The sequence below is a fragment of the Emys orbicularis genome, chromosome 2 (assembly GCF_028017835.1).
Source record: "Emys orbicularis isolate rEmyOrb1 chromosome 2, rEmyOrb1.hap1, whole genome shotgun sequence".
Classification (NCBI taxonomy): Eukaryota; Metazoa; Chordata; order Testudines; family Emydidae; genus Emys; species Emys orbicularis.
Window position 1 is genome coordinate 160,192,702 of NC_088684.1, and position 1,153,433 is coordinate 161,346,134.

General features: G+C 42.2%; 2 protein-coding genes across 4 annotated transcripts; both read left to right on the forward strand.

Annotated features, from left to right (window-relative positions):
- Nucleotides 1–304,811: 304,811 nt before the first annotated feature.
- CTNND2 (catenin delta 2) lies at nt 304,812–840,223 on the forward strand. 2 transcript variants are annotated; one of them, XM_065399924.1, is made up of 17 exons: nt 304,812–304,854; nt 305,624–305,740; nt 383,652–383,846; nt 404,626–404,878; nt 546,423–546,555; nt 600,655–600,868; nt 637,803–637,986; nt 682,636–682,753; nt 687,402–687,587; nt 711,254–711,456; nt 731,325–731,524; nt 786,750–786,960; nt 791,788–791,872; nt 818,625–818,751; nt 825,395–825,526; nt 833,895–833,968; nt 839,963–840,223. In XM_065399924.1, exons 3-17 carry the CDS (start codon nt 383,774–383,776, stop codon nt 840,221–840,223), a joined length of 2,454 nt encoding a protein of 817 aa, XP_065255996.1. In that variant the 5' UTR covers nt 304,812–304,854; nt 305,624–305,740; nt 383,652–383,773. The 2 variants fall into 2 exon arrangements, with proteins under 2 accessions (XP_065255996.1, XP_065255997.1); XM_065399925.1 differs by having other exon boundaries at nt 711,254–711,427; nt 731,374–731,524.
- A 182,177-nt stretch (nt 840,224–1,022,400) lies between these two features.
- Nucleotides 1,022,401–1,123,557, forward strand: DAP (death associated protein). 2 transcript variants are annotated; one of them, XM_065397720.1, is made up of 4 exons: nt 1,022,401–1,022,515; nt 1,045,605–1,045,701; nt 1,115,112–1,115,154; nt 1,121,558–1,123,557. In XM_065397720.1, the coding sequence occupies exons 1-4, from the start codon at nt 1,022,401–1,022,403 to the stop codon at nt 1,121,675–1,121,677; spliced, it is 375 nt and encodes a 124-aa protein (XP_065253792.1). In that variant the 3' UTR covers nt 1,121,678–1,123,557. The 2 variants fall into 2 exon arrangements, with proteins under 2 accessions (XP_065253792.1, XP_065253793.1); XM_065397721.1 differs by lacking the exon at nt 1,022,401–1,022,515 and adding an exon at nt 1,032,901–1,033,024.
- Nucleotides 1,123,558–1,153,433: the final 29,876 nt, after the last annotated feature.

Here is a 1,153,433-nt window from a genome sequence, read left to right on the forward strand (position 1 = left end):
CATTATAAAATAATGCAGTTATGCTTCTTAATGAGCTGGATGGACCATTCAGGAATTCTCCCTCAAAATAAATACTTAGTCTATTTTTAAAGTTTTAAAGTTTAACATATTCAGTTCTGTCTCTATTTTTATTTCTTTAATTCTCTGTATAAATGCATCAAATTCTTATTTGACAAACTTACTTGATCACTGTTATAGTACAGTGCATAAAAAGTGCACAATACTGAAGTGGGGTTTGTTATACTGTATCTTATTTTTTGACACATTAACTCTTGCTCTCTAGTGCCTTTGAAAGCCTTGTTAAATGCCTGCAGCCTCAGATAAAACAGGCCATCTAGTCACTTACATTGTAGCTTCCTCTTCTGATGAATCTGCCTGCTCCAGCCTTCTCTACTTCTCATCTCACATCAGTTGCTTGCTCCCTTACCCACTTAGAACCTACTCTCCAACTTGTCAGGGGGACTGATGATATGACCATACTGGATCATTATTGCACCAAGGGAGGAGGGTGAGATGATTTCCATGAAGACAGCTGAATTCTCAACTGGTACCCTATTTAGAATCTTAAATTGTAACATGTTTATGCATATATGTGTGGCATACATATGGGTAATTTTAATTGATAGATGCCAAGCAATTTTATTTAAAAAATTACTGAAAATATTTAGCTTCATGAAACAAGAAATAGTAGGTGAGCTCTTACTGCTTGTTTCTCTTACTGCTAACTCAGGAGTGTGGCTCGCACTGTAGTCACAGAGTTCTTTTACATGCTTTAGGGGACACCATGATTAAGACCAACCAAGATAATCACAGTTATTAACTGTGACTATTTTATTAAAGAAAGCAAAAAAGAAAAATGTTAAACAAAACAACACAACTTTTGAGTGTTCTCTGTTTTTCTTATATGTCTGTGGCAGCTTGCTTACAGAGATGGACAGGATGAGTTGTCAAGTGCTTGCTGTCTGAGCAGGGTTGTAGAGGGTGTGTATGTGTGGAAGTGCTCACTTCAGAGTTTTTGTATGCTATTTTCCTTCTTCTTTCCATGAAAGTAAGAAAACATACCTCTTTCAGGCTTGTTTAGATTCAAAGTTGATTGCTGTCAGTCTTTCACTGGCTTCAGGCCTTCAGGGTTGGCTTAGGTGACACCTTCAGCTCCTGAATATTCAGTCTGTTTAATTTCTTTAATTGCTTTTCTTCTGCCTGAAAGTGTAAGGTAACTTTTAACGTTAGTTTTAGCTTTCTTTTTATTCAGTTAATTTCTGAGGTATCTCTTTAGGTCCATCAGGGTTTAATAGGAGTTGAAATTTAGTTTCAAATGAGTCTAAACACTCATGTCATGTTCTGTTTCTAAAAGTCAGCTCTCAAAATTGTCTTTTTAAATTAAATTCTTAAAGAGCGTCGTCAAGCTTAAGTAATCATCAAAGATGATATTGTCTTTTCTTTTTACCAGTCCTTTAAGAGGTTCTTCTTGTCTTCATGAGCGTGGTGAGAGGTTGCTTAAGCATTACCAGATAACTAATTTCCTAATTAATTTAAATATTGCTATACTCAAATGGCTTCTTATATTAGTAACCAGTTATAGCATCAAATAACCAGATTCTATGTGTACATAAAGCATTTAATTATTTACATAACAATTACATTGGATACTTTGCATTTAGCTAACATGTTTGCAAGAATGCATTTCACAAAGGTGTTTCCAATTTCAACATTTAAGAAATAAACAAAAGGTTAGAAAGACTTGCAACTACACATGTTTTCTTAGAGGCTTTCTGAATGAAGTTTTTAGAGTAATGATAAAATTCATTTCAATTTGAACAATTCTAGGATTCTTTGTGTGGGTTTACTTAGCTGTATTACTCTGATAGCACACCCTACCTTCCTTTCACAATCTTCCTAAAACGTGAATGTTTTGTATGGTTTGTCTTCTTGAAATAAGGATTACCTTTGTATAAAGCTGATATCTTATACAAAGGGAGATGTGTGACACTGTGATTGGTTTGTTTGTTTCCTTGACCAGATGGTTTCTAGATTTACAATCTACCATTTGCAATATATTTAAAATTTGTAATTATGTATATAGAAGGGTGGAATGCTGTCAAGGCTGCTAAGCTGTTACAGCTGCTCAGTGCTTCTGATCTTGGAGCTCCAGTGTTATAGCACTAGCAGAGAGTGCACTAATTCAGCAGACCTCGATGTTACTCATAGAGAAAGACCACAAGTACGGTTCAGTGACAAAGGCACTCGACCAGGTATATTGCCCTCAAGGCATAGTCCTAACGACTCACACAACTTGCACAAGTACATTAACACATGAGTGCCCTGTGGCAAGGAGCAGCTCAGTCAGCAGTGGGAGTTTCTGTTGTCCCATCGGCCACACAAGGGGTTAAGGTGAGGTACCCCAACATTTATAGACAGACAAACAACTGGGATAAACAACTTACGTACTACCTTATGTGTTTTATGACATTTGTTCATTACCTCACCTTGTTCCTTATATCTCAGACAAAATATCCCTATTCATTGTTCTGTCAAACCATCTTATCTTGTTATCTTGGGATGTTTCTGTACTAGCTTTCTGGAATATATTAACATAAGTATCTAGTGCCTAGTACTTCTTAGGAACGCCTATATTTTAGCAATACTAGCAGCAACTTTACCAAGGCCATGCACCAAGCAGTGAACTTGTAAGCATCTGCTTTAATACATGGCCTGACTTTGATTCACAGCCTCTTGTTCAGGCCTCAAATCTTGCCCCAGGCCCAGTGTTCCAGGCTTTCTCTACTACATGTAGTTGAGGCCTGGCCTGACATAGATTCATAGATTTTAATGTCAGAAGGGATCATTGTGATAATCTAGTCTGACCTCCTCTCATTGCAGGACACAGAATTTCACCCACCCACTCATGTAATAGACCCCTAACCTCTGGCTGAGTTGCTGAAGTCCTCAAATCATGATTTAAAGATTTCAAGTTACAGAGAATTGAGAACTTAAGAATGGCCATACTGGATCAGACCAAATATTATTAATGCAAACATATTAATAGGAGATGAAAGTTCAGTTTATAAAATTAGACCTTTGTCATGTCTCTCCAAATGTGCTATGTATTGTCATATATTGAGGAAGGTCATCTATATTATGCATATAAAGTAGCAACAGCTTATTTTCTAAGTTATGTTAGGCAACGGTGATATTCATCACCTATGGAAATATGGGCTTGATCTTTAGGTCTACACTGTCGGAGAATAACACAGTTCTCACTCTTTGTTTCGGTACAGCAAAGTCAGATACTTTATTCTCTCTCTATCAATTGCATAGAGGGAGAGAGTGCACTAGGACACAGGGTCTCCCCCTCCTAGGCAGGTCTCTCAACAAGTAAACAATTACAGCAAGCATTTATACCTTTTGTTACAGACAATGAAAAGCAACAGCTGCATTTTGTTTACACATAGGTCATTCTGATATCTTGTTTTTCTCACTTATGTAGACTCTTAGTCTACATTCCATATTGTCTGCACATTATCTAAACAAGGTCGCAACAACTTCTCACACAGTTCTTTCCCACTCACCTCACACAACCCTCGCTTCTACAAATCTCGCGTTATTAGGGTTACAGTTAGCCTGACTCTTGCTAACAAACTGTCATGCATTGCAATCCCCTTCCTGTCAATTCTTTCTCTGCTTCCACAACACACTCAAAAACTTCTTTTAATTTTCAATACATTTCAGGGAAAATTCGTGGAATTCAGATGTTCACCTTTAAGACTTGTAAACAACATCTGTGCCCCCAAATCAAACAGTTAGATGTTTATTACATGCAAATTTAGAATCTCACTTTCAGTCCTTTGCCAATTTGACCCTTAAGATTTTTAAAGAAGTTTAGTTTTATTCTCTGAAAACTAAACAAGAGAAGTGTGTGTCTCCTCAAGCTAAGAAGATAATCCTTAAATATGGAAATTGCCTATTTCATTGTCATTTTAATTAGTCTGTAACTATCACTGGTATGGAGTACTTTCATTAATCTTAATGGGGTATTAACTTAATAAACTTTAGTTTGTGACCATTTAAATGCCAATGCTGTTAAACAACTAGCTATGCCATAAACACCCAGCTTGAGCCATTACAGTTCCATTGTAAGAATTTGCTGAGTCTAGATTTGTTTTAGACAATATGGGCTTATGGAGAAAGAAGCACAAATTGGAATAAAATATTCATGTTCCAAACACTGGACTCTAGTTACTTCTTTTAATCTTTTTTATTCAACTGATGTGCTGTTTGCTATTTCAGATCACATACAAATCACGAGACTGGTTGGTTTTTTTTGTCTTACTGCAAAAAATGGGAAAAGATCCCTCCCTCACATTTCCCCTGGTGAAAACCAAAAGATATCTCTGCAGATTCAGATTGCATATCTCTGTGCATTGACTCAAGTGACATGTGAATCTTACATCCTATATTTGTTTTGTTTTGTACTTTACAATTTATTCAGGTTGCTTAAAGTTCTGCAATTCATTGACAGTCCTTTTGGTTCCTCATATTATCACAGGACACGAGGAGTGACCTCTATGGTTGATTAGTTTTATTGTCATTTTCTACACAGGTTGGTGATTGCAGCCCCCTGGGGGCATGACACTAGTCCTTATATGGTAAAGCTTTCTTATAGTATAAATTAGTGAAAAAGTTGCAAACATTTCTCTTATAAATAAGAGAACTGGTTACAGTTGACAAGTGAAATTAGTGATTTGGAAACCTCCATTTACTGAGACGAGGCTCCTTCCTGAAACAATTTTCGGAAGCTACACTATTGGATAGTTTTAAGTTTAAATGCCAGCTGAGAAAGTAGAAGGAAGATTCTACTAAGTACATAATCCTCATGATGCATGAGTAACTCCTATTGATGCTTAGAAGAGAATTTACCCCTAGGTTAGTGGACTGTGGGGAAATAAGAGAGCGGACAGTATAAAAACATCCTTGGGAACATTGGACAGGAAACATGTCAGAAAACCTAACTTTGAGTTAGGGAACAACCAGTGTGATTACCACACAAATGCAGAAAACAAGATACTTTCTTGTTCAGTAGAGATACTTACTTGCTGAACTTATTTTTAAAATGGCAATTAAACTGTGGTGAACATTTCTCCAAAAATGTTAATCATAAAGTAAAAGTGTCAAAATCAGCCATGGTGTCAGCAGGTCCACTTTGTGCTGATCAGTGTATTAAAAAAAAAATGGATGGAGAGAACTTCATTGGCTTCAGTGAAAATGTGCCCTTCTACACTAGGATTGAAGTTGGCTCGAAGTGTCAGTCTATGGTACACATCTGTTATGATTGACTGATCAGAATCTCCAATCAGTTGGAAATGCAGTTATTTGGAAAATGATTATTCTTATTACTTGGGGTACAGAGTATTTTGGGGAGGAGCAGAACATTCTGAGGAAATCAATTGCTTATTAGTATCAGTGCTGAATGGGAACTGTATTTTCCATTTTTGCAGAAAATCAATTTCAATTTTTTCTGTTCTAAATGGAATGAAAACAAAATTTCTTGAAATTGCCTGCAAAACATTATTCTGAAAACATTTTATCTTAGATCAAGCAAAGCATTTCATTTCGATAAAAATGAAACATTTCTTTCTGGTTTTGACCACCTTAAACTTTAAAAAAATCTGTTTTACATTAAAAAAAAGAATTTGATTTCAATTTACAGTGAAAAATCAAAATATTCTATTCTATAAATGTCAGAATGAGACCTTTCAGTATTATCAAAATGCTCTGTTTTGTTCTTAATTACATTGTGTTGAAATTGACACATTTTTAAAAAATTTATATTTTCCTCACAAACTCACTTGAACATCAGAATGGCCATATTGAGTTAGACCAGGCTTTCATATCAAGTTCAGCAAGGTGATCATGAGAAAAAAATCTCTATTAGGTCTGTCTTAAAAAATTAAATTTCCCCCTTCCCTGTCACTTTTTACATTAGTTCCAAGCTTCAGAAATTACACGGGGGAAATATTAAAAAGTAGCTACCTTCTGGAACAATAACACTATATCTGCTGTTCTCCAAGTAAATGAAAACGATTGCTTTCTGCAAGATATTCTGGAAATTAAAGTTCCTAGATCCTTTGTGACCAGTAATGCCAATTGGCTGCTCCCTGTGCAGCCTCCCTAGGCTGCTTTTAACCCCTTCCTTTTCAGTGTGGGGTGAACACCCCCATGGCACTGTCTGTAAAAATAAATTAATTATATTGTTAATTTGTCTCTTACGCCGGGTGTACACTTAAAAGTAAGGTTGACATAGCTATGTTGATCAACGGTGTGAAAAATCCACTCCTGTGGACAATGTAGTTATACTGATCTATCACCAGTGTAGTTGCTTCTGTGTCGACGAACAATGATTCCATCAACATAGCTACCGTTGCTTAAGGAGATGGTGTTCCTACAGCGAAAGGAAACCCTTTCCATTGCTGTAGGCTGCATTTACACTATGGGGTTATGCTGACATAGACATGTTGACATAACTATGCTGGTATGGTCTCCATAGGTTAGACATACCCTTATTCTTTATGCTCCTTAAGAAAAAAGAGAAATGTGGCTGTATCAGAGCTCCAACCTACATTCTAGAGCAGTATCAGACTCTAAAACACTATTTTGATGTTTATCAGGACCACTGTATGAATGGCTTGTATATTTGTATAATCTGTAAATCCAAAAATCTATAATTTATATTTAATCAGTATATTCTTACTGGGTAGCGGAGGGAAAAATCAAACCATTATGTAACTGGAGTTTCCCCCCGAAATCTAATTTTGTTGAAGCACTCTAATGTATGTCATGATTTCTTTCGTTCTTTTTTTAAAAATTTTAAAGAATAAATTTTGTATGGATGTACTAGTTCTCTGTTGGTTTTTAGAGGAGTCTTTATAGCAACAAAGAAACTGACAGACTATACAAGAAAAACAATGAAATTAACTAGAGACAAATTGTTATCATATCCACAAAGTAAGCACCTTAAAAAGTAGAGTATTGTTTCACTAATTTCCTTCAATCAGAGTGGTCATAGCTGTTACCTGTAACTATTGAAAGTACACTTTTCCTCAGACAAATATGATTTTTCACATTGGCATTAAGGAGATACTGTCAAGAGCAAGGCACCATTATCTTTTTTCAATAAATAATTTAATTAGTTAAATTAATTTCTGAAGGTGATTTTTCATTATTGAAACGCATAATTTATAAACAGTACCAAAAAGGCTAGTTTCGGAGATTAGTGGAAGCTGCACCATATCACAGGCCACCAACCCATACACTAAATCCAGTAATGGAAATGAGACCCACAGGAGACAAGACTATAATGAGCCACAGGCAGAGAATAGGAGGGACCAAGGTGTGCCAGTGCTCAAGGCCCCTGCGATGTCATGGAAATGATTAAATGAGATATACCCAGTTGATCGTAATAAGTGACATGCACCCACATGCTGCAGAGGAAGGTGAACCCCCCCCAAGGTCACTGCCAGTTTGACTCCTTTCAATGCGAGCCAAAGGCTCAACCTATGAAAAGCTGCTTTGATGTCAATGTATACTGCACTAAGCAGGCAGTTTAAGTCTCAATGCCGCTCAGCCAGAAGCTGGAGGGTAAGGATAATGTTCATTGTCAACCGCCCAGCAGCAAAATCTGATTTGTGTGGACAATTATGTCTGTTAAGGAGTGGCTGCATCCTACAAAGCACATGAGCAAAGGACCAATAGCAATAAGATCAGCCTGTTGTTGCCTTTACCCTTGTACTGAAATTCTGCTGGTGTTCTACCTGATGCAGACACTTTTAAAAACAGTTGATGTAGGCCAATGCTAACAGGTTCCAGGGCACCTTTGAACAGCTTGGAATTTGGAATACCCTCCATTCCAACAACTTGTCCTTTCCATAACTTTTGTCCAACCTTGAATGACATGACAGAGGGTCAGTGTTTGTCCCTAGGTCTGCAGCCACATGGTTTGCCAGTCACATAGCCCTGGACAGCCATCAGGAGGTGTGTGGTTCTGCACACTCTCATAGTGTGTTTTCCATCTGTCCAGGACCTAGTCCATTGATGACGTCTGGTTTCATGATGGGAATGTGAGAAAGCTGTTTATGGCTGCCAACCAGGCATGCGATAGCTCTGCAGGCCATATATAGATGGTTGTACACTGGGCTGTCCTGTGCTTCATCAAAAGGGCTGGCTCATTACAGAAGCAGCTTTTCCTCTCCTGGAATTGACACCTCCTCATCTATTATTGGGAGTGGACTACATCCACCCTGATTGAATTGGCCCTGTCAACACTGGTTCTCCACTTGTGAAGTAACTCCCTTCTCTCCATGTGTCAGTATATAATGCCTGCATCTGTAACTTTCACTCTGTGCATCTGAAGAAGTGAGGTTTTTACCCACGAAAGCTTATGCACAAATAAATCTGTTAGTCTTTAAGGTGCCACCAGACTCCTTGTTGTTTTTGTAGATACAGACTAACACGGCTACCCCCTGATACTTCACACAATTCGATGTTTATTAGGGTGAACTTCCAGCAAGCTTAAATCCAAGTTCCTTTTTCCTTATTTTCAAATCCCAACTTACTTCCTGTTTGCCCCTAATTTATATAGTAATATTCTCAGCTATACCTTAACCAATCATTTTACTGAAATTTACCTAACCAATCCTAACATACTGTAACATGATTAGCTAACCAATTATATCCCTTCACCTTAATTAGTTTACACCCAGCAAAATTAATTATACAGCAGACAGAAACAATCACAGAACAGGATAGACCATGCAAATAAACAATAGCAAAGTTGGAACTATAATGACAAAATAATACAGAAGTGAGGATTTCCCAACTACATCTATAAAGACATAAGGGTTTCCTAGCTGTGTCTATTGATAAGTGAGTTCTTACCAAACAGAAAACTATCAAACTAAATTTGATATTAAGAGGTTTTTTCTCTTAATTAATTAGCTTCTTAGATTTAGTAGGGCAACTCCCACCTTTTCATGTTCTCTGTATGTGTATATATATCTCCTTACTATATGTTCCATTCTATGCATCCGATGAAGTGGGCTGTAGCCCACGAAAGCTTATGCTCAAATAAATGTGTTAGTCTCTAAGGTGCCACAAGTACTCCTGTTCTTTTCGTGGATACAGACTAACATGGCCCTGCGGCAGCCAAGCTTCCCCCCTCCCCCGCTTCTTCCCCCCAGCGTGGTGCTTTCCTGCCCCTCCTCCTCTCCTTCCCTGCGCTGATTAGCTGATGGCCCTTGTGAGGGGGAGGGGGAGAAGTGGCAGCATGATCACTGCTCCGTAGAGGAGGCAGAGAAGAGGTAGGGACGGGGCCTTGAGGAAGGGGATGGAACAGGGCATATCCCTTCCAGCCCCCTGCCGTGAGCCGCTCAGGGCAGGGGGCTGGGAGCACCCCCACGAGCCGAGCACCCCAGCCCTCTGCCCTGAACCCTGAACCCCCCACATACATCCAGCCTTCTGCCCCGCACCTCCACACCCCCCAGCCCTCTGCCCTGACCTCTTAACTCCCCCACACACACACCTAGCCTTCTCCCCTGCACCTCCACACACACCCAGCCCTCTACCCTGACCCCTGAACTCCCCCAACGCACCCAGCCTTCTGCCCTGCACCCCCACACACCCCCAGCCCTCTGCCCTGACCCCCGAACCCCTCATCACACCCAGTCTTCTGCCCTGCACCCCCCACACTCTCCAGCCATCTGCCCTGATCCCTGAACCCCCCACACACCCAGCCCTCTGCCTTGACCCCTGAACCCCCCCACACACTCACTGCCCTCTGCCCTGACCCCTGAACCCCCCCACACACAGCCTTCTGCCCTGCACCCCCCCACACACCCCCAGCCCTCTGCCCTGACCCCTGAACCCCCCCCAAGGTCTGGGTCCCGGCTGCTGGCCCCTTGCCAGCCGGCGTCCCAGCCGCAGGCCTCGTTCAGCCTGCTGCTGGCCTAGGTGAACAGAACCCCAGGCTGGCAGCAGGCTGAGCAGGCTGGCGGCGTAAGATCAGCATTTTAATTTAATTTTAAATGAAGCTTCTTAAACATTTTGAAAACCTTGTTTACTTTACATACAACAATAGCTTAGGTATATAATATAGACTTATAGAGAGAGACTTTCTAAAAAAGCGTTAAAATGTATTACTGGCACACAAAACCTTAAATAAAAGTGAATAAATGAAGACTCGGCACACCACTTCTGAAAGGTTGCCAACCCCTGGAATATAACTTTATTTTGTAAAAGGATTTATTATAAGGAATCTAACAAAGTTGTTCTTCATTGATGATAGTTCTGCTTTTTCCAATAATTAAAATAGCTTAACGATAATTGTGAATGTTTTGGCTGGAAAATTTCTGCTAAAGATTATACTGTATTATTGTTTTTATAGCACAGAAGTGTGGATGGTACTTTACAGAACAAATTAAGATATGGTTCCTGCCCAAAAGAGCATAGAATCTAAGTGCAGATCTGATGCTACAAGCAAGGGAAACATATAATAGGGAGGCAGTAAGATGAAGAAGAACAAGTTTAATAAAATATTAAATTTCCCATACACCAAACAAAAATTCCAGGAATTCTCTTTTCCTGGAAAAAAGACTAAAGCTTTTGAAAGAACAACTATTTAGTGGACCAAAAGGTAACTAAGTACAAAATATTGATTTGGATCTGTTAAGATAATGCACTTTTTATGTAATGAACCAATATATATATATATATATATATATATATATATATATAGTGAAAATAATCACACTTTTTGAAATGCATTGCTAAGGAGTAAACTTGTTAAAAGCTATATTTTGAGTGCAGCAATGTTTATATAAAGTGCCAATAGAATATTGTTGAATTAAAACAAATGCTTGCTTTAACTGCCAAAATTAATAAAAGAAAATCAAAATGCTAATTTGGAGGCCATTTCTGCCACCATTTCTGAGTAATAGTTTACCCCACAAGCAAAGCTGTGGATTTCAGTGTGAAAACTTAAGGAGGAAGGTAATGCTTATCATGAGTAAGGATGGCAAAATCTAGCCCTTGTATGAACAAACCTGCTTTCCTGCCAGTTCAGAAAACGGAATGTATAAGTGTTATACTACCCTAGCATAACAGCTTATACTAAATAATTTTTTCACAATCCTAATTGCGGAAAAGGTTCCATTAAACTATAATGATTTTCACATTCCTTATTTCTCATTCCTGGATTTAATTTACAGGTAACTAATAGGTATTACAAGAATTCAGGATTAACTTTCTAATTGTATGCATGAAAGGATCAGTACAATGGCCCCTCTAAGTTAGATGAGGACTTGCAATTACTTTTGCAATTAAACTTTCATGAAATCAGCAGGATTTTGTGGTTACTCTTCTGTATTGTTCACAGCAGTTAACCACAATGACAGAAATGTTGTTACTACAAAATACACTATGGATTTTTAAGACAATAAAAAAAGCTAAGTAAATCTGCAACAGGAGGCATTCTAGTAAAGTAGTACTTTGGTATTTGTGCCCTGTTTCTAGCTTGACATGATCCTATCAGCCTTTCAAATCCTATTAGCCAGGTTGTTTTCACTTTCTTCTATTGATCCAGCTATAGATCCAGCTATTAATGAAACTTTCCTACTGTGGAGTGGATCATCCAAAACGAAACAAAAAAGGCATTCTGTGAACTTTGTGATTTTCATTTAGTTTATCTCTTCAATTAGAGAGAAGAAAACTAACCCGGAGGATGCTTTTCCCCCTCCACTGTGTGCATTTCTGCTCTATGAAGAGAGAACTTTTGACAAAAGTCTTCCAGCACCCCATAAACAGTTTTGCCTTTTCTAAATATTGGAACATGCTTTACTTTAAGTGACAAAGTTGTGTTACCTGTGACCATATGGCCTAATTCATGCACTCGTGATTTGTAAAAGAAGCCATTTGTGGTCACCAGTTACACTGACTAAGCCATATTCTCAGTGAATAAAAAATGACTTTATCTGCATTTGCACTTTTTGCTTCCCCTTGACATTGGGAATGTTGTTCAGAGAGAAACAAAGCTAGCTGATCTACCTTGTAGACGTATGAACTGTTAAATTGCAGCAGCCAAGCTCTATCTAAATGGCATCAGAAATCCCACTTGAAATCATAAACAACATTGGGGGGAAGGTAATATCAACCTATAGGCCTGCAGCTGAGTGTGACTTTAAATGTAAGAGTGAATGTGTCCTACAATTCTTATTGTTTTTCCTTAGGTGATAGCAAAGGTGATCTAACACCCGTACTGCTTTCTTTAGTTAATTAAATAAACTTAAACTATACACTCTTTAATTTTTTCTACTCTTTAAAGTCTGCCTGACATTGAGCTTTTTTCAGAAGTAAATTGAGCTGTTGTTAATTTCAGCTGGCAACAATTTAGATGAAAATATCCATCAAAAGATAAGGAATTGTTGTATTTCTGATTTGATACAGTTGCAACAAGGGAGCCAGTTTCATGACACTTTTTCAAGGAGTCAGCCTCAAATTACTCTTATAATTTAGTTAGGATGACAAGGTTTATACCTGTGTAGAATCTGTTCAATAGGGAGCTCTGATTACTCACTCAGACATACTGATTCACTCATTCATTTACTTTTTTAGTAATTATTTCCCAAGGACTACTTCTCTGTTGTATATTTTTCTACATCAATATGCAGTTCAACAGTCTACACAGGGGCACACTTAAATAGTTCGCTCTGGTTTTAAACATATTGCCAGTTTGAGCAATATTCCCTACACTTAAAATGCAAGTACCACTGGAACTGACAATATTAACATTAACATTACTGGCACTTTTTAAGTTCATCACAGTATATCTAACAAAAATGTGATATTTAAGAGGATTTGTTAACCTACACATGCCTACTTAAACACTATATTTTTTCCTGAAACTAAACGTTCCAGATAACTGAAAATGAAAATGTCATTAAATTTGCATGCAAATTAGAAACTGCCCAAAAACTCAGTATATTTTGTCAAAAGTATTGACTTGTTTCAGCCTGTTTTTCTATATTTATATTCTAGACACTTTTAATAACTCTTGGGGCCATATCCTGATCCCACTGAAGTCAATGGCAAAACTCCCATTGACTTCAATGGGGCCAGGGTTTCATTCCTCTTGTCCCCAATAGGCCGGGATTTTGGCTCATACTATACGGTTACTCATTGGCTAATTCTAACCTCTGATAAACATGTGCAACTACTGTTCTAGCCAGTGAGAGTTCCTTCTTTGCATCTGAAGCCAAAATAACTAACTATAAAATCCTGTAAATTGGTGCCTTCTTTTCACCATTCTGTTAACTCTGGGACACATTGTGCCATCGGTTTTTAAGCAGATCTCCTTTTTCTAATCGCTTAGGACTTCTGCACAAAAGTCAAGTGCACAATATAACATTTATGACTCTATCCTGCAGTCATTAATGAGGCAAAATTCCAATTTAGTGACTTACATAGGGAATGTAGTCTGTGTAAGGACTGAAGGCCCTGAGAGGAAAATGTAGGTTTATTCAGAACTGTAATCTTCTAAAATAACTAAGATATAAACAATTTTTTAAAAAGTTTAAAATTCTGCTGTTCCCAAATTTATTTAATAGCACAATGAAACAATAATTAATAGCAGGCTTAAAATATACATTTCCTATAGAATTACATTATAGTACATCCTTGGTCAGTGTATCACACATATTAACCATAAAATAGCCACTAAGTTTTCAAACACACTCATTTGTGCCACAGACAACTGTGTCTGTAAAATGGTGAGTGCAAATTTAGGCCCACATTTTCAAAAGTAGCCACTGATTTTGAGTGCCCCAGTTCTGGAATTCCCAATTTGAGAAATCTGTGAACTATTATGAGTACCAACAACTCCAGCTGAAGCCAATCGAAGCTACAGATGTTTGAGGAAGCCAGCTCCAATGCGTCTTGAATTAGGTACCCAAAAATGAGTCACCCACAATCAATGGCCATTTTTGAAAATTTGGGCCTAATGGGCTTGAATGAGGACGGTTTTGAAATGTAATAAAATAAATAATTTAAGGGACAAACCTTTAAGGGACAAACTCTGACTTCAGATACTCTCACTGAAATCATTAAGAACAATGTGCATGCATCCAAAAACAGACTTTGGCCCTGACTGTTCAACATAAAAAGAGCTCTTGTTGAAGTCACTTGCACATTTACTTGAGACAAAACCAAAGTTTGTTTAAAGAATCTTTGTTTTAGGCAAGTTTTGATATTTTTTGACATTGGTTGAACCATTATGAGAAAGATCTAAAGCCTCTTTCTCATTGATCACTGTATATTTTTACCTTCTGTGAAGCACATATTGATGTGTTGCATTCACACATTCGAAATAAATCTTGGTGGTCCCTAAGCACATCCTTTTGCACACCATTGTGAGCAATTTCAGGTGGATGGAAAACAGAAGTATTTTCATTGGAGGATACAGAAGGCAGCACAAAGGTTTGTAGTTGAAGCACAGACTGGCATTCAGGTCCCAAACTTTATCTGCAGAGTGTAGGCTATTCACATATTACTAGCTCTCCTAGCTTCTAGCTGCTAAATTCCTAAAATAGGCTAAAATAAATAAAAACATTCCTAATAGTCTTCATGTAAATGATCATGAATGGGAGAGGAGGTGTTCCTCAAAATCATGACTGGAAGGAGAGGTGAACCACAGGATGATGTCTTTATTAATACTCAAGAAGAAGTAAAATTTGAGAATCCCTGGCATAGCTTGATTGAGTTTGTTGTTGTTTTGTTGTTGTTTTGTTTTGTTTTGTTTTAATGGCTTTGGCAATTTTGTTAGAACCAACTTTCATTGGAGAGAAGATTATATTTTGTTGTCAGAATGAGAAATACTCTTGATATTTATTATGATTGTACCAGTTAACATAATCTTCCGTTCATTTTTGCTGTCATGGCAATACTCCAGTTGACCTGAAAGGATTTAGTCCTCTCTGCACTGCAAGAATGCAAAAATAATTTGATTTCACATTTGTAGTTGGTTTCATATTTAATGCTGTTTGTTACTTTGAATTTTTTATGGTATGTGAATTGGAAGAATCTTTAACATATTGTAACATGCAACCTTCACATACGCATGTGTAACTTTTCTACATGGTTGATTCAGTGAGAGGAGAAATTTGCATATTATACCAAGATGCTTTCTTAGCTATAAAGAGATGGAAGGAAGTCACAATCTAGTACCTTTGTAATAGAGGTTTGTAGTAAGGCAGCTTTATGCTTTAGAATGAGGTAGCAAGATACAAATGAGAAACGTCTGAAAAAAAGAAAGATGGATTACTGCATTTCATTGCAACACAAGCTAGCTCCATATTGCTCAAGCTATGTATAATGCTTACATCCTCTTCACTCTTTTTCAAAGGATTTGGAAGTGAGTAGGAGAGTGCTGTACTTGGTCATTTAAAATTGTTTAACTGATGGGGAGGCAGTAATCAAAAAGAGCGTTACTATTATCTGGGTTTAGTGTTATTGTTGGGGGAGTTTTATTTAATTTTGGTAATGTTAAAAATGTATTTTTATAGTCAGTTCCAGAAAGCATATGAAATAAGCATCTATGGATTTTCATAAGCAATGGCCCTCACTCTCTTTCCTGTCTCACCCTCTCATTCAGTACTGAAGAGTTTTTTCAGAATATTCATTGTATAAGATCCCACACAGAGGTTGTCTGGTAGGTTCCTAACTGCACCATTCATGACTGACATAATTCACTGTTTGTTTGTTTTTTTCTCATGAATGAAAATGGTTCCCTCGGAAACTCAGTTATTAAATTAATACCTACCCTTGTTGTGCACTTGGCTCAAGGTTGTAGTTTTATTAAATCACATTATAACCATCAATCAACAGGCAGAATATAAAGAGATAAATACATTCCAAAACCATAAAAGTTTAGTATGAAGTGGTGACTTCAGCTTTCAGGAAGAAGGCCATTACTTGATATTTATGAATCCAGTGACCCGTCTTCATGCTCCATTCACCCTAATGTATGTCTTGAAAACCTTGGCTTCTTCCTGTTTTGATACATAGATAAACAATCACGTAATGGAAGCCTGGCCATCTAACAAAATGACACTTTGCTGTATTTCAATGTTTCATGAATATCTTCTAGCCTTGCAAGCTAGACTTTAATTTTCTCTGATTAAGAAAGTGCTGGAAATAACTACTGGTGACTAAACCCCAGTCAAGTCTCTCTCTTTTTTTCTTCAACAGTTAAACCCAGCAAATGTTATACTGTATTTCAGTGTGTCTGCTGAGAGCTTTATGCCCCCATTTCCATGGAATTCATCGTGATGACATATTGGACTGATTTATGCTTTCTTTTATCATTGTAAATCTAGAGTAATGTCTCTGAAGTCAGTGAGGTTATGCCAAATTTATATGTCAGTGTAAATGAGAACAGAATTTGTCTTGAAAAGACCACATTTGTGGTTGACACTGTGTACTTTGTACATTATTTATCAAACTGTTCTCAGGGCTGGGTCAGTTTCTCCATGTTTATTTTCAGGTACCATGTTCAAAAGAGCTGTACTGTGTTTGAATAAGATGACAGTAAAAGAATCTGCAGGTTAATCTTTAATCTTGAGACAGGCTCTGCCCTCTCTTTTGCGCATGTAAAAGGCTCTTTAACTGTGAAACAAGTGTGTTTCTACGATATGAAGAATTTCAGGAGGGTATGCAGGGTTTGCATATCACTGATCAGTGTGGAACAAAACTCTTTGTGCATCTATGTGCAGAGTGTGTTTGGTAGCAAAAGGCTGGAGGATTCATCAGCAGGTGGGCCCTTTTGTTCAACCCTTCTGCCATCTTCTCCATCCTTCCCCCCAAATTCCTCTTACTCCACTGAATGCTGGTGGAATGGCTGCAGAAACTACCCTGTCCACCAGGGTTGTCCAGATATCCTAATTACTTGAGTTGGGCAGTGGGACGAAGATTTGCCCCGTAACTTCTTTGTTATTTATGATCACCACATTTTTGGGCAGCACAGACTCTGGGCATATGAACAAAATAATAAAAAGCACATTGCGAACTAAAGTTCAAATTCTGGCATAAATTCTCTAAAGAAATGGAATACTGGCCGACAAAGTAACGGTGTCAGCCCTTTCGTGTGTCTACCTATTATGGTATTTGGGGAGGGAGGCGGGGGAACGGTATGTGGTGATTTCCTTGTGTCAAAGGAATTCCTGTGAGAATGCTAAAGATGTGCTGTGAAATAGTATGCTGTCTTGGGATAACACCATTTTGCTCAAGGGACAGAATGGTGTAATCAAAAGATTTTGTGCAGTAACAACAAAACTGCTGCTTGTATGCAGACATCTTTTATGTGAATTCTTGATAAAAGACCACACAACATTGGGTTAGGGCGAGAGTGTGCACAATGTACTGATAACTAGATCTAGAAGTGTGGTGTGAGCATAGAACTCCTTATTTCTTATGCCTGCTGTTATACAACTTCCTTTGTTAGCGTGGTTGTAGTTTCTATACTCCCAATTGTAAGAAGTTCTTAACTAGACCTTGATCCTGAGAGGTGAAGAACCCCTGCAACTCACCTTGATTTAAAATCATACTTGCCAAAATTTCCAAACATTGGGAGGCTAAAATTAGGCTCCTAAATCCATATATAGGCACCTGAGTAAGTGAACTGATTTTCAAAAGTGCTGAGCAACTCTCATTGAGGTCAGTGGAAAGCGTTGGGTATGCAACACTTTTAAAAATAAGGTGAATTATTTAGATGTTTAAATATGGAATTAGGAACATAGTTTTGGGTACCCACTGTTGAAAATGTTGGCCTTTAAGAATATTACAATTTAAGGTGAGACTTTGTTATAAAAATAAAAATTTCATAATATGCTGTCTCCCTTGCACTGGAAATAAATGTGAACTCTTATTCATATGGAATGAATACGGTCTGCAACACTTTTACTAGTGTAAACACATTTAAAAAAAAAAAACACCAAAAGGCAGCACTCCACATTAATGTAGATAATTGGCTACAGAATTATTCTTGGCATAATCCAAAGTTATGGAAAGCTAGATATATCTATATATTAAGATATATTTTAGCTGGGGCTTTGCAAATACACACACATATGTGCTCAATGACTAAGGAATAATAGTTTAGACATTTAAAACATATTTTGCAATTACAGTATTTAGCAGTTTTCATCGGATGATCACTAAGCACTTTATAAATAATTGTCACAAGACCTCTCTGAAGTAGGCAGGTATTTAAATCAAGTTCAGATAAAGAAAGTGAGGTATAGTTAGATGACTTGAACACACTGGGCTGGACTATGACATTTAGGCAGTTTTTGTGATAATTGATGGAGCTCCAAGGTAGCTATAGGCGGCATTTGGCCTCAGGAAGTTATGTGTCCCAAAGATCTCTCACACCCAGAGGCTGTCTACCCAGTGCTAGATCCTGTTTCCCTTTTCCACATAGCCAGACAGCTCAACTGGCCAGTGTGCGTGGGGGCAAGGGAGGGAAAGGAGGAAGGGTACCAAAACATGGCATGCCTCCTGCCTGTCCTTATGAGGGCTGCACAAGAAGGGAGGGAAGGAAGGAAGCTCCTTATGTGCCTTCCCACCCACCAACACCATATGAAACAAGCAAATTCCTTAGTGAGGAAAATCATAGACTAGAACCTTGGAGTCCTGACTCCCAGTCCCCTAAATTAACCTATAGTTTGTTACATTGTATCTGTGCTGAAAATGTATTCAGTACACCAACTGTCAGCCTAATGTAACTTGAAATGCGCTGCTATAATAAACAGTTATCAAAGCACTTGAGGAGAATGTGAGCCTTGACCTTATCTGGATAATTATCTAATAGTTTTCACAGACTGATCCACTTAATTGGTGCTGGCATTCTTTGCAGTCATTCTGTACAGTACTGGCTTGGCCTGTCTCCACTTTTTAGAATGTCCTTGTGTTTTTAATCTGAACTGCAGCCTTATAGTCCCATACTTTGGACCTGTATTAAACATTTTGTTTTTTGAAGGCATCTTGAGCCCAAAGTACCTGATGGTGTCTTTTAAGCACACATGGCTAATTTGTTGTCTCCAGTCTCTGAAAACATGGCCACCTAGGAAGTCTGCATCCTGTACACTTATGCCAAATTCTCACCAATATCAATCTTCCAACCATATTGTTCAAATCACAGGGAAATCCTCTTAAATATAATAAGCCTGCATGCTGGCCAGTAAGCGGAGTAAGCCTTGTAAGTGTAAATCCATTCTGGTTGGGGCAAAAAATCCACATTCTCCACCCAATCACCAGCATTAGTTGGATGTAGATGGGAGTTGTAGTTAGCTTCTGCACAGCATGAAGCTGTGTATCCCATCATTCATTAATGATCTGGAGGATGGCATGGATTGCACCCTCAGCAAGTTTGCAGATGACACTAAGCTGAGGGGATAGGTAGATATGCTGCAGGGTAGGGATAGGATACAGAGGGACCTAGACAAATTAGAGGATTGGGCCAAAATAAATCTGATGAGGTTCAACAAGGACAAGTGCAGAGTCCTGCACTTAGGACGGAAGAATCCCATGCACTGATACAGAGTAGGGACCGAGTGGCTAGGCAGCAGTTCTGCAGAAAAGGACCTAGGGGTTACAATGGACGAAAAGCTGGATATGAGTCAACAGTGTGCCCTTGTTGCCAAGAAGGCTAATGGCATTTTGGGCTGTATAAGTAGGAGCATTGCCAGCAGATCAAGGGATGTGATCATTCCCCTCTATTCGGCATTGGTGAGGCCTCATATGGAGTACTGTGTCCAGTTTTGGGCCCCACACAAGAAGGATGTGGAAAAATTGGAAAGAGTCCAGCGGAGGGCAACAAAAATGATTAGGGGGCTGGAGCACATGACTTATGAGGAGAGGCTGCGGGAACTGGGATTATTTAGTCTGCAGAAGAGGAGAATGAGGGGGGATTTGATAGCTGCTTTCAACTACCTGAAAGGGGGTTGTTCCAAAGAGGATGGACCTAGACTGTTCTCAGTGGTACCAGATGACAGAACAAGGACAAATTGTCTCAAGTTGCAGTGGGGGAGGTTTAGGTTGGATATTAGGAAAAACATTTTCACTAGGAGGGTGTTGAAGCACTGGAATGGGTTAGCTAGGAAGGTGGTGGAATCTCCTTCCTTAGAGATTTTTAAGGTCAGGCTTGACAAAGCCCTGGCTGGGATGATTTAGTTGGGATTAGGTCCTGCTTTGAGCAGGGGGTTGGACTAGATGACCTCCTGAGGTCCCTTCCAACCCTGATATTCTATGATTCTATGATTCTATGATACCCTCGAAAGGAGATATGGGTGTTTTCCTAGGCTCAGGTGGCTGTTTTCAGCAGTACACATCATTAACCTATTTCCACCAAAGGGCTGTTTGGGGGCAGATTAAAGTCTTCTGGACTGTTCCTCACTAATTTATTCCAGTTCAGAGCTTTTAACAATTTAGGTTTTTGACCTACTTGAAATGCATTTCAAGTGGATCTCTGTGTGTGGAACATGCACCCTTTCTTTTCCTGATTGTGCCTGATCCTCCCTGTTTCCTCACACTACTTTCCTTTTGCAAGTTCATCTATTGTTTAAGATGCATTTCTCTTCACACAGCAAGCCACATGACAGCTTCTGTTACAAGAAACCACATTCTGGAGAGAATCCTGCCAGTTTTCATGTTTTAGTTATGTAACCACAATTAACTTTAATTTAGATGAAATGTAACTGAAAGTGAAATTTAAACTGTGAATTAAAATAAGTTTTTTGTTTCAAAGATGTGTGCCCATGCTTTAAATCTTAAAATTATGTGATCTTTATCACTTATGTGTTTGTTGTCTGTACTGGATACTGAAAAATCAGACACTGGACAACTGACCTCCACAAGATTTTATTGACAATACTTCCCCGCTACACTTTTCATGAGAATTTTGTAATATTTCACTCCTGTGCTGTGATGAGTAGACAATTTTGCTGAGAGGATTAGTAAAAAATTATTTTGTTGAAATAGTACTTAATTTTTAACAGATCATCAGCCTTTCTAAGAAGCCCTGACCTAGCTTGCATTATTGTACCTTGTTCTTTGTATTTCTTATAGACAGACCCCCAGGAGAAAAATGGACAGGGTATTCTCATTAATAATGTTTATTAATTTTTTCATGCTCTGTTCTGAGTAGTTTTACTGTAATCAAAAGATTGTAATACTTTCATAATCTTCACTTCACCAGAGGAAATTTACCTCATTTTGTTACTCTTTACTAAGTAGCTGTAGTTCAGTACCTTTATTTATACTATTTTAGTAGTAGTAATTCTTCCCTTACAGGATACACATAGATGAATGAATTCTGAGACTTGATTTATAATCCCATAATCCAAACCTTGAGTGGAGTAGAAATTGAATGTATCCCAGATTTTAATGACTTTTGTTGGTTTATATGGTTTTTTGCTTGTTTTGGGGGTGGGGTTGTGTGTGATTGGCTATTTCATGATGTTACTAAAATACTAGTTAGTATTCTTTGTCTTTAGAAATAATAAAGAAATGTCTAGTGCCATTTTGCCACAAGCTGTAAAAAAACAAAAACAAAACCCTAATTTATGAATCAGGTCAGTTCAGCTCTTCTTCATATTCATTGTGACAAGTATGGAGGTACCTGGAGACAGGAAATGGAGTGATTAGTGATACAGTATAATGTATTCAGACGATGAGATGCTGATGTAGCAAGGAAGGGAATTAGTAGGACTTCAGTGGCACAGAGGGATGAATTTCACCTGAGGGAAAGAGAATATTCAGGAGAAGAAGCACATTTTGGAAGAACAAGATTGTCTGGCTTCAGCAAAATCTTCTACATTACATTTAAAATCTCCAAAAGCTGGTTGTGGACTTCTATTTTGGACTTCTATCTAATACAGAATGCTATGCTAATAGATGTAATTGTGCACTAGGGATAGGGTGTTAGAGAGGAAGGATACGTCAAGTCCCTGCTCTGCCACAGGCTTCTTGTGCAACCTAGGGCAAGTCATTTAAGGCCAGTTTCTAAAGGTATTTAGATACCTAAATACCTTTAAAAGTCTAATTTAATCTGTGTCTCTCAGTTCCCCAGCTGTAAAATGGGAAAAATAGTACTTTCCTACCTCACTGAGGTCTTGCGAAGATAAATACATTAAAGATTGTGAGGCACCCAGACACTATGGTAATCATGACCATATAAGTACCTAAAATGGGTAGGCATGTATGTGTTCACTTACCTATATCAGGAGTGTAAAGTTGGAGGAAAGACACTCTTAATATTAACAAACTGAGGGAGTTACAGTTCTGTCAAGTTACCATATTTGTGTAAAGATTTATTTTTATCTAATGGAAATAGCACTGTTCTTAAACACACTCTTTTAATGTGTATATAATTCAGAGCAAGTGTTTGCTTAATCATTTTCTGGCTGGTTCAAGATTTATTTCTGTAGTGTATAATTAAATTAAACATTACTTGGTACCCACCTGATGCTTATGTGTTTCAGATTCTGGAAAGTTGTGCTCTTCTGATGACATTGTGTAGGCCCCAAATGTTATTTCAGGAGACTTTTTAATACTCAGCAAATCTAACTGTCCATCTGAATTGGGATGATCCCAGAAACAAATTGAAGCCTTCTCTCTTTATCTGGCAACAGAGCAAGGTTTGTTGTAACTTAGAGCCAAATCCACATAGCATTCAAATCAGTAGGAGTCTTTTTGCTTTGAATCGGGCCCAATGTCCACAAAACAAATTCCACAATACTATAGACTGAGATCTCTCTGATAAATCACACAATATAGGTTAAAAGGATAGAATGGGAATTACAGTATATTAATAAAGGGCATTAGGCTTAAGTTATGGTAGCAAAAGGTAAAGAGCACCAATCTGTAGGTGAAGGATGGGTAGGTTTCAAGGTGCTGTGTTAAGTTTCAGGTATTGTAACCCTACCTGAAAATTCCATGACTTACTTGCACTTACAAGTAGGTTTGTTGTATTTTCTAATTATTATTTTCTTGTTAATGCTATTTTTAAAGGATGTATATTCTCAACTTTAACTCTAGATGTTTAACTTGTGATTCTTAACTTTAACTATGGATGTTTTTTCTGAGAATTGCCTTCATTTTTATTGAAGTGTGTGTATGCGGGAGTATTTTATTCATGCTGTCATGTAATTCAAACAACTGAATACATTTGGCTTGCCACTTTAGTGAGACCTGTATTTCATTGTCAGAGTTAGAGCTGTGGTGTAGACAACTGAGTTAATGGAGCTCATAACTGCTGTTAAGGCTCTGTCTGATTCTGTGGGGTGTTGAGAACTTGCACCCTGAATGTATGGAAGTATAATGAATCATCCTAGAAGTTATACGTTTTGCTAACCTAGCCTGGAAATCATGTAATTTCCATGTGCCCTATGTTTTACTAAAGTCATAGGACTTGATTTTGATCTCTCATTGTTTTTACATCCTTTTAAATCATTGACTTTAATACAGTGTCTCTTGATTTGCGGTGGTGTAAATGAGAGAAGACTCAGGACCTTTGTAACTCTACTTTAGTAAAATTAGTCCTCTGTGCACTGAGAATTAGTTTATAAAAATGATTCAGAAGTTTTTATATCAAGTCACTAATCAGTTGAGAGAAACAGATTTTCATAACAATTTTCAAAAAAATGAAAAAAACCCACCACTATTCAAAAGTTGGACAGAAAAACATTGCGTGTCTGGCTAACTTTAAAGCATCCATGGGGGAAAAAAAATCTAAGCAGGGAATACACATGAAAAACTTTATATAGAAAGGTTTTTTTCCCCCCAGAAAGTTTGAATGGGGTTATATAGAAATTATCTTGAAACATGGGTATTTTCAGCTTGTTTTGATTGCTTAGAAATGATTTTGTTTATGTATGTGTTGTGGAGAAAGAAGTCAGAAGTAGTTTTTCAGGGTATGGTGGGAGCTTGCCACACTTTCATCAGTTATTTTGCCCACCAGTTGCCACTGCTTGCAAAACACCTAATCTTAGTTAATAATCCAAATATTCCATATTACCAATGAAGTAATGATATAATTTATAAATTGATACAGCACATTAGAAGCTATTAAAGTAATCATTTTTCATTATTTACCACACTGATATTTCCCATTCTAAATATAGGGTAAAATTCTGGTATCTCAAATACCATTCTTGTGTAACTGTTTGCAAATATTGTTTAATGTCAATCACTGTATGTTTGTTGTAGTATTTTCATATAGTTTTTAAATGACTATGGAAATCTATTAAATCTAAAATATCAGGTGGACAATAATTTGTTTTAATTATTTAATGTCACATTTTATATTTGGCTCTGAGTTTGAAGAATGGCAATTTAATTAAGGGCTTTAAATCAGATAATCAGTTTGCATCACTGGGTAACAAGCAATTGCTTTAAAATATGTGCAGTTGAGCAATCAAAAGGAGCAATATGTAAACCTTTTCTTGTTTCTGTTATTGGCTAATTAGATAATCTGAATCCCCAAGTACATATAAAACAGGGACCTGGCAGAGAGTGAGTATGGAGCATGACACCTATCTGTAGTCCAGTAATAGGATATCAAAGGTATTTATAAGCAACTGTCTTATTAAAGAGTACATTAATGCAAGAATAACTTTTCTTTGATATAATATTAGAATCCTATGTATCCTGGTTTTGCTATGTCTTTCTTTATCAAATCTATATGGCTCCTGTAAGTATAACAGCTGATTATATATATATGTTCATGAGAAGTCTACTGTTTTCATTACAAATACCTAATTAGATTATCAGTGAAATTCTGATTTTTGCACAAAGCCCAAGTAAAATGACTTTGCAGTGATAACCAACATGGGGTAGGAGAGACATATCTTCACTGATTTGCCTGTGGAGGCTGAAAGTCTGGCACACAGATGATGGAAAGGTTGGAATGATTTGTGTGTCTCTGATAGACTTCATCCCTACTTGGATATTGCTAAATCGTCCCTGCTGGAGATGATTAAGAGAAATATTTACAAAGAGCATTTTTGTCTATAGAACACATAAGTATAGTGTACTCTGACTCAGCAATTCCAGTATTGCTGTAGTGAGGCTTTTAATCATCCAAGATAAAAGTCTCTATTTTGAATCCGGTAATATGTACATCAACATTTACCCTATCCTATCTCCCTCCCAGAACTCACGCACCAGGTGGGCACACGCAATCTGATCATCTTCAGGGTGAGATACAATTTGTATTTAAAGTTGGAAGGAAAAAAGTACATCTGCCCCACTTCTCCAATCCCACCTCACTAACTGCACAATTGGCTGGACATAACAATCTCAGCCACAGTCCTGCAGTGTCATCCAACCAGGTCTTGATTTTATAGATTTTAAGGCCAAAAGGGATCATTATGATTATCTAGTGTGACATCCTACATAACACAGGCTATCAAATTTCATCCAGTAATTCCTGCATCAAGCCCATGATTTCTAGCTGAGCTAGAACATACCTTTTAGAAAGACATCCAGCCTAGATTTAAAGACTTCAAGTGATGGAGAATCCACTACAACCCTTGGTAAATTGTTCTAATGGTTAATTCCCCTCACTGTTAAAACTGCACCTTATTTTGAGTTAGAATTTGTCTAGCTTCAGCTTCCAGACATTGGATCTTGTTATAGCTGTATCTGCTAGATCAGAGAGCCCTTTACTGTTACAAATCTTCTCCCCATGTCAGTGACTGAGTCCTTAAAAAACAAAACAAAACAGACAAACAAACAAAAAGCTTGAATGGCATTCTGGAGTGTTCCAGCATGACTCAAGCTCTGCCCCACGTGTATACTTATAGATGGTGCTAAGTCACGTCTTAACCTTCATTTCTGTAATCTAAATAGGTTGATCTCATCTATGTATGCAGATTTGCTTGCCTCAGTGTTATTGGCTGATTCTTGACAGCAGAAACATTGAAAAATAAACTCTGTGTAGAATGAAATGAAATAAAATAAAATGCCATATTGTTGAATCCCTATAGTTCCCTTTCAAAGCTGCCACTTAACCACGCTATCTTTTTCATAGAATCATAGAATATCAGGGTTGAAAGGGACCTCAGGAGGTCATCTAGTCCAACCCCCTGCTCAAAGCAGGACCAATTCCCAACATTATTAGTCCATAATGTTGTTCTTGATAGTTAGTACCATAAATTCATGAGAATTTCTGAGTTTGGTGGTGTATCTCTATTTTTTTATGAATGCATATTGGTGCTAAGTGTTTCACTAGCACTCATTGTGGGAAATCCTGAGATATAATGAGCACTTGCAATTCGTAGTAAAGTCAAGAGCAGCCAAAGTACTCAGCATTCCTGTAAATCCAGACCATATACTTAGGTGTCTATCTTTTAGGCACCATTTTTGTAACTTTGGTCTAGGACTTCCATTTCTTCCCCCTAGCCCCTTCCTAAATGCTAGGAGGAAAACTGTTTAAAAAAAAACCCCACTAACACCATAGGCAGTGTGCTTAAAGAGTAGATAAGTACAGAAATATTTCAGCCCACTTTATAATATGCCATCTTACATACAAAGGAATGGAGACTTCAAAAGCCATGATCAGATGGCAGATTGGAGATATCTTATGTCTACAGAAATGTATGAAATCAAGGCACATTTAACCAGGGTTATGGCTGCCTCCTGTGTAGAGAGAACTCAGGCTCCTACAGATGAGGTTGGCACAGTGGCCACCTGGTCAAGTGGATGTATAGATTTACAGGCTTCTGTAGATGTGATATGCAGCAGGAGACTGTTTCACACTCTGAAGGCAGTGTCTATTTATCTTAATATCACTTGATACTTTTCCCCCTGCGTTTTATCCCATTCTTCATCACTAGCTGTTTCCACACTGAGGATTAGTGGCTATGCAATTATGAGAGACAGAAGAAAATATTTTACCTTGATCATTTCTTAAATAGCATCTCTACCAATCCCCACATATCAGTCTTTGAAATAGATCATGAGTTATGTTGGATATATCATTTTTTAAAGAAAAGAAATATTAACATGAGTTTAACTATTACACCATTAGGCCCTGATACTGCAAACTCATTTGCACATTCTTAAATTTACTCAGGTGAATAGTCTGACTGAAGTCAAATTAAATTGTAGTCCTGTCTGAAGGACTGGGGCCTTTGTTTTGTTTCTGGAGTCTAGGGAGTGGCTTCTCTTTCTGTCAACTCACTGCTTTAGAATTAGTTCAGCCACCAAATGCAAGTTTTTTGCAGTATCTTGTCTTAGTGTCCATACATTGGTGTGTTTGTGGATTTTTGTTTGTTTGTTTGTTTGTTTGTTTTTGTGATACAGCAGGGCCAGAGGGCAGCAGGAGTGTGATCTTATTGGGTGCTGGGAAGTGGGCAGGCGTAAGCCCCAGGATGATCAGCTCCTTATTCCCTGTGGACTAAGGAGACGTTACTACAGTTTAATTAGAGCACCTGGAGCCAATTAAGGCCCATCCTGAGACCTAATAAAAAAAATCTGCTTCAGTCAGATAGGAGGAGGGAAGGAGAGCTGACTGTAATTTAGAGGTGTAGTGGTGTTGTCCAGAGAATCAGAGTACCAGGGGAAGGGAGACCCTGCCCAAGCAGGGCAGAGGGACTCCCCCAGTACCGAAGACAGAGAGAAACCCTGCCAAGGGGAAAGAGGGTAAGAAGCCTATGAAGCTGAAGGGGCTGGAACCAGAGTAAGGGGTGGACTTCAGTCCCTTCCCCACTCCCCTTCTCTCCCCCTCCAGAGCACTAGTGGAGCCCAAGAATAGGGGCAGGGGCAAGACCCTGGCCCACCACACCAAGGAAAAGTGCGGGACCCACTGCAATAGCGTTGTCCATTTGCCACATTTTGTTTTTGTGGATTCTGAATGTCAAGACCCTAAATTCAAAAAAACTGCCTAATGACACATTGTCATTGTTGAGCATTTTGAAATACAAGCATTTATTATCGCCCACTTCTTGATTTGAAGCCAGGTGACAGTGAAGCCACTTTCACTTAATTTCAATTATTTTTATTGAAAACTTGACACTAATATTTTGTGATGTTCTGGAGTGACAGATATGAGGGTAGCTGGAGACAGTAAAGTAAATGGAGTGATTAGGAGGTACAATTGACCAGGCTAAGTCTAACCTAAAGAGGAGGCTGCAGACAGAGGTGTCAATTAGATATACTTCAAAAGTAACTGGTGTCATATTAGGATACTCAACTGTAGTTTGAATGAGAGAGTGGGATGAAATATTTATGTTTCAAAATGCTCAACAGTGATAGGGCACGTCTTCACTACCCGCCGGATCGGCGGGTAGCAATCGGTCTATCGGGGATCGACTTATCACGTCTAGTGAAGACGCAATAAAATCGATCCCTGATGGCTCTGCCGTCGACTCCGGAAATCCACCGCGGCAAGAGGCGGTAGCGGAGTCGACGGAGGCGCGGCAGCGGTCGACTTGCCGCCGTCCTCACAGCCAGGTAAGTCGACCTAAAATACGCCACTTCAGCTACGCTATTCACGTAGCTGAAGTTGCGTAACTTAGGTCGACCCCCCGCTGTAGTGTAGACCTAGCCATAGAGTGTCATCAAGTAGATTCTTAAAATGTATGGGTGTGAGATACAGCTTCCACAAAAAAACCTGGTTTGGACCCTAAAGCAAGGTTGACCAGAGTGGCTGCCAGATTAAACTGCCCTCAGATTTTAGTAGATGAAGAATTACCAAGAAGTGGTGATTGGTGAATATGCTATATAAAGAAAGATGAAATTGATAGATAATGATTTTTCTTTTCCACCTAACTCTGTGATCCAGTAGATGAGAATGCTTAGAAATATGCAAACTAAATTGCTAATATACCTAAAAAGTATTTTTATCATTCATTCTTTGCCATTCATTCTTCATTCATCCAATAATATGATCATTTAAAAGTGGTTCAGATTAGTTTATCTGAAGGATACTCCTTCATCCTATATATTATGTTCATTATTTTGTCAATCCGATTAGTAAAAGCAAATGCTGTGAAGTGTTATTCTTCTAAGAAATAATCTTCCTTGTGCAGATTATATTGTTTTAGAAACTTAATTTCTTTAGATTCTAAAGCCTTCAGAGCAGGGATTGTCTCTTCTGCGTTTGTATAATGCCCAGTACAATGGGATCCCAATCCTGATCAGGGCCTTCAGGCGCTACCATAAATATTTACTCCTCCTCTTTCTCGTCCTAAATGCATAACTTCAGTGTAGAAGGATGTTTTAATTTTTAATGGGAATGTAGAAGTGTTCCAATAACTGAATGTTATGGTATATGAGCATAAATTATCATCTTTAGGCGTATGTAAAGTGACAAGAAATAGGGCTTCCCCAAAACTAAATTGTTATAATAAGGTGGTTTCTAAAGATTACAACCCAGAAGAAATGTTAATTGTTTTTCAATTCAATAGATGGTAAGGGTTTGTTATAAATCTGTGAAAGATAGTACAGGTACACTTGGGAAACCAAAACCAATTTTCTCCATAAATGAAAGTTGGAAATACCTCATGGATTTCAGGTTTTTGTGAACCTCAGACTCTTTCGTGGTTTGTAGGCATGACATAATTAATTCAAGTTCACAAATGATGTTTTATCTATTTTAAAAAAAATCTTTTTCAAAGGTGATTGCTGCCCCCATCACCTTTTTTGCTAATGGGAAATATGTGCTATGTAGTAAAGGATGAAGAAACTCTTCCATCACCTTCAGCGTTCAAAAGTTAGATGCGCACACATGTCTGGTGTATGTGCATAAACACTATATTTCATTTGAGAATTTCTCTCTCTTTTTGCTCCTTTTACTCAGCTGGTCTGCAAAATATTTGTTTTTCATTTCCCTCACCCTTTTGGTTTTCACTCTGAATATTGTCTCTCAAAAACGGATTTTAAAGCCAGTAATATTCAGTTTAGTAAAACTATTGGCCAAACAATATTTTCACCATCATATACCAGCTTGCTTCTACCACAGCCAGAAATCTCTCTTCAGTACATCAAGCAGTTTGATATCTATTTCAGACTACCTGATATCCTGACTTTCTGCTCAGATTGTTACTTTCAAACTGTATTACATTTTTGAGATTCAATGAGTATTAAGAATGGAAATAATTTAAAGAGTGTTTTAAATACAGAAAGGTATGAGAACGGTTTGAAGTCTTGAGTGAAAGTCAGGTGGGTCAGGAGATGTAGAGATTTTGCAAGTGTTAAATATATGTATTACATGTGTTATAGCTAGATATATCTTCAGAAAATATTAATATTTGGAAAAATAAAAATGTTACCAGTGATAATTACAATTATTTTTTTTAAATTACTTATTTTTTTTTTTAATTTTACTGTCCAATCACATTAGCATTTTAGCATAATCTTGGATTACCTATAGGTGGCACTAAGAGTAAATGTACAGGAGCTTCATAGGGAAAATCACAGCTGCACAGCACAGCAACTTTTAATTGCATAAAGTAAAATACTTCTTGGCTTTCCAATTTTTTTCCCCACTGCTTTATAAGGAAAATAGCCTTCTCACAGTGATATATGATACTAGAATGAAACTAAAATTAATAATGGGGAACCAAGTGCAGGTTAAATAATAACTGGCCAGTATATAGCCTTTTTTGTGGTTTGAAAGTTGTTTTTATTTTCAATTTCATTGTTGTTCATCTTCATACACCTCTGCACATCTTGTCTAGGAAGGAATTGGAAGTCAGTGCATGAAATACCACCTAGGGGATTATTCTCATGATGTCACCAGGTGTCATATGTGAGACTCAGCTATCATGATTTCTAGCCAAATATAATAGTTTCAGATACAGTTCCTATAAACGTCCCCACTTTTTGTGAAAATCCAAACTTAATATGGAATCCTTTTGATGATGGCTTACCACTAATTAAAAATGTTTAACTTCTGGAGTCACAGTAAGAGACTTAATCAGGGGAGCTTAAAAGATGCCTTGTCACTTCTTTTAACTGTAGTGAAAGAGATGAGCACTTGGATGCCAGATTCTGGCCGAAAGTTCATAAGCACTTTTGTTGAGGTGTCAAAAGAAATGTCTTAGTACCTGAGTTTTCCCACAGTAACACAGCTGCATTACGACTGAAGTGTTAACATTACCAACAATGCCATGTTATTTTTATGTTCTTTGACTATGAACATATTGTGTAACAAAATATTTAGTGAATTCTTATGTCTTACCTTAGTAGAGTTCATTTAAAAAAAACCACAAGCTGAATTAAATATTGTATTTCTCTGTCTCTCTCTCTGTCTCTCTCTCTCTCTCTGTATGTATGTATGTGAACAGTATGGCAAGCCAAAGACCTAGTTTTAACCACCATAGCTCAGAGACAGAGAGGTATACATAGTGTTCAGCATTGTGACAAACCTCCTTGCTTGATGCTGTAATGAGCATAGCTAAGTAAGAGGAAAATTTGGCATTGGGGGAGCAGAGAGAGGGCAAGGTCTTTGCACGAGTGTTTAAATAAAATTTGGTGAATTGTGAATGATGGGCTTAGCAGCTATACTTTGGATTTTCACACACTTGGGCTGATGAGAGGGGGGGAAGCCGGTACAAATTACCAGGGCCCGGTGGTCCGGAAGGGGGCCCGGGGCCTGGCTTCCCCGGCTTTCCCCCCACCCCTCGTCGTCCCTGTTTAGCCGGTCCACCCTTGTTGGGGGGCCCAAAAAATTGTTTTCACCGGGGCCCGAACCCGCTCTTGGCGGCCCTGCTTCTAACAGCACCAGGAGTAATGGCTGTCTCAAATGTGTTTCAGAGTTGCACTTTTTAAAAGGAGAATATGAGCAGTCATTTGATCTGGTCCATGGCAGAAAAAATGCTTCTGACATTTTCCAGGAAATATTACTTCTTGCCTTGTGCTGTAAGCTGGGCACAATGTTCTTTCCAGCCCACCACCCTTCTGCACCTGATTTCCTCTGCTAACTTTATTGATCATGAGTAAGAAAGCACCCTGCTAAACAGATATGTTGATAGTCCTGCTGTGTCCCTCAACCCTCATCCACATAACATCAGGATTGAACTCAAATGCCTGCTAGTGGAGATGTCAGTAGAGAAAGCACAGCATTTTCTGTGAGAAAGGGGTCTTGTTTTTTTTTATCCAGTATGTACTAGCTATTGTTTAGTTGATTTTTACATGTTGGGTTTTAGTTTTTTCCAAAATGCCCACACTTGGAGGTTAAGGTAATATCTTTTATTGGCTCAACTTCTGTTGGCGAGAGAGACAAGCTTTCAAGCTCATACAGAGCTGTTCTTTAGGTTTGGGAAACTAACTCAGCATCGCAGCTAAATACCAGGTGGAACAGATTGTTTAGCATAAATAGTTGCACAGTTTCAATTGGTCACGGACATGAACTTGAAGCATGTTGATTGTACTACAGCTACAACAATTTAACATTATTTTCAAAATTAAGTGAGTCAGACGTATTTTTTAGCATTTCACAAATAGGCAGTGTGAAAAACTGTGGCATGTGTCACAACCTCAAAATACTATTCTTTTCTCAGCCATTTTTTAAATAATAAATGTATGGCCTTATAATAATTTTATTATAATAGTGTTTAATGAAGTTGAAAACAGAGCCTGCTACTTTAATTACATACTAGTGCCTTTATTCTGGTAAGCTGACATTTTATAATTGCATTCCAATTTCCCTCTCACTGATACAATTCTAATATTAATTATTTGAATAAAACTGATTTTGGAGATGTATAACTGTTGCTAGAAAGTGGCATTTAACTATTGAACTATGCAGATACACAATGCCTGGAGCAGTAATTGCAACTAAAAACAGTAAAATGCTAAAAATGGCTAGCTAAATTCTGCTTATTTTGTTCACCTAACTATACCTGTTGTGGACAATGGGACTGTGCATGCTTGGTGTGTGTATAGGGAGCAGGATTTGGCTTTGTTACTGGGCCAAAGGAACATTCACTTTACATAAGACAGAATGCACCTGTGTTATGGAAAAAAGGATGAAAATATATGAGTATTCCATCACCATTAATACAGCAGCAGTTGACAACTGTCTGGGCCAGGAACATGGATTCCTTGAACCACACTTGCCATGGAAACTTCTCATTAATTAGGCTGTTACTCAGTGCCCAGGGCATCTTTAAAAATCTTTTGAAATCCTAAATGCAGCAATGAATGTGGAGCTCTAAAGCTCATTAGAACTCAAGTGGGTTTATGAGCGTCTTACCTTGATTAAAAATTAGAAGATTTGTATGATAACTCTAGGATTTCTAGATGTTGCTTGTGAACTAATTTAAACGTTAGGTGCAGGAGGTGGAAGAACCTCAATTGCTGTTGCATCAGGATGCAAGCAAATAATTGGAGTGAAACTGTCTGAAAGAAAATGTAAAATGTGAAAGTCATAAAAGGCAGGAGAAGAATTTGGAAATACAGAATAAAGAAAACAGCAGTGAAAGTGTAGATTATAGAAAATCTTGGGGGGGAAACTAAGCAAACAGATGTTTTCTACAAACAGCTCTATGTTCAAGTTCAAATGCTAACTCAGTCTTCTGACTAGTACAGGCTGCCACAATAGGAGAACCCAGGAGAACACCTCACCCTTTTTATACCATAGCTTCCCATTCAGCCATTCACACTGTCTTCCTCAACTGCATTCAGAATCCTTTGCACCAGTTCCCACAGGGTTTCAAAGGAGCTGATGAATCCAAAAAGGGGATTGTGAGAGAATCGTTGCAGGGGTTAATGGGATAATCCTGATATCTGAGAAAAACTGTTTGCAAGCGTCTGAACAAATCCTGTTCAGTGAAAGGCCATTGACAGGGAGTGGGAACAGGCACACCTCCTCAGGCATCTACTAGTGACCCCATGGAGTCACCCTACCATCTCATAGGTTGAGAACCAATGGGGTAGCCTGTCTAGATCCTATGCCCTTGTTATTGTCTGCTTTCCCATCACATTCTCATGGCGTGAAAAATTTGCTCCAGGCTTGTAGAGTATTGTGAATGAATTTCCACACTGGCTTTCTTCAAGCACCCCACTGCTAAACAACCAGCAGCAATGTTTTCTTGCAAGTGAGGGGTTCCTTAGGCTTGTGATGCTTTATTCTTATCAGTAACACTTTGAATTTTTAGAAGCAGAAATGTGGATGCATTCATCAATTATAATCCTCACTTTTATTTAAATCTGTTTGTTTGAAAAGTCTAGAGTCTTTTAAAAGCTGGCCTGTTTTGTTCTGCACAAACAAGTCTCTTCACAGACAGAAGGTAGCTCTTCCCCAAACCCTCCCTTCAGCCCTTATTTTAATAATGATTGTTGTAAATGTCTTTTACTGAGCTCTGTGTAGTAATAGTTCTCTCTATACATACGTTTACAGTGTTGTAGACGTATTGGTCCCAAGATATTAGAGAGACAAAGTGGAGAAAGATAGGCTTTCGAGCTACACAGAGCTCTTCTTCAGGTCCCAAAGAAGAGCTCTGTTTAGCTTGAAATTTGTCTCTTTCAGCAACGGAAGTTGGCCCAATAAAAGATGTTACCCTCACCCACCTTGCCTCTCTTTAAACATATGGTATTTTGAGGCAGATGAGACCTATCAGCTGCTTTAAAAAAAATGTACCTCATCATGTGGAAAGGCATATTGTTTACCTACATAAAGAATAAGGATTTCTTTCATTCAGAAGTTACTGATAATAAGTAATCAGCGCAATATTCACCAATGGAAGAAAAAATAGGACTGTCAAGCGATTTAAAAAATAATTGCAATTAATCACAAGATTTAAAAACAGTCACAATTATTCGCTGTTTAAATTGCACTATTAATAAAATACCATTTTAAATTTATTACAAATATTTTGGCTGTTTTTCTACATTTTCAAATATATTGATTTCAGTTACAACACAGAATACAGTGTACAGTGCTTTCTTCATATTATTTTTATTACAAATATCTGCACTGTAAAAAGATAAAAGAAATAGTATTTTTCAGTGTACCTCATACAAGTACTATAGTGCGATCTCTTTATCATGAAAGTATAACTTACAAATGTAGATGCTTTTTACATAACTGCACTCAAAAATAAAACAATGTACAACTTTAGAGCTTACAAGTCGAAGCATGAAGGGGCATACGAATGTTTAGCGCACCTGCCACGTAAATACCTTGCAATGCCGGCAACAACAGGTGACATTGTATTTATAATCAATTTAAATTGGTATTCTGTTATTGTTTAATAGTATGATTAAAATGGTAATTAATCATGGCTACTTTTGAATCTAGTTAATTTGTTTTGCATTAATCACGTGCATTAACTGCAATTAATTGACTGCCCTAAAAAAACATTTTCCTGTGTTCTTTTATGTATAAATGTGGAATGGGCATGTCCTTCCTATTCATTACGAAAAAAAGTCTTATAAAATAATGCTCAAGAAATACAAGGACACATCCCTTATGATATCTTTTATAACAGGGATCGGCAACCTTTGGCACGCGGCCCGCCAGGGTAAGCACCCTGGCGGGCCGGGCCAGTTTGTTTACCTGCCATGTCCGCAGGTTTGGCCAATCATGGCTCCCACTGGCCGTGGTTTGCCGCTCCAGGCCAATGGGGGCTGTGGGAAGCGGCGGCCAGCAAATCCCTCGGCCCACACCGCTTCCCGCAGCCCTCATTGGCCTGGAACGGCAAACTGCGGCCAGTGGAAAACACGATCAGTTGAACCTGCGGGCGCGGCAGGTAAACAAACTGACCCAGCCCGCCAGGGTGCTTACTCTGACGGGCCGCGTGCCAAAGGTTGCTGATCCCTGTTTTATAAAGTGACAGCATGATCTCTGTCATATAACTGGCAGACCCAATACTTACAACTTTTCTCATAGTTGAGAGAGAACCTATTTACCTTCTTCCTGCACTGCACAGTAACTCTGCTGGTAGTTCTCCTGATTAGGTCATTCCCCAAAACATGTAGACCATTCAGTAAACATACCTAACTGGCAGTCTCTTTTCCACAGCACAAAAGGGCACCCTGATTTATGTCTGTGCAACACTAATGATTTCAATGAGATTTCATAATGCATGAGTCAGGAAAGAATTTGGCCCCTTGTGTTTATAAAGTCATACAAACTGGGGATGTGAGGTGGGGGCGGGGACTCATTAATGGGCTTGGATTTTTTACAGAAATAGCTACAATTTAGGAAATATCTCCCCTTCCCTTTGTTCCTCTGGGGCACATTTTTAATGTAGGTTAATTCGAGGTCTTACATAGGATGATACAATGTAACTCAAAGTCTTCAGATATAGTAACAATGGTCATTATACAACGTTTTTTTGTTTTTTTTAAAAACCTCACCATCTATATATTGGTCATTACACAGTTTCCACCTATGTATTCTGTAAAGTATATATGCTCAAAATACTGTAATTGTAAGTATGTTATACAAATACTTTGTGTTCTTTCCAAGCAACCACCTGTCACATATGTGGAAAAACCTGTAGAGCAGGAATTGGACTCCTTGGCCATCTTACATCTCATCGGTGACTCCCTCCCCACCCCCTGGCAGAAATCATCCTCATATCGAGGGATAGCCAATGATAGAAATACTATTTGTTCAAAACTTTGCCCGTATATTTTGAGTTTAAAGCTCAAAACCAGATTTTAGGCTGCAAGTACTGCAGAAGCCAAATTATGAACAGAACACTCTTCCTTAGTATGTCACATAAAGCCATCATAAATATGTATTATTGCATGTGAGGATGTATATAGGGCAAAATCCTTCTCCTTCTCCTCCTGTTCCTCTTATCTGAGATATGCAAGAGGCTTGGGGGTAGGGGAAGGATAGTGGAGTAGCGCCAGCTCTAGGTACAGAACAAGAATGACTCTGTATGGCAGGATAGTTCACGGCATGCTGCCAAGCACATGTTTTTGCTGCTCTAAAAAAGAAGATTGTTCCCCTTGTCCATGGAAGGCAGTGTGTAGACTGGGGGTGTTGCAGAATGGAACTGGAAGTCAGGAGACTCTAGTTCCCACAGTGCCAGACTTGCTTTGAGATTCAGGGCAAGTCACTCTGGGCCAGATTTTCATAGGTCTTTAGGTGCCTGTAGATGCAGATTGGAAACTAGTGTGATTTTCAAAAGTGCCTAAGCAGATTAGACACCTTATCTCATCAATTGAAATAATATTTAAGAGCCCAGTTTATTTAGGCACTTAGTGGGATTTTTAAGTGCCTATCTGCATCTTTAGGGACATAAAGACCTTTGAAAATCTGTCCCTCTGCAACTTTCTGATTCTTTCCCCATCTATAGAATGAGAATAGCAGCACTTTATAAGTGTTCTGTATGGCTAGATTGTGCTGCTAGTTGCAGCATACTTGTTAGCTGGTTAGTAGCTGAACACCCACTTACCTGGCAGGCCGCAGCTCTCTGGGGTATGCTGTGCTGGCCAGCTTTGCAGGCACTGCTCCTTTTTATTGCTCTCTTGAACCTAAGGAAAGAGTCAGCTTTGTTTCTTGATGCTTCCTAACCCATTGTCCCCTCCCAGGCATTGCACAGATTTCAATTAGGCAGTCCAAGGGAAATGTATTGTTCAAACCACTCATGTCTCATCTAAAGCATATCCGGGTACCGACTGAAAAGAAACCTGTGTAACAAATCAATGAAGGCTCCAGATGATTATTTGTTGGTAACCATTTCAATGTGAGATTACATTGCATCGGTAAGTAGGCTATTAGTGTGAATGCATGTCTGACTGAAGCAATATGTTAGCAAAAGCTTTACTTTTGAAGTTACTTAATTAGTCTATTCATCATTAGTTAAAGAATAACTGCTTCTTCTTATGGTTCATGACATTTTGCCTGGTTTTTTGGCAGAATCAGTTTTTAAAAAATCACGCGTGTCACCTTTTAGACTATGTATATTAAACACTCAGTTCTGTGTGCCTACCATTTTCCTGGGTTAGGAAATGCCAGCATCCCTAACAGGAAACAGGATTTATGAGCCACATGTGTGCTATGTACTTTAAAAAAATAAAAAATCAAATCAGTGTATTCATAGTTACATTTGAAATGATGGATTTTTCAAACTCTGTAACAGTCAATCAACAGTGGTTGCACCTAAAACAGCTCTGAAATTGTTTTAGCTGCTTTAATACTTGATATCACTGCTCTCTAAATAGTAAATATTTGTATATCAGGATAGGCATAGGATCTTCATGCCACCCACAAGCATTTGAAAACACAGTCATTAATGACTGCCTCCCTCTCTTTTCTATCAGAGGCAGCAACTCTGCTGTCTTTCCTGAACTGACCTTCCTTGGTTTCAGTTTATCTTCTTGTGCTCCTGCTTTTTCTGCCCCCAAACTGATGGTGTGTGTTTATTTTGATTTGTAACACTCACCCATCAATTTCACTGGAACCTTTCACAATGATTAAAAGCCACCAATATAAAAATTATTCATCCTATATAATAGACTCACGTAACCTTAATTAATAATTACACACTAATAATGATGGCACCTCTTGTTTATGTGCTGTATCCCTCAGCCCACTACCACACTAAAAGCCCGAAGGAAAAAATGGGTATTGTAGTGTGTTTGGAAGAAGAACAATTGCAGCCCCTAGAGGACTGAGTGATGTCAGTAAGTCTTGACTGTTGTACTCAACATCATCTCCAAAATCCATCCATTTCCACCCCCAAAGAACCACATTCAGGTTCTCTCTTAGCTCAGATATTGCAGCCTTCTCTGTGACAGTCACCTCACCACATCTCCTTCAGTCTGGAGAAAATGATCATAATTGAAATTATGTTCCTTGCAGCCCCACTTCAAATATTTCACTGGCTTCCTCTCACTCTCTGCATCATACACAAGCACCATGTATTTGTCTTCAAGGCCCTGCACAATCTGGCTCCCATTTACCTTTCTGCTCTTGTCTCCTCCCCTACTTTGCCCTGAAGAATCTATTCAGCTGTCTACAACTTTGTGTCATTTTCCTATTCTTGGGTTACAGATTCTCAAACAGAAGAAGTAAAAACAAGACTGAAGAATTCAAGTTACAACATATTCAGTTTAATTTGCTTTAAAGTTTGTTAATAACTGGTTGACAGCACTGAAAATAATGTAAACTGTATGGAGGTGCATAGATTTAAACTTTTGATTAACTTACTCAACATCAAACCCTCAAAAGATATTTGTATCAAAATAAATATCAGAAATATGAAAACCATTGCATAGGTGGCCATTTCTAACATTAAAAGAAAAAAGCCATTTTCAAGAGGCACAGACCATTTAAACTGTCAAAGAGAAGTCCTAAACTATCTTGTGTTCTTAAAGAAATACTGTTGGACCTTTTTTGAAGACTTTAAGGAATTGCTTTTTGTTACAAAATTATAGAAGTCAACCAGCCCATTTTGTAGTTCAGTTTAAAATAATGTTTTGCTTTCCTACAGAGTCCTTCTCCACCCTCATCCTCTCATTAGTCTTCAGTTGCATCACGGAGGAAATATTCTCTCCACAGGAACATTGTATACTAGTATGGACAAGACATAGCTTAAGAAGGTTTGGATTCCCACACTTACTGAACAACTCAATCCATTTTATGTCTGTTTGATTAATGTCCAGTTTCAGCGGCATTGGTAAAACATCACACAACAGGCAGAATTGATTGTACAGGTCCTCCTTGTTAAGCTAAACTTTGGCTGCCTTTACTGCTACCACCAAAACTTCAAGTCTGATTGATTTTCTTAATTCAAGGACTGTGACAAGAATTTGAGTTATCAGACCTCAGATGAAGTATGTTGCCAAATATTGTTGATTCCTTTCATAGACCTCAGTTGTTTCTGACGGACTCTTTTTGGTCTAGAGCTCTTGGCGTCTTCATATTGTGATTAACTTGAAAAATAAAAACCCTATTTTCAGCTACAACTTCATACGTCTTCTCATCTTCAGTATCTCATCATATTCTTCAGTAATGTGGGTGGCTTGACTTTCAAGCACTTTGATGTGGTTACTAGGCTTACATAACTAGGCAAGCCAATCATTTTACACTCTGGAAGAAAAAAGCTGTTGTTATCAGCAAGCCCTTATTCCTGGTCTGAGATGAATCTTCACATAAAAGGGTGTTTCTTCTTTGCTTTATGACACAAAGTCAGACTCAACAGCCTTCCATTTGTTCAAAAATCAGTCTGTCTGGAAGAAGTGACAGCTTCTCAGATTGGAATATGACACAGGAAGCTACTGAATGATTATTCTGAAGAATCACAGCACTCCCTTCATTATTGAACTCTTTGCTAAGACTGAAAACCCACTGAAACATTTGACTGTTATAAACCTTCAGCACCATAGATGAGAAGTTTGCATGGATGCTTGTACGTCTTGTACAATAAATGACACCTGAAGATGGGTTACACACAGCTGGCCTGAGTAGCTTTCACAATGGTGAAGGAGGAATGATGCGTTCTGTAGTTTATCAAAGCATTGACAGCAGCATATGCAATTGTATTGTCCAGTTTCCCAGATTTCTTTTCCAATTTTGATTGAATCTTTGCAGAAATTGCATCGTCACTTGTGCCATTGCAGAAATCTATATTTTCTTCACACATGTATTTTCTTTGATGGTAAGGTACTTTCCTAAACAATTGAACATTTCCTTTATTTGAACTGCCACTTGCAGTTAAAAAGGCCATATTTTCTTTGAATGTCCTCTGCGTAGTCCTGCTCCTGGGATGCACCGACCCTGCAGCTTGGATTGTGGAACTTTAATTACCAGTGTCCATTGGAGTGCTCATTTGCCCTGCTTACCCCTCCCCTAGGTATTCTGAGGGTGAGGTTATAAAAGGGGGGGGGGGTGCTCTGGCCAATTCAATTCCTCAGGCTTTCCCTGGATCCATCTTCACTACCTAGATTAGATATTTTGTTAACATTTTTTTAGTGTATCTTAGATAGTTTTAACAACGAACCACAGACACTAACTATAAAATGTATCCTTTAGGGATAGCTTTAGTCAGGTTTTCTTTGCATCTGGGATAGTTGTATCTGAAGATCAAGAAGCTTAAGCCATTACAAAAATTGTCTACTTCAGTGCCAAATTCTAAGAGCTCTGTGACTTCAAGAAAGGATCCAAAATCTAAAAATGGAGACTCCTCATTGTTGCTGGCATCTTTGTCTAGAGCCAGTTCATGAGAGAGAGAGAGAGAGAGCTCCCAGATCCATCTAATTGAATGGCATGTAAGGAACTGGAGATCAGAAAAGATTGTGGCCAGTCCCTAGACACATCCTGTGGACCCAGGTGCTTCAAATCCTAAATTACTGGATTCTACAGTTAAGATAAAGATCTGAGTTCTAGGCTAAAAAGAAGGATCCAACTACCTCAGATCAGCCTGTCAGCACTGTGGCAATGCCTCAGCCAGTAATAGTGATGACACAGATTCACCACTTGGATCCATCTTTATCTCATAGGTTATTGGGTCTAACTACAGCCCCTACCCATACCGACAGTCCTCCCACAGACAAAAGAAGAAGGGTGGAGGAAATAAGGATATCTCCATTCCTGTCTCCACCCTGGACTCCATCACTTTTAGATCTCCTGTTCACAGGGGATGGGGTTTTTAGTTCCAAGATGGACAAGATTCTAAAAAGGATGAAGAATATTAAATCCATGGCCAGATCTTTAGGGGTGTTCCAACTTTTAAGAAGACAGTACCCTTCATCCTCATTCTCATCTTCTCTCTATCAGAGAAGAAATTATCAACACCTCCAGAGCAACAGCAGTAGCAACAGCCCATAAAGAAGCCTTTTAAGCCCCAGAGTACAGATAAATCTTCTGTCATGTCTTCCTCTGGGCCTCAATCACAGTCTCAGGTTTTACATGAGGATGGATAGATGCAACGCAGTCATAACCAGTGCCTCCCCTACAGGCTTTGGAGACCCCTTGTGTCAATTCTAACACAACTGGCAATCCATAACTTTGGACAGTTGGATTCTAGAGATTGTTATAAGTAGCTATGCCATCCCATTCAAAACCCATCTTCCTTCCAATTCCACCTATTCCTTCCCTTTTCAGGGATCCATCCCATGAGAATCAAAGGTTCTCTCCTTTCTAAGATCAGGGGCTATAGAGGGAGTTCTGCATGAATATAGGAGGAAAAGTTTTTATTCAAGATGATACTTATTCAAAAACAAACAAACAAACAAACAAAAAAAGACGGAGGGTTGTATCCCATTCTCATCCCCAGGAAACTAAACTCATTTATCAGGAATTTTCAATTTCATATGGATGCTAGAGACAACATAATCCCTTCCCTTTCTTTGGGGACTGGTTTGCAGCTTTGTTTTAAAGAGCTCCTAAAGGCCATTCCATTGAAAATACCTACATCTTATGGTGGAGAAGAATCACTATCAATACAGCATCCTTCTTTTTGTATTTTCTGCCATTCCCAGGGTCCTTACAAAGTACCTATCCATAGTTGCTGCACATGTCAGGAGACAGAAGATCTTTCTCTGCACTTATTTAGATAATTGGCTAGTCAAAACATCATCCAGAGAAGAGTCATTGACAGTCAGACACACAGATTGCTCTCTCTTTGCCAACATAGGCCTCAAAATAAACTGTGAGGAGTCACTTCTAGAGCCTATAAAGAAAAAAAACAGCTGGAGCTTTGCCCTTCTATATTTATCCCACTCAGCTAGCCGTGATTTGAACTCAGGATTCATCTCTGAATTTGCAAGTCCTTTTCATTTCCTCCTTGGGCATCATGGCCACAGTTTTATCTTTTCACTTGGGTTTCCAGCTATTTTCCAATTTTTTGTCAAAATATTAGCAGTCCAAAGAGAGTAGTTCTGAAACGGGACTGCAGGCACAAGTGGTTTGTAACATTTTGGGGTTCCACCCAGGCCAGTAAGGGGTTCTATCACTGCCTGCCCTGTAACTCTGGGTGCCTTAAATGACTCTCAGCCCACATACCAACAACCAGCATATTTTATAGGCAGCAGGTTTAAAACAAACAAAAGGAAGTATATCTTTACACAACACGCAGTCAACTGGTGGAACTCTTTGCCAGAGGATGTTGTGAAGGCCAAGACTATAACAGGGTTCAAAAATAACTAGATAAATTCAGGGAGGATAGGTCCATCAATGGCTATTAGCCAGGATGGGCAGGGATGGTGTCCCTAGTCTCTGTTTGCCAGAAGCTGGGAATGGGAATCAGGGAATGGATCAATTGATGATTTCCTGTTTGTTCGTTCCCTCTGGGGCACCTGGCATTGGCCACTGTCAGAAGACAGGATACTGGGCTAGATGGACCTTTGGTCCGACCCACTATGGCCATTCTTATGTTCTTATATAAGCATGCAGGTCACATCCTACCTTCCACCACCCATTTACTGTTTGCAGAGTGACCCCAACACCACCACCCCTCAAGTCCTGAACTTCTCCCAAACAGTCTGCCTCTGTAGTGTCCAGCCCTCTCCTGGAACACTCACAGAAGGTATTAAGTTAATACATTGCAGCTCATAAGAACGGCCATACTGGGTCAGACCAAAGGTCCATCTAGTCCAGTATCCTGTCTTCCAACAGTGGCCAGTGCCACGTGCCCCAGAGGGAATGAACAGAACAGGAAATCAAGTGATCCATCCCCTGTCACCCATTCCAGCTTCTAAAAAGAGCCCATTAATTTAAATGGTGTTTGACAAACATTCTTATTTCAGTCACAGCACTTAACTGGTTTATAGTAAAAGTAAAACAAGTTTATAAAACTTAAAGTCATAGTTTAAGTGATACAAGGTAAAAAGAGTAGTATAGAAATGGTTACAAGCAAACTAAAGTAAAAATATGCTTCTAAGAATAAAACTTCACTTCAGCAAGTTACAATCTTTGCCTAAGCAGGTTTCTCACTTATACTCAGTTCCCAGAGACTTCAGCCTCCTCAGCTGAAGGATCCAACATTTTGTGATTTTCAAGAGCTCTAGCCCCATGAATCCCACAAGGGATGGAGAACTCAAACATTTTTTTTTGCCCCCACCCTGCACTTATATCACCGCAAAGTTCATTGTCTCTGTTTCAAAAGCCAGGAAGGCTTCCTGGTGTTCTTCCCTTCCAGTGGACTTCCCATCCCCCTGCTGATTCATATGCAAATGGAGCTTCCATTGTTTTGATTCCACACTACTTAATTTGCATTAGAGACAGGTAGATAGCCTCCTTCCCTCCTGTCTGGGAGAAAACCTGTTTCTCCCTTTGGTCACAGACTTTATAGCACGATATCAGTGAGTATCCATAATTCCTCATATAGTGTTAGTGTATATAATTCACAATGGTATCAATCACCAGTGTCACAGACTTTCATAAAATACCTCATTCTATATACTCTCACAGTACATTAATATTGAATAATCAGTTGATTCAATTGTGTGTCATTTGAGGTTCAGATTCCTTGTCTTTATAGAAATGTATTCTCAGATGAAATTCCTTTTCTCCTGGAGGGATGACACACTATGTGAACATAGACTTCATGCTGGTACCTTCACCCCCTTGTTAGCTTGATGGCTTTGTTTACCTTTTACATAAATATGCTTCTCTCTGTCTTTGGTCACACCTTGCCTAATTTACATTGGAGACACATTCAAGCAGGTAAACTTACACTCCTTTGACTGGAACAGGTGTGGCTTAGACACTGCTTGCCAAATACACTTCAAGTACATAGTTCTACCATATATCTATAATCCTTTGTATCTACTCTCTCTCTCTATATATAGCATGCAACTGTTTTCAGGACCAGCATGTTACTCTTAGAGGAACACATTGTTATACAGTGGAATTCATCTTGCAGGGCAGGAAAACTCTTGCAGCAGAGGGAGATTTTTTTTAAGGCTTTAGGATTGTAGAAATGTGCTCTTAAGTATATAAAAAAAATGCTGGTTTTACTTTATGCATATAGGAATTACAAGGAACATTGACATAGAATTCTGTATCTTTGTAACACAGATTTATAATTAATCATGACGTTAATAGTGAAGTGCCTGGCAAAAAGAAGCAAATTAATTCTGAGAAAATTACTCTGTCACTTAGATCAGCAATGGATGGTCCTTGTCAGCCCTCATAGCAGCTGCAGTTATCCCTGGAAAAGTATTACATTACTCCAGTGTTCTTGTCTTTTGGAGATTAAAAAAATATCAACAAAATACTATTAGAGATGTATTGAGTAACACATTTGTTTCCTGTTTACTTCATAACCCAACTCCACTGAGGGCACTCATGGAAATGATTGCTCCTGAGACCCCTTTCCGGAGGTGATTTTCCTTGAAGCCAGAGTACAAAAGGTAATACTGCACCATCCTTTAATTACCTTTAATAATGAATCCAGCTAGCTGTCCAATCTCCACCCTTGCCCTCTGCTTAGGCCCCAGGAACAGTGCTGCAGGAGGATGAGAGGTGAGATTCACTGCTTTAGGATAGCAGTAGTTTATGTCTGTGAGAAAACAGGTGGTTATGCCTACATGTAGATCTACCTGCAGCCTCCCACCATGCTTGCTCTGAGGAGGCATGGAAGGTGCCACCATGAAGTACAGTTTGACAGAGTGCATGGTGAATAAAGACTCTGTGTGGTGATTTGAGAAATCATCCCTCCACCACCCGCACACCCACAACTCTGTATGTTTGTCAATGGGAGTTTGTCTGAGAGAGGACAGCAGGATCAGGTCCTTAGTAGCCTAGCTCATACAGATCCTGTAGAAAAATCATGGGTTACAAGACCTAAAGGACTGTCTTTCACTCCCATACTGAAAGCCTCTCAGATCCATTTAGTTACAACTTGAAAAATCCATGTTCTGTAAAATTGACTGGGATAATTGGGTTGCCTATTTTGCTCTTCCTATATTACAAAGTTTCCCAGGCTTACAGGAGATTTTCCTGCTTTAATCCCGAATAAAGGCTAGGATAGTCAAAGGGGCCTAATGGGAGTTGGATGCTCTTAAGTTCTTCTGAAAATGTCAGACACATTCTTGCCTGTCTGGTTGTTTATCAAAAAAACATTTTGTCTGCTGAACTGATTCCCACTTGATCTATGGCAATAGAAGTGTTTGTGATCTGAGTGGCTTTGTTTTTTAAAACCATGTTGAAGAGGTGAGCATCTGCCACAATCAAATGGCCCTGTGGATTTGCAACCAGGAAGATAGGTTTTTGTTTTGTCTTATTTTGCTTGGGTGTGGAAGGGTAGTTCGGGTCAGTGCAGCAACCCTCTAATGGGTCGGCCGTTGGACTGTACTACAATTACTTGATGTGAGGAATATTCACCATTGACATGAGACTGATTGGTCCAAATTCTCTCCTGCATCAAGAGCTACTCAGCACAAGAATATTCAGGGAGCCTATTATGCTTACTTTGTTCTCCAGCTGTCCTAGCCCAGGGGTCAGAGCAACCTAGGAGCAGCTTTAATTTATGCTAAATGGCTATGGTCTCCAAGGACCCATGTGCCAGTTGAGACTTGATGAAGTGCAGGAGTGCTGAGCCCAACCTTCACACATGCCTAACACCAAGGCATGGATGGCAGTTAGCACAGGAGCTTGTGTAACCCACACACATCCTAGGTGTGGTGTTCTGTCCCATCTAGTGGCACTGAGACCACTTAGAAAGAGAGAGAGAAAATGAGTCTGCTCTACAGTTTTAGCTAACAAGTAGTTGGCTTTTAGCTCATGCAGTAGAGGCTCATGCACTAAGCTCGCGAGGTCCCTGGTTCAATACTGCCTGCTGATGACTGGGTTCTGTCGGTGTTACACTTGCACTTTTACACCAGTTAAGAGTTCCTCCACACCAGGGGCATTCTCAGCTGACCAGTTAGGGCCAGATTTTACCATTTTGCACTGCCTAAGTGGTGCAAAGGGTCCAAGACAAGGAGAGAAAATCTGGCCCTGATCCCACTCCATTGAATGATGACCCTTGATCATATGTAAGGGCTCTTGAATAAGATGTTCAGAAGACCAGCCAGTATGACACTGAGTACGGAATTGAATTGGAAGTGCAAAATTTCCTGAAATTATTGTGAGTCAACATCTGAGCAAAATGCAGAAGACCCAGAAGAGATGGTATGATAACTGCGCTAAGAAATGGGATACCAGTTCAGTCAGAAAGCTCTTCTAATAAAAAATAATGCCCAAAACACTTGCAAAGCAGCAGCGGCGGCAGAGGGGAAGTAAGCAGGTTTGCAGCCCCTCCTCCACTCTGTCACATAAGGTCACTAAGGGTCAGGAAAGTGAGAGCTCAAAACTGGGAGGGAAAGTGGGTGCTGCTAAGCAAGAATTAACAAACTAGGGGTGGGCATAAACTGGCAAGGGAGCATAGAGTAAAGCAGTGAAAATATGAAAGGGATGGAACCCAAGAATCACAAGAAAGTCAAGGTCTGGGTCAAAACTGTATCCCTGTATTAACGCTTTGCAATGCAGGATAAAAATGAAAATTACTAACCTGGAAATTAGTGAACAGTTTACTTACCAAGCGAAGATTACACTGTATGTGTTATACAGAGGTTTCAGCTGCCATGCATTTAGTAGGATTGTCACACCTTGCAGACTCCTAATTCACTCATCCATAGCATGTCTTCCTGTTTCATCATGCCAACAGCTTGCCATTTTCACTGTGATATGCCCCTTCTGGTCACTTCTGTTGGTCCAACAACTGCTGTATGGTGCTCTGGAGAACTCACGTCCTGTCAATCACTGGCAAGATGTGTTGCCTCCAGAGTACCAGTTCTGAAAGTGAAGTTGGCTGGAGGCAGTAAGGGGAAAGCTAGACTGTGTTGCAAATGAACAGATTAGCATATCTATCTGTGTCTAAAGCAAAATTGTCATGATTTGTTTCATATCAAACAAATGTAAAACGATAAATGGAGGAACACAAAGCAATTAGAAGAAAGCGCTTGGCTATCATGATAAATAAAGGATAGGTATTGGAAAAAAGGATTCTGAGAGGAGCTGTGATGTATAAGAACACAGAGTGCATTTTTTTCTTCTTTAGAGCTCACATGTCCTAGCACTTTTCACCTGTTGTGAAAGGTTGTACATAGGTTAAGAGTAAGAATAAAATAAAAATCACCAAGTAATACAGCTGGCTAGAAATCTGCCAAATGATCAATAAATGTTTGAAAATTTTGTTAACATTTTCTGACCAACTCTACCAAATAGATTTCTTGGTCTGAGGACTGAGACAAAACCGTTGTTACCCTCTCTATATAATTCCCTGCAGTAGCCAGTAATCAAACTAGTTAGCATTTCTGAATGGGAATTTTAAAAGCATTCAGTCTTGGTCTCACTCTACACCCATTGAAGTGAGAGGGAGTTTTGCTATTGTCTTCAATAGCAGCAGAATGAGAGACCAGTGCTGAGCACTTTTGAAAATCTCCGCCTAATTTTTTATTAAACATGTCCACTTTTTTGCTTTATGCTCAAGAACACCAAGCCATGGTAGGCACTTCCTACCTTACAACCTGCCAAGGATGTGATTATTTTTATTTTAAAACTTTCAGATATTATTTATAAAGCTAACTAGAACTGCGGAGTGTGTGAAGAGTGTATTGACAGCCCTTTTAGCAGCCAGAAGTTGTTAGAAGATTCAGACTGCTTAATTTATACTCTTTTCCTTATTAATGTTGTTTAAGTGATTAAACCCAAAGACAGTGACATACAAAATTCATTGAAAGAAAACCCATATATGACTAGTTATTTAGACATTGAAAAACAGCTTTTTTTATTATCAGGGAATTATATTGCCTATTTATAGGATTTCAACTGAATTGAGTTTGTCCTGGGTGCGAAATTATTGAAAGATGTATATGGAGCTTATAGAATGGACTTGCACAGTGTTAAACACAAAAGTGAATTGTTTTCCAGATCATAAGATTAAAACTTGGTAAATATGAGAGAATGGGAATTGTGACAAAGGCCTGAGCTGATACAATACACCTGATTTTATATTGCAGTTGTGCTGATGGTAGGTTTATTTATGTTGCGGGGGAGGGGACATTAGGTCCAAGAAAATGGAGAGAAGTAATGGAAAAGCCGGATTATTTTGGAAACATCTTTGTGTCTGCCTCTGCACAGACTGCAGAGCAGGGGCACAGCTATAAGTGCCCAGAAAGGGGTACTGGTATTTACCAAGCTGGCTCAGTAGTTCCTTGAAGACAGTAGAGAAGCCACCATCAAAGCACTTAAGCAAGTGCTGAACTTTAAGCATGTGAGTATTCTCATCTCTGTTCACCACATCAATTCATCATGTGCCTAAGTTCCATTGACTGACCAGACAAGTTGAAGAGAACAAGTCACCCATTAGCACTGGAATCAGTGCTGCTAACTGAAAGGATTTACAGACCAGACATTTGTGTTTACTGAAAAGGCTGAAGTCATTGATCAGTACACACAAGTAAAGGAGCACAGATACAGGCATGGATTTTAAGTGACAGGCTACAGCTTATTAAAATTTAACACTGGAGAGGGGTACTATCTGCCCATCTCTCCATATCAGACATATGTGGGTCCACTGCAGGGTTTACATTGCTTCTATCATATAGTCCATAACTCAAGGTAGACTCTCCATTGCCTATTCTAGGATTCAGTTTGCTCTGCTCAATCCTCTCACCATCTCCTTCAATGGGACAGAAGGTACCAAAGAGGGATCCTGGTCTAAAAGGACTTCAGGTCTCCCTTTTTTTCCCCAATGACCTGAGCTCCACCAGCAAAATTTCATATCTCTTGTTTTCTGGTCACTGTTTCGTTGGCCTTTTATCTGCCCTGGACACTGGCTGCAAGTTGAGACAAACTAACATTCATAAATTCCTAACACTAACCCCTTAAATCTTATAACTTTTTAACTTAACTGTGCCTTCCTCACAGCACCATAAAACCCCCCCACCCCCCCCAAAAACAAACAAAAAACTAGGCCACAGACAATTTGGCCTGATGGCAAAAAATTCTTTCCTGACCCTTAAATAAGCAATCAGTCCGAGCCCAGTCATAGCAATCTAAAAACACAGTTCCTCTGCTAAACTGTAGGAAGGGAGAGTGTTCAAGTAAAAATGTGACAAGAGGCCCGAGAAACTCCACCCCAGGGTTTAAATAAATGACTGTGGGAAGCAAGAGCTAATGGGCTCACATCTGTCTGGCCAGCCAATGGGCAGCAAATGCCTGGGGCAGGATGGGCCTATCTCTATATAAACTCCCCCTTTTATCCTAAAGCTGTCTGGCACCTTGCAGATTCAGTCAAGTTTCCCATCCATTAAATTGGTGGGTGGCATTGGATATGGACTTTCACACATGACATTTTTTATTCAAATTCTGAAAAAAATAAAGTAAAACACACTGCCTGGGGAAAGTGTGTGTGTTTGTGTCACACTAAAACAAAAGACTGTGAATGTTAAACCGAAAACCCAAAATTGAGATCCAGATGTAAGGAAAAAAAGTCACTATGTGAACAGTCTGTACAGGAAGAATACACTGAAGATAATAATGCAGTGAAACCCCGCTATAACACGCCCCGTGATAACGCGAATTCGGATATAACGCGATAAGGTGGCTCCGGCCGCCCCAAGCAAAAAAAAAAAAAAAGTGTCCAGAGCGCCGCCGAAGCAGCGGTTCTGGCTCATTTAATAGGTTGATTAGCTTGTGCTGTCACTAATTATTGCTACACCCTTTCAGTTACCGTTATGGGCAGTTCGCAAACGCAAGTAGTTTTCTGCCCAAGAGAAATTGACCGGCATGAAACTGACCGGCTTGAAATGGTAAATTTTCATAACCCCGCTATAACGCGACCCCGCATTTATCGCGATCGAATTTTTTGGACCCCAATTATTGTGTTATAGCGGGGTTTCACTGTAGTTATCTAATAGCTGTTGTATGTGTGTATCATTCAGGGTTTAAAATAGCTTGACCCTGTATTTCATAGATTCCAAGGCCAGAAGGGACCATTGTGAGCATCCATTCTGACCTCCTGTATAACACAGGACATAGAACTGTGTATAATGCTTTTTGAACCTCCCTGAAAAGATGGAAATCTGGACTGTGGTTCAGTAAAGAATTAAACTGAAGTGCAGGAAGGAGAATGTAGAAGTAATTGTACATAATTAGTCCTGATATTCCTTGTTACACCTGCACTCTGCACTCCCTTCTCAACTAAAACTTGCATTTAACTGGAGTTAAACAAGAATGAGAAGTGCAGGGTAGCCAAGATCCAAAGTATGTTACAAAGCACACTCCCACCTCCTCTTGTCTATTTTCTTATAGGTTACCTTCCTCAACATGAAGCAGGTCCCAATTCAGCAAAGCACTTAAACATGAGTTCAACTTTAAGTGCTTAAGTACCTCTCTCTGTCAGAGCAACAGAACATACCTCAACCCTAAAATATTTGGGGAAAATGGAGTTTCCTTCCTTTTTTCATTTATTAACAATTTAGTTTGGAATAGTCTTGCCTAACTTCTAATAAATAGCTACAAATAGCGCTTGTTATAACTTTCAAAATATTTAACTGAAAAAGGTTCAAGATTATGTAACAATCAAAATATTTTAATTCAATCATGTGAGTCCTTATTTTATTTGATTTTGCATTTATCTCAGTGTGGCAAACCCAGGACAAACAACTGCAAAGGGAGGGGGGGTAGTAATTAGTCCCAGGGGGTTAAAAGGCCTCTCCCAATCCACTGAGGAGAGAGAACCACGGGGAAATAAGGTGCAGCTGGAAAAGGGGTTACCAGGGAACTAATTAGGTTCAGCTGGCTCCAACTGCTTGAGACCTTTTTAAACCCTCCCCAGCGTGGAAGGGGGGAAAAAAAGAGAGTGAGAGAAGCAGGGAAGCTGCCAGTAAGCTAGGTGCAGCAAGGCTCTGAACCCTTCCAGCAAGGAAGGCTGCACTCTGTCCCCAGAAGGGAAGAAAAACAAGCACAGGGAACTGACTGAGGGAAGGAATAGCCAGATCCTGTGCTACCTACGAGGGTTTGCTTTGCCCAAGCCTGAGGCTCCAAGGCTAAAAAGGACTGAGCCTGCTGAGGAGAAGAAGGTACTTTGCCAGACGTGGTGTCAGCAGTGGGATGTAAGTGAGGCTCTGTTGCAAGCCATCTCAGGGCAAGGTAAATCACACACCAAAAAAAAAAAAAAAAAAAAAATGGAGGACGTAGTGAAGGTGTTGATACAGGCCACTGTGGCCCAACAAGAGGCTACCAGATTACAGATGGCGGCCCAGCAAGAGTCAGTACGTGTCCAACAGGAGACAAACCAATTGCTGATGAACCAGGTGGCCCAAGATCGAGCCACCCTGAATGAAGTAGTGAACCAGTTGAAAGCCCTGACCACGCTGACGCACGGGCCACAGGGGACCTGGCCGCTACGGGCAAGCAACTATTTACAGAAGATGACAACGGAGGACGATATAGAGGCATATCTCCTTGCAGTCGAGAGGATGGCACTGCGGGAGGCCTGGCCCCAAGACCAGTGGGCAGGCATCCTGGCTCCATTTCTGTGTGGGGAGGCTCAGAAGGCCTATTTCGACATGACCACAGAAGCGGCTATGGATTACCCCCAGCTGAAGGCGGAAATCCTGGCGAGGTCAGGCGTGACACTGGCCATAAGGGCCCATCGCTTCCACGAGTGGAAGTACGGGGACAACAAGGCGCCGAGGACCAGGCCGGACAATGGAGGGGAGGAAGGAGGCGGAAGAGCAGCCGGTGGTCCCGGAGAGACTTGAGGACTGGGGGGAAAAGTCTCAGGAGATAAAGCCCAGCAGCCCGAAAAATAGGGGGCTGCCCCGAGCGGGGTACCAATGTTATGCCTGTGGTGAATTGGGGCATATTGCTGCCCAATGCCCGAATCTAGGAGAGCCTATGCAATGCGAATGGGGAGATATAGGGGGACCATGTGATCTAATAAGTCTAGTCGGGGTTGTGATGGTCCCTCATAGATACACTAGGCCCGTTAAGATGAATGGTATAAAGACTACAGCGTTAGTAGACTCGGGAAGTGCAATCATGTTAGTCTCGGGGAAGCTGGTCGGGCAGGACCAACTATCCCGGGCCAAACGTTCGGGAATATCCTGTGTGCATGGGGATGTCAACTATTATCCAACCATCCCCGGAAAAATAGAAGTTCTCGGAAACCCCACTAAGTTGACGGTGGGAGTAGTTCCCAAACTCCCCTACCCTGTCCTTATCGGACAAGACTTCCCGGGGTTTGATAGCCTACTCCCCAGGGAGAAGATAGAAGAAAATAATGACCCTGGGACCCAGGGTGTTGCCTAAATGGTTAACCCTCCCCCGGCCTTCCATGAATTTAGCTAGGATTTGTTCTCCCCGCTGGGGAAGTCCAGGAAGACTCGGAGGGAACAGAGGGCAGATAAAAGCAGGGGGACGAGGATCCTGACCCAGTACCAGAAGTGTACGCTTGTAGGAGAAAGAAGGGGCTCAACTGACAGCGGGACTGGGTCGGCGATCAACAACCCTATCACCGGACCTGGTTTCCCAGGGGCTTTCCCCAAGGGGGAGATGGAGGTAGACCCCCCCCCCCGAGTTTGGACAAATGGGGACAACACTCGGGAATTTTGGTCAGGATCAAGCCAATGATCCCATATACCACAATATTCGTAAAGAAGTAGACAAGGTAAATGTGGTCCCCGTGGAGGGGAGAGTTAAGGGCCCGGGGCTATATTATATGATTCAGAACGATCTTCTATACAGAGTAGTCTGGGTCCAAGAGCAAGTCATAGAACAACTCTTGGTCCCATGGAAGCATCAGAGGGCTGTAATGGATCTGGCCCACAGCCATCTATCCGGGGGCCATCTAGGGGTAGATAAGACCCTTGATCAGGTTCTACAGAGGTTTTTTTAGCCCGGCATTTATGCGGCGGTCCGGCAATATTGTACATCCTGTCCAGAATGCCAGATATATGGGCCCCGACTACACTTAAGGGCCCCTCTGGTACCTCTGCCAATTATCGAGATCCCATTTGAGCGAATAGCTATGGACATAGTAGGGCCACTGGAGAAGTCAGCCCGGAGCCATCAATACATTCTCGTAGTACTAGATTATGCCACCCGATACCCCGAGGCCGTACCCCTACGGAATACCATGTCCAAGACCATAGCCAAAGAATTAGTCCAGATTTTTTCCAGAGTAGGAATACCTAAGGAGATCCTGATGGACCAAGGGACCCCCTTTGTGTCTAAGCTGATGAAGGACCTATGTACAATGCTCCACATACGGACCCTTAGAACATCGGTCTACCATCCCCAGACCGATAGCCTTGTCGAACGCTTTAATAGGACATTGAAGAACCTGTTACAGAAAGTGATTAGTCGCGACGGGAAAGACTGGGATGCCCTGCTGCCTTACTTGCTGTTTGCCATACAGGAGGTTCCTCAGGCTTCCACTGGATTCTCCCCCTTCGAGCTGTTATATGGTCGCCACCCCAGGGGCATACTGGATCTGGCTAAAGAAGACTGGGAAGAACAGCCAAACCCTGGGGAAAATGTGGTTGAACATGTGCTGCAGATGAAAAACAGAATAGCCCAAGTCGCCCCCCTTGTGCGCGAACACAAGGAGAAGGCCCAAGGGGCACAATGGACAAACTACAATCGCCAAGCAATGACCCGGAAGTTCCAGGTGGGGGACCGGGTGATGGTGCTCATACCCACAGCCGAGAGCAAGCTCCTGGCCAGGTGGCAGGGGCTGTATGAGATAATAGAAGCTGTAGGAGAAGTCGACTATAAGGTCCGACAGCCGGGTTGCCGGACGCTGGAGCAGATTTACCATATAAATCTGCTGAAACCTTGGCAGGATAGAGAAGGTCCGGTGGTTGCACTGGGGGCACCATCCCCTAAAAGCAACCAGCCCGACCAGATGGGAATATCTCCGGAGTTGACTCCGGAACAACGATCAGAAGTGATCAGCCTGATCAAACGCAACCAGGATGTGTTCTGGGAAAAGCCAGGGAGGACTACGGAGGTTCACCATCACATCCTCACAGAGCCTGGAGTGAAGGTGAACGTCAAGCCATACCGGATCCCGAAGGCCAAGAGAGAAGAGATTAGGACAGAGGTCAGGAAATTGCTGGCCTTAGGAGTCATTGAAGAATCTCATAGCCAATGGTCCAGTCCCGTGGTTTTAGTGCCTAAGCCTGATGGCAGTATGAGGTTCTGCAATGACTTCCGCAAGCTCAATGAGGTGTCCCAATTTGATGCGTACCCTATACTCAGGATAGATGAGCTGATTGACAGATTGGGAAAGGCACGGTTTATGTCTACCCTTGACCTTACCAAGGGCTATTGGCAGATCCCCCTGGCCAAGGCCGACAAGGAGAAGACAGCCTTTGCAACTCCAGAAGGACTATATCAGTACACTGTTCTCCCCTTTGGGTTGCATGGGGCCCCTGCTACTTTCCAACGGCTAATGGACAAACTGTTGCGACCCCATGGAAAGTACGTGGCAGCCTATCTCGACGATGTCATCATATATAGCCCCGACTGGGAGATGCACCTGGAGAAGGTGGAAGCGGTCCTGGACACCCTGAGGAAGGCAGGGCTGACTGCCAATCCCTTCAAATGTTCGATCGAAATTTAATTTCTCGGTTAATATACTCTTACATGTGGGGACTATATACATCTAGTAAATTTTGGACACTGCTGTAATATACATAATAAATAGAGTTCCTGTGTTTTTATGTATTGCTGTAGAACCTTCCTGAGACAAAGATGCATATTAGTGTATTGAAATACTAACTGGAGGGTCAGTCAGAATATCTCAGTGAAATAAGATACTTTGAATAATGTGTACTTAATTACCCTTTGGAGACATTATTTCATGTGAAGTAGATTTTGCTCATTAGACTGCCATTTCATGGCCTTTTATTTATCACAAATAATAATCTTCAGTACCTCCTAAACAGGAAAGGAAAATAAAGGTAAAATCTGCTATTGTTTTCTTTGAAACAAGCCAATGGCTTGGGAAAGCTATAGGGAATCTAGTAAACATGTAACTTAATTCATAAAAGAAAAAATCTTATAAAGCACTCATCCCCTCCCCAGTGTCCTGAAACAGACACTGAAATCTTCACACTTCTATTACTAATTGTATCTTCATTGCAATAGTTTTGCTGGGATAATACGTTGATTGTGGCCTTTTTGTATCACTGGCACTGCTCATAGCAGATACACAAAAGCAGTTTTTTTTATACTAAAACCAGCTGACTTTCTAAAAGTGCTTGTGTGGGTTCTTTTTTTGCTTCCAGCTTTCTCTCTTCCCCCATTAGGTGATCATTATTACTGCACTTTACCTCTGCCATGGGGAGTATGGATGAATGAAGTCTGGTGATTAAAAGCTGAGTCAGCCCATTCTGTTCAGACACTGAAATCTCACTCCCTCCTTATGACATGCACGCAGTGTATCCTGTAAAAGCTAGCAAAACTGTCCTCTAGCTTCACTATGACATTTAGAGAGCAACCTGCTATAATTTCTGTTTAAAATGTTACAACTTCCAATCACTAATGATAAATAGAAGTATAGAATGTTAGATCTTTCGTCATTGCTCTTCAAAAAAGGGAGAACTGTACTTTGGCATGCATAATGGCTTGCTTTCTTTTTGTCCGGATTGAATATAAAAGTTTTTTTTTTAATGTACTAAAATGTAACAAAAGGTCTGTATTCTTTTCAGTATTATTTTAGTCATTTAATGTTAATATTGAGAGCCAACTATTATTAGTGCATACTAATATTAATTCCTCTCCAGTGCATAAACACATTAATTTGTGAATTAAAATGGATATAATAATTTTATTTTATTTTGGTTTATAAAGCAAATAAGAGACTGCCCATCCCTAGCTTTCATAATAATGATAAAATCATATTCTAATACATACATCTATTTGGGACAGATCCATAAAATCAATGGATCTGCACTGATTTATACAAGCTAAAGAGCTGGCCCACTTTATGGCTAAATTTACATGATGAGGTAGGGGTGTGATTCCCAGTTTGTGTAGACATACTCATGTTAGCTCTCATCTAGCTAGCATATTTAAAATAGTAGTGTAGCCACAATAGGCTCGGCAGTGGGAAGGGAGGCATGGGCTAGCCACCTGTAACCTTTTGTTAATTTTATGTTGAAATATTCCCAATTAATATTAAGTTGTTAAAGATAAAGGTGCAATAAAACCCAAATTAGTTTTCAGGTTCAAGTTTCTCGGTCAGTTACAGAAAATTTATTTACTAGAGGATCACTAGGTAACATGTTGAATGATAAAACCAAACGTTATTCAAAAGAAAAATGAGCAGTTAAGGAAACAGGCATCCAGTTACTGCTTACACAATGCAGATGCTCCCCGACATACGCAAATCCAAGTTTATGGAAAAAGATACATAAGCTAGAAATAGGAGGGTTTTTTTTTGGTTTTGTTTTGTTTTTTTGCGTAATGGTCAGAGATACGTTTCTGACTTACGCAAAATTCGAGTTACGCAAGGCGTTCCAGAACGGAATGCTTGCGTAAGTTGGAGAGCGTCTGTACTACAATTATACTTACCCTCAAAAATTAAATAGATTATCCAAGGGCAATCAGTCAATTGACAACAGAGTGAAGTGCAGCCTTATAATCTTGGAACCTAACGTATCCTTTTGATATTAATTGGAGCTCCCCCAGTTTTAACAAAACTACTCCTTTTATAATCTATTATAATACTAATTAACCTTGAACCTACCATCATCACTGATGGCCATTGGACATTATCTTTGAAAACTCATGGCGATCGGGGAAGGTCCCGGATGACTGGAAAAAGGCTAATGTAGTGCCCATCTTTAAAAGAGGGAAGGAGGAGGATCCGGGGAACTACAGGCCAGTCAGCCTCACCTCAGTCCCTGGAAAAATAATGGAGCAGGTCCTCAAGAAATCAATTCTGAAGCACTTAGAGGAGAGGAAAGTGATCAGGAACAGTCAGCATGGATTGAGCAAGTCATGCCTGACTAACCTAACTGCCTTCTATGACGAGATAACTTGGCCCTTTAAATCGCCAGCCAAGCCCCTCTGCTGCAGCCCCGGGGTAGCGGCGGCAGGGCTCCGACGGTGATTTAAAGGGCCCGGGGCTCCCCGCAGCAGCCGGAGCCCCGGGCCCTTTAACGTGCTGCCCAAGCCCCACTGCCAGAGCCCCTGGGTTACCGCGCTATATGCGAACCCGTGTTATATCGGGTCACGTTATATTGGGGTAGAGGTGTATCTCCCTCATTCTCTGGGGAGGGAAGGGTAAAGAGAGAGATTTCCAAAAAAGCATTTTGCATACATTAAAAAAGTAGCCAAAAAGTATTTTTATCTGAATATTCAGATTATATACTTGTTGAGTAATTAGGATTTGTAGAATCAATCCTTTATTTATGCAAAAAAATATTGTTTACATATTACTCTTATTGATTTTAGTGGAACTACATGTGTATCTAAAAGTTTTCAGTACAGAAAAATACAATAAGTAAACTATTTACAGGAATATCCATGGCTAGAATGATTTGATATGAAGTTATCATCCATCATTGATATATTTTTCTTATTGGGGAGCCATATAAGTAATTTCATTGAGTTAATGGATCTACTCACATGCATAAAGTTACTTGGGTACATAAACATTTGCAAAATTGAGACCCTGGAGTTTTAAATAAAGAAAGAAAGAAGGCCTTAACCCTTAATCTGCTTTTATCTCTAAGGCCTGGTCCACACTACCCCCCCACTTCGGACTAAGGTACGCAAATTCAGCTACGTTAATAACGTAGCTGAATTCAAAGTACCTTAGTCCGAACTTACCGCGGGTCCAGACGCTGCAGGCAGGCTCCCCCGTCGATGCCGCGTACTCCTCTCGCCGAGCTGGAGTACCGGCGTCGACGGCGAGCACTTCCGGGATCGATCCCAGAACATCGATTGCCTGCCGTCGGACCCGGAGGTAAGTGTAGACGTACCCTTACCCTCACTTTTTACATTTATAAGTACTTCTATCTAAGTTTGTCAGAGCAAATTATAATAATTTTTATTTTAAGCAGTCTATTAAGGTCATATAGTAAAACTATATATTAAGGTAAAAAGGGAAATGATAATAAATTCACAAAAAGACTTATTTGAGTTGTGATAGCATAGAAATGTGTTTTATTATGCATTTTCATTTTCTGGTTAACTTCCACTACAATGTGAATGTAAATCAAATATATGGCCCTTATCATGGCTGCAAAAAGCAAAATAAAAATACATAAATGTTAAATTAGATTTCTATACTGCAAACACAGATGAAAAATTATCATTGGGAAATGGGCACAGGCCAGCAGTTTAATAACGTGGCATCTGCTTTGCACTTTTGCCAATAATGCTTTTTCTAAAATGTTTTTCTGCAAGGTTTCAATTTCTAGGCACATATTTAGGAAGAATTTAATGAAATAAAAGCAGAAAACTGTATCTAAACAGAGTCAAAATTTATTTTTGTTGGCAAACTATGGATCTTTGATATCAAAGTAGAAAGGTTTTTAAATGTAAACTCTACAGGATTTAAAATGCACTTGCTGTCTCTGAAATATAGCACAACAAAGCTGAAAGACAGGTTGAATTTATTTTACGATACTGGGGGATATTTATGTTAAGATACAAATAGCTTAAGGGCCAGATATGAATTAAAGGAAAAAGGAAGGGAGATTGGAAAACTGTAGAATATGCCAGCTAGGCTAGTGGGAGGGTCCTTTTGTGATGAAATGTTGCATAAATAATGCCAATGGGGGTCTAAATTCACTGTTGCCATGGAGACCTTTGTGCCTGACTGAACTCTTTTCTTTTCTGTTTTAAGACTGCAACCACTGGGCTTGTGGTAGCTCTAATGAATATCATTTTGTGTTTTATTTTACTGTAAATGCTAGAATGCTGAAACCAAAAGAAGGCAGTGCTGTTTTTTGTTTTCTGAGTGTTCAGGATGGTCAACGGCATTCTCCATTTAAAATCTTTTAAGTTTTTTTTTTTTTTCCAAGTGATAAAGGGGGGGAAATTGACTAGATCTGCCTGAACTACTGCTTTGGAAAGGAGGGAAAACTCTTCCCCTTCAGCTTTGTTGATTAGTCTTGTTTGCCTAGACTGCTTTTTTTGGAAGTGATTAAGGAGCGTTAATTTACAAAGTGTACAACGAAGGTAAAAAGTTAAAGCTAAATAAGTTGTTTTGTAAAATTGTGGTTAAAGTTTAGAAAACTATTTTCCTGAAAGTTAGATTGCTAGAATGTGTTATGAAAAAAACTACAAGTTTTGCTAAAGGACAGTACTATATGCAGGAGAACAGACTAGATGATCATGATGGTCCCTTCTGGCCTTAAAATCTAAGAGACAGTTGTGAATAGGTTCAATCTAGTTATATACATTTTTTGTGATTCACTACAATACAATGTTTGAAAATCGTAATAATTCAAGAATGTTTGTTAAGAATGAATAACGCTTCTACCTAGCTAAGTCCATCACAGTTGGAATACTGTTTAACTAGCTGGTGATTACCTCATTGTTTTTTCAACTACTTACTGTAATTTTAGAAATAAAAATAAAAAATAGAAACCCTGAACACTTTACATTGGATAAAGACAAGTAAGTAATGTTACTTTTTAGTAACGGTGTCTTAGTTCCTAGAATATTTTCTTATCCTAACTCAAACAATAACAGTTTATTTGATGTTTGTGGTTTTGTTTGTTTCAGTCAGTCTAAAGCTAGGTCCTAAGGAAATCAATAACTCCCCAGAGAGATCAGAAAAATTAACTGAATGATCTTTCCAGTGCAAAATGTCTTTTCATAATTGGATATTTTGAGCTATGCACCTGTTGCTTTGCACTTTTACCCTGGATAACCTTAGTTCTCAGTGAATGAATGCTTTGTAGTGTACCATAGTAATTTATATGTTTCCCTGTTTCTAAATTATACAGATGAGAATGACATGTGAACTTTATATAATTAAACAAAGCCTAAAAGCTATTAGCTTTGCAGGTACATTTTTACTCAAATGATTTAACTGATTTGAAATCACTTTTAGAAGATTAGTGACAATAATGCATGATTATGACCTCATGGATTTCTCTGCTACTGGCAGAAGTCATAGGAGAATATGAGTGACTGTTCAGCAAATTAAATAAATGAATTGATCCCAGCAGCTCAGTATGTCTAAAAATCATACCAGCCTTTCAAGTTTTATTCTGAAACTGATTACTGTACTTTTTTGAAGGTAACATGTTATTTAATGGCATATCATTGATGGATGAATTAAAATGAAATTTCTAAAAAGTAATTAGAATAAATGTGATAAACTGTCTACAGTTAGGGTGATTTATGTAGCAAAAAGATAAGGTACAATTTGATGTGTCTTGCAATGAATTGCTGTCAAATTACTTCTGACTGAATACAGTGCGGGATTGAATTACCACAGAATTAATAGTATTTGCAAGTGGAATGTCTTTGTCAGATTACATTAATAAGTGTATACTCTACAACAATGTCTAAAGCAAATAAAACATATCATCTTTAAGGGCATCATCTTTTGATATAGAAATAACTATTAAATGTATGGTTATTTGTTGGCTAAACTCAAAGACAAAATATTCCCTAGATCAGTATTGTTTAGTTGCTTTAATTCTATGCTAAGTGTTTTAAAAAATGTATTCCAGAGTATGTGGTATGAAAGATATCTTAATTCAGATTTTCTAGTTCTTAAAAGTACATAAAGTTGTATTAATCGTATTATGATTGGAAAACCTTTTTATCTGAGAAGAGCTTAACTGTCATAATTAAATGCTTTATTGGGTCCTGTGTTTTAAAAAGCATTACCCCAGTCAATCCAAACCTTGCTAAAATATTCTTTTAGATCTACTAATCAGTTTTATTGTACCCACAAAGAAGACATTAGCCTAATTTTAATGAGAATAGTTAACTCCTTATATGATATACATCAGTTATCAGTCATTTGCTGAGTGTATACTTTAGATTATATGTTGTAGAATGTAAATTTGTAATATTTAAAATATGCCTGTCACGAAGGATTATTTCATTAAATTCATAAATGAAGCATAATTTATTAATGGTGGTTTCTGAAATGAAAGTCACAAATTCTAATTAAAAAAAGCATTTGTTAGTTTTCTGAAGAACAATAGGCAGTTTTTGAGAAGACTTGTGAAATATACTATGACAAAACAAAACTTGAAGTGATTTCAATAGTTAAACTTGTTTTACATTTCTGATTTTGTGACTCACGAGAGAAAAAAATTGTTCAATGAAGTAAGGTCACTCATGTGGTCCTGTGCCAGAGACTGTGTGTGCAATCCTAATGAAACTGGAAAATAAATACTTCAAGAGGCTGAAAGTTGCTGATATGTTTTAAATGCATTGATGAGTAGAGGTGCTTCATGGTTCTTGGATGCATATCTGTATTTTTTCAAACAGCTACACACAGATAATGGACCAAATTTATTCCTCGTGTTACTTCACTGATTTCCAGGGAGTTGCACCAGGTATGAATTCAGATCTGTATATGTGTACACAGGTAGTGTATTATGGGACAAATCTTGGTCCCTTTGAAGTTGATAGCAAAACTCACAGGGTATATGTCTACACTGTAATAAAAGACCTGTGGCATGGCCATGGCTGGCTTAGGTCAGCTGATTGGGGCTTACAGGACTCATTCTGCGGGGCTGTAAAATTGCAGTGTAGACATTCAAGCTTAGATTGGAGCCTGGGCTCAGAGACCCCTCAAGGGGGAAGGGTCTCAGAGCCTGGGCTCCAGTCTGAGCCTGAATATCTGCACTGCTATTTTTAGCCCCACAGCCCAAGTCAGCTGACCCAGGCTCTTAGACATGGTGCCACTGGTTTATCATCACAGTGTAGACATACACACATTGACTTCAGTGGGACTGGGAGTTTGCCCTATGTGCCTCAGTTGTTCATGTTTATGTTAATATTGCAGTAGGGATACAGTAACTTAAGCTTTCTTTCAATTAAATAATCATAAATAGAAATTACAGGATTTATTTGTATTCTGCTCTTATTTTTCTGAGAAACCCATTCCCTCTATTTGCAGACTCTTTGGGTACCTGATTGTGAGATGCAATGTGACTGAACCACATTCAAAATGGGCCCGGCTACATCTACACTTACAATGGTGTACAGAATACAAAGACTGCATGCCCACCTAGCACAGGTGTAAATAGCAATGTAGATGGCAAGACAATGCTTAGGTGACTAGAGTACAGTAGAGTGCCCTACACACTTGAACACCCAGGGTATATACCCTATGCAGCTCTCTACATGCCTGAGCAGTGCCTTCCACGTCTACACCACTATTTTTAGTAGTGTAGTGTCCTGCTGCCTTCTCTATGCCGGAGCCTTTCCCCACTGCCTTGCCCCTGCCAGAGCCTTTCTTCGCTCAGTGAAGCTGTGGCAAAGGGGAGCTGCTGTGGCCTTTCTCTGCTGCTGGACTTGCCTTTCACTGCAGCATGTAGCTACACACCACAGTGACTAGCGTGGATATTGCCTGCCTTTCACTTTCACTAGGGCAGGTAGCTACAGGTCTAGTGCCTGTACTTTGCATGCTGCCAAAAGTGTAGACCTAACCTTAGACTGTAAGATCTTCATTAGATTGTAAATTATACAGGGCAGGGAATTTGTCAAGTGTTTGTACAGCCCTCAGCACAATATATAAAGTAATTAATAATAACCCTACACATTGAAAAATATTTTGGACTTACTACTGTTCAGAACCTCTCTCAACAGTAGTAAGCCCTGACTTGCATGCTGGATTTTAAAACATCTAGATATGCATGTGTGTATCTGGATATAGGAGAGATCATGGATGACCATTCAAATATGAGGAAACTTACTCCACTCCAGTGTGTGGCACATTTTGCAGTAATTGTCATTACCAGATTTGGGGCTGGTAGGTAAAGTGCATAGTTGTTTGCTTTTGCAGAGATGGAACGCCACATGAGATGAGTGATTGAGCTTGTGCAATGTTGCATGTTAAATATTTATTTTTGAGGAGCGTGGGCATGTTGGGAAGGTTCTGTGATGTCTTATGGCCATTTCCTTCCACCCACATCTTGTGCTGGATACCTGATCATGAAGAGTCAAAGAGGAGAATCCATTGTAGACTTTATTTTGAGCCTGAAGAAGCAGGACTTTGGGAGTATAGTTAGTTCTGTGAGACTATTCTGACATGGTTCAAAATTTTGTAATGTATGTACCTCACTGTCAAGTCTTAGGGCCAGATCCTCAACTAGTGTAAATCATCATAGCCCTGTTCGAGTCACTGGAGCTATGGCAATCATGGCAGGGACAAAGGAGAGACAAGTTAAATAGATTTCTCCTCTATATTCCCATCTTAGATGTCTGTATACTAATGCAAAAAGTATGGGGAATAAACAGGAAGAACTACATATACTAATGAATAATCACAATTATGACATAACTGGCATCACAGACACTTGGTGGGATAATTCTGCAGCACATTGAAATTTTGGTGGCATAGTAAAAATTTGAAGCCTTTATTGACTCAGATAAGAAAATGAATTATGCATTAGTACATTAGCCCTGTTGTTTAATTCTATTTTCAGTGTGCCACAACATTTTGTGTTGAAAATTGTAGAATTTATTGAAGGAAGCGTGAAGATTTTGACAACTGGGGCCTTTGGCAGCTGGGAAGGTATGCAAAATCTTTTGAAATTGGGGATAAGCATATTAATTGGATGTTTCTGCTAAACTGATCAGCAGAGAAATAGATTACCATGTAATCTAATAACAATTTAAATGTTAACAGCCCTTTCAGAGGCATCAGGTAGTTTGGGCTATTGTTTCTTGTTATCTCTGACTGTGGCAGATATCACTGCATTCCTGTTCACTTGGCTTGCATTTGGAAGGTTTTCTTTGGAGTTATGAGGGCCAGAAGCATTTGTTTAAATGAAAGCTTAGATTCTGATGTACAATTCTGGAGCAAGCAGTGGGTTCTGTGGGAAATGTTGTGTTTGTGGAATCAAGAAATGCATATTGATTACAACCCTCCTTGTCAGACCACACAAGTACTGCATAAGGGCAGTTGCAATCTGGAGTTGGAGTAAATACTAGATGCGGAATTTCTGGGGTTTGCGGTTGCTGTCTAGGACATGGAATATGTCTGCTTTGGTATTTGCACACTGCTGTTTCTGTTCCAATGCACACCCATATCTTGTTCAACAGGCAGCAGCAATAGCTGAGATGAGCAAGTGGTACACAACACAGTCTAGCATGCAGAGTAGCTGTATTTTAACTGAATAGCCTGCTTGTATGGAGGGTGCAAGGAGTAGTTGTTAACAAACAATTTGAGGAATCAGGATGGGTGGATTATACCCCTTTTTCTTTATTTACTCACTTTGTGATCTAGGGTAACAACCTTTCTGTACCTCAACATCCTCATTTGCAAATGGACATAATACTACAGACCTGCTTGGTTAAAGTAGCCCTTCCTTGTCCTCACAGCTCCTGCCAGTGTCGTCTCATATTGATCTACCCCACGGACATCGTTCTTGTGAAACTTCAGGCTTCTGGTCTCCTTGTACCTCGTATAAAGTGATACTCCCCAGCTTTTGTTGTGTGCTAGAGCATATGAAAGTGCAAAGGGGTGGGGGTGGGGGGAGGGGTTGCTGGAGTTTATAACTAATTCTGCTGAGAAGAGAGAGAGGTTTTAGCCTGGGGGTTATGGGCTGCTCTTTTCTGACTATGAAGAGGCTCACATAGCCTGCTGCTACTGACAGGGAGAAAGGCCCAAAGCCTCACCCAAATAATTTTGTCTTGAGCTAGTGGCAGGAAAGGCATCCCCTGTGAGTGTTGCCACCTCTTTCATAAGGACGAATCATACCCAAAGCAAAGATGAGAGGGAAGTCACTCAGACAACTCAGTAAGTGAAGTCTGATTATGTTGAGGTTGACCCATCATTGATGACGATGATTTATTTGTATTACCATCGTGCTTAGGAGCCCTAGCCATGAACCAGGACCCCATTGTGCCAGGCTCTGTATAGAAACAGAGCAAAAAGACAGCTCCTGCCCCAAGAAGCTCACAATCTAAGTATAAAGACGAGAGGCAATGTATGGATATAGACAGATGGTGGTGTACAAAGAAACAATAAGACAGTACTGGTCAACATGATAGGGAGTATGCTCTGGACAAAAGGATACCTGTTGTCAATTTTTTTGTAGACGTCATGGCAAAATAGAGAGTTTTGAGGAAGGATTTGAAGGTGGATAATGAGGTAGCTTTGTGAATGTTTACGGGGAGTATCTCCCAAGCATGAGTGCAGCATGGAAGAAAGCACAAAGGTGCTTGTTTGAAAATTTTACACATGGGTAATGGATATCAGAACAACTCTGTTTTTTAGTAATATCTGCAAAACTGTATAACGACATAAAAATGCAGATAAACGACATAAAAATGAAGAGATTACATTACATACTGCTCTTTTTCTCATTATTTTTTAAGCATCGCCGTAGTAATAGCCTCAATCCAGCATGAACCCTCCATGACCTTCATCTTCCAGGTTATACGAGCTGCTGAAGACATCATATATTGGCCCTATGGCAAACAGATAATAGGAAAGTCTGCCCACTGTACATGATTTAAGAACAAACAAAGCCTCTAAAACTTTAGATCTACAGGAGATAGTTAAGTGCTCTTAGATGGAGAGCTCTCTCAAGATCTTTGGTGAATTATTTCCCTTCCTTCATGACTACTTTGCTAAATAACTCCTGATTCTGCAGCTAGTGAGGTGGGGGAGTTAATTTTTTTTTGCCTCCCTGCCGGTGTGCATGGACTGGCTTTGGACCTCCCTTTGAATGGGCAAGCTACAGAACTGAACAACCAAAGTTACCTGACGAAAGTGTATGTTTACATAACCTTGCTTCTTCATGATAGTCAGTGTTCCCATTGGGAGAAAATTGTCCTCTATGTGGCTTGGCTGTAGTTGTGGAGTTTCCTTTTTTCCCCAGTGAGCAAAGTCTAACCATCCAAATGTCAATCTTTCGTTGGCACTGTCTCTTTTATCTCTCTCTCTCTCTGACATTCAAAACCATCAGCTGAGGAGAGCTTAGTGACTTTGGGCCATGATCCTTTTAAAATAATTTCCCATCTGACTGACATTCAGCCCTATAGAGAAGAACTTGCCTTCCAAGTCAACCAGCATTGCTCCCATGAGCTCAGTCCCCAGGCCATCAGGTGGGGAGGGCAAGACTGATAGAACTACTATGGAATTCCATGGCCACTAGAGAGAATTTGTGGCTGCTCTGAAAAAAAAGGCTCTCTTGGGTGAGTTGGTTCTGATGTTGTTATTCTCTTTGTTTTCCAGTTCAGTGTAGGAGATGCAATAAAATCTAGGGACAGATCCTCAAATGGTGAAAATTGGTGTAGTTCTACTGAGCTCAGTGGAGCTATGCTGATTCATGCCATTTGAGAATCTGATGAATAATTTCATCTTGATTTATATTCTGGTTCATCCATACATCCACAACTGCAGAAAGAGCCTATTTGAGTTTCAAGAATTCACAGGCTTTATTAGGCATCTGCTGAAACAGGGATACTTTTTGTTGCTGCTCTGAAAGGAGACTGTTTCCATCCAAAACAAAATCATTCAACTGTTTTAAATCATTGCAAATTTTGTAAAAAGTAAACCAAGTACTGCCATGTTCTACAGAGGAAGTGAAACACTACCAGTTATAGCTACATATATTGCACTCAAAATCATTCAAGTCAGGCTGATCTGATTAAAAGAAAAAAATGTTTGTTTGTTTTTTTCAGATAAACTAGGCAAGCCCTTGGGCTTTCATAAATAAATACTAAAACATTTAACTGATTCTATAGCAACCTAGTCAAATTTGTTTCTTCTTAAACAGTCATGATATTTGACATCACATTGGAAAGACGTGCTAAAATATATTGTAGAGCATTAGATGTTGGAGTTGATAAGTTGTCCCCCGACGTTTATTTTAACACACACAGAGATGCACAAAATTAATTGTTTCTACAATGATCTGATTGTTCTAGCACTAGATGAATAGGTTGTTCTCTAAATTATTCACTGAATAAACATATGAATGCCATTTTTAAAAATATAGTGGTTTCATTTGAATATAATTGTTCATATAACGAGACTAATACCGCACATGATTATTTATTGAGTAACCTCTACATTAATCATACTTTCCTTCTTCATGAATTTCTTCTGCTTCAATTCATTTTAAGCCTTTATGCTCTGGTGCAGCAACACTGCTAATGTTAATCAGAATTAATAGAGCTACTGTGAGAGATGCTGTGTATTCACCACTGAAATAGTAAATGAAATGAAATTTTAGTTGCAGAGTTTAGGAATTATCTACACCAACAAGATAATGGAATACAGATTTCCCCTTCACTTTTCCTCATAGGAGTTTAGTGTTTGGTACTTCCTCATGTCTACTTTTAGAGGCAAATCAGAACATCTCTCCAATTTCCCATTTCCACATATATCTATATGATAGAATTCAAGATACTATGGGAAGCAGGACATGAGAACATCAAAACAAGGACACTGGACTTCATAAAATCAGATTTCAACTGATTCAGCAAAATAGTTGGCAAGTTCCCATGGAAAGACCAGTTAGTAGGGCCCTACCAAATTCACAGTTCATTTTGGTTAGTTTCACGTACATTGGATTTTAAAAATTGTAAATTTCATGATTTCAGCTATTTAAATCTGAAATTTCACAGTGTTGTAATTGTAGAGGTCCTGACCCAAAAAGGAGTTGTGGGGGCTTTTACTGTATCAATGGAATGATGTCAGTTTGGAGGGAGTCTTGAGTGGGGTTCCACAGAGTTTTGTTCTGGGTCTGGCATTGTTTAACATCATAATTAATTACCTTGATGTAGGAATAGAGCGCATACTGATCAAAAATGCAGATGACAGAAAGCTGGGGGGTTGCCAACACTTTGGAGAATAGAGCTAAAATTCAGAGGTATCTCGATAAATTGGAGAACTGGGCTATAGATAACAAAATGAAATTCAACAAAGACAAATGTAAGGTGCTACACTTAGGGAAGAAAAACCAAATGCACAAATACAGAATGTGGGGGTAACTGGCTTGGCAGCAGCACTGCTGAGAAGGATCTGGGAGTTGTGGTGGATCACAGCCTCAACATGAGACAGTAACGTGATGCTGTTGCAAAGAAAGCAAATGCAATTTTAGGTTGCATTAACAGACGCATTGCATGCAAGTCATGGGTTGTGAGTTCAATTCTTGAGGGGGCTACTTAGGGATCTAGGGCAAAATCAGTACTTGGTCCTAGTGAAGGCAAGGGGCTGGACTCAATGACCTTTCAGGGTCCCTTTCAGCTCTATGAGATAGGTATCTCTCTCTCTCTATATATATAGATAGATAGATAGATAGATAGATAACACTTGTAGTCCCTTCTAACCCTATTATTCTGTGATATATGTTTTATTGATATACTGAAAAAACATGAATTTTTCAGAAGCTATTTTAAAATTTTTGTTGCATGGTTGCAGTAATTCTTTTTATTTTTTAGCTTTGTGTCTTCAATGTTGGAACAGCTGTACATGTTCTGTGTGTTATTATTTGACAAGATATAAATATTTCACCATAAATTATTGGTGTGCTATTTTAATATAATATCTTAAATTTGGCGTGTTGTCAGATATGAATTTCCCCCTCATTTGTGTTCACGTACATGCTCACAAACATTCACGTACACATACTGGAAACAATTATGTTGAAATTAACTCTGAACTTAGATAGTAATGTTAACTTGAATGCTTATAAAAATGTTATGCTTATCTAACATTCACCTTGACCTTCATTACACAACTTGCGTGTCTTTGAAGAATGTCACTGTACAGAACAGCATTCCTAACAAGCAAGTGTTTTTTCCCCTGTATCTCTGAAATTGCTAAAAAAAAGTTACATGACAAACTATAATAAAATAATCTGTGCAGCACAACATAAATTTCTTCTGACTGGTATATATTGACAGTAAAAACTGGTAAATGTCAATCCAAGAAATTACAGTAAATTTGAGCAATATCAGTTATAGGTCTATAACATCCTTTACCCCCATGTTCATCACTTTTATATGACTATGATATATTTTGTACACAGTATGCCTCGTAAGGTATCATTTGAAAACTCATAATCTGCTGAATATCATTGTACTGTTATGATGTGTGTAACAACACTACATGTGAAACAATGAGATTTTATTGTATAATGTTACTAAAATATGTTATGGTTCTGGGGAATGCCAACACATTAGCTCCTCAAAAACAGAGAAAAGGACTGAGCACAGGTGTTGAGAAACTGTTAACTGCTAAATCAGGGATTCACCACCAGGGGAGCTGTAAATAAGAAATTTGCAATTCACCTGAAAGATGGATGGCAGCTCACGTACACCATGGAACTGCCTGACTCCCATGACCCAGCAAAGACTTTTCCAGCACAAAGAGTTAGACTATTAAAGGGGGGAGGATGCCTCAAGAAACCTTTCCTCCCCCATCTCTACTCACGGCAGCAAGATTGTTTGAAAGACAAAGAACCATAATTGAACAGGGGGGAGTGGTCCTAACTGCAAGGCTTTCCAGTTAACATGGACTGCTGAAAGTTTTGGGATGAGAGGCACTTTTTTGCTTTCAAGTCTTATTTAGCTTGGTAAAGCTTAGGAATTAGATTGCAGTTTTCATCTTGTATTTGTTTGGTAACCAATTCTGACTTTTATGCCTTTATCACTTCATAATAACTTAAAATCTATCTTTCTCTAGTTAATATACTTGTTTTATCTAAATCAATGTGTTTTGGTTGTAGTGTCTGGGGAAATCTCTACTTGGGTTAACAAGAGCTGGTGGATAATCATGCCCTTTGGTGGAATGACAGACTTCTAATGAGCTTACACTGTTTGTCCAGGTCCTCAGCAGTGTAAGACACACATTTCTGGGGTGCAAGGCTGGGACTGGGGGATTTACAGATGTTACCCTGTATGTAGTTCACAAGTGGCTGGGAGAACATTCTTGTAACTTTGCTAGGAGAGACTTTACATGCTAATGGCGGTGTGTGAGCAGATCTGGAGAGGCTGCTTGTCACTAGCAATGCAGTGTAAAAGTCACCCTGTGGTGGAGAGTTAAAGGGACACAGCAGTTCAACAGTTCAGATTGTACCTTGGGGGATGTCACAAGGATCAAATTAATCTCTGATTTAAATCCATGTAAGTCAATGGTGTATGAATTTAACCCATGGACTTCTAGCTAGAACTAAAAAAGATGACCTCACAGGTTCTCTGAGGTAAATAAGATGCAGGTTCTTGGGGAAAATGCTGTAGATCCATTTTCCAGTTAGACAACTAACTGATCAGAAGTGGGTCCTTCTAGTTCAGAAGGGGCTTTCTAATTTTACTGGGTAGCGGAAGGAAAGTGAGTTTAGGCTGAAACTGTCTGAAGAGTCTGAGACTCTGAGAGAAGAAGGATGTGAGTGCTGCAAAATCTTCACATATTTTGTATTGAAACCCAGTGGAAATCTCCAAGAGGATTTGCACATTTAACTGTGTTTAGTACATACTTTACTTGGGTTCCACAGAAGTAGAATGGGTTCTACCTTGTAGATTAGCTGAAAGATAGAATGTATCCATTTATCTGCACTGGGCTATGTTAATGCACAGCAGAAGTGTACTGTATTTAAGACTACTTTAGAATATAGCTCAGAAGCTCCAGCATCTTTTGAGAGAGAGAGACTACTTTGATATCAGTTGCGCTGAAGTTTCTGGATGCGCTTCCTGTTAACTTTTTGATGCAAATTCCAGATGTGGGCAATGATTTTTAAACCCTTGAATGGAATGCACTTAGCTGTGAGGTCACTACTCACCCTGTCAAGTCACAACAATTAAAATTGGCTGGGAGTCACTTGCTTAGTCATTTTGTTACGCCAGGCCCATTAGCAGACCTTTCTCCGGAAAGGGATTCTCTAGAAGAGGAAAGAGCTCCTCTTGGTGGTACTCCAGCATCTACTTTTCACACGTTTCAGGCATCTTGCAAACTGCGTGTGTTTGGTTTAGCTTTTGGTAGTTTCTTTTTTTTCTTTTTTTAATCCTTGACACTATGACTGCTGATATTTCTTGTGGTGGCAGGAGCAGTAATTATTTAGTGTTACCCTTGGTGAGCAGTTTTATTTATTTTTTTAAAACTTTGTAAGTGTCTAGCTGCTCTGATAACAGGCATTCTTTAGGCCAATTAAACACACAAAATAAGTTTATAGAAATAAGCAAGGGCCAGTAACTGTATTGGCTTGCTTGTACTTTTATTTTCATTGAGAGAAAAATAGAAAATTTCTGAGTTTACTAGAAATAAAAATCCGCTCTTGATTAGCTTTTGTCATCCTCTGTCAATAATAAGAATTGGATAGGGCACAAGTCAAATTTCAGAGCTATGCAAACCACAATATAGCCACTCCTGACTTGGGTGAAATTAAGTTCTGTGCTGTCTAGCTAACAGAAGGTAGGCATCTTCAAATATATGGAGATATATCTATCTCATAAAACTGGAAGGGACCCTGAAAGGTTATTGAGTCCAGCTGCCTGCTTTCACTAGCAGAACTAAGTACTGATTTTGCTTAAGATCCCTAAGTGGCCCCTTCAAGGATTGGGCTCACAACCCTGGGTTTAGCAAGCTAATACTCAACCCCTTGAGCTATCCCCAACCCCCATCCTGTCTTTTGCTCTATAGCCCTAGAGACCAGTTATTTTTCAGTGGTAAATTCCTCCCTTCATTGGTGAGAACTTGCCTTTTCAGGCATGACACTTTTTACTCCATCTCCAGGGGAAAGCCCCTGGTGATGATCATTTTAAGAAATAGGCCCAAGAGATTCAGTCTTAAGACATAGTATGTTTTTTGTTGTTGTTGTGCAATATTCTTTATCTATGAAAAATAAAAATAAATGTTAACTACTTCATTCCCACTATTGCCTATATTAGAGGTGGGCAAACTACGGCTCGCGGGCCACATCCGGCCTGTGGGACCATCCTGCCTGGCCCTTGAGCCCCTGGCCGGGGAGGCTAGCCCTTGGCTCCTCCCCTGCTGTCTCCCCTCCCCCAGAGCCATGCTGCCGCGCGGGCAGTGCGGCTGGTTCCGTCTGGGCAGCGGGGCTGCAAGCTCCTGCTGCTCTGAGCGGCATGGTAAGGTGGTGGTGGCAGGGGGGGTTGGATAAGGGGTAGGGGATCCTGGGGGGCAGTCTGGAGACAGGGGGCACTTGGATGGGGCGGAGGTTCTGGGGGGGCGGTCAGGAGATGGGGAAAGGGGGGGTTGGATAGGGCATGGGAGTCCCGGGGGGCCTGTCAGGGGGTGGGGGTGTGGATAGGGGTGGGGGGGGCAGTGCGGGGACAGGGAGCAGGGGGGATTGGATAGGGGGTGGGATCCCAGGGAGAGCAGTTGGGGGTGGGGGTCCTGGGAGGGGGCAGTCAGGGGACAAGGAGCGGGGGGGGGGTTGGATGGGTCAGGGGTTCTGAGGGGGGCAGTCGGGACGGGAAGTGGGAGGGGGAAGATGGGAGCAGGGGCCAGGCTGTTTGAGGGGGCACAACCTTCCCTACCCAGCCCTCCAAACAGTTTTGCACCCTGATGTGGCCCTCGGGCCAAAAAGTTTGCCCACCCCTGGTCTATATACATGTTGTCACATGACACATAGGGGATGACCAGTGTACACATGATAAAAATGCAACAGAGCAGCAATGGTACACATAACTTATTACATTACTGTGTCACCTGAGCTGAAATGCAAGCAAGGAGTTGGCTGGTAATGTAAATTTATGTTCTGCTCAACTGCTAGCTGAGTGTGCACTAGCAAGGCTCTGGCCTCTTGTCCTTTGATCCTTGATCATCCTTGTGATCACCCTTCCCCTGTGTGTTAATGAAGGGCAGGGCTGACCTAAGAGAGAAGGGCTTAACAGTCAGATGCTAAGTGACCAAGGGGAGTTAGGGAACAGGGGGCAGCAAACAGGGGAGTTTGTAGGAGAGAGAAATGCTGATTTTAATCTGGTTCAAAAAGGCTGCATCACCCATGCCAACACAGCTCCAGGTTCCTCCACCTGCACCTGTGTCCAGACAGAGAACCTGACCATGGATGCCTCTACCCAGGTTCTGGTGTGGATTTGGAGATACTGTGGCCTGCATTTCCCTATCATAGAAAGCTGGGATGGGGAGACCATCCAGTGTAAGAGGTAACTACTGGTCGAACATCGCAGGAAGCAGGGCGGCGAGAGCTACAGGAGGAGGTGACTAGGCAGTGGAGCATCTGTGCCCATGAGGAATTCATTGAAAATATGCATATGGAGACCACCATGGTTGAGGAGGCATTCCAGCTGGAGAGGACTGCAGTACTACCACCAGGGAAGGAGGAAATGGCTCCTTTGCAGGGAGAAAGCAGGCTGCTGGTTACTTCAGGCAGCAGGCATTGTTCCAACCCTGTTCCTAATCCACCATCCACAGAGACAAAAAAAAACCCACCACAGTGTGCTGTCCTGGCAACAAGTGATGAGGAAACTCCCCCAAAGGAGAAGGAGAAGAAGCCATGTGCCCACAAGGGTGGGAGGATCACGGCCACCACTCCGAAGAGGATATGAAGGGTGGGGTGGTCAGTGACTCCCTTCTAAGGAAGATGGAAGCATCCATTTGCCAGCCTGATATAGCATCCTGGGAGGTGTCCTTCCAAGACATTATGGAAGGATCGGCGAGGGTCATCCAGCCCTCTGACTACCACCCCATGGTGCTTATCCATGTGGGCGCTAATGATACTGCAATGTATGACCCTGAGCATATCAGAAATGACTACAGGGCTCTAGGAGTGAGAGTGAAGGAGCTGGGGGTGCAGGTGGTGTTCTCTTTGATCCTTCTGGTCAATGGTAGGGGCCCGAGAAGGCTTTGGCTTTCTAAACCATGGAATGCTGTTCTGAGAAGGATTGCTGAGAAGAGGTAGGATCCCCCTATCAAGGAAGGGGAATAGTATCTTGGATATAAACTGGTAACATAGTGAGGCGGGGTTTAAACTAGGTTCTACAGGGGGCAGGAAACAAAAGCCCACAAGTAAGTCCAAAACATGGATACTTGGGTAAAGGGTCAGAATCTGGGCAAAACATGGGCAATCATAGCAGGGAGAGAGGAGACACAAGAGAATAAAGAGGAGAAATCTCTTTAACATCTTAGATGTCTGTATATTAATGCAAGAAGTATTGGGAATAAACAGGAAGAACTAGATATGCTAATGAATAATCACAATTATGACATAACTGACATCATAGAGACTTGGGATAATTCACATATTGGAATATTGGCATAGAAGAGTATGGCTTATTCAGGAAAGACAGGCAAAGGAAAAGGGAGATGGTATATAGATCTTGTGTATCAAAGATATATGTACTTCCACTGAGGTTGAGATAGAAGTAGGAGACAGACCTGTTGAAGGTCTCTGGGTAAGGATAAAAGGGGTAAAAAACAAGGGTGATGTCATGGTAGAGGTCTAATACAGACCACCTAACCAGGAAGAATCATAGAATATCAGGGTTGGAAGGGACCTCAGGAGGTCATCTAGTCCAACCCCCTGCTCAAAGCAGGACCAATTCCCAACTAAATCATCCCAGCCAGGGCTTTGTCAAGCCTGACCTTAAAAACCTCTAAGGAAGGAGATTCCACCACCTCCCTAGGTAACCCATTCCAGTGCTTCACCATCCTCCTAGTGGAAAAGTTTTTCCTAATATCCAACCTAAACCTCCCCAACTGCAACTTGAGACCATTACTCCTTGTTCTGTCATCAGGTACCACTGAGAACAGTCTAGATACATCCTCTTTGGAACCCCCTTTCAGGTAGTTGAAAGCAGCTATCAAATCCCCCCTCATTCTTCTCTTCTGCAGACTAAACAATCCCAGTTCCCTCAGCCTCGCCTCATAAGTCATGTGCTCCAGCCCCCTAATCATTTTTGTTGCCCTCCGCTGGACTCTTTCCAATTTTTCCACATCCTTCTTGTAGAGTCGGGCCCAAAACTGGACACAGTATGCCAGATGAGGCCTCACCAATGTCGAATAGAGGGGAATGATCACGTCCCTCGATCTGCTGGCAATGCCCCTACTTATACAGCCCAAGATGCCATTAGCCTTCTTGACAACAAGGGCACACTGTTGACTCATATCCAGCTTCTCGTCCACTGTAACCCCTAGGTCCTTTTCTGCAGAACTGCTTCCTAGCCATTCGGTCCCTAGTCTGTAACAGTGCATGGGATTCTTCCGTCCTAAGTGCAGGACTCTGCACTTGTCCTTGTTGAACCTCATCAGGTTTCTTTTGGCCCAATCCTCTAATTTGTCTAGGTCCCTCTGTATCTTATCCCTACCCTCCAGTGTATCTATCACTCCTCCCAGTTTAGTGTCATCTGCAAACTTGCTGAGGGTGCAGTCCACACCATCCTCCAGATCATTAATGAAGATATTGAACAAAACCCGCCCCAGGACCGACCCCTGGGGCACTCCACTTGAAACCAGCTGCCAACTAGACATGGAGCCATTGATCACTACCCGTTGAGCCCGACGATCTAGCCAGCTTTCTATCCACCTTATAGTCCATTCATCCAGCCCATACTTCTTTAACTTGGTGGCAAGAATACTGTGGGAGACCGTATCAAAAGCTTTGCTAAAGTCAAGGAATAACACATCCACTGCTTTCCTCTCATCCACAGAGTCAGTTATCTCCTCATAGAAGGTAATTAGGTTAGTCAGGCATGACTTGCCCTTGGTGAATCCATGCTGACTGTTCCTGATCACTTTCCTCTCCTCTAAGTGCTTCAGAATTGATTCCTTGAGGACCTGCTCCATGATTTTTCCAGGGGCTGAGGTGAGGCTGACTGGCCTGTAGTTCCCCGGATCCTCCTCCTTCCCTTTTTTAAAGATAGGCACTACATTAGTCTTTTTCCAGTCATCCGGGACCTCCCCCGATCGCCATGAGTTTTCAAAGATAAACGCCAATGGCTCTGCAATCACATCCGCCAACTCCTTTAGCACCCTCGGATGCAGCGCATCCGGCCCCATGGACTTGTGCTCGTCCAGTTTTTCTAAATAGCCCCGAACCACTTCTTTCTCCAAGAGGGCTGGTCACCTTCTCCCCATACTGTGCTGCCCAGTGCAGCAGTCTGGGAGCTGACCTTGTTCGTGAAGACAGAGGCAAAAAAATCATTGAGTACATTAGCTTTTTCCACATCCTTTGTTACTAGGTTGCCTCCCTCATTCAGTAAGATTAATAGAATAGATTAATGAAGCTTTTTTTTTTTAAAAAAAAGCAACTAACAAAATCATCCAAAGCACAGAATTTGGGGGTTATGGGAGATTAGATGTCTAGTTAACCAGATATCTTTTGTGAAAATAATACAGCAAGGCACAGACTATCCAACAAGTTCTTGGAATGTATTTGAGACAACTTTTTATTTCAGAAGGTGGAGAAAGTGACTAGAGGAAAGGCTGTTCTAGACTTGGTTTTGACAAATAGGGAGGAACTGGATGGGAATTTTAAGGTAAAAGGCAGCTTGCATGAAAGTGCTTATGAAATGATGAGAGTTCATGATTGGATCGGTAGGGGGGAAAACAGAAGAATAAAGACAATGAACTTCAAGAAGGCAGCCTTTAGCACACTCAGAGAATTAGTAGGTAAGATCCTGTAGGAAACAAGTCTAAGGGAAAAGAGAGTTCAGGAGAGTTGGCCATTTTAATGAGATATTATTAAGGGCACAAGAGAAAACTATCCCAATGCATAGGAAAGATAGACAGTATGGTAAGAGACCTCTCTGGCTTAACCAGATCTTCAACAACCTGAAACTCAAAAAAGAGTCCTTCAAAAAGTGGAAACTAGGTCAAATTACAAAGGATTAATATAAAAAACACCAACACAAGCCTGGAGGGAAAAAAATAGAAATGCCATGGCACGAAACAAGATTAAACTAGGTAGACAGGGTAACAAGAAAACATTCTACAAATGTATTATAATTAAGAGGAAGACCATGGACAGGGTAGGTCCATTAGGCACTGAGGAGGGAAAGACAATAACAGAAAACTCAGCAGTGTCCACAGTGTTAAATGCCATTTTTGTTTCAGTTTTCACCAAAAAGGTTAGCAGTGATTGAACAATTAACATAGCATAGTCAGTGGAATAGGATCTGAGATTAAAATACAGAGAGAACAAGTTAAGAATTATTTAGACAAGTTAGATGTCTTCAAGTTGGCAGGGCCTGACAAAATACATCCTAAAATACTTAAGGGACTGGCTGAAGAGATCTCTGACCCATTAGCAATTATCTTTGAGAACTCATGGAGGACAGGAGAGATCCCAGACGACTGGAAAAGGGCAAATATAGTATCTATCTATAAAAAGGGGGGAAAGAACAACCCAGGGAATTAGAGACCAGTCACCTTAAGTTTGGTACCTGGAAAGATAATGGAGCAAATAATTCAACAATCAAATTGAAAGCACCTAGAAGATAATAAGGTGATAAGTAAGGCTAAGTTTTATCATGGATATTTTTAGTAAAAGTCACGGACAGGTCACAGGCAATAAACAAAAACTCACAGAAGCCCATGACCTGTCCCTGACTTTTACTAAAAATATCCCTGACAAGAGAGGTAGGCAGGTTCAGCACCACTGCTGCTTGGGCTCCCGAGTCCCCCACCGCTATGGCTTACAGGAGCTAAAGGATCACCCTGCCTGCAGGGCTGGGCTGCTGTGGGGTCCCCTCATCCCTGGGGCAGGTGGGAACTGCAGGGTGCCCTGGCTGGGCAGCTGCAGTGAGTCTGCTCGCTGTAGTTGAAGTCTCCCACCCCCTACAGCAGCTTAAGGGTCCATCAGCCCCCTGCTGCCTACTGTGGCTAGGCAACTGCAGGGACCCCCACTAGGGCAGGGGCAAGGAGCTGTGGGGGCAGGGCTGGCTGGTCTTTGGAACCCATGTCCCCTGCCTAGCGAGTGCCATTTAGTTGAGGGTGAGACCCTCAATCAGGGTATGCCAAGCACAGTCCTGCTGCCCTTGATTCACACAACAAGGATAACAACCCTTTATTACTTCTGCCCCAATAGTAAGGAGACTGGGGTCCAACACCATCCAAAAGTGATCATTTGGGCAAGCAATCACATCATGCTGAGCACCTAGGCAGTGTGGGTGTGCCCATGCAAATGAGATCAGCTCCTGAAGTCCTTGTCCACAGCTCATCACTAGATGTCAGGGGAGAGCTCATTCAGACTCTGTTTACATCTGCATAAATGATTTGGGTAATGGCATAGAGAATATACTTGCAAAGTTTGCGGATGATACCAAGCTGGGAGGGGTTGCAAGCTTTTTGGAGGACAGGATTATAATTCAAAATGATCTTGACACATCAGAGAAATGGTCTGAATTAAATAGGATGACATTTAAGAAGGACACATGCAAAATACTACATTTAGGAAGAAGTAATCAATTGACAAATACAAAATGGGAAATGACTGCCTAGGAAGCAGTACTGCAGAAAAGAATCTGGGGTTATAATGGATCACAAACTAAATATGAGTTCACAATGTAATACTGTTGCAAAATAAGTGAACATCATTCTGGGATGTATTAGCTGGAGTGTTATAAGCAAGACATGAGCAGTAATTCTTTCTCTCTACTCCATGCTGATGAGGCCTCAACTGGAGTACTGTGTCCAGTTCTGGGCACCATGCTTTGGGGAAAATGTGGACGAATTGGAGAAAGTCCAGAGAAGAGCAATGAAAATTATTAAAGATCTAGAAAGCATGATCTACAAGGAAAGATTGAAAAAACTGGGTTTTTTTTTTTAGTCTGGAGAAGAGAAGACTGAGGGGGACATGATAAAAAACTTCAAGTTTGTTAAAGGTTGTTATAAAGAAGAGGGTGATAAATTGTTCTCCTTAACCACTGAGAAGAGGACAAGAAGTAATGGGATTAAATTGCAACAAGGGAGATTTAGGTTTGACATTAGAAAAATCTTCCAAAAGGAAAGGTAGTTAAACACTGGAAGAGTTTACTTATGGAGGTTGTGAAATCTCCATCACTGGCGTTTTTTTAGAACAAGTTAGACACCTGTCAGGGATGGTCTAGATAATACTTAATCCTGCCTCCGGACAGGGACTGGACTAGATGACCTATCGAGGTCCTTTCCAGACCTACATTTCTATTTTTTCAATCCACGAAAACTTTACCCTTAGAGATATGATTGAAAGCATGAGCATGCCTGCAGATGGCTGACATGATGGGGAGGCAGATGGAGCATCTTTGGCAGGGATTCTGCCTGTATCCCATTTTCAGGCAGTAAAGTCATAGAATATGAATTAGGGTGTGTGGTACATGAGCATGAGTGGTAGTGGTCCATGGGATATAATGATAGCTGTGATCATTAGTAGAATTTTCCAAGCATGGTAGGCTCTTAATTATTGGTGTCATACAGGGAGAGTCTCAGGCACACATGCCAGACCAGCCACATATTTTCAAGTAATCATTTAACCTCCTCCTTGCCCTGGCAAACAACATGTAAGCTATTGGCCAATTTGAATACCATGTGAATACTTGTAGGCCATGCTGAGCATGGGTTTAATGTTACTGTGTTCCTGTGGCATAAGACATTTTTGGTCCATACAGCCCGCATCTTGGTTACAGAGACTGTATTGATAGGGACAGGCTGTGGCATGACCATGACCCATTACTGGCAACAACATTGTTCCCCAGGGGGAATATGTCTCCCATGTGCAATTGTACCAGCACAGACCTGCCTTTCATCAGTGCAACCATCTGAAATATACTGAGATTGTGTAGCCATTCACATATTTACATAGTCTCGGTTTATGAATGGGTATTGGAGCAAAGCTGAGGCAGCTGGAGGTGCAGTTTCTCTTTGAGGTAAATGTGGGGTGGAAATCTTAAATCAATATTGGATCTGCTTACTGATAGTGGGAGATGTGATTTGGGTGTGGGGAAAAAGTGCTGCCACTGCTTTGTCTGGAATTTGTCTTCATTGTGTTTTTAAATGTATGTCAAGGGTACTCCGTTCTGAATGGATGAAATTTGGTTTGAATCTAAATAAATAAAGCCAAGCATTAGTACAGGAGGTGGCACACTTCTACTTTTATGTGCTTGAGGGGCTGGCACTGCAGTGACCAAAGAGATGTCCCAACACATCCATGGCATTCTCCAGTCCCTACCATTCACACTGCTTTGTAAACTGCATTGAAGTACGGATGCATGACATTATATAGTCTCTCACCAGTGACTTGGATAGACTTATGAAAGAAACCCAGTTTCTTTATGACTTTGCCATTTTTATCTCACCATTTTTGTTGTATATCAATTTTGCCTCTTCTGGGGTAGCCAAATATAATGGATCAGGCAATGTCATTCCTGGTTCATTTTCTATACAGACATTTCTTTCTTGTTTTGTTCCTTGCCAAAGAGTAGAGTACACATGCCTGTCACCCTATAATTCTATTGCAGTTCTTGTAGGCTGCTGTGATTTGGGGAGGTGGTGTCATTCTCTCATCTGCTTTTGTTTGTGGAATGACATACTATGGCTCCCATAAAGAGCTGCATGAGCACATATGAGGGTAGAATTTGTTCCTTAACTAAATTTTAAATGAGTTCCTTTTTAGTTGTTGAATTGCTTATAAATTGCACATATGGGATGCCAGGCTGTTGTAAATATGCTCCTATCTCTAGTAGTTTGTTGGGTCTTCAGTTAAGTATAAAGAAATATTCATACAATTTGCATCTACTTCCACCTGAATTTAGTAGGGATCCTTTTCTTGCTTCTGAGTGCTTACAAACTGAATGTGGTTTTTTGTGTATTTTAAGGATAGAAGTATGCTTCTAACCCTGTGATGAGAGCTAGTCAACATTTTTCAAGCAGAATCAAAATCTGGCTGTTTTTGAATAACAGAATGTTACAGTCCTGGCTGAGTCCCCCTTGCGGACAGTCACCAGGCTATTTATAGCCAGACCGAACCTTCAAATCCTATGTGCTTGTAACCCTCTGGGACTGAGCAGAGTCCAGACACTGTCTCTGATTCTGTCCTCTCAGACCCTCCCAGGGTGCTGACTCCCGGGCTGGCACTCCTCCTTGGGATGTGCGACCCTGCAGTGGAACCGCTCTTGGCCCCCAAACTAGTGCTGAACTCCCCATGCTTCCCCAATAGTTTATAAAAGCTCCCCCCAGCGCTCAACCCACGTGCACACACCAATGTATACTTAAACTCTTTGGGGACCACATAACAGTTAATGAACACACAAGCTTTGCAGAGGAACTTCTTAAACATACACACACTTAAGTGTTAGCACATGAGAGTTACAGACCTATGGAAAAACAAAAAAACACCTGAATGCAATTCCCCCCTGTCTCTGAGTCCTCATCATCCCTGAGGATCTTTGGGGTATTGGTCCGTGTCTTTCAAGTAGGCTAGGACACTCCTGCCTCCACTTCTCCTTGCTGAGTTGTCTTCTTCTGGCAATGGTCTGCCCCCTTTCAGATTTGTCTGTGATACAGACTGCATCTTTTCTTGCTTCTCTTCCTATGCTGGGATTTTCCAGCCATTGAATGGGATTGCTGGCAGAAGGTCTTTAAAAGTCAATGGCTCAGCCAGCAGCCCTTATTGTCTCAACAAGATAAAGCTATTTGAAGGCTGATGGCCCTGGTGCAGTTTCTCATTCATAGTTTATTTTCAACTACAAAATAAAAGTTCTAATCTGCACTGCCTGCTACAGGTACAAATAACATTCATAAAATCAAATGGAAATCAGAACTGGACATTTCCCAAACTGTTAAACAAAATCATTTGCCAAAAATCTTTCCCCTCAAAAATGTGTTTTTTTAATTTACACTGGAAATGTAAAATATATTAAAAAAAAAACAATTTAAACAAAACAATAAAAAATTACAGAATAGCTAGTTAGTCTGTATTTTGTTTGTTTGTTTGTATTCTTGTTTCATTTCCATTGTATGATTTTGGATTGATTCAAAATCAAAATATCCAATTTTTGAAAATAATTCAGAGTGAAATTTGGAAAAATGGAAATGAAAAATGTTTGAAAATGTTTTCACATGTGCCATTTTTTTTTCATTTTTGACTAGCTCTCCTGGTGACTCAGTACACTAGTATTTCAGTCATGTGTCTCATGCAGACTCTAGTTCGTGCTTTGGGTCATTTGCCAGGTGAGCACAATATATCTAGTGCAGATGAGTTTTTCTTTTCTTTTCTTTTCTTTTCTTTTCTTTTCTTTTCTTTTCTTTTCTTTTCTTTTGCCATTTAGAAGACAAGCAAAAATGGTTTTGAAAAATCCATGTGGTCTAACATGCAAAAACATCTGCTGGATTCATGAACAGCTTGCTGGCTTTGCTCAGCAGCAGAGGCAACTGTTACTGATGAGTTGTGCTCTTTTCGGCAGGTGTAACTGCAGTTGATTGAAATTACAAGACATAGTTTCAGGGGACAAGTGGATAATGTGGCCAGACTAAAACAACATCAACAAAATATTGGAAAAACACAGGCAGATGTTAGGGTTATTCTCTGCGCATGAATTCATGTACTTAAATCCATTCTGAGTTTACCTTACTGTCACCTTGTAGCAAGCTCTGTTACAGAATGGCATTTTGCTATAGGCTGCTCTAATATTATTAGATGGTCCACCTGCTTGGGTGAGCATACTGTACCATGTCTCAGTTGTAGATTTTCTTCATCTTTTAGATTTAGGTTTAAATCTTTTAGGCTTAAATCTCCCCTCACCCCTCAATCTTATTTTATTAAGATTTGATCTTGTCTACAATGTGGTGAATTCCATTATGCTGTGTGTTGATGGCATCTGGCAGATAATTGTTGTTGCTAGGAAATGAGAGTGGCCAGTTCATGTGCACACAGCCAAAAAAGAAGAAAGCTAACAACCCACTTTCATTGGTTACCCTTAAATCTTACCAGTTGCATTAGTTAATTAAATAACTTGCCCTCAATGCCTTTAGTATCCTAGTATACCCTACAAGTATAGTGAATACTGTAAACACTGAGGAGAATTATTTAATTAAGTTTTAAGGGTGAACACTGTTGTTAGATTTCAAAGGAAAATAGTTACAGGAGTGAATGTATTGGTCACTATTCCTGAAGTCCATTTAGGCATAAAATATTTTAACTTAAATGAAACAAGTAGTGAATCCAGTTATCCTGCAATCAAAAAGCCTTGTTGTTAGTATGCAAATATGAATGGATTATTCCATGTCTTTTATCAACATTACACCATCCTCTTTTCATTCCCACCACAGGAACTTTTTAAAATTCTGAATCATCACAGCTTGCAAATTTAAATTCAGTGCTTTGTGAAGTTAATTCAAAAATGTATCAAACTGCAACTTTGAAGCTGATGCAAGCATTTAAAGAAAATATTTTTTTATCTGTTGTTTATTTAATGTGGCATGAAATTAACATCTGAATCAAACAGCAAAATTTCAGTAAATAAGATCCAATATCTATTATAAGGCCTCATTATTCTGTGAACAGAGTAATATTTTTCAAAGTGTAAATTTTGCTTCTTCCTAAGCAGTTAAAAGGTTTTTTCCCCCCATTTTTCAACAGACATATATGTGTGTGTGTGCTAGTGTTTGTTACTAACTAATTTAGAGACAGTAGTTGCTATTTAAAAAGTTAGCATTTTTCAGCTGTAACCACATAGCTCTTCCCTTGACCTAGGGGATGAGGTCAGCATAACTATGTTTCTCAGGAGTGTGGATTTTTCGCATTGCTGAGAGAGGTAGCTATGCTGATATGTTTTCAGTGTAAACCAGCTCTAAGCAATATCATCATGCTCTGCTGCAAAACTTCTCTTTCCTGAGAGAGAAAAAGAGGCTGATGATGAGCGCAGGGTTTCTTTTCTGGCCCTGATGTTACATATGGAGAGGGGTGTGGGCATTTCATGTTCCACTGTTATTGTGAAGAACACCCCAATCACCTCTGTGAAGCTTCCTTCCCAGCTTCTATGCCTCTGCATTCATGTGTGGGTGTGCAGGAGGGGAGGCTGTCTTCTCTCTCTGACTGAGCTCTAACATGGACCTGTGCCAGAGAGATGGTTTTTGGGGGGGCCACACAACCCCTTTAACAATTTCTTTGACTGACTGATTTTGTTCCTTGCCTTAGGATGTGAAGTGGATGCAGTGGGTATACTCAGTGCATCCCATGACATCATTTCTATAAGCCTGAATGCCATTGAGTCTGCCTCAGGGAATTATACAGGCTTGGTCAGCCATGTAATACTAAAATCAGCATTACACATCCACTACCTAATGGCAAGCAACCCCAAGAAATAGTTAAAAACCTCCATGGCTGCATTATCTGGGAACAGTAAAGCTGCCATAGAGGTGAATTTTGGCTGCAAATCAGAACTTTCATTTCTTGACTCTAACATATTTAAAATCTAAACCATTCTGTTTTAGGGCTTTTTGTTTTTAAATCTAATTTTGTTTCTATAATAGTAAGAGAGGTAGATTGAATCACATATTTGAATATTCAGTGTATTGATCAGATTCATTTCACATTTTGCCTGCTCTGGGGCTGGAAAATCTGAAATGTTCAGGATGCTGAGACCCAGCAAGTCTAGTGTCCTTTCTTTTGGTTTTAGGGTTTAGAATTGCCAGTGATGTAGGTTCTGTGTATTCTAAGTTGGATAGCTCCATGATTCAGGGCATTTGAAACTGAAGGGATCAGGTACCCCAGCAGAGATACTTCCTGGACCACTTCTGATGTTACTTTTTTAGGTAGATAGGACAGATTTAGAGAGTTTTGCTTGGGACAGAATATTTGCTTGGGTAGAAAGAAAATCCTGAGTAGAGATGAATAAACCCTGTACTGTACATATTTTATGGGTTACAGAAGCTGGACTCTCCATGATCCATTCCCAGGGGATCGCATAGTGCCAAGTTTCTGCAGGTCACTTGAAAGTAAAGTTTCTACAGAACCTGAAACTTCAAGAAAATCCTTTCTGTCCTCCCACAGAAGGGGGAGAGTAACCACCTGCCACTCCCCACATGCATTATGGAAACCCTGGAAGATATCTAAAATAAGATTGTCAGAGGGATCTCCTTGGGCCTTGGGGTCAAGAGCAGTTATGGGAGGGTGAGGGAACCTAGGAGCAGAGGAACAATATGAATACAAAGACAATTTCCTAGACGCAGGATGCTAGGCAAACATCTTGCACAGGACTAAGGCCTGGATGTGACAGTTGAGGTGCTGTACCACATTTGCAGACTTGTGTGTTTAGATCAGCATTGCCAAAGCAAGCTTTCCTCCTTGAGGCCTTGTACATACCTAGAATGAAATTCTAGATTCAGATCATTTTTGCGTTAGTCAAGAGCAAAAAGTTTGCTATTTTTAGAGCATGAACCTTTCTCCCCACATTTTGATAATTCAAAAATGATTGAATGGAAATGCCATGAGTATCTGCATCCACCTGAAAATAGAGGCTTTTAATTAGAGCTGTGCAAATCTTAACAATTTCACTTCAATAGAATTTGGGAGAATATTTTCTTTTTTTCTTTGCATCTTGGATTTCAAAAAAGCCTGAAAACACATTCAAAATCATCACATATTCAGCTAGTTTCAGGTCAGGCAATCCAGATCTGCAAATGTTGCATGGCTTTGATTCAAAAAACGTAAATTGGCCCAGATTTTCTTAAGAGGTCACGAATCTCAATTAAGTCTTCAATATACATGGAGCGAGTTTTTTGAGTTAGTATTGAAACACACAGCCAGGTGACTTTCACATGGTTTGGGGGTTTATTACATACCGTATATACTCGATCATAAGCCGGTTCGTTTATAAGCCAACCCTAGGGTTACCATATCTATTAAATAAAAAAAGAGGACCCTCCACGGGCCCTGGCCCCACCCATTTCCCCACCCCCAGCCCCGCCCCAACTCCGCCCCTTCCCCGCCCTAACTCCGCCCCCTCCTCCCTCCCACTCCCAGCCACGGGGAAAGGGCTGCCCGAGCGCTACCGGCTTCACGGTTTGCCGGGCAGCCCCCAGACCCTGCGCCCCCGGCCGGCGCTTGCCCAGCGCAGCTGGAGCCCGGGAGGGGAAGCGCCCAGCCGGGGGCGCAGGGTCTGGAGGCTGCCCGGCAAACCGTGAAGCCGGTAGCGCTTGGGCTTCGGGCAGCCCCCTTGCCTCCGGACCCTGCGCCCCCAGCCGGGCACTTGCCCTCCCGGGCTCCGGCGGCGCAGGGTCCGGAGGCATGGGGGCTGCCCGAAGCCGGTAGCGCTCGGGCAGCCCAGCTCTGTTTAAGAGCCGGGCTGCCCGAGCACTACCGGCTTCGGGCAGCCCCCATGCCCGGCTCTTAAACAGAGCCGAAGAGTCGGGGAGGAGCAGAGCCGCCGCGGCTGGAGGCTCTGCTCCTCCCCTGACTCTTCGGCTCTGTTTAAGAGCCGAGCTGCCCCAGCGCTACCGGCTTCGGGCAGCCCCCGTGCCTCCGGACCCTGCGCCGCCGGAGCCCGGGAGGGGAAGTGCCCGGCCGGCGGCTGGGGTCCGGAGGCAAGGGGGCTGCCTGAAGCCCATAGCGCTCGGGCAGCTCGGCTCTTAAACAGAGCCGAAGAGTCAAGGGAGGAGCAGAGCCACCATTTTCCCGGACATGTTCGGCTTTTTGCCAATTCCCCCCGGACGGGGGTTTGAGTGCCGAAAAGCCGGACATGTCCGGGAAAAAGAGGACGTATGGTAACCCTAGCCAACCCCCCCCCCAAGATGGATAAGTAAAAATGGAAAAAATTTATGACCCTATAATTCAGGGGTTGGCAAACTTTGGCTCCCAGGCCATCAGGATAAGCCGCTGGCAGGCCGAGATGGTTTGTTTACCTCGAGCGTCCGCAGGCACAGAGGTAAATGTAAGTAAACAAAATGTCCCGGCCCGCCAGCGGCTTACCCTGATGGGCCGGGACAGCAACTGGTGGGGGAATTTTTTGGGGGGGAGAAGCTGGGGGTCAGGGGAGTAACCCCTGTGACCACCCCCCACATGACCACACCCCTAGTCTGGGACCCTCTCACTCTCCCCATCCCATCCCTTCCCACCTTAGCTGGGGCGGGCCAGGGGAGGATGTCTTTGGCCTGGCTGGAGCTGCAGCGTGCTCCGGCAGGTGGCGCGGCCGCAGCCTGCCAGCCCGGGAGCTGCAGCTGCTTCGGAGGCTGGGGGAGAGCAGCGTGGCCAGAAGCGGAGAGACTCTGGCCCCACCTCTTCCCTTCTGTCTCTGCTGGCTGTGCTGCCTCTCCTTGCCCCCTCTGTCCCACCTCTCCCCCTCTCTATACACGTTCATAAGCCGACCCCTTCTCTGATGCTTCACTTTTTTACTAAAAAAAAAATCGGCTTATGAACGAGTATTTACAGTACATTTTGCACAGTTCTACTTGTCTGTAATTAGGGAGAGATCACAGAAAGCATGTATTTTACTGGCCTGGAGAATCTTGCACACTTGGAAAGCACTGAGTGGGCTAACTGAATGCTTTCTGGACAGACCAGAGGCTGGTTCCCATTAACCCTTTCATCCTCTTGGTTATCTAGAGGTCTGAAAGAAGAGTCGCTTGAAACTTTATCTCGCCTCCTTCTCCCATCTCAGCAGCAATGGCTCATGTTTGGCAAGGAGGGAGCTTGAGGTGCTGAGTGGTGGTGGCCTTGAGCCCCACTTCCCACCACCTTTTCAGGGGGCAGTCAGCTTTACTCTCAGTCCTACTCCCTTATAGATTTCCCTGTCTAGGGAGATTTTGGCTATGTTTGGTTCAGCTGTGCAGAGCATACGTTCTTTCCCCTCCCTGCTGCAAGGCTACTTGCCTGTCTTCCCCGGTTGACCAGTTGTGAGCGGTTTCCTCTAGCACTGGTTTGGTAACAGAGGCAGCAGTATTGGAGGGGGTGAGTGTATTGTGGTGAGTCACTCCTGGGCTGGGCTCCAGCCAATCCACAAGCCAGGAACTGGCCTTGCGACTCCCAGACCAGGTGTATAAGCCTCCCAGGACGAACAGAAGCTCAGTCTGCTCAATTTCACTCCAGGGCTTGCTCACTCCTGCCTGACAGTGACAACAGACTGCCAAAGTCTTAGCCTGCTCCAACCCTGCTCTTGCTCTTGCCCTGCTCCTAGTCCTGCTCCAGCCTTGCGCCAATCCCACCCTAGACTCCTGACTCCGGCTCTGACCAGTAGGCCTGGCCATCCCCATCACAGTTTCTGGCAGAGAGTATGAGCCATTCATTATCTGCCAAGTGCAGCATGCACAGAGCTTACATCTTACAAAGCCTGCACTGCGAGAGGAGGAACATCTGAAGGTGGGGAGGAGAAGAGATCTGGAGAGGAGAGAAACTAGAGAAGTGAAAGAGGGCAGTTGTGTAAGGTAGAGGGACTAATAGAGAATTCACTCTCTTACCAAAAAATGAAAGCCCCGGTTTACAAAGATAATTTTGATACATTTTGTGTGTTCAATGCAAATGCTCATCTGGCCACAAGCACTTGTTTGCTGCTGTTACAGTAACTTCATACCTGAGCCTTCCCAGCAGAAAGTTGCTTACAATTCCAAATATGTGCATGGCATATTCCGAAATGGTTTCCTCAAATATACATTTGGTAAATATTTATTCTACACTGCTACTCTTTCATGTGGATTCATTTTTCATTCTGTTCCATGTTCTAAACTCATTCCTTGTATTGTTAGGATTTTGTTTAATAGTTTATAATTTCTTGTTGTTTGTCATCTGAGTGACTTCCGTTATTTGGTCCCAGTGTATTCCTTTGAATTTGCCTCGGACTTAGTCTGTTTTTGGTTTTATATAATCATAGGGTTTCAACTGTGTGTCTTGTGAGGAGGCTGAGCTGCACTGGAGGAGACACCCCGTCTCAGCAGAGGTTGCTGCGGCATTATGCCTTTGAAAGACACTGCTTCCTGGATGCTAAGAAGAGTGGTAACTCTCGTGTAACAGTTATAGCTATTGCTTCCCCCAGCACAGCCATCCCAACACACATGGTTGGGCCAGTTGCCAACCTAAAAACACCCTGCATTGCTTCACTCAGCAGAACTGGGATCCAGATTTTGTCTACCTATGTGTAGTATTGGCAAGCACATGTGCTCAAAAATCATGACAAAGGCTAGAAAAATCATCAGTGGTTGAAAAATCATGAGAATTAAAAAAAATGCCCAATAATTATTGGGTGTAGTCTGGGTTTATTTGTTTTAACATTCTAATTTCTGAGCCTTTAGAACACACTTGGGTCATATTTTCAAGCTTTTCTTTGCAACTACGAGATTAGAAAGCATTTTTTTTAAAAAAAGCAAGGATTCTCAAGTAATCACTTGCCTCCAGGAGCTGGGGCTTTATGAAGGTATACTAAGTATTGGAAGACTTGAAATTAAATCATGAGAGTTGGCAACACAATGGGTACTCTGGGGTCGAAAAGGGTTCACTGAATCTCTGTAGTTTGCTAGTGTACTCACACTGGGGGAAGATATAATTTAGACCATATATATTTGTTTGTTTGACTTTCAGATTACATCTAATATAATCTTAGTGAAATGGCTTGATCCTAGTAGCTGATCAGATTTAATTATTTATACTATCTCTGCATATTTGTATCAAAAATAAGAAAAAAAACCATTCCCACCAGGTCTTTTATTTCCTAAATTGATTGTTCCTGAGCTGTTGTGCCATTGGTGTCGATATTTACCTATTAGTGCTTGGGGAATTGACCAGCAATCCAGACTTCTCAGACTTTTGGGGATGACATTTTAAAAGATGGATAGTCTCACGGACATCTTTCCTTCCATTTCCAATTGTGTAATAACCGTGTGGTAGCTACAGCACTTGCTTACATAGAAACGGGAGATTAGGGAAGTATTTAAAGCATTTTAGCTGCTTTTTAATGTGATTTACAAGCTGGAAATAAGGCAGAGGTCCAGCAGCATATGGCCAACCAGCTCTCTCTGGCCTGCCAGAAAGTGTCTGCAGGGGATTAGTAGTCTTTGGATACAGTCTGAGAACCTCTGCTCTATATTATATGAAGAGCAGCCTTTATTTTTGTGAGGAATGACAATTTCAGAGTAGAGCAGGTGTACAATATACCTGTGTAACCTTTTAGAGTTACAGACATAAATTTAGCCTAGTATATTTAACTGTACAGCATCCTATGATTATTTTTTTTTAGAGTAAAACCATTCCTTTTCCTTTTTTACTACTTACCAGGAACAGGAAGTTCATGTACCAATTCAATTTAATATTAATATTTTATCCTGAGAAACGAAGTCTAAATCTTCTTGAGTTGGAATCAATGGCAAAATTCTCATTGACTTCAGAGGAAGCAGGAGCTAGTCCATAAATCTGAAAATCTGTAGTAAGAAGAATCTATTAAGGTATAGGAAAATGCTGTATAATATTTCCTGGGTTCTGGCTTGTGAAAATAAATACATCTTTTCACTAATGCACATAATCATATTATAATATTACATTTTTAGTTGAAAGACTTATTTTTTTTCCTAAGAAAGGCTATCCATACTGAAATCACGAGAATAAGATCATAATGATGCTTTTGAAAACTAACTCATTTTTATTCTCCGCCCCCCCCCCTAATTGGGAATAATAGAGATCTATCGAGAATTTCCATAATCTGCAGAATTTGTGCAGGAAGGTAGAATATCTCTGATTTTAGAATTATAGAATCAGAGATTTCACTTGTCCTTACTCTCTTTATATTTTAATAACAACTATCATAAAATACAGAGAGAATAATTAAAAATAATTTATTGAGTTATTAAAGTGAACTGATACTGAACCAAACTTGATAGGAAACCTGTTGGATATTCCTATAATGTGCACTGCAGAATTGAACACATTTTACCTGATGCTGCTTGAAAACCCATTTTTGCTTTACTATTTAAGAATAGTATAAAGCATTTAAATTATTTGAATGATCAAAATAATATCTGATAGAATATCATGATATGTTCATGCTCAAACCTTCCTTCAACTACATTCATATGTAAAGTCCTTTCAAATAAATGGAATATTAGGATGAAATAAGTATGTCAAGGTGCATTTAATAAGTGTCATGCTGAATGTTGAAAATAAGTAGAAAAACAGTAAAATTTTCAGTGTTACTGGTTCAAAATTTTAAAAAAGAGAGAGGGGGGAAACAAAACAGGAAAGGTGCTAGGCTACATGCAATTGGGTGCCTTTAAAAAAAAGAAAAGAGAAAAGAAAGAAATAAACATCTACTGACATTGGTAATGAAATTTACTATTATATATGCTGTATTTCTTATTTTGCATATACAACCAGTATGGTGTATTATTTGTGAAACAAGAAATGAATTGAGCTCCCCTTCCAATAATTGTGTTGGTTCTGCAGTGCTACCACACACAAGTAGTAATAAAAAAACGTAATCACTTAAGAAAGCATTTAGGACGATTATTAAGCACTGAGAAGGGAACAGACCTATTGTATAAGGTGCCATTTGACTAACCTTAACTACATTTTAATTCTCATTTTACTAATTTTTTTGTGGTTAAGGTCTTAGAAATAATGGTTTATTAACATCTCTTTCTGGTTATGTACATCAAATTCAATCCCAAAATTGTCAACATAAATGGACTTATCTTTGCATGGGTTTTATTTTTCTTTTGCCACTTTCTTCTTTTTTTGATTCAATATTGAGCTCTTGATTCAATAAATCTTTATATGACCAGTTCAATGGAACAATAAGACGAAATTAAAAAGCTCAGGAGCACTGTAATGCTAAAGTGTCAGAGTTTGTTAATTTCACTCCACTTCTGTTATTCCCCCAATTGTTTTGAGCCACAGCTCCCCATGCTGCTTTGTTCCCACATGGAGCATGACAACAAAGTCAAAGTAACAAGCTCTGATGTATGGTCATTCTGGTGCCTTAGAAAGCTTGTTAATTTTGTGTCCTCCTTCCCCATTGCTTTTTTAAAAAGTGGTGGGAGGAAAGGTGTGAAATTAGCAAGCTCTCTGAAGTTCTAACACTATCCTGACAGAGCTTTCACTTTACTGCTCTGAGGAGCTGAGCAGTCACAGTGTAGGAATAGAAGGAGGACAGCAGCACGATGGAAGAAAAGCTGTCTGCCAAAGGAGAACGGGGAAGCAGGCAGGCAAAACAGGTAAGGAGGGGTGAGAAGAGGAAAAAGCTGAAGAATAATAGAGGCCAAAGAAAGAATAAAGAAACGATCTGAAAAAGCACAAGATTATTTTTAAAAGAGGAGAAAAAAGACAGAAGGATGAAAGACTGCAAAAATGGAGATATCAGGATAGTGAAACAGGGCAGAGAGAAAGCTTTATATGGCTCTGGTGACTGTTCTGGGGAAGCAAGAACAGATAGTTTGCATAGGAGTGGGAGTGATGGTAGACACGCAATATGGATCAGAGGAGCAGTCAGTATGTGGGAAGATGTAGCGTGTGTACCTGGAAGGTAAGAGAAGTAGGTAATGGGGCAATGTAACAGTGTGCATGAAAGGAAAGAGGCATATGATATTGAATCAGATTCTGCTCTTGGTTTTACCTGGGCCTAATGCCACTCACTGAGGACAGAATTTAACCTAAATTGTTTTTTTTTTTTTAAATAGGACAAGGATTTTTGTTTACAAATAGTCTGACACTGCGTAGAAGAAATAGCTCTTTTATCCAGTTTTAATAAATATAAATGGCATAGTGAGCCAAAATCTGCTTTTAGCTTCACTTATGTCAGTGAAGTTGCTCTGGATTTAAATCCATATCTAAGAAGGTGCAAGAAACCCCACCGCAGGAAGTTGTGGGATAATTCTCCTAATCCCTTCCAAAATTTCTGTTAGCATTTACTATTAGAACCCTGGATATTCTTGTTATCCATATAAAAGTTATTCTTTGAACCTTGTGAAAGTCTTGCCCTCCGTGACATCCTATCACAATTAATTCCAAAGTCTGATTCGCTGTGGTGTGAAAAAATATTTTACCAGTATTGAATTTTCCCTTTTCAATTTCACTGGGAAAGGCATACATAGCATGTCTACAATACATGGGAGGTACTGACAATGAAGGCAAGCTGGTGGAGGAATACTGAGGTTGTGGGCATGGCAAATGAGACTTGGGAGTGGAAAAATACAACCATTTTTGCCCCATTCTGATCACAGTATAACCCTTTGAAGGGTAAGAATGAAATGCTTGAATGAAAGAGGAGTAGAATACTATAAGGCAAGAATCAAATGATGGTGTCCCAGAATGAGGACATGGAGGGAGTAGTACGATGGAAGGAAAGGTATGTTCTGAAACCTCACTTGGAAGCTGCTGATCCACATCCCGTTTGGAATCCATATGTTGATTGGCATTGCAGGTGGTGGTTTTGGCATGTCCAGGATCTTCAAATAATTCTGCTCTGATTCTAGATGAAGACTGGACCATCATAGCTGCTTATATACAGTTCAGTTTCCTGTTTCTTGGAAAGTTAATCATTTTCAAGATTTGGTGTTTCTAGCAGAGAGGATATGCATTGTTGAGTGCTACATGCCATCTTGGCTTTCTAGGATGATAGGATAAGGAGGTTATAAGCTATAAGAAATCACCTCATTCAGAGCTTGTAGAGCTGTGACTCATAGTATTATACATGATATAATTGGATATTTATAATGATATGTCTTTATAATGTGACACTAATTAGAGCACAATTTATCCTAGTTACTAGGTTAACCCAGTACATCTGTACTAGAGTTCTGTTATCCTTGAAATATTTGAACTCGGGAGGCCTATTTTTTGTATATTATTAATCAGTCTTTCCCTATTAATCTTACCAGGGATGTCTGTACTTGTTTTAGTGGGGTTGTTTTTCTGTGTCTGCAGGATCAAGTGAATAGCAGTACTTTGAGGTACTTTGTGAATGGTATGTTTACAACCACAAGTTAAAGCTTTTTAAAATTAATAAATTGGCTCTTACATTCTGGAGAGTACAGTAAAATCCAGGAAATCTCCGCAGGGTGAACTTAATTCCTCAGATTTTTCACACCTGCTGGCTTTTATGAACTTTGCTCATAATTCACTAGGTCTTTTGCAAAACACACTAAAGCATAAACATTTCTGCCATGTAAAATAATCAGTCCTACAAGTTAAAGAAGTGTTAAGAAAATGGAGACCTGAGTAAGCAGGTGCATGTAAGCATGGGTGGGGGGAGGACTTTCAACAGTTCACTGTTCGGGTGTAGACACAATCAACATTCAATCCATGTATTGAACACACCAATACAGTCCTGCAAGCAAGTGTCATCGACTGTGGTTAAGGCTTAGTCGTTACACCAAAGAACTATGCAAATCACCAAGATAATAATATAACAATAATATTATAATAATGTAATACTTACTTATGATCATCAGGTCATTAGTATCTAACACATTTATCACTCTTCCCAGTAATTCTCCAAGGAGAAGGGATGCACTTGTCTTTACGGCACTTTTAAGAGTGTGGTCCCTGCTACTGCAAGGGATTGGTCCAAAAGGGACAAGTTTAAATTATCAAAAGCAATTGCTTAAAGTTATGATTCAAATCTCTCTTAGGCCAGTTTGCTTGAACTTATAAAGAAAGACATGCACATAGCATCAGTTAAAATGTGCTTACTGGATGTCTCACTAGAGCAGTGGTGGGCAACCTACGGCCCGCAGGCTGAATGTGGCCCATCAGGGTAATCTGATTGCAGGCCACGAGACATTTTACTGATGTTGACCATCCGCAGGCACGGCATGGTCCCCTGCAGCTCCCAGTGGCCATGGTTCGCCGTTCCCGGCCAATGGGAGCTGCGGGAAGAATCCTGGGATGGGGGAGAATCCTTTCCACAAGGCTGGGTCAGTCTTACTGGGGATTTTCAAGGTTTTTGTGGGTTCAGTCAATGTTGGGTCCCATATTGATTTCTGCTTCAAGAGGAAGCTAAGGTATAGACTATGCTTAAGGGTCATTGCCACCAGATAGTTAAAAGGGCAGAGAGAGAGAGAGAGAGAGAGAGAGAGAGAGAGGTTGTTAACAAGGTATTTTCAAGGCATATTTCAATGTCTGTACATCTTACATACAATTATCGTGACTCCAGTGAAGCCCTATTCCTTTTGACCTTGTTTTTCCCAATATTTAAATATATCAATACAGACAGTGGGCAACATGGCCCTATACCAGGAGACAGAAATAGGAAACAAACCAAACTTTATATAGCCAGATCGTGTGGTTAATAGGGAGGAAGGGGCAGGGCATGCCAGTTCATCACCTGTCTTACAGCAAGTAAAGGTTTCTGTTGATCTGAACTAGAATTTTTAGTTTGTTTTTAGCTGTTTTTTATCTTCTGTCTTTCTAACCCTTTTAATATTGGAGAGTGATACCTACCATCAGTGTAGGGTTTCCCTCATCCTTTTTCTTTTCTTTGGGTTGGTCAGTATTTCTGTTCTCTGTCTGTAAATCAAACACACATGTTTGTACCAATTTCTATAGGTGAATAAACAGACAACTGAACCAGGTGCGTAGGGGTACACAGAGGTGTGTTAGGAGAGCCTATTTTAGGGGTGAGAGGGACACTCATTTTGAGTGTCCCTCTGTTGAGATGGATGAGTGCTGCACTGCAGCATTACAGCATTCCTGCTTCTAGGAATTTTCCCAAGGCAGTGGCTGCTGAAAATGGCACTTCCATAGTTTGGATGAGGACTCAGATACATTGCACCAAATATACCCAGTCTCAGCTCACTTTTAAAAACTTTCCCTTTTGTGCATTATACACCCATAGAGAAGGGGATGTAGCTGCTGGTTTATCATGCTAAGCACAGTATTCTTTTCACTGTATAGAGGATTTATTCCGTGTACTCTAGCTGGCAGCTCACAAGTGAGTAGCTTCCCTCCGCATCATTCTGTCCTACATAAGGGTTGGATTCAAACCGTAGTCATGCTCAAGGCTTACAAAATATATACAGTTTTGCCCATCTTTGCTGCAGAATGTAGGAGAAATTGAAGTTTTATACCAAAAATGCAAATACAGGAACTTAGTTGCCATATGATAACCTGCTATAAATGGTTATCGAGAAATAGAAAGAGAGGAAGAAAATATAAAGGATAAATTCAACTCATCAACACTTCTTACCAGAGAGAGAGAGAGAGTGAGACAGGCAACATCACTTTAAAACACAAATTACTTGTCTCCAGCAGACTTGCACTTAAAGTTACAGTAAAAAGCCCCTTCCTTTCTGACATCATTGAAGTGCTGCATCACAATCTACACTTTTTTGTGTGTTGACCTCATACACTTTCTGTTGCTCAATGCTTTGGGCAGGCAGAATGGTCATTTCAGCACTGCACTGTCATCTCCCTATGCTTCCTTCGGCATCATTTTGACATTGCAATCTGGTCTACACTGATGTGCAGAGATGTCCTTCTTGTGCCGTTATCTTAACAATGGAATGTATGAACATAAACTTGCATAACCATTGTGTTTCTGTTTTTAATTCTAATGTAGCATGCCTCATTAGATTCCCATTAACATTATTGTGAGGTTGTGGTGAAGAACCAATAGGGAATGGACCAGTGAGATGAGTGATTACAGACTACATAAATATTATGACAAATGCTTGAGCCAGGTTCAGTACCTGCTTTTTATCAAATGTAAACATCAATATTATTTCTAATTTCTATAGCTCCTATCACTGTCATATATCTGAAATATAGAAAAGGGATATAAAACTATATGGATTTACTAAAATATTAGCCACTATAATTTCTTCCATAACAATACTAAAGACCTTTCAAGTCCTCCTGCATATTGTTAGTGGTACATTGAGGGATGGTGATCTCGTTCTATTCTCACATCTATTCTCACCTCACCTTTTTGTTTTGTTTCCAAAGGGACACGCAAACCCTGCATGCAGGGTCTCCTCAATCAGTCATGTATTCAATGAACTGTCAGGTCTGGTTCTGGGGAAGGGAGTGTGTGGAAAAACCTCCCCCATCTCTACTGTCTCTGAATGGCAGCTGGTGGAAGTCATCAGGGGAGATGAGAAATGGCAGCCTTAGGGCAGACTGACAGTAAAATTACTGCTACTTGCTCATCCCAGTTATTCCCTCAGCATCTCTTTCGTTATTTCTTTATTTGTCAGGGGAAGGTGTAGACTAGGAACATGGGGTACCCTGTACATTGGGTACAATCTGAAAAGCAGAATCATCAGAAGAAAATGTTCTGAAGAAAGAAGAGCTATGAAAGAATGGTGTTAGTGGGAACAGAAACCGGGAAAACCACGAAGTAGTAAACCTGCAAACATTAAACTTTACACAAAGAGCAAACCCTGAGAGAGAGAGAGAGAGAGAGAGACATAAACAGTGACAGTAGGAGAAAAGAAAAAGTGTCTGGAAGGAAAAGAAAAGGAAGATCAAATACATGGGAGTCACTTTTAGTTTATAGAAATGTGAATGCCAAAATATCACAATAAAATACATACGAGACTGATTTTTATGTTTTGGGCATGTAATTGTATGGACAGAATAGGACTTAGGAGACTATTATATTCTATCAGTTCTATTTTGTATAGATTTTTACACCAAGTTCATCAGTGTAGTATCTGAGCGCCTTCAGTAGTGCATTAAGTCACACATCTGTCACATGTTGTTTGTTCTCTTATTCTCTTCCCCAGAGAAAGAGACACATGTGCAGCAGTGTATCTTATTTTGGTAGTGTGTCTTTTATTTTATTTTTTTTGTAAATGTACATGTTGCTATGTGTTTATATTAGAAATGGGAGTTCTAAAATGGATTTTGCTCTTGGAGCAGAAAGTGGTGAGGTTTGTGATGGATCTTTGTTCCTAGGGTAGTTTATTCCACAGTCTCGGACTGCACCCGAAGAAAGTTCTGTCTCCCACACAGATCGGGAAGTTGAGAGTTATTTTTGAGAGTTCCATTGTGCAGAGGAGCAGTCGTTGATCTTCCGGTGATCTTTTAGATACCCTAGTCCCAGGCCATGGAGTGGTTTTAAGATAAAGACCGAGACCTTGAACTTGATTTGATATTTTATGGGAAGCTAGTGGAGAGAGTGGAGGACAGGTTTGATGTGCTCACAGTAGCCTGTGTTTCTGAGATGTGTTGCAGCATTCTGTACTAACTGGCATATCCTAAGTGCTGACGGCTTCATGCTCAGGTATATTACATTGCTGTAATCCAGCTGAGAGGAGAGGTGTCAAAGCCATGAAAAACTGAGGCCATGTCTTCATCCCTCAAGGTGGGGATAGAGTTTCCTAGCTAAGCAGAGATGGTAGAAAGCATTATTTGTGGATGCTGCTATGTAAGAGCTCAGCATCAGCGAGGAATTCAAGATTATTCTTAGACTACAGATTGAATTGACCAATTGTGGGTATGTATCTTCAGCCAACAGAGACTGCACCGTGGCTGCAAGGTCTTCAGAATATTTTCCTCTGCCCACCAGCATCACCTGTGTCTTGCTCGGGTTCGGGTTCAGCTTCAGTCAGCTGTTCTTCATCCATGAGCTGATTTCATCCCAGCACTGGGCCATATTGATGGTAGTTCTGTGACCGTATGTGGTGAAGGATAGGTAGAGCTCTGTATCATCTGCATATTGCTGGCACTTGAGTCCGTGTTGTCTGATCAGTTCACCTAGTGTTTGCATGTAGATGTTGAAAAGGACTGTATAGAGAATTGATCCTTTTGGAACTCCACAAGCGAGGGGTCTACTTGTTGGGTATGTCCTTCCCAGAAGGACTCAAACCATTTTAGTGCATTACCCTGAACCTGCCACCTCTTTCAGACAAAAGAGCAGAATCTCAGGGTCAACAGTGTTATTGCTGCAGAGAGGGCCAACAGTATGAGACTGGGTGTCTGTCCTCTATCAGTTGACAGGAAGAAATCATCCAGCACTGCCACTAAAATGGTTTTGGTTCCATGTCCTGGTCTGAATCCAGACTGAGCCAGGTCTACAGTGTTAGCTTCAGTTAAGTGAACTTGTAGTTGGCTTTTTGTTAGCTTCTCTATGAGTTTGCTCAGAAATGGGATGTTTGACGCGGGGTGATAGGCTAGGACTGATGTATCCAGTGTGAGTTTCTTCAGTGTTAATCAGAGTATTGCATTTTTAAAAGAAGAAGGGAAAATTCCTTCTCTGAATTAGACATTGGCAAATTCAGTAGGAGTAGCACCAGTTGTTCACGACTCTCTTTCACAAGCCAGAAAGAGTACAGATCGGATTAATAAGTCTTTGGCCAACACACCTTTAGGGTGTCTAAAACTTCATGATGAGTGAATTTACTGAACTCCAGGAATACAGATGGGCTGTTGGCTGGTTGATATAAGTGGAACAGATCCATGCTGTTTGTGAAGGCTTCCTAGATTTTTTCAGTGAAGTAGGATGATAGTTGTGCACCTAGTGTGATGAAGAACTCCGATGCAGGTTGAAGGTATTCCAGATTAATTAATCGGTTTACCAGCCTGGTTAGCTCCTTGGAGAAGGATTTGGTATCCTCAATGGAAGCTGATAGAAAGGTTCTCTTGGACTTAGTATAGCATAGGCTTTGAAGAATTCATTGTTTCATCCTGTCTCAATCAGCCTATGTTTTGCACCATTGGTGCTTGAGTTTCTGCCCTTCTCTCATCATATATCACAGTGTGTCAGAAAATCACGGACATCTGTGGGTTAATGGGGAGGAAGAGGCAGTTTGGGGGCTAGCATGTCAAAGTCTGACAGTGTAGAATGGTAATGATTCACCTAGTCCTCGACTCCTCATCCTGTGGATGAGGCGTTGTTGTCCTTTAGCGTGCCTTCGTCTCTCCTTGAGTCCATGAAACTTTATGGTCAAATCAGGGTCATTGGTCTTTCTTGTTGCCTGAGTGATGGAAGGTCTCTGACCACTGCCTTAATGATGTAATGCTCTGTCCAGCACAGTGGCTGGGTTGTGATGTCCACTATCTTAACATCTAGGCTGAAAATTAGGTCTAAGGTGTGACCAGTTGTGTGGGTTGGACCAGAATTGACCTGTGAAATTCCTAGGTAGGCAAATAAGGAGATGAGTTTTTGGCCTTTTGCATCTGCAACCCTGTCAGTATGCATGCTGAAATCTCCCCAGATGACAAGTCTGGGGCATTTCACCACCATTGCTGGCTGACAAGGTATCAGTGAGCTCCTTTTATTAATCCATTAGTCTGTGGTGGTCTGTAATGAGTATAAAGTCTGTGTTATCTTTGGTGCTGATTTCTACTGTCATAAATATGAATTCAAATGAAATTGCCTTACCTGAGGCATCTTTCTTGCATTTGATGGTTGCATAGAAGAGGAATGCAGTGCCACCTGCCTTCTAGAGCTGTGATTTTCTGAATATCGTGAGGAGATGAGATGTACCAGCACAGGGCTTGCAGTGTCATCCAGCCAGGGTGGGTCTATTGGATATATTTGGGGGCTGTAACCTGGTTGAGTTCTGAGAATGGGTGGAGCTGGAGTAGTCTTTCCCTGGAGTAATGATGGGTGTGCTCGGAGCATGGTGGGCTAACAGCAATAGAAATAGTAGTTAATGACTATAGTGTAGACAGGGCTGAGCCCAGCAAGAGGTCGTGTCAATGGCATCAGACATCCATTTCCTTGAAATAAGCAATCTCTTTTGTCATGACCCCCTTGTTGCTTTTACCTGCTTTTGCAGGGAGGTGATGAGATAGAGCACTGGTCTGAGTCAGAGCTATAAAGTGGCCTCCTGACCAGCAGGTTGTGGTGAAGGCTGGAGGAGCTATGAGATGGCAAGTGTGTAAGAGCTCCGCGTTCCAGAGTAGCAGGGAGGCATGTGTAGCAGTTATGTTTTTGAAATGGCAAATCCTGTCTTTTTAAAAACTGTTTATCAAGTTTTGCGTAAGTTTGAACATACATTTGCAGCCTTACAATTCTGATGGATTAATACCAAGTGTTCTTTTAATCCATCCTTGCTGGCAGGGCTGGGGAAAGGGAAGGAGGGGGGAGATTGTTGGCAGGCAAAATACTGGTGTTCTGAGTCTTCATTGATTCTTATACTTCCCCTGAAAAGGTATAAGACTATCTGTGCATTTCTCTCATTGGGCAGGTGAGAATGAGCTTTGTGTAATAAGCCAAACCAAATTCAATGACTGGCCAACTTCCCTCTAAGGTGTCAAGTTGCAGAACAAAGCTCCTCATCTTCAAAGGTGCATACATTTGTCTGAATACATATCCTAGTTACTACATAATAACCATTGTGTAATTTAATTTTTATTTGGAAAAAAATGAACTTCTTGCATTATATAATAGTAGTTTTTTTTTATTTTATGAATTCAAAATCTCATTATCTGAAGTGCTCTCATCCACTATGCAAGCACAGTAGCAAGTAGAAAAAGTTCTCTGTTATGTTATTGTGATTTTATTCTCCCAAACATTTAAATAAAATTTGTATTAAATCTAACTCTGCAGTAAGAATAATATATTGCTCATGTCTTGTGAGCATGCATGTAATAGTTCTTGCAAAGTTGATCAACAGTCTTTTCAGCTTCTGGGATAATTTATTCTACTAGGTAAGCAAATAAATAAATATTGTATATGAAGTAGGCAACTATAAAAAGCTGAATAAAGTCAGAGAAAAATGTAAATACACACAAACACAGTAACCCCTCCACATTTAAAATAAACAGCCCAGTAACATGGGACTAAATTCTGTCCTCAGATATGCGCATGCATATCCCATTGACTTTAGTGGGAATTCTATAAGCATGAAGTTAATTTCAATTTTTTAGACTGTCTAATAAGTATTGTAATTCACCACTAGCATAACTCCACTAAAGACCCAACATGTTTTTAAAATTGCATATACTACTCTAAAAATACTTCATCTGCCACTAAGATGCAGCAACCTCTAGTGTGAAACATGGCACCTAAGTAGTAGAACCAGAGTAACTTTTGTTGTCATTGGTCATTGTTATGGTGTTCATACATAATTACTTATGGAATTTAAACACATATTATATGGGTAGTGATGCAACAGATAATCAGTTTGGTTTCACTCCTTACACAGTCTGGCTATTTTGATGGTATTCATATTCAGGCAAATCTTAAGTGGAATAATAATTGAGTGCCAAATACTTAAAATGGCCTCCGTCAAATGTCAGTGGCTATTTTAAGTACACTTGGTCTGCATCCTGCCACTCTCACCTTGTGCTGAGATCCTGCCTCATTTTATATGCAGGGCTTACATTATTCTGTGCCAATATTACCAAGTATAAGGGGGGTGACGAGACCGAATTGGATAAAATAAGAACTAGCCTTATCATTTCATCACCTTGGAAACTGAAGTGAACTATATCTGAGATTAGAAAAATGTAATCTCACTCAGATTGCTTTTGGTTCCTGGGCCTGGGAGCTAGGCAACAGGAGGGAGGGGTAAAACTTCCTGAACCTTCTGTTACTTCCTTCTCACTTTCAAATGCTCAGTTCTGCATGTTTGTTTGTTTTTTAAATAAAGACTGGAGGAAAGTGTGTTTCTGTAGTCCATCATACACCACTCCGTTAACCAGCCAAAGGAGGCTACTGGACAGCAATGCAGGGAAGGGGATCTTTCCTCACAGGAGCTCAGTGATCTATACAGCTAGACCCTGTTGATTGGGGAAGCTCAGGATTGAATTTAGGGACTCTTATTTTCAGTGCTAGAAGTTAATATTTCCCCAGAATAGGGGTCTAGAACAATACTAGGCATTGGATTAGGGCTCTTCCATTTTAGAAATCAGTGTAACTGATTGCTATAACAGAACATGGCACTCGTCAGGGTTTGATAAAAAGTGATTCTGTTTAACCAGGCTTTTAATTAGTTCATTTATCAATTAGTTACTATTATGAAAAACAGAGAGAGGGGGAACTCTGTGTGAATAATGGTGCAGTGTTTTTACTGAGTCATCCAGAAGGGTGACTCAAACATGTTATTGTTTTGTTTTGTATATTAAGTATAATGTTGTGGGATACTATGGTGGTAAATGCAGTGCAAGCGACTGAATAGTCATCACACAGACTACTTGTTGTGTGATAGTACTGAATTTGTTTGTTTCTGCTTTTGTGTGTGTGCGTGAGAGAGAGAGACTGTGTACATGAGAACACACAGATTCAGCAGTGATGTGTTGCCAGTATTTTAACAAGGGATTCCCACAACATTTTTTACCTCAGCCTGTGTCTCTCTTCTTCCCCAACCCAGTGCTTTTCTGGCAACTCTCTACTCCGCTGAGCCACTTGCTGGCTTTTATAATTGACCTCGGATGATCAATTATAATCAGCTGGGAGGGAGTTGATCTGTCACAGGTGAGGCTGGACCTAGTTCACATTAAAGGGCCAGCCACATACACTAGCTTTCTCATAACTATAACCAAGGAGAAAAGACAGCATAACTTGACAAACTTATAATAAGTGCACTTTGCTGAAATATTCTTTGTTCTTGAAAAATATACTGAGTACTCTACATGTTCGGACAGCCCATGGAAAACTGAAGATCTTGTAGTGGGTGTTCATTTTATACTCACCTTGTAATGTGGTTGGTTTTTTGGGGGGGGGGGTGTGTGCTCTGTGGGAGTTGGATGTGTGTGTGTGTGGGGGGGTGGTAACTTACATTTGATGCAATCTGGTGCATTTTAAAAAAATTCAGAAATATTTTATGAGCTCTATGGCTATGTTGTCTCTGGCTTGGTAATATCCAGAGAACTGGGGAAATTACCCTAACCCTACCATCAGTTAGTGGCAGGATTTTAACAAGGGGCTGCTCTGAAACCACAAGAGTTTACCTCCAACACAACACCAAGATGCTGAAATTAAACAATATGTGTCCAATAAAAACATACTTACCTCTATCTTATAGTATATTTTTCCAGTCTATACTGCATTATGTTGCATGATGAATATATAGCTGAGTACAAAAGATTTTATCAACATGTATTTTTCTCTACAGATCCCTTAGCTGTCTTAATAAATGTCAAAAATTGCTCCTTTTGTTTTAGCATCCTTGTATCAGCTTAGTGAAAACCTATTACACCACCATTAATAAAAACATATGCATTAAGGATGGAATTTTGACATGAGTCTGTCACTTAAGCTCATTTGAAAATTTCACCCTAAATAAACTAACTCCATTTATAATGCACATGATCAGAATTATGAGTGAACCAGCAGGTGTTATCATATACATTTGGACTGTGAATGTGTTAAAAAGAGGGGTGGGAGAAGCTTTTCATAGAAGCTGTCATAGTAACACTTATTTCACAAGCTATAATTTGACACATGAACTGAAATTCTTTCTGATTCTTGCAAAGATCATTGAGTGAATGTTTGTGTTTGTGTTTCAGGAGCTGCAGTTTGAGAGACTCACTCGAGAACTTGAGGCTGAACGCCAGATTGTAGCCAGCCAACTGGAGAGATGTAAGCTTGGATCAGAGACTGGAAGCATGAGCAGCATTAGGTACTGTACGAATTGCTCATTTGCCTGTCATTGTAATGAATTGCCGTTGATAATAAATTGTATTGATCATCTTCTTGTGACAAATTATACACCAGGGAATGTGAGCTTTTGGTAGACTGTTGAAAATTTATATTAAGTGACCTGATTTTTTATTTTCATCTGATATGACAAGATGATGAATCTATGGCATGCTTTGGTAGCAGAATTTTCAGCACCAAAACTATAGGGCCATTGAAATGAAGTAATTGCTATAATCAATTGAAGTAATTTTATTTTTTTATTGGATTGGAAATCTGAAGAACTGGGGTGACATCTTGGCCCCACTGAAGTCAATGACTTATTTTCTTCAGTAAAGCCAAGATTTTACCTTCAGACTGTGGTGACAGTGTGGTGACTGAGATGTCTACTCCTGATGACTATGAAATCTATATGCTTCAGACAATGATCTTAAGGTTGAAAATCCAGGTCAGTTTCCAGCCAAGACACTTTACTCCACATGCACAAGCACACACATGTAATTACACAAACATACGTGTTTTCTGACCATCCACCCACCCCACATTCTCCAAGTTCAACAATCAGTTTAAGAATATTTAACATATTCTTTTAAATATATATAAAATTTCAGTGGACTTTTCAGAAGTCACTGTCCTGTAACATCAATACTTAATTATACAAATGTCAATTTCCCTTTTTAAGCCTTTGTTTGCAGGCGCTCTATTATAGCAAAATTATTAGATACATTGCATAATTTTCTTCCAGAAGTTCAGTATAAGTAATTACAAACATAAATTGGCATATTGAAATTAGGGTGTTTTGACACACATTTGATTAGGCTTGAACCTATTTTTTAAAAGAGTAATCTTAGTAGAAGAAACATGTTTTAGGTTATTGTTGTTAAATGCCTTATACTTCAAACCCCTTCTCATGTGAGTAATCCCAGTGAAATCTGTAGGATTATTTATGTTAATAAGGTTTTGCAGATTTGGGCCTCTACATGGCTCAAGGTAACAAAGGGTAGGTCATTTCAGTTTTCTCTCTTTCTCTCTCGCACACGTACGCTCACACACACACACACACACATACACACGCGCGCGCACACACCCCCCTATGATTTATTAGCTTGAATTATATTGAAGTATCAAGAAGACATCGTTTCTGATAGTCTGTGTTCACATACATTTCAACAGAAAACCAGTTCTACAAAGTGTGAAACATTAATTTTGTCAAAAATTATTCTGGATCCAGATGTGGATCTACTTCACTATCCATAAACCAAAATGATAAGACTGATATCTGTTTAATACAAAAGACCAAGCATGACACGTCATTCTGTTTTGAATTTTGTTAGACTTTACCAGAAAAGGTTCAGAAAAATCCATTACTGCATGAATAACTATTCCCCAATTCAAGTAATTCAAATTACCCCTCAATCAAGAAGATGGTTGTTTTGCAGGGAACATAGGAAGCTTCTGAAATCATTTATTAATAAAATGCCAAAAGGGCTAAAGTCTATCAATTCAGTTAAAATAATAAAAAAAAAGTCTCTCACCAATTAAGCTGAGTCAAGAAGTGAGGGTGACTTTAAACAAAGATACACCATTCCTTATCAGTAAGTATTTTGATTGTTTTTTCTAAAGGTTAAAGTGCTTTGTTTATATTCCAAAACAACTCTCCTCAAGATTAAAGCCCAATTTTAGCCCAATAATTTCAATTATAGAAAGCCACATTCATTCAAAATGAAATATCTGAAAGCATACTAAGTATGCTAGTATTTGATTTCAAGAGAACTAGCTAAACTACATTGAAAGAATTACAGTAACTCCTCACTTAACGTTGTAGTTATGTTCCTGAAAAATGCGACTTTAAGTGAAACAATGTTAAGCAAATCCAATTTCCCCATAAGAATTATGTAAATAGGGGGGATTAGGTTCCAGGGAAATTTTTTTAACCAGACAAAAAAACTATAATATATAAAATATATACACACAGTATAAGTTTTAAACAAACAATTTAATACTGTACACAGCGATGATGATTGTGAAGCTTGGTTGAGGTGGTGAAGTCAGAAGGTGGAAGAGGGTGGAATATTTCCCAGGGAATGCCTTACTGCTAAATGATGAACTAGCATTTGGCTGAGTCCTCAAGAGTTAACACATTGATGTTAATGTACCCTCACACTCTACAAAGCAGCAGGAATGGAGGAAGGGAAGACAGCATGGCAGACAGAGACACACACCCTGTGTGTGGGAGAGAGAGAGAGAGAGAGAGATGTGCATTTCCCCTTTAAGTACTCTGACCCCACTCTAAGTAAACTGCCTTTTAAAGTATATCAGCAAGTTGAGACAGCAGCTGCGCCCAGCAAGCTCCCTACGTCCTGAGCCCTGTACTGTCTCCAATCTGCTCTGTATGGAGAAGGGGTAAGCGGAGGGCAGGAGCAGAGGGGAGGGGGACACCCTGACATTAGCCCCCTCTTTCCCCCCCTCCCCCCGCACAGCAAGCAGGAGGCCCCCGGAAGCAGCTCCAAGGCAGAGGGCAGGAGCAGCACATGGCAGTGGGGGGAGGGACAGCTGAACTGTCAGTAATTGATAGCTTGCTGGGCGGCTGCCGCACAGGGAACTTAGGGGAGCGGGGAGCTGATAGGGGGGCTGCAGGTCCACCCTGGTTCCAAGCCCCCACCAGCTAGCTGCAATGGGCTGCTCTTCCTGCAAGCAGTGGACAAAGCAGGAGGCTGCCAAACAACGTTAGAAGGGAGCATTGCGCAACTTTAAATGAGCATGTTCCCTAATTGATCAGCAACATAACAACAAAACAACGTTAACCGGAACGACTTTAAGTGAGGAGTTACTGTACATTATTTTCTAAGTTTTCCAGACAATTGCCATATGAAAAAAAGAATCCTCTGGTTTCTATGATTGATAGGAGATGGGGGGTTTTAAGTCATGCTTCTTGGTTTATCAACAGCACCCAGGTCATTTAAAAATCTCTAAAACGGACTGTTCAATCTTTTAAGGAGTTTGGGAATGTGATTGTTGATTTGTTTCAGGAAAATGTTAATAGCTGCACCAACTCAAGAGATTTCATCTAAAATGTTTTCAACATTTGTCACTGGCCGCAGATACCTTTTACTTATCAAAATTTAGAGTTTCTGGGTTTTAGAGTATTTAAAAAAAATATTTGAAATTGCATGGTCCAAAGCAGGCAGTTAATAGGTTAACATCAAATAAAGCTTTTCAGAATTAGCACATTCATATGAAATTAAACAATAATCTAGACCATGGCATTATATCTGTCTTGTTTTTATTTGGAGCATTTAATAAAAGTCTTTAATTTTCTTAGTTCTAACTTAAAAAAAAATAGAATTCCTTATTTCCAAGTCAAGTCAAACATTAAATGATGTAAGTGTGGGTGAAGTTCACACTTACTGATAATTCATCCATATTTCAGTTTGTCCTTCTAGTTTCAATAGTGGTTTAAACAGAGGCATCAAAATCTGGGTAGGGAGAATTGCTACATTAAATAAAATACAGTGCAATCATACATGCCACAAAATGATAACATTGTAGTGTCTGGTCTATCAAGGGGTCATCATCTCTGGAAGGAGGCTTGCTTAAAATACTGCATTTTAATATCTACTATTCTGCAAAGAGAAATGCTTTTCACATCATAATTGCTCTTTCAGTATAATGTGATTTCAATAATTTAGTTTATATGTCACCTTCTTGTTTTGTTCATTCAAACACTAAGAGCAAATTTGTAAAGAAACAGACTGAAAGTGATTCCATTTTGTATGTAATGGTCTTCAAGACTGATGGTCGTCATTAATTCAGATGTTAATAGATTTTCCCTTGAATTAGAGGTGAAGATACTACACACTACTGAAATCCCTCAAGGGATTCTTCTCCTGTAGATTTACTGTTAATGCAATGACTTCTACAGCTATAATGATGCTCTGGGCAGTTAGCAGGTTTTCAAAACAAAGTAATGAAAATTAATTTCAAAGTGTCTCAAATTTTCAATACCCAAATCATTTGAAGTAAATTCTTGGGCGTGGTAAATAAATGATAATTTCTATAAGGAAGCTGATTGATTATAGATTTGGGTTGGGATAGGATTAATGTTTTTATAAAAGTATCTACAATTAACATTGGATAAGCTCACGTTAACATGTACTTTTTTTTGGTGATACTATTTTAAACAATATCTTTAGGGCATTCATAGTTTTGGCATTGACTGACAGGGGAAAACTAAGGTGGTAAGGACAATTTCAAGGAGCTGATTGAAGTCGTGAGCTACATGAACTGTTTCCACTGCATGAATATTTTACATGTGGAATAACAGGAGAGTTTCCTGTTTACAAATAATTTCATTTTCATTTTGTTACTATTGTGATTAGGTTATGACAAATTCTATTTTTAGCCCAGGAAAATGTAAAATATATGGACCCAGAATAATCCCCTTAGACTCATGTGCATTTTTGCCTTGCTATCACCGAGCATGAAAGGAGGGCTCAGCTGCCTCCAAGACACCAACCCTCTTTTTGAATACAGACAATGTGGCAGCTTCTTTATGGGACTGAGGTTTATGCTGAGGAAAAGGGAGGAGACTGGGTGGGACAGTGGAAGGAGCAGGCAGGTCAGCGTGGGACCCAGGGAAAGGTTTGTGATGCCAGGGCTGCCCAGAGAGGGGGGCAAGTGGGGCAATTTGCCCCAGGCCCCGGGCCCTGCAGGGGCCCCCACGAGACTATAGCATTCTATAGTATTGCAACTTTTTTTTATGGAAGGGGCCCCCGAAATTGCTTTGCCCCAGGCCCCCTGAATCCTCTGGGCGGCCCTCTGTGATGCAAGTTACCACCTCTCCAGTGCAACAAGGAATACTTGGTAAAGCTCATACAGCCCAATGTCTGTATTATATTTTCTACAGAGCCCTTTTCCGAGCGTCACATTTTTTCTATAGCCAATTGAGTTAAAGCATTCTTTTTTCATCCACTGGTAAAAGTCTATATGCACCCCACTTCCCCAGCAATAATGTTCCTCATGATCAAATATTTGTGAGATAGAAAAGCAGTAGAGAACTGCACCTATTATGGTATTGTGTGTTTAAGTAAACTCCTTGACATTTTTGCAATGGGGTACCATTTGTTCTACAGCGTTTTCAAAATGTACTTGAGGGATAAAGGTAGGATCACAGTAGAGGTGGTAATGCAGTTCCCAGGTGGATGAATTATGAGGCCTCGAATGGAGCAGAATGAAATCTTGAGAGAAAGAGTGAGTGCATTGTACGCTTCTTTTTTATAGTATTTAAGGCATTCTAAATATATGAAACAAGTCTTTTTGAAACTGTCACTTGCTTCTAAAATCATACTTAAACAAGTGTAAAAAGAGCTAAAATCCATTTTGCTGTGGATCCTTTTCTGAAAGCCAGGGTTTTGACTAAGCTGAATAACTCTTTTAAATGAAATAATTTAGTTAACATTGAATCCTTCTAGTTAAACGGTTCTTTAAAAAAATCTAATTTTAATCTCCAAAGATAAAACATTCTTTATCTTTAAAGAGTATCTGGCAGAAATGAGTCAAAATCAGAAATTACAATTTTTGCTGATGTTTATGTGCCTGCATCTTGAAACTTAAAAGACATTTTAAAAACTCACTTTTTAAAATTAGTTTTGTTTACAAAAAAAGAAGTGAGTACATACAGATTTCTGCAATGATATCACCATTTGCTGAAGTCAGTTTAGTCCATTATTCAGCAGATCTTTCTGATCATGAAGAAATAATCAAACTGGACTGATTGTAATCAGCATATTTTAATACTGTGAACATTTTCATTATTTTTTACACTTTGAAATAATTATCTCAAAAGATTTAAAGGGATTTTTGTTTTGTTTCTTTTTAATCTTGTCTGTTCCTTGGGGATTGAGCACCCAACACCAAGGCATACCAGCAGCTGAGTGTATGCCTACATTTGAATTTTTATCATGGTCTTTAAACAAGACTGGAGAAGGGCAAACTTAGTACCTTGCTTTTATGGGGGAACATGACATTCTCATCAGCAAACTAAGGAAATGTGGTCTAGGTGAAACTATGTAAGGTAGATGCAAAACTGGTGAAACCTGTATTCAGAGTAGTTATCGATAGTTCGCTGTCAAACTAGGAGGACATGTCTAGTGGAGTTCCACAGGGGTCTGTCCTGTTATTATTCAGTATTTTCATTAATTACTCGGTCATTGGAGTGTAAACTATGTTTTAAAAAATAGTGGATGACACCAAGCTGAGAGGGGTTACTAGCACTTTGGAGGACAGGATTAGAATTCAAAACAACCTTGACAAATTGGAGAATTGGTCTGAAATCAACAAGTTGAAAATCAATAAAGATAAGTGCAAAGCACGCACTTGGAAAGGAAGAAAATCAAATGCACAACTACAAAATAGGCTATAACTGGCTAAGCAGTAATTCTGCAGAAAAGGATCTGGGAGGTTATAGTAGATCACAACTTGAATGTGAGTCAATAATGTGATGCAGTTGCAAAACAAGTTTATATCGTTTTAGGGTGTGTTAAAGGGAATGTTGATGTCAGATATGAGATAATTGTCCTGCTCTACTCGGCACTGGTGAGGCCTCAGCTGGAGTACTGTGTCTGGTTTTGGGCACCATGCTTACAGATGGGGGGCAAATTGGAGAGAGTCCAGAGGACAGCAACAACAACAAAACATGGTTTAGAAAACATATATGAGGAAAGGCTTAAAAAAAAAACTAGACATAAAAAGAAAAAGACTGAGTGAGAAGAGAAGACTGAATGAGAAGAGAAGACTGAGTGGGGGGACCTGGCAACAGACTCCAAATATGTTAAGTGCTGTTACAAAGAGGATGGCGATCAATTGTTCTCCCACTCCACTGAAAGTAGAACAAGAATTAATGAGCTTAATCTGCAGCAAGGGACATTGAGGATAGATATCAGAGAGACAAAATCTAACTATAAAGATAGTTAAACACTGGAATAATTTTCCAAGGGAGGGATGATCTAGGTGTACTTGGTCTTGCCTCAGCACAGGAGACTGGGCTAGATGAGACCTCAAGGTCCCTTCTAGCCCTATATTTTATGATTCCATTATTAACACACATGAATGTACACTATTGTAAATTCGAATATAGACACTAACACAAATATTTGCTCCAGGGCATACATATTTTTGCTAATTTTATAGAACTCTGTCGCCTAGGGTTAAACACAACCAACAATGTTGTGTCCTGTACACCCTAGAATTAATAATCAAATTAGTTAACATGCTAAAATATTACTATCAGTTGAGGTGTGGACATAGCCTATCAAAGCATACTTTTTTTAGAAATAGTTGAATTATTCAATCTCTGCACAAGCTGTTGATACAGGAGTTGATATCTCCAGTGATGACCTGTTCAGTGTGTTATCAGGACTAACTCAGTCAGTACCCCGGACAGAGCATTTGTCACTTTTAGAGCCTGACTTGTCAGTGACCTTTCTGGCTACCTGCTCTGTGTCAGGGCTTTAGCAGCTGCTGTGTCTGTCAGTCATAACCTAAACAGGAAGCCTGTCACAGTGTGAGTTGTCTCAGCAAACCTATTCTTCTTACCTTACATGTACTATCTTGCCTTGATATGACATCTTAACACAACAATCTGCATCTGGGATATCTGACAAACAAGATGATAATGAACAAAAAGATTCCCCAACCCCGTGAACATAATTTCAAATTGTATTTATTGATGAGGTATGCAATTCATTTAGACCCAAATGGACATCACCTCATAGTGATTTCATTGTTTCTTCTTATAAATAATATAAGCATGTGTTCTTGAAACTGCAGATTTAGGAAACATTGTACAGGCTAAAGAAACGCCATTTCTATCCTCATTTTTGTATCTTGTTCTCATTTTGAGTGTAATTCACACATTTGTGCCTTGGCAGGTTGAAAGTTATGCCTACAGCTCAACTGTGAAGCACCATGTAGTTATGATTTGGATCAATACATGCATGCAAAAATCAATTACAGGCATGGACAAACAGCTCTTTATCTGTACAGTATTCTGATCCCGTGTTCTTTGCTGAGCTTGGTTTGTTTTCTCTAGATACAGTTTTATACCCATACTACAAGTAAGCTGTTCAACTGAAAAACTAAAATGTAAATATTAAGACAACTCTTAGGACTAAACTCTGTCCTTGGATGCATGTTTAGCTCCAGTTGCCTTAAGTGAGAGCTGCATAGCCACCTGATGATGTCATTTGAATGGAAGGGCGGATGCCTTTCTCCCTAAGCTTATTGCACAAATCTTCCTAAGCAAAAGATCTACTTATTTTTCTTTATCTTGAGTTTTCTATAGATATTTCCTGAGTATTGTAACATTATTACAAGTAATTTTTTTAAATCATTGCATAGATAAAGTAAATTTTTATTGAAAAAAAATGTATAGAAAATGAGAAATATGTTGCTGTTTGGGGCTTAAAGAAGCCAGAAGCATTTATATTTGTACATGAATCAGGGTTTCTGCATTTCACAGTAGCATATGTATCATCTGATTTTAGTGGCTCCTGTGGAAATAATTTCTGTTAAGCATATACTCTAGTGTATAGTATCCTAGCCCATGTCTACAGTGCATATCTGCCTCTTTTGGAGATGCATAGGTAGTGCAATTTGTTTACTGGGAAAAATGTTGAGATAATTGTGCAGCAAATCAAATTTTGATAGCTAAATCCTTAAGTTCCGTGATTTCTGGAAAAATAATCAAGTATAGGTGCAATACATTGTAACCTATGTAGTGAGCAGTGATTTTGTGTGTGCATTGCTTACAGTTTAAAAAAAAAAAACATAAAAATTTGCCACTTGAGAAGGAAACTTTCTGGACAACAAATGTGGATAACCAATCTAATTTATATCAGAATTGCACACGCATATGCTAAAGGCTTGCTACTGATTTTTAAACATATATTTAGGTACTAGCAATGTGCATAAATTAATTACAATATTTTAATGTTATATTTTCAACAAAAAATACAGTTTTTTTCAACCAGTATTAGATTCTGAATATGCTAAATGGCAAGATAAAATATCTTGAAAAATTCTTTAAAATTAAACCTTGATAAGAAATGTAGACAAACCTAAACTATGATATGCTGACAGCAATCTTTGAATCTAATACAAAAATATTATTAGCTTTAGATAGTGTTTTTTTTTTTTAATTTACAATAGGCATAGTATACCAAGAATATGCTCTCCATTTTTTTCTCTGGGGACTTTTAATACGAGACTGTAACAACAACAACAAAACCAAGAGAGAAGTATCATTAGGAATAATTTCAGGGAAAAAAATGATGGGCTGCATAAGGGACAATCTCTAAATGTAAATGGTGTATTGCTTTTAGATAGCATTGGGGAATAAAATCTAGAAACATCTATAATTTTTAGGACAATCCTTTTACAAACAGAGAAATAAAATACTTACTGTCACAGTAGGGTGTTCCATGTAGCTAAATAAGTTTCTATGTAAATCTATGGCTTTACTTTTGCTTTTTATCAGATGATCTGGTTATTTTTTGTTTTTGTTTTTACTCTCAGCTTCATATGAGTTTACTCTGTCCTTAAAATAAATATTTTTCCCCCTGTTTTTGGTGTCTACATTTAAGTAGTTATCCTAAAGTTCAAATAAGAAAATGTGTGCATAGGAACAAAAAAGAGTCAGTTTAGGGACCTAGGAACAGGCCTATTGGATAAGACCAGTGGTCCATCTAACCCAGTGGTTCCCAAACTTTAACAACCCGCGAACCCCTTTCACTAAATTGTGAAATCTCGTGAACCCCCTCCTAAAAATGAATATTTCCAGGGATTTAAGTTTAAATTTCCTCAGTGTGATGGATGCGCTTGCTTTGCTCTGCATAGCTCTTGGAAGTCCAGAACCACTGGAGAAAGATAAAGTCTCAGGTCTGGTTTGGCATCAAGTCTGTTTCTGTATTTGGTTTTCAGATGTGCATACGAGGAAAACGCTCTCTCGCATAAGTATGTGGTTGATAATGGTAACAAAACTGCAGCAGCTTTTTCTGTCAGAAGGGGGTACTCGTTTCTTAAACTCAGACAAAAGTTGATTGGAGCGCTGGGGTTTGGACTGCCGGCTCCCTCGCTGACGGTGGCAGGGCTCGGGCTGCCAGCCCAAACTGCCCGGCCCCGCTCTCCCTGGGGCTCGGGGTGTCTGCCCTGCAACTGGGTCCCACCTGCTGCCTCCAATGCCCGGGGTCCTCTGGCCGCCATTAGTGAAATTTTTCTGGCGAACCCCCTGTAACGTTCTGTGAACCCCCAGGGGTTCGCGAACCCCAGTTTGGGAACCACTGATCTAACCCAATATCTTGTTTCTGACAGTGATCAGTATTAGATGCTTTGGAGAAAGGTGCAAAATACACCTGCAGCTGGTACTTAGGAAGAAACTTTCCCTATAGGCAGGTTATTCTATAACTCCATTGGTTAGAAATTGGCTTATGCCCTGAAGCATAATAGTTTATACCCTTTCAAAAATCTTCTAAATGTTGATCCTAGTTATAGAAGTTCTTATTATTACAATGAATATCTAATTCTTTTTTTTTAAATCCTGTCCTGCCAAATTCTTCACCTCTGTGTTGTCTTAAGGTAGTGGGTCTCAAACTTTTTTACTGGCAACCCCTTTCACATCGCAAGCCTCTGAGTGCGACCCCCCCCCCCAATAAATTAAACACACTTTTAAATATATTTAACACCATTCTAAATGCTGGAGGCAAAGCGGGATTTGGGGTGGAGGCTTACAATCTGTGACCCCCCATGTAATGACCTTGTGACCCCCTGAGAGGTCCCGACCCCCAGTTTGAGAACCCCTGTCTTAAGGCAATATATTGACTGCCACTGAATGTCATGGAAGGAGTGCCATTTAAGTGTCCCCACTGCATTTGGATTGTGAGGGAAGGGAAAAGGGGGTCTTCAGTGAGTGGAGTCAATGAGGGAACAGGAAGTGGCTAGATGAGGTGGAGCATTGACCCACCCTGTGCATTGGGCATATAGGAGGTATTTATGCACTGCATTCCAGAAGGAACTCTCTCTCTCTCATCCATCCCGGATCAGCCGCAGGCAGTCAAGCTAGTTGCTGGTGCCTCCTTGTGGCAGGTGTGCAGGTACTTGTTACAGAAGGAATAGGGTTCTCTAATAAACACGAGTTGGAAGTGGATTTAGGGAAAGGCATCTCCTGAGAAAGCTGGGAAAAGCAGGGGTTAGGGCTCCTGAAGTCTGGTACAGAGGGGAGACAACCCCTCCGCCTCCTTTTTTGTTAAGTGAATAAAGTTGCAGCTTAATTAAACCATGCCCATTGTATCTTGTCTCTCTTCTTATGTAGCTGGAACAATACATTCCACAGGCTAAATGTGTGCTTCGTGGGGGGAAAAAAAATCCTGTTATCACTTTTAAATTTACTCCCCGTCAGTTAAACTACCTATTGAATGGTCTGTTTTTGTTAGGGTGACCAGACAGCAAGTGTGAAAAATCGGGACGGGGGATAATAGGAGCCTGTATAAGAAAAAGACCCAAACATCGGGACTGTCCCTATAAAATCAGGACATCTGGTCACTCTAGTTTTTGTGGTCAACTGTGCATGCACATGCACACAAATGTGGGAATCAATAGGAGCTGTAGATTCTAGGGCAGAATTTGACCCAAAGTGGCTAAGGCATAATTTTAGTGACATTATATTGCAAGTCATTATGATCACATGATAACATAATTTGTGTTTTAAGATTTTGATCAAGACCCTCACATTTAGAAAATAATAAAACTTTCAAGTGAAATTTTTATGCAGAGGAAGAAAAATTAGTTCTTGGATTACTCTACATTTAAATTGCATTTGACTCTTATCAAGCAGACACATTATCAATTAGACATATATGGTCCCTCACCAAAGGCTCTTAAACAAAGTAAGCTGTCATGGGATAAGAGGGAAGGTTCTCTCATGGATTGGTAACTGGTTAAAAGATAGGAAACAAAGGGTAGGAATAAATGGTCCATTTTCAGAATGGAGAGAGGTAAATAGTGGTGTCCCACAGGGATCTGTACTGGGCGCAGTCCTATTTAACATATTCATAAACAATCTGGAAAAAGGGGTAAACAGTGAGGTGGCAAAATTTGCAGATGATACAAAATTACTCAAGATAGTTAAGTCCCAGGCAGATTGCGAAGAGCTACAAAAGGATCTCACAAAACTGGGTGACTGGGCAACAAGATGGCAGATGAAATTTAATGTTGATAAATTCAAAGTAATGCACATTGGAAAACATAATCCTAACTATACATATACAATGATGTGGTCTAAATTAGCTGTTACCACTCAAGAAAGAGATCTTGGAGTCATTGTGGATAGTTCTCTGAAATCATCCACTCAATGTGCAGCAGCAGTCAAAAAAGCGAACAGAATGTTGGGAATCATCAAGAAAGGGATAGATAATAAGACAGAAAATATCATGTTGCCTCTATATAAATCCATGGTACGCCCACACCTTGAACACTGCGTGCAGATGTGGTCGCCCCATATCAAAAAAAGATATATTGGAATTGGAAAAGGTTCAGAAAAGGGCAACAAAAATGATTAGGGGTATAGAATGGCTTCCGTATGAGGAGAGATTAATAAGACTGGGACTTTTCAGCTTGGAAAAGAGGCGACTAAGGCAGGGCCGGCTCCAGCATTTCTGCCGCCCCAAGCAATAAAAAAAAAAAAAAAAAAGCCGCGATCGGCGGCGGCAGTTCAGCGGCAGGTCCTTTGCTCTTAGAGGAAGTGAGGGACCTGCCGCCCCCAAATTGCTGCAGGTGCCGCCCCTCTCCCTTGGCCGCCCCAAGCACCTGCTTGTTAAGCTGGTGCCTGGAGCCAGCCCTGGACTAAGGGGGGATATGATAGAGGTCTATAAAATCATGAGTAGTATAGAGAAAGTAAATAAGGAAATGTTACTTACTCCTTCTCATAATACAAGAGCAAGGGGCCACCAAATGAAATTAATAGGTAGCAGATTTAAAATAAACGCAAGAAAGTATTTTTTCACACAACGCACTGTCAACCTCTGGAACTCCTTGTCAGAGGGTGTTGTGAAGGCCAAGACTATAATGGGGTTCAAAAGGGAGCTAGATAGATTCATGGAAGATAGGTCCATCAATGCCTATTAGCCAGGATGGGTAGCTATGGTGTCCCTAGCCTCTGTTTGCCAGAAGCTGGGATTGGGTGACAGGGCATGAATCACTTGATGATAACCTGTCTGTTCATTCCCTTTGGGGCATCTGCCACTGGCCACTGTCAAAGGACAGGATACTGGGCAAGATGGACCTTTGGTCTGATCCAGCATGGCCATTCTTATGTTCAGACTCATTCAGCTCTGCTTATTACAGACATTGCTTTACACTGGTGACTACTTGCTATTGCTCAAGGTAGTGCAGTAGATAACTAAATTCTCTCGTACTTAAAATGTTGCTAACTTGAATGTCAATACTGCACCATTAGTTTTTATAACTAGTATAATTTCTTCACTGAACAATGGTCTCTTGCTTTTCATCTCAGCATGAACTGATAGTACAATGTTGAAACTTCTTTCATACAGGTGATGGTAGCAGTGTAGAGTTTAAAAAGCTTGTAGACTGGTGTTTCAGCAGCAGACACAGGAGGTTTGGACTAATTTGTTGACAGCAATTCTACAGTGCACAAGCCCACAGGCTAGCCCTCGCTGAAATGTCTGTTTACTCAGTAGTTCAAGAGCTGAATAAGCTAAAAATATGTCACACATTGTTGCTGAAGATTTTCTTCTTTCTTGAGTGTTTGTAGCTCAGAAAGAGATGATTGAATTCATTGACAAGTTTATTTAAAATAAAACAATTAAGGACATTTTTCCTTTTTAAAGAGACAAAAGTTATGCACCTAAGGCAGTTCTCACCTGAGATATTCCTCACCTGTGCTAAATAGTTTACTCTGTTGTGGAGAGAAGTTATTATGCACCGTATTACATAAATGCTTAACAAATGTGTGAGATAAGGTGGGTGAGTTAATATCTTTTATTGGAACAACTTCTGTTGGTGGAAGGGACAAGTTTCAAGCCACACACAGCTCTTTTGAAGCTCAAAAGTTTCTCTCTTTCATCAACAGAAATTGGTCCAGTAAAATATACTACCTCACCCCCCTTGTCTCTCTAATATCCTGGGCCCAACATGACTACAGCACAGCAAATAACAAATGTGGCACAGTTAGTAGCCTTATTTATGAGTGATTTACCCCATGAATAAGCTCATAAAATAGTAATTGACTGAAAACAGAAATATATTTCATCATCTTTTTTTAAATTTGCTGGTCCATAACTGAGAGAATCACAAGCTTATAAACCGAATTTCAAGATGAAAAAGTGTGGAGCCAGCACAAATAGTGAAATTCACAGCAATTCATGAAAAAACATAAAGGTCTTGATTCTCAGTTGCACCGAGTTTTTACCCTACAGACTGTTTTAAATTATGTACAGGTGTCCCAAGGACCTCTGTGCCAGCCAAAGATCAGGCAGGACTATATAGTCTGTCCCACCATCTCCCTGCTCCATGCCCCCTTCACAAGAAGTGGTGAGAGTTGCTGGCAAATGCAGGAATCCTTGACTTTCCCTTTCGGGGCAGCTTTCAGCCTGCTTTTTTTCTGTGCTAAGCAGGCAGAGTCAGGGCAAAGAATCTGACCAAAATATTTTCTGCCTTATACTCAAATCATACCAGCCACAGGTCTGATGAATTTTAATTCAGTGCATAACCCAACCTTCCAGCATTCTAGGGAAAGATGTTTTTGAAAACATTTTGAGTGGCCAGAAGGAAATCACATACTCTACTCCTGTTTATGTTCATCCATGTTGCTCAGTCTCTACTCTAGCTCTGAAAATGTTGTCGTTAGAACACTGTTTAAACAATTTTTCTTTCTAGCAGCATGCTAATTTAATTTTCCTGGCCAATATGTTATACTAAAAACTGAGGATGGGCCATGTAAGACATCACTTTATAAAGAAGTTCACCTCCGTAGATTAACCAGGAAAAATTTGTTATCAGTGTCTAAGGGTAGTTCTGTGTAACACAGGTCCAGCTCTTGTATAATGTCATGCATTACTTGGGTTTTGATGAAGTACAGGATCCTGTTAGAACATACTTTTGGTGCCAGGTTAAAATACAGAGCAAGTAGGATAAGCTTTGACAAAGGGCCCACTGTATTGCTGTATAACCATGCAATTTTTCAACAATTTAGAGGGCATGATCTTATCAGATTGGTGCAGGACAGCACTGGAAAGAAAGTGCGCTAGAAGAAAACATTAGAACTGGTCAAAAATGGGGAAAATATACATGAAAAAGTTGTGCTTTTTCATTGATTTTTTTAATATAACTATCACTAGAAAATATGCCACAATTAAAACATAAAGTATAGTGTTGTGATTTTTTTTTTAAAAGAAAAGACTTTAGTGGGAAGGCTTTGATGGTCCACTCTGCGAAATAGTTCACTCTGGGTAATCTTGGGGGAGAAATCAGTGGAACAGAATTTTACAGCCGCCGTGCATCAGAATATCCCTGGTTTAATTAAACAATTTATAATGAATTTGGTCAGATACAGCTACTAAGTTAGTTCTAAGTTTACAGGATCTACTTAGGAAAAAGACTTGGGATTTATTGTTTATTGGTAGAACTATATTCTACACTTGGCTTTCATTGGCATAGGTGGGTCTGTATATATATAAAAAATCACAGCCTAACTGACATAGCTATTCTGGCAGTTTTATGGGTAAATTATTGGGGGGAGGGTGTATGCATCATTATGAGATTTCACTGTATTCTCCAAAAAAGACAATTGTTTGATGTTTCTCATGAATATTTTTGGCTAAATACTTCACTTATTCCCTATGAAACTCTGTTAACTTCAGTGGTTTGGACAAAGTTTAAATCAGTTCATTTTACATACATGCTTGTATTATGAAATAGGTCAGTTTCGTTGCTTCAAACTGTGAAATGGGGAAACTGAGTCTCAGGCCATGCCCACACTGGAGATTTTGCACTGATGCAGTTGCACCAGCTCAAATCCTTAGTGTAGACATGCTACAATGCTGTAAAAATTAGCTCACCTCTGATTCCAACTGGGGTAGAATTCACTGGGAAAAGCCGTTTGTAAATTGGTGTAGCTATATTGGTGTAAAAATCCCCAATGCAGATGAGAGGTGGTGATTTAACTATGTATAAACCAAACATTATTCTCCTCTGATGCTCCCCCTCTGCTTCCCTCTTCACTCAAGAAAATGACTTAATCTTTCCAAATATGTAAACTGGAGATAATACATATTAATCAAGCTACTTCTAGATGCAGGGATCTTAAACCCTCTATTTTTAGATTATGCTTATGGTCAGTTTCATTGTCCCCATTTGACAGCTGGGATAACTCAGATAAAGAGACCAAGGGATTTGCCTGGGGGACACAAGAGTCTACTACATCAGTTCTCAGCCTTTTTTGATCTGTGACACAAAACCTGGTGCAAGAATTATCTCGCAATCAACCATGTCCCACAGCTGCATGCAGCTGAGGTGAGAAACTATTGGATGTTTTATGGGTATTGGGTTTATGGGTAATGGTGGATCCTGGGTTGTGGCGTTAATGAGGTAGCATGGCTGCTGGCTGAAGGGCTGATTTTGGAGTGTGGGGGCAGGACGTCTCCTGGTACTGAAGAAGTGTCTTCATTCTCCATTCTTCCCCACCCACTCACAAAGCATGCAGCTCTGGGGCAGTGCCACTTCAAGAGGGTATGGAGCTCTAAGTTTTGCTTCAGTGCTCAGTGCTTTTGAAAATCAGGCCTTTTATTTACATGCCCCTAACGGTGAAGGCTCTGCTCTGAACTTTAGGATAAGTTGTAGTTAACAAGAGAGCAGATGACATTCAGGTTAATACAGCCATTACTTGAGTAAACTTATTATAGAGAAGGCTGGAGAATTTAGGCTCAGGTTTAACACAAACAAGTAGAGTTAATTTCTAAAGCTATACAGTTTTAGAAAAAGATTTTTTTTTCTGCAGGTTGAAAAGATCTTTTGTATTTGTATGCTGACAAAAAAGTTTTGTCTTCAAGTGTTTGATATACTTTTAAAAGATAAAAAAGCCTCAGAAAGCTGAGTGAGCATAATAACTTGCTAAGAAAGGCACAAGAGATACATTTAGGTTGGTTTTTATATTATTGGAAAATACAAGAAAGAAAAGGTTATACCTGTGATAAAGAAAAATAACAAAGTAAATAATTCTAAGATTTATATTTTTCAGACCTAGTATATGTTTTGAAATTTTCCTTATGTACAGATTATATTGAGATGAAACAATAGTTATACTAAATACCAATGTTTTAATTGACTCCCATTTTTTTTCTAATATAATAAACTCATGGTAAAGGGAAGGGGATGGCCATGATCTTCTTAAAGGATAACAAACATGCTTTATCTTTTCTTTTTCTCCAGAGTGGATCAGGTTTTTTTGTATTTTGGCACTGCACTCGATCAGTGTATTAACCTATAAAAACTCGATTAAATGTTCTTAATGAAATAAACATACATTTTAGAATCCCTATAGAATTTATCAAGAAAGTAAAAATGAAAATCTGTGAACCCATTAATAATCCATTTTGATTAAACATTTCTTATAATACTTACTTAGGAAAATATTTTAATAAGATTAAAGATGTGTTTTTTTGAAACCCTGCTGAAAGATAATTATTACTATGTCAGGTCTACACTACTAATGTTATAATTATGGGTCTGTTTGTGCTTGTATCTTAAAGCCTTAGTACTTAAGGAATTGGCAAAAAATCACTCTGGGTTGAAACTTGGTGTGCAAACATGAAAATGAATTAATATACTTTAAATGATTATTTCATAAACTTTAAATTTACAATTTTTTTTTTTACTTTTTTCCACTCATATCACTCCGAACTATGATTACTTTTATCGTCTTTGTGTGGGCACTTTCTGACACTTCAGTGAGGAAACAAGTTACATATTGTTGCTCTTTGGCCGTGGGGTGGCCAGTTTCCACAGACTTTCAGCAGGTTGGTTTCTGTTGTTGGAGGAAAATTGATGTCACAGAATCAGGTCTGGTCTGATGTGGGTTTTTTTGCAATATGTTCAAGTTTGTATATGCATTTTGTACATAGGTCTTGTTACTCTGACACCAAGATACACTCTGTCACACACAGGCAGCTCTGGAAATCCAGTTCAGCTGCCCTAAGCAACAGTCTTCATTGCTCTCACCTCAGGTCTCAAACCCTCCCACCTCCCAAGGAGCCTTCCCCTCCAGTCAGGAGATAACAGAGCAACAACAGATTCACCCTTACTAGATTCATCACATTGGCCTGCTACTGCAATTAAGATATCAAAGATCTTTATTTTAAAATCAAATTGCTGTGTAGGAAACAACTGAGGATGAGCTGAGAAGCAGACATAGGCATATCTGTGTGTGACCAGGCGGTCCTAGTGGGGAGCCAGCTGTGGTCACTCAATTAGGGTGAACTGCAAAAATGGGGCATACAATCTCCAAAAAGCTGGTGGATATTCCAAAATTTAGATTCACCAAACCAGCACAAAACAGCTTCTTTATTAACTTACTGGTTACTCAGAAATCCAAACAATACAGTTCCCTTAAAGTGATCCCACCTCAGGCCCCCATCCAGGTACCCACATCAAATATGATGAAAATTTCTGTAAATCCCAAAGGATTGGACATATTACCTCTCCGGTTATTGAATATTCTAGATCTTACCCAAATACACGCTACAGCCAATTCTTATTAACTAAACTAAAATTTATTAAAAAACAAAAGAGAGAGAGTATGGTTAAAAGATCAATATACATACAGACATGAGTTCAATTCATTGAGGTTCAGATTCATAGCAGAGATGGTGAGCTTTGTAGTTGCAAAGAGTTCTTTCAGAAATACTTCATAGGTTATAGTTCAGTGTCCAAATCTCATATTCAGAGCATACCAGCATAACTGGGACCTCAGTCTTGCGACTCAAACTTCCCCTGATGAAGCCTCAGCAGATCTGAGATAACAGAATCAGGACCCAAGGATTTTTTATCCAATTTCATGTCCTTTTTGACAAGTTGGAGTTCAAAATGTAATTAGGATGACTTTGAAGGAGGTCCATCACCAGTACTTAGCTATAGAATTAACACAAGACAATTTGCTTGTTCCTCCACCATTCATAGATTATTTGCTATACATTTCAAAGAGAGATGAATACAGGGATATCCCGTGTTTACAAATCATTTAAATGATAGGCTGTTCTTTTGACCTCTGAATTATCAGATAGACAGGGACTGTTGATTACATTGTCGACCCTACTCATACGTATGTAAATACACAAATGTTATCCCTCCACATGTCTTTTGAGGGTTATTTATTTTGGAGGATGTTTACTCCTTTCTGGCCATGTGGCACACTCTGCAAAGCGGTTTTCATGAGGTTTGTTCTAATCTTAAAATCTTAGGATCTCACTGAGTGCTGTGATGCTCTCAGCAGTGATGCTCTTAGCAGCTGCTTAACTCTGTCAGCAGTCCTCCCATATTTCCTATGCTGAAACTCCAGAAGTTTAACAACACAGCGACACTTACTGCTACCTCACCATCTAAAATCACCAAACTGAAGTCCATGTAAAAGCTCAATTTATTCCATCAACAGTTTCTCTTTAGCCTTCTCTGACATGGTACTCCTGCAAATATAACTGGTAAAAATGTTTTTATTTGGTAATGTAAGCATCACAATGCACACCCCACGCTTGAGAATGTTATGCTGACTTGTGACAAACCCTGAAGGATTTTCTATCTATAAACCACAAATGACACTAATAAAAAGTAAAACTCATGAAATGTCCAGTGCATTCTGTGAGATTAGATGCAGTGTGACTCTATGACCTTTGAAAAGCTCTCATTTGTTGTGAAATAACAGAGCCGTGGAAGTTAAGTACACCTTACTGACCACAGCCATTAATAATTTGGCACCATTCTGTTATTTTCCTGTCCTGGTGACTCAGATATCACAACAGTTTGGCCTTGGTGTTGGAGAACTGAAGAATCAGGGTCATAGTAGAGGCTGAAGATTGACTTGTGTGGTACAAAAAAAAAGCTTGTCCTTCAGAACCATTTTCCAGGTCACTCACTTCTGCAAAATTTGTTCATTTTTGCAAGGCCAGTAATTTCCCCGATAAATAATCCAGCTGCTTTCTCAGTGTTCAGGGCAGTCTCATTCATCTGGGCAGACAGTCCTCCGCATTCTCTCTTGGTACTGTGGCAATAGCCACTGTATAAATCACTGAAATAGTCTGTTTTAAGAACAGTGAATGGGGATACATGGCAAACTAAATTCAATAGGCAGACAAAAAGGCTTTTGCCAAATCATGATGTTATGAACTGTTGGGTTTGGAGAGTATGCTGAACAATTTTGATGGAACTTGTCCAGTAAAGCTGCGGGGTTGTGCCTCACTACTTGTACTTAGGGTCCTTGACCAAAAAACCCAGATTTTTTTGACATTTTAGTATGTGATAATTCGTATACTGGGCCAATTCTGCAAGGAGGTGAAGGACTTCAACAAAATCAATAGAAATTGAGCTCTTCCAGAGGATCAGACTCATATTCAGTGTAATTGAATTGTGTCAAGAAATCCACGTGGCAGTATTTTTAAAGGAAGCAGTGGTGACATCTCTGTTAAGAGACATTTTTCAACCAAGATGTACTGGGGAAATTATAGGTCTCTAACCTGACATTGCTATTCAATGTCTTGGAAAAAGTACTAGTGACATTTCAGTAGTAGTAATTTCTAAGGTCAGATTTAGAGAACTCCAGCGCTGAGACCATCATGGTCAATCCTGAATAATGAGGTAGTCTTGTTGTTGGTTTTGTTTTTATATATTTTTATATGTGCATTGTGCAGTACAATTAATTATTGCATCCTACTGAGTCATCTTGAAAATAATATTTTTATACCAGCAGTGTATTTATACTGATTTAGATCATATTGAGTAGAATGATCTGTCATCAATATTAGATGAATTCTCATTGATCATAAGAACATAAGAACAGCCATAATGGGTCAGACCAGAGGTTCATCTAGCCCAGTATCCTGTCCTCTGACAGTGGCCAATGCCAGGTGCCCCAGAGGGAATGAACAGAACAGGTAATCATCAAGTGATCCATTGCCTGTTGCCCATTCCCAGCTTCTAGAAAACAGAGGCCAGGGACACTGTCCCTGCCCATCCTGGCTAATAGCCATTGACGGACCTATCCTCCATGAATTATCTAGTTCTTTTTTGAATCCTGTTATAGTCTTGGCCTTCACAACATGCTCTGGCAAAGAGTTCCATGGGTTGACTGTGCGTTGTATGAAGAAAATACTTCCTTTTGTTTGTTTTAAACCTGCTACCTATTAATTTCATTTGGTGACCCCTAGTTCCTGTGTTATGAGAAGGAGTAAATAACACTTCCTTCTTTACTTTCTCCACACCAGTCATGATTTTATGATTTTATATTTGATCATCAGCCACTTGTTTTGATGTGATACTTTTTATTATCCATATGTGCCTTTGGAGAATAGATACGGAGAATTTTGAGTGCTATGGCTGCAGTTATTATTGCTATTCAGAAGAAACTGAGCTATATGTTTCTCAATCCATACGGTGTACTGAAGAGCTAAAGTGTGTAATAAGAAAGTGTTGCTGAAATTCATAACTTGATGATTTCTAGCAAAACAGGTTTGTTCAGGTAGGAAGGATGGAAAGTGTGTTTCCATAGGCACCCCAGTTTGGATGGTAAGGTGCTTTGATGGACGATGTGGTATGCTGCCAAGGTATGTTGAGGTTTGGCATAGTCAAGTCAGGATTTTACCAACTTAAGAATGTTATATTTTTGAAAAGGACTTAAGAAAACCTTTGAGCCTGCAGCTCATAAGAAAGCCAATATCACAATTATTGTCAATTATGGATAAAAAGATTCTGTCTACATGTGTCTTACATTCTACCTTTTGACTTTATGTGCTGCCATTGCCAGCACAAAGATAATATACAAGAAATATGGCTTTTAAACTCCTTTATGAACTTAGCCCTTATTGCCACCATGAGCTTCTGACACTCTACAATAAAATACCTATAAATCTGGAGACATTGAGTTTAGGTCCCCAAGTGTAGAGAAACAGAAGCAGTATACCTTTTATATTTACATCTGTCACAGGCATTTCAAATTTTTTACCATTGAACCTAAGTGCCTAACCTAACCTAAGTGCCACAGATAAGATTTTCATAAGTGGTCTGATTTTGAAATCTTTTTATTTAGGATTTTATTTTGAAAATGCCCCCCTAAAATACCATTGACAGACAGGCTTTATAGAAATACAGTGGCAACAAATGTAGCATCAAATTAAGTTCAAAAGAGAGTGCTATAATCAGAATTCTGTTCACAGGTGGCTGGAGTCATGTTAGTAAAGAAAACATTTTCCCTTTTAGGCTGCTTATTTTGCTCATGGTTCTGAAAAACATTTACATGATTTAGCTTTAGAGAGATGGGTTTTCAGTAAAAAAACACAAGTGAATATTTAGACTTTGTTTGGTTGTGCTTTTAATTAGAATTATTTTTTAATAGGGACATTCAGATTTTTTTTTTAATTTTATACAACAGAGTGTGAATGCACTCTACAGGCTTTAAGTGGGTATATCAGTAGGATTAGAATAGCTTATTATATGTGGCAGGCTTTCCATAGGACTCCATGAATTTCCAGGTTGAAATCTGAGTGGGAGCAGCATCACCTCCTACTCCATGGTTTTTTTTCCTCTTAAAGGGCCTGATCCAAATCCCTTTGAAACACACAGGCTTTACACCAGGCCTGCAGTGATGGAAGCCAAAGGCAGCATGGCTTCTGAGCTAGCTATACTCCCAGAAGGAAAAGAAGCCAAGAACAACAAAAAAGATAGGCTCTCCATATGGGTATCCTGAGATCTGTGGCATTTGAGGGCTTCACACCCAGGCCCTGGCCTCTTGCCCCTTCCAGGAAAATGCAGTAAGAATGTAATGATTTAATAATAAGATGGTTTAGAGTTTTTGTTTCCCTCTTGCAAGGAGGCAGGGGTGGGATTTTTGCATTCTGACACAAAATGAATTAGACATAGCAAGGGATATAAAAGGCAATAAGAAGAAGTTCTATAAATACATTAGGAGCAAGAGAAAGACAAAGGAAAGTGTAGGTCCTCTACCTAGAAAGGGAAGAGAGCTAATAAAGGATGATACCAAAAATGCTGAAATGTTTTATGCCTATTTTGCTTCCATCTTCACTAAAAAGGTTAATTGTGACCAGATGCTCAACACAATTAATATTGACAAGGGGAAAGGAACACAAGCCAGAATGGGCGGAGGCGGGGGGACAGATTAAATAATATTTTGAAAAGTTAAATATATTCAATTTGACAAAACCAGATAAAATTCATCGTAGGCACTTAAGGAATTTAAGCAATCTTGGAACCATTAGCATAGTTTATGTTAAACTTCTGAAGAATGGGTGAAGTCCCAGAGGACTGGAGCTGCAAACATAGTACTTGTCTTTAAAAAGGGGAACAAAGAAAACCAAGGAATTATTAGTCAGGCAGCCTAACTTCGATACCTGGAAAGGTATTGGAGGAAATTATTAAGCAATCAATTTGTAAGAACCTAGAGAATAATAGAGTGATAAGTAAGAGCCAGCATGGATTTGTCAAGAACAAATCATGCCAAACCAACCTGTAATTTTCCTTTGACATCATTACTGTCCTAGTGGAGGGGGAGAAGCTGTAGACGTGGTATACCTTGATTTTAGTAAGACTTTTGACACAAGTGCACATGACATTCTCATAAGGGAAATGTGGTCTAGGTGTGATGAATACACAACTGATTGAAATACTTTACTCCAGTGGTTCCCAAACTTGTTCCGCAGCTCGTGCAGGGAAAGCCCCTGGCGGACCGGGCCGGTTTGTGTACCTGCCGCATCTGCAGGTTCGGCCAATGGGAGCTGCTGGAAGCGGCGCGGGCCGAGGGACGTACTGGCCGCCACTTCCAGCTGCTCCAATTGGCCTGGAGCAGCGAACCGTGGCCACTGGGAGCCACGATCGGCTGAACCTGCGGACGCGGCAGGTAAACAAACCGGCCCGGCCCGCCAGGGTCTTTCCCTGCACCAGCAGCGGAACAAGTTTGGGAACCACTGCCTTACTCAGAGTAGTTATCAGTGGTTTGCTGTTAAACTTGGAGGACATATCTAGTGGGGTCCCACAGAGGTCTGTCCTGGGTCAGGTACTAGTCAATATTTTCATGAATGACTTGGACAATGTGAGAGAATGTGCTTCTAAAATTAGTGGATGACACCAGCTGGGAAGGGTCACAAGCACTTCAAAGGACAGGATTAGAATTCAAAGTGACCTTGAGAAATCGGAGAATTGGTCTGAAATGAACAAAATGAAAGTCAATAAAGACAAGTGCAAATTACTATTCTGGGGGGGAGGGGGAATCAAGTACACAACTACAAAAAGTAGAATGACTGGTTTGGCAGTCATAAATTGATGAAATTGCAAAAAATGGCTAATACCCTTCTGGGTTGTATTAACAGGAGTGTTTTGTGTAAACATGGGACATAATTGTTTTGCTCTACTTGGCGCAGGTGAGGCCTCACCTGGAGTGTTGTGTGCAGGTTTAGGTGCCAATCTTCAGGAAAGATGTGGAAAATCTGGAGAGACTCTAGAGGAGAGCAACAAAACTGCTAAAAAAAGTGTAGAAAATCTGACCTATGAGGAATGATTAAAAAAAATTGGGCATGTTTAGTCTTGAGGAAAGAAGACTGAGGGGGTCCTGATAACAGTCTTCAACTATGTTAAAGCCATGGTTAGTTGTTCTCCATGTCCACTAAAGGTAAAACAAGAAGTAATGGGCTTAATCTGCAGGAAGGGAGATTTTGGTCAGATATTATGAAAAACTTTCCAACTACAGTAAAAGTTTTTTTTATCTGGCATGTTGGGGAAATGGGGGTGCCAGTTAACTAAGAGGGACGGAGTTTGGGTCCAGGAGGGGGCTCAGGGCTGGAGCGCAGTAGGGAATGCAGGGTGCGGGCTCTGAGAGGGACTTTGGGTGTGGGAGGGGGCTCGGGGCAGAGAGTTGGGGCATGGGAGGGGTTTCGGGGTGCCGGATCTGGGGGGCGCTCACCTTGGATGGCTCCCCACAAGCAGTGATCTATCTCGGCTGCTCCTAGGCAGAGGTGCGGCTAGGTGGCTCTGCACACTGCTCCTGCCCCGCAGCTCCCATTGGCCAGGAACATTTTTTCCTAAAATACTTAATTAGCTGTAGAAAAAAACAAATGAATATGCACAGATACATGTTCATATAATTGTAATTTATGTAGGATTTTTTTTTTTTGCAGACTCGATAATAAAAATAATGTACAGTTGTCTCTATTCTTTACTGGACCTAAACAGAATAGAAACACAAATAAGGTGCTTTGCATGTCCTTGTCTTTTTTTTATTGTTTCTTTTGCTTTTTTTGGTTGCTTTTTTAAGACTTGATAACTACAAAATCTACTGTGAAAAGTGATATTGACAAACACACAACTATCACTTTTCACAGCAGATTTACTCATCCCTGGCAATCCTGTCAACAAACCGAGCCCTGGATGGGGAGGTGGGTTCGGAAGCAGTGTGCCAGGGGCAATGGGGCACTAGGGAAGGCAGCAGGGGCCAGAGGGGATGGGGCGGGGAGCTCGGGGAATGGAGCCCAAAGCTCAGGGAATGGAGCCCTTGGGTAGGTGGGGAACTCACTGGCCGCCTGCTCCTCCAGCTTTTGTGTCTCCAGAGAGGAGCCACTGCTTTGTGCCCCCCGCCTCCCTCCAATAACCACCCAGGAGGATGTGGCTGCAAGCAAAACCCCTGGTGGCTGCATGCAGCCATGGTGGCTGCATTTGAGAAATGCTGCTCTTGATATACTGTGTCCTGCCTCAGCGCAGGGTGATGGACTAGATGACCTCTTAAGGTTCTTTCTAACCCTACATTTTAATATTCTGTAATTATTTTCAGTTTTACTTTTTGCATCTCTTAATGTTTATGATAAATAAGAATTACACTAATCAAAAAGAATGAAATGTGAATGCATGTTGTAAGATAAACCTTAGCTGTCAATGGGGATGTGACATAACATACAGAAGTCAGATAGCTGTAAATGTAGTCATTGAGTAATTCCTGCATATTTTTTCGTATATTAGCCAACCATATAGACCAATGTGAGTAATAATTCATTTGATCATTTTCTTACACCATTGTTATGTAATGTTGGGTACCCAGATGTTACTATCACATTAGTTTGTTGGTGTAAACATGAGAAGATATAATTTGTAAACAATATTTAACTCTTGACCCAAATGAATCATTTGTAAAAATAATTGAATATCAGCATTTAAAGAACACTCATCCGGAAGAATTGTTCTCTGATGAAATCCCTTGTAGTCAGTAGATGAGGCTACTAGGTGCCACCAACATTACAAGACTTTGCTGATCCAACTAGGATCAATGCTTTGTAGTTCAGTTATCTAATTTTCCCTTTCAATTTGATTAACATAAAAATCTGAATAACCTTTGGGAATTCATAGTGACATAAGTTGTCAATGGAATATAATGCATGTTAACTGATAAGTGCAGTTGTGAGGGGACAACGATCGTTGCAAGTTTCTGATGAGAAGAGCAGGATCTACTAGTAATCTGAACTAATCATCATATATCCACCTAGCATAGTAGTTTGTTAAATACATTATGTAGTACATTAGAATACAGCACAGCTTCCTCCTTTCTCATGGATAATTAAATGCCAGGAAACCATTTTGCCCCCTTTTTGTATTTTGAAGTGTCTTACAAAGATGGAGTAATGTTTGCCATTTTTTTCTTACTGTGTCTAATTATTGCTAATCCTAAAGCAGACACAAGCAGAAAAGGTATTTCTGGAACCTCTCAATATGTGTTCGTAATTGCATGTATAAATTTGCTCTCATGAGAAAGGAGGAATTGCTTACGCATCACTTTATATAAGTCAGTTTTAAAGAGCTTCTGCAGCAGTATTTACACTTGTCAGACTTTTATCTGTGAAAAGTACTGGAGGCAGATAGTTGAAAAGGAAGAAGCAGTAGGTGCAGCATTTTATTATTAGATATATCCCCTGCTCCTTTTCCCACCACTGTTTGAATCAGTACTGACAGTACTGCCTTAATTAAGGAACAGCTAGCATTTGTATTATCACTGAAATATTTCCAGGATGTTTAACTCAGCCTTTTTGAAATTCACTTCAAGCTCTAATCATAAGAAATTCTAGAAATAGGAAAGACCATGCTTTATCCACTTTCCATTTTAACCATATCTTATTTCACTATAAGCCCACAGTCCCATCCATCCTTAGAAATGTGTCCTCTGAATTCAAATATACTGTTTCAGACACCTTCTCTAGAAAATCTGCCATAGTTTTAGTTCCCTTTTGCTGTAAGACATGTCTGAGAGTCCTGTTTATTCCTAGTTTCTCAATTTTAGACTGACCTTTTAAAGTCCTTCATTAAATGTTTAAAAAAATCCTTATTCATATGGTGTTTTGGGGATCGCCCAGACCAATAAGGGGTTCTGTCACTGCCTGCACTGTAACTCTGGGGCCTGTATGCTCCACAGCTATGGTCTAATTCCCTGACATGAGTAGCCAGCCCATAAGCATAAGGTCTCAACCTGGCTTTCGCCAACCTAGGTACTCCTTGTAGGGCGATACCAACAGCCCTTCCAGTTTTGAATCTCCTCAGTCTGTCCTCCCTGAGTTCTTAACTACTACGCACTCGGACCATTCCCCTCTGGTGCATCACTCCTGAAGGTGTGAAACCAGTACCTCCCAGTTATTAATTCACTTTGGCACACAAACTAGTTTCCACAGTAGAGACCTGCTTGGGATAAAAATAAACAAAAAGTTTAGAAAAAACACAGATTCAAAGAATACATAGAAAAGGAAAGCAAACATATACAAATTACACAGAAAATAAACATAAACACAAGCCCCCGAAATTTACACTTGCACATTAGATAAAATCCCTTTTCTAATACAAGTTAGCTATTGCCTTTGAACAGTCTCTCAGCAGTAGCCCTATAGCTAGTGGGGGAATTCATCACTCCCAGATAGCTTCCTGCCTAGAGGCTGTCCCTCAGTTTTTGGATGAAAATCTAAATTTCAAAGCTCCTTTTTAAAAGCCTTTTTTTCTTTTCTTTTTTTTTCTTTTTCTTCTGGCATGGTGACTCATGGTTAAGGCTGCGAGTTTGTCACGGAAATCATGAATTCTGTGACTTTCTAGGACCTCCGTGATTTCTGCAGCAGCCGGTGCAGTTGGCTCAGGGGACGCCTGAGCAGCTCAGGCAGCCCCCAGGCCAGCTGCGTCAGCCGCTGCTGGGGCAGTCTCCAGCCACTGCGACCCCCACCTTCAGCAGCAGGAGTAGAATCATAGAATAGCAGGGTTGGAAGGGTCATCAGGAGGTCATCTAGTCCAACCCCCTGCTCAAAGCAGGACCAATCCCCAACTAAATCATCCCAGCCAGGGCTTTGTCAAGCCTGACCTTAAAAACCTCTAAGGAAGGAGATTCCACGACCTCCCTAGGTAACCCATTCCAGTGCTTCACCACCCTCCTAGTGAAAAAGTTTTTCCTAATATCCAACCTAAACCTCCCGCACTGCAACTTGAAACCATTACTCCTTGTTCTGTCAGTAGTTTGGGTGTGGGAGGGGGCTCAGGGCTGGGGTTTCGGGCGTGGAGGGGTGAGGGCTCTGGGCGTTGCTTACCTTGGGGGGCTCCCCGGAAGCAACAACATCCCCCTCCCTCGGCTCCTAGGCAGAGACATGGCCACGGGGCGCTTCATGCTGCCTCCGCCTGCAGGCACCGCCCACGCAGCTCCCATTGGCTGCAGTTTCCAGCCAATGGGAGTTGCAGAGCAGGCACTCGAGGCAGAGGCAGCACGCAGAGCTGCGTGGCCATGCCTCTGACTAGGAGCAGAGGGAGGCTGTTGTCATTGCTTCTGAGGAGAGACGAGGAGCTGAATAGGGAGCCTGCCAGCCCTGCCAACCTAGCCCAGCACCAACGGGAGTCTCGGGCTGCACGCCACTGCCCCCCCCCCCAGCACCCAGGCCGCCCCCGGGCCGCCCCTCCCCCCAAGATTTAGTCAGGGGTATATAGTACAAGTCATGGACAGGTCACGGGCCATGAATTTTTGTTTACTGCCCATGACCTGCCCATGACTTTTACTAAAAGAATCCATTACTAAAACTTAGCCTTACTCATGATTATTCAGAGTGGAGAAAATTTAGTCAGGATGTCTCAATGTCTTCCCATTAACTATAATGGTCCACCATGGTCTCTTTTTTGGTTTGGAAAATAGATGAGTACTTGAAGTTGGTTTCATGCAAACAACTGGCTTGTGAGGAGCCCCTCCTTGCCTTACTGTTCACCACCTTGCTGTGAAGTGGAGCTGAAGTTTATGATCACACTTTTCTATATACAGAAATACATACATTCATAACTGTGGTCTGTATACATACCTCATAATGGCCATCAAGTTCAGAACATTACAAGCTTTTATAAAAGACCTTGATGTATTTTATAGATAGTGACATAGTATGCAATCAGTTGGTTTAACTGCTTATTTGGGGGGTTTACATCTTCTGTTCTCCCCTTAGGATATCTAGAGCTGATTGTCATAATTTAATTCACTGTTTCATTTAAACCAAACAATCAAAAACACCTGATTGGTAACGGTAGCTGTCATATAAAACTTTCTTTAAAATAAATTTGATTTAATGTTCCACCCAGGCTAAATGTCACCACCACATGAAAATCCAGATTCAAGCATTGGGATTGGCCCTTTGCTAACATTCCAGGCAGTGGAACACTGGAATGACATTACCTTGCTGTCTAGTAAGCACATCCAACTCAGTTTATGTTCAGCCTTCTTTAGCCAAAAGGGACACAATATTACCAACCTCAAATGCTCAAAAATCATGAGTCAGGATCACACACAATCATGAGATTGGCTTTAAAATAATGAGATTATGTAAAAATAATAGATTTGTTCTTTTTATTTCCCTTCTGCTTTTTTGAGACTTTAGTGTGCACTGGGGTCACGTTTTGAAGCTTTTTCCCACAGCCACAAGGGCTAAAAACTTGCCTTTTCTTTAAGAATGAAGGCTGAAATCAGCACATATCCACTTGAGCTGGGGCTTTTAAGAAAACAATAATTATCCTGAGACTCGTGACAAAATCATGAGAGTTGGCAACATAGGGGACATTGATATACTTATAAGAAATAAACATCCCTGTTCACACTAGTAAGGGAATCTGTGCTAGAAACCTGCTAGCAACAATTACGTTTAAATCAGCAGAGTTCTGATCCTAATGTGGGCAGAGCCTAAAGAAAGTCCTCTAACAATATACTGTATTAATAATCAGTTCTTTGTATGGTTTTGTAAGCATTTAATTTCAGTGTAGACTCCACAGTTGACATTTTGCAAATTTAACAACATTGCAGAGCAATATTCAGTGTGAAACAGCTGTAAATGCCACCAGTTTTGAGTGCTTACAGTTATCAGTCAGAAAGATGTTATGGTTCTGTTACAGAAGCCACAGTTTTCACACTGACATTTCACGATTAATAGAAAAGTAAAGCTACCTTATTAAATGGCATTGTCTATGGCTTGTTGGTAAAATAATGTTTTCCAGCAAATCTGAGAAACTACTCTTACTTGCAGTCTGGAATTTGTGGTGATGCCAAGTGATGTTAAACAGGGATACTTGTTTGTGTCTGGTTAGATATGACCTTCCATATAAATAATATTTTACCCCAATGTGATGGATCTTGTTACTTGCAACAGATGTTTGCAGCGACTTAATTCTATATCGATAACTCAAAATGAATGCAATACTGTATTGGATATTTTACTTTTAAAGCATAATTGCCTCTTTATTGGGACAAATGCATCTTCTTACCATAGCTGGTACCATGGAATATTAACATTGAGCCTGATTTTTAGAAGAGCTGAGAACACACATTGATGAAGTCAATGGGAGCTGTAGGTGCTCAGCACCTCTGACAATCAAACCTAGTATTCCTTATTATCATTGTCATTGTGTCATGGTGTGGGAAATGAAAAATAGTGAAATGATGAAAACTCAATGAGACAAACATTTCAACTGAAAGCCTATCCATAAATTTCAAACTGTTTCTAAAACAAGGTATTAACACTCTTTTCTCCTTCATTGCTAATATAAATCTCTGATACAAATTCATTTCTGACCACTGTAATCCTAAACTATGGAAAATTAGACAAGCTTGTAGAGTTGCATTTGACAGGGAGCTGGCTAGCAACTTACTTCAGGAAGAAATAAAACAACTTTCTGTAAACATTTGATTGAAAGTTCTAGATAAAAAAAAAACAAGGGTAGAAATAAAAGGCTGTTCTGTTTTACTCAGTATTTTGTCTATAACAGCAACTTCACTAGCACATTCACAACAGCTTTAATGTTTAAGTTTCAGAAGATGGAACATACATATTTGAAAGAATCTATGTCTAAATCAAATAGCACGTCATCATTTTATTTTTTAAAAGGTCACATGTTTAACTAGGTAGCTGGTAGTTTTTTGTTTTTTTTTAAATGGAAGCATAGCAGCTTCCAGATGCTGGTGCTATAGTTTCATCTTTGCCCCCAAGGTCCAGCTTGCACAATATTAAGCTGCTTTCATAACTTCACATTGATGCCCTAAATTTCTTCCTACAGTGGTTCGACTGGTTCATAAAATACATGTATGTGTCCTTCTTTAAAGAAAATGCCAGCAACCACTTCAATGTTTATGAATTTCTAGTGCTTCAACAAGTAGAGAAATATCTTGTTTATATTGTATCACTAAATTTAAAACAAATTTAACAATTCAGATATATTACAAAAATAGTGGCATTTTAGCTGTGATTCATTATTCATGCTGACTCATGTCATTGTGAACTCATAGTATAGTATATTTTACATGTTATAAGCACACCACCTAAAATATATCGCATCATAAATTAGCAGTGCCAGGAGATATTATAAATAACCTAGCACAGCTAAAAAGCCAGTGTGTGACATATACTTTATGTGAATACGTTCAGTAGTCCCTATAGCTCACAGACCATACTGTCTTTTGTTCTCTAGCATTCTTATAAAAGGAATTACGTGATAGGTCTTGTCCTATATGCAGTATGACATATTTGAATCATGCATTTTGGCTAATCCTAATTTGAATGAATTGGGGTTTATCTGTTTAGTCAAAAACTTTTCAAATTGCATTGACAATCTTTTCAGGTTACTAATATGCATGTAACAAGCCACAAAATATTGCAAGTCCTTCTCATATATTGGATAAAGACTGTCTCTTCTGTTGGGTTCTCTCTCCCATGATGTCAAATTTATTGGTGGTATAAATGGATGCAGTGAGACCAGTGGAGTTGTGCCCACTTGAAACATCAGTAAATATGGTTCACGGTAATCAAAATATTTTTTTTTAATGAAGCAATTTTACAAATTTCCAAAATGGAAGATTTAAGACAATGTAAAACTATGTTTCATGTATATATCTGAGTTTATGCACTGAATGGTAATTCTTAGTTTGGAAATTTCAGTGAATAGATCTGATCAAGTTGGACACAATTTCTCCTTAAGTGAATAATAGATGCAAGAGCAGTTATCTGCTCCAAGTTATAAAAATAAAAATATTCTTGGAACATAAAAATTAAATGTTTTGCTTAAGAAATGCTCACACCTGATCACATTTTTACATTGGCTGAGTGGCTAGCATTCTCAAGCCCGAGTGATTAAATTAGGGCTCCTAAATCCATATGTAGGCACCTACATTTAAGTGGCCTGATTTTTGAAAAGTGCTGCATTCCAGCTATCCTTGACAACCATAATGGTCTCTGGGGAGCTATTACAAGTCAGCAGAATTAAAAGCAGCCCTAAGCCTCCTCTAAATTACATTTGGAGGCAAACCAAGCCTTAGCAACCCTGGGGGCAGGGGAATTCAAATCAGCCTTAAAGCCAACTTTCTCTCCCCTCTTTACCTGCACCGCATGGAGAACGGGCACAACAGAAAATCTGAGTTTTTTCAACTCTGAAACATTTTATATGCACCTATAAAGTAAGAGGTCTGTGTTTTCCGTCAAAGGATTATGGTAACAACATAAACCGTTCACTGTCAAAAATCCAGAAGGGATTTAGTCCCATAATTCCTGTTCAGCATAATATGTGGATGGGAGTGCTGATTTTGTGCCCTTCATGGCCTTCTTCTCCCCACCCAACAACATTTCCTGCTGCTGTCCTCTTCTCCTTCACCTTTTCTGCTGTCATCTCCCCTCCCTTGGTATCTATGATTTCTGTTTCTCTCCCTCCCCTCCACTCAATTGTATTGATACCAGACTAGCTCTTGTCTTCTGATCAGCAATAATCTGTGCACCCTGGCTGGAAGATTTTGCCACTGTAAAGACTCTGACTGGATGAATCATGTATTTCACTGCTGTGATGCCACAGCCATGAATGTCATATTTTTAAGAGCACTGAGTTATAACAACCTCCCTGGTTTACTTCCCACCTTCAAATAAACCCTAAAAAACTGTAATGTGCCTAGAGTTGAACTCTCCTTTGAATGCTGAGATACAGTCTCTCTGCCTATAGCATCTCAGGTTTCCAGCAGCCAAGCAGTAACATACTGGACCCATCTGCCTATAGTGTTCAGTTCAAGACCCAGCAACTGTTGTCTTGGCCTTCTAATGGCATTCACATCTCATTTTCCCAACACCTTCTTTATCCCGTATCTTAGAACATTTTATGGTAGCTGCAAGAAAATATTGCTGTCACCTACTGGTTCTCTCTCTAGCTCCATTTGTATTAAATACATGCATTTGCTGATAGCCTTAGACAAATTTAAGAGACATTTAGTGCAACATTCTGAATGTTTGTCTGAACTGTGAAATGCATTTGAAGTTTAAAGTTATTAATTAAAATAGACATTTCCAGTCTTCCTTCCAGCAGTAGCTGTCCTGTTGAAAAATGACACTTAGTGACAGCAGTGACATAATGTAACAGTCAAAGAGCATAATACAAGATCTCTCTTATGTAGACTGGACTGAAGTATTAATTTGTATTGGCATTATTTGTATTATTTTTACATAGCGGAAAGTCTCACAAACTGACCATTTGTTAAGGTTCATGAATTTTAGGAGAGATATACATTCTATTTTGATGTGCTTTTCCCCATTTCACTTACTTAATAAGCTCACATAGTTAATCAAAAATATTTCTATATTATCTACAATACATGGTATGAACAACATATAGCATACCCGATATAATACACAACTTTTATAGAGATTGGTGCTCTATACATTAGTAAAATAATGACAGTTTGTAGAAGCCAGACTTGGTGGGTTTCAGGCAGAAATACAAGGCATATTTTCTAGAAGGATTTCAAATGAATCCTTTGTATGGCAGAGAGACGGCTCATTGTGTGTGAGTAACTGTCAGCCCGCAGGGACAAGGATGGTCTAGCTTAGTGGTCCAGAGTGGGTGTCAGGCTTAGTGGCTACGGTCAGAGCCATAAGTCTGTTCTCAGGAGGCAGAAGGCCTCAGGAGGCAGAGGCAGAAGATCAGAAGGCAGGAACTGGATACCAGACCCCAGGGGCAAGCTGGAGGGCAGAAACTGTAGCAAGCAGAGTGTCAGGCAAGGGGAGGGGGGCATTCAGGGCAGAGGCAGAACAAAGGAAAGACTGGGTGCAAGGCAGGAGTAGCAGGAACAGGTTAGTGCAGGAGCAGGCAAAGTGGTGGGTTTGAGTGTTCAGAAGCCAGAAAGCTATTGCTGATGCTGACTTAAGAGCCAGCCTGCTGGCCTCTGCAGCCAGTCAGGTGGCATGATGAATCAGGCAGCCTGCTGCAGGACAGCTGTGTTGATGAGGCTGCCTGGAGACTAGCTCTGCTGTAGGCTCTGTTTCCTGATAGCAATCCCCCTCCCCTTTGAGGACACCATCTTAGGGACCTCAGGACTTGGCTTCTTAGGGTAAGCATGGTGGAAGGCACACAGGAGAGCCGGGGCATGGGTATGATCTGCAGGTTCCCATGAATTTTCATCTGGGCCATGCCCAATCCAGTCAGTTAGATACTGTAGTTTTCCTCAGACCAAACAAGAGTCTACAATCTGCCAAACCATATATTCTTCTTGGTCCTGAATGGTTCTAGGCAGAGAAGGGGGAGTAATATGGAGTGGGAAGAGATTCTTGACTTATGATTTTAGAAGAGAGACATAGAAGATAGGGTAAATCTTGAGGGAATCTGGAAGCTGTAACTTGAAAGTAACTGGGTTTATCTGTTTCATGATCTGCAAAGGCCTCAGGTACTTATGGTCCAGCTTCATGGAGGGGCAAGTCAATCACATATTCTGTCTGGACAACCAGACTTTTTCCCCTATCCTGAAGCCAGGTGTTGGCTGGTGGTACCGTTTGGCATACCGTTTGTAGATAGCCTTGGTGACTTCTGACTGCCTCTGGAGTTCTTGGATGTGGGTTATAAGTTTGGTATTGTACACAAACTTGGCATGAGGAATCAGAGACAGCCAATCATCTTGATGATAGCTTAGGAAGCAGCATATGTTCTGTTCAAGGATCTGACAGACCCACTTTGCCTGCCCGTTGGTGTTGGGGTGATCGCCTGTTGAGGTTAGGGTCTTGATACTGAGAAGACAGAGAAATTCTTGCCAGAAGCAGAAAATAAACTGGGATTCTCAGTCAGACACCGTGACTGTAGGCAACACGTGGGCTGTCTCCGGAGCAGAGGGAAACACTCGGCATGATACAAAAGATGCCATCTTGGTTAAGTGGTCAACCACCACTAGAATGGTAATGTGACCATGGGAAGGTAGTAAGTCCACAATAAAGTCCATGAAATGATGGCCTGAGGCCGAGGTGGAGTGCATAAGGGCTGAAGGAAACCCAGCAATCTTGAACAGGGTCTTGGTCCAGTCACAAAGGACACAGGACTCTACATAGGACACAACAGAGGTGCATAGGCAGACCACCAAAAGTTCCTGGAAACAGATCTTGGAATAGCCAAAGTGGCCAGAATTGGACGTCAGGAGCCAGAGCCCGGGGAGACTAGCTCTGCTGCAGACCCTGATTCCTGACAGTGACACGGCCTTTGCACAGCAAAGCGGTGAAGTTTTCTTACTCCATAGGGTGTTAGTGTCAATATTTAACGGTAAGGCATCTAGATGCTATTGCCATGGGGGCTCTACATACACTAGAGGGTAAATTCTGTCTCCCCTTCTTACTCCCCATTGTGGGTGGGCCCATATGCAGTAGAATCAATGTGTGGTTCTGTGGCATGGGGACAGGGGAGTACAATTTGTGAAGCTGAAACACAACATCTGTTTCCCCTCTGTGCACTGTGGCACATAGCTCTGCCTGGGCTCCCAACACACTGTTATCCTCCTGAGTTTCTAAATTAGACTATTTTAAAAAGTGAGAATCTTTTAGCTATCAGTGTACAATGTGAAAACATGAAATCTAAACTCAGAGGGACACAATCAGCTTCAAACTCACACTTCTGCTTGAAAAAAGTTTTGTCTGCTATTCTTACAAATAACACGTAATTAAAAGTAGTGAACAGGGGAAAAGGTGATGATCTACTTTTTCAGTTTCTTAATATATTTAACTGAACATTTTGTATAGTCAGTTTCACTGTTTCTTCTATAATCTGTTTTCGTTGTCATTTCATGCGGTCTTGACAGAACTACAAGGGAAGGAAAATATTTAAATTAGGAAAATGTGATTGCAAAATCCACAAAAATTTGGCAAGGAGGCTCAAAAGCAGATGTAGTATCTGAAACAATTTTCATTTCACTTTTTGAACTTGACAAGGTTTCAAGTTGTAGTGTATCTATAGTGGCATTAAATCTTTTTGAACTACTGTATTTAAAGAAAATTTTTAGTTTAAGAAAACAAACAAACAAACAACCATATTAGGAAGAGTCCGTTTCAAAGCAGAATCATTAGGTTATTAGAGGCTCAGGCAGTAGTAGCAAATTTGAGAGAGTATCAGAATCAGGTGATAAATATGACGTTATTATATTTCAACTAAGTACATTCTTTGGCTATAGACTAGATAATGAAGGAGAAGGGAAATTTTCTAAATAGCCTGCATAAAATTAGGGGTGTGTGTGTGTATGTGTGTGTAAAATTGTAAATCATACTGTATTTACTGGATTTCATCAGACATACTGAAATCTGCAGTAAAAATTTGTACCAAACTTAGATTTGTTGATGTCAGAATGTGCTCAAATAAGGTCAAAGGCTGTGATTTTATTCTTATCAAAACTGTGAGAGATGATGTAAAATACTTTTCTTTAATCCACCATTTTAGTAAAAATAATTTTACAATATAAAATTGCATCCCCCAAGTGATCAGAATAAAATTGTAATATATTGTCTACTATAGAACTCCTTAAAGTCTTGTTTACATGATTATTTTAGTTCGGGGTCCTAGACTACTGTAATTTTTTTCTTTTTCTTTTTGAATATTATTGTAACTGATGGGGTAGTTTAAAGAATACCCTAAAGATTTAGGTCTCCATCCTTCAAGGTGCTGAGCACAGTGAGAATACTCATCTGCTTAAAGTTAAATGTGGATTTAAGCGCTTTGCTGAATTAGGGCTGGAGTGCTCAGATCTGGGCCTTCAATATGTATATATTCTTGTATATAGTCACAGACATTTTTCTTCAATGATAATATTTGAATAAACTAGCATTTATTCAGAAAAGTTGTGATATTTGTATCTTTAAGATGTAAAGATTTCACCTTTCTCTTGTGTATTTAGACAAGACATATTAAGAACCTGATTTTTTTCATTTTTATTACATTTTGTATATGGAACTTTAACATTTTTATAGAAATTTTAAAAATCTGTAAATAATTTTTTGTATTAAAAAGTCCTTACATGTTAGTTACTGTCCTATGTTGAGGTACCACAGTTTCCCTCTAGACTTAGAAAAGAAAATAGCTACAGTGATGGATATGAATGTTGTAGGGAAAAGTTGACTTTTTAATGGCAACCACTCAACATAAAGTATATGGCCCTGGCAGCCATTTTTTACAGAAGATATTTACTTTAGAAGTGCCATAATAGATAAAAGAGTCATCAGCTACTTTATCAATGCTGTGGTTTAAAGGTTCTCTAAAATAATTTGACCTTGAAAGGAAGCCTGTATGAGCATAATCCTAGATATTACCTGAAGAAAACATGTATTCGCTCCTTGATCGATGTCACTGTCATTTAATACCAAGTACAGTAGCCAAACTGACAATATGTTCATTCTCAGAGAACCTTGTATAAGATGGCTGTGCTTGCAGACTGATTGTGAGCATGACAGTGATAGAGAATCTGCTTTTGAGTTTTCTTATGTTGCTCCACAAATGTGCAGCTAATGTAGGAAGGTTGTGTTTGAAACGAGTATGTTAACATTATACTGCACTATAGTGATAGCTGTAATGTCATTTCCATTTCATTACCCCATCTAAAGCAATTTAGGTTATATGTGATGGCACTCTTTTCAGCTGTCAACCTGGCACATTTATGGCACTCAGCATTTAATGGTAATCAACTAAGGTGGAACTTGTGTACCTTGTCTGCAGTATAAAATTACTGTTTAAAAATGGTGCCCTACTAATACAGCTTATGTTTCTCTTCAGCTTTTCTTCACTGTCCTGTAGATGGACAACCAGTTGTAAAATATTATTTGTAGTACATTATATACTATCAGATTTATCATTTCTATTTTACATGTTTATATCTTCCTTTAAAAGTGAATTTGGTTCTAGGGAAAGGCACTATAGCCAGTGAATTGAAAAGTTACGTTCTCTAATAAGGGAGGAATTATGTTCCTTATGTTTGGGCACAGGCCTTGTTGATGAGACCTCAGTTCTATCCTTGGTTCTGCCACATACTTCCTGGATGACCTTGGACAAGTCACTAATCAATGTTACTCAGTTTTCTCATCTGTAAATTGAGTACAATACCTTCTAGAGATCAATGATTCTCATTAATGTTAGTGAAGTGCTTTAAGAACCTCTCGTAAGTGATACTGTGAGGATTCCAAAATTTAAAAATAATGTTATTGTATGGGTGATGACTGAAAATGCAGTGCTGAGAGGCGCTATCATGTGTGGCTAGGTGACCACCTGTCCTGAATTGGGAGGGACAGCTCCGAAATATGGAGTTCAAGTCCTGGGCTGAAACACACCAGGATAGCATCTGTCCCAGATTCCCTGCAATGCCACGCCACATCTGCCCAAGTCTGAGGGGCAGCACCAGCCTTTTCCCAGGGGGTGGGGTATGGCCCTGGGGCTGCTCTTGGGCTCCCCATTCAACTGACCAGGGCAGGTGGAGCATCTGGCAATCCCCACAATGGCCCAGGCTTTCTGAGTGGCTCTTACCAGCTCCAGCTTCCGGCCTACCTAGGGATGGGGGCCTTGGAGGGCAGGGGAAAGGGGCAGAAGGTAGGGTCTTGGGGAAGAGGAAAAGCAGAGGCGTGGCCTTTGGGAAGAGGAGCAGTGGGGGTGGGGCTCCAGCATGTGTCCCGCTTTTGCCTTTTGAAAAGTGATCAACCTTTCCTGCCTATGATGGCTTCTCTTTTCCCTCTGCAAAGTGCAGCAAATTTCAGAGGCAGGATGAGAGTCCAGAGCTTTTTTTCTTGGAGATGCTCTGTAATTTTCCCTCCTCCTATGGGCAGCACTCTTCAGGGGAATGAGGCACTAAATCCCCTAAACCACTCTCTTCTTAGAGAAGGGGAACAAGTGGCATTACTATCATAAAGTGATGGTTCTAGGCTTGCTGCTGCCTCTTTATATTTTACATCTCTGGGATTTCACTGTTAGAGATTCCCCTGAAATGCCCCAAAGAATTTACATGTTTTTGGGCTTGCCAGGAAAGCTTTGTCCATTGGAGAATCACTCCAAAAAGTTATAGGCAGTAGCAGCAGGCTCAGGTCCTATGTTGCAAAAGTAAGAAGAATTAGACTTAAAGGGACAAGTCAAGTAAAAAAAATCATACTTCTGTAGGAAAATGTTTCAGCACTATATATACAAAACATGCATACAACTATTACAGCTGATACATGCCTCATCTCTATCTCTTCTCCCTTCCCCAGTTTATTTTGCTGTCAAATGCACAAAATGCTCTGTGTATAGTCCATTTCATTATTATCTATGTATGGATAGTGTGGGGGCCTTTCACAGAGGAGCAGAAAAAAATGTAATTGCAAAACTACAGATGTCATGAGACATTCAGCAGGAGATTTATGACCTGAAAGTTATTTTCTCACCCCAGTTGTTGCTGTCCCTGGAACTGACCTTTCCCAAATCTCATAAAAGATTCAGGTTTGGTTTGAGGATGAGTCATGGATTACGTTGGTTCTTTTGTTAACTGAAGTGGTTTGCCCACCCCTATTTAAAATAAAAAGCTAATACAATTCACCTTTATAGTTCTCTGATCATACCTTACAAAACTAATATTGGCATACTTCTGTTCTTCCCCATCCTTCAATCACCTTCAAAAAGAAATCTATGACACTTGAAATAACAAAATAAAATACTGTGTGTGTTCAGGAAAGAAATTAAGAGTTGATATGGAGAGAATCCTCCTTGCCTTAATGACATAATATTGCCTTTGGTGACTATCTGAGTGAAAAGGGCATGCAGTTTTGACTCCTGGTTTGAAATCTGCTTCTTTTTTTGTCCCATTTGTTTGAATTCTACTTCAGGGAACACTGACAAACAGTACAGAGGGAATATTATAGTGTGATGTTTTTATTAGCTTTTCTTATGTTTCCTTATCTTTATGAATTTATATACACAGTTTTTAAGGCTAAAGTTTTGCCCTTGGATATTTCTTATTGTTGTTCAGCTGAGTGTAACTGAAAGTTTTCACACAGAGATTGAAAACAAAACAAAAGCTCCAAAAAACGATCTTTTTAATTTTGTACCACAATGGTGTTTACCCTTGTTTCGGGCAAGTCTAAATGCTGTGATAGAAACACCACAGACTGTTGGCATCTTGTTTAAATTGGTGTTTCCATTATTGCTACCACAGATGAAGTTAAACTGATCATAGCAACAGGTATGCAGTGTTGTTGTAGCAAAAGGGAAATATGCAGTGTAGAATCCTGTTTAGATAAGGTCAGTAATGCTGGTGACAAGATAGAATGTGTACAGTAACATTGGACTATATTAGCAGAGCTGTATGAGAACTAAAAGAGAACTAGATAAATTCATGGAGGTTAAGTCCATTAATGACTATTAGCCAGGATGGGTAAGGAAGAGGGTGGAGATGGATGGCAGGAGAGAGATCACTTAACATTACCTGTTAGGTTCACTCCCTCTGGGGCACCTGGCATTGGCCACTGTCGGTAGACAGGATACTGGGTTGGATGGACCTTTGGTCTGACCCAGTATGGCCATTCTTATGTTCTTATGAGGAAACCTGATGTAGTAACATGATCATGATAGGGTTAGCTAGGTTACCCAGAGTATTATGGGATGGAGCCATATTCCACCCCTCCCTTATTGCCTGTTTAGTCAGTAGGAGCTTTAAATGGACCCACTCTTATGTGATGCAGTTAAATAAAGCAGCAAGTTCCCAGCTTGCAGTCCTGTAAGTACACTTATTTTTGTTGCACTGAGCAGTCCCTTTATATCTTACAGCGCAGTTATGTATACTTTGCTTTTGTAGAAGGCCAAAGTGTTGTCCTGGAACACACTGTGAGTCACCAGACTCATGGGTTTCAAAAACATCCCTTTCGAAGGTTGGTTATCTAAGCATTGTATAGCAACTGCAAATTTTGCAAACTTTTAAAAGAAAAAAAAAGTTGGTATGTTCTGAGAACCTTTGCCAGATGCTATTCCTGATGTTAGTCAACTGAAAACAGAGAACAAGCCTAAAAGAATTGTTCCAGGAATAAATCACCCAGCCCAGGAAGCCTTTCTCCTGTATCTCTCATGTGAGGAGAGCCCATTTTATTAGGAAAACAAAGTCAACCTACTCTCCCTGAGTGGGTGCTGGGGTGACTACAGCTGCCTTCTCTTTTCCCATAATCAAGGGAGTGGGAAGGGAGCAGCTGTTAACCCCCTGCTGCTAGTTTTCTCTTTTTCTTGCCTTCATTAATGTGTTTGTTTAAAGAGAGCCAGGAAATTTTGTCCCAAGAGGGGTTCCTTCTTTGATCCCAAAGGGTCTGTGCACCTTGTTACAGCTTGCTTCTAAGTGGCACTGAGTCAGTCATTTCCCCTCTTCTTCCCAAGACAATTGAAATGAAAAAAAGAGAGAGAAAACTGAGTATTAAAATTTAAACAAATGTGAACCAAATACCATGTTGTTGCTTTTTTATTCTATAGTCATTGTATAATTACACTTGTCCCTATAGTATAATGTAAATCATTATCACCATTATCATTAATCTTAGGTGGACAATTTGAGTGCATTAAACCTGCTTGTTTCTTAGCTCTGGCAGGCAGTTGTTAAAATAACACATCCTTGCCATGAAGCCCTAGTATGAAATCATAGGGTTGCTTTCTTATATTTTTTCTGAGAACATTCCAGCTGAATGTGTATATGCATATGTTAAATTTTTTAAATCTCAGACCTGCAGTTGTGTTTCTTGGATTACTTCCATTGGTGCAAAGCCATTTTATTTAACAGTTCTTCTGGCTTCATGTTCCAGAACAATACAATGATATAACCAGACAAAACAAGTGATTATATAATGCTAAGATTATAACCCAAACAAAGAAAAGTAAGGAGATTGGCTGACTGATACTTCATTCAATCTCATCTTGTTGCATCAAAAATTGTACAGTATGTCGTATCAGCAATACTTAGCCACCACACACCAGATGCCATATGTGTCACCACAGACAGGTATGTGCTGCGTAGTGCTTTGAGAGGGTGGGGAAGGGATAATTACATTTGCATAGAGTCTTTAACACCATTAGTATATACGCAAAATCTTTAGACAGCTGGGAGCAGGAGGCACCCCGGGGTGGAGGGGCGGGGCAAAAAATGTGTGAGGTTCACCTAGTAGAGTATGCTCTAAATCAGAGGTTCTCAAACTGTGGGTTGGGACCCCAAAGTGGGTCACGACCCTGTTCTAATGGGGTCGCTAGGGCTGGCATTAGACTTGCTAGGGCGTGGGGGTGAAGCCAATACCTGAGCCCCACAGCCTGGGACTGAAGCCAAAGCCCAAGGGCTTCAGCCCTGGGTGGCAGGGCTCAGGTTACAGGCCTCCCACCTGGAGCTGAAGCTCTTGGGCTTTGGCTTTGCCCCCCCTCCCGGGGCTGTGGGGTTTGGGTGGGCTCAGGCTTTGGTCCCCCTCCTGGGGTTGTGTAGTAATTAAGCAATTATGTTTGAGAACCCCTGCTCTAAATCCTTCCATGAAGATCTGGGAACAGGCAAGTGGTTCAGCCTCTAATCCCCATCAGTCTCATGGGATCTTCATGGTGGCCTTGTACCTCTGCACTAAATCCAGGAGTCCTGCCCCCTAGTATCATGGCTTCACTGGAATTATACTGCCAGAAATGCCCCAGCCTGTTACCACCCCTGCATCATCTCCCAAGGAGGGGTTTCAAAGTGCAGAGTGATTCTAATTAAAAGGGATTACAGTCTCAGGTTGTATTGTCTATTCAGTGAATTTCCAGCCCTTTGCCACCCTTCCCGGCTTGCCCTTCCCATTTGCAAATTCCAGACCCCTAGAAGGACCATCCATGAACAACGCAGGAGTAAGTGGCAGTGCTGCTGAAGCTATTGGCTCCTTTTTCAACAAGGCAAACCCCTGTAAATTGCAAAATGATGAAAAGTGTTGTTTGATACTTTCACTATACTTTAGATGTGCTTAAGAGAAGTCAATGGAATGTGTCATTTACCCTGTGACCAGTAGCCTCCTGCTGCTACCTAAATGTCCTTGCAAAGCTACGGCATTTATATGAGGGGGGAAAAGATCGAGGTGAAGCTGAAAAGTGTATTTTCTTAGTAGTAGACATTAATCTTGTGACAGTGATTTTATTTCCATTATATTAAATGACTGATAAAGATATAATCATTTTGTTTGATAGATATTACTACAGCAGGTTGAGTTGATGGTGGTGGTGGTTGTTGTTAGAGGCATTTTGATTTGCTCCTTTCTCTCTCTTTCCCCTCCCCCATGCATGGACTAACAGGCTTATTTGAAATGGCTGTGCATGGGAGAGAGAATTGACAGACAATGGGGAAACTCGGAGCTCCCCAAAATATAGTGCTTGATGAGGGATTGTGCTGAGCTCTCTGCCTCTAAATATTTGCAGGGTTTCTGTTTGGGAACTGATGGGCATTGGTGGACTACCACAGATCAGGTTAGAAACTGCTGCCAGAGATCCTGCACCTGTGGTTCTGATTAACCCTGTGCACTCACTTAGCCTGGCTAGACAACCCAGCTCAGGCCGGGCTTATGCTAATTGAGTGTCATAGTCAAGATTTGACTTTTCTAACTGAGTAATAATAATAAAAATGGGTTAGATCTTGCATGGTTCCAAGCATCTTCAACTCCTACCGAAGGCTGGGTTGCCTCTCTAGGTTTGATTTGCTAATTCTGCATTCCAAATCAAAATCACATTAAATATTTGGTGAGATAAATGAAACAGGAATTATTTGGAGGGTTTATTACATTTTTATGTATGTTTTCAACTATTTATCAGTTGTTTACTTGTTGAATTAATGGTGTTTTCTCATTAACATTAAATTTCCCACCAACATGACTGTGAATGAAATCTTGCACACTTTGCATGTCATGTTGTGGTGTGACTCTTTGCTTGCAAAGTGTCTTTACAATCCTGGTGCCACCCTAATTCATTGGTTTTGTTTGTAATTGCTGGTGTCCTGCCAGTGTACATCTCTGCATACTGACTTTGATATTTATAGAATGTGATATCCAAAAGCCTCTCTCTGTCATCATTGTAGTAATCAGAGCATAAACTGGAAGAGATCAGCATTGCTTTCTATTGTAGGATGTCCCAGCACAATGAAGTGTACAATTCTGCCACTGAATGAACTAAGGTATCCTTCCCTACTGTAAAGTTGGATGAGTGTAAATCCTGCTTTTGAAATATTTGTTCAAGTGCATTTACTTTGTTTCTCTGGCAGCATCCTTCACAAAAGGCTTCAAAATTGTTTTTCTTAGAATTTAACAGGATGGTTGTAGAGATCTATTTATGAAAAATTGTGATTTGAAGATGCACCCTCATAAGGAACAGTGTTGCGAGTGTGGGAATTTGGAGATGTGCCCTGGAGGCATGTGCTGGGAACACCACATGGCTGTGTGCAGCAGCTCACTACAGAAGCTCTCCAGTTTGTTTTATTAAATTTGTATTCCTTTCTCATTCACTGGTTTGTTATTTAATGAGTCCCAAGATCCTTACATGGTGTCAGAAGTGCTGAATGAGAAGGAAACTGCAGTCATTTTGAAGTTGTCATAGAAATTTCTGTCCGTTCCAGCTGAGGAATAAGGAGAGGCGGACACAGCTAGCCAAGCAAGGAGCCCCGGGAGGGGCGATCCGTTTATTTCAATTGCAATTGGGTTCGAGCTCATAAGTCAGCAAGAACAAAGAAAACACTTACACCAAAGCATTATATGCAGTTGCTTATGATAATCTATCGCTCTATGATTGGCCAAAATTTGCCATCATTACCATACATAATTAGCAAGCTACATGTATCTGCCCCTCTTGTGACCCCTTATTGTTCATCTATTTGCCCCCTCCTCCTTGCTTATTTAGCAAACTAAGTGGTTAGCTATCTACAGGACGCAGGCACAGAAAGGTCCATTGTCTCCAGGTTTGGAGTTTGGCTACATTTCCTCTTGAAGGAACTTCCTGACTACCTATAGCTGACCCTGCATTTTTCCTTCTTCTTTCTCCCATGTGTACATGACAAATTTGCCCCCTGGCAGTTAAGCAGAATAATTTTATATCAAAGTTAACGCCTGTGTTTGCAACTGAAAGCAGAGACAAAGGGAGGCACCAGAGAAGCATGTGGAGCACCAGGCACAGTGGCTTTTGCATGTATTTGGAGAGCACAATAGTAGCTTGACTAGCTCAAGAAGGGGCGGGGGGAGTAAAAAATGGATGTGTTGCAACATCCTTCCAGTGTGCAATTGTCAGGTAACTAGAACTAGAGAACTAGAAAAAAAAAAATTCAGATGGAGATTTTAATTGTATTTAGCAGCCATAGGGGCACAGGAAAAAAATTATCAAGTGAAATCATCTACTTTTTTCATGTTGTTGGGGAGGAAGCTTTGGATATTTATAACAACTTTAAGTTTGAAGAATGTGAAAGCATGAAGTTAAAAACGAAACTGACTAAATTTGAGGAAGATTGCATGCCAAAAAGGAATGAAACATTTGAGAGAGACAATTTTTTTATATGCATGCAAAAATCAGATGACACCATAGAGCAATATGTCACAGAATTAAGGAAACTCAGTAAAACTTGTGAATTGATGAGCAGACAGAGTCTCTGGTCAGAGACAGAATCATTTGTGGCAGTAAAGACTATGTGTTAAGAGAGACAGTGCTCCATGAAGGAGACTTAACTTTAGAAAAAAACTCTCCAAATATGCATGGCAGCAGAAATACTGTGAAAGCACAAGCCAAAGAGCTGAATTCACCATAAGGTGTTATCTATGTACTAAGTACGAAAGAATATAGCCAGAACAGGTCAAATGAAAGAGTGGAACCACTTGCTATGAAAACCATTGCTAGGGGGAAGACTGGGTACAGATGGTCATGTGGAAGGTGTGGATCACAGCAAACAGTGTGTTGCCTTTGGGAAACTCTGTCAGAAATGTGGGGAAAATAATCATTTTGCAAAATGCTGCAGATCCCAAATGCAGAAAAGTAAGTGTATTCATCTAAAGACAATCTGGTTGAGGAGTTTTTACTAGACGTACTGGGATCTAGCATGCCTGATGAGAGAGATTGGATATTGCCTATGAGAGTGAATGGAACAATTATGCCACTGAAACTGGACACGGGAGGTCAGGTTAATATTCTGTCTGAACAAAATCATCAGAGGCTGAAGATAAGACCAAACGTGGGACCAACAAAAATAAAAGTAATTGGTTATTCTGGAACAAATATACCAGGGAAGGGGAGGTGCATTGCTAGCATGAACCATAAAAACACCATGTACAGTTGACTGTAGTGCCAAAGAAAATGACACCAATTTTAGGCCTGGCTGCATGTGAGAAACTCAATTGAGTAAAATGTTTACTCTCAATACAAGATCATACTGAATCTGGCTATGAGGCACTCTTTTGGGAATATCATGATGTGTTCATGGGGTGGGTTGCTTGTAGAGTGAAAATACCATCTGGAGAAACAAGCAGGTCCCTCCAGTTATCTATCCACGTAGAAATTTGCCATTTGCACTCCGTGATAAACTCCAAGGATGGAAACAATGCAAGTAATAGAAAAAATTGAGGAGCCAACAGAATGGGTGAGCACCCTAGTCATCGTGGAGATAAGTAATGGCCAAGTAGGCATATGCTTAGATCCCAGAGACCTCAACAAGGCTATAAAAAGAGAACATTTCAAACTACCAACCAGAGAAGAGATTATGACTCAGTTTGCAAATGCTCAATATTTCAGTAAAATAGATGCATCCTCAGGCTTTTGGCAGCTAAAATTAACAGAAGATAGCTCAAAGTGATGCACATTTAGCACCCCATTTGGAAGATACAGTTTTTTATGCTTACACTTTGGCATAGTTTCAGCACCAGAAGTGTACCACAAAACCATACATATGATCTATGAACTTATTAATGGTGTGGACACCTAAATGGATGATATCATTATCTGGGGCTCATTGAAAGAGGAGCATGATCATAGACTTTGGGGAGTTCTGGATGCAACCACGTCTGCAAATCTCAAACTAAGTAGGGAGAAAAGTGTTTTAGAGATTATAGAACTGACTTTTGTTGGGGACATTATTTCCAATGAAGGTGTAAAACCTGATAAGAGGAAGATTTTCAGCCATTGAAATGATGCCACATCCTCAGTCAAAAAAAGATGTCCATCAGTTCCTAGGAATGGTTAAGTATCTTGGAAAATTCATATCTAATCTATCTACCAAAGCGATGGCTTTGAGAAAACTCCTAGAGAATAAAAATGAATGGTATTGGAGTGCAGAACGGGAGGAATCATGTGAAGGTTTAAAACAACGACTGATACCAGAGCCAATGTTGAAATTCTGTGCACCAGAAAGGCCTATTAAAATTTTAGCAGATGCTTCACAGTCTGGGATAGGTGCAGTGATTTTACAGAAGCATGAGGATTGTTGGCAACCAGGGCATATGCATCCAAATCACTGACTGAGGCAGAAACCAGATATGCACAGATCGAAAAGGAGTTTTTAGGAACATTGTTTGCCTGTGAAAGATTCAATCAGTATATTTATGGACAAACAGTGAAAGTTGAAATGGATCACAAGTCCCTGATAGCATTATTTAGCAAACCGCTAAATGACCATACCTTAAGGATTCAAAGAATGGTGATAAAGCTGCAAAAGTATTATTTGGTTGTGACCTACACGGCCAGTAAATTCATGTTCACTGCAGATACACTTTTCAGAGCAGTGGCTCCCAAGAAACCAGTGAACACTTTAGAGACAGCTGCAAGCCATGCCAACAGGCAGAGCCACTGAGACCTCATCCAGTTCCACAAAAGCATTGACTCATTTACCTGGCAATCAAAAGATTACTTAATAGTCACAGATTTATTCTCTGTATCCAGAAATTTGCACACTGCTCAGTACTAATAGTAAGTCAGTGATAGCCAGCATGAAAGTAATTTTCTCCAGACATGGAATTCCACATGAAGTCTTTAGTGATAATGGGCCGCAGTTTTCCAGTCCAGATTTTAGGCAATTTGCCATAGATTGGGATTTTCATGACAAAACATCAAATCCAAATTATATGCAATCAAATAGACTTGTGGAAAGGTTGATATGGACAGTAAAGAACTTTATGAAAAAGACTTTTGACAGTGGGGTATTTTGTATAAAGCTTTATAGGTTTACCGAAGTACACCTCTGGACAATGGCTTTTCTCCAGCTAAACTGTTAATGGGAAGAAGGATCAGATCTAATTTACCAATTACTGATAACCTGCTGAAATCTCATAACAATGCAACCATATGCAAGATGAAAGAAAATCAGAAATGGAAGCAGAAATATTATTTTGACAAAAGTGATCTCCCATCTCTTAACCCATGTGATAGAGTGTGTCTGAGGAATCACATCTCTAATACTTGGAGCCAAAGAGGTACCATTAAAGAATAGCTGCATCTAGGGTCTTATGTAGTCCAGAGAGTCCAGGGGGACACATTTTGACATAATCGAAGGGATCTATGAGTAATCCCAGAAAGTTCCATTGACAGCTGAGGTGGGCTCTGGCGTTTCACATCTGACTGATCCTTTATAATCAACGCACAAAGGAGAAACTGTCAAGGAACAAGAGAACAACTCAAACTCTAATGAAAGGCTGATACTGAGAAGATCAGAACAGGAGATTAAACATTCTAAAAGTCTCAGAGAGACTTGCTAACCTGTGTAGAGAAGGGGTATTTGAGGAAAGTGAGTGGTAAAGACTCACTCGAGTATGATGTGCTGGTAACCTCTCCTCTCTAGGTAGTTGACACATTGGGATTATGGAAATGTACTGGATGGGTTGAGAATTTAATGTATGTATTATTAGAGAATTGTTAATTTTTTGTGTGTGTGTATACACACACACACACACACATATACACACATACATATATATATATATATATATATATATATATATATATATATATATATATATATATATATATATATACACACACACACATGAGTTAATTGGTATTCAGTTTTTCATTAGGAGGGAAGATGTAGAGATATGTTTATGAAAGATTGTGATTTGGAGATGCCCCCTCATAAGGGACAGTGTTGTGAGTGTGGAAATTTGGAGGCAGAGGTTGGGAACACTGCATGGCTGTGTGCAGCAGCTCACTACAGAAGCTCTTCGGTTTGTTTTATTAAAATTGTATTCCTTTCTCATTCACTGGTTTGTTATTTAATGAACCCCAAGATCATTACAATAGTCTTGGGTTCTCTTTCCAACTCAGCAGGGTTCTAAGAGGATGCTGGATCTTCATTCCTTCCTTATCTGTATCTAGTCTCTGCATTACCTGTTCCATGATTACAAGAAAGTCTAATCCCTTTATTCTGCATATGAGAAGCTGAAAATAATTTCACTGTTGGCTTATCCAAGTAGTCGTGTACAACATATACACAAAAGGAAGATATGAGGGCTGAAGGAGCCATGAACTGTGTTCGTGCTAGAACAGGATTCAGGAATAAATATATTAATTTATAAGAAACGTTCTAATAGCAGGAAAATGGTGGGCTATTATTTTCATGGGTGCACCTACAACTTTTTGTGTTTACCAGTTATTAGTGCAATTTCTTCTGAGTTGTTCAAGGGGATATATGTTTACATTTCCCGTGACCAAGAGTCACCAGCTACGGTTACAGATTATCCAATTTCCTGCCTTTCTTCTCTGTCTCTTCTTTTCCTTTTCCTATCTGTCAGGAATTAATTAACTTAGAAAATAAAGATTTCCAGATATTTTGGTGATGTCTTTGGATAATGTTGGACACTAACGATCTGTGGGAACTCAGACAGACATTGCAATGATGACTACATTTATTGGAATTGTACTTGTCATAAGAATGATACTTAGGAAATAATTGTGGATATTTCAAGCATACAAAAAGATACTGAGAACAGGTAAAAAGCAGTGCAAGTTGGCAGTGGTTCAGCATAAAGCAGTCAAGAGAATACATAAAGATCCATTAAACCAGAAGGGGCTCAAGCTCAACCATGCTGAATCTCAATTAAATAGGATGCTACATTTGCTTTTGTTTTTTAAAGTGACTTTTACAGGTCTTACCAGATCAGTGAGGTGCTTGAAAAGGAAGTTTGAAATGATATTTCTGTGTCTTCTGTATAAATCCTAAATTGCACATGGGGTACAACTTATATTGGTACACAGATTAAAGGTAGATACAGTAACTCCTCACTTAACCTTGTAGTTACATTCTTGAAAAATGCAACTTTAAGTGAAACAATGTTAAGCGCATCCAATTTCCCCATAAGAATTAATGTAAATAGGGGGGGTTAGGTTCCAGGGATTTTTTTTTTTTTTTTGGCCAGACAAAAGACATTATATGCATATATAGTATAAGTTTTAAACAAGTTCTAATCAGAGGATCGTCTGGGGACCTGCTCATGTGCTCCCTGAGCTTCTCCTAAAGCAACCATGTTGATATCTGGTGGGATATTTCCCAGGGAATGCCTTGCTGATAAATGATGAACTAGCACTTGACTTTAAGACTTTAAGTGAGGAGTTACTGTATATTGATGGGAGCCCATTGTTAAAATATTGGCAGCACATCATTATCTCATATTGTGGCCCAATCAGCACACAGCTGTCTCCCATGTGACATCATAAGGGCCATTCAGGTAGTATATAGATATAGATATAGTGTGGATGCGGCCCATGTAACACATAGAGAGCTGCATATGTGGCCCACAATGGTAAATAGGTTGAGAACCACTGCTCTAGTCCATCAGATATACATCAGAATAGGATATTGATTGTATTGTGATTACCTTGTCAACAAAACGTACATATTGTAGAAGGTACATGACGGAATTACCTAACAAATAATCTATCAATGATTTAATATAATTGCTCATTTTCTTCCCAGTTAACAGCTCTGTCCTACAGACAGTTTAGTCAAAGGCCAAACAGAGCTCCCTTTGACTTCAGTGGGAGAAGGACAGAGCCCTAGTTTTTTCTTGACAATAATAATAATAAAAATTCCTACTGCGGATGATGCTGGGAAATAAAAGATTAAGAATATTTTAACACTATCCATGATTGCTCAATCTCCAATTATAAAACAGGTATGTTATTAGCTGGCACTTTATGAAACTATTATTGCTTTACTTGGTTCCTTTATAACTCACTACATGTGATCAGCTTTAACAACTTCTCTAGCAAAAGCAACATAATAATTTCAGTCACCTGTTTGGGGCATGTGGCTGAAAATTCTTGCTTCCAGTCACTGGATTAGAGAGTTTCTTTTTCTCAAAATCTTTAAAGTGTGAAATACACATTTCTTCTTTCAGAGCTTTCCATATCTGTAGCATGTTTATATTTTTGCTGTTGTTTAAGGAGTATAGAAGTATAAATAAAACCAAAAATTTAGACCATCCAGTAAAAGAGAAAAAAAGTAAGATACACTTCATGTTGATAAACTTCGTATTTACTTTAAGAACTTTTCAGGATGCATGCCTCCATGCAAAAAAATAAAAAATAAAAGTTTGAAGATATGACCTTAAGGACTGCTGAATCCTTGTTTCTTCTGTATAAACTGAATGAGACCAGTTGCTTATACCTGCTCTCTAGTAAACAATGCTATATGTGCGAAGTTGAGATTCTCCTGGTAAAAATACATCATAAACTGTATTTCCTTCTAGACTTCACTATACATTTTTCCATATCATTTTGCTGAGGGCTTGTCAGCAAAAAGATTATAATAGCTTCATTTTTTCTGCAAGGTTTCACATCATTAACCTTTCAGTGTCATTTTTATTATATGAGGGAAATGAATGTCCTAAAATTTGAAGGTGAAATCATATTGTTTCTTGTGCTTAGAAAATGCGTCACCAAAATATACTTTTATATAAAGTAATGCATCCCCTTTAATCTTAAGGGGTTTTTAGTATTTTACTTCTTGGGAAAAATGTTTTTTTTCAGTGATGTATATGTCTCAGTCATAAAGCAGAATAAAGGGACTCTCTGCTTTTATGTATCAGAATTTTGAACCTCTGACATGATTTTTTTTTTTTAAAGTCACAGCACATTAGAGGGAATGAAGTGCTGGTTATGGGCAGCAGCATAAAGAACTGCAGAGGTTTGGTGCATGAAAAAAAAAGCAGTGAATGTTTTTAATATTTCAAACACATCTGTGGTGTACTGCATGTTTTCTTAGGCCCTGTTATCACTTCTAGAAATTGGAGAGCTTTTATTTCCTAAAATATTTAAAAACACTGTCACGTCCTGGATATATAATTTGACCTGACTTTAGATATTATGGGTGAGGAATGTATTTAGAATTCTCAAAATATTAAGAGATCCAATGCTGTCTTGTGAATTGTTTTTAAAATTAAAATAATTAACTTCCCTTTTCTCTAGGTCTTACGAAAATGTTTTGGGACCTACACCAGCAGCATTTAACTAAAAACAGAATTCCCAGATCTGTGTTCATTTCTACTGTCAACCTTGATAATGATGGTGTACAGAACAGAAAACAAAAGTGAACTGTGTGGGCTTAATTTTCATTAAAAACAGAGGAAGAACAATCTGTTTGAGTGAGAGAAGGAACAAATAGGAAATGGTATTAAAACTTGTTAGAAAAAGATTATAAAAATGTAGGGTGAAATCTTGGCCTTATTGAAGTCAATATGGGTGTTGTTGCCATTGACTTCACTGGGGCCAGGATTTCACCCATATTATTAGAAAATATGGCTGTCGATTAATCGCAGCTAACTCACATGATGAACTAAAAAAAATTAATCGTGATTTAAAAGAATTTACAATACCAATTGATATTTATTAACTATTTTGGATGGTTTTCCACATTTTCAAATATATTGATTTCTATTACAACACAGAATACAAAGTGCACAGTGCTCACTTTTTATTATTATTTTTATTACAAATAATTGCACTGTAAAAATGATAAACAAAAGAAAAGGTATTTTTCAAGTCTCCTCATGCAAGTACTGTAGTGCAATCTTTTTATCGTGAAAGTGTAACTTACAAATGTAGATTTTATTTTGTTACATAACAGCACTCAAAAACAAAACAATGTAAAACTTCAGAGCCTTCAAGTCCACTCAGTCCTACTTTTTGTTCAGCCAATCGCTAACAGAAACAAGTTTGTTTACATTTACGGGAAATACTGCTGCCTGCTTCTTATTTACAATGTCACCTGAAAGTGAGAACAGGCTTCCACATGGCACTTTTGTAGTCAGCCTTGCAAGGTATTTACATGCCAGATATGCTAAATATTTGTATGGCCCTTCATGCTTCGGCCACCATTCCAAAGGACATGCTTCCATGCTGATGATGCTTGTTAAAAAAATAATGTGTTAATTAAATTTGTGACTGAACTTCCTGGGGGAGAATTATTCTGTTTTACCCGTGTTCTGCCATATATTTCATGTTATAGCAGTCTCAGATGATGACCCAGCAAATGTTCATTTTAAGAACACTTTCACTGCAGATTTGACAAAACGCAAAAAAGGTACCAATGTGAGATTTCTAAAAATAGCTACAGCACTCGACCCAAGGTCCAAAATCTGAGAAGGATGAGGTGTGGAGCATGCTTTCAGAAGTCTTAAAAGAGCAATACTCAGATGCGGAAACTACATAACCCAAACCATCAAAACAGAAAATCAGCCTTCTGCTGATGTCATCTGACTCAGATGATGAAAATGAACATGCATCAGTCTACTCTGCTTTGAATCGTTATCAAGCAGAATCTGTCATCAGGGTGGTTGAAGCATGAAGGGACATATGAATCTTTAGTGCATCTGGCACATAAATATCTTGTTACACCAGCTAAAACCGTGCCATGTGAATGCCTGTTCTCACTTTCAGGTGACATTCTAAACAAGAAGCGGGCAGCATTATCTCCTGCAAATTGCAACCAAAGTTGTTTCTTTGTGCGATTGGCTGAAGTGGGACTGAGTGGACTTGTAGGCTCTAAAGCTTTACATTGTTTTATTTTTGAATGCAGTTATTTTTTGTACATAATTCTACATATGTAAGTTCAACTTTTATGATAAAGAGGTGCACTACAGTACCTCTATTATATGAATTGAAAAATACTATTTCTTTTGTTTTTTACAGTGCAAATATTTGTAATCAAAAATAAATATAAAGTGAGCACTGTACACGTATTCTGTTTTGTAATTGAAATCAATATATTTAAAAATTTAGAAAACATCCAAAGATATTTAAATAAATGGTATTCTATTATTGTTCAACAGCACGTGATTAATTTTTTTAATTGTGTGATTAATAGCAATTATTTTTTTTAATCGCTTGACAGCCCTATAGAATACTATACAGAAAACTATACAGCATTTTTGCTGGTGTCTTGTTTAAAGGATAATTCCTCCAGAACTTCAGTTCAGACATTCTGAAGGTGCCATTGGACAATCACTGTCCATAGCCACATTATCATAAAGTTTGAATTCTTGTCTCTAATGCCACTATGTCTGGGGTTCTGCTTTGAAATTCAGAATATGTGGCAGATCTTCCCCTTTCATGATATAGAGATGAAAGCCAGAGGCAAGCCTTCCTTTGAAAAGTATTTTTTAAATGAATCATTTCTAAAATTTCCCGCTAGTATGAAATGCTTCAGGTATTTCTTTTCCCTTGAGTATCTTCATTTTACGGTCCTGAACATTAGAACGATATTGCTCACTAGCTGCACATGCTGTATATAGATGGTAAGCAATGTACCTTGACAGGAAAACGATGAGAGAAAAAAGAGGAGTCAGGACTGAACCCTATATATAGAAATATAGGGTGAAATAAATAAATATATATATATATACACACCATTTTATATATATATATATATATATATATATATACATATATACACCTCTACCTCGATATAACGCTGTCCTTGGGAGCCAACAAATCTTACCGCGTTATAGGTGAAACCGCGTTATATTGACCTTGCTTTGATCCACTGGAGTGCGCAGCCCCGCCCCCCCGGAGCACTGCTTTACCGCGTTATATCGAATTCGTGTTATATCGGGTCGTGTTATATCAGGGTAGAGGTGTATATATATACACACACACCATAATTTAAGTGTCCTGGAATAAAAAGCTTACAGAACAATACAGTAGGCTGAAACAGAAGAACAGAGAAGATTAACTGACATTTTCTACTAATGGTCTTTCATGGATGGCAGGCGATGAGGTAATGCCAGCTCATTCTAAAATAATAAGGGTATGAGAGGAAGAAGAGGTTTGTACACAGATATGGCAGAGGAAAAGAGCTGTTTAGAAAAGATCATTGAGATGATACAGGGAGCTTCGGACTAATGGGTCAGAAATAAGGAAAGTATATAACCCCCCCCTCCAAATATTTGAGGGTCAGTGTTAGTGAGTAGGGAGAGAGTGTTACAGTGCGCCATGGAAAAGGGGTCCTCCTGAAGGAAAGGAATCTCAATTAAAACCATGCAGTTTTCTGGAATGGAAAGTTACCAGTTGTTACAGAATAAAGATTGTTATTGAGGAGCACAGTTCTGCCTGAAAGCGTGTCACAGACTAGAGTTGGAAGGCCAAAGTATGAGTTCAGTTACACTGGTATGAATCCATGGTAACCTCAGGGAAGTCTATGTAGCTGGGATCAGAATCTGTCCCCACAGTTTTTGGGTTAACTAAAAAAGCCATTTGTGTGGAGTTGCATTCTGGATTTAAAAGAATTGGCTAGTTTTTCATAAGGTTACATAGTTGAAGACAGGCTAGAAGGAAAACTTGAGTGAATGGTGCAGATGTAAAATGGCACTATAGGAAGGATAAAATGACAATGTGAATTATGTGCAGAGGTTTTATTTTATTTTTGTCTGTTATTTTATGACCAATTTATATTATGTAAGTGACATTTTCCACTGTACAAATTAGTTATACATTTTATGTTGTACATAAATCTTCTGATAAGTTGGCCAAATAGAGATCAGCATGTACATGCACAGCCTCGCCCTCCTACCAGAAGCTATCAGACTTAGTTTTTTTAAAACCCTGATCTGAGATTTTCAGAGCCACCTAAAATGTGTGGCTGCCTAGCCAAATAACTCAGGTGTCTTTGAAAATCTCAGCTCTGGTTTTGAGAATCTGGAAGACTTTTTGCCCACCAGAATGTACTTTTTTTTATTATTGGTCCAGTTTTGCTCCTGAACAGCTTGATGGTGTCCAAGATTAAAGGGGGATATTTTCAGAGTCAAAAAATTATGTTTGGCACTCAACTCCCATTGACTTTCAAAGAGATAATTGATTGTAATTTTTTAAAGGACATACCATTTAAAGAGCGTGCTATGAAAATTTTTTTAATTTATTTAATCAATTTTTTTAAAGTTGACAGTTTCCCTATAATACTCTCACTCTCTGTCTGTCTGTTAGTCCCTTTTACCGGTGATGATTGTGTTACATAATTGGTTTGCCTAATTGCACAGAGTAAAAAACCCAACAACATTGTATCTGGCAGTCAGAAAGTATTAGAACTATATGTGTTAGACTATAAATAGTTGCACGACTGATTACATGGGATGAAATTTTGTAGATTATGCATATGGGCCTTGATTCTTCTCTCACTTGTGAGTGTAAATTGGGAATAACTCCACAGAAGTCATTGGAGTTATGGGTTAAAGCCACATAAGTGATCATAAAATTAGGCCCACCGAGGTCACATGAGCCCAGGAATTAGTTTCCCTAAATATGAGATTGTTTTAAAATACATGTGAATTTATCAATATAAGTACTTATACCTTAAGACCACTTATATATTTTTTGTAGTTTTCATTAGAGGAATGACAATAGCCCACCAATACTTTTAATAATTTACAAACTTTAGAGAGAAAAGTAATATATTTGAAATGTAATGCATAATACTAAAGAGGGGGAAAGATTGGGGTAGTGGTGTATTTCATTAATTAAAATGTGAGGGAATGGCTATCATATTTACTGATGACCTCCTCAGCCATGAGTTATTAATCTCTTAATTTTACAAGAATGGATACATTTATATTTTCAGTATGATAAATATATTATCCCCTACAGTTACGTCTATTCTCTTATATACTAGAAATCAGTACATCTCAAACTAATCAATTATTGTGGTTGTTTACAAAATGAAATAGCACAAAAGAAGACTTAAAAAGTGATGGCAAATTATTTTTTGTTTTATTCTTTCCCTTTCATTTTAATTTTTTCCTAAGAAAACTAAACACATTTATGTTCACTTGAATCTTGGATTTTTTCATTAACTAGAGAACAGTTGAACAAAATCCATACAACGGAAAAGATTCTAGTGATTCTTTGGTGACTCTGGGGAGAGGAGCACTAAGGCCCTGGCACCGGAAAACACTGAAGATGTTTAAAGTTAAGCATGTCTTTAATTGCTTTTCTGACTAGGGCTACTTGGCTGATTTGGGGTCCGAGTTTTTAATAATGCAGAACAAAAAGAGTTGAAAACATTTTTGAAAACTCATCACTCGTAGGGAGCTTGAGGTTGACAAAGGTCCAATGACTGTATTTAGGGTCCTCGGTTGAAAAGGGCCGGGGGGAGGGAACCATCTGTCAGCCATGTCTGACTCTCTCAGACAACTTTGGATACACTGAGAGGATGAAGGATTTTCAGTTGATTTATTAGGATAGCTGAGTGCTGGTGTGTGAGGAGCAAGGGGTTCACCCGATCTCTGCGATCATAGGGTGAGAGAATGTGGCGGAGGAGAGGGGTATGGGACCTGAGAATTTTTAAGGGAAAAAGAAAGAGGAAAGATGCTTGTTGCTGAGTCGCTGCACTCCTCCTGAGGAACATCCACTACAGTAAGATCTCTAGGCATGGCTGTTAGTTTTAAATTTATCCATCATTATTCTCTGTAACAGAGGCCTTTCAATAGCATGAACAATATTTAGTTTTAGGAATGTGTTTACTGTATAATCATATTTTCTTGCACATTATCTCTGCTGTGTGATTTCCTTGCCTTGTAAATGACAGTGACTGTTGAAACTACAATACCCTCCATCACATTTCAGCATGCATTCTGTGAGGGACAAATTTAACTGTTGGAAATTCACTGTTGGTTTTTCAGGTGAAAATCCATTGATTTCACTGGAGTTGTGCCCACGTACAACAGTGGTGGGCTTGGAGTGGAGTGTCTCTGAAACACAGCAGGTGAAATTGACATAAACCCATTGAAGGCAGTGGAGTCAGTACCCTTAAGAAAATAAATCCATTGAATAAGGGGCAGTTTTGACCTCATTGTTGGCCTGATCCTGCATCATTGTGAGATAAACCTGAAGGTTTAGGCTACGTCTTCACAGCAAAAAAGATGTGCTTTCACATCTAGATAACTATGTTGAAATAAACTGCTAGTGGAGATAAAGTACAGATAACTTTTACCTCAGTGTAGCTATTTGAGATCAACCACAGCTGAGGAGTATAGAGTTTATTTCAACTAGCTACATCAAGGTAAAAACTATAGTGCTTTGTCTCCACTAGATTTTACATTGAGAATGGTATTTCAATATAAAAACAAAAAACAAACAAAAACACTTCTCTTTTCAGTGAGGACATAGCCTTAGGTTTAAATTGTGCCCTTAATATATTTGTCATGCCAGCCAGAGTAGTGCTGGTGCATATAATTACAGTGGCCAAGGAGAGATGGCTTTTGAGCAGGAAGGTGCATGGTGTGCTCAGTCCCCTGCATGTGTGGTAAGACCAGTAGTTGTGCAGGGGAACATTGCTGGGCATGCCCTATTTGGGTAAGACTACATTTCAGTTAGACACCCATGGGTGGCCTGTGCCAGCTGACTCGGGCTCCAGGGGCTCAGGCTAAAGGGCTATTTAATTGTGGTGTGCACATTCAGGCTTGGACTGGAGCCAGAGCTCTGGGACCCTCCCACCTCACAGGTCCTAGAGCTTGGGCCCGAATGTCTACACTGGAACTAATCAGCCGCTTAGCCCGAGCCCTTTAGCCTAGTCAACTGGCATGGCCCAGCCGTGTGTGTCTAATTGCAGTGTAGACATGCCTTATGTGGTCAAGGATTAAAAACAGCAGCAGACTGCATGGGCCCTGCCTGGGTATAGTAAGAAACTCTTTGTGACCCTGTTTAGGGTTGCCAACTTTCTAATCTCACAAAACCAAACACCCCTGCCCCTTCTCCTTGGCCCCACCCCCTCTTGCTCTATCCCCCTCCCTCCATTACTTGCTCTCCCCCACCCTCACTCACTTTCAACAATCTAGGGCAAGGGTTGGGGTCTGGGAGGGGGATGAGGGCACCGGCTGGGGGTGTGGGCTCTGGAATGGGGCCAGGGATGAGGGATGTGGGGTGCAAGAGAGGGCTGGGGCAGGAGGGTGGGGTGCAGGGGGTATGGACTCTGGGCTGGGGGTGCAGGCTCTGGGGTGGGGCCAGGGATGAGGGGGTTTGGGTGCAGGAGGGAGCTCCTGACTGGGGCCGAGGAGTTTGGAGGATGGGAGGGGTTGCGCCTCCAGCTGGGGCTGTAGGCTGTGGGGTGGGGCTGTGGATGAAGTGTTTGGGGCTAGGGCAGAGGGTTGGTGTGTTGGGGGCTCCGGGCTCCGGGAGGGAGTTTGGGTGCAGGAGGGGATTCTGGGTTGGGTCAGGGGGGTGGGGTGCGGGAGAGGTTTGGGGACCCGGTTGAGCTTAACGCGGCTCCAAGGAAGCGGCCACCAGCTCCCTGCAGTCCCTAGACACATGGGCGGCCAGGGAGGTTCCTGGCCAATGGGAACTGTGGAGCCGGCACTGGGGGTGGGGGCAGCGCATGGAGCATCTCTGGCCGCCCATGCGTCTAGGCGGTGCAGTGACCTGGCAGCCGCTTCTGCGTAGAGCTAAGGCAGGCCGGGAGTCTGCCTTAGTCCCAGGCCCCCTCTGCAAAGCCAGCCGGACTTCTATCGGCCCAGCACCACCAGGGTCCCTTTTTGACCATGCGTTTCAGTCAAAAACGAGATGCCTGGCAACCCTAACCCTGTTCCCCCTTTCCCACCATGCAAGACTGCAAGAGGAACATTTTGATTTACATTCCAATTTTAGGTGCCTGATTAATGGATGTTGTAAATGTATTGCTTTTCAGCACAACATACAACTAAGCTGGAGTAAAGGATCCTACTTGTTTTTCCAGGCTGAAAGTAAAAGTGCTGTAGTCCCAGCCAGGTGAAGAAAGAAGTGTTACTTAGAAAAATGAGGGGAATATATCATGACAAGAAGAAAAAAATAATTATGTTTCCAGAAAGTTAGACTGTTTCTTTCATCTCCCTGATTTTATTCTTGAAATTGTAATTCAAAGTTTTCATACACAGAAAAGCCATTTTTTCTCTTCCACATATGTCTGTAGATGAGCAGAGCAGGAGTAAACCTAAAAGTGTTTTGAACTAGAAAAATGTTACAAAACAACTTGGGGAATGGGATTTTTAATAGCTTTTATAATGGTTCCATAATGTGAATAACTCCTAGCATATTTCCCTCCTTTTGTAAGCAGTTTTTATAATTCTAAATGCTCATATTTTACTGGAAATTGTTCCTTTTTGCTAGTAAAATTCCAGTCTGTGCACAGCTGCTGTACCTTAGGGTAAACAACTAATTGTTGGAGATTACAGTTGTTAGAGATTTATTCTTTGTATTAGAGTCAGATTTCTGTTGTTACTTTTGCCGGCCGGGCACTTCTCCTCCCCGGCTCCAGCTGCTCTGCTCCGGCAGCTGGGGTCCGGAGGCAAGGGGGGCTGCCCGAAGCCGGTAGCGCTGGCTCGGGCAGCTTGGCTCTTAAACAGAGCCGAAGTCTGAGAGGGGAGGAACAGAGGCAGCTGGAGCCGGGGAGGAGAAGTGCCTGGCCGGCGGCTGGGGTCCGGAGGCAAGGGGGGCTGCCCGAAGCCGGTAGCGCTGGCTCGGGCAGCTTGGCTCTTAAACAGAGCCGAAGTCTGAGAGGGGAGGAACAGAGGCAGCTGGAGCCGGGGAGGAGAAGTGCCTGGCCGGCGGCTGGGGTCCGGAGGCAAGGGGGGCTGCCCGAAGCCGGTAGCGCTGGCTCGGGCAGCTTGGCTCTTAAACAGAGCCAAAGTCTGAGAGGGGAGGAACAGAGGCAGCTGGAGCCGGGGAGGAGAAGTGCCCGGCTGGCGGCTGGGGTCCGGAGGCAAGGGGGGCTGCCCGAAGCCGGTAGCGCTGGCTCGGGCAGCTTGTCTCTTAAACAGAGCCGGCTGGGGTCCGGAGGCATGGGGGCTGCCCGAAGCCCGAGCGCTACCGGCTTCACAGGTTTGCCGGGCAGCCTCCAGACCCTGCACCCCCGGCTGGGCGCTTCCCCTCCCGGGCTCCAGCTGCGCTGGGGAAGCGCTGGCCGGGGGCGGAGGGTCTGGGGGCTGCCCGGCAAACCGTGAAGCCGGTAGCGCTTGGGCAGCCCTTTTCGCGTGGCTGCGAGGGAGGAGGGGGAGTTAGGGTGGGGACTTTGGGGAATGGGCGGAGTTGGGGCGGGGCCGGGGGTGGGAAAGGGGCAGGGCCAGGGCCCCGTGGAGTGTCCTCTTTTTTTATTTTTTAAATATGGTAACCCTACATAATACAAAGTGGCTCTTGGTGTTTTTTTCTGTACACCAAGACATTCTGTAGTGTATCAGTCAAAGATGTCTGCTTAATCAGTCTTTGAAAGCTGTAAAGATACAGTAGACTAATTAATAGTTTCATTTGGAATGTGGATAATTGAGATTTCAGTGAGCTAATTGTCTGTCTTGTAAAGTGCATTGCTCATTGTTACTAATATAGTGAAAGCTACACAGATATTTGTTTTACCAAACATTCTGGGGAAGAGCATCCTTATGTTACTCTAAGGCCTGGTCTACACTAGGCGTTGATGTCGAATTTAGCGCCGTTACATCGAATTAACCCTGCACCCGTCCACACCACGAGGCTATTTAGTTCGACATAGAGGTCTCTTAAATTCGACTTCTGTACTCCTCCCCAACGAGGGAAGTAGCGGTAAATTCGAAATGGCCATATCGAATTAGGCTAGGTGTGGATGGAAATCGATGCTAATAGCTCCGGGAGCTATCCCACAGTGCACCACTCTGTTGACGCTCTGGACAGCAGTCCGAGCTCGGATGCTCTGACCAGCCACACAGGAAAAGCCACGGGAAAATTTGAATTCCTTTTCCTGTCTGGGTAGTTTGAATCTCATTTCCTGTTTGGACATTGTGGCGAGCTCAGCAGCACTGGCAACGATGCAGAGCTCTCCAGCAGAGATGGCCGTGCAATCTAATAGAAAGAGGGCCCCAGCATGGACTGATCGGGAAGTCTTGGATCTGATCGCTGTGTGGGGCGATGAGTCCGTGCTTTCCGAGCTGCGCTCCAAAAGACGGAATGCAAAGATCTATGAGAAGATCTCTAAAGCCATGGCAGAGAGAGGATACAGCCGGGATGCAACGCAGTGCCGAGTGAAAATCAAGGAGCTGAGACATGGCTACCAGAAGACCAAAGAGGCAAACGGACGCTCCGGATCCCAGCCCCAGACATCCCGTTTCCACGAGGCACTGCATTCCATCCTAGGTGCGGCCGCCACCACTACCCCACCACTGACCGTGGACTCTGAGGATGGGATATTGTCCACGGCCGGTTCCTCGGACATGTTAGCGGACGGGGAAGATGAGGAAGGAGATGAGGAGGACGAGGCAGTCGACAGCGCTTACAACGCTGATTTCCCCGACAGCCAGGATCTCTTCATCACCCTTACAGAGATCCCCTACCAACCGTCCCCAGCCGTTAACCCGGACACAGAATCAGGGGAAGGATCAAGCAGTAAGTGTTTTAAACATCTAAACATTTATTTTTAACAGAACTGGAATATTAACAATAACAACAATGGGTTTTTCATGATTAGTTTGCCCTAGGCGCTTAACGTTTCAGTCCTGGGCAGTGCAACTATTGAAAAAAAATCTAACAATGTCCGGTTTTGCATGATTGTTCTGCCCAAGCCGCTCTACTGTTTAGTCCCTGCCAGTGCAGCTACAGTAAAATGCGGTCTACATGTCCGGGGATAGAGCAGTAATCCTCCAGGGACATCTCCACGAAGCTCTCCTGGAGTTAATTGGAAAGCCTTTGCATCAGGTTCCTGGGGAGAGCGGCCTTATTGGGTCCTCCGTGGTAGGAAACGTTTCCGCGCCAGGAGACAATCAAGTACTCCGGGATCATTGCCCTGCAGAGCATGGCGGCATATGGCCCTGGTCTTTGCAGGCTTTCCCGAAGCATTCTTTCTTTATCACTGTCTGAGATCCTCATCAGGGTGATGTCGCTCATGGTGACCTGCTTTGAATTAGGTAGGGGAATGTTAGTATTGGGACTGCTTGCCCGTTCCTTTACAGAACTGTAACCGCCGGTTTACAGCCACGCGGTGGAGGCGGGAGAGGGGCAGCATACAGGGATCTTTCCCTGGGACAGCCGCGAGGGGGTGGGACAGTGGCAGAGTTCATGCTTGCCGGATTGCTGGCAGCAGAGACTGGCATTGCTTTCAATGTGAAAGGAGGCCAGTGCTACTATTAAAGTTTTAAGCAGCCACAAGTCTACGGCTTACCATGTCTGCCTGCTACACAAATTCCGGTGTCCTGCCCCGCTTCTCAGATCGGCAGTGCAAGACCCCAGGCACTGAATGCGAGGGCCGAAAATTCGACCTTGTCCTGAGTGCGCATGTGATAGGTGCAGTGCATGGTCTTATTCACAGAGAAAGACTATGTTCTTTGTTCACAACTACATTTATCTTTCTGAGGAATTCACTCCCTTTTTCCCATTCCCACAGCCACATCTGCGACTGTCTCCCAACCCAACCTGGCATCACACTCCCAGAGGCTAGCGCAGATTAGGCGGAGGAAGAAGAGGACACGGGAAGACATGTTCTCGGAACTCATGGGCTGCTCCCGAGCCCAGGCAGCCCAGCAGACCCAGTGGAGGGAGAACTTGTCCCAAATGCACCGTTCACACATGGAACGGGAGGAGAGGTGGGGGCAGGAAGACCAGCAGGCGACTCAAACGCTACTTGGACTAATGAGGGAGCAAACGGACACGCTCCGGCGCCTTGTGGATGTTCTGCAGGAACGGAGGCAGGAGGACAGAGCCCCGCTGCAGTCTATCTCTAACCGCCCTCCCCCGCCACCAAGTCCCATACCCCCCTCACCCAAAGTCCAAAGAAGGAGGGGCGGCAGAGTCCGTGAAAACTGTCACTCCACCCCTGCAGACTGCTCTACTACTAGAAGGCTCTCATTCCCCAAAATTTGACAAGTCCTTTCCTTCCCGCCTCACACAAGCCCCCGTCCAAGTTTCAACCCCCCGTTTCATGTGTAGTTGCTAATAAAATATACGTTTCTGTTAATTACTGTTTCCATCATGTTCTTTTGGAGGAGAGTCTGTCTGAAGGGGGGGAAGGGGGTTGGTAATTGGACAGGACAGTCACCTTTAGCAGGGTACAGAGGCGGGGGCAGGTCCAGCAGCAGGGCACATACACAGTGCAGTGACTAGTTACCCTGGTCAGTCTGGGAGGTGGTTTTCATGTTCTGGGGGGGGGGGGGGGTTGCTCTGTGACTTTGTGGCGGGGGAGGGCATTTACAGATCTTATGCAGTGGTCCTTATCCTGGATCACAGAGCCACGCAGCAGGGGATCTGTAACCCTCCTCCCCCTGCCACAAAGTCACATAGCCCCCACATACACGCAGTCCCGATCAGGAGGGCTGGCAGGCTCCATTGAAACAACCAGTCCACCACTGCGGAGCCTGTCATTCCTGGAGTTTAGAAGCGTCATTTGCATCAGTACACTACACCCGCTCCCCACCACAGTCTGCGTCCCAGGTTTAAAACATTCCCGCGAAAACAGTAATAAAGACAACGGTGTTCATTAACAAAATAGAACTGATTTTATTTTTTTGGAAGGGGGTGAAGGGGGTATGTAACTGGAGAGGATAGTCAACATTAACTGGGTAAAGAAACGGGGGCAGGTTCAGCTTCTCTGTACAGAAACTTAAAAGTCACTGGTTACCCTGCTCACTCTGGAACCTAGCTTTCAAAGCCTCCCGGATGCACAGCGCGTCCCGCTGGGCTCTTCTAATCGCCCGGCTGTCTGGCTGGGCGTAAGCAGAAGCCAGGCTATTTGCCTCAACCTCCCACCCCGCCATAAAGGTTGTTGTGGAAAGAATCACCCACGCAGTGATTTTAGTTCAAAGACTCATGCCTGAGGCCAGTTTATTGACATACAAACCAGTGCACTGGGGTGTAGTCCGGAGACCAACACACCGAGCACCGCACGCAGGCGGACTTTTATTTCGTCAAACTGCAAGCAAAGTACAGACAATACGTCATGAGTTAAGAAACTGGGGTTGGGGCTAGACATGAGTTGGTCATGAGCTAAGAAGCTGGGGTTGGGGTCAGCCCCCCCCCCCCACCTTCCTTATTAATTTTCCGAGAAGTGGGTGTTTATTTGGGTAGAGGGGCGCTTGGTGGTTTCCGCGGGGGTGGTGCTTGGCCCTAGCTTGGGTACATTTCTTAAGACTTGTTATATGTCATTTTCCGGGGGATTTCGGCAAGGGTTTGGGGGGGGGGGGTTTCCAGGGGACGCTTAAAGGAGGGCTATTATTGGTTAATTTGCAGATAGCTGGAATTGGAAAATGTTACAAATAGGTGTAGCAGCAAGGATGATTAATTCTTTGCAAAACAATTTCTTAATGCCAAACAACTTGCGTTATATTTCTAAAGCCTTGCGGTTATTATATTTCATCAGTTATGAACATATTTCATTAGTACTGCTGCGGGGGGGGGGGTGTTATTCTTCCATTCCCTCCTCTGGACATGACCCTTGACCGAGTTTGGCAGAAAACTGTGCAGTTTAGTCTAGTTTAGGCCCTGACCTGGGCCCTGCTTTGTGTAAGGGTAGTTAGCATAACAGATCTTTGTTGGAGGGTTTATTTTGGGGCCTTTAGATTTAAAGCTCTGGCTATCAAAAAGAAGGCCCCCCCCGCTCTATTTCCCCACAAGGTCTCACCCTTGCTCTCACAGAGATTGTGGAGCACACAGCAAGCTGCTATAACAATGGGGATATTGGTTTCGCTGAGATCACAGCGAGTCAGTAAGCTTCTCCATCTCCCCTTGAGGCGGCCAAAAGCACACTCCACCACCATTCTGCACTTGCTCAGCCGGTAGTTGAACAGTTCTTTTTCAGTGTCCAGGGCGCCAGTATAGGGCTTCATGAGCCAGGGCATTAGCGGGTAGGCTGGGTCCCCGAGGATCACTGTAGGCATCTCCACATCCCCAACAGTTATTTTGTGGTCCGGGAAGTAAATACCTTCCTGCAGCTGTCTAAACAGACCAGAGTTTCTGAAAACGCGAGCGTCATGAACCTTGCCAGGCCATCCAACGTTGATATTTGTAAAACGTCCCCGATGGTCCACCAGTGCTTGCAGCACCATTGAAAAGTAGCCCTTTCTGTTAATGTACTGGCTGGCCTGGTGGTCCGGTCCCAGGATAGGGATGTGAGTTCCATCTATAGCCCTACCGCAGTTTGAGAATCCCATCGCGGCGAAGCCATCTATGATGGCCTGCGCGTTTCCCAGGGTCACTACCTTTGAGAGCAGTACCTCAACGATTGCGTTGGCTACTTGCATCACAACAACCCCCACGGTAGATTTGCCCACGCCAAAGTGGTTTGCGACTGACCGGTAGCTGTCCGGCGTTGCAAGCTTCCAGAGGGCTATGGCCACTCGCTTCTGGACAGTCAGGGCTGCTCGCATCCGGGTGTCATTGCACTTCAGGGCAGGGGACAGCAACTCACAAAGTTCCATGAAAGTCCCCTTCCGCATGCGAAAGTTTTGCAGCCACTGGGATTCATCCCAGACCTGCAGCACTATGCGGTCCCACCAGTCCATGCTTGTTTCCCGGGCCCAGAATCGCCGTTCCACAACATCCACATCGTTCGACTTTGCAATATCGATTCCACATATTCGATTTAAGTGAAATCGAACTACTCTCGTAGTGTAGACATACCCTAAAATGTTAAAAGCTTCTATTTGCCCTTCTATCTGTGTGTGCGTGTGTGTACACAATTTGCATATGCACACATACACACTGGCCATGCTGCTTTATGACAACATTTAATAGATATGTAGGGAGGTCAAAAATAACTAAATCAAATGGCATGCAACATACAAAACAGCAATAAAGAAACGCTGACTATAAAAGAGAGAGAGGAAATACCTAAATGTTTAAAAAGTAGAAACCCAGTAATGTCATTCTAATAAAGACAACATGAAAACTGAAGATATAAAATATGTAAAGTAGATATGATTGAAAATTCCAACCATGATGTTTACATTTCTTAAATAAGCCTAAATTAACTGCCCTGTCCCTATTGTCTTTCAATAAGGGTTGGGTGTCTAGTTCCTGTAGGCTCCTTTCAAAATCACAGCCTAACATATAAATAGGAATTGTTTTCCAAGAAAGGATGAAAATGGAACCTCCTGTCCAAGGGAGCACCCTTTCTAGTGAGAAATGCAATGATAAATACTAGTACAGGTATGAAATTAATTATTTATAGGATATTAAGGATCACATACAGTACATATGTTATGGCAGAGGAAGTTGAAATAAAACATACAATACAAATTTCCATTGCTAGGAAAAATATTGGACTTTATCTGATCTTGAGAGAAAAAGTCATTTGTATGCATGCACTGAATGTGGGGCTTTGTATCTTTGGACAGAGACAAATCTTATTGATAGTGATATACTGAACTGCCTGAAAACATCATAGACAAAGATGCTTTCCTGAATATTGCTAGATATTTTTTAAAGATACAAATATGTGAAGTGACAATGGCATTCATTGAAGTAAGTGTGTGTGTGTGTGTGTGTGTGTGTGTGTGTGTGTGTGTGTGTCCAGCTTCTGGTAATAATTCTCATTATGAAGAAAAATACTGTTTTATATAGTATATCCTGTCACTAGTATGGGTACATTCCCACTTACTGTAACTAAAGTTAGTACAGAAAACATCACTAAAAGTGAGAATTGTAAATGACTTCTGACATTGTATTGGAATGATACTATAATGTAGAATAGAATTATATGTTAGAGTACTCATATGGAAGAAATGCTGCACAAAGTGATTTTCCTCAGTCTTTGTAGTTGTTTTTTTTATGGAGGTTAATGTACATGGGTTTTGTCTAAAGAAAATGTTGAATTAGTTATTCTTGTTCTTTTGAAATAACTTCCCTAAAGGGCTCTTCAGTACAGTGTATGAGACAGACACACACAGGAAGAAAAAGTTTTACTGACTTATACCCATGTAAGCCTTTCTGTGGGGTTGCATATTGTGTAGATCAGCACTGTGCCCCTAAACAATCAGTCCAAAGATTTACACTGTGTTAATCAAGTTGAGACATCTGTTTTTGAAAAGGAATAGATAAAATGCACCATAGTAAGAGGATGTAAGGAATTTGCATCTAAAAAGTGCATTGTAAGTGTAGAGTTAGGAACCTGGCGACGGTGTACAGTGCAAAAACTTAGGCAAGCACAATTATATGAACTTGGTGTTTCTGTTAAATTATGGGAAATAGATCTAAGTGACTAAATGCATGCTGAACATATACATTCTTTGAAAGCCTGCCCTGTCTGTATGACCCTCATCATTTAATCTTCTTAGCACTTTTCACAAGTCTTAAACTCATAAGGTAGTGACAATTTGTACCTCGGCAAATATCTTCTTAGCACTTTTCACAAGTCTTAAATGATTTATCTTCATGATGCCCCTGTGAGGTAGGAAAGTATTATTATTATTATTATTATTATTATTATTGTCATTTGACAGACAGGGAATGAAAGCTATGAGGGATTAAACTCATAAGGTAGTGACAATTTGCACCTCGGCAAATATCCACCTTTTTGTGATATTTATCTTTCTGTAAGTTTTATATATTAACACATTTGTTTTGATTAAGAGTGTCTGTCCAAGTTCTATGCACTCATAAAAATGTTTAACAAATACAGCCAAAGTATAGATAACCGTAACCTCCGCAAACATAATCCATTACTGGCAAATTAGCCAATTTAGCATTTAGGAGCCAACCATAAACAATAATAATATTTTTAAAAAATTGGTTGAGCATCCCAAATCCTTCAACCCACTCTTCTCTCAAAATATTTACTCCTGAGGGAATTCTGCACCCAAAAAAAATTATATGCCCCAAAATTAAAAATTCTGCGCACAATATTTTAAAATTCTGCAAAATTCTGCAAATTTCATTTGACAATAAATAAATGTGGCTCCAGCATGGCAGTGGGGAGCACAGGCCACTGGCTGCATTGAGGTAGGAGATCACCCTGAAGCCCCCACCTCCCCCGGTACAGGGACTCGGCAGTGAGGCTTCACCTGACCCTGACACAGTGCAAGGGCTGGGCCTGCCTCAGAAATACCCCGGGACCCTGTCCCTCTGCACCAGGTGTGGGTGGACAGGCTCAGCCCAGCAGGATCCAAATGTGGAGGGGCTTAGTGTGCGGGAATCCAGGTGTGGGGTGAGAGGTTTCTGTGTGGGACAATCTGGGTGTGGGCGGCTCAGTGGGAGATCTGGATGCACAGGGGCTCATTAGGGGATTCAGGGTGCAGGGACCATGGGACTCTGCAGGGGATTCAGGTGAAGGTGGTTGGGGCCCGGGGGGTGGGAGTCTGGGTGTGGAGGGATAGGGCTTACCAGGGTTGGGGTTCAATGGGCCTACTTAATGGGGGAGCCCCAGCTGCTGCCGCCGAGGGGACGCTGCATGCTGGGCTCCCGCTTCCCCCCCACGATTCCCCTATCCCCTTTTGTTCTCTATCCCCCCTCTCCTCAATCCCACATTCCCCTCCCCCTGCCCTATTTCAGCCCCCTTCCTTCCCCACTCAGGGCTGGTTTCGCCCTAGGCGAAACTTCCACCTTGCGCACCCCCCCAGCCCTGTGGCAGCTCCCCACCCCCCCCCCCCGCCCTGAGGCGCTCCCCCCGTGGCAGCTCCCCACCCCAGCTCACCTCTGCTCTGCCTCCTCCCCGAGCATGCTGCCCCCGCTCTAATTCTCCTCCCAGGCTTGCGACGCCAAACAGCTGATTGGCGCTGCAAGCCTGGGAGGCGGGAGAAGTGGAGCGGCGACTGCGCGCTCGGGGAGGAACGCTGTAAAAAAAATTGGGGGCACCGCTTTTTGGCGCGCCCAAATCTTGGCGCCCTAGGCAACCGCCTAGTTTGCCTTAATGGTAGCACCGGCCCTGTCCCCACTGCATCTTTTCCCCATTCCTTCATCCCTCTTTCCTCATTTCCCCCACCCCCTTACCCAGCCCCACTGCGGGCACTCACTGTTGCACAGAATAGAAAACAGGAAGGCTCCCAGAACAGAGAAGGGGGCACGACTGGCACTAGGACCCAGGCGGCGGTGTTCAGCTGCAGAGTCAGTGGAACCCAGACACAACCTCCTTCAGCTGGGCAGTTCTGCGCTTGCAGAATGGGGGGTGGGGGGAGAGAATGACACATAACGCCATGTGCTCTCTCATGCCTCGCCTCTGTCAAATCCCCCCCCCCCACACACACAAACACTTTCTGACGTGCTATTGCAATTATTGTTCTGTGTGAGTGATGGGGACGGTAATGAATGTCCATACTAGTCACAGAACGCTTTAATTATGCTGCCATCTCTATTGCTAACAGGGATGGCAGAAGTATGCCTATAAAATGGATGGCCCTGGGGTCAAAAGAGGTCGCAGAATACGTCAAAGTACCCAAAGTCATAAACATAATGTAATTTTTAATAATATGTAATTTATAATCTATGTCAGTGAGGGTCATGTAGGTACTTGATCTTTACTCTGGGACTATTTCCCTAGGCTATCTGGAGTAAGATTTGAGGAACTGAATGTTTGTAGCTGTAATTTGTATTTGTCAGTGCAGCATCTGCAAAGAAGTCAAGGCATTGAACCCTTATTAAAAATGCAAATGCGTTCTTATCTTGTCCAAACACTTGATAGTGGATGAGCTGTGATAAGACAGGCTCTTTGGTAGACGCTGCATAAATCTGCAAGCTGTGTCAATGTGAGATTGCTGTTGTGGGATCATTTAGGCTGATGGAAGCAGTAATGTGATTCCCAAAGCCTGACCCCTATTAAGTTGTAAATGCTTTCTCCCCAGGATTGTCTAGGTTTCTTACACATTGGTAAACATAATTGCATTCACTGAAATTATTTCTGAGATGGGTGTGATTCCCATGTCAATTGAAATCTAATAGATAAACTGTTGCAATCTTGTTAGAACCTTCTCTGACAGTCCATGTTAATACTGAAGTCATGAGGAACACAACCATTTTTAATGTATTTTATATGTAAGAATTAATTAGAAGTGGAAATGGCTTTTTTTTTTACTGCTTGTCATTACATATTTTAGGTTGACTATTTATCAGTTGTGTTTCTTTAAGTAATTTAATTAATTAATTAATATGACAAATGACAATAATACCTAAATGCAAGCAGGATATATTTGTACAGTGGACTATTATGATTATTCCTGTGGGAATTCTGCAGCAAAAAATTAAAAAATCTGTGCACAGTATTTGAAAATTCTGCAAAATTCTGCATATTTTATTTGTCAAAATAATGCAATATAATCATGCTGGTTTCAATTATTTTGGGAATTTATTTCAAAATACCTGTCAGCAAGTATGTCTGTAACAATACAGACAACAAAAAAGATTCAGGAAATGATTTTTGACAAATAGATTCCTTACTAGGCATATTAATACAGAACTTAGAGCAATTATTCATTTAAACTACAATACAGAAACGTATTCCTGCATCCCTCGGAAGCAGTGCAAAGGCTTGGGGGAGTCAGAGGGAACAGAGATGCTGAGGGAGAGGGAAGTAATTGCTGGGCAGGAGTTTGTGAGTGAACCTGGAGGGTTGTTTGGTGTGGGTGGGAGAAGTATGGAACAGTTTTCTTTTTGGGGGGAGGGATTCTTAGGGAGTTGGGGAACCTCCCCCATGTTGACCCCTAGCCTCTCCCATTTAGTCAGGTACATCTTACTCTGTCCTCATTTGTCCCTGCACCCCTACTTCCATTCAGTCCCTGGCTCAATGTGTCATTCCAGTAGCTCCTGTGCCTCTCCCCCAGTCTGTCCCCCCGTTAGCCCTTCTGAACCACCAGCCCTGTGTGCCCTTCTTTGTTCATCCACCCCATGTCCCGTGCCTCCTCACCTGGCTCCATGGGCAGGGCACTGTGAAGAAGGCAGCCTCTGCCCCCTTTCTCTTCATGGCTGGCTGCTCTGGTCCCTGAACCAGCTGCCCTTTCTTCTGGTGCCATATCAGCCTCTGGTGGGCAAACCGTGTAGTTGCAGCTTCCCTTCACCTCCCCATCAGAATTAATTATTCTCTGCAGGGACATTAATTCTGTGCTTGCACAGTGGCACAGAATTCCTCCAGGAGTATATGATCTAAATTAAAGGCTAGGTATGGGATCTTTACTGTACGTATCTTGATGAACTCTAATGCTGTATCAAACACACTTTTATATTTTATGGTGGGGAAATGATGAATCGGGAGATTTTTTCCTCCTTCCCCTTCTTGTCCCTGATTATTTTTAGTTTTTTATTCAGAGTGTAATTTCTGCATTGATTATGCAGTCTGTTTGGTGTTACATATCTCACTTTTCAGCCAGCCTTAACTCAGCCACTAATTGTGGATGTAAATTATTTGTACATACAGAGGATCAGCTGCACACAAATATGTATTTGCATGCCTAATTACCACATAGGCATGTAAACAGAATGTACTATTAAGGAAGGCCTGGGTTTTAATTATATCCCTTAGTGTATATTAAATTCTTATATATTGCCTTAAAGTTTTCATCTTGTTAATCACCTTGTAGCAACTCGAGGAAACTGGGCCAAAGTATATTTCAAAAATAATTGTGTGAAATGACTGAAAAGATTTGTTCTCTGGTTCATAATCTGGTTCATAATCTGTGGATTGTTTTAGATTGTTGGCTGTTACTGATTACTCGTGGAGCAACTGTGAACAAAACTTCTTTTTTCATTTGTGCTTGCTGCAGAGGATGCAACCTTTTCTTTCAGATGCATAAAGAAAAGTATGTTTCTTCTGGGTGTGGCATTTGCTAAAATAAGCCCTAAATGGTTTCATACCTGGCTACCTGAAAGTCTGCCTCTCTTTCCTTGTGGTTGGATAGTACCACAGCTCAGAGCATATGAGGTGCTCAAATTGACAGGCCCTGGTTTAAAACTTAAGAGGCTGGTGTCAGGATGTTTTCTTTGAGGGGTCCTTGACTTTGGAATTCGCTCCCGCAGTTGATTTGGCAAGGAACAGATTTGTTGACCTTTCTGGCACATTGGAACTGTTTGAAATTTAAAACTTAACTGACCTTTAAGGTACACGAAAGAGATCAGACTACTGCAATTACAATTGGCTAGAGAATGGAAACTTGGCCATAGAATTAGAAAAGGAATCCTGGATTTCACAAAAGCATCTCTGTCAAGAACCATCCACCGTTATTGATGTCAATCACTTCTATCACCTCTCCCCATCTTTGGAGGATGTCTCTCACATTTGCCTGCAATTGGGACTCTATTATGGCAGAGAATTGGGTTCTAGAAGTCATCCACCATGATTACTCTGTTGAATTTCTCCACCTTCATGAGTTCTCTTCAGAGAATACTCTCACAAGGAGATTCTTTGCCAAGAAGTGCTTCGCCAGTAAAGGGCAAGAGAATGAGTGCCACCACAGTATCAAGGGAGAAGGTTCTATTCCCCATACTGCTTAATCCACAAAACTGACAGAGTGTGGAGACCCATTCTGGACCTTCAACAATTGAACATCTTTATTCAAAAGTCAAAATTCAGGATGGTTACACTAGCATCAATAATCCCCTCCTTCAAGACGGAATGTGGTTCAAGTCTCTCAACATGAAGGACACCTATTATGTCGATATTCATCCACCCCACAGAAAGTTTCTTTGCTTCCTGGTAGGTCAGGAACACTACCAGTCCAGAGTTCTTCCCTTTGGGATAGCAACAGCACCAAAGGTATTCACAAATGTTTTCTCTGTGGTAGCAGCCCAAATGAGGTGTTAAAGTTACACAGTTTTCCCATACTTGGATGATTGGCTCTTAGTAGGTCGTTCCAACCATGAAGTCAGGTTGGCAACTTTGTTCCTGCTCCATCTTCTAGCAACACTGGGTGTCTGCATGAACAAAGAAAAGTCCATTTTGACCCCCACAGAGATGACAAATTTTATAAGAGCAACACTGAACTCAGTTTGATCAACAGCTTTCCTCCCCACCGAAAGATTTCAGTCAATGAGCAATCTAATAACAGAGGTTACTTGCAGACCAAAGACTACGGTCAAAGTGTGCCTTTCTCTAACCAAGCCACATATATTCCATGTGTTCAGAATTCTTCAATGGACAACCGAAGCAGGCACTTCCCTGCAGACCATGAGTGGGAAATATACAGCTCTGCCCAGAGCGAGGCAGTCACTCAGTGGGGAACACCTCAGTGGGTCTCTTTGTGTCCCAGACAAACAGGAAACTTTCCCTGTACTGCTCCGGTGGAGCTATAGGCCACAACACCCAGTGCAACACTCTCATTCTGTCATGGACAGACCAACTCAGATATGCCTTTCTGCCATTTACTCCACTACCACAGGTCTTCAGAAAGATCTGTTACATCAGGGCCAGAGTCATTGTCCTAGCACCCAACTGGCTGAGACAGTTTTGGTTCCCAGAACTTCAGAGGATGTCAACCTGTCCTCCTATTAAGATCTCTCCCTTCCTGGATCTTCTAACTCAGGAAGATGGAAAAATCAAGCATCTCAATCCAGACACACTTCACATTGAGGCTTGGTCTTTGGATGGGCATCGGATCATAAAGGCTCATGTTCGGAAGGTGTCCAAGCCATTCTTACTCAAAGTAGGAAAGATTCAACTAGGAACTAGCTAAATGGAGATATTTCTGCATCTGGGGGGCACAGCACAATCAGTCTTGTTCAGACTCTGCAGAAATCCCAGTCACTTTGAATTATCTCCTGTCATTGAAGAATTTGGGTCTTTCCATTAGCTCACTGAGGATCCTTCTCACAGCAGTCAGTGCCTGCCTTCCTTCCTTCAGTAGATGGGTGTTCCACTTTTACTTGTCCAACAACAGTTAGATTTATGAAGGGTGTGATACAGGAAGGTCAGGGAGCAGTGGTCGAGAGGAGATATATAAGCTCTAGGCTAATTAAGGCATGGTTCCCTGTAGACTAGGGAGGGTTGCTACAGGTTAATTGGAGCACCTGTAGTCAATTAAGGCCCTGTCAGGAACCTAATAAAACCCCCTGCTTCGGACAGTCAGGGTGTGTGAGGAAGGAAAGAGGACGGAGTTTGGAGATTGCTGAGACTTGAAAGACCAGAAAACCGAAGGAAGGGAGACTCCTTCCCCCAGCGTCAAGGACTGAGGGTAACCCTACCTGAGGGGGAAGAGGGTAAGAAACCCACAGGGGTTGAGAGGGGCTGGGGCTCAGAGTGAGGAACAAACCCAGACCCTTCCCCCACTTTCCTCCTCTACTGCCTTCACGGGCCACTAGCGGGGCCCTCGGCACCCCAAGAGTAGGGGAAAGGGGTGGCGTCTTAGCCCCCCGCCAAGAAAAGCATGGGACCCACCATACCAACATCAGCCATTTTGTCACAAGGGCCTAGTCAGGGTCTTTCTGCCATTAGCCAAGCCTATACCTCAATGGGGCCTCAATCTCATCCTGTCAGTGCTTGCCAGACCTCCATTTGAACTTTTGACAATATGCTCTAAGTCCCACCTTTCCATGAAAGTCACATGTTGAGTTGCTTTTTCTTCAGCTAGAAGGTTGAGTGAGATGGGAGCACTCATGGCAGGCCCACCACATACCATTTTTTCACAGAAGACAGTCTCCCTTTTTGCCTTCATCCTGAATTCCTCTCTAAGGCTAGGTCTACACTACCCGCCTGAATCGGCGGGTAGAAATCGACCTCTCGGGGATCGATTTATGGGACGCGACAATCGATCCCCGAATCGACGCTCTTACTCCTCCAGCGAAGGTGGGAGTAAGCGCCGTCGACAGGAAGCCGCAGAGGTCGATTTTGCCACCGTCCATACAGCGGGGTAAGTCGGCTGCGATACGTCGAATTCAGCTACGCTATTCGCGTAGCTGAATTTGCGTATCTTAAATCGACCCCCCCCTGTAGTGAAGACGTAGCCTAAGGTAATGTCTGAATTCCATGTTAACCAACCTATCCATTTACCTGTTTTCTTCCCAAAACCACATGCTATTCTTCAAAAGAAAATACTTAATTCTCTGGATGTCAGAGGTGTCCTGGCATTGTACCTGCAAAGGACCAAACCAATCAGAAAATCACCAAGACTATTTCTCATTACAATAGAAAGATCTCTCGGACAAGCAATAGCTTCTCAGAGAATCTCTAAATGGATCTCTGGTTGCATCTTCACATCCTAACAATTAGCATATATCCCTCCACTGGATGAAGTAAGGGCACACTCCATGAGGGAGCAAACTGCTTCTACAGCATCTCTACAGGAGGTACTCGTAATGGACATGTGAATGGAACTCCAGGTAACCGCTTTACATAAGTTCACAAAACATTATGTGCTAGTTCAGTCCTTCACTGCAGATACAGCCATGTGGACTGCAGTTCTTCAAGCATCTTTATTGCCAGCATCCTCACACACCCCTCCACTCAGAATACTGCTTGTCAGTCACCCATGTGTGGAATGCACACAAGGACCAGCATGCAAAGAAAAAATGAAGGTTACTGACCTGTAACTGGAAGTCCTTTGAAATGTGTGGTCCCTATCTGTATTCCACTACCTGCCCTTGGCCCCCTCTGCTTCAGATCCTGTTGGATTTGAAATAAGAAGAGGAACTGGAGAGGTGTTGGTCTGCACTGCCTCTTATGCCTTCAGTTGGTAACACGGGGAGAGCAACTGCACATGTGCAATGGATACTGCTTGTTAGACTTTCTAGACTTAGGTATGTGGCACATATGCATACCATATGTGGAATGCAAATAGGGACCACACATCTTGAAGCACTTGCAGTTACAGGTAAATAACTTCTATTTATACAGTAAATGACAAAACATATTCCTCTTATTTTGCTGACTTTGATCATGTATCATGTGATCATGTGGCATAAGAAAATTCCCATTTAATAAACAGTCTCAAGATTTTTTCCTTATGAAAACCAATGATATATATATATATATATATATATATATATATATATATATATATATATGGCAAGGCACCTTCTCGGTCTCACCAGCCTCTGCTGCTTTTAGCCTTGGTGAGACAGGCTTGGGTAAAACAGTTCCTCTTGGTTGCACAGGGGAAGTCCATTCCCTCTCTCCACCAGTCTTTTGGGCTTGTTTTTCTCCCTTATGGGAGGGAAGGCAGCCTCCCCTCCTGGTGAGTCTCACTGCTCCTACCCCACTGGCAGCATGACACCTTCTCTCTCTCCCCCTCTTCTTCCAACAGGAGAGGGTTTAAAAAGGTCTCAGGCAGCCCTTAGTTGGAATCAGCTGATCCTAATTGACCTTAGGTAACTCCCTCTCAGCTGATCCTAATTGATTCTCTGGTAATCCCTTCTCAGCTGAACCTGATTGACCTGTAGTTACCCCTCCTCAGTTGATAGAAAGGAGGACCTTTTAACCTTCTGGGACTGTTTTCTACCCCCCTGCCCCCACTTGGAGCTGTCTGTCCTGAGTTTATCACTATATATAATGTGTGTGTCTGTGTAAAAATCTAGTTTTTATTGAAGACAAGGAAGAAATAGCCTCAGGAAAATCCATAACTATTCACAACATCAAAAAATAAATGGTTATATTATTCTTAAGGTATTAATAGTTTGATTCTACAGTGCCCTATGGCAAACTGCAATACTTCCCCTTGAGACCAAACAGATAAGCAGAACACATCATAGGAAAAGGTATTCATGGCATTATGGGATTCTCTAAAGTGTAGAGTTTCTGGAGTAGAGATGGTGGAACTAGTTGCTCAGTTGCATTCCAGGGAAATATGTCCTCATCTGATCATTATTGTTCAGTTAAGTGGGAAAGTTGCCGCATATATTACATTAGTTTACGATGCTATTCCTTTTGTCTACTAATAGGAAATCAAATAGTAGGCAGAACAGAACAAAGAGTACAGGTGTAATGTGTTGTCTCTGTGGGAGACCTAAAATGCTTTCATGTTTTGAATTAGCTTCAGTTTTCCAAGTTTTGAATTTGCACCCTGTGAAAAGAGTGCTCTTTGGTAATTCCACCTCCAGGTAGCAAAGCTGGTGGATAAACATGGTGACATCTACATTGGAAAGAAAAGGATGCAACCTTCTTGCTAAGTACAAGTGATTTTAAAAAGTGATTAAAAGTGCTCTTGGCATCCTCTGCTATCCAAGCAGCCAGAAGGAACTAAGGATCCGACATGAATCCCATTTTGTGAACTTTAACAATGAATTGTGGGCAAACCACCTCAGTCAAGATTGCTGCTTAGAAGATGTCTGCCACATTTTCCAGTGTTCCCTATCTTATTTATTTAGCGTTGTCTGGATTGACTTTTAACCAGCTATTCTTTATAAAATAGCTCTGATCTGTATCCTAATCTCTGATAGACATTGGGCATTGTGCCATCCATTGGCAGAGCTGGAAGAGACATATATACTTGTTAGTATACTCGAGAAACTATAATCCATACTTTCTTACTGCCTCTGCTAATTGCCTCATACATACGTAAAACAAGGTTTTGGGCAGGTAAGCAATCACTTAATACTACTCTCTTGCATAGAACAAAGCTACTTGAATGACACCAATAAGCCCCTGCTAGGTTCAGCAGTCACATCAGCAACACCATCTTAGTGAATGTCGCTGAAGGCAGCAAGGATACCTGTTCGGCCTGTGACACTACTTGAGAAGGTCAATGCTAGTCTATTGTGAGTTGCCATTCTTCAGATGAGTCACTAAGATTACATTTTTTTGTATCTAAAGTAATGCCACTAAAGGCTAATTGGCACTAATATAAAAGTTCACAGTTGTATAAATTAAATCTTGTGGAAAGCAGATTTTATGCAAGGCACTGGAATAATTACTGTACTCACTAATACAATATCTGCATGCAGAAAAGTATAATTAATTTCTCTCCCAAACACTATTAATCCTAATAAACATAATACAATGATTGATGTGGCAGGAAAAAGCCACAGTGGTAACTGTCATATTGAAGTTATTGTTTTATAGCCAGCAGAGTGCCTTAAAGTATAATTAAGAGCTATGTCTTGTTTTATTAGCTCTCTGCTCTTAATACAGGATATGTCTCAAAGTACAGCATTTCAGAATAATCACATTAGCACCATGTTATATACGCAAACTACCTCTTTACCCACCTTTAATCTATTGATTACTCACTCCAAGCTCATATACAACAGGAGTAATATTCAGGTAATTATTGAAGCAGTAATTTCAAGTAACAACATCCATGATGGTAACAAGGGTACAATGTTTGAGTCTGAAAGTTATTCAATTATTTTAACAGTTTTTTCATTCTCTTTTTTTTATCCACATAGCTAGGTAACCCTCAATTTTATCCTGTAGAGTTATTTACTGTGTTATAGTCATGTTGGTCCCAGGATATTAGAGAGACAAGGTGGGTGAGGTAATATATTTTATTGGGCCAATTTATGTTGGTGAAGGAGACAAGTTTTGAGATTATACATAACTAGCTCTTTGTCAGGTCTGGGAAACATACTGAGTGTCACAGCTAAATAAAAGGTGGAACAGATTTTTAGCAGAAGTAATTACCGCATATTGTAAGAGATCATTGAAGATAGAGAGGCCAGTTAACACCTCTGCAGCCATAGAACAAAAAAGGGGTGTTACTGGGTTACAGATGGTCGTAATAAGGTATAAATCTAGTTTCTTAAGTCCATGATTTTTAGTGTCTAGCAAAATTATGAATTTATGTTTCCAGGCTCATCTTTTGAAGATGTTGTGCAGATATTCTTTGAGGATGAGGACAGAGAGGTCAGCTATAGAGTGATTGCTTTGTGAAAAGTATTCACGGATGGGAGATATGGTGTTTTTGTCTATTATCACTTTTCTGTGTGAGTTCATTTGAGAGAATAGTGATTGTCTCATTTCACCCACATAGGTTTTATTGGGGCATTTAGTGCATTGAATAAGGTATGCCACATGTTGTGATAGGCATGTGCAGGACCCATAGATCTTGAAAGGTGTGTTGTGGGGATTATTGATCATCATAGCAGTGGATTGATGTCTGAAGGTTTTGGGAGAGTCTGGTGCCACTTTCAGTTGGTGTGTCCTGATCTGTGTGGGGTTGCTTGTAGAGTTATTCAGTTTATCCATGACCATAATGTGACATACCTTGAATAGCCATCCTGTTCCTTTGGTAGCTTGGGACAATTTGCAAACAATAACAATATATTGCTGGCCAATACGACAAGATCTGAATCAAATTTCATTATGGGTATTTGTGAGTATTAATCTCTAAGACAATGATAGGGTGAAATTGATAGATCCAGCTGAGTAGTTTCCAAGATGTGATATTCAATTATTTCCCAACATTTTGGATGGGTGAGCAACTGCACTTCATAAATAGATAAAATCTCCTTGCTTTGTATTCATTCCAACTCAGGGTACGTCTTCACTACCCGCCGTATTGGCGGGTAGCAATCGATTTATCCGGGATCGATATATCGCGTCTCGTTAAGACGCGATATATCGATCCCCGAACGCGCTCACCGTCGACTCTGGAACTCCACCAGAGCGAGCGGCGGTAGCGCAGTCGACGGGGGAGCCGCGGCCGTCGATCCCGCACCGTCTGGACCCCAGGTAATTCGATCCAAGATACTTCGACTTCAGCTACGCTATTCGCGTAGCTGAAGTTGCGTATCTTGGATCGATTTCCCCCCCCCCCCAGTGTAGACCAGCCCTCAGTAGCAGAACATTATCAGATAGAAGACATACTGCTTCTGGGGTGATATACATTAAAAATGACCAACTTAATTTTTATTTCTAACATAATTGAGAAAAGAAAACTGGTACATATAATTCCATATTCTGCCAGCAAGATGTGTTCCTGGTGTCTGACCAGTAAGAAGCCTCCCAGGCCCCAGGTGCTTGAATAAGAATTTGAACTTCTAAAGTGGGTTAATTCTCATTGGGAGAAGAATAAGAGGACATGGACCCACAATATTTTTTCTAGCCTATTTTGATTTTTGTTTACCTTGAGCAAAGATGGTTAAAATAGCAAAAATGGTGGAGGGGGGGGGGAGGGAGAAATCATGTACACGTAGCTACAATTTCAAAACTCCTGTTCTGCATTCCAGCTTCCAAATCAAACCTTTCACAAATCAAGTCAGTCCCTCACTGTTCTGCTTTGATTCTGTTCTCACTTTAAGGTCCACATTCTGCTGTCATTTACACTCCTGGAAATCCAGATCAGCTCTAGTGAGGTCACTTAAATTACTTTGTTTTTGCAGTGATGTAACTGAGGGTACGTCTACACTTACCGGAGGGTCCGGCGGCAGGCAATCGATGTTCTGGGATCGATTTATCGCGTCTGGTTTAGACGCGATAAATCGATCCCGGATCGATCCCGGAAGTGCTCGCCGTCGATGCCGGTACTCCAGCTCGGCGAGAGGAGTACGCGGCATCGACGGGGGAGCCTGCCTGCCGCGTCTGGACCCGCGGTAAGTTCGGACTAAGGTACTTCGAATTCAGCTACGTTATTAACGTAGCTGAATTTGCGTACCTTAGTCCGAAGTGGGGGCTTAGTGGGGACCAGGCCTGAGAGCAGACTTTGGACCTAAAAGTATCTTTTGTGTTGGCTCTGTCATTCCAAAAATACTATCTTAGTCATGTAGGTAGGTGTTTACAAAGGCTTACTTTCTTTACTACCCTTACCATAACAATAGCCTTTTATATGAACTTCAATTGTGTCCCACTGAATATATTAATACTGCGATAAACAGTTTTCATAAAACAGTGAGTGTGGGCCATATGGTCACCTTCTGGCATAGAACTGTGCAGAAATAGAGCACTTCCTTTCCACCGGTGTGTGATGCTTGAAGAACCAATTACCAGCCTGCTGCACAATCCTGCAGAACCAGCAGACCAGGAGCTTTGAGGCGTGGCCAGGATTTCTTACACAGCTTGGAGAGACAATAATCAGGGAAGACACTGCAGATCCTGTGCAGCATTTCCTGTGTTTCTGTTCTGTCCTTGATTATTCCTTCCTCCTCCCCCTACCCCCACATTAAATGCTGTGGCAGCATGACTCATAGAGCAACTCTGATGTCACAGGCAACTCCCCCACTTAGCATACATCCAAACCGTCTACCTTGCCACATATGCAGAGCACGAGTTACTGCTGCACAGAACAATAGTAACTTGCAATGGAAATTGCATTGTAAATTGTCCTTTATTTCCAGGTGATTGTGCTTTGTAAAGTAACTGATTGACAACCCAATGTCTTTGCCATCCTGTTACCAGGCCCACTGAGCTACATAAAGCTGAGCTGCCACATAGCTGCTGTAGAAAAGCTAGATATGGCTATTTGGTAGAAAAGAATATGCCTGATTCCCACCTTTCGTCCCTGTGTTCCACTCAGCCACCTGTGACTGCATCCACTACTACATGTTTAGGTTTAGGTTCCTTCTGTTTTCTACAACATTGCATAAGAGAGGTGAGCCCATGGAGGTCAACTAGGGTTACCATTCGTCCGGATTCCCCCGGACATGTCCGGCTTTTTGAGCTAAAAATAGCGTCCGGGGGGAATTTGTAAATGTCCGGACTTCCCCATGCAGAGGGCACGCGGCTAACAGGGCAGCCGGCTGGATGGTGCCACTTACATGGGGCTCCGACAGCCAGAGAGAGCCCCTCCTCCGCTTCCCCTGCAGCAGAGATCACTCCCTCCCTCCCTCCCTCCCTGCATTCGCAGATCGCCTCCGGCAGTCTGGAGCTCCTCCCCCGCTCCCCAGCGTGCCGGGACGAACGGCTCAGGCCGTTCCTGAGCAAGCTCACAGAGACATTAGGCAAAGGCCAACAACAAGGGGGCCAGGGGGTTGGAGAAGGGGCAGGGAGGTTTTGGAAGGGGCAGTCAAGAGACCAGGGAGGGAGGTCGGGGGGGGGCTTTCTGGGGGTGGGGGTGTGGATAAGGTTTTGGGCAGTCAGGGTACAGGTAGGGGTAGGGTGCTGGGGGGCATTTGGGGGGTCTTAGGAGGGGGCAGTTAGGGGACAAGGAACAGGGAGGCTTAGGTAGGGGGTGGGGTTCTGGAGGGCAGTTAGGAGCAGGGGTCCCAGGAGGGGGCAGTCAGGGGACAAGGAGCGGGGGGGGGGGTATTTGGGAGTTCTGGGGGGGGGCTGGCAGGGAGCAGAGGGGTTTAGATGGGTCGGGAGTTCTGGGGGGGGGGCTGTCAGGGGGTGGGGAGTGGTTGGATGGGGCGTGGGAGTCCCAGGGGTCTGTCTGGGGGTGGGGGTGTGGATAAAGGTTGGGGCAGTCAGGGTACAGGTAGGAGGTAGAGTCCTAGGGGGCCAGTTAGGATGGGGGGAGGGTCTCAGGAGGGGGCAGTCAGGGGACAAGAGGCAGGGAGGCTTAGGTAGGGGGTGGAGTCCTGGGAGGCAGTTAGGGGCAGGGGTCCCAGGAGGGGGCAGTCAGGGGACAAGGAGCGGGGGGAGGGTTGGGGGTTCTGAGGGGGGGGAGTGGGAGGGGCAGGGGCGGGGCTAGGGCAGGATGGGGCGGGGCTAGGGTAGGACAGGGGCGGGGCTAGGGCGCGGCTCCTCCCGTCCTCTTTTTTGCTTGCTGAAATATGGTAACCCTAGGTCAACAGAAAGCATAGCTAGAGAAGCACTTTCATTTCAGAACTGAACTCAACCAGCAAATACATACAAATTTATTTTCTTTAGATTAAAAATTAATTAAATTTTAAAAGTAAAAATTTAAGCTCTCAAGCCTAATTAAGCTAAATTTTCAGAAAATGTCTCAGTTTTGTCCTTCAAAGAGGCAATTGGACACCTAATTAGTTTGCTCATGAAAACTCTTACACTCTTAAAAGCAGGGCCGGCTCCAGGCACCAGCTGAGCAAGCTGGTGCTTGGGGCGGCAGACTGTTCGAGGTGGCATTCTGCCCAATCCTAGGGCGGCACGGACGCTTTTTTATTTTTTTTGTTCTTGTTCCGCTCCGGCCGCCCTGTAGGGGGCGGCGGCGCAGAGAACCAGAGCGCCCTGCAGTGCAGTCCTCTTCCTTCCCTCCCCGCTGACCAGAGCGGAGCCCTCGCGGCAGGCGGCAGGAGGCGGCGTAGTGGGAGGGGCCGCGCGGCAGCGCCCCTGCTGTAGCCCTGGCCGCCTCCTTCTCTCTCTGTCCCGCCCGCTCCCTTCCCCTCCCCCCCCCCAGCCGGTCCCCCTGCACTCGCGCTCCGGCCGCGCCGCAGGTTTTTTTTTTGCTTTGCCGTTCTGGCCACCCCAGGTTTTTTGGTTTTTTTTTGCTTGGGGCGGCCAAAAAGCCAGAGCCGGCCCTGTTTAAAAGTGCCCAGTGATTTTGCAGGTCTCAAGTTTTGGATATCCAACTAGATACACTTTAAAGGGGCCCAGTGTTCAGAGGGTGGAGGCTTCAGCATTTCTGAAAATCTGGCTCCTTAGGGTGTCTCAAGTAAGTCACACAAAAATTGAGGCACCTAAAATGTCCAGTTACATAAGAATCTATATTTACATTCCAAGGTTTTAACTGAACATGTGAACTTAAGCAATATATTTTCATGTGCAATTAATTATGATTTATGCAAAAACTTTGCCTATTGTTTCCCCCCTCTTGTTTCCTACAAATAAAATGACAGAAGGTTGCATTTGATTAAAAATATTTTCCTTTTAAGTTTTCTTTGTTTTACAACTTATAAAAATTGATCTCAAAAGAACCATTCAACAGCACCACGCTGCATTACCATCAGCCTGCATTCCTTACAGCAGTGCTTTGCTGGTGGATGTTGAGAATATATATTTTTCTCTCATAAGGAGAGGCTGTTGCTTCTTGTTTCTGTTGATGGGAGACCCCGATGAAAAATTTAATGAATTGAATTGGTCCATTCCCAGTGTGACTGTGGGTCCATTTCTGGTTTTCTGCTAGTGTGCATGACTTTGCTGCAGCCGTGGTCTCAGACATGGTCCCTGGTCTCTATTTAGGGATAGAGAAGGACTAAAGGTCCTGTTTTCACATCAGAAGGACTCAAACTTGGGAGAATGGAGAGGAGGAGGGACCACTAGAGGGTGCTGTGATTCTTCAGTTTGATTGGTCAGTCCTGCAATTTTTATTGCTGAGAAGATGGGTTAAAAAATAGTATCTGTGCTGCATCGACCAAATTACATGAGGGTGGGGGACGCAAGAAAAAATTAAACATTTTGTTTATACATTGTTATGTATATATACTGGTATATATAATGTTTATGCCACTCTTCTGTGCTGTCTACAGATCACTATAATACAATACATAACATAGAATGATGCATTTATTTATGTCTGATCATGTAATTTGTGTTCAGACACACAAAGCTTTATATTTAAAATCACATAATTTCATTCTGAGGCAACAAAAACCAAACAATAACAAAAACCCCTCCCCCCCATATTTTTTGGCATATAGTGAAGCAGAGGCTATAACTATATACAACTTACGGTAATTGTATTGTTCCTAGAACTGATCAATTATTATGATGTCATATGAAATTAATGTAAAGCATACTATTGGGGTTGTAAATCCAAGAGAGGACTCATATTGTGACTAACTCTTCAGGGAATAGTATCTCAAGTTCATGATAGGTTCTATGATCCTCTTTCCTGAAGTGTTTTCTATGATGTGAACTTTCTTTTCCATGCTAGGTAAAGTATGGTTCCTAAATTACATTTGGGGTGTGGCAGGGGCTCTCAGGCTAGTTAGTATGTGTGAGAGAATGTGTGACCTCTTTGAGCTTCTTAGTCAGATCCAAAATGATCTTCTTTGTACATTTTTTACACTTGTCATATTAAAAGGATGGAATTACTATTCTGCACATATGGATTAATTTGACCCCCACATGGAATCTTCTTTCTTTAAAGTGTTATAAAAACTTCAGGAGACAAGATCTCAAATGGCATCAAATTGATCAACAGGAATATTTCCCTTCTGCTGATTCTAACTCATGGAGATCTTTCTGCAGACATAAATCTGTCTTTTCAAAAGCAAGGAGCTAAGCATTCATTTTAAATCATGTGGTCTAGTGTCAATGGACACTTGCTTTGTGGCTGACCAGGAAAAGCTGGCTCCATCTTTAAAGGAGGTCATGTTCACTGAAATTTTAAGCCAAGGAGCATCTTGTTCTAATTTTAGGGCCTGGAGATCTGTCTTTGCTGCATATTTTAACATTGTGCCATAAATCTCTGTTGCTGTACCATTTCCAGTGTGCAAGCAAATACTAAGTCAGAATTGTTTATTTTGACTAAATATAACCAAAAGGTGGCAGCACTACTTTGAACATCCTATATGCTAAACTTAATAGCAATTCATCTTTCAGTAACAGTATTGAACTATTTCCTTCATATATGGAACATACTATCACTGTTAATAAAGAAGACATATTAAAATATATTATATTATCCTTGTTACTAATTAAAATTGTCTCTTACATTGTATATTTGCATAATATAATACCATCTCTGCAGCAGGAAGAATCTATTGTATATAGGGACTCTACTGAATATTTAAAAGCCCTAAGACTCTGCTTTGATCAATGTGGCTGAACAATCATTGTATTCATCAATCACTTTGCTTTCCTGAAATTATTTAGCCATAGAACAATTTCTCTTGCCCAGATAAATTCACCCTGTGTAAAAGAAATTAAGACACTTTAGCATCTGGTGTCAAATGGCTTTTTTTACCAATGTTATAAAATATCTTTTACATATCTGAAGTAAACATGTTTTTAATTGATCCCCTCAATTCAATCCCAGAAAAACCCAGGAGACCATACAGGATGCTTTCTAATGGGCTTATGAGGCTAATTTATTCTCTCTCTCTCTCTCTCTCTCTCTCTCTCTCTTGAACTGGGAAAATTTGCAGTAAACTCTTTGCTGATTTTTTTTAATTAATGCAAACATTGATAATTGATAGGAGCAAGAAAGTAGCAGTTCTCACCTGCAGAGTTTGGCTGGGAGACTGAAAATGAGTTAGCACAAATATGTATGATGCACTAACACAAACTGTTATTTATGGTCTTACAAGGGGTCATACATATGAGAATGAGTATTATGCAGTGATTTCATATTTATTGCAAAGATGCATGTGAGTGCAAACATTCTATGTATTTCATTTTTAACAAAATTGAACAAAGTATGCATATGAATCTGCAATATGAGGAAAAACTTTGATTAAAGTAGTAATTTGGTAATGTAGGAAAGAGATGAAACTTCAATTAAAACCTGTGGATAGTAGCTGTTCATATGCTACTACTAGATTGGTTTTGAAAGCATCTTAAAATATTCTCATTTTGCTGGTAAAAATTACTGAGAGACTTACATTGTGATTTCTGACATTTTTGGGGATATCATTATTTTTGACAACTGTCCTTATTCTTTTTCCAAATATTTAGCTTGGCAAGTTAGCTTACACGAAAAATCTCATTCTGAGTGATGTTCTGAGGATTTCAGCAGATACCGAGAGTTTCAGAGATAAATGAAGAAAGAGTACACAAAAGTATACTAAGCTTTTGGCTTTATTTCTGAAAATCATTCTATTTAGAACACTCAGTCTCAGCTTATCTGTTCAGGAATTGCACTTGTCACTGTAAAACATTCCCATTTCATCACCACTGCTGCCTTGAGAGGCTGATGATCTGACATTTCTGTACAGCAATATGGAAACAGCAGTGCATATACATTGACAAGTCTAATTGAGCATCCGTGTTTTAAATGAAGTCATTATTCCAGACAGTAAACCTGTTATAATACTGAGCTGTTCTTGTAATTCAATTGTCCTAGATAAGCTTCTCTAATTAAATCCTACAGATTCCTCATAACCAACTCTTAAGAGGAGTTTGAGCTTCTTTAGGTCAAGAGCCTGTGCTTGATACAGTTTATAAAAAAAAAAAGTCACTCAGTATACAGTAATATAAAGCAGTATCTGCACCAGCACGTGCATAAAGCAGCTACCTTCTGCCTGAGTGATGTGGGCAAATGTAAACACTGTGCTGAAATCTTTCCCTGCCTCCCTGATGGCTTCTGGGTACAATTTATGATGTTAGTAGTGAGCTCTGTATGGTTTGGTTCCAGTTATCTGAGATAAGATTAGATGAGAAGCTGTTGCTTTTGGATCCAAAGTTTGAAGACCCCTGTTGAGTGGCAGGCGTTTCTCTGCTGAGGGCCCCATTTGTGGAACTTGCTCTCCTTAGAACTCTGTCAGAACCTTCAGGCTACAATGCAAGACACATTTATTTTGTTCAGTTCTTGACTAGCAGTTTCTGTTTTGTTCTTGTGGTGGTTTTGTGTCTGTTTTTTGTGATTTTTTCCCCCTCCCCCCCACACTCTATACTTCAAATGCCTGCTGCCCCCATGATGGGCACTGTAAAAATTAGTAATAATACATATAACAAGGTGTAATATGCCAGGGGTATGTGTAGCCCCCTCCTAAAGCACCCTCGATCTCCAAGAGTAGTGGAATTCACTTTCTTTACCCTCCTTAGACCCACTGGGCCCGGGGTTCTTTATGCTTCTTGGGCTGATAGCAGGCATCTGCCTTTAGCTGACTAGTTGCTGGAGCTAAAATGATTCTTAAGCTAAAATGATGGTGTCTCCGCCTATTGGCCAGGTGAATAAATTTATATAGCTCCTCTGACCACTAGAACTCTAAGAATTAAAAGGAATCAGGGACCAATCAATTTTTAAAAGGAACGAACTATTTATTAGGAGAAAAGATAGGGTAAAACTAAAGAAGGGTTAAGGACAGGGGTCAAAGACAATGGCAGGAGAATCAAGGGGAACAGATAGCTGAATTAACAAGAAATAATCAGACCATTCATCACATAAAAATATCCTCTCCAATAACTTAATGTAATCAAAATCCCATGTAGAATAATTAGGCAAGTGGGTGAAATCCTGGACTTCATCTGCAGCTCTCAGATGGTCAATGTGTACTAGTGTTATTTGTATTGGAGCTCTACAGGGCTGACTGAATGAAAATAAGTTTATACAATAAAATAGTGTTGCAGATCTGACAGTCACTTGTGTGTGACATGATGCCACATACCTCTTTAACTCTGGGTGAGCTTCATTTGGCTGTGCACCCACAGAGCAGGATTATGATCACTCCAGAATCCTTTCCTAACTCTCTCAGAGAAGCAGGTGTCGGGTGGGTCAACCCTGGCCTTCCATTGTCTTCTAGAGAAAGGAAGGCTCAAGGGGAGAGACTGGCAGACAGACCTCTGCCTCTGGATATGGAGTTCAGGAGTTCCATCTCTCCCCACTGGTTTGTGACTGGTGATTGCTTGGGTGAGGGGACTGGTGTCCCTCTCCACCCAGTGTTTTCTGTACATGAGCTGTTTCAGGGACAACTAACTGAGGAGATACACCCCTTTGGCTGCTTCTGATCAGTTGGGCTGCTGTGACTGATTAGCAAAATATAGTGCAACATCTCATACTGCTGCTAACATCAAACAATCTGCAGCCATTCCTTTCCCCCAAACGCTCTGTGTCTGTCCAAGCTCAGTGTACATGTCTTGGGGTCCTGGCTATATTCTTTCTGAAGCTGTAGTCAGTCACCTGGCATGTCAATCAGGCTTCTGGCCTTGGTAACTCCACCTCTTTTTCTCTCTCCCACCCATCGCCACTAGTCTGGGTCTCAAACTTAGGGTAAGTTAGGCAGATAGTTCCTGTTTCTGCTTCTTTGCTGCTGGACTCTGCCCGTGAGAGCTGCTGCTCACTGCTTCTCTCAAACCCCCAAAATAGCAAGAAGGCCACCTACGTTTAGTGCTTAAAGAGAGGCATATACCCATCTTTTTGGGCCAGTCAACAAAAAAAACAGTATTTTCCTGAGTTAGTCTCTGGCAAAGATCTCACTGCTCTAATCATAGGCCTGTACCAAAACAGCTATGGATGTGTTGAGTACTTTCATTTAAACCGATCATTTTACAAGGCATTTTCTTGTCATTAGAAAAGATAAAAGTCATTCTAAAGAACTAGGGTAAAAAGCAATTCATAGGTGTTTTCAGACTGTCTTATCAATACAATGGGGGAGACTTTATCCAGGTGATGCCCAATATGTTAACATTAATTTGGCTACTGCTGTCAAATCCTTTCATATTGCACATACTACTGTACATCTGACATGTTTCTGGCCGTATTCTGCCATCAGTTTTGGTTCAGAATTCCCATTCACTCCACTGGAGAAGTAACATGAGCTTTCATGGTAAGATATGGCTTAGTTTCTTGCATTTTATAAGTGACAATTTGATATTAATGGCAGGATCATAGTCTTCCTACCTATGTGTAAAGTTCCTAGAACAACATTGCTGTTATATAAGTAATAGGAAATGATAAGCAAATTCATAAAAACTTGATACTTTTTCACTTTTTATATTTTAACATGAAAATAGAGAAATTGTACCCCAGTACTTGGGTATATTAACTATATTGCAGTAAAGACATCCTGGAATGCCATTAAGATGTTTGTAGTATCTATGTCAGGACACATTATTTCACTCTATGTAGAAGACAGAATACTTGCAGAACCACTTGGTAAATATTTTGATACCAACCACTGTGCAAAAAAAGGACAATTTCATCTGAGCTATCTTGTTTATTATGTGGCTTTTTTTAATGAGTCAAAATGAAATGCGAAAGTAGAAACCTACACTGGATTGCTGTTAATTCTAGTAGCAATGAAATTGAATTCAAGTTTCCATTTTAGTACAATGAGTGGTAATAATAAGTACTGATTATTTTTAGAATTGGGGGTCATACTAATGTGTACAATTTTCACTACAGCTGTCTGTGATAACTAGCTTTTAACTGGCTTCAGCGTGTGATGCTGCTACAATCTTATAGATTGATGTTTTTGAAATGCCTTAAATAAACTATAAGGAATAATGAATTGATCTGCTTTCTACTTTAAAGATATAAGAGCCTAGTAGGAAAAAAGTGAAGAAAGTAATTACTGTATAAATGCACTTTGATTGTGTTTACAGAAACAATTAACATTTTTCTTCATATCGCATTATCTTTTCACTGTCAATGATTATAGTGAATGCAACTGACATGATGGGGAACCAGTAAGAGACAGAGCCAAGAAAATAATATTAAAGAAACAACTGGCTCAGGGCTGCATTGAAAGATTTCCTTTTAAGCATGTATAAAGTTACAGTTTCTCATGTATTCAAATAGCTGGAAATATGTTCGTAAACTAGTGGCTACTATAATTAAAAACTAAAAGTATTTGCCAATGCAATAGCAGTTAGAACAAGAGATTAGATGCAATATAATTGTGTTTATGGGGCGGGGCAACTCTTAATTTGGCTTAATTAGCTTATATTCTGGGCATTGCAATTAGTAGGTCAATATAGTCTGGTCAAATAGTACATAATTTTTACAAACATATTTTCTTTAAATCTTAAAAAAAAATACTATACTTCTTTCTGGGCTGAATATACAAACAAATCAGATTTTTGTACACTGTAACAGCCCCTTTCCAAGGGATGTTTTCAATTACAGCTCTCCCCCCAAGGAAGCCGTACTGCTCTACCCCACAAGCTTCACACGTGCTGTTCTGATATTTATAACAATTCTAACTAAGCCTTTTTGAGACAAACATTGATTAACATGTTAATAGGAAAGTACTCCCCAGATGACTTCTCATTTTATACAAAAAGGGTTATTTAGATGGTTAGAAAAGATGGTTATTCAAAAGATTTCAGAGGAAAAGTGTGTGCGTGTGGGTAATTAAATCAGACAAGATGGTCCTATTTTCTGCCTGTGTTGTTATCCTAGTTTTCCAGATGGCCAAATTGAGGAGCTCAGTCAACCAGGGAGAAACCTGGTCCCCATGGTAGGCTATCACATGGCAAACTTAACCTTCTCAGTTCATTGCCCACTGAGCCTTATCTGTGCATAGTCTGTGACTCAGCCATTGGAAAAGGGGGAAGGCTTGGCTAGCTTCTGAAGGAGAAGTATCTATTTGAATTAAATAGTGATTTTTTGCAGGTGCTTAACCCCAGGAGCCCCAGGCTAACAGCTGTAGTGAATGTAAGTGACATAGATCCTTAAAACACAGGACTGTGACTTCAATGCATAAAATTATTTTTAGAATAAATATTTATTCTTTCAAATTAGATCCAATGTGACCATACCTATTCAAGGTGATAGACTTTAAATCAATAGATGATGCATGGGGAGGGAAAGAGGACTTTACTTGCCGGAGGCTTGGTGAAGAGGAAGACAGGACATTCAGAAATGAATGAGTCTATCAGTCTTGATGTCTTCCATGTTCTCTCTCTCTGTCTGTGTTTGTGTAATAAAAGATTTAGGAGGAAGCTGAGATATTCCATTCCTGATATCTACATTCACCTAATAGAGTCTCATGTTATGCTGGGAATGATACACACATTTTATCATCCAGCAAATATTTGAATCCAAACTGGAAGCTGAGATCCATGGATCTTCTCAAATTAACACTCTCTCTCTCTTTCTCTCTCCATCTATTTAAGCATTGCCATCTTTGGTGCCCTGTCAAGGTTATGTTATACCTAAAAAAATAATACAATATGAATAAAGTGTAATAAACAATTTTCTAATAGAACATTTTATTGTACAGGTGCCAGTATTGCATAGAAAAATAAAACCAAGTTAATATGAAAGTGGATTCTACCATGTAATACAAAACTCCAGTTTGCAAATGTACTTGGTTGGATTGCAGGAATAATGACTCTGGTTGAAATCTTGCCCTGTACCCAAGCTCTCCTTGTTGTAGGATGAGTGGCAGGGCATAGGAAGCTGGTTACTCTCTGCTCCCTGATGCAGCACCAAATTAGGGGGTTGCTCTAACTTAAGCCACTGGTGTAAGATCCCTATGGGACATACACTAGTGAAAATCAACCGCAGAGAGTGCCATACTCCCATATCACTGTCTGGCTCCTCCTTGTGTCTTCCTTCCCATGACACATCCCCTTCCTTGAGGCTCTGCTGCCTCTGCCAGATTGGTGGCAGCAGGTTTTTCCCCTCTGTAAGGGGAATTCCTACTGGCTGTTTCTGAGCAGAACCTGTCCACTTTGCACCAGAGCCCTATGTGGATTGAACATTTGTATCCACATCCGATCCCATGGATATCTGCAGATTTGCAGAGCTCTAGATATAAAATTTGGATCCACATCCATCCGCAAACAGGTTCCGGAGATGCAGGTATCCACAGGTATAAAGCGGATATCCACAGATTTGCAGGGCTCTACAGATGGGCCAGAGTGGACTGGAAAATGTGGCTCAGAAATCAGCAAATTTCTGTCTGTTATCTTGATGTGTTAAGAATCCCATAGTAAAGTGTTAATACTATAAAGACAAAGGATGAAATGCTGGTTTCTGGAAATTGGAAATTTTGTCATTGACTTCAATGAGGCCAAGCTTTCACCCAAAGAATCCAGTGTTACAGCTACCTGTAACAAAATGTTAACCAAACAGGTTCATTCAACTTAGTATATGAAATATATTTATACTTTAAAATACTTTTAATGTCGCTCATTCATTATGGGATGGAGATTGAATATGGTAATTATTTTTCTTCTAGTTCACAACTTAAGTGTATTTTGTCAGTCATTTGTAATTTTTTCACACAAGACGTTTGTGGTACTCTGACTCCTGGGGGAATTCTGCTCCACTGTGCAGTGCACAATTTTGCAGAAATTAATGTGCACGCAGAATTTCTCTCCCCCCCCCACCCCCCCATAAATGGGCTGTAGAGATGTTGGCTGCCACTAGGGGCCGCTGGATCTGGCAGAGGCCTGCTCACAAATAGAAGACAAGGCCGAGGCAAGGGGGAGGGAACTGGAGAGTTCCCAGCAGCTGCAGTTCCCATCACGCCCTGAAGGAAGGAGGTGGTGGCACGCAGGAAACTCTGTGCAAGCTGGGACGCAGCATCAGGCTGTTTCTCCCTCTGGATCCCTGGCCGGGGGGGAGTAGGGAGTGTGAGTGTCTGGGCCAGGAGGGGCCCCACAGCTGGCCTCTGGGGGGGTAGGGAATGTGTGTGTCTAGGCTGGGAGGCTGTGGCTGAGCTCTGGCGGGGAGGGGATGTAGTGTCTGGGCCTGGGGGGGGGGGCACAGCTGGCCTCTGGGGGTAGGTGGTGAGAGTTTCTCGGCCCCCGGCTGGGCTCTGTGGGGGAGGAGGTAGAGAAACAGGAATTGGGTTGTCTTGGGGGTTTCTTTAACTCTCTACTCCAGGGGGAATTTTAGGGTGTGTCTGTATTGTCACAGACATACTTGCTGACAGGAATTTTGAAATAAATTACCAAAATAATTGAAACTGGTGTGATTATATAGTGTTATTTTGACAAATAAAATTTGCAGAATTTTAAAATATTGTGCACAGAATTTTTTGGTGCAGAATTCCCCCAGGAGTATACTCTGCTGTACAGTGCACTCTTAGATAGTGTAGTTCAGTGATAGATACAAAAAAAGTAGCAGGATGAACAATATTAAAGTAGACATGGCATAAGAAAACAAATTCTTGGTTGAAGAGTATGTAACTTAGATTTAAATGAATGAGCATATTTGGTAGGCCTGATGTGATGTGACAAAGATGTGATGCATAAGAATTAAAAGCTACTGTTCCAGCAGTTTTCAGCCTAATATGTGAGATGTGGCTGGATTTCTCCACTTTCAAAGAATAGCTGGAGAAGGCAGCTCATGAAACTCAAAAAGACCAACATCATGTAAGATCCATATGTCTAGGGTAGACTTTTAATCCAGACAGCTCTTTTCAGTCAGTTTCACCTGACAATATATTAGGTGATTTAAATAATTATTAGTTGCTTGTTTGCTATCCAGAAGAAAAATTGCATGCAGAAATCACTTAGCCTTAGCAGAGCTGGTTGAAAAATAAAGGATTTTCAGAAGTGCTCAGTATTGGCCTGACTGCTCACATTGAGGTGAATGGGAGTTGTCAGGCCAATGCTGAATACTTTTGCAAATCCCACAGTAAAATACTGTCACTTAAGGGAGACACAAGTTATGAAGCTTTCCTGAAGAGTTCACACTACCAAATCCTGTTTCTTTTTGGTTTTGTTTGATCCTGTTTCTGGGATGTATTAACAGGACTGTTGTATGTTAGACACAGAAGGTAATTGTCCCCTTTACTAGGCACTGCTGAGGCCTCAGGTGAAGGTCTGATTCTGGACACCAGGCTTTAGGAAAAATGTAGATACATTGGAAAGAGTCCAGAGGAGAGCAACAAAAATGATAAAAGGTTTAGAAAACCTGACCTATGAGGAAAGGTTAAAAAAAACTGGGCATGTTGAGTCTTGAAAAGAGGAGACTGTGTGTGGGGGGGGGGGATACCTAATAACACTGTTCAAATATGTTAAGGGCTGTTAGAGAGAGGACTCTGATCAATTGTTCTCTATGTTCACTGAAGGTAGGATAAGAAGTAATGGGCTTAATCTGCAGCAAGGGAGATTTAGGTTAGATATTAGGAATTTTTTCCTAACTATATAGTTAAGCTCTGGAATAGGATTCCAAGGGTGGTTGTGGAGTCTACATCATTAATGTTTTTCAAGAACAGGTTAGACAAAAACCTTCCAGGGATTGTGTGACCGAATGCACCCATGTATTCACACAACTGTAGTAATATTTGTACAAAATATGCCTTGTCAGGTATCATTTGAAAACTAATAACTCGCTGGCCAGTAATATGGTGAAATATATGTAGCAACATTATATGTAAAGTTATGGTATTTAACTGTATGATGTTGGTAGCACATGTTCAAACCCACACAGTCCTGCCTAGGCAAAAGTTGTTAAACAGGTCTGTTCTAAACAAAGGGCTGTGTGTTTCCTCAATTTACATATAAGTATTAAACAGGGTCCTCCAGACAGTAGAGGGAAGAGATGGCAGGGGACAGAGCAAATTTGCATTTCAGCAAACCGGTAAGGAGAGCGCATTGAGCCTCTTTTACGATCAGACTCCATGTCACCTTCTTTACTTTAAAGGGTAACCCTCTGAAGAATCCACTTCAAAAGTTCACTGGACTGTAAAAGAGAGGGCAGAAAACCCCAAGTTCTCTCCTTTCACCTAGGAAGACAAAGGCACCGGCACCTTTGGGCCTCTGGGAGAAATCCTGACTGAGGAAAGGATCAATCACCATCTTGCTGGAAGACTGTTGGAACAGGGAGTGTGTTAGGGTCATCCTGCTAGTAGTAAGCAAGGGTGGTGTAAACTAGAATGTTACTTGTGTGTTGCTGACAGGCTGCTGCAGTCAGAGCTGCTGGACCAAGTCTGCAGCTATTCACAGACACTCAGGGTATGACCTGCATGCTGGTGGCCTGGTTGTGAGCAGCCCATGTTGGGAGCTACAACAGCAAAGTATTGTGAGGCACCCAAGGTTGCGGGGCAGGTGGTGACACAACCACTCACTGGTCTGGATTGCACCCGAGAATGTGACAGATGGTCTAGGTATACTTGGTTCTGCCTCAGCGCAGGGTGCTGGACTTGATGACCTCTTAAGGTCCTTTGCAACCATACATTTTTTGTGATTCTATTTTTTTTTTTTATTTAGATTTGAAAAACGTATACAAGCAGATGTGGACAATCATGAGAAAATGACAGGTATAGCTGGGTATCACAGGCATACCAATGAAATTTTTGTGCTTCCTAATCATAGTTTCCAGAAGAAACAGGCAGTCAGTGAATCATAAAACCTCCAGTGTAGCGTGAGAAGCAGGAACCACTAAGGAAGGGTGATCATGGCCTGTCATTTGTGTCAATGTGCTGGAGACTCCCACAGAGTAAGTTCACAGAGATGATGGCAGGAAGGTCAGCTATAATAAGTAACTCTGGTTGCCTGCTTGACTGCCACTTGAATTCTTTTGCGTTTAGCAAAAGGAAGAACTGAAATCATTTTTTTATGTATATGAGATAATGTGCTTATGAGAGGTCTCACCCTTCCTTTCTGTTCTCTTTTTCGTTTCCTGTTGCTTTCTCTCTTTCCCCCTTTCTACCTTTTTTGCTCTATCCCCTTCTAATAGTATATTATTAAAAAGAAAAACACCCTTACTTGTAATTTGCTGTCCTAACATACTTAAGGAGGTTTATAAATCAGATGCTCAGCTACATGATAAAAAGACCCTAACTGCCACCCAAATTTCCTGCCCACCCACATAATCATATTGTACTTGTCCTCATTGAAACGCTCTCTGTCCTCTCATTTATGCTGCTGTAAACTCCAGTTCTATTAACTTAGGATCAGCTTCTGACATCTTTATTAATGCTGAGTAATACCTTACTCCATAAGTTGTCCCTTTGAAATCTATGGGAAATCATAGACTCACAGACTAAAAGGTCAGAAGGCACCATAATGATCATCAAGTCCAGTGGTCCCCAAACTTTTTATGTTGCGCCCCCCCTTACCCATAAGGTAATCTGTCCATGCTCCCCTTCCTCTGAGTACCAGAAGGAGGGACGGGGGCCGACGCTTGAGCTGCGACTGGGGTCGCAGCTGGGAGCAGAGGCACACCCAAGAGCGGGGCTGGGGCCTCTGCTGGGGGCTTGGCGGGGGCCAGAGCCGTAGCAGAGCTGGGGACAGAGAGGGGCTGGGTGGTCCTCCCCCGGGTGTTCCTCCATGCCCCCTAGGGGAACACGCCCCACAGTTTGGGGGCCACTGATCTAGTCTGACCTCCTGCACATTGCAGGCCACAGAACCTCACCCACCCACTCAAAGTGTAAGAGAAGGTGATAAAATTTGACCCTTAGATTGTAAATGATCAGGAGAAAGGATTCTACCATTTTCTGTTACATAAAGTTCCATGCTCTATGGCACTGTATAAATAATGTTAAAAATAAATAAATATCCTGTCATGAATCTATCGCCTGTTCCCGGTGCGTTGATCCTTCCCTTTCAGGACACAATTTTATGTCAGTGTTAAAGAGTGTTTCTTCCCATTCAGTGCTGTGAGGAAGAGTTACAATTTCATGGAAATTAGAGATGGAAAATTTTCAGAAGCATCTCTGACACCCTGACACCCCAATTCACCACTGCCATGTAATTAGGATATGTTTTGTACAAAGTATGTCTTGTAAGGTATCATTCTAAAAGTCTTGATCTGCTAGACAGTAATAGCACATACAATCCAATGAGATATCATTGTATGTGAAGTTATGAAGTTTGGCTATGTATGTGTTACTGAAAAGGTTTTGAGGTTGAAAGCACGCACAAGCAGCCTTTCAGGTACAACAGTAAAAAGGCCAAACAATGTCAACAGCTTATTGAGGAAATGCACACAAGCACCCAGGAACAGTGTACAATAGAAAACTCTCAGAAGATAACACTACACAATTGGAACTGTTTGGCCCAGGTCACAGCAAAAGAGCTTTCCAGCAAGTGGGAAGAAAATATAAAAGGGGGACAATGACATCAGGAAAGGACCTCACTTCCCCTGCAACAACACACTAGAAACACCTGAAGGGCAAGCACTGAACTGTGGGAAGTGATGGTCCCAGACTAGAAGGATCTTTAGCGTGTGTATGAAAACCTGGGAAAGCTAAGGCAACTTGTGCCTTAAGAATCTGCCAGCCAGTTTATCACTCAGGGTGAGAATTTACTAATTTATATCCTACCTATCTAGTGTGTTAAGCTCAGTTTGTGGTTTTTGTTTATTTACTAAGGTAATCTGCCTTGATCTGTTTGCTATCACTTAGTCACTTAAAATCTATCTTTTGTAGTTAATAAACTTGTTTTTCTTTTCTGTAAAACCAGTTTGTGGAATTCATAACTGGGGGGCAAAAAGTTGTGCATATCTTCCTCCACATTGAGGGAGGGGGCAGATTTCATGAGCTTATGCTGTACAGTTCTCTGTGCAGCATAAGACAATACAATTTTGGGTTTATACACCAAAGGGGGGTGTGCACTTGAGTGCTGGGAAACTCTCAAGCTCTGAAGCCTTCCCATGCAGAGCTGATTTCAGTGTCTATGTCTTCCTGCAGCTGGGTGTGTCCCTACCTGTGTGTGTGCTGGAGGAGGCTTGAGGGCCTGGCTCAGCAAGATAGTGTAAGGGAGCCCAGGCTGGTGGAACAGGCTGGCTCAGCGGTACCCCAGTAATCAGGTGGCACCCTGGAGTGGGGGTGGGCAACACGTCACAGCATCTAAGTTCCTTTTTTCAAAAGTAACTTGGGACATGGGCTCCAACTTTCCTATCAATTTTCAGTGAGGATCTGATGTGTATAAATCACTTTTGAAAATGGGACCTAGACTCCTGAATCACTTAAGGGTTTTTGAAAATTTTACCCCTATTAACTTGACTTGTCCATCCCACTTCTCAAGTAGAATTGTTTCTCCCACTGTATATATACAATATAGTGAGGTTATGCAGCCATTAAAATGGTACACTCATTATTCTGGCATAAACATCAACAGTTTTTGTGTACCCACATAATATGGGATTGTCCTATTTAATCCACTAAAGGTGACTCTTTTATATTCTAAAAAATGAAATGCTAGAGTGAATACTTAAAAAATATACACACACAAAACACTAGACATGAGTTCAGAAAGGAAGGGGGTAAGTTAATCCTTCAATCACTGAGGCACGAACATTACATGTGACTATTACAGGTGTCACCTGAGATAAACTTTTGGGTGGGGGTGGGGAGGAAGACATGTTGGCCAAGGGAGGATTTAAACTGCAAGGAATGTAGTGAATTTATATAATTTAAATGATGTTTGACTGCAGCAAAGTCTGATAAATGAAGACAACTGGAGAACTACTCAACGTATTGAGAGAAGTTTACCTGAACGACAGATCACTGACCTATTGGCAAACCAGTCCAGAGGGGCAGAAAGGTTAATTCCATTAAGCAGTTACTTCAGATAAGTATTCAGACCTTGCAATAACAAGAGCTTTGCAACAGGGAGAAATATTGGATTTCAAACTACCATGAAGCCTAAAAGTTCTCCATAGCCTCACTAGCTTAAAGCTAACATCTCATAGCTTCTCTGCAACCTTCACATTCCAAAGAGCTCTGCAGGGAATAGTGAGGCTTAAGAATGAATTAAAGCAGGAAAATGATAGCAATAGTTAATACCTTGGTCATTATTTTAATACATTACAGATTCATCCATGCTCACTAACGAAGCAGAAAATGTAGCAACTTTTAATCAATGAGGATGTCTTTAAGTAACTTAATTAGCAAATGGCTTGAAAGAAAGAACTGAAAGCATAAAATTGACCAAGTAGTGATGACTGAATGGTACAACAGAATAGTTCATGTTCATTGGTGGAAAAATAACCAGTGAAATCAAATCCTGAGTAAACTTTAATGGGATTTGAAGTGCGTCCAGCAACCATTAAAGTCCTTTCAAGAAGGAGCTGCATTCATGCAATAAGGAAAAAGTAATCGAAGTGTAATTAAAAAAAAATCCTAACCTGGAAAGCAAGCCCAAATTTTGATAAAGTAAAACCTTTTGCTTTTTTAAACATTGCAAAAGTTAATCACAAAAGAAGAAAAAGGAAATTCCAATTAATAAATTAATATATTATGAGTACTGGACTGCTAAGCCAATCTTTTCTCAAACTGTTTTGGCACTCTCTGGCTCAATTTGTTTCGTATATCCCTTTTTATTATTATTACTTTGTTTTGGTCCAATCTCACCCCCAGTCATTCAATCCAACCTACATAGGTAGTTCCTTATGCTCATGTAAAGTCCCATTGAAGTCAGTGAAGCTCTGCATTGGCACAGGCATCTACTTACATGCCTCTGATTCTAGGATTTTCCTTCCTGAAGCATAAGGGGGCACATTCCCAGCAGCAACTGTCAATATTTGGAATGTGTCGCTCTTCATTATCTGGAAGGTGTTCATTTTGAGATGGAAGTATCTCCCAGAACACACTAGGTTTTGGGTGTGTGTATAGGTTAGGTATTGTTTAAATCAAACTGTATGCTGAAGGGTTTCTTTCTTTTTTAGGCTATTTTCTGTGTGTGATCACAATATTTGAGTCAGTGGGGAAGTCCCATTAAATGTGTCTGGTCCCTTCTGTGTTGACAAGATCTCCAGAAGAGACAGATAGTCCTTGAGTTTGTTTTTGTAGAGAGAACTCATGTAGAAGAGAAGAAAGCTGGGCAGACGTCCTCCTCATTATTTTGGAAAGCATTCCCGTTGAAAATAATTGCACATTTCTTCTAAACTGAATTAAAATAAAAAAATTGTCCTCTTTTAAAAAAAAAGTTCCCTGTATTTGTTATATTCCTGGTCCTTCTTCCTATTCTCCAACATCCCACATGCATTTCTGCCAGTCTATTGTTGCCCTACAGGCATTTTCAACCTGCTTTCTAAAACTAAATTGAGAATATTGAGAACTCCCAATCAAGGTCTAGATTTTCAAAGATGCAATTTTGTGTTCTTTGCATGCACAGCTTGTGCTGACCAAGACAAGTTGACATTTACATTCTCATGTGAGGATTGCATGCATGCAAATCAGCTTTTGGTTCTTAGCTTTTACAATGGAAAGTTTGCTGGAAGTGAAAAGAGCCACATGCTGCTGCTGAAAAGGCATGTGGGGGAAGGCAATGGGGGCATCTTAAAATTACAACATTTCTCACTTCCCAGTCCATCCTTTCTCCACCTCTCACTGCCATCCCTGTATCCCCTCTCATTTCATCTGCCAGTGTCATAAAAGCCACCCCGGCTGGGGGAATTCTGCACCAAACATTTAAAAATTGCTGCACACAATATTTTAAAATTCTGCAAAATTTTGCATATTTTATTTGTCAAAATAACATAATATAATCACACCAGTTTCTATTATGTTGGTAATTTATTTCAAAATACCTGTCAGCAAGTATGTCTATAACAATACAGACAATTAAAAAGATTCAGGAAATGTTTTTTGTCAAATAGATTCCTTACTAGGCATATTAATACAGAACTTTGAGTAATTCATTTACACTGCAATACAGAACCGTATTTCCCACCGCCCTCAGAAGCAATGCAAGGCCTGGGGGAGTCAGGGGTAATGGAGGAGCTGAGGGAGAGGGAAGGAGTCTGGGAGTGAACCTGAAGGGTTGTTGGGTGTGGGTCTGAGAAATATGGAACAGGTTTCTTTTTTGGGGGGACGGGACGGGACAGGGAGGGACTGTTAGGGAGCCTCCCCCATGCAGACCCTGGCTGAACTCTAGCCTCTCCCATTCAGTCAGGTACCCCTTTCCCTATCCCCATGTAGCCCTGCACCCCACTCAGCCACCCCGTATGTGTCCCTGCACCCCTCCCCCATCCCCATGTGTCCCTGTCCCCCTTCCCCCATCCCCATGTGTCCCTGTGCCCCCACTCAGTCACCTCTCTTCCCCCATGTGGCCCTGAACCCCATCCCCATGTGGCCCTGTGTCTCCATTCAGCCACCCCTTTCCTCCATGTGCCCCTGCACCCTCACCCCCTGTCCCCATGTGTCTCTCTGCCCCCACTTAGCCACCCCTTCCCCCCATGTGGCCCTGCACTTCCACTTCCATTCAGCCCCTGCCCCAGTTTGTCCTCTCCCATTAGCCCTTATGAAGCCCAGTCTGTGACCCCCCCCCAGCAGCCCCATGTGCCCCACACTGTCTGTCCCCCTGTATTCCCTGTCTCCTCACCTGGCCCCACCAGCAGGGTGCTGGGAGGAAGGCAACATCTTCTCTTCCTTAGCAGCAGCTGCTCTGTTTTAGTGCCACAGTGGCCCCTGATGGGCAAAAGGCAGAACTGCAACAACTTTCCGGCAGAAGTTATTTTCTACAATATTTATATATGTGTGTGTGTGTGTGTGGCACATGAATATTACGAGCACACAGCGGTGCAGAATTCCCCCAGGAGTAACTATTGCTGACATTCCTGCAGGATGCACTTTAAAAAAAATCACCTTATCCCTCAGCCTGCTTGGCAACATTCAGCAGAGCTACTTGAGCACCTGTTTGGGTTTTTGTTTGTTTTTTTAATTGTGCTGAAGGTTAAGCTGGAACTGATTTACAGCTTCCAATTCAGCCTTTTACATAAGATGACAACTTTAAAGACTCCCAGCCTAGGTCCCAGCCTAGGCCAGATTTTAGGTGCTTAAAAATGCAGATGGGCTCTGAATAAGGTTTTCCAAAGTGCTTAAGGTTAGGTGCTTTATGGTAGGCCCTGCAGTTAGGACTACAGGGGTGTAAATTATAGCATGCACTAGGGTGCTGCAGTTTAACTGCCCCACATAGACCCTACAAGTGCCAATAATAAAGTACCTAGTTCGCATTAATGTAGTCCTGTAGACAAGCCCTCAGTTCCGTTGAAATCAGTAAGCTAGGCACCAACCTACTTGGGCACTTTTGAAAAATTCCACTAGGTGTCCAGCTGCATCTTTAGGTACCTAAATACCTTTAAACGCTGGCCCTGACACTGTCAGCTACAATTTAGTTAGAAATTGAAATTCAGTTTTCATGTTCTGATATGAAATCATGAACTAATACTTTAGTTACTCAGTTATAATTGTTTATAAAGAACGGATCTTTTTTATTAACAGTTTTAAATATATTAAAACTATGTACATTTAAATATAATACATGTAATCCTCAATATGTTATATTTAGCATTTAAATATTTAATATTTGTATCAAAATTGATAGGTCCCTTGATCAATGTCAGATTCATGCAGGTTCTCTCACTTAGTTTCCTTTGACATATACACACATTCCCAAACAGAAAATAATGGTATAAAGCTTTTCCTCCTACAAGAGAGGATGGAAGAAACAGAGAGAGAGTAATTTCTATGTTTAAATACTTTAGAGAGATTCAGAAACTGTGTTGCTGGAAGTCCCTTAAGTACCTAGATAGGCAGATGGGTAGGTTGTTGGTTGCTAAATTCCTTGTTTATAACATCACACCATAACTGTTAGTGTCAAATCCTGGTATCCTTTCTCAGACAAAAGTGCCGATGAACTCCATGAGAGTTTAGCTTGAGTAAATGCAGCAGAATATAACCTATATTTTTATATCCCAAGAATGGTATTTGAAGGTTATATTCTCTAATCAATATAATAAGATTCCAGGATGGTCACTTTGTCTATGTGTTACTCTGAAGCCTAGAATCTCTGAGTTAGTGTGAAGTGATGGATACAGCTATGAGCATGGTTGATGGCTCATTTTGTTTGGAATATCGCTAGCTTGAATCATCACAGGGTGCTGTGGTCTGTTACTGTCCATTTTTAAAGTTTTCAGCCACATTGACAAATTACACCAGTGCAGTAGTGTGGGCTTTTAGCTACAGTATCACACATCTATGCCATGCCAAGAGATCTAGTGCATTGTGATATGAAAGGTAACTCAACCAATCACCATCAAGGCTCTACAGTTAAGTTACATGCAACAATTTCATTGGTTATGTGAGGGAGACTGCACACATGATTGATTACTTGGTCCAACAGCCACAGTTCTTCAAAACCACCCACACAACAACACTACCAGCACACACAATAACTCCAAATACAAATACATGTAGCCCCTCACTGTTGCACTTTACCCTCATTCAGCATCTGCAGAAAGAAAAACAAATCTGCCATCACAACACAACACAATCCACCCACAAATCAACATAACCAACCTCACAACCAGCACACCACAGGATTTCAGCTAGTAGCATAATCAAAACACATTTAAAACTGGAATGGGATAGTTCTTTCATAAAGTGATAAAATCAATGTTAACTTACATTTAATTAATGTTCAGTTCTTTTTCAAAATATTTATGAGGAAAGCAGTTGTTTCAAGCCAGATGAGCATTTTGTTTCCTAATATTTTAGTTTATTTTTATGATCATTATCTTCCACATCTGCTAACAATAAAGTGGGTTTAGAAGAAAACATTTTTAATATATTTGTTTACTGATCATCTATGCCGAATCAATTAAGAAAACAATAGAAGCACATATTGCAAATCTGTGCATGTGTGCCTGAATCAGACACACTCTACAAATAGAAGAAATTAATTTTTAAATGTACATTCAGTGGCAAAATTTCACACTAAATATAGTAGCATGTAAAAACTTTAAGAAGATCTGTTATGAGAAACTACTGTTCTTGTAACACTCTTAGCTTAGTATAACACTACTCAGTGGCACAAAGGCTGAGGTGCTGCCACTTTGGAGTGGGGGAATGAGGAGAGGTTCTTCACTAATATCAGTGGCTGGAGGAATACTGTCTGTTGGGGACAGAGGTGCATCTGTTGATGGAAAGAGATGCACTCAAAGAAGTGGCAGCTGCTGCACCCTTTGCACCGCATGCAAACTGTCATGTGGACCACTCTGTACACGTCCATGATAGTACAGAACTAAGAGTCTAAGAGGCTGAGAGCCCCATATTTCATTGTGCACAGTTAGGTTAGGTGGTGGGCTACAGGAAAGGCAGGAGAAATATTGGGGCTAAGCAGAGACAGCTGGGTTGTGATGCTCTTACAGTCTTGAAGGGAGTCAATGGGGGTATGTGAAATCAACAGGGAGGCAGTACACTGGAGAATAAGCTACCAGGGTGGGTGGTGTATCCTGATGCTGGGTACAAACAATAAACTTTGGCAATTATACAGAGAAGGCAAAGAAGACACCCCATTATCCTGCACCTAGAAAATAATCATACGGTGTGATTATATTAATGCAACAGGATCTCAACCTGCCCTGGTTGGAAAAGCTGCAAAAGGACATTTGTGTGAGACATACTTCTTTAAGCAGAAGGTTAGCCTGTTCAGTTTAGTCTCTAGAAATCATGCTATGATTTTGTTGTATGTGTCACCAGTTTGTTTCCATTATCCTTTAGAATCATAGAATTGTAGGACTGGAAGGGGCCATGAGAGGTCATCTAGTCCAGTCCCCTGCATTCATACACTCATGCACTTTTTCTCTATCTTTTGAATCTTGACCCTTTGACATGGGCGGTGTGTGAACCCCCCCTTTGAGGAGGCTAGCCCCCCAGCCCTGCCCCTTCCCCCCGCCCTGCTTACCAGAGTCCCAAGCCCCCCGCTCCCCCATGTGGCTGGAGGAGCCCCACCCCAACCGCCTGGCCCGCCAGACAGCTTGCCCCAGCCGCACTGGCCAGCCTGAGCTGCTTGCCGGTCTGACCCCCGCGTCACTGGCCAACCCGAGCACCAGCCTGACCCCTGGACCAGCCCAAGCCACTGGCTGGCCCAGGCCTCCGGGTGGCCCAAGCCCCGAACTCCAGGCCACTGGCCCAAGCTGAGCCCCTGCAGCCTTTTGGGGGAGAAGGGGAGCATGGGCAGGGCCACAGCCTGGGTTAGGGGAGGCTTAGCCTTCCCTGGCCTATGATACCCGCCACCCATGCCCTTTGATAATAAATGTATTGTTGTGTTCTCTATAAATATATCTCAGGGCTGTTGTGTTATACAAAGGGCAGATGTTGATATGAATCATTCAAACTGGTGTGTACACTGTTCCCTTGGGGACAGTAGCCCTGGTGTCATTGTGAGTGATCAGTGGATAAGGGGCTGGACACTACAGGGGAACACTTCCTAGGGGCTCGGGGAACTGTGGTGCACATATTGTTAACCTGCAAGGCGAAGTAAGGGTTGGCATAGCCCAGAGGAGATGGTTTGGGTGGCCAACGGGCTGGTGGAGTCAGGGAGTTGACACCCAGTTAAGCACAAGTAAGTCTCCCAGTCACTGGAGGCAGGGGGTAACAAGGTGATTTACACCTTGTCACCTTGGGGTTCAGGGTACCCCAATAAGTATCACAGGAACCACAAAACCATAGGAAAGTGCTGCATTCAGCTCTTTCTACATCTGCAGAGAGCTGGGGGCAGGCTCATCCCCTTCAGAATTAATGAGTGTGCATAGGTTACCTAAAAATCCTCTAGAGTAAAAAGGTAAATTAATACTACAATAAATCGAAAACTAGTATAGTCAAGATTATTTGTAATATTGTTTTAAATCATGTGAGATGAGCAGTTTCATTTCAGTTTTGTTTCTTCTGAGCAGTTGTCATCTTCACAAAAGCCCTGCAATTACAATTGGCACTCTTTTTGGTAGTTTCATTACAAGAGGCCAGGACTGAATGTGTGTGGATGCTAAATCCTTTTTCATGGCTCTATGAGACATGCCTAAGTGAAATTCAGAGAGAGAATTATTGGCTACCTCTTTTGTGTTGGACTTAAATCCCAGTTTCTTCTTTGGTTGATGTTTATATCTGTGTTAAGATTAGACCTAGTCTTCTTCTTAAATAATATAGGGCTAAATGTGATTTCCCTTAAGCAAAAGATCTAACTGGTATAAATGGGACTATTGTATGTGAGTAGGAATTGGTTCATAGTGCTTTTGCGGAAGTGCATGCAGATAAAACCTTTTTTTTTTACAGCGACAGTGCTTTAACTCTAAGATTTATATGTAAATTCTGTTTTATCCATGGTTGTCCAAACACAGCTGAATTGGTCAGGCTGAAACTTTTGAAGGTCACAACTTTACTTGGAGTTACACGCTTCTGTTCTACAGATATTACACATACACACATAATAGGTCATAAAATGTAGTATTCTTAGATATAACATTATATAAACTTGTCGGAATGAGATCAAATGCTTAGGACCTGCACCTGCAAAGAGGACTGCATGGGAAAACGCCAGCTGAAGTCACTGGGCTCTGTGGGAGTACAGGGATCTACATGGCTTTCATAGCAGGTGGCCTTAGACTTAAATTCTCTGGGGCAGGGACTATACATTTGCATGTTTATGTACAATGCCTAAAACAATGGGGACTTGATCCTGAATGGAGCCTCAGAGGATTACTGCAATGATAAATGGTAAACTGCAATAATGTGAGTTTGTCTAATCTCTTCCAGTAATAAGACTTACCTGATGTTTTCAAGTTTGACCAGGCTAAGGAAACTTTAAAATGAAGTAATACTGAAATAAGTGGAAATGTGTAAGTTTGGGGTTAACAAAATTTAAATAAGTTACATATGCATTGTTTAATTGTAAGGTTTATGTTAAAGTTTTATTGCTCCATCTGTATTGTATTTTTGCTGCTACAAAATCTTGCATATAGATTCCGATGCGGGGGAGGGAGATAGAGAAGGGAAGAGGTAAAAATGCTGTTTATTTCTTTTCTTTTCTTTTTTCTTCCTCCTCTAGTCTCTCTCACAGTCACTCTTCCAACTCTTTTACAACTGACATAGGTCTTGCTATTCCTTGCGCATTACTTCTACTTAGTTTTATGTTATGCTTGGAAGAATTCCTTTTCCCTACATATTGTAGCATTAGGGCTTGTATGTGCAACACATTTAAAAAAAAATAAGCAAGTCTAAACATGAGCAGTTTTATCTAGAACATGAGATGAAAAATGCATGTGATGTAGAGAACTAAGGTGTAAATTTCACCATTGTACATTTATTTATTATTTTGCTGAAGGGGGGGCCTATACAGCCATTGTGACACTGCGATGTCCCAAATAAAGGTTTGAGTTTAGATTCAATAGCAGTTGCTCCATAGGAATTAAATATTGTAGAATCCTCTTAATTTGGAGAGACAAATGTATGGTTTAGCATGCCAGTTAAAGGGCTACTCGGTTTAAGGAAAAAGGCTTGAAAAAGTATGAAAAGAGTTCAATAATAATAAATACTGCACAGAATAAAAATAAAATAATAAAATATTCAGAGCATGTCAACATGTTTTTATCTTTATATCTAATTATGTATTTGGCAACTTCTGTATTGAAAGTCCAGAGCCTAGAATTTCACACCTCCCTTCATATTTGATTATTGTTTCTTTAACATTTTCTGATCCATTCACTTTCGAAGGTGAGCCTGAGTATCTTTCCAGTCAGTAAATTTAGGGCCTCTCACTGAATCAATGTGAGTTTTGCCATTGACTTCAATGGAAACAGGTTCAGGGCCTTAGTACTAATCTAGTATTTGCTGTCATTTGGAGCTAATGCTGTCCTTACTTTGTGGGCTGTGATTTGGATCGTAGTGGCTATTAACAGGAGCAACGAGGTCTTCTTAATATAAGTAAATAATGAGTTAGTAAGTTGCATGCTTCTCTGACAGTATTCCAGCAGCAATTAAATGTGTTTAAAAGTCAGCCAGGGATCCAAAATACCAATTGATAAACACTCAATCACTGGGGACTGGAGTGGACAACTCAGATAAGAAGATAGGACTTTACAGGTATGACTCACTCCCTGAAATGTCTTTTTAGTGTGGGGAGAGGAGGTGGTTATTAACAGGTTGTTGCATGTCTCACCCAAATTCAGACTTTTACATACTTCTGTCTAGCTCTTTCAAGCTTAGAACTGGACATAAATGGCTGAAACACAAAGAAGGAAATGTAAGGCCTTCAGTTATAGGAGTGCTCACTTCTTTGTAAAAAAAACATAAATAAACCATCATATTATTTATTTAATTATTCATTATACTTATTTTGCATTAACCTTTAATTTTTTTAGATATGCTGATTGTTTAAAATACACTACTTTACAGATTAATGTTGATGTGACTTGGTGTGTGGTATTTGAAATCTAATTAGTCTAATTTTTAAAATCTAATAAGTGCTTTTAGCACTATATTTGCTCCATATTTTAGAAGAAAGGGAATCAGAGAAGCTCGTCAGTAAAATATTTAGAGGGGAGAACGACACCAGTTGTGGTAAAAAGATGATCTTGAGAAGATCTTCATAAAGGAACTACTAAGGATGTGAATACCATTGAAAGAGTAGTGGCAACCTAAAGCTTATTTAGGGGGTCTTCAAAGTATTTTTAATGTGCATGCACTCTGTGACACATATTAAGTCAGCGAGAAATGTGAGTACTCAGCACTAGGACTGAGTGAATAATTGATATTTTGCTTCAATGGCGGAACTGAAGAATCTGGGGGAGAAACGGCTTATTTGGAACTGAAACTAATTTTTTGGGGTGGGGGGATGGTTTTTCTTGGGTCAAATGAAATGAATCATTTTGACATTTTCAATTTTTTCCCTTTTTTTTTTTCCTTTTAGCTGAAACTATTTGTTGAATTCGACCTGGATTTGTGAATTTTTTCGGTGCCCTAAAAATTCATTGTTTGGCAAATTTACTTTTTGTCAAAAAATTTCACCCACCTCTACCCAGCTCCAGGCACTTTAGAATGGAAGGAGAAAATAAACAAATAATATTAAAACCCCAGGTGGCTTTGTTCTTCCTTCAGCAAATAACTTCAGTATACATTGCGGAAGATATTTGCTCTCTTTACAGGCCTTGATCCATTTTTTAGAGAGAGGAACAGACGATGTTCACTAACTGTCTGAGTAGCTCAGTATCTGCTGATGAAATTAGTACAATTTTAGAATCACTCAGGGTATGTCTACACTACCCGCCAGATTGTAGGGCAGCGATCGATCCAGCGGGGGTCAATTTATCGTATCTAGTCTAGATGCGATAAATCGACCCCCGAGCGCTCTCCTGTCGACTCCTGTACTCTACTGCCACGAGAGGCGCAGGTGGAGTCGACGGGGAGCGGCAGCAGTCGACTCACCATGGTGAAGACACCACGGTAAGTCGATCTAAGTATGTCGACTTCAGCTACGTTATTCACATAGCTGAAGTTGCATAACTTAGATCAATCCCCCGGCTAGAGTAGACCAGGCCTCAGTCTAATACAATCCTCATCTGACTTACTAGTACAAAAGTAAAGTTGACAGAAGTTGCCTATCAAGTTAGAACTTTGAATGTTTAATCCTATATACCACACTTTTGGGCCATGTCATGCCATCAGTTTTTAAGCAGAATGCCCCATTGAAGTCAATGTTGCAAAATTGATGGTGCAATATGGATTTCTGGGAGCTGCTCAGTGGAAAACAGAACATGTTCACTCTGTATTTTTGCCAGTTACCTTTCTGCATGTAGGGCTTGATCCAAAGCACATTGAAGTCAATGTGAAGCTTTCTTTTGACGTCAGCAAGCTTTGGATCAGAGCCAGTAATACATCTGGCTATAATTCAGTTGTAATATCTTATGAGTGACAAGAAAATCAACTGAAAGGCCCATTTTTGTTATATCTACTACTGTTTGCTTGCCACGTTTATGGTTGAATGTAACATGTAGAATCATAATAGGATTAGGAAACAGATACAGATAATAAAACTGAGATATTTGCATAGTTCAGTGTTACTTTTTGTATCTTAGTCATGCATATCAGACAGTCATATAGTTTATCAGATGTATGATACATCTCTTTACTGTAAGAAGAAAAAAATTTTAAAGAATGATGAAAGTGTTGGAGCAGCTTTTGTGTAAGGGATTCATCCAGCGACAAATAAAGTTCGTGTATTATATACTGAATCTGAAATCTAGCCCTGTCTTTTTTCCCCCCCTTGCCTGGCTTCCAGCCTGACAAAGCAGCTGCCAGGAGTCTGCTGGGTCTCCATTTATCTGCACTTCCAGTAATAGCACCGTCTGTTAATTGCTGTAGGAGATGCTGGCCTGCTCAGGATAGCGTGGGATTATTAAGCTATGCTGGTGACATGGTGTAATATGGCAGTGCTGAGGAGAAGCCCTGGAATGGAGATGAGGACAAGGGCAGAGATAAGGAGGCTAAAACAAAATAATAACATTAATCCAATTTTATATTCACTGTTGTCCTAACTTTTGTCCGTTTGTAGACTGTGAGCTCTTTGGGGCGCCGGAACAGTCTCTTCCTGAATGTCTGGAAAATTCCCAACTCATTGGGGATGCTACCAAAACAAACATATGGTCATCACCACCATCATCATCTCCAGGCTGCTAAGTAGTGAGAGAGAGGAGAAAGTAGTGTAAGGAGATCTAATTTGGTTGGATCAGAGGTCTGGTTATTGTCTGTTAGAGAATTTAGAAATTCTTTATCAATATCAGCCAAAGAGCCAGAAAGACATGGAAATCTAAACTAATAGTTTCCTTTATAGTGTCTTGTTGTAGAGAGGGATGTTTGCTCCTTCCCACAAAAACAGACACCCCAAAGTGGGCATGGGGTTAGCTCAACAAATCTGAAAATGCCCTGAAATCTGTGGAGAAATCCCTTGTATTGTTACTGTCACCTACAGATGTTAGCGTATGCTAATTTCAGGGCTAGGTAAAGGAGGCTAGTTACCAAGAGAATTGTTAAATTTGAATAATCACTAGTGACCTAATCAGGATAGATAACCCTCCCATTCCCGTCTGTCACAGACATTTCATAAGTGAGCAGCTTATCATCCTGCTTTCTAGATGTTAAAAATAACTTTTCAGAAAGAATCAAATCATACACAGTTGTGACAGTTATGAGTGACTATTTGGGTAAAATGGTGTTTTTTCCCCTTTTAGCAAAAATATCACAGTTTGCAGTAGTTGTAGTCATGAAAAGTAAACAGTCTCTCTATATTCAGTTCTCTAAAGAAAACACACAAATATTATACCAGAAAAAAGCCCACATACACATGTCCTTATTCCATTAAACAAATGGAAAATATTTACCCCCTTTCCCTGAGAGGATGAATACATTTTTTTCTCCAGAATTATTTTAAATTAGTTCTGGGACTTGAACAATTTACAGTAAATAAATTCTCTCCCTGTCACTGGATTTTATTTATCCTAGTCCAATCATTCTTTAAAAAAAAAAAACCCTGCAGTTCTTAACTATTAACATTAGTAACTCTTCCAAATTAATTTACATGAAAACTCCCTTGTTGTTCCCAAATAACAAATCCCTCAGCCAGTGTACTTCCAAGATTATCTGCATTTACTTTAACACTGATTTCAGTTAGTCTGAAAAATTGATGTGAGACCAGGCTCCTTTCCAGAAGCATTACCAATAAGAATTTACTATTATTTCACTCCCTTTTGGTACAACCTGTTGCAGAGACTGGAGGTGAAGGTAATCTGAACACAGTGGATGAGTATTGATTTACAAACAGCTGTTTTGCTTTGCAAAGCCTTCTGATGGAATTGTTTATAAAACAAATAAAGTTCAGCTGGCTATTTTTATTGTTTATTAATTTACTATGGATGTCCCCAAAAGTGTGCTAGGCATCATTCAGGCAAATTAAGAAGACACAGTCCCAGCCCTGAACAGTTTAGAGGCCGAGATTTTTGTGTTTAAATGTATAACATAAAAAATCAGAGCTATGCTGTCTCTGTTGATTCCCTGCTGGTTCACAGTTCAGACTCCTATCTCTCACCTCACTAAATAGCCACTCAGCATAATAGTAAGTCTCTCTGATAGAATCTCTGAGACGGCCTTCAGCGTTCCCATTCCCCATCAATCCGCTTTATCCCAGTTTCTTATTTCATCCACATAACTGTTGATCTTCATCCTCCCTAGAGTATGACTCCTCCACTGTATGTTAATACAGACTCTTCACCCATCACATATGCACCTTGGTCTTGTGTTGTTATTGTCCCTGGAACTCTACTTCCAAAACACATTACCCAAACCAGGCATCCCTCAGACTCTTTAATATCTGTCTCATTTGGGGCTCTTTAGACTGAAATGCATAGGTAGTGGGTCTCTTAATAATTTGTGGCAAACTGATTATCATTTGGGTTATTCTCTGGAAAACTGGTCAATTTGAGTCCTCAATTTCCCATTTACCTTTCCTCTTGATTTAAGTTTTATGGTTATTTGTTTCGTCTTAAATTTGCCTGATCTGGGACTCAAACGTACTCTAAAGCTGAATACTTACCTGCTTGCTGGCTTCCAATTTCTCTCCTCATCATTGAGCACTTCAGCACACACTTCAACTTAGCCACACCCAAGACTTTCAAATTTTTTGCATGCTCAGCCTCTATTCCTTTACTCAGCCAAGTTCTTTTGCCAGCTGCTTAGTACGTCCTCTCCAGTAGGATTTTGTCAATTTGTTTTATTTCACTAACCCAGCTATTACATTTATTTTCAGTTGGGCTGCAGCACATGCTGGAATATTGATGGCATGTTCAGATTCGTTATCTGTGAGACGGGGGATAGTTTGGAGGCTATGCCACTCCAATATGTTTATTGCTGAAGGTCATGTTAACTTCTTTTGTGTAGTTCAAGTGACTGGTAATGGGATATGGATCTTTTCACCTTTGAGACAACTGCTCAAATCTTCCTCAAGATGGTAGTGGTCTAAAAGTTATTACTGTCTGACAGTTTTTCAATAGCCTTTGTCAAGTGAGTTGGTCATTTCAGTGAAGTTCCTGATGGACAAGTTTCCACATCACAAAAAACCCACTATTACAGTGAGAACTCTTTTCGGCAATCTCAGCTGCAGAGAAGGCAAAGACTGGATAAATCAGAAGACTGAAAACCTATATGCGGCCCTCACATCAGGGTTCAGATAATGCAGGCAGTGCTGGCCTTAGTACTTGTGGATGGTCCAAAAATGTTAGCAATGTCACTTGTTCAAATTAATCTGCATTCAGTGTCACTCTTTGTGAATGAAACAAGTGGGACAACTCAAGTAATTAAACTTAAGAATGTGCTTAGGTGCTTTGCTGAATTGGGGTCATAAGTAAGGCTATGTTTTAGTCAAGGGTATTTTTAGTAAAAGTCATGAACAGTTCACAGGCAGTAAACAAAAATTCACGGCCCGTAACCTGTTCATGACTTGTACTATATACCCCTAACTAAAAGTTGGGGTGGGGAGCCAGGGGTGCACTGGGGGGGCAGTCTCGGGGTGCCACGAGTGCTGGGGGGGGTTGGCCCAAGACCTCTGCTGGTGCTATGGGGAAGGCGGGCAGTGGCCCAGGACCCCTGCTGATGCTGGAGGCAGGTGGCGACGCACGGCTCAGGACCCCCACTGGCACTGGGAGTGGGAGGGTTGGTGGGACTTGCCGGCTCCCTACCTAGCTCCGCACAGCTCCCCGAAAGTGGCCGGCATGTCCCTGCAGCTCCTAGGGTGAGAGAAGACCTGGGGGCTCCAAGCACTGCCCCTGCCACGAACTGCAGCCAATGGGAGCTGCAGGGGCGGTGCCTGCTGGCAGGGGCAGCACGCAGAACCCCCTGACCCCTCTTCCTAGGAGCTGCAGGTACAGGCCGGATGCTTCTGGGAAGCCCCCCCCCCAAGGTAAGTGCCATCCCGCACCTCAAGCCCCAGCCCTGAGCCCTCTCCCACACTCAAACTGCTGCTGCTGCTGGCCCCGGGACTGCCTGAGCTCGGGCAGTCCTGGAGCCAGCCATACCAGCTACTGCAGAAGTCACAGAGGTCACAGAATCCGTTCCTTTAGTTCCGTGACCTCCATGACAGACACGCCTCCTTAGTAATAAGCAGCATGAATTTGCTGAGTTCCAGTCATTTTCAATAATATCTTGGTCCTGGCACCCTGGATTTTCTTACAAGGCTATAGGTATTCTGAAAATAATATTTGGCTCATAGGTCTACATTACAGAATCCTGAACAAAATTTTAGTAAGAAGGTAAAAAAAAAGTTGATGTTCACAAATTTGATATATATTTAATAGAGAGAAATTACACCTGCCTGTTTATGGCGTATATTGCAAAATCCATAGATCAGTGTACAGGAGATCGTCATTTAGTGTTTTATCATCAACACTTTCTCCCCTTTTTTTAAAGAGTCATGAAGTTTTTCAAGGTCTTTTTTAAATTCTGAGAAAAACTCATTACCCCATTTACATTCTGATTTGTGGCATCAGTTTGATTTGATCATAAAATATGACATGATAAGCTATGCTAAAAAGACTGAAATGTTTGTAAAAGAAAACAATTGTTTGTCTTAAATAGAAATACAGTTTCAAAGATCAGAATAATGGTTCATTTTAATTTTAAATAATCCTCAACATCTCTAGATTTTAGTAAACCCATGTAGATATCTATAGACACTTTTTTCAAGTGTTGTAGGTAATTAAAGTGAGGGATTGTCCCAATATTGCCCTATATACAGAAGACATAAGTATTATTTGAATGCATTTTATAAATTGGCCAGAAGCAAGATAATATAATTACAGTACACTTGAAATAAAATGTTGAAATAGAAGCATTTAAATTGGCAAAACTATTATGCGGGACTGGTGTTATTAATCTTCAAGAGGTAAGGCAAAGGGATTTTTAATGAGTTTTAAATGTGAGGCTAAGATTGATGAATATTCTTATTTAGGCTCTCAAGGCAGAGAAGCATGCAAGAATGGTGAAGTGTGGAAATACCACACAAGCTTCAGCTGGAAAATAAGGACAAGCTTGCAGGTGGTTAATTTTGCTTTCCTGTTGCAGGTCTAATTATTAGTTTGTTATTCTAAAACATAAATTGAGGAATGCACAAACTGGAATCTTAGAAGTTCAATTCCTAGTTGTTGTCTGCGACTATTTAAATGGAGCACTATGATATGGAAAAGCTATTTGCCCTTTACTAAACAAAACAGAGATTGTTATTTGTTTTGTCAGCCTTTTCTAACTTATTGCCATAGGCATGTATTTTTTTTTTTTTAAAATGTTCCCTCCACCTTTTTTTTACTCCACTATTGTTTTCATAATTTTACCATAGTTCAGTCAGAGCAACAGAAGTACATTAATATCTAAGTCTTCTATGGTACAAATGCATAATAATCCACTGAAGTAATTATTAGATAGCACTGGTTTGTGGTTTAAGCCTTCCTAACTGTTCACCTGCAAGAGTGCATATGCAACTCCCTTCAGTGCCTATAACAAGTATAGAAAAGGTGACAGAAACAGAATTTATTAGTAGTCGCCTGAAGCTTACCATGGGCTATAACTGAACCAGTGAAGCAAAGAACTTTAGATTGTGATAATATTACAAAGCATTTTTGATGGAAATTGTATAATTTTATGTCATGTGAATGTGTAATATAATAAAACATTAAATAGAAATCAAATATTGATTAAATATGTTCAGCCAACAGTAACTTCAAATCCATTGAAATAGATTTGAAAGTTCAATGCTATTTTTAATCCTACACTTCAAGTGCAGGACCTTTTGGTATCTGTATAAAGAAGGCCAGAATCCTGATGTATCTCACACACACCCTTTTGAAACGCCACTGGACTAGGAGGACATGTATTTTTCTGGGTGAGCTGTAGGGGGGTTAACATAGATCCAGCATAAGGAATGTTGTTTTCCCAGCAGAAAATTAACCAATAGTGATTTGGGAACATATACAGAGGAATGTATTAAAACTTGACAACTATTTATCACACAGTTTGCGGTTCATCTCATCACAAAGGGACATGTAGCACTGCAGAACTACTGTGGCACAGCAGGTGATCTGGCCATTGTGCTTCTAGAAAGCCAGATAAGTCAAAGTTTGTTTAAATGAGTTCTGACTTGCTTTGCTAGACTTCTCATTTTCCCATTTTCCTATACTGAAAAAATCTTGGATGTGTCAGTTCCAAAATCTGTTACCCAAGGGGCAAATCCTAACATAAGAACATAAGAACATAAGAAAGGCCGTACTGGGTCAGACCAAAGGTCCATCTAGCCCAGTATCTGTCTACCGACAGTGGCCAATGCCAGGTGCCCCAGAGGGAGTGAACCTAACAGGCAATGATCAAGTGATCTCTCTCCTGCCATCCATCTCCATCCTCTGACGAACAGAGGCTAGGGACACCATTCTTACCCATCCTGGCTAATAGCCATTTATGGACTTAGCCACCATGAATTTATCCAGTCCCCTTTTAAACATTGTTATAGTCCTAGCCTTCACAACCTCCTCAGGTAAGGAGTTCCACAAGTTGACTGTGCGCTGCGTGAAGAAGAACTTCCTTTTATTTGTTTTAAACCTGCTGCCTATTAATTTCTTTTGGTGACCCCTAGTTCTTGTATTATGGGAATAAGTAAATAACTTTTCCTTATCCACTTTCTCAACATCACTCATGATTTTATATACCTCTATCATGTCCCCCCTTAGTCTTCTCTTTTCCAAACTGAAGAGTCCTAGCCTCTTTAATCTTTCCTCATATGGGACCCTCTCTAAACCCTTAATCATTTTAGTTGCTCTTTTCTGAACCTTTTCTAGTGCTAGAATATCTTTTTTGAGGTGAGGAGACCACATCTGTACACAGTATTCGAGATGTGGGCGAACCATGGATTTATATAAGGGCAATAATATATTCTCAGTCTTATTCTCTATCCCCTTTTTAATGATTCCTAACATCCTGTTTGCTTTTTTGACCGCCTCTGCACACTGCGTGGACATCTTTAGAGAACTATCCACGATGACGCCAAGATCTTTTTCCTGACTCGTTGTAGCTAAATTAGCCCCCATCATGTTGTATGTATAGTTGGGGTTATTTTTTCCAATGTGCATTACTTTACATTTATCCACATTAAATTTCATTTGCCATTTTGTTGCCCAATCACTTAGTTTTGTGAGATCTTTTTGAAGTTCTTCACAATCTGCTTTGGTCTTAACTATCTTGAGTAGTTTAGTATCATCTGCAAACTTTGCCACCTCACTGTTTACCCCTTTCTCCAGATCATTTATGAATAAATTGAATAGGATAGGTCCTAGGACTGACCCTTGGGGAACACCACTAGTTACCCCTCTCCATTCTGAGAATTTACCATTAATTCCTACCCTTTGTTCCCTGTCCTTTAACCAGTTCTCAATCCATGAAAGGACCTTCCCTTTTATCCCATGACAGCTTAATTTACGTAAGAGCCTTTGGTGAGGGACCTTGTCAAAGGCTTTCTGGAAATCTAAGTACACTATGTCCACCGGATCCCCCTTGTCCACATGTTTGTTGACCCCTTCAAAGAACTCTAATAGATTAGTAAGACACGATTTCCCTTTACAGAAACCATGTTGACTATTGCTCAAGAGTTTATGTTTTTCTATGTGTCTGACAATTTTGTTCTTTACTATTGTTTCAACTAATTTGCCCGGTACCGACGTTAGACTTACCGGTCTGTAATTGCCGGGATCACCCCTAGAGCCCTTTTTAAATATTGGCGTTACATTAGCTAACTTCCAGTCATTGGGTACCGAAGCCGATTTAAAGGACAGGTTACAAACCTTAGTTAATAGTTCCGCAACTTCACATTTGAGTTCTTTCAGAACTCTTGGGTGAATGCCATCTGGTCCCGGTGACTTGTTAATGTTGAGTTTATCAATTAATTCCAAAACCTCCTCTAGTGATACTTCAATCTGTGACAGTTCCTCAGATTTGTCACCTACAAAAGCCAGCTCAGGTTTGGGAATCTCCCTAACATCCTCAGCCGTGAAGACTGAAGCAAAGAATCCATTTAGTTTCTCCGCAATGACTTTATCATCTTTAAGCGCTCCTTTTGTATTTTCATCGTCAAGGGGCCCCACTGGTTGTTTAGCAGGCTTTCTGCTTCTGATGTACTTAAAAAACATTTTGTTATTACCTTTGGAGTTTTTGGCTAGCCGTTCTTCAAACTCCTCTTTGGCTTTTCTTATTACACTCTTGCACTTAAGTTGGCAGTGTTTGTGCTCCTTTCTATTTGCCTCACTAGGATTTGACTTCCACTTTTTAAAGGAAGTCTTTTTATCTCTCACTGCTTCTTTTACATGGTTGTTAAGCCACGGTGGCTCTTTTTTAGTTCTTTTACTGTTTTTCTTAATTTGGGGTATACATTGAAGTTGAGCCTCTATTATGGTGTCTTTAAAAAGGGCCCACGCAACTTGCAGGGATTTCACTTTAGTCACTGAACCTTTTAACTTTTGTCTAACTAACCCCCTCATTTTTGTATAGTTCCCCCTTTTGAAATTAAAGGCCACAGTGTTGGGCAGTTGAGGTGTTCTTCCCACCACAGGGATGTTGAATGCTATTGTATTATGGTCACTATTTCCAAGCGGTCCCGCTATAGTTACCTCTTGGACCAGCTCCTGCGCTCCACTCAGGATTAAATCTAGAGTCGCCTCTCCCCTTGTGGGTTCCCGTACCAGCTGCTCCATGAAGCAGTCATTTAAAGTATCGAGAAATTTTATCTCTGCATTTCGTCCTGAAGTGAAATGTTCCCAGTCAATATGGGGATAATTGAAATCCCCCACTATTATTGGGTTCTTAATTTTGATAGCCTCTCTAATTTCCCTTAGCATTTCATCATCACTATTACTGTCCTGGTCAGGTGGTCGATAATAGATCCCTAATGTTATATTTTTACTAGAGCATGAAATTTCTATCCATAGAGACTCTATGGAACCTGTGGATTCGCTTAAGATTTTTACTTCATTTGAATCTACACTTTCTTTAACATATAGTGCCACTCCTCCCCCTGCACGGCCTATTCTGTCCTTCCGATATATTTTGTACCCCGGAATGATTGTGTCCCATTGATTGCTCTCAGTCCACCAGGTTTCTGTGATGCCTATTATATCTATATCCTCCTTTATCACAAGGCACTCTAGTTCACCCATCTTATTATTTAGACTTCTGGCATTTGTGTACAAGCACTTTAAAAACTTGTCCCTGTTTATTAGCCTGCCTTTTTCTGATGTGCCAGATTCTTTTTTATGTGGCTGTTTATCATCTGATCCGGCCCTTACATTATACTTTTCAGTCCTCTGCTCCTGACTATAACCTGGAGATTCTCTAATATCAGACTCTCCCCTAAGAGAAGTCTGTGTCCGATCCTAAAGCCTTAGTCATTCCTTCTGAAGACCATGGAAATTTTGCCTGGGTGAAAACTGAGTAAGGACTTCAGGATTTAGCCATAAATATGTGACTGACATTGTAAACAGGAATAAATCACTTTTTAATATCAGAAAACATGGCTTAATTCATAATGTCAGTGACCCATCAAGTCTATTTTACACTGTCAATGAGTGCTGGAGGCAGGAAAAGTCCCAACAAAAACATGATAACCTGCCTCTAAGCCTACAATAGCTCACTTAGGGCACGTCTTCACTACCCGCCGGATCGGCGGGTAGCAATCGATCTATTGGGGATCGACACTAGACGCGTCTAGTGAAGACGCGATAAAATCGATCCCCGATGGCTCTGCCGTCAACTCCGGAAATCCACCGCAGCAAGAGGCGGAAGCGGAGTCGACGGCGGCGCGGCAGCGGTCGACTCGCCGCCGTCCTCACAGCCAGGTAAGTCGACCTAAAATACACAACTTCAGCTACGCTATTCATGTAGCTGAAGTTGCGTATCTTAGGTCGACCCCACCCCACCCCCCCGTAGTGTAGACCTAGCCTTAGAGGGCCCTTCAGCTATTCTGGCTTAACACTCCACTGATAATGCAGGAGACTATGACCAAGTAATATCCTCTATGAATGAGGAGGGTGAAGGAGAGCAGCAAGCAAGGTCTGACACACAGGTTAAGATGTGGGATAGGGGAATGAAGTGATTTAGCTTTCTGCCATACAACCCTAACCTCAGGCTTTTGGCCTGAGATTAAGGCTTATTTGTGATTTCTCAACCCTGCTTTAAAATATAAGACTTTTAGTGCTGCAGCTGTGAAGATGACACAGAATAGAGGAGACAGAGAGAAGCGGGACTTATGGCAGTGAACTGCAGAGATGACACTTCTTGAGCAGTCAAATTTCAAAAATGGTCCCTGAGTTTGGATGCCTCCGTTTTGGGGTACTCAGTTTCAGACATATTGGGCTTGATATTCAGATGTGTTAAACACCCAAAAACTGAGGCACTCAGTGTCCGTTTTTGGAAATGTTGACCTTCAGGTTAAGTTTTATTTTCCTGATTTAAAAAAATTGATATTTGTGTCCATTTGTTTTCATATGGCAAAGGGAAGCCTCAGGGACAGGAGTGTGAGGAGCAGCCAAGAGAAAGATCATTGTCTTCTGAAATTTCCCACTGTACAGATTTCCTCTCCACCCACTTAGTTATAGGGTCTGTCATTGGAGATTGATTTAAATCATGATTTAAACCACTATGTGGAAAGCCTCAATTTAAATAATCGATTTTAATCAACTTTTCCATTTGTACATCAGTTATTTTCCAAAGCAAGGTGCATTCTCATTGGTTGATCTAACCATTAAAGGATGTTGTTTTACAACTAAACAGAGCCTTTGCACTAGAGTTGGTACATTTTTTGATACCTAGAAGGGTACACTGTAACTATATACATTTATTTAAGGAATTTTAAGGCTTGATATTTACAGATACTTATTAATTGTACATGTTTAGTATGTTAGAAAATGGTGAATGATACATTGCTTATTTACTAGGTATTTAACTTTTTGATTCTGGTTTGTGTCAAGCTGCATTAGGATAGTCACTGGAATATAACTGAATACACAAAGTAGCATATAACCTTTATTTTTATTAAATAGAACAACCTTACATGTTTTTGATAAGAGAAGTTTGTGTCCACAACATGTTTCGCTTTTACAACTAAATGGTTTATTAAACAGAGGAATTAGCTGTAATTAGTGAAAACTGATTATTTCAGGTCAGCCTGACACAATTTTCAAATATGCCTAAATTAAAGTTACTGGCGTTTAAGTGCCTAGTCTTGCCTATGTCTCTGGAAAATGAGGCAGTCTCCTAAATTACTTAGGCTGGCCTATTGTGCCATATTTATAAAGCTTGACCTCAAAAGTTAGATGTTTTCCCCCTCCGTCTTTCTATATATAGAAAAGCAGCCTTTTAGTTTCTAGTTTTTATAGAGGCTCATAGATTCATCATATTTTTATTTAATTTTTTTAAGAGATTATAATAAGTTTAGACCTTAACATATTTTGTCTTAAATTCAGATCTCTTTTTAAACAGGTTTATTTTTAAAAAGATAAACATATAATTTAAATAACAAAGTTTAAAAAAACATTGATTTTTATCCACCTTAGAGCTCAAGGTGGCTTGTGGGGCAGTCACCCTCCCATCTTCACACCACAAAATGGAATCCACCAGCAGAACTATCTTTGGATTTGCTACAGTAGTTTCAAGTGAACAGTATCATGTATAGCCCCTGATATCCCTCTCCATGGTTTATGTTAGTAGGTTAGCATGGTTGTGGATCTCCTTGCCAATCCCATCTCTCTTGCAGCCTGTCCCTGTATGCTCCTTTGCAGAATATTGCTCCACAGCACGCAAGGGGTTCACTGTTCTCATGTTCAGCCTGTGTTCAGCCTCTCCCCCTCCATAGCAGAAACCTAGGGCTTCCTGAAGCCAGGAGAGTGGGAAGAACTAAGTCCACCCTTAAAATATATAGGTTTAGGGTGAGCTTTTCAAAAGCTCCTAAGTAACTTAAGAGCACAAGTCCCATTGAAACTCAGCAGGACTGGTGCTCTTAAGTCACTTAGATGCTATTGAACATCCTACCCTTAATGTTTTTTTTTCCTCCTGTGTTTCTTCAAGGCAGCATTTCATAGCACTGAAATCCTGTCTCAAGTGCTTGGGAATACAGAAGCTAGGTCTGAATTCTGCCTTCAGAAATGTACTTGCAGCTCCCAGTACAGGAAGTGCTCATGCTCATCAGAGAGCAGTATGTTGCCTATAGAATTTAAAAACATGCAGACTTCCTTAGCGATAGATCTTAATTAGAAATTTAAAGGGCTAACAGCTATTCTTACCTCTTGTTGTTAGTCTGCCAACCCAATTTTGCCAAGGAGTGGAGTCATGTTTTGATAAAAAAATACATTAATTTAAAATAGAAATAAAGAGCATCCTTTCTGATCCTCCTCTTCCTCCCAACAGTAAAATCCCACTCTTAACAAACTGGATTATGCAAAATGAAAATAGTGGTTCACTTTTCGTCTGGGAGGAAGGGAATGTTACTTGTATAATTGATGTCACAGTGTTAGAGAAAGCTTCCTGTCTGACTGTTTGAGGTTCCCGGAAAGACCACTTTATGGAGGTAACTCATCAAGAATGACAAAATGATAAAAATCTCTAACATCACTTCAGGGGACTTCCAACAGACAGGGTTTTTGTTTTTGTTTTTGTTTAAATCCAGATATAATATCGTACATTACAAAATTTAGAGTACATTTTTGTTATGAAAAATGACTAAAAAGAGCATTTTGGGACTCTGTATTTGTTCCTCAATGATTTCTCTATCGAATGTGTTGATGTTTTTTTCTAAAAGTCTTGTAATCTTAACCTGGGATCCGATGGTCAAGTCTCCTTGTTGCACATTATCACCAGTAATAAAGCTTCTGGAGGTCAAACAGGTGTAACTCTGTCTTCTAGATTATTTTCTCATGACATCTGTGGATTTTCATAAATGTAAGTGATTGGAGCTTAAACAATCAAGTTGATAATGCCAAAAGCAGTACAGAGCTCTGCTCATTCTCCCAAACCTATACTGGCACTGCAGGACTAGTAGGCATAAAAATTAGTAAACACGTATTTTAATTATTTAAGTAAGCAGATATGACTTTGAGTATAAACAGGGAGCAGGCCTCTGGAATAAGGAGGAGACATTTTTACTTTTCACTAAAGCAGAACCATGCTTTAGGTGAATAGAAACCCTGAAATTACACCACAAAGAACTGTTAGAACATTTCTCTGAGCATTGTGGGCAGGGATTCTTCTATTTGTGTTGCACCTACCCCCACTAGTGGATAGGAAAACCTGTCCTGGGACTCACCAAATCTAACAAAGAAGAATAGATATAGATATGACTTCTCCCCCACACAGGCACACACACACATACACACAAAGAAGAGGAGGAAGAGAAGCAAATGGATAACTTTTTCATAAATCAATCTCTCCTTGATGGAACAGAAATCTGGAGAGTGGCATCACTCACTTGGCGTGCTCCTCCTTCACTGTAGAGACTGAGGGTTTGTCTACACTACTGCTTAAGTCGATATAAATTAAGTGTGAAAAAGCCACCTCCCTGAGCGATGTAAGTTACATCGACTTAAAGCAGTGTCCACAGCATGCTATGTTGGCAGGAGACGCTCTTCCACTCAACAAGGTGGAGTAATTAATGCCAATGGGAGAGCACTCTTCTGTTGGCATAGCACGTCTTCACCAGATGAGCTACAGTGGCTTGCAGCTGCACCGATGTAGCACCCTTCGAGTTTAATTCACCACTGTGTAACTCCAGTTTTATGCCAGTGTAACTATCAAAAACAATGGTGTCTCCCCCCACTCCTACTCGGGGTTTTTGGCACTACTTTTCAAAAGAGCAAAGAAGAAAAAACATTTAAAATAATTCTTCTAATAAATGGAAGAACATCAATACAAGGAAAATAGCTCTAGCCTGACAAAATCTCTGGTCTTGCTCCGGCAAAGCAGAGCCAATAAAATATTAAGCATGAGGGACAGAATCAATTGGATATCATACGATTTATTCTTGTGATTCTTGGTTAAGGATTCAAAGTCTGTAGACTTAGCATGTTGTGAACAGGTAATATTTTTGGTTATAAAACATTCAATATAGTGGTCAGAAAATGTTAGCTTGACATTACAGGGGATGATCAGATATTCCAAATAAAAGGCCAAATGCCTAGAAATAGATCCTTTGCAGATAAACGGTATTAGACTGGAAAGACATCTGTCAAATGTCAGCTGCTGAAACCTTGCAGCTATCTGAAACCAATCAAATGTCAGAATAATCTATTGCAGTATACAGAGTTCATCTTTAAGCGGTTGTAATCATCAGGCCAATTCCATGAGCCACACACAGGAAAAAGGGTTTTATTTATAAGCATGATAATGCTTTAAGTGAAATTCGAAATACAGAATAAAGACATTTTGGTTTGATGAGGCTATGGATTCTAGCATGGTCATTACTGCATAGTATCTCAGGGGATCTGTAAGCATCTAGCACTTGTATTTGATAACTGCCTTTTTGTTTCTGAGTGGCAAGAAACATAATAAAAAGAAAAGAAAAGTAAATGATGGTCTAAACCACTTATGCAAAACAAAGCTTAAATTATTCAAACACATGCATTGTTATGTTAATTTTTACCCTTAAAAAATGTTGGGATAAATTGTTTTGCACACAGGTGACTGTTAGTGGAATAACCAGATTTAAAAGGTTGCCATCTCAAATATGTCCCATTTCAATACTGTGCAAAAGACATGTCAGTTGGTTGTTTACTAGTCTAAGTAAAGGTCATTCTGTATGCCACAAATATGGTCAGTGTGACTAGGTGAAAGTATGCTCTAGTAGGAGGGCTCTGACTCAGCCGTTGACCTGCAAAGTCACACACCACCCCATCCTCCTGTGCCTCTGTTTCCCATCCTACACTTTGCCTGTCATGTCTATTTTTTAAAATGATAGTTTTTCAGGACAAGGGCTGATTATCACTATGTGTTTACACACAGGGTCTAGCACCATGAGGTTCCAATATTGGTTGGAGCCTCTAAATATTACTGTGATAAACTAGAGGGTTGCACACACTGTTTCTGTAGGAAAATGCCATTGCACAGACCAGGGGCTCCTTTCAGTATTCCATGCCCCCCTCCCCAACTCCCTATGTGCCACTGTGCCATATCCCTCTATTTCACGGATTCCTTTTCACCCATACAAGGGTTCCCCGTTCTACCCTCCCCATGCCAGGAGCTCTGTGTGCCCCCCATCTCCCACTTTGTGTGCCATTTCCCTCTTTCCCCTGTGTTCACCCACCATTCCTATTTCTTTTCTTTCTGTCTGGTTGATAAGACATTCAGGGTGTCAACATTTTAAACTCTATTGGGAGGATGGGCAGAACTGGGCAGTGCCATTATGCTGGAAGATATTAATGGTGGCCATCAAACTGGTTCATTGATCTGTAGAGAATCACAGACCTGGTTGAAGTTGATAGGGGCTGCTAACCAGATGCCAAGAGCTCCATGTGTCCCCTGTTCAGAGCCGTCCCTTGGGTATGGTGAATCAGGGTGACCGCTTTGGGTCCCACACTTGTGGGGCCCCGTGGCCAGCGCAATTTGCTAGCACGGTCAGTCCCGGAAGTGATGGGTCAGGCCCGGAGGTGACGGATTCGTCACTTCCGCCCCGGGCCCCGCACCCCCCAGTGACGGCCCTGCCCCTATTTCTGCTTTCTACTTTTTTGATTTTCACCATTATCATTAGGGTTCTGTCCATTGATTTCTGGAACATTCCCTGAAAAATTGGAATTGATCTGATGCAGCGTTCAAAAGTTATTGCATTACACAGACAAACAGAAATGCTGTCAAGTTAAGTGTAGGGTCTTATCTTGCTTGGCCAGTAATGAGTGCAGGGCCTCACCTTGTTTGGCCAGTAATGACTGCCACCTCATCAGTAGTCTGAGCACATGGATCTGCCAAGATATGGATTTGGGCAGCAACTGTAGAAACCTTATTAGTAGAAACCTTTTCATCTGCAGAACTTGGTCCTTGTAGGTTAAAGGTTTAAAGCACATTATTGGACTACTGCCATCTGTGTAGGACCTAATGTGATAGAGAATTTCAGTTCTAAGTGCTGTCAGTCTGGGACACCTTTTCATGATTTCTTATTTCATAATTTACATTGAGAATTATGAATCGTTTTCCAGGATTCATTAAAGCAGTTTTCTGTTCTGATTTTTAAAAAGTTTAGCAATGCACTTAATAACTGACCTCAAAATTATTATTTTCAAAGGAAGAATATGTATAATCTTGTCAAGGTTCCTTCCCCACTCTGAACTTTAGGGTACAGATGTGGGGGACCTTCATGAGAAGCTCTAAGCTCAATTAACAGTTTAGATCTGGTCTGGCTGCCACCACCCCCAAGCACTAATTCCCTTCCCTGGGTAGCCTTGAGAGACTTCACCAATTTCCTGGTGAACACAGATCCAAACCCCTTGGATCTTAAAACAAGGAGAAATTAACCACCACCCCTCCTTTCTCCCACTAACTCCTGGTGGATCCAGATCCAACCCCTTGGATCTAAAAACAAGGAAAAATCAATCAGGTTATTAAAAAAGGCTTTTAATTAAAGAAAAGAAAGGTAAAAGAAAACCCTCTGGGAGAGATTAGCATACCAGCTACTCTCACAGACAACAGATTCCAAACACAGAGGATGTTCCCCTGGGCAAAAACTTACACAAAAATACCCAAATATCCAATTTGACTATTCCTCTAATTGCACAAGACAGGTTACAAAGAAATAAACATAAACCTATTTATTTCCTTCAAAAATACTCACTACTTGATAAGAGACTGAATTCTGGAGCTTTCCCACTCCGGTCCAAAGTGAAAACTCAACAGACAAAGGGAACTTCCCTCCTTCCCTTTGAACCATCTTGTCCTCCCATTGGTTCCTCTGGTCAGGTGTCAGCTAGGCTAGGTGAACTTCTTAACCCTTTACAGGTAAAAGAGGCATTAACCCTTAACTATCTGTTTATGACAAATCTGAAGTGATATTGTTCTGAGAAACTAACCCCTCCACACACACATGTTATGGAAGATAAAGATTTTACACTATTTAATCTTAGAATTTAAGGACATGTACGTAAAATGTAATGACCTATGAGATCATTCTTGTTGAGTATCAGGGGGTAGCCGTGTTAATCTGTATCCACAAAAACAACGAGGAGTCTGGTGGCACCTTAAAGACTAACAAATTTATTTGGGCATTTTTACCCATGAAACCTTATGCCCAAATAAATCTGTTAGTCTTTAAGGTGCCACTGGACTCCTCGTTATTCTTGTTGAGGTGTATTGTGTAGGATACAAAACTATTCAAGATATTTAACACAATGAATATGTAATCCTCAAATAAAATTGTATTAATGAGACTGCAGATGTAAATGTAAATAACTAAATGGACTGTTTTGTGTATGAGTGTTTCCAGGGTTATGCAATTATCATTTTATGAGCATAAACCATACTAGACTTTAGCCCTGAGAATTTTTTATAAATCCATTGAATTGTTATCAATTACATTTTTTGCAGTCAGAATAAGTGTTTTAGACCAAAGTTTTTTTTTTTTTTTTTTTTTAAAAGAAGCACTAGCTAGTATTAAAATTAGTTTTAGTTGCCCTTGCAAAGTCCTTTTATGTACTTCTTGGGGGGGGAGAATGTGATGGTGTTTTGTATTGTGTCTGCAGGATTATCCAATCATAACCATCACAGAGAACAGCCTTTTCTCATTTGTTTAACACTGAAGTACATTAACCTGTTACGTGTATAAAATTTTGTCTGTACAGAATTTGCACCACCAATGAGAGACAGGATCCATTAGTGAGACTATTAAATAGTTTGGATTTTTTTATATATTGTAAGACTACATCTGATGATGTCTCTTCTTCTTAGAGTACTATCACAAGAGTGCTTTGGGAGCGAGAGAAATACTTGTGTAGATACAGTCTGCCCAAAGGAAAAGTGCATGGTATTAAAATATCTTTGTGACTGATCCCAATTCTGAGGGGGAAAGGGAAAGTATCCCTACAGTTTGTAATGCTAGTTGTAGCGTTCTGCAACCATCCACAACTAACTTTCCCTATATGGGCTTGTGTAAATAAGGTAGGGGAACTTACAGAGCATGTTCAGTGACTCCTGCTATGTCCTACTGTTAAAGCATGTTATTCCCCAGCTGACTCAATTAGAGTAAACTGGGGAAGAATTTTAAAGGGGTCACAGGCCTAAGCAGGGTCTCCTTGCTCAACGACTCAGTTTAGGAGTTCAGCCAAGGAGATGAAGATAAGGGCCATATGGCTTGGAAGATTACCACATGTAAAATCAAGGGATGAGAGGGAACAGGGACTCTTTAGAAGACTATGGATTGGGCGTGTTGCCCCTAAAGTCTGCCAGTATGAAGACTTGCATGTTTTTGGCAAGACTGGATATTAAGTAATATATTATAAAGCATTGAAATAAAAAAACAAAATAAATTTATATTTTATTTTACATAATATAGCTTAGCCCCACCAACCAAGTGTCAGGGGCACGTTCCATGGTACAAAACATATGTTCTTTTCCCCCTTATCAAATAAGCAACGTCAAGGTATTCTGCCAGTTAAACAATTTGATCAGATGTTAACAGTCCATTCAGCTATATAATATTAGCTAAAATATCTAAGGGATCCAAGTCACTTAGAAGTAAATAAGCATTATCCATGCTATTGCCAGGACAATATTTAATTTTACTTATAAAATCTGAAAGAATGAATTTTATTCAGTATTTTTAAAACATCAGCAATATTTTTTTTCAGAAAATATGACTTGCCTCTTCATATTAGCAAAACAAGCTCATGTTGCTGAATAGTGTTGCTTTTACAAGTGATAAGTAAACCTGGCTTTCTTTTTATATAGTTCCTATACAATTAGGCAATGAACTTTCCTGATGCAACAGGCAGAAAAGACAATATGGTATGTTAACACACTGAAGTGTAAAGTGGTGTTTATTTTGAGTAGTTTAGGGTCATCCATGGTTAATAAATTCAAAGGTATAAATTGTTTGGGGATATGTGAAGAATAGAAGACTATCTTCATTTTTAGAGCACCACAGTTCTCTATAGCCTTGTCTCCATTGGAGGCAGCGTGTAGGATATGTGTAGCTACATGTACAGTGAAAAGCAGGCTGTGTTCACACTGTGATGGGTAACTACATGTGGCAGGGGAAGGCAGCAGGAAAAGGCTCCAGTAGGAGCTGTCAGAATCTTTCCCCCTGCTCTCCCCCCTGCCAGAGCCTTTCTATGCTGCTGAAGCCTTTCCCTAAGAAGTGGGAATGCTCCATCAGTAGGGAGATGCCAGAGCCTTTCCCTGCAGCAGGGAAAGGCTCTGGCAGTGGGGAATCAGGACACTACACTGATAAAAATAACAGTGTAGAGAGGGGAAGCACTACTTGGGCATGTAGAGAGCCATGTAGGGTACATGCCCTAAGGTTCTGGCATTTCTCTATTTGCCTCAGCAGTGTGTCACCATCTACGCTGCTATTTATACCCATGCTAGGGGTAGTGCACAGTGTCTGTACACTACTCCCTGGTGTATGTGTACAGTGTAGACATACCCTATGTCCTTTTAATGCTTATTTTCTGCATTCTTCAGCCCTCTCTTGACCTCTGAAACCAGTTCTATGATGGTGATGTCAGGAACTGTACACTATGGGCTCTATTGTTCTCTTCAAATGCCAATTGTCTCTGACCCTTGTGAGCTGAGTCCATACACAGGGCCTACCAATCAGTGTCTCTTCACAGTACCTGAATGGAATGTTGAAAGAGAATTCAGGAGTTACAATATGACTGACTCATGTAAAGGGTCTTAATTCCCACGCAATAGCAATTAAATATGCATCCTTCATTTCAAAAGTCACTTGGTAATAGTATTTGATTCACCTTATTGTAGTAATAGCAACCACAGCATACAGAATTTCCTATCGATTGATGTTCTTCAGTTGCACCTTGGTTCCTGGGAAATGCTGTGTGCCTCAATCATTTTTACCTAGAACATTAAGTCTTTAATAAACTGAAAAATAAAACAAAAACATAAATCATATAGATGCCCCTCTAATGTAGGATAGGTTTTTTAGGTTGTGAAACAGTTTATAAAAGTGACCAAAAAGAGAGATTGGAGGGGTGGGGAAATATGAAAATATTTAACTGGATTCATCTTTAGAAAAAGACCTAAAATATATATTTAAAACATCCTAATATGTATACTTTATATCAGCAAATAATAAAATATTAACTAATCAATGTTACAATATCACTTACCATCATAACAAAATCAGGCAAACTTCCTACCATCTTCAACTTTCCCCTGCCTTTAGAAATGAACTTAAAAGTCATTGTGCCACTACCCTTTCTAAAAAACAACAGAGAGTCCTGTGGCACCTGTAAGACTAACAGATGTATTGGAGCATAAGCTTTCGTGGGTGAATACCCACTTGCATGTCCAATATGCTCCAATACATCTGTTAGTCTTAAAGGTGCCACAGGACTCTCTGTTGCTTTTTACAGATCCAGACTAACACGGCTACCGCTCTGATACTTGATACCCTTTCTAAAGTCAACCAGGACTTTCAGCTGTACTGTTGTTATCTGATTATGACTTAAACTTCTTAGCATGGTTCTCTTCTCCTAAATTTCCTCAGCTTTTCTTCAAAGATAAGATTTAAGACTCAGCTGTGCATATCTTAAAAAATTACTTAAGTATCTAAATTGCCTGTTACTTTAGTACAAACTCCAGCAGGCAATGGAAGTTCTGAGCTTAGCATGAAAGGGTTTGGTCACAATACAACTTTTTAAAAAAATAGGCCTTTGGTTTACAGTTTAAACCCCAGAACCCAAATTGGGAATTAAGACAGAACACATTTTAAGTTTTCAAAATCAAATGGCACATCTTTCTCTTATGTTCAAATATTTAGAGGTTTGGGTTTTTTTTTATTTCAACTGTTACTTTTGTTTTCTCAAATTAGTGAAACATGATAACCATTCTAAGGGTACGTCTTCACTTACATCCGGGTCCGGATGTAAGCAATCGGTTTTCTGAGTTCGATTTATCGCGTCTGGTTAAGACGCGATAAATCGATCCCGGATCGATCCCGGAAGTGCCCCGGATCGATCCCGGAAGTGCTCGCCTTCGACGCTGGTACTCCAGCTCGGCGAGCGGAGTACGCAGCATCGACGGGCGAGCCTTCCTGCCGCGTCTGGACCGCGGTAACTTCGGACTAAGGTACTTCGAATTCAGCTACGTTATTAACGTAGCTGAATTTGCGTACCTTAGTCCGAAGTGGGGGGGTTAGTGTAGACCAGCCCTAAGGGTACGTCTTCACTTACATCCGGGTCCGGATGTAAGCAATCGGTTTTCTGAGTTCGATTTATCGCGTCTGGTTAAGACGCGATAAATCGATCCCAGATCGATCCCGGAAGTGCCCCGGATCGATCCCGGAAGTGCTCGCCTTCGACGCTGGTACTCCAGCTCGGCGAGCGGAGTACACAGCATCAACGGGGGAGCCTTCCTGCCGCGTCTGGACCGCGGTAACTTCGGACTAAGGTACTTCGAATTCAGCTACGTTATTAACGTAGCTGAATTTGCGTACCTTAGTCCGAAGTGGGTGGGTTAGTGTAGACCTGGCCTAATATTGATTACTTCCAAAGATTACTTAAAGTGAATAATTGTTGTCTCATACTGACTTAGAATGAAACATCAGTAGCAGCTGGTGCCTTGCCTGAGCTAGGAGCCTGTCTTATATATCTTCACTCATTTGCATTTTAGGGCGGGGTGAGAGTCTATAAATTTTAATTTTTTCTGTAGCTTGCACATAATTTTTAGATGCCATGTTACCTTCTCCATCATTTTGGAGAGCTTCAGCAGCAATCTATTCTCCTGCCATTCTTCTTTCTTCCTTGTCAGGTTCAGTAACTTTTGGATTGTTTTTCATTTTGTGTGAGGATGAGAACTGGGACTTGGAGATGACACTATGCAAAGGGGACACGAGCTGGGCCTGGGGATGGGGTAGGGGGTGAATATCTCATCCTGCACTTGTGTCTGGTTCACACAGAGAATAAAACCCTACTGATGCTATCAGTTACTCTGTTAGCTCAAGTTGCAGAGGTCTGTGCTGTGGATCTAAATGTTCCAATCCTGCTGATGACCCATGTGCATGTCAATATCATTCCACATGATAGATGTTCTGTTTTTTTAGCTTGCTTTTTAAAAAACTTAGGTAAGTGCATGATGACTAAGGCTGCGAGTTTGTCACGGAGGTCATGGAAGTCACGGATTCCATGACTTTCCATGGCCTCCGTGACTTCTGCAGCAGCCGGTGCTCCTGGCCAGGAGCGCTGCCAGCTTTTTTGCTGCCCTAGGCGGCGGAAGGTCCCGCCCCCGAAATACTGACGACGACCGGGGCGGCCAAAGATCCGGCCGCCACGGTCACCACCCCCCCGATGTTAGCGCCCTAGGTGACCGCCTAGGTCACCTAATGGGTTGCGCCGGCCCTGCTCCTGTCTCAGGGGCAGCTTAGGCAGCCCCTGCACCAGTCACACCAGCTGCTGCTGGGGCACTCTCAGGCTACCGTGCCCCCCCACCCCCCCGCCTCAGGAGCAGTAGAGTTTGAGTGTGGGAGGGGGCTGGGGGACAGGATGGGGTGAGGTGGCGCATATCCTGGGGGGAGGGCGCGGAAGTGGCAACATCCCCTTCACTCAGCTGCTAGCCGGAGGCATGGCCAGATAGCTCTGCATGCTGCCTCCGCCCAGAGTGCTGGCTTTGCAGCTCCCATTGGTCAGGATCAGTGGCCAATGGCCAAAGCGGGGGCAGTGCTCGCAGGCAGCGGCAGTGCACAGAATTGTCTGGTCATGCCTCCGCATATCAGCTGAGCGAAGGGGATGTTGCCGCTTCCGGGGTGCCCCCCAGGTAAGTGCCGCCCAGAGCCCACCTCACCCCGTCCCGTGCTCCACCCCTGTACCCCAACCCACACCCAAGCTCTGCTGCTGCTGGGGGCGGGAGAGGCGCAGAGCCAGGTAGGGAGCTTGCTGGCCCCATCAACCCCCCCACAGCAGCAGCAGGGGTCCCAGGCTGCACACTGCCAAACCTCCCCCCCCCCAGCCTCCTGGCCGCCCTTCCCTAGTCCTCCCCCCCCCCCAATTTTTAGTCAGGGGTATATAGTAAAAGTCATGGACGGGTCACGGGCCATGCATTTTTGTTTACTGCCCATGACCTGTCCGTGACTTTTACTAAAAATACCCATGACTAAAATGTAGCCTTAATGATGACATACAGTTTTTTTTTCCAGAGGACCCCTGTAGCTTTTTTGATGCAATTTAAGACAATCATAATGGATATGCCAAAGAGGACAGAATAAAGGTTGTACCGGAAACCTTAATTCTGGCATTTCCTAACTTTTAAATGCTTGACTCTGCAACCTTTTGACAGTTTTTTTTTATGTAATCTGCGTATGTAAACACAAACAAGTTGATTGTCCAAACTTCCTTGTTATCTAAAATAAGATTGTGTCCTCTATTGTATATTAAATATACTGGAAAATTCCTTCAGTTATACAGACACATTCAGTGTCACTACATTTGGATAATCAAGTCTAATGTTTTATCTTTATATTAATGTTCTCTACGTGAAGAAAACTCCCTGTATGTGTTCAGTCACTTAGAATAATTAATTAGCTCACATATGTAGATTTTCTGTGACAGCTATGGGTAAAATCCAGAACATGCCTTTGTTCAGGTTTCTAGCAGTGTCCTAGCTACAAGTGTTAAATTACTACAAGGAAGTACAAAATGTTAATCTTTTTTTTCCCCCCTGGATGTTAGAAACAACAAATGATATGGATTATACCATGCCGTTGTTCATTTATTACCCAAACCACTATCATGCAGCTCTCTGCCCAGTGTGGCATGATTTGTTTCAAGTGGTTTAACTAACAGTGTTGCTCAACCAGTAAAGTTTGCTTTGGAAGTTGTGTCTCCAGTTGCTTTTCCCTCTGCTTGATAATATACCTATTTCACCAGTAGTATGTATTCTTCTGTACTTGCTGTATTTCATTCAATCCAGCTACAAAACTGGATTTTGGGTCATATACATCATTTGCCCTTAAACCCTCTTGTTTTGCCTTAAATAACTAAATTATATTACCTTATTCTTTGCAGTATTTCCTGTACTAAGTGCAGGAAATTGTAATGAATGCTGAAAGTACTGGGTGACATTATTTGCTAGATCAGATCACTCTCAACCCTGTTCTAGAGGGCCCTCCTGATGGGATTAGAGGTTAGTTCCAGGCCCATTCAATCTTGTGCTGAGCTGCTAAGACTTCCAAGCTGTCATTTCTTGTTTAGTGTTGTGATTTTTGTCATGTGGAAACTGAACTAAGACCAACCAACTAATTTCAATAAACAGTTATGAGATAGGGACACTATCGGTCTGCACCTGTTTAAACTAGGATCCTAAACTGAGCTCCTTATCCCATTACCAACCCCTGAGCCACCTCCACAGTATACTGTGGCGTGTTTCTAAAAGGATCAAGTAGTTTTATTCATAGTAGGTGTTTCTCCTATTCTCCCATTTTAATCCCAGCAATGCTGTACTTGGGTTTAATTAAACTGTAGTAAGAGTTGCACTGCAGCACTTGCAAACTTTTGTCATCATGAATTAGCATGTGACAAGCAATTCAATATTTGATAGTAACTGATCCCTCTACAGAGAAGAGAACCAGGAAGTGCTTATAGCTCATTTATTTTTCCCCAAAGGAAACATTTGTAATGGAACAAGGGTGTCAGGTAATGGCCATTTTGGTTAAGCCTAATACCTACAGAGCATCCCTACAGCTTTTTTGCATCCACCATTCAAACTGATTTTTCAAGCATCAGGAAAATGATTAAACTTTGGATTCATGAAGCTCCTCTCCCCCTTCCAGGAATTTAGAAAAAGAGAGTGCTGCTCAGAGATTAGAATCATCACCATAATTTTTTACTTCCCATAGTAAAGAAGAATGTAGACCATCTGTTGTCTATTGATTTTTTTCCAAGTACCAAGTGTAATTATTTTGTAGTATCAACACAGCATCACTTCATAAGCCTTCCATTTGTATAAAATAAATATATATTTTACATTCATTCTCAGGTGGTAAGAAGCCCCAGCACGATATAGGTGGCCTAAATTTTCACCTATTATTAATTCATTTAAATGTTTATCATTGTAGTTGAATTGTCAAATTAAAATAAAAAAATCTTGTCTAGTATCCTGAATTCTGTACGTCATTTCTTACACAGAATGTTGTTAGGACTAGAATTGTGACATTTCTCATAAAACTTTTTTCTTGAAATGGAAGATTTGCAGAGTAGTTCAAAAGAAAATTAGGCTCCACCCACATCAGAGGCACATGATCATCTGCAAATAGAAATGTTATATCTGATGCCTTTGATTTGGCAAGTTAAGGTGTGCTTGCAAGGTGTTTGGGTAGCTGCATGTTTTCAGTTCCTCTGTTATACTACTGAGAGTCCTTTTCCCATGCTTTTTCGCCTGCTGATTATGCCATGTTATGATAGACATTCTTCTTGCTGAGAACTTCCCTTGGCTTAACCACGAGATCTTGCATGATCTAAAAAATAAAAAGGAGTCATACAAAAAATGGAAACTAGGACAGATTACAAAGGATGAATATAGGCAAACAACACAGGAATGCAGGGGCAAGATTAGAAAGGCAAAGGCACAAAATGAGCTCAAACTAGCTACGGGAATAAAGGGGAACAAGAAGACTTTTTATCAATACATTAGAAGCAAGAGGAAGACCAAAGACAGGGTAGGCCCACTGCTTAGTGAAGAGGGAGAAACAGTAACAGGAAACTTGGAAATGGCAGAGATGCTTAATGACTTCTTTGTTTCGGTCTTCACCGAGAAGTCTGAAGGAATGCCTAACATAGTGAATGCTAATGGGAAGGGGGTAGGTTTAGCAGATAAAATAAAAAAAGAACAAGTTAAAAATCACTTAGAAAAGTTAGATGCCTGCAAGTTACCAGGGCCTGATGAAATGCATCCTAGAATACTCAAGGAGCTAATAGAGGAGGTATCTGAGCCTCTAGCTATTATCTTTGGAAAATCATGGGAGACGGGAGAGATTCCAGAAGACTGGAAAAGGGCAAATATAGTGCCCATCTATAAAAAGGGAAATAAAAACAACCCAGGAAACTACAGACCAGTTAGTTTAACTTCTGTGCCAGGGAAGATAATGGAGCAAGTAATTAAGGAAATCATCTGCAAACACTTGGAAGGTGGTAAGGTGATAGGGAACAGCCAGCATGGATTTGTAAAGAACAAATCATGTCAAACCAATCTGATAGCTTTCTTTGATAGGATAACGAGTCTTGTGGATAAGGGAGAAGCTGTGGATGTGGTATACCTAGACTTTAGTAAGGCATTTGATACGGTCTCGCATGATATTCTTATCGACAAACTAGGCAAATACAATTTAGATGGGGCTACTATAAGGTGGGTGCATAACTGGCTGGATAACCGTACTCAGAGAGTTGTTATTAATGGTTCCCAATCCTGCTGGAAAGGCATAACGAGTGGGGTTCCGCAGGGGTCTGTTTTGGGACCGGCTCTGTTCAATATCTTCATTAACGACTTAGATATTGGCATAGAAAGTACGCTTATTAAGTTTGCGGATGATACCAAACTGGGAGGGATTGCAACTGCTTTGGAGGACAGGGTCATAATTCAAAATGATCTGGACAAATTGGAGAAATGGTCTGAGTTAAACAGGATGAAGTTTAACAAAGACAAATGCAAAGTGCTCCACTTAGGAAGAAAAAATCAGTTTCACACATACAGAATGGGAAGAGACTGTCTAGGAAGGAGTACGGCAGAAAGGGATCTAGGGGTTATAGTGGACCACAAGCTAAATATGAGTCAACAGTGTGATGCTGTTGCAAAAAAAGCAAACATGATTCTGGGATGTATTAACAGGTGTGTTGTGAGCAAGACACGAGAAGTCATTCTTCCGCTCTACTCTGCTCTGGTTAGGCCTCAGCTGGAGTATTGTGTCCAGTTCTGGGCACCGCATTTCAAGAAAGATGTGGAGAAATTGGAAAGGGTCCAGAGAAGAGCAACAAGAATGATTAAAGGTCTTGAGAACATGACCTATGAAGGAAGGCTGAAAGAATTGGGTTTGTTTAGTTTGGAAAAGAGAAGACTGAGAGGGGACATGATAGCAGTTTTCAGGTATCTAAAAGGGTGTCATAAGGAGGAGGGAGAAAACTTGTTCACCTTAGCCTCTGAGGATAGAACAAGAAGCAATGGGCTTAAACTGCAGCAAGGGAGGTCTAGGTTGGACATTAGGAAAAAGTTCCTAACTGTCAGGGTGGTTAAACACTGGAATAAATTGCCTAGGGAGGTTGTGGAATCTCCATCTCTGGAGATATTTAAGAGTAGGTTAGATAAATGTCTATCAGGGATGGTCTAGACAGTATTTGGTCCTGCCATGCGGGCAGGGGACTGGACTCGATGACCTCTCGAGGTCCCTTCCAGTCCTAGAATCTATGAATCTATGAATAAAACTGGAACCCTTATTGGGAGGAAGAGCTATTTTGTTGCAGTGTGAAGCTTTATCTCTATCTACAGTCTGAAATACTGTCCAACATAATGCTCCATATGTTTGTAGTTTGAAAGCACAAAGGATGCAAATCTGTGTCTCCTTAATTAGCCCTCTGATTGTGATTGCGAGCACCAAGAGGGGGAAAAAAATATCAGGAAAAATATTGTAATGAGCTGAAAAATAAGAATCATTTGGCTTTTTAAAATTTAGTTTAGTTTAGTGGAAATAAGTAACTATAAAAAATACATCTGGGAAAGAAGTAGGAATAAACCAATGGAATACATATTTACATAATGCAATATAGCCTCACTCCTGATTCTAACCATAAATTAAAAAAAAAAAAAACCTCTCTAAAAAGACTGAGAGCCTTACTTTAGAAAGAATCTGAGTGGCAATTTTTATGAAATACCTTTAATTTTGTAATATACCTTCAATAATATTGAAAAATGGAGAGGTCAGTCATATGCAATCAAAAAGTTTTGGAATGTCGATCTTTTGTGTCTGGCCATATATCACTGTACTCTCTTATAGTTTCTATTGATAACATAATTTTGTCCATTAATGTCTCTGATTCAGTGTGCAATCATACCACATGCTGATGGGGAAGGAGTTAACTCTCTCTAGTACAAACCTGATTAGGGCCTCCTATAATGCAAGTAGTAATGATAATGTGGCTAGTGTAAGTTGTGTGATGCCCTTAATTATGTGTTTCTTTGCTGTGGGGTTTTGTACATAAATACAAAATACATACAGGCGGACAGACAGACATTATTGTCACTTAGCAAAATTAACTGGTTTTATAGCTGAAATGTCTTGTATTCAGAATTTACCCTCACTCAATAGCAGTTTTAAAACCTTCATGTAAACTGGAAATTTTTAACCTTTTAACCGAACATCAGTTGTTTTCTTGTGTGCACAAGGTTGCTTGCAAAATCAATTAGAGCCCTATCTGTGCTCATTGAATCCCTGTTGAAATGAATGGATGCTTTGCCACATTATATGGCTATGCATGTTGGCTTTTCAAATATTGGGCCATATCCAGCTTTCAATGTTAACACCAAATTCAGTGGCAGTTATGGGCAAAATGTAGGAGAACAGCCCTTAGTGTTTGATGCTAGGATATATGCTCACTTTAATGAATGCATTAACCCCCATTATAATTCTTGGGATCACTGTATGAACCATAAGTGGGGAATATTCTCCATTCTATTTTAAATACTTGATTTTTACAAGCTATTATTTTAGAGAAAATCTTGGAAATATGGACACTTGAAATTATAGCTTTTACACTTAAAATGTTTCTCTAAAAATGACCCATCATATCTCACAACTGAAGAGGGCATCTTCTGTGTACAACAGAAACATGCAAAAAATTAATATGTGGGAGGTAATGTGGTTATTTGTTTAACAAATCTATTCATTTACTGGTTATTCATTTAAGTGGGCTCCACTGTACCTATGGTTTGGTTCAGTCTGCAAAGGATTTATTGCACTCACAGTTGTGGATCCAGTAATTCATTCATATAAAGATCAGAATATAATTCACAAATTTAAAGCTGGAAACTGTGAAAAAGGTAGACCAGAGCTGAAAACTGGGAGACAGAGAAAAAGAAGCAAAGATAAAATCTTACTGAGAACAATATTGCTGCCATAAAATCATTTTTGAAAATGAATCGACTCACCAGCATGTGGGTTGGGGTGGTAGTCACTGGGGGGAAATAGGACACTTGTGGAGCTCTTTAGGTCATATTCTAATCCCAGTGGAGTTACTCTGGATTTTTATTGCTGTGACTAATAGGAGAATCTGCTCCCTAGTTTTGGTCAACCTATGGGAAAACTAGATTTCTTACTCTTAATTGCAGTAGTCAATGAATTCCATAGCCAATGCATAATTACCAAATGGGTGGCTCTCAATGACTCATCTATGCTGTATAAATAGGACATCTGTGCTATATAAATGCCCTGCTGATTCTGGCTAGCCTACTTGCTTGGGAATTAGAGAGCAGTTCAGCTTGAAAGGCTGGGACAATGGCAGTCAGGGCCTTGAATGTGAATGAAAGAACTTTGAAATCAATGTTTTACTTAACCAGAAACCAGTGCAAATGCTTCAGATCAGGAGCAGTATCTTCCAACAGTGAGCGGCTGTATTTGGACGAGCTGCATCCAGCTGTAAGAATAGGTAGTCCTGCAAACAAAGAGTTGCAATAATCAAATCTTGAGAAAACAAAATAATTCCTCTGGAGTTCCAGATCTGTTTTGCAGCATACTGGCCTTAGTTTGGTGATATTTGATAGATAATAAAAAATAATGGACCTAAGATACATCTCCAGGGATACATTTGAGGATAGTATGACAACCACACTTTCTGCACACATCTTTGCTTGAAGATGATCAGTAATACAGTAGTTAATTAAATGTCATTACCAGCATAGAAGCCTCTCTCAGCTATCACTTAGTCAATATTCAGTGGTTCTGTTTGGTTCAAATTCAGCTTTATATAGTAGTTGACGTGTATAAGCATCTGTATTAATTGCATATTTCAATCTGTATCCAAATTCCAAAGTGTGATTTATGTGTTTGACTTCTCAGATTGTATAGCTGACTAACCAGGGGGTTCCATATGCCCAGACAGCTTCAGCAACCTCATCTACAGGGGATACACAGTAATCAGGCTAGTGAATACAATCCATTAAGACTGAATTGGTCTAACCATTGAAGCAATCTCAGAGGCCTTCTCTTTAAGAATGCTCAGGCTGATGGCTGACTGGGAGAAACACAGTCTGAGGCATCAAGAGACATCACACTCTGGGTGCTGAAACAAAGCAATATGGAAATGGATTCCTTTTGAAACATGAGGGTCTCTCTGCTACTTTAGACAGATTGCCATAAGCCAGGCAGGGACACAAGGGTGGCTCACAGGAGGATCTTTGCATTCTAAGGGTATGTCTACACTACGAAATTAGGTCAATTTTATAGAAGTCGATTTTTAAAAATCCATTTTATACAGTTGATTGTGTATGTCCCCACTAAGTGCATTAAGTCGGCGGAGTATTTCCTCACTACCCTGGCTAGCATCGACTCATGGAGTAGTGCAGTCTCCGCTGCCCATTGGAATTCTGAGTTAAGCTCCCAGTGCCTGATGGGCCAAAAACATTGTAGTGGGTGGTTTTGGGTACATGTCATCAGTCTCCCCTCCCTCCCTCCGTGAAAACAACTGCAGGCAATCATTTCGTGCCTTTTTTCCCGGGTTACCCTTGCAGACACCATAGCATGGCAAGCATGGAGCCCGCTCAGCTCACCGCTGCTGTTGCGAGCATTGTAAACACCTCGTACATTATACTGCAGTATGTGCAGAACCTGGCTAAGACATGGCAGCATGAGTATGATTGTGAGGAGGACATGGACACAGACATTCCTGAAAGCACGGGATGTGGCAATTGGGACATCATAGCGGCAGTGGGGCTGGTTGATACAGTGGAACGCCTATTCTGGGCCCGGCAAACAAGCACAGACAGGTGGGACCACGTAGTGTTGCAGGTATGGGATGATTCCCAGTGGCTGTGAAACTTTTGCATGCGTAAGGCCACTTTCCTGGAACTCTGAGTTGCTTTCCCCCACCATGAAGCGCAGGAATACCAAGATGAGAGCTGCTCTGACAGTTGAGAAGCGAGTGGTGATAGCCCTATGGAAGCTTGCAACGCCTGTCTGCTACCGGTCAGTCGGGAATCAATTTGGAGTGGGCAAATCTACTGTGGGGACTGCTGTGATTCAAGTAGCCAATGCAATCACTGATGTTCTGCTATCAAGGGTAGTGACTCTAGGAAATGTGCAGGTCATAGTGGATGGCTTTGCTGAAATGGGTTTCCCTAACTGTGGTGGAGCGATAGGGATATGCATTCCGTCTATCTTGGCACCGGACCACCTTGCCAATCAGTCCATAAACCGCAAGGGGTATTTCTCAATGGTGCTGCAAGCACTGGTGTATCACAAGGGACGTTTCACCGACATCAATGTGGGATGGCAGGGAAAGGTGCATGACGCTTGCATCTTTAGGAACTCTGGGCTGTTTGAACAGCTGCAAGAAGGGACTTACTTCCCAGACCAGAAAATTACTATTGGGGATGTTGAAATACCAATAGTTATCCTTGGAGACCCAGACTACCCCTTGCTCCCATGGCTCATGAAGTCATACGCCGACAGCCTGGACAGTAGTAAGAAGCAGTTCAACTATAGGCTGAGCAAGTGCAGAATGGTGGTACAATGTGCCTTTGGATGTTTAAAAGCTCGCTGGTGCTATTTGCTGACTAGGTTAGACCTCAGCGCAACCAATATTCCCATTGTTATTACTGCTTGCTGTGTGCTCCATAATATCTGTGAGAGTAAGGGGGAGACATTTATGGTGGGGTGGGAGGTTGAGGCAAATTGCATGGCTGCCAATTTTGAACAGCCAGACACCAGGGCGATTAGAAGAGCACAGCTAGGCGCGCTGCACATTAGAGAGGCTTTGAAAACCAGTTTCATGACTGGCCAGTCTACGTATGGTGTGACAGTTGCGTGTGTTTCTCCTTGATACAAACCCACCCCCTTTGTTGATTGTAATTCCCTCTAAGCCAACCACTCTCCCCCCTTCGATCACAGCTGGCAAAGGAAATAAAGTCACTATTGTTTTGAAACCATGCATTCTTTCTTTATTAATTAAAAAAAAAGGGGGGGAGATAACTGATAAGGTAGCCCGGGTGGGGTATGGTGGGGTGGGGGGAGGAGGGAAGGACAGGGCCACATTGCTTATTGTATCCACACTACAAATCAAAACTGTTTGAATGACAGCCTTCTGTTGCTTGGTCCGTCCTCTGGAGTGGAGTGGCTGGATGCCCAGAGCCTCCCCCCCCCCCACGTTCTTGGACATCTGGGTGAGGAGGATATGGAACATGGGGAGGAGGGCAGGCGGTTGTACAGTGGATGCAGCGGTGGTCTGTGCTCTTGTTGGCTTTCCTGCAGCTCCACCAGATGCCTGAGCATGTCCGTTTACTCCCCCATTAGCCTCAGCATTGCATCCTGCCTCTTCTCATCATGCTCACTTAATACTTTCCTGGACTCTGCCACTGAATGCCTCCATGCATTCAGCTGTGCCCTATCAGTATGGGAGGACTGCATGAGCTCAGAAAACATGTCATCGCGAGTGCGTTTTTTTCACCTTCTAATCTGCGATAACCTCAGGGATGGAGATGATAGGGGGAGAATAGAAACATTTGCACCTGCGGGGAGATAAAAAGGGAGAGTAAAATTTAAGATGATACATTTCTGAGACCAGTAGGGAGGACTTTTTCACAGTGAATCAAGCAATTCACAGCAGACAGCACATGTGCTTTAGGTACAAGGTCACATTTTGCCTTTTATATTGCGTGCCTGCCGGTATGGTGACACATCACACACAGCCGGGCAACAGAATTCATTTCCAGGCAGCCATGGTAAGCCAAAGGTACGCGGGTTTGGCTTCTAACGCCCTCATAACATGTGGGAATGTTTTCAAACTGCAGTGCCCCCCTTTCCCATAGCAAGCAATGCCGGTTGGGTTTGCCATTTAAAAGGAGGGGCTGTGGTTTTCGGGTGGATGTGCAGCACACACCTCCCCCCATCCCTCCGTGTGGCTATTTGGGATGATCCCTTCACCCCTCCCCCTGCCGCGTGGCTATTCTCAGGGATGATCCCTTTTAGCCAAGCGCCAACAGCCCAGCATGAACGGGGTCCTTTTACTGTTCCCTAACAAAAATTCCCCTATTTCAACCAGGTGACCATGAATGATATCACGCTCCTGAGGCTAACACAGAAAGATATAGACCAAATGTTGCTTGAATGCGACCAAAACCCAGGACCATTTGCTGCCATGCTTTGTGCTGCAATGATTCCAGACTACTTGCTACTGGCTTGGCGTGGTACAGTGTCCTACCATGGAGGAAGAAATAAGGCAGCCCTCCCCAGAAACCTTCTGCAAAGGCTTTCAGAGTACCTCCAGGAGAGCGTCATGGAGATGTCCCTGGAGGATTCCTGCTCCATCCCCAGAGATGTTAACAGACTTTTCCCGTAGCTGTACTGGCCACAAATGCGTCCCAAGTCTTCAGGGCAAATCAAACATTAAACACTATTTCTTTTAAACCCTGTACTGTAGTTACAAATGTGCACTCACCAGAGGTGCCTTCTCCGCCTTCAGGGTTGGGGATCCCACCTTGGGAGGGTATTGGCTCCAGGATGATGAAAAGATCCTGGCTGCCGGGGAGAAGGGATTCACCGCTTGCCTGCTGTGCATTCTCCTCCTCCTCCTCCTTCTCCTCCTCCTCTTCCCCATCCACAAAATCCTCCTCCGTGTTGCGTGAGACTCCCCCCTTGCAGGTGTCCACAGACAGTGGTGGGGTAGTGGTAGGATCCCCTCCTAGAATGCCATACAGCTGATCATAGAACCTGCATGTATGGGGCTCTGACCCAGAGCGACCATTTGCCTCATTTGTCTTTTGGTAGGCTTGCCTGAGCTCCTTGACTTTCACGTGGCACTGCTGTGTGTCCCTGTTGTAGCCTCTGTCCATCGTGCCCTGTGCGATTTTGGCATATATATTAGCATTTCTTCTTTTTGATTGGAGTTCTGCCTGCACAGATTCTTCTCCCCATACAGCAATCAGATCCAGTGTCTCCCGTTCGCTCCATGCTGGATCTCGTTTGCGATTCTGGGGGGACTGCATGGTCACCTGTGCTGCTTAGCTCGCCATGCTGACCAAACAGGAAATGAAATTCAAAAGTTCCCAGGGCTTTTCCTGTGTACCTGGCTAGTGCATCAGAGTTGAAAGTGCTGTCCAGAGCGGTCACATTGGAGCACTCTGGGATAGCTCCCGGAGGCCAATAACATCGATTTGTGTCTGCACTACCCCAAATTTGACCCAGCAAGGTCGATTTTAGTGCTACTCCCCTTGCTGGGGAGGAGTACAGAAATCGATTTTAAGAGCCCTTTAGGTCAACGGAATGGGGTTGGTTGTGTAGACGCATTCATTATAAAATTGACCTAACGCGGCTAAATTCGACCTAACCCTATAGTGTAGACCAGGGCTAAGAGAATATGAGTTGGTTCTGCTCTGTTCTTATGAGAGAAGCATATTTAACATAGCACGCAGTGAAGCATAGGATTAGATGAGAATATCTGTGTGCAGGCTCTTTGTTTTAAAATATTCTTTTTCCCCTCTGATGTTTTGTTGAATTTACTAAGTAAAAATACGTTAAGAAGGCTGTTGGTCAGTATCACTGGTCACAGGTTTCTGAAAAAAGGAATCGCAGGTGCCTGAAACCAGAGCTAAGAGTGAGGAATGCAAACCCAGTAAATAACATTTCTAAGAAGCACGTAAGGCCGCTAATGGGCTCACATTTTTGTACTGCCTGGGGGAAATCCCCTCTGAGTGGCTGGCTGTCCCCTTCGCCTGCTTCGTGGAGAGAAGCAGCCAATCAGGGCTGCAGCAGGAAGCAGCAGAGCTCTCTCTCCCTCCTTCCCCTCAGGAGTCAACACCATTCTCACAGGAAGGAGGAGGGATCAAGAAGAGCCCAGCAGCTTGGGGCAGCTCTGCTGCCTCCACCATTCTCCTTTCCTGTGAGCATCGGGGACAGGATTGCACATCGGCTCCCCCCTGCAGCACCCACCCTGGGAAGCGGAAGGAGAAGAGAGTTGTGAAGAGTCCCTGCAGCACTGTCCCCCCCCCAGCCTGGGAAGTGGGAGAGGGGACCCCACAGCAGCTCCTCCAGGCCTGGGAGAGCTGGGTGAAGAGCCTCAGGAGCAGAGATCAGGCTGGAGGGGGCAGAACAGATGGGAGGGACACAATGGGGGATGGGGGTAGAATTGATGGGGGCTGAGGGGGGAGAGACCATATGTGGGAACAGGATTGATTTGGGGCTTTGGAAGCAGAACCTATTGATGGGCAGATGTGGGGGGATAGACAACTTCAAGCATTGCCTGAAACCCAGTCAGACCTGCAGACAGGGCCGGCTCCAGGCACCAGCTCAGCAAGTAGGTGCTTGGGGCGGCCAAGGGGAAGGGGTGGCACGTCGGCTCTTCGGCGGCAATTCGGCGGCAAGTCCCTCGGTCCCTCTGGGAGGGAAGGACCTGCCACCGAATTGCTGCCGAAGAAGAAAGCGGTGCGGTGGAGCTGCCACCGAAGTGCCGCCGATCGCGATCGCAGCTTCTTTTTTTTTTTTTTTTTTTTTTTTTTCGCCCCTTGGGGCAGCAAAAACCCTGGAGCCAGCCCTGCCTGCAGAGAGCTAAGTACTTCCTTCTCGGTCTAAAGATGAATCTCCACTGCAATAGTAGCTCAAGCTTCAGTGGCACTCGAGATTCAACCCATCCCTTCCAGGCCAGTTAGCTTCAGCTTAAAGCCACAGGTACCTTGAGCTAGAGAATTTTGTGTATGGACAGGAGCTGGGTTAGGGTTAATATTCAAGTTATATACCTCAAGCAAACAACGCTGTGAAGACAAACCCTAAGAGTGAAAGAATTGTGGGATTCCACACACACACACACAGGTCAACTGCCTGAGGAGGGTGAACTCAAAGACAGATCAGGCAGATGACTGAGCTAGCCCCATAACCATGATAGAACATCATCTACCACAATCCCATTCTAAAACGGTCACCACCCACTATAAAAAAAATAGGGCAAGCATTGCCAATTGCCCTGTAACAAATGATCAGATTAAAAACAGTTATAAAACACTCAGGGTCAGACTATACTAGGCACTTGTGTATGTTCAGGATGGGCCAGGCACACTCAGAGACCTTGCACTTGGGTGAGCACAAGGATTGCTCCTTGTAGTGTGTTCATGATGACTTATCTCAAAGCGTGCAGGAAGGAGGCAAGGCCAGCATGAGCCAGCTGTGTCCCCTGGGGCACACCAGGACACTCAGGGAGGACCCTTCCTTTGTTTAAGTCAGAGGGAAAGAAGTGGGGAGTTACTTGGGAAATGGATGAAAGTGTAAAAGCTCATACATTTGAGTCAAAATTGACCATACATTGTGTTGCATATAATTTCTCTTGTATAACTTTTTGCTATTGAAAGTGGTTGAAGTGTGTATGTGTGTGAGAGAGAGCGACACACACACATAAAATTGCTCATCTGTAAAGGAACTGGTCAATAACCCTAACAATGGTGTTTTTGCTAAAAGTGGGATATGGAATTATTAAGATGGAGACAACAAATGAGGTATTTAAAATAGGTATTTAAAGAGAAAGAATTTTGCTTAGAGAGTGAGGAGTATAGCCAAACAGGAATCAGCTCAAGCTGGTTTTTAGACAATGTCATGTGCAGCTTGTTGCCATGTGTTTACAAGGAAAGTGACTGAAACAATCGTCTCATTTCAAATAGGTCACTGAAAGTGTAGTTCTACTCTTGAAAGTGACTTTAAAAAGATGGCATCGTGGGATTGTGTATTTCTTCTGTCTCATTGATTCCCTGCCCTCTCACCATCACAAGCAACCCCATCATACAATCTCACTCATAAGTTTGTCCAGCTCTCTTTTAAAAATAAAGAGAGTCCTTTGCCCCTATTGGAAGGCTGTTCCAGAACCTGAGCCCTCTGATGGTTAGAAACCTTCATTTAATTTCCAAAAGAATTATCTTCCTTTCCTCCCTCTCCAGAAATTACCCGCTGCGTTATGGGAAGTTTGAATTAAGAAATAATGTGACCAAAAACTCTTATTCATCTACTATTAGTGAGCAGGAGCAGCATTCATGTTTTGCTACAATTTAGCTACCAGTGTGGATTTCTTTGATAAATCATTGTACAATAGCTACAAAATATTAACATCATGGTAATTAAAAAATGCAATCCTTTAAGTAACTGTGTCAGGAAATCACTTGAGTATATTCACAAGTGCCAAGTTCTGTTTCAGTCATTTACAAAATATAGTGTAGTACTAATGCATAGACTTGAACAAAGTGAGAAGCCATCAGTATAGATTAAGAAAATATGTATCAATAGCCACATTAACTGATAATCAAGGTCTGAGTTATTTTCTTTCCTTGATGCACTGGGGTTTTACAAATAACACCAATTAGCATTTCTCACACACCAAGATGAGAATAATAGTCTGTAATGTGCAAAGTGAACATGCTGCAGATACTACTATGGCTCGAAATGTGGAAATATCCAATTTTAGTAATATTATATTTTTGTGGCTATTTTTCCTCTATATGTTTGATGTTCTGTGCCTTTAAGCTTTTCCTTCAGACAGGGACTAACTTTAACGGTGAATAAAGGAATAGTGAGCATAATGGACTCTGTGTGTGTGTTTGTGTGTTTATGTAAAATGTTGTATTAGTGATATTTGTGGTATAAATAGCAATTACAATATACCTTTGACTACCTTACCTGCTTTCTGTCTGTTAACTTGTGTTAGCCTGTGACTGTTTGTCATACTTTATATTAAGGATACCTTTTAAACTAGTTTATAAATGGTTAATTAATGACTAGTAGAAGTTATAGGTATGTTGCAGAAATTAATAGAATTTTAGAGATGGTTTTAAAGCATTTTCAGAAATCCAATGTTTCTTTATAAGCAGCTGTTACAAACATGTTTCCTCCTTTCTTCTTTCTGCATTCCCTTAAAAAAATTGCATGGGTGTGAGATGTAGGAAGGCAGTATTTAGTTCCAGACCAACGACTGGTTTAAATCCCAATAGCTCATGAGTGATCAAGCTAGAAGTGGCTGCTTTATACTACTGGAGAACTGGTAATCCCCGCTTCTCAATTGGCACCTTTAGCTATGGAGCAGTATCACAGTATCAATAGTTTTTAAAAAGCTCTGTAAAACATTTATAGTATAGTTTTTTTTTAAATGTGTTCACAGTGTATGATGGCATAGTAATGGTATATTTTATATTTTATTGACCTGTGTGATAAATGAAGGGGTGGGGGTAACTCCCTTTTATGGACACTCAGCCAGCCAGTAGCTATAAAATCCCTCTCAGTAGCTGTTCTCTACTTGCTTTACCTGTAAAGGGTTAAAAGTCTCACTGCAATGCATAGGTAAAAGGAAGTGAGTGGGCACCTGTCCAAAAGAGCCAATGGGAAGACTAGAACTTTTTAAAATTGAAACAAGACTCCCCTTTTGTCTGTCTGTGTTGTTCTCGGGGAGAGGCGGACAGGAAGCAGTTATGCTGTGAGAAGCTTGGGCCAGGTATGAAAAATTATCAGTATCATACCTAGAAACTACTCATCTAAAACTCCAGATATGTAAGTAGATCAGGAAATGTCTGGGAAGACGCGATTAGGTTTATCCCTTTTATTTCTTTATGGCTTCCTCTGTGCTAACCCTAGGTGCTTTTGTTTTGCTTGTAACCTTTAAGCTGGACCTCAAGAGAGCTATTCTGGATGCTGAATCCTTGTAATTGTTTTTTTTTTTTAAATCTAGTAAAAGCCTAAGTCCCAGATGTATTTTCTTCTTTTTTATTTATTAATAAAATTTACCCTTTTTAAGAACAGAATTGGATTTTTGTGTCCTAAGAGGTTTGTGCACATGTTGTTTAATTAGCTGGTGTCAACAGCTGATTTCCTTTGTTTTTCTTCTCAGCTGTTCCCTGGGGGGAGGGAGGGGTGAAAGAGTGAAAGGGTACCCCACAGGAAGGAATTCCCAAGTGCACCTTCCTGGGTTATCAAAGGGGTTTTGCACTTGGGTGGTGGTAGCATCTACCATTCCAAGGTCAGAGAAAAGCTGTAACCTTGGAAGTTTAATACAAGCCTGGAGTGGCCAGTGTTTATTTTTAGAGTCCTTGCGGGCCCACACCTTCTGCACTCGAAGTGCCAGAGTGGGCAATCAGCCTTGGCAAGCTGCTGTTGGAATGACCTGCATGATTCTTGGTTCTTCTTTAAGTAGATGCAGTTGTGTATTCCACTTAGGTGTGTGCGTGCCCTGTGCCTCGAAGCTAGAGAATTTTGCCCAGCAGTACTTGTAGGCTCATGCCTCATACCCATAGTCGCTCCCCAGCTATATGAGGCAGTGCCATCACAAATCCCCTAGTTCCTTCTTACTGACTGTGGCTGAAGTCGGAACTCTCTGTGTTTTTCACCTCACAATCTATCACTATCCCTTAGTGTTTTTTTCTAATTGCATATAGTTAGTTAGTGCCCTTAGTGTCAGTTAGATTTAGTTACGTTTTTACCTGGTGATGCCCTCACCAGGGTTTAAACATTGCCATTGTGTGTGTGAGCAATCCCCAACAACAATCCCCACTTACAGTGCTTGTGTGTCTAGGGGAAGCCCACATCAAGAAGCAGTGTTCAATTTTAGATCGTTCACAAAGTGGACTCACATGGCAAGGGATCTTCACCTAAAGCAATACCTGCTTGAACAGGCCATGCCATCTGCTTTGGCACTGAGGCACTCATTGAATTGGAGATCTCCCTTGGGTTCTGAGAGTGCTGCCATTTCACATTCTGGGGCCAGCGATGCTCCAAAGAGGTGGAGGAGCCATTCCCAGTCAAGTGTACCAAGGAAAAGGTTGCATCAGATCAATTGAGACCATTCCAGGTTTTGTGAGGACTCTTTTGCCTCCTCCAGAAAGAGTGTGGACCAGCACGATGTTAATGCTGGTGTGCAGGATGGCATGTGTGCCTCTAACTGCTCCCCACTACTACAAAGGGAGGTCAGAGACCCTGTACCATCGACTACTGTTCCAGCAACGAAGTGTCCATTGTGTCTGGTACCAACGAGGTTGATGCTAGTACCAGCTGTTTCCATGCCAATGGTGCACCAGGTATCAACCGACCAACCTCTGCCTTTCCCTCCTGACCTCTCCCTTAGTCCAAGACTTTGCCAAGACTATATTGTTAATAGCCTTGTTGGCTGCATGGGCTGCTGAACCTTCTGGTCTGTCAGCGCTGCATCCTGATGTTCCCCTTCCATAGTCTGTAGAAGTGGGGCCAGTGCCAGCCAGTGCCAGCCTTGGCAGAAGAGACCTCCTCCTCAGCACTGGGAAACTCCTTGTCACACTTTCATTTGGCTCCACCAATGTTACCATGGCAGCTCCCAATGCCCTCCACTTCGGCTTCATCAGCTACTTCAGTACCGCCACTGACTTTGGGATCAATGCTGCTTCCATCATCAGGAGCAAGAGAGGTGTATCTGGGGCTAGCAGTACTATTTTTACCATCGGTGATTGTCCCGCCTTTGTTTTGGGTGACAGATGAGTCAGACCAGGTACTCACCCCCTCAGGGCTGGCTCCACCTTTATCCCAAGACTCCTGAGGCTCCTTGGCATCGAGGTCAGAGTCTTCCTCCACCTTGATGTCCATCTCTTGGCCTACATCGGGGCCATTTATGGAGCACCGTGAGTACCAGAATTTGCATTTGTCTCACGCTTGGGATGGGGGCCCTGGCCTGGCGTCTACTGGCCAGCAATGCCCTATCCTTATACCCAGTGGCCTCCATGATATCTGTGGGATGCTCCTCAATCATGGAAGTCACATTCCTCACCTCATAGAATCATAGACTATCAGGATTGGAAGGGACCTCAGGAGGTCTTCTAGTCTGACCCCCTGCTCAAAGCAGGACCAATCCCCAACTACATCCCCAAATCCCTAAATGGCCCCCTCAAGGATTGAACTCACAACCCTGGGTTTAGCAGGCCAATGCTCAAACCACTGAGCTATCCCTCCCCCCTCGCCCTGAAACAGATCACTGGGCAGGTCAATGGCGGGGACCATTGATCCACCACAGGTGAGGCACCAGTGAGACTTCCCCCTGTGGGGCATACGCAGTCATCCCTTCTATTTCCACCAATCCAGGAGCAGGATCTGGCCTTGGTGCAATTAACTACCTCTTCCTCATACCCGGACAATTCGGTGGTGCCTGGTTCTTCCTCTCCTTCATTGCATTAATATTTTAAGGTCTACTAGGACCTGTTGTGGCTGGTGGCTGCTTCCTTGGGCATTCAGGTTAAATTTACGTAGGAGAATACCCATCAGTTGTTGGATAGCCTACAGCTGTCTGTTCCTGGGAGAGTGGCCCTACCTATTAACGATGCACTCCTAGAGCCTGGAAAGATTCTTTGGAGAATGCTGGCTTCTGTACCACCTACTGCAAAATGCCCAGAGAAAGGCTGCTTTGTCCTGATGCAGGGAGTTGAAGGTTTTTACTCCCATGTAGCCCCAAATTCTAAAGACACTCCTAACAACAAAGACTCTAAAAGGATGGACTTGATGAGTAGAAAGGTCTACACCGCCTGCTCCCTGCAAATGCAGATTGTGAATCAGCAATCGTTGTTCAAATATGACTTTGTAATTTGGATGGCTGTATCTATGTTTACAGACCAGCTGCCAGAAACCTGCAAAGAGGAATTTCGACATTCATCATCGAGGGTTGCTCGGTGGCCAAGATATTGTTGCAGTCCGTGCTAGTCATCGTGGACACTTTGGCCAGAGTTATGACCTTCGCAGTGCTCATGAGAAGGGCATCCTGGCTGCAGAATTTAGGCATTGCTCCCAACATGCAGCAGTCTATAGATGGTTTGCCCTTTGATGCCTGGATGCTATTTTCTGACAAGATGGACAAGACTCTGCAATCCTTCAAGGATTCTAGGGTTGCCCTATGTTCCTTGGGAGTATATACACTGACAGAGCAAAGGCACCACTACGGTGGCCAACAGCAGCAGCAGTAATACCATCTACAACACATTAGGCAGCCTTTTCCTCCCCTGAGACTGTGGGGCTACCCCAGAAAAGTCAAAGGCCCCAGAGGGGAAGGCATTCAGGTCCAGGGATTGGCCCATCAACACGCCCTCCATCATACCCCCCACCCGGCACCCATGTTGACTCTTTTGTCCAGAACAGTGGTGCAGTCATCACTTCCTTTACCCCACCTCTGTTCGGGGACAGGCTGACTCACTTTTACAGTGTTCGAGGCTCAATCACAACTGACAATGGGGTCCTAAGCACTGTCTGATAGGTCTATGCTATCCAGTTCCTCTCCACTCCTCCTCCAAACACTCCCTCCCATCACTCTTTGGGATACTGCTCCTTGAGCAGGTCTGCTTTCTACTGGGTATGGGAGCATGGAGGAAGTTCCTCTGGAACACTGGGGTCAGGGTTTCTATTCTCGGTACTTCCTTGTTCACAAATCCAAAGGAGGGGTAAGACCCATTCTTACCTCAACTACTATATCAGGTTCATGAGGTTCCAAGTGATCACCCTGTTGACTATCCTCCCCATGTTGTCTCAGAATGACTGGTTTGCTGTTCTAGACCTTCAAGATGCCTCTTTTGGTGCAGTGATTTTGTTTAGCCACAGAAAACTCCTCTGGTTCATTGTGGTGAAGCATCATTTTCAATACACAGTGCTTCATTTTGGCCTCTCTTCTCTCCCTCCCCCCCCCCAGTTTTACCAAGTGTATGGTCATGATGACAGCGTACCTCAGAAAAAAGGGAATTTGTATCTTCCCTTATCTGGATGACTGGCTGCTGAGGGGCATTCAAGTCTCTGGCCTCTTGTCCTTTTGTGTCAGAAAACTGTGTTTCTGGTGACTATAATATCCGCAAGGAGAGTCTGTGAGTTGCAGGCTCTGATGGCAGACCCTCTGTATACACAATTGTTTAAGGACAATTCTTTATGACCACACCCTAAATTTGTGTCTGAAGTGGTCTCTCAGTTTCATTTGAACCTGTATTCTTTCCTAAGCCACATTCAGCTCCGGAGGAGCAGCGTCTCCATATGTTAGATGTCAGGTGGTGTCTAGCCTTCTACCTGGACAGGACTAAACCATTTCATGATTTCTCTCATCTGTTTGTGTCATAGGCAGATCATATGAAGGAGCAAGCAGTCTCTTCACAAATGATCTGTAGGTGGATCTGTAGGCTTTGACCATGCCTCCTCAGTGGATGAGAGCTCATTCTATGAGGGCGCAAGCTACATCAATATTGACATGTGTCTGACGAAGTGGGTATTCACCCATGAAAGCTTATGCTCCAATACGTCTGTTAGTCTATACGGTGCCACAGGACTCTTTGTCACTTTTTACAGAGCCAGACTAATATGGCTACCCCTCTGATACTTGACATCAATATTTTTGTCCCTCAATGACGTCTCAATATTGGATATTTGCAGGGCTGCTATGTGATTGTCGATACATATGTTTATGAACCATTATGCCATCATCGCATCCAGGGGCAGCTCCAGGAACCAGCGCAGCAAGCGCGTGCCTGGGGTGGCACACCGCGAGGGGCGGCGTGCCGGTCGTCTTGAGGGTGGCAGTGAGGCAGCCTTCGGCGGCATGCCTGTGGGAAGTCCACCAGTCCCGCGGCTTCGGCAGCAATTCGGCAGTGGGTACGGCGAAGGCGCGGGACCGGCAGATCACCCACAGAAACGCTGCCGAATCCGCGTGAGCAGTGGACTGCCCGCAGGCATGCCGCCGAAGGCTGCCTCACTGCCGTGCTTGGGGCGGCAAAAAACATAGAGCCACCCCTGATCGCATCATCCAGAATGGATGCAAATGTTGGTAGGGTAGTCCTGCTATCTTTGTTTAGACAGACTCTGAGCCCTGCCTCTTGGGGTAAGTACTGCTTGTGAGTCACCTAAGTGGAATACATGGCTGCCTCTACTTGAAGAAGGAGAAACAGTTACTTCCTGTAACTGTGTTTCTTCAAGATATGATGCAAATGTGTATTCCATGACCCCTCAGAGTCTAGTCACTGGGCATTCAATGCGAAGGAACTAAGGGTGGGGGTCTACAACAATAAAATTAAACATCAAATCAGTTTCTGGTGTTACATTTTATTGTGAATCATACTGCTGAGGTTTTTTTTAAACATATTTGATTATTGTAAAGAGATGAAAGTTCACATTGTTTTTGTTCCTATCTTTTCCAGTATAAGAACTTGTTTCCAGTTAAGTTATATTTTAAGATTTTTCTTGTAAAATTAAACAGCAACAGAAATGATGTTGCTGAAAAAAGGTTCCTTCAAAATAATAGTGAGCGTTTATTCTTCTGGACAGCCTCATAATCTTGGCTTTGTGAATTAATGTCTCCTCTTATCATCTACACATCTGTGAAGAAAGGAAGGGGACTATGTTAATATTAGTCTTTCTGTTCTATAAACAGAGTATTTTGATAGTCATAAGCATACCAAACATAATACTACAGTAAGCTCTGAGTATATTTCTTGGATAGTAACCAATTTCTGAAGGAGTAGATCACGTATGGTGCAAAGTGTGCTTGTTTTTCTCTTCAGAATTTTATTTCAGTTGTTGATTCTAGGATGCAGTTTATCAGTTATCACATAAAATTCTAATGTATTTACTGTATTTTCGGAGAGCCTGCAAATAGAATCAGCACCAGTGTGAAAGCGTGAGGTGCTTTTAGACAGTGTTTCTCCAACCCTCTTTAGTATTAGTGGTGAGGCTAAGGGGTATGTCCCACATCAATCCCTTTATATGGAACACATTTTCTGGGCTGGCTTGTCAGGCCACTATGCCTGCTAATTTAAATCCTTGCTTAAGATCCATTTCCACCAGGATGCCTACAAGAAAGTAGTCACATTTATTTATACTGTAAATAAATAAATAAATAGATTAAATAATATGTAAACCACCATGTTGTGCACAACCTTTTGCTGAATAACAACATAAGCATGTATTTATAATAACCATATCATAATCATATTTCTGTACCATCAGTCTTTTTTCCGTACCCAAGCAGCTCTCAATGTTTGTTTTTTTACACTCTAGTTTTCCTCCCACATTTTGCTGCAACATGTCTGAATTAGATTTTAAATTCTTAAGCTAGGTCTACACTGCAAGTGAAGGAAGTAAAAATGTAATTGTAGCACAGGTAGGCACATCTGTGCTAGCTTCAAGCTAGATAACGTGGGTAACATGTGGCAGGATGAATTTCATCACTGGCTAGCAACAAGAGTACCTAGGGTCCCTGGCAGCTTGTACTTGGGCAGCTAACCTATGTTGAGGTCTGTGCCACCACCTCTACACTACTGTTACCTGTGCTTGCTAAATTAAAGCTAACACAAGTGTGCCTACTCATGCTACAATCACACCTTCACTTGAGGTGTAGAAGTACCATTTGAGGTTGGGACCCAGGGTAGATAAAAAAAAATTAATAAAAGGAAAATCAGATTTTTCTAAATTTAAATTAAATGCAGGTTTATTTTTTTAATAAATCCATTTAAAGTTAAATTTGAAATTATGACAACCCATGTTAAGGCCTAAACTTACTCTATTAAAACGAATAAAATAATATTACCCAATACACATTTGCTGCCAAGTTTTAAATAAAGTCAGCCACTGAACTGGTGGAAGTCACTGGCTAAGCACCTGGAAAGAGTTTGCTGAAGTGCTAAACCAGCTTTTGACAACAGTAGCCTTTTCTGGAGGTTCAGTAAGTACTTTTTTCATTTTAATTTATTCAGTTAGTTCAATTCAATGACTAGTTCATTCAAAAATGAGAAACTGTCACTGATTGGGAGTTGAAAAAGCAGGAAAGACATTTTCCTTTTCCAATCTATGAATAAAAAGAAGGTATGAGAGGATGAGATCTATTAGTTCTAAAATTTTGAAGGACGTGATAACCAGAAACAATTAGTTCAATTCATAGGCGCCGACTCCATGGGTGCTCACGGGCAGCCCCCCATCAGCTCCCCCCAGTGCCTCCTGCTCACTGGCGGGCCCCACGGATCAGTGCCTCCTGCTTCCCCTGCACTTCCTGTCCACCACCATCAGCTGTTTTGCAGCATGCAGGCAGGAGGCTCTGGGTGGAGGAGGGAGGAGCGAGGATGCAGCGTGCTTGGGGGAGGGGGCAGAACTGGGTGGGAAGAGGTGGGGCATGGGAGGAGCAGGGACAGGAAGAGGCAGGGTGTGGTCTTGGGGGAAGGGGTGGAGGGGGGTGGGGTCTGGGGCAGAGCCGGGGGTTGAGCACCTCCCAACATTTTTGAAAGTTGACGCCTATGGTTCAATTCACTAACTATAGATAACACCACCCTTGTGTAATAAATCAATTAGTTATAAATGCAAAAGATTTTTAATAACCTTTTTCCAATTTATTAATTACCCTCACTCTTAAAAATGTATGCCTTAGTTCCAGTTTGAATTTGTCTACCTTCAATTTTCAGCCACTAGTTCATGTTATGCCTTTCTCAGCTAGATTTAAGAGCCCATTATTAAATAATTGTTCCCCATGTAGATAGTCCCCCCCTTTACCTTCTCTTTGTTAAGCTAAATAGATTGATCTCCTTAAGTCTATCACTATAAGGTATGTTTTCTAATTCTTTAATCATTCTTGTGGCTCTCCTCTCCTATTTATCAACATCATTCTTGAATTGTGGGCCTCAAAACTGGACACAGTATTCTGGCAGTGGTCACACCAGTGCCAAATACAGAGGTAAAATAATCTCTCTAGTTCTCCTCGACATTCCCCTATTCATGTATCCAAGGATCATATTAGCTCTGTTGGCCAAAGCGTCACATTGGGAGTTCACGTTCAGCTGATATCTACCACAGCCCTCAAATCCTTTTGAGAATCACAGTTTCCCAGCATAAAGTCCCTCATCCTATAAATATGGCCTACATTCTTTGTCTCTCGGTGTATACATTTATGTTTAGCTGTATTAAAACACTGCTTGTGCCCAGTTTTACTAAGTAATCCAAATCACTCTAAATTAGTGACCTGTCCTCTTATCATTTACTGTTCCCCTAATTTTTGTGTCATATGCAAACTTCATTGATGATGGTTTTATGTTTTCTTCCAGGTCCTTGATAAAAAGGTTAAATAGTGTAGGGCCAAGAACCAACCCCTAGAGGACCCCACTGTAAACAGACCTTTTTGATGATGATTCCCCATTACATTTTGAGACCTATCACGTAGCCAGTTTTTAATCCATTTAATGTGTGCCACATTAAATTTATATTTGTGATGATGTATCCCATAAGACTTTATGGAAATATGCTTATGAATATATATGACATTACTGGAATATGTTCTGTACTACATATGCCATGTAACATATCTATGTAAAGGTTATGATCTACTGAATCTATTAATCCTATTTGTATGCATGTATCATTCTTGTACTCAAAGTTATGAATATTGGCCGTGTACTGGCTTGATTTCTAAATAACCTTAGTAGAGCATTTGGTCAGTTCCTGGAGAAAGGAATTCACAAAGTTAAGTGCCCAGTCAGGAAGCACTTAAGGAACAATGCATCTTGGAATGCTCCAATCCACAGAAGAAGTCTTCCTGGAGACATTCAAGATACTATGTGGGCAATGGCTTCTGCCTGTAAAAACTGTGAGTCATGCATGGACATGTGACTTGCCCAGGTGACTCCAGAACTCCTTTTTGTAGCTGGACTTTGCATAGGAGAGAGGAGGGGGTCTCCACCCACAAGAGAAAGTCGATTTAAGCCCATGGGAGACCCCTCCATTTTGGTCTTCAGCTGGCTAAAGAGAGAGCATTTGTAGCACAGAACATATTCCAGTTATGTCATATATATTCATAAGCATGTTTCCATAAAGCCTTATGGGATACATCGTCACAATATTGTTCTAGCTTGTTAATCAAAATGTCATGTGATACCAAGTCAAATGCCTTATAGAAGTCTAAGTATATTAAGTATATTATGTCAACACTGTTACCATTATCAATCAAACTTGTTGTCTCATCAACAGAAGATATCCAGTTAGTTTGACAGGATTTATTTTCTTTAAACTTATGTTTATTTGCATTAATTACATTACCCTTCTTTAGTTCTTTATTAACTGAGTCCTATATCAGCAGTGCCATTATAATTTAAATCAGTCCACCCTAGTGGGACCACACCTTCTTATTTGTATTATGAGAGACCTAGCACGCTTGGGGTACTGTAAATATAAAATGATGTAATTGACATTGAAATGCTTTTAAAACCTCTTTTAAAATATATTTGTATTTTGTAACAGAATATGATAAAATTACTTAAACAAAATAACTAAAGCTATAAGGCTGTTCAAAATGTGGTGGGTTTGGGGGGTTTTGTTGGGGTTTTTTTTGGTGTTTTCCACATGGGTTTAGGATTTTTCAAGCAAAAAATCTTAATGGTTTAGTGTTAAAGTTAAACTTAGTTTTAACATAATTTATATACCACACTGGTAGAATATGTATTCAGGGTTACATAAATTAAATAAATGTATATTTAAAAAACAAACAAAACCAAATCTTCCTTTAACTTTCATAATACATCCGGCTTTCAGGATTGTGATCCAGATTCGCAGCTGGAATACAGTAAGTGAACACAACACTACAGGAATGAGGTTTCACATGCTTATGCCTGTAGTGAATTTGGTCTGCTGTGTTTATTCTGACTGATTAAATGATATCACAGATACATGAAACATTGTGAAGAGTGAAAACTTAATGAGAAACTAGTATAAACTGAGTTATTTCTGAAGACGTTAATCTTCTGTTCTACCCTTATTGATCTGTTTATAACTCAACAGAGATTGGCCTTACTCTACACTGTAGTGCATTGAGAAGATGCATACTTTCCAGTTGAACAATGGAAAGATTATACTGCTTTCTTTCCAATTTGCTCCAGCTGTTCTAAACTGCCTTTAGTGTAACACATTCTCCATATCTGCAGCATGTTAAATATCATTACACTTTTTTTAATGGCTAATGCAAGATAAGCAACAGCTGTTGTGGGAGCTGACAACACTCATCCCTGCTTTGTCATCACCCAGAGATTTTCACAATATAAAAAACACAGGGAGAAGAGACAAGGAAAAGTTTAAACACCAAGCCTCCTCCCCACAGTATCATGTTCTGGGCTGGAGATAGATTTTGCAATAATAGTTTTCATTGTGTGGAGCCCAGTAAGCATATTTTCCAACCGACCTTTTACAAATACCATCATTTAGACATAACCAGGATGGAGAATCTATAATGATGTAAAAACAGTAGAAGTGAAGGATCCAGGTAGTATTTCCCCCTGAAATTTCCCTAAATTGCATGAGTGAAGAGAAGGTCAGTTAACAGAGAGATCTTGCATAAAATCTGTTTCAAGGAGACTGGGTGCTGGTGGGTGTCTCCTTCCCCACTCCTGGAGAGCAGGAGTGGGATTGGATTCCAGGATAGAAGGGGCAAATCTTCCTTTCAAGGACCAGAAATGATTAGAGGATTCCCAGGATAAACACCTTTTCTATCTGCCAGGTGTGGCTGTTGCTCCACGGTTAGGAAGCATGGGAGTCTCAGAAAATCCTCAGCCAGGCACCTGTTTCTCCTGCTGTTCCTTCTTAAGATTTGCCTGCTTGATGAGCCCTCCACACACTAGCTAGGGAGGAGCGGGAGTTTCCGCAAGCCAGGGAATGGAGGAGAAGTCTGTCTCTGCTTTGAGCATTTAATGTCCTTTCAGACACTATCAAGCAATGTTTTGTTTGTTAGTTTTTAATAGTTGTAAATGTTCTAGATACCCTCTCCCCTCCCCTGCCCTGCTTTGCTTGTTATGTTTGTTTAATAAATGGCAAAGAAAAATTCTTGTTTGTTGTACAAGAAGCTTAACCAAGCTCCCTGAATCCAAATGACTGTTAATTTTGTGTTAATAAAAGAGGGGAGAAAGAAACAGAAGGGTATGTACACATTCTTGCATCCCTGTCCAACACTCACAAAGTGTCGAAATCCTTTTGAGGAAGTGCTCTGCACCATCAGCTTGTATTGATTTCTGAGGTGCCTGGCTGGGGGTTGAGCGAGCTCCGTAATTCTCCAGAGGTGCTCTGGATTGAGCTCTTTACATGTAAGATTTATTTTGAAGTCTAGACTCCAAATTGGCTAAGAAATATATTGTATTTACTATTTTCTTAAGCTGTTTTCAGCCATTAACTCTGGTATTTATATGTTACAGTGTGGGAAGTTCATAGTGGCAAATTCAGTTCAGACCACAGGCAGTTCATGTTCAGAAAAAATAAGTTATCTCTCTTTGTTTGCCTTCCCTCTAATTAGCCTTATTTTGTCTGTGGACAAAGGCATCACTTCTGTCACACAAAGCTGTATTAACACCCACCTGGGGTTTTGACGAGGTTAATATCTAAAATCAACTGAACTGGGTAGAAAAACATAATGTGGTGAGTGTTAAAAGGAAGTTATTTGGCACAGATGGCTAAGCTATTTAAAGGACAAGAAAGTGTAGAGATGACTCAGTGCTGAGGCAGTTCAGTGAAGAAGCTCAGGAAATATGAAAGTTATCATAGCTTAGGTGTTATAGGTGCTAGAATCTTTTTTTTTAAAAAAGGAGGAAATAATTAAATGTGACTTTTGTGATTAAAGCTATCTGGACAACTGAGAACTCCGAGTTACATGTTTGGATTTATATATTTTTTCTATGTGTACATTTGTATTTATGATGGTGATCGAACACCTCACCTGGGATGAAGAAAAGGGGAGGGCTGAAGAAGGAACCCTCAACAAATAGTTAGTAGGGGAGGCATGAAGTTTCACTGAACAACCTAAAGAGATGTCCCAAACTACTTATACGACCTAAGGGGAAGGATGAATCCTGATGAGCTCATTTTGGTCAGTGGTGTCAGGCCCTCTAGAGATGGGTTTTTGTACACAGCAAAGAACTTGGTTTTCCCATGAAGCAGGGAGTCACTTGCTGGAACAAAAAAAGTGCAGCAAAGAATCTGAGCCTGATCTCCCATCTGCCAATGTAAGACAAGGCCTGAACGTGAGGTTTGTATGTTCCCTCATTTTGTTCCTCTCCCTCCTTCACCTCCCCCCCCAAAAAAAAGGAAACAAGTGGTTTAAATGACTGAATGCAGTTTTCCAATATTGACTTTCTCTACACAATTATACAGGCTTCCAAAAGGTATTCCAACTTGGCCCATTGGGCAGAAATAAGAACAATGCCCATTTTGATATCACTGTACATCATATATTCAACAATTGATACTTTTTTATTAAGAATATTTCCAAGCATATTGTGACAGACCCAGACCAGTGGGGTACAGGAGTCTGGTAGAGGGCAAATATACTGGTCACTGGATGAGTAGTTTTCTGTTCCCTGAGTGACCAGAGCAGGGGCTGCACTAGAGTAATCAGGAACCTGCTAGAACCAGTTAAGGCAGGCAGGCTAATTAGGACACCTGGAGCCAGTTAAGAAGAAGCTGCTAGAATCAATTAAGGCAGGCTAATCAGGGCACCTGGGTTTTAAAAAGGAGCTCACTTCAGTTTGTGGTGGGAGTGTGAGGAGCTGGGAGCAAGAGGCGCAAGGAGCTGAGAGGGAGAGGGTGAGGGAGAGGGTGTGGGTGTGGGTGTGCTGCTGGAGGACTGAGGAGCAAAAGCGTTATCAGACACCATGAGGAAGGTCCTGTGGTGAGAATAAGGAAGGTGTTTGGAGGAGGCCATGGGGAAGTAGCCCAGGGAGTTGTAGCTGTCATGCAGCTGTTACAGGAGGCACTATAGACAGCTGCAGTCCACAGGGCCTTGGGCTGGAACCCGGAGTAGAGGGCGGGCCCGGGTTCCCCCCAAACCTCCCAATTGACCTGGACTGTGGGTTCTTCCAGAGGGGAAGGTCTCTGGGCTGTTCTCCAACCCACATGGTGAATCTCTGAGGCAAGAAAATCCGCCAATAAGCGCAGGACCCACCAAGATAGAGGAGGAACTTTGTCACAATATAATAGATGGAATTCCATTTGTTTCAATGAGCTGTTGAAGTAGAGATTTTTATATTTAACTGGACTCGAGCAAAAGTCTCATGAGTTTTCAGAGTTATTCAAGCACTTGCCAGAAATCATCTTTGTCTGTCTGCCATGCAATCGGGAAAGGTCTGTCCAGATACGAGTGTCAAAATGAGTAGCTAATGTTTAGTCTTAGATTATTTTGTAAGATGGAAAAAACATCATATATTGAGTGCAATGGTCTGCAGCTCTGAGGAACCTTTGCGGAACCTTGATAAAGTTTCCTGGACCCTGGACCTTGGTGCAATAGTCAAAAACAGACCAGAAAAAAAAAATGTGGGAAGATTTGACAGTCTCGATTGTTTTAGAGCAATGTCCCAGCCAAGATTGTGGGTCCAAGAGAAAAGTGCAGAGTCAGTGTCTCAGCAGTTAATTCCTTTCAGAATGCAAGAGCTGAGAAACCCAATGTGCAGGGCTGCCAGATGGCATGCATCGTGTGTGACAATCACACATTTGGCAGCCTCGTCTTCATTCCCACATTACCCAGTGTGTAAGGCACCTAACTGAGCTGTGTAAAGCCTACAGTCATTTGCTTGCTGGTGTGCCTTTGGGTCTCTAGAGGCCCCTCTGCCATCTGCTGAGCAGGCAGCTCAGTGCCTTCTCTCTCTGTGGGATCAGGCCCTAGAAGAACCAGCAGCTGGGAGGTGGTGGTGGCTCATGAAAGCAGCTGGAGCAGCAGAATAAGATGGGACCTGATAATCAGTCCCAGATTCCCCTTGCTCCCATCATCCCCCACAAGGAACCTCTAGCAGACTCCGAGCTTCCAGGGGACTCCTCATCTGGGAGCCCAAGCATACTATCACCCCCCAAGACCCATTTAACCCTCACCAGCAGGAGGAGCCTCCCCAGACACCCTTGAACACCTCCCCACCTACCTGTTTGAGCCAGGTCTGACAAGTTTTGTGTAATTCCATGACCTACCCTCCCTCACCACCACTGCTCAGGGCAGGGTGAGTTGACCGTAAATTTAAATGGATATGTGGATTGTTTACATGTATGCAAATTAGCTCATTACATAATTTGCATAAGTTTCTACATACAGAGTAGAACAAAACTTGGCAGCTATGGGTGAACTGCTTCACATTTTATTCTATTATTTTTTATTTAATCATTACCTAAATAGCACAACAGGCGTTCACGACATTTTACAATCACATACAGACATGGTCTCTTCCCTGAGGAGCTCACATTCTAATTGGGACAGACACAGAAATAAATTCACAGTTAAGTACAAGAGAGGCTAGAAATCAGCAATGTGAGGCTGAGGGAAATACAGTAAAAAAAATTTAAATTGGGATTGAAAGGGGTTTGTTTGGGGAAGAATATATAAAAAGGTTTATTGTGGATGAAGTAGAGCAGTGCAGAGGGTATATCTCAGAGGTCACTGTCAAAGACTGGAGGTTTTCATGATGGAGAAAGAGGGGTGGGACAACATATGGCAGATATAGTGGATAGAAGACTTTTAAAAATATATATATTTATTGTTAGAAAGTGTCAGCTGAAATAATGTGTCTTGTCCAATTCCATAGTAAGCTGTTCTTCAATAGGATGAACAGATTGATGCAAATAGTATTGTGAGATTTGACGTCAATGCCATAGTAGATGACAGATGTTGTTGAAGTTTAATGATGCAATATAGGAGGATTTCATCCTTTGCAATCTTTTGCCCTTCTTTTTCTATATAAGACATTCTGAGCTGCCTACAGCATGGAAGGCAGCATCCAAAGAAACAGAGCCCAGGATTTGATTTGAATGATTTCTCTGAAGATGTTTCATAATATCTATGCTGCCCATATAACCAACTCTTCCCTTCCCCTGCCACCAAAGTACACACCCAATTTATCTGCATTTTGCATAGAATAGAAAACAAAACATGAAATAGATCATCAGGAATGATAAAAATTGCTCAAAACAATAGATGTTAAATGCTGTCTTTGAAAAAGGACACGGATGAGGAATACAGAAAATGCTATTATTATTTGTTTGGCTAAAAGTGTAAAATGAGTTTTTACTAATAAAGGAAGCAGAGGTAGGTATATTTGCTTCTTTTATTCTCATTTTAGATTCAGAATTTTCTCTTTGATTTTGGTCCTCAAAGTAGATGGTGATACAGGTTTATGTATTTACTCTCGTTTGGGAGGGAGGTATCATATTATCATTAGCATATGCATTCCCAACTACTCTTGCTCCTAATATGTGGCTTGTTATCCAGTGGTTTACATTTATAAGTGGATATTATAGTAACTTAAGGCTAAAATCTTTCCTGCCCTCTGGGTTCTGGTGGGGGGTTGCTTTACCAGGGGGAGGGGAATCTGAACCCCACTCCCTAGTCCCTTCATGTCATCTGGAATCTGGGACTCACTGTTCTCCTAGGAGTGTCTTAGCCCTGCTCCCTGCCCCCCTGTAAGCTGGGTAGACCTGAAGCATGGCTGGAGAAGCTTAGCTGAAACAGTGGTGGGAATCCCAGCTGGAGGTGGGTATTGAGAATGAGTGGCCCAGTTCAGTGTGCAGCTCAGCTACATAACCAAGGTAGCATGCATGTCCCTCCAGTAAGATGCTGCCTGTGATATGTGTATGCAACATCACAGGTCAGCAGACAGCAAGGAGCAACTTCTTACATGTGAATGGCTTCTACAGTGCCAACTAATAGCTGGGATGGGAGGAGGAGCTGGAAATGTTGGTTGGGGAGCTACATATTGCGGGGAATGGTGGGGCAGGAGATGGAGAAGGAAGAGAGACACATCAGTCTTCTCTCATGTGCTTTACTGTAACAACCATGTAATAAAACTGTCAAGGTTTTCGGACATAGACAATGGATGATATTCCCCTCACTGGCCCTGTTAGCAACTACACATTGCAAACATTTCAAAGGATGATCATTATCCTTATTCCACTATAACAAAATGCACAGGAGTGGGGAGGAGTACAGAGGCATCACATAGCAACGTATGGCCTAACCTCTGGCCTAGTGGAAACACCACTGGACTTGGACTATTCCTAGCTCTGCCACTGGCCTTCTGGGTGACTGTGGGCAAATCATGTCATCACTCTGTGCCTCAGTGTCCCATCTGTGAAATGGGAATAATGATGTAAAGTTCTTTGAGATCTACTGATAAAAAGCACTATATAAAAGCTAAGTATTTTGATTATTACCTAGCCATAGTTACATATCAATAGCAAACATAGGTGAGGACTATGACCATCTGAATGATCATTAATTGCTACCAACAAACATTTCTCTTTTTGTTTAAAAACTGGAAATTAAATGGCAAAACAAATTGTTAATGTAGAGTTAGGGTTGCCCAGTGATAGCTTGTGCTGTTTCAGAAAGTCAAGTTCAGCAAAACTGAAACTTCTAAAAACCAGGAAGTACAGAGTTTAGGTATATGTCCACACAACCTTAACTCTGCCTCCCTGAGTTAGCAATAGCCGCTGGGAATTATCTGCATGCTCTCCAGCTGCATTCCTTGTTAGGTGTAGCTGTATCACATGGCAGACGGATAAGTTGGAGCAACTTAGAGGAGCTGTGACTGTGATGTGAGGAGATGTGGGTCTAGTCCCCCCCATGTGTTTTCTCAGAGGAAGGAAGTGTGGTATGCACCTTGAGGTTCCTGTGTGCATCATTTCAATATAGAATTCTGTAGGTTGTGTCAATAGAAGAGCCCTGGGGACTTCTTGCCCTGGGTATTGTTAGTAGTGAGGTTGGATATAAGAGCAGTCTGTGGATTTAATGGTGAGTATGAGAAAGTGATATCCTGTGATAGATTTACGTGATATCCTAAGTGCAAGTGTGAAGGGGTTGTAAAAGGGTATGAAGTGGTTGTTAAATATTACAAATGTGGTATTCTTCTGGGGGAGGTATCCAGGGCCAATCCGGGGAGGTGGGCATTTGGCCTGGGCTTCAAGCTCAAAGGGGGCCTCAAATTTAGACACTTGTTAATTTTTTGGTATTTAAATTGGATTGCAAACCAAAGGAATTGCTTCAAGAAATAGTCGAACTTGGACTCTCTGGGGTGTTTCCTAATATCACAATTGCATTGCGTATTTTTGTCAGTTTGCCTGCATCAGTGGCTTCAGGTGAACACACCTTCAACGTGTTGAAGCAGGTAAAGAACTATCAGTGTTCAACTATGGGACAAGAGCGTTTGAATGGGCTCGCCATGCTTAATATCAACTGTGACATTACATGAAAGTGAGATTTTTCATCAATAATTAGTGCATTTCCACAGAAAAAGGCTAGAAAAGCATTTGTTAAATAAAAAATATTCAAATTATGTGTCACTCTTTTTTTTTTTTTTTTTTGGTGCCTTATTTTATTTTCACATGTCATAATTTTTTACTTTTATTATGGCTAGGGGCCTCAAAATCTGGAAGTGGCCCGAGGCCTCTCTGGATCTCTAAGAGGTAGCATCTGACCATTGCAGTAAAAGGCAGTGCTGGTGTGTTTGTGTGTTGTTATGGGCATATTGAGCATTGCTCAGAGGGCAAAGTTAAGGTAGTGTGGGTGTTTATCTTAACTCTGTATTTCCTGGTCTTAAGAAGTTTGAATTTTTCTGAACTCGATATTATGGAAGGGAACGAGTTATCACTGGGCAATCTTAAATCTGCATTAGCAACATTTTTTTACACTTAATACTTGCTGTCATCACTATCTATGAAAATACTAATTGATTAGAACTTTTTTCTAGTATTGTTACAAGATTTCTGGCAGTTTGCAAAACAGTCTACACTAACCACAAGCACTGAAAAATGAAGCACATCACTGCAGGTGGCGCCAACTAGAGCTTTCAGTTCTCTTGGTTAAGACATTCTCTTTCTCAACAGATAACACTGCTCTACAGCCAAAATGCTTCTGAAATAAATGTAGTCAAACTTTACTAATTCTGGGTCACTGAGAACGAAAATGATGCTTAAAATTGTTGATTGGCTCTAGTTTTCAAGATATGCTATTGGGTCAGTATATACGACCCTTGACTTGGGAATGGCGGAGGATAAGTGAGTTATAAAGGGAAGGGATCTCAATTTAAACCAGAAATGACTAAAATACATCTTTGACTGGATCTATGAATAAATCTATGACTGGGTTTGGACAGTACTTGCTTTTTAGGCAAAACAATGAATGATGCAATCTGAAGCTGGTATTGCGTCCTACATGATATGAATTGCATCATGTTATTCCTAGAAGTCATGGATGATGCAATCATAACGAAGCTTACATCACTCTGCTGAACAAATTGCCCTATATCAGCTCTAGAAATCATACAGTGTCGTGCTCTCTTATTTGTCACTGTTTGATTTTGCAAAGGGACACATTTCTGTTTAGCCAAAGTGAGCAGAGATGCCTCGTACTTGTGTGAACAGTGCAGATAACTTCTGCTATGTTTGTAGTGAAGTGACTTTTGCATCACAAAAGCGCAGTATAACCACTATGGTTAAGAAAGCCTATCACCTTTATTTTGGCTGCAAAATTGGAGATCAGGACAAGAGGTGGGCCCCACACATATGCTGCAACACTTGTGCAATAAATCTTCGCCAGTGGTTGAACAGGAAAAGGAAATCTATGCCTTTTGCAGTGCCAATGATTTGGAGAGAGCCAACAGATCATACCAGCAATTGTTACTTCTGCATGGTGCCTCCAGTTGGGAAAGGTGTGTCAAAGAAGAAAAAGTGGACTGTGCATTATCCAAACATTCCATCAGCTATACGTCCAGTACCCCACGGAGAAGGTCTGCCGGTTCCTGATGCACCAGAATCATTCTCACTTGAGTCAGACGAGGAAGAGGATGAAACTTCTGGTCCTGAACCATCAATGTCACAGGACCCACATTTTCTCCCATCCTCCTCCTCTGAAGCACACCTCATAACACAAGGTGAACTGAATGACCTTGTCAGGAATTTGGAACTACCCAAGAGTAAGGCAGAGCTGTTGGGCTCCAGACTACAGCAGTGGAATCTCCTGGCAGGTGATGTTAGGGTTTCCATGTTCCGTGACCGTCAAAAGGATCTTGTCCCATTCTTCTGCATGGAAGGTGATCTTGTAGCCTGCAACAACATAGATGGTGTGATGGCAGCCCTCAACATCGTTCACGATCCAGATGAGTGGAGACTGTTCATTGATTCATCGAAGACGAGTCTTAAAGCTGTTTTACTGCATAATGGCAATGTTTTGCCATCAATTCCAGTTGGTCATGCAGTCCATATGAAGGAAACCTATGACAACATGAAACAACTTTTGAGGTGCATAAATTATGACCAACATGAGTGGCAGCTTTGTGGCGATTTGAAGGTTGTTGCTCTCTTGCTTGGTCTGCAGACTGGATACACAAAGTACTGCTGTTTTCTCTGCGAATGGGATAGTCGTGCAAGAGATTCCCACTACATCAAGAAAGATTGGCCACTCCGACAGTCATTGGAGCCTGGGAGGAAAAGTGTTCAGCATCCACCACTTGTTGAATCAAGGAAGATTTTGTTACCACCCTTACACATCAAGCTGGGTCTGATGAAGAACTTGGTCAAGGCCATTGACAAAACACAAGCAGCTTTCAAGTACCTCCGTGGAAAATTTCCAAGGTTAAGTGAAGCTAAGATAAAGGAAGGTGTCTTTGTTGGTCCACAGATTCGTGAACTTCTTCGAGATGATGCATTTGACCATGCACTGCGTGGCAAGGAAAAGACGGCATGGAAAGCCTTCCACTTAGTGGCAATAAATTTTCTCGGAAACAACAAGGCAGACAACTACAGGTTGTTGGTGGAAAACCTCCTCAAGGCATACAAAAGCCTTGGTTGCAACATGTCACTAAAGATACATTTTTTGCACTCTCATCTAGATTTTTTTCCACCGAACTGCGGAGCAGTGAGCAACGAGCACGGCGAGCGATTTCACCAGGACATTGCAACAATGGAGAAACGCTATCAGGGCAAATGGAGCCCATCAATGCTTGCAGACTATTGCTGGACAGTGACAAGAGATGCTCCATTTAATGAATACAAGAGACAAGCCAAGAAGCGCCGAGTAGACACTGAATAGGACTAAACTATGTACAGAATAGTTTTTTGCCTTTTGTTTCAGAATAAATTTTATTTGTATAACCCTTTTGCTGATTTTTAAAGTGTTACATAAACAGGACAGGTGAAATATTATCATGTAAAGCAACCATAAACACATGAAAAGACCTAGGTTTACAATTTATGATTAAAACTCTACTATCTACACAATATACATAGACATAAAATGTAAAAACTTAAATATCTTAGAAACAGTAACCAATCAGTTGTTTTAATTGTCATATTTGAATTCAGCACATCAAAATACATAATAAATAGCACATTTTATCTCTGAAGCAGACGACTTCTCAAAAATTGTAGATCAGTGTAATTTTCTTCTAGTCTTTTTGTCAAGGTTTTTGCTTGGTTGGTTGGGGTTTTTTTTTGGTGGTTTAGGTCATTTAGTTCAGATTCTAAAGTAAATAAAAACATTCTTCCCGAGTTTCATGACCGCCTCAGCACACACAGTATAGGCTGACAGAGATTTCATTATTAGCCTTTTAGAGAAAGTGACATGGACTTCTTAGACTGTGAGGAATCAGACTCTGTGGATGGGGGGAATTAGAGACAGATTTACTAATAGTTTTGGTGAGCACATACTTGCAAACGATCCTTTCGCCTCATATATGTTGTTGCTGATTTCTTTTAAAAAATTTAAGAAGCTTTTTTGTTTCCTATTTATGATGTTAGATCAGGGATCGGCAACCTTTGGCACGCGGCTCACCAGGGTAAGCCCCCTGGCTGGCCGGGCCGGTTTGTTTACCTGTCGTGTCCACAAGTTCGGCCGATCGCGGCTCCCACTGGCCGCGGTTTGCCGTCCCAGGCCAATGGGGGTGGCGGGAAACTGCGAGGGCTGAGGGATGTGCTGGCCGCCGCTTCCCGCCACCTCCATTGGCTGGAGCGGCGAACTGCAGCCAGTGGGAGCCGCGATTGGCCGAACCTGCGGATGCGGCAGGTAAACAAACCGGCCTGGCCCGCCAGGGGGCTTACCCTGGTGAGCCGCGTGCCAAAGGTTGCCGATCCCTGTGTTTGATCTTTAAATGGGGTAGCAGAAGTGGGGGACGGGAACTTCCTGTAACATTTTTTTTAAAACATTTTTTCTAGATTGTAAGTTTTCCATGTAAGTTACACAATGTTCTCTGCATTCGGACTAATGTGTGTTTAAATGTCTCTTCATTAATACTATGTACATTTTCAGCTGAAATCTGTGTGTGCGCATGTGTGTTTTTGTGTCCGTATTTTACAGGCAAGAATATTGGTAGAAAAGTGGAGTGATTTGACCAAAGTCACAGTGTGTAAGCACAAAAACTGAGATTAAGGCTTGGGACTTCCCAGTGGCTAGTCCTGCTCATAAACTATTGGAATTCAAAATATGTTTAAAAAAATCCAAAATTATAGGTTAACACATTTCCCTTTTCTAATCTTCCAAAATCAGAAGGGCTTTTCCCAAATATATTACTAACTTGAACCACATTCTTACTATACTTTCCAATTTTAAAATATTTATTCAGGATTTAATTGATATAGTTTTCTCATACGTTGTGTTGGACCTGGGATAGGCTGTCTCTTAGAGTTCTCTGTTTTTTTGTTATCTTGAAGACTGACATTTTATGTATTGGTGACCTTCTCTATATCATTCCAGCTCACTAAAATATAGTGCAAGAAACACTGTAGAAGACACAGCTAGACAAAGACTTCCTTATCTTGTATAACCTCTTTTAAATTCTTTGCTTTTCAAAACTAAGGAAGGGTATAGTAAGGAACTTGAGAAGGCTCTAGAAAAACAGGAAAGTGGGCGAGAGATGCAATTCATCATAGACAAGTACAAGGAAGATTACAATTAAAGGGAAAAAATTATATTGACAGGATATGTTATGCCATTGTATAAATTCATGATACATTATCTCTAATACGTTCAGTTTAGTCATCTGCTCTGAATACACCTTCAGCAATGGTCCCAACAAAAGTCCAGAGAAGGTGACTGCGCGAGAGGCAGTAGCTATGTCAATGGGAGAGGCTCATTTTTCACACCCCTGAGCAATGTAGTTATACTGATGTCAGTTTATAGTGTAGACCTGGCCTTAGAGCTGAGCCTGATTGTACATCTGTGTCTTATTTTCTTTAAAGAGCCAAGGTGCATGAGGTAATAGCTTTTATTGGACCAACATCTTTTGGAGAAAAAGACAAGCTTTCCAGCTACACAGGTCTCAGAAAGATATTCCTTTCAGGCCTAGAAAAGGTTTCTCCAGCCTTGTGTACACTACAGGGGAAATTTGATCTAAGCTATGCAATTTGAGTTATGTGTATTGCGTAACTCAAATCGATGTAGCTTAGATCTACTTACCGCAGGGTCCACACTACGCGATGTCAATGGGAGATTGTTCAGCATAATAGTTAACACATATTTTAAGGGACCATTCAAGTGAAGTGGCCCATTAACACCGCTGCAGTCATAGGACAAAAAAGGGCTGTTTGTGGGGTTACAGATTTGTTGTATTAAGCCAGGGGGTGTCAAACTGGGGGTCGTGACCCCTCAGGGGGTCATGAGGTTATTACATGAGGTGGGATCACAAGTTGTTAGCCTGCACCCCCAAGCTCCGCTTCGCCTCCAGCATTTATAATAGTGTTAAATATTTTAAAAAGTGTTTTTAATTTATAAGGAAGGTTGCACTCAGAGGCTTGCTGTGTGAAAGGCGTCACCAGTACAAAAGTTTGAGAACCACTGTTAAGCCATAAATCCAGTGTCTTTATTAAGACCATGATTTAGTGTTTTTAACAAAGTTATGAATTAAAGTTCTCGTCTTTTGAAGGTGTTGTGCAGTTTTCCTTTCAGGACAAGAACTGAGAGGCCAGATATGGAGTGATTGTTTTGTGGAAAGTGTTTGCTCACAGGTGCTATGGTGTTTTTGTCTTTTATCATTTTTCGGTATGAGTTCATTTGAGAACATAGTGATTGTCTGGTTTCACTCACATAGTTGTTATTGGGCATTTAGTTCACTGGAGGAGGTACATAGGCATGCATCTTGAAAAGTGTGTTGTGGGAGGTATTGATCATTGTAGCAGTGGAGATAAGTCTGCAAGTTTTGCATGTGTTGTTATGGCAGGATCTGATGCTGCTTTGAGGTGGAGGTTGTCCGAAGGCCAGAAGAGAGGTATCAGGAAGGATTTCTTTCAGGATGTGGTCCCCATTGAGTATGTGTTCCAGTGTGGGGCAGTAGATGCTAACTAAGGGTGTGTGGTCAAATGTTTTACTTTTTTTTTTCTCCTGTATCGAAGCATGATCTCGTGGGGTATTTGAGTTGGCTATTCCATGATATGATCTACTTCTCTGGTGGAGTGTCCTTGTTTGTTGAAGGTGGTTTTAAGTGTGTTAATGTGCGTATCCTGGACTTTCTCCTCAAAGTATATGTTGTGGTATCTGAGGATCTGGCTGTAGATAACAGATTTCTTAGTGTGTTTGGGGTTGTTACTGGATCTGTGTATGTAAGTTTGGTGATCCGTGGGTTTCTTGTACATAGTTGTCTACACAGTTCCATTGCTGAAGCTGATTGGGGTGTCCAGGAAGCCGATGCTGATGTGGGAGGGTTCTAGAGAGAGTTGGATGGTTGTTGTTGAAGTTGTGGTGGAAATCTATGAGGGAGTTTAGGTCGTCTGTCCAGAGATTGAAAATATAATTGATGTATCTGAGGTATATCATTGGTTTTGTGGTGCATTTGTCTTGCGGTTTTGTGTTGTTGTATTTTTTTGGCTGGGGGGATGGGTCATTTTAGGTAATAATAGAACTAGAGAGTTCCATCTCAAAGAAACTCTTCTTCTCCTAACTTAAAAAAAAAGGTGGGTTGGGGAAATTGTGTTTCTAAGGCACAAATGTCTGTGTCTGTTTTAAGTGTTCATTTTTGTTAGCTTGCATAACGGAAATTTTTGTCATCTTCAATAATGAATCCGTGATTAATCTGTGTACTAGCATAGCTATTATCACTATGTGCCATTTTAGTTACTTGGGGTAATTTGTCAACTCCCTATATCAACAGAGGCAGTATACAAATATGAATAGCCATTAGCTCAATTAAATCAATCAATCAATAACAATTATTCAGGGCTGATTCAGTTGCTCCCACCCCTTTTATGATGGCAAGTGACCTTTAAGGTTTATACTGTTGCTTAAGCTGTAGCGATTCACCCTGGAAGGCAGTTTCATGCAGCAATGATTATTAAACATCAGTATTTAATAAGTTTCATTTCCAGCAAATCTGATTCTCATTTCCCCACTTGTTCTAGACAGACTGGATGTCACCATTGCTTGATCTCTGACTGCCTGTGACATATAAGAAAGCATTAACAAAATAAGTGTTGGGGAGGGTGGAGGGAAAGAAATTATCTTGCAACTAACCTATGTATTTCCACAAGTGACTTCAGATTAGGAAGCTTTTTACAGATCTAATTGTGAACGTACTTCAGTTGGAAGGCTGAGAAATAGGCCTTTTCTAAACTTTCATTTCTCTTAACATCTCCGACCAGTGGTAGCAATGGAGGTGTCCAGAAATGATTCCCATAATGTATTTAGTCTGCTGTATATTATTGTGTGACTACAGTAGCTGCCAAAAATGTGGATCTGAGAACTACCAACAGAAGCCAGGGACAGGTGTCTGATCTGCAAATTGGCGGTGCCTGAAGCCTGGTTAGCCAAGTTCCCATGTTCAGCCCACAGTGGATCTTCCTCTGTAGCTGGGGACTGAGGACAAAGCTGATCCATTGCAGCTCAGAGACCACAACAAAAGAAGCATTTTCTAATCCTCTATCAAGGAAATTACCAGTACAAATGTAATGGGTTTGATATAAATATGTATGCAAATGTAGGGTAAAATTTACCTCATTGCCAACACAAGGCACTTCATATAGGCCCCATGTTAAGGATTTGAATGGAGCTGGAAGGGTAAACCTCTCATAGACTGAACTGGAGGTTAAATTTCATTCTTAGCATGACCCTTCTAGCATGTTGCTAGTTCGTCTCTCCTTGCTCCAAAATTTGAACATCCCTGCTAGAAATATTACACCATTTGCTGGGTGGTGTAACATAAATATTGCACTGCACTACTTAAATCTGAAGTGCCCTAATATCAGACAGTGTCACTGGTGCTAAATAAATGGGGTATGCCACCAGTATCCAAAGTAGTATACTACAGAGGAAAAAAATGTAAATATGCTCCAGTTCACAGATTCTGTGACTCAGTCTGGGTTTTGAAAGCCAACTCATTTGGCACATCTTAAATCATAAGTATTGTTGTTGAAAACTGGAGAAGCTAGTGTATTAGTGGTGAATTAGCATATTAAGGAACATCTAATTTGTTATCTATACAGACATCCTGATTTTTGAGAATGTTTGTGGTTATTTATTTTTATTTTTTTATTGCATGACTGAAACAATTCAGCAAAACGGACATGAATTTGCAAAACATTTCAGTGTTGCTGATCCTGCATTTTTCGCCAAAAAAACCTTTTAACTGATAATTTTTGTTCAACTCTGATCATTATTTTCCATTTCCCTCTTCACTTACGACTGTTGGGATCCCTCAAAGTCCTGCTCTTACAAACAGGAAGTCATTCAGCTTTTACCCTGGGGAGCCAGGGTTGGTGAGGCATTTATAAAGTTATTACACTGATGTAGGGTACGGTGCGTATCTCCTGTGGCTTATCCTCCAAATTCTCCCTCTTTGCCCAGCAGAATTGCACCAATTCTACTGCCAGAGGACTCTCCATGATGATGGAGGCATAGGCTGGATTTGGCCCTCTCTGTGTGCAGCTACGGTATTTGCAAAATTAGAACAGTTGAGGGAACTAGATGGCTTTGGGGGCTAGTGATAGAATTCAGCTGTAGATGACTAGTTAGATTCTAGACCAGATCCTTAGTGATTGAAAGATAACTCCATTTGTTGATTGTTTTTTAACCTATGTGAAATGAGTTGGTAACCTCAGTTCAGTTGGTTATTAGAGACTTGTGTCACAAAATCCATCACTACAATTGGTAATCTTATTAGCACTCCCAGCAGAGGATTGAAAGGAGAGGGAGACTAAATGGTCCTTTGATTCTGGGGTTTACATAAGTGGAGCAATATGGTAAAGCTTATTCTTTGGGGCAGGGACCAGCTTTTTGTTCTATGCCTGTACAGTGTCTAGCACAATGGGGTCCTGGTCCTTGACTAGGTTCCTACAAATAAAGAAGAAGAAGAACTGCTGCTGGCTATGTGATACCTGCTCTGCGGTTAAATTAGGGATGTCATCCTCCAGTATCTTTAACAATCTGACATTTGAGCTCTAAATGACATTTAAAGAAGGGAAAATAATAGAACAATTATAGTTGAGAGTGAACTTCATTGGAAGCCTGTGTATAGACAGGACTGAACAATATATGGAGCAGTTAAAAATAGCCCTTAAATAAAGGGGTGTGTGTCTGGCACACATATGATATCTTTTCATAATAGCAGAAATGTTTCTGCATAAGTAGCTATACTTGAAAACTTGGTATTCATGCAGAGTGCTAGAGAAATTTGAAAGGTCTCTGTACAGAGGAGGACATGCACTGCTCAAAACCCTTTTGGAGGGTTTGTAATCAAAATCATTCAGCCTCATCAGTAAGGAAAATCAGAAATATTTGTAACACAGATACAAGATTCTGTCCTAGGAAATACTACGTTTGCATTGCTATTAGCTGTAGGAGACAGGGATTTTGTATTTTGCAGAAGACTTAAGGAAGAAAAAGAACTTGACTATAAAATTAGGGAAATCGCTTGCCCCCTGATATGCTAGCCTACAGTTAAAAGGAAATTTATTATTAAATCAGAAATCTCTCTCTCTCTCTCTCTCTCTCAAAAAAAAAGAAAAAACCACAAAGCCATCATTTTTTTCCCCAGCAAAAGTGGGAATTAAGAACAAGGACAAAAATTGTGTATTCCGGCATCTAAAAGACTACAGAGAAATAATTGGGAGAGATTGTGAAAAGTCAGTTGGAGATTGACGGCTGGATTCAAAAAGATACAAAATCTTATTTACTATATTGATTCAGTTTGATGTTGCTTTTTGACTTATTTTTTAGTGTTTATCCGAGATCTGATCTGGGGTTTAGGAGTTAGAATTTCAGAAATATTTCCTGCTGTTGTTTAATACCTGAGTTATTTAATACCTAATAATTTTATTAAATATTTAAAAGCAGTTGCTATACCAATCCCCAGAGAGGTGGTTATTGCAGTCAGGGGTATGACGTAGTTGTTTTTAGTTAGACATCGAATACCTCTGAAATGTAAAACAAGGCTTCAGCCTTCTTTTTGGTGACTGATGTCTTTGTGTATATGTTGTTTCACAGTCACCCCTTTTTTTCTGTTCTTACTTCCCTTCTCTTGTCAATGGGCCCCTAAAATGCTTCAATATTTTAAAAGCGTAGTAAAGCCTGGTAGTTGGAAGTTGCTTTATGCAGAAGACCCCAGAGTTTCTCTATCCACTCACTATTCCTGAATCATTCTTTGGGTCTTTTTCTTCCACATTCCATAAACTGTGGATATCCAATACAGCAGGTTAAAAAGGAGTGAGACAGTACTTGCCTGTGTAGCTATTTCCTTGTGGTTCAATTACAGAAACAATGGAGAAGATTGTGTACTGCCATGGTTCTTTGTAAAATTACATGGATAGCTGCTGTATAATAGTTTTGTATAAAACCTCACAAAATCACACTAAACTAAATAATGAAAAAGAAAATAATTTCTCCTTATTGTACAGTCTTAAGAATGTGCTATCCCTGGCTATCTACAATAGAAGTAATACAGAATAATATGGGCATATTTATTCTATATTTTACTATAACGAGTACATTGTGATACATTAAATATACAAGTATCAGAGGGGTAGCCATGTTAGTCTGGATCTGTAAAAGCAGCAAAGAGTCCTGTGGCACCTTATAGACTAACAGACGTATTGGAGCATGAGCTTTCGTGGGTGAATACCCACTTCGTTGGATGCATGCCCATGCATCCAACGAAGTGGGTATTCACCCACGAAAGCTCATGCTCCTATACGTCTGTTAGTCTATAAGGTGCCACAAGACTCTTTGCTGCATTAAATATACAGTTTTCTACAAAATAGTGGTTTATGTATTGACACCAATAGTAGATGTCACTGATAAATTTAAATCACATGTGTATTTCTTAAATGTCCCTCATAGTGATTCTGAAGTAAATGGAAAACAGTTAGAAAGAAAATGGTGGTCTAGAAAGAGGCATCACCATAACAGAGTCTTATGATATGGTATATGTTTTAGACAGTGCCATTTTTAATGCTGTTGGAAATAGCACACAGAGTAAGTGTATTATAAGTTACTCACCTGTTATCTTTTTTATGGTGTGTAGTTCAGTTCTGAAAGAAAATAATTTCTGATGGAACCTCATTGGGTATGTGTATGTAACACCGACAGACCCCAGTCGTCGGCAGGCAGGATCGAACCTGGGATCGCTGGAGCTAAATGCATGAGCCTCTATTGCATGAGCTAAAAGCCACATGGCCCTTAACTAAGGCTGGAGAGCAGACTCGTTAATCTTGAAGTGGTCTCAGTGCCACTAGAGGGGACAGGAGGTGTGTGGGTTACAAGTACACTTGGTGGTCGGGGTGTGATTCCCAGCTTGAGAAGACCTACTTGCACTAGCTGTCATCGAGCTAGCATGCCAAAAATAGCAGTGTAACTGTGGTAGCATGGGCAGGGCAAGTGGCAGGAGGGACTAGCCATCCCAAGTACAAATGTGCCCAGACCTCCTGGGTACATATTTGGGTAGCTAGCCTGAGCCTTTGCTCATGCTACTGCAGTACTCTATTGTTTTTGGCATGCTAGCTTGATGAGAGCAAGCCTGAGTATGTCTGCTTAAGTGGGGAATCCCATCCCCAGCTCCAAGTGTAGACATACCCTTTGTTGTTGAAATGAAGAAGATATTTATCAGAGCTTGTCACTGAGAAATAATAGGAACAATTTAAATTCATAACATTTCCATTTATCCATGTGTTTTTAAGTACATATACACAGCAGCCAAACTGTTCAAAAGTTTGGGCACCTAACCAGGGGATCATGAAGAAGCTGAGCACCTAAAGGTTTTTCAAAACTGGTGTTTGCGCCTATCTAATTTAGCAGAATGCTCCAAAAGGGCAGAAGTATTCAGTGTTTGGGATAAGTGCCCAAGCACTGTTTTCAGAAGGGACTGCAATGCTCAAAGGTCGCTTCAAGTACTCAGAAGTCAGTCAAGTCAGACGTATGATTAAGCCCAGAGGCACAGGTTAAGGTGCTAAAAAGGCAGCCCTGCTTTGACAGCTTTGCATTCTGTGAACCCATAAAACTGACAGCATGTGAAGTATGCCTCTTCCCCCCTTCCCACTGTATATCAGAGTGTGAGAGAAATAGACAACATTTACTGAGTGTTTCGGGTTGTTATAGGGAAGAAAGAAGAGAATCAGAATAAAGGTAAGGTCTGGGAGTGACCGGGGGAAGGTTGTTGGAAGGATTAACAGTTACACCAAGATTTAATAACTGGAGAGCTAGAGATAAAGAGGGCAATATTAGGGAAGTATAGGTATAGCACCTAACTTTGTTGGATCTATACGTCATAAGTAAGCTTGGAAGGATTCGATTTTTATTGGTAACTATCAGTAAATGTTGATTTCACACTATGTTGTATACACGCTAACTGTTGCTAATAATAAAAATTCACAAACAGGCAAAGTAGGAAAAATGCTTCTTGAGAACTTAGTACAGTTTGGTTTAAAAATACTCACTTTGAATATTTTGACATAAAATGGATGGTGTTTTAACAGGTATGAAGCTTAAACTTTCTGAATCTCAACATCTTCTGTCATTAAGTAATTATTGTCTGACCCCCCCCCCACACACACACACACACACTATCTGTCTCCTCTGTAACTTCCCACAATTGTGAAAATTTAAATAGCTAAACATCTAAAAACAATCTTAAAACATTGATGTTATCCATTGAATTTAAAAAAAAATCAAATTCTGCCTAACCAAATCATTCTCAGGGAAAGGAGAGAGCAGACAATGGGGTCCAAAGGTCAGCGAAGAACAGGTCCTTTCCCGCCTATAACAGGATCTGTAAGCCTTGATGCACAGGACATACAGAGTTACTGACTTGCCCCTGAAACCATCCAGCAACCATATGATAAACTGAAGGGAGAGCCAGAGAGGCTGAAAGAAGACATGCCTTCTCCAAATTAGTCAGGGTCCAGACTAAAGTTGGCATCTTTTCCACTGAGGTCTTTCAAAGGATCATCTCTTCAGATCTAGACAACTTTCCAAACGGATTCCAGGACAAATGATTTTCCCTATAGATAGATGAACCCAATATGGAATTCTGCAGGAACTGTATGTATGGAGAACTTCCCATTTCCACAAGGCATGGCAGATGGCAATAGACATCCCTCTGAGTGGAACAAAGGTAGAAAATGCAACCTATAAAAACAGGAAACAAAGATATTCCCCAAGTCTTGTCATTTTATCTGTGGGAAGAGGTTGTTACAGATATACATATATAGGTACATGGCACTCTTAAACTGATGCTTGATCAATGTCACATAAGAAACATGCATTTATACCAGGGGTGGGCAAACGTTTTGGCCCGAGGGTCATATCTGGGTATGGAAATTGTATGGCGGGCCATGAATGCTCACAACATTGGGGGCTGGGGTGTATGAGGGGGTGAGAGCTCCGGCTGGGGGTGCAGGCTCGGGGGTGGGGCCAGAAATGAGGAGTTCAGGGTACAGGAGGGTACTCTGGGCTGGGACCGAGGGGTTCGGAGATTGGGAGGGGGATCAGGGCTGGGGCAGGGGGTTGGGGCACAGGAGGGTGTCGGGGTGCAGGGTCCAGGCGGTGCTTACCTCAAGCAGCTCCCAGAAGCAGCGGCATGTTCCCCCCTCTGTCTCCTACACCAAGGTGCGGCCAGGCACCTCTGCATGCTGCCCTGTCCGCAGGCGCCGCCCCTGCAGCTCCCATTGGCCACGGTTCCCAGACAATGGAAGCTGTGGGGCCAGCGCTTGGTGCTGGAGCAGCATGCGGAGCCCTCTGGCTGCCCCTGCGCATAGGAGACGGATGGAGGGACATGCTGCTGCTTCCGGGAGCCGTGTGGAGTGGGGCAAGTCCTGACCCCACTCCCTGGCTGGAGCAAGTCCTGGACCCTGCTCCCTGGCAGAAGCTCGAGGGCTGGATTAAAATGTCTGGAGGGCCGGATGCGGCCCCTGGGCCATAGTTTGCCCACCCCTGATTTATACAGTATTTCAGCAGGCAGAATATCTGCAACAGCATTTCACTCATTTGACATTCATAATATTAAGGTGACTGTCTGCCTTTATGTGTTGATAAGAAACATCTTGGAGAAGAGGAGAGGAAGATACAGTTGCCCACTTAGACATTTATGTGGATAATGAGAATATTCACAATTTAGTTAGATAAGGTAAAAACTAATTACAAGTGGAGTTAACACATGCTGCAGGGCATCAACCAACTACTAATTGAGGTTAGGAAGAGGCTTTCCCCCCTATTTCCGTAGTTGACTCATATGAGGATTTTATACCTTATTTTGAAATTTTTGCTACTAGTCACTAATGGGGACAGGATAATGGTGTACATGGAACCATGGTCTGATCCAATGTGGCAGTTCCTGTGTTCCTTCTGACTCTGGGGACTCTGCTTTAAGGTCCTCTTCATTTGTATTCTTTTCTGGACTTCAAGCATACAAAGGATCCATTTTTTACTTATTTATAGTTGTGATGAAGTTCAAAATGTGATTGTGTATGCCAAGCCTGAAAAGTCATAAACTTGATTTAGATAGATTGCTAGTATTACAGACACAGGCTTTTCTGATAATGGGATCTTAGCATTTCTACAATCCTTGTTATGCATCTGAACTTTCCACACATGATAGGTACACTTTTCTGAATAGTCGGTTTATATAATTATGTTCCCCAATATAAATTTTACTTTTAGAATGCTGTATTCTTCTTTTTCCCTCATAGAATGCAAGGACAAATATAAACCCCCATGAACAGACAAAGATTTGTTACTACTTGATGCTTTCAATTTCTGCATCCATGCAATGTCCACATCACTGAGTTCAGCAAAGACCAGAGATTACATTTCCAGCAGAAATTTTACTTTACTCATTCTTGTTGGGGGAGGGGGAAGACATCTTTATTGGGGGATTTCCTAGTATATGTAGATGTTTTGTTATTTGTACCCAAAAGGGACAATATATTTAATTCACTATACTAAATTCTGTTTCTCAGAAAAGTACATGTTTTGGTACAGTATGGTACATACTTCCAGAAAGTAGGTTTCAGCAGAGATGCTGCCCGCTTGGTGCTGAACTATAATTTTTTGATGTACCGACTTCTAGAGCCTTTACTTCTAGAAATTTTGCTTTTTAGCTGAAAGCTGATGTAGAAGAGCTGCAGGCAGTTAGTACTGGTTATTTCAATAACTACAAACATATATTGTTTCTAATATTCATGTTGGATCTAACGTTAGAAGATGAATCAGGAAGCTGCAGGTATCTTTAGAATCAAAAACTATGTTCCTTCTTTGATAATGAAGCTATTCTTTTTCTGGACTTCACATTTGTATTGCTTTAATCATTGAAAAAGAAAAGGCATATAAATAAGTTGCAAGCAGTTAGAGTGAGACAGTATACACATTACAGTTCTAATCTTTGTATTGTGTAGAGCTGATCAAATAAGTGACAAATAATGTATCTAATTAAGATAGTTCTTGACCCCATTAAGGCTCCTTTATATGGAAATGAATTCACAATTCGACCAGTCCAGGGGAATCCTTGTATGCCAGCTACTATTCCACTTTCCTCCCAGAGCCTCTTCCCCTGTATAGTGGATTTTATGGAGCAAAAGGGGGTAGGGGCAGGATATCACTGCATCTGGATGGTTCCTGGCTGCTGGAATGAGCAACTTGAGATTGCTCAATTTTTCACCAGGAAGTGACGTAGTCCCCTGCCGACTTCAGAATGAGGGTATGTAAACGTGTCTGAGTCATCTTTGCCCGCACCTTCCTATCAGTGTTGGGCTTACTAGGGATTCAGCCCAGGATGTAGGTCACAAAATTTAGCAGTAGTGCTAGCTATAGGATTTCAAAGGGAGGGAGAACACCACTTTACCTCCCAGCCTAGATGCTACATTCCGTAAATACCTTGCAATGTTTCAGTTAAGTTTTACTTTAGAGACTTGAATGGGAAGAAGGCTTATGGCTCCCAATTCAGTTTCTTAAATATTGAAAGTGAGGCATGAAGAGGATTGCAGAAGTCATATAGGAGACACTATAGGTTTTGTTTCCTTTGCAGCTATGGCCCCTAACATTTTAAAAGGGGGAAAACAAAACAAAACAAAACACTTCATTAAATGTTGGTGGGGCGGGAAGGTGGAATGGGGAGGAAGAAGATAATTAAAATTATACTTAGATTGTAATCTGTGGGAGAGACCATCTTTCTATTATGCACATGACTGGGACACCTAAGTGCTACCAAACTACAAATAATAAAAAATTCTTCTGTGACTCAGGGTCCCCTTGATGCCAACTGGCAGAGAACACAGGGGGTGCATAATGTTTTACAGGGATCCCCTAGGTCAGATCAAATAAGATCTGTATAATAATTCACCAAAGGGTGACATGTGAGGTCTCTAACAAGAACCTGTAGCCCATTGGTCACAATAATCATTGTGAAATGTATGTATGCGTAGTATGTAAGGAGTCATATATCTATATCAAAAATTATGTTCTTTAGGTTTGCGTTAAGACAGGACACCAGGAGGTCATTTTGGGTGCCTTCAATTTTGAGTGTCCAACTTGAAGTATCTTAAGTTGAGCCTATTTTCAGAGGGTGGGTCCTCAGTGCTGCTTCTTTGAGTGTTTGCACATGTCCATTCTACTTCAGGTGCGTGCAAGCCCTGTGTACTAAAGTCAGATACAGGTCTGTCGCATTTTACGCTGGGGTTACCTTCCGCAGTCAGCGCGTAAAGCGAAAATCACATATAGTCAAAATTACATTGAGTGTAATGGCGGGCAGAATTGCCCGCACTACAGGTACAGTATTAAAATTGTTATTTTTCTCTTTTTTGTTTTTGTCATAAAGCTGAAATCGCGCATGTTAAATGCACGTAAGATGAGACAGACCTGTATGTTTTTCCATAGTGGTACCCATCCAGGCAGCACATGTGCTCTCCACAAACTCATTCTCCCAGCCAAAAATATAAAAGGTGGAGCCACCCCAACTCCCCTACAGTTCCTTCTCACTGCCCACGGTTGGTAGTTGGAATGGGTTTTGTGTCTTTCCACACAACTCTTCCTTTTTCTCTCAGAATTTATCTAAACTTTGTAATTAGTTGTGAGTGTCAGTTATAGTGTATAGTTGAGTAGTACTTGTGTGTAATTTTTCTATTTGTACTTTGGGGTTTTTTGGATTTTTATTTGTTCCTGGCATCCTCGATGCCTGGTACCAGGGTTTGCCCAAGCATAAATCCTTGGGATTTAAGCTCTATTCTGGCTGTAGGAAATGTCAGTTAGTGATCCTCATTCCCACTGCCTAAAGTGCCTGAGGGAGGGTCACATCAGGAATAAGTGCCATATCTGCTGTGTTTTCAAACACAGAACCCAGAAGTCCAGAGAGGTAAGGCTCCAGTGCTTCCTTATTCAGTCTGTGCTGTGTCCCTTATTTGAGCACAGCTATTCGGTTCACTGCTATGTGGACACCACTCCATCCAGGAGTGCATCTCCAGACATTGCAGAGTCCCTTCAAAAGAAGGACCCCAGGAAAAGGCATCATTCTCCCTCCCCAGTACCATTGAAAAGGCAGACGTCATCTGACATAGCACAGTCTTCAAAGCCTAGGAAGTCTTCCTCAAAGAAGGCTTGATCTCCTGCAGAATCATCCAGGAGTAAATCCAATACTGAGGTTAGGCAGTCCTTGATACCACTGTTACTACTTTGACTCTCAGTGAAGAGTCATTGACTCAGGCACCAGCTTTTTAATTTTTTTAGACCAACTCCATTGCCTGGGCCTGACAAAGCCTCAAGTTTTTCCTTGCATGCTGCTATCCATCTGACATTCTTGGTACTGATGATACAACAGGCATATGTAGAGGACAAGGAACTCTTCTGCATCTCAATGACAGCCTCACCACTACTTCAAAAGGTAGATGTTTCACCACTCCTCTGCTTCTTCAGTGCAAGGACTGGTACTCTCTACGTCTACAGCTGTGGCTCACTCAGCACCAATTTTGATGCAGCAGCCGATGGTACTGATAACTCCTAAGAAGTCTTTGATGCCTCTCCAGAGCACATGTGTGATAGTGTCAGTGGGTAAGTCCCCGATGCTTCCCCTGGTACCAGCACTGGAAACTGGTCCAAATCTCTGATCCCTTAAACCCACCCAGGATTGCACCTCTGTGGCCATCAGATTACTCCTACCCCTCTTTGGAGTTGGAGGTAAAATCTTATATGTTCAGATTTTATTATAGAAGATCATGAGGTTCACGTTCACCATCCTCATGGAGATCATGATCTTGGCACTGACAGTCTTACAGGAGTAGAACTATAGACAGAATATTATAAGGTCCTTTTTACTGGGATCTGGTGCTTTATCAATGGCTATATTGGAACCCCGAGGCATGCCTCCAGCGTCTTGAACAGCTTTTCCAGTGGCTTGTCTATTCTAGTCACTTCCAGGTGTAAACAGACCTGTCTGAGTAGGGTTATTGTGTTATAATTTGAAATACATCTGAGGGGCACCCCATTCAAAAACCACTGACCAAGATTTAGTAATGGTCTGTCACTGAGGTGGTATAATTTACCCAGCAGGTGAGAGCTGGGTGGATATTACACTGATAAAAGGTTATTTAATGCTACCAAAGATACCACTGGTTGTCAAATAAAATAACATAATGGGAATTTTATTTAAACCAGAACAAATGGAACTGGATTCCACCTACCTACAATAACATTAAATACATGAAGAAAATATACAATAAAAAGTATAATGGTTTGAAAATGTATATGTACATGCGCACACACACACACTATAACTTACTATTAAGTGTACTTAACTAAATATAACCCTCTACATAGAAATGTATATCTATATCTATCTCTGTATGCACAGCCTATTATCTTATAGATTGTTGTTTTGTAGTTCAAGGTTCCTCTTTCCCCAAATAGCTCACTGGGTACTGTGTAATGCCCAAGTCAGTCTTTGAGCCTCAAGTGCCTCTCATGACTTCCTGAAGGGATGGACTTGACTCCAGTGGTGCTTGCTTGATGGGGCCATACATTAGACCAGACCCATGGGATCTGAAGGACTTTTGGTTCCCCTGTTCCAGATCTCTGGGACCCCATGAATCAATGATAGGACATGCCCAGAGCTTACACTCAGGAATAAACAGGAACGAATGCTCAGAAACATGCCACCAAACATCGACTGAGTTGACCAGCCAGCCTTAAAGTAAAGGAGCTCTCTTCTACATGTCTGTCTGTACTGCTCAACCTCTATCTCTTCACCAACTCGCGGTCTCTCTCAGACCTAGTTTCCCTCTGGCTGCCCTCCCCCACCACTCCTCTGGCCACCCTCTCCATCTCTCCGTCCCTCTGGCTTCCCTGCCCCTCCTGTCCCTCTAGCCAACCTTTCTCCCTCCCCCTTTTTTTTTATCTCTCTCTTTCAGTCTCCTGCCCTGCATACCTCTGTCCCTCCACCGTCGCCCTCTTCCCCTCCAATTGTCATTTTCCCTCCCTCTGAGGAGAGAGGCCATCTCCTCTCACTTTCTCAGAGGGAGGGGCTACCTCCGCTCCATAGAAAAATGACAGTTCATTCACGCTCAGCACATCCTACATCATATAGGGTCCAATCTCTTTACCATATTTACATTAGGCAGCATAAGATGCCCAGTACCAATCCCTGGACTAACCTCGGTACCAATCAGGTGCTGGATGTAATACTGACTCTACAGACCCATCTGACTAGGATATAAGGCATCCACCTGTACAGGACAAACTGTACAATCACCACTCAACACATCATTGTCCTGTCCTGCTCAGGCAAATGTCAGAATCATCACGACTGGTTCCTGGTGATTGTAAGACCTACCAGGAACTGTTAAAAAGTGTGGATAATTTTCTATGTATCCAGGTGAAAACAGCGCAGGAAAATCCACATAAAGTGTGGATACCGTACACATCTCAGACCCTGGTAGAGTGGCTCTACCAATTAATGAAGCCATCAAAGAGCCCACAAAAATATTCTGGCAAACACCTTCATATATTCCACTCCTGGCTAAGAGAATGGGGAGGAGATACTACTTTTATTCACATGCCACCTCAGGATCTTTGGTGGTGGCTACAGTCAACAAAAAGTTCTAGCCAAGAGCATTCCATGTGTACCCCCAAAGATGATGATGATCATAAAAAATTGATCTATTTGGTAGAAAAGTTTGTTTGACCTTGTGGCTATAATTTAGAATTGCAAACTATGAGGATCTTGTAGCCAGATATGATTTTTCTATTTGGGACAATATGTCTAAATTCATAGACAAACTACCAAAGAAGCGTATCAAGCCAGGCTTAGTGATTGTTGTCTGGTGTCTAGACCCTTCAGATGGCTTTGGATAATGCAGACTCCAGCAATGGCAACCACAATTACAATGCATTGCTCCACTTGGCGGCAATTGTCTGGGATACCAGTGGAGGTCCAGCAGATGACTGAAGACATTCTGTTTAATGAGTTTCTTTTGTTTACTGGAAAAATGGATGAAGTGCTAAAAAAAAATAAAAAAGAAAACCACCACACACACATATTCTAGGGCAGCCCTTAAATTTCTAGGCATTTATAACCAGCTCCTAAGAAGAAGCAGTTTCATCTTCAAACTCAGAAGAGGTATCCTTTTTACTCTATAAGACAGTCTGAGCACATGAAGAAGCATCATAAATACCAGAGGAGACCACTGCTTCCTCCTCCTGCTTCAGCCGTGTTGAGACAGCCCACAGCAACTAAGCAGTCTATCTAGCACCATAGTTGAGGCCAGCGAACCACCATGTTGGTATCTATTATTACCTGTCCTTTCCTTTGGCAACAGGCTGGCCCACTTCCTAGGTGCTTGGACCCAAATGACAATTGATGATTGGATGCTAAGAACGCTGGGATTGGGTTATACCTGGCAGTTTGTTGCTATCCTCACAACCCCCTGCCCCTTTCCTGTCCCTTTTCAGGGATCAACCTCATGAAACTGTTCTCATTCAAGAAATGGCATCAGTTTTACATGCAGGGGCCATGGAAGAGATACCTCCTCAGCATCAGGGCAAGAGATTTTATTCCCAATATTTTCTCATTCCAAAAGTCCAAGGGAGGCCTCAGAGACATTCTGGATCTGCAAAATTTGAACAAATACATAAAAAGATACAGTTTTGTGTGATCACCCTCGCCTCCATTATTGGGTCCTTAGATGCCAGAGACTGATCCCTTGAGTTAAAGAACACGACTTTTATGTGGCCATCCAACCAAGCCACAGGTTGCTTTAAAAGTTTATTTTGGTGAATATGCATTATCAATTCCCAGTCCTTCCCTTTGGTCTGTCTTCACAAATTGCATGGCAGTGGTCACTGCACATCTCAGAAGGACCAGTGTCCCAACTAGTTAGTCTGAGGGTGATCTGGGCATCAAATGGAGGTCAGTGTTGAGAAGATTCAGTGCCTTTTTCATTCTCTGGGCCTATTGATCAACAAGGACAAGTAAGTGATGTTTTTGGTGCAGAGGAATTTATAGGAACAATTCTCAACTCCAGTTGTTCGAGAGCATATTTATCTGAGGCCAGATTTTAGGGAATATTGGATCTGTGCAAAGATCTCAAGGACCGTCCTTGTACAATACTAAGGAATTGCTTCAGAGTTCTAGGACACGACAGCTTGCACATACGTGACACGGCATTCCAGACTTCATGTCAGAGGCATACAAGAGTGGCTGAAGTTTATATACTGTCCTTCTCGTCATCCACTGGACTTGCTGACTCATGTACCTGCAAGTGTCTTGTCATCTCTAGATTGGTGTATGGACCCTGCCAATGTATGAGAAAGGGTCCCAATTTCTCTGACTTTGTCCTCCATGACTTTGGTCCTGGATGACTCATTTCTAGGATGGGGAGCTCACCTGGGGCCCCTCCAGAGGCAGGGACTTTGGTTGGATCAATAATTTTCTCTCCACATAAATGTTTGAGAACTTTGAATGATTCACCTGGCATGTCACCTTCACCTTCTGCAAATTAAAGGCTATATTGTGCAAGTAGTCATGGACAACATGGTTGCTATGTTCTACTTGAACAGACAGGGATGGGCCAGGTTAGATTGCCTTTGACAAGAAGCCATAGATCTCTAGAATTTTTTGCATCAAAAATGCCATGAACCTCAAAGCCTTTCCCAGGCATTCAGAACCATCTGGTGGATCATCCCAGCAGGACATTCATGTAAGGCACAAGGCATTCATGTAACTCACAGCTGGGTTGGGGTCTGCATGTCAGGGATGGTAGTCACTGAGCAGGAGTCAAAGAAATCACAAGAACCAGGTTCAGTAAGTGAGAGTGAGGGTCAGAGACCAGCCAGGGTCAGAGACCGGAGATCAGAGGTAGTACCAGGCTAGAATCAGGAGGCAAGACTAAGGGTCAGAGACAAGTTGGGATTGGAGACCGGGAGACAAGTTGAAGTCTGGAGTTGCAGCAGGCCAAAGTCTGTGTGGTTGCCCAGACAACTTCCTGGGGCAACGATGGGTTAAATAGGGTGCTTGGCCAATCAGAGGACCACAGGGTACTGTCACTCTGGCTCCCTTGGGTGGTACTTCATGCAGCACTTACTCTCCACAGTGCTCCCTGGCTGTGGCTCTTTGTGGCCTCCCAGTGGCACTGTGGGAACATAAGCTAGTCCAGGGTCTGTAAACCAGGGTTAAAATCCATGAATCCTTACAATGCAGCATGAGTCAGGAATGGTCCCTCCGGACAGAGGTGGTCAAATCCATCTTCTTCACTCGGGGAATATCAGAGATTGGTTTGCTATGTGACTGAACAGGGAAGTGTTACCTGTTCTGGGAAGGTCACAGCCCAGGATCTGTCTCAGATGCATTCCTTCTGTCATGGAAGGACAAGTTGCTGTACTCTTGATTCCAAAGATATTATGGAAGCTCAGGCAGGATCATGCCATACTAATACTGATAACATCAGCCTAGCTGAGGCTGCATTTGTTCTCAGACCTCCTGATGTCTTCATTAGTGACCCAATAACAATGTCTGAAGTCACCCATATAAGTTCACAGAACCATGATCAGATGCTACATCTCAACCTCCCATCCATCCTCTGACAGCTTGGATGCTCAGTGGTTGACACCTCAAAAGACTAAGTGTTCCATAGAGGTTCAGACATACCATTAACTAGTAGAAAACCAAAGGAGAAATGACTTCCCATAAGGCCCTTGAGAGTACGCTTGGTAATCATTTCTGCTTTCCATCCTCTTATAGAGGGAAAAACTGTATTTTCTAGCCCAATGACTGTGTAATATCTAAAGGGATTAGGCTGGCTTTCTCCATCTGTGAGAGATCCTACACTCCCTTGGGACTTAAACTTGGTCTTGCCACCATTAGTAGGTCTGCCTTTTGACTGTATCGCTACTGGTTCATTGTTGCATCTCTCCCTGATGGTAACATTCTTGGTAGCTATTATCTCAGCCAGGAAAGTAGGAGAATTTTGAGCATTGTTGCAGACCACCCCCCTCCCTTGTATACGATCTTCTTTAAGGACAAGGTTTATTTATGACTCCATTCTAAATTTCTGACTAAGGTGGTTTTGGATTTACACCTTAACTAGTCTTTCTATTTAACAACCTTTTTTCCAAAGCCTCACTTTCATAGGAATGAGGAGAGGTTCCATACTTCGGACGTTTGCAAGGGATTAGCCTTGTTCTTGGGCAAGACTAAACAGTTTAGAATGTCCCCTCAGCTATTTGTTTCCTTCTCTGGCAGGATGAAGGACAACCTGTCTCTTTGCAGAGAATATCATCCTGGATCTCATCCTGCATATCTCTGTGCTATGGCATCACTACGTTTTCTTGACCAGAGAGGGTTTCAGCACATTCTAGAAGATCACAAGCAGCATCAGCTGCATTCTTGGGTCATGTGCCCATCAATGACATTTGCAGAGCGGCAGCTTGCTCATAAGTACATATATTCATTAGTCATTATGCTATTCCTTAAGCTTTGAGAGCTGATGCCAAATTTGGGAGAGTGGTGTTGCAATCTTTGTTCAGTGGACTACGAAGCTCTCCTTTCCAAACTCCTTGTGAGTCACTTAAAGGGGACTTGACAGAAGAAAAAAGAACCATTACTTACCTGCTCTCCATCAGTTGTTCTTTGAGAAGTGTTGCACATGTCCATTCCACAACCCATCCTTCTTCCTCTCTACGTTGGAGTCTATACTTCCTGGATTCTGGTGTGAAGGAAGTGAAAGGGGACCAGGGCCTCTCTGACCTTATACCTTCAGCTGAGAGCACTAGCATCCATAGAGTGCATGCATCGCCCTAATGGGCACTGCTGTGGGGGAAAAGTCTCTGGGTTCGGTGCACTGGGTGTGCACAGGCCCAAAGTGTAATGGACATGTGCAACACACCTCGAAGAAGAGCAGTTACAGAACAGGTAAGTAACCATTCTTTTCTAAAAGTCAGGTCATTCTAAAGGTGTGTCAAGATGAGCGTTCAAAAATTGAGGCAACCCAAATCACTAGTCACTTTTGAACATTTGTGCTCCTATTCTTCAGATACTTGCCTGAAGCAATGCCACAAAGACAAGCTTCTACCAAAAAGAGAACATATAAATATGTACTAAATGCAAATTACATTCTTGTCTATTGAAATGGCAACATTTGATTTTTTGCATGTCATACTAATATAATGAAACAGACTGGCTGTCTTGTATGCAATGGAATAACTTGAAATAGAAATAATAAACGGCAGTGGCATCAGGTTATAGCAAATGAATTATAATTACAGCCCTGTGTTTTGTTTGTTTTACCTTTTTTTTATTTTTTGCAAATGTGAAATAACATGAAATAAAATGAAAACCAATGTATAAAACAAATTAAACTCAAACTGCAGCGGCACACAGGTTGCAGTGCCACTCTACGATAACGATAACTGAAAGATCTTAGCAAGAAAGAGAGAGAAAAAAGGTATGTTTACTTTTTGCAATTGACACCGTGTGTGTATAGTCACTTTCACTGGTCTGTATTCAGTCAGGCAGACCTTTTCACTTGTGGAACTCATTGGAGGGTCAGTGTCTATGTTGGTCAATTTATCCTTTGATGAAAAGATCCCTCTAAGCACAGGGTCAGGAAAGAAAAGCCAGAACATACTGTTTAAAGGATGCTTTATTTTTAATTTCTCAATTTAAAATTGCATCAGATTTTGTTTGGGTAAGCATGAATGCATCCAATTGTAGGATTGGAGTCTCGACTTGTAACTAAGAAATGGCCAGTAATGTGCAATGAAATTAGAATTTACTGTATAATAAATCTAAATAGTATATTCCTTAACTAGAAAAAAGTGGTGCTGCATGTTTTTTTTCTCCAAACTGAGAATAGATTAATATTCTTTGTAGTGGTGCATAAGCTTCTAACAAATTCATCAAATGATGTCATTATGATGAGAGACATTTGTCATTAAATCTGCTACTTAACATATGAAAGTTCCAGTGTTTATGAAGAGAAACCTGCACATAACTGGAAAATGCAACATTTTCGTAATTTCTCACAAATGTTCTACTTTTTTTGACCTCCCATTTTGGATTATTTTATGCGTGGCACAGAAAAATGGTTCTGTGTTGTACAAATCAAAGACAGGTAAATGAAATGTGTTTTTTTCCAATGTTTAATTTAAAAATATTAGGTAGACCAAGCCAATATTTTCCTTTTCTTTTCTTTTTTCCTTATACTTAATATTTGTAAAAGTTTCTTGTGAATTTAGCGCTCATGAAAGCTGCCAGATTGAAAGCCGCAGAAACCATAGTCCACTATTTATCTACATATTTCATTGTACGCATGCTTCCTCTGCCCACAATTTGGCAGAGAGGGTAATGCGAGCTTCACACCAATTCATTCCCTGACCTGAGACTGCCATCTAGCTATTTAATAACAGTTATGATGATGGTCATTATGTGAACATCTGTCCAGTGGAAAATGGACCAAGACCACTAGCTCATTTCAAATTAGACTGCAGCTGATACTAATTATTTTGGATAACTCAGGTTTGGTACATTGAAATACTTTAGGGCTAGCTTTCAGAAGTGACAAGCACTCACAGTTCCCATTGACATCACTTGGAGTTCTGGATGTTTGGCACTCCTGAAAATCAGGCCCAAGGTGTTTCAGGTTGGACTACCAAAAACCGAGTAATCCAAATTGGTGGCTATTTTTGAAAATATTAACTCTGACCATGACTAAATGGGTCAGATGACTTCTTGTGTCCTAATAATTAAAGGCATTATGGCGCCTATTCAACATGTTCCTATCCCTGGGTCTGCATTACATTGCCAATTCCTCGAGGCATGAATATCCTCTGTACTAGATTAATATTAAGGGCTTGTCTATAAACAAGTTAATTTGTTGCAGGCTGGGATGTAAATCTACAGTGCTACAGTGTGACGTGGACTAAGTGTGTGAATCCTGCTGCCATGCACTGAAAAAAATTCCATAGTGCAGAACTTTTAGTGCACTGCATCAGGGACAGTTAGTGAATGGCACATTAGAGTGCTGTAGATTTACACTCTAGCTTGCCACACACTAACTCTTCAGATAGACGTGCCCTAAGTCATAGATATTAGATGTCTATATGTGTCTGGAAATGAAAACAGAAATCTATGACTTTGAATGTATTAGTTGTAAACTTCAAACATGAGGCAGGGTTTAATAAACATATTTAAAATTATTTAAATAAATATAAGTTAGACAGTTATCAGCCTTGTGTTTTGTCACTGTGAAATAAAGCTAATACCTAACCCTAGTATTTTTCCCATAAAAAGGGTAATGCCTTCAAAAGGAAGGTCCTGAATTTAATTTCCTTATATGCTTGCTCCCTGGACATAGATATAAAGATTTGCATCCAAGGCATTCAGAAACTTACCTAGCACTTTTTTGCACAGGGAAAAAGATTCAAGATCTAAAAATCTAGGTTCTCATTAAAAAGTATATATTCATAACCTCACATGAACAAATAAATAGATCTATAATGGTAACAGCTAAAAAGGTTTTGGGCTTTTTTTATGGGCAGGTACCACTGATAATATCCTATTCCCCATTATAAGTGTAGGAAATAGACGTTCAAGCTAGTAATATCCTACCCATATGTATAAAGGTACAAGAAAACTTTTTAATTGTGACTATTGTAGTTGAATCTTTACACCTATGTAATTAGGAACAATTTATCAAGGTTTGTGGTGGATTCTCCATCACTGAACATTTTTTTTAAAATCAAGACTGGACGCTTTTCTAAAAGATATACTGACGTTCTATGTCCTGTGTTATAGAGCAGGTCAAACACTTTGATCACTATGGTCCCTTCCGGTCTTGGAATCTATGAATTACCATAACGATGCATGAGTGACTGTACCCTTTTCTGACAGTTCTTGACATGTAAAGGAGGAATAGAAAGATCATGCATAGTAGTGAAGGGTACTTACTGTACATATTACTCAATTTACCTTAAGTACCATGTTTTCTTCCACAGCAGAAAATATACCTATGATATCTACTGTATATCCTCATGAATTTCCATCATTCCTGTATAATCTAAATGATGATCTCAATTTCCAGCTTGATCGATTTTAAGCATCAACACTAAACAGAGCTAAAACCCCGCAGCTGATCAACACCAAAAACCTTCCATTGATTTCACCTGGAGTTATGCAGGCAAAAGAATGATAACTGCAGGTCCTGAAAATTCCAGCTGAATTGTACATGACCGTTCTGGTCCTGGTTCAAACTTCATGCTTCCTAAATGTTTCTTATGCTCTTAAAATTAAAAGACACTCCACTCTTAGGCTCTCATGCCACAAACACTTATCTATGTGCTTGGCTTTACTCACATACACAGTTCTATTGACAGGTTTCAGAGTAGCAGCCGTGTTAGTCTGTATCCGTAAAAAGAACAGGAGTACTTGTGGCACCTTAGAGACTAACAAATTTATTAGAGCATAAGCTTTCGTGGGCTACAACCCACTTCTTTGGATGCATATAGAGTGAAACATATATTGAGGAGATATATATACACACATACAGAGAGCATGAACAGGTGGGAGTTGTCTTACCAACTCTGAGAGGCCAATTAAGTAAGAGGGGGGGGGGGGAAACTTTTGAAGTGATAATCAAGATAGCTCAGTACAGACAGTTTGATAAGAAGTGTGAGAATACTTACAAGGAGAGATAGATTCAATGTTTGTAATGGCTCAGCCATTCCCAGTCCTTATTCAATCCTGAGTTGATTGTGTCTAGTTTGCATATCAATTCCAGCTCAGCAGTCTCTCGTTGGAGTCTGTTTTTGAAGTTTTTCTGTTGTAAGATAGCCACCTGCAGGTCTGTCATTGAATGGCCAGACAGGTTAAAGTGTTCTCCCACTGGTTTTTGAGTATTATGATTCCTGATGTCAGATTTGTGTCCATTAATTCTTTTGCGTAGAGACTGTCCGGTTTGGACAATGTACATGGCAGAGGGGCATTGCTGGCACATGATGGAATATATCACATTGGTAGATGTGCAGGTGAACGAGCCCCTGATGGTATGGCTGATGTGATTAGGCCCTATGATGATGTCACTTGAATAGATATGTGGACAGAGTTGGCATCGGGCTTTGTTACAAGGATAGGTTCCTGGGTCAGTGTTTTTGTTCAGTGATGTGTGGTTGCTGGTGAGTATTTGCTTTAGGTTGGGGGGTTGTCTGTAAGCGAGGACAGGTCTGTCTCCCAAGATCTGTGAGAGTAAAGGATCATCTTTCAGGATAGGTTGTAGATCTCTCCAGCGCATCATCAGAGATGCCAGCAATGCCCCTCTGCCATGTACATTGGCCAAACCGGACAGTCTCTACGCAAAAGAATTAATGGACACAAATCTGACATCAGGAATCATAATACTCAAAAACCAGTGGGAGAACACTTTAACCTGTCTGGCCATTCAATGACAGACCTGCGGGTGGCTATCTTACAACAGAAAAACTTCAAAAACAGACTCCAACAAGAGACTGTTGAGCTGGAATTGATATGCAAACTAGACACAATCAACTCAGGATTGAATAAGGACTGGGAATGGCTGAGCCATTACAAACATTGAATCTATCTCCCCTTGTAAGTATTCTCACACTTCTTATCAAACTGTCTGTAATGAGCTATCTTGATTATTACTTCAAAAGTTTTTTTTTTTTCCCCTCTTACTTAATTGGCCTCTCAGAGTTGGTAAGACAACTCCCACCTGTTCATGCTCTCTGTATGTGTGTATATATATCTCCTCAATATATGTTTCACTCTATATGCATCCGAAGAAGTGGGTTGTAGCCCACGAAAGCTTATGCTCTAATAAATTTGTTAGTCTCTAAGGTGCCACAAGTACTCCTGTTCTTTTTAAGTTCTATTGACGTCACTGAAATTCCACGGCTGAGTAAAGTTAAGTATGTGCATAAGTGCAGGATCAGGACCATAATCCATAAATAAAATATATCTTTTCAAAGAACGTCTTCATTTCTAAAAGCTACTTTTCCTCTTATAAAAATGAAGGGAGGGAGTGCAGGGGGAGCAGTTACAGAGGAGGTTTTTTAAATGTTACAAGGCAAAGCATTGTCTTTTGAAAGAGTTTGTTTTTGTTTTAATTCAATTATTTAAAATGATAGGACACAATTTATAATTAAATCTTATATATGTCAATAACTGATCAGAATTGGATTTTTTTAAAATTTCAATGCTGTCCAAATTATCAATATTTAAAATATTTATAGGAAATTAATACATTTTATATTTGACTTGAAAGTTATTGTTTAGCATTCGTTGATCAGCTTCATTATACAGAGTAGGTTTATATCTGAATGGTAGTGCTGTACTACTGAGTTTTTCTAAAATTTAGGGGTTTTGTATAATTTACCCAAGATTTGTTTTTTTTCTAATTTATACTTTATTTTTTTACAGTTCAACAGAAGAGCAGTTTCATTGGCAAACGCAAGGTAAAGTATATCTTGGATGGATTCTGTATCTACATATATTTCCCCAGTAATGTCTATGTTATCCAAAAGAGAACAAAGAATTAGAAAAATCATGGATTTTATGTGCTAGCCTTCATTAAAATTGTTTATTAATTATCCCCATAGAGAAGTGGCAGGGCCGCCCAGAGGATTCAGGGGGCCTGAGGCAAAGCGGGGGAGCTTGTACTCACCGGGCGGTGCTCCGAGTCTGCGGCGGCAGCATTTCGGCAGCGGGGAGCCCTTCAGTCACTCCGCATCTTTGGCAGCACTGAAGGACCCGTCGCCGAAATGCCGCCGAAGACCTGGACCGCCGCCGGGTGAGGAAAGGGATTCTCAACCAGGGCTTGCGGGGCCCCTGTGGGGCCCGGGGCAAATTGCCCCACTTGCCCCCCCTCTGGGCGGCCCTGAGAAGTGGCAGTAATTGGTGTTGACACAAATGGTTGTAGAACAGGAGAGTGTCGTGTACAAAGTTTCTGATTGTGATCAGTGTGAAAAATATCTCAGTAATTAAACCTGAATTTTTCAATATGCTTATCAATAGCAAACACCATCCTTTTAAAGGATGGTGTTTGAAAGTATGGATATAGGTGCATTTTTCTGGGCCTGCCCATTCCAGCCTCCTTTGAAAATTAGACCTTAAATGTTACCATTCCCTTGACTAGCTGTGAATTTTTAATTGGTTCTATGTCATTGTTTTTATCTTTTGTATTTTCTTTATATTCTTTAACATTTTTTATAATTTTTATTACAGACGGTCAGAAGGATATAGAGGATGAGCTCACAACTGGTCTTGAGCTGGTGGACTCCTGTATTAGATCACTGCAGGAGTCAGGAATACTTGATCCACAGGACTATTCAACTAGTGAAAGTAAGTTTCCAGGAACTTGCCTTTCTTTGTCTGGAGCCCCAAAATCCAGAACTATTATTCGGAGTACTTTATGCTTTTAAGATGAAAGTACATTGTGTCATAATGGTTTTCTCATTTCATCTGTCAACATTGGCAGCGGGCAATATAAATTGAATTATCTGTAAATATGCTTATTACCCACTTCCTTATGTGGATTACAATCTGTAAAGAGCTCCCAAGCACTTCAGAAGCTATGGACAAAAAGCAGATAGTTCGATAACTGTTAATTTAAGGAATATATCCCTTCATACTGTATAGCTGTGACATCCAAGAAGATCATATTTAAAGATTTCAGTGTCAGTACTAGAAGACTTTTAACCAATAGGATTACAGTATGCAAAGGCACCCAAATTGCATTCTGATTGGGCAAATCATCATAATGTCTGATGTCACAGTTTCACCACACAGCTATGAACTACTCAATAAGGCTAAAATTTGCAAAAGATTACATGACTCCAAGCAACCCAAGAAATGGCCCTCAATATGAGTGATGAGCAGGTAATGGGCATCCTGACAGATTTCAAAGGTGATGGCTGGACTTGTCAAAAGCGCTAGAGCACCTTGAGGCATCTATCAAAGGAGGTGGGCTGGGTGCTGAATGGTCAAACTATATTTTCAGACCTGTACAGTGGGGTAGCTGGGTCCTTTGCCATAACCAGCTGCTTGCAAATTAGTTATGGTTCAGGCCTGCCCTCAACCACTTTGGAAACATTGGGGGCAGTGTCCCCAGTTGGGGAGAGAGACAGATTGGCTGAGGAGCCAGAAGTGGGGAACAGGGACTAATTGGAGAGTGGGACTGGCAGTTTGAGGGGGAACACTGAGACTGGCACTGTGAGATTAGATCTTGCTGGGCAATGAGGCTTTGACTGGGATGAGAAGCCTGACTGGGACTGGCTAGGTTAGGAGAACTGGACTGGGATGAGGAACACAGAGGTCGGGAAGGTAGCCTTAATTTATTCCCCTTGTGCATATACATTATTATACAGTCTTTAATTACATAACATACTATTTTTCCACAGGCCCCAGTGCACAGGCTGGACTTGCTCTGGGGATGAATTAGGGTTGGGGAATGCAGGAGGGTGTGGTCAGTAGGACCCCAAGTTCAGTTACTGCAGAAGTTGGAAGGTGTGTAGTGAATGAGGCAAGGGACAGAAGGAAGAGAAATGAAGGTCTCATGTTTAAGACAAATGAATGCTGCCTGGAAAATTGGATTCTATCCCTGCCTCTGTGTCAGAGTTTCTGTGTGATGCTGAGCAAAATCACTTAAACCAGACTTTTCACATTTGGTCAGTAATTGTGTGTTCCTCATTTTCTGGATGTCTGACTTGAGAGCTTGGAGTCTGATTTGCAGGTGCTGTACACTCACAGCTGTGACTGAAGTCAATGGCAACTGTGCATATTAAGTGCTATATAATGGTAACTAATCTGAAAAATCAGATCCTAGGTGTCTCAAATTGGGCACTCAAAATTAATGGATACTTTTGACCTTAATCTCTCTATGCCTCAGTTCCCCATTTGTAAAATTAGGATAATAACACTCCTTTATCTCACAGGGCTGTTGTGAAAATAAATGAATTAATGTTTGTGTAGCACTCAGATATTGTAGTGATGAGCGCCATAGAAAAGCCCATGAAGAAATTAATAATTCTGTATTCAGAGCTGGGTTAGTGTGCAGCAAATAAGGCCTAGGTCAGTGTATTGAACAATGAAGATAAAACAAAATATTAAGTATTAAACTATCCATCCTGTGCACTGAATGAGGCAGGGGTGTTGTAGAAAAATAGTAGGTGATCATGTAATTAAAAACTGTATCATAATGCATACACACATGGAGGCCAATTAAGGTTGCACAGGCAACCTTAATTCTGGCATTTCCTAACTTTTTAGTACTTGACTTTGCAACCTTTATAATGAAAAATATGTATGTCTAGAATACACTAAAGATCCTGATTGAGGATATGTCTGAGGTGCCTTGACAGTCCCATTTTTTTTTTTTGGTCAGGCCAGATTTTTGAATTTGCTATATCAGAGGCTGCCCTGGGATGTACCTACTACTGACTTCACTATGTGCTCCTCTGACCTGAGTGTATTCAGTAGAACAATCCAGTCTATCAGTGGCTGTTCCTCGGGGAGGGAGTAGTATGTCTGTGTTTTGAACAGCCTTTATAATACAGCTTTACACATTCCCTGCTTCCCTCTGAAGCTGTTGTGAGAAGCAGCTACATAGCAGGCAGCTATTGTAATAGACTCCCTAAATCCCAAAGATCACTTCACATGTGGTACCTGTGTACTAACAAGTGTAAGCCATGGAAAAAATGGCTAAGGGGATATGGATATCACCACATGAAAAGGGAATCATGTGGGGTAGTAGCTGTATTAGTCATTGATTGTGGTGTTCTGGTATTTACCTTTTGCTGATGGTGAGTCTGGATAACTATTTGACTGAAGTGTTGGAGTGCAGTGATCATTTATTTTTTAAAAGTTCCCAGGCTGTTCTAAGGAGGGAATGCATTGGATATATGTAAGGTATAAAGACTGGCAGATTCAGAACAGTGGTGTTACTCTTGGGAGTTCCTCTGCTATGGTGTGCCTGGAACAAGAGCATGCAGATCTGAGAGCCGCTCCTGTCCCAACACCCATCCCCCCATGCCCACCCACCTCAGTAAACCAATATTTAGCTGAGTCCAGCAAAAACGTCTTCTCTGTTTCAGTGCTAGTCCTTGGATCAGTTTGTCATTATGTAGTAAAGTAGTTGTTGAAAATATAATAATTGGCTGTCATCCTGCACAGGGGCAATCACTGGTCTCTTTCACAGTCCAGCTTGACACTTTGTTGGTGGACACTGTCTCAGGCTCTCACACTCGTGTCCTGTGCATTGACTTTGTTGGCTCTATTCCACACTCCTCTAAAAGTTATGGATGTATCTTGGTATTTGTGGATTCTCTAACTGAACCGAAATCTTTCTCACACAAGTCTGCACAGTTGATGTAGCTGCTGACAGACTGGTTTGCAAATTGGTAATGCAGAATGGGGAAGGTCAGTGCCAGGTTTCTGAGTAAAGAAGCCAGTTTACCAAATTGATCTCTCTGGGTACTAAAATGACCCCCATCTCAGTAGTGTCTGAATGCCTCCCAAGTATTTATGGATTTAATTCCACAACATCCCTGTGAGGTAGGCACGTAATTATACTCTTATTTTTTACAGCTGGAGAACTCAGACACAGAGAGATTAATGGAGTTGCCTAGAGTTACTCAGAAAGGCTGTGGAGTAGCAGAGACCTGAACCCATATCTCCTGAGCTCAAGTCCAGTTCCTTAGCCACGAGATCACCCTTCCTATCTTTCACATTGCTACAAATCCATCATCACCATCTCACATCAACCCAGATCAGATATGACTTGCCAACCCTACAGAATTGATCTGTGGACTAAGGTGTATCAGATCCTCCTATGGAGCTGAGGAAGGGCATAAGAACATAAGAATTGCCATACTGAGTCAGACCAATGGTCAATCTAGCTCCATATCCTGTCTTCCAGCAGTGGTCAATCCCAGGTGCTTCAGAGGAAATGAACACAATAGGCAATCATCAAGTGATCCATCCCCTGTCATCCACTCCCAGCTTCTGATAAATAGAGGCTAGGGACATTTGGAGCATAGAGTTGCATCCCTGACCATATTGGCTAATAGTCTTTGATGGACCTATCCTCCATGAACTTATCTAATTCCTTTTTGAACCCTGTTATAGTTTTAGCCTTCACAGCATCCCCTGGCAATAAGTTCTATAGGTGGACTGTGCATTGTGTGACCCCTAGTTCTTGTGTTATGTGAAGAAGCAAATAACATTTCCATATTCACTTTCTCCTCGCCATTCAAGATTGTATAGACCTCTACCGTATCCCCTCTTAGTTGTCTCTTTTCCAAACTGTAAAGTCCCAGTTTTCTTAATGTCTCCTCATATGGAAGCTATTCCACACTCCTAATCATCTTTGTAGCCCTTCTCTTTACCTTTTACAATTATAATATATCTTTTTTTTTAGATGGGGTGACCAGATCTGCATGCAGTATTCAAGATGTGGATTTACCATGGATTTATATAGGGGCATTATGATATTTTCTGTCTTATTATCTATCCCTTTCTTAATGGTGCCTAATATTTTGTTAGCTTTTTTGACTGCTTCTACACATTGAGCAGATGTTTTCAGAGAGTTATCTGCAATGACTCCAAGATCTCTTTCTTGAGTGGTAAAAGCTAATATAGATCCCATCATTTTGTAGGTATAGTTGAGATTATGTTTCCCAATGTACATTAGTTTTCATTTATCAACATTGAATTTCAATTGCCATTTTGTTGCCCAGTCACTCACATTTGTGAGATCCCTTTGTAACTCTTTGTAATCTGCTTTGGATTAACTATCTTGAGTAGTTTTGTATCATCTGCAAATTTTGCCATGTCACTGCTTACCTCTTTTTCCAGATCATTTATGAATATGTTGAATGGCATTGGTCCCAGTACAGACCCCTGGGGGACACCACTATTTACCTCTCTCCATTCTGAAAACTGAGCATTTATTCCTACCCTTTGTTTCCTGTCTTTTAACTAGCTACTGATCTATGACATCCCTGTTATCGCATGACTGCTTACTTTGCTTAAGAGCCTTTGATGAGGGACCTTGTCAAAGGCTTTCTGAAAGTCTAAGTTCATATATCCACTGGATCACCCATCTCCACATTTGTTGACCCCCTCAGAGATTTTAATAGATTGGTGAGGTATGATTTCCCTTTACAAAAGCCATGTTGACTCTTCCTTGACAAATGGTATTCATCTATCTGTCTTGATGCTCTTGTATATCTATCTCTTCTTGACTATAGTTTCAACCACTTTGCCTGGGTACTGAAGTTAGGTTTAATGGCTTGTAATTGCCGGAATCACCTCTGGAGCCTTTTTAAAAATTGGAGTCACAGTAGCTATCCTCCAGTCATCTGGTACAGAGGCTGATTTGAACAATAGGTTACATACCACAGTAAGTAGTTAGTAGTAGTATTTCTGCAGCCAATCAGTAGATAGCCAATTAGTCTCTCAGCACATGTAAGCAGGGAAAGCTCCCTTCTGCTCGCCTTTTGAAAACACAGCATTGGTGTGCACCTGCAGCAGTCAGTCCTATGTGCTCAGAGCTAGCTAGGCAGCAGCTGCTTCCTACCAGCTCTGCAGCAGCTCCTGCCCCCTCATTAGCTCCTCCTGTTCTCCTCTCCCAAGGCTAAGGCATGAAGAATTCCAGTTGCTGCCTCTCCCCTCAACCTGGTGGGATGAAGATGTTCCTGCCCTTCCCAGTACCCGAGCAGCTGATCTTTGATTGGAATGAGAGGGGAGCAAGGAATAGGGCCCAAGAGAGCAGCAGGATGGGCCACCTGGCAAAATCACCAATGTTAACATTAACATTCCTCTTCCCCTTCTACAAGAGCTCAAGTGGCTTCAACAGCTTTCCTGGGTCAAGCTGCTGTTATAGACATCTGCAAGACTAGCTTTTAGTCCACACATTCACCACACATTATGTTGTCTCCCAAGCCTCCAGATATGAAGCTGAGTTTGGAAGAGTTGTCTTACATTAGAGTAGGTACATGCTGATACCTTCCTCCATGTGGAACTGTGTGAGAGTGATCTAAAATGGAATGGACATGTGCAAGCACTCAAAGAAGGAAAAGCAATTATGTACCTGTTCCGTAATTGTTGTTCTTCATGATGTGTTGCACATGTCCATTTCATGACCCACCTTACTTCCCCTCTACACTGGAGTCTTTACATGTATTAGCTTCTAGTGTGAGAAGGAACAGAGTGGAGCGGGGGTACTCTGCCCCTTTATGTTCTCTCCAAATGTTACAAGCGCGTGAAAGGCACAGGTGTCACCTGGATGGATATCACTGTAGGAAAAATTCTCTGACTCTGGTGCAGTGGCATGCAAGCACCTAAAGTGGAATGGACAGGTGCAACATAACTTGAAGAATGATAGTTATAGAACAGGTATGTAACTGGTTTTGTGTATTGTGACAGACCCAGACCAGTGGGGTACAGGAGTCTGGTAGAGGGCAAATATACTGGTTACTGGATGAGTAGTTTTCTGTTCCCTGAGTGACCAGAGCAGGGGCTGCACTAGAGTAATCAGGAACCTGCTAGATCCAGTTAAGGCAGACAGGCTAATTAGGACACCTGGAGCCAATTAAGAAGAAGCTGCTAGAATCAATTAAGGCAGGATAATCAGGGCACCTGGGTTTTAAATAAAGGAGCTCACTTCAGTTTGTGGTGCGAGTGTGAGGAGCTGGGAGCAAGAGGCGCAAGGAGCTGAGAGTGAGAGGGTGTGCTGCTGGAGGACTGAGGAGCACAAGCGTTATCAGACACCAGGAGGAAGGTCCTGTGGTGAGAATAAGGATGGTGTTTGGAGGAGGCCATGGGGATGTAGCCCAGGGAGTTGTAGCTGTCATGCAGCTGTTACAGGAGGCACTATAGACAGCTGCAGTCCACAGGGCCCTGGGCTGGAACCCGGAGTAGAGGGCGGGCCCGGGTTCCCCCAAACCTCCCAATTGACCTGGACTGTGGGTTCTTCCAGAGGGGAAGGTCTCTGGGCTGTTCCCCAACCCACATGGTGAATCTCTGAGGCAAGAAAATCTGCCAATAAGTGCAGGACCCACCAAGATAAAGGAGGAACTTTGTCACAGATGTCTGAAAGGCTAGATGAGATCAAATTTGGTGCCATTGGAGCCAACAGTCTATTGATTGGTTGTAATTGTTTCTGTGTAATCCCCTGCTGTGAATACCAGGATAATCCAATTGAGTCAGCCTTGGCACACACATAGGAGTTTTCCCATGGTACACACGCACCCTGCTCTAATGAAAACCAAATGCTCTTGTTTGCGTATGTGTCACTGTGGATGCCACTGTAGGTGCACATGCGCAGAAGCTCAGTCTTTTGAATAGCAGTGTCTGCTACATGGGTGTACATGCACCCATTCTCTCCTCATATTTCTGTATGAGGGTTAAAGGACAAGGAAGCCGCAACCCTCCTTCAGATCTCTCTCACCAGCCATGGCAGTGAGACTGAACCTGGAAAGTGTCCAACCCACTTTTTTGTAGCTCCAGCTAAATCTCTCAAAACTCTTCTGATCTGCTGATATTCAACAATCGTGAACATTTTGACCTATATGAACTGAATACTGACAGACCATGAACAGGGCTTTTCACCATGGTAGATTCAAAACCTGCAGGTTCCAAGCACTGCCAGTCCTGTGATGGTCTAATTTCTCTGAAAGATAGGCATAGCAGGTGCCTTCTGTCTAGGAGAGCCCGACATATCGTGTAGTGGTTTGGTGTGCCTATCTTTCTCCACAAGAACACATAATTCATTGTGCTCTGGACATGGCAGCTAGGTCTGATGTAAAATTCAGGAGACCGGTACATCTGTCTTTTTTTGACTTTCACAGCTCAGTGTCTCCTTCCCACTTACAGAGGGTACACAGCTTGCCATTCACTCACACAGGCACACAGTGGTTCTTCAAAATACTGTAGTCAGTGTGGATCCCACAACCTGCTCTCAATCCCCACTTTTGGAGTCCTCAGCTAAGGTGGTCTTTGAATTGCAAGGGAACTGAGGGAGGGTCAGGATCGCTCTGCCCTTTATGCACTTCTATGGGAGCACAAAGATGCTGCTTTGCAAAAGACTCTAATCTCATGCATGCACATGAGGCACATGTGCACCTACAGTGGGATTACAACATCTCAATAAACCAGTTGCTTTAAATAATTGTTTTTAATCATCTAGGAATATGGAGGATCAATTAGGGATGAGCAAATCAGTTCAGTTCCAGAAACAACCCAAACCTTAGTTAAAATTTGAAATACTTTGGTTAAATACTTTGGGATGATTTAGTTTGGGCTTGGTCCTGCTTTGAGCAGGGGGTTGGACTAGATGACCTCCTGAGGTCTCTTCCAACCCTAATCTTCTATGATTCTATGATCATTCCTCTCCCACCCACCCCACTTCCACATCCCCCCCCTTTCTACTGGTTAAAGAAAAACATCATGAGAGAGACTATTCTCATGGGACTCCAGGACCAGAAATTTCATGAGAGTTTTTCATTGTGAATTCTAACAGGAAGTAGTTCAGAGAAACTTGGGAATCTTATTCAAACCCAAACCTTTAGAGGCTCACCCTTCATTAATCTTAATCTATAGAATCTGACAGTCTGTAAATAAATCTGTGGATTTCATATCACCATTCTCTTTAGACACCAAAGAAAGCAAAAGTAAAAAGAGTTTGCTTTTTAATCCAAAACATAGCTGGTTAGAGAATTGTAAATTAATTTTAATTTCTCAGATATTATCTGGTACTATATATTAAATCCAGAAAAAGTGAAATAATCATTTTGAACAAATAGATACTACAACTATTTCATAATATCAGTAGTGTGACCTTCATGTATGCGTGTAACTTGTAGAAATTTTGCTTATTACTGGTACTCTACAGAAATAAAAAAAGAAAAAGAAATTGTCCCTCCCTCAGTGTTTATATTTTAAACAGAACAAATGTGAAATAATGACAGCATGTACAGTAATAAGGAAGGGGGATTAAGTCTTAGAATAAATAAAAAATAAAGAGGAGGAGGACTAGATGACAAGGGAGTGGAGTGGTAGGATGTAAGCAAGGTCAGCATTGTGTAATGTCTTGAAAGAGTGGAAGAAGAATTTAATGTCTTAATACCTGGATGGGGTGAAGGCAATTAACCGGGGATGGTTAGCCAAATAGACAAACATATATCCTGAAATTACTCATACAGGTATTTGAGAAGAGATTTGATTATGGTCACCTGGGGAGTGACTTTCAAAAGTGTGTTCCTACGTGTTAACTCAGCTGGGTTGCTGCCAGCTTTGGGAAAGCTACATGCATGTGCTTGCAGTTTCACCTTGAGGACGTTAAAGGCTGCTTCACCTCTCCTTGCAGGAAGAGGCAGCTGGGAGGTGGCAGTGGCTCATGAAAGCAGCTGTTAACCCCCACAGCACCCATCGTCTCCCCTCCAGGACCTCAGTACACTTTGTCTCCACTGCAACCCACCTACTCCAGGAATTCACTGCCCCAAGGAGCCTCTACCCCCCAACAGAGCCCCAAGAAACACTCTTCCCCCAAAACCCTAGAGCACCCACTCCTCTATCCTGTGCAGCTCTGTGACCTATCCACACTTGCTCAGGGCTGGGTGTGTTGACCTTTAAGTATATGGATATATGGAGATTATTTGCAAAGATGCAAATTGGATCATTAAATAATTTGCATAAAATATCTCACACAAAGCAGAACAAAACCTGTCAGCCATATTGTTGAGTATGAGCTCCTACATGCTAACAACAGGTCAAGGGAGATTACTTGAGCCCAGAGCAAAAGCAGGATTTCACTCTTTTGTGGTAATTCTGGCTGAACCACATCACTCATTTTTTCTTCCCCCCACATAACAATAAACCTGCACCTGCTAATTTCACTTCTCTTCTTGCACAAACACACACATCAGTTCTGTACACACTCCTTATTCTCTTCCAAGCGCCCATGTGGGACGCAGCTACCCACTGTTTGTGTGGCACAGGAGTTTCTCACAGTGAAAAGATGATATAGCAAATCTTAACACTTGTAGACATGAGCCTCAATTAGGTGACTTCACAGGAGCCTCAAGTTTGAACTGGCCCTTCTCAGAGACTAGAAAGGAGACCATTCCATTTTGGAGAAGGAAAGATGCAAGACTTGAGTCTTGTAAAGTCAGAGAGAAAGTAGATTTCTACTATTTCAAGGAAAATAAAAATACCTTGTATTATAGCTAAGTTAATGGAATAGGTTTATTAGATCTACTAAAGTTCTTTTATATGGCAGTTAATGTGTTACCATCTTTTATATTTGTGTATGTTCCCTACTTTGAACTTTAGGGTACAAATGTAGGGGCCTGCATGAAGACTTCTAAGCTTAACTACCAGCTTAGTTCTGGTCCGCTGCCACCATCCCAAAGCTAATTCCCTTTCCTGGGTAGCCTTGAGAGACCTTCACCAATTCCCTGGTGAATACAGATCCAAACTCCTTGGATCTTAAATAGGGAGAAATTGACCCTTCCCCCCTCCTTCCTTTCACCAACTCCTGGTGAATACAGATCCAAACCCCTTTTGGATCTTAAAACAAGGAGAAATTGACCCTTCCCCCCTCTTTCCTTTCACCAACTCCTGGTGAATACAGATCCAAACCCCCTTTGGATCTTAAAACAAGGAGAAATCAATCAGGTTCTTAAAAAGAAGGCTTTTAATTAAAGAAAAAGGTAAAAATCATCTCTGTAAAATCAGTATGGAAAATAACTTTACAGGGTAATCAAACTTAAAGAGCTCAGAGGACCCCCCTCTTCTGTCTTAGGTTCAAAGTACAGCAAACAAAAATAAACACTCTGGTAAAAGGTACATTTACAAGTTGAGAAAAACAAAGTAAATCTAAGACGCCTTGCCTGGCTTTTACTTACAATTTTGAAATAAGAGAGACTTGTTTAGAAAGATGGGGAGAACCTGGATTGATGTCTGGTCCCTCTCAGTCCCAAGAGCGAACAACCCCTTAAACAAAGGACACACACAAAAGCCTTCCCCCCCCCCAAGATTTGAAAGTATCTTGTCCCCTTATTGGTCCTTGGGGTCAGGTGTCAGCCAGGTTACCCGAGCTTCTTAACCCTTTACAGGTAAAAGGATTTGGAGTCTCTGGCTAGGAGGGATTCCATAGCACTGTACACAGGAGAGCTGTCACCCTTCCCTTTATAGTTATGACACGCCCCCCAAATCACAGATAGTGTTGGACGTTCGGTTCCACACTGGCTGTGATTTCTTCCTGGAGCTTTAGGAGAAAACAGAGTTAATAAAACACATGTACCTTTAGACATACTACTGATTATATAAAAACTAACAATATGTTTTATTTCAAGAACAATTGTTAACCAGTTAACTCTGGGAAACTTTCCCGGGAGAGTGCATCAGCCACTTTGTTAGAAGCTCCCGAAATGTGTTGTATTTCAAAATCAAAATCTTGGAGAGCTAAACTCCACCGAAGAAGTTTTTTGTTATTTCCCTTGGTGGTATGAAGCCACTGTAGCGCAGCATGGTCTGTTTGTAGTTGGAACCGCCGTCCCCAAACATATGGGCGTAGCTTTTCCAGCGCGTACACAATGGCGTAGCATTCCTTTTCGCTGATTGACCAGTGGCTTTCCCTCTCAGACAGTTTCTTGCTGAGAAACACGACAGGATGGAATTCTTGATCCGGTCCTTCCTGCATTAAAACTGCTCCCACGCCTCGCTCGGAAGCATCTGTGGTTACTAGGAACGGTTTGTCAAAGTCTGGGGCCCTTAGCACAGGGTCAGACATGAGTGTTGCCTTAAGCTGGTTAAAGGCCTTTTGACACTTATCAGTCCACTGAACTGCATTTGGCTGTTTCTTTCTGGTTAGGTCTGTCAGCGGGGCGGCGATTTGGCTGTAGTGTGGTACAAATCGCCTATAATATCCGGCCAAGCCTAAGAAGGATTGGACCTGTTTCTTTGACTTTGGAACCGGCCACTTTTGGATAGCATCCACTTTGGCCTGTAGGGGATTTATAGTTCCTTGACCCACCTGGTGTCCCAGGTACGCCACTCTGTTTTGGCCTATTTGACACTTTTTAGCCTTAACAGTTAGTCCTGCCTGCCGGATGCGCTCGAAGACTTTTTTCAGATGCTCCAGGTGTTCTGTCCATGAATCAGAAAAAATGGCCACATCATCGAGATAGGCAACGGCAGATTCTCCCAATCCCGCTAAGAGACCATCTACAAGTCTTTGGAAGGTGGCGGGTGCATTTCGCAACCCGAAAGGGAGTACATTGAATTCATACACCCCTGCCTGGGTGACGAAGGCGGACCTTTCCTTAGCGGGTTCATCTAGTGGTACTTGCCAGTACCCCTTGGTTAAGTCTAAAGTAGAGATGAATTGGGCATGTCCCAATTTCTCCAATAGCTCATCTTTGCGTGGCATTGGATAGTTGTCAGGACGAGTTACAGCATTTAGCTTACGGTAGTCCACGCAAAAGCGTATTTCCCCATCTGGTTTGGGAACTAGAACCACTGGAGATGCCCATGCACTGCTAGAGGGGCGGATTATACCCATCTGTAGCATGTCCTGGATCTCCCTTTGTATAGCCGCTTGGGCATGAGGTGACTCCCGGTAGGGTGGGGTTCTAATTGGGTGAGCATTACCTGTGTCAATGGAGTGGTATGCCCGTTCGGTCCGTCCTGGAGTGGCTAAGAAAATCGGTGCAAAGCTTGTGCACAGCTCCTTTATCTGCTGTCGCTGCAGACGTCCCAGGGTCGTGGAGAGGTTCACCTCTTCCACGCCACCATTCCTTTTTCCTTCATAGTAGACACCTGCAGGCCACTCCGTGTCATCAGTTTCCTGGGCTGTAAACTGGCAAACGTTTAATTCTCTAGAATAAAAGGGCTTAAGAGAATTAACATGGTATACCTTAGGCTTTATGTTGGAGGTGGGGGAGGCTATGAGATAGTTAACAGCTCCTAGGCGCTCCTGGACCGTGAATGGTCCTTCCCACGACGCTTCCATTTTATGGGCCTGGAGCGCCTTTAAGACCATGACTTGGTCTCCTACTTTGAAGGACCGTTCTCTGGAATGTTTATCATACCAGGCCTTTTGCTCTTCCTGAGCATCCTTTAGGTTTTCTTTAGCAAGGGCTAAAGAGTGTCGGAGGGTGTTTTGTAGGTTGCTTACAAAGTCTAGAATGTTAGTTCCTGGAGAAGGCGTAAACCCCTCCCATTGCTGCTTCACCAACTGTAATGGCCCCTTAACCTCGCGGCCATACACAAGTTCAAATGGTGAAAACCCTAAACTGGGATGTGGTACAGCCCTGTAGGCAAAAAGCAACTGCTGCAACACTAGGTCCCAATCATTGGAGTGTTCATTTACGAATTTACGTATCATGGCCCCCAAAGTTCCATTAAACCTCTCCACCAGACCATTAGTTTGATGGTGATGAGGGGTGGCAACCAAGTGATTCACCCCATGAGCTTCCCACAGGTTTTTCATGTTCCCTGCCAGGAAATTAGTTCCCGAATCTGTAAGGATGTCGGAGGGCCAACCTACCCTGGCAAAAATGTCTGCTAATGCCTGGCACACACTTTTAGCCTTGGTGTTGCTTAAGGGTACAGCTTCCGGCCATCGGGTAGCAAAATCCATGAAAGTCAGTACGTACTGCTTTCCTCTGGGTGTCTTCTTTGGGAAAGGACCCAGAATATCCACAGCTACTCGCTGAAATGGGACCTCAATTATGGGTAGTGGCTGGAGAGGGGCTTTAACCTGGTCTTGGGGCTTTCCCACTTGTTGGCACACCTCACAAGACCGGACATAATTAGCAATGTCCTTGCCCATTCCCTCCCAGTGGAAGGACTTCCCCAACCGGTCTTTGGTTCTGTTCACCCCAGAATGGCCACTGGGATGATCATGGGCTAAGCTCAAGAGTTTTACCCGATACTTAGTGGGAACTACCAGCTGTCTTTGAGGATGCCAGTCTTCCTGGTGCCCACCAGAAAGAGTCTCCTTGTATAAAAGTCCTTTTTCTACAACAAACCGGGATCGGTTAGAAGAGCTGAGAGGCGGTGGGGTGCTCCGTGCCACCGCCCAAGCTTTTTGAAGGCTGTCATCTGCTTCCTGCTCGGCCTGGAACTGTTCCCTTGATGCTGGAGACATCAGTTCCTCCTTGGACTGTGGACTGGGGCTTGGTCCCTCTGGAAGCGATGCAGGTGCTGGGGCTTTTTCCATTGACTGTGAACCGCTGTCCGCTGGTGCACTATGTGGTATTTCAGGCTCTGGCTGAGCCTCTTGGGTAGGGTTATCTGCTGCTTCCGCCAGTTTAGGCTCGCTGGTGCCCTCTGGCATTGGAGTTGTAGACGGGGTTGCAAGCGCTGGACTCAGTGCTGGCAATGGTTCTGGTGCCAGTTCCGGTTCTGGGACTGGCTTTGGCTGGGTCTCTGGGATTGGATCCACTACGGCTGTTGCAGTCGTTGGCAGGGGATCCGGTTCCACCACCTGTGTTTGGGTCTCCGGTAACACAGACGGGGCCCTGGTGGACGGCTCAGGAACAGGGATGGGGGTGAAAGCTTGCTTAGCCTGGCTGTGGGTGACTATTCCCACCCTCTTGGCTAGCTTCACATGGTTGGCCAAGTCTTCCCCCAGCAGCATGGGAATGGGATAATTGTCATAGACTGCAAAAGTCCACATTCCTGACCAGCCCTTGTACTGGACATGCAACTGGGCTGTAGGCAAGGTTACAGACTGTGACACGAAGGGTTGAATTGTCACTGTAGCCTCAGGGTTGATGAGTTTGGGGTCCACTAGGGATTGGTGGATAGTTGACACTTGTGCCCCAGTGTCCCTCCAAGCGATAACCTTCTTTCCGCCCACTCTCAAGGTTTCCCTTCGCTCGGAGGGTATGAGAGAGGCATCTGGGTCTGGGGTTCTTTGGTGTGATTGGGGTGTAATGAACTGTAATCGGTTGGGGTTCTTGGGGCAGTGAGCCTTTATATGCCCCAGTTCATTACATTTAAAACATCGCCCTGCTAAGGTATCACCGGGGCGATGTTGGTTGATGGAGACTGGTGTGGTGGGGTGAGAAGGCGTCTGGGGTTTCCCTTGGGATGTGGGTGGGGTCTTGGGTTGTCCCCGGTCATAAGGTTTTGTTTCGGCTTGCCCCTTCTGATATTCGCTCCAACTGCTACTAGCTTTTTTCTTTTCTGTCACCTCCACCCATTTGGCTCCAATCTCCCCCGCCTCGGTTACAGTTTTGGGCTTCCCATCTAGGATGTACCTTTCTATTTCCTCAGGAACACCCTCTAAAAACTGCTCCATTTTTACTAGGAAAAGCAGATCTTCCAGAGATTTAACATTTGCTCCTGATACCCAGGCATCACAATTTTTGTCAATGTGGTAGGCATGCTCGTAAATGACACATCTGGTTTCCACCTTAGGGCTCTGAACCGCCGATGGGCGTGCTCGGGTGTTAGCCCCATTCTGAGTCTGGCCTTGTTTTTAAAAAGTTCATAACTGTTCATGTGTTCCTTAGGCATTTCAGCCGCCACCTCTGCTAAGGGTCCACTGAGCTGCGGCCTCAGCTCTACCATGTACTGGGTTGGAGGGATGTTGTATCCAAGGCAGGCCCTTTCAAAATTTTCTAAGAAGGCCTCAGTATCATCGCCTGCCTTGTAGGTGGGGAATTTCCTGGGATGGGAAGTGGTACCTGGAGAGGAGTTGTTAGGAAGGTCTGATGCACCCTGCCTAGTCCTTGCTGCTTCCAGTTCCATCTCTTTTTCTTTCAGCTCCATTTCTCTCTTGTGGGCCTCCTCTTTGGCTTTTTCTTTGGCTTTTTCCAGCTCCATCTCTCTCTTCTGGGCCTCCTCTTTGGCTTTTTCTTTGGCTTTTTCCAGCTCCATCTCTCTCTTGTGGGCCTCCTCTTCAAGTTTTTTTATTTGAAGCAGTCTTTGATGTTTTCTTTCATTTTCTTCTGCTTCTAGTTTGGCCAGTTCTATTTTGTTAGCTGCTTCTTTGGTAGTCATTTTCCTGTTTTCTTGTGCTGGGTCACACCCCTCTGCAGTTGACTGAAACTGGGATGTACCTAGCTCTGGCTCCTGCTGAGTGCTGCTGAGTTAACAGAGACTTTCTAACTAGCTACTTCCGAGGATGTAAAAAGGAAAAAAAAACAATTCAGCTTGTAAATTACCTTTACCAGATCAAAGTTTGCTCACTTATTTGAACACTTCTCTTAACAAAGCCCCTTGTTAAAAAAACTTAACACCTCTGCCTTCAGGCAAGGAGAGATAAGATATGCATCTACCTTCAGCTCTGCTCTCCAAGCAGCTAGAAGGAAAAAAAAATCTCTTACTGGCTTTTGGGTTTAAAACGATCCCACCGCTGTGCCACCATGTCAAGGCTGTATCCCTACTTTGAACTTTAGGGTACAAATGTAGGGGCCTGCATGAAGACTTCTAAGCTTAACTACCAGCTTAGTTCTGGTCCGCTGCCACCATCCCAAAGCTAATTCCCTTTCCTGGGTAGCCTTGAGAGACCTTCACCAATTCCCTGGTGAATACAGATCCAAACTCCTTGGATCTTAAATAAGGAGAAATTGACCCTTCCCCCCTCCTTCCTTTCACCAACTCCTGGTGAATACAGATCCAAACCCCTTTTGGATCTTAAAACAAGGAGAAATTGACCCTTCCCCCCTCTTTCCTTTCACCAACTCCTGGTGAATACAGATCCAAACCCCCTTTGGATCTTAAAACAAGGAGAAATCAATCAGGTTCTTAAAAAGAAGGCTTTTAATTAAAGAAAAAGGTAAAAATCATCTCTGTAAAATCAGTATGGAAAATAACTTTACAGGGTAATCAAACTTAAAGAGCTCAGAGGACCCCCCTCTTCTGTCTTAGGTTCAAAGTACAGCAAACAAAAATAAACACTCTGGTAAAAGGTACATTTACAAGTTGAGAAAAACAAAGTAAATCTAAGACGCCTTGCCTGGCTTTTACTTACAATTTTGAAATAAGAGAGACTTGTTTAGAAAGATGGGGAGAACCTGGATTGATGTCTGGTCCCTCTCAGTCCCAAGAGCGAACAACCCCTTAAACAAAGGACACACACAAAAGCCTTTCCCCCCCCAAGATTTGAAAGTATCTTGTCCCCTTATTGGTCCTTGGGGTCAGGTGTCAGCCAGGTTACCCGAGCTTCTTAACCCTTTACAGGTAAAAGGATTTGGAGTCTCTGGCTAGGAGGGATTCCATAGCACTGTACACAGGAGAGCTGTCACCCTTCCCTTTATAGTTATGACAGGAGACCATTCCATTTTGGAGAAGGAAAGATGCAAGACTTGAGTCTTGTAAAGTCAGAGAGAAAGTAGATTTCTACTATTTCAAGGAAAATAAAAATACCTTGTATTATAGCTAAGTTAATGGAATAGGTTTATTAGATCTACTAAAGTTCTTTTATATGGCAGTTAATGTGTTACCATCTTTTATATTTGTGTATGTTTTTGCTTACAGAAATTAATTGTTACTAACAGCCTAATTTGTTTAAAAAATATCAGAAGTGACTGCTGTAATTTATTTTGAGATGAGGTGCTGCCTGATAATTTCAGATCATTTTCTCTGCCTTCCTCTAAGTCACATTAATGTGATGTGTCTGACCACCTGTTTAGTGGCTGTAGGTAAGTAATGGGAAAGAATGAAGTCTCTACCGAAGAGCTGCATTGATGAGGCTGGATTAGTCATTACAGATTTAAAGAAAAAAACCTTGCAAAGCATAAAATACTCTTGAAAAAGTGTCATTCAAACTTTGAATTGCTTTTTCACTTACTGTGAAAGTGCAGAGAAAAGACCGAGGGATGATAATGTCATAGTGTCATTGTTATGTAGAGCTCACAGCAAAAAAACTCAAGAATATAGGAAAAATTGGACCATTCTCTCTGACTCCCAAGACCCTTCGGAAAGTGCTACTCTTGTATCTTTCTCTCTGGGGGAGGGAGAAACGGGAGATCTGTTTTCTTCATAGTTTTTGAGGTTTTTTCACTTCCGCACTCTGAAAGGTTTAGCACTCTAATGGCAGGCATGGTCCGGCTACCCTGCTTGCCCTTGCCTCTGTAGACAAACTGACCTACTTTAAAGTGAGGATTATTCTTCACAGAATGTAAGATGTTGGAGCAGAAAAACGGATTCTAAGGCAGGAAATATTTCAATGTCTCAGAGTATATAAAAGGTGCTATTCTTTTTGAGACGGCAACTGTCTCTTCTTCATTGCTTGGAAAGTGCTATCACTTTTTGGTACTACTACACTATAAATACTACTTAATATGTCCATACGTGATATGTTTTGCACTTCCTGTAATATTCCAGCAGATCATAAAAGAATGTGGTTACAACCTAGAAGCCATGTCACATGGTAAGAGAGCAGTGAGCTAAATGCTGCTACAACCTATTCTGTGGGAAAACAGTGATTGTGAAAGGGTTTGGCACAAAAATATGCCACAGGAAAAGTAGCGCTTTTAAATTTTGAAGAAGTATTATTTAAATATGCTAAAATTCCAGTATTCTGTGTCACTCAACTCTGCCTATCTAAAATCTGCTTTCATACAGCAGAAGTTTTAGAGTTCCTAAGTTAATTTTATTGATGCTTTCCTTTGATTCTTAATACAAATCTTACATGCTAACAAGTAACTGAAAATTCTTTGTTTCTTTCTTTAGACATGTACTGAAACATATCCAGAACTTTTTATAAAGCTTTGTAGAGTTGATACTGCCTATTAAAATATTTGTTTATGAAGTTTAAGGTGAAATTTTCCATTATGCTTCAGTGGCCCCTTTTTCCATTAAAGAAGTAGAGCTTTAGCAACCTTCATTGCACAGAGAAATAAAAGAATGTGAAAGCAACAGGTACCATCACATAGCATCTTCATGCCTGCCTGGGTATGAACTGAAAAATCAAAATCTGAAGAAAATAATGTTTTCTAACAAAGTCTTTGTTCTATATACATCTCTCTGACATCAGCTGAGTTCCTTCAGAGAGAAATTTGGCCTGTTGTTCTTATTAGAAATCAGGCTTTTCTAAACTGTCAGGGTTTTTTTTGAAGTGCCTCCTTTCAACAATCAGGTAATTTTAAGTGAGTTTGATTAAAACATTTGGTACCCTGAAACTGCCACAGGACTTTGGATGCTACAGAATTCTAAAACCTGTGACTATCTGTTCAGCTAAAGTGAAATGGATTCCTTTGAGGAGAGGAATGAACTTCAGTAAACAATAAAATAAGTGCATTTTTTAAAAATTGTGTTATCCCCTTTTTCAGCTAATAGAAGTAGCTGAGTTTTGTATTTAAGACTCAGAGAACAGACAAGACAAACAGTCATTTGAAGAAATAATAGTCAATCCAGAGCAAGTATTATAATTGGCTTTCCATTGTAAATCAGAATTTGACCCACCCATCTTGCCAGAATGTAACCATTCCTCTGAACATTCCAGGCATCATCTTCTGCCAGAGGAGAATTTCTCTGAAAACATAGAGACAGTCAGACAACACAGTAATCGAATATGATATATGACTGCTTGAGGAATTAGAGGCTTCCACTTTTGGAAAAGTTTACTTTTAAAGTTTTGAGACTGAAAAAAATAGTGTATTAACTCCACTTTTGGTATATTGCCTTGTCCTTTTTTTAGGGTTTTGTTGTTTGTTGTTGTTGGATGGATGGTTAGTTGGTTGCCAGATCCATAGAGACTTCTGCAGAACTAAAATTATTGTAGGGAACCACACAGGGGTTATAACTACTATAGGAAGTACTACTATAGGAAGTACTGGGGGAGTACTGGGGGAGTTTATGTTGTAACTCCATTGTCTTCAGTGGAGTTACACCAGTTAAAATGTGGTGCAATAAAGTGGAAAATCAGGCCTGTTACCTTTTCAGCATCAGTACATAGTACAGTGGTCATCATTAAAAAAGTCAGCATTTATAATTCAGTTATTGCCCTCTGTGTATGCCCTTTTTCATTATCTCCTGTTTCTTTAAGTACAATATTATCATATCGGTATTAAGGCATCTCAGTGATTTCAGTAATCGTGCAAGGTGTACTATACTTTTTTTGTGAGTTTGTGCCACTATTGACAAAAAATATTGTCTTGTATTATTAGCCATTCTACTAATTGTTTCTTCCAGTGATCTCCAGTAGGAGCCATTGCATAGGTCCACAAATTTAGGATTTTTTTTCTATAAAGAGAATAAAAATAGCTTCCTGTAATCTTTTTAACAGACCAACTCCCAGTGCAGGTTTTTAGAGCTGTTTGAATTCTATCTCTAGCATTTATTTATTTATTTATTTACCTATTTCACATTTTCAAAATATTTTTATCATCCAGCATTCCCATATTGTGTATGAAAGAGGGCCTAGCTGTTTTGCATGTTATACAAATGTCTTCTTATATAGGGATGGAGAAACATACATTCCGTGAACAAAATATTACTGAACTTGCACTGGTTAGTACTGGAGCCAATATTTATCATCTGCATTATCTCATTCAATTCTTTTTATGCTATTTCATATTTATAGTCTACACTCTATGACTTAATAGCTGTATGTGGTGTGTGTTTTTTAAAAACATAGTAATGGAATTATATGTTCAATTTAGACATAATCTTGACCAGTGAAACTTCAAGTGCTTGTATGGAATTTTCTAATGTAGATAGGTTTGTTAGTTGCTTTCTTTTCTGGAAGTATTTTTTTTTAATTAAAGAAAGAAATCTGTATAAACTTATATTGTGCATATATTTCACCTATATGTACTTATTTAAGGGGTTGTTCAGCCTGGGTATGGAAGCACTATCATTTCTTATTTTTTATTTTACCAACATGTGGGTTTTTTCATTTGTTTGGTCAAATACCTCGCCTATTCCCAAATATTAAGTGCATTTTAAGTAAGAGGTGAAGTTTCATTGATGCCAAAATGTTGAATATAGATCTAGTACACAATTATGTAATGAGATCAGGTTTGCCAATTACTGTTCTGTCCGTATTAATGATGGATTTTTGCCATTAGAGATCCATTCTAGTACCAATCTAATTTGTGCCAATTTATAGTACACCTCTACCTCGATATAATGTGACCCGATATAACACGAATTCGGATATAACGCAGTAAAACAGCGCTCCAGGGGGGTGGGATTGTGCGCTCCGGCAGATCAAAGCAGGTTCAATATAACTTGGTTTCACCTATAACACGGTAAGATTTTTTGGCTCCCGAGGACACCGTTATATCGGGGTAGAGGTGTATCTTTTTAAATCAGGTAGCATCAGGTCTCCCATCTCAACATTTTAGCTATTCTGTTTTGATTCTTGATTTCTGGTTTGACCATAGGAATCTTTGAATAACTTTTAGTTAGTTAGTTAGTTAGTTAGTTAGTTAGTTAGTTAGTTAGTTAGTTAGTTAGTTAGTTAAATTGGGATAAGGGGGTGTAAAGGGAATCATGGGAAAAGGATACAGAACCTTGGTTAGGACATTCATTTAAGTACTTACTTTCTGCCTACCAGAGTCCATGGTAATAGTGTCCAGCTGTCTAGATCATTGTAGATAATTTTATTAATGGCTTAATATTTAATTCAAATGCATCCCCACTTTAGGTGATACATTAATGCCTAAATATCTAATTTTATTATTCATTACTTTCAGTGAGCATTTTCTATCCATTAAGTATCTTTGACAGTCAAGGTGTAGCATCTCTGAATTAAAGTAGTTTAGTTTGTTACCTGATACCAAAAACTTCAATTATTTCTTGTATTACTGACCAACTTTTAATTCTATCTTGCATGAAAAACATAAGGTCATCAGCTTATAATGAAACTTTGTTTTCTATTCCCAATACACTTATTCCCTGAATTTCTTCACTGTACCTGATCTTTTGTGCTAATGGTTCAATAATTAAATGAAATAACACGGTTGATAAGGGACGTCCTTGTCTTGTTCCTCTGCATAATGGCATTGGCTCAGTTTTTGCAACATTTCTGCAGATACTTGCCATAGGGTTTTATAGATTATTTGATCCACTTCTGAAAGTGTTCCCCTAAACCAAATTTCTCCAGTATTTCTGAATATAAATGTGTGGTATTCTCAGTCAAAATCCTTAACAGTAGCCATATTTCTAGTGTAGGCCTCTTTATTAGTGCACCTTGAGTGCTGTAGCACGTCAAAATTTCCTTGTATTATTTAATGTGTTTCTTTCTTTTATAAAACCAGTTTGGTTTTGGGGCATCAGTTTAGGTATTACTGTCTCTAAACTGGATACCAGTATTTTAGTCAGAATCTTACTGTCTATATTTATTAAAAAGATGGGCTTGTAAGATGCTGGATCCAATAACTCCTGCTGTGTTTTAGATATCAAAACTACATCTAAATTATAGAAGGTGCCCAGTAAGCACTCTTTGTGTGAGAAGGCTGGAGTTCACTTGCTAACAAGGGTGCTACCTGTGCTTTAAACGTTTTATAGAATTCAGAGTTGTATGAATCTAGCCCAGGACTCTTCCCCGATTTCAATGATGTAATTGCTATCTCTATTTCTTCCTGTGTTATTGAACCTTTTTTAACTTTTTTCATTTTAAAAATACCTCTGGGCATTTTAATATTCTGCAGTATATTAATTCCCAGATCTTCCTTGTTTACTTATCTGCTAGTGTATATCTCCTGGAAATATTCCTCTAATATTTTGTTAATCCCTTTATGTGTTTTTAGGAGTATCTCATTTTTGGCCTTGAGGTACGCTTTGTCTGGATTTTCTGTTAAATATCAGTGTGGCTAGTAATCTGCCTGACTATGTCCCCCATTAAGAGAAGCTTTCTTCGGCACTGTCTGGGTTTTTTCTGTTTGTGACGGGTTTGGGCCCTTTGGGAAGTCACCTGATGTGCTGGGAAGCCACTGAGTCAGCCTGTTCTGCCAGCCTGGGTCTCCTTTACCGGGCCTTGCTGGGTTAGGCTCACAAGCCTCTTCCAGCCAAGCATACAGCCAGAGCCACAGCCAGCTGCACAGAGAGACAGAGATCTGCTCTGGAAAGATTCAGCCTAAGGGGCTTGCCCCAACACTCTGGTGCCCACTCCCTTTAAGGGAACAAACCCAAAGGTTTTCTGAAATTTCCCCCCTCCCTCAATATGGAGGGAGATATGCACAACTTCTCCCCCCCCCCCAGTAAGTAATTACATAAACTGGGTTATGTTATAAACAAGAAATAAGTTTGTTAACTACAAACGGTGAATTTTAAGTGAATATAAGAGATAACAGACAGAACAAAGCAGATTACTAACCAAATAAAGCAAAATATGCAAGCTAAACTCAATATACTTAAGAAACAGGTTACAAAATGTAACTTCTCACCCTAAATGTTACTTTAGGCATGTTGCAAAGTTTCTATGGTTCAGAGTTCCAGTTATATTTCTTTTCAGACTGGACACTTGTCTCAATCTGGACTCCCCCCTGGTCTTCCCTTCAGGTGCCTTTTTCAGTCTTTCTTCTTGGGCAGACAGGCCATGGAGAGGAGGAGGCTTGTTTGCCTTCCTCCCCACCCTTAAATAGGATTTACATAAGGCGGAAATCCTTTTTTCCCAAACTTGAGCCCCCTTCCCTTCCAGGGGATAGTTACAAGAAGTCCCAGGTAATGTTTAGTATCAGGTGACAAGACCACCTGTCTGTAGTATTACAGCATCCATGAGTCAGTGTTAGTATGGAGTGTCCGCAGGAAGGCCAAGCATTTTCATAGTCCATTGTCCTCGTTGATTGGCCATTCACCCTGTCTGGCTTTTCCATTGTTGTACCTGAAGTGTTAGCAGTTGGGCGTCACCCAGAGTAGCATAGTTGAAATACAGATACATAGTCAATATTACTAACTTCAGATACAGAAATGATACAGGCATACAAATTGGATAATTGCATTCAGTAAATCATAACCTTTCCAATGATACCTTACAAGACCCATTTTGCATAAAGTATATCTCAGTTATGTCATATCCACTGTTGTCTGTGCTTCGAAAGTGTTTTTTGCATTGTCTGGCTATGCTGGAAGAAGAACTGGAGACACTGGATGTGGTTTAATTAGGCTGTCACTTTATTCTTAAATGTCTGGGAGTACCCGGTACATAAAAGTGTATAGTACAGGTAATTCTATAATCATTTCAATATATACCTGGGGGGGGGGGGCTTCCCATCCTGGTCCTTAGCCAACCTGCTGCTAGGGCCTCACCACCACTCCTTCGAAAGAGGTTTGGGGGGTGGCTTTAAGGGGTTGGCTCCCTGTTGTAGCAGACATAGGAACCCTCCTCCTCTCCTCTGCCATTTCCACTCCTTTCAAGAATACCTCTTGTAAATCCTTACCAATGCATTGTATCTGATTTCTGTATCCCCCACATTTATATAATGATTTGCAACATCATAGCCTAACTCCCACTTCATGTTTGCCCCAACTGAGCCCCCCTCTGAACCTGCTGTGGGGAAGGTGAAAAAAACACCACTTCACCTTTGCCGATCTGGCAGTGAGGGAAAAATTCCTTCCCAGCTCCCGGAGAAAAGAGCGACTAGCTCAATGCCCACAGCAGATCCTGACATGGCTGGGATTGTGGGTGCTACTGGTATAGGTAAAAGAGGGCTTTTCCTGCAGCAGCGTGGACCTATATAGTCCCCCTTCTTTTCTGGTCACTGTGGGAGAAGGGAATGGATCAGTATCCCCACACTGGCCTGGTCTGTCACTGTAGCAGAAACAACGAAGAGTCTGGTGGCACCTTAAAGATTAACAGATTTATTTGGGGATAAACTTTCGTGGGTAACAAACCCACTTCTTCAGATGCCGTTTTTTACCCATGAAAGCTTATGCCCAAATAAATCTGTTAGTTTTTAAGGTGCCACCAGACTCCTCGTTGTTTTTGTGGATACAGACTAACACGGCTACCCCTCTGATACTTGTAGCAGAAAGTCACTCCCTGGCTCTCTAACCCGTAAAGAGGCACACACGTTTTCCAAACAAATCAGACAACGACTCCCATCACTTAATGTGTGGTGAGGTCATTCTTACTCTCTTGGAGTCTGTCTGTGTTATTAGTTAAGTTATATTGCTTCTGAAAACTGTAAATTTGTCCCTTTAAATCTGCCTATTTTTGCCTACATCTCCCCCCCCCCCCATAGCTATTGTATGAGATTATATGTCTCCTTATTACCACTTTAAAGGCCTCACACCTAGTTCCTAAGGTTATATCCTGGAAGGCATCATCCATAATGTCATGAACAATATGGTTTTCTCACCCACCCCCCCCGACACAAAATCTTTTTCTTAATCCTCAATTGGACTTTATTTTCATGAAGACTGCTGCATGGTAGAAGATATATGTTATTTCCATTCTAACATTAAGGATTTCATTGATAACAAAAATAAATCTATTCTAGTATGTGTTTTGGCAATTTCAGACACAAAAGTAAAGTATCCCCACCCTTAGGATGTAGGAGCCCATCATGTCCTGGTCTTTATATTCTGATTACTGTATCTCAGCATTTTAGCTGGAGCTTCTTGCCTAGCTAGCAGTATATCCATAACCCCCTTTGTTTTCAGTTTAAACTGATTTTTACCAAAAAAAAAAAAATCCTGGGTTTTACAAAAAGTATTACTCATTTTTTCCCCCAATTTTCACCCTACTTTTGTATCATTCAAATATATAAAAAAGAACTTGCATACGATATATGTATTACGATAATACATTAGTCTGTGTGTATATGCAAAGCTGCCTGTTGAAGTAAGGCTATGTATTAGTCTAGAAGATACACAAAATAAACAAGCTCTAAAGTGCATGCGCATCTGAACTTACCGATGAATCTCACGCCCACCACCTACACATTGCAAGCTATTAGCAGATCATGGTTTAAAGATCTGACACTAAAATGGGAAGAAAACAAAAATCAATATCAGAATACATTTCAGAACATAAGGAAGTTTTCAAAAGTTAAAAAAAAAAACAGGATAAAAGGATAAAGTTGAGTGTATGCCCAATGGTGTGGCCCAAATGTTAAATGTAAATATTTATAGTCTAACAGTTTTCTCTACAAAAGTAAACTGTTTATTCAAATGAAAAGGTTTATTTGGGGATTAGAGATATAGTATTTTCTTAAACTCAGAGGTGGCATTTGGTTTTGAGTTCTGTTTTAGTTCTGCAGCAAACCACATTGAATCCATTCATCAAATACTGAATACTTTTCCCCCTGTTCTTCCATCCACAAAAATAAACCCCAATATTTACCCGGAAACATTATTAATAGTTTTGTCCACGGATTTTCACCTGTTGTTGTTGTTGTAGTAATAAATACTGATAAATTCCTGAAAAAAAACCAAAAACCTGAAAAGGAAGTGCCCTATATATCCGACATGAGGTTAAGCCAGCAGTTAAAGTTGCCTGCCTCTATTACCCATGAATCCTGGACTGTTGCAATCATTCCAAAAATATTATTGGAGGCGGTATTCTCTTCATTCAGGACATAAAATGTAATATGTTGTAATAGGTTTACCCTCTGCACACCCTGTAGCAAAACCCATTTGCCCTCTGGATCTGTTCTGATGTCTTTAGGTTCCCATCCTACTTGTTTACTTATTAGTATATGCACCTTTCTTTTACTGAGCTGAAGTATATTCCATATACACAGATACTGATTCCCTTTTAAATTTGATTCGTTCTTTTGTTTTCAGGTAAGTTTCTAGAAGCACTGCCACCGATATCTCTTTGTTTTTAAAAAGAGATAGTATGGTTTTTTTTTTTTGTTTTATTGGGTGATTTAGTTCCCTAACATTCCAGGAGCACCAGCTTGTCCTGATTCTTTTTTCTCCATTTATTGGGATATTCAGTATTGTCATTACTATGTAATGCCTTCCCCACCTTCCCCTATCCAACCCCCCACCTTGACATCAGTATCTGTATAGTACTTGTTTATCCACTTCCTTGCAATTATATTCAATATCATCCCCAATTATAATGCAAAACCATAAACTGCACATTTTAAACATTCTAACTTTCATTTTCTCCTTATGCTTTGTACTATACTTTCTGATATCCTTATTGTTAAGTACAGAGTTTCCTACATTAACTGCCTGTATCATTACTTTTTGAAAATTGTTACTTAACAACATTCCTAATAAATTTAGCATAAAATCATTATATAAATTTTTGCTACTGAGGCAGTATTTTTAGTACAACACATAACTATTGTATTTTTACATCCAAAAGTCAGTCCAATTTCCATGCCTTTGTATTTAATGAGCCCTCAACTGAGATATACTTAGTTTGAATCTGATGAGTTCATACTTGGTCTATTGCAGGAGTGGGCAAACTTTTTGGCCCGAGGGCCACATCTGGGTGGGGAAATTGTATGCAGGACCATGCATGTAGGGCTAGGGCAGGGGTTTGGGGTATGGGAGGGAGTGCGGGGTGTGGGAGGGGTCAGGGCAGGGCGTTGGGGGCTCAGGGCAGGGAGTTGGGGAGCAGGAGGGGGTGCACAGTGGGGGAGGGGGCTCAGGGCAGGGAGTTGGGATGCAGGACAGGAAGCGGAGTGCGGGGGGGCTCCGGGCAGAGGGCTGGGGTGCAGGAGGGGTGCAGGGTGCAGCAGGGGGCTCAGGGCAGGGGGTTGGGGTTCCGAAAGGGGTGTGGAGAATGGAAGGGGGCTATACTGACCTAAGCCCTGGTGTAGACACAGCTAGGTCAATGGAAGAATGCTTCTGTCACCCTAGCTGCCATCACTCAGGGAGATGGTGTTATGATACTGATGGGAAAAAAACCTTCTGTCAGTGTAGGCTGCACCTACCCTACAGGATTATGCCAGAATCGATATCGCACCCTAGCCATGCCACTATAGTCCCCATAGAGTAGACGTGGCCACAGACTACTGTATTCCTAGACTGTTACTCCCAAGAATCATCACTTCTGAACAGAGACTGAATGGCAAAAGCAACAAAGTGGAGCAGCTTAAGGCAAGAGGTTTGAAAATAACAATACTGGTAAACCAAAGTTCTATGAATTCCAATGTTAAGAATTTCTGTTTAGTCCAAAATACCTCTGGGTCCCCCCAGACTCCAAATAGGCTATTGTATTTTGACATGATATTACAAATCTCAATTTTACAAGCTTTGGGTGCAATCTAAGACCATTAAACATCAGACTTGAATAATAATAATTATTAGTTCAGTGTACTTCCATAGTATCCTCCATCCACAGATCTCAAAGTGCCACAAACTTTATTAATTAACAAGGCAATGAATGTGTAAATGCCTCCCCAAGTAACTGTTAAGCTATACTAGCTTGAGTATGATTGCAATACCTAATCCATATTTTTAGATAAGATTGTATAAACATATTGCTTAATTTCTTTATCACTTTCTAGATTCCAAAGTCCTTTGTCATTATTCCATTTTACAGATGGGAAAATGGAGGCACAGAGGATTAAAGTGACACATAGGTAACATAGTTAATGGCAGAACCAAAAAGACAACTAGTTTTCCTGAGTCTCATTCTTGTGATTATCCCCAAAATGAATTCTCACATATATTAAACACAATGGATTAACGTCATTGCTGGTTTCCCTGGAGTCACACCAAGGCTTAATTGACTCGGTGTGATCAGAATTCATAAATAAAGGTGAGGTTTCTAGTTAAAAGTATAAAACTTCACATCTCTCAAAGCTTCATCTTCAGGTTCTATGGAAATCGTTAGTTGAAATATTGAGTGTGACACAGTATAACATGAATTAACATTTTTGGCCACAACATGATACATTGAGAATTCAAATACCAGTTCTCATGCACAAATTCACGAATGCCTTGTGAATCATACTTGGAAGTGTTCACACAGCTCCACTTCAAACCTTTCCAAAAGCATCTTTTGGGGGGAAAAGATCCCATTGTTTTGAAAGCAGATTTTGATTCAGAAGAAACATTATTTTTCAAAGCAATTCCCTCAGAATTTTAGGAATACTATTCAATAAATAGTATGTTTGCCACGTTTTCACAGAGTGCTTATAAATCCTGTTGTGTTTATATGTCCTCCCTCAAACCAGACTAATACGGTCTTTACTTTTCCAAGGTTCTAGTGGAGTTCATTTTTCACCAGGTAAAATGAGTTTATGGTAGGGGTGGGCAAACTTTTTGGCCCGAGGGCCACATCTGGGTGGTGAAATTGTATGCAGGGCCATGAATGTAGGGAGTTGGGGTGCGGGAGGGAGTGTGGGGTGTGGGAGCGGGTGCAGGATGCAGGATTCAGGAGGGGGCTCAAGGCAGGGGTCTGTGCAGGATGGGGTGCGGAGTATGGCAGGGGGCTCAGGGCAGGGGGTTGGAGTGCAGGAAGGGTTCGGCAGGGGCTCAGAGGCAGAGGGTTGGGGTGTGGGGTGCAGGAGGGCTAAGGCAGGTTCCCTGCCTGCCCTGGCCTCACACTGCTCCCAGAAGTGGCCAGCATGTCCGCAGTGGCTCCTGGGAGTGGGCTAGAGCAGGTGGCTCCACCGCGCGCTGCCCTCGCCTGTGGATACCACCCCCGAAGTTCCCATTGGCCGTGATTCTCCGTTCCCGGCCAATGAGAACTGCGGGGGGTTGGTGCCTGAAGGCGAGGGCAGTGCACAGAGCCCTCTGCCCTCCCTCCCACAAGGGCTGCAGGGATGTGGTGCCATCCTCTTCTGGGAGCAGCGTGGGGCCAGGGCAGGAAGGGAGCCTGCCTTAGCCCCGCTGCACCATGGGGCTGGCAACCTCATGGGCCAGACTGAAAGCCCTGACAGGCTGGATCTGGCCTGCAAGCCATAGTTTGCCCTCCCCTGGTCTATTGTATTTGATTCTGGTACTGAGGTCAGGAACTTTGGGGTTTCTCGTAGTATGGGTTTCTGAGAATGTCTGAGGAAATCAAAGTTGCTTTCCTATGGAGTGCTTGCAGACATCTGTAAATTTAGCCCTTTTCCTCTGAGGGGAAATAAAGGGGAGGAGCAGCCCTCAGTCCAAGTACCACTGTCCCTTGCAATCGTATAGGGTATGGGGTCTAGCTGGCGCTCTGCTATCAGTGTTGCTGCTAATTAGAAAGGGGAGAGTGGGAGCTCACTGAATGCACTTCCTCACTCCACCATGACAGTCACACAGTCCCACTGTTGGGCATATGTTGGCAAATGTTGACTTTCTAGTGGTGATCACTGTACAACTGGTTTTACCTATGCTTAGAAATAAGAAAGAAGTGTGATATCTGATAGCACCTACATAGGAACTTCAATAAATGATAACTTTAAAAATGGTGTCTACTGTAACATAGTAAGCAACACCTGCAATTAATTTTCCTTTTTGGAGCCAGCTTACTGGCTTATTTTTCATATACAGTCTAAAGTCATGGATTTCCACCATCCCACTGTAGGCAAAAGATCACAGTATTTTCATGTCTCACCCTTTACATATAGACCTCAAACAACTCCCCGTTCTACTCTAAAATCACAAAATGCTGTAGAAACTCCCCTACAAAGGACAATCATGAAACATCCCCGTACTTATTAATTACCCTCCTGAATTGGGTCTGAGACCTCCTGTCCCTACTCACCCACATACACCCAAATGTCCACACTGAATTTGACCACTCTACAAACACTGGACCTGATTCTCCACAGTCTTACAGTTTGAGAAGTGATTTAGACTTGTGCAAAGTGGGAGTCAAATATGACTAGCCCGATTTATTAGTGTTTTACAGCCACTTTGCACAGATGTGACCATAAAACAAGATGCAAAGCAGTGGGGAGTCAAGCCTCATGGCCTCAGACCCCAGAGCACTTCACCCACTGAAACCAACTGGATAAACTTATGAGGGAAGAGCAGTAGTGTCTGATCAATGTATGTATTACATGTCTGCTGTTGAATATTTGAAAGACCACAAATCCATATTAACATTATGGAGCTTGTTCCTATTATGATGGGATTTGAGGCATAGTAAATGTTGTTTGGGCTACATTAATTCTGTAGGTGAAACTGTAAGGTTGTTTTATGAATTTGGATTAGAGCTGGGTGAATTTTTTTCAGATCAATAGTTTATTTACTGAAAAATGCAGTTTGGATCAACCTGAAACTATTTGTGAACTTAACATGAATTTACTGAATAGTTTAGACCAAAATAAACAAATAAATAAATTAGAGAGGGGAGGAGGAGGGGAAGGTGCCACTGCCTCTCTTATAACATCCCAATGGTTAGGTCACTCACCTGGGATGTGAGAAACCCTTGTTCATTTATTCCTTCCTTTGTTTAATCCCTCTTTCTTCTGACAAATATTAGACTGAAGGTGGGTTAAATGCTCTTTTAAAACTGGTATGTAAACTGTTAGCGATCTGTGACAAATTTTTAATGCATGTTCTGCACTTCTTTCTAGCTTTACAGCTTTTTTTCTTAAAAACATATGAATCCTGTAACATTTTGGGGTGGTCTTGCCATTTCCTTTGTCAAAATGAATCAAGACTGCAATAGATCACCTGACCAGTTTGAATTGTATAACACATTAGTGTTTTGATCTTTGCATTAGAGATAATTACAAATCTGTGGGGTAAATATAAAGTTGTAAGCAAAATGGCCCTAATAAGCTAACTGGCTTTACATTTTCAGGAGGAAGAAAAAAAACATCTTTTCATCTGAACCATACATTTCATTGAAATCTTTACATTATAAGCTATGTAACTAGCATGTATATACTTTGTAGAGATAGAATATTTACATGCTTCTGTAGACTGTTATGTAGACCATTGTGTAAGGCTTAGTAGATCCAAAAGTAATTATCCCCATAAGGTGCAGTGCAGTTTAGAAGACTGAATCACTTGTGCATTTATCCTGTAATGAGATGATACTATGTAACCTGTCATTACATGGTAATTATCTTGTCATTAAAATGACCAACAGATAGTGTATTATTGAATAGTAGTTGCAAAATGAATTCTGCTCTGAAATGTAAAGTAGTAGTCCTGGCAGATAGAGCACTAGACTGGGACTCAGAAGTCCTATATCATATTCCTATTTATGCTACCAGCCTGCTGGGTGACCATTGGCAAGTGCCTCAGTTTCCATATTTGTAAAATGGGACTGATACTACCTTGTTTGCAAAGTGCTTTGAGATCTATGGATGAAAAGAGCTATATAAGAGCTGTTTCCTGATTTTCATTTTTTATAATATGAGCATACAATTGTGTTATTGAATGAGATTTAAAAATATCCATTGGGTCTTGCTGTATTCCAAACCACATAGTTATAATCTTCTGATTACTTGACAATAGGCAGGTATTCTGTTATCAGTCAGATAATGCAGTGTACATATTGGAAAACTGAATTAACTCTTCTCACATGCTAGATTGACAGACAATATAGCCAACCTGCCTTCAGAAGCATTACAGAGAACTCATTATCCCAACTTCCTTCTCACTTTTCCAATAATCCCCCCTCTGCCCCTACCTTCATCTGCCTGTCGAGCCAAGGAAACAAGCCATCAGCAGCTTAAAGCAAGCTAGTAAATGTGTATTGTATTTGGGTTTTGGGAACTGGAATGAGAGAGAAGGATAACTTGGGGGGAGGGGAAAGAGAAAAGTGGGGAGGGAAGAAGAAAGAACTTTGCTTGAGAAAGAGGAGAAGGAGAAGATGGAGAAGAAGATAATGATTGGGAAGTCATTGTGGGGTCCAAACTTGATCTGAAGCTGGAAGAGAGAGCCTGCAAACACAACCGGCTGGGAGGGGGAGCTCTCCTCAGGTTCTGTGTGTGTGATCGAAGGAAAGGACAATGGAATAGGACAAGGAGTCAGGGGTGGGGAGGATAGATTGGAGGGAACTTTAATTCTGGCATTTCCTAACTCTTGAGTGCTTGACTTTGCAATGTCAACAATATTATTTTAATGTAGTTTTTTGTGTGTAACAGGGATAAAAAATGAAGTATTTTCTCACCCTCAAAATGAGATTGTTCCTCAAGGTCAAGGTTGACGCATATCGGCAGGGCAGTGTAGGGAAGCTCGTATTGCTGTTGCTCGTACTTTACCCAGTCATGCACCTTTCCTAAGTATTAAAATTAGGAGATTTAATTTCAAGATGCATATATATAAAAATATATTCTAAATCATTTATAAATAAATCTTATGAATTTTTAAAGTATGTTTTAGTTTCACAGAACAGCTAAATTATTAGGGAAAGTAGTACTGCTCATTTCCCCATCACTCTAAATACTTTTCACTTTGGCAGTACCAATTTAAGCACACTATCTTTACTTCCTTCTCCTACTGTGCATTACTCTGATAGAAAAGATAAGATAAGCTGGCAAACTAGTCATCGGAGATTCACTGAGAACAGGGTGAGTCCTACATGATGAGAGGTGCTATTAATATTTTAAAGTCTTTCTTCCCTACAGGCACCAAAGTATTACATCACCACATATTTACTACAAATTGTCAGTGATCAATAGATTTAATGTGCTGGGGTCCAAGAGGAGGACTTTTCAGCATTTCCTCTACTGAACAACTGGATTTAATTATGGAAACTAAATGAAGTGTTTATAAAACAAAACCTTGAAAACATATTTTAAACATAGAATACTTTATATGGAATGAGGAAAAACCGGACTCTTTTATAAAATACTGCTATCTGTTTTCCTTAGTCCTGTTACTTTGTTTAACAGAATAAGACAACTTGTTTTTTAAAACAATGTTGTTTACTTTTTGAAAATGCCAAAATAATGATGTTTAAGTGATAATGTGCCACTTTAAATTATCTGACCTGATTTTAGTTCTGAAAAGTCAAAATGTGAAAAACTGGAACCATTCATTTGATAATTCCTAGCAACTCTTGATAAATAATACACGCTCTTTCTCTTTCACTGAGACTGTCACTGACTGCTCAACATTACTTTCAACACAGGGCCCAGCCTTCTATCCCAGAGTGCACTTCAGCTCAATTCCAAACCTGAAGGGTCTTTCCAGTATTCAGCGAGCTACCATAGCAACCAGACCCTTGCCCTGGGTGAAACAGCAACATCACAGCTCCCAGCCCGCAGCAGTCAAGCCAGAGCTGCCATTCAAAGCTACAGCCAGGTATGTTTGAGGAGCAGCATAGATCTTTTACACCACACATTGTTCAAGGATGCTCTGAGAAAATAAGTTTATTCTATGCTTAGTGTCTCAACAAATCCTAATGAACCCTTTTTGTTGTTGTGTACTATTCCCATAGCAGAATGTAGTAAAGTCACATTCTTGATTTTGTAAATTTAAAGCTGCTGGACATAATGCAGTAATAAAATGATGCTGATTTAAAGAAAACATTGCAAGCCACTTTTATTTATGTACTTAAATGAGGATTTAGGCGTCTAATTTTTAGGCATTCAAGTTTGAAAATTGTGGGTGTTGTTAATGTTCAATTTTTCAAATGTGCCATTATATTATTATTTTATGTTTTTTTCCTTATTTAAATATCACTGAACTAACATATAGTTCTGGACAAATAGTCAGTAAAATTGTGTTTGTACAGTTAAATTGCTGCAGTACCATTGTTATCTGTCACTTGTGATAGCTGTTAGTGCAAAGCAATCAAAACTGAAATAGGGTGAAGTGTAAGACAAAAGTTACAAAATGATGCAGAATCTAATACAGAGCTCTAATTTATTGTGTGCTACAGTGGCTTAATTCCATATGAATGGATCCTCACAGATGTAGCTGGACCTACTCCCCCGCACACTGCCATTGTTTTATCTGTGTGAAGATACACAAATAATTTAGCAGGTAAATGATCAACCCATTTTAAAGGTTTAGAAATTCAGTTCAGGTAGGCATCCAAAAGTTCAGATACTCATCCTCACTCTTTGAAGATCCCTTCCCATGACAGCTCTCTTGTTTGAGTGATTTTCTGCCACCGGTTCTGCTCTGACACTTATACTATTCCCCCATTTTGTGATCTTCAAGGCTCCACCCCCTTCCTCTGGCAGTTTAGCTTCAGTTTACATAAAAACTTCCAAAAGCTTTGCTGCCTTATCTGAACCTCTTCCAGCCATACACTGGAGTAGAAGTTTCAGAAGAACAAGATTTCTTATGAGATTTCCAGTTTCATCTGGATCAGAAATGCCACAAGAACAGGTTTTTTTTTCTCATATGATATCCATGCTTCTGTACATCTTGATTTTCGCCAGCAGTAGGGGGCACAAAGATGGGATAAACAACATTTTAAAATTGGGTTTGGTTCAATTTTAGTTTTATTGGACGGTTTAGTTTGGTTCAATCTGCCCTACTTCACAACCACGGATATCTAGGAAGGAAACAAAAGAGAAACTCCAGGAATGGCACTGAGGCAAGTGACATGCACATATTTAATATCTACTTAAATAGCTACTACTCTAAGATAATTTGATCCATCTGGAATACTTGCAAATAGTACAGAAAAACTCTGTCATATAAAGCATCTGCATCCTACACCTTTACTCTTCATTGAGTCTCCTAGACAAGAGCTTTCCAAAGCAATTTTTTAAAGGATTAATTTCAGTTATCCATGTTAATGTGGTGATAGGATATTGTTGCATGTCATAGTTCACTTCTCCTGCAGAGTTCTATGTTGAACTTACAAAGCCTTATAAAGTCCAGAGAGAAAGCAGTAGGTGTTAGGTAGATACTGCACAGGTATGTGATATAGACAGACAGACATTATTCAGTTCTCTCAATAGTGTGAATAAAAAAGCCTCACTATTCTCAAATCTGAAAAATGAAATAAAGCATGGTCAGCTAAATATTGTTACATTTTTAGTATTCTACCCAGGGCTCAAATCGAATCAGTATAGCTTCAGGGAATTAAGGCTGACTTGACACATAACAGCTGCTCTGTAGTTCCCTAGGGGGCATCCCTGCCCTCCTGCTGCATTGGAGCCACAAAAAAGACCTGAAAGGCAATCGGACCCACATGCAGCCCAGGTGGGTACTTGCAGGAATTTAGGGGATCCCTGAAGGCCGTATCTACCACCTTTCAGGGTGAGTTGATTCCTAAAACGTGACTACAGAGGAGAAGACTGGTCCCTAGAACATGGCTTCAGCAATGAGCAAGGGAATGTAGACAGACTTGAGTTGTGAGAGGAGAAATAGGCTTGAATTGGACTGAATTCAATAGTGGGGGTAGAGATTAATGGGGGAGTCAGGCGATGAAGGTCACCTGGAAAGGGGATGGTCAGAGGAACTTGAAAGATGATAGTTGGAGCTGCAGAGAAAAAGAAATGAGGGGAGAGATTGAGAAAAATGAAAAACTGTAAAGGGAAGAAGGAAGACAAGTAGAGGCAGGAAAAAAGAATGGTAGTAAGATAAAGAAGTAATAATAATAACAACAACAACAACAACCTGATATAGTGTTTCTCCTCAGTGTATCTGAGAATGTTTTATAATCCTTATTGTATTTATCCTCATAACACCCCTGTAAAATAGTGAAGAATTATTAACTCCATTTTACAGATGGGAACTGAGACACAGAGAATCTATGGGACTTGCCCAAGATCAGATAAGAAGTCCATGGTAGAGTGGGGAGTTAAGACCTGGTCTCTCATGTCCTAAGGTAGTGTCCTAGCCACTGGACCATCTTTTCCCTCCTAGCAAGTGAGAAATGAAAGGAAAAGTTTTTAAAAAAAGAATACTAGGGTTGTTTTTTTAAAGAAGTGAATAAAAATGGAGGATGGAGAGAGAGAGAGAAATAAGGAAACATACACATCCCTTTGAGGTTAGAAAACATGGATTGTTATATTATATTTATAATGATATTATTAGGGCCCTACCAAATTCACAGTTCATTTTGGTCAATTTCACGGTCATAGGATTTTAAACGTAATAAATTTAATAATTTCAGCTATTTAAATCTGAAATTTCACAGTGTTGTAATTGTAGGGATCCTGACCCAAAAAGGAGTTGGGTGGGGGTCGCAGAGTTATTATAGGGGGGTTGCGGTACTGCTACCCTTACTTCTGCGCTGCTGCTGGTGGTGGCGCTGCCTTCGGAGCTGGGTAGCTGGAGAGCGGTGGCTACTGGCTGAGAGCCCAGCTCTAAAGGCAGAGCCGCCATCAGCAGCAGCGCAGAAGTAAGGATGGCACAGTATTGCCACCCTTACTTCTGCGCTGCTGCCTGCAGGGCTGGGCCCTCAGTAAACAGCCATCACTCTCCAGCCACCCAGCTCTGAAGGCAGCAGTTCAGAAGTAAGGGTGGCATGGTATGGTAAAGCTAACCTTCTGCGCTGCTGCTGGCAGGACGCTGCCTTCAGAGCTGGGCGCCTGGCCAACAGGTGCTGCTCTCTGGCCACCCAGCTCTAAAGGCAGTGCAGAAATAAGAGTGGCAATACCACAATCCCCCCTAAAATAACCTTGTGACCCCCTACAACTCCCTTTTGGGTCAGGACCCCCAATATGACAAACTCTGGTCTCCCCCCGTGAAATCGGTATAGGATAGGATAAAAGCACACAAAAGACCAGATTTCACAGGGGGAGACCAGATTTCATGGTCTGTGATGCGTTTTTCATGGCCGTGAATTTGGTAGGGCCCTAGATATTATATTTCCCTGATAGAGGAAAAAAAGGACCAGCTTAAACCCATAGGGCAGAGGCAAAGAAATCTAGTAATATATATTTATATATTTCTTCCCTGTGTGCCAACATTGAACAGTTTTGTTCTGAAAAATTACACATGAGTCGTTCAACATAACACAGTTATGCACATCTAGTCAGCCTGGACCAGTTAGATAGAGTAGATAGATAGGTTATACTTATTACCTATCTATTTTATTGCTGAATAAGCAAAAGAAACCTGGAAAATACAACATTTTTTCTCTCCATTCCTCCAGGTTGCATGGTGGTGTGTGTGTGAATTTATATATGTAGAAGGATATTGTATGTAATCAATACATTGAATTTTTCTGGGGAAAAACTTTTGAAAATAATTGTTTAAATATTGAAAAAGATTAGTAATAAATAAATTTACTTATACGTTGTTATCTTGCTACGGGTATCAAAAGCATACAAGTATAAGAACTGCTTATTTAGCCCAGTATCCTGTCTTCCAACAGTGGCCAGTACCAGAACTTCAGGGGGAATGTACAGAACAGAGCAATTTTTGAGAGATCCACCACTATCTTCTCCTTCCAGCTTCTGGCAGTCAGTGTTTTAGGGTCACCCTGAGGATGGGGTTACATCCCTGACTATCTTGGCTAATAACCATTGATGGACCTATCCTCCGTGAACTTATCTAGGTTTTTTTTTTAACCCATTGATACCTTTCGCCATCCCAGCATCCCATGGCAATGAGTTCCGCAGGTTAATTTTGCATTGTGTGAAAAAGTATTTTCTCTTGTTTGTGTTAAATCTGCTGCCTTATTAATTTAATTGACTCTTTTGTTTTGTTTTGTGGAAAAGGGTAAATTGTGATTGTATAGATTTCACTCATCTCCCCCCTTTAGTTGTCTCTTTTGTAAGCTGCACAGCCCTAATCTTTTTATTTTCTCTCCATATGGATTTTAAGTGAATTCAAGTATAAGAAATACAGTTAGAAATGGTTACAAGCAAATAAAAGTGAAAACACACATCTAAATGTTTGAAACTGAATCTAGCAAATTTTGTTTTGAGGCTTTGTTCAAGATGGCCTTTCCCACCCACAGTCTTCCAGCATGATGGTGACTGATCCTTTCCTCAGTCAGGATCTCACCCAGAGGCCCAAAGGTGCTGGTGCCTTTGCGTTCTTAGGTGAAAGAGAGAAGTTGGGGTTTTCTGCCCCTCTCCTTTACAGTCCAGTGAATTCTTCAAGTGGATTCTTCTGAAGATTACACCTCAAAGGAAAGTTTATTCAAACACTAAAGGAGGCAACATCGAGTCTGGTGGTAAAGGAGGCCCCATGCTCTTTCTTCCAACCTGTGTTTGTTGAAATGCAAATTTGTTCTGTCTCCTGCCATTTTCTCCCCCTGCTGTCTCAAGGACTTTGTTTTCTACTTATATGTCAATTGAGGCAAACACATATTCCTCTGTTTAAGATAGATCTGTTTAACAACTTTTACCTAGGCAGGGTTGTGTAGTTTTGAACATGTGCCAATAACATAACACAGGGGGATTACATGACTTTATATATAATGTTGCTACATACATTTCACCAGGATATTATTGACCGGCAAGTTATTAGTTTTCAAATGATACCTCAAAAGGAATATTTTGTACAAAGATCATTAAAATAGCATGTAGGGTATGAATGCTGGGGTCCTTTCGATCACAACCATATCACTGGAACACCCTTATACACATTCTGGTTAACACTCTCCAAAAATTCTAATAGATTGGTGAGGCATGACTTCCCTTTCCCTATATGTGTCTGATCATTCTGCTCTCTACTGTAGTTTAAACCAATTTGCTTGGTACTAAAATTAGGCTTACTGGCCTGTAATAGCCAGGATCCCCTCCAACGCCCTTTTTAAAAATCGGCATTATGTTAGCTACCCTCCAATCATCTGGTACTGAGGTTTGTTTCAGCAATAAGTTAGATACCACAGTTAGTAGTTCTGCAATTTCCTATTTGAATTCCTTCAGAACTCTTGGGTGAACACCATCTGGTCCTGGTGACTTATTACTGTTTAATTTATCAATTTGTTCATAAAAATCTCTTCTATTGACACATCAACGTGGGACAGTAGTTCAGATGCATCAACTAAAAAGAATAGCTCTGGAGTGGGTACCTTTCCCACATCCACTGCAATGAAAATTGATGCAAAGAATTCATTTAACTTCTCTGCAATGGGCTTATCTTCCTTGAGTGCTCCTTTAATAACTTTGTCATCTAGTTGCCCCACTGCCGGTTTGGCAGGCTTCCTGCTTCTGATTTACTTTAAAAAATTCTTACCATTAGTTTTTGTGTTTTTCACAAGTTGCTTCTCAAATTCTTTCTCAACCTTCCTTGTTATACTTTTACACTTAACCTGCCAGCATGTGTGCTCCTTCCTGTTATCCTCACTCGGTTTTGATTTCCAAATTTTAAAGGGTGCTTTTTTGCTTCTGACCGGCTCCATTACTCTGCTCTTTAGCCATTGTGACATTCTTTTAGTCCTCTTATTGTGTTTTCTGATTTGGGGTGTACATTTAGTCTGAACCTCTCTTATGGTGTTTTTAAATAGTCTCCATGCTGTTTGCAGGCATTTAACCCTTGTGACAGTTCTTTTTAATTTCCATCTAACAAGCATGCTCATTTTTGTGTAGTTCTGTAAAGTTAAATGTTACCATAGTGGATTTTTTTGGTTATTATGTATTGGAAAGTTGTAAATATGGAGCCAGCTGCAGTCATTGATTAAAGGGAGTCAGAGGAATTCCTACTTGGACCCCATTTTGCCATCACAATTGGATTGTCTAGATCATCTACAGGAGAAGGAATTGTTCATATGAATTGCTTCTGGTATCTCTGTGCAAGGAATATAACTGTCCCTAAACAAGTGTGATACCTAAGTGTGTGGGAAAGTATTTAAATAGTTCCAAAGTCAGCTATAGCAGTAGGAGTGGGGATAATTTTTGAAAATTAATTAAATAAATTAGTTTGAGATTTTTCTGTAAAAGTGTTGCAAAATGAAATCTAATTTTTTGTCAAACTGGAGTATTCAATTATAGCATTCCAATTGTTTGGGGTTATTCCAGTTTCCCTATAATTCCCCAAATTATATTGTGTTCAAATCCTACTATGCCCTATATTTTTAATTAGGGGTTCATTTTTGTCACAGAGTTCATGGTTGTCATGGCTTTTTATTACAAACAATACGAATGACTTTTGGTATGGAAACTTTTCATACAAGTAGGTAAATAGTGAATACTCAGCTTGGAAGACGGGATTGTGACCAGTTTTACTTATAACCTAGAGAGCTACCAACTTAAAACCTGAAAAGCATAGCAGATAAAGGGGAGCTGGAGTGCTCATGGTTTGGATTAGTGGTTAGTCACAGGTTCTGTGATAGTTTTGATTGTCTTAAGGAAAGACATAGCGTGTACATTGCTGGCTGAGGATGTTTCCAGCACTTATGGATGCTGCTGCCTTTGCAGAGGCTGAGGCAGCAGCAGGAGTTCTCCCTTGCACACTTTCCTGTGCTGCTAAATGCTTTGGGAGCGAACCAGCAGGCACTGGAATATACATTTTAAACCTTTAAATCAATTAGAATTACAAAATAAAGGACTTTTATTTTAAAAATTATTGTGACCCAGCAGTATTGGCATTTTACCAGGAATTTTGTGACTTTCTCCCTCTATCCTCCATGACAGAGCCTTGATTTTTTGTCATTCAGCAAAACCCGTGACATGGCACTAGTCCTGTTTATAGTGAAAGCAAACTCTAAAACCAGAATGCCTTTTGCTAGTACAGTCAAAGATCTACTCTGGCTTTTTTAACTGCCTTACGTGGATCATGTATATGGCAGGTGCTTAGGTGCATGATATTCTATCCAAACAACATACAAAATAGTGACTTCACAATGTCTCTGGCAGGCTTTAGCAGATGGTGTATTTGAAGTTGAATTTCAAATATGGGCATGAGAAGTATTGACCATGAAAGGAAATAGAGCAATTCACAAGAATAGTTTTTATTAATGGAAAATAGAAAGTAGAACTGCCTTCTGCTAGTATTTTGGATCCCCAAACCAGCTACTGCCACTGTACCTTCATTTGCTTCTCTAAAGCCTGTGCTCAGGATATGGGAGAAGGATAGACTCAGGATCTTTGCATGCCAGGATAAGAATAATTGGACAGAAATTTAACTAAAAACTAAACTACTTTGGGAAGTATAAAAATGTAGCATGAGTTGCTCTAGAAAACTGAACACATGGGACTCTCCTCTCTCTTCCCAGCCCCGAGAAAAGACAAGCATAGTACAGCCACATTTATTGCCTCACGTATACACAGAATTCTAATTCTGCAGACTCACAAAGTTCTAAAATGCTTCTAGTTAATATGAAAATGTGGCCTGGGTAGAATGTATGTCCAAGCACACAGTGCCCCATTTTGACCAAGTATCCACTCTGCAGGTCACATCTCTGTGTGGATTTTGTAGCGTTGACACAGTTTTAGTGGAAAAACAAGCAGAAGAAGATACGCATGACTCAGTTGGAACTTTAAAAAAGCTGGGGGGGATTTGTTTTGTGGAATAAATAAATGTACTGAATTATTTAAACCTGGTGTGCACTGGTTTCTTTAGTGCTACACTTAAAATAAAATTACTATTCAGTTTCAAAGGAGTACATTATGTTTTTGAATTAAAGTGATTGCAATAATGTTTGTTCTTTCTTACAAAGAGACATTTTTGGGTTTCTTCCCATGTTGAGTTTACAATTAAAACTATATTTTTAAATTAGAATTTTGAATAAATACAGCACACACTGGGTGAGATAATCAAAACATGGAAGTCAAGTCCATTTGTCAAACTAGTATGAGTTTTGGATGTGTAATTTTGTGTGACCAAATAAATTGTGGTATCTTCAAAGGCTGAACGCAGCATGAAGTAAGTGAGGAAAATGCCCACCTCTGGCCTACGCAACTTTATGCAATAAGTTCTATTGGCCTCTTCTTTGTACTTTCGTGTCTAGGGAATCCTCAAACATATGATTTCTGTTAATCAATTTTACAGCCCAATCCTGCTCTGTTAAAGTCAATGGCAGGTTTTACTGCTGACTGAAATAGGAGCTAGGTTTGCCCTTAATTTTTTGCTCCTCACATGGAACTCTGGATATCTTTGTGTTTTACAACGGCTTTCTTTGATACTCCTTACCCCAGGCACAACTGAAATATTTACTATGTTAAATAACAATATATGTAACAAGAAGCATTTATGTGTAGTACAAACCACTGGTATTTTTAAACATATACTTTTAACATATCTATCTTGACATTGCTTACAGATAGTACCCATATTAATACATTAGGCATAATATAGTTTATTGTGGATGTTTGATAACAGGAATGTTAACTGTACACCTACTATATGACATTAGAAATCACACCTTCATTTCATCCCCAAGGAGCCAAATGACCAAAAGTCATTGTGAGGCTGAACTAGTTACCTAGGATACGTCTATACTTACCTCCAGGTTCGGCGGTAAGCAATCGATCTTCTGGGATCGATTTATCGCGTCTTGTCTAGACGCGATAAATCGATCCCGGAAGTGCTCGCCGTCGACACCGGTACTCCTGCTCCGCGAGAGGAGTACGCGGAGTCGACGGGGGAGCCTGCCTGCCGCGTGTGGACCCGCGGTAAGTACCTTGTAGTTCGAACTAAGATACTTCGACTTCAGCTACGTTATTCATGTAGCTGAAGTTGCGTATCTTAGTTCGAACTGGGGGGTTAGTGTGGACCAGCCCCTAGTTACCTTCAAGGGTTTTACTTCTTAGTGCTTACACTGTGTAGATTAGAATTTTATATGAAATATATATATGCAGAGCTCACCATAGCAGCCATATATCAAAGACAAATCTGATAACTTTTTAATTTTCTTTTCTTTTTTTTTCTTTTTTTTCTTTTTTTTCTTTTTTGGTGATCAAGATGACAGTAGTTTGAAGTGGCTTTAATTTTTTTGGTGAAGTGTGGTTTCTCTGAGCTTTATTCCTCAAATCTTTTCACCGAGATCCCAAATGATCTGTTGTTTGCCTAATGAGCTAGATTTGTAACTCTGCATAGATAGATAGATAGATAGATAGATAGATAGATAGATAGATAGATAGATAGATAGATAGATAGATAGATAGATAGATAGATGTGGACAGACAAATGTATTCCTGTTGGTCAGTTTGTTCCAATACAGTTTTGTCATCCGCTATCTTTTATGTCTTCCCTTTGCTAAATTACCCACAAGTCGTTTTATTAGCAAGTAGTTTTGGGTCAACTTAATGTTTCTTTGTTGTAGTTATTATTCATCTAGAGCTGTCTGACCAGAATAAGCCTTGTGCACACAAGATTTTCAACAGCGCAGGTTTTTAGCTGTGTGACAGACACGCAACACTTAGACTATTTGAACCATTGAGTCCAAATCAATACCCAGGAATTTCAATGTGGATACAAAGCTCTGTTGGCCAATATCAACACCTACCTTTCTCTCTCACCTGTCTAAACATGGAACAGAAAGTTCTGTTTTTCACAGCTCTATTAATGTTCTCACAGAGTCTATTACTAAGAGTGAAAAATATAAAATAAGGGTAGGAAGACATCAACAATAAACTGTATACAATGAGCTACAGTTTCATGGACACACAAACAGGCATTTGTTTAGAAATCTGATTCTTGGGTATTAAGTAACCTGTTTTGTGCAAGCAGAAGGTAGGCCCTCTGAATTATTTTTTCCCACTTTGCCCATAGGCAGACAAGAGCAAGAGGATTCAACAACCTCCTAGCTTCCTATCAAATTCCAGTTTGTATTTGTCTAGTTTCAACTTACAGCCATTGGATCATGTTATCTTCTAGATTGAAAGCCTATTATTAAATATTTGTTCTCCATGTAGATACTTAACCTTCTCTTAGTTGAGCTAAATATATTGAGTGCCTTGTGTCTATCACTCTAAGGCATTATTTCTAATCCTTTAATCTTTCTCATGGCTCTTCTCTGAGCCCTCTCCAGTTTATCTACATCCTCCTTGAATTGTGGGGACCAGAACTGGACATGATATTCCAGTAGTGGTCACACCAGTGCCAAATCAGAGGTAAAATAACGTCTCTGCTCCTACTTGAGATTCCCCTGTTTATGCACCCGAGGATCGCATTAGCCCTTTTGACCACAGCATCACACTGGCTGCTCATGTTCAGCTGATTACCCACCACAACCCCCCTGTCATTTTAAAATCATAGCTTATCAGGATAGAAGTCTACCTTCCTGTACGTATGTCCCACATTCTTTGTTCCTAGACGTATACATTTGAATTTGGTTGTATTAAAACACATATTGTTTGCTTGTGCTAAGTTAACCAAGCAATCCGGATTGTTCTGTGTCAGTGACTTGTCCCTTCTCATCCTAGTAGCCCTTTTCTGCACCTATTCCAGATTGAATTCATATTTCTATAAAACGGAAAACCAGAACTGCACACAATATTCCAGCTGAGATCTCACCAGTGCCTTGTATAATGGTAATAATAATACTTCCCTGTCTCTACTGGAAATAACTCACCTAATGCATTCTAAGGTGGCATTAGCCTTTTTCACAGGTGCATCACATTGGTGGCTCATATTCTTCCTGTGATCAACCAATACACACAGGTCTTTCTCATCCTCTGTCTCTTCCAACTGATATGTCCCCAGCTTGTAATTCTTGTTGTTGGTTCCTATGTGCAAGACCTTGGACTAGTAGATTTCATCCCATTTCTATTACTCCAGTCTTTAAGATTGTCCAAATCTTGTAGGATATTCCCATCCTTCTTCATGCTGGCAATACCTCCCAACTTTGTGTCATCCACAAATTTTATTAGCACACTACCACTTTACATGCCAAGATCATTAATGAAAATGTTAAAGATTGGTCTGAAGACTGATCCTTGAGGAACTCCATCAGTAACCTCTTTCTAGTCTGACAATTCAGCATGAGCCATTATACTCTCTCCTTTAATCAGTCCCTTACCCACCTTTTGATTCTTGTATAAACCTTCCTCCTCTCCAATTTAACTATAATTTCCGATGTGGAACTGTATCAAATGTGTTACTGAAATCCAGGTAGATTAGAGGTACTGCAATGTCTTTGTCTAGAAAATCACTTATCTTCTCAAAGAAAGAGATCAGGTTGGTCTCGCACGATCTACCCTTTGTAAAACCATATGGTATTTTATGCCAATTTATCTCTGTCCTTAACTATTCTCTCTTTCAAAATTTGTTCCAAGACCTTGCATACAACTGAAGTCGAATGAATGGGCCTGTAGTTTCCCAGATCACTTTTTTGTTCCTTTCTTAAATATAGTTTCTCTCTTTCTAATTCTCCAATTATAGGGTAAAACCCCCAAATTTGTGGATTCATTAAAAATTCTTGCTATGGGGCTTGCAATTTCATGTGCCAGTTCCTTTAATATTCTTGGATGGAGATTATCCAGGCTCCCCGATTTGGTCGCATTAAACCATTTGAATTTTGTTTCCACCTTGGATGTGGTCATTTTTACTTACTTATCATCGTTTAGCCTCCATTAGCTGCCCTGCCACTGCCCCTGAGCTCCTCATTACCCTTATTAAAACCTGAGGCAAAGTATTCATTTAGGTGTTGGACTGTACCTAGATTATCTTTAATCTCCACCCCAACCTCAGTGCTTTGTGGTCCCACTTCTTTTTTCCTACTGTGCAACCTGGACTGTTGAACTGCTGAGTTCCCTAACTCTCTAGCCTGGGCTGCCTTTTACACTGCTTTCCTGTCAGAACAGCCATTGCTAGCCTGCCCATGCACAGCCACTAGCAAGTAAAAACACTCCCAGATTTTTACATGAATGGTCTCCCAGCCATCCATGAAGAGATGCAGAGTGACACCCATATATCTCCAGCCCCAGCCTTGCACCCCAGAAATGTGTGTATTGCACTGTCCAGCACACTGCTGAACAGTGCAAGCTCATAGATAGTCTGTCATTCCAACATTGGAAATCATTGTATGGACCAGCTTTGCTGTCTCAAGAGAAGTTCCCCTTGCACTTCAATCCATATACACACTGAATCCAGATAAAACAATAAAACAATTTTATTAACTAGAGAAAGATGGATTTAAAGTGATTTACAAGTGATAAGGCATAAAAGTCAGAGTTGGTTATAAAAGAAATAAACAGATAAACAGACAAGCTAATTTCTAGACTTTACCAAGGCGAATAGGTTTAAAAGCAAAAAGCTTTCTCTCACCCAAAAGCTTTCAGCAGTCTGTACTGGCTGGAAAACCTCCGGGCCAGGACCATTCCCCCCATTTCAATTATGCTTCCTTTAGTCTTTCAATCGATCTTGCTGCCATGAGTAGAGATGGGTGGAGGAGAGGTAATCCGTGTGTAGTGAGTTCTCCATTCTCATACCTTTTTACCATCTTTGAGGATTATCCCCCACTGGGGTGTAGACAAAACAGTTCTCTGTGTACATGAGATTCTAAACGTCTTTCAGGTGAACTGTAAATATCTTTGTTTACAGTCTCCCCTGCTGATGAATGTTTGCTTCAGCAGTTAATATTTTTTAACACCTGTGGTCAGTCCTTTGTTGTCCCTGAGGAGCTAGTCTATGGGCGTTCCCCAGAATTACAACATATTTCAGTAACAAACATATAGTAAACTCTCATAGCTCCACAGACAATGTTGATGCACACATTTTATCAGGACAATGATGTTCAGTAGATTATGAGTTTTCAAATGATACCTCACAAGGTATACTTTGCACAAAATATATCATAACCATATAAAGGACACTTAGGTCCACGGTGTCACATGGTATACAGGATGTCACACCTACCACTGGATCCTTGCCAGTAGACTTCAGAGACCTAACCAATCTTAGAGTAAAGTCTTGAATTTGTCTTCCTTGGACTGTTGGAGAACTCTTTGTGGGCAAGCTAAATTTTCATACAGATTGGGTCAAGCTGCCATCCACAGTTGTGTCCCATACATTTCTCGGTTCCCTTGGACCTGCTGGATTTTTAAAGGTATCTTCCACAGTTTACACATCGAGGACCTGGTATTGATTGGAAACTTCTAGTGGTGTGGAAACTGAAAACTATACTTTTGCCAAATACAACATTGCAAATTCAGCTGCAGTTTGGACTTTCTTATCTGTTTAAGCAGAGACGGAGTATAGTGTAGGATAAAACTAGCTTTTAAAAATCTTTGATATAATAAATAAGGCCATATATTTCTGATTTTTCTTAGTAGTGTTATAATGGATTGGCTGTTTAACCAGAATAATAAACATATTTGTGGATTTATGTTTAATGTTGTGGTCTTCTAACTGATGTCAGTCAGTGGGATTTTATAATTTCAAGATAATTGAAAAACAAGGGACCCGTAGTTATTATCTCTGCTGTCCATTGACTTCTTGGGCTTTGTATGGTGAATTGACTGCAGCATTTTTCCTGTGGTTTCAGTAGTTTTTACAAATCCAGATCTTGCATTTTTAGTAAGTGAAGCAATTTTCTGATAATCTGAAATCCATGAGACTTTGATATTGTCAATTCTCTTGTGAAAGGCCTCCATGTTCTGGGCTCTGGGCACCTTAGCAACTGTACTATTCACTACTATGCCTACTACCTTTCTGAAGTACAAAGCTGAAAAGTCCTTTGAAACACATGATTTGTGTGATAATATTGCTTATACCCTCTTATTACCAATACCCAGATAAAAATATATTAGAATATTCTTCCCAACACTAAATAAAGCACACATAATCAGGGGAGGAGCCCCTGCTATACAAGAGAAGTAAAAATAACTGTAAGATTTTGCTGGAGGGGAGCTCACAGACAATGCTAACTTACACCAACTTGTACTGATCATCCTTTATTTCTTTCCTCATACAATGGGCCAAATTCATCCAGGAGGTAACTCACTGAAATTAATTGAGTGAAAATAAATAGAGTTGTATACCAGGGATAAATTGGCTCCTTTTTTGTTTCACATGCTTGCATACAGGACATTATTTAAAAAAACAAACGAGCAAACAAACAACACCCCCCCCCCCAGTGTACTAATAAAAGTAATACATATACAAAGCAATACAATTTTTTGAAGTTCATTGTTAGAGAATTTAGGATTGTTTCACATATTAAAATAAAAGTATTTGCAGTATTTTTTTTAAAAAAGCTGTCTCTTTTCTAAATACATTTTTGACTGAATTGAAAAAAATCCAAAAAGCATTGATTGGAATGTTTCAAATTGCACTATCAACTTCCAGGATTTGGAGCACTGTTGAAGGTTTCAAGTAATCCTCTGCATGATGGGGGGGGGGGGGGGGGGGGGGAGGGGAGGGAAGAGACGGAGGAGAGAATGTATTTGAAACAAGAGTGTCTTGCAACAGAATGCTCAGCTATCTCTCACTCCAGGGTGCTGTTATTAGAGGATTTTAATGTTACCAGATTAACAGCCACAGATGATCTCTTGAGCCTAAGATCCCTGATAAAAATTGGAATGCTGTCTATGTATGGAGATAAGAGTATACATTCTATTCTTTGCTGTTCCAGAAGGGGCTCAGGCACATAATTGAAATTTTTAACAGGTAGCATCTGCTGAGTATTCTCTCTCTCTGTCTAAATTACAAGACTTAAGGAAAACTTTGTGCTGCACTACATGCTGCTAGGACGATCTAAGACCTCCTGTGCAGAAGTGGCTGACAATGTACTGTTTTCATTCGAATGCAAATTTCTCTCTGGATGGGATTCAGGGAAAGTACCCACCCCCTCTACAGCTCCACCCCTGCCCTCCTTTTCTTTTGTGCCTTGTAAATAAATAAGAAGCAACTGCCTTTCTCTCTGAAGACACAGCTGCAGGGGGCTCTTAAAGGGAGAGAGAGAGAAAAGACACACACACACAGAGGCACTGAGAGAGAGAAGAGAAGGAAAGAGATGTGGAGCTGGGTTTTCACACGCTAGGAAGGGTGACATTTTTGTTCTGCTTTTTTCATATCTTCGGTTTCAATTGCAGCATTTCTCTGTACTGGAAAGCATAATTCCTTTACAACTGCAAGAGTCTGATTTGAAAGTCTACATCTCTTTTTAAAATGTATTTATTTATTTCAAATGGCAGAACTCAGTCTGTGTGGTGGCAGCAGCAGCAGCAGATTCTGAGGAGTGTATTATTCTGGCTAGTCTCCTCTTATAACAAGGATGTTAATTGCTTTTCAGTGAAGAAAGTTTGTCAACTAAAATGGTTCTTGAACGCCTGTGCTTTTTTTAGTGAGCTAACATGGGGAGTATAAACAAAATAAAAGTTTGAAATGGTGCTGTTTAAAAAAAATCTCCAGACTAAATGTTTTGGTGGATGAACTGTAAATATTTCATTGTGTTTCAGGACAAGAAACTGTTTAATAACAATATCCAACAATTGTATAAAAATAAAATATGCATTAAACCAGATATCAACTTGAATGGTAAAGGGGACTTTTTACTGTTTTGGACTTGAATTGTGAAATATTTTCTCTTAAAGGACAAAAATGTTTTAGCAGATTAGTCTGTTAATCCTAAAGGCATTTGTTTCAAACCTTATTAAGGTCATAAAAGGGTTTTGGTTTGGTTTGGTTTTTTTCTGTAGCACTGGATTCTCTATAGAAGAGGGGTTAAATTTTGCAAGGCTGGTTTTAAAATGTATTGAACTCCTGTCCTGTTTTTCTTTTCTGTCTCTCTCTCTTTCTGACGGTTCTGTTTTCTTTCCTCGGTACAGGGCACAACTAGTCGAACAGCTCATTTAGCTGGATCCGAACCTTCTCAGTCAAGAGAGTCCTTTGTGCCAAGCCATGGGAGCGCGTTCCATTTGCCTGATTCCCAGCATTCTTCAACACTTTATTACTCCAGCTCCACTCTGCCAGCCCAGAGAGTGAGCTCCCCGCTGTCCATGCAGCAGGTGGGCTCTCCAACCAAGCTCCAGCGGGTGGGTTCAGCATCGGAGAGCGCTGGATACAGCACCACGCAGCGGGTCTCTTCTCCCAAGCAGTCTCCAAGCCGGCTAGCCAAGTCTTACAGCACCAGCTCACCAATCAATATTGTTGTGTCTTCAGCAGGACTTTCTCCTTCCCCAATTCGTGTGACGTCTCCACCCACCATCCAGTCTAATATTTCCTCCTCTCCTATACATCAGCTAAGCTCCACCATTGGCACTTATGCTACTCTGTCTCCTACCAAACGGCTGGTCCACACATCAGATCAGTACAGCAAGCATTCCCAGGAACTATATGCCACTGCTACCCTACAGAGACCTGGCACCCTAGCAGGTAAATGAAGCCAATCTCTCATCGTTAACTCTTTAAGTGCTTTGTTCATTGTCTGCATGGACAGTCTGGTTTAGTGTTAAAATGTTTTTATATTTGGCTTACATTTACACGAATAAGGGAGAAAAAAGATTAATTCAGGAACTCTGATCTCTAAATATATATTGTTTTAAAAATTGTGTTTTAAATGTATCTGTTACAAGCAATGTATCCATATAGCAGCAGCTGCATATAAGACAATTAAATAATAAATACAAGACATTAAGAGGTTAGGATGATTAAAGAATTTGGAGGGTCTTTTTGAAAACTACCTTATGAGTGAGAATTGTGGTTTCAGTTCAGTCACTAGTAAGCTGTAAACCTTATAAAAAAAAACACTCCTCTTTACTCATATTGATTCATCTGATCTTTTAAATATTAGCTAAATCTTTTGTTGAGAAGGTTAAGGGACTTGCAGCATTAAACACTGAAATCCTGTTTTTTAACCACAATCAAAGTATTGAACATTCCACCACAATAAGTTATTCTCTACCCCCACCCCCTCTCTTTTTTAACAAAATCCTCACAAAGGGGAATGCCCTTTCCTTGAACTGATGTGATTAGGTGTAATTGACAATTTCTGCACTACTTTTTAGCTGAAATTTCAAATATGCTAGATTATACTGAATTATATGTGATGGCTGTGTGGTATTTACTATGCATTATGGAACAAGCAGGAATCACCAGTTTCATTTCTTCAGGAAGCATAAACTTTAAGCCAGATCCTGAAATTGTGAGGCTGTTTTGTCTTCTAAATCACCTAACTAGAGATCTGAATCGCTTTCAATGGTGAATTTTTGTTCTGTCTTAAAATCATTTGAGTTTCATTGCTATAGTAACAGCCACTGTGCTCATATGTTCTCTTGTCTGACATAAATAGATAACTTTGAAGATAAACAGGATACATACAAGGATTTGCAGTATATATCAGGCAGGTTACCCAAGTGCCCTTTTGCAATTAATTCCCCTTACCCTCCTCCACCACCAAAAACTGTCAGCATCATAATATGCAACTCTAGTGTTATGCTGTCCAAAAAATTAGGTTAAATTAAGTGACAGTTAGGAGATGGTCCTAGCTTCTTGTTCTGTTTTCCTAAAAGTTATTTGGAAAATCTCCTGTAAAAGCATTGAATCAAAGGAGTCCAGCTAGCAGAAGAACCAGAGTTTATAGCATGTAATTTCTAGGTTTAGTATGCCTAAAAGTTTTCATCAGTAGGGTTAACTGAATAAGGTCCAAATAGAGAACTTTGGACAACTTGGACACTATTCCTGTCAAATACTCTTTATTCCTTTCACAGATGATGTGGTATTATGCTTAGATACAGGATGGATCAGGTAATATCTTTTATTGGACCAACTTCTGTTGGTGAGAGAGACAAGATTTTGAGTTTACATAGAGCTCTTTTTCAGGTGGTATTATGCTTAGCAGTTATAAGAATTTATACACACACACACCTCTGGAGTGGCTCCCTCTCTCCACAAATCTCAAGAAAAGACACTTCTGCCCAAGGCATACAATATCCCATTATAAAATATTGTTATAAATATGTTAAAACTTTCCAATATTTTGTATTTTAGACTGTTTCATTTTTATGGAGTAAGAAAATTGTTCTATAAAATTTAAATAAGCATGGAAGAAACTGCCAATGTCAGCAGGTCAAAGGGTAAATTTTGTTTAAAATTGTTTGTCACTTGTAAGTCTGATCATCAATATTCTTCTGGCTTTCCTATTATTTACAACCAATCTGTAAAGTGGTGCTCTTTACCCATAGGTAGGGCCCTACCAAATTCACAGTCCATTTTGGTCAATTTCATGTTCTTAGGATTTTAAAAATTGTAAATGTCATGATTTCAACTATTTAAATCTGCAATGCCAGGGTGTTGTAGTTGTAAGGGTCCTGACCCAAAAAGGAATTGTGGGGGGTCACAAGGTTATTGTAGGGGGGTTGTGATACTGCTACCCTTACTTCTGCACTGCTGCTTGCGATGGCACTGCCTTCAGAGCTGGGTAGCTAGAGAACGGCAGCTGCTGGCCAGGATCCCAGCTCTGAAGGCAGTGCCCTGCCAGCAGCAGCACAGAAGTGAGGGTGGCAATGCCATACCATGCCACCCTTACTTCTGCGCTGCTGCCTGCAGAGCTGGGGCTCAGTCAGCAGCTGCCACTCTCTGGCCACCTAGCTCTAAAGGCAGCAGCGCAGAAGTAAGGGTGGCATGGTATGGCATTGCCACCCTTACTTCTGTGCTGCTGCTGGCAGGGGGCTGCCTTCAAAGCTGGGCACCTGGCCAACAGCTGTTGCTCTCTGGCTGCCCAGCGCTGAAGGCAGCACAGAAGTAAGAGTGGCAATACCATGACCCCCCCTAAAATAACCTTGTGACCCCCCTGCAACTGCCTTTTGGATCAGGACCCCCTATTTGAGAAATGCTAGTATCACATGTAAGAGCACACAAAAGACCAGATTTCATGGTGGGAGACCAGATTTCACAGTCCGTGATGCGTTTTTGATGGCTATGAATTTGATAGGGCCCTACCCATAGACGTTCTAAGGAAGTCTCTATTATCTCCTCTTACTCACCTTAAGAGCTGGTGAGCTTTGTATCGTGCTAATCGTCCTTGAGGTATGAAGGCATCTTCTATAGCCTATCAACATTCTAGGGGGAGAGGGATAGCTCAGGGGTTTGAGCATTGGCCTGCTAAATCCAGGGTTGTGAGTTCAATCCTTGAGGGGGCCATTTAGGGATCTGGGGCAAAAATCTGTCTGGGGCTTGGTCCTGCTTTGGACAGGGAGTTGAACTAGATGACCTCCTGAGGTCCCTTCCAACCCTGATAGTCTATGATTCTATGAACACCGCTCCTTTGTTGGCCAGATGGTTTTGTGTCAAGGGGTAATAAGCAACTCCCACTCTCAGGGTCTGCACACCAGCATAGTGACCCCATCCCCCAGAACAGAGATAATTCCTATGGCCCTGACTCCCTAAGATACAGCATTACACTGCCTTCTGGATTGATAAACCAATAGTGGCTATACATATATTTTTAAGGGTTTCTTGTATACCTGACTCTCAAAAAGTTGGAACCAAAAGACACTGGTATCTATATTTGTCTTAAAATTTTTAAAAATACATTTTCATTGTGCTAGCCAGATCTAAATATAGGTATTAAAAACAAGCGAATTTTGGACCTACAATACTGCAAAGGGAAAAGGACATTTTTAAAACAAATCATTTATTAAGCCTTAAAGGTGGCCTGGAAATGAGAAAATGGGCTTGCCTCCACCCTGCCCCCCTGTTTTCTTCTTTATGATGTATAAAGAAGTCCTGAATATTTTTTGTGTGTGTGTGTGTCAAAAAAGTGTTGTGACGTTCCCCTCTGGTGTTATCTAGACCAGTGATCTGCTAGGTCATTCCAATCCTTGACTCTAGGAGCCAGTCTTACCCTGCTCTGCTGTGAGAACCCACACTCCTGGGCTGTTCACGCACAGCCTCTGGCATGTAAGCTGCTCCCAGCTACTTGCAACCGAATTATATCAGCCAATATCTCCGGTCCCAGACACAACCCCAGGAACCTCTGTATTGCAGCATCCAGTTATGCCTGCTGGACGCTGCAAGCTTATGAGTTCATCAATTTAATAAAGAAATTTATATTTACCAGGCTTATTATCCCAAGGGGAGTCTCTGACATGCTTCAAACCAAACGTACTGCTTCAGGTAGAACAAACAAATGTATTAACTATGAAAGATAGATTTTAAGTGATTATAAGTCAAAGCATAACAAGTCGGATTTGGTCAAAGGACATAAAAGCAAAACGCATTCTAAGCTGATCTTATCACTTTCAATGCCCTTACCAACTTAGATGATTCTCACCACAGGCTGTCTAGTTGCCCTTCAGCCAGGCTCTCCCCTTTGATCAGTGCTTCAGTCGCTTGGTGGTGATGTCTGTAGATGGAGGTGGAAGAAAGAGGAAGAGCATGGCAAACGTGTCTCCCTTTTATCATGTTCTTTCTTCTCTCTTGGCTTTGCCCACCCGCCCCCTGCCCTGCACTTCAGAGTCAGGTGAGCATTACCTCATTGCAGTCCCAACCTGACCAAAGGAAGGGGGGGTGATTCATTCGAGAGTCCCACAGATCCTTTGTTGTTGCTTAGGCCAGTGTCTTTTGTTCCCGTGAGGCTGGGCTGGGTTTGTCCCATACACGCCCTGATGAGGTGTGAACTGCCCCTCTGCTTCTGGAGAGTTTTTGCCTGGGCTTGCTTTAAGCCATGAGGACACATTTTCAGCCTCATAACTATATACATGAAATTACAACCTATAACATTACTATAATATTACTATAACAATGATTACTATACCATTACCATAACAACAATGCTCAGTGCATCATGAGCCTTCCGAAAACACCCGACATGACAAACTTTGCATTAGATACCACACAATTATATTATAAAGATGAACATGGGGTACTGGGTGTTCCCCTGAGGTACAGAATGTCAAAGGTGTATTTCTGGTTTGTTTTTTTACATTAGAAGTTCATGTCTTTCAGAAGTACAGGAAGACAGTATAGTGCCTTGTAAAGTAGTGAAATTATATCTCAAGAAACTGAAAACAGAACAAGGTTTTTTTTTTCTTTCTTATCTTAACACTTATTTAACTCCAATAAAATGACTAATTAACACTTTACAGAGGATATCTTTGTTCAAGTTAAAACAACACCATCTCCTCAACTAATGTCAGAGGGTTCACAATGTACATCCCTCTGATGATCCAGAAATGTCCCAGCCAAAGCAGACTTGACATTCCTGTTTTGTTGTTTGTTTTTTTATCTTATAAATAGACTTCTCTGTGGGAGGAGTAGAGGAACTGTTAGTTCTTATTTGTAAAAAGTAGCAAAACCATAAACTCATTTAAAAAAAATCATATGCAGGACACCTTTAAGAGGTTGGCAGTGCCCTTTTAGTTCTTGGAACCATGTCTCTCTTTTCTTTCCTTGTTCACTGCCACCAGTCACAAGATATGGTGTATCCACTCCTGAGGAATCCTGATGTTAGCAAACTACTTACTGATAGCTCTGGCCATGTCTCTTGGTTTGTCACATGGTTAGGCTCCCTTTGTGTAAACTATTTTTTGGCATTATGGTCTTTAGATGTACCATCTGACTGAAGGAACGTGCATGCTATTATGTGTCTGAGAATAAGGCTTTATGTCAGTTCTTCATCACAGCCCTTTTATGCTGAACAGGTACTTTGTGTTTTTGATTTAGGATTCTACCATTGAAGTGTTTGTTGTGTCAGTTCTTCTTTTAGGTTTTGCAGTGTCACATACAGTATTTGTTGAAAGGCTTTTTATATTGATGCTTCTGTGTATCTTATGGGATCTGCTTTGATGATGTGATCACATTTATTCATCAGCTTTAATTTATTTCATTTGTAGATTTAAAATGTGGGCACAGTACTTGGGGCTCACTTTGCTTAATATTAAGTTGTAATTGTAGGTATATATTATCACCTCTAAGTATACAACGCCAATAAGCTGTGACTTTGTAGAACAATATGAATCTTTTGCAGAAAAAATCCATATTCATGTAAAGAATAGTGAATACAAATATGTGTTGGTTACCAAATAACATGGTGTTTGCAATTTGCACCAGTGTTAATTGATTAACTGGTTTATTGATGAAAACAGCTGGTTATGAAAGTGAATCAAGCACAAATGATGTTAGAGAATATAATAGGTGGGAGCCCTTTACAGTTTTACATATGCATTATAATTGAATTTTTTAGGTTGGAACTAAAATATTTTTGTGCCCTTTAGAGGTACCATTAGTCAAGTCACTTCCAAGGTAGCATAGTATAAAACAAAAAAGTTACAAAGAGCATTTAGATTTCACTAAAAATGTGCAAATTTACACATTGCCCCCAAACGTGACTGAGTTAGTTTGCATGCAGCATAGTATGCTGACAAAATTACAATTCCTATTGAGTTTAATAATATTAATTTATCTCAAAGAATAGAAAGTAGCAGTTCTTAAATAGACTGTTATACCATCAATTAAAATAATAATTTAAAACAAATACATAGACACATATGTATTAGTTAATTGAGTATCCACGTACTAAGAAATGTTTTTGATTCTTTTAGGATGAACTCTTGCATCAGAGCTTTCAGGCTAAATCCTATTGTTGGGCAGATCAAATTATGGATTCTCATGGTTGTGCAGCATAGCTCTGTGAATAAGCAGAGTCCTGAAAATCTAGCTGAGTCATTCTTGACAGCAGCACAGTTCATGCTTTGGAAGAAGATTCCAGATTTGCACTGCTCCAAAACCAATAGTACTAATTGTTCAACTAGTAATAGTCATCCCTGTGTCTAGGACTAATTTCAAGATTGTGATGTTGGTGTTGGATGCCAAACACAGAACAGGAACATATTTCAGAGTAGCAGCCGTGTTAGTCTGTATCCGCAAAAAGAACAGGAGTACTTGTGGCACCTTAGAGACTAACAAATTTATTAGAGCATAAGCTTTCATGGGCTACAACCCACTTCTTCAAAATATATATTATTTATATATCACAATAAATAATAACAAATATATTGTATAATTTTAATGTATTCATATTAAGAAGTGCTTCTTATCTTTGGAAAACTTAGCAGATTGGTCTCTTACAAATGAATCTGTTTCAAGATATTAGGGCCCTATCCAGCTCCCTCCCTCACCTCTCCTCTCAATGATATCTCCCTTTGTATTCCCTCCCACACACATCTCCTTGCCATGGCATGTAGGACCCTAACCTCCCATTGAAGTCCATGGAAGAAAAGGATTCTTATTCACCAGTGAGTGTTATATCAGGCCCTTAGTCTCTACTGTTTTTGGATGAGAAATACATATTTCCCAATTACCATATTTATTAAAATGATCCAGAAATGATATCATAAATAAAATAAAATAAAAATAATCCAGAATGTGTCACAAATTCTCTGTATTTTCTTGAATGCTGTACTGTGTACTTGTGCTGAAGCTGAAACCTTTTATACTATCACACATGAAAATACATGTATCCAGCCATTTCCCTTGTAGCTCCCCATTTGAGGAATAACCTTTTCAGCTGAACTAAAGCCACTGTGAGAATCAGATTTAGTGCTGCACTGTACTAAAATCATCCTCTTTGGGGAAACTACTAATCCTAAAGAAGATCCAGCATTGAGCATAAAATACTATTTAGACTGTGATAGGCTGCAGATTCCCAGTCATTTTTTAGTCCCAAAATATTTGTTTGTTTGTTTATTTAGAGATTAAAATGCATCCCTTATACAATTTCTGAGCATAAATATAAATACTGAAAAATACATATAATGTATTAACAACTAACCTAAATAGACTCCCAACACAGAATAAATTGTTCTCTGTGCATCGAAATTGCATCCCTAGACAAAACTGAGCTAATAGATAGTCCTGTTGTGGAGAACAGCTTTGCTTTTTTGGACAAAAGAAGGAAGAGAAATTCATAGCCCAACATTTTTTTACATTTAATCAGAGGTCTCAACCATGGATATGATTGGACCATAACAAAAAGACGACAATATTTTTCAAATGTTTTCCTTAACTCCCTCTTAATTTATTTTCATAGAATTCTCTCTTTAAAAGAGAACAACATTGCTGTATTAATTTATACCAGGATGGGTTATTCTTGTTTTTATTTTTATTATTTTAATAATTTTCTTTTTCTACCTGATACAAGTTTTATACATTTGAGCATTGTGAGTATCCTTTAATTCTGGGACAGAAAGTTCATGTTCTGATTTTTTTTACCCTTACTGTTCTTTTCTGTTTTGGCACTTTCCTTTTAGCCAGCAAGGTGAAACACAAGGCTATTTTGAGGCCTCCATTAATGTGTCTTCATTAGTTTCCTGGTCAGAGAGCATTCAGAAAATTAAAATTTGGCCTCCTTTCCACACCTTGTGATGCCAAGCTGTTTCATTCAAAATACAAATGATTTTTCACATGCCTGGGGAGTAAAAATCCTGAGGCTGGTCCCAAAGTTGATGCAAGTACAAAACACCATAGTTGCACTATCTGGCTGACTTTATTTCTCTTATTTTACTGCCAATTCTCTTCATTCCTGTTCCTTCAATAATTATTATTATCATTATAGTACTGCCTTGGGACTTCAACCAAGAACAGGACCCCCCTGTATTACTCACAAACGTACTGTAAGGGTCACTATCTACCCTGAAGAGCTTACAATTTAAGTAAGCGAAAAAAAAGTTGAGGGATAAGGAATATAATGTAAAAGCAGAGTGAACAAGGTGATGGTCTGCAAATGTCATGTTACGTCAAAGCGTTTGTTTCTTTCATTCTCATATAAAAAAAGATAGGGTTTTTAGAGAAAGGATTGGCTGAATAGAGAGAAAAGGGAGGCAGAGGGGTAAACTGATCAGAAAGCATATAAGAGGAGTATGAAGAGCAATGGAGTGAAGCTGAAATGAACAGACTGTGAGGGAGGGAGTTGGAGCAAACAACCAATCAGCAGAGGGGAGAGAATGTCCAGAGTAAAAAATGTGCACAGCTGTCGGGCACTGATGACATCAACAGAGTCCAAAGCAGTCCCTGCTTGAGCTGCTATTCTCTTCTCCTGCTGGCTGGCTATCTGGCTGTCTTCTTACATCAATTTTTTTTGTCCCCAAGCTCGCATGGCTTCAGGGAGGGGTTAGGTTACATGGGCCTTGGTGTCCCCAGGGAGGTGGTGTCCCCTGCACAGTTCTGGATCTTAGGATGGTATGGAAGTGGTAACCCTGGCTGGGTCTCCGTTCCTCCATGGTACGGCTGTATCCGCTTCAGACACTTTTCTGTTGCTAAGAGAATCTTTAGTTAACTCTTCCCAGCAGTTCCTTTTGTCCTGAAGCTCACATGGGTGGAGAGAGGGGATGATGCTGCGTGGGCCATGGTGCCTAGGCATGGGGAAGACTCCCCTGTACATTTCTTGCTCCAGAGGTGCTGGGAGTGGTGATGGAGGGGTAATTAATCTCTTTTTAAACAAAAAACCCTATTGCTATATTGTCTATATCAGAATGGATGCATTCATATGTTCAGTTTGTGCCCATTCATGTATCCAGGTGCTACATAGTTTATGTGATACAAATTCTAGCTTATTTAAGATCAGAAACTCTAATGCTAACCCCTGCACAATAGAATGTATATCTCTTTGGCATGAAAGACAGGAGATTGCTAATAAGTGTGTCAAGATTCTTTGGTCTCTCACCATGTTCTTCATATCTTGGAGGGGAGTAAGGGCATGTCCTTCATTTTTATTATGGTAGACATCCTTATAGTCCTTGCTGGTCTTATGGTATACAAATTGTATGTAGTGGATGAAGTGGCTGGGGAGAAGACTGAACACTGATATTGGAGAACCTGCTAAAGGTATAATCAGTTGCATTGTGGAGAAATTTTACAGTCCTCTGTTGTGGCTCTGCTTGTGTCAAATAGAACTTCTTTCTCCTTGGTCATAGCAACTACAAACCTCAAACTGATGGAAGTATGTGTGGCAAGTGTTAGGCAACTACTTGACCTCTTCAGTGGCTCTCTTGTGGGGAGACATGTCTCTCTGAGTTCCATCATGTCCTCCTTCCTGTTCAGCATGTATGAAAAATTGCTAGGTGAGATTGTGAAGTGTTTTGGACTGCAGTGTCCTCAATATACTAATGATGCTTAGCTCTACATGTCCTTTTCACTGACTCCAGAGTTTGCAAGCTTATTACTCTTGAAGAGCAAGATAGAGATCTGTGTAAAAGTGAATAGACTGTGTCTCAACTCAGATAAATTGAAAGTTATGCTCTTTGCCAAGATAAAGCACTTGCAGAGTTGAGTGGAGGTGATATCTGCAGCAGTCAAGTTTGCAAAAATGCTTTTAAACCTTTTGGTGCTGTCTGATTCATCACAGTCCCCAGATGTTCAGGTAGTGCCTTTAGCTTGTGCTGCCTTTCATTATCTATGAATGACCAGTCTCTGACTTTTGCTTCCTAATGTGGGTCAGGCAAAAATTTTCCTTTTTTTTTTAGAGGGGACTGCAAGGGTTATGTAGCCTAACCCCCAGGATTAGCCAAGACAGATGGCTATCAAGCTTCTTTTTGAAAACCTCCAGTGAAGGAGATTCCACGACTTCCCTAGGCAATTTGTTCCAGTTACAGTAGGGAAGTTCTTACAGTTAGGAAGTTTTTCCTGAGATTTAATTTAAATCTGCTGTGCTATAGTTTTAACCTTTTGCCTCTTGTCCTGCTCTCTGTGGCAAGAGAGAACAAGTTTTCTCCATCTTCCTTATGGAGTCTTTCAAGTATTTGAAGACCACTATCATGTCCCCCCCTTTAATCTCCTCTTTTCCCAATGAAACATACCCAGTTCCTTCAGCCTTTGCTCATATGGCTTACATCCCTTTGATCATTTTTGTCTCTTGCCTGTGGATCCTTTCCAGTTTCCCTACATCCTTTTTATATATCAGTGACCAAACTTGGACACAGTACTCCATCAGAGGCCTAACCAGCGCCAAGTTGAGCAGTACTATCACCTCCCATGACTTGCATGCATTTGCATTTTTTTTTTTTTTGCAACAGCATCACATTGTTGACTCACGTTGAGGTTATGATCCACCATAACTCCCATTCTGTATTTGTTCATTTGCTTTTTCTTCCCTAAGTGTAGCAGCTTACATTTGTCTTTATTGAAGTTCATTTTTGTTGTGTATAGTCCAGTTCTCCAATTTATCAAGATCTTTCTGAATTTTAGTTGTATCCTCCAAAGAGTTTGCAACCCCCCTCCACCTTTGTGTTATCTGAAAATTTAATCAGTATGCTCTCTAGTCCTACATTCAGCTCATTAATAAAGATGTTAAATAACACTGGACCCAGAACAGATCCCTGTGGAACCCCACTTGAGACCTCCTTCCAATAGGACATGATTTCTTTGTTCGTGGTTGTTTAACCAATTATGTATCCACTTAGTGGTAGTTCTACAGAGCCTGCATTTCTCCAGCTTACTTATGAGAATGTCTTGTGAGACTGGGTCAAAAGGCTTGCTAAAGTCCAGGTATATTATGTCCTCTGCATTCTCCCTATCCACCAAACCAGTTAACTTGGCAAAGAAGGAAATCGAGCTGGTTTGGCATGATTTGTTCTTGATAAGTCCCTGCTGCTTGCTGGTGATCACCCCTTCATCCTCCAGGTATTTGCAAATGGAATGTTTTATACATTGCTCTAGTACATTTGCAGGTATTGAGGTCAGGCTGACTGGTCTTTAGTACCTCAGCTCCTCCTTTTTCCTCTTTTAAAGATTGGCACTATCACTTTTAGGCTAGGCTACTTCAATTCTCTTTATGTAGAACTGCCATTGAAATCTTCCTAGAACAGTGGTCCCCAAACTGTGGGGCACAGAGGAATGTTCAAGCGGGCACAGCAGGGCCCGGGCCAGCCCCCACAGAGGAGCGGGGAGGGAGTGCCACCCAGCCCCACTCTGCCCCCAGCTCTACTCCAGGCACAGCTCTGCTTCCGGCCCCAACCCCAATTGTAGCGCTGGCCTCAGCTCCTGGCTCCCTGCATAGCCGTAGTCCCACTCCTGGCCACGGCCCCAGCCTTGCCCCCAGCCTCAAGCCCCGACCGCGGCCCAGGTGTGGCTCTGCCCCTGACCCTGGCTGCAGTCCCAGCCCCCTCCCCCCCACGGTTCCGCTCCTGGCCACAGACCCTCCCCCAGCCCCTGGCTCCCAGCCCAGCTGCGATTCCACCCCAGCCCCGGTCCCAGCTTGTAACCAGGGCCGGCTCTAGGCACCAGCCAAACAAGCTGGTGCTTGGGGCGGCACATTTTTAGGGGCGGCATGGCCGGCGCCAGAATGCCGCCCCTAAAAATGTGCCCCGGCTGCCGCTTCTCGCCCTCCCTCCCAGGCTCTCAAGCCTGGGAGGGAGGGGGAGCAGCGGCACGCGAATCGGCTGTTTCGCGCGCCGCGGCCGCTCGGGGTCTCCCCCTCCCTCCCAGGCTCTCAAACCTGGGAGGGAGGGGGAGATCCCGAGCGGCCGTTTCGCGCGCCGCTGCTCCCCCTCCCTCCCAGGCTTGAGAGCCTGGGGGGAGGAGGCAGGGCTGGGGATTTGGGAAAGGGGGGAGTTGAGGCGGGGCCGGGGGTGGGGTAATTAAAAAACGGGCGGGGGGGGCGGCCAAAATTGTTCTTGCTTTGGGCGGCAAAAATCCTAGAGCCGGCACTGCTTGTAACCACCATTTGGGGAGGGGGAGGGCAGACAGGGGTAAGGGATGGGAGCAGTGTAAAATATTTGGGGACCTAGAAGCTGTAACTAAAGCAGAATACAGCTGTCCATATAACGAGTATGGCAAACTGCAGTGAATATACAACACATTGTCTGAGGTCTACCTTCTTGTTTGCTCTAAGTGCAATTGTAGGTGCTTGTGATAACCGCTGAAGCTCAGAAAGATTCAGGTGGGACCCAGTTCTTTGAAAGAGAGCTTTTGACCCAAAATCCCCATTGCAGCATTTACTGTGCCAGTTAAGATTAGATGGACAATTCTTGGTGTTAGTTCCTGGACTAGAACTCTTTAGAACATTAGAACTCATTCTCCGTTTAGGGTCTCGCCTCCGGAATTTCCTTCCCATACCCATCAGCTGCAACCAGAATCTAGTGAGCTTTGTGATTCAGTACAAGAAATACAAGATGTATTTATTCTGATTTTGTTTTGTTTGATTTTTGTTTTGTTTTTAGGTTTTGACTTTTTATTACTAGAAAAATGACTCAGTTGTGCTGCCATTTTTGTAGCCATCAGTTTTGTGTTCTCAATCGGACTTATTTTGGGTAGTTTTATGCAAGTGATATTTTTGTGAGGGTGTTTTTTTGTAAAATGTGTAGTAAGTTTATAGCTGCCAGGGCGATAGGTGTTGTATGAATAAATAAAATGAATTAAAAGTGAGAACCATAGTCTATTTTCTCTGTACAGTTTTTTTCTGACAATTTGCTTTAGATAAATTGGCATGACCTCAGTATTTCATTATTCTTTTTATTTGCTTATACTTGCTAAACTTCCCTTTATTTAGTAGAATACCTAGGTATTCCTCTAAATTCTATGGTGATGTTACTTACTTATATAAGGTTACTTTTAAGCCTTCGTGGAGGCTGCTATATGTATTTATAGGTAGATTATTTTGTCTGCATATTGCATTTTTACATAAATTTCAGTAATACAAAGGAGCTGTTTAACAAATACTCATAATTAATTCACCTATATTTTAACAAAGGCTAATCCATGTTCCAGTTTTCTTTCAGTGGCATAATTGCAATAATATTATATAGATAGATTATCTGGAAAAGTTTCTTTACATGTAATTGTCCTTCAAAAGTTGTGTATGTACTATGAATTCTATTTTAGATGTAATGCTAACCCAAATTATTAACCAAACCAAGATGAATGTGGAATGTGGTTCTCTAAAGAAAAATGTTATTTCATTGTGCTGAGTGGGATGATGAAAGTTAATGAAGCCTGTTTTCCCTAGAAAGTCACAAAAGAACCACACAGTGGTTCTTAGTGATATATAGAAATCAGTGGTCTCATTTGAATGTTTAGCTAGAAGCCCCTATGGAAAAAAGTTTGAAATTAACATTACATCAAAGATGACTTTTATGTAAAAGTATACATACTATCTTATGGTCCTCTGTTTATACTCTTAATAAAATATAAGTTTAAGCAATAATTTTTTAAGGCTATTGCCCACAACATTTTAATACTTCTAACGTGTCTATTAACATGCAGTTTGCATAGTAAAACCAAATTACAAAATAAAGTCGCACATATTACTTCTTTTTTCTGATAGCAACCCCCAAATGTAATATAAGGTTCTGAACTTCAACAGTGCAATTTCAGAGGCCTAGAACACATGCTTGCAAACAGAACATGTTATCATAGTCAACACAGAATAGTAGTGCTGGGTTACTGGGTAGCTTGGCTGTTTTGGAACTAGTTAGGCTTTTGTGTACATAGCCCTGGCCTCTGGAGGCTCTCTTGAGCTCTACAGGGATGTGTGAAGGTTGGATGCTTAGACCTCATTGTTTCTTGGGCAGAACAGGGTTATTGATCAGTTTCTTGTACCCTATACAGGTTTGTCCTATGGAGAGGAAGAACTGGCTATTAGATACTAAATACACACTTTTCTTCCTTTACTGAGTTGCAATTCTTGCGGAACAAGTGTTAAGTGTAGGATCTACAAGACATGCTATGGTTTTCTTCACTGTAAACCTGTTTTTGGGGGTATATTCAGCCGTATTCGCTAACATTATCTTTCTATTTCTACACCTGCTGAGCTAAATGCTTTGCAATAACATCAGTCTGTCTAAGCAAGAAAGAGCTAATGTTGCAAAACAAGCTTTTGTGCTTCAAAATTGAGTCAAATCTATTATTATTAATAATTAATTATTATTATTACTACTACTATCTTTGTGCAGATAAAAAAAACAGGCATTAAGCCAAAAAAAAAAAAAAAGTTCTGCCCTGGGATCATAACATGATTTTATTTTGAAGTCAGAAACTGTCATGGAGCAGTGGTTAACTACCCAGACAACATACGTGCTGTTGCATGGCATCATTCTCTAGTAATACCATGCTGTCTCTGGAGAACTCAACCTTGAGCTGGAGCGGCTAGTGAAAGGAAAGTTAGAAAAGTTGATTTACATTAGAAAACATTGGTGTCTGTTCCAGTTATGCACAATACTTCCTTTTAAAGTTTGTTTTTATTTAACTTAAAATTGAGGTTTGGGTTTTGGGTTTTGTTTGAAAGAATAGGGGAGAAAAATGAACTGCCAACCCAGTAAAAAGCTATATTTTATGACTTTGTCTGTTATTTTCTTTCTTAGTAAAGGCAGATTGCTGCTGTTGGGTGGTGATGGTTTTTTGGTGTTTGTTTGTTTTTTATTCCCCCCAATTCAGCTCTCTGTCTCAGAAATGAAACAGGAATTATCTCCCCAAACCTGTTTGTGATTTTTAATCTGCTGTCTGTAGCCAGCTATCTCTACCTCTTATCTCATTTTAGCTCCCAGTCACATTTCTCCTTTTCCTCTAGACATTTATTTGTGATGAAATGTTTTAAGTAGGTGAATGCTTTTGAGCAGAATGAGGACAGTACCTGGAAAAGAAAAGGCTTTCACAAAATATAAATGTACTGACTCTTTTTGTGAAAGCTTCTGCATTTGTAGCGATACAGAATTAAAAAGATGCAATAGTGGTTTGCAGTTCAAAAAAGCATTGAGGGATTGTAAAAGTAAATATAAAAAACTGACGGAAACACATGTAGGAGATTTTTCTTTGTTTTTAACACAGAATAGCAGAATTAAGGTTTTACATATGGGTGAAAACAATTTGTCCTGAAACTTCATCCAAAACAAAATGAACCATGCTAATTTCTTTCAGGTTCAAAAAGTTTAGCGTTAGAATTTTTATTAAATCCTAATACATTTTTTTTACTTTTTAGCACCTCAGGTGCAAGTATTAAAGTCTGATAAAAGAGACTGCTTTTGCAGTATCAGTAGTGCAGCTATAAAACCAAAGCGTATTGAAAATTTCACAAGAAAACCTAATCTCGTGAGATTTCCAACCTGATTTTCAGACCAAAGAAGTTCACAATGCTGTATGTTTGGAGGAGGTTCATATGATATCCCATATATAAAATCATTACCATGCTTGCTGCACAATAGATAATCTGTGCTAAATCAACTATACTGGACATTTTATGAGAATGTATTAAAATTATATGAATTTGTATCTATCATCATATCATCTTGAGACATTGCATACATATGCATTTCAACAAAAATCTACCTCTCCTTTGATCATGCTTGAGAATAAAACAAACTGAATGCATTTTTCATCTGTTCTATAGATAAGATATTTTTCCTGCCATAGAAATCATTGTCTGACTGTTTGCTTGCCAGCAAAGAGCCTATAAACACAAACAAAACAAACCACCTACACTGGGGGTCAACTGTGTGCAAACCACACACAAAGCATGAGTAAATAGGCTTTACACAGGGGATCTAACAGAAACTGGGCAGGGAGGGAGGCAAGCAGGCAGGAGTCCCTCTTCCAAACCCAAGAACCTGTATATTATAGCATGTGTTCACTTTGTTATGGTCTGATACCACAGCATGAACCAGAACTGAGCAGGGGGATGCAATATGCAAAAAACCTCCAGAAATCACATGTATCAAAAACCTAACTTGAATTTTAAAAAACACTGCATGTGATCAGGCTTTTCAGTCTGGTCAGAGTTTGTACAAGGGGTGAGAGGAGCAGTCCCCCAAAAAGGAGGGCTGAAAAAAATGCAAGGCTTCTGAAAACCTTAAAATAAATAAATAAAGTGGAAACATTAAGTATCAAATGTACCATATGTTTAAAAAATGAGAACTAATATACGTGGTGCAGAAATATTTTTTTACTTATTTAAACTGCTGAGAAATACTATTTGGGGGAAAAGATACCCACTTAAGAAGAAGGCACTACAGTCCATATTGCTTGTTCTGTTTAATACATGTCTTGGATATGCTAGAGGCATTTGGTGACACACCCAATGCATGCATTAGCTAGTTCAGCCATATGGCCTGTTGTGTTTTACTGGTTAATTTAACCATCTGTCATGTAAATAATGTTTAAAACTTGTATTCATTTTGAATGCTTGGGTTCACTATGCTTTCTTCTCTCCTTGGTCTCTTGGTCCCCAGGGTGCTGCACATTAAGAGCATTATTCTGTTCTTTGACATATCTCAAAAAATGTAGCTGTGTGCTATCTCTGTGCACTATGAATCAAAGAGTGATATCCTCATTCCGTTCTTATTTGGCCAAAATTGCTACTGAAGTCAATGGGAATTTTGTCTGAGTCAGGATTTGTCCCTGGATTATATCACCATTATGGTACATCATATACATATTTCACCCATTTCTATACTTATATATGTGCTGACATTTTTTCTTCTATGTGCTTCTCTCTGGTTCTCAACCAGTATTCATTGTCATTTCTTTACTGCATATAATGAAACCAGTTTAATAGCTGAAGTCAACAGTATGAGATAAATAAAAGATCATTTGTTAAAACTTCTAGGGTTAAAAAAGTTGAGCTGGCATAGTATATGTCTGATCGGGACTAGTGTGAAAAGTTTTTACAGAGAAATAGGTCACCTAATTTCCTTTTCCTCGCCGATTAATTTAACATTATACATTGAGATATACTATAACTGGAATTGTAGTCTCCAGAATGCAATGCATTGAAGTAGTTTGGAATTTTCTCTATACATTGAGGTTTCACTATGTCAGAATCAATGAAAGAGACTTCTGTTGTATATAGGAGTCCCCCATTTCTCACATCTTGCTCCTGAGCATTAGAAGCAAAAAGTACATATTGACCAACAATACATTTACTTAACTAGCATGTGTCAAAGTTAGATTCAGGACTCACAATTTGTTAGACCACTCTGTTTATTAGCACAGCGCTCTGCTAATACACTTAGATAATGTGAGCACCATGCAAGACCCACACTACCTTATTTTATACAGATAAAAAGGGTGCGAACTTAACAAGAGGACAAAGAAAGCAGAACTGACAAGTTTGCCTGAGGCTAGACATACATATTCAATTTCCTTACTAACTTTTACAGATCTCCGGTTAATGTTCCACCATTAGCTTAAGTGGACTCTTTGTTTATGCCTTAGTGTATCTTTTCCTGACACCTGTATTTCAACATTCCTTATTTCTGCTTAAAGGTACATACAGCATTTCTTTAATCCATTCTATTTTTACAATATAATTCATTCTACTTTCTCACATGTATTGTACACTTTTTTTGTAGGGACAGTAGCATTTCATGACATGCTTCTCAGAGAATAAATAGGCATGTCAATGAATTTTCAGCTGTGGGATGCCATTTAGGTCAAAATTCCCAGTGTGACATATTTCACTACACTGAAGAGCATACTGCATTCCAAAGCTAGAAAACACGGCAGTCCTTTTTAATTTTGTGTATGAGCCATTGTGTCACTTCACCTATGGGCATACTGTAATGGGACATCTACTGTTACAACTTATATTGAATTATCCATACACATTAAATGAATAATATTAACCATACTCTATGTCTCATGAAAACCTTACAAATTCAGATCAAAGAAGTTCCAGTCATTGCCTTATGAACCCAATTTTCCAGACTGCATTACATCACAAGGTGCTAAGTTTGGCACTTGGAACTTTGAGTCATCTGAAACATGAAAATCACATGTAGCCAGTCAGCATCTGAGTAGATCTGTGTGTGGTGTTTACCTAAGTGTTGCACTCAGTAAATGTGTTCTTGAGAAACATGTGTCAGATGGTAATATAGAGACTAGCTGGTGTGTGTGGTTAAAGCGACCAACTTTGAGCCAAATCAGATCTCATTAATGGGGTTCCCGTATTATACACCTGGTGAACCTGCCACTTTGGTGAATGGAGGTTTGTTGTTGGAGCAAGAATTTGGAATTGAGGCCTGCTGCTAACCCTTCAAATGCATAGTTTATCCTACTTTTTGGTGATGATTCATGTGTGTATCTTTCATGGGTTTCCTATGGCACAGTGTTGGTTACCTGCTGCCACCACCAAGTTTCTCACTTGGAAATTTTACCTCAGGACGCCGCTGCCTCTCCTCACTTGTTACAAGGACCCTATCCCGATGAATGGGGGTCTCAGATAGGTATGGTAGGTATTTTTCAAAGGCCACTGCAGAAATCCCCCTTCACCACAGCTGCACTCCAGACTCCAGTCAACAAACTTGTACTTTATTATTAAAACCTATGAAAAACTCAGGCATTAATAAGCTGGCAGGATCCACTGTCCTATTTAAGTCCTGGCAAGTCTCATTTCATAACCCAGTTCAGGCTTCCTTTTTATAACCCATGGAGTCCAATGTCCCAGTCTGGTCTCTCTGCCACCATCTTGGCAGCCCAGACCTCTATTCCTGATTAATCAGTCTCTGGAATCTGGAGAGATCATCTCTGGCAACTTCAGCCAGCCCGGGTCAAACCACCGCCAGCTGATGAGTCTACTCACAGTGGTCCTCCCACTGCTGAACTGTTGAATGAACATTCCAGGATGGCTCCTAGAACCAAATGAGACCTCACAGAATGCTCAGGTTTCAAACCACTGTCTCACTTCCACCCACATATTTTATCTCCCACATACCTAATACCTAAAATAGTATAGAAATAGCACAACCCCTAATGTTCTCCTCAGGAACCAGTGGCTGTATTGAGCTCTAAGACCTAGAGAGGAGGGGAGTGCATTACTTTGCTCAACTCTAGCTGTTCAGAGCATAACCTTGGATGTCTAAGAGCCCTGTCCAATGGTCCAGCAGATGATTGGTGGCTGAAACAGGAGAATTTCACAGGGGGAATAAAGAAGTAATGTGATATATAAGGTTCTATCGGTGGTCATATTCACCTGATATACTAGAGATATTAAGATCTAGCTTTAAAGTAATTTTTTTTTAAATTACAATTAGACATATGTAAGGTCTATAATGTAAAGAAGTATTTTGGCAATTTATTGAAATGTATATAATATACACAGACTGTAATTGCTCCTTTGTCTAGTAAATAGATATTTAGTCGATTTGATTTAAATTTTTCAACCAAATAATGTTCTCTGTCAAAAATGATTTTTTTTGGGGGGGGGGGGGGAAACATTCATTTCCCACTATTTTTTATAGTAACTTCTAAACATTAAAATTTCCTTTTGTTTTCAGTTTATTGAAATTTTCATTTCAATTTTCAAAACCCAATAACCTGACATTTTGGAATTTTTTCCCCATTTCCCCCCTTTTTTTCCACTGAAGAATAACAATAATAATATAATTAATGGAGATATCCCATCTCCTAGAAGGGACCTTGAAAGGTCATCAAGTCCAGCCCCCTGTCTTCATTAGCAGGACTAAGTACTGATTTTGCCCCAGATCCCCCCTCAACGATTGAACTCACAACGGTGGGGTTAGTAGGCCAATGCTCAAACCACTGAGCTATCCCTCCCCCTAATGCAATAGAATATATAGGGATTTTCTTTTGTTTTTTTCCTCACTTTTTACTTTCTCTCAGACACTTCATAAATGATCTAAAAAGGGGGTAAATAGTGAGTGGCAAAGTCTGCAGATGATATATTACTCATGATAGTTAAATACAAAGCTGACTGCGAAGAGTTACAAAGGGATCTCACAAAACTGGGTGACTGGGCTATAAAATGCCAGATGAAATTAAATGTTGATTAATGCTAAGTAATGTACACTGGAAAACATAATCCCAAATATACACACAAAATGATGGTGTCTAAATTAGCTGTCACTACTCAAGAAAGAGATCTTGGAGTCGTTGTGCATAGTTCTCTGAAAACATGTGCTCAATCTGCAGTGGCAGTAAAAAAAAGCTAACAGAATGTTTGGAATCATTAGGAAAGGGATAGATAAGACAGAAGATATCATATTGCCTCTATATAAATCCATGGTATGCCCATATCGTGAATCCTGCATGCAGATGTGGTCACTCCAGCTCCAAAAAGATACATTGGAATTGGAAAAGGAACAGAAAGGGGCAATAAAAATGATTAGGGGTAAGGAACAGCTTCCATATGAGTACAGATTAATAAGACTGGGTCTTTTCAGATGGGAAAAGAGATGACTAAGGGGGGATACAATAGAGGTCTATAAAATCATGACTGGTGTGGAGAAAGTAAATAAGGAAGGGTTATTTAATCCTTCTCATAACACAAGAACTAGGGGTCACCAAATTAAATTAATAGGCAGCAGGTTTAAAACAAACAAAAGGAAGTATTTCTTCACATCATGTATAGTCAACCCTGTGGAACTCTTCGTTAGAGGATGTTGTGAAGGCCAAGACTATAACAGGGCTCAAAAAAGATTTAGATAAGTTCATGGAGGATAGGTCTATCAATGGCTGTTAGCCAGGATGAGCAGGGATGGTGTCCCTAGCCTCTGATTGCCAGAAGCTGGGAATGGGCTACAGGGGGTGAGTCATTTGATGTTTATCTGTTCTGTTCATTCCCTCTGAAGCACCTGGCATTGGCCACTGTTGGAAGACAGGATACTGGGCTAGATGGACCTTTGATCTGACCCAGTATGGCTGTTCTTATGTTTTTATAGCAGACAACCAATCAACATGATTTCTCTGTGTGATGCTGTGGCAAAACAGACTAATTTGATGCTTATATGTTTTAGCAGGGGAGTAGGGTTTAGGAGTAGGGAGGTGATTTTTACCTCTGTATAGGACATTGGTTAGACCGTTACTCAAATACTGCATTCAGTTTTGGTGTCCACATGTTCAAAAAGCAACAGAGAGTCCTGTGGCACCTTTAAGACTAACAGAAGTATTGGAGCATAAGCTTTTGTGGGTGAATGCCCACTTTATCAGACGCAGATGCATTTTTACTTTTTCCACTCTGTAACTTGTCCTAAGATAGAGCTGTTCTGAAAAGTTACAAAGTACCCAAAGGAAAAGTGAAATGCTGTCACTGCCTCTGTAACTTTTCAAAACTTGTAGAAGTTTTGCAAAGATAGAGTGGCATTAGGAAAGCTGAAGAAAAACGGGGGAGGGAAGTGAGGGGAAAAACAAAACTAAACAACATAAAAAAATGGGGGAAAGGGATTTAGTTAAAAAAATGGGGGAAAGGGATTTTTTTTTCAAAAACTGAAACAAAAATTTAAATTAAAAATTAAGCTAAAATTGATTCAAAGCAAACATTTTGATTAATATTGAAAATTTCCTGTGAAAAATCAAAACATGTCCAAACATTTTTTATTTTTCCTTTAATGGGGGGGGGAAACTGTTTTTTCCTATCAGCTGTAGTATTTACATTTTAAAAAACCTTAAAACTAGTGGATTTTTGCTGTGATGTGACCTTTGTAGGTTGTAATATATCACATATATTGGGAGAAAGCAGATTCAGAGGTGGATAAATGAGAAGAATGGTTGGACGGTGAGGTAGATTGGTATGAAGTTATGAGGATGGGGCACTAAGGGCATTGATACAGTGGAGGAACAAGATTTGGTATCAGATGGATTACAATAGTTCAATATGGAGGAGTTTTGTGTTCAGTTTTGGTTTAACTGATTAGTCTTGTGGCAAGAAGACTATGGGGATGGTATTGGCCTAAAATAATTATTTTCATTCAGATAGAAGTGAGAGACCTACTAGCTTGAGAAGGTGGTTTTGTGGGAGGTTGTTACTCCTCGCCTTGATACTAGGGGAACTAGAGAGTATAATGACTTCCAAGCCAGGTAAGGCAGGGTGGTGTTTGGAGAGGTTGTTTATTGTTCTCTCCCTCCACATACATATCATAGTTGAGTATATCCAAGGTGGAGAAAGGGAGAGAGAGTTTGCCTTTCTTTAGAAGAAGGATCTTGCACCTTGTCTGGGACAGTCTTGCTTGGAACCTCAGCTATGGCCATTCTCATGGCTGAGAAGATTAAGCAACTGTAATATATGCAAGATATATGGATTGATGTTGGTGCCTTGGTTTATCTATGCCCCGTAGGTATGATATGTGGCTAATGAAGATTTTAGAATCTTTGATTTATAATGGATGATGCTCCAAACTTTTTCTGTATAGCATAGACATGACTGGAAATATAGCTGGTCTTTATCTTTCCTTCCTTGTCAGTATTACTAGGGTTAGGGTTCTATTCTGTCAGCTTTTCTTTCCAACATTTTGCTGCGGCAGTTGGGGCAGATAGTAAGTTGCCTTTGGCATCATAAGAATGGCTATACTGGGTCAGACCAAAGGTCCGTCTAGCCCAGTATCCTGTCTTCCAACAGTGGCCAATGCCAGGTGCTTCAGAGGGAATGAACAGAACAGGTAATCATCAACTGATCCATCCCCTGTCGCCCATTCCCAGTTTCTGGCAAACAGAGGCTAGGGACACCATCCCTGCTAATCCTGGCTAATAGCCATTGATGGACCTATCCTCCATGAACTTATCTAAATCTTTTTTGAGCCCTGTTATAGTCTTGGCCTTCACAACATCCTCTGACAAAGAATTCCACAGGTTGACTGTGCGTTGTGTGAAGAAATACTTCCTTTTGTTTGTTTTAAACCTGCTGCCTATTAATTTAATTTGGTGACCCCTAGTTCTTGTGTTATGAGAAGGATTAAATAACACTTCCTTATTTACTTTCTCCACACTAGTCATGATTTTATAGACCTCTATCATATCCCCCTTAGTCATATCTTTTCCAAGCTGAAAATTCCTAGTCTTAGTAATTTCTCCTCATATGGAAGCTGTTCATCAGTATACATATGACACATCGCTCTATGTCTTGTTTGCTGAGATTGGGATTTGGATAAATGTGAGTTACTGGAAGTTTGATTCAAACACAACAGCGATGATGTTAGATTTAGGGGAAGGATCTTTAGGGTACAATGGGGATCCCAATTGGAATTAGAGTCCAAATTGGCCTCAGTGACCAAAAGTGTTTTTTCCACCCCTCTATACCTGATAAGATATTTGTGTCTGCTTTTCTTATCTCATGACCTTGACACTTTTCCAGACATTTTGTCCTCTACACTGGATTACTGAAATATGATGTCTAGAACACTGTTTCTCAATGACCGATCTGTGGACTGGTGCCGGTCCCTGAGATTTCCCTGATGCAGTTTAGAAAAGCAACAAGCCAGTCCCTGGTATCAAAAAGGTTAAGACACACTGGTCTAGACTGACTCTTAAAGATCACCCTTGAAGCTTCAGCTGTTGCAGAATGCAGCCATCTGCCTACTTTGTCCGGTTAGCACCAGGGAGCATACTATACCTGTTCTTTGCCAATTGCACAGGTTTCCTGTATGTTTCTGTCTGTGATTGGAGGTGCTAACTCTGTTCTATTGGACAACAAATAACCTATAGCAATCCAGAAATATGTTTTAATAAATGCCACTGTCCTATGAGGATCAGGGGAGCATTATTGAGCTGGGGTCCATGGGATTTACTTCTAGATCCCTGAGCTCTGTACAATTTAGAGGCTCTGCAGAACCTGAAACCCATCCCCCTAGATTGGAACAGGCAATAGAAATTTAATGAGACTGAAATAACAGTTTTTGTGGCCTTTTTCTGAGGGGAGTGTTTTGGTCCTAAAAGTCTCCAGAAATACAATATCAAAATCTGGGAGCTGATTTTCAGAGATGTTGAGCCATCTGCGGCTCTCATTAACTCTCAGCTTCTCTGAAAATCATACATATAGACTTTTTGATGGGTGGAATACATGCTTCAGAAATCAGTGTCTGTTTTTCCCTATTCCGATAGTTTTTGGCTAGCTGATTATTTTATTATTTTTGTCAGATTTAAAGTAAAATGTGCAGTAAAATCATGTTGCTCCCACACTTAGAATTTGTTTGACGAATTAAACCTAGGTCAGAATTATAAAAAATAAAACAAAACTTGAAAATAGGAACTGGATAATGAAAATGCTAATAGGCCAACAAGTATAGAAATATTAGCAAATTTCTCTCTTTCTTTCTCTAAAACAGTCCTGTTTGCAAGGCTAAAGTGCTGAAATGAATGTTCTGCCTTTTTGTCTCACAATAAAGCTTTAGTGTTTTGGCAAAAGGCCATGAGTCAGTCAGTGCTGCTAGTTTCCATTATTTCCTGTTCAAATATTGGCACTTGATTATTTAGAGTGAAAGTGGCAAAATCACACATCATCTCATAGGAATGAATCATGTTCCATGTTGCTACTGCACATGTTAAAGGCTCATATCAGTTGAAAGTACACATTTCTTGATTTATACAAGTACACATCTTGACAAGTGCTGTGCTTGATACTCATTTATACCAACCAAATTGTGCACTGATAATTATCAAATTATGCAAAATGATGTACACTGTACATAACATTATTCTGTAGTTTCATTAAGTAGCTCATCAACAGAAAAGCTGCAAATCTGTCAGGAAGGATAATAAAATATAACTGTTTATATTTATTTGAATTCTCACCATCTATGAAGAGAAATGAAAGTAACTGATGTGAAAGTATAAATTCTAATAAAGTGATAAACCTGATCTCTAAAATATAATATCTGTTATGTTGTGTTGAGGTTTCTATTTTTCAAAATGTTTATTAGATATTTTACTGACTTTTTGTCTTATTTGAGAATCTTTAGCAGGTAACCCCAAAATTATGGGGGAAAGAATCACTATTCACTACTTAGAACCCAATCCTGAAAACACTAGCGCAGGTACTTCAAGTACATAGGTAGTCCAAGTGATTTCAGGGGCTTCCCAGCTCTGTCACTTATCTGCTGTGTGACCTAGGGTGAGTCACTTCAGCTCTCTGAGTCTGTTTCCACGCCCATCCCTTGTCTGTCTTGTTTATTTAGATTGTTATTTCTTTTGGGGCGGGGGCTGTCACTTGCTATGTGTTTGTGCTGTGCCTAGCACAAGGGAGCTCCAAACTCAGATGGCCCTCTAGGTCAGGGGTTGGCAACCTTCGGCATGTGGCCCATAAAGGTAATCTGCTGGTGGGCCGCGAGACATTTTGTTTACAATGACCATCTGCAAGCACGGCCCCCTGCAGCTCCCAGTGGCCACGGTTCACTGTTCCCGGCCAATGGGAGCTGCGGGAAGCGGCGGACAGCACGTCCCTGCGGCACGCGCCGCTTCCCGCAGCTCCAATTGACCGGGAACAGTGAACCATGGCCACTGGGAGCTACAGGGGGGCCATGCCTGCAGATGGTCAACGTAAACAAAATGTCTCGTGGCCCACCAGCAGATTACCTTGATGGGCCGCGTGGTGAAGGTTGCCAACCTCTGCTCTAGACAATACTATAATGAAAATAATAATAAAAAGGGATTATGTGGTTTTTAAAATTAAACAAATATATAAGGGATTGTAGAATCAGGACTTTAGGTCCTTAAGAGAAAATCTTTAGTGTTATATAAAAGAGGAGTTGAATTATGCCTTCTCCCACAAAATTAGTAGCATAACCATTTTAAAATGTCTTAAAAAGATTAAGAAATGCTGCCACTCAAGTTAGTGGAAAAGTTCCCAGTGATTTCAGTGGGAGCAGGAGTCATTTTTGGAATAAAGTCATCTTTGGAATTCTTGGTAAGGTATCCAGAACAGCAGAGGGTAACATGAGTTCTTGTCAATGGCTGTGGTGATGACAAATCACATACTGGATTGATTGAGAGAATATCTACTGATCAATTATTGATCTTTCTTTCTTTCTTTCTTTCTTTCTTTCTTTCTTTCTTTCTTTCTTTCTTTCTTTCCCCCCTCTAAAAAATCTGTTCTGTATTGTCTCTAAACCTTCAACAGCTTCCCAACTCTAGAGAATGTGCTTTCATCTCAGAACTGTCTGGTATTTATTTTTGTGCCTTGCATTATAATATTTAGCAAAATGAAAATACTGTTTACCTTTTGTATGTTTTACTTTTGTATGGCTTCCCCCAATTTCATTCTTGGAAATAGATCACAAAGCAGACAAACATAACCAAGATACTTATGTTAAAAAGTGAAACAAATGTTTAGGCTAATTGCCAAATCTGGAAGTTTACAAGTCTCTGTTAATAACCTGATAGTAAAATATTACTTTTTATTATTAGAATAAGAAAAATAGGGATAAACTCTTCAGTCTTGTAAAATGCAGATTCATCTTTTTTTTAAAATATTTTATTCCCTGAAGATATGTTTAATTTATTCATCCCCAGAGAATTTAGTCTGTGAAAAGCCCTAGCAGTCTGGTTTCTACACAGTCTAGGACAAAAGTGCTGATGAGGCATATCTGCTCTGTCATACTTCACGTGAAGCAGTGAGAAGGTCTGCTTTGATGATGTGAACAACACGTTTATTCATCAGCTTTAACTTACTTCATTTGTAGATTCACCATGTGGACACAGCACGTGGGGCTAGTTCTGGCTTTCCTCCTGATATTTCTAATTTGGCAGTTGAGCCCTTCAATAGGGTTCCCCTGGATAAGGCAACTTGCCATGTTTGTTAGTCCCTGTGTGAGAAAATTATTTTTATTGGCCCTGTACAGTATTTATTTATCTCTGAAATATCTTCTGCCTTTTTAGGAAATCAGGTTTTGACGCAAAAGCAGACAGTTGGGTGATGCCGATAAGATGATTAATTTGCATCACTGGTGCCATTTCATGTTATTTTTCTTTGCATTTTAAAAATTCTTTGTTTTGTTTTTGTTAAAAACAAGAGTTGTCTTCAAATATGCTTTTTGTCAATTTGGATCCTGTTTCATGGAGGATTTTCTCTCTTAAATGTCCTGTATAAATCTGTTTGCAGCTGGGTCTCGGGCATCTTACAGCAGCCAGCACAGCCACCTTGGCTCCGAATTAAGGGCGCTGCAGTCTCCAGAGCACCATATAGATCCTATTTACGAAGATAGAGTGTATCAGAAGCCCCCTATGAGGAGTCTCAGCCAGAGTCAGGGGGACCCACTGCAACCAGCACATACAGGAACTTATCGCACTAGCACGGGTAGGTGGAAATAATTTGTAAAATTGTCTTTTATGGATAAAGTGTTTTACTTCAGTACTAAATCTCTAAATTTTATTGGTAATGCTAGAAAAGTTTATACTGTATTTGTAACTTGAAAAAATGCCTGATACAAATTGCAGAAGGCATTGTTGCAGATAAAAAAGGCAATCCCCTCTACTTCCTCCCCCTCCCCGCCCCCCAAAAAATCTCAGGCAGAAAAATCTTAGCATTGGGACTATATGTTTTGTGGTTTTAGTATTTTTGTCTCTTGTGGTGGGAGGGAGAAAATGTTTTCATCAAGCTTTTAAATGCCTTATTTAAAGAAATCTGATTGTTTTCAGATAACTAATCTAATTGCTTTCTCCTGATAAAATTTTGTGTGAGTCTTAAAAAGGGCTGCAAGGCATCTTCCTCGTGAAAATAATGGGACATTTACATTTTTGGAACTGAAGCAAACCAGGACCAAATGCGTTCTCTGTCTTTCTTTCTCTCTTTCTCATATTATATATATGCAACATACTCATACACTGTAGACATACAGATATGAATCATAAAGCTTCAGCATACCAGAAAAACAAAGCTGTTGATATCACTGATTCATCTGTAATGTAATAATGAATGATCATCCATGTTACAAGTTAGTGTACAAGTCCTATTTGCAGAGTGTCCTCTCAGCTATGTAAAATAGCTCTATATTTGGGAATCCACAAATAGATATCAAATCAGTAGGGGTACTTAATGCACTAAGGAAGCAGAACGCACAAGCGTTAGAGCCAAAATAGTCTAAAACATGTAGAAATATTAATAACTTACATTAAGAATTGCAGTATTGAGCAAATTTCTGACATGTTTTTCTTTGTTGTATCAATCAGACACTGGAGATTTATGTCTCTTCCCAAATCAGAAGCTTCCATTTAGAATTGACAGAAGAAGTGAAGCAAAATTAAAAATATCTGCAAAACTGACTTTTTGCTTTACAACAAGATGTCAGGCTTTCTTTTATTATGTTAGGACCCAATCCTGCATTTCTCGCTTATCCCATTGCGTGCATGGAAGTTTGGGATACGCAATGAGTATAGGATAAAGCCCTTAGAAGGGATTCAGAGAAATGTAAAACCCTTTGTTGCTTAATTTAAATTCTTGTAGTATCTAGTTATTACTGGAGAATGCCACTTAGTTAATACTGTTAAATGCCAATGAAAGAAGCTAGCATTCATGTACAATATAACTTTTGCGTGGAATCATACTTATATCCAGACATAACAACTCTGGTATTAAAAGAATAATTGGGTTGCAAAGTGTAGCACAGGACCCCTGCCTCAGTTGCTGAGCAGGAGGGGAAATGATCAGTGAATGAGGCGGCTGTTTAATATTCATTTTTATTCTCATCATTCAGCATCTGGCCTCACACTTCATACACTGCACACTTTCCAAACCTTGCCTTAAATAATATTATTTTTTAATTATGTATTGGTTTTCCAATAGCATTCATCACAGGACTGTCTGATTGCCCCATACCCATTAATGGATTTATCTTCGCAATACCTCTGTGAATATTATCCCAATTTTACAACTGGAAAACTGAGGCCTAGAGACTGATTACTTAATTTTCAGAAGTGTTGGCTCATGGAAGTTCAATGGAGCAGTGAGTGCTCAATGCCTGTGAAAATTTGGCCATAATCTGACCCAGGTTCACACAAGTCTGTGGCAGAGGAAGAAATAGAACCCAGATCTAGGACCTGGAAACCCCTTAGGCCAGTGGTGGGCAACCTGTGGCCCGCAGACCACACGCGGCCTGTCAGGATAATCTGTTGGCAGGCCGCGAGACAGTTTGTTTACATTGACTTTCCATAGGCACGGCCTCCCGCAGCTCCCAGGGGCTGCGCTTCGCCGTTGCCAGCCAATAGGAGCCGCAGGAAGCAGCGCACGCCACAGAGACATGCTGGCCACCACTTCCCGCAGCTCCCATTGGCCAGAAACGGCGAACCGCGGCCCCTGTGAGCTGTGGGGGGCCGTGCCTGTGGACGGTCAATGTAAACAAAATGTCTCACGGTACGTCAGTGGATTACCCTGATGGTCCATGTGCCGAAGGTTGCCAACCCCTGCCCCACACTCAGACCCTCCACACTTGGATCCTGCCTTGCTGAGCCTGTCTGCCCACACCTTGTGTACCTGGCATGGAGAGGCAGGGCCCTGGGGTATTTCTAGGGCAGGTCCAGTCCTTGTGCTCTGTCAGGGTTGGGTGCAGCCTCACTGCTGAATCCATGTCCAGGGGGGAGGAGCTGCACAGAGATCTCCCACCTTTGTGCAGCCAGTGGCCTGTGCGCCTCAATGCCATGACGGAGCCTCCACATTTATTTGACAAATAACATTTGCGGAATTCTGCAGAATTTTAAAATATTGTGCACAGAATTTTAATTTTTTTGGCACAGAATACCCTCAGAAGTAACTATACAAAGAGAAAAATTACTGAGGCAGGAGATCTTGCCTTGTTTCATGCATGCATGCATGCATTTTGTGTGTTACTTCAAGGAAGACTGGAGTCTTTCACAGCCCTGCCTTCTTCCAAATATATATATATATACACACACACATACTGCACTTAGGTAACCCGTTGATTGTTAGATTATATAATGATCCAGCGTGCATGGTTAAATAACTTATTTTTGATACTTAATACATAGCAAAATTAAAACAGTCACAGTAAGGTGCATCTGCAATCTAGGGATTGTGCTGTGCCAAAGTTCAAATTTATTTAATCTACAGTTGAGGTAGTAGTACCCAAACAAACAAACAAACAAACAAACAACAATCTACAGTTCGTTTGTGGAGTGTGTTGGACTAGTATTTACAAAACGGTTAGCTTACTCAGGTTAGTTGACAGTCAAGGAACTTGAGTTAAAACAAAAGCAAAAACTCAAGTCTTGACATCCCTGTTGTCCACAGCACAGGATCTACACATTGTTGTCTTTTACAGTGGGTTGTCAAAGCCATGCCTCCTCTGGTTTGTTGCACATTAGTTTTTTTTGCAGGTCCATCAGGCTGTATGTGAGCTTGCTGACAGATATTTTTTGCTTTGCACTTCTGTCCCATTTCTTGCCTTTTTTCTACAAAAGGGAACATATGGCTCACAGTGGGTGGTATAGAGACATAATTTTGATAAAATAACTAAAAATGTTAGTCTCTATAAAAATAGAGTAAAATATTAGAATTTTTTAGAAATAATCACAATTCAAGGTTCAGTGTTTCAAGATTAGAGTCATATTTTTATTGTTTAGAAAACTACAATCTTTCCAAAGAAAATTAGACATTTTCTTTTATGCAAATACTGAGTCTGATTTTTCTCTCCCTTTCCCCTCGTTTTATACCATTGTGACTCCACTGACTTCAGAGAAATTGCTCCTGATTTACAGTGGGTGTGAGGGAAGAAATAGCCCCACTGAATAAAACACTTCATTGTAATCTCTGTGGCATCATATACAGTTAACATCTTTTTTGTTTTACTTCTCCATTTAGATATAAAATCAGTAATGAACTTGAAATAATTTTTTCTCATAGAATAGGGTAGTTTATATCAGCAATGAAATTTAATCTAAAATGACAAAACAAAAATTAAAAAGGTTATTTTAAATTTGCTTTAAAACAGTGGTTCTCAAAGCTGGTCTGCCACTTGTTCAGGGAAAGCCCCTGGCAGGCCGGGCCGGTTTGTTTGTGGCGGGAAGCGGCGCGGGCCGAGGGATGTGCTGGCCGCCGCTTCCCGCCGCCCCCATTGGCCTGGAGCGGCGAACCGTGGCCAGTGGGAGCCGCGATCGGCCGAACCTGCGGACGCGGCCGGTAAACAAACCGTCCCGGCCCGCCAGGGGCTTTCCCTGAACAAGCAGTGGACCAGCTTTGATAACCACTGCTTTAAAAGACATATTTTACATGCATTAGAATGTCTTTTTCAGCAATGTCTATGTTTTGAGTTTATCAGCACTTGATCAAACTGCTGTCTGCTGTGTCATTTTTAGTGTGAAGACTAACAGCTTCAGACCACCAGAGCTTATTCATATTTAAATTTGCTGATAAAAATGTAATGAAAGCTATGCAAAATTCTACTTCTGAAATGTGACTCTGTAAAAATGGCATTGTCGAATTCCAATTTTATTGTGTTTCAGTGGTTTCCTTATTAAATATGCTCAGTTTACAACTAAAAAGATTATTTTCTTCCAGCTCTGAGCCATGCAAACTCAGCTTGGTTTTGGGGAGTCAGGCTAAGGATTCCTTCTTTCTCATGCATCATCAGTTGTATAAAGATTCTGCAGGCCAATTTATATCCAGTGCAGAGCAATAGTGTCTTCACTGAGGTGGTATAAGTACATCTAATCAACATGCAATCGGAACTTATAAAACAATCTTATTTGTGATGTGTGAGCCAGATAAGAATACCACTCACTCATATCTGTATGGACTTTGAGGTGCTAACAAGTCAAATATTTTAAAGAGTGGGATGTGGAATAGTTTTTTTCACTTCAGCAATTGGATATGACTGTGAATTATCCACAGGGAGCACCTCCTTTGAGTAAGAAGGTGCATTTTTTACATAGTCACTCTTCAGAACAGTACTTGTACATTACTGAGAAACTCACTGTTTTATGTTATTTCCTTATAATAAACATTATCAGCTGAAAAGAGAATCTCAGCTTCCAAATATATTCTTCCAAATTTCTTTTGCTGATGTTCCAAATTATCACTTAATGCAAAACAGAAAAGAAATCATTTTTTGTTTAACTACAGTTTGGGGAAAGTTAATTTCAAAAAATCTTTGTCTGTTTTGTATGATTTCTGTGTTCTTCACTGGTCAAAGAGCAGCCATACAGTCCTAAAGTGCAATAGATATGTTCTAAATATCAAGCATTGCTTCCTGCTGTTTTGGATTGTATCATTCTGTTTTTGCTTTGGCATGAATTAATGTGTTCTGCAATGGCATACTGTGATGCAACAGCTGCAGTTTAATTGAGGACCACAGTGGTAAATCACACACCATGGAGTTATGGATATAGGACCTAACATATTCAGGGAAATAGAAAAAAGGAGGTTATCCATACCTCCACATCTCTGTTAGTCCACTAATGTTGTGATAATAGAACTGTTCTGCTGACTAAGACATCCAGGTTTATAACATTAGAAAAGGAGGGAAATTCAGAAGAAACAAGTAAGGATTTAAATATCTTTCATACTAAATAAAGTAAATATGCGATAGTATAGTGAACTGAATAGTGAATAATGAAATCACCCCAAATTGATAGGAATTCATATTCTCAGTTTAACTGGCAGCTCCTTTTTTATTTCATTAGTTTATTTAGTTTTTCTTTTTGCATAGCTTTAAGTCACTATTGCTTATTTTTACAAAATTACAAATTTATCCTGGAAATAACATTTGATTCTGATCTCACAATGGTTTTGACAAATGTAACCCCAAGTATTTGGATGGAGGAATCCTGATTAACATCTGAGTAAGTGAGCTCAGAATCAGGCCTTACGTGCCAAATTCTGCCCTTAGATACATGAGGTTAACACCTACTGATGGCAATTGAAGTGGTATATGCAGGTTAGTCTTAAAAATCATTTGTCAAAAGTAATATTAAGGTTCTTAAGAGCATCGTCTCCTCTTTCCGCTATATGGAGGGGAGAGAATGTTACTTGCACAAATCGCTGTTCAGGGGCCAATAAAGAGCAAATCCATCCTCCAGTACCAATCCTGAGTAGCCCCTCCACATGCAGATTACTTCTCATCCAATTCCACTGAAAGGGGATCTCCTCAGAGAAAGGATGTAGATTTACCCCTAAGTATATAAGGTTATGGAGGAAGGGGAAGCAGAGAGAGGCTTCATTTCCCTATTGAAAGATACCCTTTGGTGTGAGCATCGTGTGGTTGTGGCTGCAGGTATTTGGGGTTGGGGGAATGAACAAGCAGGGAACGGAGCCAAGATACAGAGACTCTACACAGAATCTTTGTAAACCCTTTGTAGCTCATTAGCAGTACCTGTTTTAGTGGGGAGGGCTTTGTGTCCTTAAACATGAAGGTGTCCTAACATCCATGGGAAAATCCCAAACACCTTAGGGCATCCCAGATTTCACAGGATAGAGTCCTATTTATATCCCCTATATATTTATATCCCCTACTTTCTTCCTCTGTCCCCCAAAAGATGAGTCTTCAGGAAGTTTATGATTTCGGTATCTCCGAAATTTCGATTTAAATTATTCCTTTGATGGTTCTTTTGTTTTGTTTGTTTTTGTTTTCTATAGGACAGCATGATGTAGGCCATACTTGAATGTATTTCAGTGTATCTTGATATTTTGTTACAAATCGAGGTGTAAGAAGTTTGATTATAAAAATCACAATAATACCCTGGAAACTCAGTGAAATTCCTTGTAAATCACAGCAGCCATAGTTTGTGGAGACAGTGCCTACATTGTGACCGAGAATGTCTGTGTATCTGTTATCTATTTACTGCATCTGGTTAGTCACAGACACTGGGTTTGATCCTGCTTCTATTAGACTTCTGTCATGCAGGACCAGGTCCACTCTCTTTTATTTACTTGAGCACTGTTCAAAACCGCAAAAATATAAAGATGTTCTTCAGGATATAAAAAGTGATTTGAATGCTAGTATATTTGTGCCTTTCATATATCTCTGTACTGTTAAAGAAAACACAATACTGTGCTCAACTAAGCTATCCAACAGTGACATTAAGAGAATTCACACTCTTGTTAAATGTTCATTATTGCAGTAATATTATTCTTAAAACAACTTCATTGAGAAATTACGAGGCCATTCCACTTTTGAACAAAGGGTCATCTTAACTATGTTAAAATTATTATTGAGAACTTCTGGAAATATCTTTTTTCTATAGGATACCATATTTCAATGATCTGCATGTAGAACTCCCATTGAGATCAGTGGGATTTTCACACACAGAATGTATATGTCATCTTCTATGAAGGGTTTGTCCGTGTTGTCCTCCCTGACATCCTTCCCAGCAGCCAGCAATCCATGTGTGCCCACAGCTCCCATTGATATATCAGTGTTGTACATACCACATGATCAAGTCCTGGAGTGCAAATATTATAATTAATTTAACTAGTACAATAGTTCTCTATTACCAAAAACCAACCAACCAACCAAACAAACAAAAAAACCCTTTAATTTATAATGATCAACTATATGCCATTAAAATATAATTCTAAAGTAATACTATCTAATAATATATGGATTGTATTGTAACAAAATTGCAATATTATTTATTTATTTATTGAGAGCATAGCGCTTGGCAGTGTACAAAGCCAATTGGGAAGAGTTCACAGTTTAAAGGAAAAGGAACAATTCCTACACATAGTGCCTTCAGTGATCAGAAGGTGGCTTTAGTACAACGCAATGCAGGATTGTTGCTGTGTTCTGTTTTCCTGGGATATTTTTGGTTAATAAATATGACAGTGGTTTTTGCTGATTAATGTTGGACAGATGGGAGGAATTGTATTTTTAATGGAGGGATTTGAAAAGAGTGAGGGTCAAGTTAGTTTGAAAGGGTTGGAAGTTTGGTTGTAATATGCATCTCTCAGTCACATTACCCCAGCAGATTTGCTTTGGTATAGGAAAGCATAACTTTTTATAATGAGTATAGTTAGTATGTTTGTGACATAGGATTTGCATGATTTTGTTAACTTAAAGGGTCACATTTAAAATGTTTCTCCTGGTCTGACAGTTTGAGGTATTTCCTATATAAGGTGAGAGTCACCCTATGCAAAGGACTAGCTCAAGGCAAATGCACCACTTAAGTCCCCTCATAAGGACTAAAGTGGTACATAGGGCTTGTGTTGCACCATTGCTCGAGGGTCAGTTTCCCCCCATAATGTGAAACTGGTTGAACTGGTTAAATCTTTCAACTTCTTTGTGTAATGAGCTTTGCATTTTATTTCTTTGTCTCTCTGTTTAAATACTTGCATAACTTAAGAATTAGTGAACTAAAGAGCATTTTCTATAACATTGGAGGATGAGAGCAGTACAGTGGGAACTGAGCAAAGGTCTTGAAAGAGGGCTTTTTACCAGCCAGTCAGAATCACCAGCTGTTTATCCCATTTGGACACAGAGAGTATAAAGCACCCAGGGTTTGGAGCTGAGAAGCACTGCTGAACCACAACATTCTGGAAACAGCTGATTCTAGGAATGCAAGATGCAGGCGTTTGAGAAGCTGAAGAACTGGAAGATTTAAGATACAGTCAGACTTTGAAGGGCAATAAGGAAACTCTTAAGTATTTACAAAATGGAAATTTACAAACTGTGTCCTGATTAGGCTTTAGATAGCAAAGAAAGTTGATCATTTCCTGAGTCTGGAATCCCATAAGTGTACTCGATAGGGGGAGTTTGATATCTGCAGCATTACCAGATGCATCCCTAGTAAAACGACCTTGATCTGAAATTCAGAATTTTTACTTACTTTTTCCTTTTATACAAATTCAACTTTAAGGTGCATCATTGCATTTGAATATTTGCTTTTATTCACAAAGTGCGTATGTGCTACCAGAATTCCTAAGCCTAATAGAAATAGGTAACAAATTAGTGTAAATTACAAGTTGACATAAGCTAGTAGCATACATGAACCCATAATAAAAACAATTACTGTTAAAGAAATGTCACTCTAAAATGGTGGCTAAGTAGGTTATTCCATTTGCTGAGGCTCAAGATATGTGGCTCCACCTCCACATTTTTCTGCTGGAATTGTTCAACTAAAGGAACATTTTTTAACCATCTTGAGCAAGGATATAACTGCTCTAAAAGGGGTGGTTGAGACACTGTATAACAATTTGACAAGTCTACAGACTAAAATGAAACAGCTTGGGCAAAAGGAGCCTTGAATAGTGACCGGATCCAGACAGCTCTGTAAACAACAGGGTGACTGAGAAACCTAAAAGACAGTATTTTTCCTGACTGAGAAGGAATATATGAAGAGCTTCAGTTTCTGAAGAAAACGTGGAGACCTGCTGGAATTGATGTCAGAAATATCTAAAAATGGAATGTCCTTTCTTCGAAAGTGGAGGTAAAAGAGCACATCACTGCAGAGAAAGCCTCAGTAGTTTAGCCTGCAAAGATTATTGCCACCTCCATTGGGAGCAGGATTTATTGGACGTAAAAAAAAAAATTCAAATTTTGCTTGTGAAATTCCTTTTGACTCTAGAAATTCGTTTTTTTCCCTTGTGTATGAAACATTGTAGAATAACACTAATGGTAAGGAAATGACTGTAAGCGCATGGGACTGCACAAGTGAGAAACAGACAGTACTTCAGTATCAGGGGATTTGAACCAATTTATGATCTTTATTTTGTCTTACATTTTGTAGCTGCCAGTGATGTAGACCAGTGATGAACTGACACTCATACCATATTCGGAGCTCTATTGAATGTGCCCAGTGGAACAACTATTGTAGTTGGAAATCAGCTACCGCTGGTCTAGGAGAGGGGATCGGAAAATTTGTAAAGCTGTGATAATCCAGGCTATATAGAACATAAACAGATGTTACTGTTCAGGGCAGAGGAACTGTCTCTAACCATATAAGAGAAGTGTCTGATAACAGAAGAGACCCCACAGTAAGAATTTTATAGCATCTTGGCCAATAATGTGCCAGACCGCTAGCAAACAAGTAGACATGGTAGCCCAGGTAGAGCTAATGCCAACTGATACATATATACATTAACCACAAAAAATTGAGGGGGGGCAGGAACCCTGTAAATTGGAAATCAGGATTAAACCAACTAATTCTGAGCTCAGCCTTGTAAAAATACTTGGGACTCACTACAAACAAGATGTAGGCTCCTTAGAAAAAAGGCTAAGCAAATTGATTAAATTGTGTGGGATCTCCTGTACCAGAGAGTAACTGAAATCCTAAGTTAACTGGTTTTCATGATGATAAACCAGTTGGTCATTTAGAGTCTGTCATACATTTTAGCTTAAATAAGATTTTGCTTTTAAAAGCTCAGTGGAAGGCATCTAGACATCTAGGATGTATTTCCCTAGTTTTTTTTTTTTTATGAGAAGATCATGCGAGACAGTATCAAAAGCCTTACTAGAGTCAAGATATACCACATCTACTGCTTTCCCTGATCCCCAAGGCTTGTTACCCTATCAAAGAAAGCTAGAAGGTTGGTCTGACATGGCTTGTTCTTGACAAATCTATGCTGACTGTTACTTATCGCCTTATTACCTTCTAGGTGTTTGCAATTGATTGCTTAATTATTTGCTCCATTATCTTTCCGGGTACTGAAGTTAAGCTGACACATCTGTAATTCCCCAAGTTATCCTTATTTCCCTTTTTATAGATTGGCACTATATTTACCCATTTCCAGTCCTCTGGAATCTCTCCCATCTTCCATAACTTTTCAAAGATAATCGCTAATGGCTCAGATATCTCCTCAGTCAGCTTCTTGACTATTCTAAGATGCATTTCATCAGGCCTTGGTGATTTGAAGACATCTAATTTGTCTAAGTAATTTCTAAGGCCAGGTCTACACTACCGTGGTAGTTCGACGGCTGGCAATCGAAGTTCCGGGTTCGATTTATCGCGTCTGGTCTGGACGCGATAAATCGATCCCGGAAGCGCTCGCCGTCGACTGCGGTACTCCAGCTCGGTGAGAGGAGTACCGCGGAGTCGACGGGGAGCCTGCCTGCCGCCTGTGGACCGTGTCTGAACCGCGGTAAGTTCGAACTAAGGTATGTCGACTTCAGCTACGTTATTCACGTAGCTGAAGTTGCGTACCTTAGTTCGAATTTGGGGGTTAGTGTAGACCAGGCCTAACTTGTTCTTTCCCTATTTTAGCCACTGATCCTACCTCATTTTCACTAGCATTCACTATGTTAGATGACCAATCACCATCAGCCTTTTTGGTGAAAAACTAAACAAAAATGTCGTTTATCACTTCTTCCATTTCCACATTTTCTGTTGGTTCCCCTCCCCCCCCCCATTGAATAATGGGCCTACCCTGTCCTTGGTCTTCCTCTTGCTTCTAATGTATTTGTAAAATGGTTTCTTGTTACCTTTTATGTCTCTAGCTAGTTTAATCTCGTTTTGTGTGTTGGCCTTTCTAATTTTGTCCCTACATACTTGTGTTATTTGTTTATATTCATCCTTTGTAATTTGACCTAGTTTCCACTTTTTGTAGGACTCTTTTTTTTTCTTCAGTTTCAGATAATTGAAGATCTCCTGGTTAAGCCAGGATGGTCTCTTGCCATTCTTCCTATCTTTCCTATGCAGTGGGATAGTTTTCTCTTGTGCCCTTAATAATGTCTCTTTGTCAAACTGCTAACTGTCTTCAGTTGGTTTTTCTCTTAGACTTGCTTCCCATGGGATCTTACCTACCAACTCCCTGAGTTTGCTAAAGTCTGCCTTCTTGAAATCAATTATCTTTATTTAGCTGTTCTCCCTCCTACCATTCTTTAGAATCATGAACTCTACCATTTCATGATAACTTTCACCCAAGCTGCCTTCCACTTTCAAATTTTCAACCAGTTCCTCCCTAATCAAATCTAGAACAGCCTCTCCCCTAATAGGTTTCTCTACCTTCTCAAATAAAAATTGTCTCCCATGTTATGCTTATAAGAAGCACACAGGATCTTTTTCAGGGAAAAAGGCAATACGCTGCATTTGTGAGAATACAGCAGTTAACATATGCTTTTCAGTTACACACACACACACACACACACACACACACACACACACACACACACACACACACACACACACACACAGCATGCACACAGTCCTGCCAGTTGATGTTTATAGTTACCAGTCCAGAGTCTGGATCAATCTAGTGGCCAGCCAGATTGGTCGCAGAGGGGAGCCGGGCTCTGTTGGTCCTGGAGTTGTGGCAAGATGAACCCAAAGTCCCATGGCCAAGCACCCTGTTCTTATAGTCTTTTTTTCTCTGTTGAAGTCTATGGATTTTGCTGTGTCAGTTTGTGACTGGTTACTCCTTAATTGGTGTTATCTTTTGATGTTAACATTCCAAAACAGCTCTGAGAGGGTCATCCTATCCTGGTTTCGATTTAATCAATTGTCTTGTCTTTAGGGGTGCCAGCCTCCACCTCAGGGTCCTCAATCTGCCCTTCCTTAATTATGGGTGCGCGTTGATGGTTCTCTGGTGTCGTTAAGTCTCTTCACTCCTTGTTTCTTGACCATCTGGCTATAACAATGGCCTTCACGCCTTATCTTTTCCTGATGCATGCATTCCTCATTCACACAAACAGTCTTTTACAGAGACCTTCAAAGGTATACAGCAGTTTTTATGTTGAGCAAGAAAGGCATTGTAAATTAAACCTTGCTAAATCTTGTAATCAAAACAGTTCACGTTGTGTCCCGGGCCTTCAACATTCCTCTAATCTCCTTAACATAGACACATTACAAGATCCTTTCTCTTACTTACTAAACCTTAAAACAAAGAAAGGTATATTTAACTAGAGTGCCTAATTTATAATACATATAGGAAACCATAGTAGACACTATAACTTATCCTAAAACAAAAGGGTGACCATAATCAGTCATAAGGTCTGTCCCTGCCTTAACTTCAGTACAGACACTGGCAGTTTGCCAGATGCGTTTCTACCAATGTCCCAGAGGGTCATTCCTTTCTGCTATTCAAAAACGGTGGCTGGCAGGATGATCAAATCATACATTAATTCTGATAGTACAAATATAAAATCCTGCTCCTACACCCATACTGTACATTCTAAGAATTTATTGGATAATCTGTGCCCTGCTGTGTTATTTTCCCAACAGATGTCTGAGTAGTTGAAGTCCCCCATCACCACCAAGTCTTGTAGTTTGGATGATTTTGTTAGTTGTTTAAAAAAAAGCCTCATCGAACTCTTCTTCCTGGTTAGGTGGTCTGTAGTAGACCCCTACCATAACATAATCCTTGTTTTCAACCCCTTTTCTCCTTACCCAGAGATTTTCAACAAGTCTGTCTCCTATTTCCATCTCAACCTCAGTCCAAGTGCATACAGTTTCTATATAAGGCAACACCTCCTCCCTTTTTTCCCTGCTGGTCCTTCCTGAGCAAGCAACCTTCTATACCAATATTCCAATCATGTGTATCATCAGTCTGTGATGCCAGCTATGTCATAGTTGTGTCAATTAACTAGCATTTCAAGTTCTTCCTGCTTCTTCCCCATATTTCTCGCATTAGTATACAAACATCTAAGATACTGATCTGATTTCCCCCATGTTCTCTCTTCCTTATCCCTACTATAACAGCCCATGCTCCCCCCAGATTCCAACCCATCTCCCAGGTCTCCATGTTTTTAAACTTACCTGCAGGCGACAAACCTAGTTTAACCTGCACGTTGAACCTAGTTTAAAGCCTTCCTCAGTAGGTTAGCCACTCTGTATCTACATATATATGGAGATATACCTATCTCATAGAGCTGGAAGGGACCCTGAAAGGTCATCGAGTCCAGCCCTCTGCCTTCACTAGCAGGACCAAGTACTGATTTTGCCCTAGATTCCTAAGTGGCCCCCTCAAGGATTGAACTCAAAACCCTGGGTTTAGCAGGCCAATGCTCAAACCACTGAGCTATCTCTCCCCCGTTCCCTGATAGGTTGACCCCGTCTCTGCTTAGTAGTCCTTCTTCCCGGAACTGCATCCCATGGTCAAGGAAGCCGAAGCCCTCCTTGCAACATCATCCTCGCAGCCAGGCATTCACCTCCAGGATGCATCTGTCTCTGCCTGGACCATGTCCTTGACCAGAAGGATTGAAGAGAACACCACCTGTGCTCCCAACATCTTCACCCTTACTCCCAGAGCCCTGTAGTCACTTCTGATCTGCTGAGGGTCATATCTCGCAGTATCATTAGTGCCCACATGGATGAGGAGAATGGGGTAGTAGTCAGAAGGCCGGATGATCCTTGACACTCTCTCTGTACCATCTCAGATATGGGCCCCTGGCATGCAGCACAGCTCCTAGGATGCCATGTCAGGCTGACATGTGGGCCCTTAGAAGAGAGTCGCCGACCACCACTACCCTAAGTTTCCTCCTGCGAGTGGTGGTTGTGATCCTCCCAGCCTTGGGGGTACTTGGCTTCTCCTCCTCCACCTTTGGGGGTGATTCCTCATTGCTTGTTGCCAGGGCAGCATAATGGTTCTTAATCACTATAGTGGGTGGGTTGGGAGTAGGGGTTGAGCATTGCCTGCTTCCAAAAGTAACCAGCAACCAGTGTCCTCCCTGTGTCAAGCAATATCCTCCTCCCCTGGTGGTGTGACTGCAGTCTTCTCTAGCTGGATAGCTTCCTAAGCCTTAGATGTCTCTATGTGAATACTCTCAATTAATTCCTCATGAGCACGGATGCTCATCAGCCCAGCCACCACCTCCTATAGTTCTCCCCCCGGCTTCCTGAAAGATTCCACCAGCAGACACCTTTCACACTGGATGGTCCCCCCAGCCTGGCTTTCTGGAGTGGGAAATGCAGGATACAGTCTGCAAATCCACACCAGAATCTGTGTAGAGCAGGGGTGGGCACATTTTTTGGACCGAGGGGAAATTGCATGCAGGGCCATGAATTTAGGGCTTCCGGGAGCGGTGCGGGCCCCATGGCGCCACGGGGGTGGCAATCCCGCGGGCCAGCTCCAAAGCCCTAACAGTGTATAGGTATCCATGGTCTCGTTGTCTGTCTGCATCCAGGTGAAGGTGGAGGAGATAGGAGCAGTGCTGGCACTGGCAATGCAGGCCTTCCTAACCATAGCAATTATATTACAACTCCCTCCTACAAACTCCCTCTCAAACGCCCCTGTTTGCTAGTGCCTCTTGGTTGCATAGCCTCTGGCAGTTAAGGCCTTCTCTCCTAGGTCAGTCCTACCCCCTCATTAATCACACAGGGGGAGGGTGATCACAAGGCTGATTGCAGCTGATTAAAGTTGATCAGGGATGATCCAGGGAACAAAGGCTCAAACAGTTCCCAAACACACAATCCCAGCTGATCCTATACATTTAAATAACTACAGTAGGTGCTACTTCAAAGCAATTACCTGTTCATTTAGAGCAGTGGTTTTCAACCTGTGGTCTGTAGACCTCTGGGGGTCCAGAGACTATGTCTAAGATTTCAGAAGGGGTCTGCACCTCCATTCAAAATTTTTTAGGGGGACACAAATGAAAAAAGTTTGAAAACCACTGGTTTAGAGAAAAAGTAACTCTTCAAATGGCATATGATGGTTATATATGTGATGTTACATTTTCATGTAGTTTTGTTAACCTAACATGATGTAGGTTTTATTTATTTATCTTCTGATGTATTTAACGGTTCAGTTCTCTTAGGCATAAGTTATACAGAGAACATTTTCTGTGCAATTTGAAGGTGAATAAAACAGCAGAAACTAAGAAGAAAAATGGAGAGAACTGTTCAGCCAAACACTCAGAATAACCAGATTAGTATCCCTTTCATTTGAATACAGAGGGTATAAAGCATCCAGTTATTGAGGCTGTGGAAGAGCTGCAGGATTCAGGAACTGGAGAAGTTTATGATTGCAAAGATCAGGAACTGGAAGATTCAAGACACAGACAAAATGGTACTATAAAGGGAACACAGAGGAGATAATTAAGAAACTGAAAATTGGAACAGCCTGGGCTATATTGTGTCCTGATTTAGCTTCAGGGAATTATGAGTTGATCCTTTTCTGAAACTCAAAGACTGGATATCTGCACAAGACATGGAGTGTACGAAGACAATCTATCTTAATCTGGAACTCGGCAATTTGAATTTGCTATTGTACTTTTTTCTCTTTTTTTAGTTAAGATTTACGTTAAATGAGAGAATTTTGGGGGGACATTTGTTTTTAATACAGAATATGTGTGTTGTACCAGAAAATCCTAAACACACCAGGGGAGAGAGCGCTTACAAATCAGCAGATTACAGCATCATTTGTTTCTTTTCTATAAATTGAATTAAAGTTGATTTTTCATTTATTCCTCTAAAATTCTTTTTTTCTATCTGGAAAAGTTCTTACTTTTTTGAGACAGCATCAATGGAATGTAGTTCACCTGTAAATAAATATATTACCACATTCATTTTGAAAGATTTGCAGGATGCTAGATTTGACTATTCATGTTTACTAGTCAAGTGTTCCTGTCAAACCCCGAGCTTCATGATAGCATTTCAAGCAATTTTTTTTTTACATTAGTACAATTGCCAAAAATCTGTTGTTTGCACTATAACTTCTAATTGGCAGTTTTGGAGGAAATTAAATACACATTCCCCAAAAGGTGATGAATGCAGTTTACTACTAAAAAGAAGCAGAGTATATAGTTTGAATATTGTGCTGAATATTATGCAGAAAAAATTCTGATTTTCTACTTGTTGTTCCTTAAATACCACCACAATGACTGTAACTGTATTGTTACAGCATCATTTTATGACATCATAAAAGCATAATGGAAATAACTTCTGTTTAAAGAATATCACATTGTAGGACATATTTTTTAAAGGGACCTCTATTTGGCACACAGAAATTTGTGTGTGTAAATTGAATTTGTACCCACACTGATCTGCATGTAGACACAGTCAAGGCTTCTTTACATATGCAAAGTGTTAAAAACAATGCATTTGGAAAAAGGAAACTGCAAAACATTACATGCAACTATACAACAGGCATTGTGAAAAGGACAAAGCAGCAAGAAAACATTTGTTCAATAAGAATATGAGATGGATTATATGATTTGTGGAGCAAAATGTTGCAAGATAATATCCCTAAATTATACAATAATATGGACCAAGTAAGTCAATGCATTCAAAAGAATGCAGCAGAGGACTCTGTATACATTTACTCTTAGCTTTGGGGGCCTGATCAGACATACCTTACTCTTTCCAAATTCTCTTTGACTTTCGTTGAATTCACAATGACTCTAGTTTCCATCTGTGGGAATTTTGACTAAACAAAATGCTCAGGTATGAGGCCTTAGGATCCTTTCATAAGATATACCTGAATTTTCATTATAATATAAGTGTCACTGCACCAGTTTGGTGTTGTGGCAAGGACAGAGGAAGAGATGTAAGGTGCTTTCCTTTTCCTGTGATCCATACACCCAGCTTCAGGAAGTGTTCCACTCCGCCTCCCCAGGCCCCCACTAGCGATGAAGACCCAAGATGAAATAATAATGAGATCTTCATTACAATTTCTTGATTGCCCTGCTTAGACACAGTTCATAGTTTGTAGGTGATGAAAATTGCACTTAGAAATTTCAGGATAAAACCACACTTCCAGCTCAAGATTGAGACTCTCACCTTTAGACATCATCTCTACATCTCAGTTAAGCAGCTCCTGTTGAAAATAACAGATAGGTATTTAGAAGATTCAGATGTGCCTTATAGGTCCAGATTATCTGTTACACTCCGTTTCTACTGAGTACAGCATAAAGCAAGTACTCTGCCCTAGCACTAGTGGCAGTTAGAGCCCCTAAGGACTGGCCACTAGCTAGGGTTATCCGGAACACCTCAGACATCAGTCACACCTCCTTTTCAAACCTGTCCCTGCACCAGAGTGTTGCAGGGAGGGAAGTGCAGGAGCTGACTACTCTGGGGGATTACATTGCACCAGAAGACTCTCTAGCTGTGGAGTTACAACCAGTCTGAATAGTGCAAATGGAGCAGAATGGGCCAGAGCATCTAACAAATAATGTTTACCTGGTGCCTTCACCCACCTAACTCCAGTGTAAGCCTTGGAAAATTTGGCCTGTACTTAAAGTGCATGAGCGTACGCGCGCTCACACACACACACACACACACACACACACACACACACACATATAAAAATATAAAGAAGCAAGATAGGCCACAAATGACAGATTTAATCTGAACTTTCTGGATCTTTATATTTCCTATTTTTTGTGACAATAGAAGACTCTTGGAAGTGACCCTGTAACTCTGTCTACACTGGAGAATGAACTATTGCTCACAAAATTACCTGGCTTTAGTTTTGAGCAGCTCTGGGACAATTTGTGGTTCCAAGCAGACCTCTTTGTTTTCAGCTGAGCTTTACGTTGTTTTGGGGGGTTCATTCATATCCAAAAGCCAAAGCAAAATTCAGGGGGTGTACGAACCCACGTGATTTAAAATCAAAGAAAAGAATTGCACAAACATTCCCAAACTGAAGCATCTGTGTTTCAAACACATCTACTTAGGCCCAGCTTGAACATGTGCCTACTATTCCTTACTGGTTCACTGGAGACCTACTATAGTTGAAAAGAAAGCAGATCTTAACAGGAATTTCTTTAAAGATATGTTTTATCTAGTCAAGTAGTGGTCTTATTATTTCATATTCTAACTACCACGAGTCTGTGTACATTATAATAAAATTCAAAAGGAAATAATAGCTTGTTAGGATGACATAATTATGAAAATGAATCAGAATGAGTCAAAAAGCATGTAGGTGTTAAAAGTGTGACAACTAGCTTCAATTCATATAGTTGCCTTATTGATAGCAACACAAAAGAGAAAATAAGATGGAAACAAAATAAGTATCAAATATTTTTTTAACATTTTATTGAACTGTGTTGCAAGAAAAAATAATGAAATACATGGGGCAGTGTGGCAATGAAGGGCAATGCAAGACTGCCTATGTGGCAATGAAAGGCCTCCTTTTTAGCAAAGTTATTACTTAGAGCTTTTTGCAACACTCCAGATTTCAATGAGAGATCAAAAGTTAACAGCATTCCCCATGTCATAATTCCAACTCCTAAATATCAAGATCTTAATGCAGTTCATCGCTCTATTTCTTTAATTTCTACTTGTTATTTTTACTACTTTTTCCTAACTTCTGCTTTTTTGAATAATTTTCTTTTTTCATGTGACACTACATTTTCTTTCTCAGTTAATTTTACTTATTGCCTGCTATTAAAACGCTGCCACCTTTTCTGTATCTTGTTAATGTAATACTGCTGAGCCCAGGAATTTTGGTTTGGTTTGTGAACAGAGTTTATCAGTATTCAGATACAGTTATTGCATTACAATTGATCTCTCTTTGAAACAGAAGTTTATTCTTTATATATATATATATATATATATATATATATGTGTGTGTGTGTGTGTTATTCATTAAGGAAATATACAACATGAGATAAAAGACAATATCAAAGCGAGATTTTTCTTTATTGTATTTTCATATAGACTTACATAACTTGATAGTATTGTATTTTTATGTCTGTTAACCACCAAATTTTCAATATTATGACATCATAACTGTTATAACATAAATTCTGTGATTCAACTCACTGTTCATATACATCAAAATGAAAAGTACAAAAAAAAAAAAAGGAAAACGAATAAAAGACAGAAAGATACTAACCAACATGCTCTGTATCTTAACCTTGGCAAGTACTAGTGTTAGATGGGCCCTATCATACAAGCACTATTAATTACTTTTTGAGTATTGCATTTTTAATTTTTACATATACTGCAATATGAAACCCTTAAAGTCGTTTCATGGAACTTAATGAAGTATACAAATTATTTGTAATTATGCATCTGAAATGTAAATATGTGTATCAAAAGAAATGACAGGGAAAATTATTATGAGATCTGGAACTTGAGGATGTATGTTCACCTATAGACCTATGATTTTGACGTAATCAAATGATCCTGAGCCTGGACCCATTGCCATTTATGGAAGAACTTCTGTTGCATTTGATAAGAGCAACATTGGGCCCATAATGAGCTCACTTACAGTGCATTTACTTTTTCTGCTGCTCAGAACTCTCTCATAAACAGGAGTAGCTTTTCATTTGTACTTGTTTCAGGGCCAGTAGGTCATATAGGAACTAATCCTACAGTCCTTACAACAAGAATCTAGTTGACATCATCAGGACTGCAGAACTTGGGTCTAAAATTGCTGCTGCTAAGAACTCAGTACTCATGGCATATTGAAGTGTGCTCTATCGTAGTGGTGTAATAAAAGCATAATGGACTATGAAGCAGACTAACAAGATTTTTAAGGTGCAAAATCATTGAGTCACTTTAAATCTATTAGTTAAAATGCTCTGAACTGTTGATACAATAATCTTGATGAGTACATTTCACTACCATTTTAGACAGGTAGAGACAAATGTGCACAGTGTAATTCTCTTTCAGGGTGAGGTAGCGGATAAGTGAGTCTTGTTTATAGTGATATCAATAAAAATTGTTAATGCAAGCAGGGCTGTGTGTTGAATATTTTACAGGAACTGGGACCCCAGAAGTGGGATGACACGTAACCTCTATATTTTTTTAATCTTTAATAGTCATTTTCAATCCAGACCTTAGAGCCTGGTTCTGCTCTCCTTTGGCGGGAGTTTTAGCTGTGTAAAGACTGCAGAATCAGACCCTTAGAGCTGTTGAAATTTAGCTCGACTACTCCCATGCTCTTCTCATGATACATACAAAACTTGCATTGAGATTTTGCTGCTTGTATATTTTTTTTAACTTCAGATTAACTCATTCTTGAATATGATGTAAGCAATTCAAAGCCCATCTCAAAGAAGCGTTTCTACCTAATCTCTGTGTAACCATTTTAAATATTATTTAGTCTATGAGTGGCATGCTATTTAGAATTTTCACTTGACAGTTATTTACCTCACTGCTTTCAACTATGACAGTGTTGTTCTTTTTTTTCTCATTCTTTTTGAACCCCTGTTTATATGTGTGTATTTTTTTCCTCTGCCTAGACCTGGTTAACCATTTCTGTGAACAGGTCCTCAATTTTTTACTTTGTCCCTACTTTCCTGTCGTAGCCCCATCTTCCCCTGGTGTCGACTCCGTACCCTTACAGCGCACAGGCAGTCAGCACGGCACACAGAACGCAACATCGACCTTCCAGAGGGCCAGCTATGCTGCAGGCCCAGCCTCCAATTACGCAGACCCCTACCGACAGCTGCAGTATTGTCCTTCTGTTGAATCACCATACAGCAAATCTGGGCCAGCCATCCCACCAGAAGGGACCTTGGCTAGGTCACCTTCCATTGATAGCATTCAGAAAGATCCCAGGTGGGTGAAACCTTATTTTGTCTACCGTTACATGTTGATAAAGAAGGGTTATAATTGCAGTCTACTTCTTGTATTTCAACTGTGGTGTATTATTGAAAAATGAAACAAAAATTGTGATTTGTCCTATAAAAGATTCTTTGTTCGAATTAGAATTATCTGTTTTAATGCTTTTTTTAGCATACTCTTGTGAGCTCTCCTTTAGAACAAGATGGCCTTCAGTACATACATTTGTCTACCCTTGCTAGGGCCACCATGTGAAATACTATGAAAAGAAATTATGCTGAGACTCTGGCGCCATGAGTCCATGAATCTTAACTGTGATGGCTCAGGTTTTCCTTTTCTATTCAAGGAGAAATTTTGTTCTTCTGTAAATGTTTAATAATGTGCAAAGTGGCACCCGAGTGCTAGGCTATGAGAATAACAGTGATTGAGAGATAGAACATGCTCAGGTCTATATTTCATCTGAAGATACTGTATCTAAGCTCTGCCAGTACATGACAGCAAAATGATTTGCAGTGTAACTTTCAGTAAATGATTATTGCTGCCTACAAATTTAAAATGTAGAGCCTCTTCTCTTCATAGAAAATATTGGCTTCTATGACACATACGCACTCTGTGGTTGTATACATATAAATATAAAATATAGTCATCATTGCATTCTCTAGGTATACTGGAAATCAAAAAGTATGTGCTTGATGGCAGCATTCTAAGGGGTGAATTGTCCTCAGTTATGACAATAACAGAGATGGAGGTATTAACAGCACCTCTTAATTGGATTGATTGTTGTTGTTTGGTTTTGTGGTGCAAAGGATCAGTAATTTTATGGGTTTTTTATGATTCTTGTAAGTTAAATAGCTTTGAAGTTGAAATCAGACTCTTGAGAAGTTACATAATTAAGCTTTTATTCACAAATATTTGACTTCTTAAAATCTGTATTCATTTGTACAGGATTTTCTGTGGTAGATATTGTGATTTTGTTGCATGGTATTTAGCAACAGGAACACCCAAAAATGTGTCCCCAACAAGGTCATTAGGGAGATGTTTGACCAACAAGATACATAAGATATAATGGCAAGATTTTCCTTCTTTCACTATAGAAATGAACGGTTCATAGCCTTGATAGCCTGCACTCTGTACATGTTAACTAACTGTATAGTAACTGCCTCACTAGTCCAAGAGGCCAACAACAGATTAATTTTGTAGCATATCAGGGACACTACTGCTTCTAGTACAGCTCATTATGCTAGTGACCCACTTCTCATGTGGGTATAGCTGCTGTCTCCTTATCCTTAACTCTTGATGCTACACCATATGTTTGAATGAGGAGGAGACAACAGGCACTGTGTATTTTAGGTTTTATATATATATATATATATATATCTTCGCACACAGATAAAATATCATCACACTAACATAATTTACCCATCTAGACGGTCACTAAATTCGGACACTTGTTCTATGGTATTGAATTCTTGATGGGGATACTATAGAAGGACTTTTGCATGCAACAAAACTTTGCCTTGTAATCATACCTTGTTAATGCCATACAAAAGATGTACAGGGACTTGAAATATAAGAGAAGAATGAGATTGATTGCAATAAATACATTTAGGAAAAATATATTGGAATTGAAGGCATTCCTCCTTGTGCTAAAGGAAAGCATATGTACTATATTATGGTGGTGTTGGACATATGGTTTAAAAAGATGTAATCTTTGTGGAAAATACACCATTATCACTGTAATGTTGGAAAGATCAGCACCTGCATAGGTTATATGCTAGCAAATGTCAAACTTGTTCCTTTTGTAAAATGATTTTGTTTACTTTTGCTTGGTGCTCTAGCCATATTTTCCAGCCCGTTTTGTTTCTCTTCTCCTTCCAATGTAATGCATGGAATTATATGAATACTAATTTCAATAAGAATATAGGAGATGGAATATTGACATCCATAGATGTAAATAGAACTTGGTAAGCTTTACACAGAAAGAAATTTGTTTATCTACAATTTTTCATTTCATGAATTAATCATAAACAGGCTGTGATTTTTACTTTTTTTTTTTTTTTTAGTAACAGGGATTTATATTGTAGCTTATGCAAATGTATTTCATGTTGTAGATTACTAGTGAGCTACTGACTGCAGCTATTGCTTCAAGTATTTGTTATCTGCATATTCACAGATTGTGTTATTTGGTTGGTTACCTGAGTCACATGGTAGTGTTCTGAAAAGCAAATTAAAGGGGGAGGAGGGAGGTACAAATACTGTCAAAGCCAGCTGTATGGATTTTACTCAAACAAATGTTTGTAAATATTTTATTGTAGTAATCGCTCAGCTCTAGACCTAAATTATTTGTAAATAGAAATGAAAGAGTGTGACATCCTTGAGTAAAAGTGTTCTGGCTTCAAATAGAAGTCAGTCTTATGAAAATTAGCTTGATACACCAAGTAAAAGATTATTACCCAATTTTTTTTTCAACTAGTCTGGCAAGAAGGAATCAAAGTGAGTTGAAGGTGGGGAAAAACTCAGTTTCTCAAGTTAAAGTGATTAGTTTAATTTGAAGGATGAAGTTCTGGCCTGTTTTACACAGGTGGTGGTAGAGACAGGGGTACAAGATGAGGAGGAATGGTGTTGGACATCTCTTCCCACGCAACAGGAACTCTCACAGGAGCAGCAGATAATACAGACCCAGCACCCCCTTGAATTCTATGCACAGCTCCTGTTTAACTTCCATGAGTAGGATTCTAGAATCTCAGGAATCATGGTTTGGGAACACTGATAGGCTCCTTGCCACTAATAGCAGCACTAGAACAGGGCATGTAATTCTCCTTTAGCAGCAATGGTAAGGAGCACTGCTGAGCATGTTGTGTCCTGATCTGTAAGAGGTATATTCCACTGCATGGGCAAAATGCCTTACTAAGCTGCCCCTATTCACCACATTACCAGAAACATATTGACAAATTGGAGGGAGTTTAGAGAAGAGCAACAAAAATACCAGGAGAGTTGGACAGATTGATTTATGAGGAAAGATTAAAAGCTTGGCTAAAAGAATAATGAGGGCAGAGAGACAAAACACCCCAAATACTTGAAGGAACACTGAGAAAAGACAGAAATCATTTAACATAGTACACAGAGGTATAATTAAGAGTAATGAATGAAATTAAAAAACAAAATTTGGGCTGAATATCAAGAAAAGCCTCCTGGTGGTGAGCTGTGTTACCCTGTGGAATCAATTCCACAGGGATATTGTTTGGATTCTTTGAAGCTAGACTGAACAAACACCAGAAAATGTATTGTAGGGAGCAATCTTCCATTGCTCAAGGGATAAACTGGATGATCTAATAGGTCTTGGACTTCCATGACACTGTGATCTAGTGCTGTGGTAAGAAAATTTGTGATCAAATGAGTTTCTGGTACTAAATCTGTATGATCTGTCAGATTTGTCAGTGGGTCACTAATGGACTAAACTAAAAAAAAAAGAAAATTGTAAAATCTGGCAGAACAATATAGTAACAGTAGCAGTCATGCTGAAAAACAGTTCAGCAATACAATCAAAACTAACTTCAAATAGAATAAAATGTAATATCCCATAGGTATAATGTACCATCGATATATTATCCATTTCCATGTCATAGTGAATGATATTGTTATGAGTTTTTACTGTTTACATTTTTATAGTATGCTGTTTTAAATAAATATGTTTCAAACAGCACCTTTAAACTATTTATACAAAATACACTGGAAAATCCAATGAACACACACACAAATGGTGCGTTTACCAAAAATACTGTACTTTCTAGAATACTCATAGAATGATAATCTGAAAGATCCCTTTTTATGACTTTTTAATTTTTTTCCCCAGCACTTTCTGGTGAAAAATGTGACAACTAAAATAGATAATTTAAAAATGTAAATAGCATTAAAAATACAAATAACTGGTAGTGGCACATTACTTTTTTGAAACTGTCCAGGTAGAAATCAGCACAGTTACTGATTGTGCCAGCTATTGCATAATTTAAATTTTATATCCTGAGGCATTCCTGCTGTGCTTTTACTTTCAAAGTCAAAGTTCTGATTGATTACCTCTGTTGGGGTTAATTTCCCACCACACAGAGAATGAAAGCACTGACTCACTACCTTCAAAGTTCTTAAATCATAAGCCTCTCATTGTACAAAGGAGAAGTAGGCTGAAGCAAAGCATCCTGTGTCCACTATGAACCATCAAAACCCATTTTGCATCACTTTCTGCAAAGAGCTGTGGTATATTTTCAAACCTGTCTTTGTAAAGCTTTCTTTTCCCTGTAGTAAAAAGAATCTCATTATGATAAGTGGCAATTAACATATATGCTTCAATAAAAGTGCAATAAAAGTATAAGACATTGGCTCTTTAAGATAAACTAAAATATTTCTGCAGGAGTCCTTACAGAATATTTATTTGATTTGTTTTAAGGATTATCATAATATTAACAGAATTGCTTTACTATAAATCTTAATAATAGTGAAAGGCGCTATTACAGTGTTATGAGAGAGGCCAGTAAGAATATAAATGTCAGTCTGTGTGTGTTTGTGCAAAAAAAATTATTCTCTGTGTGTGTGTATGTGTACATTTTTATTTTTAAAAATGTATAAGGCAGTGTGATATACTTGTGATAGACAGAAATACGAAGCAGGCAGTACCCCAGGAATAGTTATTTGGTGACTTCCTTTTCCCTATTAACACTCCCCATTGCAAGGATGTCCATTTGTAATTTTTTTTCCAGCGTTCCTTTCCCAACCCATTAAACTGGCAGAATCAACTAGCTGTAGCCCTAAGGTGATAATTTTGCAATTGACGGTGCTGGCTGTATCTTTCTCTCTTACAACAGGATATCTGTTCTGTTTTCCCTTTCTTATTGCTGAGGTGATGGCATATCCTCACAGGCATTTATCAATAGTCATCTAAGTGCAGAACAATGAACCAATATGAAATATTAAAATCAAAGGGACGATACAACCAACCCAAGCAGGCACACAATTCAAGACAAGTGATATGGGCTCAGGGCAAGCCTCATGTGCTCACCCAAACCATCCTTCCAAATGAAAGGGATGGGTTCTCATTTTGCATATAGAATAGCCATGAGAAAGGGTAACAAATATAAAACAAACAGAAAATGGGGGAAGGGGCAAACATAGCTAAAGATGAAGACTGCTGATATAAATAGGACTTATATTGTGCCCTAAAAACTGCAAACATGGGATTCCAGCAACCTGCTTGAAGAGAGTGCTCCAGAAGCAACAACTCCTGACCAAGAATGTCTAGCTTCCAGCTTGCTCAGGATTACAGGAGAGCATCCCTTCCCAGGCCTGTAACTCTTGGGCAAAGATTTAGGGAGATAAGGGGGTATTGCCCAAGTTCCTGGGATCTAGATTATGAAAACTAGCTTTATAGAATACCAAGACTATGAATTGTGCCTTTTTGTATACTGGAAACTGCTGTAGACTGAAGAGAGTGGTTGTAAGTGACCTGAAAGGGTTAGGGCCTGGGGAGGAGATGGGTGACATATGTCTGACTCAGGTCACTGTATGATAAATGTGGTTCACTGTTCAACAGACTTCTTTCTATGTTAGATCTTTATTATTCACTACATAGCCTGACACACACTGTTTATCTAATGCATTTCATTGTGTGCTACAGAAAAACCTGAAGTGCACTCTAAGAAAGAGAAAAGTTTGTTTTTCGTAGCTCATGTCATATTCTCAGTCTTTTCTCTATGACTGGATTTGTTCTACTGATGACACAGAAGTTTGTATGTGAGCCCTTTGTTAGATCCATCACTCAATTTTGTTGACATCCCACCTTTAAAAGTACTCTAAATCCCATCAGTACACCAACTCATGATATTGTAATGGTTGGACATTGTAATTTCATTATATTATAGTGGCATGGACCTTAGTGGCATATTTACTTAGTCTATAGTGTGTAATTTTTAGGTAGATGATGTCCCATCTTATTAATATCTTGCTTTTTGATGTGAATGTTTTATTTTACATCTTGTTAAAGGCATAGTGTTCTTATTTATCTCCTTTGTTCCAGAGGTGGGAGAAAGCACAAGGCTATGCATAGTCTTATTACCAGTGCAGGACAGCAGAAGGGTGATAGTGATGCAGATAGTAGTAATGAGCCCAGAGAGTATATATCTGAATACCCTGGCAGGCTGGAATGGCTGTGCTGGGAGAAGTGCTAACTTACAACCTTTGAACAGGTACAACACGGGATGTTTCCCTGCATTTCACTCAGACCTCTGAAGCTACTGTGCCTTTTATCAGCATAATGCTTCCAGGCACCTGCACTTGAATAGTGCACTTCATCCCCCTCTCTCATCTTCCTCAGCTCATCTTAGGCTTGTGTGAGCCATAATCGAGCTCCTAATAGTTAATAGGCCATAATGTGATTTTGTCTGTGTTAGCCACACATGTCCCTCAATATCCCGTGGATCACCTGCACACTTTAACAGGTGCAAACTCTGCACAATGCCTTTCTCTGATGAACAATACAATTCTAAAAATTTGCAGTTCTTGTCAAGTAAATAATATGTATTTTAAAAAATATGAGCTAATATTTAAAATATTTAAAAAATATGTACATGAGAGAACAGCTTAACTTCAAAGTGCATTTCTCTAATGTACTGGCAAAATAAACTGCCTTTAAAAAATCTCTGTATTACCTCTCTGCCTTAATTTTCTCATCTGCAAAATGGGGATAATAGTAGTTACCTTCCTCACAGAGGTGCTGTGAGAATTAGTTATTTTATAAAGTGCTCTGAAGATGCAAAGCCATGTTCTGCTCTTACTTATGCCTAGGCCACCTTCACTGACAGTATGGCAAGGGGTGGTGCTGGGTCTGAGGAGATTTCTTCAGTTAGATCTTCTGCTGAGGAAATGAAGGGGAAAGTCATGTCAGTTGCTAGTCAGTTATTTAAAATAGACAATGCACCTCCTTGTCTGACAAAGCCTCATATTGTGAAAGCAGGACGATCAGCGAGTTATCTTCAGTGCCTATACACAAATGTGAAAAGCCTGGGAAATAAGCAGGGAGAACTGGAAGTCCTGGCACAGTCAAGGAATTATGATGTGATTGGAATAACAGAGACCTGGTGGGATAAATCACATGACAGGAGTACTGCCATGGATGGATATAAACTGTTCAGGAAGGACAGGCAGGGCAGAAAAGGTGGGGGAGTTGCATTGTATGTAAGAGAGGAGTATGACTGCCCAGAGCTCCGGTATGAAACTGCAGAAAAACCTGAGAGTCTCTGGATTAAGTTTAGAAGTGTGAGCAACAAGGGTGATGTCGTGGTGGAAATCTGCTATAGACGATCAAACCAGGGGGATGAGGTGGACGAGGCTTTCTTCCGACAACTAACAGAAGTTACTAGATCACAGGCCCTGGTTCTCATGGGGGACTTCAATCACCCCAATATCTGCTGGGAGAGCAATACAGCGGTGCACAGACAATCCAGTAAGTTTTTTGAAAGTGTAGGGGACAATTTCCTGGTGCAAGTGCTGGAGGAACCAACTAGGGGCAGAGCTCTTCTTGACCTGCTGCTCACAAACCGGGAAGAATTAGTAGGGGAAGCAAAAGTGGATGGGAACCTGGGCGGCAGTGACCATGAGATGGTTAAGTTCAGGATCCTGACACAAGGAAGAAAGGAGAGCAGCAAAATATGGACCCTGGACTTCAGAAGAGCAGATTTTGACTCCCTCGGGGAACTGATGGGCAGGATCCCCTGGGAGAATAACATGAGGGGGAAAGGAGTCCAGGAGAGCTGGCTGTATTTTAAAGAATCCTTATTGAGGTTGCAGGAAAAAACCATCCCGATGTGTAGAAAGAATAGTAAATATGGCAGGCGACCAGCTTGGCGTAACAGTGAAACCCTTGTTGATCTTAAAAACTAAAAAGAAGTTTACAAGAAGTGGAAGATTGGACAAATGACCAGGGAGGAGTAGAAAAATATTGCTCAGGCATGCAGGAGTGAAATCAGGAAGGCCAAATCACACTTGGAGTTGCAACAAGCAAGAGATGTTAAGAGCAACAAGAAGGGTTTCTACAGGTATGTTAGCAACAAGAAGAAGGTCAAGGAAAGTGTGGGCCCCTTACTGAATGAGGGAGGCAACCTAGTGACAGAGGATGTGGAAAAAGCTAATATACTCAATGCTTATTTCGCCTCTGTCTTCACGAACAAGGTCAGCTCCCAGACTACTGCACTGGGCAGCACAGCATGGGGAGGAAGTGACCAGCCCTCTGTGGAGAAAGAAGTGGTTCAGGACAATTTAGAAAAACTGGACGAGCACAAGTCCATGGGGCCGGATGCGCTGCATCCGAGGGTGCTAAAGGAGTTGGCGGATGTGATTGCAGAGCCATTGGCCATTATCTTTGAAAACTCATGGTGATCGGGGGAGGTCCCAGATGACTGGAAAAAGGCTAATGTAGTGCCCATCTTTAAAAAAGCGAAGAAGGAGGATCCGGGGAACTACAGGCCAGTCAGCCTCACCTCAGTCCCTGGAAAAACCATGGAGTGGGTCCTCAAAGAATCAATTCTGATGCACTTTGAGGAGAGGAAAGTGATCAGGAACAGTCAGCATGGATTGACCAAGGGCAAGTCATGCCTGACTAACCTAATTACCTTCTATGATGAGATAACTGGCTCTGTGGATGAGGGGAAAGCAGTGGACGTGTTATTCCTTGACTTTAGCAAAGCTTTTGATATGGTCTCCCACAGTATTCTTGCTGGCAAGTTAAAGAAGTATGGGCTGGAAGAATGGACTATAAGGTGGATAGAAAGCTGGCTAGAACGTCGGGCTCAACGGGTAGTAATCAATGCCTCCATGTCTATTGGCAGCCGGTATCAAGCGGAGTGCACCAAGGGTCGGTCCTGGAGCCGGTTTTGTTCAATATCTTCATTAATGATCTGGAGGATGGCGTGGACAGCAAGTTTGCAGATGACACTAAACTGGGAGGAGTGGTAGATATGCTGGAGGGTAGGGATAGGATACAGAGGGACCTAGACAAATTAGTGGATTGGGCCAAAAAAAATCTGATAAGGTTCAACAAGGACAAGTGCATAGTCCTGCACTTAGGCAGGAAGAATCCCATGCGCTGCTCCAGACTAGGGACCGAATGGCTAGGCAGCAATTCTGCAGAAAAGGACCTAAGGGTTACAGTGGATAAGAAGCTGGATATGAGTCAACAGTGTGCCCTTGTTGCCAAGAAGGCTAACGGCATTTTGGGCTGTATAAGTAGGGGCATTGCCAGCAGATCGAGGGACGTGATCATTCCCCTCTATTCGACATTGGTGAGGCCTCATCTGGAGTACTGTGTCCAGTTTTGGGCCCCATACTACAAGAAGGATGTGGAAAAATTGGAAAGAGTCCAGCGGGGGCTGGAGCACATGAGTTATGAGGAGAGGCTGAGGGAACTGGGATTGTTTAGTCTGCAGAAAAGGAGAATGAGGGGGGATTTGATAGCTGCTTTCAACTACCTGAAAGGGAGTTCCAAAGAGGATGGATCTAGACTGTTCTCAGTGGTACCAGATGACAGAACAAGGGGTAATGGTCTCAAGTTGCAGTGGGGGAGGTTTAGGTTGGATATTAGGAAAAACTTTTTCACGAGGAAGGTGGTGAAGCACTGGAATGGGTTACCTAGGAAGGTGGTGGAATCTCCTTCCTTAGAGGTTTTTAAGGTCAGGTTTGATGAATCCTTGGTTGGGATGATTTAGTTGGGGATTGGTCCTGCTTTGAGCAGGGGGTTGGACTAGATGACCTCCTGAGGTCCCTTTCAACCCTGATATTCTATGATTCTTTGAAATGTTGGGTGCTGCTGTCAACTATTTTCTTATAAGTCTGTTTTTTGTGCTCTTAGAGGTAATCCAGGGTCCAGTCATATCCCTATCTATGCTTTTATGCAAACCAGAAGGAAAGGTGTGTAAAAAGGTTGTGTGTTCCTAAAGATGAAGATGTAAGTGGTATTTCATTGCTCTTCCATAAGTAGAGAGAGAAACAAAAGGCAGCAAGTTTTGCTGCAGTGACACAAACTCCCCATTTTCTTAGGCTAGGTCTACACTACCCGCCTGAATCGGCGGGTAGAAATTGATCTCTCGGGGATCGAATTATCGCGTCTTGTCGGGATGCGACAATCGATCCCCGAATCGACGCTCTTACTCCACCAGTGGAGGTGGGAGTAAGCGCCGTCGACTGGGAGCCGCAGAGGTCGATTTTGCCGCCGTCCTCACAGCGGGGTAAGTCGGTTCCGATACGTCGAATTCAGCTATGCTATTCGCGTAGCTGAATTTGCGTATCTTAAATCGACCCCCCCCCCGTAGTGAAGACCTGCCCTGAGTGTACAGTGTGTTTTGCAAGACTAAATGAAGTACTGCTCAAGTAACTGGGCAGAAAGACTATTTGAAGAAAGTGCTTTAATTTACAAACAGTTGAAAATGGAGAAGGGAAAATAAGAAGGGAAAAGATAGTTTGACAGTTTATTTTAATTCTTTTTAATGATTTATATCATAGCTTTACAGTTGACTGAAACTGTGACTGTGAACACAGCATGGATCACTTCATATGGCTTGCATGGGATGGGAATGGGCCAATCTCTGTAGTTTTACTTTAGAGCTTCATGTTCTACATAAATCTAAAACTGCAAGACATCCCCCCCTTTTCTAGAGCAGTGTTTTTCAAAGTTTGGGTCGTGACCCTAGCGGCTCTGGTCAGCACCGCCGACCAGGACATTGGCGGTGCTGCCCAGCTAAGGCAGGCTAGTGACTACCTGTTCCAACACCACGCTGCGCCCTGGAAGCGGCTAGCAGCAGGTCCGGCTTCTAGGCAGGGGGGCCATGGGTCTCCGCGCGCTGCCCCCGTCCCGATCACTGGCTCTGCACTCCAAGCTGTGGGGGGGCAGTGCCTGTGGGCGAGAGCTGCGTGGAGCTGTTTGCGCATCTCCGCCTAGGAGCCAGACCTGCTGCTGGCCGCTTCCGGGGTACAGCGCAGTCCGTGGTGCAGGACAGGCGGGAAGCCTGCCTCTGCACCCTGGCTGCACCACTGACTGGGAGCCGCCGGAAGTAAGTCCGTGCCCCAACCTGGCGCCCCAATCCCCTGCCCCAGCCCTGAGGCCCCCCCCCCCAACCCGGAACCTCTTCCTGCACTCCAAACCCCTCATCCCTGGCCCAACCCCAGAGCCTGCACCCCCAGCCCAGAGCCCTGACCCCCTCCCATATCCCAACCCCCTGCCCAGTCCTGAGCCCCTCCCACACCCCAAACCTCTCATTCCCAGCTCCGTTGGGTCACGGGCATCAACAATTTTCTTCAACTGGGTCCCCAGAAAAAAAGTTTGAAAATTACTGCTCTAGAGCACTACCTACCTACCCTCATAGTTCTTCATACTTCATATCCTCATACTTCTTCACCTTCCTTCAGGCCCCTCACCTCCTTAGATCTCTTTAGGGATTACGAAGAATGTTTTGTTGCATCTCCTTGGGAACCCACTGATCTTCACCTAATGTCATCAGAGCGCACCAAGCAGCCCCTCTTCCCCACAGGTTTTCAGTCTGCTGCCTGTTAATGGATGTTGCCTCTTTGATTTAATTTAAGATTCAGGATTGGGGCAAGGAGATATGAGGCCTACCCCAACTGGGTATTGGTATTCCCACTCCCAGTGCCAGCAGCTCATCCAATGAATTAGGGTAAGAGACACCTCATAATACTTAGCATTGTAGCTAGTGGTTCCTTAGCAACCAAGCACCTAGTAGCGATTGTTGCTATGGTTCCCCCAAGAGTTTCTACAATTATTATGAGATGTTTCTGTCCTTTTACTTAGTTTTAAGCCACTTCAACAAGAGTGCTTTTCCTTCTAATGGATTGGGGGCTGCAGTTGTCTTTACCAGGCACCCACTAAGATGCTCCTCAAAGGGAGTGGACTGCCAGAGATCCTGGGAAAGAATGGAAGGGGTGTCTTGGCCCAACGAAGGGAGAGGATGAGGCCATTGCCCCCCTGAAGCCATCTAAGGTAAAGATATGGAGAGATGGATCTATGCCAGGGGTCGGCAACCTTTCAGAAGTGGTGTGCCGAGTCTTCATTTATTCACTCTAAGGTTTCGTGTGCCAATAATACATTTTAACCTTTTTAGAAGGTCTCTTTTTATAAGTCTATAATATATAACTAAACTATTGTTGTATGTAAAGTAAATAAGGTTTCAAAATGTTTAAGAAGCTTCATTTAAAATTAAATTAAAATGCAGAGCCCCCCCGGACCGGTGGCCAGGACCCGGGCAGTGTGAGTGCCACTGAAAATCAGCTTGTGTGCCACCTTCGGCACGCGTGCCATAGGTTGCCTACCCCTGATCTATGCAAACAATAGCAGCTTTGTAATCACTCATGAGTAAGGCTGTGATTTAGTCACGGAGGTTATGGCAGTCACAGATTCTGTGACTTTACCGGACCTCCGTGACTTCTTCAGCTTCAGCTGTCAGCAGCTGAAGCTGTGGTTGGAGCTCTGGCTGGGGATGGAGCCGGGGCTATGCTCCCCGCATAGCCCCACGGTGGGGGCCGCAGCCGGGGCCGTCCGCCCCTGCCCCACGGTGGGAGCTGCAGCTGGGACTGTGCACCTCTGCCGTGGCTTGTACGGTTATTTTTAGTAAAAATCACAGGCTCCATGAATTTTTGTCTGTTGTCTGTGACCTGTTCGTGAGTTTTACTAAAAATAACCATGACAAAATCTTAGCCTTACTCGTGAGCCAAGGCTGAAGTCTATGGATGAAAACAATACCACTGGTTTGGGGCGGCTATTGAATTAATTTCATAACAGCTTTTAACCAAGAAAACTTTTTAAATTTTATTTGTAAGAATTTCCTTTATTTGGAAAAAAGTATGTATTGTAAACCGGAGATTGTGTGGTATGGTGTCAAAGGGTGGCTTGCCTGTGGGCTGGAGATCCTGGACCTAAGCCAGCCCTGATTACAAGATGAGCCCACTTGAGAGGAATCAGGTGATTCCAACATAAAATACAGCAGGAAGCTGCAGGGTGAGGTGTGGCAGAGAGAGGAGCACAGACTGCCTAAGGTAGGAAGCCTGGCAGTAAGCTGGCAAGGCTCAGAAACCAGGAGACTAGGTGGAGTGGGGGCTGGTGGAAGAAGTAGCTACAAGGAGCAATTTTGGTTCCTACAGAGCCCTGGCCAGGCAAAGCCTGTGAGTGGGAGTTAAAGAAGAGAAGATGAGCTTAACAGCTCTGTTTGTTTTGGACTTTGGAGTTCTGCTTTTTGTTTTTGTTTTTAACTGTTGCCAGACTGGGGAGCACTAGTAAAGAGTGAGTTAAGGGATTTGCATTTACAAGGTCACTGGAGACAGAGTGAGTTCTTAGAGGGGCCTGGATGAAGTGGAAGTAGAGGCAAGTCAGCCATGGAGAGAACCCTAGTCACAAGGGGGTGCTCAGGAGGCAGTAAATGGCCACCAACCTACGTATGGTGTAAATGTTTTTTGTTTTGTTTTGTTTCTTTTTTACTCAGTTATCCAGGTCATTTCTGGTAAAACCTTTATCTCACACTATACCATCCTATATTTTGTTCATGTGAGACATTTCAAAGAAAAGAGGCTTGAGGGGTTTATTATCATTTTCATTACTACTGTTATTTCTTTCTGTCCACCTATAAAACCTGGTTTTCTTAATTACCCTGGGTCAAAATCTCAACTTTGAATGTCTAAATTATTCAGTTCCCTAAATATGGGAACCCACATTTGAAAATGTGCCTCTGAGTCAGACTGGCAAAAGCACATCAATTGTGTACTTGAGCCACAAAGTAAGGGAAAAATGATTCTTGAAACAAATATAAAATTGATTTTCTATACATTAGAGCAGGGGTTCTCAAACTGGAGGTTGGGACCCCTCAGGGGGTCGCGAGGTTATTACATGGGGGGTCGCAAGCTGTCAACTTCCACCCCAAACCCTGCTTTGCCTCCAGAATTTATAATGGTGTTAAATATATAAAAAGTGATTTTAATTTGTAAGGGGGGTCACACTCAGAGGCTTGCTATGTGGAAGGGGTCACCAGTAAAAAAGTTTGAGAGCCACTCCATTAGAATAATGTGATTTTGAAGTTTGGCATATCGTGAGCTGCCTGGGTTGCATATGAATGTTTATCTCACAGTCAACTTGGAAGACGTTGGACCACAAAACTGCTGTTTGTCCAGAATTAGCTACTGCAAGATCTGGACCTTGGATCACTGTAATTTCTCAACTCGTGATATTACCTGATCCAAATTGCCATATGTCAAAGAAGAAAATGGTTCTGTGTGCTGCAGATTGTTTTTATTTAAAAACAACAGGTGTGATAAACCCCCCCAAACAAGATTTTAATCGTGGAAGTAATCCCATATCAGAAAAGGATTTATATTCAACCTAGACTGTGAGCTTTTATGGGGCATACCTTGCTCCTTGATTGGTACCCCTAGGTACTACTGCAGAAATAATATGATTAAATACTTTTCCAGATCCTTATCGGGTACAGCTGAAATCTCGTGAGAACATGCATTTTTATGGAATTTTGGATAGTTTTGGTAATAGTAAATAAACTAAATAAATGCAAAGCAATGAATATTACTATGTTTATCAAATTGGTTTTCTGAATATGTGCAAAAATGTAACATGTTCAGAATTACATTGTTGTGATGAACATTTGTCTCTAATAGATGAGCTGGCTTGATGATGTCATTTGGCTGAACTTTTCAATGGAAATAAAAATAAATTAGTTTTTTGTTGCCACCAAATTATTCCTATTTGAAGTGTTTAAACTTTACGAGGCTAAGAGGTTGTCTTTCTGGATTGCTCTTATAATTTTGAGTAGCTTCATAATTTGATCATCTTCAAACCCACTTTCCACCCTCTCTTTCTATATTATTTTAAATAAAGTAGTTTCCAGAGGTAGGCAAAATTAAAATTAGAGCACTGTTAAGCTTGACAGTTGCTCTCTCTCTAATTTGGGGAATTAGAAAAGTAAAGGAAGATCACCGCTTTCATTTAACAAGGTTAAAAAAAAGTTTCTATCACATTTCTTTGTGAAGAGAGCGTGGGAAATGTAAACAAGTATAAATTGATGCCAACCAACTTCCAGGCTTGAAAGCAGTTTACAGCAGAGCTTAATTTCTGCAGTGGAAAGTTGGGGAGGGGGGAAGAAATTGATTATATGGGGAGAGAGAAAGACACAATTAGCAGGCCTATCCAAAAATCTCACGGCCAGATTTTGGAGTATGAGAAAGCAGATAAAAAGATAGACTTCTTATATTCAATGTGACACTGGTCCATGGCTATAGACAAATGTAATAAATAAACATTGAATACAAACAAAAGAAATGTGCTATAAATATCATTGTATAAATATACACACGAATTAAAACAATGTTGAACTGTAACTGTAACCGCAGTCCTCCTCTCATAGTCTCTTATCTGACTTCCCTTTCCCTTCAGGAAAACATTTAGGATGGGCACCCAGGGAGCTGGCATACAACTTATGTAACATACTCTCGCAACACCCCTTTAAACTTCCCAGATACATCCGGGGTGAAAGTAACTTAATGGACTTACCGGTACGCAGGGTGGCCGGAGTCCTGGGCAAGGTGGGGGGGAGCGGAAGGGGCGGGGCCTTGGGCGGAAGGAGTGGGGCTGGGGCCAGACTGCCCCAGCCAGCCCTTCAGCGCTGCCCGGCCCGCGCCACCCGGGGCTTCGGTGGTGATTTGAAGGGCACAGGACTCCAGCCACTGGCATGGTTGCAGCAGCAGTGGCTCGGAGCCCCAGTCCCTCTAAATCGCCACTGGAGCCCTGCGGTAGCGGTGGCAGCCAGGAGCCCCAGGGCTTTGGCGGTGATTTAAAGGGCCCGGGCCTCCGGCTGCTGCTGGGAGTGCCAAGGCCTTTTTAAATCACCGGGCCTTTAGCCCTCTTCCCCCCAATTAACGGCCCTGCCAGTATGGTCGGCTGTGTACCAGCTTTCTTACTGTTACGCCATACCTGACTACCGGCTTACTTTCACCTCTGGATACCTAACTCTTTACCCATATTTTTTACTCACAGTGGCAGATCTTTTGTTACAACACTTCAGGACCATGGACAAAATTCCTCATTTATAAAAGTGCTAATTTTTAACAGGTGTATTTGTTTATAAACAGTATTACTGTTGTTACATTTTACAAGTCATGGAGTACGCTTCCTAATTTCTGTCACAGCTCTTTATACTGTACAAATTAATTCAAAGGGACAAATTCTGCTCTGTGCTACATCTGTGCAACAACACTGACTTCACTGGAGTTACACACGTTACTCCAGGGGGAATGCTGTGCCAAAAAATTAAAAATTTTGCAACAAAATATTAAACATTCTGCTCACAATATTTTAAAATTCTGCACAATTTTGCATATTTTATTTGTCAAAATAACACAATATAATCACACTAGTTTTGATTATTTTTGGTCATTTATTTCAAAATACCTGTCAGCAAGTATGTCTGTAACAATACAGACAAAAAAGTTTCAGGAAATGTTTTTTGACAAATAGATTCCTTACTGGACATATTAATACAGAACCCTGAGTAATAATTCATTTAAACTACAATACAGAACCTTATTTCTCGCACCCCTCAGAAGCAGTGCAAAGTCTTGGGGGAATCAGGGGTAACAGAGGAGCTGAGGGAGAGGGAAATAAATTGCAGGGAAGAAGCCTGGGTGTGAACTTGGACGGTTGTTGGGTATGGGTGGGAAAAGTATGGAACATTTTTGGGGGGTTGCGGGGGAGGGATTATTAGGGAGCTTCCCCCATGCAGACCCCTAGCCTCTCCCATTCAGTCAGGCACATCTGCCCCTGTCCCCATGTGTTCCTGCACCCCCATGTGTCCTTGCACCCCCTGTCCACATCTGTCCCTCCACCCCCACTCAGACACCCACTCCCCCCATTCCCATGTGGCCCTACACCCCTCCCCCTGTCCCCATGTGGCCCTGTACCCCCTCCCCATCCCCATGTGTCTCTGTGCCCCCACCCAGACACTCCCCTGTCCCTATGTAGCTCTGTACCCCCTCCCCCATCACCATGTGGCCCTGCACCTCCCTCCCCCTTGTGGCCCTGGGCCTCCACTCCCATTCAGCCCCTGCCCCAGTCTGTCCTCCCCCACTAGCCCTTATGAGCTCCTGTCTGACCCCCGCAGCAGCCCCACGCTGTCTGTCTCCCCATAACCTCTGTCTCCTGACCTGGCCTGACAGCACAAGTGACCATGGAGTCCCAGAATTGCAAAAGAGCTCCAGCATGGATCGAACGGGAGGTACTGCATCTGATCGCTGTAAGGGGAGATGAATCCGTGCTATCTGAACTCCGTTCCAAAAGACGAAATGCCGGAATATTTGAAAAAATCTCCAAGGGCATGAAGGACAGAGGTTATAACAAGGACCCGCAGCAGTGCCGCGTGAAGCCTACCAAAGAACCAGAGAGGCAAACGGCTGCTCTGGGTCAGAGCCCCAGACATGCCGCTTCTATGATGAGCTGCACGCCATTCTAGGGGGTGCCCTACAAATACCCCACCCCTGTGCTTCCCTCCTCCCCCACCCCTCCCGGGCTACCTTGGCAGTTATCCCCCCCATTTGTGTGATGAATTAATAAAGAATGCATGAATTTGAAACAACAACGACTTTATTGCCTCTGCAAGCGGAGATCAAAGGGGGAAGGGGAGGTGGTTGGCTTACGGGGAAGTACAGTGAACCAAGGGGGCGGGTTTTCATCAAGGAGAAACAAACAGAACTTTCACACCATAGCCTGGCCAGTCATGAAAGTGGCTTTCAAAGCTTCTCTGATGCACAGCATGCCCTGCTGTGCTCTTCTAACCGCCCTGGTGTCTGGCTGTGCGTAATCAGTGGCCAGGCGGTTTGCCTCAACCTCCCACCCCGCCATAAACGTCTCCCCCTTACTCTCACAGATATTGTGGAGCACGCAGCAAGTAGTAATAGCGATGGGAATATTAGTTTCGCTGAGGTCTATCCGAGTCAGTAAACTGCGCCAGCGAGCTTTTAAACGTCCAAAGGCACATTCTACCACCATTCTGCACTTGCTCAGCCTATAGTTGAACTGCTCCTTACTACTGTCCAGGCTTCATGAGCCATGGGAGCAAGGGGTAGGCTGGGGTAGGTGCGACCACGCGGTGCTGCCGACTGGGAGAGCAGCCTGAGGCAGAAGCCTCCAGCTGGCATGATATTCCAGGCAGGACTGAATCTCCATTAGACGAAACTTAAAGAAGAGAATGACCTGGAGTCATTCCCATGTCTGCCCAGGTGCCCCTGACCAAGCTAGCCGAGGATGGCCAGGAGCACCCACGGGACGACGACGATGGCTAGCAGTTGTATTGCACTGTCTGCCGTCCGCAAGGCAAGGCAAGGCAAGGCAAGGGGATGCTGCTGTGTAGCACTGCAGTACCGCGTCTGCCAGCAGCACCCAGGGGACATACGGTGACAGTGAGCTGAGCAGGCTCCATGCTTGCCGTGGTATGTCGTCTGCACGGGTAACCCAGGAAAAAAGGTGAGAAACGATTTTTTGCCGTTGCTTTCACGGAGGGACCCAGAGAGGGGGGCCTGACGACATGTACCCAGAACCACCTGCGACAATGTTTTTGCCCCATCAGGCATTGAGAGCTCAACCCAGAATTCCAATGGGTGGCGGAGACTGCGGGAACTGTGGGATAGCTACCCACAGTGCAACGCTCTGAAAGTCGACGCTAGCCTCGGTACTGCGGATGCACACCGCCGACTTAATGCGCTTAGTGGGGACACACACAATCGACTGTATCAAATCGATTTCTAAAAAATTGACTTCTATTAAATCGACCTAATTTCGTAGTGTAGACATACCCATATATTGCTATTTCACAGGGCTCGAAGGGTAGGAGTGTGGTTTCCTGTGCCTGTACTCTTTCAATCCCACTGAACATGCAGGCACAGCCAAGGTTACAATAAGTAATGTGTCCTAGGAGTGCAAAAGCTGATTTTAGTACTTCATTCTGTGACTGAAGCAACTCCTTCAATTTGCCTTTCCATTTACTTAACAGCTTGTTTATTCAGTTGGTGAGCCAGCCAGGTGGACACACTCCTGTGAAGGGGTCTATTTGCCTCCTGCTATGTGCATATACCTTCTTGTCATATCAGTTGAATACATAGCGAGTGGAGCATCAACTAAAAAGCTTCTAATCCCTGATTGGCTTGTTATTAGGCCAGGCCTGCTCCACAGGAAGAGAGGTATTGCAGGCTAACCAATTTGCAGAATAATTTGTTGGTGAGATGCAGGTGCAGAAACCAGATTCTTGTCCTCTTATGACTTCCATCGCACAAAAAGAATACTGTATTCATAAACTGATAGCTTACTTTTCTCTCCTATTCCAAAGTCAGGCTGGGCCGAGATTCTGATTTCACTTACAGTGGTTTTACATTGGTGTAATTCCATTAAATGTATTGAAGAGTCTCTTGATTTACACTGATCTAACTGCAGATTCAGGCCTATCAATATTTGAATTAGGCTTTGAGAATCCAGCAGTAAGTGGCTTTCAACATATCCCAGATGCATCACATAATGTTCACAAGGGGTAGTTTATTGCAATTGTGATATACAAGGTTATGTTAATTTTACATTGTTGATTATGATGCTTTGAAATGTAGTTGACAATTTAAATTGTATCTTACGGCTATTCTACTTTCTATACATATTGAATTAAAGGCAAAGTTGGTATTTGGGAAAATTCATCCCTAAACGGGGGAAAAGTGTGGTGTTTTTGTTGTTGTTAGATTAGGAATTTTTTTATGTAAAAAGCACCTTCAGAGCAATTATTCTTTGAGAAATATTTATATAAACTTTTTACTGTAAAATCGTTTTAAATTTAATTACTCAATACTTAGACCTCTTAAATTTCCTCTTGGAAGTCTTTATACTGTTAAAATTAAAAAGGGAGGGATGAGGGAGGAAAGATGGCTCAGAGGATTGATAATGATAATGGTAAACACAGACTTTCACCTTGGGTCATCAGTTTTAATTTAACCTAAAAGGTCTGATCCTGTGTATATTTACTACTATGCAGATGGTTTACCATTTATGCAGTCCAACTGAAATCAAAAGTAATACTCTTAGCAATAAGAACTATGCCAATAATAAGTGTTTGTAGGATTAGGTCATAAGGACCAATCCTGAAATGAGCTTTAGGCAGGCATAGCAGTGGGTCTGTGTGGAGGTCACTGGGGATGGGGTCTGTGTCCAGAGTGCACCAGTTCAATGCTATCATATGGCTAAATGATGTGAAGTTAGTTAGTGCTCTCAGTTCTTAGAGAATAGAAATCCACAAATAACATCATATCATAGGTTCCAATGCCCGAAGGGACCATTGTGATAATCTATTCTGAATTCCTGTATAACAGACCATAGAATTTCCCCAAAATAATTCCTAGAGCATATTATGAAGAATCCACCATAAATTGTTCCATTGGTTCATTACACTCTCTGTTTAAAAAATTATGCCTTATTTCCAGGCTGAACTTGCCTAGCTTCAACTTCCAGCCACTGGATTGTGTTATACCTTTCTCTGTTAGATTGAATAGCCCATTGTTAAATATTTCTTCCCCATGTAAGTACTTACAGACTGTAATCAAATCATCCCTGAATCTTCTCTTTGTTAAGCTAAATAGATTGAGCTCCTGGAGTTTGTCACTATAAGGCATGTGTTCTAAACCTTCAGTCATTCTCATTGCTCTTCCTTGAACTCTCTCCAATTTCTCAACATCCTTATTGAATTGTGGGTACCAGAATTGGACACAGGATTCCTTCAGCAATCTCACCAGTGCCAAATGCAGAAGTAAAATATCCTCCTGTCCTTACATAGGCAAAAGTCCAGTTGGCTTAAGTGGGAGGTTTGTCTGCACAAATACTATAGAATAAGGCCCCACATTTGACAAGCAATTGGCATTCTGTTTGCATGCTCAGCAGGGATGCCGAGGATTGAGTTGGTTTGGGAGACAATTTCATTCAAAATATTAAACAAAAACAATCCCAGCTATTTTTAAGTAAAAGATTGAAATTAACATTTGTTAAATACTTTTTAAAATTAAGGTTAAAAATTGTGAGTTGTGGTTTTTTTAGAGATAGGAATCTCTGTTTAACTTTCATGAAAGCAAAATTATGAAGACAAACAAAATAAATTGCATAAGAAGAGACTGTTGCATTGAGACAGGTCATCTACCTGAAATCTTGAAAGTTTCATTAAGTTAGCTGAAAATAGTTTCTGGTTCTACATCTTTCTCTAAGAACCTCAGCAAGTATTAGTGGTTTTACAGTTCTATTTTCTCTCCACTATTGCTGTGTGTAACACCTACAAGAACAATAGGGGACACTGACCATTTTACTGTATATATAAGGGAAACAGTGAAAACCCCCATCTTTTCATGTTCTCTGTATATATATATATCTTCCTACTGTATTTTCCACTCCATGCATCTGATGAAGTGGGTTTTAGCCCACAAAAGCTTATGCCGAAATAAATTTGTTAGTCTCTGAGGTGCCACAAGTACTCCTCTTTCTTTTTGCTAATACAGACTAACACGGCTACCACTCTGAAAAGTGAAACAAGACTAAATATGAAGTGCTTTCATATATGCACAAGGTAAATATACTGAAAAACATGCAGAAAAATATATTTTCCCTCTTATCTTTCAGTTATAGTAATCTTGGGAGTTGTGTGAAATAATGGTAGTTAGAAAAAATTCAGACGGGAGTGCGATTTTTAAATTGATGTTATCCCTTTAACAATACATATAAGGAGATCACTTGTTTTAGCATTTTCAGACAGACAACACTCATCTATTCAGAATGGGAGAATTATGTTTCATAGATAAGTTTTTTGGACGAGGTCTTTCAGTTAAGATGTCAGTTTTTTAAATATTTTACATGTCCTGCTGTCAGGCGGTGTTCTTTATCACTAGGATTTCTTCAGAATCTGAATTTTATGGGCTCATAGCTTGGAAACTTTCCTTAAGCCTATTGAGGAAAAACTAACTTTTGAAGATTTCTGTTAAGCCTGAACTTTGAACCCATTTCTCTGAGGTAAAAAGTGGATAGATCTGTTACTCCTTCTTAAGTACCACTATGTTGAGAAAGCATTAGTTCCCGTGCTCTAGCCTTTGATTTTGATTAGCAACTTTCTTTCTTTGGAAAAAGGGTAATGCCTTTTTGAAAAGCATGTCAGAAATCAGAGTAAAAGCTGAAAAAAAGTAAACTTGGCCTTTGAATTGTCTGGGAATTCAAAGACCCAGTTAGTCTGAAGAAAATTCGGTGGGAAAAGCAGTGGCTCCTCTCAGATAAGCAGTGTAGTATACATAGGATTCTATTAAACATTGATTCTTTTCCCTTAGGGAGGGAATACTTGAAGATTTTTTTCTCTATCCCCCAAATCCTTGCAAGTCTATGCTTTGCAGCACTGAGAACTCCCTTATTATCTCACTGAAAAAACTCAGTAAGGGTTATATATTTCTCTCAGTACATGTATGAAGTGCTCATTAAGAATAATGGAGCTCTCAGCAGTAAGAGAACATGCACTTTAGTATGGAATCCAGAGGCATCTGAAAAGTATTAGAGTCATTACTGTGCTGAATTACCCTGCCTTCTTTTTTGTATGGTAAAAATAAAGTGAACTGTTGCTACTATTATTTATTTGTATTTTGGTTGCATCCAAAGGCCCCAATCAGGATCAACAAACATCTAGGAAGACACAGTCCATGTCCCTAAATGTTTACAATTTAACAAGATGCAAAACAATGAATGTGATAAAGGGGAAAAGAAAGGTGAGGTTAATGACACTAACATGCTGCGATTGGTTTGCTATGTGCACACCTTAATGGCTCTGAATTATTTGAAATGATTTCTTCCCTTAATAAGTAAATATCAGCTATCCCCAGCAACCCTTCAACGTAGCCATAGTTAGCTGTTTTCTGGTATGCATCTCTCAGCAGAAAATGAGTCCTGAGGATGATTCAAAGAAGGAGAAGGTAGTAGCTTTATGGATTAGTTCATAAAGGGAGCTCCATATTTAAGGTGCAGCCGGTATATGCTTCACTGCCACTTGGTTCCTCTGTTCCCCAGACATATTGCCTAGCTAGCTGGTCCTTTTCTCCCTCTGAGCAGTCCTGAGACTGGCCTGAAATCTGTCATTCAAATTAAAGTGACACAGCATAATGAGCTGTGGTCACATATGCTCTAAAATACTGTATTCCAGCTTATGTTCACATGCATACCATGGGGGAAAGATTTCAAGTGGGGCAGTAGATGGCGCCAGATCCAGTAATGGGATGTGGAGCCTTTTGCCTCTTAAGTCATTCAGTGTCAGCAGGTTGGTAATGACAGTGGTTTCTTACTATCAGATGACTGTTTGTTGTCTTATGTAAAATTAATGTCATTGTTTCTGTCCACTAATTAGCATTCTTGTTGACAGTATTAGTTGAGAGGCCAAGGAGTGAATGGAAATGAACTATCTGCTTGTCCACAGAGGTGATTCCAGACCAGAGTTAAAGCGTATTCATGAGACAGTGTAGGAAATCTTGCTTCTCTTCTTCCTGTGCTGTATTGGTTTATTGTCAAATAGACTGTTAAATTCATTGTTCAGGGCTTCCAATCTGGCACCTTTCATTAGAACTAAAGAAGTACAGGAATTCTTCCGCTCCCAAATCTGTTGTTTCTACCATGTAAGCTAAAGGACTTTTATATACTTCCTGAAGGCCAGACACCAGATGGCAAGACAAACAGATGTAAAAATATAACAAAGTTCCTTATAAAAACTATTTTTCACAGATGTTCCACCCCTTTGAGGCAGATAAGATTTACTATCCCTGTTTTACAGATGTGGAAACTGAAGCATAGACAGGTTAAGTGACTTATCCTACATCACACAGCAATTCAGGGAAAAGTCAGAAGGGGAATGCAGAATACCTGAGTTCCAGTCTCATGATTTCACCACTATACCACATTTCCTTCCTTACTGAGAATTTCTAATATATTCCACATAGTAGGTACCACTTTATGTATATACCCACACATTCATATGGTAAAATAGAAAACTCTTACCAAAAGCCTTAATGACTTGATTGTTTTAAACAATGTTGGGATTTAAGCCTCTGAACAATTTTCCTAACTGAAACTTTTCTTCCTATCTCAATCTTTTAAGTTCCCAGTATTTTTATGAATTAATTCGCAATTTTCCCTAGTGTCTCTTTGGAGCAGAAAATGAATTCCTATGAATGGCCAAAAATAAAAATAGTTTTCAAATGCACAAAGCAGCAAATCTTGCTGCACAAGAATTTAGGTGGCACCATTTTGATTAGTTTTCCATTAAAAAGGCATGCTTAGATACTCACCCCTGCTACACTCAGCTTGCTATAATATAGTCTCTGGCTATGTCTGTTTTAAACCCCGTCATTCTGTTAATTGCAATTTTTCTGCATATGTTCACGAGGCTTTTGCTTGTTCTTTGTAAGTGTGTTCATGACAGATCACAGCATGACAATAGCCAGTGTTAATAAAGTTTGTCATTCATTAACAGATCTTTAAGATAAACTAGAAATTTTAATATGCCAGCGTGCTATGAATAATAGATTTATACAGGCTCCTCAGTTTTCCATGGGCTGCATGAGTAGAGACTTACTCCAAGAAAAAATAAATAGCAAATAAAGATTTTTTTCATTGAAATGTCTGATGCTTTTTACTTATTAACCAGTCTAAAATGTTTTCCTAAACTCTATTTTTAAAAGACAAACTTGAGATCCAGTTCTCCAAACTTTGCTCAGGCTAGTAGTCCTTACTCACAGTTTAGTCCCATTGGAGCCTATGGGGTTTGTTTGTGTGAGAAAGAGTTGGAGAATTGAGCCTTTTGCTTTTAGTGAGTTGGCTTTGACATGGCCCAGGGTTGCCTATTGAACCCTGATCATTTTCACTTCACAGATGATTAGAAATAGGTAGGCTCTGTTAGATATTTACTCTTTTATTCACACTTTCATATACACGCAACTGCAAACTTGATTTTTAAACTAAATAATAAAAGATCAGTCTCTCAAATACCCTGCTCCCAAGCCCTTTAGAGTAGTGGTCTCCAAAGTGGGGTGTATGCACCCCAGGGGGTGCGCAAGAGGATCCTTGGGGGCGTGCGGCAGGAGAAGCGCTTTTTTTTTTTTTTTTGCTTCGTCAGTTTGGGCGGGAGTCCGAGTGGCTTTTTTTTTTTTTTTTGCTTTGGCAAAAATGGTAGAGCCGGCGTGGTAGGGGGTGCGTGCTCAAAATTTTTTTACTGATAGGGGTGCGCGATCAAAAAAGTTTGGAGACCACTGCTTTAGAGTTTAAATGTTAAAACCAATACCTCAAACTCCACACATAAATTCACAGGAATGTGGTGCAATGATATACAGTCTGCCTGAACCCCCACTTAATAGTTGGACTGCCATATTCTGTACCACCTTCCATATCTGAGTGGTCTCACAAATCAAATCCTCTCTTATGGTTGTGTAATTTCACTGTGACAAAGGCAAAGACAACTGTAGAAAGGCTCACTTCCTAAATTAATGGTTGCACTTATCTTACCAGTGTGTTTGAGAACACCTCAAAGTGAGGTATAGACAAGCTCGGCCACGATTGAATAAGTCTAACAGACTGCACCAATAAGCAAAATATTAGCTATACTTAAAGTATTTCACCTCTACCTAATGACTAAAAGTTTTGTTCATCTGAAAAAAGTAGTAGCTTTCCTATCCAGAGGAGCCAATGGGAGTTTGTGGATGTTGCTTTACTTATCATAAAATGTGCCAGTTCTTGAAAGTCTTCTTCTCCATATGTTTGTGAGTTGAACATCTCCAAATTTTGGAGGAGAGATGTCATGTTAACTTGCAATTGACTCTTTTGAACTATGAGTAACTGAAATCATCAAGAGGAGTTAGTAAACTGTCAGAAAAGCTAATCTTTATCAAGTAAGACTTAATTGTTGTTTTTAAATTTACTTGATTTTGATTGGGCTTTTCCTTTCTGATCTGAGGATAATATGCTCCCAGACAAAGGGTATGTCCACACTACGAAATTAGCTCGAATTTATAGAAGCCGGTTTTATAGATATCGGTTGTATACAGCCGATTGTGTGTGTCCCCACATAAAATGCTCTAAGTGCATTAAGTCGGCGGACCGCGTCCATAGTACCGAGGCTAGCGTCGACTTCTGGAGTGTTGCACTGTGGGTAGCTATCCCACAGTTCCCGCAGTCTCCGCCGCCCATTGGAATTCTGGGTTGAGATCCCAATGCCTGAATGATGCAAAACAGTGTCACGGGGGGTTCTGGGTACATGTCGTCAGGCACATCTCCCTCCGTCAGAGCAACGGCAGACAATCGATTCGCGCCTTTTTACCTGGGTTACCTGTGCAGACAACATACCACGCCAAGCATGGAGCCCGCTCAGCTCAGCTCAGCTCACCGTCACCATATGTCCTCTGGGTGCCGGCAGACGTGGTACTGCATTGCTACATAGCAGCAGCTAATTGCCTTTTGGCAGTAGACGGTGCAGTATGACTGGTAGCCTTCATCGGCGATCTGGGTGCTGGCAGACGTGGGGCTGGCAGACGTGGGGCTGCATTGCACACAGCAGCAGCCCCTTGCCTTTTGGTAGAAGATGGTATATTACGACTGGTATCCATCGTCGTCGTACTGCAGTGGCTGTCAATCATGGGCACCTGGGCAGACATGCTCAGTCCTATCGAACTGTCTTGACGATGATGGCTATCAGTCATAGTATGCTATTTTCTGCTAAGCGCCCAGTATTTTCTGCCAAGCACCCAGAAGGTGCCGAGGGCTATCAGTCATGCTGCACCGTCTGCTGCCAGCTTAAGATGTAAAAAATAGATGTATTCATTTGCTTCCCCCTCTCTCCGTGAAATCAACGGCCTGCTAAACCCAGGGTTTTGTGTTCAATCTTTGGGGGGGCCATTCCGTGTGACAGTTGTTTGTGTTTCTCCCTGATGCACAGCCACCTTTGTTGATTTTAATTCCCTGTACCTGTATGCCATGTCGTCACTCGCCCCTCCCTCCCTCCCTCCGTCAGATACTAGTTTCGCGCCTTTTTTCAGACCAGACGCCATAGCACTGGGATCATGGAGCCCGCTCAGATCACCGCGGCAATTATGAGCACTATGAACACCACGCGCATTGTCCTGGAGTATATGCAGAGCCAGGACATGCCAAAGCAAAACCAGGACCAGCCGAGGAGGCGATTGCAGCGCGGCAACGAGATTGATGAGGAAATTGACATGGACATAAACCTCTCACAAAGTACAGGCCCCAGCAATGTGCAAATCATGGTGTTACTGGGGCAGGTTCATGCCGTGGAATGCCGATTCTGGGCCCGGGAAACAAGCACAGACTGGTGGGACCGCATCGTGCTGCAGCTGTGGGACGATTCGCAGTGGCTGCAAAACTTTCGTATGCGTAAGGGCACTTTCATGGAACTTTGTGACTTGCTTTCCCCTGCCCTGAAGCGCCAGAATACCAGGATGAGAGCAGCCCTCACAGTTGAGAAGCGAGTGGCGATAGCCCTGTGGAAGCTTGCAACGCCAGACAGCTACCGGTCAGTCGGGAATCAATTTGGAGTGGGCAAATCTACTGTGGGGGCTGCTGTGATCCAAGTTGCCAGGGCAATGAAAGACTTGGTGATATCAAGGGTAGTGACTCTGGGAAATGTGCAGGCCATAGTGGATAGCTTTGCTGCAATGGGATTCCCAAACTGTGGTGGGGCCATAGACGGAACCCATATCCCTATCTTGGCACTGGAGCACCAAGCCACCGAGTACATAAACCGCAAGGGGTACTTTTCAATGGTGCTGCAAGCCCTGGTGGATCACAAGGGACGTTTCACCAACATCAACGTGGGATGGCCGGGAAAGGTACATGATGCTCGCGTCTTCAGGCACTCTGGTCTGTTTCGAAAGCTGGAGGAAGGGACTTTCTTCCCGGACCAGAAAATAACCGTTGGGGATGTTGAAATGCCTATCATGATCCTTGGGGACCCAGCCTACCCCTTAATGCCATGGCTCATGAAGCCGTACACAGGCAGCCTGGACAGTAGTCAGGACCTGTTCAACTACAGGCTGAGCAAGTGCCGAATGGTGGTGGAATGTGCATTTGGACGTTTAAAAGCGCGCTGGCGCATCTTACTGACTCGCTCAGACCTTAGCGAAAAGAATATCCCCATTGTTATTGCTGCTTGCTGTGTGCTCCACAATATCTGTGAGAGTAAGGGGGAGACATTTATGGCGGGGTGGGAGGTTGAGGCAAATCGCCTGGCCGCTGATTACGCACAGCCAGACACCAGGGCGATTAGAAGAGCACAGCAGGGCGTGGTGCAAATCAGAGAAGCTTTGAAAATGAGTTTTGTGACTGGCCAGGCTACTGTGTGAAACTTCTGTTTGTTTCTCCTTGATGAACCCTCCGCCCCCCCCACCCGGTTCACTCTACTTCCCTGTAAACCAACCACCCCACCCTCCCCTCCCCCCTTCGAGCACCACTTGCAGAGGCAATAAAGTCATTGTTACTTCACATTCATGCATTCTTTATTAATTCATCACACAACTAGGGGGATAATTGCCAAGGTAGCCCGGGATGGGTGGGGGAGGAGGGAAGGAAAAGGTCACACTGCAGTTTAAAACTTTAACTCTTATTGAAGTTAAACAGCCTTCTGATGCTCGGGCAATCATCTGGGGTGGAGTGACTGGGTGGCCGGAGGCCCCCCCACCGTGTTCTTGGGTGTCTGGGTGAGGAGGCTATGGAACTTGGGGAGGAGGGCTGTTGGTTACACAGGGGCTGTAGCGGCGGTCTCTGCTCCTGCTGCCTTTCCTGCAGCTCAACCATACGCTGGAGCATATCAGTTTGATGCTCCAGCAGCCGGAGCATCGACTCTTGCCTTCTGTCTGCAAGCTGATGCCACCTATCATCTTCAGCCCGCCACTTGCTCTGTTCATCCCGCGATTCAGCCCGCCACCTCTCCTCTCGTTCATTCTGTGCTTTTCTGTAGTCTGACATTGACTGCCTCCACACATTCTGCTGTGCTCTGTCAGCATGGGAGGACATCTGGAGCTCCATGAACATATCATCCCGAGTCCGCCGTTTTCTCCTTCTAATCTTCACTAGCCTCTGTGAAGGAGAAACATTTGCAGCTGGTGGAGGAGAAGGGAGAGGTGGTTAAAAAAGACACATTTTAGAGAACAATGGGTACACTCTTTCACATTAAGTTTTGCTGTTCACATTACACAGCACATGTGCTTTCGTTACAAGGTCGCATTTTTCCTCTTATATTGAGGGCCTGCCGGTTTGGTGTGAGAGATCACTCACGCAGTGCCAGGCAACAGATTTCGGCTTGCAGGCAGCCATGGTAAGCCACAGTCTTTTGGCTTTTTTAACCTTCTTAACATGTGGGAATGGTTTCAAACAGTAGCGCCCTCATTTCCCATACCAAGCACCCGTTGGGTTGGCCATTTAAAATGGGTTTGCAATGTAAAAGGAGGGGCTGCGGTTTCCGGGTTAACATGCAGCACAAACCCAACTAACCCCCCTTCCCCCCCCCCCCAATTATTGGGGATGATCACTTCACCCCTCCCCCCCACCGCGTGGCTAACAGCGGGGAACATTTCTGTTCAGCAGAGCAGGAAGGGGCAACTCTGAATGTCCCCTTAATAAAATCGCCCCATTTCAACCAGGTGACCGTGAATGATATCACTCTCCTGAGGATAACAAAGAGCGATAAGGAATGGATGTTGTCTGCATGCCAGCAAACACCGGGACCATACGCTGCCATGCTTTGTTATGCAATGATTCCAGACTACGTGCTACTGGCCTGGCGTGGTAAAGTGTCCTACCATGGCGGACGGGATAAGGCAGCCCTCCCCAGAAACCTTTTGCAAAGGCTTTGGGAGTACATGAAGGAGAGCTTTCTGGAGATGTCCCTGGAGGATTTCCGCTCCATCCCCATACACGTTAACAGACTTTTCCAGTAGCTGTACTGGCCGCGATTGCCAGGGCAAATTAATCATTAATCATTAAACATGCTTGCTTTTAAACCATGTGTAATATTTACAAAGGTACACTCACCAGAGGTCCCCTGTGTGCCCTCAGGGTCTGGTAGCACGCCTTGGGTGAGTTCGGGGGTTACTGGTTCCAGGTCCAGGGTGATAAACATATCCTGGCTGTTGGGGAAACCGGTTTCTCCGCTTCCTTGCTGCTGTGAGCTATCTACATTATCTTCATCCTCATCTTCCTCGTACCCCGAACCCGCTTCCCTGTGTGTTTCTCCACTGAGGGAGTCATAGCACACGGTTGGGGTAGTGGTGGCTGCACCCCCTAGCATGGCATGCAGCTCCGCGTAGAAGCGGCATGTTTGCGGCTCTGCCCCGGACCTTCCATTTGCCTCTCTGGCTTTGTGGTAGGCTTGCCTTAGCTCCTTAATTTTCACGCGGCACTGCTGTGCGTCCCTGTTATGGCCTCTGTCCTTCATGGCCTTGGAGACCTTTTCTAATATTTTGCCATTTCGTTTACTGCTACGGAGTTCAGCTAGCACTGATTCATCTCCCCATATGGCGAGCAGATCCCGTACCTCCCGTTCGGTCCATGATGGAGCTCTTTTGCGATCCTGGGACTCCATCACGGTTACCTGTGCTGATGAGCTCTGCGTGGTCACCTGTGCTCTCCAAGCTGAGCAAACAGGAAATGAAATTCAAACATTCGCGGGGCTTTTCCTGTCTACCTGGTCAGTGCATCTGAGTTGAGAGTGCTGTCCAGAGCGGTCACAATGAAGCACTGTGGGATAGCTCCCGGAGGCCAATAACGTCGAATTCCATCCACACTACCCCAATTCCGACCCGCTAAGGCCGATTTTATCGCTAATCCCCTCGTCGGAGGTGGAGTAAAGAAACCGGTTTAAAGTGCCCTTTAAGTCGAAAGAAAGGGCTTCGTCGTGTGAATGTGTCCAGGCTTAATTCGATTTAACGCTGCTAAAGTCGACCTAAACTCGTAGTGTAGACCAGGGCAAAGATTTCATTTTTCAAGTCTCAGAATCGTTTTAACATAGCTGTGTGGCGACCTGATAGATAGTTTCTACCATACCACCTAAGGAAGTTTCCCTCCTTCTTTGGCCAACACATATTCAAAATAGTCTCGATGGAGTCTCCTTGACATTATACGAGAGAGAGAGAGATTTAATACGGACTATTAGATTAAAAAAGTGTTTAGGTGAAGTGGAAGGAAAGGAGATACAGGCCAAATTTCAAGTTCTACCAGGTCATTGCTGATGAACATTGAAAACCATGAATCATGATTAGGCTCCACAGTTGCCAGGCTAAGAATCCTATTTGTGTGTAGTTCACACCTACAAAGCTAAGGATTTTAGTATTGCAGAGCCCTTTAACTAGATGTTTAATCTGTCATTTTCACTTGCCTGATGTTTTAACTAGATGTAGTTGGGTGACCTTTGACTAAATAACCTAGATAGAAAGTAAAATGATATAATCTGAGTTAAAATGGTCATGAAGATTGACTGACATGAAACATTACCTTACTTTTAAATTTATTTAAAAGAATAGATGGACAACATTTAAAGTAGGTTCACCAAAATATATTTTTTTATCTTTTGGAGCAATGTTCATGATGATAAAATTGATTCCCACTTTTAATTGAGTTTTAATATTGATAGGAGTTTCTAGCTTTGGGTTTCCAAGCTATTCAACATTAAGTGGGGTATTTAAGACACTGAAGTCAGCCTCATATCTGATATATGCACACTAAAAATCACACATATGTGTGTCCCTGTCAATTTATGCTTCCTTGTAGCGGAAATTGGCTCCTTCGCAAGCTTCGCCTTTCTCAGTATTTCCAGAGACTCTAATGGTTTTGTTTAATGCCAGGGTTTATAGCTATCTCTTCAATCATGCTTTTCAGCTGTTAGGTTGACTCTGTGTTTAGTATTCTGTCCCATTACTTCTCACATGAAGCTTATTTTCAGTCGCAAGACCGGGTGCAGACTTCTTTTCCTCTGCATAACTACGAGTTTGTCTTAGAAAAGAAGAGATACTCAAAGTAGAATGTTATTATGAGTAACTAAAGCAGTGTGAGTGGCCATGAGAGTGAACTTGTACACGGTGTACTGTGGGTGTATGGGTGTGAGAGAGACCAAGTGAGTTATATCACGTGTGGACAGTGAATAGGACTTTTTATTCCACCATTAAGGAATGAATGTGCAACTCATAAGTCAAGTCACAATTGAGTTTTGATAGGGTGGAATGAAAAGGCATATTCATTTGGTGTACTGTACAGAGAGTATTCTGTTTATGCCACACCTAACTATGTTTTGTAGCTTGTTCATTATTTTAAACTTGCCTTCTACTGCAAGTCTTAGTAGCAGAGTCTGCACTTTTCAGGAGGAATTTTCTGACTGAGAATCCCACAGATGATCGGGAGGTAGAAGTATGAAATGTTGACAACAAGATGAAACTTAGCAATATATTTATTTGTAGAAGAAATAAAATTATTTACAGGATAGTTCAGCAGTGTAAGCAAATATTACATATCACAGTTTTGGAAAAACATTTAACTGTATGTGTAGATTTTATTTACCAAGATTTTGATATGTAGTACACACCATTAAAAGGTTGACATTTACCCCTCTCTGGGATCTACAGGCAGTCTATGCTAGAACTACAACTAAGTCATAGGTGTCACCTGACCTGATTACAATAAGGTTGCAATTTATAGTGTAGGTGGAATTCAACAATTTTCCCTAATTAGTACTACAGGGCTTTGAGCCAGTTAGGGAATATTCTTTGGTTATAAATGTAATAATCTATGCCAAGGGTAATTTATCTTTGTAAGCAAAAATCCACAGATACCATGTTGTACATCAGGCGCAAAATTACTCTTCTGAACAGTGTCCTAGTATAGTAGGGTAAAAAATGAGGAAGGAAATGTGTTGAGACATATGCTCACTCCTTCACACAATTTTCTGAAAGCATAAAGAAAAATAAGCAGCATACTTTTGAAGAGTTCTTGTACTTTGTGTAGAACAAATTTAATTTCAAAGAGTACAACATGGACACACATCTTCTCCTTTCAGTAATTTTCTACCTGCCTTCTATATGCCATTACTAGCATACAAGAAAACAGGTGTCGGAAATCTTCTGCTATCAAAGAAGGTTAATAGAAGTCTTTAGAATTCAGATTGCTGTAAAAACAGTGGCTTGATATTCCAAGTTGTTTGCTTCAGGTTATACGAAACCTAATGTCTCATTAACTTTGATAGTACTGCAGAAGAAGTGTGTACTTTAAAGAATAACAAGAGCCTGTCAAAAGGAAATAAAGATGCACAAGCAGTGTATTCAGTATCCTCATTGCATAGAGCAAATTGGTAAAACTGCCTATGACTACAAATATATGAATGATCTATGGAAATATTGTTATCCCTCAAGGTTTGTGGTGTCTGGGTTATTTTAAAGTATCATGAGTGAATTATTTTTGCATCTTCAATCTGATCTTAGCCAGAAATTTAAACAATATAGAGGAGTTTTATCTGTTGAACAGAAAATGTGTGAGAAATTCCAATTTTCACACTGCTTGTTTTACAACAGAAACACCTTGTCTTTTGATCTTGCTCATGCATTCTAATAAGCACATATGTGACTATACCAAGAAATGCATCTTGCTACGTCTTTCTGTGGTTTAGGAAAGTATCATACTGAATACGGTTAGTGTATTATTTTCACACCTTCACAATGTAAAACATTGGCATACTGTGTCGGAGGACAGAATTTGCACCATTGTATTTATGGTGTAGGGGGAGTCCAGTTCTGCATTGACCTATACAACTGAAAACCATGGGTATCAGAACCTGCAGCTTTTCCTCATGTGAGCAGTCCCTACTGACTTCACTGAGACTACTTATATATAGGGCCCTACCAAATTCATGGTCCATTTTGGTCAATTTCACGATCAAAGGATTTTAAAAATTATGAATTTCATGATTTCAGCCATTTAAATCTGAAATTTCACAGTATTGTAATTTTAGGGGTCCTGACCCAAAAAGGAGTTGTGGGGGGTCACAAGGTTATTGTGGGAGTGTTGCAGTACTGCTACCCTTACTCCTGCGCTGCTGCTGGTGGCGGTGCTGCCTTCAAAGCTGGACAGCTGGAGAGCGGTAGCTGCTGGCTGGGAGCCCAGCTTGGAAGGCAGAGCCACCGCCAGCAGCAGCGCAGAAGTAAGGATGGCATGGTATGGTATTGCCACCTTTACTTCTGCGCTGCTGCCTGCAGAACTGGGCCCTCAGTCAGCAGCTGCCACTCTCCGGCCGCCCAGCTCTGAAGGCAGCAGCGCAGAAGTAAGGGTGGCATGGTATGGTATTGTCACGCTTACTTCTGAGCTGCTGCTGGGTGGGCTGCACCCAGCCAACAGCCACCGCTCTCTGGCCACCCACTTCTGAAGGCAGCCCAGAAGTAAAGTTGGCAATACCGTGACCCCCCCCCCTAAAATAACCTTATCACCCCCTCCTGCAATTCTCTTTTCGGTCAGGACCCCAACATTTTAGAAACGCTGGTTTCCCCTGTGAAATCTGTATACTGTAGAGTAAAAGCACACAAATGACCAGATTACACGGGGGCAGACCAGATTTCATGATCCCTGACGTGTTTTTCATGGCTGTGAATTTAATAGGGCCCTACCTATAGGATTGGGCCTTGGGACTGCATGGGCAGGGCCAGCTCCAGGGTTTTTGCTGCCCCAAGCGGCGCAAAAAAAAAAAAAGCCACGATCGCGATCTGCGGCGGCAATTCGGCGGGAGGTCCTTTGCTCCGAGCGGGAGTGAGGGACCATCCGCTGAATTGCCGCCGAATAGCTGGACGTGCCGCCCCTCTCCGGAGTGGCCACCCCAAGCACCTGCTTGGCAAGCTGATGCCTGGAGCCGGCCCTGTGCATGGGATATAAGTCAGCAGAGAAATTAATTTCCTGATGGCTATTAGCCATGGACTAAGACAAAATAGTTCCTTTAAAAAGTATTATTTAAAAAAAAAACAGTTGGGGACTTTTTTTTCTTTCTGATTTCATGTACTGAAGGCTTCAGAAACTGTTGTGCTTGTGAAATTTGCAGGTAGTTTTGGAAAGAAGCATTTGCAATTTTCAGTAAAGCGGCAGCTACCGACTGAAATTAAGAGTTTTCATAGTCAGATGCTGGCTGTGTATTTGCTTTGGCTTTGTTTCCATTGGGGCCTAATATGCTAAAACAGAGTGGGAGGGGAGAAAAATCATTCTTTAAAACTCCTTGTCTTGTCTTTGACAATATAACATCAATTTCCATGGAAATCAGAGTGGAAAAACTCAAGCTATTCTCCTGACACATCAAAAAGACCGCATAAATCAAATGAACTCAGCTGTATTCTAATTGGTTTTGTCAGCTCAGAGGTCAGAGTCCTATGTCCAATGAGCTTGTTCTAGCTGTGCTAAAATCAGACTGTGGGCTAAATTCACACAGAGAAGTCCATCTACATTGCAAAAATATCAATGTCAGCTGAACCCAATTTTAAAAATTACCCACATACTAAGTCTCAGACGCTTTGCCTGGCCAGTCTGGACCATGCAAAAGCATGTTAGACCTATATGAGAAAATGGCCTTCTAGGTGCATACTGTTGCATGTTGCAAAATCTGAGGCTTGGTGTACACTTAAAAATTACACTGGCACAGTTTAATCAATCAGGATATGAAAAAAACCCCACACCCTTGACCGATAGAGTTATGCCAACAAAAAAGCCAGAGGAGGCACAGCTATGTTGATGGAAGAGTGCTTCTGTCAACATAGGTAATGTCATTCGGGGAGGTAGTGTTCTTACACTGACAGAAAAACTCCTGTCGATGTAGGGTGCATCTGCACTAGGCAGCTATGCTGGAATAGGTATTCAGGCATAGGTTCTGTAGTATAGACATACCCTGAGATTCTCAGGATTATGTGCAATTGCACATCTAACATACTTGAGCTATAACTATGGTTTTGTGCACTCATTTCTCACTGATTTTTTTCGCATGTGATCTGGGGCTTTTCAAATTTCTGCTCAGCAGGCCAACATAGTCTAATAATGTAGTATAAAGTACAGTCTGGAAAGTAGTTTTCTGCAAATGAGTATAAAACATCTGTTTTGGTCCACACCAAGGATCAGGAAGAGTGTGTTTAACCTGGGTTCATGTTAATTTTTTTTTTAATGAGGTCAAGTGATATGGCTATCCCTATAGTGAGGATGGTGACTTTAGGACCTATAATATCCTGCTTTTTGTTTTATTAAGGTTTCCTCCACCCCTTTCTCATAAGTATAAATGGCATTAGCATAAGTAAATGTAATCACCTCCTGTTAAAATGAAAAGACAGATTATGGAGTAAATCATTCCCATCTGGAGGTTATCATCTGATGGAAGTGTAAAAGAAGGAAATTTGACTAAAACAAATTTAGGTAAATTTGTGTAACATTTGCCAAAGCACCTAAGTCCCATGAAAAAGTTTACCCTTTGTTACTAAAAATGTCATTGTAAAACACCTGCAATAGAGTGTATAGTACACAACCCAGAATAATTACTCTACATTTAGTTGGAGATTGGTCCTGCTTTGAGCAGGGGGTTGGACTAGATGACCTTCCTTCTCACCCTGATATTCTATGATTCTATGATTAAATGTGAAAAAATGCTGTTCTTCTGACTGTTATACCCATGCAAAACAGAATGGAAATTGCTCTGCAACCCCTGGCATTAGGGCTTCTGCTTGCTGCTGTTAAACATTATGTCATTTTTCATTAAGATGGCTGAGTCCAAAATGCAATTACAACTATCTGTAGATGTCAAGAAAGTTTCCTTTCCCTGGAAACTTCCATAAGACAGCGCTAAACAAAATGGTCACTGCTGTCCTTTACATAAGTTTTTTTTTTTTTTTAAATAATGGCTGTACTGCATGGGTGCCTGGGAAAGGGAATAGAATGTGGCATTGAGAATTTCCCTTTTCACAACAACCAACCACAATCTGTCATTAACACTGGTGGCACTTCTACCCTCTCCAAAGGTGCACCGAGGGGCATGGTGAAGGAAAGGTCATGCCACACATGCCTTTTCCCCCCAATATCACATTCCTCTGCTGGCCAGGAAGAGAGAGGAATTCATGTTGCACCTCTTAAAGGAATGGCAGAGCTTCTGCTGCAGAATACAACTCCCCAGAGACAGTCAGAGTTCCTCCTGCTTCAGCTTAATGCAAGGCCTTTGAAGGCCCAATACTCCAACAATGGTCTGTTAGTAAAGGCAGAAAATAGCCCCTACTAATTTCCCTTCTGAATAATGTTTTTCTGTTTGAAAGTTACCCTTGATATGAAGTTCTGCTACTCTGGTTCCAATTGTCCCTAAAATCTATTATAGATTCCTGCACTACATCAAGCACCTTGTCATAGTATTCAAATTCATCCACATTCGACTTTCTGCATCTTCCTAGGGTGTGGGGTTTTTTTTTTTTTTTTTTTTTTAGTTTCTTTTCTCATAGCCACACTAAGTACATCCTTAAAACTCATTCATTTTTATTGTCATCAGTTCATTCCTACTCAGTGGCAGCCAGTCTGCTAGCATTTTCCTCTCACATTTCTATTAACTATTGATTAGAGAGTCCCTCTGCAATTTCTTGAGTGGTAGTAACTGAATCTTACTCAGTAATATTGCAAAGCTGGGGAGTTGTATTGGAAGTGCTGTATGATTTTTCTTTTAGATGGTTTACGGCACTTTCAGTGCATATAGTATAAGTTAGTCTTAATACAGTTTTAGTAAAGGAATGGTGCAAAATATGCTTTTCCTCATAGAAGGTGTAGAATAGTCTCATGTGTGTGAGAGAAGTATAATGATGGTTGGTTTATTGCATGAAATGCAATTTCTCAGTTATAAATGTCTGTCTCTGGAGAAGAGACCAGTGTTTTGGTTTATAGAGCTTACTTTTAAAAGCTGAACAAGTAAGGTGTATAGACAGAGTCCTTAAAAAACTGCATGCTGTATGCCTGCCTAGAAATTGACAGCAGCATTCTTCTCTGTTGTGTGGAGCCATTTGTGAATAGCCTTCTGATTTTTACGTTGCAATTTGGAGAAAGATATCATCAGGCTGAGGTGGGGAAGGAGTAATTGTGTCAAGTATAAGGGCTTCCTGTTGCCCAATATCCACAGAAGTATTGGTGCCAGTTTTTGTAGATCCTAGTTACTTGCCCTTTTGGCCAGAGACAGTGGAGACAATCTACTAGCAGGGTAAAAGTTTTAAGGCTGAAAAGGAGATATAGTTATCCCTGAATAAAAATACAGTGCAACTTTCCTTGAAATGTCCCTGTAGTCAGATATGAGGTGTGTGTAAGAGCTCTTCCACGCATTGCTTATATGAGATAGCAGGAGATAACTGCTTGGACAAAATGTAATTACCAGGATTGATGCATACGTTTTTCATTTAACACTTCGAAAATTCTCTCTGCAGATTATAGTAAGCTGTTTTTTCTGATACTAGTATTTCCAGGATACTGAAAAATGTCAAACCCCATGTTCTGGAACAGAAAAGTGGAGGGATACTTTGTCTTATGTTTATAAGAGTGTGTCACGAACAACTTTGTTTCTTGGTAGCCCTCTGGATTATTAGATATTAAAACAGCATGTTCATCATTACTAATAATACTAAGAACGTTTGGGATATAGCGCAAGTTTGGTGTTCAGTAATTTCCCTGGCAGATCCCACACACATCTCTCAATCTCACATACACTCTCTCCTGCCTAGATATTTCGATCTGCCATTGGCACTCTGATGCCATTACTCATTTTCCTTTCATAAGTGGGGACAAAGCTATTTCAATTTGTGTAAAGAAAAAAAAGAGAACAAAAAATTGAAAGGGGAATGAACAATTAAGATATACATTTTGCTCGTTGCCTGCCCAAAGCAGGGCCGGCTCCAGGGTTTTGGCTGCCCCAAGCAGCCAAAACAAACAAACAAACAAACAAACAAACAAACAAACAAAGCCGCGATCGCGATCTGCGGCGGCAATTCGGCGGGAGGTCCTTCGCTCCCAGGCGGAGTGAGGGACCGTCCGCCGAATTGCCACCGAATACCTGGACGTGCCGCCCCTCTCCGGAGCGGCCGCCCCAAGCACCTGCTTGACAAGCTGGTGCCTGGAGCCAGCCCTGGCCCAAAGGTAGCCCACATGATCAAGTAGTGCTTTGCATTGTGATAGGTTAGATTGCTGTTTTCAGTCTGTCATTCCCAGGGTTGGCAGAGTTTGACAGTGCTGCAGACACAAGCATTGCCTACACAAGGAAATAAGTGCCATTTTAGCAGTTAGTTGTCAGCAATCTATTTAATTGGACTGGTGCTGACCTCAGTTTAAGTATAAGTGTAGACATATTCACCCACTTGTGGTTAACCCCTGCTCCGCTTACAGGTTGAGCCCAGTTTGTCCTTGTGTATGCTTGCAGATAAACTGTGGTCAGCACCAGTTCAGCTAAACTGATCGTTGAACTGGAACAATTTCCTAGTTTAGACAAGGGCATAATAAATTTAGTCCGTCCAAATAAGGGTTATGCCTCACATTATGGGCTACTGGGGAATTCAGTTCAGTCTCTGAGGGTGCAGATACTCAATGGACACAATTTACCTCCTAAACAGGGGCATTGATTGGCTCTGAAAGAAATCCTGTCTTCTCTGACAGGATTGTGGCAGGGCCTCAGAAGCAGGAATGGACCAAAAGGGAGGAAATCAAATTCTCAATCACCAGTAAGGATGGGAAGGACATTCCAGAGGGCAAATGTTGCTTCTCTTTGGCTAGTACCATGCTGAGTTAATGATCCTGGACACTATTCCTGATAATATAAAAATGTTTGCTGGTGTTACTCTCAGGTTTTCTCAGTCTCCTCTGCTGCAAAAGACTCAGAAATATCCACAGGGGATAGGATTGCCAACTTTCTGATTGCAGAAAACCGAACACCCTTGCCTTGCCCCTTCTCTGAGGCCCCACCCCAGCCATGACCCTTTTCTGAGGCCCCACCCCTGCTCAGTCCATCCCTCCTCCCTCTGTCGCTCGCTCTCCCTCACCCTCGCTCACTTGCTCATTTTCACTGGGCTGGGCCGGGGGGTTAGAGTTAGGGTGCGGGAGGGCTCCGGCTGGAGATGCAGGCTCTGGGGTGGGGCTGGCTATGAGAAGTTTCGCGTGTAGGAGGGGTCTGAGGGCTGGGACAGGGAGTTGGGGTGTTCAGGGTGCGGACTCCGCGCAGCGCTTATCTTGGGCGGTGCTTTTCTCAGGCGGCTCCTGGAAGCAGCCAGCATGTCCCTCTGGCTCCAATGGGAGGTGCTAAGCTGGCGGTGCCTGTGTCGCAGGCATGGGCAGCATGCAGAGCCCCTCTGGCCGCACCTCTGCCTAGGAGCTGGAGGGACATGCCGGTCACTTCCAGGAGCCGGCTGCAGCAGCCAACCGGACTTTTAGCAGCCTGGTCAGCTGTGCTTTACGACCAGGAAACAGGACACCTGGCAACCCTAGCAGGGGAACTAAGAGACCCTTATCTGTAATTTTTTTTAAGTAGTCCAGGACGAGCTATTTATACAGTGCTCTATCAGAAACTTGATTTTTATAGAACTGTTAGTCTAATAAGAAAAGTTCAAGTTGATGCTGTCCCTTTAAATAATTCTTCTTGTTACTTTATACCTGCTCCTGTTTGAGCTACTTAGCGTCCTCTACTAGTTATCTGTCCCGTTTTCCAATATATAGAGCATGGTATTTTTTTTTAAGTGCAAAATATTACCTTTCCCCCTTCCATGTTTATTCTTCTTCCTTTTTTTCTTCTGACAGGATATTTAATGAATTTTAATGCCAGGTTCATTGGGTAAAGGATTCAGTAACATCAGTGCAGACTAATATATTTATTCATCCAAATGTTTGGTTCAATTTCTCAGCTTTAGCTACGCAATCTTCTATTCACTGTAGTGTCAGTGACACAGTATGGCAAAGTAAACTTCAGCAGAATTAATCCTTTCTGGAAAAAAGTCTCTGCTGCATTTTTCTTCAGATAAGAATGTTATAAAGTGAATATATTTTATAATGTGGAAATACATACCTTTCCCAAGAATCCCCAAGGGTTGAATAAGCACAGAGAACAAACTATTCTCTGACCTGTAGAGGCAGGCCCTTCATGTCAGGTTACGGCACTGCTGTTGCCTGTGCTGCATTTGTTTTGTGGATAGAGAAATTCAGTCTGTAGGTCTGTCAGTTCAACAGCTTTCAAGGATATTAAATTCTCACAATAAAATGTATATATACATCTGCACACATTTTAAAAAAAAGTCCTTTAAAAAGGAGATTCCCAGAAGTAGCCACTGTTAATTTTAAGCGGTTTTTGAATTTAAATAACTTTTTAACTGAAGTGAAACATGCAATAAATAGTTAAATGGACAGACTCACAGGCAGAGAGGAACTACAGTACTCATCTTGCTTTGTCTGTTCCTGTGCTATTTCAAAACTAAAATATTTTCTTCAGCTTTGTTGTTACAGGTGTCTCCTAACTAAAGTAATAGAAAATTGTAATAAACTTGGGTATATTAAGAATGTAAAATGTATGTAAAAGCCACAGCATGATGTGTTTATGCCTTATTGCACTTAAATTGCCCTTCTGGTGATTGCATTTGTGTAGGGAATTTCACAAAGCTGATATGTGACACTGTTGATAAGTCAATGCCCTGCTTATTAACTTGGTTCATCACGGAAGGCTTCATTGCTATAATGAAAATAGAAAGTAAATGCAGTGAGCACAGCTTGATGCCAGGCATAGTAAAGTTGTATTTTGCAACTGTAGTATGCCCTTTATTAAATTACAATTCTCCTCTGCCTCCCCCTACCAGCTTTTTAACTGATATCATCTCTATCTGTTGTGATTGTGCCAGGAATACTGATTCTATACTTTTATTTTAGTACAGTATTTTATATGTTCTTGATTTGACCTGGGAAAAGAAAAAGCATCTGTCTGGTGCATACATTTTCCTCTTCATTCCAAACTGTTTATAAAAAAAAATCAGGTAAACTACTACACTCAGATCCACACAATGGATCTTGCTTGCGTGTTCTCTTCCTCCTATTGCATATGTGAGAAACTCCCACTAATATTCATGGGAGATTGATGCTATCAGTTGAATCAAAGTTTGTGTCCAGTTCTCTTTCCTTTACATGTAAAGTTTAGTTAGATTTTCAAAAGACTCCTATCCTCCAAATAGTGGGGTTGACACAAAAGAAGAAATATGAGTAATCAGTCGATCTATAGCCTAAGCAGCAGGAATCAGAGCTTTTCCTAATGAAAATGTGGAAGAAAAGGCATTAGCTCCTCCCTTGAAGAATGGAAACTCTTAGCTTCAGATCCAGATTTCCCTGAGCCAGAGGTGCACGAGAGGTTCTTCCCTTAGACATCTTTGAAACCGTGGCTATGAAAGTGGTGACTAGCATTGAGATCTCACCAGAGAAAGAGAGTAGGCAAGATAATGCCAAGGGCAGATATCTCCCATCCAAAATTAAAACAGAATTTCCTTCTCTATCATTTACCTTTGAAATGGTATGCTGATTTTGTAGGGTTAGGCCTTGCACCTGTGAAAATCTGGATTGATTTATTTGAAGTCAGTAAAAGTGCTAAGGTTTTAATTTTAACTGCAACTTAACAATGAAAGATAAATGAATTTTAGTGCACCCTTTCTTAGGACAAGCAACTCTACTCTTCCAGTGATGCGTATTTGAAAGCTTACAATTTTTTCCCCTAATTTCCATAATTTTATTTGTCTCCAGATCTTTCATGAACCCTTTTCCCCCCCTGGATGAAGGGTGCTTTCAATAAGATTTCAAATACATGTTCAGATGTGTATATTCTTAGGATTCATTTTTAGAACAAAAATATTTATTTTAAAACCCCCAAACTTCGGGGTGTAACATAATCTCAACTGTATATTACAGGAAGTACAATTGCTGTGGAGTACATATGCCTGAAGTAATGGCATTAGAGTGCTCTATATATCTGTATTCACTTTATTACACAGTAACGGCCTGCCCTGTGCCATGTTGCTTACATTGTATTGTTTAAAACCATGTAAAAGGATCCTTGGTTTTCTTTGGGCTTCATTAAGGTTACTGTTTGCGTACATTTGTGGTTTTACATTATGGGTATATAAATATACCACATTTTGACAGAGAGAAGGTTTTTCTCTTTATGGACATCATCTTTGGAACTAGAAGAAGCATTGATTTCTATTTAGTTATATTTTTGTACAGTATTAAAATTGCTTTTGCTTTCTCCAGCAATGATCTGTGACATTCGTTATGTTAAATCTTATCATAACTGATAAGAAGCAAAAAATGTGATGTGTGGTGCTGAGTGCTCATATCCTCCGTGCTACATGATATTCAAATCAGATGATGTCTTTCCTTTATGTAGTTTTATTTACTTTGCTTTCTACTAGGAACTGTAAATCCTCTAGGCCTATCTGTGGCACACATTTTCATACTGCCTAGAATAATTGTTTTTGTTAAATACCCATGAGTTGATATATATGGGAATATGGATATCATTATGTATAGAATACTTTTCCTTCTGTTAAAAGGCTTCTTTCTGGGTGCTTGAGAAATAATCCCATTAGAACTGATGGTGTGATTTGCAGTGAAAACTTGCATACAGAACGTCTATTGAAGACAAAGTGTTTTTCTCATGCTGAGAGCTTGTAGAATTAGACCCTCAGTGAGGTAATGGACTTGGTTGTAAACCCCACTGTCCACAGAAGTCTGTAAATCAGTAATTAGTTAATCTTTGCGGCTGGAATTTGGTTTTAGATGTCTTAAATTGCCCATGCCAACTATTTGACTTGAGAAGTATACTTTTAAAAATATTAAAAGTGGAATGCAAATATGCTTAAGAATATTGTGCTACAAGAGTCAGACAGACATGCCATGTATTAATTAATCCCCTGAAGCATACAGTAGTAAAGTCTATCCCAAGGGCTGGATTTTACAGCCCATAAGCAGTGAAAACTCCCATTAATTCACCTCCAGATAATTTGCATGAGCTTTCTGCCTCTTCTCCCTCCTTCTGAGCAGCTCCATGGCTCCTAACTACACTGTGTGAATGGATCTTTACTTGTGCATTGGGCTATGCCATCCTCCTTAATGCTAGGCCTGATACATTGCCTGTTTGTTCAGTGGTTAGTCAAGATTTGGCTTTGAGCATTTTCCTATGGGCTTGGTTAGTTCTAGCAACATCAGGGAAGAGGCATAATTTTTATTTTCCTTTATAGGAATGTTATCTTTTATGAACATACATGTTAATACTCTAGAAGCATCCAGCTCAATCTGACACTTGAAGTGTTGCTGTAGATTTTTGTTCTGCATCAGGGTCTTTCATCCAAATTATGTATTTGTAGAGAGTAAGAATCCATTTTTACTGTGGCTGTCTAGATGGCTTGTAGAATGATATCTAGGAAAACTCCAGTGGTCCCTGGGGATCTCTAGTCTATTGTATATTATACCACACTCATCACCGTAATATCTGAGCACCTTCCAGGAGTGCATTAAGCAATGGGACTAACATCTGTCACGTCGTTTGTTCTCTCATCTTCTCCCCAAAGGGAAAAGTATGTGCAGTGGAGTGTCTTGTAGATGTGTGTGTGTGTGTGTGTGTGCCCAATTCATCATTGCCCTATGTCCACTTTGTGCTGGCTATGCTGGTGCAAAGGGACTGGAAGGCTGGCATAAAGCTCCCCTGTGAATGTCATTGGCACAGAGGACTTTACCATCAGGTGCAAAGCCAGATCTGCTACTTTTGTGCACCTCTCGTAGGGATTGCTGGTGTAGGGCTTTTTCAGGGCAGGTCAGGGCTGTGTCAGGAGTCGATAGTGGGTGGGCCTGGAGAATGAAATGGACTGCAGCTAGTAAATTTCATCAGACTCTGATAAATTCTACACTGAAATCATTTATGGCTGTGTAAAGTGGTTATGAACTGTGACCCTTTTCATTTGGCAGCATTCTGCACTCACTTTGCATAATTGTAAATGCTTACATACAAGGCAATGGAGAGTCGGACTATAACCCCTCATCATGCTCATCCTGGGCAACCAAATAAAGGAGGTACTGATTCCTTACCATATTGTACCATGGAAAGGAAATGCTTTATTAGGCATGCAAAGTCTGATAAAATATTTCATTAGAGTCTGATAGGATTTACCAGCTCTTTAATTTGGCAGTATTGGTTTCCTAATATCTGAAGAAAACATATGTAGGTAAATTGACATGTTATTCTTGTATATGCAATCCCACTGCAGTGTTAGAAAGTATAAACACAGCAAAAAAAATTTCACTTGCTTCCATCTGTAGTACATTTTTAGTACTTCATTGTCACTTAATCTGCGTTTCTGTGCTGGGTTTCTTGAGTTTCATTATTTCAGAAATTTTCAATACACATACATCTATGCCCACTCCAAATCAAATGAAAAAGAAACATCAGTATAATATTTCTCTAAAAATTAACTAAGTTGTATTCATGCTTCTGACCTGCATTGTAATACACTATCTTAGAATATACTGAATTATTTAAGTGTAATGCTAACTAATGCTAACTAATGCTAATGTTCTGGAAGACAGCATCACAATGATTTTGGCTAATACTGTACAAACAGAAAAAAATCTACGTTGTAAAACATTTCAGAGTGCAAAGTCTGATTGAAATTACATGCTATTTCAGAATGCTAGATAATAGAGAAGAAAAACTTCTACCTTAAGTTAGTGCTGATTGTGACATCTGTCTGGACTGGAGTTTTAGGGCAAAACCAGACCAGAGAAATGCACACATGACTCTGAAATCAGTAGAGCTGTCCACTCATCCCCGAAAACAGGAATTTTATGTACTCTATCATGTTTCTGGACATGTTAAGTGACACTTTGTATTGTAATTAAGCAAGAGGGGTGTTTGCTCTTGCATTTCATATTACAATTTGGATTTTGATCCACGTGTACAATAGAAATTGACATCAATAGAAAATATTTGCCTTTCGCCTTTGCTGAAAGAGGAAGGTGATGCCTGTCTGTAAGTGGATTGCAGTAGAAAAATTTATCTGTTTTGTTTGGGTTTTTTTTTATGGTAATAGTTATGTACTTGCTCTTTCTAGGGCTTTTAAAGAAGTTTGAAGCCCTGTGCATGCTTGTATTTGAAATGTTTTTTTCTGAAGCAATTTAACAATATCTAAACCAGCCTGAGGTCTAAACATTTTATATCTTGGTTTAGACAGCCAACAAGGATGTGATCAAACTATGTTTGAAAATTCTTTTTAAAAGAGTAGGGGTAAAATTTTCAGATTTCCAATTGACTGTCAATGGGATAAACACTCCTAAGTATCCAAGTCTCTTTTAAAAATGAATGTTAGGCTACTAAAAGTTGCTTAGGTGCTTTTGAAAATTTTATCCTTATCTAGGAATGAACTTTCATGATGTGAAATGTGCATCCTGCCATGTAAGATAATCACAGGTGTTAATCTTTTTGCTGGGTATCTTCATACCAGAAAAATCTAACAGCATTGGCAATTAACTTTAATGCCTGATTGTTATATTTTAAGTGGGGGGAACAATGACTTCCAGGTGTGAAGAGTGACCCAGCCACCTCCAACCCTCTGGACCTGAGCAGGGGAGAATCCTTGTCCATGGGGCATAAGGATCCATGCAACCTTTCTCCCCTGCCATACAGACTAGTGGGAGGTACTAAGAGAGATTTAAGAATTAATCATTTTTGAGCAATGAGGCCATCTCAGCTCCAGGACTCGAGAGAAGTCAGCCTCATTCCCACTATGAACTGTGGGTGGGCTGCTGTTTTGTCCTGCTGTCCCTACTCCAGGCAGCAGCCAAGGAAGATCTTCCAGCACCATGTGTTGGAAGAACAAGGGAACAAGGGCAAAGGAGACCTGGCTGGTGGAGGAAGCTGTGGTAAGAGCGGAGGCAGTAAGCCCAGCGTCCCTTTTTGCAGTGGATTTGAGTGTTAAGGGAGCATGGTGCTGTGGTATGAAAGGGAATTTTTAAAGGGTAATTGAAAAACAAAACAAGAGCCATCAAATTTTGTACATAGCTGAAGTCAATATAACCACATGAAATTATTGTCTGCATCATACTTGTCTGCTCTTCCCCTTCCCCTCCTACTGTTTGTTACACTCATTGTTGCATCTCATCCTTTATCACATTGTGCAAGCTCTTCAAGGCATGGCTTGTGTCTTTGTATATGCATTCGTACAATGCCTGCCATAATGGGGTCATAAATCTGATTGTGGCCTTTGGGCACTATTATAATTAAGTGATAAATTACATTAAAGAAATTAAAAGAACATTAAGGTTGAAAGTCAAGCACTCAAAAGTTAGGAACTGCCCAGTAAAGCTGTCTGTGCAATATTATTTCAGTCCCCTTTTCACAAGTATAATGGTAGTCTTTAATTCCATGGCTTTTTTGGATGTAATTTCCGATGTTTTTAAAATTGGAAAGAAAAAAAGAAAGAAAGAAAACTTCCATCATGTGGAACCATCTGTGCCCCCTACAGTTGTTATCAGCAGAGCTGGGATCTTTAGGGCCACAGCACAGTCCTCTACTACTTGAGCCAACACAGTAACTGGGAACAGTAAGAGGCTATTATCTTCTATGTGCTCTGCTACTGGAGTAGAATAGAGATATTCACTATGTCACTGGGTTTCACAGCTGGTTGCTAAGCAGCAAAGGAATGTTGGGACTCAGGAATAACGCATTCAGCTCCATATTCTGTAGTGGAGTGTGTTCTAGTAGGTACAGACCCTTCCGCAGAAGGCCCAGGTTTGGATGGGTCTGGAAACTGAATTAACTTCTCATCCAAAAAGTTGATCCTGCCATCAGGTGTGAGAAATGTTCCTGTGATATACTTATTCTGTGGATGAAGAGAGGGGACTTCACTATCTAGTGCAGGGGTCGGCAACCTATGGCACGCGTACCAAAGATGGCACGTGATTTTTAATGGCACGCTGCTGCCTGCCCGAGTCCTGAGGACACGCAGCCAGTGAGGGGCAGAGCCTGCGCTGCCCCAGAGAGGAGCCGCCTCAGCAGCCTGCCCGTGGGCTCCCGCGTCCCCTCATTCAGCAAGGAGCCCGCTCACCTGGGCTGCCTTGGTATAGGTGGCCATGGTGGATTGGCGGCGCGCCGGGGGAGTGGGTTCGCTGCCAGACCCGGTCCCGACTCCCGGCGGCAGTAAGCGCCGGCTGCTGAGCGTCCCTGGGAGGAGGCGCCCGGATCGGTACTTGCTGGGAGGAGTGGAGAGCCCCGCGGCCCGGCGGCGCTGAGCGCACAGCAGGTGCGGGCGAGCGGGAATTGGTGGTGGCCAGAGAGCCCTGGGATGAGGAGCTTGCATACCGTGGGGTCATGCGCCGCCCAGAGCGACTCCTCCAGACACAGCCAGAGGGGACTCTCTCGCCGGGGGGCGCTAGTTGTGCTCGTGCGGTGCGCCGCGGGGCCCCGAGTGGGTGAACCAGCTGGGGGCCGCAGGAGTGGGGGAAGCCCTCTGCCGTGACCCCCCCCCCCACGCACCCGCAGCCCTCTGCCCTGAGCCCTGACCCCCCCTCACACACACCCAGCCCTCTGCCCTGAGCCCCCCACACACACCCAGCTCCCTGCCCTGACCCCCCTCACACACCTCCAGCCCTCTGCCCTGAGCCCTGACCCCCCCACACACACACCCAGCCCTCTGCCCTGACCCCCCCCCACACACACACCCAGCCCTCTGCCCTGACCCCCCACACACACCCAACCCTCTGCCCTGAGCCCCACAGCCTCGCACGTCCCCCAGGCCCATGCCTTGAGCCCTGTGCCCCGCACACACCCCAGGCCCCTGCCCTGAGCCCTGTACCCCCCTCACACACACCCAGCCCTCTGCTTGACTCCTTCACCCCCCCACGACCCCAGCCCTGACTCTGGCACCCCCACACATACCCAGCCCCCCCCCGCCCTGACACCTGCACCCCCCTCACATGCCCCCAGCCCTCTGCCCTGACTCTTGCACCCCCCCACATACCCAGTGCCCCCACACCCCATGCACCCCCCATATCCCCATCCCCACCCTGAGCACCAAATGGGAACTCCTGCACACACACACACCCCACATTCCCACCTGCACCCCTCGCACCAAATGGGAGCTGCTCAGGTAAGTGCCCCACACCCAAATCTCCTGCCCCAACCCTGAGCCCCCTCCCTCATTCTAGCTCCTGGCCAGACCCTTCACCCCCAGCCCTGTGCTCAGTGCACTTCCACCCTCAGCTCAGTGCAGAGAGAGGAAGAGAATGGGCCAGAACCAGGGAGAAGGTAGGTACCCACTGTATGTGGGCAGGGCCAGGACCCCAGACCGGCAGTGGGCTGAGCAGGTCTGGCAGCTGGCATCCCGGCTGGCAGGAGCCGGCGGATGGAACCCCTGAGCGGCAGTGGGCTGTGGGGTCCCGGCCACCAGCCCTGCACAGCCCGCTGCCGGTCTGGGGTTCTGGCTGCCGGACCCTTGCCAGCCAGGGTCCCGGCCACAGGCCCCGCTCAGCCCACTGCCAACCTGGGGTTCTGGCTGCTGGCCCCTTGCCAGCCGGGGTTCCGGCCGCAGGCCCCGCTCAGCCCACTGCCGGCCTAGGTGAACAGAACCCCAGACCAGCAGCGGGCTGAGCAGGCCAGCAGCGTAAGATCAACATTTTATTTTAATTTTAAATGAAGCTTCTTAAACATTTTGAAAACCTTGTTTATTTTACAATACAACAATAGTTTAGTTATATAATATATAGACTTATAGAGAGAGACCTTCTAAAAAACATTAAAATGTATTACCGGCACGTGAAACCTTAAATCAGAGTGAATAAATGAAGACTCGGCACACCACTTCTGAAAGGTTGCCGACCCCTGATCTAGTGCTTTCGATCCAACATCTTTCACTGCTGCCATATATTGAAAACAACAAAACTATGAAGTGTCCTCTTTCATCTGTGAGAATGAAAGAAAAATTCCACTCCCCACATACAGCACAAACAGCTGAAAAGTGCACAACTTTATATCAGGTCCTCAAGTGAAGGACCTGGAGGAAATAATACATTGTGATGGAGATGTCCTTGCTTCCCTGCAGGATTTGGCAGATTCTGCAAATCATCCTCACTGCAAGCCCTGTTTATAACCCATTGGCAGCCTGTTGGGCATTCAGTCTGAGCGAATTCTAATAGTTTGTGACAGTCATGACTAAATAGACAACGTTTACTTAACAATAATTAAATCTACTAACTTCATTTTCACAAAAGCATTATGAGTTTAATTTAACATGACTTAAAGGGATATGTCAGTCTGGACACATTTCTCACAGCTTTCTTTTAATGGGTGGAACATGAATAGCTGAGTCTTGGATATTGCTGATTGTTATTCACTATAGAGGGGACCATGTAAAACTGTTCTGCCAGCATTAATAACCACTTGCTGTGGTGTTTAATCTCCTAGAAACTAACTCACTAGTTTGTTGTAATCCGACATAAATGACTCTTCCGTGTTATTTGGTCCAAGCTTGAAGTGCCTACAGCTGTGATCTACACTTCAAACAGAAATAAATACAATAAACCTCAACAGCAGTTTCAGACAGAGATATGTTCTCCTTCCTCTAAGATCACGGCATGTGTTTTCCATGGTAACTGATTTTGAAATTATGTTTGTAATCAGCCAAACTGACTGCAGTGGGGGTGGTCTGATAAAGGTAATTTTAAAAAAACTAAGATTTATCTTTGACTCTGATTTTCATAGAACAATTCTCCTTTTCTGGCAGCAGCTTTACTCTTTTGTCCTCATTTATTTGAGAAATATGATTTACTTCTCTAACAGCTTATACTGATGAGAGTAATTAATAGTGAATTCAGTATATCAACCTGAAGAACTATCTTTATATGAAATACTAAAGGAAAGAGGCAAAACCCAATACCTCAAATTAGATTTCAGAGCTTAACAAAAAATACACATTCAGATATCCTGCAGATCTTGATTCACCCCCACTGCTGCATGGAGTTGTAAGTTACACCTTCTGTTCCAACTGGGTTGCTGCCTCCAGGGGGATATTCACACTTGGTGGAGTGTTTGCACTGCTGTTTTCCCTCTGGGGTTTAGAATACAGTCAGGATTTCAGCAGATGCTGCCCAGCGAATATGAAGAACCGGGGCATCCACAGGCTAGTTATGTGTGCAGTACTATTCACTTTTGGGGACATGCTGTGACATCCCTTTTAGGTAGACTTTTCCTTGTCTTGTGCCGTAGATTACACTGATTTTTACTATGGGCATCCTTAAATGTGCCTAAACAGTCCCACGTAATATAAACTAGGTACCCAGGGATATTTGTATTTCTGAATCATTTTCCTGTGGTGGATCTGGCCCTAGAATAACATTCAAGAATGAAAACTACTTTTCTTTTCTCCAGTTTTTCCATCACTAATTTTGCAAAAAAGACGATATTGGTAGCCACTGATCACATGGCGTATAATAGTAATGGTGTTATTCATGAGTTTGATCGATTCAAAAGATTGATGAAATGTGGTTCAGTGCAAGCTCAAACCTTATTTTTTATGCAAAATACAGTAGTTTAGTTTAAAGCCAATTAAATATGCTTCCTTCAGAATGCAAATCACTGTCTGTATCTGCAGTATTTCTCTTAGTTTTCTGCATATTTAATATAGGGAATATATTGAATACTGCAAAGTATGAGGTAAAGTTATTTAACAATCAAAATTATTATCGTAGGTAACTGGCAATTTTTTAAGGGTAACAACTGTCACTATGCCCATGTCCTCATGGGGACGTTATACCAATATAGTTATACAGTATCCCACACCCTCCATGTGGACACTCTTATTCTGGTATAAGAGTCATCTCATTTTAGTTCAGCTTAAACCCTTTCCCAAGCAACAGAGCTAAACAAATAAACCAGGCCTGCACAACTCGTAAAGCAGCGAGGGCCATATTACTCCAAAGAAAACAGCTGAGGGCCAAAACCCCCCGGCCCCGCGGAAACACCCCCCCCCCAGCACCGCCCAGCCCCGCGGAAACAAACCCTCCTTCCCCAGCACCGCCCCGCCGAAACAGCTAAGGTTTGGGGGGGGAGGATGTGTGATACTTTATTAAGAATTTTTCAATTAAATCAAACAATTTTTTAAATTATTTTAAATTTTTTTATTAATCATGGAAAAATTAAAAACATCTGTTCCGTTGAAAGAAAACATTTGTACTTTTCATAATTACCTTGCAAATTTAATGAGAAATATTACATCTCTTTTCGGCAACAAGCTTGTTGCATTTGGGGGTCATATTTGAAGTGGATATTTTCATAATGTCTTCCAAATGGTCGTCAGTCAGAGAAGAACGTTGCTTGTTTTTATTCATGTTCATGATGGAAAATGTTTGTTCACATATGTAAGTGCGTCCAAAAATGCTGAACGTTTTCAGTGCAACTTCATTGTCCAGCCTTTTGTAGAAGTCCCGCAAGCTGCTTTCTCTGTGCTTATTTCGGTAAACTGCTGAACACTGAAGTTCAATAACCTCCAACTGCAAATCTAGTGGCACTTCCTCTGGATCCACAGAAAAGGGATCTTCAATCAGCTTCAACTGGACGTCTTCTTCTTTAGACAAAGTAAGTCTTCTGTCAAATTCTTCAATCAAAAGAATGATGTGCTTTGCGTATTTTTCTCCTAACTCGGCGTGTTTGTGCTGAGGGATACGCTGTGCACAAGTGGGAAAGTGACACATTTCACCTTTTGACAGCTGACTTCTGAAAAGTTTCAATTTCATTTTGAAAGCTTTCACTGCTGCACACATTTGAAATATAAGTTGATTTTTTCCCTGAAGTTGAATGTTGAGATCATTCAGGTGTGCTGTAATATCACAAAAGAAAAAGAGATCTTGATTCCAGGACTCATTTTCAAGCTCTGGGAATTTTATTGGCCCATTTTCTAGGAATTTTGCTACCTCCTCTTTCAAAGCAACAAAACGCTGGAGCACTCTTCCTCGACTCAACCACCTCACTTCTGTATGGTAGATGAAGTCATTGCACTCCGTGTCTACCCCTTCAAGAAAGGCTCGAAATGTCCTATGTTTTAGTCCTCTAGAACGGATGTAGTTTACAATGGAAACTACCACTGACATTACATGCTCAAATTTTAAGACTTTGCTACACAAAACCTGCTGATGCATAATGCAGTGATGTTTGGTTATTTCTCTCCCGATAAATTCTTCAAGAAGAGTAACTGCTCCAACATTTTTTTGGCACATAGCTGGAGCACCATCAGTACAAATGGCCATTAGATTTAGTTTGTGAAATCTAATCCCGACTTATCATTCGTGCACTTTATCACTTCACTGGAGATTTCTTTTCCGGTTTTGCGACCCGTCATGGAGCACATGCCAGCAAGTTCTTCAGTAATTTCAAAGTTTTTATCAATACCTCTAATAAAAATAAGAAGTTGGGCGGTGTCTTTTAAATCGGTGCTTTCATCCATAGCTAGGGAGTAAAAGCAGAATTCACTGACTCTCTGCTTTAACTGATCACTTAAATTGGTAGAAATGTCAGCTATTCTTCTCCGTACAGTCATGCGTGATAGACTGACATTCTCAAATATTCCCCTCTTTTCTGGACATAACTCAGATACAGCAATCAACATACACTTTTTTAATAACTCGCCTTCTGTCAAGCATTTCCCAGCAGCAGCAATTTCCTTAGAAATTTTAAAGCTTACTTTAGTAGCTGTATCGTTCTCAGTGCTCACTTTCTTGAAAATTTGCTGTTCTCTACTAAGGTTTTTCGCTAAACTGGCTGCTTTAATTATTTTGTCATTTGGGCTCAATGTGGCGAGATTGGGATGCTTAGTTTCAAAGTGCCACCGAAGGTTGTATTCTTTTGGAACGGCTAACGTTTCGCGACACACGAGGCACAGTATTTTGTCTTTGGAAATAGTATATAACTATTTATTCGTCCATTCAGTGTTGAAAACTCTGTGCTCTGATTCTATTTTTCTCTTTTTCTTTTCACTCATGGTATCCATTATGAAGCTCAAGATTTTGTTGAATAAATTCACACACAAGGGAAACACTCACAGTCACACACAAAGAGAAGAGATATCTCACAGCGAATGGCACACTAGCAAGGCACTGACGGTGTGTGGAAGCCTGTAGGTCCAGGGGTCACTATATTACTGCACACAGCAGTCAATCAATGCAGTTGTAGATAAATCTCTGCATTATGCATTTTTGTATAACTTTTATATGACTTTGTATTGAACCTTGGTACTATGTTATAGCGGGCTCCTAAGATAGTATAATTAAGGTAAAAGAAAAATTTCTTCTGTGCAAAGTTTTGAAGCAGAGTTCAAATTTGTGTGCCATGAGGCAAATGCGCCCAAGTGAGTAAAATGCTTATACATTTAAAAAGTTTTAATTTGCAATTTGTGTCAATTTATATGGGTTTTCAGATAGACATCATAAGTAAAAAAAGAAAAACAAAAGTTTGTGTTTTAAATTGAAAATTTTCCTAAAAAATATCAATAAATGATTATCAGCCAAGAATAAGATATGTAATTACAAATGCATTTTAATTTCCTTATTGGTCGAAATGTCAAAGACGGCTAAACTAACCTTACTGTTTTTCCCTGCGATCTTTTTCATTTGCCCATTCAATATAAACTCTGTCCAGATCTATCAGTCCTCAATCCAGCTGGTAACTCTTAATACACATCAGCACCCCACATAGAACCCCCCACTCGCTAGTTTCCCAATACACACAGATTTCTCCTCCCTCCCTCCCAGTGCCCTTCCCCACAGCCCCACCACCACAACTAAACAATGCCCCACACAGACCCCCAGTGCCCTGACACACACAGATCTCCCTCACTGCCCAGCACCCCCCAACAGGCCCCCACTGCCTAGCACCCCAAAACACACAAACCTCCCCCACTGCCCAGCGCCCTCCACACCCTCACAGCCCAGCACCCCCCGCACATCTCCCAGACACTCACTCCACCACACCCTTCCCCCTTCCCTGGCCGCACTCACCAGCCCTGCTGGGAGGTCTCTGGCTCCTAGGGTGAGAGCGGCAAGGGGAGTCTCCAGTGGTGAGCGGGAGCCGGTTCGTGGGAACCAGTTGTTAAATTTAGAAGCCCTTTTAGAACCAGTTGTCCTGCGCGGGACAACCGGTTCTAAAAGGGCTTCTAAATTTAACAACCGGTAAGTTGAAGTGACCAGGACCGTAGCTGGGGGGGAGCAGAGGGAGCGGCTGCTCCCCCTGAGCACATTATCCAAAAGTGGCGCCTTAGGATCCGCCCCCATAGGTGCTCCAGCTCTCCGCCCCGCTCCCCGGCCCCAGCTCACCTCCGCTCCGCCTCCGCCTCTGAACACTCTGCCCCGCTTCTCCCCCTCCCGCCCCCGCGAATCAGCTGTTCGCGCGGGAAGCCTGGGAGGGCAGAGAAGCAAGCGGTGGCTTCGCGCTCAAGCCCAGGGAGGCGGAGACGGAGCGGAAGTGAGCTGGGGTGGGGGGAGCCGCCCGCGCCACAGCAGGTAACCCAGGGGGAGGGGCGCGGAGGGGAACCGCTCCCCGCCCCAGCTCACCTCTGCTCCGCCTCCCTGGGCCTGAGCGCGAATCCGCCGCTTGCTTCTCAGCCCTCCCAGGCTTCCTGCGTGAACAGCTGATTCGCGGGAAGCGGGGGGACTGCAAGCTCAGCCTGACCCGGTGCTCCAGGCACTGCACGGTGGCGGCGTGGCCCGGCTCCAGCCGAGCGGCGTGGCTGTAGCGCCGCCAGCCACCTCCAGGCAGCGCGGTAAGGGAGCAGGGAGGGGGTGTTGGATAGAGGGCAGGGGAGTTCAGATGGCAGGGAACAGGGGGATTGAATGGGGGCAAGGGTCCCAGGGGGCAGTCAGGAAGGAGCAGGGGTTGGATGGGGCAGTGGGAGGCAGTCAGGGGCAGGGGTTCCAAGGGTGGTCAGGGGACAGGGAGAAGGGGTGGTTGGATAGGGAATCAGGAGAGGAGTTGGATGGGGCGGCGGAGGGCAGTCAGGGGACAGGGAAGGGGGTGGATGGGGCAGGGGTCCCGGGGGGGGGGCATCAAGGAACGCGGGGGGTTGGATGGGGCAGGAGTCCCGGGGGGGGGGGGTGGGCCAAAAAGCGCTCAGGACGGGGGCAGTGGCTGAGCCCCGTGTCCCTGCTGGGGGGGGCGGGGCGAGGGCTCCGTGCCCGTGTCCCGCTTGGGGCAGTGGGGAGGGTCAGCAGCGCGCGAGGGCTCCGTGTCCTGCTTGGGGCGGAGGGGGCCGGCAGCGCGCGAAGTCTCCCTGCCCGTGTCCCACTTGGGGCGGGGGGGGGAGGCGCGGCGGCGCGCGAGGGCTCCCTGCCCGTGTCCCGCTTGGGGCAGGGGGGCCGGTTTCGCGCGCCGTGGCCACTCGGGATCTCCGCCCCTCCCTCCCTCCCAGGTTTGAGAGCCTGGGAGGGAGGGGGAGACTCCGAGTGGCCGCGGCGCGGGCGCCGCTTCTCCCCCTCCCTCCCAGGCTCCGAGGGAGTGGGAGCAGCGGCGTGCGAAACAGCTGTTTCGCGCGCCGCGGCCGCTCGGGATCTCCCCCTCCCTCCCAGGTTTGAGAGCCTGGGAGGGAGGGGGAGACCCCGAGCAGCCGCGGCGCGCGAAACAGCTGATTCGCGCGCCGCTGCTCCCCATCCCTCCCAGGCTTGAGAGTGAGCCCCCGTGGGCCGCACAGTGAGGCCCCGCGGGCCGCATGTTGTGCAGGCCTGAAATAAACAAACAATCACTAGAGCAGGAGTGTGTACAGGGAGGTTGTTATTGGTATAACTATAGAAGTTTAAATTTACACCTAACGTTGTACTGCTATAACTTTCCCATGTAGACAAGCCCCAACCTGGTTATTTTGGATACCAAATCATTCTGGTTAGAGCTATTTAAAATGTCACGCTACACTGAAATATGAAGAACAGTTCTGTATGAGTTCGCAAGCTTGTCTCTCTCACAAACAGAAGCTGGTCCAATAAAAAAATATTACCTCACCCACCTTGTCTCTCATTCTGTAGAACTGAATTGTAGGTCTCCGTGTTTGTCAATGGCTTCAGATCAAATGTTCTCAGTTTACAAGTAAGAAGATTTTGTTTTCTTACTGGTCAGTCCTATAAACTTGATCTGGAATCTGAGAGTCAACCTGAATTATTTCCTTCTCATGCCATCACCACCAGTAATAAAAATTCTGCTGGATTTATTATGCCCTCAGTTACATCTGTGCAACTGCCCTTTGTCTTCACTAGGAAGAAAAGTGTCTTCATAACTCATGTTAGCTAACGTGATATCTCCTGTTCATTACCATGTATGACCTGACATGAATTAAGAACATACCTTTTTCCTAATGAAGACACCTGTGTTTAAATTATTTTCTGTTACATGTGTATACCTCTATAGCCAATGGGGTTGCAGAGGTGTAGCTGATCAACCCTGCAACTGGAACATAATTAATTCCTTCAGTGATATGTAAAGCAGAATAGAATGGCTGATTCTGCAGTCCTAACAAGAATGAAGCGTGGTAAAACATTATTGTCAGAAACTAAGCAGTTTGAAACTAAAAATAAACAGGATGCCAAATCTGGCCCTGACATATGCCCCATATTACCCCATTGACTGAACCAGGGAGTATATATGCTGAATAAAAACGTTGTCATTTTCCACAGTTGCTTTTCTGACTATAACCATACTTAAAATGGTTGCTGTTACTCAGGTTCTAGCAGAGTTTGGAAGACCTGTATGGACAGACATGGGCAATAAAACTGTAATATATACTATTTGTCATGTTCCTCTGTACCAGATATGGACTGGTCACAGAGCTTGCTTATATTCACCAGATGTGTTAATCATAAGATCCATTAATACACTGCCAGGTATGGCTAAGGTCGTTTAAATAACGTATTTTTACACACAGTGCCACCTAGTGGCTGAACAGTATAATATAAATTAGTATTACATTATATTTCCCCCTTTATGTTCTGCATTCCCACCATTTACAATATTTACACTAGCATGCCGTCTTTGAAGTTCAGAATGGATCAGTCTGCTAAGTGTCTCTGACTCGTGCTGGTTTTCTAATACATGATCCGAATGTGTAGCAAACTGGTCATCTGGCTGTCCACTAGTTGCAATGACTGGCTGTGGTCGTTTTGGAATCCTTGAGTCTTCTTCTTGTTCTGCATCTGCCATCTGTAGAGTTTGCTCCATTGATGGTTCTTTCTGAGGAACAAACTAAATGTTGATGATTTCTGTTGAGCTCTCCACCGTCGGTCTCAATCACATATCATCTGGGCACTGAATTCTTTTTTATCACGACAACCATCCAATTTCTCCATCCAATTTGACATGAACATGGTCACCAGATTCTAGAACCGGTGATGTCTGTTTTAAAAGTGTTCATAAACTCTTTTAGTCTTTTTATCCTATTTGTCTACTGTGTACTGTCTTCATGTCTGCCCACTTTGGAGATAGCTTATTTTCCAAAGATGGAACAGTAGTTCTGAGTTGTCTTCCCATCAAGAGTTGTGCTGGACTATATCCAGTAGCCACTATTGGTGTTTATCTATCTGTAACTCAGAACAGCAAGGAATGGATCTTCATGCTGTAGGATTTTCTTGCTTGTCTGTACAGCTTTCTCAGCTTCTCCATTTCCTTGTCAGTAATGCAAGTTGCTAATAATGTGATCAAAATCATAGTTCATTTGGAATGACTTAAATTCTGCTGCAGTGAATTGTGATCCATTGTCCATCACTAGTTGTTCTGGAATACCGAAATGGCAAAAAGTGCCAGTTTCTCGATAACACTGAGACATACATCTTTCAAGCACATTATTTCTAAATACCTGGAAAAACAGTCCACCAAGACCAGGTAATGATGCCCTCTGAATTCACATAAATCTGCTCAGGGGCGGCACTATGTATTTTGCCGCCCCAAGCATGGCAGTCAGGCGGCTTTTGGTGGCATGCCTGCGGGAGGTCCGCTGGTCCCGCGCCTTCAGCGTCCCCGCCGCTGAATTGCCTCCGAAACCACGGGACCAGCGGACCTCTCGCATGCATGCCGCCGAAGGCAGCCTGACTGCCGCCCTCATGGCGACCGGCAGGCTGCCGCCCCAGGCACGCGCTTTGTGCGCTGGTGCCTGGAGCCACCCCTGAATCTGCTGTTAGTCTTTCCCAAGATTTCTCTTGCAATGGTGGTGTTTGTACACCGTATGGTTCAGCATTGTCTCTCAAACTGATTTGTACTAGATCTCCCTTCAAAAGATCAATATTGTCAAATCCTCCACCAGGTTCTTCCACCTTCGTCCCTAGGCCCATCATGGCTGCCACACTGTGGCTGAGAAGGCTGTTGGTCTTTGATCCTTTGATCACATACACTCTAAATGCATAGCTTTTGTCTCTGTAAGTTGTTTCTGTGATGAACTTGCCCATATAGTTCAGAATACCTCCAGGGCTGGTCAAAGCTGTATCAGGTGACTTCAGCTCCGGGAGGGTTTGAACATGATTGTAAGTCCCTTATGAGATGAGGTCAGCTCCGGAGTCAGTTTCTAAAGTCAATAATCTTGCCATGAATATTCAGTTTCACTCTCCAGGCTCCTTGTCTGGGTGGATGATCTATATTTTTTCTTATAGAGAAAAACTAGTACCAGGTAATATCAATACACTGCTAATGTTGTCATAGGACAAAACCTAAAAATACCAGGAGTAGTGGAATCATGAATAAAAGAACATACTCCTTACTGAAGTTGTGGTTAATAGAATAAGATTCTTTGAAGTATGTTAATGCAAAGAAACTCAGCAGTAAAAATTACTTACAACCAGAGATGCTAATGCTGATCCTGAGTTGGAAGGACCTCCTTCCTTTAAGGTAAACATGTAACGATGATGCGTCTATGCAGCCCCTTCCAGTCGATGTGTATTTGCCCAGCTCAACTCCTATATGTATTTCAGGGAAAAATATACTAGCAAATATACATTACTAGAGAATAATTTTACATCAGCACTGAGACTGACTGGATGATATAATCGTTCTTTTCCCACCTCTAACCCATCATTATATGATCAAACTTTTATTGATGTCCATGGAAGTTTTGCTGTTGTAGTGAGCTCTAGATTGAAGGAGAATATAGATGATTGGTGGATCAGGGCTTATACGGTGTCCTGGGTTCTTGGTTTACTTATAATTTGTGCATTAAATTCTGATAACAAAGAGGGAATGTAAAGAATTACACTAATACTTCAAAAGCTAAAACATCCCTAATTACAAGAATGTTTCAGTTCCTGTGACCTGTATATCTTTCTCTCCCTCTGATGCATGATGGAGTCGAAAAAGTTAAACATGTGACAGGTTTTTCTGTAGATTAGAAAAAAGCAAGTCTTCAACAGAGAACTGGCTTTCATGGCAAATATATCTTTAAAATTTTTAATGTATTTAATATTAACCATTCTAGTTCCATGAGGCAAGCCACCTCAATATTCACGCTAAGAGTTCAAATTATATAAGGGTTCAAGTAAATCCAACATTTGTACTAGCAGTTTAGGTTATATAAGGTCACAGGGAAGTTAAAAGGCTTTTAGGAAGCAAAAGCAAAACTCACAGTTTTGTTTGTATTGCTTTGTCAGTTCTCTTAATATAAAATGAAAGTTGGCTGAAATCTTTGTTGTTTCAGACACCATCAGACTCTCTGGCAAAGAAGCTTGTGGTGGTGCTTGTACTGTTGTTGTCAGGGTGGAACAATCATAGAATCATAGAAATGCAGGGCTGGAATGGTCCTCAATTTATCTGCCCTTAAAGGATGAAGGGCTGAATCTGCCTCCAGGCCTATAATTACCGAGGTCATCCCATTTATCTTTTTTTAAATATTGGCACAAGATTACCTATTTTAAAGCTCTTATTTGCAAATGATCTGGTCCTGCTGATTTTAAAATGTCTAATTTTAGTAGCTGCTTTTAACATCTTCTTGAGATACTAGTAGAATGGACAGAGTGTCATTATCATATGATGTGACTACATCAACCATTTTTTTGCCAAATACAGAACAGAAATATTCATTGAACACTTCTGCCTTTCTGCTTTATTATTGATATTTTTGCTATTTCCATCTGGTAATGGACCAATACCATTGTTAAGATTCTTTTTGTTCCTAATGTACTTTAAAATCTCCTACTTATTGTCCTTAACACTGCTGACCATAGATTTCTCCTTGTGTCCCTTTGTTTCCCTTATCAATTGTCTACAGTTCCTAGTTTCTGATTTATTTCATTACTGTCGACTTCCCCTTTCTTTCATTTGTTATATATTACAGCTGCCTTCACTTCCCCTCTAAACCAGGTCATTTTTTTAACCAGTTCAGCATTCTTCCTCGATTATGGGATTGTGAATTTTTGGGCACCTAGGTAAGTATTCTTAAACATTTCCCAATTATCATTCACTTTTTTCCTGATAAAATTCTCCCTCCTCCCCCAGCTGATTTGGCTCATAATTATTTTCAGCATGAGACCTCCAGCATATGTCACTCAAACCTGGTATCGACTGGAAACTTCTAGCTGTGTGGAATTTCTCCTTGTTCTCCCCTCTCTCGTGACTACAGCCAGCCATCCTCATCTGTCTCCAGCCATGTAGAATGCTGCTGAGACCTCCTGCCTCTGGTAGTTGTCAACTGCTAAGCCTCCTCTCTGACTTACTCTCTCTCCAACTCCTTGGTGGTCAGCTTCTTTCTTCCTTAAACCTGGGGTATTGGTGTTTCCTGAACCTAACTGTCTAGGAACTCCTCAGCTTCTCTGGGTCTCTGCAGCGTCTCTACTTACTACTCCAATCAAAGAATCTTTTCCTCCAGCATAGTCACCATCTTTCACTTCATGCACAGGAAGACCCTTCTGGTTTCAGTCAGGAAAGAAAACATGGCACATCAATTGCAGGTCATCACCACTTTTCCATCACTGGCCATTTGGAAATTGTATGTAGAGCTGAACCTGGAAAGAAAGTTTCTCATAGTTCCTCTGTAAAAAACCTCTGAAACTCTCCAGTTAGCTGCCTCTGTTTGCGGTTCTTGAGTTCTCCTAGCAACTAACTTTTATACTAAGTTTCCCTGCATAGATCAGCTCAGCTCCACCCCTCAACCAGCAAGGGTTGACTAACCAGTAAGAGATTTCAAACAGCAGTGCTGATCAAAGCTCCCAGGGTCAGGGCCACGCAACCCTTACCAAGGCACCAACAAACAGATCTATCTCAGTTGCTTATTCAGGGGCCCACTTTGTACCATGATTTCTTAATAAATCACAGTGACCTAGATAATCTTGAGTACAGTCAACTCAGAATAAAGAGGTTTTAAAATTTTGTCTTCAGATTTTTTTCTGGGGCAGTTGGAGTGTATCAACCATCATCCCGTATCAGCAGCTAAGAAGTAAAACAGTGAAAATGAGTCTATGAGATAATTTCAACATGGAGCAGGAAACCAAGGGTCTGAAGAACTATATCTGGGGACGGGGAGAAAAGATTGCCTGGGATTTTCAAAGGAGTCTAAGGGAATTAGGCTCCTTTGAAAATCTCAGCCTATGTTTCTTTTCTATTACTGTTATCTAATGTACAGACACACTGGAGAAACAGCGGATTTTATATCATTGATACTATTCAGAATGTAAGATATTACTCACTCTGACTTAGGGAGGCAGAATTTTAGTTTTTATGAACAAAGATAAGACAGTAGATGTAATACATTTGGATTTCAGTACAGCATTTGATACTGAAATCTTAACTGAAAAATTAATTCAAACTGTGTTGGATTAAAACACAGTTGTGTGGATTAAAAACTTCCTAAATACTGTGTAAATAATAGGAAGCGATAAATGGCAATATATCAAGTAAAGAGGAATATTTATGGTGCCACAGAGATTGGTATTAAGAGTGGTGCCATTTAACATCTTCCTTAATGATCTGGAAGAGAGAGAATAAACATACACGCTAATTGAATTTGCAGATGGTCCCATTGTAAATTAGGAGGACTTGTGAACACTAGTCAGGACAGAGAACAAAGGAACCTAGAAAGATTATATAAACAAGTGCGAAAAATAACAAGATGTTATTTAATTTGGAAAGCTGCAAGCTAACAGAGATATCGAAAAATGATCCAAATAAATGTGCTCAGTGGGAAGGAGACAGCAATACTGAAAGAGACCCAAGGGGTCATGTAATGTGTCTATACAGAGAAAATGCCAATGTGGTTTTCAGCTGCACTTCAGGAGGAATCACATCACAAAGGAAGGATGTAATTGTTCCTCCCTACAAGGCTGCGTTGCTATATCACATCACAGATTGAGGTCAAATTGGATGGAAGAAGAAGAGCAAAAGAAATTATCAAGGTCTTATGGGGATTGACCCAAGAGGAAAAATTAAAAGCTAAATATGAATAGTCAGCAAAGCTAAAATTTAAAGGTGTGTGTGTTATGATAACAATCTACAATACCTGAAAGATGGGGGAGGGAGAAGGAATTATTTAGTGTGATACAGGATATATAGCATGATATAGCTAAGATTAATGAGATGAAAGTTAAAACTGAAAATTTATGGTGATATGAGAAAAAACTTTCTGATAGGTGAATTGGGCTGTGGAGTAGTCCCAGTAGTCTCCCAAAGGAAGATTATTGTAATAAAAATAATAAATAACACTTACAGGCCCAAATTAGGAGTAGGGTTCCATTATACAAGGCAAGGCAGTGGCGGCCTCCTCAGTTGGGCGTTTCAATACTAGACTGAACAAAACAAATTGTTAGAAATGGTACTCTAGGAAACAATCTTGCATTGGCTTAGGAATGGGCTGTATGGTGAGAAGGCTTTTTCCATCTTTAACGTCTATGATTCTGTCTTAATTTTTTGGTACTAGCTAAAAGAATCCCTATTTGTATATGCTAATAATGTCCCGATTAAGCAGCAGTCATTTATGATTTAGGTGACTAACTTTTCAACTGCTAAAAATCCATCCCAAGTATATGTAAAATTTTAAATTTAAAGATTCTACTCTTTGAGAGATTCTTCACTGTCATACCAAGAAATAGTGAAAGATATTTTCTTAATAACTAAAAAAAATGTCCACACACACCTAACTCAAAAACATCAAAACAGGTTTTCTCAAACTTCCTAGAAAACAAAATCAGTTTTTGGCAGAGACCATCCTGGAGAAATGAATGTTGTAAAGGTGAATGTTTTGAAACATTGTAAGGGTGTGAAACACAAACTATGCTGCAGCCTTTAACTGGAGCAGTCACTACTGGCTGTATATGAAAACACAGTGGTCATTTTAGAAATAGAGCTGAGTCTGGTTTTTTTTTTTATAAATAAATAGTTTATTCTTCAAAAAATGCAGTTTTGGTTGACTCAAAACTATTCCTGAATTTCACAGAAATGTGTCCAATAGTTTTGGCCCCCATTGTTTTTTTCATCTAGATTCATAATGAGACTTTGGTACCATTCACAAAACAGCAGAGGGGTAGGGGGATGCGAGATGGTAGTGGTGCCCCCTCCACTTGCTCATAACCTTGAGCTCAATGGCTAGTCCACTCACCCAGGATTTGGAAGACCTGACAGTTCACCATTGTGCCTGATGTGAAACAGGGATCTGAACTTGTCTTCCACCTCCTAAGAGAGTGCTCTAACCACTGGGCTATGGCTATTGTGGGGTGGGTTTCTCTTACTCTTTTTTGAAGCTGTTTCATTGTGTGTGAAATTCTTAGATAGTCATTGGGCCAGATCGACAGAGAAGGTAAAAATGACCGCATAATCCAGTGGTTAAGGCACAGTTGGGAGGTGGGAGACCTAAGTTTAAATACCTGTTTCACATCAGGCACAGTAGGGATTTGAATCTGGGTGTCCCACATCCTAATCACTGTGCTAAAACTTATGAGGGGGGAACCACCACCTCCTCCTTCTCTGGCAGCTTTACGACTTCAGACCTTTAAAAATGCCTGGAAACAAATAGTTTTGGGTTGAGTGAAATGTTTCATTCTACCCAAAAGAGACTTTGTCGATTTGCTGAAAAATTCCTAAGTTTGGCGTATTTGGTTCAACCTGAACCAGTTTTTTCCCCCAGAACTGCCAGTGAATCAAAACATTAGTTTTTTGCTCAGCTCCATTTAGAACAAGTTTCCAGATCTGAAATGAAGATAAGAGCAACAACAAAAGTAAAACAGCCTCTTCTAACAGTCCCAAAGCACTATATCTACGTACAGCCAGCTACCAACATCACTGGATTGTTTTACAGCTACCAATAATGTCCGAGGTTCTTCCTCCATTGCTATGCTCAAGAATCATATATTTGCCATAGTGTGGTGCTATAGAGATGGGGAAGGTGTGGGGGGAGGGGAGACCCAGTCTCAAGGCAGAGTAACATTACTATTTGTTGACTGGAAATTCATACATTCCAAGGCAGGAAAGGGCCACTGTGATCAGCTAGTCTGAGCTCCCACATAAAACAGGCCACAGAACTTCCCCCAAATAATTCCCTTTGAACTACAGTATATCTTTTTTTAAATCAGTCTTGATTTTAAAATTGCCAGTGATGGAGAATCCATCACAACCCTTTATAAATTGTTCCAATGGCTAATTACTTTCACTGTTTACAATGTATTCCTTATTTTCAGTCTGAATTTGTCTAGCATCAACTTAGAGCCATTGACTTCTGTTATACCTTTGTCTGCTAGATTGAAGAGCCTATTATCAAATATTTGTTCCTCATATAGTTGCCTACAGACTGTGATCAAGTCACCCCTTAACCTTTGCTTTGTTAAACTAAATAGATTGAGCTTCTTGAGTCCATAACTATAAAGCATGTTTTCTAATCCTTCAGTCATTCTCATGGCCTTCTCTGAACCCTCTCCAGTTTATCAGCATCCAGTTACCTGTATCAACCAAACTTGATATATTTTTTTATTATTGCAAATTTGGTTGACAGGATTTTTTTCATAAACTTATGTTAATTGACATTAATTATATGACCCTCCTTTAATTCATTATTAATCAAGTCTTGTATCAGCTGCTCTGGTGTTTTGCTCATGACTGATCTCAGACTGATACGCCTATAATTACCCGGGTCATCCCATTGACTCTTTTTAAATACTGGGACAATAATAGCTTTCTTATAGTCTTCTGGAACTTCCCCAATATTCCAAGACTTACTGAAACTCAACAGTAATGTACAAGTGAGCTCCTCGACCAGCTCTTTTGAAACTCTTTATTGAAATTTCTGTACATGCTGATTTTAAAATGTCTAACTTCAATAGCTTCTGTTTAACATCTGCATATGCTTTCACAGTTCATGTGTCATTAATTTTCTAATCAGTTTTCCTTCTGTTGGGTAACGCAATAAATTAATTATACAGCACATACACTCATATATCCTTCCATAGTGCTGTGCTGGTGACTGACACTTAGTTGTACCCTTGTTTAGTGTTAGATTTTAGAGTGTATGATATGAAATTAGAGGTGTGGAATCTTGATTGCAATACCTGATAACTTTTTGACTTCTACAGAGAAAACAACTAATTGAATAAAGTAGTGATCTAGTTGAATAATTCATTCCAAAGCTTAAAATATGTGAGCTGTTCATCTCACCTGTATCTGTTCAGCTGGCAGCTGTGCCTTCTTGTGTTTCTTTTATCTATTAAACTTTCAGCAGACTACTCAGCAGACATCCAGAATCAGAGATTATAATAAGATAATTATGCCTCTGGTGCATCTGAGGTTATGCCTGATGTCTACTAATGTCTAGGATATTATCTCTTGGTATAATATACTCCCTATAATGTCTCACTGCTTTGCCTATTTAGCATCTTCATCAGCCTGTCAAAAGCCTGTCCTAAAACATAGTAGCTGGTAATGCTGTTAACATGAAATTAAATAATAATAATAATAATAGTAATAATAATAATAATAAAAAATAATATTTACAGGTTACAAAGAAAATGAGTGTCAATACAGAACAACCAGACATTACTTTAATTAAATTCTAAAAGATAGAGTTAAATACACATACTACAACACTCTACATATCTTGATTTCCTGTTGTGATTCTTTCTGAAGGTAATTTTGTTAAAAGAAATTGTATTCAAAGCACCAAAACATGTGTCTGTAGTGTCCAGGCCCATTTGAATGGATTGTTTTCAGTAGAAGACTATGTCTATATTTACAATCTCATAGGTACATCATCTATTAAATTATTTTAAATTTAAAGTTATACGTATTATATAAGCATAATCAACATAGAAATATGAAAATAAAACAGGTCTAGATCTGTTTTGCAATATAGGTTAGAGTTTTCATTGTATAGTTATCTATACTTTGCTCAAGATTTTGAAGCTACTCTCTGCTAAGGAGCTGTGACCGATCCTGGGACATTTTGCTGTGATTGTGTCTAATGGACATACAATTCTAGAGAAAAAAAATTGGCACAAAGGCTGCAATTTTAAAAAACAAGTCAGGGAAATAGATCTATTAATATAACAATAAGTAAATAGTCTTTGAAGCAAAGGGAAGCTTCATTTGCTTTATCAACAAGAGCAAACCCCTTGACTCTAATTAAATTAGAAACCAGGTTAACTCAGTGGTTCCCTTCATTATCCCAAGAATGTTTGGTCACGGGGTGCTCAGACTACACTGCCTAACTCACACAAGGTGGGAGAAAACATTTCACTCTTGTAGAAAGAATGACCAAACTCTCAACCAAACTAACTCTCCAGTGTTTCTATCAGTGGATTTCATAACTTCCTAAATAATAAGTCTCCACTCTCCCAACCAGTCAGATTGGGAAACACATTCCACCTCCCTCCCAGATTTGGAGTAAACCTAGATTAATATTTTGACACACCAATAGGTGCTGCTAACATTCATTTGACTAACATCCCACCAGCTACACAGAAGCGATACTCTTCAAGTCCGGCATGGATATTTATGTACAAAATGTTGCCCTCTCTGGATTTACCCAAAATAATCATAAAAAAAAAATACTATGTTTCCATGATTCTCTCCAGCATTATTCTGGGTGAAGTTTCATATCTCTTGGCTGACATTTTTCCTGGAATGGTTAATAGTAGAGCTGGGTGGATTTTTTTTTTTTTTTTTTTGGACAAAATGTGTTTTAATTGAAAAATGCAGATTTTGTTGACCAAAAATGTTGTGAATTTGTGTTGATTTCAGTGAATAATTTTATCAAAAAATTCAAAAGAACAAAACTTTTTAACTGTCAAAATAGTTCATTTGGAAAAATTCAATGTTTTAATTTATTGAATGAGATTCCTAAGGAGGTTTAGTTACCATTTATGAAATAGAGGAAGTGATTCCCTAATCCCCTTTATCCCACAGAAAGGATTTGAACTTGGGTCCTCTGCATCTCAGCTGAGTGCCATAACCACTGACTATTGCTTTAGGGTGGTATAAGGATACCAGCATCGACTCTTCATCCTTGATTTTGTGAATGGTGTCTAAGTCCACTTTTCAATCTAGCCCTGTGTTTCCAAATTTCCTTTGCTTTTATTTTCTAAAAAAGGTTAAAATTGCCTGAAAACTAAACTTGTCATTTCAAGTCGAGCAAAGTGTTTCATTTGATGTGAAACAATTTTTATTTTGATTTTCTGATTCACAGAATATTTTTGAAGAAATTGTTGTTGGCTGACCCTAAATAAATATTTTATTTTGATTTTTCTGAACTGCCAGAGAAGTGAAAATTCAGTGATTTGCACAGCTCTAGTCAAGAAGATTGGGAGCACTCTCCACATTTGCCATAGTTACATAACAGACCATACCCGCCTGGCTCCAAAGAAAGGAAACAAGGGGAATTTCATACAGTGGTGATCAGAATGTGATTTTTCCTTTGGATTTGTGCATATTATGATTATTCAGGGTGAAATAAATCTGCAATATAACAATTCCATGTTAGGTTACTGGAGTCAGAGCTATAAATATGGGATTTTTTGACTAGCGTAGTTAAAAACAATGGAAAGGGCCAAGCATAATTCTTGTCAAAGAACAAACAGATAACAAAAGCTGCTGAAACTAGAGAGAGCCCTTGTAACCTTTGAAAAGTGGGTGCTAACTCAACATCCAGTGTTGCAGAGTGGCATGGGCTATCTGGTTCAACCACAGGGCATCAGAGATATATCATTTTGAGGGCACGGCTTAGTGATCCTAACCACCTTCCTTGAAACCTAATTTCATTGAGGCTGATGTATTTGAGAAACTTGACCAAGTTCTGTGCTAATAGCCCCTAAAAATCTATTAAATATTTGTATGGCTTTATCTCTCATATACTGATTGCTCAGTTTGTTAGCTCAAGGACTAATGGATCAATATTAGTAGCCTGTTGTTGGAGGAGGGATAGCTCAGTGGTTTGAGCACTGGCCTGCTAAACCCGGCGTTATGAGCTCAATCCTTGAGGGGGCCACTTAGGGATCTGGGGTAACAATCAGTACTTGGTCCTGCTAGTGAAGGCAGGGGTCTGGACTCAATGACCTTTCCTTCCAGTTCTACGAGATAGGATATCTCTAGTAATTAAAAAAATATATTTTTTTTAAATATACAGCAAGGGTGTTATGACAAAAGAAAAATCAGAAGTCTGAGATTAGTGTACAAGCAGAATGTATCTTGGAAATGTGTATTTGGTTTATATCAGATGTACAGATATGACTTCAATAAGAAGCAGCATTATGGAAGGGGAAAAGTAATCAAAATACTTGGCTGTAGGCAGCAATATCCACATATTCATAGATAACCAAATCAGTTCAGTCCATCTCTATTTAGGATTTACACACACACAAAAAATGAATATCAATAGTCCAACTTCATTATATGTAGAGTCACTAGTTGGAGTGAATGTCACATACGGTTTAAGAGGTCTCTCAAGCTCAGATGATTAAGTAGTCTCATATGGACTGCAATGTCATTTTTGTCCATAAAACTGCTGAGCATGAGCAAGTGACATTCTGTTGTCTGGGGATCTCACAAATCATCAAATATCCAAAGGGATAACATCACCAGATGCTAACCTCCTTGTTCATTTTATTATTTTGTGGCTGTTACACACTATTGTTTTTTTAAGGCATATTTTTGGAACATATATTTTAATCTCTGAATCTTTGGCTATTTCAGCAGATTCATTTGTAGGCATTTGACAAGTTTCAGTTTTGGTAGCAATTCAATAATCCTGATCATTAATCACAAACAATGATCAGTCTCTAATTGTGCTTCTCTCTTCTCCCTGCAAGTGTTGGTTAGAAAATGAAGGTGGATTTAAAAAGAGATACCTAATGTAACTCTCTCTTTGGATTTATAGCGTGGCTCTCTTTCCATACCACCTTGTGCTCTCATAGTGTCAGAACTTACAAGTAATTCAAGGTCATGCCAGGTGAGCACTCTAATTCAGGGTCTTCAAGGAATGGTATTGTTGATGCAATAGATAAGTGACTCTTCCTTATGAGTTAGCTACTGAACTAATGCCTAGCAAAGTGCTAGGGGACTGCTTGTCAGATGAGATAAAACCCCAGGTCCTGACTGCTCATGGTCATTAAAGGTTCCATGGCACTTTTTGTTAAGAGTAGGGGCTTTGGCCTCAGGGTTTCGGCTGGAATCCAACATAGGTTATCACACTCTGCCTACCTGAATCCCCCCTACATTTTCAATTTGATATCATGTTCTTTACTTCCTTACCTAAATTTTTATGTATTGTTTTTAGGCTCCATTAGACAATTACAAAAGTGGGTGAAATGAGATGTTACTTTTTTTATGCGTCTAATTAGCTAGTGTTTGTAAAGTGTTTTCAGATCCTTGAATAAAATATGCTATAGAAATGCACTGTATTTTTTAAAAAATAAATATTTTGCCTTTCTTGCTTGCATTGATATTCACATATGTTCCTCATCAGTCAAAATGCCTGTCCCACTGTTAAGAGGAGTCAAGGTTGCAGGGTGAGCTGCACTTTACACCTCTTTTATTCCCTCTCTAGTGCACCCCTTTGGGAACAGGTTTCACTACCTTCATCCATCTCTGGGTCAAACCATGAGGCCCTAACGCTCTTAGACAGAATCCCTAAACTGCAGCCCCCATGTTTACAAATCATCTTAACCTGACAGGCTCCGTAAGGCCTTTTCCTTTGGGAGCCTGTGATAGCGGCTCTTCAACAGCTTCTTCAAAAGAAAGTGTGATTGATTCACATGAAGGTACATAGAATGCATACAAATCAAAGGGTTAAAACAATAAAGGACTATGCATGTATTTCCCCTTACCTGAACCTTAATTTTTCCTTGAAAACTTTGGTAAGTTCCACTCAATGCTGTTACCTCCATCTCTGGGTTGAGGGCGACAGCCTGCTTTCTGCAGTTTCCTTATGTCTGTCTCTCTCTCAGATACTCATCTCCAGCCACTGCCGACAACATGTTGAAACTCCTCCCCTTTCCTTTTCTAGGTCCGGTGTCCTTTAATGGTTTAGCAGCCCCTTTGATCCTAGGCTTAGGCCAGGGAAGGGTGTAAACCTTGCTAGCCTGGTTGGAGCCAGACAGGGGCATACCCCAGTTAAGAGCTTTCCTCATTATTCCCTTAAGGCACCTTATTCTGTCATTGTTTCATTTTGTGTTTGCTTTCCCCAAACTGCCTCCCTTTATTTAACTCTTATGCAGTCAGGCATATAATATCAAACAGGTAAACAGAGATATATTTGATATTTACAAAGATTAATATGCATAACTCCCTCTCTCTCCACAAGTGGAAAGTGTTTTATATGAACCCATGTGAGAGGCTCATTATGATGCTAATAATTGAATACAGCTCTGTATGGTTAGTATTTAGACACCGATGCAGCGTGGTGCCCCGCACACAAGGCACTTTTATATTACAGTGATGAGGAACCAGATAAGCATCTCGAGAGACATGTATTTATTTTGGGGAATGAGTTTTTGAGGACAGTAGTTCTCATGTGACATGGATTGTTGTTATTAAAGCTTTTGTATCTAGCAGTTCTTGCTGGAATGTAGCCATGAAATTAACCTGATTTTGGACTCTCTTCTGTTCTTAGTCTCAAAGTTTGGAGATGAGACTACAGTCTTTTGATTCAGTGTTGTATCAGTGGAACTCCTGTCAGCACAGTTAAGAGGCTCGGCTTGCAAGGAGTCTCATTTCTTTTTGTGGTGAAGGGCATTTGTAGAGGAGCAGTTCTGTGCTATTCCTGTAAAAATAACTTGAGAGCCAGTTTGTCTGTTGGAATAATTGATGTGTATCTTTGAGGACCAGAAAAGGATCAGCAAGGACTATGTGCTTGATTAAATGTTTTCACTGCTTCATGCCTGGTCTTCTACTCTGTCTGTGAATGGCATTCTACTGATGTTCATTTCACTGAAATCCCAATGATATCATGTCTCACCTGACACCTCCAGTTATACTGACCACATATTGTGGTTTGATGTATATGGCATTGTGAAAAATGAAGGGGGGTAGCTCCCTTTTATGGACACCCAGCCAGCCAGTTATCTATAAAATCCCTGTTAGTAGCTGTTCTCTACTTGCTTTACCTGTAAAGGATTAAAAAGTCCATAAGGAAAATGAAGGGAGTGGGCACCTGACCAAAAGAACCAATGGGAAGGCTAGAATTTTTAAATTGGGAAAAAACTTTCCCTTTGTCTATCTGTGTTGTTCTCCCGGAGAGCAGGAACTGGGCTGGAACTATGCTGTAACAAGCTTTGAGCTAGGTATGAAAAATCATCACATCATACCTAGAAACTACTCATTTGAAACCCCAGATATGTAAGTAGATCAGGAAATTTCTAGGAAAATGCGATTAGGTTTATCTCTTTTATTTCTTTATGGCTTGTGGGCTCCTCTGTGCTAACCCCAGGTGCTTTTGTTTTGCTTGTAACCTTTAAGCTGGACCTCAAGAGACCTATCTTGATGCTTAATTTTTGTAATTGTTTTTTTTTTAAATCTAACAAAAAGCCTAAATTCCAAATGTATTTCCTTTCTTTTTGTTTTTAATAAAATGTACCGTTTTTAAAGAACAGGATTGGATTTTTGTGTCCTAAGAGGTTTGTGTATATGTTGTTTAATTAGCTGCTGGCAACAGTTTATTTCCTTTGTTTTCTTTCTCAGCTCTTCCCCCCGGGGGGGGGGGGGGTGAAAGGGCTTGAGGGTACCCCACAGGAAGGAATTCCCAAGTGCACCTTCCTAGGTTCTCAAAGGGGTTCTGCTCTTGGGTGGTGGCAGCATCTACCCATCCAAGGTCAGAGAAAAGCTGTAACCTTGGGAGTTTAATACACGCCTGGAGTGGTCAGTATTAATGTTTAGAATCCTTGTGGGCCCCTACCTTCTGCACTCAGAAGCTGGGTGGCTAAAGAAGACCATGTAAATGTGGCTGGTCTTACAGAATAATATATTTACATAATGTATTTAAAATCACTGCAATTTCTGGAAATAAAATTTCCCATTCGGAATTTCAAAGCCAACTAGAGAAATTAACCATATAACTCACATATCAATTAATGGTAGTTGTGGGTCTTAATCCCCTATATGGCTTTGAAAATCTCAGCGATGTGTTTGTAAAGTTAGTAATTAGTATCAAATTGAAATTCCCTGTTACTTTAAAGAAACCAAGATAGTTTTTGTCCCTTTCATCTGTCTATTTTGCAATCCATCACCAGGAAAGAAGCATTTAAATTTCTTTCTAAAATATTCCATTTTCTTGTATTCAGGATATGTGAACTACATTTTCAAAGCTGCCATGTGTCAAAATGAATTTCATGTAAAGCATATATACTTCTGAACATTTTTTGTGATGCAGCAATATTATCCAGGAGAGACTTTGACATATATGGTACGTTACAGAAAACTTTCCAGCACAGAAGACTTAAAACAGCACTTGTCACTTATTTTTCCATTCCACATTTACTTAATCTAAAAGTGTGCCTTGCTATCCATCATCTCACTCTTTGACTCTGTATTAAAGTTATAATGTGATATTCATAAAAGCATGATCTTTGCTGTGGTTACACACTATGAAGTCCCAAACACAGCATTAGGACTTCACCGTAGGATCAAGGAAAAGGGGACTCTGTTATGAGGGCTAAAACTCTTATTCATGCTCATTTGTTATTGTTTTGATTACACTATTTTCTACATTTTATGCTTATAAGCAGCTGTGAAGACTTTATAAATTAGCTAAAACTATTTTTTAAAAAGGCTAAAGCAATTAAGCATGGGGAAATGTGCAGAGGATCTTAAGAGGCAAAAGAACCCCTAGAAACTAGCAGAAGGGAAAAATGGATAAAGAGATTTTAAAAAAGCAAACCACCATGTTCTAATTAAAAAATAAACCATCCAGTTATGTACTTGCCATTTTATGTAATCGTCTCCCAGGTAACTGTAGTTTGTTAAATTCATTTGTTGCATATTATCTTAAATAAACTCTTTGGGGCAGATAAAGTATTTTAGTCTACAGTCCCAATCCTGTCTAATCTGCACAAGCTTTTTGTGTTTGATAAATATAGGCCCTGATCCTGCAAAGGAATCTGTCCATGCAGACCCTTACATCCACAGAGATTCTCATTTAAGTCACTGGGACTATATATAGTGAATGTGTCCCTGTGGCAGATTCCATTGCAGGACTGGGGCCTTTTGTATATGAAGGGAAAGCTGTATTATAGGAAGAACTGGAAATGCTGCCTCTACCTCAGTGAAAATTGGAATTCTTACCTTAAGGAAATTCCAATATTTCAACATTTGTATTCATCCCAAATCCAGACAAAGAACTGAAATATTGAATTTTTCCATGGAACAAAAAATTTCAGTTTGGAAATGTTGAAACATTTCATTTTGATCTAAAACTTTTTTTCCCCTTCAAATTAATATATTTTGGTTCAGTTTATTGAACTGTCCCAAAATTGACACTTCATTTTGAGTTATTTCAGTATTAAACTGCATTTTGCTATTGTGGCACATTGAGTCAGGTAGTAATAGTTCAGAACTCTGATTGCACCATTCTCCTTTATTGGCTATGTTCCCTGGCTGGACTTCATCTCCCATAACACACCTGTAGTCGTATGACTCCTATGATGTACCACAGAGCTTGGCTAGAGTGGAGTATGCATTGCATCATGGAAGATGTAGTACTGCAGTGAGCCCAACACTTAGGAGAAAATGGTGACTTAAACAACTCCCGCAAAGCAAAGCGCCACAATAGGGAAATGCAGTTTAATGCTAAACTGACTCATAATGAAATGTTTCCTGTGGAAAATTTCAATTTTGTGGAAACTGCATTTACCATTTAAAAAAAAAAAAGAAAATCATTCCAGCAAAAAATTCCCAATCAGCCCTCATACCATTTATATTATACATAAAGTTCCCAACACTTTCCACTATAAGACCTTATAAACTTTTCCAGACTTTAACCTTTCTATCTGAAATTTTCTATGCCAAGAGTCTACCTCAGATTGATTTATTTTAAACGATTATTGTTTTATTTTCGAAGATTTCTGCTAAAACAGGTCAGCCATTTCTAAGAATTAGATGGGGGGGGATGTATAGTTTTGTCCATGTTAAAAAAACCACAACCCTTTAGCTGAGAAACTCTAGCAGCCTTATACTTTGGATCAGGGATCTACAATGGAGGGGAGTGGTTGCCCTGATGTCAGAGATGTGCCTTTAGCCATCCCTGTGAAAATCTGCCCCAAATTGGTAAAATTATAAGCCCCTGAAAAATCTCAGCTTGCATATACGTGTTAGAATTTAGCAGCTAATTTTTCCAAAGTTTCCATCTGCATCGAGCATGCTACAACCCCGCACAGCTCTGACAGACCTACTGAACTACACATGTACCATCCACACACAATGACTGGACATACACCATCCTGGGGCTGAGCAGGACTTTACCAGGAATTGCTGCTGCCAGTTGCCAGAGGCACAGGAACTGAGAGCAGGAGTACTATCTCTTCTGTGCTTACAATGCTTCCTAGGCAGCAAGGAAGAGGAGGAAGCAACCATATTGGAATGCACAGTGGTGAGAATGGGAATATGTAGGGGAGCCCAAGCACCTAACTCAGGCTTTGTGACACAGTGATTTTCCAGGTGCCTAAAATATTGGTGAGGTAATGTTCAGTGTCACCATGCCTAAGTTTCTTCATGAATCTAACCCTTCCCTTTCCTTTGAATCCACAGCCTTTAGTTCTGGGCAGATATTCATGGGTACAAACACTCAGTATGGAAATAAATTTAGTCTTGTGCAAAGAAATAGTTAGGAATGATGGGATAAAATCATGAAGAGGAAATATTAGGCTTTCTATGACATTTGAGATCCATTAGATTTCAGGAATAGTCTCCCAGGGAAAGTGGTAGAAATCCTATTGCTTGAGAAGTTTAAAGATAAGATAACATATTAGAAAATATTCTTTCAGATTATATTGCACTAGGTTGGAGATGGACTGGGTCCTCTAATAGCATTTTCCATCTCTAACGTATATGATTCTGTGTAGATGAATACCTGATAAAATCAAAGAGCTAAAGATCTCATTAGAAATTTCTGCATGTGTTCATGTTAGCAAGAATTTTACTATTCCTTTGGGTATCCAGAACTAATAGCTGTTTTACAGTTCATCTGAGAAACATTTCATAAAAGGATGTAAACAACTGTGTTTATCTAAATCAAATTTTTACTCTTCATTGAAGAAGCAAATTGCAGAATCTGAAAATAATAGAGAAGTAGATCACATGAGCATTTGTTGTTCTTAAAAAATGAGTTTATAAAGTTTCTCATTTACTTAAGTAACAAAAATTGAGTAATAAAATGTATAATTGGAAAATAAATATTTTCCATTTTTTGAGTTCTCTCTAGATCAATGTAGTTCTCTCTCTCTCTGCCACTTTCTCTCCAGAAAACAGAAAGAGGTGAACTTATATAGTTAAATATTTTGGGCCTAAATTTCAGAGGTACTGAGCACCCAAAGCTCCTGTTGTGTTTTGAGAGTTCAGCACCCCTGAAACTCATCTTCTTTATTTTTCTTTTCACCATTTAACTCCAAAGAATAATTCAGTGGTTAGCTTTATTTGTACACTCTTGGTTGTAGTCTTCTTCTGATGTATGTACATAATGCCTGTTGTTATTAATGGGAATTTCATATACTGTTGTGAATGTGCTCCTTGTTAAGGAGGAAATGGGCTGTTAAAGTATGTACATTGGGCCTGATCTGATGCTGAGCACCCACAATTACTTTTGAAAAGAATGAACACTTGAGTGCTCAGAACTTCTCAGAATCCAACCCATCATGCCTTTAAATCCATCCTCAAAACTATTTAGTGTGTTTACACGACTAAACAACAAAAGTGGTATTAATATTTAGAGCTCTGTAGTTTTGGTTCACAGGATTCTGCATAAACACTTTCTTAACTTTCCACTCACTGGTTTCACATCCCTTGAATTCCACTTTAAGCTTTGGGTTTAAACAAATCCAGCACAATTTAGCCGAAACCAGAATCTGATTTTCATATGGCTGCATTGCCAAACCACCGATCAACCCAGGTTTGGTCAAATCTGGAACCAAATTCCCAAACCTCATCCCACTTTTAAAGGAATTTGTGATGAGTCTCAAATTTATAATGCAGCCCCAAACTAGATAGGTTTCTCTTGGTTTTGAGTTTCATTACAAGTATTTTATACAGCTCTAGTAATTAGGCAATAGATTGCAGGAAGAACGAAGAATGCACAAAATTTAAATATCATTAATCATAGATGTATCTGTCTAGTGAATTGATTTAAGTCTCAGTCCCTGACTCAGTAAATGTCAGAGTGGTGTGTCATTTGGCCTTGGTCTTCCTTGTGAGGAGAGGAAGGCTTATAGTACCAACAGTTCTCCTAAAAATAGAGATTTGAGGTTCTTTCTGTGTGACTGACAACTCTAAAAAGTGGTAGACCAAAGTAAGGTATTATGAATGCTGCATTAAGTGTGGAATAAGTTTAAATGGCTCAAATGCCTTTTGCCCTAAATTTGCATCAGTGTTATCGTGTGGAAACAATTTCTGTTTGTTGTCTGAGCCATATGAATCTGTCCCAGCCAGTAGCTGGGTGGTCAATTGTTTTAATTTCTTCCTGCAAGCTTTTTCCACTTCTCTAGTTGCCTGAGACCAGTGATGAGCAATGTAAATTACTAAGAATCTGGCTAAGGCCCAAATTCAGAAAAGAAGTCCTATTCCAAACATCAATTATGTGCCTAGGTGCTTTTCTGAATATGTATGGACTTAAGTCCTTGTTTGAGTGTTTTCCTGAATTGGGGCCTAAGAGACCTTGGATCCTGTTGCAGTAGATGCAGTTCCTCTACCCCCAGCAACGGAGCTAGCTAAATGAGAGGACTCGGTGCTACATGTGCCCATTGCTTCAAATTGTAACTTGTAACATCATTTAATCGATAAATCTGCACAATCACTGTAGCCTAGTTAAATGAAACCCAGTAATGCTTCAGCATCTAAAGGCAGGATCAGTCACTAAAGGTTTTATGAAAATAAAAATGTAAATAAGTAAATAAATACAGTTAACATTAGTACAATGAAAACACTACAAAAAACCTACTAGAAAATTTTAATATTCACTTATGCTGTGTTTGTATTAGAGATAAGTTTTAATGTCTTCACACTAAAGCAACAAAATAACCCCAAACCCATTAGCACTCAGACTCACACAGAAATCTACTATGTGGGAAGATACAGGTGAGGGTGGTTGTGGGTTTTTTGTTTTTAGTGTTTTGGTTTTTGTGGGTTAAAATCAACATCACTCACGGTAGAAGCTGAAACGTGCTATGTCATATCAACCTGAAACAATTAGGATTTAAGAATCTAATAAAGTTGAGACTGCTCAGTAGTGCAGTTTGCTAACATGATGGCAGTACACTCAAACTGCATGTGTTCAAAATTGTCTAACTCTGGCAGTTAAAATGCATGTCCTTCTTGTTTAGCTAAAAATAATCATAACTATCCCACTGGAGACTACTGTGACATACTGGTCCCAAATTTCCATGGCCCCAGCTGGAGGGGAAGCAGCATTGTATTATAAGACCAAGCAATTATACTTGAAGTTTATATTGTTCCATTAAGAAATGTGTCCAAACTGAAAACATGCCAAATAGAAATATAATATTTCATCATGTATAGGTGACTGATTATACATTAATTATAAAGATTAAACTAAAGATAAACTATAGATAAAATAGCATACATACTGAAAACATTTTATTATAAGAATTTCTAAGATATCCTGTCATGTTTTCTTTTAAGAAGTATGGTTTTCTACAATTACAGTCAATCAGATTTATTTGTACTCCTGTGAAAAGGAAATCAGTGAAACGAATTAGTTTGGATTTCATTTTAATGTCATTAACATTAGATGTGTTTGATCCTGCTTGGTTTACATATATCTGGGCACTAGAAACATTTAGGGATGTATTTCCTCCCCTTCAAGAGTTTTTAATTATCATTGACATTTGTGATTTCTACTGTGTAAGTGCATGTCGAAAGGAGAATGAGAGATCTAATCTTGCAAGGTCTCTGGGTGCTATTCTCCTGTCACACCATATCATTTCTCCATTGAAGAGAGTGGCATTAAGCCAATATAAAATGGGTGTGACAAGGAGACTCTCTTTGCTCAGAACTTCAGTCTGCAGATCACTCGCAGGATTTCAGGTTTGTACATCTCATTAGATATCTACTAGCCAAAGATTGATATGATGGATAAGACCCCCTACACACATTGGTTTCCAGGGACAACAACCTCATTGGAATCCTAGCGTGTGTCTGGGTGCACACATGCCCACACGTACACCTACCTTTCACAGCAGTTGTCAGTAAGCTGTGCTGGGTTTCTGATCAGCATGTTGCAGCAGACCTCACTGGTGCACACCACCCTCATCTTTCTTATCCTCTGATTAATAGGCGTCAGATCAATTTTTCAATCCTTGATAAACTATAGGACTTTTGTTGTAATATATAGTGTACTTATTCATAAAAAGTCATTATATATTTTGAAATGTCACTGCACATGTGCATTAGTGTATGGTTTTTATGGTCCTTGATTAATATGGATAAATAAATGGTGAGAGTATCCTTAGTGTAACTCATACTTAAGAAGAAGGTTCAGAGTGTTCATAATTAGGATCTAGGCAGAATAAGGAATGAAAGGGGCTTTGGAAAAAAAGAAACCATGCCCGTTTATATGAAATAGGCTTGGAAGGATTTGATTTTTATCAGTAAGTGTTGATAAATAAACATCGATTTCGCCATACACGCACAAAATGATGAAAAAATATATTAATTGATGATAATGGAAATGTATAGATAGGCAAAGTATGAAAGGTGCTGCTTGAGATTTAAGGATATTTTCTTTGTATATTTTGATATGTGATGTTGACAGTTTGTGTTTAAAGTTATAAAACTTTAACTTTTTGAATTTCAACCTGTGCTGTCATTAAATAATTATTGTCTGACCCCCCTCTAATTCCCCCATAATTTCCTGCAACTGTGAACATTTAAAACAATAAAAATTAAAAAATGCTTAAAAGTAAATATCTGTATTATTTGTGAAAATGATAAAAATTGGCTCTGCCATGCCTATACATAAATGAACACCTAAGAACATTATGCAGGGAAATGACTAATATTTGTAAATGGGAACCCAAGATCCCAGCCCCAAAAATCTGGTTTTCTCTTGAGTGAGAGGATGGCCTGCTATTTCCCAGATGGAGCCCTGATGTTTCTCAGTGAACTTGTTGGTTACATGCCAGGACCACCCTTTAATAGGACAGAGAGGTTAAGTGGTGTGAAGTAATTTCTCCCACTAAGCATCCATCACAGAGAACAAGAAACCAGGTCCCAATAATCAAACTGTGCCATCTGGCAATGCATATCACCGAAAGTGCAAGTTATATGCAGTAGGTAATGATTCCTATATCAGAATATTCTGATCAGAGGTAATCAACAATGCAAATTCAACATGGTGGTATCCTTCCAAAAGTACCCTGTTGGTTCAGAAGCAGTCTTCCAATCAATTAATAACTTTGTGAAAAAAGGCACGTCCCTGTTCCAGAAATCTAATCAGAACATTTTTAGAATGTGTGTGAAAGGATACAAATGCTTTGTGTAGTGATAGTATCAGTTAGTTCTGCTATTACACTGATATTTTTAATTGCAGTCAGAGTTTGAGTCTATTATTCATTTGAAAATTTAAAATATGCTGTTATTCTGTGCACTTTCTAGTTTTCACATCTAATGAAGAGGCCTTTCTCGTCCTGAACTAGCCTGTACAAACAGAATTGTCTTTAGACAACAAAGCGTCATCCCAGAAGATAGCAGCTCTTCTACCTGTAGGGTGGTTCTGACATGTCATCTAGCTTGCAAATACATTAACTAAAAATAAATAACTTCTAGGGATATTAAACTTTTTGCAGATAACTTCGAAGCATAACAGAGAGGAAGGGTTAAATATATCAGTGTCAAATCCAGAGCTGTTAGAGGCCAGTTGAAAAATAATTGCTTTTTTATGCATGTATTACAGAGTTCTTGAAATCAGATGATAGTATATTTTGATACATTATAGTTATGTTTTTCCTGCATTACATCTGCCAAGAAATTGCCCACATTTTTTTCGATATACTCCACTCACACAAAATATAGCATTGATAATTGCCAGTGTGGACAGTTAAGGCAAGTTTTTAGATGGAAAGAATATAATTGGGTGTTACTCATGTTTTTTAGATCTGTGAAAGATACACATATATTGTAAAACATTGTGATAAGAAACAGAAGAAATTACTTATAGGGATGAATATGTTGTAAATAGCTTATTATAATATAGTATTTCATGAGGGACAGCTCCTAATGATCAATTTAGGAGAATTAGCTGAATTCCTTGCATCGCAGTTACTGGACTAAAATGTACCTGTGACTCTCCTGGTCTCTTCTGATGCACCCCTCTCAGGCCTTGAGCCATCACCTCTCCCTGGGATGGAACCATGTGATTCTCCCACTTTCAGACCGGGCCTTGGGCTACAGTCCCCTGATTGCCTCAGCGGGTCTGACTAGGTTTGGTCCTGCCATGCCCTATCCTCCAGGAGCTATGACAGTGGTATCCAGGACCAGACAGCCTTCTTAACGGAAAGTATTATTTATTTAGAACCAAAGCATTTCAGAGGAAAAATTTCTTAAAATAATAAATAGACTACATAACTGTCTCATTTACCAGGTGTCTATCCATCTTCCACATGGAGACCCTGGTAGGTCTAAGCTTCCTACAGAGGCCCTAAGACCTCTGGAGTCTGGGTGGCTATCTGTTCCCTTAACTCACAAACCAGTTCACTCTCTCTGCTTCAGTGAGGTCTCTTCAAATCCTGCTCATTCTTTTCATCACCCATCCTACCCCCACTGAAACAAGTCCATTTTAACTGTTTGTAGTCCTTTGATCTGTTAGCTCAATTTCATTGGAGACAGAATGTAGGATCCTCCAAGCAAATTGTGTGCTGGGATGTTCTTACCTAGGAGTTCTTGTCTTCTTCCTAGCAAAAGCCCCCATTGAATTAATATAGGTGTATAATAAACAACCCATTAACCCAATATAATTATACATTCCATCTCAATAATGGTCACATAAAGTATTCATAAAAGGATATGATATGAGCTCCCTGTCCACTATACATTGTACTGATGCTGCTGTTGGAATCCTCATGGATTTTTCTTCTCTGGGATTTGAGTGTACAGAAGGGATTGGCAACCTTTGGCACGGAGCCTGTCAGGGAAATCCGCTGGTGGGCCAGGACAGTTTGTTTACCTGCAGCGTCCGTAGGTTCAGCCGATTGCAGCTCCCACTGGCCGCGGTTCGCCGCTCTAGGCCAATGGGGGCTGCGGGAAGTGGCGCAGGCCGAGGGATGTGCTGGCTGCCACTTCCCGCAGCCCCCATTGGCCTGGAACGGCAAACCGCAGCCAGTGGGAGCTGCAATCAGCAGAACCTGTGGACACTGCAGGTAAACAATCTGTCTCGGCCTGCCAGCGGATTTCCCTGAAGGGCTGCGTGCCAAAGGTTGCCAATCCCTGATGTACAGTCTTAAACCTACAATCACAAAGGCAAGATAGCTATTGCAAACCCAAGCAGGTTTTAAATTTTAGGGGGAAGGGGCTCATGATAGCCAATGAGCTCCTTTATCCTCACCAACACAACCAGTGAAAGCAAAGAAAATCCCCTCTTCCATGCATATTCCTTTATGCCCAGATGTAGGTAGAGGGGCCTGTTCCATCTCTCTTCCACCCCAATCCAGGAGTTTGTGCACCCTTCCTCTAAGTCTGACCAAAAATCCCATCCCCACTGTCCCCCTTCCTCCCCTAATATGAGTGGGGGCATTTCAACATACAGATTTCAGTGCCAAATGAGCTGGTATGTACCTTCCTGGAAACAGTGGAAGAGATTGCTTGTCTTTGGATGTAGTGTGTGTATTTTGGTTATCCAGGCTTGGTCTACACTTAAATTTTTTGCCAGTTCTGTTGGTTAGGAATGTGAAAAAATCATGTCCCTAACTGACATTGCTATGCCAGATATATCCCTATTGTAGATGCAGTTATTCTGGCAAAATTCCTTATTCTGTTTGGGGAACTGGTTTAAATTACACCGGCAAAATAACCCTTCCAAGTATAAACTGAAGCTGCACTACAGGGGGTTGCTGATATAGCTAAACCAGCAAACCCATTTAAGAATAGACCAGGCCTCAGGCTTCTCCTGTTGGGTGCTTCTACAATCATTGCATCTATTTCAGTGCTGGCATTATTCCACATCTGTATTAAATGTCAGACCTGGACTGTTTTGTCATGGCCTTAGCCTCATAAATCCTACAGAAATTTTTGATCTTGAGCTACCATTACAAGCATCTCGCTGACAAGTTTTATGAAATGTCAAAAGAGCAGCCTGGCTCTTGACACCTTGGCACCTCAAGTACCCGTGTTTTGTATTTCTTTGTTTTGTAGTAGAGGGATTTTACGTAGGTGTACAAAGAGCTATGACAGAGGTATGACTTACCTCAGTCATAGACACCACAAATAATTGTCTACCTGAACAATTTGGACAGTGTGCAGTTTGTTTCTTCCTTGCCCCATTAGTATTCCCATCTAGTGATTGCTGTAATGAGATGCTGACATCCTTTTAGATTAAGATAAGTTGGCTCAAGGCTGGTCTCTTGTGTGCTTTTGATTACAAAAGCTATGGACTCTGTGATGGGTTGGATCACAGAAACCCCCTGGGAGCTGCCAGCTGATGTGCCAAGACTACCCCTGTTCCTATTTCCCTTGCCAGCTCAGGACTCCAGCACCCTGTCTTGCTGAGCCAGACACTCCCGACTGCTCCAACACAGACCCAGGGTCTGAATTACCTGCCCCAAAGCTGCAGGTTTACCTGAAAACAGCTCACAGAAGTGTGCTTGTCTTTAGCACTCAGATACCCAACTCCCAATGGGGTCTAAACCCATATAAATCTGTTTTACCCTGTATAAAGCTTATGCAGGGTAAACTCATAAATTGTTCTCCCTCTATAACACTGATAGAGAGATATGCACAGTTGTTTGCTCCCCCAGGTATTAATACATACTCTGAGTTAATTAATAAGTAAAAAGTGATTTTATTACATACAGAGAGTAGGATTTAAGTGGTTCCAAGTAGTAACAGACAGAATAAAGTAAAAAGAACAGGAGTACTTGTGGCACCTTAGAGACTAACAAATTTATTTGAGCATAAGCTTTCGTGGGCTACAGCCCACTTCTTCGGATGCATCGAATGGAACATATATTGAGGAGATATATATACACATACAGAGAGCATGAAAAGGTGGGAGTTGTCTTAGATTCAGTGTTTGTAATGGCTCAGCCATTCCCAGTCTCTATTTAAGCCTAAGTTGATTGTATCTAGTTTGCATATCAATTCAAGTTCAGCAGTTTCTCGTTGCAAACTATCTCCCCATGTAAGTATTCTCACACTTTTTATCAAACTGTCTGTACTGGGCTATCTTGATTATCACTTCAAAAGTTTTTTCTCTTACTTAATTGGCCTCTCAGAGTTGGTAAGACAACTCCCACCTTTTCATGCTCTCTGAATGTGTGTATATATATCTCCTCAATATATGTTCCATTCGATGCATCTGAAGAAGTGGGCTCCAGAATGCTCCCCTTTACAGACTAATCTCCTTCTAGCCTGGGTCCAGCAATCACTCACACCCCCTGTAGTTACTGTCCTTTGTTCCAGTTTCCTTCAAGTATCCTGGGGGGGAGTGGAGAGGCTCCTTCTTTAGCCAGCTGAAGACAAAATGGAGGGGGTCTCCCAGGGGTTTAAATACACTTTCTCTTCTGGGTGGAGACCTCCTCCTCACCCTGTGTAGAATCCAGTCACAAAATGGAGATTCGGAATCACATGGGCAAGTCACATGCCCATGCATGACTCAGAAGTTGCAGGTAGCAGCCATTACCCACATGCTACCTTGAACATCCTCAGGTAGACTTCTTATGTGGATTGGAGTCTTCCAAGCTCTCTTGTCTGTTAAGTGCTTCCTGATTGAGCACTTAATTTGTACATTCCTTTCCCAAGAAGTGACCAAATGGTCTAACTAAGGCTACTTAGAAATCAAGCAATTATACAGCCAATGTTCATAACTTTGAACACACAAATGGTGCCTGCATACAGCTAGGATGAACATAACCAGTAGATCATAACCTTTACATAGATATGTTACATGGCATATGTAGCAACACCCTATTCCAGTTATACCATACATATATTTATGAGCACCCACCCCCCATAAAGCCGTATGGGGTACACTGTCACAGACTCCCAATGGATTTCTTCCTGGCTGGGTTTGACCTGGTTTCTGATTAGGATATCCATGGTTTTCTGGGTTCCTTGCAGCTTGCTATCTGTGGTTCAAACCATTGTCTGTCCTGATTGCTTAAATCAAGTGGTGTGGCTCTGAAGCCATTATTGACAAGTATTTAAGATGCTTTGCAAAAAGAGGTTACTAACCATCAGATAAGAACATAAGAACATAAGAAAGGCCCTACCGGGTCAGACCAAAGGTCCATCTAGCCCAGTATCCTGTCTACCGACAGTGGCCAATGCCAGGTGCCCCAGAGGGAGTGAACCTAACAGGCAATGATCAAGTGATCTCTCTCCTGCCATCCATCTCCATCCTCTGACAGACAGAGGCTAGGGACACCATTTCTTACCCGTCCTGGCTAATAGCCATTAATGGACTTAACCACCATGAATTTATCCAGTTCTCTTTTAAACTCTGTTATAGTCCTAGCCTTCACAACCTCCTCAGGTAAGGAGTTCCACAAGTTGACTGTGCGCTGCGTGAAGAAGAACTTCCTTTTATTTGTTTTAAACCTGCTGCCTATTAATTTCATTTGATGACCCGTAGTTCTTGTATTATGGGAATAAGTAAATAACTTTTCCTTATCCACTTTCTCCACATCACTCATGATTTTATATACCTCTATCATATCCCCCCTTAGTCTCCTCTTTTCCAAGCTGAAGAGTCCTAGCCTCTTTAATCTCTCCTCATATGGGACCCGTTCCAAACCCTTAATCATTTTAGTTGCCCTTTTCTGAACCTTTTCTAGTGCCAGTATATCTTTTTTGAGATGAGGAGACCACATCTGTACGCAGTATTCGAGATGAGGGCGTACCATCGATTTATATAAGGGCAATAATATATTCTCAGTCTTATTCTCTATCCCCTTTTTAATGATTCCTAACATTCTGTTTGCTTTTTTGACCACCTCTGCACACTGCGCGGACATTTTCAGAGAACTATCCACGATGACTCCAAGATCTTTTTCCTGACTTGTTGTAGCTAAATTAGCCCCCATCATATTGTATGTATAGTTGGGGTTATTTTTTCCAATGTGCATTACTTTACATTTATCCACATTGAATTTCATTTGCCATTTTGTTGCCCAATCACTTAGTTTTGTGAGATCTTTTTGAAGTTCTTCACAGTCTGCTTTGGACTTAACTATCTTGAGCAGTTTAGTATCATCTGCAAACTTTGCCACCTCACTGTTTACCCCTTTCTCCAGATCATTTATGAATAAGTTGAATAGGATCGGCCCGAGGACTGACCCTTGGGGAACACCACTAGTTACCCCTCTCCATTCTGAGAATTTACCATTAATTCCTACCCTTTGTTCCCTGTCTTTTAACCAGTTCTCAATCCATGAAAGGACCTTCCCTTTTATCCCATGGCAGCTTAATTTACATAAGAGCCTTTGGTGAGGGACCTTGTCAAAGGCTTTCTGGAAATCTAAGTACACTATGTCCACTGGATCCCCGTTGTCCACATGTTTGTTGACCCCTTCAAAGAATTCTAATAGATTAGTAAGACACGATTTCCCTTTACAGAAACCATGTTGGCTATTGCTCAACAGTTTATGTTTTTCTATGTGTCGGACAATTTTATTCTTAACAATTGTTTCGACTAATTTGCCCGGTACAGACGTTAGACTTACCGGTCTGTAATTGCCAGGATCACCTCTAGACCCCTTTTTAAATATTGGCGTTACATTAGCTAACTTCCAGTCATTGGGTACAGAAGCTGATTTAAAGGACAGGTTACAAACCTTAGTTAACAGTTCCGCAACTTCACATTTGAGTTCTTTCAGAACTCTTGGGTGAATGCCATCTGGTCCCGGTGACTTGTTAATGTTAAGTTTATCAATTAATTAATAAGATATACTTCTTCCTCAATAAATTATATTTTCATGTTTGAGTGCCTTCTAATTGCTGTTCAGTCTCCCCATGTGGGGGAAGACGATTTGAAAGGCAGTGGCCATTCCATTCCAGATGTGTGTCCTGGGGAGGCTCCAGTCTGGATTATGATCATCCTTTGGAGCTCGAATTGCTCTCTGTGGGGTCATGAGTGATGATCTGCTAGTGTCAGATTGGGGTCATTTGACTAATTTGGTTATACTGAACCTCTTAATAACTTTGATTATTATTGACTATGAAATATTGTTTCGATGATTAAGGGATACAGCTGATGTGTCAGGAATTGTCCTCCAGTGATTCCAGTTTCACCAGGAAGATTATAGGTAATTAGGTTTCCATCAGGGAGATGGGAGGTATTTAAAATGTGGCATTTTTAAGGATCTATGGTTTGGATGTATTTTCAGTGTATAGGGTCACTACTTAAAGTCAGCATTTTCCAACAGTAATCGTAAAGTGATGTTCGAGAGAACACAATTATTCCCATTGTAAGTATAAAAAATATTCTGTTACTGCTGTGTTGTAACTGAATTGAGTCAGAAAACATTTAATCTTTCTCCCCCCTTCTTTATCGAAATTTTGTTTTCACTAAAACTTTTGAACCAGTACTAGAGGTAATTTTGGCAAACATTTTTTAAAGGCATCGCAGCAAGATGATTTCTAAACACAGGGTAGAGTAAGAACAGTAGGCAGATGAAATGAAGCTGCATTTCTCATGCCTTGTGGAGACGGAAAGCCCAATACAGAACAGCAGAACCTTCTGGCCAGTTGAGTCAGCCATACCCTGGAAAGAGCTATAGAAGCTTCCTCCCCACAATTCAGGACAACCACAGTGCACAGGGAGGAAATGTGCCTACTTAAGAGTTGCATAAAATGCAGGTACCCTTAGATATAGAGACTTAGTGTAGTGTGCCAGTAAAATTCCTGGTGAAGTGGGGGGTGGGGAAAATGTTTCCTGTACTCATAAGAAATATATTACCTGAAGGAAATTAATAATTGCAAGCCATGATTTTTATGGCATTTTCCTGGCTCTCCACCAAAGGGAATGAGGGAATTCCTGTATACTTCTCAAATGATGCATGGTAGAAACTTCCCTTCATGTCACTGTATGCACTTTGCCAGTGTAAACCTAGCTTGGGCAACATTTGGGCCTTATTTCTTTTACTGAAAGAAAATACATGGGGAGAGAGACTATACTTGATATACAGAGAGCACAGATAATACAGGAAGATAAGAATTAGAGCTTCCATCACGCTGCTTCCCAGCAGTGTCATGAACTGATGCTGCAATTCAGCAGCTTTAAGAGTACTGACTAACCTTTTATATCTCAATTGGATGAAAACCAATCTCACTAACAGTCTAATAGCTTAGGATCACAAGGAGCCTTGTATTGCTTGTTGTTAAATTACTAGATGAAAATATGGAAACAGTAAAGTACCGGCAATGTGAAGGCAGAAGTTATGAATTTGAGTTTTAATGCTTAACCTGGTGGGATAAACATTTACACCACTGTCAAAGTGATAAAGTGGCCTCTGTGTGATATGGCTTCTAACTGCTAGTAAAATTACTTCTTTTTACTTTGTTTCTTTTCATCATCTAGGTGAATATGTGTTTGTTGGGTTTATTTGTTTGTTTTGATGTCGGGGGGTGGGGGGAGAATTTCTAGTCATTCTGCTCCATCATGTCATAGCTCTAGTTAATGGTCACTGTGTTATTTTTCCAAAGGTGATGACAGAGTGGTCTAAGCATCTGATTAGCAATACCTGAGCACCATTGAACTGGAAGCTAGAATCCTGGCAGAAAATATTGTGACACGTGCAGTTTAGTGGGGGAAAGGGAGAAGAATGTCATTCAGATGAGACCATAAAAGCCCAGGTTCTGTCGGCTTTGTCCTAGTGTCCTTGGTTACATTTCCAGGCCCCATACTATTAACTTTTAAGTGTTGACTGCAAGTAACAGGGCTGACGCTTATGCCTTCAGCACCCTCCCTCTGTTCTCCCTTTTCAGGGCCCCTCATGAGCCTCTCTTATAAGCAGAACCACCTTCCATTTGGGGCTTGTTTAATTATCACAGCTCACATAATCCTTAATGTCTCAAAAATAAAGTTCAGCACTGCAACCCAAGAGTTCACACTTACCTCTGGCTCTTCTGCCACCCTCACAGAGCTCTTCCCTTGCCAGCATCTGTTCTTCACAAGGTCACCTTTCTTAGCCATTTTTAACTGGAGCTCACCCTTCTGGCTCTAGCTTCCTTTTCCGATCAGCATCTCCCCTATTCTGAGGGAGAAGGCAGTCTATATAATTGTCTTCCTCCAGAGAGCGCCTCTCGATTGGCTAGAACTACACTACACTATAGGGCTTCTGGTCCCGGCACCTTAAAGGGACAGTGTTCTGTTTTTTCCCCCCCATCCAACTACTAGTTCCCCAGGACCTCTTCCTCCTGTCCATTTCTTAAAAGGCCATTTCTTGGGCCTGTGTTCATTCCAGCTTCCTGTAACTAACTTTGGATAGAAGGCTGGCTAGATCGTCGGGCTCAACGGGTAGTGATCAATGGCTCCATGTCTAGTTGGCAGCCGGTTTCAAGCGGAGTGCCCCAAGGGTCGGTCCTGGGGCTGGTTTTGTTTAATATCTTTATTAATGATCTGGAGGATGGTGTGGACTGCACTCTCAGCAAGTTTGCAGATGACACTAAACTGGGAGGCGTGGTAGATACGCTGGAGGGTAGGGATCAGATACAGAGGGACCTAGACAAATTGGAGGATTGGGCCAAAAGAAACCTGATGAGGTTCAACAAGGACAAGTGCAGAGTCCTGCACTTAGGACAGAAGAATCCTATGCACTGCTACAGACTAGGGACCGAATGGCTAGGTAGCAGTTCTGCAGAAAAGGACCTAGGGGTCACAGTGGACGAGAAGCTGGATATGAGTCAACAGTGTGCTCTTGTTGCCAAGAAGGCTAATGGCATTTTGGGCTGTATAAGTAGGGGTATTGCCAGCAGATCGAGGGACGTGATCGTTCCCCTTTATGCGACATTGGTGAGGCCTCATCTGGAGTACTGTGTCCAGTTTTGGGCCCCACACTACAAGAAGGATGTGGAAATATTGGAAAGAGTCCAGCAGAGGGCAACAAAAATGATTAGGGGTCTGGAGCACATGACTTATGAGGAGAGGCTGAGGGAACTGGGATTGTTTAGTCTCCAGAAGAGAAGAATGAGGGGAGATTTGATAGCTGCTTTCAACTACCTGAGGGGGGGTTCCAAAGAGGATGGCGCTCGGCTGTTCTCAGTGGTGGCAGATGACAGAACAAGGAGCAATGGTCTCAAGTTGCAGTGGGGGAGGTCTAGGTTGGATATTAGGAAACACTATTTCACTAGGAGGGTGGTGAAGCACTGGAATGCTTTACCTAGGGAGGTGGTGGAATCTCCTTCCTTGGAGGTTTTTAAGGCCCGGCTTGACAAAGCCCTGGCTGGGATGATTTAGTTGGGAATTGGTCCTGCTTTGAGCAGGGGGTTGGACTAGATGACCTCCTGAGGTCCCTTCCAACCCTGATATTCTATGATTCTATGATTCTAACTAGGGTGACCAGATGTCCTGATATTTACTTGTTTGTCCCGCGTCCCGACCGATGTTCGGTCCGGACACGAATTGTCCTGATATTTTGCCCTCCAGCGCACAGGCGGAGGGGGCTCGTGCAGAATGACCAAGGTGTGGTGGGTTTTTGACCTTCCCCACAATGGGTTAGGAGTCCAGTGGGGTAGGAAAGTGGGAGTTAAGCTATAATATTGCAACTCTATGTAGGCTCATGGTGGATGTCTAGTGCAGGTCCTCTATAGGGAATGGATATGATGATCAGATAAAATGAACTGGTGAAGGATTGAAAGGAGGCATTTTTTAAAGTAGTGGACAAAGGGAGGTTCGGGGCTACAATGATGGGTGTGGCTAGGAGTCAAGCCCCCCTCCTTTAAAGTCCCCCTTAATCCTCATATGAGGGGCAGGAGAGCCCAGCAGCGGGACGGCTGGGACCAGGATAGGAAAGGAGGATGGCGGACAGCAGCTCCCAGAGTATATGGAAATGTATACAGAATTACCTGCATTGTAGAATTTTATCTGCTGGGAAGTCCCAGATATTTAAGAATAAAGTTGTGGCCTGATTAAAATCACATCTAGTGCCTCTTCTCCTCCTTCCTGGTATTAGGAAGAGAAACCTAATTTTGTAGGAAGTTGTTATGACACTTCTTTTTGTTGCTTCAGTATCCTGCTTTTTACTATGGCGAGAAAGGTTAAAGTTGTCTGAGGAATTCTGTTTGACTTGATTTTCTGTCAAATTAGTTAGTTTTTTATTTATGATGCTTTTAAATGGCTGCACGTGCTTTTGAAAATGGGACCTTTGCTTCAAAGTCACTTAGTCGCTTTTGAAAATTTTACCCAATATCTGTCATCATCTCCTGTAATAAATAATGTTCCATCCACAGGTGAAAATGTTTGTATATTTTATTAACAATAGAATTGTGCAACTACAGTACACCAGCGGCATACACTTATTCCATATCCCTCACAAGAGTCACAAAACATTTGGTAAAAATAACAGGAGTACTTGTGGCACCTTAGAGACTAACAAATTTATTAGAGCATAAGCTTTCGTGGGCTACAACCCACTTCTTCGGATGCATATAGAGTGAACCATATATTGAGGAGATATATATACACACACATACAGAGAGCATGAACAGGTGGGAGTTGTCTTACCAACTCTGAGAGGCCAATTAAGTAAGAGAAAAAAAACTTTTGAAGTGATAATCAAGATGGTTCAGTACAGACAGTTTGATAAGAAGCAAGTGTGAAAATACTTACAAGGGGAGATAGATTCAATGTTTGTAATGGCTCAGCCATTCCCAATCCCTATTTAGCCCTGAGTTGATTGTGTCTAGTTTGCATATCAATTCCAGCTCAGCAGTCTCTCGTTGGAGTCTGTTTTTGAAGTTTTTCTGTTTTAAGATAGCCACCCGCAGGTCTGTCAAAGAATGGCCAGACAGGTTAAAGTGTTCTCCCACTGGTTTTTGAGTATTATGATTCCTGATGTCAGATTTGTGTCCATTAATTCTTTTGCGTAGAGACTGTCCGGTTTGGCCAATGTACATGGCAGAGGGGCATTGCTGGCACATGATGGCATATATCACATTGGTAGATGTGCAGGTGAACGAGCCACTGATGGTATAGCTGATGTGATTAGGCCCTATGATGGTGTCACTTGAATAGATATGTGGACAGAGTTGGCATCGGGCTTTGTTACAAGGATAGGTTCCTGGGTCAGTGTTTTTGTTCAGTGATGTGTGGTTGCTGGTGAGTATTTGCTTTAGGTTGGGGGGTTGTCTGTAAGCGAGGACAGGTCTGTCTCCCAAGATCTGTGAGAGTAAAGGATCATCTTTCAGGATAGGTTGTAGATCTCTGATGATGCGCTGGAGAGGTTTTAGTTGGGGGCTGAAGGTGACAGCTAGTGGTGTTCTGTTATTTTCTTTGTTGGGCCTGTCTTGTAGGAGTTGACTTCTGGGTACTCGTCTGGCTCTGTCAATCTGTTTTTTCACTTCAGCAGGTGGGTATTGTAGTTTTAAGAATGCTTGATAGAGATCTTGTAGGTGCTTGTCTCTATCTGAGGGATTGGAGCAAATGCGGTTATATCTTAGAGCTTGGCTGTAGACAATGGATCGTGTGGTGTGTCCTGGATGGAAGCTGGAGGCATGTAGGTACGTGTAGCGGTCAGTAGGTTTCCGGTACAGGGTGGTATTTATGTGACCATCGCTTATTAGCACAGTAGTGTCCAGGAAATGGACCGCTTGTGTGGATTGATCTAGGCTGAGGTTGATGGTGGGATGGAAATTATTGAAATCATGGTGGAATTCCTCAAGGGCTTCTTTTCCATGGGTCCAGATGATGAAGATGTCATCAATGTAGCGCAAGTAGAGTAGGGGCGTTAGGGGACGAGAGCTAAGGAAGCGTTGTTCTAAGTCAGCCATAAAAATGTTGGCATACTGCGGGGCCATGCGGGTACCCATAGCAGTGCCGCTGACTTGAAGGTATATATTGTCCCCAAATGTGAAATAGTTGTGGGTGAGGACAAAGTCACAGAGTTCAGCCACTAGGTTAGCTGTGACATTATCGGGGATACTGTTCCTGATAGCTTGTAGTCCATCTGTGTGTGGAATATTGGTGTAGAGGGCTTCTACGTCCATAGTGGCCAGGATGGTGTTTTCTGGAAGATCACCGATGGATTCTAGTTTCCTCAGGAAGTCAGTAGTATCTCGAAGATAGCTAGGAGTGCTGGTAGCGTAGGGTCTGAGGAGAGAGTCCACATAACCAGACAAGCCTGATGTTAGGGTGCCAATGCCTGAGATGATGGGGCGTCCAGGATTTCCAGGTTTATGGATCTTGGGTAGCAAATAGAATGTCCCTGGTCGGGGTTCTAGGCATGTGTCTGTACAGATTTGTTCCTGTGCTTTGTCAGGGAGTTTTTTTAGCAGATGGTGTAATTTCTTTAGGTAATCCTCAGTGGGATCAGAGGATAATGGCCTGTAGAATGTGGTGTTAGAGAGCTGTCTAGGAGCCTCTTGGTCATATTCCAATTTATTCATGATGACGACAGCACCTCCTTTGTCAGCCTTTTTGATAATGATGTCAGGGTTGTTTCTGAGGCTGTAGATGGCGTTGTGTTCAGCATGGCTGAGGTTATGGGGCAAGTGATGTTGCTTATCCACAATTTCAGCCTTTGCACGTTGACGGAAGCAATCTATGTAGAAATCCAGTCTGTTGTTTCGACCGTCCGGAGGAGTCCACGCAGAATCCTTTTGTTTGTAGTGCTGGTAGGGGGGATTCTGTGGGTTAGTATGCTGTTCAGAGGTATGTTGGAAATATTCTTTGAGTCGGAGACGTCGAAAGTAGGATTCTAGGTCACCGCAGAACTGTATCATGTTCGTGGGTCTGGAGGGACAAAAGGAGAGGCCCCGAGATAGGACAGACTCTTCTGCTGGGCTAAGAGTATAGCTGGAAAGGTTAACAATATTGCTGGGTGGGTTAAGGGAACTACTGTTGTGGCTCCTTGTGGCATGTAGCAGTTTAGATAGTTTAGTGTCCTTTTTCCTTTGTAGAGAGGCAAAGTTTGTCTTGTAAATGGCTTGTCTAGTTTTTGTAAAGTCTATCCATGAGGAAGTTTGTGTGGAAGGTTGGTTTCTTATGAGAGTATCCAGTTTTGAGAGCTCATTCTTGGTAAGACAACTCCCACCTGTTCATGCTCTCTGTATGTGTGTGTATATATATCTCCTCAATATATGGTTCACTCTATATGCATCCGAAGAAGTGGGTTGTAGCCCACGAAAGCTTATGCTCTAATAAATTTGTTAGTCTCTAAGGTGCCACAAGTACTCCTGTTATTTTTGCGGATACAGACTAACACGGCTGCTACTCTGAAAACATTTGGTAAAACAATCCATTTAAAATTATCAGGATGTAGGAACAGTTAAATGCATCAGCAAGCAAACATTTCTTCATTTTAGTTTTTTAAATGCTGAAACAGACAGGCTTGGTTTTTTGTATACTGATAGAGATTAAATTCCACAACTGAAGGACATATATTTGAAATGTACCAACACCCAGTGTGAGACAGTCAGAACTAGAAGGAGAACTGGATGATTCAGAGGATTGACAATGGGATGCAGAGACTTTGAGGTTATTGGTTCATGTCCAGTCCAGGCCAAGAGTGACTGACAATTATCATCTGACTACTGCTCCATGGATAAAAGGAGTTTGGTATTCTCAGTCCAGGTTACCATGGACAAATTGCCGACATGATCAAACCGTCCCACAGTTGCTGCTAATTGCACCCTTCTTGGAAGTCTCACCAGAGACTGAAGGCTTAAATGGGCCCAGAGACTGAATTACTTTCTTACAATGGGGCTATTGGGCCTTATTCTCCCTAGTGTAAGTCTACTGACTTCACTGGAGTTACTCCTGATTTATACTAGTGCAAGTGGGAGGAAAATTAGATCCATTCTCTCTGAGTCAACTTTGAAGCCCACTGAGAGAGAATTGTAGAGGAAGCTTGCACTGCCAATGCCCATAGGAAACTAAATAGAGGACTCTGCTCTCCAGGAGAAAGTCCATTACCAAGATAATGTAGGTAATAGCTAATCTACTAATGTCAACCTCAGTGAGTGACATGAGCCACACAATGATAAGGGAACTATGAAATGTACTGAACATGGAATCGCCTTTGCTTCCTTCAAGGTCAATAAGACAGCTGAGGGATATGCCAAGTCCTTAGCAGTTTTGTTCATCTTCTGTAAATGCATGTTCAGATACTTGTTCTAAACATTTGCTTATTATTCCCTTTTATTTATGCTTGTGAAGTAATACAAAAGGTGTGTGATACAACCATATTTGTCTCCCTTTATGCTAGAGTAGCCTTTTCCCCCCCTTAGAATATCCTTGGCATTTAAAACAAACCCTCATGTCAGCTTCTTTATTAAAGTATGTGCCGTGGAAATTATGCTAATTAAGATGGAGTGTAATTATAGACTAGAAGGATTATTTCACAGTCAGAATTGAATTGTTGTAGATAAATGTGCATTAACTTAATAGTGTGCAGCTAATTAGTTTTGCTATTTACTCATGGAAGGTAAAAAAAATAGATGTAATCAGTTATACAAAGGCTTCAGAGATGATTATATTGCACAGCCAACTGCAAGTATATTCTGAGTACCCCTATAATGAGTATTTTGCCAGCATCTGTCTCTGATTGTGTATCCTGTAATTAAAATGGCCACGAGTGGCTAATTAACTCATTTAACTTTATTTCCATTTATGACATGTGTTGTACAAGAGAGTTAAATGTACAATAGCTCACCAATTAGATACTCCCACAGAAGAACATGTTCAAAATTATATCCCCAATTTAGTACATATAAAGGTATACTTTCAAGTATATGACTGTCATATACATTTAAAATCATCAGGTACTTCATCATGTTTTTATGCTCACCACAAAACATGAAACTCATCATAAAATAAATAATAAATATAAACTATTTCAGATCTTATGTCTAGCAAACATTACCTTGCCTTCCATATCTTACTTCATTGTTTCCATTCTGCTGGAAGCTGATTTTTTGGTGTGTTTAATATATTTTCAAGGCAAGAGGAGAAGATGAACAGACAAAAATTATCTTGAGGTTGTTTCTTCATATTTTACATACACAACTGATAACATCTCCATTGCCTGATATAAATGATTATGTTGGAGGCTTGAGAAACTAATAATGCCAAATTAATTCATGTTTCCAAGTTTCTCTCTGGACTCATGTATGCTAGACTGAAAGCCTGCAGCAATTTGCTTACCAACACATTCAAAGTCATGTTGTTGTGTTTTTTTCCCCCCCAGAAAGCCTCACATTTCATTCCCATCCTTTCCAAGCATGCACTGGAATCAGAAAAGAGCCTTAGAATGCTATTTCTTTAATGTAAATTAATATTTGTTTTCTGATACAATGTAATGTAATCATTTGTGCACATAAAATCATATATAGAAATTCTTTACAAGCCAGTAAGCCATCTGTGAGCACAGCATTCTTTGAGTTTGCTATGGGTGGAAGAGACTCCATGAAGTGGTATAATAGGCTAAGGCAGAGGTCAAGAACTGGAAGTGAGCCAGAGCTAATCAAGATAGAATCCTGAGCTATAGCACAGTGTGCTGTCAGGCAACACCCATGTTCATACCCAAACGTGGAGCGCTGTGGAAGGGAGATGCAAAGTGTGCCCACCTCTTATTTGCAGACATACCAAAACTTAGACCTGATGCAGAAGGAGAAATATTTCTGATGCAGAACAAAGAACATTTAAATGGGACATGTAGGTTTTATTCAATTGCATAGTTACCTGTTATCTGGAATTCCTAATAACGTTGGAAAGTGATGCTGTGTTAATAGCAACACATGCCTCAAGCGTGCCCATATATTTCCCATCTGGTGTACATAAAAATGTATAAAAGGCCACTGACAACATTGATAAAAATCCAACCATTTCTGGTTATCCCCTTCCACATACATAGGGACACTGGGCTTCCCTGCCATAGACAACCACACCTTCTCAAGTCCCTGTTCCCTATTGTACATAGAGATGGACCTGAACCAGAACCATGGAGCTGAAGATGTCTGATCTCTGTGGTGTTAGAATTCAAATTTGAATTTTGTAGCTTGACTGTTCCCGAGGTTGTACACATTCACATGCCCTAACATAACTGAAAATATAAAATCATACATTTATGAAAAATATGCTGTAACATTTTGGCATAAAATTTCTGTGTCATGTGTTTCGTTTCTTTTTCCTACACACTTTTCTTTCCTTCTATGACTGCCTGTGTTATTTTCCCACAGTATTTTTCTGCATCTGTTTTCCTGCCAACTTTTCTTTCCCCCATTCCTCCAATAGATCCTTTCTGGCCATCCCCATCTGCCTTCCTTCTAGCCAGGCTTGTGAACAACCAAAGATGTGCTCTGCTCAGTTCCACTTCCCTTTGGGTCAGTGCCTGTATTTTATCTGTTTGCACTGATGGATGTTGAGAAGGAACCAGAGGACACTTCCACTTCTCACTTGACAGCTGATTGGTTGTCAGCAGGGGCAGAGAGGAGCTGATCTGTTGTGGGGAAGCACTACTGTGTACTTCGAAATACAGAGCTGGTCCTCAGAATTTGTATCGGGTACATCTCAAGGGAGGGGAAGAGATGACCAGTTGTCAAAAGGCATTCAGTCCCAATAAATGCTCCCCCACCCCCCAGTAGCAATGAACTGGAAACCACCTGGTAGGGAGAGCCATTTTGGCAACTGAGCTTTACTGCTATACCAAAGGCTAAGGAATCCAACTTGCAGATTAAATGTTATTTTGAGGACAATGGCGGTTTCTAAAGTGGCTATGTCAGTTGAAAGTAAATAGATTTGTGTGGACATAAATGTGCATGCTGTATGAATTGTATATGTCACAGAAAGTCTGAGAAACAAAGCTAATATCCTTTAAATACCCAAATTTACAAACCAAAACAACAAGGTTCCCATAAATTTCTAAATAGTATAAATGGCTTGTTTGTCTTTAGCATTGATTAGAATGCTGTCTTTGCAGTCTGGGCAGTCACTGGCACCTTTGTGATATATAGGTGCTATGTAAACCTAAGATTTATAGGTAGATGGAATCAGCGCAAGCAGTTGTGCATGCTGAAAGCACATTTTAGGACTGTGAGGGATTAACACTTCCTTTTAAAATATTTATTGGGGACATTGTAAAAGGAAGATAACCTGATGCCTGAGAAAAGTGGCTTTTCAAGGAAAATGAAGAATTATGATTCTAAATGTCTTTTCTTATGCAGATGATACAGTACTGTACAAAATGCCCAGTGTCGGCCTAACTCTTCTGTCATTGAAGTCAACAGGAGCATAGTTAGCCCAGTGCTGAATATTTTTGAATATCCCATATATAATGTATTACATACAGGAATTAATACCATTTTTCTTCAGTATACCACTTATATCTCCTTGTCTCCTGTTTCCAAGTAACTATATTTGCACAAACGGACAACTTTAATAGATTCAAGCATACATTCCATCCTCCCTCCCAGGTTATTCCACTACTATAGTTTCTTAAGCCTCTGGAAGTTAATTATTTTTACATGATTCTGATCTCTGGGTGTCAAAACAAAGGCAGCATGTCTCTGTTTGATTTCTAAATATAACGGTACCTACACTGAGTCCGTAACATGTTCATTTCATGCAGTGTGCTTATTAGCCCTATGAAAAACTTCAAATAGATCAGCTAGAAAATACCTCTTTAAAAGTGTCTTTCATGTTCACTTCTACGGATTATACATTTGTGCTGTTAATAAAGGTCAAAATAGCAGTGTTCTAATTGCAGCCCTACAATATGGCAGCAGAGAGGAAAAATATCTTTCCTTTTCTAATTCCCAAGAAATTTATGCATAAATATAATTTTTTATATTTCATATTAATGTAATGATACTAAATATTATAACATACATTCTGGGCCAAATTTTTAAAGGGGCCTTTAGCCAGTCTCCATAACTGGGCTGCTGCTATTTGTTGCTGAGCAACTCCTCCTGTTGAGTTTAAGCCTGTATCTAAACACTCTTAAACTTGGGGAGATTGGTGACTTTAATTTTCAACTTGGGCCTAGCTTCAGTATTTATTTTTACCTTATTTAACAAATTAAGTAGCATTTCATAAGTAAATTAATTTATTTCTAATTGTTTCCATTTTTAGAAGCCAGTTCTGAAATTCCTCCACTCTCCTTTCTTTCAGTTTTTCACAGCAAATTCTCTGCTGCTTTGATGTCCTCTAAAATATACTGCTTAGCTACTGAAGCGAACTCTGAGTTTCATCACATATAAAAGCAGTTCTTCCATGTTTGGACTGTGCATTGTATTTTCAGAGTGAGAAAGTCTCTCCAATTAGCCTGTGTTTGTTACAGATCCAAAAATACCAGATTCACACATCTCCTTGGTCAGCTGGGCCACTGTGAGTACTTTTTCTTAATCATATCAATCCATTAGATCATCATTCTCCTTCTATCTTTGGTATCAGTGTTTGAACTCCAATTTACAGCAGCAAAGTTATCCATCATGTTAAATACTCAGGATTATTAGCAGCCACTTTTTTCCCTTTTTCTTCCTCTTGCAAACCCAGGAATCTGATTTTATGTTTCCTGATTTGGTTTTCTCAAACAGGTAATTAAATTGTTTGTGTTATTGTAGAGTGCTGGCATGTGGCCCAGTTTAAACAGCTGATTGGAAACTAGACATTGATTCAAATCACCACCACTGGATGGGAGAGTACAATTTAACTTTTATTTTTACCTATAATGTTAACAGATTTTTAGGGTTAGGAAACGTAGAGAGGGTGGAAACCAATCCAAGGCACGATCACCTTTCGCTTGTGGAATTTGTGGTACAGTGTGAGGTGCAGTCCAGCTCTCTGTAGCTATGATAGCCAGGAAGACATCTGCTGTAATTAACAGGAGCAAGTGTAACTAGTGATGAGAGCAAGGGATTGGGGGCAAGGATTTATATGTTCCACTCCCAGCTACGCCACTCCTTTTCTGTGTGACCTTCTTCAAGCCACATAACCATTCTGTTTCAGCATTTACTCATCTGTAACTTAAGGAAAACTACAGTCATCCTCTGTCTGACAGGTGAGGATTAACTGGTGTGTTTAAAGCACTTGGAAATTCTTGGAAGAAGGCTGCTAGATAAGTGAAAAACAATAGTAGTACTTAAAGGTAGTGTGGGAGTGAGAAACGAAAAGAACTGTACTGACTCAGGGCTCTAAGCCAGTAGATATATATCCTGCTGTCAGCTTTCCAGGTTTAAAACCCATCAGCCTTTTGACCATATGTCTGTTGACCTTGTGGACTGTCTACTTCCCAAGTGTCAACTATATGTCCAGCCCCTAATGAGTATATTTTTGCACTACATCACTTTTCTTGTTTTCATAAGCTGTATCACATTAAATTAGCAGGCAAGAGGCCATTGTTTTCTTCTTAGTGAAAAATGAAATAAAGGTAATACTAAAAAATGCAATTTCATAGTAATATAAATTCACTTTGATGCAACAGATCAGTTGAAGAACATTATAGATTAAGCACCATTGAGCTATAATGAACAAGACTATTGCATCTGCTGTCCTAAGTGATGGGAAAGGAACGTGGCTGAGAAACAGAAAATGGGGATCATGTAAATTAAAAAATTATTCCGTATTGGGAACTTGGATGGTCTTCACACACGATCCTCCAGAGCCCATGTTTAGGTTGCTCCAGGACATATGTCAAGACCTGTTTGATTGGACAAGGTTTTGAGTGACCTTTTATTTGTTTGTTATATTTAATTTAATATTTACTTATTATTTAAACATCAAGAGAGTCTCAGCTCTGGAGAGCTTACAGTCTGTCAGCAAGCTATACAAAGACAAGAGGCACTAGAAGATCCAAAGGAAATAGTTATTTAGATAATAACAATATTCGGTCATCTGGGTGTGAAGGGCGGCAGGAGTAGCTCCCATTGAGACTCCAAGTTCTTTTATACAATTATCTATTATTCATGCACCTTTTTTCTTTTCTTTTTCCTTATACTTAGTCTTAATGATAAGAATGACTGGCATGTTAACTAACTCAGCTGATAATGCAGCTGCTGCTGTGAGCACTAAAGAAGGAGATAACATTGGGCAATTAGGACTAATCCCTTCCAATCCTTTATACAGATCCATTTTTTTTTCTTCAGGCCTTACTGTCTACAGTATTTATGCAGTTTTTTTACAGGACTGTTTGTCTCAGTACAGGTCATGGTTTGTGTAGTAGTTATATTTAGACGTTTGAAAATGCATGAGTTCCGAGTGTTGCACTCCCTTGGCTTTTTTGGACAGTAATCTGCAGGATACAAAAATGACATTCAGACCAAACTTTGTTAATATGGGTGGGGGGGAAATTGGTTTGGATTACTTCCCTGCCCTTCCCCTATACCTTATGGAATTTCCTCAAAAATTACCTTTCAGACAAAGCTTATGTAAAGATATAGGCCCAGATTATTACAGGTATTCATGCATTGCTTCTTAGGGTTGCCAGGTGTCCAGTTTTCGACCACTGACCGGGCTGTTAAAAGTCTGGTCGGCAGTGCAGTGGGGCTAAGGCAGGCTCCCTGCCTGCCATAGCTCTGCGCAGCTCCCAGAAGCAACAGCCTGTCCCCCCTCTGGCTCCTATGCGTAGGGTCAGCCAGGGGACTCAGCATGCTGCCCCACCCCAAGCGCCGGCTCTGCAACTCCCATTGGCTGGGAACCATGTCCAATGGAAGCTGGGGGGAGTGGCGTCTGTGGATAGGGCAGTGCGCAGAGCCACCTGACTGCGCCTTCACGTAGGAGCTGGAGGGAGGAAATGCTGCTGCTTCTGGGAGCTGCTTGAGGTAAGCGCCGCCTGGACCCTGCACCCCTGACTCGCCTCCCGCATCCCAACCCCCTGCCCCAGCCCTGATCCCCCTCCTGACCTCCAAACCCCTCGGTCCCAGCCCAGACCCTCCTACACCCCAAATACCTCATCCCCTGCCCCACCCCAGAGCCTGCACCACCAGCCGGAGCCCTCACTCCCCCCTGCACCCCAACCCTCTGCCCCAGCCCGGAGCCTCCTCCTGAACCCCTCAATTCTGGCGGGGGCAGGATCTCAGAGGAGAGGCAGGGCAGGGAGCGGGGCAAGGGCGTTCGGTTTTGTGTGAGTAGAAAGTTGTCAACCCTACTCAGGGTTGCAACACCTAACTTAATTAGTAGCCTAAATCTCATTGACAGTAAATGGGATTTAGCCTTGTGACTCAATCAGGTGTTGCAACACTGAGCACCACAACTCCTGTATCCTTTTAAAAATCTGGACCATAGAGCTTGGTTCTCTCACTTACACCTTTGTGAACCAGGAGTAACTCCATTAAAGCCAATGAATTTACAGAACAGTAAGGCTGGTGTTAAATGAGAAGAGAATCAAGTCCATATACTCTTCAGTCTTACTGAAACCATTTTGGTTGAGTAACACTGTGGTTTATACAAAGGCTATTTTGTTAAAGACCAAAACCTAAGAGGTGCTGAGGACCTTGAATTTCTTTTGGGAGTTGAGCTTGTTCACTATCTCTCAAAATCCGGCCCTATTTAGGGAAATGTAGATGTCCTGTTTGTTTGTTTTTCTGGCCGTGTTCTGTCTGCTCTGTCTCTTTCTCACAGATTAGTATGATTTGAATTGTTAGTATTAAGAAGGGTAGGCTAATGCTGGATTGCCTCCTCTGCCTGTACTTTGTTTTATTGTTATCGTGAACACCTGCGTCAGGATCAGACATGTATATTTGTCTCATGGAACAAGATTTATGCTTCAGCATTGGGCTACGAGGGGGCACCATCCAGCTGCGACATAAATGTCTTTTTTTCTCTCTCTAACTTTCTGACTTCTCTCCACTTAAAGTAGTGATGAAACAGAGACTTTTTTTTAAGTATTGTAAATAATTGTACTTTGGCATTTTCATACCACCTTTCATCTAAGATGCCTGATTCTGCTCTCACTTACAAGGGCATAAATCAGGGGTCACTCATTGAAGTCAGTGCAGTTACATAGGTAGAAAATGGATCCTAGGACTTCAGAGCACTTTGCAATTTTGTTTACACAAACCTATCAATTCATAGATTTTAATGCCAGAATGGACCATTGTGATCATCTGTTCTGACATCCTGCATAGCACAGGCCACAAAATATCACTAGTAATTCCTGCATTGCACCCAGATATTTGTGGTTATACCAGCTTTCAGCTTGGGGGCCATGACTCTGAGGGGAATGGCTTAGATGGCATATTATCAGAGCTGCAGTATATTGTGCTACTGTAAGACCCTATGTGGTTAGAGGGGAGGGGGTCAGAAAAACGTTACCCAGTTGGACAGGGAAGGATGATAAATTAAACAGCTTAAATACTTGTGAATAGATAGCTCACCTAACATCTCTCCTGTTCGAAAGCAACCCTGCCATTGCTCACATGCAAAGTACCCACAGAAGGAAGAGGATGGACTGGAGATAAAACAGATAAAACAACTATTTAACAAGACTATTTGAGTTTGACACAGGTCTTGTGATGAAAGAATAATATAAATCTTTCTGGGAAAATAAAACAACACACACTGGAGAAACTAAGGATGTTGTCCCACAGGATTCTGTTCCCCTCTTCCAAGTTGGTTGAAGGAACAGAAATGGATACAGTGTAGAGTCAAGCACAGGAGTTTATTACACACAGCACTGGCGGAGTGTCACTTTGCTTATTAGGCTCAGAGACACTTCAGAACAATTAATTACAATAGATTATATAGGGCGCCAGGGGTGGAGAGAACTGACAGGGAGGGAGTTCCCAAGCCCCTGGATAGGTTCTAGCAGCAAGACAAGGTAAGCACAATAGGCCAATGGTCTACAAGATTACATAATGGCTCCGCCCATGGTTCAAATTAACATATTGATAACACACAGGTAATTACCCTAAAAATTATTTCTATTAAAGTATTAAATTCTAATTTTGGGGTCCAGGGGAATGAGGTAGCAGCTCTCCCAGTTGACCAACAGGTACATTCCTGGAGCTTTACAGCAAAAAATCAGTAATTAGTATTTAACAATAACAATTGTTTATCGTTTTACTCCTGTATTGCTGTGAACTAGGATTGGCATCCATGAAGAAGGATACATCTGTGAAGCGGAAGGGCATTCACTATCTCTTTCCTGCACTGGGGAGTAGATGTTGAGGCCCTTCTCAGCGCTTCGTGTGTCTATAACTCATGATAAGGACACCCAATCACCGCGCCCCGTCCAGAGTTCTGCTAACTCTGCCTATCTAGTTGGAACAAAGCAAAGTTGTTTCTTGTTTATTCAGTTTTTCTTAGCCATACATTGTTTTTTGCTAGCTAGGCCTCAGACCAAGCTGTAGAATTCAGGCCTATGTGAAAAGTCCAAGCAGAGACTGTGGTTAGATCTTATATACATGTTAATGGATTTGGCCCTTCAATGGTGAGTACTGCTCCCAGTGGGAGATGAGAGCACTCAGCACCTTGCAGGTGTGGGTCCCAAATCAGGATTGTTTGCTGGTTAAAGTTAACTCTGAGTCATACTCCCATTAATCATTGTTTCAGAGTAGCAGCCGTGTTAGTCTGTATCCGCAAAAAGAACAGGAGTACTTGTGGCACCTTAGAGACTAACAAATTTATTAGAGCATAAGTTCTAATAAATAATCATTGTGTGATTGCTTCTGACTTCTCTATGTCAACCTCCTTTCTAACAATAAACATGTACTGACTAGGTGTAGTCTACAGAATCATTGATAATAGGATCAGAAGAGGGTAGATTGGAATCTATTTTACTGGACTCAGAATTATGCTAATATTTGATTAATTTTGTTAATCAACAGCATTTCAATTCAAATTCCCTTTCAGTGATCCAAGCATGAAATTAATGCATATGTGGTTTGTTTCATTTCCATGAAATATCCTTATTGGTGCAAGAATATAGAACTTTCTAGGCACAAAAGAAATAATAGAAGACTTTCTTTTTAATTAGGGTGCTAGGCGGTGGAGGAGAAATCCCAATAGACAAAAATCATTTAGTAGAAGCTATTGATCTTCCTAAGTTAGGGCATGCTAAGATATCCTATACATTTTTTTCAGCAGAGGAGATCAAAGTTTCTAGCTCCTTGGAATGAATGTAACTGCTCTGCCAGGAAATAATAGCATGTCACAGGCTTTGATTTGTAACTGTGAGTTATTTTTTAATAAATGTCAAGGAGCATTTTTTAACAGCCTGTGGTTACTGGACCTTCATAGATTCCAAGGCCAGAGGGGACCATTGTAATCATGTAGTCTGACCTCCTGCATAACACAGGCCCTAGAACTTCCCCAAAATAATTCCTAGAGCATGTATTTTAGAAAAAACGTCCTATCTTGATTTAAAATTACTTAACAGAGGAGAATGCTCCAGTTGGTAAATTGCTCTTAATTGGACTATGTTAAAAGTGTACACCTTAATTCAGGGTGGATTTGATTTAAATCATGATTTAAATCTCTAGTCAGGAAGACTCAATTTAATCACAGATTTCTACATAAAAGTGCATTCTTGTTGGTTGTTATAACTTTAATACATATTCTTCACTACTCAGAGATAGATGTAGGTTTCATTTTTAGAAGGTACACACTATGCATTTTAAAACAACAACAACGAGGAGTCTGGTGGCACCTTAAAGACTAACAGATTTATATGGAGGATTTTCTTGCCATGCTGTATTAGGAGGAGAACAATCACCAGACAGACATTTAAATTGTTTTATTTAACTAAAACAACAACGTTATGTATTCTAGATTTTATTCTTCAACAGCAAACATAATATTTTAACAAAACAAGCATATGAATTTTTGAATTTAGTTAAACATTCAATTTTTTAAAATTAGGTTTGTTTTGTTACAATCGTTTAACTAAAATAGTTAAATGAAATATTAAAAAAAAAATTAAATCGACGATGTCAGCCAGGTCAACATGAGAAACTTAAAATACTGGCTTCTGCAGCTAACTCAGTCATCTTCACCTTCATTTTCCTGTTCGTTCATAATCTGGAAAAGAAAAACAAGCTTTCCTGCTTTTTCAGGTCCCAAATGATTTCTCAATTTGGAATGAATTAGTCCAAAGGAAGAAAATATTCTACACCTGCTGAAGAAGCTACTGCTGTTAAAAGTGAGATTATCACTTCAACAATCTCTGAATCCAAGTGCTTAGGTGATTTCCACCAGTTCACTGGTGTGACTTTCTTTAAAACATCTTCAGCAAACATATATTTCTTGAATGGTTCACCCTTAGCTCTGAAGTTTATTATAGTTGGCATTATGGAGGGATGATTGCTGGATGTCCATGTCATAGCCAACTCCTCTTCTTCAGCAGTTAAGGTTTGACCCTGGTACCGAGTAGTGAGAATATTTGCAAGAAAATGAGCTGGAGATAGTGCTTGTCCCATTTGTTTTTTTAATACTTGTATTTTAACTTTGTCATTGCATATTTCTCTTTTAAAGATCTCACTCAGTTCCTTCCAAATTTCAATAGCATCAGCAATAAAACAGCTATTTCCTTGCATTTTGTTCACGGCTACAGAAATAGGCTTCAGGGTACTTAGCCTGTTTCAACATTTCTCTTAAGCCCAATGTTGAGAACTTTGGCTGTGACAGTGTGTAACAGTCTCGTCCGGGGTTCGGCCCTCAGCGGGGCTGTGGGGTATCCCACCGCCTCGCTACACAGAGGCTGAGGCAATGTCTATAGCAGTCCCGGCCCTAGGGCAGGGCGGGGCAGCAAGCAAATAGGCAGTCAGTAACCCAGGCCTTAAGCAGGGGCTGGGTCAGAGTTTTTAGCAGCCCAGGCCCTAGATCAGGGCGGGGCAGCAAGCAAATAGGCAGTCAGTAACCCAGGCCTTAAGCAGGGGCTGGGTCAGGGTTTGTAGCAGCCCAGGCCCTAGATCAGGGCGGGGCAGCAAGCAAATATGCAGTCAGTAACCCAGGCCTTAAGCAGGGGCTGGGTCAGAGTTTGTAGCAGCCCAGGCCCTAGGTCAGGGCGGGGCAACAAGCAAACAGGCAGTCAGTAACCCAGGCCTTAAGCAGAGGCTGGGTCAGGGTTTGTAGCAGGTCCCAGCCTCTCTGGGCCAGGGAAAAAGGGGGAGTCTGCCACCCAAGGAGTGGGTGGCAGGGGGGACGCAGGCCCTCCCACTCCACTGCGTCCCAGCCCGGGGCCCTAGCAGCGACGGATGTTCGCTGCTGTCAGTGGGGATCCTGGCCGCAACACACCGACATCGGCTCTGGCAGTACAGCAGCCAGACTGGGGTCGGCTGCCCCTGGGCTACTTCCACACTCCCCCTCGTATGGTACCTGTGCCATCCTAGGTGCTCTCCACCAGCATCGGCTCCTCTGGGTAGGTGGCGAAGGGCAGGCTCGGCTCCTCCTCGGGGTAGCTGGCATGGGGCAGGCTTGGCTCCTCCTCGGGGTAGCTGGCACGGGGCAGGCTTGGCCAGTCCTCGTTGGGGTAGCTGGCACGGGGCAGGCTTGGCCAGTCCTCCTCAGGGTACTGAGCAAGAGGTAGGCTCGGCAGGCCTGGTAAGTCGGCAGGCCGGTCGCATGTCTCCCAAGCGGGAGCTTGGCCAGAGACGTCTGCTCTCTCCGCCGGCGTGGGCTCCACTGAGCTCTGCAGGCGAGCTTTTATACTTCCGGGTCGGCACCGTGACCTCTGAGGGGCGGGCGCTGGACCCGGTGGCTCCGCCCCCAGCGGTATTAGGGGAGGTTCGGCCCTCAGCGGGGCTGAGGGGTATCCCACCGCCTCGCTACACAGTGCCATCTATTTTTTCATGATTTTGTTCACAAACTGTCATCAGATTAGGCCAGTTCTTGATATAGTGCTCAAAACAGTCCACTACTGAGTTCCATCACACGTCTTGTGGGAGAGTTAGCTTGGTTCCTCCCACTTTTTTCAGAGCAGCTGCTGCAAAGTGGTTGTTATGGAAGTATTTTGCAATTTCAACAACATTAGCCTTTATTTCTGTGGAACGCTGAAGTCTTAGGAGGTGCATCAAATAAGCACTGCGACTGTATGTTATTAGCTTGGGACTCTCTCCACTCTCTTCTAAATAATTTCTTCTCATCTTGGATACATTTGCAGCATTGTCTGTGATCAAGCTGCGTACTAGACATTTGAATTTTTTTCCCACCGTTTGTTATAGCTTTTACTGCTACTTCTTGTAAGTATTCTGCTGTGTGTGCATTTCCTGATGTATCAATTGTTTCTATAAGAAAGTCATTCCCTTCTTTTGTTGTCGCACAAGCATATACAACAGGATCATTGTGGACATTGCTCCGCCCATCAAGACTCAGGTTAACAATTTTACCCTCTAGACCTTTTGCACACTGCTCAATTTCTCTTTCATACACTTTATCCAGCAATTTGCCTGGGTGGACTGTGTCCTGGTCTTAATGACTGAACCATGTTAATGAAGTGTGGGTTCTCAATCATACGGAAATGATAGTTTGTTTCATAAACAAACCGGGCAATTTTTTCATCAATTACCTCTTTTTGTAATCTGCTGGCTCTTATCACAAACTTATCTATGGTTGTTTCTGGATGATGGAGATATTTTTTTCTTTTTGCTACAGGTGATATACTGTGGCTATGTGACATACATGATGTGACTGAAACACTGTCATTGGCAGATAACTCTGAAACTATAGAAAATGATGGTGATCTTGAAGGTGGATAGTCTTCAGAATCCTATATATTGAGGATGGATTCTCCTAAACAAAATAAGTCAATGCAGTTATTTAATTAATATTACCATACTGCTCATTTAGTATTACTTAATGCATTCACTGACACTCAATACTACTTTAAAGGTGAAATTGTAAAAAGAAGATCTGCGTATTTTAGTTATTTATTTTTTAACACAACTGCATCTAAAATGATAGTACCATAGAGTAACAACTATATTTTTTGCTCAAACATGAGAATTGAAGAATAGTCCAGAAGGAAGACAGGCAGTCCTTAAGAAAGAAGTATGAAATAAAAAAGTTTACCAGCCTGAAGATCCTGTACATTCAGACATGTTCCTTTCATCATCTTCAACGCAGCTTCCTCCTGAGGAGGAACACGTCTCATGATGTTGTTTCATTCGGGCAACCAGGCCTGGCATTTCTTTGTTGCACTGTTTGCATTTTGCACACATCCCTGTCTTACCCACAGGTAGAGGAACTTCATTAAAATATTCCCATACTGGGTCTCTTTTACAACCTGCTGCCATTATAGGTTTTCCCTTCTAGTGTGAGAATGGTATGGTAGATCACAAATCAATGAAGGCTACACTCAGAAAGACCTCAAGACTTCTGGAATATGCTGCCCAAACAGTTTCACTTTTGTTTCTACTGCCTGTCCCTCCCTTCTCACATTTATCTCCAGACTTCTCTTTGTCCAGATCTATTCCATCCCCAACAATCTTCTATTCATTGAACTTTTTGAAACATTGCACTTTTAGGCCTGGTCTACACTAGGAGTTTATGTCGAATTTAGCACCGTTACATCGGATTAACTCTGCACCCGTCCACACCACGAAGCTATTTAGTTCGACATAGAGGTCTCTTAAATTCGACTTCTGTACTCCTCCCCAACGAGGGGAGTAGCGCTAAATTCAACATGGCCATGTCGAATTAGGCTAGGTGTGGATGGAAATCGACGGTAATAGCTCCGGGAGCTATCCCACAGTGCACCACTCTGTTGACGCTCTGGACAGCAGTCCAAGCTCGGATGCTCTGACCAGCCACACAGGAAAAGCCCTGGGAAAATTTGAATTCCTTTTCCTGTCTGGGCAGTTTGAATCTCATTTCCTGTTTGGACATCGTGGCGAGCTCAGCAGCACTGGCAACGATGCAGAGCTCTCCAGCAGAGATGGCCATGCAATCTCAGAATAGAAAGAGGGCCCCAGCATGGACTGATCGGGAAGTCTTGGATCTGATCGCTGTGTGGGGCGATGAGTCCGTGCTTTCCGAGCTGCGATCGAAAAGACGGAATGCAAAGATCTACGAGAAGATCTCTAAAGCCATGGCAGAGAGAGGATACATCCGGGATGCAACGCAGTGCCGCGTGAAAATCAAGGAGCTGAGACAAGGCTACCAGAAGACCAAAGAGGCAAACGGACGCTCCGGATCCCAGGCCCAGACATCCCATTTCTACGAGGCACTGCATTCCATCCTAGGTGCGGCCGCCACCACTACCCCACCACTGACCGTGGACTCTGAGGATGGGATATTGTCGACGGCCGGTACCTCGGACATGTTAGCGGACGGGGAAGATGAGGAAGGAGATGAGGAGGACAAGGCAGTCGACAGCGCTTACAACGCTGATTTCCCCGACAGCCAGGATCTCTTCATCACCCTTACAGAGATCCCCTACCAACCATCCCCAGGCGTTAACCCGGACACAGAATCAGGGGAAGGATCAGTCGGTAAGTGTTTTAAACATGTAAACATTTATTTTTAACAGAACAGGAATATTAACAATATTAACAATGGGTTTTGCATGATTACTTTGCCCTAGGCGCTTAACGTTTCAGTCCTTGGCAGTGCAACTACTGAAAAAAAATCTAACAATGTCCGGTTTAGCATGATTTTTTTGCACTAGGCGCTCTACTGTGTAGTCCCTGCCAGTGCAGCTACAGTAAAATCCGGTCTATATGTCCGGGGATAGAGCAGAAATCCTCCTGGGACATCTCCACGAAGCTCTCCTGGAGGTAATTGGAAAGCCTTTGCATCAGGTTCCTGGGGAGAGCGGCCTTATTGGGTCCTCTGTGGTAGGAAACGTTTCCGCGCCAGGAGACAATCAAGTACTCGGGTATCATTGCCTTGCAGAGCATGGCGGCATACGGCCCTGGTCTTTGCAGGCTTTCCCGAAGCATCCGTTCTTTCTCCGTCTCTGAAATCCTCATCAGAGTGATGTCGCTCATGGTGACCTGCTTTGAATTAGGTAGGGGAATGTTAGTATTGGGACTGCTTGCCTGTTCCTTTACAGAACTGTAACCGGCGGTTTAGAGCCACGCAGTGGAGGCGGGAGAGGAGCAGCATACAGGGATCTTTCCCTGGGACAGCCGCGAGGGGGTGGGACAGTGGCAGAGTTCATGCTTGCCGGATTGCTGGCAGCAGGGACTGGCATTGCTTTGAACGTGAAAGGAGGCCAGTGCTATTATTAAAGTTTTAAGCAGCCACAAGTCTACGGCTTACCATGTCAGCCTGTTACCCAAATTCCGCTGTCCTGTCCCGCTTGTCTGATCTGCACTGCAAGACCCCAGGCACTGAATGCGAAGGCCAAAAATTCGACCTTGTCCTGAGTGCGCATGTGATAGGTGCTGTGCATGGTCTTGTTCACAGAGAAAGACTATGTTCTTTGTTCACCCAAAAATTTATCTTTCTGAGGAATTCACTCCCTTTTTCCCATCCCACAGCTGCAACTGTCTCCCGAACTACCCTACCAAATCCAAAGTTTGAGAACTGCAAAACTAACCATCTTTGATGGTAACTTCTAGAGTGATCACTGAGTCCCATTCGGTAGATAGAAAAATTAACCTAAATAATCTACACAGAAGTCCCTTGAACCCCATAAAATTGGGTCCCTAATCCATGAACAATTGGAACTCATATACAAAACTTTTCTTAAACATTACATGAATATATTGTCTCATACTATAGAATTAGAATTTATAATCCCTATTCCATGATGAGATATCTTTGGGCTATAATGTATCTTAATTAAACTATCTTTAGATAGGTTTTTTTCCTCAAAAACCATTTTATTTAAAAATCTGATTTAAATAAAAAAATCCGATTTTTTATTTTTTTTAAATCATTGATTTTTATCCACCCTGCCTTAGTTCCAGTCTGAATTTTTATAGCTTTAACTTCCAGCCATTGGATCATATTATACCCTTCTCTGCTAGATTGAACAGTCCGTTATTAAATATTTGTTCCCTATGTAGGTTCTTATGGACTGTAATCAAGTCATCACTTAACCTTCTCTTTGTTAGGAAAAATAGATTGAACTACTTGAGTCTATAACTATAAGGCATATTTTCTAGCCCTTTAATCATTCTAGCGGCTCTTCTCTGAACCCTCTACAATTTGTCAACATCCTTCTTGAATTGTGGACACCAAAACTAGACGCTATTCCAACAACAGTTTCATCAGTGCCTAATACAGAGGTAAAATAACCTCTCTACTCCTAGTCAAGATTCCTCTGTTTATTTACTCAAGAAACACTTTAGCCCTGTCATAGAATTATAGAAGATTAGGGTTGGAAGAGACCTCAGGGGGTCATCTAGTCCAGCCCCCTGCTCAAAGCAGGACCAACACCAATTAAATCATCCCAGCCAGGGCTTTGTCAAACCGGGCCTTAAAAACCTCTAAGGAAGGAGATTCCACCACCTCCCTAGGTAACCCATTCCAGTGCTTCACCACCCTCCTAGTGAAATAGCATTTCCTAATATCCAACCTAGACCTCCCCCACTGCAACTTGAGACCATTGCTCCTTGTTCTGTCATCTGCCACCACTGAGAACAGCCGAGCTCCATCCTCTTTGGAACTCCTCTTCAGGTAGCTGAAGGCTGCTATCAAATCCCCCCCATCACTTTTCTCTTCTGCAAATTAAACAAGCCCAGTTCCCTCAGCCTCTCCTCATAAGTCATGTGTCCCAGCCCTCTGATAATTTTCATTGCCCTCTGCTGGACTCTCTCCAATTTGTCCACAGGCTTTCTGTAGTGGGGGGCTCAAAACTGGACGCAATACTTCACATGTGGCCTCACCTGTGCCAAATAGAGGGAAATAATCACTTCCCTCGATCTGCTGGCAATGCTCCTACAATGCAGCCCAATATACCGTTAGCCTTTTTGGCAACAAGAGCACACTGCTGACTCATCCACTGTAATCCCCAGGTCTTTTTCTGCAGAACTGCTGCTTAGCCAGTCGGTCCCCAGCCTGTAGCGGTGCATGGGATTCTTCCGTCCTAAATGCAGGGCCACAGTATCGCACTGGGAGCTCATGTTCAGCTGATTATCCATCAGGACCCCCAAATCTTTTTCACAGTCACAGCTTCACAGGATAGAGTCCCCCATCCTGTAAGTAAGGCCTACATTCTGTCTTCATTGATGTATACATTTACATTTACACATATTTGCTTGCGCCCAGATTACCAAACAATCCAGATCACTTTGTATCAGTGACCTGTCCTCTTCATTATTTACCCCCCTCCGAATTTTTTGTCATCTCCAAATTTCATCTGTGATGATTTTATGTTTTCTTCCAGGTCATTAATAAAAATGTTAAGTAATGTAAGGCCCAGACCTGATCTTTGCGGGACCCTACTAAAAACAAACCTGTTCGATGATGATTCCCTGTTTACCATTACATTTTGAAACATATCAGTTAGCCAACTTTTAATCCATTTAAATGTGTGCCATATTAACTTTCTATCTTTTCTAGTTTTTAATCAAAATACCATGCGGTACCAAGTCAAATGCCTTTCAGAAGTCTAAGTATATTACATCAACACTGTTACATTTATCAACCAAACTTGTAATCTCATCAAAAAAGATAGTTTGACAAGATCTATTTTCCATAAGCCTGAGTTGATTGGCATTAATTATACTACCCTCCTTAAATTCTTTTTTAATCAATTCCTGTATCAGACGCTATGCCTACATAATGGTAAACTACTGTAAGTGCCTACATAATGGTGAACTTTGGGTGGGGGAGGGCGAAAGAAATGTAATGCACTTTTGAGACTAACATTTGAGCTGGTATTCCTAGATTGTTAAAAAGACACAGTTATGAGCAATGGGGGAGGTTAGTATTGGTAGTATAGAAGATGTATTTCAAATAGCTGTATAAACATATTTCAGTTAAAAATATATTCATGGAAATTTCAGTGCAACGATGAATATCTCTTCCTCTCCCCCCCCCCCCTCCCCGAAGTTAATCATGCTGTAAAGCATGTGTCGGCAACGTTCGGCACGCGGCTCGCCAGGGTAAGCACCCTAGCGGGCCGGGCCAGTTTATTTACCTGCTGACGCGGCAGGTTCGGCCGATCGCGGCCCCCACTCGCTGCGGTTCGCCATCCCGGTCCAATGGGGGCAGCGGGAAGCGGTGTGGGCTGAGGGATGTGCTGGCCATGGCTTCCCGCCTCCCCCATTGGCCCGGGACGGCAAACTGTGGCCAGTGGGGGCTGCGATCGGCCGAACCTGCCGCATCAGCAGGTAAATAAACTGGCCCGGCCTGCTAGGGTGCTTATCCTGGCAAGCCACGTGCCGAACGTTGCCGACCCCTGCTGTAAAGGAATGCAATAATCTAAAATGATAAATTGGAGTTTCTTTATTACGATTGTCTCTAGCGAACTTGCATTAAGCTGCAACAGCTTAATAAATATTTTTCCACTTAATAGAAGGATGGTTTAGGAACCCATATTAGGCTCATCTATGGGTAATTTTTCATCATGTAGAAGTGGTACCCATCTTGCTTCTCCTTCAGCCCATATCTTATGATTTCTTATGTTAGAATTTGAGTCTAAGTACTACAGTAAATGCAGACAGGAAAGAGGATCTCTAATTGGAGAACATTTGATGGATAGGAGGGCAGAACTACATTTTCTACAATGAAAGAAGGAACAGTTTGCCACTACACAAGACTGTTCTACACCAGAGATGTATAAGGTTCTACTCTGTAAGGTACTCAGCATTCAGGCATAATTCAGCAAGGTACTTAAGCATGCACTTAGATTTACACACATGAGTAGTCTCGTTAAAGTCAATAGGACTACTCATCCTTAAAGTTAAGCACATACTGTGCTTTATGAGTTTTTCAGGATTAGGAAAGTGTGCTCAGCACTGTACAAGATTGAGATTTTAAGTGCTGTGAATACTTTATAGTAAAACATGTGCAAAAGTAATAATTCATTATGAAGTCATGCAAACATAAGTGAATAGTTATAATAGCTCAAGCTATCAGAGATTGGGGATGTCCAGGCATGGAGGGGTTAAATGGGAGGATGTCAGAAATAAAGAGGAGCAACATCAAGTAAAATGTGTTCTTACTGTCTTCCTTTTTCAGATGTTCATAATATCTGGTACATGTTTGTAGATTCAGCTACATTAAATTTGAAATATCATGGAGATCAACCAAATAACAAACTACATTTTCAAATATTAAAGCATACACTGAGGTGCAGTCCGTGGGTTTTCAAAGCATGACTTTTTTTTTTTTTATCCATAATATCAAGCACAAGTTATACAAATAGACAATTTAATTATTGGTTGTGCCCACAAATCAGTATCCAGATACTTAAAATGGCCCATTGTGAGCCTACATAGAAAAACTGACCCACCATTATTTGTTTCTGTCTAATTGTTAATGCAATAAAGGGAGGCCCAATTGTGGCTGATCTGTATATCTAGCTAAGTAAAGAATTGCATATGGTAACAGGTAGCAGCATATTTTTATGTGCAATGTAAGCACCTAACTCAATTGAAAATTATTAATTGTGTTGCCAGTTCCATGTCTACCAATCTCTGCCAGATGCCCATTCATGTGCCTCACTGAGCTATATCCACACACAAAATATAATCAGATTACCATCTTGTTAGCCAATGATATAATGTTTCCTCCCACTTGTACTCCTATTTCTACTATGAATAAAATTCTTTTCCCCCAGAGATCAAACTAAAAATTGTGTCTGTACTCCAAAAGAATATCAATAACAAAGAAAAGTTTGTGATCAAAATGTTAGTTACCTTAAATATTTTTTAAAATGTTTCCAAGCTATTTGGCAAGCAAATTATTCAGAAACACCTACTTTTCTGAAAGTGTTAAGAACCTCATTGCTAGGAAAAAAACATATGGTGAAAACTTCTGAGATCATAGATTTGCAGATTTGGCATGTTTTGTGCATTTACTTTGAATGTATGGTATTATATACATTGTACATAACAGTCTCTCACACACACACTTTTCTAATCTGGTCATAGTTAACTCCATTGACTTGGTGGAGTTATTGGGCATTTACTTGGTTTAATAAAATGCAAAATGTCTCTTTTCCCTTTCTCCTTATAGTCCCCTTAGGCTCACATGTAGGCATCCAAGATTGAATTCTGAGCTTTTGGGGAACAATAAACTTGTATGTATTTCTCAGTTATACTGGAGGCATACTACCTTTCATAAAGGTTATGTTCGTAATACTTTCCATGGGTCTAACATTCTGATTTCAGCTGTTCTCAAATTTAGTCCATACTATACTGTATCAGATTTCTTTGTTCATAGCTTTTGAGTCTGAGGATATCAATACTGTCTTCTGTTAAGTCTGCCTTTCTGATAGCAGAAAACGGGAACACATGCTGCCGCCCAGAGAAATTCCTTCAAGATATTGTGACAGACCCAGACCAGTGGGGTACAGGAGTCTGGTAGAGGGCAAATATACTGGTCACTGGATGAGTATTTTTCTGTTCCCTGAGTGACCAGAGCAGGGGCTGCACTAGAGTAATCAGGAACCTGCTAGAACCAGTTAAGGCAGGCAGGCTAATTAGGACACCTGGAGCCAATTAAGAAGAAGCTGCTAGAATCAATTAAGGCAGGCTAATCAGGGCACCTGGGTTTTAAAAGGAGCTCACTTCAGTTTGTGGTGCGAGTGTGAGGAGCTGGGAGCAAGAGGCGCAAGGAGCTGAGAGTGAGAGGGTGTGCTGCTGGAGGACTGAGGAGCACAAGCGTTATCAGACACCAGGAGGAAGATCCTGTGGTGAGAATAAGGAAGGTGTTTGGAGGAGGCCATGGGGAAGTAGCCCAGGGAGTTGTAGCTGTCATGCAGCTGTTACAGGAGGCATTATAGACAGCTGCAGTCCACAGGGCCCTGGGCTGGAACCCGGAGTGGAGGGTGGGTCCGGGTTCCCCCCAAACCTCCCAATTGACCTGGACTGTGGGTTCTTCCAGAGGGGAAGGTCTCTGGGCTGTTCTCCAACCCACATGGTGAATCTCTGAGGCAAGAAAATCCACCAATAAGCGCAGGACCCACCAAGATAGAGGAGGAACTTTGTCACAATATACATCTTCCAGAGTGTAGGGAGAGGCAAGGTTTCTCTTTTTCCCTGATCAGCTGAACTGCAGTTAGCTCCTTGTCTGCTCCTTTAACCTTTGAGTGGTCTAGAGTTCACTTCATTTCCCTGTCTGTACTGCCTTTAAAAAACAAAAAAAAAAAAACAAAAAAAACCCAACTCCCATATAAAGTAGCTGGAGACCCAGAGTTCAGTCTCTAAGGATTTTCAGCAAGGATTGCACAGGGTCAACCTCCCCACAATCAAGTCCCAAAATAAACTAAAGAAATGAATTTGATGAAATAACTTTATAAAATCTTATGATAAAGAAACAAATAATCTAATTTTTACAGCATGACATGGCTATTTTATAATCCACAGACATTACCTTCACAGTTATACATAAGCACAAATAAAGAAAACAAATTAAAATCTGAGCAGTTCAGTCCTCACAGAAATAGAGTGATAAGAAACTGAAAGTCCCCAAAAGCTTAGGTTTTGTTTACCTAAGTCTCAGTTAGTCTTTGATCGCCAAATCTATACAGTCTGCTGAGTCTAAAGCAACATCTTCCCTCCACTTGCTTGTAGGTATCTTCAGTTGGAATCCATGCAGACTCTTCCTCTAGCCAGTCAGCTAACTGATCAACCAATCACTTTGTTAAGTGTATAGATTTAAAGACAACCCTGTTACAAGAAAATACAAAACTGACAATAGCAAACTAGAAATGACTCTTTCCTCATTACTACTTTTAAAGAAAAGTTGGTGAATCAGACTATTGAGACAATTTAACTAGAACAGTTTGGCTAAAATCAGAACAACATTCAAAGCATACAATTAAAATAGAAGTTATTTTTCCCTCCCAATTTCCCCTTGTTATAATCAGCATTGCCCATGCTTCCCTCATTAACCTGCTGCAAAACGCTTCAGAGTTAGGGTCAACAGCCTGCTTTCTGCTCCTGGGCTCAGCTTCTCCCAACTCACACAGGGCACCTGGCCTTCTGCAAAGCAGCTGCCCTGCCTGCTTGCCCTCATGTAATCTGACCCCAGCAACAGGGAACCTATTGGAGCATACCCAAAACTACCACACCCAATTCCAGAAGTTTTTGGATGTGGAGTACTTAATCTGCCTAGCAACAGTGACCCAGACACAGCTCACTCCTACCTCCCCCCATTGGGTCTCCTAAAGAGATATCTCCCTATTAGGCACATGGGTTACACTACCCTCTCTAAATGAGGTAGAAGTGCAGCGCATGTGTTAATCTGACGCTACCATTATTAATTCCCATTAGAGTTGCCATGAATGTAGCAGATAACGAAGTCTCCCCAACACTTTCAGAGCCTCATTTAATGTGGCATTCATATCAAAAGGGTATCCATAGGCCTTCAATGCAAGAATGATGCCCTTTCGGCTCTCTTCCTGCTTCCATTCTTAATTTGGCCAGATTTGACTAAAAGCAGGGGAAAGCTATAGCTCCCTGTTTTTTATTTTTCCATGAGAAATGAGTGGATCTTAACATACGCTGAAGGTGAAGATCAGTAGGACCCACAGTGGTTGACACCCTTTGCATTTTATTTCTTATATCGGTTTACATAATCTACCCAATCTTATTGTTTTTCCATTTTCAAAGTAGATACATTATTGCTATCTCCTCTTAATTAGTGACAACTACTTCAGAATTCATTAGCAATCTATAGTAACAAGTGTGTGTGTGTGTGTGTATTTGAAGAAGGAAATAATTTTTGTAAAGAAATATTTCAGATTCAGTTCTAATAAAATTGAATATAAAATAATGTTAAATTTGATTTGCAATGCCATAAGAGAAGTAAGGGTTGGAAAAGATCTATTAGGCTGTTTCCATCCGTATATTTTCTATTTGGTTGATTGTTTTTTTAATCTAGGCTAATTTTGCACCTTGCTGACATCCTTTTGAATTTACTGAGGTAAAGTCCTTACACAGGGATCCCATATTGCTGGTATTTTCCCCTCAAGTATTTTTAATCACAGTAAATATCTCCCTTGCATTATCTTTCATAACATTGGGGGAAATCCATTCTTTGATCTTCATTCAGCTTTGATTATTTCTTTTTGTGTGTGTGTTGTTTGATCCTGAGCTACCTGTGTTATTTCTGTTCCCAGTACACCAGAAACAAATTCCTACAACTTTCCTATCAGACATGATGCAAGAACGATGATGCAATGTAATAAATACATCTGTCAGACGTGGTGCAAGAAAGCAGCCAGCCAGCACCCCGGCGCCCACAGTGCGTAGAGTCAGGGCCTGAGCAGGCTGGTTGGCTCCCACCAGCTCCTGGCAGGAAGCGACGGTTTTCAAACTATGGGGCGCACCCCACAGCTTGAAAACCTCTATGTTAAATGGAAGGCAGAAATGGGGGGGGGGCATGTGACTGCAGGTGCTCCCCCATGCAGCCCTATTTTTTTGCCCCCACAGCTTTGTTCCCTGCGGGCTGCCCCGCTTGCCCTTCCCTGGCTATGGCCCTGATATTGATATCTAAAGATAATGAGAAGTGTTTTCTCTTCCTGTGGTATATACTTGGTGGTGTTCCACTCTTTGTTAAACATATGGTTGCCTACAGCAGGCATCTCTACAACACTGCCCGTAGGGAATGTTTCTGGGACTGGAATAACTATGTGTGTCAGTGCTTGTCTATGCCAACTGCTTGATCAGATATGAATGTTCTGCTCTAATAATGTAACTGAGAAATAGGAATTCAAACTCCCTAGAAATTTACTTTGACCAATGGATGTATAGTATATGCAGCTATCGCACCTGCTTCTCAAATTTGGTGTAAAACTGGAATTTGAGATGTGTCCATATTACACCAACTGGAGAGAGATGTTTGTTTGTTTTTTTAAATTACTATATGATCTAGCATCTTTGCAATCAGTGCTCACATATTTGTAGCAGTTGGGTGGTTGTGTTATTTTTCCCCAAATAGGTATCGCTGCATAAAACTGTGAATAATGAATAGGTAGACAGCAAAAAATACAGGTTGTCTGCTGAACTGAGCTTTTAGTCTTTTGTTAATCTTATATATATTTAAAAGATTTTACCCTCCCCTGAAAATACTGATCCATACTTAATATATCTATTTAAAATGGTGGTCACTGTGCTGCTAGGGCCAAATCAGTAGGGAACAGGGTATCCCAAAACTTGAATTCGTCTACTCACAGTAAAACCTAATTCTCACACATAATATCAACTTATATTTAAATGTGAAATGTAACTAGACAGATTTAAACTTTGTCTCAAATCTGATCAACGTATGAAGAATATCAATTCACATCTTGAGGGCGTAAAGTATCAGGGGGTAGCCGTGTTAGTCTGTATCCACAAAAACAACAAGGAGTCTGGTGGCACCTTAAAGACTAACAGATCTGTTAGTCTTTAAGGTGCCACCGGACTCCTTCTTGTTCATCTTGAGAGCCTTATTCATGCAAAACTCCCACTGTATTCAAGTTATTGCCTTTCTGAACTCATGCATTATTTTGAAACTTAGTGTAGGCCCCATCAATAATACACAACAATTCTTCCCACTGTACAAGTTGGCATGTAAATCAGTCCTTACGACCAACTGTATCAAGAATAAAAAGGCATTCTGAAAATGCAGAGTGTTGAAACTCCTGGTCTTAATATATTTGGTCATCATATCTACATCGAGAGATGTATTTTAGGGAGTGACAGTCAATCAGTTTAAGATAACGTTTAGTGAAGTAAAAGATAATCTATTGATTTCCTTTCCAAATGTTCTTATGGCTTAAATACTGAAGGTCCTTACTCTGGCATTACTTAGACAAAGTGTAAGGATTCAGGGATTAGAACCTGGCTTGCAAAGCTTGGGATGCTGATGTTTCATCGGTGCCACTACGAAGCCATGCAGCGCTGCAGCCAGGGAGAACTGTGGAGACTGGGCACCTCAGGAAGTACTGCACAAGGGAGCCAGGGTGACCTCTGATTGGGCTGCGGACCTCTGATTGGCCAACCACCCTATTTAACCATGGAGGGTTCCCCAGGAAGTTGTCTGGGTAACACCACAGACTTTGGGCCTGCTATGACTCCAGACCTTTCCTGATCTCTGGCCTCCAATCCCAGCCTGACTCTGCCTCTGATTCTTGCCTCCTGACTCAAGCTTGGTTCTATCTGTGATCTCTGGTTTCCAACCCTGGCCTGACTTTGACCATGACTCTTGCTTACTTAACCCAGATCTAGCAATTCCTCCGACCCCTGCTCACTGATTACCATCCCTGATGTGTGGACTCCAGCCCAGCTATGGCTGGTAGGCCAGACTGCCTACATCCCGGTCCCTTACATAAGAACATAAGAACGGCCATCCTGGGTCAGACCAAAGGTCCATCTACCACAGTATCTTGTCTTCCGACAGTGGCCAGTGCCAAGTGCCCCAGGGGGAATGAACAGAACAGGTTATCATCAAGTGATCCATCCCCTATCACCCATTCCCAGCTTCTGGCAAACAGAGGCTATGGACACCATCCCTGCCCATCCTGGCTAGTAGCTGTTGATGGATCTATCCTCCATGAACTTATCTAGTTCTTTTTTTAACCCTGTCATAGTCTTGGCCTTCACAACATCCTCTGGCAAGGAGTTCCACAGGTTGTTTGTGCGTTGTGTAAAAAATACTTCCTTTTGTTCGTTTTAATCCTGCTGCCTATTAATTTCATTTGGTTCTTGTGTTATGAGAGGAAGTAAATAACACTTCCTTATTTACTTTCTTCCTTATACAAAGTCCTGTAAAATAAGTAAAGTGTTCATATTGAATTGATCATTTGTCACCTTCACTGACATATTCCATAACATACATGTAATTTTAGATGATAGGATCAAATATGTTTGGATTGGAAGTCCCAACTGTCTGCATTTTCAGAATACAGTAGTTCACAATTCTTGACAAAGTGGTTTCTTAAACCTGGCTTATGTGCTAAATTGTACAGTGGATAGGATTGTTGTGTATTATTCACTGGGGCCTACAATACATTTACAATATTTTAGATCTCTTAGGTGTTGAACACCATTACATTGTGGGTATTAGTAACAGTCACTAGAATTGAAGCCATGCTACCTCATGTAATTGCAAAACAGAGCAGAGGAGACTGTAGAACCTTGTAAGTTAAAATGTAGTACGTGCCCATCTTTAATGTACTCACATGTAAAACATAGCACTGTGAATCTTACAGTATCAGTGAAAGCATTTGTTAATAATTAATAATAAGTGTTAAGTTCAGTTTTTAAACTTTCTGTCTGTCATAAACATACAGCTAAGGGTAGCATAAAATCCCTCCTTTACCTGTAAGGGATTAAGAAGCTCAAGTAACCTGGTTGGCACCTGACCAAAAGGACCAATAAAAAAAGAAGATACTTTCAAATCTGGAGGCGGAGGTTTTGTTTGTGCTCTCTTTGTTTGTTCTCTCTCTGGATGGGAGAGGGACCAGGCAGAAAAAAAATCTCCTAAAAACCTATCTGAAATGAGCATCTAAGATTATAAAAATTGTAAGTAAAGGCAAGGAAATACGTTAGATTATCTTTTGTTTTAGATTATCTTTTGAATTTTCCCTATGCTAAGAGTGAGTTTTATTCCTGTTTTATTTTAAAATAACTTTAAAGCTGATCCTAGAGGGGAATCCTCTGTGTTTTAAATCTTTTTATTACCCTGTAAAAAGTACCTTCCATCCTGATTTTTGCAGGTGTGATTCTTTTACTTTAAAAAAAAAAAAAAATTCTTCTTTTAAGAACCTGATTGATTTTCAGTGTCCAACAACCTAAGGGGTTTGGTCTGTGCTCACACTGTACCAATTGGTGAGGATATTATTCTCAAGCCTCCCCATAAAAGGGGGTGAAGGGGTTTGGGGGAATATTTTGGGGACACAGGGACTCCAAGTGGACCTTTTTCTAAATCTTTGGCTAAATCACTTGGTGATGGCAGCAATTCCTTCTATGGACTAGGAAAGGATTTGTGCCTTGGGGAAGTTTTAACCTAAGCTGGTAAAAATAAGCTTAGGGGGTCTTTTATATAGGTCCCCACATCTGTACCCCAAAGTTCAGAGTGAGGAGGGAACCCTGACACTGTCCAATGTGATTAAGGTCACACAAATGAGATTCCATTTAACAGAATTAATTAAATATTGTGGGACAGATTTTTAAAAGAGTTCAGCTCCCATTTGGGTACCTAAGTGAAATATCCTCAATGGTCACTGCTGGTGCAGAACACTTTTAAAATTCTGGTCCTTTGTATGTGAACATGGTGAAACCTATCTTAAGTGACTACTCAGGGGCTTTATAGAGGTGGAGTTATCTGCCTCCTCCCAACAACAAATTCAAGTCAATACTAAAGAACATATGTTTTGTGTTCTTGGAGGAATGATTCTGAGACTCCACATATCTGACAACAAGAACTATGCTAGCAAGTTCAGTGGCTAGGTGTGGAAAACTAGCTAAAGCCACCCTCTGTGCCTCAGAATTGTCAGGGGGTATTCTTATTCAAGGAAAAAGTTGATAAGATGATAGCTAATAAAACAGACATGTTAAAGTGTTTGCTTCCCCCCCCCAGCAAAGTCCAAGAAGGAGTACAGGACCTCATATAATGATATAATCTCCTTTTGTTTCTGTATACAGCAAAGACACCAGAGAAGGTTATCCTCTTAATTCAGGGTTAAGACTGAGTTTTGGATCACATAGGGAAGCCCTTAAATCATGGAACATGTCCAACCGCTCTTTCCTCTCAATCAGCATAACTACACTTGGGCCAGATATAGGAAAGATATCATGCTTCTCAAACTTTTGGTTCCAAACTGACTTCAGAGTAGTTGTGTTGAGGGAGAACAATGCAGCATAAATACTCTTTAGAGTGCCTTCTTCGTCCTCTTTTCAGTCCCAAGAGAGAATGAGAAACATCAAGCCATTCTGATGGAGACCGTACACCTCAAGAGCTAGGGAAAGTAGAGCCTGTCCCTCATGATGAAAGATGCTCAGAGCTCTGTTCCATGTTTTTCATAGAAAGGAACAGATCAGAACTACATCTGTGAACTTATAAAAAGCTTATCTGCATATTCCGATTAGCCCCTGTCATTGGTAGTTTCTTCAGTTGGCCTATGGAGATCATCACTGTCAATACAAAATGTCACTCTTCAGCCTATCTTCTGCCTCCAGGATATTCATGAGGTATTAATAGTGGTGATAGCCCAGATGAGGAGTCTAGGAAATCATCTATACCTGTTCTTAGGTGGAATAGTCACTAGACATTGCCCACAAGCACCTCACAGTAAGTGACACAAAAGACACTCTCACGTTTCATGTACATGGGTTTTTGATAGAAATAGATTAGAGCTTCCTGACCTCCACCACTGTTGCCCTTTCTCATAGGATCTGCTGAACTGTACCCACTATTTGCAGGAAGAGTGGGGTAGCCAAAACATCCTGGATTTGGGGAAGGGATCCAGCCCTATTTGCTTTCTTTTTTAATGACATGCAGCATGTGGCACAGAGCAGTAAAGGTTAGACTGACTTGTGCAATTCAGGAAGAAGAGTAACCATAGCTACACCTTTTACTCCTTTATATTCCTCTTTGAATGAGGACGGGGTCTTAAGTAATATGGTATCCTCATGAGGATTCGTGTTCAGTGGGCTCCTTTTGATCTTGTATTCTCTGATCTTGAATTGTCATTTCCATTTCATTCAACAATACTAGTGTCAGAAAGTATACCAGACTTTGCAGCAGCAGGAAAATATATTTGGCGAAAGTGGGCCAAAATCAAGAAACTACCAAAAATCAGAAGTGATTGCTCCACACACACCAATACAGCAATACAGAAAAATGAGCAAACACACAACCCACTGCAAAAGTTGTATTCATTTCTGCCTGTATACTGGTTGAAGCTAACCTCTAGCTCAGCACCCTCATACATTCCCTTTCTACTATGAGAAGGAATAATTTACATATGAGCTTTGTACAGAACACAGCACTGGGTCAGGGAAATAAATATGTGGACCAGCACAGAACACAGAGACCACATTCCTTAATGCCTGTTTATGGCTCCTGTCAGAAGCAAACTGCAGTGACTTCACCATAATGTTTAAGGTAGGCCAGAATAGGGGTGGTCAGCTTCTGGGCCATTTTCCCACTTGTGGTTTTATGGCGTGTCTCTGGGTGAATTTTTTTTTGCACTGAACACAAAGTTGTCTTCCTATCTTTAAAAATATCATTTTTTCTACAATATCAGTAGTCTGATTTAATTGTCAGTTAATTACAGCATTCCTATCTTTAAAGAAAGTTTGTTCTGTTAAACACAGGTCATCTTGTATATATATCGGTGCCCTTTTTATTTTATTTTCAGAAACCACAGCTCAAGTGAATCTTCCCATGCTCAGTCTGTTGCCATACCAGTGTTTGTCAGCAGAGCTGGGTACAACAATGGTAGTGATGAGCCAGTAGAAATTTTAAGTAAAATCACTTTTGCCACGCTCACTCCCCATTTGTGCTAATTTTGCAGACGTGGGTGATCACATTTTATTGGCACATGGATGATAGAACCTGAATCTTGAGTATTCACTTTGGAAGTAAATGTTCACTTGGCCAATTGGGAAACAGAAATAATGCCATGTGACTTATCAGCTGCAATTATCCAGCCCAGATGGAATAATGAATATGAAATGCACACAGGAAACTGTTAGAAATCAAACATACAGTTTAAAAAGTACAAAAAATTGTCATAATTTCAAATAGTAAATTCCACAAGATAAAAAAGAGCCTAAATGCATAAAATAATTTGTTATGAATTGTTCCATCCATTCTAGTGATAACCTGGAAGAGTTGGGCCTCTGCATTTTGGTAATAATAATACTGTAGTCCTTACCTCGGCTGGAGCTTCATATTTCAAGAAATTGTTCTTCTCCAAAATTTGTGGACTCTGAAAACTTCGTAGGTTTCTGGTATAATATAGCCTGCACTACTGCCATTCTCTATTTAAACAAGGATTCTGTACAAAAGATTACTTTATAATTCCATTTACAATATTTTGCTTGGTGTCAATATAAAGTTCTCATGCAAAATAATCACAGCCTGTTATTTTATTTTTAACTATATTTCTGAGTACTTGGAATATGACATATGCATGCACTGTGTTATTTTTCTCAAAATATTGGTGGTTTAAGTGTTAGATACATATAGTAAAGGTTAGATTTACATATTTTCCTATTCCCTTACAATTTTTCAAATGGTTCATGAGAAAACCAGGAGCTGTTGGTACTTGTCATGACTTATTCTGCAGAAAAAAATATTTTTGTCTTTTCTGTTGACTTTCCAGGATTGTCTTCAGTGGATAAATCTTAAATAGTGGGGTTATGAGATTTTGCAGAATAAAAGAATTTTAGTAAGGAGCTGAAGCATTTTTTCTTAATTTTAATAGCTTCAGCCCTCTCACTGTTGTGTGAAGACACCTCTATAACATTTTATGAAAGAAGCTTTTTACCTACGTGCAGTGTGTCCAATTCTTGCACAGAACTCAAGGGGAAAAGGCTGGATTTCTCTTGCAGAAATGGCCAGCAGCTTCTAGTTTTGTTATATATTGCTATAGCAGATCTCAAATGTATTCATCAGTATATAGTACAATATACTTTAGTCATTACTTTTGGATATTATTGAAAGAATTTTTAAGCAGTTTTTTAGGGAGGGGCAAAGGAAAGTTCCCATTAGCAACAAACTTTGAGTATCAGCTATACAAGTAGAACAACATATGGACCTAGGTCTCAGCTGCAGTCAAGGAGCACTTGGTACAAATCAAGAAAAGAAGCTGAAGGTACCATAAGCTACCCTTGCTCTCACCTGTGATCTTGGGCATCACCTGTGCTGATGTAGTCCACGTAAAAACTGTGGCTGAGAATTTTAAAGCCATTTAAGGAAGTCAAATACCAACTCAGATTGAAGTGCAATGAGAATTCACTCTAATTAGTCCTTCTCTTATCCATTCACATTCACATGACTTTAATTTGTTACAGTAGGTAGGCTTGTATCATAATGATCAAAGGTGTCACCTGGCAGTAGTTTAAAGTGCCTTTCCCAACTGATATGATTACAAAGATCAAAGTTTTCTTGAATTTTTTAATGCTTTGTGTAATGATGTGAGGGATTTGACTGTACGATGTAAGAATTCTGGTTGATATTAAAAAAAAAAAAAATCAGTGACCTTGTTAACTTCTCCAGATTGCCTCAATTTTGCACCGGGACATCAAAATATAGTAATGTTTTCCAGAGAATGACAACACTATAACAGAGAACTTTTAAAGAGCTTCACTTCCCCCTTGGTTATGGAAAGGAAGGAAAGAAAGTCTGACCTGGTTCTCAAGCCATACTGGTGTCCTGTTGTATATAATACTGTTTCTGCTTTGCTAAGCAGAAGGAGTTTAGGGAGTTTTGTAGTGGGTTAGTTTCCTGTTGGGAGAGAAATTACTGACACTGACTTGGGGCATTTTCAGGTGAAGGTTGTTTGGCTAAAGGCCATTACTTTAAATTACCACAGCCCCTTGTCTACTGTAAAAGCAATTTTCTTCCTGTCTCTTGGATCCTCTCCAATCTACCAATACCTGTGTGTGAGACCCAGTGTGGCGAACCAGAATGAACTTGCTACACCATCTTTTCATGGCAAAGTATCCTTTAAACTTTAAAGTTAATTCTTTAGTTGGCATAATTCACACCAAGTCTACTGCTGCTATCTTTTTTTTCTTAAACACAACTGTGCGTGAGTCTCAAGGACGGATTGAAAGTTCAATTCCCAGATGCATTTCATCAATAGCCTGTAAAGCCTCCTCTTGCTATGAAGTGAGGATAGCGAGGTGCCTGTTTAATAGTTTGATATCCCCCAGTGTCAGTCTTGTGCTGAACCAGGGCAGTCTAACTTATATCTTGCTTTGCTAGATCAGGAGAATAACTATTGATTCTTTACCAGAAAGATTTTCAGACATTCATGCTTATTCTTATTTAACTTACTTATTCTTTTCCCTGTCAACAAAATATTCTGGAAGGTGTATTTGGTCCACTGAGGTTAATGGAGTTACACCTGTGTAAGTGACGTCAGAATCTGTGCTTGTAGTACCTGTTAGCGTATAATGCCATCCATGTTCAGCTGTGATTTGTTCATGGATTTGTGCTACCTGCTTGCCAAATAGAAATTCAATACTTAACCAAAATTGCTTTTCATCTCCTTTTGCATACAATGCCATAGTCAGAGGCCACATACTGCATCATTCTTTGGCTGTAATATTTGCTATGGCATCCAACTCTCATTGCAGAAATGAAGCTCTTGTTTAAAAAAAAAAGGGAAGAGGGGGCAGATCTTCAGTCAGTGTAAATCGGTGTTGCTCCACCGAAACCAATGCAGACACATCAATTTACATCATGGTTGCAAAGGAAACTTTCCAAACACAAAGTGAGTTTAAATCAGTCTTCCAACATCATGAAACATGCTCTGGTGTCAACTTTGAAATATTATGTTGTACATTTGAAGGTCAACATTGTTAACTATTTCACTGCTGAGCATTTAATAGACTCATAGACTTTAAAGTCAGAAGGGACCATCACGATCATCTAGTCTGATCTCCTGCACATTGCTAACCCTATGCAGGCCACAGAACGTCACCCACCCACTCCTGAAATAGACCCCTAACCTCTGGCTGAGTTACTGAAGTCCTCAAAGCAGGGTTTAAAAACTTCAAGTTACAGAAAATCACAATTTACACTACTTTAAACCTGCAAGTGACCGGGGCCCCATGCTGCAGAGGAAGGTGAAACCTCTCCAGGGTCTCAGCCAGTCTGACATGGACAAAAATTCCTTCCCGACCCCAAATATGATGATCAGTAGACCCTGAGCATGTGGCCATCTACTGTGCTATCTCACAAAGCCAAACTGCTTCCAACAGCTTTTCAGGTGCCTGAAGTCCCAGTTGTCCCTTGAAGAACTGCCAAACATTTCAGCTTTCCCCTGATAATTCTATAATACACTTATGCATTTTCAGTACAAATACTGCAACACAGTGAACATTAAAAATTTAGAGGCAGCAAAAAATAAATTGAATTTAATAAAAAATTAAATCAGCGGGTGTATTGTAGTGATTGTGCTATTCATGTTCATATTTAATTCAATAAAAAACTTCAGTTTTGAACTCTTTCTCAAGCTGCCACAGAAACTCCACTTTGCTGCGTTGGAGAACTGCAGAATTTAAGTCAAACTTGCTATGGAGTTGTCACGCTGTCTGGAGTGGCTCAAAACTCTGAGTGCCAATCTCAGGGTAGACATCCCACACTGGTGATATATTCTATAATTAGATTTTACCAAGCTTGTGTTCTCACCCAGACAAATGGGACTTTTGTGATAAAAGGGTATATAAAACAAAAATCATACCACATCAGGTTACTCCGAATCCCAAAGGATCAGTCACTTACCTCAAATCAATTAGTACTCTGGATCTTACACCAGAAACAACACTGGTGGCCAATTCTCTAGTAAACTATCTAAAGATTTATTAGCTAAGAGAAATAAATGAGTTATTGGGAAGTGAAAGGAGTTGAAATGCATTAACAGGTGAATCAAAGTTTGTAAATCCAAATGATAGCAGAGATGTAGTAATCTGCCAGTCTACAAAAGTATTTCAGGGTTACCCAGAATAACTCTGTGGATCTCTGCTTTCTTGTTTAGTTAGTCAACCCTATTAGAATCCAAACAGTTCAGAAATGTAGTATCAATCCATGAATCCATATTTATAGCTTTTCCACACAGAAAGCAATCTGATAAGTGTCTTTACTCCTCCATGAACCCTTGCTTTGAAATTAGCATTTCCTGTTACAGCCATTAAGTCCTTCATTAGCATTTCCTAGGTTCCATCCACATTTGATGAGTTTAGTCACAGGGGTATACACAATGTAAAAGGAAAAGTAAGAGCAAACAACAATCCTTCTTTAGTTTCCATGAAGTTTTAACACCTGACTAGGATCTTACATTAACACACCTTGGATCAGGGGTTATTTAATTACAGGGTATACATAACGTAGAAGTAATGTAATAGCAGACTTCAGGAGGTAAGTATCAGGGGGTAGCCGTGTTAGTCTGTATCCACAAAAACAACAAGGAGTCTGGTGGCACCTTAAAGACTAACAGATTTATTTGGGCATAAGGATTCGTGGGTAAAAAACCCACTTCTTCAGATGCACGGAGTGAAAGTTACAGATGCAGGCATTATATAATGACACATGAAGAGAAGGGAGTTACCTCACAAGTGGAGAACCAGAGTTGACAGGTCCAATTCAATCAGGGTGGATGTTGTCCACTCCTAATAATAGATGAGGAGGTGTCAATTCCAGGAGAGGCAAAGCTGCTTTTGTAATGAGCCAACCACTCCCAGTCCCTATTCAAGTCCAAATTAATGGTGTTAAATTTGCAAATGAATTTTAGTTCTGCTGTTTCTCTTTGAAGTCTGTTTCTGAAGTTTTTTTGTTCAAGAATAGTTACTTTTAAATCTGTTATAGAATGTCCAGGGAGATTGAAATGTTCACCTACTGGCTTTTGTATGTTACCATTCCTGATGTCCGATTTATGTCCATTTATTCTTTTACGTAGGGACTGTCTGGTTTGGCCAATGTACATGGCAGAGGGGCATTGCTGGCACATAATGGCATATATAACATTAGTAGACGTGCAGGTGAATGAGCCCTTGATGGTGTGGCTGATGTGGTTGGGTCCTCTGATGGTGTTGCTAGAGTAGATATGGGAACAGAGAAGGCAACAAGGTTTGCTATAGGGATTGGTTCCTGGGTTGGTGTTTCTGTGGTGTGGTGTGTAGTTGCTGGTGAGTATTTGCTTCAGGTTGGGGGGTTGTCTGTAAGCGAGGACTGGCCTGCCTTCCAAGGTCTGTGAGAGTGAGGGATGCTTTTCCGGGATAGGTTGTAGATCATTGATAATGTGCTGGAGAGGTTTTAGCTGGGGGCTGTACGTGATGGCCAGTGGTGTTTTGTTATTTTCCTTGTTGGGCCTGTCCTGTAGTAGGTGATTTCTGGGTACCCGTCTCGCTCTGTCAATCTGTTTCCCCACTTCCCCGGGTGGGTATTGTAGTTTTAAGAATGCTTGATAAAGATTGTGTAGGTGTTTGTCTCTGTCTGAGGGATTGGAGCAAATTTGGTTGTATCTTAGGGCTTGGCTGTAGACAATGGATCATGTGATGTGTCCTGGATGGAAGCTGGAGGCATGTAGGTAAGTAAAGCAGTCAGTAGGTTTCCAATATAGGGTGGTGTTTATGTGACCATCTGTCATAACTATAAAGGGAAGGGTGACAGCTCTCCTGTGTACAGTGCTGAGATCCCTCCTGGCCAGAGACTCCAAATCCTTTTACCTGTAAAGGGTTAAGAAGCTCGGGTAACCTGGCTGACACCTGACCCCAGGGACCAATAAGGGGACAGGATACTTTCAAATCTTGGGGGGGGGAAAGGCTTTTGTGTGTGTCTTTTGTTTAAGGGGTTGTTCGCTCTTGGGACTGAGAGGGACCAGACATCAATCCAGGTTCTCCCCATCTTTCTAAACAAGTCTCTCTTATTTCAAAATTGTAAGCAAAAGCCAGGCAAGGCGTCTTAGATTTACTTTGTTTTCTCAGCTTGTAAATGTACCTTTTACTAGAGTGCTTTTCTTGTTTGCTATACTTTGAACCTAAGACAGAGGGGATTCCTCTGAGCTCTTTAAGTTTGATTACCCTGTAAAGTTATTTTCCATACTGATTTTGCAGAGATGATTTTTACCTTTTGCTTTAATTAAAAGCCTTCTTTTTAAGAACCTGATTGATTTCTCCTTGTTTTAAGATCCAAAGGGGGTTTGGATCTGTATTCACCAGGAGTTGGTGAAAGGAAGGAGGGGGGAAGGGTCAATTTCTCCTTGTTTAAAATCCAAGGAGTTTGGATCTGTATTCACCAGGGAATTGGTGAAAGGTTTCTCAAGGCTTCCCAGGGAGGGAATTCTTAAGATGGTGGCAGCGGACCAGAGCTAAGCTGGTAGATAAGCTTAGAAGTTTTCATGCAGGCCCCTACATTTGTACCCTAAAGTTCAAAGTGGGGATACAGCCTTGACATGGTGGCACAGCGGTGGGATCGTTTTAAACCCAAAAGCCAGTAAGAGATTTTTTTTTCCTTCTAGCTGCTTGGAGAGCAGAGCTGAAGGTAGATGCATATCTTATCTCTCCTTGCCTGAAGGCAGAGGTGTTAAGTTTTTTTTAACAAGGTCCTTTGTTAAGAGAACGGTTCAATCAGTGAGCAAACTTTGATCTGGTAAAGGTAATTTACAATCTGAATTGTGTTTTTTTTCTTTTTACATCCTCGGGAGTAGCTTGTTAGAAAGTCTCTGTTAACTCAGCAGCACTCAGCAGGAGCCTGAGCTAAGTACATCCCAGTTTCAGTCAACTGCAGAGGGGTGTGACCCAGCACAAGAAAACCAGGAAAATGACTACCAAAGAAGAAAAAGCTAAAGAGGAGGCCCACAAGAGAGCTATGGAGCTGAAAAAAAAGGAGATAGAGCTGAGAGACAAAGAAGAGAAAGCCAAAGAGGGGGCCCACAAGAGAGAGATGGAGCTGAGAGACAGAAAAGAGAAAGCCCAAGAGGAGGCCCATAAAGGAGAGATGGAGCTGAGAGAAAGAGAAGAAAAAGCCAAACAGGAGGCCCATAAAAGAGAGATGGAGCTGAAAAAAAAAGAGATGGAACTGGAAGCAGCAAGGACTAGGCAGGGTGCATCAGACCATCCTAACAACTCCTCTCCAGGTACCACTTCCCATCCCAGGAAATTCCCCACCTACAAGGCAGGCGATGATACTGAGGCCTTCTTAGAAAATTTTGAAAGGGCCTGCCTTGGATACGACATCCATCCAACCCAGTACATGGTAGAGCTGAGGCCGCAGCTCAGTGGACACTTAGCAGAGGTGGCGGCTGAAATGCCTAAGGAACACATGAACAGTTATGAACTTTTTAAAAACAAGGCCAGAATCAGAATGGGGCTAACACCTGAGCATGCCCGTCGGCGGTTCAGAGCCCTAAGGTGGAAACCTGATGTGTCATTTACCCGACATGCCTACCACATTGACAAAAATTGTGATGCCTGGGTATCAGGAGCAAATGTTAAATCTCTGGAAGATCTGCTTTCCCTAGTAAAAATGGAGCCGTTTTTAGAGGGTGTTCCTGAGGAAATAGAAAGGTACATCCTAGATGGGAAGCCCAAAACTGTAACCGAGGCGGGGGAGATTGGAGCCAAATGGGTGGAGGTGACAGAAAAGAAAAAAGCTAGTAGCAGTTGGAGTGAATATCAGAAGGGGCAAGCTGAAACAAAACCTTATCACCGGGGACAACCCAAGGCCCCACCCACATCCCAAGGGAAACCCCAGACGCCTTCTCACCCCACCACACCAGTCTCCATCAACCAACATCGCCCCGGTGATACCTTAGCAGGGCGATGTTTTAAATGTAATGAACTGGGGCATATAAAGGCTCACTGCCCCAAGAACCCCAACCGATTACAGTTCATTACACCCCAATCACACCAAAGAACCCCAGACCCAGATGCCTCTCTCATACCCTCGGAGCGAAGGGAAACCTTGAGAGTGGGCGGAAAGAAGGTTATCGCTTGGAGGGACACTGGGGCACAAGTATCAACTATTCACCAATCCCTAGTGGACCCCAAACTCATCAACCCGGAGGCTACAGTGACAATTCAACCCTTCGTGTCACAGTCTGTAACCTTGCCTACAGCCAAGTTGCATGTCCAGTACAAGGGCTGGTCAGGAATGTGGACTTTTGCAGTCTATGACAATTATCCCATTCCCATGCTACTGGGGGAAGACTTGGCTAACCATGTGAAGCTAGCCAAGAGGGTGGGAATAGTCACCCGCAGCCAGGCTAAGCAAGCTTTCACCCCCATCCCTGTTCCTGAGCCGTCCACCAGGACCCCGTCTGTGTTACCGGAGACCCAAACACAGGTGGTGGAACCGGATCCCCTGCCAACGACTGCAACAGCCGTAGTGGATCTAATCCCAAAGACCCAGCCAAAGCCAGTCCCAGAACCGGAACTGGCAACGCAACCAGCACCAGAACCATTGCCAGCACTGAGTCCAGCGCTTGCAACCCCGTCTACAACTCCAATGCCAGAGGGCACCAGCGAGCCTAAACTGGCGGAAGCAGCAGATAACCCTACCCAAGAGGCTCAGCCAGAGACTGAAATACCACATAGTGCACCAGCGGACAGCGGTTCACAGTCAATGAAAAAAGCCCCAGCACCTGCATTGCTTCCAGAGGGACCAAGCCCCAGTCCACAGTCCAAGGAGGAACTGATGTCTCCAGCATCAAGGGAACAGTTCCAGGCCGAGCAGGAAGCAGATGACAGCCTTCAAAAAGCTTGGGCAGCGGCACGGAGCACCCCACCGCCTCTCAGCTCTTCTAACCGATCCCGGTTTGTTGTAGAACAAGGGCTTTTATACAAGGAGACTCTTTCTGGTGGGCACCAGGAAGACTGGCATCCTCAAAGACAGTTGGTAGTTCCCACTAAGTATCGGGTAAAGCTCTTGAGCTTAGCCCATGATCATCCCAGTGGCCATTCTGGGGTGAACAGAACCAAAGACCGGTTGGGGAAGTCCTTCCACTGGGAGGGAATGGGCAAGGACGTTGCTAATTATGTCCGGTCTTGTGAGGTGTGCCAACGAGTGGGAAAGCCCCAAGACCAGGTTAAAGCCCCTCTCCAGCCACTACCCATAATTGAGGTCCCATTTCAGCGAGTAGCTGTGGATATTCTGGGTCCTTTCCCAAAGAAGACACCCAGAGGAAAGCAGTACGTACTGACTTTCATGGATTTTGCTACCCGATGGCCGGAAGCTGTACCCTTACGCAACACCAAGGCTAAAAGTGTGTGCCAGGCATTAGCAAACATTTTTGCCCGGGTAGGTTGGCCCTCCGACATCCTTACAGATTCGGGAACTAATTTCCTGGCAGGGAACATGAAAAACCTGTGGGAAGCTCATGGGGTGAATCACTTGGTTGCCACCCCTCATCACCATCAAACCAATGGTCTGGTGGAGAGGTTTAATGAAACTTTGGGGGCCATGATACGTAAATTCGTAAATGAACACTCCAATGATTGGGACCTAGTGTTGCAGCAGTTGCTTTTTGCCTACAGGGCTGTACCACATCCCAGTTTAGGGTTTTCACCATTTGAACTTGTGTATGGCCGCGAGGTTAAGGGGCCATTACAGTTGGTGAAGCAGCAATGGGAGGGGTTTACGCCTTCTCCAGGAACTAACATTCTAGACTTTGTAAGAAACCTACAAAACACCCTCCGACACTCTTTAGCCCTTGCTAAAGAAAACCTAAAGGATGCTCAGAAAGAGCAAAAGGCCTGGTATGATAAACATTCCAGAGAACGGTCCTTCAAAGTAGGAGACCAAGTCATGGTCTTAAAGGCGCTCCAGGCCCATAAAATGAAAGCGTCGTGGGAAGGACCATTCACGGTCCAGGAGCGCCTAGGAGCTGTTAACTATCTCATAGCCTCCCCCACCTCCAACATAAAGCCTAAGGTATACCATGTTAATTCTCTTAAGCCCTTTTATTCTAGAGAATTAAACGTTTGCCAGTTTACAGCCCAGGAAACTGATGACGCGGAGTGGCCTGCAGGTGTCTACTATGAAGGAAAAAGGAATGGTGGCGTGGAAGAGGTGAACCTCTCCACGACCCTGGGACGTCTGCAGCGACAGCAGATAAAGAAGCTGTGCACAAGCTTTGCACCGATTTTCTCAGCCACTCCAGGACGGACCGAACGGGCATACCACTCCATTAACACAGGTAATGCTCACCCAATTAGAACCCCACCCTACCGGGAGTCACCTCATGCCCAAGCGGCTATACAAAGGGAGATCCAGGACATGCTACAGATGGGTATAATCCGCCCCTCTACCAGTGCATGGGCAGCTCCAGTGGTTCTAGTTCCCAAACCAGATGGGAAAATACGCTTTTGCGTGAACTACCGTAAGCTAAATGCTGTAACTCGTCCTGACAACTATCCAATGCCTCGCACAGATAAGCTATTGGAAAAATTGGGACATGCCCAATTCATCTCTACTTTAGACTTAACCAAAGGGTACTGGCAAGTACCACTAGATGAACCCGCTAAGGAAAGGTCAGCCTTCGTCACCCAGGCAGGGGTGTATGAATTCAATGTACTCCCTTTCGGGTTGCGAAATGCACCCGCCACCTTCCAAAGACTTGTAGATGGTCTCCTAGCAGGATTGGGAGAATCTGCAGTTGCCTACCTCGATGATGTGGCCATTTTTTCTGATTCATGGACAGAACACCTGGAGCACCTGAAAAAAGTCTTCGAGCGCATCCGGCAGGCAGGACTAACTGTTAAGGCTAAAAAGTGTCAAATAGGCCAAAACAAAGTGACATACCTGGGGCACCAGGTGGGTCAAGGAACTATAAATCCCCTACAGGCCAAAGTGGATGCTATCCAAAAGTGGCCGGTTCCAAAGTCAAAAAAACAGGTCCAATCCTTCTTAGGCTTGGCCGGATATTATAGGCAATTTGTACCACACTACAGCCAAATCGCCGCCCCGCTAACAGACCTAACCAGAAAGAAACAGCCAAATGCAGTTCAGTGGACTGATAAGTGTCAAAAGGCCTTTAACCAGCTTAAGGCAACACTCATGTCTGACCCTGTGCTAAGGGCCCCAGACTTTGACAAACCGTTCCTAGTAACCACAGATGCTTCCGAGCGAGGCGTGGGAGCAGTTTTAATGCAGGAAGGACCAGATCAAGAATTCCATCCTGTCGTGTTTCTCAGCAAGAAACTGTCTGAGAGGGAAAGCCACTGGTCAATCAGCAAAAAGGAATGCTACGCCATTGTGTACGCGCTGGAAAAGTTACGCCCATATGTTTGGGGACGGCGTTTCCAACTACAAACAGACCATGCTGCGCTACCGTGGCTTCATACCGCCAAGGAAAATAACAAAAAACTTCTTCGGTGTAGTTTAGCTCTCCAAGATTTTGATTTTAAAATACAACACATTTCGGGAGCTTCTAACAAAGTGGCTGATGCACTCTCCCGGGAAAGTTTCCCAGAGTTAACTGGTTAACAATTGTTCTTGTACTAAAACATATTGTTAGTTTTTATATAATCAGTAGTATGTCTAAAGGTACATGTGTCTTATTAACTCTGTTTTCTCCTAGAGCTCCAGAAAAGAAATCACAGCCAGTGTGGAACCAAACGTCCAACACTATCTGTGATTTGGGGGGCGTGTCATAACTATAAAGGGAAGGGTGACAGCTCTCCTGTGTACAGTGCTGAGATCCCTCCTGGCCAGAGACTCCAAATCCTGTTACCTGTAAAGGGTTAAGAAGCTCGGGTAACCTGGCTGACACCTGACCCCAGGGACCAATAAGGGGACAGGATACTTTCAAATCTTGGGGGGGGGAAAGGCTTTTGTGTGTGTCTTTTGTTTAAGGGGTTGTTCGCTCTTGGGACTGAGAGGGACCAGACATCAATCCAGGTTCTCCCCATCTTTCTAAACAAGTCTCTCTTATTTCAAAATTGTAAGCAAAAGCCAGGCAAGGCGTCTTAGATTTACTTTGTTTTCTCAGCTTGTAAATGTACCTTTTACTAGAGTGCTTTTCTTGTTTGCTATACTTTGAACCTAAGACAGAGGGGATTCCTCTGAGCTCTTTAAGTTTGATTACCCTGTAAAGTTATTTTCCATACTGATTTTGCAGAGATGATTTTTACCTTTTGCTTTAATTAAAAGCCTTCTTTTTAAGAACCTGATTGATTTCTCCTTGTTTTAAGATCCAAAGGGGGTTTGGATCTGTATTCACCAGGAGTTGGTGAAAGGAAGGAGGGGGGAAGGGTCAATTTCTCCTTGTTTAAAATCCAAGGAGTTTGGATCTGTATTCACCAGGGAATTGGTGAAAGGTTTCTCAAGGCTTCCCAGGGAGGGAATTCTTAAGATGGTGGCAGCGGACCAGAGCTAAGCTGGTAGATAAGCTTAGAAGTTTTCATGCAGGCCCCTACATTTGTACCCTAAAGTTCAAAGTGGGGATACAGCCTTGACACCATCACTTATTTGCACTGTAGTGTCCAGGAAGTGGATCTCTTGTGAGGACTGGTCCAGGCTGAGGTTGATGGTGGGGTGGAAATTGTTGAAATCCAGGTGGAATTTTTCAAGGGCCTCCTTTCCGTGGGTCCATGTGATGAAGATGTCATCAATGTAGCGCAAGTAGAGGAGGGGCGCTAGGGGACAAGAGCTGAGGAAGCATTGTTCTAAGTCAGTCATAAAAATGTTGGCATACTGTGGGGCCATGTGGGTACCCATAGCAGGAGCTCCTTTGAGCTCTATTAGCATACAAGTGAATTAGTTTGAACCCACACTAACACTTAACACTGCTTTGATATTCACATACAAATGAATTCCTAAGACTCTGGCATTCCCTGGCACTTGGCCTGTCAGTGTCACAGGATCACACAAGGTCTTTGATAGTTCCTCACAGTCTAAATCCATGCTGGAACAGCCACCATATGATTTGTTGTTGTGTCCTTATGTTTTCTCTGTAATAAACAGTTCATGTAAAATTTATCACTTACATCAAACTCGGCTTATTTAGTCTGAACTGATAAAACACAAAATTCTGAATATGTTTATTTTGTGTCATATATTTATCATCCTGGATCTTTGTAAGGATGCGACGTAGAATGATACTTCTCAGGCTGACTGACAGAAAATGCTGTGTGAGATGGAATAGTAGGGAGATGAAAGAAAAGACAAATAGGTGATGCTAGAATTTCAACAAAGACTACTTGTTCTTGCAGGATCAATCTTGTTTTGTAGTATGCATTGTTATTGCTTCAGTTCATTTGGGGGAACTTGTACTGTACGTGTGAGCTGTCTGATTTTGCTAAAGACAGGCTGCAGGTATACTGAAAGTTTTACTCAAACTGAGTGAATTCACCCAACATTGTATGGTAGGTCTCAGTTCAGCAGAGTCACTATGATTTAGGAAGAAGGAAGTGAATGATATGGGTCTTTGAATCCTTTATACAAGGTAGAACTGGGCACTGCTCCTCGTAGGCCAGGGCAGATGGACTGTTTGGCAGCAAACCAAGTGAGGAGCAGTGGTTCCATGATAATGCATGACCTGTAATCCTAAGTCTCCGTGGCTGGAGTGGCTACAACAAAGGGCCTATGCAACTTCTCCACACCCTGTGTCCTGATCGGGGGGCAGATATGGTTCTCCTCAACCTTTCCACCATTCCCTCACACGAAGCCCATTTTACTCAGGCTCTGTGCCAATATTGTATGAATTTCAGCTTGATAGCCATGTTCTACTGTTACATTTCACATGCACAAATACCGTTGAAGTCAGAGGAAAATGTGGATGTTTATATGAGGGCAAAATTCAGCCCTAAGAATTAAAGGCATGTTAGATTTCTTCATTTCATTCAGAGATGCTGCACGTACATCTGACTCCTGAGACACAAAATCAGGGCAGCTTTCATGGGCTCTATTCCCTTGAGTGCAGAGACATAGTTGTACCTCATTTGACATATTCATTTAGAGCCCAGTCCTGCAAGATGCTGAACACGTGCTGAGATGAGCTGAAATCCTCAAATCCCATCACCATTTGACTCTAAGGATGCTCAGCGTCTTACAGGATCACGATGGTCCATTTCAGAAACATTTGCAGAGTCAGTTTCAATTAGGCATAAATTTGCAAAGATGCAAAAGATATCAGCTGTGTGGTTTTGGTGAATTAGTTTTGCTTTAGTTTACATTATACCTGGATACAGTGAACGCAAGACACAATATATGGTTGTTTTCTGTATTAGATATCAATTTTGTCACATAATGATTATAGTAATTAAATGAACCTTTCCTACAGTCAGTAACATTTAAGCCTAACATTTCCAATTTTAATTAAGTGCGTGTTTGTGCACATGTGTGTATAATTATTTTTCTTTATTTATTTCATCTTTATCAGAGTTTCCTGTAATGCATTGGATTTAGATTATGTTAAAACTTACAAGGGCCTTTGATGAGAGAATAAATAATTCAGATTAAACCTACCTTTCTATAATGTGTTAGAGTGGTAGCGGTAAAAAGGGGGGAAAGTTCTATGTTCATGTTCTTTCTGGCATTGATAATAACAAACAAAAGAACAGAGTTTTATTTATACATTTCTAATGGTATTGGTGGGTGAATCATTGCCACATTGAATATATTTATTCACTGTTTGCTGAGGATACTCGTGTTTCTTTGTTTACAGAGAGTTTGGATGGAGAGATCCAGAACTTCCTGAAGTTATACAGATGTTACAGCATCAGTTCCCTTCAGTACAGTCCAATGCTGCAGCCTACTTGCAGCATCTCTGTTTTGGAGACAATAAAATAAAAGCAGAGGTAAGACACTTTGAAATTTTCTTTTAAAATGGCTTTGTCTGCTAATTACCACCAGAAATGTTGTATAATTACACCTCTACCCCGATAGAACGCTGTCCTCGGGAGCCAAAAATCTTACCGTGTTATAGGTGAAACCGCTTTATATCGAACTTACTTGGCTCCACCGGAGTGCGCAGCCCCATCCCCCCCGGAGCGCTGCTTTACCGTGTTATATCCGAATTCGTGTTATATCAGGTCGCGTTATATCGGGGTAGAGGTGTATTTAAAAAAGAGCTTCAAGGGAAATCATGTATATATGCATATAACCTGTATATTCAAGCTTTTAAATCATCATTACCATCACAGAAGGTGAGTTGCATAAAATGTTATTGAATCAGCCCCTTGGATGACTCATTTGTTTGGATTTGATTATTTTAAATTGAATGTGAGGTATTCAAATGTTCTGGTAGCCTAGGTGTCCAATAAGCAACTAATGGCATGATCTTGCTTCCACTGAAGTCATAGGAATTTTGCTTTTGATTTAAATTGAAGCAAGATTGGGGCCTAAATAAAAGAAAAAATTGAAATACATAAATAAATGTGTAACGTGGGCTACATTCCAAATAGAAACAAGAACACAAAACATGGGGCAGTAAAAAGGGTTCTGGGCCCAAACTCTGTTTTAATTTATACTTGTACAAATCAGGAGTAATTCTATTGAGTTGAATCGGAGATTTGCCTGAACAAGAAATTCAAGATTTGGCCCAAGATTTTTAGCCTGCAAAAACCAAACGGATTATTTTATTATTTCACCCATTTTTGGGGGAAATAATTCTAACAAAAATAAAAGCTGAAAAGCAGATGGGTCAGTACAATTTCTGTCTAAAGCCTCACAAAAACCATAGGCCCAGATCCTCAGCCCTCGCTGGCCCATATTTGGCATTGGTGAGGGAGATAGACCTTTGTGCTCCCTTGATCTCTGTGGCTGCTGGTAGCCAGCTCAGCTCCTGCCACAAATTTAAAACAGCCACAGAGGTGCTCTAAAATTATCCCAGTGCAGCACTGCTCCAAACCCTCCTCCCTCCACCATCCTCACCAGAAGAGCCCCCTATACGAGCTGTACTCCACCCTGGGATTCCTCCATACATGTGGAATTCCCAGGTGGGAAAGATTTTGCTAGAGCAGCCTAAAAGGATTGTATTGGTCCAAGGAACTATCCTATGATTTTTTGAGATTCAAAAATAAATTATAGGAGAGTTAAAATAAAATATTTTTCTCTGTCTGAAAAGAGGTACATAACTGCTATAAGCCTAGATGTACTCCCCCTCCCACACCCTTCTTATCCTTTTCTCTCATTCCATCTCCGCTGCTCAGTCTTTCATTAAAAGGATTGATTCCTCTCTTAAGGTTTCCCAGAAAGACAGTTACATGATTATGGCAATTTATTCATTGTACAACCACTGCTTCCTCCTGTTAGTCATGGATGGGGAGCCCTTGGGCAGCTGCCCAACTGAAGGGAAGAAAGTTGTTTGTTTTGTTGCCAGCTGTGTATGGAAAATCCCTTAAGAGATAGGCTGTTGTAGGCCTGAGCTGTCCGATTAGGACATCAGCCTTTGACTATAATTTAAGCCTTCAGAGTAATGAGCTTGTTGTTCTTTGTATATGTGTGTGTGTACTGATATAGGCATATAAGGTACCACAGTGCTCAGCACCACTCTTATATTTTGCTGCAAAAAAGGATAACAAATAAAATAAGAGATTTTGCTGGTGATGGTGGTGTGTTTTTCCCTTTATTGGTTCTTCCCCAGGCCCTTGATAGATTTCTACCTCTGCAACAAGCAAGATGCATTTGAGGGCAAGACAAAATCATTTTTGTAAAACAGTGCTCATGAGAATATGCTTTCAGACTGCTGCTGGTGGTGCTATAGATCTTGCTAACAACCAGTGGAATCTGTCTCCTTTTCTTTAGCTTTATGAAGAGTTTTTAACCTAAAATATGCAAAGTCAGCAAACTCCTTATTAATGATAATATGTAAAAGTACCAGAAAATTCTTATTTATAGCACTCTGATTTCCTCGAATGAAAGGTGCTTTATGGGCATGTCTACAGTGCAGCTGGGAGAGAGCCTCCCAGCCAGGCTAGACAGACTCATACTAACAGGGCTCAAGCTAGCACGCTAAAAATAACAGTGTGGACTCATAGACTCACACACTTAGGCTGCAGCTCAGACTGTCAACCCTACCTAAATCCCTAGGCTTGAGAACCTGAACTCCAACCCAAGCCTCAGTGTTCACACTGCTGTTTTTAGTGCATTGGTGCCCATATTTAGTGCAAATATAGTGCCCATCTTTAAAAAAGGGAAGAAGGAGAACCCGGGGAACTACAGACCGGTCACCCTCATTTCAGTCCCTGGAAAAATCATGGAGCAGGTCCTCATGGAAACCATTTTGAAGCACTTGGAGGAAAGGGAGGTGATCAGGAACAGTCAATATGGATTCACCAAGGGCAGGTCATGCCTGACCAACCTGATTGCCTTCTATGATGAGATAACTGGCTCTGTGGATATGGGGAAAGCAGTGGGCATGATATATCTTGACTTTAGCAAAGCTTTTGATACGGTCTCCCACAGTATTCTTGCCAGCAAGTTAAAAAAGTATGGATTTGATGAATGGACTATAAGGTGGATAGAAAGCTGGCTAGATTGTCAGGCTCAACGGGTAGTGATCAACGGCTCAATGTCTAGTTGGCAGCCGGTATCAAGCGAAGTGCCCCAGGGGTCGGTCCTGGGACTGGTTTTGTTCAACATCTTTATTAATGATCTGGATGATGGGATATGCTGGAGGGTAGGGATAGGGTCCAGAGTGACCTAGACAAATTGGAGGATTGGGCGAAAAGAAATCTGATGAGGTTCAACAAGGACAAGTGCAGAATCCTGCACTTAGGACGGAAGAATCCTATGCATTACTACAGGCTGGGGACCGACTGGCTAAGCAGCAGTTCTGCAGAAAAGGACTTGGGGATCACAGTGGATGAGTCAGCAGTGTGCTCTTGTTGCCAAAAAGGCTAAAGGCATATTGGGCTGCATTGTAGGAGCATTGCCAGCAGATCGAGGGAAGTGATTATTCCCCTCTATTCGGCACTGGTGAGGCCACATGTGGAGTATTGCATCCAGCTTTGAGCCCCCCACTATAGAAAGCCTGTGGACTAATTGGAGAGAGTCCAGCGGAGGGCAATGAAAATTATCAGAGGGCTCGGGCACATGATTTACGAGGAGAGGCTGAGGGAACTGGGCTTGTTTAATCTGCAGAAGAGGAGAGTAAGGGGGATTTGATTGCAGCCTTCAACTACCTGAAGGGGGGTTCCAAAGAGGATGGAGCTTGGCTGTTCTCAGTGGTGGCAGATGACAGAACAAGAATCAATGGTCTCAAGTTGCAGTGGGGGAGGTCTAGGTTGGATATTAGGAAACACTATTTCACTAGGAGGGTGGTGAAGCACTGGAATGGGTTACCTAGGGAGGTGGTAGAATCTCCATCCTTAGAGGTTTTTAAGGCTTGGCTTGACAAAGCCCTGGCTGGGATTATTTAGTTGGGGTTGGTCCTGCTTTGAGCAGGGGGTTGGACTAGATGACCTCCTGAGCTCTCTTCCAACCCTAATCTTCTATGATTCTAAGCCTCTCTGTCTGGGTTGAGAGGCTTGTTCCCAGCTGCAGTATGGACATATCCTATAAGGTCCTGATTCAGCAAAGCACCTAAGCACAAACTATGTGTGTGTTTTAGACTCAAGACTTTACCTGAATGGGGATGGGATTATTCTGGTGCTTAGAATTAAGTATATGCTTAAGTACTTTGCTGAATCAGTGTCTTATAGATCACCTTTCCCTGGAGGAACTCAAAGTGCTATAAATAAGACTATATATTACTTCAGATCTCAGGCTCCAATTTGGCAAGTTTCCTAATTGTGCCTATCTATAAGAACATGAGTAGTCCCACTGATTTATTTGGGATTAATCATGTGCTTACAGTTAGGGTATGTCTACACTTACAACACTACAGTGGCACAGTTGCACTGTTGCAGCCATCGGCATAGATAATCCTCCTCCCCAGGAGGTGTTAGCAGGGTCAACTGAAGAATTCTTGCAACAACCTAGCACAGTCTATACAGGGATTTAGGTCTGCTTAACTTTGCCACTCTGGGGTGTGGATTTTTCACACCCCTGTGTGATGTAGTTATGCCAACCTAATTTTCTAGTGTAGACCAGGCTTTAGGTGTGCATATAAGTAGCTTGCTGAATCCAGACCTAAACAAGGGTACCTGAGAACAGAATTGGACTCTTTCATCCTCTCCAGATATAATGCATTTGTATTCTTTCAGATGATTGTAGAACTTGTTTTCCCTGTCTAAATTTCTTGCCTGTTGAATTAGCCAGGATTAGCTGCATGGTTCTGTACAGTTACAAGGAAATGGAAAGGTTTCAGTGGAGTATGCAGGAGAAAGAAGGGCACAGCCAGAAAATGATTTTCACTCTACAACTTGCAACATCTTTGGAATTAATGGTTTAAGACTTTGGATCCCCAAATGTAATGCAAGAAAACCAAATTCAACACAAATCCAAATCCATTGAAAAGTAGAAAATTACTACTCTACTTTATTAAATAAATAGGTTTAAAGAGGGGCAAACGGCTTGTGTTGCAGTAGCAAGAAGATGGCCCAGGTGGTGTTTGGGGATTTTGAGAAGGGAGTGGGTAAGGGAAAATATGAATGAAGGAGGTGATATTTATGACTACAGGTAGACTGCATGGCGAAGGTGAGTTCATAAAGGCTTACTGATTAATTTCTAAGGTTTGTTATTATTTTTAATGTGTATGTCCCCAGAGCATTGTATGGGCATATCTAAAACAAAACAAAAAATGAATCCAAAGAATGAGTGGATGTAATTCTATGGCCTGTGCTATGCAGGAGGCCAGACTTAGGTTATCATAATGGCCCCTTTGACCTTAAAATCTATCTATGAAATAATGTTTCAGCTCTTGGTGTCATCTTCAGAGCCAGAGGGAAACAAAACTGGAAAGTGCACAGAATCTCTCTTGCAGAGTTTGTTAAGCCTATGGTGCTACACAACATGCCACCACATTGCTGTTACAAGAGAGATGCTTTAGAGGTACTCATTCACACACTTGTTATGACCATTTGTATTTAGATAGCATCTGGATTGGAGTATAATTTATACCATATTTTCCATCTAAAAGAGGCAGTTTTATTAATAACACTGCTCTACAGCCAAAATGCTTCTGAAATAAATGTAGTCAAACTTTACTAATTCTGGGTCACTGAGAACGAAAATGATGCTTAAAATTGTTGATTGGCTCTAGTTTTCAAGATATGCTATTGGGTCAGTATATGCGACCCTTGACTTGGGAATGGCGGAGGATAAGTGAGTTATAAAGGGAAGGGATCTCAATTTAAACCAGAAATGACTAAAATACATCTTTGACTGGATCTATGAATAAATCTATGACTGGGTTTGGACAGTACTTGCTTTTTAGGCAAAACAATGAATGATGCAATCTGAAGCTGGTATTGCGTCATACATGATATGAATTGCATCATGTTATTCCTAGAAGTCATGAATGATGCAATCATAACGAAGCTTACATCACTCTGCTGAACAAATTGCCCTATATCAGCTCTAGAAATCATACAGTGTCGTGCTCTCTTATTTGTCACTGTTTGATTTTGCAAAGGGACACATTTCTGTTTAGCCAAAGTGAGCAGAGATGCCTCGTACTTGTGTGAACAGTGCAGATAACTTCTGCTATGTTTGTGGTGAAGTGACTTTTGCATCACAAAAGCGCAGAATAACCACTATGGTTAAGAAAGCCTATCACCTTTATTTTGGCTGCAAAATTGGAGATCAGGACAAGAGGTGGGCCCCACACATATGCTGCAACACTTGTGCAACAAATCTTCGCCAGTGGTTGAACAGGAAAAGGAAATCTATGCCTTTTGCAGTGCCAATGATTTGGAGAGAGCCAACAGATCATACCAGCAATTGTTACTTCTGCATGGTGCCTCCAGTTGGGAAAGGTGTGTCAAAGAAGAAAAAGTGGACTGTGCATTATCCAAACATTCCATCAGCTATATGCCCAGTACCCCACAGAGAAGGACTGCCGGTTCCTGATGCACCAGAATCATTCTCACTTGAGTCAGATGAGGAAGAGGATGAAACTTCTGGTCCTGAACCATCAATGTCACAGGACCCACATTTTCTCCCATCCTCCTCCTCTGAAGCACACCTCATAACACAAGGTGAACTGAATGACCTTGTCAGGGATTTGGAACTACCCAAGAGTAAGGCAGAGCTGTTGGGCTCCAGACTACAGCAGTGGAATCTCCTGGCAGGTGATGTTAGGGTTTCCATGTTCCGTGACTGTCAAAAGGATCTTGTCCCATTCTTCTTCATGGAAGGTGATCTTGTAGCCTGCAACAACATCGATGGTGTGATGGCAGCCCTCAACATCGTTCACGATTCAGATGAGTGGAGACTGTTCATTGATTCATCGAAGACGAGTCTTAAAGCTGTTTTACTGCATAATGGCAATGTTTTGCCATCAATTCCAGTTGGTCATGCAGTCCATATGAAGGAAACCTATGACAACATGAAACAACTTTTGAGGTGCATAAACTATGACCAACATCAGTGGCAGCTTTGTGGCGATTTGAAGGTTGTTGCTCTCTTGCTTGGTCTGCAGACTGGATACACAAAGTACTGCTGTTTTCTCTGCGAATGGGATAGTCGTGCAAGAGATTCCCACTACATCAAGAAAGATTGGCCACTCCGACAGTCATTGGAGCCTGGGAGGAAAAGTGTTCAGCATCCACCACTTGTTGAATCAAGGAAGATTTTGTTACCACCCTTACACATCAAGCTGGGTCTGATGAAGAACTTTGTCAAGGCCATTGACAAAACACAAGCAGCTTTCAAGTACCTCCGTGGAAAATTTCTAAGGTTAAGTGAAGCTAAGATAAAGGAAGGTGTCTTTGTTGGTCCTCAGATTCGTGAACTTCTTCGAGATGATGCATTTGACCATGCACTGCGTGGCAAGGAAAAGACAGCATGGAAAGCCTTCCAGTTAGTGGCAATAAATTTTCTCGGAAATAACAAGGCAGACAACTACAGGTTGTTGGTGGAAAACCTCCTCAAGGCATACAAAAGCCTTGGTTGCAACATGTCACTAAAGATACATTTTTTGCACTCTCATCTAGATTTTTTTCCACCGAACTGCGGAGCAGTGAGCGACGAGCACGGCGAGCGATTTCACCAGGACATTGCAACAATGGCGAAACGCTATCAGGGCAAATGGAGCCCATCAATGCTTGCAGACTATTGCTGGACAGTGACAAGAGATGCTCCATTGAATGAATACAAGAGACAAGCCAAGAAGCGCCGAGTAGACACTGAATAGGACTAAACTATGTACAGAATAGTTTTTTGCCTTTTGTTTCATAATAAATTTTATTTATATAACCCTTTTGCTGATTTTAAAGTGTTACATAAACAGGACAGGTGAAATATTATCATGTAAAACAACCATAAACACATGAAAAGACCTAGGTTTACAATTTATGATTAAAACTCTACTATCTACACAATATACATAGACATAAAATGTAAACACTTAAATATCTTAGAAACAGTAGCCAATCAGTTGTTTTAATTGTCATATTTGAATTCAGCACATCAAAATACATAATAAATAGCACATTTTATCTCTGAAGCAGACGACTTCTCAAAAATTGTAGACCAGTGTAATCATTCATCCTTGCCCAACCACCCCTTCACAATGCCTGCTTTGTTCTTTTAGATGGTTATAAGATCTTTGGTCCCCAGCCATGTGTGAGTTCAATGAGACTACCCATGTGCATCAAGTTAATCCCAGCTGCTTGGAGGATCAGGGCCCTTTATGTTTTATTCTAGAAAGACAGTGTCTACTTAAAAACTAGACAGTTAAAAATATAATTATTGCAGGTACTACACTTGTTCTTAAGACTCCTGCCAATATTTGTGGTTTTACAATTATGCTTTCCTCTTTTATACAAAGAAATTTCTCCCCCCAATCGCTGTGTGAAAGACCACAAAAAAACAGGAGAAATGTATTAACTGTGCAGAGGAAAATATTGAACCAGCCCTATTAGAAATGTCAAATGAATACAGTAAACAAAACTGGGGAAAAATAAAATATTTTTCTCTAATCTTTTTCAGTTACAGTAACCTTGGGTGTTACTTGTAACCATAGTAAATAAAAACAGCTTTCATACAGAAGTGTAATTTTAAGTTGATAGCGTCCCTTTAAATAAAACTGTATTTTTTCATAAATCCAAAGTCCTTATCATTCTTTTTGTCAAGAACAAGAAAAAGGCTTAAGCTTTGAATACCTGCCTCTCTAACTTGGTAACTATTCTCTTATCCAGAGAGATCTGCAGATGCCCTTGTCCTGTCTGCTAAAAGGACGTTCTGCAAAGAGGATTACTGTTTCATGGGAAGAAGCCTCAGGGGGTTGCATAGGTGTCAAAAGCCATTTGCGCATTCACAGAGCACTCATTGTGTCTATTGCTTTTGTATTTTTAGGGGAGGGTTTTCATTTTTTCCTTTCCAACTTTCATAATGGAATATAAATATTGGAGTGAGATAAAAAATTGTGAATTTGATATAGAAGAAAACAGTGTTACTGTTTTCATTTCTCTTCTTTGCAACATTTTAAAAAATTAAAATCAAGGCTTTTTTTTTTTTTAAAGCATGATTAGTTGAATGTTTCCATTTCTGCAGATGCAGCTTTTAAAGGTTCCCTCAAATTGCACTTTTGCATAGGTGCCTCTCTCCTCTAATAGAACAAGGAGGAGACAAACATGGCTACCCCTCTGTTACTTTTCTCCTTTAATAGCTGAGTCTCTAACTATGGCTGACAATGGGCCATATAAAGAGTTCATTAACTCTTTGGTCAGTGGTACTTCTGCTCCTGTCCTAACTCTTTAGATTATCTCAGAATCACCAGAGGAGAATTGGGGAAGCCTCGTTTATGTGACTATGACTTACAGATGGCTTTTCTCTCCTAGTGGGTGGTGATCAACCCCCAGTGCGAAGTCTCACCTGGATCGGTGAGGACAGAACATACAGAAAAAATACAACTGCATCTCTCATAGAATCTGCATCCCAGAATACTTCAGAGAGTTAAATGAGACAACTATAGATGTTCATTGTGGAGAGCACAATTAAGAGGCAAAGGCAAGGGAGAAAAGATACGTTTTCAGCTGAGATTTGAAAACGAGTGGAGAGTTGATGAGGCGGAAAGACACAGGAAGGCTCTTCCAGATGGCAGTTGTTGCTGAGGAGAAGGCTCTCACACCAACAATGGTGCGTTTGTGTGTAGAGACAGAGAGGAACCGGTCCTAGACAACCAGAGAGAAGAAGCAGGGGAGGTAGAAAGAGAGGAGCATTTTAGAGTAGTCAGGAGAGCTCTTTTTTTTAAAAGAGCACTTTCTATTAAACACAGGATTCATTCTTCTAAAGCAATTTCTCTTGCTTTAAAGACATCTAACTCCTTTGTATGAGGTCACCATATAAAGGGATTGAATTGTGCAGTTTCACACGCCAACACCATTTTGCTCTGATGGAAAATGGCAACCAGCCATCAGCTGCAAAGGTATAACAGGTCACTGAGGGTTTTGGCTCCAATGACTCCTTTCTGTAAGCTGGGAAATTAATTTCAGTTATCAAAGCCATAGCACTTAGTGCTTGAAGATTTCATACCAGCATTTGTGCAAGGATGTGAAATAAAAAGGTAGTGACTATTGAACTCGCCTTCTTATTGCCTTTCCTTCTGTCCTTCATAAACCCTGCTGGAGCTAACAACCTCCTTTTTATCTAGGAGGGCATATGTATTTGCTCTCTTACAGCACACTATCTTAGAAATAAAGCAGCAGTACTGATGTTACTTTATGACAGTGCAATACTGAATAGAGAGAGCATGAATATATGTTGGATGCATTTATTTCCCCAAATCCCATTATTCCCCAAATTCATAATTTTGCCTTAAATCTTTATTTAGAGGTTTTCCTGCAGCTTTCTTTTATCAGTCCTTTAAAATTACTTCAGAACATTGTCTATGTTTTTTTCTCTGTCATGTAGTGTGCACTATATTTCATTAACTTCTTTGTTTCTAAGGGTATATGTGCAATGCACAGCAAACCCAGGCTCTTACCCAGATTTGAGCCTTAGCCCCTCCTACCATCCTTACAGAAAAACTTCTGACCTGAGTTTGAAGCTACTTTAGGTCTGGACTAGCTTGCTCAGCTGGGAGTGTGGGTTAGAATCCAGAATCCGCTTTAACTAGGGCTGAAACCTGCCCACTTCGCAGTGTGGACACAATCTTAATCACTTGAGTGCTGACAGTCTTAGGCAGACGAGTTCTCCCACTAATTGACACAATTGACTGGGCAAGAATCCTAGGATATCTCAGCATAAAGAGCCATGGGGTGTGCCCTCAGACACACACAGCAAATGTGTGGACACAGTAACGCAGGCAGAGCTCTATAGTAGGGACATTCACAGCTAGAGCTGGGAGATATTTTTCAACAGACTTTTTTTTTTTTTTTTTTTTTTTTTAATGCAGATTTGGCAACACCAAAACATTAAGGAAATTCATGTCAATTTCACCAAATTGTTCATTTAGGAAAAATAATCTGAAAAAAAATAAAGCATTTTCATTTTTCAAACAAAACATTTCAGTTTTTCAATTAGAATCAACTTTTGTTTTGAAATGTCCTTTACTTTAATTTTAGGGCTGTTAAACAATAATAGAATACCATTTATTTAAATATTTTTGATGTTTTCTACATTTTCAAATATATTGATTTCAATTACAACACAGAATACAAAGTGTACAGTGCTCACTTTATATTTATTTTTGATTACAAATATTTGCACTGTAAAAAACAACAGAAATAGTATTTTTCAATTCACCTAATACAAATACTGTAGTGCAATCTCTTTATCATGAAAGTTGAACTTACAAATGTAGAATTATGTACAAAAAAAACTGCATTCAAAAATAAAACAATGTAAAACTTTAGAGCCTACAAGTCCATTCAGTCCTACTTCTTGTTCAGCCAATTGCTCAGACAAACAAGTTTGGTTACAATTTGCAGGAGATAATGCTACCCGCTTCCTGTTTACAATGTCAACCGAAAGTGAGAACAGGCGTTCGCATGGCACTGTTGTAGCCGGCATAGCAAGATATTTACATGCCAGATGCGCTAAAGATTCATATGTCCTTTAATGCTTCTACCACTCTTCCAGAGGACATGCGTCCATGCTGATGACAGGTTCTGCTCGAGAATGATCCAAAACAGAGAGGATTGACGCATCTTTGTTTTCATCATCTGAGTCAGATGCCACCAGCAGAATGCTGATTTTCTTTTTTGGTGGTTCAGGTTCTGTAGTTTCTGCATCGGAGTGTTGCTCTTTTAAGACATCTGAAAACATGCTCCACACCTCGTCCCTCTCAGATTTTGGAAGGCACTTCAGATTCTTAAACCTTGGGTTGAGTGCTGTAGCTATTTTTAGAAATCTCACATTGGTACCTTCTTTGGTTTTGTCAAATCTGCTGTGAAAGTGTTCTTAAAACGAACATGTGCTGGGTCATCATCCGAGACTGCTATAATATGAAATATATGGCAGAATGCAGGTAAAACAGAACAGGAGACATACAATTCTCCCCCATACAATTCTCCCCCATACAATTCACAAATTGAATTAATGCATTCTTTTTTTAACAAGCATCATCAGCATAGAAACATGTCCTCTGGAATGGTGTCCGAAGCATGAAGAGGCATACGAATATTTAGCATATCTGACACATAAATATTTTGTAACAATGGCTACAAAAGTTCCATGCGAACGCCTGTTCTCACTTTCAGGTGACATTCTAAATAAGAAGCAGGCAGCAGTATCTCCCATAAATGTAAACAAACTTGTTTGACTTAGCGACTGGCTGAACAAGAAGTAGGACTGGGTGAACTTGTTGGCTCTAAAGTTTTAGATTGTTTTGTTTTTGAGTGCAGTTATGTAACAAAAAAAATCTACATTTGTAAGTTACACTTTCACGATAAAGAGATTGCACTAAGATACTTGTGTGAGGTGAACTGAAAAATACTATTTCTTTTGTTTACCATTTTTAGAGTGCAAATATTTGTAATAAAATATAATAATATAAAGTGAGCACTGTACACTTTGTATTCTGTGAATTCTGTGTTGTAATAGAAATCAATATATTTGAAAATGTAGAAAAACATCCAAAATATTTAATAAATTTCAATTGGTGTTCTATTGATTAACAGTGTGATTAATCATGATAATTTTTTTAAATTGTGATTTTTTTTTTGAGTTAATTGCATGAGTTAACTGTGATTAATTGACAGCCCTATTTAATTTTAAAACATTAAAAAACTTTAAAACCCCACTGCAAATCAAAACAAAATGTTTTGTTTCAGGTCAAACAAAATGTTTGAATTTGACCCAAAAGATTTTTTTTACTTGTTTGTTCATCAAATATTTCACAACATTTAGTTTTCAATTCGACCCAAAACAATTTTTCTCAATTTTTTGGAATTGCCAGCAAACTGAAAAATTCATTATTTACCCAGTTCTATTCATACCCTTGCAACTCTAAGCTAGATGCTCAAACACAGATGCCAGTCAACCAGATTAACTGTGCAATGTACACATAGCTCAAGGGACAATAATGTTCCTGTTAACAATCTTTATTTATGGGATCATGTTGAGTACAAATTCTCTTTTTCTCATCCCATTTTCATTTAAATGTACAGTGCACTGTTTTTGTGCCTCTGAAATATTTAAAGCTATACAAATTTGAACAGAATAAGAAAACTTACCATGTAAATAGACAAAACAAGCAAATAGTAGGGGAAATGGACAGAACGTACAGAGTGAACTAGGTGATGGCTACAAACATCATGTTAGTTTTGTGATTTTTCTGTTTAGTTATTTAAATTATTTCAATGGGATTATGTTAGGAGGGAATTAGCTAAATGGAAAGACAAAGGAAGGGAAGGGGTCGGAGACCCTGAGGGAGTGGGAGGGTTTGGAGCAAATAGCTGATCAATACAGGGAGAGACTAGTCAGAGTGAAAACATTGTGATGGGGCAATTTAGGTGCTATCTGGAGTCCCAAAATGTCCATGATCTCTCATGTTACATCCCCCTAACTTACAAAATCTGCCCCAGTATGTGCATGCGTTTGTTTGCCTAGATTTGGATAACTGCACTCTCAGCAGTTTGGGCCTGATTTCCCACTGCTTTGCACCTTATGTAGTCATATACACCTGTGAAAAGTAGGTGTAAAACAATGCCTTTCTGACTGGATAGCTTTCTACATCCAATTTGCATTCACATTGTACTGGTATAAATGACTGAAACTTGGAAGGCAGTGGAGCGCGAGACCCTTCACTAAAGAGCTGTTTTGCAATCAGAGTGTTAAGAAATCTCATTACTGGGTTTGCAGATTTACAGAGTTTACATTTTCTAGTTCTTATTTTTCTCTAGTGAATACCCTAAGAAATCAGTGAATTGATGCTGATTTACTTTGCGGTGTAGATTTTTGATTGTTGCCCCTTAATTCATAAAATTATGAATTTTGTATCATTTACTGAGTCCCTTGAGGTTAGATTATTTCTCCTTCTTTTCCCTTACCTTTTATGTGTTTCTCTTGCAAATTGACTGAGTTCGTCATTCTGAAACTAGATTATTCAACCAAAGAGACAACGGCTAGCACCTTTTGCATTCACAGTGGTACATCTTTTACATTAAAAGAACACTAGCAATCTCCACATCTAAAATTAGCAGATGTATACACCAAACTCAAATCAGTGGTTACCCAAAGCATGCTGCAGATGTGTCAATTATACAGATTTTTCCTTGTGAAAAATATTTCCATATTTATACTGGTGAGAAAGTAGTGTAAAATTTAACTTCAGCCCAAATCATAACCCAGCACCCAGTCTGCATAGCTAGGCCAGGCCCTGGGCTGACGTGGTTAGGGGATGGGAATATCCATGGACTGGCCCAACTCTGGACCCCAGTTCCTCCATGCTCCAGCCTGTTCTGTGCATTAGCTACCAAGAGTAGATATATATGCTGAACAAGGTTCCAGTTCCTGTGCAGTCCCCATTAGCAGCAGAACTACAGTGGGGCTTGATTTGTCCCTCACAGCTGAGGTGTGTCATCTGGCTTTTTTTTATATCGTTCTTATCACATTATGTTGTGGATTTTTCTCCTTTACTTTGAAGAACTTCACTTCCTTTAGTATTGCTTTCTCTGAAATATTTTATCTTTGCAAATTTTTAAACACATAGGCCTGTTCAAATGATGGCATTTTGGCCCAAAGGAATTACAATATTTTATGTGGCATATACTGTTTCCTTTGTATAGATGTTGTGTACAAAATTAACCTGTGATTGTTTCATGAGATTTGGGTGCACAGTGATCTAATACACAAAAGAGTACGGCAGAAAGGGATCTAGGGGTTATAGTGGACCACAAGCTAAATATGAGTCAACAGTGTGATGCTGTTGCAAAAAAAGCAAACATGATTCTGGGATGTATTAACAGGTGTGTTGTGAGCAAGACACGAGAAGTCATTCTTCCGCTCTACTCTGCACTGGTTAGGCCTCAGTTGGAGTATTGTGTCCAGTTCTGGGCACCGCATTTCAAGAAAGATGTGGAGGAATTGGAGAGGGTCCAGAGAAGAGCAACAAGAATGATTAAAGGTCTTGAGAACATTACCTATGAAGGAAGGCTGAAAGAATTGGGTTTGTTTAGTTTGGAAAAGAGAAGACTGAGAGGGGACATGATAGCAGTTTTCAGGTATCTAAAAGGGTGTCATAAGGAGGAGGGAGAAAACTTGTTCACCTTAGCCTCTAAGGATAGAACAAGAAGCAATGGGCTTAAACTGCAGCAAGGGAGGTTTAGGCTGGACATTAGGAAAAAGTTCCTAACTGTCAGGGTGGTTAAACACTGGAATAAATTTCCTAGGGAGGTTGTGGAATCTCCATCTCTGGAGATATTTAAGAGTAGGTTAGATAAATGTCTATCAGGGATGGTCTAGACAGTATTTGGTCCTGCCATGAAGGCAGGGGACTGGACTCGATGACCTCTCGAGGTCCCTTCCAGTCCTAGAATCTATGAATCTATGAAAAGTAAACAAGTACCAAATGGCCACAATAACAGTAATTTCCAATTAACTGAACCACTGGCATTCCAGATGCTACCAGAATACTCGCTTCTGAGTGCTATTCTATCATTGCTGCAAAGGGGGGGGAAAACATCTCTCTCTCTCTCTCTCTCTCTCGCTACAAACACACATAGGAAGACACAGATGGGGAGCATGTTTGAAGAAATATTTATATGTAGAGATTACCCTACTCACGATGACTGACAGAGTGAAAGTATATACTTCCCCAACATTTAGCATGAAAAATGTTGTCTTGTGGTTAAGGCGTTAGCCTCATTCTCAGGAAATCTGGGTTCAGTTCCAAGCTCTGCCAGAGACCACCTTGGGAAAGTCACAGTCTTTCTGGGCCTCCATTCCCCCTGTAAGAATGAGGATGATGATAATACTTCTTTTCATCTAGACTTTGTCTATTCAGATTATAAACTATTTAGGACAGGGACTGTCTCTTATAGTACAGTACCTAGCACAATAATCTTGAACCCTGGTGGGGCCACTAGATGCTACCATAATAATAGATAATAATGTATTATTTCCGTTTTCTGGTTCAATGAGCTTTCAGGCTTTTCCTGCCCCCTGATTTGCATATGCAAATTTAAAATTCATTTCCCACAAGCTGATGTGCATGTACAACTCAACTGAACTTCTCGACAATACCTTGAGTGTGGAAAAGTGTGTGAAAATGGCCAACCAAATGGATTTAAAAATTTGAACAAATATTCATAGAACATGTTTTAGAGCAGTGGTTCTCAAAGCCAGTCTGCTGCTTGTTCAGGGAAAGCCCCTGGTGGGCCGGGCCGGTTTGTTTACCTGCCGCGTCCGCAGGTTCGGCTGATCGCGGCTCCCACTAGCCGCGGTTCACCGCTCCAGGCCAATGGGGGCTGCAGGAAGGGTGGCCAGCACATCCCTCGGCCCGCATCGCTTCCCGCAGCCCCCATTGGCCTGGAGAAGCGAACCGCGGCCAGTGGGAGACGCGATCAACTGAACTTGTGGATGCGGCAGGTAAACAAACTGGCCCGGCCCGCCAGGGGGCTTACCCTGAACAAGCGGCGGACCGGCTTTGAGAACCACTGTTTTAGAGTGCTCACTCAGCTCTACCTCCATGGAATTATTTCTTTTTATAGGACACGCAGGAAGGATTTTTTTTTTTCATAGTAATTGTTGGCCTGCTTTGCTTCCTCTGTTATTGCTCCTGAGAAATGTCTAGATACTCAAAAAGTGCCAAATCCTTCTCCTTTGGGTTTTGCCATTGACTTCTATGAGAGCAGAAGTGTGCCCTAAATATGCACTATACACATAAAAGGATCTTCAGAAATAAGTCATTTGATACTTTTATGATTGTGGGCTCAGTACTCAGCCCTGGGTCAAGCCACTTTGCATTGCTGAAGTCAGAAAACTGCCCTAAAGAGGCAGCTGTGGATTCCTCCTAACACAGATTACAGACAGTGCTGCTCAAGCAGAGTGGGGTGACAGTTGGAGGTACAACAGCTGAACACTTACAGGTGAATCCTCAGGTGGTGTAGAGCCAATGAAGGTGGCTCTATATCATCTGCTCTTCCCCTCTCACCCTCAGTGTAGGTTAGAGGAGGGCATGGGGCAGGCCAGAGCTGATCACTCAGTAGTGGTTCAGTGCTTTGTATGGAACTGGTGCAGTCAACATAACTTAGAGCAAAACTCAGGGAGCAGAAAGGTGACTTAGAGCCACCTTTCTCCCATGCTGTCCTCAGTTAAGCCATAAACGTGGTGTGTCTGAGGACTAAGGCCTATATTTTCCATTAAGTTTATAGCATCAAAGCCCTTTTTCTATGATCAGGTCCCTGATAACTCTGATATTTCAGTTGCACTCCTCGTTCTCTTTCATCTCTCCTCTCAATAGAAATAGATTTGATTAATAGTAATTTCTGTCCTCTGCTGTTCCTGGTTATTACTTTTTGTTTAGTCAGCTCCATTCCATCATGTTTATAGAACTCTATTTTCTTTCTCTGCGTCCTTCTACTGTATTTACCCTGGCAGTCAAGGACTCAAGTTTGGTTTCAAAGCTTAGGAAAATGGATAGCAAATGGTATGTTTTCCTAATCCAGGCTTCTTTGCACTCCAGGTCAAACCCTGCTGTCTCTATAGGTGTGCAAAAGAATACATTTCACAGCACCTTAATGACTACAGCATAGTTTGAAATGTCTAATCAGTCCACTTTGGATGTGCTTTCGTGCAATATGAACTTCACTTTATAACTCCTGTTCCTCTTCAAACTTAAACAGTGTAAGTGTATTGCAAATGCACATCTAAGCAAATGAACTAATTCTTCTTTGAGTAGTATTACTACAGGTGCTCCACTTCAGGTGTGCATGCACCCAGGGGCTTTTGATCAGAGATTTTCAGTAGCAGTGCACTAGTCTTCTTTGTGCCTTGTACCGAGGTTGTAAAGAGCTGCGCAAATGAACTTCTCTCAATTCCTTCTCAGCCACCCTCAGCCCCTTCTCAGCTGCCCTCAGCCTGAGACAGAGCATCAAGTGTGCCTGCATTATGCTTAGCATTACTTGCCAAAAGCAAAAATGTGTCCTTTTAAAATCCTGAGATCCGTGCCTCTGGTTCAAAATGATCCCACCGCTCTTCCACCATGTCAAGGCTAATTCTCCACTCTGGCACTTCAAGTGCAGAAGGTGGGGGCCCGCAAGGACTCTAAAAATTAATACTGGCCATTGGATTGGTAGATGCTGCTACCACCCAAGTGCAGAACCCCTTTGACAGCCCAGGAAGGCGTACTTGGGAATTCCTTCCTGTGGGGTACCCTCAAGCCCTTTCACCCCGCCACCTTCTGGGGAAGAGCTGAGAAAGAAAAGGAAATCAGCTGTTGCCACCAGCTACTCAAACAACATGTGCACAAACCTTTTAAGACACAAAAAGCCAATTCTGTTCTTTACAAAGGTAAATTTTATTTAAAAAAAGAAAGAAAATACATCTGGGAACTCAGGCTATTGCTAGATTTTAAAAGAGCAACTACAAGGATTAAGCACCAAGAATACCTTTCTTGAGGTCCAGCTTAAAGGTTACAAGCAAAACAAAAGCACCTGGGGTTAGCACAGAGGAATCCACAAGCCATAAAGAGATAAAAGGGATAAACCTAATCCCATCTTCCTAGACATTTCCTGATCTACTTACATATCTGGGTTTTAAATGAGTAGTTTCTAGGTATGATACTGATGATTTTTTCATACCTGGCCCAAGCTTCTTACAGCATAGCTGCTGCCCTGTCCACCTCTCCCCAGGAGAACAACAACAGACAGAGAAAAGGGAGTCTTGTTTCAATTTTAAAAAGTTCTAGCCTTCCCATTGGCTCTTTTGGCCAGGTGCCCACTCACCAGGGCCGGCTCCAGGCACCAGCTTAACAAGCAGGTGCTTGGGGCGGCCAAGGGAGAGGGGCGGCACCTGCGGCAATTCGGGGGCGGCAGGTCCTTCACTCCCTCTAGGAGCGAAGGACCTGCTGCTGAACTGCCGCAGCCGATCGCGGCTTTTTTTTTTTTTTTGCTTGGGGCGGCAGAAATGCTGGAGCCGGCCCTGTCACTCACTTCCTTTTACCTATGCATAGCAGTGAGACTTTTTAACCCTTTGCAGGTAGAGCCATTAGAGAACAGCTACTAAGAGGGATTTTATAGCTACTGGCTGGCTGGGTGTCCATAAAAGGGAGCTTCTCCCACCCCTGCACCTTCATTTATCACAATTACTCTTTTCATTTTAGCTAGTTTAGTTTAGTTTATTTAATCTGATAATTATTTTCCAGGGGCTTTCCATGTGATACCCCCTTCACCTCTCCTGCCCACACAAACTGTTGAGGGGAGCTATTTTTACCGGGGTATGCTGAGATTCCTGGGATTCAAACATTGCTTTTAACCATCCTGGTTAGTGATGGACACTTTCTGTGCCTCTGCTGTTTGAGAGACACCCATGTACCTGCAAAGTAAAAGATCTGCACCTCTTTTAAAAGTGGATCAAGGAAGAACAGAGAAATCAAGTTCACATTCCAGATGATGATGCAGGCTCTGTGACCAGCCTGGAATCTGGCCCCAGGGAACCCCCCGTACATCAGCTTCTGTGTACTTTTAGTGTCCCATCAATCTCTGCTTCTCAGTAATTGAGATCCTCGACAGAGAAGACTGTGGTATGTACCAACAAGGTGTGATGCTTCTCTTGGGGTGCCCAGAACTGTGAGCCACTGTGTTGCTCCCCTCACCTTCAGCAAGTGAGAGCTTTGCTGTTGTTAAACTATGTGTCAATTCCCTGACACACCGACTTGTCTGCCTTGCCAGCAAACTCTGCAGGACTCTGACAGTCCAAACCTTGTCTTGCAGGTAACAATCAGTGAACCCCAATTCTTGAATTCCTCAGAGACGTCTTCCTGGAGTGTCCAGTCCCTCTCACTGGACACTCACAGACATTATTAAGTTTGCTGCCTCCAAAGAGACACTATGCACATCAGCCTGTTAGTTTAACTGAAGACACCCTCCACTTTAATACATAGTGCTGAGATGGTTTTGTAATAAAACAAGGATAAGTTTATTAACAAAGTACAGAAATGTAAGTGATACTAAGCAGGAATAAAAGAGACACATACGGTTATGAACAAAACAAAACACGCTTTCTAGTGACTAAAACTTAATTTCAGCAAGTTACAGTCTTTGTCTGTTTCTCACCAATAGTCAGTTTCCAGCTACTTTTGCCTTCTAGGCCAAGAGGATCCACTTTTCATGTACTCAAAGGGTGCTGCCCTCCCTTTGACCCCTAGATGATGGATAACTCAAATGTCTCTTTGCCCCCATATATTACACCAAAGTTTATTGTTTCTGTGTCACAAGCCAGGAAGGCTTCCTGGGGGTGCATACTCCATCCCCCATCATAATCATTAAGCAGTCATCTGCCCCATGTGCTAACGTGATGGCTTTGTTTACCTTATATGTAAATGTACTTTTCATTGTCCTCTCTGATCAAGCTGATCATACAAGAAAAAACATATTCCTTTGTCTAGGACAGACTGAGCTTTATGAGCTGCCTGCCAAACACATTTTAAGAACATATTTCCAGCATATTTCCATGTATAATTCTGTGTACACACCACATACTTACATTACATGATGATTTTCAGGACTAGCATATTGCCAATTTGCATATGATACTTTACACTACACCTTTTAGATACAGATTATGACAACAGTGTGTCGGGGCAATAAGTGTGTCAGGCCTGATGTGAGTTATGATATGGTATGCCCTTTGCCAGTTGGCATTGAGAGGCTCCCAGGGTCACACAAGACTCCTAAGAAAAGAAGTTATACCTAGTAGTGAACCTTCATTGAAAAGAGCCAGGTCACCTCAGAGACCATGCGCTCCAGAGACTTCCGGTCCCAAGGAAAATTCTGTGGAGGCTCCAAACTGCTCTGGTACCAGGAGCTCTTAGATGACTTCCAGGTCTTCAAAATACCATGGTACCTGACATATCTTGGGAGCAAAACTGACCCATATCCCATTGAAGTATGATAGATCTAGCAGAGACCCCAAACACTCTATTGCATGGAAACCTGCACCATTTTCAGTCTTCTTAGTGCCAGTATCTGAATGAATACCCCAGACATTGGCAGTCATACAGCAGAAGCCATCTACATCCTCAGTATTGGAATCATCTGTCAGGCCTGTGTCTCAACTATCAGTGCCTGGTATCTTCTCCATCTTCCAAGATGAGACCACTGAAGCAGGGAGTTCTCTCATTACCAGCACCGATTCCTGTGAAGCCTCAACCAATTTCAGTTCATTTACACCCAGTACTGCAAGAATTTAGATGTTCTAGAAAGTTGGTCATGTCATATGAGCAGGAATTCCCTTTGCCAATGGGTACCAAGTGATCTACTGGGTCACCGAGCCCATATCTTTCACGGGTACCTCCTAGCTTTCCGATACTGATCACACCAGAGTGGCAGTTGCATTTGCCTCAGGTATTCTCTCCACCTTTAGACTATGTTGAAGATGATTCCTCAGTCTCCCAGATATCCGTACCATGATCCCCTGACTATTCTACATTCCCCATCTTTCTATCCTGAAGGGAACTCACAAGGGATAGACAATTTCATATCTCTCCTTACTGGCATGACCACCATTGAACACCTCCTCCTTGCCTTATGGTCTACCTCAGTGGCCATATTGGAATCCGTGGGTTGTCTACCAGCAACAATTCTCAAAGCCAACCAGTTCCTCCCAGGGGGATCATCAAGGGAGACACTCCACCATCTCATCACTCCCTCCTCCCCAGCCTCAGCAGTTGTCTTTTGAAGACCAAGAAGCTAGAGTGGACAGAGAGATGACACCACAAACTAATATTTTATTATCCTTATCAGATGAGGCCATTATGCTGCCTTCACCTTCTCTCACTGATGACTTTGACCAGTTTCAGGAGTTGATTAAACATATTACTGGATACTTACAGATTCCACTAGAAGAGGTACTGGAGTACCAGCATAAGCCTTTGGACATTTTACATATATCATCCTCTGCCAGAGTGGCTCTATCAGTCAATGAAGCAATACTGGATCCTGCCAAAATCATCTGGTGCAAACTGGCCACTGCACCACCTGCTTGTAACACAGGTGGACAACAATATTATGTACCAGATAAAAAATCAGAATTTCTATTCTCCTACCCTACACCAAATTCTTTGGTTGAGGAAACTGTTGATGGGTTTGGGAGACAACATCAGATGAAATTGAAACCCTTTGTCAAGGACCAAAAGCACCTCAACCAATTTGCACACAAGAGCTAGTCATCAGTGATTCTGCAATTCCAAATTGCTAATTACCAAGGCGTGATTGAAAAATATAACTATATTAATTATGATAAATTCAGCAGTTTTGTGGATCATCTCCCAATAGAATATCAAGAGCAGTTCAAAGCTATCATAGGCAAGGCTTAGCTCTTGGCAAGAACCTATATGCTTCCATAGATGCAGCCAACATGGAAGCAGACTCCATCTCTACTGCTGTCATTATGTGGAAATCATCTTGGCTACAACTGTCTGGCTTTTCTACGAAGATCCAAAATACTGTAGAGAGGTGGTTCTCAGCCAGGGGTCCAGGGGCCCCTGAGGGGCCGTGAGCAGATTTCAGGGGGTCCACCAAGCAGGACTAGTGTTAGACTTGCTGGTGCCCAGGGCAGAAAGCCTAAGCCCTGCCGTGCAGGAATGAAGCCCAGGGCCCTGAACCCCGTTGCCTGGGGCTGAAGCAGAAGCTTGAGCAACGTAGCTTCATGGGGTGCCCTGTGGCGTGGGGCCCTGGGCAATTGCCCTGCTTGCTAGCGCTTAATGCCAGCCCTGGCTTTTATATGCAGAAAACATGTTGTTGTGGCACAGGTGGGCTGTGGAGTTTTTATAGCATGTTGGGGGCAGGGGGTGGTTCAGAAAGAAAAAGGTTGAGAACCCCTGCTGTAGAGGACCTTCCTTTTGATGGGATTAAGTTCTTTTGAACCTCTGGCTATCTGTTCGCTACCCCACCTGCATATGAAGATGTCCTTCCTGGTGGCCATCACTTCTGCCTGAAGGGTCAGAGAAAATGGGGTTCTGATAGCAGACCCTACCATCACAGGAGAGTGAGTGGTTAGGATGGTGACTTCAGGAACAGTGTTTCATTATGACCACATTCTAAGATTTCTACCTGAAGTTTCTTTTGAATTCCATATTAACCAGGTTATTCAGCTCCTGTTTTTCTTTCTGAAACCATGCCAGACCAAAGAAGAAGCTGCCTTATGTTCTTTGGATGTAAGAATGACACCGACCTTCTATTTGTATAGAACCAAGCATTCCAGGAAGTCTCTTAGACTCTTCATGTCAAGTGCTGACAAATCCAGAGGATCTGCTATTTCATGCCCAAGACTTTCAAAGTAGATCTTTGGGTGTATTATCTCTTATTATGACTTTGCCTATGTTCAGCCTCCTTCTAGAGTGTACAGCCCATTGTAAAAGGTCCCAGTCTACGTCAGTGGACCTATTGATGGGTGTCCTGGTCATTGAAATCTGCAGAGCAGCAATCTGGACCTCAATACATACTTTTTCCAAACATGATGTTCTGATTCACACGTCTGGAGCTGATGATGTCATTGGCAATGCAATCTTGTCTTCAGTGTCAGATCTGACTCTGAAGTTCCCACCTCCATCAACAGATACTGCTCAGGAGTCATGTGAAGTGGAGCACCCATTGGAATACTACTTAAAGAAGAAGAAGAGGTTACTCCCCATTGGGCAATAACTAGAGTTCTTTGAGTTGTATGTCCCTGTGGCTGTTTAACTACCTGCCCTCTTCCACTCTACTTCAGAACCTTGTCTCTCGGGAGTGTTGCAGTAGAGAAGGAACTCGGGGCAGTTCACCCAGGCAGCTCTATGTATCCTCAGTATAGGTCACAAAGATGCATAGGGTGCATGCACAGGCTGAATGAGTACTGCTACTGAAAATCTCCAATCAAAGGTGCATACCAACCTGAAGTGGAACCCGGACCCCCATCTTGAAAAACTCCAGTTACTCCACAAGGTGAGTAACATCTCCTTCATCCTGGAAGTCAATTCCTCAATATATCACTCTCTCTGTGTGGGGAGTATTTTTTCACCTTATATCATCTAAATAAAACAGACAAGAAAGCGATGGCCATACTTTAGGTTTAAGCTAACAGTGATAAAGTTAAATAAGATCAGTTTGTTTGTTTTTTAAACCTCCTTTGTTCAGTGATCTTAAAGCATCGTAATGGTTCTGGCTTGCTGCAAATCCACACAGAGTTCACCTGTGTTATTGAGTGATATGTATCAAATTACATCAATCTGAGCTCTTTGCTGATAATTTTTAGGAACATAGTTAACTGAAAATATTAATGTTATGTACTTACATATTTTTGTAAAGCAAAAAACAAACAAACAAACCAAAACCCACATCTGCTGCCAAGGAATTAAATCTGTAACCACAGGACACCTTGGAGCACATTATTCATCAATGTTTCTTAACTGGTGAAGTGTTTTTCTCTCTTCAGCTTTGTGAATTAGTTTGTGCAGTATAATTATATAATATTTGGGTTTTGTTTGTTTGTTTTGTTTTGTTTTTTGAGGATAACAAAGTATTTCATGTGTGACCTTTACATTTCTTAACAATTAGTATTAATAAATGTCATAAAGTGCAGTGTAGTGTGTCCTAAATCTATAACTTCTACATCACAACAGTACTTGTCTCAGCACTAGCTCAGTGATCACTAGTGTAGGTCCATCATCAGGTGCCAATAGATAATATGACTGAACTTTAATAATCTTACAAGATGCATATTAGATAGCTTCCTTTATATAAGAATGTCAAAGCACATTACAATTGTTAATTAAGTTAGTCACAAAACTCTCCTGCGAAGCAGGTAAGCTGCGCCATTATGGTTAGAGATGGGGAAACGGGGAAACAGAGAGGTTAGGCAACTAATGCAAGACCATGCTGCAAGTCAATGGCTGAGTTCAGAAGAGTTCCCAGAAATCCTTGCTCCTGTCCCCTGCTCTGCCAATGAGACAATACTGCATCTCACTAATGCTTTATATGTATGTATCTGCTTCTCCCACAACTGTCCTTGCCCTTTTCCACAACATCCTGTATACATGGAACATCCTCTTGTCCTGGTCTGACAAGCCACTGACGCCTCCTGCAATGACCAGAACGTGTGTGGCTATGCCTAGTGATTGGAACAGGAGTCATGCCCAGTGGTCAGAGCCAAGGGTCAAAATTGAAGACAGTGACAGGTACCAAGCCGAAGGTCAGAGCTGGAGACAGTGTCAGGTGCCAAGCCAGGGGCAAGTCAGAGCTGGAGACAGCAGGAACCTGGAGTAGGGTAGGACATCAGGGAACTGTGAGTAGACAGGAGCCTCGGATAGGAGAACAGCAACCAGGAGCAGGTGGGGAAGCAGGAATTGGAAGCAGGTATGAATGCAGGGCTCAGGAGTCAGGTAAGCAGGAGGGGTCCTTGGTAGCAGCTAGTCAGGGATTTCTCTAGTTACTCCGGCACCTTGTTATTACTTCCTGGTTTAGATAGAGCCCTTCAGCCAATTGGGGAGCTGGATGTTTTTCCCTCTTGGGACCTGTGCGGGGGGGGGGGGAGGGGGACCCTCTGTGAGCTAACCCTTTGCTGGACCTTTCCCAGGTTAATCAGGTGACCTGCTGGGTGTCAATCGTGGCCTGAACACTGCCTAGGGTCCTGTAAGCTCCAGTTAAGGCCAGCAATCCCTCATGCAGGTCCCTCCATATAACATGTTTCTTCCATGGTGTTTACAAGGAATCAGTAATTATTATTTAAAACAAAAACAATCTGACAAAAAGCAACCTTCAAATCATGTACCCATACCTGATCCTATTGCTTTTGCCCTTGTCTATCTTGCCCCGTCCTGCACTATTATTTGTGCATACGTTTGGGTACTAATCAGTTCCGGCTCCATATTGATGTACTGCTCATATGCTCTCTTAGGTTAACATTTTCAACACATCTACTAGGTGGCTTAGAAAGTTTATACTCTGTCTCCTGCTCCTCCCTGCTGGTAAATGAAAGGGCTCAGTCAAGGTCTGAGGCCTAGATCCACAAAGAGACTTAGATGTTGCAACACTGAGCATGACAACACCTAACTTTTAGGTACCTACAAAATCGCTGTAATCCTCAAAGCCTGAGTTAGGTGCCCAGGCTCCCTGTACAATGAATGGGGAGAGAAAGGTGCCTGAGAATGGGATCCATAAAAAACAGCATGGTAGGCAACTCCCCACTAATAGTATATGCCGACAAGAAGGGTGTGTGCTAAGCCCAACCTCTCTCTGGGACTTGGGCTCCTATCTCTGCTTGGAATCCATAGCTGTGAACCTTCTCCTGGAGTTAAATCTGTGGGTTTTTTTCAAGAAATTCCAGAGGAGCAGGAGGTACCATCTTCCTTATAACTTTTAGCCCAATGGTTAGAGCACTCATCTGGGATCTGGGAGACCCAGGTTGAACAGGGGTCTCCCACCTTTCAGGAGAGTGCTCTAACCACTGGGTTATGGGATATTCTGCTGTGGGGCTGCCTCAGTCTTTCTTGTTGAAGCTGTTCCACTTTGTATGAAATACTTGAGGAGTCATTGGGTCTCAGAGAGAGAGAGAGAGAGTGGGAGACCCAATGTTCAGTCCCCTTGCTCCAGTTATTCTTTATAAAAGAGGTGGCACCACCAGCCACTGGCCAGATTTTGTATGGGGCCTGCTCAGATCTCAGCTACTGGATTGGGCTCCACCAGTGAAATAGGCAGGAAAACACCCATCTTTATCTGGTTTGAGGATCCTGCTTGGGTCTTAAGCCTGGGGTAGGCATCCGGATGCCTAGAGTACAGAACTGTGTGCATGACCAGCAGAAAAATATAGGCACCTAGGGGACCTCGACACTGAAAATTTAGGTGATTTTAGGTGCATACAGGATTAAGCAGCAGGGTTAGTGTGTGTTTAGGGGACCACATAGCTGGGTAAAAATAAACAAAAATGTTATTTAATAGAAAAACCACAGATTCAAAGAAAAAATAGTAAGGGAAAGCAAACGTGCAAGTTACACAGAAAATAAACATACAGACAACTTCAGGCTCTACGCTTCCATATTAGATAAAACCCCTTTTCTAATACTAGTTACCTATTGGTTTAAACAGTTTCCTAGCATACCCTCTAGCTACAGGGGTAATCCAGTTTTCACAGACAGCTTCTTGCCTAGTGGCTGTCCCTCAGTTTGTGGATGAAAACTTCAGTTTCAACCCTCCTTTTTAAAAGGCTTTTTTCCTTTTTTTCCTCTCTCTTTCAGACTGGTGACTCATGATTATTCAGAGTGGGGGAAATTCCCTCTTGCCTCCACAGCTGGGATGTCTCACTGTCTCCCAATTAACTCTAATGATCTAATCTTGTCATTTTTCTGAATAGAATAAAGGATCATTACTTGAGTCCAGTTTTGTGTCAACACCTGACTTAGGAGGCAGTCCCCTCCTTGTTTCATTGCCCTGTTGCACCACAGTTACAACTTACAGTTTTCTCTATGCACATCTACATACATTCATAACCATAGTCTGTATACATATCTAATAATGACCATCAAGTTCAGATCATTACAAGATTTTAAAAGAGACATTACTCCACATATATTTGTAGCACAATATTATATACAATCAGTTGCTTCAACTTTTTATTCTTTGGGGTCTACCCTCCCCCCCCCCCCCCGGTTATTCCCTTGAGCTGTTTGGACCCTGATTGTCACAGTTAGACTATGGCATCTGAGCACAGGTTTGGAGGAGCTCAATGATGTTTAAATTTTGGACTTAGATACCTAAAGTGGGGGGTTAGGTGCCCAAGTCCCTTTGTTATCTGGGCCTGAGAGCTGGAGTAAAAGGCCCGTATTAGCAGAACAGAGATGTGTACCGTGGCTGGGGAGATTATGCCTGCATGAGGCAGGAGCCAGCATGATGCCTCCAAGAGTACTGGGGGTTACTGGCAACCCTCCAGCTTGTTCAACACTTGCACTCTCCGCCTTCAGCCCAATGTGTACAGAAGCACTGGGATATGAGCCTCTGTTTGTGCTTGTCTCCTCCTTCCCAAGTGCATCAGAACTGGAGCAGCCATAATTTGTCCCAGAACATGTACCCATGGAAAAGAGGAGTTTATGTGATGGATTCAGTTTGCTTGCAAATTCAAATATGAACGTGTGGTAATAGTACTTTACACACAATGAGAGGCAGAGTATTAATCCATATTATTGGCCCAAGATGAATGTTTTCATGCGACTTCCTATAGCATACACCAGATGCAGCTAGAACACTGAATAGCTTCGTGAAAATCTCTCTCTTGTTCCGGAGGGTGAGAGCCCTGATCTTGCTTCTTAATCCCAGGTAAATTGTGCTACTATTTTTATAATAGCTGTACTTCTTTGGTAATATAGAAGAGAAAAATAATATGCAGTGATAACAGAATATCATTTTGATTTCAGTGTAAAAGTAATTTGATAGTTTTACATTTTGAAAGGGGCAAAGTATTTTCAATTTTTTAAACCAGTGTAATGGTGTCTTAGATATCATCAATTCCAGGGAATTTCTTTCTATTCATGGTTCTTTTGCCAATTACTTGTGTGTGATTTATAGGTTGATGCCTGAATGGCAAGGATTATTTTTCTATGGTAAAGTAGTTTTTCTTTCATTAATATTCTGATCTTTAAACAACCCATTGTCACTCTTTGTACATGGTATACAGAAATAAAGCAACATAGTTCAATATCTGTATTTTGATGCTCTCTCTCAAGACAGATATGTAGCAAAAGGATTTAAATGAGCATAACCAGAATAATGACAAAAGGACTAGTCACAATGAGACATTTAAAGGAAGCTGAATGCATCTGAATAGGATATCATATGGTCACCAAACTATATTTAAAAGATTTTCAGGATACAAAAATACAAATAAATGACTGCTGCTTAATTAGATCGATACAGTGGTTAGAGCAGAAGGCCCGGTCATATTTTTGAAGAGTGATAAGCCATTGGACATAGGAGTTTAGAATGAAAGTGCCTACTTATCCATTCAGTAATTATAGCATGACTGCCCGAAAACTCTTGAGCCAAATTCTGATCTAAGTTAGTTATACCAGTGTAAGCACGGGTGCTGGAACAATTTTTATAGTGCGGGTGCTAGTGATGGAAACCATGTATTTGGTGTTTGTTATTACTACTTTGAGCCAGGGGTGCAGCAGCACTCCTAGTTCCAGCACCACTGAGTGTAAGTCAATAGCAACACCATGGAAGTCATCAGCTTACATTGGTACAACTATGAGCAGAATATGGCTCATAATATGTAGGGAATAAATGGAAAAGCAGGAAAAAGGTAAGAAAAAAAAGATCCAAAATTATCCATTATCTGAAGTCTGGGATATGCTATATTTTATTAAGTCATTGACCAGAATGAAAAAAAGTACTTCTTGACTAGTGAACTAGTGATATTTTCAAGTTTAGGTATCTCATAGCCTACCAGGTTAGACAAATTCTAGGAATACAATAGACATGACAGATATGTGATAAGAAAGATATGGGAATACAGTACACCTCATTTAGTTAAATTTTGACAATATATTTATTTTATCATGTATATGCCAGTGCTTGAAAAGTTAGAGAGCTAAAACTGGTACGGAAACTACATAAAATGGATGGAGAAATAGCTCACATAAGAAACAAATTATACCATCAGTCAGAATGAACACCTTAAACTTCACAGGGAACTGCCATTGTAAGTGGCAAAGCACAAGTGTAAAGTGCTGTCTGCTTGAAACAATGGCAAAACCCTTGTTTTGAATATGTAACCTCATAAAGCATATGGATTGGATGAATGGACTACAAGGTGGATAGAAAGCTGGCTAGATCGTCGGGCTCAACGAGTAGTGATCAACAGCTCGATGTCTAGTTGGCAGCCGGTATCAAGTGGGGTCGGTCCTGGGGCCGATTTTGTTTAACATCTTCATTAATGATCTGTATGATGGGATGAATTTAATCCTCAGCAAATTCGTGGATGACTCTAAGCTGCGGGGAGAGGTAGATACGCTGGAGGGTAGGGATAGGGTCCGGAGTGACCTAGAGAAATTGGAGGATTGGGCCAAAAGAAATCCGATGAGGTTCAACAAGGACAAGTGAAGAGTCCTGCACTTAGGATGGAAGAATCCCATGCACTGCTACAGCCTGGGGACCAACTGGCTAAGCGGCAGTTCTGCAGAAAAGGACCTGGGGATTACAGTGGACGAGAAGCTAGATATGAGTCAACAGTGTGCCCTTGTTGCCAAGAAGGCTAACGGCATATTGGGCTGCATTAGTAGGAGCATTGCCAACAGATCGAGGGAAGTGATTACTCCCCTCTATTTGGCACTGGTGAGGCCACATCTGGAGTACTGTTTTGGGCCCCCCACTACAGAAAGGATGTGGACAAATTGGAAAGAGTCCAGCGGAAGGCAACGAAAATGATTAGGGTGCTGGGGCACATGACTTACGAGGAGAGGCTGAGGGATCTGGGGTTACTTAGTCTACAGAAAAGAAGAGTGAGGGGGGCTTTGATAGTAGCCGTCTTCTACCTGAAGAGGGGTTCCAAAGAGGATGGAGCTTGGATGTTCTCAGTGGTGGCAGATGACAGAACAAGAATCAATGGTCTCAAGTTGCAGTGGGGGAGGTCTAGGTTGGATATTAGGAAACACTATTTCACTAGAAGGGTGGTGAAGCACTGGAATGGGTTACCTAGGGAGGTGGTAGAATCTCCATCCTTACAGGTTTTTAAGGCTTGGCTTGACAAAGCCCTGGCTGGGGTTATTTAGTTGGGGTTGGTCCTGCTTTGAGCAGGGGGTTGGACTAGATGACCTCCTGAGGTCTCTTCCAACCCTAATCTTCTATGATTCTATATTGAAGATCTATGGCTAACCAAAGGAAGGTACTAAAGAAAAGTACACAATCTTCTTTCCCCATGCAAGTGATAAGAAGCATTCTTTAAAACTACTACCCACAGTACTCAGACATCCAGAAGCATCTGAGAATGCAACAAGAGATGCAAATAGTGAACTTTAAAACTGACAGCACGCAAAATCCATCAGTTTGGGATACCATTTCTGCCACTTCTTTCAGTTGTTCCTCTGTAACCAAGTTGCCTAGGCAGCACCACCTTGTGGCCCATCACCTGTCTACTCAAGGCTTGTCTCAGTGCAGTCAGTCCTTTTTGTTAGTCTTCCTAGTCCCAGTTGTCCCATCCACCAGAAGGCTTATCCAGATAACAGACTCTTGGCTGTAACCTGGCTTCCCTTGACGAGGAAGAAGCATAACTCTGCTCTCCTTTTTGGTCAGCCCCTAACTAAACTGTGTCTCTTCCTTTTAAGTTCCCTCTCCACTACTCAAAACTGCTGCAGGAGTAGAGGGGTGAGGCCAGCTGTGTCCACAGGCCCTTGTTAGGCCCCTGTAATAGGGTCCTTGGTGGGTTAGGTGGCCTAGTGGCTAGCACCCCCTAGTGCCACATCCCAGTGGGCTGGTCTTGCACACCTAGTCCTCTTTTATTCAGATGTGTGGTGAGGTGGGACAGGTGGTTTGGGTCCTTCCTATAGTAGGGGCAGGGGTAGGGGAGCCCAGGCCCACCCACTGCATCAGACTCCAACCCAGGGCCCTAAGATGGTTAATAGTGTCTGGCCCCTGAATTTGCCTTCTGCGTTGCCGTCCCTGGGTCACTTCCTACTGCTGCTTTTCAATCTCAGCTTCTGATCCAAGATAAGATGAAAAGAAAAGGAAACCAAACCATTAGTGCCAACCAGGCTCAGCTTATAGTCCAACTTGCTCAGGGAGCCTTCAGGGTAGGTCTGTCCTCCTCCAAAGTCTTCCCCCTTCTGAGCTGTGTTGCTCGCTTCTCAACTCTTTTTCCAGCTGGAGCATGCTCTGCAGGGCTGGAGGAGCAGGGCCATCTGGACCCAGTACTGTCAAGTTTGTACACCCCATTACAGCCTCATAATGGCCAAGAGAGGCCTATCTGCACCATCATCTGTCCTTCCTCTCTGGATTTTGCTGGGATGCATCCCTCCTCCACCCCTCCACCCTCACCCCCATCCCACCCACCTCACTGGGTGTCCTCCATCTTGGAAGAAGAAGTCCGCATTTCAGTGAGCACTCCCAGCCCTGTGGTGGATATGAAAATGGCTGGAGAGATAGGGACCACCCCATGAGTCTGGGGTTGTTGTCTTTCCTGGCATGGAGCCACAGTAAAGGTTGTGGTGCGTGACTAGGGTGAACTTATTACAGAGAAGGTAATATCTGAGTGCCTCCATGGCCCAATTCATGGCTAAGCCCTCTTTTCTATTATGGAGTAGACCTTCTTTCTTGGGGGACAATTTGTGGCTTAGGTAGAGGATGGGCTGCTCCTTGTCACGACCACCAGGGACAAGAAAGTCCCCAACCCAACTTCAGAGTCATCAATCTGGAGCAATTCCTTGATGAAATCTGGGCTGTATAAAACAGGCTCCCTACAGAGGCCAGCTTTTTGAGTCTGAAAGGCATTCTTTGAGCTGGTTGATGAGAGGGGCTGCAACAGATGAGAACTCCTGTACAAACCGGTGGTAGCAATCCATACTACATCACTAACCACTGGAACTGCCCCATGGGCATATTGAATGAAAGGGATGACAACTTTGTGAGAACTCTACATGTGAGCGCCCTTGGAGCCATAAACAACTGCACAATATTATCCTGTGGGGACTGTAAGAAAGAAAGGAATGGAACAATCTAGCAACCCTACTGACCATACCTAGGGTTTGCAGTATGTCAGCAATAACACAGGGTCATTGGTATTGAGGACAGTGAATAGCTCTATAAAAATCAGCATCAACACTTTTATCCTAATCCATCAGTAGGAGAAGATCATCAACTGCATGACCAGTTCAGTTTCTGCATTATGCCTAAACCAAACTGGCTGGAGTGAAAGAGATCCAAGGACCCTTGATACTGCTGGAGTTGTTTTGTCACAATCTATTCAATAATATTTTCCAAAAATGGGAAATATGAGACAAGTCAACAGTTAAGGAGATTTTCTGGGCCAGATAATTAACTGGTTTTGTCAAGCTGTCTGGAGTGGCTCATGAACATGGGTGCCAAAGTCAAAGTAGACTGTTACAAACCAAGCCACAAACACCAAATTGGCTGTGTGTTCTATAATTAGATTTCACCCACCAAGTATCAAGTGTGAATTCCTCAAGCACTGTAACAGCCTTAACCTGGAGTCACAGATAGTCCCCTTGGGCACTCTGGTCTATCTTGCCACCCAAGCAAGCCAGCCTTTTTGATAGATGGTCCCTTACATCAAAAATCACAACAATATTCAGGTTACTCCCAGTCCCAAAGGAACAGTCATTTAGTCCACATCAGATCACCCACCAAAGACAACACTTGTAGCCAATCCTATAATTAATTAATTAGAGATTTGTTAACAAAAAAAGGAAACAAGAGTTATTTACAAGGCTAAAGTAGGTAACACACAAATGAATCACAGTCTTAGGTTCCAAAAAGTAATAGAAACTGCTGTAATGGGCAAGCTCTATATGTCCTTTAGGCTAACCCAAGCTAAGCAGCTTGGGGATCCCTTACTTATGATTAGAAATATTGCCCTCTCCAAATTCCAAACAGCATAGCCATAACAATTGCTTCTTGACTGGGATTTTTATCCCCTTCCCCCAGAGTTCAATCTGTGATGGGACAAGCATTTGTGCAACTTCCTTCTTCATGGGTGTGGGGAAAACAATCAACAAACTCTTTTGTCCACTGATGTTCCACAATAGTTTCTCTGGTGTCTATGGGGGCTTCCTTTGTTGGGCAGGAGATGACACCTCTTGTGGTAAACTAGTATTTCACACTTGGTAATGCTTCTCTCCTGAATCAGATCACATCAGATCACACACCAAAGACAGCACCTGGTTTCCAGTTTCATAGCAAACACATTTATAGTTACAGAGCAAACACTTAAATATTATCTTATAACAAGAGATACATCTATTATAAGTTAGATTAATGCATGCAGCAACTCACAAGCATTTCATAAAATCTATACACTAAACACAGCTCTATAAATCTAATATCTATTTTAACAATACTAATGCACAGATGAGCCAGACTGGTTTCCTGCTATGCATTTGTCAGTGTTCAGTGATTCCTAGGGGCCTTGGCATGAGTTGGCACCTGGTCTGCCAGCGTCACAGGTGTAAATCAGCATAATTCCATTTAAATCAAGAATTGGATTCCTGAGCCAATGGTCTAATGCTTCTTCAAAGAAGCAGGAAGCTTGCCAACCCCCAGGAAGGTATCAGCAATAATCTCTCCTAGCTAGGTTTCACTAAACAGGAAGGACATGGCTCTAACCCCACAGCTGCTAACTGATGTATTGCCCCCAGTTCCTCCACAGCCTGACAAGCTGAAACTCAGGAAGAGAAGACTTTGTATTTGTCACACTCAATAATTGATTCCACACTCACAGAGTCAGATGGCTCAGCCTGGATCCAAGTGCAAGTAATTTCAGAATGCTTCACAACTAGAAATGCTTGGCTCTCGTTGTATGGAAACAACCTGGATTAGTCAGATTGTCTGCCTCCTAGAGCTATTCCAGAGATAGGGACTTTGTGGATGCTATGGTTGATGTGAAGAAACTGTTCTTCATCTCCTGCAAAGTTATGATACCAGGCTTTAAAAACTTTGTTGTGCTGCATTTGAGCCACCTCCAATGCTCTATATATCCATCTTCTACCTTCAGTGCTCTACATGTCTTCCATCCTTGTTACATCAGTCACATATTATCCTAACATCATGGTGACCACCAGTCAAAATGAAGCAGAGGAAAAAAGTGATTAGAAACCACTGTATTGATAATAAGAAGTTGTTATAGTGGCTCACCAATCCCTTGATAGGGTGATCATTTTGCAAGACAGCATTTGTCCTCAGAGCCCTCTGAAACCCAGCATGTTATTGCTTATTTTGTTTTGTTATTGAGAAATCTAAAGTCAGATTCAACACCCCAGTCAAGATATATGCATATTTGCAATCAGGTAGCTAGTTTCCTCAGTAACTCGAGAGCTCATTCTGCAAGATCTAAAGAAGTTTCAATTACACTAGGTCCTTGAGTTGTCATGTCACTCAGATCCTTGTTGTGGGAGGGCAGTTCTTCAATGTAATTAGTCCTCCTCAGCCCTCCTTATTTTATTTTATTTTCAGGGGGTGGGAGTACTGCTTATTTACTTCCCACCTGCAGAATCTGCAGTATTAATTCTTGAAGGTGAAAAGAGGTTTATTTAACACACTGCAGTTCCTTAGGTGCAGTGACTCAACAGATCCATACTTTCTGCCCGTCTTTCCTGGTTCTTCAGAGATCTTCTGAGAGTTTTCAAATTAGTGGAAGAGTATTTAGGAATATCTCTCTCTCTCTCTCTTTGATAGCCACCTATCTGATTTCCAGTCCCATGAGGGGATGTTTGTATGGGCCCAAAGAGGACTGCTTTTCTACATAGTTTTGAGGACTGCAGTGTTGGGGCACATCCCACAAGTGTGGATCTGCAGAGGCGTTCACTCAAAGAACAACAGTTGGTGGCATGTTACCTTTCCATTTTTCCTGCTATTGATGCTATGGTGATTTTGGATAAGGAAGACAACCAACAGTTGCCAAATAGTGAAAGAAATGTCTTTTGACAATGCTAATAAATAATGCATAGGTCATTTTTAATCTCTTCAATCAAACACTTCAGTTTTTTTAAATGTGTGCATTTTTACCAAGGATAAGGACAAAATGTTTTTGTCTTTTACTTTTATGCCTATAAACATAAAACCTGCAAATTAACATGTACCTCCTAAATTAATTTCAAATGGGGTATTAATTGATAAACTTGGATGTTTCAACACAGGATTAAAAGGATTCTGCTACTGAGGCACTGAATGGGAGCTGAATTTTGCTGCAGGCTATTTTATCTATTGTAATTATTATTTCTCTTTTGTTCAGCTTCTAAATCATATGCATTATTTTCTCAAAACATTTAGAAAACTAGCTCTGAAATGTAGGAGTAGTGCAGAGCATTAAAAACTATAATGTAGGAGTAGGAGTCAGAGAGTCTAAAAGTACACTGTTGTAAAATAAATACTGGAATATTGTGCAGGTTTATGTGAACCAAAATGTGAAAATGACAAGAAACAAAGTGATATTGGCTAGTTTATTTTCACTGCCTAATGCAAGAATTATGGAAAAAGTGAATGAAAAGCAAAAGTGGTGGCAGTTAATGTAGATGTATTAAAACTCATTCAGTTTTAATAATATAGAGATTAAATTTGATTCTGACCAACAGGGAGGAATTAGTTGCAAATCTGAAGGTGGAAGGCAACCTAGGTGAAAGTGATCGTGAAATGATCAGCTTCATGATTACAAGGAAAGGAAGGAGTAGGAGCACAATAAGCACAATGAATTTTTTTAAAAGCAGACTTTAACAAACTCGGAGAACTGGTAAGTAGGGTCCCATAGGAGGAAAATCTAAGGGAAAAGGGAGTTCAGGAGAACTGGCAGTTTCTCAAAGAGACAGTATTAAAGGCACAACAGCAAACTATTCCAATGTGAAGGAAAGAAAGGCAGAATAGTAAGAGGCCAGCCTGGCTGCATCAGGAGCTCCTTAGTGACCTGAAAACCAAAAAGGAATCTTAAAAAAAGTAGAAACTTGGACAAATTGCTAAGGATAATTTTAAAAAACACTGTAAGCATGTAGGGTAAAAGCTGGCTAACTGATAGGCCTCAAAATGTAACTGTAAACAGGGAATCATTACCTAGAGGGGTCAATTTCTAGTGGGGTTCCAGAGGGATTGGTTCTTGACCCGATGCTATTTAACATTTTTTCAATGACCTGGAAGAAAACGTAAAATCATCACTGATAAAGGTTGCAGATGACACAGAAATTGAGGAAGTGGTAAATAATGAAGAGGGCAGGTCACTAATACACAGCGATCTGGATCACTTGGTAAACAGGGTGGAAGTAAACAATGTGCATTTTAATGTGACTAATTTCAAACATATACATCTAGGAACAAAGAATGTGTGCCATACTTATAGGACAGGGGACACTGTCTAGGGAGGCAATGACTCTGAAGAGGATTTGGGGGTCGTGGTGGCTAATCAGCTGGTTGTGAGCTTCCAGTGCAACGCTGTGGCCAATAGGGCTAATGTGATCCTGGGATGCGTAAGAAGGGGAATCTTCAGTAGGAAAAGAGGGGCTATTTTACCTCTGTATTTGGCATTGGTATGACCACTGTTGGAACACTGTGTCCAGATCTGGTGAGATCTGGTGTCCAGAATTCAAGAAGGATGTTGATAAATTTGAGAGGGTTCAGAGAAGAGCCATAAGAATGATGAAAGCATTAGAAAACAGGCTTTATAATGATACATTCAAAGAGCTCAATCTATTTAGCTTAACAAAAAGAAGGGTAAGAGATGACTTGAGTACAGTCTATAAGTACCTACCTAGGCAACAAATATTTGATAACAGCTCTTCAATCTAGCAAAGAAAGGTATCACATGATCCAATGGCTGGAAGTTGAAGGGGACATATGGAGCATGAGACTTAAGTGATTAAATCTTTTCACATTTGGAATTTAAACAATTGATGGGAGTCAAACACAAGTATACCAACCTCTCCTCTTTGGAACATGTAGAAACAAGAGCATTTCTAGAGTTCTCTTTTAGCATTTGTTTTGAGTGTATCCATTTTCATGGTGCTGATACACAAGTGTTCCCAATGGTAACATGGCAAATGCATCAGGATGGTGTATGGACAAGTGAAAGGAACACATTGGGTCTCCACTTTCATTAATATATGGGGAAGCAGAAGGAGAACAGGAGTGGGAAGGAGCAGATGTGCAAGGGGAGAAGTATTTGAAAGTGGGTGGCAAAAGGGGAGGAAGGCAGTGAGGGGCACAAGTGGGGAGCAGTGATATAGGAATGGAAGCAGGGGAGTTGAAAGCATAAGGATGGATGCGGAAGAGAATGGAAGGTACAGTAGGGGAGCTGTGAGGAGCAGAGACCCATGCACCTTATTTATATAGTGGTGGAATTTTGATCCCTTATTCAGAATAAAAGGACAATATTTCTAACCACACATTTAAGCTGGTCAGTTATAACACCTTCTAATGGCCTTGATTTGTGTATGCATTTTCTGATTTGTGTGGCCATCAAATATAGCTTATATTCCTAATGATTCAAAAGGCAAGAGTCTTGGTTAGACAAGAGATACTGATCCACATCTATTTATATTTAATAATTCATATTTTTGTTAAAAGAAGCTTTTATAAATGGAATTTTAAAAAAATAAATAAAACCACATCATGTATATGATAGGCAATTTTGGTCAAAAAAACATGACCCCCGTGTATATAATAATTATGGGTGTTATTTAGACTGTCCCATTATAGTTACTTAGCATTTTATTTAGGAAAGGATCTTCATATGGGGATCCCATAATATTGTGAATTTGAGAACATTAAGGTAAGTCATTTTGCTGTAAATTGAATAGTTCTTTGATCTAGAATGAGTTGTCTTTCCTGTATAATGATGATGCCTTGACTCAGAACAACAGATACTTTCTCCCTGGAGCAAAAACAGAAAAAGTGTGATGTCTAATATGTTCTTATGCACATTACCTTAAGGATTATATTCTATGGGTATAGGATTCTTCCTCTGTACCCTCACATGACAAAACCTGCAGGGGGGATGAAAAAGAAATGACTCAATCAGTGAGCTGGGTTTGCCTCCCTACGGAAGAAACAAGGATTCTGGCCCCAGAAACCATAGATCCCTCCATAGCCACTTGTAAGTCAGGGAATCCGATAGCCTACCCCGCAGAAGCCATGTGCCTCTGCAGTGGCTTTAATAACCTCCTGCTCTCTCCAGCTCTCTAACAGTATGGCTCTATTAGAGAAAGTTATCAGGGTTTCCCCAGTCTGTGCCTGAACCTGGGCTGTTCACCTTTAAGGGGGCTTCTGCTGTACAGGAAGGGGCTGAGGTGAGAAAAACGAAAGACAATTAAGCCCCAATTGGATTAATTAACTGGTAGAGTCAGAGTGTGATTCGGGGAAGTGATGTGAGTCCATTCCCTTTACCCATTTGACAAGTAGCTCCTGGACCTATGGAAGTCCATTTGTAGGGATGGGGAAGAAGCATGCTGCACAAGTGGTTGACTCCCTCTTGGCACACATGGAGTGGGATATCCACACCCAGAAGGAAGGATCCCTTTGTGTGCGGATCCTGAGTGTATGAACCCCACTACCAAATTTTTGCGTGCTTATGTTCAACTTAACTCTTGAGCTCATTGGGCAGCTGACTGCTATTGTATACAGATATGTAAAAAGATGTGATTGTTCATAGTATGGAGTTCAGCATGCCGGGTACAAGCCAGATTTACCCCCAGTGGAATGTTGTATATGTAACACTATCTGAATTTATTTAAATTATGCCTGTTCACTGCTTTGAATGTTACTCTTGTGTCTGATCTAACAAGTTCTTAATGATAGTTTTACAAATCTGCTTTTAAGTGGGACCTAGATTAAACCTCTGATTTAGCAATTAGCATAACATTCCACTCTATTTTGAGCTAAAATTGATCAGCAGTTTTTGAAACTTGCAGCAAATTACTGTGATAATCAAGCTAAATTAAGCCATGATGTTTCAGGTAAATTTGTCTCCAATAGATCTCCCATGCATTGTTGGTTTAAGGACATTACACTGTCTGCCTGCTGTTTTGTAGACATTTTGGAATATATAGCTGTGAGAAGTGAATTTCCTTTCTCTTTATAGAATTCCAGTTTAAGCCTGATACATTTATGTTAAGATTGAAAGTTTCAGCGGAAATAGGCTATCTCTACTAATATTTTGATATTGGGTTTTTTTCAGGGGAAAGCGGGGGGTTGTTTTCCCATTTTCTAGTACAGTCGTAGCAATCAGACTTCTATGGAAGGACTTCTGAAACTAGTTGACAAAGAAGTTGTTGATTTTTAGCAGCATACCCTAGCAAGCTTGATGGTTTTGTTCCCTTTTAGAGTAAAATGATTTTAATAATGCAAATAATTTAAAATATAAGTAATTTAAGTCATTAATGTAGCAGACATGGAGCTGCTCTTGAAAAATTTAAGAATACTGATCTGTCAATAATATTATGAATACTGTATGTGACCTGGTCAGTGAAGTAAAGTTAGTGTATAGTTATGATGTGTTGTTAGACTTGCCTGTATGAATGTTGTGGAGAACTGGGAAACTTCTGATTTATTATTATGAAAGGATATGTGTAACTCAGTTCTCCTGTCTCACTTGTATTGTTACTGTCTGGGTTTGAAGAGGTTAATAAGATATGCAATGCAGTGATGATGGGGAAGTCACTTAAGCATGAATGAACTATCGAGAACTAACACCACTGGGGGTAATTACCGCAGATGTCTAGACAAGTAAATAAAGGTGGCAGAAATACCATTGCATATACTTACTGGTTTTGACCAGGTTCCAGAGGCCCAGCAAAGAACCAAGAATTGTATAAAATGGGCAGCTTGCTTCTGGGGGGAGTGGGGACGGGTCATCCTTACTCGATCCAAGAACTGACAGGAGACTTTCACCAAGAGTGCAAAACACTGCTGGAAGGGTTTGAAGGACTTTGAAACCTACCAGCGTCTCCATGTGAAGGTGGGTGACACCTGGTAAGCTTAGATAGGCATATAAGCTATTTATTGTTTTCAAGATGTGCTTTCTCTGTAATGATTTTGTTCTAAATACATGCATGGCTTTATTTAATAATAAATAATGTAATGGCTAGCTGGTAAACCCTGTTATAGCCCCTAGGAGGTAACAGAACTTGGCAATCACAGTGAAGGTCAGAAGAAATTGTAGCCTAAATCCCTGGTCTGGAGGAACGGGAATGTGAGGTCTCCCTCACCCCCAAGAAAGGTGATGGCTGGAGGCCTCAGACAGTGAGTGGGGCGGCCACAAAGGGGTCAGAGGTAACAAATGTCTTGGTCTAGTTTAATTGGGGGCTGTTGGAAAAACAAGCAGAAATGGCTCTAGATAAACAACCTCCCAACAAACACTCAGGGAGCAATTACAAGACAACGGCCTACTTCTAAACTCCAGCTCGAAGTTACACAGCTGCTTTGACAAGGCTGGGAGTCTAAAGATCAAACGGATACTTAATGGTAAAAAGGATTGTGTGGAGAGAGAGAGATGGGGTGGACTAGTGGGTGAACAATTCCCAGGGAGAACATACTGAGGTGGAAAAGAGGCAACAGGTCCTGAAGGAGTGGGTAATTAACCATTGGAACAACTTACCCAGGGTTGTGGTGAGTTCTCCATCACTGGAAGATTTTAAATCAAGATTGGATGTTTTTCTAAAAAATATGCTGTTGTTCTGATAGAGAAGTGCCATGGCCTGTGTTATGAAGGAAGTCAGAGTCGATGATCACAGTGTCCCTTCTGGCCTTATAATCTATGAATCTATGAACTGCAGGTACTGAACATAACTGGAGCCTGCTGAGGTAATCACATTTAGTACCCGGGGCCTGCGGTATGAGAGGGGTTGCACTCAAAGAGACTAGGAGTGGTCAAAGGTATGGTTAGCGCAGTATCTCTGAGAGTGCACTGTAAAGTCTTTATAGATGTTGCTTCTTCTGTACCTTTGTGATGATATCGCCTTTGAAAGCAGCTTTGAAGAGATCAAGTCAATTAAGGCTTTCAGTGTTTTAATAGCTTCTGACATTTGATTCCATTCACCTCTAGCTTCTGTTTCTCTGAAATTGAGGAACATAACTTTAAGATTCAGTTTTTGTATTAAATCAACAATCTATTGTTACAAAATTGAGTGCTATTTTCCAGCTTCTAAGAACTTCACAACCAATTATTATTTAAAATTTCAAGCATTGAACTTAAATAGAATTGTCGTCATAATTTTGATTTTATTCAACATTCATTACATTTAATGTGCTCCCGGTCATTGATTCCTTATCTGTGTTATACATGCAGTGTACTTATAGCCATGTTGGTCCCAGGATATTGGAGAGACAGGGTGGTTGAGGTAATATCTTTTAGTGGACCAACTTCTGTTGGTGAAAGAGACAAGCACTGTGTGTAGCTTGAATGCTTGTCTCTTGCACCAACAGAAGTTGATCCACTAAAAGATATTATCTTACCCACTTTGTCTCTCTTATATATGCAGCACAGTAACATTAAATAATTCACACATATTGAAACATTATTGCATTTTGATATGCTGAAAAATGGTTTGTTAGTAATAGAAGTGTGACAGAGTAATTGCTGAGTGATGCAGTGTGTTATATTTATTATACTTACATTTATGGTTGAGGGTATTTGGCCCACTAAAAGGCTCAACTTCTGTTAGATTTCTTCCATTTTCTCTGATACAAAGAGATCTTTTGTTTTTTAAAATTAAGAAGAATGTTGATGGAAAAAGAGAGACTCTTTGCTATGCCATGCCTCCCACAGAGCTTTCTAGCTACTGAGCATAGAGACAGTTTCTGCTACTCTACATCTCCTCTTGGCTGCTGCTTCAAGGGGAGGAAGAGTAGTGTTCACTTCTGTACTCACTGGAGCTCACAGGGTTCCTAATAGCAATAGCAAAACTGACCAGGCCCTTGTTAGTTTGATTGCTGCTTCTTGCCAAAGCAATGAGCAGCCACTGAGGCACTGCAGCTGGCTTTCTGCAGACTCAAGATGATGAAAATACATTAGTTTATATTTAGTGCACATTTGCACAGCAGTTTGTCTTCACAAGCCTAAGGGCTAAATACTTATTTTATTATAAATGAAACCTTAAATTCTGCTGCAATGGATAGTATAGGTTCCCTTGCCACACTAGGACAAGCCTTTTACTTACATGGGGTGATTGAGCAAGGGGAACTTTCAAGCCCTGTCGTTAGGTTTCTAAATAGAGAGCATCTAAATAGGGGCATCGTGACCTTATTGCCTACTCAGTGACAGTGTCATGAGCATTAATAGATAATGCAGGCTGAATGCTGTTTTCTCACTTGCACCTGGCTATAATTCATTCTCAGACTGTGTTAGGATGAATAAAAGCTTTGGCTGGTGTTTATTATAGGCAGTAAGAGGTAAAAGTGAGACAGCCAAGGAAGATGAATTTAATTTAGGGCTGTCAAACGATTAAAAAAATTAATCACGATTAATCATGAGATTTAAAAAAAATTGCAATTAATCACAGTTTTAATTGCACTGTTAAACAATAATAGAATACCACTTATTTAAATATTTTGAGTGTTTTCTACATTTTCAAATATATTGATTTCAATTACAACACAGAATACAAAGTGTACAGTGCTCACTTTATATCATTATTTTTATTACAAATATTTCCACTGTAAAAAGGATAAACAAAAGAAATAGTATTTTCTGTTCACCTCATACAAGTACTGTAGTGCAATCTCTTTATCATGAAAAAGAGATTCTCTTTACCCACGAAAGCTTATGCTCCAATGCATCTGTTAGTCTTAAAGGTGCCACAGGACTCTCTGTTGCTTTTTATCATGAAAGTGCACCTTTCAAATATAGAATTATTATTTTTACATAACTCCTTTCAACTGGGTGAGCCCTTGTTTGCAAGGGAGGGTGGAGTTTTACCTCAGAGACTTGGCATGCGGCACGGGAGGAGAGGCTGGTGCAGAATGACTGAGCTCACCAGACCCCTATTCTCTATGGCAGTGTTTCTCAAAATTTTGTGCTGGTGACCCCATTTGGACTTTAAAAAAATGGTCACCCTGCTACTAGAAAAAATTGTGACCCCCTTTCTTCAGCCCCACTCAGAGCGGAGGGCTTGGAGCACTGAGCTCTGGGCTTCAGCCCAGCTGGGGGCTCTGAGTTTCAGCCCTGCTCGGGACTCTAGGCTTCAGCCCCTCTTGGAGTGTGGGATTTGGAGCTTCAGCCCAGCTCAAGCCTCCAGGCTACAGCCCCCCTCAGAACTTCAGCCCCACTCAGGGATCCAGGCTTCAGTCCCACTCGGTCCTTGGGGATCCAGGCTTCAGTCCCACTCGGTCCTTGGGTATTCAGGCTTCAGCCCCACTCAGAGTGTAGGACTCCAGCCCTGCTTGGGCTACCCCCTCCACCCCACCTCTGGAGCTCCAGGCTGGGGCTTCAGCCCCTAGCTGCCGATGCCTCCCTCCCCGCCCAGACATATGTGATTAACATGTTAAAAAAATTAACACATTAATTTTGTTTTCACATAATCACAGGCATTAACTGTGATTAATTGACAGACCTAATTTAATTTGTTTACCACTCACAGTACAGTAGAACCTCAGAGTTACAAACAGCTTGGGAATGGAGGTTGTTTGTAACTCTGAACAAAACGTTATGGTTCTTTCAAAAGTTTACATCTGAACACTGACTTAATACAGCTTTGAAACTTTACTGTGCAGAAGAAAAATGCTGCTTCCCCCCCCCTTTTTTTTAGTAGTTTACATGTAACACAGTAGTGTACTATATTTACTTTTTTGGTTTTTGGGTTTGGGTTTTGTTTTGTTTTTGGTTTCTGCTGCTGCCTGATTGTGTCCTCCCGGTTCCAAATGAGATGTATGGTTGACTGGTCAGTTCATAACTCTGGTGTTTGTAACTCTGAGGTTCTAAAGTGCTTTCTTTGCTTACATAGGTTTCATCCTCTTGGGGAGTTTTGCTGAAACACTTAAGTTTGACATAATGACACTTATACAGGGCAGATTCTGATGTCTGGTGTTTTTCTCAACTTTTAAAAAGATATCCTCTTGTTTAGCTTAGTGTGTTGGTGGTCTTATTCCAAAATTTCATTCGTGCACCTCGAATGCTTGAATCTGTTTTCCTTCTCAAAGCATGGAGAGTATTCTTGATCAGAATAATCTCAATAAAGCTAGATATAGAATTTATCTAGCAAGTAGAACAGGGAGTAGGAAGAAGAAATCAAAATATATTAATCCACATAGATTGGCTGATAGTATTGTCCCTGAAAGGGATTTATGTTCTGGGATTCTTCAAAATATAATTCCTTATTTGGCCTGTTCAGGTGTCACTGAGGATTTTGCAGAAGGAAGATCTTCTTCCTTTCTGGCTGTCAGGGTCACAAATGGGATGTGAGCAGTCGATCCTAATGGTCATAACCAAGGGGGTGGCAAGGCCTGGAGTTTAGAGTGGGGCAGAGCCGGAGTCAAGAATCAGGGCACTGGGATACCTGGCAGTGTAGGCGAGAGCGGAGCTGAAGGTCAGATGCAGGGATCAGAAGCCGAATGCCAGAGCCAGTGGATGAGCCGAGGACGTGGTCGGGAAGTGGAGCCGGGGATTGGAGCTAGGGGTGTCAAGGATGGAGAAGTGCAGGAACTGAAGTGGGACAATAGCACGCTGAGCATGAGCAGGAAGCAGGATCTAATGTACTTGGAACACACTGAGCAGCCAGCAAGCTCTGGTTGCTGCTGGGACAAGTAGTAGCTTAGTTCCACCCCTCCACCAGTCAGTAAGTGCAGTCAATCAGGCAGCCCCTGCAGGATCAGCTGTGCCCAGTGTGTTGCTAAGAGACTGACTCTGCTGCAACTGGCTTTCTGACACTGAGGATTGAGTACACACTCTCAGGGCTGGTCCACACTGGAAATTTACATCAGCATAAAAATCCACACCCCTGAGAGATATATACTTACTTAACCCCAGTATAGACAGTGCCAGATTGACAGAAGAATTCTTCCATCAACCTAGCTACTACTGCCTCTCAGGGAGGTGAATTACCTGCCCTGGTGGGAGAACCCCTCTCAGTATTACAACTTAATCCTGAAACCTTGGGACTCTTGGGACATCAACTCTGATCTATTGCACAGCAGTGAGATTTGCTGGCATTAGACTATTGGGCCAGATGGGGCTGAAAGTTTTACTATCTTGGATTAAAACCTTGGCCCCTCTCCATCTTTTTTGTACCATTCTGGCTTACACAGACAGTTGATGATTCCCCTTGCATAGGGGAATAGCCAGCTAGCATAAAGCCAACATGGCTGTCCTATACCACCTGGTCATAGCTCCTCAGTTTATGGGATGTAGGCCAGAGCACTTCATGCACCAGTGATCCTGGATTGGCAGAACAGACCCTCAGGGAACCATTATGGGGACTATTTAGAAAAGCTGGATGAGCACAAATCCATGGGGCCGGATGCACTGCATCCGAGGGTGCTAAAGGAGTTGGCGGATGTGATTGCAGAGCCATTGGCCATTATCTTTGAAAACTCATGGCGATCGGGGGAGGTCCCGGATGACTGGAAAAAGGCTAATGTAGTGCCCATCTTTAAAAAAGGGAAGAAGGAGGATCCGGGGAACTACAGGCCAGTCAGCCTCACCTCAGTCCCTGGAAAAATCATGGAGCAGGTCCTCAAGGAATCAATTCTGAAGCACTTAGAGGAGAGGAAAGTGATCAGGAACAGTCAGCATGGATTCACCAAGGGCAAGTCATGCCTGACTAACCTAATTGCCTTCTATGAGGAGATAACTGGCTCTGTGGATGAGGGGAAAGCAGTGGATGTGTTATTCCTTGACTTTAGCAAAGCTTTTGATACGGTCTTCCACAGTATTCTTGCCGGCAAGTTAAAGAAGTATGGGCTGGATGAATGGATTATAAGGTGGATAGAAAGCTGGCTAGATTCTCGGGCTCAACGGGTAGTGATCAATGGCTGCATGTCTAGTTGGCAGCCAGTTTCAAACGGAGTGTCCCAAGGGTCAGTCCTGGGGCCGGTTTTGTTCAATATCTTCATTAATGATCTGGAGGATGGCGTGGACTGCACTCTCAGCAAGTTTGCAGATGACACTAAAATGGGAGGAGTGGTAGATACGCTGGAGGGTAGGGATAGGATACAGAGGAACCTAGACAAATTAGAGGATTGGCCAAAAGAAACCTGATGAGGTTCAACAAGGACAAGTGCATAGTCCTGCACTTAGGACGGAAGAATCCCATGGACTGCTACAGACTAGGGACCGAATGGCTAGGCAGCAGTGCTGCAGAAAAGGACCTAGGGGTTACAGTGGACCAGAAGCTGAATATGAGTTGACAGTGTGCCCTTGTTGCCAAGAAGGCTAACAGCATTTTGGGCTGTATAAGTAGGGGCATTGCCAGCAGATCAAGGGACGTGATCATTCCCCTCTATTCAACATTGGTGAGGCCTCATCTGGAGTATTGTGTCCAGTTTTGGGCCCCACACTACAAGAAGGATGTGGAAAAATTGGAAAGAGTCCAGCAGAGGGCAGCAAAAATGATTAGGTGGCTGGAGCACATGACTTATGAGGAGAGGCTGAGGGAACTGGGATTGTTTAGTCTGCAGAAGAGAAGAATGAGGGGGGATCTGATAGCTGCTTTCAACTACCTGAAAGGGGGTTCCAAAGAGGATGGATCTAGACTGTTCTCAGTGGTACCAGATGACAGAACAAGGAGTAATGGTCTCAAGTTACAGTGGGGGAGGTTTAGGTTGGATATTAGGAAAAACTTTTTCACTAGGAGGGTGGTGAAGCACTGGAATGGGTTACCTAGGAAGATGGTGGAATCTCCTTCCTTAGAGGTTTTTAAGGTCAGGCTTGACAAAGCCCTGGCTGGGATGATTTAGTTGGGGATTGGTCCTGCCATGAGCAGGGGGTTGGACTAGATGACCTCCTGAGGTCCCTTCCAACCCTGATATTCTATATAATTAGAGTATCACTAACAATGTTCTAAATTGCACAAGATTCCCACAGCTGCCCCCAGGGTGGCAGCAGGAGATCTCTACCCTCCCCCCTTTTTGGATCCTGCCCTGTCTCCAGCCATAATTATTCTCAATTTGAACGTGGAAGTCTCAGCATTAGTATATACACAGATGTAAGTGTATTTTGTCAGTTATGGTAAGGAGGTGTTTCATCCTCCTAAGTCTGGGTAACCCTGAAAATCAGTTGCACATGCATTAGCAGATATTATTTGTATATGCACCAAATGTTTAAGATTAGAACACAAAAGCACAGAACGGAAGGTGATATTAGGATAGTTGGAAAAAATGTGCTTTATCTTTCCATCCATAATCCCAGGAATGCTCTTTTAATTTAAACACATACATTAGAACCTCATTCTTAGTTGGCTAATCCATAAACCCAATTAATTCTCACAAAATGTCCCCTCCTTTCAATAAGCACAACCTGAGATTGGAGGTGTCACTCAATTAAAATTTTAGGCATAGAATACGTTATAAATATTGAACTATACAAGTTATCTTTTAAGAAATATTATACTGAAATGAATACGTGGTCATTCTGGAAAAAATACATCCGCTGTTAAATCTGATTGATAATATACTGTACCAGAAAAATAAGCTATCAAATAAGTCACTAACTTAATGTCATACAGCTATATCAAGAGTATCCATTGTGACAGACCCAGACCAGTGGGGTACAGGAGTCTGGTAGAGAGCAAATATACTGGTCACTGGATGAGTATTTTTCTGTTCCCTGAGTGACCAGAGCAGCGGCTGCACTAGAGTAATCAGGAACCTGCTAGAACCAGTTAAGGCAGGCAGGCTAATTAGGACACCTGGAGCCAATTAAGAAGAAGCTTCTAGAATCAATTAAGGCAGGCTAATCAGGGCACCTGGGTTTTAAAAAGGATCTCACTTCAGTTTGTGGTAGGAGTGTGAGGAGCTGGGAGCAAGAGGTGCAAGGAGCTGAGAGTGAGAGGGTGTGCTGCTGGAGGACTGAGGAGCACAGGCGTTATCAGACACCAGGAGGAAGGTCCTGTGGTGAGAATAAGGAAGGTGATTGGAGGAGGCCATGGGGAAGTAGCCCAGGGAGTTGTAGCTGTCATGCAGCTGTTACAGGAGGCACTATAGACAGCTGCAGTCCACAGGGCCCTGGGCTGGAACCCGGAGTAGAGGGTGGGCCCGGGTTCCCCCCAAACCTCCCAATTGACCTGGACTGTGGGTTCTTCCAGAGGGGAAGGTCTCTGGGCTGTTCCCCAACCCACATGTTGAATCCGCCAATAAGCGCAGGACCCACCAAGATAGAGGAGGAACTTTGTCACACCATATTGGCTCTGACACAGCTTCAATATAATATTGACTTTTTATTATGTCAATGGATATGTTGCCTGTTGACCAGATATATACTTAATTTACCAAGTGATAGAGTAAGCCATTGACACTGATAAATTTCCTAGAAGAAACACACTGAGAGCTGACCATGATTTGTCCACCACTGAAGCTAGTGCACCAATCAATGATACAGATGAGACAGCCATGGAAACTGATACATTACCTTTCCAGAAGACTCCTTTTATGTGACAATAGGGAGCACACTGTTAGGAAAATAGTGATGCAATGTAGAAGTTGTTTAGTCGTTACATGTGAATGCATTCAGATGTAGTTCAGTGGCACTAGCATATATACACACAGAGTTGTGGATATAGGTGAACATCAATATATCAATTATTGCTACTGTAACTTGTTGCCTGGCCAAAGTGAAGATTATTCCAAGACCACCTCCTTAAGTAGCAGGTATGGGTTATGTTTTTGATATAATACAGGTAATTCCAGTGGGTTATTCTGCAATTGATTTGTGTAAATGAGAGCAGAGTTTGGCCCTTGAGTCTTTAGATGATCCAGTGCTACACTAATCATGTGTTGTGGTGAGCAAACACCCTGTCTGCATACATGGTCATTTTGCCTTGTGAATGAAGTAAAAAAGTAGCCACTTGTATATTAGTAAATATTATACCTAACAATTATCTCATCATCTCACCTGAAGACAGGCACAACGCAAACCCTTGTCAGTTTTCATGTCAGTGTAGAGTAGATTCTTAACCTTAGCTTGCGCAAATCATCATATATCTCTCTACCTTAGGTACTTATATGGCCAAAGCTCTATTGAAGTCAGTGGAGTTATAACAATTTACACCAGCTGAGTATTTGCCTCTGGAACTCAGGATATATGACTTCTCCCAGCTATGTCTGAAACTCCTTCTAGGACCATGAGCAAATCATTTTACTTTCCTGTGCCTCAGTTGCTCTAACTGTAAACAGGAGGTAATAATCCTTCATTATACCTCATAAGAGGGTTACGAGAGTCTTAATTAATGTTTATAGAGCCTGTGGAGGTTCGTCTGTACTAATTTTATGATTATGTGACCTACCTATTAAGATAGTCAATGCATAGTTATATTGCGCTATTGGAAGGTGGGAATTTACTGGTACCGTTTAATAGTGAGCTGTTGGGTAAAAAAGTAGGGAGGCAACACAATAGTCCAGGTAAGAAACAGGACGGCAAACCCTCGAAAGTCAATAGCCGAGCTGTGAAGAGGTGATTTCCAGGCTCCAGTACAAGTGACCCAGCTGCTTTGTCGAGGCAACAAGCTTATAGATCAAAATGACATAAAATGCTTATAAAGGCCCCCTAGAGAAAGGGAGTTGGGAGCGGATGAGTTGTCAACAGCTGCTCAAGGAAAGTTGCTGATGGGAGACACAGATGTAGAGTGACTGACAACAGCGTCTGCAGTAGGAGAGTTTCTCTCTCCCAGCCCAGAGGTGCAGGTACCTGACCTAAGTAGAACTTACCAAAACGTGCGAGGGAATGTTAAGGTTGAGGTAAGATCAAAGGTATTTAGGCTTGTGTTTACTCATCTGTAAAATGGGGATAATGATCTACTTTGTAAAGCACTTTAAGCCCTGCTGATGGAAAAACACAATATAAGAGCTAGGTGGTATTATTATGATTTATTATTGTTGTGCCTATCATGCTGTGTTGTTTACTTTTCTCCGATTGCTATATATGTTTGGGTGAATGTACAGTACATTTGTTTTGAAGAATCGGTTTTGTATCACTTTAATCAGCCACTGGTCAGATATTCCTAGAGGGAAGTTGATTGCAGGCCCCCCAATCCATTTGGGCCTGCTGAGTTATCATGGTTGGAAACAGGGCTGCCACCTAGGGATCCAGCCTAAGAGTGGTGCAACTGCAGGTTCCATCCAGAGAGAGGTGAAGGTAGCAAAACCTAAGCAGTGCACTCGAGAAGGATTGCAAAGGGGGAATGGGGTCTAAGGCACCATTCTCCCTGTAACTGTAACAGTACAGTTGGTAAAAAGTGTGTGTGTGTTTAGGGAGGGGGGTTGTATCCTGATGATCCAGTCTAGAGCAGCATGAATCACAGGGTTCCACTCTGGGAGAGGTGCAGATAGAAGGCTGTCACTTGGAAATAGTGTCCATGCAGAGACTGGGACAGAGATCACGGATGCAGCGCGTACATGAACGTGACAGAGCCCTTTGAGGTCATCAGATGAGTTATATCACATACATGAAAAATGTTTATTCTAGGTGTACTTGCTTGAAATTCCTTTTTGTTCCCATCACTATTTCAATCTTTTTCTAAGCAATCATTGAAGTATTTATCAAAAATCATTTTGCACATCTTTTATTTTAAAACCCTATGGTCTCTGTTTTTTATTCCATTGTTACTGATGTCACACATCATAGCAAAACAAGTGATACACTGGGTATATTTGCTTTTAATCCAAATGTTTTCTCTCATTATCTTCCATCAAATCACATAAGCATCCCTCTCTGAAGACTGAAATATCGAGTTCAGCACTTCATGTACCTTTTACTGAATTGATGTATCAAGTTTAGTTCTTGATATATTAAGTTCAGTTCTGACTCGATTTATTTCAGCAAATGTTGCATATTGTGTCAAGTGGGTGATATAGCTGTTCCTCATGCAACATATCAGGTTTGAAAATATGATATATTAGAAAAAGCTGACACGTTGGTTTCAAAAGGTTAGTGATGGATTCAAAAGTGAATGTTTCTTGTCAGTAAATGTATCTGATTTAGAAAGTGGCAAATATCTTGCATTGCAAATGATCATATTTGCAGTAGTTGAGTTTTGGATCAGTCAGATATATTGCAGAACATATTATTTTTGATCTATTTTTGTGTTTTCTGAACTGAGAGGCAACAGTGTTCCTCCAGCTTGCACAAGCACAGAGTGACAGAGAGATGAATGAACTCCTGGCATGAGTCTGATGTTATGTACCATTATCCAGCCACAACCACGGCCAACCTCTGGTTTTACCACTGACCACTGTGCTTTATAGATAGTCTACAGAATGCCTAGACAGGTGAACACCATGTAGGGAACATTGAATTGCAATTAATACTCTGGGGAAAATATAGATTATCTTCAAATAATTACTATTTTAATTTAAATACTTTATTCTTTGTAATGTGAATATTATATGGACAAGAATGTTCTGTTCTGTAAACAGTAAAAAAATTTATACATTAACACGATGTACCTGCATCTCTCTATTGAGGCACTTTGTATTACATGATTCATATCCTAAAACAGTGATGTCATGATGTGCCATAGTACATAGGGGAACAGAAAAGTGATGACTGTTATTTCACCAGCATATAATTTTTAATGCTCAAATTTTGACACTGAAAAAGGTACATATTTTAAAAGGGATGAAAGCGTCTTCCATTCTTGGTTTCAGATAAACGGAATAAATGAACACACACAACATTAATCATACTTTAACAAATAATTATAATTTACTACATAAGAATGGCCACACTGGGTCAGACCAGTGGTCCGTTAGCCCAGTATCCTGTCTTCCGACAGTGGCCAGTGCCAAACGATTCAGAGGGAATGAACAGAACAGGACGATTACTGAGTTATCCATCCCCTGTCATCCACTCACAGCTTCTGGCAGTCAGAGGTTTAGGGACACCGAGAGCATGGGGTTGCATCCCTGATCATCTTGGCTAATAGCCATTGATAGACCTATCCTCCGTGAACTTATTTTATTCTTTTTTGAACCAAGTTATACTTTTGGCCTTCAGAACATCCCTGGAAATGAATTCCAAAGGTTGACTGAGTTATGTGAAAAAGTACTCCCCATGTTTGTTTTAAACCTGCTATTTATTAATTTTCATTGAGTGGGCCTTGGTTCATGTGTTATGTGAAGTGACACATCCTTAGTCACTTTCTCCACACCATTCATGATTTTATAAACCTCTATTATATCCCTGCTTAGTTCCAGTCTTTTTAACTTCTCCAGATATGGAAAGTGTTCCATACCTCTAATCATTTTTGTTGCCCTTCTCTGTACTTTTTCCAATTCTATTTTTTTTTTTTTTTTGAGCTGGGGTGACCAGATCTGCACTCAGTAGTCTAGGTATGGGCATATCATGGATTTATACAGAGAGGCATTATGATATTTTCTGCTTTAGTAACTATCCCTTTCCCAATGGATACTAACGTTCTGTTAGCTTTTTTGACTGCTGCTGCACAATGATCAGATGTTTTTAGAGAACTATCGAACTATCCACAATGACCCCAAGATCTCTTTCTAGAATGGTAACAGCTTATTTAGTCCCCATCATTTTGTGTGTATAGTTGTGATTATGTTTTCCAATGTGCATTACTTTGCATTTATCAACATTGAATTTAATCTGCCATTTTGTTGCCCAGCCACCCAGTTTAGTGAAATCCCTTGTAACTCTTCGCAGTCAGCTTTGGACTTAATTATCTTGAGTAATTTTGCATTGTCTGCAAACTTTGCCTCCTCACTGTTTACCATTTTCTCCAGATCAGTAATGAATATGTTGAAATGGTTTTCGGCCTTTTAATCAGTTACTGATCTGTGAGAGGACTTTCCCTCTTATTCCATGACTGGTTATTTTGCTTAAGAGCCTTTGGTGTGGGACCTTGTCAAAGGCTGTCTGAAAGTTCAGGCATACTATATCCCCAAGATCACCCTTGCCCACATGTTTATTGACCCCGTCAAAGGATACTAATACATTGGTGAGGCATAATTTCTCTTTACAAAAGCCGTGTTGATTCTTCTGCAACATGTTGTGTTCAGCTGTGTTTCTGACAATTCTGTTCTTTACTATAGTTTCAACCAATTTGCCTAGTAATGAAATTAGGCTTACCGGACAATTGCAGAAGTCCCTTGTTGAGGCAATTGTTTTGGCTCCTCATTGTTTCAGTTGCTTTAACAGTTGTCCAGGATCTTCACTGCAAAGAGCTTTGCTTTCAGTGCTGTCAAAGGGGAGGAGCCAGCACCATATGAACTTGCAGCTCTTCTTGGACCACAAGCAAGTGCTATGCATACCATTAATTTGAGAACCACTGTTTATTAAGCTGAATAATGTGTGCACTACACCTGCTCATTCCCTAATATCATGGTTGTCACTTTTGGCTGTTTCAGATAAGAAGACAAGGAGGAATACAGTTACTGGTGGACCTGTTGGATCATCGAATGACAGAAGTCCACCGTAGTGCCTGTGGAGCTTTGAGAAACTTGGTGTATGGGAAAGCAAATGATGACAACAAAATTGCTCTGAAAAACTGTGGTGGTATCCCAGCATTAGTACGATTGCTCCGCAAGACTACAGATTTGGAAATCAGAGAACTGGTCACAGGTTTGATTCTTTCTATGTATTTTTTTTTATGAATATCAAGTACTAACTAGGTACTAGTTCAGTAGTATTTGTGCAGCACAGTGATGTGTATCAGTTGCTTCATAAATAACCTTTTGCTTTATCACTATCTTCCCTACTTTGCAACTATCATATGCCAACAAATGTACACTTTCAGGTTCTTTGGAAAGGCGAAATATTGATTGACTCCAATCAATATTTAACAGACACTTACTGAAGCAGCAGTGATTTTCTGACCTGGTTCACTCTTCCTCCCCCCACACCCTCCACACTAGTGGAGAACTGTGTTGATGTGATTGCATTCTATACACAGGTTATTCTTTGTGCTAACAATTCCATCATTGGGTATGCGTTCCCCCTTGTAATTCTTCAGAATGGAGTTATGCCACACCATATCCTAAGTATGCAAAGCCTGCTTGACTCTTCTTTGCTTCTTATAGAAATATGTGTGGGGGAAGTATGTTGAGGATATGGACAGTATTTTCTTTCATTGTGAAAATGGCATACTGAACAGTGTATACTGTAAATACAGAGAGCAGAGTTTGGTAAAGAAATTATTTCATATTGTGACAGGGTAAAATCTGGTCTGCAATTGTTTCTGGAGTTGCTTTGTTTTTAATTCAGTGTGGGTATTGGTTTTTGAGCCACACAGCAAAAGAACAAACAAAATCCCTCACTATTAAATTCTCCAGTGTTTTAAATATTTTTCATCCATTTTTGGCCAAAACCTAACTTAAACTAAACGTTTAACTAAACTAGGCCATTTTTGGCCTAACTTAAACTAAATGTTAAGAGCAGTTACTTCTTTTTAGGGATTTGTTTGTGTGTTTTGGTGCTAAGGTGAAAAGTACACAGCTGAAAGGATACTTGACATATGCTATACACAGTGTTTCAGTGGGCCGAGATAGGTAGCATGAAAATGAGATATAAAGCTCCTTTTCCTCAGCTTGTTTTTGTCCAGCAGAAATGAGAAGTGGAAATGTGGCATAATCAGTTGTAAACTTCACCCTCCTCCCAATCTGAGTGCTGGTTACACATGAATGTTACTTATTTTTCACTCCTATTTGCAGTATATCACAAACGTCCCTTTCCAGAGAGTGGGGCCCTCTGTCAGTGATGACTGTACATGAGCAGAGTTCACTTTTCATAAAGCTTTGTCATGTTACATCAGCTCCCCCCGCAAGAGGAGGGTGCTTGCAAATATGTGAAAGAAAATATGTTAAGCAAAAAACCATATGAAAATTTTTAAATCCTCTGTAATTTGACCCTTCACTTGGCTATTAAAATGTCAGTGATGTGAAAATTAATTTCATGTTACAAATCAAAAATCTTAAGATCTCTTTAGTTTTTTACAGTGTCCATATCTCCATTGAAACTTTTTTTTACTAATGGATATGATAAAAATTCTAGTCTTTAGTGATACAAGGATCTATATCCACACACCCCTCCCCACTTTTTCAGAAGATCATCCACTGTTTAAGACAATTGATAAGAACACCCAGCCATGTGTTGACTCAGAATTTCCTTGCTCAAGGGTGCGTGAATCAGCTCCATGATGTATTTTAAGTGTAGATTTTTGTATTTAATTTTGTTTCTTAATGATCACACTTTTCATCTCATACCTGTTATTCATGATTTATTAGATTCTTCTTGTCAAGAAGATGCTGTGCTACATGTGGCTCTGATGATGCGTCCTGCTGAGTGACAGAATTACTGACAAACCTAATAAAGTGAAACTACTACTTCAGTTTCAACATATTTGTTCTGCTCTTGGTTGTGTTGTCTGTCTCCTGACTTCAGGGAGCACTCTGCCTGCTTACTCTGAGCAAATTAGTAGCAAAGTGCTAATGAACTCCTTCAGTAGCTATCATGGAAGTTTCCATGGTATCTGTTGCTGTAATATGAAAGAGATTATTATTCAATTTTTAAGATAATAAGCTACCCTGTATATTCCATGCATTAAACAATATATCACTGAATTCTCATGCACTACCAATGAAAGAAAAAAATAAGCTAACATGCCCTCACACTGGTTATCTTCAAAGTACGTGACTGCTAATGACAGGTGCCAAACTCTGACCTCTAACAGTTGTAACCAGTAGCTGCAATGAAAGCTGTAGCTAAGAGGGAGGATCGCAGTCCGAGAGAGTACTAAGCATATATAAAAGGGGAGAAATGAGTAGAGCCGGGCAGAGTGAAGTTGTTGAATGGAATCAAAGCCATTTGTAGCTCAGGATTTCATTGTGTTTTTTACTGATTATATATCCCACCAGCTATTTGTGGCCCACCAGCTATTTGTGTTTCTGTGCCTCTCTGTATGGGAGACACTTTAGGTTTGATAATGAATGACTGGTAGTGCTACTGCTCTGCTGGGCTCCTATCTAAAGAAATGATGTTCACTATGCCTCAGAGCTTGAATCCTTCAGTAGCCAGACTGGTATTGGGCCTCTTCATCGGGGTCCCCACTTGCTCTCTGTAACGACCCTGTAGTGTGGGAGCTGCCGCCAGTCAGATTTCTTCCCTACTGTCTTTTCTGGAAAAGGAAAAATAACTCTTTCAGTAGCCTCCTCTTGTAGTGCTGTGAGAGAGAATATTCCTTTGATGCCACACCTAAGTTGGTGGTAGGTGCCCGAGAGAGGAAGCTTCTGTTGGTTGCAGTCACCTCCTTGAATGGGGTGAATGGGATATACTACATCAGCAGATCCTCCTTTGGCTAGTGAATGAATATATTGTATGTATCAACAATATACATAATATAGAATTATGTAATGAGTCTGATTATATATAATGTTTTTTATCCATCCATCCTATAGAAAACCTATTTTCATTCATTTTAGAGGATATTATTGGCTCCATCATAGTCCTATACCTGTCTTACTTAGGCTAGGTCTACACTACCCGCCTGAATCGGCGGGTAGAAATCGACCTCTCGGGGATCAATTTATTGCGTCCCGTCAGGACGCGACAATCGATCCCCGAATCGACGCTCTTACTCCACCAGCGAAGGTGGGAGTAAGAGCCGTCGACGGGAAGCCGCGGAGGTCGATTTTGCCGCCGTCCTCACAGCGGGGTAAGTCGGCTGCGATACGTCGAATTCAGCTACGCTATTCGCGTAGCTGAATTTGCGTATCTTAAATCGACCCCCCCCCTGTAGTGTAGATGTAGCCTTATATGGCCCCCATCACCATAGTATCTCAGTGCCTCAGTATTTAATATATTTATCATCACAACATCCCTGTGAGGTAGGGAAGTATCACTGTCCCCATTTCACACATAGGGAATTGAAACACAGAGGTCCAGATCCACAAAAGGACTGAGGCGTTTGTTTGTTTTTTTAACACTGAGCGTCATAGTGCCTAAGGCCAGGTCTACACTATGGCCCTATGTCGGTATGACTACGTTGCTCAGGGGTGTGAAAAATCCATAGCACTGAGTGACCTAGTTATACCAACCTAACTCTCCGTGCACACAGAGCTATGTCGACGGGACAGCTTCTCCCATCAACATAGCTACTGCCTGTGGGAGAGGTGGATTATCTATGCCCATGGGAGAAGCTCTCCCATTGACATAGTAGCGCTACAATGAAGTGCTACAATGGCGCAGCTGCACTGGTGCAGCTATGCCACTGTATGTGAAGACAAGACCTAACTTATAGGTGCCTAGAAAATGACAGGAACAAGACTGCAATCCACAAAGCCTAACTAAGGTGCCTAGGCTCCCTATACAATATATGGGGAGAGATAGGTGCCTGGAGTGACTGGAGCAGGGGCACTGAACCCTGGGTCTCCCACTCCCAGGGGGATGTCCTGAGCACCAGGCTACATAGTCATTCTGTCTGTCTCTCTGACCCAGTGACTGTTTCACTATGGTTAAATACTTAGTCACTGGCTTAGAGGGAGAGAGAGTGTGAGCATGGGAAAGGGAATGACTCTGTACTCCAGTAGTTAGTGCACTCAGCTAGGAGGTGGGAGACCCTGGGTCCAGTCCTCTTGCTCCAATGACTCTTTCACTATTTATCCACAGTGGAACAGCTTCAACAGGAGAGACAGAGGGAGTCCTACATCAGACTATCTCATAGTCCAGTGGTTGTAGCTCTGGGTGACCCCTGTTCAAATCTTTCCTCCCCCTCTGGCAGAGAAAGGGAGAATTGAGCCTGGGCCTCTCACATCCCAGGCAAGTGCTGTAAACACTGCACTAAAAGTTATAAAGTGGACATCATCACCTCCTCCACCCAGGTCTTGAAAGGGATCCAATCCAGAAGGGGACCTCTGAGCATGCCTGCCAAATCAGGCCCTGAGCACAAGTTAGGCAGCTGAACACCTATCTTCTTCTCTGGCTTCTGAATTGCTCTGTGGCTTACATGGGAGATGGGCATTCAGATGCCTAGAGGGAGGCAGCAGTGTGCACGCCCAGAAGCTGAAACTTGGGCACCAAATGAGTGTAGGCACCTGCAAGATTTGCCATTTTTATTGATCACAGTAGAGCCAAAACTGGGACTTAAGTAGCAAGATACCTTTGTGGATTTGGGCCTGGGAGACTAACTGGCCTGTCAAGGGTCACACAAGAAGATTTTCTCAGAGCAGGGACTTGAACATAGGTCTTCTACAGCCCAGACTAGGGCCCTAACCACTGGATCAACCTTTCTACAATTATATTTATAATAGAGTGAAGCATTTGGAATGTCCTGTAGCACTCACTTGTGGCTTCACCCTTTGTGAGCAGTGCACCCATTTAAAATTCACGTTGAGAAATTATTTAAAATTGTTCTTCTTTGTAACTAACAAGGTGCTACTGTGTTAATGTCTTTGTTCATGTTAAACCCAATAAATTATCTCTTAAAATATTTTGATTTATGTTTAGGCAATATTGAACATAAGGGGACTGCTCCTGGACTCTGTGGTACTGTAAATAAGGCAGGAGGAATTGGAGTAAAAATAATGTAAATATCTACATACAAGTCACTGTATAACTAATTTTAAACTGCACACATGATACATGTTTGGAACTAGTGAGGGAATAAAGGTGAATACATTTGAGAAGCCATATTGTCAAACAAGAAGAGAAAGACTTTTTCCAGGTTTTGGAATTTTTGTAGAGTAGGGGTTAGCAGGCCTTTTGCAAAATAAGAGAATTTTAAACTCTAGGCTTTGGCTTATATTTACATTCTGCAAATACAGGCATACCTATAAAACAGCTGGACAGTTTACACTGTAAAATCTGTTTACAGTAGAATATATTTATCCATTGCCTAAATGAAGCTGTATACTGGATAATATTCTTTCCTTAAAATGATTATTGTGAAAAGATGACCAGTATTTTATTTAAATCCTATTGGAGTCATTGTATAATGATTTTGCCTGAAATAATCTTATGCACATATTCTGCATATGTTAATATTTTTGAGAGTCTCGCCCAGTTTAATTTTTCACTGTGATTTGCATTCATCTATGAAGATTATCAGTCTCACAGAAGATTTAAGAAATTGTTATAATCCCTGGTAATATGGAAGCTAGTGAATGAAAGGAATTGTCTTTTCAGTATATTTTCTCAATTCAAACTTCTATCTCATTTCTTTTTAAAGTTCCTTAATTTGCAGATGAATTCTTTAAAAAATAAAATTTTATTCTCAGCTCACAAAGCATGGTAGGATTTGTACAGTTGTAGCAAGACCCAGCTCCTGGTAGCTGTTCTACTCTTCTTATGCCCAGGGCCGGATTTACACCTTGCATGCCCCCAAGCACAGCATCTTCAGCCTCCCTCCCCCCACCACCTACAGCTGGCATTCTTGTTTTCCATAAAAAATTAAACAAAAAGAAATATAAATGATAATTTAAATATTTATTCAATACAATAACAAAAATATATTTAATTAAAACAATCACATAGGTAGCAGGTAGGGTCCCCTACTGCCCGAGGCTTGGAGCTCTGGGGGCCCCTGCCGCCCTCAGCAGCTGGGAGCTGCGGGGGGCTCTGCTGCCCTTGGTGACTGGGAGCTGCAGGGCTACCTGCCACCCAAGGCAGCCCGGAGCTCCGGGGGCCCCCTGCTACCTGCGCCAGCCAAGAGCTGTGCAGTCCCCCACCACCCACGGTGGCTCAGAGACCCCTCACTGCCCGCAGCAGCCGGATCTGCAGGGTACTCCCACCATCGGAGCGCCAAACTGCCACGGTTGGCCAGGGTACCCCAACACTTTTAACTTTCAGGCGTGCTGCCACAAAGCCCTACCACCACAACTGCCCAGTGCCCCACACAGACCTCCACTGCCCAGCACCCCAACACACAAAGACCTTCCCCACCCCCTCACTGCCCAGAGCCCCCCCACAAACCTCCCAGAGACCCACTGTCTCACACCCTGTCCCCCAGCCACACTCACCGCTGGGACGTGACTATGTCTGCCTGGCGGAGCGCGCTGGTAGTGTGGCCAGGGCTGGTCGGGAATTACTCTGGCCCCTCAGGAGTGGCACTATCAGCCAGGCTGGAGCAGGAACAGAGTCTGCCCAGGCCTGGCTCTCTCAAGACTCACTTGCCCGGCAGGGCCCCCTGCGTTGGACTGCTGAGCTCCTCCCCTGCCACAGGGGGCTGCTTTGCTGTCCCTGCCGGCTGAAGCACTCCAGCAGGGCTCCGTCTCCCACTCAGCCAGCCCCACTCCCTGCCAGGACCCGGGACCAGCAAACTTTGAATTTTTAGGTGCCCCTAGAACTAAAAATGGTTAAAGGAAAACACCTTCAGTATGAAAAGCTCCTCTAAACAGGCTCCAAATCTTATTTTAAGAAAAGTTGAATGCCCTCTAAGAAGTCCTCTTTTGTGACTTCCAATTGTCTCTCACTCTGTTTATCTGTCTTTCTATACCACACTTATTCCATAAAGTTAACAGGTTTACTTTAGTTCTTTCAGTTTTCCACTAGTACAGTGTTAAGTGTTTGATAAAGCTAGGTCAAAAAGATGGGTTTTATGTTTAGATCCTTCTCAGTTCTTGCAGCAGGGACTTCTGCTACTATTAGGGTTGCCAGGTGTCTGGTTTTCAACCGTAATGCCCGGTCAAAAAGGACCCTGGCGGCTCTGGTCAGCACTGCTGACCGGGCTGTTAAAAGTCAGCTCCCTGCCTGCCATGACTCCGTGCAGCTCCCAGAAGTAGCGGCATCTTCTCTCTCCGGCTTCTAGGTATAGGGCAGCCAGGGAGCTCTGCGCGCTGCCCCCTCCCCAAGCACCAGCTCCACAGCTCCCATTGGCCGGGAACTGCAGCCAATGGCAGCTGCAGGGGCAGTGCCTGTGGACGGTGCAGTGCGCAGAGCCACCTGGCTGCGTCTCTGCGTAGGAGCCAGAGGGGGGACTTGCCACTGCTTCCGGGAGCTGCCTAAGGTAAGCGCTACCCAGACCCTGCACCCCCTCCCATGCCCCTGCCTTTGGCCCCAGCCCTGATCCCCCTTCCGCCCTCCAAACCCCTCAGTCCCAGCCTGGAGCACCCTCCTACACCCCAAACCTCTCATCCACAGCCCCACCCCAGAGCCTGCACCCCCAACGGAACCCTCCCACGCACCCGCACCCCAACCCCCTGCCCCAGCCCGGAGCCCCCCCCCCACACCCTGAACCCCTCATTTCTGGCTCCACCCCGGGACCTGCACCCTTAGCCCAGAGCCTGTACCCCTCCGATACCCCAACCCCCTGCCTCAGCCTGGAGCCCTCTCCTATACTCCAAACCCCTCAGGTCCAGCCCCCAGCCTAGAGCCCCCTCCTGCACCCCAAACCCATCATCCCTGGCCCCACCCCAGAGCCAGCACCCCCAGCCAGAGCCCTCGCCCCCTCCTGCACCCTAACCTGCTGAGCCAGCCTGGTGAAAATGAGTGAGTGAGTGAGTGAGTGAGGGTGGGGAGAGCGAGCAACAGAGGGAGGGGGGATTGGAGTGAGCGGGAGCGGTACCTCGGAGAAGGGGCGGGGCAAGGGTGTTCAATTTTGTGTGAGTAGAAAGTTGGCAACCTTATCTACTATAGTTTGGCAGTTGGGAAATCTCTGTCCTCTCTTTTCACAAGCTTCATCCTAATGATGTGGTTTCATTATATGTGGTGAGTACATTTGTCATAATAGCTCTTGATGCTGGAATGAGCAGCAATCTTTCAGGTAGCTCAGCCGCAGCACATTGAGGTTCTTGAACCTTTAATTTGATCCAGGAGACTGGGGTGATATTTTCTTAATTCTTTGTGTTGCTGAGTAGGCAGATTGCACCATCCTAAACCAAGCGGAGCTTCGTAAGGGATTACTTTCATTTCCAGGTATCATGTGCTTTGGTAGCCAAGCCTAGAGGTGACAAAGGTGTGGAACACATTTGTTGGATCCTCATCTGTGAGCACTGCAAAGAGTGTATCCTCCAGTCTAGAGGTCTTTTCAGCAGCTGAATCTATCTGAGTACTAGTGTGGAGTCCAGAAGGAGACACAGGCTGCACACTTTCTTAAGTCAGAACAGGTGCCTTGGATAGAAGAAGTTCTGGTGTTGGCTCTTTTTTTAAAATGTTTCCCTTTCCCTACCACTGTTGCTTCTATCTAACAGAAATTTAGTTTCAGCCAACTTCTGTTCCTCCAGGCACTGGGAGAGCTGGGTGATGGTGCTGTCAGTATTGGACATAAAGGAGATGATCTCAGTGTTGTCTGAGTATTGCTGCTGAGTCTGTATTGTCCCAAAATCTCTTCCAATGGTTTTACTTGGATGTGGAGCCTTGTCCAACTCCAAAGATGAGGGCTCTGGATGTAGAGGTGCAGCCACCTTTCACAATCCTATGATGGGTCCAGGAGAATATTTCCCTCCATTCAGAACCAGACCTTCCTCCCTCCTGTGTCTTTGGCCCCTTCTGCATATTCTGTCTCTTTTCCCTTATCTTTAACCAATCTCTCCAGTCTAGATCATTTCCCTCTTCCCTCAAGAATGCCCTTGTTTTTGCTATGTTGAGGTTTTTTTTAACCTTGATAACAACTTACCTTTCATACTAACTCCCATCTCCCCTTTCTTGCCAGAACTCTGTAGATATCTTTACTCTCACTATCTTAGTTTCCTACCTTAATTTTCTCATTGGCTCCCTGATTCCCTCCAGTCCAGTTTCACTCCCCCAAAACTACCTCCACTGAGATCATTAATGACCAACTAGCCAAATCAAGGAGACATTTCTCTATTTGTATCCTTCTTGATCTGGCTGCTGTCTCTAGACAATGTTGACCATTTCTCTTCTTTTCAGCTTCATGTGGCTTCTTCCACTTTGTGCTCTCCTGGTTGATCTTTTGCCTTATTGATAATTCCTCCAGCATTCCCTTTAACAACTTCTCTTTCTCCTTCCTTTCCCTGTCCATTGACAAACCCACAGGATTCTGTTCTTGGTACTCTCTCTTTTCTGTCTATGCTCCCTCAGTAAAGTTATTTGTTCCCATTGCTTCAGCAGCTACCTCTTCACTGATGATTTCTGAATCTGCCTTTCTACTCCAGACTTCTTCCCATTTGTCTAATCTAGTCTATAGTCGCCCCTCTGGCTTCTCCTCTTGCATGTCTAGCTATTGTCTCAGATTTAATCTCTTCAAAACTAGCATTCTGTTTCCTCTGAATCCCTCTCCATTCCCACCTCTAATTGGCACAGGAGCCAAGGTTGTGTGGGCAAATGTGGCTTTCCTCCAGCTTTATATCTCCTCTGTTTTGGGTAGCTGGGGGCCAGTTTAAACATCAGTGTAAATTAGAGCATCCTCAAGGCTTCCCTAACATACTGTTGTCCATTTGTGTTGCCAAGGGTCTATGCAGGCAGCCAGAAATAGTTGAAGCAAGCTGTCACAGTTTAAGGCAACTGCACCTGTATTTCACCTCAGTGGTCCAGCAAAAGCACCTGCTCTCAGTCCTCCAGCTGTTGCCTTTTTGGGTGGAGACCCACCTTTTACACCCTTCTGACTGGGATATTTCCAGGCTCCACAATTCCCTCTAGTCACTGTGTTATCTCCAGCAGAGACAGGCTGCCCAAGCACACCTGCTTGTGTTCTCTTCAGAAATGGTTAATAGTGTGACTGCCCATGGTTATTGATACCACACAGCTCTTTTTATGCAAGCCTATTTCATTCTTACGTTAATTGCATTATGGAGAAAACATTAGAAACAATAAAGGAATCTACACTCATGCTAATAAGTTTACCAGACCACCCCAATTCTGACCTGAGCTGTAGCAGGAGCAGGCGTTCAGCACCTCACTCAAACAGTTTCTTCTGTGGCCACAAGTTCATCAGTCTTCAGCTCAGAACAAGCAGACCCATAGCATGTCTAGTGCATTGTTTGATCTAGAGTTTCCAGGTGTGGGTAATTAGTAGACAATGGGTTTTCCTCCCCAGTGCATAGCTTCAAAGGGGTGGATTCAAAGTGGGTCATTTACATTCCCCTTACCCCCAGGTACTTCGTAGGAAACCCACTTCAAACATATTGTTCCAAAAAGCCCTTAGTGTATTAGTCACTCTCCCACAAGAAGTTATATACATGCAGTAACAGAACAACACATACACAGCTGCGTTTTTAATACAATGAACCCCAAAGATATTAAATCTAATTCAACAGGATTCAACCTGATTCAGTAAAGTTCATTCAGGGTATGGCAGGATATTCTCAGTCTGTCACAAAAGCAACTCTCCAACCAGGCCCCCATTTCAGAAGCTCTGGGGGTGTTGAGTGGCATAGAGCCATTACAACAACTCTTTGCCTCTCATCTCCCTATGCCAGAGGTATTCCGGTGGCTAGAGCAACTGACTTTACTAATGGAGCCAGCATAAAAGGACTGAAGTGTACCAATGAATCAGGCCCATAATATACATGTGTATATAAAGTAAAAGGCAGTAGTGCAAATACACAATTGCCTGCAGGGCCTACAATGAGGGATGAGTCTTTGATATCCCTCAGGGAATCAAGGAGAATCTGAACTACAATGCACAGTTATACTATAGTTCCCTTCATAGAGAGTTCTGTATAATCTGGATGGAACATACTTCATTAGCGGTCTCCTCACCCTAGTCATGTGTCACAACTCTAGCCAGTAGCTGCTGGTAAAGTGAAGCATAAAAACCTTTTTATTAAGATGTCTGAAATAATTGGAAATTCAAAGTCCCCTAATAAAAATGAATACAGAGAAGAGAATGGTATAAAATTAGCATACAGTCTGTGGATGGTGAAATAAACAATGTTTTTTCACTCATTAGGGATGACAATGCATAAATGATTTGCAGCTCCACTTTGACTCTCGTGAGTTATGAGTTAATTACGAACACTTTCATAATTATATTTTAGAATTTGCTCTGTTTGCTCTATGGTTAGCACAAAAATGGTACTAACCAGTGTTAACAAAGATAACACATAAATCCCCACTGACTCCTATTGGAGGGAGTAGAACTGATTAACTACTGCTGGACTCAACCAACACATGCTTTTTGTTTCAACAGATGTTTCTGATTGTTGATTCCTTCCTCTCACCTCAGACAAAAGTTTGTATACCTTTTTTTCATTTCTCTTCAAAGAACAAAAGCCATCCTGAGTGGAATCTCAGATACGGCTTCATGAGCAACAAACTAGCTGAATTAGTAAACATGCCTTTCAAACAGTAGCCCTACATGACTGTGGCACTGGTATATCAAACACTATGTATCTGGTCTGGCTCAGAAATGATTTTAGCAAGCAGATGATTGTAGAGTGATGTAACTATAAAAAATAAAATGGCAAATAATTTCTTACTGCGCTGGGCAGCCTATTTTAGGACAATATTGAAATGCAAATGGCTAAGGCATAGCTTTTGTCTACTGAAAATATAAATGGGTAGGGAAAACAATTAATTTTACCACTAAAGATATAGCAGGGAGAAATTAGTTGGGAATTAATGTTTTAGTTTAAATTTGATTTTAAGACAAACTTAATTGCTTTTTGAGAAAGTTACCAAATCAGTGGATTTAGTGAATGTACCAGATGTCATAAATCTTTATTATAGAAATATATACCTAGGTTCTCCATAAAGTTGTATTGAAAAAGTAATTTAAACAGAATCAAAGAGGTATTAAATTGGTATAACTGATAAACCAGGTCCTGAATGAGGAACAAAAAGAAAACTATAGATGTATCACATAAGCTTTTAGGCTTTAAACAAGTGAGACAATCTTACTGTACTAATTAGGGAGATTAGAGCAAAAATGAAAAAAAAGTAGGAAAAAAACAAACATGGAGGGAATGTGCTTAGAAATATAGAATGATTGAGTTCTGTAATAAATTCATTTGGTCCATGCAAATAAACTTTAGTTTTTATATTTGCACTAATAAAAATTGTTGGGTATCATCAAAATCCAAGAAGATTCCCCAACTAATATGACCTGTATCTTTCTTTGGAATGTTATAGGTATGTCTAGTCCAAGAATAGAAAAATATGGCTTTAGTTATAAATAATTACTATGATGAGCAGAAATGCCTTTGGCTGCTTTGGGCTATAATAAAACATTCCATATTTCCTCCTGAAGATAAGGACATTTCACCCTGAGATTCCATGTTTTGTTTATATTTTCTAAAATTTTATATTAATCTTGTTTAAAGAAGGTTTTAGACATTGATTAGAATCAGTTATATTTCTGTTTAAAACTTTAAAAAAAAATCCTCCTCCTTTGCTGTCTTTGGCTACAAAGGCATATACCCCTTTCCTATAAAACTTCTCAACCAATCTTGTAGTGGAATAATAATAATCTTCAAAGAAGCACTATTTTGGTAACCTCTATATTGTCCTAACACTGATTTTAAATACTAAGTTTTATCAAATGAAAGAAATTGTATATCGAGAATTTAAGCCCATGGAAGTCCCTAACGTTACATGTAATTTCAGTTAGCATTGACTGGTGAAGAACAGCATTTGCTTTTATTCCAGAAGTCAAGTGTTTTACGGCTGAAATAAAATTCTTGTATAGCTGATAATGCCAATTAAAAATTGAAGATGAAGGAGAGGGGGCTTCTTATGTAACCAGGATTGTTGAATTTATTTATTTATTTATTTATTTATCTAAGTTGAAAACTCTGAGTTCTTTTACATTGAGTACTGCCTCCAAAATAAATAATCATTGAAGATTTTCTGGGCAGATTTGTAAAGCTACAATAGCAGTTAAGTGTTCAACTCCCACTGAAGGTCAACAGGAGTTGGGGACCTAACTGTCATTTATGCCTTTGAAAAGCTGCCCCTTAATCCTTAAATGTTGCTGTTAAGCTTTGTTGGTTTGTTTTTGGCTTCTATATTATTTTTGTACCTTCAGACTTGTGAGTGAGGACTATGTTTTTCTTTTCTTTTTAGTTCACCATGGTTTTCTAGTCATGATAAATTGTAGCTATTTTTCAGACTTTCCAAAACTGTCAATGAAAGATACATCTTCATTTCTCACAATGCGTTGAAAGATTGTATCTCAGTCACCACCCAGAATCTGGAAGTCTCACTAAGAACTGATTCCTGTACTGTATTCATAGAGAGCAATCCAGCTGCTGTTAAAGGGAGGGGATTGAAAAAAATGGGAACACTGGAGAGGTTGCTATTCTCATATAATTAGCATGATTTTAATGAAATACTGGAAAAAAATTAGAAATCAGCTGGTATTATACCAATGGTAAATTTTGTGACCTCTGGATATCTTTGTAACTCCTCCTGTGCAAAGTCATGCTTCATAACTAGATTTCTGACAAAACAAAACAAACAAAAAACAAACAACGGATGAACATTTTAAAATCTATTTAGAAGCAAAGTTCAAGTTTTTCACAGTTTGTTTTTGCTAATTAACCCCCAAATGAATATGACTCCTTTCTTTTGTATAGACAGTTCCTGAAAATGTCAGTCCTATATTAACATTATATATAATGCTGCAAATCTTGCAAGTAGTAAAAACAATATTAATATTAAGAAAAATATTAAAAGCAGCACTTCTCATGGTGGGTATTTCTGCAATCAAAATCATGTAAAGATTTAATAGTAACTTTCTGCTTTATCTGTTGTGTCACTTTCTTAATGGATTTTTTAATATATTGTAATGCAAGGTAAGTTAAGAAGGTCACATTTAGCACAGAATTCTCATAGATAAGAAGCCATATTTAACACAGAATTGTGGTTAAGGGATGAGCATTTAGTATTTAGGATTTTCAAGCAGTTCATCAATTTAATAATTTTCTGCAAAAGTGCCCTTGACATTAGCTCAGTTACTGGAGTGTGTAAACACAGATGTGAAATTGTATTGTGATAAACACTACTCATTTCAAAATGACATCTATTTATAGCCCTACACCCTTTTGAAAATGTGATTTGGAGAGTGCGTGAGGGGGGTATCCTCAAGTACTTCCCACTGACTTTATTGGAGGAGGAGAAGGCCCTTTAACCTACGCACAGCCCGTTTTCTAAAATAAAGTTTAAAATACCCGTGGCTATATTCTTACAATTTTCCTCTTTGTTACAATCCTAAAACCATACATAATACTATATGTTTTTGGTTGAGAAATACCTAGAGCATTGTGGTTTTGTTTGTGAATTATTACTGGATGTTCTTTTCCTGTGAAATTTGCAAAATGAAAAGCAAAATGAAATAATAAAGCTATGCAAAATCTCTAGCATGTTGCTTGATATTGTGCCTATGAAAGCTACAAGTTGGAGCAAATAATTTCAGTGTAATAGCTCTTGTGGATTTTTTTATTAAGTGTTTTGTGGGATAAGGTTCAAGGCATTTTTTTATTATACTCACTGAATCAGTGACACATGCTTGCATGTCTAAATGCTAAAAAAAAATTAAATTAAATATAAGGTTTGGAAGATGTTAGCTTTAACTAATCTGTCTTCAGTGGCTCTTTAAATTGTTAATAATGGGAAGTACTGTTTTCCTATTTGAAATTATTAAAAAATGACTACATCTTCTGTGGCTGCTTAATTTACTTTAGATGCAATCCTTTAACATAGCATTGGGACTACTCATGTGCTTATGGTTAAGTACATACTTATATGCTTTGCTAGATTAGGGCCATTGTGCAGGATCAAGCTCTTACATACCATATTTTCTCTACTGTCTCTTTTCTTCCTGCTCAGCTGATTTCTTAATGGTTGAAGGTTAGGTAATAATTTGATTTTATCTCCCATTGCTTGAAATACTGTCATCCACATTATTTTTCATCCGCCCAATCCCAATGACCTACTCCTGTGGGGCAGTTAAGATTTCCTACAAAGTGCTGAGCAACCTTAAATCTCATCGAAATAGTATTTGAGCAAGAATGCAATGCACATAACCATGCATAAGACTGCATGTCATAATTTACAGTCCCTGCTTCAGCCCAGTAATCAAATACCTTCAGCTTTCCTCTGAATCTTCAGGTATATCCATCACATAATATTTATTTTGAAGGAACTGCTGTAAGTATCCATCTGCACCAGTAAAAACTAATCAGATGAGTACCTTTTTCAATATCCCGTGGATGTACTGTACCTAAAGATATCCATATATCAACATAGGAGAAACAATTCTACTTGTGTCAGTTTTTACAACCTGTTTTTTTTAAATGTCCTACCTGAATTTTAGATTCTGTATTCATCTGTAGACAGCAGTATGACTGCTTCAAGAAATGTAGCCAGCTTTCAAGAATAAGTCCAAGAAAAGGAGTTAATTGTCCCCAATAGCTTCTTCAGAGACACATAATACATCCACCTTTTCAGGCACTAACAAAACAAAACCCTTAGAAACTAATCAAGCTATTTCCCCTACAGACCGGGAAGGGGGAGAGAGTTTGTTACTCTTTGTTTCCATTTTTAGATACTTGGGAGATTCTAAGGGTATGTCTACACTGGAATAAAAGACCCACTGGATGGCCACAGCTGGCCTGGGTCTGCTGACTCAGGCTCTCAGGGCTCAGGCTGCCAGGCTAAAAATTGCTGTGTAGATGTTCGTACTCAGGCTGGATCCCAGGCTCTGGGACCCTTCTCCCTCATGGGGACCTGGAGCTCAGGCTCCAGTCCCCGTCCAAATGTCTACACAGCAGTTTTACAGCCCTGCAGTCCAAGCTCTGTGAACCTGAGTCAGCTGACCCAGACCAGCCGCCAGTGTTTAATTGCTGTGTAGATGTTCTCTCAGGGTATGTCTACACTGCAATGTAGGACCAGGGTTAGTAGAACTTGAGTTAGCAGATGCTGGGTTTGAGTGTCTACATGTATTTGTAACACCAGGTTACGAATTGTTGAACCTTGGGTCCCAACATGGGGCTCCAGCATCTGCACTGCATTATGTGGGTCCAAGCCCAACCACCCATGTCCCAAGCTTCCTAGCTCCCTCCCAAAATGCGACTGCGCTAGCCCTTTCTTTGTGACGTGGTGTGCAAAAGCTCCTCTATCCAGAGGACAAAGTAGGCCTGTAGGATTGTGGGCTACTTTTGGCAGCCTCCCAGAGCATGTGTCCCAGTGGGGCTCTATCTACATTGAGAAGCAATAGGGTTTGAACCCTGGGTTCCGACATCCTAGCTCTGAGCCCTCAGTTAGCATGATTTGTGTGTAGATGGAAGAGGAATTAGGTCTCAGTTTAAACCCTGGGCATACATTCCAGTGTAGACATACCCTAAGACACTATGGAGATGACTCTGTATAAGTACCTAGCATTCCAAAACCCCAGGCATTACTGTCCAGGGCAGTCAGATTTCCAGTCTGTGGGTTTCAGGTCAGTAATCTCCCACAAAAACCTCTAAGTCTATTCAATATGTATTACATATATAGTGCATGTATAATGGTAAATAGAAAAGTAATTTAATAAATTGTGTAATTTTACTTCAAGGGTGATGTTGTCTGTCACACAGCATTTAAGTAAACAAGATTGTCACTTTTACTGAATCATTTTCTTCAAATCCTATTACCAATTTGCATTCCAATCATAATACCTTCCCCTCCTTTAGGCATGCCTTGCCGCTCTCTAGATATGTAGTTTCTATTTTGGTTCTGGAATTTAGAGAAATAACTGTCTTTATCCACAGATGTAATCAGTTGGGCTGATGAGGAGTAACTCTTTTTTCATAATGATCCCATAGCTAATTCACCTTCAGCTGTCCTCAGTCAGCTACAGAAAGATCCTAAAACTGATGCTTTTTAAATCTTCTGCTTTCTTCACATTCTTAGCTCCATTCCAATAGCCCTGACATAAATTAAGGTCAGTGTGCCTGACCTTTTGTTTTATCCTTTCTTACCTGATCCAGCCACACTGTTTGAGACTGGTTCCATGAATTCACATTCTTTTAGCCTTTTTGAGACCCTCTACCCCCCTTTACTCAGCTGTGATTTTAATATTCCTTTTTTCTGCTGAGATGATGGACAAGCAACCTTCTCCATCAGAGTCGTCTGCAATGGGCAGCCAAGTTATAAGCAGAGATCACCCCTTGGAAGCCTACATGTATTAACTCAGTGAGGCACATGTGCCTACATTGCTCTGAGTAGCAGGAGACTTGGGAAGTCACATTGAACCGTGCCACATTTGCCACAATTCTACCACCATCTTCAGGGTTTCCCTCTTCTTCTCTGTTCTGTTGTTTCCAGGACACAGACAAGCCATACGTGTGAAATTGAAGTGCCTTAGAAGCCTATGTACAAATTGGGGATTAATATGTTTTTGTTTGCAAAAGTCAGTAAAATCGGTCTTGTGTACTTAATTCACTGAAAATAATTTGTCTCCAATGGCAAGAAAAGAGCAGATGGGTATTTTAAATGAACCCATAATCTAGTCATAATATGCCACTAAATGGTGTGACAGACCCAGACCAGTGGGGTACAGGAGTCTGGTAGAGGGCAAATATACTGGTCACTGGATGAGTAGTTTTCTGTTCCCTGAGTGACCAGAGCAGGGGCTGCACTAGAGTAATCAGGAACCTGCTAGAACCAGTTAAGGCAGGCAGGCAGGCTAATTAGGACACCTGGAGCCAATTAAGAAGAAGATTAAGGCAGGCTAATCAGGGCACCTGGGTTTTAAAAGGAGCTCACTTGAGTTTGTGGCGCGAGTGTGAGGAGCTGGGAGCAAGAGGCGCAAGAAGCTGAGAGTGAGAGGGTGTGCTGCTGGAGGACTGAGGAGCACAAGCGTTACCAGACACCAGGAGGAAGGTCCTGTGGTGAGAATAAGGAAGGTGTTTGGAGGAGGCCATGGGGAAGTAGCCCAGGGAGTTGTAGCTGTCATGCAGCTGTTACAGGAGGCACTATAGACAGCTGTAGTCCACAGGGCCCTGGGCTGGAACCCGGAGTAGAGGGTGGGCCCGGGTTCCCCCCAAACCTCCCAATTGACCTGGACTGTGGGTTCTTCCAGAGGGGAAGGTCTCTGGGCTGTTCCCGAACCCACATGGTGAATCTCTGAAGCAAGAAAATCTGCCAATAAGCACAGGACCCACCAAGATAGAGGAGGAACTTTGTCACACTGGTATCAGGGGTGGGATCTTGGGGTGCACAGCGCGGCGGAAGAAGGAGGGTGATTAAAAAAAAAGGGGGGGGGGAGGGTTTATTTTTTTTCATCACAATGGATGACATAGTGCGGGCACTGATACAAGCTACGGCGGCCCAGCAGGAGGCTACCCGTGTCCAGGCAGCCGCCCAACAGGAGGCAGAGCGGCTGCAGCAAGAGACTAATCGCCTGCTGATGGACCAGGCTGCTCAAGACCGAGCTATGCTGCGGGAACTGGTAAACCAGGTAAAGTCCCTTACAGAGCTGAATCGCGGCCATGATGGGACGCGGCTCATACGGGCCAGCCATTGGCTGCAGAAAATGACACGGGAGGATGATGTAGAGGCATGCCTTCTGGCCTTTGAGAGGACAGCCCTACAGGAGGCCTGGCCTCGAGATCAGTGGTCTGGCATCCTTGCCCCATTCCTGTGTGGGGAGGCCCAGAAGGCCTACCATGATCTGCCTGAAGAGGCTGCAGCAGACTATCTGCAGCTGAAAGCAGAGATCCTGGCCAGATCTGGGGTAACGACAGCAGTGCGGGCCCAGCAGTATCACGGTTGGAGGTACCAGGAAGACAAAACCCCGCGGTCCCAATTGTATGACCTCATCCATCTCGCACAAAAGTGGTTGCAAACAGAGTCCCGGCGTCCGGAAGAGATACTAGTGGTTCTGGTCATCGACCGATACATGAGGGGATGACCACCAGACCTTCGTGCCTGGGTAAGCCAGAACGAACCCTCCACCTATGACGAGGTTGTCGCCCTGGTAGAGAGGCGAAGGACAGCGAGGGAGCTGACCCGACCAGTTAAGGAAGAGGCACCCCGGGTTAAACAAGCAGCACCAAGCCCTAAAGTTCAGGTGATTGGGCCACCAGGAGGGCCCAGGTGGAAAAAGAGAGAGGCTGAAGGCCCATCAGAGGCCACAAAGAGTCGGAGCACTGAGGGAGAAGAGGATCGTGATGTTAGACTGCCCAAACCAAGAGACCGGGGAACGCCTAGGGCTCCATACAGATGTTATGCCTGCGGGGAGTGGGGACACATAGCTGCACAGTGTCCCAATGCCGAGGAGCCTATGCAGTGTAACCTGGGGAACTGGGCAGATCCATGCTCCCTAATCCACCTTGTGGGGGTCTCACTAACCCCACATATGTATACCAGACCAGTGAAACTAAATGGGGTAGGGACCATGGCACTGGTTGATTCGGGGAGTGCTATCACGCTTATCTCAGGGAAGCTCGTGAAGCGTAGTCAGCTGCTGCAGGCTAAACATAAGGGGATAACATGTGTCCATGGGACAGTTAGTTACTACCCCACCATCCCAGTAAAAATCGAGATCCAAGGGAACACTACTGAGGTAGCAGCAGGTGTAGTCCCTAAACTCCCATACCCGGTGCTCATAGGGAGGGACTTCCCAGGGTTTGGAAACTTACTTCCAGTAGGGGGATTGGAGAAAGATGGGGACCCTAAAATTGGTGAGGCATCCACAGCAGACTGTCAACCCCCAATCTTCTCTGAAGTATCCCCAGATTTGTTCTCCACTCCCAGACAGGGTAGAAAGACAAAAAGGGAAAGAAGGGCAGCTAAGGTCTTGGGAACCCGAATACTAACCCAAAGCCAGAGGGTCGCTCTTGTAGGTAGGTGGACCCGCGCAGCTGAAAAGGAGGCCATGCAGGAGGGAGAAGCACCTGAGTCTGACCCCCACCCTAATGCTTCTGAACCAGAAGAGGCAACAGAGACTGGGCCCCTAGATCTTGGGCAGATTAGCCCCGGGAGAGGAAATTTTGGACAGGACCAGGCAGAAGACCCAAGGTATGACAACATTAGGAGGGAGGTGACTGAAATAGATGGGGTCCCCGTGGAAGGGAAAACCCAGGGACCAGGACCCTACTTCATAATGAAGAAGGATCTCTTATACCGGGTTGCACCAGTACAGGGGCAGAAGGTACAGCAGATCCTAGTACCTCAAAAACACCAGAACGCTGTATTAAGTCTTGCTCATAGTCATCTTCTTGGGGGGCATTTGGGGGTAGAGAAGACCCTGGCACGAGTCCTATGACGGTTCTTCTGGCCCGGAGTACATGAAGAAGTGCGGAGGTACTGTGCCTCCTGCCCGGAGTGTCAGCTGCACAGTCCCCGTCCCCACTTGAGGGCACCTTTAGAGGTCCCCTTCGAGCGAATAGCCATGGACCTAGTGGGACCCCTGGAGAAGACGGCTCGGGGCCACCAATATATACTTGTTGTTTTGGACTATGCTACTCACTACCCAGAAGCCGTCCCCCTGCGGAACACGGCCTCTAAAACTATAGCCAAAGAGCTGGTGGGGATCTTTGCCCGAATGGGGCTACTGAAGGAGATATTAACCGACCAAGGAACCCCATTTATGTCGAAGCTAATGAAGGACCTCTGTACACTGCTCCATATACATACCCTGAGAACTTCGGTCTACCATCCGCAGACTGATGGGTTGGTAGAAGGGTTTAACCGAACCCTCAAGGCTATGATAAGGAAGATGGTAAGTCGGGACGGGAAGGATTGGGACACCCTACTACCCTACCTTATGTTCGCTATCCGGGAGGTACCTCAGGCCTCAACTGGGTTTTCCCCCTTCGAGTTATTATACGGGCGTCACCCCCGTGGCATACTAGATATCGCCAAAGAGATCTGGGAAGAGGAACCCAATGAGGGGAGAAATATAATAGAGCATGTAATGCAGATGCGAGACCGGATAGCCCGGGTTACCCCTATTGTACGGAAACATTTGGAGAAGGCACAGGAGGCCCAGTGAACCCATTACAATCGCCAGGCAAAGGTGCGACAGTTCCAACCAGGGGATCGGGTTATGGTGTTGGTACCCACGGCAGAAAGCAAGCTTCTGACCCAATGGCAGGGGCCCTATGAGGTGGTTGAACCCGTGGGAGAAGTAACCTACAAGGTGCCGCAGCCAGGACGCAGAAAACAAGAACAGATTTATCACGTTAACCTTCTGAAACCCTGGCATGCACAAGAGGCATGCACAACGGTCCAAAAATACCTAACCCAGGAAAACAAGCCTTCCAAACAGGTGAGAGTGTCTCCCGATTTAACACCAGACCAGAAGAATGAGGTGTCTGAGATGATCTTCTGGAACCAAGATGTGTTCTCAACAAAACTGGGTCGAACAACCAAGACATATCAACACATCGTCACGAACCCTGGGGCCAGAGTAACAATGAGACCCTATCGGGTGCCAGTGGCAAAAAGGGAGGAAATAAAAGCAGAAGTAAAAAAAATGCTGGAGTTGGGGATCATCGAAGAATCCCACAGTCAGTGGTCCAGCCCAATCGTGCTGGTGCCCAAACCTGATGGCACCACAAGATTTTGCAACGACTTCCGGCGACTAAATGAAGTATCCCAGTTCGACGCGTACCCCGTACCTCGCATAGATGAGCTAGTGGACCATCTGGGTAATGCCCGGTACTTGACTACCCTAGCCTTGACAAAGGGGTACTGGCAGATTCCTCTTGCAGAAGATGCAAAGGAAAAGACTGCATTCTCTACACCAGAGGGTCTTTTTCAATATACTGTCCTCCCTTTTGGACTACATGGGGCCCCAGCTACCTTCCAGCGCCTCATGGACAAGCTATTACGCCCGCATAACAGTTATGCTGCTGCCTACTTGGACGATGTGGTCATTCATACCCCAGACTGGGAAACCCACCTGGAGAAGGTGGAGGCAGTCCTCGATACCTTCAGGCGAGCTGGCCTTACAGCAAACCCTGCCAACTGCGCTGTAGGGTTTACAGAGGCCAAATATCTTGGCTACATTGTGGGAAAAGGTCTGGTAAAACCCCAAGTGAACAAGTTAGAGGCCATCCAAAATTGGCCCCGACCAAGTCGCAAGAAACAAGTCCAGGCGTTCCTAGGTGTGGTGGGGAATTACTGACGATTTATCCCCCACTTTGCCATAAGGGCAAGCCCCCTGACAGACCTAGTGAAAGCCCGTGGACCTGATCTGGTGAGATGGTCTGACGCAGCAGAGGAAGCATTCACAGACCTACGGACTGCCCTCTGCAGTAACCCCGTACTGATAGCCCCTGATTTCACCAAGGAGTTTATCCTGCAGACGGATGCATCGGAAGTAGAGTTGAGGGCCGTTCTATCACAGATGGTCAGGGAGGAGGAACACCCAATTCTATACGTCAGTCGGAAACTCCTTCCAAGGGAACAAAAATATGTAGTGGTGGAGAGAGAATGCCTCGCTGTAAAATGGGCCATGGAAACATTGTGCTACTACCTGCTCGGGCACAGATTTGTCCTCATGGCCGACCATGCCCCTCTTCAATGGATGCAGCGGAACAAGGAGAAGAACACAAGGGTGACCAGATGGTTCTTATCCCTCCAACCTTTCCAGTTCCGTGTGCAACACAGAGCAGGGAGCCGTCATGGCAACGCCGATGGCTTGTCACGTGTGCATTGTCTGGCATCCCAAGCTGCCCAACCCCTTGGCATATAACAGGGGGGAGGGATATGTGACAGACCCAGACCAGTGGGGTACAGTAGTCTGGTAGATGGCAAATATACTGGTCACTGGATGAGTAGTTTTCTGTTCCCTGAGTGACCAGCGCAGGGGCTGCACTAGAGTAATCAGGAACCTGTTAGAACCAGTTAAAGCAGGCAGGCTAATTAGGACACCTGGAGCCAATTAAGAAGAAGCTGCTAAAATCAATTAAGGCAGGCTAATCAGGGCACCTGGGTTTTAAAATGAGCTCACTTCAGTTTGTGGTGTGAGTGTGAGGAGTTGGGAGCAAGAGGCGCAAGGAGCTGAGAGTGAGAGGGTGTGCTGCTGGAGGACTGAGGAGCACAAGCGTTATCAGACACCAGGAGGAAGGTCCTGTGGTGAGAATAAGGAAGGTGTTTGGAGGAGGCCATGGGGAAGTAGCCCAGGGAGTTGTAGCTGTCATGCAGCTGTTACAGGAGGCACTATAGACAGCTGCAGTCCACAGGGCCCTGGGCTGGAACCCGGAGTAGAGGCCGGGCCCGGGTTCCCCCCAAACCTCCCAATTGACCTGGACTGTGGGTTCTTCCAAAGGGGAAGGTCTCTGGGCTGTTCCCCAACCCACATGGTGAATCTCTGAGGCAAGAAAATCCCCCAATAAGCCCAGGACCCACCAAGATAGAGGAGGAACTTTGTCACAATGGATACATTTTTATTTAAAAGTTTTGAATTTTTGTCAAAATTGTGCTTAGCGCAGGCTTCAAGGAGGACTAAATCCAGAGTGTGAATGGCAGACCTTGTTACAAAATATATTATAGAAACATCACTGCTGCACATAAAATTATGACTTGACATACATTTGAATTTTAAGATTTCGTTAGTAGGTAAAAGTCTGTTTCTTACAAGAGCATCAGCCTGGCATTCAGTTGAGTGTGAGCCAATGGTACCATTTAGATGTCTATCTTTCGAATTAGTTGTTGTAATCAAGTAATGAGATGTCTGCTTTAATCCACAACTGCAGTAAATTGTGGGTGCAAAATTGTGCTTTCTGGGTTGGAGCCTGTTGCTGAATAACAGCTCCTGTATAAGTGGATGGTTACGTTGGTGAGAGGTGCTATACAATATCCTTAGACAAATAGACGCGTGTAAACATTTTGAAAATCTTCTCTGTTATATGCATAACATCCATTAGACTTCATTTGTGAAGTGTTTTCTAATAAGCCTCTTATTATGGGAATGGTGTTTTCACTCGCTCTTAAATAGCATATTGGAGCCAAAGTCTTTATTTTGAATAGACTGAATTATTTTCCTTCTCAAGGAGAATTTGAATGGTGAGATCACTCTCCTGCTTTCCTTTCACTTAGAGTTTGCTGTTTCTCTGTGCAAAATGAATATAATATGGGACAGACTTAACTTCATCATTGTCAGGGAAAAGAGGCTATCAGCAGAAATACTCTTTCTTTTTCACCATAACTTATTTCTCCTCTTGCATTAATCTCCCCAATGTCTAATGTTAAATCCAACAACTACCTGGCAGACCTGGTTGACATCTCCTCCCCCTCCACAGTTATATATGTATATTATTTTCAAGGTATTCAGCAAACAAGAAAAAGTAATGGTGGTCCAAATGCAGATCTTGTGTAAGTGGGTTCAACTTTACTTCAGTGACTAGAGTTACACGAGATCAAAATTCAGTCCAGCTAAACTTTCTAGCAAAAGGTTTGAGATTAAGTTTCTAGCAACACATTCAGGCAATATTAAAATAAACCATTTTGTTTTTTTAAAACCAAAACACTAGATGCAGCTTTAGACCAGGGAAAGCATAGCTGAGATAAAGAATGTTAGGCTTTCACATATCTGACCTTGGTAGTGAAAATGTTTCTGTTGCAATTCAATAAAAACCAAATCTGGATCCTAACATTAAAAAAGTGAATGTTTATGTAGTAGTATTCACCCAGGAAGCCTGCGTATCACAGCATCTTTGACAGCGAATTCTAGATTGCAACTTGACTTATAACCCCCACTTGCACAGAACTTTCTTGAAAATGTTCCTTCTGAGCAAGGGTAGCTCCAGGCACCAGCGCACCAAGCGCGTGCCTGGGGCGGCAAGCCGTGGGGGGCGGCCTGCCGGTCGCTGTGAGGGCGGCAGACAGGCGGCCTTCGGCAGCGTGCCTGCGGGAGGTCCGCTGGTCCCGTGGTTTCGGCGGTGGGTATGCCGATACCGCGGGACCGGCAGATCACCCGCTGAATCCGTGTGACCAGCGGACCGCCCGCAGGCATACCGGCGGCGGCCACCTTACTGCCATGTTTGGGGCAGCAAAAAACATAGAGCCGCCCCTGCTTCTGAGCTGAAACATTGTGACTTGTACAAAGAAGGAGAAGGAGGAGTTAGGTTCGATCTATTTGGTAATCAGACACAAATATATCTCCCCAGAATTTTTAGCATAAAAATAAAAAATCACTGAATTTAAAAGTTCAAACTTTATTTGTTGCTAATCCTCAATGAAGAATAGTTGTAGTTTATGTTTTGAGGAAAAAAGAATCCCAAAGCCCAAACAAAAAATTTGACGACAGTAATTTTTGGCACATATGAAAAATAGGCAATTAAATTTTCTGTTATGTTAGTGCAGAGTGAGTTGTATTATGTATCTAGAGTAGTGTAGCTTACGCATTACAGAGTTGTAAAAAAATGTGCAAAATTCTACACTGCCACACCAGTGATTTTGTCTTCAGTCTTTGTTGTTGTTTTGTTTTGGCTAACAATAACTCCAACTATAAAAACCCAACAAAGACCCAAATAAACAAATGCTTGTTAGTTAAACATTAAGGCTGCAAATGATAATACCCTTTTGACCATAAGGAGGAGTGAGTCTAGATTACTAACATGAGTAAAGCTTTGTGAGAACAGGACCTGAATTAATATACAGTATTTGCAGTATGAGTGAGTTAATATTGCTGTTAGAACCTTAAATTTGCAATCCAAAACTTCTTGGTGTTCAAGGTCCCCATTCTGCAAACATTCATTTCAAAGGGAACACCAGCCCAAGTTTTCATCCTTCACTTTGTAATACTATAGATATTTTATATTAATTATGGATCTTAATTCTAAAAAAAAGGGCACAGTCAGAAGACATTTAATAACTGATCATGATCATGTGTGGCTTATATGCTCAGGTTGGAGCCTGCATCCCCTCAAATCTTGTATACTAAGTGAGAAACTTATGTGCCTGACCCTTGTCTCCTCCTTTCACATGAGCCTTTGATGCAGACACAAATGAGGGAATCATCTAGTTCTCCTGTGTCCATTACAAAATTCAAAAAGATCTGCTTGTGATGGGTGTGGGAGCTGCCTCCTTGACATTGCACGGTTCCTGTGTCAAAATCTATTTGAAAATGTCATTGGTTTAAGAGCATTAACATCAAATCAAACACACTTTAAAAGGTGGTGGGATTTTTTTCCCCTGTAGAAAATCTATCACTGTGACAATTTTTCATCTTGACAGTTCAACTAGCCAAGAAACAACAGTGATTTCAGCATTCCATACTCTCCATCTAGAAACAGTTTACTTGGTGTAGATGGAAAGAAAAAGAGAGGTGGAGAATGGAGGAGTTAGGAAGGAGGAAGCTTGTTTCTTTCTAAAGGTCAGAAATTAAATGCAAAAAAATACATTAATACAATTTTAAGAGTAAAATATTAAATGCACCTAATTCAGAAAAATCTAGGGTTCTGGGTCCTGCAGCATTTATTTACCCACATTGTTCATACTGTATGTTTTATTGTATGATGAATATTTTACAGGAAAAACAGAAATCAAAAATACATAATAGCTATGTTGTTGGGATGATGTTCCTGGGTGAACTTTAACCTTTCATTTTCTTGATTTGTGTTTACATTTGTAACCTTAATATTGTGTTTATGTGAGGGTTGTTTGCCTTTTTATAACATATAAGATGGCATTAAAACCTGTGCTGGATATTTAACACTCCTTTCCCTATTCTGGACACGGATTCCAATTAGGTCCACATTCTGATCTTGGATGTATGTGTGATACCTGGTTTGTAATTGTTGTGGTATCCGAGGGTAGCGTTTGGCACATCAGGTCAGTATCTGTATGAATATTGGAACTGGAATATCTCAGACACTGACCAAAGCTACAATAAAGAGTTTAATAATCAAAGATGAATTTGAGTTTCAAACCAATCAGGTATTCAGTTTTTTCTTTGGCCAGATAGCTTGATTAAATTTAGCCTCTTCAAACTTTAAAAATATCTTGCTCTGCTCCTTTGAGTTAGATTATGCAATACTCTTTGAAATAACTTAAATTCATTTGACTTGGGTTGAAAAGCTTGCCATTACTACCTGAGAGATTGGTGGATGAAAGCTCTTTCTGCTTAGCAGTAAAATAATTCTCAGCAGCCTCATCTCTATTTTTAAATGTATTGATCCTGTCTTCAACCTTCTAATTTATAAAGTGTTAAAGAGGAAAATACACCAAAGTTTTGTATTAGTACTGATTGCTTTTATCCTTTTTTAAAAGTAAATGTGCCAAAATGTAAATCTCATTGCTCCCTGCAATTTACATATGGCAAAACCCTGAAGGTCTTCCTCGGATATTACAGAAGGAACAATCAGTTGCACATACACAAAATGGGAAATGACTGCATAGGAAGGAGCATTGCAGAAAGGGATCCGGAAGTAATAGTGGATCATAAGCTAAATATGAGTCAACTGTGAAACAGTGTTGCAAAAAAAGCTAACATCATTCTGGGATGTATTAGCAGGAGTGTTGTAAGCAAGACACGAGAAGTAATTCTTCCACTCTACTCCGTGCTGATCAGGGCCGGCTCTAGGCACCAGCAAACCAAGCACGTGCTTGGGGCAGCACATTTTCAGGGGCAGCATTCCGGCCATTGTTGTTTTTTTTTTTTGCTTAGGGTGGCAAAAGCCTAGAGCCAGCCCTGCCAGCAGTAGCGCGCGGGGGGGGGGGTCGCCCTGGGACCGCTGCGGTTCGTGTTGGGGAGCAGCACCCGCACCTTGTGACTGGGTTAAGCGGGCTTCAAGCGTGGGACACTCGGGCTGGGGACCACCGCGTGGGGCGCACGGAGCTGCCTGCAGGTGCCGCAGGGCGGCCGCCCCCCAGCGCTGCAGCCGGGGCTGGGCGAAGCGGCCCGAGCCACCCAGGGACTGCGGCAGGGCGACCAGGAGCAGCAGCAGCAGCAGGGCCATAGTGGGGACCGGTGCCCAGGGCGCTGCCGTGCGGGGCCTGCATCCCGCTCTCCAGGGCTCTGCTCCCTCTGGGGCTACCCTGCACCAGCTCCTCAGTCCCCTGCTGGGGCAGTCCCCCAGCTCTGCCCTCCCGGGTCCCGGCCGGTCCTGGAGGCAGGAGCCCTGGCTGGAGGGACCCTGGGCTGAGGCACGGCCCGGGACGCCCGCTGCTTACCCCAACCCTGCCAGCGCTGGACCGGCTGGAGGTGAGGGGGGAGCAGGCGGAGTCAGCACTGGTGGGGGGGAGCCCAGGGCTGGGGAGGCAAGGGTCTGTGTGGGGGAGCCCAAGGCTAGGGTGGGGGGCAGCCAAAAATTTTTTTGCTTGGGGCAGCAAAAAACCTAGAGCCGGCCCTGGTGCTGATATGGCCTCAACTGGAATGTTGTGTCCAGTTCTGGGCGCCATATTTCAGGCAAGATGTGGAAAAATTGGAGAAAATCCAGAGGAGAGCAACAAAAATTATTAAAGGTCTAGAAAACATGACCTATGAAGGAAGATTGAGGTCCCTTCCAGTTGTATGAGTCTATGATTCTAGAACAAAACTCAGCATTTTTTCAGGAGTAAAATCTGAGTAAAATACTGCAAGGAGTTAAGGATTTATCCCATGAACATTTTATTGTTCGGTTTTGCCTATTCAAATAGAGGGAAATGGACTTTGAAATGGCTGATATATTTAATAGAAATTTGTTTTTCAAAAATAACTGTAGCATATCTCATGAACATATCATAGAATTGTAGGACTGGAAGGGACATCGAGAGGTCATCTAGTCCAGTCCCCTGCACTCATGGCAGGACTAAGTATTATCTAGACCATCCCTGACAGGTGTTTGTCTAACCTACTCTTAAAAATCCCCAGTGATGGAGATTCCACAACCTCCCTAGGCAATTTATTCCAGTGCTTAACCACCGTGACAGTTAGGAGGTTTTTCCTAATTTCCAACCTAAACCCCCTTGCTGCAATTTAAGCCCATTGCTTCTTGTCCTATCCTCAGAGGTTAACAAGAAAAATTTTTCTCCCTCCTCTTTGTAACAGTCTTTTATGTACTTGAAAATTGTTATCATGTCCCCTCTCTTCTCCAGACTAAACAAACCCAATTCTTTCAATCTTTCCTCATAGGTCAAGTTTTCTTGACCTTTAATTAATTTTGTTGCTCTCCTCTGGACTTTCTCCAATTTCTCCACATCTTTCCTGAAATGTGGTGCCTAGAACTGGACACAATACTCCAGCTGAGGTCATATCAGCATGGAGTTGAGTGGAAGAATTATTTCTAGTGTCTTGCTTACAACACTCGTGCTAATACATCCCAGAATGATGCTTGCCTTTTTTTTCTAATAGTATTATGCCATTGGCTCATATTTAGCTTGTGATCCACTATGAGCCCCAGATCCTTTTCCGCAGTACTCCTTCATAGGCAGTCATTTCCTATTTTGTATGTGGAGAGCTTTGCATTTGTCCTTATTGAATTTCATCCTATTTACTTCAAACCATTTCTCTAGTTTGCCCAGATCATTTTGAAATTTAATCCTATCCTCCAAAGCACTTGCAACCCCTCCCAGCTTGATATCATCCGTAAACTTTATGCGTGTACTCTCTATGCCACTGTCTAAATCATTGATGAAGATATTGAGCAGAACTAGACCCAGAACCATACCTGTGGGACCCCACTCGTGATGCCCTTCCAGCTTGACTGTGAACCACTCGTAACTACTCTCTGAGAATGATTTTCCAACCAATTTTGCACCCACCTTATACTAGCTCCATCTAGGTTGTATTTCCCTAGTTTGTTTATGAGAAGGTCATATGAGACAGTATCAAAAACCTTACTAAAGTCAAGCTATATCACATCTACCACTTCCCCCCATCCAAAAGGCTTGTTATCCTGTCAAAGAAAACCATTAGGTTGGTTTAACATGATTTTTTCTTGACAAATCCATGCTGTTACTTATCACCTTATTATTTTCTAGGTGTTTTCAAATTGATTGCTTAATTATTTGCTCCATTATCTTGTTGGGTACTGAAGTTAAGCTGACTGGTCTGTAATTCCCTGGGTTGTCCTTATTCCCCTATTTATAGATTGGCACTATATTTGCCCTTTTGCCGTCATCTGGAATCTCTCCTGTCTTCCATGACTTTTCAAAGATAATCACTAATGGCTCATCTATCTTCCCAGTCAGCTCCTTGAGCATTTTATGATGTATATCATCAGGCCCTGGTGACTTGAAGACACCTAACGTGTTTAAGTAATTTTTACCTTGTTTATTCCCTATTTTAGCTTCATATCCTACCTCAATTTCCCTGGCATTCACTATGTTAGATGTCCAATCGCTATTAAACTTTTTGGTAAAAACTGAAACAAAAAAGACATTTAACATTGCTACCATTTCCACATTTTCTGTTATTGTTTTTACCCACTCCTTGAATAATGGGCTATTATGTCCTTGGTCATCTTCTTGCTTCTAATGTATTTGTAGAATGATTTCTTTTTATCCTCTATGTCTCTAGCTAGTTTGATCTCGTTTGTGCCTTGGCCTTTCTGATTTTATCCCTACATGCTTGGGTTGTTTGTTTATATTCATCCTTCATAATTTGACCTACTTTCCACTTTATGTAGCACCCTTTCTTGAGTTTCAGATCATTGAAGATCTCCTGGTTAAGCCAGGGTGGTTTCTTGTCATACTTTATATCTTTCCTATGATGTGAGGTAGTTTGCTCTTGTGCCCTTAAAAATGTCTTCTTGAAAAATTGCCAGTTTTAACTGTTTTCCCCCTCGGAATTTTACCTACCAACTCCCTGAGTTTGCTAAAGTCTGTCTTCTTTTATAAATCCATTACCTTTATTGTGCTGTTTTCCCTCCTACCATTCCTTAGAATCATGAACTCTATCATTTCATGATCTCTTTTGCCCAAGCTGCCTTCCATTTTTAAATGCTCATCCAGTTCCTCCCTATTTGTCAAAACCAAATCTAGAACAGCCTCTCTCCTAGTAGCTTTCTCCATCTTCTGAAATAAAAAATTGTCTCCAATACTATACATTCCAAGAACTTGTTGGATAATCTGTGCCCTTCTGTGTTATTTTCCCAACAGATGTCTGGGTAGTTTAAGTCCCCCATCACCACCAAGTTCTGTGCTTTGGATGATTTTGTTAGTTGTTTAAAAAAAACCTCATCCACCTCTTCTTCCTGGTTAGGTGGTCTGTAGTAGACCCCCTACCATGACATCACTCTTGTTTTTTACCCCTTTTCTCCTTACCCAGAGACCTTTCAACAAGTCTGTCTCCTATTTCCATCTCAACCTCAGTCCAAGTGTATACATCTTTGATATATAAGGTGACACCCCCTCCCTTTTTTCGCTGCCTGTCCTTCCTGAGCAAGCTGTACCCTTCTATACCCATATTGCAGTCATGTGTATTATCCCATCAAGTCTCTGTTATGGCAACTGTGTCATAGTTGTGTTTATTAACTAGTTCTTCCTGCTTATTCCCCATACTTCTTGCATTAGTATACAGACATCTAAGATACTGATTTGATTTCCCATCTATGTTCTCTCTTGTTTCTCCCTTATCCCTGCTATAACAGCCTATGCTCCCCTCAGGTTCCGACCCTTCTCCCAGGTCACCATATTTTTGACTTACCTGTGGGCTTTTGTATCCTGCCCCCATCAAACCTAGTTTAAATCCCTCCTCAGTGAAGGCTCTCCCATTGCCCCAAAGCAATGTTAAATATAAAGTACATACAGTGGGTTCACCCAGGGATCAGGATTTGCAGTGCTGGAGCCAAGGAGGCACACTGGCTTTGGGAAGCTGACTGACCTGAACTTTTTCTCTTCCTGTGAAAGGGGAGGAAGGATTAATCAGCTAAAAAGATACCCCAGGATAATACCCTTCAAATACTGTGTACAGTGCTCAGAAGAGGGGTGGGGCACATTGTGGCAGCTAAAATAAGATGTGATGTCACCGAAGAGGCACCAGAGACCAGGGCTGAGGAGTAAGAGCAGATAACAGATAACATATGAGGCAATGAAAGACTGGCCAAATCCCAGAGTGGAGTTGAGCTGTTTCTGCCTTGCCAACAACTTTCTTCCCCTGCTCCAGCAGCTGCATCTCACTGGCTTTGTCTACACTAGGCAAATGAGTGTAGATAGAAAATATGTTACCTAAGCCCTTGGTTACATACAAACGTTGTGCCACATTACCTATGCTGATATATTTAAAGTGGAATGACTCCCCTGGTGGGGACACAGTTATACAGGTGTAAAGGTGCCTTATACTGAGGGCACGTCTTCACTACCCACCGATCCGGCGGGTAGCAATCGGTCTATCGGGGATCGACTTACCGTGTCTAGTGAAGACGCGATAAAATCGATCCCTGATGGCTCTACCGTCGACTCCGGAAATCCACCGCGGCAAGAGGCGGTAGCGGAGTCGACGGCAGCGCGGCAGCGGTCGACTTGCCGCCGTCCTCACAGCCAGGTAAGTAGACCTAAAATACGCCACTTCAGCTACGCTATTCACGTAGCTGAAGTTGCGTATCTTAGGTCGACCCCCCGCTGTAGTGTAGACCTAGCCTCATATAGTTATTCCCAAATGGAATAATTAATATGCACCATACTGGTATATGTGCATACAGACCCAGGATTGTACAAATATAATTCCTTCGGTAAAAAAATCACACCCCTAACTAACAGAGTTATACTGGTACAAAACCTGTGTGTGGACCAGGCCAAATACATTTGAATTAATACATTGTTAATCACCATTTAGCACCCACTGAAGACGAAAAACAGTTGGATTTAAAAACTTGTGATATGGTCATGGTAAAAAAGGGTTGACTATGACCAGTTACCGTGTTTTTAAACAACAACTGCTTTTATCTATCCCAGAGCTATGTCTACATTGGAAAGAAGCTTTATTTTTAACATACTAACTAATGTGTTAAAATCCCAATGTAGACATGCCCTTGGCAAGCCTAGGGTATGATAAAGTAGATTGACAATATTAAGTAGTTTACTAAAAAAGGGGGATCCAAGGTCTCTGCCTTGAACACCTTACAATATATATAGGCTGCACGCAAATGGATAGACAGGATGCAATGAAAGGAAATGACTGAGGAAAAAGTGATATTGAGAATACATCTAGTTAATTCCTACTCCCCTTCTTCTCACTCTGCAAGGCCATCTATTGATAGCAAAACTTTCCAGTTACAGTCAGGAGTCGTTATCTCTATTGGAAAACCAACCCATGTTTAACAGGGTAGACCCAGTTATACATGAGCATTGGGTGAGTTGCAAAGGCCAATTCCCTGCCCTCTTGGGGACAGATAATGGTATTCAGGCACTTGGGTAGACAGTCGAGAGATGGGAGTTGGATCCATTTCTGCCTGGCCTTGCTGTTAGGCTGTTCCACACGCATCTATTGTGCAAGGAAACAAATTGTGTCAAAGCTTTCAAGGCAGGCTCCTTTGATGCAGTCTGCAAAAGCTTCAGTGGTGGACTCTTTGCTTTAGTGGGTTCAGGATGCACAGCTCCTTGGCTGTGAGCTTACGTAGCCACACACACTGCTGATAGGTAGTATGCTTAGATACATTTCAGCCATGTAGGAGAGAGGCTTGGCACACAGCAGGAGGTGCCTGAGATGAAATTCCGTGAGGACCTTTTTTCTGCCTCCTGATCAGCCAAGGAAAGGGCTTTTCCTCCTCCCCAAACTGGTACTGTGTCTCCTGGGGAAGTGCTTCCAAGCTATCTTTCCCCAGTTTACGCTGGTGCCACCCGTCCTTGAGTGGGGAAGGGTATCCAGGGATGCCTCTTTAGAAGGAGTCAGTGGATATACTCCTATTGACTTCATTGGGCATTGAATCAATTATGGGTCTCATTTTCCATTGCTATGCACTGTGGATATTACTTACACCTGTGCAGAGTGGCAAGTAAGTATCAAAGGTGACTGTGATGCTTTGGTATTATTTTACACTCACTTTGCAGAGATGTTAATAACTATACCACAGGGGTGGGCATACTACGGCCCGGGGGCCACATCCAGCCCTCCAGATGTTTTAATCTGTCCCTTGAGCTCCCGCTGGGGAGCAGGGTCCGGGGCTTGCCCTGCTCCGGTGCTGCAGCCGGGGAGCGGGCTTGGGGCTTGCCCCACTCCACGTGGCTCCTGGAAGCAGCGGCATGTCCCCCCTCTGACTCCTATGCCTAGGGGCAGCCATGGGGCTCTGCACGCTGCCCCCCCCCAACTTCCATTGGCCAGGAACTGCAGCCAATGGGAGATGCAGGGGCGGCACTTGCGGAAGGGGCAGCGCGCAGAGCTGGATGGGGGACATGCCACTGCTTCTGGAAGCTGCTTGAAGTAAGTGCCGCCTGGAGCATGCACCCCTGACCCCCTCCCATGCCCCAATCCCCTGCCCCAGCCAGGGCCAGCTCCAGGGTTTTTGCCGCCCCAAGCGGCGGGGAAAAAAATAAATAAAAGCCGCGATCGCGACCGGCGGCAGCTCCACCGCACCGCTTTCTTCTTCGGCGGCAGGTCCTTCCCTCCAAGAGGGACTGAGGGACCCGCCGCCGAATTGCCGCCGAAGAGCCCGACCTGCCGCCCCTTCCCCTTGGCCGCCCCAAGCACCTGCTTGCTGAGCTGGTGCCTCGAGCCAGCCCTGGCCCCAGCCCTGAGCCCCCTCCTGCCCTCAAACCCCTCGGTCCCAGCCCAGAGCAACTCCTGCACCCTCCCGTACCTCCAACCCCCAATTTTGTGAACATTCAGGGCCCACCATACAATTTCCATACCCAGATGTGACCCTTGGGCCAAAAAGTTTGCCCACCCCTGCTATACAAGGTGCCGGGCAGTGGAGAATTAGAAACTTTGTGTATAATGAAAACATGCTCATAAAATCTTCATAGCTGAGGCCATGGAAAAATGGAGTTCAGTAGCTGTGCAGATGCATATTCTCTTAAAGAAATATAGTATTTCATTTGCTGTTTGAAAAAAAATAATTCAAAGGGATGTTTGAAGAAAGAAGTTATTTTTAGACGACAGCAAAATAGTATTTATGTTGCTTTTTCATTTTTCTGGCTCTAATGCTGACAATGAGTTAGTTACCTGCTTACTATATATGGAATATTTCAATCGGGTCATTTGTTATCGAAATAGTTACCCAAATGACTGACATTAATCAGTATGTACAAAAATATGCAATTTTATGTATGAAATATGTACAGGAAAATTAAGCATATAAATAAAACTAAAAAATTAAATCTTCTAGTTATTGGTTCATATTTACTGTAGGTCACTTTCGCATCTCAGAATACTGCAAAAAGATTTAGCATGAACCATTTCTCTAGAAACTGTTTTTTTTTTCCATTTTATTTATAATTGTTTTGTCTACTTTCTTTATTTTTATATTTAAGTAACTCAAATTATATGGTTTGCTTTTGATAGTCTATCCTTAAATACCAAAATGTGAGAGTAGTAGTCTTTCTTTTGATGTAATCTTTATGGCTATTCCAAGAAATTTTCATTTTATTGTAATTTTTCATTTGCTTTTTGTAATTTTTGAATCTTAGCACAAGGTATCTCTTTCAAAGAAATTATCTTGTGAGTGTTTGGACCTCTAGCCTTGTTACCTGTGGATAAGATTTGTAATGCTTATATATTTTGTTAAGTAACTAACACAATTCTAGCTCTCTCTCTACATATATGAATATGTAGGCCATACATATATTAATAAAACTAATTATATTCCAGCCTTGCAAAATTGTCATGAACATTTACCAGCTGAGGCACAAAATCTACTTCTATGTCCTGTGCCATAATGACAATGGAGGAAAAAAGATAATTGACTAGCCCGTAAAAATGATTTGTTCTGGGTGAACAGAATTTTGCAAGGCTGTTACACTTCATGTGAGTTGTCAAAGGAGAACCTGTGGTAGATTTGTAGCTAGAGCATAGCCTGGCCACTCCATTCAAGTATCAGAGGGGCACCTATGTTAGTCTGTATCCACAAAAACAACGAGGAGTCCAGTGGTAACTCCCAGTAACACCATCAGTTTGGGCTTGAATAGGGACTGGGAGTGGCTGGCTCACTACAAAAGCAATTTCCCCTCTCTTGGTATTGACACCTCCTCATCAATTCTTGGGAGTGGACCACATCCATCCTGACTGAATTGGCCTTGTCTACATTGGTTCTCCACTTGTAAGGTAACTCCCTACTCTTCATGTGCCAATATATATTTATGCCTGTATCAGTTATTTTCACTCCATACATCTAAAGAAGTGGGTTTTTTACCCACGAAAGCTTATGCCCAAATAAATCTGTTAGTCTTTAAGGTGCTACCAGACCACCCCATTCAAGTTACACAGGAGATCCTAAGAGGAATTAGTTCCATCTATGTAGTTGCCGGTGGATGGCAGTCCAATCTGTAGCACAAACTTGTTCTCTGTTATTTATTTTTATTAATTTTTAATAAAAAAATAGTAGCTAAATCACAAACACGCTGACCAGTTGTCAGCCTTAACCCTGATAAACTTCAGGATTGCTGTGGAGACTCAGTTTATTTTTAAAGGAAAATTAAAAGGTAACTTCTTAGTGGGGCAGTATTTAGTCATCACTGATCCTTCAGACACTGTGCAGACTTTCTTTGGTATGCAGTTTGATTAAGAATAACAGTGCCATGAAAAGTAATTTCAAAACAAGAATTGCTCTCTGTTGTCACCCGGAAGTACTAATTATTAATCATTTGCTTTTTGTAGGAGTTCTCTGGAATCTATCCTCTTGTGATGCACTGAAAATGCCAATCATCCAGGATGCCCTTGCAGTGTTGACTAATGCAGTGATCATCCCTCACTCGGGATGGGACAACTCGCCCCTCCAGGATGATCACAAAATACAGCTCCATTCATCACAGGTGCTGCGCAATGCCACTGGGTGCCTAAGGTGAGTCAGCTGAATCATGCTATTTTATTTTGAATTTTCATTCCCAACACCCCAAATATATTAAACTTGGTTTGCATTTCAGCAGGGAAGATGACTTTTCATATGGTAGCCCTTAAATCTTGAAATTAATTCCATAGATAAGCTTCAAGCCATTCAAGAACAATCTGTACACGTTTTTTTTAAATAGTTTTGACCAATCCCCTGCACCAAAGCATGTTGTAGATGTTTTTCTACTACTTGTAGATTGTCTCATTCCCAAGTTGCTTAAATGGTGTCAATATGTTCTCATTATCACTCCAACTTAATTAGTGTACAAAGTAACACAGACGCTTACAGAAAGGAATGTTTGAATGCCTTCTGAGTTCCAAATGCCATTAAATGTAATGTGACTGTATAAAGCAGCTGGGATTTTTTTATGCAAGAAAGAGTGATGAAAAAAGATGTGTAGAAATAAACCAGCCCATTTAATACTATGGGATGGAAATACACAAACTGTTCCTTAACAGGTATCTGCAACCCTTGAATATCTGTTGTTAATGTGTGATGTGGATGTAGAGAAAAAAGTAGCAAGATCAGGAACTGTTTCTTCCCTGACAAATTTATATCAAGGGATTGAGTCAGAAACTCCTGAGTTCTAGTCTTGTTTCTTGCACTGACTTGTTTACTTTGGGCAGGTTCCACAACCTCTGTGTATCAATTTCTATCTCTGTATAATTGGGATAATATTTATCTACCTCACAGGGTTATTATAAAGTTTAGTTAGTTAATGTTTGTGAATCACTCTGCAGAAATAATGTGCTATATAAATACTATGTATTATTGGTATTATTGTAATTGTAACTGTCAGTGTAGCTCCAAATGTTGGTATATGCAATTAGGTGGGGTGTTTTGCTATTTGCTCCATTACCTATCTATCATGAGCCATGAGGTGGGTTGGTTGGTTGGTTTCTGGTGAGTTATCTCAACCTCAGAAATAGCATCAGAAGTTCTGTGGAAAAATAATAGTGTTTGCTTGACTAATGTTATGATGCTATTACAAGAACAACTGGTAATACTTCATAAATGTCTGCTGATATTGAACTTAAAATTGCAGCATGTAATGGCTACGTGAGGTATTTTGGAACGCCTTAAGTATGTTAGGTATTTGCACTCTTCTGATTTTGAAAGGCGTTTGGTGATATATCTTGGACTTGTGTTCATGTTTCAAGGCACTAGAGAGTATTATTGTAAAAGAAGTACCCATTCCCATGATATCCAGAAAGTGTTGGACTGATTGTCATAGAATATCAGGGTTGGAAGGGACCTCCCTCAGGAGATCATCTAGTCCAGTCCCCTGCTCAGAGCAGGACCAATCCCCAGACAGATTTTTGCCCCAGATCCCTAAATGGTCCCCTCAAGAATTGAACTCACAACCTTGGGTTTAGCAGGCCAATGTTTAAACCCCAAGCTATCACTCCACCTGTTAAATAAAGCTAAGGTTTCCTTGCAATATACAGGAAGGAAGTTGTTTTTCACCCCAGATGGGACATGAACCCACAATCTCTGACTTAGAAAGCCATTACCTTATCCTTGTGGGTACCCACTGTGATGTATCTGGTTCTTATTCTAGTAGCATCCTTGATGGTAGTTCTGCTCTTTGTTCCCTCTCTAAAGTCACCTTTTCCTGCTTCACTTTTTATCAGTTAGTGCAGGGGTGGGCAAACTTTTTGGCCACATCTGGTTGGGGAAATTGCATGCAGGGCCATGAATGTAAGGCTGGGGCAGGGGGTTGGGGTGCGGGAGGGAGTGCGGTGTGCAGGAAGGGGCTCAGGGCAAGGGGTTGGGGTGCAGGGTGTATGAGCAGGCTCAGGGCAGGGGGTTGTGGTGCAGGAGGATGTGGGGTGTGGCAGGGGGCTCAGGCCAGGGGTTTGGGGTGCAGGAGGGATGCAGCAGGGGGCTCAGGGCAGGGGTAAGGGTGCGGGGTGCAGGAGGGGTTTGGGGTGTGGGCTCCAGGGTGGCAGCAGTGTGCAGCAGGGCTAAGGCAGGCTCCCTGCCTGCCCTGGCCCTGCGCTGCTCCTGGAAGCAGCCAGCACCACGTCCCTGTAGCCTCTGGCGGGGGTGGGAGGTGGCAGAGGGCTCGGTGCGCTGCCCTCACCTGCAGGTACTTCCCCCGAAGCTCCCATTGGCCATGGTTCTCCATTCCCGGCCAATGGGAGCTGAAGGGGGCGGTGCCTGCAGGAGACATGGGGACATGGTGCCAGCCACTTCCGGGAGTGGCACGGGGTCAGGGCAGGCAGGGAGCCTGCCTTAGCCCCGTGGTGCCAAGGGCCGTAGTTTGCCCACCCCTGAGTTAGTGGGATGTGTAAGTGCAGACAAACTCACAGAGTTGATCTTCACTATGCAATACCTCCTCCTCTGATAAACTGCAGATATTAATCTAGAGGCACAGAACATTCAGAAAGCATTAAACTGGTTTATGCTTCAGAGCAGCAAGAACTTTCCCTTTTACCTTCCACAAGTCTCTGTTGTAAACCTGTCACAGTGAGGAACACTAAGCATCATGTAATGTGAAGGGCAGAAATGTCCCACTAACCACTTGATGTATCTTGGAATGATGTCCTCTGAGCTATTTTTGTGTCTTAGGTGATAAGGTCCTATTGGGCATTTAAAAATATATGTATATATTAAAAGTAAAATCATCAGCACCCTGTATGTTTATCTGTGAAAGGGCAGCTCATTTCCTGCTTTCCATTAATCTCTCTGTCTCTGTGTTTTGTGAGATTGTAGAATGAGAGAAGGAGCATAATGTCTTTGAGAAAATGACTACAGTGCTTTGAGCCTTAGAGTACCTGACAGCATATTGCATCCAATGCATAGTTTAAACAATTTGCTATACTATATTTTAAGTGTTCCCACTCAACTTTAAAGGCCATCATTACTTCTTCCTATTTATATAATAGCTTCCAGGTTGAGCCTGTTTATGCATATCCATTTGGTTTCAAATATGTACCTTTATGGAAAGCACATTATCTTTTTCTTTGAGACATTCACTTTCTTATTAGAGACAAGACTTCCTCTTCTGCCCTCTCATCTTCAGTTTTGCTTTTTTCCCTTAACTAGGACTCCTTTAATTTGCTTGTGAGGGACCAATGTTGGCAGCTAGCACCTGTAGATATGAAGCACATAAGATTTTCACTGATATATCTTAGAAAAATATTTTCTGAATCTGTTTCTTTCTTTAAAATGTGTTTTTGAATGTTTCCAAGTGTATAATACCGATGGGCCTTTGAGCACAATCAGGATGAGATATGAAAAGTTTAATGCTTTTTTAATGCTATAGCTTCAATGTTTACTTGGTTATATGATATTTTTGCAGTTGGGAGGTTTAAATAAAGAGAGAGATGAGATAAGCTATAGTGCAACTGCTGCCTAGACATTATGCTGATGGTTACCCTTATAGTAGTCATTGCTAGATCTTTGCTTCGTATTTTAAAGTTGTATGGGCTTAATCCGACAACCCTCCCTCACAGATGTAGTCCAGTTGAAGTCAATGTGTCCATTCATGTGAATGATTGCTGCAGAATCAAGCCCTAATTTTGTGTTGTTCAGTTTATGTCTTGCTGAATGGAGAGTTGTTTATTAAGTGTAGTGCTTACGCTTTTGTGACATGAAAAAAGCCAGTAATTCTGTTAACCACACAAGTGCTATTAGTTTCATATAACTTGGGTATTTTAAAATTATTTAGAACATTAAAAGCTGGAAGTACAAAATAGCACCCATTATTCCTCATTCCAATATAAATATTCATCTTTCATAACATTTTGAGGTATCGCATATGACATATTACACAGTAACTCCCAATTATCTTGTCTCCCCAGTGTGGTGCCAGGAATTAGCACATTCAGCTCTGTGAAACGTTGCCAGTTTCAGTGCTTGTGTGTTTCAGCTAAGACTGATGATTTCTGTTCACATGTTTTTAAAATCCTGGATCTTTGTTTTATCATTTCTGGTTCATTTGAATCCTTTAAAGTGAAGATGAACATCAAAATGAAAACTATGAGTTTTGTTAACTTTCAGGTGTTGTGTATGGCTCATACTGGGTCATTTGAACCTTAAAGCCCTAATGTGTGATTTTAACATGTCACCTTGTCCTATATATAACTATCATGGTTATTTATTTACAAAACCAAAACAAATCTAAAATCATCAATCTTGAAAAAAATCACATTTATCCAAAGACCACAACATTTTTCAGTTTGAGTTTTGAGAAAAGGCTTTTGGTGCCAAAATTATTTCACGTGAAACTTGTCAAGTTTTCATCCATGACTGAAAAGAAAATTAACAATTTCATATGGTTGTGTTGCAAGACTTTTTAACAGTTCTAATTAACAGTACTGGTTATACTTTGTAGATGCTTATGTTGCTGTATACCCTTCTTTCTTTTATGTTTCATTTGATTTTCTATCATACATAGAGGTTTCTTTCCTGAAAATTTACAAGGTATTAAAGCATCAATTTCTTTACTTTTTCTTTATAAACTTAGTCAAAGACTTAAAACTTTGAGGAGATACTCAGTTCAGATACTCATCATATATAGGTCCCTATATATTCTGTGGCTGTCAAAATTGTCCCAGTAACATGTTTCAGAATCTAATCTTTCAATCAAAAAATAAAAGTCTCTAGCCTGCACATTAGCAAAGAAAAGAACGTTTGAAAAAAGTGAGCTGAACATAAACTGATCCAGTGGTTTTTGGCTGGATTTACAGATGGCCTAAAGAAATAGCTCTCAATGAGGTATTAACTGTACATTATAATGGTAAGAGTTTAAATGTCTATATTGTTAACTGTTTCACTGAAGGTGATTGCAGTTGAAACATTCAGCTAATGTGAATATCCCAAAATAATAATCTTCCTCCAATGTCAGAAGCTCCAATTGCTTTCTACCTTCAAGAACTTCCATGATGCAGTATAGAATTTCAATATGAAAATCTGCTGCAGACTGACAATGAAAAATCTGAGGACAGCATATAATAAATAACACCAATTGTACTGTTCATCTCCATATTTATCTCCCAAAGAAATTTCAATTTTTAATGTAAATGAAGGGGGTACAGACTTTGTAGTCTGCCACAGCAGAGTGCCACAGAAACCAGGGGTTTGCCACAGGTCTTCTTTGCCACAGATTACATGGGCCCTTGATCATACATGACCATTACAAAAAAGACAACTGTTGAGTCTCTGATCATGGTTTAAAAATACTGTTCAGCTAAAAAAGTGTTCCGAAGTTTGCTGACAAGCACAAACTCTGCAAGCTTGTGTGACTGTATAAATGGAGCCAGCTATTTACTTGGAGTGAACGTAGCCTTTTTCTACTGGTCATCTATGACTGTCCCATTTGCAAGGAAAGATTTTTGCCGCGGAGCCCCCATACCTCCAGCCCCTGCGCCCCTGGCCGGGTGCTTCCCGCCTCCCAGGCTCTGGCTGCTGCTGCGCTGGGGAAGCGCCCGGCCGGGAGCGCAGAGGCTGGAGTTCTGGGGGCTGCACGGCAAACTGTGAAGCCGGTAGTGCTCGGGCAAAAGATGCTGGGCTCTTCAGCTGCACAGAGCTGAGGTGTCTACCAGCAGCAGCAGCCGCCGCCGCTGCGGGGGAATCCGACTGCAGCTCGCAGCCTGCTGGAGCCCGCTCTAAGGTAAGCCCGGGACTGGGGCAGGGATGCCGGCAAAGCTGGGAGTATTTTCCCGGACATGTTCGGCTTTTTGGAAATTCCTCCCGGATGGGGATTTGAGGACCAAAAAGCTGGACATGTCCGGGAAAATCCGGACGTAAGGTAACCCTAGAAAATGGGACACTGCGCGGGGCTTGCCCGAGTTCCCTTCACGTAGAGCTGACCCAAGTAGCTCGCCTGAGCCCCCAATCTATGCAGAGCTGGCCCGAGCTGCTCGCCGGAGCCCTCCTCCCCACAAGTGGGGCTGGCTCACCAGAGCCCCCTTCCATGCGCGGGGCTGGCCTTAGGGCCTCCCTCCTCCCATGCACGGGGCTGGCTGGCATCACTGCTCACCTGAGCCCCGCCATGCGGGACTAGTGTTGCCACTCACTTCTCCCCCCCCGAACATTCCTCCGCACCCCACTGGGGGGGCATACCCCAGTTTTTTTGCAAAACTGGGCATTTGTCCCATTTGCTCTTGCCATCTGATCATCAGTTGGTAAGAGCAAACAGAACAAATGCCCAGTTTCACCAAAAAAATTAGGACGCTCGGGATAGGGCTTAAAAAGGGGACTATCCTGACCAAAACTGGATGTATGGTCACCCTACTTTTAAATAAATTAGCTAAAAAGTTCTTTATAATTTTCATAATACCACATTTTTAAAAAGTTGTTTTTATTTAACATAATGATGCTTCTTTCTGAAGTATCAAACCTGAAGCTTCCCTAATATTTAACATCACTAGTAAGGCATTAATCAGGTAAGATTGTTGCTGTGATAGTTATTAGGAAGGACAATAAGGAGAAATTTCAGTTTTATAAAATACAAGTGTCCAAACTTTCATATGCAAGTGCCTAAAGTTAAGCATGTTAAGTATGGCAAAGTATCTAAATAAAAACCCCTGATTTCCAGAGGTGTTGAATATCTGCAAAATCCCATTGATTTAGCAGCTCTGAAGATAAGTTAACTTTTTTTAAACATGTTGTTGCCTAAATCTGGATATATCAGATTGGGATTGACAATCTTGGAAAGGAGATGGTTAAAGGGGTTATGATAGAGGTCTATAAAATCATGAATTGTGTGGAGAAATTGAATAAGGACGTGTTATTTACCCCATCACCTAACACAAGAACTGGGGTCACCCAATGAATTTAAAACAAACAAAAGGGAAGTATTTCTTCACACAATGCACAGTCAAACTGTGGAACTCATTGCCAGGGGATGTTGTGAAGGCCAAAACTATAACAGAGTTCAAAAAATAATTAAATAAGTTCATGGAGGATAGTCCATCAATGGCTATTATCCAAGATGGTCACGGGTGCAACCCCGTGTTCTGTGTGTCCCTAAGCTTCTGACTGCCAGATGCTGGGACTGGGCAACAGGGGATGGATCAGTTGATGATGGCCCTGTTCTGATCATTCCCTTTGAAGAATCTGGCACTGGCCACTGTCGGAAGACAGGAAACTGGACTAGATGGACCTTTGGTCTGACCACGTATGACTGTTCTTATGTTCTTATGGATTTGGGTGCCTCATTTTAGGTTACCTACATTTGAAATTTTGGGCCATGTTGCTTTAATTGGTACTATATCATATGTTCAAAAGTTTTTTTTTTTAAATTATGAATGCCTAGACATATTCCCAGATTCACATTAAAAAAAAAACATTAATCACAATCTACTTGGTTCCCCATACCACAAACCAGAAAGAGAAACCCTCGCTTATGGACACCAGTAATCTTTACTAACGGCTTCTCAATAGAGAGTTTGCCAGGATAGAACACTCCGCCTCAACAAGTCCTTTTTCTGTAATTCCATCCACTGGGATGGATACTGGGTTCCCACAATGCATCCCAGAAGAGACAGGCAACAGAGAGGGAATCAGTGTCACATATGCAGGACAGAATTTATCTTCAGAGGAAGCCAGAAGAAATATCCAGTCTAGGAAAAAATCCCAAATCATTTCATAAACTGATCAATCACAATGATTCTGTCACAGTTAAACATAAAGTTTAATATGCAAATCTATGCTTGATATAAAAGGTGTAGTTCTTGTATAAATTCTGTGATCATACAGAAATGTATCTGAAATAAAATCTAATGGTGTAATTGGGGAGAAAAAGGGCTTATTTGAATACATTAATGTCCTCTGATTAGTATTATGAGAATTTTATTGAGAAGGTACACAAGGGAAAAGTACCAACAAAATTAAATGTATAGATGTGTCAAAATGTAAGCATCCCACTTTCTTCTTATGGGAGCAATTCCTCTCATTTTACATATTCATGCTGAACACATTTATATGAGATCTAGACAAGGGACATTCTATTAATGCTAACATTGCCAGTCACAATACTGCACTGTAATTTAAATGTCTCTCAGTGTTTCCCTTACAAACCTTACTTTAAACTAAAAGATTAACACTGCAAGTTCATACATAACCAGAATGGGGGACAAAAGGAGTAGTTTGCCCTGGGCCCATTGTTTTAGAGGGCTCCCAAATTGAGTGGCATTGTGATCTGACACGCAAGGTCACAGCGCCACTCACTCAAACCAGAGCGGGGAGCTGGGCCCAGCCTCAGCAGGGTAAATGGGAGGTGGGTTCACTCTCCAATCCACCCCCTCAGTAGTCGTCTTAGTAGTAATTTTTTGAAAGAAGGGGTGGCCTCAGTTTCAGATTCTGTCCCAGGCCACCAAAATCACTGTCAAAATCTCAGTCGGAAATCTTTACAAATACACCTTCTGCCAGTATAGAATTCCTTTTAAATTATTTGCCACAAAAAGTAAAACTTTATATTTTCTAGAGAATTTCTGCCCAATACATAGACAAATGTTCTTTCATTCAGTAGGGGCTTGTCTTCACTACTGTGCTACATCAGTGCAGCTGCATCGGCTGTAGCTGTGCCAGTGTAGCGCATTTGGGGAAGACGCACTATGTTGGTGGGAGCGCGCTCTCGTGTCGATGTAATTACTCAACCTCAATGAGAAGCGGAAGCCATGTTGGCGGGAGATGCTCTCCTGCTGACATAGCACATTGTAGACAGCGCTTTAAGTCGATGTAACTTACATCGCTTGAGGAGTGGTTTTTTCACACCCCTGAGCAACGTAAGTTACATCAACTTAAGCGGTAGTGTAGACAAGCCCTAGAGGTGCTCCATGTTTACATCAGCATGAGTGATTACAGAAGATGGACCATACCAAAATTGGCCCCCAGATGCAACTGCCATTTACTATAATAGGATATACATCCATATATACAAGAGTAGAATGGAGCTCTGAGGGCCTCAACCTGAAAACCATTATGTGAGTTGTTTAGTCACCTCGGAAATCCCATATACTTCACTGGGGCTATTTGTATGAACAACGGTTTTCAGGATTAGGCCCTTAGTTTCTTATATTGCCCAAAGCCATTTTTTTCCTTTAAAAGAAGGAAGCACTTAGAGTGACATTTGAAAGACAGCAGCTTCCAATACTTTCCCTCAGTGTGTTTTATTACAACGGTTGTAAACACATGTTGCAGTATAGGATCTAATAACAGGGTAATAAAATATTGTAAAGTTTGGATTGTGCAGCACTTATCCATCTTGGGGAGCACTTACAAGAATGGTCCCTTTGGCTTTAGTTGTTACTCACATGGCAGAGGAACTGGTGAGGGCCTCTTCCAAAGCTCACTGAAATCAACATGATCCTGTATCAGCTACAGAACCTCCTAGACACAAATTAGAGAGTTGGGATGGAGTTTCAGGACCATTTTAGTTTTTCTTCTATTTTAATGTAGATGTTTATGCTTTATTGTGAAAAATGTATATGATCAGGGGAAAGTGTTTTCCAAATCTATCAGGATTAATAATCTTTAAAACACTCAGTGGTTGCAAATTTTATAACGTATTTAATCATATTATAACTGTTCATAAACTAGTAATGAATGTAGTTTGTAGCCATGTTGGTCACAGTGACCTAACAAGAACTCTGTGTGGCTCAAAAGCTTCTTTCTTTCACCAACAGAAGTTAGTCCAATAAAAGATATTACCTAAGCCACCTTGTCTCTCATAAACCAGTAACACAGAAGTCTGTTCCTGCCTACGACGTGCCATTTTAACATAACTGGGAATTACCCACATAAATTTTTCCAAGCATCAAAACCTAGAATAGACCTCAATATATTTTCTTTATGCCTGAATTTTTCTGAAATAAGCAATGCATGCATCTCTTTCATACCAAAAATGCAAATTTTACGTGGGCCCAATTTATATTAGGGATGTGCTGAACTTCTCCAATCTCTTTTGAATGGCTGACTAGCTTCTCAAATTTCTGACAGTTTCAATTCATTTCAGGTCAAATATTTTGGATTAAATAGTACCTGATATGAAAATTAAGTGTTTTCCTTAAAAATGCATCATTGTATTTAGGGCTGTTGATTAATTGCAGTTAACTCACACAATTAACTAAAAAAAATTAATAACTATTTAAAAAATTAATCGCGATTAATCGCAGTTTTAATTGCACTGTTAAATGATAGAATACCAATTGAAATTTATTAAATATGTTGGATGTTTTTAAACATTTTCAAATATATTGATTTCAGTTACAACACAGAATACAAAAGGCACAGTGCTCACTTCATATTATTTTTATTACAAATATTTGAACTGTAAAAATGATAAAATAAATAGTATTTTTCAATTCACCTCATACAAGTACCGCAGTGCAATCTCTTTATCATGAAAGTGCAACTTACAAATGTAGATTTTTTTGCACTCAAAAACAAAACAATGTAAAACTTTAGACCCTACAAGTCCACTCAGTCCTACTTCTTGTGCAGCCAATCGCTAAGAGAAACAAGTTTGCTTACATTTACGGGAGATAATGCTGCCCACTTCTTTTTACAATGTCACCTGAAAGTGAGAATAGACGTTTGCATGGCACTTTTGTAGCTGGCATTGCAAGGTATTTACATGCCAGATATGCTAAACATTCATATGCCCCTTCATGCTTGGGCCACCATTCCAGAGGACATGCTTCCATGCTGATGACGCTCGTAAAAAAAATAATGCGTTAATTAAATTTGTGACTGAACTCCTTGGGGGAGAATTGTACGTCTCCTGCTCTGTGTTTTACCTACATTCTGCCATATATTTCATGTTATAGCAGTCTCAGATGATGATCCAGCATGTTGTTCATTTTAAGAACACTTTCACTGCAGATTTGAAAAACGCAAAGAAGGTACCAATGTGAGATTTCTAAAGATAGCTACAGCACTTGACCCAAGATTTAAGAATTTGAAGTGCCTTCCAAAATCTGAGAGGGACGAGGTGTGGAGCATTCTTTCAGAAGTCTTAAAAGAGCAACACTCCAATGTGGAAACTACAGAACCCGAACCACCCAAAAAGAAAATCAACCTTCTACTGGTGACATCTGACTCAGATGATGAAAATGAACATGCGTTGGTCTGCACTGCTTTGGATCATTATCAAGCCAAACCCATCGTCAGTATGGATGCATGTCCTCTGGAACTGTGGTTTAAGCATGAGGGGACATATGAATCTTTAACGCATCTGGCATGTAAATATCTTGCAACACCGGCTACAACAGTGCCACTTTCCCATTTTCATGTGACATTGTAAACTAGAAGCGGGCAGCATTATCTCTTACAAATGTAAACAAATTTGTTTGTCTGAGTGATTGGCTGAACAAGAAGTAGGACTGAGTGGACTTGTAGGCTCTAAAGTTTTACATTGTTTTATTTTTTAATGCAGTTATTTTTGTATATAACTCTACATTTGTAAGTTCAACTTACATGATAAAGAAATTGCACTACAGTACTTGTATTAAGTGAATTGAAAAATACTATTTCTTTTTTTTTCTACAGTGCAAATATTTATAATAAAAAATAAATATAAAGTGAGCACTGTATACTTTGTATTCTGTGTTGTAATTGAAATAAATATATTTGAAAATGTGGAAAACATCCAAAATATTTATATAAATGGTATTCTATTATTGTTTAACAGCGCGATTAATCGCGATTAATTTTTTTAATCCCTTGACACCCCTAATTTTACTGTGTTAATTTACATTTCACTCTACCACAGTCTTAAATAGTACTTACGCTAATTTTTTTGTAAAAATGAAATATTTGGGGAATACAGATTTAGGGTCTATTTTGTTTTCTATTTAAACATTGTATTCACTTTTTAAAAATGCAAAGGTTTTGCAAACACATTTTCACTAAGGTGACAAGCTTGCACCTAGTATGTTCATTTTCAGTTCATCCTATAATCTGGCACTTTCTAGATGTCAGTGGCCTGATGAACTGGAGTAATTCTAAACACAACTGCGCATAACAGATGTTGATCCTACCTCTTTAAGGGCAAATTTCACTCCTCCTGGGTACTGCAGCATTTAGTCTGCAGAAGAGAAGAGTGAGGGGGGATTTGATAGCAGCCTTCAACTATCTGAAGGAGGGTTCCAAAGAGGATGGAGCTAGGGTGTTCTCAGTGGTGGCAGATGACAGAACAAGAAGCAATGGTCTCAAGTTGCAGTGGGGAGGTCTAGGGTTGGATATTAGGAAACACTATTTCACTAGGAGGGTGGTGAAGCACTGGAATGGGTTACCTAGGGAGGTGGTGGAATCTCCATCCTTCGAGGTTTTTAAGGCCCGGCTTGACAAAGCCCTGGCTGGGATGATTTAGTTGGTGTTGGTCCTGCTTTAAGCAGGGGATTGGACTAGATGACCTCCTGAGGTCTCTTCCAACCCTAATATCCTTTGATTCTATGGTGTTATATGGGATCTGTGTTCAGACCACCACTCAGGAGGAGCTTTGGTGCTGAGGTGGAAAAAGAGTCAATGATTACACAACTACTTCGCTCCCTCAGCTAGGAACTCCTGTGCAAAGGGAATGCAAGGACTGCAGAAGCTACAGCAGGCTGCAGTTGAAGGCACAGAGTGGCTCTGTTGTTCCACAGAGTGTTGAGGAGATTCTCTCTCCCTTTTGAAGACCCTTGTAGAAAGCCAAGTTAGTCTGGGTTTGTAGAAGATGTTAGTAATTGGCAGCTAACTTATTGTGGCAATTCACTAGCCCCAGTCATGCTGATTTATGATAATGAGGGCAAAATGATGTTTCACTTGCCCCTCCAAATTAAAATACTTACCAAGGATGAGTGGCAAATAAAATCGTGCAAGGCTGATTTGCCCTTTGAATTTAGCCACATATGTTGTAGGATTTTCATTAACTCTTGAAAGTATGAGCCTCCTTGGTGCTCTCTCTGACTTTCTGTATTATAATCTTACTTTTCTGCCTGCTCAAAAATTATTAGTAATGCCTAGTGCCTGTAAAAGGAACCACACAAGTAGCTCTGGAGATTGCAGGAAAGGTGTAGAGCACAGGAAACAACTGCCTAATCCTCCCTCCAGTAAACCTCACCCCTGACCTGAGAAGCCCTCCCCTGGAGATGAGAGAATAGCTGGTCAGACTGTCAGCAGAGATGGCAATTATTGCTAAATTATGCTGGTGGGTTTTGAATTTGGATACCTGTCTCCTGGGAAGTGAACTGAGCCCTCCACATCATTTCTCATAGGCTAATCATCATCAGAGAGAACAAATATTCTGGCCCTGGTTCAACAAGGTACTTAAGCACGTACCTAACTTTAAGCATGTGAACAGTCCTACTGAAGATAATGGCACTACTCAGGTGCATAGAGATAGGCAGATACCTAAGTATCTTGCTGAATCAGGGGTTCAGTTACTAGGACCCTGAACTTTATTCAAACCAATGACCTAGAGGGATAAGACTCTACAGCTATCCTTTTATCAACCCCAAGAGCCATGCAGTCTCTATTAATCTTGCTTTAAAATTTGTTGACTTTTTATTTGTTTGGTGTTTTCCCATGAGCACTCTAATTTTAAAAAAATTAAATAAAAAATATTGCTTTCCTGGGATGCCAAGAATCAGCATGCTGACTGCCAAGCCTGCTTAGCATACAAATCCATTTAAAGTGTTGGTGTGACCTGAATTTAAGAATGAAATGCAGCAAATCATTTCTGGATCTCATCTTTTTGATTCATTGCCCAACGGCATTCAGGCTTGCATTCCCATCAGTGTTAAAGTCTGAATTTAGAAGTCTAATAACTTCAAAGGATATTTTAGGTGGAAGGATGACAATCTAGTAAAAATAACCCCCTTTTGAGAAAGGGAATTGGAGGCTGCTATCTATGGAGATCCACAAGCAATTGATTTTCCTTTCCCCTTCCCGCCCCTCCCCCCAATTTGGGACTGGATGGAAAACAAACTTGAGGTAAACTGAGACCTACATACTGGCTAAAATAAAAGCCCTGACACCCGTCACTAATTCAATTAGAGGTAGTTCCATCCAATTCTAATGCTTCTCTTGACACATCATAATAACTCTCCTGCATACAAAAACTGAAATGGTTCAGAAGTAGAGCAGGTTGATGGTGGTCCCTTCCCTCCACTAAAAACCCAGCCTCCAACAACCTTACACGTTTGTTGCCAACAATAAAATATTTAAGATACAGCTAACAAACCTCCTTCTTACATCTCACAAGTAGAAATTTACTGTCCTACAGAGGAAGAAAGTTTTATTCACTCTGTACCGCAAAGTCAATTATTTGTGCTTCTGACATTAGTTTGCTACTATACAGGCCTCAAGTGCGGTTACGTGATTTCATACAAGGTAGGCCTATAATACTGGTCATTTGAGACCAAGGGAATTGCCATATTCATCATGCTTTGTTCTTACTTGGAAAAGAAAGTTCAGTGAAAACTGTTTTGAAAAGTCCCACTGCAATAGCAGATAGAATATTGTGAGAAGATTTTCTTGGGCTGCTACAGCAGCAGCTGTAAGAAGTCATTCCTGAATTTGACAGGCATAGTAAAAGACTCCCCTCTTTAAATACGTATTAATCAAAGTCAAAAGGGGTGTTTCCTAGACTAATGTTGCACTTCATTGTCATATACTGTACTGCTGTCTGGAAGGATTTCTTCTTAATGACTACACACATCTTTATTTTGAAAAAAATAATGCAGTATTTTAACTGACATCCACACATACTTTATACAGCATATGAACATATGTGTAATAATACTGTTTAGTTAGGATCACACATTACATACTTAAAAGATTTCTGTGATAAAGCATTTCTGAAGTATTTGTCACAACGTGATTTTGCTATTTTCACAGCTCATTTCCTTTTGCCAGAGACCCATTTATTATAGTTATTCTACTACATCATCAACATCTTCTCCCGAAGGACAAAAATATTGTCATTTTTTTCACCATCCATCCATCTTTGTATGTGTTTATTGTGTTCAGAAAGCAATACTTGGAAAATATTCCAAAAGAGATAGGCATAACACTGTGTGCAATATTTTCATAGTGCCTTTGGGTGAGTTCCTTAAGAAATCAAAATAAGAAAATTATTTTAAAACATAAAGTTCTTGTTTAATTCAAGTAAATGTTGAAGATCTATACTGCACCTATCATGTTCATTTTATGCAAATAATTCATATAAGACATACATTAGCAAATCCTGTTATATAGAATTACTGAATTCAAATGATTAAGCAAGAAACTGAAAGGATGGTCACTCTAAACCTAGACTGATCACATGTATTTGATTAACTCCTGCTTTATTTGATTAGACATGACCCTACCTAGACATGTTTTTTCATCTTAAAAGCAACCATGGAAAAATGTGAATAAATAAGTAATTGTGAATTATATTTATTAATAGTTGTTAGAATCCTGTGTTGTGCTAGCATATTTTTTGAATAGGGGCATTTTTTAGCATTTTCAACTGAATGACGTGCCAGGAGAGATCTTTAAACCTGTTTGACAAAAATTGTGCCTTCAGTTGCACTTAAAATTTTGTATCCCAAAATAACGGAATACTTACTCATTAGTTTCCAAATAATGTTGGGAGGAAATCGTTGTTTTTATGATGCATCAGTAGTGATAGAGCTAGGTCTGCCTTTATATATTTATTTTATTTTTGGTACAGGAGAGAGATCTGCTTCCAGACCCCTGGCCCCTATTACATTTGAAACCATAGTTTTCAGTTTGATAAGGTGTTTGAGACTGGTTCTTTATCCCCCTCTTGGTATGTTGACATCCAGATTATAGACCAGATTCTGCTCTTAAACATTTTTACAGGAGAGGTATCCATTGCTGACAATGATGATCAGCAGCAGGTGCCCTAGCAGATCCAACCTGCCTCCAAGCTACGAAGTACTGATTCTGTAATGGAAGGATACATTCCCCACAGGGGAATCCTGTATCCTGAAGACCGCACTTTACCCCTTTTTGCTCCTTTCATCCTTGCAGGGGTTTTAAACTCCATTACACTCTTCCTTCCATACCTCAAATTGGAGGGGAGCATATGGACTCACTCCATTGCATTTGTTCATATTCAGTTGGTTACATTCAAACCAGAAGCAGTGTCTTTCTCAGTCTGAAAAAAGGCGGTCTGAGTGAAACTACCTCAATTCATCAAATTGGGCTGTTAAGTTTGAAACCTATCTACCCTACTAACTATTTCAGTTACTGATCACTTTTGTAGACACTTCCATCTAGTGTACTTTATTCTGAGTGACAGGTTTCAGAGTAGCAGCCATGTTAGTCTGTATCCGCAAAAAGAACAGGAGTACTTGTGGCACCTTAGAGACTAACACATTTATTAGAGCATATGCATCCGAAGAAGTGGGCTGTAGCCCACGAAAGCTTGTGCTCTAATAAATTTGTTAGTCTCTAAGGTGCCACAAGTACTCCTGTTCTTTATTCTGAGTGGTATGGTTGGAATTACTGCGAAAGATGTTCCAGCAGCCTTCAACTACCTGAAGGGGGATTCCAAAGAGGATGGAGCTCAGCTGTTCTCAGTAGTGGCAGATGACAGAACAAGAAGCAATGGTCTCAAGTTGCAGTTGGGGAGGTCTAGGTTGGATATTAGGAACCACTAGTTCACTAGGAGGGTGGTGAAGCACTGGAATGGGTTACCTAAGGAAGTGGTGGAATCTCCATCCTTAGAGGTTTTTAAGGCCTGGCTTGACAAAGCCCTGGCTGAGATGATTTAATTGGTGTTGGTCCTGCTTTGAGCAGGGGTTTGGACTAGATGACCTCCTGAGGTCTCTTCCAACCCTAATCTTCTATGATTCTATGTTTTTGAAAAAGTCAAATAATGGAATGATCTTCCAACTACTGGATTTTAAGGGTGTTTTTTTAAGGATTTGTTTAAGGTTGGTTTTGTTTGTTTGTTTACCTTCACCAGGACTCTTGGAGGGAGGGAAATTGAGAAGATTTCTAGAAGCCAAGAGAACTCAAGACTTCTTGGGTAAAAGTAGAGAGTAGTAATAGCTCTCAGGATGGTGGGACTCAATTGTCTTTTAAAAGATATAGCTGAGAAAAATGAAACATATTTTGTTAAAACTTTACAAATAATGTACTGAATAAGTTATTCTGTTTTGAGTAAATTTGCTTTTGTTGACTTCCCTGGGTGTTTTCTATAAGTTTTCACAGAACCTATTGGAAAATCCACACAGTTTGGCAAAATTCCACGCATATTTCCAGTGGTCTAGTTATTACATTATTTTAAGTTTAAACAACCTTCAGTAATCAATTTTCAGGTTATTTCCTCTCTCTTCTCCCTCTCTCTCTATTTTTCCTTCTTAAATTCAGTTTAATTTTTTCTAACACCACCTAAAAAGACATAGGTATATAGAATTCTTCAATATTGTCATCTAAAGTTAAAATACATCATGATTTTTTGCTAACAATCACTAAACTAACAGTTTGTGCATTGAATCTGGAGTTAACAAATGCCAGCAACTAATTGCATTTCTTTGAAGAAACTGGAAAGTAGCTCTGTAAGCACAAATATTTTATTCCAGAAATATGGATCTACTGAGGCACATGGAAAGCATTAACTGATTAATTACCCTCCATAATGCTCTGTAATAGTGCTGTCTAGACTATAATGCATGCAGAATTGCTCCTGCCAGGGTTACATTTTGCTTGACCTTATTTCAAGCAAACAGTGTAATTGCTAATTGGGGGCTAATTTATGTAAACAAATGTTAGTTCTGCATAGTGAAAGCCACATCATTATGTTCTGCTGCCAGCTGAATATGTTATTTGGTCATTCATTCTGTAAGGTCTAGGCTAGTTGATGTAGCAAATGATCCTGACAGCAAACAAGATCGTTTCAAATAAGTGAAGGTACTTAGTGCTCATATGTGTTTTGTTTTCTTTTGAGGGACTTATGTGTATGCTTTAACGCCTTAGTAAAGCTACCTATAGATTCTTGCAAATGATGTAGCTCAGACTATTTTGCCATTGCTACACAGGCAACTTTTGGTGATGCTAACATGCGCAGGTTTGCCAGATCTTTGGGCTAGATTCAGCAAGGTACTGAGCACACTCTGCTGTCACAGAAGTCAATACATGAGAATAAATGGGTAGGAGCCAAAACTTATGTGTTTGTTTACTAAATATAATGACCGATTCCTACTCTTGTCAGGGAGCCCTTTGATATCTGCCATGTAATACAACTGAAATACTATTTGCTCTTGATTTCCTTTGCTCATAAGCTGCTCACCTGGGATAATACGATGGTTCATTTTGAATCAGGCAAAGGAGAGTATTATCTGAGTAACAGTTACACAAAGAAACAAGTTTATTCTTGGTTTCCAATAATACTTGCAATTTTTTTAGGTGATAAAGACTGATTATTCTCATGTTGACATTTGAACATCCAGAGTTTATCCTTGTATATGCAGACAGCAGCTTTTGGGATGTCACACCTGACCGGCACAGTGTGTGTTGAGCCGTTCACCACTCATTTCCCACTTATCAAAAGAACATCCTCTGTTTACCAAATACTCTGTGAAGTTCATGTCCTACAGAAGGATGTGAATTATTCCGTTATGTGGCCAAAAAAGGTGGTCAGGAGTGTATTGGTGTCATGGTAGTCCAAAGTGTTTTACAGTCTCTCCCAGGAGCCTCACATATATGTTGAATAAGCAAGGCAATAAAACTGACTCTAGCAGAATCCTGCACTTGACAACTTTTGGTTAAGAAGAGGAGCTTCCCATCACCCTCTCTCCAGCAGGGAAGAGCAAAGCCAGCTTAATGTGACTGCCTTCATCCCTGTGCTTGTGTCTGCAGCCCATTATGAATGATTATGTTCAAGGCTGAGGATGGAACTAAGAGCCCTAAGATGGACATTTGGCCAATGTCAGTAGTTCTGATGTCATAAGACAGTATAATAAAAGGGAAAAAAAACAATATTTTTCTGTTCAGTCCAAAGTCCCATTCTCCTCCACATAAAGGTGAACATAATAGTATCTTAGTTTTGAATGGCCTATTACAAAGTAGTTGGAGGCCCCTAAAGAATAGTAAATAAAATATTGGATAATGATTGATTGGCAGTTGTAAATATAATTGCTTTCGAAAAGTCAGCAAAATAGAGAAACATTGGTATTTGGAACATATATTTTAATTACAATAGAGTAGGTTAATGAAGTACATTTGGTATCTTAATTTTTGTAGAGATTAATTTTAAATGATGAAAAAGTATGTGAAGAAAACTTGTAAATGATGTTTTAAAGTGGTGAGATTTTAAATCAGAATGCACTGCTCTGACCTTGGGCATATGACATCTCCTTAGAAAAGGTACTTAAATATCGCACTCCAGTGCATTAAATAATCACCATGGCTTGAAACTCTCACCAGACAATTGGAACACATAGTATTGAAATGTTATTTAATTATCAGATTATAAATGCCTATTAGACACAGCATCACACAGAGATCTACTCACTTCTTTTCACATAAATCCTTCGTTGGTTGACTGCTAAGAGAAACATTTATCAAAAGGATGCATTGGGTTTTAGTCCTGTGGCTCTCATTGATCTTAATGGCACTGTTACAATGGACCAACTCAAAATGCTTTAGAAATGTACCCCTAAGTGTGCTGGTGGTCCATTATTCTTTAGTTACTAGACTCACCAAAGTCTTCATCTTCTGCTTAAATTAAATTTCTTCACAAATTACATGTTCCATTGTGCTCAGCCCCTAGGAAGGGAAGGGGTTGCCTTGTGTCACACAGCAGAGATCTCTAGCTGATTAAGTAGTATTGTTGACAAGCTCCAAATGGAATCAATTTCTATCCTTTCTTGCCAAAGGGACAATGTAGTGATGTCAGGCCTTGAGGAGGGTTTAATACAGGATCCTTAGGGCTTCAGCAGGGACACAGAAGTGTTAAGCAGTCTTTTAAATCTAGTGCCCAACAGTGGTGGCTATTCTTTGAAAAAGTCTACTGACTGTTTTTCCATATATATACATTCCAAATCTGTAACATAAACTTTCAGTTTGTTTGTGGCGCAGCATAATAATTGTATGAAATATATATGCTATCCTTTCTGTCCATCTTACGAGCAACACGTGTCTTTTGATTGCATGTAAAATTCACAGACAGTATTGTCCATGTACATTTAGTTAATTCACAGCTAACTGATTTATGATGAACGTGAACGATACAGCATAGTGTAAAATCTGAAAATACTAACGGATTAAAAGAATAAATCAGAAAGACACAGAAGAAACAACATTATGGAAATTGGAGAACTTCTTTCCTTCCGTTAGATAACATTTTTTCAAATATATGTTTATGATGGTGATACAGAAAGCAATCTTAAAGTTATACTCAATGGCTGTTGTTTGTAAATGTTGGCATCAAGATTATCTATCTATATAAAGTCTGAGTAAAATTGGAAAAAGTTACTGACCATCAAAAATTGAAAGTAACTGTTTTTCATTACCAGGATCCCTGGTGCAAAGTCCTTGTAAATGAGCCTAGAATCATCTTCCTCTGTTGCCACCACTTCCGTTCAGTTTGGAGTTGGAGTGCCAGACTTTAAAAAGCAGCTGTGATCTGCTGAGACCCCCAAGGAACACTTGTGACTAGTGCATTCTCCTAATTCCCTCACTCACTGGACATGCCTACCATTCCCTGCAAGCACTCGGCTGCAGAGCTTTCCCTTATCTAGCCTCACCATATTTCCATGGTTTTGTAAAGAAGAATAGTTTATTTAAGGTAATTCACCCCACCCAATCCTCAAAAAAACTAAAATCAAATTGCAAAATGCCTTGTAAGCGATGTAAAATTTCTTTAGTCTTTTTTTTTTTTTTTTTTTGGAGGCGCTGGAGGTTGGTGAACGTAGGAAAAGCCCTAAAATTTAATGGATTTGTAATTAATTATTTTGTAACACTGTTACCTGCAGGCAATGGGTCGAACACATGAAACATTACCATATGTTTTGACACATAGTAAACAAAAGCTCTGAGTAATGAATTTTTTTCTAAATCTATTCACTACAGTACTTATTTCAATGTAAAGGTGACAGCTCATCTCCAATGGGCTAAATGATAGAGTTTAGTGTCACATATCTTAATACTTAAAGTAGCTCCAAAATGTATTCTAGTTACGGTCAGATTGTTCTCTCTTATTATTGATAGTAGCAGTGAACATCTCCAGCACTGCAATTTCTTTCAACTGTGTCATCCATCGTTCAATCAACCGGGTAGATTTCCAAAACAAGGTTAAAGTATGACAAGCTGCATGAATCATCTGGGACATCAAACACTTATGCTGTTTAAATGAACTGTTGCCCATCTGAGCATGGCTGTTTAAATTAATTTTTGGATTATAATTATGAAACCTGAAAATAGTTGTTTCTGTGGGTTTTTAAGCACTTTCTACTCTTTGCATAGTGAATCTTATTACAAGCTTTACTGTAAGAATCTACCTCAAATAGCAAATGCAAGTACACAAGATGCTCCTGGTTTATAAACATTAAAAACTAAATATTCTTGACAAGAATCCAGCAACCTTGTTATATAAAAAGACATTAGCTTTTCATTATCCTCAATTGCTTTCTTATTGATGTCTCTCTTATTATAGTCTCTAAATGTGCTTATGAAAATGTGAAGATTATAACTACTTGGAACTCAGTTAACAAAAATATCTATATTATCTTACTGAATTTATAACCCGTGCATATTATGGCTATCCTGTAATCAAAGAGTATTTTATCAGGCATGGAATAATTCATAGTGATACAAAACAATGCTTTTGTGTACGGTATGCCATCCTTTTTCTGGACTGATATTATGGGTCAAATTCTGGCTCTGCTGAAGTCAATGGCAAAACGCCCATTGACTTCACTAGGGCTAGGATTTCACTCTATGTCAATACTGGGAAATAAAAATCAGAAATCTCAATTAAAGAAATATATCCAGTAAATTGCGCAGTACATATGGACATGTTAGTTTTCACCCTAGAGGTTATTTAATGGATTTCTAATATTAATTCCTCTTAAATGCCCCAAAACTTAATTTACACAGAGTTAAGGTTGCCCATTGGTGTCAAGTGGCCATCCAGAATGTGGAGAGTAGCTAAACTTAAGCCTCTGAAAACCAGGAAATACAAAACTCTGCCCCCTGGAGTTGGCAATAGCCCCTGGGAGGGGTTCAGTAAGGGCGGTGCCATAACGAGTAGAAATGAGGTGGTTCTAAAAGAATGTGCCATTGCTTGTGTCATGCTCCACAGATTTAAATATCAGTGTTTATCTGTGTGCACTCGTCTCTCTGTTAGGTGAAGCTGTATTGACTGGTGGAGGGCTTAGCTGGAACAATTTGTCAGAGCTGTTACTGTGAAATGACAAGAGTTGCATGTGTGCCTTGAGAGACCAAGTATACCTAGTTTCAGCATTAAATTATTTCTGGAGAAGAGCACAAGGCTATCATTTTGCCATGGGGACTGTCAACAGAGCCACTTAAAGTGGCAGGGCTCCCCAATCCTAACACACTCATGGTGGGCAGGGGCTTAGATACCCTAGAGGGGCAGCTTCCCTCCCCAATGCTGGTGAACACATAGGGAAGGAGAATGTGGAGTTGACAGCCCCTCACCCCTAACTGCCCTTCACTCCCCCTGCCATCCATCCCCATGTGTCCCATTACCGTTTCCCATCCCTCCCCTCCCACTCCCCCAATCCCCACCCCAGGAGCATCATTTGCTATGTGACAGGGAGGGCAGTTGCCCCCCACCTGGTTTTCATAACTGCTTGTCTGATAGTGCTGTAGTGTCCCCAGATCCGTGGGGGCCGGTGTGAGGCAAGCTGGGCCAAGGGTCCTAATCATGGCATTGTCAGCACCATCCCTTCTCCCCAGCAGCTGGACAGGTAGCAGCAGCGGCTGCCTGGGCCTCTTAGATCTTGCCCCCTAGGTTGGCTGTTGGTGGACACCCCTCTGCCCCCCTGCTCCCTGAGATAGGACCAGCCCATCATCTCCCAACCCTTCTCCGGGATGAGACTGGCCCACTAGTCCCCCATGAGCAACCATGGCCTCAGCAGGAGGGTGGAGGCTAGGATGCTGACACAACTTGCCCCCTCCCCCCCACCGAATTTTTCTGAAATGATTCTTCTGGTGCACCTTTCCCCTAGACTGAGCCCCTCAGCACCTCTCTCCTCCCCTACCACCTATCCCCATTTATCCCAGTGCCCCAAATTCCTCCTTCCCTCAAACCCCTCCACTCTGTAATTCCCCTCCCCAAACTCTCTAACTCCTATATCTCATCATTGCTCCCACACACGCCCACTTTCCCACTCACTGCTCTGACACTCCCCACCTCCCATATTCCCTATATCTGCACCAAAAAAGTTATACGAATCTAAAATATATGAGCAGCTCATGTTAGGGGGCTGGGTATCTGGAACTCCCTGACTTTAAGCAGCCTGAGTTCCATTGTTCAGGAAAAATGATTACATTATCCTAAATGTTTTTCATCTTTCTCGCCGGGAAAACCATAACACAAAGACCCAATCATGTGGACACCAAATGACACCTCAACTTGATCAACCTATCAAGACTACCTTAAACCGAACTGAAGTATCTGTATTCTACAGGGGTCTGAACATCTGCCCCACCACAGAACCTGATATCACACTTAGGCTAGGTCTACATTACGGGGGGCGGGGGGGGTCGACCTAAGATACGCAACTTCAGCTACATGAATAGCGTAGCTGAAGTTGCATATTTTAGGTCGACTTACCTGGCTGTGAGGACGGCGGCGAGTTGACCGCTGCCGCACCGCCGTCGACTCCGCTTCCGCCTCTTGCCACGGTGGATTTCTGGAGTCGATGGCAGAGCCATCGGGGATCGATTTTATCGATTTTATTCACTAGACGCGATAAGTCGATCCCCAATAGATCGATTGCTACCCGCCGATCCGGCGGGTAGTGAAGACGTGCCCTAACATGTCGGAAACCAGAAGTATCTTCCACCAACTCCACCTTGAGGAATTATTTCACAACAAAGATGACATCTTCTCCAACTACCACATCCCCACTGACAGTCATGAGAAAAAAGAATCTGCTGACTGGACACCCCTCAGTGGATGAAACCACACATTGATTGCTTCAGAAAAAAGTTGACAGTGAAACCTCAGCAACCATTACATCTACCATAATCTCTCCACTGCTAAGTGGATAGCTATGCAGCCCCTGAAATCCAGCCAGCAGATGGTGATCAAACCAGTAGACAAAGAGGTCACCATAGTAGTCCTTAGTTGAGATGACTACATCAACGAAGCTAACTGAAAACTCTCTGACACCACCTACTATAAAGAACTCAAAGAAAACCCCACACCACACAAGAATTTAAGGATACCATTATCAAATCCATGCCCAAATAATTACAAGAAATTTTCTACACCCTCTTCCTCCATGCACCCACCCCATGGACCTTTTACGTGCTTCCCCAAATAAAAACAAACAAGAGAATCCAGGTAGACCCATGATATCTGGCCACAGTACTCTTACTGAAGGAATATCGGGACTCATAGAAACCATCCTCAAACCACTCTCCACACAAAGGGCCAGTTTCCTCCACGATGCTACTGACTTCCTCCAGAAACTCTGTAACTTTAGCAACATTTCCCAGAACACCATCCCTGCCACTTTGGATGTCATTTCCCTATACACAAATATCCCTCACCATGACAGCATTGCTTCCTGCCTGCCATCCCAAACACATTACCAAACTCATCCATTTCATCCTCACCCACACCAACTTTACATTTAACAATAATTTGTCCAAACTTTGGGATCAGACGTGTAGTAGCGTAGTATTATCCGTTCTTGAAACCAGCCAAGACATAACTACAAACAAAGGGTGAACTAGAGCAGCACTGAGAGTTGATTTATTGTTTCCCTTATTTGCACAATTATACTCACACACACAAATCATCTGCAGGGGCGGATGTTAGTTTCAATTTTGATGGCTGAGGCTGGCCTGGCGACAACTGTCCAGAGATCGAACGTGGGGTGACGAGAGTCCCCGGAGTCCCTTCGGCTCCGCAGAAGGGCTCTACTGCTTCCGGTCCAGTCCCGAGTTTAGCGTGCTGTTACATTTCCTTGTTGGTAACTGTCCTGGCCACCCGGCTCAAGATTTATATCGCCACCAAGATAATACCATGGTTCCATAAAAGGCGATGTTTGCTTCTTTGTTTTACCATTGGCTGTCATTCACTATCTCACTCATTTCTTACATTAATTGATTACATATTCATACGCATGAATACAATTGGTAATATAGAACAATGCAGCTTTAAGCAAGCATCTAACATCATGGGGAACTTCCGTCTCTGTTTGTGGTTTTGTAACAGCATAACAGGAAACTGTACAGACTACACTTGAAAGACTTAATTGGGGGGGCGTGTCTGGCTACACATGGCACCCCAATATACCAGCCTCTTTGTGGGCCACTCGGAAAAATTCTGGAAAAATGCACCATAAAACCAAAAATATACCTGAGACACGTCAATGTTATTTTCATCCTCTGGACAGATGACCTAAACTTTCTCACAAATTTCCACAACTTCAACAACCACCACCCTATCCATCAAACTCTTTCTAGAACACTCCCACATCAGCATCAACTTCCTGGATGCCATGATCAGATTCAGTGATGGAACCCTCAGACTGTACCAAGAAATCCACAGAACACCACATGTACCTCTACAGATCCAGGAGCCCCTCCAGACACACCAAGAAATCTGTTACCCACAACCAGGCACTCAGATACCACAGAATTTGCTCTGAAGAAAAAGTCTGGGATACATACCTAAACACACTTAAAGACACCTTCACTAAATAAGGGCACTCAACGAGAGAAGTAGATCACCTCATGGAGCGGGCCACCCAAATACCCTGGAAAACATGCTTCACTACAGAAAAAAAGCCACTGACTCCACAGACCTAGTTGTCACCTACTCCCCCACACTAGAACCCATACAGAGTATCATTAAACAATGACAACCCATATTTGATGGGAAACCACATCCTAAAAGAAATATTTCATGACCCCCTAGTTCTGGCCTTCAGACAACCCCCAACTTCACCAAACTCATCATCAGAAGTAAGCTCCCCACACCAACTCAAAGTGGCACCAGACCCTGCCAAAACAACTGATTCAAAACCTGCAGACATATCTCCATTAATACAATCATCAACATCCTCCACAACACACCTTTCTAGATCCATGAATCCTACACGTGCCTATCACAACATGTGGCGCACCTCATCCACCGCATCAAATGTCCCAGCAACAACTACATGGGTGAAACCATACAATCACTACAGTCTCAAATAAACTCACTCAGAAAAATTATAAAAATCAAAAACACCCTATCAGCCATGTGTGGACATTTTTCACAAAGTGATTAATCCATATCTGACCTCTCAGTACTCATCCTGAAAGGAAACCTGCACAACACCTTCAAAAGACAAACCTAGGAACTTAAATTCATAATTCTGCTGGAACCTAAAAACCATGCACTTAACTGGTTTTATGACTCATTACAACAATTTGTAACACACAGTACAGCCTGCCTTTAACTTCCCATTTAATTTTAAGTGGTCTCCTACAATGTGTGTACTCCTTATGCTTAACGATCTGTCCTGCCTTATATTTAGCTGGGGTACTCTGGTTACTCTCTCCAGACCTGAGGAAGAGCTCGGGGAAGTTCAAAAGTTTGTCCTTTCCACCAACAGAAGTTGGTCCAATAAAAAATATTACCAAACCTACCTTGTCTTTCTCATCTTCCCTGTAGTTAATCATTACTAACTGATTAATCAATGCTGATGCTCTTTTTTATAATCCTCCAGGTGGGAAAAAAAGCATAATGTCCAGAAATCATTCTCACATATCTGCACAGAGCATGTATAATTTACTATCTTCCAAAGAATAGTTATAGCCCCTTCTAAGTTAGCTTTACAAATTAGCAAGGCACATTTCCCAAAAGTATAAAAACTTATTAAAAAAAAGGCTGGTAGTAGAAACATGCCTACAGCTCATTCTCAGATTTCTGCCAAGGGTAGGGTGCAAACTCCATAGTGCCCTAGTCAGGTTCAGTGACCACAGCATGTCCCCCTGAACCACCCAGCTACAGTGACAATAAGCTACCTGGAATCTCTCTTCCTCTTGTCTTGCTGCACACGCACATTTCAATTTATTTGGTTTCTGTGTTTTGGCTGTTCTAGAGATCTAAACTCTTAAGATCAACAATTTTTTTTCAGTATTGCTTCCCCAAAGGGACAGAGGTGCCATGCACTAGCTGGGATCAGTGTTGAATGACTGAGATCAGTTGGGGGCCCTAGTGTGAGCATCAGATGTGTGCACAAAAACAGAAGAACCAGTTGATTTTCTGAAATGCTCTTTTTGGGGCAGGGGTAGGGCGTTCTATCTTCTGACTCCATTCCTCAAATGACCCAAAATGTGGACCACTAATCCTACCACAAACCCACGTGAGGAATAATAAATTCAAGACAATCCAAGTAAGCATGTGGATTTTAGAACACTTAGAATACTTGACCTTTACACGGAAAGCACTGTTTAACTTTAACTACAGCAGAGCTGTACTGAAGTCAATGATTAGCATGGCAAGAGATTCTTAGTATTAATAAGAACCTTGGCATGGTAAAATACCATGAAACCATATATCTTTAATCGACTGTCTCCAAAATAGCTTGCACAGAAATACAAAAGTGCTCCCATGTTTTAAATCCAGCAGTCATTTTATAAAATGGTGGTAGAAAAAGGCTAGGACTTCTTTTTCTAAGTAGATTCAAAGGATGTTTCTCATTTACTATACTGTGATCACCTTTTTCTGGAAGCTAGTAAATAGAGCCAATATAACAGGCATGTTAAAAATGTGATTGATTAAATTAAATAAAGTAAAGGCAATATGGGTGATTTTAATCATCATTAATAATCTATAGACTAATGCCACCTTTTGCAGGGCAAGTCCCATAAACATAATCTAACACAAACCAGACAGATGCCTTATTAGTTATGATCATGTTAGACTTCTGGGGCCACTCCTTGTCTGAATAAACAGGTATTTCAAGTTCAAGGACTGGAACATGAGGTACTCAATTTACGCAGCTGTCATTTTGATGGAGTGTCACTTTACAAGATCCACCTGTTCAATAAGCAAAATAAAACTACCACCACTATTTCTCAGCTTTATCTCAACAGTTGAGATCCTAAATTCCTCTTCTCTTTTATAGTTAATAGGTTTTGTTTGTTTGTTTGTTTGTTTGTTTGTTTTGGGGGGTAGGGTGGTGGTGATGGTGGCTGTTTTTTGATTATCCAGAAATGTACTATGTGTCTCACAACAAGTGTGATGTGGACCTTGCGCCAAAGGGCATCTAATCTAAATTCTACATAATACTGCAACTGAGGATGATAAGCGGACAAAAGGTGGGAAAGGGATAGAAAGAACAAGGGTGACAATAACAAGACAATATGATTACTCAGAAAGGTTTGCACACATTGATGTTTAATTTTTTTGTAACCTGTCCTCCTTTACCACATGAAGGTGAAGCAGCAGGAGTGAGTTTTTATTGGAGATTTGATTGAGGCAAGTGTGGTAGCATGGCAAACAGTTTTTTTTGTGTGATGGAAGGGAAAGGGCTATCAAGGGAAGGCAAGCATAATAGATATAGTGGAAAGGGCATGAGGAATGGAAAGGAGGCAAAGTCTGCTATGTAGGCAGGGTCTGCATGATGTAGGGTTTTAAAGGCAAGGATGAGATGTTTGAATTTGATGTGCTTTTTAATGGAGAACCATTTTGTGTGTGATGTGGTCAAAATGATAAAGAAATATGGTTTTGAGCATTGATTAGGCATTGGAATAGACAGGAAGGTACAGATTTTTGTGATGTGAGGGGGGGGGGGGAAAGCCATGACCTCACTGTAAGAGAAGAAAAGCAAGGGTTAAGTTAAATATCACTCCTGGGTTACAGAGCTAGGGGGCAAAGAAAATGGGTGATGCTATCAGCTGAATTGTGTATCAGAGGTAATAGAGAAAGCTTGGGAGTAAAGGCTGACAACCAGTTATTGGATGTTGAGCATGAGAGGATAGTGACCCATGCAAGAGGAGATGACATACTGCAAAATTCAGGGAAAATTTTGTGTTGTCTCCATTGCACACTGATCACACTGGTTCTGGATCATTAACACGTCTTCCTTCTGCTGTCTCTTGCACTTTGAATATGGCTTCAGCAAGCTCTTTTCAGTGTTATGCTAATAACCCTTTTAACCCAAAAGAAATGTGGTAGTGAATAAAGGTCTACCTTAAATGCAGCTGAAGCCAAAAGGTTACAGGGTTTTTTTGGTCAGCAACATTACACTGTCAGCAGCTTTGATTACAAGGAATTATTGATCCTATGGTATGGGCAAGGTAGGGTAGACAAAGTTGCTCTAGAGTTGTTCCATTCACTTCTTATTGGCTGGTTTCAAGAAGTGATGATGAACAATCACTTACTGGCCTGAAGAGCATTCCCATATGGATTACCTCACCATCTTGCAATATGCATATGAAGCCATTTTGAGAACTGGCAAGGTGATGTAATCTGAGGTAGGATTCCCATCACTGTTTTACTATCTCTTTGGAGCAGGACTCCATGTTGACACTGCTTTCTTGTGTGGCTGAGATTGCAGAGTGGTTGTACGGCCGATGGTTGAAGCTCAGACACGAGAGAGGAATTGCTTTGTAAGTCAGGGAAAGCATCTTGAGAATCAGGCAGTCAAAGTCCTGACTATCCCTCACAAGCTGATAGGATCCACAACTTGGAATCATTTTTGACAATGAGCTAAACATGTTTCAGCGGTGGTCAAGGATAGCCGAATTCTTGGAAGCAATAATCTTTTTTCCTCCAATCATAGACTTTTCCTCCATGATCACTGTCTTCATCACATGCAGGCATGTAGACTGGATTCGCTGTCATGTGGTGTATTTGTGGGCTGTTTCTACCCTCCCCCCCAAAAAATAAGGTCTATAGATCACAACATGTTAGCCCAACTGTTCAGGGGGAATTTGTTGTATTTATATAAGCAAAACTTCTGCTACTTCTGCTTTGACTGTGAAATTGGAGCCAGGATTGATTATGGCTGCCCCAGCACAGGTGTGCCATTAATGGAAGAAGGAGGCAAGGGAGTCTTTACATCTGCCTCCTCTTTGTGCACCTGAAGGGGGAAAGCCAGGATCCCATTACTTATGTTCTTTGAGAGCAAGTTATGGGAAAGTAATAGAATGCCTTCAGACACTGCACATATTAAAGAGAGTAGGGATAAAAGTCACACCCCTGCATGAGTAATAACTGGTGACCCAAGCCTAGAACTGGGAGAGTATGTAATATCTCCAAAAAAGAGTAATAGGAACCACTCCAAAGTGCGCATGCACACTACATACCCCTGAAAGCATTCTTCTGCTCCTTCAGTATTGGTCAGGCATAAGGCCTGTGACTGCCACTTCAGTGATAACATACGCGCACAGCTCTTTCCTCTGCTTCTCCCCCACCCTATCCCACCAGGGCAGCTCTAGATTTAAAAGACACCCTAGGTCCCATATTTTTAGGTAGAGATTCTGAAAGAGTAACAATGCATTAGTTCTTTGAACAAGGATTTTTGAACGGTTTTGTTGAACAAGGATTTTTGAACGGTTTTGTTGTGGATAAAGGTGCATTTGTTTGTTGGAACTTTATCTGTTTCATATAGTCTTTAACTGTGTGTGAGTGTATTCAGTGTGTGTGTAGGGTTGCCAACTTTCTACTCGCACAAAACTGAACACCCCTGCCCTGCCCCTGCCCCACCCTTCCTCCAAGGCCCCACCCCTACTCCACCTCTTCTCCGAGGCCCCACCCCCACTCACTCCATTCTCCCTCCCTCTGTCGCTTGCTCTCCTCACCCTCACTCACTTGCCCAAGGATGAGGGGTTTGGGGTGCAGGAGGGGGCTCTGGGCTGGGGGGTGGAGCCAAGGGGTTCAGAGTATAGGGGGAGGCTCCGGACTGAGGCAGGGGGGTGGGTTGTGGGAAGCGGTATGGGCTCTGGGCGGGGGGGTGCAGGTTCCAGGTTGGGACCATAAATGAGGGCTCTCGGCTGAAGCAGGGGGTTGGGGTGTGGTGGGGGGTGAGGGCTCCCTCTCAGGGTGCGGGCTCTGGTGTGGAGCTGGGGATGAGGGAATTGGGGTGCAGGAGAGTGCTCCAGGCTGGGACTGAGGGGTTTGGAGGGCAGGAGGGGGACCAGGATTGGGGCAGGGGGTTGGGGTGTGGGGGAATGAGGGCTCTGGCTGGGGATGTGGGTTCTGGGGTGGGGCTGGGGATGAGGGGTTTGGGGTGCAGGAGAGTGCTCCGGGCTGGGACCGGGGGGGTTGGAGGGCAGGAGGGGGATCAGAGCTGGGGCAGGGGGTTGCGGCGTGGGAGCGGGGACAGGGGTGTAGGCTCCTGGTGGTGCTTACCTCAAGCAGCTCCCGGAAGCAGTGGCATGTCCCCCTTCCGGCTCCTACATGGAGCCGTGGCCAGGCAGCTCTTCACGCTGCCCTGTCCATAGGCATCGCCTACACAGCCCCTAATTGCTGTTGTTCCTGGCCAATGGGAGCTGCAGAGCCAATGCTTGGGGCAGGGGCAGTGTGCGGAGCCCCCTGGCTGCCCCTAAGCGTAGTTTGTGATCTTTTTGGTGGTTGCCTTTAAATTTTAATGTAAAATTAATGCAATAAACCTTGTCACTGTGAGGTGAAAATCAAATATCTATTGCTCAGTAATTTGATTTGTAAGGAATGGAGAGAAAAGCATTAATAATAATGCTTTTAACTAAGTCTTACTTTGAGACACATGCAACTAGATTGACTAAGTTTAAGTGCCTGATTAAGTGCTTGATTAGGTGGAGAACACAGGTTATTGTGAAGACTAATCAGGGCCCTGTGTTTTCTATGAGCTGGCAAAAGCAGTATTTACCTCTGCAGAACTGTGTGCTACAATGAAAGTTTTCATTTCACAAAAGTGATTTTGTTATTTTGTTTCTGGTCCAAAAACTAACCATAAACTAACGAAGTGGTGTTTTAATGATTATGGAAGCAACCGGTCTCAGTAGTAATTTTGTGAGGGTATTGGCTCGCCAACCTAATGATAAGCATTTAAATGTCAACATTATTAACTATTTCAGCAGAACAATTTAACTAATGTGTTTATTTTGTCACTGTTGGATGCAATGCCCGCTATTAGGACTGATGATAGTAGGAGCAGCTTTTTGTTGTCATGTACAGTAACTCCTCGCTTAACGTTGTAGTTACGGTATGTTCCTGAAAAATGCAACTTTAAGCAAAACAATGTTAAGCGAATCCAATTTCCCCATAAGAATTAATGTAAATTGGGGGGGTTATGTTCCAGGGAAATTTTTTTCACCAGACAAAAGACTATATTATATATATATACCTACACACAGTATAAATTTTAAACAAACAATTTAATACTGTACACAGCAATGATGATTGTGAAGCTTGGTTGAGGTGGTGAAGTCAGAGGGTGGAAGAGGGTGGGATATTTCCCAGGGAAAACCTTACTGCTAAATGATGAACTAAAACAGATGAGCCCTCAAGGGTTAACCCATTATTGTTAATGTAGCCTCACACTCTACAAGGCAGCACAAATGGAGGGAGGGGAGACAGCATGGCAGACAGAGACAGAGACACACACCTTGTGTGTGAGAGAGAAAGAGATGTGCATTGCCCCCTTAGATGCTGACCCCACTCTAAGTACACTGCCTTGTTAAGTAGACGGGGCGGCTCCAGGCACCAGCGCAGCAAACGCGTGCCTGGGGCGGCAAGACGCGGGGGGTGGCCTGCCGGTCACTGTGAGGGTGGCAGGCAGGCGGCTTTCAGTGGCATGCCTGCGAGAGGTCCACCGGTCCCGCAGCTTCGGCGACAATTCGGCGGCGGGGATGCCGATGGTGCGGCACCGGCGGACCTCCCACAGGCATGCTGCCGAATCCGCGTTACCAGCAGATTGCCCGCAGGCGCGCCGCCGAAAGCCACCTGCCTGCCGTGCTTGGGGCGACGAAAAACATAGAGCCGCCCCTGTAAGTAGATCAGCAAGTTGAGACAGCAGCTGCTGCCAGCAATCTCCCTCCATCCTGAGCCCTGTCGTGTCTGCCCCCCCCCATGGAGATGGGGTAAGTGGGGGTCAGGAGCAGGGGGGAGGGGGACACTCTGACATCATCCCCCCTCATCCCCCCTCCCCCCCTCCACACAGCAAGCCGGAGGCTCCGGGGAGCAGCTCCAAGGCAGAGGGCAGGAGCAGCACATGGCAGTGGGGGGAGGGACAGCTGAACTGCCGTCAATTGATAGCCTGCTGGGTTGCTGCCGCATAGGGAACTTAGGAGAGCGGGGAGCTGATAGGGGGGCTGCTGGCCCACCCTGGTTCCAAGCCCCCACCAGCTAGCTGCAACAGGCTGCTCTTCCTGCAAGCAGTGGACAAAGCAGGCGGCTGCCAAATGACGTTATAAGGGAGCATTGCACAACTTTAAACAAGCATGTTCCCTAATTGATCAGCAACGAAACAACGTTAACCGGGACGACTTTAAGTGAGGAATTACTATATATCTTGGTGTTATCCAGTAGTTCAGATCTTCCTCCCCCACAAAAGTCAAGTTGCCTCCACATTTGTCCACTAGGGTGAGGGAAAAGTCAGTGTGTCCCCTCCTTCATGCCCAAAAGCTGCCTTCTCAATGCCAAAAATCCAAACTGCCTCCCACTGCTTCTGAAGTAAGAAAAACTGCAAATTGCACCACCCAGCTGTGAAATCTTCCCCCTTATCATACTGATCGCGTCTTCAATGAAGTATGCATTGTCAATACAAAAAATACACAGCAAGCTGCATAGTAAAAATTTGGGCATGGCATAACATATATCTAGTTCTTTCTTGTAAAATAAGCCCCAGGATATGGTACTGATTGCATTATTTATTTTCATATTTAAATCAATTAAAACAGCTATTTCTGAATTTTCTTGACGCTAAAGTAGAATTCCAGGTCTGGCACAGAATTCAGTACCACAGAGCCACAAAAGGCAGGGGACCTTGCCACAGAATTTATCCAGCTTGCCTCAGAATACGAAAAGCTTTGTATTCATTAACATTTGTACAGTGCCTTGAGATCCTCAAATGGCAGACTCTAAAGTTATTATTCATTTATAATAATATGCACTTTCATGTTCATGCAGATGCCCACTTATTTCTGTGCACCCATGAGTTAGGGATCTCATTCCAGTTTGCAGTAATGTTTACGCTCTTAAAAGATACCATTTCAAACCATTATGTTATGTACAAATATCATTGTGTGTCCAGTTAAGTGTACAGTTGCCAGTTTATACATGCAGCGCAGGTGCAACTTTTTAAAATGCAGTCCTAAAGGAAGAATGGCCAGAGTATGGCACAGTATTTTTAACTGCATGACTCCCATTGTCTTCAACTGAATTTGTGTGACTGAAACCCTGAATACTGCTTTGCAAAAGTATGGGTAGCTCTTAATCCAAATGATCTATAGGTATAATCAGATACTGCCCTGCTAGAAAGGTACATGCTTAAAAATTAACAGGAAAATATAGTTTTAAAAATACTTATTTCAATATCAAAATTTATATTTATTCTGTTTTCTTTAGTATTTTCTGTTTTTAAGTAGCAATTAAGACATCACCTAGACAACAATCAGACATATTGGGATCCAAGACCCACTAGTGGCAGACAAATTATAATTACAGATCCAGACAAAAATGACCTTCAGATCTTTTAGTTTTCTGCATATGGAGGTTTACACAGCAGCTATCAAAGCAGCATTCTTCCAGAGAAAACTTCCAAGAGCCCCCTGTGGGCCAGATTCTGAATCCCTTATTACATTGGTGAGCAGTGACTCTCTGGAGTCGTCCTAGTGATGCTAATAGGACTATCTGGGAGAGTAAGGGAGTCACAAACTGGCCCTATGAGAAAACAAAATACATCATTGAACAAAGTGTGAGCCAGAATTTTGTTTTTCTGAAATCTTTTCTAACTCAAAGAGGGTCCTAAGATTGGGCAAAGGAAAAAAGGGCCCAACTAAGGAAGGATTTTTCAGTGACTCAGAGTCGGATTTTATTTTCCAATAAATGAACAGTGCTTTTGTTTCAGAAAATGTACCGTGTCAGATATTTGTTTTTAACTGTTAATTTTAGCTGATGCGCTGGTCATTTCATATTAGTCTAGCGACAAATGTATCTTCTGTAGCTAGGACATGTCTGCTAGCATTACACAGTTCAGGGTAAAAGTTGGACTCTGGATGAAAATGAGTTTTGATCCCATGTTAAGTTCTGGAGTCCTGCTTTTATCGTAATCAAATCAGGCATTCCAAATATTTCTGACAGTGTAGAGAGAAGCGTAAGTGTATTCTTGAAATTTACATGAACCACGTTAGGAGTAAGCCAAGGGGAGAAAGCTGTCAAAACCAAGAGTTTTTATTGTCATTTGTTAGTACTATTTGCTCATAGGCTAAAACAAGGTCAAGTACATCAGAGAGTGCTGCAAAAATTTCATGCATAAAGTAAAGAGGACAAAAATCCTATTCAATAGTTTCAGATGAGGAAGGAGAAGATTATTTTTTCTCACCTGTTGTAGTTTTTAAAATTTTGGCCCAAGCAGAGACATTTGTTTTCTTACAAAACTAAAAATTCTTTGGCACTGTTGGGAAATGAAATTCAAAGGTGAAATTCAGTTTATTGCTCAGTAAGGTCTCAGCTGCATAGGAGTCCCTATCCATTTTCACAATATTTTTACGTCTACTGAATTATATTCTCTGTCAAATAGAATAGTGTCCCTTTATTCTCAGTTTATCCCTGAACTAATTAAAGCATTTTGCCAGTTCCTTTTCTATCATTCCTATAAATGCAGGTGAAGTACAAACCTCTTCTGAAGGAGACATGTACCAGCCATGAAAAATTAAAAGGGCATTATTTTTCTTACTGCTGAATAGTTTTATGTTGGTGGAAATCATGGAAGACAGATGATGAATTCCCATGGGACTGGCTAGGGGCAAATATAGGATTCATCTTTAAAACAGGGAAGAAAAGGAGACCCTGGAAATTATGAACAGGTATAAACTGAATTTTAATACCTGAGAAACTGCTAGAACAATTAATCAAGCACCAACAGTAGAGGAAGGCAATTAAGAGCATCTAATCGAGCCTATTTGTAAGCATCTAGAAGAAAATAATCTAATAAATATTAGGTTGCAGGGGGTTAATCAAAAATAAATTATGTGTGATCAACAAACTGGGGAAAACAGTAGACAGAGTATTTCAGCAAAGGCCTGTGATACATTTTCAAAGAAGATTCTCATATTGGAAACCAGGAATTCTGGCTGTGGCAGAACTACTCTAGGTACTGTAGAGACACAGGAAATGTTCAGGGACAGATTAGGAGCAGAGATGTCAAAGGAAATTCATTCTGGGAACATTAAATTAAATATTAGGAAAATTACTAGCTAAAAACCAGTTAAATAATGGAATCATCATCACTGAAGATATTCAGTACTGAGTGTGACACCGATCTTTTAGGAATAGTTCAGAATAATAAAAGAAATTCTATCACAATGTGTGTACTTAATGACACATTAGAGAACTCTGATAAAACTGGATGAAGTGTGTGTGTGTGTGTTTCTATCGTTATGTTTACAATATACTCTCAAAATGCTCTTTTTTTCCATTTCCCACTGGGGAAAAAAATCATAGAAATTCAGAAATGCAGTGTTGCCCGCTCTCTTGCCATTTTATTGTGAGTCTTGCAATATTTGGTGTTTTTCTTAAAGTTCCAGCTGTTGAAGCACACTGATTTTGTGAGAATCTAAGCTTACTTTGTTTTTTAAATGAAAGCTTCTATCCCCTATGGATAGAGAAAAACTTGAAGATGTGACCCAAGTACACTTACAGACCAGAAGACAAATAAAAAGAACCCAATATTTATTTTTATTTAAAATCTCCTTGCTTTTTAAGCCACTCTCCTGATTTTTAGGGGCCTTGACTCATGACTTTTGAACACATGGGATTGGCCTTACTGAAAATGTAGAGTTTTACTAGTTTGGCTAAGAAAAGCTGTGTTCACCAAGGAAAACAGCAAATGATTCCACTCATAAATACTTCTGAAAATACATATTTTTGACTCCAACTAGTCACAGGAAAAATGGATTGTTTAATATTTCCTTCAGCCCTACTCCTTTCCCTCCTATGTTGTCTTCCTTTCTCTTAGGGATGGAGTCAGTCTCCTGAACCTCCTGTTCCTCCTTTCTTTCCCATTTCTTTACATTCTTACACTTTCCTCTCTGAGTGCTCTCCTCTCCCTCCTCTTTAATCTCTTTATCTTTTCAACTCTTCCTTCCTTCCTTGAATCCCGAAAACATTCCACTCCCAATAGGGTTGCCAGGTGTCTGGTTTTCAGCCGGAAAGTCCAGTTGAAAAGGGACCCTGGTGGCTCCAGTCAGCGCTGCTAACCAGGCTGTTAAAAGTCCAGTTGGTGGGCTGGCAGGCTCCCTACCTGGCAACGTGTGGCTCCCTGAAGCGACAACATGTCCCTCCAGCTCCTAGGTGTAGGGGTGGCCATGAGGGCTCGACATGCTGCCCCCACCCCATGTGCCAGCACCGCAGATCCTATTGGCCAGGAATTGCAGCCAGTGGGAACTGCGGGGGCGGCACCTGCACGCAGAGGCCACCGCTATGTGTAGGCGCCAAGGGACATGTCACTTCTTTCAGGGATCCCCTGAAGTAAGCACTGCCCAGAGCCTGCACCCTAACCCCCTGCCCCATCCTGGAGCCCCCTCCCACACCCAAACTTCCTCCCGGAGCCCACACCCTCCCCCGCACTCCTACCCCAACCCAGAGCCCTCTCCCACACCCTGAACCCCTCATTTCTGGGCCCACCCTGCAGCTCACACCCCCAGCCAGAGCTCTCACCCCCTCCTGTGCCCAAGTCTGGTAAAAATAAGCAAGTGAGTGAGGGTGGGGGGGGGAGAATGAGCGATAGAGGGAGGGGGAGATTGAGTGAGTGGGGGCGGGGACCTGGAGAAAGCATGGGGCAGGGCCAGGGCAACGGTGCTCGGTTTTGTGCGATAGAAAGTTGGCAACCCTAACTCGCAACCTTCCTGCTCTGATCCCCAGGAACTTCTCCCTTGGTATGAGAGGTGTTATGTTAACTCATCTCCCACCATTAACACCATTAATGAGCACTGCAGACAAGTTAACTCACTTTCTGCAGGCATTGGGTTAAAGATAATATGCTCTGAGTGATGTGCAACTACTGAGCATGGCATTACATTCATAAGTGAGGTGACTTTGATACAGCAAAACATGACATGCCCGAGACATGAAGTGTCAAGCCAGGGGTTTGATAGGGAAGTGTTTTTTAAAAAAAAAAAAACACCACCACCAACACAGTATAAAATGGTTCTAGTAACCATGCTGTTTTTAGTTCTATGTATTAAGAAGAGAGGTTTTCCTTTGAAATGAGAAGGTATAATACAATTTGTTGCCTTTTCAGAAGCATTTTTTTCTTTCAGATACAATATACTTTCTGCAGAAAGTGTTTATTGCCACAAAGATGGGAAAGATTTCTTGTATGGGATTAATTACATACAGTAGTGGCTGTTCGGTTCTTTCCACCAATTCTCCCTTCAAGGCCTGTTTAAATGGGCCAGGAAGTAGGTGGAAGGTTGGCATTCAATTGACTTGCAGATCACACAGCACAGTCATTAAGAGCAGCTCATTTAGCCTAAAGATTGGACATGCAGAAGCACCGTAATGAAAACCACCTGTTGAGTGCTTGATTTGGTAGGTTAATTGCTCTGACGCTTTGAAAATGAAAAGTATGGCTGAATAATAAAAACCAAATTACTCTGTTAGGGCATTTGATGGAAAGATCAAGACCCAAGAACTTTAGCCATATTTAACTGGGTGGCGTTTTTTTAATTACAGTATGCACTGAAAGTAAGATTAATAGTTAAGTGGTAAAGCTATGGGACCAAATTTGCTGGTGATGTAAATTGGCCTTCCTCCATTAATCTCAATAGCCAGTTTACACCAGCAGACAATTTGGCCCAAAGGCTCTGATTAAACATGTTTATATCCTCAGTAGTGATTACTAGAAACACCGGCAATATTTGGCAGAGTATTACTAGCCTGAAAAACTGAGGAGAAAAAATAACAAAAGGGAATGATGATGTCCATGATATTGTGAATGCATAATAGGAAAGCTTCTTTTTTTGTAAAACTCCTTCTTTTAGTGAATTTAGTGTAGTCATACAATATGTTGCATTTTCCTATCAACTTAAAGTGACAGAGAAGCATTCAATTATCATTCTACTCACTCAAAATTGCAGCCAAGAATTATGTGAGGTACTACACCTATTTGAGATAATCAAGTTTCGTTTTATTAAGTGGTGTTACTAAACTAGAATGATTTTATAGGCACTAAAATCTAACAGTCAGAAGTCATAAATAGTATTGTTTTAGATAAATATGTTTCTTTCATTACTAACTAGTAGTGAAGTTGAGTCTCTATGTTATGTCTCTCTACCGCACACACACCTTTTGTTTGTATTATTTAAGATTGTAGGGTATTGCAGAACTTTTATTTTTATCAGTTGGCTTTGGCCTCAGTGCCATGGGACCCTCAAATGAACCAAAAAGTATATAGCTAATGACCGGAATATATTACTGTATTGCTCTAAAATGTTTAGTAATGAAAGCTACATGTACCCAGTTTACTATGTATATACAGGCTGCACTGACTACCTAGAGTTAAGCAATTGGAACTCAAGGTCGTATTCTAGGGGTATTATACAAAAACTTCAAATCAATAGCTGTCAAACTGTCATCAACTGTTGGTCTACTGATGGTCCTCAGAGTGTTTGCTGGCTATGCATGTGAAACTGGCTGTTCCTCTTTGCTTAAAGCGTTATTATTGAGGATTATGCTCTTCTTTGGAATGTTAAAAATCAATGGTTATAACCTATTTAGGAAAGTTTGAGTGAGCAAAAGGGGAGGGGGAGTGGCATTCTACATCAAAAATGGCATTACCTGTTTCCGAGTCACTGATAACTCAGAATAAAATGATCTTGTATGATTATGGATCAATGTCCTGACAGATAAAGCACAAGAAGGGTTACTAGCTGGTGTTAGCTATAGACCTCCAAATCACACAACAGAATAGGAACACTGCTTCCTTACACAACTACCCACAATAGTAGTAGGGGAAAAAATCCTGCATGATCATGGGGGACTTCAATTTGAGTGACATATGCTGGCAGTCTCATGCTACTAGTACTAAAATATTCTTGGAATTTCTAAACATTATAGATGACAATTTCTAAATTAAAAAGTGTTGCAGCTATATTAGACCTTTCCCTAACAAATAAAGAGGACCAGATCACAGAACTAAAAGTTAATGGTATCTTGGGTGCAAGTGACCATGACATGTTCACATTTATAATGTGCAAACAGATTAAAGTTCAGATCCGTAATATATATACTTGGTGCTTTAATAGAGCCAATTTCACAAAGCTGAAAACAAATATAAGTCAAATCAGCTGGGAAGAAGTATTTAATTAGTATGAATGCTAATGGGAAGGGGGTAGGTTTATCAGATAAAATAAAAAAAGAACAAGTTAAAAATCACTTAGAAAAGTTAGATGCCTGCAAGTCACCAGGGCCTGATGAAATGCATCCTAGAATACTCAAGGAGCTAATAGAGGAGGTATCTCAGCCTCTAGCTATTATCTTTGGAAAATCATGGGAGACGGGAGAGATTCCAGAAGACTGGAAAAGGGCAAATATAGTGCCCATCTATAAAAAGGGAAATAAAAACAACCCAGGAAACTACAGACCAGTTAGTTTAACTTCTGTGCCAGGGAAGATAATGGAGCAAGTAATTAAGGAAATCATCTGCAAACACTTGGAAGGTGGTAAGGTGATAGGGAACAGCCAGCATGGATTTGTAAAGAACAAATCATGTCAAACCAATCTGATAGCTTTCTTCGATAGGATAACGAGTCTTGTGGATAAGGGAGAAGCTGTGGATGTGGTATACCTAGACTTTAGTAAGGCATTTGATACGGTCTCGCATGATATTCTTATCGACAAACTAGGCAAATACAATTTAGATGGGGCTACTATAAGGTGGGTGCATAACTGGCTGGATAACCGTACTCAGAGAGTTGTTATTAATGGTTCCCAATCCTGCTGGAAAGGCATAACGAGTGGGGTTCCGCAGGGGTCTGTTTTGGGACCGGCTCTGTTCAATATCTTCATTAACGACTTAGATATTGGCATAGAAAGTACGCTTATTAAGTTTGCGGATGATACCAAACTGGGAGGGATTGCAACTGCTTTGGAGGACAGGGTCATAATTCAAAATGATCTGGACAAATTGGAGAAATGGTCTGAGTTAAACAGGATGAAATTTAACAAAGACAAATGCAAAGTGCTCCACTTAGGAAGAAAAAATCAGTTTCACACATACAGAATGGGAAGAGACTGTCTAGGAAGGAGTACGGCAGAAAGGGATCTAGGGGTTATAGTGGACCACAAGCTAAATATGAGTCAACAGTGTGATGCTGTTGCAAAAAAAGCAAACATGATTCTGGGATGTATTAACAGGTGTGTTGTGAGCAAGACACGAGAAGTCATTCTTCCGCTCTACTCTGCTCTGGTTAGGCCTCAGCTGGAGTATTGTGTCCAGTTCTGGGCACCGCATTTCAAGAAAGATGTGGAGAAATTGGAAAGGGTCCAGAGAAGAGCAACAAGAATGATTAAAGGTCTTGAGAACATGACCTATGAAGGAAGGCTGAAAGAATTGGGTTTGTTTAGTTTGGAAAAGAGAAGACTGAGAGGGGACATGATAGCAGTTTTCAGGTATCTAAAAGGGTGTCATAAGGAGGAGGGAGAAAACTTGTTCACCTTAGCCTCTGAGGATAGAACAAGAAGCAATGGGCTTAAACTGCAGCAAGGGAGGTCTAGGCTGGACATTAGGAAAAAGTTCCTAACTGTCAGGGTGGTTAAACACTGGAATAAATTGCCTAGGGAGGTTGTGGAATCTCCATCTCTGGAGATATTTAAGAGTAGGTTAGATAAATGTCTATCAGGGATGGTCTAGACAGTATTTGGTCCTGCCATGCGGGCAGGGGACTGGACTCGAGGTCCCTTCCAGTTCTAGAATCTATGAATCTATGAATAATCAGAAAAATGTGAATGATAATTGGGAATTATTTAAGAACACCTTACTAGATGTCCAAAAAACCACAATCCCACAACTGAGGAAGAAGTTTGAACTAGTTAAAAAACAGCCTGGTTTAGAGGGAAAGTGAAGGCAGTTGTAAAAAAATAATATATAACAGATAAAAGAGAGGGGAATTTGATAGTAATGAGTATAAATCAGAAGTTAGGAATTGTAGAAAAGATGGAGCTTTTAAAATATATTAGGAACAAAAAAATCCTGGCAACTGTATTGGTCCATTATTAGAGGGAAATGGTAGAATTATCAATAATAATGCAGAACTGACTTTCAGAAGAAAGAGAGAGAGGATGAAAGAATGGGCAAAGCTGGGAAAGATGATAAGGGAAATCTATCCCTCAGTCTCTTCCATCCTCTCAATCTCTCCTATTTAAATCCATTCTCTCCTCTCTGGAATTTTTGTCTCCTCTTCCCCTATTTTATAATAGGAAGGAAGATAAAGTAGATTGAAAAGGGTTTGGAGGGAGAGAGCACTCTACAGCTTTACACAAGGAGAAGAGCAAACAACTCGCTCTCCATTTCTATAATACAGAATGAAAGTACATAGGGATGGTGTGGGGTTTTCCATCTCCTCTCCCTTGGTGCGGGCAGGGGTACCAATGTTATGGGGAGTAGTGAAAGAAGAGTTGTCATATACCACCACAACACTAAGACCCTTGCCCATACCAAGCAAGAGGAGCTGAAAAGCTCTGCACCATCACAATATGATGCAGTTCAAAAAAAGAAAATGCCGTTCTGGGTGCATTAAACAGAAGTGTCAACTGTAAGACACAGGAGGTAATTGTTCCATTCTACTTGGCACTGGTGAGGCCTCAGCTGGAGTACTGTGTCAAGTTTTGCGCATCATGCATTAGAAAAATGTGGACAAATTGGAGACAGCCCAAAGGAAAGCAACAAACATTATAAAAGGGTTTAGAAAACCTGCCCTATGAGGAAAGGTTAAAAAAGTGGCCATATTAGTCTTGAGAAAAGAAGTCTGAGTAGGAACCTGATAAGTCTTCAAATATGTTAAGGGCTGTTATAAAGAGGACAGTGATCAACTGTTCTCCATGTCCCACTGCAGGTAGCACAAGAAGTAATGGCTTCGTCTTTAGCAAGAGAGTTTCAGGTTAGATATTAGGAAAAACTTCCTAACTATAAGGGTAGTTAAGTACTGGAATAGCTTACCTAGGGATGTTGTAGAATATCCATCACTGGAGTTTTTTTAAGAACAGGCTAGACAAAATATTTGTCAGGGATGGTCTAGGTTTACTTGCTCCTGCCTCAGTGTGGGGGGATGGACGAGGTGAGCTGTCGAGGTCCCTTACAGCTGTACATTTCTATTATTCTGTGATCAATTACACACATTTGTGCAAATCTGAATGTGATTTTTGTCAGCTGGTGTTGTCAAGTATTAATTTGGTATACACACACATATATGTTATGCTAGTTTATATTAATAATAATATTTGTTTGAGTATTAGGCCATAGTGCCATTGGGTAGTTTTAGTTATCTTTGTGTAAAACGGATTCAGAAGCCTTCAGGCACAAGCACAAAATAAACAAAAAAATATTATAATGAGTTGCTGTTTTATATATCTCAATGTAGAACAATTTTTAGTGAACAAGATTGATGCATTAATGTTCTCTCAAAATGAGAGATAGAGAAGCAAACACTGGTGTAAAATGAAAAATAAAAAGAGAGGATGAAAGCAACAGATTACCATTCCTGAGGAATACCAGCTGTTTCACATTGTGCTTTGATAATATTTTTATTCTAGGTTACACTATTCAGGAGGGTGAAGAGCCCTCGCTATTGAAGATGCTCTTTGCAACCCCAACAGATTTCTTTAGGCTTTTGAAAACGCTCCAAACTTTTCAAAGTTTGTAAAAAAGGGCGTGGGGTTGAGGAGGAGGTTAAAAACATTTTCCTGAAAAAATAAAATAAAACTCACTCCTAAGAGAAAAGAACAATCCCTCCACAAATTTTAGTAGGCTTAGATTCTTTCAATCCAGGAATGGTACAGAATGTACCTAAGATCGGCATCCTTCCAGCTCTAAAATCATCTAAGATGACCAACTGTTTCTAATTTGTTCCCCTCTATGTTGTTTCCTTACCTCGTTCACAACCATTCTCATTACTTGCTCATCTGAAACAATGATATAGGAAGTACAAGAGGTGTTAATCATTGGTGTTAATGATGAGAATATTTTGCTACAGAAAGCGAATGACAAAGTTGGGAAAAAATTGATTCTCCTTACCGTTGTCTTGTAGGAATGTCAGCTCTGCTGGAGAGGAGGCCCGCAGAAGAATGAGGGAGTGTGATGGACTTACTGATGCATTGCTGTACGTGATTCAGTCTGCTCTTGGGAGCAGTGAAATTGATAGCAAGGTTTGTCCTCTTTGTCTTTTTAGAAGTGGAAAAGCAAGGAATAAAAAAGGAGATTTAAAAATATATTTGGTGATTGCACTGGGTACATGAGCAGGGCAGAATTTGGCCCTTAATCTCTTTGACTTTCTTTCTGTTGAGCAGTGTTTCCATATACTCTATATGACTGCTCTGGAATTGTATTTGCATATGTACTGTATAGTGTGTTCTCTTTTTCTCTCTCTCTCTCTCTCTCTCTCTCCTCTTTTGTTAAATTATTAGGAAAAAATAAATGAAACTGGCTTGAGAAAGGCACCAATGCATCAAGCTCTGTGCAAACTCCCACTCACAAATCTGCAAATTTATCTGTGCCATCTGTTTATGAGCTACACTAACAGCTATGCACTGTTTTTTATGAGGTGGACCATGAGGAAGTACAGTGGTTGCCATTACAAGTCAACATTTGCAAACAGATACTACACAGTTACCAGTGTTATTTCATATTCTAAATAGAAAGTGAATTGTGGATACACCTATGTGATAAATATTTGTGAGTGGTATTTTTTTTTAATACCAGCCACTATAGGCTGGCACCAAAATACCAGGGTTGTCGATTAATCGCAGTTAACTCACGCGATTAACTCAAAAAAATTAATTGTGATTAATCACAGTTTTAATCTCACTGTTAAACAATAGAATACCAATTGAAATGTATTAAATATTTTGGATATTTTTCTACATTTTCAAAAATATTCAATTACAACACAGAATACAAAGTATACAGTGCTCACTTTATATTACTATTTTTATTACAAATGTTTACACTGTAAAAATGATAAACTAAAGAAATTGTATTTTCAATTCACCTCATACAAGTACTGTACTATAATCTCTTTATCATGAAAATGCAACTTACAAATGTAGATTTTGTTTTTGTTACAGAACTGCACTCAAAAACAAAACCGTGTAAAACTTTAGAGCCTACAAGTCCACTCAGTCCTACTTCTTGTTCAGCCAATCGCTCAGACAAACAAGTTTGTTTACGTTTATGGGAGATAATGCTTCCCGCTTCTTAATTACAGTGTTATCTGAAAGTGAGAACAGGCGTTCGCATGGCACTTTTGTAGCCAGCATTGCAAGGTATTTACATGCCAGATATGCTAAACATTCATATGCCCCTTCATGGTTTGGCCACCATTCCAGAGGACATGCTACATGCTGACAACGCTCGTTGAAAAAAATAATGCATTAATTAATTTGTTACTGAACTCGTTGGGGGAGAATTGTATGACTCTTGCTCTGTTTTACTCGCATTCTGCCATATATTTCATGTTATAGCAATCTCAGATGATGACCCAGCACATGTTGTTCGTTTTAAGGACACTTTCATTGCAAATTTGACAAAATGCAAAGAAGGTACCAATGTCAAATTTCTAAAGATAGCTACAGCATTCAACCCAAGGCTTAAGAATCTGAAGTGCCTTCCAAAATCTGAGAGGGATGAGGTATGGAGCATGCTTTCAGAAGTCTTAAAAGAGCAACACTCTGATGCAGAAACTACAGAACCCGAACCACCAAAAAAGAAAGTAAACCTTCTGCTAGCAGCATCTGACTCAGATGATGAAAATGAACATGCATCGATCCATACTGCTTTGGATCATTATCAAGCAGCAGCAGCAGCATGGGCACATGTCCTCTGGAATGGTGGTTGAAGCATGAAGAGACATATGAAACTTTAGCGCATCTAGCATGTACATATCTTGTGACGCTGGCTACAACAGTGCTATGCGAACACCTGTTCTCATTTTCAGGTGACACTGTAAACAAGAAGTGGGTGGCATTATCTCCTGCAAATGTAAACACACTTGTTTGTGTGAGTGATTGGCTGAACAAGAATTAGGACTGAGTGGATGTGTAGGCTCTAAAGTTTTACATTGTTTTATTTTTGAATGCAGATTTTTTTTGTACATAATTCTACATTTGTAAGTTCAACTTTCATGATAAAGAGATTGCACTGCAGTACTTGTAGTGGGGCAACTGAAAAATACTATTTATTTTTGTTTTTTTACAGTGCAAATGTTTGTAATAAAAATAAATATAAAGTGAACACTGTACACTTTGTATTCTGTGTTGTAATTGAAATCAATATATTTGAAAATGTAGAAAACATCCAAAAATATTTAAATAAATGGTATTCTATTATTGTTTAACAGCGCGATTAATCGCAATTAATTTTTTTAATCGCTTGACAGCCCTACAAAATACTTGTTTCACTTTATATGTACAGTAGCTAGGAGATGATCACAATTCTTCAGAGATGAAAGGTACGACTTAATAGTTCTACTTAATAATTAAAAGAACTCCAAATAATTGCTAATTAAAAATTGTGATTGTGAAATCAGTGTTACGGGGAAGGGAAGTGTTTTAAATTCTGTGACATGTTATTGATTATTTCACATTTCAGCACCGTGGTTGCAAGCACTAACACAGAAATGCCAATTGTATCTAATATTAGTTTCAAGTACATTTCACAGTTCATGCATGCTGTGAAGTGCTTATAACTGTACCTTTTGAATTTTCAGATTGCTAATCTGAGCAAAGTGCGTGGACTTTTCCTATAGATTCAGTAGAGAAATATGGAATCTATGAAAGAATCTATGTTCCATGCAATCTTCTATGCATGCTTGTGGTAATCTACAATCAACTTACCATTAGTAAACGTTTTTATGGGAGTGATTAGTGAAGAAGCCCATCCACTAGCATCACCATCTGAAAAAGGCTCAAGAGAAAACTAGCAGCTGTGCAGTACTTGTGTAGTATCGTTTTAATAATAAATAATAAATCCACCAGGGCAATTGAAGGGGGAGTCCTTCCTTCCAAAGGCCACTAAGCAGGAGTAGAGCCATTCTGTATCCTATATTACCAGCCAAAGGATGACAGTAAATTCTGCAGTCCTAGAGCCTACCTCTATGGAAAGGAAGGGCCAGGGGACCTGCAGAACTTCAGCCCCACTCCTGCCCCCAAACGTCCATGTATGACAGTGTGTAACAAACCCTCATGGAACTGGACCCCGTGCTACTCAGTTGGTATGCATCCTCTGCAAAGAACTGATTAAGAAAAACAATGGATATAGTCTACATTTCAATAATGGCACAAAGTAGCTGCTAGTAGTACTAATTGTATCCCTAATTACACTGTTTATACCACCCTCCCATGTACACCTCCACGGAGGTGGAGCCAAGATTTAGATTTTTGTATATACTGATTTATTTAAAGAGCATTTCAGTTTCCTTTGAAAGGTAAGCAGGTTAACCATGTTTTCAGTCCCCCAAGAAACGAAGGGCATATTTTTTTCTTACTAGGCACAGGCAAACCAAATTAGAGAAAATAAGGACTAGCCTTCAACCAAAGTCCAAATCAGATTGGGGGAGGCCTTGGAGGTTTTTCGCCTTCCTCTGCAGCGTGGGGCATGAGTCACTTGCTGGAGGATTCTCTGCACCTTGAGGTCTTTAAATCACGATTTGAGGACGTCAATAACTCAGACATAGGTTAGGGCAGGGGTCGGCAACGTTCGGCACGCGGCTCGCCAGGGTAAGCACCCTAGCGGGCCGGGCCAGTTTATTTACCTGCTGACGCGGCAAGTTCGGCCGATCGCGGCCCCCACTCACCGCGGTTCGCCATCCCGGTCCAATGGGGGCGGCGGGAAGCGGCGCGGGCTGAGGGATGTGCTGGCCGCGACTTCCCGCCGCCCCCATTGGCCTGGAACGGCGAACCGCGGCCAGTGGGGGCCGCGATCGTCCGAACCTGCCGCGTCAGCAGGTAAATAAACTGGCGCCTGGCGAGCCGCGTGCCAAACGTTGCCGACCCCTGGGTTAGGGGTTTATTACAGGAGTGGGTGGGTGAGATTCTGTGGCCTGCATTGTGCAGGAGGTTAGACTAGATGATTATAATGTCCCTTCTGACCTTAAAGTCTATGAGTCTAAATTTGTTTTTGAGATTTGAAGTTCTGTTAAATTTTCCCCATCATTTTTTTTCTATAATGGGCCCCACTCCATTTCCAGGTTCCATCTAGGATCAGACACAGAAAGGCCAAAATACCATGAGAGAGAGGGGCTATTCCTAAGGTATTTTCAACTTGAGTGGAAGCAGGAAAAACATTGCAGACTCCAGAGGGGTAGATCGTTTATAAGCATATTAAATTATGGGTACTCTTGCAAACCAAAACTCAGAACCACTTAAGGTTTTCTCACTACTGCTTCTCATAGAATGACACAAGAAATAAATGCTGTTAGAAATAATAGCATCATTTTTCGTTTTACTAGCTGGGGCTGAAATCAGTGTGCATTCTGTGCTTGTGTGGACCTTGTTTACCATATTTTTGCCTCTGCTACTCTCTCATGTTGAATTCAGCATGAAATTCAGAACCAGAGTAACAATTGTTATTTAAAAACATTGTCCAGAGCTCTATTCCTCACTAAAAAGAGGCTTTATGATCCTGCCAAGTTTTCTAAACCTTTCAAACAGATTGTCTAGGGAGTGCTTAGAAACAAACAGAAAAGAATATCTTTGTACAAATGTATGTGCAAAGATTGATTACGTTCCTCCGTTCAATATACACACCTAAAAAGGGAGAGGTTTTTTAGCCTTTTTCTCTTTTTCTCCTCCTTTTTAGACCGTTGAAAACTGTGTATGCATTTTGAGGAACCTCTCATACAGGCTCGCTGCAGAAACATCTCAGGGACAGCAGATGGGAACAGACGAACTCGATGGGTTACTGTGTGGTGATGCTAATGGCAAAGATGCAGAGAGTTCAGGTTGTTGGGGCAAGAAGAAGAAGAAAAAGAAATCCCAAGATCAGGTAATGGAAGTTACTTTCAGCAACGAGAATAAGTGCCTATCAGTGAGATAGGCAAAGTTAATATATTGTGTTTGTGAGTATGTGATAAAAAATGTGTAGAAGGGTCACCTTAATAATTATAAACTGCTTGGAAATTAATGGTAAGCCATTTATAATTAATTGTGAAACTCCTAAAATACAAACATAATTTAGCTCACTTTATGGCCCCTTTCCATTGCTTGTGTAAAGGGGCCATACTGCCAATTAAAATCAGGCCCATATGTGTTTATTTGCTTGGATGTCCTGTAGGCCATAGTTCTGCACTGAAGAAAAGATTCTAGTCAGAGACATTCATTTACGCCACAATTTCCAAAAAGGACTGTATCACAACTATCACAAAACAGTTCTTCCAAGATCTAACTGCATTTGGCTACACAGAATTTGTACCATTATCTGTAATAGTACTACCAAGCAACTTCCAATGATTGTATAATTGCTTCTGTTTTCACGTAGTGGGACTGTTGAAAGAGCTGCTGAAGTGACAGGGCCGGCTCCAGCATTTCTGCCGCCCCAAGCAAAAAAAAAAAAAAAAAAAAAAAGCCGCGATCGGCGGCAGCAGTTCAGCGGCAGGTCCTTTGCTCCTAGAGGGAGTGAGGGACCTGCCGCCCCCGAATTGCCGCAGGTGCCGCCCCTCTCCCTTGGCCGCCCCAAGCACCTGCTTGTTAAGCTGGTGCCTGGAGCCGGCCCTGTGAAGTGAACAGCAGGAACTGGAGAGGCAGGCAGAACACATCGTTTTCTGCCATTCCCAACCCTAAAACTTTTAGCTGAGGGCGAGGATTGACTCCATAACTTTATAATATTGTCTCTGAATGTACAAGGCTTTTCTTAAGAGAGAATTTGTCCATTTGATGATAGTATTCCATCTGTATTTATGTGAGCTAAAATTAGTTATGATTCAGGAATAAATGGTCAGCAATGTCCATAAGTGTCACGATTACAAGGGTAACTTCCTTTCTCTCCCCTTTATGGACTCTCTGAGTGCTCCCCATCAGGTGTCAAATTTTTTGCCTTTACCTATCCTGGAATGGAATCATACAATTCTCCCACTCCTAGCCCAGGGCCTGGCCACAGTACACCGTGTATCAACTGTTCTTATCCTGTAGGTCCAACTGAGTTTGGGCACCTGTAGTTCTTCCCTTCAGGAATCTGTGACCAGTTATGTACAGTGATTACACAGCCTTCTTAAAACAGAAGTTGTTTGTATTTTATTCGTAAGGACAAAGCTTTTAGAGAAAAGGGATTTTAAAACAACAAACAGCATACACACATGTCTATCTTATCTAAAGGCATACCATCTTCTGGTGGTAACCTGGGCATTCCTAACTTCTTCAGATACCTTCAGCGAGGTGCTGTGTCTCAATCTGGTTCCCCGCAACAACAACTACCACCCCTCCGTTGAGAGAGAGTCCCTTTTAAACCATGCTATAGTTCCCTTGTTCTACTGTGTTCCCAGGCTTTGTAGCTTCTGATCAAAACTCGTCCTGCAGGCTCAGCACAAGATGGAGCCAGAGTCCCCAGAGACAATGGTTCTGGCATTGTACCTTAGCAACTCTCATGTGTTTGCTCAGCAGAGGCTTATCTTAAGCCATTCGTTTCCTTCCTGCCTGTTTTTTTTCCAAACTCCTGTTGAATTAATTCAATATATTCATAAATTACCACAGGGCAGTTCCAAATATGTCACAATGAAGATTTAGCTATTGGAAGTAGTTGAGCATTGACATACTTGCACTGTCTGCTGAAAGATTACCTCTAGATGTTGAGAGAAAACCAAAAAAGTATTGTGACTAAGAAGGGGAACAAATGGAAAAGACTCTCCAGCTCATATTTCAGTGTGGCTAGCAACATCTGTAGACTGTGAAATTTAACTCAAGTAATTCAACATGCCCAAATATTTAAGTTGCTCCATTTTATTTTTTAGCAAAGTTAAATTTTAAATTTATTTGTTACCTCCTACTTTTTTTCTTTATTGTATTTCACTGAGAAATAGATTACAACTCAATAAGTCTGAGAAGGGCTGACAGAATATTATTACCATGAAGGCCTCTGTAATATTACTGTTGCTCAGTGCTACTATTGAGCATATGTAGTGAGACAATTGGGTAGTGGAATGTGAAGTTTTTAATGATGGCAGAAGGGAACTTTTTCCACTTCTCTTCAGAATTGTTTTCCCATACAACCATTTATTTATGTTTCAAAAGGATCTTTGTAGAACAGTACACAATTGAATATACCTGAGGTTATACAAGTAAATGATCTAGAGGTACAGAAAATATACTTGCGAATATAAAGGTAAATTGTATTAATGGGAAATAACAGTCTAAATTGCTGTTGTTTAATGAGTCAAGTTTGGAGTAAAATTCAAGCCCTGAAAAACATATTAAAAACAAAGTTAAACTACTGGTAGGATTCTAATTTCACCCATACTGATGGTCAAACAGCTTTTATTTTGTATTGACTTTTGTCAGGGATTTTATATGCTAGAATATAATGAAAGAAAGTGTTACAAAAATGACAAAGGAAAAATAGTTGCCTTATGTCATATACATTTTATAGCTGGGCCTCATATTCCACCTAGAATAAACTCAGCATCCTTGTTCCTAATCTTTGACAGTATCGATATATTAGATGAAGTGTTATTGTACTTACACTTCTCAGATTCCTGAACTATTTAAATGCAGTACAGTAATTAAGGATGAAATGAAAAGCCTTAATTCTGAAGTTTCTGGGATTAGGTAGTTTACACAAACCCTTTATCATTTTAACAAGGGTTTGTACATTTATTTTCCTTTAATTTTCATTATTTTAAAAGAAGAAAAACTCTGAATCCTTGTTAGATCTTGTGACACAGTGCTAGCAGTAGCTCTCTGATCACGAGGTTTCTGCAGCACAGAGAAGAGTGTAGGTTTAATTGGAATCAATCATCCTGTTGCTGGTGGGGGTTACTGACACTGGTTGGCAATTGTTGAGCTACTGAGGCAGTTGATTCGCTAATGGGGAGGATATATAATTGGGAGGAACAGGAAGTAAAGAGGGAGCTCCGAGGGCGAGCTGAGTGGAATAGTGAAGCTGTGTGAACGGCCTCCTTCTGTACACCTGTGCTATGTCCTGTCCTGTTTAGAAACAGAGGATTAAAGGTGTGACTGAGAGACCACAAAAACAGGCTAGGCATTGCTACTCACTGGGTAACTGAAGAGGCGCCCTGTGACTGGGATTGTAACTCTCTCAGTCGAGAGAAGGCGGCTTGAGAGGTGACCTGTATGCGGGCTGGGGGATCCGGACATAATGGAGGAGATGCTGTGCTGGTAGTGGGGCAACAAAAAGAGATAGAGAAAACCTAGCAGGCAGAGAGGCAGGTGTTTCTGGGTTGGCAGGTAGAGCAGGAATGAGCATTGCAGGACTTTATCCAAGAGCAGTCTCAGTTACAGCAGCAGCTCCTGCACTGGTTGGTGAGTTCCTATGAGGGAACTGGAAATTGGACAGTGGGCCTGGGGCTATGTAAGAAGGCCCCAGCGATGATCCTGGTGCCTTTTTGTTAACTTTTGAGCAGGTAGCTATCCATGCTGGATGGGACAAGAGTACTTGGGCACTATGACTTGCCCCCTACCTGACCGATGAGGCTCAGGTGGCTTACGAGTACCAAGCCAAAGACTATCATAGAATCGTAGAATATCAGGGTTGGAAGGGACCTCAGGAGGTCATCTAGTCCAACCCCCTGCTCAAAGCAGGACCAATTCCCAACTAAATCATCCCAGCCAGGGCTTTGTCAAGCCGGGCCTTAAAAACCTCCAAGGATGGAGACTATGCCATGCAGAAGGCTGCTATTCTGGACAGGATGGGCCTGACATCGAAGAAATAGTGTCACAAATTTAGAGCTGCCAGATGGAACTGCAGGATACATCCCTAGGCTTTTGTGCAAAAATTATCTGACTGGGCCAATCAGAAGCCAGATAGACAGGCACAGAGGCAATAATAGACTCAATTATTCTTGAGCAGTTTACACAAAGCCTCCCCAAGGCTGTAAGAGTTTGGGTTCAAAGCCATCAGCCAGAATTGCGAGAGGACACTGTAATATTAACAGAGGAGTATGTGGAAACAGACCTTCCGCGAAAAGAGCTTCATCCCCCTACATCAAGGGAGGGGGGAAAGAACTTTGAGGAATCCCATTCATCGAAGCCCAGGAAGGAAATACAAGAGGCAAACAAGAATGCCCCTAGCACTAATTCAGTGGTTTGTTACCAATGTGGTGGCAAAGAACATACAAAGGAAGACTGCCCATACATGGACTATAGGTTTGTGGAGTTGTGTGGGTGCACTGGTGTAAAAGGCAAGCCTAGGATAAAGACAATTCCCATCAAAGTAGGCTGGAGAACCACAAAGGGCATGGTGGATTTGACAGCCGTATGTTGCCTCATACAGAGTACATTGGTTAGATTGCAGTGGCAACAGAAGGGGGTGATGATAGCAATCCATTGTGTACCTGGGGAAAAGTAGACTTACCCTGTGGCAGTTGTCCAGGTGGAAATGGAAGGAAAGTTTAAGTGTCAGAGAGTGGATTTGGTAAAGTCGTTGCCCTGTGCAGTGATGATAGGAACTGACTAAACTCTTATTTCCCTTATGTAAAAAGAGCAGAGGACACAGAGAAAGACCCCAATGATGAGGTCTGCGTAAAGTTAACTCTCCAGGGGCACTGTTTAATGACCCTAGACATATCACAACAAGTGCAGAGAGAATCGACAAAAAGTACTTGAGAAGGGGGCAACAGATCCAGGAGTGATAGATCAGAAACATCTAATGGAGAAGGAGGACAGAAGATCCTTGGACTCACCGGAGGAGCAAGCCATGGGCAAAGCCTTGGAAGAAAGACCTACTGAGGAGAGAGACAAGAGTCCTGCTAATGAGGCCTTGGTGGGTGAACCCAGATAGTCTCAAGCCTATGGCAAGATAAGTCGGGGAAGAGAGGTATCACAATATTGAGGCTCTGAAAGGACAACTTACTGAAGTAGATACAAGCCAGGAGCAAAAGAAGCTAGAGGAGAGGGCCATGGAATGTGATTGTTGTGATGACTTATGGGCTGAGATGGAACTGTGGAAGAAACTTCCACCCTCTGAGTGTACTTTTGTGAGTGGAAGGCAGGAGACCCTCACTGGTAGCCCATGGAAGGCCAGTCTGAAAGGGGCCAGGAAGCCCTAGTAGAACCCCAAATCCGTAAAAAGGATAGGGCTTGGAAGCTGAAGAAGACCTCCCATGGAGGCAAGGAAAGATCTCAATTGAAATAAGGGTGGAGGTATGTGACAGGGTGTTAGCTGTAGTACCCTGATCACTGAGGTTGCTGCAGCACAGAGAAGGCTGCAGGCTTAATTGGAATAAATCAACCTGTTGCTGGTGAAGATTACTGACACTAGGTGGCAATGAGGCAGTTGGCTATGTAACAGGGAGGACATATAATTGGGAGGAATAGGAAGTAAAGAGGGCACTCAGAGAGTGAGCTGGGTGAAGGAGAAAATCTGTGTGAAGGACCTCCTACTGGGTACCTTTCCTCTGTCTTGTCCTCAATGAAAACAGGGATTAAAGGTGCATGTGATGGAAAAGAAACAGACTATGTGTGTTTGTGCCTGAGACACCACAAAAACAGGCTAGGCAGTGCTTCTCACTTGGTAGCTGAAGATGCACCCTGTGACAGACCCTAACTGAAATTGTATTAGGTTTAATTTCAAGGGACTCCGTGTGGTTCAGCTTGAACACTGGATCTGCAGAGATCTCACTAGAAACTCACAAGACGCAAGGTTCTTTAAGGATAATTCAGAACACATTAAAAATGCTTAGAGGCCCAAAGACGTTCAGTGCATGACCTGCATTAAAAGGCATGGTTCAAAAAACTTCAGTTGACCCATGCCTTGTGAATCATTGACACAATAGCCCGGAGCAGCTCCTAAAAAAATATAATAATCTGCTGCATTGATTACAATTGGGATATGATTAAATATGTCAGTGGGAGATTGCATATCTCAGATGTGGTGGGAAATTCAAAAGCACCTAAGTGACTTAGGAACACAAGTCTGAGTGAAAATCTATAGGATTTGTATTCCTAAATCACCTTGGCAATTTTGGAAATCCCACACACAGTGAGATTCACTATCTCTTTTGTACATACATTCATTAGAAAGCATGTCTATGTTTTCAGTAGGACTTTTATTATACAGGTGTCATACGGACATACTTCCTGAATTAATGTAACCACAGATGGGTACAACCCCATCAATCTCAATGTGCTTGTGCCCACTCACATCACCAGTGAATTTGACACATGTTCTATAAAAGTGCATTTTAAATCAATCATTTTTAAGTTAAGAAATAAAGGAAAAACTGTAAACTGCAACTATGTGTTTTGATTTTTTGTCATGACACATTCTACCTAATTCACAGCACCCCATAGTCTACATAGTTTTCAAGACAGACTAGGTTATATCAAGGCTACATTATAAGTCAGATCAAAGAACTGACTGCAAAGCTAGGGAGAAGTTACATATATATATTGAAGTAGAATGCAATGATCAACTCCTAAACTAGGAGTTCGTGGCTGACCCTTCATTCATACAGATCCCCAGAAGTCTATTAATTTTTTTCTGTATTTATAGAAGAATCTCAAATACTTTAGAGACAGAAACAGATCCTCGGGTCTTGTAAATTGGTGAAGCTCCATTGATTTTAATGCATTTCAAAAGCATTGATTTCAGTGCAGCTCTGCCGATTTAGAATAGCTGAGGTTTTGGCCCGCTGTATAAATATAAATACAGCATTCATGTCATCCACTGTTGAGATGTAGACTCCATTTTGTACCTTCAACAGTATGCAGAAAGGTTTAGAAAAATAAATTACACGGATTAGAATATGGATGGGATAGAAGATCTAACACCTCTATTCTTGTGAAAATACTAAGCAGTCAGGACCTCCGTTTTATATTGTATCACTTTTTCTGAATCATAGTTCCACTGACACTGGCCAGTGTCACCATGCTGGGATATTGGTCATTACTGAGTCAAAAGGTGAGAATGCCTCCTTCTAAATCACAAGCATGGCTTTACGTCAGTTTTCACACATTGATTACCATGCGATGTCCTAGGCAACTTTTTTTTCCAATCCGGGGAAGAGTGGTTTGTAAATCTTATGATAATAGAATTCTTCAACACTTGAGCAAAGCTTTAGAGATGCCCATGGGTAAACTAATGATCTCTTCACATGAATTGAGGAATGTTTCATTTAGTGTGTAGAACAAGATCTTTGATACTTACCTTTACCCTCTGAACCCTTTAGTGAAGTTAAACATGGTGACAGATATGTCTTGGAAAGGATAATATCGGAGCACAATAATAGTGTTTGGGTACATGTGTCTCACAGTGTACCTGATTTGTAAAGCTGTTTATTTTGTTGCTATCTTTGCCTATTCCATTTATTAATGAATCTCGAAACAATAAATAAAATTCCATGAACATTTGCTCCTAGGTTAAGATTGTATCATCTTGTTCCTGCATTTCACACTAGCACAAATAACCTTGCAGCATTGATTACCATTACATTCTTTTCAGAATTCTTTATACCGTAGATGTTCCCTCTAGATCGTCTTTTTTTTTTCTTTTCTTTTTCAGGCGCACAGTTAATCTAACATTTTTAGCTGGATCCCTTAATACCTATATTATTCTGCTTGCCCTCAGATATACTTTTTCTATTTCTATAATCATTCATTATCAGCACACACAGCAGGGCGAAGGCCTCTGCAGAACTACTCTTGTCCATCAAACTGAAGGGTTTAATATCCTTTTTATAAAAATAAAATTATACTCACTAGACTGTTATACAGTGAGAGAATAGATTATACTTGCTTCAGCACTTAGATAGTAAGGCGATAGGCACCCTGAAATACCTTAGATAGATTGGTATTTAATATTTCTAATAATGTGTCACAAGTTTTTTCTGCTTTTAACCTTGACAACACTGCCTACCCTGGCATTAAATACCTATTCTCAGAATCTCACATGTAGTTCCCATCCTTCTGGCAAAGCAAGACTAGGGAGGACAGAGTGAGCACCATGCAACACTCATTAATACCATTCCATAATCCCCTTGACTGCTGTTGACTGTACCAAACGTCTTAAAATGTCATTGATTTAAATAGAATGTTAGTGGATGACGGCAGATGTGATAGAGAACTATTAGCAAGAGTTTTAATCAGGTAAATTTTATCTGGTAAATTTCTTTCAATGCACCCTCCTACATTAACCGTCTGAGCTGTTTTGGAAAGTGAGAGATCTAGCCTAATAGGGTACTGTATAAAACCTAGTCTTTACCTGTTGACAATGCTAACACTATCCCAAGCTCAAAGTACATTTTACAGCGATTTTTAATCCCAATTACTTTACAAAAAAATAAAGGTGACAGCTCAGCTATATCCTCCACGTCAGTCTTGTTATAGAATCATAGAACTGGAAGGGACCTCGAGAGGTCAGCTAGTCCAGTCCCCTGCACTCATAGAAGACCATGGTTGACAGGTGTTTGTCTGACCTTATGTAACACAGTGGTTCTCAACCATGGGTATGTGTAACCTTGGGGGTACACAGAGGTTTTCCCATGTGGGACATGAGTCTATAACCACCAGGCTATAGACTTATTTGCATACTTGTGTACTCTTGCTCTCTCAGTCCAAATTACTCTTTAAGGGAGAGAGAACACATACTCCTCTCATTGGTGGCTCCCTGCCTAGTATGCTGGCGTTTATGAATCACAGTCTAAGGTGTCTATCTCTCCCCACTTGTTGTACAGGAACTTAGGTGCTTAACTCATGCTTTGTGATTTTCTAGGTGTCTAAAAGTTGGGCATTGTGATGCTGAGCATTATACTGCCTAACTCCTTCTGTGCATTCAGGCCCTAATCCCTTGAACCCACAGTATTTTATAACCTGTGAAACCTGAAAGAAAAGAACATAAAATAATAGAGCACAATATAAATACAGTTAATTACTCAGCAACCTTATCCTGTCATTGGACAGAGTTGGCACGAACTGTAGATTGTTTCTAATGGATTGTTCACATGAGAATGTTCATTCCTAATTTACCCTTTCTGAAAAATTCTCGAGTCCAAACCCACATTATTTTTCTTCAGGCTCCAATTAATTACTTGGATCTTATAAATGGCCTTAGTGATTTACTTCTCCACTAACGTGATGGTTTCCTTTCCCTCTTTTTTGCATGATTGTGATTCACATTTAAATATATACTTTTTGAAGAAGGATAAAAGCTAAAGGCATTTTTATAAAAATAACTGCTATGTTCAAACAGTGCTAAAATTCACAGTTGATATCAGAAATACTGGAAATGGGCAATAGTGCAAACAATTCATTTTCAATTATGGATGTGGCTGAATTCATAGCTTTATGTGTTTATAAAAAATTAAAGACATGCATAATTTGGGGGCATTTACTTTTCCTCTCTTGTGATTAAAAAACAATTTTGACTAATTTAGTAGATATATTTGATCTCAGTAGGAGTACGTAAAACTTCATAGGGAAAAGAATAGCTTTTAAAACTATTACATAAAATATGCCTCTCTTTTTAAGGTGCTTTTTAAAACTGATTAATTATTGTTATTCATTAATACCATCAGTTGTATATACCAGTTGTAGCTTATCCTCAACCTAGAGGGCATACAGAATTTGTGTTGCTTTATCTTTTTTTTAAAAATGAGCAAAACAAAGACACATTTCAGTTTAACTGCTTACTTACAGAAATTCCTCCAAACAGCTGTCAACTTAATTCAGAATTGCCACCTCTACTTTGGTAAAAGAACCAGCACTGGGCTCAGTCCTAATTTCCCTTAAGTCTTTACCAAAACTTTACCAAAAGTGGAGTAAGACCCAGTTTACAGTCCGACACACAATTCCAATACCGAACAAAATCAAATCTTCTGAAGATTCACAGCAGCACAGTCAGCCAAACTCTTGGTATCATTTTTTGAAAAATTAAAAACAAAACTTTAGTTTAATAAAGACTGCAGTAAAGCTAAGTGAGATTAATTTCTGCTTGCATCACCAAGCATTACTATTGTTCTTTCCTCCACAATTCTTTCTTACATTCCCCTCTATGGTCCTTATTTATGGTCACCTGCTACTCAGTTAACATCCATCAAGCTACAGAACCATAGAGACTTAACATAAGACCACTGCACTGTAGCCATTAACTTCTCCACATCACATCTTGTCCCTTTTCAGATGGAACCAAATATCCCTGATTGTGATAATTATGCCACTTACAGTAGCATCATCTCTATAGCCAACATATTCATTCTTCCAGGTCTAGAGGGAACAAAATAAATATGACAAGAAATGATGAAGAAAAGTAATGGTAAAAACAAGGTAGCTGCTAATAATACAGATTATACTCTACCTACACTTGTTATACCACCAATCACACACATGCATTTGGCATGGCTTCACTTATCTTTTCCGTTCCTTACTAAGGAAATATGTACCAGTTTTTGATCTCATTTACCCTGGTTTTAAACTTTTCTTACTCCTGTTTTACCATTATTTATGATTACCAGTGTGACATCAGAATCTGTCCCGGAATCTTTATTTTGATTACAAGCAGCACTTTTGAAATGAGTCTGACCTTCTGTTTTACCTTCTGTCAGGAGCCTTGAGCTATAACAGCAACATTTCAAGTTAAATACCATTACCAATAGCCCGACACTTCATGCTTTCGCATGCTAGGTGGATAGGTTGTAAATCCAACTACTCTAGGGAGGTTAGCTACTACTTCAAGAACAGAAAAGCTTCATCTTTGCTGGCTAAGGAATCCAATAAAGCCATGTTTAAACAGCATTCCTAAGACAGCGTGGATAGGGTTTGCCGAAGAAAAAAAATATTTTGAGCACTTGTGGAATGAGTGAGAGGCCAGCACTGTCAAGTTCACTGTGTGATGATTCATCAGCTGTCCAACTTATCAGAGGGGGCCGTGCCCATTCATGTGGTTCTGCCAGTGTGTAATGTTGCTGACAACAGTCAGATGCTATGGTGATGAGTTCCAAGAATATACACAGATAAATAAATATATGCAGACTATTACTGGGTTTAGTCATTAGTATGAGCTCAGTATGAAAGATTAAAATGAAAGGATGCATTACCTTCAAGATCTGCTACTAATGATATTAATATTCGTTTGTGACTCTCCTTACCTCAGCAGAGGGCACTGTGCCCACTGTTCATTAGTAATGAATGTCCTAATCTTAGCAGGCCTTTAAGTTACTTCTGAGATGGAAGGAAAAGCAACAATGCATAAAATTCTTGCTTAATTTAAAGGAAATATCTCTTAAACTCATGAAGCTCAAGATCCTACGAGCAGCTGGCCAACAAAAGTCATATCAATCAACCAGAACTACAGTGTTTGAAATAGTCCAGATTTTTTGACTTTCAGAGGATGGTGCAGGGCCCATTTGTTTCACCAACCTATGAAGAGTAGAGAGATTGAGATATAGGCTGATGTGCAAGGGCGTTAGCTTTTGATTCATAGATTATAATGTGAGAAGGTACCACCGTGATTATCTAGTCTGACCTCCTGTATAACAGGCTATAAGACTCTCGTGAATTAATTCCTGTTTGAGAATAAGTTGCTCTTTGGTAGATGGGGTGAGTTGATTGAACAGTGTATTTTGTTTGTAATTTTTAATAACTGGCAGGTTGCTCAGAGACGGTGTATGGGCACTTTTTATTATTCTAAATATAAGAAAAAGAGTGGGGGGGGGGAAGAGAACTGTCCTTAACTAAATGTGGTAATAGAGCAGAAGAAAGGTTAAAAAAAAACTTTAAAAATATTAAGTACCATCTAGTATATAAAATTAGAATCATTCATTTCATCAGACTTAATAATAAACATTCTAGCTGGAATATCTTAAAAGCCAGACAACAAACTGTTCCCCAAAAGTGCAAACCATGATGAACCAAGTTTGGGAGGTTACTGCTATTTATCCAGTACATTGTATCCAAAAAAGAGCCCAGCCTTGCCTAGGTAGACATACTGCTGCCCCACTTATATCCCGTCTAAGACCCTGCTTCCATGACATCTGCATTGAGGGGTTACTGAATATACACAGGTTACATTTTTCAGACCTGGATCTCTAAATTTAGGAACCTAAATAAGTGGCCTGATTTTCACAGGTGCTATGCCCTCTCATTGGCCTCAGTGGGAGCAGTGCTCAGCACCACTGAGAGTCAAACTTCAACTTCTTTATGTGCACAAGTGTGGATTTAGATGTCTAATTTAGGTTCCAGTTGTTGAAAATCTTGGCCATTGTGTCTCCCAGATATTAGCCTCCAATATAGACCATTGGATTGGGGTCCTCAAGGATGACTGGCATAGGCTCCTAAGTCTGCAGTCGCATAGACCCCAAGGACAAGAGGTGATGGTCCTCCCCAAGATGGGAGTCTTATTGTTTTAGCACTTTTTAGGGGTTCACCATTCTGATGCCTTTGGAATGAGCCATTAAACTGCTGGTATTAATTTGACCTCTGTTAACCCACAGAGGACCGACTGGCTAAGCAGCAGTTCTGCAGAAAAGGACCTGGGGATTACAGTGGATGAGAAGCTGGATATGAGTCAGCAGTATGCCCTTGTTGCCAAGAAGGCTAACGGCATATTGGGCAGTATTAGTAGGAGCATTGCCAGCAGATCGAGGAAAGTGATTATTCCCCTCTATTCGGCACTGGTGAGACCACATCTGGGGTATTGTGTCAAGTTGGGCTCCCCACTACAGAAAGGATGTGGACAAATTGGAGAGAGTCAAATGGAGGGCAATGAAAATGATTAGGGGGCTGGGGCATATGACTTATGAGGAGAAGCTAAGGGAACTGGGCTTGTTTAGTCTGCAGAAGAGGAGAGTGTGGGGGGATTTGATAGCAGCCTTCAACTACCTGAAGGGGGGGTTCCAAAGAGGATGGAGGTCAGCTGTTCTCAGTGGTGGCAGATGACAGAACAAGGAGCAATGGTCTCAAGTTGCAGTGAGGGAGGTCTAGGTTGGATATTAGGAAACACTATTTCATTAGGAGGGTGGTGAAGCACTGGAATGGGTTACCTAGGGAGGTGGTGGAATCTCCATCCTTAGAGGTTTTTAAAGGCCCGGCTTGACAAAGCCTTGGCTGGGATGATTTAGTTGGTATTGGTCCTGCTTTCAGCAGGGGGTTGGACTAAGAACATAACATAAGAACATAAGAAAGGCCGTACTGGGTCAGACCAAAGGTCCATCTAGCCCAGTATCTGTCTACCGACAGTGGCCAATGCCAGGTGCCCCAGAGGGAGTGAACCTAACAGGCAATGATCAAGTGATCTCTCTCCTGCCATCCATCTCCATCCTCTGACGAACAGAGGCTAGGGACACCATTCTTACCCATCCTGGCTAATAGCCATTTATGGACTTAGCCACCATGAATTTATCCAGTCCCCTTTTAAACATTGTTATAGTCCTAGCCTTCACAACCTCCTCAGGTAAGGAGTTCCACAAGTTGACTGTGCGCTGCGTGAAGAAGAACTTCCTTTTATTTGTTTTAAACCTGCTGCCTATTAATTTCATTTGGTGACCCCTAGTTCTTGTATTATGGGAATAAGTAAATAACTTTTCCTTATCCACTTTCTCAACATCACTCATGATTGTATATACCTCTATCATGTCCCCCCTTAGTCTTCTCTTTTCCAAACTGAAGAGTCCTAGCCTCTTTAATCTTTCCTCATATGGGACCCTCTCTAAACCCTTAATCATTTTAGTTGCTCTTTTCTGAACCTTTTCTAGTGCTAGAATATCTTTTTTGAGGTGAGGAGACCACATCTGTACACAGTATTCGAGATGTGGGCGAACCATGGATTTATATAAGGGCAATAATATATTCTCAGTCTTATTCTCTATCCCCTTTTTAATGATTCCTAACATCCTGTTTGCTTTTTTGACCGCCTCTGCACACTGCGTGGACATCTTTAGAGAACTATCCACGATGACGCCAAGATCTTTTTCCTGACTCGTTGTAGCTAAATTAGCCCCCATCATGTTGTATGTATAGTTGGGGTTATTTTTTCCAATGTGCATTACTTTACATTTATCCACATTAAATTTCATTTGCCATTTTGTTGCCCAATCACTTAGTTTTGTGAGATCTTTTTGAAGTTCTTCACAATCTGCTTTGGTCTTAACTATCTTGAGTAGTTTAGTATCATCTGCAAACTTTGCCACCTCACTGTTTACCCCTTACTCCAGATCATTTATGAATAAATTGAATAGGATAGGTCCTAGGACTGACCCTTGGGGAACACCACTAGTTACCCCTCTCCATTCTGAGAATTTACCATTAATTCCTACCCTTTGTTCCCTGTCCTTTAACCAGTTCTCAATCCATGAAAGGACCTTCCCTTTTATCCCATGACAGCTTAATTTACGTAAGAGCCTTTGGTGAGGGACCTTGTCCACATGTTTGTTGACCCCTTCAAAGAACTCTAATAGATTAGTAAGACACGATTTCCCTTTACAGAAACCATGTTGACTATTGCTCAAGAGTTTATGTTTTTCTATGTGTCTGACAATTTTGTTCTTTACTATTGTTTCAACTAATTTGCCCGGTACCGACGTTAGACTTACCGGTCTGTAATTGCCGGGATCACCCCTAGAGCCCTTTTTAAATATTGGCGTTACATTAGCTAACTTCCAGTCATTGGGTACCGAAGCCGATTTAAAGGACAGGTTACAAACCTTAGTTAATAGTTCCGCAACTTCACATTTGAGTTCTTTCAGAACTCTTGGGTGAATGCCATCTGGTCCCGGTGACTTGTTAATGTTGAGTTTATCAATTAATTCCAAAACCTTCTCTAGTGATACTTCAATCTGTGACAGTTCCTCAGATTTGTCACCTACAAAAGCCAGCTCAGGTTTGGGAATCTCCCTAACATCCTCAGCCGTGAAGACTGAAGCAAAGAATCCATTTAGTTTCTCCGCAATGACTTTATCATCTTTAAGCGCTCCTTTTGTATTTTCATCGTCAAGGGGCCCCACTGGTTGTTTAGCAGGCTTCCTGCTTCTGATGTACTTAAAAAACATTTTGTTATTACCTTTGGAGTTTTTGGCTAGCCGTTCTTCAAACTCCTCTTTGGCTTTTCTTATTACACTCTTGCACTTAAGTTGGCAGTGTTTGTGCTCCTTTCTATTTGCCTCACTAGGATTTGACTTCCACTTTTTAAAGGAAGTCTTTTTATCTCTCACTGCTTCTTTTACATGGTTGTTAAGCCACGGTGGCTCTTTTTTAGTTCTTTTACTGTTTTTCTTAATTTGGGATATACATTGAAGTTGAGCCTCTATTATGGTGTCTTTAAAAAGGGCCCACGCAACTTGCAGGGATTTCACTTTAGTCTAGATGACTAGACTAAATGACCTCCTGAGATCTCTTCCAATCCTAATCTTCTTCTATGATTCTTCTTCTTCTTCTTCTTCTTCTTCTTCTTCTTCTTCTTCTCATCTATGAAACAAAGGAACTATAGCTGAAAAATTATTCAGCCTGTTGCAAATGGCTGAGATGTTTTCCCACTATTACATTTTTGGGGTGGGACCCAAGATGGTTTTAGCTGTTACATTTTTCAAGTGTTTGTTTTTAACACTTGGTGACAATTTTTTACAGAATGTGCAAAAGGAAAAATTGCACATTTAGTAGCTTAAAATAAAAACACTAAAAATGTTATATTACTAGAGAAAAACTGTGGTCATGAGCTATCCCCTTCCCACTAATCCTGTCAAGTGTGGGGCTGGTGATCAGTGCAGAAATCAACATATGGAAGGAGACTGCACTTTTTTTCTACCTTCCTGACCCCTCCCACAATCATATGGAAATATGTGTTTGTGTGTATGAGCGGACACACGTATGGCTATTTTAAAATCCAGCACAAGGAATTAGGTTGAGGCATGCATTTTCCACTGCATATGGTGGTAAGAAGGCAGAAAATTACAAAATGGTTAGGATCAGATTCCCAAGTATAAACAAAAGTGGCCTGCAAGGAGTTACAGCACCAAATGAACATAAAATTCAAACTGCTGCTAGCATAGGAACCAAATCAAGCTGCTTAAATAAAAGAAAAATGTCAATGCAACTGGAACATGGCAGCTTGTATTAAAGTGAGAAGTAGGTTAGTCACAGACTGGTGACTGGCAGGCTGAAGTGGGGACAAGATGAGGTTAGCTGGATTGATGCATTAGTTTTTCTCCTGTGTAATTAAAACATTGGCTTGGGTCACAAATTATATTATTTTGCTGGTCATCTCTGTGTTCTCATTTATATATAAGGGGGACTGGGGAAAATGCTGAGCCCTCTCCTCTGCTAAGAGCAGACTGAGAGCTCCCCATCTGCCTTGTAGCACTGAGAAGCAACACTCTTCCAAGTTTCCCCCACCTCTTCAAACGGTGAAGGGATAGCTCTCCCTCCTATTCAATTTCCTTTGGCCACTGTTTAGATACATCACAAAACTATTCCATAATTGGCCACAATTTGATGTCTATACTGAGAGAGACCCTGTGCCAGAATAACAGGGGTGTGGTACACTCAGGGGGGTGGCACAATGGCAAAGATGTGTGATGAGACTTGAATAACACTTGCCTGCATTATGCAAGACTCTAGCTATTACCGTCACTACCTCACTTTCATGCACACTGAGGCACAAATCACTGTCCCTCCAAGCTCCTTGTTCGGAAGCTGACTGAAACTCCCCAGCTCAGCTTAACATTGCAGAGTAAAGCTGGAGAACTGAGTGGGGTGGCATCACCCAGGGTCAGCCAGGGAGCAACTGTCTGGCAGCCTGAACCCACTCAGGGGCAGAATGTCCCCCAAACCTTTGGGAATAGCGTTAAGGAGGTGCTATGAAGCTGAAGAGCCTCCATGACCAAAGTGTAGTATCAGCTTTAGTCTAACATGATCTAATTCTGGTAAAACCAAGTTGCATTTTATTCCATTTTCTGTGTACCTCCATGTCTTTAATTTTTATTTCCTTCAAAATTTGTTTAAAAGCCTTGCTACTATTGAGGTCAGACTAATTGATCTGCAGTTGCCTGGATTGCTTCCCCCTCCTTTTTTTTTTTAAATATAGGAACTATGTTTGATATTCTCTAGTCGTGGTATTACCCTCAATTTGACAGATTTATTAAAAATCCTTCCTATTGTACTTGTAATTCCATGTTTACGTTCTTTCAGTATTCTGGGATGGAGATTATGCGAACTCCCAGATTTGAGTTCATTAAGATCTTTGAGGTTTGCTTCCATCTCAAATGTGGTAATTTCCATTTCTATACACTCATTAATCATTAACCATTCTGCCGTTGCCCCTATGTTCTACATTATCACTCTTATTGAAAACTGAGGTAAAGTGTTCACCTGGTTTTTAGGCTATACCCAGATATTTTTAATCTCTACCCCATCCCCACTGCATAACAGCCCCACTTCCCTTCTTGTCCTTTTTTATTTATATGTTAATACGTTTATTTATCTATTTTCTTTGCAAGGTGTAACTCTGCTTGGCTTTTGGCATATCCCTACACTACCTTTGATTATCAATCCCGTCTTCCATTCCTTGTAGGCTCTCTGCTTACTACTAATCTCCTTTTTCAGGTGGTTGTGAATCCAGTCAGATCTGCAGCCCTTCCCTACACATTTTTTCCACTTGTTTGGGATGCAAATTCCAGACAGTTTTTGCACCTTTGGCCAGGTCTACACTAACCCCCCCGCTTCGGACTAAGGTACGCAAATTCAGCTACGTTAATAATGTAGCTGAATTCGAAGTACCTTAGTCCGAAGTTACCGCGGTCCAGACGCGGCAGGAAGGCTCCCCCGTCGATGCTGCGTACTCCGCTCGCTGAGCTGGAGTACCAGCGTCGAAGGCGAGCACTTCCGGGATCGATCCGGGGCACTTCCGGGATGGATCCGGGATCGATTTATCGCGTCTTAACCAGACGCGATAAATCGAACTCAGAAAGCCGATTGCTTACATCCGGACCCGGATGTAAGTGAAGACGTACCCTTTGACTTAAAGAAGTTCTAAGCTTCCACCACATTTAAGTTCCTGCGCTTTTCAGTTCAATTGACTTCACTAACTAGTTCCTTTAATTTCTCACTCTGCCCTTGTAAAGTAAAAAAATCTTAGTTACTAACTGGTTTTGATTATTCTTCCATCTAATTTAAACTAAATCAACTCGTCATTTGGATATTTGGATACCATGGATATTTCCTATTATCAGCTCTTCTATAATATCTTCACTGCTTACCAAAACCAAAATGAGCATAAATATGTAGGGTTGTGAATATGGATTCCTTTCACAACTCTTCCAAGTGTTTTTTTTTTCAAATGTCCAACAACAACAAATTGACCCTTGAAAGAATAGATAAAGATAATTTTTGTAATAGTTTGAATGTGGTGCTCCTGAAAATCCCCAGACTGCTCGCACCAATGACAGAAGTCCTCTCGTGATCCACAGAACAGGGACAGTGTAGACAGTAGCAGTGTACCCTTACCCACATTATTCCATGAATGTACCACACCTCTAACCTGAGGGGATCTACCCCACAGAGTGACAGTAGTTAGTTTCCACAAAGAATCAGTCCTTGACCTCTGTACTGAATCTGACAATGAGGTGACATTTTTAGTATTGTTTTCTATGATACTGACACCTGTCCACTGGGATGTGCAGTGAAACTACTAAATTCACTTCAAATAGGCTACCCAACAGATGTCAGAAGGGGAGGGAAATAAGACAGAAGAGAAACATTGGCTGAAAAATAAAATATTTAAAACTCAAACCTCAAATTCACAAATCACTTCATGTGTCATTTGCTAAGTCATATGATTTTGTGAGCTCCTAAATATCTGTTTTTAAGTTCTGATTTACTCACCATTGTCTTGAAACTCTATGAGCTCATCTTGATCTCTTTTGTTAAAATCGTGAATTTTTGGGAGGGTTGTTTTTCTGAGATTTCCGGTCCTAGTTTTAGGACCTTAAAGAAATTCTTCAGGTAATATGAAAACATTTTAAACTACTTAGCAATATACTCTATTCTCAGAAACCATTATTTTGAAAGAAAGTCATATTCAGCTTTTCATTTTTTTCTGTCTTTCCTCCTATTTTGAACCCTTTATCTCTGGGTTGGTTTTAGGAAATGAGAGATTTGTATCTACCAGTTTCTGTCAATTTCACCCACAATATCTGTGGAAATGACAGCTGAAGCAAGGAGGGCTGGAAGGAGCTTTTGTTTATGGCTTTCTTCTCCTTAACATAAGCTAAGTGATTGTGGGACTGTGTACAGCCTTCATCTTTTTCAGGGGTTCTCTCTACATCTAAAAACTATCTAAGCTAGAATTTATTGATCACGTCTGATGGATTACAGCTATAGAGTAACTGTTCTAAAATTCTTTGTATAGAGTCTTTTAGCTCACAGCCTTCATTCATTAATATTGAACACTGCTAACTACAAAGCAATTTCAGCCTTGCCACAGTCAGCCTTGCTATAGCAGCTGTTAGAGAAAAGGTACTGTAATATTATTACTTGTGAAAAGACATTTTTCTTTGGGACTATTGAGGGTTTTTTAATTGACTTAACAAAAGTTTGAATAAATGATGTAGATAAAGGTCAGTCAGATTTAGCTTTGAAATAGCTCATTTTCTTCAATATTAAGATACCACAATGCTACGAAGACCCTCAAATAACAGAACACTTTGAACTACATCTCTAGTTGTCATCAAAGAAGATCCTTACTTCCATCAGTTGCTCTCTTCATTTCCTCCCTGTTCTCTCAGTAGCCATTAAGAGGAGGATGTAATAAAAGGCATTTTAGAACTGCATGGTGATCACTTTTCAGAGAAAAATTGTCTTCTGAATTAATCATGTATCACATTTTACAATAGTGCCTTTAGGAAATGAGAAAGCAAAGAGAAAACCCTCAAGGAAAGTTAATGCAACCTCCTTACCCTGGACACATGATTTAATTCTCGTATTTTATATGGGGGATGGCCGTGGATGCTACAGGAAGCATTGCCCACCTACATTACACCTCACTTTAGAAGATGATCCTATCCCATTGCACTGAGACAAGATCCTTCACATGTGATACTGTTTTGGTTTCTTATGTTTAAATTCAGTATACACAAACACACACATATGTTTTATTGACACACGAACCTTAGACAAGAATGTTGTTACTAATGTACAGGTTGTCCCAAATTCTCTGCTGCCCTGAGCTTCCACTCAAAAGAACCCATATTTGATGGTGAAAGAGGACAAGGGGGAGACTGTGAGGAAGCCAGTTAGAGCTCCCTATTTCTCAGGGCAGATCTGAGCTATGACCGCTAGCTCCAGAATCCCTCACCACCCTGACATTCCCCCTGGACCGGAGCCAAGAATATGTGTGAGGGAGAATGGGGGCGGGGGGCGAAAGGACAGTGCAGATGCTGACCTCAACACATCTGTGCCCAAGGAATTCTCAGCTGGGCATGCCCAACTTTCTGACCCCTTGGTGGTGCTCAAATGGCCCAAAGGGGCCAGAATGCAACTAAGCACTTGTCTAAACGGTGGGGTAATATGCTCTATAAAGGTCTGATTCCTAAAGCCACTAATGTGTTGCACATTAATTAGTCCATGTAGATCCTGCTGGTGAGCAGTAAATGTTCCCTACTGCACTTTAATGTAGTACTGTTTCAAACGGCACTATGTGAAACACATCAGCAGGGACTACACGGATCCATTAATGTGCATCCACAACAGTGTATTTTAGAAATCATACCCTATGTACAGCACATTATCTGACCATGTAGACAAATCATAAGAATCTGGCCTGCTGTGGTTTTAGTAGTATGTTGCTGGTGAGCTCAAAAAACGTTCCTAAAGAATTTTAACTCATATGCTCATCAGCGGTAAATTAGGAATGTAAAACTCTTCATTTATCCACCTCTCCTTCAGTGGAGTTCTCATGATATTGTAATAAAGGTCTCCCACACTCATTTCCCCTCTTAGTGACTGATAAAGTATGCTCCATGTGCTATCAGAGAGCAGGGGTGAAGAATCAGGAAATCTGTTCATTTGGTTTTCCTTTAAAAAAAAAATGAATGTGTTCTCATAACCATCACCAAACAAGGAGGAATAGCTATTTGGCAAGCCAGTATTAAGGAAGGATTTGTCCACAGAAAACTATACCAACACAGTTAAAGAGGTATAACCTTCCTAGTGTGGACACAGTTATACCATATAAACATGCATATACTTGTTTATAACTATGGGGGAATAAGTTATACTGATATAAGAATCTCTATGGTGATATAAATGGGTCCACACTAGGAATTGCACAGATATAACTATTTCAGTAAAAAATGACATCCATGACCAACAGTTTTACCAGTACAAAAACTGTGTGTACACCAGAGCTAACATATTTGCTGCATTATACTTTGTTCCTGAGAAATATAATAAAAACCTGGTATATAAATTGGATAGCACAGTGTGCAAGGTATGTAATTTGAAATAGGATTGGGAGGGAAGAGGTGAAGACCTTGACCTGAATTTGGATTATATTTGTACCAAAGTAAATCAGGAGTAACTCCATTAAAGCGAATGTACTTACACCAGTGTAAAAACTGGTGTGAGGACAGAATTGGGCCGCTCATAAGAGGAATTTCCTACCTCCCCCCCCCCAATACCTGAGACTTCAGGCAGTTTATTGGATTCTCTAAGGGGGGAAAAGTAGATTTTCATGAGCCTTCACGAAGCAATTCCTGGAAGGGCTGATTATTGTGTCCAAAGAGGGGGATTGAATTCTCTCACCAGCAGGGAAGTCAACCAATCTTTTCTTCATTTTGAAAGCAGAATTTTAACAAGCCGATTTCACAAGCACATCATGCTCCCTTTCATAGAGGCTACATTCAGCGGGGTTTAGCTTCAACCCTTTTAAGGTGATTTTGCTACTGTTTCTGGGCATTTGATAGTGCCTCCAGTAGATACTGCTTTTCCATTGATTATATGTTGTCTTTTTTGTCCAGTGCTCTGAGTTATATATCCTAGCAGCTGCTCTCACATAACTCTTTATGTGCATTATTGAAAGACCAGCTAACTTTGCATTTGTGTTTGTTCTTTTTTCATTTGCAAAACATAATGGTCAGCAGGTGTAAACTGGCATAGCTCCATTGAAGTCAATAGATCCATATCAGTTTACATCAGCTGAGGATCTGGACCAATATTCACCCACTAACCAGGATGTGTAATTGCTGGGCCACTGAGTGATAGGGCCATGCATGCCATGCCCCCATGGGTTTGAGGGATCTAGAGCTGCTGCTGCTTTCCTCTCCTTCTTCCCCCCAGGGGAGGGAATGGGTTGATCAGGTTGTGAGGTCAGAGCCTGTTCCAACTGCTTCTGATGCCATTGGATGAGTGGGATCAGGGCAGACTGACTGATTGGCTGTATCCTCCAGAGGCAGTGGGGATGAAGGAGGGGTTGTTTCTGCCTGCTGCTGGCTTGTTTGTCTTTGTTTCAGCCTAACCAAATCATCACTCACGTCATGCATTCTGTATATGCCACATATTTTACAGAAAAAAAATGTATTAAAAATGTTTTAGAAAATGTTTTAAAATGTTGAGATTCTCTTTTTTGTATTCCTCTGCCTGTAAAATGCACATTGAGAGAAACATAAAATTATTGCATTTAAAAATACTTTTTAAATGACCTAAAATAGCATTTCTGTGCATAAAAGTATTTTGACTTTTAAGTCCCATATCTTAGGACCTTCTAGGTGTGAATGCTATAAGTTGGATTGGAAAGAGGAGATCTCCTCTTTCCATTGGACTAAAGCTCCCATTTCTACTCCTGATGGCTTGTGAGATCTGTTCTTAGACTAGATACTGTATACTGCCCACATTAGACATCAGGATGGAGTAATTTTGGAGGCAGAATTCTACATTGGTGAAGAAAGTTTTTGGGATGGGTAGATTTATAAAAGAAATTGGGGGCTGTTTGAAGCCCTTCAGAGTAGCTGCCCTCAGAGCTGAGTAGCAGCTTAAGTGCAACAAAGAGTCTAGAAGTAGCTGTGTGGTAGTGGAAAGCTACTTCTTAGCCACTTTACCCTCCTGGCCTATAAATGGTGATGAGCACATGCCCCCATGTAATTTATTTTTTGAGTGTGATTCCCACTGGAAAGAAAGAGCACAAAGGATCAAGTCAAATATAAAAAGAAAATCTCTTTTTTATGCAAGTTGTTAAAGCATCTGTTAAGATCTGTTGATACATGTGTGTCCCAATAGGTATTCACTCCCCTGAAAAAATTAAATTATGCATTGAAAGCTAATTGCTCTCATTATGCTAGTTAGGTAGAACACTCTTAGATTTTTCACTAATGGTGAGGTCAAATACAATCAAAAAGCTATTTTATAAAGAGTACTGGGAGGGGAATTTGCCTCCATCAAGGATCTCAAACAGTATGTTAAAGGTGAAGGTGGAGGTTTTTGGCCATGGGCCTATATAACAAAATGTTTAAGTATTGTTCTCTTTGATATTGGCATACTTTGTGACATTTGGTTTCTCCTTTCCAACAGTGGGATGGAGTAGGACCTCTCCCAGACTGTGCAGAACCACCAAAAGGAATCCAGATGCTGTGGCACCCTTCAATAGTCAAACCCTACCTCACACTTCTCTCTGAGTGCTCAAATCCAGACACACTGGAAGGAGCAGCAGGTGCACTGCAGAACTTGGCTGCAGGAAGCTGGAAGGTATGGACTACTACTCTGAACTTTTTATAGTCTAAGAAGCCCACATGGATAAGAACAAAGGTATTATAGCTATAAGTGCAACTCTGAGGGGGGGGCGAAAAGCCACACATTTCAGAAAACTATCTGGAAAAAGGAGTCAAATTTGCACTGCAGAATTTCATGTTTGTTATATTTATTGTCAATAATCATATTTCCTAAGAAATCCCAGCACACAGCATTTAAAATTGATTCGTTAGACATTAGTCTAGTTAAATATGAAAAATTATAATGAAAACCCAATATCCAAAAGAATAAAAGCAGTGACACTACAAATCTATGCAGATAGTGTCATGGAAAATGAGTAAAAAATCTCACCGGTGGCAACTGAATGAGACCACTTTGCAATGTCAAAGCACTGGTTGATTGCAGTCTGGTTATGAGAAAGTGAATAGAATGTAGCAAGATATAATGAAGTGACACAAAGACAAGAAAACCTGGCATCCATTTTTTCCCTTAAAAAATCAGTAAAGACACAAAACATTAAAATAACATTATGGTTAAGAGTAAAAACAAGGCAAGGAAATTCTGAATTCACGCTATCTTACCAATGTGAACATATTGTTTGTGCCTCCACTTTCAGGTATGTGTGATCAAAACATCCAATTTTTGGTCTCTAAATATTTGCAATAAACTGATTAATAATTTTACCACCAGATCTTGAAAATAAATTCAAATTTTAAATAAATGTATAAATGTTTGTGATGGCATCCTGGCCTGAATTTTTTACCAATTTCTGTGGCATGCATTTTCTTGGAGATAACTTGATCTGATGGGATGAGAGTCCGGACCATCTCACACTGCTCCATTAGTATAACCCCACCCTTACATTAATTCTTCATTAAGACCTTTCAGATTGCACACAGAAGTTGGGGAGCACAATATTCAAACGTGGGTGCTTTGAGGATACCCAGTTCAGTATTTAGGTGCTCAAATGCCTATTTTAGGTGTGTAAGTGCCAATCTAATTTAGGCACCCCCTTTGAGAATTGAGTCCTGACACCAAAAACAGCTTTTCGCTGAACAGAACTGTGTTGGGAGTTGAATTAGAACACTCCATAGCTCTGAAGAGGTATATGGCTTTTAATTGCTCTGTTCCACCAGCCTTATAACATTCCATTGACCATCACACTCAGCTCTCTAGTGAAATGTGTAACAAAATGTCTGCCCTTTGACCTGATCCTGAATGGTGCTGCACAGCCACTGCACCCATAGAGTGACAGAAATGACGTGAACTGCCAATGGATACAGAAAATGAAATCCACTCCTCCAACCAAAGACTGGTGAAGGGGCTGCTACATAGCCAAAGACCTACCATACTAGTTGGAAGGGCTGTGGCACTGGATCTGATGACCAGTCCTCATTATGGCCTTCCAAATCAGCCTATATGGGGCTGGCATAGAGGTAACATACATTTGGTTGTATTCATCTAGTACTTAGTGAGTGTGTGTGTGCAATAAAAAGAGAGGTCCTGCTGAGTTCCATTGAAAATGGTATCTTGGAAGAATGGCTTTGAACTTCACCATTATACCAGCTGAGATCTCAGGGAGAACTTGCTTGCTCTCTTATTACTCATTTTTCTACAGATTCACTGATTCCGTTATGAACGACACATAGAAGGCAAAATGAGTATATTTAATTTGGCATCTCATACTAGTCATATCTGTGAGGGGAATAACACTCCTTGGGATTATATCAGCACTGAAGATTCTGCCTCTCAACCTTTCTTTTCTGCTGCTGAAGTTCTCTGAAGATAAAACTACTGACATAACAGGAACCAAACTCTTAAAAGAAGAGGTTATTCCTAGGTTATTCCTATGGGAGGTTCCCATTTTTTGTGTGATTTCCTACAAGAAATTGTAATTAGGCACAAGGAGGGATGGAGTGGGAAATGATCTTAGCTTGAGATTTTTTGGTCAGAGCTAGTCTAAAGTAAAATAAAAGAAACAAAAAAGAAGAAAGTCAGCTGTGCTAAAAACAAATGCTGCTGTCACTATTATTGCCATTTGTATTATAATGATGCCCAAAGGTCCTCAAGAGAGCATCAGGGTCTCAATTGTACAAATGCATATGAAAGTATATAGTCTAATTCAGACACATGCATTATTTTTCGAGATCTGATTCACTCTTTTCCTTTCTCCAGCTGTGCAATTGTCTAAACCTGTACTGTGACAGAGAAGGTAAGGCCTTTAAGACAGGCCAGATGTTCCAAAACCCCATGAAGGGAGAGTGAAGAGATAAGAGAAAACCTAGAATATTTTTTAAAAGATAAAACTGTCTGGGGGGATTTAGATACTTATCTTCCATTGGTATTAATGGCCTATATGTGTCCAAATCCCCTAGTCTGCTTTGAAAATCTCAAATACAAAGAATAAGAGTCAGTCTGTAGCTCTGGTGATTATAGTCAAGCTGAAAACTTTTTTTAAATACATGGAGCAATAGTTTTCCATTCTAGGGCATATATTTTCCCTTTCATATGTGCATATATGTCTTCTAAAGTTGGCCTCCATGTTTTGTGGTCAAAGACAAAGCTGAAAAATGTAGGATCAGGTCCACCCATGACTCCAATCTCTTTGAATAATGAAACTGTCAAAGAAGTCTGCAGCTTTTGCTATTTGGGTTCTATACTCACCAATTCCTCCAACTCTCACACAGAGCTTCTCCACTGGATTGGCATCTCAGTGTCTGCCATGGGTCCTTTACAATGAATGTGGAAATAACATCATCTTGGCATGACAACCAAGTTCAGGATCTATTTGAGTTTCCTTTGGGCACTCATTATTGTTTGGTCTTTACCAAGACTGTGATGATGATGGGCGATCACTCGTTACCAAGTATGATCATCTTCCATTGGAGTTATGGGTCCTCAGGTGACTAATAAGTCCAATCCTTGAACCACAAGTTCTATTACAATGAGGGCAGATGTTTTCAGGCTCAGCAGGAGGCTGTTGACCATGACTGGAGACCAGTCTCTCCTTCCTCCTGTGCCTCTTGTCCTCTTCGGCTTGTCAGCGAGCAAGTTCAAAATGCAGGGGCCCATCAGGTAGGACTTCACTCCATTTTAAGCGATCCTGGGCAAGTGTTTCCCAGGTATCAATGTCAATATTATATTTTTTTAGGTTGTCCTTCAGCAAGTCCTTATAATGCTTCCATTGTCCACCCACGTTACGGTGCCCTTCTTTCAGCTGAGAGAACAGGACCTGTTTTGGGAGGCAATGGTCTGGCATCCGGACAATGTGACCAGTCCAGTGGAATTGCTGATGGATGATCATTGCCTCGATACTAGTGGTCTTTGCCTCTTCCAGAACACTAATATTGGTGCACCTGTCTTCCCATTTGATCTTTAGAATCTTACGAAGGCAGCGTTGATGGTGCCTCTCAAAGACTTTCAAGTGGTGTCTATAGGTTGTCCAAGTTTTGGACCCATACAACAGTGTTAGGAGAATAACGGCTTGATAAAAAAGCTGTTCAAATGTCGTGATCTTCAAAGACCCTGCGCTGTAAATGAGAAGAAGCTACACTGGCACAGCTCAGGCGATGTTGAATTTCTGCATCATCTGCCTTGGTTGAAAGATGACTTCCAAGGTAGAGGAAATAATCGACATTCTCCAGTGCCACTCCATTGATTTTGATAGATGGGGCATGTAATATCTCATTTGGAGAGGGCTGATAGAGCACTTTAGTCTTCTTGATATTAAGAGTGAGACCAAGGCATGCGTAAACATTGGCAAACACATTCAAGATAGTTGGAAGATCTTTCTCAGAGTGGGCAAAGATTGCGTTGTCATCAGCATACTGAAGTTCCACAATAGATGTTGTGGAAATCTTACTCTTGGCTTTCAGCCTGCTAAGCCTGAAAAGCTTTCCATCCATTATGTAAGTGATTTCAATGCCAGCTGTAAACTTTCCAGGAATTAGGTAAAGAATGACAACAATAAAAACCACAAACATGGTTGGAGCGATGATACAGCCCTGTTTGACTCCTGTTTGTACTTTGAAAGGTTCACTCTGGGAGCCAGTGCTGCTCAGAACAGTCGCTTTCATGTTATCATGAAGCGATTTTAGGACATTGATGTATTTATCAGGACATCCAATCTTGGAAAGTACAGTCCAGAGGGCACAGCGATTCACGGAGTCAAAGGCTTTAGTTAGATCAATAATAGCCATGTACAGTGGTTGGTTTTGCTCCTGACACTTTTCTTGCAGCTGCTGTGCTGTGAAGATCATATTCGCAGTTCCACAACATGGTTGGAAACCACTCTGTGACTATGATAAAATTTCTTCTGATGGGGCAGAAGGCGGGTTGCAAGGATCCATGCCAGAACTTTGCCTGCAGTGGCTAGGAGGGAGATACCACGATAATTTCCACAATCCACTTTATCCCCTTTCTTGAAGAGGGTGACAATCAAGGCATCCCTCATTTCACTGGGTATCTCCTCCTTTACCCAGATTTTAAGGATAAGCAGGTAAAGCTTCCATATTAGCTCTGGTCCACCATTTTTGAAGATTTCAGCGGGCATCTCCTCAACTATGTCATAGTTCATACCCGAGATCGTAGTGACGTACTTCTCACAAGAGCAATGACAAGTGCTGATGACTGTTGGACTGGTCATCGCCTTATTCGATCCACAATGAAAGTTAAGATAGCTCCCAAATGGAGGCTGCAAAAGAAGCAGGTCAGACGCAAACTGAAGGTTCAAGATTTGAAGGACCCTATTAAGCGTGACCACTTCCAAGCAGTCTTAGAAGAAAAGCTCCCATCAGAGTTTCCAGAAGAAATTGAGGAACATTGGAGCCAGTTGAAAGCAGTAATCTCAATGCCTGTGAGGAAACCATAGTCTACCAGACCAGAAAACATCAGGACTGGTTTGACGAGAATGATGCTGAAATTGAGCAACTCATCAATGAGAAGAGAATGGCATTTTGTGCTTGGCAGAATGACATAAATTGTAATAAAAAGAGAGAAGCCCATGCCAAGGCGAGGGCGGAAGTACAACGTAAAACCAGAGAACTTAAGGACAAATGGTGGACTGAGAAAGTGCAAGAACTCCAAAATCTCGCGGACATCCACAATACATGTGGTTTCTTTAGTGCCACCAAGGCACACAAGACCATCAGGGATGGTCTAGACACCATTTGGTCCTGCCATGAGGGCAGCGGACTGGACTCGATGACCTCTCAAGGTCACTTCCAGTCCTAGAGTCTATGAAGAAGGCTGTTTATGGGCCAGTTTGTCATTGTATGAATCCTCTTCGCTCTAAGGACGGAAGCACACTTCTGAAGGACAATGAAGCCATCAATTCTCGCTGGAAAGAACATTTTGAAGATCTCCTTAACCGTAATTCTATGGTTGTAGATAAAGTCCTTGAGCAAATCCCTCAATGACCATTTAGGGACGAGCTCGGAGACCCTCCCAATTTGTATGAGGTGCACAATGCCACCATGCAGATGAAGAACAACAAGGCAGCAGGTCTTTACCAAGACTGTAAGGGCCCAGGTATTCACTTTCCTATGCAAGAAGCAATAAGGTGTATATATGAGGTGTTTTCACATTTCAAATTGAATTTTTAAAACTCAGCTTTTTGCTGCTTAAGAATAATCTCTTGTTTCTACATCACTCTGGTATATGCATTAGACTAAAGTGCATTCCACAGTCCTGCCCCTAATAGTTTTTTATACTCTGAAGGCTGAGTCCTGTAAAAGGAAATTCCCAGTCCCATTTCTTTTTATAATTGTATAATGTTTTTATACAGGATTTTTCTGTGGGTCTGCTGGCAGCATCTTTTTCTGCCTGGTAAGAATAATAAAATGGCAGGTTCTTTATGGTCTTGGCCAGAGTCCAAGTTATACATTTACCAAAACTTTAATAATTTGTTTTACATTTTCTATTCTATATTATTGTAAATCATTAACATTTCATCAACATTACACTAACAAAACATAATCCTTATTTTCTACCATTCAGCAATTTTCTTCATATTTTAATATTATAATTCAGTGTGCGTGGGTCGTCCTAAATTATTCATTAACATGACCTTTATTTTTTATTTTGAGTAGGACTGTTTTGGGGAACAACATGCCCATAATGTCAGCATGTTCTTACCTTTTCTAAACCCGGGTGTTCAGGGGACTTCCTGCTCATGCTTATAAATCATTAAAAAGTCTTGTCAGTAATTTTACCTGTTGATGGATTTTAAGCAGCAGGCTGTAGCTTTATGAAACTTAACATCCTGTGGAGATGGGGTACAGGAGTGGGGGGCAGGAGCGGGGGTAGGGGGACACCCTGACATCAGCACCACTCTTCCCCTCCACCCCCTGCACAGCAAGCAGGAGGCTCCTGGGAGCAGCTCCAAGGCAGAGGGCAGGAGCAGCACATGGCAGTGCGGGGAGGGACACCTGAACTGCCCAGCAATTGATAGCCTACTGGGCGGCTGCCACACAGGGAACTTAGGGGACCTGATGAGGGGTTGCCAGCCCACCCTGGTTCCAAGCCCCCCACCAGCTAGCTCCAACAGGCTGCTCTTCCTGCATGCAGTGGACAAAGCAGGCGGCTACCAAACAACGTTATAAGGGAGCATTGCGTAACTTTAAATGAGCATGTTCTCTAATTGATCAGCAATGTAACAACGAAACAACATTAACTGGGACGATGTTAAGTGGGGAGTTACTGTACCAAAGAGGGACTTTGGTCTGCAAAGGCTTCAGGTCTCCCTTTTTACCATAGGCCCGAGGTCCACCAGTGAAATCCCGGGTCTCTTATTTCTGGCCCTTTGGCCTTTTATCTGCACTGGACACTGAATGCAAGTTATGATGAAATAAACATTCACACAATTCCTAATATTTAATTTCTGAAGCCTATACTTGTTTAACCTAACTGTGTCTCTGTGACACTGTGCAGAAGGTAAAAAAAAAACCTACCAGGCCTTAGCCAATTTGGCCCCAATAGGAAAAATTCCTTCTTGACCCGTAAAACAGGTGGTTGATCAGACCTATAGCATCCTAAAAACACAGTTCCTATATTATATAACTATGAGGAGACGGGTGGGTTCAACTAAAATGGGGCAAGAGGTACAAGAAAACCCAGGCAAGGGTTTAAATTAATTATTGTGAGGAGCAAGGAGCCAATCAGCTCCTCTCTCTCTGGCTGGCCAACAGGCAGCGGAGTACCCCGCCTACAATCCACGTTTCATTCTAAAGCTGTCTGTCACCTTGTGGATCCAATCCAAGTCTCCCATCCATTAAACTGGTGGGTGGCATTTCTGAAGTCTCCAAATAAAGGACCACCTCAGCTGTAATCTTCTCTGTGTTACCGAGTTAAAGATGAAGTGTGGTATCTTTGGCTAGGGATTTCCTTGCTTTTGTTAGGCCCCTAAAGAAACCACTTTTTTTCTTAATTTATATTTCTTTGTTTAGTTTTTGAACAGTGATATACCTTATATAGGACATTTCCTTTGATAACATAATCGCCTGTAGTAAAATAGCTGCCATAGCTACTTCAATCCTCTTTCAGTTCCCTTTGTGTCCCAACTATTCTCTCTTGACTGCCTGTATAGCTTGAAGCATCTTAAAGCTGAAATACTTTCTGTTCATGCTTCAAAAATGTCCCTTAAAATCAGTTGCATTTTAGAAATTAAATGTATGTGCTGCATGCAGATAATCTGCACATGGTATTATCCCCATTTCCCGTTGTACTGCTTCCTGTGGCTGCCTTTAGAATCTTTCCCTTGAGTCTCCATTGTTTTTATATCCTCTCTCATCTCTGCTTTTGTCTTAGTTCTCTACAAGCCTCGTAGGGTAGGAACCTATCATTCCTCCATCAGCTCTTCTCAAGCCCTCTCTTTCCATTTCCCCTGCTTGATCACTCAGCATAGATTCATAGATTCATAGATTCTAGGACTGGAAGGGACCTCGAGAGGTCATCGAGTCCAGTCCCCTGCCCGCATGGCAGGACCAAATACTGTCTAGACCATCCCTGATAGACATTTATCTAACCTACTCTTAAATATCTCCAGAGATGGAGATTCCACAACCTCCCTAGGCAATTTATTCCAGTGTTTAACCACCCTGACAGTTAGGAACTTTTTCCTAATGTCCAACCTAGACCTCCCTTGCTGCAGTTTAAGCCCATTGCTTCTTGTTCTATCCTTAGAGGCTAAGGTGAACAAGTTTTCTCCCTCCTCCTTATGACACCCTTTTAGATACCTGAAAACTGCTATCATGTCCCCTCTCAGTCTTCTCTTTTCCAAACTAAACAAACCCAATTCTTTCAGTCTTCCTTCATAGGTCATGTTCTCAAGACCTTTAATCATTCTTGTTGCTCTTCTCTGGACCCTTTCCAGTTTCTCCACATCTTTCTTGAAATGCGGTGCCCAAAACTGGACACAATACTCCAGCTGAGGCCTAACCAGAGCAGAGTAGAGCGGAAGAATGACTTCTCGTGTCTTGCTCACAACACACCTGTTAATACATCCCAGAATCATGTTTTCTTTTTTTGCAACAGCATCACACTGTTGACTCATATTTAGCTTGTGGTCCACTATAACCCCTAGATCCCTTTCTGCCGTACTCCTTCCTAGACAGTCTCTTCCCATTCTGTATGTGTGAAACTGATTTTTTCTTCCTAAGTGGAGCACTTTGCATTTGTCTTTGTTAAACTTCATCCTGTTTAACTCAGACCATTTCTCCAATTTGTCCAGATCATTTTGAATTATGACCCTGTCCTCCAAAGCAGTTGCAATCCCTCCCATAGATGGGTAGCATAGTATTCTCTTGATTAGACAAGTCAGTGTTTATAACTAGGTACCTGCCTCTGATCACTAGCAAGTACTGTACAAATAGAATTAGATTTCCAGGTCACAGTCTGATCGCTTGAGATAGCCAGATGAGATGTCTGGCTTTATTCCTTAAGAAAATATCTGCCTTTCTGAAGAAATCTCTTTATAAGAGTGAGAGACCTATTAAGCAAATAATTTTACAAAGAAATTGAAGACATAAAAGAGAGCGGTTCAACCAAGAGCTCAGTGCAGTTATCTCTAAGGATAGCAGGCCAAAATGTTTCCAGAACCCTCCTGTCCAATCACACAATCATAATTATTAATTATTATTGAATACTTATTGTCTAAAGCATCATTCCTCTAGGTTATCAATCTTCTACCATTATCAGGCCAGGAGACATTGAAGGTTCCCTGCCAAACTTTTCTGATTACTCTAATTGTGTAGGAAGACAAGGTAGGTGAAGGAATATCTTTTATTGGACCAATATCTATTGGTGAAAGAGACAAGCTTTCAAGTGTGTCTGATTGTTTACACACACACACACCCTTTGAAGTTACATCAGGCTTTTTATTCCAACAGGAAAGTTATTTAGTTCAAGTAGAAAGTCTGCCTGTCTGCCTAAGTCTCCAAAACATTCATGTGATAAAGCCACATACTATACAAAGGAGAAGACATTTGATAATATATCAACTATTTAAATCAGTGCCAACCCAAACTGATAAAAACCCCACACTTTTAAAGAATCAAAAGCTCTATGAAGTGTCAAGTCAAGATCTTTCAGGAATTCTTTACTGGATGGAAATTTGTCCCAGGCAGATATATACACTAATAAATATAGAAAATTATGAGCTTTGTGGGAGAGTAGTCAATATTATTCAAGGAAGGAGGATGTCTTCTGCTGTCAAAACTAGTACATAACACTGTAATCCCATAAAGGCATCATGGGCATCATCCTGAGGAGTGGGAGAACAGTAGTCTGTGATTAACCCGTTTACAGACTGACTCTTTATTACACCCAGTATGTTTGCTTCCCATAAGATTTGAAGGCTTATTCTCACAACCTTGTAGGTCTTAAAAGATCCAGTATTTGGTGGGGATTAAGGTATCTCTCAAGGAAAGAAATTAGGTTATGAATCCAAACAATGTGTTTGTGCTGTAGGAGTGACAGTAGCAAAGATAAATGGGCACCAGGCTTCCAAATTCAGTTCCTTCAGCACAGACAGTATATTTTTCTCAAATATTTAAGAAAATTTCTTTTTTACTTCACCTTGTCAGGTTACTACTTTCTATTTAAACCTAATGGAGGTCATGGGATAAGGGGAAAGCAACCAATAAAGAATTTTCTCTAGAGCTGTTGGTCTCATACTGTAGTCCATAGACCCACTACTGGTACGTGGAACCTTTTCTAATTGCCCACAAAATGAAATAGTGCGAGAAGTAAGGACTGGGGAGATAGGGTTAAATGATAGGGAGTGGAGTGTCCATGAGAGGCTCACTCTCTCTCTTATGAAGTGTTCAGTAGCTTGAAAAGTTTGGCGAACCATGCTTTATGTCAATTAAAGTGATTGCACAGGTGCACCAATGGAGATATGTGGGTTAAAAAATAGACCTGAGATTTTAAGAACAGGCTATTCTCTTTATTTGTAGTGAATAAAACCCTTTCTTTTTCTACTTTTGTGTTGTTTGCATTACCTTTTAAATGATGTTGCCTACAGAGCAGTAAGGATCACTGGTCCCACAACCTGCAGTTTCATTCCCTGCCTCAATGTGGCTTTGATTACCTCTGTGGTAGCTTACATCTCAGATCTTCCCCTTACCCTTCAGAGAGTTCACAGATCCTTTGAGGGATGAAATATACATTATGCTTAGGATGCAAACTCCAGCTGAAATTGATGAGTATTTGAATTCAGTTGTGTGTGTGTGTGTGTGTGTGTGTGTGTGTGTGTGTGTGTGTGTGTGTGTGTGTGTGTGCGCGCGCACCATAGAACCCTGATACAGGTTGGGAGGTGGGGAGGTCTCAATTAAAAACATCAGCTTTGTTTAGTTTTTGGCATTCCAAAATTTTCCATTTTGTGCTGAATGCATAATTTCATTGTGGGGGGGAAATTCTTCCTTACTTTGTGTTTAGCAGAAGAATATAGAAAACCACCAAAAATGGTAAAAGGAGGACAGTAATTTAATCTTTCTAAATTTTTTAAAAAGAAACAATTTTCCTCTGAATGGAACATTTTTACACTGAGTTTCAGCCTAATTTGATCTCAATTCCATGAGGCATAAAATACTGGAAAGGGTGCTTTGTAACAATAACTGTGCCAAACTAAGGAATAATTTTCCAGATTACTGTATTTTTCTTCTTAGGGTATGTCCAGACTACCCACCGTATCGGCGGGTAGCAATCGATTTATCGGGGATCGATATATCGCGTCTCGTTAAGACACGATAAATTGATCCCCGAACCTGCTCCCCGTCGACTCCGGAACTCCACCGGAGCGAGCGGTGGTAGCGGAGACGACGGGGGAGCCATGGCTGTTAATCCCACGCCGTGAGGACCCAAGGTAAATCGATCTAAGATACTTCGACTTCAGCTACGCTATTCACGTAGCTGAAGTTGCGTATCTTAGATTGATCCCCCCACCTAGTGTAGACCAGCCCTTAGTTACTGTGACTAAAATAAAAACAGAAACTATGAATAAAAGTGGAAGTAGAGATGTACTGTACATCTTTGGAGTGATGTATAATAGTCATGCCCCACAAATTCCATTATCTGTAAAGAGCATTGCTGCACAAATTGTGACTCCCATGCATGTCTTTGAAAATTTAGCTGCCATCTGATTCAACAGAAATAGATTTTTTTTATTCTAGCTCTCTCCAAAGCTATACTGTTCCCACAGGAGTCTTTTCTCTTTACAAGCTGAGCAATTATTTGATCATTGATATTACAACTGATTTATGAAGTAATTGGATGATTAAGTATATTGGCAGAGCTTCTCATTTACAAAGAGACAACAAATCATTTGTCTCTTTCCATATTTTTATGTTCATATCTTTTATACTTCTTTACACTCATACTAGCTATTGACCAGCAATGTGGAAATGCAGGAATGTTTCATAATGGCTTTAGGCAAACTAAAAGAATTGTCAGTACATGCAAGAGTGATTCCATTTCTCAAGTCTGGGAGAGAATAAAAAAGCAGTTTGGAGCATCTCAATTTCACTATTCCTGAAATATACACATCACATCATCATTGCTTGCAGACACTTTGTCCTAATTGGCAGTTTAGCTAAAGAGAGACAGATATTTCTCACTGCTTTCTAAATGCAGCTTCATATTTAGGTCTCCAGAGATTGCTCATAAGATTAATAGACAACCCCAGGTTTCCACCCTAAGGTGTATGACTTATAAACATGGATGTAATGATAGTGGCTACATCACAAAAATAGGTCTGTCAACTTCCCTAAAGCAGGATGGGTTATCCTGCAGTGCTGCAGAGGTAGTTAACTCAGGAAAAATGAACATAGAGCAAAACTGATCCTTTAAAAAAGCGTTTTACCTGGAATATTTATGCTATGCTAATTAATGGGTGGCTTAGCTGCAGAAAAGGCATGCATGCCAAATAGCCCTATTGAGGAGGAAAATGTTATTTTTCATACTCTGTTGCTCCAGCATGCTCCTAGTTCAATGTCTTTGCTTTCAGTGGAGTTAAAAAGTGTGTCTCCATTTTGTTCCTCAAATGTCCCTATTTCTTCTAAATGATAAGCAAGAAGCTAGTGCAACATTAGGTCTCCTGAAAGAAATGCTTATGATTTCCAATAGACAACTGGAAATGCCAAGAACCACTTTTGTTTACAGTCAGTATAGTATGGTACGTTTTGTAGAGGTGTTCACAATACAATGGGAATTGATACCATGATTGTACATCCCCATTGTCATTACTTAACATACACTCTTTTGTAAAAATCAAGGCAATCCTTATTCAGAGCAAGAGACCTGGGCAAGGTGTCCTTACTGAGCCAAGCGATGTTCCTGGATGTACAATCTACTGGCTTGAACTCTTACCCACAGGCTGCTCCAGTTATAGGCAGCCAAGGCAGCTGCCGAGGGAGGCAGATTTCTGGGAGTTTAGATTCACTCCAGTTCCAAATATGGGGTGGCTGCAGAGGGGGAAGAGGCTGGGGGTGCTGCCAGGGTCAGGGGTTAGCCACCAGACAGGGCTCTGAGGAGCAAGAGGAAGCCCCCTGGTGGGGAAGCACCCCCGCTGCTCCCCACCCTGGCACAGTGTGGCTCAGGCACAGAGCGGCTTGGGGCTGCTACTGGCAGCACCGTGAGCACTGCTGGGGTTTGGGCCACAAACTCAGCAACCCACCAACTCCAAGTCAGCACCCTGCTGCAACCACCAATTCCAACTCTGCCATGTCCAGACTTTGGACACACTGCCACCATGTGCTGGGGGGCTGGCTGGGGCCAGGGTTTCAGGGCTGAGATGTGAAGACCCCCGCTCTGTCCAGTGGGATGGAGCCTGCTGGTCCCTTTGTTGGGGCATCAGCACTCCCAGTCTGGGTGGTTTCGTGTAAGGCGGGGTCTTTGCTTCCCAATAACTGGAGCCCAGTGGGCTGAGAGCTGCCACCTGCTAGTGCCCGGGTCCCAGTGTGGTTGAGCTGAGTGGCTGTGACTCCCGGGGAAAAAGCCGCTGTAGTCCAGGGGTGCTGAGCTGGGTCTTGTTCCCCTTGTGAGCTCCAAGCAGCTGGTGCTAACCTGCCTGGAAAGGGCCATTGGGAAAGGCAACTCCTGCTGGGGGATCACCTACCCAGGGAGCTGGTCTTGACCACTTGAACGGCCTAGGACAGAGGCTGGGGGGACTTTCCTCCTGGCCTGGCCCAGCTCATTCTGCCTAGGTGTCGGACCATTCCCATCCCGTGGGGTCTCTCATCGGGACCCAATGACCTCTGCAGTCCCAGGCTGGGGTCTGACCCATCAGCTTTCCACCTGGCTGCACAAGGTTTAGGGGTGGGGTGGCAGCGGCGGTAGCCGCAGGGGAGGTGCTGGGGGGTCTGCTGTGAGCATCTAATGGGGCTGGAGGGGGTGGCACACTGCAGTTTTGCCTAGGGCGGCAGATTGTTTTGAGCAGCCTCTGTTTTCACCTCAACCAAACAGTCTCACCATAGTCTAAAATTGTCTCCCTGCTAACTTGCACTCTCACTCTGACAGTCACCACTTAATAGTAGCAGACACATTGGATACATCCCCTGGGAGATGCATAGGAAATACAGAGCTGGGAGTTTTGTAAGCATCAAGGAGCTATAATTTTTTCTTCTTACAGCTGCAGCTGACAGTGCATTAATCTGACAGGTAAATACCTGGCTATTAGAGAAGTAAATTTAGAAGTGTCAATTTGGGGTATTCACAACATCTCATATTTAATACTCTTTTAAAACAAAATGTTGCCCTGATTTTAGGAAAGAGGTTATTTTTCTAGGACTTATTTTTAATTGAAAGTTACTGATCCTTGAGATTGAGTTTTGATTTCTCAGCTGGTGAATGTTCATTAAGTATTATCCCACAACGTGCTTCTAGAGAACAGAACAGAGGAAGGAAAGAATAAAGTAAGATGTAGCAAGAATCCTTTGCTAAACTATTTGTTCGATCTTGTATTTACCCGTGACACTCTCAATACCTTTGCCCAGCTTAACTGAATTTTGTTATTCAGTAGACAAGGTGGGTGAGGTAATAGGTTTTATTGGACCAATTTCTGTTGGGGAGAGAGACAAGCTTTCAAGCTACACAAAACTTTTCTTCAGTATTGAGAGTGTCACGGGTAAATACAAGATCGAACAAATAGTTTAGCAAAAGTGATTAGCACATATTTTAAAGGGATCGTTCAAGATGAAGTTGCCCATTAACACCCCTGTAGTCATAGTACAAAAAGTGAGGAGGCGGGGGTTAGTGGGTTACAGATTGTTGTAATAAGCCATAAATCCAGGGTCTTTATTAAAAGCATGATTTTTAGTGTCTAACAAAGTTATGAATTTAAGCTCCCAGCCTCATCTTTTGACAGTGTTGCGCAGCTTTCCTATAAGGATGAGGACTGATAGGTCAGATATAGAGTGATAGCTTTGTGAAAAGTGTTCACCCAGAGGTGATAGGATGTTTTGGGTTTTTTTATCATTTTCATGTGTGAGTTCATTTGAGAGCATAGTGATTGTCTGGTTTCACCCATATAAGTGCTACTGGGGCATTTAGTGCACTGGATGAGGTACACCACACGTTGTGATAGGCATATGTAGGACCCATGGGTCTTGATAGGTGTGTCATGGAGGGTGTTGATCATTGTAGCAGTGGAGATATGTCTGCAGGCTTTACATCTGTTATTCTGGCAGAGTCTGTGCTGCTTTGAGTTGGTGTGCCCTGGTCTGTGGGGAGCTTACTTCTGATGATGAGCTTGGAGAGGTTGGGGGGTTGTTTGAAGGCTGGAAGAGGGGGGTTCATGAAAGATTTCCTTCAGGACAGGGTCCGCATAGAAAATGGTTTGTAGTTGTTTGATGATTCTTCATATGAGTCCCAGTGTGGGGTGGTAGATAACAACTGTGGGTGTGCAGTCGGAGGAGGTTTTATTTCTGTATTGAAGCAATTCTCTCAGGCTATTTGGGTGGCCAGTTCCATGATGCAATCTACTTCTCTGGTGAAGTGTCCTTGTTTGACAAAGGCAATTTTGTGAGTGTTAAGGTGTATATCCTCGCAGCATGTTCTGTGGTATCTGAGTGCCTGGCTATAGATAAAAGATGTCTTGGGGTGGTTATTGATCTATGAAGGTAGTTGTGGTGATCCATGGGTTTCTTATATATAGTTGTCTGAAGGGTGTTGAAGCTGATTGTGGTGTCCAGGAAGTTGATGCTAGTGTGGGAGTGTTCCAGAGAGAGTTGAATGGACAGGTAGGGGATGTGGAAGTTGTGGTGGAAATCTATGTGGGAGTTTAAGTCGTCTGTTCAGAGGATGACAATATCATTGATGTATCTCAGGTATATCACTGGTTTTGTGTTGCACTTATCCAGAATGTTTTCTTCAAGGTGGTCCAGGAGGTTGGCATATTGGAGAACCACCCTAATACCCAGGGCTGTTCACATGGCTTGGACAAAGTGTTTGTTGTTGAATGTAAATTTGTTATGAGTGAGACTGAAATGGATGAGTTTGGTGATGTGTTTGAGGGTTGTCCGTTGTCTTGTAGATATTTAAGGCAGGTAGGGATGCCATCATTGTGAGGGATGTTGGTGTGTCGGGAGGCGACATCCCTGGTGGCAAGAATGGTGTTCTGAGGGAGGTTGTTAATGTTGAGGCATTTGTGGAGGAAGTTGGTTGTGTCCTGGAGGAAGCGGGCCCTCTGTGTGGTAGTGGTTTGAGAATAGTTTCTATGAATCTCGATATTCCTTCAGTAAGAGTGCCATAGCCAGATATGATGGATCTGCATGGGTTCCCTTGTGAGTGTATCTTGGGAAGTATGTGGCAGGTCCCTGGGGTGGGTTCGTGGGGGGTGAGGTTATAGAGTTATTAGAAAGGCAAGTCATAGACTAACATTCTGTATATGCTGTTTTCTTTCCCTTTCCCCTATTTCCCCCCAGATGACAGACTCTGGAATAAATGTGGGTTCATAAAATTGCAATAGTGAAATCCTTGTATGTCTATATACTTGCCTATCTATTAATACTTTTATTATGTCTGTGTCACATAAGATGACGGCATGTAAAATGTGCCTGTCACTGTGATATCTAGGTGCCATACGCAGACTTTAAACCAATTATCAATCCATCCACAAAGGACATTCCTATCAACCCCTCTTCAGTTTAAACCACTTTTATTTAATGGCATTTGTTTTCCCTTTACTTACTTTTGGTTTCATGACAAACATTTTTGAGCATTTTCCACCACAGTTGTTATTGGTGTGTGCAAAAAGGTATGGCTTGTAGCATGACCTGAAAATGGCAACGCTGGGGTGCATTCTAATCTCCACTGCTATAAAGAGTTCCATAGCTGAGGGCTCTCCATCAAGAAGCCCTGCCCCCAGCTCCCAGGAGTTCCTCCCTGGGCTCTTGCAGCAACAACATCCATATTGAGCCTCGATGTTGCAGTGGGGAGAGGAGAGAGAGGCAATCATTTAGATAGACCCTAGCCCATTAATTGCTTTAAATATTAGGACCAGGACCTTGAAGTGAATGTGCAAATGAATGGAGAGTCAATGGAGAGCACAGAACATAGATGAGATGTGCTTAGTAATCTTTCTTGCCTGGAAAGTGGGCAGCTGTGTGTTGTGTCTGATGAAGCTGTCACATAGTTTATACAGGCAGCCCCAGGTCAAGTGTGCTGCTGTAGTCTAACTTATAGGCAAGGAAATTGTGGATAAGAGTAGCTAGTTCCTCATCTCAAAGGGAAAAATCACAATCTCCTGGTTAGCCAAACATGGAGGATTTAGGACTACTCAAAGCATATTAAACATATGCGTCAGGTTTTGCCTTTGGTTACATCTCTGCAACTTCAATGAAGTCAATGCACTGTGAAATCAAGCACATATGTTTACCCCACAATATGCACTAGAGGCAACTGGTGTGATTCAGGAGAAACACAGAGATACAACTTTTTCTTATTCTGTCAAAGGGACAGAGGTATTCAGCAAACCCATGGGCAGTGGGTATCATAGGCTGGGGGAGGCTGAGCCTCCCCAAACAGCCAGGTGTGGTCCCGGCCACATTCTGCCCCAGTCACCCTCCTTCTTCCCACTCTGCAGGCAGCAGTGGGCAGTTCTTCCCCTGTGACATGGCCCCAGCTGGGGCTGGCACTGGGTCCGCGCTGTCCACCCTCCCGGCGCTCTGGGGCCGGGGAGGCTGGGGTCATGCTGCTGGGCCTCCCGGTGCTTCGGGCCGGGGGGGGGGAGAAGGGGGCCTTGGGCTGCGCTGCCTGGCCTCCTGGCACTCTGGGCTGTGGGAGGGGTTTGAGGCCATGTTGCCTGGCCTCCTGGCGCTCTGGGCTGTGGGAGGGGTTTGAGGCCATGTTGCCTGGCCTCCTGGCGCTCTGGGGCTGGGGCTGCGCTGCTAGGCCTCCCGGCACTCCGGGGATGGGGGAGGGAGGCTGAGGGTGCTAGCCTGGGCAGGAGCCAGCGGCCACAGTAAGGTGGCTCTGGGCGTGAGGGGGGCCTGGAAGGGGCAGGGCCTCGGGTGGAAGGGGCTGAGGGCTAGCTTCCCTGAGCCAGCGGTTCACCTGCCGCCCATGAGCAGCCCTCTATACTGTACATTAGCCACAGTATATACACTGCCATCTATTGAACATGTTTGTTATTCCAAAAACCAAGCAAAAGCATTGGATTGCATTTTTGCCTAATTTGTATTCCTTAATATTCCTATTACTGCTTTATCTTCAGCTACTACTAGTTTCACTATACCCTAACTTTCCATTGATTTCATTGATTAATGGAGCAGTGACACTATAATGGATAACCAGAAGGAGCAGCATGGAAAGTACTAGGGAAATTTGGAAGCTGTTTATAAAACAGAAAAAAAAAACCCTATGTGAACTTTTTCGTCTTGAATTCCTTCTCACAGTGCACTCCAGTTCTTAACTCTGTCACCATACACTGCTGCCAGAGTGAATCGCAACCTGGAGTCACACACGGATATTTGCATAAAGTGCATTATTTTCTTGGATAACTAAATTGATATGGAGTATAACAGTGTCCTCAAAGAACAAAACCCAGAATTACCTCTCACTGTTAAACTAAAAAAGCTAAAACCTGAGAGGTTCTAGGTATCTGCAGCCTCCACTGGATTCAGATGATTTCAGTAGTAGTTGTGACTGCTCAGCAGGTGTTCTCAACACTTGGCTTAAGAACTTTAACAATCATGTAACCAAATATATACAAAAGGAAAGGGTCTGATCTCACTTATTTCATCAGTATATATCTTAAATACAGTTCTTATCACTATAGAATTAGGCACACAGCCAGAGAGCTATTAGGACTTAAAGCACTGCATGTATGCAGACAGCAGATTCACACCCCTCAAATATCCCACACAACCATTTCACATAGAAAAATGCAGCTTGTTCCGTCAAAACCAAATAGCCTTTTCCTGAGATTATCTCTCACTGATATCATTCTGCTTCACGCACTCTGTCATCACATTCTGTCTTGTTGCTAGGGGCCTGGGTATGTCAAGCTTTTTATAAAACTGTTCACCTTCCAAGACTATGTCTGGCGCTCATAAAATCGAATTAATTGGCTCATCCATACTGTAAGTCGGGTAAAATAATGTAACTTTCAGCATCTTGTGAACTAGATGGGCTCAAAGCAAAATCCTAGATCCTTCATGGTTGAGTCATATTTCTAATAACAAGGCTGATCCTTCAATCCTTGAAGTGGGTTGTAGCCCACGAAAGCTTATGCTCTAATAAATTTGTTAGTCTCTAAGGTGCCACAAGTACTCCTGTTCTTTTTGCGGATACAGACTAACACGGCTGCTACTCTGAAAGGCTGATCCTGTGGTCCCTACATATACATAACTCAGCACATTGAAATCAGTGTGAATTTTGCACACACAGGCACTGTAGGATTGGGCTGATGTGTTTTAACAGTAAAAGCAGTAGTGTAACTCCCTCCTCACTTCCTCTCCTGAGCAAATTGCCTATCATGAAAGAAATAATGAAGTGCCTTCTTGGGTTGGGATCTAACATTTCTCAAGTTGATAGCCAGGAAGCATGCTAACTTCTTAAACAAATTTTGTAACATTAAATGGCATTAGGAACAAACAACCATTGTTCAAGTTTGGCCAGGGCATACTGATGCCAAGCAAATGGCTTGCAACTCAGACAGTAAAGCAGTAACTAGGTGTACAAGGATTTAAAGTTTAAATAATTAAATTTAAAGTTTAAATCATTAAATTTTTCTGTCACCAATCAAAAATCAATATGGGTTTCCAGTTCAAGTGTTGTCTAGCATCATAGATACAATAATTTCCTGTCTTTAGATTCTACAGCCATTACTCCTAACTCTCTTCCTTTACTCCTCAAGATAGAAATCTTCATAATCACACACCCCTCCTTTTCTTGACAGCATTCCACAATCTCTTTTTCAATCTCCCTCATGCAATATCTCTTTACAGTGGTCAGTGTATATCCGTGCTGCCGTCCGCAAAGAAAAAGGCCTGCCGATCCTGGTGGAGCTACTTCGAATAGACAATGACCGGGTGGTATGTGCAGTTGCTACAGCTTTACGAAACATGGCCTTAGATGTCAGAAATAAGGAGCTAATAGGTATGTTCTTTCTAAACAATCTAAATATTTTCTTTATGTTTTTTACATTTTATAGCTGGATGAAGAAGGTGAGAACAATGCTCTCCTTGTGTTTTGAACAGAATTTCTTGACCTCTTTCTTTTAACGTGTCATATTCAAGTTTGTGTGTGATAGCTCAGTGCTACAGTGTAAGAATCGTTTTTTAATTCATCTGACAACACATTACCAAAATATTGTTTAGTGATTCAATTGCACTGTAATTTTTTTTAGGCTGAGAGCAATGGCATTTGTATCACAAACACTTAGGAACTGCCACAGTGAATGAATAAAATCAAAATAACATTAAATTATCATCATCCCTATGCTAAGTACCATTTGTAGTTGTTATCATTGTAGCGCTTCCATCTTCCAGATGGAGGATCCAGGCAAGGGCAACTACTTCAGATCCCACGATTATTTAGTACACCTTATACAGAGGATTACAAAGCGGAAGCCTCAACATAAGGAATTAGTGGAGAGTTCCAGGAATTCATTGGACAGAGGGGTACTTTCAAACGTGCCTTAATTCATGAGTGCATGTGCAGCTAAGGAGGGTAACTCGCTCACCTCAATTACAGTATTGTCTTTAATCTCCAGTTGGATGACAGTCATATTTCTTGTTTTTTAACTTAAATTCACCCTAACATTGTCGATTTAGACGTTACAAGACATGACATTTTTATCTCGATGTTTTATTTATGCACAACAGAATAGCGGTCAAAATATCCATACTGGAAATAAATTATCACAATTCTCTTACTTCCTGTGTAGATTAAGAGGTATTTTTAATGTATTTTTGCTGATTCATTAATTCTTAATTACACTCCCCCAAATATTGGCGCATATAGGCTGCTTCCCCTTACCCCCCCCCCCCCCACTTTTAATCACAGAATCATATGAGCAGATGCTTTGACCTGTGTCCCTTCTATTATTTGTATTACAATACTATGAGGCACTAACCATGACTGGGGCCTCATCACACTAGGTGCTATTCAGGCATATAGTATGAGAAAGTCTCTGCCCCCAAAGAGCTTACAGTCTAAACAGACAAAGGGTAGGAGGGAAAATAGCGCTGAAGTGACTTGCCCATAGTCACAGCTAGTTTACAGCAGAGTCGGGGATATAACCCAAATCTCCTGACATTCAGCTCATTGCCAACTCTACTAGACCACGCTGCTGGTATAGTTTCACCCTTATGTTGTTCTTGAACAAACTGATTTGAAAGTTGGCTTTGGATAATTCATTGGGGCCTCTGCTTGCACCATGTAAGTTACTGTCTACTCTTTCTTGTTTATTCACTGTTTATTGACTTCCAATAATTTTCTAAAAAAAGAAATTAGAGCTGGAGAAAATGTATTAGTCTGTCTAATCTGAGCATCTAGCAGACCATTTTGTAATAGAGAGATCTTTCTCCCATGGACCCACCTCATAATCACTAATATCTCTTTAAAGGCTGGATTGTAAAACTACTTTACTCCATGGACCACCACTAAGAGTTTTGCAGAGCACTGTTAATTCACAGACCACATCTTGGCAACCACTGCTGTAGTCCATTAGTGTAGAATTGTTTCCTACAATATCCCGGGCAGTTCTTTATGTTCTTCTCCATAGATTACTGTTATCACAAAAAAACCCATGCCCTTTACACATAATTTTAGGACGGAGTGGTCTCCCTTCTTAACTGCAGTTAACATCATTTCATTTACTAGTCCACTTCTCCTGTTGCCTTTTCTATTCTTTAATTTTTAATTGAAATGTTTGTTTCTGTTCCAAAACTGAAAGCTCCACTTAAAACAAAAACATTTCATATGTGTAAATGATGGTGTCTTTAAATGAGAAGTTCCAAATGCAAACGTGTTTATAAAATATGGATAATAAGACACTACTTGCATCAGCTTCGCATTTGAATGGTTTCCAGAATTCTTGGAGCAAAGTCTTGGACAAACAAATAAAACTGTGTATACAAAAGAAAAAAAGTTGATTGAAAATTATTACCTAAGGAAAGAATTTTATAAACCAAACAGGGATGGATGCTTGAAGTTAAAATATTTATGGAAAATCAGAGTGATTCTGAGAAATTGCAATTAGTTAGTTAGTGAGTTGAATCATATTTTTCCTAGAGGCATTAGTAGGAATATTACACTACTCGAGAAATGTAAATTTGCCAATATGACAGGAAAGTTATTAGGATAATGCCTGTACCACTTTTGGCTGTACTCTATACATCTAGTATTTTACTTAGTTAGGTTAGTTGTTTGTTTGTTTGTTTATTTATTGATTGGGGGGTTTTGTGGTGCTCACAGGGCCGGCTCTAGGCACCAGCATGTGCTTGGGGAAACACTTTCCAAGGGGTGGCACTCCGGCCCCCTTTTTTTTTGCTTGGGGCGCAAAAAGCCGGGAGCCGGCCCTGAGCGGAGGTGAGCTGCGGCGGTGGGGGGTGCGGGGAGGGCCGCAGGAAGTAACCCTGGGGGGCAGAGGAACCGCTCCCTCCCCCCCAGCTCACCTCCGCCTCCTCCCCCGAGCGCGCCGCCACTCTGCTTCTCCCCCCTCCCTCCCAGGCAAGCCTGGGAGGGAGGGGTAGGAGGAGAAATGCGCCGCACCCGGGGGAGGAGTGGCGGCTGGGGATTTGGGGAAGGGGCAGAGTTGGGACAGGGACAGGGGAGCATGGGAAATTTTTTTTGCTTGGGGCAGCAAAAAACTTAGAGCTGGCCCTGGGTGCTCATCACCATACAATCTGAAAGCTTAAGCATAAAGCTTAATGAAGTTATCCTTTCAGCACCTTTGCGAAGTACAGAGGTGGAATTAACTCTATTTTACAGATGGGGAATTTAGGGACAGAAAGATAAAGGTCTGTATTTTTAAAAGTGGTCACTATTTTGCGTGCATCAGTTTCTGAACACCAACTATGACATCTTTGGCCTGATTTTCAGAGATACTGAATATCCGCAGTTCCAAATGAAGTCAGCTCATGTTTGGGTACTCAGCAGTTTTGAATATGAGGCCCAATGTATGTTGCATTGGGGACACAAAATATATGGCCATTTTTGAAAATGTATGGCCCAAGTGTCTTGGTCAAGGTCACATACGATATCTGCAGCATTGCTGGGACCAAAACCTAGATCTTTTGAGTCCTAATGTAGTGCCTTGACTCTAAGACCATCTTTCCTCTTTCTCATAAATTCTGCTGTTTGGACATGGTCAGTATAGTATTTTGATAGACAACTTCCTAGGAAATCCAAGTGCTTCAGGAAGCGGTGTTGATGCATTCCTGTGTCGGCAAGAAGTAGTAGCATGTATTTATTCCTCAGTCTCAGTGAGTCAGTACTGACCCAGAATGGTGGTACAGTGTAATACCGAGCTGAAGATGCCCCATCTCTCTATACTGAAGTGAAACAAAACCCTGGATTGACAGCCTTCAGATTTTGGGGCTGGAGATTCAAAGTCTAGATCTGAAGCTTGTGGCTTAGGCTCAACTCTGAAAAATATAAAATGTAATATAAACGAGAATTTCATATTTTACATAAAGTGCACAGTACTGTATTGTATGTACCAAGCTGTACCACTGTGGTAATACAGATCCTGCATCTAAGCTAATAAGTCACTTTGAAAAGTTACCTTTTCTCTTCTGCAAAACATCCATTTGTCAATTCAAATACCACAACAACTCTATGCACAAAAGGGTGAATACCATGCATAAAATGGAAGAATGATGATGGTTTTTAAATTTTCAGAGAACGATTGAGCCTTTAAACATTTTATTTAAGATCTGTATCTCTCTAGTATATGCTTGCTATGACTTAATACCAGCATTTTTATATAATCTGGTACTTCTAGTTTTTGCTCTTAGAACAGCAGATAAATACAATATCTCAAGTACCACATTGTGGTTGGTAGCTCTTGATAGATGTTGACTTTTTAGTGGCAAAACTATATGTATACCTATCTTTATTTCTATTAAAAAGACATTCAAAAACTAAAGCCTGTCACCACTGAGTAGAGAAGCTGGCTACTAAGAGATCTAATTTTCCTTCTTGTTTTTGTTAAAATGTAACTGAGTATAAGAACGTAGGATTTGCCTTACAAAAATCACAGCAACTATCCATCATCTAGTCTGGAAACCTATTACTTCAGAGGAAGTCAAAAATAAAAATTGCTCTAGACAATTGAGCAATGCTGTATGTGTAGGGGGAAAGGCCTCCCTGCCTATTAATTATTATTATTATTATTATTTCAGTATTTCCCATAATGTCATAGGTGCTTTCCATCAGAAAAAGTACATAGAGATATAGACAGGTTTAAATCATATATACATTTAAATTAAACAAATATTTTTTATAGCAGCAGAGATTACCTTACCCAGAACCATGACAGCCAATTATCCTTCCTTAGCATGAATAACAATAAATGTTGTTATTTGTGATAATGTTATTCAGCCTCTTTTTAAATCTAGCCCAAATATTTAACCCTGTGACACCTTGTTCCACTGGACAGGCTTCCTTTTATTATTGTTGTTATTGAGATATTGTTTAGTTTTGAAGCCTGCATGCCTTGTTGACTTCTGCTTACCTTCCTCATTTCATCATCAGTTATTTCAAAATATTTATTACGCAGAAGCACTATGTTTCCTGCATAAAATTAAACATCTACAATACAATGTCATCTTAACAAAAAAGAAAAGGAACAAAAGACCCAAACCAGAATGTGATCCAGCAAACCCTTATTCTCGCAATGGTCCCAATGATGGGACTAAATATGTGATATAAACGTTTGCAGGGCAAGGGCCTTAGCTGCAACCATTCATATCTTAGTCATATGTATAATTCTTTTAATTATCCAACCTACTTTGTTGAAAGTTATCAAAGAAACAGGTTTTTAAAAGGACCAATGTTATTGTCAAGCTGTAACATTTCATTGATAGGAAAAATACTTTTTTCAACTTGTTTCAATGGTTGTGCACTGTGAACAGTTCTTGTAGGAAAACTGGTCTTTTAGTAATATATACTTGGAATTCTACTTTATTTGAATTTAAGAAAATGATTGCTATGTTTGCACAAATATTGTCCTGAGTAAATCATTTTAAAGTGAGATGGGCCCAATTGGACACAAGATGCAAGGCAGTGAAGTCTCAGGCTATACATTTTGATGCAAGTTAATGTTTATATCTGTTAATTAGCAAAGTAGTGGCCTATTAGCTTATTCCAGAGTAGTTGTAAGGGTTTGTGACAGTGGTTAGTGGCACCAGAAAAGAGATTTGTTGAATTCAGAGTGTAAATGGGGACTAGTCTTACAAATTGGCTGTTTTTTTGGTATTATTATAAATTGGCTAGTTTTGCATGGAACAGTTCTTTAATAGAGGAGTCAAATATAAAATCACATTCAAGACTCATATTCATTTTCAGAAAGAACTTTTGTGATGCTATAATGTATAGGTTTAACCGTATCGTAAGAGGGAAAAAAGAGAAATTTACTTAATCCACAATTTCTAATAGAAATGTTTTATAATTAGCATAATTAATTGTCCTCTTGCAATTTAAAACATCACTGGTACTGTAACAGTTTAGAGCCATTGTAATAGTTTGGTAGCATAAACACCTGTAAAATACTGATTAAATATTCATAATAAAGAATCATAGAAATGTAGGCCTGGAAGTGACTTTGAGAAGTCACCAAGTCCAGGAGGCAGGACCAAGTAAAGCTAGACCATTCCTGACAGATGTTTGTCTAACATGTTCTTAAAACCTCCAGTGATGGGGATTCCACAACCTCCCTTGGAAGTCTATTCCAGAGGTTAACTACCCTTATAGCTGGAAAGTATTTCCTAATATCATGTTCCTAGGCTATGACACACACACCCCCTCATAAAATATTTAACGAATCAGGTAAGTGCTGTGATCTAGTGACATCAGTTGTAAAGTGAAACCAGAGAGTTTGGGGTAGGACTAGACTCTAATACCAAGCACTTAGACCATAATAACGGATACAGTACTATTGATGTTAAAGCAAATGAGACATGGAGACACTAAAGGCCATATTCAAAGATGTTGACGTTAACAGAAAGACTCTCATTGACTTCAGTGGGCTTTGTATCTAGTCCTGAAGCAGGATGATCAAACCCACTGTGTGGAGAGGGCCAAATTTTGATTATTATTCCTGACCTGAAGCTATAAAGTTAGGGCCATGTATTGCATTACTCTTGTCCACTGCTCATTTCCCACTTATGTCAATAGGAGATATGTACAAAGACCAAGGGTAATGTATGACCCTTCTGTAACTAAACTTTTAGTCACTGATGTTACTTTTCCATTCAGCATCACTAAGTGGGGGGAAATGATGGTGGGCATTTTTATGACTTGCTATTTCTGCACTTTTTAAAACACATTTCTGAGTCATGCACAAAGTATGTTTAGTTGTGTACCTAAATTATTTTCAATCATCCCTTTAAGTTTCATCATTGGGTTTGAGACTGAGCTTAACATTGTGTTGAGATAAATATGGGCACAACTCTGAAGAGTCGTTGTTTCACAGTGCTACACTGATTCACAGTTGGAAGGTTCCCTTTGCAGCCATAAGGAATGGAAATTTCTTTTTTTTTTAATGAAAGTTTACATTGTACAGAATATAAATCTGTCATAGAGGCCAGATAGCTATGGCATCTATCCTGAATTTGGCCCCCTGTCTTACAACATGGTCACATTTTAATAGCATTCCTTTGTTTCAATATCTGTATCAGCTACAGAGGAAATATCTTATTCACTTACCAGGTTGCAAGAAACAGCAGCTACAAGAAATCCTAGTGTATATTAATACACCAACTGGATGGGTAACTGGATGGGTTGGGGGATTTTTAAGCATTTTACCTCTAGTTCACGGTTTCTGATCTGGTCTAATTCAGTAGTGGCCAGAACTCAAGACCACATAGGAGTTTTTCATTGGATTGTGTGAAAAGAATGGACGGTTTCAGTCTTCTTCCTGTTGGATAGAAATCTGTATCATAAAAACCGCCAGCAGAGTGGGGCATTAATTGGTACCTTTGGCTGACAGTCTTAACAGTATCAAAAGAGAGCCAAAGGATTTGACTGGTCAGTAAGAGTGAACAACACTCTACCCTCTTCTTTCCCCTCTTGGCATATAACAGTAGGCCCCCTCTGTTTCAGGTTTAAGGCACACTGGCAGTGTAGTATGGGAATGTCTTTGCTGCTAGTCGTCATGATGTACCTGTTCTGTGGAGAAATAAAGCAGTTCCATCTCCAGAGGGCTGTCATTCTGGCACTTTTCACAGTCACTAAAATGTACTTCTAAAAATTAAATAATCAAAATAAAAAACAAATGAGAAACTAGCAGAGTGTGCTGGCTACTAACAATGTATTATCCTTCTATATTTACTATATAAAGGGACCCTTTCAGCATAAAGGATTTGTGCCAAAGAAGTCTAGTGCGGAAGTAAACATTATACTGGGCTTCTCTCCCATTGGGTAAAAGATGATGTTCCCTCCATTCACTATAAATAGACAAGGAAAAATGCCTGACGAAGTGGGCATTCACCCACGAAAGCTTATGCTCCAATACATCTGTTAGTCTTAAAGGTGCCACAGGACTCTCTGTTGCTTTTTACAGATCCAGACTAACACGGCTACCCCTCTGATACTTGATTAAAAGAGGAATTTATGAAAATCCTGGTTCTAAGTGAGTGAGGATGAATTCAGACCCCCCCAAAAATTCATGACACATTAAGTAGAGCAAAGATATCTTATCATTTTCTGCCAGACTTTTTCTTTGTTGTTGTTGTTGTTTTAATAAAAGCAACCCCAATCCAACAATCTTTATAATGACAGGCATAATTCTGAAGAAAGCCTTTTTGAAAAATGTTAAAAACTTGTTGTAATGCTGTAATGAAGTTTACTATATTATCCAGGGTTGGCCTGGAAGGGAGTTAGGGTTGTTGAAGTTTAATCAAGAAAACAGAACTAGAACTGAAAATAATTTCTGCCATTCTGTACTGCACCTACAATATAGCTTCCTTATCAAATATAGTTTTGTAGTCTCAGTAGCCAAGATTGGACTTGTTACATGCAGCTTTTGTTCTTTTTAACTTTAAGCTCTTCAGAATCTTTGTGCAAACATCTGCATGGATTTGAAAAGAGACACAATGTGTTTTTATTGAATTAAGTAGCTCAATCTCTGGAATGTTAAATCAATATAAATTCACAGTGCACATGCCAGAAAACATTAGTCATTGTCCTCATCTGTGAGTATTTGTTTGTAGAAGGTTGAGGATAGAGTATATACTGCAGCTTACTGTTTAATTTAAATCAATTCTTATTGCATTTCATTTACTATGTTTAATAATTGAGGTGCACAAAATAAATAGCACAGTGCAGAGAGTCCTGGAAAAGACAAGAAGCCTGATATAAAAGACAAAAAAACTGATTTAAAGAGGCATGAAAGAATCATGGATGAAAATAAGTACTTTTCCCTTATTTTCTGTGATGTCATCAATATTGATTATATCGAGAAAGCGAAAGATACTAATTCAACAATATTTAGAGGGTAAACACAAAATTATGCTTTATAGAGATTTATGATACATTTATATCAAAGTCAGAGGTGCCCAGATTCAAATGAAGACTTATTGACATAAGCCAAGAATTGAGAAAAGATCAAATAAATCATACAAGTTGAAACGTTAAATAATTGCCAGGGATATTATTTAAAGGGGAACTGTCAAGTCTAGACCTACAGTATGGCCAAATGTCAGTGGTGAAATTCTGCTGTCAGGAAGCTTCTAGCGCTTAACTCATAAGGTTTCATCAGCTTTTGTTGAGGGCAGCTCAGCTTTTACTTAATTCTGTCCGACCTATCTCAAACATATTTCTAATGTGCGGACCTAGTTGTTGTAGGGAGCTTAAAAATCTGCACTGTAAGTGCATCTCTTATGAGAAAAGTAACACTGTAAAAATATTACCACACGGTTCCACGTTTTATTATCGCAACCATTTCTGTATCCTACAGTATATGCTCAGTTTGCAAGTAAAAAGATTGGAATTTTTGGAACTGAAAGCATGTCACATTCCACCTGGGCCATGAAGGTCAAGCTGGTTTCCTTGCTTCTTATGCCTCATCACCAGTTGTAAAACTTTTCCAGGCCAAATTAGGCCATCTGTTATTCTTGTACTAATCCACTGCAAAAGTTGGAACCTATTCAATAATTCTATTGAAAATACACAAGAAGGAGCAAAAGCCGGCTCATACACTCTTAGTTCTATAGTCTCTGCAGGACAACAATAGTAAAAAGCAGTAAAAACAATATTGTTGTCACTCAAGTCAGCAGAGATGACTGATTACACATACAGATCTGTGGAGTAACAGAGTGCTACTTTCATTGTTTCCTCTTAGAGTAGAGTCATAGTCTAAGAAATATATGTAAGCTAACAGTTAAATATGTTTGTTAGATCAAGATGTCTCATTTTATTAACCATAGATTCTGCTTCCCAATCAAAAAATTCCCTGAAACTATAATGATCGTATTCCTGACAGTGATATAACCTTGTCTGAAGCATATGTCTGTTTCTGCTAGAAATACAGGGTCCCTGTGGATCATCTGAAATGACTCTATGACAGATTATCCAGACAATAATCATTTTAAATGGTACTCAGTACGTCAGATATGTACTATAAATTTTGCATGCATGTAATCAGTGTTATTAGGAGGTTAGATTTTGCAAGAAAGCACTAAAAGTTGCAACATCTTGTGCATGTTGTCCAGAAAATCCTAGTTTGCATGAGACTGCCAAAAAAGCAAACAAGTGATATGCCTTTTCACTTCATTGCAGTGTACCTTACAAGCCAGAAAATGCCGCAACCCACACCTTGTGTTACTTTTGAGATAAGCAATTTCCATTCTGTACTCCTGCACACATGGTGCTAAAGTAGTTAAACTGTAACTATCTATTTCTCTCACCTCAGAAGACTGACATTTTAAACAAATGATGCAAAATTAATTTTCATTTCTATTTCTCAGTTTATTCTTGCTGAGAAATGTTATATATCTGGTCTGAGGAAAATGAGCATAATGGGTATAATTGTCTACAACATATGGAAGTAGAAATACATCTCTCACAAACTGGCAAAGTAACTTAAAAATGGAATTTAAATCCTCCAAGTATTGTTCTAAATCCACATAGTAGTTTTGAAAAGTAAAGTTTGTGTGACATCTATACATTAACAGATAAGTATATAAAAACAGATGTTTTCTGACAATTCGTTATCAACTCTGTATCAGAGAAGGATTTATTCTTACAAAGGTGTGGAATAACTTGGCCTCCTGAAATGGATATCCACTGAAGCCAAATGCAAATGATAGAAATTGAGCATATGGCATTTTGTGCTTAAAGCACCTTTTTTGGACAAACTACAACTGCTTTTAAATACACCTGTACAGGCTGCATACTACACAGAGAACCAGTGAAACGGGGCCTGTTAAGGGAGAACTACCAAATCCATATTAAGGCGGAAAGCAGCTGCTCCAGTTTAATCTCTCCTCTGTTGCCAAGACCCTGCAAAGACCTGCCTTCCTCCATGAGACTGGAGCACTGCAGCTCCTAAGAACTTGGAAGGTGGGGGCAGTCAGGGGAAGGATCAGGTGCCAGGAGCAACTGTTGCACATTACATGCTCCTCTTGCAAATGGGTAAATTTCCAAAACAACCTGCAGATTACTGCTGATCATTCTAACAGTTAACCCCATATATGTGGCTTCAAACCTCCACCCTCACCCCATCCAAACTTGGTGTAGCTGCCTACAGAGGGCCACTTGGCAGCCCAACACTTGAATCAGGCAATCACCTGGGTGCTGGGGGTCAAGGAAATTGTGCAGAGGCACCTTCCACCTCTGGTGGGTTGAGGTAATGCATTTCTTGGGACACCTTCAGGATTCCAATTCAAAATAGCCATTGCCCCAGCACCCTCCGCCAGTTTTCAGCTATTTTGGGGTGGAGAGATGTGAAACACCCTTTCATATCTCTCGCAAACGGGAAAATTGGAAGGAAACTAAGTGGGTAGAAACTCACAAATTTCCAGGCCTTTGGAATCCCATATAATAGTAGCATGTGACCCTACATATGAGGCTCTGGAAGAATCTCATGGATCATCAGATACATGTTTTGAATCACAAAAGACCCCACTTTCCAAGCACAATGAAGTTTGAACGGGTTAGCTGAATTTGGCAAAGAGCAGAGAGTTTTCACAGAAAAGTGCATCATGAGTACCAATACCACACTTGAGGTTCTTTTTGTAAGAGGGATCTAGTGTCCTGAGTAAATTCCTACTCATTTATTTGGAATGAATAGTGTTTCTCTTCCTGGCCCAGACTGTTACAGAGCATTATGTAAAGTGTTAACAGCTGCCAAATTCCATCAAAGAAGTGGGTTTATTTCCAAGTTGGATCAAATTAATTCTGTTCTGTATACTCCTTACCTACATTACAGGGATCCTGTTAAATTTAGACTTAATGTTGAGAACCTTGAATGAAAGGTGCTATAGAAGTGCAAAAGCATCATCCTTCCAGTGCTGCAAAAAAGTCTCCCCAAACAATTTTTGATAAAACAGCAAATTTCTTCTTTTAGCCTGGCTAAACATGGTAATGTATTTAGGCAGACTGTGACTGGCCTTGCAGTAGGTCACAGTTGTGGAGAGATCCGAGATCATATCAGCCACATTCGTTGTGGGGAGCAAAGACATTGTGTCACTATTATGGAGGGCAGAGGAAAACCTTTTTCAGGAAGTATTTTGAACTAGGGACTGCTTACTTGCAACAATTAATTCAGACACTTCCTAGGGAGAACATAATTTTCTATCATTTATAATTGTTTTAAGTGTTACAAGCTGTTGTTACCTGCAAAGTCACTAATGCCTCAAATACCCTTTCACCTGCAAGTGTCAAAACACACCAGTTAAAATTTTACTGAGCTATCTGTGTTAGGCCAGAGAAAGAATAATAGAATGCTGATGGAGAGTTTACACATTTTCTTCTTACACTTAGTCGTGTACAGCATAGATTTAGATCAGGAGTGCAGGATCTCTCCAAACCTTATTGCTGGACTAACTAGAAACACGGACGTTACATTTTAGCTTTATGCTCTTAATTAGGGAAAGTTCTGTTGGATATCAATCCAAGCAATCTGGCCTGCAAAATCCAGTTGGTGAGACTTTCTTGGTACTCAGACACTATGGTGATGGACAAATAGATTTAGCTAGCATTCTCATCAAAGCAATATTTAAAACTGATCTATATTTAAGGGCTGTACCCAAATTGTTTTCCGTGGTTGCAGAAGCTGCTGCCAATTCAGAGATGGTATTTCCACCTCAAATACAGATGTTTAATGTCACATGCCAAAGATGTCAGGAGAGGCATTGATCATGTTTAGTACAACCTCTAATATCCTAATGTAATGGGGGAATCTATTAGTCAGCCCCGCAGAGGAGGCGGGAGGAATTGAAGGGACTGTATATTCACAAACTAAATTCACCCTGGGTGACAAGCTTCAGTATTGAGTTCAACGAAGAAGGGGAGATGGAACTTTTGGGACCACTGATTTCTCCTCCACTCAACAACAATTTTGAGAGAGGAATTAGCCCATCTTCAATGGGGCAAGACCCTGACACACAACATTAATGCAATGGTTTTAGGCTTCCACTGTCAAAGAGTGCATAATGCCCCCATCCCCAACCACAGTTCTCAGTAACTGAAATTGGAAGAGCCCCAAATCAAGATGTTTTTAGAGCATCCTCCCCACTACTTCCACCCCATAAAAAGTGCCTCAGAACTTGTTCTTCCTCCAGCTGAAGTGATGTAAAGAGCTGAGTTGTTACCACCAAATGGATTTAGTGACTCCTGTAGTGTACATGCCCTCAGCAGCAGAGAGAAGGACAGAATTAAAATCAGGGTAGAGGTGTTACAAAGGTGTGCATGAGGTCTTCCCACCCTGCCCCCCAACCAGCTGCACCATTCCCTGACATGAAGCTTAGTTGTTGTTTTTTTCCTGCAAAATTTGCCTTCTGACTATGTCAGTCCAGTAAAATCAGTATGTGACGGGTTGGATCACAGAAACCCCCTTGGCAGCGGCCACCTAATGTGCCAAGACTACTTTTATTCCTGTTTTCCCTGCCACCTCAGAACTCCAGCACCCTGTCTTGCTGAGCCAGACACTCCCATCTACTCCAACACAGACCCAGGGTCTGAATCACTTGTCCCAAACTGCAAGTTTACCTGAAAACAGCTCACAGAAGTTTGCTTGTCTTTAGCACTGAGGGCACGTCTTCACTACCCGCCGATCCGGCGGGTAGCAATCGGTCTATCGGGGATCGACTTACCGCGTCTAGTGAAGACGCGATAAAATCGATCCCTGATGGCTCTACCGTCGACTCCAGAAATCCACCGCGGCAAGAGGCGGTAGCGGAGTCGACGGCGGCGCAGCAGCGGTCGACTTGCTGCCGTCCTCACAGCCAGGTAAGTCGACCTAAAATACGCCACTTCAGCTACGCTATTCACGTAGCTGAAGTGGCGTATCTTAGGTCGACCCCCCGCTGTAGTGTAGACCTAGCCTCAGATGCCCAACTCCCAATGGGGTCTAAACCCAAATAAATCCGTTTTACCCTGCATAAAGGTTATGCAGGGCAAACTCATAAATTGTTCGCCCTCTATAACACTGATAGAGAGATATGCACAGTTGTTTGCTCCCCCAGGTATTAATACATACTCTGAGTAAATTACTAAATAAAAAGTGATTTTATTAAATACAGAAAGTAGAATTTAAGTGGTTCCAAGTAGTAACAGACAGAACAAAGTAAGTCACCAAGCAAAATAAAATAAAATGCGCAAATCTATGTCTAATCAAACTGAATACAGATAATCTCACCCTCAGAGATGCTTCAGTAAGTTTTTTCTCAGGCTGGACACCTTCCAGGCCTGGGCACAATTCTTTCCCCTGGTACAGCTCTTGTTGCAGCTCAGGTGATAGCTAGGGGATTCTTCATGATGGCTCCTCTCTCCCCTTTGTTCTGTTCCACCCCTTTATATATCTTTTGCATAATGCGGGAACCCTTTGTCCCTCTGGGTTTCCACCCCCCCCCTCACTGGAAAAGCACCAGGTTAAAGATGGATTCCAGTTCAGGTGACATGATCACATGTCACTGCAAGACTTCATTACCCACTTGCCAGCACACACATATACAGGAAGACTCACAGGTAAACACAGCCATCTGCGGATAATGGTCCTTGTTAATGGGAGTCATCAAGATTCCAAACCATCCTTAATGGCCCACACTTTACATAATTACAATAGGCCCTCAGAGTTATATTTTATATTTCTAGTTTTAGATACAAGAGTGGTACATTTATACAAATCGGATGATCACACTCAGTAGATTATAAGCTTTGTAATGATACCTTACAAGAGACCTTTTGCATGAAGCATATCCCAATTACGTTATATTCACTTATTACCATATTTTTCTAAAACTATCCCAGTTACATTATATTCACTTATTATCATGTTTTTATAAAACCATATAGACTGCACAACGTCACACAGTAAACTCAACCTTTTGTATGAAAATCTGAATTGGCTGTCACACTAGAAAAGCTCATTCCTCTGTTTTACTAGCAATTTTTAATATACTACACATGTGTTATTTCTCAGTTTAAAAAGAATCCCTGGATTTTTCATATGGTCAGACTTTTGGAGTATGTAAAGATACAAAATATCAAACTACAGGACTGAAATAATGGTCTGAGATCACTAAGGAAACAATCAGTTTTACCACGGACCATGTTATCATATCTGCATATAGAGTGTTATAGGTAAGAGAATGATTCTATCACTTAACATCTCTATGGGCTCAATTAAACAAAAATAAAGAAATCTGGCTTTCCTCCTGTGCAAAAACACAGAAGCCTCAGAATCAACGTGAAAGCATAGTCCCTATTAAACTATAATAATCTGAAGTTACTGATATGGCTTTAGAGTACTCTTACATTATTTATTTATTATTATGTATTTGCTTCTAGTAGTGGCCGCAAAATGCTAGGTGCTGTACAAAAATAAAAGAAATCACAGTCCCTGACCCAAAGATCTTACAATCTTAAATATATTGACTATATAGTATTATTTTAATAATAATTTCTCTAAATTCAGACATGTATCCGTGCAATCTAAGGCAGTATTTGTATGCAGTACTTTTGAAATTCATACTCTCTATGTATAAATAACATGTACATAACGTAATCTTAAAGGTCTGTTTGGCACAAGAATACAATAAATTTTTTACTTATTCACTGAAGACTGACTCTTTCTGTAAAAGAAATAAAGGAAGCTAATCACAGAATAATAAAAATGTAGGGCTGGAAAGGACCTCAAGCAGTCATTTAGTCCATTCCCTCTGTGCTGAAGAGGGATTAAGTAAACCTAGATCATCTCCAATAGATATTTGTCTAACCTGGTCTTAAAAGCCTCCAATGACTTGATTCCACAATGTTTTGGGATAGATCCCTTCCATATTTCAAACCTGAATTTTAGACAAACTGAACACAAGACCACCCACAAAGGTTCCATTTTGAGGATTCTGTAAGTACTGAAACAGGTATTTGGGTTCCCACTCTATGGAAGTAAACAGAAGCAGGATCTCCCACTTTATTGTAGACACTTACTGGCATGAAGTGTAGACATACTCAGTAAAGCTTGATAATTACTTACTTCAGCAGTGAGTCCTAACTACTAAGAAGCTGTCAGTAACTGGGCTGCCTGAAGCAGAAAGCCATTGTCCCTGCCAGCTGCTTCTGTGTAGGTGCTAGCTGTAGTCACAGAGTAACAAAAGAATGGACAAAGTTTTGCTCTCAACTGCACTCGGGCTTGGTGTATACACAAAGTGCCACAGGTTTAACTAAGGCTAGGTCTACACTACGGGGGGGGGGGGGTGTCGATCTAAGATACGCCACTTCAGCTACATGAATAGCGTAGCTGAAGTGGCGTATTTTAGGTCGACTTACCTGGCTGTGAGGACGGCGGCGAGTCGACCGCTGCCGCGCTGCCGTCGACTCCGCTTCCGCCTCTTGCCACGGTGGATTTCCGGAGTTGACGGAAGAGCCATCGGGGATCGATTTTATCGCGTCTTCACTAGACGCGATAAGTCGATCCCCAATAGATCGATTGCTACCCGCCGATTCGGCGGGTACTGAAGACGTGCCCTAAAAGTGTGTTTTTACACTGATTTAGTTAAACCAGTTCAGAATGCTGTGTGGACACAGATCAATTTAAATCAGGTTTATGTCAGTTTACTTTGCGTTGGTAAATTTAAACTGAGATAAGTGTGTGCACACAAGGATTTGCAACAGCACAATTAAATTGGTTTTTACACCAATTTTAATTGCACCAGTGTAGTTTCTGTGTCCGTAGAGAAGGCCTCAATATGCATTTGTAACAGAGAACAGAATTTGATCCCATATATTATGTTATTTTAGGACAGGTTTCAATGTGCTTTCAGGCCCTGTGACTTCACTGGGGATGTGTGAGAGTTCAGAATTTCACTCACATGGTTCCTTTTGCAGAATCAAGGCCTGCATGTGGTTGCTATTAAAAATTCAACAATTACCCACCTGTTTCTAGTAGCAGAGCATGATATAATGCCAGAATCTCAGATACTATGTGGTAACTGTTGGTTTTTTAGTAGCAGTCGTACTTGCAATATTTAAAGGAATAGATGTTCTGGAATGTCTTCTTTTTTTAAAGTCAGCTTTCCTTCACCTTAGGGACTTGTTTCTTTTTAAACCTGCAGTATTAATTTCAGCTTCCTTTGTTGTAATCGGTGTACCTAATATTAAATTAATCTCAATGAGCATGGCTAGAATAATAGTTTATTACTCTGATAAGATGTATCATTCAGTTCTGCAGAGATAACAGAAATACTCATGAAAAAGAAACAATTGAGACTATTCACCCAGAAGATGATTGCTTCACAGTAGGGGTATATAGTAATAAATAATAATAAATATGTATAAAGTGCCTCATGCATGAAGGCATTTTCCTTCACTTTTTCTCTTTTATTGTAGTAGTTCTTTAAATTGGTACTCTGTGTACCATACTTTTCTCTAAATTGCAAAAATGCTCCAGTATTAAATTGATGAGCAGTTTTCCAAATTTAACCTGTATAAATCTACCCAATTTTTGTTTTTTCGATCAGCTCAAGGAATAGATAAAGATATATATCAATGCAGAAAACCTCATTAATTTTAAAAGTACATGTAATGCCACATCATTACTCACGGTAAAAGAAAAATTGGTAATTGTGTGATTAATACTGCTCACATGGAACATAATGGAAGTTTTGCCCACAATGATTAAGCAACATTATTAGGGTACAAGGGTTAGGTCTCAAATACAGGTGTTAATCCTAGCAACAGTTTCTCTTGGATACACAACCTAAAACATAAAGAAGAGCTCTACTTTGAACCACTGTGGATAGCATGAGTAAAGGAAAAGGGGAAATACAGTTTATTTCTACCACTTAAAGATGTAGGGTAACTGTAGTGGTTTTGAGTAGTTTCTCCTTGTCAGCCTTGCAGGGAGGCCAATCTGCCTCCCTATGCCAGCTAGTTATCAATAGTCAATTGGCAGGGGATTAGCAAAGTATAGTATCAGTTAATGATCTAGGGCCATGTCCCCTGAAGACGGGATCAGATAATGAGCAGTCTGTCACCCAAGTTCCCTTGCTTGGGCACACAGCAACCACAGTCTGACTCTAGCCCACTGAGCAGGCAGAGCAGTTAGCAGCCTTCAACCCAACTTCCTGGCTTGTGCAGACAGTAAACAAACAAAGGCCTTCTGGCCTCAGGTGGGTAGGCTGTCCCCCCAGGGGTGGTGTCAGCAGCAAGAGGTAGGGGGACCTGGGCCCACTCTATTCCACCAGGTCCCAGCCCAGAGTCCTAGCAGTAGCAAGTGACCCCGCCACTTGGTCAGCAGAGACCCCACCGCAACAAGCTGACTCAACTGCTGGTTACACAACCAGACTAATGTCTGGTTTCCCTGAGCCACTTCCTACCCCAGTGTGGTCATAGAACTCCATCGTTAACGGCTCCACTGTCCCTCAGGATACTCTGTGCCTGCGGACAGCAATCCCAGTGGCTCCTCTCCAGCGTTGGTCTCCCCCACAGGTCAGGTGCTGCACAGCTTGGTCCCTGGTCCAGGGTTCGGTAGAAAGGAAGGGGCATCTGCCTCTTTCCCTGGCATCCTCCCAACTGAGCTGGAAGCTCTGCCTGTTATACTTTCTGTCCCTCCCCTCTGCTTCCAGCACGGGGGGGGGGGGGGAGGCTGCCCTGGTTCCACCCTCCAGTGTGATGGGTTGGACCATCCTTCTGGGATGCCACCTGATATACTGGGGTTTCAGTGAGCCCCTCTTGCTCCACCACCCTGGATTCCCTCTCCCTGTTTTGCCGAATTAGGCTCTCCGGCCTCCTGCAGCACACACACATAGGTGCAGACACAGACTGAAGTCAGCTCTGTGTGAGAGGATTCACCCAGCACTCATGTGCACACCCCTTTTGGGGAATAAACCCAAAATAATACTGTCTTGCACTGTATAGAAAGATCTGCACAGCGCAAACTCATCAAAATTTGTCCTCTTCCTCAATGTGAAGAGAGATATGCATGCCTCCTTGCCCCCCCCCCCCATCCCCTGGTTAGAAATTGCACAAACTGGGTTTAATAATAAACCAAACAAATTTATTAACTATAAAAGGCAGATTTTAAGTGGTTAAAGGGATAGCAAACAGAACAAAGCAGATTACTAAGCAAATAAAACAAGGCACTCAAACTAAGCTTGATTCACTAAAGAATGGCTACAAATAGTAATTTCTCACCCTAAAAGTTGTTTCAGGCAGATTACAGAGATTCTTGAAAGCCAGCTGCATTGGCCTGCAGCTTGAAACTTCAGGTATTTTTACTCACAGGCTAGACAACCTTCCAGCCTGGGTTCAACTCTTCTCCCCTCAGTTCAGTTCTTCTGCTCATGTGTTTCCTACTGTCTCTTTGGGTTAAGAGGCAGAGGAGAACCATGATGATGTCACTCCCCTGCCTTATATAGCTTTTGTGTATGGCGGGCACCCTTTGTCTTCTAGTGGAAAAACACTGGCATTCCAAGGGGGAGAGGGGTCCAGTACCAAGTGACTCAGACCCATGTCTCGGCAGGGTTGTAGCAGCCATTACTCGCAGGCTGTCTGGAGCATCCACAGGAAGACTAAGCTCTTTCAGCTTAGTCTTTTCTGATGGGCCATCAGCACCGTCTGGCTTTTCATTGTTGTACCTGAAGGACTAGTTGGTGGTGTCACCCAAAGTAGCACATTTGAAATACAGATACATGGTCAATATCCCTAACTTCAGATATAGAAATGATACAGGCACACAAATCACATTCAGTAAATCATAACCTTTCCAATGATATCTTACATGAGGCAGCTTGCATAAAGTATATCTCAGTTATGCCATATCCATATCATAAGCATATTTCCATAAAGAATATGGAGTGTAACATCACAGTGGAGAGTGGTTCCTGCCAGTCAGCCTGAGAGGTAGGCCTCTCTGCCTCACAACAGTAACATTTTCAAACGTATGTAGGTGACTTAGGAGCTGAATTCCCATTTTCAAAAATGACTTAGGTACCTATGAGACTACAAAGTGCCTCAGACATTTAGGTGCTTTTCAAATGTTACTTCTAGCTCTTTGTGCATGTTAAATGGGAACAAATTCTTCAACCGTGATATTTGTTAAACATTTTTAGAAATTAATAGAATTTTCTATTCTCAGTCTCAAACACAGTTTAAAGTCGCACTTAGGTATACTGAGGATGGACATGTTATAAGAGCAAAGATAGTACAAGTAGACACCTGGATATGTCTAGAAGTTAAGGGGGGACCATTGAAATTCAGAGGCATCTGATGCTGTCAAGTGAAGTCAGAAGTTTAAGATACTCAGCACTTTATAGGAGATGCCTGGCATCTTGCAGTTTTTAAAATCTTTTTGGATAAAGTTATTTTATAAGAGCCAGATTCTACTCCTATTAAAGTTGATGGGAGTTTTGTGTTTGATTTCAGAGGGAGCGGAAATTGCCATTGTCAAGTTGACATTGTCATTTTATTGGTAATAAAGAGAGAAATACTTATGCCAGATTGATAGCATGCTGGAGGAGATGAAATGAGGTGTTTCTGCAATGCCCCTTCAGAGTCTTTCTGTCCTGAAATGTGTTTGTGCCACAATGGGGCCTCCTTCAATGAAGCATATTATCACCAGGTTTACACTACAGACCTAAGTCGGTATAACTATGTTGCTCAGGGATGTGAAAAATCCACTGTGTAGACAGCACTATGTTAACAGGACTTCAAGGCTGTGTTGCTGCTTCTGCACCAGGCACACTTCTTAGGGTTTTTTTACATCGTTATAACTCAACTAGGGCAAAACCTAGCGTAGATGCACTGTAACAGTGTAAACCATTACTTGCAACACTGCAAAAACCCCTAGTCCCGATAATGACTTAGCATGTTGTTGCATAATTTCTATGGTACAAAAGTAGAGCAACAAAACAGAAGCTACACTTTTCAGCCAAACACAACTGTTTTAAGTTATGAAGGTTCAAAAGTCACAGTCACAGCATAATGAGATCAAATAGGTTTGCAAGTCAATGTGTGTAAGTCCTCCATAGGTATTAAATCTTCAGAAGTTAAAGGTGTTATCGTCTATTATACAGTATTATACTGCAATGTCTAAATCAGGCACCAGAAAAAAGGGCATCTCTTGCTCTCTCTTGCGAGCCACTAACAATCCAAGATACAAAGTACATCTTGAGCAAAGCCTTTGAGATGAGCATTCTAGGGATGGATTTTAGTGCATTATCCAGTGTAGCTAAATCCATTCTTCTGCTTTGGGATTGAATATGTATTTGCCTTATAGTGAAGAGCTCAGACTCTTCCTAGGGAGATTGAAATTCCTCTCATTCACTTGTAGCCCTATTTAAGCATCTTTCATTCTCTGGGACTATTCCGATAAGCTATCCTCAGCTTACAGAAACTTCAAAGCCAAGAAAAAAAATATTAAAAAAAGAAAGAGAAAAGAACAGTGCCTTAGTTCAAACTTCAGTGGAGACAAAATTGATTAGGAACTGGAGATTAACTTGATTGTAGCCCTTTCCACATTCTTAGAGCAAATCAAGTATTGCCTCTTTCTTCTAAAATTTATTTTACAACTCAAGGCATCTGTAACTATTAACCAGGTTATATCAATAAGATAAGCATTCTAGAAAAAGAGATTTGCTCTTTTACTTGTTAGTAAAGAAAGAACAGTCATTCACAAAGGATAAATGTATGAGAAACAAGACAAAATAAACCATGAAAAAGGCAAATAAATACTTTGTTTAAATCAAGAGAGCCATAAAAGACATCTGTAATTTGAGAAATTCAAAAGGTTAATTTGCTCACCCAGGTTTCCTTAATTCCTCCCAAGTTTTTTTCCTGGCTCATCTTCAATGTGTGGCCTTGAGCAAGCCACTTCACCTCTTGGGCCTCAGTTTCCTCAGCTGTAAAATGTGGATAATCATACTCACCTACAGTGTTGTAAGGTTTAATTAACTGTTGTATGGAAAGTACTTTGAGATCATCAGCTGAAAGGTGCTATAGAATGCAAGGCATTAGTAGTAGTACTTATTAAAATGGTAAAAGCTTGGATAGCATGATCATTCTTGCTATACCAGTTATAATGTTGGATACGTTTGATCTATTCCTGTCTGTTTTTAAATGGGGCAATTTTGTTGACATTCTATAAGTAAGCTAGAAATATATATAAACATTTGAATAATATTCTAGTTTTAATCTAGGCAAGATAGGATAACAAACAACATTACCAGGTGTGGAAAATGGATAAAAAAAGATCTAATCTATTCATAATGTCAGGCAAGATTGTTGGGCTATGATGCAAAGAAACAAAAATACAGAGGCAAATTGATGTAGACATAAGAAACACTCAATACAAATAATGAAAGAAGAAAATCTTTAGTAAAAATACTGGAATAACAAAATAAATGGTTTGTCTACATCGGGGTCAGCAACCTTTCAGAAGTGGTGTGCCAAGTCTTCATTTATTTACTGTAATTTAAGGTTTCGCGTGCCAGTAATACATTTTAACCTTTTTAGAAGGTCTCGCTCTATAAGTCTATATTATATAACTAAACTATTGTTGTATGTAACGTAAATAAGGTTTTTAAAATGTTTAAGAAGCTTCATTTAAAATTAAATTAAAATGCAGATCTTATCAGTTTAGTGTGATCCTTGCCTTTGCTTTTCCTTGCTGAGTTTTCCAATGTCTGGCACGTATTTGGATACTTTAAGCTTCATGGAGGCTTCTGAGTGATCAGTTGTTAACCGGCTCCTAGAGGGACAGAGGACAGATTTCATGTGTGAAAATACCTGTTCACACAGGTATGTGGATTCAAATGCTGAAAGCATTGCAAACACAATTTTCTTCAAACAGTTAAATTTCACTGGCAGGGAGTTCCAGCAGGTCAGAATAGAGGCCCCATGATCTCTCTCAGTAGCTTCAAGTGCACTCCGCAGATCTCCAAATTTTGATGCCCACAATTCTGAGCTTTTTAACTGAATGAGCTGCATTTCGAAATCTTCAACACCCATCCACTGAAATACAGACAACTCCAAGTCGCTTTCGTTGCAGTTTTCAGGTTTAATTAGAAAATAAAGCATTGGGCCAAATCACTGGAAATCTTGAAATCTGTCAGAAAATTCTGATTCCAGTTCTTGCACGTACATTCCAATCTCATCGACACTGACAGTGCAACGTGTCGATAGCTCTTTTATGTGTTGGAAGTAGCGGAAAGTCAAAGTTCGAATATCCCGAGAGAAAACTTTTACAAAAAATGCCTTCCAGGCTTCATAAAGATCCAGAACCATTTGCTGTGCACCCTGGAGACAGAGGTTGAGTTCGTTTAAGTGAGCGGTGATGTCAGTTAGAAACATGAGCTTATACAGCCATTTGTCATCATCCAGTTTGGGTAGTTTTGTCCTTTTTCTGACAAAAAGGCCTTGATTGCATCAAAACAGTTTACAAAGTGCACCAAAACCCTGCCACGACTTAGCCACCGAATGTTGCTGTGAAGTGGAATGTCGTTATAAGCACTGTCCATCTCTTCTAGCAGTGCTTGAAACTGACTGTGAGTCAAAGCAGGTCGAGCAACAAGGAAATTCACAATTCGCACCACTGTATTCATTACATTATTAAGCTCTGAATTAGAAATTTTAGCACACAGGTTTTCTTGATGGATGATACAGTGAAATTTGACTGTCGGGTGGCCAATTTGATCTTCAAGTAACTTTACAGTTCCCTTCTGTTTTCCAACCATGGCAGGAGCACCATCTGTTGTCACACAGAATATTTTTCTGATGTCAACTCCTCATTCTTCAAAATGGTTTACAAAACTTTCTACTATATCTTCCCCCTTTGTTGTGCCATGCAGGGGTTTTAGGCAACAAAATTCCTCTTGGATTTCATTGGAAGCACAATATCTTGCAACAGCTGCCAAACTTGGAATGTCGTTTATATCTGCGCTATCAACTGCAACGCTAAACACTGCTGTGTCTTTTAATGCAGTTGTCTGCTTTTTGTTAATGTTTTCTGCATTTTCCTTATGCGTCTCTCAACAGTTCTGGCAGAGACAGGCAGTTCTTTTATTCTAGATATGATCGTATCTTTATTTGGCAAATCATTGAACAAAACCTCTGAACTGCTGAGAAAAACTTCTTTTATATATTCCCCATCTGAAAACGACTTTCCGTTTTTTTGCAATGCACTGTGCAATCTTGTAACTTCCTTCTGAAACTTGAGTTTTACTTAAACTTAAGCATTTAAAAACACTGCTTTTTTTCTCATATCCTGCTACTGCCTTTTTGATCGATTCAGTCTGGTCTGCTTCATCAAGAAAGGTTTTCTCGTGCTTCGTTTGAAAATGTCGTCGAACACTTGATGTGCGACAAACAACACTTTCACAACAGAAAGCACAAACAGCACAGTCCTTCTTTTGAATAAATCCAAATGTGTCCATCCAAGAAGGCTGAAATGAACGGACATCTAACTTTGCTTTCTTAGGAGCTGGCATTTTGTCAAATGTACCACTCAACTCACAGTGGGGGGGAAATGGCGACAGAGGGCACGCACAACGTCAAACACAGTGCGCTGTTCCACGTGGCCTGATATAAGCAGCAAATCAGGACTTAAAAATATCTCAGTGGTGCTGGAACAATTTTTAAGGTAGGGGTGCTGAGCTGCACCCCCACTTGCCCCTGTCTGCACCCCTCACTGCCCCAGGCTGGGGCCAGTGGGCCACAGCCGTGGGAGGCTGCAAAGCGCCGGGCCAAGGCCAGGAGCAGTGCCCCGGGTCGGCGGCCAGTATCCCAGGCCGGCAGCGGGCTGAGTGGGGCCAGTGGCCGGAACCCCAGACCGGCAGCAGAGTGCCACTGAAAATCAGCTCGCGTGCCGCCTTTGGCACATGTGCCATAGATGGCTGACCCCTGGTCTACATGAACAATTAGTTCTCTGTATGCTGGAGTGTGAATCTACCCTGCCCTAGCCTGCTGCAGACTAACTGTCCACATAGACCCTGCTGACTTGCATTAAAGTTTGTTAATGTGGTTTGATCTAGTGGTTGAGTTATAACCATTCATCAGCTGCTTCACTATCTGAGATCTTAACTCTTATCTTACTCTGGGCATACAGTTGGAGAGTTGAATATCCCACCCTCTGTCCTTCTGTGGTTTATGCAGTCAGTCATCTAGTTTAGCCTGCCGTTCACTCATTGGGAAGGAAGGACAGCTGAGATAGCTCTTTAAACTAGGTACTCAGACCTTTGGTCCACTCCAGCCATTAGAGGAGCCTAAAACTTTGCTTCTGCGCTCAGCAAAAGATGCGCCCAGATTCCTTTCACTGGTTTCCCATTCTTCTGCTGCATCCTCAATTTCCTTGATAATAACATCTGATCAGCATAACGTTTCGTGGCACTGACTCACATAACTTCATAATATTATATAATTTATCCTGGCCTCTGTCCCAGTCAGCCACCCCCCACAATTCCCAAGGGCAAAAGCCTCATCGTGTTTGGCTACCCCACCCTACTGCCTCAGAAGCCTGTGAAGGAGTGGACAGGAGTGCTGAGGACAAGTGAATTAGTGGGAGGGGAGAGCAAGATGGGTGAAAAGGGCATGAATGATTAATGCTGGGGTATAGATATCAGGGGCAAGGAAGGGGAAGGAGGAGAGTGATAGAACTGGGTCTGGTGACTGTTATGTTATTAACTCTACAGAACCTGCCTCCATGTTCACCTTTCCTCCTCCTCATTACCCTCAGTCCCTTCTCCCAAATCTTGCTGGCTTGTATGGTTCAATTCCTCCTGTGTGTTGTCCACAGCTGCGGCTCTTAAATGGTCTTCCAACTGTAGAGTGGGTATAGAGTTCCTGGTCCTCCACAGTTACCGGAGAGGAATGGGATATGTTGCCCCAGCTACCACTCAAACAGCTTTCCATGCCTGTCCCCAACTGCACTGATGCCCCTCCCACCAACCCCCATATCTGGCTCCATTTCCCCTCTTCCTTCTCCAACTCTGCCCCACGCTTCCTCCTCCTTTGGTTCCTCTACTCACCTGCCTTTTCACTTCCTTCCTGCTGCTTCTCCTTCCCTGCACACATCTGAGACCTAATGGTGCCAATTCTGAGGATTTTATCACAAGTCTCGAAGTAGTTGGTGTTTTTCTGTAAGCCTTAGCTGCTGAAAGCAGGAGACTGCATGAGAATCTTGGCTTCCATTTAATAAAAAGTACTATTCTAGCCCTCATGGTTGCAGAGAAAAGCATGCAAATGTGAAGCAAGGAACCCTAAAAGCTCAGAAACCAGAAGGAAAATGAAAACTCCCCGGCATTTTTTTAAATATTGTGAATATTCCACATGGCTCCCGGAAGCAGCAGCGTGGCCCCCCTCTGACGCTCCAGCCGGGGAGCAGGGTCAGGGGCAGCTCCATGCGGTTTCCGGAAGCAGTGGCATGGCCCTCCTCTGGCTCCTATGCGTAGGGGCAGCCAGGGGGCTCTGCTCTGCATGCTGCCCCCGACCCAAGAGCCACCCCTGCAACTCCCATTGGCCAGGAACTGTGGCCAATGGGAGCTGCAGGGGAGGTCCCTGCGGACAGGACAGTGTGCAGAGCCGCCTGGCCGCGCCTCCACATAGGAGCCAGGGAAGGGGCATGCCACTGCTTCTGGGAACCGCTTGAGGTAAGTGCCGCCCAGAGCCTGCACCCCTGAGCTCCCCCGTGCCCCAACCTGCTGCCTCAGCCCTGATCCCCTTCCCGCCCTCCAAACCCCTCAATCCCAGCCCAGAGCACCTTCCCACACCCTGAACTCCTCATTTCTGGCCCCACCCCGGAGCCCGCACCTCCAACCAGAGCCCTCACCCCCTCCCACATCCCAACCCCAATTTTGTGAGCATTCATGGCCCACCATACAATTTCTATTCCCAGATGTGGCCCTTGGGCCAAAAAGTTTGTCCACCCCTAGATAAGTGCACAACACCAGTGTGAGGTGGATTGTATTATATCCATTTTACAATCAGGTAAGGAATGTCTAGAGCAGTTAGGTGACTTACTCAAGGTCATACAGCAAATCAATGGCAGAGTCAAAAGCAAAGTACAGGAATCCCGATTCCCAGTCTCATGCCTTACTAGACAACACTACATCCCTTGTTTTCCTTTAAAAACTAATCCAGTCTGGTGGGTTAATTGGTAACCCTCATTTTTAAATTCAGGTGAACTGACTAATTGCATACCACTCCTCCCCGCCCCTGTAATATTAATTACAAATTACTACTATACAAGTGACACCAAAATTAGTTTGATACTTTTTATAAAATTGTGTAGTGTTCCCAACCACAGATTGTAGCAGCACTGAATCACTAAGGGAGAAACCCTTGCACCCTAAAGAGGTTAGGGACAAGATTTCCTCTTAGGCAAGAGGAGCTGGCTGATTATACAGCAGAGCATTTCGATTTGGGCACACACCTGTCTAAGAATTGATAACAAAAGCAATACCGAAAATGTACATGACAATTTAATCATGTTTTGGTAAAAGTACTGATTCTTTAAAAAGTTTGCCTGAGCACAGCAAGTGACTTTACATAAAGGAAGAAATGGTTAATTGTTTGACAGTTGTTGTTTATATGGTACTTGGTTCTTATTTGTAGACAGTTTTGGTTTTCAGTGAACTTCTTTACTTAGAGGCTTATGTTACTGAATGGTATTTCTGTGTATATAATGTCAATAGTCTTCTGACATCAGTTAATACAACAACAAATTTGGTGAATCAGACGACGGAAAGGTGCCTTTTCTAGTTTGCCCATTACTGTCATCTTCCAGCTGTGTGACTCATATGAACTTTGCAGTTTATTATTAGATGACAGCACCACTGAGATATCAAGAGGAGTAGCATAACCACATATATTAGTCCTTTGGCAAAAAACTATACTACTTTATTATATTAGACTTTGGAAAATTGAAAGGTATGTGGCATTACAAACACTGAAAAGAGACAGGAAAGTTCTGGGATATGAAATAAAATAATAAATTACAGTTTATGTGTTCAAAGTGCTATACAAACAGTAACTATTTGATTCTTATATTATCCCTGTGAAGTACAGGTAAGCTGTAATGATTGTTCCCATTTTACAAATGGAGAAACTGAGGTGCAGAGGTGATTTGGTCAAGGACACCCAGCGAATTGTTCGCTAGGAATTCCTGGCCTCCTATCAGGATGCTATCATCCCTTAACTGGAGTTGATGCAAACATTCCATGTTTATTTTACTGTAGTTCATTGTCATGCTTCAACATACAGAGAGTGAGAATCTGCCAATAGGTAACAAAGTAAGAGCTCCTAAAACCAAATAGGGGAACCCTACTGTCATTCAGATTTTATGATCTGTGGTCTTAAACTCATTACGTGTTGGTTCCATCTGGACGGCTCTCCAGGGGTTCAGATTTGCAATCTGCACAGCTGTGTGTGTGACATATGATCACACCATGATAGTAAATCACTGGAGCCACTATGGTAGTATGTTTGCTCCTGAGCCCACCCCAACAGGCATGGTTGTTTCCCAATTTACAAAAGTGATCTAAAAATAGCATGAAGTTTGGACTCCCATCGTAAAGAAAATAAACTTAGGTGTAGGCCTAAGTGACAGCTAATAGCTTTGGTTAATTTTAATTCCTAAATTAGCAGATGCTTTTAAGGAGAAATGTAGGTTTTTAAAGACTCCTACAGCTATTTAGTGGGAAATAAGTTGCATCAACAAATTTGAGATCCAAAAATAAACAGATCTGTTCTGTGCTTGTTTATATGTTAATCCTTACATGCAAACACTTAATTTTTCACCAGAAAAGATGGTTCTTCAGATATTCATATTACTAAGAGGCCAACTCAGCAGTCTTTATGCAAGCAAAACTCCTACTGAAATCAAGATACCTGATCCTGAAATCAATAGGAATTTTGCCTGTGTAAGAAGGAGGATTGAGCTCTTAAAATTACATCTTGATGTTAATAAGCACACACACACACAAATATTTAAATCTATATTTATATAACAGTAATAACCCTTTTTGACAGTACGGAAGTAGGTGAAATAGGGAATACTTGTGATATATACTATGTATTATATTTTATTCAGTCCACACATATTTATATGTAACTTTATGCTATGTTATTTTTTATTAGATGTAATTGTAGAATTTACTTTGAAATTGATTAAAATATAAATTCAGTGCATTCACTAATATAGTGTCTAATTCTTCCAAAAGTCATAAGGAGAGCAGAATTTGGATCATCATCTCTCAGAGAGAGAGAAAATAATCTCAGGACAAAGAGGACTAGAACATAAATGACATGTTTACATTAATTTGTTTTCAGAAGATGATTTCATAGCTCAAAAGTAGGACTGATTCCAAGAGCTTTTTGGGGATGTTTACTTTTAATATTTGAAATAACTATGTATGCAAGATATTTTGCTTCAAACATTTTAAAAAATAAGTGTGTAGATTCCAATAAGTCTGGTGACAATGAGAAACATTCAGCTTAGCACCAACTATAATTAATAGTTGTGTGTTTTGTATTAATAATAGTTGAAAAAGGAACCTGCTCCATGTAGTTTGTCCAATATTGAATCACAGAAATGTAGGGCTCAAGAGGTCATCCTGTCCATCCCCTCACACCAACACAGGACTAAGTATACCTACACCATTGCCAACTGCTGTTTATCTAATATATTTTTTAAAACCTCCAAGGATGGGGATTTCACAACCTCCCTAAGTAACCTGTTCCAGTACTTAACTATGCATACAGTTAGAAAGTTTTTCCTAATATCCAACCTAAATCTCCATTGCTGTAAACTAAGCCTATTCTTGTCCTACCCTCAGTGGACACGGAGAGCAATTGAGCATCATCCTCTTTATGACAACCTTTTACATATTTGAAGACTGTTACCATTTCCCCACTGCCTTCTTTTCTATAAACTAAACATGCCGACTTCTTTCAATTTTTCCTCATAGATCATGTTTTCTGTCATTTCTGTTTCTCTCCTCTGGACTCTCCCCAGTTTGTTCACATCTTTCTTGAAGCTCACAAGTGCCAAGTAGAGCAGAAGGATTACTCCCCATTTTGCAACATAACTATACATTAATTTGTCCTTATCAGATGGACATTAGACAATACGTTAATTTCAAAGGTTGCATAGTGTTGCTATGCACTGTCAAACAATCACTACATTTCAAACCAAAATTGGCAATGCTTCGGTGATGAGTAAAGCAATATACAGTATTTTTCCAACTCCACATTCCACCCCCAATCTTTGCATGAATATGAAATTTTTGAGTGGAGCAGGGATAGAATATGACCTTAAAGGCATGATCCTGCAGTCTTTCCTCAGGCAAAACCTCCACTGAAATCAGTGTGTGGAGTAAAGACTTCAGGATGATGTGCCTGATTCACCTCTCCCCGGCACCAATTTTGTCAAGTTTGAGATCATTTGTGTTACATTGGTGAAAAACTGGTGTAGCAGGGTGAAGAGTCAGGACCAATGTCTATAGGACCCTGTCCTGTGAGAGGTTTGGTGTTTTCTGCAAGATGCACAGTGACCTCAGTTCCCTTTGATTTCAAAGGGAGTTGAGGGGTTTCAACATTTAGCAAGATCAGGTGCTTAGTTTGTACAACAAAAGCCAGCATGGTACTGAATACTTCCTGTGAACTGTTGAGCACACTCAATGCTGATGAAATGAAAGAGAACAGAGGGGACTCAAAAACCTTGCAGGATTAAACCCTCAATCAAGCTTGTAAAGTGTTTTGAGTTCCATTTGGATTAAAAACACTGTATAAGGGCAGTATTCACATCATCAGCAAATGCCACTATCATTGGGTAGCATATTGGGCTAGATTCACCAATACACTCCAGCTGCTTTGCATTGAATCAGGCTTATGATTTTTTTTCCTTTCTAGGCAGAGGCGGCTCCAGGCACCAGCGCACCAAGTGCATTCCTGGGGCGGCAAGCCGCGGGGGGCGGCCTGCCGGTCGCTGTGAGGGCGGCAGTCAGGCTGCCTTTGGCGGCATGCCTGCAGGAGGTCCGCCGGTCCCGCGGCTTTGGCAGCAATTCGGCAGCGAGTACGCCAAAGACGCGGGACCGGCGGACCTCCCACAGGCATGCCGCTGAATCCGCGTTACGAGCGGACCGCCCGCAGGAATGCCGCCGAAGGCTGCCTCACTGCCATGCTTGGGGCGGCAAAATACATAGAGCCGCCCCTGTTTCTAGGGAAGGATTGATATTTTGGATTTTTGTTAAATCTGCAGGAAACTAACTGTTGCAACAGAAACATCTCAGCTAAAGGAGCAGAATCTTTAACTACCCCATGCAAAGGAGACTAATGCTTGCAGAGACAGTAATTAATGAACAGCCTTTGGGCCTGCTTCTGCTCCATTTGACTCAATGAGATCAGGATCAGACCTGAAGTTTGTTGGATGTTTTAAATATCTGACATTCTAGTTAGTATTCTTCTTTGACAAGATTTATACATTCTTGGTTTCCATATACAAATTACTTGGTGGCATTTTGTTTTGAGTTTTTAATTTTGTTTTTGCTACTGGAAGCACTAAATAGTCATGAGCCAGATTGTTCCCCCTGCTCCCTGTGTGGAAGACTCCCTCTCCCTCATGGATCTCCTCCCCCTCAACAGCAGAATGCCTCCTTCTCCAGGACCCGGCAGAGAGCACTCCACAGGTTTAGGATCCTTGTCCTGGGAAGAGCCAGAAACTGAGCACACAGGGTACAGGCAGCCCCCTTGTTAAATAAGAGTCCCCCATTTGACTCCACAGAGCTTACATGAAAAAGATAATACAGCCTGGGACTGTCTTATCTGTTCTACCTACCCCCTCCAGAGCAATTGTCCCACTCTAAAAGAAGTCCTAGGAGCAGCTGCAGTCAGGGGTTGTCCTTGGCAGCACAACGACATTGGTATCATACTTGCACCAGCATGGATAGATCTGGATTCTGGGAGACACCTCCAATTGAGTAATGGTCCTTGTGGCTTATTCGCTGAGGGCCAAACCCTGAGTTCCCACCTCCAATGGAAACTTCACAAAGCAATCCTCATGGAGCTTTTCTTCTTTCTTAGTCCGCTGCTGCAAGTTTTACAGCAGAAGGCAACAATCCAGCTCCATGAACCATAGTTCATGGTGTTAGTAATATAGTATGCAGTATGACAGAGCCCACATGCATATTTGGTAGATCTAATATTCTGAATAAAGAAAAGAAATTACCTTAAGCACAGACTAATTTTTAAAGGTTTTTTAAAGGATATTGTAAAAATGGCATGTTTTATGGGCTTTATGATTATTTCAGTGACTCAGGGTTATTCTAGCAAATAATCAGGGTGCTAATTTTAATTACCAAGAAGCAAACATATATGGTTAGCATGAGTGAGTAAATTCATATCCGTGTATTCGGTATTTACGTCTTTGAAGGTGACACTGCTAAAGAACTGCTCTCATGGAGGAAACGTTTTTTTCTACAAATGTAATTTATCACTTGCAATGAAGCAGTGTGTCAGGAAACTCACTTACCTGGGGGTATGTCATCCTGCAAATCTCCTGTGGTTAGGAGGTCTGTGTTGTAGCAGGCCTCCTGCCTGCTCCATTTCATTGTAAGCATTTATTTTCTCTGCTGTATTTTTCTATTTTCTGTTATTTAAGCTCTTGATAAAAAATAGTTTTTTAGCTCTTTAGTTCTGAGCCCCCATGTTACTCACTGCACATGTGCACAGAGCGGAGTTTACACTCAGCCATTTGGGTTTGGGGAAAACAACTGGGGTGGGGGTGAGCTATTGACTCCGTATTATGTTTGCTGTCTGACTCCACAGAAGTCCATCTTTGGGGACTTTGATTATTTTGATTAGGCATTTGGGAACAAGCAGGCTGGCTGGTTTCTGCCAGATTCCTTCCCCCAAAACCTATGAGGGAAGCTAGGGCTGGTTCCTGCAATTTTTTGCTACTTCCTCCTCCATATTGTGGTGCACTTCTGGAGAGAGTAATCCAGGAGAAGCCATAGATTAGAGGAGATAAGAACTTGAGGGCCTAGTCAGCAGGGGACCTACATGTGGATGCCTGCCTCTGGAGATTTCCTAGATCCATGTTGATCTCAGAGGATCCACAGATTTAGGGGGTGGAATCACTGTTCTCTTCCATGGGGGCAAACCCCATCCCCACAGACGTACTCAAAGGGAATTCTGTGAGTACCTACTCATGGAAATTCAATTCCTATAAAGGCTACTCCCATGTAGGAAAGCATCAGACCCTCAGTTTAAAAGAGCAATAACTTACTATAGATTGTGAGGGAATGGGCTTAGGCAGATTCTCAGAGGAAGTGTTTCTCTTGGGGCTATCACAGCGAAGACGTGGCCACTTGCCATCCTGAAGGTGCAGAGATGGTACTCTGAAAAAGCAGATTGTGTCACAGCTTATAAACAAGTAGGACTTTTTGATCTCTTGGACTCCAGTCCCCTGAGGAAACTGCAGTAGAATCGCCATAAACATGTTCCAATATAAGGTCCTGGGGTCTGTCTCTCATGGGTTCTCCCTCATCATCAGCCACCACTGAACTGAGAAACCACTTAGGAGAGCTGAAGCTGCCCTTCATACACCCGGGTGAGGATCCTCTCAGGCCAAAGCCCATAAAGGTATTTAAACCTTTTAAATATCCGTAACTTCAATCCACAGTTTTCTGCCCTACCAGTAGGAGCACAGTGTCCATTTCAACACCATACCATGTCCTCTCAAGATACAGCTACTGATTTGCCTTATAGACTCATAGACTCATAGACTCATAGACTTTAAGGTCAGAAGGGACCAATATGGTCATCTAGTCTGACCTCCCGCATGATGCAGGCCACAAAAGCTGACCCACCCACAACAGAATCTTCCAGCCTGCGACTCCTGCCCTATGCTGCGGAGGAAGGCGAAAAACCTCCAGGGCCTCTGCCAATCTACCCTGGAGGAAAATTCCTTCCCGACCCCAAATATGGCGATCAGCAGTACCCCGAGCATACAGGCAAGATTCTACAGCCGGACCCTCATTTTACCCGCGATGGCACGTTAATGCCTAATTGACTAAAATCACATTATCCCTTCAAACCATTCCCTCCATAAACTTATCAAGCCTAATCTTGAAGCCAGAAAGGTCTTTCGCCCCCACGGTTTCCCTCGGAAGGCTGTTCCAAAATTTCACCCCTCTGACGGTTAGAAACCTTCTTCTAATTTCAAGCCTAAACTTCCCCACGGCCAGTTTATATCCATTCGTTCTCGTGTCCACATTACTACTCAGCTGAAATAATTCCTCTCCCTCCTTGGTATTAATCCCTTTGATATATTTAAAGAGAGCAATCATATCCCCCCTCAGCCTTCTTTTGGTTAGGCTAAACAAACCGAGCTCCTCGAGTCTCCTTTCATAGGAAAGGTTTTCCATTCCTCGGATCATCCTAGTGGCCCTTCTCTGTACCCGTTCCAGTTTCAGTTCATCCTTTTTAAACATAGGAGACCAGAACTGCACACAGTACTCCAAATGAGGTCTCACCAGCGCCTTGTATAACGGAAGCAGCACCTCCCTGTCCCTACTAGAAATACCTCGCCTAACGCATCCCAAAATCGCATTAGCTTTTTTCACAGCCACGTCGCATTGCCGACTCATAGTCATCCTACGATCAACCAGGACTCCGAGGTCCTTCTCCTCCTCCGTCACTTCCAACCTATGCGTCCCTAACTTATAACTAAAATTCTTATTAGTCATCCCTAAATGCATCACCTTACACTTCTCACTGTTAAATCTCATCCTATTATTTTTACTCCAATTTACAAGGTCATCCAAGTCTCCCTGCAGAATATCCCTATCCTTCTCCGAATTGGCAACACCTCCCAACTTTGTGTCATCCGCAAACTTTATCAGCCCACTCCTACATTCGGTTCCGAGGTCAGTAACGAATAGATTGAATAAAATCGGACCCAAAACCGAACCTTGAGGAACCCCACTGGTGACCTCCGTCCAACCCGACAGTTCACCTTTCAGTACTACCCGCTGCAGTCTCCCCTTTAACCAGTTTTTTATCCACCTCTGGAATTTAATATCAATCCCCATCTTTTCCAATTTAACCAATAATTCCTCGTGCGGGACAGTATCAAACGCTTTACTAAAATCAAGGTAAATTAGATCCACCGCATTTCCTTTATCTAGAAGGTCTGTTACTTTCTCAAAGAAGGAGATCAAGTTGGTTTGGCACGATCTGCCTTTCGTAAACCCATGTTGTAATTTGTCCCAATTGCCATTCACCTCAAGGTCCTTAACTACTTTTTCCTTCAAAATTTTTTCCAAGACCTTGCATACTACAGAAGTTAAACTAACAGGTCTGTAGTTACCCGGGTCACTTTTTTTCCCCTTCTTAAAAATAGGAACCACATTAGCTATTTTCCAGTCCATCGGTACCACCCCCGAGTTTACAGATTTATTAAAAATTATCGCCAAGGGGCTTGCAATTTCTCGCGCCAGCTCCTTCAATATTCTAGGATGGAGATCATCCGGTCCGCCCGATTTAGTCCCATTTAGCTGGTCAAGTTTGGCTTCCACCTCTGATACTGTAATGTCAATCGCCCCTCCTTTATTCCCCTCTGTCCCGCTCCCTCTATTCCTAAGCCCTTCTTTAGCCTTATTAAATACCGACGCAAAATATTCATTTAGATATTGTGCCATGCCTAGATTATCCTTAATCTCCACTCCATTTACATGCTTCAGCGGTCCCACTTCCTCTTTCTTTGTTTTCTTCCTATTTATATGGCTATAAAACCTCTTACTATTGGATTTAATTCCCCTCGCGAGGTCCAACTCTACACGGCTTTTGGCCTTTCTCACCGCATCCCTACATGCTCTGACCTCAATAAGGTAGGTTTCCTTACCGATCAGCCCCCTCTTCCATTCTTTGTACGCTTTCTGTTTTTTCTTAATCGCCCCTTTGAGACGCCCGCTCATCCAGCTAGGTCTAATTCTCCTGCCTACTAACCGTTTCCCCTTTCTCGGGATACAGGCCTCGGACAGCTCGTGCAACTTCAGCTTGAAATAATCCCAGGCCTCATCTGCCTTTAGCTCTCTAAGTATGTTAGCCCAATCCATTTCCCTAAGTAGTTGCCTTAATTTATTAAAGTTGGCCTTTTTGAAATCGTAAACCTTAGTCACAGTTTTATTTCTGTTAATCCTTCCATTTAGTTTAAACCGAATTAGCTCATGGTCACTCGAGCCAAGGTTGTCCCCTACTATCATTTCCTCAACTAGGTCCTCACTACTCACCAGCACCAAATCTAAAATGGCATCTCCCCTCGTCGGTTCAGCTACTACTTGCTGAAGGAATTCATCTGCTAGCACGTCTAGGAACATCTGAGCCCTATTATTGTTACTAGCATTTGTTCCCCAATCTATGTCTGGGAAGTTAAAGTCCCCCATGATCACACAGCTCTTATTAGTTTTTACTTCCTTAAAAACATTAAATAGTTCTCTGTCCGCATCCAGGCTAGATCCCAGCGGTCTATAGCACACCCCAAGCAGTATCTCAGGGGAGGCTCTAGTAGTTCTTTTACCCAGTGTAATCATTGCCCAGACAGACTCCGTCTTATCCATTCCATCACTTATTATTTCTTTACATTTTAGTTCATTATTCACATACAGTGCCACACCCCCACCTTTACCTTTTTTCCGGTCATTCCTAAACAGCACATACCCTTCGATACCTGTACTCCAGTCATGACTACAGTTCCACCACGTTTCGGTTATTCCTACGATATCAGGTTTCATTTCTTGGACCAGGAGCTCCAGTTCCTCCATTTTGTTACCTAGGCTTCTCGCATTGGTGTATAAACATCTTACCGTATGCTGTCTGTCCTTTCTCTCCTTAGTTATGCACTTTGGTACGGACCCCCTAGTGTCCATCCGCCCCCTCCTTCTAGTGTCCAATTCCCTACCCCTATCTATATTTGCGCTTATCTCTTTGCCCTCATTTTCAGTGTTGGAATCTGGCGTGGAGATCAACTGGACATCTCCCAACCGTCTCCCCCAAGTTCCTAGTTTAAAGCCCTTTTGATGAGATGAGCCAGCCTCCCTCCCAGAAGTCTATTTCCTTCCCTACTCAGGTGAAGTCCATCCCGCGAGAACAGCTGTCTGTCCCCGAAAGCCTCCCAGTGGCCATACATCCCAAAGCCCTCCTTATAGCACCACTCCCTCAGCCAGCTATTTATCCTCACAATTCTGTCTGCCCTTTGCTGTCCTTCTCTAGGAACAGGCAGAATCCCACTGAAGATAATCTGAGCCTCAACTTCCTTAAGCGTCTTCCCCAGCCTGGCATAATCTCCCTTGATTCTCTCTAGCGAGAACCTAGCCGTGTCATTCGTTCCTACGTGAAGGACGATCAAGGGGTTCTTACCTGCTCCCTTTAGGATCCTTTTCAACCGCAGGTCCACATCCCGTATCTTAGCGCCCGGCAGACATATAACATATAACCTTATAACATAGGTACCTGGAAATTATGAGTCCCCAGCCCCCACAAACTGCAGTGGATAAGGGGTAGGGTTAGTATGTTGAGGTTGGGGTCAGATTCGCTGACAGGGACAGCTGTAGTGATAATTTGTCCTTCTCCTACCACTTTCCATCCAAGGATTTCAAAACCCTTTACAAACATTAATGAATTAAGCCACACAACAACTGCTGCAGGGTGGGGGTACTAATACCCATACTTAGTGGTTGATTAGCTACCACATTGATAGGCATCTTAAAAAGTAGCTGATAGAATAGAGGGTGCATCTGTAGAATAGAGGATATGTATGTACCTCTCAATCTCCCAAGCCGTCAATGTGAGAGGCCCGTTTCTAATAAATGTAAAATGGCACTCTGACCTTCCCATGCCCTTATTTCAGGCATGGTAGTGGAGAGCAGTTGAGCAGAGGGATATGTGTATTTAAGAACCTTTGCTAACTTTTGGTTTCTAAGTTGAAGGAAAAAGGAAAAAAAGAAACATTTGCTTTACCAATATCTGTCAATTGTCAAATCATGCTTAAAGTTAAGAAATCACTAAAATGAGTTGACATTTTTTTTCTTTTGTATTTTTCTTCTATTCTTTCTTCCCTGTTTTCTCTATTCTCTCCTTCCCCCAAACATTGACTTAATGTTGTTACTTCAGATTTTCACTGGGCCTCATATCCTAACCCAAGGATTCTGCCTATTAAAGTATAAATGATTTTAATTTATATACCACAGTAAAGCAATATAAAACTGGGATATGTACTCTGTGCACTGTTATTTTGCCACCATAGATCGATTAATCATGCTAACTGCTCCATGCAGAATTTCCATTGTGACTAATTAAGAAATGTATGATCGCTATAACATGGCCGTTAAGGGTTTTATCATTCTTAGGAGGATTGGTTTTAGAACACACTATTACTGTAATGGGATTTGCTTTTATCAGCTAACTCATTTTCATCAATTCACAGTGATTTTAAAATCAGTTTTTATTAAGGAATTTGATCATGAGACTTGCATTTTGATTTTTTTTATCTTCAGATACACATTTTTATGTATATTTCTAAACAGCAGACGAATTGCTTTGTCTCTTATCATGACATTGCACTGGATGGGTGCAGGTGACTTCAAAATAATCAGTCTCTCAGACCACAGTATGAGGCCAAATTCAAACCTGGTGAAAGCCAGTGCAACTTCATTGACTTTAGCAGTGTTGCGCCTGCTTATACCAGATTCGGAATTTGACACACTAAGTTCATAAACTAGTAGTAGTGTGCTATATAATGTCCAAGCACAAATGAAGAAGAAAAGGATAAATATAAAGTACAAATAAGAAAATACTGACAGCTTCACAGACCATCGATACATCAGATGCAAACTGATGTCTGTTTGGAAAGCAACACAGCTTCACCCACTCTCCTGCCAGAATCTTGCATTTATTGGACTACAGTTCCAAAGCAAAGTGTAGCAGAAAAGCTAGGTCTTTATGGGCCCTATCCAATCTCCACTGAAATCAATATATCTCTAAGCCTATGGAGGTTCTCCCACTAATAAATAACATTTTTATGGCTTCATTATGGTCTACTTTGAACTGTCTTTAGTCAGGCTTCTAACAGACATTTTCCTATCTCATTTTAAAGAGTGCAAAAAAAAGAAAAGAACCCTAAAATAATGCTTAGCATTTATAGTGCTTTTCATTTTCAAAGCACTTTACGAATATTAATAAATTAATCACAAAAATAATTAAATGCATAAGATTCCCAAAATTTAACCTGCAAAAAATAAAAGTGCACACTGCTGAGCCTGCAGTGATTAAACTGCAGAATCACTTCCCTGCGCAAAAACCTTTTACCCTGGGCTAATAGGAAGTTGCAAAGAAAGATAACGATGCAACTTGAAAGAAAGGAAGAAATGTGTTGGCCAGCCAGGAAAGAGCTAAGTAATTGCATGTACATACACACTACTGTATTTACATAAATAAAAAGGTTAGCTAACAACTCCTTCCCTTAAGTTTTTCAATCCATGTTTGTAAGGAGAATGGAAAATATATATTTAAACTGACAGGGTAAAGGAAAAAGGAGTTCCCATTCCCTCATTATTAGGGGAACTATTTTCAAGGAACCCTGTAAAACCACACACAATTAAACCTCAATAAGGTCTAGTTTAAATAACATCTAGAGCAGTTGACTCCCTTGGTGTTGGTTCTTCCTTTTTCAAGTGTCGTTCTCTAGCTAACATCATACCAAAGGAATGGCAGGACCTTATCACAGACATCTACCAACTCTGAGATACTAAAAGTAAAATCTACAGCTTGGTGTCTGTCTCTGTGCCTTGGCTCCCATTTCCTGGAGCTGCCTTGATATAGTCATTTCACTGTATTGCCTACGCTATAAATGCAAACATAGCAGCGTAAATGAAACAGCAAATCTTAATTTTCAGTTTATGTTTTTTATCTCTATTTTGGTGATAGCTATAAAATGGATATTATTTGCATATCATTTGTTTCATGCTGCTGCAATAAACTGCCTGGGCTTAATCATATGCAAAATATATTTACACATGACTCCACATTTGAGCAATGAGACACAGCAGTGTGTGCATTCATAGGTCATTAATTCATGGTACATATGCATTATGAGGTATCATTGCAAAGGTCTTCAGCTAGGAAAAACTTTTTCACTAGGAGGGTGGTGAAGCACTGGAATGGGTTACCTAGGGAGGTGGTGGAATCTCCTTCCTTAGAGGTTTTTAAGGTCAGGCTTGACAAAGCCCTGGCTGGGATGATTTAATTGGGGATTGGTCCTGCTTTGAGCAGGGGATTGGATTAGATGACCTCCTGAGGTCCCTTCCAACCCTGATATTCTATGATTCTATAATTCTACCAACCACTGGCCCAGGAAAGCACCCCCTTTTGTAGCTTATACTGCTGTTAGTTTATATGAAAGGATGATGAAAGACAGCATCATCAGGGTTACGTTCAAATTATGACATGATTTTGTTCAAAATGGCAGAAAAGGCTTCAACTATATTGTATACTCCTATGAAATCAATATATTTCAATGGTTAAGAGGTCCTGATAGCTGTGAAGGAGAACACCTTTTAGTTTGCCTTTCAGCTCCCCATTTCCTTCTAGTGATAGCACTTCTTGTTGAATGGACAAAGTTCACATGCCTACTGAGACCAGCTCTGTTGCCACAAGCTACCAGCACTGGTTATGCTACCTGCTCTTGCTCTGGGAAAGACTGGAACTCCTCATGGACCAACATTCATCAGACCATGACAGCTAGGTTATCCTGCTCCTGTAGGAGTTAGCATATTTACAATTCCCCCAACCACTGTGGGGTGGAAAGACCATCTCCATTCCCAGATAGCCCACTCTGAAGGCTCTTTGGACTGCTACTGTCAGCCACTAACCAATAAGTGGCCTAAATGTTGCAATCCTGTTATGGGAGAGGAAAAGACAGTATGAACCCACAGTATAAAGAGAGGGACAAATGCCTGTTGGGATTAAAAATGGATGATGTAGACTCCTAGAATGGATGTCAGATATACAAAGCTAGAGAACACTGCAGTACAAGAGTGATACATTTTAGGAAAACAAATGTTTAAGAAATTTCAAATCTAGGGTCTGCAGTCCTTACTTAGGTAAAACTCTCCTTGTACTGTACTCTGGACTATCGCAGTACACATGCTAACAGGCAGGTGGATGTGGAGGGACTGGACAGACATGAATGAGGTAAGAAGGGGATTTCAGGTCAACTGAGAGATAGGCTGAACATAGATCAAGTAAGTGTGAGGAGAGAGTAGGAGACAGGTTATAGGGAAGTCCATGCAGACCTCAGGTAAACAGGAGAGTGCAAGGGAACATGAAAACTCATTAGCTGAGAAGCAAGGGAGGGAGAGAGAGTTGGAGGACAGACATCAGTCAGTTAATGGAGATGGCCAAGGGAGTAACATCACAGGGTGGGTGGGGAGAAGAGTGAATGATTGGCTGGAGGCAGGCAGGAAACTTGAATAGGAGGACTTTGGTTGGGAGCAGGGGAGCTGTAGAAGGCAGGTGGTGGGGGAGATATGCAACAGAGTAAGCAGAAAATGTAGAGGATTATGGACCCTATAAGGAAGCAATTTGCTCAGAGGCTTTGTTTACATAGATACCAAAATGTGCCCCTTACATGGCATGTTGGGGTGCAACCATTAAAATACTTTTTGCTCGTCTGTCTTTGACCCCTTCTATGTGGTCCCATCATATCACCTGCTATTAAGCCCTGCCCTCTTTGTTAGGGTTGTTCCCTTTGTAGTTCTTAATGCTGCCCCCACGCTACAACTCCCTTCAGTACAGTACACCTGTATAACTAGTGTCTTTAATTTTTTTTTAGAAAAATTAAAAGCCTGTAGGCTAGCTACTCTGTTATACCCTCAACTCCCTGACAAACAAATCCCAATGGATATTCCTGGCACAGATATGAACTTTTCACCCACTTTAATCACTCTGAAAGCTTGAGACACATTTTCCTGAAACTAGCAAAGATGTCTGTTTGTACTCCATATGTGGCTCTACCGACTGTACTACATACGACTGCATTTATTATTGATCAAAAGGTACAAATCAATGAATGCTACATAATGTACAATGGTATCAGTGAAAGCATTGTTCCTTCTCTCCTATGGACCATGCTGAATACCATTCTCATATCTTGAAACCCTTTCTGATTGCCATCAGAAGTGCTGGAAAAGCATCTTTAAAGGCAAGTGATCCTGCTCATCTAACTTCTGAGGGAAGAAGAGAAACCCAGACCTCTCCCTGGCCCTTTATTGATTCTCATAAATTTCTGACACATTAAAGATGGTGCTTCTGTTTTTTAAGTGCAAAAAGCTTGTGTCTGTCTTTCTGTCTTCCCATTAACCTCCCTAGCAGTGCCGGCTCTGGCTTTTTGGCCGCCCCAAGCAAAAAAAAAAAAAAACGGGGTGGCCAGAACGGCAAAGCGAAAAAAAAAAAAAAAAACCCTGTGGCGCGGCCAGAGCGCGGGTACAGGGGGACCGGCTGGGGGGAAGGAGAGGGGTAGGGAGCGGGCGGGAGAGAGAGAGAAGGGGGCGGCCAGGGCTACAGCAGGGGCGCTGCCACGCGGCCCCTCCCGCTGCGCCGCCTCCTGCCACTTGCCGCGAGGGCTCCACTCCGGTCGGCGGGGAGGGAAGGAAGAGGACTGCCCTGCAGGGCGCTCTGGTTCTCCGCGCCGCCGCCCACTACAGGGCGGCCGGAGCGGAACAAGAACAACAACAACAAAAAAAGCGGCCGTGCCGCCCTAGGATTGGGCAGAATGCTGCCTCCAACAATCTGCCGCCCCAAGCACCAGCTTGCTCAGCTGGTGCCTGGAGCCGGCCCTGCTTCCTAGTTCAAAAAGTTTCAAATAAGCTTCAGCTAAACATACAGCAGGGCTATATTCTGCAGTACTCTTGGCTCAAAGCAACTGCAAAGCCATTTTAATTGGCAGGTTCAGCTGGAATGAAGCAGCCAGGGCACATGATTGATTCTGACCCACAAACTTTGGGGAACTCACTCAAACCAAACTGAGTGACTGATCTTTCTGAAGTTCACCCATCACTCAGTTTGAATGGATTCACTTAAACAATCTCTCTGGGAAATTATTAAACTGTGCTCCTTTCTTTGACAGGGACAACTGTAATGCTGTATTTTGCTAATGTTGTATAGAGAATTGACTTTAATTTGCATGTGCTCTAAGATGCTAGGGATCAACCAAATATTTGTGCACAAGATACTTATAGCATATGCCAGGACAATATATTATGAGAATTAGAAATAGTTTTATAATCAGCTACATTGCTTTTAATGAGAGGCTAGAGCCATATTGGTAATGCTTTTACACTTTCTTATAATTTCTTTAATGGGCTCGGTGCAGGTTTGCAATTAACAAAATGAAAATCAGTCAGGATGCTGCCTAGACACAAACCATCTACACTACCCTTTATTATAACTCAGAGATCAAAACCATTGTTAAATTGGCATTAAGTTTGAAAGGGCATGTTAATAATTTAACCTTATAATATAATATAGTTATCGACTATTAAAAGCCATTAACCATTAACTATTAAAATTCACTTGTGAATATGTCCCCCTCTTGATTACTGAAGCCTTTTCCATTCTTCCTTTGAGAAATACAGTCTTGCCCCCATAAGTCCATTCATTAATCTATATGGCATACTACATTTTGCATTCTTCCTTTAAGGTCTGCTCTGCCAAACTGTCTAACCTATAAATTCAGTTTTCCTTTAGAAACTTTTGCTGCTTTCTTCCATAGTGCCCTCTTTGCATGTGAAGATGTCCTTAAAAATTTTGCAAAGCCACTACATTATCCTCCCTTAAATCACACGAGACTCACCTCTGCTGTGATGCCTCCAAAATATTAACTAAGCATTTTGTGGACTGAGACTGCTGTTTGCTACTCTAAACATAATTATTTCCCTGTTTCCTTTTCCTCCCTGATCTGTTCGTTGCATCCAACTGTTTTCTCTCATCATATGCTGAGATTGTTAACTCTTTGGGATAGGGTCTGTTTTTACATGTGTCTACAGTACCTGGCACAATAAGGGCCTGACTGGCACCACTATAGTGATACAAATAATAAATAAAAAATAATATCCAGAAACGGAAATTAAATATAATGACCTACTTACCAAATGTTTTCTGTGGTAATTCTGTGACAACTATACTATAATGGAAAAACTGTGAGGGTAAAAATTACAGTTTACTAGACTATCCGTTTATTACACTGACATTTGAGATCAAAAGTCACTTCTTTGAATTAAATAGATTGTTTTAGCATATTTCCTAAATTATTATTAAAAATAATAATAAAAGCTCTCCCAACAGTATTCTTCCCAGGCAGGCTGTGAAATATTGCTGTGGAATGATCTTTCCGGCAGGATAATGAGAAATACATACTTATATCCCCAATGTAGGACCAAGAGATAGAAGCAGCCTAGAGGGCAAAATTCACATAATTCTAATACCAGAATATATACTGACTCCAGGGTAGGATTTTCTTTTAGCATCGCAATAATATACCGAAGCAGCTTTGCCACCAATATTATTATCTCCCTGCAGGACAAGGATCCCCGCATAGCTTTGAGAGACATCATGCTAAGATATTGCTTCCATCAGGGCAAGATCTACCTCCTGGACAGGATTCTTAGTTTTCTAACGACTTAGCCTTATACTAAGAGTAGAATCGATATCTATTTGAGGACTCTGATGTTTTCAGTGAGTTAATTTTGCCCTCCTTGTTGCCCCAAAGCAGGAATCCCACCACTGACATTTGATACCAATACCACTGTGGCAGGGTCATTTTTCAGAGATGGGTCTTCCATGCCTCACAAACAAGTAGCTCTGGACCAAATTAAGGTCAGTGGAGTTATAACAGCAGAGAAATTGTCTCTAGGAAGCTGTAGGGCAATATTTCGAGAGGTGGAAACTAATTTGTGATCATTTTCTTCTTATTAAATCTACTGGAGGAATAGATTTTCTATGCTGTATTATTTTACTCTGAAGGCAAGTTCTGTCTCAGGATAACTATAAATTAGTGTCACCTTCAGGGGGGAAAAAATCCTGATTTAGAGAAGGCAGAAGAAGGCTAAAGCACTAGAGAGACCCCGTCTTGGAAAGTACTGTAAATCCTAATCTAGAATGTAGCGGTCTTTTTGTAACTTTTACTAGAAAATACAGCAAGTTTTATTATTGCAGAGACAGAACTGCATTGTACAAATGCTAGACTGAACCTACCTTAGACATAAAAAGAAATCACTTTGGTGATGGGAAATCTTACCTTTGAAGAGTAACTTCATAATTTGTAGTGTCCTAGAAGAAGCTGCTTGCTGTGATTCTACCCCAAAGTTACATCTATTTAATTTCTCCCTCTCTTCCTTTATGGATAAACCTTGACAAATAAAGGAGATTTTTGTTGTTGTCATGCTGACTCTTATATTTAATCAAATTATGTAAATCCTCTTAAAATGTATCAAATCAGTTGTGGGTCTTACAATGTTTAATGTTAGAAAAAAATCAATTTATTTGTAGATCAAAGTGGTTCTGTACAAACCCTGCTGGAATTAACAATGCTATTTATTTTTAGTATCTTTCTCACACAAATTATCATATCCTCAGTGCCCTCTTCTCCTCTCCTTGCTTAAGCTTAGTGAGACTTCCCCAGAGTTAGATATTGTATCTGCCACAAGCCAAATTCCCCAGTCTTCCTGCTGTTAGTGCTAGATAAAACATTGCTGACACCTGAAGTCGGGTGTTTCATGATACATTTCTATCTGCTTTCAGGAGAGACTCACGATATTGGAAAAAAAAAAAAAAGTCAGTGCAAATGTTCCACAATTAAAATTAAAAAGTCAAGAACTGCAAAAGTTAAGGATCAAAATTTGCTGTCATTTATGACAATGTAAACCTGGAGTAACATCATAAGCATCAGTGGCATTATCTGATATTTGTGCCAGTGTAAATAAAAGCAGAATTAAGTATATATCCAATGATAAAGAGTCTGATTCTCCTCTCACTTACATCACTGTAAATCAGCAGCAGCATAATTGAAGTCATTGGAGGTACACTGGTGTAAAACTGGTGTAACTGAAGGAGAATTCAGTCTATAAACCATATTAACATATTCATTAACAAGAAAAACAGAAATAGAAAATGCTATATGTGTGCAATGAAATCCAGTTACTGTGGCAATAAGGAGCTTCATTTTTGCATAATATGATTTACTTCCTTTTTTTACTGTTGTGATACAGGAGGGCCAGGGAACAGTGGGAAGTGGTAGAAGGGAAGTATATAAACCCTAGGTTAATTAAGGCGTGGTTCCCTGTAGACTAGGGAGGGTTGCTACAGGTTAATTGGAGCACCTGTAATCAATTAAGGCCCTGTTAGAAACCTAATAAAACCCCTTGCTTCAGGCAGTCAGGGGGAAGGAGAGAGGACTGGAGCCTGGAGGTGTGACGTGAGACTTGGAGGAACAGAAAACCGGAGTAAGGGAGACCCTTCCCCAGCGTTTAAGGACTGAAGGTACCCCACCCAAGGGGGAAGAGGATAAGAACCTGCAAGGGTAGAGAGGGGCTGGGACTCAGAGTGAGGAGCAAACCCAGACCCCTCCCCCGCTTCCCTCCTTTACCACCTTCCTGGGCCACTAGTGGGGCCCTCGGTGCCCCAAGAGCAGGGGTAAGGAGTGGTATTTTAGCCCCCCCCACCAAGAAAAGCGCAGGACCCACCATACTATATCGACCATCTTGTCACACGTGGTGTCAGGGGTGGGATCTCTGCACCATGAACATAATCCAGAGTGGGTCACAACCACCCTGCCTCAAGATGGAGGATCTGGTCAAAGCACTGGTGCAAGCCACTGCCGCCCAGCAGGAGGCTACCCGGGTCCAGGCAGCTGCCCAACAGGAGGCCATGCGGCTGCAGCAAGAGACCAATCACCTGCTGATGACCCAGGCCACCCAAGATCGGGCCATGCTGCAGGAACTAGTGAACCAAGTGAAGGTCCTTACAGAGCTGAGCTGCGGGTATGATGGGACACGGACCATACGGGCCAGCTACTGTCTGCAGAAAATGACCCGGGAGGATGATGTGGAGGTGTACCTCCTGGCTTTTGAGGACAGCTCTGAGGGAGGCCTGGCCCCGAGACCAGTGGTCAGGGATCCTTGCCCCATTTTTGTGCGGGGAGGCCCAGAAGGCCTACTATGATATGACCACAGAGGAGGCAGCAGATTACCCCCGACTGAAGGCGGAGATCCTAGCCAGGGCAGGGGTAACAACGGCCTTGAGAGCCCGGAGGTTCCATGAATGGCAGTACTGTGAAGACAAGACACCGCGATCACAACTATTTGACCTAATCCACCTAGCCCGGAAGTGGTTACACCCGGGGGCTCTCAGCTCAGAGAAAATGATGGAGCTCCTGGTACTGGACCACTATACAAGGGGACTACCCTCGGCCTCTGAGCCTGGGTAGGCCAGAATGACCCCTCCACCTATGACGAACTAGTCACCCTTGTAGAGAGACAACTGGCAGCCCGTGAACTGTTCGAAACCCCGGGAGGTGAAACACGGCGTTTTAGGAAACCAGTCCCAACCCCGAGGCCCCGGATCATCGAGAACTCCAGGAAAGCCATAGCTGGAAGAACAGGCACCAAGGAGTGGCCTGAGGCCCCAAAGGGACCTGGGGGTCCAGGGGGAGAGGGTTGGGGAAGCGAGTCAGAGGGCCCAAGACAGAGGGCAACCTCCGGAATGAGATATCGCTGTTATGAGTGTGGGGAGTTGGGGCATATAGCAGCCCAGTGCCCCAACAGGGAGGAGCCCATGCAATGTAATCTGGGGGATCCCGGGGAACAATGTGGTCTAATCAGCCTGGTGGGGGTTGCGATGGCCCAACATGAATACACCAGGCCAGTAAAGATGAATGGCATCCAGACCATAGCTTTGGTGGACTCTGGGGGTGCTGTCACTTTGGTCTCAGGGAAATTAGTGGGGCAAGACCAACTGAGCCGGGCCAAGAGCACTGGAGTGACATGTGTCCATGGCACAGTAAATTTCTACCCCACAATTCCAATACGGATTGAGATCCAGGGAAGTACTACCAAGATGACTGCAGGGGTGGTCCCCAAGCTCCCCTACCCAGTCTTAATTGGCAGGGACTTTCCTGGGTTCGAGAGCCTACTCCCGCCCATTGAGTTAGGGAAGGGAAGTAAACCCCGAGCAGAATGTGAGGTGCCCATGGATGATCCTACCACAATTTTTGCTGGGTTTTCCCCAGAGTTATTTTCACCCCCTGGGAAGTCCCGGAAATCCAGACAGGAAAGGAGAGCAGACAAAAGATTAGGAGCCAGGATCTTGGCAGCAAACCAGAAAGCTGCCCTGGTTGGGAGGAAGGCTCGTGGAGACCCAGAGACGGCCCCCAGCACGAGCAGAAGTACCCCCAAAAGAAGGAAGGGAACCCAAGTCAATAGAATCAGGCCAGATTGGTCCCACACGCGAATGTTTTGGGCAGGACCAAGCCGATGACCCACTATATGCAAACGTGAGGGAGGAGGTAGTAGAGGTAAATGGCGTGCCAGTAGAAGGGAAAACCAAAGGCACAGGGCCATACTATATAATCAAGCAGGATCTGTTGTACCGGGTAGTGCCAATACGGGGGGAAGTAGTAGAACAGCTCTTGGTGCCACAGAAGCACACAAGAGCTGTATTAGAATTAGCTCACAGTCATGTGTTTGGGGGACATTTAGGAGCAGACAAGACCCTGGATAGAGTCCTAAGAAGGTTTTACAGGCCGGGGGTACGGGCAGAAGTCCAACACTATTGCACCTCCTGCCCAGAGTGCAAGCTGCATAGTCCCCAACCTCAGTTAAGGGCCCCGTTGGTACCCTTGCCCATAATTGAAGTGCCTTTTGAAAGAATAGCAATGGATCTAGTGGGCCCACTAGAAAGAACAGCCCGGGGCCACCGAAGCATACTTGTCATCCTGGACTACGGTACACGGTACCCCGAAGCCATTCCTCTAAGGAACCCCACGTCCAAGGCAATCGCAAAAGAACTGGTGCAGGTTTTTGCTAGGGTAGGCATCCCTAAGGAGATCCTGACAGATCAAGGGACTCCCTTCATGTCGAGAGTAATGAAAGACTTATGTACCCTGCTCCGCATCCAAGCCTTGCGGACCTCGGTCTATCATCTCCAAACAGATGGTCTGGTTGAGCGATTTAACCGCACTCTCAAGAGTATGATCCGAAAGGTGGTGGCCCAAGACGGAAAAGATTGGGATACCCTCCTACCATATCTGATGTTTGCAATATGAGAAGTTCCCCAAGCCTCTACTGGTTTCTCCCCCTTCGAGCTACTGTATGGACGCCACCCACGTGGCATATTAGACATCACGAAGGAGGAATGGGAGGAACAACCCAACCCAGGGAAGAATGTCATTGCACATGTAGCCCAGATGAGAGAACGAATAGCCCAAGTGACCCCCATAGTACGAGAGCATTTGGAGAAAGCACAAGAGGCCCAACGAACCTACTACAATCGTCGGGCAAAAACACGGAAATTTCAACCAGGAGAACAGGTGCTGGTGCTGGTACCAACAGCAGAAATTAAGCTCCTGGCCAGTTGGCATGGACCCTATGAGATCGTGGAAGCTGTTGGGGAGGTGAATTATAAGGTAAAGCAGCCAGACCGCCGAAGGCCAGAGCAGATCTATCATGTCAACTTACTGAAACCATGGCACGATCAGGAGACGTGCCTGGCCATCCTGCCGGCCAGACCCCAGGCAGATGGCCCACAAGGGCAGGTAAGGATATCCCCCGAATTAGCCCCAGAACAACGAACAGAGGTCATCGAAATGATCCAGCAGAACCAAGATGTGTTCTCCACACAACCAGGCCGTATGACGCTGATCCAACACCACATTGTCACCTGTCCCAGAGCAAGGGTGACCATAAAACCATATCGCATACTGGAGGCAAAAAGAGAAGGAATTAGGGCAGAAGTAAGGAAGATGCTGGAACTTGGAGTGATTGAGGAATCCCACAGCCAGTGGTCCAGCCCTATTGTCTTGGTCCCCAAGCCTGATGGCACCCTGAGGTTTTGTAATGACTTTCGGAAGTTAAATGAGGTATCCCAATTCGATGCCTACCTGATACCACGTGTTGATGAGCTGGTGGATCAGTTAGGCAAGGCCCGATACTTGACCACCTTGGACTTGACAAAAGGCTACTGGCAGATCCCCCTGGCTGAGGATGCCAAGGAAAAAACCGCTTTCTCTACACCTGATGGCCTCTTCCAATATACCATGGGGCGCCCGCAACTTTCCAACGATTGATGGACAGATTACTTCGACCCCATGCCAAGTATGCTTCTGCCTATTTAGATGACGTGGTAATCCATAGTCCTGACTGGGAGACACACCTGGGGAAAGTGGAAGCGGTACTAGATACTCTTAGACAGGCTGGCCTCACTGCTAACCCATCCAAAAGTGCAATAGGGCTGGCCAAGGCCAGATATCTCGGGTATGTAGTCGGAAGGGGCCTGGTGAAGCCCCAGTGGAACAAAGTGGAGGCAATACAGAAATGGCCCCGCCCAATCCGCAAAAAACAAGTCAGAGCATTCTTAGGGATAGTAGGGTACTATCGCCGGTTCATCCCTCACTTCGCCACAAGGGCAGCGCCTCTGACGAACCTGATAAGAGCTCGGGGCCCGGAGCTAGTTAAGTGGACCGAGGAAGCAGAGGAAGCTTTCACAGACCTAAGGACAGCCCTTTGCAGCCATCCAGTGCTCATAGCCCCAAATTTCACAAAGGAATTCATCCTACAAACAGACGCCTCAGAGGTAGGACTTGGGGCCGTCCTTTCACAGATGGTGGGAGATGAGGAGCACCCAATCCTTTACCTCAGCCGAAAGCTCCTGCCCAGGGAGCAACGGTACGCCGTAGTAGAAAAGGAATGCCTAGCAATTAAATGGGCCATGGAGATTCTACGGTACTATCTACTTGGGCGGCAGTTCACCCTTGTGACGGACCACGCCCCACTCCAATGGATGCACACAAATAAGGAGAGGAATGCACGAGTGACTAGATGGTTCCTGTCCCTACAACCTTTTCACTTCCGGATCCAGCATAGAGCCGGCAGCCAACACAGCAACGTGGGCGGCCTATCACGACAACACTGTCTTTCGTCCCAAGTAGCCCAACCCCATGGCGTTGAGCAGGGGAGGGGGATATGTGATACAGGAGGGCCAGGGAGCAGTGGGAAGTGGTAGAAGGGAAGTATATAAACCCTAGGTTAATTAAGGCATGGTTCCCTGTAGACTAGGGAGGATTGCTACAGGTTAATTGGAGCACCTGTAATCAATTAAGGCCCTGTTAGAAACCTAATAAAACCCCCTGCTTCAGGCAGTCAGGGGGAAGGAGGAAGGAGAGAGGACTGGAGCTTGGAGGTGTGCTGTGAGACTTGGAGGAACAGAAAACCGGAGTAAGGGAGACCCCTTCCTCCCTCAGCGTTTAAGGACTGAAGGTACCCCACCCCAGGGGGAAGAGGGTAAGAACCTGCAAGAGTTGAGAGGGGCTGGGACTCAGAGTGAGGAGCAAACCCAGACCCCTCCCCCGCTTCCCTCCTTTACCACCTTCCTGGGCCACTAGTGGGGTCCTCGGTGCCCCAAGAGCAGGGGTAAGAGGTGGTATTTTAGCCCCCCCCACCAAGAAAAGCGCAGGACCCACCATACTATATCGACCATCTTGTCACACTGTGAAGTGTTAATATTGCAGTAATGTTGTTACCATTTTGTTTGTAAAGCACTTTAGAAGCCATGGAGATACAAATGCAATATAAATGTAAGTTTGTTATTGTTGATGAGAGCTGTTCCCTGACCCATTTTGTATCTCAGAGACATGTAATGGATTATTGCCTCTTCATTACAGTTTTTCCACAACCAGCTCATGTGATCTAAATTAATTAATTTGGATTAATTCACACTAGTAATTTTTATACATAGGTATATTTGTTCTTCTCCCGTATATTCATTTAAAATAGCTAATAAATTTTCGGAACAATAAAAATGTAGGAAACGTGTTACAGTATGACTTGTAACAGCCATGCTTGTTAACATCAGGACCTCTCAAATGAGGACTTCAATAATTTTCTGTTTTATTAAATCTGGACTGCTGTTCTTCCGACGTGCGTTGCTGGTTCAAAATAATGTTACTTTACAAAATGAATCAATTCTTTAATATTTTAAACCAGGTTTGGCCTGTCCAACTAGCATGTAAAAATTATTTTATTCATACAGCTGACTGAAATAGCCTTATTTAAAAAGTGAAATGAAACAGAGCCAAATTCTACATTAAGATGCATGCAATTCCCATTGAAGCTGATGGAAACTGCATACACATATTCAAGGGCTGAATTTGATCCGTGGTTTCGTTTTGATATGAATCGACACAAACTCAAGAGTTGAACCTGAATTAAATATTTCCCGAATTATGCACAATTATACTGAAATGAAATCTCTAGCCAGTCAGAAGACAGGGAGGCTGCACCACATCTGATGTATAACTCTATACTGTTCCCCACTCCCACATCCCAGTTCTGTAATTTTCCGCTCACTGATCGATTCTGTATTTGCAGAATAGAAGTACCAGAAACACTAACTAGTGAACTGGACATTGTTCTGAATCCAGTCTCAAATCTGGAATGTTCATGATTAATTATTAGTCATAGTATCGACTTTATTGTATTTATATTCGTTTTCTGCTACACTCGTAACCATGGTACCATTCTGATATGCAGGCATCCAGCGAAACATATATATACATACATTTATGCTTTCTTGTGGTGCAGTGATCCTTGTATTCCTGGCCAATTCCATAGAAAAACTTGCTCAAGGGCAGTCACTGGATATTTTCATACTCAGAATTAAGGACTGCAGTCACTAGCTGCCAAAGAGAGGGCAGCTTTAACATACAGTGCCACACAAGAGCTGAAATCCATGATCTGAAAGAAAGGGGTGCATAAATACACCCCTCTAGTTTAGGTTGAGCAGTTGCTATAGGTAAAAAAAGGAGCTTTGGCATGTCCTGGATGGTTGGTACAGGGAAAGGAAGAGAGAACCTCTAACTAATCTAATTCATCTATTTATGTGATTCTATGATCCTGATCAATGGTAGTATTAGAGGAGTGAAGACTGAAACAAATGGCATAAATAAACAGCCTTTTGCAAATCTACTTTGACAGGCAAGCATGATCTACCATATTCTATGACTATAGTATTCAAGTGACTATAACAGATATGCAACCATTAATTGGCTTGTGTTAAAAGGCATAAATGAATGTAATCAATGTTTTTGTTAATGAAACACTTATTACTGGCTAGAACTACATATTAATATTTGCACACCACATTCTATATGGCTATTCTTTGGCAGATACTATTATAGGTATGTATGGGAAAAAGAACTGCACAGCATTCATATGACCCATTTATGTACTGCATCTGACATTTAAATGAAATTGCTGAAAAATCGAATACTGTGGATTACAATGATGAAATATTAGCTGCACAGAAACAAAAACATTTGAAGTCAAATGTTAAATTCCAAATTGCAACACACTGATAATAAAACAATTGCACACATTTTAGTGTGTTATGCTTCCATTACAAGGAATTTTGTTGCTTGATCAAAAGTAAAGGAGTTTCTGGATCTGACATTGTCACAAAATTAATTTGGTATACTTTGATTTTACTGTGACAGTACATGGATTTTGGTGTGTACTGTATTATTAATGCATTGTTCCAAATGATTGGATAGATTTTCGCCATTGCAGATACTATTGTAAAAAAATAACAATTTATGATGGAAAATCTGACATAAGGACACTCAAAGGGCTAGTCTTCTGCTTCTTTTGATTTTCAGATTCAGACACCAAGAGTTCTGTTTGTAACTTCAGGAGTAAACTTTTTAATAAGCACTTACTATATGCCATTTTATCAGGGCTTGTAAAGTCTGATTGAGAAGATTTCTGATTACATTTCAGGCCAGAAAGTAATATGGATTACTTCCAGTTACTTGTCCTGACAATCGTGTCATTCCCATTTTGAGAGTGAGTGATGTTGTTGAGCTGATTATTTCACCCAAGATCCTGATCCAGCGCTACTGAAGTTGATGGGAATGTGTTCACTGACTTCACTGAGAGTTGGATGTGGGCCCTAGTCTCTTCACTGTTCAGCTTGTCTTCATCTTACAAGAGCGGCTATATTAAACTTTCACCCATACTGGTAATCCCTCCAGAACAGGGCTAAGGCGCTTTGATGTGGCAGTGTGGGGAAGTTCTGCTGCCTGTGCTGTACTTGTCCAGTAGTTACATGGAAAATTTCCTTCTCCAGGACTTCTGGCGTGGTATCTTTCCCATGCACTACATTCGTGCAAGCAACTTTTTAAAGATTTCTGTCTGTATTTAAATATGAAAAAAATTATAATGGAAAATCACAATGACTATGTCCTCCTGCTCAGTTTGATAGAAAATTTAAGTTATAAATGTTAAGTAAGATAATCATAGAATATCAGGGCTGGAAGGGACCTCAGGAGGTTATCTAGTCCAATCCCCTGCTCAGAGTAGGAGCAATCCCCAGACAGCTTTTTGCCCCAGATCCCTAAATGGCCCCTGCAATGATTAAACTCACAACCCTGAGTTTAGCAGGCCAATGTTCAAACCATGAGCTATCCCTGCCCCTGATAAAATATATGGAGATATACCTTTGCTAGATATCAGACTGCAACACAATGCAGAGAAACCTCTCCTCCAAATCACTAATATTCACACAACTCAAACGACAGGAATAACAATAGCTTTTTAAAGCATATTATAAGGTACAATAACATAATTACACCTAGTTAATGTATAGTGAAGCCTGCGTTCCAGAGAAGATCAACTACTCATTCACAAAGAACTCCAATTTGGATGGCTTCACTACCTTTGTACTATCCCTAGTAACTGCTACACATTGATGATTTTATTAGTAGAGATGCATCATCCCAGCCAGCTTGCCTTGGGCTCACGTAAATGGTGTTGCTATCATGGGGTAAGGAAGATATGGACTGGCCAACTTCTGCTGGGCTCTCAAATCTTTGATTTACACTTTCACACGTACTTAGCTTTACTGTACCTGTCTCCTTTGCACAAAGAAAGGATATAACTCACACCCTGAAGCTCTCACTGATATTACTAGGGACTATTAGTAGAGGTCCTAATGGGCAAAATGCTGCTTAAACAAATGTTTGTATAAATACGGCTAATGATAGGATAATACTGACAACAAATTATAGACCTGAAATTATGAAAATGGCACTAACACTGCCTTGTGTGTTTTCCCTGGATCTCCCCCATCATTCTTCCTTTAAATTTCCTCAACATTCTCCCTTCATTTTCTTTCCAAAAAGGCAAGTATGCCATGCGGGATCTGGTCCACCGACTTCCAGGAGGTAACAACAGCAACAGCTCAGCAAGCAAGGCCATGTCGGATGACACCGTTACTGCCATTTGCTGCACTCTGCATGAAGTTATCACTAAAAACATGGAGAATGCCAAGGCCTTACGGGATGCAGGAGGCATTGAGAAGCTGGTTGGCATTTCCAAGAGTAAAGGAGACAAGTATGTTTTGCAAATCACCTCGCACCTTTTGTAACATCTTTAATAGGTGTAATTAGTACTAAATGGGTTTGTCTTGTCTGGTGAAATCGTTAGCTTCATTATTAAGTTTAATCATAAATCACCTTGTGTTAGTAACCATGTGAGATGTTGGAAGGGAGACAGGAAACAAGTAACCCAGTATCAAAGTCCCTGCCAAGGCTCATTTTTTGGCCTGCTTTCACTGGCAACATGCCGCATAGTGAATAATAATTATTTATAATAATGATTGGCATGAAACATTTTATCAACATCAGGTGGTAGCCTGAGCCATTAGGCCCCTGTGTAGTGGGTGATGTGCCATTGGAGTAACCAGGAGGACACTGTGAAAGGATTTGTGCCTCACAAAGGTACTATTCTTCTCCTACTCCCACTTGCTTTGGGAATGCCGGAAGTAAGTAACTTCACCACTTTGCAGGCTGCAGCTTACTCCCCACCATACAACAGTTACTCTGGCTGGCAAGTGGGGGGTGGGGCCTCAGCTCTTTCCACTCCTTCACCCCCCCTTCCCACTCCCTAGCTTGTTAAGAAGTATCAGGCCTTCTGTCTGCTACATTAAATGGCACCGATACATGTAGGAGAAGACTCACACCTAACTATGACGCTATTAGCAATAGCTATGAATGCATTTTTTTTTTCAGAGTCAGTGCACACTGTTGACAAAGAGATCATTGGTTCCTCTCCTTTTGCTGGGAGTGGTTGCCTACAATAGCTTGGTTACAAACAATATACATCAAACTTCCAGAAGTATGGTTGCTTTGCCTGCTGTGGGACCATGTCGTTTGAAAAATGGAAGATTTCACTCTAATGCATAGATCCTTCTATCAGAAGGGGGATGTGTTATCAGCACAGAGGCAGCTGCAGCTTCGGGGCTCTAACGTGGCTCCTCACAGCCAATCTTCAGCCTGAAAGAGGAATCTACGCACTACACCTGGTACTGGAGCAGTGTGCAGGGCTAGGCAATTAATGCATTGCTGACACAATTCAATCTTATTCCCTTTTCTTTTATTATTGTTCTCTCTCCTTTCATGCTTCTCACCCAGTACACTCTCATTATTATAACTCTGTCAGGAATTGATAAGAGTAGCAGCATTACTAATTGTGGTGATTCCAGTTGTGGGAACTGCTCTTGTACTGCTGACTCACCTTAGTAATAAAGCATATAAAATTTTTAGTATAAATAAATTACATATCAAACTAAATGAATTCTTGTTACTAGATCAAATTTACTGCTGGCATAAGCAGGTGCATTTCCATTTTTCTTCAGTAGAATGTGCCCACTCACACCAGTGGGGAATTTGACTCCGAGTTTATCCTTGTATATTAATAAAACTTAAGAAAATCTACAAAAACTGTGTATTTGTCCACCTGTATAGTACTCCAATCGAGATCATTATTACCTAGTGACATTGGGGCTGGAGTTTTCAAAGGAGCCTAAGAGAATTAGCCACCCAACTCCCATTGATTTCAATGGGATTTGGGTCTCCAGTTCTGTTAAGGTCTTGAAAATGTCAGTCTTACAGCATACAGTGAGTCAGATATAACCCCTAACTGCAAATCCAGGGAACCTTACCTTTTGAAAGCCATGTATTTCTAATAGTCTAGGACACGTTGGCTAATATGTGTTTTCAGAATGTCCAAATAATAAATGTAGTGCCCTCCTTTATGAAGTATTTTTAGACCTACTGATGAAAAACACTATATAAGAGCTAGATATGATTATTTTTATTGATTTTGTAGTTGTAGAACAAGAAAATCTATCAGCCCATGATACCAGCTCCTCACCTAATACAGGAGTTTATACTCACCTTTCAGAAACATGAGAGTTTTATACCATTCTTTCTATCTTTTTCATTTCTTTCATAGAGGTTCCATTATTTCAAATAATAATTGTAGGAAGAATATCTTGCCAACCTGTTACTTAAATTAGTGAAGTTGCACAGTTTAACAGAATGCAACATTGTGTTAAATTGTAAAATATGAAATCTGTTAACAAGACCAACTGTTACTAGCCTCAGAAGAACCATTTATTGTTGCTTCCAGTATAATCACTGTCATATTAAAAAAATCAATATGCACTGTGTCTGCTTCCAGCAGAAGTCACCAAAGCTTTAACCCAGTGGAACAAAAACTCTGTTTCATGAGAAGGCAAGTCAAAAACTCTTTAACCTTAAAAGTTGTTACAATAGAATTTATAGAGACAAGGTAGATAAGGTAATATATTTTATTGGACCAACTTCTGCTGGTGAGAGAGACAAGCTTTCGAACTTACACAGAGCTTTTCTTCAGGTCTGGAGACAGTAGTTGGTCCAATAAAAGATATCTCATCCACCTTGTCTCTTTAATATCCTGGGACCAGGGCCGGCTGCAGGCACCAGCTGAGCAAGCTGGTGCTTGGGGCGGCAGATTGTTCGAGGCGGCATTCCGCCCAATCCTAGGGCGGCACGGCCGCTTTTTTTTTTTTTTTTTCTTCCCGCTCCGGCCGCCCTGTAGGGGGCGGCGGCGCGGAGGACCGGAGCGCCGTGCAGGGCAGTCCTCTTCCTTCCCTCCCCGCCGACCGGAGCGGAGCCCTCGTGGCAGGCGGCAGGAGGTGGCGCAGCGGGAGGGGCCGCGTGGCAGCGCCCCTGCTGTAGCCCTGGCCGCCCCCTTCTCTCTCTCTCCCGCCCGCTCCCTCTCCCTCCCCCCCCCCAGCCGATCCCCCTGCACCCGCGCTCTGGCCGTGCCGCAGGGTTTTTTTTTTTTTGTTTTTTTTTTGCTTGGGGCGTCCAAAAAGCCAGAGCCGGCCCTGCCTGGGACCAACACAACTACAACAACACTACCTATAATAGGATTTATAGAGATTTTAATGGATAGATTTCAATTTGTCATCTGTAACACTATTATATTCCCATCCATCCAGATGCTCTTCAAAGAACTGGAACCCACAAAATTGCATTATCCTGGACTGATGAGGAAATTTTGCCATAGTTAGTGTATTTCAATACAAAACTTAAATATTAATGCCTCTTACATTGTGTGCAGCATGTGTTCCTCCAAATATGGAGCCAGAGTGCACCTGGCTCCTTTGTGGGTCCACAACTGAAGTAGAGGACATGAAGGTCCTTCCCTTTCCCTCTCATCCCATGCTTTCTGCACAGGGGTAGGACACAATCACAGTAGTGCAAGGACTATCTGCTCTAGTGTCTGTAAAGAGCCCACAGCCCTAGTCCTCTCTCCTCTACAGTTGTGTAGCAGAACTGGCATCCATGGGATCAGATTGGCCAAATGCAATGGATCTCACTGCTCTTGGCCTCCCCTTAGTATTAACAGCATGACTGGCACTGTTACCACATTGGTCATTCCCTACTCCCAGTACCCCACTAGCAGCTAAAGATGGGTAAATAATGAAAACAATGATGCTTGAAAGTGTTCATCAAATTCTTATCAACTCATGAACTAGTCACCCAGTTCTATTTGCAGGACGAATAATAGAGATGGGCAGAATCAACAAATAATGTACTAGGAAAATATTGTGGAAAACAACTGACTAAACATTAACATTATCTTACCAGCTCTGCTGACAATGCAATTGTGACCCTTCTCATGTGTGTCGCAAAGTGAATAGCGGCAGTTACCACTACCCACACTGGAACCAGACGAGTAATACATGCTGCCAACACCAGTACCACCTGCGTCTTTTTCACCACCAGTTGTGCCCTTTTCACAGGGAAACACCAAGCACAAGTGTGACTGTTCTCCAACTACTTCATGCAGGCTCTAATCCCTTGTAATTTTGTTTTGGGGCTCTGCTGTTTTATGTTTGCTGAGGGGATGAGGTTAGTCACGTGATGTGGACTTTCTGCATAGTCACATATTTATCCTATGTTATCCTCCCTGGCCCTTCTCTTTGGGTTTAAGACATCTGCTCCCTAAACAGAAGGGAACATTTGGCTCTAATTCCTTGAAATAATTATTCAGATCTCCTGGGGAAAGACTCCAGAAGGAGGAGGAGTACATGTGAAGTTAATTATGTCTTTTTATATAGGCTTAGAGTGCAGTCATTAATAGGTTACTGTTGTCAGTGTTTCAGAACATAAGTCCAAATTTGGGTTCCAGATGAATTTTATTTAGTCACAAAGCACTGATTATTCTGTGTATTTATGATCTATTATATTTCTGCTTCCTGCCCCCAACCCCCTCCCATCTTAAAACAGTGCTCATCACCTGGCTAGTTCCTCTGTTTCCTCTGACCATCTGGTAGAAGGCATTGGTGCAGTGAGTACTCACTCATCTGTTCCTTGAAGTGCTTAAAGTCTACCAGCCCAGGAGAAAGAAACCAAAGCCCTGTACTCTTGTCCTTCATGCCACTGCACACAGGGCTGTAGCCAAGCCACCTCTCCAGAAACAATTTGTCCAATTTTTGCTCTCTGCAGCTTTCTCTCTCTCTACCTTCCCCACTACCCACCCTATCAGTTAGCCAGTTCAGCAGTTACTCTCCATCTTGACAGAATTCTCTTGTTCTCATGTTCCCAATGAGAATCCTTGCTTCTCATTCACCGTACAGCGCAAGTGTGTATTGGTTTTGTTCCTCTTCCAATACTAGTAATATGGACATGAAGAGTGTGTTTGTCAGTCAGTAAAATGTTAGTATCCAAACTACTTGAATGTAAAGCTCTTAGAATATACTTATAGAACTGGTGAATAGCAGAACTCCACTTGAGAGTTTCAATCCTTTGTAATTGACTCACAAATCAGCATTAATTGAGCCTGGGATTTAACAGTCTCTCTCTCTCTTTTTTTTTAATGTAATAGGCACTCACCAAAAGTGGTGAAAGCAGCATCTCAGGTCCTAAATAGCATGTGGCAGTACAGAGACCTGAGAAGTCTCTACAAGAAGGTAAGATTTTCTTCAGATTTTAGATCTTCTGTACAGTTTACCCACTTTGGGGGCTGAAGGAACATGATACCAAAATACTTTCTTTGATCTGTTAATGGGCCCATCTGAATCCCAACTGCCCAATGTTTAGGAGGTTCAGATCTGGTGTTTTTGCATGTTCCCGTGTCTAATTTTAATTCCTTAAATAGAAATGGTCCATAAAGCATGTGTTTTTTTTGTTATTGTTTGGGGGAGGTTTTTTTTTCTTAAATGAATTTTAGTTCTTATGAAAAGTGCTGGAGTTGACAGTCCTGGAGAGTGAAGTCCTCTGTTCACAGAACCAGTACAGCATGGTCAGCAGTGGTGCAAGCTGCCTCTCCTCAGCCTTTCCTATCAGTGCATCTCAATCCTATCCTGCAGAGACAACCATAGGGGTGAGTGTGAGATTCCCAGCTCCTTCAATTCCTGGCCTCTCTGCTGAGACCACCAATGCCAGTTCCTTCAGTGGTGATGCTTTTATGATATGGACATTGGTACCCCTGGAACTGGATAGAGACCTGTTTATTTCACATCCATCAAATCGACAGCTTTCATGCACTAGCAACACAAGCTTGATTCAGAGGCAGTCTAGAGGTGAAAGGCAGTGGCTCCCATTATCATTCTCATAAGGCTGCCTGCCTCCTCTTTTGTGTAAATTATAGTACTATTACTACGAACAACATGTTTAAAATTAACTATTTAAAAATGAACTTCTTATATGTATAAATGATAGGTGATGGTATAACAAGCTCCTATCACAGAATACTTGTAAATGGACACACATTGAAGTGTGTGTGTAAATGTGGTGTGTGTACGTGTGTACACATATCTATCAATGGCAGTCTCAGACCACTTCCTAGTACTCACGATTTCACATCACAAAGATTACCACCACAGTTGCCTCTAATTGGCACCTTTCTTTGTAGTCTAAGCAAAAAGACCAGGCATTTAATTCCATTCCCAGTCGAGGGTGAGGCAAATTAATGGTGGAGTGTGAGGATGCTCACAGTGCCATTGCCTGTGCTGTATGTATTGTATAGCTGAAAAGAGTCGAGTAACGTGAACTCTGTGCCTCAATCTGCTCACATTGAGTCTGGGGTTTGAAATTTGCACACCTGAGCTCCTGTTTGAGAAAGTTTGGCAAACAGGCCTTGTTTGAGAGGCGGGTGTGAACAGCAGTGAGGATAGGGTCCCGCTGAAAAGACAGCACATCTGGGATGTGGGGATGAACTGATTCTCTGCATGGTGTGGAGAGATACCCCTTTGCGGGTAAAGTTTGTTGTGCTTACAGGGGCTGACTAGTTTCTTAACCTTTGAACTATTTTGCAGGATTCATTTTGTTAATCCCTTCATGAGCTAACTCTGGCAGGGTAAAATGGAGGTCAGTCTCCCAGGCAGTTAATCTAATACCTTTCCCAAGCACTAAGCTAATTTAACAAAATAATTATTTAGTCTTCTTATGTCTCTACAACTTGCTACCATACATTGTATAATAATTTAGTACAGAAAATGTCATTTCTTTTAACCAAATGCTTCTATGAATTAACTTAACTAAAAATGTTACTGTGCATAAACAGACGGGTATGTATTTTTAATGTTTATAAAGTTAGTACACAATATAAGGAATGATTTTTATGTAGAATGAATCAAGAAAAACACTTTGCGAAAGGAGCTACTTCCTTTGCTTCCTTCACATTAGTACATTGAATACTTAGCTGTATCCTAGAACATAAGAACATAAGAACATAAGAAAGGCCGTACCGGGTCAGACCAAAGGTCCGTCTAGCCCAGTATCCTGTCTACCGACAGTGGCCAATGCCAGGTGCCCCAGAGGGAGTGAACCTAACAGGCAATGATCAAGTGATCTCTCTCCTGCCATCCATCTCCACCCTCTGACAGACAGAGGCTAGGGACACCATTCCTTACCCGTCCTGGCTAATAGCCATTAATGGACTTAACCACCATGAATTTATCCAGTTCTCTTTTAAACTCTGTTATAGTCCTAGCCTTCACAACCTCCTCAGGTAAGGAGTTCCACAAGTTGACTGTGCGCTGCGTGAAGAAGAACTTCCTTTTATTTGTTTTAAACCTGCTGCCTATTAATTTCATTTGATGACCCGTAGTTCTTGTATTATGGGAATAAGTAAATAACTTTTCCTTATCCACTTTCTCCACATCACTCATGATTTTATATACCTCTATCATATCCCCCCTTAGTCTCCTCTTTTCCAAGCTGAAGAGTCCTAGCCTCTTTAATCTCTCCTCATATGGGACCCGTTCCAAACCCTTAATCATTTTAGTTGCCCTTTTCTGAACCTTTTCTAGTGCCAGTATATCTTTTTTGAGATGAGGAGACCACATCTGTACACAGTATTCGAGATGAGGGCGTACCATCGATTTATATAAGGGCAATAATATATTCTCAGTCTTATTCTCTATCCCCTTTTTAATGATTCCTAACATCCTGTTTGCTTTTTTGACCGCCTCTGCACACTGCGTGGATATTTTCAGAGAACTATCCACGATGACTCCAAGATCTTTTTCCTGACTTGTTGTAGCTAAATTAGCCCCCATCATATTGTATGTATAGTTGGGGTTATTTTTTCCAATGTGCATTACTTTACATTTATCCACATTAAATTTCATTTGCCATTTTGTTGCCCAATCACTTAGTTTTGTGAGATCTTTTTGAAGTTCTTCACAGTCTGCTTTGGACTTAACTATCTTTAGCAGTTTTGTATCATCTGCAAACTTTGCCACCTCACTGTTTACCCCTTTCTCCAGATCATTTATGAATAAGTTGAATAGGATCGGTCCGAGGACTGACCCTTGGGGAACACCACTAGTTACCCCTCTCCATTCTGAGAATTTACCATTAATTCCTACCCTTTGTTCCCTGTCTTTTAACCAGTTCTCAATCCATGAAAGGACCTTCCCTTTTATCCCATGGCAGCTTAATTTACATAAGAGCCTTTGGTGAGGGACCTTGTCAAAGGCTTTCTGGAAATCTAAGTACACTATGTCCACTGGATCCCCGTTGTCCACATGTTTGTTGACCCCTTCAAAGAATTCTAATAGATTAGTAAGACACGATTTCCCTTTACAGAAACCATGTTGACTATTGCTCAACAGTTTATGTTTTTCTGTGTGTCGGACAATTTGGGCCTATGGCATTTTCTTTTTTTTACAATGTTTAAAAAAAAGTTATATAAAACAAGAGAGTTCCTAAGATCTCTATTACATAAGCAATAATATTTGTCATGCAATATGGGTTTAAATAGTCAAGACAATTATTTTCTCCCACTAACGCTTCTGTATTGGCAATAATGAATGAATACAGCTTCTGCTGGCTGTGCGATATGGTCAGCACTTTGTGCTTTCACACTCTGGCAGGGATTTTTCTCACACTGCAGCTAAATCCAATTGTGCAGGTGTCTGAAATTCATTAGTATGCCCTAAAAATATCTATCTCATTATTCCCAAGTAATCACTAGCATATAAGAGAGGCTGGAATAGAAGCATGATTCTGTTTTATGACTTGGGTCAGTTACAAGCCTAACATTAACTTTAAGGAAATGCAGCAGTATTTGTCCTGCTGCTTGAGGGATAGTATATCCAAAGTTTGATATAGTTTTACAGCAGCATATGTTGACACTGTACTAAACAGAGGAAAGAATGATATGAATAGAAGTATTATCATTTGCATTACTGAAGTAGACCAGAATATTGATTTGTCACTGTTGTTGGTATAAAAGTAGCCAATACATTTGTCCCACAGATTTGTTCATGTCAGGGGAAAAACATGAAAGCTTATTACATTTTTGTAATTCTGCTTAGCACTATGGGCTTTATTCACTGTCTCTGGCAAAACCCAAACTGAAAGTGCCCAGTGACAGAAAGTCCAGCCAGAGGTGGGGAGCATAATGTTACAAGCTGCCTATAACTTCCACTCTGTTGGGGGGCCAGGAGCCAGCCAGTGCTACCCAAGAAGTGTGTAGGGCTGGCTCAGGAAAGTGCACAGCAAGGGCATGCAGATGTACTGATCCAGTGTCTCTCTCAGGCAGCCTCTGCCCGTGAAGCCTCTAGACTCCTGGCTGTAAACTGAAGCTCCTTCCAGCTAGTGGAAGCCTGATATTGTCACTTGCCCTTTGCGGCGGTGCATGCCTCCTCCATAGCACAGCTGTTCTAATATATGTGGGGGGATGTAGACTGCAGCCTCCAACAGGGCTGAAGCAAGCACTTTGATTTTAACCAAGGCTATAGTACTAATAGGTACACAGTGAAACCGGGTTAAGCAACCTCTCAAGGGACTGGCAAAAATCAGTTTCAGAAATGAGGGGTCTTCTAATAAAAGTACAGCAGAATTGTACTCTGTATGTTTGGGGTGTTCTCTTAAGATAGGAGGTTGCCTGAAAAGGGTGGCTGTTTGCACAAGTTTCACTTCGTTTCTCATTGACTGAAAAACATTTCCTGTCTTTAGAGGCCAAAAACAATTTCTCAGTTATTGTTTGAAAAACCCACACTGATTAAATCAACACAGACAAAGGCACTTCATCCAGGCTATAAGGCATTTTTCTGAGAACAGAAGTAAAAACATTCCAGGAGAAGGAAGGGGTGGGACAAAGGGAATTATTTAGGGGTAAAATAAGCCACACCAGAGACAGGGGGAAAGAGCACTTCTCAGTGAGAGAAGGCAAGGATGTTCATGCATACACAGACCCAGACTGCAACTTGTTCATGTCATTTCTTGAGGCTTTGCAGAAAAGGTAATCTAGCCCATGGACTGTGTATCCCCAATGAGTGCAATGGAGCTCAGACAGCTAGCACCTCATTTGTATGAGCTCTCCTTCCCATGAGCTTCTTCACAAGGGCCTGATTCAGTGCACATTGACATCAATGGAAAATACGTATTGAGTTTAATGGGCCCTTGGATCAGGCCTCAAGGCAGGATTTTTTCTTTCTGGCCTTTACTGTGGATTAGGCCAGTCTGTAGCAGAACTGGCATCTGAGGACTCTTTGGGGGCATTTAATGTCTGGAAAGCTGGGGATGTCTTTTGCTGGATCAGGCCCATAATACTAACGTATTAGTGCTAATATAGGAAGAGCTTCACCTTGCTTGGAATTGTCTGGATTTTCTTCTCAAATAGCCTTTGCTTGTTTAAACAGAATGCTAAGATAGCGAACCTGGTTGGCTCAGAGGGTGGGTAGAGAGAAATTGAGCCTCTCAGTTCAAGATGGGAGATGGTTCTCTGTTGACCTGGGCTAGATTTCAAACTTGTCACAACCTGGCAGTGGTTTGATTTTCTGTGGGAAGTTAATTGATGGTCTCAGGCTATAAAACCCTCTCACATTCACTACTGTCACTATTTGGCATCTCGGTGGATGGGGTACTGTGTTGTGGGAAATAAAACCAGGTGTGCACACATTATACTAGCTTGTGCACGGCACTAGCAGAGCTCTGTAACAGTTTGTGCACTACACTGACTGATTCTAACCACTGTGCTGGCTTCTCCACTCAACAGCAGCTGTATGGTAACTTTAAAGGGACACACCAGAATGGTTAGCAGGCTTATCAGGACAGCCCAGAATGGAAAAGGTACAAAGAGTCAATTTCAAGTCAGAGTTCAGACACATGGCTGGGATGCACTGTTGCCTCCCTTGATGCACTTGTAGGACTTCACTCTCCAGGGCAGTTAATCCAGCACTATATTAACAAAGCCTGACAAGAACATTTTATCCAAAATTCTCTCCAGCTCTTACAATTCAAAAAAGAGGAAGCCGTCAAAACCAAGATGAAATGATGATCTTAGTCTTGGGGTTAAAGGGTTACCTTCCTCAATGCCCTGTGTGAGAGTTCTATTCTCCCTAACATCAACAGGCAACTGCTACTGTTCTACAAAAAGCTACTACTGGGCTGTTTTGCTCCAGTTGCCTGATTCTCAGCTTCTCCTGTTGTCTCTGAATTTGATAGTTCCTTAGAAAACGGGAGGCAGACCAAGCCATCGGCTGTCAACACAACAAGGGAAAGGGGGAGTGATGCAGAAAGATTAAAATTGTGCTCTCTTTCCTAAAGAACTTTCTGTAGGGCTCCAGTTTCTACCAGAAAGATTAATTCTCTTCTGGTCCTGCCACCCATAACCCTTTCGTTTCCTCCTTGGGAAAACCACCTGAAAAAGAACTTGCACCAAGACAGGGTGCCATGGGAAAGTTCCAAGGAAACAAAGTCTAAGTAACCCAGCAGAGTGACTGACTCAGATAGAATCCCAGACTGAAAAGTATACTTAAAGATGAGGCCAGCACTAGTTAATCCCATAGAAAAGATGTTTTCAGGGATCACATTTTTATTAACTAAAGATTAATTAAATTCTCACTGTAGTTGACCATCAGTGGAGAAAACATTTCTCCTAAAATAACTCCAAATTTAAGCATTTCCATTGTTCTCTGTTCTACGCAGTAAGGCCTACATTTTCAAAAATGGCTACTAATTGTGGTTGCTTCCATTTTTCAGTGCTCCACCTGAGTCACCTAAGGCCTGATTTTTAGAAGTGCTGAGTGCTCACAACTTCAATTGATTGAAATTAATGGACTCAATTGCTTGGCACTTCTGAAAACCACGGCATTAAGTGTGTCAAGGTGGACATCGAAAAATTAGGGGACACCTTTGAAAATATAGCTACATCTGGGAAAGAGCAAATCCTCATTTGTTGCAGCTCAGATTTTTTTCTCCATCTTCATTTTTCAAGCAAAGAACCAACTACTCTTAAATAAAAGCAGCTTGAGAATTTTCATGAAGTTAGCAAATAAAAATTCTCAGATCTTTAGACAAAAGGTACATGTAAAAAGATAACTAAATAATCCAACCTGAACAATAATGTACTTCCTAAAAACAAGCTTCAAGTTGTATTAAGTGTTTATGATACTAAAGAACTGGAGAGACTGTCATGAAGAGAATGTTTTCTATGAATTGCATCATTTGACCCAATCATTTAAGCTCCAGCACAATGTCTTTACACTGTATTATGTCTTTCAGGATATAAGTGGGAAATCACAATAAATTCTTAGAAATTATAGTTTTTCATTCATAATTGTGGATTTCTGTGTTGCATAGGATAATACCAATGTTTGTCCCTGTCACCCACTTTAACAATAAAATTGCAGTCATCATATCCATTTGAAAGCAGAGTGGTTACTAAAGGCAGTTGACCTTCACCACGTACTGTGCTATTACACAATCGGGAGAATATTGTGACAGATATTTAATGAAGCCTAAATAGACACTCTGAAGATTGGCCTTGTCTGTCATTGGCTGAACAAGATTTTAAAAATTGCCTAAGCCTAATCAAACAGTTAAGCCAGGCAGGATCTAAAAGAAGAGTCTCTTTTCATGTGAGTTTCAGAATAATGCAGCTGTAAACTGCTAAAAGTTCATTGAAAATTGCCAGAGAGACACTTCAAAATTCCTGGCAACTGGTTTTAAAATCTGAAGTTCTTTTCTAAGTAAAATAAATCTGTTTGCCCTTTTGATATATTAAATGCATTATGCTGTGATACAATGGAACATTGACTATGGCCTAATTGGAAGAAAATCCAAATGATAACGTCTACGTCCTTGAGAGATGTATTCTCTTTAGATGAAATTCTCTCCAGTGCCAGGGCCTTTGTATCACTTAAGCACCACATTAAAGACTTAAGCCCCAACCAGCGCATAAATATTACCATCAAAAGTACTGTTTGATGGGACTACATATGTGCTTAAAATTATTCATGAGCATATACAAGCATTTTGCTGGATCGGGCCTATAATTGGAGCATCAGTGGGCTGGGGGAAAGCATTTTCACTGAGGTGAATGTCAACCTTTTAAGATGAACTGGTATAAGGTAACCTATATCTGTCTATAATTTAATTAAAACTGCAATAGCTTTATAGAGAAGACATTGTCTAGAGCCCATTTCTATATCACTGTGAAAATGCAGCTACCTGATTAAATAAATGATTGATTGATTAATTGATTTATGGCAGCGGGCGGCCCCAGGCTTCAGAGTGGCTGAGGACAGAGGATTTTCACCTTCCCATCATTCTGGGTCATGGCACGCTCAGCGTACTCTCTCGCAGAGCCAAGAAACCAGAATCTATTCCCAAACCCAGGTATTCTGGCTGTCATCTGACCAGTCTTGAATTGTGATGTTTAATGCATACTAAGATTTGCTCCCAGAAGAGCTATGGAGAACACATTTAACTCTATAATAAATTGCTACTATAGAATTAAAAAAATACGTATGATACATTTTAATTTAGTGTACCTTATGCACTGTAGGCCAAATCCTGCTCTCTTTACTTACAAAAGTAGACCCATGAATTTCAGTGGCACTGACACATGACCAAAGTCCTGTATGAACATTGCACATTGGAGAGAGGGAGAAATAAGCTCGGTCTAGTTAGCTCCCTTTAAAGCTATCCATCATTCACATACGTATCTGTTGATTATTTACACCTTTTGATCAGAAATGCACTTATTGCTAAATACTGTATTTCAGTTAGCAAATGAAATACTTTTTGTCAAGCACTTCTTTTGTGATCCAAGCACACTTTAAAAAAAAAAAAAATCAGTACATTTCATTATGGGAACAAAATTAATCAAGTTAATCTATTCTGTCGATAAAATGAATGTGTTCAAAGTATCAACAAAGTTCTTGATAAAATGTAACTATCCTGTGCTAACAACAGGACAAGTAGATTTCATACAGACATAATTAACACCAATGAGCCTCAGCCTGATGAGGCTCAGCCTGATGTAGCAGAACGAATCATTTTCTTATAAGGACACTATTCAGCTTTTAGATATCAAAATTCCATTCCCTTAACTGCTCCTTTCTTTTGATTTACCCTGACACCCTTCCTTTTTCTGCTAAAATGCTACTGTGTGGAGTTGTTGCAAGAGAAAACAATAACTGCTACATCTTCTGTAGACATCACACAAGCAAACCTGTGAACAAGTGTTGTGGTATAGACATAGCAAGCACTTACAGATTTGTTTGTTAGTCACACAGGGCATAGCAGTTATGCTTTTTTTAATACAAAAGAATTTCATTTCAGTCATGCAATCAATGACATAAACGTATAGGCTTTGCCTTTAACAATTCCTATCTTATCTGTCTTTTCAAATAACATTCCTGCCAGTCCTTCTTACTCCCTTTTACTTTTACTAACAATATTAGAAAGAGAAGGGACAGCCATTATTTTATTATCACTTTTTTTATCATTTAACATGGCTTAAAGTAACCATTACCAGCATGAAACAATCTATTAAATACTGTACAATTCCTAGTATGTAAATAAATAGTTCTCATGATGGGCTAAAGCTGAGCACTAGATGAATTACAAAAGGTACCATATATTGACCCAATACTCCACTGCCTTGCACCTATGTCATCATTTATATCTGTTCAAAGAGGATATAAAACCCTGCCAGATCCAACTGGTAGCTCTGACAACACATGATGGAATGGGAGAATCTGACCCTGTGTTTCTACGTAGATTTGCTGGAGATATCTTTCTGAAAGGTTGTTGTTTCTAAATAGTCTCATAACAGACTGTATGTGATAAAATTTCAGTTTATTTGTATCATTTTGCATTTGATGTCGTTTAATTCTTTTGATGCCATTCGTGTTAGAGGCCATTAAATGTATAGTATCACCTACCATTCTTTTAGTCATTCTTAATTTTTTTGAAAATGTGCATGTTCCATTTGTAAGCAATTTGAGTCTTTACAGCTGTCTTCTAAATATTTTGTAATGTTCTAAAATTAATTCTGTGTTGAAGTCAAGAGTCAATCCCAGATTATGGTCTAATTTACATTGGTGTAACCCTGGAGTAATTTCAATGAAGTTATACAGGTGTAGCTCAGAATCTGACCCTCAGTGTAATAATGTTTTGTTTCCTATTAATTTAGCTGTAGCCATAAAATGCAGTTGTGATGGTTCAATTTGACTATATATATTTTTTTTCATTTAAATTTCTATTCGAAATATAATTTTCAGCCTTAAATGTGTGTGTTTGTATTAATGAGCAAACCTCCAAAGGTCTGAGCTTGAGTTTCTGTAAGCATCCAGAACTGTAGCTATTACCATTTCTTTTAGCACCAGGGGCTTAGAAGTACTAGCACATTCCTTTAATATTTGGTATTGTAACCAGCCTGCTGGTTTAGCAGAAAAATCTCTACATTATTTATAAGAGACACAGAGGAAAGAATTTGTAGACGGTGAAGTAGTTCCCATCCAAAAACTGCTAAACTCAAGAGATAACAGTGGAGTCAACAACAAACCACATTTCAGGAGTTTACTTTTCCATTAAATTCTCTGTACCGCTGTCTAGCAGCAATATTAATGTATGTGTTGTTGTCATCATAGTCATATGATAAAACAGTAACTGTAGAAGCAAGCTCCATTTGTCTTTTATGCCAAATATAGGGAGCTCACTTTTGAAATCCAGGTCTCTTCTTTAGTTGCTAAATATAGAAGTAGGAGTCTAACTTTTAGCTCATAATTTTGAAAAACTTGTCCATGAAATGCTTTATCTTTGCACACAATAGGTTCTTTTGCACTCTCTGTGAAGATTGACAAGTTGAATTTCAAATATCTCTCCCCCCCCCGCCCCCCAGCAGTATCTTTGACTGACAGCCTTCCTTCTGAAGTGAGTTATTTGACTATAAGTCCTGAAGCTCGCTCAAGACTAAAGTTGCAGACAGGTGTCTAGAATCTGAAGGGCTTCCGTGTATATGTACAGTCATGACTGCAGTACTTTTTTATTCAGATATTCAGTTCCTGGGAGTAAGATAAAGTTTTAATCCTTGAACGTAGTATGTGCAACTTCAAAAATTAAATACAGATGTCTTTTTGGTCTTCTTAATTTTTTTACTCCTTTTAAATGTAATCTGAGTTCTGGAAGTGTCTCCAACAAAAATAAATCACAAACAAACTTCAGAAAAATCCAGATGATACAGAAAAGCATCCAAAAGTCTGTTTACCTGTGCTAAGGTGCTGATGTAAAGAGAGGCACATCACTATTTTACAGTAAAGATTAAAATAACCAAACCCAGAAGTGCTGTCATTGAATGAAAAATACCTTCTAAAAACTGTTAACCGGACTTATTTCAAGATGAAAAATGGTTAAATTTTATTTAAGTGTGGGCAGTTCTTTGTGTTGGTTGCTATTTTATTCGGATCAGTTCATATATCTCTAAAATAATAATTTGTTAAAGGTATATGATCTTTAAAGTACAGAACTAGAGCTCATTCTTTATTACAGTGTAGTCTTGATGCTTGCATCCTATAATGTAGGCAAAGGGGAAAGCACATCTATGACAAGGAGATTCTTGGGGATCCCAATAAGGAAGTTGAATCATTTAGGACCATTAGAAACTCATGACTTTACAGTAATCTTGAACTGTTTTCTGTGGTCCCCACTGCTAGCTTTGAAATTAAATGAAGTCGACAGGACTTTTTGTGTGATGTAATATTGAAATGACACAGAGAAGATGGATATATCAAATTATAGCTATCATTTTGGCACTAAAACCTTGTTCTCTTTCTAGAAGAAAATGAAGAAGTATTGCTGTACTGTTGCGATGTATTATTTTGGGCTTTCTTTGTTGAGGTTTCCGTATGTTGCTGCAGTAAGAGCTAGTTCATCTCTGCCCTTTAGGGAAATAAAAAATGCTTGTTTCATGTGACTAGAAAATGTAAATTCAACCCAAGCAGTCTGATTGACTAAATGTTAAGCTTGTATGTTGATAACCTAGTTTCAACTCTTTCGTGTCCAACATGATATAATAACTGTTGATACAGAAATTGCCGTGGAAGTACTTTTTATTAGTTACCTTGTTCACCATATTGAAATAGAGAATTAGGGACTGGTACCAGAATACAGATGTAGTTTAAAGATGGCTGTCATTGGAGGACACTGGGAAAGAGAACTAGCAGCTGCACTCAGTTCTGTTTTTCTTAGTTCATCTATCAGATGATATGGTTCACATTCAGAGAATGGATTTTGCCAGTGCACCTGAATGTGTGAAATGTGAGTGAAAACACTCAGCTTTTGCTTGGTCTGTATATTTCTACCTTTTCCTGCTAAAAATATCATAGCCAAGTCTCTACATTCTGTGACAAAGTTCCTCCTCTGAGTTGGTGGGTCCTGCGCTTATTGGCGGATTTGCTTGCCTCAGAGATTCACGGCAGCCCTCAGTTTGGCCACTTTTGCTAGTGGCTCAAACCTGCTGTCCACTCAGCTAACCTCATCACTGGCCACCATGGAGGGGAAACGGAGAACAATCCCCCACAGTCTCTGTGTCCCACCTCGTGGGTTGGGGACAGACCAGATCCCTTTCCAATTTAGACCTTCCCTTCTGGTGTTTCCTCACAGACCAGGTCAACTCCTCCTGTTGGGAGGGATGGGGGGAATCCGGGCCCACCCTCTACACCAGGCTCCAGCCCAGGGCCCTGTGAATAGCAGCTATCTACAATGTTCCCTGTATCAGCTGCGTGACAGCTACAACTCCCTGGGCTACTTCCCCATGGCCTTCCCCCAGCACCTTCTTTATCCTCACTGCAGGATCTTCCTCCTGAAGCCTGATCATGCTTGAACTCTTCACTCCTCCAGCAGCACGCCTTCTCACTCCTTGTGCGCCCCCCTACTAACTGATGGGAGGTCCTTTTTAAACCAGGTGTCCTGATTAGCCTGCCTGCCATAACTGATTCTAGAAAGTTCTTAATTGGCTCCAGGTGTCTTGATTAGCTTGCCTGTCTTAATTGGTTCTAGCCGGTTCCTGATTGCTCTAGGGCAGCACCTGCTCTGGTCACTCAGGGAACAGAAAACTGTTCATCCAGTGGCCAGTATATTTGCCTTCTACCAGACTCCTGTACCCCACTGGCCTGGGTCTGTCACAATTCTAAGTACATTTCAGTCCTTTTATTGATACTCCAGGTATTTTTAAAGAAAGTAGTTGTACCTCCTCTATAAACAGGTTCTGAAGATTTTATACAACAGTCTCTGTAAGCTTGAGTTAACAGGGTGGACCTTTTGTTGGATGACTTGAAAACTCCCAAAAATATTTTATTAACAGACTACATATTGCTCATCATTTAGAGTGATCTCTAATAATGTCCAGGTGTGTGCTTAAATTATGTGTTCAAATGTGTGTGTGTTTACGGGCACATCATTTAATAACAGTCCTTCAGTTTTCTAAATGGAAAGAGTCTGTATTCTTGCAAAATTTTATTGGAACTGAAACCTACTGTAGCATGAGCATACATACTAATTTTTAAGAAGGCTTGTTTGGATCACAGGATTCTATGGTGCCTCTACATATAAATTAACATATCATCATATTTTTCAACTGGATCACTATTCTCCAAGCAGCACAAAACCCTAATGGTTTTTGATCACAGTCACTGTAACCGTTCCTAATGTGTTCCTCGCCATTGGGGAATAGGTGATGACATAAGATTTGGGTCGGTTTGTTTTTTCAGCTCCTCAATTAAACAACATTTGTCATGTTGTTGATTTTATCACATTTTATGTCCAGAGATGGAGTAGAACACCATGTTGGTTTACCTGTTGGTGTTGCAGGTAAAATGAGAGGTGTTCTAGAGGTTCTGATCTGTGCAAGTACTTTAGGGTTGAGTTTATCTACTGACTTGGAGTTTGGAATAGAACAGCACATGTCCCACACATGACTTCTGTAGCCAAGAGTTGGGGATTAAATTTCCCACTTTAACTATTGCATATCCATGTTAAAAGATGTCTAAGTTTTGCATCTGGAAGAAAAATGTCACTAAACATCAAATAACTTTGTAGATAGAGTTTTTTGCATACAAGTGCCTATTGTCTGCATTAGATATTAGTCAAAATAATCTCTGCTCATTAAATATTTAAATTCTAGCTAAGACGTTTTATGCAGGAAAAAACATGGAAGGCAAAGATGCTAGCCCAAGGGCCAAATACTGCCATGCCTTTTAGAACAGTAGATTATAGCCATTGTTCCTTTATGAGAGGTATATGAAACTACTACAGTACTTTGAAAAATGCATTTATTATTTTATTGCAGTGTTTTGAAAGGCTTATTATTTAGCTGCATATAACATCAGCAAAATGAATAATGAACCTTATTATGTCTGACGTCTTGTTCTTCATGGTTTGCCTCACACATTGTTGCCTTTTCTTACAGCTGTTTTATTCATTAGATTAGGTCTTGTCATCATCACACTCACACAACAGGAAATCAATAATTAATTATGGATAGGTAAAGTGATGCCTGACTGATTTCCTGAAACCTTCCGCTGCCACAGCATATAAAGCAGTTGAGCACAGTTATCTAGCAGTTTTTCACTTAGATGGATTTTCAAAGTTATTGATACATCAGAGACTGATTGTGTATCCTTCACAACTAACCTCAGGAGCTCAGATTTAAAATAATGCCCACAGTGGTTACTTCTGTTTCATATGACTGATGACACTAGTAAAAGAGTGTTTGAAAGAAAGAGAACTGGTCAAAATCATTTGAGGTACATTGAAAGAAAAATCTTGGCCAACTATCTCAACAGAGCTTAGAATCTGAGGCTTTGCAATAATAATTTCAAAGGCGAGACACAGAAAATGCATTAATAATTCTTTAGGTACGGCATGTTGACATTCTGAGAATTAATGGACCTTGCTTTTAGAGTACTGAAGATAGAGGCTGGGAACACTAAATCCTATATAGAAATGAAAGAAATAAACTACTGATTTTGAAGATGTCCCTTTATCAGAGAAATAGCCTGCCTAGTGCTTATTAATCCTTATTCAGTGCCAGTTTTGCTATAGTAAATGATTGCATGACCTAGGAATCTTTTTCTCCCTTCCTTCCTTAATATAAATTCCCATTACCAGATTATTAAAGAGACTGAAATTTGATGTGTAGAAACCGCACATTTATAAATGTTATTTGTTTATATAACTTCACATTGGGAATTTTTGGCTGAATAAAAACCACAGGATGGAGTCAATTGTGTACAGTCAGAGCATAGAATGGAAATATTTTTGTACATAGTTCATACATTCCTTTTCAGGCATGTTTGAGTTAGATTGTACCTTTAAAACATAGCCTTCAAGGTCAGAGAGATGGCACCACCTTCAATCCAAAATAACTGCAAGTACACTATCAGGGCCTATGCATTTTTGCTTTTTGTATGTATAAATCTATCTATCTACGGTACATATTTATATATGCACACATTTTCATTTTTAAAATGGTACATTCTTTAACTAAGGTATGCAGGGAATCACAATTTCCATCTGACATGTTGCATCATGCTGAGGACATTATCTTTACGCAAACCACATTCTCTGCAATATATATAAACATACATGTGACAGGTTCTGATAAATTGATATTTTTCTGCATGATGTTTACTGCTACCTGTGTTTATAATAGATAGAGTGGGGTTCTCAAACTTTTCCACAATTCCACTGAACCACAGTTTAATAGGAAGGTTGCCTCTTGCAGGGCTGGCTCCAGGCACCAGCGAAGGAAGCAGGTGCCTGGGGCGGCCAATAGAAAGGGGCGGCAATCCGTCCGTTATTGGGGTGGCATAGCAGCACTTCGGCGGCAGCTGAAGTGCTCCACTTTAGTCTTCGGTGGCAATTCGGCGGTGGGTCCTTCACTCCGTCTCTTCAGCGGCAGCTCAATCGGGTTTTTCTTTTCTTTTTTTCTTCGCCGCTTGGGGCGGCAAAAAAGCTGGAGCCGGCCCTGGCCTCTTGGCATCTCCTCTCCCATTCATTAGTATATAACATCCATGTGTCCACTACCTCAAGTGTTTACATGGAAAAGTCATAAGAGGAAACTATTTCAATATATTTTTTGGCTTCTGTGAATCAATTTGGCAGCTGGAAACAAGGAGGAGAATCAGACTGAGCACTGTACTGCCCATAAATGCTTTGTGGACCATCAGTGTTGAGAACCACTGAGGAATGCACTTACTGCATTTAATGTTTCTAGATATTAGATCTTAATGATAAATGTGGTTGTTACTAAATATTTTAGTCTATATTATTTCTAAGATCCCAGTCAGAAACTCTGCTAGATGCATGTGCACACTCCTCACCACAGTGCTACCGTCATGTTGAATGCTTAGCTTTCATATGCCAATATATGTAGATAATCTGATTCAGTTCTAATATCTGTTGGGTCTTATTAGTGTCAGGACAACAAACTGCAAGTGAAAAGATGCCCAGAATTGTATCAGTCTGATGAGACTTGACTTCATTCACATCAGCTTTATCCTTTAATTTAGACAATGTCACACTAGTGCACACCAGTCAGGAATGTTCCACTTAGCCTGACAGCAAAGCTTCAGCATGAAAAAGATGCAACACCAACAACTGAGAGCAATTTCCTGCTGAGTTCCAAAGTAAGCTCAGTCAACATAATGCACTTGTTTGTTACGGTATCATATACCCTATCACTTTCTATTTCTAACATCAGCTTGCTGGGTGTAGTTCTCTCATAGGTGGTTACCCTGGTATTTTACCATATTATATCATTACAGGAAATGTCATATTTACAATTAATAAGATGACAATAGCAAAATGCTGGCTCATAGGCAAGGAAGAGGAATGAGAAGAAGGTTCCAATCCTGCTTTGTTGAATGGCAAAACTCCTATTGATTCCAGGCAGAACAGTATTGGGCCTGAAGGAGGAAATAGAATGTTAGAAAGTTTTAAAATATATATTTTGTAAATAGTTTCTATCTCAGTAATTTCATAGTATGATGTTTGCTCTTCTGTACTGGGACACCACAGGAGTTGGTGTCTTTCTTTCTGACAAACACTTTGGTAATTCTGAAGGCAGTAATCAGAGTACAGGCCTCAATAAGAGTCAAGGATCTGCATATTCATGACAGTTATTGAAAACCCTACACTTTTATGCAAATCACTGTCACCTGATTGGCTAATGATTATCAACTAGTCATAGGGCAGGAATTTTTACACTGCAAGGCTATTAAGAAATAACTATGAAGTGATTATACTAGTATGAACCTTAAAACTTATCAGAGCCAGGGAATGGCACAACTTGCAAAAATGGTAGTTTTCTGCCAGTAAATAAGCAGCATCTTTGCCTTCTGATCAGCCGAAATAACTACACTTCATTTTGATTTTGATTAAGTCACTTAGAATAGAGTTTGCTGAAACATTATGGGATTCTCAGAGATATGCTTCCATGTGAAATTTTACAGAAGTATTATAAGAATATTCTCAAAACAAAAGCCAGTCAGCATTGCGCAGTGGTGTGATGTCATTTTTGGGAGGATGTTGTTAGAGGATAGTAGTTTTATAATGATATTTTACTTTGGGAGGTGAACGGAAATTTGACATTGAAATCACATCAGGGAAGGTTAAGAGACAGTACTTGAGATTAAACTTGAGTAGGATCTTTAACTTCTGTACAACCAAACTAAACTGAGTTCTAAAACCATGTTGTTCAGATTTTGCTGCTAACTGATTCTAATAGCAGCAGTGTGGTCTAGTAGGTCGGGCTCTGGACTTATAGTCAGGAGAACTTGGTTCTGTTGTTAACGTTGCTAAGTGTTGCTAGTGCTGCAGTGTTGTTAATGCTGTTAGTGCCACTGTTCTTGGAGCTGTGATGGTAGCTGCACTAGCAGAGAGCACAGCGCATTGATTCAGCAGATCTTGATGTTACTCATACAGAAAGACCACCAGCTCTGTTCTGTGGTGAAAAGCATTGTCAGGTTTATCGTTGATAAAGCATGGTACTTTTGCCCCATGGGAGTTACAGGTACACTAACACATGTGTGCCCACGACAAGGTACCAGTTTGATCAACATAACATGATGCTGTCCTCTAGGCCAGTACAAAGCTGCCCCTCCCATGTCTTCTCCTTTCATACATTGATACAAACAAGTTACATTTTACATTCCATATATTGTTAGTTACCATCCTTATATCTTGTACCTGCTCGTTCAAATGAAACAATCTCATCCATTATCCTGTTATTCCATCCTTATCTTATGAGAGGTCAGTGTGTTCTTATACCCACTCTTGGGAAATTTGTTTATGTAGTTACTTGAGAGGTGTGGGTGCTTCTGTACCATCCCCTCAGATCATGAATATGCTGACTTCGTTGGCTAATACCTATTGTGTTGCCATTTTGCCAAGACCAGGCCCACTCTGGTTGACAGCCTTCGGTTCATACTATTAGTTATGCCTAGGGCTCCAGCAAGGCCTACAGGTTCTATTCAGCTCCACGACTGGTCTGCTCTTTGTCCTTGGGAAAATCATTTTCTCCCTCTTTCATCTTGCCCTTTGTCCTGTCTATTTAGATTGTAAGCTCTTTGTGGCAGGCAGGGACTATCTTTCACTATGTTTGTACAGTGCATACTAAAATCAGGATCGAGTCAGGTGTGGGAGGGGGGCCAGCTCAGGCTGAAGTAGCAGGGTTTATATACCCTCTCCCTGACTAAGACATATCTTTGAAAGATAACAAGAACTAAAGAAGTTGCATCAGGCATTTGACATAGTCTTTTAATGTTACTTATAGTGCATGAATCCACCTAATACCAGACAAAATAATCACCTGCTGTGGATCAGAGGAGAATGATTGAATCTCGTAATGACTCAGAGCTGAGCAGAGCGATGACGTACTGGCACAAGTGTGAAGCCTATGAAAAATGATTAGTTCTAAACTCTTGTTCTGTTTTTCTCCACAACTGTTATGCATAGCTCTCCACTTAAAAGTTATTCGCTGCCGGATTCCTGACAACACATAACTGGATATATGCCAATGTTGATCTAGCTGCAATAAATACATGCCTTCTCCTAGTGCCTTCATATTACTTAGGAAAAATAGATAGTCATTATAGGCATAATCAAAATATAGTGCAAAATGTGGAACCTCTGAACAGCTGCTGAGGGCTAATATGACATTACCCTACTTTGGTTATTTGTGATTTCTTTAGGTGCACAGTTGCTACCTGTTAACTAACTGTTGGCAGTTAACAATGGCATCCGCTCTATAACAGAATTACACTGATTTTCTTTCCAGTTTATCAAATCTTTTTGTCCTATTTTTCCTTTGGTACATCAGGCTGATGGCAGATTGGTTTCTGAAAAACACTTGCACGCAGACTTTGCTTTTGAAGATAGCACTTGTTCTCTTTAGGAGACCCTTATATACTGTACCTTTAAGTATCCAAATCAATTTAATTAAATGTCATTATAGGCACTGGAGCTGAAACAAACTAATGAAAGCAACCAGCCCGTCAGGTGGTATTTATTTCTGCATTAAATTCAACATACTCCCTTTTGGCTCTTAAAAATTAGTTGAAATATTTAACACTAATAGCTTCTGGAATTGTTGATGGGAATAGTTTTAATGAATTTGTTAGAAACGGTTTACCTTAAAAATGGAAAGAAATTTCTTTTGTTGGAGCAGATGAGAGCTAAGGATAGATTTTATTAAAAGTATTCAGCTTTTGGGGTATTATGGCGGCCTGTCAGACACATGCAAAAAATCTGTCAGAAAGCACTATTTGAACATTATCATCCAGTGACAGTGGTATCTACTGTAATCTGGCTAATCAAAAGCAATCTGAGCTTATAATGATATTTATAATTATATTAATGTTTGGGATAACTTTGTTTCACTGTACTAAAAATTGAAGCACTCCAATAAAGTGAAGTGTGATGGTAGATTGGTTTTGATAAAGGAGTTGGGGAAGAGGAGAGGGTGGCTGGTATGAGAGGCTCCTTATTATCTTTTTGCTCTGATATTGAAATGGCAAAACTTTTATTTTCATTTTCAGATGGACTAAAAAATGGACCAATTTTGTTAACAAAGGCTCTAACGTGTGTAGATATGGGACAACAGTCACATAGGATAGACTATAGGGACAGACCCTCATTTGGTATAAATCCTCATAACTCCACTGAAATAATTCAATAGAGTTGTGCCAGTTTACACTGGATGAGTATCTAGCCCATACTCTGTTAATTCTTTGAACATACTTTTAGTGCCTTTATAGCTGAAGATTTTAATGTGCTTTACAAACATGCATGAATTATGACTCACAACACCCCATGTGACAGAAGGTGTTATAGTGCCTCATTCTGTTCTCACTTAACTCAGTGTAAATCAGCAGTTGCTCCATTGAGCAATGGATTTGCACTGTGTAAAACCAGTTTAAGTGAAAGGAGAATTGAGCCCAGTGTCTTTAATTGAGAGGCACACAGAGGGTAAGTGACTTGTCCAAGGTTGCACAGAATCCATGGCAGAGCCTAGAATGGTATCTCTTGACTCCCATTTATTTGCATTAGCCCCAAGACCAGTCTTCCCCCTATCAATCACATCAGTCGCCCCAGAGCTCTAAGATTTTTCCCTTCTGTCTATTTGTACATTTATATTAATCAAAGAGGAATTTAAAGCATTTGGGGCCTTGCAATCCTGGAGATTCTAAAAGTTCCACTGTCAACTGAAATTGCACTTTGAGTCCCAGATTCTACTCTCTGAAGTACCTATAGGTGGAGCTGCTCTCAGCAGAGAGAAAAACATTTGGGGGATAGAGGGGAATAAGTCCTGTACAACCAAGCTTCATATCTACTGGCAGTCCAACTACAACTAGATGTAACCCCTTCACTGCTGAGAACCACTGTAATGCCTGAAGAAACTTTTGGTGTTCTCTGAAGTGCCAAAGGAACTTCACCCAACTGGCGCCAGATGTCACTGCTATGGCAAGTTTGTGGTACTGTACAGGAGGGAGGGGTAACATTCACTTTCCAGTAGAATGCTAGAAGGATTCAGGTATGCGATGCAGTAGGCAAGCAGAAAGCTGCCATTTTTCCCTGCTCAACTGAGAGCAACTTCAACCCCAGTTGTAGATACTTCAGAGAGATGTCATGATACAGGATGAACATGAAACAAAATGTGCCATTTTCAGCTGGCACAGAACATTTAAGATCCTAAAGCCTCTAGTGTTGTTAATTGATTTTTAAATGGGATTAAATGGATTTTTTAAAAGGTTTGAAGAACAATTAATACCTTCATTTTTAAAAAATTCATTGTCTCCATTTTATAGTGAGAATAATGCTCTTCTCTATCTATGTGTGTGAATGTGCGTGTGAGAGAGAAAGGAGGAGGTTAAAAGCAATGGTCATGTAGAATTTCCCTGTGCTAAAAAAAACAAAAGAAAAACACCCTCCTGCTATTGGTATTTGAAAGTTCGTCTCCACAAGAATTAGAACTGTACTTACTAGTCATTTTCCAGCAGGCTTGTAGCCAGCATGGTTTTGGCACACTTTCAATGTGCAGTGTGGACAGGGATTTAAAAAACTAAAAAAAACACCCATCATAGTAAAACCTGGGAAAAAACCACCCCTTCTAATAAAACTTGTCTTATGAAGCACCCACTTTTTTGAAGCTCTGCATAATTTGGTTAAGGATCCTTCCACCATATCCCTCATAGAGATGGAGATAAGGAGGTCCCAACAAGGGCTGTATGCACCGCAATTTGTGTGCTCACTCTAACTGTGGGGAGGGCTGAAAATCTTGAAAGCTTGCCTCATCCCTTTGATGCGCCTCTTTGCTCTTCATACAGCGGTCCAGGGACCTGCAAGTCAACTGTAGCATCAATGTCACCTCGTTGTACAGGTGGAGAGTGCTGGACGGTCATTTCCCTCCTTTGACATCAGATCTCCCCAGAGGGTGGCCTGCTCCCCACTTCTGCCCTCACGTCTCCTCTGCTTGGGCTAGCAGATCTGTCACTTTAAAATAAAATAATTAGAAATGTGAAAAGCCTGCCGCCAGTCCCATGAGAACTGCTAATCTCAAGAGAATGGAAAGAGGGAAGAGTGGATCAGTGCTCCTCACTGGGATCAAAGATTTCAAAGTAATAAGTATGCGATTCTCATAGAGGATAAGTTATTATGTAAGTTAATATTAACTAAGATGTGTACCTGGTAAAATTTTATTTATAAAGTTTTCTGAGACTACTGTGTAAGATCCTGAACTGTGGGTGGGGATAAATAGGTAAGATAAATGGAATTAAACTATATGTTATGACATTTCAAAGACTTTTAACTCTTAGCTCTTGTTTTATGTCTCCGTGTGCTTTAAGTAGTGTCTGATCATTTCCAATTTGGTTTAACATTAAGAAAAAACAGTAGTTGTGCACTTGAAAATAATATCGGGTTTTAACATCATCATTGGCTCTAGAGCTTGAAGGGCACATCTTACAAGAACATAAGAATGGCCATACTCGGTCAGACCAAAGGTCCATCTAGCCCAGTATCCTGTCTTCCGACAATGGCCAATGCCAGGTGCCCCAGAGGGAATGAACAGAACAGGTAATCATCCAGTGATCCATCCCGTTGCCCATTCCCAGCTTCTGTCCAGCCTGGCTAATAGCCATTAATAGACCTATCCTCCATGAACTTATCTAATTCTTTTTTTAACCCTGTTATAGTCTTACTCAATGATTTTTTTGCCTCTGTCTTCACGAACAAGGTCAGCTCCCAGACTGCTGCACTGGGCAGCACAGTATGGGGAGAAGGTGACCAGCCCTCTGTGGAGAAAGAAGTGGTTTGGGACTATTTAGAAAAACTGGATGAGCACAAGTCCCTGGGGCCGGATGTGCTGCATCCGAGGGTGCTAAAGGAGTTGGCGGATGTGATTGCAGAGCCATTGGCCATTATCTTTGAAAACTCATGGCGATCGGGGGAGGTCCCGGATGACTGGAAAAAGGCTAATGTAGTGCCCATCTTTAAAAAAGGGAAGAAGGAGGATCCGGGGAACTACAGGCCAGTCAGCCTCACCTCAGTCCCTGGAAAAATCATGGAGCAGGTCCTCAAGGAATCAATTCTGAAGCACTTAGAGGAGAGGAAAGTGATCAGGAACAGTCAGCATGGATTCACCAAGGGCAAGTCATGCCTGACTAACCTAATTACCTTCTATGAGGAGATAACTGACTCTGTGGATGAGAGGAAAGCAGTGGATGTGTTATTCCTTGACTTTAGCAAAGCTTTTGATACGGTCTCCCACAAGTTGCCAGCAAGTTAAAGAAGTATGGGCTGGATGAATGGACTATAAGATGGATAGAAAGCTGGCTAGATCGTCGGGCTCAATGGCTCATGATCAACGGCTCCATGTCTAGTTGGCAGCCGGTTTCAAGTGGAGTGCCCCAGGGGTCGGTCCTGGGGCCAGTTTTGTTCAATATCTTCATTAATGATCTGAAGGATGGTGTGGACTGCACTCTCAGCAAGTTTGCAGATGATACTAAACTGGGAGGAGTGGTAGATACACTGGAGGGTAGGGATAGGATACAGAGGGACCTAGACAAATTAGAGGATTGGGCCAAAAGAAACCTGATGAGGTTCAACAAGGACAAGTGCAGAGTCCTGCACTAAGGATGGAAGAATCCCATGCACTGTTACAGACTAGGGACCGAATGGCTAGGAAACAGTTCTGCAGAAAAGGACCTAGGGGTTACAGTGGACGAGAAGCTGGATATGAGTCAATAGTGTGCCCTTGTTGCCAAGAAGGCTAACGGCATTTTGGGCTGTATAAGTAGGGGCATTGCCAGCAGATCGAGGGAAGTGATCATTCCCCTCTATTCGACATTGGTGAGGCCTCATCTGGAGTACTGTGTCCAGTTTTGGGCCCCACACTACAAGAAGGATGTGGAAAAATTGGAAAGAGTCCAGCGGAGGGCAACAAAAATGATTAGGGGGCTGGAACACATGACTTATGAGGAGAGGCTGAGGGAACTTGGATTGTTTAGTCTGCAGAAGAGAAGAATGAGGGGGGATTTGATAGCTGCTTTCAACTACCTGAAAGGGGGTTCCAAAGAGGATGGATCTAGACTGTTCTCAGTGGTACCTGATGACAGAACAAGGAGTAATGGTCTCAAGTTGCAGTTGGGGAGGTTTAGGTTGGATATTAGGAAAAACTTTTTCACTAGGAGGGTGGTGAAGCACTGGAATGGGTTACCTAGGGAGGTGGTGGAATCTCCTTCCTTAGAGGTTTTTAAGGTCAGGCTTGACAAAGCCCTGGCTGGGATGATTTAATTGGGAATTGGTCCTGCTTTGAGCAGGGGTTTGGACTAGATGACCTCCTGAGGTCCCTTCCAACCCTGATATTCTATGATTCTATGATTCTTGGCCTTCACAACATCCTCTGGCAAGGAGTTCCACAGGTTGACTGTGCATTGTGTGAAAAAATACTTCCTTTTGTTTGTTTTAAACCTGCTGCCTATTAATTTCATTTGTTGACCCCTAGTTCTTGTGTTATGAGAAGGAGTAAATAACACTGCCTTATTTACTTTCTCCACACCAGTCACAATTTTATAGACCTCTATCATATCCCCCCTTAGTTGTCTCTTTTCCAAGCTTAAAAGTTGCAGTCTTATTAATCTCTCCTCATATGGCAGCCATTCCATACCCTAATCATTTTTGTTGCCATTTTCTGAACTTTTTCTAATTCCAATATATCTGTTTTGAGACGGGGCAACCACATCTGCACGCAGTATTCAAGATGTGGGCATACAATGGATTTATAAATGCTTCTAAGTCATCTGCTTGCTGGAGATGATTGATTGGATTTAGAAAATTCTTTCTTATCATTGGTAATAAGGATTAACTGACATTTTCTAGTAATTCTTACTATTCTTTATTGGCTCTCTGTTTTTCTCCCTACATTTTCTATATGACCCTTCACTGCCTGGGGACATATAGATCCTGTGAAGAGGCACAAACATCACTTTCCTATATGAACAAATGCTCTATAGCTAGCCACTCCAATGAAAATAATAGACCCATCTTCAAAAGCTATGACCCAAATTTCACTCTTTTAATTTTCGTTTTAAACGTGTGTTGTAATTTCACAGTTGACACACAGCCACCTACCAATGCACTATGCAAACAACATAGAGGGAAGAGATGTGCATTCAGTGCTTTTAATTGTACATTGAGTATGTCTATTTCAAGTTATCAATATTATGTATAGATAGAAATCTAATAAGCAAGCATCTTCTTTGCTTTTGCTGTTTAAAAAAGAAAAACAGCACCACTTTTCCTCAGCAGAGTGTTCTGAAAGTACAGGTGGTGGCAATTACTTTTCATATAGCAAAATAGCCAAATTAAGAGGGAAATTGGAGCCAGTTTTTAACAATGTTTATAATATATATTTTTAATCACACTTATATCAGCCTTGCAAAATTCTTTTTGCCTCCTCACTAGGGACTTGACCCAATATTCATTGAGGTCAATGGGAGTTGGATCAGGTCCCTGGAAAGCATTTTTTTCAAGGACTAAGTAAAGTGTTATCGTAAGAGTGGCAATTAGATTTTGTGCCCAAGTTGGTAAACTTACATTACAGATTTGGCACAAGATTTACAGATGATAAAGATATTTCATCAGTAAATATTTTGTGGCATCTGAAATAATATAGTGGAGTCCAATATCAGAGCTACTAATAGCCATTTTAGCTCTCATTATGCTTTCATGCTAGTTTAATTAATTAAGAAAAAATGTTACTGTTTAGTATTTATATTATGTTATGTTAGACCATAAAGCAGCTTTAGGCTCTCCAGTGTTTGACTCCTGAACAAATAAAGTCATTTTCAGTAATATGAACTTGAACAGCAGCTAACTTAGAAATGTTCATATCATTACACATTTCAATTTCAAATACAGAGGGCAACTTTTTCTGTGCACCCTAGAGAAAACAGGGCTGGGAAAATGGGCATTATATTATAATAAAACATTGTAAAGAACATACTCTTGTTTCCCAGTTATGAACAAACAGCTGAACAGTCTCAGTGTATTAACTAGACTAGAGGGTGTGTGAAATATTTACACAAAATTCAAAAGGCTTGAATGCTCATCTAGCCATTTAACATTTTCTTGCAAAATTAAAATGTTCCTTTGTAATAGAACTGTTTTAGAGGAAAAAATGTTTACACTGTAAAAACAGACAAAATATCATGATTTTGCATATTTTCACAGCTGGCTTATCATTTTTATGACATTTCAGGAAAAGTAGAGGTGTGAAAAAGGGCAGAATGAAAATGCCTAAAATTGTATTCAAATTCTGCATAATTTTGCACAGCCCTAAAAGGGATTGTGTCTTTGTGTCTGTTGTAGGTATTTTGGGGGATACATTGTAGTGTCTGGGGGTTGTCTATGCAGTGGGGAAATGTGCACTATGGAGGGTTTGCATTATAAAATCCACTAACATGTTGAGCATTAATTGGTCCACATGGACCCTAGTGGTGCACACTAATAATTCCATAGTGTGATTTAACAGCATTATGTCAGGGAACTTTTAGAGTGCACCAGCAGGGTTTCCACATACCAGTTAATGTGCAACACATCAGTGCACTTTAGAAATCACGCCTCCCCATTCTCCCATAGAGGGCATTACCCTGTTGTGTGGACAGACCCTGAGCACCATCTTATATTTTGTAGCGTTGAGCATACTTGGCATGCTGTAAATCGGCAGAGTAAATCAGCCTAGCACTGGAGAACAGAGTAGCCATTGTGAGCTAATATGTAATTATTGTAACTGAGTATTCATAATAATTAGTGAAAACACTAATTAAATAGAAATATTATTTACATTAAATGGAGTATTGTATATATGCATCTTTTTCACTGAAACCTGTCCCAATGTTTGATGTTGTCCTCATGCAGGATGGATGGTCACAGTATCACTTTGTAGCCTCATCTTCAACAATAGAGCGGGATCGGCAAAGACCATACTCTTCATCACGCACGCCCTCCATCTCACCAGTGCGCATGTCTCCTAATAATCGCTCAGGTAAGACCATGCTTCCAGGGCTCAAGTAAACAGAGAAGTAATCTAGTAATGTCATCTTTCCATTGTTAAGCACCGTCAGTGGCATCTAGATGCATTATTAACCGTGATGGGAGCTTGTGGGAAATTTTTTCATTCTTATCAGTGTATCTTTGTATACAGGAATATTTTTTATTTGTGTGAATGCCTTGAAGAAATTTAAAGCAGACAGACTATTCAGGGTAACCTTTTACTGTGAATGTCCATTCACTATCTTCCTTGTCCACTGGCCAGTTAAGATTATCTGATTGGGAAAGTGAAAATTTCCCGGGCCATTGGGCCTACTGTTAGCATTGGGAAGTTCCCCATCTCAGATGCCTCCAAGTAATTTGCTTTACTAGTCATAGAAACCACAAATTCATTTGGTATGTATGTTTTATACTGTTAGACAGAAATTTCAGCTAGTGTAAATCATCATAACTCTACTCCAGTCAATGGATCTACACCAATGTTCACCAACTGAGCATCTCGTTATGGATGTATTTGCAGAAGGATTGACTGCAACGCTACATCTAATATCAATGCCATGAACATATAAACTGCCATTAAATGCTATTTCATCCACTGTGGAATTATTTCTGTCTTACACAGAGGAATCAATTCAGTTTTCACATTTAGAATTCAGGCCTCTTTTTCCTCCACTTATTCCAAGTTAAAATATGTCATTACTTTAAATGAAAGTAATCCTGAATAAAAATAAAGTCTTTTAAAATAAACACAATAAAATCCTATCAGCCTCTCACTTTGCATTTGACTGCTTGCTCTGTTAAACCTCTGTCATTAAGAACATAAGAACGGCCATACTGGGTCAGAACAATGGTCCATCTAGCCCAGTAACCTGTTTTTCCGACAGTGACTGGTGTCAGATGCTTCAGAGGGAATGAACAGAACAGGGCAATTTATCAAGTAGGACTGTCGTCCAGTCCCAGCTTCTGGCAGTCTGAGGTTTAGGAACACCCAGAGTGTGGGGTTGCATATAGCCTCTGATGAACTTAACCTCCATCAGTTTATCTAATTCTTTTCTGAACTCAGTTATACTTTTGGCCTCCACAACATCCCCTGGCAATGAGTTCCACAGGTTGATTGTGCATTGTGTGAAGAAGTACTTCCTTATCTTTATTTTAAACCTGCTGCCTATTAATTTCATTGGGTGACCCCTGGTTCTTGTGTTATGTGAAAGGATAAATTACATTTCCTTATTCATTTTCTCCATAGCATTCATGATTTTATAGGCCTCTATTATGTCCCTACCTTAGTCATCTCTTTTCTAAGATGAACAGTCCAAATCTTATTAATCACTCCTCATATGCAAGTTGTTCCACAGAGTTACCGGGATATCAGCAGTAAGATATGTCTGGCTAAACTATTTACACCCTAGTGCAAAAGTGATTGTTTTTTGATGTTTGTTAACTATCTAGGAGTCCAGTCTCAATCTACAAGGGCAACGTGCTGAGCTATTTTGAAAATCTGGCCACAAGTATCCCCATAGTTCTGGCTGAGTACTAAGCCATTTCAAAAATCTGCTCTTCATACAGGCACCTAGATGGGTGCCCTTTTGAAAATCTGACCCTGATTGTGAGTGCTGAGTGCTTGAAAAATCTGGCCCTGAGCTTTCGGTGAACATCTGACTCCAAGTATCTCCTGCTTTCTGTTGTTTGTTCAGTTCAAGGAGGGAATCTAACTTTGTCTAACATATAGGACTCTACCCCGCCTCATCCCTCCACCCCCCAGTACCGTAAACCATAATAGTGTTTCTCAGTCCAGCGTCAACAGACAATTTAATGAATGCTTCCAGTAAAAACTCTGCAGAAGTCCACTTGTGGATTTGAATAATTGATGGAGAGCTGTTGCTCACACAGGGGTGAATAGATGTAGTTCCTGCAGGGAACGGACAAACAGTTATGTCTTATCATTTGACTGTGTACAAAAAGCAGCATGCTTAACATGACCATTAGTGTTTTGATGTCTTAGCGATGTCCTAGCACCCCTTTGGAGCTATGTTTTGTATGTTGTCCTGTTAGATTCTGGCTGAGGACACATGTTGTCCAAAACCATATTCTGATTCTGATTGGGTATTTTTGATGATGTCAGAGTCTTAAAACCTTGCTAGATAGATAGCGGACAATCACTTTAAGAGCAATCCCCAATTTTAATGGATACATAAGCACAGCCATCTGCTTAACATTAGTTCTTAAATCCAAGGGTCCCAACCGGGGGAGAAAATGTAATCAAAATTCTGAATCGATGCAAATTTGTTACCTTAATCCTAACAAGAAAAATACAGTGTAAATTAGGACTGCTGGAGGATATGACCAAAGATTAAGATTTGTGCATGAGTTTTTACAGATCTTTTTTGTAAACTATAGAAATAATACTGTGTAATAAGCTGAACCATTATCAAACATCAATGTTCTTTCTAAAACCTTACTATGTATTAACATATCCTTTAGAGGTTAAACTCTAGTAAAACAATACCAGCCTCACAGGAAAAGAACAGATATGAGACTAGAGAACAAATTTCTGTCCTTGTGATTTAAGTAATGAACAGAACAGTTTCAAAAATAAACGACACAATAATTATAAATGTCCACTTTTTGTCATGGTAAGGAGGACATGAATGTGCTATTATTCGTTGCTATTACAATATCACACTGAAAATATACCAGCCACCTTTTCTAAATGTGAGGAAAGGAAATTTTGTCGATGTGCTTTGCCTTCATTAAACCAGATATTTAAAGGAGTGGAGTTCAAATAACATACTAAGGGCAGGTCTACACTAACCCCCCAATTCGAACTAAGGTACGCAACTTCAGCTACGTGAATAACGTAGCTGAAGTTCGAAGTACCTTAGTTCGAACTTACCTCTGTCCAGACGCGGCAGGCAGGCTCCCCCATCGACTTCGCGTACTCCTCTCGCCGAGCTGGAGTACCGCAGTCAACGGTACAAGACACGATAAGTCGAACCCAGAAGTTCGATTTGCTTGCCACCGAACTACCGGGTAAGTGTAGACCTACCCATCGCAACAAATGTAAAGGTTATACTTGTGCCCTACATAAAAAGCTTAACTGAAACTCACTTTTAATCTTAATTCTTGTTTTAGCATTGTCAAGTTAACAGCCATAATTATCCACTTTGTTTCCTAAGCAGTAGAAAACTTTTAAAGAGTGCTGGGAAGTCTCTAAGTGAATATTGAGTGGCCAGCCAATACCCCAGTGTTATATAATGCTTTCTCTCTCATTAGTGTTTATTTACTTCATTTCTTTGATAAGAGCTGGGGTGGTGTACTTGAATTGGTCCAATTTTTTTCAGTCTAAATCTATAATACTTTCTGATAAACTCTTGGAATGAAATCCTGGCCCTATTAAAGTCAACGGGAGCTTTGTCATTTACTTCAGTGGAGCCAGGATCTGTTTTTCATTGACATTTCCCATTAATTTTTTTCACCATTTTGAAACTTTCCAACTAAACTCTCGGCATACGCCACTTCCAAGTCTCATCCCATACGCTGAGAAACAGAAGCCAGGTTTCTCTCCGGTGTGTATTGATTTTGTGAGGCCCAAAGCTTTTGCCTTTCCGTCCATCAATTCAAGTTTGTGTCATGAGAAGAAATGCTAGTACCTCCTCCGATATTGAGATCAAAATGGAAAAAATAAATACCAATACTTGGCGAAAATTGTTTTTATAAGAGAGCGCATTCATTAGGCATCGGTGCTGCTCAAACGCTATCCTCACGTTTTGCTCTCTCTCCAGTGTTTTGCCCATGTTTACTAATCTAGAGTAGATAATGACTGAGCCATTCTGCCTTAAATATACACATACAGAACCTTCATTTATTTCAGTGGAACTTGCATATGTGTATGCCTGGGAAAAAAATAGATTTTGGGGACCAAAATTAGATAACAAATCGGGGCAATTATTGAATTGTTCAGTATGCACTTTGGGGATCATTTTTTCAAATGAGCTCGGGTCCCATGTAGGCACCCATATAACGGCTTGATTTTCAAGAGTTCGTGTCCCTTTGTGACACTTCTGGCCAGTTTTCAAAAGAACTCATCATTCAAGGGGCTGAGCTTTTGAAAATCTCTTCACTTCTCTTGGTGCCTAAATTGGATCTGAGCTTTTTGAAAATTTAACTATAAGAAGACTTTAAAATGGGGCGTTTCTTTGTTGTAACATTAGAGCTTAATGGGAAGTTCAGTATCAACATGGACAATGATCCTCCGTCACCATTGTTCCCAGATTTGAAATATGTAGGTATAAAATCCCTTGATTCATTAAAATCTGGAACAGGAGCTTAATTCTGTCCCTATCTCCCCCCCCCCCAAAAAAAACAGGATGTTTAACGGATGTTGGAATTTCTCAAGGAGACCCTCACACGCATTTTATTGACTTTACCCAGTTTGGGTCAAAATTCTGGTCTCCAAATCAAGATTCAGTGAGATTCCCATGCATAATGCAGAAAGTATTCGGTAAGAAGTTGCACTGTAGTTGTTAGCACAGGACCTCGAGTTAGAGGCTTCTTTTTTCTGTTTGGGGAATTGGTTAATGCAACCTGTGGGTTTTTCTGTATTTAAAATTGTGAAGCAGCGAGAAGGGCCTCAGGAAAATCATGTTAACAGGTATAACAGCAGGACACTATTCACCTCCCCACAGCCCCCCTTGTGTTTGATGGTCATTCACTCCCAGCTGGAGTAAACGTTGACTGCAGTAGTGATCATTTTGCCATACGTTTATCAGCAATCAAAAACACATTTACCACTAGAGACCTTACCAAGTCCACCGTGATAATACAACAGCTTTCTTGCTGGTAGCATCTAGGGAGAATATTGCTGACATCCTTTTAATAAAGATTTAACCTTGTAAGTCCCTTGCTGGCCAAGAAACCCTGGATTTCTGGTTAGATTTGATCACACATAAAAGTGGAGCTGCCCAGGATGAAATACATTTGTGACACCATTTCCAAATGTGGGGCAGTTTTATTTTTCCTGAAGGGATATTCTTTTGGATTTCCAGCCAGAGAGTGAAAGAGAAAGAACAATGTGACATTATTTTTCCCTAAAAAGGGCCTGATTTTTAAACAGTCATTAAAACAAAGAGCAAACTTGCCATTACCCAAGCTATTAAAAGAAAAGCTTCCTCTCATCATTGCTCTGGGGGGCGGGAATCCCTCTTTATTTGTGTTCCTTCCTCTCTAAAGATTCTTAGTGCTTTTGAATAAGTGAAACTAAAAATCCTCAGAACCGGTTGGATTTGTTTGCATGTAGAAATGTAAATGCCTAATAACAATTGGGGGGAAAAAATGTTCTTCCTGCTAGAAAACTTTAACTGATATACAGTCTTGGGGAATCGATAAAGTACTGGGAATTGCAGAGCCCTGCAACATCCAGAGTACCTTAGGGGACTGTGTTGAGGCGTTCATTCGTTATAGGGTTAACTTTTGTCAAAGGCTGAGAAAATATATTATCCCCCAGAAATATTTAATCAAACTTTTCTTATCTTTGGGAGCAAGACCCCAGAACTGGTAATAGGGGTCTCAAGGGAAGAAAAAAACCTTCTATTCTTAAACTAGTTTGGGGAAAATAAAAGTTTAAGAAATACGTTAATAAGTCCTAATTGTTGCCCTAATATCCAACATATCTCTATTTTATGAACACTTTATCATAAACCTTTACTAACATATTTGTCATCTAAATACTACAATGATATGTGCAGCCAGGAATGCAGTTAAATACAGTGCCCACCCTCAACATTTGCTAGTTACTTTAGTTAACTAAATGATGTTACTCCAGTATGGTCAGAAAGACAGAGAGGTCACCATTAAAAAGAATTGCTATATGAAATCCCATTGTTTTTCCATCACCTGGAATAGGAATTAATTATTATGATTATTTGGTATTTTTGGTAGATGCTGACTTTTTAATGGTCATTGCTGTATATACGGATAATCATACCCATAATACTAGAGTCAGAATTATTGGAGTTACTTTCAAGTATTGAGCATTTACCCGAACATTTGTATATATCTTGTTTTTTTAGTTAAAGTTACATTTTCCATACTAATGCCTTTTTTTTCTCATAACCATTGCATGGTTCCTGTTTATTTTCAAGTAATAAAACAAAGAATAACTCTTATAAGGGTTTTTCTGCTTCCTATTAATCATTATAAAAGTTTTTTCAACAAAGGAGAAACTGATGATACCTTGGTAAGTGAACCTGATTATGCAAAATGGTTGTCAAATGTACAAATTAAAGAAATGGAAAGGATGAAGAAAAATAAAATTGCTGCTTATGTCATTCCATTGTGATCATCTTAGTTGTTGCATGTAAATGGAGAAGGAACAAAATGCTCAGACAGAAATGCAGTTTTTAACAACTGCCTTTAATACATTTGTCATATTTATTTGTCATTAATTTATTTATTTAATTTATTTATTTATATATTTGAAATAGCAGCACCTCTAACCCCTTTCCAAATCCAGTTCTGTCTACGCACTTTACACAGTTTAATTCCTATATATTAACAAATGTAAATATTATGAAATTGTTTACCCCAGATATGCTTGCAGTGGTGTGAAGGGAGAAAAATTATTTGTTTTTACTATCTAGCAAGTGCCCCAGCCTCACCTCGTGAAATGATCAGCCTAAAAGAAAGGAAAACAGACTACGAATCAACTGGAACAAATGCCGCTTACCATGGTAATAAAGGAGAACACACTTCCAGGAAAGACACCATGACAGGTGAGATTGTGCTTACATATCACATATATAAATTGAATGTGATAGACACATTTTCTAGGCTTGGCTGAGTTTACTGTAATAGTGAAAAAGATCAACTTCTGTGTTGTCTGAGTACCTCATAGATATAAGATTGAAAGTAAAAAGAATCTTATTAGTATAACTCCTTATAAAACTCTTATGTGAATACAGAGATGTGTATACATTCTTGATCTAGGTTGTAGCTCAACACATGTAATAAATACTAACAATCAGGAGTGGCCCTATACTTTGTAACATCTAATCCTACTACAACATGGACCTGTAGAGATGCCATGATGCCAAGGTATTTTCCCCCGCCATTATTACATCTGTAGAGATCTTGAAGGATTCCAAGACTGGATCCTCTGCCAGGTTCTTAATGTTGCTTGGGACACCATCAGCATGCTGATTCAATACCAAGCTTCCCATGCTACAATCGGTATCCAGAAGTTTGCGTTCAAGATCTGACATTGCTCATACACATTTCCTGTGCGGTACAGTACTTGGTAACCAAAACCCTACAGATTATCATCTGAGTTTACATGGAGGAGCAACATGCAAGAAGATGAATTAACATGAAATCTAAGAAGTGATCTAAGAAATGGGAAAACAGCCAAATAGATTTTGCACACCATTGAGAGCCTGGGAGTCCTAACGTCTGCCTCTGGCCTTAGGAGACAATTCAGCTGGCCATTACACAAGGAAGCAGCAAAGAGGAAGTCATTTGTTCATTCAAGGTACTGTATTTGACATTAGTTTTCAGTATTTGGGATGTTTGAGAATGACTTGTAATCACACTGAATAGAGTTGTTCTACCCTACCCTGATGTGACGTTGCTGCCATTCACTTTTTCCTGTCACCCAAACAGTGTCATTGTAAAGGCCATTATTGACATGATTGTGGAGGACAGGTCTGTGTTCAGCTATGGTTACACTTTGTCAGGACCTTGGATACATCCATGAAGAAGACTTGTCAGAATCCAGTTTGGCAGTAGGGAAGGACAAAGGATACGATTTCCTTCTAAAAGTATCTGAAAGTTCAGGCAAGCATATTAAGTAAGAATGATCATAGGGGAGGGCATTTTCTGGCAGTTAATGACACATCTTTCACCTTGTTTCTCCCTGCCTCTTTTTAAAATCCTTGTTCATTTCTCTTCCAATTCATCTCCCCACCCTTCTCTCTTTTTTCTCTTTACTGCAGTATCTCTGGTCTCTCTTTTTTTTCTTTACTTCACTCATTCCCCCTTGTTTGCTGTTTTTTTAAGGAATGGAGGTTGGCACTCCCCCAACCCCTTTGTTCCATTTTGAGTTCCACTCCCTGTTGTGCCTAAGTCCCCATTTCTCCCTCACCCATTGTAACTGCTTTTTCATTGGGTTCTTTGTAATAAAGTGTTTGCATCAAACTTCAAGCTACCCATTCTACAATCCAGCTACTCGGCTCTTTGTGAGAGATGAGTAACAACATCAAATTAAAAAGATCTACTGTAGTTCCCAGTACTGTACATGCACTATGTATTTGAAACAGGAGTTCATGAATCACATTCTCTCTTTCAGGTTGCCAAATCTCAACCCTGTACAGTTGGTCTGACATCAAATGAAGAGCCAGTTGAGGAAGGCAAAGCCTATAAATAACTAAATGAAGTGAATAATTCTACTAGTATATGTTGACTGTTGATTGTAACAAATGTACAGATCATCTTTACAAAGTATTTGTCATTTGTGATAGAGAAACAAGAAACGACAACAAACATGTAAAGGAAACCAGGTGAACTGGATAAGAATATTTCAATAAAAATAATATAAAATCAATCTTTATGTTTTTTGTTGTGAGATATTTTGTTGTACTGGGCTGTTCTCCTGTTTGCCTGGGTTTACATCCTCTAACAAGGGGTAAGGATTCCCTCACTGCCTGCAGCACATACTTTGCATATCCATCACTGAACTGTAGTCAGTACATGGATGGGTTGTAAAGGAGCATGTGAGGTTTAGAGAAATATTTTGCCAAGTTGGAGTTGTGATGCATAGATTTCCTCTTATTCTGTGGTGCAATGAAAAATGCTCAGAGCAAGAAATGTAGGCAATTCTCCCACTGACTTACATAGCATGCATATCTACCAATATATCCATATGACCATTTATCCACAACTGTCCCAGGTTTTACAAAGCCATTCCCAGGTTACAGTCCCAGACAATGTCCTGTGAACTGTTGGTTGCTACCTGATAGGGGTTTTTTTTAATAGTAATGTTGGCCTCCTGTCACTAAGGGAATATGTGGGGAAGTCTGTGAAGCCTGCAGAAAAGAGTGAAAAGCTATGAAATAAACAATTGAGTAAAAAGTTCCTTATTAATGAATTAAGCAGCTCTGAAATACCATTGATTTCCTGAGGGATGACTAAGAGAAAAGCAGGAACAGTATGATCATTCTCCTTTGCTCTCTCTGCTTTTATAACACCTTGCTACATTTACAGGTCATCACACAACTAGCCTATTTTTGAGGACTGTAACAATAATAAGAAACAAATTAAAAAGGAAACAAACCTATTATGTTCTCTAAAAATGTGTGACTACCATAAATAAATGCCGTAGCTTGACTCTCAGCCATTCCCCTCCCAATCAGGGAAAACAAGGTTTTAATATGCTTTCATGGGATTTGTGCTCTGAAGATCATGTTTCTTTTACTTTGTGGCTTCTCCTGTTGAACTGACATTAAGCATCACCATCTGTGTCCTATATCAACTACTCCAGGAGCAGAAGCATCTTCTGGATCAACATTTTCCAGGCTTACTTTAAAGAATGTCCATTTCCCTTCAATGTCAGTGTTCAGGCTTACTCATCTAATAGCCTACACACATTCCAGTTGCCCTGAAAATACATTCTGAACACAAACAGGAGGGAGTGCATCTGAAATATCTTTCTCCAGCCATTGCCAAAGGAACTTTTACTGCCTGCTTTTCTTAAAGAAACCATCATACAAAGGGGTCATCCCGTATGCCAGTGTCACGTCTTCCATCATGCAGGAAGCTGGGAGTGATAAGAAAGCAGGAGACCCCCCACACTGGCTGGTATTTGTATAACATACAAATGTTTTAACTTTACTGCTCTGAACTATATTTTAGAAGAGGAGCTCTGCTGAATGTAACGAAAGACGCAGAACATGCAGTACAAGGAGCAGATGACTGGCTATAACTGATTTATCCTTCCCTTTCTTGCTGACTATCAGACTATGCTTACGAGGGCATTGGGCTAGTGACTTCTTGTTCAAAGTACTATAAATGTGTCCAGAGTCAGCAGTTTTTGGAACATGAAACTCGAATGTAAATCTTAAACCATGAATCAAGTAAGTGAACTAAGATATATGGGAAGACTTAGGTCAGTGATATCTTTGTCACATAAATATCTAGCTATATCCTTTTCAAAGCTGGTCTTAAGGTTATCAGTGTGTTCTTCACAGAAGGCTGCTGAGGAGAATTATTTGTCTGCTAACTTTCACCAATATAATGCTTGGCATTTTATAAAATAATACGGGTAGTTTAGATTTATATAGCATCCTTCACACCAGGGGACCACAGAGTTCTTCCCAAACTGTATTGGTCTATCATGGTGGCCCTTAAAAACTTCCCAGTTTTACCTTATATAAATGGATATGGTAACATCAGCATCTGCAGTAGTCACTTGTACTTACCTATTGTTACTACAGAAAATATACAAACACTGAAATATTAATTCATCCATCACTGAAATGCAGCCACCTCTGGGGTGTAATTTGGCAGCTCCAATTCCCATTTGCTGCCTCACTTTCTCTGACCACCATACTTCTTTCTATCCTTCTATCCCGCCTCTTCCCCCATTTCTTAAAATCACTTCCTTCTTCATCCTCCCTGTCCCGTCCCCTGATAATTTTACATGTCTTAACATGTATACAATATCTCAGCAAGGAATGGGCCCAAACCACAAAATGTGGATCGATTCATCCCTCTCTCGCCTCTGTAGTTTTTGACATCAATAGTCAACTGTTCATCCAGGCATAGTGGACTTCTTAATTGACTCAAGAGATTAAGCTCTCTCATCTTCTCCCCTAAACTATCTCAGTTTTCTGCTTTGGGAACTTTTGGCATTCCCAAACTCTTAGAGTGCCATTTTTCCTCTAATATGTTAAATAGAGGACTCTGTACCGTTTATGTTTTGTTTATATTTTACAATGTGAATTTGTGATTTGCATAACAACATTGATACAAATTCTCTCAGCGGGTATATTCTGTTCTTCTGCTATGTGTCCGTGTGGTTTCCATTCACCTCATGCACATGATGTTTGTTTGTTTCTGAACAGCAGTGTCCGTTGGGGCTGTGTATGCATTCTGTAGCTCCTCATGCTGCTATGTGAGGGCATTAAGACTATGACCCTCTGTTCCATTTTACCACCCTGGCAGTAAGATGGAACCTGGCAAACTTCTGACCCACTAGTTTAGCTTTGGCTAAATTTCTTCAAACTCTTCATAAAATCTTCATAACTCCTCTGATTCTGTGACAAATGACCACCATGAATGATACCAATCTATCTGGGCTGAGTATTTATATCAGACCCTGTGCACAGGTCCTCCAGACACTCCGTCTGTACAAGACTTTTCAATTTGGTGGATTTGAAATCTGTGGGCTTCAAGCTGTGCCTGTCCTCTGATGGACAATTCCATTGATGGATGAACACAGGAGGTGCCTCCTCTATTTAGGAGAGCCCCACATACCGAGTAAATGTTCAATGTGCCTTTCATTCTCCATAATAAAATGTAAATTATGCGACACGCACTTCATCTCCTGGAGCAATCTGTGAAGGTCTCTTGAGATCCTGAGACAACAGGCATCTGGATCTGGGTAATGGACAAGCCAGCTTCATTCAGCTCACCATCTAGCAGGCAAGTGACTCCAAAGACCAGAGCAGAGAAGATGGTGATGAGGAAAGACCTGGCATTTGCACAGCACTGGAACCTCAGGCACCATCGGCAGCAAAGCCATTGCCAACACCTACCATACCAAAGCTCAGCACAAAGAGGGGCCGCTCTGATCTCAAAGGCAGAGACTCCAGGTGGAGCTCAGTGTCCTCCCATAAAGACAGATCAAATAAAGCCTCAGGGATACAGCCACCAAGACCCACATGGCTTTGAGTTCTGATAATAAGGAGCAGCCTGTGGCACAGAGGAAGCCTTCTCTGGTGTCATATCCCTCAGTGTCGATGTCTACAGACAATGGCAATACTCTGGGGACCATCATCAGTACTGAGACACCTATCCATACTGGTGCAAACCCCTAGTACTAAAAGCATCATATACTTCAGCATCATCCACACATGTCACTGGGACATACATTCTCAGCACCTTCAAATATAGAACCTGCTCCTCTGAGATCTGTTACTGAAAGACCTGTCAGCTCTCCCCCTAGGGCTCAGCAGAAATGGCATTGTTCTAGTCAATACCAAACACCCTAAAGGCATGCCTCTGTGGCCCTATTGAGCTTATTGGGAGTCCATCCTTACAGGTCTTTAGAGCAAAAACACCACCAAACGACCTGTCATCTTTGTCACCTGACAAGGTGGTCTCCTTGTCACCAGTACCAGCCTGGATGTCTTCAAGTCTCAGAGCCGTTTATGAGAATAGTTGAAACTCTGGAGCTAAAGACTTTGGTCACATCAGAGGAATTCCATAAATTCGACATTCTCACAATTGCCAGTCCAGAACGGCGAACCGCAGCCACTGGGAGCTGCGGGCAGCCGTGCCTGCAGACGATCAATGTAAACAAACTGTCTCATGCCGCAGGTTGCCCACCACTTGGCTAGAGCCTGGTGGCAGACACCAGCCGTTATAACTACAACTGCAAAACAGGTAGAGAAAAGGTACCAGGTCTCTCAATCTGGATTTGAGTACTTCCATGCCCACCACAACCCAGACTCCTTAGATGTTTGAGCAGTGCAGTAAAAGTCTAAATCAAACAAGTGTACCTCTAAGGGGGTAGGGGTGTGGAGACAGTGACCCAAAAAGGCTCAGTGTGTCTGGGAGAAAAATCTTACTATTACTGCTCTTTACAACTCAGAGTGTCAAGTTACCAGGCCTTACTGGTCAACCTATTGGCCATATTCGACACCAGGAGAGAAGAAGCTAGGTTTCTTGGATGTTTCCAGAGCCTTGCTCCATTACCTGGACAAGACTAAACCCTTTAGACCGTTTCTTCATCTCTTTGTGATTATACTCGGCTCATCAAAAGGCCAAACCTTCCCAGCAGAGAGACTTTTTAAGCGGATAACACAGTGTTGCTCCGCCTGCTATCAAGTAGCTGGTGAGCCTTTCCCTCTAAATGTCAGTGTACAATCCATGTACTCCACACACTACACCAGGGCACAAGCAGCATCTTCAGCCTGATTCAGGAATGTGACCGTTCCTGAGACCTGCAGAGCAACCTACTGACTTTTGTCAAACATTGCACCCTTGACATGGCAGCCAGGTCTTATGCCAAGTTCAGGAAAGCAGTGCTTTACTCATTATTTGACTAATTGACTGGCCTTCCTCATTCACCTGTCCAGAGGGGATACTGCTTGCCAGTCACCAGATCCACACTGACACATGCTCAAAAAGAGAAAATGGTTATTTACCCTGCAGAAATTCTGGTTCTTTGAGATGTTATAGTCAGTGGATCCCTTGACCTGCCCTCCATCCCTGCTTTTCAGAGTCCTCAGCTAACCTGGGCTTTGAATTGCAAAGGAACTGAAGGAGGGTCACAGCCACTCCCACTCTGCCCTTGTACAGGAGCACAAGGAGACATAGGCACATGCTCCACTATTCAGAAAAACTATAGTCTTATGTACCTAATGCACATATGTACCTACAGTAGGAACCACACTGATTACAACAGGGATAGTGTCCCTAGCCTCTGTTTCCCAGAAGCTGGGAATGGGCGATAGGGGATGGTTGATGATTACTTGTTCTGTTCATTCCCTCTGGGACCCCTGGCATTGGCTACTGTTGGAAGACAGGATACTGGGCTGGAAGGACCTTTGGTCTGACCCAGTATGGCCATTCTTATGTTCTTGTAAGATGTACAACATCTTGAAGCACCACAGTTACTGTAGGGTAAGTACCTGTTCTATATTCATGCTCCCTGTGAGTGACCTGCAGCCACTGCACAAATCGTTTACTTTGCATTCTTGCAAATATCCAAAGTGCACACGTTTTTTCCAACCACATCTGCAATATGTATCTCAGATAGGTTGTAAGGGCAAATGCAGGGGCAGAATCAGCCCCATTTGAGACACCCATGGGCTCAAAATGTTATTGGAAAGGAAGAAAAACTGAAATCCCTACTAAAAATGTGAGCATCTCTAAAGGACAGATGTGATATTTTTCTTGTCCCTAGAATTACTGCTTCATCTCAACACTTTCAGGCTCATATCTCAATTCACTCAATGAGCTTAACTGTGGAACATCTTGGGGAAGAGTGATATTAGTTTACAGGCTGAGGCCTCATCATCCAGATCGCTTCATTTTCACCAGGTATCAGCCTTTTGGCAGTTCATTTTTGGAGCTAATTTAAATCTCTTTCCCCCAAGTGGTTGGTTTCACCTTATAACAAAAGCAGCATTGCAGTGCAGCTAATTCATGCATTTGGCCATCATCATCCTAAGTGTCTGATCCAAGGAACAAAAGTGCCAGGTTTTTTAGTCCCAGTATTTATAGTTGCATGTTAAATGTATAAATGATATACTGTAACACAATGTATTTAGCCTGAGATTTATGATTTATTGCTGTTTGCATACCAAGTTTTCTTATTGACTTATGTGTGAAATCCACAGATTCAGTATAACTTCCACCTACTAACATTACTAAGTGATATATATGTGCACAGCAAAGTGAAGAATGAGACTATTTGGTGGTAAGGGAAGAAAAGGAAAGTCTGCCATTTATGTGATAATTTGCAAGTGAAAGTAAAAGTGAACTCACATAACAGCCACACTTCATGAAGCTTAGGTTCATGCTGGTGCTTTCAAAGATGCAATTCAGTTGCCTTCTTTGTTACTTTTAATCAGCACAGTTAATCTACTAACCCGCAAAGAGAAGGAAATAATCCCAAATTAAGAATCTCACACTCTTAATTAAAAAAGAAAAAGCTATCATTCTCTCAATATACCTCTAAAAGATTCCAATTCTTAACTCTTATATATATATTCATTCCAGAATGAATGTTTTTTACTTGGGACAAATCTTAACTGGTATTATGTTAATATATGTAGTGTAATAACAGCAAAATCACTGCAAAAAATCCTGCAGAGAGTCATGTCTGGTAATACTTTTCTCCTTTACTTCTGTCTTTAGCTCAAAATGCTGGAATCTCAACTTTGTACAGGAATTCTTATGGTGCACCTGCTGAAGATATCAAACACAACCAGGTATGTGAGTACAGTAAAACACTAGTTTCTCTACAAAAAGTGCAAATGTATTCATTGTTTTGCCTGTTAGAACAATCAAAAACATTAAAATAATAGAGAAGGGTGGACAGTGAGGGTTACATTCTGTGCTTTTGCAAGTGGTAGCAATTCCATTGACTTCAAAAGAGTTGTGCTCTTCTGTACCAGCAGAGAATTTGGACCCAAGTTTCCAAAATGTGTAACAATTTATAATGGCATATAGTACATAGACGACACTACATGTGTATATGTGGCATAGACTACAAAAGCACAGGACTCTGCCTAAGTAATTCCACTAGCTCATCCAGTAGTGGGAACCTCATGGTTTTTTGATGTCTTATGTTCCATTAATTTGGTGGTGTGTATCCAGTTCCAAGTGGTCAGGTATCTGCACCACAAAAAACAACACTGTCATTGACACTACAGTAACTCTTCACTTAAAGTCGTCCTGGTTAACGTTGTTTTGTTGTTACGTCGCTGATCAATTCGAGAAAATGCTCGTTTAAAGTTGTGCAATGCTCCCTTATAACGTTGTTTGGCAGCCGCCTGCTTTGTCCACTGCTTGCAGGAAGAGCAGCCCGGAACCAGGGTAGGCTGGCAGCCCCCCTATCAGCTCCCCTAAGTTCCTGTGCGGCAGCCGCCCAACAGGCTATCAATTGCTGGGCAGTTCAGGTGTCCCTCCCCCCACTGCCATGTGCTGCTCCTGCCTTCTGCCTTGGAGCTGCTCCCGGGAGCCTCCTGCTTGCTGTGCAGGGGATGGGGGGGAAGAAGGCTGCTGATGTCAGGGTGTCCCTCTACCCCCGCTCCTGTACCCAATCTCCACAGAACTGGGGGGACATGACAGGGCTCAGGGAGCTTGCTGACAGCAGCTGCTGTCTCAACTTGCTGATCTACTTAAAAAGGCAATGTACTTAGAGTGGGGTCAGCATACTTAAAGGGGCAATGCGCGTCTCTCTCTCTCTCTCTCTCTCTCTCTCTCTCTCTCTCTCTCTCTCTCTCACACACACACACACACACACACACACACGGTGTGTGTGTGTGTGTGTGAGAGAGAGAGAGAGAGAGAGAGAGAGAGACGTGCATTGCCCCTTTAAGTACGCTGATCCCACTCTAAATAGATTGCCTCTCTCACACACACACATACACACATGGTGTGTGTGTGTGTCTCTCTCTCACACACACACACACATACCATGTGTTTGTGTGTGAGAGAGAAAGAGTGTGTGTCTGTCTGGCTCTCTCTCACACACACACACACAAACTCACACACACACATGGTGTGTGTCTCTGTCTCACACACACGCACCTCCCGGCACTTTGGAAAGTAGAGGGAGTGGTGCACTCCAGTGGGATAGTGTGGGTTCATCATCACTTTCCGTTTCAGGGAATCTTTGCAGCCACTGCCATGAGTCTGTTGTATTTCCTCCCTCCATTTGTGCTGCCTTGTAGAGTGTGAGGCTACATTAACAACAATGTATTAACCCTTGAGGGGTCAGCCAAAAGCTAGTTCATCATTTAGCAGTAAGGCATTCCCTGGGAAATATCCCACCCTCTTCCACCCTCTGACTTCACCACCTCAACCAAGCTTCACAATCATCATTGCTGTGTACTGTACAGTATTAAATTGTTTGTTTAAAACTTATACTGTGTGTGTGTGTATATATATATATATATACGTATATATATATATTTCCCTGGAACCTAACCCCCCCTATTTACATTAATTCTTATGGGGAAATTGGATTCGTTTAACATCGTTTCGCATAAAGTAGCATTTTTCAGGAACATACCGTAACTACAACGTTAAGAGAGGAGTTACTGTACCTGGCTCTCCTTTTTTAAAAGATTCAGCAGAGATGCCAAGTACTGAATGGGCCTAGAGATCTACCCTTTCATCCTTAGTGTGAGCTGTTTGTGCTATATCTGTGTTAATAGAGGCCACTAGCTTCCATATTTGTCAGCCGGGCACTTTTCACAAACATCAATTCCCACAATGGTTTTTTTAAAGAGGAAATTTGTGCATGTGTGTGTACATTCCATCCAGTAGGTAATGGTACACATACACAAGCATAGACCCACACCCTAAATAGAAATCCTTTAGAATAGTCTGTCCATTAAAACCACAGTGTGCATTTAACAGGTCATGAAAACGTAGAGCAGTCTGTGTATTTAACTGGTACCTTAATTGGCAAGTTAATACCCCTTATTAGAATATGGAGTTGGGGGTGGGGGAGAATACAAAAGAGCATTTCCTGATCCCCCATCAATAGAGTGCTTTTCAGATTATTGCGGAATTGTTTGTTTGTTAATTGTATGATAGACAATGCTATGTTGCACTTAAATAGCACCTTTCATTCACAGATCTCAAAGTGCTCAAGCACTAATTAATTTTTGCAACATTCCCATAAAGTATGTAAGTGTTATATCCATTTTTCAGAATGGGAAATGAGACAGCAAATTTAAGGCAAAAATTTTTGAACTTGGTGCAAACTTGTCAGGTACATAAATCCGTATTTAGTAGAAGTGGTCTTTTCTGCAGAAAATTTTGGCTGAGAACCAAACATTGTGATTCAGAAATGCCCCCACAATTCCTAATGGGAATTGTAGTTTGAAAACCAAAAGCTGTTCGGTTTCCAGGTGTCTGATATCTTGATGAAAAGTGTAAATGTAAATTTTCTGTGGAAAGCAGCACTTTTTGCAGAAAAAAATGTTTAATTCAAAACCCAATTTTCTGTCAAAACGTGATTTTGATGAACATTTTGTGACCAGCCCTAATATTTAGACATCTAAACAAGCCTACTCGCAGAGGTTCAGAGAACACACAACTCATGGAAATTGCAGAAAAAATAGGACATTTTTATTTCCGTGACTAACTTTAGGTAGCCAAGAGTGTTGGGGTTTTGTTTTGTTTTTTGTTTTTGCTTTTTGTATTTATAATTTTGTTTACATTTTCCCAAAACAACAAATATACCAAAATACCAGATTCATCACAATACACAAAGGAAGTAAAGAGGGTTAGGTGAAAGGGCTGGGAGGGGAAGTGACATGTCTCTCTTCAGGGTCTACATTAATCATAGATGTCTAAAAAAAGTCATCCCAAATCGCTCTATATTTTTGGGCATACCCCTTCTGCAGAATGCCAGTCATTTGTTAGCTGTGTGATCAGCCATATCAGTGAGCCAGGCATCAATGTTTGGTGGGAATCAACTTTTCCATGTTCGCAGGATTAATTTTTTAGCACCCAAAGCTGCACATTGGAACCACTCTGCCTTGTTACCAGGTACTCTCCAGGCAGCAGGAATATTTCCAAGAACAAAACATAAGGGGTTGGGGGGGGCTCCAATTTAACATCCACTATCAAATTGGTCCTTTGACTCACCTCAGATTAGAAATTCTTGATACGGGGCATTCCCAAAATATGTGAGCTAATGCAGTACCAAGGGAGTTTCATTTCCAACAGCAGTCAGCATTTATGATGCCCATTACAATTAGCCTATGTGAGGCCAGTATATTCAAAAAAAGTGTCTTTTGGTGAATAAGCCATAGTCTCAGGTCTGTAGTTGCTTTTTTAGCATTAAATACAATTGTATTCCATTGGGTTGGGATAGCTGTGTATCCAAATCTCTATTCCAAGGCATCCAGGTTTGAACATTTGGGCTGAAACATTGTCCAAGTTACTAACAACCCCCTGGAATCTAGGCGTACTGAAACCACGGCGGCTGTAATAATACTGAGCCCAATCCTGTGAGGTGCTGAACACCTCCTGTGATTTGCTGAGCATCCTCTTCTCACATTAACTTCAGTGGTAGTTGATGGGTGACACTGACACTCTGTGCAGTGGTCCCAATGCAGCTGTACTCCTTCCCCTGCTTTTAAATACCGAGACATCCAGGGACATGGTGTTGGCCATGATGCTTATACAATAGCCTTGCAGATCTCTCCATGCAGCAGCATGTGATGTCATGTCATACTCAGTGGTGTGTAGTGGGCTCAGCTAGAGTGAAGGGAGAAAGCAGGATTTATATGTGGAGTTCTGTGATTGCTCTGTGAGCTAGAGCCGCACTGGGAGGCTCTACATGAGGAAGAGTCTCCAGAGGCATTGTGCCTGTGCAGTGGAAGAGCAAGCGAGGGAGCATGGTTAGTGGAGGCAGGTACTACACTTCTTCTGCAGATCTAACCTGTACGCCAGTCGGGACTGCAGTGCAGCCATCGGCTGGTGAGGCCATGGCCATATGGCCACGCCAACGCTGGGGCTGAGAGCACTGCAGTCAGCACTGGCCAGTTACCCTGCCAGCTGTCCCAGACCACCTAGTGTCCTAGTCACCAAATTACAGCTGCCTTCTGTCCAGCTGCACCGGGGAAAGCATGACTGCATCTTTTCCCTCCTTCCCAGTGCACCCACACATCATAAATTAGCCTCTACTATACATACAGCATGTTAAAAACATACCAGAACGTCGCCTGTGGGATGAGAGTACATTCAGTAAGATTTAAAGGTTCTTGGTTTTTTAAATGGTGTTTAAAATTTCCAAAAATATTCACAACCTAGGATGAGGTGCAGCACTATGGGGGATCTAGATTATTACAGGATGTTTTGCTTCTCTCGCACGCGCTCTCACTCTCTCATCTGTTTACTGGAGCCAATCAAGGGACTCCTTAGAGGAAAGAAAGGTGCTGGCAGGTCTGGGAACAGCACTAGCACAAGCTTAAGCTACACATGCTCCTCATAAGAAAGTGAGCTGTGATCTCTAGCGTTTAGAAAAGGACAGATGTTTAAAGGGATGCAGTGGAAAGCTGGCTGTAGTTACATAGAGGCTGCAAAGCAGAAAGAATGGAGTTCAGATTCATAGACTATAAGGCCAGAAGGGACTATTGTGATCATCTGGTCTGAGCTAACTAACGCAGCTAATACAACTTCCCTGAATTAATTCCAGCTTGAGTGGAGTGGCTGTGCTTGAACTAGAGCATATTTTTTAGAAAAACATCCAGTCATGAAGATACTTAGCAGCGGTTTATAAAATTCATCTTGTAGTTTAAATTTTCCCTATCAAAACTTTCAGGCTCAGCTGTGCAAAAACAAATCATTGAAATAGTTTGAATTAGCTTCTGTGATTGATTAGGAAGAGTGTTCTGTCCCGTCATAGATACACAAGATCCCAGGCTATCAAAGAACTATAACAGCAATGCAGGAGTGACGTAATATTTAAATGTTAGAGAATAAAGAGATTAGGAAATAGCTCAATTTAAAGGTAGGAAAGGGATATATTTCAAGGCACTAAGTCCAAGACTTTCACATATGGGTGCCTCAAGTTAGGGTCCTCAATCCATATTTAGGAATTTAAGTAAAGCAATTTGTAAGAGTGCAGAGCACCCACAAATCCCACTAAACTCAGTGGGAACTGCTGAGTCTCAGCATCTGTGAAAAATCCAACCACTTTTATTTAGGTGCCTTGATACTAAGCTTTAGTCACCCAGGTTTAGAAATTTTGGTCTGAGTCATCTTATTTCTATCTTTAAAAAATGCATGGGCCAAAGGTTTCCCCAAAGAAAACTTTGTTTAATTCGGTGTCTTTATTAGACATTTGAGTCCTATGATTATGTCCAGTTATATGGAGACAGAATAAGAATCTGAGTAAGATACAGGAAGGAACTGAACACATCAGGGTTTATAGTAGAGGTGGCTGCAAGCTACATTGTTTGGCTCCAATCTTCCAGGATTATGGCTCAAACCCACCACTAGTTCACACAGCCTAAGCCTAAATCCTACAGCCTTTGCTGTTTAACTACCTCTTTTTAAGCAAACCAGCATCTGTTAGCAGCAGTAATAAATGTGAGTATAAAGCACTACTGGCAGCATTCTTACTCCAGCCTGACAAGTTGAAATGAGCTGGAACTGTTGGCTGTGCACCCCTTGTGCTAGTTTGTTTTCCAATGTTACTCATACCTAACAAGCTGTGGGTGTTATTATCTTTCTAGGTTTCAACACAGCCAGTTCCACAGGAGCCCAGTAGAAAAGATTATGAACCGTATCAGCCGTTTCAAAATTCGACAAGAAACTATGATGAGTCCTTCTTTGAGGATCAAGTGCATCATCGCCCACCTGCAAGCGAATACAACATGCATCTGGGACTAAAATCAACTGGCAACTACGTCGACTTCTATTCAGCTGCTCGTCCCTATAGTGAACTTAACTATGAAACAAGCCACTATCCAGCTTCTCCAGATTCCTGGGTTTGAGGCTTGGGCAAGACACAAAAGCTCCAGGAACTGTGCATGTGCATGCATACCACAAGACATTTTTTTCCTGCAGATTTAGTTTGTTAAAGCCTGTTCCATAGGAAGGCCCTGATAATCAGTATGGAAAATTTAAGATATTTTAGAAGGCTAAAAGAAATGAAAGTTAAACATGGAAGTCATTAGAAAGATAGATATATAGATATATATATATATTACAGTGTGGGACAACTTTACTGTTGGCCTATAGAGTTTAAAACAATGGTGCTGTACACTGAATGTGGCTGAAGGAAGGAGGGTGAATATGACAGTGGATGTGGGTCAAGAGTTAAGCACAAGACACTAAGCAGTTTACATACTTTATGGGGAACAGCTTCTCACACTTTGTTTAATATCCTTATTCATTGTGAATCTAGGCTTCAAGTTGCATTTGGGGTTTCCTCTGTACAGCAAGATGTTTCTTGCCTTTTGTTAATGCATTGTTGTAAAGTATTTGATGTACATTACAGATAAAAAAAAAAAAACCAAGTGCATTGTGTATATTACACCAATGCCACAGTGTTTCTTCATCTATGGTTCTAAATATTGCTTCAATTTCAAAATTTTGAAAGATGTATGAATTTCCAGTTTTTTTGTTTTCTTTTCCCCAGTGCGTTTTAACAACAACAACAAAAAGGAATATTTAGCAGTATTGTTCGTTCTGATATGTGAATTTGTTTGTGGCAACTAAAAAAAAAAGGCATTCAGCAGTTTCTGACAATTAACATTCATCATTCCACACTCCTTGTCAACAAAGTGCTTTTTCACTGCCTAAAATTTTAGATGTAGATATTTGAAATAGATTTTTCATTTATACCAGTTTTCTTTATGATGATACAGTGTTAAAAGAAAATAAATTACAATTGATCTGTCATCCATATTTGCTAAGAATGTCTATTTCCAAGCACCTATCATAAAAATACACATTCTTGCTTGTGTGTGTCTATGTATGCATAATATTCTCTTTGTGTGTGTGTGTGTGTGTGTGTGCATGTGTGTGTGAGATAAGAGTTATTTTCATCTGCTGTTCTCCTTGTTCAAGCTTTAATTTTTTTACAGTGGAAACTCCAGTATGTATTTTTCCTCACCCACTATTGATAGTGAGTCAAAATATTAGGACAGTTCCAAGTGGAGTTATAAGGTTTTAACCCATTCCTTCATTCTTAGATGCCATTCCCTTCAAGATCCCATCCCTCAACATTCTTACCATGAAGACAAAGCTCAGCCTAGTCTGTATTGCCACCCTAGGACCACCCACTAGCAAGTGCTACAGGCAGAAGCAGTGTAATCTCTTCATGTTCCTGAGGGAGAGAGGCTAGCACAGTCGGTTCTTAAATCTGGACAAGGACCCAGCACTGAGATACTGGCACAGTTGTTTTTCTTTTAATCATATCAAAAATATTCCTTAGATATAAAAACCATTGACCATTTCTGTACATTTAAAAACTCAGATAAAAAATGAAACTGATAAGAGCTAGAATGAGCTTTTTTTTTTTTTTTTTTTTTTCCAAAATGTGGAGCAATGAACGGAGATACTTTTATCTTCATCCAGCTACAGCTTGGAAGTAAAAAATTTGAATCCACAATATATAGTATTCCTATCATTCAGCTAACTGCAATGCACAGTCTTGACACAACTAGATCCAATACAAATGAAATATTTGTAAATTAGTGAAGCTTTAGCATATAGTTTGTTTTAGGGATACAAACATTTCTGTGATTACTCATTGTAATAGTCCCAGCATTGCCTGAATTATACCCCAGAGGCAGGAAAAACTTTCTCAAATCCTTATCTGTATTACAGAGCAAAAATAGTACAGGTCACTGGGGCAAGTGTTGTGATGTAGACATGGTTTATCAGTAATCTAGCACTGTAGTTGAATCTTTCTGGCAAACCTTCCCAGTGTATGATAAGCAACCGTAGCTCTTCTTTGTAGTAAACAGGAAAAATTGCATGAAATAAAAAGGAGGGAGTGGCACCGTAGGCCAAATGTATATTGCGGTAGATACAAATATTATTCATAATTTTGGACACAGGTGTTTATATTTTCTTTATTAAGTTGATGTTAAAAAGATAAGTGACATTTGCAGCACTCTTTTGAACAAAGCACATTTTCAGTATAAAGAAAATTAAAAAAAAAAAAAAAAAAAGCAACATCACTCGCGACTTGAAGTTCACCCTGATTGACTATGCCCATCAGACTCATGCATTTCTCCTGTTACAGGCGTGCACATAGGCCTAAGGGACCTGGGATTCTATATAATGCAGAAAGTTGTAAGTTTTGTTTATTTAAATTCTTTGAGCAGGTAAAATGCCCATGTTGTCTCCTCTAGGTTCTCTTAATCATGAGGCTAAACGAAATGCTGACCATTTGTCAAGTGAAAGATATTGGATTAAAGGCACAAAACGGCATGAAACTCTTTCTATGTTCCTCCCCTCATCCCCTTTATTCCATTCTTCTCCAGTGGCAAGTACTCAGAATAGTGACTTTCTTTCTTGTTGTATTGAGTCTTGGGAAGGTGCTGAATTTCCTGGCTTCTTTCCAGCCCTGGCAATGCAGTGCCATCTCCCATGCCAGGCAGGATATGTAAGATTTTCTCTTTTTAATATTGGGGAAAATATGACCACCTACTGCTGCTCCCTTCAGCCTTGTAACATACCACAAAACACAGAGAGCGAGAAATGTTCCAAAAATGTATAAACTGCATTTGATGTACTGTAAAATGTTGGACTTTTTTAAACAAGCTTCTTATTAGAATCTTGATTAGCTGTGTAGATCTATATAAATCTCAATGTTTTATTAAAATGTTGTTTATGGTCTGGAAGGAATGGTTAACCTATCTCAATACTAACAAAATTGCACTACCATGAGCAATACTGATTTGGGGGGGGAAGAAATTGAATATGGATTCAATATTTAAAGGATGAACTAAAGATTTAAAATACTATATTAACACAGAAATACATTTTGGCAAATACTGTATTTAAGCCCAAAAGATAAAATAAACACTGGTGTCAAATAATATGAAAGAAATATAAAATTATAGATTGACAAAAAAAGTGTTTCACTGTACATGTTACTAACATGTACAAAGACTAACTCGTATTAACGTATTTTCTATTAATAAATCCTACTGTATTGTGGAGAACTGCTGTTCATAGTGCAGTGTGTTTAAACGCAAAAGTGAAAAATTATGATGAATTAAGTTACTTTCTAGTTTGCCCCACTTACATCACCCTAGGCTTTATTCATTGGCAACTGTTACGCATCAATGCATTTTCACCTCTAAGCTCAAAAACAACGGAAAGGCAAGTTTTGGTTGTTTTCAGTCATGACAGTTTTCATATCCTACCCTAAGGTTTATTGGTAGGGATGCTAGCAGAGTGTGTGAAAACAGCATATCTGGGAGGATGGGGCCTATTTTGGAAGTCGTGTCATTAGTGCCCATTTCACCACTGCTTATGGTTCCCAGTGCTTATTAGCAGCCAACTTTAAAGGGGTTAGTTAATTCATCTACAGCTATAGTTGACGAACTGGAGGAACCATGTATAGAGCTACTGGATACTAAAAAAATAAGCATAAACCACATGACTTGCCACCAGTCTTTTTTGTAGAACAAACCCAGGTAACTAAAGGGAAACTTTGCTTTAACAATGTTGAGTCATAGAGTATGCAGATGTCTAACACATACTCCAGTTAATGACTAATAATTTCCTTAGCACTGGATGTGTCAATCTTTTGAAGATATTTTATCATTTACCCTGAAAGTGAAATCAGTTAAGCTAAACAACAGAAGCCAACTTCTTAGATACGTTGGTAAATTACAGACTGTACATGGTCTATTTGCTGCAGAGCGCTATACTTGAATTTGAGACACTGCTCCTGCTCTCCCCCTCTGCCAGTTACTCAGTCCACAGTTGCTGGTCTTGGGAGAAAGAGGTCTTCATTGTTCTGCTAGTCCTTGTATTCTGTGGGGAGGAAAGAGAGGGCTGTTAACAGTGCAGAAAAGAAAAAACAAAAGGAAACTAAAACAAAACAAAACAGAACAGAACTACAAAGCCTCTAATACCTAGATTAGCAGTGTAAGTAGAGATGTGGTGCATAATTACCACAGAAGGAAAATATTCAGTGGTACCGTTTTTCTCAGTTCAGACATCAAGTATTGCTAGCATGTCACGTCACTGAATATTTAATTGGAGGAACATGACAGGAACAAACTTTTAGGCTAAAGTGTCAGACACTGATTCAGGTATGACAGGGGGAACAAAACTTGCATTTACAATGGAGTACCTACCTCATCAGTCAAAACCTCCAGATTCAGCCCATCAAATCAACAACCTGAACAATGGAGCCTCTGTACCAGGTCAGCACATGGCAACAGCTCTAACAAAGGCAAATTGTCAGCCCAGGGCCTTAGTCCTTGATCACCATCATTTGAAAGATCTGACTACCATAACAATGCTTAGTCAGATGATCCAAACTGTGATCCAATAATTAATTGCCTTTACTTATATGCATAATAATCTAACAAAATATCATGACTAAGAGTTATTTTACAATGTGATTCCAATGGAATCTTATTGTATTGAACATAATCTCAAATGGTTTTCTTCTCCTTTGAGCCAAAGATACTGGAAGGGAGGGAGACGCCCTCTCCCAGGAGAATTCATACAATAGCCACTTGCAAAATACATAGCTTTCACCTAATGTGTGATGCAAAGCCCACTGAAGTCAGCAGAAAGAGGACCATTGACTGCAACGGGCTGTGGATCAGGAATTAATATAGACAAAGAATGCTTGCTGTACACTGAAGTCATCAAGAGCCTACTCTCTGACACAAGGAAAGTACTTTTCTCTAGCTGTCGAAGCAAAAAAAAAAAAAAAAAAAAGTAATGATGCTTCTTAGTACCAAACTTGCTTAGTCCTGGGATCTGTATCCATGAAACAACTGAGCTGTTTTAGATGGCAATAAGCATTTCTTAAAGTAATAAAGTGGCTAAGGCCCAAGTAGTTTATCCTGATTATTGCCTCATAATGAAGCAGCGCAGTTAGTCTTATTATCACTAGCATGCTACAAATGTTATAGAGCTGGATAGTGCACAATTCTAAATATATACAGGCTGACTGATTTTCAGGGCCTGTATTAAATTTGGGGTTTTAAAAACTCAGGTACAATATTGCAATAGATATTTGGGGGGCATCTTTGGGCTAAAAAAATCCTATGAACATTTTTTTTATGTTCTTAAATGGTACAGTAGTCAGAGAGTAATAATGTGCATTGCCACAATCCAAACTATATAACCTTCCCTTACAGCTTTGGGGATGTAAAAAATATTTTGTAACTGCTGAAATGCCCTTAGTTGGTTGTGGTGTAGGACAAGGTCTCAAACCCCAATTTAGCTTTGGTAAACCAAACTCAAGCTTTACAGTGTGTGATAGTTATAGTGTATGTAGATCATCAGAAACAGCTCCAACTGGCTACATTAGCTGAACTTCAAGAGGTCTCACTTTCCTTCAGTCCTGTCTGGCAGAGCCTAAAAAAATCTATTAGTTCCAGTCACTAATGCAAAAAGACTAATATCTTCATCATGTCTCCACCTCCATTACTAGATTACTTTCACAACCACCATGTAGCTCCGACCTTTCTGTAATTTTATCTCACTACTTAAGGACTTCACTTAGATGTAAGAGTATTTGCAGCGAGCTAATTGTTACAGTCAGATGAGAGGTTTCCAGCAGTGAACTACCTTTTGTTGCCAGATAGGCAATTATGTGAAGAACTATAACAATTCTAACAAAGCCGTGTAAGTAATGGTTCACTGGTCCGCTGTAATTCATAAAAACCAATTAAAGGAATTATTTTAATAAGAATGTTCATTCCCAGACAGCTTGGGAGAGGTTTTGGAGGGCACCCTTATTTACTATACCCTTGAGACACACATGAAACATGAAACCTTAAACGCTGACCATGTCACTTCCAAGACAGAGCAGGCGGAAGTTTACCCAAGCTGCTGACCTCTACACACCCCAGAAATAAATCACTGTCATCTGACGGCTGTTGATACTAAAGCACTGAGAAGGCCTTCTAGTGTAGGAGGCCTTCAGGGGCCCATGGCAAACACCTTTTACTTAATAAAAATCCTCCTCCGGATAATCTCCATTGTTTCATTGGTAGTCTCATCTCAATTGGCAAACAGAATTTTTCTCTGACTGGGGGCATCTAAGTAAGAGAGGACAATTCAAAACACACAGTACTATAACAACATTCTATAGCTGCAGGGTTTGCCCTGAAAAGCAAAAATGTACCCAGCAGTCACCACACAGTGGTATGTGAAAGACCAACGTAATTCATATTCTAAGCATAGAAGGAAACTATGTATGCCAGATACCACTGTATGCTAACCAAAAGCAAAAAAAAGGTAACCACTATAGATTATTTCTCCACCTCCCCACCCCCAATTCAGACATCATGTGTTTATTATTGTGCCGTGCCAGCATACAACAGATGAGTTTGTTAGGGGCATTAGTTTTGTTCCTTAATTTTGTTCCAGTATCGTTTAACAGGCTGACACTAACACTACAAATTGTACATCTATAGTGTCTGGTGAGTATGAGAAGCTGGGGAAGTTGGCCAGAAAGCAGTGAATTTGGGGGGAATTTAATACCTAGAGGATATATGTCACTAGATTATAAACCTAGTCAGCTTGGTCAAATTTGGGGCTTCAGTTTCATAATGCCATGGTGTAACGATGCTGGTTCTGGCAGGACCCAACCGAGAGTGCCAATTCAGGACAAATTGCTTAAAACAGGGCAGTTACAGCCCAAGGCTGGGGTTTTTTCATCTCTAAGACAAACCAAACCAGCCAGACTAAGAGGACTTTTGTTTCACCCCACTGGCTAACCACAAGTCACACAAGCAATTCCCTTAGACACTCCAGTTTCCCAGTATCACCACCAGTGCCACTCATTATAGGGACAAATGGTTATGAAAACCAATACCCCAGTAAAAGAAAAAAGGTTCTCCTGAACCCCAAGGACCAAGCCACAGACCCAGGTTAATATACAAATCAGATCTTACCCACAAATCACCTTTAGAATCTAAAATCTAAAGGTTTATTCATAAAAGGAAAAAGATCTAGATGAGAGTTAGAATTGGTTAAATTGAATCAATTACATACAGTAATGGCAAAAAGTTCTTGGTTCAGGCTTGTAGCAGTGATAGAATAAACTGCAGGTTCAAAATCAAGTCTCTGGAGTACATCCCCAGCTGGGATGGGTCCTCAGTCCTTTGGTCAGAGCTTCAGTTTGTAGCAAAGTCCCTCCAGAGGTAAGAAGTAGGATTGAAGACAAGATGGAGATGAGGCATCAGCCTTTTATAGTCTTTTCCAGGTGTAAGAACACCTCTTTGTTCTTACTGTGGAAAATTACAGCAAAATGGAGTCTGGAGTCCCATGGGCAAGTTCCTGCATACTTTGCTGAGTTACAGGCATATTTGCCTTCTCTCAATGGGTCAATTGTATAGCTGATGGTCCTTAATGGGCCATCAAGCAGGCTAGGCAGAGCTAACACCAACTTGTCTGGGATGTCTCCCAGAAGCATAGCGTAAGTTTGAAATACAGACAGTATAGAGCCAATATTCATAACTTCAACTACAAAATTGATACACACACATAGACAGCATAATCATAACCAGTAAACCATAACCTTGTCTTAGACACCTCATTTGACCCCCTTTATACAAGATTTGGTGCCACTACAGGACCTTGGTTGCAACCATGTTCTATATGGTCCCAGTTCAAGTCAATAACGTGAAACATGGTAGGTTTCAAATACTGTGTCCTGGAATGAAGTCACCCCAGAAAGGGAGGGGATGCAGAAACATAATGCTTAAAGGGTTCCAGCCAAGTGTTCTGCTGGTGAAATGCACCTTAGTTAGGAAGGACCAGCCAAGACACTCTACTCTACTGAAGCTCCACTTCAGTCTCACATTAAGGGCCAAGACCACCACCACTTCCATTGGTGCAGGGAATCTCATGGCAACAGAAGTGGTAGAGTTTGGGAGTGTGGGCACACAGGGCATGGGTGTGAGGGTGTGGCACACGGAGGAGATGTACACCCTGCAGGGGTGCCAGGTGTTGCAGCACACCATGGGGGAGATCCTCAAAATTTTACACCTTAAAAGGGCTGATGTGGTACATAAGGCTTCTAAAAGCTGCAGTTCCCAACAGGGACTCATTCCCCCAGTGTAGGGCCTGCAGCAGACAACCATAAAGCTGATTGAGAAGCCCCTGAGGCATGCTGGGGTGGGCAGGGGTGGGGTGTGTGTCAGGGGCAGTTTGTAGCAGGCAATATTGTAGCCCATCGGGCAGCTTGTTGAAGATGCTGTAACAGTCTCCCGGGGCTGTCTACATTACAGTGTGGGTGGGGGGACCCACTGCAGCCCTGAATCAGAAGGATGGAAAGGTTATTTAAAGCCCACTTGCCCTGGGTTGTAAGGTCTGTGAGAATCTCATGCCATCAGTTTTTGGACGCAGTGCCAGAGGGTCTGCTGCATGTATTGGATCCACTGGTCTTACAGTTTATGGCAGGAGCACATTACAGCACGGGTGGTTACTCCAGCCTGGCCTCTCAGCAAAGAAACATGGAGAACATAGCCCATATACCTAGATACAGAGTGAAGTATTGGAGATTGTCCAGAAGGAGAAAAGCTAACCATTACTCCATACCATATCTGCAGTGAGCTTATAAGTGACTTGAAGGTTACCACTATTTGAATGATAGGGTGTTGCCTCATTCACAGCTGTGGCATTTTGATAAAGTCTCTCAACTTCACTTTATGCTTCTATTGCTGGAAGACAAAACTATTTACAACACATCCTCTGATTCAGACAAAGGGCACCTTGAAGATGCTCATAAGCAGAGCAAAGACAAAGGTATAGCATGGCACAAGTCCATTCTGTAATGAGGGTGGGGAGGGCACAGCGGGACATAACGGAGAGGCCCTGGTCATGAAGAGTGATTTACTAGCCCATTTCAGCTAATGGGATCTCCGGGAGGAAGTGAAATCCTTGTATGTAACCCAAGTGTGATTTATACTTGGCTCATCGCCTATATTAATATGTCCCTTCTTCTTGGCATCAGTTTTCTAAACATAAAGATGAAAAGGCTAGTTATTAAAGGGTCCCACCAGAGTTGCCACTGATTGGAACAACAGAAGTTTTTTGTAATGGGGACTGTAATAATTTTATTTAGCTCAATCACATCCGAAGAAGTGGGCTGTAGCCCACGAAAGCTTATGCTCAAATAAATTTGTTAGTCTCTAAGGTGCCACAAGTATTCCTGTTCTTTTTGTCTTTCTTCTAAGTTTCATGTTTAGACTGATATATGTTCCATTCTCCCATAGAAACTAAGATGAATATGTTTCATTAATGTAGTTTGTAATTTATTTGTGTGATTTGCTTATTTAATTTCCTTAATGTTGATAGGAAATAATAGTAAAATATGGATTGTGTTAATTGCACTAAAGATTTAACTGTAATTTCTATTAATTCTTTGGAGACATTTATGCATTACAACAATAATCAAGTACTGTGTACACTGGCTTCCTATTGCTTCCAGGGGAAAAAAAGATCAAGGCAGTAAGTCTCCTCTGTAAAGCTCAACACACCTTGGGTCTTAGTTACTTAAGAGACTCTCTCACAGACACAGACACACCCTGGGTTACCATGAAGTCAACTGAGGTACTGAAACCAGCAGTGCTCAGATGTAAATGTTAAGGAGCCAGCGTAAGGCCATTTTTACTGGGGAAACCTTGGTTCTGGAATTCACTCCCTATTCTAGTCCATCAAAGCCTGAGTTAGTGGAACCTTTCTAGCACCAGGCAAGACCCATCTCTTTGCACAGGATTTTTCCTGAGGGCTAGGGAGCCTGGCTGGGTAGTATATTGGATTGAGGGAGTGTTGTTCTTAATTTGACTTTTTGATCTAAAAAGAGAGCTCTTGCACTACGTGTGGAAGAGACTTTGATAATGGATACACTTATAAATAAAAATGAGTTTGAGTTTAGAAGGAGAACCCACACAATGACGTAGGAGAAGCTTCCTGAGGTCTACTTGACAGGGTGAAAAATCTTTATGCGGGTTGGATCACCAATGTTACATTATAAAAGAAGCTCCACTTGACTTAAAGCCTGCCAAGAAGACCTTAGGGTTGGGGCACTGGTTGTCTATTTCTCTGTCAATTTATTACAGATGGAAACCTAAAAACAAAATGTTAGTTGTTAAATTACATGTTAGCTGTTCCAACCCCTTGTGGAGGGGGGAGGAGGGGAAGGAATCCAGCAGCTGCATTAGTCATTTAAAAGTACACAATTAAACCCAATGGGGTATGGAATGCTCACAGTGACACCTCTGTTCAATATGGCTATAAGTACTTCTTATGTAGTTATATCCATTTGTAAAAGTTAACCCATCTATAGGGCTGGTCATATGAACATTTACTATAAAATATGAAAATAATTTAGGACTTACGTCCCATAAACTAAGCCCTTCCAGATCCCTCCTGAAACAAAACTCTTCCACCACTCGATGCACTTGCTCATCCCTTGCTCCTGGGAAAAGCATGGGAGGACAAAGGTGCCTTACAGAATGGCCTGACGGTCAAAGGAAAGCAGAAACTGCAATCCTCAGCTGAGGTCCCCCAGCTGAGAACATTAAACTAGGGGACTAACTGTTCACACACCAAGGAACTGTTCACACACAGCTGACATTGAACTATCCCAGAAAGAAAGAAGTAGATTTGGAGGTAACCAGGACTCAACCCATGTCAGGCTTTACAGGTTACAATCCACACAATCCAATTAATTATTCAGGCTGTATTCTAGATAAAAGAGGCGACTGTCGGTGATGCTATGTCATTTACTGTAATTTTGGATCAGATCTATACATACAGCCTCTCCAGTTGGGCTACTATTCTTTGTTAATCACCATTAGAATGTTTGAAAGAGAAGGTATCTTATGGAAGGAAACAATCCTTCTAGTTATATCTGGTAGGGGGTTAAGTAGCCTATTTTTTATCATCTTTAGGAACTTAACGGGGTAACCTTGAATTTTTCATAAAAGCCTTTGGTTCTTTCAAGGACATGCTAAGTAAAGTATCCAACTTTGCCTCCTAGATTTGCATATTAAAGAACTGTTTCCTCTTGTTGAAAAGAGATGTGAGTGCAGCAGAGCAGCTTTTGATGCCAGCCATGCATTACGAGACATTCAGCCAAAATAATTAATCTGAACTAAATATATATTTTTAACTTGAGAAATAATAAGGCATTGCTCTTCATAGCCATGCATCTCTTGTTGAGAACTCCATGTTTTTTTAGTATTTTTGCCCTCTAACAGCTGCCTGTGAAAATAAATCATGCATGAAAATAACTGATTCTGCTTCTTTTCTTCTTCTGAGCTGTACCAAAAGGCTACAGCTTGCTCACTAAACTGTTCAAAAACACACCACAATAACAACTGCCCCCAGAACCAACACATGTGGTGGCAGTCCTGGTAGAGAGGCCAAGGACTGGATGGATAAAGAAGACTTATCAAAGGATGTGGTCCCCCAAGCTCAGAATTTAGGCCCATTAGCCTGACAGTATAGGGGAGCTTGACAATGTGGCACCTTTCAGGAACATGCCATATGGTTTATTTATTTACATCTGATTGATGTGGATGTAAACCTCAGGCCTAGAAAGGCCTGGGAACAAAAGCTCTTTAGTTCCTGAAAGAGGTGAAGTTGGAGAAGTAAGAAAGCATTCTACCATCTGCAGACTAATTTGCATACACAACACTCAGGCTATTTCTGTGGATGACTGAATCTCTGCACCTCCTGACCAGTATAACTTTTATAGACTTGAGGAACTGCATAATATTGCCCAAACTGTCCTCATGTTCTGCACTCCCAAACTGTAATATATTTGGTGAGTAACAGCAGATACCTGAAAGGGAGGGGAGCATAAGAATACCTGAGGGTTGTCCAAAGAAGAACATGGACCACCTTAATCTGGCCAACAGTAAACCCAAATTTAATAGCTAGGTCAAGCTAGGAATGCCGATCAGGATTCCTTTAGCAATCCTCCCTCAACAGAAGAGGTTCTAGCTGACTGAAGCACAGTGAGGCGTAGGGTCAGAGTTTTCAAGTGTTCAAAGCTGGCAATTAGGACCAGATTTTCCCATGTGCACAACAGTTCCCATTGTGGCTCCCATAGTCAGATTTTCAGATGAGTTCATCAGCCAAAAATGCAACAGCCTCACTTGAAAATTGGGACACTGATCTTTTTCAAAAATCTGGCTCTGAGCAGCTTGTTGATGGTCATAAAGGAAAGAGTGTAATGGAGCCAAAAACTGAACCCAAAGCCCTGAGGTCCTTGTCCTTTAATCCCAAAATAGTGCTGCCATGGATTTAATGTCACAAGCTTGGGACTTGGTACCAGACAGTCCTGAGTTCTAATTCTGCCACTGGTATGTTCTGTGGCCTCTTAACCTTTCTTTCTTGGTTTCCCTGGCTGTAAGATGTGAATAATAATACCTATGGCACAGGGCTGGTGTGAGGATTAATTAGCTAATGTTTGTATGTCACTTTGAAAAGGCAAAGCCTATGCATTCCTAGATTTTTATAGCCAGAGGGTGCGCATTATGTCTGACCTCCTGCACAACACAGGCCATAGAGGTTCTATACCTCACCCCAGCAATTTCTGTATCAAGCCCACAACTTCTGTTTGAGCTATTACATATATAGTCTTAACTTAAAAACTGCACTTGAAGGAGGATCCGCCATGTTCCCAGGTAATTTGTTCCAGTGGTTAATTACCTTCATTGTTAACAGTGTGCCCCTTCTTTTGAGCAGGGAATAAAGTAAACCTTACCTGACAAGGAACCAGAGACAGAGGTGGCTAAGCAGAGAAGTGGGAAAAAATTAATCCTCTCTTAAACCTCAAAGGTGTCTTAATAGATAATAATTTCAATGGGGCAGCAGAAGGCATATGTATAATAGTCATCTGAGGCCAGCAAGAGAGGAGCAGGATAATCTGTAAATAGGGAATCTAAAATGCTGTGTCATTTCACTTGAGTGTTAATTTAATTCTACAGCAATTCTTTGACATTAATTTAATTAGTTGGCAGATGATGGTAGGAAACTTGATAGATATACACAGATTCTGAATCAGCATACTACAGCAATGCCCCCTCTGCCTTTCCATTTTTGAGGGGAAATCCTAGCTAAAAATATTTCATTTCCATGAGGCTAAAAGTTGGCATGGAAGTTCTTAGAGCAGTTGTTAATTTCACTTTTAGGAGATTTTGGATGCTCACTTAAGCTATTCCAATTTTTAAAAACTCACTACAGCTTAATTTTAACAGACCAATATCAAGGTTAACAGTTCCTAGTTCTAGCAAGCAAATTTTAATTTTCAAAGTGTTTCAAATGCAGGGAAATCTATTTAGTCCCCAAAGGGAAACTGGCAAAATAAGCAAAGATTGAATTACCTGGCTAAGGAGAGGCTGAGACTACAAAAAAATGTTGTATTTTTAAAAGAACTATCCTTCCCATCTAGTTTTACTTTTCATGTGCTTCAAAAATATTACACGATTGAGGATACAAGGTACTATATAACTAGCAAATCAACCTTGCTGAACGTCTGTCTGCCACCTAGTGCTTAGAGCGAGGGTTGGGAAGCTAGAAGTCTGCCATTGACTTGCTCTGTGACCCTAGACAAAACATTTAGGTTTGATCCTGCAGATTCTTATGCATGAGTAACTTGACCACACGTGAGTAACACCAGAACTCAATGAGACTACTCACATGCATAAAGCTACTCATGTGCATAAGTGCTTGTATGACCAGAAATCCTAATCTCTCTCTGCATCTGTTTCTCCGGCTATAAAATATGGATAACACTTCCCTACCTTAAGAAGAAAGAAAGCACCTTGCACTTTATAGTTCCTTTTCGTCCATATATCACTGGGTATTATTAATGGACCATTCAATTAAATCTTTTCTTTCTGAAAAGTTGTTCCAGCATATTACAACACCATCCACTCCTCAGAACCCAAATAATTCCTCTGATTTTAGCCTCTAAACTCTCAACGCTACTGTCTAACACTCCTGATTTAGGATCCAATCCTGAGTGCTGCAGAGCATGCTCACAACTCTCACTGACTTCTGTGAGAGATGACAGTTCTCACAAAATTCAATCCAGAATTGACCAATATGACTAGGGCCCACCAATTTCACAGCCATGAAAAACATGTGACAGATTGTGAAATAAGCCCTTCCCCGTGAAATCTGATCTCCTCCTCCTGCTGGGAGCTCCCCAGCCGGGGGGCTCCTAGCTGCAAGTCCCCGCTAGGCTGGGGAGGGACAGGACTTGGCACCATGGCAGCTCTCGGGAAGAGGGGGGATCAGACCACCTCCAGGTAACTTTTGGGTCGGGACCCCCACAGTTACAACAATGTGAAATTTCACATGTAAACATCTGAAAATGTGAAATTGTCCAATTTTAAAATCCTCTGGCTGTGAAATAGATCAAATGGACCGTGACTTTGGTAGGGTCCTAAATATGACATGTCTCAGCCAGAGGGGAAAGGGGATGGGATTTTTTGTTTGTTTATTTCTAATGACAAAGCCTTGGCTGGGATGATTTAGTTCGGGTTGGTCCTGCTTTGAGCAGGGGATTGGACTAGATGACCTCCTGATGACCCTTCCAACCCTAATATTCTATGATTCTAATATAAAGATTGGCCAGTAATGCAGTTTATCATTTGTCTATTGATACTTTTATAGCTTCCAGACCAACCAAATAATACTTTCTTTGACAACTGAAGTGTATTGTACTGACAATAGCAAATATGCTTCCGGTGCAATCAATTCCCACCAGAAATTTTGGAAATCTTGATCTTCTGACCACAGGCTGGAAATTTGTTACGCTCACTTTAAAAAGACTAGATTTTGCTTCAGTAACACACCATTATTCGATATGGTGCCATCTTACCTAGTTTGGCCCATGAGACGTTCTCGCTCTCTCTATATATTATAGCTGTGCCATTCACTCAGCTACAGTTAAAGGTCTGTCAGCTTTTCCATTATAATCCCCTATTTCAGGGATTTATAATTCAGCCATAAAATGTCGTTCTTGTCTGATATGTGGCAAATGACATTTTACCTCAGGAAGGAAGGATTTTATTATATAGAGAGATGGATATATATATAAAAACAGAGACACTTATACACATTGGCTATTATTTCTGGCTATAAAACACCTTGGCCATATTAAAAAGTAAAATAAGATTTAAAACTTAATATTATTCAGCTATTTATTTTCGCATTCTAGCTGAAAATCAGCTTTCTTTAATACCAGCATTTTACAAGTCACATGTAATGTGAGTAGTCTCACTGAAGTAAATCTTTAGCCTATGTATAAGTTTCTGAAAGATCAGGACTAAAATTTGGACCTGGAACTTTGTTTATTGTTGGTAACAACAACAGAAAAAACCCAAATCTGCAAAGCATCTAGTTTTGGATCGCAGGTTCTTCTTGGCTGCACTAATTATTTTCAATGGAAACCCCCTTGGGAGCTGCCACCCAATGTGCAAAGACTACCCCTGCTTCTGTTTTCCCTGCCAGCTCAGGATTCCAGCACCCTGTCTCGCTGAGCCAGACACTCCAGTCTGCTCTAACAAAGACTCAGGGTCTGAATCACTTGTCCCAAAGCTGCAAGTTTACCTGAAAACCAGCTCACAGGAGTGTGCTTGTCTTTAGCACTCAGATGCCCAACTCCCAATGGGGTCTAAACCCAGATAAATCCGTTTTACCCTGCATAAAGCTTATGCAGGGCAAACTCATAAATTGTTCGCCCTCTATAACACTGATAGAGAGATATGCACAGTTGTTTGCTCCCCCAGGTATTAATACATACTCTGAGTAAATTACTAAATAAAAAGTGATTTTATTAAATACAGACAGTAGGATCTAAGTGGTTCAAAGTGGTAACAGACAGAACAAAGTAAGTCACAAGCAAAATAAAATAAAATGCGCAAATCTATGCCTAATCAAACTAAATACAGATAAGTTCCTCACCAGTTCCAGAATGCTCCCTTTTACAGGCTACTCTCCCTTTAGCCTGGGTCCAGCAATCTCTCACAACCCCTGTAGTCTGTCTTTTGTTTCAGTTTCTTTCAAGTATCCTGGGGGGGTAGAGAGGCTCCTTCTTTAGCCAGCTGAAGACAAAATGGAGGGGTCTCCCCCAGGCTTAAATAGGCTCTCTCTTGTGGGAGGAGACCCCCCTCCTCCCTCCTATGCAAAGTCCAGCTCCAAGATGGAGTTTTGGAGGCACCTGGGCAAGTCACCTGCCCCTGCATGACTCAGTCTTTACAGGCCGACGCCATTGTCTACATGGTATCGTGCATGTCTCCAGGAAGACTTCTTATGTGGATTGGAGCATTCCAAGATGCATTGTTCCCCAAGTGTTTCCTGATCAGGTACTTAACCTGGCAAATTCCTTCCTAAAGAAGCTGACCAAATGCCTCACCAAGCTTACTTAGAAATCAAGCAAGCATACAGCCCATATTCTTAACCTCAAGTAGAAAATGGTATAGAAGTACAAAGGATGAATAGCTATAGTAGACCATAACCTTTACGGAGATATGTTACATGGCACAGGCAGCACAAAACATATTTCAGTTATATCATACATACATTTATAAACACCCCCCCATAAAGCCTTATGGGGTACGCGGTCACACCCTCCCCCTGAACTTACTGCCAGAGACTTGGACACTGTCCATGGCGGAGGCAGTATACCTAAAGTTCCTCTTTTCTGGACAGGGCATCTGCTACCCAGTTCTCCTTTCCTTTAATATGAGTAATCTCCATGTCAAACTCCTGTAGGACCAGGCTCCAGCGTAGCAGTTTGGAGTTGGTGCCCTTAGTTCGGTGAAGCCATACTAAAGGTGAATGGTCAGTTAGAATTCTGAACCTCCTATTAAAAAGGTAAGGTCTTAATTGTTTGACGGCCCACACAATGGCATAGCATTCCTTCTCTATAACAGAGTAATTCTGTTCGGCCGGGGACAGTTTTTTGCTCAGGAAGGCAATGGGATGCTTCTTACTGTCTTCCCCTGTCTGCATCAGCACAGCACCCAACCCTGTGTCTGACGCGTCAGTGCACAACTCAAAAGGCTTTTCGAAGTCAGGGCTGGCCAGCACAGGCTTCGCGGACAGGAGTGCTTTTACCTTGTTGAAGCCTTTTTGGCATGCCTCTGACCAAATGACCTTATTAGGTTGATGCTTTTTACATAAGTCCGTGATTGGGGACACAACGTCACTGAACCCCACCACAAACCTCCTGTAATAGTTTGCCAAGCCTATGAAGGATTGGACTTGCCTTTTAGTCTGGGGTACAGGCCATTTCACGATGGCTTCCACCTTAAGAGGGTCGGGGGATATTTTACCCCCCCCTACCCAGTGCCCCAGATAAGGGACTTTGGCTGCCCCTATCTTGCACTTGGAGGGCTTCACAGTTAGCCCAGCCTCTTTGAGCTTTGATAGCACGACTTCCAGGTGCTCTCTGTGGTCACCCCAGGTGTTGCTGAATACAGCAATGTCATCTATATATGCCCTAGCATAATGCTGCAAGCCATTTAACACTCTGTTGACCAGTCTCTGGAAGGTGGCACCCGCATTTACCAGACCAAAAGGTAACACTGTGAATTCATAGAGCCCTATGTCCGTGATAAAAGCTGATTTTTGTTGCGCCTCTCCCTCCAGAGGGATCTGCCAGTAACCTTTGGTCAGATCAAAGGTACTAAGGTACTTGGCTTGGCTCAGCACATCCAGCATGTCATCAATTCTTGGCATGGGGTATGCATCTGTTACAGTGACAGCATTGAGTTTTGGAGGCACCTGGGCAAGTCACCTGCCCCTGCATGACTCAGTCTTTACAGGCCGACGCCATTGTCCACATGGTATCGTGCATGTCTCCAGGAAGACTTCTTATGTGGATTGGAGCATTCCAAGATGCATTGTTCCCCAAGTGTTTCCTGATCAGGTACTTAACCTGGCAAATTCTTCCTAAAGAAGCTGACCAAATGCCTCACCAAGCTTACTTAGAAATCAAGCCCATATTCTTAACCTCAAGTAGAAAATGGTATAGAAGTACAAAGGATGAATAGATATAGTAGACCATAACCTTTACGGAGATATGTTACATGGCACAGGCAGCACAAAACATATTTCAGTTATATCATACATACATTTATAAACACCCCCCCATAAAGCCTTATGGGGTACGCGGTCACAGGGATTTTATAGCTCCTCATCCACATGCCCAAGTACAGAAGCTGGTCTCGAACCTCTAAACATGCATCTGTCTCTCAGGGGGAAATCAGCTTTTTTATTTTTTAAATGAAGGAAGAAACTGGGTTAAAATAACCCTAAAGATTTGGTTTTGAAATGAGAAGAACAAAAAATTCAGAGCTAAGGCTAAAACTCCATCTTTAACTGAGCTAACTTTGTGTAAGTAAAGTAGATGACATGAGCCTTTCTTAGGGCGCTAGACCATTGAATGATCTTGCATCATCATCTGTATAATATATTGGGAATGAACATCAAAGTCAGCTTTGAGCTCCACTTAGGACATTAATAATTGAAGGTCATGTGTATACCCTTATTACTGGTTTCAGAGTAGCAGCCGTGTTAGTCTGTATCTGCAAAAAGAACAGGAGTACTTGTGGCACCTTAGAGACTATCAAATTTATTTGAGCATATGCCCTTATAACTGTAACTTTATCTACAGGTTTGTTAATGAAGTCACAAATTGAAACTAAGGCCATCGTGGGGTATTAATGATCTCCACAGTGGCACTATACAGGGAACCAAATGACTTCCTAGAATTCTATAAATTTGCAAAGATTAAACTCAACTATTTACTTCGATTTGAAAATGCTTTCAATCAGAAAATGAGTGTCATTATTCCTGTTTTCTGTATGGAACCTGAGAGGCACAGATTATATATAAAAGTTTTAGAGGAAATTCTTTGTTTAACCTACAACATCATTAGGATTCTAAAGGGATTGAAACAGGACATAGAAGGTTTCAGAGTAGCAGCCGTGTTAGTCTGTATCCGCAAAAATAACAGGAGTACTTGTGGCACCTTAGAGACTAACAAATTTATTAGAGCATAAGCTTTCGTGGGCTACAACCCACTTCTGAAGTGGGTTGTAGCCCACGAAAGCTTATGCTCTAATAAATTTGTTAGTCTCTAAGGTGCCACAAGTACTCCTGTTATTTTTGAGGACATAGAAGCTGATCCTGCAAATGCTCGCTCATGTGAGTAAAGTTACAGGATCAGGCTTTAAGTGAAGAAACTCATTAGTTCTGCTCCCAGATAGTAATTGGCATGATTCCGCTAGACTTTCTAAAGATCAAGGCAGCCAAATGTGCGGTCAGAAGTCACAGCACTGAATTCATACCTGCCAATAAGATCGCTCAGGGTATATCTACACTGGCACCTCTACATATGTCTATGTGCATGGTTGTGCCATAACCATCTCCTCCCTCCCTCCCCCGGCCCACATCTAAACCCTGGAAGTACATGCCTGACAGCAAATACAGGGCATGTAGGCTAGCACACCTGTGGGGTGTGGGCAAGTATATACCTCAGGAGTGGCACAGCCACATACCTGTGCCAGCGTGCTGTGTGGGCAGGGCCAAGGAGCATGAACCAGGTCCTGAGTTTCAGCAGTTTTCCAGCCCCATTCCCACAATGCATTGAACCCTTTCCTGCCTGACCCTTACCCAGATCTATAGAGGCCCTTGTCCCCCTGTTGTCATGGGCAATAGCGAGCTGCACTGACCACATCAGAACATTTTTGATCATAGAATATCAGGGTTGGAAGGGACCTCAGGAGGTCATCTAGTCCAACCCCCAAGCTTTTCCGAGAGCTGCAGCCTGGCCTGCCAACCACATGTGGGTGCTGATTAACATGTGGTCAGAGTACATGGTCCTCCACAGCTTACCAGCTAGTCACAAACTGTGCTCCTGATCCCCCACACTGGTTATCCAAGGAGCTGAAAAAAGCAATCACATAGGCCCCTTTATTGCTTTCCAGTTCTCTAGCTTCCAATCAGCAAATAGGTCCAGTACAGTAAGAAGTTATTTAAAAACTCTGCTCACTATATAAAATGTTCTTCTGACCCCAAAGGGCCAGCCATGTTACCAGATCAATATTAGTTTGGATCTTACCCAAAATACCATACTGCCAGACAATCCTTTGGAGTCTTATGGAGTCTCTTCTTGTTCTTTTCTTCTCTTTTATAATAAACCTTTAGTTTTAGACACTAAAGTCCATATATCAGATTCTTAGCAGCATTGGTGAGTTTGCTGGCTTGAAAGTTGCTCTGGAACACATCCACAGTGTGGATGGGTCATTCAGTCCTTTGTTCCATGCTTCAGATTATAGAGAAGTTACTGCAGAGGTAGGAAACAGGATTGAAGACAAAATGGAGATGATGCAGCTGCCCTTTACATTCCTTTTGCCATGTGGCTTCTTCCTGTGTCCCAAACACAAGCTTCACAGCACATGGCATGGAAAAGCCTTAGAGTTCTCTGTCCACCAGCCTGCCCCTACATGCCTGGGTGAGTCATAAGGTATATCCCCTGGCTCCTTTCAATGGGTTCATTGTACAGGTGATGACCCTTGATGGGCCATCAAACAGGCTAGGCAGTGCTGATGCCAATCTGTCTGGGGGTGTCACCCAGAAACACAGCACAAGTTTGGAAATACAGATATACCCTACATATCTATAACTCAATACAAAGGTGATACAAACATATAAAAAATATTATCATACTTGGCAAATCATAACATTTTTGCTGATACCTCACATGGCATATCTGGCATGATTCCTTGCCATTTTATAATATTAGTATTAATAATATCACAAAAAGAACAGGAGTACTTGTGGCACCTTAGAGACTAACAAATTTATTTGAGCATAATCTTTCATGGGCTACAACCCACTTCATCAGATAATATCACAAAGTGTTCCACATATTCCATGCAGCGTCATGGAATGGGACACTTTTTTTCAGGCTCAGGATAGGGCCCTGCTGTTTGGAGCACATGACTTTGAATTGTGTTATTCTCTGGTGTCATCACACTGCAAAGATTCCTCTGTCCCTCCCACACCTACTTCCAACCCCCACATGGTCACTAAATACTCAAATTCCAAAGAATTCACCAGAAGGGTGATGAAAATGGAATGCACTCAGAAAACACTGGTAGTTTTAATAGCAGCAGAAATCACAACACAGAAAATGGGTAGATATCCATCTTTATGGTTTGGTTCATGTACAGAACAAGGAAACAAACATTACAGAATAGGAAAGGCAACAGACACTGAACAGTGATTAATGGTTCCCTCCTTCTTTACCCCCACCAAACCTTTATCAGTTTCAACCTTTGGTGTAGTCATGCATAATAGCCAATAAATGCTGTTATCACCACTGTCAGTCAACAGTGAAAAGAAAAGACCTTTTAAACTGATTGAGTGCTCGCCATAGTACAGTCTTGTAAACAGATGTCAATATTAACACAAAAGCATTGCACAATGATGGCAATAGAAAGTATTAACCCCGGGAAGATGCCCTACCACAATTTTCGGAAACGAGGCAATAGTTATATAAATGAATGGCTAATGACCTTTGGCTATGGGGAACACAACCATCACAAAGTTATGCTGGCACACAAGCATGTGCCAATGTTCTCCTTTGTGCTTTTCCTGCAGCTGCACAGGGTGTGCAGGTGTCCCACAGCAAAGGCAGATGAACCCTCAGCCTCCTTGCTATTCAAGGATGTGGATGTGGGAACCAGGACCAATGTGTGCCTGGGTGGAATCCAGCTGTCTGTAGAGACTTTACAGACCAGTCCTGTCCTGTACCCACTCTGTACCAAAGTACTCCCCTACCCTCACAAACATTGTGGAGGGCAAGGAGCCCATGATTATACAAACATTGGCCATATGGGCTAGCAGTGCTAACAAGCCTTCAGCCACCCAAATGAGCACTATGCGGCCATTCTGCAGCTATTCAGTTTGTAACTGATTCGCTTTTTTCCTGGGTCACTGGTGTCAGGCTATAGTCCCAACACTGGTGTTCATGAACATGCCTCTGTGGTCCACTAAGCCTGGAAGAACAAGGGAAGACTAATCTTTTTGGTTCATATACTCACTCACTCCTTAAAGTGAGCAAAGTTTTGAAATGTGGGTGCCATCAATGGCCACAGCACACTAGAAAACACATTCTCTGAAATCCAGCTATAATTTCTGGTATTTTGCTTATGGCAACCTCCTGTGGGTAGATGACAGGATTAATTGCCTCGTAAACCTGAATAGCCACAACATCCACAGCAGACTTCCAAATTCTGAAGTGGTTTGCAATGACCGGTAATATCAGGTTGTAATGAGGCAGAGTGGCCTCCCACTGAGTCAGGTGGGGAGGGGCCACTCACTGAACCCAAGTGGGCGGAGCCAGGCCATGCTCACCCCTCCAACCGGAAGTCAGGGGGCGGAACAGGAAGTATGAAGCCCTGGAGCTCAGTTGAGCAGCAGCCGCTGAAGGAGACAGAGGCCTCCTGCCCGCTCCCGAGATGGCACACTGCAGTGGACCCCTGCGGAGCTGAGGACTGGCCAGAGCCGCTGGAGCCAATCACTGACCAAGCCACGGAGGAGCTGCTGGGACTGCCGCTGGCCTTCTACCCTGACGAACCAGAGGACCCCCCACGGATGCAGGTACCCCCTGAGGGGAAGGTAGGAAGTGGCCCAAGGGCAACCAACCCTAGTCTGGCTGTGTTGCTGCCGGTGACCTGGTCAGTGTGTTGCGGCTGGACTCCCCGCTGACCCAGTGGCGGAATAGTCAACCACTGTTAGGGCCCTGGGTCGGGGCCCAGTGGAGTCAGGTGGGCCCAGGCCCCTCCTGCCACCCCACCCCTGGGGTGGCAGCCTCCCATCTCCAGGTCAAGAGGCCTGCGTTTGTCCACTAGAGCTAAGACGCCCGACCTCTGTGCTGCGCTTGAAACTGTTTGCAGCCCTGCCCTGCCCTGCCTGGGCCCACGGACCGTGGCAGCCCTGCCCTGTCTATAGGCCAGGGCTTTAAACTATTTGTTGCCCTGTCCCAGTTGAGGGCCTGGGCCCAGAGACTCTATTTCCAACTCTGCCTAGATTACAGGTGGAGCCATCATCTGTGCTGTGCCTTGCTAATTCCCTGACTGTGGGCAAGGCCCAGCAATGTAGTGAGGTAGAGTGGCCTCCCACTGACCCAGAGCGGGAGGCACCACTGCTAACCCACTGCACAAGTGTTCCTAGCTTCCACAGGCCAATAGCAACCCACTTTGCACTGGTATGGATTTGGTAAATTGAATGCTCTGGAGCTGGAGGATTGGTGCAAGCTCCTTGCACGGCTCTATGAAGATCGGTTTCCTCATTTGGAAGTTCTGAAGCCACTGCTCATCATCCTACATTTCCAAAATGATGTGATCCCTCCACACCGCGCTGGTTTTCCTGAACCAGAAGTGGCATACCATGGCAATACTGGCCAACACCATCTGTGTCCCATGTGACCAAAGTGAACGGTCAGTTATCTTCTCAGTCAGCTGTCTTCAGCATGTCAGAAAGTTCTGACCTGATTCCATTCAGTATCTCATTGATTGCCTACTGCATTGCATAAGCATTCGTCCCACAAGAGGGAGCAATAGCACAACCACATCGTCATTCACTTTTCCCATGTCTTCCACCTGGTTTGACAGAAGGGAGAGGTGAGTGGGAACTGCCATCAGCAAATGTTTGGAGATGGTGGAGAGCACCAACACCACACAGCAAGGTGGGTTCTTGAGTGTCTCCTGGGATACCCCCCACGCCCAAAATGGTAGTGCTAATGTTACGTACCAAAAAGGGGCAGAGTGGATGCAGGTATACTTGTGTACACAGCATATACCCATGTCCAGCACAGCATATGTGGGTGCTTGGCACAGGTATGGGATACACGCGCAAGCATGTGCGTGGTCAGCTACCCAAGTATGTGTGCAAGTGTAGACATAACTTCAGTTTCACTTGCTCATTTACAACATTTTTATTTTAAAATCCTGAACTGGCAAGATATTAAAATTCAGTCTAGATACATTGTCCCATTTAGGGCTCCACCCTGCACTCCGAACTCTCCACATGCTCCTTGACGGTAGTGCAGTCAGTGGCATTACTCTGGATTTAAGCTAGTTCACCTCTACCCCGATATAAAGCGACCTGATATAACACGAATTCGGATATAACGCGGTAAAGCAATGCTCCGGGGGGGTGGGGCTGCGCACTCTGGTGGATCAAAGCAAGTTCGATATAACGCGGTTTCACCTATAACGCGGTAAGATTTTTTGTCTCCCGAGGACAGCATTATATCGGGGTAGAGGTGTATAGCTGAAAGCAGAGGATGGCCCTTTGCTTTGTGTTATGCATTAAATTTTGTTTAGCCTTCTTCACAATTCTTTTATCAGTTCCACAGGAATAGCTTTTACTCGCTAGATGCCCCTTCTCCTTAGAATTAACTTAACTACTGTACACACAATACGTGTCAATGAGAGCATTTTCTCACCAATTCTTTTTTAAAAAGCCTTTCTGAGCTAGGGGCCAGTTTGTTACCTGCAATGGTAAAAGCAGGTGGAATGAAACCCCTGTGGTCACCCTCACTGAGTTTTCCTAGATCATTTCACAGGTTTGCTCTCATCCCCAGGACAAGCAGAGCATTGGCTCTACCACAACTCAAAATTCCACCCCCAATCCTAGCGATCTGCCACGGTCAGGTCCTTTTGCACAATGCAAAAGCCCTGTGCATCCAATCGACCTTTAGGGCCCCCACCCAACGCCTGAATAGTGTGACTCCATTGAAGCAATGTTACTAGAACTCCCCCCAGCTGTCACTATCCTGCAGGAGTATTTCATAGTGGAGGGGGCTCTTTAGAAAAGATAATGAAGCCATAGCATTAGGCCCCCCCCATGAGGTAAGTTCCTGGGTCCAACCATAGTGTTGGATACTGAAGTCTATTGGAGTCACAAGGGCAAATGAAGAAGGGATCAGACCCCAGGCTTATTTTACTCAGATTTTAAAATAATTATCAATGCAATGCAGATTTCTCTCTCTCTCTCTCTCTCTCTCTCACACACACACACAATTTACTGCCTGAATATCCACTACTAATTATATTCAAAACTGCATCAAAGACTGAAACTGTCATAAATGTGAGAGAGAAGAGGGAACAATTATAGGGTTTCTAACAAACTAATTTGCCAGAAAACAATGTTCCTTGCTACTCTATACATGATAATATAGTACCTCTGTGATGCTGCTTTAGGACCCTTTACTTGTCCTGTGGCAGAGTATTAACTGCACCAAGCTTTATTAGCTCCATAAAATACAGATGACATGTTAATCTAACATAAAAACAATAACACAAATTTAACTGTGAGAAGCTGAAATCCAGGCACCCAAACTGCTTTTCCAGTCCTCTACAGGGCTCCGTTAGAGAAGCCAGAGGGTCATAGCGAGCGCAGGTGCAGTTTCAAAGCAGAGCGCTACCCCTACCTCTGAATGAGGTGCCCAAGCAGAAGAAAGCCCTGGCAGAGGGAGCAAGAATGTAGTCAGTCTGATTTCAAGGAGGCAGTTAGTAGGGCTGGTGAGCTGGAAAGAAAGGTGTCAATCTGGGTGTGCCCATGATATGGCAAGGGAGAGGGTAATAGGAAGAATGGGGGGAGGATCTGTGACCATGCTGGTAGGAGGGGATGGCAGGGAGCAGTGCAGATAAAGGTTGCCTGCTCATTTCTGGAGAGCGGGGGAGCAGTGCTGGGAGTGACAGCAGAGGAGCTATTGGGAGGCAGAATGTGTTTACGGGAGGGAGAACCCCAGAGTGATGTGTTGATTTTATTTACCAGATCAAAAATGAATGTGTTTGTTGGATGGGTGTCTAATTACTAGCCCTCCCACCTCCCACTGCATATTTTGGGTACCAGCTGCCACTGGGTTTAAATAATACATGCTATATTTTAAGGGCCAGATTCACCAATATGTTCCATCAATCCAAGTAACCATAACTCATCTTAACCAGTCAGTTAAGCCAATTTTATGTATCCTCTGTATTCCAAGAGCACAGAGATTAATTTGATCATAAATCTTAATGTTCCGGATATTACTGACAGTTTAAATGGAAGTCCCAACAATTGGACCAATTCACCCACAGCTGAATTCCAATTGCCAATTTATTTCATTTTGTTGGTATTTTTATTTCCAGTATCTTCCCTTTTTAAAAACTAATTCACACTTGCAAATTGCAACATAAATGTGAACTAATTTTGTGAATCCTGCAAACAGCAAAAATAATGCAAGGCACAGGAATCCACCAATTTCATTAGTTTCATTATATCCCTCATTTTTATTCTACCCTGAAACAATTTTGGAAGCCATGCATTTTAAAAATAACTCGGTAGATTGAGTCGGTGCTAGAATCTCCCATTGTGCTTGTAGAATATTTTCCAATCCTGTGACTCAGCCAGAGAAACAGAAATGGCTCTGTCAGCCTTTCTGAGGATGCCAGGTACATCTAAAACCTCTTGCACTGCTCAGCAGAAGAGCTGGGTGAATACTGCAGAAAAGCATTTGTGAACATTTGTTTTTAATAAAAATTGTGAATTCACTTCTGTGGTGTCTGTGACTTTTTATGGTCTTTTCATCAGCACTTTGTTCAGATGGAAAATGTTCTTGAAAACGGGACCATGCTACCGTGTATTGGCATACGAATACTCATTCAACTTTGCACCAAAAGTATTCCGACAGCCATCTTGACAGTTCTGCGTGGGCTTAGGAGTCACTGGTAAAAATTGGCAAAACAGTTTGAAAAGGTGCTACAAATAGGTTTTTCCACACTTCCACACACTACCTTAGCTTCCCCCATCTTTTTTCCATAAAAAGGGGATGGAAACAAAAGGTTTTGGTTTCCAAAAACCTAAATGAAATGATATTTTATGTTGAAATGAAAAATTTCATTCAGTTTCAAAAAGGTCGATTCAAAGCAATGTGTTTTGTTTTGAATTTTCCAGTCAGACAGTTGAAGAATTTTATTGAAATCACCAACATTTTAACACATGCTGAGAACCCATTACCTCCTTTGTTGTGCCATTTTACAGCAGTCCTTTATTAACTATTTCTCTTTTATGAGGCTTTAGTTAGCAACCTGGACCTTTGAGTAAATGTGTATAGAGCTCTTACATCAAGGTTTACTGACCTCATAAAATCTTTTGTGTATACAGATGAAATGTTAATACAACATAACAATAATGCAAAATGATTAACAGGAAAAACAAATACCTAAATAATGCAAAACAGATTACTCTTGCTATAAAAGCGATTACACAAATAGTACAAATATATCTTTAGCAGTTAACTGACATCCTGGAATCTAAGGTCATATATAAGGCCCTAGGTTAGTGTTAAATTTATTTTGTGGTAATCTACCTGAAATAAATTGAGCATCAGATGTATTGTATAAAATGGGCAATTCCCACAAAGTACAACAGATTCACCCATTCACCACAGGATAATTAATTTCTATATCACCTGCAGCTACCAGATAGACTTTCCAAATAGAGCATATTGTCATAGCCTAGCGTGGAGGTGATAATGGTGTGGATAACTGTGGCATGAACTCTCACAGAAAGACAAAGCACCACAAATACTAGCCCAAACAAATATTTGTGAGCGTGTTTGCAGAAGTGATGTATTGAAAAAGCTCTCTTTAGAGTTCCAATAATAGATTAATCAAAAATTACAAATACAAATACATCACATATATCACAGATATTCATGAATGATTTGCTTTCAAAAGCTGAAGAGAAATAATATTAACAATCATATGGCATGGATAACAAACAGTGAATACTCATAGTAGCAAGTTTATGAACAAACCATAAGCTAAAACGTGTTTGCACAAACTGTTCTTGGACCAAATTCATAAAAATCATATCCTGTTTGCAGATTGTTTCCTAACGGAAAAGGGGCTAAATTTTTATATAAATTATTCTCAACAAATAATTTGACCACTTCTTATATTTGTATGGTTTTATTTAGGTCTAAGGACTCCAAGAGTTTAACATCTGGCACATGTTTCTCTGTGAAGTAAACTACTTCTAGAAGATAATCTGATCAAAATTGTCTATGACTCAAACCTTCATTTACATTACTAAGATAAATATACTATTGACCAGGCTTGTATCTCTTATTTTCATGCCATTACACATCTGTGGGTATTGTTATTTCTAGTTACACAATACTGATTGCTAATTAATGTTTCTACTTGGATAAACTGTATAGAGGAGGCAAATCCTTGCTGAAACCAAAACCAAAAGCATTTTCTGTTTGAATCCCTTCCCAATCATACCAACTGTGCACAAACACACACCCGTGAGCACGCGCACACACACAAAGATAGATATCTCATTATACCCATGGTGTGAGCCTAGTAATTAAGCTGATGGCGTATGCTTTTTCACAGACGCAAACAGTATTACAGTTCATCATGCAACTCATCTTCCTACCTGCAACATTATTGTGCTCTACCATAGCACAAAGAATCCACTTTGAGCCATTTTTCCAGGTGCCTGTAACCAGCAGGCTGTCAAAATCCATTTCTTTTATCAAGTCAGTAACCTTGCAAATAATAGCAATAGAGTTCAGACATTAGTTCTCTCACAAGATTTCCACAAGCTCAGCACAGCTTGATATAATTACCATGGTCTAAAATGTGAAGATGAAGACACTGAAGCTGCTTAGAGAAACGTCTTATAAAAAGATGAAGGGTGGGAGTGGAAACGGAGAAGGAAATTGAAAACCAACAGTGAAACCAACATTAAAAAAATAATCTTTAATGTAAAAAACAAAATCTGTTCCACAGCAATGATATTAAAAGGACCACGGTCAATGGGAGCTGCGGAGCGACGCCTGTGGAAAGGGCAGCGTGCAGAGCCACCTGGCCGCGCCTCCGCATAGGACCCGGAAGGGGACATGCCGCTGCTTCCGGGAGCTGGTTGAGGTAAGCACCGCCTGGAACCTGCACCCCTGACCCCCGCCCCATGCCCCAACCCTCTGCCCCAGCCCTGATTCCCCTCCTGCCCTCCAACCCCTTGATCTCAGCCCAGAGCACCCTCCTGCACCCCAAACCCCTCATCCCCAGCCCCACCCCAGAGCCCGCACCCCCACCTGTAGCCCTCACTCCCCCACCGCACCCCAACCGCCTGCCTCAGCCCTGATCCCCCTCCCACCCTCCAAACCCCTCAGCCCCAGCCTGGAGCCCCCTCCTGTACCCTAAACCTCTCATCCCCAGTCCCTCCCCAAAGTCTGCACCCCCAGCCAGAGCCCTCACACCCCCGTGTACTCCAACCCCCTGACCCAGCCCAGAGACCCCTCCTGCACCCCAAATGCCTCATCCCCAGCCTCACCCCAGAGCCCACACCCCCAGCCGGAGTCCTCACCCCCTCCCGCATCCCAACCCACTGCCTCAGCCCGGAGACCCCTCCAGCACTCTGAACTCCTCATTTCTGGCCCCACCGCGGAGCCTGCACCCCCAGCCAGAGCCATCACCCCCTCCCGCACCCCAGCGCACTGAGCCAGCCCAGTGAAAATGAATGAGTAAGTGAGGGTGGGGAGAGTGACTGACGGGGGGGGGATGGAGTGAGCGGGGGTGAGACCTTGGAGAAGGGGCGGGGAATGGGTGGGGCCTCAGAGAAGGGGCAGAGGAGGGTGCGGGGTAAGGATGTTCAGTTTTGTGCGAGTAGAAAGTTCACAACCCTAAAAAGGCCAGGCCCAGAGGTCAAACAGCACAGTGCTGGAGCCCCGGGCCGGCCCAGTAGGAGGGAGAAGGGCAGAGGCAGTTCCCTCGAAGAGTCCCCTCCTTTGGATTGGGAGGCAGTGGCCCCCTTGGTGTCCTCCCAAAAGAGAAGGTGGAAAGGGAAAGTCCACTAACCCCCAGGTGACAATAAATCCTGGGCCTGGTGAGTGGGGGTCATGAGCAGTGGGAGATTCCAGGGCAGTAAGGGGTCAGGGCACTTTGGGGCTCCCTCACCAGCTGGGTGTGAGGCTTTCAAGCAGGGGCTCCCTTCTAGGCAATCAAGGAGGAGGCATATCCTGTCTATGAGCAGTGTGGGGAGAAGCAGCTATCTCTCCCTCCCCCTCCCAGCTCTTCAATTTAAAAGGCCAGCTCCATTGCCCTTTGATGTTCCACTCCCCGCTCAGCTGTCTGCGCAAGACATTAAAGGGGAATGTGGGAGTGTCACACAACATGTGACATTTGGCAGGTCTACCTGAGCTCTCCTCCATTTAACACTTGGCATGCTTTCTGGGGAAAGCTTTAGATGATGCCCCCAACTTCCCCTCTCTGCTGCTCACAGCTTTTCACATAAAGCTGCAGGAGGTCGAAAAGCTTTGAGTGTGGGGTGAAGAAAGCCTGAGCAGCTTTCCTGCTGTGAGTGTTGATTGTTTTAGATTGTCTCTCCTGCTCAGCAGTTTGCCTGATCAGCTCTGTTTCCATGAAACTCAGCCAGCCTCCAGCCTCTGTTTTAAGTTCTAGTCAAGCACTTTCAGCCCCTCGGTCGCTGTCCCTTGTCCGCTGCCCCATGTTCAAAACATACAATGTAGAAAACTGGTCTAAGCGTGAAGAGGAGGTAGCAGTAGGTGCAGCAACAACAAGAGAGGGGTATAATATGGGACTGAGCGACAGTGGCTGGAGTTGGGCTGGCACCCTCAAGCCAGTCCAGTGCCTTTCCCTGTGGGTGGCCACACTGCAATTGTTGCCCTGCTTCTCTGTGGGCAAGCAAGCTACCCAAGGTGTGCACAAGAGCCAGCAGCGGCGCTCCCTGCCTGCACACCTTAAGGATGTGTCTGTTTCTTTTTTAAATGGCTATTTTTCTCCAGGACAATTGCTGCATTGTCATCAGGGTGCTCCACAGAATCGTAGAAGTGTAGGACTGGAAGGTACCTGGATAGGTCATCTGGTCCAGACCCCTGCACTGAAGCAGAACTAAGTATTATCTCTAGACCACGCCTGGCAGGTGTTTGTCAAATCTGTTCTTAAAATCTTCCAATGACAGAGACTGCACAACTTCCCTAGGTAATTTATTGTAGTGCTTAACTATCCTTACAGTTTGGAAGTGTTACCTAATGTCTAACTTAAATCTCCCTTGCTGCAACTTCAGCCCCTTACTTCTTGTCCTGTCCTCAGTGATTAAGGAGAACAATTTATCATCCTCCTCTTTATAAGAACCTTTTATGTACTTGAAGACTGTTATCATGTCTTCCCTCAGTTTTTTCAATCTTTCCCCATAGATCTTGTTTTCTAGACTTTTAATATTTTTGTTGCTCTCCTCTGGACTTTCTCCAATTTGTCCACATCTTTTCCAAAGTGCAGTGTCCAGAACTGGACACAATACTCCAGGTGAGGCCTTATCAGTGCTGAGTAGAGTGGAAGAATTACTTCTCGTGTCCTGCTTACAACACTCCTGCTAATATATCCCACAATGATGTTCATTTTTTTGCAACAGTATTATATTGTTGACTCATATTTCATTTGTGATCCACTATGACCCCCAGATCCTTTTCTGCAGTACTTCTTTCTAGGCAATCATTTCCCATTTTGTATTTGTGAAATTGATTATTCCTTCCTAAGTGTAGTATTTTGCATTTGTCCTTATTGAATTTCATCCTATTTATTTCATACCATTTCTCCAGTTTGTCAAAATCATTTTGAATTCTAATCCTGCCCTTCAAAGCTCTTGCAACCCCTCCCAGCTTGGTATCATCTGCAAACTTTATACGTGTACTCTCTATGCCATTATCCAAATCATTTTTGAAGATATTGAATAGAACAAGAAGCAGGACCTATCCCTGCAGGACCCCACTTGACAAGCCCTTCCAGCTTGACTTTGAACCACTAATAACTACTCTCTGAGTATGGTTTTACCACCTTATTCTAGGTTCATCCAAGCTAGATTTCCCTAGTTTGCTTATGAGAAGGTCTCATGAGACAGTACCAAAAGCCTTACTAAAGTTGAGCTATATCACATCTACTGCTTCTCTTCTATCCACAAGGCTTGCTACCCCATCAAAGAAGGATATTGCACATTAGATAAGTGCTGCTTCCCTATCCAGTAGCTGGGCCCCTTATTTATTTACACAGCAGATAGGAGCCCATAGTGCTACCAGTTAAAGGGGTTATTGTTCTTTTACTTTAAATGGGAGAAAGAGGTGCTTTTCTTGCTGAGGCACCTGGGTGCCATCTCCCTAGATGACCCAAAGTAGCGGTGTTACACGTGCAACCATAGACGATGCATGTCTCCCCATACTGGGGGGGCACAATCTAAAGGGGAAGACACGTGACCACCCCATGTGTCTCCTCTGCCCAGATGCCAGGGAGAGGGGCTGAGAGAGCCGGAAACATGCTGGGGGATAGCGAGAGGGGGCTTCGGCTCTCTCGGCCACTGTCTCCAGCAGCTGGGTCAGGGAGGGGGGCCGCCGCTGCAGCCCCAGCCAGGCTCTGGCAGGCAACTGCTGTGCTGCACAATGCAGCAACCCAGAGCTGCCGGCATGAGAAGCTCTCCATCCGAGCCCCAGCTGATAGGGATGGGGCCAAATATGCCAGAGGGTGGGCGCAGCTGGAGGACAGAGCCCTTCTCCCTCCTCCCAGCAGGCCAATTGGGAAGGGGGGGCACTTGATCCTGCATGCCCCCCCCATGCATCGCTTCTGCATGCAACACTTTATCTAAACCTAAGAGAGGTGCATTACATAGGGCTATGAAGAGCTGTGGGGTGGCTTTATGCTCTAGCCTAGGGTGACCAGATGTCCCGATTTTATAGGGACAGTTCTGATTTTGGGGTCTTTTTCTTATATAGGCTCCTATTACCCCCCACCCCCTGTCCCGATTTTTCACACTTGCTGTCTGGTCACCCTACTTTTAGCTAGACACAGTTATAAACTTATATAAAAGTGCTTCAGATTGTTGAGGATTCCTGGATGCCACCTGGTGAGGGAATAAGGGCTTATAATACAAAATACCTGAAGTGTTACAAGTATTGTGCTTCTGTGGATGTGTTTGCTACACCTGTAACTCCTGGCAGAATACAAGCCTTTCTGAAGCTTCTGTCTCTAATTCTGTGCAAAAGCTTGATGGAAACAATTCTGGTATCAATATATCAAGGGCTGGGAGGAGTGGAAGTATGGGTCTCCCAGAAATGTCAGTAATAATTAAAGTCTCCCTTAAACTGAAGTTGCAGCAAAACATTTCTTCGAGCTGTGACTTCCTGTGGCAGTAATATGGTAGGTGAGTTTTCACTCTTACCCCTTTAAATTACAGTTTCAGTGCCAGGAATAGCTCCTGGCAATGCTACACTGCTACACTGCTATAATTTCTAAAGGCCCATCTGAAGAGTCTCATACTACAGAATCTGTGTTAGGTAATAGAGAGATGGAGAGGAGGGGGAATAGAGCAGCAAAATATGTTTAAATCGTCTTCGAGGCTTTCTTAAAGTAGGATCTGAAGGTTTTAAAAAAAATCTTCAAGAGGAGAGGAGAGGCACTTATCTTAGAAATATACTAACTACTAGAGACTATGCAACCTGGTTTGGCTGATAAAGGTAACAGTGTTGATGTAATATATTTAGACTTCAGGAAGGTGTTAGACTTGGTACTGCATGACATTTTGATTAAAAAACTAGAATGATATAAAATTAACCAGGCACACTGTCAAGGTTCCTTCCCTACTCTGAACTTTAGGGTACAGATGTGGGGACCTGCATGAAAACTTCTAAGCTTAACTACCAGCTTAGATCTGGTTTTGCTGCCACCACTCCCAAGTGCTAACTCCCTTCCCTGGGTAGCCTTGAGAGACTCCTCCACCAATTCCCTGGTGAACACCGATCCAAAACCCCTTGGATCTTAAAACAAGGAGGAATTAATCATTCCCCCCCTTCCCTTTCCCCCCACCAATTCCTGGTGAGTCCAGATCCAATCCCCTTGGATCTTAAAACAAGGAAAAATCAATCAGGTTCTTAAAAAGAAGGCTTTTAATTAAAGAAAGAGAGGTAAAAATCATCTCTGTAAAATCAGGATGGAAAATAACTTTACAGGGTAATCAAATTCAAAGAGCCCAGAGGAACCCCCTCTAGCCTTAGGTTCAAAGTTACAGCAAACAGAGGTAAACCCTCTAGCAAAAGGAACATTTACAAGTTGAGAAAACAAAGATAAACCTAACACGCCTTGCCTGGCTGTTACTTACAAGTTTGAAATATGAGAGACTTGTTCAGAAGTTTTGGAGAGCATGGATTGATGTCTGGTCCCTCTTAGTCCCAAGAGCAAACAACCCCCAAAAACAAAGAGCACAAACAAAAGCCTTCCCCCCCACCAAGATTTGAAAGTATCTTGTCCCCTTATTGGTCCTTTGGGTCAGGTGTCAGCCAGGTTACCTGAGCTTCTTAACCCTTTACAGGTAAAAGGATTTTGGTGTCTCTGGCCAGGAGGGATTTTATAGTATTGTACACAGGAGGGCTGTTACCCTTCCCTTTATAGTTATGACACACACAATAAACAGATTAAAAGCTGGTTAACTCCTAGGTCTCAAAATATAACTGTAAATGGGGAATTATCATTGAGTGGGTGAGTTTCAAATTGAGTCCCATAGGCATCAGTCCTTGGCCCTACGCTATTTAATATTTTTTACAAATGACCTGGGAAAAAACAAAATAATCACTGATAAAGTTTACAGATGATGCAAAACTTGGGGGAGTTGTACATAATGAAGAGGACAGGTCACTGATAGAGAGCGATCTGGATTGCTTGGTAAACTGAGTGCAAGCAAAAAATATGTGTTTTAATATGGCATAATATAAATGTATACATCTAGGAACAATGAATGTAGCCATACTTACAGGATGGGGGACTTTATCCTGGGAAGCAGTCACTCTGAAAAAGATTTGGGTATCATGGTGGATAATCAGCTGAATCTGAGCTCCTAATGCATCACTGTGGCCAAAATTGCTAATGCAATCCATGGATGCATAAACAGAGGAATCTTGAGTAGGAGTAGAGAGGTTATTTCGTCTCTGTATTTGGCACTGATATGACTACTGGTGTCCAGTTCTGGTGTCCACAGTTCATGAAGCAAGTTGATAAATTGGAGAGGGTTAAGAGGAGCACCACAAGAATGATTACAGGATCACAACAGTCCCTTCTTGGCCTTGGAATCTATGGATAGAATTAAAGAGAAAATAGCAATAACCCCCATAACTTCTGTTAACTCAGACATCAAAATCTGGGGTTTCCCATCTTGATGCAAAGTTGTAAGTATAGGTGTATGCATAAACGACAATGCACAGTCGCAAACTGGTTTCATTCATGTGTCATAATTAGAAAATCTTTTCCAAACATCAGAAAGAGGGGTAAGTGGGAAGGAAAGATATGAATTCAAATTTCTCACAGAATCCCTGACTACCTGAGAATATGCAACACTATCAGGATAGATAAATCACTTTGTGTCAAAGATTTATTTTTTAAGTGAAGTCACTTCACCAGTAGGACTGGAAAAGATATTGTGAGTCACTGATTTTTTTCCCGCCTAAGGCAAGGACCCCACATCTAACTGCACATCTCCTCCAGTTGCTGTATCTTTTCAAAGAAATAAGTTTACTCTGGGAGCATTCACCTCAAAGAGGAATGAAACATTGTGAGACTTCTGTAGTTTGTAGATGAATTTCAGTGAGGGAAAGAGTCAAGAGAATGTTGTATTTGTGGAGGAGGTTGCCAAGTTTACCTGTTTAACAAGATGCATGCACATTTCCACTTCTCTGTGCCAAAAGCAACACACTGAGGCAAACTGAACACAGAAATGGAAGCCTTTATTGATTTTATAAAGTCCTTGAGAGTCTAAAGATATCAAATGTAAATGAAACACTGAAATTAGAAAGCTATGGAACCTGCATACTGCTGGCTACCTTTCAAAGTCTCTGTTCGCTATTTACCCTCTGTTGAAAGTGGAGTAATACTTTAAGAATGAGCACAATTCTATCCTTCCAGATGGGCAGAACAGTAGATGCATAAGAAGCAGTAAGTTCATCTGTTTTGATTACTGTTTGTCTCTTAGATTAAGGAGATACACCATTGCTATTCATGCTTAATCTTCTTCTTCCTAATAAAAGCAATCATTTTTAAACTCTCTTCATATAGACAGCCCATTTAAGACTCTAATAATCTCTGTTACCCTTCTCACACTTGTTACCTTTCTCTAGGCCTCTTCTATTTAATCTACGTCCTTTTTGAGTGAGATAAGGTGACAAAAATTGACTGCAATATTCACAGTGAGGACATACCATCAGTGTATATAATGCTATTAAAATATTTTCTGTATTATTCTCTATCCTTTTCTTAACATAGCCTAACTTCTTAATCAGAATTTTGACTTTATGGAGCCCTCTAAGCATATATCTTCATTGTGTAGTCCATGATGATTCCCAGATAGGGTGGCCAAGTGCTTGGTTTTCAACAGGAAACCCAGTCAAAAAGGGGACCTGACAGTGTTTGGTCAGATCTATTGACCAGACACCCAAAGTCTGGCTACTGTGGGTGGAGGAGGCAGGGAGGTGCCAGGTCATCACCCGCGTCAGTCCCTACTCAGCCTGGGCCGCCTCCTACCTGCCTCAGGCAACTGCAGCTCCCAGCCCAGGCTCTGCAGACGAGTCCCTCCCGACCCGGGAAAGGGATGGAGAAGCAGAGGAGAAAAGCAGCGAGCAATGGGGGGGAAGAGGAGCGAACTAGGCGGTGCCTCTGGGGAAGAGGCGGGGCACAGGAGCTCCGGCACTCCTGCTGCAGTGTCCAGTTTTTAAATATTACAAAGTTGGCAACCCTATCCAGATTGTTTTCTGAACTAGCTAAACCTTCTCAGAAAAACATCAGCATGTGAACATAATAGACTAAATGTTATGTTCTGTTGGGTTACCTAACTGTATATATTTGCTAGGTGCTTCAGGAGTTCGTCTCCTACTATAGTTGGCAACAGATTGTGCTTCCTTGCTCTTCCCTTTTTTCTGACACTAGCTGGTTCTGATCCACTTGATGTATTAAACAGTGATTAGTCACTGCGGATCACTGCAGACTACGTGGCTCTGGGAAGAAGGATAAAGGAGATTGAGGCGCAAGTTGTGTTCTTGTCCATCCTCCCTGTTGAAGGAAAAGGCCCAGGTAGGGACCGTTGAATTGTGGAGGTGAATGCATGGTTACGCAGGTGGTGTCGGAGAGAAGGCTTTGGATTCTTTGACCATGGGATGTTGTTCCAGGAAGAAGGATTGCTAGGAAGAGATGGGATCCACCTAATGAAGAGAGGGAAGAGCATATTTGCAGGCAGGCTTGCTAACCTAGTGAGGAGGGCTTTAAACTAGGGTTGCTGGGGGATGATGACCTAAGCCCAGAGGTAAGTGGCGGAGTAGTATACCGGGAGAAAACACAAGGAGGAGGGTACAAAATGGGAAGCCTCCTGATACATACTGAGAAAGTAGGGCAATCGGCTAGTTATCTTAGGTGCATGTACACGAATACAAGAAGCCTGGGAAACAAGCATGAAGAATTGGAAGTCCTGGCACAATCAAGGAACTTATGACCTGATTGGAATAACAGAAACTTGGTGGGGCAGTTCACATGACTGGAGCACTGTCATGGATGGGTATAAACTGTTCAGGAAGGACAGGTATGGGAGGAAAGGTGGAGGAGTTGCATTGTATGTAAGAGAGCAGTACGATTGCTCAAAACTCTAGTTTGAAACTGAAGAAAAGCCTGTTGAGAGTCTTTGGGTTAAGTTTAGAGGCGAGAGCAACAAGGGTGATGTTGTGGTGGGCGTGTGCTATAGACCACCAGATCAGAAGGATGAGGTAGACAAGGCTTTTTTTGGACAACTAACTGAAGTTTCCAGATCACAGGCCCTGATACTAATGGGGGACTTCAATCACCCTGACGTCTGCTGGAAAAGCAATACAGCAATTCACAGACAATCCAGGAAAGTTTTTGGAGCATGTTGGGGACAATTTCCTGGTACAAGTGCTGGAGAAACCGACTAGGGGGAGTGCTGCTCCTGACCTGCTGCTTACAAACAGGGAAGAATTGGTAGGGGAAGTAGAAGTGGGTGGCAACCTAGGCAGCAGTGACCATGAAATGGTTGAGTTCAGGATACTCACAAAAGGAAGAAAGGAGAGTTCCAAAATACCGACCCTGGACTTCAGAAAAGCAGACTTTGACTCCCTTAAGGAACTGATGGGCAGGATCTCCTGGGAAGCTAATATGAGGGGGCAAGGAGCCCAGGAGAGCTGGCTGTATTTTAAAGAAGCCTTATTGGGGGCGCAGGAACAAACCATCCTGAAGTGCAGAAAGAATAGCAAATATGGCAGGCGACCAGCTTGGCTTAACAGTGAAATCTTCGGTGAGCTTGAACTTTAAACTCTAAAAGGAAGCTTACAAGAAGTGGAAATTTGGACAGATGATTAAGGAGGAGTATAAAAATATTGCTAGAGGATGCACGGGTGTAATCAGGAAGGCCAAGGCACAAGTGGAGTTGCAGCTAGCAAGGGACATGAAGGGTAACAAGAAGGGTTTCTACAAGTATGTTAGCAACAAGAAGAAGGTCAGGGAAAGTCTGGGACCCTTACTGAATGGGGGAGGCAACCTAGTGACAGATGATGTGGAAAAAGCTGAAGTACTCAATGCTTTTTTTGCCCTGGTCTTCACAGACAAGGTCAGCTCCCCAGACTGCTGCACTGGGCAACACAGTATGGGGAGGAGGTGAGCAGCCCTCAGTGGTGAAAGAACAGGTTAAGGACTATTTAGAAAAGCTGGACGTGCACAAGTCCATGGGTCCAGATCTAATGCATCCGAGGGTGCTGAGGGAGTTGGCTGATGTGATTGCAGAGCCACTGGCCATTATCTTTGAAAATTCGTGGCGATTGGGGGAGGTCCCAGACTATTGGAAAAAGGCAAATATAGTGCCCATATTTAGAAAAGGGAAGAAAGAGAACCCTTGGAATTACAGACCGTCAGCCTCACTTCAGTCCCCGGCAAAATCATGGAGCAGATCTCAAGGAATCCATTTTGAAGCATTTGGAGGAGAGGAAGGTGATCAGGAACAGTCAACCTGGATTCATCAAAGGCAAGTCATGCCTGACCAACCTGATTGCCTTCTATGATGAGATAACTGGCTCTGTGGATATGGAGAAAGTGGTGGATGTGATATATCTTGACTTTAGCAAAGCTTTTGATACCGTCTCCCACAGTATTCTTGCCAGCAAGTTAAAAAAGTATGGATTGGATGAATGGACAATAAGGTGGATAGAAAACTGGCTAGATTGTCAGGCTCAACGGGTAGTGATCAATGGCTCAATGTCTAGTTGGCAGCCGGTATCAAGCGGAGTGCCCCAGGGGTCGGTCCTGAGGCCGGTTTTGTTCAACATCTTTATTAAGGATCTGGATGATGGGATTAATTTCACCCTCAGCAAGTTCGCAGATGACACTACGCTGGGGGAAGAGGTAGATACCCTGGAGGGTAGGGATAGGGTCCAGAGTGCCCTAGACAAATTGGAGGATTGGGCCAAAAGAAATCTGATGAGGTTCAACAAGGACAAGTGCAGAGTCCTGCACTTAGGAAGAAAGAATCCCATGCAGTGTTACAGGCTGGGGACCCACTGGCTAAGCAGCAGTTCTGCAGAAAAGGACCTGGGGATTACAGTGGACGAGAAGCTGGATATGAGTCCGCAGTGTGCCCTCATTGCCAAGAAGGCCAACGGCATATTGGGCTGTATTAGTAGGAGCATTGCCAGCAGATCAAGGGAAGTGATTATTCCCCTATATTCGGCACTGGTGAGGCCACATCTGGAGTACTGCATCCAGTTTTGGGCCCCCCGCTACAAGAAGAATGTGGACAAATTGGAGAGAGTCCAGCAGAGGTCAATGAAAATTATTAGGGGCTGGGGCACATGACTTATGAGGAGAGGCTGAGGGAACTGGGGTTATTTAGTCTGGAGAAGAGGAGAGTGAGGGGGGATTTGATAGCAGCCTTCAACTACCTGAAGAGGGGGTCCAAAGAGGATGGAGCTAGGCTTTTTCTCAGTGGTGGCAGATGACAGAACAAGAAGCAATGGTCTCAAGTTGCAGTGGGGGAGGTCTAGGTTGGATATTAGGAAACACTATTGCACTAGGAGGGTGGTGAAGAAGTGGAATGGGTTACCTAGGGAGAAGGTGGAATCTCCATCCTTAGAGGTTTTTAAGACCCGACTTGACAAAGCCTTGGCTAGGATGATTTAGTTGGTGTTTGTCCTGCTTTGAGCAGGGGATTGGACTAGATGACCTCCTCAGGTCTCTTCCAACTCTAATAATTCTATGATTCTATTATTCTAACTCAGGCAGAGGAGGCTAACTACGAAACTGTGTTAAAGAAATTTGAGGAGCACTGCACTCCAGGTGAAAATAAAACATATGAGAGAGATGTTTTTAATCAGAAAGTATAAAACGATGGAGAAACCAGAGAAGAGTTTGTGACATCTAAAGCTGAAGAGCCAATCTTACACTTTACGGGAGTTAAATGAGTCCTAGACAAGAATGTTTGGAATCTGGAGCAAAAAAACTCAGAGAAGCTCTACTGGAAGTCGCAGAATTAACCCTTGACAAAGCAATTAGAATTTGCCAAGCAAAGAAAGGCACTTAGTCCAGAATGAAGCTTATGGAAGTTGGGCAGTGCTAGAGTATCCAAAATACTACAAGAAAAGAGACCTGAGGCAGAAAGGCATACAGAGTTCAAAGCTGGCATCCAGCTAAAACAGCACATGGAATTGCATATGCTCTGGCAGTCATGACAAGCCAAGACAATGTCTGGTATATGGGAAAAGATGCAAGAAATGCAGTGGATCATATCACTTTGCAAGAGGTTCCAAGCGCCAGCAGATGTGCACAGCATAGATAAAGATGGCGACTGTACCATTCTTCCTAGGCACAATGGACAATGTTGCAGCAGATGATTGGACCATCAATCTGAAAGCAAATGGGAAATTCATTGATTTTAAGCTGGGCATTGGTGCATGAGCCACTGTGTTGCCAGAAATACTGTTATTAGCACTAAGGAAAAAAAGCCACAGGTATTGGAGGGTAAATGAGTAAAACTCAGGGCTTACAGTAGTGATTATCCCAAATAAAGTTATATGTGAAATAAATATATGACTAAATAACAAATTGGAAAAGATACAATTTGCAAGAGCACCTGGGAAAATAATACCCATTATTGGGTTAAAAGAACATCAAACCTTTGATCTCATGAAGACAGTGCTCCGTTGTAACAACTGGATCTATAACTTTTTGCCTGCTTAATAATTAACCATGAAAAGTAAGCAGTTATTTTTAATTAAAAAAAAGTTACAAACACATGCAAAAAAACCAAACCAAAAACCCCTAAATTAGTATAAACAAAAAGACTTACCAATATAACTCAAAGACTGTGTTAAAATCGTGTTTAGTAAACAAAAAATGTAAGTCCAGAAATTAATAAACCAAAAGTGGTGTGTCAAAAACTAGGCCTAATTGCTGGACAAAATAATAAGGGGATGTACTATTCCTCCCATCACTCCCTTCTTGGGCCCTTAACAAAAAGGTCATTGGCATGAAAATGAAGAACAGACAGAGGCTACTGGAGAAAACTTCACCCCACAGTCTCCTGGGACCTTCTTCATCCGGAACCTGAGAGATGTCCTGACCAGGCCAGAGGGAGGGACCCAGATGACATTGCCACCTCTACAAGCTCCATCTGAACCCCCCAGACACTAACTGGGATTAAATGGGATTGGACTTTAATAACAACAATAACAACAACTCCAGCCCATCTCAGCTAACTTCTTTTTTCCCCTAAAGGACAGTTATAACCGTTTTTGATACTATCTAAAAGACTGCCAAACAAAGGGATTATTGTAGCTGAGCTGTGTTGGTCCCATGATATTAGAGAGACAAGGTGGGTGAGGTAATATCTTTTATTAGATCTTATCTTTCCAACATAAGTTGGTCCAATAAAAGATATTACCTCAGCCACCCTGTCTCTCTAAACAAGGGGGCTTTCCTTCTAAAATCTTTCTGCAGCTAGAGGGCAAGGGAACAAGTTGTTAAAATGAAAGCCTTATTTAATACTTTACATTTCAAATGTTTTAACTGTTTTTCCTTCTGTTCTTTATCTTTAATAAGAGGTTAAAAGAATGTTTAATAGTGTCTTTGCTATGGTACTAAGCAGGCTGAGGTCTCTGTATACCAAACCCTGAACCTTGTTTATCAGTGTTTAAAGTTAAACAGTAATTGAGTTATGTTAATACCTTTGGCCTCTATATTCCATCTAAATTAATACAACAGCTTTCCTTGGAGAGGCAGGGGACCAACAGAATTGAGGAAGAGTTTGAGGACATCTTCCAGGGGATCGGGAAGCTCTCAGCAGAGTACAGAACAGAGCTGAAAGAGCCCAACCATCTTACAATTCATACCCTGAGGAAAGTTCCCCTCACACTAAGGCAAAGTCTAACAGAGGAACTAGATAGGCTCATTGCTCTGGGAACAAACAGAAGAACCAAGAGAGTCAGTACACTCATTGGTCATTGTAGAAAAAAAAGACGGAACCCTTCACTTATGTATAGATCCAAAATCTTAAATATGCAAAAATGGAACATTTTCCATTACCTTCGAGGGGAGACATTTTTGAAGAGATGCCAAATATTTTTCTACACTTGATGCATCAGCAGAGTTCTGGCAAGTTCCCTTAGAAAAACAGAGCACAAGTTTGTGGACATTTAACACTCACCCACACTGTTCTGCTGCCCTGACCACAACCAGAATACAGAGATTTTTTTTCAGTTACAAGGAAAAATCCCTTGTTTACAGAGACAGGGAGAGATTTGGTGGTTGCAGACACACTCTCTAGAGCATTTCACAAAAGTGCAGTGGAACAAAGTCTGGAGCTAGACATTGTACACGTCAATTAGGTTTGTCTTAAAAAACTGTCCAGGCTCAGATGAAATGTGGACTGTGATTGCCAGAGCTACAGCTCAGTATGAGACCCTGCAAAAAGGAATTAAGGCTATTGGCAGAGGGTGGCTGGGACTGCATATTCCCAGCCCTTATTGTTAGAGCAACATGAAATTCTTTTTATTTTTTAAAATGTTCTGTTTTATTTTTCAAGAATGCTGTGTTATTTCATCCTATCCATTTCATCAATGTGGGGGCGGTCAGCAAGGCTGGCTCCAGCTTTTTGCCGCCCCAAGCAGCGAAGAAAAAAACCCCCAAAACCCAATTGAACTGCCGCCGAAGTGCCACCAAAGAGGAAGAGAGGGAGTGAAGGGCTCGCCGCCAAATTGCCACCGAAGACCCGGACGTGCAGCCCCAGTAACAGACGGAGTGCCGCCCCTTTCTATTGGCCGCCCCAGGCACCTGCTTCCTTCGCTGGTGCCTGGAGCCCACCCTGGCTGTCAGGTACTGTCCTCAGGGTATGGGAGGCCCTGGGGGGGGGGGGGGCTGTCAGGTTCTGCTCTGGGGGAGTGAAAGGCATAGCAAGGTTGCAGAGTGAGCTCACCCTGCACTCATCGCTCTGCAGTGGCTCCTGTCCCATAGGGCTGAGCTCCCCACTTCAGGTGTTGCGATCTGGTGCTCAGGATGGCAACACCGCTAACAGGTTTGGTGACCTGTGCACCAAGTCACAGCACCACTCACTCAAATTTGACCCAGCCATTCATCATCACGATGACAGAGGGGTAGCCCAGCCAAACCTGAGTTGTGCTGCAACTTGTGCACCAGATTGCAACGCCCAGAGTGGTGAGTCAGGCCCAATCCCATGGGAAAGAAGCTGCTGCTGCTGTGGGGTGAGATTTTCATTTCTACATTGTTTTTTATTTTATTTACCATGGAGCTGGACTTTTTATCAATTCAAGGGGGGGCTCTCAGTACTAGATGGGATTTGTATAAAGGATGGTGAGTTGATGTTACAGAAAAATACATTAAAAATGATAAATGAAGGGCATTTAGGGATTGAAAAATCTAAGAGAAGGGCCAGAGATATTTTATGTTGGCCTCAAATAACAGCAACAATGACGAAGCTGCTAAGACTTATCGCATATGCCAAAAACACGGGTCAAGCCAAGTAAAAGAGCTCATGTTGGTAGCACAGGAAAAATTATCTACCTAAACCAAAATAGGAATAGATTTGTTTACATTGGCTGGACTTGTCCTAGACTATTATTCTCACTTGTCTGAGATGGTCTTACTAGAATATACTACAACTGAACAGGTGATTGTGCATATCAAATCTATTTTTGCTAGATAGGGTATACCTGACAAGGTCTGACAATGGGCCACTGTTCAGTGGGCATGAGTTTTAAGCAGTTTGCAGTAAAGTACAAGTTAAGATATGTAACCACTAGGCCCCATTATCCCCAATCTATCAGTGTCCAACTCCGATCCATATTTAGTTATGTTAAATTACAGAACAACACCAATGAAGCCTGGGTTGTCACTTGCTGATATTTTGCTCAACAGAAAGCTGAAAACAAGAGTGTCTGCGCTGTTAGAAATTGATGTTGGAGTCACTGGTGACTTGTAGACATACAAAGAGAGAGATAAGGAAAAACAAAAACTTAATATGATTTGGAGTCCAAGGAGCTGCCACCAGTTCATGAAAATGACACTGTGCCTCTCTATGAGGGGATGCAATGGTCACAAACAGTAGTGGTAAACCAGGAGGTTGCTCCTGGTTGTATGAGGTTGTCACCCCAGATAGACAGGTACTACAGGGGAATAGGTGATACCTCCTCCAAATCCCAGAAGGGAGGGAAATAAGGGGCACTGAGTCTGTAGTTTTGACCACAGCAGGACGAGACAACGGAGGCCCAGGACATGGAACAACCAGAGCAAGGTTCAAACAACAGCACAGTGCACTTCAAAGACCGATGGGACATCATTAGGTTTAGTTTAGTTATTAGAGTGGTTATAAGTGTTTGTAATTGTGTATTATATTAAGGTTGGTGTTTTAAGTGTTATTGTTTAGAAGGGAAGGTGCGGAATTGGGGACTGTGCCTTTACAAGCTGAGATTTCCAGTCAAAGAGTCTGGGCAGGGCACTGTGAAGCTTTTGTTGTTATGCACAATCAATTGGAACCAGACACAAACAGAATAAAGCACAGATCTTGCAAGCATCTTAAGCACTGAGTGATCACTGACCACCACACAAGTAGCTTATGGTAGGCCTGGCTTGACATAAGTAACTTGCCTCATTTCTTGGTGGGCATAATTGGAAAGGTTAAGTTGTAAATAGGGGCTTGACAAATAGTATGGTGGAGTCAGGATGTCTGTGTTCACTAAAATAAGCAGCAACTCCCTGAGGCTAGGGACTGTGGACAAAATAAACCTAGAAGGTAAAGATCAGGCTCCACGTGAACAGCACATGGACAGAGTATGCTGTACAGGGATTGGCTCCTGCAAAGTAACCAAGCCAATCCCAAAATGTGTGATTTAATGCATAGCAAATGCAACGTAATGTGTAAATGTATATAAAGGTAGAGCTTGTCTGTGTAATTTTGGATGTGTGGTACACCATATACCCACACCCTACACTTGAGTCTGATCAACTCAGAGTAGCTTCGCTGTATGCTAAATAAAGGAACCTGGGTGATGAAATCCAGAGCTGAACTGAGTATTTTGTATTCCAGAGAACTGGATGAAGTGTTCTCCCAGAACTGGACAAGGTGTTCTGGCAGGAGCGCCGCCAGCTTTTCCGCCGCCCTAGGGCAGCGGAAGGTCCCGCCCCGAAATGCCGCCCCCCCCCACAGAGGCGGCGGAAGGTCCCGCCGCGGAAATACCACGGCGGTCACCGCCCCCCAAATCGCAGCGCCCTAGGCGACCACCTAGGTCGCCTAATGGGTTGCGCCGGCTGTGTTCTGGATAAGCCAAGTGGGAAAGGTCTCGGAGCGAATCCCAACACTTATACTCCTGTAATCTGGGGTGGGGTGGGGGAGTGGACAAAGGTGGCTTTTGACATTTTTTAAAAATCTTTTCATTCTAAACAGTTGAAATCCTTTATAAGTTTTACAGGCTAAGAGTAGAACTTTCTGCTTTTTTGTTTTCTTCATCTTCCAGAAGAGAAGAGAGGAAAAATATAAAGGGAATCAAGAAATCATAGAGAATATTGCCAAGGGCAAAGGAGAGATATATGAAGTCATTTGAGTGTCAGAAGTTGTGGTCTACAGTGAAGTTTAAATAATACAGTTTTCACTGAAAAGTTAAAAAAAAATTGACCTGAAATTACCTTTGGCTGACTTTTATAAGGTGTTTTCTTTTACTGTTCTCATTTTATGAAAGCTTTATAATTTCCTTTTCATTAATGTTTCTGATATAAGCTCCAGCCCCTGCAAAATGTTCCATACAGGCAGACCCCTGGGCCCACATACAGCCCCTTTGACTGCAGAGGGACAATGCATGAGCATAGGGGTCTAGCTGTACTGTGCATCTTACAGGATTGGAGAGCAGCTCTAGTCAGGAGTATATGATCAGTGGCCCATGTGCCAGATTAAGCTAGTATAGGTCTTGGATGTAGTTTAGGATAAAGTGTGTTTTCCTGGAAGAATAGGAAATGTAAGGTTTATTGATTTATGTGTTTTTTGTTAGGTATGGTTGTTTTGCTCTAGTTTAATTAGCCAAATTTAGGCCTCTTACCAAACAATCAGACATCTGGATTAACAATAAACTCTCCAACTTCATAACAGCATGTAAGACTTTAACTATCCATGTCCATTGACTTGACTAGCAGTGTCATGACTAGTTGTGTCTAAATGCCTTTCACTCTGTCTTTATCAGAGATTTAACTGGATTTGATGGCAAAGAAGTACTCACTGTCGTAAAATAAATCTGGACACTACATATTGCATTTATTGACATTGTTGCAACTGCTTTATCTTTAGAAATTTTTAAGTAGTTTTTGTCATGGCTAGCTGTGGACTGAACACAGACCATATTTATCTGGATATGAACTGACATGAGGGGACACTTTTGGAATCTGGAAGATTTTATATTAATACAATTCCACATTCCACTGTCAGATAGAGTAGATGAATAATCCTGCTATACAGCTTTATTCTGATGTTGTCTATGGGGAACTGAGTTGTAGGGCATCTGTTCAAGAATCCTGGTGTGAAGAGTCGTAGCTCCAGGTGTAGAGAGCAAGTGATAGCACAAAAAATATCCCTTTCCCTCGAGACTCCTCAGTGTTGTAAGATTTGGACATATGGAGCAACAGATTGCTGGATAAAGAAACTATTTAGTCAGGCTGTAAGTTATTGACATTATCATTAAGCAGTCTTCCTGGATGATGATCAACATATTTGCTGTTGAAAAAGGAATACAGTTTCAGGTCTGTTTTCTAATAAGGTGTCATTTTTCTGTGATCTCAAAACAGATTGTGTATGGGGAAATTTCTTTCAGACTGACAATAAGTTAATGACATTATCGTTAAGCAGCCATCCTGGGTGACAATCTGCATATTTGCTGTTAAAAACGTGGTCTGTGGTTTCTGGTCTTTTTGCTAGTGAGGAGTGACTTTTCTGTGATCCCAGAAAAACAAACTGGATGAGGAAAGCCTAAATGCTTTCTGCAATACTAACAGTATGTTGCCAATGCACTGCAGATATATTATGCAGGAAGCCATGCACTAGAACATGCTTTAGCAATATATTATTTCCAAGATGCTAAGATATAGCTAACGTGGCTCTTGAGCAGGTTCTTTTTCTCTTGTTAGTGCTTGAATTATGAGATACAATGTTAGGACCATACATCAGGTGGTAAATATCCAGCTGTTAAGAGCATTCACTGAACAGCTAAACCCAAAGAGTAACATTACAAATGAGTGCTGATGCTGGTGGTAAATTCCTACATTTTTTTACTAACTCAAGGTAAAATATTTGCTCTAAGGACAAACATGAATTTACAAAAATATTATTCCAATCTCCAATGTTCCTTTCTTAATGATTTTCCCTCTGGTATCTGGGGGAATCAATACTTTTAAAATTCAAAAATACATATAGATACTATTTTACAGATATGAAGTAAAGAAGCAAATATACATATATCCTTGTCTAGACAAAAAGGAATATCTGCATGGATTTAAAAATGCTATAATGAACTGTCTAGGATGAATGTGTGTAATTCCTCTTTAGCACAAGTGGTAGGTCACTGTCCTTTTGGAGTTGGAGGTTCGTTCTCACTATGAAATTCCTACTGACCGTACTGTGAAGCATGGTGCCATAAGTTTGGGGTGGTTGTAGACCTTACTGATGGGGAAATGGACTGATGAAGCTGTAATGTATTCCTCACTGAACAATCTGTTTTATGATTGCTTCATCCATCTGTGTGCCGCTGCTGAATAGCACATGCTCTGTTCCTCAATCTGCAAAGTAGAAATTCAGGGAGAACTAATATCTGTGGTTGCCAATTGGCTTCAATAAGGAATCCAAAGTCCTGCCCCTTCCCCATCACAAAAGATACTACAGGAATTGCCAGGAAAATGGAGGAAAGAATGGAATCACCAGGAAATAAGAGCAACAGACAATTTTAAAGGTAGAGAAAGAAAAAACACAGAAGAAAAATCAAGAAGGAAAAAGGGAGAACAGACCAAAAGGGAGGGGAAAGGGACAGAAGAAAGGATATAGAGCAGCAAGCGTGCTAGAGTATGGGCTGCCAATCCTATGCACTCCAAATGGGGTGCTCATAAGCCTCCCCACCAAGAAGGTTGAAACCCATTGGATCAAGAGTTCCCCCACTGAAAGTGGGACTCAACAAAGCTGCCCAGAGCCTGTCCCTGACACACTGGGACATTTCTAGAAAATTAGAATGTGCAGCATGCTCACCATAGCCAACGATAATGCAACGTTGTGCTTTAGCAGGCAGAGCATGTAGCTGGACCTCTCGCCGTGCCAGAGACTAAGCCATGAATGTGATTTCAAGGGTCTGATGAGCAAAAATCCCAAGGTCACTCATCAGCCTGAGTAGAATAAATGACAATAAGCTGCACAATAAATGGCAATTCAATGACCTGTTTTTGCAGTCCTGGGATAGGTTCAGTGATGAATTTGCAAGTATTCCTCATTAAGGTTACTATCCAGCACAGTGACACTCAACCTGTAGTGAATGAATCCTTTTCCATTATTGTACATTTGCAGCCACAGGGTGATTTATGCTTAGTGATATCCAGAGGAGAAACATAGTCACCGGTCATGACCTAACATTCCACACTATGTAGTTGCTTGTTAAAAAAACATCATAGGGGGAAGGTTTATATTAGGGCAGACATTTAGAACACGAGTTGTGAAATTCACATAGAAAATAGAAAGGAAAGTTAGAAAAAGCTCTCTACGTAAAATGTGGCAAATATGAAGGAATTCAATCTGTTAGGAGAAGTTTGGAAGTAAAAGCAGGAGTGCAAGCTGACTTTCCTTTCCTGCTTCACTAGATTTCAAGATGGTATCATTATATGATTAACCATTTCTACTATTAACTCCACAGGAAATCAAGCAGAAACAGAATACAGTGTTGCCAAGTGTCACTGTTCAAAAATCATGAGATTTTTAAAATGTTTTTTTCAAAGAAAGCTAAGATTTTCATTAAATCATGACTCGGAAGCTGAGACTTAAACCACAACAAAAACCCAAATATCATGAGACTCACAATAAAACCATGTCAGCTGGCAACACTGAATTGTTTTGCCCATTATAAAACTAAGGAATTCTTATTTTCACATTAAACACCAAGGTCTGATCCTCCTCTCATTGCTGTGAATCAAGAGTAATTCCACTGCAGTTTACACTAGTTTTACCTCAGCTTTAGTGAGTGGGTCGCTGCGTTTCTGCTCACAAAATTATGGTCCTGATTCTCTCCTCATTTACAAGTATTTACAAGGGCTCAATGGGTAGTGATCAATGGCTCGATGTCTAGTTGACAGCCGGTATCAAGCGGAGTGCCCCAGGAGTCTGTCTTGGGGGCCGGTTTTGTTCAACATCTTCATTAATGATCTGGATGATGGGATGGATTGCACCCTCAGCAAGTTCGCAGATGACACTATGCTGGGGGGAGAGGTAGATAAGCCGGAGGGTAGGGATAGGGTCCAGAGTGACCTAGACAAACTGGAGGATTGGGCTAAAAGAAATCTGATGAGGTTCAACAACGGCAAGTGCAGAGTCCTGCACTTAGGAAGGAAGAATCCCATGCAGTGCTACAGGCTGGGGACCCACTGGCTAAGCAGCAGTTCTGCAGAAAAGGACCTGGGGATTACAGTGGATGAGAAGCTGGATATGAGTCAGCAGTGTGCCCTTGTTGCCAAGAAGGCTAACGGCATATTGGGTTGCATTAGTAGGAGCATTGCCAGCAGATCGAGGGAAGTGATTATTCCCCTCTATTCAGCACTGGGAGGCCACATCTGGAGTACTGCATCCAGTTTGGGGCTCCCCACTACAGGAAGAATGTGGACAAATTGGAGAAAGTCCAGCAGAGGTCAATGAAAATGATTAGGGGGCTGGGGCACATGACTTATGAGGAGAGGCTGAGGGAACCGGCCTTGTTTAGTCTGCAGAAGCGAAGAGTGAGAGGGGATTTGATAGCAGCCTTCAACTACCTGAAGTGGGGTTCCAAAGAGGATGGAGCTGGGCTGTTCTCAGTGGTGGCAGATGACAGAACAAGGAGCAATGGTCTCAAGTTGCGGTGGGGGAGGTCTAGGTTGGATATTAGGAAACTATTTCACTAGGAGGGTAGTGAAGCAGTGGAATGGGTTACCTAGGGAGGTGGTGGAATCTCCTTTCTTAGAGGTTTTTAAGGCCCAGCTTGACAAAGCCCTGGCTGGGATGATTTAGTTGGTGTTGGTCCTGCTTTGAGCAGGGGGTTGAACTAGATGACCTCCTGAGGTCTCTTCCAACCCTAATCTTCTATGATTCTATGACACTGTAACTCCACTGAGTTCAATGGAATTATTCCTGATTTATTTCAGTGTAAGTAAGAGGACAGTAAAGCTGATAAATGAGATCACATGATGAGATACTTTAACATGTCAGTTACATGTTGTGAATTTCCAAACTGCTTCCCAAGCCCACACAGTGATGTTATATTCTTGTTCTTTTGATTCCTAGGTTAATAACGTGGGTCTGTTATCTCTTGCCATTGAGTGTTTTGTCTGAGATGAGGCTTCTACTGTAGAAAAAAAAAAGATGCTGATTAGGTTATATGGACTTCCCACTGTTATGTAGGTGACAGTGTATTAGGTGTCTGGACTGCTCACATACATAAAACAAAAGTCTGGGTGTTTAATCTAGAAGATATACAAAAAGGGACATATACTTGTTTTATGTTGGAAAACATGGAGTGGTTCAAGACAGGATCACAGTTACAAAGGAAAATAAAGGTTGGGAACCGAAGTATCCAATATATAGTATCAGTTAAAGAAAGAAATGTAAATTGAGGAGTCAGAGGAACTGAAGTCAAAGAGGCTACTTAAAGTTAAGCAGATGCTTAAGTGTTTTTCAGGATAGACGCCGCAGTGCTACTCATCGCATTGTATGATAAGGCCCTAAATTTGTATGTTTAATATCAGTTTGCTGAGGTACATAATCCTTGCTCATCTTCAATATAAACATGCAGTATGTGGTCATCAAGTTAAAATGAATCAATTTTTAAACTCTCTGTTTAATTTAATTTTGTCTCAAAATGGTGTAATCAGGCATAACTCAATTAGAAAGTAATTTAATGGCAGAGGTAAAGTAACTGTTTACATTGACAGGCTTGTGTGGCAGCCTGTAGGAGATTGGTTAGATCAATAGCTTTATGAAGGCAGCACACGATACTTAACCAATGCAGATATATTACACTGTGTCCCTTTTCATCAACTGCCTAACTTAATTGCTAATGATAGGGTTTGTAAATTAGCAAAAGCGATCCAGATAATTTGGGTATCACATCTAAAGTTTTTGCTGTTCTAGTTTGTGGTTAGATCTTGATAGATGTTTGGCTGTGTGTGTGTGTGTTCTTCCCTCTGTGTGCAGCCCGAGCCCTGCGCAGACAGTTGGCACGGTAGACCTCAAGCAAACCACCCAATGACTATAAGATCAGTTAAGGGACAAAGGCACCCAGCCAGGTTTATTATCGATGAAGCACAGTACTAGTATCCCGCAGACTCTACCGGACCACTAATACATGTATGCCCATAACAATGGACCAGTTCAGTGAATGGCAGGACTTTCTGTTCCTCCTTAGGCCAGACAAAGATATTCCCTCTGAGATACATCTTTATACCCCAATACAAACAAGTTAGTACTGCCCCTCTCACATAGTTAGTTACTGCTCTCCGATGTCGCTAATTATCACCTATCATCTTGTACATGTTGGTTCAATCAAAACATCTCAATTACATACTATCATCTTGACCTTATCTTTTAGGAGGGTTCAGTGTGTTCCTGTTATCCTTGGGGAATGTTTTTGTACCATCCTTGATATCGGGATGTTCTGGTACCACTTGATATTGGGATGTGTTTGCGTGAGCACTCTATGACTAAATGTGTATTTCTGCAATATCAGCCCTGTTCTTGCCAAATTCTGTAAGCAGGTCCTGCCTCATATCAGGCCTCTGATACAAGGGCTTGTGTCTCAAACTCTCTTCCTACTACAGCTGAAAAGTGCTCTTATCATTTTGTTGAATACAAAGAAATACTTTTAAAAAAATTTAAAAGCTACACGTGTACCTTGACCAACACCATGGATCTGATTTTTAAAGTCCATATACCTAATTCCAAGCAAAAAAGTATATATTGTTTTCTCACTAACTCTCATGTTCACGTAGTTATATAAATACATTGACACATACTATAGTTGCACATGCAGATTAGATGTTCATTTTTCTGCATGGAAGTACCAGTGCAGAGTTTTGAAAATTAGGCCTTTAATCTTTCAATTGCACTTAACATCCAAGAACTCTCCTGATCATATTTCACTTTCTAATCCTCAACCATGTTCTTCTAGCACTAGGTTACATCAGTTCCTCAAAACTGTTCTAGCATTAGGTAAACTTAAAAAACAAAACAACAACCGATTTTGTAATGGTCAAGGAGAAATTTCAGATCCTCTTCCAGTTGTGTTTGAGTTAGATAGTACTATCAGCAATCACTTGCATAAACAATGTGAGAAAGCAGGATGTGTTCTGTGTGGGTGGCATGATGCCCATGTATTTAAATTACAGTTGTTCCCAGAGAAACCTAGAACCATGGGAAACTTGTGTGATTTGGGTTGTGTTACAAACTTGAAACTCAGCCTACATTCATCGAAAGGTTCAGTAAGGTCTCACAAATCTTCCAGGAGAACCTGAACCCAATTTTGAGAGACACTGGGTCAATTTATGGTTTTGTATCAAAATCATTAGATGTTTTCTGTATGCATGTGGTGTAGACACCAGGTGAAATTTTACAGTTTTGGCAGAGTTTCATTTTGAAATTTTGGGTTTATTCAAAGGTAAGACTCACAGTGAAACTTAAGGAAAGGAGGAACCATGATGCGATGTTTATGGGTGTAATGTGCAGGGCCGGCTCCAGCTTTTCTGCTGCCCCAAGCGGCAACAAAAAAAAAAAGAGCGGCAGCACTTCGGCAATTGCGCCGCTTCTTCTGCGGCACTTCGGCAGCAGGTCCTCCCTCTCTTCCTCTTTGGCGGCAATTCAGCGGCAGCTCAAAGAGGAAGAGAGGGAATGAGGGACCTGCCGCCGAATTCCCGCTGAAGACCCGGACATGCCGCCCCGATACCAGACGGAGTGCCGCCCCTTTGAATTGGCCACCCCAAGCACCTGCTTCCTACACTGGTGCCAGGAGCCGGCCCTGGTAATGTGAATAGCCAGCTACACTAGATTAGACAGAAGGGTGAAAAAGAAGAAAAAGTCTTCTCAAGAAGTCTGGAATGGAAGGAAATGATATTACAGTGCGGTAGGAGTCTGCTAGCAGTTTGTAACAATGCAATTTACAAGAAAAACACACATGTATATCATAAAGGACAGTAGGGACCAGAACCTCAGCTGGTGTAAATGAGCATAGCTCTGACTTCAGTGGAGCTATGCTGATTTACGTGAGCTATGGATCTGGCCGTAAAAGTGTGAATGCATTGCAAAATAGGAAAAAATACTCTGTGCCAATGAAAGTTAATCTCTGTGGTGGAAAGAACTGATATCACCCAGCCACACGTAAACAATCACTTGGCAGTGTCATAACAACTGCAGGATGGGGTCTAAATTAGCTGTTACCACTCAAGAAAGAGATCTTGGAGTCATTGTGGATAGTTCGCTAAAAAGATCTGCTCAATGTGCAGCGGCAGTCAAAAAAGTGAACAGAATGTTGGGAATCATTAGGAAAGGGATAGATAATGAGATAGAAAATATCATATTGCCTCTGTATAAATCCATGGTATGCCCACATCTTGAATACTGTGTGCAGATGTGGTCGCCCCATCTCAAAAAAGACATATTGGAATTGGAAAAGGTTCAGAAAAGGGCAACAAAAATGATTAGTGGTATGGCACAGCTTCAGTATGAGAGGAGATTAATAAGACTGGGACTTTTCAGCCTGGAAAAGAAACGACTAAGGGGGAATATGATAAAGATCCATAAAATCATGACTGGTATGGAGAAAGTAAATAAGGAAATATTATTTACTCCTTCTCATAACACAGGAACTAGGGGTCACCAAATGAAATTTATAGGCAGCACGTTTAAAACAAACAAAAGGAAGTATTTTTTCACACAATGCAGTATCAACCTGTGGAACTCCTTGCCAGAGGATGTTGTGAAGGCCAAGACTATAAACAGGGTTCAAAAAAGAACTAGATAAGTTCATGGAGGGTAGGTTCATCAATGGCTATTAGCCAGGGTGGCAGGGATGGTGTCCCTAGCCTCAGTTTTGCCAGAAGCTGGGAATGAGCGTCAGGGGATGGATCACTTGATGATTTCCTGTTCTGTTCATTCCCTCTGGGACACCTGGCATTGGCCACTGTCGGAAGATAGGATATTAGGCTAGATGGACCTTTGGTCTGACCCAGTATGGCCATTCTTATGGCTGTGTTTGTAAAGGGAAATTATTTAAACTTTCTTTTTTTATTAAGATCAGGGCAGCCCATATAATACCAATTAAACATTTCTGATTGTGAAGTCCTGCTATTGTTGGGCATTGCAACAACAATAATAATAAAAAGTGCATAGGAATGATAAAGGAATTTGGTGTCCCAGCCAGAAGGGTCAGAACAGGTATCTCAGTCTGAAATGTGTCAATTAAACATGAAGTACAACCAGTTCTACCTTTCCCATAAATAATCATAATGAGGTATGTCCTTCAGTGTGCAAATTTGGAGTGGAGCTAGATGTTAAATATTAACACAAAAGGTCTGTTTTAGAAGATAAAATTAAATAATGGAGTCATATAATGATATGGTACAACCTACTTTTCTAGTTATATATTTTCATTTCCTTATGGTACATATATTATTTAGTAAGTCTTTAAATGACAGGCTTAAGAACCAATATCTTTGTCCCCTCCAGAACTAGAAGTGGGAACTGTGTACTGTGATGTCAACCCCTGCTAGCTGAGAGTACTGCATTCTACTTTTAATTATGGTGAGTGGGCCAGCGTATGAATTTAGGACTCCATTCTTCCCCACAGTCCACAGGGGATCTCCCCCGGTGTCAAGGGAACATTTGAATAAAGAATAAGAGTAGAATATGACCTTTCTGTAGTAGCTAAACTTCCCATTATTATTTGTTCAATAGATTCATTATCATTCACTGATAAATAGGGTGACCATACATCCCGTTTTGGCCAGGACAGTCCCCTTTTTTAAGCCCTGCGCTGGATGTCCTGACTTTTTTGGCAAAAATGAACATTTGTCCCATTTGCTCTTGCCAGTTGCAAGTTGCTTTGATCAGTTGGCAAGAGCAAATGGAACAAATGTCCAGTTTTTGCCCAAAAAGTGGGATGTGCCCCCTTAGGGGGGTGCGGAGGAACATTTTTTGGGGGGGGGCTCAGGCTGTGAGCCCTGGGCAGTGCGGGCTTTGAGAGGTTCAGGGCTCAGGCTGTGAGCCCCAAGCCCTGTCCTGGGCGGCGTGGGGCTTGGACAGTTAGCCCAGGGCAACGTGAAGCTCAGATGGAGAGCCCCAGCCCCAGTTCTATGCAGCATGGGGCTTGGGCAATCAAATCCAGTCCCAGGTGGTGCGGGGCTCAGGTGAGCACAATGCCAGCTGGCTTGGGACAGCCTCATAGAAGGGGGGGCGCTCAGGCGAGCGGTGATGCCAGGCACTTCAGGCCAGCCCCGTGCAGTGTCCTGATTTTACTTTGGTAAATATGGTCACCCAACTGAGAAAACATGCTCGACTTCAGCTCTCCTACTCTTTCTGCCCTTCGGTTTGGTTCCTTTCCCATCCTCCTTTCTCCTTGTATTCATTTTCCTGCAGCAGTTCCCACCACCCGATGGGATACCCCCTTTCCTGTTCCATTTGCTAAAAATATTGGCAATTAAATAGGAAGATTTTTTTTCCAACCAAGAGGGCTGGGCACTTTTTTTGCTTTTAAATGGAAGCTTAGATTCTGCCCATTCTGCATGTGTCCAAGGGATGCCGCATAAATACACCAGATGGTCTGATATCGCCTGTGAGCCATATGTTTGACTCTCCTGACTTATACCATTGGAAAGAAGGAACACTCATATTCTCACCCTAAACTATGTAGAGGTTTCTGTAACATTTAAATATATGTGTGATGATATAGTTCTATAGACTGCTAGACTAAGGTCCTATATTTAATGTTACTTTACATATCTGGATCTCTATTGATGCTGTTCTCTAGCTGTGTGGAGTGGTACAATTTTTGTTTTATATAAACTACCCACCAATAGCAACCTAATGGTTACATTTTGGATTGTGATGAAGCGTGATTCAGCTTGGTGTGCTGAAGTAGGGACTTAATTACCAGAATTCCCATATGACTAAACAATGTATGTCATTTCATGGATGATATGCACATCAATATTCACCCACTTTCCTTGGAAAACTCTGAACAGCACTATAAAATTTTTCATGTAAGCTTGACCCCCCAAAAATGACCTGCCTCAGGAGCTAATGATGATTCTTCTTTTGTTCATATAGTTTAATCCAGAGCTTTGAAACCACTGATTTCTTATTTGTTTGTTGAAGATATGGGTTTTTTTCTTATAAACAAATCAAGCACTGCAGTTACGTCTTATCATGAATTATGGTTTTAGTAATATGCCATTTGAGTTGTGCCCCTGCTTCATGCAATAAATAGACATTCACAAAGGCAGGAAATAAAATACAACTGTCACCACAACTTGTCTGCAATTGTTTATGAAATAATCTGTGGGAGCTGCTCTGCTTGTTTAGCAGCAAGGGGTAGAGTCCAAGGACATTTCATCTACAGCACTATGAATCTCTCTGATTTCTCTTGAAGGCTGAAGAGTTTGACTTTCTGAAAATTCCAAAGCACAAAAAAAAAAAATCAGTTACCAAATAGAGAAAAGACAGTCCTGTGGTTAAGGCACTGAGCTAGGGGCTGGTCTACACTAAAACTTACATTGGCATAGCTACATCTCTCAGGGTGTGAAAAATCCACATCCCGGAGAGCCAGAGCTATGCCGACCTAGCCCCCAGTGTAGACGTGCTAGGTTGATCGAAGAATTCCTCCATCGACCTAGCTACTGCCTCTCAGGGAGGTGGATTAACTACAGCAAAGGAAGAACCTCTCCTGTCACTGCAGTGAGTGTCTACACTGAAGCGCTACAGCAGTGCAGCTGTAGTGTAGTGCTTTAAATGCAGACAGCCTAGGACACAGGAGAGTAGCATTTCAATTCTTAGCTCTACCACAGCTTTCTTGGTTCCCCATCTGTAAAATGGGGATAATACTTCCTTTCTCCCACCCTTTGTCTGCCTTGTCTGTTTAGGTTGCAAACTTTTCAGGGCAGGGATTGTCTCTGACTATGGGTAGTGCCTTGCATAGTGTGGCCCTGAGCTTGGTTGGGGCTGCTAGCTGCTATTGTAAAATGATAAACTATATAAAATAATATTGAATAATTTTTTACTGAACGTGCTTTGCAGATAGTGTTGTATGAAATTACCTAAATATTTCACTTGTGTAAGAGATGTACACTGTAATCTAAGGCAACCTTTCAGGAAAGCGCCCCTACTCATTTCAGAATGTGACTAAGTGCTTTCCTGAATCAGAGCCTAAAATTGACAAGGGACTGTTGACTGTGATTGATGGAGCAATTCAGATGAATGAAAGTGAAATAATTGTACTGAGCATATAGTATTCTGTCTCCATACATGAATGCACAAAGCTTTGTTGTCTAATTGCTGGATCAAAGACTCAGAGTGTTTGCATTGCATACTGGTGAATATTTGTAAAGGTTTGGATGAAACTGTCCTGAAATCTTTTTCTCTTCTTCCTCTGGCCTCTATTTCTGGGAGATCTCAGCCATTTCCATGTGTTCAGTTATCACCTCTATTCTTAAATCTACCTCTCTGTAATGCTGGCAGTCCAGGTGCCACCTCTTGCCAAGACTTTAGGCCTCAGTCGAGCACTGACAAATTCATTACTGGAAACGAGTCCAGGTCACTTGTACATTAGTATGGCTAAGATGGGTATTGGACTTATAACAATGTGTTTAGACTTTATGAAATGCTTGTACATAGAATCATAGAACTGGAAGGGACCTCAAGAGGTCTTCTAGTCCAGTCCCCTGCACTCAAGGCAGGACTAAGTATTATCTAGACCATCCCTGACAGGTGTTTGTCCAACCTGCTCTTAAAAATCCCCAGTGATGGAGATTCCACAACCTCCCTAGGCAATTTATTCCAGTGCTTAACCACTCGGACAGTTAGGAAATTTTTCCTAATGTCCAACCTAAACTGCCCTTGCTGCAATTTAAGCCCATTGCTTCTTGTCCTGTCCTCAGCGGTTAAGCGGAAAATTTTTTCTCCCTCCTCCTTGTAACAACCTTTTATGTACTTGAAAACTGTTATCATGTCCCCTCTTAGTCTTCTCTTCTCCAGACTAAACAAACCCAATTTATTCAATCTTCCCTCATAGGTCATGTTTTCTAGACCTTTAATAATTTTTGTTGCTCTTCTCTGGACTTTCTCCAATTTGTCCACATCTTTCCTGAAATGTGGCGCCCAGAACTGGACACAACACTCCAGTTGAGGCCTAATCAGCACGGAGTAGAGCAGAAGAATTCTTTCTCGTGTCTTGCTTACAATACACCTGCTAATACATCCCAGAATGATGTTTGCTTTTTTTGCAACATGCATATTTTGTATGTGTGCAACTGATGGTTCCTTCCTAAGTGGACTACTTCGCATTTGTCCTTATTGAATTTCATCCTATTTATTTCAGACCATTTCTCCAGTTTGTCCAGATCATTTTGAATTGTAATCCTATCCTCCAAAGCAGTTGTAACCCCTCCCAGCTTAGTATCGCCTGCAAACTTTATAAGTGTACTCTCTATGCCATTATCTAAATCATTGATGAAGATATTGAACAGAACCGATCCCTGCGGGACCCCACTCGTATTAATTCTACTTATAATGTCTGTATCCCATATGATAAGGTAATACTTAAATGTTTGTGCTATTTACCTAGTGCAAAATCCTAAATCCCTATGAAAGGCATTACCTCTTGCCCATTAGGAAGGACTATCAAAACTAAATGGGGCATTGTGGGATGTCACAATACAAAGATTTTGCTAATTGCCCTGCACACCCATGAAGAGGCTATGTGCAAAAGGGCTCATCTCATTAGCTTGAATTCTGGAAGAAGGAAATAAAGATAGCTGACAAGAAAATTTTTCATCCCTCTTTTGTTGTTAAAACTCTCAGAGGGCCAGAGCTAAGAAACAGAAATCCCCAGGGTCATTCTGGGTTAGCCCTAAAAGACATTCAGTGCTGACAGATTACGACGACTCTGTCACCTTTTGGAACCATAGACTGAACTCATTTGTGTAAATATGTTTGCCTTCTTTAACCTGTAAATAACTCCCTCATTTCTTTATCCTAGTTAATAAATCCTTGTTTACTATAGGATTGGCTACCGGCATTGTCTTTGGCGTGAGATCTAAGGTACCAATTAACCTGGGGTAAGTGACTGGTCCCTCTAGACTGGGAGTAACCTGAATTTTGCTGTGACTTTTGCTGTAAGTGACCATCTATCACATAATCCATCTTGCCTGGGTGGCAAGGTAGACTGGAATGTGCGAGGGGACTGTCTGTGACTTCATGGTAAGATTGATATAGTGCTTTGGGAGTTCACACTTGTTACTGGGTTGGTGAAATCTAATTATAGAACATACCATCAGTTTGGGGTGTCCGCCCTGCTTTTTGACAGTCTGTCTTGGGATTGACACTCATAGTCATGAGCCACTCCAGACAGCGGGATACTATCCATTCCTGAACTCTCAGTTTCAGTCAAATATCCCTCCCCACTTTTTATGTTTTATTGTCTGTGAGAGATTTCCTACTGCATGTCTTGCAGTCACCTCAAATTCAGTGGCCCAAATTCATCCCATTTTCTTCCAAGTGTAAACAGCATTTATTGTTACTCTTTCAGTAAGAAAGCCCAAGGACAAGTAATGTTCTGTAGTCAATGGAAGTCTCCAAGCAAGGCAATAACCTAGGTTTTATTTGTGCTTTGTTTTTGGGGAAGCTCCACTGTAGTGTGTAAATAGTCCAGAACCATATACCACTAACTCTCTCATGAGCAGGGTATTAAACCAGACTAACTGGAAGGGATCCCTTATATATGGTGTGTTGTAATAACTCATCTGTAAAAAGTTTGTGAAAGTTTATAAAATGTCACAAAAACCTATAATAACAAATGTTGATGGGAAAAGGTATGAAACAGAGACAAAAAGACTGAATTAGTCCAAACAAAAAGGTGTGTTAAGATCATGCCTGGTAAACAAGAAAATATTGGCCAGAAATTAGTGAATCAAAATTGATATGTTGAGAGCTAGGCATAATTAGTGGACAAAATAATGAGGGAAATAAACTAATTAGCACATTTTCTTTGCATACTAGGAATGTTCCCTTCTGTTAGTTAGTGACAGGGACAAGGGCACTACTTGCTCACTGGTACATAAGGAGCTAACTCCAGTTTCCCTTTCTCCTGCCACTGCAAAGGTGCTATGGGGAAGGGCTGGCTACAAGAAAGACTGCCTGCTGGAGAGTCAGAATGAGGACAGTGGCAGGTGTGATGTATGGCTTTATACTTAGTCTTGACTCTCTGAGGACTGCACTGGTTTGGAGAAGTCTTTAGGTGTTATTCTTTGTTCCTTGATTTGTTTTGTGTTGATAAAGATTTAAAGATTTTCTCCAGCTGACCAGACTTTACTGTCTGTACAGGGAGTCTTTGGACTTATGACGCCCGACTTACGTCGGATGCCACTTATGACACTTTTCAATTGACTGCCCGTTTCACCCCTACGATGCTTGTTTCGCCCTTACGATACTCGATTTGCATAAATTTTGCTTGAAATCACTTCCTGGTTGCGTTATACTGGTATGGAGCTGGAAGGGGTCACTTCTGATTGGCTTTGAAGCAGCAGGGTAGCTTGTCGACGGATAGGGCAGGAGGATAGCTTGTTGCCGCATGTTTTTGATTGGCTCCCAAACCCAGGCTCAGCCAATCAGAAAGCTTGAACTGTGATTGGATGAGGCTCAGCATGTGTGCCATTCTCTCTGGCTTTCTGAGTCTGTTGCCAGCATTCTGAGCAGTATGGGTGAGTTTATATGTTTATTTGAATGCTGTTTACAAAATACAGTGCACAGTAAATACATGAATGTTGCAACATTAGTCGTCTTTAATTCATTTAGTACAAAAATCTGGGTTATTGTGGTGAAAATTGTGTATCAAGCCTTGGTTCAGGAACCAGTCTCCCCTTCATACCATTGATTCCTATGGGAAAAGCGGCTTCGACTTACAACGTTTCAACTTACAACGCAATTCTGAGGAACGAATTGTGTCGTAAGTCCAAGGACTCCCTGTACCGTGTTTTTTTTTTTCCTGCTGAGTTGTCCCACCAGCTCAAATAGCCTTTGGAAAAGGTACATAACTATTACACTATCAACATATCATCTGGTAGGCAGAAGGTGTGCCGTAAACCCAAACAATGTGACAGACATTCAAAAATGAGTCTTCATAGAAAATGAAATCTTAAACATTTTTAATTGATCAAATTTTCCAAAACTGGTAAAAAAAAGTTGGTTAAATCTCCCTCTGGGCCAGATTTAGCCAGCTTGGGCTGGCTGTTCTGTCAGTTGATATCATGGCCACACTCGAGCTCTGTTCTGTTTATTGTGAAAGGGTTTCCTGGGGAACTCTTTCCAGCTACAAAAAGTGTCCCCACAGTTTTGCATTACACCGTGAGTAATTGTCCAGGGGAAGAATATTGGAGTTCTCTATGATACCTTCATTGAGCACATTAAATAGCATTGCTAAGAGGGGGAAAAGGTGTATTTTAAACAAAACATTTCTACAACACTGCATCTGAAGGGAATTAACTGATAAATGAACAATAGATGGACTGCTGAAGGCATATTTCTAATAAGAAGAACTTGCTTTTTTGCAACAAACTCTAAATAGCTGGCTGTGATTTTTCCTCAGAGGTATCCTGGAAGCTAAAAATATCTGTAGAATCCAAAGATGCAGCACTAGGTACCATACCACAACAAAACAAGTTGCCCAGATTTTCCCTTTTCCTTGCTGTTTATTCTCTTCCTCTGTGCCCCTTTATCCACTGACACTTGCACTGAAGAATAGAATTGTCAGAGATGGAGACTTGCAGTCTTTTCCTCTTCCCCAAAAAGTCATGAGTAGCAAAGGATGTGATTGCCTGCTCAAAAGGGACATTGGCTACCATATGTCTCTTAATTATTTATATCTGATACCTTCACTTCTATGAAAGCATAAGATCACTTGTAACTTTAAGATCATTATTTATTTAATATTTATATTACAGTAGTACTCAAACACCCCAATTCAAGAGTGGGGCCTCATTGTGCTAGGCATTGTGCTCATGCATGAAGACTTGTTTCTTATCAGTTAGACAGTGCCTGAAATGTGCTAGGCACCCTGCAAGCAAATAACATAGAGATAGTCATTGCCTCAAACAGCTCACACTTCAACTGTAGTCTACAAGAGTGAGTAACAAACAATGGAGAAGGGAAAATAGGTAGCAGGTTTAAAACAAACAACAGGAAATACTTCTTCTGACAAATACAGTCAACCTGTGGAACCTCGTTGCCAGGGGATGTCATGAAGTCCAAGAATTAGATAAATTCATGGAGTATAGGTCCATCAATGGCTATTAGACAAGATGATCAGGGATGCAACCCCATGCTCCAGATGTCCCTAAACCTCTGACTGCCACAAGCTGGGACTGGATGACAGGGGTTGGATCGCTCGCTAATTGTCCATTTCTGTTCATTGCCTCTGAAGCTTCAGTCGGAAAACAGGATACTGGGCTAGATGGACCATTAGATTGACCAGTATGGCCATTCTTATGGAAGCTATGGAAGTCATGCTGTCATAACTATAAAGGGAAGGGTAACAGCTCTCCTGTGTACAGTACTATAAAATCCCTCCTGGCCAGAGACTCCAAAATCCTTTTACCTGTAAAGGGTTAAGAAGCTCAGGTAACCTGGCTGACACCTGACCCAAAGGACCAATAAGGGGACAAGATACGTTCAAATCTGGGGGGGGGGAAGGCTTTTGTTTGTGCTCTTTGTTTTGGGGGTTGTTTGCTCTTGTGACTGAGAGGGACCAGACATCAATCCAGGTTCTCCACATCTTTCTAAACAAGTCTCTCATATTTCAAACTTGTAAGTAAACAGCCAGGCAAGGCGTGTTAATTTTACTTTGTTTTCTCAACTTCTAAATGTACCTTTTACTAGAGTGTTTATCTCTGTTTGCTGTACTTTGAACCTGAGGCTAGAGGGGGGTCCTCTGAGCTCTTTAAGTTTGATTACCCTGTAAAGTTATTTTCCATCCTGATTTTACAGAGATGATTTTTACCTTTTTCTTTAATTAAAAGCCTTCTTTTTAAGAACCTGATTGATTTTTCCTTGTTTTTAGATCCAAGGGGGTTGGATCTTGATCCACCAGGAGCTGGTGGGAGGAAGGAGGGGGGGATGGTTAATTTCTCCTTGTTTTAAGATCCAAGGGGTTTGGATCTGTATTCACCAGGGAATTGGTGAAGGTCTCTCAAGGCTACCCAGGGAAGGGAATTAGCTTTGGGATGGTAGCAGTGGACCAGATCTAAGCTGGTAGTTAAGCTTAGAAGTTTTCATGCAGGCCCCCACATTTGTACCCTAAAGTTCAAAGTGGGGAAGCAGCCTTGACACATGCAGTTACATAGCATCACACAGGGTTTTTGGGCCTGATCCTTTGATGTCAGTGGTGCTGTGCTATTAATTCCAATGGGAGCAGGATCAAGCCCCAAACCACCCTACATTAAAAGTATGTTATGGTTGCAAAATCAAGAATTCCAAACTTAGGAAATTCCAGAATTAAGGTTGCCTGTGCAATCATATAATTAATTAAAGATTGTAGCATAATGCATACACAAAAGGGGAATGAATTAAGGCTGCACATAAAACCTTAATTCTGGTATTTCCTAACTTTTGTGCACTTGACTTTGCAAACTTAATGTAGGATTTTTAATGTAAGTACTAATTTTTAAAAAAACCTGAAAAAATAGAAATTGCATTATATGGAACTATACTGATTCCCGCCTGGGCCAAGCAGCACTTCTACCACTTGTGCACACTATGTGGTAGCACTAGTAAACTGACTGTAAGCTGGCAATAGAAGGGCATGAGACCTCTGTGGTGCCTGTGGCTTCCACAGCTATCTGCTAGCAGTAAAGGACTGTACAGACTTGCAACTCTGGGTTCAACTCCAGGTTCTGGAGGGGAGTATTCTTAAGCAGTTATAGGCCCTTCTGACCCTGTTTTTTCCTGCTGAACAAGCCTCACTCCATCCTACTCTTTTTTCCAACTGCCCAGCTCCTGCCCCTTCCCCATCTGTGTCCTAGAGAGTAAACCTTCCAGGAAGTGTAGAGATGCCAATTTTCCTGTTCACTCTTCATGCAGACTTTGGGTTCCTGGGACACACTTCCTGCGGGGACAGAAACAAAGCAGCCTAGGACAGGGTAGTCACAGGCTGAAGCTACACAGAGCAGTAGGAAGTTTATTACCTCATTTCTGTACATAGTTTCTGTTCATAAAAAGGGTTTATCTTGACACATCTCTGCTCATCAGTAAGAGATTGCACTCTGCTCCTATCCTTCCTTGCTCCCATCTACACCTATCCTCTCTCCAGACTGCTCCTCTTTCCTTCCCTCTGCCTCTGTCTAACACCCAGTTCCTGTCTCCCACTGCACCCTCCTCCCTCACTTGAAGCTACTGTCCTCATTCTCCCCTCTGACTCCTGCAACCCACTCTTCCCACATTCCTCACTCCTCTGCATTCTAAGGGTATGTCTACACTACGAAATTAGATCGAATTTACAGAAGCCGGTTTTATAGATATTGGTTTTATACAGTCGATTGTGTGTGTCCCCACATAAAATGCTCTAAGTGCATTAAGTCGGTGGACCGCATCCACAGTACTGAGGCTAGCGTCGACTTCCGGAGCGTTGCACTGTGGGTAGCTATCCCACAGTTCCCGCAGTCTCCGCCGCCCATTGGAATTCTGGGTTGAGAGCCCAATGCCTGATGATGCAAAAACAGTGTCGCAGGGGGTTCTGGGTACATGTTGTCAGGCCCCTCCCCCTCCATCAGAGCAACGGCAGACAATCGATTCGCGCCTTTTTACCTGGGTTACCTGTGCAGACAACATACCACGGCAAGCATGGAGCCCGCTCAGCTCAGCTCAGCTCACCGTCACCATATGTCATCTGGGTGCCGGCAGACGTGGTACTGCATTGCTACACAGCAGCAGCTCCTTGCCTTTTGGCAGTGGATGGTGTATTACGATTGATATCCGTCATCGTCATATTCCTCAGTGAGTTCAATCAGAGGCACCCGGGAAAGTTCTTCAGCAAATTCCTCTAAGAAATACTGAACCAAACTTTCCACTCTGGGCATCTGATTCTTCATTTTGTCTCCTGGAGACCCGGCAGTCCTATTGAACCGTCTTGACGATGATGGCTATCAGTCGTAGTACATCATTTTCTGCCAAGCACCCAGAAGATGCCGATGGCTATCAGTTATGCTGCACCGTCTGCTGCCAGCTTAAGATGTAAAAAATAGATGGACTAGATTTGTTCTGTATTCATTTGCTTCCCCCTCCCTCCGTGAAATCAACGGCCTGCTAAACCCAGGGTTTTGAGTTCAATCTTTGGGGGGCCATTCTGTGTGACAGTTGTTTATGTTTCTCCCTCATGCACAGCCACCTTTGTTGATTTTAATTCCCTGTACCTGTACGCCATGTCGTCAGTGGCCCCTCCCTCCCTCCATCAGACAATAGTTTCGCGCCTTTTTTCAGACCAGACGCCATAGCACTGGGATCATGGAGCCTGCTCAGATCACCGCGGCAATTATGAGCACTATGAACACCACGCGCATTGTCCTGGAGTATATGCAGAGCCAGGACATGCCAAAGCAAAACCAGGACCAGCCGAGGAGGCGATTGCAGCGCGGCGACGAGAATGATGAGGAAATTGACATGGACATAGACCTCTCACAAAGTACAGGCCCCAGCAATGTGCAAATCATGTTGTTACTGGGGCAGGTTCATAGCGTGGAACGCCGATTCTGGGCCCGGGAAACAAGCACAGACTGGTGGGACCGCATCGTGTTGCAGGTGTGGGACGATTCCCAGTGGCTGCGAAACTTTCGCATGCGTAAGGGCACTTTCATGGAACTTTGTGACTTGCTTTCCCCTGCCCTGAAGCGCCAGAATACCAGGATGAGAGCAGCCCTCACAGTTGAGAAGCGAGTGGCGATAGCCCTGTGGAAGCTTGCAACGCCAGACAGCTACCGGTCAGTCGGGAATCAATTTGGAGTGGGCAAATCTACTGTGGGGGCTGCTGTGATCCAAGTTGCCAGGGCAATCAAAGACCTGGTGATATCAAGGGTAGTGACTCTGGGAAATGTGCAGGTCATAGTGGATGGCTTTGCTGCAATGGGATTCCCAAACTGTGGTGGGGCGATAAACGGAACCTATATCCCTATCTTGTCACCGGAGCACCAAGCCACCGAGTACATAAACCGCAAGGGGTACTTTTCAATGGTGCTGCAAGCCCTGGTGGATCACAAGGGACGTTTCACCAACATCAACGTGGGATGGCCGGGAAAGGTACATGATGCTCGCGTATTCAGGCACTCTGGTCTGTTTCGAAAGCTGGAGGAAGGGACTTTCTTCCCGGACCAGAAAATAACCATTGGGGATGTTGAAATGCCTATCGTTATCCTTGGGGACCCAGCCTATCCCTTAATGCCATGGCTCATGAAGCCGTACACAGGCAGCCTGGACAGTAGTCAGGACCTGTTCAACTATAGGCTGAGCAAGTGCTGAATGGTGGTGGAATGTGCATTTGGACATTTAAAAGCGCGCTGGTGCAGCTTACTGACTCGGATAGACCTCAGTGAAACCAATATCCCCATTGTTATTGCTGCTTGCTGTGCGCTCTGCAATATCTGTGAGAGTAAGGGGGAGACATTTATGGCGGGGTGGGAGGTTGAGGCAAATCGCCTGGCTGCTGATTACGCGCAGCCAGACACCAGGGCGGTTAGAAGAGTGCAGCAGGGCACGGTGCGCATCAGAGAAGCTTTGAAAACGAGTTTTGTGACTGGCCAGGCTACGGTGTGAAACTTCTGTTTGTTTCTCCTTGATGAACCCTCCGCCCCCCCCCCCCACCGGGTTCACTCAACTTCCCTGTAAACCAACCACCCCACCCTCCCCTCCCCCCTTCGAGCACCGCTTGCAGAGGCAATAAAGTCATTGTTACTTCTCATTCATGCAATCTTTATTAATTCATCACACAACTAGGGGGATAATTGCCAAGGTAGCCCGGGAGGGGTGGGGGAGAAGGGAAGGAAAAGGACACACTGCAGTTTAAAACTTTAAAACTTTAGCACTTATTGAAGGCCAGCCTTCCCATGCTCGGGCAATCATCTGGGGTGGAGTGACTGGGTGGCCGGAGGCCCCCCCACCGTGTTCTTGGGCGTCTGGGTGAGGAGGCAATGGGACTTGGGGAGGAGGGCTGTTGGTTACACAGGGGCTGTAGCGGCAGTCTCTGCTCCTGCTGCCTTTCCTGCAGCTCAACCATACGCTGGAGCATATCAGTTTGATGCTCCAGCAGCCGGAGCATCGACTCTTGCCTTCTGTCTACAAGCTGATGCCACCTATCATTTTGAGCCCGCAATTCAGCCCGCCACCTCTCCTCTCGTTCATATTGTGCTTTTCTGTAGTCAGTCATTGACTGCCTCCACGCATTCTGCTATGCTCTTTCAGCGTGGGAGGACATCTGGAGCTCCGAGAACATATCATCCCGAGTCTGCCGTTTTCTCCTTCTAATCTTCACTAGCCTCTGCGAAGGAGAAACATTTGCAGCTGGTGGAGGAGAAGGGAGAGGTGGTTAAAAAAGACACATTTTAGAGAACAATGGGTACACTCACGTTAAATTTTGCTGTTCACATTACACAGCACATGTGCTTTCGTTACAAGGTCGCATTTTTCCTCTTATATTGAGGGCCTGCCAGTTTGGTGTGAGAGATCACTCACGCAGTGCCAGGCAACAGAATTCGGCTTGCAGGCAGCCATGGTAAGCCACAGTCTTTTGGCTTTTTTAACCTTCATAACATGTGGGAATGGTTTCAAACAGCAGCGCCCTCATTTCCCATACCAAGGACCTGTTGGGTTGGCCATTTAAAATGGGTTTGCAATGTAAAAGGAGGGGCTGGGGTTTCCGGGTTAACATGCAGCACAAACCCAACTACTCCCCCCCACACACACACACACACCCAATTCTCTGGGATGATCACTTCACTCCTCCCCCCCACCGCGTGGCTAACAGCGGGGAACTTTTCTGTTCAGCCAAGCAGGAACGGGCACCTCTGAATGTCCCCTTAATAAAAACACCCCATTTCAACCAGGTGACCGTGAATGATATCACTCTCCTGAGGATAACAAAGAGAGATAAGGAATGGATGTTGTCTGCATGCCAGCAAACACCGGGACCATATGCTGCCATGCTTTGTTATGCAATGATTCCAGACTACGTGCTACTGGCCTGGCGTGGTAAAGTGTCCTACCATGGCGGACGGGATAAGGCAGCCCTCCCCAGAAACCTTTTGCAAAGGCTTTGGGAGTACATGAAGGAGAGCTTTCTGGAGATGTCCCTGGAGGATTTCCGCTCCATTCCCATACACGTTAACAGACTTTTCCAGTAGCTGTACTGGCCGCGATTGCCAGGGCAAATTAATCATTAAACACGCTTCTTTTTAAACCATGTGTAATATTTACAAAGGTACACTCACCAGAGGTCCCCTGTGTGCCCTCAGGGTCTGGGAGCACGCCTTGGGTGAGTTCGGGGGTTACTGGTTCCAGGTTCAGGGTGATAAACATATCCTGGCTGTTGGGGAAACCGGTTTCTCCGCTTCCTTGCTGTGAGCTATCTTCATTGTCTTCATCATCATCTTCCTCGTACCCCGAACCCACTTCCCTGTTGCGTGTTTCTCCATTGACGGAGCCAAAGCAGACGGTTGGGGTAGTGGTGGCTGCACCCCCTAGCATCGCATGCAGCTCCGCGTAGAAGCGGCATGTTTGCGGCTCTGCCCCGGACCTTCCGTTTGCCTCTCTGGCTTTGTGGTAGGCTTGCCTTAGCTCCTTAATTTTCACGCGGCACTGCTGTGCGTCCCTGTTATGGCCTCTGTCCTTCATGGCCTTTGAGACCTTTTCTAATATTTTGCCATTTCGTTTACTGCTACGGAGTACAGCTAGCACTGATTCGTCTCCCCATATGGCGAGCAGATCCCGTACCTCCCGTTCGGTCCATGATGGAGCTCTTTTGCGATCCTGGGACTCCATCATGGTTACCTGTGCTGATGAGCTCTGCATGGTCACCTGTGCTCTCCATGCTGGGCAAACAGGAAATGAAATTCAAAAGTTTGCGGGGCTTTTCCTATCTACCTGGTCAGTGCATCTGAGTTGAGAGTGCTGTCCAGAGCGGTCACAATGAAGCACTGTGGGATCGCTCCCGGAGGCCAATAACGTCAAATTCCATCCACACTAGCCCAAATCCGACCCGCAAAGGCCGATTTTAGCGCTAATCCCCTCGTCGGAGGTGGAGTAAAGAAACCGGTTTAAAGGGCCCTTTAAGTCGAAAAAAAGGGCTTCGTTGTGTGAACGTGTCCAGGCTTAATTCGATTTAACGCTGCTAAAGTCGACCTAAACTCGTAGCGTAGATGAGGCCTAGTCATTCTGCTTCCTCTTTTTCCAATTTCCTTACTCCTGAGCGCCAGCAGGGGGACCACTGAGAGCACAGGAGAGTGTCTGCCTGCTCTCAGTTCTGGAACCTGGAACCGCAGTGGCCAGAGGCTGAGCAGCAATTATAGGGAAATCTGGCTCCAATCCAGCATGGTGCATGCTTGTTTGCCCAATGGGAATGGTGCATGTGCAGTCCAGTAAGCACATTGGAGCTGTGAGTGGATGGAACATGCTCAGGACAGACAAAATCTTTGGAGAATTCAGCAGCTAAACCCTAACAAGCCTCTGCTTGAGCATGTGTAGGGTGACCAGACAGCAAGTGTGAAAAATCAGGACGGGGGTGGGGGATAATAGGAGCCTATATAAGAAAAAGACCCAAAAATCGGGACTGTCCCTATACAATTGGGACATCTGGTCACCCTAAGCATGTGTGAACAGAGATTTTTCAAAGGCTCATAACTAGGCCAAATTTGGACAGTTTCCCCTCAAAACAGCAAACAGGCACATCCCTGACACCAGGGATCCCTGCCAAATTTAAAATCTCTGGTCCAAAGTATGGGGGTGCTCGAGCTGCTAAAAGAAATTGTACAACCAACACATTAATATGGGTGAAGCAATGCATTCAATCTCAGAAAAAGCTGCAGCATTTTTGCTGAAACTTTCCCAGACAATTCAGTCTGACATTGATACCCATCATGAACAATATTCTGCCCAAATTAACAACGTTTGGCAAAGTTATAAGCAACTGAAACCAGGGTCTTATAGTGGGAAGTGTTCGGCAACTTTAACTGTAGGTGTTGCTATCTGTGTTGACTAAAATACACAAAAAACTTCTGAATGAAGCAGTTAGTATTGCTCCACACAATACATCTCCCACAAAAGTGAGGAAAAGAAAAGTTAAGTCACTGAACAGGGCATAACCTCCACTCCTCTACCCCTAAATCTCATGTTACCATTACCACAGCTTTCAGACACCATCGACTGCACACCACACTCTTAACTCTACCCCTGTAGTCAGCTTTCCATTATCCCTTTACCAATCTACTCCCTCTGAACACAGTAGACAACCCCTTCTCCTTCCCAACCCCTTCCCTTCTTCATACCTCCTTCCTCACACTTCTACCTCACAACACGGTTTGGTATAGATGTTTGGTGTAGTAGTTTGCAGTGTTGGGAGGAGGTAATTTGGTAAAGGTGTGTTGGAAGACTGGCATCCCCAGGGGGCCAGAATTAAGGTGGTTGTCATGGGATACAGTTTGGGTGGACATGGGAAAGTGGGTGCTTGTGGTATGGAAGAGTACAAGGTAATCAAATAATAGGTAGTTTAACACTTTGTCTTTTGTGCTTGTGTCAGTCTTGTTACATGTGTAGCAATTTTAACTGTATCACAACAAAGTGTTTTGTGAATTTATTTCCTATGTGGTTTGGTTTTTTTGTTTTTGTTTTGAGTATTAGATGTCACACCCAGATACAAATCCTCTTCGCCCCAAGGCTCAGACAGTGAAAGTTTTGAGCTAATGAGCTGCCTATGGTGCATCACAAAGGAGCTCTCCCTGTGGTGAACCATGGGACAGTTTTGTCATACCCAGGAGCTAATTCTGTAAAGGAGCTAAGAGTTTCATGTGTCAGGAATGAGAATACCAGATACCTCCCCTCTGCATCCCTTATACATCTGAAGGTCTGGGAGAAGGGGGCAGGGAAAGAGAGGAAAGTGGCAAGCAAACTCCCTAGGCAAGCCATGCTTTGTATGCAGGGCAGTATGATGAAGGGAGTTTGAGGGCTGGTGGGTTGAGAGGATTTTTTTTAATGCTCTAGGATCTGGTCTGGTTATTTTGACACATTTCTTTTTTTAAGTCTTGGGCTCATTTTTATTACATTTAAGATATTCTGAGATCTTTAGGTAAGAATGCTTCATAAATAAAACTGTTGTCATCAGTGTAGCCATACTGCTAGTAAATTATGGCCAGATTCTGACTCCTTACTCACACTGAGCAGTACCTTACTCCAAGAGTTACTCCCATTGATTTCTACGGCAGTGTTCATAGAATAAGGTAGAATGAATAAGGGTGTCAGAATCTGGTCCATAACTGCCACCTAAATGCTGTAATGACTCAGCAAAACTGAGCAGGTAGCTATGTACTGGTTATGAGCAGACAGTTATGTACAAGGGGTTTCATAGATTTCATAGAGTTCAAGGCCAGAAGGAACCACTGGATCATCTACTCTGACCTCCTGCATAGGGCAGGTGATTACATTTCACCTAAATACCCCTATATTGAGCCCAATGACTTTAGTCTAATGCATTTCAGCTCTCCAGACAAAAATGTGCCACACGCAGAGAATAGGAGATGCCAAGATGCCACCAGTGTCTGAGGCCCCTGAAATGGCAGGAAATTGATTAGGTAAGCCATGCCCAGATGATCCCAGGAGATGATCTATGCCCCTGCTGGAGAGGAAGGCAAAAACAAAGAAACAAAAAACTGACCCAAAGTCCCTTCCAATCTGACCCAAGGGAAGATTCCTTCCCAACCCCAAATCTGCCAGTCAGTTTGACCCTGTGCATGTGAGCAGAACTTTCTCCCAAGAGGAAGCTCAAGAAAGCGTCAATCCTGTAAGTTATAACACGGGGCATCTGTGCTATGCAGACCCTGCCCACACATTGTAACTTGTGGGATCAGGAATTAAGCACTTAATTAGAGCCAGGGGGGCATTTACTCTGTAGGGAGGATTAACTTTTTTTAAAGGAATTTTCATATTGAAATCTCTTGAAAGCACAGGAGTAGATAGACCTACAAAACTGAATATGAACATCTCTCTTTGTAAAATTACATTTTCAAAGCCCTCTTACCTGAAGTCCTTGAACACAATGTTTTTTAAGACTGTGGTGACTTGAGTACATTTGTCACAATCATTTACAGCTGTGATGATTAGTGAGTTATACCAATCTCAACACTTCAAATGGGAGAAGGGTTTAATTCTTTGAAGAAGAAACATGGAAAATATCCCTCTAAGCAGAAAGCCCAGCAAGCCACTAGATTCTCATTATAGGATTTTGCTATATGGGAGAATGCTTTATCCTGCCAGCAGCAGCAGCAGCAGTGGATATTAAGAACCTTTAAATTCTATATCAAAGGGAGGGCAGCTGGGGGTAAAAAGGAAACAGACCATTTGAGTCATTTTGAAACGTAATTAGTTTAAAACAAGATCCCCCTAAATCAGGCTTGTTTGTGATATTCTCCAGGTTATTAAAGTCACCATTTTTACATATGGCACAAAAGGCAAGAATGTCTATATATACTCCCAGGCATTGACCAGAATATAGAAAGCAATCTTTTTGGCAGCAATGGCCCTAATCAATTGCAAAACCTGTAGCTGCCAGGAGCTACTCCAGCCAACTAACATATTTTATCCTTTACAATGCAGACAGACTCGGTAGGGTGCCAATAACCTTGTCTCATCTTAAGCAAGGGAATCAGAGCAGCTGTGCTGACTGCTGGAGTCTGAAAGCTGAGTGTGCTGTAGATAAATCTTAAACCATTGATTCTGTCTGTTATCCTCTACAATGGGTGCTAGATTCACAAAAGGGACTTAGGCATTGCAATGTTGAGCATGGCAGCACTTAACTTTTAGATGCCCTGATGCCTAGTGGTATTCACAACAACCTGGAGTTGTGGGGAGAGTTAGGCACCTAAAAAGGGATCCACAGAAGCCAGCATGCTGAGCAGGGAGCCACATAAGCTATCTGGCTTAGGTGCCTAACTCTGGACTGGAGGAAGGTGACTATCTTCACTTGGGATTCATAACCTAGAGCCCTCTCCTTGATTTAGGCACCTAAGCCAGGTCAGCCCTTTCTCAAGAACGACTGAGAAAGAGGCAGTGCCATAACCAGGGCAGGGAGAGTGGGGCAGCTGCCTAGGGTGCAAAGCCATAGGGGCTATGCAAGCCGGCAACTTGGGCCAGCCCTGTGCGGCGGGGCTCAGTGGGGCCAGCCCCACATGGTGGGGCTCAGGGAGGGAGTGCCTCCAGCCCCTGACTCACCTCAATGGGCCACCCAACCTGTCTGGGTTGGGAGGGTGCAACCAAAAAGTCTGGGGGGGACACATGACCCTGCATGTGTCCCCCACCCATGCATCACCTCTGGTAGTGGGGAGCAAATATGCTTGCTCACGCTGGGTGCTCAAATGTCTACTTATGGCTCTAGGAGGAGGTGGTAGTGCCCCAGCCCCTTATAACATTTAGCCCAATAGTTAGGGCACTCACCCAGGATGTGAAGCCCTGGGTTCAAATCCCTACTTTGTCTAACTCACAGCAGGGATTTGAAGCCAGATCTCCCAACTGAGTGCCCTAATTACTGGGCTATGGAATATTCTAGGATAAGTTATTCTCCATCTCTTTTGTTGAAGCTGTTCTACTTTGTATAAAATAGTCACTGGAGCAAGCATGGGAACCTGCATCTCCCAAATGAGTGTGCTAACCACTTTGCTACAGAGTCATTCTCACTCTTTGTGTCCCAGTGATTAAGTACATGTTTAGTACAGATGGAACAGCTTCAACAGGAGAGACACCAACCCCAGAATAAAATCATACAATTGTAGGACTGGAAGGCACCTCGAAAGGTCTTCTAGTCCAGTCCCCTGCACTCTTGGCAGGACTAAGTATTATCTAGACCAGAGGTGGGCAAACTTTTTGGCCTGAGGGCCACATCGGGGAATAGAAATTGTATGGAGGGCCATGAATGCTCACAAAATTGGGGTTGGGGTGCAGAAGTGGGTGTGGGTTCTGGGGTGGGGCTGGGGATGAGAGGTTTGAGGTGCAGGAGGGTGCTCTGGGATGATACCGAGGGGTTCGGAAGGCAGGAGGGGGATCAGGGCTGGGGCAGGGGTGCAGGAAGGGGTTTGGGTTCTGGCTGGGGGGGCGGGCTCTGAGGTGGGGCTGGGGATGAGAGGTTTGGGGTGCAGGAGGGTGCTCCCGGCTGGGATCAAGGGGTTTAGAGAGTGGGATGGGGATCAGGGCTGGGGCAGGGGGTTGGGGCGTGGGGAGAGGCTCACGGGTGTGGCCCCTGACCCAACACCCCCCAGAGCAACCTCTGAGGATAGGACAAGAAGCAATGGGTTTAAATTGCAGCAAGGGCAGTTTAGGTTGGACATTAGGAGAAACTTCCTAACTGTCAGGGTGGTTAAGCACGGGAATAAATTGCCTAGGGAGGTTGTGGAAACTCCATCATTGGAGACTTTTAAGAGCAGGTTAGATGAACACCTGTCAGGTATGATCTAGATTCTAGATAATACTTAGTCCTGCCATGAGTGCAGGGGACTGGACTAGATGACCTCTTGAGGTCATTTCCAGTCCTATGATTCTATGAATAGCCTCATTTAATACCAGGCACTCAAGTTCACCCATCTTAGTATTTAGACTTCTAGCATTTATATACAAGCACTTATAAAATTTGTCACTTTTCAGCTGTCTGACATTGTGTGGTGTCATTGAATGGGACTCTTTCATTTGACTGTTTCTCTTCAGTTCCTACCTGTTCTTTATCAACATACTAGGATATAGAAAATCCCTGTTAATAGCTTATTGTCTCTGTCTGAACCATGTGCTCTTCCACACCGATTGGCTTTCCCCCAGTATTTAATTTAAAAACTCCTCTACAACCTTTTTAATTTTACTTCCCAGCAATGTGGTTCCATTTTGGTTTGCTAGTAAGCTTTTTTTCCACTAGACTGAATGCTTTTACGGAAGCACATAGTGATTAGAAACATCCCGAGTGCCCACTGAGCATGAGAAGGGTACAGAATAATGAAATTGCATGCTGGTTCGGAAAATGGATACAAAAATATCATCTGGTAGGGCTTACTCTGCTCTGGCACACCCATTTAATTCAGAATGGCAGTACTGGAGAGAAGTTCTTCAGCATGTGGTGACAGTTGTAAAGTTTCTTTAGGTGCTCTTGGCCTTGGCATCCGTGGCTAGGATAAAGTATTAACATCTGAAAGCAATGGAAATTATTTGGGGATTTTGGAGTTAATATCACAGTTTGATCCATTTCTGGCTGACCACCTGGCTAAATTCAGACAGAAATGGAAGGTAAGCCCTCTACCTGTCTTTACCTATATGTGACGTATTCATTAAATGGATGTGAAAAAAATTTAAAATACTGTAATATTTACAGCAAGCACATGTAGACCAGCTTATAATCTTCTGATTTCTCAATTCAGACAGAGGGGAAAATACCTCAGAAGTTCATTTGGTTTCAGACACTTGAGAACCAGACATGTGCAAAAGTGGCTAAAGCTGTGCTGGCTATGTTAAATAACCTAGGTTTGGATATGTCTAACTCCAGGGGACAATTGTGTGATATTAGTTATATGGCTGGTCAGTACAATGGTCTGCAGCCCCATCTCATCACAGAAATTCCCACTAATATAGTATGTGCCCTGTTATGTACATTCCCTAAATTTAGTTGGAGTCAGCAATGTTGACAGTTGCTCAGGTGCAATTTTGGGAGGTTTATGCAGTCACTCTATTCTTTCTGTTCTGCATCAGCATATCAGTGGAAAACTATTTTCCACAAAGTAAATACTGACAATAGCCAGAGACTGACCCTCAAAAATCTGTCAGATACGCAATGATGTAGTTGTGCCAATTCTACCAAGGCACTGTGTCAAAACTATAGCAGTATTCGACAAGCTTGGGAAGGTATGTCAACAGATACACATCAGGATCCTGACACTATTAAATGTAGCTTCTCTTCAGAAGAAAATGGAACAATTAGAAACAGCTTTGATGGCATATTTTTGGAACATTGTGCTTCAGCAGTTCAAATTGACCAGGCTCCAGCTACAGAAAATGGACATAGAGCTAAGTACTGTTGTTAATTAACTGGGCCTGGAAATTTTTATTGTGATGGTGCATGACCAGTTTGAGGATTTTTAATTCAGTGGAAAGAAAATGTGCAGTGCTACTTCTCATTGCTATCAACATGAGTTTTCGTCCTCATAAAAGAAAACAGTTTGAGGATGTCTGACAAGGTAGGTACTCTGTAGGAAGCCATCAATTTTGCATTGAAACATTTTTTGTCATTAACTGATAAACTTACCGCTTGCCTATATCACGGACTGGATGCTTACAATGTGCCGTTTGAACACTCTGGAGTCCTATTTAAACTGGGTTCACCTGATGTTAATGAAGTTCACAGAACTTATGCTCAAGACTTTCCTGGCAAACTCTTCCAGTTTCAATTATTTGCACAAAATGAGACCAATATGTCACCATGTGGCCTGCTTCAGATGCTATGGCAAAGTTGTCTCTAGTCCACATTTTCTCATGTTGATATTGCTGTATGAATTTTTCTCACACCACCAATGACTAACTGTGAAGGAGAGTGGTTATTTTCAAAGCTGACTAGGATAAAAAAATGAACTGAGATTCATAGTGCAGCAAAGCCCCTTGAATGCTTTTTTCTTCATGGCAGTAGAATCAGAGTCGGTCCAAGAAATGAACTTTGATGACCTGATCACTGATTTTAGTTTCCTTAAAGCTAGGGGGGAAACAGCAGCATAAAATAGGTATACATTTTTGTGTTGCTTTTAAATTCAGAAAAATGCCCAAAGCAAAGATATGGTTTTTTCACCTAAAAGACACACCATTCGTTACATTACATTAACTATAGTGTAAATTTGTTACTGTATTTTGTAGCTGTGTTTAAAATAAATTGCTTTATCTCTACAACTACTTTTTTGCTGTTAGGTGTATCAAAAATTAATATTGTAGTAATTAATCTTAAGAATAAGCCTAATTATAACTCGGGCTCTTGAGAACAGAGTGTTGGTATGAAATATTACATTTATATGAAATATCAGAGAACAGAATAGTGTATATCAGGTTTCCAGAGGTAACTCTTTTGATACCAATGACGATTTTTGTTTTTCTGTGAATTGTTTTGGAGAAGAACTGGTAAGAGGAAGTTTGAGCAAAGTTGGGTAGTAATTTTAGGTGATCATTAATTCCACTTTAGTGAATATCTATTCCACTACACTTGGCTTCAGCAGCAGTCTTTATGCAAAACCGAATTGCTCTGTTTCCACTCCTCTCTAGCGAACTTGTCTTTTTTTTCTCTATTGGTGCTTGCATGGCATTGCTAAGGTACCTAGTGTCTAAATTGACATGCAGCATCAAGCAGGAAATCCTTCTGTGGAAATCCATTAGCTGTAAATACTAATTGCTAGCTAAACCTAATTCTTAATAACTCGCTATGGCATGTGTGTTGTTCCCTTATTCTGTTAATTCTTTACATGGCATGTTTTTAATCACACCAGAAAAAATATTTGTTTTAACCAGAAGGTTGGGGGGCAGGAGGTATTAGAGAGCCCCTTAATCTGGCCCTGCTCTTAAGCAGCCTCTGAACACATCTACAGGACTGGGCGCCACAGGAAAGATACATGGATTCATAGATTCATAGATGCTAGGACTGGAAGGGACCTCGAGAGGTCATCGAGTCCAGTCCCCTGCCCTCATGGCAGGACCAAATACTGTCTAGACCATCCCTGATAGACATTTATCTAACCTACTCTTAAATATCTCCAGAGATGGAGATTCCACAACCTCCCAAGGCAATTTATTCCAGTGTTTAACCACCCTGACAGTTAGGAACTTTTTCCTAATGTCCAACCTAAATCTCCCTTGCTGCAGTTTAAGCCCATTGCTTCTTGTTCTATCCTTAGAGGCTAAGGTGAACAAGTTTTCTCCCTCCTCCTTATGACACCCTTTTAGATACCTGAAAACTGCTATCATGTCCCCTCTCAGTCTTCTCTTTTCCAAACTAAACAAAACCAATTCTTTCAGCCTTCCTTCATAGGTCATGTTCTCAAGACCTTTAATCATTCTTGTTGCTCTTTTCTGGACCCTCTCCAATTTCTCCACATCTTTCTTGAAATGCGGTGCCCAGAACTGGACACAATACTCCAGTTGGGGCCTAACCAGCGCAGAGTAGAGCGGAAGAATGACTTCTCGTGTCTTGCTCACAACACACCTGTTAATGCATCCCAGAATCATGTTTGCTTTTTTTGCAACAGCATCACACTGTTGACTCATATTTAGCTTGTGGTCCACTATAACCCCTAGATCCCTTTCAGCCATACTCCTTCCTAGACAGTCTCTTCCCATTCTGTATGTGTGAAACTGATTTTTCCTTCCTAAGTGGAGCACTTTGCATTTGTCTTTGTTAAACTTCATCCTGTTTACCTCAGACCATTTCTCCAATTTGTCCAGATCATTTTGAATTATGACCCTGCCCTCCAAAGCAGTTGCAATCCTTTCCAGCAGGATTGGGAACCATTAATAACTACTCTCTGAGTACGGTTATCCAGCCAGTTATGCACCCACCTTATAGTAGCCCAATCTAAATTGTATTTGCCTAGTTTATCGATAAGAATATCATGCGAGACCGTATCAAATGCCTTACTAAAGTCTAGGTATACCACATCCACCGCTTCTCCCTTATCCACAAGACTCATTATCCTATCAAAGAAAGCTTTCAGATTGGTTTGACATGATTTGTTCTTTACAAATCCATGCTGGCTATTCCCTATCACCTTACCTCCTTCCAAGTGTTTGCAGATGATTTCCTTAATTACTTGCTCCATTATCTTCCCTGGCACGGAAGTTAAACTAACTGGTCTGTAGTTTCCTGGGTTGTTTTTATTTCCCTTTTTATAGATGGGCACAATATTTGCCCTTTTCCAGTCTTCTGGAATCTCTCCCGTCTCCCATGATTTTCCAAAGATAATAGCTAGAGGCTCAGATACCTCCTCTATTAGCTCCTTGAGTATTCTAGGATGCATTTCATCAGGCCCTGGTGACTTGCAGGCATCTAACTTTTCTAAGTGATTTTTAACTTGTTCTTTTTTTATTTTATCTTCTAAACCTTCCCCCTTCCCATTAGCATTCACTATGTTAGGTATTCCTTCAGACTTCTCGGTGAAGACCGAAACAAAGAAGTCATTAAGCATCTCTGCCATTTCCAAGTTTCCTGTTACTGTTTCTCCCTCCTCACTGAGCAGTGGGCCTACCCTGTCCTTGGTCTTCCTCTTGCTTCTAATGTATTGATAAAAAGTCTTCTTGTTTCCCTTTATTCCCGTAGCTAGTTTGAGCTCATTTTGTGCCTTTGCCTTTCTAATCTTGCCCCTGCATTTCTGTGTTGTTTGCCTATATTCATCCTTTGTAATCTGTCCTAGTTTCCATTTTTTATGACTCCTTTTTATTTTTTAGATCATGCAAGATCTCGTGGTTAAGCCAAGGTGGTCTTTTGCCACATTTTCTATCTTTCCTACCCAGCGGAATAGCTTGCTTTTGGGTCCTTAATAGTGTCCCTTTGAAAAACTGCCAACACTCCTCAGTTGTTTTTCCCCTCAGTCTTGATTCCCATGGGACCTTACCATATCAGCTCTCTGAGCTTACCAAAATCCGCCTTCCTGAAATCCATTGTCGCTATTTTGCTGTACTCCCTTCTACCTTTCCTTAGAATTGCAAACTCTATGATTTCATGATCACTTTCACCCAAGCTGCCTTCTACTTTCAAATTCTCAACGAATTCCTCTCTATTTGTTAAAATCAAGTCTAGAACAGCTTCCCCCTAGTAGCTTTTTCAACCTTCTGAAATAGAAAGTTGTCTGCAATGCAGTCCAAGAACTTATTGGATAGTCTGTGCCCCGCTGTGTTATTTTCCCAACATGTATCTGGATAGTTGAAGTCCCCCATCACCACCAAATCTTGGGCTTTGGATGATTTGTTAGTTGTTTAAAAAAAGCCTCATCCACCTGGTTAGGTGGCCTGTAGTAGACTCCTAGCATTAAATTAAATTAAGTTAATGGAGATATCCTATATCTGGAAGGGACCTTGAAAGGTCATCAAGTCCAGCCCCCTGCCTTCACTAGCAGGACCAAGTACCAATTTTCCCCAGATCCCTAAGTGGCCCCCTCAAGGATTGAACTCACAACCCTGGGTTTAGGGGGCCAATGCTCAAACCACTGAGCTATCCCTCCCCCCTTGTTTTTACCCCTTTTAGCCTAACCCAGAGACTCTCAACACTTCCGCCTCCTATGTCCATCTCCACCTCAGTCCAAGTGTGTACATTTTTAATATATAAGGCAACACCTCCTCCCTTTTTCCCCTGTCTATCCTTCCTGAGCAAGCTGTACCCATCCACACCAACATTCCAATCATGTGTATTATCCCACCAAGTTTCAATGATGCCAACAATGTCATAGTTGTATTTATTTATTAGCACTTCCAGTTCTTCCTGCTTATTACCCATACTTCTCGCATTTGTATATAGGCATCTAAGATACTGGTTTGATCTTGCCTCCCAATTTTGCCCTGACCCTCCTTTCTCTCTGCCATTATAGCCCACACTCCCTCTTGTTTCCGACCCATCTCCCAGGTCTCCATGTTCCCCACTTACCTGTGGGCTTTGCTCACCTGTCCCCATTGAACTTAGTTTAAAGCTCTCCTCACTAGGTTATGCATCCGAAGAAGTGGGTTGTAGCCCACGAAAGCTTATGCTCTAATAAATTTGTTAGTCTCTAAGGTGCCACAAGTACTCCTGTTATTTTTGCGGATACAGACTAACACGGCTGCTACTCTGAAACCTCACTAGGTTAGCCAGTCTGTGTCCAAATAGGGTCTTTCCCCTCCTCGAAAGGTGAATGCCATCTCTGCCTAGCAGTCCTTCCTCGAATAGCATCCTGGGGTCGAGGAAGCCAAAGCCCTCCTGGCGACACCATCTTTGCAGCCAGGCATTCACCCCCATGATGCATCTGTGTGAATGTGTACATCCCCAGAGACACCTAGGGACTTTACCAGTAGAATGTTAGGCACCTACATGATTAGGTGGCAGCTGAGTAGTGGTTTTGTGAATGCCAGTGTCACCTAAATGTTGGATTTAAGCAACCTAAGTCCCTGTTGTGAATCTAGTCCTAGGAGTATCAAACTATTCAGACAAAAAGCTCTTTCAGGATTTAAGAGTTTCTCACTATAAAGTCATACCTGCTATTAGTTGGAGGAGCAATTCAGTCTTTTCTTATAAATTAATTTAGTGCATGTGGAAGCTACTGGAAACTTGGGATAGTTAATTGGCCCTATCGCACATACAGAACTCTTCACCTCAGATCTTAAAGCATTAAATAGAGAAAGCTCACAATACCCTGTGAGTTAAGTATTGTCATTACTTTTCTATAGTAAAGAATTATAAAACGCCCTTTGTGATCCACCAGTGCTTGCAGCACCATTGAAAAGTACCCCTTGCGGTTTATGTACTGGCTGCCAAGGTGGTCCAGTCCCAAGATAGGGTTATGCGTTCCGTCTATCACCCCACCACAGTTAGGGAACCTCATTGCAGCAAAGCCATCCACTATGACCTGCATATTTCCCAGAGTCACTACCCTTGATAGCAGCAGCACAGTGATTCCGTTGGCTACTTGGATCACAGCAGCCCCCACAGTAGATTTACCCATTCCAAACTGATTCCTGAATGACCGGTAGCTGTCTGGCATTGCAAGCTTCCAGAGGGCTATCATCACTCGCTTCTCAACTGTGAGGGCTGCTCTCATCTTGGTATTCTTGCGCTTCAGGGCAGGGGAAAGCAAGTCACAAAGTTCCATGAAAGTGTGATTACGCATGCGAAAGTTTCGCAGCCACTGGGAATCATCCCAGACCTGCAACACTACGCGGTCCCACCAGTCTGTGCTTGTTTCCCGGACCCAGAATCGGCGTTCCACGACATGAACCTGCCCCATTACCACCATGATGTCCAAATTGCCAGGGCCCGTGCTTTGAGAGAAGTCTGTATCCATGTCTTCATCACTATTGTGATCGCGCTGTCGTTGCCTCCTCGCCTGCTTTTGCAGCACATACTGCGGGATAATGTGTGAGGTGTTTACAATGCTCACAACAGCAGCGGTGAGCTGAGCGGGCTCCATGCTTGCTGTGGTATGGCATCTGAAGGAGAGCAGGAAAGCAGAGTTGTAGCGGAATCGGTGGATGACAACGGATGCCACGAGAATAGATATTTATACAGAACGACGAGAGGACCTGCGAGGTGGATTCATGGCACCAGGAGAGCAGGAGAGCAGAGTTGCAGCGGAAGCAGTGGAGGACGACAGTTAGCAGTCCTACTGCACTGTCTGCTGCCAGCAGCACCCAGGACACAACAACAGCGGTATCGGTGAGCTGAGCTGAGCGGGCTGCACACTTGCTGTGGTATGGCGTTTGTGCGGAAAAAAGGCACGAAACGATTGTCTGCCATTGCTTTCACGGAGGGAGGGGAGGGTAACGACATGTACCCAAAACCACCCGCGACAATGTTTTTGCCCCAACAGGCATTGGGAACTTAACCCAGAATTCCAATGGGCAGTGGAGACTGCAGGAACTGTGGGATAGCTACCAAAGTGCACCGCTCCATAAGTCAATGCTAGCCACGGTAGTGAGGACACACTCCGCTGACTTAATGTGCTTAGTGTGGACATACGCAATCAACTGTATAAAATCGATTTCTAAAAATCGACTTCTATAAAATCGACCTAATTTTGTAGTGTAGACATACCCTAAGTTACTACTCCCACTTCACAGTTGGGTAAACCAAGACTGAATTCTGTGTTTATTCCATACAGTACCAGCTATCATACCTCAGGCCTAAGCTGGAAGGCTCATTTCTAGCAGAAAGAGAATTGTTTATTAGATTCCAAACCCGCTCAGCCCCTCAACTGAGAGTGCTAATAAAGGTGTCAATTGTGATGTCAGCACCAGTGCATTAGGAATTGTACTGAGGTCACCATTTTATATTTTGTAGGCCAGAAAGCAGTGTCATTGGACTGAAATTATTTCCATTCCTTTCCAGCTACTTGTGAACCAGTTTCCTAATGATGAAAAGCTTCATATCTCATTACTCCTGAATCAGTCAGTTCACCCTATCTCTTTTATATTTCTTTTAAAATAAGTTTAAACTTTAAAATGATTTCTTGGGCCAATTAACAGTCATAATGGCTTCACTTTATTTGTTATGTACTTTATTATTATGTACTTTATTTTTCAATTACATGCTGAATTTAAAAATGGCCCCAAAAATCTAAACAAATTAACTATAATTAATCTTAAGAATTTCAAGACTGACCCTATCAAATTCATTGGGTCAGATTCTCAGCTGGGATACACTGGTACAGCTCCAGTGACTTGGATGGAAACATACCAGTTTACATCTGCTGAAGATCTGGCATACTGATTTTCAGTATCTCATCTTTGTAAGCAGACAAAGGTGCAAAAAATAAATTCAGTTGCCTCAGACTAAAGTTCAGTGCCCAAAGGAAAAGATGACAAAAGGCATTAACATTTGATTATATTTATTTCACTAACAGCAGTTTCCATTAAAAATAAATAAATAAATAAATAAAAAGCTCAAGTAACTCAGAATACCACCACAATACCAGCTCTACCAACTGATTGAAGATCTAAGGGGGAAGATACTGTCAATCATGAAGCAGAAAAACAGAAGTTTCCAAATCACTGAAATACACTCCATCCAGTCGGTTTTCATCTGTTCTTTTCTAGATAAGAATGTTCAGGAACCGGCCATGTGGTTAGGGTCCCCAGTGCAAATGTGGAGATGTAACTGTTCTGAAACTGCAAACCAAAAAAAGGGGGGGGGATTGATGGGGAAATATGGCTGCAAAAGAGAATAATTCTCTCCTTGTCTTCAAAATGTAAGTTGAATGAAGTTTAAAGTGTTAGCCTTTGCATGTCAGGGGAAATCAAGTTATGCTATTGGCAGTCTATACTTGTCTTGAGATAAAGGCAGGCTGCATTTCTAAATATAAAGATAGAATTGTGCAGCTTTGACTTGGGGAGTATATAGCTGAGTAGAAGCAAATAGAGAAGACGGGATGGATTCAGAGGGAGCTGTCATTTCTGCCACAAACTGATCTTTGAAGTTTGTTGGGGGTCCACATGTATCTTTCTCTGCTGAGATAATCAATAGGCTATTGTACCTTCTCATAAAAATGCTACTTGGAAGGGCGTGTCTGTCTCTCTGTCTAGGTATCTATACCATGTTCATCTCCATGGCAGACATTGCCAGGGTAAAAATGCCTACCTAAATGCCTATTTAAAATGCCTACCTGTATCACAAGTTGATGAAAGGTGTCCTCCCTCTACCTTGAAACTACAGAAAATTCTCAGAGTTCTAGTTTAGAGCAGTGCTTCTCAAAGCCGGTCCGCCGCTTGTTCAGGGAAAGCCCCTGGCGGTCCGGGCCAGTTTGTTTACCTGCCATGTCCGCAGGTTCGGCCGATCGCGGCTCCCGCTGGCCACGGTTCACCTCTCCAGGCCAATGGGGGCTGCAGGAAGGGCGGCCACTACATCCCTCGGCCCGCGCCACTTCCCGCAGCCCCCATTGGCCTGGAGCGGCGAACCATGGCCAGCGGGAGCCGCGATCGGCCGAACCTGCGGACATGGCAGGTAAATAAACTGGCCCGGACCGCCAGGGGCTTTCCCTGAACAAGCGGTGGACCGGCTTTGAGAAGCACTGCTTTAGAGAGTCCTTTATGTAATACACTCAGATGGTGTAGGTTTTCAGCTACAGAGGAATACACACAAATAACTCATTTAAACTGCACAGCTGACAAAAACAGATTCCTTCAGAAGTATGGGCATGATCAAAATGAAAAATCCAAGTTTTTCTAAGAATAGTTTTGTTACAAAGGGAAAATGCAAGTATTGCTGGTTGGAAATGTTCAGATGAAATAGGATTTCATCAGAAAATGCCAGTTCTTCAAAGCCAAAATGTCTTGTGAGAACAGTTCAGATTTGTTTAACGAGAAATCCCAAATTTCAGCCAGCAATTCAAGTTGTGTAATATCAGATGGTAAAAACCATTTTTGAAAATTGTATGTCGTTGCCAATGCCAGCCTGCAAATTTCACATTTTATAAAACTGCTTCTGCTTTGTCCTTTTGTGTAGCACATTCTTTATTGCTCTTGCCTGCAGCTCTGCTATTCATCAACCTTTTTCAGTGAACTTCTAAACAGAGGGAGATAAAATAAGCCATTTATCAACTCCAGCCATACTAGAACTGCCAATCTCTGAATATAGTCTGGATGAAATCAGGGGTAGTATCTCAAAAGAGGTTACGTCACATGAATTATGCAGATGTTAGGTTTAAAGTATCCTGATAAATATGTTGATTGAATGTTTACAAATGGGGCCATAAAACAAAGACATTCAATGTAGTCTAAACATTATATTTAGAATAAAACCTAACCCTCTTAGTTTGGAATAATCCGTGGCACTGATCATGCAGCAATAATTATATTGATTTTGTGCACAGATTTTAAAGTATGTTCTACAACTGATGATCTTTTTAGTTGTCTGACCTTGTCAGCCAACTGAGTCTAATGTTCAGTTCATTTTAAGATTACAGCGCTACAGGAAAATGCTGTTTTGGCGGCGGGGGGGGATTTTTTGTTTTTTGTTTTTTTAAGTGGGGCAGGGGAGCAAGAGTACTTTTTTCTGTATTTTGAGGGGTTTTTTGAAAGATGTTTTGACTTTGGTAACCTAAGCATCTCCCATCTCCTGCTTCTTCCACCAAATCCCACACTCTGATTAGATGCCTTCGGGAACTACAGTAGGCAGTGGGAAACTGGAAATAAAGTCAGCACAATACTGGCTGAGTTCCATACAGGTTCTACATTTCAATTGTTTATAACTTTGTGTTTTGGAAAGCAGAACACAAGAAAGAATAGTAGCGAGGCTAAGCTAGTGTAAGCTCCTGTAAGCTAGTGTGGTATTTGCTTTCCAGAGTAATAAGCCTGTTTTGATGGAACAATGAAAGATTTATCATGAAAAGATGGAAAAGACCCTATCAGATTTTGGCCTCCAGTCATCTGAGCACTGATACACAAAAGTGTAAAGAAATAGATGCAGAGTTAGGAACAGAAGTGCAGAAGGTGTAAACTACAGGAAGGATGAAACCCCCTGTTTAATATGGTAACCTTTGATGGGGTTTTATTTGTACTGTCAGCTAGGCTTATTCACAGTATTCAGATAAGGAAACCTTACTTTATCACAGGGGTAGGCTGTTGCTTAATGAATACCAGGAATGTGATAGAGCAGGGGTCGGCAACCTTTCAGAAGTGGTGTGCCGAGTCTTCATTTATTCACTCTAATTTAAGGTTTCGCGTGCCAGTAATACATTTTAACCTTTTTAGAAGGTCTCTTTCTATAAGTCTATAATATATAACTAAACTATTGTTGTATGTAAAATAAATAAGGTTTTTAAAATGTTAAGAAGCTTCATTTAAAATTAAATTAAAATGCAGAGCCCCTGGACTGGTGGCCAGGACCCGGGCAGTGTGAGTGCCACTGAAAATCAGCTCGCGTACCGCCTTCGGCACATGTGCCATAGGTTGCCTACCCCGATTTAGATCTTATATTTTTCCATTTAAAGAACCCCACCCCTTTGTACATGGCTGGTTTATGTTAACACATGTTCCTAATGCTGTTTCCCTTGTCCTCCCCTCCTCCATGCCTTCCTACTGGATTGTCATACCCACTGTTGCTTCCTGCCCTATGTTAGGCCCAATCCTGCAAACACCTATGAATGTGTTTGAGGTTAACACGTGCGTAAATCTTTGCCTGAGTGGAGTCTAGGGCAGAGGCTGTTCTTCTACTTACTACAGTGTCTAACACAATGGAGACTCAATCCTCACTTGAGCTTCTGGATGCTATTGTGATACAAATTTTTATTAATGATAACCTCAAAAGGAGAAAAAAATCTTGCTCTTTCCTACTTGTCAAAAGTATGCATTTTCTTCAGTTACCTAGCAGAGTGACCAGCATTAGTGACTGTCTGTTGCCATGGTGAACATGCAAAAAAGCTCTAGTGTTGGCTTGCTGTAAACAAGTTTTTATTTCGAACAGTTGGGCATAAGGAGTACATTTATATACACTTTGGGTGTTAACATTTATCCAAACAAACCATCACTGGCACTTCTTAAAATGGCTTTTGAAGAAAAGCAGGGAAGAAGATACATAGCCTTCAGCAGACATAAAAGATCTTTCAGAAGAAATGCAGTTTCATTTATCATTTCAAAACATGCAGAGATATTTTTGTCTTCCCACTTCAAAATTGTGAATGAAAGATTTGCTTTACTTAGCACTACACTTCTGTTCAAAACTAACCAGCTGGGAGCTATTGATCACAATTGTCATTTACCAAGAGTGAAGGAATTTGAAATTAGAACACAGACCACTTGAAATGCCCCTCTATGCCTAAAAATCTGTAGAGCGGTGGAACTATCCAGTTAAAGCAGGGAATTTCAATGTTAAGGGTTAGACTCTGAGCTGTTTTCAGCACTGGTGGCTGTGGGCACAACTTCACTAACTACAGGAGAGTTGTGTCCTGTTTCAGGGCTGAATCTGTCCCTCTGGCATTTGCTTGCCCATTATGCCTAAGTATGTATGTGCCATAAAGGGAATGTTCTCACCACTCTGGGAGAGATCTCCCGATAGTGGGAAAGGAAGAGAGCTTACTGGCTTTAGTGAATCCCATTCTCAGGTGCCTAACTCTCCTCATGCATGGCATAGGGAACCTAGGCACTTAACTCGGGCTGAGGATTCCACTGGAGCACCTAAAAGCCAGGCATTGCAACACCTCCAGTAATCTACCCAGTTAAATAGAATTAACTGGGGGGGTGATGTGGTGATACACTGCCACAGGGAAAGCACTATGTCATTCTACTTTAGGGACGAAAAGTGACTTCTCCCATAATTTTGGGTGCAGATTGTGTGTCCTTTACTCTGATACAACCCTTGTGGGGTGGAGCTCACCATATACACCTCCTTGCACTGGCCAGTACATAAGGGAATTGGAGCTATAGCTATGCCTTTCTTCCTGTGCCATCCTTGTCTCCTTTGAGGCATGCAGGCTCTCAAGGAAGTATGGAGGGAGCAGAGGCTGCCATTCTGCCTGACTGTTATAGGGGGCATGCAAAGAATGGACAGCTCCATGTGCATTTCTCTCTTCTGTAGGACAAGGAGATTCATTCTGGCCCAGTGTAAGCGTAAGAGTGAAATTCTCTGCTGGAGCAAACGGGTGCAGCTCTATTGATCTCTGTTGGGTTGAGCCACTTATACTAGCTTAGAATTTGGCTTTAGGTATTAAGATCGCAGGAAATTTGGATTTGTTTGGACCCCTATGACTCAAGAACAATGGACTTTAAAGGAAGCGCTTACTGACACCATACCAAATAGGTGCTGTAATTGGTAAGGGAGAATGGATTCTTCTGCATATACCAAGATCTTAACCCCACCCCACCCCAAAGCTGCTGATAAGAACCTCATAACTAACTATTTGGGGAGCATTGCGCTTCAATCAAAGGGTTAAATGTCTTTTCCCAATCCTCAGCTGCAGTGAGAGAATGGATAGCTTTGCACTGCTGTTCAATGATGTTTTGAAAAGGACTAATGAACGTGGAGCAACTTTTCAAAGAGGACTTTGCAAAGAAGATGTGCAGCATGAGCAGAAGGGAAGACAAAGAGCTGTGGAGAGTTTCCCATGGCAGTTCTCAACCCCTGTGGAAAATTTGTCAAGGTGCCACAGCTACAGATGTCAAAACAGGAATCCCAGAAAAGGATTCCTTTCAAAACAAAAAGCAAACTTTAATTTCTTATCTCTAAACTTTATTTTGATCATTAAAACCTATAAATAGATACAAATTATGAAAAATTAGAAATATGATATGGTTAACTGGCTAATTAACATTACTTAATTAATGTATATGTTACACTGCAGCTATCCTAAAGTTCTCACACTGGGGATTTCCTTTACCAGCAGTGGGACTCTAAGATGTTGTTTTGGCCCAGTTGGGATCTCCTGTTAGATGAATGGGTATGTCTCATGCTTCAGGGTATAAACTGATCTGTGCAAGGGTCAGGCTGGATTTTCCTCACAGATACAGCATTTCACAATTGGCTAAAAGCATTACAGGGTTTGTTTGTTTTTCTGCCTTCCTCTAATAAAGCAAGTAGTGGCCACAGCCAGAGGCAGGATTTCAGACTTGAAGTGAAATATTTTTCATATAATGTGGCAACTTCTGGGTTCCTGTGCAACAGAAACATGATGATGTGGGAGGGAGGAAAATGATACTTGAATATAAGGGATAGTGAGCTCAAATACTGGCTCCAAAGTGTGCTATCCAGCAGTTACACAATAGTTATATAGTGCATATGCATTTTCATACAACTTAAATTTAATTGATTAAAAGTTTTGCTTATTCAACAAATTGGAGATACTTTGGCTACAAATGTTTCCATAAATGGGCCACCTATTAAAATTATTTTTGTATGTGATGTTTGAATGTGACAATGGGAAAGTCACAGATGGAGTTCCTCTCCTGTCAGACTGAACAAGGAGCTTCATCATCATAAGGAAAGCAGTATTATCCTTAAACCTACTCTGTTTCTCCCTATGCTTCACTGTAGAGCTTTAATCGAGAAATTCCCCAGCCCCTCCTGCCTGGCTTCTGAAAGCAGTTTTAAAGAAAGAGTGCATATTGCACCTAATCATTAGATCTCTGCAGTAACATAAAGAAAAACATTTCAGTGCTTGGTACTGTCAGGACTATAATCTAGATTGCCCAGTAGAGCCTTTATTTTAATTTTGATTCAAAGTAACTGACGTTGCATTCCATATTTTTATAAAAATATGTTTATAAGTATAGATATGATGTAACTGGAATATGCTTTATGCAAAAGGTCTCTTGTAAGCAGGGCCGGCTCCAAGCACTAGCTAAGGAAGCAGGTGCTTGGGGCAGCCAATCCAAAGGGGCGGCAGTCCGTCCGCTTTTGGGGCGGCACGTCCGGGTCTTCGGTGGTAATTCGGCGGCGGGTCCCTCAGTCCCTCTCTTCCTCTTTGAGCTGCTGCCGAAGAGGAAGAGAGGGAGTGCAGAGCCCACCGCCGAACTGCCACCAAAGAATGGAGTGGCGTGATAGAGCTGCCGCCAAAGTGCCACCGATCGGCTTTTTTTTTTTCCCCCGCTGCTTGGGGCAGCAGAAAACCTGGAGCTGGCCCTGCTTGTAAGGTATCATTACAAAGCTTATAATCTACTGAGTGTGGTCATCCTATTTGTATGAATGTATCATTCTTGTATCTGAAACTAGGAATATGAAATATAACTCTGAGGTCCTATTGGCACCTTAGAGACTAACAAATTTATTTGAGCACAAGCTTTCGTGGGCTACAGCCCACTTCTTCAGATGCATATATCAAATAAATTTGTTAGTCTCTAAGGTGCCACGAGTACTCCTGTTCTTTTTGCGGATATAGACTAACATGGCTGCTACTCTGCAATCTGAAGTCCTATTGTAATTATGCAAAGCGTGGGCCATTAATGGTGGTTTGGAATCTTGATGGCTACCATTAACCAGGACAACTGATTGTAAATGGCTCTGTTTACTTGTAAGGCTCCTGTGCTCATGTCACCTGAACTGGAATCCATCTTTAACTTAGTGCTTTTCCAGTTAGAAGGAGGAGTTGGAACCCAGAGAGAGACAAAGGATTCCCACCTTGTCCAAAGCTATTAAAGGGGGTGGAACAGAACAAATGGGGTCCCAGTCATGTGAAATCCCCTGCTTTTCACCTAAGACGCCTGCTGGAACTATCAAGGTCTGTACCAGGGGAAAGGATTGGGCCCAGACTAGGAAGGAGTCTAGTCTGTGAAAGAAGCTTATTGGAACATCTCTAAGGGTGAGATTTACCTGTATTCAGTTTCTTAATGTATTAGGCTTAGACTTGCATGTTTTGTTTTATTTTGCTTGGTAACTTACTTTGTTCCATCTGGTATTACTTGAAACCACTTAAATCCTACTTCTTATAATTAATAAAGTCACTTTTGTTTATTAATTAACCCAGAGTAAGTGATTAATACCTGGGGGAGCACACATCTGTGCATATCTCTCTATCAGTGTTATAGAGGGCGGACAGTTTATGAGTTTACCCTGTATATGTTTTATACCGAGTAAACGGATTTATTTGGGGTTTGGATCCCATTGGGAGCTGGGTGTCTGGGTGCTGGAGACAGGAGCACTTCTTAAGCTGTTTTCAGTTAAGTCTGCAGCTTTGGAGGCGTGGTTCAGACCCTGGGTCTGTGTTGCAGCAGGCTTGCGTGTCTGGCTCAACAAGGCAGGGTTCTGGAGGCCCAAACTGGCAGAGAAAACAGGCTCAAAGGTAGTCTCAGAACATTAGGTGAGAAGTCCCAAGGGGATCTCTGTGACTGAACCTGTCATAGTAACTATCATGACTTAATTGCAAATCAAAACAAAAGATGGGAAAATGCTCATAACAGTCTCTCTGTTAGGTAACCATCAAAGAGTGTTTCAGGTTTTCATAACAATCAACTACTGTTGATCTTAACACACGCTATTTTTTCAAATACATAATGTTATCATCTCCTGACACTTGAGTATATAGACTAGAAATATTAAGACACAGGGGACCCTAAAACAAACCTGAATTGTTCATGTCAAATATTTAAACAAATGTAGTAAATAATATTTTACATTTAATATTTTAAAACTTCTAGTAAAATACAATAAAAAGAGAGATAATGGTAATGAAGGGGCGCATGCATAGAGTGACACAGTGTTCGCACCTTTATCTTTAATATTACTACAGATGCCTGAGGAAAGAAATGTGCCTACGTTAAAAAAATCCACTCTAGTAACAGCTCTGATATTCATTACTTGCAACATTTTGCATAAGTAGTCTTTCTTACTGTATTATGCAAAAGGAAATTCATTAATGTGAAATAAAAGGCACTGCTGCTCAGGGACTCTGGTAATGCATTAGAGATGTGTGTATTAACTGGCAATGATGCTAATATGGCATAATAGGAAAACACTAATACAATGAGACTTTCAGATTACATTAGAAATATCCAATAATGTAAAGTATTTGTAAGATACACAGAACTCATTTTGATGTTAAAAATTACTGAATGATGCTCCTCTTTTTTTTTCTAAGGAGTCATTAAACATTCATAGGAACTGAGCGTTGGCAGGGCAAGTTTAAAAGGAATACAAAATCTATGAACATGATTACTGAAATGTTACTGAGAACAAAGATGAATCACTCCTGCTACAGCATTCACCTCTGCAAGCTCTATCAGATTTTATTTTCCTGCTTATCTTTTAGATGTGCCAGGACAACTTGAACCCTAACGTGGTGCTGACTGAGTGCTAAATGAGTGTCTAACACACCTGAAAATGCACCAGCCTTGATATAGAGTTCAGCCCGCTATGTACTTAGGAACAGATTTTGAAGACGTCTCCTTTTCATTCAATGCTTATAAGTAAGGGCTTGTCTACATTACCCGCCGGATCGGCAGGCAGTGATCAATCCAGTGGGGGTCGATTTATCATGTATAGACTGCTGATTTATCACGATAAATCGACTGCTGAGCGCTCTCCCGTCGACTCCGGTACTCCACCAGAACGAGACGTGCAAGTGGAGTCGACGGGAGAGCATCAGCTGTCAACTTACCGCAGTGAAGATACCACGGTAAGTAGATCTAAGTATGTCAATTTCAGCTATGCTAGTCACGTAGCTGAAGTTGCATATGTTAGATCGACCCCACACGGTATTGTAGACAAGCCCTAAGTCTCAATTTTTAGACATAGGCTCTAGCTGCCTTTGGTACACATACCATTATCGTAGTGTCTGAGCACCTCACAGTCTTTAAGGTATTTATCTTTACAACACCCCTGTGAGGTAAGAAAGCGCTATTATTCCCATCTTACAACTGGGGAACCAGATTGACAAAGATATTTAGGTGCCTAACTGCCTCTGTAGGTGCCTAAGCCTAGAACTTAAGTGCCACTGACATTCTCAAAACAGCACTCAGTTGCTGCCTAAGTGCATTGGAGCCTAAGGCCCTGAGGCATCTGTTGATTTTGCTGACTCCAAGGTTCCCCACACTACAGTCCCACAACATGTCAAAAATATTGCCCAACCCACTGCACTAATGTATGCAAGTTAATATTGATAGTACATGTCCTGTTTATGTCCAAATGCAAACCTCACTATTTCACCCTAGCTTTCCGGTAGTGATAGCAACATTTTGTTTAAAACACATTTTAAAAGTTCTGTCAACTGGGAACAGGGAGAAAGTGGAGGAACAGAGATATCTTTTAAAACTATAAATCTTATAAAATGCTACGATGCCATGGTAATGAAAGTGGAATAAATAGCTAGACAGACAGATATGATTTTAAAAATTAATTTTCTAGCTAGGTGTGACTTTTACTCTTTTATTGGAAGAAGAGTGCTTAGATATCATTTGAGGAACTACAGAAAAAGACAGATTGGGTTAGACACATTATCTCTATAGCTGTTCGTAGACAAATGCTATGTCATACACTAGGAATCATCTGCAAAGAAATGCTCCACGTACTTTCTTCTTTTCAGTAACCCCCAAGATACATAGGCAGAAGAAACCCTCCTGACATAAGAACGGCCATACTGGGTCAGACCAAAGGTCCATCTAGCCCAGTATCCTGTCTTCCGACAGTGGCCAATGCCAGGTGCCCCAGAGGAAATGAACAGAACAGGTAATCATCAAGTAATCCATCCCTTGTCACCCATTCCCAGTTTCTGGCAAACAGAGGCTAGGGACACCATCCTTGCCCATCCTGGCTAATAGCCATTGATGGACCTATCCTTCATTAATTTACCTAGTTCTTTTTTGAACCCTGTTTATAGTTTTGGCCTTCACCACATTCTCTGAAAAGGAGTTCCACAGGTTGACTGTGCCTTGTGTGAAAAAATACTTCCTTTTATTTGTTTTAAACCTGCTGCCTATTAATTGCATTGGGTGACCTCTAGTTCTTGTGTTATGAGGAGTAAATAACACTTCCTTATTTACTTTCTCCACACCAATCATGATTTTATAGACCTCTATCATATCCCTCCTTAGTCACCTCTTTTCCAAGCTGAATAGTCCCAGTCTTATTAATCTCTCTTCATACAGCAGCTGTTCCATACACCCAATCATTTTTGTTGCTCTTTTCTGAACCTTTTCCAAGTCCAATATATCTTTTTTGAGATGGGGCGACCACATCTGCATGCAGTATTCAAGATGTGGGAATACCATGGATTTATATAGAGGCAATATGATATTTTCTGTCTTATTAGCTATCCCTTTCTTAATGATTCCCAACATTCTGTTCGCTTTTTTGACTGCCGCTGCACATTGAATGGATGTTTTCAGAGAACTATCCACAATGACTCCAAGATCTCTTTCTTGAGTGGTAACAGTTAATTTAGACCCCATCATTTTATATGTATAGTTGGGATTATGCTCCTTTCTATTTTCCTCATTAGGATTTAACTTCCACTTTTTAAAGGACGCCTTTTGCCTCTCACTGCTTCTTTTACTTTGTTGTTTAGCCATGGAGGCTCTTTTTTGGTTCTCTTACTAGGTTTTTCAATTTGGGGTATTCATTTAAGTTGAGCCTCTATTATGATGTCTTTAAAAAGTTTCCATGCAGCTTGCAGGGATTTTACTTTTGGTGCTGTAACTTTTAATTTCTGTTTCACTAACCTCCTCATTTTTGTGTAGTTCCCCTTTCTGAAATTAAATGCTACAGTGTTGGGCCACTGTGGTGTTTTCCCCACCACAGGAATGTTAAATTTCAATATATAATGGTCACTATTACCAAGTGGTTCACGTAGGACTAAATCAAGAATTGCCTCTCCTCTTGTGGGTTCCAGGACTAGCTGCTCCAAGAAGCAGTCATTTAAGGTGTCAAGAAACTTTATCTCTGCATCCCTTCCTGAGGTGACATGTACCCAGTCAATATGGGGATAGTTGAAATCCCCCATTATTATTGAGTTCCAAATATTCCAAATATTTTAATAGCCTCTCTAATTTCCCTGAGCATTTCACATGTTTCTCCCCTTTGCATATGCAAGAGGACAGTTATTTTAGCAGCAGCATTCCCTCTTTCTCCTACACCCCACAAAGGGCACTTTGCAGGGGGAGGGGAGAGGAGCAGCCAGAAGCACAGGGACAACCACACCCACAAAAAATTTTAGACGGGACCAGTGGAGTATTTAATACAATATTAAAATTACATTGGCAGTCCTCTAATCCTTTGGAATTTCCCCAGTTTTCCAAGATTTGTCAGAGATTAACATTAGTAGTTCAGAGAGCTCCTCAGCTAATTCTTTTTCGACTCTTGAGTGTACATTATCTGGGGGTGTTTGAAAATGTTTAAGTTTAGCAGATGCTGCCTCACATCCTCCTTTTTTACAGATGGTAGACTTTCTGTTCCATCCACAACGTCATATGGGATGGATACATCCTCCTGCTTCATTCCAAATACACAACAGAAATATCAAACATTTTTGCCTTTTCTATATCACTATTTACAGTTTTACCATCTGCATCTAGCAACATACCTATCTATACCTGACCTAGGGTTTTTCTTGTTCTGAATGTTTTTAAAATGCCTTGTTGTCTTTAACCCTACTGGCCATTGATATTTCATTGATTCTTGTGGCTACCTTTATCAGTCATCCATATTTCTTAATTTGTAACTCATATTTATAGCCATTTACTTCCACATGTTTCCATCCTCTGTGTGTGTGAGAGAGAGAGCACAGTTTTTAACCAGAACGGTGCCTTGCCCAGCATAACTTTTTTTTGTGTCTGTGGAATCATGGACTTTTTAGACATCCAGTAGAATATCCTTGAACAATTCCCACTTTAAATTTATGTTCCCAGTTATGCCAATAATTGCTTTATGCTTTAGCCAACTGGCCCTTTTAAAATTCCAAATATTACTTATTACTGGTTAGTGCCATATTCTATTTGCATAGGGTAAATCTTGGATGCTGGACTTCGTGTTAAGAAATCATCTGTTATGTTTAGAAACTATAAGGAAGTAAAGTTATTTGCTGCATGAGATGTCCAGTAAATGTCCCCCAGGTTGAAGTCATCCATGATAAGTTTTTCTTCCTGTACATTATAGACTTATGCTTAAACAGCAGTTTGTCCTGTTGTCTATTGAGATTTAGCTGTAACAAATGTCCACCAATACCCCATCTTTAGTTTTACTAATTAGAACTTTAATCTGAGGTCCTGTGATTTTATATCCTCTATGGTGTCTCATATGAAGTACCTCCACTTCTTCCCATTCTATCCTGATGGAACAAGTTGTAACCATCAATTTTAATGTTTCAGTCATTAGATCCATCACACCAAGTTCCATTACTACTGAACATATCATATTTCTTCTTGTACATAAGCATCTCCAATTCCTCTTGTTTATTACCTAGGCTCCTAGCATTAAAATACAGACAATTTAAAAATATGTTCCTCAATGTCCCCGAGTACTTGGATTTGTCATATGCATGGCACCACAGTGCTGGTTTACATATTTGGGTGTCTGTACTGTGAAGACATTACAGTCAATCAGTTATGGTGCAATGCACAACAAAACACACTTGCTTCACATTTTGGTGATTTATTAAAATTGTGATGGCAATTATTGTCTATTGGCAAGTTTCATTGTTGAGAGAATTGACTGCAAAACAGTGAAACTGGAGCCATCTTTCCTGAGGAAAACCTGTGGCCTCAATCTCTTTTGAAATATTGGGAAGCAGCAGCCATCTTTACTAGGGACAATTCCCCTTGAGGAAAATATAACCTTATCTTTATCAAGGACATACATGGCTTCAATGCCATTGGGTAGTTTTAGTCCTATTGTAAGGTATGGGAAATGGTGGCAAAATTGTGAATCTGATAGCATTATTGCCAGCCCCAAAGGTTCAAAAAAATCATGAATCAGGCCCTCCAAAATCATGAGATTGGCCCCCAAATCACACCTTTTTTTTTAAAGGATTATATTGTATTTTTGGACTTTTTGACATGTGAACTCCTCCCTCCACACCAACCCCCCACTGTGTGTGTGTGTGTGTGTGTGTGTGTGTGTGAGTGAGAGAGAGAATTTTACTGAGTTGATTTTGCCCCTGTTGCTGGACCCCCCCACATCTGCCCAGCAATTAATTTTGCACCTCCATCAGTTCTTCTCCTCCCCCCCCCCCCCATTCCAGCTTTATCTCAGCTACTCCCACAGTTCCAGTGACTCTTCGCCCCTTTCTGCCCTTTCCAAGGCAGAGAATTGCAGGGAGGGAGAGGGGATGTTCTGTCTTTATTGCCCACAGGAAGGGTTGAGGGGAGAGGAGGATATGGAGCCATTCTGAGCAGCTGGGCTCGCTGGTCTCTCCTCCTTCCTATGAGAATGGCTCAATCTCCTGAAAGGAGAGAGAGTGAACTCTGCCTACTTCCTGCAGAAGCTCTGATTGGTTGCTCTTCCCATGAGGTGGTGTAGTCGGACAGCCAGCCAATCACAGGGTGTTTTCCCTCACACAGATCTAATATTCACACAAGAGATCTTTTTGCATCATTGCAAGACTGGTTGCAGTCCTGGCCAAACTCACATGACTTGGAAAAAGAAACTGTGAGAGTTGGCAGCACAATGATCAGAAAAAACAATATTTAATAATTTTGCTTAAATTACAACCAAATTTCTTTAAATATACATTCAAGGAATGCTGGCAATGACTTTTCACTGTATGGAAAGTGAGACTGATTTTTAAAAAGGATGTTTTGTTACTAAAGGGTTATGAGAAAAGGTTAGACAGAAAAGTTTCTTAAAGGTTTTGACATTAAGAACAGCCAAGGGCAGAGTGCAAGGGGCATCCTGATATCTGGCAATGAATTACAGCTGAGTTAATCGGTTCTAGTGTACCCCAATTCTTGAAGGTCATGAAATGTACCTGCCAAGTGTCATGCAAAGCATCAATGTAAAGCTCAACTCATTGATTATACTATCATTGTGTATGGTAGGTGCATGCAGCTGATGCCAAGTTAATTTCAATTTATATCCATAATTCTTAAAATGTGTTTGACAGCCAAGCAGGAGTTACCCCACTCTAAACCCCACTCTCCACCTGGGAGTTACTTCCAAAGTACTTTGAAAGACAATGAGAACCTACTTACACATCATGTTAACAGACCCATCATGCTAACAAGGGGTGGAGGCAAACCTCACGCTATCATGGTAGGGGAGGAGATTGACAATTACATATTTAGTGTTCACTCAGTTACACCAAAGGGGGCAGGGACTAAACAATTTGCATTTTAGCAGACAACCCCAGGGGGAGAAGCAGCAGCAGGATACTTCCTTCAATACAGACTTCATGTTGCCTACCTCACAGCAGGTAGCAGACTTTTATCTGGAATTATCCCTCAGAAGAATCCATTTCAAAGATTCAATGGACTAGAAAAGAGAGGAGTACAGAATCCAAAGTTATCTAACTTTCACCTAAGATGCCAAAGATACCAGCCCTTAACTTTGGGAGATAGATTCTGACCCGAGTTCAGTCAGCCATCTTGATGGAAACATGTGGTGAGGATTTTACCTTGAACCAAGTCTAGCTGGTTACATTTCAGTCATTTTATCTTTATTTCTCTTATAACCATTACTGACTTTAATCCTTCTACTTGTAGTAACTTAAAACCTCTCTCTTTGGAATTAAATAAACTTTTTTTATTTTTAATCTAAACCAGTAAAAGTAATAAACTGTTGGATATTGACTCTTCAAAGGAGCAACAAACCTTAACATTCCAGGACTGTTGCAGAACAGGGCTAGACATTTCAGAACAAATGTTTTCAGGGATGGGAAGAGTTCAGAGTCACCTCACCACCTAAAGCCTGGTGGAGACAAGTGGAAGTTTGTGGTATTGCAGGCAGCTCCATTGTCCAAAGTGTTGGACTAGGGCTGCTCAATACATAGAGCGCAAGCCTGTTGCTGACTGCGAGCATCCCAGGCAGAGATCTACAGTAGCAAAGTTTTTAAGGCATGTAAGAGTTACAGGGTATCAGGTGACAATTCTTCACCGGTCTGGATTTCACCCCAGAACATCAAAGGTCCCATTTTAAAATTAATTTTAATGCAGAATCTTTAACAGATTTAGTGGAAAATCCATAGAAATTTTGTTTTTACCCATGATTATGTGCTTTAAGTTTGGAGAAGATTATTGCTTTGCATGCAAAACACTACCGTTAAATCCCTGCTTTAAGTGAAAAACTGAAGCCAACCTTAATTTCCACATCTCTGTAAATACTGGCATGTACTAGCATAGACAAGTATAATCTTCTGCCAGGTGTTGTTGGCTGCAACAAGGGTTGGGCTCAATATCTGGGGCTTCCTTTTTAAATTACAAAAAATACCCATCTTGAGCTACCACCCAGAAAGTTGAGAAAATTAAATATCTCCCCTGATAATAGGAATGGAGAGAGGTAAATAGTGGTGTCCACCAGGGATCCGTACTGAGACAGTGCTGTTCAATATATTCATAAGTAATCTGGAAAAAGGGGTAAACACCGAGGTGGCAAAGTTTGCAGATGATACAAAATTACTCAAGATAGTGAAGTCCAAAGAATTACAAAGGGATCTCACAAAACTGCGTGACTGGGCAACAAAACGGCAGATGAAATTCAGTGTTGATAAGTGCAAAGTAATGCACTTTGGAAAACATATTCCCAACTATACATACAAAATGATGGGGTCTAAATTAACTGTTACCACTCAAGAAAGATTTTGGATGCATTGTGATTAGTTCTCTGAAAACATCTGCTCAATGTGCAGCGGCAGTGAAAAAAACACTACCAGACTGTTAGAAACCATTAGGAAAGGGATAGATAATAAAACAGAAAATATTATAATGCCACTATATAAATCCATGGTAAATACATATCTTGAATAGGGCGTGCAGATCTGGTTGCACATCTCAAAAAAGTTATATTGGAATTGGAAAAGTTACAGAGGAGAGCAACAAAAATTATTAGGGTGTGGAACAGCTTCCCTAAATGGAGAGATTAAAAAGTCTGGTACGTTTCAGCTTGGAAAAGAGGTGACTAAGAGGGGATATGATAGAGGTCTATAAAATCGTGACTGGTGTGGAGAAAAATGAATAATGAAATGTTGTGTGATTTACTCCTTCCCATAAGAACTAGGGGTCACCCAATAAAATTAATAGACAGCAGGTTTAAAACAAACAAAAAGAAGTACTTTTTCATACAACGCACAGTCAACCTATGGAACTCATTTCCACGGGATGTTGTGAAGGCCAAAACTATAATGGGGTTCAAAAAAGAACTAGATAATTTCAAGAAGGAAGGTTCATCAACGGTTATTAGCCAGGATGTTCAGGGATGCAACCCCATGCTCTGTGTGTTCCTAGCCTCTGTTTGCCAGAAGCTGGGAGTGGATGACAGGGTATCACTCACTCAGCGATTGCCTACTCTGTTCATTCCCTCTGAAGCACCTGGCATTGGCCACTGTACCTCAGAATGACACCCTGTAACCCTCATTCATCATTCATATGTGGTTGTGATATTTTATACAAAGCATGCTATGTAAGGTATCATATGAAAGGTCATGATCTGCTGAAACTCTTTGTTCTGTCCAAATATGTATATCATTAGTGTCTGTAAAGTTATGAGATTATGCTGTATGGTTGTTACTGAAATATTCTGAAAATTTGCTAGTGGCATGCAAAAGGATCCCTATCCAGGTGAGTGTTGACCACCCATTAATCAACTGTGTGACTCAACTGTACAAGCACCACACAATGGGAACTGATCGTTCACTGTGACGCAGCAAAGCCCATCAGGACATGCCTGGACTAGTGTCTGCTAGGCACATGGGCCAAGGGTATAAAATAAGGAAAAGTTGTGGTATGAGGGAGACCTTTCTCCTCCCCCCCACCCCCCCCATGCTGGAAACAACTGGGATGCCAAGAAGATGAAGATCATCTGAGGAGACTGGTCCACACTTCAGGAGGGAAATCTGTGCATTAAGGACTGTAACATCCAGTGGGGTGAGAATGGTGTTTGATTCAAATCCTGTTTAGTTTATAGAATATAGATTGGGCACTTATTTTTATTTTCTTTGGTTACCATCTCTGTCCATTTATGCCTACCACTTAAAATCTATCTCTCTGTAGTTAATAAATCTGTTTTATATTTTACCTAAAAACAATGTGTTTTGCTTGAAGTGCTGGGGAAATCTCAGCTACATATGCAAAAACTGGTGCATGTTCTCTCCACCTTGAGAGAGGGGCAGACTTGGTAATAAACTTACACTGGTCAGGCTTCTGGACCAGGGCAAGATGGTAGAGCTTTAGGGTCCTAGGCTTGGGGGAATTGGCTGGAGCCTCTCTGTTGTTGGTTCATGAGAACCATTCATGCAACTCAGCTGGGTGTGTCCCTGCCTGTGGATGTCTGTGTAAGTGCAGTACCTGAAGGGGTTTGCAGCTTGTCACAAAATTACAGTACGAGAGGGAGCCCAGGCTGGTAAGCCAGCGGTGCCCCAGTTCCAGATTGTACCCCAGGGAACCCATCACAACAGGATACTGGGCAAGATGGACCATTGTTCTGACCCATATGGCCATTCTTATACTTCACTACTCGCAAGCACCGAGTCTGTGTCCAACTCAAAGAAAATTTTTATTAAGGGGAGAGGGAACACAGCATTAATTTGGGGGAGGAGGGGGGAAATCAGCAATAATGAACCAACAAAACGACAAGCAAAAGGCCCACCCTCAGAGAATCTTCAGCAGTAGTCCTTCAGCTAAGTTTCTCCCCCTGCCAGTGTCAACATCCAAATGAGCAAATATCCCTTTAACACGCCACTTATCCCTTCCCTCCACTGCACCCTAGTCACAGTTCATTGTCAGAGGTTACATGCATGTCAAGGGGTGCGTTCAGGTAGGTTCAGAGAGGGGTGTGCTGCCTGGCTCCCATGAGTTGATGCGCATTGCCACTTGACAACCCTTACCACGCTACCACCTCTTGCCGCAATGAGAGCTCCTGTGCTTCTCAGCTTGCTTGCTGCTCTGCCTGTCCAGTTCAGTCCCACAAGGCAAGAACCACCTAGCCCAGTACTAGTGATGACAACTCTAGAATGCTGGGTAGGGGGAGCCTGGCTCCTGCTTCTGCTTCAACTCTCACTGTCAAACTCTCTTCACCTGTGGTGCCAAGGAGGTAAGGCAGGTTTTGAGGCTCCACCAGGTGCAAGGCCCTGTTCCTTAGACAAGTTACTAGTGATTGCAGTTCTAGTGCTTGCTGGGATGAAAGAAGGAACTTTCAATTGAGTCAAGTCAGCTCTGACTTTAAACTCTGAGCCCCAACAAGGAGCCACAGAGAGTAGAGGTTTAAGGACCCTTAAACAACAGCTATACCAACAAACAAACACTTGTTTCCCCACTGCACTTTGGTCACCCTAACCTTTACCTCCTTCCCAAGGTGCTGGGTAGTGAGTTGTAACCCCTCACTCAGGGCATATTATGCATCGTTCTGCTGCCCTGTAGTCATACAATAATAACAACACTTAATTCTTCCTACATCCAAGATACAAGTGCATTTAACCCAAAATGGCCAAAAAGTGATCATCCTGGCACAGTGGGTGTTGCTTATGCCAGTGAGGTCATAAGGTCTTTTCCTTCAGTACCTCAGCAGAGAGCTCCTTCCTGTATGATCCTTGGACCCACAGGCTACATAAGCAACATCTTTGTGATGAGAATTAATTAAGTAAAGATAGAGGATGACCTGTCAGTACTTACACTTTCATTTACTGCAAGTAGAGATGGACCTGAAACAAAGCCATAGATCTGAACTATGTGGAAGTTTACTTCTAGATCTGGATCAGGATCTGAACTTCACAGTGGCCCCTTATTCCTATAGTGGACCAATCATAAATCCTAAACTTCAGGGAAGTTTGGTTTGTGGCAAATTGCCAGTACTATTATGATGGGTCCCACACTTTCTCCTCTTGTGGGGGGTTCAGGGCACCATTTCTCACCCCTGAACTGGGGTATCAACTGTCCCACTAGTATCCCAGAAGAGGGGAGAGGAGAGGGAGGGACCCAGGCCCGCTCTCTACTCCAGGTCCCAGCCCGGGGCCCTAGGGATAGCAGCAAACTACTTGAACTAGCAATTCCTTCCCCTAGGCTACTTCCATCTCCAGCCCTTCAGCTTGTGAGGCTTCCTGCCCTCTCTCCACTTGGGCCAAGTTTCTCCCAACCCCTTGTGTCTGTAGAGTCCCTCTGCTCTGCACAAGCCAGGTTTCCCTTTACCCAGGATCTTGGTCTTCTGGCCCACCACAGCACTTCTCCAAACTGCTCTCCACTCTAACACCAAACCACGCTGTTTCAGCTCCTTCAAACTGCTCTCTACTCCAACACCAAACCACGCTGTTTCAGCTCCTTCAAACTGCTCTCTACTCCAACACCAAACCACGCTGTTTCAGCTCCTTCAAACTGCTCTCTATTCCAACACCAAACCATGCTGTTTCAACTCCTCCAAGTGTCTGATTGGAGCAGGGGGATTTTATCAGGTGACTGGCTTCAGGTGCTCTAATTGGCTTCATTGGTTTCAGATGCTCCAATTAATCTGTAGCAGCCTCTCTTCCCTCTACAGGGAATAAGGCTCTCATCAGCGTAGGGCTTACATCTCTCCCATCATTCACTCTCTTGTAGCCCTCTGGCCTGAAAGGAGGTAGGGGGCTGCTCCTGCTACTAGGCCCTGGGCTCTCCCTACAACTGCAGCTGCTGTTGCTGCTCCAGCAACTCCCCTGGCTGGGCTAATCCCCCCCCCCCTTCTCTGCTACCTGCTTGCTGGCTGGCTGCTAGACCCCCACACACACACCCTTGGTTGCTGCTGCTCCAGCTACAGCCCCTTGGGGGGGGGGCTGCTGGCCCACTCCCGAGAGGTGGGGAGGGAGGGACCCCAGCCATTGCTCCTGCTGCTGTGGACACCACCACCACCACCACCACCTCCACTTGAGAGGGGTTCTTCCTGCTGGCCACCAGACTGCCGCCTAAAGCTGCTGTGTTTGCTGCTGGGGAGCTGCTGGAGCCCCGAGGAGAAGAAGAGGACCATCTGCCAGTGGGGGAGCACGTAGGAATTCTACAGACCACCATGGAGGTCACGGACTGTGTAACTTTTGAACTGTGCTCTTGTGGTGGGAGTCTAGACTGTGTTTGTGGGACACAGGGGGTGTGGCGTGGAGCCTGCCCCCTGGTCCGTCTGTGTCCCCTCTGACCCCCACCACCACCATCATCGCTGCCCCCTCCACCACCCCATTGGCTACTCACCATCTGCCTCGAGCTCCTGCCTCTGGGACTCAGCTGCTCACCTAGGCTTGCCACGCCCTGTTGCCACCATTGGGCCTGATACAGCAGCCAGCCTAAACTGACTTTCTTTTTCGTTACAAGTGCACGTGGGTGCATGTGCCCCCCCCCCCCTTTTGGACTGACCCCCTCCCCCCTGCAGCAAGCCCCCAACTTTGCCCCGCTGCCTACCAATTTACCCCTTGCAGCCTTTTGCCCCTTTCCCTTGCCCCAGCCCCTTGTTAGCTCCAGTTTGTTTGCCTGCCCCGCCCTTTCCCTCTGCAGCCTTTGTCTGTTTGACCCGCCCCAGCCTCTGAAGCTAGCCCCGTGGTTCCTCTGCCCCACTCCCAGCCTGATTGTTCCCCTCCCCCTGCAGTCCCCTTGCCCTGATTAGCCCCTCCTCTCGTGCGCCCATGTCCCCTCCCATGCGCTTGTGCCCCTCCCCATTTTAGTTTGAACCTGTCTCACTGCACCCCCCAATGCTGTTCTATCCCCCCTTCCTTGGTGCAACTAGGGGAGCCGGAAACCCTCCCCAAGTCGGTGACTGACCCCTAGCCCTTGATAGCCCCCCCCATCCAGCCCACCCCCTTTTTTTGGCGCCCTCCTCCCCTGCCTGCAGCCTGCTTCCCCTCTCCCTGCCCCCCCTCCGGTGTTTGTCCTCCCCCCGTCCTCATTATGGCAGGGGACGAGGTGAGTGGGATCCCTCGGGCAGACCCTGCTGCCCCTCCTCCACCCGCCCCACCTAGCCTCTACCTCAACCGCCGCTGCCGAGCCACCTGCTACCACCCCTGCTGGAGCACCGGCAGCGGCGGGTAACGAGGTGACCTCCGCTGCTGCCACGTCCCTCACCCCCTCCGACTCTGGGGGAGCCCCCCCAGCTGGCAGGAAGGGCCAGGGCACAAAGAAAGGTAAAGGCCCCACCAAAAAGGCCAGGCCCTCCATGGCGGGGGCTGCCCCCACTGCCGCGGCCCCGCCACCAGCCACGGCGTCCCTCTCCACGTGGAGACCTACGTGCGGGCATTGGTGAGGGTGGTGGGGCCCACGGCCATTGTGGCGGCCTCCAAGATGTACGGAAAGGTCATCTTCTTCCTAGCATCGGAGGCCGCCACCCAGGAGGCGGTGGAGAAGGGCCTGGTGGGGGGGGGGGCGTGTTCATCCCCCTGGAGCCGCTAGAAGACCTGGGCACCCATCTGGTCCTGACTTCTGTCCCTCCCTTCCTTCCTAATGCTGCCCTGTTACCCGCCCTCTCTACCCTGGGGAGGCCGATCTCCGTGGTCAGCCCTCTCCCATTGGGCTGCAAAGACCGCGCCCGCCGTCATGTCCTCTTGTTCTGCCGGCAGGTACAGTTACAACTGCCACCGGCGGCGTGTGATGGAGAGGCGCTCGAGGGGTCCTTCTTGGTCCCCTACCAGGGGACCCGCTACCGGGTGCATTATTCGATGGGGGAGGCCCGGTGCTACCTCTGCCGGGCGATGGGGCATGTCCGGAGGGACCTTGGCCCGGCATGGAGGGGCATCCGGGACCCACAAGCCCCAGCAGGGCGCCGGCCCCGTCATCGCCGGCGCCCCTGGCTGCCCGGCGCCCAAAGCCGCCCCTCCTCCTTTCCAGCCCACCAACGCTCCCGCTCGGGCCAAAGGGGTATCTCCCCCAGTGAGCCCAGACAAGCGGAAGGGCCCTGCCTCTGCTGCCTGCGATCTGGTGGGGCCTGTGGAGGAGGGTGAGGTAGGGATACCGCCGGGTATAGCAGAGAGACCGCCCCAATGGGATTCTCCCCTCTCTTGTGCTGCCCCACCTTTACCTCCCCAAGTCCCTGAGCCATCGCCCTTGCTCCCCGACCTGACCCCTGTTAGCCAGCCCCAGATGATGCCATGGAGGGATGGTCCTTAGCACAAGGGAAGCGGGGCAAGCGGAAGGCTCGAGCGCCGATCCATCCTTCAGATTCGGACGCCCCCCGGAAGACCAGGAAGGGGGGCACCGATGCTGAGCCTTCCATTTTGCCCCCTGCCGATTCCCATTCAATGGTGCCGGCTGGGGACACCATGGCAGCACCGGAAGGTAACATCGCCCCTCCTTCAGAGTCCCTTCCTATGGAAGCCCCTGATGGAGCCCCTCTCGCCCCCTTACAATCTGAAGCCCCTGCAAGCATCAAGGCGAGTGTCGCTTTGGGTGCTGGCGGGGAGAGCCCTGGGGTGGTGGAAGGTGATCTCCCCTCCGTTTATGAGGAGATTGAGGCCCTGGGTCTGACCCCGGTTACCCAGAGGGAGGACGACCCTCTGCCAGCGGGCCTCGATCTGAGCGACCTTGCCTTGACCCCCCTTTCCCTGTGTTCCGTCCCCTTATCCACTGCTTCCGCTCCCGCCTCCGAGGAGCCCCTGGACTCTTCCACCAACCCGGCCGCAGATGGCACCCCGCTAGCGGCCGCCGAGCCTCTTGAGGTGACGGCCAGTGCCACGCGGCCGGGACCCAAGTCGCCAGGGAATTCCCTCGTGGCTGTGGGGCAGCCGACCTCCTTCCTGGGTGGGGGCCCCATCATTGATTCTCCACCTACGGGTGCCGTGGCCTTACCATCTGCCCTGGAGCACGAACCCGGCATTGCTGAGGGCCCCCCTCCCTCCCCGCAAATCCCTGAGCCTATTTGCAGGGTGCCACCCCCCCCCACCCAGTGGCCTGGCTGCTGGGGCCCCCGATCCCACTATCGCCCCTTCCCCTGTCCCTATTCCTGACTCCGGCCCTGCCCCTGACATCGACCCCGTCCCTGTCCCCTCCACTTCCCGTGATGCTTTTGCCGCCCCTGGGGCTGTCTCCTTCCATATCCCAGAGGATGACCCCCAAGGAGCGGCCTTTGTTTTTCCCTGTCCCGACCCACCAGGGGCTGCTATTTTCCCTCCGCTGCCCCCCATTGAGCCAGGGTCTGAGGCGGGCCACGTGGCGCCAGCCCATTGGACGCCACATCGAGGGTCTGCCCCCTGCTTGCCCGTCTCGGTGGGCCACGGGGCTGTGACAGGGGCCCCACTGGGGGAAAGTCATAGATCGGTAACCCCCCCCCCCATGCGCTGAGAGAGGAGCTACGGGAGTTCCTTGAGGACATCCGTGGCTCCCGCAACAAGGTACAGCTTGCACTCCAGCGATGGGGGGATTTCCATCAGATCCTCTGGGCCGCGAGGGCCCTCATGGGGGAGGGCAAGAGGACCGGGAGGCAGGCCGCCGTGGCCTACCAACGGGTCCACCTCTTCCATGACTCCTTAATCGCCTACGGTGTAGGTCACGGATTGTTGCGTGGCCCGACGGACGCTGTGGGCATCTCTGCCAGTGAGGATCCCCCCCAACCCTCCTTATGGCACCAATCATCTTCGCAACATTAAACACCCGGGGCTGTAGGATGGGTCTCCGCAGGAGCCAGGTGCTCTCCTTCCTTTGGGGCGGGGGGTATTCTGTGATTTTCCTGCAGGAGACCCATACGGATCTGGCCGCTGAAGCTAGCTGGCGGCTGGAGTGGGGGGACAGGGTCTACTTTAGCCACCTCACAATTCGTACGGCTGGAGTGGCGACCCTGTTCTCCCCTGACCTACGGCCCAAGGTGCTGGGGGTCGCCGAGGCTGTGCCGGGCCGCCTGCTGCATCTCCGGGTCCGCATGGAGGGGCTTGTGGTCAATCTCGTCAACCTTTACGCCCCGACATCGGGCCCGGAGAGGTTGCGTTTTTATCAGCAGGCGTCCACCTTCCTTGGCACCTTGCATCCTCGTGAGTGCCTGGTCCTGGGCGGGGACTTTAACACCACCCTCGAGAAACGGGACCACTCAGGGACTGAGCAGTGCCCGGCCGCCGCGGATGTCCTCCGGGAGATCGTCGAACATCACTCCCTGGTGGACGTCTGGCGTGACCACCACCCGGATGACGTTTCGACGTTCACTTTTGTCCAGGTGGAGGTCCATCGGTCGCGCCACTCCCGCTTGGACCGCATTTATTTGTCATGCTTCCATCTTTCACGGGTCCACTCCTCCAGCATCCGGCCAGCCCCTTTTTCAGATCACCATTTGGCCACCATGACAGCCTCTCTCTGCGCGGAGAGGCCGGGGCCGGCCTATTGGCACTTTAATAATAGCTTGTTGGAGGATGTGGGCTTCGTGGCGTCCTTCCAGGAGTTCTGGCTGGCCTGGCGAGGGCAGCGGCGTGCCTTTCCCTCAGCGTGGCAGTGGTGGGACCTGGGGAAGGTGTGCGCCCGGCTCTTCTGCCGTGACTACACGCGGGGGGCCAGCCGACGGAGAGATACAGCGATAGGGCAGTTGGAACGGGTGGTCTTAGAGCTGGAGAGGCATCTGGCCGCCAGCTCCGGTGATCCATCCCTCTGCGGAGCGTGCCGGGAGAAGCGGGAGGAGCTCCGGACCCTCGACAATCATCGGGCCCGAGGCGCTTTTGTTTGATCTCACATCCGCCTCCTTCGAGAGATGGATCACGGTTCCCGCTTCTTCTACGCCCTGGAGAAAAAGAGGGGGGGCCAAGAAACACATCACCTGCCTTCTAACAGAGGATGGTACCCCCCCTCAGGGATCCAGCGGAGATGTGCGGGAGGGCCAGGGCCTTCTACGCAGGCCTCTTTTCCGCAGATCGGACCGATCCTAACGCTCACAGAATGCTCTGGGATGAACTCCCGACGGTCAGCGCAGGCGACCGAGACCAGCTAGAGCTGCCTCTCACTCTGGCCGAGTTCTCGGAAGCCCTCCGCCGCATGCCCACGAATAAATCTCTGGGCATGGACAGGCTGACCGTGGAGTTTTACCACGTGTTTGGGGACGTCCTCGGCCCGGACCTTGTCACCGTCTGGGCCGAGTCCTTGCAGGGCGGGGTCCTCCCTCTTTCGTGCAGGCTAGCCATGCTCGCCTTATTGCCAAAGAAGGGGGACCTCCGAGATTTACAGAATTGGCGTCCCATCTCGCTCTTCGGCACGGACTATAAAGTCGTAGCGAAGGCCATCTTGCTGCGGCTAGGGTCCATACTGGCGGACATGATCCACCCAGACCAGACCTACACCATCCCGGGCCACACCATCTTCGACAACTTGTATCTGGTCCGGGACCTCTTGGAACTCGGGTGTAGGGATGGTCTGTCGTTCGCCTTCCTGTCCCTGGATCAGGAGAAGGCGTTTGACAGGGTGGACCACGGGTATCTCCTGGGCACTCTGCGAGCCTTTGGCTTCGGGCCCCAGTTTGTGGGTTTTCTCCAGGTACTGTACGCCTCCGCAGAGTGTTTGGTCAGGCTCAACTGGACCCTGACCGAACCGGTCAGCTTCGGGCGAGGAGTATGTCAAGGATGCCCTCTCTCGGGCCAGCTGTATGCTCTGGCAATCGAGCCCTTCCTCTGTCTCCTCCGTAGGAGGTTGACGGGGTTGGTGCTGCGGGAGCCGGAGCTGCGGGTGTTCCTGTCGGCGTACGCCGACGACGTGCTTCTCGTGGTCCAGGACCCGGGTGACTTGGTGCGGGTGGAGGCTTGCCAGACCATCTATTCGGCAGCCTCCTCCACCCTGGTCAACTGGGTCAAGAGCTCTGGCCTGCTGGTAGGGGACGGGTGGCAGGCGAGCTCCCTCCCACCTGCGCTTCAGGCCGTCGGGTGGAGCGCAGGTCTGCTGCTCTATCTCGGCGTTTACCTTTCTGCCACGCATCCGTCTCCGCCGGAGAACTGGCAAGGTTTAGAAGGCAGGGTGTCGGAGCGGCTCCGGAAATGGACAGGACTACTCCGGTGTCTCTCCCTTCGAGGGAGAGCACTGGTGCTCAATCAACTAGTCCTGTCCATGCTCTGGTACCGGCTCAACACCCTGGTCCCAGCCCCGGGTTTCCTGGCTAACCTCCGGACATCGTTTCTGGAGTTCTTTTGGTCAGGACTGCACTGGGTCTCTGCGGGGGTTCTCCATCTACCCCTGGAGGAGGGAGGGCAGGGCCTGAAGTGTCTGCATGCTCAGGTCCACGTCTTCCACCACCAGACCCTGCAGAGGCTCCTTTATGGTGCAGGTAGTCCGGCGTGGAGCATATTGGTGCATGCCTTCCTGCGCCACTTCCGAGGGCTCCGATATGACCGGCAGCTCCTTTGTCTCCATCCGCGAGGTCTTCCGCGAGACCTCTCCGGGCTGCCGGTCTTCTACCAGGACCTCCTCCAGACCTGGAAACTGTTCTCAGTGACCAGGTCCGTGGCGGCCACTGTGGGGGCAGATCTCCTCACGGAGCCCCTGCTACACAACCCCCAGCTCCATGTGCAGGTGGCGGAGTCCCCGATGGTGCGCCAGAGGTTGGTCCTGGCAGAAGTCACCAAAGTCGGAGACCTCCTGGACTACGACCGGGGAGAGTGGCTGGATCCCCTGACGCTCGCTCAGTGCATGGGGCTCTCCAGACCTCGTACTCCCCGGCACGTACTTCAGGAGGTGAGGGCCGCTTTGCCACCCACTGCTCGGGACTATCTCGACCAGGTCCTGCGAGAGGGCACGCCCCACCCACCCTCCACTCCGAGCCCTCCGGACTTTTGCATCGGGCCCCTCCCCCGTGGACCCAACCGGCCCCCCCCTCCCGTCCCTTCGCCATGAGCCGGCTGCACGATCTGCAGCCGGTTCTGTTCTGGACCGCGCCAAGGAAACATCTATACACGCTCATGCTCCATGTTCTTCATGTCCTCACCCTCGCGTCCCGCCCCGATGCGAAGTGGCAGGACCTCCTGCCACCTCTGGAGGGTGAGGAGCCCCGGTGGGCCAGCCTTTATTCTACTCTGATCCCGAAGCCCAACAGGGATATCAGTTGGCGGCTCCTTCATGGAGCTGTGAGCACGGGCGTGTACTTGGCGCGGTTTACCCCATCCCAGACACCTGCCCCTTCTGCGGTGTGAGGGAGACCCTGGCGCATGTTTACCTAGAGTGCGCCTGGCTGCAGCCCCTATTCTGGCTCCTCACGGATATTTTGTTAAGATTTTGGTTGCACTTTTCCCCTCACCTTTTTATTTATGCACTCCCTATCCGTCGCCCCAGAAAGTCACAGGATCTCCTGGTCAACCTCCTCCTGGCCCTGGCGAAAGTGGCCATCTATAAAACCAGGGTGAGGAGGTTGGCCGATGGAGTCTCCTGTGACTGTGTGGGGCCTATTTCCAATCCTCCATCCGTTCACGTATCCGGGCAGAGTTCCTCTGGGCGGCGTCCACTGACTCCCTTGACGCCTTCGAGGAGCAGTGGGCGCAGTCCGGGGTTCTCTGCTCGGTGTCCCCATCTGGTTCACTTCGTTTGACCCTTTGACCGCACTCCTGTCCCTGTTCTTTTATTAGTTGTCCCCCATAATTTTTTGGTCTCCAGGTCCTGTGGACCCCCCCCCCTTAGGCTGGGGGGGGGATCCTTTAGCAGTGGGCGGGCTTTGCCTGCTCACTTCCTGCATCCCAATAGGATCACTGTCCTGCTGCCCTCTAGCCATGCTATATCACAGGTTCTAGAGCAAAACTGGAGACTACATCCACTTGCAAAACATCAAACAATCCAGACTCCTCTGATTAAAACTTCAATTCCTACAAACAATACTTTGAGAGAAATGTGTCAGAAAATTAAAGATGGATTTGACAGTTTACTTTTTATGTGAATGCAACAGAAAATCCAGAGAAGGGACCAAAAGCCAACCAACTGCTGTGCACACTTTTACATTGTGTAACTGAGCAAGGTTTGGAAATATATAACATTCACATTTTCTGAAGAGGAGAATGGTTGTTTTGATCAGTAAATAGGAAGGTTGCTGAACACCAAAAATAAATATATCACATGAACGAATACTGTGTTCTCAATATGAGGGCTTTAATTTTCAATAGAGGTCAAATGAAGCTTTTGACCAGTTTGTCAAAAGCCTAAAGATTTTCTGAAAAATAGTTTCTTGCAAGTGTGAACATCTATATAATGGAATACTGAAATGCAATGCTGGTAGCAAGCAATGTATATAATAATATTTGGACCACACAATCTTTTCCCAATGCTACTCCACAAATAAAATCATTTAAAAGGTACTGAGGTTGGTTAAGTGTGACATTCTCCCAAACATAAACCCTTAAGCAAGAAAATGCTAAATTTAGCTATGAGACACCTCTTTATTATACTTGAATGCCCTCACAATATGTTTCCATTGACTGACTCCACATCATCACAAGAAATTCTCTTTGCCTCCAACAGATAGGGTGACCAGACAGCAAATGTAAAAAATCAGGACGGGGGCGGGGGTAATAGGAGCCTATATCAGAAAAAGACCCCAAAATCAGGACATCTGGTCACCCTACCAACAGATAAGAAAAACCCACTACACTCAACACATTGATATCCATCCCAATATAACACAAACACTTCCACTGGCATAGATGTGGTGCTCCTTTGGCCTAAAGGAAGGTGCACTGAACTTGAAGCTGTAAGTTCATATTTCACCTTTTCCACTCTCTGCAGTTTATATTTCTGTGCTCTTCATAGCCAGTGTCTCTTAGTCCTATAGAATCATAGGACTGGAAGGGACCTCGAGAGGTCATCTAGTCCAGTCCCCTGCACTCATGGCAGGACTAAGTATTATCTAGACCATTCCTGATAGGTGTTTGTCTAACCTGCTCTTAAAAATCTCCAATGATGGAGATTCTACAACGTCCCTAGGCAATTTGTTCCAGTGCTTAACCACTCTGACAGGAAGTTTTTCCTAATGTACAACCTAAACCTCCCTTGCTGCAATTTTAGCCCATTGCTTCTTGTCCTATCCTCAGAGGTTAAGGAAAACAATTTTTCTCCCTCCTCCTTGTAACAACCTTTTACATACTTGAAAACTGTTATCATGTCCCCTCTCAGTCTTCTCTTTTCCAGACTAAACAAACCCAATTTTTTCAATCTTCCCTCATGGGTCATGTTTTCTAGACTTTTAATAATTTTTGTTCTCTTCTCTGGACTCTCTCCAATTTGTCCACATCCTTCCTGAAATGAGGCACCCAGAACTGGACACAATACTCCAGTTGAGGCCTAATCAGCACAGAGTAGAGCAGAGGAATTACTTCTCGTGTCTTGCTTATAGCACTCCTGCTAATACATCCCAAAATAATGTGCTCTTTTTTTAGGGCTGTCAATTAATTGCGGTTAACTCACGTGATTAACTCAAAAAAATTAATTGTGATTAAAAAAATTAATTACGATTAATTGCACTTATAACATTAGAATACCAATTGAAATTTATTAAATATGTTTGGATGTTTTTCTACGTTTTCAATATTGATTTCAATTACAATACAGAATACAAAGTGCACAGTGTTCACTTTATATTATCATTTTTTATTACAAATATATGCACTGTAAACATTATAAACAAAAGAAATAATGACAGGTTTCAGAGTAGCAGCCGTGTTAGTCTGTATCCGCAAAAAGAATATTTTTCAATTCACCTCATACAAGTACTGAAGTGCAATCTCTTTATTATGAAAGTGTAACTTACAAACGCAGATTTTTTTGGTTACATAACTGCACTCAAAAACAAAACAGTGTAAAACTTTAAATCCTACAAGTCCACTCAGTCCTACTTTCTATTCTGCCAATCGCTAAGACGAACAAGTTTGTTTACATTTACGAGACATACTGCTGCCTGCTTCTTATTTACATCACCTGAAAGTGAGAACAGGCTTTCGCATGGCACTTTTGTAGCTGGCGTTGCAAAGTATTTACATGCCAGATATGCTAAACATTCATATGCCCCTTCATGCTTTGGCCACCATTCCAGAGGACATGCTTCCATGATGATCATGCTCGTTAAAAAAAAATGTGTTAATTAAATTTGTGACTGTACTCCTTGGGGGGAGAACTGTATGTCTCCTGCTCTATTTTACCTGCATTCTGCATGTATTACATGTTGTAGCAGTCTTGGATGATGACCCAGCACATGTTCGTTTTAAGAACACTTTCACTGCAGATTTGACAAAACACAAAAAAGGTACCGACGTGAGATTTCTAAAAATAGCTACAGCACTCGACCCAAGGTTTAAGAATCTGAAGTGCCGTCCAAAATCTGAGAGGGATGAGGTGTGGAGCATGCTTTCAGAAGTCTTAAAAGAGCAACACTACAATGCGGAAACTACAGAACCCGAACCACCAAAAAAGAAAATCAACCTTCTGCTGGTGGCATCTGACTCAGATGATGAAAATGAACAAGCATCAGTCCGCTCTGCTTTGGATCATTATCAAGCAGAACCCATCATCAGCATGGACGCATGTCCTATGAAATGATGGTTGAAGCATGAAGGGACATATGAATCTTTAGCGCATCTGGCACGTAAATATCTTGCAATGCCAGCTACAACAGTGCCATGCGAACACCTGTTCTCACTTTCAGGTGACATTGTAAACAAGAAGCAGGCAGCATTGTCTCCTGCAAATTGTAACCAGCCTTGTTTGTTTTAGTAATTGGCTAACCAAGAAGTAGGACTGAGTGGTTTTGTAGGCTCTAAAATTTTACATTGCTTTATTTTTGAATGCAGGTTTTTTTTGTACATAATTCTACATTTTATCATGAAAATTGAACTTACAAGAGATTTCACTACAGTACTTGTATGAGGTGAATTGAAAAATACAACTTTTTTGTTTTTTACAGTGCAAATATTTGTAATCAAAAATAAATATAAAGTGAGCACTGTACACTTTGTATTTTGTGTTGTAATTGAAATTAATATATTTGAAAATGTAGTAAACATCCAAAAATATTTAAAATAAATGGTATTCTATTTTTTGTTTAACAGTGCGATTAATCACTTAATTTTTTTACTCGCTTGATTAATTGTGACTAATTTTTTTAAGCACTTGACAGCCCTACTTTTTTTGCAACAGTGTTACACTGTTGACTCAAATTTAGCTTGTGGTCCTCTATGACCCCCAGATCCCTTTCCACAATACTGCTTCCTAGGCAGTCATTTCCCATTTTGTATGTGTACAACTGATTGTTCCTTCCTAAGTGGAGTACTTTGCATTTGTCCTTATTGAATTTCATCCCATTTACTTCATACCATTTCTCCAGTTTGTCTAGATCCTTTTGAATTTTAATCCTATCCTCCAAAGCACTTGCAACTCCTCCCAGCTTGGTATCGTCTGCAAACTTTATAAGTGTACTCTCTATGCCATTATCTAAATCATTGATGAAGATATTGAACAGAACTGGACCCAGAACTAATCCTTGAGGGACCCATTTGATATGCCCTTTCAGCATTACTGTGAACCACTGATAACTACTCTCTGGGACTGGTTTTCCAACCAGTTTTGCACCCACCTTATAGTAGCGCCATCCAGGTTGCATTTCTCTAGTTTGTTTATGAGAAGGTCGTGCGAGACATTATCAAAAGCTTTACTAAAGTCAAGATCTACTGCTTCCTCCCTATCCACAAAGCTTTCTTTGAGAGGGTAACAAGCAATCAGGTTGGTTTGACATGATTTGTTCTTGACAAATCCATGCTGACTGTTACTTATCACCTTATTATTTTCTAGGTGTTTGCAATTTGATTGCTTAATTATTTGTTCCATTATCTTTCTGGGTACAAAAGTTAAGCTGACTGGTCTGTAATTCCCCAGGTTGTCCTTATTTCCTTTTTTATAGATTGGCACTAAATTTGCCCTTTTCCAATCTTCTGAAATATCTCCTGTCTTCTATGACTTTTCAAAGATAATCGCTGATGACTCAGATATCTCCTCAGTCAACTCCTTGAGTATTCTAGGATGCATTTTATCAGGCCCTGGTCACTTGAAGACATCTAATTTGTCTAAGTAATTTTTAACTTATGCTTTCCCTATTTTAGTCTCTTCTGATCCTACCTCATTTTTACTGGCATTCACTATGTTAGACATCCAATCACTACCAATCTTGGTGAAAACCAAAACCAAAAAGTCATTAAGCACCTCTGCCATTTCCACATTTTCTGTTGTTCTCCCCCCCCCTTCCCCTTTGAGTAACAGGCCTACCCCTTCCTTGGTCTTCCTCTTGTTTCTAATGTATTTGGAGAATGTTTTCTTGTTACCTTTTATTTCTCTAGCTAGTTGGATCTCGTTTTGTGCTTTGGCCTTTCTAACGTTGTCTCTACATACTTGTGTTATTTGTTTATATTCATCCTTTGTAATTTGACCTAGTTTCCACTTTTTGTAGGACTCTTTTTTGATTTTTAGATCACTGAAGATCTCTTGGTTAAACCAGGGTGGTCTCTTGTCATACTTCTATCTTTCCTATGCAGTGGGATAGTTTGCTCTTGTGCCCTTAATAATGTCTCTTTGAAAAACTGCCAACTGTCTTCAAGTGTTTTTCCCCTTAGACTTGCTTCCCATGGGATCTTACCTACCAACTCCGAGTTTGCTAAAGTCTGTCTTCTTGAAATCCATTGTCTTTATTTTGCTGTTCTCCCTCTTACCATTCCTTAGAATCATGAACTCTAGCATTTCATGATCACTTTCACGCAAGCTGCCTTCCACTTTCAAATTCTCAACCAATTCTTCCCTATTTGTCAAAATCAAATCTAGAACAGCCTCTCCCCTAGTAGCTTTCTTCACCTTCTGAAATAAAAAATTGTCTCCAATACATTCCAAGAACTTATTGGATAATCCGTGTACTGCTGTGTTATTTTCCCAACAGATGTCTGAGTAGTTGAAGTCCCCCATCACCACCAAGTCCTATGCTGTGGATGATTTTGTTAGTTGTTTAAAAAAAGACTTGTCCACCTTTTCTTCCTGGTTAGCTGGTCTGCAGTAGACATCATCCTCGTTTTTTACCCCTTTTATTCTTACCCAGAGACTTTCAACAAGTCTGTCTCCTATTTCCATCTCAACCTCAGTCCAAGTGCATACATTTTTAATATATAAGGCAACACCTCCTCCCTTTTCCCCCTGCCTCTCCTTCCTGAGCAAGGTGTACCCTTCTATACCAATATTCCAGTCATGTGTATTATCCCACCAGGTCTCTGTGATGCCAACTATGTCATAGTTGTGTTTATTTACTAGCATTTCGAGTTCTTCCTGCTTATTCCCCATACTTCTCGCATTAGTATACAGACATCTAAGATACTGATTTGATTTCCCCTCCCCAATTCTGTCTTGTCTTTCCCTTATCCCTGCTATAACAGCCCATGCTCCCCCAAAATTCTGAACCTTCTCCCAGGTCTCCATGTTTTTGACTTACTTGTGGGCTTTGGTCACCTGCCCCCTTCAAACCTAGCTTAAAGCCCTCCTCACTAGGTTAGCCAATGTGTATCCAAATATGTTCTTCCCCTTCCTTGATAGGTGGACCCGATCTCTGCTTAGCAGTCCTTCTTCCTGGAACAGCATCCCGTGGTCAAGGAAGCCGAAGCTCTCCCTTCGCAGCCAGGCATTCACCTCCAGGATGCATCTGTCTCTGCCTGGGCCCCTACCTTTGACCGGAAGGATCGGCGAGAACACCACCTGTGCTCCTAACTCCTTCACCAGTACTCCCAGAGCCCTGTAGTCACTTTTGATCTGCTGAGGGTCATACCTCGCAGTATCATTAGTGCCCACATGGATAAGTAGCATGAGGTAGTAGTCAAAGGGCCGGATGATCCTCAACAATCCCTCCATAATGTCTCGTATACAGGCCTCTGGTAGGCAGCATATCTCCCAGGATGCCATGTCAGGGCAACAGATGGGTGCAGAATTTATAGTCACCAATTTTTTTCCTCACTCCATAATTATGCTTCCGGATCTCCCTTCTACTTCTAGTTAGATCTAGGAATAGAACCCAGGTCCCTACTGTAGGAGGCATCAGCCTTAGACACACAGTGTCTTGGTGGGTGAATATGCTTAATCTATGTGCTTGTGTAACCCTCACTAGGAGAATGTGATTAGTTGTCCCCCTCTTGTGGCTTGTTGATATAAAAAATTTATGAGTCTGCTACTGAGGGCTTGTCTATATGGAGTGTTAGTGGGTGGCAAGCAGGGGGTATAAATACACATCACTTTAGCATACCATGTACTAACTGTCCATGTGGACCCTGCTAAGATACACTAAGAATTCTATTGTGTGCTTTGATCTACTGATCTACATTGCACTGTGGAACTTTTAGTGCCTGGTAACCTGTCCACATGGACAGCTACTGGGCAGCAGGCAAGAGCACTGCAGATTTACATCCAGTTTGCCACTAACTCTCTGTATAGACATGGCCTGAGTGTAGCTAGAAGATTTAGGTCAAAAATGTTAAAGGATTAGGCACTTAAGGATGCAGATAGTTGCCTGGTGGGGTTTTCAAATGTGTCTAGATGCTTAACTTTCATTCAAATTTCCTCAAGCAATAAAGGTTCATGCTTTCAGGTTCAAACCATGCTGATGACCTAAGTGGAGCTGCTGGTTATAAAAATGGGGTGTTTTAATTCTGGCCTCATACACCGAGGACAAGGTTCTTGGGGTCCAAAAGATATAAAATCCACACTATTAGAGAGCTCCCTTCTTGTGATTGGCGTACAAAAGATGTTTTGAGTCTACTGCCTTTTGTGTAATGATGCTCCTGGAAGAGTTGCTTTCTATAATGATTGAACCCCTGACCTCTGGACAGAAAAGCATAAACCTCTACTGCCTGAATTAAAGTATGTAATCCACACTGGGAGAGAAAGAGTACTTGTCCCTTTGAAGTGGCTGGGCCTTACAGGAGGTTTATAAGTTTGCTACTGCAGTAGATATCCTGAATTCTTCCTACAAAGGAAAGAGGTTAAATCCCTGCTTAAAGTAAAAAAAACTGAATCCAGCCTTAATAAAGAGCTCTACTGTGTCTCTATAATCTAACTTCACATAAATGTATTTATTGCAGACCTGAAATCTGGAATTGAGGTAATCTCAAACATGTAAATGAGGAAATAAACTACTGACACTGCCAAACATGAAAATACTGAAGTAGTGTCATGGCAAAAGGAAGGGATTGAGGTAAAACAGCAAGTGGTCTCCATGCATACCCCAAACTGTGAGAAATTTGGAAATAAAAATAAGTTAAATTGTTTATTTGGTGTCACATTCAGTAAAGATGGGGGCAACCTTTCAGGGAACAAAATGAATGTATGTGAAAAAAATGAAAGTGTCTGGAGCACAAAACTCTTTAAAGTTTAGCTAGAAACCCTGTGGTAAACCTGTGACAAACTGCAAACGTGTCTGTGTGACAGGCTTCCATCATCACTCAGGGCACCTCCTCCTGGGGATATGTTCTGCCAGGTTCTGCATCCTCCTCAGCCGTCTCTCTACCCATCTTTTTCTCTCAGGCTGCAGCCTCTCTCACTCCCAGAGCAGCAGCTTCTGGTTCGTGGCTTGGCCCTCCAGCCAGGTCACTAAGTTCCTCCCCATCCAGGGAAATCACAGCCCTTCCAGACTAGCTGTCCAGCTGATATCTCCCAAACCCTGTGCCACTACCCAATGGCTGCTAGGGGAACCCAGGCCTTTCCTCTCCACTTGGTTCCAGCCCCAAGACCCTATAACATACAGCCAAGGCCTATAGCATCTTAGTCCTTGCTGCTGTTTCCCTGAGTTTCTTCCTACAGAAGAAGAAGGACAAAAACTCCCCTTTTGCTGTTCATGGCTCCTGGGCTTTATAGAGCCCCCTCCTGTTCCTGCCCAGCTGAGGCTGCTTCTAATTAGTTGCCTCCTTTGCTAGCAGATTTGCCTGTTACTTTGGGTTATGCTCATTTATTATGGTTACTCTTCTGGGGGGGGGCGGGAATTCTGTAATTCTATCAATGTACTGCTTGTGTCACTTGTGTTCTCATACAGAGCTCTACTTCAGCAAGTTCCCTCCCAATGGAGCTATCCTGCAGGACCTAAGTTCCCCAGGGTTGGGTTCTTCCAGCCCCAGAATCAGACAAAGACACACACAGACACACACACACATACACATTAACAGAGCACATCTGAGAGGACTGGGTTAATCAGCACTTCCAAGCTGACCCCTCATATGTCCTTGGACTCAGCAGGCTGGGTCGAGCAGCACTTCCAAGCTGCCACCCTCATATGCCCCAGATTCAGTACATCCCTTTTACGTTACAATTGTTCTGGTAGTAACCCACTTGATAAGCAGACCCCACAGGATTTTTGGGCACTTCAGGGATCTTTAGCTTAGGTACGAGGAGCGTTGCTGCAGAGCGAATGAGGAAGCCAAAAAACACCCACAGCGGGGAGAGAGAGAGAGAGAGAGAGAGAGAGAAGCAACCAGCTTAACCATGGAAGTTATTTATTGCCAGGTAATAACCATAGGGGAGCCAAACAAACAAAACAGTTATATTATTACATCTAACTTAAATTTGATTATAAAAGTCAAGTTTATAAAACGATAACTGATCACACAAGTCAGGGTCAGAAGGCAATACCTAGAGAGAGAGAGAGCTGGGTTCTCACCACTCCGTGAAGCTTGAATCGATCAGGGGTCCAAGGTGGTGGTGGTAGCTAAGGGTCAGAGTGCTGGAGAGAGGCAGAGCCCTCAGCACGATCAGTCAGGAGAAGATGAAGTCCCAGTGAAACTGATGAAGATGTTGGATCCAGGCATCAGAACACTTACTTGAGCATGGGTAGGGGTTTTTGTAGGGAAAAACAATGGTTCAAGGGAGAACACTAGATTTGTTTATGGGTAAACTGATGGCTCAAGGGAGTATACCAAAGGTTTTTTTTGTTCAGGCTAGACAATAGGAACTGATCATTCCTGTCTATGGGCGGTGTTCCTTCAAGGGAGCTCACAATGCAATTAGGGAGCTTCATTATTTTGGATACCAATAAAGGATTTATTACTAAAATTGGTCTGATAACTACTGAGCTGGGTGTGTGCAGGCGTTGGTTCATTAACAGCTGGAGCAGAGATCTCCCATCATGCAGTGCTTCCCTGCTTTTCTGGTCCCAGAGTTCCATGCAGTTCTTGCCTTGGAATCTCTGTTCTCCATTCTGTATGCTAATGGAGATGCCTCCCTGTCCCATCTTTGATGCAAATGAGGCTAGGGGAGTTTCCTTAATCCTGACACCCTTATCCCAGGGGTTTAGATGTGTCTCCCACTGCTTTTTCATTGCTCTTTGTAAGTCTTTCTTCTGATCGGCTTTGCTTCAAGCTGAGGCTGGGGGGAAGGGAGGTCTTTTGTGAGTCAGACAGTACTGCGCCCTGGTTCCCCAAGAACACAAAGCTGATAGGTAACACCTTGTAGCCTACATCTCTCCCCTACTTGCTGCTTAATTAGACCTATCTGGCCTAATTTACCCTCTCAGAATCAGTGTGGGGAATAAACCCCATCAGTCTTTCATATCTTTTATTAATATCATGTGATTCTGGTTTCCTCTTCAATTTTGTATTGTGGCCTGAATGAATACATAGGGTTAAATCAAAGGAGGCTGTAAAAGAGTTGTTACAGAACCTAGCAGGAAAGGTAAAACAGTGACAGAGATATGTCAACCTCACATACCCAACTTCAGAGAAGTTAAGATAACAATAGCTAATTCCATCCAGGCTAGTATGGGATACCTTCCCCAAGGCTAAGTCTGGGATAAAAGGAGGTGAAAAAAATAAAAGACCCTAGAAAAGGAGGGGTGGTTGAGTGAGCTGAGAGAGGCTGGCAAGGATGTCAGGGAAAAACTGACAGTCTGACTGAGATAAAGAGACCAGGCTGCTAGCCATGTAGGCAGTAGAATAAGTCCAACACATGTGATCTATGGACAGAGAGGCTACGTTTAGGTAAGGGAATATAGGTATAGGTCTCTGTTGTTTTAAATCTACTTCTCTAAGTGCCATGTATCTTCTGGGCAAAATAAAACATGCTTTATTTCAAAGAAGCTGTTTCGGTCTCACTGCAAATGTATGCTGTCACAGGATCCCAAAGAGAAACCTGGCAGGGCCCAACCCCTGTTGGACCTGCGGACTCAGTCACAAGTGGGAGCCAGGAGGGTATAACCCAGGTTCTGGTCTGAGAATGGATGAATTGCAGAATTCTACCCAAGAAGAGGTGACAGCCAAGGCCTGACACCTGTGGGGGTGCACTCAAAGAGACCCTGAGAAGGAACAGCAGTGCAGCTAGCCCAGTAACTGTGGCAACATTTTCAGCTGGTATAAATTATTGTAGCTCCATTATCTTCAATGGAGCTTTGACAATTTGGACATGGGGGACAGAACTTCAGGTTGTGTATTGTATAGGAAAACACGCATAAATGTAAAGATCAAGCTCATCTTGTAGAGCAGTGGACTCCAAACTTTTTTGATCGTGCACCCCTATCAGTAAAAAATTTTTGAGCACACACCCCCTGCCACACCGGCTCTACCATTTTTGCCAAAGCAAAAAAAAAAAGCTGCTTGGACTCCCGCCCGAACTGACGAAGCAACAACAACAAAAAAAGTGCTCCTCCTGCCGTGCACCCCCAAGGATCCTCTTGCGCACCCCCTGGGGTGCACGCACCCCACTTTGGAGACCACTGTTGTAGAGAACGGCAGAAGCAGAAACAACATGACAATGTTATCTGGAGAAAACAAAAGCAAGAGTTATGAGTCTGACAAACATTGCTAAACATGCAACAAAGTATGTAGCCTTTACTCATAAGAGGAATCCCATCACTTTAGTGTCACATTACAAAATATAGACCTACAGTATGCAGAAAGTAACCCTAAATGTAAGACAGTTAATAGTTTGTTTTTTTAAATTAATACTTCCACCACTCTTTAGATAGCACTTTACATCTTCAAAACACTGAACCAATGAATTACCACATCACCCTTGCATAGTTAATAGGAAGTGAACAGTATATATTATACAGAAGTTAAAGAAAACAGAGTAGTTCTCTTTACCGTCTCTATAATTCCACAATATGTCTCAGTGCTACAGGTTTACAGCAAGTCATTGAATTAACCTTCTCTCTCTCTTTCTCTCACCATTTATTGTTACTAGGAATAATTCAGAGATTCCAACATGTAATCTCCCAGCAATATAACAGGTTTTTGCTTTTGGCAAGGCTAACACCGCTGCTGAATGAGTGTAAGTAGTTATGTTTAACTCTCAGCTTTCTCTAGCTCCAAAAAAAGCCTGAAATCCACTTTTTCAAAACTTGAAAAGGTCCATCTGAAACTGGTCTAAAATGAGTTCATTTTAACATGAATAAGTTAGAGCGATCCACATACTGTATGTATCATCCAGCAACAAAAATAAAATAAAAAGATGTTCATCTAGCTATATTTTAACCTGGATTTCTTCATGTGCCTGGAACAGTTCTTTACAACATATGTAAACAACATTTGAACTGCACCAGATTCCACTAATTAAAATTTTGTAATTCACATTAATATGTTTGGCAATTATTCATAACTGCAAAATAATTTGTTTCTAAAGATTTTTTTTCCTGTTATACCAAACTAACATTGAACTCTAATAACCAAAATGCCTAAAATAATAGTAGAAACTATATTGTAATGACTGTGGAAGCATTTTCATTCTAATTCCCCATGTTAATGTGTTTATAACTCTGAAAAAAAAAATCCTGGGGCTGAATTTTTTCAGCTCTCTTACCCTGAAGAGAGGTTTTGTGTGCGGTAAGGGAGTGGAAGTTTCATAAAATTCTCTTTGGCAGTTTTGAGTTCTTTAAGCCTGCAAACGGTTGTTTTGTGTTTGAAGAATATTTTTACATTGTTTTTCCACTCTCAGATAAGTCAAACATGGATTATTTCAAAGACTTCAAGTTAGTCATGGATTTAGGACGCAGTGAAAACAAATGCACCATTTCCAACAAATGCACCATTTCTGGTAATCCATCCATGACAAGCTAGTCCACACCACGAGAAATACACCTGGAGTTTGTGCCTCAATGTATTAAGCACACTATAAATCCTATTATCACTGAGGATATTGAATCTGTGAAGAGTGGCTGTGACCCAAAAACCTCTTAATGCCAACTGGAAAGGGGGTGCAGAGAGCTTACGGGGATCTCTTGTGTCTGACACATACAGTTCAACAAAGAGTGACACATGAGGTCTCACATGAAAGTCAGTGTCATGCTGGTCATCAGTATTATTGTGAAATGTCTGTACAGATACTATGTAAAGGAGTTATGTATATATATATTGAAAATACGTTATTAAAGTCTGTGTTTTGGGGGGAGGGCTGGTCACAGCCAAACGTGAAAAACAGGTTTCCTGTCAGACAAGATCTAGTGGTACAGGTCAAAAGTTTGCTTGAGCATATTGTGGGGGACAGAGAAGACACCTGGGCATCTTTCACTGAGGAAGTAAAAGGAGAGCAGTTTTGCTTCATGAAGAAGCGATCTCAAGCTTTGCTGAAAACACTGAAGCGAATTTTGGATGTGATAAACTTCTTTAGACAGGAGATGAACATATTAGTTTAGTCTCTAGAAAGCGTCTTATTATTTTGTTTTATATGTAACCATTTGTTTCCAATATTCTTACTCACTGTCACTTGAATCTCTGTTTTTTGATAATAAACTTATTCTTGTTCTCACTATAAATATATCTCACTGCTGTGGTATGAAGCAAAGTGCTGGTCCTGAGTTCACGCTTACAAGCTGGTGTATACTGTTCCTTTGGGAATGGAAAGCCTGGAAATTCTATGAGTGTTCAGTGGACATTGCAGAGAATACTCCAAGGACTCAGGGATCGGTGTGTGCCTATCACTAACCTGTACAGCAAGAGCAAGACCTGTGGAGGCCTGGAAGGCAGTGCTTGGACTATCAGAGGCTGTTGGTTTCAGGGAGCTGATCCACAGCAGGCACAGACAAGACTATTTCACACTACGGGCAGATGGTGGGGAGGTGCCTCACAACCCTGGGGAGCATCACAGTAGCCAAGTCTTGCAAATGGAGCAAAGTGAAAGATATCAAAGAGCTATCAACTCAGCTACTTACCAGTTTACCATCCACATCTCCATATTAGAGCAACAATAATTTCAAACAAACACGCCACACCAGCCACCATACCACTGAACAACCTACATTACTAGAACCCTATTAACTACCAATCCAGGGTTGCCAAGAACATTTTTCACAGCATGCATTTCTGGAGGCTAGTCCAGACTACTGCAGCTCTCCAATAGGTTTGTTAGTTAATTAATACAAATAGCTGCTGCTAGTTGGGTCTTGCTGTTGGGAGTTTTCCCCTAAATGTATGTTTAATGATGTTAATGTTAGTGTTTATGTTTGAATTAATGTGTTTGCTGTAATTATTAGTATAAAATGAGTTAATTATGGAACAAATCAATGGATTCCATGATTCAAGATGGTGTCGTGCCATAATGACAACTCGGACTCCACTAGTGGTCGGAAAAGAGCAACGGACTCTTAGGAGATAGTTAGAACCAGCTCAGACCACTAGGTTCGCGCCACTGAGCCTATAAAAAGAGCTGCATGCCTGAGCAATATTGCTGTCCATCAGAGTGGCAGCCAGATATTAGGTTGATTTGCGTGGACGTCAAGGATCTCCTCAGTGACTCCGAACCCACACCATCAGCCAAGAAGACATCACTTACCATAAAAACAATGAGGAATCCGGTGGCACCTTAAAGACTAACAGATATAGTTGAGCATAAGCTTTCGTGGGTAAAAAAACACTTCTTAAGATGTATGGAGTGAAAATTACAGATACAAGCATAAATATACTGGCACGTGAAGAGAAGGGAGTTACGTTATAAGTGGAGAACCAGTAATGACAAGGCCAATTCAATCAGGGTGGATGTGGTCCACTCCCAATAATTGATAAGGAGGTGTCAATACCAAGAGAGGGAAAATTGCTTTTGTAGTGAGCCGGCCACTCCCAGTCCCTGTTCAAGCCCAAATTAATGGTGTTAAGTTTGCAAATGAATTGTAGCTCTGCAGTTTCTCTTGGAAGTCTGTTTTTGACTTTTTTTTGTTGACTGGTCCAGCCTGAAGTTGATGGTGGGGTGGAAATTGTTGAAATCCAGGTGGAATTCTTCAAGGGCCTCCTTCCCGTGGGTCCATATGACAAAGTTGTCATCAATATAGCGTAAGTAGAGCAGGGGCGCTAGGGGATGAGAGCTAAGGAAGCGTTGTTCTAAGTCAGCCATAAAAATGATGGCATACTGTGGTGTCATGCGGGTACCCATAGCAGTGCCGCTGACTTGAAGGTATAAGTTGTCCCCAAATCTTAAATGGTTGTGGGTGAGGACAAAGTCACAAAGCTCAGCCACCAGGTGTGCCATGGCCTCATCAGGGATACGGTTCCTGACAGTTTGTAGTCCATCCTCGTGTGGAATATTGGTGTAATCCACGGTGGCCAGGAAGGTGTTTCCACCTCATCATCAACCTCAGCCTGGACCAATCCACACAAGATATCCACTTTCTCGACACTACAGTGCAAATAAGTGATGGTCACATAAACACCGTCCTATACCGGAAACCTACTGACCGCTATTCTTACCTACATGCCTCCAGCTCCCATACAGGACACATCACACGATCCATTGTCTACAGCCAAGGACAGGCCCAACAAGGAAAATAACAGAACACCACTGGCCATCACGTACAGTCCCCTACTAAAACCTCTCCAGCACATCATCAATGATCTACAACCTATCCTGGAAAACAATCCCTCACTCTCACAGACTTTGGAAGGCAGGCCAGTCCTTGCTTACAGACAGCCCCTCAACCTGAAGCAAATATTCACCAGCAACTACACACCACAGAAACACTAACCCAGGAACCAATCCCTGTAACATACCCCGTTGCCTACTCTGTCCCCATATCTACTCCAGCGACACCATCATAGGACCCAACCACATCAGCCACACCATCAGGGGCTCATTCTCCTGCACATCTACTAATGTGATATGTGCCAGCAATGCCCCTCTGCCATGTACATTGGCCAAACTGGACAGTCTCTACATAAAAGAATAAATGGACACAAATCAGACATCAGGAATGGTAACATACAGAAGCCAGTAGGTGAACACTTCAATCTCCCTGGACACTCAATAACAGATTTAAAAGTAGCCATCCTGCAACAACAAAAACCCCATCAAAAACAGACTTCCAAGAGAAACTGCAGAGCTACAATTCATTTGCAAACTTAACACCATTAATTTGGGCTTGAATACTGACTGGGAGTGGCTGGCTCATTACAAAAGCAATTTTCCCTCTCTTGGTATTGACACCTCCTCATCAATTATTGGGAGTGAACCACATCCACCCTGATTGAATTGGCCTTGTCATCACTGGTTCTCCACTTGTAAGGTAACTCCCTTCTCTTCATGTGCCAGTATATTTATGCTTGTATCTGTAATTTTCACTCCATGCATCTGAAGAAGTGTTTTTTTTTTACCCACGAAAGCTTATGCTCAACTATATCTGTTAGTCTTTAAGGTGCCACCGGACTCCTCATTGTTTTTGTGGATACAGACTAACATGGCTACCCCTCTGATACTTGATCACTTACCATCACTCACGAACTATAACACCTACCTATATCCTGATTCCAGCGACGTTTTTATCTTTAATCCTGGTTTCAGTAGATCTTCACTGACAGTCCTGTGCTCCTCCCTCCCGTAGCCCAAGTTAGGCTGAGAAGCTTGGTTTGAGGTCCTGAGAAGCTTGGTTTGAGGTCCAGGATTCGGATCCCATGCTGTCAAGCTACAACGAGATATACCACCGTCAGCTGTTTTGTCTTACCTGAAGTTGTCTCCTCTGACTCAGTACAGTATTGGGGTAGTTTGTGTTTTCCTTTTGTTTAGTTTAAATATATCCAAGGTTAAGGGCTGTATGGGTCTCCGGGCTTCACGTCCAATTGGGGGCAGCCACACTTGCATTTGTATTGGGGTGTTTATTCTAGTTATCATTCCCCTATCCCTGCTATTGTCAATTTCCTCAATTTCCTTAAAACTTTGTTAACTGTTTTCAAAGCATACACATCTCTCAGTCTCTTTTCTATCATACATGAGAGGGAGGTGGTTGGACTGACCAACTGCTTCCACAGGTGATGAGATACTGTATGCCAGCCCCAAGTTCCTGACCCTGTTGGCTAGGTTGAACATTAACATTGCTTCCTCTTTTCATAGTTGGTAAGTTTAAGAATTTTCCCCAATTTTCTTTTTCTTGTTATATAGGACATTGCCCCCTTCTTACAAACAGTGAAAATAATCTAGAGTAACATGTTTTAGTCACTTTGATTTGATGTCTGAAAGTAAAAGAAAAATAAAATTGAAACAAACAGAGCCTCATGCTCCTCCTCCCCTCAATCTCTACATCCTGAGGAATGGATCCTTGCCTTTATCTCCGATCTCTGAGAGGACTCATGATTGAAGAAATTTGACTTACAAATAACAAAGTTAATAAGAGATTAATATTGTGTGTTCTATATGTGCAATATAGGATTTTCCTGTATATTTTGTAATAACATAGGTGAATGCATAGCTTTTATTTAGAGCTCCTCACTTTTGCTTATTGCAATAGTTACAAACTACTGCAATACTGTGAAAAAGCGGAAGACCTACAGGATGACTGTTATTTTAAGGTTAAATTGTTTTTAGGTCCCTAACTTTGATGCAGCTATGGTAATGCAGATCCTTTAGACAAACATTCAGGTTAGAAACAACGTTGGGTTTTTGTTTGTACTATTCTGTCATTCTCCTATACCAAGAATATTTGTGTGAAAATGGCAACTTTGTTTCTCAGAGTTTTTCTGCACCTGCTGCTTAGCTCTCACTTGAAGTCCTAATCCTTTGTTCATGACACTGCATTCATTGCCCCAGCAACCAAATGTGATTTTTACAAATAGAGGATTAGGACTTCAGGTGTGATATAAGCAACCAGCATGATCAGAACCTCCTAAGAAACACTGATCCTGTTTCCCTAGAACATATTTCATGCACTATAGTTCAAAAACTGAGGCTATTAGCCTTCTCCTTATCCCATTAAAGTCAATGAAAAAACTCCCAATTACTGTAATGGGCACAGGACTGGGCCTTTTGGCTCTAATCTATAATTTTAATAGTTACCTTGTAGGGCAAAAGACCAATTTCTTCTCCTGTTTGTCCTTCAAAGGAAGTGGTGGCTGGAAGCTCTAATATATTACATAAGCTGCACTAAAGCCTGAAGGAAGGGATGCTACAAATCTCAGAAGATTTAGAGCACTCCAAAAGCAACATAGTTGATGGCATTTAAAATAGTTCCATGGTCTGTGGAAGGGGGAAAACTTATTGGATTTCCTGCCAGAGTTTAACAGCACTGAATCTCTGGCCTTGTTTATGCATGAAGGTGACCTATATATATGATGTCATATAACTCAATACACCCTTTGGTAGTAATCTTTTAAAGATGTCTGGGTGGAGAAAAACCCCAGTTACCAATAATTGGCATCCTTGTTGACAGTCTCAACAGAGAAGCCAAGAGCTGAATGGGTACATAAACTACACTTACTCCCTGTCATCCTTTGGTCTTTCCAGCACGGGGTTGAGGCACATTATAGCTTGAGTAGCTATCCAGGTTGCCATCTGGGCAACCTGACATTTACCAAGAATGGCTGGAAGTTAAATGCAATTTAAAGTATTAAAGCTAATATGCAATATTGCAGACATTGTAGTTAATTTACAATATTGGTCTACTGGTCTATCTTAGATATTTACATGGTCCTTGCGACGGTAGTATCTAAGTGCCTCGTGACATTAATGTATTTATCCTCACAACGCCCTGGGAGGTAGGGAAGTACCTTAATTTCACAGATTGGGAACTGAGGTACAAAGGGACATAGGTGCCTAAACCCTAAATTTAGGCACCTAAGTCCCAGTTTTAGGCACCACTGCAATCCACAAAGCTTTCGCTTGACTGCCACCTAATCACACTTGATGCCTACATTTTTGCTATAAAAGTTCCCTTGTTGCCTATGCTTCTGCCTCTGGACATGTGCAGTGCTGCCTCAGGCCAGCGTCGGGATGCCATTTCACACCTAAGCCCCAATGCAATCCTTAAACCAGATGAAGACAGGCTGAGCAACACCTATCTCACCTGTGGAGCCTGATCTAGTAGGCGTACTTTGAACATGCCCAACTCCACACAAAATAGTTTGGGGGAAGAAGGCCTCCCTTATGACCTTTAACCCACCCTCACCCGGGATGTGGGAGGCCCCTGCTTCAAATCCCCTCTCTGCCAGAGGGAAAGGATTTGAAGAGGGGTTTCCCACTGTAATTATTATATCTGTTCAGTGCTTGAGTACACAGTACCTTTAAAAGCTATGTCTACACAGTAGACCAGTACACAAGTATACACAGTTCCATGTCCATGTACTGCTGGACCATGTACCCCATTCCCCACATATGCTGTGCTGTGCATGGGTATACGCTGTGCACAGCCGTATACCCTCATCGTTTTCAGTACATGACGTTAGCGCTAATATTTCAGGGGTGGTATCCCGAAGTGCTGTGCATCACAGGAGATACTCTAGGAACCATCTTGCTGTGTTGCTGGAACTATATGCATTTGACGATGGCAGCTCCCTGTCATCTCTTCCTTCTGCAATTTAGCAAGTCCACGATGATGTCACTCTGTTCCTGCTATTGCTCACAGGGCATCTGTTCATGTGGCGCAGTGCTGGATACTGGACCGAATTGGTCCAGATAGATTTCAGACAGCTAAAACAGCTGACCCAGAGGGGGGGAATGAAAATCCACTTGAGTCCCATGGAACAGATGTGTTGAATGCCAGATTGCAACAGTATGCCCATGAGTGGACTGACAATTCTGGACCCAGAGAACCAGCATGGTGTAGTGGGAAATCTGGGATGATGACCAGTGGCTGCACAACTTCAGACTAAGGAAGCAGACCGTCATCCGTTGTGTGAGCAGCTCGCACCAACCCTCCAGTGCCAGTACATTCTTGTTTTCAAGAATCCATACCAGTACAGAAGTCTGTAGCGATCGCCTTTTGGAAAGTGGCAACACCTAACAGCTACTGGTCTTTCCATTTGCTAGAATGCCTCATCCTGCCTAAGAGCCCAGAAGTCAACTGTGGGGGTGGTGGTTCTACAGGTTTGCCAGGCTACCGATACTGTGATCTACCCATGGGTGGTTGCCATTACCCAAGTCCCTGAAATTATAGTGGGATTTCAAGGGATGAGGTTTCCAAACTGTCGGGAGGCCATTGATAGAACACACATCTCTGTATATTACCCACAAAAAGTGGCCAGTGAACATGTGAATTGCAAAGGTTACTATTCACTGGCTTGCCAAGGCTTAGTGGACCACAGGTGTCGGTTCAGGAACACAAATGTTGGACACACAGGAAAGGTCTATGACACCAGGATGCTCAGGAGATCAGGGTTGTACTGCAAGGGGGGAAGAAGAGACTTTATTCCCCAAAAACAATGTGGTGAAACAACAGTTTCAATTATGACATTTATTTTGGGGGACCCACTCCTTCCATGGCTCATGAAGCCGTACCCTGACATCGCTGACCCAAGAAAAAAAGGAATTCAACTACAAACTGAGTAGCTGCAGAATGGAGTGTGCTTTGGGGCAGCTGAAAGACCATTGGCAATGCCCCTGGAAACATGTGGATGCCAATGAGGCCAATGCAATTCAGATTATCATGGAGTGCTGTGACTTGCCCAATGTATGTGAGGCCAAAGGGAAATACTTCCACATCAAGTGGGCTCAGGGAAGATCAGTGATCTGTACAGGCAGCCTGACCCAACCCATGTGCACACTGCTCCTGGTTCCTCTAGGACCAGGGAAATTCATGATGTTGTTTGCTCAGACATTGTAGAACAGCAGGCAGTCAGGATGTGACTTGCAACTGTGCCAAGTACTGCTTGAAAAGCTCAATAGAGCATTGCCACACAGTTCTGTTGCAAGATTCCTCAGTAGACTCTCAGGGGAGGGATAGCTCAGTGGTTTGAGCATTGGCCTGCTAAACCCAGGATTGTGAGCTCAATCCTTGAGGGGGCCACTTAGGGATCTGGGGCAAAATCAGTACTTGGTCCTGCTAGTGAAGGCAGGGGGCTGGACTCAATGATATTTCAGGGTCCCTTCCAGTTCTATGAGATAGGTATATCTCCAATTATTATTAGTGGGTTCTGATCTCCTGCACCTGACATTAATGTGCTAACTGAAGACAGACGACTGGGGGAGGGTCCTCAAGGTTAATGCCTTTGGCCGTGGTTTTGTGCTTAGGCCAGTGATAACACACTGTAATGTTCTTGTTATGTTAACTGCACAGTTTCGGATTGGTTTATGGGGAACACTTAAGCAGTTTGTTAAAGTTACTTTAAAAAAAAGTTCTGTAAGGTTTTGGGAGGGAATTCACACATTCCTTACTCATAATGTTTTCTGGCAGCATTGCTTCACAGCACTTACCCAGTGCTCTGCATGATCATTCTCACGGCATTTGACTTATGAGGAGAGGCTGAGGGAACTGGGATTATTTAGTCTGCAGAAGAGAAGAATGAGGGGGGATTTGATAGCTGCTTTCAACTACCTGAAAGGGGGTTCCAAAGAAGATGGATCTAGACTGTTTTCAGTGGGGTAGCAGATGACAGAACAAGGAGTAATGGTCTCAAGTTCCAGTGGGGGAGGTCTAGGTTGGATATTAGGAAAAACTTTTTCACTAGGAGGGTGGTGAAGCACAGGAATGGGTTACCTAGGGAGGTGGTGGAATCTCCTTCCTTAGAGGTTTTTAAGGTCAGGCTTGACAAAGCCCTGGCTGGGATGATTTAGTTGGGGATTGGTCCTGCTTTGAGCAGGGGGTTGGACTAGATGACCTCCTGAGGTCCCTTTCAACCCTGATATTCTATAATTCTATGATTCTATGAGTGTTCCCATGCTTGCCAGTGGTAATGGTTGGGTGCAGATGAATACGTGGTGGTCGTAAAAGCACTGCTCAGTGTCAGATACCTTTAATGTTATTTTACTTTTGTTCTATTTGTCTATTTTCACTTATTACTAATAAAGATATAAAGACATGTCAGTTAAATTCTCTTCTGTTTTTCACTGTGGTGCTTTGGACAGCAATAGTTATTCACAGCTTACTTCATTGTCAAGAATGCCCCTACTTAAAAAAAAAAATTAGCAAATTCATGGAGGGGAGCAGTGTGACAGGACTACTTTCTCTGCCCTTTGGACCAACGCAAACAGGCTGGATGCATTCCAGGTTTATAAGCACCAGTGTGCTGTTTATGAGGTCCCCTTTACCAGTACAGCCTCGTACAGCAACATACAAGTGGACATACATTTCCCCCTTAGCTCACTCTCCAGGGATCAAGAGGGAAAGATCTCATCCTGAGATCCTGTATCCCTGGACTCCTGCCAACACCCTTCCTCCCTTGCACTTCCTTCCTCTCCTTTATTTGGTCCCAGCTGATGGATTGATTGCTCTTTTTAGCTTGTCAATCTCCTGCCTAATTAAGCCATTGAGCACCCATCTCCCAAGTAAGTCCACTCTGTGGGGGAGGGGAGGTGATAGAGCTAGCACCTCAGCAACCAGCTTGCTAGGTCAACTCTAGGCTCCTAGCACTTTCTCACAGGTGGGGGAAAGGGATTATGGGCGGGATGGAATTGTTTGCATTTTCATGGCACCAAACTTTCAGAGAAATCTTAACATAAGAATGGCTATCCAGGGGCAGACCAATGGTCCATCTAGCCCTGTATCCTGTCTTCTGACATTGGCCAATGTTCAGAGGGAATGAACAAAAAAGGCAAACATCAAGTGACCAATCTCTTGTCATCCACTCCCAGCTTCTGGCAGTTGGAGGTTTAGAGACACTCAGAGCATGGAGTTGCATCCCTGACCACCTTAGCTAATAGCCATTGATGGACCTATCCTCCATGAATGTATGCAGTTCTTTTTTGAACCCTGTTATAGTTTTGGCCTTCACAACATCCTTTGGCAATGAGTTCCACAGGTTGACTGTGTGTTGTGTGAAGAAATACTATTCCACACTCTTAATTTTTGTTGCCCTTCTCTGTACCTTTTCCAATGATGTTACGCAATATTCAAAGTATGGATGTACCATGGATTTATATAGTGGTATTATGATATTTTCAGTTTTATTATCTATCCCTTTCCTAATGGCTCCTAATATTCTGTTAGCTGTTTGGACTGCTGCACACAGAGTGGATGTTTTCAGAGAACTATCCACAATGACTATATGGTCTCTTTCTTGAGTGGTAACAGCTAATTTAGACCCCATCATTTTATATATATAGTTGGGATTATGTTTTCCAATGTGCATTGCTTTGCATTTATCAGCATTGAATTTCATCTGCCATTTTGTTGCCCAGTCACACAGTTTTGTGAGATCCCTTTATAACGCTTCGCAGTCAGCTTTGTACTGAACTATCTTGAGTAATTTTTTATCATCTGCAAATTTTACCACCTCACTGTTTACCCCTTTTTCCAGATCATTTATGAATAAGTTGAACAGAACTAGTCCCAGTACAGATCCCTGGGGGACACCACTATTTACCTCTCCATTTTGAAAACTGAATTTTTTTTTCTCCCCTTTGTTTCCTGTCTTTTAACCAGTTACTGAATGTTCTGAGGGGGTTCCCCTGAGAGGGTTTTCAGTTGACTGTGATGGATATGGTGGCAGGTGTCCAGTCTGCTCCTCCCTGGCAGTGGGGGAGCTGGGATTCACTGCCTCAGCAGCAGCATTGGTGGCAGCTGGAGGAGGACAAGGGGGTGGTGCCTGTTCATGGAGAGAAGCAGCAGCCACAGCAGCGAGCAGGTCCTGAAAGTGTTTCACCACCAGTTGGACAAGGTACTGCATGAGTGCATGATCCTATTCCCTATATGCATGCTCCTGTTCCCTGTGGGAACACTCCCATTGCCTGTGCTCTTTCTTCCTTTGCAGGAATCCCCCATCCCGATCCACCCTAGTCCGATCCTCCCTTGCCCTAAGAAAGTCCAACTGCTCCCGACTCCTTCTGTCTATGCCAACAAGGAGGTCCTCCAGAGTCTTTTGATGTCTTCCTTTGCTATCTCTGGGGTGCCGCTCCTGCGCTCCCAGCAGAATGGGGTTGCTCTCAGCATCAGAATGTCCTACCAAATCAAAGACAGGGGTAGCATTGTATTTGTACATAACAAACCTGTGCTGCCAAAAGCCACAATATTGATACTTTTTAGCATACCAGGAATGCAACTACTATAGCCTCCTTCCTTCAGACTACTTTTGCAGTCCATAAGGAAGGAGCTGAGGATAAAAATGGTAAAATACCTGCATTACTTCCATTAACATTTTATAATGTTTACAGTGCATCAAGGGGCCAGTTGGGATGAGTTTCGGTTCCTTGAGGGTCAATGTTACCAGTCACCTTTTTGTTCTTTAAAGGCTGGTCATCACTTGGAGGACATAGTTTTGAAAGTACAGAATGGAAAAGAGAAGTGGCTTTCCAGTCCTGTGTACAACACCAAGCCACCTATGCCAGACAGATGTTTCTGGTAATGGTGACTCCTCTACATATTGCTGAGTGGAGGCATTTGGTGAACTATGAAGGTGGACCATGTACAATCGCAAGTGTAGACATGCTCTAAGATACTAGTAAAGTGGCAATGTACCATGATTCTGAGGCAAGCACTGAAGGTGCTTCAGCTGCTAGGTCCTTTAGGTGCTAGCCCTGGTGGGTCCCCAATAACCAGTCAGGCACATGGCTAAAGTGAAGGAGTATTTTACTAGGGATGGTAAAAAAAGGAATGGTTTCAGATACCCTACGTACAATGGCTCAAGCAGTTACAACTTAGTTAGGCAATGGCGGTTCTTGTTTGGGCCCCAGGGGGTGGGAGACATGCTAATAAAGGATTAAGGCTCTTCACGCCTAGTGCCTGGGGTCCCATCTCCAGTCTAAACAATCCCAGTTCCAGGGACCAACAGACAAAGAAAGCATTTTTGGATAAATAGCCTGGTTTTAAACTGGCTAATGGCCTTCTTCCTGATCCAGCAAACCCCTGGTCCACAGAGGCCCCCAATGCTTTGGGAAGGATTGGAAGGGCTTGGCCTACTGAGATGTCATAAGACTGAGTGCTTGTTCTGAGCTGAAGCTGTGATGAACTTGTAACTCATAAGGAATCCCCCCTGGGATTCTACTGCTCTTGCCAGAATCCATGTTGGGGTGGGGTTAATTCTGTTAATCTTATTAGCCTGTGTGTAGGTTCTTGTAGTGAGGGGGCGTGGTTTCCCCACCCTGACAGATGGGGAGCGAGCCACGACCGCCCCATGGTGGGCAGAACCAGGATACCCGCGGCCACCCCATCAGAATCAGAGGGGCGGGGCCGGTACAGGAACAGGAACTATAAAAGGCCAGCCCTCTAGCTGAGCTGGGGCAGAGCTGCCAGAAGACCAGGATGTCTCTCCCATGCTGCTGGAGCCTGGACCTGACGGAGGCTACTCCCATGCCAGAGACCCAGAAGGACTGCCAGAGCTGCCAGACACCGAGGAGCGGTTGGTGCTGCCACTTGCCATTTACCTGAGTGAGACCGATGGTACCCCGGGTACCCCGGGACTGGGAGTGTAGGAAGGAGCCCAGGGAAGCCGAATAGGGTTCGGCTCTTGCGACTGATTGTAAGCCGGCTGGCGTGTTGTGGTTGGATTTCCCCACTGACCTAGTGGTGGACCACTCCGCCACTGTTAGAGCCATGGGCTGGGATGCAGTGGAGTGGGAGGGCCTGTGTCCCCCTACTTCTGCCTCACCACCATCAAGGGTGGCAGCCTCCACACTTTGTGGTCAGAACTAGGGTGCCAGATGGTTTGCTGATTCTCCCACCAGAGAGCTAATCTCCACTAGACTGCACTGTTTCTCTGCCTGACCGCAGGCCAGAGCCCCATACTTAAGAACATAAGAACATAAGAACATAAGAAAGGCCGTACTGGGTCAGACCAAAGGTCCATCTAGCCCAGTATCTGTCTACCGACAGTGGCCAATGCCAGGTGCCCCAGAGGGAGTGAACCTAACAGGCAATGATCAAGTGATCTCTCTCCTGCCATCCATCTCCATCCTCTAGGGCTAGGGACACCATTCTTACCCATCCTGGCTAATAGCCATTTATGGACTTAGCCACCATGAATTTATCCAGTCCCCTTTTAAACATTGTTATAGTCCTAGCCTTCACAACCTCCTCAGGTAAGGAGTTCCACAAGTTGACTGTGCGCTGCGTGAAGAAGAACTTCCTTTTATTTGTTTTAAACCTGCTGCCTATTAATTTCTTTTGGTGACCCCTAGTTCTTGTATTATGGGAATAAGTAAATAACTTTTCCTTATCCACTTTCTCAACATCACTCATGATTTTATATACCTCTATCATGTCCCCCCTTAGTCTTCTCTTTTCCAAACTGAAGAGTCCTAGCCTCTTTAATCTTTCCTCATATGGGACCCACTCTAAACCCTTAATCATTTTAGTTGCTCTTTTCTGAACCTTTTCTAGTGCTAGAATATCTTTTTTGAGGTGAGGAGACCACATCTGTACACAGTATTCGAGATGTGGGCGTACCATGGATTTATATAAGGGCAATAATATATTCTCAGTCTTATTCTCTATCCCCTTTTTAATGATTCCTAACATCCTGTTTGCTTTTTTGACCGCCTCTGCACACTGCGTGGACATCTTTAGAGAACTATCCACGATGACGCCAAGATCTTTTTCCTGACTCGTTGTAGCTAAATTAGCCCCCATCATGTTGTATGTATAGTTGGGGTTATTTTTTCCAATGTGCATTACTTTACATTTATCCACATTAAATTTCATTTGCCATTTTGTTGCCCAATCACTTAGTTTTGTGAGATCTTTTTGAAGTTCTTCACAATCTGCTTTGGTCTTAACTATCTTGAGTAGTTTAGTATCATCTGCAAACTTTGCCACCTCACTGTTTACCCCTTTCTCCAGATCATTTATGAATAAATTGAATAGGATAGGTCCTAGGACTGACCCTTGGGGAACACCACTAGTTACCCCTCTCCATTCTGAGAATTTACCATTAATTCCTACCCTTTGTTCCCTGTCCTTTAACCAGTTCTCAATCCATGAAAGGACCTTCCCTTTTATCCCATGACAGCTTAATTTACGTAAGAGCCTTTGGTGAGGGACCTTGTCAAAGGCTTTCTGGAAATCTAAGTACACTATGTCCACCGGATCCCCCTTGTCCACATGTTTGTTGACCCCTTCAAAGAACTCTAATAGATTAGTAAGACACGATTTCCCTTTACAGAAACCATGTTGACTATTGCTCAAGAGTTTATGTTTTTCTATGTGTCTGACAATTTTGTTCTTTACTATTGTTTCAACTAATTTGCCCGGTACCGACGTTAGACTTACCGGTCTGTAATTGCCGGGATCACCCCTAGAGCCCTTTTTAAATATTGGCGTTACATTAGCTAACTTCCAGTCATTGGGTACCGAAGCCGATTTAAAGGACAGGTTACAAACCTTAGTTAATAGTTCCGCAACTTCACATTTGAGTTCTTTCAGAACTCTTGGGTGAATGCCATCTGGTCCCGGTGACTTGTTAATGTTGAGTTTATCAATTAATTCCAAAACCTCCTCTAGTGATACTTCAATCTGTGACAGTTCCTCAGATTTGTCACCTACAAAAGCCAGCTCAGGTTTGGGAATCTCCCTAACATCCTCAGCCGTGAAGACTGAAGCAAAGAATCCATTTAGTTTCTCCGCAATGACTTTATCATCTTTAAGCGCTCCTTTTGTATTTTCATCGTCAAGGGGCCCCACTGGTTGTTTAGCAGGCTTCCTGCTTCTGATGTACTTAAAAAACATTTTGTTATTACCTTTGGAGTTTTTGGCTAGCCGTTCTTCAAACTCCTCTTTGGCTTTTCTTATTACACTCTTGCACTTAAGTTGGCAGTGATTGTGCTCCTTTCTATTTGCCTCACTAGGATTTGACTTCCACTTTTTAAAGGAAGTCTTTTTATCTCTCACTGCTTCTTTTACATGGTTGTTAAGCCACGGTGGCTCTTTTTTAGTTCTTTTACTGTTTTTCTTAATTTGGGGTATACATTGAAGTTGAGCCTCTATTATGGTGTCTTTAAAAAGGGCCCACGCAACTTGAACTGATTACTGCCCTGCCCTGATTGAGGGCCCGGGTGAATAGACTCTCTACTGCTCTGCCTAACTAACTGTAGGTCAGAGCCCCTACTGGATTGCTGCACCGCCCTGATTGAGGGCTTGGGGAAGATAGACTTGTTGCGGCTCCCCCAGACCACTGGCTAGAGCCATTAACTGTGTGTCACCCCACCTTGATTGAGGGCCCCGGGCCTATAGAGTTATCGCTGCTCGGCCTTACTGAAGGCCTGGGACACTAACTGTGAGCTGATTTTCCTCTGAACCAAAGCTCTCCGGAAGTATCGTAGCGAGGGGGCATGGTCTCCCGCCCTGAAGGACGGAGAGAGAGCCTTGACTGCCTTACAGTTCTGTTATTGTTTGAATATGACAGGTTTCAGAGTAGCAGCCGTGTTAGTCTGTATCCGCAAAAAGAACAGGAGTACTTGTGGCACCTTAGAGACTAACAAATGTATTTGAGCATAAGCTTTCGTGGGCTACAGCATCCGAAGAAGTGGGCTGTAGCCCACGAAAGCTTATGCTCAAATACATTTGTTAGTCTCTAAGGTGCCACAAGTACTCCTGTTCTTTTTGTTTGAATATGTTGTCTCTAATGCTTTTTACCTTAATAAAGTAGGCCTGCCTAGGAAGTGCTGTGTGGTATCTTATAACTGTAGAAATTACACCTGTTAGCTGTCTATCTCTAAAGAGAAAACAAGCAGGTTCTGCTGGCAGCCTGTCTCTGCTGGAGATAACATAGTGAAGGCAGAGAACAGTGCAACCTGGAAAATACCCCAGTCAGAGACACGTGTCTCCACAGAGGAAAGGTAGCAGCTAGGAAGCTGGAAGTTTGAGAGTGGGTGCCCTTGCTGGGCCACTGATGGGAAATACAGGTGCAGTTGCCCTGAACTATGACATGTCCCATTAGCTGCGTTGGCTTTTTCCTACTACTGGAAAAAGAACAGGTTCAGAATTTATTTTGTGAGAGAAGCCAGCAAATGTCATGAAAGCAAGAAAATCAAACATCTTGAGAGGTGTAAAGACAAGGATAGAATATTCAAGGCATCTATTAAGCCGCTGATGTGACTGCTGTCTAGAATCTTCTGAAATGAAATGTGCTATATACATTGTTTGTTATCTAGCAAAGCAAAGCAAGCACAAAAGATCCATTTAAATTTTCACACAAAAGTTAAACAGGGATTTAATTAAACATCAGAATACTGTTATACTGTGTATAAAAAGTCAAATGGCCTATGCTCTTTCTGAAGTCCCAGACGTGTTATGATTCTGTGTAATCATTATGGACTTTAGACAAGAAAATGAAACATCTAAATAATAATAAAAACCCCTAAATAATCAACTGTCAAGGGGATGCCCTAAAAAGACACCATACAAGCTAGGGCTAATTGATAGCACAAAGGCTGCAACTGTATTAAATACAATCAAACAAAAGTAAGGGATGAATGGCAGCAAAGGGTGGCTGTGGCTGCTTAGCCTGGCTGTGAGCCACCCTTTGTCTTGATCAGCAGACATGAAAGTAAAATGGCTACCCAACCAGAAACTGTTAAGCCCAGGCAGGCTTGGAAACAGGCTTTGGTCCACAAGCTCCACACCCCTAGCTGCTGTAAAGAGGAATAGAGCTGTCACTCAGATAAGCTTGCAAGTAGTCTCTCTGCCAGTGAGTCAGCTACACATTGAATCCCACAGTTATGGGAGGTATATGCACCTCCCTACTGTCCCAGCCCAAATAGCCACATAAATTTAACTCCCTGCAAAGACTAAATTGGTCCCCAATGTTGCAATTTTCACTTACTGACACATACTGAAAATCTAAATGCAATTCTGGCTTGACCCAAATGGAAATGCAGTGGTGAACATAAGAACGGCCATACTGGGTCAGACCAAAGGTCCATCAAGTCCAGTATCTTGTCTTCTGACAGTGGCCAATGCCAGGTGCCCCAGAGGAAATGAGCAGAACAGGTAATCATCAAGTAATCCATCCCCTATCACCCAATCCAAGCTTCTGGCAAACAGAGGCTAGGGACACCATCCCTGCCCATCCTGGCTAATAGCCACTGATGGACCTATCTAGTTCTTTTTTGAACCCTGGTATAGTTTTGGCCTTCACAACATCCTCTGGCAATGAGTTCCACAGGTTGACTGTACATTGTGTGGAAAAATACTTCCTTTTGTTTGTTTTAAACCTGCTGCCTATTAATTTCATTGGGTGACCCCCAGTTCTTGTGTTATGAGAAGGAGTATATAACACTTCCTAATTTACTTTCTCCACACCAGTCATGATTTTATAGACCTCAACCATATCCCCCTAGTTGTCTCTTTTCCAAGCTGAAAAGTCCCAGTTTTATTAATCTCTCTTCATATGGCAGCTGTTCCATACCTCGAGTCATTTTTGTTGCCCTGTTCTGAACCTTTTCCAACTCCAATATATCTTTTTTGAGATGGGGCAACCATATCTGCATGCAGTATTCAAGATGTGGGCATACCATGGATTTATATAGAGGCAATACAATATTTTCTGTCTTATTATCTATCCCTTTCTTAATGATTCCCAACATTCTGTTCGCTTTTTTGACTGCCGCTGCACATTGAGTGGATGTTTTCAGAGAACTATCTACAATGACTCCAAGATCTCTTTCTGGAGTAGTAACAGCTAATTTAGACCCCATCATTTTATATGTATAGTTGGGATTATGTTTTCCAATGTGCATTACTTTGCATTTATCAACATTGAATTTCATCTGCCATTTGGTTGCCCAGTCACCCAAGTTTTGTGAGATCTCTTTGTAACTCTTCGCAGTCAGGTTGGGACTTAACTATCTTGAATAGTTCTGTATTATCTGTAAATTTTGCCACCTCACTATTTACCCCTTTTTCCAGATCATTTATGAATATGTTGAATAGGATTGGTCCCAGTACAGACCCCTGAGGGACACCACTATTTACCTCTCTCCATTCTGAAAACTAAGCATTTATTCTTACCCTTTGTTTCCTATCTTTTAACCAGTTACTGATCCATGAGAGGACCTTCCCTCTTATCCCATGACAACTTACTTTGCTTTGGTGAGGGACCTTGTCAAAGGCTTTCTGAAAATCTAAGTACACTATATCCATTGGATCCCCCTTGTCCACATGCTTGTTGACCCCCCTCAAAGAATTCTAGTAGATTGGTGAGGCACGATTTCTCTTTACATAAGCCATGTTGACTCTTCCCCTAACAAATTATGTTCAACTATGTGTCTGACAATTTTGTTCAATATTATAGTTTCAACCTGTTTTCCCGGTACTGAAGTCAGGCTTACCAAAGCAACAACAAAGCAACAGCAATTAAATGTGAACATATTGTGAGAAAAAAGACCAAGTGGTTGCCCTAAACCCTAGCTTCCAGTATATGGGAAGGAAAACCCTGCTGCAGCAAGCGGAAGGTCTGAATGGCCCTTTGATCCTTTCCCAGGTGAGCCTAAATGGAGAGACAGCTTCCTTCCTGCCAGTCAGAGGACTCCTTAAAGTCAGAGAAGTGACCAGTAGGACTGCCAGACTCAAAGACAAGTCATGAGAGGTGAGGAGCCCCTGGCACTCCTTCAGGGAAACCCCTCGCTAATCCAGAGCAGCTAGCCACTGACTTGTTGGTCTGTGTGGAAAATAGGGACTAAAGTGGATGTCTGAACTGAAAAGCATAGTTAACTAAGAACATACAAGCTGAACATGTATATCAATGCAGCAGAACATTGTTACAGTGAGTGCAACAAAGTTACAATAAAATACACCTCTACCTCGATATAACGCTGTCCTCGGGAGCCAAAAAATCTTACCACGTTATAGGTGAAACCGCGTTATATCGAACTTGCTTTGATCCGCTGGAGTGCGCAGCCCCCCCTCCCCCCTGAGCACTGCTTTACCGCATTATATCAGAATTTGTGTTATATTGGGTCACGTTATATCTTTTAACCAGTAGAGGTGTAATATGGGCAATTTAACATGGTGAAAGGTAAGTTGTACAACATGTAGATTAAGGTAGCAAGCACCATTGAAATAAATGAGGAATTACTAAGTAATAAGGTTACATCTCATTCTGCATTCGCTGTCTCACATTCTATAACACACTTCTCTTCACTCTATTAAAGGATTATCAAGTTTCAGCTACAGTATTTGGAAATTTTCCTCACTAAAAGACTACGCCTTTTTATTCTCCTCATCTGACACACTTTTTTTTTAGTGGTATTGTCAGGGTATATTTTTATTTAGTCTACTTGAGGTGTTAGGCTTCTATCCTTGGTTTGCTTTAGGCTCATCTGGGAGGTCATTGATAGGTCTTAGTGCTCAGGATGCCATGAGAGATAAGGATTCCATTGATCATCCACTTAGGCTGTGATCTCCTTTTGTCAGCTGGTGGTCAGGTCAACTCAGCATCAGTTTTGTCTGTCACGTCTGCTCAAGTACTTGCTTCATAGATGTGGATGACCATCCTCTTGGGTGTGTCATCAAGTAATTGCTTCTTGGGTCCCCATTCCAGGACATCTGTGTGCAAAATCCTCCTGTGTCTTTACAAGTACTTAGATTAAATTGTCAAAGAGGCTCTATAAAGTAAGTTTTTTTTAATAGCTGTCTTTCACAGAACTAATTGATTTCCAGCCTTTCCTAGTAGATATAAATCTATAGGAAAGCCTTCAAAAGTCTCCCCTTTTGATAAGTCTTGGTGTCTATAAATCAGAGAGAGATGGGTTGTTATCAGTTCAGTATGTCAGCTTCTTTTTCAGATTTCTGAAATTTCAGGCATAAGTCTTGCCTCTTCTTCTAACTTGCCTCTTCTTTCTCTTACATAGTCTTGATGCTAGTATTGCTGATTTCTGTCTTCCCTTCCTTCCTGCTCCTTTGTTTCCAGGATGTGTTTCTAACAGCTTTCAGCAAAAAGAACTAGGAGAACTTGTGGCACCTTAGAGACTAACAAATTTATTTGGGCATAAGCTTTCATGGGCTAAAACCCACTTCATCAGATGCATGGAGTGGAAAATACAGTGGGAAGATATATATATACAGAGAACATGAAAAGATGGGGGTTGCCATACCAACTCTATCAAGACATATCAATTAAGGTGGGCTATTATCAGCAGGAGAAAAAAACCTTTTGTAGTGATAATCAATAGATATGTGGACAGAGTTGGCAATGGGCTTGTGCTACATTGATGACATCTTCATCATCGGGACCCATGGAAAAGAAGCCCTTGAGGAATTCCACCAGGATTTCAACAATTTCCATCCCGCCATCAATTTCAGCCTGGACCAGTCCACACAAGAGATCCACTTCCTGGACACTACAGTGCTAATAAGCAATGGTCACATAAACACCACCCTATACCGGAAACCTACTGACCGCTATACTTACCTACATGCCTCCAGCTTTCATCCAGATCACATCACATGATCCATTATCTACAGCCAAGCTCTAAAATACAACCGCATTTGCTCCAATTCCTCAGACAGAGACAAACACTTACAAGGGAGGGACAGCTCAGTGGTTTGCGCATTGGCCTGCTAAACCCAGGGTTGTGAGTTCAATCCTTGAGGGGGCCATTTAGGGATTTGGGGCAAAAATCTGTCAGGGGATTGGTCCTGCTTTGAGCAGGGGGTTGGACTAGATGATCTCCTGAAGTCCCTTCCAACCCTGATATTCTATGATTCTAAGATCTCTATCAAGCATTCTTAAAACTACAATACCCACCTGCTGAAGTGAAGAAACAGATTGACAGCCAGACGTCACCAACTACAGGACAAGCCCAAAAAGAAAGTAACAGAACGCCACTAGCCATCACCTTCAGCCCCCAACTAAAACCTCTCCAGTGCATCATCAAGGATCTACAACCTATCCTGAAGGACAATCCCTCACTCTCACAGACCTTGGGAGACAGGCCGGTCCACGCTTACAGACAGCCCCCCAATCTGAACAAATACTCACCAGCAACCACACAACAAAAACACTAACCCAGGAACCTATCCTTGCAACAAAGCCTGTTGCCAACTCTGTCCACATATCTATTCAAGAGACACCATCATAGGACCTAATCACATCAGCCACGCCATCAGGGGCTTGTTCACCTGCACATCTACCAATGTGATATGTGCCAGCAATGCCCAATGCCCCTCTGCCCTGTACATTGGCCAAACCGGACAGTCTCTACGCAAAAGAATAAATGAATACAAATCAGACATCAAGAATTATAACATTCAAAAACCAGTCGGAGAACACTTCAACCTCCCTGGACACTCAATTACAGACCTAAAAGTCTCAATTCTTCAACAAAAAAACTTCAAAAACAGACTCCAACGAGAAACTGCAGAACTGGAATTAGTTTGCAAACTGGACACCATTAAATTAGGCTTGAATAAAGACTGGGAGTGGATGGGTCATTACACAAACTAAAAACTATTTCCCCAGGCTAATTTCCCCCCCTAATTTTCCCCCTACTCACACCTTCTTGTCAACTGTTTGAAATGGGCCACCCTGATTATCACTACAAAAGTTTTTTTTTCCTGCTGATAATAGTCCACCTTAATTGATTTGTCTCTTTAGAGTTGGTATGGCAACCCCCATCTTTTCATGTTCACTGTATATATATTTTTTCCTACTGTATTTTTCACTCCATGCATCTGATGAAGTGGGTTTTAGCCCACGAAAGCTTATGCCCAAATAAATTTGTTAATCTCTAAGGTGCCACAAGTACTCCTCGTTCTTTTTGATGATACAGACTAGCTACCACTCTAAAACCTAACAGCTTTCAATTACCTGATTCTCCTTGTCTCATTTCAATGTTTCTCAGGATTCTTTTCATCAATAAATTTCTTCAAAGGTCTCTAATACTTTTTTTAAGATTTTCCATTCTCTGATGGGGGTATTGCTCTATGACTTATCCAATTAGTGTGGCTTACAGTAGTTTAGAACCAGAAAGTTAAAAGGAACTAAAAGATGGGTTGAATGACGTCAGTTCTTAGGCTCACAAATATGCTCCTTGGTATCTTTTTGTGAGTAACCAGTCCAGCCTTAAGGAATATCTCAAATATCAATATTGCTAAATTTAACTCCCAATACAAGAGAATTTGAGTCTTCAAAATTACATGAAGCTGTTATAGAAAAGCCTAAGAACATTTATCTTTTTTTTTAAATCCCAGGATATCAAACCATTTAATAAACATTAACTAGTTTTCTCTCTCAATATTCCTGAGAGGTAGGTAAATATGAATGCACCCATGCTAAATATAGTTAAACTGAGGTACAGAGGGATTAAATTAGAAATCATGTTCTGACTGGATCACCTCAGGCATACAACTCATCCTGCTGGGAGGAATGCACTGCTAGGTGCATCTTACTCTGAAGAGAAGAAACATGCACCTCCCTTTGGTAGTATATACTGCAATCAGCAACCTATATACTAACCGGTTGGAACCCTGGCCACGACTTCTAAGTGGTAATCCACAGTCCCTTAAGGAAGGTGACTAAGAAACAGCTGGCATGCAAATCGTTCTCTGGCAGACTTGAGCTATCTTGTCCTATCCTGAGCACTCAGTAGAGATCCTGCTGTGTTTGTGCAGTGTGGAAAGAGGCTTTCTTCATCATATTTTCTCCCACTGCCCAGTGCAAGATTGGACTGGGCCTAAATGACTTGACTAGAACCACATAATGGAACTGTGGGAGTCAGGAATAAAATTCGGAAGCTCTGATTCCCAATCTCCTCCATAACAACCAGATACTCTGTCACTATGAGACTAGGACAGCCAAGAGTCCCTTTGGACTTTTTCCTCCCTTTTATCAGGGAATGCATTTAGACCATTTGCACTTGTTGACTTTGAAACTAGCCAATGACTCTTTCTCACCTGGTTCCATTTCTAATTGATTCTGTAAAATGTGCACTGTGCATTCTAAGGCATCACAATGAGAACTTCTGACACAACAACAGAGAAAGTAAATGCAAAACATTTACCAAACCGCTGAAGTTAAAAGCTTTAACAAATTTTCAAAAAACTAATTTCTGTTTCAGGTGAGGAAGCGTTAAGTCACTTCAACCAAATCCCAGAAGTGGAAACTTTAAACAAAAAAAAATCTACATGATTGGCGGAGCTCTCCTTCTTCCACTCTGACCTACCCCACATTTTGTTCTGATGGGAAAATAAAACATCAGCAAAAACTAATTAGAAGAGCTACTTAAGCTGAAAAGAATATTTTGGGCATGTGATCTCAGACTTCTCTTCAACAACCTCAGCACAGGTAATAGTGTATCACATAACATTTGCTTTATTTCACTCTTTAACAGCAGGATATTTCCTAACTCTCGCATCCCATCTGTATCCATTTTCACAATGACTGAACAAATGCAATTAGTCTGCAGTCAGCCAAGTAATGGTCTCCTACAGCTACCAGTAAGGTAATCTTAGACCCTAGATTCCCTTATTTTTCAGTTAAGCCTTCTTCCTTTTCCTGACTTCTATTTATTACCAGATTTGTCTTCCACCTTCCCTCTTCCAGCATGTGTTGGTAAAAGGATCAAATGATTTTATATGCCTTACCTTTTTTTTTTTTTTTTTTTTTTTGTAATTTTACTCACTGTCCCCATGACTGGAGCTGGTTGAAAAATGGGGACATTTTTCAGGATTTTCTTTTTCCAAAATATTGTCTGTTTTTCCTTAAAAAAATAAATCAAAGTTTGAATTATTTTACCACCTCAACCTACAACTCAGAATCTTTTATGCTGGTTGCCAGGATACTGCAAAGATATTTGCCTGCCAGGGAAAGGGGAAAGCTCCATCTTTGTTAGAAAAGAAGTTTTATTGTCTTTCAGTCTCCTAATATATTTTTTCTCTATCCCTCCTTCCTGACACTGGGGTTGCGGGGCAGTGCCACTATTTTTCTTCAGGTCCTGGCAGTTCTCCTTATCAACGCTGAGTGGAATGGGGACAATCATTCGTGTGATAGGTGCTCCTCTCTGCCAGTGATGTTCAAGCCCTGCATTTCCTCTTACTTCCACTTCAGTCTATTAATTTCCATATCAGCTGCCTATTTTTATCTTCCTCTTCCACCACATTAACAATGACCACATCAATCCCTCTCAGAATTGCTCTACTGGTTTCCTCACAAAATTCAGGATTTTCATACACAGCTTCAGAGTCCTGAACCACTATGCCCCTGCCTACATCAGTGTTCTCACCTGCTGGATACACACCTCTCAAGCCTCCTTTCTTACCGTTAAGTCCTTCTTTCACTATCTCTTTGTGCCTATGTTCCATGTTGCCCCTTCACATGGAATGTCCTCTCTCATCTTGTTCATAAAGTAACCATCTTCTCCATTCAAATGCTTTCTTTAAACACTTCAGAGATACCTTTAAAATGAAGAATCCTTGAAGATTTCATCACTCTGAGACTTAATCACTGTTACATGATACACAGGTGTTGTATGATATATTTGTCTCAAGTGGACAGTGTATGCCTGATTTAGGTCTTGTTTACAACAGAAAGTTGCACTGTTTTAACTTAAATTTAGTTTTTAAATAAGGTCCTACTTGAATTGTGGGATGATTGTCAAAAAATTGCATTTGAGTTGACAACATGCCAGGGAAAATTGTGGAAAGGTAATAATGGGCCTTATTATTTGCAGTAATAAAGTCCATTATTACTTTTCCGTGATTTTCCACTGTCGGCTGCCTCAGGCTGAGAGTGGGGGCCTGGGCGTGAGAGCGGACGCTCCTGCTGTCAGCAGACCAGGACTGACAGCAGGTGCCAGGGGCTGACATCAGCTGCCTGTGGCTGAGAGTCGGGGCTCCCGCTGTTGAAACTGCAGTGGAAGCCTAATATTGGGGAATCCACAATTTCCGCAATATCGCAAGTTAAGTGGGGCCTTATTTTTAAACCAATTTACTTAAACTGGTGTAAAACCCAGTGTGAACACTCTTATTTCAGTTTGAGTGATTTATTTTTGTTTACTTTAAACAGGTTCTTGATTGACTTGTACTAAACTGAAATAAATATATTCTCAGCCAAAATAAATGTCCACACGATGGTTAGTTCAGTGGTTTACCTGCCTTTTACTGGCTTATCTAAATGGATTTTAAACTATACCTTTAGTTAAACTGGTGCAACTTTCTCATGTAGAACGGTAGTTCTCAACCAGGGGTCTGAGGCCCTCTGTGGGCTGCAAGCAGGTTTCAGGGGGGCCGCCAAGCAGGGCCAGCATTAGACTCACTGGGGCCCAGGGTAGAAAGCTGAAGCCCTGCCACATGGGGTTGAAACCCAGGCCCTCAGCCCCGCCACCTGAGGCTGAAGCCGAAGCCTGAACAATGTAGCTTTGTGGGGGCTCCTGTGGCATGAGGCCCCAGGCAATTGCCTTGTTGCTACCCCCAATGCTGGCCCTGGCTTTTATATGCAGAAAACCCGTTATTGTGACACAGGTGGGCTGTGGAGTTTTTATAGCATGTTGGCGGGGGGGGGGAGGGGCGGTTCAGAAGGAAAAAGATTGAGAACCCCTGATGTGGAAGATGCCCAACAGCTTAGTAAAAAGAATTATTATTATTTTATTTTTATTACAAAAATCAAACTTCTATTAGTTTTAAGACGCTCTCCAAGAAACACTTAGTTCACCGAAATACTTGTTCTTTTATACTGCTGTCAGAAAGACTGGTGGTAATTAGACAGCTCCCAATTTACAACTGCCATGATTTTCCTCCCACTAATTTTCTAGTGGTGTAACTTTAAATCACTTCAGTTAAGTTACTCTGGATTTAGTAAGAAGAAAATCAGTGTAAATTAGAACACACTATTTACTCCAATTTTTATAGGACTAAATAGTAAAAAATAGTTAAATTCCCTTTGAAACAGATGATCACATCATTAAACATAGGAGAATCAAGGAAATAAAGTCCTAATAAGTGAACAATCTAAACAATTGATACAGGACAGAGGCAAGAGCCAGTAAAAATGACTCATAATAATTTTAAAGATCTGATAGTTTATGATATGTCAGGGCTGGAAAATCTACGCCAATTAGAAAAGAAGTTTCCTAGCTTCCTAATGGTGTAATGTTCTCATTTGTAGACCTATAGACCTTTAATCTATCACTGGTCCAGGACTGTATTTCCTGGTCAACGCCTCTGGCTTTCATAGCTCTGTGAGATAAACTCCATATATGGGGGGAAATAAATATTTTTCTGGCAGGTTTTCTTTTTAAAAATATGGCAACTATTTCAAACTGCTCAAGAGTTTAGACTGTCCAAAGTGGACATATCAACATGAATTAGTGGGCAAAAGGCTTTTGGGGTAATCAATGGTGGATGATAAATGCAATTTAGCACCAGGATCTCAATACAACATGCTATGTTTATTGTTTATATATAAAACACAAAAGAAAACTATGTTGAAAGAACATTAAGGTTGCAAAGTCAAGCACTCAAAAATTAGGAAATGCCAGAATTAAGGTTGCCTGTGCAACCTTAATTCTGCCCCTTTGAGTGTGTATATTATGGCAGTCTTTAATTACATATTTGCAGTGTTGTTGTAGCTCTGTTGGTCCCAGGATATAAGAGATAACGTTGGTGTTTTATCAGACCAACTTCTGTTGGTGGAAAGTACAAGCTTTTGAGCTACACTGAGCTCTTCTTCAGGTCTGAGGAAGGAAACAGAGTGTCTGAGCTACATACAAGTTGGGACAGATTGTTTAGCGGAAGAGATAACACATCTTGGAGGCAGTCACTTAAAATGAAGTGGGCACATGAGGGTTTGATTGTTATACATAAAGGGTTTGAAGAGGGCAATTAAATGTAGCAGGCAGTGTGGTGTGTTAAAAATTGTTCTAATGAACCATAAAACCAGTTCCTTTTAAGTCCATGGCTTTTGGTGTCTAGCAGAGTTATGAATTTCAAGTCCTAGGCTCGTCTTCTGAAGATGTTGTGCAGGTTTACCTTGACAAGTATTGAAAGATTAGCTATGGAGTGATTGCTTTGTGAAAAGTGTTCACTCGTGGGTGACAGGTGTTTGTCTTTTATCATTGTTCTGTGGTGACTTCATTTGAGAGACCAGTGATTGTCTGGTTTTACCTACATAGTTGGTGGGGCATTTAGTGCACTGGATGAGGTATGCCACATGTTGTGATAGGCATGTATAGGACCCATGGATCTTGAAAAGTTGTTGTGGGGCCTTTTTATCATTGTAGCATTAGTGATATGTCTGCATGTTTGTATCTGTTGTTCTGGCAGGGTCTGGTGCCGCTTTGAGTTGGTAGGTCCTGGTCTGCAGGGATCTTGTTGCTGATGATGAGCTTAGTGAGGTTGGGGGTTATTTGAAGGCCAGAAGAGGGGGTTCTGGGGAGATTTCTTTCAGGATGTGATCCCCATCAAATATGGATTGTAATTGTTTGATCCCCTGTGTGGGTTCCAATGTGGGGTGGCAGGTGACCATTAGGGCTCTCTAGAACACTCCCACAATAGCATCAATTTCCTGGACACCATGATTAGCTTAAACAATGGAACCCTACAAATGACTATATATAACAAATCTTATTAACAGAAGCAAGCTCAAGCACTCCATTTAAACCCTGCTCTGCTCAAATTATTAATTTCCTCATGGACTCTTCTGTGGTGTTCATCACTAGAGTGCCTGAGCGATTCACAAATATAATTTATTTTCATAATATCCCACCCATCTTACAGGGGTTTTATCTCCATGTTACAGATGGGGAACTGAGGCACAATATGTACTAATTTTGGGTACTCAACTGGACCTGATTTCCAGAATACTTTAGCATTATATAGCACTTAACATGATGCAAGCACAGCTCATACTGACTTCAGATGCAGCTCAGCACTTCTGCAAATCTAACCCAAGGGTTCAAGTCAGGCACCAAGAAAATGAGGAACACCCAATTTATGACCATCTGTAAAAAGTTTGGCTTAACTGTCTTGGCTAGCATCATATAGGAACTCTTTGGCAGACATTCTTCAGAGCAACACTCAACTGCCTTAATCATGAGATTGCCCTTTCTGTTCTTGCATTCTCCTGCCTCATTCACTATATACCTTCCAGCTCTTGCATCATGAGACAGAAGGTTTCACTTCTGAGTGCTTGACTTTGCAACCTTAATTTTTTTAACATAGAAAATTGCATTACAATGAACTGTTTATTTTTAAAGCACACTGAATAAGCAAATTCCATCATGTGGAATCATATCCCTGTGTAGGACACTGGCAGGGCTGTAATCTTTAAATACATGCATATACTCCATTAGCTCAGGTGTTGGAGTAAGCGGTAGCAATAATAGTGGGCTGTTATACTCTGTAGACTAGCCACAAGAGAGACATGAGAGACACACTTGTGCTCTTATTGCTTCAGTTGTCATACCCTTGTGCCCCTGTCTCCTTTCTGCTTCTAATCCCTTTGCCTTAGTCTGGCTGTTTCCTCCTACTTCTCCATGCTGTCTGGGCACCAGAAGGCAAAGCATTGATTGCAGAGAAGAGGCACCCTGTTTTCTGTTCTCATGCCCAGCACCATAGCGGCCCCCAGCAGGTCAAAGGAGGAATTGCACAGAAAGTCTTGCTCAGCCTTTATACCCTGGGCTGCAACAAGCTCAGTAAAGATGGAATCTTCAAAGAAGTTTGCTACTGAATTCTAACAAGCCAGTATTAAACATGTGCAAACACCAATTTTTAGAGGCTTATACCTTGGTGTATTAGTTGGTATCTTGGTATGTGCCTAACCATATCTGTTCCCACTTGATATTTCAACATACATCATCATCTCAGGTATATTGCAATTCTTTGGCTCTTTTCCTTTAATATATGCATATGCACTTGTTGTATCCTTTTACCTTTGAAATCAGATTAGTAAAGCTAATCTAATTAGGCATTCCTCTGCACTGGGAGTGCTCACTGTCCTATGTTCAATAGCTGATTGCCCTGGCTTTATACATTCAATAGAGACTTCAATCCAAACTATACCAGTGAGGACAACTGAAAATAGATTCCCTTGCATGAGGTCAAATAAGATGGTATTTCAGACAGCCTTAAGAGCACATTGATACAGGTCAAGTCTCTCTCAGTGTTGCATGCCTTTTTTAATCAGTCATTGTGTTATCTTTTAAATTCTGTTTCTGTGCAATTTTGGACAGTAGTGTATTTAAAATAAGTGTACCAGGGTATCTTATTGCTAACATTTAATTAAAGACATACCAAATTAAGGGTGGATACATATAAAATTCGCATTAAAAATACAATTGAGCTTGTATGAATGATAGAGACCAATACATAAAGGTTCTTCCATAAAGAGGAACACGTATAAAATTGGGCCAAATTCTGCTACTCTGTCTCAAGTTGAGAGACAGTATGGCCCGGCAGGTGGGCCACTGGACTCTGATTTAGAACATCTAGATTATATTCTCAGCTGTGCTGCTGGATGACATGGGAAAATCACTCCATCTCTCTGTGCCACAATATTCCCACCTGTAAAATGAGAATAATATGAAGTGCTTTAAAATCAATGGATTAAAACAGCTTTATGAAAGCTAGGCATTATTACTAGTAGTCCACAAATACCCTGTTGGCAGAATCTGGTCCACTATAGTCAGAATATATTGTGGAATACACAGTTGCAGCCATAGACATAAAATAACATTTCCTTTTATTTTACCAGTTAAATGAGGAACCAATGTAATTATATAAAAACATAAGAACGGCCGTACTGGGTCAGACCAAAGGTCCATCCAGCCCAGTACCCTGTCTACCGACAGTGACCAATGCCAGGTGCCCCAGAGGGAGTGAACCTAACAGGCAATGATCAAGTGATTTCTCTCCTGCCATCCATCTCCACCCTCTGACAAACAGAGGCTAGGGACCCCATTCCTTACCCATCTTGGCTAATAGCCATTAATGGACTTAACCTCCATGAATTTATCCAGTTCTCTTTTAAACCCTGTTATAGTCCTAGCCTTCACAACCTCCTCAGGCAAGGAGTTCCCCTCTAGTCAGTGACAGTGGTCTACACTATGGAGGATTCTGGATGGGAAAAAAGTGTGAACTGAGAAATTGAGTAATGCAGGAAAGTGTGTGGTTCCAGGTATGAAGTGAAAATGTTGGCCATTTTTGCTCTTGTTATGAATGCAGTAAATATGTATATAGCTTTTCTAGATAATCTGAAAGAGATTTAGATAGATTCCCAGCTATATTCACTGTGCTGGTGCGACATAGAAATTTACATCAGTTTCTAAATTGGTTTAAATAAGACTATTGAATATTTTCTTTTTGAAGGCATTCTGTGTTTTTTTTCTTACCATAAGATCAAATAGCCACAAAACTTTTGTCACTAAAGATAGCTGCCACTTCCTGTGTCAAAGGAGTAGTGTGAAGAGAGGCTAATTTAACTTATGTGTCTATCATCTCTTTGAGGTACCTTAGGCAAATGGGCCAAAAGAAACCATGTAACCCCATTCTAAAAGGCGTATTCAGGTTTAACTGAAAGCAAAATGTTGTCTTATTTGGCTCAGGGTGCCCTCCTTCCACAAAACACACCCTATTTTAAAAATAGTATTAACAACCAACATCTCTTCGGTCTCACAATATTAAAATATTCTGAACATAGACAGTTGGAAGGAAATCAGTAAGACTGAGTAGTTGAAGAGATATTAAGGCAAACAATATAAAGAGGACAGACTGATTAGAAGCGCTGTTAGTTTTGCTGGCAGTTCCAATAAAATAAATAAATAAAAACAACAATTAATAAAAAGATTTGACCCAAACTAAAACTTCCAAAATGTTTTGGCAAATCAAAAGGATGCCAGAGGATGTTGTGAAGGCCAAGATTACAGGGGCGTCCCGTCCATATAGGCGAACTAGGCGGTCGCCTAGGGTGCCAAGTTAAATGGGGTGCCAAATTCGAGGAAAAAATCAAATTAAAAAAAAATGAAAAAGATGAAAAAAAATACCCCAAAAAAGTCATTATTTCAATTCCCGTGTGCGTACAGAGGGAATATGAATTATAATTAATTTCTCTATATTTCTGAGAATTTATTAATATGTCAAATATTTTATTTACTGCAAAAATAAATAATATTTTAGTGAATTTTTTTTTCAATTTGTGATGTAGGGTCAAGATGACCCACTCCGCAATTTTGATAAGCAATAACTCAGCCACAATGAAACACATCCGCCAGTGGCAAGAGCTGCAATGCTAGTGACACCTAACTCAAATATACATCAAGGTCGCATAGCTGGAAATTCATGTAGAGCGGAGATATCACGGGTTGATATATGTCAAACAGTCATTTTAATACACGTCATAGATAGATGGTTAAGAATTGAGTGAATACTGTGGAAAATTGTGTTTCTTGATGCCAAAGAATAAAGAATAACGTCTTTCAGTATTATAAATCCAAAATGTGAGTATCTTTAAATCGAGTATGGTTTAAATCGCCAACCATGTGGTGTGTCAGCCATCCTTAACGCTATAATGCTTGCAGTAGGGAGCATAGTACATAACAATATTCAAATGCCCCATGGCAGAAAGAGGAAAAAGAAAACCCTCAGGAGCTGAGTATCGTAAACGAAAGGCTGAGAAGGAAAAGGATCAAGCAAAACATCAGGGATCCTTCCTGAAATATCTTCTCTTTAATCCAAATTAAAGATGGAAGCAGTTCACAGAATCCAGATGAAGGAATTTTACTTGGGGAGGAGGTTAGCTCACATCTGCATGGAAGCAGTTTGGAACATCAAGATGAAGGTATATTATTTCAAGATGAGGGTAGCTCACTGTGACAAAGTTCCTCCTCTACCTTGGTGGGTCCTGCGCTTATTGGCGGATTTTCTTGCCTCAGAGATTCACCATGTGGGTTGGGGAACAGCCCAGAGACCTTCCCCTCTGGGAGAACCCACAGTCCAGGTCAATTGGGAGGTTTGGGGGGAACCCAGGCCCGCCCTCTACTCCGGGTTCCAGCCCAGGGCCCTGTGGACTGCAGCTGTCTATAGTGCCTCCTGTAACAGCTGCATGACAGCTACAACTCCCTGGGCTACTTCCCCATGGCCTCCTCCAAACACCTTCCTTATTCTCACCACAGGACCTTCCTCCTGGTGTCTGATAACGCTTGTGCTCCTCAGTCCTCCAGCAGCACACCCTCTCACTCTCAGCTCCTTGCGCCTCTTGCTCCCAGCTCCTCACACTTCCACCACAAACTGAAGTGAGCTCCTTTTTAAAACCCAGGTGCCCTGATTAGCCTGCCTTAATTGATTCTAGCAGCTTCTTCTTAATTGGCTCCACGTGTCCTAATTAGCCTGCCTGTCTTAACTGGTTCTAGCAGGTTCCTGATTACTCTAGTGCAGCCCCTGCTCTGGTCACTCAGGGAACAGAAAACTACTCATCCAGTGACCAGTATATTTGCCCTCTACCAGACTCCTGTACCCCACTGGTCCGGGTCTGTCACATATCCCTCCCCGGTCCTCAACACCAAGGGGTTGGGCAGCTTGGGACGCCAGACAGTGCACACGTGACAAGCCATCGGCGTTGCCATGACAGTTCCCTGCTCTGTGTTGCACACGGAACTGGAAAGGTTGGAGGGATAAGAACCATCTGGTCACCCTTGTGTTCTTCTCCTTGTTCCGCTGCATCCATTGAAGAGGGGCATGGTCGGTCACGAGGACAAATCTGCGCCCGAGCAGGTAGTAGCGCAATGTTTCCGTGGCCCATTTTACAGCGAGGCATTCTCTCTCCACCACTGCATATTTTTGTTCCCTTGGAAGGAGTTTCCGACTGAGGTATAGAATTGGGTGTTCCTCCTCCCCGACCATCTGTGATAGAACGGCCCCCAACCCTACTTCTGATGCATCCGTCTGCAGGATAAACTCCTTGGTGAAATCAGGGGCTATCAGTACGGGGTTATTGCAGAGGGCAGTCCGTAGGTCTGTGAATGCTTCCTCTGCTGCGTCAGACCATCTCACCAGATCAGGTCCATGGGCTTTCACTAGGTCTGTCAGGGGGCTTGCCCTTGTGGCAAAGTGGGGGATAAATCGTCGGTAATACCCCACCACACCTAGGAACGCCCGGACTTGTTTCTTGCAACTTGGTCAGGGCCAATTTTGGATGGCCTCTAACTTGTTCACTTGGGGTTTTACCAGACCTTTTCCCACAATGTAGCCAAGATATTTGGCCTCTGTAAACCCTACAGCGTAGTTGGCAGGGTTTGCTGTAAGGCCAGCTCGCCTGAAGGTATCGAGGACTGCCTCCACCTTCTCCAGGTGGGTTTCCCAGTCTGGGGTATGAATGACCACATCGTCCAAGTAGGCAGCAGCATAACTGTTATGCGGGCATAATAGCTTGTCCATGAGGCGCTGGAAGGTAGCTGGGGCCCCATGTAGTCCAAAAGGGAGGACAGTATATTGAAAGAGACCCTCTGGTGTAGAGAACGCAGTCTTTTCCTTTGCGTCTTCTGCAAGGGGAATCTGCCAGTACCCCTTTGTCAAGTCTAGGGTAGTCAACTACTGGGCATTACCCAGACGGTCCACTAGCTCATCTATGCGAGGTATGGGGTACGCGTCCAACTGGGATACCAGGTTTTGTCTTCCTGGTACCTCCAACCGTGATACTGCTGGGCCCGCACTGCTGTCGTTACCCCAGATCTGGCCAGGATCTCTGCTTTCAGCTGGGGGTAGTCTGCCGCAGCCTCTTCAGGCAGATCATGGTAGGCCTTCTGGGCCTCCCCACACAGGAATGGGGCAAGGATGCCAGACCACTGATCTCGAGGCCAGGCCTCCCGTAGGGCTGTCCTCTCAAAGGCCAGAAGGTATGCCTCTACATCATCCTCCCGTGTCATTTTCTGCAGCCAATGGCTGGCCCGTATGAGCCGCGTCCCATCATGGCCGCGATTCAGCTCTGTAAGGGACTTTACCTGGTTCACCAGTTTCCGCAACATAGCTCGGTCTTGAGCAGCCTGGTCCATCAGCAGGTGATTAGTCTCTTGCTGCAGCCGCACTGCCTCCTGTTGGGCGGCTGCCTGGACACGGGTAGCCTCCTGCTGGGCTGCCGTAGCTTGTATCAGTGCCCGCACTACGTCATCCATTGTGGTGAAAAAAAATAAACCCTCTCCTTTTTTGTTTTGTTTTTTGTTTAAATCACCCTCCTTCTTCCGCCGCGCTGTGCACCCCAAGATCCCACTGCTGACACCAGTGTGACAAAGTTCCTCCTCTATTTTGGTGGGTCCTGCGCTTATTGGCGGATTTTCTTGCCTCAGAGATTCACCATGTGGGTTGGGGAACAGCCCAGAGACCTTCCCCTCTGGGAGAACCCACAGTCCAGATCAATTGGGAGGTTTGGGGGGAACCCGGGCCCGCCCTCTACTCCGGGTTCCAATTAGCCTGCCTGCCTTAACTGGTTCTAGCAGGTTCCTGATTACTCTAGTGCAGCCCCTGCTCTGGTCACTCAGGGAACAGAAAACTACTCATCCAGTGACCAGTATATTTGCCCTCTACCAGACTCCTGTATCCCACTGGTCTGGGTCTGTCACATCACATCCACAAAAAAGCAGTTCGGAAACTCAGGATGATGGACACTTACTTCTAGATGAAGGCAGCTCACAGCATCAGACTGATATGGAAGTGGAAAAAATGTATTCACCTTCAGAGACACATGCAGAAATTGAAGTAAATGAAGTAGAAGAAAGAAAGGATGAGGAAGTTACAAACAGTATGGGGACCCAGCTTCATGGTCCATATGTGATGACAGTGTGCGGCAAATATTGGTGGAACATGGACCCGAACAAGTTCATGAATTTCCCTTCCCTAAGGATGGAAATAAAAGAAAATTCTCTGCTCAGCATTACAAGAGGAAACTCATTAATGGGGAAGAAATTAATTGAAACTGGTTACAATACTCAGTGTCAAAGGACTCTGTGTTTTGATTTTGCTGCAAGTTGTTTAAAAATCAAGCAATTGGTACATCACTTACTGAAAATGGTTCAAAGGACTGGAAAAACATATCTTCAATTCTCTCTTCACATGAAAGAAGTACAGAACATTTGGAATGTTTTCAGAATTGGAAAGAACTTGAATTACGATTGAAAAAAGGAAAAACTATTGATGAAGAAAATTTGTGTGATCAAGGAAAAAGAAGAATATTGGCAACAAATATCAGAGCATCTGATTACTTTAGTGAGAGTTCTCGGTGGGCAAAATTGAGCATGCCACATCCATGGTAGAAATGAAAAATTATACACTCCAGGTAATGGAAACTTTTTAAAATTTGTTGAATACCTAGCTTTGTTTGATCCAGTCATGAAGGAGCATCTACGTAAAATAACTGATCATAAAACACAGGTTCATTACTTAGGAAAAATATGCAGAATGAACTGATTCAAATCCTAGCAAATGCCATTAAAAAGAAAATTGTAGAAGCTGCCCATTCTGCAAAATACTTTTCAATAATACTGGACTATACACCAGGGGGGAAGTTTAGGCTTGAAATTAGACGAAGGTTTCTGACCGTCAGAGGGGTAAAATTTTGGAACAGCCTTCCGAGGGAAACGGTGGGGGCAAAGGACCTCTCTGGCTTCAAGATTAGGCTTGATAAGTTTATGGAGGGAATGGTTTGATGGGATAATGTGATTTTAGTCAAATAGGCATTAACGGGCCATAGCGGGTAAAATGAGAGTCCGGCTGTAGAATCTTGCCTGTATGCTCGGGGTTCTGCTGATCGCCATATTTGGGGTCGGGAAGGAATTTTCCTCCAGGGTAGATTGGCAGAGGCCCTGGAGGTTTTTCGCCTTCCTCCGCAGCATAGGGCAGGGGTCGCAGGCTGGAAGATTCTGTTGTGGGTGAGTCAGCTTTTGTGGCCTGCATCATGCGGGAGGTCAGACTAGATGACCATATTGGTCCCTTCTGACCTTAAAGTCTATGAGTCTATGAGTCTATGTGAGTCCATGTTGAACAAATGATGGTGATCATTTGTTTTGTGGATATGGAAAAGTCTGCAGATGAAGATTATGTTGAAGTGCTTGTAAAGGAACATTTTTTGGGTTTCGTACCACTGAAGGAGACGACTGGAGCATTTATGACTGTAACTATTCTACAAGAGCTTGAAACAATGTCATTATCTGTTGAAAACGTACATGGCCAAGGCTATGATAATGGGAGTAATATGAAGGGTAAAGACAATGCTGTGCAAAGGAGAATGATGGAAAGCAATCCTAGGGCCTATTTCGTTCCTTGCAGTGCGCATTCTCTGAATTTGGTTGTCAATGATGCTGCTAGATGCTGTTTGGAGGCAAGCAGTTTCTTTGACCTGGTGCAACATGTTCATGTGTTTTTCTCAGGCTCAACACGCCGTTGGGAGATTCTGACACGCCATGTGAATTCTCTAACTGTGAAACCATTTAGTCAGACAAGATGGGAGAGTCGCATTGATGCTTTGAAGCCTCTTCGCTATTAACTTGGAAACATTTATGATGCCCTAATTGAAATTTCTGATGATACTACCTTTACTGGATCATCTGGCAATACGACACGTTCAGATGCAGAAGCTCTTGCAAATGGCCTTTCCAAGTTCAAATTTGTGACTTCACTCATTTTGTGGTATAATATCCTTTTCGGGATTAACCTCACTAGTAAGCAGCTTCAGGAAAAGAATTTACATTCTGCTATTCAAAAACTGCAGCAAACTAAAAATATTCTGGTGGAATTCAGAAGTGATGAAGGGTTCAAAAGAACACTGGTACATTTTCTCAAGCTTGCTGAAGAAATAGACTTTCCAACAGAATTTGAACCAGAGCCAGTTCGCATTCAGCAAAAGAAACAGCAGTTTTTGTATGAAGGACGAGATACACCCATTCAGAACCCAAAAGAAAGGTTCAAAGTGAATTTCTACTTTGCAGTCCTTGATACTGCTATTTACTCGGTTGACGAAAGATTTCAACAGATGCAGCAGCTAGAGTCAGTATTTGGCTTTCTATATGATATCCACAGCTTGCAAAAGAAAACAGCAAAACAGATAAGAGAATTTTGTATAAAACTGGAGTTGGCATTGACTCATGAAAATTCAAAAGACATTGATGCTACAGATTTGTTTAGTGAGCTTCATGCTTTTTCAAGATGACTTAAGAAACATTCCACTCCTGAAGAAGTACTGAAGTTTGTTTGTGAAAATAAACTCACAGACAGTTTTCCAAACATTTGTATAGCTCTACGCATTCTTTTAACTTTGCCAGTTTCCGTAGCTAGTGGGGAACGTAGCTTCTCAAAGTTAAAATTGATAAAAACATATCTGCGTTCAACCATGGTGCAAGAGAGACTTGTTGGACTTGCCCCAATGTCAATAGACCATGAAATAGCTGGAAAACTGGATCTAAAAGAACTAGTGACTGAATTTTCAAAACTTAAAGCAAGAAAAGTCATGTTTTAAGAACACAGAGTGTTTTTTATTCAGAGTGTTTTGTAAATACAGGTTAAAGTTCATTGAAGAGTTTTCTTATTTCTTTCTATATTGGATGTGGTGGTAATGGCAGTTAAAGCAGGATAGCGTAATGGATGATTTTGGATTTGTAATAATAAACATTATCATTAACATTTTAATGCATTTTTATTTGAAATTGTACTGAAATATCATCTAGCTGTCGTGTACAAATCTATTCTGAAAATTTTGTGTCTCTATTTTATCTGATCTCAGAAACATTGGTTGGACAGACGGACGAATAAACCAAATAAATAAGCCTCTGTTTAAAAAAAAACACTTAAAAACCATTAAAAGGAAAAAAGGGGCAAAATGTTTCCCAGTTTATCAAAAACCTCAGCTTAGATCTGCCCTTGGGGTTTGGGGGTGGGGGGCACCGATTACATGGTTCGCCTAGGGCGCCAGTTGCTGGCAGATAGTCTAGGACCACTGCTGCAAGACTATAATAGGGTTCAAAAAAGAACTAGATAAGTTCATAGTTCCATCAATGGCTATTAGCCAGGATGGGCAGGGATGGTTCCCTAGCCTGTTTGCCAGAAGTTGGGAATGGGCAACAAGGAATGAATCACTTGATGATTACCTGTTCTGTTCATTCTCTCTGGGGCACCTGGAATTGGCCATTGTCGGAAGACAGGATACTGGGCTAGATGGATCTTTGGTCTGACCCAGTATGGCCGTTCTTATGTTCTAAAAAAACGCTTTTGTTTTGGGTCAAATGGAATGTGTCATTTTGTTTCTGGGCACTTTTTAAAATAAAAACAAAGGAAATGAACAGCCAGGTTCACAAATGGCATGGGGAGAGAGTGGTGGTGGTGCTCCCTCAGAACCGTTAGGCCAGTGGGTAGGGAACTCACCTGGCTGATGGGGGAGACAAGTTCAATTGCTATTCTGCTTGATGTGGAGCAAGGATTTGCACTTGGCATGCTCCTGCAACATGGGATAGCCCTAACCACTGCTCTATAGAATAGTGTGGGGGTAGGGTTCTCTCAGGCTTTCCTGTTGAAGGAGTTACATTGTTTATAAAATATTTGAATAGTCACTGGGTCCAAAGGAAAGAATGAGAATGTGTCTATAGCTTGGAGGTTAGGGCACTCACAAGAGACCCAAGTTCATATCTCTGATCTCATGAACATTAATTATTTAGACACAGTGGAACAGCTTCAGCAGGAGAGATGGAGAACCTACACCAAAACACCCCATAGGTTAGGGTTTTCTCCTGAAAAATGGGAAACCCAAATTCAAACCCCTGTTCCATATCAGCAGAAAGGGGAATTGAATCTAGCTCTCCCAGATGATGTGGGATACCTGGGCTGCAAGTTATGAGACAGGGGTCGGCTCCTCCTCTGCCTTTTATGAATGGCATCCCTAAGTCCCCTTAGTTTTAGCCAGGGAAAAAAATTGGCAAATTCATGAATAGTTTAAGGTTGACCAAAACTGCATTTTTTGGTGAAAAAAATATTTGAAAAATGGATCCCAGCTCTTCAATACACTATCCTCTTCTAAGTATCTTCAGCTTCTAACAAAGCATTCAGGGAAAAACAAGGATAACACTAGAAGAAACTGGACTTCACTACTTATTCATAGAAAAACAATTATATTAGGAAATCTGGCATTCAGAATTGGATTAAAAAGGAATTTTCTCTTACAGCAGTTATTTCTCTTTCTACAGTAAAGCAGCATTGTAAAAAAGAGGAAAAATACCAGCAATGTTTGCCACTGAGCTACATGCTGAAACAAGTTCTGAACTTCAAAAAATATGAGGTTATGCTAGACAAAGCTTCTGCTGGGACTAAATGTAAGGCTTCAACAATATATAATTTATTGCTGTCTACTACCTAATGTTCTTTGGACAAATAAATAAATAATGCATAGAGCAAAGATCTTAACTTTGTGATTGATAAAGTATGGAATAAAGTTAACAGACATCTTAAATCATTTACCTGAGCCCTGAAGTGCTAAGGCTTACCCAGCAGAAAGTACTTTTTAGTACACTGTGGACTACATCTAAGATGGATAAAGCAGGGACAGGTGTTGGACTTGTGAAAAGTTCAACACCGGCTTCATCCATATATTTTTAGAAAAGGCTACTTGTGCATAATTTTTCAGACAAATTACTGCACCCAACTCTATGGCATATGAATCTCAACATCAGTTAAAATCAGTGGGAGCTGCAGGTGCTTAGCATTTCTGAAAGTCAGGCCCATTGGTTTTAAACAGATATTTTCAGTGAGCTATACCAGCAGTCCAATATTTTTTTAACAGGCAAAATTCCCTTTGAAGCAAAGAAGAGTTCTCTCTGTGAAAAAACAGAAGGCCTCTAAACCTACTGAAGTTGACAAGACTACTGTTGACTTCAACAAGAGTTTTGCAAAATGGGAAGTCTGGCAATACTTTAACTGTTGCTATATGAAATACATCAGGTTAACTGATGGAAAATTCCCTGCCTAACAGGCTAGAAAAATCCATGCTTAACTTCAGCTCAGCTGGTTTGGGTTTTTTTTTTATGAACAAGCCATGTAATACTAACAGATTGGATATAAAAAGGAGAAGTCTGAGCTTGATGGACATTTGAACACTTCTTAGAATCATAGACTTTAAGGTCAGAAGGGATCATTATGATCATCTAGTCTGACCTCCTGCACAACGCAGGCCACAGAATCTCACCCACCCACTCCTATATCAAACCCCTAGCCTATGTCTGAGCTATTGAAGTCCTCAAATCGTGGTTTAAAGACCTCAAGGTGCAGAGAATCCTCCAGCAAGTGATCCATGCCCCACGCTGCAGAGGAAGGCAAAAAAAACCCAGGGCCTCTGCCAATCTGCCCTGGAGGAAAATTCCTTCCCGACCCCAAATATGGCAGTCAGCTAAACCCCGAGCATGTGGGTAAGACTCACCAGCCAGACACCCAGGAAAGAATTCTCTGTAGTAATTCAGATCCCACCCCATCTAACATCCTATCACAGGCCATTGGGCATATTTACCGCTAATAGTCAAAGATCAATTAATTGCCAAAATTAGGCTATCCCATTATACCGTCCCCTCCATAAACTTATCAAGTTTAGTCTTGAAGCCAGATATGTCTTTTGCCCCCACTGCTCCCCTTGGAAGGCTGTTCCAGAATTTCACTCCTCTGATGGTTAGAAACCTTCATCTAATTTCAAGTCTAAACTTCCTGATGGCCAGTTTATATCCATTTGTTCTTGTGTCCACATTGGTACTGAGCTTAAATAATTCCTCTCCCTCTGTGGTATTTATCCCTCTGATATATTTATAGAGAGCAATCATATCTCCCCTCAGCTTTCTTTTGGTTAGGCTACACAAGCCAAGCTCTTTGAGTCTCCTTTCATAAGACAGGTTTTTCATTCCTCGGATCATCCTAGTAGCCCTTCTCTGTACCTGTTCCAGTTTGAATTCATCCTTCTTTTGATTTAGTTGGGGATTGGTCCTGCTTTGAGCAGAGGGTTGGACTAGACCTCCTGAGGCCCCTTCCAACCCTGATATTCTATGATTCTATGATTCTTAAACATGGGAGACCAGAACTGCACACAGTATTACATAGGAGGTCTCACCAGTGCCTTGTATAACGGTACTAACACCTCCTTATCTCTACTGGAAATACCTCGCCTGATGCATCCCAAGACCGCATTAGCTTTTTTCACGGCCATATCACATTGGCGACTCATAGTCATCCTGTGATCAATCAATACTCCAAGATCCTTCTCCTCCTCTGTTACTTCCAACTGATGCGTCCCCAGTTTATAACAAAAATTCTTGTTATTAATCCCTAAATGCATGACCTTGCACTTTTCACTATGCATCTGAAGAAGTGGGTTTTTTTACCCATGAAAGCTTATGCCCAAATAAATCTGTTAGTCTCTAGTACTGATTGCAGGGGTAGTGAAATGCTGTTATCAATGTTGTTGTCTTTATTGTATGAATAAAGGGGAGCAGAATTGTGCTTAACCTGTCCCAAATGATGGGGTCACCCTCATCTGAAAGGACTCTGTTAAGCCAGGGGCTCAAATGCCAGACCTTTGTGAAAGTAAGAGGGGTGGGGACAGGTGTCCAAGCCAGAAGGTGTGGACTCTTCCTAAGAGTCCCTGGTCTGGTTTAGCCTGTTCCTCCCCACTCAAAGCTAGAGCTAAATAGGCTTCATTAAGGGCCTTTTTGTTATATTAAATACTCAATGAGAGCTGAACTCACTTGTGGTGGGGCAGTGTTTCTGCCCAGCCTGCTGAGAGCTAAAAATCACTAAGAGGCTGACCTACAGAAGTCACAGCAGAGAGGCAGGTGGCAGCAGGAGATGACTGACAGGCAGATGGTGGGAGCAACCGGTGAAAGCAGCAAGCAGTTGCCTGGCAAAAGAGGTGAGCAGTTGGGAGGCAGCAAGGAGCAGTGGCTGGCAGGGAGGCCAGGCGGTGAGGAGCAGTGGCTGGCAGGGAGGCCAGGCGGTGAGGAGCAGTGGCTGGCAGGGCGGCCAGGCGGTGAGGAGCAGTGGCTGGCAGGGAGGCCAGGCGGTGAGGAGCAGTGGCTGGCAGGGAGGCCAGGCGGTGAGGAGCAGTGGCTGGCAGGGCGGCCAGGCGGTGAGGAGCAGTGGCTGGAAGGGAGGCCAGGCGGTGAGGAGCAGTGGCTGGCAGGGAGGCCAGGCGGTGAGGAGCAGTGGCTGGCAGGGAGGCCAGGCGGTGAGGAGCAGTGGCTGGCAGGGCGGCCAGGCGGTGAGGAGCAGTGGCTGGCAGGGCGGCCAGGCGGTGAGGAGCAGTGGCTGGCAGGGAGGCCAGGCGGTGAGGAGCAGTGGCTGGCAGGGAGGCCAGGCGGTGAGGAGCAGTGGCTGGCAGGGCGGCCAGGCGGTGAGGAGCAGTGGCTGGCAGGGAGGCCAGGCGGTGAGGAGCAGTGGCTGGCAGGGCGGCCAGGCGGTGAGGAGCAGTGGCTGGCAGGGAGGCCAGGCGGTGAGGAGCAGTGGCTGGCAGGGAGGCCAGGCGGTGAGGAGCAGTGGCTGGCAGGGAGGCCAGGCGGTGAGGAGCAGTGGCTGGCAGGGAGGCCAGGCGGTGAGGAGCAGTGGCTGGCAGGGCGGCCAGGCGGTGAGGAGCAGTGGCTGGCAGGGAGGCCAGGCGGTGAGGAGCAGTGGCTGGCAGGGAGGCCAGGCGGTGAGGAGCAGTGGCTGGCAGGGCGGCCAGGCGGTGAGGAGCAGTGGCTGGCAGGGAGGCCAGGCGGTGAGGAGCAGTGGCTGGCAGGGAGGCCAGGCGGTGAGGAGCAGTGGCTGGCAGGGCGGCCAGGCGGTGAGGAGCAGTGGCTGGCAGGGAGGCCAGGCGGTGAGGAGCAGTGGCTGGCAGGGAGGCCAGGCGGTGAGGAGCAGTGGCTGGCAGGGCGGCCAGGCGGTGAGGAGCAGTGGCTGGCAGGGAGGCCAGGCGGTGAGGAGCAGTGGCTGGCAGGGAGGCCAGGCGGTGAGGAGCAGTGGCTGGCAGGGAGGCCAGGCGGTGAGGAGCAGCGGCTGGCAGGGCGGCCAGCAGAGAGGAACAGCGGCTGGTGAGGCGGCTAGCCAGAGCAAATGCTCAGATGGCAGAGCAAGCCAGGTGTCTTCTTCCCCAGGTTGGCGATGAACTCACATAGATGCATTTCTGAAATCTGGGTCCTCGCTGACCAAGGACAACCCCTGTGAGTGGGGTATGGTGAGGAAGCAGAGGGGGGCACAGTAAAGGAACTTTTGGTTGTAGAACTCAAGAACATGAGGCGGAAGGCACTGCCGCATGCACTCTGGAGTGGGTGTCATGTTTACAGTTTTATATTTATGAATCCTGCTTATGGAATTTTCCCTAATTAGTATCGGGTGACTTCCGTCCTTTCATTAAAAGTTTATTCTCTACACTCAGACGCTGTGCTAGCGAGAGGGAAGTATTGCCTCTCAGAGGCGCCCAAGGGGTTGTGTGTAATTTTCCCAGGTTACTGGGTGGGGGCTTCAGATGGTTCTGTGTTGTATTGTTGAAATGGAAACCCTAGATATTGAACCTGGCCCTGGTTTCTGCCAGCTCCACATGGCAGAAGGGTTACATATCTATTGGCTGGATGGGCTGTGTCTTGATTTATTTATTTCCTGACACTGCCTTACAAAGAGTAATGTTACCAAGAGCTATGGGTTCAGCAAAACCCCAGGTAACAACCGGGCCAGCGAGAGGGACCCAGATGACATCACCACCTCTACTGGCTCCAGCTGAATCCCAAATAGCACCTGGGATAACTGTTATCTCTGATACCATCTGTCGAACAAGGGGGCTTTTCCTTCTAAAACGGACTTTAACAACTTCAGCCCATCTCAGCTAACTTCTTTTCCCAAAAGGACAGTTATTACCATCTTTAATACTAAGAGACTGTCAAACAAGGGGTAGTTCCTTCTAAAACCCTCTCCAGTTAGAGGGAAAAGGAACAAAGGATATTGATAAAAATAAAAGCAATTATTTAATGGTTTATATTTCAAAAGCTTTAACTGTTTTTCCTTTTCTGTATCTTTAATAAAAGCTCAAATTAATTTTTAATGATGTGTTTGCCAAGGTAATAAACAGGCTGAGGTCTCTGTATACCAAACCCCAGACCTTGTTTAACACTGTTGAATGTTGGACAGTGTCTGGGTTATGTTAACACCTTTAGCACATTTATTCCATGTAACTTAATACAACAGATCTGAACTCATTATTTGAACCTGCAAGGTGCAGAGTGGTCTCAACTCCATCACAACCACAAAAAAGTACAAGTGAATGCTAGTTCAAATGGATGATCCTTCTAAAATGGAAGGCATCTAAGTAGTCACTAAAAAGGGAATTTAAAGAAAATATAATTACCCTTCCTTGTTGCTGATTTCTGCACTCTTTTCATATCAATGTTCTCTCTTACCTTTCATCAAAAATCATACATTATCTCCCTCCCTCTCTCTCCTCAAACTCCCACACCCAAAATCTGTTTCACATAATCTCTGGCTCCTCATAAATTTACTCACTTGCCCATATTCTTATATTTCTCCCCCTCCCCCAACTCCACGTTTAGTCTTAGACCCTTATGAAGTCTTTGGCTCAGGATCACTAGCTTGCTGAGATAATGTCAAGGCAAAGAGCTTTGTGACATCACATGCTCAGCACTTCTAGCTTGCAGGTCTGATGTTAGGGACAGGCCACTGTGAGGTCATTAACTTAGCAGCCTTTGAATGCTAAGGCTGAGCCTTTGTGGGATTTCTGATTCAGGACATCTAGCTTGCTGGTCTGATATCAAAACACAGGCTACTCTGATATCATTGTCTCAGCATGTCTGGCTTGCTGAGATAATGTCAAGTCACTCATTCATACTTCAGCAGGCTGGGCTGATGTGAAGGCACAAGTCTCTGAGAATTACTGACTCAGCAACTATAGCTTTCTGTGCTGATTACAAAGTTATTATCACCACATCTAGTTTTCTGTCAAGGTACAAATCTTTGAGGGCACCAGCTCAGCACCTCTGGTTTGTTACGTGATGGCAAGTCTCAAGATTAATGTCTTGACACTGTTTTCACTATAACAAGCAATAAATTTGTCTAAAAGCAACTACTGAGGAGTGGTTACTTTCCTGGGGGAGATGAAAAGCATTGCAATACCATACATTACAGAATCTGTAGTGAGGGACAAATGCACCTTAAAGTTTGCAGAAAACTTCTCTAAGCCTCTTGCAGTTTGATCTGAAACTCACTCCACCTCTACCACCATTTGCAGATGTTCATGTATGCTTAGACCATAGAAATATGCACAATTCTGTGTGAGAGTTTGTGATGCCAAGTTTGTATTTGTAGGCCAGACTGCTCCCCTGGGAAAAGCCTGCAGAAGGGAACTTGAGAGCAGGAAGTATTTGTGAGCGCCTCATGAAGATTTCATCATATCATTCCATTGAGTGGGGTGGGCTTGTCCTCCAACAGAATATCCTGCAGAACCCACCTCAAGCCCCATGGCCTCTGTGGGACCCATGGAGGCCAGGAACATCAGTGTAGGGTTCCTATGACTCCGTTGCAGCTCTGTGCTTAAAGGGGAATCCCCTGCCACAGAGGAGGGCTCTACAGAAAATACAATACAGCCTAGACTGTTATTTTCCCTTAATGAGCTCCTCTGGGTGAGTGGGCTTGGGGGCAATATATGATGTGCATCCCCATGGCTCCATCCCTGATCACTAAGTCCTATTTTTTATTTGTTACAGTAGAGCCTAGAGGCACCAACCAAAATCAAAGCCTCATTGTGTTAGGCACTGCTTAAGATGCAGTCCCTGCCCTGGAGAACTTTCTTGTCTAGTAAGAGTCAGATTAAGAGGAGAAACAGAGCAACAGAGAGGTGAGATGACCCAATGTCACACAGCAGGTCAGTGAGTAAGCTGGAAAGAGAACTTGGGTCTCTTGCATCCCAGCCTAGTATTCCATCACTAGGCCATGCTGCCTATCAGTCCCCATCCCTGTGGAAACTGTAGCAGCACTGATGCTTCTATGTGATCCAGGAGAAAAGGGGATAGTGCTGAAGAGGTTGCTGAGCCCCCACTTCTTTACTACTATGTTGTTCTTTCATGTGGGAGTGTTTTTTATATTGTAAATTAGTTCAGCAGCCTAAAAAATTGAAGGCTTCAGCTTTTGCATTGAATTGGAGGCAGATTATGTAAGGCATAGTTACACTTTTTAGCAACCAACCACTGGAAGCATATGCCCTGTTGTTAAGAACATAAGAACATAAGAATGGCCATATTGGGTCAGACCAAAGGTCCATCTAGCCCAGTATCCTGTCTACCGACAGTGGCCAATGCCAGGTGTCCCAGAGGGAGTGAACCTAACAGATAATGATCAAGTGATCTCTCTCCTACCATCCATCTCCACCATCTGACAAATAGAGGCTAGGGACACCATCCCTGCCCATCCTAGCTAATAGTCATTGATGGACCTATCCTCCCTGAATTTATCTAGTTCTCTTTTAAACCCTGTTATAGTCTTAGCCTTCACAACCTCCTCAGGCAAGGAGTTCCACAGGTTGACTTTGCGCTGTGTGAAGAAGAACTTCCTGTTATTTATTTTAAACCTGCTGCCCATTAATTTAATTTGGTGGCCCCTAGTTCTTATATTATGGGAACAAGTAAATAAATTTTCCTTATTGACTTTCTCCACACCACTCATTATTTTATATACCTCTATCATATCCCCCCTTAGTCTCCTCTTTTCCAAGCTGAAAAGTCTTAGCCTGTTTAATCTCTCCTCATATGGGACCCATTCCAAACCCCTAATCATTTTAGTTGCCCTTCTCTGAACCTTTTCTAATGCCAGTATATCTTTTTTGAGATGAGGAGACCATATCTGTACGCAGTATTCAAGATGTGGGTGTACCATGGATTTATATAAGGGCAATAAGATATTTTCCGTCTTATTCTCTATCCCTTTTTTAATGATTCCTAACATCCTGTTTGCTTTTTTGACTGCCACTGCACACTGTGTGGATGTCTTCAGAGAACTATCCACGATGACTCCAAGATCTCTTTCTTGATTAACCCCCATCATATTGTATGTATAGTTGGAGTTATTTTTTCCAATGTGCATTACTTTACATTTATCCACATTAAATTTCATTTGCCATTTTGTTGCCCAATCACTTAGTTTTTGAAGTTCTTCACAGTCTGCTTTGGTCTTGAGCAGTTTAGTATCGTCTGCAAACTTTGCCACCTCACTGTTTACCCCTTTCTCCAGATCATTTATGAATAAGTTGAATAGGATTGGTCCTAGGACTGACCCTTGGGGAACACCACTAGTTACCCCTCTCCATTCTGAAAATTTACCATTTATTCATTGTTGTTGTTAGCTTCTTATCTAAACAAAATATTTTTTTTTACCTCAGATACAGTGGCCAAAGCATTTGTAAAGACTTTAATGGTGACCACTGTATTTGGACTCAATATAAAGCTATATCATGCCATTGATTTTCAAGCAGAACTCCCCACTGCAATCAATGGGAAATTCTATTTGAGCCTGATGGGATACAGCCCATAATTTTGCACCAGGTTTACTTTGAGTAAATCTACGTATCATGCATGGCATGCATCCTATCAGAAGTAAGATCTTGTATAACAATCAGTGAGGAGAGAATTAAAATAGTAATAATTACATGATCATTACAATTTTTAGTGTTCTTGAATTTCCGCTTTTTCATAGTGCAAAAAAAAGCTATACAGAATGTCTGTTCACTTGCCAGCCTTCTAGTGAACGTGACTCACTATTTGGAGATGATCTATCACTGAGAAATTGCTTCTTATGCCGCTCTTATGTTTGATAAAAGTCAAGAAGTCTTAACCATTGTGAAGATATAACAGTGATAATATAAGGCTATAGTGTTTCTGCATCAAGAAATTCTTGTGCTGTTATGATATAGTATCATAAGCCTGTTGTTTTCTGACTTTCAGAGAAAAATTCAAAGGAAAGCTAATATAACAGTAAGGTAAAATCTAACTTGCTCCTATAATTAAGTTATGATTCAACCTAGTAACTGCTAACACACCCAGTTTTATACTCTATGCCCCAATGGGCTCTCATTCTAACTCTGAAGACAAAATCAAACATATCTGGGCTCCCGGTAGAGTTGAATTAGGACTAAATGTGGCCACCTGTAGCAAATGCAGCAATCAAATGAAATTATGGTATATTCCTGACCCTAGAAACATCTCAGCAACAGCTTAACCAATCACATCATCAGGACCCCTAGAAATGAACTAACAGCAGTGATCCAAATTACATCTTCTAGCCTTTACCTTAGCACAATAAAGGTAAGCAAGGGAAGAGCTGCAAATGCACTGCAGCCGCTTGAAAGCGGAGCAGGGAGAGTACAGGTCCTTTCACTCTTTGCTGTGAGTTTCTTTGGTATTATTGCTTTTGTCATAAACAGTTTCTCTAGATCTACATCCAGCATAAAAACAGCCTGTGGCTGCTGGCCCACAGACTCCAAAGGTTTTTAGGTCTTGACAGCCTCAGAAGTGGGGCTACATTAGCAGCTGGAAAATGCTGATTTTTTTTTTTTAATTATTCCACTTTTGTTTCTAGGTTTTATGTGATGAACATCCCCATAGTATTTGAGTGTCTCAAAGTGAGAGTCCCTTACTCCAACTGGTGAGCAGCTTCACACAACTAGTCCATGTCAATAGAAAAAGTGAGATGCTGACTGTGGAGATAAAAATACACAGATTCCCCTGATGATGAATAGGAGAAGTTCACACTTCCTAGGACTCAGCCTTAGGCCTGGTCCACACTAACCCCCCACTTCGGACTAAGGTACGCAAATTCAGCTACGTTAATAACGTAGCTGAATTCGAAGTACCTTAGTCCGAACTTACCGTGGGTCCAGACGCGGCAGGCAGGCTCCCCCGTCGATGCCGCGTACTCCTCTCGCCGAGCTGGAGTACCGGCGTCGACGGCGAGCACTTCCGGGATCAATCCGGGATCGATTTATCGCGTCTAGACAAAACACGATAAATCGATCCCAGAAGATTGATTGCCTGCCGCCGAACCAGGAAGTAAGTGTAGACGTACCCTTAGCTAGCTTATAACTGATAAAAGAATTAATTTTTTTCACTCCAAGAACTGCCAGTAAAACCAGAAAAAGCAGAGCGTGAAGGATCAGATTTAGGATAAAGACTTTAGGGGTATCTGATACCCCATCAGAAACTGCAGTGCTATGTTGTAATAGTGCAAACTGAGTGTTTTCTGTGTAATACTCCTAAAAATGTCACTTATGGATTAAGGATAAAAATAGGTGGGTGGACACTGAGGGGTGGGTGTACCATGCCTAACAGAATTTACACCCAGCTGTGCATGTATGTGGGAGGGATGAGGAGAGGGTTTGTACTCAGACTGCATTCTTAAACATATGCTCCTGACTTGCATGCACAAAATGGGCAGTTGTATGCATCAAGTGTGGAATTACACATCATTACATATTCAGCAGGAGTACAAAAGCTACTGCATACCCAGATGAGAGTACCAAAATAAATAGACTGATCTGGGATCATAGCCATCTGTTTAAGTATGTTGGAGTATTTTCAAAATAGAACAGAAATTGTACTCCTAATCATAGTCAACAGATTTGCATACTTAAAAAATGATCACTTTACTGAATATACTCTAGGCTGGAAAGCACATACTTAAGAACTTAAACAGGCACACACACAAAAAAAAAGATTATTTTCAGAAGTGGTGCTGTGAGCAATTGCAACTGAAAATAAATGTTTTTATCAAACACCAGAATTCCTGGTTTCCTCATACCATGCACAGTTTAAAAAACTTAACCCTTGGATCACCCACAAGAGATTTTTTTGTAAATTGGGCATTTGCCCTTTTTTGGTTTTTTTTTCATGATGCATGAAGGCCTGAAAGCTGGGTTGTTTGTTTTCTTTTTTACGTTAGAAATACCAGTAATGTTGAGTCTGGTCTTTCCTGGTTTTGCTGGAGGATCTCCTAAATATCTGAGCTGTGTATTGTGAGTTTTTCCCTCTTAATTGAAAGCATGTGGCTGGGTAGAAACTTTAACAAAGATGGTAATGTTCTAAAATGCTCTCTAATCAACAAAATGAATTTAAAAACAAACAAGTGAAGTTTTAAACAGATTAAAAATTCCTTCCTTTCTCAATTGCTGTTTCTCTTTCTTGACATCAGTCATCAAAATCTTGTCTATGCTAGAAAAATTACCTGAGAATGGGTAACTAACTGCTGGGTACCCATTCAACAGGTGCTGCTGAACTGGCAATGAAAATGATTTAACTGCAAGCCTGAGTCTTAATTAGCTGCCTTTTCCAGCTCCTCTGGTGATACTAATAATGGGAGCACTAGAATTGACAAAGTGCTTGGGAGCTGCTGGCAATTTAATCACTGTCAACTAATCTGCATTTTTTGTGCTCTGTGGCATGCTGGCAGGAGGCAGTTGCTGATGTTATGGACATGCCTGTACTACAAGTGTGGCTGTTGTAACCACTGTGACACTCTACACTGTTCAGATGTAGCACACTTGAGTTGTCCACACAGAAGTTTTTTTAACAATACAATCCACATTTTAGCCACCTTTTCGCATCCACAGCAGGTCCTATGGGAAAACAAATGATGGCATTCCCCCTCCACCCCAGAGAGGCAGGATTTCAGGAGTCTGTGCAAAGTGGAACATCCAACCTGCACTGTGCAGAACTCTACTCCACTGCAGCTCCCCTGGGGTGTGGAGGAGAAGGTGTAGGGGGAAATCCAGAGAGGTGCTGGGAATTACACACAAATACACAGACAATAATTATGTATGTATATAAAACAAACACAATTTTTTGGATGCCAAGGATTCAAACGACAAACAAAAGGGAAATGAGAGGTGGAAGCTTAACTGGCTCAGACAGACAGACAGATCCCTGTGTGACAGGGCAGCACAGTAGTAACCCTAACACAGGACATAAGGCCTTCCTGCCAGCAAAAGTGGATATCATTAGAAGACATTTGTGCCTGCCAATGATGTTTCAGGTGTCATCCCAAATGTCATCTATCTTTAAAAAATGAGCTAAAGACAGAAACTGTTGAAACAAAGGAGATGCAGGTATGAGGAGAAACTGCATCTGGAAATCAGGTCAAAAAGAGACTTTTTGCTCCGGGCATTACCAGGGCCGGCTCTGGCTTTTTTGCCGCCCCAGGCAAAAAAGCCTCCGGGGGGAGGGCGGCGCTCCGCTTTCCCCCCGGCGGCCGGGGGGAGGGCGCCGGGGGGGAGGGCGGCCGGAGCCCTGGGAGGAGGGCGGCGAGCCCCGGTAGGGGCTCCGCTCTCCCCCCGGCGGCCAGAGCGCCGGGGGCAGGGCGGCGAGCCCCGGCCGGGGGGAGGGCGCCCAGAGCGCCGGGGGGAGGGTGGCGAGCCCGGCCGTGGCCCCGCTCTCCCCGGCGGCCGGAGCGCCGCGCCGCCCCCCTCCAGGTGCTGCCCCAAGCACAAGCTTGGTGGGCTGGTGCCTGGAGCCGGCCCTGGGCATTACAGAGGGCTCAGAGGGTAAAAATACCATCACTGTTATTCTGAAAATGCTTCCTGACTGCCTCAGGTTAGACTTACAGTTCCCTCCACTTAATAGAGAACCAATATCAGTGGGGGGGAAAGGAGGGAAAATGCCAAGTCCAGGGCTGTAATATTTAAACTGTTGCAAGTCAAACATTAACTCCTAATAATGAGTGAGGTTAGGAAATTGGGGGAACTGAGACACAAAAGGCTCAAGATTTCTTTATTTGGACTTTTTAACAGAGCTCAATGAACACAGAACACCATTTAACGGCTTGAGGTAGATTCTTGGGGGGAGTTGATGGGAGGTGTAGTCTGAAACCCTATCTTGAACATGGACTTGGCTGGTTCTACCAAATTCTTCAAGAGGTAATTTGAAGCAATACCAGCACTCCAGAGACATGCTTGAACAGACTAATGACAACAGAAGATCCACCTGAGTTAAAAAGCAGGCAGAGACTGGCGGGGGGAATGGAGAGGGAGAGATCTAGAGCAGGGGCAGGGACAGCAGGGTGGACAGAGGAGGGGAGCAGGCGGAGGAGTTGTGGCGCAGGCAATGCTGCCCAGTCTGTGGCAGAGAAGTTTTGGGCAGGGGTACAGAGGAGTGAGAGAAATATTGGTTCTTGCAAACAGCTAAACCAACCCATATTGTTTTTACTGTGACGTTATTGTTTTTATGAATGATATAAGTTGAAAGTTCTTTAATACTGTACGTATATCTGTAACTCGTCTATCCTAAAAAGAAATGTAAGTTCTATGTGTGAGAGTGAACCATGATACATTAATTAAGTCAGTGGTTCTCAAACTACTTCCCATCCAGCCCTTCTTTTACAGTAGAACCTAAGAGTTACAAACACCCTGGGAATGGAGGTTGTTCGTAACTCTGAGGTTCTACTGTATCAAAGGACATAAACTAGGAGGGGAGAAAGTCAAGGTGGTAATGTAGGAAATGGATGGCAATTACCCTCTCCTCATTCCTAGGAGAAGTGGAATCTCTATCTGAGCAGCCAGGGAGAGGCCTGCATTTTTGTGTGTGTTAAAGTTTGACTCTTCAACAGAGCCATAACTAAACATTTTAGCACCCAGGGCAAGCAAGCACCCCCTAGAGGTGATGTGGGGGGAAACACATGGAGGTCACATCCCCCCGGATTTCTGCCTTCACTTTAGCACAGAGGTTTTCAAACTGTGGGGCACACCTCTGTCGAGGGACGCAACCCACACTTTGCAAACTGTCATCTCCTGCCAGGAGCTGGCAGATCAGAAGCTGGTGGGGGCTGCATGGCCCGCTCAGGACCCTGGCTCTCTGCGCTGTGGGAGCCGGGGCACTGGCTGGCTGCCCAGAAGCTCTTCCTGCCCTGCTCCCTGAACTGAGCCACCTCTGCACAGCTGGCTGCTCCCCAGGCAGGGCAGGCAGCACAGCTCTGAGCTGTGCCCCTGACACATTCTTGCCTCTGCCCCAAAGAAGCCCTGCACTAGCCAGTGACATCCTCTGGAGCTGCCCCCTGCCCATGGAACCTGGCTACCATCAGATGCTCCCAGGAATACATATCCCCCTGGGGCACCTGCCTCACAGCAGCCTGGTCACACCCTGCTCGCTGCCTGGGGACCTGCCATTGCAGCCGGGTCACTTTCCCCACACTCTCCGCATGCAGAGCTGAACCGCCCCTTCCTCCCCTTGGGCCTCTGCGCCAGCCGCCGCTGTGAAGCTCTCCAAGGCTGTTGTGTGCAGCACAGTGACACGTGGCGGTTCCAATGGGCTGTGGAACTGTCACAACACAGCAGTACCTCCCTGAGTTACTCCTTCGCCATCCCAGTGTGACCTGTTCAGGGCAGTGAAAAGGTTGTTACAGAATAGAACAGGGTCAAATAAAAGCTGGCCACTGTAATTTGAAATCTGTGTGTGAGTGACAGGGGATGTCATTTCATCAGCAGTTGTGGAAAACTTGAGTCTCCAGCCCTCAGCTGGAATTCCAGCCTGGTACTCCCCAGTTCCATGGAGCTGAGTGCAGGTGAGTGCCAGGGGGCGCTCACTGCCATATGAGGCTCTAGGAGACCTTTCCTCCTTGCAATTGCCATGCAGTTGTCAACAGCCAAGGGCCAGAGGTCAGTCCTGTGTGCAGCAAAGGCCCCAGCAAGGCACCGACCCTGTGAGTGGCCTGAGCAGTGCCCCGGGGGTGTGTGCCAGTGGCATGTTCAGCCAGGCTGCCCCAGAGCCACAGCTGTACAGCTCAGCATGTTGGCTTGTTAACAGAGAAACCCTGGCCAGGGATGAGTCTGATTAAATTCTAAACACCCTCTAGTAGGCACAACTGGTGATTAGCAACTTTAATGAGAGCCTTAACCCCAGGTGCTCTCTCTACCCCAGCACTGGGAAGGGCCAGGCCCCAGGCTGGTGACACTGCTCTGCCAGGGCTCAGCCCTGCCCACAGGTTAGGGAGTGTGAGCAGAGCCAGTGGTGCATGGCCAGACAGCAGGTCTGGGGAAGGGAACAGCTTCCTCCTGAGCTAACTGTCCACACAGTCCCTTATGGCACAAATCAGTACAGCACTTAGCACATTTCTAGAGCCCTCCATGGATGCAAAACTGATATCTGTAGATGCGGATATCCACAGTTATAAATCGTTATCTGCGGAGCTGCAGGGCTCTACTGGGAACCGCAGAGGCGAAAGCAGCAGCCTGGTGGGCCGCTGCTTCTAGGAGACAGCGCCCTTCACTGGCAGCTCCTCCAGCGTGGCTGTACTGCCCCCAGCTCTGCATCCAGCCCCATCCACTTGAGCAGGCCCCAGGCTCACCAGCAGCTGTCCCTGGTCACGCAAGTGCAGTGGGCAGGGCTGGGGGTTGATACAGCCACTCCAGCGAAGCTGCCGGCACAGGGCACTGGCTCCTGGGAGCGGTGGCCTGCCAGGCTGCTGTTTTCACTGCTGAGGTTCCTGCTAGAGCCCTACAGCTCTGCGGATACCAATTTATATCTGCTCATATCCGTATGCATGGATATAAATTTTGTAGCTGCGCAGGGGTCTACACATTTCATGTATGCTCTGTCACATAACCCCACTTGTGCACCCCTCATTTTCCTAGTGCCTATGCTGACACTCATAAGAACAGCCATACTGGATCAGACCAACGGTCCATCCAGCCCAGTATCCTGTCTTCCGACAGTGGCCAATGCCAGGTGCCCCAGAGGGAATGAACAGAACAAGTAATCATCAAGTGATCCATTCCTTGTTGCCCATTCCCAGCTTCTGGCAAACAGAGGCTAGGGACACCATCCCTGCCCATCCTAGCTAATAGCCATTGATGGATCTATCCTCCATGAATTTATCTAGTTCTTTTTTGACACTTGTTTATAGTCTTGGCCTTCACAACATCGTCTGGCAAGGAGTTCCACAGGTTGACCCTGCATTGTGTGAAAAAATACTTCCTTTTGTTTGTTTTAAACCTGCTGCTTATTAATTTCATTTGGTGACTCCTAGTTCTTGTGTTATGAGAAGGAGTAAATAACACTTCCTTATTTACTTTCTCCACACCCATCATGACTTTATAGACCTCTATCATATCCCCCCTTACTCGTCTCTTTTCCAAGCTGAAAAGTCCCAGTCTTATTAATCTCGCCTCATATGGCAGATGCTCCATGCCCCTAATCATTTGTGTTGCACTCATGTATCCCCTTCTCCCATAACCCAGGCTGTGCCTCATGTCCCTAGCCCCCTGCCCCCTCTCCCCGTGTGGTACCCCCTGTCCTCCAGCCCATCTCCTACCTCCAGCGGCTGCACCTAGGTCCCTGGGAACCAGCTGTGAAGCCCTTCCTACCAGCCAGCACTCAGAGCCATGCCCACCTTCCCGTGCCATCCTAGCATTGGGGAGAGCCTGCTCTGGCCAGAGTCACTGAACCCGTGATCCTGTGAGGTGTGTGTGTGTGGGGGTACTAAGCACCTTGGGCTTTGGCTGACGCTGCTGGGCCCAATCTTGCAGGAGGGCTGATGCTGCTGGGCCTGATCCTGTGCTGCTCCATTTTTGTACCCCTGCCGGCTCTGCGCCCGGGGCAGCTGCCCCTTGTACCCTACCCTAGTTACAGCCCTGCTCTTCAACCTGAAATTATTAGCAGAGGAGTGAGGGGAGTTTAAAAGTCAAGACAGTCTTTAAAAAAAGTGTATGGGTTTGTTTTTTTAAATCTCATGATTTTAGGGGAGGATTTTTGATCTCTTGAGTTATATATGGAGCAAACAGTGCTGCCTATTACAGTTGCCCAACACTTCCCATTATTTTTCAATTTTCAGTTGCTTATAATTTACCCATAACAGTTTAAGTTTGGCAGAACTTTTCCATGTTGGGTGTCTGCCTCGGACTGTGTATTTTGGAAAGTTTCAGCCTTTTCTGAAATGAGATTAGGGAAAAAAACATTGTTTTGCCATGTTAAAAAAAAATCTGAAGTTTCTTTGAGACGCTCTAGTACCCTCACGCTTTGCCTGTGCAACCTGAATTTGGCCCCTTTGTGCATATGTGTTAAGTCTCTAATTATATGATCACGTACTATTTTTTCCCACAGGAACCCTGCCATTCAGGATGGACCTGTTCTGGAAATGAACCAGGGTTGTGTAGTGATGAGGCAGGGATCCTACAAACAAAGCCTCTATTTGTTGCAAAAGTTGGAAGGTGTATAGTGAATGAGACAAAGGACTGCAGGCAGAGAAAGGACAGTATCCCGGTTAAGGCAGTTGAATGCTACCTTGAACTTGAATCTACCCCTTCCTCTGTCCCAGTGTTCCTTTGTGATATCAGGCAAGTCACTTAAATCAAACTTTTCATAGGTGGGTCATTAATTGTGTTCTTAACTTTTTGGGTACTTGGTTTCAGACCCTGGGAGCAGTGTAATTTGAAGAAATGCTGACCACTCACCACTGCAAACTGTCAATAATAGGAACTGTGATTTAAATATATACAGTACTATATAATGTGAAGGACTGCAATGATCAGTGTAGACTGCACCTCCACCAATACATAGTGCTGTATCTTTATCTTAGTGCTAAATTGTTCTTTTTGTTTTATATTATGTTGTTGTATCTGCTGGGGAGTGGGAAGTGGGAGGGTTGGAGGAAATTTTGAGTCCTGGCTGTGTGTACTGGAGTTGTTACTTACAGTGTCCCAATAAATCATTTGATTTTTATGACTGACTATTACAGTAGTCTGAGAAATCAGGTCCTAGGCATCTCAAACTGGGCAACCAAAATTAGTGGATAACTTTGACTTTCATCTCTCTTTGCCTCAGTTCCTCATTTATAAAATGGGAATAATAAGGTATTTCACAGGGGTACTGTGAAAACAAAATTGTTTGTGAATCACTCAGATGCTATAGTGATGAGAAAAGCCTGTAGAAAATACCTGTGTGCTGCAGCTTCAGATTAGCAAAAGAGGGGAGGGACTGCAGAGTGGTTGACTGAGGTAATGGTCTGCACAACCGCAGGTCAGAGTGCGGACAGTAGCGAGCTAATCCCCTAGATGCACCAAAAGGAGTTGCTGCCAAGCGGTGAGTAGCAGACCCCGTTACAATGATAAAACACTGTTATTGAATAGTTGCTCATTCAGTGAGCATGGTCCATTTTGTACACTGAATGAAGCAGGGGTCCTGTGGGGAAAAAATAGTATGTAATCACGTAATTAAAGCCTGCATCATAATGCATATGCACAAGGGGACCAAATTAAGGTTGCACTTGTAACTTTAATTCTGCTACTTCCTAATTTTTGAGAGCTCAACTTTGCAACCTTAATGTTTTTTTAATGAAGTGTTGTGTGTAAATTTCTCAGCTATTAAAAAAGCCAACTGAAATACCAGAAATCCCATTTATATGGCATCTGCTTGTCACCCACATGGTTAATTAGCAGGGTCCACTGCACAGACCTTTGATAGTTGAGGTAATGGAGAAACTGATGACAGTAGTAGTTGTTATCCTCTGTGGACCAGCACTAAAGCAGGATGAAACACTCTACTGGTGAGTTTTACTGATATCTGTTGATAGAGGCATGGTGAGACTCTAGAACAGGGGTGGCCAAAACTTACTGACCCTCAGAGCTGCAGATGACAACCTTCAGAAGCTCAAGAGCTGAGGCATGCCTGCCAGAGCTCTGGGCTTCAGCCCTGCAGGGAGGGAGAGGGTCTCAGGGTTTTAGCCCAGCAGGAGGTGCCTGCCCTGAGACATCACCCCTTCCTGCTGGGCAGAAGCCAGAGATGACACATGGGGTCATGTCTTTCTCTCTCTTCCCCCTCCCCCAATTTTTGCAGGGTTTGCTGGCCCTGCTCCAGTCCCGCTGGGCCCCCTCTCTGCGTGGCAGCTGCTGGAGCCGGCAAGCTGGGAGCTGTGGCCATGGGGAGAGGTAGTGGCAAACAGCTGGGAGCTGCAGGGAAGGGTCACTGAGGGTAGGAGTGTGTGCCTGGAGGGCACTACACAAGCTGTTGAGGGGCGTGAAGATTTAAATTGTGTGCACCCCGCCCCCAAGCAGGCACCAGTTGTCTCTGGCAGAAGCCCCTAGCCCCACCACCCCACTGCAGGCAAAACCCCTGAGCTTCCCTTTCTCCCCCCCTCCCCCCAACCCCCAGTCTCGTAGGCAGAGAATGGAGGGTGGGGGGCTCTGCAAGCTGCATTTTAACTGTAGTTTAAAAAAGATGCAGCATGCAGCTCATGAGCTGCAGTTTGGCCACCCCTTGTTCTAGAATCTTAGGTTCCATTCTAAGCTCTGGAGGGGAGGGTTCTCTCATGGTCACAGACTCTTCTGCCCCATCCCTTTCAACCTGGCCTTGTCATAGTCTGGTCCTAATCTCCACTCTTGGGCTTCCCATCAGAGTCCCAGTCTTCCCTTCCCAGCTCCTTGTCTGAGCTTTCTCTCCATCCTCACAGTCAGTCACCCTCCACTGGCTCCTCCTCCCATCTCATTACACCTCTGTTCCTTGTCCCAGTTTTTGCACAGCTAGTCCTAATTGTCATCCTGGTTCCTCATAAGATCTCTCTCCACTCCCTGCAGCTTGTTCACCACTACTCCTCTTTTTCTGTCCTCCCTGGTCTGGTTTGGACCCTCTGCATTAAATTCAGAAGGCTTTCTATTCTTCTATTCCATGCTGCTGTGGCCAACCAGTGGGAAGATTGAGAGCACAGGGGGAGACAGTTTCCTTGCTTTTGTCTCCAGTGCCATTTGTCCTCTTTGGCACCTGTGTCCCTGGGCTGAAGCATGTTCATTGCAGATCATAAGCTTCAGAAAGTTGAGTCACTAACACAGTTGGGTGAATAATGGTTTGTTTGTTTTTGGTTCACTGGCAGTTATAAAAAAATATTAGTTTTGGGTCAAACCAAAAATTAATTTCAAGTTGGGTTGAAACAAAATGGATCATAGACTAACCATTGGTCTAAATCTGATAAGGGAGGTTCTCCTTCTCCCCTCCTCTCCACCTAGCATTTTATGAATCTAGTCTTCCTTTGCTCTTGTCAAAATGCCCAAAATTAAAACAAAAAATGGAGTCAGCTTGAAATGAAACTTTTCTTCTGAATTCACCTGTTTTGATTTTTTGTTTGATTAAAGCTATTTGGCAAATCTGAAAATCCATGAACTGTTTTAGGTCGACTGATACTGCTTTTTGGGGGGAAATAAACCATTTGCTGTGGGGGTGGGGAGGAACAACCAACCCAAGTTGTGAAGCTCCAACAAGTCTCTTCACAGCATGTATTAATTTGCCTTAAATTGGCCAAATTTGGGTAGTTCCTCAAGAGGATGGCAAAAGGCACATCCTGACACAAATGCTGCCCTTGCCAAATTTTAAGTGTTTGCACCAAGGCATTAGAGGGAGGTGGGAGGGACTACAGCTTCTCAAAGAAAAGCTCACAATCTTTTTAATATGGTAAACTGTTAAACCATTCTTGGACATAGCTGAACTGTTTTGTCTGAAACTTTCAAAGAAATTCAGCCTGAGGCAGACACCTGGAATGGAAAACTTCAACCCAAACAGCTCATTTGGAAAAGTTATAAGTGACTGAAAACAGGTTCTTTCCCATGTGAACTGTCAGGCAATCTTAATAGGCAGTGCTATCAGCTCTGCCTATACTAAGAGACAGTCCCAGTCTTGAAGAGCTTTTATAATCAAAATTAGCAGTTCTCAGACTGGGTCAGGACCTGAAAGTGGGTCATGACCCCATTTTAACAGGGTCGCCAAGGGCTGGCATTAGCCTTGCTGGGCTGAAGACTGAGCCTCACTGCCTGGGGCCAAAGGCTTCAGCCCTGAGTAAGTGTGTGTGTGGGGGGGGAACACTCAGATTACAGGTCTCCTGCCTGGGGCTGAAGTCCTTGGGATTCAACTTTGCCCCCCTTTCTTCTAGTGTCCCCCACCCCACCCCACCCCCAAGAGCAGAGGGCCTCTGGCTTTGGCCCTGGCCTCCCTGCCTGGGATGTCAGGGCTCAGGCTTTGGTCCCCCCTCCTGGGGTCGTGCAGCAATTTTTGTTGTCAGAAGGGAGTCATGGAGCAAAGAAGTTTGAGAACCCCTGACCTCTAAATAAACAAGACAAATGGTGGGAGGGGAAGCAGAGGCCCAGAGAAATAAAGTGACTGCTTGCCCAAGGTCATACACAAGATAAGTGGCAGAGATGGGAATAGAACTCCAGGTCTCCACTAGCTTGTTTTAACCATGTCACACCCCCCCACCCACCTTTTATTTTAAATAAAAAAAAACCCTACCAGTATGAATTTGGATCTGCATAGTGGCCAAAGCCTAAACTTTAGTATAGTGTATTTGTATTTTCTTTCCCAAGTAAAATGTTATAGACAACTTTATTATAGTTATTAACCTTTTGGTCTTTCACAAATAGTGACCATGTTTATTGTTAGAAATGTGGTTTCACATGGATGCATGAAATCATTTGTGATATAACTTTAATGATACATGTGTTTTTGAATTACATTTGTAACTAGTATACATTTACCTTTTGGTCAAGTGCTGGCCGTTCCCTGTGTCAAAATGTGAAAAGAAAACAGTATTTTGTAACCTTTTGTCCTGATACTGGTAATATCATTGAGCAAAATGTTAAAATTAATACAATGCATATTTTGTTTTTTCAAAAACACAAATATTTGAAAAATCACTCTTAAAACTGATTACGTCAGCACTCTGTCTTCAAGGGAAGAGTAAGCAAGGTAAGCATTGTGTATATCACTTCCTAGAACAGGGGTGGGCAAACTACGGCCCAGGGGACGCATTCGGCCCTTCAGACATTTTAATCTGGCCCTTGAGCTCCTGCTGGGGAGTGGGGTCTGGGGGCTTGCCCCGTTCCATGTGTGCCATGGGTCCACACGGCTTTTGGAAGCAGCAGCATATCCCCCCTCTGCCTCCTATGCGTAGGGGCAGATAGGGGACTCCGCACGCTGCTCCGCCCCAAGCACCGCCCCTGCAGGGGCGGCGCCTGCAGATGGGGCAGTGCATAGTGGCTGTGCCTCTGTGTAGGAGCCAGAGGCGGGAGATGCTGCTGCTGCTTCTGGGAGCAGCCCTGATCCCACTCCTGCCCTCTGAACCCCTCGGTCCCACCCTCGTGCACCCCAGAGCCCTCATTTCCTCCCACCCCCACCGCAACCCTCTGCCACAGCCCGGAGCCCCCTCCTGCATCCTGAACTCCTCATTTCTGGCCCCACCCCAGAGCTCTCACCCCCTCCCGCACCCCAACCCCCAATTTCGTGAGCATTCATGGCCCGCCATACAATTTCCATACCCAGATGTGGCCCTCGGGCCAAAAGGTTTGCCCGCCCCGTCCTAGAAGAACGTGGGTGGTTTGGCAGAACAAAATAAAGCCAGAGTTGTGAATTGGTAATTAGATATTAATGAAAGGCAATATTTGAATTATACAGGCATGTGATTCAAAATCACATAGCTGTGTACACAATTTTACTGTAACAGTTCCATAAAGGCCTAGGCTGCATGCTATCCAAACATGATATTAAAGCTGGACTGCAATAACGGTCATACCATACCAAATGAAGAAAAACAGTATTTTATGATTTTGGCTTGGCAGAATTCATTTTTTTTTCTTGATGGATAATATCTATCTTTTGAGAAGATAACTGACTTCCTAGACAAAGGAAATGCCAGTAGATCTAATCTACCTGGATTTCAGTAAAGCATTTGATACAGTTCCACATGGGGGAATTTTTAAATTGGAGAAAATTATGATTAATGTGAGAATGGAAAAATGGGTAAAGAACTGGTTAAAGGAGAGGCTACAATGGGTTCTGCTGAAAGGTGAACTGTCAGGCTGGAAGGAGGTTACTAATGCAGTTCCTCAAGGATCAATCTTGGGACTAATCTGATCAGTGTCACTAATGGCCTTTCCACAAAAAGTGGAAGTGTGCTAATAAAATGTGCAGATGACTATGTTGGGAGATATTGCCAATACAGAACAGGAACAGAATATCATACAAGAAGATTGGACAACCTTGAAAACTGGAGTAATAGAAATGGGATGAAATTTAACAGTGCAAGGTAATGCACAAAGGGATTAGCAATTTTTTTTTTTTTTTGCTATAAGCTGGTGAGGTATCAGTTGGAAGTGACAGGGGGAGAAAGACCTGGGTGTATTGGTCAATAACAGGATGACTCTGAGCTGTCAGTATGATGTAACTGTGAAAAAGGCTATTGTAATTCATGGGTGCATCAGGTGAGCTATTCACTATCTCTACTGGGAAAGTATTATTACCATTATACAAGGCACTGGTGAGACCTCATCTGGAATAGTGTGTGCAACTCTGGTTTCCCATGTTTAAGAAAGATTAATTCAGACAGTAACAGGTGCAGAGAAGGGCTAATAGGATAAGAGGAATCAGGGCCGGCTCTAGGATTTTTGCCGCCCAAAGCAAAAACAATTTTGGCCGCCCCCCCACCTTTTTTAATTACCCCAACCCCGGCCCCGCCTCAACTCCGCCCCTTCCCCAAATCCCCAGCCCTGCCTCCTCCCCCCAGGCTCTCAAGCCTGGGAGGGAAGGGGAGCAGCGGCGCGCGAAACGGCTGTTTCTCGCGCCGCGGCCGCTCGGGATCTCCCCCTCCCTCCCAGGTTTGAGAGCCTGGGAGGGAGGGGGAGACTCCGAGTGGCCATGGCGCGCGAAACAGCCGATTCGCGCGCCGCTGCTCCCCCTCCCTCCCAGGCTTGAGAGCCTGGGAGGGAGGGCGAGTAGCGGCGCGCGAGCGGCAGCGGAGGTGAGCTAGGGCGGCCGGGGCACATTTTTAGGGGCGGCATTCTGGCGCCGGCCATGCCGCCCCTAAAAATGTGCCGCCCCAAGCACCAGCTTGTTTTGCTGGTGCCTAGAGCCGGCCCTGAGAGGAATGGAGAAATTACCTTACACGAGGAGACTTAAGGAGCTTGGCTTGCCTAACATATCAAAATGAAGGATGAGGGGAGATATGACTGATCTCTAAATACAACACAGGGATAAACACCAGGGAGGGAGAAGAGTTATTTAATGTTGGCACAAAAACAAATGGACAGGGCCGGCTTTAGGCAGATTCTCCCGATGCCCCGTGCCTAAGAGGGCCCCACGCCCAGTGGTGAGCTGGAGCCGGTTCCCAAGCTCCGACAGCTGTCCGCCCCGCCCCCGGCTCCCCTCCCCCTCCTCCCCTGAATGCTCCGCCCCCTTCTCCTCCCCCTCCCCTGTTTCTCGCAAATCAGATGTTCGCGCGGGAAGCCTGGAAACAAGCAGCGGCAGGTAAGCTGGGGCAGGCGGGCATGAGGAGGGCTCCAGGGAGGCATGGCGTGGCACAGTCCCGGCTCCAGACGAGTGGCTCCGGCCCGGGCCCGGCCCCGTGGCGCGGCTCCGAGCAGCTCTGGCCCCACGGCGCAGCTCCGGCCCGGCCCCGACTCTTGCTGGGCGGCGCGGCTCCGGCCGGCCCTAGCCCCAACTCTGGCCGGGCGGCGCGGCTCCGGCTCCGGGTGGCATGGCTCCAGCCCGGGCCCCGGGCCCCAGTCCCGGCGCGGCTCCGGCGGCGGTAAGCGGCATGATAAGAGGCCGGGGGGGGGGGGCGGTTGGATAAGGCAGGGGCAGGGAGTCCCAGAGACAGGGAGCGGGTGGGAGGCGGGGGTTGGATCAGGCAGAGGTTCTGGGGGGGCGGTCAGGGGATGGGGAAGGGGGGGAAGGCGTGGGAGTTCCGGGAGTCTGTTGGGGTGGTGGTGGATGGGGGTCAGGGCAGTCAGGGGACAGGGAGCAGGGCAAGTTGGGTAGGGGGTGGGGTTCTGGGGGGCAGTTAGGGTGGGGGGTCTTGGGAAGGAGTGGTCAGGGGACAAGGAGCGGGGAGGCGTTGATGGGTTGTGGTTTCTGAGGGGGGCAGTCGGGGGCAGGACATGGGTAGGGGTCGGATGGGGGGGGAATGTACTCACCGGGCGGTTCCCTACCGGGTCTTTGGCGGCGGGTCCTTCAGTGCCACGGAAGACCCGGAGCGCCGCCAGGTGAGTCATCCCTGCCGGGGCCCCATCGAATCGGGCCCCGCACTTCCTAAAGCCAGCCCTGCAAATGGATATAAACTGGCCATCAATACATTTAGGCTTGAAATTAGACACATTTTTATAACCATCAGAGCAGTCAAGTTCTGGAATAGCCTTCAAAGGGGAGTAGAGGGTGCAAAAAATGTAACTTGTTTTAAGACTGAACTTGATAAGTTTATGGAGGGGATGGTATGATGAGATGCCCTACACTGGCATATGGCCCATCCATGACTGCTATTAGCAAACATCTACAACAGCTGGAGATGAGACATGGGAGTTACTATAGTCTTTTACAGGTGTCTGGCTGGTGGGTTTTGCCCACATGCTCAAGGTCTAAATGATTGCCATATTTGGGATTGGGAAGGAATATTCCCAAGGTCTCTGACTCTCCCCCGCCCACCCACCCCCCAGCAGTGTGGGGCACTGGTCACTTGCTGGCTTGAAACTAGAGGAAATGGTGGATTCACTAACTTTGTCATGAAATCAAGATTTGTGGACTTCAAATCCCTGGTTGCCCAGCTGGTGCAATCCCGCGGCGGCCCCGGAGTGGGGGCAGCAGGCCCCAGCGCCCCCGTCCCGCTCGGGTCCCGCAGGGGAACGAACGGGGCTGGGCTGCCAATGCCTCCGCCCCGGGGCTGCCGCGGGATTGCACCAGCTGGGCAGCAGCCCAGACGCGACTGGCCAGGGGCTGGGCGCAGCGTGCGCGCTGCTGGGTCCCCGCAGCAGGCCCGGGCTCGGGGGGTTCGCGGGCGCCAGAGCCGCAGCCGCCGAGCTTGGCCATCGGCTGCTTCCTCCTCCCGCGGCAGTGGGAGCTGCAGCAGCGGCTGCTCCCAAGTCCCGCTGCCCACGGGGGGAGAACAGCCGCCGCCTGGCCCCGCGGGCCGCCCCCCTACTCTCCCTCCAGTACCGCCCGACTGAGTCCTGCCTGCGCTCGGGGCCAGGCCGGACTCTCACTCACCCCGGCCCCGCGCTTCCCCTGCGTCTCCCGGGCCTCCCTCCACAAGCGCCGGAGGGAAGAGGAATGGCGAGCCTGGGGAAGAGGTGGGGATTCGGGGAGGGAGCCAATGGGGGAGGAGGGGGCAGAGTCGGGGGGGGGGGTGTGCGCGAGCACTTCCGGGCTCCGGAGTATTTGCTTGTTTGTCCAGTGTCCCGACCTAACATTGGTCGGGACGCGGGACAAACAAGGAAATATCAGGACAGTCCCGATAAAATCGGGACGTCTGGTCACCCTACATCCGGCCCTTCAGATGTTTTAATGTCACCCTTGAGCTCCTGCCGGGGAGCGGGCTTCAGGGCTTTCATCGCTCCACGTGTGCTGTGGCTTCCCACGGCTCCCTTAGAAGCAGCAGCATGTCCCCTCTCTGGCTCCTATGCATAAGAGCACCCAGGGGGCTCTGCACGCTGTACCCACCTCAAGTGCTGCCCCTGCAGCTTCCATTGGCCAGCAACCATGGACAAAGGGAGCTGCAGGGACGGTGCCTGCAGATGGGGCTGTGTGCAGAGCTCCCCGGCCACACCTCCGTGTAGGAGCCAGAGGGGGACGTACTGCTGCTTCTGGGAGCTGCTTGAGGTAAGTGCCACCCGGAGCCTGCACCCTTGATGCCCTCTGCCCCAGCCATGATTGCCCTCCTGCCCCCAAACCCCTTGCTCCCACCCTCCTGTACCCCAGAGCCCACACCCCCAGCCAGAGCCCTCACCCCTAGACCAAAGCCCCCTCCTGCACTCTGAACTCATTTCTGGCCCCACCCCAGAGCCCACACCCCCTCCCACATCCCAACCCCCAATTTCGTGAGCATTCAGGGCCTGCCACACAATTTCCATACCCAGATGTGGCCCTTGGGCCAAAAAGTTTGCCCACCCCTGGTCTGTACTACAGCAGCACAGCTGGAATGCTGCAGGAGTGCTTGTTGTGTAGCCATACCCTTAGGTGCTGCAGCTGGAACAACTTTACTGTTTAGTGGAGCCTTAGCCTAGTCTGTCTATGGTAGGGGTCTAGCAGAGAAATCACATTAGACTGTGAGGTGCTCAGACACCATACTCAGGGCATACATTCAGCTGGAGCAGGGCTGAGAGGAGCTTCAGTAAATATTTTCAAACCTGCAGGAGCCCTGCCGCCGTGCCCTGTGGGACTGAAGCTTGGACCCCTGAATGATGTGCGGGGTGGTAGGTATGAGAGGCTCTGGCAAATAAGCTCTAAGCATTTAAACCCTGATGATACTCGGGGGGGGGGGGGAGGACAGCGCATCCAATTACAAAAATGTAGATCTGAATTGATCCCTCTACACAGTGTAGACCCCATCCTTGGATCAAAACCGTACCTCCTGCTATGTAAACTCCAGAGGGAAAACACCCTTCCCCCTACTACTAGTTAATCGCATGTAACCAAACCGGGGGCAGCAGTTCAGGCACAGGAGCAGATGTATTGGGTGTAGTTCTGCTTTGGATTTTTTTTATCAGCTGCTTTTCGGTCTAATCCCGCCTCCTTACCCTGTTCCCTGGCCCCCGCTCTGCTCCCGCCCGGCCCCGGCGCTGGAGCCTGGGGGAGGAGTCGGGGGAGGGTGTCGCGGGCGGGCGCGAGCCTGTGCCGCAGCGGGTCCCGCCCCTCGCCTCGCGCTGCTGGGGCCGGGCGTCCTGACATCAGCGCCCGGCCACGTTGGCAGCGCGGGCGGAGCCTGGGGGCGGCGCCCGTGGCAGCCAGTCCCCGGTCCTGCGCATCCAGTCGCGGGGCGCCGAGCACGATGTCTTCGCCTGACCAGGAGCGAGCCGAGACTCGGGCCGGACACCCCCCTGCCGGTACTGCCCCCCCCACCCCGGCTGCGGGGAGCGAAGGGAGCCTCGCCCGGCGCGCGGCGCTTGGCGGGGGTCGGGGGGTTGTGCGGGGCCGGCACGCGCCAGCTGCGGGGCCAAGCGCCTGCTGTCCTCGCCGAGGCCAAATCTTCGCGCTCCCCCAGGCCCAGGCATGACATGATTTGGGCCCAGCCCCGCCAGCAGCCGGGGCCCCGGGCCGAGCGGAGCGCGCAGCAGCTCGCTGCCTTGCGACCAAACCCAGCGCCTGGCTGCTGCGTTGTTGTTGTTGTTGTTGTTGCTGCTGAGGTGGGACTTTGTCACCCCAGTGGCCACGTAGGCACCGCTTGCAGCTCTGTAAATCTGAAGGCGGGATTTGTTCAAGCGCTAGGCAACCGGGGGCTCCTTTTGGCCTTTCGATGGTAACAAACGTGCGAACTTGTCAGCATGTTGGTTACTGTCCGCACAGCGATTTGAAAAAGTAGAGCACTGTGCGAGTGCCGAGCAGCAGTCTCAGGGCTGCCCCCCCTTCCTAGCGGATATGTGGCCAGGTGTAGGTAGATCTAGGTATTTTATTCTTATCAGACTTAAACACTTGTTGTTCAAAACAAAGTCCTAATCGACTCCTCTTGCTCAATGCCATTACCGAGCAGCCGTGCCCCCCCCCCATTCAAATCTTCAGTTCTAGCTTGTGCTCTCATTGCACTTTTTTGTTGTCCTGAGCAGTCTGCGCTAGAAACAAGGCTCACTTTCTTCTTTTCCCAGATAAGTTTTGTACAGGCAAGTAATGCCTGACTAGGTGCATGCTATTTGACTTCCCAGGTTAGTTGCTGAGCATGAATGAGCTTTATCTCTGTGTTTTTTCCTTGTTGAGGGAGATATTTGTACCCTTATGCAGAAAAATCCATGGAAAGGGGATGGAGGAGGGCCCGAGAAACAGCCTTCTAGTGTTGCCTTAATCATGTGCTCCCTTCATGGGGAAGGGACAAAATGAGAAGCTGGAAACATGGGGCCTAATTCTTCACTACCTTGTTTTACCATTTGCACCAGTGTGACTTGAGTGTAAAACACTGCACTGTTGTGATTTAGTAGTGCTTTTACACATTTTTACACAGGTGTACATGACAGTACAGGTTTTAAGGCAGCAGAGAATCAGACACAGTGTTTCTAGCCCTAATAAATTGTGGAGACTGGAGGGGGGGGAAAGGGCTGTGATGATACCACTAATAATAATAATAAAAAAAGGGCTGCTTTATTGCCAGGTCACAAGACTCTTCTGTTTGTGTTGGCACAACAATGCCTGTTTGAGGATAAACAGGGAGCAGAAATTAATACTTTTTAGGAGCAGCATTAACCCCTACACTTAGGTCTGTGGGGTTCCTACACAATCATGCAATGTGGCTACATCTGAGCATCATTGTATCCCCTGCAGAGCCCCACTCTGCATAGTGGGCTTTTATTATCACCCACAATAAGCAATTCTTCCTGCTCTCCTCACCAAGCTGTCTCTCAAAGGGGTGCTTTGGATCCTAGGTGAGCAGCAACCTTTAAAATGTCTTCTTGTTTTGTTTTGTTTTTTAAATGGCACTAAAGTTTCAGCTCAGTGTTTCTTGGCAACCTTTCATTCACCGGGTTCGTTTAATAATTCTGTCTTCAAGCCAGTAGGAATAAAATTATAATTTTAGAGTCTTGCAGTACCATTATTGCTAATGTTTAAGATTTTGTCTCAGGAATTTTTCATGAGTCATGGACTGGTTATGGGCAATAAACAGACATTCCCAGAAGCCCGTGACCTGTCCGTAGGGGCATTGGGGAAGTGGGGGGTCGGGCTGACAGCTGCTGAAGGGGGCTGAAGCTGAAGAAGTCACAAAGGTCCATTATAATCATGGAGTCCGTGACCTCAGTGACAAAATTGAATACTTAATTATTGTATAAAGACATTGTCTCAAAGGTAAACGGCGATGAATTTAAGCAAATTTGGGTTCTATTTTGCTGCTTTAGGATATATATGGAGTCTGAAAAGTGAATGTTCATGTGTAGGTTTTTTTGTAAAATAAAACAAAACATCAGAAATTCAAATTATGCATTGTATGGAAGACACTGACTAGAGAATTAGGAAAAAGAAAACATCAAGGAGCCAAGAGAGTAAAAAGTTGAACAGTGGAAGAAATTTTTGGTCAGACTGTTTGACATTTTGGTTTTGCTAACACTTGTGTCCAAGGTATTTAAAAAAAAAAAAAAAAAAAAAAAAAAGGTGGGGTGAAGGATGGGTTTTTTCCAAAATTTGTTTTCAAAATCTATTTTTAGGCATGTAAATAAGGGACCTGTTTTTTCAGAAGTGTTGATTGAGCACCCAGCAGCTCCAATTGGAAACAAGCAACATATATGGTATAATGACAAATTAAGAACAAGTTTCAGCTGATTGGCTGGCATTAAGGCTAGGTCTACACTACAGCGGGGGGTCGACCTAAGATACGCAACTTCAGCTACGTGAATAGCGTAGCTGAAGTGGCGTATTTTAGGTCGACTTACCTGGCTGTGAGGACGGCGGCAAGTCGACCGCTGCCGCGCCGCCGTCGACTCCGCTACCGCCTCTTGCCGCGGTGGATTTCCGGAGTCGACGGTAGAGCCATCAGGGATCGATTTTATCGCGTCTTCACTAAAATCGATAGACCGATTGCTACCCGCCGGATCGGCGGGTAGTGAAGACAAGCCCTAAGTGTTTTTACTGTAATACCTGTGGAAAGTGTGAGTGACAGCACAGAGACTACATTTGTCTTTTAACCTCTCTCTGTCCCTAGAACAGCTACAACAGAGACATCGGGATTGCAAGCTTCCCCTGATCTTGTTGACATGGTGCTTTAACTTTTTGTGGTTTATTTTTTGAGGCACCTACTCTAGAGGTGAAAAGGTTGTTTAATAATTGTGCCTATTCAGATTTTGGCATCTCTGTTGAGACTTACAGCAATTCCATTGTTGCATGGACATCTGTTTACTAGGCCTTGGAATTAGACCACTGGTTCATTCTGTCTGAGTCCCTGAACAATTGTCTGCTTATAGACTTTGAGACACTTCTAACAGAGGATGGTTTTGAACCATTGACAGAGGTGAGAGGCTGCGGGCCGTATTTCCATCTCTTCTAACACTGGAGAAAATCCACAGTAATTCCATTGACGCTAGTGATCCAGTAGATTGTCAGTGGTGTACCCGATATCAGGACCAAATTCTCTAAATGCTGAGCTATCTAGTTTCATGATTTAAAAAAATATTGAAGTGGTAATTTACAAACTAACATTAAAATAGAGATTTGTGGTTTTAACAAGAGACTGTTGGAGACCAGACATGGGTGGTCATGTCTAGTGGTTAGAGCAGCAGTTGGTAGCCAGGAACAGGACCCCAGGGTCAGAGCCAAGTTACCTGGAATGGGACAAAGGTAGGGCCAGGAGACATCTCAGCCATGGATAAATGCTTTGAGCAGCAACTGAACTACTGTAGCAGTACTTAAGAGCCGGTCTGCTGACTCTTCCCACCAATCAGGCAGCCTAGTACAGGCCAGCCACACTGGTTAGATTTGTCCAGGAACTGGGTCTGCAGCAGGCCCTGATTCCTGACAGAAACTATATATAGATAAATGGGATAGCATTTTTAAATTACGTTGCTAGGAACTAGCCCTACCAAGTTGTCAATAGAGGAGTCTTATTTTATTACACTGTGCTTAAGAGAACTTATTGTTTTACTACACTTAATGACGTAAAGGGACCCACTGGGGTTTACTCTAATAGTTCAGAAAAAATATGTAAAGTAAAAATAATTAAGACTTGACTGTGAGCCAGATTCTGCCCATAGTTATACACAAGCACAATTCCATTAATTGGGAATTGGGTGCTCATAACCAAAGGCAAGATTTCGACCTTAGAAAATAATTATTAGGAGAGGCTTCACAAGTTCAGCATATTCACATGTATCACTTTTGAACCTGGCCTCACCAGGTCCTCATAGTTGCTCAATTTCCCCTGTTTGTGGGCCTTTCACATAGCAATAGGGCCAGACGAAGCATTTGAAAAGCGGGGCGTTAATAAAATGGTAAAACCATGAATTGGAGCTGGGGACATTGGGAACAGTGCCTGACATTACTCTGAACTCTTTCATTCAAAAAAAAAACTGTTTAGATTTCAAGTTAAGGTCTCTCTATATATCTGGATATCTGTCGGTAAGTTTAGTGTATCTATATTATATTTGAAGCTGTGTTGCTTGGTGATTTCACACTCACTGTAAAGAATGTAATTATGATGTCATAGTTACTCATTTCTTTTAACATCAACAGGGTAAGTGAAGAATTGTGGTGTGTGTGTGGAGACAGTGTGTTTTTGAAACTCTGCACTAAAACATTTTTTTAATTCCAACTACCTGCTAGAATACTGACAGGAAACAATAAAGATGTATCTAGTAACATTTTTAAAAGTTTCCAAACCTTTCATTTTTCTCTCAATATTAACTTAATAATAATAATAATAATTAATAAATGCTGACCCAAAAACATACAAAGTAAGAGTATATTTAATGAACTTTTAATAGGATGCATTTCTTTTCCTCATGTCAGTTCAATTTAACCTTGGGCTGGAATCATTACCATATAGTTTGTGTGAAATTAATTTTAAATACATATCCTAAATATTCAAGGTTACTTGCAAGGAAAACTGTCAAATGCTAAGACTTTAGGGCCTACATTAGAGTTCCTGGGCACCCAGTGACTTCATTCAGACTTGTGGGTGCCCAGTGAATACAAGATTAGGCCCAGACTTTGCATATCAACAATCTAAATGTACTAAGCTGTGAATAGTAGTAATGGAGTTGAGATTACTGGGGAACCTCTGGTAGATATCAAGAAGAAGAATCAAATATGTTAGCATGATATCTCTCAGACTTCAACAAACGGCCCACAGCTATAAAACAAACCCACACACTGAGTAATGGTTGAACAAAACTAGAATCTGTACTGGTTCTAGATCTCCAACAAGCATCCCTACTTTAGAGCTTTGCCTAAACAATCCAACAGTATATCTGGAACAATCTTGCTTGTCAAGGAACATACAACAGTCGTTGCCCTGTATTAAAAATACATGATCTTTCCTGCCTCTCGGGGAGAACGCAAGGTATTGCCGTTAAAATCAAATCAGGCTCTTACTCCAGAAACTGAACAAATGGAACCCTGCTTTTTTTTTCCCCCGAAGGGTTCATAAGAGGCACTTGGACTTTCCTTGCTTACATCACACCTAGAATTAGGTGGCCTCCCTTGCTGATCCTCTCTTTGCAGCTTGAGGCAGATTTCAAAAAAAGTGGAAACACAAGGAAACTGAGTTTAGCGATTGGGTCAGAAAGTTATGTAAGATTTTGGGGCACAAAAAAATTACTGCTTTTAAACTTAAAACCTTGGCAGTACATAGACTACTATGGCACTTGGTTCTTTCTTCCACACTGCCAAAGAAAATTTACTACACTAGTCAGAACACAGATTAAAATGGTGGGGTGTTTTTGTTGTGTGAATACTCCCAGTAATAAACCAGCAGAGAACAGTGACCAATAGCCTGACTGTGTAATAAAAGTGAAGAAAGAGCCTGATCCAACCAAATTTAGTGCTAAAAGGAGTAACTTGATCTTTTGTTTGCTATTTGGTTGTAAAGAATGGTGTCGAAATAGACAGCATAGTGAATGCTTGTAACCTGACAAAAGTACAGTAACCTACTACACCTTCTTTAGGCTTGTGAATTAAAGTAAATAAAAAAAAATAAGTTCAATAGAGCTATTTGTCTGAGTAAAGAATACTCATGTGAGTAAGAATTGTGGGACTGACCTTATATCTTTGTACTATTTTCTTTCAGGTGGGGATTAAAACAAAAAATCTTTTAGTTTGTCCCAGTTCTTGCTAGTAGATATGTTTACTTTTGTGCTAGTACACGGTTGTTATTGACAAGAAATAACATACAAAGCAATAAGCTTTGATATTTGTTTTAATCTCAAATAAAAAATATACTGTTATGCTTCCTGTTCTGTGGTTCCTCAAACAACTTATCTTCTGTAACCTAGTTTTTGTTTTTATTGCACCTTTTTTCTATCTCTATTGATTCCTACCTCCAAGCCCATTGTGGGAGGTATTAATGGGGCTAATTGTCTTTATAAGCTAAGTTAAGAGGAGATGTTAATGCTGGATGACGTGTTGTAGGCCCTGACGTTATTTGCTAATGCAAGCGGTCTCTTTAATAGTTTGCATCATAAAAGAGTAGCAGGAGTTTGTCATTTCTTTGCATTCACTAGTAAAATCCTCCTTATCTGATATAAACAATGCTCACTATTGTAGGAGTTTATACATTTTATGTTTTAAAGATAATCCAATAATTCTTAATATAAATTTTGAGAAATAGTAAACTGATAATTTTTTTTTAAATGTGTTGCCAATCATGGTTGCTTTAGTTTTGCCTTGTAACTGTCTCTTAAATTGTTCTCCATTGTTAAATTAGGGTATATTTTAAAGGTTTTGATTTAATATTTTAAGGAAAAAATCTAGTTAAAAATCAAACAAATAAATCCTGTAATCAAACTGCTGTTGCCTTGTGTCAGTGGAGGGGGGCACCCTGACATTAGCCCCCCCGCCTCCTCTGCCCCTCACCCGCACAGCAAGCAGGAGTCATGGGGAGCAGCTCCAAGGCAGAGGGCAGGAGCAGTACATGGCAGTGGGGGGAGGGACAGCTGCAATTGCTAGCCTGCTGGGCAGCTGCTGCATGGGGAGCTGATGGGGGGCTGCTGGTCCACCCTGGTTCTAAGCCCCCACCAGCTAGCTGCAATGGGCTGCTCTTCCTGCAAGTAGTGGACAAAGCAGGCGGCTGCCAAACAACGTTAGAAGGGAGCATTGCACAACTTTAAACAAGCACGTTCCCTAATTGATGAGCAATGTAACAACGTTAACCAGGACGACTTTAAGTGAGGAGTTACTGTACTTGTCTTTAGAATGTTGACAATCTCTCAGGGTGATGTGATTGTTTAGTCATTGTGTTTATTCAGATTGTGGCATCTCTGAAACATCCAATGAGCTCTTTCATAGCAACAATATCAACTTGAAACACAAATGAAAAAGTTTGTGAATCTTTGTGCTTGCATAGAGTTCTGCGTTCTGTCCCTTTTAATGGCTTTCTAATGGAACTATTGATTGTAATGTAATTTGGAACCTGTTTCCTTAAGGGACATGGTCACCACCTTAAAATTCTTGTACCTTATTGCAACCAAATAGATTTTTTTACCAGTTACTAATATCACCACAGAATGTTAAAACTGAAAATTTAAAAAAATCAATTTTACTACTTTGTTCTTTTAGGCCCCCAAAATTGGGACCACTTGAGTTGTCCTGATTACAGAAGCAAAGCTTAGTTTCTATCTTGCGGTTCTCAAGATGAACAATGAATTGAGTTTCACTTTCAAAGAGAATGGTTTGGGTTGGTCTACACTGGCAGAGTTACAGCATTGCTCAGAGAATGCTGAAGGGAAACGGTTGTGTGTTCACACTGTCAGCTGCCTGTGCAATAGCATGTTTGCACTTGTGGCGGTATTTGGAGCAGTGCACTCTGGGGAGCTATTCCACAAAGCATCTCTTCCTCTTTGAGTTGTGGGAAGGCGAAGGGGGTCACAGGGCATCCTGGGTCCTGTCCCAATGCCTTGTGATTCTGTCCACATTTGGCGCCATCTTTCAACAGTTTGAGTACTCTCTGAGTATACTCTGCCGGAATGGATTTTTAATATGGAGATATACCTATCTCATAGAGCTGGAAGGGACCTTGAAAGGTCATCGAATCCAGTCCCCTGCCTTCACAGCAGGACCGAGTACCATCCCTGACACATTTTTGCCCCAGATCCCTAAATGGCCCCCTCAAGGATTGAGCTCTTAACCCTGGGTTTGGCAGGCCAATGCTCAAACCACTGAGCTATCCCTTCTCCCTCCAGTATGCTGCTCGCTCTGACTAACACATCACGAGTGGCAGTGGAATTATTTCTTAAACTACAAAGGCAAGAGGAGTGTGACATTGATCTCGCCACCCGTAGTAGCTACGACACAAGATTGCTTGTGGCATTCACGGAGGTGCTGACCACAGAGGAATGCCGCTTTTGGGCTCAGGAAACAAGCACTGAGAGGTGGGATCACATCGTCATGCACGACTGGGATGATGAGCAGTGGCTGCAGAACTTTTGGATGAGGAAAGCCACATTCATGGGACTGTGTGATGAGCTCGCCCCAGCCCTGCGACGCAAAGACACGAGAATGAGAGCTGCCCTGCCATTGGAGAAGCACGTGGCAATTGCACTGTGGAAGCTGGTTACTCCAGATTGCTACCGATTGGTCACTAACCAGTTTGGCATGGGAAAGTCTACCGTTGGACTCTTGTTGACAGAAGTGTGCAGGGCCATTAATTGCATCCTGCTCCGAAAGACATTGACTCTGGGCAACATGCGTGGATGGCTTTGCAAATGGGTTTCCCTAACTACGGAGGGGCGATAGATGACACGCATATTCCAATTCTAGCTCCAGGCCCACCTAGCCACCAAGTACATTAATCGGAAGGGGAATTTCTCACTGGTTCTCCAGGTGCTTGTGGATCACTGTGGACGTTTCACAGATATTAATGCAGGCTGCTCCGGAAAGGTGCATGACACACACATTTTTCGGTACACTGGCCTGTTCAGGAAGCTGCAAGCAAGGACTTTCTTCCAGGACCAGAAGATCACCGTAGGTGAAGTCGAGATGCCCATTGTGATCCTGGGAGAACCCGCCTACCCCTTAATGCCGTGGCTTATGAAGCCATACACAAGGCACCTTGACGGCAGCAAGGAGCGGTTCAACACCAGGCTGAGCAAGTGCAGAATGACTGAGTGTGCTTTTGGCTGTTTAAAAGCCCGCTGGCGCTGCCTTTATGGGAAGCTGGACCTGGCCAATGACAATATTCCTATGCTTATAGCCGTGTCCTGTGTGCTCCATAATATTTGTGAAGGGAAGGGTGAAAGCTTCGCTCAGGGCTGGACCACAGAGGCTCCGTGCCTGAAGGTTGAGTTTGAACAGCCAGAGACCAGGGCTATTAGAGGGGCACAGCGCGGGGCCATAAGGATCAGGGATGCCTTGAGGCAGCAATTTGAAGCTAAAAGCCACTAATATTTGCTGCTATGCTTGGGATTGCAGTGCTTGTAATGCTAGGAGGTGACTGGTGCATGCGATGCATAAGGGGGTTTAACATAATTGCCTGTTGCTTTGCAGTGCTTTTCTTGCTTTCACTTAATAGAATAAAGATTGCTTTCAAACCAACATACCTCAACCAGGGGAGAGAATTGAACAACAAAAATATATCAGCAGGGAGGGAGATGGGGGAAGGGAAGGTCTCCAGAGGGGGAGAGGTCCCGGGACAGCTACAGATTTGTGTATGTCCAGAGATCATAACCAACCTTCTCCATTGGAGTACAGTGCAGCGGGTACTGTACTTCAGCAGGGCCAAACTGAAGAGGGATGGGTGTTGAGTGCAGAGGGTAGTGGGAGTCCACAGTGCTGGACTGTGAGGAGGGAGGAGTGGAATGCTGCGGGTAGAGAGTGGAGCCAGGAGGTTGATGATAACGTGTTGGCGGTGTGTGGGGGGGCACATGGGAAAGAGTTTTGTGACAGCGGCTGCAGGGATGGGTGGGCGGGCGCGGAGCTGCTCAGTTTTAAGAGCTAGTATCACCTGTAGCGTGTCCACTTGGCGTTCCATAACATTTAAGAGCTGCTCTGTGGCTTCCTTCTGGTGTGCCGCCTTCTCCTTTCGGTCCCTCTTCTCGCTGTTCCGCCACTCCTTCAATTCCTGTTTCTCAGCGGCGGAGTGCATCATAACGTCATGCAGAAAGTCCTTAGTTCTTCGTGGCCGCTTTCTAATTCTGTGCAGCCATTCTGCCGCCGATACGGGAGGTTGGCCTCCCAGGGTCATCTCTGTGAAGTTTAAATGCAACATTTTACAGAAGCAGTATTGTTTGCAACACAGAGAGCACTGATTCAGTGCTTTAAAACACAGCCAGTACTCACACAGCTGTCACTAACTGGCTGACCCCAGGCAAGCACACATGAGCCACGCGACCACCAAAATGGTGAGTAGCCGCAGGGTAAATCAGTGTTCCCGGACCCTACTGTACACTGGGCATGTGGCTGTTGGGGAGAGCCAGCACTGTAGTGGGGTGTTGATAATCATTCTTGTGTCCACATTTTCCACAGGCTGTATTGATTATGGAAGATATCTCGCTGCTGAGGGTGAGCAGGGAATCAAGGAAGCGTCTTTTCCGAGACTGCGGCTTCTGCCCCTGGCCCTTATGTAGCTTGCATGGGTGCAGCAATGATTCCCCCTCTTCCCCCCCCCCCCGTGATGGCAGAGTGGCGTGGGAAAGTTGTTTCCTGCCCCATTAACGGTAAAGCAGCTCTGTCAAAGAACCTGCGGCAGTGGCTTGCCCAGTATCTCCATGACAGTTTCCTGGAGATCTGAGGCAGGTTCCCATGAAGTGAGGGAGTCAATCAACAGCCTGTTCCACCGCTCAGACTAGGCACGTGGTGGTACGTGCATCATACAGATACACGCCTGCTTTCTGCAACTCTCCTCCCCCCCCCCCCCCCCAACAACTCGCTTCTGCGATTTCCCAAAATCAGATCTACTTACCAGAGGCTTCCTCTCTTGTTTGCATTTCGCCAAGATCCGGCAGCTGTGACTGGCTAGCCTCCTCCGGGGTAGGAAAGAGCTCCTGGCTACATGCATCTCTGACCTCTGAATTGTCCTCTGCTTCTGGGTCCCCCTCCACATTCTCATCCAAGATTTCCTCCTCCTGGCTCAGTCCACTCTCGATTGGCACGCGAGCCACCGAAGTATCCACAGTGGCCTTCGCAGTGGAGGTGGGGTCGCCGCCGAGTATCGTGTCCAGCTCTTTGTAGAACTGGCAGCTTGTGGGTGTAGCACTGGAGCGGCGGTTTGCCTCCCACGCCTTGTGGTAGGTGTTCTGCAGCTCCTTCACTTTGACTCTGCACTGCAATGTGTCACGGTCCCTTTCCGTCATGCATCGTGAAATCTGTCCATAAGTATCATAATTCCTAGTGCTGGAGCGCAGCTGGAACTGGACAGCCTCCTCTCCCCAAATGCTGATGAGGTCCAGTAGCTCACCATTGCTCCAAGCGGGGAATCTCCTGGTGCTTGGAGCAGGCATGGTTACCTGGAAAGATGTGCTGAGACCACTGCATGCGTCACCGTGCAAATGGGAAGGGGACTTTCAAAATTCCAAAGGAATTTACGGGGTGGGGATGACGATTGGTCACCTGAGGACAGGGCAGTAGAGTTCAAACCGATGACCAAAGAGGCGAAAACAGGCATTGTGGGACACCTCCCGGAGGCCAATCACAGCACTGTAATCGACCAGGTTGTCTACACTGGCACCGCGACCCTATACCCCCCGGGGCAGAAAGCTGTACACCTCTCATTGGGGTGGTGGGTGGGTGTGTTTGGTGTTGTGTGTGTGTGTGTGTGTGTGTTTTTTTTTTTTTTTTTTTTTTTTTTTTTTTTTTTTTTTTTACAGCGCTGCAAGTGCGCCATTTCTGCACACTAAATGGGTTTGCAGTGTGTACACCTCGGGAGTTACAGTGCAGAAAGCTGCTTTACTGCGCAAAAACTTGCCAGTGTAGATAAGGCCTTTGTTTCTAACTGGACTAAAAGTAAATCATGAGAAAACTTCTGTTGGGTTTGAGGTTTGGTAATCAGCATTGCCAACTTCAAGAGATCAAAAATGGTGTGTCGGTCCCCCCCAAAAACTATAAGGTTTTTTTTTTTTTTTTTTAACTCCCCCTGTCCATCCCCAGGGTTTGTGCATGTGACAATTAGTGTTGCCTACTCTCCCACATGTATTGACATATAAGAGTTCTATTGCAAGATCATAAGTGAGGTTTAATTTTACTTAGAAATCTCATCTCTCATGATAAATTTGTAAGAGTTGGTATGTCTGGGTAATGCTTGTATTTTAGAAACACAAAAGTTTGCACCAAAGGTGAATGGACAGTGTCTTTAAACTTTTTTTGGTAATGCTATTCTAAAAAAATCTTTTTTCTTTTTTTAAAAAGGGTTGATTTTGTGTATACATTTTATTTGGAATGGTAAAAGTGCAGTTTTCTACCACTGCTGATGTGTGTGCTGTTTTGCAAAAGACACTGCTTTTATGTTACTCAGTTGGATAATCCCAGACTTCCCTGGCTGCCTCTTGTTGCCACAAGTTAATGGAGACAAATGGTGAAGTAAGAGCCTTAACATTCTAAGGAGATACGGAAATAATAAGAGGTACATTGAGTGGCCAACTTGGAAGGCTATATAAGGCAATATAACATGCCTGGCTGTGAGAAGCAACCAGCTACTGCTCAGATCCTCCACCTGCAAATATTCTCAGGCTCTCACTGAGTTGTACAACCTGATTCTTAAATTGTTTTTTGGAAATGGATCCTTATTTTTACTAGTTTTCTCTCCTTTGGTTATATTGATTTGACTTGTTTTTCTTATTTTCATTCCAGTGAAAGCTGGTGGGATGAGGATTGTGCAGAAACACCCGCACACCCCAGATGTCAAAGAGGAGAAAGATAAGGATGACCAAGAGTGGGAGAGCAGCAGGTGAGCAGTCTGAAGTCTATACATGATTTTATGCATATTGTACAGCTAACTTCTATCTCTCTGGAGATTAGCATGGGTTTGTTTACCTTGGTGATAATAGTTTGGGTAAAGCATGTTTATTTGGGTAGGGCCTTTATGCTATCTGCAGTTGCTTGTAATCTGCCTTTGTTTTTGTATTCCAATTCAAAATAGAAACGCAGGATCAGATTATACATGCCCTTGTAAGAGGGTTGGGAAACTAGCAATTTACACCTTGCTGAGCTGCCTGTAAATCATCTTTCCAAGTGAATGTGGCCCCTTTCTGCTCTGGTTCCCCTCTCCCCTTCCAAGTAAGCCTGAGACAAGGCCCTTCTAATCCACAGTTTTCCTAAAATCTGTTGGGAAATCGTGCCAGCTGTGAGGTATCTGTAGAGGCCAGGGAAGTCTGGACACAGGCCCACTGCTTCTGAATTGTTCCCCAGGCCACTAAGGGTATGTCTACAGTAGGTAAGTAGTTAAAACCCCGCAGCTGACTCGGGCTTGTGGGCCTCGGGCTAAAGGGGCTGTTTACTTGGGGTGTAGACGTTTGGGCTCTGGGACCCTCCCACCTCACAGGGTCCTAGAGCCCAGACTCCAACCTGAACGCTGTCTACATCACAATTAAACAGCCCCTTAGCCTGAATCAGTTGGCATGGGCCAGCCGTGGGCTTTAATTGCAGTGTAAACATGCCCTCTGCCCACAGAGTTCCAAGTTATGCTTTTGCTGATTTCCTTCCATGTCTGGCCTATTCCACTCTCCCTTGCAGGGATTTGAGTGAGGCGCAAGGGGTCAATTAAAAATAATACAGACAATGTTTGCCTGGTTATTTTAGGAGGGGAAACAGCATGGATTTGGAGGGGGATTATGCCATACGCTGCAGCTGTCGTCTGATTCCTTTCTCCATCCACCCATTTGCCAAAAACACAGAGCCCCAAATGTGAGAAAAATCAAACCTCTGGGCTTTTGTGAAGTGAGTGATGCTGTACTGGTTCAAATTCCCTGCTTTTTAATTCAATGTATGCCAAGCTCACTGGTTTTGTGTTTCTTTCATTCCTCCCTGGGATGATATGGCTGACAATACCAGCTGATTATTACTGTCCTGGGCTTGGCGGGGGAGACAGCAAATGTTTGAGGAGTTGTGAGCTTCTGAATGACTTGTTGTTTTGAAGCTGGACTCACCTGCTGTAAGACTGTTCATTGTAGTGGGAGATTGTGCAAAATAGTAGTGTGTTTTCCCATATTTACTGGACTCCTTGCCTCATTCTGCTGAAAAATCTGCAAAACAGTTTTCATTATTGTATATTAACACACAGTATTTAAGGTTGGTTTATTTTTATTTGGCATTAAAGTTTGAAAGCTGTAGTGGCTTCTTATGCTTGAAATACGTAAAATAAACATGTATGGTGACAGCTGTTTCTCCTTTATAACTAAGCCCAGTTTTACCCAAATCCTATTTATGCTGATTGACCACACTGCTCCCAGTATTTAGTAAAGGTGCCCCCCCACCCCCAAAAAGGTGGAAAGCTACTTTCTACTGTGGTGGTGGTAGCACTGTTTTAGCTACAAGAAGATGCATTGTCTTTAGGAATAAAAACAAGCCATTAACTTTTCTCTTTCCACTGATCACTGCGACTTGAAATAAAGAATTTGTGTGTGGAGAAAGAGTTTTAATTCGTATGGCTGGATGAAAGGCTGGAAGAATTGAACAGCCCATCATCTACCAGATTAGCCATCTCTAAATTCTGTCTGGAGAAAAGCAAGTTGGAGCAGATAATTTTTTGGGGGGGGTTCAACCCCTGTTCCAAATGTTTATTGGCTTTGGAAGGCATATATACTTCCTTTGAGGTGTGTAACATGCTGTTCATTTGACTTTATTCTCTGTACTATGTCACCCTGAAACCATTGCAGGATGGTCCTGTCTGTTCTAGATCCAAATAGGAAGTTTTGCTGTGCCATTTTGATAATGGTGACCTCTGAGCCTGTGTTTTGATGTAGCTGTCTGACTTATTTGTTGAAACAGGGTTGCCTCCAATGTTTCCCTTTCATAGCAAAACACTACTGTGAAAAGCTATAAACATAACTAGAATTATTTTACCATTGTAAAGCAGGGCAAAGAGGAAATTTTTTGTACTTAGCAGAGGGTAGAAAGTATAACAACCTGTAGTACTTCCATCTTATGTAAGGGGAGAAAAGCACGTGTCTCACAAGATCAATTGTTTCAGCTTGCTGACCACTTTATCTATGGAAGTACCCACTTGGTGCAGACTCTTCACTCTTGTCTTTCTGTAAACTATGTTGATGACTGATCTTGTGCTTTTGACCTCAGAGGTGTTGAGGTAAAGTTAATTTCAAAATTGTTTTGGAATTCAATAAATATCAGTTTGAATTTCCTTTTAATCAGATTGAGCCCTACTGTGGTAATGCTAGCAGGAAGTGTATCGTTAAACAGGAAGCATTGTGAGTTACTATCTGGAATTGCATGGCATTAACCTGAGGGGGTGGGTGCTGTTGCTGGTTTGCTTGTCTGGAGAGGATAGGGGCTGTGACCATGAAGACCTGACGGAAACTTGTGCATCTGCAAGGGAAAGGAGGGATATGAGAGAGGTGTACTGACTCCATCATAGGCTAGTACTGGAGTAGTGCAGTAGCCCCTAGTGTAACAGGGCATATAAGCAGTAGGTCATTTAGCTGCAGCTGGGCAGGGTGGATCAAATTGATTTAAATCACTAGTCAGGAAGACTCGATTTAATCATGGATTTCTACATAAAAGTGCATTCTTGTTGGTTGTTATAACCTTAATACATATTCTTCACAACTCAGAGATGTAGGTTTCATTTTTAGAAGGTACACACTATACATTTTTTAAAGTGATTTATTTTGAAAACTTTTCAGATTAGGTTTACAGCTATATCAGAAAATGAATGTTTGTTTGGTTATTTCATTTACCAAAGGTAATTAAAGCAGTTCACTTCCCAATGACTTCATAAATATCTCCAATTCAACAGGTTAATCATTAATATTTGGAGGATTTTCTTGCCATGCTGTATTAGGAGGAGAACATCACCAGACGGAAATTTAAACTGTTTTATTTAACTAAAACAACAATGTTATGTATTCTGGATTTTTTTTCTTCAACAGCAAACATAATATTTTAACAAAACAAGCATATGAATTTTTGAATTTAGTTAAACATTCGTGTTTTTTAAAATCAGGGTTGTTTTTGTTAAAATTTGTTTTAACTAAAATAGTTAAATGAAATATTAAAAAAAAAAAAAATCGACGATGTCAGCCAGGTCAACATGAGAAATTTAAAATATTGGTTTTTGCAGCTAACTTAGTCATCTTCACCTTCATTTTCCTGTTTGTTCATAATCTGGAAAAGAAAAACAAACTTTCCTGCTTTTTCAGGTCCCAAACGATTTCTCAATTTGGAATGAATTAGTCCAAAGAAAGAAAATATTCTTTCTACGTCGGCAGATGAAGCTACTGCTGTTAAAAGTGAGATTATCACTTCAGTAGTCTCTGAATCCAAGTGCTTACGTGACTTCCACCAGTTCACTGGTATGACTTTCTTTAAAACATCATCAGCAAACATATATTTCTTGAATGGTTCACCCTTAGCTCTGAAGTTTATAATAATTGGCATTATGGAGGGATGATTGCTGGATGTCCATGTCATAGCAACTCCTCCTCTTCAGCAGTTAAGGTTTGACCCTGGTACCGAGTATGAGAATATTTGCAAGAAAATGAGCTGGAGATAGTGCTTGTCCCATTTGTTTTTTTTAATGCTTGTAATTTAACTCTGTCATTGCATATTTCTCTTTAAGTTCTCACTCAGTTCCTTCCAAATTTCAACAGCGTCAGCAATAAAACAGCTATTTCCCTGCATTTTGGTCAAGGCTACAGAAATAGGCTTCAGGGTACTCAGCATGTGTTCAACATTTCTCTTAAGCCCAATGTTGAGAACTTTGGCTGTGACAGTGCCATCTATTTTTTCATGATTTTGTTCACAGACTGTCATCAGATTAGGCCAGTTCTTGATATAGTGCTCAAAACAGTCCACTGCTGAGTTCCATCGCACGTCTTGTGGGAGAGTTAGCTTGGTTCCTCCCACTTTTTTCAGAGCAGCTGCTGCAGAGTGGTTGTTACGGAAGATTTTGCAATTTCAACAACATTAGCCTTTATTTCTGGAACACTGAAGTCTTTGGCTAGAAGGTGCATCAAATGAGCACTGCAACCGTATGTTATTAGCTTGGGACTCTCTACTGTCTTCTAAATAATTTCTTCTCATCTTGGATACATTTGCAGCATTGTCTGTGACCAAGCTCAGTGGCGTAGCCAGGGTTGCAGCCGAGGAGGAGCAGCGGCGAAAAAAGGCGCCGGACCTTCGGTGGCATTTCGGCGGCCCTGCGCATGCGCCGAAATGCCGCTGAAAGATGGAGCGGCGCATGGAGCAGGCCGCTTCCCCTGAACCCCGCTAGCTACGCTACTGACCAAGCTGCTTACTAGACATTTGAATTTGTTTTCAAAGTTTGTTATAGCTTTTACTGCTACTTCTTGTAAGTATTCTGCTGTGTGTGCATTTCCTGATGTATCAATTGTTTCTGTGAGATTCCCTTCTTCTGTTGTCACACAAGCACATACAACAGGATCATTGTGGACATTGCTCCACCCATCAAGACTCAGGTTAACAATTTCATCCTCTAGACCTTGTGCACACTGCTCAATTTCTCCTTCATACACTTTATCCAGCAATTTGCCTGCGACATCTGCTCTGTTGGGTGGACTGTATCCTGGTCTTAATGACTGAACCATGTTAATGAAGTGTGGGTTCTCAATCATACGGAAAGGAGAGTTTGTTGCATACACAAAGTGGGCATTTTTTTCATCAGTTACCTCTTTTTGTAATCTGCTGGTTCTTATCACAAACTTATCTATGGTTGTTTCTGGATGATGGAGATTTTTTTTCTTTTTGCTACTGGTGATATACTGTGGCTATGTGACTGAATGTGACTGAAACACTATCATTGGCAGATAACTCTGAAACTATAGAAAATGATGGTGATCTTGAAGGTGGATAGTCTTCAGAATCCTGTTCATTGAGGATGGATTCTCCTAAACAAAATAAGTCACTGCAGTTATTTAATTATTATTACCATACTGCTCGTTTAGTATTCCTCACTGCATTCACTGACACTCAGTACTACTTTAAAGGTGTAATTGTAAAAGGAAGATTTGTCTATTTCAGCTGTTTATTTTTCATCAGAACTGCATCTAAAATAATAGTACCATAGAGTAACAACTATATTTTTTGCTCAAACATGAGAATTCAAGAATAGTCCAGAAGGAAGACAGGCAGTCCTTAAGAAAGAAGTATGGCAAACTTTTTTTATTTCAACCTGAAGATCCTGCATGTTCAGACATGTTCCTTTCATCATCTTCAACCCAGCTTCCTCCTGAGAAGGAACATATCTCACGATGTTGTTTCGGGCAACCAGGCCTTGCATTTCTTTGTTGCACTGTTTGCATTTTGCATGCATGCCTGTCTTACCCACAGGTAGAGGAACTTCATTAAAATATTCCCAGACTGGGTCGCTTTTACGGCCTGCTGCCATTATAGGTTTTCCCTTCTAGTGAGAGACTGGTATGGTAGATCTCAAATCAATGAAGGCTCCACTCAGACCTCAAGACTTCTGGAATATGCTGCTCAAACAGTTTCACTTTTGTTTCTACTGCCTGTCCCTCCCTTCTCACATTTATTTCCAGACTTCTTCTCCTTGTCCAGTTCTATTCCACCCCGAACTTTCTGAAACTGCACTTTTAGAGAGAGGTAAGGGATTGACTCTGTGTACACAAATTTGCAGAGGGACAATAGGGTTGAAGTCTGTTGTTTCTCACTTCTATATATTATTTATTTAAAAACATTTTTGCTGTTAACAAGCATGCTATCTCCAGAGACACAGATCCACAGTTTGAGAACTGCAAAACTAAGCATCTCTGATGGTACACTGGAACCTCGCTATAACGCGCCCTGTGATAACGCGAATTCGTTTATAACGTGGGGCGAGTCTGGCCCCGGCGGCTGCAGCAGGCGCAGGGCTAGTCTGGCAGGCGCGGGGCGTTTGGGATCCATGCCCCAGCGGCTGCAGCAGGAGCGACTCTCCCTGCAGCCCTGGCCCGCCCCTGGGGTTCTCCCCTCTGTCCCCGGCAGGGCCGGCTCCAGCCCGCGTCCTTCCCTCCGCTGACCGATGTAGGGGGTGGCAGCGCGGAGGAGGGAAGCGCCCTGCTGGGAGCGGGTTGCAGAGTGTCACGGAGCCCTCCCGGCAGTTGGCGCAGCAGGCCAGCAGCGGTAGTCTTCGGGGGCCCCGCTCCCCTGGCCAGAACACCGGCCGGAGCACGGCCAGCCCCGTGGCCCCGCTCTCCCGGCCGGAGCGCAGCCGACTGGAGCGTGGCCAGCCCCGCTCTCCCAGTGGGACTCCGGCCGGAGCGCGGCCAGCCCTGCGGCCCCGCTCTCCCGGTCGGAGCGCGGCCAGCCCCGCGACCCCGGCGGGACCTCCGGCCGGAGTGCGGCCAGCCCCGCGACCCCGGCGGGACTCTGGCCGGAGCACGGCAAGCCCCCCGGCCCCCCCTCCCCCAGCCAGCATTCCCAATGCCGCCCCAGGAATCGGGCCCCGCCGGCCCTGGCGGCAGGAGGGGCCAGCGCCCCAGCTGAAGGAAGCCCTGGCCGCCCCCTCCCTCCCTCCCCCTAGCCAGGGCGTGGAAGCTGAACACAAGTACAGTGGAACCCCGCTATAATGCGACCCCGCATTTACCGCGATTGAATTTTTTGGACCCCGATGATCGCGTTATAGCGGGTTTCCACTGTATCTTCTAGATTGAGCACTGAGTCCCATTGGGTAGATAGAAAGATTAACCTAAATAATCTATCCAGAAGCCCCTGGAACCCCATAAAATTGGGTCCCTAATCCATGAACTATTGGAACTCATTTACAAAACTTTTCTTAAGCATTACATGAATATATTGTCTCATACTATAGAATTAGAATTTATAATCCCTATTCTATGATACATTATAGCTCAAAGATATATCTTAATTGTCTTTATCTTTTATCTTTATCAAAAAAATCCAATTTAAATAAAAAAAACGACTTTTTTGATTGGGTGGGGACTTGAGCAAGGAAAGCTGTTAATGAAGCTTGCGCCCTTGTAGAGTGCGCCGTTATCGGGGGCTCTGGGATTTCTGCTAGATTGTAACACTCGGTAATGCAGGCCACAATCCATGATGAAATGTGCTGTGTCGAAACAGGCTGGCCCTTCATCCTGTCCACTACTGCGACAGAGCTGTACCGACTTCCTGAACAGTTTTGTCTTTTCGATGTAAAAGGCCAGCGCTCTGTGGACGTCGAGTGTGTGGAGCCTCTGCTCCCTGCTATTGGCATGAGGCTTGGGGTAGAAAACTGGGAGGAAAATGTCCTAGTTGATGTGGAATTGTGATATCAACTTTGGGAGGAAGGCCGGATGGGGCCTGAGCTGAACCTTGTCCTTATAAAAACCATGGTGTAGGGCAGCTTGGACGTTAGAGCCCTGAGCTCAGACACTCTCTGGGCTGAAGTTATTGCCCCCAGGAACGCAACCTTGTAGGAGAGGTAGAGCAGGGAGCATGTTGGTAGAGGCTCAAGGGATGCCCCATGAGCCTAGAGAGGACCAAGTTAAGGTCCCAAGCAGGAACTGGTTGGCGGACGTGCGGGTACAACCTGTCGTGGCCCTTCAGAAAGCGACTGACCAGGGGGTTAGCAAAAACCGAGCAGCCCTGTACCCCCAGGTGGAAAACCAAGATGGCAGCCAGGTGTACTCTTACAGAACACAAGGTAAGACCTTCCTGTTTTAGGTGGAAAAGGTAATCCAAAATCTGGGGCACTGAGGCTAGTGCCGGGGGAAAGTCGCGCTGAGCTGACCAGATTGAAAATCTCTTCCACTTGGCCAGGTACGTGGCCCTAGTGGAGGGTTTCCTGCTGCCCAAGAGAACCTGTCTGACTTGTTCTGAACAGGAGAGCTCAAATTTATTTCAGCCATGGAGCCTCCAGGCTGTGAGATGCAGCGACTGCAGGTTTGGGTGCTGGAGCCACCCGTGATCCTGCGTGAGAAGGTCCGGGAAGAGCGGCAGGATAATCAGGGCTCCGACTGACATGTCTAGGAGAGACGTGTACCAGTGCTGGCTGGGCCAGGCTGGTGCTATGAGACTGACCCGAGGCCGGTCTCTGCGGATCTTGAGCAGGACCTTGTGGATGAGCTGTATGGATGGGAAGGTGTATAGAAGCAGTCCCCCCACAATGGAGGAGGAACGCGTCCGGTGTGGAGCCCGGACTGTGATTCTGGAAGGAACAGAACTGCTGACACTTCCTGTTGCATCGTGTGGCGAAGAGGTCAATCAGGGGACAGACCCATCTCTGGAAGAGCGAAGATGCGACGTCTGGGTGAAGGGACCACTCGTGGCTGTGAAAAGATCTGTTGAGGTGGTCCGCCAGCTCATTCTGGACCTCTAGAAGGTACGATGCCTGTAGATTGACTGAGTGCTGTATACAAAAGTCCCATAACCTGAGGGCTTCCTGGCACAGGGGAGAGGAGCGTGCACCCCCTGTTTGTTGATATAGAACATTGCGGTTGTATTGTCCGTCATGACCGATACACATCGGCCTGCTAGTTACGGGCTAGACTGACACGCTAGGCATACCGCCCTGAGCTCCCTGACATTGATATGAAGACGGCGATCTGTCTGTGACCAGAGGCCCCGCATCCTGTGGTCCCCCAGATGAGCTCCCCACCCCAAGTCTGACGCGTCTGTCATTAGTGTCAGTGATGGTTGTGGGGCAGCGAAGGGGACTCCTGAGAACACCTGCTGAGCGTCCGTCCACCATAAGAGCAAGTCGAGGATAGGGCGAGGCAGGGTCACGATCCTGTCCAAGTTGTCCCTCACAGGTCTGTACACTGACACAAGTCACGAATGAAGTGGCCGAAGCCTGAGTCTGGCGTGCCGAACCACGTACGTACAGGCCGCCATGGGGCCAAGAAGTTTGAGACAATTTCTCGTGGTGGTGGTTGGGAACTGCCTGAGTCCCTGGATCATGGTGTCGAGGGCCTGGAATCTCGCCTGCGGGAGGAATCTCTGGCTTGGGTTGGGTCCAGAACCACCCCTATGAACTCTATCCTCTGGACGGGGGACAGTCGATTTTGTCTTGTTCAGTAGGAGGCCCAGATTCTCGAAGGTGGCTCTGATGAATGCCACCTAAGCTTCCCCCTGAGCCCTGTATCGGCCTTTGATCTGCCAGTCGTCGAGGTATAGGAACACCTGTATCTGATGTTTTAGCAGAAAGGCGGCGGCGACTGCCATGCACTTGGTGAAGACTTGATGTGCTGCTGACAGGCCAAAAGGGAGGACAGTAAATTGGTAATGGGAACCATTGACCACAAACCTGAGGAACTTTCTGTGGTTGTGCGCGATTGCTGTGTGAAAATGTGTCCTTCAAGTCGAGGGCGGCATACCAGTCTGCTGGATCCAGTGAAGGGATAATGGAGGTCAGGGAGACCATGCGGAACCTGAGTTTCCTCACAAACTTGTTGAGGTCATGCAGGTCCAAGATAGGCCTTAGGCCGCCTTTGGCCTTCGCTTTTAGGAAATAGCGGGAATAGAAACCCTCGCCCCTGTGTTACAGTGGAATCTCCTCCACTGCCCCTAGTGCTAGGAGCGACTGCACCTCCTGAATGAGAAGTTGCTCGTGGGAAGGGGGGTGGAAGGGCGGGAGGGCACAGAATTGGATCGAGTATCCCCTCTCTACCGTGCGAAGCACCCAGCGGTCCGAAGTTATACGGACCATGCACGGTAGAAAGGGGATAGTTGGGAGGAAAAAGTAAGGTGGGGTGAATCCAGTCTCTGGTCTGGTGCGCCGTCCTCGACCGCACCTTCAAAAGGCTGGTTTAGGGCCAGAGTGCAGTTTGGACTGGCCTTGATTAGCGGAGGGATGTTGCCTTCTTCTACTGCTCCGGTTCCTCCTCCTAGAATTGTCCTGGCGGTTCTGCTGCTGGAACCTTTGAGGAGGTTGTGGGCAGAAGTGTCTCCGCTGTGTGGCAGGGGAATGCAAGCCCAAGGATCTGAGGGTGGCTCGGGAATCTTTTAGGCTGTGGAGCCGTTTGTCCGTCTTCTCTGAAAACAGAGTCTTGCTCTCAAACGTGAGGTCCTGAATTGTTTGTTGGACTTTGTAGGGTAACCCTGAGACTTGCAACCAGGCCTCTTGCCCCACATAGCCACCCCTGTCGCCATGACTCTTGTGGCAGCGTCTAAGGCTGCCTGCAGTGAAGCACGGGAGACTAATTTCCCTTCTTCCACCAAGGCGGTGAACTCTGACCGAGAGTCCGAAGGGACGAGCTCCGTGAACTTAGCCACGGAAGAACAGGTGTTATAAGAGTACCTGCTCACAGTGGCCTGCTGGTTAGCAATACGGAGTTGTAAACCACCAGTGGAGTAGACTTTTCTACCCACGAGGTCCAGGCGTTTAGCATCCCTGTTCTTTGGGGAAGGACCTTGGAAATCTTGTCTCTCCCGCTGGTTAGCCTCATTGACGACCAGCGAGTCTGGAGGCAGATAGGAGTAGAGATACTCAAAGCCTCTGGAGGGGATGAAATGCCGGCACTCATTGCGCTTGGCAGTGGGTGGCAGGGATGCCAGCGTCTGCCATAGAGTCTTGGTGGTGTCCACCACCGTCTTTGAGGGGTAACGCTACCCGTGAAGGCCCCGAGGGTGCTAGGATGTCCACCATGGGATCTGTGTCATCAACCACCTCCTCGGCCTTGATGCCGAAACCTTGGACAGCCCTGCAGAGCAACTGCTGTAGAACTCTGTTGTCCATAGCTCCTGCGTTAGAGGACGTCCCTGCCAACGCTTCGTCCGGTGACAAGGCAGAGGAAGCGTGTGCCGGTGGTGGAAGCTCCCTGCTGTCTGTCCCGGATGGGTCACGTGACTCCCGGGGCAGCGTTGGAGGAGGTGGTGCCGATGACGGGGCCTTAGGCGTCGTAGCCAGCGTCGGCATCAGTCTCACAGGAGGGAGCTGCATCGGCATGCTCACAGGAGATGCCGGGGTTGGGGGGCCAGGTGCCGACATCAGCACCTGGGCCGTAGGTGCCTGCATCGATGTCGACAACGGTGCAGGCGTGGGAGATGGGTGTGTCACTGTCGCAAAGGCCAGTGTTGGAGCCGAGCACGGTGCTGGAGTCGACGACGGTGCCGGAGGGAAAGGCATCGGGACCGTAGGCGCCAGGTGTGTATGCACAGCGGAAGGCGGCACGAAAGTGGTGGAGGCGACTGAAGACGTTGCTGACCGTGGGCTCTGGGTTCCTCCGTCGCTCTGGTGATAAGCCCAGGGAGTCCAGAAGAGCCACTGAGGCGGGTTCTGCAACTGCGAAGGCCAAGCCTGATGCTCCCTTCTGTCTCTGCCCGACCTCGCTCTATGGCTTCCACTCCTACTTGAGCGATAGGAGTTGGGCTCCGACTCTAAGGTCTGAGACACTGAAGACCACGGAGGAGCCGATCCTTGGTGCCTCGAACGTCGAGAGCTCGGAAAGCAGGAAGGCTCTCTGTCGGAGCGTGTAGGCGCCGATGGACAAGGCGAAGGGGAGCGCCTCGGCATCATAGCAGCTTTCCCTTAGAATGCACCAGAGGACGGGGCTCCGTCGGCGCTGAGGGTTCCTCCCTGGCAGGCGAGGAGATCTCTGGCGGCCTGGTACGCTTCCGGCATGGACGGGAGCTGAAGCTGCTGTGTAGACGCCGGAGATATAGGTGGGGCCGGACTCGACTGCCTCACCTGGACAGGAGTCAACACGGACCCGGAAGGAGACGCCGAGGAGTGGCTCGCCTGGGATCGCACTTTTTGAGGCTTAGCCGGAGGAGAACGGTCGTCCGGCTTTTTCTTCTTTTGAGGCACCGGCGAATGGGAGCGGTGCCTACTATCAGATGGGCCCCGTGAGGAGCTGTAGCAGTGCCGAGCATCCCTGGAGGAGTCCTTCTGCGTTGAAGACGCCGCTATAGGGGTCGGGACTCTCGAACCCGGGTCAGAATGGGGGCGCAAGGCTGCCTCCATGAAGATCACCTTCAGCCACTGTTCCCGTTCTTTAAGTGTTCTTGGGCGGAACTCGCAGCAGATCTTGCAGCGATCTTTCGGATGGGTTTCCCCCAAGCACCTAAGACACAACGAGTGCAGATCACTCTTAGGCATGCGTTTGGTGCAAGCCACGTATTTCTTAAATCCCGGGGACCGTGGCATGCCACCGGTCTCATTTGTTCCCAACGCCGGGAATGTTCCCAACGCCGATCACTGCCCAGCGACCGCTCGGAGCAGAGTCCAAGTGGATCGCCCTCGATGCCAACCAGACTGTCTGGCTGGGTTCCATCCGGCCGGGACTCGCAACACTGCTCGTCCTCAAGGAGCGAATATCGACGGGACCGCGGTGGGCATCGCCGTTGGTCCTAGTCTCGGAGAGCGTACCACAGTCAGTCACGACGCGATCATTGACACAGTTCCCGCTCGGCATCCCGCTCCAAGTCTCTACCAAGATATCGCAGCCCCGGGCATCGATCGCCGTCGTGGGTCCGCACCTCGAGGCCGTTCGCGGAGCAGCTATTACCGTCGGTACCAGTCCTCCATGTCGATATCACGGTCTTGTGGCCGTCATAGATCCCGGCACCGCCGCTCATCCGTAGCCGTTCCTTGATGGGCCAGGCCGGTCAACCCGGACAGTCAGTCCCATCGGTGCCACAGCAGGTGCAGTGGCACCGAGCATCGTGGCCAGCCGAATGGTACCAGTGGGCATCGTGGCCTCCAGTGCAGCCCCCGGTGGGGGCTCTCTCGGTGGCTGGAGCTTCGGAAGCACCATCGGCCTCCCTCTCCAGACCCCCTGAGGAAAGAGTCGGTGGGACATACGTCCTCGGCACCGTGCCCGGAGTCCGACCAGGTGGTGGACCCTCTGGTGCCGGCCGACACCCAGAGCACCCGCACCGGCCTCTTTGCCCCACCCAGAGGAGGTGATTGCAGCCCCGCCCCCTATGTCCCACAGGAGGACTCTAGGGCCCACCAAGAACTCTTAAAGAGGGCGGCAACCAGCCTACACCTCCAGGCAGAGGAGATGGAGGAGCCCTCGGACTCCCTGTTTAACGTGTTGTCCCCATCGGCAACGAGTAGGGTGGCCTTGCCTCTCCATGAAGGGGTGTCTAAGATTTCAAATGCCCTGTGGCAAACACTGGCCTCGTTGGCCCCATCTCTAAAAAGGCGGAACGTAAGTACTTTGTACCCAGTAAAGGGCACGAGTACTTGTATACCTACCTGGTGCCCAACTCCTTGGTGGTAGTCGGTCAACCATAGGGAACGGCCGGGTCAGCCAGTCCCGACCCCAAAGAACAAAGACTCTTGGAGACTGGACTTTTTCAGAAGGAAAATTTATTCATCTTCGAGCTTCCAATACGAGTGACAAACCATCAGGCTCTCCTGGGCCAGTATGAATTCAATCTGTGGGGCTCCCTGCCTAAGTTTGAGGATTCCCTCCAGGAGCGCGATAGGAAGGAGTTTAAGGCGATAGGGAGGAAGGGACAGCGGCTGCTAGGGCGTCCCTGCAGGCAGCTTCGGATGCCGCGGACATGGCTGCACGATCAATGGCCTCTGCGGTGTCCATGAGACGGGCGTCGTGGCTCCTGCTCCTACTCTCTGAGCAGTCCAGCGAGGCGCAGTCTTCCATGCAGGATCTCCCGTTTGAGGGAAAGCTCTGTTTGCGGAGGAAACCGATTCAAGGCTGCATGGCATGAAAGACTCCCGCATGACCTTCCAGACTCTGGGCCTCTATGTCCCAGCTCTGGCAAAACCTAAATTCAAGCCGCAGCAGACTCCCACCCAAGCCGCCCTCCCGAAGTACGAGGCGTCCATAAGAAGCAGCAGGACTATAAGAGATGCTCTCACAGGCAGTCTCAGCCTGCCCCCCAGCCTGGGTCCTCCAAGGGCAAGCAGGCGGGGAAAAGGCGTTTTTGACGGGATGCTCAGGGTCACCCCACCAGTCCTTATCAAGGATCCACCCCCAATAAAGCTTCCCTTCTCCAACTGGTTGTGTGCTTTCCTCCCCGAATGGTCGCGGCTGACCTCGGACCATTTCTCCTCAACACCATTTCCCGGGGTTACACCCTCCAGTTTACTTCCTCCCCGCCCAACCACCCCCCGCCCCCATTCTTCTTGGGGAACCCCTCACACGAAGCTTTGCTCGAGCAGGAGGTGGGATGGCTTCTAGGACTAGGAGCGATAGAGGCGGTGCCCAAGGAGTTCATGGGCAGGGGTACTACTCCCGTTATTTCCTTATCCCGAAGGTCAAAGGGGGGCTCAGGCCCATCCTGGACCTCCGAGGTCTGAACCAGTACATGGTGAAGCTCAAGTTCTGCATGGTTTCCCTGGCCTCCATCATCCTCTCCCTGGATCCCAGGGACTGGTACGCTGCCCTCGATCTACAGGACACGTACTTCCACATCCACATATTCAAGGGGCATAGACGCTTCCTCTGTTTCGTGGTGGGACAGAATTATTACCAATTCACGGTCCTTCCATTTGGTCTGTCCACTGCCCCCAGGGTGTTTACAAAATGCATGTCGGTGCATGCCTCAGACGGCGGGGGGTCCAGATATTCCCCTATCTGGACGATTGGCTTGTCAAGGGCACCTCCCGGTTGTGGGTGAGGGATCACATGGTGCTCCTCCTGTCCACGTGCACCGCCTTGGGCCTGTTGGTAAGCAACACCAAGTCCACGTTGGTCCCAGTCGAATGCATAGACAGGTTCGAGACCCTGAAAGGTCTCATAGACTCAGTCACAAGGTTCTCAGTGACAACAGCCAGAGTTTGCCTGGAACTCTTGGGTCACATGTCGGCGTGCACATACGTGGTCCTTCATGCCAGACTCCGGACGAGGCCCCTCCAGCACTGGTTGGCCTCGAAGTTCTCCCAGGCCACAGACAGGATGGACAAGGTCCTCACCGTGCCAGACTCTGTGATCGCCTCCCTACGGTGGTGGTCCGCCCCAAACAACATGCTCTAAGGGGTCCCATTCAGGGACAGGGCCCCGTCATTGGAGCTGGTGTCCGATGCGTCAGACCTGGGTTGGGGGGCCCACGTGGAGAACTTTCAGACCCAAGGTCTGTGGTTGGCTCAAGACCTGATCCTACATATAAACATCAAGGAGCTCAGGGTGGTGCGGCTGGCGTGTATGGCCTTCCGCTCGCACCTAGAGATCAAGGTAGGGTCCTCACGGACAAAACGGCCTCGATGTTCTATATCAACAGGCAAGGCGGGGCCTGATCCTTTGCTCTCTGCCGCGAAGCCCTCAGGCTGTGGGACTTCTGTATAGCCCACGACATCCACCTGAAGGCCTTCCACCTCCCGGGCGCCGAGAATGAGAGGGCAGACCGCTTGAGCAGGGACTTTTCCTCGCAACACGAGTGGTCCCTCCACCCAGAAATGGCCCACCGGCTCTTCCAAAGGTGGGGAACTCCCCAGGTGGACCTATTCGTGACTCGGCAGAACCGACGATGCCCCCGGTTCTGCTCTGGGGGGGGACCTGGGGAGGGGCACTGTCTCCGATGCCTTTCTCCTGTCCTGGTCAAGCCGGCTTCTCTATGCCTTTCCCCCGTTCCCCCTAATCAGCAGGGTCCTGGAGAAGATAAATTCAGACAAGGCTCGGGTCCTCCTGATTGCCCCAGCGTGGCCCAGGCAGCATTGGTATGGGACTTTCACAGGCCTGGCAGTAGCTCCACCGTGGCCATTGCCGCTCTGCCCGGACCTGCACTCTCTCAGGACCAGGGCCGCCTCCTCCACCTCAACCTAGCGGCTCTTCACCTCATGGCGTGGCTGCTCAGTGGTTAGGTGGAGAGGAACGGACGTTCTCAGACCAGGTTCAGCTTTCATCCTCTTTGAAAGTAGATGGCCCTCCACTCGCCGCGCTTATTTGGCTAAGTGGTCCCGATTTTCTAGATGGGCGGCGGACCAGGGCGTCTCCCCGGTGACTGCCCCAATCCATCTTATCCTTGATTACCTCCTCCACCTGAGGACCCAGGGCCTGGCGCCCTCGTCGGTCAGGGTGCACCTGGCAGCCATATCGGCCTTCCAGCCGCCAGTGCAAGGGCACACGGTATTTTCCCATGCTATGACTGGCCAGTTCCTTAATGATTTGGACTGTCTTTTTCCATATTCTAGACCCCCAGTCCCACAGTGGGACCTAAACCCGGTGTTGGCTCATCTCACGGGGCCCCCGTTTGAACCACTGGCCATGTGCTCCTGGTCTCACCTCTCGTGGTCTTCCTGGTTGCAACCACATCAGCCAGGTGAATCTTGGAGCTCAGGGCCCTGACCTCTGAACCCCCATACACGGTCTTTCATAAGGACAAGGTCCAGCTCCGCCCACACCCCACGTTCGTCCCGAAGGTGGTCTCCGCCTACCACGTAGATCAGGACGTTTTTCTACCGGTCCTCTGCCTCCGCGTCCAGTGAAGAGCACCGTCTCTACATGCTTGATGTGCAGCAGGCTCTGGCTTTCTATCTCGAGCAGACTAAGCCGTTCAGAAAGTCCTCCGCAACTGTTCGTTGCCTCGGTTGAGCGTACGAGGGGCCAGACGATTTCACTCAGAGGCTGTCCAATTGGATCACTTCGTGCATCCGTTCCTGTTATGAACTGGCGGGTGTTTCCTGGCACCCATTGTGAGGGCACACTCGACTTGGGTACAGGCCTCATTGGCTGCCTTCATGGCCCATGTCCCCATCCAGGACATTTGTAGGGCCGCCAAGTGGTCTTCGGTTCACACGTTCACCTCGCACTACGGTCGTCCCCCAGACCAGGGATGACGCCGGGTTCGGCAGGGCTGTCCTCCATCCTGGGAACTTGTAAACTCCTACCCACCTCCAACAGATATAGCTTGGAATTACCTATTGTGGAATACACATGAGCAATCACTCGAAGAAGAAAAGACAGTTACTTTTTCCATAACTGGTGTTCTTCGAGATGTGTTGCGCATGTCCATTCCACATCCCACCCTCCTTCCCCTCTGTCAGAGTTGTCTGGCAAGAAGGAACTGAGGGTGGGGGGAGCGCGCAGCTCCCCTTATACCACGCCAGCCAGGCGCCACTCTAGAGGTTGCGGGGGGCGTTCCCCCCCTACGGGTACTGCTAGGGGAAAAACTGCTTGGCGAGCACGCACACCTACTGTGGAATAGACATGAGCAACTCATCTCGAAGAACGCCAGTTACGGAAAAGGTAACTGTCTTTTTCTTTCCCTTTCCCTCAAGGTTAGCTGTTCAGTAACTTGTGATACAATCTTCTTGGTTTTCTCTGGAAAGTTCATTGTGCAGCATTGCTCCTAAAATACAAAATATCAAGTGACAGAGGGTCCCCTCCCTTTGGCAGATGTGCAGTAAAAGTAATTTCTGTTCAGTTTAGAATTTGTGTTTTTCCTCCAAACCACTCAGTCCTGGGTCTAGGAATGGTAGGGACATAACATTAGACAATAAGATTTAGAATTCAGTGGTTGGAATGGGTTATTGAGGGGAATGAGATCAATCTAAGAGGAAGGAAGGAAAGAGAAGAATTAACTGAACCACACAAATTTGAATGCACAAAGGTGTATGTATGACACACAAAACCAGAGCCTGAATAACCTCTCTGTACAGAGGTTCCTAGTAAGGCACAAATCAATGAAAATATTTTAATCCTTTTGAGAAATAGTTATCTGATCTTACTTAATCAGATCTGCAGTACCAACACTTGTTTCACGCATAAGATGTAGTATATCTAACATCAAGTGTAGCATATTATTGTAATAGCTGGTACATCCTGTAGTTTGCAGTTGCAGGGAGTTGGGCTCTCCCAAATTGGTCTTTTCCATCTCTAATTATTTGGATCCTGTATTAGTTGTCTTTGTTTGCACATGAAAATAATTGCAATATTTTGATAAGTGATGCTTTCTATAATTCTATAGAGTTCATTTGTTTGTTTCATCTTGCTGTATGGTTGAGGTTTTGATTGGCAATCATATCCATTTCTGCTGCCTGTTTTTTGTGGCATATTTAGGAAGACTAAAAGCTTTAATTATAACTTGGATTAGGAATTCCAGTGAGTGCAAGATGGTAGATTGAAAACTGTTTTTGTTACCTCAGCAACTACATGTATGGGTGGTATATTTTAAACTACTTAGATGAAAAGGTTCATAACCATAGCACTGAACCTCATAAAAGTGCATGCTTGACTGAGGCATGGGATTTTGCACTAACTCACCTGCCAAATTTTAATGCAGTAAATGCTTCTGAAGGACAGACAATTTGAAATGATAGCAGCTTGTTCAGTTTTGCCTAAGAGTTTCATTAGCTATTGTTGTAGGACACTAATAAGTGGAAGCGACAATTAGATTTTAGTATTCAGAGTTCTTAGCAGTAACTGCTGCATTTTGTCCTTGAACCAAACCGAGTAAACAGTGAAGACTTCTGGGACTAAATACTCTGATTTGTTTCTTTCTCCTTGGCTATATTTGCAGTAGGAAGGGGGGCTATTGCAGTGATTTTAATTACCAAGCATTAATATGGGTAGTTTTTAGATATATGTGTGTGTGTGTGTGTAGACAAACAGATTTGATGGAAAAGTTACCCCCAGTAGTATGTCAGATTAGTCCATTTTACATTGTGTATCCTCAAAAATATTCTATCTCCATTGACTTAAGAGCAAACCTGCCTTGGAATTGTGAATCTAGTGTCCTCTCTAATTTCTCCTTGTGCACTAGAAAGTATGAATTGTGAAGCATTGATTTTTAATTCAGTTTAAGATCTGGGAATTGGCCATGATTCTGTTGATCTTGCAAAATGAAACTACTTGGTTTAAAATCTGTCAGGTAGTGAATTAAAAGCATAGGCACATGATGAAGCATATGGCTGTCCATATGTCAGAAGTGCCTGGCTCTGTGCTTGTTCAATTCTGGGGTGAGATGAATTGCTTAAGGCACCCTGGCATCCTTCAGTTGTCTGTCAACAAAACTTGCTAAATCTCAATACTGTAATTATAGTACATCTGCTATCTCAGTTCAGAAGCAGTGCAGAAAGCAGGTGTGATTTCCTCCCCCCGCCCCCCCCCCAAATGCAGACTGCCATGATTTACGCTCGTTCAGAAGTCAATTTCTTTTCCTCCCCCCCCCCCCCCACTTCAGTTAATCAGAACTGGTAGGGAGTAAATGGAAATAAAGCCAGCATCTTTTCTTTTGCTACTCGTGATTGCCAGATACCATTGCAATGTATTTAGTTTCTGCATTCTAAAGTACCTTCTCGTTTTTTCTCTCTGCTCAAGCGGTTATGCTAGTGGGGTATTAGAATAAATGTATGCATGTCGGTTTACTTCTGAAATACTTGTATCAAATGTATATAGTATAAATTCAATGGTTAAATCATTTGAAACAGTATGTATGTGGATAAACATTTTCAGTATTGCCACCCCAGATGTTGAAAGTTGTGAAACTGTCTAATCATGAGTAAGGCTACGTTTTAGACACAGGTATTTTTAGTAAAAGTCACGGACAGGTCATGGGCAGTAAACAAAAATTCTGGCCCGTGACCTGTCCATGACTTGTACTATATACCCCTGACTAAAACTTGGGGGTAGGGGTGCTGTGGGGGCGGGGCAGTTGGTGGGGCTGGCAGGCTCCCTATCTGGCTCTGTACCTCCCCAGAAGCGGCAACATCCCCCTCCCTCAGCTCCTAGGTGGAGGTATGGTCAGGCAGCTCCGCGCACTGCCTCTGCCCTGAGCGCTGGCTCCTGCTCCCAGCCCTGAGCCCCCTCCTGTGGCATTACACCACATATTCTTCATAGTAATATTTGTATGATATGATTATGGCATAACTGTGGTGTATTTTGTGCAAGATGAGGCATGTGAGATATTGAAAAGGTTATAATTTACTGAATATGATTATCCAGTTTATATGCATGTATCATTTTGGTATCTGGAAGTTAGGAATATTGTTTATGAATCTATTACAAATGTGTTTACACCTGGGAAACGCTCACTAGGTAGAATGCAATCAGTCTAGATGGCTGTCTTGGGAGGGCCATTAGGGAGAACAATGGGTTTTAGAAGATGCTAATCTCCCACTGGGGAGCCTTTCCTGAGCATGCTACAAACAGCCTCTGAGTCATGGCTGCTGAGTCCCTACTGGGGCATGTGAGCAAGTCACCTGGTACTGGACTCCATCATAGAATACCAGTGTTTTTCCACTGAAAGGCATGAGAACTAAAGTTGGAGACAAAGGGTTCCCACCATATGCAAAAGCTATTTAAGGCAGGGGAGTGACATCATCGTGGTTCTTCACTGAATCCCTGCCCAAAGGAGATGCTTAGAAACACCTGAGAAACAAAACCTGGACTAGGGGAGAAGGGCTGAACCCAGGCTAGAGGGATTTCTAGCCTATGAAAGGAATACCTGGAGTTTTGAGCTGCAAGCAATTGCAGCTTGCCCTCAAGAATCTCTGCAAACTGCCTAAAACAACAGTTATGGTGAGAATTTGCTACTCGTATCCAATTTTGTTAGTATGTTAAGCTTAGATTGCGTTTTTGTTTTATTTGCTAGGTAATCTGCTTTGATCTGTTTGCTATCCCTTATAACCACTTACAATCTATCTTTTGTAATTAATAAACTTTGGTTTTGTTTTGTCTAAAACCAGTGGGTGGAAATCATAACTGGGGGCAGAAAGCTGTTGCGTATTTTCTTCCACTTTGAGGGAGGGGGTGAATTTCATGAGCTTATGCTGTACAGTTCTCTGTGCAGTGCAAGATGGTATAATTTAGTGTGTACCCTCCAGAGGGGGTGTGCGCCTGTGAAGCTTATTAGTGCCCTAGCTATATAGCCTTCCCATGCAGGAGATGGTCAGAAATCCTGTCTACATGTTACAGCTGGGTGTGTCCCTACCTGTGTGCTGGTGAAAGTGAGAGACCGGGAGTGTGTCTGCAGCTTGTCACAGCATTACCGGGTGAGTGGGAACCCAGGCTGGTGGGTTGGCAGGCTCAGTGGTACCCCAGTTCCAGGTGGCACCTTGGCAGGGGGGGACCCATCACACCTCCCACACCCAAACTCCTGCTGCTGCTGGGTGGCCCGAGACTGCCGCACTGGCCGCTGCAGACATCATGAAGGTCCCAGAAAGTCATGGAATCCGTGACCTCCATGACAAACTCTCAGCCTTAATCACGAGGTGTTTAAAAGAACTATAAATACATATTCGTTTTGTTTAGTTTTCCTTTCCCTCCCCCCCCCCTCCTTTGGAGAGAAGCTACCCACCCCAAAGTGTGAGATTTCCCAAGGCAAAATTCACATACAAATATGTGGGCATTGGCACTCTCCCTCTGCACCCCCCTCTGCTGACACTACTGTCTCTTTCCCCTCTCCATCTCCCTCTTAGCTCACCCAGGTTTCTGTATAGATATAACTATAAAAAGAGCAGTGTTGGAAAAGTTAGTTATTGGTCTTTGAATTAGGCCCTTAAATGTTCAAGTTAAATAAAACACAGCTAGCTCTAACTTGGCTCCCATCTGCCCCAATTCAGAATCCAGCTGTGGATTTATGTAGTTAGCTGTAATTGTCTAGTTTAACTTGCAAAAATGGTCATTTAATTGTTCATGCGATTTCGATATATCTTTGTATATCTGAGCTCTGCTTTCTCCCTAGATTTATTTTTACACTTGGAATATTTTGGATCAGTTTCTTATTATTTATCCTTTAGAAAAGAATTGCTAATCAAGAGCATAAGGATTGCCATACTAGGAACATTGATCTGTTGTTCATCCAGTCAAATGTCTTGTTTCCAACAGTAGCTAATGTCATATTCTTAAAAGCTGGAAACAATCACATTCTGTATTTAGCTGTGCCATTCTTTTTATATAATTTGATTTAAGTTTCTTTGGGCGAGGACCGTGTCTTGCTTTTTTGCATATAAAGCACCATGAACACTTACCCAATATTATGAAATTTATATAGTCCCATAGAGTATTTCTTTTGATTCCCAACTTGTGATCTAGTTATACCGTGAAACATAAGCCTTAATGAATGGCCTTTAAATAGCTTCCCCCTAGCTATAGAACAGCAGGTGCTACTCTTTTTATATAGTATCATTTTTCCTAATGTACCTCATTATGGGGACACGTAGATTAAATAGGGTCTTCCAACCCTGGGTTTAAATAGCCAGAAGGGGAGGGTAAGAGAAGGTTGGAAGACCCAAAACTGGATGGATGGATGTTCTACAAAAAGATTTCAGTAGCTGGAGTTTACAAGGAACTGCTTTAAGACAGAATGGAATGGAGGAGAGAGACTCAGAGCTGACCCAGACAGATGTCCTAAGACAGGAGTAGTCAATAGACAGACCACCAGACGCTTTTGAATGGACTGCAAAACATTTTATTTACTTATAATTATTGTTATTGTGGTGTGGAAAAATGTTTCTCTGGAGTCTATACCTTGACCAAGAAATTTGGACCTTGACAAAAAATACACTACCTCGATCTAAGGCTAAGAAGAGTAGATTAAGAAGGAGAACTTGATCAGCATTCTTTATATTTACTCTTTCTCATGTAACTTCTTTTCTAAACCAAATTGCCTTTGATCATATTGAATATTTGTATAGTGATTTGAAAGTGTAAACTGGATATGTAAATACTAAGCATGTAAATACTTCCTCCTATAGAAGCCATAGATGACCCCTGTTGCCCATCACTTTTGTTCCTCCTCTTGGGACTGTTTCAATTTCTGCTGTGTCTCTTTTGAGCTGAGTTAACCCAAAGTGAGTGCAGAGTTCACAGTGGGGGCATATTGCCATTATATGCTGCTGTATTAAAACTGAAACTCTGTTAACTGAATGGGTATGATGAATATATCCCCAGAGGGATGACTCCAGCTCTTTGGTCCTGCAGAGCCCAAAGTCCTCGGGAGGTAACTGGCCTTGGGGAAGATGGAATTCTCCCTAATTGTGGGGAGGTAGCCTAGAAGGCTTTGAAGTCCAAGCTTGGGTTTCCCTGCAGACTTTAAAGACTACTGGGCTGGCTCCCCCAGTTACCCAAAATTTCTGGAATTCTCTGAGAGCTCTGAATAATTGGGATTGTGAAGGTCTGTAATGGCATAGCTTCTCCCCTATACCAAATCATGCACTTCTTACTTAAGCACAATTCCCATTGATTTCAAAGACAGTTCTGCTAGCCTAAGGACTGTAGGATTTTGTCTCATGTTATTCTGCATTCTGTATTTACAGCAAAATGTCTTCTGTTGTTTTTTACCACAACTGCACGCTGAGCAAATACTTTTTTTCCGCTTTCTAAAAACACCTCTCTCTTTTCCTAGGAGGTTCTATGTGTACAGTTAGATGTAACTGTTTCTATCTGTTGCATTACTTTGCACTTATGTGCACTGATGTTAATCTGCACAATTTCCCATCAAGCATTTTTCATAGTCCTCCCTAACCATAGAGCAACATAAAATATTACCCCCTCAAAGGTTTTCCCATCTCACTATTCATCACCACTTTGGAATCATTCATATATAGCTATTATATTAGTAAACATATAATTATAACACAGTTAATCTTTATCTTTGGGTAATGCCTATTAGGCTCACATTTTTAGATAAGGGGGTCTGTAAATTAATTGTATCCCCCCGATCAGAAAAAATGTAATAGGAATGTTAAGAGTGCAACCTTATCAGGACAGTACCCTGACTTCCCCATCAAGTATAGCTCTACATAGAGAGTAACCTTAAGTAATTACTATGACTTACAATTCAATGTCTTCTCTGTCTCACATCCATTCCTGAACAGTCTCTTTTTTTAAACTCACCTGTTCATAACTTCTTCCCTCTCAGTTTACAGAAGTTCTGTATTTGTCAATATTTCAGTCTCTACTTTCCTTTATTTATGGTTAGATCAAGAGCAATGACATTTGCTAGAGGAAGCGCTGACCATTAAAAATGGGAAACTGTAATATAAGAAGACTGAGCTCATATGGAAATACTGAAAGTGTGATATAGTCTTTCTGAATAATTACAACCAATCAAATGGACAAGACAATAAAGACCTCCATCAAGGTAAATACTGAATTTGGCTTTCAGTAGGAACTGAATTATGCCCTTAAGCAATATATAGTACTATGTGAAATTAGCTGAAAGGCTGATGTCAAGTTTGAATAAGAATGATTAAAAGAAAAATAAGGCTTAAAATCAAGTATTTGTTTTGAGTGTGGAGAAGAGCAAGAGGAAAAAAGAAAAGACAGGTAAAAGAAGGGGACACAAGGAGGCAGTGACAGATCTTGTTTAATGAGAAATTGCATGCCTTTGTTCATACAAATAATAAAATGCCCAGTTTTATGGCTTGATATTCAAATCTATTGCAATGTACTTCTGTTTATCACGACTCCATTTCAGAGTACATATGATCAGGGTCTCTGTGCTAGTTTAGGGACAGAAGAAAATACCATAAACAGATGCTTCTCTGAGATTTACAGACTTACTGTAATGCACAAAATTCTCCAAATCCAAAAAGTACAGTGGAGTCGCATCATACACGCATTTAACTTACGCAAATTCAACTATACGCGCGCAATGAGTGTATGCCCCGATGCTGTTCCCTCAGTCGGTCTCCGTTCCTGTGTGCCTCTCATAGTGTGAGCATCTCGCCGCGCTGAGTGTGATTCTAGTGTTTAAAGATACGTATTTTTCGTACAACATGGCCCCTAAACGCAAGCCAACTACTTCATCTTGTGCTCAACCAAAGAAATAGCGATCTGTTCCAATGCTGGAGGAAAAACTGGCGGTGTTGGACTTATTGAGAGACGGTATGTCGGTCTCCAATGTGGCGCGTAAATATGGCCGCAACGAATCTGTGCCATCAAGATTCGAGAGAGAGAAATTCGTCAAGCCGTGGCATCAAGTGTTCCAATAACTGCTAAGGTGACCAGCCAGGTGCGTGATAAGACTTTAGTGAAGACTGAAAAAGCATGAAACTTATGGCTGGAAGACATGAACCGTAAATGTGTACCTATTGATGGCAACACTTGCGAGAAAAGGCTCTTAGCCTCTACGCGCTGTTCAAACCTCCCGCCGAAGAGGGACAGCCTTCTGATGAGAAGGAATTCAAAGCCAGCCAAGGTTGGCTAAACAGTTTTAGGAACTGCTTCAACCTCAAAAACGTGCAAACTACTGGTGAAGCTGCATCTGCCGATGAAGAGGCAGCAAAAGCCTACCCCGAACAATTAAAGAAAATCATAGAAGAAAAGGGCTATTTTCTGGAACAAGTTTTTAATGCTGACGAGACTGGGCTCTTCTGGGAAAAAAATGCCCAACTGCACTTATATTTCGAAATAAGAAAGACAAGCCCCTGGCTTCAAAGAAGCTAAAGACCGTGTGACTGTGTTTTGTGGTAATGCAGCTGGGCATTTAATAAAGCTGGGCTTGCTCTACAGGGCTGCAAATCCCCAAGCCCGAAAAGGCAAGAACAAAAATCTCTTACCTGTGTTCTGGCAATCAAATAAGAAGGCTTGGGTGACAGCAGTATTATTTCTGCAGTGGTTCCACAAGTGTTTCATTCCAGAGGTCAAGCGGTACCTCGAAGAGAAAGGACTTGACTTTAAAGTGTTGCTGATCGTAGACAATGCTCCTGGCTACCCTGAGGCACTCCGGTTTGCGCATAACAATGTTGAAGTCGTCTCTCCCCCCCCCCCCCCCCCCAACCACCTCCAACCTCTCGACCAAGGCATGATTCGCTGTTTCAAGGCCACGTACACGAGGCTTATGTTCTCACGGATACGTAGCACTCTGGATGCTGATCCCAATCTTAATGTGATGGAGAGTTGGAAGTCCTTCAACATTGCTGATTGCATCACTTATATTAAACAGGCAATGGATGCAGTCGAGCCTGAAACATTCAATGCATGTTGGCGAAACCTATGGAAAGAATGTGTGAATGATTTTAAGGGTTTCCCAACCATTGACAAAGAAGTGAAACGCATTGTTCAGGTGGCCAGGCAAGTGGGTGGTGATGGCTTCGTTGAAATCCTTGAGGAAGAAATTGAAGAATTGAGAGCCATAGAGAAACATTGACTAATGAAGAGTTAGAGGAACTGATAAAATCATCTACAGAAGATGAAGATGACGACGATGAACAGGAAGAGCGAGCAAGTTGGAATCTTCATAAATTTGCTGAAGTGTTCCAAGCAGCGAAACACTTGAATGATTTAATTTCTGAATACGATCCCTCTATGGACCAAAGCCTCAAAATCACATGTCGTATTACGGACGATTTGAGACCATATCAAGAAATGTTTGAGCAGCTCAAGAGACAACAGCGACAGTTGCCAATCATGTTTTTTCAAGAAAAAACAACTGGCAGCAGATGAGCCTGGCCCATCATCTCCTGGATCAACATCAAGCCCTGATGACCCCCCCCCCGATAGTGTCGTCGTCGTAGACTACCATGAATATCTAGGATGAATGGTGAGTGGTTAGGTTTACTGTTTTCCTTTTTTATTCTTTCATTCTTCCGTCTCTCTCTCTCTTTTATGTAATTAAAAATACAGTACTGTAAAATTATATTTTGCATATGTACTCTTTATTATATACTGTACATTACTGTATACATTATACAGTTAGACATATTACTGTACAGGGATATATACTGTACACAAAACCATGTATACTGTACTTTATGGGCGATTTAAGGGATTTTCAAGGGTAATTTTGACTGTACGCGATTTTCGCCTTACGCGCTGACTTTAGAACCTAACCCCCGCGTAAGATGCGACTCCACTGTATAATAAAATCTTCATTACCTAAACGTTCTACAACTCTGGAGGCTCTTCCAAAGCTGTGTGTATGAATATGTACTTGAAATGGATGCCAAGGAACCAGATGCTCCTATTTTATTTTTAAAAAGCAGGAGAAATCACATTACCATGAACTAAGAGGGAGTAGGAGGGACTTGCAACTGATACTTTGGACTTTTAAAGGGATCTGTTAATTTCTGTAGCCTTTTTTGCTTCCTTCTTGTTAGATTTACTCTATCCTAATTTGACTGAGACTTGACCTATAGTAGCAATTTATCTCAGTATAACTCTGTTGCTCAGAAGTGTGGAAAATCCACAACCCGGAGTGATCCATTTACACTGACCTCACTCCTGGCGTAGACAGTGCTATGTCGACAGAAGGGCTTCTGTTGTCGACATAGCTACTGCCTCTTGGGGAGGTGAATGACCTACTCCAATGGAAGAAGCCCTCCCCTCGGCATAAGTAGCATCTTCACTGAAGCGCAATAGCAACCAAAGCAGCTGTACCACCGCAGCATTTTAAGGGCAAACCAGCCCTGAGTCGTAAACACTGAATTTGGACTTTGAAGTACAGGACAACAGAGTGAACATGCAGATTAAAAACCTTGTTTGCTTCTGTATTGATTGATTGCTGCTGACCTGAAAGGGGAGAACTTTCTGTGGCTGCTTCAGGCCACAGGTACTAGAAACGAAAATAATATTGGAGTTACTTAAGGATTTGAAAAAAAATAGTATTTTGTGTATAATACTGAACATATGTTAAAAATGAAAAACTGGCATTTAGTATTGTGATTTTCCTTTTCATTAGGTAGTTATTTAAGTTTTAAGCACTACGAGCCTGAATGTGATTACATTTACACTGGTGTAAATAAGGATTAGCTCCATTAAAGTTAGTCATGTTGTCTTAGTGTATAACTAATGTGAGATCAGAATCAGGCCATCTGTGTTCTGTTCTCCAATGTACTTTGAATGTAAGTATTACCGCATACAGTGATTCCTTCAGTTTTATTTTTGTTATATGGGGCCGGGGTGAGGGGAGTACTCTTACATAAGGCCTAATCCTGCACTCCTCACTCAGGCAAAATTTCTGTTATCTTCAGTGGGAGTTCTGCCTGGGTGAGGAGCAGGGGATTAGGCCTTAAACCAGACATCTTTGAGGATGTTTATGAAGGCATGGGTCTCGAATTTTAAATGCTACTCACACAGGAACACTAAAAATAAATACAACTATACTTAGATCAGAGTGTTTTTCCTATATTCTATAAATTTGAACGTTTGTCTCTCCTTCCCAACCCCAGACTAAGGCTTTCTTTCTGAATAGAAATAAAATGTTTCAGATCTTGCAATGGAGGGCTTACTTTTTTAGACTGCATAGCTCAGATTCATGGCATATGTCTCAAGAGCTATGGCTGGCTGGAGCAGTTTTATGCTATATTTCAAATATTTTAAAGAAACCCATTGCTGAGTGCGTGTGCCTTCTGACATACTTTAAGTGCTGATACTGTGCTCAATGCTGTACAAAACATACCCTCATCCATGCTAGCTAGCCTGGATTGAAAGCACCATTAAACTCCGGTTACAAGTTTTTGTGTGTAGATGGGAGATGGATTAGGGGCAGCACCCTGATTATTTTGGTTAGAGTAGACCAGGGATCGGCAACATTTGGCACGCGGTCCACCAGGGTAAGGACCCTGGCGGCCCGGGCCGGTTTGTTTACCTGCCGCGTCTGCAGGTTCGGCCGATCGCAGCTCTCACTGGCCGTGGTTCACCGCTCCAGGCCAATGGGGGCGGAGGGAAGCGGCGGCCCGCACATCCCTCAGCCCGCGCCGCTTCCCTCCGCCCCCCATTGGCCTGGAGCGGCGAACCACGGCCAGTGAGAGCCGCGATCGGCCGAACCTGCGGACGCGGCAGGTAAACAAACCGGCCCACCAGGGTGCTTACCCTGGTGGTCCGCGTGCCAAAGGTTGCCGATCCCTGCAGTAGACTTGGTATGCTCAAGTTCAGAAAGTACTCTTTAATTATACTCATCGAGAATTCATAAGCCCCTTGTAAGCACTGCACACTACCACCTGGGAGCAGAGTTTATACCCAGTGAGACTTTTCTTTAGTCTCAGGAATACACAAACAGCATATAAAAGTTTTTATGTAGAAGTATACAGCATATGAAGTAACCTTTAGCGAGACCATTCCTTTAAATGCTCAGTCTCATGACCTCTTCTTTCAAGTTTCTTCCTTTATCTTCCCTGTGGTACACAGTTGGCTGCTTGTGCATTTTGTCTCAGCACAATCATTATCTGGGAGTCAAAATTCTATCTTGTGCTCAAAATACTGAATCTTCTCTGGGCCTCAAAGTCAAACCTAGTAAAAGGGAAAGCCTTCAGCAGACTTTGATTTATCTTAAACTTGTTTGCCCGCTGACATAATTTCCTCTGTTCAGAGGAAATGGAGATGATCCCATAGAAGATTGTATAGATATGGATGATGAACAGGAGATGCTCTTCAGAAGTTCTTGTTCTGACTGACCTTTCAGTTGGTTATGGAAATGAGCCAGGATGAGCCTGCAGTGAACTACTTCTGCAGTAGCTTCAGATCCTTCTAAGATGGGCTGAAAAACATTTTTAGTCAATTAAAGGAGTTGATAGAACTGGAAACATATACAAGAGCCAGTTAGTGGTACACTAAACAATTTGTCTTCTGGATCTGCTGTAAGTGGGGTTTCCAGGCCAAATCCTCAGCTGGTGTGAGTGAGCACAGCTCTGCTGGTATCAGTCTACTAGATGGAGATCTGGCCCTCTGTTATTAGGCCTGTTCAGCCTATCTGGGACATTAGGAGATTCTGTGACAAATTGAAGGGAAAATTCAGTAGTAGACATTAGTGTTTTCCATTCCCTAGATTCACAAATTGTTGTACATGTTATTAATAGCTTTAATCTCCCAGGCTTCCCTGAACAAAAGGTTAAGTCTAATCATTCTGACACACCCCTGACACACTGTGCTTATAGCTGCCTAAATGAAGGTCTCTCTAGGCTTGGTTTCTGAAAGGTAGGCCTAAAAAGAAATTCAAGACATACTCTTGAATTAGAAAATTACCCACCACCACCAATATCTGTCATAGGAAACAAACGAGTCTTAAGATGTTCTGTTTCTACAGGTTTAGTACTACTTCAGGTTGGAGAAAAGTCATGTCTCATGCATCTTAAAATTGACAGTCAATGGTAATTGGAACTGTAAAGTTCCACTTGATCCTGATTTTTTTTGTAATGTGTGAGTGTTTAAGAAATCATTCCTAGAATCTAAGTGTGGCATTAACAGCAATACATGTGTAAACATTTTAACTGTTGGCACTTGATACTACAACAGGGTTTAAAAGAGAACTAGATAAATTCATGGAGGTTAAGTCCATTCATGGCTATTAGCCAGGATGGGTAAGGAATGGTGTCCCTAGCCTCTGTTTGTCAGAGGGTGGAGATGGATGGCAGGAGAGAGATCACTTGATCATTACCTGTTAGGTTCACTCCCTCTGGGGCACCTGGCATTGGTCACTGTCGATAGACAGGATACTGGGCTGGATGGACCTTTGGTCTGACCCAGTATGGCCATTCTTATGTTGATTAAATGTGTGTCCATTATCTCAACGTGTAGCATAACTTGGATATGATTAAATCTTTTATGGCTTCTATATATTTTTCGGGCACAAGTACATATTTGGATTGAGCTTGAAAAACAAGACTCCGAGTAAAATGTTCAGAGGAAAAGAATAAAAAAATGTGTCTAAAGCAAGGGAAAGAGAATGAAATTGATCTGAGTGGCCCAGATTAATAAAGTCTATAAAGATGGTTTGAAGAAAAGGAAATCCAACTGAAAAAGTTAAGATAAAAGGAAATGGGGAGTTGCACTGTTAATTGATGATTCATCACTTGCCAAATTCATTATGTGTCTGAGAGGAAAAAATACATTGTAACTTTTCAAATCCAGAAAAGGAAGGAAATGCAGAGTGTGCTGAAAAATGGATTCTGCTATAGTAGAAGAATAAGAGAGAAGGATTTTGTGTTTGTGCCTTTTTCTTTCAGTGCAGGATTCAGAAAATGAGAATAAATTAAAAATTGAAATACCACATGTTGGATTATTAGCATAGCCTCTAGTTCTACTTTGAGGCTAGTCAGTATTTGGATAGAGGACAAGAAGCAAATGTTTGTTGTTAATTTAAAAGTTTAATCTTGGTTCTTGACATCCTGAAAATATTTTTTCATTTTATGTCCCCATAATTCAAAGGAAGATGTGATGTTTCCCTGGATGGAAGCCACCCAGAGAAAACCCAATGCAGGGTGTGGTTTTGCTAATTCACTATTTGGCACTCCACCCTCTTGATTTTTTTTCACACTCAGTAATGAGCCATTCTGAGATACTTCACAATCCTGGATACCCATTAAGTATCTCACTACCCCTTTCCCTTAGCATGAGGTAGCCTTGTCTGTGGCTGTAAGAGATCAGCTACAGGCAGCACACGTATCCGCCTCTCAGCATGTGCAAGCTCCGCTGTCCCTCTTTTGGGTTAGTGGTGGGCACACTCCTCCAAACGTCCTTCTAGAATGCCCAGCCCCTGATCCATTGGACACTTACAGAATTCACAGATCTGCTACTCCCAAAGAAATAGTACAGACCAGCTTATCGTTTCCACTGCTCTGCTTAACACAAGCACCTAGATACATTTATAGTGAAAAGAGAATACATTTATTTAACAAAAAATAGATATCTGAGAAGAAGCAAATACAGTAACTCCTCACTTAAAGTTATCCCAGTTAACATTGTTTCAGGGTTAGGTTGCTGATCAATTAGAAAACATGCTCATTTAAAGTTGTGCAGTGTTCCCTTATAACATTTGGCAGCCGCCTGCTTTGTCCACTGCTTGCAGAAAGAGCAGCCCATTGGAACTAGCTGATGGGGACCAGGGTGGACCGGCAGCCCCCTATCAGCTCCCTGCTCCCCTAAGTTCCCTGTGCAGCAGGTGCCCAGCAGGCTATCAATTACCGGGCAGTTCAGCTGGCCCCCTCCCCTACTGCTGTTTGCTGCTCCTGCCCTCTGCCTTGGAGGTGCTCCCATGAGCCTTCTGATTGCTGTGCGGGGGTGGGGAGGGGGAAGAGGGGTGCTAATGTCAGGGGGTCCCCTGCTCCTGTACCTCATCTCCACACAGCCGGGGGGACATGACAGGCTCAGGACGTAGGGAGCTTGCTAGCAGCAGCTGCTGTCTCAACTTGCTGATCTACTTAAAAAGGCAGTATACTGAGTGGGGTCAGCGTACTTAAAGGGGCAGTGCGTGTCTCTCTCACAAACATGGTGTGTGTGTCTCTCTCTTTGCCATGCTGTCTCCCCTCCCTTCATTCATGCTGCCTTGTAGAGTGTAAGGCTACATTAACAACATGTTAACCCTTGAGGGCTCAGCCGAGTGCTAGTTCATCATTTAGCAGTAAGGCATTCCCTGGGAAATATCCCACACTCTTCCACCCTCTGACTTCACCATCTCAACCAAGCTTCACAATCATCATTGCTGTGTACAGTATTAAATTGTTTGTTTAAAACTTATATATAAAATATAGTCTTTTGTCTGGTGAAAAAAATTTCCCTGGAACCTAGCCCCCCACCCCCATTTACGTTAATTCTTATGGGGAAATTGGATTCCCTTAACATGGTTTTGCTTAAAGTAGCATTTTTCAGGAACGTAACTGCAACATTAAGCGAGGAGTTACTGTAGGATTAATGGAAACAAAGTGTAACAAAATAAAATCATGACATTCATTCTAAAGCCTAAACTTAACTAACAAGATGCTCTTTTGTATGCAGTGTAGTGACAGCCATGTCGGGCCCAGGATATTTGAGAGACGAGGCGGCAAGGGTAATATCTTTTATTGGACCAACTTCTGTTGGTGAGAGAGACAAGCTTTCGAGCCATACAGACCTCTTATACCGGTCGTCTTACATATTACCTGTTCATACATCTTGCAGTGAATGTGATGACTAGCAATTCTTTCCGAGCCCTGAAGAAGAGCCCCGTGTAGCTTAAAAGGTTGTCTCTCACGAACAGAAGTTGGTTCAGTAAAACACATTACCTCACCTACCTTATCTCTCTAAAATGCAGCTTATCCAAAATCCTTCTCAGCATTTTCAACCAGCATGGCTGAGAAGCTCCAGCCTGGTGGTAGCTTGTCTCCCCAGCTGCAGGATGCCAGCACATCTCTCTGCATCCCTAGCTATATTAGACGAGGCCTTTGTTCTTCTCCTGTTACCAGAGTTCCCTCCGTTGACATTCACCTCTTTGTTAATTTCTTCAGGAAAAGAAAGTAAAACAATCTCTTCATTAGCATTTGACTCGCTGTCCAAATAGATTTCTATTGTAAGATACACAATGGTCAGCCAGGGAGATAAGAGCCTCTTGTCCGGTGGGACTTGTCTTAAGGCATGTTACAGCTGGGTGACCTGCCTTTATCTGCAAGGTTTCAAGAAGTGTGTGTGAGAGAGAGAGATGACCAGTATGCACATGGCTATCCACATTGCAGTAGAAACCTTACATGACATTCTGTGATTAACTAGAATGTAAATACAAAACCCAAGGGCTCCCTGTAACTCTTAGGCACCCTATGTCCTTTGCCAGTTGGCATCAAGAGGTCCTTGGGTAACACATTTCCTTTCTAGGGTGATAGGAGGCACTGTACTGCTGAAGGCAATATCTTTCCGGTGGGCTGTAAATGCGAATTCTCCTTGCTGTTCAATCACATAGAAATTTTTCAAATGGTGTTGTGCTAAAGAAAAGGACCTAGAGGTTACAGTGGATGAGAAGCTGGATATGAGTCAACAGTGTGCCCTTGTTGCCAAGAAGGCTAACGGCATTTTGGGCTGTATAAGTAGGGGCATTGCCAGCAGATCGAGGGACGTGATCGTTCTCCTCTATTCGACATTGGTGAGGCCTCATCTGGAGAACTGTGTCTAGTTTTGGGCCCCACACTACAAGAAGGATGTGGAAAAATTGGAAAGAGTCCAGCGGAGGGCAACAAAAATGATTAGGGGGCTGGAACACATGACTTATGAAGAGAGGCTGAGGGAACTGGGATTGTTTAGTCTGCAGAAGAGAAGAATGAGGGGGGATTTGATAGCTGCTTTCAACTACCTGAAAGGGGGTTCCAAAGAGGATGGATCCAGACTGTTCTAAGTGGTACCAGATGACAGAACATTGAGTAATGGTCTCAAGTTGCAGTGGGGGAGGTTTAGGTTGGATATTAGGAAAAACTTTTTCACTAGGAGGGTGGTGAAGCACTGGAATGGGTTACCTAGGGAGTTGGTGGAATCTCCTTCCTTAGAGGTTTTTAAGGTCAGGCTTGACGAAGCCCTGACTGGGATGATTTAGTTGGGGATTGGCCCTGCTTTGAGCGGGGGGTTGGACTAGATGACCTCCTGAGGTCCCTTCCAACCCTGATATTCTATGCGCAAGCCACATCTGTCTGCATTTCCTTGGCAATGACATTTCATTTAGGGACACGAGTTGCTGAAAGTCAGCTATCCTTCCCTTGGCAAGAAATTTCCTGCAGCAATGGTTAGAAGCATGAAGACGTGCAAGAGAATTTTTTGGTACATTGAACATTGGCTGCCCTAGCTGTGCAGCGTCTGTGATTGATATTTGGTACTATGGGCACTCTGCAATCTGCAGACCTAAAGAGGTTGCAAATATTGATGATTCTGCATGGAGCAGGTCTGGAATCTGTGTCTCAGGATGATGGTGGAGGTAGCAAATATCACATTTGTTAGATGCCAGGTGTTCCTCAAAGGACATTGTCGTTCTCATCTTCATGAGGACAATTGTCAGCTCCTTCTCTTCTTCCGTTCTGTATTGCAGTACAGGATTAACAGCTACTTTGGGGAGGAGGGGGGTGATCTTTTATTTCTTCTCATGTATGTCTCCTCATCATCATCCATATTGGTTGTGTTCATAGTAAAGATTCTTATACAGACAGGAAGAGATGAACTGCTGGCAGGGGTAGGAGGCTAGAAACGTGTGTGTACTTGATGAGAGGGGTTTTTTGAAGAAAAAGGAATCTGTAAAACTAGTACGTGTTGTTTTATCAAGGGACTGCCTGTCAGGTCTAATTTGAAATCATCAAACTAATTGTTACATCTGACAGGCTGGGAGCTGGGAAGTTGATAAATACATAAGTGAAGAAGTCATTCTTGCTCTAAATACCTTACTGTTGTTTGATTTAATGGTGGAGGGTGCTGAGCTGTGTATGCTAATGGTCTTTTTTTTTTTTTTTTAAGAACCACCAGCCCTGAATTATTTTTAAGTAGAAACGATGAGCTTTTTATGCTCTTTTTGTCAAATGCATTTTTTAAAAAGGGCTGAAGTCAAGTGCCTACATTTACTCTGTAATCCATGTTAATTCTGCAAATATACAAATATTGTCACTTACGCTGATGTGATAGAATGCTTACCACTAAAATTCTGTTCATGCTTATATATTCTTCCATCCTTGTTAAGCACTCTAGCTTCTGTGATGTATCTGCAACAGAGAACTGTACTAACTGCCTAACTGATCAAGATTTAGAACTGAAGTATTAATTTACATGTTTTGTCAAATGAGATTGTATCAGAATCACTTGAACTTTAAAGTATTAATTGCAAGCTTATTTTGCACTAGGTATTAAAGGGACAGTAGGGTGACCTCTTGATCAAAGCAAAGGCTGAAGGGAACTGATTGGAAGCTGACACAGATAAGAGGACTAGTTCTGTGAATCATCTAAATTTTATTGATATCACTTCAAACTAGTAATCTTAGATGTTACTACTTCAGCAGTAACAAAATGCTCTGCGTTCAGAGCAAGATAAAATGAAGACTGCCAGAACAGCAGAGTGATGTGGGCTTTGAATGTCAACGTTTCTAATGAAGTTAAGACTTCAGACATCACCCTGGATTAAGTGCTGGCTGTGTTGGTTATCTTTGTGTTTTGTTCTGCCTATGGTTAAGCTTTTCTAAAGAAATGAACATACGATCACAAACCACCATGGTTCCTTTTCTGTGTTTTGGCTTGTGATATGGCCAAAAAGTTTCAAAGATACCAGAAGGATAACTTCATATGTTTTTAACAAGTGAAACAAAACTTGCACGTTTTAAATGTCTTGAGCTTAGATTTGTTTAAACAAAATATCCTTGTTGAAGCATTTTCTTAGCTTTTATTACATTCTTACAAAAATCGTTATAAAGAATTATTTCTTCCTCGTGCCTAAGGTCCCCAGATCCATTTAGGGTGACCAGACGAGAGGAAGAAAATATCGGGACATGGGGGGGGGTCTGCCAGCGGAGCAAAAAAACTGCCGGCGGAGCCAAATATCGGGACAAATTGCGTCCTGACCAGATATCGGTCGGGACTCAGGACAAACACCTAAAAATTGGGACGGTCCCGATTTTATCTGGACGTCTGGTCACCCTAGATCCATTACAATAGGTACCTCCGCTTGCTTGGAGCTTGCAGAAGAACCGGACCTGTCATTCAATGGCAGCAGGGAAATGCCCTGCTTCCAGAAATTTCCTCCATTTTGATCTTCCTCCAAAGCTGCTTGCAGTTCAGCCAGACCTCTGTGCTGTAAATTTTTCTGAGGGAAATGTCAACGTTTTATTTCAAATGTCAGACTAACAGTTTGGCTCAGTAATTTGTCTAACTTTTTCCTAGGGCTAGTTTTTCCTTTCCCTTTGGAGGCATTGCAGCGGCTAGTGCCAGTTCTTAAAGTGGGGGCTCTCATCACCCCCCCATGTGCCCATCCCCCTGCCCAGCAATTCTCCTTCAGCCTTTAAATCAATCCTGTTCACATACACTCATCTCTGTATGCACAGAGATGCTTCAATGAACCAGTGTTCATATAAAACCCATTCCTGTTACCCCTCCTCAACTCACCCTATCATATCCACTGGCAGAAATCAATGTCCCATTCTTTATTCTCCATTCCCTCAACTGATAAATTCAAAGAACCAGAGTTTCCAAGGGATTCCCTAATCCCCACTTTACTGAACCAGTCAGACCAATTCTTATGATAGACAGCAGCTGGGGATAATGGAGGTGGCTCATTCAGGTGCCATTGTAATCCCGGGAATGGGTGCTAAAAAAGCCCCACATCCATTAGTTGGTACTCAGTGATTCATCATTGTCACAGATCACTCTGACTATCCTGCACAAAATAGGCACACAACTTTCTATTCCCATTACTACTCTATCCTGCAGACCATACACTCTAACCTCTTGCAAGCAGCAGGGTTACCTTTTCCCAGCCTGAGAAAAGCAGGAATGGCAGCAAGGGACCCTAAGTACTTACACCCTGGTTGCTGGATATCTGCTTGGTTGGGTGTGCTAACCTTGCTGTAACCTTCTGCCACACACACAATCCTGTGATGGGTCCCCTAGAGGAGTTGGGTCTGAGGGTACATCTACACTGCATTTAAAAAAAAACAAAAAAAACAACCCTGCACCAAGTCTCAGAGCCCAGGTCAGTTGACTTGGGCTCACTGGGCTTGGGTTGCAGGGCTAAAAATTGCAGTGTAGGCTCTTGGGCTGACACTGAAGCCCTCCCCCCTTCAGTGGCGGAAGAAAGGAAGTATATATTACTCAGTGACTGGTAACTGGTTGGAAGATAGGAAATAGTTTTCACACTAGAGCGAGGAGGGGTCCCACAAGGCTCTGTGCTAGGACATGTACTGTTCAATTAAGTGGCAAAGTTTGCAGACAATACAAAGTTATGCAAGATAGTTAAATCCAAAGTAGACTGCGAGGAGTTAGAGGGATCTCACAAAATTGGGTAACTGGGTAACAAAATGGCAGATGAAATTCAACACTGATTAATTGCAAAGTGATGCACATTAGAAAAAATAATTCTGATTATACATGTACATTGTTGACCTTTAAATTAGTTGTTACTTCCCAAAAAAGAGATCTTGGAGTCCTAGTGGGTAGTTCTCAATGTGCAGAAGGGGTCAAAAAGGCTAACATCATGTTAGGAATGGTATAGAAAATAAAACAGAAAATACCATAATGCCACTGTAAAAATCCAAAGTTCACCCACACCTTGAATAGTATGTCCACTTCTGGTCGTGCCATCTCTAAAAGGATATAGTGGAACTGGGACAAGGTTGGGAGAAGGGTAACAAAGTTGATCAAGGATATGGAACGGCTTCCATACAAGGAGAGACTAAAAAGATTAGGGCTTTTCGGCTTAGAAAAGAGACTAAGGGTCTGACCTCGTGTGGCAGCTCTTGTGTTCTTATGTACTATAGAGCAGGGGTTCTCAAACTTCATTGCACCATGACCCCCTTCTGACAACAAAAATTACTACACGACCCCAGGAGGGGGGACCGAAGCCTGGGCCCGCCCAAGCCCCATCACTCTGGGGTGGTGGGGCAGGAAGCCAAAGCCCCACCTCCGCAGGCCCGAAGCCAAAGCCTAAGGGCTTCCGCGCCAGGCAGGGGCCCTGTAACCTGAGCCCTGTCGCCCAGGGCTGAAGTCCTCGGGCTTGGGCTTTGGCTTTGGCCCGGGTCTTCAGCAAGTCTAAGCCAGCCCTGGTGACCCCATTAAAACAGGGTTGTGACCCACTTTGGGGTCCTGACCCACAGTTTTGAGAACTGCTGCTGTAGAGAATTGCTATTTCATTTTGTTGTCAGAGAAGAAAAATAAATGCTAATACATATTTGTGTATTATAAAGCACAAAAACACAGATGGATGTTGGTGCTGTCATCACGTCAAGGGTTCATAGTGCTGTAATTATCCATTTTTATTACTGCAGCGTGACTACAGCATAAAATAATTTATACTTCTCTTGACTTCTTTAGTCCTGTATTCTGCACTGTAAAGATGCAGTTCTACTAAAGTAAAAAAGTAGTAAACCAATTTGTCAAATTTTAAATGAAAAAGACAATATCTTTTGAAGGAAGAAACAAACCACACATAGTTTTGATAATTCAGTACCACATTTATAGCAGCATTTTGATTTCTTGATGCTCATGATACAAAGCCCATATGGAGTAAGAATTTTCTTTGTTTCAAAACAAAAAGGAGAGATGAAAACATCTCAAATTTGAGAGCCATGAGGATTTGCTATGTAAATCCAGTCCATTTAAAATAAGTATCTTGTAACTTTAGGCTTTATAATTATCTAGTCCATTCATAATGAGCTGTTTCCTCAGTAGTCTGCCAAATGCTTCAGAAAAGTCTCTTGTAAATTGTTGATTTGTTTTTTCTTTGAAAGTTTGTGACTTTGATGGCTTTTTTTCTTCCCACCCTGCAAAATAAATTGTAGATTCCTTGAGGACTGATTTGATTATGAACTGTGTAAATAGTGGTTGACGTGCACAGTTACAAGGCTAAAGCCCCAAATTTCCAGCCATTGGGTCTGAATAGCTTTGTAGGAGGGATAAAGAACCATTTGACTCAAGATATCCAGTTCAAATCCACCCAGAGACATAATGACTGTGGTGTTACCTGTGGTCTAATGACTGTTTGTCCAAACTGTAATGGAAGTCTTAGCCCGGGAGTCAAAGGAATTGCCCTGTCACTCGAGAGAAGGTTCTTGAGTCCAAGTCAGGGTTGATAAGCAACAGCAGTGCTGTTCAAGTTGGCCTACACTTTCGATGCCTATTCCATGGATAAATAGAAGACTTTCGTTCCTGGGTTGTCATGCCTGCAACTTACACCAATATTACATTCACTTCAAAAACATCCAGTGATCAGATAGTCCAATTTACACAATCACTGTTGTTATCAGTAGACTAGAAACAACCAGCCCTTGCTTCTGTTCCTTTTTGATCATCTTTATAATAGAGTAGAGGGCATGCTTTTTAACAAAAAAATCTTGTGATTTAAAGCAAATTCTGTGATCCTGTTTTGAATCTAGACAGTTCCCAAGCATTGGAATTAATTCGCTTGGGCAGTCTCATTATGTGCCCTTAATTTTTTTTGTCACAAACACTTGACCCCAATTAGTATGTGTCCAAGTGAATGCAGATAAATAAAGAATTGTTTTGCCTTTTATTTTTTCTGAGATGGAGCATAACTTTTATTTTGCCAAGAAAAACATTCTCCTAATCAAGATGGTAGCTCTTAAGTGAATAGTGATGAATGACAAAACTGTATGGTTAACCCCCAGTTTCAGTAGATGTAATGCCACTGATTTTCTTGTAGCTGTGTTCAGTTTTCATTTTAATCTGTTCTTGTTTTTCCCACTGAGGGACCACGTGTGTGAGAGAGACCCTTTTACTCTGTGAAAATTGGAATCACTAAATGACAGCAAACACTGCCATTTTTTCCCCATCAGAAGCAGCTTTGGGATCACAGCTCTTGTAGCTCTCATATTGGAAAATGATCGTTTTGATACTTTGACATCACTTTTTTTTAAGACACAGTACATTGTCTGTTTGATGGTTGGTACTATATCCCAAAACTCGCTGGAAAACCTGATTCCCCTATACCTGAGAATTTCTGCTTCTGAAATATCAAAATATTCTGCTGCAGCAATTTGGACTGTTATTTCCTCTTCCCTTTTAAAATTGAGATGCCATTTTGGGTCCAACTTTTCCCTATTCATTTTTATTAAGCAACACTTCAATTTTCAGAGATTTTTTTCATTGCTCAACAAAGTCAGTGAGGAGTAAATGTGGGGAGTAAGCACACACATCTTGTCAAAAAATAGCCAGTTTATACACGGATGACCTCTCATTCACACTTTGTACTTCACTCTCAAGTGTCTATTATAGAAATGAATAAATTCAGTCAAGAGTACTTCTGGGGTACAGAAGAATCCTTTCATTGCTTATAGGATATGTTGGTGAGAGAAACACAAAGGGAAGCTGAGCACCTGTATCATGAATGAAAAGGTGTTACAGGTGTTATAGATTGCATTTTAAAATAAAAAAGAACTAGCAGTGGTTTAGAGATGGGCAAGCAGATGAATAGAGGCATGGAGAGATGTCTGAAATTGGAGTCCCAGTCTTTTCACTGTAACAGGTGAGAGAGAAGGTAACCCAGTGGGTCATAATAAAGCTATACTAAACAATAATTGGTGCAGAGAAAATGGATTGAATACTGCTATTTACCCTTCCTCCTAATACAAGAACAAGAGGATAGTCAATGAAATTGAAAGGCAACAGACTTGATACTAATAAAAAGGAGTGATGTCTTACATACACAGTTAGGTAGTGGAAGTCACTGCCACAAGATACTATTGAGGAGAGGAGCATAGTTCCCAAGTTCATAAGAGGACTAGACATCTATATGAAAAAATCCAGTTATATTAGATAGAATAATATTTTATTAGAAAAGGTCTAAATCCTCATGTTTCATGGCATAAGCCAACTACTACCTGACATGATTTGGAAGAAACTTTTTCTGTGTGTTGGCTATTCCATAACTGCCCACTATAGAGGTTCTTGCATCTTTCTCTGAACCATGTGAACTGACTACTTTCAAAAAAGCTCAGTCCTGCAAGGGACATTCTGGCCTTGATCCAGTAAAACAGTTAAGCACATGATTATCTTTCAGCACATGAGTAGTCACTTAGACTTCAGTGAGACTACTCACTGGTTTAAAATTAAGCACCTACATGCTTCACTGGATCAGAGCTAGGGTGCTCACTCAGCATCTAACAGGATCAAGCTCAGTGACAGGACACTAAACTAGATGAACCATGAGTCTGATCTAGCATTGCAATTCCTTTCTGTGTATATGTGTGTCTTTTTTTATGAATATTTCTCTGTTAATTTTGATAGCAGTTTTGCTATTAAAATAAACAAGTTTTAAGATAAGGAAGGTGGCTAAACATAATGATATAAAAAAAACCCCTTAAAATTGCTTTTCATGTTTGTTTGTTTTTAAATTGGAGTTTTTATTTACATGTTTCTCGTTCTTTACTTTCTTCCCATTTTATGGTCTTATTGCTAAAGTGGATGTTCTGTACATTTCTTTTTAGTTTCCAAATTTTTTGTAGAATTTCAGGTGTTGCATAGCATTTTTTTCTAACAAGTTTCGTACTTAGCATTTTCAGTTATGCTGAAAAAGACAAGCCCACTTTCTCAATAACCTCTATACTGTGCAAATAATAGAAACTGAAATGTAAAATTGTTAAATACTCCCATGTATTTAACACTACTTTCCAATAAACTAACCTATCACAAGTGAAGAAAGCAGGTATGTTTCAATCAAACTTCACTCCTCCAAAAGTGTTTGCAGTTTGAAATCAATTGGACTTGTACTCTGAAATCATGTAAATCAGTGGTTCTCAAACTAGGGCCGCTGCTTGTTCAGGGAAAGCCCCTGGCGGGCTGGGCTGGTTTGTTTACCTGCCGCGTCTGCAGGTTCGGCCAATCAAGGCTCCCACTGGCCACGGTTCGCTGCTCCAGGCCAATGGGGGCTGCAGGAAGGGCGGCCAGCACATCCCTCGGCCCGCCCCGCTTCCCACAGCCTCCATTGGCCTGGAGTGGTGAACCGCAGCTAGTGGGAGCCGCAATCGGCCGAACCTGCGGATGTGGCAGGTAAACAAACCGGCCCAGCCCGCCAGGGGCTTTCCCTGAACAAGTGGTGGCCCTAGTTTGAGAACCACTGATGTAGATGCTTTTGAAACTCCCAGCTTTAGATGCCTCAGGAGGGACTTGCAAGTAGACCTAGGCAAAAATTGGAATTTCTAGTTCATGGGAAATGTTTACATTTCAAAATTTGGTTTTGTTCTTATTTGAACCAAAACCAATTTTTTTCAAAATATCCTGTGACCTGAAGATTCGGAAAGTTTTTGTTTTGGAACCTGAAACATGTTTCGGAAACAACATATGCTCCCTGGGATCCAGGCAGCTGGTAAATGAAATTGACATGATTCTTGTCAGTTTTACGCCACCCAACACCATACAGCAACTCCTCACTTAAGGTCCTCCGGGTTAACATTGTTTAGTTGTTACGTTGCTGATCAATTAGAGAGCATGCTTGTTTAAAGTTGCGCAATGTTCCCTTATAATGTTGTTTGGCAGCCACCTGCTTTGTCCACTGCTTGCAGAAAGAGCAGCCCCTTAGAGCTAGTTTGTGGGGGCTTGGAACCAGGGTGGACGGGCAGCCTCCCTAAGTTCCTTGTGCGGCAGCCGCCCAGCAGGCTATCAGTTGCCGGGCAGTTCAGCTGTCCCTCCCCCCACTGACCTGTGCTGCTTCTGCCCTCTGCCTTGAGGCTGCTCCCGGGAGCCTCCTACTTGCTGTGCAGAAGGGGGCAGGGAAGAGGGGTGCTAATGTCAGGGTGTCCCCCTCCCCCTGCTCCTGTCCCCCACTCCTTTACCCCATCTCCACAGAGCGGGGGGGACGGGGGGACAAGACAGGGCTCAGGAGGAGGGAGCTTGCTGGCAGCAGCTGTTGTCTCAACTTGCTTATCTATTTAAAAAGGCAGTGTACTTAGAGTTGGGTCAGCGTACTTAAAGGGGCAATGCGCATCTCTCTCTCTCTTTCTCTCTCACACACACACACTCTCTCTCTCTGCCATGCTGTGTCTCCTCCTTCCATTCGTGCTGCCTTGTAGAGTGTGAGGCTACATTAACAGCAATGTGTTAACCCTTGAGGGTTCAGCTGAGTGCTAGTTCATCATTTAGCAGTAAGGCATTCCCTGGGAAATATTCCACCCTCTGTCTCCACCACCTCAACCAAGCTTCACAATCATCATTGCTGTGTACAGTATTAAATAGTTTGTTTAAAACTTATACTGTGTGTGTGTGTGTGTGTGTGTGTGTGTGTGTGTGTGTATATATATATATAGAGAGAGAGAGAGAGTCTTTTGTCTGGCGAAAAAAAATTCCCTGTGACCTAACCCCCGCCCCCCCATTTACATTAATTCTTATGGGGAAATTGGATTCGCTTAACATCGTTTCACTTAAAGTAGCATTTTTCAGGAACATAACTACAACGTTAAGCGAGGAGTTACTGTATAGCATTGTGGATCTGCCCGGGAGCTGGAAGCCCAGTCTCCACAGCAGCCTGCCAGGAAAGCTGACAGAGAAGGCAGAGAGTTCTGATGGAAGTCTGCCTGGGAAGAAGGGTTCTGTGGGAACCCGGTCTGCAATTCCACAAAAATTGATTGAACCGGAACTGTTTTTGACCAGCTATAGTTGGTATACACTCCTATTTTTGAAAACTGTGGTCTGTATATAAAAAAAGTTTCACAATAAATTTCTTAATGTATTGAAAGTCTAAATAACTCTTTAACTCTGAAGCAGTATGTTTTTGAAGTAACAGTTTTAATGCTAGGTATTTTTAATAAACAATACAATTTTAACCCCCTGATGCTGCAAACATTTATGCACATGCTTAACTATAAGAACATGAGAAATCCTGTTAAAATCAATAGGATTACTCATGTAAGTAAAGCTGTATTTCTGCTTAAGTAGTTGCAGGGTCAGGGCCTTCATTTTCAATATTGGTTTTTTTGCCTATAGCAATTTTGTAAAATCTCAATTGATATACTTTACCAATAGTGGCATTTAAAAATAGCATTTGTAATTTTCTTCATAATAAATTTAAAACTAATGTTGTAGTAGCACAAATTTAAAAATCAGTTTTACAAAGTCTTGACCTATATCTTTTAAATCAAGTGATCCAAATCACTCCATCCTGGAGCCAAGGGCATCATACCTAAATATAAGGGAATACCTGCCAGTGAAGCTGCCTCATGTCCTGAGAATTGCAGTGAGATGGTATTCAACATAATCAGAGTGGAGGATTCTGGACCTTCATTGGCTAATGAGAAGGAAAGAATAAATGTCCTGCCAATTCCTGAACTCTCTGTGGAGTCCCAGGAGCTAATTTAGGAGGCAACTGCTGTACAGTTCAGTTGGACATCTGCACAATCACATAGTGTCAAATCCTGAGGCCTTTCATAGAAGAAGATTAGGGTTGGAAGGGACCTCAGGAGGTCGTCTAGTCCAACCCGCTGCTCAAAGCAGGACCAATCCCCAACTATTTTTTTTGCCCTAGATCCCTAAACAGCCCCCTCAAGGATTGAACTCACAACCCTGGGTTTAGCAGGCCAATGCTCAAACCACTGAGCTATCCCTCCTCAGGGCTGTATTCTGCCCCTATGTGTTAATACCATGTAGGGGCGGCAGGAAACTCCATGCAGAATTTCCTCCTGAAGTACTTTCTTCTGTTGTGAGAGGTGAGAAAGTGGGAGTCTGGCCTATAAACCTTGTAGTTCACCAGCAATCTGTGTGGCTCTTGGGTTTCTGTGCGGTGCACAGGGTCATCCATGCGGAAGCCCTCTGTTGGCTGGAGCTTTGGTGCCCTCTAGTGGAGCTGCAGTGCCAGGACTTCCCCAGCAATATCACCCTTAAAGGAACAGAGGGTTCTGTGGCACCTTTAAGACTAACAGAAGTATTGGGAGCATAAGCTTTCGTGGGTAAGAACCTCACTTCTTCAGATGTGAGGTTGTTACCCACGAAAGCTTATGCTCCCAATACTTCTGTTAGTCTTAAAGGTGCCACAGAACCCTCTGTTGCTTTTTACAGATTCAGACTAACACGGCTACCCCTCTGACCCCCTTAAATGGGAATTCCCTAACATGGAGAGAGGGTGCATCTCACCTTGCCTGCTCCTTCTTAGCCTTCTACCCCAGCATAGATCTCAAAACTCCTCATGGGGCCTGAGGAGGGAGGAGAACGCTGCTGTGTATATAGCTGACCTCCCTTTCTGGGTCAGAATAATGAGATACATGCATGGAGAGTTCTCCCTTTGTACAGCTTTCAAGGTCATGATTGGGCCTTTGATCTTACTCGCTTATTTGATCAGGCAAATTCCTGTAAGGAGAGAGAACAAACTGAGGACCTCAAGATTGCACTAACAAGACTTTGCATGTCTATAGCAATTTCCATCTGTGGAACCCAAAGCTCTTTACAAGCATGAATTTGTACCTTGTAGGGATACTGTAAGATGTCAAGTACTAGCTCACCCATTTTACGATGAGTAAACAGACACATTAAATGTCTAGGATCACACAGTGTGTCAGTGACCCAGCTGTGAATAGAACCCAGGAGTAACCCATTCCTGGTATCCTGCTCTAACCACCCTGCAATATGTTTGTGGGTGAACCAATACATTGTATTTTACATGTAAAACAATTTCCATGCTTTGTGATGTCTTTGACACAAAGTACAGCTGTGGTTAAGTAATACAGTACTCCTAATTTGCTGTGTTTACACAGGATTTGTAGGTGAAACTGAACGAATTCCATAATGTTTTAGCAGCAGGATCACAAGCAAAGGTGTCATTCAGCTCATCATACAATTCTCTGCAGTTTATTGCTCTTGTCAGTCACTACCTGAAGCCATAAAAAAATGTTGATAGTGGACTCTGCAGAAGCTGAAGCTACACGTTTTGGATACAGCTATCTTCATGTAATCTAAGACCTGGTAGATGATTCTTCTACAGGTTCAGACACACTCTTAAAGCCCAGTGTATTATGAATGCAAATGAGCCAACATGTTTAGCATCTCAAAGTTCGAAATAAAGTAATTGAATGTTTCTTCACATATGAGCTGGCTAGACAACATTCTAGAGGTCCAAGGCACACTGAAATCCCCATTTGCAAGTTTATGGCAAAACTAATGTTGAATATATGTTGCTGCTGTTCTGGCTGTAAGCATATATGTTTGTGGTGTTGGATATTTAATGTGTAGTACTGTGCCATATAGCTGATGTAGGCAGTCTTGGTATCTGCTGAAGAGTTACATCTGGCTAGGGATCAGAGGAATCCTGTGTCTTTCAATGCTGCCTCACATTTTCAAATGAAGCTATGTGGGAGAATCCTATAGCAGAAGTTTTGAATGGTACATCTGCACATAGTACATAGTACGTCCCCAGTGGTGCCAGCAGCAGCAGAGTGAAATGAGAGTTGACCTTTCACTCCCCAGCACAGAAGAAGTTGACAGCATGGTGTAAAACCACCCTCAGCCCCAGGAGGGAGGAAGCACTTGCATTGTTCCCTAGTAGTTTTCTCCCACTTTTCAGACCTAGTGGAAGTGTGTGTGAAAAGCAGTACAACCTGGGGCTGTATTACCTTTACCAGGGAAACTGTAAAGAAACTGAGCCCACAATTGTGGCCCTGGGAAAAGAGGAATGATGCTACAAGAGACAGCTAACTCTTCCCATTTCCACTCAGAGATAAAGTTTCAAGACTGAACCAGCTATTAAACTATAGTTTGTCCTGTGGATTTGTCCTGTGGATTTTCTAAACCCTTAGTTCCCCTCTGTGTACAGTTGTATCACCAAAGCCCCTTGCACTTTCCAGCTGTGCTTTAGAAAAAGTTTACATCCCTGGTGACTCATAGTTTAAAATATGAATTTTTACTTTTTCCAGGTAATGCAAGGGCATCCTAAAAATGCCATACTTACTTGAAATGTTACAGTAGTCAAAGGAAACAGAACTAAATATTTGCCTGTAAAATTTGTGTAAATTCCCCTCATTCCCTGCATTTGTGTGTGGTTTGAGGAGTGCCCCCCTGATAGATAAAAATGAAATTAAACCTTAGTTTGCAGATGGCTGTTGTGTTGCAGCGATAGTGTTGCTGTCATCTGGGTGCCTAGCGTACATCTCCATGGGCTTCTTTTCTATAAAGATTTTAAATAAATATGACAGGAAGCCAATACCCTTCTGTCAATTCTAATGTCATAACAGCGAGTATTCAGAGCAAGAATACACAAGAGGTCTGCCTTCTCCTTTGAATGTACTGTGAATAATAGGAATGCCATATTGGTTAATATAAAATTGTGCCATGAAAATAGAGGGTGAAAATCAGAAAATGGTTTCAGTCTTTTATTAAATTAGGAGTGTCCTCTTTACACCTGGTCTTTTTTTCCCTTTACTGGTGAAGATAACTTATCTATCCATTCATTAGCTGTATATTTGATTTGGGGAGGATGTGCCAACTTGCCTGCTGGTAGAATGATTCCTAAATACCAGATCAAAAAATGCCATCTCAAAAAGAATATGGAAGAAGGATTATAATTACTGGTGAATCCAAGTGGAAAAAATATAACCGCTCTTATATATCATTTTTGTAGTGTCCTATGTGCCTGTAGTGCCCTAACATAAGATTTGTTCAGTCTTAAAAGGGGGCTAGATTTTCTCACCATTGTGTAAATGTTATGGTGGTTTTATGTTGAGCTTTGCTATTGATTGTTTTAAAATTTGTTTCATCTTCATCCATGTAATAATGTCTGATTTGGTTAAATGAACAAGCAATTTATTTCATCCGTTCCTTTTTAAGATTTATTTAATATATTGTAAAATAGGTCATTTAGGGGGCACAAGCCTTTTCTCAGAGATGATGGTTTCCTTTTCCTTCCACAGGTGCAATTTCTCTCATCTGTGACCCTAGAATTCGGCACGTTCTCTCAGGATACTCTCTTCCTTATCCATTTGTGTTAGCCATTTGCCTCTTCTCTCAATATTCCATAATACTGGGATTGCTTTTATCCAAAGCCAATACCAATATGCAGGGAATATTGGTAGTGTCTATATAGATTTGTCCAGTCTCCCAACTCAGATTTTGTCCGCCCTCAAAAAAAAAAAAAAAAAAATGGATGGATGGAGTAAGAAAAGCGTGTCCCACATAGACAGGATTTTTGCAAAGGATTTTGGTGGTTGTTTTCTAAGACCATGTGATTTCACTAGGCAAAATCCTCAGCTATACCAGCAAGTGCCTGCCATCTCACATTCAGTTGTGCATTTTCTAACCTGCAATGAAACGTAGGTTGCTCCTGATACCAAACTCATAATCTGGAATTTTAATACACCTCTACCCCGATATAACGCGACCTGATATAACACGAATTCGGATATAACGCGGTAAAGCAGTGTCCCGGGGGGCAGAGCTGCGCACTCCGGCGGATCAAAGGAAGTTCGATATAACGCGGTAAGATTTTTTGGCTCCTGAGGACAGCGTTATATCGGGGTAGAGGTGTACCAGGTGATGATTCTGTAAGTCACAAGGATGGTTATTCAGGAATACTGAGTAGTCTGACTGGAGACACTGATTGTCTAAAGCCTCATTCTCATTGGCCAAATGGACCTTTTAATGATAATACACCAACTTCAAGTGGGCATGGCTGGGGTAGTGTCACTGCAAGAACAAAACACCTTGTGCCTATCATGTTAAATGGAGTGGGTAGGAGGGCGCGTAGGAAGGCAGTTAAAGGAGAAAGATATTAGAAGCAGCTAGTGGGGAGCGGAGGAAGGAAGGGAGGAGGATCAGTTTTTAAAAATGTATTTTTTTCAGTTTCTTCTGTCACCCCCCTCAAAATGTTGAGCTCCTCTTTCAGAAGTTGTATGGAACCTCCAGCCACTTGATTTTACAAAAGCTAAAACTAAACTGGAACTGTTCAATACTGAGTTCTTACTATAAAAAAAAAAACTCCAAAGAGGCTTTTGAGCTAGGGCAGTGGTGTGCAAACTTTTCCAGTTGCACCCCTCTCCTCTTACCATTAATAGAATCAATCTGTACCCACCCCCGCCCCCCATTACTGCACAGACAAGACTTCCTCAGCAGCCAAGCTTGGGCTGAAGGCAGAGCTGGAGGCGGAACTAGGGATGGGGGAATATCTGGAGCTAGAGGCGGAGCTGGTCTTGGGGTGGAGAGGGAATGAGGGCATAGCTGGGCAAGGGACGGAGTGGAGGTGGGGATGGGGGCGGAGTGGGATTGGGAATGGAGTTGGGCCTAGAGTTGGAGCTAGCCTAGAGGCAGAGCAGGACTGGAGGCTGCATGGGGTTGAGGGAGGAGTAGGGCTGGAAGTGTGGTGCTCTCTCCCTACCCCCTATGGGGGCTAGCCCGGGTCCTACTGCATGCCCCCTGAACTTTTTTCTGTGCCCCCCTAGGGGGGCATGCCCCACAGTTCGGGGACCACTGAGCTTGGGGTTCCTGATAGTTCTTGTTACCCTAATAGGGAAAGACACCTAGTTTAATCAAACATACTAAAAAATAGGGAAAGCATATTTAACATTTTAAGAATTATCATAGTGGAAGGATTCATTATGTTTATAAATGTTTTTTCAAAAAGTGAAATTTAAAATTAGTAAACCCTATTCTGCCATCAATAAATAATGCCAGACGTGCTCACAGATTATTGGAGCCAAACACCATCATCTTTATGAATGCGCACAGCCTGGTGTGCCTTATTGCTATATAATAACTTATTGTGACAAGTAGTATTTCCATTTTTTAATCGCTTTAATATCTATATTTATGATTCTTAATGTTCTATAGCTCAATTACTCTTTGATGTACTGGGACTCCATTACACAGATAAACTGTGCTGAGTACAAATGATCTACTGTACCAGGAGGGATCTCTGCATTTGCATATTAATGACATTCTATAAAAGTGATGGCTTAGACCATTAGCAAATAGAACTATTAAAATGTATGGAACAGAGTTTATATGTCTAATTGCACATCAGACGAAAGGGAAGTCCTTTTGAGCTAAACAAGGAAACCAGGCTAGCTTCTTAAAGGAACTATTGCTAATCTAAACTCACTAGATGCTGGAAAACAAAAAAGGAGAACATTGCATTGTGTAGATTGTCCCTGATTTCACAGCTTAGGATATGAAGGACATCTTAAAGCAAATGCTACTATGTATTTGTTATATTTCCCCATCAAAGGCTAGATGTACTAGAACTAGGCCAGTGTTTAGGCAGACTACATAGTCTTGCTGGGGACATATCACAGCTGACGCCTCAGAAACACCGCTTCCAATTGGTCTATAGTCAAGAAAGACCATACTACCATGTGGGCAATGAGGTAAAATCTATAATTTTATCTGGAATTTAAATATAACTATCCTCTGAGGACTGTTCCATTACTTCTCCTTTTCAGGCATTTAATATACATAATCCTTTTTATTTCTGTTCCCTCCCTTCTGTAAACTACTAATAAATACTCCTGTTGTTTATCTGAGGTTAAATTAGGTTTTAACTGCTTGGACTGGGAAACATTACCGACTTGCACTCCTGAAAGAAACTCATCTGCTTGCTCCAAGTAGGCAGAGAAGGGTGAACATAAGAGCCTGTAAATGGGTCAGTAACATGGAGAAAACTGTTACCTTCTAGCAGTGTCAGCGAGGGGCCTAAGAGAGATGGGTAAGAGAGTGAGCACAAGAAGACCAAATGCCCTAAGGGTACAAAGTTCCATTATACATATTAAAGTGAACTATCAGCCTTAGTAGCTTCTGGAACAAGCAACATCCATTCAAATAAACATAATGCTGGACTATGACATATAATGCAGCTAAACTTAACTAGAAAATTTAGCAAGTTTTTGTTGCACCAATTAGCAGTAAAATGACTAACGTTATTGATATTGAAGTGATCATAATTGACTTTGATTTTGATACCTATTAAAGTAAATAAGTGGTGTTGCCTCACTATTCTCAGACTCGACAGGAGAGCTATACCTTATCCATTGTCACAGCTTTCATAAACATTTAAGGGGCTAGAGACTTTTTTCACCCCAGTTGGAAGCTTATACTCTGAAGATTTCCGTTAAAATCCTCTGAATGTTCATGTTTTAAATCCCATTACTGCAGATTTGTATTCTTCTGGTATTTCCATTTATATTTTTAATGTCATACTTTCCAAATGCCAAATCCTGGTCCCACTGAAATCAGTGGAAGTTTTGCAGTTAATTTTAATACCATATTTTGGCCCTATATATTAAACCCAGGGGAATAGTAGAAAAGAAAAAAGCGACCCAGTGTGATGCTATTAGGAATATTAGATATTTCTGGTTGGAAAAGGAATTAAGATTCTTCTTCGAGTGCTTGCTCATATCGATTCCAATTAGGTGTGCGCGCGCTGCGTGTACGATCGTCGGAGAAATTTTCTACCCTAGCAACACCCGGTGGGTTGGCTGTGGAGCCCCCTGGAGTGGCGCCTTCATGGCGCTGGATATATACCCCAGCCGACCCAGCGCCCCCTCAGTTCCTTCTTACCGCCCCTGACGGTCGTTGGAACTGTGGAGCGCGGCATAGCTGTTCTCCACTCTCCCTAGCTTATCCTGTCAATTCTTGTAGATAGTTGTAGTTATAGTTGTTGTATAGTCTTTAGATAGTTATTCCTGTTCATTGTTAAATAGTTGTAAATAGTTAGCGGGGGTTAAGGGGGCTTCTTCTCCCCCGTTTCCCCCCGGCGCATAGCCGGGCTCATGCCCAAGGCTCCTGGCTTTAAGCCGTGTGCGTCCTGTGCTAAGCGTATGCCAACAGGAGATCCGCACGACTCGTGTCTGAAGTGTCTAGGAGAGTCCCACCAGACAGATAAGTGCAAGATCTGTAAGGCTTTCAGACCGAGGACCAAAAAGGAGCGGGACTTTAGGCTCAGGCAGCTCCTCATGCAGGCGGCACTTAGCCCAGATCCTCCCTCGGCGCGCCAAGTTCCGGCACCGAGCGCCTCGGTGCGCAGCGCCCCTGCGGCACCGACCGGTACTACACCGTGAGCAGACGCGGATAAGGCCTCATGGCACTGGCCTCCTTCGGCACCGCGGCCGCCACAAGGGACTCGGCGCCGTTCCCTGTCTCCGGGGCATAAGAAATCCCGCAAGACACAGGAGACCACTCTCCGGCAGACGCTGGCTCCCCCGGTACCAGTGGTAGAGCCATATCCGACTTTAGAGCGCCAGAAGTCGCAGATATCTGCGACACCGTTGACTCCGGCACCGGGGCCGTTGAGTCCGGTGCGGACTGGCTCACCACCTCGATCAGTGGTGGAGCCCTGTCTCCCGTCGACTCCGGAGACCTTTGTGACGGCGAAAGACCTTATCGCGCTCACGGAGCCGGCGCCATCTCAACCCGCGGCACCGCCCGCTCCTCGCACAGTGCAATCCAGGGGCAAGCCTGCCCTGGTACGCCCACCGTCTCCGAGCGTGGACTCGCGGCACCGCTCCAGGTCTCGGAGCAGGTCCCGACGCCGCTCGCAGTCCCGGCGCCGACTTTCACCCCGGCACCGGTCGTACTCGCGGCCTAGGTCCTCTTCACGGCACCGATCTACGTCTCGGCACAGTCAGGATCATCGGTACCGATCAGAGTCACGACGTAGTTCTCGGCACCGGTACGAGCGCCGCTCCAGTTCGAGGGGCCGCTCCCGGTACCACGTCTACAGGCGGTCGTCTTCGTCTCGGTCCAGATCCGGATCTCGGCACCGACATGGCCAGCGGCACCGATCCCGATCACGGTACCGCTCACCGGCACCGCGCAGGGACCGATCGCCTACGGACCGGCACCGATCGGCACCGTATCGCACCGAGCCCATTCAGCCGCGTTCGGCACCGCCTTGGCCCTCGAGATCAGCGTCTCGCTCCTCCGATGGGGCTTCGCGATCAGCATACCCTCCTCAGGGTCAGGCTGCCGCTGACTTGGGTCACTGGAAGGAAGGGGCAGAGGACCCTGCGCAGGACCCTACGCATTGGTCTTTCTGGACCCCGTGGGCGTATCACCAGGCGCAAGGGGCTCAACCATCAGCCTCTCGCTCGGCACGCTCTGAACCCAGAGTCCCGGAGGCCACCATCTCCCGTCCCCCCCCAGGGGGCATGGAGGCTCCCGTGCCTACACCACCTCAGGTCCTGGACCCTGGGGCAGGGGATCCTCCGCCTCAGGGACCCTTAGAACAGGACCCTCCTTTAGACCCCTTGCCCCCGGAGGCATCCTCCTCATCGTCCCCGGATGAGGCGGTGGTGGGCACAACAGCCTCGGGCCCGCCCCCGATAGATCTTCGTGCCCACCAGGACCTATTACGTAGGGTGGCGCGTAATATGGACCTCCAGGCGGAGGAGATAGTAGAGGTGCAGGACCCGGTGGTTAGCATCCTGTCGGCTGATGCCCCATCCCGGGTGGCATTACCACTGATTTGGACGATTCAGGCTAATGCCACTACCATATGGCAAACCCCTGCCTGCATTCCACCCACAGCCAGAGGGGTAGAGAGGAAGTACTTCGTCCCCTCCAAGGACTATGAGTACTTATATACTCATCCCCCACCATGCTCACAGGTTGTGTCTTCGGTGAACGCAAGAGAGCGTCATGGCCAGCAGGCGGCAGCGCCCAAATCGAAGGACGCTAAGCGCTTCGATTTGTTTGGGCGTAAGGTGTACTCGGCGGGGGGTCTGCAGCTCAGAGGCGCAAACCAGCAGGCGCTCTTGAGCCGCTACAGTTACAACTCATGGAACTCCATGGGTAAATTCAAAGAGCTGGTTCCCCAGGACTCAAGGGAGGAGTTCGGGGCCTTAGTGGAGGAGGGTAAGAAAGTGGACCTCCTTACAGGCCTCCTTGGACATAGCGGACTCAGCCGCCAGGACGCTAGCATCGGGCATCGCCATGCGACGCGTCTCCTGGCTCCAGGTTTCGGGCTTGCCGCCAGAACTGCAGCAGACCCTGCAGGATTTACCTTTCGAGGGCCAGGGGTTGTTCTCGGAGAAGACGGACTCTCGGTTGCAGAGCCTCAAGGACTCGAGAACCATCATGCGCTCCCTGGGGATGCATGTCCCAGGGCTCCAGCGCAGACCCTTTAGGCCCCAGCCTCAAAGGTTCTACCCTCCCCCGCCTCGTCCGAGACAGGACTTCGCCAGAAGGCGGGGACGAGGTGGTAGGCGAAGGTCGACCGCCCCTCAACCCGGTCAGAACCAGGGCCCGCCTAGGCTAGACAAAACTTTTGAAGGTGCGCTCGAGGACGGCGCCCCAGCCACTACCCAGGATCCATCTCCTTCTTTTCGGGATCGCCTCTCCCGTTTCCACCGTTCTTGGTCCCTCATAACATCAGACCGTTGGGTCCTTCGCACGGTGGAGAGGGGATACGCTCTACAGTTTTCTTCGTTCCCCCCCTCCCACCCCCCGTCCCCGTCCCTCTTCAGGGACCCTTCTCACGAGCATCTCCTTATACAGGAGGTTTTTGGCCTCCTCTCTATGGGAGCCGTAGAGGAGGTTCCACCAGAGTTAAGGGGCAGGGGGTTTTATTCCCGCTACTTCCTGATCCCCAAGTCAAAAGGGGGTCTGCGACCCATTTTAGACTTGCGCGGACTCAACAAATTCATAGTAAAGTTGAAGTTCCGCATGGTCTCCTTGGGGACCATCATCCCTTCCCTGGATCCTGGAGACTGGTTCGCCGCCCTCGACATGAAGGACGCATATTTTCATATAGCAATCTACCCCCACACAGGCGCTTCCTTCGATTTGTAGTAAACAAGGTGCACTACCAATTTGCCGTCCTTCCCTTCGGCTTGTCCGCGGCTCCGAGAGTGTTCACAAAATGTATGGCTGTCGTGGCAGCATACCTTCGTCGACAAAGGATGCAGGTGTTCCCGTACCTAGACGATTGTCTGGTGCGCGGCCGCACCAGGGAGCAAGTTCAAGCCCACGTCCAGATAATACTACAAACATTCCACGAGTTAGGCATCCTACTCAACAAAGAGAAGTCCACTCTGGAGCCAACCCAGAGAATAGAGTTTATCGGGGCAGTCCTAGACTCCAGACTCGCCCGAGCTCTTCTACCAGACAATCGGTTTCACACCATCACAAGCATCATTCGAGGGCTCCAGGCCTTCCTGATTACCACAATAAGGACGTGCCTCGGCCTGTTGGGTCACATGGCCTCCCGCACTTATGTAACCAGGCACGCCAGACTTCGACTTCGCCACCTTCAGGCCTGGGTATCGTCAGTATACCGCCCTCATCGACACAACCTAAACATGGTGGTCACAATTCCAAACTCGGTCCTGACCTCTCTCACCTGGTGGCTAGACCGCAAGGCGGTTTGCGCAGGAGTGCCGTTTCACGCCCCACAACCCTCCCTGCACCTGGTCACGGACGCTTCATCTCTAGGTTGGGGCGCTCACCTCGGGGGGCACCATACCCAGGGCATGTGGACCGCATCCCAATTAGCTCTGCACACCAATGTTCGAGAGCTGATGGCGGTGCGCCTAGCCTGTCAGGCATTTCTCGGTCTCCTACGGGGCCGTTGCGTGTCAGTGCTCACCGACAACACCACGGCCATGTTCTACATCAACAAGCAAGGAGGAGCCCGGTCGTCTCTCCTATGCCAAGAGGCCATTCGCCTGTGGGAGTTCTGCATTGCCCACTCGATACATCTCACAGCATCGTTCCTCCCTGGAGTCCCAGAACACGCTAGCGGACCGTCTCAGCAGATCCTTCCAGACACACGAGTGGTCGATTCGCCCAGACATCATCTATTCCATCTTCCAGAGGTGGGGATTTCCCCAGGTCAACCTGTTCGCATCTCGAGCCAACAGGAAGTGCCACGCGTTCTGCTCCCTACAAGGGCGATCTCCGGGCTCCCTGTCGGACGCCTTCCTTCTAACGTGGAAGGACCAGCTGTTCTATGCTTTTCCTCCATTCCCACTGGTCCACAGGGTACTGCTCAAGCTACGCAGAGACCAGGCACGTGTGATTCTAGTCGCTCCAGCTTGGCCAAGACAGCACTGGTACACCACGCTTCTGGAGCTATCGGTTCAAACGCCGATCACGCTTCCCCTGTGCCCAGATCTGATCTCTCAGGACCACAGCCGACTCTGTCACCCCGACCTGCAGTCGCTCCACCTCACGGCGTGGATGCTCCATGGTTGAATCGGACAGAGCTGCAATGCTCACATCCTGTGCAACAGATTCTGCTGGGAAGTAGAAAGCCCTCTACACGGACAACCTACTTAGCCAAGTGGAAGCGTTTCTCCTGTTGGTGCGAGCAGCGAGCCACGCCCCCCTTGCAGGCGTCTATTCCCTTTGTACTCGAATATCTCCTATCCCTGAAACAGCAGGGCTTGGCGATATCTTCAATCAGGGTTCACCTGGCCGCTATATCGGCGTTCCACCCAGGAGGACCCACTTCCTCGGTCTTCTCTAACCCAATGGTCATCAGATTCCTCAAGGGCTTAGAGCGACTGTACCCACAGCAACGCCAACCCGTTCCGGCGTGGGATCTTAACCTGGTTCTCTCCAAGCTCACAGGGCCCCCGTTCGAGCCATTGGCTACCTGCTCACTCATGTACCTATCTTGGAAGACAGTCTTCCTTGTAGCCATCACTTCAGCACGGCGTGTTTCTGAAATCAGGGCCCTTACGTCTGAGCCTCCATATACAGTTTTCCATAAAGACAAGGTGCAGCTTCGCCCCCACCCTGCCTTTCTTCCCAAGGTAGTTTCACCCTTTCATGTGAACCAGGATATATTCCTTCCGGTCTTCCATCCTAAGCTGCACGCTACCCGTCAAGACCAGCGTATGCACTCCTTGGACGTACGCAGAGCCCTGGCTTTCTATATTGAGCGTACAAAGCCGTTTAGGAAGTCGACACAACTCTTCGTTGCAGTGGCCGACCGGATGAAAGGCTTACCAGTCTCCTCACAACATCTCTCCTCTTGGATTACGTCCTGCATTCGTGCCTGCTACGACCTGGCCGGTGTCCCGACGCCGCGCCTCACCGCCCACTCCACGAGGGCCCAAGCCTCCTCGACTGCCTTTCTGGCTCATGTCCCGATCCAGGATATTTGTAGAGCGGCGGTTTGGTCGTCGGTACACACCTTCGCCGCTCACTATGCGCTGGTACAGCAGTCCAGAGACGATGCTGCATTTGGGTCAGCGGTTTTGCACACAGCGATGTCTCTCTCTGACCCCACCGCCTAGGTAAGGCTTGATAGTCACCTAATTGGAATCGATATGAACAAGCACTCGAAGAAGAAAAGACGGTTACTCACCTTTGTAACTGTTGTTCTTCAAGATGTGTTGCTCATATCCATTCCAAACCCGCCCCCCTTCCCCACTGCCGGAGTAGCCGGCAAGAAGGAACTGAGGGGGCGCTGGGTCGGCTGGGGTATATATCCAGCGCCATGAAGGCGCCACTCCAGGGGGTCCACAGCTGACCCACCGGGTGTTGCTAGGGTAGAAAATTTCTCCGACGATCGTGCACGCGGCGCGCGCACACCTAATTGGAATGGATATGAGCAACACATCTCGAAGAACAACAGTTACAAAGGTGAGTAACTGTCTTTTCTACCTCTTGCAGCTGCAGCCCAGAGGCTAGCCTTAGGGGTGACGGAAGGAGAGTGGAAGGTTTCTGCTTTCCGTCGTTGATCTGAGCTCTTCTTCTCCAAGTTGAAATTGAAATCTAGTCTGTGTTAAGAAACAGGCACTTAAACAAAGTCCTGATGTTGTCAGAATGTGTTTTTTAAAGACTCTGTGCCATGTCCTCTGTTACATTAAAATATTTTTGGCTGAACAACTCTGTTAAAGGTGAATGATAAAGTAAAAGAATATTTTTGAATTTGGCTTCCTGGTTCCTTAATGATCTATAAATACAGACTTACGTGTAAGATGAATGTTCTGTGTGTTTTCTGCATTCGACATACCAGGAATTTCAGGTACTAAGGCTTATCAGCCCTTGATGCCTCTGTTAATGGAAACAGGCATTGCAGCTCAGAGTGCAGCTGGATGCACTATGCAAATCCTGCTAAGATCTTGCCAAAGACTGTAAGGAAAGAGAGGGAAGCCAGGACCTGATGTTTCATATGTGGAAAACAAGCATGAACATCCATGCTTTGTGGGGGGGAAACTGTAAGACAATCTTTAATATATTAAAGAAGAAAGGAAGAAAAAGTCATCAAACCTTTATTCCTCCAGAAAGTCCATTGACAAGTCGGAAACCTTCTCTGGAGAGTAGGGGGCAGTAAAAGCCACAAAAATTAAATTATGGGCATGTATGGGTTTCAGAGATACCTGTTGAATGTGAACTAATGCAAGTCTGTCTTCCTGAGTCTGCAGACAGCTCCAGTGCCTTTACTGCTTCCCAGAGCTAACAGTAGTACAGTGGAATTTACAAGAACATAGTTATTTTACATTTGTGTTGGTTTCACTCCACAGTTGCTGTAGAAAGCTTTGAGCAACAGCAGAGGTACGCATTGGCGCTATGCTCAGACAGGCAACTATACAAAACATGGAGGATCTTAGAAAGTTAAACTAGCAGAGACTTCTCTTCATAACAGTCAGGAATCTCTTGTGTTTGAGGCAAGGATACAGAGTGAAAAGGAAGAACTTCACATTCCATTGCTCAAAGGAGTAGGAGGGTGTAAGATGTAAACTCATCAAATGCCTACTGGTCAGAGGGTGAGGTTCAAGTAGGAGTCTGAGTAGATTAGTGGCGCAGTTGGTATTGACCGAGAATCTCACTGCTAACCAGCTGCCCTATCTGTTTTAATGTCTGTGGCTAGTTCTCTGGCTGATAAGCATTTTACTTCCATAAATTAGATTTTCCTTTGAATGTTGTCACCATTTAAATAAAATTTACTTTTAGCATGTTTAAAACATTTGCCATTTTTTCCACATAAATGGCTACAGACATTAAATGTACATAACAAACACATATGACAGCTGTTGCTTGTGCAGACTTCATCATTGAATTCCCTGGGAGTCACTTGTATGTTAGAATGACCAGGCTGAGCCCTAATTAATGAAGCAGCAGCTGGACTATATACAAATATCGTGGGTCTATAGAAAAGGTGAAATACTTAATTCCTTCTGTTCACAAAACAAAAGCTTAACAAACTCTGTTTATAGTTCCATATACTCCAATGTTAGTGCTTGCCAAACAATGTGAGGTAAGATTGTGGGGCGAGGGGAGATGTTCCCTAAAATGGTTTTCTCCTATGGATAATAGAGCATTAAGAAAGGTAGATGAAAGAGAGGCTGGTGAGAGAATGTCTTTAAAATTTTTTATCCAGGCTATGCACCCCAGTAGGCTGATACTGAATATCAGCCAGACAAATATCAGTCAGTTGCTATTAAATTTAATTTAATGAATTAAATTAGAACATCCCATTTACTTGTATATGAATAACAAAACTAGTTATTGTTAATATATATATATATATATATAGGATATTTGACTCCTACTTAAGATTTGTGAAATTGCAATCATTTGCTGTACAGAAAAGGGAGACAATTTGGAAGGGCTGGAGCTTTCACATGGGATTTATTCAAATTCAGACCAGTACATGGAACAATGAAATTGTTTCCCAAGTATAGTATAATGTGTGTATGTGTGTACATACATAAATATGTACACTGCGTTGCCTATTTTTTGTTAGCAGAAACATTATCTGCAACTTTTTTTAGCTTAGTTTTTAATATTTGCCAAAGTTCCTGAATTTGTCTCAGGTTGTCTTGTTATAGTACACAAGGCTAGGAGGTTCAACAGTGCCATCTTGTGGATCATCTTGCAGGTTTCAAAACGTGGTTTTGGTTGGCATACAAACAACCTCGACAGCAAAGCATGTTGTAGAATCTCAGATACGGAATGTCTGTGTGCAATCAAGCAGAATATTTCCCTCTGGTAGCCAGCCAGGCTAATTATTACTTTTGTGTCCTGAAAATTAATAACCCAAATATATTATAAGCAAATCAGAAAGTATTTCAGGCCAACTGATGAGCAGTGCGCTTGTTGTTATTCTTACTTTGTTTGCTGGGAAATGTGTTTTTAATCATCTCAGTGTGTGTTTAATCATCTCAATTTGTTTTTGTAGACAATGTCAGAATCAAAGGCAACCAGGTACACTCAAACACCTCTGTGAAGTTGTATATAGGAGACCTTCAAAATGGCACTAAACTAAAATTGAAAATAGTTAACTCTTGTTTTGTAACAATGACATACAAATTCCCAAATAACTTTGAAGGCTAAGCTGGATGGGTTGAATGTCTCACTAGCTGTTGTTTTATTTTTATTTTTTTTAATTCCAGAAGGGTAAGGGCAGCATGGAGGTCTGAAGTTTTGTCCACTGAAATCAGTGAGCACAGGTGAACTCCAGGCTGGAAGGTTTAGAGAACCTTAGGGATTCTTACAACAAATGTTGGTGGCCTCAGGGTGCGGCCACCAACTCTTGCTGGTGGCCACTCTGACAATTTTTCCTAAAATACTTAATTAACCTTGGGGAAAACATATAAATATGCCCATATACATGTCCAAATCATTGTAATTCATTTATGTAGGGGTTTATTTGCAGACTCAGTAATAAAAATAATGTACAGTTGTCTCTATTCTTTACTGGACCTAAACAGAATAGAAACACACATCAGGTGCTTTGCATGTTGTCTTGTTACTTGTTTCTTTTGCCTTTTTGGTTGCCTTTTTTAAGACTTGATAGCTACTAAGTCTGCTATCAAAAAGTGATATTAACATACAACAAATACTACTTTTCACAGCAGACTTACTCAGCCTTGGCCAGCCTGGGGACAAATTAAGTCCTGAATGAGGAAGTGGGTATGGAGGCAGTGGGGGCCAGGGGCAATGGGGGCACTGGGGGAGGTAATGGGGGCCAGGAGTGTGATGGGGGGGAGGTGAGTTCAGGGCCAGAGCCCGCCACTGTGAGGCAGGGGAACGGATCCCAAAGCCAGTGGCTGGGGCCTGCCATCCACCACCCCAGGGCTGAAACCCTTCCTCACCACTCCCAGTGAAGGTGGGGAACTCACTGGCTGCCTGCTCCTCCAGCTTTTTTGTCTCCAGAGGGGGCCCAACCACTGCTGGAGGCCTATGGGGAGGGGCTGCCGCTTTGCCCCCCTCTCCCCCACCATCACCACACAGGAGGCTGTGGCCACAAGAAAAGCCCCTGGTGGCCGCATTTGAGAAATGCTTGTGAACCTTATTGCTCGCTTTCCCATGAGTGAGATCAGTTACATACTAACTGCATACTGTAACACAAATACAGAATAGCCATCAAAATAGGAACTTTAATACGTGCTTGTAGATGGGCAATTGGAGATCAATGGATAATTCGCATCACGATACAATTGATCCTTTCCAATTTGCTTGCCCTCACCCATTGTCCAGGAGAGAGTGCATGATCTTTCATTGGAAATCAAGCATGAAAATTGGATAACAAGTCATAAAAAGCCCTGTCCCTTCTCCAGCAACTCCCTACCCACCTGCGAGGGGGGGGGGGGGGGGAGAGTGGTGGTTGTAACAGGTGCACAATGCCTGTCTACTGCTGTGTACCCAGGCCCAAGGTCCTCAGAGGTATAAATTGAGTTCTTACTACGCCTTGTGCCCCTCTTCAGCTACACAGTCCAAAACAGAATCTAGCCTTTACCTGGGACCAGTATTTGTCCTTCTGATTCTGTAATTGGAGAACCCAGTTAAGAGTCACAAGACATAATGCTGGGAGATTCAAGAAGAGATGGACAGCTCCAAATATCTCTATCACTTTTTGGAACTAAAAAGCAGGATCTTGTGTATTTCTGTAGTTCCTGGCCCCTTAGCAGCTCCTGCAACTATTAAACATTTTTCTCTCACTTATAGTAGAGTTTAATTGGCTCCTTAAATAGCCTTGCTGTAGGTTAATGTGGATGGTGCTTACCAGGGTCAAGGCAAGCAAAGAACTATGGCCCAGATCCACAAAGGGACTTGGGCACATAGGAAATCACAGGAACAACACTGGCATCTACAAAGCCTGAGTTAGGTGCCTAGGCTCCCTGTACAATGCTTGGGGAGAGAGGGGCCTGAGATCCCCCAAATCCTGGAACCATGTAAGCTAGGCCATGAAAAACGTGTCACGGACCATGAAATCTGGTCTTTTGTGTGCTTTTACCCTTTACAGATTTCACTAGGGGGAGACCAATGAAATTGGTCTCAAATTGGGGGTCCTGACCCAGAAGGGAGTTGCAGGGAGGTCACAGTATTGCCACCCTTACTTCTGTGCTGCCTTCAGACCTGGGTGGCCGGAGAGCGGCAGCTGTTGGCCAGGCGCCCAGTTCTGAAGGCAACGCCTCACCACCAGCAGCTCAAAAAGAAGGGTGGCAATACCATACCATGCAACCCTTACTTCTGCGCTGTTGCCTTCAGATCTGGGTAGCCGGAGAGTGGCAGCTGCTCACTGAGGGCCCAGCCCTGCAGGCAGCAGCACAGAAGTAAGGGTGGCAATACCATACCATATCATCCTTCTGCACCGCTGCTGGCAGTGGCTCTGCCTTCAGAGCTGGGATCCTAGCCTGCAGCCGCTGGTGTCCAGCTGCCCAGCTCTGAAGGCAGCACCGCTGCCAGCAGCAGCACAGAAGGAAGAGTAGCAGTACTGCAAACCCCCCTCCCCCATAACCTTGTGACCCCACCACAATTGTAGGACCTCTACAATTACAACACTGAAATTTCAGAATTAAATAGCTGAAATCATGAAATTTACTATTTAAAAAACCCTGTGGCTGAAATTGACCAAAATGGACCATGAATTTGGTAGGGCCCTACCAGTGGGAGATGCCCTGCCCCTCTCAGGTAGTTCAGCCCTTAAGTCTGGGATGCAGGGAGGTGCCTAGCTCTGCTTGCAGTCCAAGCCAGGAACCCCTGTCCTGGAGTTAGGTGACTAAGCTGTTTCTTGCGAGAATGAGTTATGCAGGTGCCTAACTCCACGCAAGATGGCCCAATGCCCTCTCTCATAACCTGTAGAACAGTGGTTAGGAAACTCACCTAGAGTATGAGTGAGAGCCTAGTTCAAGTCCCTTTAGATGAAGAGAAGGGATTTGAGCAGGGAATCTGCCATCTCTCAGGTATGTGTTCTGACCACTAAACTGGAGGTTATACAGCAAGTCTTGTACAATTACTTTTAATTATACAGTTATTTAAAGTGGACCAGCTTCAACAGGAGAGTTTGAGAAAGACCCACATCAGAATATCTCATAGACCAGTGGGTTAGGGCATTCACCTAAGAAATGTAGTTGATCTTTCCCTGTTCAAGTCCCACCTTATCAGGCAGAAGCGGCACTAAAACCTGGGTCTACCATGTCCCAGCTGAGCACCCAATCCCCTGGATGAAAGGTTATGAGGGAGGTCATCTGTCTCCTGCTCTTTTGTGTGGAGTTAGGAATGCTCACAGCCCTGCTGGCGACAGTGCTCCTCTGCCTGTCTTCCCCCAGTTTGTGGATTGTGCTGGGGCTTAGGCCTTAGGACACCTAGAGGGAGGCAGCAGTGCACATGCCCAGACTCAGAAACTTAGGTGTCGAGGGAATGTTCACATCAGAAACTAAGGTACCGAGTTTTGGCACCTACCGGGTTAGGCGGCAGCTGAGCAGGGGCTTTGTAGATCACCAAGGAGCCTAGAAATTGGATTTCAAGACCTTTGTAGGTTTGGCTCTACTTCCCTTCTCTTAAGGGAGAACACCTGTGTGCCAATCATTCCTGTTTAGGAGAGAGCACCCTCTTGTTTAGTAAAATATTTATCATTTTCCCATTTGTCTCAAACTATCCTAGCCCAGTAAAAAGGTGTGTGCTTATATTTCTCTCCAAGTGTCCTCCTTGAGGTTTGACAACTTGATTCAGTGTTGGCAGACTGGAAATCTTTTGAGAACTCTGCTTCTGCTCAGACACATAGTACTGCATGGTTTTAGATGGTTCAGGTATACTATCGGTTGAACCCAGGAAGGACAGTGACATGTGCAAGTGTAACCTACCTGATCATAGAGGAAGTTTCTTCTTAGCCTCCATCACATAGAGGTTAACTTATGCCCTAGAGCATGAGGGTTCATAGACATTTTACATTTTTGTATCCTAACTGATGTGATTATGGATGTGTTCAAGTCATATAAATGTCTAATTCTGTTTTTGAATCATACTAAACTCCTTGCCTCAATAATACCTTCTTGCAGTGAAATCTGTAGATTAATTATGCGCTCTTTAAAAAGTACTTTCTTTTATCAGTTTTAAATGTGCTGCCTCAATCTCAAATATGGAAAGCCCTCCATGCTTCTGATCCTTTCCCTTGCCCATCTCTGTATCCTTTTGATTTCATCTGTCTCTCTCGCTGTGGAGTGGCCAGGATTGAATGCGGTATTCTAAACAAGGGTTATAATTAACATTTTCAGTATTGTTTCTATTCCCTCCTTTATTCATCCTAACATTTTTGTTTGGTTTTCTAACCACCAGTGCACAATATATCAGTAGCTCAAATTATTCCTTCTGGTGTTCAGGGCTTTGCATTAGTCTGCACTGAATTTCATCTGTCGCTGTGCTTCTCCATCATCTAGCTCTGTGAGGGCAGTGGAGAATTTCTCACAATTTTTTCTAATCTTGACTTCCCAAAGTAATCGTGTTAGCTGCCGAATTTTACCATCTCACTGTTTATCCCCTTTTCCACAACACTGATAAAGATATGAAACAACACTGGTCCTAGTATGGAAAGTTGAAGTTCTCCCATGTTGGAAGTTAGCAATTCATTTCTTTATTTGTTTTCTGTTTCTTGAACTTTTTCTTCATGCTCCTATCTCCCAACTAATTAACTCTATAAAGATAATGAGCATCATCAATGTGTACAGCATGGTTCAAATACTGAATTATGCAGTCTCTCCCTTAAAATAATGTAATATTATGCGTTCTCTAGGGACTTTCATATTATTAATTTTTAACCCCAGCATATGGTCATTCTTTACAGTATATCTGTGAGATTTGAACTCACAGATTTAAAACCCCTGCAGAATGAAGACATAAGCTTTTAGTATTCGTAATACCTTATTTCATCTAGTTTAGTGGTCTTTTCAAGTATTCTATCTTCTCTATGATTTTCTTGTAATGTTAGTAAACACCTTGTTTAAGCTTCGGTACTATGAAGTAATAGAACTCTCTATCTTACTTGGATACTTTCAGTGCAAATGAACCCAGTAAAATTTGTGATGTTTAAAAGGTGCAATTTTTGACAGTATTGCACATATAAAATTGGAATAAGTGCTTTGTACATTCAAATCTTAAATGTGGGCTTTTTCTCCACCTATTATAATAAAACTAGAATTCCTTATGAAAGTATTTTCATGAACTTTAAACAATCCTGGCAAATATAGCCTTGTATTCCTTAAATAAGACCTACTTTACCTTTTATTTAAACTTAAATAAATGTGTCTATCAAATATAAAATAGTAAAAGCATGTATAAGAATTCTATTTTAGTAACAGTAATATTTTTTTCACTTTTTTGTTTACTAAAGCCTAGAAAAAGTAATGTTGCATCTTCAAAACAACATCTGTCAAACCGATTTTCATCAGATTAAATATATCCTCAAAGCAACCATCACAGGTTATAAAATACTAGAAATGTAGGTTGTACTTAGCATAAAACACCAATAGAATTTAAAGCACTTGAAAGTGTGTTACAAATGTAGCAATGATAGCCTGCTCTTTTCTTGGGGTCTGCTGACATGCTCACCTTCCCCAACCCCTATTTTTCGCAGGTGTTTCTGAGCAACAGTAGTGTATGTTGGACTACTGCAAACACAGTAAATGTCTCAGTGCAGTGGTTCTAAAACTGTAGGCTTTGGGGCTCGTCTAATGGTTCACAGAATTAAACATTCTGAGAACCAAGCAGTAGGGGTCGGGATGGGAGGTGCATCTGTAAGAAGATCTCTCATAAAGTGGTCCTGTGAATCAGAGTGAGAGAACTACTGATTCAGTGTACCGTGTCCTTTTGTTATCCTTTTAAATCTGCATTGGCACATGTCATAGTTATTCAGATCTTCAAAGACAAAAGCTGAGGATCTTGATTTTCAAAGATCTTTGGGGGACAAAGAGGTCTAGCAGAAATGGACAGGAGAGCCAGTGGATTTAATGTAGCATACAAACATATACTGTAACCCAATAGTTTATAGCTATGACTAGGTTTCCTTTTTTTCTGCTAAAGAAGAAATAGGATATGACTGTGCACTTACTAACAGGTTACTGTCCCTTTCACTGGGGGGTTGGACTGGCATCAGGTTGGCCCCACAGTCAGGGAAACAAAGTGGTATAAAGCCACCTTTGACTCTTTGACATAGCATGGGTGGATTAGACTAGAGCATTTGGGCCACTTTAGACAAGAAGAGAGAAGTCGAGGCTGCTGTCAGAGGAAAACGACTCTGGTATGTAAGTTAAAATCAGTTCAGTATGGATCTTTACTGTGGGAAAAAAATTAAAACAATTGCTTGTTACCATTTGGGTTGTTTTTCTTTTGCTGCAGTGGTTCTACGGGATTTGTTAATGTAGCTGTCTATACTACAGTTAGCATTAAGGATTTCTGTGATTTAGCTGAAGTTTATGGTAGGCAATTACGCCCTAGTACTGGGCAGTGCTGGTAGAAGCCAGGGCTGGAATTTAAGAAGGGTGAATTAAATCTGAGGAATATCAGGAAATGATTATTCCCAATTTTTGTCTCAACTGTTTCATTAGTTAGTTCTGCTATACCATCTGAAATGCTATCCTCAAACAGCTCTTGAACTAAATTGATTAGGAGGGCGATTTTAAAGACTTACAGAATCTTCAGTGTAATTTCTTTGGCAAGAGCAAGACAGAGTACGACCAAATAAAAAAAAAAGCACAAACCTAGCATGAGTTCTCAGCTTGTTACCTTCATTGGGAGTTCAAGGGTCTGGGTACCTTGTAGGAACAAGTTCTTTGAGTAATATGACACAGAAGACCAGAATTCCCAAAAGGCATTGTAGAGCTTGCAATTGGAAGAGTGTTTTAAAACAATTGTGATGTCAAAAATTCCCTTTTTTTAAACTCAAGTATTGCTCCTAGCCACACCCGCCCTCTTTTTTTTAAAGCAGCAGGAAGCATGGTTCACATAATGGTGTATGGTGGCAGGTTGACAAAGCATAGCAGGTCCAGTACACACAAGCTTTTTGCAGGAAATACAAACCTGCTTTTGAATTTCATGCATCATCAGAGCACAGTGAATACTGAAAGGTCATGGTGAGAATATAAGAAAAAAATCCATCAGATTCAGATTTGCCATTATGTAGCCTCTTTAAAAATGTCATGGCAGAAAATAATTGTGTTCCTAGCACGTGTGATTTAAAACTAGGTTTTCATGTATTATTAAAGAATCATTTGCCATTCATTTTTCTTTGTTTACTAATCATTTCCTTTCATATGTCTTTCAGTGTTTAATGAAAGTTTCTCCATAAAGTTTGTAAATGGAATCTTTGACTACTGCTCTGAAATCCAGTGTATCTGTGTTGCATGTAACCTCCATCCACCAACATAGCTAGTGTGAAATTAAGATGTTGGGTTCCAGATACCGCCTATTAAATAGTATTAAAAGAGAATTAATTAAAATATTCTTCTGCCATTACAGGTGCTTTCAAATGGATTTGTCTTACTAGCTGACCTCTCTCTATTTTCCTGTCAAACTATTCTTTTCCTTTCTTCCTTGCTATTTTTAGTTTTCTAGAAGAGATGATTTGTGCTGTTACAACAAGAAGAGCAGGATGTTCAGATAATATAGTGATCTAATACTATTTTAACTGATGGTTAAGACTTAATTAAATCACTATTTATGATTAAAAACTTATTCTGTTTGCTGGCTGTGTATGTCCTCTGAACATCTAATACGAGAATTTTTTTTTAAAACTATAGGATTCATTAATGTTTGCAAAGAGTTGTGCAGTTGTAAAGTGCTGTGTAATATTCTTATGATGAATCATCTGGCTGATTGCTTAGTTCATCTTTCAGGGTTTTTTTTTTCTTTATGGGGTTATGTGTATTGTAGAGTTTTGTTGGTGCTGATGTGGAACTGAAATTAACAATAATCTAAGGCCCCAATCCTGCGATGAATTCTACACAAACATACTGCTGCATTTGCCCAGAACTCCACAGAAATCAGTAGGGCGCTGTGCAAGTGGAGGAATAAACTTGAGACTCCCACAGGTGGTACCAGTTTAGTTGAACCAGTGCTAGTACCTGTGGGAGTGTGTTTTGTACAGTTCTCTCGTGTAGACAAGGATTGGAGTCAAACTCTGCTTTGGTCCAACTTTTATAAAGGTGAATGAGAGTTTGCATGTGGGAAAAGCAAGAGCCAAATTTGCTTCTTAGAGTGTAAGATTTTGTTTATAACAGACATGCTTCTATATCCTTGTATTTGGAGTGGTAATGTTATAAACATTTCTGATAAAAGTACTGGGTATTGCTTTTTCTGAAGCTCAGAAAACTTATTCTTCTTGACTAACAAGTATAAACTTGCAACCTGTTTTTATTCTGCATCACAGCAGCAAGTTTAGTCTAACTACTAGTATCATCATCTTTTGCAGCACAAATATACAAAGTCTAAAAATACTGCCGGCAGCTTTGATGTGTAAATTGAGGATTTGCAAACCACTACAAACAAAAGACCCCTAACTTTAAATAAGCAACACAGTGTTGTTGGACTAGTCTACTACTGCCCATCAATTAACTTGAAGATACAGCAGCCAAAGAAAAGTTCCATCAGTGTTTTTGGCTCTAATGGGCTAATTAGTGTGGCAAAACAAGGTTGAAGGGAGAATTTGTCTTTTCTATTTCAAGCATCCATTAATTGCCAAGAATACCCAGAGTCATCTTACATTAGGTTGTCAAAGTCTTAGTGCTGCTGTACCTGTGTTCTTTTTCCCCCGAGGGTAAGTAAAGTTTAACAAATCAATTAAATAACTATAATCTTTCTTATTTTCCAGCCCACCTAAACCAACGGTGTTCATCTCCGGTGTCATTGCAAGAGTGAGTTTACATGTTAATTTCTTTTCAGTCCTTTGATTAAGAGCCTTTTCATTTCATCACTGATTAGAGAAAGATTTTTAATTGTGATCTTTTCCCTTCCCTCTCATATTTGACTTGATTGGGGTTTATATTTATACTTTATTTAAGCCTGCTTAAGTATTTTTTATTTGATTAGGTTATGGATGAATAGATATATTGAAATTGTTTCTACTGTTTTAGTTTGTGAGTTTAAAAATGTGAAGCTATTGGACTTTGTCCTATATCCTTGATGCTACTGCATCACTTTTTTCAAAACTTGTTATATATGGGCCATCTCCAGTAGCTTGATCCATGTGGATAGACACCTGCTGAAGTCAAATGGGCACCACACAAGCATAAGGGTCCATCCACACAGATCCAACTGCACGATCTAACTCCGTGCATGTGATATATAGAAGCACTTGCATCCTTATTGCATCTCAGACATAAACGTCTCGTTAAAATTATATTGTGGGGAGATGCATAGATGTAATCAAGTAATGAGAATCCTGAAAAACTGAGCTTAACAAGTGCAAATGCCTACATTAACATTATTAGCTCCATCACTGTGCACATACATAGGACTACATGTGCAACCCTTACTTACAAATGTGAGCACCTTTCATGTAAATAGTCCATTAAAGTCAATGGGATTACTTGTGGGCATACTGATGTAAACGTTTCACAGTCTAGTTTCTTCTGGATTAACTTTTTTCTAACAACTGTCAGTGCTCAAAAATGATAAATATGTGTTTTAGTTGCTTCCTATAATTATAATAGAGCTAAGGCATGAATATCAACATGATGTGATTAACATTAATTTGCCATGAATTTAATAATAATTCATGCCCAAACTCACTGTAATTGTCAGTGTATGGAATGTAACATAATCTCCCTATATACTCAGAATAAATTACCTAAACTTGTATCAACCATATTACCACCAATTGGTGAGGTGAAACTAAGCTAAACGTGGGTTAAATGAGTGTAAATAAATTCGTTACAGTTATGTTTTGTTTGACCCAGACCCCACGCCCTTACTAGACTGCAGTGCTCAGTTGGTAAGTTTCATTTATTTTCTGGGGCTGGAGCCAGAGGACCATTTAATCAGTGGTCAAGCTGCTGTGAATAGTCTTGTCAGAATCAGTTAGGAAGAATTTGCAGTCTTGTATGTGCCTGGCCACCACAATGTCCTCTGCAAGACTTAAGTCCTGCAATGGAACTGTAGTGGGCGCCAGTGGAGAGGCCAAGCACACACTCCCTGTGAACTGTGAAAGGTTTCCATGCCAACCCAGCCTGATGGTGGTAATTGGGATAGATCCATACTGGGGAAGTGGTATAGCCACAAGATCTGAAGTGGCAAGAAGGGGCTGCTGCCATTTGCTCAAGCCCTTGAGCTAGAGTAGCAGAGAAGTGCTGGCCTCAGAATGAGACTGGGTGTGTATTTCAGTGATATAGTTGTGCTGGCCTTCCCCTGCATAAAGCTCAACATTACTGCGCCTTTGAGGATTTCATCCTGATATGTTTTGGGGGGTTGTTTGTTTGTTTGTTTACAGCCAAAAACATTTGCATTACAATTTAGAAGCTTTAGTCTCACTTTGTCGTCTCTAAAATTGTGACATTTTGCGTTGGTGACATACAAACATCCTTCACGTTGCTGAGCATAACAAAAAAAGGGGACCTGGACTTTGTAAGTCTACAAGGTCCAGGCCTAGTGAAAATAGAAGGGAAGTCCTTTCCTTAGTTACCTTGCGACTTTTCCTTCCTCTAGCTTGTATCTTGCTCTTTAGGAAACACTTGACTCCTTGGTAGGTTACTGTGGTGACCTGCAGCATGCTTGCAGCCAGTGATTTGCACTCTATAGCTCAGGCAGGCAGTACTGCACCTCCAGGCTCTACTGTGGCTGCCTTGATCCTCAAACTTTGTCAGTTCGCCACCACCAGAAAAAGCCCAGTGTTTGAACTGGGAGCCACTTTGGCAACCGCATCCTTCAGCCGGATACAGAGTGGTTCTCTGCATGGCAGAGAAACATTTCTGGAGGACAGTGATGGACCCACTTTGGCAACTGCTTGTCCTCTAAAACACTCAGCAGTCACATTTAGTGTGTTAACAAGACCTGCATTCAGGCCGCCATCTCAAGTATATGTGAAAGGGAAGTAGGAGAGGATACAAAAAAAAAAAAATCAATGACAGCAGAGGGAAAAAAAGAAGGGAAAATATCAGTTCAGAGAAGAAAATATCTTCAAAAAAGAGAAAAAATTAGTGCAGAGAGGGATTAAATGAAGCAATTTAATGGTGAAAATTATAGTTAGCCTAATGTTTGCAGTGTTGTTGTAGCTGTGGTTATCCCAGGATATTAGAGAGACAAGGTGGGTGAGATAATATTTTTCATTGGACCAACTTCTGTTGGTGAAAAAGACAAGATTTCGAACTACACAGAGCTCTTCAGGTCTAGGAAAGGTACTCAGAGTGTCACAACTAAATACAAGTTGGAACAGTTATTTAGCATAAGTAGTTAACACATGTTCTAAGAGACCATTCAAGGTGAAGTGGCCTGAGAGCATCTCCCTAGTCTTTGGCCAAAAAAGTGGAGGAGGGGTTAGTGAGTTACAGATTGTTGTAATAAGCCATAAATCCAGTGTCTTTATTAAGACCATGAGTTTTAGTGTCTAGCAGAGTTATGAATTTAAATTCCCAGACTCATCTTGTGCTGGTGGTGTTGTGCAGGTTTCCTTTGAGGATGAGATCTGAGAGGTCAGATATCATGTGATTGTTTTGTGAAAAGTGTTCACCCACAAGTGATACAGTGTTTTTGTCTTTTATCATTTTTCTGTGAGAGTTCATGCAAGAGCGCAGTGATTGTCTGGTTTCACCCACATAGAATCATCTGACTGGACACCCCACAGTAGACAAAAACAACACACTCGATCATTACATTGATAGCTTCAGGAAAAAAATTGACTGAAATCCTTAAACATCACATCCACCACAGTCACTCCACTGCTGAGAGGACAGCAACACTGTCCCCTGAAATCCAGCCATCAGATAGTGATCAAACCAGCAGACAAAAGGTTCACCATTCTAGTCTTCAGCTGTGATGACTACATCAGCGAGCCCAACCGCCAACTCTCTGACATCACCTACTATAAAGAACCCAGAGACCCACACACACACCACAGTTCACCCAGGAATTTAAGGATATCATCAAACTCTTCCCCAAGCAACTCCAAGAAAAACTCTACAACCTCATTCCCCATGAGCTGCCCCCAGAGACCTTGTACATGCTTCCCAAGATACATAAACAGGGGAACCCAGGCAGACCCATCATATCTGGGCATGGCACTTTTATTGAAGGAATATCAGGACTCATAGAAACCATCCTCAAACCAATCACCGCATAAAGGGACAGCTTCCTCCATGACACAACCAACTTCCTCCACAAACTCTGCAACATTACAACCTTCCTCAGAACACTGTCCTTGACACCTATACACCAACATCCCTCACAATGATGGCATCACTGCCTGCCTTAAATATCTACAAGACAAAGGACAACACTCAGATATCCAGCCAAAACACATCACCAAACTCATCCATTTCATTGTCACCCATAACAATTTTACAGGCAACAACAAACACTTTGTCCAAGTCATGGGAACAGCTGTGGGTACTAGAATGGCTCCCCAATATGCCAACCTGTTGATGAGCCCCCATGAGGAAGAATTTCTGGACAAATGCACCACAAAACCAATGATATACCTGAGATACATTGATGATATTTTCATCCTCTGGACAGACGTCCTAATTTCCCTCATAGATCTTCACCACAACTTCAACAACCACCACCTGTCCATTAAACTCTCTCTAGAACACTCCCACACCAGCCTCAACTTCCAGGACACGAGGATCAGCTTCAACAATGGAACCCTTCAGACAACTATGTACAAGAAACCCACGGATCACCACACCCACCTTCAGAGATCCTCCCCAAACACACCAAGCAATCTGTTATCTACAGCTAGGCCCTCGGATACCGCAGAATATGCTCAGAGGAGAAAGTGCAGGATACACCCTTAACACACTAAAAACTGCCTTTGTCAAACAAGGACACCCCACCAGAGAAGTAGATTGCATCATGGAACAGGCCATCCAAATTCCCCGAGAGAACCCACTTCAATACAGGGGGGGGAACTCTCCGACCTCACACCGCTAGTTGTCACCTGCTACCCAACACTGTAACCCATACAAGGCATCTTTAAACAATTACAGCCCATACTCAATGGGGACCTGAAAGAAATCTTTCCCAACCCCCCTCTTCTGGCCTTCAAACAACCCCCTGATCTCAGTAAGCTCATCAGAAGCAAGCGCCCCACAGACCAGGACACACCAACTCAAAGCAGCACTGGACCCTGTCAGATCAACAGATGCAAAACCTGCCTACCTATTACCACTGCTACGATGACCAGTACCTCCCACAACACACCTTTCAAGATCCATTATGCCTATCGCACCTTGTGGTGTACCTCATCCAGTGCACTAAATATCTCAACAACAACTGTGTGGGTGAAACCAGACAATTACTATGCTTTCAAATGAAGTCACATAGAAAAGTGATAAAAGACAAACACCATATCACTGATGGGCCAACACTTTCACTAAACGTCATTTCATTATCTGACCTCTCAATCTTTGTCCTAAGGGAAATCTGCACAACACTTTCGAAAGACAAACAAATTCATAACTTTGCTAGACACTAAATATCACAGTCTAACTAAAAACACTGGATTCATAGCTTATTACAACAGTATGTAACTCACTATGTTCCCCGTTTTTGTCCTATGACTGAAGAGGTGTTAATAGGCACTTCACCTTTAATGGTCTCATAGACTAGACTAGGTGGGTACGGTAATATCTTTTATTGGACCAATTTCTGTTGGTGAAAGAGACTAGCTTTCAAGCCACACAGAGCTCTCCTTCTTAGAATGTGTTTACTTACGTTAAACAATCTGTTTCACCGTGTATTTAGTTGTGACACTGAGTACCTTTCTCAGACCTGAAGAGAAGCTCTCCGTAGCTCGAAAGTTTGTCTTTCATCAATAGAAATGGTCCAATAAAATATATCACCTCTCCCACCTTATCTCTCTAATGAACAATATGGCCCTGAAAGAGCAAAGGCAAACTTGACAAGATAGAGAGGGGACATTAGGGTAAAATGGAGGGAAAATAAAGCAGACATAGGATTTCTGTTTTGTATAAAATCACTTTGTACAACATTGTCAGTCTGCCAATGAACAGAAGTTAAAGTGTTCCTGGCCTAAACATAAGAAAATTAGATTCTTCCCCAGCGTTTAGACAGGGATATGGTGATGTTCCCTCTCTAGTCCCTGCCCCTTTGGATGCTAATGATTGTCCTCCATTGCTTTTTGAAGGGTTGACAGGGATGACTTCACAAACAGAAATAAGCAGCTGCCTGATTCCTTGCTGATTGTACTGCAAATACGTACTACTGCAATTGGCCTGGTTTTGCAGAGTAGATGTTAGGTGATGATGGCACAGGTGGGACCAATGCTTCTTTAAAAGGGACATTTTAAACTTGAAATCTAAGCCATGTTTATACTATAGAGTTAAAAGCAGTTTGCGTACGCAGCTCCCCTGGCAGAATTCTGTTTATTTGTATGGTTTAACAAACTACTTTCTCCTGTTTTTAAAATGTGTTCCCCTCCCTTGCTGCTGTTTAAAAAAAATTGTCACAAATAAGGAAACTGAGCGTAATAATCAGAGAAACTGAGGCCGTGTCTAAACATAGAGCTGCGCCACTGCAGCGCGCCTGGTGAAGACGCTCTGTGCCAATGTGAGAGAGCTCTGCCATCGACATAAAACCCCCTCAACAAGTGGCAGTAGCTGTGTCAGCGGAAGACGCTTTCCCGCCAACAGCGCTGTGCACGATTATGTCAGTGTAACTTATGTCGCTCAAGGGGCGGTTTATTCACACCCCTGAGCAACATACGTTTTCCCAACGTAGATTGTAGTGTAGACATAGCCTGACTTTACACAAAGCGCTGACACTGCAGAAATCAAAAACAGAAAAATCTTCTCTCTCCACTCTGTAAGATACAGTCATTTTAGGTGCTACTTGGAACAACAGTAGGTGAAAATTTTCAGACAGAAGTGTGATTTTTTTTGTTTGTTAAGTTTACAAAATCCCTGTTAAAAATGCCAAGATAGAATTCATGCAGTGTGTCTGCAAAGGAAGAAAGGAAATAGAGGGACCCACAGTGTTTTTCATATATTCTTTATGCTTTAAATAAAAAAAAAATACTATCAGTTTGAACTGGTTGGCATGTTTTTTAAATGTTTGTATTTTTACTGGTGTGTTCTTTAACAGGGTGATAAAGACTTCCCTCCAGCTGCAGCTCAGGTGGCTCACCAAAAACCTCATCCCTCTGTGGAAAAGCTTCCTAATCCACAACATGTCAATCAGCACATCAACCAGCCTCGCAAGTGAGCCCTCTGTCAAAAAGCCAGCCAAACTGCATCAGTGAATACATTTTAGAAAGAAGAGATTCGAGTTTTTAGGATTCACGCTACCAAATCAATAAAACTGGCCTTTAAAAATGATATATGTTGCTTTTGCCTTAATTCTCCATGGTTTAATAAAAATGGAGATTTCATTAGGTTCTGTTACTCCAGATGGAAAACATGCTGCTTTGCCGCTGTGTGTTTGCTGATCAAGAGTATTACTCAGTTTATCCAGTTCAGTTTTGCTTAGCAATGTAATAAATCTGTTATTGCCAAGACCAAACGTGAATATAAATAATTAATCTGATGAAGGGATTTAGATGCGGGATTGCCATAGCCAATAGCAGAGGCAACTTTAATGTTAAACCTATTGGGGATCATATAAGATTTTGTGTTTGGTTTATTTGACGTGGGGAGGATGTTTTTTGTATTTGTTTGGGAGGTTTGTAATATGTGGGAGTCTGATTTTTATAGAATCTTGCAGTCTGGACTATATTTGTAATCTATCTAGAATATAAGAAAGAATGTTGCTAAAGTTTTTATGCTTTAGATTCTCTCCTTTGAATTTAGCTGTGGCAGAGAAGAAATGATCAGAAACCATGATTAAATGGGGTGTGTGGGGAGGAATCTAGTTGATCCTTTGTGACACCATGTTCCATTTACAGCACCTCTTCCATGTAGACTTTGTACATTTGGAGCGCTGTTGCTTTAGGTGGGAGGAAGATGTCAAAATAGGGGGAAGCCTATTCTATGCAGTGTCATTCCTCAACTCACCTGTTGGGTCTCGTGATGGGTATTTGTGAGACTTCAGGACCCTGTGAAGCCTTTCTAAATAAAGTGAGCAATAAGGCATAATGGTGTGTAGTAAATCATTGAGGTGCAAGCAGTCCAATGCTGTGAAGAAGTGAGCTCCCTTACTTCCCACTGAGAGAGTTGAGGGAACTCAACATCTCACAGAATTGGCCCCAAAATAGACAGAAGGGTAAATCCATTTAACTTAAATACGGTGTATGGTTATTGTTCTAAAATATGTAACTGTAAATGTGTATGACATCATCATGCATGGTCTATTACATACCATGTCTGCTGTTTTTTCTAGACTTTTACCATAGGCAAGCAGATGATACAGATAAGATATACCATTTTAACTAACGTAGTCAAGGTTAGGTCTGGCCATGTGTATAAATCTTTTTATGCTTGCACAGTTTAAAATCACTAGCTCTATCAAAATCAGTACCCCTATCTATTGCCTCCCACATCTAATCTCTATACACCCATGACATTTTTTTTTAAATGTAGCCTATATTTTTTAATATGTAGTTGAATTTTTAAAGGAATATAAATACACTACAGGCTTTAGTACCCTGCATGATTATAGAACATCACTTCAGGGAACGTGGCCACTTGGACCAACATTGAAGTCACTCATCTGGCAAACCCTGGTAGTTCTGGGCTGCTCAGGGCTTGGTAGTGTATTTAGAGTTAAAAATCAAATAGCATGAAAAAGTAGTGAGAGGAGAGCTTTAAAAATACTATTTAAAACCATGCTAAATAAAGTCATGATTATTCTGAGTGGCTGATTATTGTAAACTGAAATAGAAAAAACAGTGGCATTTTCTAAATGGGATAATTCAGTTCATTGTGAGTAAGATTTACCCCTGTGCAGACGCCCTGCACAAGGGCTGTGCATCACTTGGTGAGGATCCTCTACACATAGAAATGAACTTCACCCTGTATGCGTTCATGTACATCTGCAGACCAAAAAAAGTATAGTCTGGCTATGCAATCCTTCTGTAAATGAAATAAGATTGTGAATTTCTTGGGCTTCTGGGAAAATATTCAAATTTAATAAAAATTTATGCTGGGATATTTTCTTGTCAGCTGTCTTCACCGTACTGTCAGCTTAAGAGACTTGTGAACTGTATTTGCCTTAAGGATGGAGCATCCTCTCAAATTAAAATTTGCATATTCAGGATTTTAAAAAAACACACTGAAACACACAACATAGGCCTCTTCTCTAAGGACACAGTCTTGTAATCCCTTACTGCTGTTAGAGGACTTATTTCTTCACCCTCCCACTTCCCTGGTCCTTCTCGTGTGAACAGAGAGTAACAATACCCAAAATCTGAAGGTGCACACAATTCGATGTTTATTGGGGTGAACTTCCAGCAAGCTTAAATCCGAGTTCCCTTTCCTTATTTTCGAATCCCAACTTACTTCCTGTTTGCCCCTAATTTATATAGTAATATTCTCAGCTATACCTTAACCAATCATTTTACTGAAATTTACCTAACCAATCCTAACATATTGTAGGATGATTAGCTAACCAATTATATCCCACCACCTTAATTAGTTTACACCCAGCAAAATTAATGATACAGCAGACAGAAACAATTACAGAACCAGACAGAGACCATGCAAATAAACAATAGCAAAGTGGGAAATATAATAACAAAACAATACAGAAGTGAGAATTTCACAACTACACCTATAAAGACATAAGGATTTCCCAGCTGTGTCTATTGATAAGAGAGTTCTTACCAAACAGAAAACTATCAAGCTAAATTTCCTTTTACATCTTCTAGGCTCTTCCCTTTATCTGGAGGTGATAGATCAGATCACCTTTCTAACAGCCCCAGATTGCCTTATTTCAATATGACTAGTTTGGAACCTGAGGATGTGACCACACGCTTCCCAGCTTATGGCTGCTTCCACTGCTTAGCCAAAGGCCTTAGCTTAAGAACAGGCCCTCAGACTGTCACAGTGAGAGAAGGCCCTTACACAGATTCTTTCTTTTATACCTCTATAACTAGCTAAATGATAAACATATACCTACGTTCTTAAAGTATAGGCTTTTACAGACAGGCCTAAATATATACATACACCTCTACCCCGATATAACGTGACCCGATATGACACGAATTCGGAAATAACACGGTAAAGCAGTGCTCTTGGGGGGTGGGGCTGCGCTCTCCAGCGGATCAAAGCAAGTTCAATACAACGCAGTTTCTCCTATAACGCGTAAGATTTTTTGGCTCCCGAGGACAGCGTTATATCGGGGTAGAGGTGTATATTCGAACAACACTGTGGTTCCGTTAAAGCCATTACCTGAGTAAGTTGACTTGCATTTTGGGGCAGTGACTGTTTTTGTACAGTGCCTAGCGCAATGGGGCCTCATTCTTCATTTGCCTTTAGGCACTATTATAAAACATGGCTAATATTAATAATACTTGCATGCTGGCAGGATTCAGCCCTAAAACATTGCTGATATGCTAATGGTCCAGTCAACAGTTGGCACTGTCATGCACCAATACATCTTCCTCAATTATTTGGTAGTATGTGGGTACTGGCTTTGGAATTCACTGGGTCTAGCAGTAGGAGATGACACTGCATGCTTCCAGTGATATATTACTTCTTATTACAGTGACCATCAAACGTAATGTTAAAAGCTAGGCACACTCCTAATGCTGGTTGTCAGTATATATAGACAACCTTTGCAGCATCCATTAGGTATTCTAGACAGATGTAGGTGTGAACAGCAGAAAATTACTCAGATCGTTTTAGCGATTTTCAAGATGGTGAGAATTAATATAAGCTTAGAGGGACTCGCTCTGTATAGACATAGTATAGAAACTGTTGGATATCCATGTTTGCACACATAGCACCACCTTGTCCAAAATAAAAAAAATCTTAGCCAGGGGATGGATTGTGTGCTGCTGCAGGATCTATTTTAATTAAATAAATGCATTTTAACAGCCTTTAAGTGCAAAATAAAGTATCCAGATGTTCACCTGTTAACATGAAATGAATGTTAGATGTTTCCTGGAATAGAATTGTCAGCATGGTAATGTAACAATAAAAATGACTCCTGTGGTATATATTCGGTGTACCTCTCCATGGGTTCAATACATCTGAACTGTTATTTGATTCTTACTCAATATGTTAAGCAATGAATCAACATTTGAACTAGTGACATTTATTGAGGTTGCTTGGCACAAGATACGGGAAGTTTTAAATAGATTCTCATCCTGTGAAGTATTCCCTGGTCATTTAAAATAAAACTAGCTGCTGTCTACTAGAATGTTGGTTACTAATGCAAGTTAGGAAACTGACAATCTGGGGATTTCCAGAAGTTCTTCATGGGGGACACAGATGTAGAAGCTGGGGAAACTAGGTACAGCAATTTGTTTTAAATTGATGAGGTAAAGGAAATGGTACTTAACATTTTAATGTAGTACTTGTTTCAGTTCTGTTCTCTCTCAATGCAAAAGGTTTTGTAATCAGCATAGTTGTAAACTTCTCAAAGTCCTTTAACATGATGTATAGATTTGTAGCACCCTTTGTAACAAGCTAGTTTAAAAAAACTAAGATCACGGTATTTTTGGAGACTTACTGGTAGTAGTAATTTATTATTATTACTACTTACATAGCACTATAAATGTGCATGGTGCTTCACAGTACACATAAAGATGGATTCCCTGCTCTGAGGAGTTTACCGTGTAAAGCTCTGATCCTGCAAACATGTACACGTGTTTAACTTTACGGACATGACTTGTTCTACGAACTTCATTGGGACAAATCGCATGCATAACAGACAGCTTCCCCATTCTAGAATTCACAAACCTTAAGTGGTGGGATATTAATCCTAATAAAGATGGAGTAAAATTTTCACTATTTGTGAATACTTTGGAGTGGTCTCTTAGCACAGGAGGTTGCCTTTGTCATTTACAGGTGGTGTCTTGTACAGGTTTTACAGTAATTGAGAGGGTGCAAGGAATCTACATTAATGAAAAAATATTTCCTCAAACCATTGGTACTCAGATGGGGTCATATAGTAAGTACCCTCTCAGAAAAACTTGGTAACTCCACATGGTCACTGTGTGACTTTTTAACTATTCCTGCCCTCGGGTTGTAGTTGTGGATAATGGAGGAGGGAGGCAGGCTACCTACTCTGAAGATATGGGCAGGAAGGGGGCTGTAGTTCTGTGGATGGACTGAGGACTCCATGGAATTTTAGCTGCTCTGAGTTCTTTTTCTAGGCCCCCTGCTCCCTGGTAATGTGAGACTATATACCCACTGGCCATTCATTCCAACATCTGCATAAATGACAGTTTCTCTAGGGAAGCGGGGTGGGGGTGGCACTGGGGCACATGTTATTGCTATTTAGAACAACATTACCTTTGGATATCTGCCATCTCCAGAGGGGAGAAGGATCCTGAGCCCTAGCTGTAATGCGTTAAGGTGCAGAGGCCTCCCTGGGTTTGGAAGGGACAGAAAGCATGAAGTGGGGATGTTGCTTCTTTTTTCTAAAAAAACAACAAGGAGTCTGGTGGCACCTTAAAGACTAACAGATTTATTTGGGCATAAGCTTTCGTGGGTAAAAACCTCACTTCTTCGGATGCCACGAAAGCTTATGCCCAAATAAATCTGTTAGTCTTTAAGGTGCCACCAGACTCCTTGTTGTTTTTGTAGATACAGACTAACACGGCTACCCCCTGCTTCTTTTTTCTGTATCCCTGAAAACCTCTCAGGAATTTGTATCTCCTGGTTCGCCTCAGCCCACATCAATTGACAGTATCTGGAAAATGGTATTTTCCTCTACCTTTCTATAATATCCTGGAAAAAGCTTTGGGACTGGAAGGCTGGGAGAAGAGATGGAAAAGTATGTTTTGTACAAAGTGGTCCACAAAATGAAAAAAATTGAGGATTGCTATTTAAGACTTGTCTGTTTCCCTCTCCTGCAAGGTACTAAGCTGAGGCAGGAACAGGGGTACAACATTCTAAGCGGACTATTTATTACTGCTTGGAGGTGGCAGAGGTATTAAGATGTGATCATTTATGCAACCTGTACTGATCTCTCAACACCTGCTAAAGGCCAGGTTTGAAATGCAGACACCAAGCCTATTACAAAATACACGCTTGCAAGTGATCTGTTAAGTAGCCCTGTAATACAATCGCTGCTGCCCAGCTTATGTTTGAGGTATGTTTTAGCAAACTGAAGTCCATATTATTCTACACTCACAGCATTAAAAAAAAATGCTTTTGTAATCTCTGATTTTCAGGATTCTAAAAGTTGCTTTGCGGTTAGTGAATGATAAATATAATACCACAGTGCCTACTGACGATAGTGAGGACACCTGTGTTACCTTATAGTTCTCTCGTTATTGTGTGTGTATATGTGAGCAAAAATTCTGTACCAAAATATTTTTACCCTTGCTTCTGCCTGATAATCAGGTGACAGTTTACAAAAGCAGGCAAAGTAACTTCATCCCAAGGCATTCTCAGCAAACTTAAACTACGTATGGTGTCAATGGGAGTCAATCTTTTATAACAAATGTTTCTGGAAGTTCAAAACCATTGATTCAATTCAAGTTAAATGCAAGTGTTTTCTGCACTTAGTGGCAGCTGCCAGAAGCTGGAATAACTTGTGGCTCATGGTATTTCGAATGTGACAGGAACCCCAGGCCATGTTTGAAATCTTACAAGGCAATCTGTTCTTTTGAGAATCCTAGCCAGGTTCCTCCTCCACTGAGGGTAGACCGTACTTGGCTAACCAAACCATACCTTCTGAGGTTTGCCCATTACAAGACTAATAGAAATTAGAGCTAGAAAGATAATGCCTCAGGTTCAGGAAATAAATGTTCAGCCTTTCCTTGCCTCAGCTCCCCATCTGTAAAACGGGGATAATAGCACTTCCCTACCCCACAGGGGTGTAATGAGGCTAAATACATTAAAAAATTATGAAATACTTTGAGGTTTAGTGATGAAAAGGGCTATATAAAAGCTAGGTATTATTACTGTAATGGAATTGAAATAAGTAGCCTACTGTAGCATGACAGGAGATGATATGGATTAGATTAAAAATGCTATATTGTGAAGAGGCTGTTGCTACATGGATGGCAAAACCAAACCCTCCAATGCTAAGATGGGTTGAGGTACATGGAAACAGAATCTTTTAAGGAGGTGATCTACATGGTGAGGGTATACAGCCTTAGGATCCACTGACGTGCTCAATATACTCACATGAGTAAAGTTAGTCTGATGGGCAGGCTTTTGCAGGATCAGGCCCAAAGACAGATGTGTTAGCTCCATCTCCATCTTTATTTAATTTATGGTTAAACCCTGCTTAATTATTTTAAAGAAAAAGATTTTAGCCTTTACCGCTTAAAGGACATTTAGGGCTTGTCTACACTGGCAATGTTAAAGTGCTGCCATGGCCTCTCCCAGCACTCTAAAAAACCCACCTCCATGAGGGGCACAGCTCCCAGCGCTGGGGCACTGTCTACACTAGCATGTTACAGTACTGCAACTTGCAGCGCTCAGGGGGGTGTTTTTTCACACCCCTGAGCAAGAAAGTTGCAGTGCTGTAAAGTGCCAGTGTAGACAAGCCCTTATTTAACCTTAGTTTTTTCTGTAATTTAAAAATTACTTATAACTCTTGCTCTCTAATAATGCTTAGTGCTTTCCTCCGTTTTGTACAATTAAATCTCAAGCCTTTTAAAAAAATAACTTTTAACCCTTGCCTATTTCCATTGCTGACACAAAGCGGCAGGCCAGGGAAAGCAAGTTATTGCTGAGGTAGTTTTGGTGCTGAACTCAGCAGAATGCAGGTGACATCACAAGGGCAAAGTGCTAGGAGAGTCTAGAGCCAGTGAAAGTGGTAGGCTTTCAACCTCTGCCCCCTATGGGCCCCTGGAGATGGAGGTTGCATTGGGTGCAACTGCCCTAGAGCTAGTGGAAGGAAGGGAATGAGAGTAGGCCCTAGTCCCTTATGATCGCCACTGCTTCTGCCTGGTGCTGGGGTAGTGGAGGCCTGTGAGGGACTTGGGAACTCTATCTCTGGAAGGCCCATGAAGGCAGTGGCCAGTAGCGTGGTCCACATGCTACTGGAATACAGCATAATCAGCCCTTTTTTAAGCAAAGTATTTATTCACCTCTGCAGTGAGATGGGGTAAGAGCCTAAAATGTAACAGCTTAGTTTGGGCCAGTTTTAATTTAAAATAATAATAAAAAAAAAGGTAAGTGAATCTGCACCAGTCGAACTTGGTGGTGCTCAGTAAACGTGATTTTCGTTAGAAAATTATATTGCAGACAAAATGGCCAGTTACAGTCCTATAAAGTGCTGAGCCCTTCCCAGAGCCCTCAACTCCCACTGAGTTGAATGGGAGGTGCCCGGCAGGATTTGGGCTCCATGCATAATTCAGTGATTTGTAAGTGTGCATGACTGTGAATCTTCTTCCGGGGCAAGGAGAGGGGAGAAATGTTTACATGAAAGGTTTAACATTTTACAAGCTTCCGGTTATCTACAGGGCTCAGCCCAGGGAAACATATGTTGGTCATGTGTGCTACAATAGGCAGAACCAGACATCTATTTTTATAGGCTGTGGAATCAAGACATAATTCAACTAAAACTGAGCCCTAAGATTGTATCTGACATTCTAATCCAGCCACCTACTGAGAAAAGGAGTAGTCCGTTTTAGAATCTGAGATCTGATATTTTATTCATCTCATGGAGATGGAGCAATGTGGGCTCAGACTTCAGCGAATACATTTACTAGATGAACACCTTTAATGTCCTTTACATTATAGTTTCTCAGTGTTAAATATTTAAATCTGAGCGGTTTATTTTAAAAAATAGTTTAATTAGAAGCTGATTCTATGCTCGATTCCTACTCTTATGAAAAACTGTAACAAATAGCACAAGTGAATTTTTTCCCCATATAGTCTGATTTATCAACCAGAACAGGATAAACATTAGCCTACTGCTGATGTGACAAATGTGACAGCTGGAGGGGTCTGGAATGAATACAGAAACCTTAAATAAGCTTTTCAATTGAGCTCATTATGAGGACATTTGTTAAACACACAGCCTCTTCTTTTGCTGTGCCAAGCAGCTCTTAGCATATACACATTGGAAACCTATACTTTATAGCACAAGGGCTCTGTTTTGCATGCTAATTGCTGGTTCACCATTAGCCGATTGTTTCTAAGTTAAATATTGATGGGCAGTATAGAGTGTGATCTGACTATTTATCATGGATTAGAATAATCCTCTCTCCTGAGCTCATATATTTACTTTAATAGACGTTAGTGTATTAATATACACTTTTCTAGATGTTATGGTATGCAGTATGAATGACTGATTTTGATGTCAAGTATCAGAGGGGTAGCCATGTTTGTTGATTTTTACAGATCCAGACACAGTCCTGTGGCACCTTTAAGACTAACAGATGTATTAGAGCATAAGCTTTTGTGGGTGAATACCCACTTCGTCAGATGCATGACACATCTGACGAAGTGGGTATTCACCCACGAAAGCTTATGCTCCAATACATCTGTTAGTCTTAAATGTGCCACAGGACTCTGTTGATTTTGATGGTCAATCTTTTTATAACTGGTGTGATTTTATCCAGTGGAGGCAGGCGACAAAGTGCAGAACATTCCATCAGTCTTTTTGTGCAGGAATTCTATATCAATAGAACTTAAGTAGAGTCTTCCTGGATTCTCTGACAGATGTCAGCCTGCAAATCTTTTAGTGTAAGGAAATTTTACAGCATCTCTACCGTAGATGGCCCAGATTCTACCAACAGAGTCTGCACATCCATGGAGTGCTGTTGAATTCAGTGGCACTCCTCATGAGTAGTATAAAGGTAATTGCGGACTTTGGTTGCAGGATGGATGGATGGATCAGTTATCTGAGTTAAAGTGGTAATCTCCAGAAACATGCATCCTCAGCGACTGTAAAATATCAACTGGAAAAATAGTAAAACAGGAGACTTAAGAGCCAGATCCTGGACTGCATCTGAGTGCTAATCCCTAGCATTACGTGCAACATCAAAAATGCTATTACAATAGACACTTGTTTGCATCAACACCTTGTAAGAGCAACCGCCGCTTATGAGCAGCATTTCCCCTGGGACCACTTTCTCTACTGTGAATTGTCAACACTCCCCATAACAGCAATAGCTGCTTAGGAGCAATGTAGCAAAAGGGCTATGTTGCTACTAATGAGCAACTACTGTATTCTGATCTGATACCATTGTTACATTCACCTTGCTCTGGTGTAAACAACTACACAGGAGTAGGTCAACAATAAGTCAGGCCTGGAAGGCTCAATTGTTCTGCACACCAAGGTTAGGGGGTAGCTTCTCCATTTCTCAAGACAGTGACTGGGGGTCAGGTCTCATTTACAATGCAATATCAGTTTAGTGTGCTAATCCTGTATGTACTTAAGGGTTGTTTCTCAGTAATTTCTCTTCTTGTTTCCAGCCAAGTTAAGTTTTGCTTTTCTACTTCAGTGTATTGGTTTATTTCCCATCTCTCACATTAATCTCCATACATGTAGTAGTAAAACTGGGACAGGAAGGAATTGAGTCAAACTTGTCTGCCTTTGAGTTGTGCTGCTTGGCATTGTAAGAGGGATCAGGCCTTTAGCCCTGGAAAATGTATACACTTTGGACCTGATCCTACAAGGAGACGTGCAGGCAGACACCTGCACTGCCCCACTGACTGGAAGGGAAGGGAGCTGTAATTCATGGGGGCTCAACAGAGGCACAGGGGATTCACCTATGAACCTCTCCTTGCTACACTGGGGACTTAAAATGGTGGCAATAACTACCTAACTTGTTTTTACTTTTTATTGTAAAGATCCACCAAATGCTATTGTGTAAGGTGGTTTGTTGGCAAGCAGGAGTGGTCACTACTATGAAGTGGACAAATCCATGCATATGCAACTCATGCACCACCTGGGTGTGGTGCTCTGTCCCAGCTAGTGGCACCAAGATCACTTTGAGATTAATGAGTCTGCTCCAAAGCCTTAGCTAAGGGCCAGATGGCCACATGCAGTAGAGGCTCATGCATTTAGCTCCATAGGTCCCAGGTTCAATGTGCCCACAGACAACCAGGGTCTGTCAGCGTTACAAGAAGGGGCTTGTCCGGGATTTCAACTGGGAAGTCTCTGAAGCTCAAGACATGCTTCCTCAGCTAGGGGAAGTATGTAACCCACACACCTCCTGGGTGTGGTGTTCTGCCCCATCTAGTGGCACTGAGACCACTTGGAGAATTAAATGAGTCTGCTCTACAGCCTTAGCTAAGAGCCATGTGGCTTTTAGCTCATGCTGTAGAGGCTCATGCATGAAGCTCCAGAGGTCCCAGGTTCGATCCCACCTGCCGATAACCGGGGTCTGTTGGTGTTACACATACACACACTAAGTGACTCAGTATTCACTACCAGTAATAAATTCTGCTAAATGGGAGAAAATGCTCTGATTTTGCAAAGATTAATAAAAAGGCATACAGATGCTCCCCGAGTTACGTAAATCCGACGTACGCAAATCCAAGTTTATGGAAAAAGTTCTATAAGCTAGAAATAGGAGAGTTTTTTGGTTTGTTTTGGGGGGGGGGTTGTATTTTTTTTGTTTTTGTGTAATGGTCGGAGATACGTTTCCAACTTACGCAAAATTTGAGTTATGCAAGGCGTACCGGAATGGAACGCCTTGCGTAAGTCGGGGAGCATCTGTATACAGTATTCATCAGCTAGAACATTTCCACCATGATGACACACACACTTCTATCGATCCTGCATTAATTTACAGAAGTAATGACGCTGTTACTATTCTGCAATGGTTACTAAAAGTAATCGAAGTTTCTAGGCTACTGTTCCTGTTACCAAAAGACTGCAAAGCACTTGTCCGCTTTGCACAGAGATACTATTCAACTGCTTTTTAAAAGAAGACATCATTCTTAATGTAGCATTCTTTACAGCACTGAAAATCCAAATGCCCTTTGACTAACTGTTTGAAAGAATGAAAAGATTCAGATACAGTCCTTTACAAGCAAGCAATAGAGACCAACTCCCCCCAGGAGTTATTTGCCCTGCTCGAAACTCTGCTTTAATGCCTACATAAAACTTGATAGTGGCTAGGCTGCTAGTGTGCCAAGACCACTGCCTTTCATGCTGACCAATACTGTCACATGGTTTCCTTGTATGCCCCTGTCTGGATCCATCTGTTCTCTCTTGTTTCATACTTAGATTTTAAGCCCCTGGGGTCAGGGACTGCCTTTTTGTTCTGTGTTTGTACATTGCCTATCACAATGGGGGCCTGGTCCATGACGAGGGCTCCTAGGTGCTACTGTAATACAAATCAATACTAATAAAATGCAGTTCTACCCAGAAAAGTGATTTTATAAAGATGGTACCTTCTTGTTCGTTGAGCCATTGCCTTGCACCTTTTATAGGCCACAGAGTGTATGGGAGCCAATAAATATGGAGCCCCAAATTGTCATTCGATAAATAGTTGCATTTGAAGGGACTAGCCAGTACTAAACTTGGCAAGCAGTCGTGAATTTTTTATTACACTTTTTCTTTCTTTTTGCTGGTCAGCCAACCATCTCCGCTTTCTTCTTCCTAGCGGAATGACTCCTTCTCCTCAGTCCTTACATATTTCTTTTTTAAAGGAACAAGCAACTAATACATCCCTCAGGTGTAGCAGTAGCACAGCAGCATTTGAGATAGTATTAAAAAGCAGTGCAATGGGTAAACTGGTTGTATTAAACCCAGCATCGACCTGAGCCGTTATTTGTCACTCCAAGGGACCTGAACTTTAAACCTTTGAGTGTAAGTTCAGCTGGGGGGGGGGACCTTCTCCTCCTACATCACCTTTCCTGAAGAGATGTGCCAACATGGCTACTACTTTCTCCAAGGATCTCACTGACCCAGGAAGCGAGGATTGCTATGTCCATCCAAGAGGTAGTGTTTCCAGTGGCCATCCTGACCTAGTGATTAGAGCACAGACACAAGAGTTAGGAGACCTGGGTTGTCAATCCATTTAGCAACAGGTTGCCTGATGGCTTTAATGAAGAAAATCATAGAATCATAGGGTTGGCAGGGACCTCAGGAGGTCATCTAGTCCAACCCCCTGCTCACAGCAGGACCTAATCCCCAACTAAATCATCCCAGCCAGGGATTTGTCAAGCCTGACCTTAAAAACCTCTAAGGAAGAAGATTCCACCACCTCCCTAGGTAACCCATTCCAGTGCTTCACCACCTTCCTAGTGAAGAAGTTTTTCCTAATATCCAACCTAAACCTCCCCCACTGCAACTTGAGACCATTACACCTTGTTCTATCATCTGGTATCACTGAGAACAGTCTAGATCCATCCTCTTTGGAACCCCCTTTCAAGTAGTTGAAAACAGCTATCAAATCACCCCTCATTCTTCTCTTCTGCAGACTAAACAATCCCAGTTCCTTCAGCCACTCCTAATAAGTCATGTGCTCCAGCCCCCTAATCATTTTTGTTGCCCTCCGCTGGACTCTTTCCAATTTTTCCACATCCTCCTTGTAGTGTGGGGCCCAAAACTGGACACAGTACTCCAAATGAGGCCTCACCAATGCCAAATAGAGGGGAATGATCATGTCCCTCAATCTGCTGGCAATGCTCCTACTTATACAGCCAAAAATGCCATTAGCCTGCTTGGCTACAAGGGCATACTGCAGAACTGCTGCCTAGCCACTCGGTCCCTAGTCTGTAGCAGTGCATGGGATTCTTCCTTCCTAAGTGCAGGATTCTGCACTTGTCCTTGTTGAACCTCAGATTTCTTTTGGCCCAATCCTCTAATTTGTCTAGGTCCCTCTGTATCCTGTCCCTACCCTCCAGCTTATCTACCACTCCTCCCAGTTTAGTGTCATCTGCAAACTTGCTGAGGGTGCAGTCCACGCCATCCTCCAGATCATTAATGAAGATATTGAACAAAACTGGCCCCAGGATCGACCCTTGGGGCACTCCGCTTGATACCGGCTGCCAACTAGACATGGAGCCATTGATCACTACCCATTGAGCCCGACAATCTAGCCAGCTTTCTATCCTCCTCATAGTCCATTCATCCACCCCATACTTCTTTAACTTGCTGGCAAGAATACTGTGGGAGACCATATCAAAAGCTTTGCTAAAGTCAAGGAATAACACATCCACTGCTTTCCCCTCATACACAGAGCCAGTTATCTCATCATAGAAAAGCAATTACTTTAGTCAGGCATGACTTGCCCTAGGTGAATCCATGCTGACTGTTCCTGATCACTTTCCTCTCCTCAAAAAGCTCCAAAATTGAATCCTTGAGGACCTGCTCCATGATTTTTCCAGGGACTGAGGTGAGGCTGACTGGCCTGTAGTTCCCCAGATCCTCCTTCTTCCCTTTTTTAAAGATGGGCACTACATTAGCCTTTTTCCAGTCATCCCGGACCTCCCTGGATCACCATGCGTTTTCAAAGATAATGGCCAATGGTTGTGCAACCACATCTGCCAACTCCTTTAGCACCCTCGGATGCAGTGCATCTGGCCCCGTGGACTTGTGCTTGTCCAGCTTTTCTAAATAGTCCTGAACCACTTCTTTCTCCACAGAGGGCTGGTCACCTCCTCCCCATACTGTGCTGCCCAGTGCAGTAGTCTGGGAGCTGACCTTGTTCATGAAGACAGAGGCGAAAAAAGCATTGAGTACATTTGCTTTTTCCACATCCTCTGTCACTAGGTAACCTCCCCCATTCAGTAAGGGGCCCACACTTTCCTTGACCTTCTTCTTGTTGCTAACATACCTGTAGAAACCCTTCTTGTTACTCTTAACATCCCTTGCTAGCTGCAATTTGTCTTTCCTGATTTCACTCCTGCATGCCTGAGCAATATTTTTATACTCCTCCCTGGTCATTTGTCCAACCTTCTACTTCTTGTAAGCTTCTTTTTTGAGTTTAAGATCAGCAAGGATTTCACTGTTAAGCCAAGCTGGTCGCCTGCCATATTTACTGTTCTTTCTACACATCAGGATGGTTTGTTCTTGCAATCTCAATAAGGATTCTTTAAAATACAGCCAGCTCTCCTGGACTCCTTTCCCCTTATGTTATTCTCCTAGGGGATCGTTCCCTGAGGGAGTCAAAGTCTGTGTAACATGAGCGGACTCACCCCTGTGGCACCTCCTGCTGGTCTCTCAGGGAATTAGCTCGACCCAGCCTCCGGAGCGCCCTCTGCAGGCCGGTGATCTGCCTTGCTCTCTACTTCTGGGCCCCGTGTCCCCCCCAGGACCCTGGTGCCCCTTGCTCGGGGTACTGCACCCTGGCAGTACCCACACGCTAGGTCTCCCCTCCAAGGGGAACCCCACCCACTAACCCTACCTCGCCTCAGTATCCGGCTACTGTCAGTCACCATCTAGCCCCACGCCCAGGGGCAGACTGCAGTATCAGCCACTCATCACAGGCAAGGTTGGGTTTAGGCCAAGGCAGCAAGCCCATCTCCGGGCTGCCCTCTGCAACCCCTAGTACCTCCTGGCCTAACACTAGGCCGCAGCCTGGGGCTTTCCAGGCTGGAGCTCCTCAGCCTTTCCCCAGCCCTGCTCCACCCAGGTACTCTGCTCTAGTTCCCTACAGCCAGGCCCTTCTCTCTCTGAAGGCAGAGAGAGACTACTGAGCTCCTAGCTCCCAGCCTTCTTATACAGGCCAGCTGGGGCCTGATTGGGGCGTGGCCCAGCTGTGGCTACTTCCCCAATCGGCCCAGTAGCTTTACCTTGCCCTGCCCTAGCCGTCTGCAGGGCTTTTCCAACCCCTCAGGGCAGGAGCGGGTGTCCACTCCGCTACACACCTCCCCCCTTAAAACCCCCACCCCAGGGAATCAAGGGGCCTTCTGGCCTGTGCGGCCCGGAGGTGTCCCGCCAACCGCGCCTGCTTCTCCTCACTGTCTTTCAGTTTGACAGCCAGGTCTTCCCTCTCTTGGCGAGCTTTTTGGAGCCCCACCTCTGCCGTCCGCCGGGCCTGCTCCGTGGCCTCTAGCTGCATCCGCAGGTCCTCGTCCCCCAGGCTGTCTTCCTGACCCCCACCCTCAGGGTCTGGGTCCATTTGGTGGCCTGGTCATGGACCACTTGGGTCCCAGCCTCTTCCTGGGTCCACTCGGTCTGGGTCTCATCATCAGCGATAAACCTTGGGCCGGTCTGGGTTCCTGCCTCCTGCAGGGATCTCTCCATCCCGGTCGCCACCTCCCGCCGTTTTGGCCCTTCTGGCCTCACAGGCACCTCCTCTGGCCTCTCCTCACTTCTCCTGAGGGGGCAGTGACTCCTTATATGCCCAGGCTCCCTACACCCCCAGCAGGCATCCCGCCTCTGTGCTGCCCTGGGCCTCGGTATTTCTCTTTGGTCCCTCACCGGGCCAACCCTCCCGGGGTTGCCCTGGGTCATATTCCTGGGGCCGGGGCACTCCCGCTCCAGGTGCCCCCTGCGCCCACAGGCCCAACATGCCCTCAGCCGCCAAGGTTTCCTCACCCCGCGGCCTACTTGAGGGATCGGGCACCGTCGCCTTGCAGGGTGAGGTCCTCTGCCTCCAGCCCCGTCGGGACAGTCCCATTTTAAATGTCCAGCCTGACCGCAGGCGTAGCAAGCCTTCGCCACGGGCCTCCTGGCCCTGGCACTCTGTGGCCCACGCCCGCCATGATCTCTTTTATACTCCCTCCTCAGGAGTGTTCACATGGCCCGCTGCTCCTCCGCCAGCTGGCCGATCTGTGCCTGGAGGGCCCACAGCGCCTCCCACAGTCCATCCCGGGTCTCCCGGGCCCCCTTCAGGCCATCAGCCCCCTTCCACTGGGCCTCTGACGCCAGGCCCCACCCAGGGATAACCCCCGGGGTCTCCGCATAATATACCCCACGGTATACGGGATCCATTGTCCCGTTCCTCAGTTTCCCCAATCCAGGCAATAGTCCTGCTGTCCTCGTCTTGCCCCTTGTGTCAGGGGTGGACCGCTATGCCTGCATTCTCCACATGTAGAGGTCCGGACTCACCCCTGTGGCGCCTCCTGCTGGTCTCTCAGGGAATTCGCTCAACCCAGCCTCCGGAGCGCCCTCTGCAGGCCAGTGATCTGCCTTGCTCTCTACTTCTGGGCCCTGTGTCCCTCCCAGGACCCCGGTGCCCCTTGCTCATGGTGCTGCACCCTGGCAGTACCCACACACTAGGTCTCCCCTCCCAGGGGAACCCCACCCACTAACCCTACCTCACCTGAGTATCCAGCTACTGTCAGTCACCATCTAGCCCCACGCCCAGGGGCGGACTGCAGTATCAGCCACGCATCACAGGCAAGGTTGGGTTTGGGCCTGCTGCCTTAGCCTATCTCCGGGCTGCCTTCTGCAACCCCTAATACCTCCTGGCCTAACACTAGACTGCAGCCTGGGGTTTTCCAGGCTGGAGTGCCCCAGCTCCTCAGCCTTTCCCTAGCCCTGCTCCACCCAGGTACTCTGCTCTAGTTCCCTACAGCCAGGCCCTTCTCTCTCTGAAGGCAGAGAGAGACTACTGAGCACCTAGCTCCCAGCCTTCTTATACAGGCCAGCTGGGGCCTGATTGGGGCGTGGCCCAGCTGTGGCTACTTCCCCAATCAGCCCAGTAGCTTTACCTTGCCCTGCCCCAGCCGTCTGCAGGGCTTTTCCAACCCCTCAGGGCAGGAGTGGGTGTCCACTCTGCTACAGTCTGCTTTTCTGAAGTCCAGGGTCCATATTCTGCTGCTCTCTTTTCTTTCTTGTGTCAGGATCCTGAACTCGACCATCTCATGGTTACTGCCTTCCTGGTTCCCATCCACTTTTGCTTCCCCTACTAATTCTTCCCTGTTTGTGAACAGCAGGTCGAGAAGAGCTCTGCCCCTAGTTGGTTCCTCCAACACTTGCACGAGGAAATTGTCCCCTACACTTTCCAAAAACTTCCTGGATTGTCTGTGCACTGCTGTATTGCTCTCCCAGCAGATATTGGGGTGATTGAAGTCCCCCATGAGAATCAGGGCCTGTGATCTAGTAACTTCTGTTAGTTGCCGGAAGAAAGCCTCATCCACCTCATCCCACTGGTCTGGTGGTCTATAGCAGATTCCCACCACAACATCACCCTTGTTGCTCACACTTCTAAACTTAATCCAGAGACTCTCAGGTTTTTCTGCAGTTTCATACTGGAGCTCTGAGCAGTCATACTGCTCTCTTACGTACAATGCAACTCCCCCACCTTTTCTGCCCTGCCTGTGCTTCCTGAACAGTTTATATCCATCCATGACAGTACTCCAGTCATGTGAGTTATCCCACCAAGTCTCTGTTATTCCAGTCACATCATAATTCCTTGATTGTGCCAGGACTTCCAGTTCTCCCTGCTTGTTTCTCAGGCTTCTTGCATTTGTGTATAGGCACTTAAGATAACTCGCTGATCGTCCTGCTTTCTCAGTATGAGGTAGGAGTCCTCCCCCTTGAGCTATTGTTTCCTTCCACCAAAGTGAATGTGATTATTGTAAACTATTGGATAAATTTTGCTTGTGCAAATGGTGTGCCACAGATCTAGTTGGGGTCCCCTGCCAGCTACCCACCAGATGGCTGGGAGGGGAGTCCAAGCCTCTGGCTCCACAGGTGTTTTAAGCTTCCTGGAGCCTGAATGGAGTCCAGCCACTACTCCAATCTTTTGGTCCTTAGGCACACACTCAGGGCACAGACCCTTTGTGTGACACCCCTTCCTAAGAGCTGGAACCTGCTGTCCAGCTGCCTAGCCCTTCTAGCGGAGGGCTGACCCTTCAGACTCCCCATGCTCAAAAAACAACCTCCCCCCAAACTCCACCCCAAAGCTGAAAGCCTTCTGATTACTGTTCAACTCTCTCAGGAGGCATGTCAGTTGTGAAGCAGATACCACACAAAGACAGAGACACACTGCCCAGAAAGTGATACCATTGCTCTTTTATACTTAACAGATAAAGCACACGTGAGTGCAGATCCTATAGAGCACAACAAACATCCTCAACACAATGCTCCTCACTAGCTCACCCTTCCCTTATCAATGCTTGAGGGACCGTCTATGTTCAAGTAGGTGGACAGGGTCACCTTCCTCATACAGGCTTCTCCTATATGGTGGGTGACCTCTCCCTCACCTTGAGTTGGAGACAATTAGCCAATAACCCCAAATATATCAGCTCCTCCCCTTTTATAACCTTCCAGTCTCCTCTGTCAGGTGACTCCATGTTCAGCTTCCCCATGTGATCACAGGCCCCTACCAGGTGATGTCCTTGCCCATGCAACCTCTTCTCTGACAAACCAGTTCTTCTGATCAGAAGCCAGTTATTTATGGTTATTGTTATTTATGGTTATTCTGTTTCAATGGGAGAGCATGTAACATCACTGACTCTTCTTTGTTATTCCTTTACCTCTTTGTTGAGCTGAAATTTGAAAGGCTGGTGGCAAACAGACAAGAGGGAAGGCAAAAGCCTGCACCTTCAAAATGGAGTTTGCAGTTTGGTAAAGATGCATACCGTGACTTCAGAATCTCATGCAGAGCCATAGATTGTACAGACAGATACACCAATTCACCACACTGCGAAAAAGCTTTTACAAGGTGTATGCATTACCAGAATCTCAGTATCTGCTCCAATAAATATTTTGTCATGGGAAAGAACAAGTACAATTAATTTAAACAAAAATGTACGGTTCTTTTTAGAAATCCTAGTAAAGTTACAGGAGGGTCCATGGTTATGGATTTAGCTGCAAAATTCACCGTTTGCTGCAGAATTGTGCTACAGAATCTCAGCTATCTTGAAAAGAGTGTAACCAATACATTGATATATGTCTCTGCAGAAAGCCTAAAATAATCTCTCTAAGAGATGGATACTGTTGCATGCATTTCAGTGGGTGGTTAACTTTGAAACCTAAGATGACAACCAGCAGCACCATGAAAATAGAAACTGGGAACAATGTCAAGCAAATTAAAATTCATATTAAAATAGCCTGGGGCGACTGTGCTGATTGTATCATTTATTTTTATATTTAATTCAATAAAAACCTCAATTTAAAAAAAAAAGATGTGAAATTGCTGCAGCACTTCCACCTGCGTGCCCTGGAATTCAAGGGTGTTGCTGGAGAATTTAGGTTCACCTTGTGGTAGTGTCCATGGGGCCTTGGTTACAGGTTGCTGCTCTAGCCGGGCACATGCACCCTGGGGATTCTCAGTTCTTCTTAAAAGGTTTTCACAATGCCACCAAAAATCTGCCATATCCACATTGATGCACCCAGTAATAATGAACAAACCGAAAGAAATTGAGCAATGGCTATACAAATCTTGCCTAACTGAGAAGCAGTGAAAGCTCTGCTCATTTTAAGACATGGGTCAATGCATATTCAGTGCACCATACCATAATCTGATTATCTAAGAGCCTGACTAGCATTGATATGTGGGACTCTATCCCTTAAACAGGTAGGGTGGAGGGCTGGTGAATGCAGTGGCAATATGAGGCTGCTATGCGCGAAAATAGAGAGTTTAGAGTATTATAGCTCTTTCATGAGCCAACAGCCACAGATGATATTTTGGGCTAAATCAGACCCTTAATTATGTAAGAAGATTCATAGTTTATGGTCATGTAATTAATATGATTTGCCAAAAACTCTCCTGGGAGATTATCCTAAAGTTAGAATCCTGCTTTGCTAGCCCGATCTCCCTGCTGCTGTTGGTAGCTGGCTGCCTCATCCCCCCGCCCGCCCGCCCCTTCCAGTTAGTTAGTTGTCATTCTGTCTTCAGGACTTCACCCTCCAAGGGCTAGTCTACACTTACCGGGTAGTTCGACGGCTGCGGATCGAAGTTCCGAGTTCGATTTATCGCGTCTGGTGTGGACGCGATAAATCGAACCAGGAAGTGATCCCCGTCGACTGCGGTACTCCAGCTAGACGAGAGGAGTACCGCGAAGTCGACGGGGGAGCCTGCCTGCCGCGTGTGGACCGCGTCTGAACCGCGGTAAGTTCGAAGTAAGGTATGTCGAATTCAGCTACGTTATTCACGTAGCTGAATTTGCGTACCTTACTTCGACTTGGGGGGTAAGTGTAGACCAAGCCCAAGACTATTCATCCAGTCTCCTAAGAAGCATAATGGAATGTTCCATAATTTTGCCTTCTCAGGAAGGTACCAGGTATTATGCAAAACACAGACTTACAATTTTTAGCCCTGTATTTATGCAAAAGTATTTGGTGTACATTGTGCAAAAGAAATGCTGTTTTAAGGCGTCTGTGTTTTTAAGGATGACATTTCACACAACTTGGAGTGTAGGCAATAAAACAAAATCAACCAGTCCAGACGCTACAGTATGTTATTACAACCACCCTCAAATAAAGTAAATGAGTATTAATAAACAGTTTTCATCTCCAACAGTTTTACAGATCTTAACTAATCTTTATACTACCCCTTTGAGATAGGAAAATATTTCCATTTTATAGATGGGGAAACAGACAGCAGTTGCTGTCCTTTATACAGCCATGAAGTATAGGAGAGCCACCCAGCATCACACCCCTTGAGCTCTGAGATACTCTCTCTCTCCTAGGAGCACCGCCCTTTACTATGGTTAGTGTACAAACAGCCTGAGCTAACCCACGCTGTGCAGAGCAAAAGAATTGTGCAAACATTGCACTTTCCTCTTAGGTGGGTAAGTGAATAATGTTATCCCTCTTTCACATATGGGGTGTGTGTCACAGGTTATGTACCTTGTGGAAAATGCAATAAAATCCCAGAAATTGAATACGTTTACAACTAGGTTAACTTTGCTAAAAGATTCCTCAATTACAAACATGTAGCACTAAATAATGATAATATTTTGATCTCAATGCACTTGAGAAACATCACTTAAGCCTTAAGTTAGCAAATTTGTGCTGTATGGTATAACTATCCCATTCTACACAGGTGGGGAAAGGGAGGTACAAAGGTTACCAGAACCCCTGTGAACCCACCACTCCCTTCAGCCACGTGGGCTGGAGAAAAAAAATCTCCAGTAACTGAAGTTGGCAGGAGCAGCATCTTGGAGGAGTAGAGAAGTCCAGCTGGGATATCCTGCTCCAACATCTCAGACCTAGAAGTGTGCAGGGTAGATCTCCCCTCAAGGAAAACCAGACCTTATGCACTTAGCCACATAGGCTCATCCACTGAGGCAAGGCAGTGGGAGCAAACAAAGGAGTTTCAGCTGCAGGCACCTTTGAACCACTTGTTTACTGATGATGTCACCAATGTCTCTTTTCCCAGTGTTCACTCTTGACATTCTCTCCCCTGTGCTGATTGACTGTTCCCACTTCTCCCTCTGTCTCTTCACTTCAATCTCACTCCAGCTGCCCCTCCTGCTTCTCTTCCCTCCTCTCCCTTCCATCTCCCCACTCCTTTCTTTTGTCTAATATTGCCCTAAACACCACTCGCAAAAACCCACAAGTAGAACTAATGGGCACATGTGAACCAGCCCATTGTTCACTCTGCTGGTATGTTACAGACCTTCCGCCACTTTGCCTCTCATGTCTGTGTTGTCCCCTTACTAAAACTTAGTGGGTTTTTTTGGTTGATCTCTCAGTACCAAAAGAAAGGGGAAGGGTCGATGGGCAACCAGGACCCTGAGACGGACAGTCCCTAAGAACAATGGGGAGAGGCCAATGCTCCAGGTCAGCCTGATTGACAGGGTAGGCAGGCCAGTGAGGGAGTCAGGAGGCTGGGGTCCCGGCCTCCATCTGAGCTGGAGCTGCCTGGGCCAGAGTGGGGCCGAGCTAAGGAGCAAGCAGGAGCCTGAGCTGAGCTGAGCTGGGGAGCAGGGCTGCGCCGGCCAGAGGAACAGCCCAGGGGGCTGCGCTGGAGGCAGAGCAGCAGCAGCAGCGCTGAGGCAGAGTGGAGCTGAGGGTGGAACAGTCCGGAGCTGGGCGTGGTGAGCAGCTAGAGAGAGTGAGGTGGACCCTGGGCAGAGAGCCCCGGCAGGAGACACCATCAATCAACAGTGGCGGATTAGTCACTGGGCCAATAGAGGCCGTGCCAATTGGGGGGGAGCCTGGACAAATGGGCACCCCCCATACCCTAATCTGCTCCGCCCACCCGGCACTCCTGTCGGGGAGTGGGGAAATCTCCTGAGGGGACCCCACTTGCTCTGGCCCATGGCCCCATAAACCACTAATCCGCCTCTGTCAGCCAAGAGGCCTTGCATGCCAGACTTGGAGGGGGATCATAACCCCAATGGGGGGACAGATGCTGGGAAGAAGGGTCCTGCCACCTAGAGCCTGAAGGCATGTGGCCACCGCCAGAGCAAGTGTCCAACCCGCAGCACAGCCGGGGCCTGAGAAAGAGGCCTGGCATATGTGAGGAACAGATTGAACTGCCCTTACATTCTAGAGACACTGGTTGTGATGTCCCTGTGCCACAGAGCAGGGTTATGTGTTTTCCTTTAACCTCTCCCATTTTTTCCTTATTTTTAAAATTGGTTGCTGTTTAATACATTTTATTTGCTTGAACTATATGTAATGATTAGTGGGTCAGGGAAGCGTCCAGAGCCGAGAGAGTACCCTGGAGTGGAGACCCCTAGCGCCTGCCTAAGTGACCATGACAAGGTTGTGGGTTGAGCCCCCCCAGGAATCCTGGGCCCAGCCTTGTTGGGGTTACGAGGACTCTGCCACACAGCAGAGTTGAAGGGGAGCCCTCAAGGTCAGGCAGGCCTCTGAGTAGGCTGACCAGACAGCAAGTGTGAAAAATTGGGACAGGGAGTGGGGGGTAATAGGAGCCTATATAAGAAAAAGCTCCAAATATCGGGTCTGTCCCTATAAAATCGGGACATCTGGTCAGATTCTTTTGCTAGCCCATTCCACCAGGGTAGTGTATAAGACAAGAAAGTTCCCCACAATAATGGGATCATTCCCCCACTTTCATCTATTTAGATGGTAAGTTCTTCAGACAAAAGACTCTCTCCAAAAACAGTGGGGTCCCTTACCTTAGTTGAGGTGTTACTGTAATACTGTAATACAAGTCTGTAATAGGAGAAGCAAAGGCACAGAATTTGAAGTTTCCGTATCCAATTCGTGATATGCAAGGCTTGTTTACCACCACGGGCTTTGCAGCCACAACCTCCACTGAAGTCAATGTGAGCTGTGGGTGCTCAGCCTCTCTGAAAATTAAGCCTAAAGGCCACTTTTCAAGTGATCAGCACAAGAGCTGATCAAAATTGTTGGTTAACTTTATTTTCTTGTTGGAAAACATTTTGAAAGCAAATGAATTTTCATTCACAATTTTTCATTTATGAAAAAATATTTTGATTTTTTAAAAAGGGTTTTTAATGTAAGGATTTCCCCCCCTTTTTTTCCACTGAAAAAAATTGAGCGTCATTGGGGGGAAAACCCACTGGGAGACAACGGAATGGGGAAGATTCATCACATATATAGCAGAATAGGAGGGCAATGGTATTTGGCGGAAGGGGAGAGAATGAGAAGGGCAAGAGAAAGGATAAAGAAAATTAAGCCAAACCATAAGGTCAAAATGTTACCAAAAATACACTATTGTTTGAATGTTTATGAACTGAATCCAAAGTACATTGAAATTAACGGAAAGACTCCCACTGACTTTAATGGACTTTGCTTGGACTCAATAAGAGGCGATATCAGGGTTCAGTAGTACTATAGGAGGATGAGGAGGTGGTGGTTTTAGGAGACATGGTGGTGCACAGGCGTTGGGGATAGATGCGCAGTGTTGTTCTGTTTAGGGATAGGAATAGCTTATCAGAAGAAGGGGACTTTTTTTGTTTCTTGTGCAGGGAAGGGCAGTAAGAGGCATCCATCAATTAAGATATTTTTGTAGCCATTTTTAGCAGCTATCATTATGGCCATATATTGCACGTGACAACACAAAGGGTACATGTACATACAGTCCTAATATAGATCTTTCTGACCAGGCTGCAAGCTTAGTGCCTGGGAAGCTTGCTGATTGTCTCCAGTACATGTTAAAATCCTGCCAGCTGAATTCTGTACACGCTGCATTTTGTAACGAGAGGCCTGAGAGAGACCTGCAAAGAGGGAATTACTATAATCCAGCTTGGATGTCACAAAGCATAGATTAATATTTCATCATCTGCCTCTGACAATACTGTTGTCAGCCTCACTTTGTTCCTGAGCTGGGGCTATGATCTTCAAAAGACAGCCCTAAAGTAAAGATTATGGCAGTGTCTTCACAAGACAGAAAGAGAGCAGTCTCTAGAAAATATCTTGTGTTCTTCTGAATTAACTCATCATTGCAAGCAGAAGTTTGAACTTCCCAAAACCCAAATGCTAATACAAAATTGTAACATATTAGCAGATTGTTAAAGGAGTTGGAGCCCTCAGCAGTGCCAAGGCAGGACAATCAGAATTAGACTGTGTGGGTATACTCAGAGTATGCTAGTAGTCCAGGTGAGTAAGGAGGCCAAAACTGGGCCCTAAGGTACCAGCTGACTTGGGGGGTGGGGGGAAGGGAAGAGCAGGAGACACTCACTATATAGATCTGAAAATAATGTGGCTTACAATAAAAAAAATCCAAACAAGTTACTATACTGTTGGGAAATGAAACCTGAAAACAATATAGGAAAAATGGGATCATCATAGAACTAAAACTAGAACCTTAATAAATGTAGAGTCTTGAAGACTCAGTTTTAAAACTGATTTAATAAAAACCAATTTAGACCTGTGGGTAGAGGCTCTTATTTCAATTTGAATATCTTACTTTGGTTTAACTTAAACTGACTCCTAACTGATGTAAACGAAATCAAAATAAGCCTTGTTTAAACCAAAATAAGACTGTCCACATAGGTTTTTTGCGCCTGTTTAACTACATTGGTTTAAAATAACAACTATAATTTAACCAATGCAACTTTCTTGTGTAGACAAGGCTTTACTGAGATATTTGAACACACCTTGGCATGCTGTTTAGGCTCCTCACCTAATAGAATCATAGAAGTATAGGACTGGAAGGAACCTTGAGAAGTCATCTAGTCCAGTCCCCTGCCCTCATGGCAAGACTTAGGGCATGGCTACACTTGTAGATGTAGAGTGCTTTGAGTTAAACCAGCCTTCATAGAGCGCAGTAGGGAAAGTGCTGCAGTCTGTCCACACTGACAGCTGCAAGCTCACTGGCGTGGCCACATTTGCAGCACTTGCAGTGGCATTGGGAGCAGTGCATTATGGGCAGCTATCCCACAGAGCACCTCTTCCCATTCTGGCACTGTGGCTTGTGGGAAGGGGGCGGGAGGTGTGGGGCATTCTGGGTCCTGTCCCAATGCCCCGTGATGCATCGGTTCGCATCCCAGCAATCCCTCTGCTTCCATGCACATTTGGCGCCATCTTTCAACATTTTTTGTGCTGCGCGCTCTGTCTTCTCTTTCGGTCTGCGGGAATGGAGCCTGAACTGCTGAGGAATATGCTGACAAGTCTCGCCAGCACATCACATTTGGTAGTTGAGTTATTCCTTAAGCTCCAAACTGACAGTGAGGACTCCAACAATGATATTGACTCGAGTAATGCATACGACACGAGATTGCTTGTGGCATTCACGGACATGCTCACCACCATGAAACGACACTTTTGGGAAACAAGTACTGAGCAATGGGATCACATCGTCCTGCAAGTCTGGGATGATGAGCAGTGGCTGCAGACCTTTCAGATGAGAAAAGCCACTTTCATGGGACTGTGTGATGAGCTCGCCCCCACCCTGCAGCACAAGGACACGAGATTGAGAGCTGCCCTGACAGTGGAGAAGTGGGTGGATATTTCAATCTGGAAGCTGGCAACTCCAGACAGCTACCAATTGGTCGCTAACCAGTTTGGAGTGGGAAAGTCGACCGTTGGAATTGTGTTGATGCAAGTTTGCAGGGCCATTAATTGCATCCTGCTCAGAAGAACCGTGACTCTGGGTAACATGCATGACATTGTGGCTGGCTTTGCACAAATGGGTTTCCCTAACTGGGGCGATAGATGGGACGCATATTCCAATTCTGGCACCAGCCCACCTAGCCCCCGAATACATTAATCGGAAGGGGTATTTCTCTATGGTTCTCCAGGCGCTAGTGGATCACCGTAGGCGTTTCATTGACATTAACGCAGGCTGGCCCGGAAAGGTGCATGACGCACGCATCTTTCGGAACACTGGCCTGTTCAGGAAGCTGCAAGCCAGGACTTTTTTCCCAGACCAGAAGATCACCATAAGGGAAGTCGAAATGTCCATTGTGATCCTTGGAGACCTCACTTACCCTTTAATGCCGTGGCTCATGAAACCCTACACAGGGAACCTTGACAGCAGCAAGGAGCGGTTCAACAACAGGCTGAACCGGTGCAGAATGACTGTGGAGTGTGCTTTTGGCTATTTAAAGGGTCGCTGGTGCTCTCTGTATGGGAAGCTGGACCTGGCCGATGACAATATCCCCGCGGTTATATCCACGTGCTGTACCCTCCATAACATTTGTGAAGGGAAGGGTGAAAGCTTCACTCAGGCGTGGACCTCGGAGGTTCAACGCTTGGAGGCTGAATTTGAACAGCCAGAGAGCAGGGCTATTAGAGGGGCTCAGCTCGGGGCTGCAAGGATTAGGGATGCCTTGAGGGAGCAATTTGAGGCTGAAAGCCACCAGTAATGTCTGGTGCCCTGCACGGGAGTGAAGTGCAGTGGTTCCAATGTTAGTAGGAATTTCTGTTTGCGCTACGCTGACTTGCAGTGACTGTTGCTTTCCTGGGCTAAGGTATCTTTTACTTTATGCAATAATAAAGAATGTTTTCAAAGCCAAAAAATCCATTTATTGAAAAGAAAATTCATTTATTGAAAAGAAACACAACTGCTTTGGAAACAGAAAGGGCAAGGAGGTGGGGTGGGGAACGGTTCAATCACAGATTTGTGCATGTCCTGTTCTCATACTCAGCCTTCCTGTCTGGAGTGCTGTGCAATGAGTGCTGCACTTCAGGATGGCTATACTGCATGGTGATGGGGGTTGAGTGCAGAGGGTAAGGGTCGTAGTTTTCAGGGCTGGGTGATGAAGCTACAGGTGTTGGAGGCAGCTGGTGGTGATAAGAATCCAGATGTTGGGAAAAGTGGGTTGGAGGTGACATGGGGGCACAAGGGAAAGAGTTTTGGGACAAGGGCTGCGGGGGGGGTGGGGTGGGCACGGTAGTGCTCCGCCTGCATGGCTACGAGCACCTGGATCGAGTCCGCTTGGCGCTCCATGATGCTTATCAGCTGCTCCGTGCTTTACTGCTGGAGCTCCGTGCTTTTGTGCCGGTGATCCACATTCTGCTGGCGGATCCTCCTTTCACTCTCCCTCCACTCCAGCGCTTTTAGATTCTCGTTAAGGGACTGCTGCATTACTTCATGCAGCATGTCTTCTTTGCTTCTACGTGGCCTCTTCCTAATTCTTTGCAGCCTCTCGGCTGGTGATAACATGGACGGCTGAGGTCTCAAGGTTGCATCTGTAAAAGCAAAACGCAACACTTAACAGAGGCAGCATTGTTCGCACCAGACAGAGCAATGATTCCCCCATACTTAAAGAGGGCAAGCACAGTCTACAAAATAGCATAATTTGCCCATCCCAAAGTGAGCGCACATAACCCACGGGAGCACCAAAATGGTGAGTAAGCACAGGGTCCCAGGGGAATGATTGTTTCATGGCTGTACTGTCCTCTGGGTTTCTGTGCCTTGGGGAGAGCCAACAGCTACAGGGGGCCCCTATACTGAAAACTGTCCTCACATTTTCCACAGGAGTTCATCCTGGAAGATATCTCGCTGCTGAGGGTGACCTGGGAAGCAAGGGAGGGTCTTCTACTACAATGCGGCTTCCGCCCTGGCCCATATGCAGCTTGCCTGTGTGCAGCAATGGTCTCCCCACCCTTCACGGCACAGTGGCGCGGACATGTTAGCCTGACTGGGACAAGGACCACAGTGGCTCTCCCAAGAAACATGCGCAAGTGCATTGCCCAAGGTCTGGCTGAGACCTTGGAAGAGATCACTGAGGCCAATTACCGCAATGTGAGAGAGCACATCAGTGCCCTATTCCACATCTAGGTGTTACCGAAATGTCGGGTCCGCCTAGCTGAGAGCCAATAACAGCCGGACAGGGATAAGGAAGAGATTGCTTTATTCTGCAGAAGAAAGGAGAGCTTTGCACCTTAGTACAAAAACTCTAGCTCATACAAAAATCAAAGATCTTTTATACACACTCAGACACAGACTCTGGTCGTGTTAACATTTGATTGGTGGTTGCCAAACCCTGCACTTCTGCTATCTGGTCAGTGAAAACCGGTTTGGGACCAGTTCCAACTACCTCAAGGCAGAGAAGGGAGGACAGTTCAAAAGTTCAGGCTACTGTGTACGTAAGGTGTCTGTTTTCCCTAATGGCCGCTGGCTGCCATAAAGGCTGCTAGCTGTGAAGGGGGGTCACTGCCGACTGTCACATAGGCATGCATGCAGCCCCAACCCTCCTCGCCCCAAGAGCCCGCACTGAACAATTTCTTTCCCAAAATAAAAGCCACTTACCATGCACGTCCTCTGGTGTTTGTCCTTCCTCAAGCACCGGCCGCTGCGACTGGCTACCTTCCTCCTGGCTTGAGAACAGCTCCTGGCTGCATGCATCTAGGGATTCTGGGGTGTCTTTCTCCACCTCAGCACCCTCACTCCCGCTTTGCTCCTCCTCCTCCTCCTGCCTTGTTGAACTGGGCTCTGAAGTGTCCATGGTGGTCTCCTTGGAGTGGAGGTGGGGTTGCCCCCAAGTATCACGTCCAGCTCTTTGTAGAAACAGCAGGTCACGGGGGCACCATCGGAGCAGCGGTTTGCCTCGCAGGCTTTGTGGTAGGCATTCTGCAGCTCCTTCATAGACTCATAGACTTTAAGGTCAGAAGGGACCATTATGATCTTCTAGTCTGACCTCCTGCACAACACAGGCCACAGAATCTCACCCACCCACTCCTGTAACAAACTCCTGACCTACGTCTGAGTTATTGAAGTCCTCAACTTGTGGTTTAAAGACTTCAAGGTGCAGAGAATCCTCCAGCAAGTGACCCTTGCCCCACACTACAGAGGAAGGTGAAAACCCCCCAGGGCCTCTGCCAATCTGCCCTGGAGGAAAATTCCTTCCCAACCCCAAATATGGTGATCAGCTAAACCCTGAGCACGTGGGCAAGACTCACCAGCCAGACACCCAGGAAAGAATTATCTGTAGTAACTCAGATCCCACCCTATATAGTGTCCTATCACAGGCCATTGGGCATATTTACCGCTAATAGTCAAAGATCAATTAATTGCCAAAATTAGGCTATCCCATCATACCATCCCCTCCATAAACTTATCAAGCTTAGTCTTGAAGCCAGATATGTCTTTTGCCTCCACTACTCCCCTTGGAAGGCTATTCCAGAACTTCTCTCCTCTGATGGTTAGAAACTGTGGGGAAATAGAGCAGGGTGGCCTTCTTTCCGATAACCAAGATCCTGGGCCTGAAGACCCTGAAACATCTCCCCTAGAAATCTGAACCAGACTGCTCAAATCAGTTTGTGAGGCTATGCCCAGTCAAAAGCAGCAACAGAGGAGGGAATGGAAGAATAACCCCCCCCCCTGCAGTAGTACTAATGAAATATGTTCATAACTGATGAAATATGATAACCGCAAGCTACGGAAATAACGTAAGAAGCTACGGAAATAACGTAAGATGCTCAATATTAAGAAATTGTTTTGCAGACAGTTAATCATCCTTGCTGCTATAACTATTTGCAATTTTCCATAGTCCAGCTATCTGCAAACTAGCCCCCACTTAAGCCTTTGCTGAAATCCCCCGGAAAATGACATAGTCCGAGTCTTGAGAAATGTACCCAAGCTAGGGCCGAGCACCACCCCTGCGGAAACCACCAAGCGCCCTTCTACCCAAACAAACACTCACTCCTCGGAAATTAGGTCAGAGGGTAGGGAGGGGGATGAGAAGATTGACCCCAACCCCTGCTTCCTAGCTCGTGATCAGCTCGTGATCACCCCAAACCCAGCCTGTGATTTGCCCCCGAGCTCGTGTTCACCCCATGCCCAGCTTATAATTGGTCCCCAATTTCTTAACTCATGACGTATTGTTTGTACCCTGCTTGTGGTTTAATGGAATAAAAGCAACCTGTAAGCTGTTGCTAGGTGTGTTGGTCTCCGGACTACACCCCAGTGCACTGGTTTGTATGTCAATAAACTGGCCTCAGGCATGAGTCTTTGAACTAAATGACTGCGTGGGGGTCTTTGACCACGACAATTTGGGGGCTCGTCCGGGATCACTCGACGTCCCACCGGACCGGAGGACCGTGGACCGCTTCCACACCGATCCCAGGCGCCAGGTAAGAGACCCTTGTCTCTATTTGGGCTTCGGTGGGGAGCTGCCCATAGGCTCTGGGTTCAGGTAAGGGCGCGCTGTGATCCGAACGTTTTAAGGTTAGACTCATTTGCCTGACGCCTGTTCGTTTTGTGTGTGTCTGTTCTGTAACTTGTCTGTTTAAATTCTTGCATCATGCTGCTCTCTCTCTATCATTATTTCCTTAGGCTATAGGCTAGGGGGTGGGGCGTAGGGGACTGTCTGTTTTGTGGTGTGTACATGAGGTCTTAGACCCAACGGTTTCCTTGGAACAGCCTCGGTGAAATTACTGGGACATCCGTCTGGCAGTTAAACACTTTTAGAGTGCCAGCCCAGAATAAAAAACAAGTTTCGGATGACAGGAGATTATTCAGGCAGGAACAGAGGCTGAATAGGCTGGGTGATCTCTCTGGGACATAAAGGAAACCACCAGTGACTCAAGAACTGAGTGGCCCGAGGACTAAAGGTAAACAACTAAGAGGGTTTCTAATCTTAATAAGAACAAGAAGTACGCCAAACTCCTATGCTTTGCCTTTTTAAGCTTTCTATATTGTTGCTTGCTTAGCTTTGTGGCCATATCCCTCTGGGCAGTGGTGATCTCAGAGGGAGGTGAAAAT

Coding starts and splice junctions, on each gene's coding strand:
- DAP (XM_065397720.1), top strand. CDS start 1,022,401: ATGAGACAAAGGACTGCAGGCAGAGAAAGGACAGTATCCCGGTTAAGG. Junction 1,022,516..1,045,604: donor GTGTTCCTTTGTGATATCAG/GCAAGTCACTTA, acceptor TTTTCATTCCAG/TGAAAGCTGGTGGGATGAGG. Junction 1,045,702..1,115,111: donor CAAGAGTGGGAGAGCAGCAG/GTGAGCAGTCTG, acceptor CTTATTTTCCAG/CCCACCTAAACCAACGGTGT.
- CTNND2 (XM_065399924.1), top strand. CDS start 383,774: ATGAGGAGTCTCAGCCAGAGTCAGGGGGACCCACTGCAACCAGCACAT. Junction 383,847..404,625: donor AACTTATCGCACTAGCACGG/GTAGGTGGAAAT, acceptor TTCCTGTCGTAG/CCCCATCTTCCCCTGGTGTC. Junction 682,754..687,401: donor GCAGTGAAATTGATAGCAAG/GTTTGTCCTCTT, acceptor CCTCCTTTTTAG/ACCGTTGAAAACTGTGTATG.